Raw genomic sequence first — 1,080,267 nt, forward strand, 5'->3', positions numbered from 1 at the left:
AATAGTCAGGGTGAAATGGTGGATGAGGATGAGGAAAAGCCAATATGCTAAATGACTTTTTTTCATCAGTATTTACAAAAAAAATCCCATGGCAGACAATATGATCAGTGATAACAAAAATTCCCCATTAAGTGTCACCTGCTTAACCCAGCAAGAAGTACGGCGGTGTCTAAAAATCACTAAAATTTACAAATCTCCGGGCCCGGATGGGATACACCCCCGAGTACTGCAGGAATTAAGTACAGTCAATGATAGATCATTATTTTTAATCTTTAAAGAGTCCATAATAACAGGGTCTGTATCACAGGACTGGTGTATTGCAAATGTGGTGCCAATATTCAAAAAGGGGTCAAAAACTGAACTCGGTAATTATAGGCCAGTAAGCTTAACCTCTACAGTGGGTTAAATCCTGGAGGGCATTCTAAGGGATGCCATACTGGAGTATCTGAAGAGGAATAACCTCATGACCCAGTATCAGCACAGGTTTACTAGGGACCGTTCATGTCAGACTAATTTGATCAGCTTCTATGAAGAGGTAAGTTCTGGACTGGACCAAGGGAACCCAGTAGATGTAGTATATATGGACTTTTCAAAAGCTTTTGATACGGTGCCACACAAAAGGTTGATACATAAAATGAGAATAATGGGGATAGGGGAAAATACGTGTAAGTGGGTTGAGAGCTGGCTCAGGGATAGGAAACAAAGGGTGGTTATTAATGGAGCACACTCGGACTGGGTCGCGGTTAGCAGTGGGGTAACCACAGGGGTCAGTATTGGGCCCTCTTTTTAACACATTTATTAATGACCTTGTAGGGGGCATTCAGAGTAGAATTTCAATATTTGCAGATGACACTAAACTCTGCAGGGTAATCAATACAGGGGAGGACAATTTTATATTACAGGATGATTTATGTAAACTAGAAGCTTGGGCTGCTAAATGGCAAATGAGCTTTAATGGGGATAAATGTAAGGTCATGCACTTGGGTAGAAGTAATAAAATGTATAACTATGTGCTTAATTCTAAAACTCTGGGCAAAACCGTCAATGAAAAAGACCTGGGTGTATGGGTGGATGACAAACTCAGATGCAGATGATACGCTGCGCACAGATACGCTAATCTGTACTTAGCCTTATCTGTATGCACTTCCTCCCATGGTGACACCGGCAGGCATTGCAGACAGTCTATCACTATATCCTAGTTATACCTTCTAAACGGCAGACATTAATTTCCATGTTTATGCAGACATACAGCACTTTTCACAATCATATTTTTAATTATTATATAGATTAAATTTACATGACTTGGATTGGAATTTGATATATATTTATTGAGAAATAATGGTGAAAATTGCCCTCTTGTAGCATTATCCCATCCCCACTAATTTTTCTCACCATTTGATAGACTTTTAATTTTGAAAGTTCTCCTGCCTACAAAGAATGGAGAGGTCTGTAATTTTTATCATAGGTACACTTCAACTGTGAGACAGAATCTTTGAAAATATCCCAAAAATCACATTGCATGATTTTTACATAATTAATTTGCTTTTTATTACATTTAATATGTACTTGATACTATACAAAAACATAACTTCATTTTTAGCACAGAAATCTTTGTTTGAAATTGCACAGGTCAGATGTTTCCTGTAGTTCTTGACCAAGTTGCACACACTGCAGAAGGGATTTTGGCCCTCTCCTCCATACAGATCTTTCAAGTTTCAGGTCTGTCTCTCGGCAACAGCTTCCTCCAAAGATTTTTCATTGGGTTCAGGTCTGGTGACTGGTTAGGCCACTCCAGGACATGAAATGCTTCCTACGGAGACATTTCTTAGGTGCCCTGGCTGTTTCAGGTCATTGTCATGCCAGAAGACTCGTCCACGACCCAACTTCAATGCTCTTATGCTAGGTTCACATTTGCGGGTAGAGTCCACAGCGTTTTGTACGCAACCGCGTGGCAAAACACCTGATAACGCTTCTTTTTATCCACATCAACTTACGCATGATGGATAAAAGAACGCAACGTTTGCGTTATGCGCATGGGTTTGTTTATGAAAACATTTTTCAAGGAGAATTTCCTTGACACAAGACACACGTCCAATGGGCGTGGCTCATGGGATTTCTGTATGTAGACCCTTGTGCACCATTTTCAACTCAGTGATCCTAACCAGACCGTGTTTTTGTTTCCAATGAATACCAAAGAGTTGGCACAATTACTAGAAAATGGAAGAAACTCAAGATGACCGTCAATCTTCCTCGGTCTGGTGCTTCATTCAAAATTTTGTCTCTGACTGGCGTATGGGGCCCGATGGGCAGAGGGGCCCGCATTGGGCCCCATCTCATCTGCTCACCTGGCCCCTACCCTACCGCCGCTGCGGCAGTTTAAAGCTATTGACGTGTGGGTGCGGGCTCGCGCCCGCACATCAATAGTTAATAGCACCAGCCAATCGGAGGCTGGCAGCTGACGTGAGCCACAGCGCGCACTTTGCCGGCGTCTGACATCATTGTCAGCCACCGGCAAATGCACGCTTCACCTGCGTGGAGGGAGGGAGCTTCGCCGCCCGCCGCAGGAGTGCAGCCAGGTAAGAACTCGTGTTTTTTTTTTTGAGAGCGGCTATCCAGGGGGCCGCGGTGCAGAATGCTGGACACGCTGGGGGCAGAAATGCTGGACACGCTGGGGGCAGAAATGCTGGATAGGCTGGGGGCAGAATGCTGGACACACTGGGGGCAGAATGCTGGAGACACTGGGGGCAGAATGCTGGACACACTGGGGGCAGTACGCTGGACACACTGGGGCAGAATGCTGGACACACTGGGGCAGAATGCTGGACACACTGGGGGCAGAATGCTGGACACACTGGGGGCAAAATGGTGGAGACACTGGGGGAAGAATGGTGGAGACATAGGGGGTAGAATGGAGATATGGGGCATGATTGGAGACACGGGGCAGAATGAAAGACATGGAGGCATGATTGGAGACACTGGGGGCAGGATTGGAGACAGATCGTGCAGGATCATGGGGCAAGTTGGATACGATGGAGACAGATGGGGCAGGATGGGGAGATCATATGGAGCAGAATGGATACTCATGATGGCAGGATACGAGAACATATGGCTGAAGCCAGGAATGAGACACATGGGGGCTAGGATGGGGAATATTATTACCATAGGGGCTAATTAAGGGATATTATTACTGCAGTGATGTATTTATTTTATTTTTGAGTATATGGTTTTAAATGGGGGGCGGTCCTGTTACTGTGTAGAGTGATACTATGTCGCCTTTTTTTCTTCATGTGGTGTAATGTAGAAGTTGGGAAAAATTAAGTAATGCGTTCTGCAAGTGGAGCTCGAGATAACTGTGTAATTTCCTGTAGAGACAAGTCCTGGCTGGAAGAAGTGACGGTGATCTGTGCTGGATGAAAGTTGAAAGATGAAGGACTTCACCTAGAGACGTCACTGGTGAGTCAGTGTGTTACCTATACACTGACACTATACACTGTATAGTATATACAGAGCTCCTGTGTATAATGTCACCAGTGATCACTGTATTACCTATACATTATATACAGAGCTCCTGGGTCATTCCATGTCAAGTGAACCAATGATTTTTACCACTATATTTTTAATTCTTTTGAGATTTTGTAATTTGGTAATAGTGTGTCAGAGAATGCAAAATGTGAAGAAAAAACAATTCTAGATTTTTTTTTTATTTTTTATTGATTTTCAAAGTTCGGATAAGTGCGAATTTTGGTGTTGCCTGCCTTTACATTTCTCCCCATAACTCAGGCTAGAAAAAAGATAGGGAAACAAAAATTAACACCATTCTACTCAGAACTGTACAGGCTTTCACCAGATATGTCACAAGAGTATCTTTGATAATATTTTACCTATGTGAATGCAAGCGCAAAACTTTAAAATGCATTTCCGAAAAAAAACATTTAATTTAAAAATTTCAAAAACTGCACATGTGCCTGCTATGCTCCTAGCCACAGCTGTACCAAAATAAAAGCTGGGATCGTGATGGGATCATATTTTAAAAAATAAAACTATTACATTGTCAGTTCAAAAATCTTGATTTCAAATCTGTTCAGCCTGTGGTCTAACAGAGTGGGGTCTATATTTACCAAATAATCCATGATTGTTAGATATTCCTGTATTATTATATTATGTTACAGCTAAGGCTACTTTCACACTTCTGTCTTTATAAAGACCTTGCAATGCGTCGTTCTGTGCAAAAAACGCTTCCTGCAAAGTTGCCCGCAGGATGCGTTTTTTGCACATAGACTTGTATTACTGACGCATCACGACGTACGGACACACGTTCCATACGTCGTGGCACTGGATGCGTCGATAATTGGCGAACCATCGTCACAAAAAACGTTTAATGTAACTTTTTTTGTGCGACGCTTCCGCCATTTTCGACAGCTCATGCACGGCCGAAACTCCGCCCCCTCCTCCCCGCTCATCACAATGGGCAGCGGATGCATTGTAGAACTGCATCCTCTGCCCACGTTGTGCTAAATTTAGCACAACGTCCTTCGTTATGTCATGCTAATGGTTTGCGACAGCCCCGTACCGACGGAAGTGTGAAAGTAGCCTTAGAAGCAGGAGAGGACAGAGGAGAAAGCTTTGTTAGGGCTGAGAATGACCAGGGGTGGACAGTGAATGCATAGCAGGTGACAGGCCAGCAGTTTGGGCCTCCAGAGGCCATAATCACACCAAATCTTAACACCCAGGCAACTCCTCAAATGTAGGGAGAAAAATACTCTTAACATCCAGTTCATTATATCCAGTATTGTACAAACCAGGACTACGAAGAGGAGGAGAGTTTGTGAAAACATCAGTTACAGGAAGCAGAACCCATCACAGGGACTCGGCAATACCGGACTGTCATCCCATGTAGTGGAAATAAAGACCGTGACGTCCACGATGTGGTAGAAGGCAGCACAAGATCGGCAATGGATGACATAATTGGTGATGTGACCTGTGAATATGATCGGCGCTGGTGGCGGCTACTGGACTCTCCAAAGATTGTGAAAATGAAGAAGTGACTTTTCTGCACCTTCTGGTCCAGCGTCGTCCTTTGTGTATCCAAGAAAACCAGACATTGTAAAAGTTAACAAAAATCAGATATTAACTCAGGTGAAGCCGAGCACCATGACAGGCCGCACATACTCTGACCCAAAAGGAAACGGCCATTGCTAGTGAGCGCTTATGGACAAAATCACATTTCAACCACTATAAGGGACACATTGATGATAGAAGGCCAGTGTAAAAACCTACTATTAATTGTTTGATTAGTTCATATTTTATAGAACGAGGATTTAACTACTGAACTATTCTTCTTAAACACTTCATAAATTACATGTTTAGTGATATAACAGAAAAAAATTGTTACATGTATAAATAGGTGGTAAAAATATTGGTTCTTTAATCTTGTTTTTAACATATAATTAGGACGAGACTTTATTTAGAAAACCACACTTGAGGATGTGATCACCTTTTTTTCTTTTGGTTTGTTCAATGAATTCAGGATGAAAATGCTGAGCAAGTTGTGTTATGATGATTAAGATGTATTTATTCTGGCACTTCGGTGTTTGTTTTTTGTGTTTCTTTATTGTTGCATATAAATGTTGAATTCAATAAGTTGTAATTTGAAAAGAAACAGGGAAGAAACTCGCACAAACATAAAATCAGATGATTCAAGGCTTAAAAAAAAAATAAATTTGGCAGGTCCCAAGTTGAATCCCTGTACAAATATAAGTAAGAACGCAAGTAACTCACATGCATGTTTTCTCAATTTTAAAACATAAGTTTTTTTCACAATTGCGCATCAAAATTTTGAATTTGATTTCTCGAAAGCGAAATATAAAGAAACATAGTCTTGTGACATATCAAATGAAAGCCTGTACCGTTCTGAGAAAAATGATGCCTCTCCAAACTCTTTATCTTAATTCTAGCCCGATATATGATAAAAAATGTAAAGCCATTCCATGCCAAAATCCGCACTTTTTCAAAACTTTAAAACCTTAATTTGTAATTAACTAAAGTTGTACTTCATAAAAACAAAAAATAAAAAAATCAAAAGACGTCAGGTAAGAAAAATATTCATATTTGGATCACTTGATATGGAATGACCCTCCTGTGTATAATATCACCAGTGATTACTGTATTACCTGTAAACAAACACTGGATACTAAGTACAGATCTCCTGTGTATAATGGCACTTATAGTGATAATATTGTGGTTTTTTTTAATTACTGATCAGTATTGTAGCATTCAGTCACTATGTGGTGGTAATATGTGGTCTTGACATGGTGTTGCGGTATTTGTCCCTTGTATGTGCTATTTGGTCACTTTGTGGTGGTAATATGTGGTCTGGTCATGGTGCGGTGGTATTTGTTCTTTGTATTTTATATTATTCGGTCACTGGTGGTAATATGTGGTCTGGTCATGGTGTTGTGGTATTTGTTCCTTGTATGTGATATTATTCGATCACTGTGGTGGTAATATGTGGTCTGATCACGGTGCGGTGGTATTTGTTCCTTGTATGTGATATTATTCGGTCACTGGTAATAATATGTGGTCTGGACATGGCGCGGTGGTATTTGTCCCTTGTATGTGCTATTTGGTCACTATGTGGTAGTAATATGGTGTCTGGTCATGGTGTTGTGGTATTTGTTCCTTGTATGTGATATTATTGGTCATTTTAAAAATTGAAAAATACCTAAATTGTATTGCATATTTACCAAATATTTAATAGGTAACAGCAGAGTAGGGCCCAGACAAAAGTTTCTACCGTATTATGGTGGCGGCTTAAAAAATCTTTTGGCCAAAACAAAAGCTGCTGGCAGTATGTGGGATCTGGTGATGGGAACTGTTAATGTGTGATAGGTGAGAAGTGTAGTTTTTCCAAGAGAGAGAGGTGAGACTGTGGACAGTTCGAGGGGTGGAGCGTGGATGCGGGGCTGGGGTGGAGCCTGGGCGGAGTCTCAAGGGGGCCAAAAAAATTTGCCAGTATGGGGCCCCGAAAATTTCTAGTGGCAGCCCTGCATGCACGTCCCTATCCTCTTTTCTTTTGCAACGCTTTGATATTGGCCATGGTGAAGAGGTTGGAGTGTGATTGATTTGAGTGTGTGGATACTTGTCTTTTATACAGGTAACAAGTTCAAACAGGTGCAATTAATACAAGTTATGAGTGCAGAGGAAGAGGGCTTCTTAAAGAAAAACTAACAGGTCTGTTGGAAGCCAGAAATCTTGCTTGTTGGTATGTGATCAAGTATATATTTAATATAATAAAATGTAATTTAATTATTTAAAAATCATATAATGTGATTGTCTGTTTTTTATTTTAGATTCTCTCTCACAATTGGTGTACCTACGATAAAAATTACAGACCTCTCCATTCTTTGTCTGTGAGAGCCAGAATTCTTGCTGGTTGGTATGTGATCAAATATTTATTTCATGCAATAAAATGCTATTTTATTGTTTAAAAATCACACAATGAGATTTTCTGCTTTTATTTTTACGCTCTGTTTCTCACAGTTGAAGTGTACCTACAATAAAAAATTACAGACCCCTCCATTCGTTGTAGGTGGGAAAACTTGCAAAATTGTCAGTGCATCAAGTACTTATTTTTCCCACTGTATAAGGTGCCTGTAAAAGCTTATGTAAATGCCTTGTGTGTTGTCTGATGAAGGGGAGCAAATCCCTGAAACATTTTGAGACACTGTAGGAATAAAATAGCGTGCTTTCCTCCACCTTTGGACTGATAGTACATTCTTTTGGACTGATCACTCCAATCTAGGGTGTTTCTTCTAGTGTATAGCCACTTACTTGTTTGGTGAATAATCCAAAGTTCCTCTGGAGATAGGAAGACTTGCCAGGAGACAATATGCATGTTACACCAGGTCCGGTCCCTGTACCTTCACGGGGTCCCCGTCGGGACTCCCGCTTTGTGCCGGTTCCACGCTGTCCTGACAGGGCCTCTGCTTCCCCTTCCTCCTCTGCTTCCTGGCATGCAGCCAGCAGGCCCTCCGGCTGTGTGCTTAGGTTGCGCGCACTCGGTCTCGGTCTCTTAAAGAGACAGCGCACATTTTCCAAAAAGTGTTTCTGACCAATGGCGTGTTAATGATTACTATTTCTAGCCCCTCCACTATAGGGAGGGTGCCGGAGCAACAAGTATCCTCAGTTGCTAACTTCCGGTTCCTGATAGCATTTGCTTCTGTTTCTGAAGTTCTCTGCCAGTGCTCTGCTTACACTGTTTGTCTCCACAGATTATCTGCTACACGTTACCTAGCATTCCTGGACGATCTCTAATTTGCTTACTCCAGTTCCATCTCATCCTGCCATTCAGTTACCCGAACCTCTGGATAACGTCAGTACAGCTGGAACCAGCTTCTACCTGTACCCCTGGTACCCACCGGTTAGCTCTACTTCACCAGCTAACCCTGCTTGCCCGTCTGTCCTGCTGGGTCAGCTACCACAAGTCTGGGGTCTAACTGGAGGTAGCACCCGTGTCCCCCAGGCATCCCATTCTGACCCTGTTCGAGGGGGTTTTACCACAGGTGTCTGGGGCTCACGTAGTCACGCCCCTTCGGAGCCCCCCGGGCCGTGATCCCGAGGTTCCACGTTAAATTACAATAAAAAGGAATGTGAACTTCACCATCTGTGGCTCCGTTTCCATTTGTTACAGATTGCTCCGGCCATGGAACCTGCTGGGTCCCAGGCACCTCCAGCCGTGGAGCTATGTCAAGAGATTACCCGTCTGAGGGGTCAACAGGACTAGATCACAACTTTTCTGCACAACTTGTCTACTCGTATGGATACCCTGCCTTCGACTGCACCTGTCTCTGCCACCGGCATCCAGGTATTTAACTGCACAGCAAGTAAAGGTCCTCGCCTAGCGTCTCTCACCCGCTTCCATGGCGATCCTGTTCAGTGTCGGGGGTTCATTAACCAGTGCACGCTGCACTTTGAACTTCTGGGGCTTAGGTTTGCTTCTGATCGGGCCAAGGTGGGCTTCATTTTGTCTCACCTTGATGGAGAGGCCCTCGCCTGGCTGAATCCACTGTGGGAGAGAATGGATCCTCTGGTTACCAATATTCAGTCTTTTCTAGAGGCATTCTGCAGGACCTTTGATGAACCTGGTGGTGCTACATCGACAGCTTCAACTCTTCTTCGACTATGCCAGGAGGCTCGTACTGTGGCCCAGTATGCAGTGCAGTTCCGTACCCTTTCATCTGAATTATCCTGGAACAATGAAACCTTAGTGGCTACCTTCTGAGAGGGTCTTTCAGGAAGAGTTAAGGATGAGCTGGTGGGACAGGACGTGCCTACTATTCTGGATAACTTGATTTCCCTGGCAGTCTGGATAGACCTATGGTTTCAAGAAAGATCCAAAGAGATTAGACATGAAAAGGGGTACTATCACCCAGTTGCTAGTACTCCTAAACCAGTGACCTCTCTGACTTCATTCTCCTCACCTATGGCTTGGAAAGTAGATCGAGTAAGCTTGGGTAACAGTCGCCAGGAGGTAAGCTGTTTCTACTGTGGCAGTTCCGAGCAGTTCATCAGCTCCTGTCCAAGGAAGTCAGGAAACTCCAGTGCCTAGGGCCTTGCATGAGAGGCAGCCCTAGGTAAAGATCATCTCTCTCCACCACTGCAAATAACAGTCTCTGTGGTCTTTGGCAAGGTAAAATTTTTGGAACTCTGTCACCTGGATTCTGGAGCCGCCGGCAATCTCATTCAGCAGACGGTCATGGATCGTTATCAGATACCAGTCCAGCGTCTTCCAGAACCGTTGCAGGTGACATATGTGGATGGCAAACCCCTGTCCGAGTCCATTAGGTTCCAGACTGTGCCTGTGTTAGGGCTGGCGGAACACACCGAGTAAAGAGAGAGATGTTATTTAGTGCGTTCGCAGCCCGGGGTCCACCGTGCAGCAGAGAACCTGCTGCTGGCAAATGGTGGCCCTATATGGCGGTAGAAGCGAACTCTGTTACTTCACAAAGTCATCTAAAGAAAGCACTGTGTCCTGTTACACTCACAGGAGAACACAGCAACTGCCGAGCAGATAGCAGTTTGTGGTTATGCAATCATACAATCTCCTCACCGGTATTCTAGGGGCTTATTTCAGCCGGGGCCCTGAATCCATACACACGTAACCACACTGGCGCCAAGCACATAACATAGATTTGATACTAGCGCATGGCCGTGCGGCCATGCAAAACTTTTGTAGCTGCAGCAAGTACAAGACCTTCCTAGAAGGACCAATGAGAGGCTGCCACAGAGCCTGAGCACCTTCAGGACCTTCCTGGAGAACCAATGGGCTTTGCTGCAGTATCCAAGCATGTGACTCTCGATCTCCAATGAGAGATCTTACCCTGGGCATGCTCAGAAGGGGAAAAGCAGGACTTAGTCTCAAAAGCGTCTGCTCGCCGCTGCCCAGCACTGGCTTCAATGGCAGAAGCTGGAAAAGCAGCAGCAACCCTTTGCACAGTCAGATTGAGCGAGACGCTGGGACCGACGTCTCCGCTGAGCAGGCTCCACTGCGGCAGGAGAAGAATGGGAGACCGCAGCGGAGATGGCCCGAGATTCCCCCTGTGCAGAGGCAAGAACTCGACCCCTAACATTACCCCCCCTCTAGGGCCCAATGTCCCGGCAGATGACTCGGAAAACCGGGACATGTATACGGGTTTCAAGAGGGACACATCAAAGGTATCGGTGATTCCCAGGCGTGGAGAAAGGGCCAGACGCTAGACCACAGGGTTAACCTGTTCGAGGACCTTGAAGGAACCCAAGTAGCGAGGTGCAAACTTAGTGGACTCAACTCGCACCAATGGATGAGGCATCCACCTCCATTATAAATGGCTTATCAACATTGGGACGATGTAGGATGGGAGCGCTAGCAAAATGAGACTTAATAGAAGAAAAAGCCTTGGAGACCTCTTCAGACCACAATTTGGGATTTGCTCCCTTCTTGGTGAGGGCTATCAAGGGAGCTACCAAAGTTGAGAAGTGGGGAATGAACTGACGATAGTAATTTATGAACCCCATAAAGCGCTGCACCGCTTTAAGAGAATGGGGTTCTTGCCAGTCCATCACAGCCTGTAGTTTGGCAGGATCCATAGCCAATCCCTGGGTGGAGATGATATAGCCCAGGAAAGGTAAAGACTCCTGCTCAAACACATATTTCTCCACCTTTGCATAGAGGGAATTTGCCCGTAAGAGGTCGAAGACTCTGCCAACATCTCTCCGGTGGGAGTCAATATCTGGAGAGAAGATGAGAATATCATCCAGATAGACTACGACCGAGGTTGAGAGCATATCCCGGAAGATATCGTCAACAAAGTCTTGGAAAACGGCTGGGGCATTACAGAGCCCGAAGGGCATCATCAGATACTCATAGTGCCCATCCCTGGTATTAAAAGCCGTCTTCCATTCGTCCCCCTCACGGATGCGAATCAGGTTATAAGCACCCCGCAGATCTAATTTGGTAAATACCCTTGCTCCCCGTAGCCTATCAAAGAGCTCAGAAATCAGAGGCAATGGGTACTAATTCTTAACGGTGATGGCATTAAGACCCCTGTATTCTATGCATGGGCGTAATTCTCCGTTCTTCTTCTGCACGAAGAAAACCCAGCCCCAGCAGGTGACACTGACTTCCTAATGAATCCTCTTGCCAAATTCTCCTGGATATATTGGGACATAGCCTCCGTTTCTGGGAGAGAGAGGGGATAGACCCGTCCCCGAGGAGGTTCTTCTCCAGGCAAGAGATCAATAGGACAGTCATAGGGGCGGTGAGGAAGAAGGGTCTCCGCAGCCTTTTTGGAGAAGATGTCTGCATAGGACCAACTTGGGAGCACTTGGGAAGCGAAGAGAGATCTGCGGGTATCTCAGTAGTGGAAACCTGAATGCACTCCCTCACACATCTGCCCTTACATGAATCACTCCAGCCCAATATCCTCCCTGAGGTCTACTTAATATGTGGGGAGTGGAAAAGGAGCCAGGGTATTCCCAGCATAATCTCATCCATTCCCTCGGGGAGAACAAGAAGGGAAATAATCTCCTGGTGGGAAGGGGACATGGATAACGTGAAAGGGACAGTCTGGTGTGTGATTTGTGAGGGAAGAATTGACCCATTCACTACTCTAACAGTCACAGGTTTGGCGAGGATCACCAGAGGTATTGCATGGCGCAGAGCAAAAGCAGAGGACATGAAATTCCCCTCTGCTCCAGAGTCCACACAAAGCTCGACTGTCAGAGAGGATGAGCCAAACGTGATTGTCCATTTAAAGTACAACTTGGAGGAAAAAGCCGCGGTGTCTAGTGAACCTCCTCCAATGGTCACTATACGCGATCGTTTTCCCGACCGCCGTGGACATTTATTGGCATAATGTCCTTGTTGTTGGCAATCTTTACAAACCAAGGGTACTCGAGCGGTCCGAGACTTAGGTCCCGCTCGAGAAACCTCCATGGCCTCATGGGTGTCAGACACCTGAACAGGAGATTCTAGAGGACTGGTGAAGGTAGGAGCCAGCCGAAAACTCTGCCTACACTAGGTCCGCTCTAACCTCCACTCGTTAAAATGGAGGTCAATGCGGGTAGATATAGAAATGAGCTCCTCCAGTGTGGTGGGAATCTCCCTGGTGGCCAAGGCGTCCTTCACATGGTCTGCCAGTCCTTTCCAGAACACCGGAATTAGGACTTTATCCGGCCACTCCAGCTCTGAGACCAGAGTCCGGAATTGGACGGCGAACTGGCTGACCATGGACGAACCCTGTGTTATTGCCAACAATTGGAGAACGGTATCGTGGGTGACACAAGGTCCCAAAAAGACCTGTTTCAGAGCGTCCAGGAAAAGAGGAGCACTCTGCACCACACGATCATTACGCTCCCATAGCGGCGTTGCTCAATCCAATGCCCTGCCAGACAAAAGGGATAAAATAAATCCCACTTTCGCCCGTTTCATAGGAAAACGTGCAGCCAGGAGCTCTAGATGTATGTAGCACTGACTCACGAATCCCCGACATAGCTTACTGTCACCAGCAAACTTGTCTGGAAGCGGGAGACGGGATAAAGTCGGAGCAGGGGTGGCAGAGGACAAACTGGCTGCAGCTACACTTGCAGCCTGAACAGCGACTGAGGTAACATCCACAGCTGAGGTTGTGTGCTCAAGAGCCGCCAACCTACCCTCCAGCTGCTTGATGTACCGCTGTAAATGCTGATCGTCCGCCATTTACTAGCCAGACCCTGGCACTAGTGTACTGTTAGGGCTGGCGGAACGCACTGAGTAAATAGAGAGATGTTATTTGGTGCGTTCGCAGCCCGGGGTCCACCGTGCAGGAGAGAACCTGCTGCTGTCAAATGGCGGCCCTATATGGCGGTAGAAGCGAACTCTGTTACTTCACAGAGTCGATTAAAGAAAGCACTGTGTCCTGTTACACTCACAGGAGAACACAGCAACTGCCGAGCAGATAGCAGTTTGTGGTTACGCAATCATACAATCTCCTCACCAGAGGTGCCGGTATTCTAGGGGCTTATTTCAGCCGGGTCCCTGAACACATACACATGTACCACACTGGCGCAAAGCACATAACTTAGATTTGATACTAGCGCATGGCCGTGTGGCCATGCGAACCTTTTATAGCTGCAGCAAGTACAAGACCTTCCTAGAAGGACCAATGAGAGGCTGCCACAGAGCCTGAGCACCTTCAGGACCTTCCTGGAGAACCAATGGGCTTTGCTGCAGTATCCAAGCATGTGACCCTCGATCTCCAATGAGAGATCTTACCCTGGGCATGCTCAGAAGGGGAAAAGCAGGACTTAGTCCCAAAAGTGTCTTCTCGCCGCTGCCCAGCACTGGCTTTAATGGCAGAAGCTGGAAAAGCAGCAGTAACCCTTTGCACAGAGTCAGACTGAGTGAGACGCTGGGACCGACGTCTCCGCTGAGCAGGCTCCACTGCGGCAGGAGAAGAATGGGAGACCGCAGCGGAGATGGCCCGAGATTCTCCCTCTGCAGAGGTGGGAACTCGACCCCTAACAGCCTGTGGAACTCCGGGTAGGTTTAACGCATTCAGAAAGAATCCACTTTTATGTGTTTCCTGGCTCGTCTCAGCCTTTGCTTTTAGGTCTACCTTGGCTCTGGATGCATGAACCTGTCTTAAATTGTAAGATGGGAGAGGTTCTGCGCTGGAGAGACTCCTGCTTGGATAGGTGTACCATCCCTGTTCTTCCTCCAGCCCAGTCCACTGCTCTGCCGGATCTACCCTCCGCTGATGTCTTCGGGAAAAAGGAGGCAGAGAGATTACCTCCACACAGGTCGTATGATTGCCCGATTGATCTGCTTCCCGGAACATCTCTCCCTTGGGGGCAAATCTATCCTCTTTCTCAAGCAGAGACCCAGTCCATGTCTGACTACATTCAGGAGAACCTGGCCAGAAGTCATCCTTGCCAGCTAGAGCAGGATTCTTCTTTGTGAAGAAAAAAGATGGATCTCTTCGGCACAGTATCGATTACACGGGGTTGAACCAGTTAACAGTAAAGAACAGGTATCCGTTGCTGCTTATCTCAGAGTTGTTTGATCATCTTAGGGGTTCTAAAATCTTCACCAAACTGGACCTCAGAGGGGCCTACAACCTAATACGTATTCATAAAGGAGACGAGTGGAAAACCGCTTTTAACACCCGGGACGGACACTACGAATACCTGGTTATGTGTTTCGGTCTAATTAATGCACCTGCAGTTTTTCAGGAATTCGTAAATTACTGTACATTTTCAGAGATCTGCTCTATTCATGTGTTGTTGTTTACCTGAATGACATTCTGATCTTCCCTGCAGATTTAGCCTCCCACCAGAGACAAGTACGTCTGGTCTTTCAAAGACTCAGGGAGAACAGACTTTATGCTCAATTTGAAAAATGTCTCTTTGAGCAGAGACCTTTCCTTGGTTATATTGTCTCGTCCACAGGATTAAATATGGATCCGGAGAAGGTATCTGCCATTCTTAAGTGGCCTCGCCCATCCGGTCTGAAAGCCATACAACGGTTCCTGGGGTTCGACAACTATTACCGTTTATTCCACACTTTTCCACCCGAGTGGCACCCATCTCGGCCTTGACCCGGAAAGGCGCAAATGCCAAGGATTGGACTCCTGAGGCAGAGGAGGCTTTTGTTTCTCTAAAACAGGCCTTCTCCTCTGCACCCGTTCTTCATCGACCGGATTCAGATAAACATTTCTTGCTAGAGGTAGATGCTTCGTCCATAGGTGCTGGTGCAGTGCTCACCCAGAAGTCGTCCACCGGTCGGATGGTCACCTGTGGTTTCTTCTCGAAGGTCTTTTCTACTTCAGAAAGAAACTATTCCATGGGAGATCGAGAATTGTTGGCAATCAAGTTAACCCTGCAAGAGTATCGACATCTCGAGGGAGTGGTCCATCAGGTTGTCATCTTCACTGATCATAAAAACTTTGCTTATCTCCAATCCACACAAAGTCCCGCTGGGCCTTGTTTTTTGCCCCATTTAATTTTGTTCTTCATTTCCGTCCAGCTGATAGGAACGTTAAAGCCGATGCACTCTAGAGCGTTCCTGCCTCCCAATTTGGAGGAAAAACAGTAACACATCATTGAACCGTCCAGGTTTCTGTCCGTAGCCGCAGTTAATCTTGCTCAACTTCCTCCAGGAAAGACTCTTGTATCTACTTCGGAACAGAGCCATGTCCTCCAGTGGGGTCATTCTTCCCAGTTGGCTGGCCATGTTGGTCAGAAAAAGACTCTGCAACTCATCTGCCGTTACTACTTGTGGCCTACCATGGGCAAAGATGTCCAGGAATATATTGAGGCCTGTCCTTCACGTGCCCACAACAAGAATGCTAAGCATCGGCCCTCCGGGCAGCTATTACCTCTCTCTGTTCCTTCAGTTCCCTGGCAGTACATCACAAAGGACTTAATTACTGATCTTCCCGTCTCTGCCGGCTGTTCTGTCATCTGGGTAAAGGTGGATCGTTTCTCGAAGATGGCCCACTTCGTTCCGTTACCCGTCTTCCATCTGCTCCTGAGCTCACTGACCATTTCATGCAGCACGTCTTCCGTCTCCATGGTTTTCCTCTCCACATTGTGTCCGACAGGGGCGTCCAGTTCACCTCCAAGTTCTGGAGAGCGGTTTGTAAATCTGTGCAAGTGGAACTGGACTTCTCTTCTGCATACCACCCTCAATCCAATGGGCAAGTAGAGAGAACCAATCAAATTCTAACTGGATTACTGAGTCACTTCGTCAATGTGTATCATGATGACTGGATCAAATTGCTGCCTTGGGCAGAATTCTCGTACAATAATCAAGTAAGTGAATCCTCTGGAAAATCTCCATTTCAGATTGTGTTTGGACTCCAACCCAGGATCCCTCTTTCCATCTCTGGGTCTTCAGGCGTCCCTGCAGCTGACATCTTTACTGGGGTATTCTCAAAAGTATGGAGCGACACCAAGGTCGCCATGGAGAAAGCCTCACAACGTATGAAGAGGCATGCGGACAAAAGAGGTCTGGATGCACCTATCTTTTGGCCTGAAGATAAGGTGTGGCTCTCCACCAGGTATATTCATCTGAAGGTGCCCTCATATGAACTGGGTCCCCGCTTCATCGGTCCATTTAAAGTCTTGAAACAGATCAACGCAGTCTCGTACAAATTGAAATTGCCTGCTTCTTTGCATGTGCCTAACTCTTTCCATGTTTCCCTCCTCGAACCAGTAGTTTTGAGCTCCTTCTTTAAAGACCCAGGTTCCACTCCTGAGCCCGTCAGTGAGGGGGATGTTTTTGAGGTAAAGAACATCTTGGCCACTGAAAGAGTAAGGGGTAAGATTTTTTATTTGGTGGATTGGAAAGGCTTTGGTCCTGAGGAGATGTCATGGGAGCCTAAAGAGAATATCCAGGCTCCTTCCATCTGAAAAGATTCTATGCAGGCTTGAAAAAGAGGGGGCGTAAAGAGGGGGATAATGTTACACCCGGTCCGAGCCCTGTACTTTCGCGGGGTCCCCGTCAGGAACTCCCGCTCTGTGCCGGCTCCATGCTGTACTGACAGGGCCTCTGCTTCCTGGCATGAAGCCAGCCGGTCTTCCGGCTGTATGCTTAGGTCGTGTGAGCATTCGCTCCTGGTCTCTTAAAGAGACAGCGCGCATTTTCCAAAAAGTGTTTCTGACCAATGGCATGTTAATGATTACTATTTCTAGCCCCTCCACCATAGGGTGCCGGAGCAACAAGTATCCTCAGTTGCTAACTTCCGAATGCTGCTAGCATGTGCTTCTATTTCTGACTCTGCCAGTGTTCCGCTTACACTGTTTGTCTCCACATCTGCTACCCGTTACCTGGCTTTCCTGGACGATCTCCAATCTGCTTGCTACAGTTCCGTCTCGTCCCGCCATTCAGTTACTCGAACCTCTGGACAACGTCAGTACAGCTGGAACCAGCTTCTACATGTACCCTCGGTACCCACCGGTTAGCTCTAAGTCACCCACTAACCAAGCTTGTCAGTCTTTCCCGCTGGGTCAGCTACCATGAGTCCGGGGTCTAACTGGAGGTAGCACCCGGGTCCCCCAGGCATCCCATTCTGACCCTGTTCGAGGGGTCTTACCACAGGTTTCTGTGGTAAGGTTGTAACGCCCCCTTCGGAGCCCCCCGGACTATGGTCTAGGTTCCACATTAAATTACAATAATAACGAATTTGAACTTCACCATTTGTGCCTCCGTTTCCATTCGTTACAATGCATCAGCAATCACTACTGTTCATTCTACCCTGTTACAGGGTGAGACGCTTTTCAACAACAGTTAATATGTGAGCACCCAATGGTTGGGTACCTTTGCTTCATATACTAATTTGTTGAATTGTATTATAAGAGGTGCCGTCCTTTTTCTGTTTTATTTAACAATTTTTGGATTTTATGTTTGATTTCCCACTGAATATTCCATACAATCACTGGTGTCCAATTTACTATCAGCCAATAAAAGAACTGTGCTGAGCACAGACACAAGCAGGCATGATGTATTTCCCTGTAAAGGTATGAACCAATCAAACAAACACACACACAGTAGACATATTTATCTATTTAATTTTTAGACAAAGTAAACTTTTGTTGCACACTTTGCTTGATAAATCTCTCCCATTGTGATCTGTCAACCACGTGTCTATTGCATACTGTTCAGCTAACAAAGATTACCAGAAATTACAATTTACAAAAGGCATAGTAAACCTGAGAAGCAGCAGACTGCTGAGGATTAAAGAGATTGTCCAGTTAAAACCTGTCTTACTGCTTGAAACGCATACAGGTCTGGAGAACTAGGAATTCTTATGTCAGCTACAAAATAATGATGCATGTTGCCTTAACAACGCTCCAGTCATTTACTATGGGGGCTGACATAAGAAGCAGATCTCAACAGGGAATTTATGGAGTGCAGGGCGAGCATGCTCACTGCTGTTCTTTCCCAACATGGATAAAAACTCCCAGTTCTGAAGATCAGTGAGGGTCCCAGCAGTGGGACCCTCTCGATCATGTGGATAGGTGTTAATTTGTTTTCATTGGCCAACCCCTTTAATGTCCAGTGTGTGTTTTCATGGATGGTCAGTTACTAAGCACATAACCCACAAGTTGCCTGCTAGACATGTGCTGGTAAAGAATGAAGGGCATTGATCACCATTAAATATTACATACACTGTATAGTTCACAAAAATATTTGACATTCACTTGCTGTTAAAAAAATGATCAAAATAACAGTTATTTTACTTCGAAATTGAAGGGTTATTGCCAAGTTATATTCCCTTTTAATAGGACAGATGACTTACAGATCACTGAGACTCCCTACAATCCAGAGATTGACGCGTTTTTTTCTGGCAGTCCCATAGACATTGAAGGTCGAACATGAGAACCTCCACTCCATTCAAGACTGGGCTCTGTAGAGTCAGTTTTCAGAGACCTGTTCTCTGGATCGCTGGGGTTCCCAGCAGTTGGACCTCCAGTATCACCAAGTTATCCTATGAATAAGGTATAACTTACCATCTTGGGAATAACCCTTCAATCGACTTGCTGCTCTGCTTGGGATTTCCATTAGCTGATCTGCAATTAACACAGGATCACTATGCAGAGAGCAAGCTGTGAGAAGAGTGACTGCATGAAAAACAGGCAGCACTTGGATCTTTACATCAGCATGTATGTTGCTATGCACATTGAACACCACCAGATATTACCTCATCACTGGGCCTTTTCATGGCAAATAAATGGAAACAATTTTTAATTGGTGTGCCGAGCGTGATATTTAACAATGATCAACCCTTTTACAGTATTATATCAATAAACCCTGAGAACTAATACAATCTTCAGTTACAATCATGTAAACAATTAATGCAACCAGGATCTGTAGAGGACAATGCAGCAAACGCAGCCAAGCATACACTGCCTATTTTTATACAGTGTTCTTACACTGTTTAAAGGGAATTAGTGATAGGTGTTTGCTACGTCATCTGAGAGCAGCACAAGTTAGGGACAGAAACCCTGATTCAAGAAACATATCACTTAGTGTACTGGGTGCAGCAGTTGTGATAAAATCCCAGTTTTTGGTAGCAGTGCGCTAAATGCTGAGCCCTGTTACACCACTGATAGGCAGATTTCTGTGTACACTGTATATTCACAAAAGCTGCTGGCCAGTGGTGGAGGCGTGGCTCAACAGAGCAGGAGGGATAGGAGGCACGAGGCAGTTTGTCCTGTGCTGATAAAACACTGATTGTATTGAAACAGCAGAGAATCTAGTAAGTGATCCATCGTTGGAATCAGGGCCTCAGCCACTACATCATGCTGCTCTCAGATTGCATAGCAAAAACTTGCTGACAAATGCCCTTTAAAATACTTTTCTCAGCACAAACACCAACACCACATTGCTAATTGCTAGGATATGCCATCAATATCTTGTTAGTGAGGGAGCACACTCTGTGATCCTCACTGACCTCTTGAGGCCGCATTACTGGCTCATTAAATACAATAGCCTGCTCCAGAAACAAAACTTGAGGTAAGAGTGGCAGCACTTTTCCTAGCACTGCGATCACTTGGGGATGGGGGGGGGGGGGGGGGCGCAAGATGGGGTACCCAATAATACTAGCAATGTGCCATCATTGTGGCTCTGTCTGCACCTATACCGTATATATAGTATATGTTATAGTATGTCTTGAAATTTGTAAAAGTAAAGCCATAGGTGGTTGTGCTAGAGACTCGCCACATTCATTTGTTCCAACTCAAAAATATACAAAGAATGAGAAGAATCAGGATGAACCCTTTGAGACATCACTGAATGACATGTCCAGTAGCCAATAGCAAATAAATAATACCCACAACACAACTATATTTTAACCCAAAGATATAAATTGCACAAGACCCAGAATGTCAGGTTTTACATTACGGCAGATGCATTGCAGCTACAGTAAAAAGTTACCAATCAATCCCCCAACACAAACTTTCACACTTTGCATCTCAAGTCAGTTTTGTCAATGTATTTTAATGTCATCATGAAATGATCTTCTATTATGGACTTTGTATCTGCCATACAATGAGATGGCTTCTTTCAGATCTTCTGTATCTTGGGTTTGTTTGCAGAAGTTCTCCATAACCTTCCTCTGTGTCTCCATTTTCATCACCTATATTAAACAGTAAAAATAAGCATATAAAATTGTGGAGGTCATCGTCAGTCAATCACCATTTTACATACCGATCTTAAAGTTTATGTATCCTTCACCTCCGCTCATCACTAAGACACTAGAGATTCTTGTGCTTTCACTGCTCCCTCCTGGCAATGAAGGGTTGATACAACCTGTCAAGTGAAGAACATTTTCAGAACATTTTTTTCCATATCTATTTTTCTAAATAAAGCACCATTTTTGCTTTGTGTCACACAGTAATATAAATGTAGCCTAAAAACTAAAATCAAAATCACAAAAATGTGAAGCTTGATTCATGAAATTTGAGTATGATAATGTTATTTAAAAAACATTAAAAGGATCTGGAATTTTTTTCTATTAAAGGAACACAATTATAAAACAAAATAGCATCCATTTGTCCTTTAATCATCTCCTTCTCTTTCATTCTATTTTTTTTATTTATTGTGCAAAAAGAAAGAACTACGGTATATAAAAAAATCTTAGAAAGGGAGAAGACAAAATGGCATGAGCTCATTATTCTCAGTGATTGTGGAGAAATTCAGGGACTGCAGAATTGTATATTAATCACACAAACATAGAAAGGATTTTTTTCCAGTCTTTTTTTCAATAATAAAAAAAAAAGTACGGTACATAAATAAACCTAATGGGGGTGAAGTCTTGGGTTTGAGAAGAAACACAATATTTTGCCCTCTTGCCCATTACATTTTAGGGCAGGGGTCCTGAACCTCAAGCTCGAGAGCTGCATGTGGCTCGCAGGCTGTGATGTGTGGCATGCGGCTGTTTGACAGTTTGGTGCATTAGCACAAGGGGTAGCAAACAGCTATTAAAAGTAGATCTCTATATGGTGACGCATCTGTAGCCCTGCACAGAACAGCAGAGGTGAGAGAAGCCTCTCATCTGTACCCAATCCACCACTATATTAGGCTTCTTGCACACTAGCGTCGTACTCGGCGGATGCTGTTTTTCCACGCATCCGCTGCCCCATTGTGAGGTGCGGGGAGGTGGGGGCGGAGTTCCGGCCGCGCATGCGCGGTCGGAAATGGCGGTCCGTCTGCAGCAAAAAACGTTACATGTAACGTTTTTTTGCAGCCGACGGTCCGCCACAACACGGCGCAACTGTCGCACAACATTTGCGACGTGTGGCAAAGCGTCGCAATGCGACGCTAATGCTAATCAATGGTGAAAAAACGCATCCTGCAAGCACTTTTGCAGGATGCGTTTTTTCAACCAAACGATGCATAGCGACTTGCAGTGCACGACGCTAGTGTGAAAGTAGCCTTATATGCACTCTACCATCTACTGACCGGACTGGTATTCCAATTACGCTATACTTAACTGTATAGCCCTTTCTGCATCAAATTCCTTATTTCTGTATTTATATATATTTTTATCTAGTTTGTCTTGTGTTTATCATTAATATATGTACCGTATTTTCCGGCGTATAAGACGACTTTTTAACCCCCGAAAATCTTCTTAAAAGTCGGGGGTCGTCTTATACGCCGGGAATCGACTTGTACGCCGGTGTATATGGTGGGTGGGGAGGGGGAGTGATCCTGATGACGAGGGGGCGTCTCACAGGAAAGTGAGTAATCCCCATTACCTTATCCTAGCGGTGCAGCGTGGGGGTGTCAGTGCTGGGAGCGGCGGCAGCTGCTGTGTTCTGGTGTGGCGGCTCCTCTTCTGTGTGGGGCCTCTGTGCTGTGAGGTGGCGGCGGCAGCGGCGTATCTTTATCCAGTTGGGGCTCCTCCGGCATCTCCTTAGCCCTGGAGGCCCCGCCGCAACTCCATCGGTGCAATGTGGTGGCCTCCGGGAAAATGGCCGCTGCTCAGATTCAGATCTCGTGTCCCGAGATTTCGGGACGAGATCTGAATCTGAGCAGCGGCCATTTTCCCGGAGGCCACCGCATCGCACCTATTGAGCTGCCTCCGGGAAAATGGCCGCTGCATTGCACCGATGGAGTTGCGGCGGGGCCTCCAGGGCTAAGGAGATGCCGGAGGAGCCCCAACTGGATAAAGATATGCCGCCGCCACCGCACAGCACAGAGGCCCCACACAGAAGAGGAGCCGCCGCACCAGAGCACAGCAGCCGCCGCACCAGAGCACAGCAGCCGCCGCCGCCACTCCCAGCACTGAGACCCCCACGCTGCACCGCTACGATAAGGTAATGGGGGATACTCACTTTCCTGTGAGACGCCCCCTCGTCATCAGGATCACTCCCCCCCCCCCCAAAAGGCACATATTCACCGGCCCTATAAGACGACATAGGGTGTATAAGAAGACCCCCGACTTTTAAGAAGATTTTATATTTTAACTGGTAAAGTTGGGGGGTCGTCTTATACGCCCAGTCGTCTTATACGCCGGAAAATACGGTATTCTTTTTTGTTTAATTTGTTGAAGCAGAGTCAGTCTCTGAGCGTGGCATTTAAATGACATGAAAGCTTCTGCAGTATATAGTATAAGTGATCTGACGATCGCAGGTTCAATGTGAATCATAAAAACAAAGTTGGAAATGGCATATTTTTCACCATTTTCTCGCACTTGGAACAATTCCTTCCACATGTTGACAGAAAATAAAGTTGTGGCTTTTGGAAAAGAAGGGAAAAACTAAATGAAAAAAAAAGAAAAATTGCCTCTACTTTTAATTTTTATTTCATAAATCAATAGTACAAATTAAAATAAGGAACTCTGATATCTCTTATCAGAAAAATATGCTTCTTTCTCCTCCTGGATTGATCTGACACTCTTTGTTGATGGGTACATCTGTCTTCAGTGATTCAGACATTTTCCATTACTGAGATTCTATGGAGAGGGGAGGTGGGTAAAACTGGAGGCAAACACACCTGATTCACACCAGTTTCTTCCCAGAATGATTGACCTCATTAATTGAACTCCATGCTGCTATTATGGTGAACACGCACCCTTCCAATTAATTATTCCAATGTGTAGACTCAAAAACTGCAGATCATGAATGCGGAGTCTTGCGATTTTCTTAGAATCTTCTGCACAATCTGGTAAACGGTTTGACATGTGGTAATATAATTTATACTAAAACCAGTGATTAATCTGGTTAGTCATATTGAACTGCTATAATTTTTTTGAACACTACTCTATGTACCTCAGTTTTCCCTTTGTCACTCTATGTGCATCTATATAATAACTATGCATACATCTATCTATATAATCGTCTAAGCGGTACTTCAGTCTGTCTGTAACGGAAATCCCGCGTCGCTGATTGGTCGCGGCCTGACAGTGACAGGCTTAGTCAGGCCGCGAATTGGCCCTTCCCTACTCTCCTCCAGTCAGTGCCCCCTCCCTACTCCCCTCCAGTCAGCGCCAGTGTGTCGCCCCATCCTGGACCAACTTTTTACTATTGATGCTGCCTATGCAGCATCAATAGTAAAAAGATATAATGTTAAAAATAATTAAAAAAAAAATTGTGCTATTCTCACCTACCGCCGTCCTCCGATGCGTGCCATGCTGCCGCCAGCTTCCGTTCCCAGTGGTGCATTGCAAAATTACCCAGATGACTTAGCGGTCTCGCATGATCACCAAGTCATCTGGGTAATTTCGCAATGCATCACTGGGAACGGAAGCTGGCGGCAGCATCGCGCACATCGGCACAGCTTCGCTGGACGCCGGAGGGTGAGTATATAACTATTTTTTATTTTAATTTTTTTTTTAACAGGGATATGGTGCCCACACTGCTATTTACTACGTGGGCTGTTATATACTGCATGGGCTGTGTTATATACTATGTGGCCTGTGTTATATACAGCATGGGCTGTGTTCTATACTACGTGGGCTGTGCTATATACTACGTGAGCTGTTATATACTACGTGGCCTGTGTTATATACTGTGTGGGGTGTGCTATATATTACGTGCGATGTGCTATAACGTGGGCTGTGCTATATACTACGTGGGCTGTGCTATATACTACATGGGCTGTGTTATATACTACGTGGCCTGTGTTATATACTGTGTGGGCTGTGCTATATATTACATGGGCTGTGCTATATATTATGTGGGCTGTGTTATATACTATGTGGCTGCTATATACTACATGGCTGCTATATACTACGTGGCTGTGCTATATACTACGTGGCTGTGCAATATACTACGTGGCTGTGCTATATACTACATGGTTGTGCTAAGCGCGACATACATACATACATACATATTCTAGAATACCCGATGCATTAGAAACGGGCCATCTAGTTTTTTATATAATTGTCTTCTTATAATTCCATGTTATGAGTATGCATGTGTTCTATGCTCTTTATATCTTGATGAGTGTTGGATAGTTGTTTGGGCATGTCCTTCAGTATAATGGCTGCCATCACAGCAGCTCATTAGCGTGCATGTACTACCTTCGGAGTGCTTTTGTACTACCTTCTTTTGCTTTTATGATGTCTTGACATTACTACCAATGATTGTGTCCCTAGAATTGCATCGATCTGGACAGAGCGCTTGCATGCAGCCAAGAACATTGCTTTTATGTTTACATGTAGTATTAGTCCCTGAAGTGTAGAGATGATCACATTTTTTTAAATTCAAATTCACCAGGTTCCTCGAAATTTTCCTCAAATAAATCTTTCGCGAAAAGCAGTTATTCCAATAGCCTCGAAAAGATGTGAATAATACGCTTTGGCCAGCGCGGTGGCTCAGTGGTCAACAATGTAGCCTTGCAGCGCTGGAGTTCTGGGTTCAAATCCCATCAAACACATTATTATTATCTATTATTATAGCGCCATTTATTCCATGGCGCTTTATATGTGAGGAGGGGTATACTTAATAAAAACAAGTACAATAATCTTAAGCAATACAAGTCACGACTGGTACAGGAGGTCAGAGGACCCTGCCCGCGAGGGCTCACAATCTACAAGGGTGAAAATACAGTAGGTGAGGGTAGAGCTGGTCGTGCAGCGGTTTGGTCTATCAGTGGTTACAGCAGGTTGTAGGCTTGTCGGAAGAGTTCTTCAGGTTCTTTTTGAAGGTTTCGATGGTAGGCAAGAGTCTGATATGTTGTGGTAGAGAGTTCCAGAGTAGGGATGATGCGTGAGAGAAATCTTGTATGCAATTGTGGGAAGAGGAGATAAGAGGGGAGTAGAGAAGGAGATCTTGTAAGGATCGGAGGTTCCGTGCAGGTAAGTACCGGGAGACGAGGTCACAGATGTACGGAGGAGACATGTTGTGGAAGGCTTTGTATGTCATGGTTAGGGTTTTGTACTGGAGTCTCTGGACAATGGGGAGCCAGTGAAGGGATTGACAGTGCGAGAGTGTTTGAGGGGAGGCCACAGAGCAGGAGGTTGCAGTAGTCGAGGCGGGAGATGATGAGGGCATGGACTAGGGTTTTTGCAGATTCTTGGATTAGGAATGTACGGATCCGTGAAATATTTTTGAGTTGAAGGGGCAGGAAGTGGAAAGGGCTTGGATATGTGGTTTGAAGGTGAGATCAGTGTCAAGGATTACCCCGAGGCAGCGAGTCTGTGGGACTGGGGAGAGTGGGCAGCCGTTTACTGTAATGGATAGGTTCGTTGGGGGGAAAGATGATGAATTCTGTTTTGCCCATGTTAAGTTTTAGAAATCTAGCGGAGAAAAAGGATGAAATAGCGGACAGACATTGAGGGATTCTGGTTAGTAGGCTAGTGATATCTGGTCCAGAGATGTAGATCTGTGTGTCATCAGCCTAGAGGTGATACTGAAAGCCGTGGGATTCTATGAGCTGTCCCAGGCCAAAGGTGTAAATGGAGAACAGCAGTGGCCCTAGGACTGAACCTTGCAGGACTCCGGCAGAAAGGGGGCGAGGTGAGAAGGTGGTGTGTGAGTGGGAGATGCTGAATGTCCGGTCTGTTAGGTATGACGAGATCCAGGATAGGGCCATGTCTGTAATGCCAAGGGATGAGAGGGTCTATAATAATAGGGAATGGTCCACTGTGTCAAAGGCAGAGGACAGGTCCAGGAGGAGGAGGACATAGTAGTGTCACTTGCTCTTGGCGGTTAATAGGTCATTGGTGACCTCAGTTAGGGCAGTTTCAGTGGAGTGGTGTGACCGGAAGCCAGATTGTAAGCGGTCAAAGAGGGAGCAGGAAGAGAGATGGGAGGACAGTTCAAGATGGATCTGTTGTTCCAGTAGTTTTGAGGCATAAGGGAGAAGTGATATAGGGAGATAACTAGATACAGAAGATGGGTCATGAGAGGGATTTTTGAGGATAGGTGTGATTGAGGCATGTTTAAAGCTTGAGGGGAAAACACCAGTTGTTAGTGATAGGTTGAAGAGATGGGTTAGGGTTGGGATGAAGACTGTGGCGAAGTTTGGGATGAAGTGGGAAGGGATCGGGTCAAGTGCACAGGTGGTGAGATGCGATCTTGAGAGTAGAGTGGAAAGTCGATCTTCTGTACTGGTGGAGAAGTTGGTTTTGGTGGTGGAGGGCTGGGCAGTTGGAAGGAAGGACTCTGCGTGTTGTCGACTAAAACTATCTCTGATGTTATCAATCTTCTGCTTGAAAAATGAGGCAAAGTCTTCAGCTGAGATGAGTGAGGAGGGAGGAGGTGCTGGGGAGGAGAGAATTGAAGGTGTTGAATAACTGTCTAGGATTGTGAGACGGAGGATATGAGAGATGAGAAGTAGGTTTGTTTAGCTGTAGCAAGTGTGAACTTGAAATTAGTGAGGGACTGTTTAAATGCAATGAAGTGCTCGTTGGAGTGGGATCATTTCCATCTCTGCTCAGCAGCCCTGGAAGCTTGCCTCAGTTCTTTGGTCAGGCTGGTGTGTAAGGGCTGTCTGTTGATTTTGCGAGCTTTGGAATGTGTGAGAGGGGCAACAGATTCCAAAGCTACAGCTATTGTGGTGTTATATAGAGCGGCAGAGTCATCCACATTTTGTAGGGAACTTATTTCTGTAAGAGGGAGAAGGGATTCAGAGAGTGAGTGTAGATTGAGGTGTGTGCAAGGAGTTTGTGTGTTCTCCCTATGTTTGAGGGTATGAAAGACGTGAGACTGGGGAGCAGTTTCACCTTCCAGCAATACCCTAAACTAACTGTTAGAGCTACAATGTAATGGTTTAGATCAAGTCATATTCATGTGTGTGAATGGCCCAGTCACAGTCCAGACCTAAGCCCCTTTCAAAATATATGGTAAGAGTTGAAAATTGCTGCTCACAGACACCTCCATCCAATCTCATGGAGCTAAAGCATATTTGCAAAGAATAATAGGCAAAAATTTCAGCCTCTAGACCTGCAAAGCTGGTGAAACCATATTTCAAAAGACTTGCAGCAGTAATCCAAATAAACATTTAAGATTGTAGGTAATATGAAAAAAAGAGGGAGTTCAAGGGAAATTAAAACCAAGGTACAGTGCCCTGAAAAAGTATTATAGTACAAACAAGAGCCAATAATCTCTTAGTTATGGACCGATATCTTATGTGTTTTCACTGTACTGGCAGTACACAAGCTCTGCAAAAGCATTATGGTCGAAAACCTATCCAGCAAAATCAGTCCTTAAAGGGAAGGTGCCATCCAAAAAATTTTTTTTACAGCAATTGTAAAAATGTAAAGAATTAATGTTTAAATTTTCTTTAAAAATATTATCATTTGTTTATAATTTAGTAAAATATGAAAAATAATTTGAAAAGTTTTGAAATTTCCACTTTTAAACACTAGGAGGAGCAGCTGCTGAAATTTCAGAAAAACCTAGTGTACAACTAGCTCACATTACAGTAATTATGGGCGGGGTCTGCTGACATGTGTGTGATGTCACTCCTCTCCTCCCCTTCTGGGCGTTTGCTAAGGCAGAGGTCCCCAACTCCAGTCCTCAAGGCCCACCAACAGGTCATGTTTTCAGGATTTCCTTAGTCCTGCCCAGGTGGTAATTGCAACACCTGTGCAACACAAAGGAAATCCTGAAAACATGATCTGTTGGTGGGCCTTGAGGACTGGAGTTGGGGACCTCTGTGCTAAGGGATAAGAGAGGATGATATTCAGGAACCCAGGGAACAGCCATTTTGTTGGTGACTGCAGAGTAAGGCTGCCGTCACACTATCAGTATTTCGTCAGTATTTTACCTCAGTATTTGTAAGCCAAAACCAGGAGTGGAACAATTAGAGGAAAAGTATAATAGAAACATATGCACCACTTCTGCATTTATCACCCACTTCTGGTTTTGGCTTACAAATACTGAGGTAAAATACTGACCAAATACTGATAGTGTGATGGCAGCCTTATACTGACAAGTAGACAGTCACCGAGGATGGCAGGCAGCAAGGATTCTGGGAGATATATGGTGGAGGGAGCAGGGTGACAGCAGCACAGAGTATTTCAGGAGAGCAGTGTATCTGGTCTATGGGGGGCACCCCGTTTGGTGTGCGGAACAGCCAGGGTTTGTACATAGAGCGCTGTCTTTTATACACATGGATGGACCGTCTGCTCCACAGAAATCCAGGAAACATTTCTGTGGATTGATGGCCTGTTCTGATCCAGACTTTGCATGCAGACCCCATTCCCCTCCTTAGATCCTGTCTTCTCCATCCTATCCTGGCGATGTGTGAAAGTGAGACGACAGGCGCAGTCTGGGGTGACGCTGGGAAGGAAATGTAGACATATAGCAACGATAAAAATGAGACCCCTCTCTTCAGCTGGCTCACCAGCCCTGACTGCACCTAACTGGAGGTCATGCTGCCCCCTCTATTACCCCAGACCCACGTGCAGGTGCTCAGCCAGAACCACCATAGAATGGGTCCGCTTTCGGAAGATAATACTGCCATAGTGTTCTCACATAATACCGCCATATAGATCACACATAATACCGCCATATAGATCACACACAATACTATCAAATAGATCACACAATACTGTCATACAGTTCTCACATAATACCACCATATAGATCACACATAATACCGCCATATAATTCTCACCTAGTACTGCCACATAGATCACATATAATCCCACAATATAGTTGTCATATACCACCGTCATATAGTTTTTACATCATTCCACAACACTGATCAAACATAATACCGTCACATAGATCACACAATACTTGGCGGCATAATGTGTGATATTATATATATATATTATAATATCTCGGCATAATGTGTGGTCTTTATGGGAGTATTATGTGATAAATATATATAGCGGCATTATACGTGATCCATATGGTATTGTGCTGCGCTAGGGAGGTCACAGAGATGTATGGTGGAAGGAGCAGGGTGACAGGAGCACAGAGTATTTCAGGAGAGCAGTGTACTGGTCTAGGGGGGGGGGAGGGTGTGCTCACACTCACACGCTCCCAACTGTATACTTAGCCTTTACTGGCTATTAAAATGGGGGACACCCACCAAAAAAGACGTGGGGCCCCCTATAATTAATAGCCATCAAATACTATGCAGACAGCTGCGGGCTGACATTAATAGCCTAGGAAGGGGCCATGGATATTGTCCCCCCAGGCTAAAAACATCAGCTCTCAGCCGCCTTTTATATGCACCTTTTCTGGCACTTTGCCTGGCAATTTCCACTTGCCCTGTAGCGGTAGCAAGTGGGGTTCATATTTGTGGGGTTAATGTCACCTTCATATTGTCCGGTGACACCAAGCTCACGGCTTAGTAATGGAGAGGCGTCTATAAGGCGCCCATCCATTACTAATCCTATAGTTGTATTGTAAATAAAGACTCGGCCAGAATAAAGTCCTTTATTAATCTTTTTTTAACCATACCGAATGCATAATCCTCGACTCCCTCCCCTCCCACAACAAAAATAATAAACCACAATGGGGAAAGACACGCAGGGGGTGAGAGGAGTGCATAAGAGAGGATTAGATACTGACTGCTGAGCCGTGTATCTAATCCTGTCCTGTGTGATACCGACTGCTGAGCCGTGTATCTAATCCTGTCCTGTGTGATACCGACTGCTGAGCTGTGTATCTAATCCTGTCCTGTGTGATACCGACTGCTGAGCCGTGTATCTAATCCTGTCCTGTGTGATACTGACTGCTGAGAACACAGTACACAGGACAGGATTAGCTACACAGGACTAAATTAGCTACACAGGACTAGATTAGCTACGCAGGACTAGATTAGCTACACAGGACTAGATTAGCTACACAGGACAGAGGTAGCAGTGGTAGGTGTATATAGAGGCAGGTAGCAGTGGTATATAGAGGCAGATAGTGGTATATAGAGGCAGGTAGCAGTGGTAGGTAGTATATAGAGGCAGGTAGCAGTGGTATACACAGGCAGGTAGCATTGGTATACAGAGGCAGGTAGCAGTGGTATACAGAGGCAGGCAGCAGTGGTATACAGAGGCAGGCAGCAGTGGTATACAGAGGCAGGCAGCAGTGGTATACAGAGGCAGGCAGCAGTGTTATACAGAGGCAGGCAGCAGTGGTATATAGAGGCAGGCAGCAGTGGTATATAGAGGCAGGCAGCAGTGGTAGGTGGTATACAAAGGCAGGTAGCAGTGGTATACAGAGGCAGGTAGCAGTGGTATACAGAGGCAAGTAGCAGTGGTATATAGGGGCAGGTAGCAATGGTATATAGAGGCGGCTAGCAGTGGTATATAGAGGCAGCTAGCAGTGGTATATAGAGGCAGCTAGCAGTGGTATATAGAGGCAGCTAGCAGTGGTATATAGAGGCAGGTAGCAGGGGTATATAGAGGCATGTATCAGTGGTATATAAAGGCAGGTAGCAGTGGTATATAGAGGCAGGTAGCAGTGGTATATAGAGGCAGGTAGCAGTGGTATATAGAGGCAGGTAGCAGTGGTATATAGAGGCAGGTAGCAGTGGTAGGTGGTATATAGAGGCAGGTAGCAGTGGTATATAGAGGCAGGTAGCAGTGGTATACAGAGGCAGGTAGCAGTGGTATACAGAGGCAGGTAGTGGTATATAGGGGCAGCTAGCAGTGGTATATAGAGGCAGCTAGCAGTGGTATATAGAGGCAGCTAGCAGTGGTATATAGAGGCAGCTAGCAGTGGTATATAGAGGCAGCTAGCAGGGGTATATAGAGGCATGTAGCAGTGGTATATAAAGGCAGGCAGCAGTGGTATATAGAGGCAGGCAGTAGTGGTATATAGGGGCTGGTAGCAGTGGTAGGTGGTATATAGGGGCTGGTAGCAGTGGTAGGTGGTATATAGAGGCAGGTAGCAGTGGTATATAGAGGCAGGTAGCAGTTGTATATAGAGGCAGGTAGCAGTGGTATACAGAGGCAGGTAGCAGTGGTAGGTGGTATACAGGGGCAGGCAGCAGTGGTATATAGGGGCAGGTAGCAGTGGTAGGTGGTATATAGGGGCAGGCAGCAGTGGTATATAGGGGCTGGTAGCAGTGGTAGATGCATAAGAAAAAAAAACCCCCTGTACTTACCTTCCGTCCTCTCTCAGGAAGTGCTGAATCATATTCAGGGCAGAGCAGTGTGACGATCTCCCTGCTGTGCTCTGAACAGGTCAGCAGTGATTGCAGCCTGTACTGTAATACTAAGTACAGGCTGCAATCACCGCTCCTCGCTGCAGATACTTACCTCGGACCCTCGCTTCCCAGCAGCAGCTTCTCCCTGGCAGCTCCTGCCATCGCACGCACTGAGCTGTGTATGCGATGACAGGGGAAATTAAACAACAAAATGGCCACGATCTCCTCTCACAGCTGTGACTGTTGTGAAATTGGATTCCGGGCTCCCCCGGTGGTCACTGGTGGAACTGAACTTGTATGCATCATCTCCTATGTTCACCTGTTTCCATCAGGATGTGGGAGTTTTCCTATTTAGCCTTGCTCCTCAGTCTTTTCTATGCCGGCCATCTATGTAATCAGAAGCCTTTCTGTTGCATGTTCCTGCTACTAGACAACTACCAGCTAAGTTGGACTCTCGTCCTTAGTTTGTTTTTGCATTTTTGTTCCAGTTCACAGTTATTGTTTATTTCTGTGCCTGGAAGCTCTTGTGATCTGAAATTGCCACTCTGGTGTCATGAGTTGATAATAGAGTCTTAAAGTAATTTCAGGATGGTATTTTGAAAGGGTTTTTCAGCTGACCGTGAAGTTCCCTTTTCTGTCTTTCTGCTATCTAGTAAGCGGACCTCGATTTTGCTAAACCTATCTTCATACTACGTATGTCTATTTCCTCTGAAATCACCGACAATATATGTGGGGGTCTTCTGTCTGCCTTTCGGGGAAATTCTCTAGAGGTAAGCCAGGTCTGTATTTTCCTCTGCTAGGATTAGTTAGACCTCCGGCTGGCGCTGGGCGTCTAGGGATAAAACGTAGGCACGCTACCCGGCCACTTTTAGTTGTGCGGCAGGTTTAGCTCATGGTCAGTTCTAGATCCCATCTTCCAAGAGCTAGTCCTTATCTTTGCTTGGTTACGTTCTCTTGCCATTGAGAACGAACCATGACATGTGACGTAGCAGCTCAGTGGGCGTGCCCAAGTCACAGCTGTGAGGCAATGAAATGAGATGTGGTCGGAGTCTGACCGTTGGCTCCTATGCCCATGGCTGCCGTAAGTGAGGTGTGCAAGTGTCGTACCCAGACACTGACACCCACACTAATGAAAATGGCGGCCTCCAGTGGTAAAAGTAAAAGTGAATAAATAAAAAAGTACGAAAGTAGTACATTTACTTTTGTATTAAAAATAATTGAATATATAATCAATAATTATTAAAACAAAAACTAAAATCACGGCACCTTCCCTTTAAAAAGCCAAGGTGTGGTCCTTCCATTCTAAGCCTAACAGAGATTACACAACTAGATGAATTTTTTGAGGTACGTACTTTCCCAAATATTGTCACTGCACGGGTGATCTTGTGATAATTTCATCTAGCATTGTGGTTTTAAAATGGAGTAACTGCTGAGGGATATCAACTATATTGGTACATTAGGGGCTCTGTAAACGTGACATGACCCATGTAAAGAGCTTCAGCAAAACTTGCACTCAAAAAGTCAGACAGCATTTTGTGCTCAAACAGCAGTTTACTACCACACATAGGTATACTGTCATATCTGGAAGAAGTCACACATTTTGGAGTGCTTTTTATTCTACAGCTCCTTGTAAACATAAAAAACAAAGTACAGCATTTTTTTAACAAAAAGTAATGTTTCCTTTTTTATTCATTCTATGAAACCACCATGTGATAAAAATACTTTCTACACCACTAAGAATAGTTCGTAAAGGAGCTAGTTTTCACAATTGTTCCTTTTGTTGGGTTAAAATAACTAACACATTTTTTTTACACTTTTGAATGTTTTAAGTACAGAAAAAGTTTTATAACCTGCTATTTTATCTAGAATTCCATTTTTACTTTTTAGAAAGAAAAAAAAATTGTAAAAACAATGCAACCTAACTTACTAATAATGAAAAATCAAATGTGTCTCATGAATACGATCTAAGCTCATTAAGCAAAGTAGCATTCCCAGTTTGCCACCACATAAGTAACTAGGCAAATTTCTAAAATGGGGCTGTGTCCACAAGGCCAATACTGGTTGCGTCCTTAAGATGTAAAAAAAAATTGGAGGACAATTGCCAATAAAAAATATGTGATGACTGCTAAACAGCAGTTGACAAGGCAAATTAAAAAATAGAATGCATCAGAAGAAACATTAGAAATCAACAGTTTAACCCAATCATGAACCACGGGGCAGAAAGGTGGCTCAGTGGTTAGCACTGTTGCTTTGCAGCGCTGGAGTCCTAGTTTCAAATCAGACAAAGAACAACATCTGCAAGGAGTTTATATGTTCTGCACAATTTTGCGAAGATTACCTCCGGGTTCTCGGGTTTTCTACCATGCTTTAAAGACATATTGACCCCTGACGAAGCTGTGTTGAAACACATCAGTAGCGTAGCTACCGGGGGGGGGCAGAGGGGGTAGTCGCCCCGGGTCCAGCGCTTTGAGGGGGCCAACCTGGAGCTACACTACTGTAACTGTATTGGCATGCACATCGCGCCGATACAGTTACATTCTGCGGCCGAGCAGGGCGGATCGATCCCTGCTCGGCCGCCTGGCCGCTATGGGGCTCCCCCGCCAGTCATCGCAGATCCAACTGTATCAGTTAGATGGCGATGCAGCTGACTGCATTGATGAGAAAAGGAGCATTACGCTCCCTCTCCCATCATTCCCCTGTCAGCGTCTGACGTCACCGACGCCGACACTGACAGGGGGGTCGCGATGATGTCACTGCCTGGCGCCTGCGGTCCATAGAGGAGCGGGAGTTCGGTGCAGGAGGACATGAGGAGAGTATTTTTGGGGGCTGTATTACACTATAGAGGCTGCCTATGGGGGTTCATTATAATACAGAGGCTGCCTATGGGGCTTCATTATAATACAGAGGCTGCCTATGGGGTTCATTATAATACAGAGTCTACTTATGGGGGTTCATTATAATACAAAGTCTGCCTATGGGGTTCATTATAATACAGAGGCTGCCTATGGGGGTTCATTATAATACAGAGGCTGCCTATAGGGGTACATTATAATACAGAGGCTGCCTACGGGGTAAATTATAATATAGAGGTTGCCTCTGGGGGTGCATTATAATACGGAGGCTGCCTATCGGAGTGCATTATAATACAGAGGCTGCATATGGGGGGTGCATTATGATACAGAGGCTGCCTATGGGGGCGCGTTATGATACTGAGGCTGCCTATGGGGTGCATTATAATAGAGAGGCTGCCTATTGGGGGTGCATTATAATATAGAGGCTGCCTTTGGGGAGTGCATTACACTATAGAGTTTGCCTATGGGGAGTGCATTATACTATAGAGACTGCCTATGGGCCGTGCATTATACTATTGACCACAGGTCTCAAACTGCATTCCTGGAGGGAAGCAAACAGGCCATGTTTTCAGGACTTCCTTGTATTGCACAGGTGATAATTTAGTCACCTGCACAGAATGATTCCAGCATCTTGTGCAATGCTAAGGAAATCTTGAAGACACGCATGGTTTGCGGCCATCAAGGAATGCAGTTTGAGACCCCTGCTATAGACTCTGCCTATGGGGAGTGCATTATACTATAGAGTCTGCCGATGGGGGGTACATTATACTATAGAGACACCTATGGGGGTACATTATAATGTAGAGTCTGCCTATGGGGTTACATTATACTATAGAGTCTGCCTATGGGGGTGCATTATACTATATGGAGGCCTATGGGGAGTGCATTATACTATATGGAGACTGTTGTGAATTCCGTTCTTGGGCCCCCTCTTGTGGTTGTGAATGGTACTTTTGTAAGTTCTGCCCTTGGGCTCCCTCTGGTGGTTTCAAGTGGAACTGCTGCTCCTTGAGTTTAGCTGTAGCAGCTGCTTTCACTAATCGTCGCTCCTGGCTTTGCTATTTAACCTGGCTCTGGTCTTCAGTTCATGCCAGCTGTCAATGTTTTCTGGGTTGGATTCAGATCTCTTCTTGGATTTCTCCTATGGCCTGTCCATTTCAGCAAAAGATAAGTTTTTGCTAGTTCTTTGGTTGTCCATTTGCTGTGGACTTAATTGCTCTGCTCATGTTATGTTTCTTTTTGTCCAGCTTGTCATCATGATATTTTCAGGCTAGCTGGAAGCTCTGGGGAAGCATATTTGCCTCTCCACACCGTGAGTCGGTGTGGAGATCTTTTTTGTAAACTCTGCGTGGATTTTTAGTTTTTAATACTGACCGCACAGTAACCTTTCCTATTCTGTCTATCTAGTTTAGTATTGGCCTCCTTTGCTAAATTCTGTTTTCATTTCTGTGTATGTCATTTCCCTCTCCACTCACAGTCAATATTTGTGGGGGGCTATCTTTCCTTTGGGGGTTTTCTCTGAGGCAAGATAGCTTTCTGTTTTCCATCTTTAGGGGTAGTTAGTTCTCAGGCTGTGACGAGGTGTCTAGGGAGTGACAGGAACATCCCACGGCTACGGCTAGTGTTGGTGTTAGGATTAGGAACTGCGGTCAGTAAAGATACCACCTCCTCAGAGCTCGTCCCATGTTGCTCTTTAACCACCAGGTCATATCAGTGTTGCTCCTTAACCACCAGGTCATAACAGGAGACCTATGGGGAATGCATTTTACATAGAGTCTTCCTATGGGGAGTACATTATACTACCTTGAGGACTATGGGGAGTGCTTTATACTTTATTGCGGAATATCTGGTGTATTATGCTATATGGAGGCTATCTAGGGGGCCATCATACAGTGTTGGGGCCATGAAATAGTTTGGGGGATATTATTGGGTCAGTATATATACAGTAACCACCGATCGACCAAACCGCTGCACGACCAGCTCTACCCTAAACTATTGTATCCTCATCCATCCCTTGTAGATTGTGAGCCCTTGTGGGCAGGGTCTTTTCTCCTATTGCACCAGTCGTGACTTGTATCGTTTAAGATTATTGTACTTGTTTTTATTATGAATACCCCTCCTCACATGTAAAGCATTAGACTGTGTATAAGAGAGCATCATACTGTGTATAGGGGAGCTGTACAGGGGGGGAGACTCAGGACATTATTAAATGTAAAGTGGGCACTTATTGTTATAGGGGGACTCTGTCAAAGGGGCACACACAGGGCATTGTTACTTTTTAGGGGCAAAGTGTGGGCACTGTTTTCTAGGGCACTTGTGCTCAGCATTACTATATTCTAGAGGGTATGTGCACACGTTCAGGATTTCCTGCAGAAATTTCCTGCGTTTTGCAAACTTTTTTTTTGCGGATTTTTCACGTTTTTTTTCCGGAGCTTTCCCAATGCATTAAATAGTGGGAAAAACACGAAAGCTGCTTTTTTTTACCGCGATGCGTTTTTTTCGCAGAAAAAAACGCATCATGTGCACAAAAATTGCGGAATGCATTCTAAATGATAGGATGCATATGTATGCTTTTTTATGCATTTTTATCATGTTTTTATAGCGAAAAAAACGCGAAAAATCCTGAATGTGTGCACATAGCCTGAGGGTTGCTTTAGAATTTAGAGGGCACAGAGAACCACACAGTAGGTGCAGTAATAGGGACACATATGGCAGCAGCGGCTCAGCATTGGGGTATCAGCAGGAAGAGGAGTTTGTGCAGGTTGAGAATAGCCCATTGGGGACAGTGCTGAAAATATGAGACATGAAATGTGCCTTTGTTGTATTCTCTGCAGCAGAGTACTGGGTGGAAGAAGTTGTCATGTCGGTCTGGGCCAGATGGAAAAGACAGGAAAAGTGAAAGACTTCATCAGAAAGTATGTCAGCTGTAAGTCATTATCTGTAACTGTGCTGTGATTCCTTATAAGTTCTGTAGGACTTGTATTTACCACTGACCATATGGCAGTAACATCAATATTGGTCTTTATATAGAGATTATTTTCATCAACAGCGTGGTCATCTGCTGAGGTTCTCCTACATCCACTATTAGGGTGTGTCATCCAGTTTTAATCAAGGTTACCTGATTAAGGGCCCACTCAGAAATTTCCCCCCAGAACCAAAACCCTAGCTAAGCCTCTGAAACACATTTTGAGTCCTTGGTGGGTGAGCTAATCCCTGCTATTTCGGCTTCTTTGCTATCTGCATATTGGATACATTCCCAACATGCACCTCTTTACTACCTATTTGTTATCACAATTATTGCTAAGTACACTCAGCAATTAATTATGTCAACTAATATATAACTTTTTCATTTTTGAACCATTATTTATGTTTAAAAGTTTTGTTGATATGTATATACACATTTGACTTGATGAGCTTATCCACCAAATTTCTTTGTGGTCTGTACCTGCCACTAGGCCGTTTGCTCTAAATAAATATATAGTATGTTATTTCAATTTTAAAGAAAATCATTGAATAAAATTGGTGCTTTACTAAAAACATGTGATTTACTCTGTTCCTTGGCACATTTTTCACTTTGTTGGTTATACACTTTTCCCTGTGCCATATAGGGAGGGATGCAAATAAAAATTATATGGGTTAGTTGTGATTTGTTATATCTAATAAAATATAAAAAAAATTAACCCATACAGTAAACAAAGTAAAGAAAAAAAAGATGTAACATCAGAATCACTATTTTTCAAACAGCATACATAGAAGAAATCTATCCCTAAGCAGTATCTCTAAAACTGGCAACTCAGCACAAAAAATGAAGCCTTCAAATAGCTCCAGTGACAAAAAAAGTTACAGGTTTTGGAAAATGGAGATAAACAAATATTTATTTTTTTCAAGCTTTTTACTATGGTTTAAAAAACAACAAAAAAATCTTTGTAAGTACGATATTGTTGCAATTGTTCAGACCTGGAGAATCAGATTACCAAGTCATTTTTACCATGAAATGAACACTGTCAAAACAAAACTTTAAAAACTATGGCTGAATTTATTTTTTCTTTTCCAAAATGTTTTTTATTAACATTTTGATAAGTAAAAAAAACATCATCATACTTAGTAAGTGGTTTTTATGTAATATAATGGGGAGGTATGGGGAGTAGTAGAGAATAGGGACCATTCGTCAAACTCAAATCTGACAGGTGCCCCGCCCCTATCAAAGTGTATCAAAAGGGTGTAACCCCTCCTCCCCTCCCTGTCAGCCAGCTGTCCCTCCTTGTCTGGCTGTCAGCTTTTGATACACTTTGATATAGTTTGATACAGTGCTTATTATCCCAGTATTAGTTTTATATTAGATTTTCATATGTAGTTGTTGTGTGACTGCATTCTGTAATCAGGGGGCAGTGTGTTTATTACCAATGGTATGTCGTGTTTCTTTTATAACAACAGCCTCACTATATGGGCACATTATCTCATGTACACAGAGCCCTTATTTATTCCTTACTTAACTACAAACAGCTGTAGCCCTGCAAGAGCTGCGAGATTAACACAAACAGTTGTTTGTGGCGTCTGTAATATCTCATTGCCACATCACTCTAACACTGGGCATTATATGAGAATTACACTACCATACAGCTAACTATCACTCTAACACTGGTCATTATCTGTACAGGGTGGGGCGTTATCACATTCTAGCTAGCTAATGAGTTGATTGAGTCTGATACTATAACTGCTGACAGTTGCTAAAATAGAGTTTCTGTAACAGAAACTAGTGACCATTAACTAGATGCTAGCAGATGTAAGCGAGCAGTGTGAAGCTGATAGACAAGAACATTTTTTATTAAATTGATAAAGCGATAATGTCAGGTGTTGGACATGCATTTATCAGTCTTTCATACGTATCACTGTGTTGATCCTTTTCAGCTCATCACCTTGGTCTCGGTGTGTATGGCAATGTACCTGGTTTATAACACATTCTCACGGGTATATTATGTATATTTTGTGTTTTGCACCATTATTTGATACTGTAATTCTCATTTTATATGAGATTTATAACACATTCTAATTTTTATATGAGATTTATAACACATTCTCACGGGTATATTATGTATATTTTGTGTTTTGCATCATTGTCTGATACTGTAATTCTCATTTTATATGAGATTTATAACACATTCTCATTTTTATATGAGTTTTATAACACAATCTCACGGGGATATTATGTATATTTGTGTTTTGCATCATTATTTGATACTGTAATTCTCATTTTATGAGATTTATAACACATTCTCATATTTATATGAGATTTATAACACATTCTCATGGGTATATTATGTATATTTTGTGTTTTGCATCATTATTTGATACTGTAATTCTAATTTTATATGAGATTTATAACACATTCTCATTTTTATATGAGTTTTATAACACATTTTCACGGGTATATTATGTATATTTTGTGTTTTGCATCATTATTTGATACTGTAATTCTCATTTTATATGAGATTTATAACACATTCTCATTTTTATATGAGTTTTATAACACATTCTCACGGGGATATTATGTATATTTTGTGTTTTGCATCATTACTTGATACTGTAATTCTCATTTTATATGAGATTTATAACACATTCTCATTTTTATATGAGATTTATAACACATTCTCACGGGGATATTATGTATATTTTGTGTTTTGCATCATTATTTGATACTGTAATTCTCATTTTATATGAGATTTATAACACATTCTCATTTTTATATGAGATTTATAACACAGCATCTTACGGGCATATTATGTTTATTCTGTGTTTTTTGCAGAATTATTTGTTTCAAATTTACAAATCTAAAATGGTCTGTATGTATATGCGCGTTGAAATTGCGGGGCGGCCTTTGATGATGATAAAAATGCTGTAAAACGTCTGAACGATCTACGACATTTCATTATTAGTTAATTTTTCAACCAATAGCCAACCAAGCTTAGTCATGTGGACTTAGATTTACTTAAATTCACAGGTGGAGTGTATGTACACATGCATGATTTAGTTTAAAAGCATATAGTTCAGCGATAATGTCAGGAGTTGGACAGGCATTTATCAGTCTTTCATACGTATCACAGAAAGATTTTAGTTTGATCTGTGCGAGTTTGATATGGACGTACTGAGCAGACATGGCAATAAAGATTTTGATGTGTTCATCATTCCACACAGGGCTCCCCGTGTAAGATGAATGGTCAGCAACAGGCTGTTTTTTACTTACGAGGCGCCGCGACACTGAGCGTTTCTTTAGAGGTAGTACATTGTCAAAATCGCTGGAAGATCCTGCAAGAGCAGAATCTGCAGATTGTACAGCTTGACACACCCGTATATTGAATGGGACTGTGGGTGAGCACATACCCTCAGAGAGCTGTTCAATTTCTCTGTTTTCAGAAGTAACTTGTGGGGTGCTGACTGTGCTATTGGCCTCAGGAGTTATACAGGGACTGGCGATCTGCGATGCAAATCGCTTTCTTGAAACATTCTTAGATTTTTGACGTGAAATCTTGGGGCTTGGATTCCCTGAGTGTTTGGGACCGCGCATTGTTCAAACTCGTCGAGACGGGGATATTCTCTTTTTCAAATTGAATTTTTCTGACAGCTAGTTTCGCAGGTGTAAATAAAATATAACTATTAGTTAACACAGAAGTGATTTTCTACACAAAAGTGAGAACCGTATGTATTTCAAGTGAATCGTTACCTTTTCTTTTCTTGAGACACCTGCTTAACAAATTTCCACGGCTATTAGGCGCTGCGGGTAGCAGCGAAATTACAGTGTTCTTGACATCTATGATCTCGATGTCTGAATCCAGATTGTCACATGGTTCTGCAACACACCAGTTTTCCGGCATATAGACCGATGGATACGTGTCAGTATCTGTATGAGAAATTGCACTTAGTTCATGTTTACATATAAAGGATTAAAGCAGCTGATACGGTATAATATAGTTTTACGGTATAACCCATGTTTATGTTGTATTTGTTTTATTAATTTAACCGTATATTTATTATGACATAATTTGTGTAATACAATAGTTAATAGCTAGCTGTTAATACATCCTAAATACCGTATTCATCGCTTGAGGTATTTAACCGTGTATAAATCTTATTACATGTTTTGTTTAACATAGTCATATTTATACAGTAGGTGCATATTTAGTTGTGCTGTATAATATAGTTTTACTGTATAAAATGTGTTTGTCTGTGGTGTGGAATTAACATAGATAATATATATATGTAAACACGAACGAAGTGCAATTTCTCATACAGATACTGACACGTATCCATCGGTCTATATGCCGGAAAACTGGTGTGTTCCAGAACCATGTGACAATCTGGATTCAGACGTCGAGATCATAGATGTCAAGAACACTGTAATTTTGCCGCTACCAGCAGCGCCTAAAAGCCGTGGAAATTCGTTAAGCAGGTGTCTCAAGAAAAGAAAAGGCAACGATTCACTTGAAATACATGTGTTAACTAATAGTTATATTTTATTTACACCTGCGAAACTAGCTGTCAGAAAAATTCAATTTGAAAAAGAGAATATCCCCGTCTCGACGAGTTTGAACAATGTGCGGTCCATTAAACCAGGAGCTGCGGAGGTGCAATTCCCGGTTCATGCTTGTAAGTATATATCTGGTCTGCTCTATACTGTATTTATGCAGATATGGTTACAATGATTTCATGGATAACTGTCGCCGGTAAGTTTTCAAATATTACGCAGGATCATAGATAAGTGTCGGCATGTAGCTTTTCCAATTTTACACCAATTTTGCGAGTAACAGACACTTGCATCTTTTCTTTTAGATACGCCGGATCTTCAACCACGAGATTTGCAGCGGTGTAATTACGGATCTGCGCAGAATCAGCCACAAAGAGCTAATGCGTCTGTGAGAACAATGCCTCTTTCGACCATCAGTGTTGTAGAACATGAGGAAAGCTACGCGGCACCCAAACACTCAGGGAATCCAAGCCCCAAGATTTCACGTCAAAAATCTAAGAATGTTTCAAGAAAGCGATTTGCATCGCAGATCGCCAGTCCCTGTATAACTCCGGAGGCCAATAGCACAGTCAGCACCCCACAAGTTACTTCTGAAAACAGAGAAATTGAACAGCTCTCCGAGGGTATGTGCTCACCCACAGTTCCGTTCAATATACGGGTGTCAAGCTGTACAATCTGCAGATTCTGCTCTTGCAGGATCTTCCAGCGATTTTGACAATGTACTACCTCTAAAGAAACGCTCAGTGTCGCGGCACCACATAAGTAAAAAACAGCCTGTTGCTGAACATTCATCTTACACGGGGAGCTCTGTGTGGAATGATTAACACATCAAAATCTTTATTGCCATGTCTGCTCAGTACGTCCATATCAAACTCGCACAGATCAAACTAAAATCTTTCTGTGATACGTATGAAAGACTGATAAATGCCTGTCCAACTCCTGACATTATCGCTGAACTATATGCTTTTAAACTAAATCATGCATGTGTACATACACTCCACCTGTGAATTTAAGTAAATCTAAGTCCACATGACTAAGCTTGGTTGGCTATTGGTTGAAAAATTAACTAACAATGAAATGTCGTAGATCGTTCAGACGTTTTACAGCATTTTTATCATCATCAAAGGCCGCCCCGCAATTTCAGCGCGCATATACATACAGACCATTTTAGATTTGTAAATTTGAAACAAATAATGCTGCAAAAAACACAGAATAAACATAATATGCCCGTAAAATGCTGTGTTATAAATCTCATATAAAAATGAGAATGTGTTATAAATCTCATATAAAGTGAGAATTACAGTATCAAATAATGATGCAAAACACAAAATATACATAATATCCCCGTGAGATTGTGTTATAAATCTCATATAAAATGAGAACTACAGTATCAAATAATGATGCAAAACACAAAATATACATAATATCCCCGTGAGAATGTGTTATAAAACTCATATAAAAATGAGAATGTGTTATAAATCTCATATAAAATGAGAATTACAGTATCAAATAATGATGCAAAACACAAAATATACATAATATCCCCGTGAGATTGTGTTATAAATCTCATATAAAATGAGAACTACAGTATCAAATAATGATGCAAAACACAAAATATACATAATATCCCCGTGAGAATGTGTTATAAATCTCATAAAAATGAGAATGTGTTATAAATCTCATATAAAATGAGAATTACAGTATCAGATAATGATGCCAAACACAAAATATACATAATATACCCGTGAGAATGTGTTATAAAACTCATATAAAAATGAGAATGTGTTATAAATCTCATATAAAATGAGAATTACAGTATCAAATAATGATGCAAAACACAAAATATACATAATATCCCCGTGAGATTGTGTTATAAATCTCATATAAAATGAGAACTACAGTATCAAATAATGATGCAAAACACAAAATATACATAATATCCCCGTGAGAATGTGTTATAAATCTCATAAAAATGAGAATGTGTTATAAATCTCATATAAAATGAGAATTACAGTATCAGATAATGATGCCAAACACAAAATATACATAATATACCCGTGAGAATGTGTTATAAAACTCATATAAAAATGAGAATGTGTTATAAATCTCATATAAAATGAGAATTACAGTATCAAATAATGATGCAAAACACAAAATATACATAATATACCTGTGAGAATGTGTTATAAATCTCATATAAAATGAGAATTACAGTATCAAATAATGATGCAAAACACAAATATACATAATATCCCCGTGAGAATGTGTTATAAAACTCATATAAAAATGAGAATGTGTTATAAATCTCATATAAAATGAGAATTACAGTATCAAATAATGGTGCAAAACACAAAATATACATAATATACCCGTGAGAATGTGTTATAAACCAGGTACATTGCCATACACACCGAGGCCAAGGTGATGAGCTGAAAAGGATCAACACAGTGATACGTATGAAAGACTGATAAATGCATGTCCAACACCTGACATTATCGCTTTATCAATTTAATCAAAAATGTTCTTGTCTATCAGCTTCACACTGCTGGTTAACATCTGCCAGCATCTAGTTAATGGTCACTAGTTTCTGTTACAGAAACTCTAGCATTTAGTTAATGTATAGTATTGAAATGTCTTTGAGCTGTATTTATTTTACAGCAATACATTCTCAATTTAATAAAAAATGTTCTTGTCTATCAGCTTCACACTGCTCGCTAACATCTGCTAGCATCTAGTTAATGGTCACTAGTTTCTGTTACAGAAACTCTATTTTAGCAACTGTCAGCAGTTATAGTATCAGACTCAATCAACTCATTAGCTAGCTAGAATGTGATAACGCCCCACCCTGTACAGATAATGACCAGTGTTAGAGTGATAGTTAGCTGTGTGATAGTGTAATTCTCATATAATGCCCAGTGTTAGAGTGATGTGGCAATGAGATATTACAGAAGCCACAAACAACTGTTTGTGTTAATCTCGCAGCTCTTGCAGGGCTACAGCTGTTTGTAGTTAAGTAAGGAATAGATAAGGGCTCTGTGTAAATGAGATAATGTGCCCATATAGTGAGGCTGTTGTTATAAAAGAAACACGACATACCATTGGTAATAAACACACTGCCCCCTGATTTCAGAATGCAGTCACACAACAACTACATATGAAAATCTAATATAAAACAAATACTGGGATAATAAGCACTGTATCAAACGCATCTAGTTAATGGTCACTAGTTTCTGTTAAAGAAAATCTATTTTAGCAACTGTCAGCAGTTATAGTATCAGACTCAATCAACTCACTTAGCTAGCTAGAATGTGATAACGCCCCACCCTGTACAGATAATGACCAGTGTTAGGGTGATACAGCAATGTGGCCAGCTAACCACAGTGACACTCTGCAATGTTAATGTTAGCTAATTCTCAACATTGCATGATAGTATAATTCTCAATATTATGAAAAATGACAGTCATTGTATGAGTTTTAAAAGCATTTATTAAAGTATGTATCAGACTGTAATGTTAGCTGTATGATAGTGTAATTCTCATATAATGCCCAGTGTTAGAGTGATGTGGCAATGAGATATTACAGAAGCCACAAACAACTGTTTGTGTTAATCTCGCAGCTCTTGCAGGGCTACAGCTGTTTGTAGTTAAGTAAGGAATAGATAAGGGCTCTGTGTAAATGAGATAATGTGCCCATATAGTGAGGCTGTTGTTATAAAAGAAACACGACATACCATTGGTAATAAACACACTGCCCCCTGATTACAGAATGCAGTCACACAACAACTACATATGAAAATCTAATATAAAACAAATACTGGGATAATAAGCACTGTATCAAACTATATCAAAGTGTATCAAAAGCTGACAGCCAGACAAGGAGGGACAGCTGGCTGACAGGGAGGGGAGGAGGGGTTACACCCTCTTGATACACTTTGATAGGGGCGGGGCACCTGTCAGATTTGAGTTTGACGAATAGTCCTTATTCTCTACTACTATGGGTTATGGTGGGTGGAAAGGGAGGGGATAGGGAGGAAACAAGGGTATAGAAATTAAATTAACTAGAGAACTCTAGTCAGAAATAAATGTTAGTCCTGAGTCAAAAATAATCGCTTTTACTAACTTTTTTTCAGTACATTGTCTGGTAAAATGAATGATGTCATTCAAGCTTAAAAAAAAAGCGAAAAAAACCCCACATTCCGGCATGTCGAAAGAAAAATAAAAAGCTATGCCTCTTGGTAGAAGGGGAGGAAGGAACAAGTGCAAAAATTAAACAATCCCCAGTCATTAAGGGGTTAAGCATGATATTGCTGAACTAGAGCAGGAGAGGAAGAGGGGGACCAAGATAACCAAAGAAATAGTACTAAGAAAGCTTATTAAACTTAAGCTTTCTTTATTTTTATATTAATACAGACATTCTCTATATTTAGAAAAAGGAAAGATAGTATGTCAACATTATACATCTTTTAAAAAGTCAAAATACACTAGACCAAAGCAATATATATATCATCTAATCATATTTCATGGGATGACAATGGTGGTGGTGACATATGTGTGCCTGGAAAAGAATGGCAGACCAATGCCTTAGTGCAGTAGAACCAAGGAAGGAAAATATGAACCAAGGTCAGGAATAAAAGTACCAATATTAATACAATAAAACACCTTTATTGAGACAAATGGTGAGAAGGTAACACTATTATACAGGAAATGTACCTGCACATACATACAGCATATATCAAAAAGGATTAATAAAATGCAAGTAAATATCATACATTCAGACTATACACCAGTAGTCAAAAAATGCAATAATATAAAAGAGGCAAAGAGCGTAGGCCATGGAAATGTGTAACAGCAGTATATAGAGATCAATGTGCTGAGATACGTAGCACGTGTATAGATGGTAGAATAACCATATAAATGCACCAACACTCTGAAAATAACAGCCAATTTGGGAAACAGTATGCGCCCAGACGCGCATTTCGGACCTCGTCCTTTGTCAGGGGGTTGTGTGCAAACTGAACCAGGAGGTTTAAATAGTTTGTTGGGGCCAATAGAATAGGAATGAAGATGAGAGCCGCTCGGAGGAAACGGAAGTCATATGATAGATGACGTCGGAGCAGTCATGTGATCTGGCGCGTCAGCACATGGAGACACAAGGGACAGCCGACAGCTGGGACACTAGCGGGCGAGTGTGTCCAGTGATATTGTATGGGCGATTTAAACAATATGGAACATGTAAAATCCAAGCATCGGAAGTAAGGGTTGGACACTAAATATATTATTGTATATAATATAATATTGTGAAGATGGAAATCATCAGCAAAGGGCTAGTGAGTATGGATCAAGTGTGGGTTGAATGGTAATCAAAAAAGATAAAAAATAAAAAGATAAATAAATCTAAACTATAACACCTGGAGACATTCAGGTTCCCCCGAGCGGCGCATGTGGTGCTCTTCTCTGGTCCTATTTTAGTGACACCTTCTCACCATTTGTCTCAATAAAGGTGTTTTATGGTGTTTAACTTGGTACTTTTCTTCCTGCCCTTTATTCGGATTTTCCTTCCTTGGTTCTACTATTATACATCTTTAGTGTAAAAGACAATTGAACTCTGCCTTAAAATGTGGATTCATTAAAAATTTTTAAAAAAAGCCCTCAATTCTTTCTCTTCAAAAATATAACAAGTTTGGGAGAAAGATTTCAGAAAATGGGATGTTGGTTTCTTAGGAGTCAGGAAGGATTTTTTCCCCTATTATGGGGCAATTGCTATCCACCTCATAGGGTCATTTGCCAGCTTCTGAATTAATACGACAGGATAATAAATGTGATTTTATGGACCTTTGTGTGTTTTATTAACGTTTCCTACCATGTGCTATGTATTTCTATGCTTTCCATATATTGTACATTTTAAATAATTCATGTTAAATAGGAAATGGACTCTTACCTGGTACACATGCAAAAAATTTAACAGAGTCTCTGTGTCCATGAAATGAGATTTGTGCATACTCCATGGAACAAAAGGGACCTCCTTGATTTAAGATATCTTTGTTTTCTTTTACTTCTCCGGACTGTTCATTTGTTCCTGCAAGTATATCATATTCATTATAAAATGGCAATCTGGATATGAAGATTAAAAATTACACTTTTCTTTAAGATTTATTTTTAATCAATGCTTCTCTGTAACATGGAAGAAACGCAACTCAATATTACCCTGATCCTTAGAAGTGTCCTACATGTGGCTAACATGTGTAACTTGACTCAAATACAGGCTACTAGAACTACTAGAATTACACAACTTCGTGAATTTTGGGGCCTTCTTTTATTGGAATGTTTCTTATGCATCATTTCCAGTTTGACGTGACAGTAGGGTGAAAATACATCAGAAACATCCCACTCAAAAAACTTTGCTTAATCTACACCCCTTAAACATTTTGTGTAACAGATGAAACATTTGTTTTAGCCCAAAAATATTTTACTCTCAAAGAGGGGTAAAAGAAGAAAATGCACCCACAATCTAAAGAGATGTACTTCTGACATTAATATGAATAGATGGGCACTGAAATGTCATGTGAATTCCATATTAACCCAATATGTTATTCCCAATTGTGCTCCAGAATCATTATGCAGTTTTCTAATTTTCCCATCCCCACAATCTTTTTTGACAGGGTTAAAAAGTGAAAACACATCATAAAGATTTAAATTTGTTGCTTTGGCCCCAAGTTTTTGTTATTTTCATAAGGTGTAGTAGGAGGAATTGCACAACAAATTGTACCTTTCATTTTCTACTGACTACACAGATACCTCATATGTGGTCGAAAACTACTTTTGAGGCACAGTGCAAAGCTCAGAAGCGAAGGGACCCCATATTGTAGCGCACATTTTGTTGGAATGTTAGCAGGTGACATTTCACATTGGCAGAGCCCCTAAGGTGCCAGAACAGCAGAACACCACCATACGTGACCCCATTGTACAAACTACACCTCTCAATGAATTCATCTAAGAGTGCAGTGATCATATTGACAGCTATGCCACAGAATTTAATACCACTGTAAGGTGAAAAAATAAATCTTTACCAGAAAAATGTTGCTTTCTTTTTTACAAATTTCCACATGTGAAAATGAAAAATCTGAGGCCAAGTGGCACCAAAATGTGTCACAAAATTTCTGCTTAATGTGGAAATATCCCATTTGTAGCTATACAGTACTGCTTAGCCACACGGCGAGACTCTGGAGGGAAGGAGCACTATTCGACTCTTGGAGAACAAATTATTGTAGAATAGTTTGTGGACTTTATATACAGTACCCCAAGTGCGAGAACAGCAGAATACGCTCCTCAACTGACCCATTTTAGACATTACAACCCACTAGGAATTTATCTACAGGAGCAGTAACGATTTTTACTCCATGAGTCAGCAATGGATGTTTAGCGAAAATTGGAAATCTGCCATTGTAGTGCCTAGTAAATTGTGTCCAGCTCTTACTTCTGGAGACACGCAGTCTATAAATTAAATGGGCTCTCATCATTACAGGAATGCAAAACATGTGGATGCTTAATGTGGTTTAGGCACATTGTGGGGCATTTAGATATGGGAGCACAAATTTAGTTAGATTTCTTTGTGGGTGAGAGGTTTGAAGAACAGTTAACATTTATCCTGTGCTCTATGCTGAGCACGTACATCAGGGTTTCCACCTACATCTTCAAAATAAGTGATTCAGAAAAAACCCAGAAGGATCCATTCACTAAGGAGGCAACAGGGTTACTCTGGACTCTGTTCAGCGGTGTCAGTGGTTAACCGCGCATTTAAGCACGCCTAAAAAGATGTGCAAAAGGAATGGATACCAGTGGATCACAGGCCAGGCATGAGTTCAAAATGACTGTCTCATTACAGAGACTTTTTCATCTGGAATTTTGTCTGAATCACATCTTTCAGAGATTTACACGGGAACCCTGGTGTAAGCATTCAGCATAGAGCGCAGGATAAATATGAGCCGAGCCTTACTGCGATCTCTGGGAGGCAGAAAGAACAACTCATCAGAAGAAGAGGAACTGGTTATATTTAGTTATACTGTACGTCATTTACTGTGTGGTATAAGTGATGACATTGATTTATTCTTTGTACTGTATATAATTCTTTGTATATATGTATATATATATTTATTTATTTATGCTTGGCTGCCATCAGACTAAAAACGCTTTTCTACAAGACAAAGTTATTTTGCGTCACCATATTTTGAAGGCTACAGTTTTATTCTTTTTCTGCTGATCATCATGTGAGGGCTAGCTTTTTGCAGGATGAGTTGTTGTTTATATTCGTACCACTTTTGGGCACATACTATTTTTTTATCACTTTCTATTCTTCTTTTTGGGAGGCAAAATGAAAATGAACCAAAACATTATGTTCAGTATATGGTAAAAGTGATCAGACCGCTTTATTCTTCGTGTCAGTACAATGATACCACATTTATATAATTTTTTAATGTTTTGCTGCTTTTACACAAAAACAGTTTTATGTACATACAACTTTTTGATAACATTTTATTTCATTTATGGTGAAAATATATAGTTTTTGCTATGTTTTTTTTAATTTTTTTTACGTTGTTTACTGTAGGGTTAAATTGTGTGACAATGTTATAGAACGGGTTGTTCCAGACGTGGCAATATCAAATATGTGTACTTTTAAAAAAATATTTATTGGCATATTTTTTCCGTTCTTTGCATTTTACATATATATATATATATATATATATATATATATATATATATATATATATATATATATATATATATTTTGAGTTTTTTTTGTTTTTTTTTTACTTCGTCCCTCTATGGGACTTCAACTGTTATTACGCTGATCACTTATATAATGCAATTTAGACCATGCTTGTGCCATCGCCTTACAGGGCACAGTAGTGGACAGTCCAGGAGGTTATTACTAGACCTCCTGTCATGGCAACGATCGTGACCCCATGATTACATCACGAGGGTGCTGATTGGGTAGGAGACGGAGCCCTCCTCCTTCTCCTAATCTTTTAAATGCTGCAATAGCCATCGATCATAGCATTTATAGGGTCAAACAGTCAGGAATGGTGTGGGCATTGCGGAGCTCGGCTATCACACAAGCTGATCTCTCTGTGGCAATTTTGCAGGCACAGCTTTATGCCCTCATGATCGAAATGACATACCGGCTTATCTTTTTGCAGCAAGTACTTGCAAGATATGATGTACAGGTACGTCATATGTTAGGAAGGGGTTAATTGGAGGCAATGTGGAGTGGAGTCAAAGCAGTTTCCCCTTGTAAAAGGACGGGGTGCATTGCATTTCAGGAGTGCATTTTATTGTGGTAAATAAATGGACATTTCTCTTGTCTTTATACTTGCCGAACAATATTTTTGTGAATGGCGCTTAAACATTGATTTGCTGGTATACAGAGAACAGTCGTAGAACACTGCAACTAAGGGAGTGGTTTCATCAATCTAGGTGTCCAAATCTTAAATCTGCAGGTGGACCTGATTGCTCAACTTTTACATCTTAATTCTATACCTTGGCCATATACTGGTCAGGTCTCGTTAGTATTTCTACCTCTGAAATGGATCAGAAATTAATCTGTTAAAAACTATTTTTGGGGGATGTATTTCTCAGCAGACTTGGTGTTAAAACATTTGGCGTAATTCTGAGTAGACAGTCCAGTGTGGGGCCACTTTCGAGTTGACACAAAGCATAATAACACAGTAACATAGTTAGCAAGGCTGAAAAAAGACATCTGTCCATCCAGTTCAGCCTATATTCTGTCAGAAAAAATCCCCAGATCTACGTCCTTCTAAAGAACCTAAGAACTGTAGGATACAATATTGTTACGCTCCAGGAAGACATCCAGGCCTCTCTTGAACCCCTCGACTGAGTTCGCCATCACCACCTCCTCAGGCAAGGAATTACAGATTCTCACTGCCCTAACAGAAAAGAATCCTCTTCTATGTTGGTGCAAATACCTTCTCTCATCCAGACAAAGAGAATGCCCCCTTGTGATAAGATAATCTTTATCAGCTATCATGTCATTTCTTCTGGATAAATGGGAAAAAATTCTCACACAGTTAAAACTATAGTAGAAAATCAAAACAAAAGAGGTGTTTTAGCTGCAAAGTAGAAATCATCGCTGCATTGTTTCCTGTGGATTTAGAACTGGATGTCATTAAATGGAATCTGTCAGCAGATTTAGCTATGCACTCTGAGACAGCGTGATATGGTTAAAATACTAAATTCAGCTATGTATCACTTATCAAGCTGTGTGCTGCTGTTTACTCACAATGAAGGTTTTATCACCAGGACATAATAACTGCTGGACTAGGTCTCCCACTCCTGCTACACCGATTCCACCGCTCCAGTAATAAGCAGCTCACTGTCAACAGACTATGTACATAGAGAGCCTGGTGTGGGCAGGGTTAGCTTTCTGAGCTCTGCTTCATGCTACATGTAAGAACTCTGATTGTGTTACTACTCAGCTGACCCGCAGGTGACCCGGGACTAGGGGTTCCTTCCCTGTTCCCAACACTAGAGGGCGCCCTAGCTTGCCCTATTCCCCGGGATACATCTGAAGGTGAAGATGCCTGAGCCTCCACCCTTGCCTTATCTTCTGAATAAGTCCTCCGTCTGTTCACTTCCCCACCTAGGGAAGAGGGGAACAGTTGTGCACCGCAATACACCAACCCGACGAATAAGGCAATATGAACAAGGGGTAACTGAAAATACCAGGCATACAAATATTCAGTCATATATAACAGAGGAATGCACTGGGAAGTCGAAGATGGAGAAAAACCAAAATAAGAGGAAGGAAGGGAATTATCACACTTACAAAGATGCCTGAGCCTCCACCCTTGCCTTATCTTCTGAATAAGTCCTCCGTCTGTTCCCTTCCCCCACCTAGGGAAGAGGGGAACAGTTGTGCACCGCAATACACCAACCCGACGAATAAGGCAATATGAACAAGGGGTAACTGAAAATACCAGGCATACAAATATTCAGTCATATATAACAGAGGAATGCACTGGGAAGTCGAAGATGGAGAAAAACCAAAATAAGAGGAAGGAAGGGAATTATCACACTTACAAACTCACACAACAGTCACAGACAACTCCCCCAAAGTCCTTCTCATAATAAGCACCAAACACCTCTCCTCCAAGCAATGCAGCATAAGATAGCTCTGATGATGTGTTTCAAACAGGACCCAAATTATATAAGGGATAGGAATGGTTAACGGAGCTCAGACTCCCAGAGCTCCCAACATGGCCGATTAACCCCTGTTCTGCCAAAATAAATAAACACCATTTAAAAAGAAGGTGAAGTGCTTGTTTTCAGCGCAGGAGTAGGAACTATCAGAGGCAGCTGTATTCTGGCTCCGCTCTGTTGCAATAACCCCGTGATTCAGGGTCTCTTTCCCTACATTACGTTGTTCTCAGATGATGTAGCAAAAACTTGCTGACAGATTCCCTGTAAAACTGCTGTAGGTTCCAAAAGACACACTCCAAAAACTCATAAAAAGCCTTGGCTGAGGTGGCGCTATAGAGATAAGTCCTCTTTTTCTCAGAAGAGGCAATTTGCATATTGGCTGAAACAATGATTTAGCTGCAAAGGAGGAAGCAACTAGGTCCTAAATGGTCTTATAGGTTTTAATGTGTAGCTATCCAATTAATTTTGTCTTTTTAGTGTATATGAAAGTTACTTGATTATATGCTCCTAACTATTCTCTGCCTCCTTTTTCTTCATTCCATCTAGCTTCATTCCGATTCACCTTAATTCTCCATTTGACAGAATGATAAGCATGGGCATGATGTGTTCAACCATCAGGTATCCAAGTTGGTACTTCTATATAGTTTTTGTCTACAATATTGTATGAGCAAAAGAGTCAAAAGGAGAATAATGAAAAAATAAACATGTTACTTAATGTTTGCAAAATATACAACTCACACTTTGCACTGACGAGATGAAGTACCCCGAAACACTATGTCTGCAAATTGAGTATCTGGTTTGGCTTTCATCCTAAGTCATGAGGCAAGGCTCATTAAGGCTAGTTTCACATTTGCGTTTAAAACGCATCCGCAAGTGGTGGACAAAAAAACATGTAAACGTGTACAAACGCGGCGTTTTTTTTACGCATGCGCTGACGCATGCGGTTAAAAAAACGCCGTGTTTGTACGCGTTTACATGCGTTTTTTTCCTGCTTTTGCGTTTTTGGTGTGCATGATGAGAAATTTCGCAAGAGAAAAATCAAGATAACCAGACACCGCCAATGGGACTACAGAGGGCGTGTATTATGGGATCTCTATATATAGACCCTAGGGCTACTGAAATTTTAACAGTTTGCTACTGTATCCTATGTCATGATGGATCTTTGCATGGAGAGCTTTTATTTCAACCTGGATTTCAGCTTCAAGCTGTTTCTTGCCTGTGCTTTCGCTTGGGAGCAAGACAGAAATCGCCAAAGATGGAGAAGGAGACAACGTAGGCGTTTTTGGGGGCACCCCCATTATCGAACTACGTGAGAGCCGTGGAGCCTACCACACGCTCTATGCCGAGCTTAATGCCAACCCGGAGAAATTCCAGGAATACACACGAATGTCGCAAGACTCATTCCTGGATTTGCTGTCTCGTGTCTAAGGAGCCATACGGCGACAGGACACCCAGCTCCGTAAAGCGATTCCATCCGAGGAACGTCTGCTGGTTACATTAAGGTACGTTCCAAATCTAAACCAATGATAGTCCAAATTTACTGTTTTCTGACATGTATTGTTTGAGTATTTTCCTTTCTTTCTTTAGCGTAACCACACCATAAAAAGAATAGATTGTAATGGTTTTTGTGTTTGTTTTTCTTACAGATTTCTGGCCACCGGAGAGAGTTTATCATCCCTCCACTTCCAATACCGGCTTGGAATATCCACCCTGTCCGGAATAGTTGTGGACACCTGCCGGGCTTTGTGTAATGTACTCCGGGATGAGTTTATACCCCTACCCACCTTGGATATGTGGCTAGAAATTGCGGAGAAATTCTGGAGTGTGTGTGATTTCCCCAACTGTTTAGGAGCGGTGGATGGAAAGCACATTCACATTATCAAACCAGCCAGAACAGGATCGGAGTACTTCAATTACAAAAAATATTTTTCTTTTGTGCTCATGGCAATAGCCGATGCGAACTGACGCTTCATCGCCGTGGACATTGGAGCTTTTGGCCGTGGCAACGATTCCCAGACTTTCAAGAACTCGGATATGGGCCGCCGTGTGTATGGCAAAAATTTCAATTTTCCCCCGCCACAACCTCTTCCCAACACTCAAGGACCACCGATGCCATTTGTTATGGTTGGGGATGAGGCCGTTCAGATGTGTGAAGACCTACTGAAGCCCTATTCCAGTCGGGACTTGAACCACACTAGAAGGATCTTTAACTACAGACTGACCAGGGCCCGAAGAACTGTAGAGTGTACCTTTGGCATTCTGGTCGCTAAATGGCACATTCTTGCATCAGCCATAAATCTAAAAGAGGAAACAGTCGACGAGGTGGTCAAAGCCTGTGTGGTTCTGCATAATTATATAATGGTTAAGGAGCAACTCAACATTGAACTGGATGAACCAGTTGCACACCCACTGCCCGATTTCCAGCATCACCCGCTGCGGTCAACTGCAGCAGTTGGCCACATGCGGGACCAATTTGCGGCCTTTTTGTCATTCAGATATTGGACGTGTCTCATGGCAGGACAATGTAGTGTAAATGTCCTGTTGTAATTCGATATGTACCAGTTATTTTCTACAATGATTATAATATTTCCCATTAATAAACTTTATAATATTTCTCATTAATAAACTTTAGTTTTGGTTGAGTTGACCATGTCTCCTATCTTTTTCCTCTCCAAACCCAGGCTGTCCTAAACTTCCAATATTTGATCTGTATTATATCAGTTTTTGTAATCCAAAACCAGGAGTGGGTGATAAAAGCAGATGTGCTAGTTATTATGTTAATATCATAATTTACCTCTAATTGGTCCACTCCTTGTTTTGGCTTACAAATACTGATATACAACACTGGCCACATATTGCTAGTAATGGCAGCCATGTTGCTTTATTGGTAAGCTTGTTGACGTCATTGCGTCATGATTCTCTTCTCCTGTATCCATTGGACACAAGCTGAAGAGACAATCACTGTTACACAATCTATACTCATCAAGTCAGGTGTCAGAAATAATGAATTCATGATAAACATATACAGGCTCATGAATTCACTATTTCTGACACCTGTGCATGTGAGCATAGATATGTAGTGTGTGACCACCATTGTATCTCAAGTTGTGTGTAATATAAGAAGAGAAAATGGTGGTTATACAAGGCAGTTCTCTACTCAACTAATGAGTTTTTTGACACCTGACCTTTTCAGTAGAGGTCTGCACTGTATTTACACCATTTTCTCTTCAGACTGGCACACTAAGCACAGACCAAAAGAGATTATGGAGATACATGTAATATTTTTTGGGCCACCTCATATCTGTATACTAAAGACACATAAAGCTGCAGTCTTTTTATTTTTAACTAGAGGAGATATGATGTGGCCCAAAAAATTAGTGTGTGGCGAAGTTTCATGGTGCACGGTGTGTGTTGTCGGCGGCAGAAGACACAATAAACCAAACATAATTGTGGCAAATCAAACTTTAATTATTTTGTTAACAACTGTAAAAAAATTATTTTTTACTGCGCCGGCTTGGGGTAGAGTGATGTAAACGGGGGGTGTGAAGTACTGAGGCCTGGCTAACCGTGGACGACAAAGAGGTGGCAGGAGAAGGGGCAATGAAATTAGAAGGGTCTGGAAGTTCGGGGATGGGGCTTGACACATGAGAGGCTTCAGACGCACTGGAAGGGTGAGACAAACCTGACATTACAGACACATTGGGAGGTGAAGGGGGAGGGAATGCTAACAGTCCTCGTTTTTTTTGTTTTTTGCTATTTTTTTTTTGGTTTGCCTGGTTGTGGGAGGTCTTGGTGGGCTCATATGGCGTGGCGCGGTGGCGGGTGACCTGTCAGGGTCCGGCTGCACTGTGCCAGAGTCCATAGTGGTCGTAGAGCGTGCAGCCATGCCAGAGTCCATAGTGCTCGTAGAGCATGCAGCCATGCCACAGTCCATAGCGCTGGTAGAGCGTGCAGCCATGCCAGAGTCCTGCTGTATCGTGGATGTGGCAGTACGGAAGGCCATGCCAGGGTCCTGCTGCATCGTGGAGGTGGTGGTACGGAAGGCCATGCCAGGGTCCTGCTGCATCGTGGAGGAGGCGGTACGGAAGGCCATGCCAGGGTCCTGCTGCATCATGGAGGAGGCGGTATGGAAGGCCATGCCAGGGTCCTGCTGCATCGTGGAGGAGGCGGTACGGAAGGCCATGCCAGGGTCCTGCTGCATTGTAGAGGAGGCGGTGCGGAAGGCCATGCCAGGGTCCTGCTGCATCGTGGAGAAGGCGGTACGGAAGGCCATGCCAGGGTCCTGCTGCATCGTGGAGGAGGCGGTACGGAAGGCCATGCCAGGGTCCTGCTGCATCGTGGAGGAGGCGGTACGGAAGGCCATGCCAGGGTCCTGCTGCATCGTGGTGTCAGTGAAGGAGGTCCAAGCAGGAGCAGCGGATGTCATGGTGGTGGCGGTGGGATGTCCAACTGCACTCGGCATGGTGGTGGTACTGTAGTGATGTCCGGCTGTGGAAGGAATTGAGGTGGCCGTGCAGTGGGATGCAGCAGAGGTCGACATCAAGCGTGACAGTGAAGGCACAGGTGGATATGCCCCCACTGTTTGCTGGAAATACCGACTCTGCTGCATAGCCTGCACGTAAGCAGCATTGCAGGCCTGCATGACACTCAGCTGGAGATCAGGAGTAAGGTGTTCCGACATGCCCTGCTCAATTTGATTAAAAAAAATGATGTGCTGGCCTCTGGAGATCGTCTTTCACTTGATCAAGGCTTTTGCTGACCTCCTGGATACATGCATTTAAGAGGTTATGCGAAGCATCCATTCGGTCACCCAAAGCCTTGATTGCATCGTGTAAAACCGAGCTCAAGTGCAAAAACTCGGGCATGAGTGACCTGTCCGAAGCCCTCTGCCGCTGCCGGGATGAGCCCCAAAAAAAGGGGGCAGTGGAAGAGGACTGCGAAAGGGGAAGACCTGATGGACCAGCTCCCTGGTCTCCAGTTAGTGTGGAAGGACCACTTGCTGCTGCGCTGCTGGATGGCTGGGATGGGTCCGTGGCTGTCGGATGAAGGACCGCTCCAGAACCTGGGCCGACAGTTGTACTGTATGTGCTGTGAAAAAAGGAAAAATAAAATTAATATCAAAAATTTACCAGACCCAAAATGCTGTGGAATTTAAAAATACAGATTATGGCAATACAATACAACCTAATGCACGTGATAAATACTTACGTTCTCTGGGCAAGGATCGGTCTTAAGAATGACAGTACTCGATGGTATTTGTAGCATCTGATCCTTGCTCCTGAACCACTGGGAACACGGCTCTCTTGACGCAGGTCCTTGTTGAAGCGGTCCTTCATCGAACGCCAACGTGTTTTGACTTTGGATACTGTTAAAAAAAAAATTGTGGTCAGAAAAAGGACTTTTGGCCGTGCTCACACAACTGTATGTGATGAGAGAAACTCATGAGAGTTTCTTTCATCACACACAGTCGAGTGAGCACGACCAATGTCTCTGCTGCTTCACACTGCAGTGCAATACTTACCAAATGCAGCTCGGACCCGTGTCGGGGCGTTGTCCCAGCCATCCCACATCGCTTGGGCCACCTCATTCCATAACCGCCGGATCGTGATGTTGTTCGAGTGCAGTGGATCCCGGGTGTCCCACAACGAGACTCGCTCCTGGACCAGGGTGATAAGGAGGTCATTTTCGATTAGGTCATCCTCCCGTTGTGAAACCTAAAAATTAAAGAAAGTCATTAAAGTTTTCTCAATTTACATAAGGAAAAGAAAGAAAAAAGATGCTGAGAAATGGCATGAATAGGAAAGTCAACATACAAAAGGATTCCAGAAGAAAAAAGTAAAAAAATACGAGTGGAAAGAAAGGAAGATTCCAGAATAATACACTGAGGACAGTCAGCCTTGTATACGTACCCGCTGCCATTTTTCCACCGGACCTTGACTCCGCTGCTCCTGCCCTGTCTCAGCCATAGTAGAAGAGCTCTAAAAAACAGAAAAAAACAAATTGTCACATGTGTCGATGTGACAGTGAATACTTACCAATCTGACGAGGCAAGTACTCACCTCACTGAGGACATGCTCCACTTCCGACTGTCCTGGCCGAAACTCCTCACCAGATGAAGAATCCGAAGAAGACATTCTGATGCATGTAGAAAGAAATGGCAGAAATTAGGACATGTAGAGACAGAAAATAGAAAATGAAGGCATTGGCTAGGATATACCGTATTTTCTGGTGTATAAGACGACTGGGCGTATAAGACGACCCCCAACTTTTCCATATAAAATATGGAATTTGGGATATGCCCGCTGTATAAGACGGGGGTCATCTTATACGCCCAGTCATCTTATACAGCGTGTGGTTCCCAGGGTCTGAAGGAGAGGAGACTCTCCTTCAGGCCCTGGGATCCATATTCATGTTAAAAATAAAGAATAAAAATAAAAAACATGTATATACTCACCCTTCCGAGAAGCCTGGCTCTCACTGGTGTAAGCGTCTGCCTCCGTTCCTAAGAATTGCAGCAGAAGGACCTTCGATGATGTCACGGTCAGGTGACTGGCCTGTGATTGGTCCGTGACCGCTCATGTGACCAGTCACCTGACCGTGACGTCATCGAAGGTCCTTCTGCTGCAATTCTTAGGAACGGAGGGAGACGCTTACACCGGTGAGAGCCAGGCTTCTCAGAGGGGTGAGTATATACATGTTTTTTATTTTTATTCTTTATTTTTAACATGAATATGGATCCCAGGGCCTGAAGGAGAGTCTCCTCTCCTTCAGACCCTGGGAACATCCAGGATCGCTCCCTGCACACGCTGTACCCGGCGTATAAGACGACCCCCGACTTTTGGGACAATTTTTAGGGGTTAAAAAGTCGTCTTATACGCCGGAAAATACGGTACTCACATTGTTCAGGGTCTTGTTTTCCTCCAAGATGTAGCCTGTCTGTGTCTCATCTGCTTCAGAGTCTGGCGAGAAGTGACCTGCAACTGTCCACACCCTCCCTTTTATCACCTTGATGGTGGGGGGTGGCTTATCAGTGTCAAGACATGTTTTTCTCAATTGAAACGCATGCGTTCAAAAACACAACTAAACGCATGTGCAAAAAAACGCATGCGTTTACATAGACAGCAATGCGTTTTTTTGTCGCAATCCTTGCACAATCGACCGCATGCGTTTCCTGGCGGCAAATAGACGCCTCCAGAAATTACTACATGTTGCATTTCCACGCCAAGCCGCAAACGATGAGACGACGCCTGCGTCGTCAAACGCGGCAAAACGCAAACAAAAAAAACGCATGCGTTTTTAATGTTAAATATAGGAAAACACGACGCATGCGTTTATATGCGGTACAAACGCTGTGGCAACAAACGCAAATGTAAAACCAGCCTAAGAAGGGTGGATAGTGACTTTTAAGATTGCTACTTCCAATATGTGGCACTAGAGTTCAAGTCCTCTTTCTCTCTGAAGAGACAATTTGCATATATAATTTCCCAGGGGAGCATTGCACGGCTTAAATGTCTCCTCACCTTGACATGTCAGGTTTGACATGTGACTCTCCGCAAGGAGAAATGTCACCCCTTAGATACAAAAAGCATAAAACAATTATTTTTGAGAAAGGAGAGGTTAACCTTGAAACATTGCATTTTGCAATTACCAAAAAGAGAAAGGCGACTAAGCATATTTCTGGATAAACGTTAGGGATGGGATCTCTCAAACATACGGTACATTTTGGGTTAAAAATCTGATATTAAAGTTGTTTTTTTTCTTTTCCCAAACAGCTCACAATTATATACAATAATAAAAAAAATCAAAATAGTGTCCACCAACATATCAATCTATAAGAGGGGCCTCAGATAGCCAGAAGCAATTACCTCATAATAGTAAGTAGGTGTTCATGAAACATATGACATCAAAAAAGGATAAAAAATTATAAAAAAAACACCACTTAAGAAATAATAAAAAACATTGCATCGGGGCGTTCTGAGGCATCACAGGCAGAGGCTTACGGCAACATGAGTAAGATCAATTTATGAATTACTGCTCCATTTGTTTTGTTTTTCTGACCTGGTGGAGCCTTTACTGTGATCATTTAACTGTGTTGCAGCCTGAATTTTGGTCTGTTCTACTACATGTATGGACTTGATTCTCTATTTTTTCTATACCTCATACTAGAGTTAAGCGATTTACTTTTTTCGGATCGAGTTGGGTTTCGAAAAACCCGACTTTGTCAAAAGTCGGGTCGGGTGAAATAGGCCGATTATTGTGAAAAGTCGGGGGCCGACTGAAACACGAAACCCAATGCAAGTCAATGGGGAATCAAAGTCGGCAGTGAGCGGAGGACAGGAAAACACCTACAGTGCCCATTTTAATGCCAAAAAACATCAATTCTTATTACTTAAGCTTGTCAATCTTAATTTACTTTATAATAATAGTTAGGCATTGAAAACTGGGGGTCATTTGGCTAAAGTTGTGGGAGGGTAGGGCTGGCTCAAGATTTTCGTGGGCCCAGGAAACGTGGAATACGTCACGGCGGTGAAGCAGGGAGAGGTAAGTATTTCAACTTTGCAAGTGCTGCGATCCTGAGCAAGCAGGGGGGCCCACTCGTTGGCACTGGCACAGGGCCCCTCATAGTACGGCGGTGTGTTTGACGGTGGGTGGCGCCTCCCACTGGCAGAGACACTTTTGCGTACTATGAGGGGCCCTGTGCCAGTGACGTCACCAACGAGTATGCCCCCCCACCTGATGAAGGAACCTGCACTTTCATCTGCACCCTCCTCTTTGTCCCCGTGTAAGGTGGTATAGTATGCGGGAAGGGGAACCTGACTTTCAGCAGGGTCAGATTCTGGCTGTGTAGAATGCAAGGGGAATGTAGTGGTCTGGGTCAATGTACCAGCAGACTCATCTAGCAGTGGCTGGGCAATGGGCAGGATGAGGAGGAAACACAGATATAGGCCCAAATAATAAAGTAGGCTAAATGCAGTTCAAATGTGGTAACAGGACTAAACAGGCGGCATTGCTTTGTTCAGTGGAGGAAAACTGTAATGAGTGGCAGACACAGTTAGTAGACCCAAATAATAAAGTGGGCTAAATGTCTGCCAAAAAATTGTTCATAAACAGGTGGCATAGCTAGGTACAGGGGTGGGCTCCTCTGCTGAGTAGCAGACAGTGGTAGTAGGCACAAAGTATTAACTGGTCTAAATGGAGGCCAGGGCCCCTGTATATTTTAACTATCATCTATCATTTCAACAAGTTTGTATTGGCAGTGCCATTGAAGGATTTAACAGCACAGACTACACAGTGGTGGAGCAGGGAGAGGTAAGTATTGCAAGTGGTAGAGCACTTTTCGAGCTGGGGGGGAACACTCTCTCGTGGGCGGCGGTACTGGCACAAGGGCCCCTCATATTACGACGGTGTGTCTGACGTTGGTTGTGCACCACCACCATCAGTACCAGCTGGCAACCACCGCCCACAGGGTCTTCCACGAGACTTCCTCATTTTTTGGAAAATCTAACCAAATAACAACCATTATATGGTACTGTAAAACAAGGTAGAAGGTGTATATAAACTTGTTGAGAATTTAAATCTGCCTTTTTTTTGGGAGACTAAACCAAAACTCAGGCCCTGTGCATAAAACAACACAATGTAAGTGGCAGAAAGTGGCTGGCTGATATACGACAAACTAACAGCACTGAAGTATATCCACTTTGTGAGAATTTGAATCTCACTTTTTTTTTTTTGGAGACCGAACCAAAACTCAGGCCCAGTGTATAAAACAACACAATGAAAGTGGCAGAAAGTGGCTAGAAGATATATGAAAAAAAATACAAGGACTGTAGTACAATTTCAATCTCCCTACAATGATCTCAAGACAAGTATGGCAGTGTTATAAACTTAGTGCTAAGTGCAAAGGAGATCAGTATCATGGGTCAGAAAAGAGGCTGAGAGACAACAGGTTAAGAGTTCAAGAATATTTATGATGGTATGCAGGTAAACAGCTATGACACAGTAGGTTAGTAGCAGACAGAGCTGGATAAGCAGTAAGCACGTGTACAGACCATGGAAGTCCAAGTATGTCAGGTCCAGAGACCTGGAGACCAGGCCAGGCCTCCTAGCAGAGAACAGTCCAGCAGCAGAGACGAGTGCAGAGCAGATCCAGGGAAACAAGTCTTATGATGAAGAGACGTAGATCCGGAGACAGACGGGGTATCCCAAGGTAACGAAGAAACCAGCAAGATAGCAGTTCTTCCAGCTTGATCACAAGTCCAGGAACAAGATACTCAAGCAATGAGTAATATACAGAGCTCCCTTATATACACCACCGACAGGAACAGAATAAGTCCGAACTGAGGGCAACAGCAGACAGGAACAGATGTACAGTCCAAATCCTTACATTACTCCCTTCTTAAAAGACGTCCTCTGGATGATCTTAAGTCTGGCTTATTGGGGTATCTGCTGTGTCTGATCAGATGGGGAGCATGGATGTTCTCCAGAGGTTCCCAGGAATTTTCTTCAACTGAGTATCCCTGCCATTTCACCAGATACTGAAGACGCCTCCTATGAATCCGTGAATCCAAGATTTTCTCCATGACTAATTCCTCCTGCCCGTCAATGAGGACTGGATCAGGAGGAGCAGAGGTGCGTCTGAAAAAAGAATTAGGCACTGCTGGTTTAAGCAGGGAAACATGAAAAACAGGATGAATTTTTAAAGAGTTAGGCAACTTGACTCGACAGGCTACAGGATTCACAATACCGCTGATCTTATATGGGCCAACATATTTTTGCCCCAGCTTGGAAGTCGGAATTCTGAGTTTTAAGTTTTTTGTTGAGAGCCAGACCATGTCTCCTACCTTGTATGTTGGTGCTGGCTTACGGAATCTGTCTGCTGCTTTCTTGAATCTTTCTTGTGCTGAAACTAAGGTGTTTTTTAGAACGTCCAAATTTTGCTGTAAAGATGCAATGCGGTCAGCAACTGCAGGCACAGACATGTCTATAGGGAGTCGAGGGAGAATACTGGGATGATATCCCTTGTTAGCAAAGAACGGAGATAATTTGGTGGAAGCATTCTGAGAGTTGTTATACCTGAACTCGGCCAACGGAAGTAGACTCACTCAATCGTCTTGTAGATGACACAGCAGATACTGCTCCAAGGTTTGATTGGTCCGCTCTGTTTGGCCGTTAGACTGTGGATGAAAGGCAGATGATAATTTTACAGAGCAGCACAGAAGCTTTGCCAGAACCGTGAGGTGAATTGAACTCCACGATTAGATATTACTTCATCTGGAGCTCCGTGTAAACGAAAAACATTTTGCACAACAAGATCTGCTGTTTGCTTAGCTGTTGGGACACCAGCACAGGGAATAAAAAGAGCAGCTTTAGTCAACCGGTCAACTACTACAAGAATCGTGGTTTTTCCCTGTGACAAAGGCAACTCCACAATAAAATCCATTGAAATAGACCCCAGGGACGAGATGGAACAGGCAGAGGTTGCAACAGTCCTGTAGGTGAAGAATGAGGGACTTTTGACCTGGCACATACCTCACACGATGACACGTACCGAAGAACATCTTTCCGAAAAGTCGGCCACCAGAAAAAACGAGACAGAAATTCCTGAGTCTTCTGAACTCCCCTATGACCGGCAAACTTAGAGTCATGCATTAATTTCAACACACTCAGTTTTACTGTTTCTGGGATATACAGACGCTGTCCTTGAAACCAAAGTCCATTCTTGAAAGTCAGATTTACCTGAGTGGGTGGTTGACTCAAAAGCGAATCCGCAGCATAAGCTTCCTTAATCTCAGTTAGAAGATCCTGATTATGCAAGACGCTTACAAAGTTTTTCTCAGAAAGAATGGTCCTTGAAGACGAAGCCTAAGTTGCTTCATCTGAATGAATCCTGGATAGTGCATCAGCCTTCTTATTACGAGAGCCCGGCCTATAGGAAATGACAAAATCAAATAGATTAAAAAAAAGATTCCATCGAGCCTGTCTAGGTTTCAGACATCTTGCCGACCTCATGAATTCGAGATTCCGATGATCCGTGAGTATAACAATCTGTTGGGATGCTCCTTGTAACAGATGTCTCCATTCCTTAAATGCGGTTATGATGGCTAACAGTTCCTTGTTGCCAACGTCGTAATTCCTTTCTGCGGGTGACAATTTTTGCGAGAGAAAGGCACACGGATGCAAGAGATCTTTCTCACCTGTTCTTTGCGAGAGTATGGCCCCTACAGCACAGTCCGAGGCATCCACTTCCACTATGAAAGCTTTGTCTGGATCAGGGTGGACAAGAATGGGAGTTGTCGTAAATTTAGATTTCAACGTAGAAAATGCTGTTTGAGCTTGGGGAGACCAGACAAATGGCGTCTTCTTCTGGGTTAACTGAGTGATGGGTGCAACAATCGCTGAAATTTTTTAATAAAGCGTCTGTAAAAATTGGCGAATCCGATGAATTGCTGTACTTCCTTCACTGACTTGGGAGTTGGCCACTCCTGAATGGCTTGTGTCTTACTTGCGTCCATGCTGAGACCCTGGGGAGAAATAACATATCCCAAGAATTGAATTTCTGTTTTGTGAAACTCACATTTCTCCAGTTTGATGTATAAATGATTCTGCCGTAGATGATCCAAAACCATTTTCACGTGTCGCTGATGGTCCTCGATATTGCTGGAAAAAATCTAAATGTCATCCAAATAAATCACAAGAAAAATATCGAGTATATCCCTGAAAACATCATTCGCCAAGTGCGGGAATGTAGCCGATGCGTTACGGAGAATTAATGGGAGTGGATAAGAGTTCCTGATTGTGACTTTGTTGAGCTCCCGGTAGTCAATGCATGGTCGGAGTGAGCCATCTTTTTTTTTGACAAAGAAGATTGGAGCACCTGCTGGGGAGGAAGATGGTCGTATAAACCCCTTAGCTAGGTTTTCATCTATGTACTCCTTGAGAGCTTTTAATTCTGGCCCAGACAATGGATAAATACTCCCGAAAGGAATCGCGGCACCAGGCAATAATTCCACGGGGCAGTCATATGGCCGATGTGGCGGTAATTTATCCGCCTTTTTTTTTGTCACACACATCACTAAAGTCCCGATACTCTACCGGCAATGTCGAGTCGACCGTGACTGCTGTCTTCACTGGAGCCAGCTCTCCGGACAACGCTGATTCATTTGGAAACTGTAATTCCTTCATTGTCCAATTGATAGTCGGATTTCGCAGCCGCAAGCAGGGCAAACCTAAAATAATTGGAAAATTAGGAGAAGAAATCAACATAAAGGACATATTTTCAGAATGATCCGCGCCCATACGGATCTTTAATGGGACTGTTTCGAGTTTCACAGGCCCAGATATTAGTGGAGACCCGTCCACGGTCTCCATAAACACCGGAGAGTCTCTTTTTCGTGAGCGTATGCCATGTTTTTCAGCAAAGGAGATGTCCATGAGATTGCTGCAAGCTCCAGAGTCTATCATGGTGGAGCAGGTGATCCAGCAGGAACACACTCAAATTTTGATGGAAACGCAGCAGAGCGAATCCCTCCTCGCCGTGGTAGAACTTACGGAAAGTAAGGCTATGTCCACAGGTGATGATGTTACCGATGAATCATCAGGAAAATTAAAGTTTTCAGCAGATATTTCCTGTCTGTGTGGAAGAGAACATCTGAAAAGTCAAGTCCAGTTACCCCAGCTGCAGACTTGCGATTTTTCCCAGGGCACTCTGAAATATAGTGACCCGATTTACCACAGTAAAAACATAGATTCTCCTTGAAACGATATTCCTGACGTGCATCGATGGGTTTCCTCCGTACTGCGTCAACCTGCATAGGTTCCAGCTCTGTCTGAGATAAAGTCTTAGGGCTCATTTCCACATGCGAGGCACACGTCCGTATCTCGCATGTGGAAACCAAGCTGTGGAGCCGGCACTCCAGAGCGGAGCGTGCGGCCGCATAGGAACACATGGAGCTGCACACTCCGCTCCAAAGTGCCGGCACCAGAGCTTGGTTTCCACATGCGAGATACGGACGTGTGCCTTGCATGTGGAAATGAGCCCTTAGTCAGCGCCTCCTTGGTGGGGGATGGAAAAGGCATAAAGTTATTACGATTAGCATCGGCCCATTTTTCTTGACGACGTTCGGTGAGACTAATATCAATCCGAATACAATGATGTATAAAGTCAGCCAAGTTAGTAGGCGATTCACCTCGAGCTAGTTCATCTTTGATGGAAGCAGATAAACCTCTCCTGAACACTGCATATTTCGCTGAATCGCACCATGTAGTATCCAGCACCCATTTCCGAAACTCCATTGCGTATTCCACAACAGGACGCTTCCCTTGACGTAGTGTCAGTAGTGCGGTTTCAGCTGTGATACTCCGATTAGGGTCATCAAACATTTGACACATTGCTGCAGTAAAGTCTTTCAGGGAATTCAAGCACACATCATTAGTCTCAATCAGAGAATTAGCCCAGGCTAACGCTTTGTTTGTTAGCAACATAATTATAGTCAACACTTTATCCCGATCAGTTGCAAACTGGGCCGCACGTGCGGAGAAATACAGCTGACATTGATTCAAAAACCCCCGAAATTTCTCTCTTTCACCACCAAACCTGAATGGTGGGAGTTTAGGAAAAGCCGGACCAGGAACTGGGATTGGAGCAGATACCATGGTTGCAGCTGTAGTCTCCACATTTGAAGGTCGAGACGCTAAGGCCTGAATAGACATATCGGCCACATTCGCATTATGATTAGTTTGCGATTCTAATGTCTCCAGTTTTGTTTTTATAGCCTGCAGCTCCCCATGAAGTCCAGAGACAAAATAACAAAGTTTTTTCATTCACACCTCCATAGAATCTGACCCAGAGATCTCCATTTTTTGGGGCTTGAGTATTCTGTTATAAACTTAGGGTACTGTCACACATTGGCACTTTGATCGCTACGACGGTATGATCCGTGACATTCCAGCGATATCCATACGATATCGCTGTGTCTGACACGCAGCAGCGATCAGGGATCCTGCTGAGAATCGTACGTCGTAGCAGATCGTTTGGAACTTTCTTTCGTCGCTGGATCTCCCGCTGTCATCGCTGGATCATTGTGTGTGACAGCGATCCAGCGATGCGTTCGCTTGTAACCAGGGTAAACATCGGGTTACTAAGCGCAGGGCCGCGCTTAGTAACCCGATGTTTACCGTGGTTACCAGCGTAAACGTAAACAAAACAAACAGTACATACTCACATTCCGGTGTCTGTCCCCCGGCGTTCTGCTTCTCTGCACTGTGAGCGCCGGCCAGCCGGAAAGCGAGCACAGCGGTGACGTCACCGCTGTGCTTTCCGGCTGGCAGACACAGTGCAGAGAAGCACAGTGCCGGGGGACAGACACCGGAATGTAAGTATGTACTGTTTGTTTTTTTTACGTTTACGCTGGTAACCCCGGTAAACATCGGGTTACTAAGCGTGGCCCTGCGCTTAGAAACCCGATGTTTACCCTGGTTACCCGGGGACTTCGGCATTGTTGGTCGCTGGAGAGCTGACTGTGTGACAGCTCCCCAGCGACCACACAACCACTTACCAACGATCACGGCCAGGTCGTATCGCTGGTCGTGATTGTTGGTAAATCGTTTAGTGTGACAGTACCCTTAGTGCTAAGTGCAGTGGAGATCAGTATCATGGGTCAGAAAAGAGGACGAGAGACAACAGGTTAAGAGTTCAAGAATATTTATGATGGTATGCAGGTAAACAGCTATGACACAGCAGGTTAGTAGCAGACAGAGCTGGATAAGCAGTAAGCACGTGTACAGACCGTGGAAGTCCAAGTATGTCAGGTCCAGAGACCTGGAGACCAGGCCAGGCCTCCTAGCAGGGAACAGTCCAGCAGCAGAGACGAGTGCAGAGCAGATCCAGGGAAACAAGTCTTACGATGAAGACACGTAGATCCGGAGACAGACGGGGTATCCCAAGGTAACGAAGAAACCAGCAAGATAGCAGTTCTTCCAGCTTGATCACAAGTCCAGGAACAAGATACTCAAGCAATGAGTAATATACAGAGCTCCCTTATATACACCACAGACAGGAACAGAGAAAGTCTGACAGGAAGCAAGATGGCCCCCATGAGGCCAGTGACTCCATCTTAGGTAAGGGCAAAAGTAATAGAACTGAGGGCAACAGCAGACAGGAACAGATGTACAGTCCAAATCCTTACAGGCAGCAATAAAAAGGACTGCTGCACACAAAAGTGTGGACAAATAAACAAGATAACTGTGCAGAAAGGAAGAACAGGATTTTTGCTTTTAAAAAAGCAGTTGGTTTGCACAGCAGCGTGCAAACAGCAATGCAGCTATCAGGGAGCCTAATAAGCTACAGAGCTGATGCACAAAAATATAGCCTCCACTGTCCCTGTAAAATAAAGGTGGTGTTGGACAGTGGAAATCGCTACAGCACAAGCAGTTTGGGGGTTAATCTTCCCTCCCTAACTATATCCCTTCTTCTGATGAAGCTGCAGCAACCTCTCCCTATGCTAAGATCGGCAGAAGTAAGATGGCGGTCGGCATGCACGCCCCTTTATAGCCCCTGTGACGCCGCAGAAAGCAAGCCAATCACTGTCATGCCCTTCTCTAAGATGGTGGGGACCGAGACCTATGTCATCACGCTACCCACACTCTGCGTCCTCCTTCATTGGCTGAAAAATGGCGTTGAAAGCGTTATATGAAATGCGACTTTTGCACGCAGATTGTCGACCTCATGGCCGATCCCACACTAGGATCGGGTCGGGTCTCATGAAACCCGACTTTGCCGAAAGTCGGCGATTTTTGAATTTGTCCGATCCGTTTCGCTCAACCCTACCTCATACATGTCTCGTGCTACAGACGGTTCATGTTATCTTTATATTTATATTTTGATATTTCTGATAAAGATTGATTTTTTTTATTAATTATTTCTTAAGTGGTGATTTTAATATTTTATCCTTTTTTGATGTTATAATAAAAGAATAACTCACCTTGCAATCTCCCCACCCCATTAGTACCGTATATACTCGAGTATAAGCCGAGATTTTCAGCCCAAATTTTTGGGCTGAAAGTGCCCCTCTCGGCTTATACTTGAGTCATGATCGGTGGTGGGGTCGGCGGGTGAGGACTGTCATATACTCACCTAGTTCCGGCGTTCCTGTCGCTCCTCCTGCCCGTCCCACGGGTGCCGCAGCCTCTTCCCCTGAGCGGTCACGTGGGACCGCTCATTAGAGAAATGAATAGGCTGCTCCACCTCCCATAGGGGCGGAGCCGCCTATTCATTTCTCTAATGAAGCGGTGCCGGTGACCGCTGATAGAGGAAGAGGCTGCGACACCGAAGAACAGCTGTCCGGGGGAAGGAGCGGGACGCCGGGAGCAGGTAAGTATTACATATTCACCTGTCCTCGTTCCACACGCCGGGTGCCGCTCCATCTTCCCGGCGTCTCTCCGCTCTGACTGTGCAGGTCAGAGGGCGCGATGACGCATATAGTGTGCGCGCCGCCCTCTGCCTGATCAGTCAGTGCAGAGAGACGCCGGGACGGGACGCTGAGGAGCTGCAAGCAAGAGAGGTGAGTATGTGTTTTTTTTTTTATTGCAGCAGCAGCAATGGCACAGATTTATGTGGAGCATCTATGGGGCAACGGTGCAGAGCACTATATGGCACAGCTATGGGGCAACGGTGCAGAGCACTATATGGCACAGCTATGGGGCAACGGTGCAAAGCACTATATGGCACAGCTATGGGGCAACGGTGCAGAGCACTATATGGCACAGCTATGGGGCAATGGTGCAGAGCACTATATGGCACAGCTATGGGGCAACGGTGCAGAGCATTATATGGCACAGCTATGGGGCAACGGTGCAGAGCACTATATGGCACAGCTATGGGGCAACGGTGCAGAGCACTATATGGCACAGCTATGGGGCAACGATGCAGAGCATTATATATATGGCACAGCTATGGGGCAACGGTGCAGAGCACTATATGGCACAGCTATGGGGCAACGGTGCAGAGCATTATATATATGGCACAGCTATGGGGCAACGGTGCATAGCATTATATATATGGCACAGCTATGGGGCAACGGTGCAGAGCATTATATATATGGCACAGCTATCTATGGGGCAACGGTGCAGAGCACTATATGGCACAGCTATGGGGCAACGGTGCAGAGCATTATATATATGGCACAGCTATGGGGCAACGGTGCAAAGCACTATATATATGGCACAGCTATGGGGCAACGGTGAAGAGCACTATATGGCACAGCTATGGGGCAACGGTGCAGAGCATTATATATATGGCACAGCTATGGGGCAACGGTGCAGAGCATTATATATATGGCACAGCTATGGGGCAACGGTGCAGAGCATTATATATATGGCACAGCTATGGGGCAACGGTGCAGAACATTATATACACTCACCGGCCACTTTATTAGGTACACCATGCTAGTAACGGGTTGGACCCCCTTTTGCCTTCAGAACTGCCTCAATTCTTCGTGGCATAGATTCAACAAGGTGCTGGAAGCATTCCTCAGAGATTTTGGTCCATATTGACATGATGGCATCACACAGTTGCCGCAGATTTGTCGGCTGCACATCCCAAAGATGCTCCATACAAGGCAGGATGGATCCATGCTTTCATGTTGTTTACGCCAAATTCTGACCCTACCATCCGAATGTCGCAGCAGAAATCGAGACTCATCAGACCAAGCAACGTTTTTCCAATCTTCTACTGTCCAATTTCGATGAGCTTGTACAAATTGTAGCCTCAGTTTCCTGTTCTTAGCTGAAAGGAGTGGTACCCGGTGTGGTCTTCTGCTGCTGTAGCCCATCTGCCTCAAAGTTCGACGCACTGTGCATTCAGAGATGCTCTTAGGCCTACCTTGGTTGTAACGGGTGGCGATTTGAGTCACTGTTGCCTTTCTATCAGCTTGAACCAGTCTGCCCATTCTCCTCTGACCTCTGGCATCAACAAGGCATTTCCGCCCACAGAACTGCCGCTCACTGGATTTTTTTTCTTTTTCGGACCATTCTCTGTAAACCCTAGAGATGGTTGTGCGTGAAAATCCCAGTAGATCAGCAGTTTCTGAAATACTCAGACCAGCCCTTCTGGCACCAACAACCATGCCACATTCAAAGGCACTCAAATCACCTTTCTTCCCCATACTGATGCTCGGTTTGAACTGCAGGAGATTGTCTTGACCATGTCTACATGCCTAAATGCACTGAGTTGCCGCCATGTGATTGGCTGATTAGAAATTAAGTGTTAACAAGAAGTTGGACAGGTGTACCTAATAAAGTGGCCGGTGAGTGTATATGGCACAGCTATCTATGGGGCAACGGTGCAGAGCATTGTATATATGGCACAGCTTTATGTGGAGCATCTATGGGGCCATAATGAACGGTGCAGAGCATTATATGTGGCACAGCTTTATGTGGAGCATCTATGGGGCCATAATGAACGGTATGGAGTATCTATTTTTAATTTTGAAATTCACCGGTACCTGCTGCATTTTCCACCCTAGGCTTATACTCGAGTCAATAAGTTTTCCCAGTTTTTTGTGGCAAAATTAGGGGGGTCGGCTTATACTCGGGTCGGCTTATACTCGAGTATATACGGTAATAACCATAAAAATGAAAACAAAATAAGAAAGCACATATCTTTACATTCAAATGGCAGATATCAAAAACAAACAAAAAAAAGCGTAATATTCAGGGGGGCAATGAAAATGAAATAAGAGCAAAAACTTACAATTTTAGATGCAGTGACAGGTGCTATTTAAATGATAACTCCACAAGACAATGTTCTAGGCACATAAATGATGTCTATAAATTATCTTACCTTTGGAGAAAGGAATAGAAACAATAACCCCGCAGGAAGTTCCAACCCACAGGCGCTCACCGAATGCGGACAGAGCAGAGACTTGTGCCATTGACATTAAATAGCTAGAACCTGCAAAAAAGTATTTTACATTTTTACTTTAGTCCTGAATAGCACGTTCACTAGATGGAGGACAGTAAGAATCAATTACTGCAAACACTGCAGGCAATTGAAGGGATAATATAGGAGTTACATTATCTAGGCTTCAATATCTCTTCATTTTCAAGATATCGACCTGATATGCAGGTTCCCGCAGGCTGTACACTTCTATAGACAATAATAACAAGCAAGATGTATCAAGTCAAGACACTTCAAAGCAATCTCTAGTAAAGAATATATATAAATAGCCAAGAGAATCCTTTATAAAGTAAACTAAAACATAACCTTTAATGCTACTATTGTAAAAACATTTTATGGACAATAAACGTGATAAAGTGCAAACAGTGCATACCAGTGCTCAGTAAAAAAATGGTTTTGTCTCACCAAATTGATTGTTGGTTCCTGGCAGGAGCCTATTGATGCTTGAAGGGGGAGGGGGAAAGAAAGTAATCACTGTACTACCCCAGTCGTGCCCCTGTATTGCTCCTGCCCTGACAAGGGCAGTACCCAAGTCAGGCTAAATACTTGTACCCACCACACAAAAGGATTAGACTTCCCTACGCGTTTCCTCTCACATCAGTGAGACTCATCAGGGGAAATATAAAATTGTGGGATATTATATTCAAAAGAAGCGCCCCTCCATCGGGAGGTGACTGCTATGTGTCCGATGCATCCGGTTTTCGGCATAGACTAGACATAGACTAGACTACCATTTAGTCTATGCCGAAAACCGGATGCATCGGACACATAGCAGTCACCTCCCGATGGAGGGGCGCTTCTTTTGAATATAATATCCCACAATTTTATATTTCCCCTGATGAGTCTCACTGATGTGAGAGGAAACACGTAGGGAAGTCTAATCCTTTTGTGTGGTGGGTACAAGTATTTAGCCTGACTTGGGTACTGCCCTTGTCAGGGCAGGAGCAATACAGGGGCACGACTGGGGTAGTACAGTGATTACTTTCTTTCCCCCTCCCCCTTCAAGAATCAATAGGCTCCTGCCAGGAACCAACAATCAATTTGGTGAGACAAAACCATTTTTTTACTGAGCACTGGTATGCACTGTTTGCACTTTATCACGTTTATTGTCCATAAAATGTTTTTACAATAGTAGCATTAACCCCTTCCCGACATCGGACGTACTATACCGTCCGATGTCGGGTCCCCTGCTTTGATGTGCGCTCCGGCGGTGAGCGCACATCAAAGTCGCGACATGTCAGCTGTTTTTTACAGCTGACATGTGCGCGCAATAGCGGCGGGTGAAATCGCGATCACCCGCCGCTATTAACTAGTTAAATGCCGCTGTCAAACGCAGACAGCGGCATTTAACTACCGCATCCGGCCGGGCGGCCGGAAATGAGCGCATCGCCGACCCCCGTCACATGATCGGGGGTCGGCGATGAGTCAGGAAGGTAACCATAGAGGTCCTTGAGACCTCTATGGTTACTGATCGCCGGTGGCTGTGAGCGCCCCCCTGTGGTCGGCACTCACAGAACACCTGCATTTTAGCTACATAACAGCGATCTGATGATCGCTGTTATGTAGCAGAGCCGATCGGGCTGTGCCTGCTTCTAGCCTCCCATGGAGGCTATAGAAGCATGGCAAAAGTTAAAAAAAAAGTTAAAAAAAATGTGAAAAAAATAAAAAAAATATAAAAGTTTAAATCACCCCCCTTTCGCCCTAATCAAAATAAATCAATAAAAAAAATATCAAATCTACACATATTTGGTATCGCCGCGTTCAGAATCACCCGATCTATCAATAAAAAAAAAGCATTAACCTGATCGCAAAACGGCGTAACGAGAAAAAAAATCGAAACGCCAGAATTACGTTTTTTTGGTCGCCGCGACATTGCATTAAAATGCAATAACGGGCGATCAAAAGAACGTATCTGCACCAAAATGCTATTATTAAAAACGCCAGCTCAGCACGCAAAAAATAAGCCCTCACCCGACCCCAGATCACGAAAAATGGAGACGCTACGGGTATCGGAAAATGGCGCAATTTTATTTTATTTTTTTTTGCAAAGTTTGGAATTTTTTTTCACCACTTAGATAAAACATAACCTAGACATGTGAGGTGTCTATGAACTCGTACTGACCTGGAGAATCATAATGGCAGGTCAGTTTTATCATTTAGTGAACCTAGCAAGAAAAACAAACAAAAAACAAGTGTGGGATTGCACTTTTTTTGCAATTTCACCGCACTTGGAATTTTTTTCCCGTTTTCTAGTACATTCCATGGTAAAACCAATGGTGTCATTCAAAAGTACAACTCGTCCCGCAAAAAATAAGCCCTCACATGGCCAAATTGACGGAAAAATAAAAAAGTTATGGCTCTGGGAAGGAGGGGAGTGAAAAACGAAAATGGAAAAACGAAAAATCCCACGGTCATGAAGGGGTTAAAGGTTATGTTTTAGTTTACTTTATAAAGGATTCTCTTGGCTATTTATATACACTTCTATAGACCTAAATTCTCACAGCTAACAGTTTATGCAACATCAGATATTTATTTCACATCTGTGAAGGGGGGAACTTATATCCTCTGTAGCCCTCAATCCAAGGAAAAAATTAAGCCCCCAATATAGGGGAATACAAAATGGAGAGGTAGAATACCAAAGCATAATTCTGACACAGTCAAATACAGTGTTACATGTGTACACAACAACCTCCATATGGTTCCTTCTGTATGTTGCCTCCTTAGCTATGGAATAGCGCCAACGAAGTATAAATCCGCACAGCGGGGAGGCCCACTCAGTGCACAGGTATTGCGTGAACTGATACTGCAGGCATATATACAGCAGTAAGTGCTCTGTGAGCCGGGGAGCCACTCCAAAGAAAATAGCGACAATAGATACATAAAAATTGAAATAAACGGATGGCACTCACCGGTTAAAAAAACTTCTTTATTCCAATACTTTAAAACATCAGCCTCGGGAAGATGGGAGCAGGAGTGGAACGGACGACAGCGCCACTGCAGAGCGAAACGGCTGTCGTCCATTCCACTCCTGCTCCCATCCTCCCGACGCCGATGTTTTAAAGTATTGGAATAAAGAAGTTTTTTAACCGGTGAGTGCCATCCGTTTCTTTCAATTTTTGTTAACTATGGAATACCTTATGGATTGAAAATTGTTACAGGAAACTACTAACACTAATGTTAAAAGGTTTGTGAGCGGGAGAAGAACCTTGGTCCACAAAAGAGATCTAGTCGAAACCTCAAGAACAGAGACTACTCACTGATATCACATTGAAGAAAATGTAAAAAATTCAACAGATAATTATCAGCTTTATTAAATGACACCGCACTATCAATGTGACTCTAGCTTATAATTTCTGTGATGGGGTATACTATATAGTGTGGATATGTCATAAATGTGTGTAGACTATAGACATATGGATGAATGACCTCGGGGAGATCAAAACATCCAACACCGCGGAGACAACATCACGTGTTGATCTCCCCGAGGTCATTCATCCATATGTTTATAGTCTTTTCACTAGGCTAGGCACTGCTCCTAATAGTCAGTTTCCTACTCCACACTGATGAGGGGCAAATACCCTGAAACAGCTGTCTGTGGATGGATACCATGTTTTGGCATAGGTGGTTTTCTGTTGTGAATTCTATTTTTGGGCTCCCTCTAGTGGTCACAAGCGGTACTGTGTAGTGTTGTCTTTCTGCAGGTTGGCTGCATCAGCTGGTTCGTTATCCTTGGTTGGTTTCCTATTTAGCTCACCTGGAGACTCAGTTCCTTGCCTGCTATCAATGTATTCAGTGCTCTTCAGATTCCTTGTGTCTACCTTGCTCCCAGTCTCTCCAAGACAAGCTAAGTTTTTGTTTGATCATTTTTTGATTATCAGTGTTCATTATGTTTTTAGTCCAGCTCGCTAAAATGTGATTTCCTCGCTTGCTGGTTGCTCTAGGGGACTGAGTTTCTCCCCCCACACCGTGAGTTGGTGTGGGGGTTCTTGAAATCTCAGTGTGGATATTTTGTAAGGGTTTTTTACTGACCGCATAGATTCCCTTTTCTATTTTCTGCTATCTAGTATTAGTGGGCCTCATTTGCTGAATCTGCTTTCACCCCTGTGTATGTGCCTTCCTCTTATCTCACCGTTATTATCTGTTGGGGGCTTCTATATCTTTGGGGATTATTTCTCTGGAGGCAAGAGAGGTCTTTCTTTCTCTCTAGGGGTAGTTAGTTCCTCAGGCTGGCTCGAGACGTGTAGGATTTTTAGGCACGTTCACCGGCTACTTCTAGTGTGTTTGGATAGGTTCAGATTTGCTGTCAGTCCAATTTGCCACCTCCCTAGAGCTTGTCCTATGTTTGTTACTTAGCTGGAGTAATTTGTGATCCTCAACCACTAAGGATCATAACAGTATAGCAGGCAAAAAAGTGTTTAATGCATCGCAGAAGTGGGATAAAAAAGAAGACCTGAGTACTTTTTTTTTTTTCCTCCCGCTTTTCCTTTGCTGCAGTCTGTTTAGCTTCTTTCATCCCCTTGAACTCTGGGTGGTTTTGAGCTCAGCTGCAGACATGAATGTTCAGACTCTGACTTCTAGTGTGGATCATCTTACTGCACGGGTGCAAAGTATTCAGGATTTTGTTATTCATAGCCCTATGTCAGAACCAAAGATACCCATTCCTGAGTTGTTTTCTGGAGATAGATCTAGGTTTCTAAATTTTAAGAATAATTGTAAGTTATTTCTATCTCTGAGACCTCGTTCCTCTGGTGATTCCGCTCAGCAAGTTAAAATTGTTATCTCCTTGTTGCGTGGCGACCCTCAAGATTGGGCTTTCTCTCTGGCGCCAGGAGATCCTGCATTGCTTAATGTAGATGCATTTTTTCTGGCTCTTGGACTGATTTATGAGGAGCCTAATCTTGAGAATCAGGCAGAAAAAGCGTTGCTGGCTATCTCTCAGGGTCAGGATGAAGCAGAGGTGTATTGTCAAAAATTTCGGAAATGGTCGGTGCCTACTCAATGGAATGAGTGTGCCCTGGCTGCAAATTTCAGAGAAGGTCTTTCTGAGGCCGTTAAGAATGTTATGGTGGGGTTTCCCACCCCTGCAAGTCTGAGTGATTCTATGGCTTTAGCCATTCAGGTTGATCGGCGTTTGCGGGAGCGCAAATCTGCTCATCCTTTGGCGGTATTTTCTGAACAGAGACCTGAGTCTATGCAATGTGACCGAACTCTGACCAGAATTGAGCGACAAAGTCATAGACGTCAAAATGGGTTGTGCTTTTACTGTGGTGATTCTACTCATGTTATCTCAGCATGCTCTAAACGCTTAAAAAAAATCGCTAAACCTGTCACCATTGGTACTATACAGCCTAAGTTTATTTTGTCTGTTACTTTGATTTGTTCTTTATCGTCCTACCCGGTTATGGCTTTTGTGGATTCGGGTGCTGCCCTGAATCTGATGGATCTGTCGTTTGCCAGGCGCTGTGGTTTTGTCCTGGAGCCTTTGGAATTTCCTATTCCTCTGAGGGGAATTGATGCTACGCCATTGGCTGAGAATAAGCCTCAGTATTGGACGCAAATGACCATGTGCATGACTCCCGTACATCAGGAGGTGATTCGCTTTCTTGTTCTGCATAATTTACATGATGTTGTCGTTTTGGGTCTGCCATGGCTGCAAGCTCATAATCCAGTTTTAGATTGGAAAGCTATGTCTGTGTCAAGTTGGGGTTGTCAGGGAATTCATGGCGATACTCCGTTGGTGTCTATTGCTTCTTCCACTCCTTCTGAGGTCCCTGAGTTTTTGTCTGACTACCAGGATGTATTTGATGAGCCCAGGTCCTGTGCCCTGCCTCCTCATAGGGATTGTGACTGTGCTATAAATTTAATTCCTGGTAGTAAATTCCCTAATGGACGACTTTTTAATTTGTCTATACCAGAGCATGCCGCAATGCGGAGTTATATAAAGGAGTCTTTGGAGAAGGGACATATTCGCCCATCCTCTTCCCCTCTTGGTGCAGGATTTTTTTTTGTGGCCAAAAAGGACGGTTCTTTGAGACCTTGTATAAATTATCGTCTTCTGAATAAAATCACAGTCAAATTTCAGTATCCTTTGCCACTATTGTCTGATTTGTTTGCTCGGATTAAGGGTGCCAGTTGGTTCACCAAGATAGATCTTCATGGTGCGTATAACCTTGTGCGCATTAAGCAGGGAGATGAATGGAAAACAGCATTTAATATGCCAGAAGGCCATTTTGAGTACTTAGTGATGCCTTTTGGACTCTCTAATGCTCCTTCTGTGTTTCAGTCCTTCATGCATGACATCTTCCGAGAATATCTGGATAAATTTATGATTGTTTATCTGGATGACATTTTGGTCTTTTCTGATGATTGGGAGTCTCATGTGAAGCAGGTCAGGATGGTGTTTCAGGTCCTGCGTGCTAATGCTTTATTTGTGAAGGGCTCAAAATGCCTCTTCGGAGTACAGAAGGTCTCCTTTTTGGGTTTTATTTTTTCTCCTTCTACTGTGGAGATGGACCCAGTCAAGGTCCAGGCTATTCATGACTGGACTCAGCCCACGTCTGTTAAGAGTCTTCAGAAGTTCTTGGGTTTTGCTAATTTTTACCGTCGTTTCATCGCTAATTTTTCTAGTGTGGTTAAACCTTTGACGGATTTGACCAAGAAGGGTTCTGATGTGACTAATTGGTCTCCTGCGGCCGTGGAGGCCTTTCGGGAGCTGAAGCACCGGTTTTCTTCAGCTCCAGTCTTATGTCAGCCAGATGTCTCTCTCCCCTTCCAGGTCGAGGTTGATGCTTCTGAGATTGGAGCAGGGGCTGTTTTGTCGCAGAGAAGCTCTGATGGCTCTGTGATGAAGCCATGTGCTTTCTTTTCAAGAAAGTTTTCGCCTGACGAGCAGAATTATGATGTTGGTAATCGGGAATTGTTGGCTATGAAGTGGGCATTTGAGGAGTGGCGACATTGGCTCGAAGGAGCTAAGCATCGTTTGGTGGTCTTGACTGACCACAAAAATCTGATTTACCTTGAATCTGCCAAGCGCCTGAATCCTAGACAGGCTCGTTGGTCATTGTTTTTCTCCCGTTTCAACTTCGTGGTCTCATACCTGCCTGGTTCGAAGAACGTGAAAGCTGATGCACTTTCTAGGAGTTTTGTGCCTGACTCTCCGGGAGTTTCTGAGCCGGCTGGTATTCTCAGAGAGGGAGTTATTTTGTCTGCCATTTCCCCAGATTTGCGACGAGTGCTGCAGAAATTTCAGGCGGATAGACCTGACCGATGTCCACCAGAGAGACTGTTTGTCCCGGATAGATGGACCAGCAGAGTTATTTCCGAGGTTCATTCTTCGGTGTTGGCGGGTCATCCTGGGATTTTTGGTACCAGAGATTTGGTGGCTAGGTCCTTCTGGTGGCCTTCCTTGTCGCGGGATGTGCGTTCCTTTGTGCAGTCTTGTGGGATTTGTGCTCGGGCTAAGCCTTGCTGTTCTCGTGCCAGCGGTTTGCTTTTGCCTTTGCCTGTTCCGAAAAGGCCTTGGACGCACATTTCCATGGATTTTATTTTGGATCTTTCAGTATCTCAGAAAAAGTCTGTCATCTGGGTGGTGTGTGATCGTTTTTCCAAGATGGTCCATTTGGTGCCCTTGCCTAAGTTGCCTTCTTCCTCCGATTTGGTTCCTCTATTTTTTCAGAATGTGGTTCGCTTGCACGGCATTCCTGAAAATATTGTGTCTGATAGAGGATCCCAGTTTATGTCCAGGTTTTGGCGGACTTTTTGTGCTAAGATGGGTATTGATTTGTCTTTTTCGTCGGCCTTCCATCCTCAGACTAATGGCCAAACCGAGCGAACTAATCAGACGTTGGAAACTTATTTGAGATGTTTTGTTTCTGCTGATCAGGATGATTGGGTGACTTTTTTGCCATTGGCCGAGTTTGCCCTTAATAATCGGGCTAGTTCTGCTACTTTGGTTTCGCCTTTTTTCTGCAATTCTGGTTTCCATCCTCATTTTTCCTCGGGTCAGGTTGAGCCTTCTGACTGTTCTGGGGTGGATTCTGTGGTGGATAGGTTGCAGCAGATTTGGAACCATGTGATGGACAATTTGAGGTTGTCACAGGAGAAGGCTCAGCGCTTTGCCAACCGCCGCCGCGGTGTGGGTCCCCGACTTCGTGTTGGGGATTTGGTGTGGCTGTCTTCTCGGTATGTTCCTATGAAGGTCTCCTCTCCTAAATTCAAGCCTCGCTTCATTGGTCCTTATAAGATCTTGGAAATCCTTAACCCGGTGTCTTTTCGTTTGGATCTCCCAGCATCGTTTGCCATTCATAATGTGTTCCATAGGTCTTTGTTGCGGAGGTATGTGGTACCTGTGGTTCCTTCTGTTGAGCCTCCTGCTCCGGTGCTGGTCGAGGGCGAATTGGAGAACGTGGTGGAGAAGATTTTGGATTCTCGTATCTCTAGACGGAGGCTTCAGTATTTGGTTAAGTGGAAGGGCTATGGTCAGGAGGATAATTCCTGGGTTGTCGCCTCTGATGTTCATGCGGCCGATTTGGTTCGTGTCTTCCACGCGGCTCATCCTGATCGCCCTGGGGGTCTTGATGAGGGTTCGGTGACCCCTCCTCAAGGGGGGAGTACTGTTGTGAATTCTATTTTTGGGCTCCCTCTAGTGGTCACAAGCGGTACTGTGTAGTGTTGTCTTTCTGCAGGTTGGCTGCATCAGCTGGTTCGTTATCCTTGGTTGGTTTCCTATTTAGCTCACCTGGAGACTCAGTTCCTTGCCTGCTATCAATGTATTCAGTGCTCTTCAGATTCCTTGTGTCTACCTTGCTCCCAGTCTCTCCAAGACAAGCTAAGTTTTTGTTTGATCATTTTTTGATTATCAGTGTTCATTATGTTTTTAGTCCAGCTCACTAAAATGTGATTTCCTCGCTTGCTGGTTGCTCTAGGGGACTGAGTTTCTCCCCCCACACCGTGAGTTGGTGTGGGGGTTCTTGAAATCTCAGTGTGGATATTTTGTAAGGGTTTTTTACTGACCGCATAGATTCCCTTTTCTATTTTCTGCTATCTAGTATTAGTGGGCCTCATTTGCTGAATCTGCTTTCACCCCTGTGTATGTGCCTTCCTCTTACCTCACCGTTATTATCTGTTGGGGGCTTCTATATCCTTGGGGATTATTTCTCTGGAGGCAAGAGAGGTCTTTCTTTCTCTCTAGGGGTAGTTAGTTCCTCAGGCTGGCTCGAGACGTGTAGGATTTTTAGGCACGTTCACCGGCTACTTCTAGTGTGTTTGGATAGGTTCAGATTTGCGGTCAGTCCAGTTTGCCACCTCCCTAGAGCTTGTCCTATGTTTGTTACTTAGCTGGAGTAATTTGTGATCCTCAACCACTAAGGATCATAACGGTTTTCCTTTATTGGATGCTGCCCTTCCTGTGGTTGTTCCTTCCCAGTGAAAGACCTGGCTATTCATTGCTTGCGTTGAGAAACACGTGATGGTGTCTCCGCGGCTTTTCTACATGCATTTGCATATTTCTCATAAGGGATGGGGGCAGTGTTCTGGATCACTGCATTGAGAAACAGGTGATGGTGTCTCCGCGGTGTTGGATGTTTTGATCTCCCCGAGGTCATTCATCCATATGTTTATAGTCTTTTCACTAGGCACTGCTCCTAATATCCAGTTTCCTACTCCACACTGATGAGGGGCAAATACCCCGAAACAGCTGTCTGTGGATGGATACCATGTTTTGGCATAGGTGGTTTTCCTTTATTGGATGCTGCCCTTCCCGTGGTTGTTCCTTCCCGGTGAAAGACCTGGCTATTCATTGCTTGTGTTGAGAAACACGTGATGGTGTCTCCTTGGCTTTTCTACATGCATTTCCATATTTCCCATAAGGAATGGGGGCAGTGTTCTGGATCACTGCGTTGAGAAACACGTGATGGTGTCTCCGCGGTGTTGGATGTTTTGATCTCCCCGAGGTCATTCATCCATATGTTTATAGTCTTTTCACTAGGCACTGCTCCTAATAGCCAGTTTCCTACTCCACACTGATGAGGGGCAAATACCCCGAAACAGCTGTCTGTGGATGGATACCATGTTTTGGCATAGGTGGTTTTCCTTTATTAGATGCTGCCCTTCCCGTGGTTGTTCCTTCCCGGTGAATAATAATAATAATAATTTTTATTTATATAGCGCCAACATATTCCGCAGCGCTTTACAACTTATAGAGGGGACTTGTACAGACAATAGACATTACAGCATAACAGAAATCACAGTTCAAAATAGATACCAGGAGGAATGAGGGCCCTGCTCGCAAGCTAACAAACTATGAGGAAAAGGGGAGACACGAGATGTGGATGGTAACAATTGCTTTAGTTATTTGGAACAGCCATAGTGTAAGGCTCGGGTGTTCATGTAAAGCTGCATGAACCAGTTAACTGCCTAAGTATGTAGCAGTGCAGACCTGGTGAAAGTGCTACATACTTAGGCAGTTAACTGGTTCATGCAGCTTTACATGAACACCCGAGCCTTACACTATGGCTGGTCCAAATAACTAAAGCAATTGTTACCATCCACCTCTCGTGTCTCCCCTTTTCCTCATAGTTTGTAAGCTTGCGAGCAGGGCCCTCATAGACCTGGCTATTCATTGCTTGCATGGAGAAACACGTGATGGTGTCTCCGCTGCTTTTTACATGCATTTGCATATTTCTCATAAGGGATGGGGGCAGTGTTCTGGATCACTGCGTTGAGAAACACATGATGGTGTCTCCGCGGTGTTGGATGTTTTGATCTCCCCAAGGTCATTCATCCATATGTTTATAGTCTTTTCACTAGGCACTGCTCCTAATAGCCAGTTTACTACTCCACACCTATGAGGGGGCAAATACCCCGAAACAGCTGTCTGTGGATGGATACCATGTTTTGGCATAGGTGGTTTTCCTTTATTGGATGCTGCCCTTCCTGTGGTTGTTCCTTCCCGGTGAAAGACCTGGCTATTCATTGTTTGCATTGAGAAACACGTGATGGTGTCTCCGCGGCTTTTCTACATGCTTAAAGTGTGTAGTTCACAAACTTTGTTTTTTCCCTAAATTGAAAACATTCTAAATTTGATCAAATTAAATGTTGTTTATATTGTTAACATATTCCCTATTAGACAGAGGAATTTCATTAGTACACTTTAAATGGCTTTCTGGGAAATTGATGAATTTTGCAAACCCTTTTACAATGCAGGATGTCAGGGAATTATACATATATTCCAGTAAAGCAGAACCAAGTTGCATTAGTAGTCTACTTAAGGAGATAACATCCTCTGAGATCTCATATAACACGACTACAGAAGCCAATTCGATACAACTGGAGGTCATAGTCATGTTACACGATTTCTCGATCCAGATGACTGATTGACAGCTGCCATAGCAGTGGGCAACAGCGAGGCAAACAAACAGTCTGCCAGACTACTAAAAATATATATATATATATATTTATTTTTTCATTTACTTAAATAGCTTTTTGAAACCCTACTCCATGAACTGCATAAGAATAAGCAACACGGCAGCCATGTGTTCGTGGCATCTCTCACCCAACATTCTTTGGATGAAAGGCTCTAATTCCAGTTCTTGTAAAGGTTGGCCAGTTTCGGGATGGAACAGGCGTAGAATAGAATCCAAGCGAACAGAAACCCACACTCCATCTCTGGCTGCAGCTATGTGCCTTACTTGACTTTCGGGGCGAGGTGTTGCTTCAAACCAGATCTAGTTGTCAAAACAGAAATTATAGATGTAAGGGTAACGATAAATCTCTATGTATTTATATACAGTCCCAACCATTGCCACAAACTCTACATAGATGCTGCCCTGTAGTCTCCTAAGCATAAACAAAACCAACATCCACCTTCTAATACAGTTCAAACATTTTTATGCTGATTATTTTCTTAAAGGGGATTTACAGCTTCAACTATTTGCATACCAACAGCTGCAGGTGCTACAATCACGCAGGACTCAACCTCCTGAGGTCCACTGCTCACATCTCTGTTCTGGCAATGATTGGCCACCAGCTACAGCGTTGAAGTTGCTGCTGCAGCTGGTAATCAATCACCGACGCAGCAGAAAAGTGGCAGAGCTGGACCTTTGGAGGTTGAGTACTGCATTATTTTATATGCGGATCTTAATATTTTTGATAGCATGCAGACATATGAAATAGTACAAACCCCTTTAATATATCTTTATAGTAGTTAAAGCTTTGATTTTTTTGAGCTGTTGGCATTACAGTAGCCACATGGACCTTTGGAACTTTTAGTCTGCAGTTGTTTAAAACACTTTCTTATAGAAGGTGATTGGCATCCTCTGCACAGAAGTTACTGTACTTAGAGGGGAAGGAGGTGAGCTGTGACATCACTAGTGTTGAGCATTCCGATACCGCAATTATCGGGTATCGGCCGATATTTGCGGTATCGGAATTCCGATACCGAGTTCCGATATTTTCAGTATATCGGATACCGGAATCGGAAGTTCCCACAATTCAAAGTGCCCGAATTCAGCCAATGAGGAATGATTAGAAGTGTGGGCACATCCTGTTCTGCATGGTGGGCATGTAAGTACTGGCATGGCTGTGATTGGCTGCTGAAATGATGTCATGATGCACTATAAAAGTCGCTGCCGCCATTTAGGGCTCACTCTGCTGTGAATTCAGTTAGGGACAGGACGCTGTGTTCTGACTGAGGGCCAGTTTAGAGATAGCTATTTGCTTCATTGTGCTTTACCCAGGCCAATTTAGCAACCGCTGTGTGAGATCCTTGCTTTTGCCTTGCAGCGCTGTTAACAGCTGTCTGCAAGGTCTCTGTGAGTGTGAGTGCAGCTCACTCTGTAGTCTGTCCGCAGCCACAGCCGATTGTAGTCAGCTCAGAGTGCGTCACTGCCTCATACTGTTCTATCCATTGTCCTTTTTTGCAATTAGTGCAGCCTGCTGCACATTTTTTCAAATATTTCCTGTTAGTGGCTTTCCAGCCATATCCAGCAAAATTGTGGAAAAACACTACATAGGATTACATAGCTTATTTTTGGCCTTGCAGTGCCGTTTACGGCTGTCTGCACGGTCTCTGTGTGAGTGCACATCGCTCTGTAGTATGTCTGCAGCTACAGCCGGTTGTAGTCAGCTCAGGGTGCGTCAGTGCCTCATACCGTTCCATTGTCTGCTTCTCAATTAGTGCAGCCTGCTGCACATTCTTTCAAATTTATCCCATTAGTGGCATTCCCTCCGTATCCTGCTAGATTGTGGAAAAACACTATATAGGATTACATAGAGGAGCTTTTTTTTGGCCTTGCAGCGCCGCTCACGGCTGTCTGCACGGTCTGTGTGTGAGTGCAGCTCACTCTGTAGTCAGTTCTGAAAAAAAAAAAATTAATAAAGTTCACCAAATACACCACTTTACAGTTGTGTAGGCCACATTAGCTCATATTAAAGTCTAGTCCACACTTTAGAAAATTAGTGTTTCTTATACCTGTTAGGAGCTGTTCAGGAATAAGCACACTAAGCCCTTAGTACTTTTCTGCTTATCTTTATCAGTCAACCATGATGAAGCAGGCAGGGAGTAAGGTACGTGGGCGTGGGCACGGAGCAGGGAGAGGACGTGGGGATTCTGTGCCTGCTGCGGGCACTGGTGACTCATCATCACCCAGTTTCAGCAGGGAACAGTCCTTCATGCGCAGCTTTGTAGGAGATCGCCGTACACAGCTGCTGCGTGAAGAACAAATTGAAGCCGTTGTCGGATGGATGGCAGCTAACGCATCGACTTCAATTAGTGCCACATCTTCTCAGGCACAGAGCACTGGAGAGCACCCATCTGTCTCTTCACCACCTGCCAAATTGCCCAGGCAGTCAGAGAGCCCAGGACAGGAGCCATCTCTACTTCTGTTCTCTGAATCTCTTGGCTTGCAAACAGGGGGCCAGCCAAGCAGCATTGGAGAAATGGAAGAAGAGTAAGTATGCAGTGATGCCCAACAGCTTTGTCTCTCTGACTCTGAAGAGGCGGGTGGGCCAGTGCCTCCGGTCACTACACCGCAGTACGCATCTGATGATGAGACTCAGGTGCCACTTTCTGGCGCATACTGTGCTGCCGAGACTACCCAGGAGAAGCAGTTGGTGGCAGAGGGTAGTGTAGATGATGAGGTCCTTGACCCATCGTGGTGTGAGGTACAGGAAGGTGGTGGGAGCAGCTCTGAGGAAGAGATTCCCCAAACGGGCCAAAGAGAGAGAGGGAGGGGGAAGACTGTGGTTCCTGTAGCCTCCACTTCGTTACGCGTTAGGAGCATGCCTCTTCCAAAAGCCAAAACGGGCGCTCCCAAGACTTGCAGTGCCTGGTCCTTTTTTGACACAGTTGCAGATGACATTTGCATTGTCAAATGCAAGGTGTGTCACCAGAAAGTCAAAAGAGGGAAAAATGTCAGCAACCTCAATACCACAAATATGTGGAAACATGTGCGGACCAAGCACACAGTGGAGTTACAAAAACACACTGAAGACCTAGGCCAACCAACAGCGGTAGCTACCACCTCTTCATCTCGTGTTGTTGCCTCTTCCTCCAGCTCACACACAGCTGGTTCGGCTTTTTCACAGGATCGCCATGGAAGAACCTCTGGCACTGTTGTCCAGAGACCCAGTGTAATTCCACCCACAGCACCACGTTCCCAGTCATCCTCACACTCCCAGCCCAGTCTACAGCCATCGGTAGCACAGGCATGGGAGAAAAGGCGGCCATTCTCGGCAAACCACCCCCGAGCACAGGCTCTGAATGCTGGCATTGCAAAACTACTGTCCCTTGAAATGCTGTCATTCTGGCTGGTGGAGACTGACAGCTTCCATAACTTGATGGCATTGGCAGTCCCACAATACAATGTGCCCAGCCGCTTTTATTTCAGCAGGCAAGCCGTCCCTGCCCTGCACAAGCATGCGGAGGGACACATAAAACACGCGCTACTGAACGCCGTCAGTAGCAAGGTCCACCTCACCACCGATGCGTGGACCAGTCACCATGGACAGGGGCGATACCTTTCCCTCACTGCCCATTGGTTTAATGTTGCAGAGCCGGGTACAGATTGTGCAAGTGGCCCAGGACGTGTTCTGCCAACTCCAAGGATTGCAGGAATTCAGTCTGTACTCATTGACTCCTCCTCATACTCAAGTTCCTCAGAATCAGCGCTGCAGGAGCCGTCACAGTCCACCTCCACATGGACCCGTGAACGTTTACCTGTTACGTCCGATATGAGCACAGCCATGGCCAAATGTCAACAGGCCGTATTGAAATTTATTTCTTTGGGGAATTGAAGCCACACAGCGCAGGAGCTCTGGAATGCCATCAAGCAGGAGAGCGACATGTGGTTTGTGCCAGCGAATCTCCAGCCAGGCATGGTAGTGTGTGACAATGGCCAAAATCTGGTGGCAGCTCTGGGCCTAGGCAACCTCACTCACATCCCATGTCTGGCACATGTGCTCAACTTGGTCATGCAGAGTTGTTTGAGGGACTATCCGGATCTTGATGCACTGCTGCACAAGGTGCGCCTAGAGTGTGCTCACTTGCAGCATTCCAGCATGGCAAGATCGCGCATTGCAGCTCTGCAGCGCCGATTCCGCCTTCCGGAACATCGCATCATATGTGACCTACCCACCAGGTGGAATTCCACGTTACATATGTTGGAGCAGTTGTGTGAGCAGCAGCCAGCAGTAAATAAGTACCAGCTGCATCAGGCGCAAAGAAATCGCACTCCGCGCCGTTCAGAATTCACAACCACTGAGTGGGCCACTATGAAGGACATCTGCCAGGTTTTGCGTTCCTTCGATGATTCCACACGGATGGCAAGTGCAGATGATGCACTAGTCAGCATGACTGTCCCCCTTATCTGCCTGCTTCAACAAACACTGCAAGCGCTAAGGGATGATGTTGTGGAAGAGGTGGAGGATGAGGAGTCACCAATTCCTTCAGCTTCTGGACAGTCAGCGCTACGTGGTTCCTCACAAAGGCCTAGGCAGGGGATACTTTGTGAGGATGAGGAGGAGTCAATGGAGGAGGAAGACATCGGTCCAGAAGAGGGAGTTACACAATTCTCCAGTAGTCAGTGTGTAGAGCGAGGGTGGGGTGATGCAGAGCAGGCAGAGACACGCCTCGAGCAGGGGACAGCGTTTCTTGGCCACTTGGCAGTCTGCAGCACATGGTTAATTACATGCTGCAGTGCCTGAGAAACGACCGCCGCATCGCCCACATTCTCAACACGGCTGATTATTGGGTGTACACCCTCCTAGATCCTCGCTACCGGGACAACTTACAAAGCCTCATAACACCCTTGAAGCGGGAGCGTAAAATGCGGGAGTACCAAGACACACTGGTGAATTCCATCATCTTCTCCAGTCCAACTGAGAGCAGTGCTGCTAGTGCTTTACAAAGCAGCTCAGTGCATCGAGGCAGTGGAGGAAGCTCTGCACGAAGAGGGAGCAGAAGCAGTGCCTCAGCACAAGGCAAGACCAGTATGGCCCAACTGAGGGACAGTTTTGTGCGCCCGCCACACATGTCTACACCATCACAGACGGCTCCAGTCAGCAGGAGGCAACGTTTCCGTCAGATGGTGACAGACTACATGTCTTGCCCTCTTACTGTACTCCCAGATAGCTCTTCCCCCTTCAAATTTTGGGTCTCTAAGCTGGATACATGGCCAGAGCTAAGCCAGTATGCATTGGAGGTGCTGGCTTGCCCTGCTAGTGTATTATCGGAACGCGTCTTTAGTGCCGCAGGTGGTGTACTAACAGACCGTCGCATGCAACTATCCTCCGATAACGTTGACCGGCTTACTTTTCTAAAAATGAACAAGGCCTGGATCTCGCAAAAATTTGCCACTCCTCTTCCAGATTAAATAATTGGTTGGCTGCAGTATCCAGGTCTCCTGTTGCGTTCATGTTTCTACCACCTGAACTTTAATCCCTGGGCTCCAACACCGCCAGTTGATGACCCAGTGTTATTGGGTTTCAGTAACGTCAGCTGATCCCCAGCTGTGTAGCCGGCAATGTGTCCTGCAACCGCCACGCTGACACAACTGAAATTTAAGGGAACCTGTCCCCCCAGGTGTTGTTACTGAAAGAGCCACCTAGTGCAGCAGTAATGCTGCACAAGGAAAAGGTGCCTCTTTTCGTTGTGCTCCTTGCATACGCTGAACCTAACACTTATGAAATGTGTCCCCTCACACCGTGAAACCGTCCCGGAGGTGGGACTTTCCTTTGTAATGGGACGCAGCACAGCCGTCATTCCTACCCCCTTGGTGCCGTGTGTCGCCTCCTCAGCGTTGTTTGATTTTGTCCCGTAGCCTGCGCTGTTTTGTTCAACCTTGGCCATGCACATTTAGCGGTGCCCGTCTTCTAACATCACTTGTCAGGCTGTCTGCGCCTGTGCGGCTGCGCGAGATCCCGCCTCGCAGTCTCTTCTGATTTAATCACACTGCGGGCCTGGGATCCATGGGCATGCGCAGTGCATATCTTCACCTCAGGCTCTCACTCATCTCCCTCCGCCTTCTTCAGACTAGCGCCGTCAGCTGATCCCTAATAGCATGCCACGGCCGTGACGCCGCACAGTCTGAAGAAGCCGGAAGGAGGGGAGTGAGAGGCTAAGATATGCACTGCACATGCCCATGGATCCCAGGCCTGCAGTGTGATTAAATTAGACGACACTGCGAGGTGGGACCTCTGGCAGCGTGGAGTCCCGGAGATGGGACTTTCCTTCGTAATGGGACGCAGCGCAGACGTCATTCCTACCCCCTTGGCGCCATGTGTTATGACCCCAATGGCGAGGGTCTCAGAGGAACGTGGAAGTCTGCAGAATACAAAAATCCAGCTCATAGGGCAGTGGTAACTGGGTTGACCATATATCTACTCCTAACGCCAACACTAGAAGTAGCCGGGGATCATTCCTACGTTGGTTCTAGATGACTCGCTCCAGCCGGAGAATCTAGCTACCCCTAGTAGAGGAAAATAAAAGACCTTTCTTGCCTCCAGAGAAGGGGACCCCAAAGCTGGATAGAAGCCCCCCACAAATAATAACGGTGAGGTAAGAGGAAATGACAAACACAGAAATGAACCAGGTTTAGCACAGAGAGGCCCGCTTACTGATAGCAGAATAAAGAAAGGTAACTTATATGGTCAACAAAAACCCTATCAAAATCCACACTGGAAATTCAAGAACCCCCGAACCGTCTAACGGTCCGGGGGGAGAACACCAGCCCCCTAGAGCTTCCAGCAAAGGTCAGGATATAGATTAGGAACAAGCTGGACAAAAATACAAAAACCAAAACAAATAGCAAAAGCAAAAGGCAGACTTAGCTGAATTACTGGAACCAGGATCAGTAGACAAGAGCACAGCAGACTAGCTCTGATAACTACGTTGCCAGGCATAGAACTGAAGGTCCAAGGAGCTTATATAGCAACACCCCTAACTAACGACCCAGGTGCGGATAAAAGGGATGACAGAAAAACCAGTGTCCAAAAAACTAGTAACCAATAGAGGGAGCAAAAAGCGAATTCACAACAGTACCCCCCCCTTAGTGAGGGGTCACCGAACCCTCACCACGACCACCAGGGCGATCAGGATGAGCGGCATGAAAGGCACGAACTAAATCGGCCGCATGAACATCAGAGGCGACCACCCAGGAATTATCCTCCTGACCATAGCCCTTCCACTTGACCAGGTACTGAAGCCTCCGCCTGGAGAGGCGAGAATCCAAGATCTTCTCCACCATGTACTCCAACTCGCCCTCAACCAACACCGGAGCAGGAGGCTCAGCAGAAGGAACTACAGGCACAATGTACCGCCGCAACAAGGACCTATGAAATACATTGTGAATAGCAAACGACACAGGAAGATCCAGACGAAAAGACACAGGATTAAGGATTTCCAATATCTTGTAAGGCCCAATAAAATGAGGTTTAAATTTGGGAGAGGAGACCTTCATAGGAACAAAGCGGGAAGAAAGCCATACCAAATCCCCAACGCGTAGTCGGGGACCCACACCGCGGCGGCGGTTGGCAAAGCGCTGAGCCCTCTCCTGTGACAACTTCAAGTTGTCCACCACATGATTCCAGATCCGCTGCAATCTATCCACCACAGAATCCACCCCAGGACAATCAGAAGGCTCCACATGACCCGAAGAAAAGCGAGGATGGAAACCAGAGTTGCAGAAAAAAGGCGAAACCAAGGTGGCGGAACTAGCCCGATTATTAAGGGCAAACTCAGCCAACGGCAAGAATGTCACCCAATCGTCCTGATCAGCAGAGACAAAACACCTCAAATAAGCCTCCAAAGTCTGATTGGTTCGCTCCGTCTGTCCATTAGTCTGAGGATGGAAAGCAGACGAAAACGACAAATCAATGCCCATCCTACTACAAAAGGATCGCCAGAACCTGGAAACGAACTGGGATCCTCTGTCTGACACAATATTCTCAGGGATGCCGTGCAAACGAACCACGTTCTGGAAAAACACAGGAACCAGATCGGAAGAGGAAGGCAGCTTAGGCAAAGGAACCAAATGGACCATCTTGGAGAAGCGATCACATATCACCCAAATAACGGACATGCCCTGAGATAGCGGAAGATCAGAAATGAAATCCATGGAGATATGTGTCCAAGGTCTCTTCGGAACAGGCAAGGGCAAGAGCAAACCGCTGGCACGAGAACAGCAAGGCTTAGCTCGAGCACAAGTCCCACAGGACTGCACAAATGACCGCACATCCCTTGACAAGGAAGGCCACCAAAAGGACCTGGCCACCAGATCTCTGGTGCCAAAAATTCCTGGGTGACCTGCCAACACCGAGGAGTGAACCTCGGAAATGACTCTGCTGGTCCACCTATCCGGGACAAACAGTCTGTCAGGTGGACAAGACTCAGGCCTATCAGCCTGAAATCTCTGCAACACACGTCGCAGATCAGGAGAAATAGCTGACAAAATAACTCCATCTTTAAGAATACCAACAGGATCAGCGACTCCAGGAGCATCAGGCACAAAGCTCCTAGAAAGAGCATCGGCCTTCACATTCTTTGAACCTGGTAAATACGAGACAACAAAATCAAAGCGGGAGAAAAACAATGACCAGCGGGCCTGTCTCGGATTAAGGCGTTTAGCAGACTCGAGATACATCAGATTTTTGTGATCAGTCAAGACCACCACACGATGCTTAGCACCCTCGAGCCAATGACGCCACTCCTCAAATGCCCATTTCATGGCCAACAACTCCCGATTGCCCACATCATAATTTCGCTCGGCAGGCGAAAACTTCCTAGAGAAAAAGGCACAAGGTTTCATAACAGAGCAACCAGGGCCTCTCTGCGACAAAACGGCCCCTGCTCCAATCTCTGAAGCATCCACCTCAACCTGAAAGGGAAGTGAGACATCGGGCTGGCACAAAACAGGCGCCGAAGTAAACCGGCGTTTCAACTCCTGGAAAGCCTCCACGGCAGCAGGAGCCCAGTTAGCCACATCGGAGCCCTTCTTGGTCATATCCGTCAAAGGTTTCACAACGCTAGAAAAATTAGCGATAAAACGACGGTAGAAGTTAGCGAAACCCAAGAACTTCTGAAGACTCTTAACTGACGAGGGCTGAGTCCAATCAAGAATAGCTCGGACCTTGACTGGGTCCATCTCCACAGCAGAAGGGGAAAAAATGAACCCCAAAAAGGGAACCTTCTGTACACCAAAGAGACACTTTGAGCCCTTGACAAACAAAGAATTTTCACGCAAAATTTTAAAGACCAACCTGACCTGCTCCACATGCGAGTCCCAATCATCAGAAAAAACCAAAATATCATCCAGATAAACAATCAAAAATTTATCCAGATACTTCCGGAAAATGTCATGCATAAAGGACTGAAAAACTGAAGGCGCATTGGAGAGCCCAAAAGGCATCACCAAGTACTCAAAATGACCCTCGGGCGTATTGAATGCGGTTTTCCATTCATCACCTTGCCTAATGCGCACAAGGTTGTACGCACCACGAAGGTCTATCTTGGTGAACCACTTGGCACCTTTAATCCGGGCAAACAAGTCAGACAATAGTGGTAAAGGATACTGAAATTTGACAGTGATCTTATTTAAAAGCCGATAATCAATACAAGGTCTCAAAGATCCGTCCTTTTTTGCCACAAAAAAGAATCCAGCACCAAGAGGGGAAGAAGACGGACGAATATGTCCTTTCTCCAAAGACTCCTTGATATATGAACGCATAGCGGCATGTTCAGGTACCGACAGATTAAACAGTCTTCCCTTAGGAAACTTACTGCCTGGGATCAAATCTATAGCACAGTCACAGTCCCTATGAGGAGGCAGTGCACTGGACTCAGACTCATTGAAGACATCCTGATAATCAGACAAATACTCCGGAACTTCCGAAGGCGTAGAAGAAGCAATAGACACAGGCAGGGAATCCCCATGAATACCACGACAGCCCCAACTTGAGACTGACATAGCCTTCCAGTCCAGGACTGGATTATGGGTCTGTAACCATGGCAGCCCTAAAACAACCAAATCATGCATTTTATGTAAAACCAGGAAACGTATCACCTCGCGGTGTTCAGGAGTCATGCACATGGTAACCTGTGTCCAATACTGCGGTTTATTTGCTGCCAATGGCGTAGCATCAATTCCCCTAAGAGGAATAGGATTTTCTAATGGTTCAAGAGTAAAACCACAGTGCTTAGCAAATGACAGATCCATAAGACTCAGGGCAGCACCTGAATCTACAAACGCCATGACAGGATAAGACGACAGTGAGCAAATCAAAGTTACAGACAGAATAAATTTAGGTTGCAAATTACCAACGGTGACAGGACTAACAACCTTAGCTATACGTTTAGAGCATGCTGAGATAACATGTGTAGAATCACCACAGTAATAGCACAAGCCATTCCGGCGTCTATGAATTTTCCGCTCATTTCTAGTCAGGATTCTATCACATTGCATTAAATCAGGTGTCTGTTCAGACAACACCATGAGGGAATTTGCGGTTTTTCTATCACATTGCACAGAATTAGGTGTCTGTTCAGACAACACCATGAGGGATTTTGCGGTTTTGCGCTCCCGCAACCGCCGGTCAATTTGAATAGCTAGTGCCATAGTATCATTCAGACCTGTGGGAATGGGAAAACCCACCATAACATTCTTAATGGCTTCAGAAAGGCCATTTCTGAAATTAGCGGCCAGTGCACACTCGTTCCAATGTGTCAGCACGGACCATTTCCGAAATTTTTGGCAATACACTTCAGCCTCGTCCTGCCCCTGAGACATAGCCAGCAAGGCCTTTTCTGCCTGAATCTCAAGATTGGGTTCCTCATAAAGTAAACCGAGCGCCAGAAAAAACGCATCAATATCAGCCAATGCCGGATCTCCTGGCGCCAGTGAAAAAGCACAATCCTGAGGGTCGCCCCGTAAGAACGAAATAACAATTTTTACTTGCTGAGCAGAGTCTCCAGATGAACAGGGTCTCAGGGACAAAAACAATTTACAATTATTCACGAAATTCCTAAACTTAAACCTGTCTCCGAAAAACAGTTCAGGAATCGGTATTCTAGGTTCTGACCTAGGATTTCTGATAACATAGTCTTGTATGCCCTGCACACGAGTAGCCAGCTGGTCCACACTTGTAATCAAGGTCTGGACATTCATGTCTGCAGCAAGCATAGCCACTCTGAGGTAAAGGGGAAGAAGAAAAAAAAAACAAAAAAAAAAAAAAACTCAGATCTTCTTTCTTATAATCCCTCTTCTGCAATGCATTACACATTTAATACAGGCCTGGCAAACTGTTATGACCCCAATGGCGAGGGTCTCAGAGGAACGTGGAAGTCTGCAGAATACAAAAATCCAGCTCATAGGGCAGTGGTAACTGGGTTGACCATATATCTACTCCTAACGCCAACACTAGAAGTAGCCGGGGATCATTCCTACGTTGGTTCTAGATGACTCGCTCCAGCCAGAGAATCTAGCTACCCCTAGTAGAGGAAAATAAAAGACCTTTCTTGCCTCCAGAGAAGGGGACCCCAAAGCTGGATAGAAGCCCCCCACAAATAATAACGGTGAGGTAAGAGGAAATGACAAACACAGAAATGAACCAGGTTTAGCACAGAGAGGCCCGCTTACTGATAGCAGAATAAAGAAAGGTAACTTATATGGTCAACAAAAACCCTATCAAAATCCACACTGGAAATTCAAGAACCCCCGAACCGTCTAACGGTCCGGGGGGAGAACACCAGCCCCCTAGAGCTTCCAGCAAAGGTCAGGATATAGATTAGGAACAAGCTGGACAAAAATACAAAAACCAAAACAAATAGCAAAAGCAAAAGGCAGACTTAGCTGAATTACTGGAACCAGGATCAGTAGACAAGAGCACAGCAGACTAGCTCTGATAACTACGTTGCCAGGCATAGAACTGAAGGTCCAAGGAGCTTATATAGCAACACCCCTAACTAACGACCCAGGTGCGGATAAAAGGGATGACAGAAAAACCAGTGTCCAAAAAACTAGTAACCACTAGAGGGAGCAAAAAGCGAATTCACAACAGCCATGCGCCGCCTCCTCTGCGTTGTTTGAATCTGTCCCGGAGCCTGCGCTGTTATGTTCATCGTTGGCCATGCGCAGTTAGTGCTACCCTTCTTCTGACATCAATTGGTGTCAGCCTGGCTGCGCCTGTGCGGCCGCCCTGCCCGAGATAACGGCCCGCAGTGTCTTATTTATTCTCACTTTGGGCCTGTGATTCATGGGCATGCGCTGTGCATATCTTCGCCTCTCACTCATCTCCTTCCGCCTTCTTCAGACTGTGCGGCTTCACGGCCGTGACACGTGATTAGGGATCAGCTGATGCTGCACAGTCTGAAGCAGGCGTAAGGACATGAGTGAGAGGTGAACATTTTTACTGTGCAAGGCCATGAATCCCAGCCCTGCAGTGTGAATAAATCACAAGACACTGCGGGGCTGGGATTCATGGGCAGCGTGACCGCACAGGCTGACATCAAATGATGTCAGAAGACGGGCAACGCTAACAGCGCATGGCCAAGGGATAACATAACAGCGCAGACTCCGGTACACAAAAATGCAACGCTCAGGAGGCTGCGCCCAGCGCCAAGGGGGTATTTTTAACAGCTGTGCTGCGTCTCATTAAGAAGGAAAGTCCCACCTCTGTGATGGTTTCACGGTATGAGTGGCACAATTTTATAAGTGTTTCGTTCAGCGTGTGCAAGGAGCATAATTAAAAGAGCCACCTTTTCCTTGTGCAGCATTACTGCTGCACAAGTTGTCTCTTCTAGTTACTAATGCCTGGGGGGTTAAAGGTTCACTTTCAATTTGCTCCAATTAGGCCTCAGCCTACCCTCTGCTCCTCCTGCTGACCCTGGGTTCCAACACCGCCAGTTGCTTCCCGGAAGTGCTGTTTCCACAGAGAAAAACACTTGCTCCTGTGTTAGTGGGGTTCAGTAATGTCAGTTGCTCCCCTGCTGTGTATCCGGCAATGTGTCCTGCGACCGCCATGCTGACACTCCTTCAGATATTAAACTGCCTCAAGTGCAGGCTTTGGCCTACACTCTGCTCCTCCTGCTGTCCCTAGGCTCTAACACCGCCAGTTGGTGCTCGGTAGTGCTGGCTGCACAGAGAAAAACACTTGCTCCTGTGTTAGTGGGGTTCAGTAACGTCAGCTGCTCCCCTGCTGTGTATCCGGCAATGTGTCCTGCGACCGTCACACTGACACTCCTTCAGATATTAAACTGCCTCCAGTGCAGGCTTCGGCCTACACTCTGCTCCCCCTGCTGACCCTGGGCTCCAACACTGCTAGTTGGGGCTGTAGGAAGACAATCTTGAATAGGACCCCATCCTGGTACCAGTACCGTCAGCTGGTTCCGGGCAGAACCTTTGGCTTAGGTGCCTCCTTCTGGGTATCCGAGTTCCACCAACATCAGTTGGTCCTTGGTAGTTCTTTCTGGCATGGGTACCTCCTGCTTAGTAACCGGGTTCCAGTAACATCAGCTGGTCCTCGGTAGTTCCATTGGCTCTTGTACCTTCGGCTACCCATCCGGGTTCCAGTACCGTCAGCTGGTTCTCGGCAGGGTCTTTTGCTCTTGTACCTTCTGCTCCCCATCCTGGTTCCAGTACCGTCAGCTGGTTCCGGGCAGAGCCTTTGGCTTAGGTGCCTCCTTCTGGGTATCCGAGTTCCACCAACATCAGGTGTTCCTTGGTAGAGCTTTCTGGCACAGGTACCTCCTGCTTAGTAACCGGGTTCCAGTAACATCAGCTGGTCCTCGGAAGTTCCATTGGCTCTTGGACCTTAGGCTAGCCATCTGGGTTCCAGTACCGTCTGCTGGTTCTCCGCGGTGTCTTTTGCTCTTGTACCTTCTGCTACATTTCCAAGTTCAAGACCCTAAAGATAACGACCCTGAAGACCGAGAAGCAGAAGAACAAGAAGCTGCAGAACAAAAAGCTGAAGAACATTAAGCATAAGACTAAAAATCAGAGCAAAAGATATTATCTAAATTATAAGCAGAAGAAGACTAAGCAGTGTATGGGGGTGAGTCTGTTCCTCCTCGTAGTGCCCCTGGAAAAAACCTGCTGCTGCAGGCCAAACTGAACGCGGACAAATCCTGTTGTTAATCTTTTGTGACAGGCAGAACAGAAGGTGTAATCTTCAAACTTTTATAGAAAACTACAGGAAGGCCTGTCACAAATAAGAATATGCACACAGTCCAGAGAAAAAAAGCGGCCGCACTGCCGTTATACGTTGGACCCTCGTGCCTCAGGGATATACCGTTTTAAGCCTTTATTGCCAGAAAAGGAAATTGCAAAATATTTCTGCTGTACCTGGGTGCTGCTTTGAAAAACAACAGTATTTGAAAAGTCCAAAATAGAGAAAAAAAGCGCACTCACCGGTAATTCAGCGAAAAGCAGTTTTATTCATGTGCAAAGTTGCAGTGCAGGGAGGGTAGGCTCTTGTTTCGTGGATTCATAATTAATTATATTATGTTTTAGGACTAATTGCAATAAATCCTGTGAACACCTTAAGAGAATCTTTTCCCATTCCTTTCTGAAGTTTTCATTCTCTTTAAATTGTGACATTTCTTTTATCACTCTCAAGCCCCGGGGGACTCTTCCACACTCTGTGTAGGATTGAAGAGAGTTATTTGTCCAGAACAGGTTCACTTCTCTTTCAGCGGTGTTAAATAATTTATGTTCTAAAGCCTTTGTACTTAGTGATAAAATATCCTCTTGGGACTCACATTCCGAAAAAAATGCATTGACATTTTCCCTCCCTGCCAAAATCCTGTTTGACAAGGCTACGATTTCTGTCTCCATTTTCTTTGGAGCAGGGTGTGGTACAGAATATGCTGACCTTTTTTACCTGAGGTGTAATTGAGGAATCTCAACACGGCGTGCAGATTGCCAAAGAAAACATGAAATGTGCACACAGTCCAGAGAAAAAAAGCGGCCGCACTGTCGTTATACGTTGGACCCTCGTGCCTCAGGGATATACCGTTGTTTTTAACACTTTCACTACTCACTTAGTACCGGAGAGTGGCTAAATTATCCACTAGCATACAGCTGAGAGGGAAGGCGGCGCTTCTGAATCTTGCTATTTAGGAGCCCAACTTCCTTCCGCTAGCTATAGGATCTGTCGAAGTGCTTCAGAGCACGAAACAGCTGTCATCCGCTATGCATTGTCTACCCTCCCTGCACTGCAACTTTGCACATGAATAAAACTGCTTTTCGCTGAATTACCGGTGAGTGCGCTTTTTTTCTCTATTTTGGACTTTACAAATAAGAATATGATGAAGAAGAAGAATATGAAGAAGATGAAGAAGTTGATTATGAAGAAGAATAATAGTTGAATAAAAAGATATGAAGAATGTAAAAAAAAATAATACGAAGAAGGTGAAGAAGAAGATGATGATGAATAAGGTGAAGGAGAAGTTGATGGAAAAGATGATGCTGCTGAGGGTGATGAAAAAAAATTGTGGGAGAAGTTAAAATGAAGGTGGGACAGCATGGAAGTAGTGAAACATAAATATCTGATTAAATATAAAAAATCATAACATAGTCAATAGCTTTGTAACTCCGAACGTCTTAAAAAAAAAAATAATTTCTGCTATTCCATTTGATTGGGCTAAACCTCTATGCCTTTAATGTCTCCTCCACCTTCCCCAATACATCCTACATTATTCTTAGTTGTTTTCCTTCATGTCGAATTAACCTACAAGGAAAGAAAGGGTTTATTTTAATTCCAATATTTTGGTCCCATTGACTTGCATTGGTATCGGGTATCGTCGATATCTGATATTTTTTGATTATCGGCCGATCCAATCCGATACCAATACTTTCCAATATCGGAAGGTATCGCTCAACACTAGACATCACTAATTGTTAGCCATGCATCTATTTACTTGTATTATTCTAAAAAGAGGAACAATGCTAAGGCTAAAAAAGTGGCCAGTGTTTGTCCTTATCTAATCACTGATGTTCTACTGAGCATTCAGCTTTTTATTTATTTTTTAAATCCACCATACAGTTCAACGGATATGGGTCTTTTTATATTTTGCCAATTAGTATGGTCTTTATCAAGCAGGCATTGCTCACAGGGTAATAATAGAGAACAGCCTCAAGACACCCCTTCCACCTCCCCAAGGAATCCTGTGACTATCTATCTATATACATCTCTTTGCAAAAATTAAGAGACCACTGCAAAATTTTCTGTCTGTCTGATTTTTCTTTTTATAGGTATATTTTTGAGTAAAATGTAAATTTCTCTTTTATTCTATAAACTACTGACAAGATGTCTCCAAAGTTCCAAGTAACAAATTTTGTATTTATTTTCTGAAAATGAGAAATGGTCAAAATAACAAAAAATGCATTGCTTGGAGATGTCAAATGATGGCGATGTAAAGCAAACTGAACAAAATAATATATCACAAACAATAGTAAAAAATATTTATGTATAAATATAAGTAAACTAGATGGCAGCCCGATTCTAAAGAATCGGGAGTCTAGAATCCATATATACTTTATTTATTCAAATGTAAGAATAATACAATTAATAAATAATAGTAAGAAAGAACAAAAAATGGCTGCACTCACCAGCTCTTGACAATTCTTGTTATTTAAGGTACAGTTACACAGGATCCATGAACATGCTTATGAGGGGAGGGATGAAAGACATCAGACAACAACTTTGCGTGTTGTGGCAAATGCCACATCAACGGTTCTTTGCTTAAGAACAATAATGTAAATAATAAATAATATGTATCAATAACTATGTATATTGGTATGTTCTATGACATTTTAAAATATTTCATTATTATGTGGAAAAGCTCTTAGTACCCATACTGGCGCATACTTGTGTGCCCATCAGGTATTTTCACAGTAATTTTACATCTGATGGGTTGGTATGAAACGTTTTTAATCATCTCTTGGGCTTAGCTAAACCTTCATTTTAAATAATTCTAATAAGTACAACAGAAATAAAAGCCTTTTTGTGTATCCAAATTTTTTGTGTTTATTTTTACAGAAGTGTAAAATTTAAGAAATCAACGTTCATAGTACACCGATGGGCTAATATAAGCATGCCCATCAACCACGTCACGGTAGCCTTTGAACTGATGGGTCCTAACTAACTGATTCCTATTTCTTAATACTCAAACCTCTTTCACATCTGCATGTTTCTGATATTTGCAGAAGTAATGTTAAAAACAATACAACTTCCACACTTGGCACCAAAGAACTGACCTACAACACACTTTCAGCAAGTGCCATGCAATGTAGATGAAGCTTGGAGTTAACTTGCAGTAAATGCGGCAAACGCGGCTTCGACAATTGCATTAAATGCAGCCACAACAAAAACACTGGTAAGTGGAGATTTTGTGGCGAAAACTGCAGAAACCACATGTGCCGCACCTGCCGCAAGTGAAGTACAAATTCCGTATACATTGCATGCAACTTACAGCAAGAGTGGCGTGGGTCAGCCCTTAGGCAGGAAGTGCAGAAATAGCCTTTTTTCCACCATAAATTCTCCAAATAGCAGAAAAATGTTGATGTGAAAGCAAAATCTCTATTCTTTCCCTATCTATCTAAATATGTACCTATCTATATATCTATTTCTATGTACAGAACACACCTGGAGATAGAGATGTGTGTGAACAGCCATCCCACCCGTCTCTTACCTGTTCACAAAAACCTCACCCTTTTTAAAAACAAAATGAAATCTCTCAGCAGCTATACTGCTGGAGCTTCAAATACAGGTTCCTATCACCAAATACAGGCATTTGGATGATACACATCTTACATCTTGTACTTAATGTGTGTTCTACTTACCTATAAAAATATGTATTGATATATCATATTTCTAAATTTATGTAGATATGATATAGAGTTATTAACCCTATATGCTAATGAGTATGTATGTTATATACGTATTTCCTACATAAGTACTTAAAATCTATATGTCTATGGCTACACTAATTTTTTTTTGTTTTTGTTTTTTTTCCTTATCTCTATACATAGAATTTGCCTATTGCTGTCTATGTTATTAGAAAAACTGAATAATGAAAAAAATGAAAAGTAACTTTAAACTAAAATATTTTTGTAGATATTACGTGTGAAGACTTTAGTACTATCAGCCAATAATTGTCCTTGAAGTGGTGTATTAACCACTTTAACCCTCACATTGCAACATTGCTTCACCCTGGAAAAAGCAACATACAATTGACCATGGGCAAAAGCAGGTTCTGGTAGATAAATGCCAACTCGATGGAAGGTCTGGCCTTGAGATTTATTTATGGTCATTGCAAATGCGGGCTTGATGGGAAATTGTCTCCGTCTTAATTTAAAAGGTAATCCAGTCTCTGATGGACACAAATCAATTCGTGGAATGAATACCACATTTCCTGCTGCTGACCCACTAATTACTTTAGCCAGTATGATATTGGCATGTAAGGCAGTGACAATGAGCCGCGTACCATTGCAGAGACCTTTCTTCGTGTTCAGATTACGTAATAACATGACAATGGTGCAAATTTTAAGTTTCAGCCGATGTGAAGGCATTCCAGTTGGTGTTAGTGAATTCAAAAACTCAAGTGGGTATTGATCGAGGTCATCAGCTTCATCAGGATCGATGGAATCATCACTGATATATTCAGTATAGTCACCTATCAATAAATCCATGACTTGGGAATCGACTTTCTCAACGTCCTCATTTTTTGGACATAAAATTGCATGAGATGCAGCTGTATTTATGCTTTCAGTGTCATTCACATCAATACAAAGATTATCTCCAAAAATTTCAATTATTAAAGAGCCAGTGCATACCATGTCTGGAGGAATTTCAATTACATAATCTCCAAGGTTATGTTCATTAGATAGTTCACCATTTCCCAGTTGAAGCAACCAACTGCTGTAGTGAGGATCAATGGAGCGCATGTTGTTAATAAGTGGCAGGCGAGTAAAATGTTGCCAGTGTTGTGAATATTTTATACAGCTCTCTACAACATCAGTTCTTGTCCCATGAGGGATGACAGGAAGACATTGTCTAAAGTCGCCTCCAAAAATAATCACTTTACCTCCAAACGGTGTTTTTTCTTTGTGAGCTACATTTGTTGTCATGACATCACGTAAAACTCTATCAATGACATGCAATGCATATTTTGATAGCATTGTGCACTCATCAATAATAAAAAGTTTAGTGCTGTGCAAATCTTTTGCTGCATCGGTATCATTCTTAATCCTGGAAACAGATGTTTCATTCACAGGAATTGGAATCCCATAAAGAGAATGAATGGTTCGTCCACCTTGTAGCAAGTTGGCGGCAATTCCAGTAGTGGCAGCAGGTGACACAATGTCTCCTTGTCCTCTTACCTGATGTAGGAGTAGATGATATAGGTACGTTTTTCCGCTGCCACCAGGACTATCAAGGAAAAAACACTTTGCTGTAGAATTAGTGTCTTCTAAAGCTTGAGTGATAGCATCAAAAGCAAAAAGTTGGTCCTCATTTAGAGTAGCTTTCATTTCAGCAGCTGCTGATAACTCATAATCTTTATCATACTGTGGGAGGAGGTGTTGTTTCTTGACTGGACGTGGCAAATTAAAATCAGTATAAGTTTTGCCATGAGCTTTAAGAACATGTTGGACATCTGTCATAGCATAGCCTTCACAATTGACACACTCCAGAGTGTTGGAGTGGTATGCATAGCAGTAGTCTTCTACAAAGTGTTCCTTAAATTCATCCCATAAGTCCCGAGGTTTAGCTGGAGGACCAAAAATACAAATGTAGGCAAACATGTCACGTAGCTGTGCTGGCATGTTGAGAATACTGGCATCAAGTAATGTATTTCTCCACAGACTATCATCAAATAGTAAGCCAAGAGCTAATGCCGCATCTTTGAAGGTTTCATGTGTGACTCCGTGTACAGTTTTTATGCTGTCAAAACTGGTTGCACCTTTGACATGTAACAATAACAATCTTAAATAGTAGCGTTCTTGGTCTTTCACACTGACAGTATACATTCGTCCAATCACAGAACCACCTGCTCGCTTTCTAACTTCCCAAGAACCTTCTTTCCAAACATAGTTTTCGGGAATTTCACGGTATAAATAAATATGAGCATGATGGTCGTTCTGATTAAGCTTGAAGTAGGCCATAAGTGTAGAATTTTGATGGAGCTTTTGTTTGATGTTTCCAATAGAGTCATCCTCATGAAAATAGAGTGGCTGAGAATGCGGTAGATGTACAGCAAGGCGAATGATGCTATGAGATTGTTTATGCATTGGATATGAGAATATTCGCCAAGCTGCCTCTGGTGCACTGACATATCTTGAATCCATGAATTGGTGTGTTTCATCATGTTGGATGTTAGTCTGGCAGATTTCAAGATTGGCTTTATCATGTCCTTTGTAGACGTATTTAAATAAATATTTCACAGCCTGAATGGAACCACAAACTTCGACATTTATATGGCACTTGTATTTTAATAGCAGGAACGGATTATATGGAGCCACCCACGAATTGTCAATCATGTTAGAATGGTGTTGAAAAGATGGGCCAAAGTGTATGCGATAAGTAGGATAGGCGTCCTTAGCTGTGATGGTTCTTGGTTGCAAATCTTTAGGGAAACCTTTTGTACACTTCCCCAGATCCATACAGGGAGAATTTGGGTTGTGTTCTCCACACGGACCATGAATCATATGTTGGAGAACAATTTTATGGAGCTGAGGGTAGTGGGTAGGATTGGGAATTTCAGCCCACACTGTATTGTCTATGTCCTCCTCAGTCCTTAATTTGGAGTTGCTGTCCAGAATAATCCAAATGTGAGCGTGTGGAAGGCCACGTTTTTGAAATTCAATTACATGAACCATAGCGCAAACTTTCCCAAATAATCCGTTGTTAATGTCTTTTAAGAGTGCTTCCAGTTTTATTTTGAAAACACGTGCCACCAAATCAGGTCTATGTTTCACATGCTGCCAAGGTTCCAAATTCTCAGTAATCTCATTCCATTTCGGATTACAGGTCATGGTGATGAATAGATCAGGACGACCATATTTAGTCACAATAGCCATGGCATCCTGGTACCGCTGCTGCATATTCCTGGGACTGCCTTCAAACGAAGATGGTAAAATGACCGTTTTTCCAATGGGGATGCCCTTCTCAATGGATTTTTTCTGGAGATGTTCCTGGAGTACACAATAATCCTCTACTTTCAAATCCTTTTGGTGTTGACGGATATAATTTAGGCGATTTGCCTCGATTTTCACATAAGCATCCACTAAGTACTGCTGAGTGAGTTTGCCACCATTCAGGAGTGGATTAAACTGATTACGGACAGACAGCACATAGCAGTAATATTGCAGTTGTGTAACTCTGCGTGGACTTTGCCCTTGTTGCTTGAGGCCATCATGCCAGCCCTGGTCTCCGTAAGGGAAAAATAAAGGATAGAGTAAAGCATCTAAATTACTGTGTAGAATGCTGACCTGTTGTGTTCTTGGCGCCAAAGGATTTTTGGGGTCCGGTTGTAAATGTATTAAAATATCACGATTAAATGGTGGCTCTCCATTGTCATTTTCAAATACGACAGCAACTTCATTGACAGTTGGATTATTATATCGGCGAGGGTCTTGATTCCGATCTTGTTTAAGGGCCATGATGATATTTGGCATGAGAGTGCCATTAGCTTCAGCTTTAAGATGTTCTTCATGTTCCACATCTCGTAACATTTTGTAGGCAGCAACAAAGGGATTCACATTGTCTAACTGAAGAGCAATTATACTCATCAAAGTGGGATGACATTTTTGATTTTGTTCACAGTTTAAACGTTGTTCATTCGCGGTAGCGGTATCCAAAATATACAGTTGGGCATAAGCTGGAACTTGATCATCACTGGGATGTAGGGTTCCAGTACGATGATATATTTGTCCATGTATACGGAAACAGTAAGGGCCATGTCCAGGTGGAGGGGATATATTGGCACCCATGGAGGCGAAAGCAAATGAGCTGTTAATACTACGAATATTTTCCATGAGATTCTTACTGAACTCACTCTCCCCTGTCAGCAATCGTTTAACCCCTTAGTGACAGAGCCAATTTGGTACTTAATGACCGAGCCAATTTTTACAATTCTGACCACTGTCACTTTAAGAGGTTATAACTCTGGAACGCTTTATCGGATCCAGCTGATTCTGAGATTGTTTTTTCGTGACATATTGTACTTCAAGTTAGTGATAACATTTCTTCGATATTACTTGCGATTATTTATGAAAAAAATGGAAATATGGCGAAAATTTTTAAAATTTTGTAATTTTCAAACTTTGTATTTTTATGCCCTTAAATCAGAGAGATATGTCACAAAAAATAGTTAATAAATAACATTTCCCACATGTCTACTTTACATCAGCACAATTTTGGAAACAATTTTTTTTTTTGTTAGGGAGTTATAAGGGTTAAAAGTTGACCAGCAATTTCTCATTTTTACAACACCATGTTTTTTTTAGGGACCACATCACCTTTGAAGTCATTTTGAGGGGTCTATATGATAGAAAATAACCAAGTGTGACACCATTCTAAAAACTGCACCCCTCAACCTGCTCAAAACCATATTCAAGAAGTTTATTAACCCTTTACGTACTTCACAGGAACTGAAACAATGTGGAAGAAAAAAATGAACATTTAACTTTTTTTTGCAAACATTTTACTTCAGAACCATTTTTTTTAATTTTCACAAGTGTAAAAACAGAAATTTAACCACAAATTTTGTTGTGCAATTTTTCCCGAGTACGCCGATACCCCATATGTGGAGGTAAACCACTGTTTGGGCGCACCGCAGAGCTTGGAAGTGAAGGAGCACCGTTTGACTGTTTCAATGCAGAATTGGCTGGAATTGAGATCAGACGCCATGTCGCGTTTGGAGAGCCCCTAATGTGCCTAAACAGTAGAAACCCCCCACAAGTGACACCATTTTGGAAACTAGACCCCTTAAGGAACTTATCTAGATGTGTGGTGAGCACTTTGAACCCCCAAGTGCTTCACAGAAGTTTATAACGTAGAGCCGTGAAAATAAAAAATCGCATTTTTTCTACAAAAATGATCTTTTTGCCCCCAAATTTTTATTTTCACAAGGGTAACAGGAGAAATTAGACCACAAAAGTTGTTGTGCAATTTCTCCTGAGTACGTCGATACCCCATATGTGGGGGTAAACCACTGTTTGGGCGCACCGCAGAGCTTGGAAGAGAAGGAGTGTCGTTTTACTTTTTCAATGTAGAATTGGCTGGAATTGAGATCGGACGCCATGTCACGTTTGGAGAGCCGCTGATGTGCCTAAACAGTAGAGACCCCCCACAAATGACACCATTTTGGAAACTAGACCCCTTAAGGAACTTATCTAGATGTGTGGTGAGCACTTTAAACCCCCAGGTGCTTCACAGAAGTTTATAACGTAGAGCCGTGAAAATAAAAAAATCGCATTTTTCTACAAAAATGATCTTTTTGCCTCCAAATTTTTATTTTACCAAGGGTAACAGGAGAAAATGGACCCCAGTAGTTGTTGTACAATTTGTCTTGAGTACGCCGACACCCCATATGTGGGGGTAAACCACTGTTTGGGCGCATGGCTGAGCTCGGAAGCAAAGGAGCGCCATTTGACTTTTCAATGCAAAATTGACTGGAATTGAGATCGGACGCCATGTCGCGTTTGGAGAGCCCCTGATGTGCCTAAACAGTAGAAACCCCCCAAAAGTGACCCCATTTTGGAAACTAGACCCCCCATGGAACTTATCTAGATGTGTAGTGAGAACTTTGAATGCCCAAGTGCATCACAGAAGTTTATAATGCAGAGTCATGAAAATAAAAAAAATTTTTTTTTTAACAATAAAGATTTTTTAGCCCCCAGGTTTTTATTTTCACAAGGGTAACAAGAGAAATTGGACCCCAAAAGTTGTTGTCCAATTTGTCCTGAGTATGCTGGTACCCCATATGTGGGGGTAAACCACTGCTTGGGCGCACGGCAGAGCTCGGAAGGGAAGAAGCGCCATTTTGGAATGCAGACTTTGATAGAATTGTCTGCGGGCATTATGTTGCGTTTGCAGACCCCTAATGTACCTAAACAGTAGAAACCCCCAACAAGTGACCCCATTTTGGAAAATAGACCCCCAAAGGAACTTATCTAGATATGTGGTGAGAACTTTGAATGCACAAGTGCTTCACAGAAGTTTATAATGCAGAGTAGTGAAAATAAAAAATATTTTTTTTTCCCACAAAAAAGATTTTTTTAGCCCCCAAATTTTTATTTTCACAAGGGTAACAAGAGAAATTGGACCCCAAAAGTTGTTGTCCAATTTGTCCTGAGTATGCTGGTACCCAATATGTGGGGGTAAACCACTGTTTAGGCGCACGGCAAAGCTTGGAAGGGAAGGAGCGCCATTTTGAAATGCAGGCTTTGATAGAATGGTCTGCGGGCGTTATGTTGCGTTTGCAGAGCCACTGATGTACCTAAACAGTAGAAACCCCCCACAAGTGACCCCATTTTGAAAACTAGACCCCCCAAGGAACTTATCTAGATATGTGGTGAGAACTTTGAATGCTCAAGTGCTTCACAGAAGTTTATAATGCAGAGTAGTGAAAATAAAAAAATATTATTTTTTTCCCACAAAAAAGATTTTTAGCCCCCAAGTTTTTATTTTCACAAGGGTAACAGGAGAAATAGGACCCCAAAAGTTGTTGTCTAATTTATCCCGAGTACGCTGAAGCCCCATATGTGGGGGTAAACCACTGTTTGGGCGCACGGCAGAGCTCAGAAGGGAGGGAGCACCATTTGATTTTTTAGCGCAAAATTGGCTGTCGTGTTTGGAGACCCCCTGATGTACCTAAACAGTGGAAACCCCCAAATTATAACTCCAACCCTAACTCCAACACACCCCTAACCCTAATCTTAACCCGATCCATAATCCTAATCACAACCCTAACGATAATCACAACCCTAACCCCAAAACAGCCCTAATCTCAACCCTAACCATAACCCTAATCAAAACCCTAAATCCAACACACCGCTAACCCTAATCCCAACCCTAACCCTAATCCCAAACGTAACCCTAATCCCAACCCTAATCCAAACCCTAATCCCAACCCTAACCCTAACTTTAGCCCCAACCCTAACCCTAACTTTAGCCCCAACCTTAACCATAACTTTAGCCCCGTCGTCACAAAAAAAGTTCAATGTAACCTTTTTTTTGTACGTTGCGTCCGCCATTTCCGCGCATGCGTGGCCGTAACTCTGCCCCCTCCTCCCCAGGACATAGACTGGGCAGCGGATGCGTTGAAAAACTGCATCCGCTGCCCACGTTGTGCACAATTTTCACAATGTGCGTCGGTACGTCGGGCCGACGCATTGCGACCGCCCCAAACCGACGCAAGTGTGAAAGAAGCCTAAGGCTACTTTCACACTAGCGTCGTACTCGGCCCATCGCAGTGTGTCGGGCCGACGTACCGACGCTAGCGTTGTAAGCGCCACACAACGGGTGCAGCGGATGCTGTTTTTTCAACGCACCCGCTGCCCCATTGTGAGGTGCGTGGAAGCGGGGGCGGACACGTCGCACAAAAAAGTTACATGTAGCTTTTTTTGTGCCGACGGTCCGCCAAAGCACGACGCATCCGTCGCACGACGGATGCGACATGTGGCAATCCATCGCAATGCGTCGCTAATGCAAGCCAATGGAGAAAAAACGCATCCTGAAAGCACTTTTGCAGGATGCGTTTTTTCTTTAACGACGCATTGCGACGGAAGCCAAAAAACGCTAGTGTTGAAAGTAGCCTAACCCTAACTTTAGCCCCAACCCTAACCCTAACTCTAACCCTAACTCTAACCCTAACCCTAACCCTAACTCTAACCCTAACTCTAACTCTAACCCTAACTCTAACCCTAACTCTAACTCTAACCCTAACTCTAACCCTAACTCTAACCCTAACCCTAACCCTAATTTTAGCCCCAACTCGTCGGCAGGAGAAGACAGAAGAGGATCCAGGGACACCGGGTGAGTATGTTAGGGTCCCCGGATCCCCCTATTTCTCTGTCCTCTGATGTGCGATCACATCAGAGGAAAGAGAATGACAGATCGCTTTTTTTTTTTTTGCGGTCGCCGGTAAACTGTTAATTACCGGCGATCGCAAAACAGGGGTCGGTGCAAACCGACCCCGATCATGTTCTTTGGGGTCTCGGCTACCCCCGGCAGCCGAGACCCCAAAGATCTTCTGGGTGCCGGGCGGCGGGCGTACTGCGCGTGCGTCCGCCATTTTTTCCCGGAAAAAAGATGGCGGCGCCCATGGGGAGCCACGAGGAGCACGAGGGAGATAGGTGAGTATTGGGGGGCTACCGGAGGCCATCGGGGACCCTATTTCTCTGTCCTCCGATGTGCGATCACATCGGAGGACAGAGAAATTAAACGGCACATCGCGTTTTTTTTTTGTTGCGACCGCCGGTAAACGGTTAATTACCGGCGATCGCAACTCGGGGGTCGGTAAAAACCCCCCGAATCATGTTCTCTGGGGTCTCGGCTACCCTCGGCAACCGAGACCCCGGAGAAAATCCGACTCTGGGGGGCGCTATTCACTTTTTCCACAGCGCCGTTAATTAACGGCGCTGTGGTTTAAGTACCCTTAGCCGTTAAAAGGCGTATCGGCGGTCGTTAAGGGGTTAAAGACCTCGGGATATTGGGGTATAGGTATATGCACTTTACTCTTGTGACAACACAGAGTAAAATTTTTATCTGCTGGTATCTCAGCATTAAAATGTAATGCTTGACAATGTTCACATAAATAGTTCATAGGACCACAGGAGTGTTCTACTATGGTACTGTCATCATTAGTAAAACCTGTAGGATGTTGAGGTACAGGTTGTGGTAACGGAGCATTGGAATGTTTCTTTAAGCCAACATATATAAAGCGTGGACCTGGTAGAGGATCTTCACTGTCCACAGATTCAATCACTGAGGAGTTGGAAGGTGTATCGTGGTCAGGGTTTATTAATATGGAGGTGCAAGCGGTTTTTTGCGCCGTTCACGGCGTGCACCAGCTGCATTTGGTAATGGTTTGTTTGTTGCCTTAGAAGAGTCAGGTGTGAAGCATGTCTTATAAGCAGACTTAACTGTGTACAGGCGACGGCGTTTATCATTTGGAGTGTAAGTAGGACAGTGTTTGCGCTTACGTGCAGATTTACCAACGGTTAAAGGAGCTTCAGGCTGCACACATTCTATGAATGGAGACAAAGAAGCTGTATTGTGGGCAGAATCTATGACTGAGGACGTGGAAATATTATGTTTGCAACGTTGAGAGCGTGCAGCAGCAGCTTTATTACTTAATCGATTAGTTTTGTCCTCAAAAGACTCATTAGTAATGCGTTTATTGCAAGCAGCATTAACAGTGTCCAGGCGCTTCTGTCTGTCCTCTGTAGTCTCGTTAGCACGCTGTTTGCGCTTACGTGCGGCATCGGCGGCTTTTCGCTCTGCGTCATTGGTATACTTATTATCAGACCTGATGTTACGTGCGCCATCAGCAGCTTTGGGCTCTGTGTCATTAGTATACTTAACAGTGTCCAGGCGCTTGCATCTATCCTCTGTACTCTTGTTAGCACGCTGTTTACGCTTACGTGCAGCATCGGCGGCTTTTCGCTCTGCGTCATTGGTATACTTATTATCAGACCTGATGTTACGTGCGCCATCAGCAGCTTTGGGCTCTGTGTCATTAGTATACTTAACAGTGTCCAGGCGCTTGCATCTATCCTCTGTACTCTTGTTAGCACGCTGTTTACGCTTACGTGCAGCATCGGCGGCTTTTCGCTCTGCGTCATTGGTATACTTATTATCAGACCTGATGTTACGTGCGCCATCAGCAGCTTTGGGCTCTGTGTCATTAGTATTCTTAACAGTGTCCAGGCGCTTGCATCTATCCTCTGTACTCTTGTTAGCACGCTGTTTGCGCTTACGTGCAGCATCAGCGGCTTTTCGCTCTGCATCATTACCATACTTTATATCAGACCTGATCTTACGTGCGCCATCAGCAGCTTTGGACTCTGTGTCATTAGTATACTTAACAGTATCCAGGCGCTTGCATCTATCCTCTGTACTCTTGTTAACACGCTGTTTGCGCTTACGTGTGGCATCGGCGGCTTTTCGCTCTGCATCATTACCATACTTTATATCAGACCTGATCTTACGTGCGCCATCAGCAGCTTTACACTCTGTGTCATTAGTATACTTAACAGTATCCAGGCGCTTGCATCTATCCTCTGTACTCTTGTTAACACGCTGTTTGCGCTTAAGTGCGGCATCGGCGGCTTTTCGCTCTGCATCATTACCATACTTTATATCAGACCTGATCTTACGTGCGCCATCAGCAGCTTTGGGCTCTGTGTCATTAGTATACTTAACAGTATCCAGGCACTTGCATCTATCCTCTGTACTCTTGTTAACACGCTGTTTACGCTTACGTGCGGCATCGGCGGCTTTTCGCTCTGCATCATTACCATACTTTATATCAGACCTGATCTTACGTGCGCCATCAGCAGCTTTGGACTCTGTGTCATTACTATACTTAACAGTGTCCAGGCGCTTGCATCTATCCTCTGTACTCTTGTTAGCACGCTGTTTACGCTTACGTGCGACATCGGCGTCTTTTTGCTCTGCATTATTAGTATACTTTATATCAGACCTAATCTTACGTGCGCCATCAGCAGCTTTGGGCTCTGTGTCATTAGTATCCTTACTATTAGAGCTCATGGAGCTGAACTGGAGCGGGTGCAGAGAAGAGCGACCAAGGTTATTAGAGTACTGGGGGGTCTGCAATACCAAGATAGGTTATTACACTTGGGGCTATTTAGTTTGGAAAAACGAAGACTAAGGGGTGATCTTATTTTAATGTATAAATATATGAGGGGACAGTACAAAGACCTTTCTGATGATCTTTTTAATCATAGACCTGAGACAGGGACAAGGGGGCATCCTCTACGTTTGGAGGAAAGAAGGTTTAAGCATAATAACAGACGCGGATTCTTTACTGTAAGAGCAGTGAGACTATGGAACTCTCTGCCGTATGATGTTGTAATGAGTGATTCATTAATTAAATTTAAGAGGGGACTGGATGCCTTTCTGGAAAAGTATAATGTTACAGGGTATATACACTAGATTCCTTGATAAGGCGTTGATCCAGGGAACTAGTCTGATTGCCGTATGTGGAGTCGGGAAGGAATTTTTTTCCCCATGGTGGAGTTACTCTTTGCCATATGGGTTTTTTTTGCCTTCCTCTGGATCAACATGTTAGGGCATGTTAGGTTAGGCTATGGGTTGAACTAGATGGACTTAGGCTACGTTCACATTTGCGTTGTGCGCCGCAGCGTCGGCGATGCAACGCACAACGCAAACAAAAACGCAGCAAAACGCATGCACAACGCTGCGTTTTGCGACGCATGCGTCCTTTTTTTGCTTGATTTTGGACGCACAAAAAATGCAACTTGTAGCATCCTCTGCGCCATGACGCGTGCGCCGCAGGGACGCATGCGTCACAAAATGCAAGTGCAACGCATGTCTATGCGCCCCCATGTTAAATATAGGGGCACACGACGCATGCGGTGACGCTGCGGCGCCCGACGCTGCGTCGCAGAACGCTAATGTGAACGTAGACTTACAGTCTTCCTTCAACCTTAATAACTATGTAACTATGTAACTATGTTGGCTAAGCTAAACAGCTTTAAGCGTGGTGGTGGCAAACAACAGGTTAATAAGAGGCAGTGTCAGGTAGTAGGAAAATAGCCAGTTAATAATAGGCAATAGTTCTTTGCAGGAATACAGATATTAATAAATAGGCAGTTTATATTGCAGAAAAATTGCTGGGCAATAATGGACAATGTCCTTATGTGGCAAATAATAGAGCAATATACCCAGTGTGGCAAAGAAGAGGTTAATAAACGGCAGTCTCTCAGTATAACAGTCAGTGAATAATAGGCAGTATATGGAGAAAACACCAAACAAAAGTTCAAAATTGGTGTGAAAATGTCACTGAACCACTTCACAACTAAATATATATAGTTTTGGTAAATGGTATTATCATTTTTTTGACGAAATTCGGCAGGAGCTTGAAGAGCGACGTCACTGGGACCGCCTCCACGCAGTAGAAACTTGCTGTGAGGTAAAAATTCAAAAATCACACCAAAATGGCGGGCGGAGTGTGTCACAGTACGGCACATTTCTGATTGGTCGCTCGCGGCAGGCGGCAACCAATCAGAAAAGTGCCGCGCACCACGAAAGCATATATCTTTGTCCACCCTGAGCGGGTGTAGGACGCTGGTGATGTCACTTATCTCCGGACATTATCTCCGGACAAACCCACGGAAGTTGGCACAAATTGCCGGAAGTAGTATTCTAGGCAATTATATATTAGATTTTAATGTTATCAGTGTTTACCTTTGAACATTTATATTGTATTGTCCTGTCACCAGCCATGTGTACGATTATCGGCCGAAAGCCTCTCTGGAACCAATAATCACCCCATGTAAAGGTATCTTTATAAGTTAAAGATTCAGAATACGATGACTTTTATCATATCCTGAACAGTCAAGTTTTTTATGAACCGTTAAGGTTTTCTGGTTGAAGTAAAAAAAACTCTGATTGTTTACAGTTTGAAACCATAAAATGTTGAAAAATTATGTCATTCTTGAGTATATCACTCAATGGTGCTCATAAACGTGTCAAATTTGATCTATACTATACTTTAATATACGTTACTTTAATCTTTAATATACTTAAGAACAGGGCCCCAGACATCACACAGGGGGTCTGAAACACCGCACAGTGGTCCAAAATATCGCTGTGCTCTGCCTGGGGCCCCATATGCTGCCTGGGGCCCCTGTGCTCTGCCTGGGGCCCCATATGCTGCCTGGGGCCCATGTGCTCTGCCTGGGGCCCCTGTGCTCTGCCTGGGGCCCCATGTTCTGCCTGGGGCCCCTGTGCTCTGCCTGGGGCCACTGTGCTCTGCCTGGGGCCCCATATGCTGCCTGGGGCCCCTGTGCTCTGCCTGGGGCCCCATAGGCTGCCTGGGGCCCCATAGGCTGCCTGGGGCCCCTGTGCTCTACCTGGGACCACTGTGCTCTGCCTGGGGCCCCATATGCTGCCTGGGGCCCCTGTGCTCTGCCTGGGGCCCCATGTTCTGCCTGGGGCCCCATGTTCTGCCTGGGGCCACTGTGCTCTGCCTGGGACCCCATAGGCTGCCTGGGGCCCCTATGCTCTGCCTGGGGCCCTATATGCTGCCTTGGGCCCCTGTGCTCTGCCTGGGGCCACTGTGCTCTGCCTGGGGCCCCATATGCTGCCTGGGGCCCCTGTGCTCTGCCTGGGTGTAGGACACTGGTGACGTCACTTATCTCCGGACATTAGCTCCGGACATTAGCTCCGGACATTAGCTCCGGACAAAGCCACGGAAGTTGGCACAAATTGCAGGAAGTAGTATTCTAGGCAATTAATCTCCGGACATTAGCTCCGGACATTAGCTCCGGACATTAGCTCCGAACATTATCTCCGGACATTAGCTCCGGACAAAGCCACGGAAGTGGGCACAAATTGCAGGAAGTAGTATTCTAGGCAATTATATATTAGATATAATATATAGTGGCTAAATGGACAAATAGGAAACCATTCCAGATTAAAGAGAAACCAAAAAGAAACCAAACCAAACTTATGGTCTAAAAAAAAAGTACAAATGCAATTTTTATTAAAATACCTTTATTAGACAACAATGGCAATCGGTAGCACTAAAGCAAAGATGTGCCTGTACTTGGAATACATAACCACAGTAGTTAAAAAAATGAATAAAATTGCAGCAGACCCAAAGTAATAGTCAAATTGAAACCATATGCGTATCAAAAAAATAAATATAAAAAAGGGGGGTATACACATACCGTATTTTCCGGCGTATAAGACGACTTTTTAACCCCCGAAAATCTTCTTAAAAGTCGGGGGTCGTCTTATACGCCGGGAATCGACTTGTACGCCGGTGTATATGGTGGGTGGGGAGGGGGAGTGATCCTGATGACGAGGGGGCGTCTCACAGGAAAGTGAGTAATCCCCATTACCTTATCCTAGCGGTGCAGCGTGGGGGTGTCAGTGCTGGGAGCGGCGGCAGCTGCTGTGTTCTGGTGTGGCGGCTCCTCTTCTGTGTGGGGCCTCTGTGCTGTGAGGTGGCGGCGGCAGCGGCGTATCTTTATCCAGTTGGGGCTCCTCCGGCATCTCCTTAGCCCTGGAGGCCCCGCCGCAACTCCATCGGTGCAATGTGGTGGCCTCCGGGAAAATGGCCGCTGCTCAGATTCAGATCTCGTGTCCCGAGATTTCGGGACGAGATCTGAATCTGAGCAGCGGCCATTTTCCCGGAGGCCACCGCATCGCACCTATTGAGCTGCCTCCGGGAAAATGGCCGCTGCATTGCACCGATGGAGTTGCGGCGGGGCCTCCAGGGCTAAGGAGATGCCGGAGGAGCCCCAACTGGATAAAGATATGCCGCCGCCACCGCCACCGCACAGCACAGAGGCCCCACACAGAAGAGGAGCCGCCGCACCAGAGCACAGCAGCCGCCGCACCAGAGCACAGCAGCCGCCGCCGCCACTCCCAGCACTGAGACCCCCACGCTGCACCGCTACGATAAGGTAATGGGGGATACTCACTTTCCTGTGAGACGCCCCCTCGTCATCAGGATCACTCCCCCCCCCCCAAAAGGCACATATTCACCGGCCCTATAAGACGACATAGGGTGTATAAGAAGACCCCCGACTTTTAAGAAGATTTTATATTTTAACTGGTAAAGTTGGGGGGTCGTCTTATACGCCCAGTCGTCTTATACGCCGGAAAATACGGTATGTATGTTCATTGTATATACACTGCTCAAAAAAATTAAGGGAACACAAACAACAGAATATAACTCAAAATAAATCAAACTTCTGTGAAATCAAACTGTCCACTTAGGAAGCAACACTGACAATTTCACATGCTGTTGTGCAAATGGAATAGACAACAGATGGAAATTATTGGCAATTATCAAGACACACTCAATAAAGGAGTGGTTCTGCAGGTGGGGCCACAGACCACATCTCAGTACCAATGCTTTCTGGCTGATGTTTTGGTCATTTTTGAATGTTGGTTGTGCTTTCACACTCGTGGTAGCATGAGACGGACTCTACAACCCACATACGTGGCTCAGGTAGAGCAGCTCATCCAGGGTGGCACACCAATGCGAGCTGTGGCAAGGTTTGCTGTGTTTGTCAGCGTAGTGTCCAGAGGCTGGAGGCGCTACCAGAAGACAGGCCAGTACACCAGGAGATGTGGAGGGGGCCATAGGAGGGCAACAACCCAGCAGCAGGACCACTACCTCAGCCTTTGTGCAAGGAGGAACAGGAGGAGCACTGCCAGAGCCCTGAAAAATGACCTCCAGTAGGCCACAAATGTGCATGTGTCTGCACAAACGGTTAGAAACAGACTCCATGAAGATGGTCTGAGTGCCCGACGTCTACAGATGGGGGTTGCGCTCACAGCCCAACACCGTGTGCAGGACGCTTGGCATTTGCCACAGAACACCAGGATTGGCAAATTCGCCACTGGCACCCTGTGCTCTTCACAGATGGAAGCAGGTTCACACTGAGCACATGTGACAGAGTCTGGAGACGCTGTGGAGAGCGATCTGCTGCCTGCAACATCCTTCAGCATGACCAGTTTGGCAGTGGGTCAGTAATTATGTGGGGTGGCATTTCTTTGGAGGGCCGCACAGCCCTCCATGTGCTTGCCAGAGGTAGCCTGACTGCCATTAGGTACCGAGATGAGATCCTCAGACCCCTTGTGAGACCATATACTGGTGCGGTTGTCCCTGGATTCCTCCTAATGCAGGACAATGCCAGACCCCATGTGGCTGGAGTGTGTCAGCAGTTCCTGCAAAATGAATGCATTGAAGCTATGGACTGGCCCACCCATTCTCAAGACCTGAATCTGATTGAATACATCTGGGACATCACGTCTTGCACCATTCATCAACGTAACGTTGCACCATAGACTGTCCAGGAGTTGGTGGATGCTTTAGTTCTGGCCTGGGGGAGATTCCTCAGGAGACCATCCGCCGCGTCATCATGAGCATGCCCAGGCATTGTAGGGAGGTCATACAGACACGTGGAGGCCACACACACTACTGAGCATCATTTCCTTGTCTTGAGACATTTCCACTGAAGTAGCATCAGCATGTAGCTTCATTTTCCACTTTGATTTTGAGCATCATTCCAACTCCAGACCTCCGTGGGATATTAGCTGTGATTTAGGATGACCATTTTTAGGTTTTATTGTTCTCAATACATTCCACTATGTAATGAATAAAGATTTACAACTGGAATATTTCATTCAGTGATATCTAGGATGTGGGATTTTAGTGTTCCCTTTACTTTTTTGAGCAGTGTATATAAAATCCATCTTGCTCAAAGGGAAAAATATATAATAAAAAAAATATATAAAAAAGTGCAGAAATAGATAATGAATAAAATACAAAAACTACTTATTGTCAATAAGTGAGAAACATCACAAACCAAGTGGATAAAAATATTATACAGTGCAATAAGCAAAGGGGCACACAAAAAGGTGAAAAAACATTGTGCAAAAAGTGCAATGGTGCAATGAAGCCAAAGAACAATGATATGGGTAATATACCTTTAAGGCCCGCCGGTCCAAGTACAGCACTCACCCCATGGGGGTGATTTTTTGATACGCATATGGTTTCATTTTGACTTTATTACTTTGGCTCCACTGCAATTTTATTCACTTTTTTTTAACTACTGTGGTTATGTATTCCAAGTACAGGCACATCTTTGCTTTAGTGCTACCGATTACCATTGTTGTCTAATAAAGGTATTTTATTTTAATAAAAATTGCATTTGTACTTTTTTTAGACCATTCTTTATTTTATTTTTCTTTCTTTCTTTTTTTTTATATAGCGTTAACATATTCCACAGCGCTTTTTACAGTTTGCACACATTATCATCGCTGTCCCTGTTGGGGCTCACAATCTAAATTCCCTATCAGTATGTCTTAGGAATGTCGGAGGAAACAGGAGTACCCGGAAGAAACCCAAGCAAACACGTAGAGAACATGCAAACTCTTTGCAGATGTTGTCCTTGGTGGGGTTTGAACCCAGGACTCCAGCGGTGCAAGGCTGCAGTGCTGAACACTGCGCCACCATGCTGCCCCATTAGTTCGGGCTGGTTTCTTTTTGGTTTCTCTTGAGACCTCAAATAATGAAAAAAAAAAAAAAAAAAAAAGAAGTTCATAATCCTTTAGAAGCAACAATACTAATGTTTTAACTCAGGAAGAGTTCCAAAATCAATATTTTGTGGAATAACCATGATTTTTTATCACAGCTTTCATGCGTCTTGGCATGTTTTCCACCAGTTTTCACACTGCTTTTAGGTGACCTTATGCCACTTCTGGTTCAAATGTAAGCAGTTTTTCTATGTTTGATGGCTTGTGACTATCCATCTCCCTCTTAATTACATTCCGGAGGTTTTCAATGGCGTTCAGATCTGGGGTTTGGGCTGGCCATGACAGGGATTTGATGTGGTGACCTTTGATTGACCTAGCTGTGTGGCATGGCGCATTGTCCTATGCTACCTTGGATGAATATAACCTAAAGCCAACTACCAATCTAGAGGATATATCTTTGGTATTTTCCACATATACCAACACAAATTCTACACAGTACACCCCTATGTCTGTTCGCATCAGGAATAATTATGAGGAGGAACCAACTGATCCCCAGAATGATGAGGATATTCCCAGTCACCCAGGAGAATAGAGGAAATCTCTCACCACTTTCACCATTAGAAACCAATATTGGGGATGACATCCAAATCCCAATATCGAACAAATACTCCCAACTCTCTACAATAGAGGTGAATTCGGAAGTAGTTGCAGACTGGGAAACGGTGACCCCTACCACCAGCACAAATAATAGACCACGATATCAAGCTGTACCTAGCAGGCAGGACATTAAATTATCCAACAAGACCAATCTTAACAGCAAACGGCCTCTGAATGCAGCCGCTAGTTTTAGTACCAAAAAAGTGCCAAATCGATTGATCAGTAGCAACAATATCTCGAGTAAAAGAGTCAATAAATCTCACACACAACTACCAATCAAATGGGATTTTTTTCATCCTCAAGGTACAAAACTAAAAGAGGTAAGAGGGGTGGGAAACTCGCCCAAAAGAAAAAATTGAAAAAATTAGGAACACATACACAGAAAATTTTTAACCTCAGTTCGTACCAATTAACACATAGTGAAGAACAGCTTTTACAAAAGGGTCTTAAATTTGCCCCTACAGCTAAGGCCAACCCTTTTAATTTGTATATAAGCATAAAGAAATTTATGCGCAATCTAGCCCTCAAAAAATATTTTTTAAAAAAGGACTATGGAGTTAGGAAAACAAATCCAATTCAATCCACTATGGATGTTCAAACCTATATCCATACCAACCTTACCCTTCCATCTACTTTCAATCCAATAAACGAGTATTCCACCGCATTTCGGTCCTTTGAGACCTTAGTCACTACAGACATTAAACAAATTTGTACCAATAATCCCCAACATATTGCGTATAACCTCAATATTAGTGAGAAAAGAGCCATTATTAATCTCCAAGAAAACCATGACATCATTATTCGCCCGGCAGACAAAGGGGGGGGGGGGTATTGTGGTACTAGATTGTGCCATGCACCATAACGAGTCATTAAGACTTTTGAATGACTCTATAACCTATAAAAAAATGAGTTTTAATCCTACAACGAACTACATTAAAGAATTGAACTGCCTAGCCCAGGAAGGCAAATCTCTGGGGATTCTTAATAAGAAAGAGTTCCATTTTATTAATAACCAAACCCCAACAATAGCCATTTTTTACCATCTCCCTAAAATACATAAAGACACCTCGAACCCCCCTGGCCGCCCAATTATTTCTGGTATCAATTGTTTAACCGCCAATTTATCTAAATACGTGGACCTACATCTACAAAAATGTATGCCATTGTTATCAGCGTACCTAAAAGACACTACACATACTATAAAAACCTTGGAACCCATTATCTGGCAAAAAAATTATATTTTAGGTACGCTGGATATTAAATCATTATACACCGTAATCAATCACGAAAAGGGTTGTCAGGCAGCGGATTTTTTCTTGCATTCTTTGGGGACTTATAAAGAACCCCAAATCCAATTCATTCTGGATAGCATCAAATTTATACTCAATCATAACTATTTTAAATATGAAAATTAATATTATTTACAAGTATGGGGTACCACAATGGGTACGCGCTTTTCGCCCAGTTACGCTAATTTGTATGTGGGTAACTGGGAACGACAACACATCTTCCAAAGCGGTACCCCTCAGACGGGACTGTAGTTCTGGCGTCGTTTCATCGACGATATTCTATTTATATGGGAAGGATCGGCCACTGAATTGGATCACTTTATTCTAAATCTAAATAACAATCAGTTTGGTTTAGAATTTACACCTACCACTAGCACGGTGTCAGTTAATTTCTTAGATCTAACAATCTATGTGGAGAACAACATACTTAAAACCAAATGCTATCGCAAAGATGTGGACTCAAATAGTTTTATACATATATCCAGTTGTCATCTCCCAATCTGGCTTACGAATATCCCAAAAGGGCAATATATGCGTGTAAGGAGGAATTGTACCGATATTGATGATTATAACAACGAGACAATGCATATAACCAAACAATTCGAAGCCAAAGGCTATGATATGCAAGTTTTAAACACCACGAGACAGGAAGTAAGCCATATACCCAGAAAAACTCTATTAAATAAAGCAAAACTTAATGAAAAATCACCCAATATCCAACAACAAATAAAAAACTTACCAATAGTGACCCAGTTTCATTCAGGTTATAAAACGTTCACTAACATTGTTCGCAAATACTGGCCCATCTTACAGGGAGACAAAAATATTGGGGACCTATTGCCTAGTAATCCAAGATTCGTTTACACGAAAGCAAGTAACTTGGGCCTCCTTTTAGCGCCAACCACAAAATTGGTGTATCAAAATAAGACAACACTCCAATCAGCAACCACACGTCTAGCTCATGGGTTCAAACCATGTGGTGTATGTCCATGCTGCACTCGCACAACTTTCAACAAGGTACTACAAACTATATTTACGGACTCAAGTGGGACTAAAACGTTCCACATTAAAAGTAGGATATCTTGCGAGTCATCAGGAGTGATCTATGTACTGAAATGCCCCTGCAATAAAATGTATGTGGGCCGCACCAAAAGGCGCCTTAGAATTAGAATAAAAGAACATTTAGATAATATAAATGAAGGGTATACAGGTCATCCTCTATCTCGGCACTTTGCAGAGTATCATAATTGCTCATGTATTAATGTTTCTTTCTGTGGAATCCAATCTGTCCAGCAGAGCGCCAGGGGTGGGAATTTCATAAAAATAATGTCGAGGGTGGAATCCAAATGGATTTTCACCTTAGACAGTTTAGCCCCCAAGGGACTTAACCAGGAGATAGAGCTATATGCTTTCTAGTCTTTTTATCTGCCAACCTGCTACTATTCATTTCTAGTCACACCCATCCCAGGAACATTTATTACCTTTTAAAGTTCACTGATTATATTTTAATCTCATTTAGATTTTCCCATTAACGTTGGGGGTTTTAAATTTAAATTTCGATCAGGCATTCCTGATCAATTTTATTGGATTTGTGTATATACATATATCTCTTAGCCCAATTTTTTAATAAAGGCTTGGTTTTAAAGTAATATTGTGTATAAAATCTGTATCTCCTGTAATATCCCTTTACTCAATGCCCAATATATTCAAACTAAGGGCCACTCTTGTATGATTTTAAGGGATGCACCACTCACTAATCCGCAGAATTGCGGTATGTATCCGTATAGGAATTTGCATAGCAATTTACATATATGCCGATTATCGGCTCTTTATCTCCGATATGAATACCCAGCGTAGTCGGCTTAATATATTAGCTTTTCCCAAGAATGGCCAAATGTAAACATTGCTCTTTGAGTTATGCAGTGAATCGTCCGTCGACTCTCTCTGCGAATCACAGGGACAGGATAGGAAAGGGCCAATAATCAAGCACTATATAAGGATGGGTCCCACAGGGTACTGTAGCCCTGACGAAGAAGGTTGTTAGCCTTCGAAACGCGTTGGTTTGTGTCCCTGTACGCTCCCCGTCCTTACACTTGTGTGACGTCACATTTGAGCCACACCCCTTTCACACTCCGCCACCGCTTCGGCATCGCTTCCGGCCGGGGCACACCAGAGGCAGGCGGTTTGGTCTAACCCGCTGTGACCAGCAAGGAGATACTTAGCGGGTGAAAGCCCTCACCTTATCCCCTCTCCCCTGCTCCACCTTACTACGGGACCGAACACTGGACACCTCCCGGGATAAGTTCTAACTACGCTCCGGTGCCACTACAGATTCATGCAGTAAGTGCTTTTGTACTAAGTATTTGTTCGACTGCATTGCTCCCTGATTATTGGAGCTGGGAGTATTTATTTTTCCTGTGTCCATATACATATATCTCATCTACCAACGCACCTTCCTAGCGCAGGTGATAGCTTTTATATTCACTTTATTTTATTTAGCAGGGTTTTACACAGACCCTGTCAGATCACCAGCAGCAGCGTTGTTTTAGATTAACGCTTTCTCTGTCCCTTGAAGTAGTGTAGCGCCAGTGTACTATCTTTTATACATTACCTTTAAGGCCCGCCGGTCCAAGTACAGCACTCACCCCATGGGGGTGATTTTTTGATACGCATATGGTTTCATTTTGACTTTATTACTTTGGCTCCACTGCAATTTTATTCACTTTTTTTTTTTAACTACTGTGGTTATGTATTCCAAGTACAGGCACATCTTTGCTTTAGTGCTACCGATTACCATTGTTGTCTAATAAAGGTATTTTATTTTAATAAAAATTGCATTTGTACTTTTTTTAGACCATTCTTTATTTTATTGTTCTTTCTTTCTTTTTATATAGCGTTAACATATTCCACAGCGCTTTTTACAGTTTGCACACATTATCATCGCTGTCCCTGTTGGGGCTCACAATCTAAATTCCCTATCAGTATGTCTTAGGAATGTGGGAGGAAACAGGAGTACCCGGAGGAAACCCAAGCAAACACGTAGAGAACATACAAACTCTTTGCAGATGTTGTCCTTGGTGGGATTTGAACCCAGGACTCCAGCGGTGCAAGGCTGCAGTGCTGAACACTGCGCCACCATGCTGCCCCATTAGTTCGGGCTGGTTTCTTTTTGGTTTCTCTTGAGACCTCAATAATGAAAAAAAAAAAAGAAGTTCATAATCCTTTAGAAGCAACAATACTAATGTTTTAACTCAGGAAGAGTTCCAAAATCAATATTTTGTGGAATAACCATGATTTTTTTATCACAGCTTTCATGCGTCTTGGCATATTTTCCATCAGTTTTCACACTGCTTTTAGGTGACCTTATGCCACTTCTGGTTCAAAAATGTAAGCAGTTTTTCTATGTTTGATGGCTTGTGACTATCCATCTCCCTCTTAATTACATTCTGGAGGTTTTCAATGGCGTTCAGATCTGGGGTTTGGGCTGGCCATGACAGGGATTTGATGTGGTGACCTTTCATCCACACCTTGATTGACCTAGCTGTGTGGCATGGCACATTGTCCTGCTGGAAAAAAACAGTCCTCGGAGTTGGGGAACATTGCCTAAGAAAAGGAATCAACTGTTTTTCTAGGATAACCTTGTATGCAGCTTGATTCATACATCCTTCGCAAATAACAAACAGCAAAATTCCAGCCTTACTGAAGCATCCCCAGATCATCACCGATCCGCCACCAAATTTCACAGTGGGTGCAAGACACTGTGGCGTGTAAGCCACTCCAGGTCTCCGTCTAACCATTAGATGACCAGGTGTTGGGCAAAGCTGAAAATTAGACTCATCATAGAAGATTACCTTACTCCAGTCCTCTATGGTCCAATCCTTATGGTCTTTGGCAAACTTCAGCCTGGCTCTCCTTTGCTTCTCATTGATGAAAGGCTTTTTTCTAGCTTTACAGGACTTGAGTCCTGCCTCTAGGAGCCTGTTACGAACTGTTCTTGCCGTGCACTTCACCCCAGCTGCCATTTGCCATTCCTTTTGTAGGTCACTTGATGTCATCCTTCGGTTGCTGAGTGACATTCGAATAAGATGACGGTCATCCCGGTCAGTGGAGAGTTGTTTTCGCCCTCTGCCGGTCTGTAGCTTTGTTGTCCCCAATGTGTTCTGCTTGACCTTGTTGCAATGGACTACCGCTTTAGGATTGAGGCAACATGATGCTCCCTGTGTCCCTTTGCTAGTAAAGTCAGAATTGAGCCCTTCTTTTCCTCCCTCAAGAATTTCCATTTCATCTCCTTTGGCAAGGTTAAGGCCAGGATCACACATATGCGAGATACGGCCGAGTCTCGCAGGTGAAAACCCAGCCCTGGCGCTGGCACTCTGGAGTGGAGCGTGCAGCCGCACAGCAGTACATGGAGCTGCACGCTCCGCTCCGGAGTATCGGCACCAGAGCTGGGTTTTCACCTGCGAGACTCGGGCATATCTCGCGTATGTGTGATCCCGGCCTAAAAGTTAGTTTTTCATTCCTATTACTTTTGGGATATTACTAGCACTTGTTTTGCCATCCAGCTTGTCCTGTTGCAAGAGGATTGTGAACACCACAGCAGTGTTGTTTATACTTTCCTTTGTTAAGTAAGATTTGGTTCAGGTGATCACCTAATCAGAAGCACATTAAGTAGAATGAGGTGTACTCTGGTTAGAATTCAACGGACACTGGAATGGCTGTCAGACATGTAGAGAAGCTGATTTTTATAAAACCATGCAGTGGTCTCTTAATTTTTGCCAGAGCTGTACATAAATACAGTCACACACATACTATATATGTATAACAATAAATATTTTTTTAATATATATATATTGTGGCATAGCGACTGGTCATGTGATTAATGGGTGGTATGTATCGCAGAGGTGGGTGGCCCTGTGATGGATGTCTGGATATGTTTTGCTCAGCAGATATACTCCTGAGGGATTTATTTTACATTGGGAAGGCTTCCAGGTGATTGAAGAGATGGGTGGGTCCAGTCACCTACAAAGTCACCCAAAGGGATGTGTCTGAATACCCAAGATGAAGCCTGTATATGATTGAGTGTTTGAGGACCTTTGGTGATGTGACAATCACCTGACTAGCCGTGTGATAGCTGTGGTTACACCTATGTAATGGAGGTGTGTTTGGCACATGGGAGAGAGTGCTGGCCAGTCTGAGCCAGAGCAAGGAGGTCTGTGAGATGCCTCTGGAATGGACGGTTAGATAACCATGTGTGATACTGACCGGGGTCACCGAGAGACGTCTGTGGGATATCTCTGAGGATAAGAGGTATCCGGGAACCTGTGCTGCACCAACAGGTAAGGAAAAGGAATCCGTGTAATACTGACTGGGGTCAGAGAGAGAAAGACACTGTGTTTTCTCTATGGGATACCTTTGAGGATAAGAGGCATCTGGGAACCTGTGTGATGGTCGCCAACAGGTAACGGAAAGGGATCCGTGTTATGCTGACCATGGTCAGTGAGGGACTGTGGTTCCACTGTAAGGCTGAATATGTACAGACGGTGCTCAGGCTGTTGCAAACTACCAAGTTCCTGAGGCTGTGGTTTATCCTAATGTGGAAATAAACCAAACAGACTGTTTTTGTAAGAAAACCGTGCCTATGTGCATTTATACCGTTGCCAAGCGAGTGTCCCCCAAGACACGCTGTAAGTGCTATTATATATATATATAGTGTATTTGAGGGAGTTGTGGGAATGAAACAAGAGCAGAAACTGGCTACTTATGACCTGGTGCCAGACTAAAATCTGAGACCTAGTGCCTCCATAGGTAATTCTCTGATGAGCCATAGAACACCAGAAGACTTCTGCACTTTTTTTACACTTTTTTATATAGGGCCACCATAAAGCACTGGCATCTCACAAAGTTATTTTTAAATTAATGCTGAAGGAAGAATTACAAAGACCAGCGATGAACTTGTGCTGAACTGGAAAAAACGGTGTACTTGGCAGCCCCAAAACCTGTGCTAAACACTAAGTGCAGTTTGCCTCTTATGCTGGTCTCATATTTGCGTCTGTGCGCCAAGTGTTTCATCTGCATTGATCCGCATGCGTCATGTGTACCCATCTTTAACATGATGTATGCAAGTATGTGCGTTTGCATGTGTTCAACTGCGGATGCGTAGGCATGCGTCATTTCGAGGTGTGCATCAGGGTCTCGCAAACGCAACATGTTGCATTTTTTGAGGTGTCAAATCTTCACAGCCACACGCATGCGGATAATTGCGGATGAAGTGCGTCAAAACAATGCATTACTGTCTATGGGAACGCAAGCGTATGCAAGGACATGTGTACACTTGTGTTTGATGCGCATGTGTACAACAGACTGAAAAGATACATGAACTGGTTTGCCACACCCAAAACAAAGCTGTATAAAATCAAAGAGGGTGTGGGCACTGGAAATCCAGTACTCTCTTGTCTCTGGAACCTATAGGAGCTGCTCTGAAGACTGCTTTGTTGAAGACTCTGGATTTCACTCAGGTTGTGAGTAAATACAAGCTCTGAAAATGCCTGTCTCGCTCTCTTATTGCAGTCTGTACTCACTTCTGTCTCTCTTGCAGACTTCTTCAAAGATGTCTTCAAGCGAACAGCAGAATTCCTCCCACAGTGGACAGGAGACTGATGAGGTGAGTACTAACTGTCAATATGACACATGTGGTAAAATCATGTATTATCTTTACAGGACAGTTCCAGTGTGGCAGAGCAGGAGCAGACTCATGCCGAAATTCAGGTGGCAAGACAGTGTGAAAGTATTCTTGAGAGCTATTGTGGAATATTAATGTTTTTCTTTGATTTCTAGGCTGCACATCGTTCTTTATAAGAATATTAATGTTGTTCTGTTATTTCTAGGTTCCACATCATGAAGTAACCATTGATAATGACCTCCTCATCACCCTGGTGCAGAAGTGAGTTCCGTTGTGGGACACCCGGGATCAGCGGCACTCGGACACTGTGGTAATTTGGCAGCTATGGGATGAAGTGGCCAGAGCCCTGTTAGATGACTGGGACAGAGCCACGCCACAAGTCAGAAAGGCTTTTTGTAAGTATTACAATGTGGTGTGATGCAGCAGTGAACCTGTGTTGCATTGTTTTACTATTTATTTCCCCACAGTGAACAAAGTAAGAATCAGTTGGCGTTCGATGAAGGGTCGCTTCAATAAGGACCTGAGAGATGAGATCCAAGTTCGAAGTGGTGCTGCTTCAAAGATCAGCAAATACAAATACCATCGCCTGCTGTCCTTTTTGAGGCCTGCAGTAGTATTTTTGTGTTGTATTCCATCTGAATTTTTCTATTCCACAGGATATGTTGATATGATCACTTCTATTCCACAGGATATGTTGGCGCTTTTAAAATGTTTATTTTTTGGTATTAATGTTTTTAATTTTTTTTCCACACAGAGCCTGGAGGCCGAACCGGGATCGTCCTCGGTTGGAGCGGCCCTTCATCGGCCAGACAACGAACAGTCCCAGTCATCCAGCAGCACTGCAGCAAGTGGGCCTGCTTTACAGTCTGGAGAACAGGCAGCTGGTCCTTCAAGTCTTCCCCTGTCACAGTCCTCTGCCACTGTTTTTTTTTGGGTCTTTCTGCCAGCGGCAGAAGGCCTGTGACAGGCCACTCATGCCTGAGTTTATTCACTTAGACTCGGTCTTCCAGAATGGTCTCGAGGCAGTTATAGATAGAGTGGAAAGTGGATTCACACATATGGCCACACTTTTCCAGGATGTCCACTGACACCTTGACCACATGGATGCCGACCTTCAGAGACTGGCACAACATTTTTTTTTTTTACTGCTATAGAGCGGGGCATGTCGGAACACCTTACGCCTGATCTCCAGCTAACTGTGATGCAGGCCTGCAATGCTGCTTATGTTCGGGCTATGCAGCAGACACGGTTCTTACCGCAGCCACCCATGGCATTTCTGGCTGTTCCACCACTAAGCAGAATTCACCACGATTCTGAGTCCAACTGCACACCTGTCTGCTGCCGCCACCCTGCCGAATCCATCTGCACACCTGTCTGCTGCCGCCATCATGCCAAGTACAGCTGCACACCTGTCTGCTGCTGCCACCATGCCGAGTACAGCTGCACACCTGGTTACCGCTGTCATCATGCCGACTACAGCTGCACACCTGGTTATCACCACCACCATGATGAGTACAGCTGCACACCAGGTTACCGCCACCACCATGACGAGTAGAGCTGCACACCGGTTTACTGCCACCACCATGACGAGTACAGATGCACAACCTTCTTTCTTCACCACCATGCCTAGTCCTGCTGGACGCCATGCTTTTGCCACTACTACCACCCTCCCAAAGAAAAAAAAGAGCAAATAGCTGCATGGTACCAGGAAAACTAGGGGCAGACAATGTACCCCCAAAACTGTCATACCACCTCCATCCTCACCTTCCAAACTGTCTTTTTTCTAGTTTGTCTCTCCCTAGTGTGTCTACTCCCATCCCTGATCTCCCAGACCCCACGCATTTTGTAGTCCTTTCCCCAGGGACCCCTTCATCATCAACACATGGCAGACAGTCATCCAAGCTCCACACCCCCCAGGTCCATATTTCACCCTCTTCCAATCCCCCCAAGTTATTTTTTATTTTCCTAGAACGCATACCCATAAAAATCTACACATTCACGCACCTTGGGCCTTTTAGGCCTGTTTACAATTATCATGGAATAACTCAAATAAAAATACTTTTCAAAGTTTATGGCAAATAAAAGATGCATTCCCACTAGCGCAGGGGTCCACCAGGATGGGATTCCGTAATGGATCTGACCTCCTGGTGACCCCAGCTAAGGCTGGCGGACGCATACCTGGGGCCTCGCAGGCCTGCCAGGTTACTTGTTTTCTATTTTCTGTAAAATAATAATAATAATAATAATAATAATAATTTTTATTTATATAGCGCCAACATATTCCACAGCGCTTTACAACTTATAGAGGGGACTTGTACAGACAATAGACATTACAGCATAACAGAAATCACAGTTCAAAATAGATACCAGGAGGAATGAGGGCCCTGCTCGCAAGCTTACAAACTATGAGGAAAAGGGGAGACACGAGAGGTGGATGGTAACAATTGCTTTAGTTATTTGGACCAGCCATAGTGTAAGGCTCGGGTGTTCATGTAAAGCTGCATGAACCAGAAAAAATACTAAATTAAAATTAAAATTACTTTAGTTAGAATTTTGAAACTCTAGGTATTCCTCAGGTATATAGTTGTTAGTAATTTCCAGTTGTTCATATATTTTTATGTTATAGGCATTTCGGTATAACAACCTTTTTTTGGGACTACCCCATATTCACGCACCTGGGGCCTTTTAGGCCTGTGTGCAAATAACACGGAATAACTCAAATAAAAATACTTTTCAAAATGTATTTTACAATTGCAAGGTAAGGATGCATTCCAACTAACGCCAGGAGGGGATCCGTAATGGATCTGACCTCCTGGTGACCTCAGCTAAGGCTGGCGGAATCCCGTCATTCCGGCAGCCTTAGCTGGAGTTACCAGGAGGTCAGATCCATTTATGGGTCCCCTTCTGGTGAACCCCAGCGCTACTGGGAACACAGCCTAAGATGTGTATATTTCAAAACATAATTATGTGCATAAAACAACAAAAAAGTAAGTAAACGGGCACGCCAAATATAGGCATTCTATATGCAATTTTTTTATGAAAACATTTTTTGGTTGTAGCAAACTTGGTGCAGGAATATTTATTTGTAACTTTACATATTCCCCCGACAATTCTCGCATATTATTTTTTTGGCTGAATGTTCCTTGCATACATTTTGTCCACAAGTAGAACAGAAACGCTCCGATTTTCTTTTCTTCTTTGCTGGACAAATATAGCAGCGCTTTCTTTTTTTTTCTCTTTGCTCTGGATGTTCCAGAAAGTGTATTCCACATCGGATCATTGGCTCCGTAATTTGCCTTGATAAGCATATCATGCTGCTTCTCTCCATCATAGTAGGCATCAAAAGTTCATAACAAAGTTCTGTCAAAAATAGACGTCTCATGTCTTTCCTGTTGGCATGGAATTCTGGATTAGTTTGACAATAAACAATGTAGCTATTGAGGGCTGACACATCAAGGATATTGGAAAAAAGGGAATGCAGAATCCACACTCTTCCCAGCAATAGCAGCAATAGCAGAGTCATAAAAGTTGTTCCCCAGCAACAATACAGACAAAAAGACTGAGTATAACATGAAAACCTAGTACAGGCCTAAAAGGCCCCAGGTGCGTGAATATGGGGTAGTCCCAAAAAAAGGTTGTTATACCGAAAAATGTCTGTAACATAAAAATATATGAATAACTGGAAATTACTAACAACTATATACCTGAGGATTACCTAGATTTTCAAAATTCTAACTAAAGTACTTTTACAGAAAATAGAAAACAAGTAACCTGGCAGGCCTGCGAGGCCCCAGGTATGCGTTCTAGGGTTAAATAAAATTGTACTCTTGTTTTCACAATCACTCTTTCTTCTTTGTGTATTTATGTGCCGTCGCCCCAAACACACACTTATTCGACATCACCAAAAACACACACTTATGCGCCGTCACCGAAAACACACACTTGTGTGTACTGTATTGTTGAAGGAACTTGGAACAGGGGTTTAGCCAGAGGTGTTTTATTATTTACAGGAAACATTAAAGATAAATAACATTACAGGTACATTTTAACAATTAAAGGTACATATAAGCAGATTACACCATTTGGTCTTGCCATGAAACACGTCCAATGTCAGAAACAAAGTAGGCAGCAAATGTATCCCTCATTTGGGCAACTTCTACTGTAGTCCTCAGAGGGTGACCTTGGTAATTTGGCAATGTGATAGCAACAGGTTCAACAAGTTCCAAGTTGGGTTTTTCTTTATCCATGATGTAGTTGTGCAGAACAACACAAGCTTTTACACCCTCATCAATGGTCTCAGTTTTTAGATTGATGGGTGTCCCCAAAATGCACCATTTAGATGGCAGCAAATGAAAGGAACACTCCACAGTTCTTCATGCCCTTGTCAGTCGGTAGTTAAAAATCTGTTTGGTGTGATTCAAGTCCCGACTTGAACACAGTTTCTTGAGGTTGGCCCACATTTGAAAGGCCTCATCCCCAACAACAACAAACGGCATTGGCGGTCCTTCAGTCTGGGGAAGAGGACGTGGCTGTGAAAAATTAAATTCATTACGATACAAACGTCGGCCCATGGAAGAGTATTTAAAAGTCTGTGAGTAATTTCCTCATCCAAATGAGCCAATGTCCACGGCAACAAATATACAATCAGCATCTGCAACAGCCATTAGCATAATAGAATTTTTTTCTTGTAATTGAAGTACTCGGATCCAGTCCCAGCAGGTTTCCTAATCTGAATGCGTTTGCCATCCACTGCCCCCAAACAGTTAGGAAAATTACAATTTTGCATGAATTTAGATGCATTTTGCAGGCACAGTTCAGTTGTGGGTTGGGGGAGGAATTCCTCACCAGAACTTCACATGTAGCACAACATGTTTCTCCAACAATCCCAGAGAGCGTGGACACTCCAATCCTGAATTGGAAATATAAAGATGATAAGGTCTCTCTGGTAGCCAGGAATCTGGGGAACAGAAAATGAGAAACAAAAATTAGTACACTGCTTAGGGTGTTAGGGTTAGGGATAGGGTTATGGATAGGGTTAGGGTTATTAGTGACATGAGTTTCTTTTTCAACATTACGTACCTCAGGGTGACCAACAGACGCTCCTCAGCAGGAATGGATCGACGTAGCTGTGTGTCCTGCCTGGTAATGGATCCTCAGACACATTGTAGCAACTAATCGAAGCTCTATTGTGACATCCTAGTGTAGTTGAAAAACTTCTGAGGGTTTGCACACAGCTCTGTGTACAAAGAGTGGTAGGCTCCACGGCTCTCTCTGACTTCAACAATGGGGTGTTGCCAGTAGCGACGGCGACTTCTCCGCCGTCTTTCTCTTTTTCTTTCTTCATAACAAGCAACAGCAAAGGCATAAGCCAAATTCAAATCCAAATCCAGATTACGATATAAGCTCTCCATGCGAAGATCCATCTTGCAGCTGGATACAACAGCAAAAGATGAGGATTTCATCTGTACAAGGATATATACAGAATTTCCATGACACACACCCATTGCACGTGGCTTGTATCAAGGAAATTCGGGAAAAGAATCCGAAAGCATGCGCATAAAAAAACGCAAATGCATGTCAAAATGCATGACTGTGCCAGGATGTAATTACTATTTCTAGTCTTATCCAATTGAATACCTGATATTGTGCCATATATTGTTTGTATATACTTTGTTTTTTATATTTTCTGCTTATAATTCTATAATTTACAGTAACTGATAAAGGTCGCTGTTTATGACCGAAACGTATTGCTGTTACTGCATTTGGAATAAAAACCGCTTGCATACATTAGAAGTTGAGTGCCAGGTTTTTGCTATATATATCACTAAGGTTTTGGAACCTACCTGGGCACCACCTTTTGGAGCTGTGCACACGCTTTTATTGATAAAATGCATGCAAACACTGCATTTTTTAGGCGGATGATGCGGATAAAAAAACTCAGCGTTTGCATGCGTTTTGACATGCGTTTGCGCATGCAGATGATTTGCAAATGTGAACTTAGCCTTAAATGAATTTTCCGCACCTTACTGAAGTGGACTTTTCTTTCAGACTTCTGGATGAAAAATCCATCCTGCTGAACAGGCCCATACATTTTTGGTGTAGCTACACATGAATTTATTTGATATGTTCCCAGTCTATCCTATTCAAATTAGTAAAATTTTATGATGTATAAGATTGTGGTAGCATTGTACACAAGTGAAGAGGCAGTGACCCACAAAGTTCCAACACAAAAGTCTCTTTAATGTGTTTCCTCACAGCATTAAAGTCCAATTCACACAAATACATATAACTTCAGTGTATATTATCAGTGTTCAGTTCACACCAGTTCATAGCAATACATATCATATGGCTTTAGATTTTCAGTCCCTAAACAGGCCAGACTTCCTTTGTCCAGTTTCCCTGGGCGACCGCACGCCATATTACAGTTTCCATATACACAGCCTCATATGTTGCAGAAACTACACATGCCAGCCCACTCCGACTAGTTCCTGTGGGTGTACTGCATCACTGTCTCTTACAGTCTCTTTACTCACACAGACGTACACTGCCCAGGATATCATCCAGATAGCAGCAGGGCACCAAATCCACCTGTTTGCAATCGTTACACATGCTAGTCCTCTTTCGGGCACAGGACATCCACCTCCGGGCACAGGTCTGTTCAGATCCATCTCTTTTGGGCACAGGACATCCACCTCCAGGTACAGGACATGTTTACAACCGTTTCTTTCGGGCACAGAACTTCCACCTCCGGGCACAGGACTGTCCACATCCGATTCCTTCAGGCACAGGACACCCACCTCCGGGCACAGGACTGCCCACATACAAGACCAGTACCATGGATGACTTGCATCGCTGTGTAGGGTGCAGGTGCCAGACTATTCAGCTGCCCTGGGTGCTGGCTCCACTGGCCTGTGCCTCTATGCACTCAGCCAGCGCTCTGCAGGCCTCTGCTCTGCACACCAGCACACACCAGACTGACACTGACGTGCACCTCACACCTGATACACCCACACCTCTTACTGCAGGGCTTTTAACACACACAAACCTGTGGCTTTCAGCCACATGGAAAACCCAGATCGGAAATCCGTGACTCCCATGCACACCTATGGATTTCATCTGTCTGCATGCACAACCTGGGGAGAAGACACAGAAACCCCTACCTGTGACATGAGTCACTGCCTCACAGATGCTTAAATGAATTATCTACGTTAACAGAAATAATTACTTTGGTCTTGGCCATCCTTGGATCCATGACATATATTCTATTTCTGTAACCACACCACACGTCTCCATAGACAGCTGCTGAACAGCGGATCGATTGCTGTGGCCTCCCCAAGTCTACAACTTTTGGGTTGTCCAGATCCCAGTTCCTAACTGATAGAAATTAATTTATTAAAAGCACAACAAAAAACTTCATATTCTAATCATGAATATTTCTCAACTCTACTTACTGGAATTCCTTTTAAAAATTGCAAGTGTCCCATCTCCCAGAGTAGTAACTACACGGTCATTGTTATGCCTGTGGTAAATGACAGATGCAAACCAATAAATACCTTAGTAACATCAGAACTCTAAACAGTCTGATCACTCGCAATTTCATTTCTGGAAAACAAAAAAAAATGTTTTTCGGTTCTGCTTACACCTGAACTCTTCTAATCTCCATATTTAGGCTAAGGCCTTCAAGGTGTCTTTACACAATTTTCCAGTTGGGTTCACTTAAAAACACCTGAAAAGCCACTAAATAAACACTCAAAAGAAAGAGCATAAATATCATTTAAAATTGACTTGCTGTCAGTACGTTTAATCTTTTGAGCATTTTAACAGCTTCAGTTTTCCAAATACGCCAAATGGTTAAAACAAGTGACTTGACCATTCTTCAGGCATTTTCCTCCAGAAAGATGCTCTATAATTTATAATAGAAGTCAATGGGAAATCTTAAAAGATGTCCTGAAGAGAGGGGCGTTTTTGAATGGAGTTCAAAATATGTCGGAAAAAACATTGCAAAATGATGTAAAAACTGTTGTAAAATCAAAAACGTGAAAAACCGCTGAGGATATGACCACAACAACGATTAAAAAAAAACACTCTAGGAAAAAAAATAAAAAATAACAAAACGCTAGTGTTTCCTAAAGCTCAGCGTCTTTGCCTACCTTAACAAATGTTATGGGTAATGAAAAAGAAAACATCGACACTGTGGTTTTTGTCTCCTTTTGGTTTGTTGTTTTAAATAACACTGCTTTGTTTGTGATACTTCCTGGTTTTTGGCTTTAACAAAACCATATTGATAAGAGTCATGTGTGGATTATACTGTATGTGTTTTTTAATCCCTTCGTGATGGAGCCAAAATTTTAAAATCTAACTAGTATCACTTTATGTGGTAATAACTCTGGAACCTCTGGAACACTTCAACAAATTCCAGTGATTTTGAGATTGTTTTTTCGTGACTAGTGTTGAGCATTCCGATACCGCAAGTATCGGGTATCGGACGATATTTGCGGTATCGGAATTCCGATACCGAGTTCCGATATTTTCCATATATCGGATACCGGAATCGGAAGTTCCCAGAATTCAAACTGCCCGAATTCAGCCAATGAGGACTGATTAGACGTGTGGGCAAATCCTATTCTGCATTTTGGGCATGTAACTACTGGCATGGCTGTGATTGGCTGCTGAAATGATGTCATGCTGCAGTTTAAAAGTCGCTGCCACCATTTTGGGCTCACTCTGCTGTGAATTCAGTTAGGGACAGGACGCTGTGTTCTGACTGAGGGCCAGTTTAGAGATAGCGATTTCATTGTGCTTTACCTAGGCTAATTTAGCAACTGCTGTGTGAGAACCTTGCTTTTGCCTTGCAGCGCTGTTCACAGCTGTCTGCAAGGTCTCTGTGTGAGTGCACATCGCTCTGTAGTCTGTGTGCAGCCACAGCCGGTTGTATTCAGCTCAGGGTGCGTCACTGCCTCATACCGTTCCATTGTCTGTTTCTCAATTAGTGCAGCCTGCTGCACATTTTTTCAAATATTTCCTATTAGTGGCTTTCCATCCGTATCTAGCTAAATTGTGGAAAAACACTACATAGGATAACATAGAGGAGCTTTTTTTGGCCTTGCAGAGCCATTTACGGCTGTCTGCACGGTCTCTGTGTGAGTGCACATCGCTCTGTAGTCATTTCTGCAAAAAAAAAAAAAAAAAAAAATAAAGTTCACCAAACACACCACTTTACAGTTGTGTAGGCCACATTAGCTCATATTAAAGTCTAGTCCACACTTTAGAAAATTAGTGTTTCTTATACCTGTTAGGAGCTGTTCAGGAATAAGCACACTAAGCCCTTAGTACTTTTCTGCTTATCTTTATCAGTTAACCAAGATGAAGAGGGCAGGGAGTAAGGCACGTGGGTGTGGGCACGGAGCAGGGAGAGGACATGGGGATTCTGTGCCTGCTGCGGGCATCGGTGACTCATCATCACCCAGTTTCAGCAGGGAACAGTCCTTCATGCACAGCTTTGTAGGAGATAGCCGTACACCGCTGCTGCGTGAAGAATAAATTGAAGCCGTTGTCGGATGGATAGCAGCTAACGCATCGACTTCAATTAGTGCCACATCCTCTCAGGCACAGAGCACTGGAGAGCACCCATCTGTCTCTTCACCACCTGAAAAATTGCCCAGGCAGTCAGAGAGCCCAGGACAGGAGCCATCTCTACTTCTGTTCCCTGAATCTCTTGGCTTGGAAACGGGGCCAGCCAAGCAGCATTGGAGAAATGGAAGAAGAGGCAGTGTGCAGTGATGCCCAACAGCTTTGTCTCTCTGACTCTGAAGAGGCCGGTGGGCCAGTGCCTCTGGTCACCACACCGCAGTACGCATCTGATGATGAGACTCAGGTGCCACTTTCAGGTGCGTACTGTGCTGCCGAGACTACCCAGGAGGAGCAGTTGGTGGCAGAGGGTAGTGTAGATGGTGAGGTCCTTGACCCATCATGGCGTGAGGTACAGGAAGGTGGTGGGAGCAGCTCTGAGGAAGAGATTCCCCGAACGGGCGAAAGATGGAGAGGGAGGGGGAAGACTGCGGTTCCTGTAGCCTCCACTTCGGCACCCGTTAGGAGCACCCCTCTTCCAAAAGCCAAAACGGGCGCTCCCAAGACTTGCAGTGCCTGGTCCTTTTTTGACACAGTTGCAGATGACATTTGCTTTGTCAAATGCAAGGTGTGTCATCAGAAAGTCAAAAGAGGGAAAAATGTCAGCAACCTCAATACCACAAATATGTGGAAACATGTGCGGACCAAGCACACAGTGGAGTTACAAAAACACACTGAAGACCTAGGCCAACCAACAGCGGCACCTACCACCTCTTCAGCTCGTGTTGTTGCCCCTTCCTCCAGCTCACACACAGCTGGTTCGGCTTCCTCACTGGATCGCCATGGAAGAACCTCTGGCACTGTTGTCCAGAGACCCACCGTAATTCCACCCACAGCACCACGTTCCCAGTCATCCTCACACTCCCAGCCCAGTCTACAGCCATCGGTAGCACAGGCAAGGGAGAAAAGGCGGCCATTCTCAGCAAACCACCCCCGAGCACAGGCTCTGAATGCTGGCATTGCAAAACTACTGTCCCTTGAAATGCTGTCATTCAGGCTGGTGGAGACTGACAGCTTCCGTAACTTGATGGCATTGGCAGTCCCACAATACAATGTGCCCAGACGCTTTTATTTCAGCAGGCAAGCTGTCCCTGCCCTGCACAAGCATGTGGAGGGACACATAAAACACGTGCTACTGAACGCCGTCAGTAGCAAGGTCCACCTCACCACCGATGCGTGGACCAGTCACCATGGACAGGGGCGATACCTTCCCCTCACTGCCCATTGGGTTAATGTTGTTGAGCCGGGTACAGATCGTGCGAGTGGCGCAGGACGTGTTCTGCCAACTCCAAGGATTGCAGGAATCCAGTCTGTACGCATTGACTCCTCCTCATACACAAGTTCCTCAGAATCATCGCTGCAGGAGCCGTCACAGTCCACCTCCACATGGACCCGTGAACGTTTACCTGTTACGACCGACATGAGCACAGCTGTGGTGAAACGTCAACAGGTTGTCTTGAAATTAATTTCTTTGGGGAATCGAAGCCACACAGCGCAGGAGCTCTGGAATGCCATCAAGCAGGAGAGCGACATGTGGTTTGTGCAGCGAATCTCCAGCAAGGAATGGTAGTGTGTGACAATGGCCGAAATCTGGTGACAGCTCTGGCCCTAGGCAACCTCACTCACATCCCATGTCTGGCACATGTGCTCAACTTGGTCGTGCAGAGTTTTTTGAGGGACTATCCAGATCTTGATGCACTGCTGCACAAGGTCCGCCTAGAGTGTGCTCACTTGCGGCGCTCCAGCATGGCAAGATTGCGCATTGCAGCTCAGCAGCGCCGATTCCGCCTTCCGGAACATTGCATCATATGTGACCTACCCACCAGGTGGAATTCCACGTAACATATGTTGGAGCGGTTGTGTGAGCAGCAGCCAGCAGTAATGGAGTACCAGCTGCATCAGGCGCAAAGAAATCGCACTCCGCGCCGTTCAGACTTCACAACCACTGAGTGGGCCACTATGAAGGACGTCTGCCAGGTTTTGCGTTCCTTCGATGATTCCATGCGGATGGCGAGTGCAGATGATGCACTAGTCAGCATGACTGTCCCCCTTACCTGCCTGCTTCAACAAACACTGCAAGCGCTAAGGGATGATGTTGTGGAAGAGGTGGAGGATGAGGAGTCACCAATTCCTTCAGTTTCTGGACAGTCAGCGCTACGTGGTTTCTCACAAAGGCCTAGGCAAGGGACACTTTGTGAGGAGGATGAGGAGGAGTCAATGGAGGAGGAAGACATCGGTCCAGAGGAGGGAGTTACACAATTCTCCAGTAGTCAGTGTGTAGAGCGAGGGTGGGGAGATGCAGAGCAGGCAGAGATCACGCCTCATGCAGGGGGCAGCGTTTCTTGGCCAGTTGGCAGTCTGCAGCGCATGGCTGATTATATGCTGCAGTGCCTGAGAAACGACCGCCGCATCGCCCACATTCTCAACACAGCTGATTATTGGGAGTTCACCCTCCTCGATCCTCGCTACCGGGACAACGTAGAAAGCCTCATCACACCATTGTACCGGGAGCGAAAAATGCGGGAGTACCAAGACACACTGGTGAATTCCATCATCTTCTCCAGTCCAACTGAGAGAAGTGCTGCTAGTGCATTACAAAGCAGCTCAGTGCATCCAGGCAGTGGAGGAGGCTCTGCACAAAGAGGGAGCAGAAGCAGTGCCTCAGCACAAGGCAAGACCAGTATGGCCCAACTGTGGCACAATTTTGTGTGCCCGCCACACATGTCTACACCATCACAGATGGCTCCAGTCAGCAGGAGGCAACATTTCCGTCAGATGGTGACAGACTACATGTCTTGCCCTCTTACTGTACTCTCAGACGGCTCTTCCCCCTTCAAATTTTGGGCCTCTAAGCTGGATACATTGCCAGAGCTAAGCCAGTATGCATTGGAAGTGCTGGCTTGCCCTGCTAGTGTATTATCGGAACGCGTCTTTAGTGCCGCAGGTGGTGTACTAACAGACCGTCGCATGCGACTATCCTCCGATAACGTTGACCAGCTTACTTTTCTGAAAATGAACAAGGCCAGGATCTCGCAGGAATTTGCTACTCCTCTTCCAGATTAAAAAAATAGTTGGCTACAGTATCCAGGTCTCCTGTTGCGTTCATGTTTCTACCACCTGAACTGTAATCCCTGGGCTCCAACACCGCCAGTTGATGCTCAGAAGTGCTGGCTGCACAGTCAAAACACATGACCCAGTGTTATTGGGTTTCAGTAACGTCAGCTGATCTCCAGCTGTGTAGCCAGCAATGTGTCCTGCGACCACCACGCTGACACAACTACTGAAATTTAAGGGAACCTGTCCCCCCCAGGTGTTTGTTACTGAAAGAGCCACCTTGTGCAGCAGTAATGCTGCAAAAGGAAAAGGTAGCTCTTTTAGTTTAGCTCCTTGCACACGCAGAACTTAATACTTATAAAATGTGTCCCCTGATACCGTGAGACCGTCCCGGAGGTGGGACTTTCCTTCGTAATGGGACGCAGCACAGCCGTCATTCCTACCCCTTTGGTGCCATGCGCTGCCTCCTCAGCGTTGTTTGAATCTGTCACGTAGCCAGCGCTGTTATGTTATCCCTTGGCCAAGCGCACTTACCGCTGCCCGTCTTCTGATATCATTTGTTATCAGGCTGCCTGCGCCTGTGCGGACGCGCTGCCCGAGATTCTGCCTCGCAGTCTCTTCTGATTTAATCACACTGCGGGCCTGGGATCCATGGGCATGCGCAGTGCATATCTTCACCTCAGGCTCTCACTCATCTATCTCCGCCTTCTTCAGACTGTGCACCGTCAGCTGATCCCTAATAGCATGCCACGGCCGTGACGCCGCACAGTCTGATAAAGCCGGAAGGAGGGGAGTGAGAGGCGAAAATATGCATTGTGCATGCCCATGGATCCCAGGCCCGCATTGTGATTAAATCAGAAGAGACTGGGAGGCGGGATCCCAGGCAGCGCGGCCGCACAGGCGCAGCCAGCCTGATAACAAATGATATCAGAAGACGGGCAGCGGTAAGTGCGCTTGGCCAAGGGATAACATAACAGCGCTGGCTACGTGACAGATTCAAACAACGCTGAGGAGGCGGCGCACGGCACCAACGGGGTAGGAATGACGGCTGTGCTGCGTTCCATTAAAAAGGAAAGTCTCACCTCCGGGACGGTCTCACGGTGTGAGGGGACACATTTCATAAGTGTCTAGTTCTGCGTTTGCAAGGAACATAATTAAAAGAGCCACCTTTTACTTGTACAGCATTAGTGCTGTACAAGATGGCTATTTCAGCTACAAACGCCTGGGGGGGGTTAGAGGTTCCCTTTCAACTTGCTCCAATTAGGCCTCTGCCTACACTCCGCTCCTCCTTGATTCCCTGGGCTCTAACACCGCCAGTTGGTGCCCGGAAGTGCTGGCTGCACAGAGAAAAACACCAGCCACTGTGTCAGTGGGGTTTAGTAACGCCAGCTGTTCCCCTGCTGTGTAGCCAGCAACGTGTCCTGCAATCGCCACGCAGACACAACAGACACTAAGCTGCTTCCAGTGCAGGCTTTGGCCTACACTCTGCTCCTCCTGCTGACCCTGGGCTCTAACACCGCCAGTTGGCGCTCGGAAGTGCTGGCTGCACAGAGAAAAACACTCGCCGCTGTGTCAGTGGGGTTCAGTAACGCCAGCTGTTCCCCTTCTGTGTAGCCAGCAACGTGTCCTGCAAACGCCACGCAGACACAACAGACACTAAGCTGCCTCCAGTGCAGGTTTTGGGCTACACTCTGCTCCCCTGCTGACCCTGGACTCTAACACCGCCAGTTAGTGCTTGGAAGTGCTGGCTGCACAGAGAAAAACACCCGCCACTGTGTCAGTGGGATTCAGTAACGCCAGCTGTTCCCCTGCTGTGTAGCCAGCAATGTGTCCTGCAAATGCCACGTAGACACGACAGATATTAAACTGCCTCCAGTGCAGGCTTCGGCCTACACTCTGCTCCTCTGCTCCTCCTTGATTCCCTGGGCTCTAACACCGCCAGTTGGAGCCCGGAAGTGCTGGCTGCACAGACAAAACACCCGCCACTGTGTCAGTGGGGTTCAGTAACGCCAGCTGTTCCCCTGCTGTGTAGCCGGCAACGTGTCCTGCAAACGCCACACGCAGACACTACAACAAAAATTAAAGGGAACCTGCCCCCCTCCCAGGCGTTTGTAACTAGAAGAGCCACCTTGTGTAGCACAAATGCTGCATTTTGACAAGGTGGCTCTTTTTGTTATACTCATTGCACATGCAGAACTAAACACTTATAAAATGTGTCCCCTGATACCGATTAACCATCCCGGAGGTGTGACTTTCCTACGTAATGACACGCAGCAACCCCCTTGGTGGCATGCGCCGCCTCCTCTGAGTTGTATGAATCTGTCCCGGAGCCTGCGCTGTTATGTTATCCCTTGGCCATGCACGTTTAGCGCTGCCCGTCTTCTGACATCATTTGTTGTCAGGATGGCTGCGCCTGTGTGACCGCCCTGCCCAAGATCACGCCCTGCAGTGTCTTATTTCTTCTCACTGCGGGGCTGGGATTCATGGGCATGCGCAGTGCATATCTGGGGTGGGGTTCAGTAACGCCAGCTGTTCCCCTGCTGTGTAGCCAGCAACATGTCCTGCAAACGCCACGCAGACACAACAGACAATAAGCTGCCTCCAGTGCAGGCTTCGGCCTACACTCTGCTCCCCCTGCTGACCCTTGGCTCCAACACCGCTAGTTGGGGCTCTAGGAAGACAATCTTGAATAGGTCCCCCTGGTTCCAGTACCATCATCTGGTTCCGGGCAGAGCCTTTGGCTTTGGTGCCTCCTTCTGGGTATCCGAGTTCCACCAACGTCAGGTGGTCCTTGGTAGAGCTTTCTGGCAAGGGTACCTCCTGCTTAGTAACCGGGTTCCAGTAACGTCAGCTGGTCCTCGGTAGTTCCATTGGCTCTTGTACCTTCGGCTACCCATCCGGGTTCCAGTACCGTCAGCTATTTTTCGTCAGTGTCTTTTGCTCTTGTACCCTCTGATCCCCATCCTGGTTCCAGTACAGTCAGCTGGTTCTGGGCAGAGCCTTTGGCTTAGGTGCCTCCTTCTGGGTATCCGAGTTCCACCAACGTCAGGTGGTCCTTGGTAGTGCTTTCTGGCACGGGTACCTCCTGCTTAGTAACCGGGTTCCAGTAATGTCAGCTGGTCCTCAGTAGTTCCATTGGCTCTTGGACCTTCGGGTAGCCATCAGAGTTCCAGTTCCATCAGCTAGTTATCGGCATTTTCTCAGCCTTCTTGTACCTTCTGCTACATTTCCAAGTTCAAGACCCTAAAGACGATGACCCGGAAGACCGAGAAGCAGAAGAACAAGAGGCTGCAGAACAAAGAGCAAAGAACATTAAGCATAAGACTAAACATCAGAGCAAAAGATATTATCTAAATTATAAGCAGAAGAAGACTAAGCAGTGTATGGGGGTGAGTCCGTTCCTCCTCGTCGTGCCCCTGGAAAAAGCCTGCTGCTGCAGGCCTAACTGTTATGATCCAGTGACCCTGGAGCCGCATGAGACTATCTCTGGAGTAGGTGGTATCTGTACTGACCGCAATCCTAATACTGACACCGCAACTAGAAGTAGCCGTGGGATGTACCTAACATGGCCTAGACACCTCGACACAGCCAGGGGACTAAATACCCCTAAAGATGGAAATGGGAAATCCTAGTCTAGCTGGACAAAAACACAATAGATTGCACTGCACATAAAAGCACACTACATGTGTGCTGCAGAGAACAAAAAACAAGACACTTATCTTAGCAGAAATATCAGCAGGGCAAGTGGAGCCAGACAGAGATGCAATCCCTCCAAGATACAATGGACAACTGGCAGGGATTGAAGGATCTTAAAACCCTAAATACCTAATAGAGCTGCAATAAGCAGAAACACCTGCCCTGCTTACAATCCAGAGACCACTGCACTACCACTAACAACCACCGGAGGGAGCCCAAGAGCAGAATTCACAACAGTACCCCCCCCTTCCCTTGAAGAGGGGTCACCGAACCCTCACCAGAGCCAGGCCAATCAGGACGAGCCAGATGAAAGGCCCGAACCAAATTCGCAGCATGGACATCAGAGGCAAAAGCCCAAGAATTATCCTCCTGGCCGTAACCCTTCCATTTGACAAGGTACTGAAGCTTCCGTCTCGAAAAACGAGAATCCAAAATCTTCTCAACCACATACTCCAACTCCCCATCAACCAACACAGGAGCCGGAGGATCAACAGAGGGAAGAACGGGCGTCACATATTTCCACAATAAAGATCTATGGAAAACATTATGGATGGCAAAAGATGGCGGAAGGGCCAAATGAAAAGAAACCGGATTGATAATCTCAGAAATCCTATAAGGACCAATAAACCGAGGCTTAAACTTAGGGGAAGAAACCTTCATAGGAACATGACGGGAAGACAACCAGACCAAGTCCCCAACCCGAAGCCGGGAACCAACACACCGACGACGATTAGCAAAACGTTGCACCTCCTCCTGAGACAACACCAAATTGTCCACAACATGAGCCCAAATTTCCTGCAATCTTTCAACCACAGAATCCACACCAGGACAATCAGAAGGCTCAACCTGCCCTGAAGAAAAACGAGGATGAAAACCAAAATTACAAAAGAAAGGCGAAACCAAGGTAGCCGAACTAGCCCGATTATTATCGGCAAACTCGGCCAATGGCAAGAAAGCCACCCAGTCATCCTGATCAGCAGACACGAAGCATCTCAAATAAGTTTCCAAAGTCTGATTAGTTCGCTCGGTTTGGCCATTTGTCTGAGGATGGAATGCGGAAGAAAAAGACAAATCAATGCCCAGCCTAGTACAAAAGGCTCGCCAAAACCTAGAAACAAACTGGGAACCTCTGTCGGACACAATATTCTCCGGAATACCATGCAAACGGACCACATGCTGAAAAAACAATGGAACCAAATCAGAAGAGGAAGGCAAGTTAGGCAAAGGCACCAAATGAACCATCTTAGAAAACCGGTCACAAACCACCCAGATAACCGACATCCTCTGGGAAACCGGAAGGTCTGAAATAAAATCCATAGAAATATGCGTCCAAGGCCTCTCAGGGACCGGCAAAGGCAAAAGCAACCCACTAGCGCGGGAACAACAAGGCTTAGCCCGCGCACAAGTCCCACAGGACTGCACAAAAGAACGCACATCCCGCGACAAAGAAGGCCACCAAAAAGACCTACCAACCAAATCTCTGGTACCAAAAATACCAGGATGACCAGCCAACACAGAACAATGAACCTCCAAAATCACTCTACTAGTCCATTTATCAGGAACGAACAGTTTCCCCACTGGACAGCGGTCAGGTTTGTCAGCCTGAAATTCCTGAAGAACCCGTCGCAAATCAGGGAAGATGGCAGAAAGGACCACCCCTTCCTTTAGAATGCCGACTGGTTCAGGGACTTCCGGAGAATCAGGCAAAAAGCTCCTAGAGAGGGCATCAGCCTTAATATTCTTAGAAACCGGAAGATACGAGACCACGAAATCAAAACGGGAGAAAAACAAAGACCATCGAGCCTGTCTAGGATTCAGCCGCTTGGCAGACTCGAGGTAAATCAGATTTTTATGATCGGTCAAGACCACAATACGGTGCTTGGCTCCCTCAAGCCAATGTCGCCATTCCTCGAACGCCCACTTCATAGCCAAAAATTCCCGATTGCCGACATCATAATTACGTTCAGCAGGCAAAAACTTTCGGGAAAAGAAGGCACATGGCCTCATCAAGGAACCATCAGAATTCCTCTGAGACAAAACGGCCCATGCCCCAATCTCAGAAGCGTCCACCTCAACCTGAAATGGAAGAGAAACATCTGGCTGACGCAACACCGGGGCAGAAGGAAATCGGCGTTTAAGCTCCTGAAAGGCAGAGACAGCCGCAGAGGACCAATTCGTCACATCAGCGCCCTTTTTCGTCAAATCGGTCAGGGGTTTAACCACACTGGAGAAGTTAGCAATGAAACGGCGATAAAAATTAGCAAAGCCGAAACATTTCTGAAGACTCTTCACGGATGTGGGCTGAATCCAATCATGAATGGCCTGTACTTTAACCGGATCCATCTCTATAGATGAGGGAGAAAAAATAAAGCCCAAAAAAGAAACCTTCTGCACTCCAAAGAGACACTTAGACCCCTTCACAAATAAAGCATTATCACAAAGGATCTGAAATACCATCCTGACCTGTTTCACATGAGACTCCCAATCATCGGAAAAAATCAAAATGTCATCCAAATATACAATCATGAGTTTATCAAGATAATTCCGAAAGATATCATGCATGAAGGACTGAAAAACAGATGGAGCATTAGAGAGCCCGAAAGGCATCACAAGGTATTCAAAATGGCCCTCGGGCGTATTAAACGCAGTTTTCCATTCATCACCCTGCTTAATACGAACGAGATTATATGACCCTAGAAAGGTCAATCTTAGTAAACGAACTAGCCCCCTTAATCCTAGCAAACAAATCGGAAAGCAAAGGCAAAGGGTATTGAAATTTGACCGTAATCTTATTCAAGAGGCGATAATCAATACAGGGTCTCAAGGAGCCATCCTTCTTGGCTACAAAAAAAAAATCCCGCTCCCAATGGTTTAGAAGATGGCCAAATATGCCCTTTCTCCAAAGACTCTGCCCTAACTCTGCATGGCGGTATGTTCAGGCACAGACAGGTTGAAAAGTCGGCCCTTAGGAAACTTACAACCTGGAATCAAGTCAATAGCACAATCACAGTCCCTATGCGGTGGAAGGGAACTGGACTTGGGCTCATCGAACACATCCTGAAAATCAGACAAGAACTCTGGAATTTCAGAAGAGGGGGAAGAGGAGATTGACATCAAAGGAACGTCACCATGAACTCACTGACAACCCCAACTAGTCACAGACATAGATTTCCAATCCAACACAGGATTATGTACCTGCAACCATGGAAAACCCAGCACAATAGCATCATGCAAATTATGCAACACCAGAACGCGACAATCCTCCCGATGGGCTGGCGCAAAGCACATGGTCACCTGTGTCCCAAACTGGGATTTATTTTTAGCCAAAGGTGTAGCATCAATGCCCCTTAAAGGAATAGGGTTCTCCAAAGACTGCAACGGAAAACCACAACGTCTAGCAAATTCAAAGTCCATTAAGTTCAAAGCGGCGCCAGAATCTACAAACGCAATGACAGAAAATGACGACAATGAGCAGATCAATGTCACAGATAGCAGAAATTGAGGTTGTACAGTACCAATGGTAACTGAACTAGCGATCCTCTTAGTACGCTTAGGGCAGACCGAAATGACATGAGAAGCATCACCACAGTAAAAACACAACCCATTCTGACGTCTGAATCCCCGTTGTTCCGCTCCAGACAGAATCCTATCGCACTGCATAGGCTCAGGTGTCTGCTCTGAGGACAACGCCACAGCGCGCACAGCTCTGCACTCACGCAGGCGCCGATCAATCTGAATGGCCAGAGACATAGAATCGCTCAGACCAATAGGCGTGGGAAACCCCACCATAACATCTTTAACAGATTCAGAAAGACCCTTTCTGAAAATTGCCGCCAAAGCATCCTCATTCCACTTAGTCAGTACAGACCATTTTCTAAATTTCTGACAATACAATTCTGCCGCTTCTTGACCCTGAAACAGGGTCAACAAGGTCTTCTCAGCATGATCCACAGAATTTGGTTCATCATACAATAACCCTAGAGCCTGAAAAAAAGCTTCTACATTAAGCAAGGCAGGATTCCCAGATTCCAGGGAAAATGCCCAATCCTGAGGATCGCCACGCAGCAGGGAGATGACAATTTTCACCTGCTGAATGGGATCACCAGAAGAACGAGGTTTCAGAGCAAAAAACAGTTTACAGTTATTTTTAAAACTCAAAAATTTAGACCTGTCCCCAAAAAATAAATCAGGATTAGGAATCCTAGGCTCTAAAACCGGAGTCTGAACAATATAATCGGAAATACCCTGTACCCTAGCAGCCAGTTGATCTACACGAGAAACTAATTCCTGAACATCCATGCTAGCACACAGCTCTTCAGTCACCCAGAGGAAAAGAGGGAAGGAAAGACAAAACAGACTGCAGAAAAAAAAATGGCTCAGCACTTTTCTTCCCTTCTTCTGAGATGCATTTAACTCATTGTTGGCCAGTTGTACTGTTATGATCCGGTGACCCTGGAGCCGCATGAGACTATCTCTGGAGTAGGTGGTATCTGTACTGACCGCAATCCTAATACTGACACCGCAACTAGAAGTAGCCGTGGGATGTACCGAACATGGACTAGACACCTCGACACAGCCGGAGGACTAAATACCCCTAAAGATGGAAATGGGAAATCCTATCTTGCCTCAGAGCAGAGCCCCAAAGGATAGGCAGCCCCCCACAAATATTGACTGTGAGTTTAAGAGGAAATACGTACACAGGCAGAAAAGACAGAGTTTAGCAAAACAGGCACTTCTAGCTATAATAGAAAAGGATAGGACAGAGTTCTAAGCGGTCAGTATTAAAACACTAGAAAAATCCACAGCAGAATATACTATATACTACATCTAACTAAAGACATAGGATGTATATCTGCATCTCCAAAGAATCCAGCATGACAGAAAAATCCAAAGTCTAGCTGGACAAAAACACAATAGATTGCACTGCACATAAAAGCACACTACATGCGTGCTGCAGAGAACAAAAAACAAGACACTTATCTTAGCAGAAATATCAGCAGGGCAAGTGGAGCCACACAGAGATGCAATCCCTCCAAGATACAATGGACAACTGGCAGGGATTGAAGGATCCTAAAACCCTAAATACCTAATAGAGCTGCAATAAGCAGAAACACCTGCCCTGCTTACAATCCAGAGACCACTGCACTACCACTAACAACCACCGGAGGGAGCCCAAGAGCAGAATTCACAACACCTAACTGAACGCAGACAAATCCTGTTGTAACTCTTTTGTGACAGGGAGAACGGAAGGTGTAATCTTCAAACTGTTATAGATAACAACTACAGGAATGCCTGTCACAAATAAGAATATGATGAAGAAGTAGAATATGAAGAAGAATAATAGTTTCATAAAAAGAATATGAAGAATGTAACAAAAAAATAATAGGTAGACGATGAAGAAGAAATTGAATAAGGTGAAGAAGTTGATGTCAAAGATGCTGCTGCTGAGGATGATGAAGAAGAATGTGTGGGAGAAGTAAAAAAGAAGGTGAAGGGCACGGAAGTAGTGAAACATCAATATCTGACAAAATAAAAAAAAAATCTTAACATAGTCAATATCTTTGTAACTCCGAACGTCTTAAAAAAAAAAAGAAAATTCCTGCTATTCTATTTGATTGGGCTAAACCTATATGCCTTTAATGTCTCAGCCACCTCCCCCAATACATCCTACATTATTCTTAGTTGTTTTTCTTCATGTAGAATGAACCTACAAGGAAAGAAAGGGTTTATTTTAATTCGATATTTTGGTCCCATTGACTTGCATTGGTATCGGGTATCGGTATCGGCGATATCCGATATTTTTTGAATATCGGCCGATCCAATCCGATACCGATACTTTCCGATATCGGAAGGTATCGCTCAACACTATTCGTGACACATCATATTTTGTGATAATGGTAAATTTAGGTCAATAGGTGTTGTGTTTATTTATAAAAAATATCAGAAATTTGAGAAAAATTTAAAAAAATTAGCAATTTTCAAACTTTGAATGATTATCTCTTTAATCCAGATAGTCATACCACAGCAAAGCATGAATAAATAACATTTCTCTCATGTCTACTTTACATCAGCACCATTTGTAAAATGTTCTTTAATTTTTTTTAGCATTTTAGGAGGTTTAAAAATGTAGCAGTAATTTTTCATTTTTCAAGGAAATGTACTAAATTAATTTTTTTAGGGACCTATCCATGTTTGAAGTGCCTTTAGGGGTCCTATATATTGGGAAACCCCCAAAAGTTATACCATTTTAAAATAGCACCCCCTGATATATTGAAAACTGTTGTCAGGTAGTTTATTAACCCTTCATGGGACTTTCAGGAATTAACGTAAAGTGGCATGACAGAAATTAAAATGTGTATTTAAATGCCTCTAACTTCTGAACCTTCTGAATTGCCATTGTAAGCATCAAGACCACACAATCATGATCTGAGAGCACCAATTTTGATAAATAGGAAGCCCCTACACTCTGTTAACCATTTATATCATGTAGTATTTATTGACAGCAGCATCTAAGGGGTTAAACAGATTTGGTCGGTGCAAACACTGATCATCGCTAATGCAGCAAGGTGCCAGCTATAGTGTACAGCTGACAGCTGCTGGATTGTCACCTGTATAGGGAGGCTATTCTCTTATATCTCAGGTCTGTTAAAAGACGTATTGGCGGTCATTAAGGGATTAAACATCTAATGCAATTATATGGGAAAAATCCGCACATAAAATTCAGTGCATTGGCAAGAGAAATTGACAAGTTGCGGAGTTCAAGAACACAATGCAGGTCACTTTATGCAGCATAAAAAAAATATGCAGAGTTGGCAGGAGACCTCTATAAATACCATCCTCTTTGCTACAACGGTAAGATGCCACTTTTTTTTTTTTTGCAGCAAAAATGCGCATCATTAAAAACTCATGGTAGGAGCTTAACCTTAAACATTAAACCCGCATCCTACATACCCAGTGAAGTGTAAGCCCACAGTGGTCATTTGTGTAGCAGAGAACAGCTCTCAAGGAACAGTGACATGATGAGCAGAGCAAGGCTATGCATGAACCAATAATAGTCAATTCTACTGGAGGTCTCCCTTTAACTAATATGATTTCTTAAGATAATATCATGCAGTCTGCTGCATTTCATCTTTTAACTTCCATCTTTTAAATTACATCTTTTTAATTATGAATTTGAATTAGACTGAATTCTAGAATGCATTTGGCTACTCATCACTACTACAATATTATCATCATCTGTACCATCTAATCAAGCTGTTCTCCTCTTCCCACAGGTATGCATTGACCTTTCCCCAGCTCTCCCTGGCTCCTGAATGTTTCTGTTTATTGCATTGAATTTCCATGGTATGCATTGACCTTTCCCCAGCTCTCCCTGGCTCCTGAATGTTTCTGTTTATTGCATTGAATTTCCATGGTATGCATTGACCTTTCCCCAGCTCTCCCTGGCTCCTGAATGTTTCTGTTTATTGCATTGAATTTCCATGGTATGCATTGACCTTTCCCCAGCTCTCCCTGGCTCCTGAATGTTTCTGTTTATTGCATTGAATTTCCATGGTATGCATTGACCTTTCCCCAGCTCTCCCTGGCTCCTGAATGTTTCTGTTTATTGCATTGAATTTCCATGGTATGCATTGACCTTTCCCCAGCTCTCCCTGGCTCCTGAATGTCTCTGTATATTGCCTTGAATTTTCTATGCCTTCCCTGGATCTGAGTGTCTTGGTGCAACACATATAATCCTTTTTAGTATGCTTTCTTACCTATCAGCCTGTGTCCATGACCTGTGTCATGTATCTCATTGTGTTATTCTGGCATCTCTCTGAGTGGTCACTCCAAACCCCCCCCCCCCCCTCTCTTTATGACCTCTGCCTAACTCCCTACATCTGGTCTCCCATACCCAGCCACCTCCTCATTCACACCTGATTGCCCTTAACTGGGGATATATTCACATGCAGGTGTCTGCTACAGACGCAGTCTGCTGCATTCATCTTTTAACTTCCATCTTTTTAATTATGAATTTGAATTAGACTGAATTGGACTGGAATTGACTGGAAGGTAACAGAACACCAAACCACTACAATGTTTCGGTTTCTTTTCTCATTCACCCCCATACTACTTTCCTTCTTACAATCTCCTGCAATCCCTCCACCTTGTAAGGAACTAGTCATTTCTTCCTCAATCCTCCCCAGCCATCTCACCTTCTCCTCGGAACTGTTCCTCCACATACAATCCTTTTTCTCCAGACACACACGGCCACATCATGTCCTATCCTGCTCCCACCTTCTAACGCTCCGTCTGCTACTCCTCATTGCCGGTGATGTATCCCCAAATCCCGGCCCACCTCAACACATCCCCACGCTCATTTCTAACCCCTTACCTCGATCCTCCGCACGTTTTCCCAACCATGACAACCTCATACCCATTCATCCAGCCCCCACTCCCCCGGTCCCCTTACCTGAAGCACTATGGAACGCACGCTGCGTCTGCAACAAACTGCCATTTATCCATGACCTCTTCATCACCAACAAACTCTCCTTCCTTGGCATCACGGAAACCTGGCTCACCCCCTCTGACTCAGCCTCTCCAGCTGCGCTTTCCTACGGAGGTCTCCACCTCTCTCACACCTCTCGCTCCACCAACAAACGTGGTGGAGGAGTTGGCTTGCTCCTGTCCGACACCTGCTCCTTCACTCCAATCCCGCTACCACCCTCCGCTACTCTTCCCTCATTTGAGGTGCACTCCATCCGCATCTATTCCCCCTCCAACCTCCAGCTGGCTGTCATCTACCGCCCCCCAGAACTAGCCATCTCCACCTTTCTCGACCACTTCACCACATGGCTACTTCATTTCCTCTCTGTTGACATCCCCACTATCATCATGGGTGATTTCAAAATCCCGATTGACACTTCCACCTCAGCTGCCTCTAAACTTTTATCACTAACTGCTTCCTTTGGCCTCACTCAATGGTCCTCTGAGGCCACTCACAAAGATGGCCACACGCTGGACCTCGTCTTCACCCGCCTCTGCTCCCTTACTAATCTCACTAACTCACCCCTCCCCCTGTCTGACCACAACCTACTGACATTCTCTTCCCTCTCCTCTCCTAGTGTGCAACCCCCACTCCACGAACTCCCTCGCAGAAATCTCAAACATCTCAACTTACAATCACTCTCTGAGTCCCTTCTCCCTCTTACCGACATAGCCTCCCTTCATGACACAGATGCTGCTGCTTTTTATAACGCCACAATAACAGCAACACTCAATTCGGCCGCCCCGCTCATGCATAGCAAAACTCGTACAGTCAACAGGCAGCCCTGGCTGACCAGCCTGACTAAAGAACTGAGACGGGCTTCCAGGATCGCTGAGCGAAGATGGAAGCGATCCCGCTCTGCTGACCACTTCACCGCATACAAGGAGTCCCTCGCCAGCTTCAAGTCCGCGCTCACTGCTGCAAAACAAACTTACTTCTCATCTCTCATATCCTCCCTGTCTCACAACCCTAAACAGCTTTTCAACACTTTCAATTCTCTACTCCGTCCCCCTGCACCCCCTCCCTCCCCTCTCATTTCTGCTGAAGACTTTGCCTCTTTCTTTAAACAGAAGATCGATACGATCAGAGAAAGCTTTGGCCCACTGCGCCCACTGCCCCTCTTAGCTGCTCACCCCTGCTCCTTCAAAACCAGCTTCTCTTCCATGACAGAAGATCAGCTCTCCACCCTCCTGTCAAGATCACACCTCACCACCTGCACGCTCGACCCGCTCCCATCCCACCTCATCCCTAACCTTTCCACGGTCTTCATCCCAACCCTAACGCACCTCTTCAACCTCTCACTCACAACAGGTGTCTTCCCCTCATCCTTCAAACATGTCAAGATCACACCCATCCTCAAAAAGCCCTCCCTCGACCCATCCTCTGTGTCTAGCTATCGCCCGATATCTCTTCTTCCTTATGCCTCCAAATTGCTGGAGCAACACATCCATCTTGAACTGTCCTCTCACCTCTCCTCCTGCTCCCTCTTTGATCGATTACAATCTGGCTTCCATTCCCATCACTCAACTGAAACTGCCCTAACTAAAGTCACCAATGACCTACTAACTGCCAGGAACAAGCGACACTACTCTGTCCTCCTTCTCCTGGACCTGTCTTCTGCCTTTGACACTGTGGACCACTCCCTTCTGCTACAAATCCTCTCATCTCTTGGCATCACAGACTTGGCCCTTTCCTGGATCTCATCATATCTGACAGATCGGACATTCAGTGTCTCCCTCCGCCACACCACCTCCTCACCTCGCCCCTTGTCAGTCGGTGTTCCTCAAGGCTCTGTTCTAGGACCCCTACTCTTCTCCATCTACACCTTCAATCTGGGACAGCTCATAGAATCCCACAGTATGCAGTACCATCTCTATGCTGATGACACGCAGATCTACCTATCCGGACCTGACCTCACCTCCTTACTTACCAAAATCCCGCACTGTCTGTCTGTTATTTCAGCCTTCTTTTCTGCTCGCTTTCTACAACTGAACATGGACAAAACAGAGTTCATCATCTTTCCCCCATCTCACTCTACCAATCCACCAGACCTATCCATCAATGTCAATGGCTGCTCACTTTCCCCAGTCCCACACGCCCGGTGCCTCGGGGTGATCCTCGACTCTGCCCTCTCTTTCAAGCCACATATCCAAGCCCTTGCCTCCTCCTGCCGCCTCAAACTCAAAAACATTTCCCGGATCCGCACATTCCTTGACCGTGACACCACAAAAACACTAGTGCATGCCCTTATCTCCCGCCTCGACTACTGCAACCTCCTACTCTCTGGACTCCCCTCTAGCACTCTGGCACCACTCCAATCCATCCTACACTCTGCTGCTCGACTAATCTACCTGTCTCCCCGCTATTCCCCAGCCTCTCCCCTATGCCAAGCCCTTCACTGGCTTCCTATCGCCCAGAGACTCCAGTTCAAAACCCTCACAATGACCTACAAAGCCATCCACAACCTATCTCCTCCATACATCTGTGACATGATCTCCCGGTACCTACCAACACGCAACCTCCGATCCTCTCAAGACCTCCTTCTCTACTCCCCTCTCATCTCTTCTTCCCACAACCGCATCCAAGACTTCTCCCGTGCTTCCCCCATACTCTGGAACTCTCTACCCCAGCACATCAGACTCTCGCCTACCATAGAAACTTTCAAAAAGAACCTGAAGACTCACCTCTTCTGACAAGCCTACAGCCTGCAGTGATCCTGAACCTACTGAACCGCTGCACAACCAGCTCTGCCCTCTCCTAGTGTATCATCATCCATCCCCTGCAGACTGTGAGCCCTCGCGGGCAGGGTCCTCCCTCCTTATGTACCTGTGTGCCTTGTTTTTGCTCATGTTTAATGTATTTGTCTATATTTGCCCCGTATTTCACATGTAAAGCGCCATGGAATAAATGGCGCTATAAAAAAGAATAATAATAATAATAATAATAATAATTAAAAAAATGTGATTAGCATAAAAGTCTTTCTTACGTAATACTGTGAATTGCATCTTTAAGTTGAATTTTCTGAAGACAAGTCCTCCATTCAGACACAGCCGAATGAATTAACAAACTAAATGTAGAAAGGACAACACCATTAATTGGGAGACAAATAATAAGGGGAAGGCTGGATGGTCCTGTTGTGACATAGTCAACTGTGCAGCATTTTTTGGCAGCGTTAACCGAGTGTGGCTTTTGTATGTTAATACAGAATGAAAGCTTTTTTTTTTTTTTTTTCTTTTTAAACAGCATGAACCAATTTCTTCAACATAGAACATCTGTGGTTATGCTCGACTGACCAATGGCATCAACCACGTCACAACAGTGCCTCTGCCCTCACCCGGACAAAAAATAATCAATTAACATAGGTATTTGTTAAAAAAAAGAAAAAGAAAGTGCATGAGGGCCTGACCAAGTCCTGTAGCACAAACTGTTTCTTTGACCCCTTAAAACGCAGCCATTTTGGATCCTAAAGGCACACTGGTCTTATTTCATTATTAATAATTCAAGATACTACAGGGGTGGACTAAAAGCACAACCTACTTTAAATCCTAAATGCCTATTTCTTTAATGTAATATTCTACTGGATTCAGTTTTCTAATGCACTTTCATAAAAATGTCCATCTGTTCCCTCTCTACTCTAACTGCTCTGATTTTTTTACTACTATCACTGATAAAGCTTCATTTGAGAATCTCAGTGCATGCTGGAATAGTCAAACGAAGCATCACCAGGGGGCAGAGGATGTGGTCACTGACGCAGCCTCTGTCCACTCCATGAAACAAAGCGTCATCAGTCACATCAATTTCAAGGGCTAGGCTAGTCTCTGCTCTACTGAGCAAGAGCCGGATTACAATTCTGACTTATGCTCAGTAGATTCTGTCACTAGCTCTCCAGTACTGTCACTCCAGTTGTCTTCAATCAATTGCAATTGTATAGTTCTACTTCAATTTAGGGACTGGGTGTTACTGATGACGCTTCTTTTCAATTTTAAACGATACTCAACAAGTTCAATTTTAGTTTCATCAGACCACAGGACATATCTCCTAAAAAAATTGAGGTCTTTGTTCCTGTGTGCATTTGAAAACATTAATTTGTCTTTTTTATATTTCTTTTGGAGTAATGGCTTCTTCCTTTCATAGTAACCTTTTAGTCAATATTGACACAGTACTCGTTTCAATGTGGATATCGACACAATCTTACCAGGTTCTGCCATCATATTCTTAAGGTCTTTTGCTTTTGTCCTTGGGTTGATATGCACATGTGAGACCAAAGTATGTTCATCTCTGGGACACAGAACCTGTCTCCTTCCTGAGCAGCATGACGGCTGGACATTCCCATCTTGTTTGTACTTACGTATAATTGTTTGTACAGATAACAAGGCACCTTCAGGTAACTTGAAACAGTACCCAAGGATGAGCCAGACTTGTACAAGTCCAAAATTCTTTCCTGATACATTTGCTGATTTCTTGAGACATTCTTATGATGCTACACAAAGAAGCAGGGTGTTTCAGGTGTGCATTAAAATACATCCACAGGATGGAAGGGGTGGCTGCCTATTAATAATTGCACACAAATGAGGCTTGAATAGAATGCCAGTCAAATGGGTACGTGTGATGCAACCAATACCTCATTTAATGCATTCATCATATACATTATTTTTCATTTTTTTCATCTTTTATTGCACATTTTTGCAGGATTTTTGTAGGATTCAGCCAGGCCCTTTTTTGTTGGTTGGGTGAACTGGGGCATCTGTACTTGTGGGGTCCACTCATATAGTGCTGGGCAGGCTGCCTGACATAATATCATAGGCATCATTAACCCCTTCAAGATGGTTCCCTTTTTTCGTTTTTGAGTTTCTGTTTTTCGCTCCCCTTCTTCCCAGAGCCATAACTTTTTTATATGGCCATGTGAGGGCTTGCTTTTTGCAGGACAAGTTGTACTTTTGAACAACGCCATTGGTCAAAAATGGGAATAAAATTCCAAGTGCGGTGAAATTGCAAAAAAAGTGCAATTCCACAACTGTTTTTTGATTGTTTTTTTACCATGTTCACCAAATGCTAAAACTGACCTGCCACTATGATTCTCCAGGTCATGACCGTGTATGGCCAATATGGCTACTTATTACCCATAACATCCACCACCCACTAACCTGTGCACACAAAACATCATACTTTAAATAAAAACGAGACACAATAATTCTTTTGGATAATTTTGGCCACAGTGGCCAGTTTATTAACAAAACAATAACAAACATTTACTTTAAGCATTAATATGCAATTTATGCAAAATTCGAGGGGAGGGTTCTTGGAGCCCACTGGGAAAAATTATGGCTTAAAACATTTTGGCAAAAACCACAAAGAACTTAAACACCTCAATTTACCCTCAGCCGTACCACCAGCTCGAGGGCACCATAAATCCCGTTCCGGGAAAAAATAACCACCACCAGCTCCCAGGGTAAAAACCCCATCCAGAGCCCGTAACCAAAATGCCAGATCAACAAACACCATTTTAACTGTCCGGAATTTTACTTAAAATTCCTTTCCCGCTGAATCAGCATCAACTCCAAGAACCCCACCCCCCGCCAAAACACTCACAGCCCTGAACACCTCAGGCTCGTGAGTGCCCCAACGCCACCACTGCTCTCTCAATTCCTTCTTGTATTGAAAGGGCCCACAAATCAATGCCAATCTCATTCAAGTAACCCCATCTTCTCTCCAAAAATTACCAACACCCGATTCCAACTCAAAATGCCTAACACTTATAACCCCGTTCCTGGAAACAAACTTTGCAACTGCCCTGTTCAACTTCACCCTAGCCCTATTGATCCCCTTAAATGATCGCGCGCACCTCACTTCTGTCGAGGAACGATATCTGACCAGATCGTTAACACCCCCGGGAATGACGCCCACAACCGGAGAAAGTCAAAACAAATGTCCCTTATCAATTCTCTAACCGGTTTGGAGCCTAAATCGTTGCCCCCCCAAATGAACCAACAAGATATTGGGTGTTCTGTCCAAACGGGAAGCTCATGAAAAATAAGAAATCGCCCTGCTCCAAACCATTCCACGAAAACCGAGCCAACAAACAACAACCTGCTCCCTACTAAAACCTAACTGCCTACCGTCCGGCCCCAATAGACAAACGAATGTCCAAAAATCCAGGCAAGGTATGGATCCTGACCTGAAATATATAACAACAGTAATCGTGAAATAACGACCAACATAACACAAAGCTAACGCAATTAATGCCGTACATAAGACAAATAATGGCCCGAGCTACAGCGTCCAATGTGCTTGATCACTTCCGACCCCAGGCCGAGGCTATTGGCCTCTGACGCTGCCCCGATCCTGAACGAATGCGACCCAAATGCATCCCGCGAAAAACCCAACTCCCTTAAACCCTTATGAAGAATCGCAATAAACTGAAAACAAGACAGAAAAGTCCGGTCCTGATGGCACAACAATGGGCCCGCCCGACTGAACGACAAACTCCAATATGCCTTTAAACACTGTTCCGGGCACATCAACGACCCAGCAACTATGCCCAACACTACCCGTTTTCCTGCACCAGCCTGATCCGTCTTAGAATGCCGGATCCAGAAAACAATGCCGCCAGTCCAAAAATCGATGTCCTGTGCCAATAAACCACCAGCACTAACTCTGCTACGGGACACCAATTCACCTGATCGTAGAGCCCCAAAAAAGGCCAAAGAAAAAGCCAAACGAAACAATACCGTTTCAAATAAGAGCAGCAAATGCCCTCCAATGTTCCGCCCAAACATTCAAGCACAGTGAACGATATAGGCCGGCACCCATCAACGCTCCTATTACCTCTCCGAAAGCCTTTTAACGCTTGCCTCACCAAAAAATTATTTGTCACATCCGCCGAGCCTTCCAGCTTGAAACCAAAAGCTAGACCGGCCACAAATTTGTTCACCTTAGAAATAGACCAACCTAAATCTGACGCCCCGCCAACCAAACACAAAACAGCTAACAACTTGTCGTCCTCCGACCCCAACGTACCCCACTGTAACACCCAACCCAAATATTCCATGATGCTTCATATGACGCCCAGGTCTGACTCGTAACTGAGGCCCGAATCAACCGTCCTGCTCCTCCGTAAGAATTAGCCACAAGTGCAAAGGCCATACCACTCCTGATGCTTCCGCTTCTGGTGCCAGCTCCTGAAAACCCTCCCACTATAAACGAGATAAGGCATCTGCTATAGAATTTTGTACGCCAGGTACATGCACCGCTGAAATCCATGCATTGATCTCCAGACATTGTAAAACAAGTTCTCTCACCAACTTTATCACTGAAGGAGAGGACGCTGAAAGAGTGTTGATCACCGACACCACACTCATATTGTCGCAAAGAAACCTAACTCTGCGATTCGCAAACACATCACCCCAAATTAAAACTGCCACCACAATGGGAAACAATTCCAACAAAGCGAGATTTTTTGTGAGACCCTTCTTATGCCACCAGTCAGGCCACGTTCCGATGCTCCACCGCCCCGCACAATGGGCCCCGTAACCAACGTTGCCTGCTGCGTCCGTGTAAATCTCGCAATCAAACTAATTCACCATCTGCTGTTGTATCAGAGAGCGACCGTTGTACTGCACCAAAAAACGCTGCCAAACCAACAAATCATCCTTATGCTCTTGTCGCAATTGAATAAAATGGTGCGCAGACCACACCACCGCCATCGCACTGGACAACCTACGGCAAAAAATTCGGCCCATGGGCATGATCCTACACGCAAAATTCAAATGGCCGAGCAAAGACTGCAACTCTTTCAAAGTTACTTTTTTTTAAGCCTGACAATTCGATCAACCTCCTGTTTTAGGGACAACGGTTTATCCTCTGACAACCGACATTCTATTTTCTCTAAGTCTATCAGTATACCCAGAAAACTTAAAACAGTGCAAGGGCCCTCAGTTTTTTCCTTAGCCAAGGGTACACCAAAAAGCCCCGCCACCCATTCCATGGTGGCCAAAGTATTTCTATACACACTAGAATCTGGAGGGCCTAGAAACAAAAAATCATCCAAGTAATGAATGATGGACAGGACACCAGCCACATCCCTGACCACCCATTCTAAAAAGGTACTAAACATCTCGATCAAGGAACATGAAATGGCACAACCCTTCGGCAAACATCTATCTAAATAATAACCGCCATTCCAAAAACATCCCAACAACGGAATACTGTCCGGGTGAATCGGAAGTAATCTATAAGCCGATTCAACATCCGTCTTTGCCAACAAAGCTCCCATGACGTAATTGCGCACCCAGTGCACCGCCATGTCAAATGACATATAGACCACGGAACATAACTCTTGAGAAATTCCGTCATTAACAGACAACCCCTTCGGGTACGACAAATGCTGAATTAAACAAAATTTATTCGGTTCCTTTTTTGGGACCACCCCCAACGGGGAGACAATCATCCCTTCAACAGGTAAACATGAAAAGGGACCAGCCATTCTCCCTAATTCCACCTCCTTTTTCAACTTGTCACTGACCACTGCTGCATGTAATGCAGCCGACCTCAAATTCTTAACCGAAACAGGAACTACGTGGTTAGGGGGAATATGAAAACCTTCAGCAAAGCCCCTGCTAATGACCCCAGCCTTCTCCTGATCAGGGTACCTACTTAGAAAGGGGGACATCTTTTAAAGCCTCACCGGCGTCTCCCCCTTGACCGGCACCCATTGCCGGCTTACCTCTTGTTTTCTTAAAGCATTTGGAGGCCCCATGTGAACTTCCATTGCAGTGGGAGCACACGTGCTTAAACTTGCAGGTATTCCCGCATTTGCACTGGCCCTCGTTGAATTGCCAGCACGTTCCTGATTTCTCCTTTGCTCCCTGTGACCCCTGACCACTACTCCCATGACCTGCCTGCTGGGTCCCGCTGCCCCCTGCTCCCGTGAAAGGACTGCCCGTACCTGACTGGCGCCATCACTTTTAACCAAAGTCTGACGTCTTTTTGGTTCCACCATATCTCAGGCCTGACCGTCTTCCTCTGCCTAAACTGTTCATCATAGCGCAACCAAGCCTGCCCTCCATAAGTACGGTGCGCTTCTCCAATCGCATCAAGATAACAAAATATGCCGGAACAATTTTCAGGAGACTTCTCACCTATTACACTCGCTAGGATTGCAAATGCTTGCAACCAATTGACAAACGTTTGTGGAATCAGCCGCCACCTCCTCTTTTCCTCCTCCTCCTTCTTACTGTCGTCCTTTTTTCCCTTGTCCAGATTAAATTTCTCCAAGTGGAGTAGGGAAAAAAATCTCCACATAATCGTCCTGCCAAATCTTTTCTTTGACCTCCTTTTCAAATGTGGCCCTAACGGCCCTTCAAAACATACATACACCTCACCTTTAGCCCTATCATCCAACTTCACTGCGTCCCCTTTATACTTTTCCGTTTGCACGGATACGGATACACCGGAAGCCGCCGGCGACTGCCCACTCACTACTGGTTTAAATGGTTCGGGTACCGGTTGTGACCCAAACCCTGACCCCAGGAGCCATGCCCCAACAGGTGATGCCACTGCCCCGCTCGCTGCCCCGCTCTCCAATCTACTCAAAAGTTGTGACATGCTAACCAAGACGTCCCGCAGCCCAGGCTCAACCTACCCACTAGAAACTCCTAACTCCATCGCCCTCCCACTCGACGCCTGATTACCTCTAACCTCAGCTGATAAAACCCCATGGGCAACAGACTAGACATGGATTCATACTCACCGAGCAGCGCAGGTGCTGTGTCCCTGCCAGCCGTACATCCCGAATCCCGACGCTCCCTGTCCACATGACGATCATTGTCAGAAAACAAGTCTTCAGCGCCACTGTGCTGCTCCTGGCCCGCGCCCCTGGCCTCCACGTCACCAGGGGGGACCGGGGCGTCTGTAGTGCTTCGCCCCACCGACCTCATCCTGGATCTGGACCGTACCTGCTCTGCAGGCCGTGAATCCCTGTCCATCTCCCATGTCCTCTGTCTGCCAGGCAGTGGGGCCCCACTGCCCGCCGCACCTCCCATCCATTGTTGGTCATCAGAGCCCTGCTGCCGGGTAGTCCCCTGCAGCACCGTGCCTGCCGAAGTCCTTATGCCCGTGTTCCTTGTACCAGGCCCCGAGCCTGTGGCCGCGCTACCGGTATCCACCGCTCCGACGCCGTCTTGCGCAGTGTCAGCCGCTCCAGGCCTGCGCCTGCCTAACGGCGCTGTAGCCGTGCTGCTCCGGGAGTCTGCTCCTCTCCCAGCAGCGCCTCGGGCCCGCAATGCGACCTGCCATGGTGCTGCAGGCCTAACTTCCGGTGCGGCCCTCGCTTCCGGTGCGGCTCTCTCCACCACTGCGTTCCGACGACCCACGCCTGCCGGCCGGCGAGGTGGGTTCCTGCCGGAGGGGGCACAGCGGGGGGACGCCGCACAGCTGCACCTGGCCTCCGCAGGGTCCCTGGAAGGGCTCCTAAGCCTGCGCCTGTCACGCTTGCTCACCTCCGGCAAAAGTCTCTGCGGGGGCCTCGTCCGCCTGGTGCGCCTGCTGCCAGTGTCCTGCACTCCTGCATTTCCCAGCAGCGAAGCAAGCTGCTCTTCGAGCCATCCTCCCCTTTTGGACCTGGCAACGTCTCTCAAGCACCCCACCAGATCATCCACCGACTCCATAGGTAATCCTCAAAGCTGTTGTGTGTGTGTGGGTGGGGGGGCTGCCCTCTCTCTTCACTCTGGCTTCCCGATAGCAAGTGACTCTTTTCCCGCACTTTTCCCTTTATACCCACGCCCCCCCCCCACTAAAGTCCCTCCCTATGCTCCCCCTTCCACTCAATCATATTCTCCTGGCCCAATTTTTTAAAAGATGCCTATGACCAAGCACAGTCATGGGGGGCCTACATTAAGCTGTGCTAATTCCTGCCCCCTCCTTTAAGAGTTCATAGACACCAAATATGTCTAAGTTCTTTTTTATTAAGTAGTGAAAAAAATATCCAAAGCTTGTTAAAAAAAAAAGTCATTTTCTCGAGACCCGTATCGTCTCCTTTTTTTGTAATCTCGGGTTGGGTGAGGTGTTATTTTTTGCATGCTGAGCTGACATTTTTAATTATACCATTTTGGCGTGGATACAATATTTTGATCGCCCGTTATTGCATTTTAATGCAATGTTGTGGTGATAAAAAAAAACCTACTTCTGGCGTTTTGACTTTTTTCTTCGCTATGCCATTTACCGATCGGATTAATTTTTTTTATAGCTTGATAGATCAGGCGATTCTGAACATGGCGATACCAAATACGTGCAAGTTTGATTTTTTTTTTTACTAGTACGGCGCATGTCGTGAAGGGGTTAATAGGCTGTAAGCCAGACACTGTGCATCACATGTACCTGTGTGACTGACGCTCTATTCAAGCCTCATTTGAGTGCATTTTTTACCAGGAAGCCACCCCTTTCATGAATTGGTAGGTTTGTGAGTGCCTGCTTTCATCAGTAGTTTGCATCTGTGAAGTCCCCACCTTTATAATGGGGGTCTGCTGCATCCTTCTTGTGCATTTGTGATCTGACTGTGTTGGTAAGGCTGTTTTTTCTGTTTTGTTTTTGAATATGTCTTAGGTTGTTGTTTTTTAAATTAGTGTTAACCCCCTTTCTACACTGAATAACCACACAGGGTGATATACTGGATTTATCACTAAATTATCAGATACAAAATGTAGACTTTTCAGAATACAGCAGGGAAATTGTGTTTCTTATAACCTTCCTTCCTGAGTCCCCAGCCAGATTGTGGCATCTCTGTTCACATCTCTGCATCCTTCTTCCGCTTCTACACAATTCAGTCTGTGGGCTATAAAGAGATTTGATCAGTTAACAAAAGTATATATAAAAAAAAAATCATCCAACACTAACATCCAACAATTACTTAATTACTTAATGGCTTAATGGCTGAGGCACCCATGCACACACAAAAAAACCTCCCTACAGATAAATTACCTTCATGAAAAATATGTGCCTGCAGTGAAAGTGAATTAATTGCAATCCCCAATTCCATTTGCTGAAGTGCAGTTACAGTCAAATATTTAACTAGTTGACTAACCAGTCCTGATCATCTGCTGCCATTTTTCTGCATTCTAGTTTCTGTTTTCATGCATAGTTGAGTCACCTGATCTTGTTTTCATTCTGAAAATATTGTTTTTGGCAGCAAATTTTCCATGAAGACAAATTATAGCCAGACATTTCCAAACAGAAGAAGTGTGTAGCTGGGTCTCGGTGGTTGTTGCCAGCTCTGAGTTGATTGCACTGCTGTACATGTTCAGATTTAGAACAATAGTAAGCTAAGCACAATGTGTCATCTACGGCAGAGGTCCCCAACCTTTTTTGCACCAGGGACCGGCTTTAAGCAAGACCAGTTTTCCATGGCCCGGTGGGGGTGGGGCAGGGGCGGGGCTTTGGTCATATGGGGGTGGGGTTATGGAGGGATGGAGCTTAGTGCATACTTATCATATAATTATGACATTTATAATGAGAATGTGATTCAACTTGCCATAGGTTCAGAATGAGTGGGAACACCATGCTTGTTTCCCTGGTGCTCTGCACCATTATTGCCCCATAGCTGTGCCATATAGTGCTCTGCACCATTATTGCCCCATAGCTGTGCCATACAGTGCTCTGCACTGTTTATTATTGCCCCATAGCTGTGCCATACAGTGCTCTGCACCGTTCATAATTGCCCCATAGCTGTGCCATATAGTGCTCTGCACCGTTCATAATTGCCCCATACCTCTGCCATATAGTGCTCTGCACCATTATTGCCCCATAGCTGTGCCATATAGTGCTCTGCACCATCATTGCCCCATAGCTGTGCCATACAGTGCTCTGCACTGTTTATTATTGCCCCATAGCTGTGCCATACAGTGCTCTGCACTGTTTATTATTGCCCCATAGCTGTGCCATACAGTGCTCTGCACCGTTCATAATTGCCCCATACCTCTGCCATATAGTGCTCTGCACCACTATTGCCCCATAGCTGTGCCATATAGTGCTCTGCACCATCATTGCCCCATAGCTGTGCCATACAGTGCTCTGCACTGTTTATTATTGCCCCATAGCTGTGCCATACAGTGCTCTGCACTGTTTATTATTGCCCCATAGCTGTGCCATACAGTGCTCTGCACCATCATTGCCCCATAGCTGTGCCATACAGTGCTCTGCACCATCATTGCCCCATAGCTGTGCCATATAGTGCTCTGCACCATTATTGTCCCATAGCTGTGCCATACAGTGCTCTGCACCATTACTGCCCCATAGCTGTGCCATTCAGTGCTCTGCACCATTATTGCCCCATAGCTGTGCCATATAGTGCTCTGCACCATTATTGCCCCATAGCTGTGCCATATAGTGCTCTGCACCATTATTGCCCCATAGCTGTGCCATATAGTGCTCTGCACCATTATTGCCCCATAGCTGTGCCATACAGTGCTCTGCACCATTATTGCCCCATAGCTGTGCCATACAGTGCTCTGCACCATTATTGCCCCATAGCTGTGCCATATAGTGCTCTGCACCATTGCCCCATAGCTGTGCCATATAGTGCTCTGCACCATTATTGCCCCATAGCTGTGCTGCTGCTGCTGCAATAAAAATAATAAAACACATACTCACCTGTCTTGCTTGCAGCTCCTCGGCGCCATCTTCCCGGCGTCTCCCCGCACTGACTGATCAGGCAGAGGGCGCCGCGCACACTATATGCGTCATCGCGCCCTCTGCCTGCAGTCAGAGCGGAGAGACGCCGGAAAGATGGCGACGCCCGGCGTGTGGAACCAGGACAGGTGACTATGTAATACTTACCTGCTCCCGGCGTCCCGCTCCTTCCCCCTGCCTGTCTCCGGGTGCCGCAGCCTCTTTCTCTATCAGCGGTCACCGGCACCGCTTCATTAGAGAAATGAATAGGCGGCTCCGCCCCTATGGGAGGTGGAGCAGCCTATTCATTTCTCTAATGAAGCGGTCCCACGTGACCGCTGAACAGGGGCGCCGCGGACCGGCTGAAAAACCCCAACGGCCCGGTCCCGGTCCGCGGACCGGCGGTTGGGGACCTCTGATCTACGGCACCAAGTGTCCATGGCTGCCCACTGCATCTACGGACCTCCACATTGCACATTGGTGTTCGCAATACAGAGAAATACAGGCAGATACTTATCCATCATGTAATACCATCAAGGAGGCATCGGATGGTTTCAAAATGTATTCTGCAGCAGGACAATGGCCCCAAACATACAGGCAATGTTTTCAAGAACCATGTGTTGCATAAAGAGCAAGGAGGATTCCTGGAAGTGATGATATGGGCAACACAGAGCCCCGATTTCAACATTTAATCGGTCTGTGTTTACATGCGGAGACAAAAGGATATTCACAAGGGACATCCAGAGAAGATCTGTGGTTAGTTCTCAAAGATGTTTGCAACAACCTCCCTGAGAAGTTCCTTCAAAAATTGCGTACAAGTCTACTTAGGAGAATTGATGCTTTAATGAGATTTTGAAGGCACAGGGCAGTCATACCAAATATTGATGTGATTTAGATTTTTATTTTGATCATTCACTTTGCATTTTGTTAATTAATAAAAATAAACTAGCTGTTAACACTTCTATTTTTTAAAGTGTTCCTAATTAGCAACATTTTTCTACACCTGCCTATAACTTCTGTACATTACTGTAAGAGCACCATGAGTTCACTGTGTTGAAGGTGTGTGTATCCATAACATGAGTAACACGCTTCCTAAAATAATTTGGAAATAAGTCATTTTGGTATGCTCAGTAGCTGTCTGATTACAGATAACTTGGGAGCAAAACTTTAATAATGGATATTGGCTGGGAGCACTGACTGATTATATCCCTAAACACAATTACTAGGGCACCCTCTGACATTTTCCCCCCAAAAAAATTCATGTCGGACTGCTTATGCTGCTGGGCCAGCAGTGGTCCCCAACTCCATTCCTCAGGAGCCACCAATAGATCATGTTTTCAGGATTTCTGGAATTTCAGGAATTCTTGCCTGTCTAGATGATGCAATTATCACCTGGGCAATACTAAGGATATCCTGTAAACATGTTATGTTGATGGCTCTTGGAGACCGGAATTGGGGAACACTGGGAGGGAAGTGCTTTATATATACTACAGACTTGCAGATACTGCATGCCTCAAGAAAAAAGCCCACCATACAGATGAGATGGCGACTCTCTCCTATGTGCTCCATGAGTGGTGATGGCTTATCTCAGAGAACAAAAGGATTGGCAATGGAAAATTGGATGTGCTGGATCCTTCTCTCCCCACAATCAACTGGCTGAGGCACCCATGCACATTAGACAGTCAGTAAAACCTGTTGATATCGACAGGTTCAGCAAACCTTAATCTATTGTATACCTGGTGTTTACATTTTTGAGCAGCTTACTATTTGTGTGATAAAAAAAGTAACAAAAGACAAAAAAATAAGACATACCTGGCACGTAGGACACACAGAGGACATGGGCATTGTGAATTTCAAACTGATCCATAACATGGTTGGATGAACTTGCATCTATCACCATAATCTCGCTTACAGTATGGGTACCTGAACAGATCCATGCTATACTACTCAGGTGCGTACCCTGCCCACAAAGAAATTAATAAATATCAGTACATGCACTTTTAGAAAGGAAGAACACATTCAGATAAATGTTACCATGATCGAATATGGAGTTTGAACAGATATCACACATTAAATTCTGCATGGTGAGAAAGTTATTACCAAATGTGTTTCACACCGAGTATCTACAAATTTTCATTTTTTGTATCTATATCGCAATGACAGCTCAGAGGTATTGATTAGATGCTCTGCCCTTTAAGATTAATTGATTTTGCAGTTTCTACTCCAACCCGACATCAGTTTCTCCCATCATGTGAGCACTTATTCACTTCTGTGCAATAGGCAACACAATCAACAAAGATGTACTGAAATGTCAGACTCAAATACAAATGCATACCCAGACAGACAAGCGCAATTTTGGTCCAATGTAAACACAGGCCAATGTAAGTCAATATGCTAGCTCACATGAAGGTTTTCCAACCAAAAGGATAGAAATCCACCGCAATTCTCATCCATTTTATGGACTATATAATGCTAGTTGCAATTGTATGTAATGGCACATGGCCTGTGCACCCTACAACAATTGTGGATGTGTGCGCAAAGTTGTACACACACACATTTATTTCGCACTTGTAAGATGTGACAGGCCTGTGAATTAACACAATCATCTCAACTCGAATTTCAGTGTTACCAAGCTAAACGTGACAGAAGTCTAGTGCAATTAGTGCGATTAAGTGTTTTAAGTTATGAATAACACCATATTTTGTGATTAAGACAATTATTTGCACCTTGTTCAACAAAAATCATGGCTTTGCTGAAAATTCTCACAACTTAAAGGAGGTTCTTAGAGATTGTGAAATAAATGACCACTGTAACATATTTCAAACTACAACCCGTCCAAGTCACATGTCAGCCTGACATGTGTCTCAACTGTCAGGCTGCCGTCACACTAGCAGTTTTTGGTCAGTATTTTACATCAGTATTTGTAAGCCAAAACCAGGAGTGGGTGATAAATTCAGAAGTGGTGCATATGTTTCTGTTATACTTTTCCTCTATTTGTTCCACTCCTGGTTTTGGCTTACAAATACTGATGTAAAATACTGATCAAATACTGCTAGTGTGACGGCAGCCTCAGAGGAGAAGCATCATGACCTGTTCAGCTCACTCAGCTATGAAGCAGAAAAAAATAACTAGTCCAGTCGGACAGGACATTTTACTCCAGCCTCATTCCTAGTTCATGCTAAACCAGTTATTCTCCAACTGACACTGAGTGAACACGAAGAAGGAAAATCATACCAAAAGGGAAAAAAAAAATTAGCCACAGCCCTACTTCATGCCTGAGTGAGCAGATCAAGTACTGATGCTGCTACTCCTCTTACAGTTGAAATATACGGTATGTCTCAAGCGTTTTTTATTCTGACAGCAATTACCGTATATACTCGAGTATAAGCCGACCCGAGTATAAGCCGACCCCCCCCTAATTTTGTCACAAAAAACTGGGAAAACGTATTGACTTGAGTATAAGCCTAGGGTAGGAAATGCAGCAGCTACCGGTAAATTTCAAATATAAAAATAGATATATAAATGCGCCATACAATTCATTATTGCCCCATAGATGCTCCATACAATTCATTATTGCCCCATAGATGCTCCATACAATTCATTATGGCCCCATAGATGCTCCATACAATTCATTATTGCCCCATAGATGCTCCATACAATTCATTATTGCCCCATAGATGCTCCATACAATACATTATTGCCCCATAGATGCTCCATACAATTCATTATTGCCCCATAGATGCTCCATATAATGTGCCATACAATTCATTATTGCCCCATAGATGCTCCATACAATTCATTATTGCCCCATAGATGTCCATACAATTCATTATTGCCCCATAGATGCTCCATACAATTCATTATTGCCCCATAGATGCTCCATACACTAGTACGTCATCGCGCCCTCTGACCTCAACAGTCACAGCAAGAGGACGGGAAGACAGAGCGGCGCCCGGCGTGTGGAACGAGAGAAGGTAAATATGAAATACTTACCTGCTCCGGCGCGGTCCCTGGCTCCTTCTCCCGGACAGATGGTCTCCGGGCACGGCAGCTTCTAACTCTGTCAGCGGTCACTAGTACCGCTCATTACAAGGAATGAATAGGCGGCTCCACCCCTATGGGGGTGAAGTCCATATTCATTACTTTAATGAGCGGTACCATGTGACCGCTGAACAGAGGAAGAGCTGCGGCACCCAAAGACCATGGGACATGTGGGGACCACGTCAGGAATGCCAGGAGTAGGTGAGTATGTGACAGCCTCTCTCCCCCTCACCCGCCGCCAACCATGACTCGAGTATAAGCCGAGAGGGGCACTTTCAGCCCAAAAATTTGGGCTGAAAATCTCGGCTTATACTCGAGTATATATGGTAGTCCTGATACCTGATTAAGATGTGTTGCAGCTTGAAATAAGTCACAGGGACATTTTTATTACATTCTTGGAGAGCCTCTTTAAAGTTAAAGGGCTGTGGCCTGCCATGGGGCAGTTTCATCAATTCAAATGTGGAAAAATTCAACAAAATGTGCACCGAAAAATTGCCTTTCACGATGTGTTTTAGACCCTTTTTCCTACTTGCCCAAATAGAGGGCATTACCTCGATGAAAAGGGTGTGACGTAACATGCAATATAATAAGCAAAAAAGTAGCACAGTTTTCTGGCACAAAGTAAGCCAAAGTGTTAAATTAGACTAGTTAGTGTTAAAATTAGACAGATTTATCAAACAGCATTAACCACAATGGTAAAGACCACCTAGTCTAAGATTGTATATACCGCTGTTCACAACAAAGAGTGAGAATAGACATAAATGAGGCCTACTGCTACAATTATACAAGTGATAATAAATGTTAGAAGTATGGCAAAACCACTGTCAACAAATCAGCATATTTTTTGAAATGCAAATACAGAATGTGTGAACATACCCTAAAAGTCACTTCTGGGTCACACAGAGCACAGTGTGATCCAGAGAGCCTGAATTTTAAAGGGAATCGGTCACCTAATTTTTCGCATATAAGCTTTGGCCACCTCCCTTAGGGGCTTATCTACAGCATTCTGCAATGCTGTAGATAAGCCCCCAATGTAACCTGAAAGATAAGAAAAACAAGTTCTATTATACTCACCCAGAGGCGGTCCGGGTCCGATGGGCGTCACAGGTCTTGTCTGGCGCCTCCCATCTTCATGCGATGACGTCCTCTTCCTTGCTTCTGTCGCGGCTCCTGCGCAGGTGTAATTCTCTGCCCTGTTGACGGCAGAGCAAAGTACTGCAGTGCGCAGGTGCCGGGAAAGGTCAGAGAGGCCCGGCGCCTGCTCACTGCAGTACTTTACGCTGCCCTCAACAGGGCAAATCAGTACACCTGCGCAGGAGCCGCAACAGAAGCAAGGAAGAGGACGCCATAGCATGAAGATGGGAGGCACTGGACCCGGTCCTGCGACGCCCATCGGACCCGGACCGCCCCTAGGTGAGCAAAATCTAACTTGTTTTTCTTATTTTTTAGATTACATCGGGGGCTTATCTACAGCATTATAGAATGCTATAGATAAGCCCCTAATAGCGGTGGCCGCAGCTTATATGTGAAAAATGAGGTGACAGATTCCCTTTAATCATGTGACTCAGAAGAGTAGCCGAACAGCGCTGGATACTGGAGAAGCTACATTGACTGTAAGATGGCTGCTGGACAGGTCCTTTAGTGTGTTATCAAGGTTGGCAAGCTCCAGCATGTAGAGAGAGTTAATAGGGCGTATCAGGGTCGGGTTTCGCGAGCAGTCAAAGAGAAAGATGGGACTGGCTGCTCACACATCACCCTGGGTGTGTTGTATAGCAAATAAAATGGAGACCAGTTGTCTCATTGAGTCAATGTGTTTGCTAAAGGACACTAACCTGAGCAGGTGGACACACACTACGTTATGGACTATTTTCTGATCTACTCTGTGCCAGATAACGCTCCTTTGTTTGCTTATGCTGAGCAGTTTATGAAGTTCTGCAAGAAACCAGCCTGAGGGTTTTTTTTTTTTAATGAAACTGCTTCCTGTGCCTACCTTATCCATAACTGAGTGGGTAAAACCTTACAATTGGTGCTAGAAGCTTGGGCATGAATCCCAAGGCACACGTGTGATTGCCACTGAGATATCGCATGTCCTGGGTTAAAGCAACTGCAGGAGCAAAATCAGAAAACATGGTAGAGTTGATAAAGCAATTAGTGCAGACTTATCTCCAGCAGCAACAGTTATAGCAGCAGCCTGGGCAAAGGCACCAGCAGCACATGCAGATGGAAATCCTAACAGAGTCAATCCATGACAGGGCAACCGCCCCACCCCAAGTCATGGTGATGACTCACACTTAAGGAACATGAGCACGGGTGATGACATTGAGGCGTTTGATGGTTTTTGAAAGGGTCATGAAGCCAGAAAAATTGATTTCAGAGCAGTGGACAAAGGTTCTGGCACCATAGCTAATGGGGGAGCCACAAAGGGCCTATTATGACTTGGCCTTACAGGTCACAAAAAAGTATGCCAAGTTAAAAACGGAGATCTTGGCGTGCTTGGGAGTGGCTGACTGTCAGAGTGCAACAGGTGCACCACTGTGCCTACTGTGGTAACAAACTTTCTTGGTCCCAAATGTTCAACCTCATACACCTGGTCCAAAAGTGGTTTCGACCTGAGTCTTCCTTCCCAGTACAGATGGTGGCAGGGTTTTCATCATGGACGGGGTCATACAATTGCCTCCGAGGTCAGTGCAATCCTGGGATGCCCAGAGAAAAACTCGTAATGACGATGACCTGTTGGGTCTGGTGGAAAGGTACCAGGCCCCCGAGAGTTCCTTGGGGAAGCAAAGGGTTTTAGAATCTCTGTATTGGGGGTCCCAAAGGGGGGCTGACACTCAAAAGAAAAGAACTAGAGCCACAACTGGGGGGTGTCCACGAGCCCAGGAGGCTTCAGGGTTGTTGCCAAAGGCCATATCTAATAAAATAATTTGGTGGAGGTGTTACCCTAGTTCAAATAGCCTGTTGCCCCATTACCAATGAGCCAATGGACTACAGCATAGGATGGCGCTGCTTGTATATTGCATATCAACCATGCAGTGCTGTCCCTCAACCAAGTGAGAGACCGCAGGCATGCCCTGTATCAGTGAACGGAATGCAAATGTCTGGTTGGTTGGACTCAGAGAGTTTGGTAACTCTAGTGAGTGACACAATTTCTTATCGACTGATTTCTTGGAAAATGGTGGGCTTCTGTTGTATCCATGGGGACGCTAAAGACTACCCTGTGGCCTGAGTGGTCATTATTATTATTATTATTATTATTTATTTTTATAGCGCCATTTATTCCATGGCGCTTTACATGTGAGGAGGGGTATGCATAACAAAAACAAGTACAATATTCTTAGACAATACAAGTCATAACTGGTACAGGAGGAGAGAGGACCCTGCCCGCGAAGGCTCACAATCTACAAGGGATGGGTGAGAATACAGTAGGTGAGGATAGAGCTGGTCATGCAGAGGTTTGGTTGATCGGTGGTTACTGCAGGTTGTAGGCTTGTCGGAAGAGGTGGGTCTTCAGGCTCTTTTTGAAGGTTTCGATGGTAGGCGAGAGTCTGATGTGTTGTGGTAGAGGGTTCCAGAGTAGGGGTGATATGCAAGAGAAATCTTGTATACGATTGTGGGAAGAGGAGATAAGAGGGGAGTAGAGAAGGAGATCTTGTGAGGATCGGAGGTTGCGTGTAGGTAAGTACCAGGAGACGAGGTCACAGATGTATGGAGGAGACAGGTTGTGGATGGCTTTGTATGTCATGGTTAGGGTTTTCTACTGGAGTCTCTGGGCAATGGGGAGCCAGTGAAGGGATTGACAGAGGGGAGAGGCCGGGGAATAGCGGGGGGACAGGTGGATTAGTCGGGCAGCAGAGTTTAGAATAGAATGGAGGGGTGCAAGAGTGTTAGAGGGGAGGCCACAGAGCAGGAGGTTGCAGTAGTCAAGGCGAGAGATGATGAGGGCATGGATGTTGTGAATTCTGTTGTGGGTTCTGCACTTGGGCTCCCTCCGGTGGTTATAAGTGGTAGTGCTGCTGTTTGTCCTTCACAGCAGTCATCAGGTGCGTTCACTTCAGACGGGGCTATTTAGTCTGGCCTCACCCTTTGGTGAGTGCCAGTTGTTCATTGTTCCTTGGTGGAGTCACTTCTCCTCCTGGATTCTCCAGCTTATCTGCTCAAATCATCAAAGATAAGTCCTGGCTTGGTTTTTGCAGTCCACATACTGTGGACTTTATTGTTCAGTGCATTTCTATGCTTTTCTTGTCCAGCTTTGTCAGTGTGGATTTATTCAGTCTAACTGGAAGCTCTGGAGAAGTAGATTTTCCCTCCATGCCTTTAGTTAGGTGTGGAGATTTTTGTATTATCTGTGGTGGATTTTTCTAGGGTTTTTTAATACTGACCGCATAGGACTCTGTCCTATTCTGTCTATTTAGCTAGATTGGCCTGCTTTGCTAAATTCTGTTTTCAGTCTGCGTATGTTTTTCCCCCTCCTCTCACAGTCAATATATGTGGGGGGCTGTCTATCCTTTGGGGATTTTCTCTGAGGCAAGATAGTTTTCTGTTTCTATCTATAGGGGTAATTAGTTCTCCGACTGTGTCGAGGTGTCTAGGACTGGTAGGTACATCCCACGGCTACTGCTAGTTGCGGTGTTAAGTTCAGGGTCTGCGGTCAGTACAGGTACCACCTTCTCCAGAGCACGTCTGATGCCGCTCCGAAGCCACCAGATCATAACACATGGACTAGGGTTTTTGCAGATTTTTGGTTGAGGAATGTGTCATAGACACAAATTGTGGCACTGAGTCTTATGAAGTTGGTGTCATTGTTTGGACAGGGTTAATGCCCTGCCCTCTCAGGGTTAATTGTTGAGGCCTCCTATTGGATCTGGGAGGGATATTTATACCCACACTGGACTAGAATTCTCTGTCAGTTATACAATTGTTCTGGCTGTGTGTCTGACCCACCCTGGTGTGCGTGAGCATACTGTTTTGTTTGTTTGCTCTCCGTGCCTTATCTGATCTGTTTGATCCTCTTGGCTTTCTTGCTTTGTGTTTATATCCATTTGCTTACTCAGCTTTCTGACCTCCAGCTTCCAACTGACTATCCTTCTGTCTCACCCTCTACTCTCTGGCGCTGTTTGCCTCCTTGCACCCTGGCACCTGGCTCCACCCCCTAGCCACTCCCCCTCGGTCACATGGTTCAGGTCCTGCTTGCTACCCTGCTTGCTACCCTGTGAGTTTTCTGCTGTACCGCTCTGGGCTCCCTTACTGCAATGAGTAGCCTCCCAGCAGTTATTGCACCCAGGAGCCTTGACATTATAACTGACCATACAGTCTCTTCCAAGTGGTTAGGTGGGAGTTTATTATGGATCCGGTACAGGCTCTCACAGAGCAGGTTAATGAGCTTTCCCAACTTATGCAGAAGGTGTCCATGGAGCAGCAAGCCCTGGTTCACTCGCACCAACAGGTACAGAGAGATGTGGCGGGTGCTCTACAGGGTTCTATTCCATTAGGGACTCTGGAAGGGGGCCCCACTGACGTATCCCTGGTGGACCCCTAACCACCGGTAAAGTTACTTGACAATTATTCCGAGGATAAAAAATCATTTAGGGTTTTTAAAGAGGCATGCAAGTTTGCTTTTTGAGTTACGTCCCCAAGCTTCTGGTAATTAAAGGCAGAGGATGGGGATTGTTATGTCCTTGTTAAGGGGGGCTCCACAGGCATGGGCTTTCTCTCTCTCTCTGCTTCTGAACATATGTTGGTGAGCCTGTTCTTTGAGGCTTTGGGGCACATGCACGATGAGCCTGATAGAGTGCATCTAGAAGAGGACAAAGTGATGAGTGTCACACAGGGGGGGCACTCAGCTGAATGATTCTGCTCAGAGTTCAGATGCTGGGCTGCTGAAGTATCCTGGAAAGATGCTGTCCTGAGGGGGTTGTTCCGCGGGGGCCTGTCTGACAGTTTACAGGACGCTCTGGCATTACATCTGCCCCCCGATACCCTGGAGGATGCCATGACGCAGGCAGTCCCGCATGGACCAGAGACTCCATGTCAGGGGAATGATGTGGCAGGAGTCTCCATTATACTCCAACATGTATGATACTGCGTCCGTCCCTGAGCCCATGGAGGTTGGGGCTATCCCGATGATGGAAAGATAGAAGACACCGCAGAGACAACCAACTATGCTTTTACTGTGGAGCCTCTGGACATTGGAAAAGGGACTGTCCCTCTTGTCCTTCTTCTGCTAAACCATCGAGAAACACCTAATTCTGGGTAACGATCAAGGAAGTTACCCAGACTACCAGGTACATTTTTCCTCACTTGCTAAAATTTTGCTTTAGGTGGAATTGGAACTTGCTGGTGGTCCTGCCCAGGTGGTGACTCTTAATAAGATAGGGACAGTCAGGCTTAAGCATCCTGTTAAAATTGTGGCTATTGACTCGTCTACTCTTACCCGAGATGGAATTTATTTCATGTGTGATGTTTTTTCTCTGAATGTGGGTTCTACTCATGTGGAAAAATTAAGTTGCTTTATTTTAGATAATTTGCCTGCTGGACTGGTACTGATTCCTTGGCCTTGGCTTCAACGTCATAATCCTATCGTTGATTGGGTGAAGGGGAGATCACTCAGAGGGGATGTAAGGATAACGGTATACGTTGTAACCTGGTACCTCTTGTCACCCCTGTAAAATCTGTATCTTCATCGTTTGTCGGTCTGGAAGGTATTCCGGAATACCTGAAGGACTTTGAAGACGTGTTTTCCGAAAGCGAGGCTGAGGCACTTGCACCACATAGACCTTTCGATTGTGCTATTGATTTAGTCCCGGGAGCCAAGTTACCCAAGGCTCGCCTGTTTAATTTGCCTGGGCTTGAGCATCAAGCCATGAAGGAGTACATAGCAGACAGTCTCCGCAAGGGGCAAATTCGGCCTTCTGTTTCACCCATGGCATCGTGGTTCTTTTTTGCAAAAAAGAAAGATGGTGGTTTGCGGCCATGCGTTGACTTTCAGGAACTGAACAAGATTACGGTAAAAAAAACACGTATTTTCTTCCCCTGATCCCCGATTTATGTAATCAACTCATGGGGCTAAGTGGTTCTCTAAGCTCAATTTACGAGGGGCTTATAAACCTTATAAGGGTCCGGGAAGGGGATGAATGGAAAACAGCGTTCCTGACAACTGAAGGGCTGTTTGAAAACTTAGTTATGCCTTTTGGTCTCACTAACGCTCCTGCTGTTTTTCAAAACTTCTTTAATGTTATTTTCTCTGGCCTAATTGGGCGTTATATGGTCTACCTGGATGACATTTTATTGTACTCAGTGGACAGTCAAACCCTCTTGCACCATCTGCGTATGGTTCTTAGGAGACTCAAGGATAATTATTTATATGCGAAAATGGAAAAATGTTCATTTTGTGAGCAAAAACTGTCTTTTCTGGGTTTAATTGTGTCAGGGGAGGGATTCCGCATGGATCCTGAAAAGGTCCAGGCCATTTCAGATTGGGTGCAGCCTCGTGACTTGAAGGGGTTGCAGTGATTTTGGGGCTTTGCTAACTTCTATAGGAAGTTCATTAAGGGTTTTTCACAGGTGGTAGAGCCTTTGAAGGACCTCACCCTCAAGGGGGCTGATGTGAAAAATTGGTCCGTGGCTGCAAAAACTTATTTCATGACACTAAAAAAATGTTTTATTTCAGCTCCTGTGTTGGTACAATCCGATCCGTCAAGACCCTTTATTGTGGAGGTTGACGCTTCTGAGGTGGGGGTGGGGGACAGTTTTGTCTCAGGGTCCTTCCACACTCATTCATCTGAAGCCGTACACCTTCTTTTAAAAAAATTCTCTCCGGCCGAGAGAAATTATGATGTCGGCAATAGGGAATTGTTGGCGGTTAAGTTGGCTTTTGGAGAATGGAGTCATTTCTTGGAGGGGGCCGTCCACCCCATTAGTTATCACTGATCATAAAAATTTGGCGTATATCGAGTCTGCCAAGAGACTGACCCCAAGACCGGCTGGGTGGGCGCATTTTTTTTCTTCTCCCCAGATGCCATGGAGAAGACGGCCTTCAAAATGACAAACTGTTTCCAATACACAAGGATGCAGTTTGGGTTGAGGGGAGCTCCGATCACCTTCTAGAGAGCCATTGACCGGATGCTAGCTCCCCACAAGAAGTACGCAGCGGTCTACCTGGATGACATTATGATCTTCACAAGGATTGGGGAGGCTATGTGAGCAAAGTCCAGGCAATTCTTTATGCTCTATGAAAGGTGTGGTTTTCCATAAACCGGAAGAAATGTGCCATGGGGATGGAGGAAGCTAAATACTTGAGCTATGTCCTAGGTAGAGGCAATATAAAGCCCCAAATAAAGTTGATGCAATCCCGAATTAGCTACAAACCATTTCAAAAAAGCAGGTCAGAGCATTCCTGGGCATTTAGGGCTACTACTTCTAGTTTAGTTTTAGCTTCGCCATTATAGCCACCCCTCTGACAGACTTTCTTAAAGGGACAAAGTCTGCTATGGCTAAGTGGTCACCAGAAGCGGAGGCAGCCATCCAAGAAATGAAGCTAGCTTTGTGTAGACAGCCAGTGTTGGAGGCACCAGATTTCTCCAAGGAGTTTGTGGTCCAGATGGGCTGGGCGTGATCTTAGAGGTGAACGGGGAAGAGCACCCCATAATGTGTCTAACTCTGAAGCTGTCATCCTGCGAGAAGAATAACTCCATAGTGGAGAAGGAATGTTTAGCCAACAAGTGGGCGTTGAACGATACTACCTCTTAAGCAGGAAATTTAGGTGTGTGTCAGACCATGCCCTGCTGAGATGGATGAGTGAGAAAAACGAGAACAATGCCTGAGCGACCAGTAGGTGGTGGTTCCTAGTACTTCAGGATTTAAGCTTCCATGTAAACAAAAGGCCCGGGAAACTGCATGGCAATGCTGACGCACTGATGTGGGTCAACTGTAAGGTATAAAAAAAGAAAAATTTTCCAGCTCACCATGAATCGTCCAGTCTGCACAGAAACCACGATCGACCAGTCGTGCAATGTGTAGGAAAAAAGGAAAAACTAATTCCAGCTCCTGGTAAAAAAAAATCTCTTTAGTTCAAGACTTTATTCCATCAACATTTTTGAAATTTTTAAAATTGGCTGGATACCAATTTAAAATACACAGGTGATCAGATTAGCACAAAAACACGCGATAAAAATATAATGACGTGATACATATATATAAAGATAAAGAAAAATGAAGCACATTCAAGGCACAGAAGGAGAATTACAGCAACACATTCAATAATGATATCCAATTTCATTTAATTTCTTAAATTTAAAACACAAGGGAAGAGAGTACCTACGGTAGATTGGATATCCAAAAGGCTCGTCTTCTGATATCTCTATAACAAACAGACCTGTTGACCCTTTCAACAAAGATTTTTAAAGACGCTATTTCCCTTTGTTGAGTTGTGATAAAATGCTTAGCTGCAGAGGAAATATGACAATTCCCACAGTTAATATTGATCATATCTTTAAGGTGTTCATTGATACGAATTTTCAACTTGCGAAATGTGCATCCAATGTTCAGTTTATCACATTGTACATTTTATAGCATTTATAACATTTTGTGCTACAATTAATAAATTGTTTAATGTTGTAATTCTGGTTGTTCAGGGAATTAGAAAAAGTTGTGCATTGCTGAGCATGTCAACAAGTTTTACACCACATCGGACAAAAACCTTAAAATGAAGCCAAGCCTGACCAGAAGCATGGTAGTTAAAAAAAAAAAAAACCACTAGGAGAGAGGCGGTTACCTAATGAAGGTGCATTTTTTGCAGAACCCGATCTAAGAACAGACACAAGAATGTCATCCTCAAAAAGCAGCAGTAAATGTTTCTGCACAATATTTCAAATGTTGACAAATTGTGGACTATATTGTGTAGAAAAAGTTATTGATGTTCTTTTTGGTATGTGATTTATTGTAATTAATTTCAGAATGATCTTTGTTGTGGGGTATATTATGTGATCGTTTTACCATCCACTGGAGTTGCATCTGCCATACCACTCTAAGGGTGAATACATCAATTCCAATGATTTCAACCTGCATTTATTGTCAATCATGATCTCACTAAAATATTCATTCTTGATTTGGAATCTCCAGAACATATTTCATACTCTATAGAAAACCTCTCACAGGCAACACTATTATGCACTTTAAAAGTAGCCATCCCAAACATGTACAGTTGTGCTCAAAAGTTTGCATACCCCGGCAGAATTTTTGCTTCCTTGGCCTTTTTTTCAGAGAGTATGAATAACAACACCAAAACTTTTTCTCCACTCATGGTTAGTGGTTGGGTGAAGCCATTTATTGTCAAACTACTGTGTTTTCTCTATGTAAATCATGAGAACCCAATACATCAAAATGACCCTAATCAAAAGTTCATATACCCCATTTCTTAATACTGTGTATTACACCCTCTAATATCAATAACAGCTTGAAGTCTTTTGTGGTAGTTGTGGATGAAGTTCTTTATTTTCCCAGATGGTAAAGCTGTCCACTGTTCTTGGCAAAAAGCCTCCAGTTCCTGTAAATTTCTTGGCTGTCTAGCATGAACTGCGCCCTTGAGATCTCCCAAGAGTGGCTCAATGATATTGATGTCAGGAGACTGAGATGGCCACTCCAGAACCTTCATTTTGCTCTGCTGTAGCCAATGACAGGTCGACTTGGCCTTGTGTTTTGGATAATCATCATGTTGGAACGTCCAAGTACGTCCCATGCGCAGCTTCTGGGCTGATGATTGCAAATTTGCCTCCAGTATTTGCTGATAAGGTGCTGCATTCATCTTTCCTTCAACTTTGACCAAGTTTTCTATTCCTTTGCAGTTCACATATCCCCAAAACATCTGCGATCCACCTCCATGCTTTACAGTAGGAATGGTGTTTTTTCATCATAGGAATTGTTGACCTCAATCCAAATGTAACGTTTATGGTTGTGGCTAAAAAGTTAAATTTTGATTTCATCACTCCAAATTTCCTTGTTCCAGAAGTTTTGAGGTTTATCTGTGTGCTGTTTTGCATATTGTAGGAGAGATACTTTATGGCATTTGTGCAGTAATGGCTTTTTTCTGGTGACTTGGCCATGCAGCCCATTTTTCTTCAAGTGCCTCCTTGTTGTGCATGTTGAACCAGCCACACTGTTGGTTTTCAAAAAGTCCAGTATTGCAGCTGATGTTATTTGTGGATTTTACTTTGCATCCCGAACAATTTTCCTGGCAGTTATGGACAAAATTTTTGTTGGTCTACCTGAACGTGGTTTTGTTTTTACAGAACACCTGACTTTCCATTTGTTAGTCACAGTTTGAACGCTGCTGACTGGCATTATCAATTCCTTGGATATCTTTTTGTATCCCTTTCCTGTTTTATACAGTTCAACTAGATCTATTGACAATTCTTTTGCTTTCCCCATGACTCACAATCCAGAAATGTCAATGGCTGGTTGAAAGATGCAAGAGTGTCAGGATCCCAAAAACTTGCTCAGCTTTTAACTACCATGTTTCTCGTCAGACTTGACTTAATTTTAAGGGTTCTTTTCAACATGCTCAGCAATGAACAACTTTTTCTAATTCCCTGAACAACCAGAATTACAACATTAAACAATGTATTAATTGTAACACAGAATATATTATAAATGCTATAAAATGTATGATTTGTGATAAGCTGTACATTCGATGCATATCTCATAAGTTGAAAATTCGTATCAGTGAACACCTTAATGATATTAAAAATATTAACTGCGGGAATCGTCATATTTCCTCTGCAGCTAATCATTTTATTACCATGCAGCAAAAGGAAATTTTGTCTTTAAAAATCTTTGGTTTTGAGAGAGTCAACAGGTCTGTTCATATCGGAAGACATGAGGAGACAAGTCTTTTGGATATTTAGTCTAGGTACTTGCCTCCCTCATGGTTTAAATTTAAGACGTGGAATTGGATATCATTACTGAATGTGTTGTCGTAATTCTCCTTCTGTTGCCTTGAATGTGCTTCTTTTTTCCATTTCTTTATGTATATATGTCATGTCGTTATATTTGTGCTTTTGTGCTAAATCTAATTACTTGTGCATTTAAGGTTGGTAACCAGCAATTTTTAAACAAGCTTTGACAAAGAATGGTCACGTTTAAAACGTATCACTTTTTGTATACCTTGCCTTGGATACTATTTTTAAAAATTTTGATGGATTAAAGTCTTGAACCAAATTATTTTTTCACCAGGAGCTGGAATTTTGATTTCCATTTTTACTTCAACTGTAAGGTGCCAAGCCCCTCATCTTTGCGCAGAGGGGGTTTGTAGGAAGGCCGCTGGACAGGTCCTTGAGGGGAGATATACAGTAGGCCATTGAGGTTGGTAGCTTCGGTGATTTAAAGGGAACCTGTCACGCCCCCAGGGCCTATTACGGTAAAAGAGCCACCTTCTGCAGCACTTAGGCTGCATTCTGTGAAGGTGGCTCTTATGTTTTTCCTCCCTAATAACTCTAAAATATTCACTTTTATAAATTGCGCGCCATACCTGTATTGAGTCCGGGGGGTACGTTTTTTCCCCCTGACTCAACCGCCTCCCAGCCGTCAATCATCCCCTCAGTGCACCGAGCACCTAATACTCACCAAGCTGCCTTCTTTTCTCGGCTATTTGACCTGATCTCTGAACATGACAAAGGCGCTACGCTGCTATGTGGCGACTCTAATTGTATACTTAAAGTTAGCCTTGATAAGTCTACAGGTCCCCAAGCCCCAATCCCTTCGGCATCCCTCTTCTCACAGCACCATTGGGTGGATTTATGGAGAGACCTACACACTTCGGACAAAGATTATACCTATTTCTCTCCATGCCATCTAGTTTACACTAGAATAGACCATATATTTGTACACCCGTCCTTCATACCAAATGTGTCAAATATTACTATTCAGTCAACTCCCTGGTCAGATCATTCCCCAGTTCAACTTACCTGCTCTACACTTTACCCACGACCCCGTTCATTCAGCTGGACTCTAAATGACTCCTTTACTCTCCTACCCTGATACTGCACAAATACAGAAAAAAACACCTCAATGATTATTTATCTTTGAATCTACAGTCAGCTTCTTCATCAATTTCCCTATGGAAAGCTCATAAAGCAGTGTTGAGGGGTTTCTGCATTCAAGAAGCCTCTGGCAAGAAAAAAGACAAATGCACAAGGGTAGCAGATCTAGAGAGGAGGGTGTCAGTTTTAGAAGACAGATGAAGAGCTTACCTTCTCCCATAACACATCAAGACCTTTCCCATGCCCACGCCAAACTTGACCTCTTGTCTTTCCAAAAATGCAGACCATGCTATCCGTTGGTCGCAGCAGCGCTTTTACGCTCTTTACAATAAAAGCAATTCCAACCTAGCTCGCAGTCTAAAAAGCCTTCCATTACCTCGTCCTCCCATACATCTATGCTCTACTTCAGGTATTACATCCAACCCGCAACAGATTACCCATATGTTTCAACAAAAACTCGAACAAGTATATAACGATACTACCACTGTAAATACAGAATCGATCGAAGCTTTTCTAGACTCTATTCCTCTCCCAGCCCTTAGCCCTAATATGATCGAACTCCTAGATCAGGCCATCACTCCCTGTGAATTAGAGATAGCAATCCGACAATTAAAACCCAAGAAAAAAAACAGGTCCAGATGGATTCACTGCCCTCTACTATAAGAAGTATGTGACTGTTCTAATCCATCACCTCAATAGCTATTTTAACTCCTTAAGGGAAGGTAATAAACCAGGGGCAGCCTTTCTAATGGCTGCAATATCCATAATACCGAAACCAAACTCAGACCACTTACTGTGGTCTAACTACCGATGAATATCCCTTATTAATAAAGACCTTAAACTCTTAGCTAAAATTGTGTCTCAGCACCTAAATTCAGGCCTAGGATTTGTAATACACAGAGACCAGGTAGGCTTTGTTCCTTGCAGACAAGCCTCAGATAACATACGAAGAATCTCCCACCTACTGCATCTCTGCAAAGAGCGTAACCCAGCAAGTATGCTATTATCACTCGATATTAAAAAAGCCTTCGATTCTATCTCATGGCCAAACCTATTTGCAGTCTTACGTAAATGGAAGTTCCCTGACCACTTTCTTTCATGGATCTATGCTCTCTATAGCTCCCCTTCGGCTCATGTTCGTTATAATGGCTTCTCCTCGACATTTTTTTCTACTAGAAGAGGCACTGGTCAAGGGTGTCCCCTTTCACCTCTATTATTCCTTCTTGCAACTGAACCAATAGCTAGCCAGCTTCGTCTCAATGCTAATATTCGAGGTATAGACATTGCGTCAGTTTCCCCCAAACTTTTCATGTTTGCAGATGATATATTGCTCCTTCTATCAGCTCCACAGACCTCTTCGCCAGCCCTACTTCAATCCCTTAGTAACTTTGAACATATTTCTGGCCTACAGATCAACCAATCAAAATCGTACGCCATGAACATATCCCTTCCTGCTACTATTATCCCACAGCTCCAACAAGACATCCCTTTTCAATGGGCCACTAACCACGTAGATTACTTGGGGGCGAAACTAACAGTAAACTTGGATTTCTTCTTCTCAGCCAAATACCCTCAAATGTTTCAGAAAATTTGCTTGCTACTTCAGGCTTGGGAGAAGATACATCTTTCCTGGCTAGGCCGTGTACGTGCACTTAAGATGTGTTTAATCCCCAAATTGCTTTACTTATTTCAAATTTTGCCAATCCCTGTCTCATCTCAAAACAGCCCAACAACTAATTAATTTTGTCTGGAGGGGTGGCCTCCCTAGGGTTAATAGAGCTACTCTTTATCAACACCATTTAAGAGGAGGCCTGGGAGTTCCCAACCTTTCTAAATACTACCAGGCAGCCCAACTAGCCCAATTAACTTTATATCATGCTTATTCGGAACCACCATTGTGGCTTTCACTGGAAGCTCCCGAGTGTCACCTAGTGAACCTCGATGCCTTGCTATGGGTCCTCCCAGCTCAAAGTAGGCAAATTTTGAATCCTATCATAGTACAGTCCCTTAAAATGTAGGACTCACTGAAATATTCCTCAAAGCTGATCTCTCCTTTTTGGCCCCTCGCACCTCCTGTGGGGTAAACCTGATTTTCCTCCAGGTATTGAGTACCTTGGGAACTACCATTTATGGGTCACAGCAGGGATTACTAGAGTCCACCATCTTTATAATGTTGATGGAATTATTCAATTTCTGACCCTGCAACAAAAATGTCATCTCCATTCCAGAGAAATATTTTGTTATCTGCAACTCAAAAACTTTGTTACTTCATTGCTAAGAAACTCTATTCCACCTTACACATTTTCTCCATTCGAGCAAACATAAGGCCAAAATCTACATGCCCCAGGAACCATATCACTTCTTTATTCCCACATTAACTCCCCCTCACATAGGCGGTGCTTAAACTATACTTCTCACTGGAAGTCCGGTATTGGCTCCACTGTAACTGACTCGGAATGGCCTCAAATTTGGTCCTCCTCTACTGGAGGAATACTAAACACCCTAATGTTGGAAATAAATTATAAAGTGCTGACCAGGTGGTACCTGACCCCAACTAGAGTGGTTAAGGCAGTTACTTACTACTCTCCCAATTAGAAGGCATAACTCCACAGGAGACATGTTCCATATATGGTGGATATGCCCGATAGTACTTACAAGACCCAGGTTTCTGGAAACAATATAATATAACAACGCTCAATCAGATTTTTGAAAATCAAATTTTATTATCATTTGAAAAATTTCATATAAAATTTGGAATCCCTCATAGGGATTTTTAGAGATATCTTCAGCTGAAACATGCTATAGCGTACCAATTCCAACTTCCTAGAATGCGAATATCTAGATATCCACTAATAGGAATATTGTCAACTCAGGGACCTACAGGTGTGATTTCCTCTCTGTATACCTTTTTGTTAAATTAAAAATTGCTTCTACCCAGTTGGTTGTGGAGGTTAAATGGAGGCACCTAAACCCCTCTATCACTGATGACCAGTTGATTAAAGCACTGGAAGCGCATACGATGGTGTCTCCAGCTGCAAATAACAAATTAATTAAGTTATATATATTCCACCAATCCTATTTAACCCTGAGTAGACTACATAAATTCGGTAGAAGAGTAAATGATGAATGTCATAGATGTGGGGAAGAGGGAGCTGATTTTTGGCATCTCATTTGGGATTGTAGACTTATAACAAGATATTGGAAGGATGTGATTTTTACACTAGAAAGGATACTTGGGATACCTGTTGAATGTAGTCCAGAGCTGTGTGTGTCAGGTGTTGTGGATGAAGAAATGTGGACTCATTATGATAGAATATTTCTCAGAGAGGTTCTGTTTATGGCTAGGAAAGCGATAGCGCTGAGGTGGATGGGGGGAAAGTCTCCTTCAATCAATCAGTGGAAAAAAATAGTAAACAATATAATTCCATATTAGAACATATTATACAGGAACAGAGGTTGTCCCCAAAAATTTCATAGAATTTGGGAAAGGTGGTGCGATTTACCCCTGACACACCTAGCCCCTGGTGCTGTGATTTCTTCAACTGCAAGATATAATCCCTGAGGTTTCTTTTTTCAGTGCATGAGCGTGATGCTCTATGTGGACTCAGAAATATTTGCTTATTATAACCTGAACTGCTACATACTCAGAACCTTGATAAAGAACTTCTGGTTCAACTTGGTTGATGGTGCAATGCTGCTGAGAATACATTGTGTTTAATGTTCTATTTTACTTATTTTATTTGTTTGTTTTGTCATTGAGAGTATGATTTTATCATTGATATTGTGGATGATGATTTGATGGATTACTCTGATTTTACACTGCAATGTCACATGCCTGTTATATTATTTTGTGGAATCTTTCAATAAAAAGAGTTTTTAAAAAAATGCCTCTCCTGGTATATGATAAACAAAAAATTGTCTGCCATACTTACAAAGTTTGCAAATTCGAGAAAGTATGGCTTCCCAGGGCGGAATACGCTAATCATACCCCCTTTGCCACACCAGTATTTCTCCACAATGCTCCCGATTCCCCTGACTCTTGTTGAGCCATTTAAATAGAATTGGCCAAAATACAAAATATACCCTCTTCCTCAGGCTACCCTTCCCTCCCCCTTACCCTTTCATACCGTTGTTTGCTAATTGATTGATTCCCTCTCTACATGTATTCATGTATTCTTTTAAAACTTATGTTTGTAATAAAGTTTTCAGTATTAACCTTGGTTGTAGACTTCAATAAAAACTTACTGTTGAAAAAAAAAAAAGTGTGTTTTTTTAAATTTCAAATAAAAGACTTTATTCTGGCTGTGTGTTTATTTACAACACAACTATAGGATTAGTAATGTATAGGTGTGCCTGCTGCTATTTTTAGGCTGGGGGGGACAATGTCCATGGCCTCTTACCAGCCTGAGAATATTAGCCCTCAGCTGTTGGCTTTAACAAAGCTAGCTGTCAAAAATGGGGGATCCCATGCAATTTTTATTAATTATTTAAATAATGTAAAAAAAAAACGGTGTGGAGACCCCTCTATTCTTGATAAACGGGTTTGCTAAAGCTGACGTCTGAGGGTTGCAGTTTGCAGCTGTCAGTTTTGCCTAGCTGGTTATCAAAAATACAGGGGAACCCACAACGCTTTGTTTTTTTTTTTTTAATACTTTACCTAGAGCGCAGGCTAGTGAATATTCCCATCAGACGTCACCTGCTCTTGCTGTTATTAGATAAACTTTTTACCTTCGACCACAGCTGCGGGCTCACGCTGTCATTTCACAGCGTGGGCACAGCCAATCAGAGTCAGGGTTTGCTGCGCTATCATACACATGAACACTCGACAAACACCTGGGTGAAACATGGACTTCCTGGTGACGTCTGTGTTCGGGGTCCGTGCTCGAACAGTAGGTACAGTGCAGACCTCAAATTTTACTGTTTGGGTTTGCCGATCTTTATACACAAGCCTTAATAAATCTGCCCCTTTGTCTATAAAGATGAAAGAATAGTGTCCAATAAAATATGTATCTGTGTAATTAGCTGTCACGGGAGACCTAGGTAAAATAGAGCTAATAACCCAAGCCCCTGCGATTTCCCTCAGACTAGGGAGTAGTGTATCAGAGGGACCATTCATCAAACTCAATCTGACAGGAGCCCCGCTCCTATCAAAATGTATCAAAAGGGTGTAACCCCTCCTCCCCTCCCTGTCAGCCAGCTGTCCCTCCTTGTCTGGCTGTCAGCTTTTGATACACTTTGATATAGTTTGATACAGTGCTTATTATCCCAGTATTGTTTTTATATTAGATTTTGATATTGTTAATTTGATAGTGCTGCAAGTTTGTTGTGTTTATAACACACCATGCTGTTTATTTTATATCCTATGAGATTAGTTGTCAATTCCCAACCGTGACCAGCTTACATATAACTGTCAATAACTCTGTAATATGTATTTTAGAAGCAGTGTTCTCTGTGTAGCTGAGATTTGTTGTCAATTCCGCTGACCGCTACATATTTAGAATCAACGTGTCCAGGGCTGTGTTAGGTGTGATAACGCCCCACCCTGTACAGATAAAAGACTGTGTTAGGTGTGATAACGCCCCACCCTGTACAGACAATGACCATGCAAAGCGCTGCCGGCTATCCACAGTCACACTGGTTAACAGATAAAATAGATAGCCACAAGCACAGAGACGCCCCACCCTGTACAGATAATGTCCACGGTATAATTCTCAATATTATGAAAAAAATTACAATCATTGTATGGGTTTTAAAAGGCTTTATTAAAGTATGTATCAGACACAATACACTGTATGTGGATTACAGCATGATATACACAGCATGATAATGTTAGCTAAATCTCAATACAACTGTGCACAAAGACACATACATTTTTGATGAAAAAGATGACGAGTGTTATAACGGTTCTTTAAAGTTGCTAATTTTGATTCCACAAACTCTGATACGATTCTATCATTTCTTTGCAAGTCAGGAGTGAAATGTTGTAAAAGCTTCTTGAATGGTAACCCGAGCGCTAAATGGTGCAAAACATATATGCAATAATACACGACTATACATATCTTGGATTTGGACGTCTTGATAACAATACGAGTCACAATTCTTGTTCAGGAATGCCACAAAATCGCGTGGGAAGATAATATTGTCCGCACGAAACCCATAACTATCAAAAAATATGCCCGTCTTATCATCCAATGGGAACGTTGGAAACCACATAGAAAACGACCAAACTGGGTGTTAATAGAACAACAACTTTATTGAAAATGAACACAAACAAGTAAAATAACTTACTAAGGCTCAAGACAGAAGATAGAACAAGGTGCAATGATGGTGGCTGTACACCTGTAGAATGGCCACCATGTCTAGAAACCGTGCGGACCCGTACCCAATGGCTACCCTCTCCAAATAAACATCAAGTCTGTATCATTATATATTATAACCCCATGGTCCTCTAAGACCGTGCAACTCCAACTATATATGCCTGGAAGACCAGGACTAATCACCGCAATTGCGGTCGGGAGTTAAACCCCGTTTCCGGAGTGAGCCGACATGCCCCCTGACGAAGGAGCTTACGCTCCGAAACGCGCGTCGGGTGCTCGTGCGGTGACCGGTCCCGGCTTCCTTCTCAACATCCCCCAGTTTACAGGTATACTCCCGACCGCAATTGCGGTGATTAGTCCTGGTCTTCCAGGCATATATAGTTGGAGTTGCACGGTCTTAGAGGACCATGGGGTTCTAATATATAATGATACAGACTTGATGTTTATTTGGAGAGGGTAGCCATTGGGTACGGGTCCGCACGGTTTCTAGACATGGTGGCCATTCTACAGGTGTACAGCCACCATCATTGCACCTTGTTCTATCTTCTGTCTTGAGCCTTAGTAAGTTTTTTTACTTGTTTGTGTTCATTTTCAATAAAGTTGTTGTTGTATTAACACCCAGTTTGGTCGTTTTCTATGTGGTTTCCCACATTCCCATTGCATGCAAAGTTATACGGCTGGGTTTATATATATCCAGTATAGGGCAATGATAATATTTATGGAGTTTTGACAATGTTGCCATGTAATACCTTTATTTCTTTACCGTCTTATCATCGCAGAGTACAATTTATAACCAGTGGCGTCCAGCTTGATTCGCAGGGTCTGTATTCACGATATATGCCGCGGGTCTCTGAGTCACTCTTTCTTCCGGAAGCAAATCACACGGAAATACACCGGCGAACATGCGGTCTGTATAATTATCGGCCTTCAGTATCGCTGTAAGCTGCAGACTGTCCATCGTTACTTAATTAAAATCATACAATATCTCACGCCTATTATTAATTTCCAGAATGGTGTGGTTGACTGCAAAAACAATCATATTTATCGTGTGGGGTGTCGCTAGCGCAAAGCGAACTTCAGCACGTAGGTTGCCTGTTTTAATGAGCGAGAAATGGCCTCCAGGCTCTTGATCAGGCAATAAATCAAAAGCAAATAGAGTGAATCCGGCCATAAATTCTTCACGATCTATCGCCATGGCACAATCAGCCTTTTGCTTGCCAGATATATGGGCAAGCGCCATATACTCTCTGATGGCTAAATCATCATTAAAATTAGGATTATAAGGTCTCGCGGGTATCTGCTGGCTGTCCAGGTATAAAGCGGCGTGGTTGACGTGATAGTGGTGGAAGTGCAACAGATTTTTCGAGTATGAACCGCTGAAGACGTCATTATCTACAAACCCCAATATAACCAGTCTTTGGTATCTGGCCTAGGAAGAGGTTCTCATGGTTCATGATCCGCGCCCTTGCGGCGATGCTGTACACTTTCAGACATGTTCGGTCAATAGCGTACCTGGCGGTTGCGGATAGGAGGGCCTGGCTGTGGCTGATTCAGACAGCCGGAGACACCTGCACTCTTTTCACATAGAGAGCCGCTTGCGAGATTTGCACCATCAGCGGCTCGGCTTCTGCGGACATGAGGCAGAAAGCATCCTTATTTCTTGTTAACTTAACCTTAAGGTCAAGACCATTCAATATTAACTTTGGCTGATTAAATATATCCCCAAAAATGGGCCCCAAGAGGTCGATGGGCTTTGAGCGAGAGGCGGCATTGGCTCTTTTGATAAACCCTGCATTTGCGCCATCCAAGCTCCGGTCATTATGATGGCCCGCAGTGTCTTTATAGAACAAACTGGCTGTAAATTGTGATGCCAGCGTCTGCGAGCTGTAATTTAAAAGGGTCTCTATGTACGCTCTATAGCTGTAGAGATTGTCCGATTGTGAGATAAGTCGATCTCCCAGAGTAATATCGACCTGGTTAAAAAGGGTGGCTAGAGGGTAATTTATGAGGGCCACATGGGCACCATCGGCGATAGCCGTATTATCATGCTTCACGATGCGACAGCTTAAGTACAACAGCGTGTTGTTTAGATCATAATAATAATCGCCGCTCCCAGATATGAAAAATTCCAATGGACCATTGTCTGACAGAGCCGCAACCAGTTGTACTTCTACAAATAGAGATTTCTCTATACTTGTTTGTGTCGGGGGTACGTCAAAAATATCCAGTTCAGATTTTGTGCACTCCACAGAAGCGTCATGCAGGAAAGCCATGATAACTGATTAGAAGATGTAGTCCGCAGAGTGTCTTACTCGTTTCTGACGGTGGTGTCTCTTGGTGGTAGTTTTATTCATGAGCATCGGTAGTAAAGGGGGGCAAGCGCGCCTCTTTCTTTTTTGTGCTTTTTTAGTGACATAAATTATCCCAGATCCGTCTTGCTGTGGTTGTGTATTTATCCGTTTCATAAGGGCCATTGAGGCGATCGTGACAGCGTCCATCGTCTTTATGTGCGGTTTTACTAATTCTAAGCCTTTTCTGAAAAGCGGCACGGCGCGACGAAATAAGCCTTTAAATATCCCGGCCAGGCCAGAGCCATACATGTACTCGCTCCCGCGGAATCCCTCTAGCCCGTGCCCCGACTGGGCAGTATAGTAGCGGGCATAAACAGCGGGATCTCCATACACCCTTTACTGTCGCGGTCTAAAATATAAGTGCACTATACACTTGCCGTATCTGAATTTAACCAGCGTAGCCTGGTCCGACATGACTGTAATGTTTATGGAGTCAAAGTGTTGTTTGCACAGCGGTATGTAATCGGGACGCGTGTAGCGCACCGTGACAATATCATTATCATCGCCACTAACTTCTACAGTTCGTAACAGTTGAACGTAACTGTCGCCTACAAGCTGATGTTGAATTATATCAGTGTATACAAAAAAGCGAATAAAAACCAGCCTTTGAATCGGCATTAAAGCAACGGGGGAGTCATCGACGGTCTGTAGGCCGAAAATAAATTTTAGCTTAGTACCCAGAGCAAACTGTATAGGGGCTGGGTAGGGCAGGATCACCTCTCGGCGAAGCTCATCATATCGTATTCTGTAGGCAGGCGTGGATAAATTTAGCGCCTCTATTCGGGCATTGACCGCTCCAACCAGCTTATGAATGTTTGAGTAAAATCCTGATTTTATGTGATAATGTTTTAATGGATCGTTGTGTTTACCAGCGTAGAAGTTCCCTTCAAAAGCCTCAAACGTGTTCCACGTATGGGGGTACTGTATTTCCGTTAACGCCACTTCATAAGCGTCTGAAAGATGAACGGCCCTCGCTAACTTGGTATTGTAATTCGATATGGTGTTGTCGGGGTAGATTTTAATTGAGGAATTGCTGGGTAATGTGACGAAAAACGAACCCGCTTCCATGGCTATATATCTGTCAACTCCGAAGCCGGGATCCAACTATTGAATTTTTCGGGGTACCCCAGCCATTTGACGAAGCAGCAACTCACACCCCTGACACGTTTTTTTCTCAAAATCTTTTCTACTCTGTAGACGTGATTCTCATCCATAGGTATTTTTTGCAGCTCTTCTTTATAAAATGACCCCTCTACAGCCTCGCCGGCTAAATCACTAATTTTATAAAGAGGTTTATGAAATTTATTGGAGACTGCGGTAATTAAAAAAATCTCTTCGCTGTACGTTTTCTCATAGCTCTTACAGAATGTTCCCTTATAGCGCGATATTCTGACATGATCTCCAACCTTTAAAGACGGTTTAATCGGTTTATTAGTAATAGTAGAACTGTAAATATTGCCCCAGACTTGCATCGCGTTTTGCGTACTCACTTCAGCGGGACTACAGCGTATGGTAGAATGATAAGTATGATTGTAGCTATGCACCAAATCCGGTAAAATATCAATATACCTAAAGGTATTATGCTGTGTAAGATAGAGCCACATACGGGTTTTTAATGTGCGATTAAAGCGCTCTACCATAGATGCCTTCACATCATTATTGGTAAAAAAGTGGTGAATATTATGCATATTACCATAGTTGCTTGAGTTATGAATTTATAAATTATTTGCCGCAATCAGTCTGCAATTTCTTCGGTATGCGCTTAGCATTTTGAAATATTAATTCGAACGATCTGGCTACACTCTCGCCGGTCTTGTTTGACAAGGCCACGCACCATGCGTATCTCGATAAGAGTATCAATCACCGTCAGGATGTATTTGACATTATCATTTTCCCTTGAATAGTCAATTAAACTTACGAGATCCGCTTGCCACTGCGCGTCAATGTCCGAGACGTAAATTTTATTTGTCAAAAAGTGTTTTCTAACAGGTTTGTGTAGAGTGTAGGCATCTTTTTTATTCAACCAGCCAGTCACATCCGATTTCTTTATTCCACGGTTTCTTGTCTCTCTAAATAATTTGTCAATTCTGCAGAATGACCCTGGGGTTTTAGGTGTAAAATATATTTTTTTAAATATGGCATCATACGATTTAGACATCATGATTGAATAAAATGATTGTGTCTCGATGATCAATAACCGTCTGCTTCTTTCAGAAATTCAGCTGTATAAAATTGCCTGTTTTAATCTGACTATATCATGCTTGAGTTAATACAAGCAATAATTATCTGTATGGGTGTGCTCTGGGTGTTAACAGAAGGCGTGTGGCGGGGCATAACTGGGTGTGTTTCTGGGTGTTAACAGTTGGCTTGTTTTCTGACACTCAGAATAAATACAGCTGTCTGTACCGCTGCACTACACCGGACATCCACCAGAAGTCAGACCAGGCTAATCTCTGAGCTATTCTAAATGTAAGTATATACAGAGCGCCATATTATTCTACTTTGTCTTATTATTCGCAAATGCTTAATTATATTTAACTATGTATAGCTAAAACCATAATTAAGGTTGTTATTTGTTTTAATAAGTTAGTATTATATTGATGGTTTGCGGCATTATATGTTTTAATAATTTAACCGTATATTTATTATGACATCATTTGTGTAATACAGTAGTTAATAGCTGTTAATACACCCCTAACTAGCGTACTTACTTATTACATATGTTTTGTTTAACATAGACATATTTATAGTCATATTTATACATTAGGTGCATATGCGCTGTATAATATAGTTTTACTGTATAAACCATATTTGTGGTGCAAAATTAATATAGAAAGACTTAACCGTGTCACCTGTGATTTGCTTAGTATAAACATATTTATACACTAGGCGCAAATTTATTTGTTGCGGTATATAAATGAGTTTGTCTGTGTTGTAAAATTAATATAGATAGCACAAAAATTTACACAGATAATTTATTTTAGATGGAATCCCAAAATTTGGGGGATTTTTCCGACCAAGTTGAGGATTCAGTATTAGGTATGTTTCAAGCTTTATATAAATGCATCGGTTAGTGTGCCATTCTAAGTAAGGGCTGTTTGTATATTATTTTTATTTTGTTTTATTCTTTCCTGTTTAAGATGAATTTATCAGGACCATGCCCGATGATTTTTTAAACAGCTTCAGCGTGCCTGCTCTGGAGTGTGATACAGCCGGAGCTGAGTATAGCAACACTAATGAAGCTGACGCCGCTGTGTGGGATTTTGCACAAGACATCATAGGTGTGTTGTGTGTCTGTGTGTGTCATATATATATATATATATATATATATATATATATATATATATATATATATATATATATATATATCTTTTAAGTATTTAGACATGAAAATATATATTAATTCTTTACAGATGTTGGCCTGAATATCTTTTAAGTATTTAGACGTGTAAATATATATTAATTCTTTACAGATATCGACCTGATTCCAGAACCAATTACCTCGGAACACAATCAGATGTCCGCTGAAGACCTGTTGTACCAGGCCCCCACACCGAGAAACAGCCCTGTTTCTAGAACCCCTAAAAAACCACGAGGGCCAGCGAGCAAGAAAGGAAAAGGTAGCAATCGTATGAAAACGCGTTTTTGCACAACCGCTCTGAGAAAATCCACCACGCCTCTACTAAGTCCTATATCTTTATTTATAGCTTGTAAACTGAAGCCTAGAAGAATTTTCACAAAAGAGAATATACACCTGCTAATGGAGAACCTCACAGAAGCTCCAGAAGCCGCCACGACAATCATTCACCCCACACCGCTAGTCCGTAAGTGTATATTTTGATATACATGCACAGTCTCTGTACAATCAATGATACACGTGCTTCTCCAATGAGATCCTGGTACCACACATATCTGACACATGCATAATCTTTCCCGCAGCTAAGCGCAGCGACATGCGGCGGTCTCGCACATATCTGACACATGTATAATCTTTCCTGCAGCTAAAAGCAAAGTCATGAGAAAAACACCTCCAGCACCTCTACAGCCGCTATAGCTCTCCGAGAATGGCGCAGTACCAGTGTGGATGGCAATACAGTCGGCTAATGGAGTTGTTAGAACATCCCCGCTATCACCGATCTGTGTGGTGCAGGGTGCAGGAAACCCTGTACCGGCGGACCATCGTGAAATACTCTATTCAAGTGCTGGACAGCCATCGACCAGCCATGTAAACGACCCACCGCAACTATGCCCAGAAGTGGTAGAGCCACCCCGAAAACATAAGCGAAAAACAAAGCATATTACAAAGCCACCGACCACATCCAGCGCCGTGGGTACCACAGCTCTGATGGCTTGTGAAGCGCTTGATCGCGCGATTGATCAGCTCGCTGATGGTAAGCAATCATCCACAGAACCACTCATTATACGCGTGGCACACACTATGCAACCGCCAGCGGCATGTCTAACTGTACCTGTTAATTCCTCTGGGGCTGGCCCCTCAGGAGCCTCTAATTTGGGTGGCACATCTCATGTCTGTGTATCTACCTCTGTTAATTTTAAGAAACGGTTAAAGAGGTCGTTACCATAGGCTGTTAAGGTGTGTAAAAAGCCAAGGATTCAGGCGGCATCTACAAATCTGCGGCATGATTCCATCGGCTGGGGCACCGCTGAAATGGCGGTGTTTCAGGAACAGTTCTGCCGCTACTTATGCAATAATGTTTTTTTGTGATACTTTTGAAAAATTATTATCAACACTAATCCCAACACATGCTAATAAGGCCGAACTATATGCACTCCGGAATCTGCAGCTGGATGGGGAGATAATATCTGCAGCTAGCCCATTATGACTGGAATTAACGGCCAACACATAGCCTTTGAATTTCAGGGGTGTTTTTACCACGGTTGTCCCGTGTGCTATAATGAAAATGACACGAATAAGGTCACAAACATGTCCTATGGCCAGTTATATTACACCTGTTTAGCTAAAAAGCATTACTTACAGTGCTGCGGGTTCACAGTAAGAGTGATGTGGGAGCATGCGTGGAATGAAATGGTTGAAAATGATTCTAACCTTCAAACATTTCTCCACCAGATGGAATTCCCCATTCCTTTAGACCCCCGTGATGCGCTTTATGGCGGCCGAACTAACGCCATTAAGCTCTATCACCATCTGGAAGAAGGGGAGACTTTACATTACTACGATTTCACCAGCCTGTACCCCTTTGTAAACAAAACTAAAACATACCCTGTAGGGCATCCAGACACCATCTATGACAATTTTGGGTTCATTAAAAATACTTTGGCATTGCTAAAGTCAAGGTCTACCCGCCGAGAGATTTATTTTTTCCAGTTCTATCGGTAAAACTCAACAAAAAATTAATGTTTCCCCTTTGCTACACTTGCGCTGTAAATTCCCAGGCAGGTGTTTGTGCTCATAGTGATGAAGAACGTGCTCATAGTGATGAAGAACGTGCCCTGACAGGCACCTGGTGCACTATAGAGCTCGAGATGGCGATAGAAAAAGGGTATCGGATCGCGCACATCTATGAAATATGGCATTTTCCTAAAACCACTGATGAACTGTTTGCTCCCTACATTAAATTACATCTTAAGGATAAGCAGGAAGCCTCTGGTTACCCTAGCTGGTGCACTGATGAGGACAAGAAAAGGCAGTACAATGACTCTTTTCTTGAAAAAGAAGGTGTCCAATTACGGCCTGAAAATATAGCGGTCAATCCTGCTAAGAGACAGATCTCCCAAGATTTTCTTAAATTCTTTATGGGGAAAGTTTGCTCAGAGATCTAATCTATCATGTACCAGCATTGTTAGGGACCCAGATGAGCTTTTTAAGTATTTGTTCCTGCCTTACTATGAAATCTCGATGTTACATCCTTGATGATGACACCACAACCATTAACTGGAAATACGCAAAAGGCCACCACACACACAACAAAAACACAAACATTTTTATAGCATGTTTTACAACAGCGCATGCCCGGCTAGAGCTCTATTCGCTGCTGGACAGGCTGCAGGAGAGGTGCCTTTATCACGACAGATTCTCTTATTTTTGTACAGAGAGATGGTGAGTGGCAGCCGCCTTCAGGCGATTACCTGGGGGAACTGACCAGTGAAATACCCGATGGTACACACATCACAGAATTTGTATCCGCGGGCCCCAAAACTTACGGGTACAAACTCAACACCGGTAAAACTGTCTTAAAAGTTAAGGGGATAACACTAAATGTCGGTAACTCTCAATCTATTAATTTCAACAGTCTAAAAGATCTAGTTCTGGACTACCCGCACAATTCTGACACAGATACACAGAAACTTATTGTCGTACAGCAACCGTCCATTGTGAGAAATAAAAAGTGTTGGGAGATTGAAACGAGGCCATTACGCAAAACACAAAAGTGCGTTTACACAAAGCGGCGCCTAATTGACGATTTTACCACCCTGCCGTTTGGCTATTAGTCGCGTATTGTGGTGATGGATACACGCCTGCAACACCCATTCTCATGCATTCTAGCAGGGCCGTCTAATTCTGGAAAGAGCTATTCTGTAAAACAACTGCTATATAATATTGAAACTAATTTTTCTCAGAAACCTGATAATATTGTTTGGTTTTATTCGTGTTGGCAGAAACTATATGATGAAATCTCTCTCTCTTTTCCCAATGTCAGATTTGTGGAGGGTCTGCCGAACACATTCGTAGATGACAAATTATTCCCGCCGGAGAAGGTGAATTTGGCTATTGTTGATGATCTCATGGGGAGTGCTAGTGAAAATTGTGAGATAGAAAAAGCCTTTACCAAGTATGTGCACCACAGGAATCTCAGCATTTTCTACCTGGTACAAAACATTTTGCCAGGGTAAGAAAAGCGGCACGATAAATTTAAACACAAAGTACATGGTGCTTTTTAATAACCCCCGAGATAAATTACAAATTTTAACTCTAGCTCGGCAGATGTATCCTGGAAAAACACATTTTTTCCTAGAAGCTTTTGAGGATGCCACACGGGAGCCTTATGGGTATTTGCTTGTAGATTTGAGAGCTAATACCCCTGAGGATCATCGCTTAAGGACTGGATTGTTTCCACCAGCGTTGCCTGCTGTCTATGTTCAAAAGAAAAAACCTTCTAAAAAGTGAATTTTACCCGGTATCAGACATTCTAGGCTGTGTGCGTTGTGATGTAAAGATGTCTGAGAGACTCTGGCGTAACTGGGCTCTCTTAAAAACTCTGGTGAAAGCAACCCCCGCTGTCAGAAAGTCTATTTTGCGCAATGCAAGCAATGATTTAATTACAGCCAAAGGCGAGATTGCTTTAAACATCTTAAAAGGCAGGATTCCTCTGAAAGAGCGTCAAAAAGGTATATTAAAGAAGTGGCGTAAAGCTATAAGAACCCTGAGCGACAGATCTCAGCCCATAAAGAAAAAGAAGCGGCTACTAAAGCAGGCCGGCGGGTTTATCGGCCCTCTTTTAGCTTTTGCAATTCCAATAATAACAAGCCTGCTCGCAGGAAGATAATGGAGCATACAGAGAAAATGTATCTAGTGCCCAAACAGGAGCTAGACAAACTAAGGCCCAGTACTACAGATAACATATGCGACAGTGTTATTCGGCGCCTTGATGGTGAAATTAGTGCCATTTTACAACGTCGTGACATTTCCCGATTATGTGAAAATTAAAATGTATAGCACCGTGCTACAGCGCTACTTGGTACATACGCGGCACAGCTCAAAAGAAGTAACAGCTTTAAATCTCGTTAGCACTCCTGATCCTGGTCAGCAACAATTGTCAAATACCGACTCTGATAAAAATCATGAGGTCGCTGAAATTGTCAGTCATATAAACCAAAGATATAAAAAGAATGCTGAATTTTTACTAAACAGGTTACTGCAGAATAAAAATGTTACAGCCTGGAATAATAAAGCCAAATTTATTTTCAAAGGATCCGTAATACCAGGGTCTAACTTACTGGATTTGGTACGTAGTACAATGCAGAGTCATGCTCTGACAGGCCAGAAGTTACCTCCGGGTTGGGATTCATTTATGCATGCTATGGCCGAGCTAAATATACCGTCTACAGTTGTGGGTAATCCCACTACTAGGAAGCTTTTAGATGAATTAAAAATTTCCAGCAGCGAGACACACGCTGTATCTACTCCACAGAAGTTAACCCCGATGCCACGTACAATTCAATCTTTACATTCCCCGTCATTAGGCACCACACGCGGAACTCTAATGCCTAAAAAAAGGTCTCTACCAATGCTACAAACCATGTGGCTCACGATGTAAAGAATGTACTGGATAAATGCTGTACTTGGCTTGTTACACTATATTATTTATTTCAGCAAGAAGTGTAATGATGTATGTTCATTGTACTTGTGATACTATTTATTTATTTTGTAAGAAGTGTGTTGATGTATGATCATTGTACTATTTAATGTTTTTGCTTTTATACTCTGTAATAATTTTTATAGTAATGAAATGTCTTTGAGATGTATTTATTTTACAACAATAAAATCTTTTCAAATTTTTACAATATCGTGTCTTTGTTTTTTTTATAATCATATAAAACACACCGCTTCTTACTTGCGGGTGTTGTAATATGGCCACATACATAATGTGCCCAATTGAGTTTGACGAGTTATATGTAAGCCGGTCACGGTTGGGAATTGACAACTAATCTCATAGGATATAAAATAAACAGCATGGTGTGTTATAAACACAACAAACTCGCAGCACTATCAAATTAACAATATCAAAATCTAATATAAAAACAATACTGGGATAATAAGCACTGTATCAGACTATATCAAAGTGTATCAAAAGCTGACAGCCAGACAAGGAGGGACAGCTGGCTGACAGGGAGGGGAGGAGGGGTTACACCCTTTTGATACATTTTGATAGGGGCGGGGCACCTGCCAGATTGAGTTTGACGAATGGTCCCTCTGATACACTACTCTAGGGAAACCCTGACTGACCCTCTACCCAGAGTTTACACTGATGGTGTGCATGTCTGAGCCTCCACCCTCGCCCTATCTCTTGTTTCAACCCTAGGCTGAAACCACAACTCAGTGAAGAGTTAATACTCCAAAACCCACAATTAGCACAGACAAGGATAAAGGAAATATAAGCACCACCCCGCAGTCACTCAGGAATACACTAAAGTGCAAAGGGCAACACAAATACAAATATGGGAAGGAGAAAATAAGACAAATGGAAATACACCACCAGCAACGATACTCCAACTATTAGCTCACCACTCCAGACCGAGATAACGCAGAAGACATAAGCTATAATCGGCGACACCCAATGTTCAGGAGAACTATTTAAAGGCAGTGGGCATGGCCAAGCTTCCAATCCGATCACCAGGTAAATTAACCCCGGACCAGCTAGATAAAATCTAGCTAACGCCACTGAGCACATAGTGGACAAAAGCGGAATTACCGCTGTCTGTCGGACGACCTGGTCTGAACAGCGTCCGATATGACAGTACCCCGCCTTCTACGAGGGACCCCAGGGCCCTCACGACTTATAGGACCCGGCTTGTCCGGATTGCGGCGGTGAAACAATCTGACCAGCCGATCCGCATGAACGTCCGAGGCTGGTACACAGGACCTCTCCTCAGGCCCATAACCACACCAGTGTACCAAGTACTGTAAAGTGCGGCGCACTACACGAGAGTCAACCACCTTGGAGACTTCGAATTCCAAATTACCATCCACCACGACTGGAGAAGGCATTGGTGTCACGTCCACAAGACCCACCACCTTCTTTAACAACGATCTGTGGAACACGTTGTGTATTTTATACACCGTAGGAAGCTCCAACCGGTACGCTACTGGGTTAATGACAGCGGCGACCCTAAATGTACCAATAAACCGTGGACCCAATTTAAGGGATGATATTTTGAGTCTTATGTTTTTTGTGGATAACCACACCCAGTCATCCACACTCAGGTCCGGACCTGGCACACGCCTGCTGTCAGCCACACGTTTGTACCTAGCACCCACACTCAACAGGCACTGTTTAACTCTCCTCCAGACAAATGATAATTGTGCTCCTAACTGGTCTTCCTCCGGGACGCCGGAAGAGCCCCCCTGACTCAAAGTACAAAATTGAGGATGAAGTCCCTAAACACAAAAAAATGGAGACTCCCCAGACGACTCCTGGCGGTGATTATTGATGGGAAACTCAGCCGAAGGAAGGAACTTCGACCACTCCTCCTGGTTATCCGAAACAAAGCAGCGTAAGTACTGTTCCAAATTTTGGTTCATACGCTCGGTCTGACCATTTGTCTGAGGATGAAACGCCGAAGAATGAGACAACTTGATCCCCAGCCGTGAACAAAATGCTTTCCAAAATTTTGCCACAAACTGAGACCCCCTATCAGAAACGATGTCAGACGGAACCCCATGAAGTCTGACCACCTCCTGCACAAATACCTGAGCCAGAGTCTTAGCGTTAGGCAACGAAGGCAAAGACACAAAATGCAACATTTTTGAGAATCGATCAACAATCACCAAGATGACCGTGTTCCCAGCTGAGGAGGGCAAGTCAGTGATAAAATCCATGGAGATTTCCGTCCATGGCTTAGTAGGTACCTCGAGAGGAAGTAGTGTGCCAACAGGACGGGAGCAGGGCGTCTTAGTCCTAGCGCACGTGGTGCAAGCCGACACATATGAGACCACGTCCTGTCGGATCTTGGGCCACCAAAACCGACATGACACCAACTACAAAGTACCCCTAACCCCTGGGTGGCCAGCCAAGAGTGTATCATGATGCTCCGCCAAAACCTTTAAGCGGAGATGAAGCGGTACAAACGTTTTGTTGATGGGAAGCTCAGACGGTACCTCCTCCTGGGCCTCGGCAATCTCAGCCTCAACCTCGGTAGTGAGAGCCGAAACTACAACACCCTTTTGGAGGATGGGTACTGGATCTTCCCGAGGCTCTCCCCCCAGAAAACACCTGGACAGGGCATCCGCCTTAGTGTTTTTAGAACCAGGTCTGTAAGTGACAACAAAGTTAAACCGTGTGAAAAACAATGCCCAGCGAGCCTGCCTGGGAGACAGACGCTTGGCAGACTCCAAATAAAGCAAATTCTTATGGTCGGTAATAACAGTAACCTGATGAATCGACCCCTCCAAGAAGTGTCGCCATTCCTTAAAGGCCAATTTGATTGCCAACAACTCTCTGTTGCTGATATCGTAGTTACGTTCGGCGGGCGACAGTTTCTTGGAAAAGTAGGCGCATGGACGCAAACCGCTCAAGGATGAGCCTTGTGACAGCACCGCCCCCACACCAACCTCAGACGCATCGACTTCCACCACAAAAGGTTTCGATACATCTGGCTGCACAAGAATGGGGGCCGAAACAAACCTGTTTTTAAGAGATTCAAATGCGCACACAGCAGCCTCAGGCCAAACGGAGAAATTGGTATACTTTTTAGTCATGTCAGTTAGCGGTTTAGCAATGATGGAAAAATCCTTGATAAATTTCCTATAGTAGTTAGAAAACCCAAAGAACCGCTGAAGTGCTTTTAGGTTATCAGGCCCTTCCCAATGCAACACCGCTTGCACCTTAGCGGCGTCCATTTTAAAACCAGAAGCTGACACAATATAGCCCAAGAAAGGCAACTCCTGTACCGAAAACACACATTTCTCCAGTTTTGCATATAGCTTATTCTCTCTGAGAAGCTATAACACCTGCCTGACATGATCTAAATGAGTATCACGGTCGCAAGAATATATGATGATGTCATCTAGGTACTGTAAGGTTTCTCTTACTGAGAGTGTTGGGGGACACTCGCTTGACCGCAATATTTAAGCACACAGCACGGGTTTATAAAAGAAAGCAGTCCATACGGTTTAATAAGCCACATAAACCGGGTTAAACACAGTTCATTACATAGAACACAACAGGCACCAACAGTCTCTTTGGTACCTGACGGGAGCTCCTGCTCCACCTTGCCGACTCTTCCAACAGCCTTTGGGTAAGCTGCCTAACGGGGATCACACCAACTCGCCTGGTCAATACACAGTAGTCAGTCCAGACCTCACCGAAGGACTCCAGCTTCTCCACACTCTGTTAACCCTCTTCCGGGTAAGCTGCCTAACGGGGATCACCAACTCGCCTGTCCGGAACACAGTAGTCAGTCCAGACCTCACCGAAGGACTCCAGCTTCCCCACACAGTAACAGACACCGGCCCCGCAGATCCTGGTGCTCACCTCGTACCCACAGGTCCTGGACCCCGTCCTCCACCTGTTAGCTTAGGTCCTGGACCCCGTCCTCCACCTATCAGCTTAGGCCCTGGACCCCGTCCTCCACCTGTCACAACAGGTCCTGGACCCCGTCCTCCGCCTGTCAGCTTAGGTCCTGGACCCCGTCCTCCACCTATCAGCTTAGGTCCTGGACCCCGTCCTCCACCCGTTACCTTAGGTTACCAGGATCACGCCGGTGGCCTAGTCCATGTTCTCAGGTGCTTGCAGGACCCTAGTCGTTCCTAGGACAATCCAGCACCTTCACCTCGTTCTCTGGTGCCTGCAGGACCCTAGTCGTTCCTAGGACAATCCAGCACCTTCAGGACCCTAGTCATTCCTAGGACAGTCCAGCAGCATTCAGGACCCTAGTCATTCCTAGGACAGTCCAGCAGCATTCAGGACCCTAGTCATTCCTAGGACAGTCCTGTATCATCGGGACCCTAGTCATTCCTAGGACAGTCCCTGGGACCCTAGTCATTCCTAGGACGATCCCACCGGTCAGCGTTGTTCGGGACCCTAGTCATTCCTAGGACAATCCCCGGGACCCTAGTCATTCCTAGGACAATCCCCCCGGCCAGGTCCATACACAGGAACCACACAGGTTTCACACAGGACCTGCCGGACACGCCTCCCATGTGACCCACAACCTGGTCACATTATATACCTGAAACCACACCCCTGGATGGGTGTGTGGATGTGTGGCTAGTCTGACCCTCCCGTCTCTCATGACTAGCCTAGTAAGTCACCCAAATTTAACTATACACATTGCAACAAACTCTTAAGGGACTACAGGTCCCAACATAACCGCAAAACATCTGACTTACTACGCAGACTCCTTCTGCGACACATATCGGCCATTCATAACACTGCCGATTACAGGTACACCATGAATATCATCACCACAGATACGCCTCCATGCATATCTCACAGAGCGCACAGAGCGCCCCCTAGCTACCACAGGGGTCACTACACCATCACATATATCACATATCCTCCCCCTCTGTTCACACCCGTAGGGTTGAACACCTGACAAACACCTGGACTCTCGAGACAGGTCACACACACTCTCTTGTCCCACCAGACGAGAAGACTGTCTCAAACGGTTTTGAGCAACACTCATAATCATACTCATACCCCCATTGGGTTACTCCGCCCCCAGCGGTCAACACGCAGGCCTTAAGCCTTGGCCCTTAAGTCACAGTCCGTCTGTGTTACCAAATGTCACTACATTTTCTCTACCAGGTCTCCCACCTAGGTCACTCAACACTGAGTTAACTGAGGAGTTACTGCCTCTAACTCTTCCTGGGTGATCAGCCATTCCACCAAGCCCAGACGACTTTAAGACTTCATCCCTCCGCAACAGGTTCATCTGTTTCGTGCGGATACACCGTAGACGCATCTCCTCCAGGACAGGTCCTCGCTTCACTGTGACTTCCTCAGTCGACAGTACCACCAACTGCTTCATCTCTAGTGCCCAATGCACACTATTCGCTTTTACTGTCTTTTCAAAGGCTTCATGCACACCCTCACCGGTACATGCCTCTTGAGCCTCTTCGGGTACACTTATCACACACTTGAAGAGTGGATCCTCACTTTCTTCAGGAACGGACGGCCCCTGTTTTGCCATCGACCTTTCCAACAAGACCTCTGCCACAACCGGGTGACTATCTTGTTCGGCTCTTAGCACCCACTCTTCTTCAGCTTTACCCCCTTCCAGACCCCTGGTCACGATGGGCATTAGCAGATGTGAGACTTCACCCAGCATCTTCTTCTCTTGTAGAAGACCACTTAAATGCTTCTCTGAGCCCTTTCACCTCTTCCCTTAAGGCTTTGTTCACACCTTGCCAGGTTAACAGGTGACCTCTGAGCTCCGAGACTTCCTTCTCCAGCTCATTCACCCTGTGCTCAGCCTCTTCTCTCAGGAGCCTTTCTTGTTCGACATGTTCTTTCACTGTCTCTTTCTCACTGGCATCACCGTCTGAATGGGAGTCACCACCAACCGTCAGCACGGCACATGCCCTTGTTACTGGCCATGACTTGTCACAGTCACCCCCAGAGTCTGTGTCACACTCCACAGTACGTTGACCCCGCAAGTCACTCTCTGTCTGGGTGTCAGCTCCACTTGTCTTATCCAACAGACCACTACCAGTCATATTGTGGCACCCTTCAAGTGACGTCAGGTCAGTTAGTTGGGCAATCACACCTTTTCCCTTGGTCAGGCCTGCATTAGGACTGTCACCTCTAGGGGGCGCACTCTCAACATTACTGACATCCAAATTATACCCACAAACACGTCACCCTTTTCCCAGAGTGCTGCCAAATCTTGTCCTATTACCATAGGATACGGCAAGATCGGGTCTACAGCCACCTCACGGTATGTGGAAACCTCCGGTGCGACAATGTAGATAGTGGCTACCTGGAGATATTCAGTGTCCCCAGGTGATACAAAATCTCCTACCCGGGTTCTCAGTACAGACGCTTTTTTCCCCGGGTCTATCAATCCCCGCACACATTTTCCATCCAGCCAAAAAGTACACAGACGTGGCTCCAAACTGATTGCCACCCCTTTTTTGGCTCCACCCCCTTTTTTGGGCAAGTGCTCTGCTTTTTGACACCACCCCGGTTCGGGATTCAGCCCCCCTTCGGGATTCCACCCCTTTTTGGGCCATTACCCCTATTCGGGTTACCGCCCCTTTTTGGGACTCCGCCCCCTTTTGGGCAACTATCTCCATTTGGGTCACCGCTCACTATTAGGGATACTCCCCTCCCTGGGATACACTCCGTGGACTTTCCCACGGCACTCAGGCCCCAGTTCACACAGTACACCCCTTTGTCTCTGGGCTTGTACTGGCCCTTTAAGAGTCTGCACAAAAAGAGAAATTTTTTTTTTTTTTTTTTTTCCTCTATGTCACTTTTCACCAGCTCTTGCTGGTACCGCCACAGTTCCCGTTGCAGTCACACACAACCGGCACCTCCAGGTGCTGCCAGCCACAAGTCACTGTAGCTCCGCCTGCTGTGGAACCTCTCGCTGCAACCACGGCTACTCTCCACACGGCTCTGCACGACTCCACCGCTGCCGCTTGTCACCTTCGTGACCCCGCCGAGTCACAGCCGACGCTTGTCACCTTCGTGGCTCTGCCACAGCAATTAACTCCACGTGCTAGCGGGATCGTGCCAAAATTCTCCACCAATTGTAAGGTTTCTCTTACTGAGAGTGTTGGGGGACACTCGCTTGACCGCAATATTTAAGCACACAGCACGGGTTTATAAAAGAAAGCAGTCCCTACGGTTTAATAAGCCACATAAACCGGGTTAAACACAGTTCATTACATAGAACACAACAGGCACCAACAGTCTCTTTGGTACCTGACGGGAGCTCCTGCTCCACCTTGCCGACTCTTCCAACAGCCTTTGGGTAAGCTGCCTAACGGGGATCACCAACTCGCCTGGTCAATACACAGTAGTCAGTCCAGACCTCACCGAAGGACTCCAGCTTCCCCACACAGTAACAGACACCGGCCCCGCAGATCCTGGTGCTCACCTCGTACCCACAGGTCCTGGACCCCGTCCTCCACCTGTTAGCTTAGGTCCTGGACCCCGTCCTCCACCTATCAGCTTAGGCCCTGGACCCCGTCCTCCACCTGTCACAACAGGTCCTGGACCCCGTCCTCCGCCTGTCAGCTTAGGTCTTGGACCCCGTCCTCCACCTATCAGCTTAGGTCCTGGACCCCGTCCTCCACCCATTACCTTAGGTTACCAGGATCACGCCGGTGGCCTAGTCAATGTTCTCAGGTGCTTGCAGGACCCTAGTCGTTCCTAGGACAATCCAGCACCTTCACCTCGTTCTCTGGTGCCTGCAGGACCCTAGTCGTTCCTAGGACAATCCAGCACCTTCAGGACCCTAGTCATTCCTAGGACAGTCCAGCAGCATTCAGGACCCTAGTCATTCCTAGGACAGTCCAGCAGCATTCAGGACCCTAGTCATTCCTAGGACAGTCCTGTATCTTCGGGATCCTAGTCATTCCTAGGACAGTCCCTGGGACCCTAGTCATTCCTAGGACGATCCCACCGGTCAGCGTTGTTCGGGACCCTAGTCATTTCTAGGACAATCCCCGGGACCCTAGTCATTCCTAGGACAATCCCCCCGGCCAGGTCCATACACAGGAACCACACAGGTTTCACACAGGACCTGCCGGACACGCCTCCCATGTGACCCACAACCTGGTCACATTATATACCTGAAACCACACCCCTGGATGGGTGTGTGGATGTGTGGCTAGTCTGACCCTCCCGTCTCTCATGACTAGCCTAGTAAGTCACCCAAATTTAACTATACACATTGCAACAAACTCTTAAGGGACTACAGGTCCCAACATAACCGCAAAACATCTGACTTACTACGCAGACTCCTTCTGCGACACATATCGGCCATTCATAACACTGCCGATTACAGGTACACCATGAATATCATCACCACAGATACGCCTCCATGCATATCTCACAGAGCGCACAGAGCGCCCCCTAGCTACCACAGGGGTCACTACACCATCACATATATCACAGTACACAATAACGAATTTCCCCAAAACATGCGAGAACACATCATTTATGAAATGCTGAAACACTGCAGGTGCGTTTGTCAACCCAAATGGCATCACCAAATTTTCAAAATGACCCTCAGGGGTATTAAAAGCCGTCTTCCACTCATCACCTTGACGGACTCTTATGAGGTTGTACGCCCCCCTGAGGTCAAGCTTGGTAAACCACTTAGCACCTGCCACCTGGTTGATCAAATCCGGTATCAATGGCATAAGGTATGGATCACGAATCGTAATCTGGTTTAACTCCCTGAAATCCAGACACGGCCGTAGTCCACCATCTTTCTTCTTAACGAAGAAGAACCCTGCTGCCACAGGTGAGGATGAAGGCCTGATGTGCCCTTTGCTCAAACTTTCAGCAATGTAATCCTTTAGCGCTTGTCTCTCCGGACCGGAGATGTTAAACATCCTTGCTTTAGGCAATTTAGTCCCTGGTTTAAACCTGATGGTACAGTCATAGGAGCGATGTGGTGGCAACTCTGAACAACCCTTCTCAGAGAACACATCCATAAAATCCAGAAGTGACTCAGGAACGCTTGAAGTCACAGCAGCAAAACATGTGGCCAAGCAATTCTCCTGACAGAAATCACTCCACTGAATTATGTCCTGAGTTTTCCAGTCAATCACCGGGTTGTGTGTAGACAACCATGGAAAACCCAGAACCAATTGTGCCGGAAGACTCTTGAGCACCTTACATTTAACCTGCTCAAAATGAAGAACCCCAATGTGGAGTTTAATCTCAGCCACAAACTCAGTAATCTCCCCCTGTGGGAGAGGAGCAGAATTGATGGTGACCACGCGGATAGGATGAGGCAGTTTTTCGATCCTAAAACCAGCAGTGCGCGCAAACTCCTCATCAATGAGATTTGTGGCAGAACCACTATCCACAAAAGCAGTGATTGGCAGCTCTCTGCCAGCGACAACAACTTTGGCAGGGAGCATGCACTGAGAAACCATCATGGAGGATATACATAAGCTCAGATTGGACTCCTCCACACCCTCTGAGCTTAGAAGTTTTTCCGCCGTTGCGTTTTTCTTTGACAACAGAGGACAGATATTAATAAAATGACCAGTTTTACCGCAGAAAAAACAGGCTCCCTGCTTCCTGAGGGCAGGAGCACGATGCTTAACATGTGATACCCCTGCGATTTGCATAGGTTCAGTGGGCTCACCTGCAGCAACCTCACGTGAACCTAAACCTCCTCCCACAGGCGGCATCTCATGCTCGCCCAGACGCAAACGGCGATCAATGCGGACAACAAGACTAATAGCGGAATCTAGTGAAGTAGGAGTCTCGTACATCAGGAGGGCTTTTTTAACCCTAACAGAAACTCCATGAATAAAGTGACTCCGCAGCGGGGAATCATTCCACTGAGTGTCGACCGCCCAGCGGCAAAATTCAGAACAGTAATCCTCTGCAACTCGCTCCCCCTGGCGAATAGTGCGTATCTTAGATTCTGCTAGAGCCATTCTGTCAGGTTCATCATAAACATTTCCAAGAAAAGAAAAAAAACTCTCCACAAAGTCAAATGCAGCAGAATCAGATGGCAAAGAAAACGCCCATGCTTGGGGATCCCCGCTTAATAATGACAACACCAGGACCACACGCTGAGCCTCATTACCAGAGGAGATCGGATGCATCCGAAAATACAGTTTGCAAGCTTCACGAAAAGTAACAAATTTACTGCGTTCCCCAGCAAATTTTTCAGGCAAAGGAAACTTAGGCTCAGCAACTTTATCTGAAACACCGGCTTGCACATTTGATACTGCTAGTCCCTGTTGCTGCACTGCCCCCCTCAACTCAGTGACCTGTAGGAACAGTGCCCTCAACTGGTGGTTTATGGAAATCATGGGATCCATGGAAATAATGTTGGCCGATTATAATGTCACGGGAGACCTAGGTAGAATAGAGCTAATAACCCGGGCCCCTGCGATTTCCCTCAGACTAGGGAAACCCTGACTGACCCTCTACCCAGAGTTTACACTGAAGGTGTGCATGTCTGAGCCTCCACCCTCGCCCTATCTCCTGTTTCAACCATAGGCTGAAACCACCACCCAGTGAAGAGTTAATACTCCAAAACCCACAGTTAGCACAGACAAGGATAAAGGAAATATAAGCACCACGCCACAGTCACTCAGGAATACACTAAAGTGCAAAGGGCATCACAAATACAAATATGGGAAGGAGAAAATAAGACAAAGGGAAATACACCACTAGCAACGATACTCCAACTATTAGCTCACCACTCCAGACCGAGATAACAACGCAAAAGACATAAGCTATAATTGGCGACACCCAATGTTCAGGAGAACTATTTAAAGGCAGTGGGCATGGCCCAGCTTTCAATCTGATCACCAGGTAAATTAACCCCGGACCAGCTAGATAAAATCTAGCCGAATCCACTGAGCACATAGAGGACAAAAGCTGAATTACCGCTGTCTGTCGGACGACCTGGTCTGAACAGCGTCCGACATGACATTAGCATTGTGATATACAACTTTATGAGACTAGCAATTTTAAAGGCATATTGCACATATCAAAAGTGTTGCTTGGATTCTTGGTTCATTTTTCTGTATTAGGAATGAAGTCTAAAAGGGCTAACAGTATATTTGTAAGACAACGCAGTCTGACATGTGCGAGCGTTGGTTTTAATTTACACTAGTGGGTCTCTTAACAACTTAGGCCTCTTTCACACTTCAGTCTTTTGGCGTCAGTTTGAAACCGCCATTTTTGTCAAATAGCGGATCCGCCATTTTTTTTGTGGATCCGCTATTTTCCCATAGACATACATTAGCGATGGATTGTGGCGGATGGTCGTCCGTTCCATCCGCCATGCGACAGATCCGTCGAGATTTGGCAGACGTTGTCTAGACATTGACGGACATTGTAACGTTTTTTGTCTGCGCCTCAATGGCGGTTTGCGACGGATCCGTCGCGTCTGCCATTTCCTAGAATGGGTGCCTATGGGCGACGGATCCGTCGCAATCCGTCATTTCGCGGATCCGTCGCCCCAATCCGCTTTTTTCAATTGAGCATGCTCCAAAAAGTAGATGCTTTGCCCAGACAACCCCAAAACTATATAAACAGGACAGGTGGGCCTCATTCCTCAATGTGCCATCAAGAGAGAACAAAGTGCCAGCCAGCAAGACAGACAGACCCTGCCAGCAGCCAGCAAGACAGACCCTGCCAGCAAGACAGACCCTGCCAGCAGCCTGCAAGACAGACTCTGCCAGCAGCCAGACCCTGCCAGCAAGACAGACTCTGACAGCAGCCAGCAAGACAAACCCTGCCAGCAGCCAGCAAGACAAACCCTGCCAGCAGCCAGCAAGACAGACCCTGCCAGCAAGACAGACTCTGCCAGCAGCCAGACCCTGCCAGCAAGACAAACCCTGCCAGCAGCCAGCAAGACAAACCCTGCCAGCAGCCAGCAAGACAAACCCTGCCAGCAGCCAGCAAGACAGACCCTGCCAGCAAGACAGACTCTGCCAGCAGCCAGCAAGACAGACCCTGCCAGCAGCCAGCAAGACCCTGTGTGTGTGTGTGTGTGTGTGTGTGTGTGTGTGTGAGAATGTGTGCCCGCCCTGCATATTTTTATTTTTCATACTGTGCTGGTATTTTGAATGGCTGTGCTGTGACATGTGTGTGGTGTGTGTGTATAAATGCCGTGTTATGTGTGTGTGCCCGACCGCCCGCCTTGCATGTTTTTATTTTTCATACTGTGCTGGTATTTTGAATGGCTGTGCTGTGAAATGTGTGTGGTGTGTGTGTATAAATGCCGTGTGATGTGTGTGTCCTGCATTTTTGTTATTTTTCATACATTAACATACTGTACTGGTATTTAAAATAAAGAGCAGTGTAGCTCCTACTTTCCCCCAAAAAATTAATAAAAAAAAATAGTAATAAAAATTCCACAAAACTGTCCGTAGTCTGATTTCAAGATAAATTTAACACTGGGTATACATGCAATAAAGGTTCTATATACAAATACGGAATGCAAACCATTGGTATAGAAAATGTTATCTGGTTTTAGAAAATAGTAACTGTAGGGTAATCATAATTGACATTTTTGGGTATTGGTATTTTAACTTTGAATGAGGGAAATTTTTTATAAGGTTGATACTTTGTCTCGGGGGGAGTAGGTTTACCAGCATGCGCATGGCACATATCAAGTTTTAAGTAGTTTTGGTGTTGCTTTCAAGGAATTTTGTTTTTTTTGTGGGGGAAACAGGAGGTGAAGGGTTTGGCAGCTTGCGCATCAAGCATATCAAGTTAACACTCATTTTTTTTATTTTTTTTTTGGTGTGATAATTTTTTGTCGGGGGGGAATCAAAATGTAAGTTGGCATACCAATACATAATCATTCTAATTAAAACGGTCTTTAAATTGGAAGATTTTAGAGGTACCAAGCAAGGGACCCAAGACAGACGCAGGCAGACCCCCAAGTTTTGAAAACAGATGTAAGTTTAAAGTCCCGAAAGCTGCGTCTATAATTTTGTATAGTAGCTTAGAACTCTCTTTATACTTGCAGATTTTAGGGACCAAGAGGGACCCAAGACAGACGCAGGCAGGCCCCCCAAGTTTTGAAAACAGATGTAAGTATAAAGTCCCGAAAGCTGCGTCTATCCTTTTGTATAGTAGCTTAGAACTCTCTTTATACTTGCAGATTCTAGGGACCAAGAGGGACCCAAGACAGATGCAGGCAGGCCCCCCAAGTTTTGAAAACAGATGAAAGTATAAAGTCCCGAAAGCTGCGTCTATCCTTTTGTATAGTAGCTTAGAACTCTCTTTATACTTTCAGATTCTAGGGACCAAGAGGAACCCAAGACAGATGCAGGCAGGACCTCCAAGTTTGAAACAGGGACCATAATGTCTTCTTCTGGGAGACCCCCCATCACATCGTCAGCCACCTGAGGTGTTTATATTTTTTCTTCATAATTTTTTTGGGTACAACTATGGTAACATACGTTTTTGAACCCTATATGTATTTATTCTGTTTTCACAGGAAGCTGAAGCAGAGGGGCTTCCAGAAGGAGACGGGCAGAGTGGAGAAATGCAAGGAGCGGGAGCGCATAGTGTAAGTTTTGCAGAGACAGATCCTCACATACAACATACTACACCTAACACAAACATTCAGCACAGCACACACAATACATATGCCTCCATCCAAGCACATAATTTATTTATTTATTTTTTTATTAGTCTTCACAATCCGGGGCTCGCCCTAGAGTTCCTCGAAGCACCTCCCATAGTCGTCGGAATGCTAATCGTGGCAGTCAGAGTAAGTTCCTTTTTGGTTTGGTGTTAAGTAAATTTTAAAATTCATGTAGTATAATCTTTCCATTTTTATTTATTTTTTTGTTAAAGGCTTCACAGCGTGCTCCCGAACAGGCTGAGGAATAGGAGGGGATAGATGTGGACACCCTCATCCAAGAGGTCAAATATCGGGAGCCGCTGTGGAACATGGCGGACCGCCGCCATGCTGATTAGTTCATCACCTGACGGCTATGGGAGGAAATGTGCGGTGCTGTTCTGGAGAACTGGGAGGAACTCGACGCTGGGGTCCAGGATCTAGCGCGTAAGTATTCACCCTTCATTAACTTATGTTAGCATGATTTAATGTGTTGTATAGTAACCAATTTTTGCGGTATCTTTCCAGGTAACAGGGTTATCGTGCGGTGGCGGTCACTCAGGGATCGCTTCAAGAGGGAGTTTAACAAGGAGATGCAGGCCCCGAGTGGATCTAGAGGACGCAGGAGCAGGTACAAATATGCCAGAGCCCTGTCGTTCCTCCGGTCGACGCTGCTGAGCAGAAGGTAAATATTCAACACCACATGTTTTCAGTCAAACTGTTAAAATGTGTAACCTTCAATTTTTTTTGGCAGCAAGGGCAATTGTAATATCAAGATACTAATTTTTTTTTTCTTCTTTAACAGCACTGTCTGCAGCACTCGGGTGCCTGCATCAGAGTTGCACCCCTCTGGAGCGATGTCACAGGAGTCCGCCACCGGGGACCACGTCGAAAGACCCGACCCCTCTGTATCTGTACCTTCCCTTTTGTTTGATCCCTCGGCCCCATCCACCAGCGCTGGAGCAGCAGGGCAGACTTTGTCACAGGAAGCTGCAGGTGATTTAGAGTTCCCTTTACCCCACCCCTCTGACACTGCCGCAACATCTAGACCACCTTTGGGGTTAGGACGGCAGCGCCAGAGAGGTCAGGAAAGGAGCTATGCGCCTGAGTTTTTGCATCTGAATGCAGCCTTCCAGAATGCCATCAAGCTTTTGGGTGAACAAACATCTGCTGGGTACAATATGGTTAACAAAAGCATACTTGAACTCAGCAGTCATCTGGATAGGATGCATTCAGATGCAAACCAGTCACCAAGACACTGTTTTTTTCAGTCGGCCCTCAGGCACATGGAAAATTTAACTCCTGACCTGCAGGTGCATGTGATGCAAGGCTGCCACTCTGCTCTAGCGCAGGTGATGTTCCAAGCCCCTCCACCTACCCTTCATGTTTCAACACCTTTCCCCCCTCAAGCTGCCGTCTATCCTCCCGTCCATCCTCCTCCCGTCCATCCTCCACCCGTCCATCCTCCGTCTACTCCTTCACCATTCCTTCCTTCCCCTTTCCATTCTTCCCCTTTAACTTCACCGTTCCCAATCCCACCAACACCTTCACCATACCTCCCACAGTCCACATCTGTACCTCAACTCCCTGCCCAACCTCATGTTTTCACCACCCATTCCACTTCTGTTCCTCCCCGTGATGTCCTGTCCCCCACTATCGATGTGGTCCGCCCTTTCAGCTCCTCCGCTACTATCTCCACCCCAAATTATGAGAACCTGTAAACTTGTACATAAAAAAAAACTTTTTTGGTTTAAAAACAATTTTATTGTCTTTCCTTTTTTTTTTAAACTGTATAAAAACCACCAAGGTTATGGTAAAAGTAACAGTAGAAAATGTGTAAAGGGGTACCGGTACAAAACATACAATACTGCGAGGTTAAAGTCCAAAGGTTTTGTAACAAAACAAAAAACATGGTATATTTACAAGTGTGAAAAAAATGTTATTTACAAAATTTCGTACTGCCAGTCAACTGATCCTTGAGGAGACATGAAGTAGTCTGCAAAATTGTCCCGCATTCTGGAGACTGCTACTGGACTGTGAAAACTTGTGCTGTGGTAATCCTGCAAGGTGGTTTCTGACATCATCCTCCAGGGAAATATGTTCTTTGGATAATACAAAATTGTGAAGTACCACACAAGCCTTCACCGCATCATCAACAGTGTCAGTCTGCAGTTTAATTGCAGTTAGTAGGACTCTATTATTAACATATTAGCATATTAACATTTAGCAGTTAATATGCCAAAGGCACATTCCACAACTCTTCGTGCTCTGGTTAAGCGATAATTAAAAATGTTCTTCCTCTGGGTCAGTCCACTACTTCCATAGGGTTTTATCAAGTGTGGTGAAAGCTGGAAGGCATCATCTCCAACGCACACAAATGGTAATGGTGGACCGGTGGTTCCAGGGAGAGGTCTAGACGGTGGAAAGTCAAATGTCTCTCCATACAAACGACGCCCCATTGGTGAAGTTTTAAAAATCTGGGAGTCATTTGCGCGTCCATACGCACCGATATCCACAGCGATAAATTTGCAGTGTGTGTCGGCTATGGCCATCAATACAATTGAGAAGTACTTTTTGTAATTGTAAAATTCAGATCCAGAGCCATAAGGTTTGACAATCCTTATATGCTTCCCATCGACTGCTCCCACACAATTTGGGAACTGGCATATTTCTTCAAAATTGTGGGCAGTCTCCAGCCACCTCTCCTGTGATGGCTCTGGAATATATTCCACTTGTAAGCAATCCCACAATGCCCGGCAGGTCTCTCTGATGATCCCTGAGATTGTGGATATCCCAAGCCTGAACTGGAAATGTAGGGATGAAAACGATTCTCCAGTTGCAAAGGAATCTGTTAACAAAAGGAAAAGACAATAATAAAAACTTCAAAAAACAACATTACAGTTATAAGTCTGATCAATGAGAATCATTAAAAAAAAAAGAATAACTTAGCGAATAGTCACCATCAGACGCTCCGCTGGTGATATGGAGAAGCGCATCTGGGTGTCTCGTCTCCGTATTGATTCTTCAACATGGCCCAACAAAATTTAAAATTTTCCGCTTTCATGCGCACATAGCTGAAGAATTTTTCAGGATTTTCCCTCAATTCAATATACAGTGTGGAATAATCGCCACGGGTCATGCGTTGGGCTGTGATAGGATGGATCCACAGCCTTCTCTCCCGCCGCTGCCGCAGGATGCACAGTCTTTCGTCCTCCTTGTCACGAACGATGACTGCCAACAGATTAGCCTCAAAAGTGAAATCCGCACATATCTTCACAATATTCGCCAGCACCTCTTCCATCTTTGCCTCTTTCTCTACAACCTTTCAAAGATGTGGTGTAAATACACTGTATATATAGTTTTCCAGTAGTTTCCAGTAGCCAATCACATTGAGATCCTCCATTTTTAAAAAACGGATCCATCAAAAAATGGTTATAACAGATGTAAAAACGGTCGCAACGGTCCTAACGGATCCGTTTTTTTGACATATCAGTATAACTGATCCGTCAAAAAAATGGATTCGTTAGAACCGTTTTCTAAACAATTTAGACGGATCCGTCGATCCGTCACGATGTCGGAGCTGACTGACGCCAAACAACCGAAGTGTGAAAGAAGCCTTAGGCTGATGATTCTTGGCTTGAAGCTTCACATACTTCTCCCCCTTCCCCTTATATTCAGTTGTGCTCTTGTATGTGGTCATCTCGTAGTAATTACTGGGATGACTGACCTTATAGCTTCACTAGAACCCACAACGTTAACATAACTTACATATAATACTAGGTAGACATTTAGCAACATGTAACAAAAGGTGGACTTACATAGACTTCATTCCTCTTGTCCATGGAGTCTGTGGTTGATGTTGCAGTTGCGCACCACAGCTGAAAAACACATACGCCATAGTGTTTCATAAGTGGAAAAAGAATCAAAGCAAATTAAACTTCAGAATTAAGAATTATCAAGAAAAATGCAGAGAGATCATATTGGTAAAGTCTGTGATCTTAGACTGCAAAGGGCTTATATAGGCACTTAAACCACAGGATTGGTTTCAGGGGAGGAAGGCCACTACCACAGCTGTCTGACATTTCCCTGTCCTTATTAACACCTGCACGCTCGGTTTGGTATGAACATGCATACACTGTGCTCTCCATTTACTTCTATGGCAATTAAAGAAACCATTCCGCAAGTCTGAACACCTTTTTACATCACAAAAAGAACTGAATTTTTAAGGAGTTAAAAATATGGTTTTAGTGCAAAGTCCCAAAGTATTAAATAATATATATTCCATATTGTCATGATAACACTAACCTACACAATTAAAGCAATCATGTCAATATTACAGAATTGTGTTTCACCATCTTTCAATATTCGTTATTTAATACACTATAGCCCAGTTATCAAAATGGTGCTATTAGGCCATGTGCACACGTTCAGGATTGTTAGCGTTTTTTTCGCGTTTTTTCGCTATAAAAACGTGATAAAAACGCGAAAAAAAACGCTTACATAAGCCTCCTATTATTTACAGGGTATTCCGCATTTTTTGTGCAAATGTTGCGATTTTTTCCGCGAAAAAATCGCATAGCGGAAAAAAAAGCAACATGTTCATTAAAAATGCGGAATTGCAGGGATTCCGCACACCTAGGGGTCCATTGATCTGCTTACTTCCCGCACGGGGCTGTGCACACCATGCGGGAAGTAAGCAGATTATATGCGGTTGGTACCCAGGGTGGAGGAGAGGAGACTCTCCTCCACGCACTGGGCACCATATAAGTGGTCAAAAAATAAGAAATAAAATAATAAACAGTCCTATACTCACCCTCGATGTCTTGCCGCCTCCTCGCACGCTGCCGTTCGGTTTCTGTACCTGGTGTGCGCTGAAGGACCTCGCCGAATGACGTCACTGTCCTGTGATTGGTCGTGAGCGGTCATGTGACCGCTCACGTGACCGTGACGTCACGGGAGGTCCTGTGCGCACAGACCAGCTATACGGAACGGACGCCGGTGAGATGTCTGGGTGAGTATAAGCATTTTTTTTATTTTTTTTATTATTTTTAAACATTCTATCTTTTACTATAGATGCTGCATAGGCAGCATCTATAGTAAAAAGTTGGTCACACTTGTCAAACGCTATGTTTGACAAGTGTGACCAACCTGTCAGTCAGTTTTCCAAGCGATGCTACAGATCGCAGGGAAAACTTTAGCATTCTGCAAGCTAATTACGCTTGCAGAATGCTAAAAAAACGCGAAAAAAACGGAAAAAAAACGCAAAAAAAAAAATGCGGATTTCTTGCAGAAAATTTCCGGTTTTCTTCAGGAATTTTCTGCAAGAAATCCGCAACGTGTGCACATACCCTTAGTACCAAATCTTTAGTTAATCTCATCAACTTCACCATAAAAAAATCACAAAAGAGCAACCGCCTTTATATTCCCCATAGACAGTATTACACGTGAAAATACGACATTTTATAATATATCTTATCAGAGAAAATCTGCTTCTTTCTCTTCTTGGACTGATCTTTTGTTCTCAAACTTCGCAATTCATGGATAAAATCTGTCTTAAAGCGAACCTGTCACCCCCAAAATCGAAGGTGAGGTAAGCTCACCGGCATCAGGGGCTTATCTACAGCATTCTGTAATGCTGTAGATAAGCCGCCGATGTTACCTGAAAGAGAAGAAAAAGACGTTAGATTATACTCACCCAGGGGCGGTCCCGCTCCGATGGGTGTCTCAGGTCCGCTCCGGCGCCTCCCATCTTCATTCCATGATGTCCTCTTCTGGTCTTCGCGCCGCTACTCCGGCGCAGGCGTACTTTGTCTGCCCTGTTGAGGGCAGAGCAAAGTACTGCAGTGCGCAGGCGCCGGTAAGGTCAGAGAGGCCCGACGCCTGCGCACTGCAGTACTTTGCTCTGCCCTCAACAGGGCAGACAAAGTACGCCTGCGCCGAAGTCGCGGCGCGGAGACCAGAAGAGGACGTCATGGAATGGAGATGGGAGGCGCCGGAGCGGACCCGAGACACCCATTTGACCGCGGACCAGCAGCGGGACCGCCCAGGTGAGTATATTATAACCTCTTTTTTTCCTCTTTCAGGTAACATCGGGGGCTTATCTACAGCATTACAGAATGCCGTAGATAAGCCCCTGATGCCGGTGAGCTTACCTCACCATCGATTTTGGGGGTGACAGGTTCCCTTTAAGTAAATACAGATTTTACCATTACTGAAACAGATGACAGTCGGTGCATATAAAGTTCTATGGAAAGTTGCAACTGTCATTTCAGGAGCACTTGCAGCAGAATGTTTCTCTGCCTCAAGCTTCACCCTTTCCTCTTCACAGAATTTTACAGACACCAACTGTCATCTATTTCAGTAATGGGAAAATCTGTCTTCACTGAATATAGATTGTACACATGTTATCCTTTAATTAAGAGTGAATAAATCAGTCAAGGTGGAGAAAGAAGCAGATTTCTCTGATAAGATATATTGAAAAATTGCTTATTTTCATCTACACTATTAATCTATAAAATTAAAAGTCTTACTGTAGCTACTTACCAGTAACAGTTTTTTCCGGAGCCCATGACAGCACCATGATAAAGGGGATCTGCCCTTCAGGGACAGGAAACCTACAGATACAAAAGGGCAGCACCTCTCCCACACATCAGTTGGATTACAGAGCCCGAGAGGACCTCCATGGCTAACGGCAGAAATATATACAATAATCTAGCACTGAACAATTTCACACACGTGAAAACTTATTGGATGAAGAAGTGCACACCTACACGCGAAGGAAGTGAATGTAAGGGTGCTTTCATGGGTACTGAAAAATACCGTTACCTGTAAGTAACTAAGACTTTATTCGGTCTCTCATGACAGCACCACAAAATAATTACAGAGAGGTAATAATTGCCTTAGGATGGGACCACAGCCTGCAGCACCCTTATACTGAAGGTGAGATCTGAGGAGACACCCATATCCAAACTATAAAGAATATAAAAGGTGGAAGGAGAAGACCATGTAGCTGTCTTACATATCTGGTTGAATGAGACCTCCGACCTCTCCGCCCATGAGGTTGCCATGGCTCGAGTGGAATTCGCCCTTAGACCGTCCGGTGCCGGCCTGCAACTCGATGCACATGCTAAAGAAATAGCGTCCCTAATCCACCTAGCTAAAGTACTCTTTGACACCCTAAGACTCTACCTGGTGCCCTGGAAGGACAAACAAGGCATTATCCTTCTTCCAAGGATTAGTGACTGGTAGATACTCTAGCAGGCCCTTCTAACGTCTAAACTATGGAGCTTCCTTTCTTTCTGGTTAGTAGGATTGGGAAGCAAAGAAGGGAGAACTATCTCCTGTGACCTGTGGAATCTGGAGGCTACCTTGGGAGAGTAAGCTGGGTCGGTCAGGCCTAAGTACCACCCTGTCATCCAGGAACTGTGTAGATGGAGGGAAAGAAGAAATGAGGAATCCAGCTCAACGAGGTAGTGAATAAAACCCTTTTCTTTATTCACTTGAAAAATATGTTCAGTGGAGGATAAAAACATCAGCGATTACAAAGGATAAAATGCGATATCAACGCGTTTCTGGTGATCAAGCACCCTTAATCATGAAGGGTTTTTTATCCTCCACTGAACATATTTTTCAAGTGAATAAAGAAAAGGGTTTTTTTCACTACCTCGTTGAGCTGGATTCCTCATTTTTTCTTTGACTTCTCCACGCCTTGACACAGCGGTTCTGTGCTCCGAGGATGTCGATCATGGTGAGCTGGACTTTGTTCGATTTTGTAGATGGAGGGAGTTAAGAAAGAGCCTGGATATCACTCACCCTCCGCGCCGATGTTACTGCGACACAGAAGGCTACCTTAAGGGAGAGCACATTCACCGAAGCTGAGGTAATGGGCTCAAACGGGGGCACCGTCATGGCTGTGAGAACCAAGTTCAAGTCCCACGGCATAATTCTTTGTTTATGAATGGGCCTAGATCTGCTTGATGCTCGAATAAATCTGGGCACCCAGTAAATACCCACGATGTCACAGCTAAATAAGGCCCCCAGGGCTGAAACTTGCACCTTAAGGGTATTGTTGGAAGACCCATTTCCAGACCTCGTTGATTGAACTCCAGAATTTGACCTATTGGCACCCACTCCCCGAGGTAGCTAGAAATTTCCTCCAGGTCCTAGCGTAGATCCTGATCGCAATTACCTTCCTACTCTTTAGGAGTGGCTATTAAATTGGGGGAAAAGCCTTTATCCCTCAGTAACGACCTTTAAAATTTCATGCCGTCAAGTGAAGCCCCGCCACTTGTGTTTGGTAGACTGGACCTTGGGAGAGGAGATCTGGATGTTCTGGTAACACCCATGATTCGGAGACCAACATGGTTCTTAGCCATGAGAACCACGCCCTCCTGGGCCAAAAAGGGGCTATTACTATAACCCTTGCCCTGTCCTTCCTGATCTTCCTCACCGCAAAAGGGATAAGGGGGAAAGGCATACCCCAGGTTGAAGTCCCATTTTATCAAGAAGGCATCTACCACCAAAGGTTTCTCTCTGAGGTCGAGAGAACAGAACCATTTCACTTTTATGTCCTTCTTGGTGGCAAAGAGGTCTATGTCCGGCTGACCTCACATCCACACAATCTGGTCGAAGACAGCACTTTTCAGAGTCCATTCTCTCTGCCTTAGTAGGTTGCGGCTCAAAATATCTGCCCTAATGTTGTCCTTTCCTCTTATGTGCATGCTAATACTCAAGAATTGAGTATTAACATAGTCATGTTTTAAGTGTGGGGCTAGTGATCCCTGATCCCTAGTATTTTGTGGTGCCCTAAGACTTCTTTTATGCAATCTTCCTCATATGCGCAGCACTGTCAAAGATAGAAAATGCTCCTCTGCTACTTGAAACAGCCACTCTGTCAACTCCATTAGGGGTCTGAATTGAGTTCCACCTTGGTGGTTGATGTAAGCCACCGCAACCTGATTGTCGGAGAGGATCCTTATGTGATGACCTTGCAGGTATAAAATGAGCCCCTTAACTGCCAGTTCTACTGCCGCTAGCTCCTTCAGGTTAGATGAACTCTCTAACTGCTGATGTCATAGGCCCTGGACTACGACCTCCCCCATATGTGCCCCCAACCAGTAAGGCTAGCATCCGTGGTGATCACCCGGGTTATGTGATTTCCCCAGGGAATCCCCCTGGACAGGTTATCCCGGTCTAACCACCACCTCAGGGAACATATAGATGTTGGGGACAAGGTCACCGGTCCCTGCAGGTATCCCCTAAGGGCACTATCATTAACTAACACGTCCCATAAGGTTCTTGCATGAAGCTGTGCCCACCGGATTGCCGGAATGCAGGAGGTTAGCGACATAGCCTGCCTAAAGGACATAGTGGGATGGTTTTATGCACACTTGGTGCTCAAGGTGAATCAATTTATCAGGTGACAGATGACACTCCTGCCTCTCTGAGTCCAGAATGAGCCTGAGAAACTGCTGCACCTTTAAGAGTTGCAGGTAAGATTTTTTTTAATGTTTAGTAGCTGCCCCAAGCATTCCAGAGTGGATATCGTCCTCTCTACCAGCACTAAAAAATGATCTGCTGACCTGCCTACAATAAGAAACTCGTCCAGGTAGGAAATAATCAGGATGTTTGATTCACACAGATGGGCCGTGACGTCGGCAACCATCTTTGTAAAAACGCAAGGGGCCACAGCAAGACCGAAGAGGAGAGCTCTAAATTGGAAATGTCTAACTGTGTTCCCCATGACTAAAACCACCTGAGAAACCGCTGGTGATCTGCATGGATAGGCATGTGATAGTAACTATCTTTTATATCCAACACAGCCATAAAACAGTTTTCAAAAATTAGTTTTATTGCTGAACCAATCGATTCCATCTTGAAGGGGCGCACTACCAAGGACACATTTAGAGCTCTAAGAATAATGACAGTCCTGAAGGAGCCATCCAGTTTCTGAATCAGAAAGAGGAGGGGAGTAGAATCCTCTACCCCTCTCCGGCCTCAGAACCTCCACCAGGACCTCCTTATGGAACAGTTCCAGGACCTCAGCTTCTAGAACGGCCTGTTATGAGGGGGACGACAGGGAAGGGGTTACCATGAATTTGTCCTGGGGATAGCAGAAAATTAAAATCTCAGCCCTGATGATAACAGGCTATGCACCCAGTCACTATTGGTAATCCGTAACCAGACTGGATAGAAAGCAGTCAGTCTACCCCGACAGTCATTTTAGCAGTTTCTTACGCTCTCGCAATGAGCCAACAAACATGAACCCAGTACCTCTTTTCTTCCTCTCATCCCACTTGGCTTGGTCTGTGGAAGGCTTTCTACGACTAAACCTTCTTCTACTGAAGGGACACTGGTAGGAAGGGGTCGACAAGCTGGGGAATTTCTTTCTATCATCCTTTGCCTTCTCTAGAAGCTCATTCAGGACCAGTCCAAAGAGGTACTCCCCTTCACATGGAATGGAACAAAGTCAGGACCTTGCCTGAATATCCCCTGGCCAGCACTTTAGCCATAACGCACTCCGAGCTGCGTTAGAGAGGCCCGCCGCTCTAGCTGCCATCGTGAATGAATCCGCTGAGACATCAGACAAAAATGCTATGGCCCCCTGAATCACCGGTAAAGTGCTTAGAATAGTCTCACAAGAGGCTTCCCCTTTTAACTGAGTCTCTACACTGTGTTCCAAATTATTATGCAAATTGGATTTAAGTGTCAAAGATTTAATTGTTTTGTTTTTCAAATAAACTCGTGGATGGTATTGTGTCTCAGGGCTCAATGGATCACTGAAATCAATCTTAAACATATGTGATAATTATTTTTCCAGTTGATTCTAATTAAAGAAAAACTACTTAAAAATGATGTTCCACATTATTAAGCAGGTCACAGTTTTCAAGTAACATGGGAAAAAAGAAGGATCTCTCTGCTGCTGAAAAGCATCAAATAGTGCAATGCCTTGGTGAAGGGATGAAAACATTAGAAACTTTCCAAAAACATAAGCGTGATCATCGTACTGTTAAGTGATTTGTGGCTGTATCTGAGCACACATGTGTTTGTGCTGATAAAGGCATAATGAGGAAGATTTCTGCCAGGCAAGTTCATCGGATTAAGAGAGCAGCTGCTAAAAAGCCATTACAAAGCAGCAAACAGATATTTGAAGCTGCTGGTGCCTCTGGAGTCCCTCGAACCTCAAGGTATAGGCTCCTTCAAAGGCTTGCTGTGGTGCATAAACCTACTATTCGGCCACCCTTAAACAGTGTTAACAAGCAGAAATGGTTTCATTGGGCCCACACATACATGAAGACTAATTTCCAAACAGTCTTGTTTACTGATAAGTGTTGAGCAACCCTGGATGGTCTAGATGGATGGAGTAGTGGATGGTTGGTGGATGGCCACCATGTCCCAACAAGGCTGCAATGTCACCGAGGAGTTGGAGGAGTCATGTTTTGGGCCAGAATCATGGGAAACAGCTGGTAAGGTGCTTTAAGGTTCCTGAAGGTGTGAAAATGACCTCTGCAAAGTATATAGAGTTTCTGACTGACAACTTTCTTCTATGGTCTAAAAAGCAGAAACGTGCCTTCAGAAGCAAAATCATCTTCATGCTGACAATGCCCCATCTCATGCTGCAAAGAATACCTCTGAGTCATTGGCTGCTATGGGCATAAAAGGAGATAAACTCATGGTGTGGCCACCATCTTCCCCTGGCCTCAACGCTATAGAGAACCTTTAGAGTATCATCAAGCAAAAGATCTATGAGGGTGGGAGGCAGTTCACATCCAAACAGCAGCTCTGGGAGGCTATTCTAACTTCATGCAAAGAAATACAAGCAGAAACTCTCCAAAAACTCACAAGTTCAATGAATGCAAGAATTGTGAAGGTGACATCAAAGAAGGGTCCTATGTTAACATGTAACTTGGCCTGTTGGGATGTTTTGGCGTTAAATAGCTTTTTTGTTCAGTGAATGTGACCTCCTAATGCTGCAAATTCCACAATTGAGCATTTTCAGTTCTTTAAAACATATCAAATGTTTAGAAATTCTACTGTGCCTAATAATTTGGAACAGTGCATTTTGAGTTTTTATTCATTTTGGAGATTATACTGTTATCATTGGGAGGTTTGTTCAATAAAATTTGATGTATAATCTAACGGGTGATGACTTTTATTAGACTGACTGTCATTTGCACCGACCATTTAGGAAAATCTGATAAAAATGTAATTTGCATAATAATTTGGAACATAGTGTAGTTGGTCCAGTCAGACCATCATTGAACTGGCCGTACATATGGATGCCAATGCTGGTCTCAGGGATCCTGCCGACATCTCCTTTAAGGAACGTGTCGGCCTTCTTATCCAAAGGGTCCTTTAGGGTCCCCGGGTCCTCAAAGGGCAACGAGGATTTTTTTGATGACTTGGTCACCACCGCATCCAGTTTTGGGGCTTTATCCCAAGTATTTACTACAGGATCCTCAAAGGGGTATCTTCGCTTAAATGCTGGAGGCAGGGATACACTCTTCTCCGGCCCCTTCCACTCCAGACCAGAGACTGGATTTTTCCATTTAAGGGGAAAGACCTGCGCTTCCTCTGATCCAGCCCAGCAAACATGACGTCCTGAACAGAATGTTCCGGCTTGGACTCTACTACCCCCATAGTGCCCCTGATCGCTTTCACTAACGTATCCACACGGTCTAAGGGGAAACAAAAGCGGCCGGAGTCCTCTCCCAAAGAAGACGGAGATGAAGGAGATGAGCTGCAGGAGTCTTCATTTCCCATATAGTCAATAGAGGAGTTTGAATCTGGAAAGCTTGATTTACGTCCTTTCTCCTTTTCCTCGGAACCCTTTCCCTGGGATAGGCACTTCATTGACTCCCTCACTTCTGCTCTAATAATCTCCTTCAGGCTTGCGGCAAAGTTAGGTGTCTCTTCCACTACCTGTGGGGAGCAGCAAGCATGAGGTAATGTACCCTACCCTAGCGGCTGTTGCCTCTCCTCCCTCCGCCGGCAGTGAAGCTTCACCATCTGCTGGACACAGGGCTGGCACAATCTTTTCGGACAGGAGTCCGGCAAGGGGGACCTGCAAAGGGCACATTCCTTCAGGCTTGACTTCCCTGTGCACTTCTTTCGCTAGCAGAACAGGAGAAATAAGGGGAAGACTTCCCAGTGTTGCAGTAAGTAGGTACCGGATTATGAGGGGGGCACATCTCAGACAACGCTGCGGACTCATCCACTCTGGGGGGGCTCCTGCGGCTGGACCAACCACTTGCCTGCTCATCACCCGTGTCGTCAAGGGTCTTGCGCCGGGCAGTACGTGGCTTCTGAACAGTATTTATGTGCTGCTGTGCAGGGCTCACCTGCTCTTCACTTACTTCCATTATGACAATGGCTCAGAAGTACTGGAACTTGTGCAGTGTCCATCTTTAAGCACACCCCCCCCCCCCCCCTCGATATCCGCATCAGCAAGTCCTGGCCCAGGCGCCTCTTCCTCCCCCAGTAGTATACTAGATCCACCGCACTCCCTAAGTGAAATATCTTATGCAGAAATATAGATTTTTGAAAATGCTAATTTATTTTAAATATAGAATATAGAAAGAATCAATCAAATATATTGGATCAAACAGAAAGCAATTTATACAAAAAATGTACATGCGACTCAGAATGGTTACGTTTTGACCCTCCCGGGTCTTAGTCTAAGGTCACGCTTAATCCAGGTATAGTGAGCAATTCTAATATGGATGACATTGTCCTTGTAATGTCCAAGGGCAAATATAGCTCTTTATTAGTATGACCTAATGGGCGATCCGTCTCTGAGTAAAGAACCTTGTTAAGTGATATCAGCGGCGCTTCAGCGTCTTGCTGGTGTGTATTGAGGCATAGAATCCTTCAGGGGTGGATGAACGGCGCTCCTGTGTCCTGCGATGTGGTGTGTCTTCCTCCCCCAGAACTGTCACAGCGCCCGCCTCCTGCAGGCTACCAACCGAGTCACCGGTCAACGCCCTGGACCCTGGTAGGAAAAGGGTTTCCATCAGGGACAGGAAACCAACTGATGCGTGGGAGAGGTGCCGCCTTTTTGTATATGGAGGTTTTCTGTCCCTGAACGTCGGATCCCCTCTCTCGTGGTGCTGTCATGGGAGACTGAATAAACAATGGTTACTCTTTAAAGGGAACCTATCAGCAGGTTTTTATATCTCAAACTAATGTCACTGTAATGTTGATAAAATCCATACCTTTGTTTTACAAATTCAAGTTTTCGTTTATGAGATGCGCAGTAAGGTCCTGATCACAATGTGAGAGTCAGACTATTTATCTGCGCATGCGCCACCCCAGGGAATGAGGACGCCTGCACCAGATCTCGGGCATGGGAGACGAGATTGACCATTAAGTCAGTGACAGGAGACAGGCAGCGTGCAGGGGAAAAGAAGAAGAGAAGCCAGATATCTGTAAGTACAGTGGCAACCAAGCTGCATTTGTGGTTCATTTGCATAAAAATTAGCCAATTTGTTTCTCTAAAATGTAAATATGCAAATTGCCTCTTCAGAGAAAAAGAGGACTTGAACTCTATAGCACCACCTGTTGGAAGCAGCGATGCTACAAGTCACAATCAACCCTTTAAAGGGAACCTGTCACCCCGTTTTTTCAAGGTGAGATAAAAATAGCGCTAAATAGGGGCAGAGCTGTGCTTTACATTAGTGTATTTTTTGTGCCTTTATTCCCCACCTATGCTGCTGAAATACCTTTGTAAAGTCGCCGTTTTGGGCTGTCACTCACGCTGGTCTGGTCATATGGGCGTGGTGACATCGATGTTTCTCCCCCAGATCCTGCTCATCTTTACGTTGGTGGCGTAGTGGTGTGCGCATGTCCAACAAGCGAATCCAATGCGCAGTTGAAGGAAAAGAGCGCGATCTGCGCTATTCAGCGGTTTATCGGTGGGCGCGGCCATCTTCCTGAGGCCGAGCGTGCGCAGATGGTAGTGCTCGGCTTCCCGGGGCTTCAGGAAAATGGCCGCGGGATGCCGCGCGTGCGCAGATGGAGATTGCGGCGGCGCACGCGCGGCCTCAGGAAGATGGCCACGCCCACCGATAAACCGCTGAATAGCGCAGATCGCGCTCTTTTCCTTCAACTGTGCTGTGGATTTGCCTGTTTGGCATGCACACACCACTACGCCACCAACAGAAAGATGAGCAGGATCTGGGGGAGAAACAGCGATGTCACCACGCCCATATGACCAGACCAGCGTGAGTGACAGCCCAAAACGGCAACTTTACAAAGGTATTTCGGCAGCATAGGTGGGGAATAAAGCCACAAAAAATACACTAATGTACAGCACAGCTCTGCCCCTATTTAATGCTATTTTTATCTCATCTTGAAAAAACGGGGTGACAGGTTCCCTCTAATGAGTTTTGCCAAGGCACATACTAAGTCATATTGCAAGACTCATGATTAAAGGGTTGATTGTGACTTGTAGGATCGCTACTTCCAAAAGGTGGCACTATAGAGTTCAAGTCCCCTTTTTCTCTGAAGAGACAATTTGCATATAAAATTTCCCAGAGGAGAATTGCACGGCGAATAAGCCTCCTTACCATAAAATGTAAATAAGGATTTCTAAAACAAAAGAATGGACTTTACATAACGAACACTAGTTTAGGGTGTAAAAACCTGCTGACAGGTTCCCTTTAAAGGAGGGGGTGACTAGCTGGACAACCCCTTCTTAAGTGTAACAGTGCCCCCCCTAACATAAAAGCAGCATCTACTCACCTCATGGACTGGTGCCATCCCAGCAGTGTCTGAACTGTGCCTGTCAGCGCTTGTTTGACATTGCAGATGATCGGCGGCCATGTTTACAGGATATAATGTCACACAATCACCACCAGACAAATCGCTAACAACACTGAATGTATGACAATCCAGGAGGTGAGCAAGTACTGTTTTTACTTTAAATGGGTCATTGCTTCATTCCAGAAGGGGTTGCCAGACTAGTGGATAACACTTTTATTAAAACTTTGTCACAAATTATGTCATTACAACTTCAGACCATGTTTACTTGACTTTCCGATTTAAAAAAAAAACTGGAGGACAAAGTATTAAATGTTGAATGGTAATGTAGAATTTTACATCGTTTGAATCTTTTTAAGTAAGATAAAATATATATTTTTTAATGCACACAGTTCGCGCCGCATGTGCGTACACGCATAGTGGAGATGAGATTTCATAAATCCCATCCACTATGCTGTAACATTCGGCTGTATGCAGCGTCCAATCCACAGCGTTTCCTAACCGTGGAAGCATACCCGTAGACTGTGTGCAAACGATGCGGATTTAGTGCGGATTTTTCCGCACAGAAACGATGCAGGTCCGCAAAGTGATTTACAGTACAATGTAAATCAATAGGAAAAAAAAAGGCTGTGCTAATGATACGTAAAAATCAGCATGAAATCCGCTTCTGATCAAAAGAAGTAGCATGCTACTTCTTTTGTGCGGAACTGCAGCGTTTCTGACCCCTTCCATTATAGAAATCCGCATGGGTAAAAAACGCAGAAAATCTGCACAAAATCCGCATCAATGCCGCAACAAAAACGCACAAAATCTGCATAAAATCTGCGGCAAATCCGCACCTGCGTTTTCTGCAAGGAGATGCAGATTTTGTGCGGAAAATTATGCACCCCTTACAGCCACCTTTCCACCAAATTCTCCTGAGATTGACTCAATAGAACACAGAGTAGAGGATGAGAGTCTTGTCAGCTAATTACCATAACTATGCAAATCGCATACTTGACACTGAGCATATTGCACACCAACATGATTCAGGACCTTTCTTGTCAGCCTGGAAAACCCCTTTAACCATGCCCCTCGTCTTATCAGTTTGAAGCTTTGGCCACTAAAATGGCATTTACCTTTGTTCTAGGGTCTTTCTGATCTAAAAGACGAAGTTGGACTAGTACAGGAGCATTCCTGAGCTCACTTTCCACTTGAGAATCAACCTAGTGATACAATAAATTAAATGGATTAATGTCACACAAAGTCATACATTCGTAAGATTAGATTCCAACGACGCTCATGTCCTCTCCTGCATCATGTGATAGCAATTGTGACTACCCGGCTCACACAGCGTCTTCTCTGTGGTACAAAACTCACTATCTCAATGTAATCCTGAGACTCAGAACAAGGCTCGAGTAGGTTTACACTAAGAAAGGAACGAAAGCTTCCATCACATGATGCAGAAGAGGACCAGAGCAGCGCTGGAAACAGCGGAAGTATTTTACTGCTGGCTAATGGTAGGCGTAATGAAAAACAAATATTGGAGTGGTCATTTAAAGGTAAAAAAAAATACCTTCAAGAGAAAAACATACAGTAACTATTTCATGTAATGTTCCCAAATTTACAATCAAAGTAAGGAGGCAGACTCATCACAAAAGCAAACCTATCAATGGACTCGCTGTACAAAGAGAACTATCCAATCACAATGGGCGATTGCAAAGCCTGGACTGTAAACCATTCACACCCTATTAAAATCTGCAGACCTCAGAGATTGGCTGCAGCGATGATTTGTGCTGTAGTCATGAAGTCACTGCTGCAGTCTGTAAACAATCATTAAAGCAGTGGCAGATAGGCAGTGCAAGACTAAGGAAGGATGGGCAACAGCTCATTTTATTATTTTAACCCAGCCCACTGAGAAAAGAGAATTATAACTGGCAAACCCCTTTAAAAAAGGGACAGTCAGTAGAATCAATCTATCTGCAGTCTATATAGGCAAGAATGTCATAGAAAGTTGAATAAGAGGATATCTTGATATCTGCTATCCGATGTCTTTACCACTGTGAGACATGTAGATAAGGAGAACAGACTGTCAGTCATTACATGTCTCACACTGGTATCACAGCCTTATATTTAAAATGAGCTCTGGAGACAGATTCTCAGAGAGATCTATGTCCAGCCAGTAGATCTTAACAGCTCATTTACATACTAAAAGAAAAAATCTGGCTTTCTCTAGAAGACCACATCAGATTGCAGAAACCAAGATATAATTTTCTTCAGCTTTCTATGACCTTCGTGCGCATATGGATGGCTTACAAGGGTTGATTCTACCAACAGATGCATCTTAAAGTCAAGAGCAATGGAGATTTTCTCGAACAAATCACCTAAGAATCCCAGATATTTATGGGTTGTTGCTCAGATTATGCAGGAGATCTGGAACAGAGTAATATTACCAGGAACCTGTCAGCTGATTAATGCTACCAGATGCACAAGATGCATTGATCACAGTATGACTGCACATTTGCAGACCTAAATGTTTTTACTTAGGAATGCAAAAGTATTTCACAGAAAACACACTTTAAAATTTTGGATGGGACTGGAATGTCTCAGCTGACTAACTAATCTGAGGCCAATCTTTGGCAGCTTCTCTCCAACCCAAGAAACCGGGATAACCGCAGCCTTGAAAGGATTGTTAAGAAAAGGCCATTCAAAAATTTGGGAAGATTCACAAGGAGTGGACTGCTGCTGGAGTCATTGCTTCAAGAGCCACAACACACAGACGTATCCAGGACATGGGCTACAACTGTCGCATTCCTTGTGTCAAGCCACTCAAGACCAGTAGACAATGCCAGGCTAAGGAGAAAAAGAACTGGACTGTTTGCTCAGTGGTCCAAGATGTTGTTTTCAGCTGAAAGTAAATTCTGCATTTCATTTGGAAATCAAGGTCCCGGAGTTTTGAGGAAGAGTGGAGAGGAACACAATCCAAGCTGCTTGAGGTCTAGTGTGAAGTTTCCACAATCAGAGATGATTTGGGGAGCCATGTCATCTGCTGGTGTAGGTCCACTGTGTTTTATCAAGACCAAAGTCATCACAGCCGTCTACCAGGGAAATTTAGAGCATTTCATGCTTCCCTCTGCAGACAAGCTTTTTGGCGATGGAAATTTCATTCTCCAGCAGGACTTGGCTCATGTCCACACTGCCAAAAATATCAGTACTTGGTTTAAAAACCAACAGTATCACTGTGCTTGATTGGCCAGCAAACTCGTCTGACCTTAACCCCATAGGGAATCTATGGGGTATTGTCAAGATGAAGATCAGAGACACCAGACTCAACAATGCAGATGAGCTGAAAGCTGCTATCCAAGCAACCTGGGCTTCCATAACACCTCAGCAGTGACTCTACATAATATATGAGTTTCACTTTTTGCATTGAACAACTGAAATAAATTAAATTTTTGACGAAGTTCTTATTTTGTGAGAAGCACCTGTATTTCTGCTTACCGTGTTCTTTAAAACGGGAGGAATACTCCAGCCATGAACCTGTGCTCTGCCATGCTCCTTCCAGATGTGAGAACGAATGTGCCGATAATGTTCATGTTTCTTTCCTCGCAATGACACATCAGCATCACTGATAAAAAGCACAAACATTTACAGGACCATTAATTGTGTTTGTTTCTGACTAAACCCATCATCATAAGTTTGTTATCTGGCTAATCACTTTAGTAGTAACTTTATACTTTCTCATTGCATAGTTGTAATTAAACTGTGGTACAGTTATATATATCAGACTTACAACCCAGGTACTCAATGAGTGAAGTTAGAATTACACCATAAAAGACGTAATGCCTAATAAAGCAACTTGCAAAACATCACTACCTGATCATTTTTTAAAAAACTTATAAGGACTAGAAAGATTTAAAGAAGCACTAAAGTATATTCTTAACCAATATATATGTATTGTCCTTATGAACTGAGTTATTTCAGGTCTCCATCGATGGTCTGATTCTCTCTTCAGCCTTGTGACCACAATTCAGACTCTTTGGCTCTCATATTGTCTTATGTGTGGACTGGAAGAGGCTTTCTCAATGCAAGTGAACAAAAGCCTGAGTCTCAGATTTGCATTTGGTAAGCCACAATAGGACTACCCAGGAGATGCTATGTGATGTACAGTACCTTGTGAAAGTATTTGGCCTCCTGGAACTTATCAACCTTTTCCCACATATGGTATCATGCTTCCAACATAAAGATACCAAATGTAAATTTTTGGTGAAGAATCAACAACAAGTGGAACACAATTGTGAAGTTATTTATTGGTTATTTTAAATTTTTGTGGAAATTCAAAAACTGAAAAGTGGGGCGTGCAATATTATTCGGCCCCTTTAACTTAATACTTTGTTGCGCCATCTTTTGCTTCTTCAAAAATGGTCCTGTATTTGGCTCCATCCTTCTTCCCATCAATTTTAGCCATCTTCCCTGTCCCAGCTGAAGAAAAGTAGGCCCAAACCATGATGCTGCCACCACGTTTGACAGTGGGGATGGTGTGATCAGGGTGATGAGCTGTGTTCCCTTTACGCCAAACACATCGTTTGGCATTGTTGCCAAAAAGTTTGATCTTGGTTTCATCTGACCAGAGCACCTTCTTCCACATGTTTGGTGTGTCTCCCAAGTGGCTTGTTGCAAACTTTAAACAACACTTTTTATGGATATCTTTGAGAAATGGCTTTCTTCTTGCCACTCTTCCATAAAGGCCAGATTTGTGCAGTGTACGACTTATTGCTGTCCTATGGACAGACTGTGCCACCTCATCTGTAGATCTCTGCAGTTCATCCAGAGTGATCATGGGCCTCTTGGCTGCATCTCTGATCAGTCTTCTCCTTGTTTGAGATGAAAGTTTAGAGGGACGGCCGGGTCTTGGTAGATTTGCAGTGGTATGATACTCCTTCCATTTCAATATGATCGCTTGCACAGTGCTCCTTGGGATGTTTAAAGTTTTGGAAATCATTTTGTATCCAAATCCAGCTTTACATTTCTCCACAACAGTATCACGGACCTGCCTGTTGTGTTCCTTGGTCTTCATGATGCTCTCTGTGCTTCAAACAGAACCCTGAGACTATCACAGAGCAGGTGCATTTATACAGAGACTTGATTACACACAGTTGGATTATATTTATCATCATTAGGCATTTAGGACAACATTGGATCATTCAGAGATCCACAATAAACTTCTGGAGTGAGTTTACTGCACTGAAAGTAAAGGGGCAGAATAATATTGCACGCCCCACTTTTCAGTTTTTGAATTTCCACAAAAATTTTAAATAACCAATACATTTCGTTCAACTTCACAATTGTCTTCCACTTGTTGTTGATTCTTCACCAAATATTTACATTTGGTATCGTTATGTTTGAAGCATGATATGTGGAAAAAGGTTGAAAAGTTCCAGGGGGCTGAATACTTTCGCAAGGCACTGTAGCTTGGCTGAATAGTAATTATGTGGTTCAGAAAAGCATCAAACTTTGCTGGGCACGAACATTCAAAGCACATCACCACAAGGCGACTGCTGGTTTATGGAGAGGTCTTAGGAGCTGAGCCCACTCTACTAATGCACCAGAGCTAGATCTGATCGCTGCTGATAACGTCTTAAATGTCACTGTCAATCTCTTCCTGAGGCAATTAAAGGGAACCTGTCAGCAGGATTGTGCACAGTAACCTACAGACAATGTCAGGTTGGTGTCGTTATACTGATTAAAATTATACCTTTTGGTTGTTGTTTAATCTTTATTTTCAGTTAATGAGAGTCTCTTGCTTCGGAGTGGCCTGTGGGGGAGGGGTCATTATGTGGTGCTCTGCTTAAATATGCATCTGTATGGTTTATTACAGGTTACTGATCCCTCACTGACCTGCCTCCTATTTTACATACTGAATATAATATGTATTGAAAAAAGAAAAAAAAATCACATTCAGCATGCAGGAGTCGACGGCAGCGCCTGTGCTGCAGCATGATCTCATCTATGATATGCATTAATTTGTTGTATTTAGTGATATACATTTATTCTGAAAGAAAAAAAAAATTCTTTCTCAAAATGGCGCCGGCCGTGCCTTCGCAATAGCATCTACTGGCAAATACGCCGGTGCCATTTTGCTAGAAGAAAAAAGAAAATTTGTCTCCACCAAGATGAAACCATTTTCAGAAATATTTTTTTTTTGCTCACAGAATCGATGTATATCACTAAATACAATAATTTAATGCATATTATAGATGAGATCATACTGCAGCGCAGGCAACACCACCGATGCCTGCCTGCTTAATGTGATTTTTTTTCTTTTTCCAATACATATTATATTCAGTATGTAAAAGGGGCAGGTTGCTGAGGGATCAGTGAGTGACCCGTCTCAAGCCACACAGATGAATATGTAAGCAGAGCACCAAATAAATACCCCTCCCACAGGTCCGTCCCGGAGCACGAGAATCTCATTAACTGAAAACTTCAAATACAGATTAAACAACAATCACAAGACGGATTTCATTAACCCAGGTATCATTTTAAGGGCTCATACCCATAGGTGTGAAAACAAAATTCCAATTTCGGTCAAGAAAAGTAGGACTACTGTCATGCAAGGGGCCCCCTTGAGGAAGGTTTATCCGAAACGTGCGTCAGGGAGGGTGGGAGACAGCGTGGCTCATCACTCATTATCCACTAGGTATGTTACCTGACACATTATGTGAATGCCCTGTTGATTTGTATTTGTCCACACTGGTGCACTGTTTCCTATGTGTGTAATAACATTCCCTTACATCTGATACAATGCGCTCTGGACTAGGCATGATGATATGCCGGATTATGATTGAGTGTTTGTGCCGCTCTGCTCCCTTACTATGCAGTCTGTAGGTGTTTGCCAATTTTAGCCTCTGCTGTTGTGTTTGAGACCTGTTATATCTATATTTATTTAATAAAGTTTACACCTTTTATCACTTTGGACGAGTACACTGTTTTCTTCTGTGGTTTCATATGTGAGTATTGTAGAGTGCATCAGGTTGGTATATGTGAGTATTGTAGAGTGCATCAGGTCGGTATATGCGAGTTATGCAGAGTACATCAGGTTGGCATGTGAGTAGTGAAGAGTGCATCAGGTTGGCATATGTGAGTAGTGTGAGTGCATCAGGTTGGCATATGTGAGTATTGTAAAATGCATCAGGTTGGCATATTTGTGTAGTGTCAAGTGCATCAGGTTTGCATGTGTGAGTAGTGTAGAGTGCATAAGGTTGCCATATGCGAGTTATGCAAAGTACATCAGGTTGGCATACGTGAGTAGTATAGAGTGCATCAGGTTGGCATGTGAGCAGTGTGGAGTGCATCAAGTTGGCATATGTGAGTAGTATAGAGTGCATCAGGTTGGCATGTGAGTAGTGTAGAGTGCATCAGGTTGGTACATGTGAGTAGTGTAGAGTGCATCAGGTTGCCATATGCGAGTTATGCAAAGGAGAGAACAACGGAAAGGACACCATTGTAGGCATTTCCTACAGGCGGCCTGTGCAAGCTGAAGATATGGATGAACTCTTTATGAATCAAATGGCCAAGTTCTCCAAAAAATATGACATAGTTGTCATGGGAGATTTCAACTACCCAAGACATTTGTTGGGAATCTCTCTCAGGCAAAACTAACAGGTCAAACAAATTCTTATCCTCTCTTGCTGACAATGTTTTCTTCCAAAAGGTAGGTGAGAAAACAAGGGGATCTGTTACCTTGGATCTAATCCTTATAAACAGGGAGGAAATGGTTGAGGAGGTAAGAGTGGCTGGGACCCTAGGAGGTAGCGACCATGTTATTTCAGAATTTTGGATAACTAGAAGAGGAAGACCTGTGAAGACTCAGACATCAACGTTAGATTTCAGAAAGGCAGATTTTAAGGGACTCAGAAATAGAAATCGGAGGGATCCAATGGCTGGATATCCTTAAGGACAAAAATGTCCAGGAAGGGTGGGAAATCTTGAAAAATTAGATTCTCAAAGCACAATCGTTAACAATTCCGAAAAGAGGGAAGAATAGGCAGCATTTAAGGAAACCAGGATGGATGAATGCAGAACTTAAACACATGCTAAAAAGGGAAAAAAAAGAAATGTTCATCAAATGGAAAGAGGGAGGTATATTTAAAGAAGAATATAATGCTGTCTGCAGAACCTGCAGGGCACAAATCAGATTGACTAACGCTGACAATGAATTAAGGCTTGCAAGAAACTTCATAAGCAATAAAAAAGGATTTGGGGGATATGTCAAAAGTAAAAGAAAAGTCAAAGATGCTATAGGATTTTTACAGGATCAAAATGATGAAATGGTAAGAAAGGATGTTGAAAACGCAGAACTTTTAAATTCCTATTTTGTATCTGCTTTCTCTCAGAAAGAAAATCTAACATCAACTGATTTTCACTGTCCTATTAAGGGAATAGAATAATCCAGGATATCTATAAACAGAAAGATAATGAGGAAACACTTCGCTAACATAAATTAATTCAAGTCTCAGGGTCCAGATGAATCATACCCCCAGAGTACTGAAGGAGAAAGCAGAAGAAATTTTTCAACCACTCTCCATAATCTTTGAAAATTCTTGGAGAACAGAAGTCCCAGAAGACTGGAGAAGAGCAAAAGAAGAAGGTGGACCCAGGGAACTATAGACCGGTGAGTCTGACATCTATACCAGGAAAGATCTTTGAACAAATTATTAAACAACATGTATGCAAGTACCTGGATAAGAATGAAATGATTAACCCCTTCCCAACCTGTGACGCCACGTAGGTGTCATGAAAGTCGGAGCCAATCCAACCTGTGACGCCTATGTGGCGTCATTGAGCGATCACGTCCCTGCAGATCGGGTGAAAAGGATAACTCCAATTTCACCCGATTTGCAGGGACAGGGGGAGTGGTACTTCAGCCCAGGGGGGGTGGCTTTGCCCCCATGTGGCTACGATTGCTCTGATTGGCTGTTGAAAGTGAAACAGCCAATCAGAGCAATTTGTAATATTTCACCTATGAAACTTGGTGAAATATTACAATCGGCCATGGCTGGAGACAGCAATCTGCCGCCTCCACCGACTGACAGTGGCGATCTGCCGCCGCTGTCAGTGTTTCCTCCCCTATGTTCTGTGCTCCGCTGCCCTCCTCTCCCCTCCACCTGCCCCCGGCCTCCTATCTGCCCCCCCGCTGTCCGATCCCACCCCCTATACTTACAAAGTCCCGGTGTCCGTCCGTCTTCAGCGATGGGCGCTGCCATCTTCCTAAATGGTGGGCACATGCGCAGTGCGCCCACCGAATCTGCCAGCCGGCAGATTCATTCCGGGTACATTTTGATCACTGTGATAAAACCTATCACAGTGATCAAAATAAAAAAAATAGTAAATGAACCCCCCCTTTATCACCCCTATAGGTAGAGACACTAATAAAAGTAAATATATTTTCTTTATTTTATTTTTCAACTAGGGTTAGGGTTAGAACTAGGGTTAGGGTTGCAATAAGGGTTAGCATTAGGGTTAGGGTTAGAATTAGGGATAGGGTTGCAATTACGGTAGGGGTTAGAATTAGGGTTAGAACTAGGCTATATGCACACGGTGTGGACTGGCCGCTGCGGATTCGTGGCAGTTTTCCATCATGTTTACAGTACCATGTAAACCTATGGAAAACCAAATCTGCAGTGCCCATGGTGTGGAAAATACCGTGCGGAAACACTGCGTTGTATTTTTCGCAGCATGTCAATTCTTTGTGTAGAATCCGCAGCATTTTACACCTATTCCTCAATAGGAATCTGCAGGTGAAATCAGCACAATAACCACTCGAAATCTGCGGTATATCCGCAAGTAAAACGCAGTGCGTTTTACCTGCGGATTTTTCAAAAACGGTGCGGAAAAATCCGCACACAAATCTGCAACGTGGGCACATAGCCTTAGGGATAGGGTTGGAACTAGTGTTAGGATCGGAATTAGGGTTAAGATTAGGGTTAGGGGTGTGTTGAGGTTAGGGTTAGGCTTGTGGTTAGGGTTATGGTTAGTGTTGGGATTAGGGTTGGTTGTGTGTTGAGGTTAGGGTTGGGATTAGGGTTAGGGGTGTGTTGGGGTTAGGGTTGTGATTACCGTTATGGTTAGAGTTGGGATTAGGGTTAGGGGTGTGTTGAAGTTAGTGCTTGAGTAAAAGTTGAGGGGTTTCCACTGTTTAGGCACATCAGGGGGTCTCCAATCACGAAAAAACACCAGTACACAGGCAGAGATGCTTACCTGTCCAAGGCCTCCAAACAATTGCACTAGCCAAGGTGCAGCAGACCCAAGTTAAGACGGCAGATACACAGATGCAATAATACCGATAGTGCAGCCAGCCTACAATCAGGATTTGGTCGCTTGGCACACCTGTTCAAACAAATGATCTGTATGTGGCATGTTCACACAGGAATGCAGAGCATATGGCTCAAAGCCAATTAGTGACGCCATATAGCGGGCTAACCATTGCTGACTATAATGCATCCTGTGCGAACAGAGGCCACAGTTTACAGGGCCATCTAGGGCCCAGCTGCACCCTGAAAAAAATATAAAGTGCCCAAAAACATAATATATGCAAGGTATTGGTTGGTATTATGGCCACAATACTTAAGCTGGCAACCCACGTCAAGGGTCCTTACATATTGCCACATACATATCATTTGTTTGCACAGGTGTGCCAAGCGACCAAATCCTGTTTGTAGGCTGGCTGCATTATCGGTATTATTGCACCTGTGTATCTGCCATCTTAACTTGGGTCCACTACACCTTGGCTAGTGCAATTGTTTGGAGGCCTTGGAGAGGTAAGCATATCTGCCTGTGTACTGGTGTTTTTTGTTAAGAATAGTGGAGGTTTTTCCTCTTATGGTCTCCAATCACGACATAGCGCCACCATTCATTCCAGCCAATCTTGCATTTCAAAAAGTCAAATGGTGCTCCCTCCCTTCTGAGCCCCGACATGCGCCCAAACAGTGGTTTACACAAAGATATGGGGTATCAGCGTACTCAGGAAAAATTGTACAACAATTTTGGGGATCTAATTTTACCTGTTACCCTTGGAAAAATAAAAAAGGGGGCTACAAAATTATTTTTGTGGGAAAAAAATGATTTTTTATTTTCACGGCTCTGCGTTATAAAATTATGTGAAGCACTTTGGGGTTCAAAGTGCTCACCACACATCTAGATGAGTTCCTTGGGGGTCTATCTCCAGCCTAATATCCAGTGCCTTGCACACTTCTCTGATGCCTGACAAAGATCTGGCCTGAAATTTTTTGTCTCCGGCCGTTATTTGGGGTTCAAAGTGCTCAGCACACATCTAGATAAGTTCCTTGGGGGGTCTAGTTTCCAAAATGGGTGTGCCCAAACAGTGGTTTACCCCCTCATATGGGGTATCAGCGTACTCAGGACAAACTGGACAACAACTATTGTGGTCCAATTTCTCCTTTACCCTTGTGAAAATAAAAAATTGTGGGCTAAAAAATCACTATTTAGGAAAGAAAAATGATTTTTTATTTTCATGACTCCGCGTTATAAAATTCTGTGAAGCACTTGGGGGTTCAAAGTGACCACACATCTAGATGAGTTCCTTGGGGGTCTATCTCCAGCCTAATATCCAGTGCCTTGCACACTTCTCTGATGCCTGACAAAGATCTGGCCTGAAATTTTTTGTCTCCGGCCGTTATGAAAATTCCGAATGGGAACAGCCATCGGAAGCGGAGTCCTTTTTGGGTTAAAGCCTCTGTAAAAGGTTTTAGGCGTTGTGGCCAACAGGTCTTGAAACAGTCTGATTTGGGAGTCTTCGTACTTAATGTCTTGTGATTCACGTGCTCTGCGTAGAATCAGGTCTTTTGTTCTGTAATCAAGAAAGTGGCATAGCACGTCCCGCGGGGGGTCGCCCTGTTTAGGTTTGGGGCGTAGGGATCTGTGAACTCTGACTAGTTCTATGTCACTAGGATCACTGCCTAATAGCAGTTTTTTGAAGATCTCTGTCGAGGCTTTGGACAAGGCTTCATATGCCACCGTTTCTGGGAGACCCTAAATGCAGATATTGTTTCTTCGTTCACGATTTTCGTGGTCTTCTCATGTAGATTGAATCATTTGGATTTGATTTTCATGTTCACTGAGACAACCAAGTAGAACGTTGGATTGTTGTGTCAATGTAGTTTGGAAGATTTCAACTGTTTCAATTCTGTGACCCTGTTGCGTTAGGTCTTGTTATATCTCTGCTAGCTCCTTTCCTATAGGTTCCATGACTTTTGAGAGTATTCTTCTGTTGAATGATCGGGTTACTAAATTATCTTTTGTAGCATTCCCTCTGTCTGAGTCGCTCTCTAAGTCTGAATCCGTGTCTTCTTCCATTTGTGAGTCAATATGCTTTGGAGATTTAGTATGGTCTTGAAAGGCACTTTGTTTTTTCAGAAATGTGTCTATGTCTGCTTGTGTGATGGATTTTGGTGTTTTAGAAGATCATCTTAGAGTCTTTACTCCAGATTTCCCCATGTTTTTTTTTTTTTTTGGGAGAAGACTACAGGTAGGTGTTATTTGTCTCCCCCTGCTGGCAGTCTGGTGAATTAGTAGGTCACTGTTTGTGCATTATACAGATATGTGGGAGAAAGACTGCGCTTTATCTTGTTGTGATGTGCAGTTTTGATATATTCCTTCGTGCTGATAGTGATAGCACTTGACGGTTAGCTTGAGACCTTCTGGTTAATGGTGCTTTTAATAGATTCAGATAAGTGAAATCGTCTCTATTTGTTGGTCTCTACTCAGCCCGATAGCTCTGGGATCCCCCCGAACCTGACTCGTGTTTGATTTCGCTTATGGCTAGGTCTATATGTTATCTTGGGTAATAGAGCTATGCTATAGGGGATATGGTAGTCTTTGCATGTAGTGGGGATTACGGACCCCACTCAAGGATGCATGCTCCCCAAATTTGTTATGGCCGCGTTCAGCTGAGCTGCAGCGGCGCTGTTCTCACCTCACCAGAGTTCTCTGCGCAGCGTGGGTTCAGCTTCAGCGAGCGGCAGTTCAGGGCGAGGGTTAGGGGACAGATGACTGCACCTCAGCGCCGGTGTCTTTTTGCCAGCCAGGGACGCGATACAGGAGACAGCCCCAGGAGTGGCCCTGGGTGTGGAGAGAGCACAGGGGACTGAGCACCGGGTGAGTGGCACCGCTCCCCCGTTGGCCACAACCGCGCTGTTTTAGTGCTATTGCCAAGTGCTGCTCCCGGGTCCTCCTACCTCCGGCTGCAGCTGCAATCTCCGGAGACGCTGTTTCCTCTACTCGGGTCCTGGATGGCACGGCGGCGCCCCAAGACAGGTCTTCCGCTTCTGCCTGCCGACAATCCCCAGGGAGAGCCTCCCCACCGCCTCCCTCCGCCGCTCGCAAGCTCCCCAGCAGCTTCCCGGAGTCACTCAGATGTCAGCGCCTTGCAGCAGGATCCTCAGAGTCCGGGCTCGCAGGTGGGTTCTCTGTGCAGAGTCGCCGCAGGCCGCGCCGACGTCACCTCCTGCCTCAGAGTCTCGATCCCCGACTCTGCCTCAGCCACTCAAGCCGCAACTCGAGGCCACAGTCTCGTCTGAAGTGCGGGCCGCAGCACGTCCCGGGCACCATGACAACCACCGGCCTCTTCTAAACCGACTCCACAACGCTCTGGCCAGGAACCAGGGGGGTAAGTACCGGCTTCCCTGTCCTCAGATCCCCACAAAAGGAAGAAAGTGGCTTAGGATGGGCGCTCGCGTCCGAGATAGCGCGGTCCCGGCAGGCCCGGACGCCGCGTGGAGGCCTCTATTGCAATCCGTTTCCGAGTGGGTCCGGGGCCTGGAAGGTGGCCAATATCCACTTGACTAGACTCTAGGGATCCATCTCAGCTAGGTGTGGATGTGGATGGGTCTCCGGTAAATAGATATTAGCTGGATTTCCAGATAGGGTCATGGAGATTCCTTGGGGTGTCTAGTTTCCAAAATAGTGTAACTTGTGGGGGAGTTCAAATGTTTAGTCACACAGGGGCTCTCCAAACGCGACATGGTGACCGCTAACGATTGGAGCCAATTTTTCATTCAAAAAGTCAAATGGAGCTCCATCCCTTCCGAGCCTTGCCGTGTGCCCAGACAGTGGTTTACCCCTGCATGTGAGGTATCAGTGTACTCAGGAGAAATTGCCCAACACATTTTAAGATCCAGTTTATCATGTAGAACATGTGAAAATGAAAAAATTGAGGCTAAAAAATTTTTGTGTGAAAAAAAAGTACTTTTTCATTTTTACGGATCAATTTGTGAAGCGGGCGTTCAAAATGCATCTAGATAAGTTCCTTGGGGGGTCTAGTTTCCAAAATGGGGTCACTTGTGGGGGAGCTTCAATGTTTAAGCACACAGGGGCTCTTCAAACGAGACATGGTGTCCGCTAAGGATTGGAGCTAATTTTTCATTCAAAAAGTCAAATAGCGCTCCTTCCCTTCCAAGCCTTGCCGTGTGCCCAAACACATGTGAGGTATCGGTGTACTCAGGAGAAATGCCCAACAAATTGTAGGATCCATTTTATCCTGTTACCCATGTGAAAACGAAAAAATTGAGGCTAAAGAATTTTTTTGTGAAATAAAAGTACTTTTTCATTTTTACGGATCAATTTGTGAAACACCTGGGGGTTGAACGTGCTCACTATGCATCTAGATAAGTTCCTTGGGGGGTCTAGTTTCCAAAATGGGGTCATTTGTGGGGAGCTCCAATCTTTAGGCACACAGGGGCTCTCCAAACGCGACATGGTGTCCGCTAAAGATTGGAGCCAATTTTTCATTCAAAAAGTCAAATGGCACTCCTTCCCTTCTGAGCCCTGCCGTGCGCCCAAACAGTGATTCCCCCCTACATATGGGGTATCGGCGTACTCAGAACAAATTGTACAGCAACTTTCGGGGTACAGTTTCTCCTTTTACCCTTGCAAAAATAAAAAAAAGTGTTGCTAAAAGTTAATTTTTGTGACTAAAAAGTTAAATGTTCATTTTTTCCTTCCATGTTACTTCTGCTGCTGTGAAACACCTAAAGGGTTAATAAACTTCTTGAATGTGGTTTTGAGCACCTTTAGGGGTGCAGTTTTTAGAATGGTGTCACTTTTGGGTATTTTCAGCCATATAGACCCCTCAAACTGACTTCAAATGTGAGGTGGTCCCTAAAAAAATGATTTTGTAAATTTTGATGTAAAAATTAGAAATCACTGGTCAAATTTTAACCCTTATAACTTCCTAGTAAAAAAAAAAAAAAATGTTTCCAAAATTATGCTGCTGTAAAGTAGACATGTGGGAAATGTTAATTATTAACTATTTTGTGTCACATAACTCTCTGGTTTAACAGAATAAAAATTCAAAATTAGAAAATTGCACAATTGTCACAAATAAACGCAAAAATTATCGACCTAACTTTATCACTAACATGAAGCTCAATATGTCACAAAAAACAGTCTCAGAATCGCTAGGATCCGTTGAAGCGTTCTTGAGTTATCTACTATATAATTGTCTAAGGGCCAATTCCGTCTTTCTGTCTATCCTTCTGTCTGTCTGTCTTTCTGTCTGTCACGGATATTCATTGGTCACGGCCTCTGTCTGTCATGGAATTCAAGTCGCTGATTGGTCTCGCCAGCTGCCTGCAGTCAGTCACCGCTCACACAGGGTTAATGCCAGTGGTAATGGACCGCGTTATGCCGCGGGTAACTCACTCCGTTACCGCCACTATTAACCCCGTGTGACCAAGTTTTTACTATTGATGCTGCCTATGCAGCGTCAATAGTAAAAACATCTAATGTTAAAAAAAAATAAAAAATAAAAATCATTATATACTCACCTTCCGCCGCCTTTCCCGCTCCTCGCGACGCTCCGGTGACCGCTCCATGCAAGCGGCAGGTTCCGGTGGCAAGGATGGTATGCGAGAAGGACCTGCCATGTCATCACGGTCATGTGACCGTGATGTCATCACAGGTCCTGCGCGAGAAGGACCTGCCATGACGTCACGGTCATGTGACCGCAATGTCATCACACCCTGGGACCGGAAGCTGCCACCTGCACCACACACAGGCGACAGAACTACAAGGGGCCCTTGGAAGGCGAGTATATGTTTATTTATTTTTTTTTAACCTGTGACATACGTGGCTGGGCAATATACTAAGTAGCTGGGCAATATACTACGTGACTGGCCAATATACTACATGGCTGGGCAATATACTATGTGGCTCTGTGCTGTATACTACGTCGCTGTGCAATATACTACGTGGCTCTGTGCTGTATGCTACGACACTGGGCAATATACTACGTAACTGGGCAATATACTACGTGGCTGGGCAATATACTATGTCACTGGGCAATATACCGTACTACATAACTGGGCAATATACTACGTCGCTGGGCAATATACTACGTCGCTGGGCAATATACTACGTCACTGGGCAATATACTATGTAACTGGGCAATATACTACGTGGCTGGGCAATATACTACGTGGGCTGTGCAATATACTACGAGGACATGCATATTCTAGAATACCCGATGCGTTAGAATCGGGCCACCATCTAGTTACCTCATAAAGGGACACTGGTCAGAATTGCAAAAAAATGGCCAGGTCATTAAGGTCAAAATAGGCTGGGTCATGAAGGGGTTAAAGAGTGTCAGAATGAGTTTGCAACCTCTTTCACACTTCTGTCTTTGAGCTCCCGTCAAAATCCGTTAATTTTTGAAAAAACAGGATCCAGCAAATTTTTCTGCTGGATCCTGTTTTTTCCCATAGACTTGTATTAGCGACATATTGTGATGGATAGCCATCCGTTTCATCCGTCATGCACTGGATCCGTCAGAAAATTGCTGTCCGTCGGGCGGAGAAAATGTTCAGAGGAACGTTTTTTCTGTACATCGGAAAGTCGCTTAATGACGGATACTGCACTGCCCATCGTTGGCTATAATGGAAGCCTATGGACGCAGGATCCATTGCTGACCGTCAAATACAGGAATTCAGTGACGTATCCCGTTTTTCTATTCTGAGCATGCCTGAAAGGATTTTTAAGTCAGGAGGGAAAATTCTGTCTCTCTCTCTCATTCTCTCTCTCTCTCCGGAATTTTCTCTCTCCATTCAAATTCACGCAGCACCACAATTGACGAATCCGTCAAAACACTGGATGCGCTACACACGTTTTTCACTATTTTCGACACATCCGTCGATACGTCACATCAACGCATTATGACGGCCGCCTGCCGACGGAAGTGTGAAAGAAGCCTAATAAGTCATGTCAGACTAACTTAATTTCCTTCTATGGCAGAATCACTGACTGGATGGATCAGGGAAATGCTGTCGATATAGTATATCTTGACTTCAGTAAAGCATTTGACAAAGTATCTCACACAATCCTTATTGAAATAATGACTAAGTATGGAATGGACAAGGCAACTGTTCGGTGGATTCATAACTGGCTTAGTGATGGGACCCATAGAGTGGCCGTAAATGGCTGCACATTCAGTTGGAAGAATGTATTATGTGGGGTACCACAGGGCTCTGTCCTGGGCCCTGTATTGTTCAAAATCTTTATCGATGATTTAGATGAAGGAATTGAGGGTAAACTGATTAAATTTGCTGATGACACAAAGCTGTGAGGGATAGCTAACACTAGAGAAGAGAGATAGAGGATTTAAAAAGATATAAATAAACTGGAGCAGTGGGCAGCAACTAACGATTGCTAATGATTTTTAACAGGGAAAAATGCAAAGTACTACATCTGGGCAATAAAAATGAGAAAAACATATACAGAATGGGAGGAATAGCGCTAAGCAACAGCACATGTGAAAAAGACTTGGGTATACTAATATATTACAGACTGAACATGAGTCAACAGTGTGATGTAACAGCAAAAAGGGCAAATACAATTCTGGGATGTATTAACAGAAGCATACAGTCTAGATCACGTGACATCATTATTGCCCTCCACTCCTCTTTGGTCAGATCTCATCTGGAATACTGTGTCCAGTTTTGGGCACCACATTTTAAAGACATCAACAAACTGGAGCAAGTTCAGAGAAAAGTGACCAGAATGGTGACTGGTCTGCAAACCATGTCCCATGAGGAATGTTTTCAGGATTTGGGAATGCTTAGCTTGCAAAAAAGAAGACAGAGGAGACTTAATAGCTGTCTACAAATATCTCAAGGGCTGTCACATTGTAGAAGGATCATCTTTATTCTCTTTTGAACAAGGAAAGACTAGAAGTAATGGGATGAAACTAAATGGGAGGAGACACAGATTAGATATAAGAAAAAACTTTTTGACAGTTAGGATGATCAATAAGTGGAACAAGGTGATCAATGAGTGGAACAGGCTGCCACGAGAGGTGGCGAGTTCTCCTTCATTGGAAGTCTTCAAAGAGATGCTAGACAGACATCTGTCTGGGATGAATTAGTGAATCCTGCTTTGCACAGGGTGTTGGACCAGATGACCCAGGAGGGCCCTTCCAACTCTAACATTCCACACTGTGTGCAGAATTATTAGGCAAGTTTATATTTTAGAGGATTATTTTTATTATTGATCAACAACTATGTTCTCAATCAACCAAAAAGACTCAAATATCAAAGCTTAATATTTTTGGAAGTTGGAGTGTTTTTTTTTTTTAGATTTGGCTATTTTAGGAAGATATCTGTTTGTGCAGGTAACTATTCCTGTGCAGAATTATTAGGCAACTTAAAGGGCCACTATCACCCCCCTCCAGCCGTTATAAACTAAAAGAGCCACCTTGTGCAGCAGTAATGCTGCATTCTAACAAGGTGGCTCTTTTAGTTTTTGGTTCAAGTATTCCCAAAATAAAGTGTTCTGAAACTTAGCCAAAATACCTGTTGTTAGCCAGGGAGGTGGGACCTCACTCCCTAGCTTGAACTGCTACTCTGCCGTCACTCCAATCTTGTGGGGCTTTCGGTGCCGCCCCCTCAGCTCTGTTTACACTTCAAAACCAGCACCTGCGCTGTGTGTTATGCATTATGCACAGTGCGGGGCTGGGATTCCAAAGGTGGGTGGCCGCACTGCCCGCACAGGCGCAGTCTGCAAGCCTGGCTGGGACGTCAGACGGCCAGAGCTTGCTGCGCCTGCGCAGCACAGTAGTACACAGTGCAGGCGCCGGTTTTTGAAGCGTAAACAGCGCTGAGGGGGCGGCGCCGAAAGCCCCTCAAGACTGGAGTGACGGCAGAGTAGTGGTTCAAGCTGGGGAGTGAGGACCTGCCTCCCTGGCTAACAACAGGTATTTTGGCTGTTTCAAAATGCTTTATTTTGGGAATACTTGAACCAAAAACTAAAAGAGCCACCTTGTTAGAATGCAGCATTACTGCTGCACAAGGTGGCTCTTTTAGTTTATAACAGCTGGAGGGGGGTGACAGTGGCTCTTTAATAAAAACCAAATATTTTCCCATCTCACTTGTTTATTTTCACCAGGTAAACCAATATAACTGCACAAAATTTAGAAATAAACATTTCTGACATGCAAAAACAAAACCCCCCAAAAGTAGTGACCAATATAGCCACCTTTCTTTATGATGACAATCAACAGCCTTCTATCCATAGATTCTGTCTGTTGCTTGATCTGTTTACGATCAACATTGCATGCAGCAGCCACCACAGCCTCCCAGACACTGTTCCAAGAGGTGTACTGTTTTCCCTCCATGTAGATCTCACATTTTATGAGGGACCACAGGTTCTCTCTGGGGCTCAGATCAGGTGAACAAGGGGGTCATGTCATTATTTTTTCTTCTTTGAGACCTTTACTGGCCAGCCACGCTGTGGAGTAGTTGGAGGCATGTGATGGAGCATTGTCCTGCATGAAAATCTTTTTGTTCTTGAACGATAACAACTTCTTCCTGTACCACTGGTTGAAGAAGTTGTCTTCCAGATACTAGCAGTGGGTCTGGGAGTTGAGCTTCACTCCATCCTCAACCCAAAAAGGTCCCACAAGTTCATCTTTGAGTACTGGTATGGGCTGGTATCATCAACCTCCACCTTGCTGGGGTCTGAGTCCAAGTGGAGCTCTCTGCCCTTTAGTGATCCAGTCTCTGGCCCATCTATCTGGCCCATCAAGAGTCACTCTCATTTCATCAGTCCATAAAACCTTTGAAAAGTCAGTCTTAAGATATTTCTTGGCCCAGTCTTGATGCTTTATCTTATGTCTCTTGTTCAAAGGTGGTCGTTTTTCAGCCTTCCTTACCTTGGCCATGTCCCTGAGTATCGCACACCTTGTGCCTTTTGTTACTCCAGTAACGTTGCAGCTCTGAAATATGGCAAAACTCGTGGCAAATAGCAGCTTCACACTTGATTTTTCTCAATTCATGGGCAGTTATTTTGCGCCTTTTTTGCCCAACACACTTCTTGCGATCCTGTTGGCTATTTACCATGAAACACTTGATTGTTCGGTGATCACGCTTCAAAAGTTTGGAAATTTCAAGACTGCTGCATCCCTCTGCAAGACATCTCACAATTTTGGACTTTTCAGAGCCCGTCAAATCTCTCTTCTGACCCATTTTGCAAAAGGAAAGGAAGTTGCCTAATAATTAAGCACACCTTACATAGGGTTTTGATGTCATTAGACAACACCCCTCCTCATTACAGAGATGCACATCACCTGATTTACTTAATTGGTAGTTGGCTCTCAAGCCTGAACAGCTTGGAGTAGGACAACATGAGTAGTATAGCATAGGGAGGTCTCGTCAAACTCAAATTGACAGGTGGACCCGCCCCTATCAAAGTGTATCAAAGTTTGTAACCCCTCCCTGTCTGGCAGCTGTCCCTCCTTGCCTGGCTTTCCCTTTTGATACAGTTTGATATTGTTAATTTGATACAGTGATTATTATCACAGTATTTGATTGTTTTTATATTAGATTTTCATATTATATGTAACTGCTGTGAGCTTGCTTCTGTAAGATGTATTTTAGAAGCAGTGTTTCTGTCTGCAGCCTGTTATGTGAAACGTATTCTCATTTTATATGTGTTTTATAACATAATTGCTAGCAGATGCTAGCTATCAGTGTGAAACTGACAGACAAGCACAGCTGTGTCTCGATACAAGACATTCACCACTACTGTCAGAGTTTCTGGAGATCCACATTTACACAGAGGCGTCTATTCCTTACTTAACTACAAACAGATGTGTCTCTGCAAGAGCTGCACCAAGTGTGTTTTATTACCAATGAGCACATATAGTGCAAAATTGTGCTTTATAACACACTGTGCCAGTTATATAATTATATCCTATTAGATGGGCCAGTTATATAATTATATCCTAGGATTCTCATTTTTACACGTGGTTTATAACACCAGTCTCATTATATGGGCACATTATGTATGTAGCCATATTACAACACCCGCAAGTATGAAGCGGTGTGTTTTATACGATTATAAAAACCAAAGACACGATATTGTAAAAGTTTAAAAGATTTTATTGTAAAATAAATACATCTCAAAGACATTTCAATACTATAAAAATTCTTACAGAGTATAAAAGCAAAAACATTAAATAGTACAATGATCATACATCAACTCACTTCTTACAAAATAAATAGATAGTATCACAAGTACAATGAACATACATCATTACACTTCTTACAAAATAAATAATATAGTGTTACAAGCCAAGTACAGCATTTATCCAGTACTTTCTTGGAAAAACACATTATAAGGTAGTTTTCACCAATTACTAGTTCTGCTGTCGCCTCATATACTACAGCTAGAGTTTCACATGTTATTCAACACCATACGTGACAATCGACAAATGATCACCAGACAGAATTTCTGGTAGAAGTACACAGAGAGCAGCTTAAAATATTTATTGGAACAATGTATTTTATTCACAGTGTTCACATATAGTGCAAAATTGTGTGGTTATTTTTATATCCTATTAGATTTTCATATTATATGTAGCTGCTGTGAGCTTGAATGAGGCTGTGTTTCTGTCGGGAGTGTATTTTATTACCAATGAGCACATATAGTGCAAAATTGTGTTTTAAAACACACCATGCCATTTTACGGGCATATTATGTATATTCTGTGTTTATGCACCATTATTTGATACTGTGATTCTCATTTTATGAGTTTTATAACACATCACACTCATTTTACGGACATATGTATAATTATTAGTTAATTGGACAGTCATTTATCAGTTTGTTTGTGCAAAATTGTGTTTTATAACACACCATGCCGTTTTACGGGCATATTATGTATATTCTGTGTTTATGCACCATTATTTGATACTGTGATTCTCATTTTATGAGTTTTATAACACATCACACTCATTTTACGGACATATTATGTATAATTATTAGTTAATTGGACAGTCATTTATCAGTTTGTTTGTGCAAAATTGTGTTTTATAACACAACATGTCGTTTTACGGGCATATTATCCACAATCTACCAAAACTCTTGTGCATGCTCTCATCATCTCCTGCCTCGATTACTGCAACACCCTCCTCTGCGGCCTCCCCGCTAACTCTCTTGCACCACTCCAGTCTGTCCTCAACTATGCTGCCCACCTAATCCACCTCTCTCCTCGCTACTCCCCTGCTTCTCCCCTCTGCAAATCCCTCCACTGGCTCCCAATCCCCCAACAAATCCAGTTCAAACTACTAACACTGATCTACAAAGCCATCCACACCTGTCCCCTCCCTATATCTCTGAACTAATCTCCCACTATCTTCCCTCACGTAATCTTCGTTCATCCCAAGACCTCCTACTCTCCTCCACACTTATTCGTTCCTCACACAATCGCCTCCAAGATTTCTCCCGAATATCTCCCATCCTCTGGAATTCCATGCCTCAACACGTCCGATTATCCACCACCCTCGGATCCTTCAGAAGGAACCTGAAAATCCACCTCTTCAGGAAAGCCTACAGCCTACAATAACCGAGCCGCCGCCTCACCACCGCCAGAGCCGCCGCCGCCTCACCCCTACCTTCTGTCTCTTCCCCACTATCCCAGAGAATGTAAGTCCGCAAGGACAGGGTCCTCTCCCCTCTGTACCAGTGTGTCACTGTAAACCGGTTTACTGTAAATAATATCTATAACTCTGTATGTAACCCCTTTCTCATGTACAGCACCATGGAATTAATGGTGCTATATAAATAATAATAATAATAATATTATGTATATTCTGTGTTTATGCATCATTATTTGATACTGTGATTCTCATTTTATGAGTTTTAGAACACATTCTCATTTTTATAATGTATATTTTGTGTTTGCATCATTATTTGAGAGCAGACTGTTCATCGTTACTTAATTAAAATCGTACAAGATCTCACGCCTATTATTAATTTCCAGAATGGTGTGGTTGACTGCAAAAACAATCATATTTATCGTGTGGGGTGTCGCTAGCGCAAAGCGAATGCATCATTATTTGGCACTCTGATTCTCATTTTATATGAGTTTTATAACACAACACACTCATTTTACGGACATATGTATATTCTGTGTTTTTGCAGCATTATTTGATACTGTGATTCTCATTTTATGAGTTTTAAAACTCATCACACGCCAGTAATGACTGAATGCCGTCATGAACAATATTAACGGCCTCTACAAATGATTGTACACGCTTCAAATTTACAAATCTAAAATGGTCTGTATGTATATGCGCGTTGAAATTGCGGGGCAGCCTTTGATGATGATAAAAATGCTGTAAAACGTCTGAACGATCTACGACCATTTCATTATTAGTTAATTTTTTCAACCCATAGCCAACCAAGGTTAGTCAGGTGGATTTAGATTTATTTAAATTCACAGGTGGTGTATGTACACATGCATGATTTAGTTTAAAATCATATAGTTCAGCGATAATGTCAGGTGTTGGACATGCATTTATCAGTCTTTCATACGTATCACAGAAAGATTTTAGTTTGATCTGTGTGAGCTTGGTATGGACGTACTGAGCAGACATGGCAATAAACATTTTGACATGTTTTTTTTTGGAAGTGCATCTGAACAGCAAGGTGGATTGCTGTTGAGGGGAGATAGAGAGAAAAAAAAAATCTATAAATCTTCAGCACAGCGAGTGTGAACGAGCTGAGTGTGACCTGAGCGTAAGTGTGAACGGCGGTAAGTGTGTGACTTGTGATTCAGTGACTTTGGAATCAGGGAGTTTCCAAGGGAGGAATTGCTTCTGTTTTTTTTTTTTTTTTTTTTTTTTTTTGGGGGGGGGGTTTAATTAATACTTTGTATTTATTTTTAATTAACGTTTCTGTGTGCTGCAATCCCCATTAGGAAATGTGCTCCACAATTGTTAATGCCATCCAGTGTACATCTTGCCACATGTATGCAGTCCTTGACCAGCCGGTCGAGGGTGCATACTGCTGTGCGAGATGTGAGCACATTGTGCATTTGGAAACCCAGATACTGGATCTAAATGTGCAGCTGGCAACACTGAGATCCATAGACAATATGGAGAGGAGTCTTCTGCTCACAGAGCAGACGCTCAATGGGATAGATGAGGAGGGGGATGGTAGGATGGAGCTGCAGGACAGTGTGGCAGTTAGCTGGGTGACAGATAGAAGGCGGGGTAGAGGGAAGAGTGCCAGGGAGGCTAGTCCTGATCTGGCACACCCCAATAAGTTTGCTAAGTTGGCAGATGAGGGGGGTGCCAGTACAGGGGTAGCACTGCTGCAGCCAGGCATGTCCTCTGAAAGCCGGAGGAGTGACTGCTCCAGTAAGGGGGGAAATAGGAGAGCAGGGCAGGCCAGACAGGTGCTGGTAGTGGGGGACTCAATTATTAGGGGAACAGATAGGGCAATCTGTCACAAAGACAGGGATCGTCGGACGGTGTGCTGCCTACCTGGCGCTCGAGTCCGACACATCGCTGATCGGGTGGACAGATTACTGGGAGGGGCTGGTGAGGACCCAGCTGTCATGGTGCACATTGGCACAAATGACAAAGTTAGAGGTAGGTGGAAGGTCCTTAAAGATGATTTCAGGGAATTAGGCTGCAAGCTGAAAGCAAGGACCTCCAACGTGGTATTTTCCGAAATACTGCCTGTACCACGTGCCACACCAGAGAGGCAACGGGAGATTAGGGAGGTTAATAAGTGGCTCAAGAATTGGTGTAGGAAGGAGGGGTTTGGGTTCCTGCAGAACTGGGCCGACTTCTCAGTTGGCTACAAGCTCTACGCTAGGGACGGGCTGCACCTCAATGGGGAAGGTGCAGCTGTGCTGGGGGAGAAAATGGTTAGAAGGTTGGAGGAGTGTTTAAACTAGGGAATGGGGGGGGAGGGTATTCATTTTATAGGAGGGGAAGATAGTGCAGATAGAGACCTGGGCACAAATAAGGAAGTTGGGGGTGGCGGTGGCATGGGGGGTGGGGTTAGAACAGTTAGTAATTTAAGAAAGAATAGAGGTACAGAGAGTAACATCAAGTGCATGTATACTAATGCCAGAAGCCTCGCCAACAAAATGGATGAATTAGAACTAATGTTGTTGGAGCATAATTATGACATGGTGGGGATATCTGAGACGTGGCTGGATGAGAGCCATGACTGGGCTGTTAACTTGCAGGGCTATAGCCTGTTCAGAAATGACCGTACAGATAAGCAAGGGGGAGGGGTGTGTCTATATGTAAAATCTTCCTTAAAACCCATCCTGCGTGATAATATAGGTGAATTTAATGAAAATGTAGAGTCCCTGTGGGTGGAGATAAGGGGAGGGGGAAAAAATAATAAATTACTGATAGGGGTTTGTTATAAATCTCCAAAACTAATGGAAGCAATGGAGAATATCCTCGTAAAGCAAATAGATGAAGCTGCGACTCAAGGAGAAGTCATTATTATGGGGGACTTCAACTACCCTGAAATAGATTGGGGAACAGAAACCTGCAGTTCCAGCAAAGGTAATCGGTTTTTGACAACTATGAGAGACAATTACCTTTCACAACTGGTTCAGGACCCAACAAGGAGGGGGGCACTGCTAGACCTAATATTAACCAACAGGCCAGACCGCATATCAAATATAAGGGTTGGGGGTCACTTGGGGAATAGTGATCACAAAATAATAAGTTTTCATGTAACCTTTAATAAGATGGGTAGTAGGGGGGTGACAAGGACACTAAACTTCAGGAGGGCAAATTTCCAACGGATGAGAGAGGATCTTGGTGCAATTAACTGGGACGATATCCTGAGACACAAAAATACACAAAGAAAATGGGAGACGTTTATTAGCATCCTGGATAGGACCTGTGCACAGTATATACCGTATGGGAATAAACATACTAGAAATAGGAGGAAACCAATATGGCTAAATAGAGCTGTAAGGGGCGCAATAAGGGACAAAAAGAAAGCATTTAGAGAATTAAAGGAAGTAGGTAGTGAGGAGGCATTAAATAAATACAGAAAATTAAATAAATTCTGTAAAAAGCAAATCAAGGCAGCAAAGATTGAGACAGAGAGACTCATTGCCAGAGAGAGTAAAAATAATCCCAAAATATTCTTTAACTATATAAATAGTAAGAAACTAAGAAATGACAGTGTTGGCCCCCTTAAAAATAGTCTGGGTGAAATGGTGGATGAGGATGAGGAAAAAGCCAATATGCTAAATGACTTTTTTTCATCAGTATTTACAAAAGAAAATCCCATGGCAGACAAAATGACTAGTGATAAAAATTCCCCATTAAATGTCACCTGCTTAACCCAGCAGGAAGTACAGCGGCGTCTAAAAATAACTAAAATTGATAAATCTCCAGGCCCGGATGGGATACACCCCCGAGTACTGCAGGAACTAAGTACAGTCATTGATAGACCATTATTTTTAATCTTTAAAGACTCCATAATAACAGGGTCTGTACCACAGGACTGGCGTATAGCAAATGTGGTGCCAATATTCAAAAAAGGGGCAAAAACTGAACTCGGTAATTATAGGCCAGTAAGCTTAACCTCTACTGTGGGTAAAATCCTGGAGGGCATTCTAAGGGATGCTATGCTGGAGTATCTGAAGAGGAATAAACTCATGACCCAGTATCAGCACGGGTTTACTAGGGACCGTTCATGTCAGACTAATTTGATCAGCTTCTATGAAGAGGCAAGTTCCGGACTGGACCAAGGGAACCCAGTGGACGTAGTATATATGGACTTTTCCAAAGCTTTTGATATGGTGCCACACAAAAGGTTGTTACATAAAATGAGAGTAATGGGGATAGGGGAAAATATGTGTAAGTGGGTTGAGAGCTGGCTCAGGGATAGGAAACAAAGGGTGGTTATTAATGGAGCACACTCGGACTGGGTCACGGTTAGCAGTGGGGTACCACAGGGGTCAGTATTGGGCCCTCTTCTTTTTAACATATTTATTAATGACCTTGTAGGGGGCATTCAGAGTAGAATTTCAATATTTGCAGATGACACTAAACTCTGCAGGGTAATCAATACAGGGGAGGACAATTTTATATTACAGGATGATTTATGTAAACTAGAAGCTTGGGCTGATAAATGGCAAATGAGCTTTAATGGGGATAAATGTAAGGTCATGCACTTGGGTAGAAGTAATAAGATGTATAACTATGTGCTTAATTCTAAAACTCTGGGCAAAACCGTCAATGAAAAAGACCTGGGTGTATGGGTGGATGACAAACTCATATTCAGTGGCCAGTGTAAGGCAGCTGCTACAAAGGCAAATAAAATAATGGGATGTATTAAAAGAGGCATAGATGCTCATGAGGAGAACATAATTTTACCTCTATACAAGTCACTAGTTCGACCACACTTAGAATACTGTGCACAGTTCTGGTCTCCGGTGTATAAGAAAGACATAGCTGAACTGGAGCGGGTGCAGAGAAGAGCGACCAAGGTTATTAGAGGACTGGGGGGTCTGCAATACCAAGATAGGTTATTACACTTGGGGCTATTTAGTTTGGAAAAACGAAGACTAAGGGGTGATCTTATTTTAATGTATAAATATATGAGGGGACAGTACAAAGACCTTTCTGGTGATCTTTTTAATCATAGACCTGAGACAGGGACAAGGGGGCATCCTCTACGTCTGGAGGAAAGAAGGTTTAAGCATAATAACAGACGCGGATTCTTTACTGTAAGAGCAGTGAGACTATGGAACTCTCTGCCGTATGATGTTGTAATGAGTGATTCATTAATTAAATTTAAGAGGGGACTGGATACCTTTCTGGAAAAGTATAATGTTACAGGGTATATACACTAGATTCCTTGATAAGGCGTTGATCCAGGGAACTAGTCTGATTGCCGTATGTGGAGTCGGGAAGGAATTTTTTTTCCCCATGGTGGAGTTACTCTTTGCCACATGGGTTTTTTTTGCCTTCCCCTGGATCAACATGTTAGGGCATGTTAGGTTAGGCTATGGGTTGAACTAGATGGACTTACAGTCTTCCTTCAACCTTAATAACTATGTAACTATGTAACTATGTAACTATGTTCATCATCCCACACAGTGCTCCCGGTGTAAGATGAATGTTCAGCAACTTTCTGTTTTTTACTTACATGACACCGTGATACTGATCGTTTCTTTAGAGGTAATACAGTGCCGAAATCGCTAGAAGAGGCTGCAAGTGCAGTATCTGCAGATTGTACCGTTTGACACGAACGTATATTGCCCCGGTTATTACTCTTCATACCCTCGACGAGCTGCGCAATTTCTCTGTTTTCAGGAGTAACTTGTGGAATGCTGATTGTGCTATTGGCTTCCTGAGTTAAGCCCCCTTGAGGAAGTGAGAATTTTTCTCGCGAAACGCGCGTCGGGGAGAGTGATCGCTCCCAGGTCTGACATCTCTAAAGCATGGGTAAATAACTCTTATACTTTATCACTTTATATGTGCGGTTTCCTATTGGATTTCAAGTGTGACACTCATTGTCATTGAATTAGCGCTGTTATTGGATTAGCGCTGTTAGGATTACTACATCCTAACTCTTGTCACACTTATTTAACACATGAGTATTTGGTGTTATTGTGTATACGCCTATTTGGCAATCGGTAATTGCTTTTGGAATCCTGGCACATTATCAGCCTTTTGTTAGTAATCACGCTGCGCTATCACCAAGCTGGATCATCTCTTTTTCCATATTGACACATTGTCTTTGTACTATTGTAATGATGAACATTTGTTAATATTATATGTAATAAAATATATATTTATTTTTATACGTAAAAACTCTTGATTTCTTCTCATTATTCATTCTTATATTTTTGATGTGAAATCTTGGGGCTTGGATTCCCGGAGTGCTTGGCTGCCACATAGCTTTCCTCACTATCCACAACACAGATGGGCGAAAGAGGAGTTGTTCTCACAGCTACATCAGCTCTTTGGGGATGATTCTGTGCAGATCCATTATTACGCCGATGCAAAACTCGTGGATGAAGATCCGATGTATCTAAAGGAAAAGATACAAGTGTCAGTTATCCGCGAAACCGGTGTAAAATTGGAAAAGCTGCACGCCGGTAGTTATCCATGATCCTGTGTAATATTTGAAAAGTTAACTATGACAGCTATCCATGAAATCATTGTAACAATGTTTTGCATAAATCCAGTATAGAGCAGACCAGATATAGACTTACAAGTATGAACCGGGAATTGCACCTCCGCAGCTACTGGTTTAATGGACGTCGCACTGTTCGAACTCGTTGAGACGGGGATATTCTCTTTTTCAAATTGAATTTTTCTGGCAACTAGTTTAGCAGATGTAAATAAAATATAACTATTAGTTAACACAGAATTCATTTTCTACACAAAGCTGTCTTGTTGGGCTGGAGGTATTCTCTTTTCCAAAATGAATTTTTCTGACAACTAGTTTAGCAGATGTGCATAAAATATAACTAGTAGTTAGCACAGAATTGATTTTCTACACAAAAGTGAGAATTGTATGTATTTCAAGTGAACCGTTACCTTTTCTTTTCTTGAGACACCTGCTTAACGAATTTCCACGTCTTTTAGGTGCATCGGTATTCTTGACATCTATGATCTCGACGTCTGAATCCAGATTTTCACGTGGTTTGGGAACATACCGGTTTTCAGGCATATAGACCGATGGATGCGTGTCAGTATCTGTATGAGAAATTGCTCTTAGTTCGGATTTGCATACAAAGGATTAAATCAGCTGACATAGTATAATATAGTTTTACGGTATAACCCGTGTTTATGGTGTATTTGTTTAAATAATTTAACCGTATATTTATTATGACATAATTTGTGTAATACAATAGTTAATAGCTGTTAATACATCCTAACTACCGTATTCAACGCTTAAGGTATTTAACCGTGTATAAAGACCTATTACATATGTTTTGCTTAACATAGTCATATTTATACAGTAGGCGCAAATTTAGTTGTTCTGTATAATATAGTTTCACTGTATAAGCAATATTTGTGGTGTAAAATTAATATAGCAAGACCTATTCCGTATTACCTATGTTTTGTTTAGTATAAACATATTTATGCAGTAGACGTAAATTTAGTTGATGTGGTGTATAAAACGTGTTTGTCTGTGGTGTAGAATTAACATGGATTATATATATATATATATATATATATATATATATATATATATATATATATATATATATATATAGGGATGTCACTCACTTAGGTGCGATGGCTGACACACAGGAGGCACGTTCCTTTAAAGTTCAGAGGGTTTATTGCGTCATAAACCACATGGAAAAATAACAGCAAACCAAAATAGCCTTAACTTCAGGAAAAGGAAAACAAAGCGTCCAGTCCACCAGGCTCACTCTTGTAGCCTTAACACACTCAGGAGGGCTTCACCTCCACACATATCTCCTGTGTAGAGCATTTGCCTGTCTTAAATAGAGCTAACCATACCCAGTAACCCATCACATGATTAGCCATGTGGTCTGACATCACCACAGGTCCTGAAGCAGATATATATATACATGAATATATACAATACATAAATACACCGGGCTACATTACGGCAACAAGGCACTTATGTGGCACATACCTCCCATCGACTACACACCCTTTAGCCATGCTACATACCTCCCCCCTCTGCCTAAAGCCGTGGGGCTTGGCACCTTTCCCCACTAAACAAGGTATTCTTGATCGGGCATCCGCATTACCGTGCAGCTTTCTGGCCCTATGTTCCACATGGAAACTGAAGTCCTGCAGGGCTAAGAACCAACGGGTGACCCTAGCATTTCTACCCTTTGTTTCCCTCATCCATCTAAGTGGGGCATGGTCAGATATTAGTCTGAATTTACGACCCAGGAGATAATACCGTAACGTGTCCACCGCCCACTTTATGGCCAAACACTCTTTTTCCACGACTGAGTAGTTCTTTTCCTATGAAGACAGCTTTCTACTCAGATGGAGAACTGTTGTGTACTATACTTCTTGGCTCCCTCTTGTGGTCACTAGTGGTTTGACACTTGGATTGTCTTTTCCCAGGTTGGTTCTCACCTGCTTCGTTAGGCCTGGGGTGTTGCTATTTAAACTTCCTGGATTCTCAGTCCAGTGCCTGGCTTCGTTGTAATCAGTTCATTTCTGTTTGCTCCTGTCTTCAGGTCCTGGTTCTTTGCAAGATAAGCTAAGTCCTGCTTTCTTATTTTTGTTTATTTGCTTTGTTCATATTTTTGTCCAGCTTGTACAAAATGTGATTCCTGATATCGCTGGAAGCTCTAGGGGGCTGATATTCTCCCCCGTCACCGTTAGTCGGTTTGGGGGTTCTTGGATATTCAGCGTGGATATTTTGCAGAGGTTTTTTGCTGACCATATAAGTCATCTTACTATCTTCTGCTATTAGTCAGTGGGCCTCTCTTTGCTAAAATCTAGTTCATTCTTACATTTGTCTTTTCTTCTTACCTCACCGTTATTATTTGTTGGGGGCTTGTACTATAACTTTGGGGTCTTTTCTCTGGAGGCAAGTGAGGTCTTATTTTCCCTGACAGGGTTAGTTAGTTCTCCGGCTGGCACGAGACGTCTAGGATCAACGTAGGCATGTTCCCCGGCTACTGTTAGTTGTTTGTGCTAGGATCAGGTATATGGTCAGCCTAGTTACCACTTCCCTATGAGCTGGTATTTATGTTTGCAGACTTTGCTATTATCTCTGAGATCCTCTGCCATTGGGATCATAACAGAGAACAGGATGCTCCTCCCCATGTAGCTCTTGGGAAAGGACTGCTCCTACCCCAACATCTGAGGCATCTGTCTGAAGAATAAATTCTTTATTAAAGTCTGGAGCCATCAGAACAGGTTGCTTACACAAAGCCTCTTTCATTTCTTGGAAGGCTGAGTCTGTTTCTTCGGACCACTTAACCATTACTGATTTTGTCCCTTTTAACAGGTCAGTCAGAGGCGCAGCCATCGTGGCGAAGTTTGGGATGAACCTCCTGTAATATCCCACGATTCCCAGGAAGGCTTTAACTTGCTTCTTGGAAACTGGTTTTGGCCATGTTTGAATTGCCTCCACTTTACTGATTTGGGGTTTTATTTCTCCACGACCCACTATGTATCCAAGGTACTTAGCTTCTTCTTTACCCAAGGCACACTTCTTCGGGTTTATTGTAAATCCGGCCTCTCTTATAGCATCAAACACCACTTGGACCTTTTCCAGATGACTCTCCCAGTCCGGGCTAAAGATGACGATATCATCCAGGTAGGCAGCAGCATATGCCTTATGGGGTGCAAGGATTCTATCCATAGCCCTCTGAAAGGTCGCCGGAGCTCCCTGTAGGCCAAACGGCATCCGAACATACTGGAAACATCCATCTGGTGTAGAAAACGCCGTCTTCTCCTTGGTTTCCTGTGCCATGGGGATCTGCCAATACCCCTTCGTCAAATCCAAGGTGGTTATGTACCTGGCGAGCCCAAGCCTTTCGATGAGCTCGTCAACGCGGGGCATGGGATAAGCGTCAAACTTGGAGACCTCATTCAACTTCCGATAGTCGTTGCAAAACCTCCACTCTCCATCAGGTTTTGGGACCAGGACAATCGGACTCGACCAACCGCTCTTGGATTCCTCAATGACTCCAAGCTTCAACATACGTTCCACTTCCTTGGAGATAACTTCTCGACGAGCCTCAGGAATACGATAGGGCTTCATGTTCACTCGCACATGTGGCTCTGTTAGGACCTCGTGCTCTATGACCTTTGTGTGTCCTGGCAACTCTGAAAACAGGTCCCTGTTTTTCTGGAGTAACTCCCGGCACTGCTGTTTCTGGGTCTTTGATAGCGTCTCCGCTATAGTAACCGCTCCAACCTCACCTTCTGGGTTGCTTAACAGCGATGGAGTTACTGTCGGCTCTCTATCTTGCCACGGCTTGATGAGGTATGACATGGAATGGTTTCAGTCTTCCTGGTTGGTGAATTTTACAATTCACTTCCCCAAGCTTCTCGACAACCTCATATGGCCCGTGCCATTTGGCCAAGAACTTGCTCTCCACCGTCGGAACTAACACAAGAACTCGGTCTCCCGGATTGAACTGTCTCACTCATGCAGACCGGTTGTAGACTCTGGCCTGAGCTTCTTGTGCCTGGAGGAGGTGTTCTTTCACAATAGGCATCACCTTTGCAATCCTCTGCTGCATCTGGGCCACATGCTCAATGATGCTTCTGTGGGGCGTGACTTCGGCTTTCCAGGTTTCCTTGGCTATATCCAGGAGTCCTCGCGGATGTCGGCCATATAGAAGCTCAAACGGTGAGAACCCTGTGGAGGCCTGTGGAACTTCACGAATGGAAAACATCAGATAGGGTAAGAGACAATCCCAGTCTCTTCCGTCTTTCTCTATAGCTTTTCTCAGCATGCTCTTCAGGGTCTTGTTAAATCTCTCAACAAGGCCATCTGACTGGGGATGGTACACCGAGGTCCTCAACTGGGAGATTTTCAGGGCTTTGCATAACTCCCTCATCACCTTGCTCATGAAAGGTGTCCCCTGATCAGTCAGGATTTCCTTCGGCAGACCTGTCCGGGAAAAGACATGGACCAACTCGCGGGCTATACTCTTCGAGGAAGAATTTCTCAGAGGAATTGCCTCAGGATAGCGTGTGACATAGTCCAGGATGACTAATATATACTGATGGCCCCGGGCTGATTTAACTAAGGGACCGACCAAGTCCATGGCAATTCTCTCGAACGGCACCTCAATAATGGGCAGGGGCACAAGAGGGTTCTGGAAATGAGGAGTGGGAGCAGTTATCTGACATGTAGGGCAGGACCTGCAATAGTTCACTATTTCCCGGTGACACCCAGGCCAATAGAACCTCTGCACAACCCGTTCCTGCTTTTTTTCCACCCCTAGGTGTCCACCCAAGATGTGTGAATGGGCCATGTCCAACACCTTCCGTCTGTACGGACCCGGCACTATCAACTGCTCTACCAACTCCTCCCTTATTTTCGTGACCCGGTACAACAACTCCCCCCTTATCAGAAAATGGGGAAATCTTGTGTCTGCCCCCGGCTCCTGTACCACCCCGTCAATAACCGTGACATTAATAAAGGCTTCCCTCAGAGTGGGGTCCCTATGTTGGGCAGTCCCAAAATTTTCACCGGTTACCTCTAACTCCAGAGAATGTCAGATGTAGGGGACACTTCCTCCTCATCCCCAACCAGAACACAAAAAGGAAACCTGTCTGTCTCTGGGTGTGGCAAAACCTTTTTAGGGTTCATTGGTTCCCTACTCTTGCTAGCGACCTCAGAACCTTTTCCCCACAAATCCCAAAACAAACAGAAATCCCGGCCAATAATTATAGGGTGCAACAAGTCCTGCACGACGCCGACTATGTGGGACTCCGTGCCACATGCCGTTTCAATGTCCACCCTGGCCAAAGGGTAGTCCTTGGCATCACCATGTATGCACCTCACGCCGACCTTCTTTCCCGGGAGCAGGTGGAGCGGGAAAGTGGCCCTCACCAGGGTCACTAAGCTCCCTGAGTCTAACAGCGCCGTTGCTGCTCGACCGTTCACCTTTACGGGACACGCTTGAGGTCCCTCGTTGGGCGGAGAGTTCACACTGCAGGAAGGATACGCATAGTACGAACAACGGCGTCCCATGCTGCAGTCCATCTGCTCAGTGGTCTAGGAACAACGGGCAGCTATATGTCCTGGCCCATGGCACTTCCAGCAAATAATATCACCCGTAGGGACCTTGGGCACCACCTCCCCCGCCCTTTGTGACCTTGGACGTGCCACCTCTTTTTGGGACTCAGCAGCTTTCTGGGACCCCCAGTACGGCATGGGCTGCCTCCCAAAGGAGCCTTCCATCCCTTGAAATCTCTCGACCAGTCCGATCAGTTCATCGGCATTCTGGGGATCACCCTGGGCAACCCAAGTCGGTATGGACCCCGGGAGGGAATGCACAAACCGATCCATCATTACCCGTTCCACCATCTGTGCAGGTGTACACGACTCTGGCTGCAGCCATTTCTGGACCAGGTGCAACAGATCAAACATTTGAGAGCGAGGCGGTTGGTCCCGGTGATAGGCCCAGCTGTGAACTTGCTGTGCCCTGACAGTCAGTGTCACCCCCAAACGTGCGAGAATCTCGACTTTCAATTTGTCATACTCCTTGGCATCCTGCAAGGTCAAATCATAGTACGCCTTCTGGGGTTCTCCCGTCAGGTATGGCGCCAGTACCTCTGCCCACTGCTCTGGTGGGAGATTTTCCCTCTCAGCGACCCTCTCAAACACCGTCAGGAAGGCCTCAACATCATCTCCGGGAGTCAATTTTTGCAATGCGCGCCTTACCGTCTTCCGGACGTGGGTGTCATCAGCCAAACCTGGGGTTGGGGATCTCGACTTGTCCTGGATGGTGGTTGCCAGAAGCTGCATCTGCTGCTGGCTCTGTTGTATCTTCTGCATTAACAGCCTGTTGGTCTCTTGCTGCCGTTGCTCCTGCTGGCTCTGCGACTGGACTAAGTGTTTCAGCAGTTCCTCCATTTTCCCCGGCTAGCTTACAACAGACTTGACCCAGGACATTCAATACCAGACTTTTCGTCTCCGCTGGGAACGCTGCCCGCACGTCTACCACCAATTGTAGGGATGTCACTCACTTAGGTGCGATGGCTGACACACAGGAGGCACGTTCCTTTAAAGTTCAGAGGGTTTATTGCGTCATAAACCACATGGAAAAATAACAGCAAACCAAAATAGCCTTAACTTCAGGAAAAGGAAAACAAAGCGTCCAGTCCACCAGGCTCACTCTTGTAGCCTTAACACACTCAGGAGGGCTTCACCTCCACACATATCTCCTGTGTAGAGCATTTGCCTGTCTTAAATAGAGCTAACCACACCCAGTAACCCATCACATGATTAGTCATGTGGTCTGACATCACCACAGGTCCTGAAGCAGATATATGTGATTATATACAATACAGAAATACACCGAGCTACATTACGGCAACAAGGCACTTATGTGGCACATACCTCCCATCGACTAACCACCCTTTAGCCATGCTACAATATATATATATATATATATATATATATATATATATATATATATATGGGTTTCTTACATGTGATACAGGAAAGATAAATGTCTTGGTACCGTGTTACAACGACATTTCTCCCTATCTAGATGCAAAAAGGAGAATCTAATTACCAGTGATAGGGTGATGAGCAGACTCATCATCTTCTAATGGTACCGCATCTACAAGTTCAAAGACTCCATAATTCTGCGTGATGAAATTATTGCCATAATCAGGAGACATACACGCCTCTTAAATAAGAAAGAATGAAAGAATATCTAATTAATAAAAATTACTTTTAATATAATAACTTAACCCCTTCATGACCCAGCCTATTTTGGCCTTAATGACCTTGCCGTTTTTTGCAATTTTGACCAGTGTCCCTTTATGAGGTAATAACTCAGGAACGCTTCAACGGATCCTAGCGATTCTGAGATTGTTTTTTCGTGACATATTGGGCTTCATGTTAGTGGTAAATTTAGGTCGATAATTTCTGAGTTTATTTGTGAAAAAAAACGGAAATTTGGCAAAAATTTTGAAAATTTTGCAATTTTCACATTTTGAATTTTTATTCTGTTAAACCAGAGAGTTATGTGACACAAAATAGTTAATAAATAACATTTCCCACATGTCTACTTTACATCAGCACAATTTTGGAAACAATTTTTTTTTTTTTGCTAGGAAGTTATAAGGGTTAAAATTTGACCAGTAATTTCTCATTTTTACAACAAAATTTACAAAACCATTTTTTTTTTAGGGACCACCTCACATTTGAAGTCAGTTTGAGGGTTCTATATGGCTGAAAACACCCAAAAGTGACACCATTCTAAAAACTGCACCCCTCACGGTGCTCAAAACCACATTCAAGAAGTTTATTAACCCTTTGGGTGTTTCACAGCAGCAGAAGCAACATGGAAGTAAAAAATGAACATTTAACTTTTTAGTCACAAAAATGATCTTTTAGCGAAATTTTTTTTATTTTCCCAAGGGTAAAAGGAGAAACTGGACCACAAACTTTGTTGTCCAATTTATCCTGAGTACGCCGATACCTCATATGTGGGGGTAAACCACTGTTTGGGCGCATGGACGGGCTCGGAAGGGAAGGAGCGCCATTTGACTTTTTCAATGAAAAATTGGCTCCAATCTTTAGCGGACACCATGTCGCGTTTGGAGAGCCGCCGTGTGCCTAAACATTGGAGCTCCCCCACAAGTGACCCCATTTTGGAAACTAGACCCCCCAAGGAACTTATCTAGAAGCATAGTGAGCACTTTAAACCCCCAGGTGCTTCACAAATTGATCCGTAAAAATGAAAAAGTACTTTTTTTTCACAAAAAAATTATTTTAGCCTCAATTTTTTCATTTTCACATGGGCAACAGGATAAAATGGATCCTAAAATTTGTTGGACAATTTCTCCTGAGTACACCGATACCTCACATGTGGGGGTAAACCACTGTTTGGGCACATGGTAAGGCTCGGAATGGAAGGAGCGCCATTTGACTTTTTGAATGAAAAATTATCTCCATCGCTAGCAGACACCATGTCACGTTTGGAGAGCCCCTGTGTGCCTAAACATTGGAGCGCTCCCACAAGTGACCCCATTTTGGAAACTAGACCCCCCCAAGGAACTTATCTAGATGCATAGTGAGCACTTATAACCCCCAGGTGCTTCACAGAAGTTTATAACGCAGAGCCGTGAAAATAAAAAATAATTTTTCTATTTTTCTTTCCTCAAAAATAATTTTTAGCCCAGAATTTTTTATTTTCCCAAGGGTAATAGGAGAAATTGGACCCCAAATGATGTTGTCCAGTTTGTCCTGAGTACGATGATACCCCATATGTGGGGGTAAACCACTGTTTGGGCGCACGGCAGGGCTCGGGAGGGAAGGCACGCCATTTGGCTTTTTGAATGGAAAATTAGCTCCAATCATTAGCGGACACCATGTCGCGTTTGGAGAGCCCCTGTGTGCCTAAACATTGGAGCTCCCGCACAAGTGACCCCATTTTGGAAACTAGACCTCCCAAGGAACTAATCTAAATGTGTGGTGAGCACTTTAAAACCCCAAGTGCTTCGCAGAAGTTTATAACGCAGAGCCGTGAAAATAAAAAATAATTATTTTTTTCTCAAAAATGATTTTTTAGCCCACAATTTTTTATTTTCCCAAGGGTAACAGGAGAAATTGGACCCCAAAAGTTGTTGTCCAGTTTCTCCTGAGTACGCTGATATCCCATATGTGGGGGTAAACCACTGTTTGGGCACATGTCGGGGCTCGGAAGGGAAGTAGTGACGTTTTGGAGTGCAGACTTTGATGGAATGGTCTGTGGGCATCATGTTACTTTTGCAGAGCCCCTGATATGCCTAAACAGTAGGAACTCCCCACAAGTGACTCCATTTTGGAAACTAGACCCCCAAGGGAACTTATCTAGATGTGTGGTGAGCACTTTGAACCCCCAAGTGCTTTACAGAAGTTTATAACGCAGAGCCGTGAAAATAATAAATGTGTTTCCTTTCCTCAAAAATATTTTTTTAGCCCAGGATTTTTTATTTTTGCAAGGGTAACAGGAGAAATTGGACCCCAAAAGTTGTTGTCCAGTTTCTCCTGAGTACGCTGATACCCCATATGTGGGGGTAAACCACTGTTTGGGCACATGCCGGGGCTCGGAAGGGAAGTAGTGACGTTTTGGAATGCAGACTTTGATGGAATGGTCTGCGGGCGTCACATTGCATTTGCAGAGCCCCTGATGTGCCTAAACAGTAGAAACCCCCCACAAGTGACCCCATTTTGGAAACTAGACCCCCCAAGGAACTTATCTAGATGTGTGATTAGCACGTTCAACCCCCAAGTGCTTCACAGAAGTTTACAACGCAGAGCCGTGAAAATAAAAAATAATTGTTCTTTCCTCAAAAAATATGTCTTAGCAAGTAATTTTTTATTTTTGCAAGGGTAACAGGAGAAATTGGACCCCAACAGTTGTTGCCCAGTTTGTCCTGAGTACGCTGGTACCCCAAATGTGGGGACTAAACCACTGTTTGGGCGCACGTCGGGGCTTGGAAGGGAGGGAGCACCATTTGACTTTTTGAATGCAAGATTGGCTGGAATCAATGGTGGCGCCATGTTGCGTTTGGAGACCCCTGATGTGCCTAAACAGTGGAAACCCCTCAATTCTAACTTCAACACTAACCCCAACACACCCTTAACCCCAACCCTAACCCCAACACACCCCTAATCCTAATCCCAACTGTAGCCATAACCCTAATCCCAACCCTAACCCAAACACACCTCTAACCACAACCCTAACCCCAACACACCAGTAACCCTAATTCCAACCCTAACCCTAATCCTAACCCTAATCCCAACCCTAACCCTAATCCCAACCCTAACCACAACTGTAACCCCAACACACCCCTAACCCTATCCGTAACCCTAACCGCAAGCCTAATCTTAACCCTATTTCCAACCCTAACTATAATTCCAACCCTAACCCTAAGGGTATGTGCCCACATTGCGGATTCGTGTGAGATTTTTCCGCTCGATTTTTGAAAAATCTGCAGGTAAAAGGCACTGCGTTTTACCTGCGGATTTACAGCAGATTTCCAGTGTTTTTTTGTGCGGATTTCACCTGTGGATTCCTATTGAGGAACAGGTGTAAAACGCTGTGGAATCCGCACAAAGAATTGACATGCTGCGGAAAATACAACGCAGCGTTTCTGCACGGAATTTTCCGCACCATGGGCACAGCGGATTTGGTTTTCCATAGGTGTACACGGTACTGTAAACCTGATGGAAAACTGCTACGAATTCGCAGCGGCCAATCCGCTGCGGATCCGCGGCCAATCCGCTGCGGATCCGCGGCCAATCCGCTGCGGATCCGCAGCCAAATCCGCACATGCCATAACCCTAACCCTACCACTAACCCTACCCGTAACCCTAACCTTAGTTCTAACCCTAACCCTAGTTCTAACCCTAACCCTAGTGGAAAAAGAAAAAAAAAAAATATTTTCTTTATTTTATTATTGTCCCTACCTATGGGGGTGATAAAGGGGGGGGGGGTTATTTATTATTTTTTTATTTTGATCGCTGTGATAGAACCTACCACAGCGATCAAAATGTACTTGTAAGGAATCTGCCGGCTGGCAGATTCGGCGGGCGCACTGAGCATGCACCCGCCATTTTGGAAGATGGCGGCGCCCAGCGAGGAGACATACGGACACTGGGAGGATCGGTGAGTATGAAGGGGTGGTGGGGGGGTGGATCGAAGCACAGGGGGGGTAATCGGACCACAGGGGGGGTGAATCCAAACAAGGAGGGAGCGGACAGGAGGACGGGGGAGCCGGCAGGCGGACGGAGGGGACCGGACCCCATAACGGAGGACTGGGGGAGGGGCGATCGGTGGATGTGGGGGGGGGTCACTTCAGTATTTCCAGCCATGGCCGATGATATTGCAGCATTGGCCATGGCTGGATTGTAATATTTCACCAGTTTTTTAGGTGAAATATTACAAATCGCTCTGATTGGCAGTTTCACTTTCAACAGCCAATCAGAGCGATCGTAGCCACGGGGGGGTGAAGCCACCCCCCCAGGGCTGAAGCACCACTCCCCCTGTCTCTGCAGATCGGGTGAGATTGGAGTTAACCCTTTCACCCAATCTGCAGCGACGCGATCATTCCATGACGCCACATAGGCGTCATGGGTCGGATTGGCACGGGTTTTCATGACGCCTACGTGGCGTCATGGGTCGGGAAGGGGTTAATCAGAATGAGCAAATACTCTGTACATTATATTCGGTATAATACCTAATGGTGTGCTTGTAAGAAGAAGACTGTATTGATCGCAGGGATATTGGGATTCCATCTTAAATAAAAAAAAGGGGAAAAGTTTTATCTATATCTATACAGACGATAAATACAGTTTAAAACTATGTCACAAATATATACGCTACAGACAATGATAATATTAGGGAGCAAATAAATCAGTAAACACTTCCTTTTTCAAAGAGTAGAGCAGCTGTTCAGATTCACAGAAAAACTGTCTTTAAGAATCTGCTTGTCAAACCTGGAGCGAGTGTGTCCTGTATTTAAAGAGAAAACACAACCCACAAGTCCTGGCCGTGTTCAGACCTCGCCCCTCCACAAGCCTTCTGTTAACACACAGAACACACCCATACAGACAATTATTGCTTGTATTAACTCAATCAGGATATGGCCGGATTAAAACCTGAAATTTTATACAATTGAGTTTCTAGAAGAAGCATCTAAATTTGCGCCTACTGTATAAATATGACTATGTTAAGCAAAACATATGTAATAGGTCTTTATACACGGTTAAATACCTCAAGCGTTGAGTACGGTAGTTAGGATGTTTTAACAGCTATTAACTATTGTATTACACAAATTATGTCATAATAAATATACGGTTAAATTATTAAAACAAATACACCATAAACACGGGTTATACCATAAAACTATATTATACTATGTCAGCTGATTTAATCCTTTGTATGTAAATCCGAACTAAGTGCAATTTCTCATACAGATACTGACATGCATCCATCGGTCTATATGCCTGTAAACCGGTATGTTCCCGAACCACGTGAAAATCTGGATTCAGACGTCGAGATCATAGATGTCAAGAATACCGATGCACCTAAAAGACGTGGAAATTCGTTAAGCAGTTGTCTCAAGAAAAGAAAAGGTAGCGGTTCACTTGAAATACATACAATTCTCACTTTTGTGTAGAAAATCAATTCTGTGTTAACTACTAGTTATATTTTATGCACATCTGCTAAACTAGTTGTCAGAAAAATTCATTTTGAAAAAGAGAATACCCCCGGCCCAAAAAGACAGCTTTATGTAGAAAATCAATTCTGTGTTAACTAATAGTTATATTTTATTTACATCTGCTAAACTAGTTGCCAGAAAAATTCAATTTGAAAAAGAGAATATCCCCGTCTCGATGAGTTCTAACAGTGCGACGTCCATTAAACCAGTAGCTGCGGAGGTGCAATTCTGGGGTTCATACTTGTAAGTATATATCTGGTCTGCTCTATACTGGATTTATGCAAAACATTGTTACAATGATTTCATAGATAGCTGTCATAGTTAACTTTTCAAATATTACGCAGGATCATGGATAACTACCGGCGTGCAGCTTTTCCAATTTTACACCTGTTTCACGGATAACTGACACTTGTATCTTTTCTTTGAGATACGTCAGATCTTCATCCACGAGTTTTGCATCGGCGTAATAATGGATCTGCACAGAATCATCCCCAAAGAGCTGATGTGGCTGTGAGAACAACTCCTCTTTCGCCCATCTGTGTTGTGGATCGTGAGGAAAGCTACGTGGCAGCCAAACACTCCGGGAATCCAAGCCCCAAGATTTCACATCAAAAATATAAGAATGTTTCAAGAGAGAGATTTGCATCGCAGAACGATAGCCCCGGCATAACTCAGGAAGCCAATAGCACAATCCACATTCCACAAGTTACTCCTGAAAACAGAAAAATTGCGCAGCTCGTCGAGGGTATGAAGAGTAATAACCGGGGCAATATACGTTCGTGTCAAACGGTACAATCTGCAGATACTGCACTTGCAGCCTCTTCTAGTGATTTCGGCATTGTATTACCTCTAAAGAAACGATCAGTATCACGGCGTCGTGTAAGTAAAAAACTGAAAGTTGCTGAACATTCATCTTACACCGGGAGCCCTGTGTTGGATGATGAACATGTCAAAATGTTTATTGCCATGTCTGCTCAGTACGTCCATACCAAACTCACACAGATCAAACTAAAATCTTTCTGTGATACGTATGAAAGACTCATAAATGCATGTCCAACACCTGACATTATTGCTGAACTATACGATTTTAAACTAAATCATGCATGTGTACATACACCATCTGTGAATTTAAATAAATCTAAATCCACCTGACTAAGCTTGGATGGCTATGGGTTGAAAAAATTAACTAATAATGAAATGGTCGTAGATCGTTCAGACGTTTTACAGCATTTTTATCATCATCAAAGGCTGCCCCGCAATTTCAACGCGCATATACATACAGACCATTTTAGATTTGTAAATTTGAAGCATGTACAATCATTTGTAGAGGCCGTTAATATTGTTCATGACGGCATTCAGTCATTACTGGCGTGTGATGAGTTATAAAACTCATAAAATGAGAATCACAGTATCAAATAATTCTGGAAAAACACAGAATAAACATAATATGCCCGTAAAATGAGTGTGATGTGTTATAAAACTCATATAAAAATGAGAATGTGCTATAAAACTCATATAAATGAGAATCACAGTATCAAATAATTCTGCAAAAACACAGAATAAACATAATATGCCCATAAAATGAGTGTGATGTGTTATAAAACTCATATAAAAATGAGAATGTGTTATAAAACTCATAAATGAGAATCACAGTATCAAATAATGATGCAAACCACAAAATATACATTATAAAAATGAGAATGTGTTATAAAACTCATATAAAATGAGAATCGCAGTATCAAATAATGCTGCAAAAACACAGAATATACATATGTCCGTAAAATGAGTGTGTTGTGTTATAAAACTCATTGAAAATGAGAATCACAGTATCAAATAATGATGCATTCGCTTTGCGCTAGCGACACCCCACACAATAAATATGATTGTTTTTGCAGTCAACCACACCATTCTGGAAATTAATAATAGGCTTGAGATCTTGTACCATTTTAATTAAGTAAGGATGGACAGTCTGCTATCAAAGAATGATGCAAAACACAAAATATACATTACAAAAATGAGAATGTGTTGTAAAACTCATATAAAATGAGAATCACAGTATCAAATAATGCTGCAAAAACACAGAATATACATATGTCCGTAAAATGAGTGTGTTGTGTTATAAAATTCATATAAAATGAGAATCACGAGAATCACAGTATCAAATAATGATGCATTCGCTTTGCACTAGCGACACCCCACACAATAAATATGATTGTTTTTGCAGTCAACCACCCCATTCTGGAAATTAATAATAGGCGTGAGATCTTGTACGATTTTAATTAAGTAACGATGGACAGTCTGTTATCAAATAATGATGCAAAACACAAAAAATACATTATAAAAATGAGAATGTGTTATACAACTCATAAAATGAGAATCACAGTATCAAATAATGATGCATAAACACAGAATATACATAATATGCCCGTAAAACGGCATGTTGTGTTATAAAACACAATTTTGCACAAAAAACTGTTAATGACTGTCCAATTAACTAATAATTATACATAATATGTCCGTAAAATGAGTGTGATGTGTTATAAAACTCATAAAATGAGGATCACAGTATAAAATAATGGTGCATAAACACAGAATACACATAATATGCCCGTAAAATGTCATGATGTGTTATAAAACACAATTTTGCACTATATGTGCTCATTGGTAATAAAATACACTCCTGGCAGAAACACAGCCTCATTCAAGCTCACAGCAACTACATATAATATGAAAATCTAATAGGATGTAAAAACAATCACACAATTTTGCACTATATGTGCTCATTGGGAATAAAATACAATGAGACTGGTGTTATAAAGTGTAAAAATGAAAATCTAATAGGATATAAAATAAACAGCATGGTGTGTTATAAAACACAATTTTGCACTATATGTGAACACTGTGAATAAAATACATTGCTCTGATTACAGAATGCAATCTCACAGCAGCTACATATAAAATGAAAATCTAATGGGATATAAAAACAACCACACAATTTTGCACTATATGTGAACACTGTGAAAATACATTGCTCCAATAAATATTTTAAGCTGCTCTCTGTGTACTTCTACCAAAAATTCTGTCTGGTGATCATTTGTCAGTTGTCATGTATGGTGTTGAATAACATGTGAAACTCTGGCTGTAGTATATGAGGCGCCAGCAGAACTAGTAATTAGTTAAAACTACCTTATAATGTGTTTTTCCAAGAATGTACTGGATAAATGCTGTACTTGGCTTGTAACACTATATTATTTATTTTGTAAGAAGTGTAATGATGTATGTTCATTGTACTTGTGATACTATTTATTTTGTAAGAAGTGAGTTGATGTATGATCATTGTACTATTTAATGTTTTTGCTTTTATACTCTGTAAGAATTTTTATAGTATTGAAATGTCTTTGAGATGTATTTATTTTACAATAAAATCTTTTAAACTTTTACAATATCGTGTCTTTGGTTTTTATAATCATATAAAACAAACCGCTTCATACTTGCGGGTGTTGTAATATGGCCACATACATAATGTGCCCATATAATGAGACTGGTGTTATAAACCACGTGTAAAAATGAGAATCCTAGGATATTATTATATAACTGGCCCATCTAATAGGATATAATTATATAACTGGCACAGTGTGTTATAAAACACAAGTTTGCACTATATGTGCTCATTGGTAATAAAACACACTTGGTGCAGCTCTTGCAGAGACACATCTGTTTGTAGTTAAGTAAGGAATAGACGCCTCTGTGTAAATGTGGATCTCCAGAAACTCTGACAGTAGTGGTGAATGTCTTGTATAGAGACACAGCTGTGCTTGTCTGTCAGTTTCACACTGATAGCTAGCATCTGCTAGCAATTATGTTATAAAATACATATAAAATGAGAATATGTTTCACATAACAGGCTGCAGACAGAAACACTGCTTCTAAAATACATCTTACAGAAGCTCACAGCAGCTACATATGATATGAAAATCTAAAAGGATATAAAAACACTATCAAATACTGTGATAATAATCACTGTATCAAAATAACAATTGCTCTTGCAGAGACACATCTGTTTGTAGTTAAGTAAGGAATAGACACCTCTGTGTAAATGTGGATCTCCAGAAACTCTGACAGTAGTGGTGAATGTCTTGTATAGAGACACAGCTGTGCTTGTCTGTCAGTTTCACAATGATAGCTAGCATCTGCTAGCAATTATGTTATAAAACACATATAAAATGAGAATACGTTTCACATAACAGGCTGCAGACAGAAACACTGCTTCTAAAATACATCTTACAGAAGCAAGCTCACAGCAGTTACATATAATATGAACATCTAATATAAAAACAATTAAATACTGTGATAATAATCATTGTATCAAATTAACAATATCAAACTGTATCAAAAGGGAAAGCAAGGCAAGGAGGGACAGCTGCCAGACAGGGAGGGGAGGGATTACACACTTTGATACACTTTGATAGGGGAAGGTCCACCTGTCAATTTGAGTTTGACGAGACCTCCCTATGCTATACTACTAACATGTATAAAAAGTATCACGTGATCAAAATACAACTTGCTTAATAATTCTGCATACAGTGTATGATTCTATGAAAGTACATCAGGTTGGCATATGTGAGTAGTATAGAGTGCATCAGGTTGGTATATGTGAGTAGTGAAGATTGCATCAGGTTGGCATATGCATGTAGCATATAGTGCATCAGGTTGTCATATGTGAAAAATATGCAAAGTACATCAGGTTGGCATATGCGAGTAGTGTAGAATGTATCAGGTTGGCATATGTGAGTTGTGCAGAGTGCTTCAAATAGTGCAATAAATTAGAGAAAATCAGGCAAATTTAGTAATCCATGGATGAATGGTACAGATTGAAAGTCTTTTATGCACAAGCCAGGCTCTTTGGGACAGGTATCACATTGCCAAGTGGTGTCCTTTCTTATTCCTCTCTATAAACACACTTGGCACTGTTTTTGTGACCTTCGTCTCTTTGCAATTGAGGGACCTCACCTTGGAAAATGTTGCCTTAGTATAATACTGACACCTTCAGTTACAGAGGTACTGGCCAGCCGTCACATTCCAAAGGGTCTCCACAGTGATTGGTGCAGTCACAGATAGCACCAATCACCACTGACAACCAAATGATAAAAACGTTTTAATTTGTTTAAAATGCTTTTCTGCTGCGCTTGGCAGATCAAGTTTGACATGCTAATAGCTGGTATCTCTGATGTGGAAATGGGGGTGACGATGACCCCCTGGGTGTTGAGTGTAGATTGCCTGCTGTTGGAGACAGGCGATCAAATCATTGTATCTACCCCAATGTGATATTAAAGGGAACCTGTCACCACGTTTTTGGAAGATGGGATAAAAATAGCGTTAAATAGTGGCAGAGGTGGGCGTTACATTAGTGTGTGTGTTATGCGTTTATTACCCACCTAAGTTGCCGAAATAACTTTGCAAAGTCTCCGTTTTCGCCTGTCAATCAGGCTGGTCAGGTCGCATGGGCGTTGTCTTCCCCCAGATTTGGCGTAGTTTTCCGTTGGTGGCGTAGTGGTGTGCGCATGCCCAAAGTCCGGAATCCTCTTCCAGGGGATTTAAAATAGCGCGGTGTTCGTTATTGCATTGGTGATCGGTGGGCGCGGCCATCTTCCTTTGGCCGCGCGTGCGCAGAAGCGGCGCTCTGCTGGCCGCGGCTTCAGGAAAATGGCCGCGGGATGCCGCGCGTGCGCAGATGGATATCGCGGCGGCCATTTTCCTGAAGCCGCGGCCAGCAGAGCGCCGCTTCTGCGCACGCGCGGCCAAAGGAAGATGGCCGCGCCCACCGATCACCAATGCAATAACGAACACCGCGCTATTTTAAATCCCCTGGAAGAGGATTCCGGACTTTGGGCATGCGCACACCACTACGCCACCAACGGAAAACTACGCCAAATCTGGGGGAAGACAACGCCCATGCGACCTGACCAGCCTGATTGACAGGCGAAAACGGAGACTTTGCAAAGTTATTTCGGCAACTTAGGTGGGTAATAAACGCATAACACACACACTAATGTAACGCCCACCTCTGCCCCTATTTAACGCTATTTTTATCCCATCTTCCAAAAACGTGGTGACAGGTTCCCTTTAATAAAAATGTCAGTTGAAGGGGCCCTTACACTGTCCCATATCCCCAAATATTAAAACGCTATGGGTCTCGGAAAATGGCGGCAAACACAAAACCTTTTTTTATACAAATTTAAATAATAGACAAAGATAGCACAAGTAAACACAAAATGCAGCTTTTAAATTTATAACTTTATTATTAAGGGAAAAATAAATTAAAACTTATAGGGCCCTCTGTGAAAAAGTGATTGAGCCCCCCCTTTAAAACATAAATTGACTGAATTGATCTATCACATCTTTGGGAAGCGGAGTTCAAATTCCCTAGCCACACCCATGCCTGATTACTGCCACACTTGTTTTCAATCAAGAAATCACTTAAATAGGATCTGCCTGACAAAGTGAAGTAGGCCAAAAGACCCTCAAAAGCTAGATATAATGCCGAGACTCAAACAAATTCTGGAACATACAAAGAAAAAAAGTAATTCAAATGTATCAGACTGAAAAAGACTATAAAGCCATTTCTGAAGCTTTGGGACTACAGTAAACCATAGTGAGAGCCATTATCCACAAATGGCAAAAACATAAAACAGTGGTGAACCTTCCGTGAAGTAGTCGGCTGGCCGACCAAATTATCCCAAGAACGCAGCAACAAATCATCCAAGAGGGCATAGAAGACCCCCAATACCATCCAAACAACTGCAGGCCTCAGTTAAGGTCATGTTCATGTTCATGACTCGACTATATGAAAGAGAATGGGCAAAAATGGCCTGCATGACAGAGTTTCAAGACAAAAACCACTGCTGAGCAATAAGAACATAAAGGCTAGTCTCAGTTTTGCCAGAAAACATCTTTATGATCACAAGACTTTTGGGAGAATACTCTTGACTGAAAAGACAAAAGTTGAACTTTTTGGAAGGTGTATGTCCCATTACATCTGGCATAGAAATAACACAGCATTTCAGAAAAGGAACATTATACCAACAGTAAAAAAAATAGTGGTGGTGGTGGTGGTAGTGTGATGGTCTGGGGCTAGTTTGCTGCTTCATGGTCTGGATGACTCACTGTGGTAAATGTAACCATGAATTTTGCTGTCTACCAAAAAATCCTGAAGGAGAATGTCAGTCCATCTGTCCGTGATCTCAAGCTGAAGAACACTTGTGTTATGCAGCAGGACAATGATTCAAAATACACCAGCAAGTCTACCTCTGAATGGCTTAAGAAAAACAAAATTAAGACTTTGGAGTGGCCAAGTCAAAGTCCTGACCTTAATCCACTTGAGATGCTGCTGTGGCATGACCTTAAAAAGCCAAGGAATACTGCTGGAGAGATCAGCGCAAATAGGGTCTTATCCAACGCAAAGTGAATTGATATAATCAAATTCTACTCATCATATTGAGCTTTTGATGAAGCATATAAAGTTATTAGGTGCGGCAGATCCACGGTTCAGCAAGTGACCATGCTGTAGATAAATGAACAGGCTATTGTGGATATAACCTGCCTAAGGCTAGGTTCACATTGCATTAACAGCAGCCCTTTTAACACATGTGTTAACGGCTGCTGCTAATGCAAGTGCTGATATGTCACATCGCTAGTGATTGAGTGACGGACCAGGAAACGCTGCAGCCCACGTCCCAGGGTCCGTCACTCAATGACAGCACATTGCTAGAGCACGCCCATTGTGGGCATGCGCTAGCGATGCATCCAACATAGGACTTAATGGCGGCATTAACGGACTACGTTACACCGCATTATGCCGCGTTGTAATGTAGTCTGTCTAACGTGCCATATAAAAGCAATGTGAACCCAGCCTAAGTGACTTCTTCATCAGGAAATACCACACGAGTACAGAGTCAAGAGATAAATCGCTGTCTTAAATATGTAGAATTTCAAATAATGGCGCCAATAGGATCACCTGACAAACAGACATTGTCAGAGTTCACAGATACAACACATGACATTCATGAATTGATGCATATTTGAATAGGTATTTTAACATTGGTGTAAATGACAATGTTCTGTAACAGTTATGTTTTAAGATTAATCAACATTTTTACTTACTCTGAGGTATTAGGTATAAAAAAATTCATAGACTGATTTCGTATAACACTGTTTCCACCAGCAGAAAACATTGCAGCAGAAGACTGGGATCGGTTAAGTCCTATGGATGGAGTTGGAGGTGACGTTACTGCTTTCACTTGTGGTCCAGTAGAAGAACTAAATAATCTGTCAAATCTGGAAAAAAAAAAAGCATTATTTTAACTTAAGATTAGTGATGAGCGAGTGTACTCGTTGCTCGGGTTTTCCCCAGCACGCTCGGGTGACCTCCGAGTATTTTTTAGTGCTCGAAGATTTAGTTTTCAACCCGGCAGCTGAATGATTTACAGCTACTATCCAGGCTGAGTACATGTAGGGGTTGCCTGGTTGCTAGGGAATCCCCACATGTAATCAAGCAGGCTAGTAGCTGTAAATCATTCAGCTGCCCCAATGAAAACTAAATCTCTGAGCAGTCATAAATACTCGAAGGTCACACGAGCATCCTTGGGAAAACCCGAGCAACGAGTACACTCGTTCATCCCTAGTTAAGATTCAACAAGGGTTGCATTTTCTTTGATTGGTGAGATATTTCTAATGCTATTGTGACTTATGTACTAGTACATTATAACATTGTCTCAACTATTTGTCATTTTGAATATTTATAATTTTATGCTAGGCATTTATTTTAGGCTCACACATTCATGTTTGTATCAGTCTTCAATGCAGAGAATATATATTTTATATTCAATAAACTTTATTTTTTTACTTTATCTTCGGTTTACATGTAATTGGAGGATGATATCAATGCCCACTGATCTGTAGTACTTATATATATATATAACTTATATATTGTTATTAATACTGTTCAATGTAATTTAAAGAATATATATATATATATATATATATATATATATATATATATATATATATATATATATATATATATAGTGGATACGGAGATTATTCAGTCCCCTTTACATTTTTCACTCTGTTTCATTGCAGCCATTTGGTAAATTCAAAAAAGTTCATTTTGTTCTCATTAATGTACACTCTGCACCCCATCTTGACTGAAAAAGCCCCCGGAAATTTTGTAATTTTTGCAAATTTTTTAAAAAAGAAAAACTGAAATATCACACGGTCAAAAGTATTCAGATCCTTTGCTCAGTATTGAGTGGAAGCAGGGGTGGACACAGACTGCAGAGGGCCCCTGTGAAAGAAATCTTCCCGGGCCCCTGTGCAATAAATCTTCCCGGGCCCTCCCCCACTCCATAGCCCAACAAAGTTATGTAAACATATAGGTTGTAATATTTATCAGTTTAGAACACAACTATCAACTGTAAATAATTAATTTAAGTTCCATACTTAACAACTGAACACAAAGCAGTCATGCAATTGATGTCATATCCGCACAGAAGACACTTGCAGATCATCCTCTCAGCCAACCACAGATGTTCTTGTAAGGCAGTGTGTGATTAGCTGAGAGGTAACCATGCACAAATGTCACTGTGCACTCCATATAACCTTAAACATGTACCAGGCGCTCTGTAGCTCTATAACCCCATCCACCCCCTATATAGTGGATCGATCATTTTAATAAATTTATTCCAGGGGGGTCGGCCCTTCCCCTACCTAGACCAGTGATTAATTAATTCCTCCCCTCACCCCCCCATTTTCAAGTGTAATGTAAAGACCCAGTCCCGCGGATCACTGAGGCTCTGGGAAGAGTGCACAAACTACTGTCCATGCACAGCAACAGTGTGTCACAAGCAGAGCAAGCAGGGGTGGGATTCAAATTTTTAACAACATGTTCTGTGTTTGTGTAGGAAAACACACCCATTTTTTATGCCACACCCATTTACACGCACCTTTTCCTCAAACATATACAAGTAGGGGCGCAGTTGAAACATACCTCCCAACTTTTGAAGAGGGGAAAGAGGGATAAAGCTTGTGGCGCGCAAAGGCAATTTTTAAGCCACACCTCTGACCACACCCATTTCACAACTAGTCACACCCATATCCACATTCCAACCACAGCCATTTAGCATTGCTGATCACAATGTTTCATAAACAATAATTATAAACAAAAAAATATGGCCACACAGTGCTCCATACTGTATAATGGCCACACATGATGCTCCATACTGTATAATGGCCCCACATGATGCTCCATACTGTATAATGGCCCCACATGATGCTCCATACTGTATAATGGCCCCACATGATGCTCCATGCTGTATAATGGTCCCAAATGATGCTCAATGCTGTGTAATGGCCACACATGATGCTCCATACTGTATAATGGCCACACATGATGCTCCATACAGTATAATGGCCACACATGATGCTACATACTGTATGATGGCCCCACATGATGCTCCATGATGTATAATGGTCCCACATGATGCTCAATGCTGTGTAATGGCCACACATTATGCTCCATACTGTATAATGGCCACACATGATGCTCAATACTGTATAATGGCCACACATGATGCTCCATACAGTATAATGGCCACACATGATGCTACATACTGTATGATGGCCACACATGATGCTCCATACTGTATAATGGCCCACATAAGGCTCCATACTGTATAATGGCCCCACATGCTTCATACTGTATGATGGCCGAACATGATACTACATACTGTATAAAGGCCACACGTGATGCTCCATACTGTATAATGGCCACACATGATGCTCCATACTGTATAATGGCCACACATGATGCTACATACTGTATGATGGCCACATGATGCTACATACTGTATAATGGCCCCACATGATGCTCCAAACTGTATAATGGCCCCACATGATGCTCCATACTGTATAATGGCCACACATTATACTACATACTGTATGATGGCCCCGCATGATACTACATACTGTACAATGGCCACACATGATACTGCGAGCAGTGTAATGACCACACATAGTTACTCCTACACATGCGGCTCTGCTCTGTACACCTCATACACACACGGCTCTACTCCATACACCTCATACACACACACGGCTCCGCTCTGTACACCTCATACACACAGGGCTCTGCTCTGTACACCTCGTACACACACGGCTCTGTTACATTCACAGTGTAAACAACTCCTGACCCCACACATAAGCTTACCGTCTAGCACCATGACAGCACAGCAGAGTCCTGCAATCTGCAATACATGGAAGCCCCTGATCATGCGACTCCTGATTCCTCCCCTCCTGTGACCTCATCACAGGTCCTGTGCACCAGAGTAACGGCAGCCATACATGTGATGTGCGGGTGGAGGGATGCAGCTCTGCAGTGCTGGACCATGGGGCACTCTCAAATCGGGACTCCCCAGCGGGATACGGGAAGGTTGGGAGGTGTGGTACCGGATCACGGCTCTGAATCTCCCGCTCTTCGGGGAAAGGCTGCTTTTTTAACAAGCGGTTCCATCGAACCGGGGAGAACCGGCTGAAACCCACCCCTGAGAGCAAGCTTCAGTGACTTACTGTGACTGAGAGGCCCTCCCCCTCCCTCCTCTCTTCCTGGTCCAGCACCTGCTACCTGTCACCTCACCGCAGACCACAGCAGTTACAACCGGCTGGATAGCAGCATAATATATGCTAGCAGGTGAGGAGGGGGCCCGTTTAACTGTTATATCACATGCGTGCAGAAGAGCGGGCCCCCGGCTTCTCCTGTTAGCAGTAATACTACCTGTCATTCACTTTCATTGCTTTGTTTGCCCGTCGGGGGCCCCCTCCCGCTCTGGGCCCCGTGCGGTTGCACAGGTTGAACAGGCGGTATTGTCCACCCATGAGTAGAAGCCCCCTTTTGAGCTAGTACAGCCATGAGTCTTCTTGGGCGTGATGCATCGAGTTTTCACACCTGGATTTGGGGATCATCTGCCATTCTTCCTTGCATATTCTCTCCAGTTCCGTCAGGTTGGATGGTGAATGTTAGTGGATGGCCATTTTCAGGTCTCTCCAGAGATGCTCAATTGAGTTTAGGTCAGGGCTCTGGCTGAGCCAGTCGAGAATGGTCACAGATTTGTTCTGAAGCCACTCCTTTGTTATTTTAGCTGTGTGCGTAGGGTCATTGTCTTGTTGGAAATTGAACCTTTGGCCAAGTCTGAGGTCCAGAGCACTCTGGAAGAGGTTTTCATCCAGAATATCTCTGTATGTGGCCGCATTCATGTTTCTTTCAATGACAACCAGTTGTACTGTCCCTGCAGCTGAAAAACACCCCCATAACATCATGCTGCCACCACTATGTTTCATTGTTGGGATTGTATTGGGCAGGTAATGAGCAGTGTCTGGTTTTCTCCACACATACCGATTAGAATTATCACCAAAAAGGTCTATCTTCGTCTCATAAGACCGGAGAATCTTATTTCTCATAGTCTGGGAGTCCTTCATGTGTTTTTTAGCAAACTCTATGCAGGTTTTCATATGTCTTGCACTGAGATGCTTCCGCTGGGCCACTCTGCCATAAAGGCCTGACTGGTGGAGGGCTGCAGTGAAAAATGACTCTGTGGAACTTACTCCTATCTCAATCCTGCATCCCTGGAGCTCAGCCACAGTGATCTTGGGGTTCTTCTTTATCTCTCTCACCAAGGCTCTTCTCCCACGTTTACTCAGTTTGGCTGGACGACCAGGTCAAGGAAGACTTCTGGTGGTCTCAAACTTCTTCCATTTAAGGATTATGGAGGCCACTGTGCTCTTAGGAACCTTGAGTACTGCAGAAATTCTGTTGTAACCTTGCCCAGATCTGTGCCTTGCCGCAATTCTGTCTCTGAGCTCCTTGACCAGTTTCTTTGACCTCATGATTCTCATTTGGTCTGACATGCACTGTGAGCTGTGACATCTTATATACACAGGTGTGTGGCTTTCCAAATCAAGTCCTATCAAGTTTAATTAAACACAGCTGGACTCCAATGAAGTAGTAAAATCATCTCAGGGAGGAGCACAAGGAAATGGACAGCATGTGACTTAAATAATAGAATCATAGAATGCTACAGTTGGAAGGGACCTCCTGGGTCATCTGGTCCAACCCCCTGCTCAAAGCAGGATTCACTAAATCATCCCAGACAGGTGTCAGTCTAGTCTCTGTTTGAAGACTTCCATTGAAGGAGAACTCACCACCTCTTAAGGCAGCCTGTTCCACTCATTGATCACCCCTACTGTCAAAAAGCTTTTTCTAATATCTAATCTGTGTCTCCTCCCATTCAATTTCATCCCATTGCTTCTAGTCTATCCTTGTGCAAATGAGACTAAAGATGATCCTTCTACAATGTGACAGCCCTTGAGATATTTGTAAACAGCTATTAAGTCTCCTCTCAGTCTTCTTTTTTGCAAGCTAAACATTCCCAAATCCTGTAAACATTCCTCATAGGACATGGATTGCAGACCAGTCACCATTCTGGTTGCTCTTCTCTGAACTTGCTTGAGTTTGTTGATGTCTTTTTTAAAATGTGGTGCCCAAAACTGGAGACAGTAATCCAGATGAGGTCTCACCAAAGAGAAGTAGAGGGCAATAATGACTTCACGTGATCTAGACTGTATGCTTCTGTTAATACATCCCAGAAATGTATTTGCCCTTTTTGCTGCTGCATCACACTGTTGACTCATGTTCAGACTGTGATCTATTAGTATACCCAAGTCTTTTTCACATGTGCTGTCGCTTAGCCCTATTCCTCCCATTCTGTATATGCTTATTTTCATTTTTTTTGTCCAGATGTAGCACTTTGCATTTTCTCTAGTAAAAATCATTCTGTTAGTTGCTGCCCACTGCTCGTTTATTTATATCTTTTTTAATCCTCTCTCTCTCTCTTCTCTAGTATTAGCTATCCCTCTTAGCTTTGTGTCACCAGCAACTTTAATCAGTTTACCCTCAATTAATTCCTCTAAAGCATTGATAAAGATTTTGAACAATACAGGGCCCAGGACAGAGCCCTGTGGTACCCCACTTGAGACATTCTTCCAACTGGATGTGCAGCCATTTACGGCCATTCTTTGGGTCCGATCACTAAGCCAGTTATGAATCCACCGAACAGTTGCCTTGTCCATTCCATACTTAGTCATTTTTTCAATAAGGATTGTGTGAGATACTTTGTCAAATGCTATACTGAAGTCAAGATATGCTATATTTACAGCATTTCCCTTATCCACCCAGTCCTCCTCATAGGAGGAAATTAAGTTAGTCTGACATGACTTATTAGTTACAAAACCATGCTAACTCTGTTTAATCACTTAATTCTTACCCAGGTACTTACATACATGTTTAATAATTTGTTCAAAGATCTTTCCTGGTATAGACGTCAGACTCACTGGCCTACAGTTCCCTGGGTCCACCTTCTTCCCCTTTTGGAAGATAGGAACAACAATTGCTCTTCTCCAGTATTCTGGGACTTCTCCTTTTCTCCAAGAATGTTCAAAGATTATGGAGAGTGCTATCTCCTTCAATACTCTGGGGTGTAATTCATCTGGACAAGAAGACTTTAATTCATTTATGCTAGCTAAAGGTACCTTCACACTGAACAACTTTCCAACGAGAACGACAACGATCTGTGACGTTGCAGCGTCCTGGATAGCGATATCGTTGTGTTTGACACGCAGCAGCAATCTGGATCCCGCTGTGATATCGTTGGTCGGAGCTAGAAGGCCAGCACCTTATTTTGTCGTTAGGTCGGTGTGTATCGTCGTGTTTGACAGCAAAAGCAACGATGCCAGCAATGTTTTACAATGGTAACCAGGGTAAATATCGGGTTACTAAGCGCAGGGCCGCGCTTAGTAACCCGATATTTACCCTGGTTACCATTGTAGAAGTAAAAAAAAAAAACAAAAAACAGTACATACTCACCTTCTGATGTCTGTCACGTCCCCCGGCGTCTGCGCTGCTGCTCAGAGCTTCCTGCACTGAATGTGTGTTGTGTTTACCCTGGTTACCCGGGTGCTGCAGGGGGACTTCGGCATCGTTGAAGACAGTTTCAACGATGCCGAAGTACCGTAATTTGCGGACTATAAGACGCACCGGACTATAAGGCGCACCCAGGTTTTAGAGGTGGAAAATAGGGAAAAAAAATATTTGAAGCAAAAAAATGTGGTAAAATATTTAATAACATAAATAACATACTATTATATGTGGTGTTATTATATATAATAGTATGTTATTATGTTGGAAGCTGCGGGACCAGTGTGGTTTCTGTGAAGTACTATATGAAGACGCTGGAGGGTGAGTATAAGAATGGGGGCACAGGGCTTATAGTGAAAGCACCACTCCAGCACTGCAAAATAACACTGGAGTGCTGCTTTAAAATCCCATGGGAGAACTATAACTCCCAGCATGTCCTGCAGATCCTATGACATGCTGGGAGTTATAGTTCACCACAGGAGTGGCAGAGTGCTTTATTGTGTGTTGTAGACTAACCTCTTAATTGTGGCAGCCAGCCAGCCTGTGGTGAGGTAAAAGCATCCCATGGCTGCACACAGAGCCCTCCCTCTTGTTGCCTTTCCACAGCACAGGTTATAAGAGGAAGCCTGCAGATTCTATTGGGGAGTCTGAAGGACCTATGATGATGTCAGGAAGAGGGAGGGCTCTGAGCTGCCATGTGATGCTCCAGCCCACCCACTCCTGACATCATCACAGGTCCTGATTGTGCACAACACTCGGCGTCCAAGCATGGCAGGCAGGTAGGCAGCGATCTCCTGGCCCCTGCTACTGCCTCCTGCTCCCCAGGACACACAAATCTCCTTAGCTGCTGAAGGAATCAGCGCTGAGGAAGCCATGTGTGTCCCTGATTAAGTGCAGCATTCATGTGCTGCTCCCAGCTCACCGCTCAGCTGATCGGTGGGCGGGGAGCCGCTCATAAATATTCACTGCACTTAATCAGCGGGGCCATGTGCTTTCCACAGCAGCTGATTCTGGGCAGCGGGGACATCTTGAAGTGGGATAACAGTGCGATCCCACTCACTGCTGCCCCCCTCCCCACATGCTACATCCGGACTATAAGACGCACCCACACTTTCCTCCCAAATTTGGAGGGAAAAAAGTGCGTCTTATAGTCCAAAAAATACGGTAATTCCCCTGATCGTTGGTCGCTGGAGAGAGCTGTCTGTGTGTCAGCTCCCCAGCGACCTAAACAGCGACGCTGCAGCGATCGGCTCATTGTCTATATCGCTGCAGCGTTGCTGAGTGTGACGGTACATTTAGTGTTTCCTCACTATCTTTCTGTTTATAGATATCCTGGATTCTTCTATTCCCTTAATAGGACAGTGAAAATCAGTTGATGTTAGATTTTCTTAATGAGAGAAAACAAATGCAAAATAGGAATTTAAAAGTTCTTCGTTTTCAACATCCTTTCTTACCATTTCATCATTTTGATCCTGTAAAAATCCTATAGCATCTTTGACTTTTCTTTTACTTTTTACACATCCCCAAAATCCTTTTTTATTGCTTTTGATATCTCCTGCAAGCCTTAATTCGTTGTCAGCTTTAGAAAATCTGATTTGTGCCCTGCAGGCTCTGCAGACAGCATTATATTCTTCTTTAGATGTGCCTCCCTCTTTCCATTTGATAAACATTTCTTTCTTCCTTTTTAGCATGTGTTTAAAGGGAACCTGTCACCCCGTTTTTTCAATATGAGGTAAAAAGTGTTCAATAGGGCCTGAGCTGTGCTGTACAATAGTGCCTTTATATGGTTTCCTTAAATGCTTCCTATTCTTCCATCTTTTTGGAATTGTTAACGATTGTGCTTTGAGAATCTCATTTTTAAGATTTTCCATCCTTCCATGAGTGTCTGAGCAAAGGATCTGAATACTTATGACCATGTGATACTTTAATTTTTCTTTTTTTATTAAATTTACAAAAATTTCTACATTTCTGTTTTTTTTTCAGCCAAGATGGGGTGCAGAGTGCACAATAATGTGAAGAAAATGAACTTTTTTGAATTTACCAAATGGCTACAATGAAACAAAGAGTGAAAAATTTAAAGGGGTCTGAATGCTTTCAACACTAATTGTGTATAAAGATTCACAGAGGAAGTCCACCTGCTAAAATGTTGGATAAATAGGGAAGGCAACAAATGAAGATTCAGTTCTTGAATTTGAGGTACTGGAAACAGCAAAAATGGGCTTGTGTAGGAGTCTGACTGGGGTTACATTATGATCGCTTAATGACTGGCTCAAAGCATCACTAATATGACAAGCCCTGTTATGTAGTAACACCAACCTGCATGCTATACTGGTGCTGAACAGCCACAAATCATTTTGTGTTTATGATGACCTTTGTTATGTGATAGAGGCAAGGGCACATGGTCATTAGTGTCTGCCTCCATCACCAGAATTGATTACAGATGTCATCAAGGAACAATGGTGAAAAAAGCTTAGGTGAGAACAGCGCACCCAGATAAAGCCCTATTTTAGGGGAAGAGACGGTAGTTGATAGCAGATGCTAGGAAATGACTGCAGACACTTCCTCCTTGAGAATGCTCTCAAATGAAACGTCACAGGAAGTAAGCAGGTGAGGAAGAACAATAGGGAATCTTAAAATAAAAAAAATTACAAAAGTAGTTGGTTGTTAAAAAAAGCATGTGCAACGCTTTCATTTTCTTAATATATTGCAGTCATCATATTATATAGCACTGTGTACTGTGACAAAGTCACTGGCATAGAACTGGAGGGGAGCTATGTTTCACTAAAGGCGTTCAGTGATAGCAACCTAGAAAATTGCTCCAGCACAATAAGTGCTGAAGGGGTTAATCAGACATATTTAGTGCTAGGTTAATTGAACAACTGTAGAGTGGGCGGAGTCTAAAAGATAAATACCCAGCCTTCTAAAGCAGTGTTTCTCAACTCCAGTCCTCAAGACCCACCAACAGGTCACGTTTTCAGGATTTCCTTAGTATTGCACAAGTGATAATTTCATCACCTGCTCAAGCATTAATTCCATTGCCTATGCAATACTAAGGAAATCCTGAAAACATGACCTGCTGGTGGGTCTTGAGGACTGGAGTTGAGAAACACTGTTCTAAAGCATTCAGAAAGGGTTGGGCCTGGAGGCACAAAGCTCTGGAGCAGTGTTTTTCATGTTAAGAAAAGCTGAACCTTATGTTGTTGGTTCCCCATAGGAACAAGGACTGTGCCATATGCTATGTTTTTTTTTTTTCCTGTTAGGACAGGAAAGCTGGGTTTGTTTTACTAACATTGCACTGGTTTATACAGTACTTTTAACCCCTTCATGACCGGAGGCATTTTGGGTTTTGCGTTTTAGTTTTTGATATCCTTCCCAGAGCCATAACTTTTTTTATTTTTCTGTCAATATGGCCATATGAGGGCTTGTTTTTTGCGGGATGAGTTGTAGTTTTGAACAACAACATTGGTTTTAACCCCTTCACCCCGAAGCGTTTTCAACTTCCTGACCAGGCCATTTTTTTTCAATTCTGACCACTGTCACTTTATGAGGTCATAACTCTGAAATGCTTCAACGGATCCTGGTCATTTTGAGAGTGTTTTCTCGTGACATATTGTACTTTAAGAAGTTGTCCACTACAATACATTTTTTTTTCATAAATCTTGCTATTATGTGCCACTGAAAACATCCACTGTGTTTATTTTAGCAATATTACCTTTTATCATGCTGTAGCAGCATATCTTCAGTGCTGGATCCAGCTCTCATGGGGTTAATCGACAACTTCCTTTCTCCTGAGTTATTGTGCTCTAATACTACAAGTTCCATGATGCATTGCACTGGCCAATAAGCAGGAACCTACCACACCCACTCCAAAACACACCCCAACCCCTCCTCCTCTCCCTCCTCTAGCTTCAAAAAGATTTGTGACATTATTTCTGTCCAACCTCCTCTTTTACATTTGTCCAACCCACACTCTATTACACACAGATAGATAGATAGATAGATAGATAGATATGAGATGGATAGATGGATAAGATAGATAGATAGATACAGATATATCAATATATCTATGTCTATTTACATAGATATGTCCATATCCATGTTTCTAAACCCCTTCACCCCTGGAGCTTATTTCATTTATCACTCCCCTTCTTTCCAGAGCCATAATTTTTTCCGTCAATATGGGCATGTGAGGGCTTATCTTTTGCGGGACAGGTTCTACTTTTGAACGACACCTTTGTTTTTGTCGTGTAACAGGAAATGTGAAAAAAAAATTCAAAGTGCGATGAAATTGCAAAAAAAGTGCAATCCCACACTTGTTTTTTGCTTGGCTTTTTTGCTAGGTTCAATAAATGCTAAGGCTGTGTGCACACGTTGCGGATTTGATTGCAGATCCGCAGGGTTTTTTGCTTCACAGAATTGCATCAAATCCGCAGTGTAGTGCACAAAATTAGTCTATGGGAGCCGCAGACTTGTGCACATGCTGCGGAAAACACCGAAACACAGCCTTTTATTCCGCAGCATGTCACTTCTTTTGTTCCAAACTGCAGCGTTTCTGCACCCTTAGGCCGGGATATCACACAACGAGATACAGCCAAGTCTCGCAGGTTAAAACCAAGCTCTGGCACCGGCACTCCGGAGCAGAGCGTGCAGCCGCATAGCAATACATGGAGCTGCATGCTCCGCTCCGGAGTGCCGGTGCCAGAGCTTGTTTTTAACCTGGGAGACTCGGCCGTATCTCGCTGTAGTGTGACTCCGGCCTTAGACTTTCATTGAGTCGGGCACATCCGCAGCAAAACCGCAGATGTAAAAAAGATCTGCAGTTTTGCTGCGGATGTGGGTCCGAGAAACGCTGAAGATTGGGAGGAGAGAAGTGTGTGGGCGGTGACTGTGTGCGTGTATGTGTGTGCGGGCAGGGTCTGCGGGCTGTTCGAGTGTGTGCGGGACTGCTCGGGTGTGTGCAGGTGGTTTTTTGGGGTGTGTGTGCAGGCATCATCCAATGGGACTACAAGAACGCAGCATCCAATCTGCAGCTAATTCGGATGTAAGGGTACTTTCACACTTCCGTCGGCCCGACGTACCGATGGACTTTGTGCTAAATTTAGCACAACGTGGGCAGCGGATGCAGTTTTACAATGCATCCACTGCCCATTGTGATGAGCGGGGAGGAGGGGGCGGAGTTCCGGCTGCGCATGTGCGGTCGGAAATGGCGGACACATCGCACAAAAAAAGTTACATTGAACTTTTTTTGTGCATCGCATCCACCAAAACACGACGGATCCATCGCACGACGGATGCGTCGTGTGCTCTTCCATTGCGATCCATCGCTAATACAAATCTATGGGCAAAAAACGCATCCTGCAAGCACATTTGCAGGATTTGTTTTTTGCCCATAATGACGGATTGCGCCGGAGCCTGGAGACGGAAGTGTGAAAGTAGCCTAATCCGGACAGTGGACATGCACCCTACACTATCCATACATCTATCGATAGATATATGAATAGAAAGATGTATGCATCTATAGATCTATTTATATGTAGATCTGTCTATCCATTTCATCTATCATCTATCTGTCTATCTGTGTGTAATTGAGTGTGGGTTGGACAAATGTAAAAGAGTAGGTTGGACAATAATGACATCACAAATCTTTTTTTTTGGGGTTCAATAATATATCTTTATTTAGCTTTCAAAAATGCATACAAAAACCGCACACAAAAAAAATTAAAAATGCATCAAAACCGTGCAAAAAATGCACCAAAAACTGCATCAAAACTGCATCACAACTGCACCAAAAATGCATCAAAACCGCAGCAAAAATTGCACCAAATTCTGCATCAAAACCGCACCAAATACTGCATCAAAAACACAAGAAAAATGCGCCAAAAACACATCAAAACTGCACCTAAAACTGCATCAAAACCGCAGCAAAAATTGCATCAAAAATGCATGAAAACCGCACCAAAAACTGCATCAAAACCACACCAAAAACTGCATCAAAACGTAACCAAAAACTGCATAAAAAAACCTGAATCAAAACCACGCAAAAAGACGCACCGAAAACCGCACCAAGAACTGCATCAAAACCGCACAAAAAACGGCATCAAAACTGCGCAAAAAACGTGAAAAAAACGTGAAAAAAATGTATCAAAAACGCAGCTGGGTTTTCTGAAAGGAGATGCAGATTTTGGGCAGAAAATTCCGCACCCAAATCTGCAACGTGTGCACACAGAATAAAACTGACCTGCCATTATGATTCTCTGGTCATTACGAGTTCATAGACACCAAACACGTCTAGGTTATTTTTTATCTAAGTGGTGAAAAATAATGCCAAACTTTGATAAAAAGAAATAAAATAATTGCACCATTTTCTGATACCTGTAGCGTCTATATTTTCTGAGATATCGGGTTGGGTGAGGGATAATTTTTTGCATGCCGAGATGACGTTTTTAATGATACCACTTTTGTACAGATACGTTCTTTTGATCGCCCGTTATTGTATTTTAATGCAATGTCGCGGCGACCAAAAAAACATAATTTTGGCTTTTTAATTTTTTTTCGCTACGCCGTTTAGCAATCATGTAATTTTTTTTGTTGTATTAAAAACAGCTGACATGTTGCTGCTTTGAAGTGGGCTCACTGCCGAAGCCCACCTCAAAGCGGGGGATACTGCCAGCTGACGTACTATTCCGTCAGCTAGCAGAAAGGGGTTAACAATTACAATGAAAGTGCTGAAGGAGAGATGGTAACCGGCACTGACAATCCGTTGTTTCCACGCAAAATACTGTGAGGTTCTATATGGAGGAATCACCTTCACCTTAACTTGAAGACTTAGTGGTGCTCTGCATAAATGAAGTGTCAGTCCATGAAAATATACCAATAAAAGGAGGAAAAAATGCGGCACTCACCATTTGTCTTCGGCTAAAAAACTTGTCCTTTATTTAGCACAGTACAATCATTCACAGTGAATTGCGGTAACGGCAGCAACTAACGGGGGAGCGGGGAGTGAAAGCAGTGGACGACGGCCGTTTCACACTTGCGTGCTTCTACGGGTCCATGTGTGCCATGCAGGTGATCTCATTTCCTTTTATGAGGAGCAATGCATCACAGTGATTAAAAAAACCATTACGTGACAATATTACAATTAAAATCAACTCTTAAATTGCGAACTGTATTATTTGTATTTTTAGAATTGAACTATACAAATATCGCCATATCCAACTTACCGGTATCATTTAATCCCAAAGGGCCCTGTGCCTTAGTTTTCAGGATCCATTTGGCTTCTCGCTGTAGTAGGAAAATTAACCCTCTCTAGCCCTGCGAAACGCAGTAAACTAGGATTACCTGAGTGTTCTTCTTGCATGTGTTTTACAAATCACATCCTTCCCTTCCCGGTTAGAATTTAATTAAAATGTTCACGGAAACTAATCATTAAAGGTCTGATTGTTTTCCCGATATAATACCGGTTACACGGGCAGAATATGGCATATACAATGAATTTGCTCTTGCAGGTTATAAAATCTTTTACTTTGTGCTCTATCGGTCCTAGTCTTAGAGGGTTATTCGTACTGTGCAGATGGCAAAAATTGCCTAAATTCCCTAAAAGAATTCCAATGGCAGCCCACGTTTGCGCTAGCCTCGATCGATGTAGTGAGCCTCTATACAAGAATCCCCCCAAAAAAGGGTTTAGAGGCCATACACCGCATTTTGGGAAATACAAGGAGAGATGAGAATCTAAGATCATTTATAATAGAGAGTCTTGAGTTTGTCCTCTCACACAATGCATTTAAGTTCCTGGACAAATGGTACCTCCAGAAGACAGGGACTGCAATGGGTACTCCGGTGGCATGTGTTTTCGCGAATCTGTTCCTCGCAGCGTTCGAGGAAAGACATGTCACCGGACCCCAAAATCCCTACTTAAAGCACATCCGTTTATATCTGCGTTTTGTGGATGATATATTTTTAATATGGGATGGAGGTGAGGATACCTTCAATGAATTTGTTACTTATTTGAATAACAACAATGATGAAAATATGAAGTTCACAGCAACATTTGGTAATAACGAATTAGAATTCCTGGATGTTAAAGTAGAAATAAAGGAGGGTTCAATTAAAACTTGTGTACACAGGAAGACCACTGCCACCAATAATATTCTACATTTTCATAGTGCCCACCCAAGCCACACCAAAAAAAGTATACCATACAGTCAGATGGTGAGGCTAAGAAAAATTAATAACGATGAGGCTATCTATCAGAAGCAATTGAAGGAACTAAAAATACGACTCTCCAAAAGAGGATATCCAGATCATATTTTAGAACAAGCAGAACGCCGGGCGGAGAATCTATCCCAATTAAATTTGTTGAATAAAGGTAAAAGGGGCAAAAATAAAAATAAGAAAATAAAAAATCCATCACATAATCTGACAGATAATTCTAAAGAGATTCGACGTTTCACATTTACATTTAAACATAGCCCGATGGATAAAACAATCCACGCGGCTATAAGAAGGAACTGGCATGTCCTTCAGAAGGACCAAGATTTTAGTAATCTAATATTAGCGACCCCTTTGTTCGCCTATAAACGGACTAAAAATATAGGTGACCTCATAGTGAAAAACCGGCTTCCTACTGCAGAGAATAACTGGCTTAATAAAACGACGCCACAAGGCAATTTTAAATGCGGCAATTGCAATTTTTGCCATCTGCACAGTACGAATAACCCTCTAAGACCAGGACCGATAGAGCACAAAGTAAAATATTTTATAACCTGCAAGAGCAAATTCATTGTATATGCCATATTCTGCCCGTGTAACCGGTATTATATCGGGAAAACAATCAGACCTTTAATGATTCGTTTCCGTGAACATTTTAATTCCATTCTAACCGGGAAGGGAAGGGTGCGATTTGTAAAACACATGCAAGAAGAACACTCAGGTAATCCTAATTTACTGCATTTCGCAGGGCTAGAGAGGGTTAATTTTCCTGAACAAGGTGGTAACCATGGAAGGCTGCTACTACAGCGAGAAGCCAAATGGATCCTGAAAACTAAGGCACAGGGCCCTTTGGGATTAAATGATAAGTTGGATATGGTGATATTTGTATAGTTCCATTCTAAAAATACAAATAATACAGTTCGCAATTTAAGAGTTGATTTTAATTGTAATATTGTCACGTAATGGTTTTTTTAATCACTGTGATGCATTGCTCCTCATAAAAGGAAATGAGATCACCTGCGTGGCACACATGGACCCGTAGAAGCACGCAAGTGCGAAACGGCCGTCGTCCACTGCTTTCACTCCCTGCTCCCCCGTTAGTTGCTGCCGTTACCGCAATTCACTGTGAATGATTGTATCGTGCTAAATAAAGGACAAGTTTTTTAGCCAAAGACAAATGGTGAGTGCCGCATTTTTTCCTCCTTTTATTAAAAATTACAATGTTTCAGTAAAAAAAAAAATGGCGTGGGCTCCCGCACAATTTTTTTGCGCCAGAGGGGGAAAGCGATGACCGGGGGCCAATATTTGTAGCCTGGGAAGGGGGTAATACCCATGGCCCCTCCGAGGCTATGAATATCAGTCCGCAGCTGTCTGCGTAGCCTTTACTGGCTATTAAAAAACGGGGACCCCCCAAAAAATGACGTGGGGTCCCCCTATATTTTATAGCCAGAAAGGTTATGCAGACAGCTGCGTGCTGATATTCATAGCCTAGAGAGGGGCCATGGATATTGGCCCCCCCGGCTACAAATACCAGTCCGCAGCCACCCCAGAAATGGCACATCTGTAAGATGCGCCAATTCCGGCACTTAGCCCCTTACTTCCCACTCCCGTGTAGCGGTGGGATATGGGGTAATAAGGGGTTAATGTCACCTTGCTATTGGAAGGTGACATTATATATATATGACAGCAATTCAGGCTAGAAAGTGTCGCTCCTAGACAGTCTGACTACCAGGTAATTAGACAAAACAGCATAGCCAGCCACTAACTATATAAAACTTAACATTTAATATGTATACCTAAAAGAAAAAACTTTTTTTTAAAAACACTCAATAGAAATAGTGCTCATGATTAACAGTGCACTGAATAAATGGCACAATCTCACCCAGTCGTTGCCTCTCGATCTGCTGAGGATTTCTGTGATCTCAAGATCCGTGAGTTTTTTTCCGCATGGGGAGCTGGAGATGCATGGGGGGGGAGGATACCACTAGGGCCTACTTTCCTGTCGTGCCCAGTGCAAATGACTCCCGCCCTTACAAGGGCAGTACCCAAGTATGAGCCTGTTTTCGTGATGCCCTTGACAAATATAGCCACCCTGGAAAATATGTCTCCCTTCTTCCCAACGCGTTTCCTCCCCTGTTCAGGGGGTTCATCAGGGGAAGTTGTCCAGGTTAAAGGGGGTATTCTGCAGTGGCAGACATAATAACCTCAGTCGGTGTCAAGTTCCTCAGTATGAGGGTAAATCAGTCTCTCTCCTTTTTAATCATGGTTGCCATTATATAGTGGGATGGGCGGAACCTCTATTCGGCGTTTGTCATCACATCCTGTATGTCCCAATAATAGTTTACCTAGTTACATGCATCGCCGGCGGCTGGGGCCACTTTTAAAACACTATATATGCCATCCGTTTATGTGCTCGGGGCTGCGCAAGTGTTTATCGCTAATTATTGACCTGATCATCATCGCCGTGAGGCAGTCACTGAGCCTCCGTGTCTTCCGGCTCCCTTGGTCACATGAAGGTGACATTAAGCCGGGTTAATAATGGAGAGGCGTCAATAAGACACCTATCCATTATTGATCCTATAGTAGTGAAAGAGTTAAAAAAATAAAATAAAAGACACAGCCAGTAAAAAGTATTTTAATATTCTTGATTTAACCATACTTACCATACTTCAGCGCCGGCAAAAAACGTAAAATAATAAACCGTATACTACCTGTCTGCCGTAGTCCAATTAATAACGAGGGTCCCACAATGATCTCCCCTATAGAACAGAGACATCGGGTGATGTCACTGCTCTATAGGACCCTCAGTGACACACTGACAGGAGGCAATGGCTCCTGCAGTGCATCACTGAGAGGTTACTATAGTTCAAAGTCTCACTTTATGGCAATTGCTGCGTGGGAAAATTTATCACACAGCAATGCCAAAAGTGAGACTAGGGACTATTTTCTCACGGGGCCGTAGGAATAGATTGTGAGGAATACATTGTGGAAGGATACCTTCCATGATTGAATTCCTGGAGACCCTGGAGAGCGGTCGCATCAGCTGATGCTGCTGCTGTCCACTGTCCAGGGGAGATAGTCGTGGGACACTCGTTTTAATTGAATATCTGCAGATCAGGGAGTATAGTGTTTGTTTATTATTTTACTATTTTTTACAGGTGACACTGGCTTCTGGGAACAAAGTGACAAGTGATGGTGAGTATGTAATCTATGTTATATGTACTGTATGTCTATATGTATGTTGCATGTATGTACTGTATGTATGTACTGTATGTGGCATATTGCATGTGACATGTTGCATGTCATCGCATGTCACATGTCATCACATGTTGTATCTTGCATGTTGTCACATGTTGCATGTCATCACATGTCGCATGCCATCGCATGTCATATTTTGCATGTCGTCGCATGTCGCCACATGTTCCATGTCACATGCTGCATGTCGGCGCATGCTGCATGTCATCACATGTCACATGCTGCATGTCATCATATGTCGTATGTGGCATGTCATATGTTGCATGGTGCATGTCACATGTTGCATGTCGCCACATGCCATTGCATGTCACATGTCATATGTTGCAAGTCGCATGGTGCATGCCATCACATTGCATGTCACATGCTGCATGTCACATGTCATCACATATTGCATGTCGTAGCATGTTGCATGTCATCACATGTCATATGTTGCATGTCATCGCATGTCACATGTCGCATATCATCACATGTTGTATGTTGCATGTCGTCACATGTTGCATGTCACAAGGTGCATGTAATATGTTGCATGTTGTCACATGTCATGGCATGTCGTATGTTGCATGTCACATGTCACATGTTGCATGCTGCATGTCACATGTCGTCACATATTGCATGTGGAATGTCATGTTGCATGTCGTCACATGCCACATGGTGTATGTTGTATGTACTGTATATGTGTGTATGTGTTTTTTAACATTCAACATATTAGCCGGATGATGGGACTACTACTGTCCCATCATTGGCTAATGTGTCACTCACTGTCACTGTAGCAGGCATAGCCCGATGGGACTTGTAGTCCCATCGGACGATGCCTGCACACAGAGACACACACACCAATGACCACAACCCCCCCCCCACAGCAGACCCCAGCACGGCCAGCAGACCCACTGCACACACCCGCAGACCCCAACACCACCCGCACATCCCGGCGCCGGCACGCTGACCCCCGGCGCCAGCATGCACACCCCCCGGCGCCTGCACATCCCGGTGCCGGCACGCAGACCCCCGACGCCGGCACGCAGACCCCCGGTGCCCGCACATCCCTGCCAAGCCCTGACCGCCCCCAGCACAGCCCCACCTGCCCCCAGCGCCGCCCACAGTCTAGTCACTCTTGATGAGTGACTGCTGACTGTGAAGGTGGGTCACGCCTGCTCATGACGTCACGTCAATTTCCCGAGTCTGGAAATTGACATGACGTCGGTGGAAATAATCGGCGGCTGCAGCCTGGGGGTCACATGACCCGGACTCAGCCGCCAGCATAGCGCCGCTCACAGGCAAAAATGGCAACGGAAGGTATATACACAATTCATCAGGTGCCCCGGGGGGATACATTGGGGGGTTAATTGAAAAGTAGTGGACAACCCCATTATGACAGTGGTACAATTTATTCGATTTGACTTGCATTTATTTCTGAAAAAAATGGAAATTTTGCGAAAATGCTGAAAATTTTTGAACTTTTAATTTTTATGCCCTTAAATCAGAGAGATATGTCAAAAAATTTGTTTCCCACATGTGTACTATACATCAGCACAATTTTGGAACCAAAATATTTTTTGGTCAGGAAGTTATAAGGGTTAAAAATAACCTGCGATTTTTCAATTCTTTCAATAAAATTTGGGAAACCATTCTTTTTAGGGACCACCTCACACTTGAAGTTACTTTGAGGGGTCTATATAACAGAAAATACCCAAAAGTGACACCATTCCAAAAACTGCACCCCTCAAGTTACTCAGAACCACATTCAAGAAGTTTATTAACCCTTCAGGTGCTTCACAGGAGCTGAAGCAATGTGGAAGGAAAACATGAACATTTAACTTTTTAGTCACAAAAATGATCATTCGGCATCAATTTGTTTATTTTCACAAGGATAAAAGGAGAAAATGATCTACAAAAGTTGGTGAGCAATTTCTCCTGAACACGCCGATACCCTATATGTGGGGGAAAACCACTGTTTGGTCGCACGGCAGGGCTCAGAATGGAAGGAGTGCCATATTGGATTGCAGACTTTGATGGAATGGTCTGCGGGCGTCATGTTGCATTTGCAGAGCCCCTGATGTGCCTAAACATTGGAAAACCCCCACAAGTGACCCCATTTTGGAAACTAGATCCTTTAACGAACTTATGTAGCTGTGTGGTGAGCACTTTGAACCCCCAGGTGCTTCGCAGAAGTTTATAACGTAGAGCCGCAAAAAAAAAAATCAAATTTTTTCCACGAAAATGATCTTTTAGCAACAATTTTTTATTTTCACAAGTGTAAAAGGAGAAAATGGTCCACTAGCATTGTTGAGCAATTACTCCTGAATACGACAATACCCCATGTGGGGGAAAACCACTGTTTGGGCGCACAGCACGGCTCGGAAGGGAAGGAGCACCTTTTGACTTTTTGAATGAAAAATTGGCTGGAATTGAGAGTGGATGCCATGTTGCGTTTGAAGAGCCCGTGATGTGCCTAAACATTGGAAAACCCCCACAAGTGACATCATTTTGGAAACTAGACCCTTTAATGAACTTATTTAGCTGTGTGGTGAGCACTTTGAACCCCCAGGTGCTTCACAGAAGTTTATAACGTAGAGCCGTGAAAAAAAAATCACATTTTTTCCACAAAAATGATCTTTTAGCCCCAATTTTTTTATTTTCACAAATGTAATGGGAAAAAAATAAACCACTAAAGTTGTTGCACATTTTCTCCTGAATACGCTGATACACCAAATGTGGGGGGAAACCACTGTCTGTGCACCCGGCAGGGCTCAGAATGGAAGGAGTGCTGTTTTGGATTGCAGATTTTGATGGAATGGTCTGCGGGCATCATGTTGCATTTGCATTACACCTGATGTGCCTAAACATTGGAAAACCCCCACAAGTGACCCCATTTTGGAAACTAGACCCTTTAACAAACTTATGTAGCTGTTTGGTGAGCACTTTGAACCCCCAGGTGCTTCACAGAAGTTTATAACGTAGAGCCATGAAAAAAAAAAATCACATTTTTGCCACGAAAATGATCTTTTAGCAAAGATTTTTTTATTTTCACAAGTGTAAAAGGAGAAAATGGCTCCCTAACATTGTTGACCAATTTCTCCTGAATACGCCGATACCCCATGTTGGGGAAAACCACTGTTTGGGCGCACAGCACGGCTCGAAAGGGAAAGAGCACCTTTTGACTTTTTGAACGAAAAATTGGCTGGAATTGAGAGTGGATGCCATGTCACGTTTGAAGAGACTCTGATGTGCCTAAACATTGGAAAACCCACACAAGTGACCCCATTTTGGAAACTAGATCCTTTAGCGAACTTATGTAGCTGTGTGGTGAGCACTTTGAACCCCCAGGTGCTTCACGGAAGTTTATAACGAAGAGCCATGAAAAATCAAAATCAAATTTTTGCCACGGAAATGATCTTTTAGCAACAATTTTTTCATTTTCACAAGTGTTAAAGAAAATGGTCCACTAACGTTGTTGAGCAATCTCTCCTGAATACGCCGATACCCCATATGTGGGGGAAAACCACTGTTTGGGCGCACAGCAGGGCTCGGAAGGGAAGGAGCACCTTTAGACTTTTTGAATGCAAAATTGGCTGGAATTGAGAGTGGACGCCATGTCGCGTTTGAAGAGACCCTGATGTGCCTAAACATTGAAAAACCCCACAAGTGACCACATTTTGGAAACTAGACCCTTTAACGAACTTATGTAGCTATGTGGTGAGTACTTTGAACCCCCAGGTGCTTCACAGAAGTATATAACGTAGAGCCGTACAAAAAAAAATCAAATTTTTGCACGAAAATGATCTTTTAGCAACTATTTTTATTTCCACAAGTGTAAAAGAAGAAAATGGTCCACTAACATTGTTGAGCAATTTCTTCTGAATACATCGATACCCCATGTGGGGGAAAACTACTGTTTGGGCGCACAGCAGGGCTCGGAAGGGAAGGAGCACCTTTTGACTTTTTGAATGAAAAATTGGCTGGAATTGAGAGTGGATGCCATGTTGCATTTGAAGAGCCCCTGATGTGCCTAAACATTGGAAAATCTCCACATGTGACATCATTTTGGAAACTAGACCCTTTAACGAACTTATTTAGCTGTCTGGTGAGCACTTTGAACCCCCAGGTGCTTCACAGAAGTTTATAACGTAGAGCCGTGAAAAAAAAAAAATCACATTTTTTCCACAAAAATGATCTTTTAGCCCCAATTTTTTTTTATTTTCACAAAGGTAACGGGTAAAAATAAACCACTAAAGTTGTTGCACATTTTCTCCTGAATACGCCGATACTCCATATGTGGGGGGAAACCACTGTTTGTGCGCACGACAGGGCTCATAATGGAAGGAGTGACGTTTTGGATTGCAGACTTTGATGGAATGGTCTGCGGACATCATGTTGCGTTTGCAGAGCCCCTGATGTGCCTTAACAGTGGAAATCCTCCACAATTGACCCCATTTTGGAAAATACACCTCTGAAGGAATTTATCTAGAGGCATAGTTTTATAGTAATAACTATAATGCTTTTGGTTTTAGTGTATGAAGTTATAATGTGGCGGTATGTGTAAGATGTGCTCGGTACATCAGATTATAGATGTGTTGTGTCAAAAGGGAATAAACTAATTTTATTAATTTGTGGACGTGTGGTACGCTTTGAAACAATCCTTAATGCAAAGGCCAGGTTTCTCAGGGCAGGTTTCACAATGGTAAATTGTGTCCTTTCGGATTCCCCTCTTGGAGCATACTCTGCACCGTTTTTGTGATCGTCCTGTCCTCGCTGTTTGGGGAACGTGTCCTGGGAAATGTTGACCTGGGACAATACGGGCACTATCAGATTCAGAAGTACTGGGGCCCTCACCTCCCCGAGTGCCAAACATTAGGGCCTTGATGACTTCCTCCTGAAACTGAAGGAAGGTCCCCATATTGCCTGCAGATCGGGACAGCACAAAAGCATTGCACAGTGCCATCTGTACAATGTGCATGGCCAATTTTTTTGTACCATAGTTTGGCTTTTCGCATGGCACTGTATGGTTGGAGGACCTGTTCTGAAAGATCCACACCCCCCACGTACCGATTGTAATCCAAGATACAATCTGGCTTTTGGACTTGTGCTGTGGTCCCACGAACAGTGACAAGGGTGCTGTTGTCACGGTGTATGGTGGTCAGGATAAGGACATCCCTTTTGTCCTTATACTTGACCACCAGCATGTTGTCGCTGCATTGGGCTCTGCTTTCCCCTTTTCTCAGCATTTGCCCAATTAGCGGCTTAGGGAGGCCTCGCTGATTTTTTCGCATGGTGCCACATGCAGCTGTACCTCTGGCAGAGAGGGCCTTGAAGAGTGGGATGCTGGTGTAAAAGTTGTCAATGTAGAGGTGATAACCCTTATCCAGCAGTGGGTGCAGCAATTCCCACACAATTTTGCCACTCATCCCCAGGACGGGGGGGGGGGGGGGGGGGGGGGGGGCATTCAGGGGGGTTAATTTTGGGTGTCCTTCCCCTCGTAGACCCTAAATCTGTGGGTGTACCCTGAGGTACTCTCGTACAGTTTGTACAGCTTTATTCCATACCTGGACCTCTTACTGGGCAGGTATCGTCAGAATTTTAGCCTCCCTTTGGAATGAACGAGAGATTCATCAATAGCGATGTCCCTCTGGGGTATGTATGCCAGCAAATTTTCTGCTGAAGTGTTCAACCACTGGCCGAATTTTAGATAGACGATCAAAGTTAGGATCATCTCGGGGAGGACACTGCGCATTATCACTATAATGCAAAAATCTTTGGATCCCTTCAAATCATTTCTTTTTCATGGCCATGCGGAATACCGGTGTACTGTAGAGAATATCAGTACTCCAGTACTGACAAATCTCTCTCTTTTTTTTTTTTATTATGCAGCACAATCCCCCAAAATGTCATCATCTCTGCTGCATTTACGTTGGTTCATCTGGCATATGATGACGTGGGATTTTGGGTGAAAAATTGCTGGGCATACAGGTTCGTCTGGGCCACCATAAGATTTATTATTTCCTCACTGAAAAAGAATTTGAAGAAGTAAATTTCAGTGAGGCCAGTGGTGTCAAACTGTATTCCTGAGCTGCTGCTGAAATCCGGAATGACGGGCTGAAAATTTTCGGGGGGTGCAATCCATATGAGATCGATTGCTGCAGGAGTTGCCTGGGTCCTAGGGCGCCTTGTTTGGGGTCCTTCCTCACCAGATGAAGGAGGAATAGAGGAATGTGGGATCTTCCTCACTGGCTGTATCCGTGTCGGACGCAAGGATGGCGTAAGCCTCCTCTGGTGAATAGCGCCTTGTTGATGAATGGGCCATTTTTTCCCAAACCCCAGGGATGTGTATGTAAGTGGTGCTTTTACACGTGTAATGTGTGGGGCTTGTGTATAGGGTACTCTTTATTATAACAAAACAGAGAAAAAAGAAGTAGAGAGGTAAAATGTAGAAGAAAAAATGTAAAGAAAAATCAGATTTAAAAAAAAAGTTTGTATAAAAAAACCAGACGTTCACTACACTAATGCCCTCACTATAAATTTATCGGACAAAAATTCTTTTTTACAAAAGAAAAACGGACATCACCAACAATGTGACGTACGCTCCCCTAATGCACTCGCTAAAAAGTTAATCAAAGCAACTAATTCTTTTTTTTTTTTACAAAAGAAAAAAGGACGTCACCAACAATGTGACGTACGCTAATGCACATTTATGCAAGAAAAAAAAGGTACCTCCTTACCTATAAAACTACTGTACTTTTTTTTCTAAAACAAGATCGGTTGTCACTAAAGCTGTGACGCCGGCTGTACTAACACGCTACCACTAAAACTACGCTGTACAATTTTTTTTTCTCTAAAAGAAGATCGGTCGTCACTAACGATGTGACACCGGCTACGCTACCTTGCTATGTCTAAAACTATGCTGTACTAACTACTATTATTTTTTTCTAAAATAACTTGGACGTCGCTTAGACTGTGATGTCCGCTACACTAACTAGCTAAAAAATAAAAATTCCAGTGGCGCAGTCTCTGATCAGCAGCGATACTGATCAAAGCGCTGCGGACACAGGAAGAACATGAATGCTCTGCACGGGACTCCGTGCACAGGAAAAAAAGCGCAAAAAAAAGTGTGCTAAAAATTCAATTGGACGGGGTGACGTCACCAAACACTGACGCCGGCTACACTACTTTGCTATATCTAAAACTACACTTATACTAACTACGATTATTGTTTTCTAAAAAAAACTTGGGCGTCGCTTAGACTGCGAAGTCCGCTACACTAACTAGCTAAAATAGAAAAATTCCCGTGGCGCAGTCTCTGATCAGCAGCGATAGTGATCAAAGCGCTGCGGACACAGGAAGAGTTTTATCACCACTTTTAATCAGTCTCATGTAATGTTTAGGAAACTTTTATCAAAATATTGGTTCATTCTGAAAGGGGATCCAGTACTTTCAGGTCACTTATCCCCCCATCCCTTAACTATATTCCATAGGAATCATACCTTAGGTAATAAGATTGCACATAGTAACACGACAATAGTTCAGTCCATCTTGAAACCTCGTGTGTCTTCTAATTCTGGTTGTTTTCCATTTGGGAATACCAAGTGCCTCTGTTGCATTTCTATTTGGGAGGGTACACGTAATTTCAAATCAAATACAACAGGTAATATTTTTAGAATCAAATCTTTTGTCAATTGTCAAACTACTTACGTAGTATACTTGATCGAATGTGGCTGCGGTCTCCAATATGTGGGCCACACCATACAAACGATGCACGCGAAATTAAACAAACACCGACAGAATATAAAAAACGGTTTTCTGTTACATAGCCTGTCCAAGCACTTTTTATTGGTGCACCCCAAAAATTGGAAATCAATGAAAATAATAATTATTGACTACATATCCAATCATGTGACAGACCGTCTAAGCAGCTTAATAAAAAAAAGAAAGCTTTTGGATATTTAAGTTGGGCACATTGGCTCCTGAAGGACTGAACCTTGTGATTGAGAAAGTGACTAACTAGATATTATTTTAATTTAAATTTTTTATGTTTTTGGGTTTTTTTTATGATTATTTTCAGCATTTTGTTTATTTTTTATCCTGGTTTGTTTTTATTGTGTTTTTATCTGGAGGTATTTGCTTTTGTAAATGTTCTAATAAATGGAGTATGTTTCCCCCCCCCTTTTTTTTTTTTTTTATCTGCAATGATATATTTGCATATGTATCTACAACTGTTTTGTGATTCATCACCTTGGGGTTAAATACTGCTTCCTTTCTATGACTAATAAACATCTACCTGAAGAAGACGGCGTATGCCGTTGAAACACGTTGTGCTTCAACCCAAACTGGTGTCTGTGTCCTCTATCCTGCGCTCCTGTGACCGGTTTTCCTTTTTCACTTGTAAAAATACTCAGAGGTCACCCGAGAGTGCTCAGGAAAACCCGAGCAACGAGTACACTCGCTCATCACTAATCGGGCAATAGTGAATGCGGCGATGCCAAATGTGTTTTTTTTTTTTTTTTTTTTTTGGTTTGTTATATTTTGAATGGGGTGATTTGTACTTTTATATATTTTTTTACTTTTTTATATTTTTAAAAACCTTTTTGCTTTTCCAATTTTGGCATGCTTCAATAGTCTCCATGGGAGACTAGAATCTGCCATACCCCTATCGGCTCTGCTACATGCAGGCGATGATCAGATCGCCTGCATGTAGCAGAATACTTCACTTTCTATGATAGCCGACCACCGGGTGGCGATCATAGCAATCCGGCAATGACAACTATAGAGGTCTCCAGGAGACCTCTGGTTGTCATGACAACCATCGGTGACCCGCGATCACATGATGGGGGCGACCAATGGGCAGATTTCAGGCACGATTGCCGGAAATGCATGTTAAATGCCGCTGTCAGTGTTTGACAGAGGCATTTAATGGGTTAACAGCTGCGGGTGCATTGTGATTCCTCACACAGCTGTTAGCGGCACATGTCAACTAATCGGATCAGCTGTCATGTGCCGGAAAAGGTGCAGGCTCATTGCTGGAACCCGCACCAAACAGGGGTGTCAGGAAATATGACGTATTTGGTTCTATATTATCTCGCACACTGAGCTCTGCTACATCCATTAGGTCTTAGAACAAGCCCAAAAAGAAAGAAAAAGGTATAATGTTCTTCCACATACTCACAACCACAGTGGGGGAGTCTACCAGGAAGACATACTTAATGAGATAAGGACACTCCTAAAGCCAATTTCAATAGAGGAGAAAAAAATGGAGTTCATGTCCAGAAATAGTTACAAAATTTTTTTTTTTATTAAATTACAAAAACATACCAACAAGCATGTGACAATACACTTTAGTAAAATTTAAGATAGTTCAAGATAGAGGGTAGTAGCACAGACCAAAGACGGTGCAGTACTCAGGCTGATGCCATATACAAAGAAATCCCATGCATAATGCAAAGTGTAACGCAGGTATTAGACCGGGGGGCACATGGAGCGGTATAGGAAAATAACGTGAACCCCCTGACGAAGCCGACGCAAAACGCGCATTGGGGCAACGGTGTGGTCCGGTCCTGGTGCCAGTGTTCGGGTAAGAATCCGGGGTGGGGAATGATGGCTTGATTTGGCGTGATATGAGCCAGTGTACAGGGCTCACATTATTTTCCTATACCGCTCCATGTGCCCCCCGGTCTAATACCTGCGTTACACTTTGCATTATGCATGGGATTTCTTTGTATATGGCATCAGCCTGAGTACTGCACCGTCTTTGGTCTGTGCTACTACCCTCTATCTTGAACTATCTTAAATTTTACTAAAGTGTATTGTCACATGCTTGTTGGTATGTTTTTGTAATCCATTAGATCTGTGTAAGGTACACATGCTGAAGCCATGGTCTCCCTCACAGCCCCTCCTCCTTCTCCCTGCAGTAAATAGCTTTTCCCCCTCACTCTGCAGGGTAATTCTATACTCCTTCCCCCTCCCTCAGGAATGTGATTGATCAGAAACCAGTCCTTTGTCTAAAACATGTGCTTCTTTGTGTATGAGAGGGTTATTCCTGATGAAATAACTCGACCCCAAGTAGTGACATAGGGGTGAAGCTGACGTTTTTGGAATGTGCATTAATAGACCCATACACCAGTGAATTTTATAAGCTCCAGGAGCAGCAGAATCTGAGAAATGGATTCCTGCTTAACCGGGTCATACACCTACTTCATGTTTGGGCTCAAATGAACACCCATCTCATGCTCGGGAGAATGTTAGTTTTGATGTCCTTCTAGGAGGTTCCCACCCCGAGTTATGGCCGATAGACTTCCCATAACTTTCCAAGGGGGCGTATCCAGACCCTCAGTGATGTCACGAGCACAGGGTATAAGAGGTTCAACCTCATTTTAGGAGTGGTCTTTTGCCCAGACAGCCTGCTACAGGAGGCTCTGCAACCAGCCTGATGCATTGGGATGTCACTCCCTTCCTCCCATGCCACATGGCAGCCATGATATGAGAGAACTGAAAGTGCTTTTCATCTTTAATGCCATTTATTTTAATCGTTCTGTACATACTATATTTGCCTCATCTTGTAATAAAATTTTTATAGTTTTTGTAAACACTGACTTATCTTTTTGGAGTAAAAGCTATACAATTTACTAGTGTTGTTCTCCTTGCTCAAAACGTACCCTAAGTCCTCCGACCTAAGCCATTGCTACTGATTGGGTTGGCTCCTTATTAATCATAAGAAATAGGAGCTGGTGGCAGCGCAGCGTGCTGAGCTTGTGGGGCAGAGCTGGAAGTGATGGAAAGGGTTTTATAAGAGCATTGCCCGGCTGCGGCAGGGAATAGTTATATCACCCTCATGGCAGCGTGTGCAACAGCCAGTACACGACTAGGAAGCCTTTCTGGTGATTACTTCTTCTGGGTGCAGTTCCCTGACTAACCTGAGGGTAAGTGTGATGGGAATATATATCATATAGATCTCGCTTGCATATAAACTTATATACACTCACAGCTAATAAATACACTATAATCAATTGCTTAAAATGGCTGACAAACTGATATAAGCCAGACAGACTGGAGCTTTCCAGGCAAAAAGTGGAACAACACCTGATGTATTAAGTGACGAATAGACGTCTCAACTTTGTCCTAGTTGCAGAAAATGCGGCAGTTACACTTTAGTTGCTTAATCAGTATTCATATGTGCATTAATCACAATATTCCACATATATTTAGATAACCAATAACAGAGAAGCTTGACAATATGGTAATTAACTAACCACCCCCATTCTATATGCAATTATAAAACCATGTATGTACAGTAAACTATCAATATTGGTGGAATGTTATTCTGTCACTATGGTGTACAGTGTCATTCTTGATGAGCACTCAAAAAATGCACACACAGATAGATTTATCCAAACCAAAATTCCATAACATCTGGCTCCTGCATGCGGGGCAGTGGACGAAACGCACGGGGACCCTGCTGACCGTAGAGACGGAGGTGTCGGCCACGGCCTTGGCTCATGGGACGGAGACTGCAGCTCCATAGTAAGGTAAGAAAATCTTGTCATCTTACCTGAATGTCCCCTGTGCCCACTCCAGGTCTATATTTCTTGCCGGTCAGGTGTGGTCACCACCACATTCCCAGGTATCCAAACCCTGGGATATAAGTCAAGGTGTCTGCTGTGTGCCATGTCTGTGTAGATCCGGGAGATAGTTGGAACAGTGACTGATTTTGCTTGTGGTGGCTGGGAAACCGATAACAGGTAGTCAAATCGCTTGATAAGTTATCACAGATTCCCATGCATAGGAGGGACAGGTGGTCCCAGAAGTCATGGCTCGGATGGTGATAACTTAGAGGGATACCAAAGATTCCTGTAACCGGCGAGCCAGGCAGGACGACCTGTTGTGAAATTGGATTTTGGGCTCCCCCGGTGGCCACTGGTGGAACTGAACTTGTGTGCATCATCCTTTCTGTTCACCTGTTCCTATCAGGATGTGGGAGTCGCTATTTAGCCTTGCTCCTCTGTCACTTCCTTGCCGGTCAACATTGTAATCAGAAGCCTTTCTGTGCATGTTCCTGCTGCTAGACAACTCCCAGATAAGTTGGACTTTTGTCCTCGTTTGTTTTTGTATTTTGTTCCAGTTCACAGCCGAAGTTTTGTTTCTGTGTCTGGAAAGCTCTTGTGATCTGAAATTGCCACTCTGATGTTATGAGTTAATACTAGAGTCTTAAAGTAATTTCAGGATGGTGTTTTGATAGGGTTTTCAGCTGACCATGAAAGTGCCCTTTCTGTCTTCCTGCTATCTAGTAAGCGGACCTCAATTTTGCTAAACCTATTTTCATACTACGTTTGTCATTTCATCTAAAATCACCGCCAATATATGTGGGGGCCTCTGTCTGCCTTTCGGGGAAATTTCTCTAGAGGTGAGCCAGGACTATATTTTCCTCTGCCAGGATTAGGTAGTCCTCCGGCTGGCGCTGGGCATCTAGGGATAAAACGTAGGCAACGCTACCCGGCTACTGTTAATTGTGCGGCAGGTTTAGTTCATGGTCAGTTTAGTTTCCATCCTTCCAAGAGCTAGTTCTTATGTTTGCTGGGCTATGTTCTCTTGCCATTGAGAACCATAACAGTTTGACAGGACCACAAAGGGTTAAAGTAATTGGCAGAGAAAGGAGAGAAAAGAGAAGTCTGCTGAAGGTTTTTTTTTTTTTTCTTTCCTTCAGTTCTGAGGTTGCTTATAATTGAATCTCTTGCTAGTCTGCCTATATTGCAGCCTTTCTCTCTCTCCTTCTAATCCTGGAATGGCTCTGTGTTCACCTGTTTAAAATGGATATTCAGAGTTTAGCTGCAGGTTTGAATAATCTCACCACGAAAGTTCAAAATTTACAAGATTTTGTTGTTCATGTTCCTATATCTGAACCTAGAATTCCTTTGCCTGAATTTTTCTCGGGGAATAGATCATGCTTCCAAAATTTCAAAAATAATTGCAAGTTGTTTTTGTCCCTGAAATCTCGCTCTGCTGGAGATCCTGTACAGCAGGTTAGGATTGTAATTTCCTTGCTCCGGGGCGACCCTCAAGACTGGGCTTTTGCATTGGCTCCAGGGGATCCTGCGTTGCTCAATGTGGATGTGTTTTTTCTGGCCTTGGGGTTACTTTATGAGGAACCTCATTTAGAGCTTCAGGCGGAAAAGGCCTTGATGTCCCTATCTCAGGGGCAAGACGAAGCTGAAATATACTGCCAAAAATTCCGTAAATGGGCTGTGCTTACTCAGTGGAATGAATGCGCCCTGGCGGCGAATTTCAGAGAAGGTCTCTCTGATGCCATTAAGGATGTTATGGTGGGGTTCCCTGTGCCTGCGGGTCTGAATGAGTCCATGACAATGGCTATCCAGATCGATAGGCGTCTGCGGGAGCGCAAACCTGTGCACCATTTGGCGGTGTCTACTGAGAAGACGCCAGAGAATATGCAATGTGATAGAATTCTGTCCAGAAGCGAACGGCAGAATTTTAGACGAAAAAACGGGTTGTGCTTCTATTGCGGTGATTCAACTCATGTTATATCAGCATGCTCTAAGCGTACTAAGAAGCTTGATAAGTCTGTTTCAATTGGCACTTTACAGTCTAAGTTTATTCTATCTGTGACCCTGATTTGTTCTTTATCATCTATTACCGCGGACGCCTATGTCGACTCTGGCGCCGCTTTGAGTCTTATGGATTGGTCCTTTGCCAAACGCTGTGGGTATGATTTAGAGCCTCTTGAAACTCCTATACCTCTGAAGGGGATTGACTCCACCCCATTGGCTAGTAATAAGCCACAATACTGGACACAAGTAACTATGCGGATTAATCCGGATCACCAGGAGATTATTCGCTTTCTTGTGCTGTATAACCTACATGATGTGTTGGTGCTTGGATTGCCATGGCTGCAATCTCATAACCCAGTCCTCGACTGGAAGGCTATGTCTGTGTTAAGCTGGGGATGTAAGGGGACGCATGGGGACGTACCTTTGGTTTCCATTTCATCATCTATTCCCTCTGAGATTCCTGAATTCTTGTCTGACTATAGTGGCGTTTTTGAAGAACCTAAGCTTGGTTCACTACCTCCGCACCGGGAGTGTGATTGTGCCATAGATTTAATTCCAGGTAGTAAATACCCTAAGGGTCGTTTATTTAATCTGTCTGTGCCTGAACATGCTGCTATGCGAGAATATATAAAGGAGTCCTTGGAAAAGGGACATATTCGTCCTTCGTCATCTCCCTTAGGAGCCGGGTTTTTCTTTGTGGCTAAGAAGGATGGCTCTTTGAGGCCGTGTATTGATTATCGGCTTTTGAATAAAATCACGGTTAAATATCAATATCCGTTGCCACTGCTGACTGATTTGTTTGCTCGCATAAAGGGGGCCAAGTGGTTCTCTAAGATAGATCTCCGTGGGGCGTATAATTTGGTGCAAATTAAGGAGGGGGATGAGTGGAAAACCGCATTTAATACGCCCGAGGGCCACTTTGAGTATTTGGTGATGCCTTTTGGTCTTTCAAATGCCCCTTCAGTCTTTCAGTCCTTTATGCATGACATTTTCCGTGATTATTTGGATAAGTTTATGATTGTGTATCTGGATGATATTTTGATTTTTTCGGATGACTGGGACTCTCATGTCCAGCAGGTAAGGAGGGTTTTTCAGGTTTTGCGGTCTAATTCCTTGTGTGTGAAGGGTTCTAAGTGCAGTTTTGGGGTTCAAAAGATTTCCTTCTTGGGATATATTTTTTCTCCCTCTTCCATCGAGATGGATCCTGTCAAGGTTCAAGCTATTTGTGATTGGACGCAACCCTCTTCTCTTAAGAGTCTTCAGAAATTTTTGGGCTTTGCTAACTTTTATCGTCGATTTATTGCTGGTTTTTCTGATGTTGTTAAACCATTGACTGATTTGACTAAGAAGGTTGCTGATGTTGCTGATTGGTCCCCTGCTGCTGTGGAGGCCTTTCGGGAGCTTAAGCGCCGCTTTTCTTCCGCCCCTGTGTTGCGTCAGCCTGATGTAGCTCTTCCTTTTCAGGTTGAGGTCGACGCTTCTGAAATCGGAGCTGGGGCGGTTTTGTCGCAGAGAAGTTCTGATTGCTCCGTGATGAGACCTTGTGCTTTTTTTTCGCGTAAATTTTCGCCCGCCGAGCGAAATTATGATATTGGGAATCGGGAGCTTTTGGCCATGAAGTGGGCTTTTGAGGAGTGGCGTCATTGGCTTGAGGGGGCTAGACATCAGGTGGTGGTATTGACTGACCACAAAAATTTAATTTATCTTGAGTCCGCCAGACGCCTGAATCCTAGACAGGCGCGCTGGTCGTTGTTTTTCTCTCGGTTTAATTTTGTGGTGTCCTACCTGCCGGGTTCTAAGAATGTTAAGGCGGATGCCCTTTCTAGGAGTTTTGAGCCTGACTCCCCTGGTAATTCTGAACCTACAGGTATCCTTAAGGATGGAGTGATATTGTCTGCCGTTTCTCCAGACCTGCGGCGGGCCTTGCAGGAGTTTCAGGCGGATAGACCTGATCGTTGCCCACATGGTAGACTGTTTGTTCCTGATGATTGGACCAGTAAAGTCATTTCTGAGTTTCATTCTTCTGCGTTGGCAGGTCATCCTGGAATCTTTGGTACCAGGGATTTGGTGGCAAGGTCCTTCTGGTGGCCTTCCCTGTCACGAGATGTGCGAGGCTTTGTGCAGTCTTGTGACGTTTGTGCTCGGGCCAAGCCTTGTTGTTCTCGGGCTAGTGGATTGTTGTTGCCCTTGCCTATCCCGAAGAGGCCTTGGACACACATCTCGATGGATTTTATTTCGGATCTTCCTGTTTCTCAGAAGATGTCTGTCATCTGGGTGGTGTGTGACCGTTTCTCTAAGATGGTCCATTTGGTTCCCCTGCCTAAGTTGCCTTCTTCTTCCGAGTTGGTCCCTCTGTTTTTTCAAAATGTGGTCCGTTTGCATGGTATTCCGGAGAATATCGTTTCTGACAGAGGTACCCAATTCGTGTCTAGATTTTGGCGAGCATTCTGTGCTAGGATGGGCATAGATTTGTCTTTCTCGTCTGCTTTCCATCCTCAGACTAATGGCCAGACCGAGCGGACGAATCAGACCTTGGAGACATATTTGAGGTGTTTTGTGTCTGCAGATCAGGATGATTGGGTTGCTTTTTTGCCTTTGGCGGAGTTTGCTCTCAATAATCGAGCCAGCTCTGCCACCCTGGTGTCTCCTTTTTTCTGTAATTCGGGGTTTCATCCTCAATTTTCTTCTGGTCAGGTGGAATCTTCGGATTGTCCTGGAGTGGATGCTGTGGTGGAGAGGTTGCATCTGATTTGGGGGCAGGTAGTGGACAATTTGAAGTTGTCTCAGGAGAAGACTCAGCTTTTTGCCAACCGCCGGCGTCGGGTTGGTCCTCGGCTTTGTGTTGGGGACTTGGTGTGGTTGTCTTCTCGTTTTGTTCCTATGAAGGTTTCTTCTCCTAAGTTTAAGCCTCGGTTTATCGGCCCATACAAGATATTGGAGATTCTTAACCCTGTGTCCTTCCGTTTGGACCTCCCTGCATCTTTTTCTATTCATAATGTTTTCCATCGGTCATTATTGCGCAGGTATGAGGTACCGGTTGTGCCTTCCGTTGAGCCTCCTGCTCCGGTGCTGGTTGAAGGCGAGTTGGAGTACGTTGTGGAAAAAATCATGGACTCCCGTGTTTCCAGACGGAAACTCCAGTATCTGGTCAAGTGGAAGGGATACGGTCAGGAGGATAATTCTTGGGTGACTGCCTCTGATGTTCATGCCTCCGATCTAGTCCGTGCCTTTCATAGGGCTCATCCTGATCGCCCTGGTGGTTCTGGTGAGGGTTCGGTGCCCCCTCCTTGAGGGGGGGGGTACTGTTGTGAAATTGGATTTTGGGCTCCCCCGGTGGCCACTGGTGGAACTGAACTTGTGTGCATCATCCTTTCTGTTCACCTGTTCCTATCAGGATGTGGGAGTCGCTATTTAGCCTTGCTCCTCTGTCACTTCCTTGCCGGTCAACATTGTAATCAGAAGCCTTTCTGTGCATGTTCCTGCTGCTAGACAACTCCCAGATAAGTTGGACTTTTGTCCTCGTTTGTTTTTGTATTTTGTTCCAGTTCACAGCTGAAGTTTTGTTTCTGTGTCTGGAAAGCTCTTGTGATCTGAAATTGCCACTCTGATGTTATGAGTTAATACTAGAGTCTTAAAGTAATTTCAGGATGGTGTTTTGATAGGGTTTTCAGCTGACCATGAAAGTGCCCTTTCTGTCTTCCTGCTATCTAGTAAGCGGACCTCAATTTTGCTAAACCTATTTTCATACTACGTTTGTCATTTCATCTAAAATCACCGCCAATATATGTGGGGGCCTCTGTCTGCCTTTCGGGGAAATTTCTCTAGAGGTGAGCCAGGACTATATTTTCCTCTGCCAGGATTAGGTAGTCCTCCGGCTGGCGCTGGGCGTCTAGGGATAAAACGTAGGCAACGCTACCCGGCTACTGTTAATTGTGCGGCAGGTTTAGTTCATGGTCAGTTTAGTTTCCATCCTTCCAAGAGCTAGTTCTTATGTTTGCTGGGCTATGATCTCTTGCCATTGAGAACCATAACAACGACCGAAGCGGAGGGTGGTAGAATTCCTACCTGCCACGCAGGCGGCCCGAGCATTTGAGTGCTCTGTGTGATTGGCAGTTGTCAGCTACAAGGATGGCTAGTACGTGTCACAGAATAATAAAGAGGGCTTCAATTTCTCCCACGCGTCTGTTCATCTGTTCTTATTTATGTCACGTACTGTTGTTTTGAAGGTAGAGTTGCAATAGAAAGTTTTTTTCTTCACACTTCCCCTTTTGCTGTTCGCAAGGAAATATATCTTGTAAATCACAGTGTCATATCTATTTTGTGCTCGGTTTCCTGTTGGTTTTCTTTTGTTTTCTGAGATTTCTAGCTGTAGTGTAGCATAGGGATTTTGAGGAACTTAAACTGAGATCTGTGACTGTTGTGTGATACCTGTTTTTAGATACGTGACTTTGGAAACAGCAGCAGAAAAAAGGGGAAGTGTGTGTGTCTGACTTTGTTTGAGCACAGACAGAAGTGTTAGAAGTTTTACCAGCTTTTTTGAAGTTTTTGACATAGGGATTGAGATGGGCATACAGGAGTGTTTTTTTTTTACTTCCTGGAGAGAAAACTGCCCCTTAGATAGTTGCAGAACAAGACGGTGTTAAGTATGTGAAATATTTTAGGAGGCTCATGAAGGTATGTGGGATTCATAAGAATGGCAGACTTCAGGCTGCGGAATGGCATGACATATTGAAATGGAAAAAAAAAAGGAAGTTAGTTGATGTTAAATTGCTGAATGATGCTAATACATGGTATAAAGTAGCAGCAAACTTACATCATTTAGGAGGTAGAGAAAGATATGTGAACAATCCAGAAAATGATTTTTGTGTATAAGATGGGGAAAGGTGTTGAGCCATCAGCCTCCCCCATATGGGAAAGGGATATATTGGACATGTGCAGTCTGCTCTCAGCAGAATCAATGGTATAGGGAGTTTTGTGCAGTATGTGGCGCTCCCCGTACCTCCATACAGGGAGAAGGCATTATTGTTCCAACCATGCCCTCTCAGGCTGCACAGAAGGGGAAAATTTCTCTCCTCTATCCTCCTCCTCTTTCTCTGTCACTCTTTCTCTCCTTCACTCTCTTTTCCTCTTTCTTCTCTCTCTCTCCTCCTCTCCTTTTCCTTCACACCGCTCATCTCCCCCTCCACTTTCTTCTCCACACCTCTCATCTCCTCCTTTTTCTTCTTCATACCTCATCTCCTCCTCTTTCTTCTCCACACCTCATCTCCTCCTCCTCTTTCTTCGTCATACCTCTCATCTCCTCCTCCTTTTTCTTCTCTACCACACCTCTCATCACCTCCTCCGCCACACCTCTCATCCCCACCTCTTTCTTCTCTGCCACACCTATCTCCTCTGTTTTCACACCCTCCTCCTTCTTTGTTGCCAGCTGGACCAATGCCCAAGTCAAACAGTGTGGTGTCTCTGTATCCAGTGCTTACAGCACAAGGCACCTTCTATGTCCCAAGCACAGTCCAACCATTACCAGTTATGATATTGGGGAAAGAAGGTGAAAATCTCCCTATCTCAAGCACAGCAGGCTGACCCCAGACACATCAGGCAGCAGACAGCTCAGCCCCAGGTGCAGAGTGGGGAGGGCAGACATCACCATCTGTTGACAATGTACAATTTCAGCACCGGTCAGAGCTGCCAACATTTACACCAACATGGAACTATAAGCCTAATCCACCACAGCTTCAGCAAGTCCAAATATCAGCCCATGCATGACCCCAGCACACAGAATCACGATTATTCCTCTGATGAAGATGAAGAGGGAACATCATACATGCTTCCCAGTACTAGGAAAAGAAACCCACAGGCACCAAGAATGCAGGGGCAGATAGAAGCACCACCCTTACACTACATGCATTTCACCCCAAGTCAGGTGACCAGCATTCTGAATAATCTGCCAGAACCAGAGATGCACCCCATGCCATTTTACCAAAGAATGTAGCAGAAACAGCGAACATATGCAGCCACCTGGAGTGATCTCTGGACCGTAATGGAAATAAAAGCAGGTGATGCATTCTGGCCGATCATGAAGGAACACTTCAAGCTTCCAGCAGAATTAGATATACACGCATGGGAGTCAGGGCCGAAGCTGATTTAACAGCTCAGAGAGTGGGCCAAAGGCAGGTTGGCTGGAAAGGCCCTCAGCTTACATGACGTGAGCCAAGATAAGACAGAGTCAGTGGAGAAGTTTCATGGCAGAGTGATACAAGTTTTCCAAGATTTGGGTTTCACCATTCATGACCAAAAACACAGGCAAATGTTGGCACAGGCCTTTGTGCATGGACTAAGAGAGCCAATCAGGAAACCACCAATAGTGGCCAGGCCTGAGTACAGGTCAATAGCAACGGACACCCTGCTCACTGTAGCCAAAGGGATCGAGTCCCAACCAGCAGTGCGGAAGACGGCCCCCTCATGGTAGCCACCGACTCTGATGAGCCATCACAGTATATGGACAGAAAAAGTACAAATGTACAACTGCGGCAGAATTGGTCATTTCCGGAACCAGTGCAGAGCATCTCCACAACCAAAGACCTTGCCCAGAGGAACAGACCACGGAAAAAGCACAGAAAGCAGTGAAGAGCTCCGCCCATAGGACAGGAGCAATCCAGGTCTGCAAGATACCACGCTACTAACAGGCAAAACTCCACCAGTGGGACCAATACCTCAAACTACCCTGAAAGTGGAAGGGGTTGTCAGATCTTTTCTTGTGGACACTGGTGCAGCCAGAAGTGTGATGAGACATGTGGAACTCCCCGACCCCACCTGCCTATCAGAATTACCTGTGTCTTGCGTGAGGATTGATGGTCAAGTCAGAGATTCCCAGCTTACAAAGCCTCTGAGCATTTACGCTTAGACAAGACACTCTATCCTGTACCGGTTTGCAGTGTCAAGGACCTGTCCACTCAGCCTGCTGGGAGCGGACCTACAGCAGAAGCTGAAGGCGACCATAGTGTTCCAGGAAGATGGGACGGTAACACTTTCTTCACCCCTGACCCAAAAAGAATCAATCATGCTGGAGGCCCTACAGGAACCTCAAACAACCGATGCAGACCTACCCAAGGAGGTACTGGACAAAGTACCAGAAAGTCTATGGTCTAAGGGACCTCAAGATGTGGGACAACTTCAAGTTGCCCCAGTATGGATGTCACTCAAGCCAGGTACCCCGCACCCCGGTAAGTCCTAGTATCCCCTGTCCATCACCCAGAGTCAAGCTGTCTCTGTCTAACTGAAGGTCTACTTGGAAATAGGAATAATTATTCCTTGCACATTGCCTTGCAATACCCCCACTTTTCCCGGTCAAGAAAAAGACTGTAAGGGTATGTGTCCACATTCAGGATTGCATCAGGATTTGGTCAGGATTTTTCATCAGTATTTGTAAGCCAAAACCAGGAGTGGGTGATAAATGCAAAAGTGGAGCATATGTTTCTATTATACTTTTCCTCTAATTGTTCCACTCCTGGTTTTGGCTTACAAATACTGATGAAAAATCTTGACCAAATCCTGATGCAATCCTGAACGTGGAAACATACCCTAAAAGGAGAACCAGCCAAGTTCAGAATGGTGCATGATCTGAGGGCCGTGAATGAGGCTACGGTATTTGAAACCCCAATTGTGCCAAATCCACACACTCTGCTCTCAAATGTGCCAGCCACAGCAACAGTGTTTCACAGTGGTCGATCAGGCCAATGCTTTCTTCAGTTTTCCCCTTCACCTGGAATGACCAGTACCTGCGTCCCTTCATGCACCAGGGGGCACAGTACACATGGACAGTGATGCCCCAGGGAGCCCAGAACAGCCCTTCACAGTTCACCAAAGCAATGTCCACCATCCTCGCCAATTGGATTACAGAACATGCAGAAGTCACCCTTCTACAATACGTGGACAATTTTCTCCTTTGTGCAGTTGACCTTAATATTTGTACAGCCCATTCCGTGTCTCTCCTACTCTACCTGGTGGAGCAGCACTGCAAGCTCTCAAAGAACAAAGTCCAGTGGTGTCTGGCATGAGGTACGTTACTGGGACACTGTATTGCTCACCAGAAGAAACACCTGACAGATGACCGGAAGACCACAGTGGAGAAAATGGCTCCTGCAACAACTCCAAAGATGCTACAGGCCTTCCTTGGTCTAGTTTCATATTGCAGGATCTTGATCCCTGATGCCTCGGTCTTAATGCAGCCTCTGTACAATTGCATCAATGCAACTCTGTTCCTCCTGTCACATGCAGCCTTCAACTCATTCAAGAAGCTGAAAGACTCTAGTCTCAGCGCCAGCAGTAGGCCTGACTATGAGAAGCTATTCCGCCTCTACCTGATGGAAAAAGAAGGTCATGCTAGTGGAGTACTGACACAAATTCATGGGGGAAACCAGAGACCTTTAGTCTACTTCTCAGCTCGCCGGGATCCTCCTGGGGCAGTATTTGCAACACACGCCCTCCTGATAAGACTGCTGACATCATTCTCGGACATCCACTGGAGATCCTGGCTCCCCATGACATCTCAGCAATTCTTAATCAAACCCAGACGAAACATCTTTCCACCGCCAGACATATGGTCCTCAACCCGGCCACTCTACTTCCACTCCCAAGGGGGGATGTGGATATGGACCTTTCAGATCAAAATCTGCAGGATACCTTTCTCAAGGATCTGGATTTGTTCCGGACTGACGACCATGATTGCTTCAGCATCATGCAACAGGAAACAGCAGGATTACCCAATGTGGCGGATGAGCCACAGACTTACCTTTGCTCCTAGCTTCCAATTGGTATGTCTTTCAACTAACTGCAGCTTTTCCCACTCCCCACCTGTGCTATTTATGACCTTGTTTACTCTGGCTTGATTATAAGCATCTGGTCCACTCTTAATTCTCTGACCAAGATGAACAGAGACCACTCCTCTCTGCTTCACACCTGAATGCACTCAGAAGTACATGTATGGCATAGCACAAGTCTGCAAAGACTTTAGTCTGTAGTGTGATCCCATAAGTGTGTCCTAGAAGTGTGAAGAGTAATGTATAATTAAAACCAGAATTGAACCAGAAGGGAACTGAACAGTCACTGTAAACAATGTTTCTGTTTGTTTTTACTTTCACCTCTATAATCCTTCACTTTCTGCTAACTCCCCTAATCCCTACACCTAGTAAGGAACTGTTCATCTCTTCCTCAATCCTCCCCATCCATCTCACCACCTCCTCAGAACTGTTCCTCAACATATAAATCTCTGTCTCCAAGCACAGACGGCTACCTCATTCCCTCTCCTGCTCCCACCTGCTAACACTTTCACTGCCCCTTCTCACTGCTGGTGATATCTCTCCAAATCCTGGTCCTCCTCACCACATCCCCACAGTCAGTTCTACCTCCTATCCACGCTTTATCACAAATTTCCGTAACCTCTCTTACCTTATACCCATTTGCCCGGCCCCACTTCCCCAGTCCCACTAACAGGAGCTCTATGGAACGCTTGTTCTGTCTGCAACAACCTTTCCTACATCCATGATCTTTTTACTCCTAACAAACTTTCCTTCCTCGCCATCACCGAAACCTGGCTCACCCCTTCTGACACAACCTCTCCTGCTGCATTTTCGCATGGTGGTTTCCATCTTTCTCACACACCCCGCCCCAGCAGCAAGCATGGTGGAGGAGTTGTTTTTCTCCTGTCAGATAACTGCTCCTTCACCCCAATCCCACTGCCACCCTCTGTTACCCTCCTTTACTTTGAGGTGCACTCTGTGCGCATCTACTCCTCCTCCAACTGGTTGTCATTTACTGCCCTCCAGGGCCAGCCACCGTTTTCTTTGACCACTTCACCACCTGGCTACTTCATTTCCTTTCCGCTGACATCCCCACTATCATCATGGGTGACTTCAACATACCCATTGACACTTCCCTCTCAGCTGCCACTAAGCTTACTGTATTTTTCCAACCATAAGACACACTTTTTTTCCTCCAAATGTGGGAGGAAAGTGTGGGTGTGTTTTATGGTCGGAATGTAGCATGTGGGGAGGGGGGGCAGCGGCGAGTGGGATCACACTGTGATCCCATTAGCAGGAGGCAGAAAAATGTCCCAGCTGCCCGGAATCCAGGGCTGGGGAAACCACATGGTCCCGATCATTAAAGTGCAGTGAATATTCATTAGCCACTTCCCCACTCACCTATCAGCTGAGCAGTGTGCGGGGAGCAGCAAATAAATAGTCCTTCACTGAAACACACATGGTTTCCCCAGCACCGGATTCCTGCAGCAGCTGGGGAGATCTGTGTGTCCGGTGGCAGAGGGGGCAGCAGCAGGGGGGCGGGGAGACAAGATCGCCGCGTACCTGCCTGGCTGTGATGGATGCTGAGTGCTGGGCATAAAGACCTGTGTGATGTCTTGAAGTGGGGGGGGGGCTGGAGCATCACATGGCAGCACAGAGCCCTTCCTCTTCTGATGTCATCACAGGTCCTTCAGACACCCCATTAGAATCTGCTGGCTTCCTCTTAGGACCTGAGCTGTGGAGAGGCAGGGAGAGCTCTGTGTGTGAGCAGTCATGGTATACTCCATGTGGCTGGCTGGCTGGCACAATTAAAAGGTTAGTCTTTACAATGCACAATAAAGCACTCTGCCACTTGTGTGTTGAACTATAACTCCCAGCATGCCATAGGATCTGCAGGACATGCTGGGAGTTATAGTTACCCCAATGGGATCTTAAAGCAGCACCCCAGTGTTATTTTTCAGTTCTGGAGTGGTGATTTAAATATAAGCCCTGTGCCCCCATTCTTACACTCACCCTCCAGCGTCTTCATATAGTACTTTACAGACACCACACTGGTCCCGCAGCACCATCTTCTACCCGTAGCTTCCAACATAATAACATACTATTATATATAATAACACCATATATAATAGTATGTTATTCAATTTTACCAATTTTTTTTTGCTTCAAATATTCTTTTCCCTATTTTCCATGTCTAAAACCTGTGTGCGTCTTATAGTCCGAAAAATACGGTATATCTCTCACTTCCTCCTTTGGCCTCACTCATTGGTCTTCTCCAGCCACTCACAAAGATGGTCACACACTGGACCTCATCTTCACCCGCCTCTGCTCCCTATCTAACCTCTCTAACTCACCTCTTCCTGACCACACTCTACTCACATTCTCTTACCTCTCCACTCGTAGTCTACAATCCCCACCCCACAAACTTGCACACTGTCGCAGAAATCTTAAACACCTTGATCTACACTCACTCTCTGAATCCCTCCTCCCTCTCACAGACATAAGTTCCCTACACAATGCGGAAGAAGATGCTGCCGCTCTATATAACACCACGATAGCTGTAACTTTGGAATCTCTTGCCCCTCTCACACATACCAAAGCTCGCAAAATCAACAGACAGCCCTGGCACACCAGCCTGACCAAAGAACTGAGGCAAGCTTCCAGGGCTGCTGAGCGGAGATGGAAAAAATCCCACTTCAACGAGCATTTCATCGCATTTAAACAGTCCCTCACTACTTTCAAGACCACACTCCCAACAGGAAAACAAACCGACTTCTCATCTCTCATATCCTCCCTGTCACAACCCTAAACAGTTATTCAACACCTTCAATTCTCTCCTTCATCCCCAGCACCTCCTCCCTCCCCACTCATCTCAGCTGAAGACTTTGCCTCATTTTTCAAGCAGAAGATTGAGAACATCAGAGACAGTTTTAGTGAACAACCCCCAGAGCCCTTCCTCCAAAATAACCAGCCCTCCACCTCCAAAACCAACTTCTTCACCATTACAGAAGATCGACTCTCCACTCTACTCTCAAGATCGCATCTCACCACCTGTGCACTTGACCCGATCCCATCCCACTTTATCCCAAACCTTGCCACAGTCTTCATCCCAACCCTAACCAATCTCTTCAACCTATCACTAACAACTGGTGTTTTCCCCTCAAGCTTTAAACATGCCTCAATCACACCTATCTTCAAAAAGCCCTCTCTTGACCTATCCTCTGTATCGAGCTGTCGCCATATATCACTTCTCCCCTATGCCTCAAAACTGCTGGAACAAAACGTCCATCTTGAACTGTCCTCCCATCTATCTTCCTGATCCCACTTCAACCGCTTACAATCAGGCTTCCGGTCACACCACTCCACTGAAACTGCCCTAACTAAGGTCACCAATGACCTATTCACCGCCAAGAGCAACCAACATTACTCTACCCTCCTCCTCCTGGACCTGTCCTCTGCCTTTGACACAGTGGACCATTCACTGTTGCTGTGGACCCTCTCATCCCTTGGCATCACAGACTTGGCCCTATCCTTGATTTCATCATACCTAACTGAAAGGACATTCAGCGTCTCCCACTCACCCACCACCTTCTCACCTCGCCCCCTATCTGTTGGAGTCACACAAAGTTCAGTTCTAGGGCCCCTGCTCTTCTTGATTTACACATTTGGCCTGGGACAGCTCATAAAATCCCACGGTTTTCAGTATCATCTCTATGCTGACGACACACAGATCTACATCTCTGGACCAAATATCACCACCCTACTAACCAGAATCCCTCAATGTCTGTCCGCTATTTCATCCTTCTTCTCCGCTAGATTTTTAAAACATAACATGGACAAAATAGAATTCATCGTCTTTCCCCCATCTCACGCGACCCCCCAAAGAACCTATCCATTACAGTAAACAGCTGCCCACTCTCCCCAGTCCCACAAGCTCGCTCTGTCAGGGTAATCCTTGACACTGATCTCTCCTTCAAACCACATATCCAAGCCCTTTCCACTTCCTGCCGCCTTCAACTCAAAAATATTTCAAGGATCCATACATTCCTAGACAAAGAATCTGCAAAAACCCTAATCCATGCCCTCATCATCTTCCGCCTCGACTACTGTAACCTCCTGCTCTGTGGCCTCCCCTCTAAAACTCTCGCATCCCTCCAATCTATTCTAAACTCTGCTGCCCGACTAATCCACCTGCCCCCCCCCCCCCCCGCTATTCCCTGGCCTCTCCCCACTGTCAATCCCTTCACTGGCTCTCCATTACCCAGAGACTCCAGTACAAAAGCCTAACCATGACATACAAAGCCATCCACATCCTCCATACATCTGTGACCTCATCTCCTGGTACTTTCCTACACGCAACCTCCGATCCTCACAAGATCTCCTTCTCTACTCCCCTCTTATCTCCTCTTCCCACAATTGCATACAAGATTTCTCTTGCGCATCACCCCTACTCTGGAACTCTCTACCACAACATATCAGACTCTCGCCTACCATGGAAACCTTCAAAATGAACCTGAAGACCCACCTCTTCTGACAAGCCTACAACCTGCAGTAACCACCGATCGACCTATTGTATCCTCAACCATCCTTTGTAGATTGTGAGCCCTCGCGGGCAAGGTCCTCTCTCCTCTTGTACCAGTTGTGACTTGTATTGTTCAAGATTATTGTACTTGTTTTTATTATGTATATCACTCCTCACATGTAAAGCGCCATGGAGTAAATGGCGCTGTAATAATAAATAATATTAATAATAATAATAATGAGCCACTGACCAACCCAGAGTTGATCCTCTACATAGATGGCTCCAGATTTGCCCGTGATTAAGGAAGATTCCACACGGGATGTGCATTGACCAGCAACCAAGAAATCCTGTGGTGCAGAAGTCCGCCGCCTAGGCTGTCAGCCCAGGAAGCAGAACTGATAGTGCTGACGAAGGCCTGCCATATATACCAATTCAAGGTACTCGCATGGCATAGCACATGACTTTGGACCCATCTGGGTGGCGAGGGATTTCATCACAGCAAGGGGAACAACCGTGAAGCATCACAAAGCCATCAGAGACCTGCTAGACGCACTCCAACTTCAAAAATAGTGGCAATATTAAAAGTCAAAGCACATGGAAAACTGAACACAGTAGAGACACGGGGCAATAACATGGCGGATATGGCAGCCAAAGGAGGACAATATGAAGAAGTGGGAGAGGTTGGAGAGACGGGCGGCTACTACATGACAACTGAAGACAAGAAACCTGACAAAATGACGTCCTGGGATCTGTTCACGAAGTTGCAGGACCAGGTTCTGAAGGAGGAGAAAGAAAGCTGGATGGGGAAGGGAGCAACACATTGAGAAGGAAGGGTATACACAATGGACTACAAACCCTGTCTGCCCTGAAGCATGTACCCTATGGTGGTTCAATGGGCACATGGGCCAATGCACAGATCAAAGACACAGATGAATGACCTGATCGGTGCTTAGTGGTTCACTCCAGGGAGTTCCACCCTAACAGCCAAATTAACTAGCAGCTGTTTGACCTGCAGCAAATGCAACCCTGGACAAGTGGAGAAAGTTCCCACACATCATCTGGCCAGACCACTGTACCCCTTCCAGAGGATCCAGATAGACTACATCCAGATGCCACCAAGTGGAGGATTTGAATACACCCCCAAGGTCATAGACGTGTTCTCAGGATGGCCAGAAGCTTTCCCAGTGAGGAACCAGTCAGCTAAGACTACTGCAAAGAAGCTACTTTAAAAAATAGTGTGCAGATGTGGGGTTCCAGAAGGGATAGAAAGTGATCAGGGACCCACATTCACAGCAATCCTAACATGAGAGATCTGGTCAGCAGTAGGGTCAGATTTAGGGCTACACACTCCCTACTATCCCCAAAGTAGCGGGAAAGTAGAAAGAAGGAACACTTAAGAACAAGATGTTTTTAAGTGCCCAAGAGACAAACAAACCATGGCATAACACACTTCCATTCGCACTATTTAGTGTAAGGCAGACTCCCAGAGGCCCAGAAAAAGCTGTCACCATATGAAATTTTGTGTGGGTCTAGTCCCAGGTTAGGGGTATTCTTCCCTTAGCAGCTGACTACGCAGTATGATACTTTGTCTGCTTATGTAATTGAACTCACCAAGAGACTTGCTAATATCCATTCTCAAGTTTTTTCTTCATTGCCAGATCCAGATTCAGTATCCGGTACGCACTCCTTGAAGCCAGAAGACTGGGTGTTGGTGAAAAAGTTTGCAAGGGGAACACCACTCGATCCCAGATTTGATGGTCCTTTCCAAGTGCTGCTGATGACACCAATCTCTGTAAAACTGGAGGGAAGACCCACTTGAATCCATGCATCGCATTGCAAGAAAGCTCCCATACAAGAAGATACACCCAAGCCAGAATGATGATGTGGATGCCATGACTGACTGGATAGATGACCTACTTGATAAAGAAATCACACCGCTGACTACACAAGCTGTTGACTAAGGGTACGTTCACATTTGCGGTTAGCGCCGCAGCGTCGGGCGCCGCAGCGTCGCCGCATGCGTCATGCACCCCTATATTTAACATGGGGGCGCATGTACATGCGTTGTGCTGCGTTTTGCGCCGCATGGCCGCAAGCGTTGGACGCAATAAACACATCAAGTTGCATTTTTTTGCGTCCAACTTTCGGCCAAAAAGGACGCATGCGGCGCAAAACGCAGCGTTTTAGCGTGCGTTTTGCCGCGTTTTTGTTTGCGTTGTGCGCTGCGGCGCCGACGCTGCGGCGCACAACGCAAATGTGAACGTAGCCTAAGACACTATGATTACAAAGCCATGAACCCCCGTTAGGGACAGATCTCCTGACCACCCATTTGCGAAAACCTTATGGGGGGTGTATTAGCTAGGCATGTGTCAGCTCACTTGCAGCACAAAAGAGTTCCAGCACTTTGGGACAGGAAGTTAGGATTAGGGCAAGTAAAATCCAAGGGGAATTGTGATGGAAATATATATCATATATATCTTATTTGCATATATACGTATATATACTCACAGCTAATATATATACACTATAATCAAATGCTTAAAATGGCTGACAAACTGATATAAGCCAGACAGACTGGGGCTTTCCAGGCAAAAAGTGGTACAATACTAGATGTATTAAGAGATGAATAGACATCTCAAATTTACCCTAGTTGCAGAAAATGCAACAGTTACACTTTAGTTGCTTAATCAGCATTCATATGTGAATTAATCACAATATTCCATATATATTTAGATAACCAATAACAGAGGAGCTTGACAATATGGTAATTAACAAACCACCCCTAACCACCCCCTTTCTATATGCAATTATAAAACCATGTATGCACAATAAACCATCACTATTGGTGGAATGTTATTCTGTCACCATGGTGAACAGTGTCATTCATGATGAGCACTCAAAATACTCAGTCTTATTGGGAACGGCCTCAGCACACTCAGGCATCGATTTATCCAAACCATATTTCCATAACATAAGGGGGGGCGCCAGAGACCTGCAAGTTCCAAACTGGAACTGGGAAGTGGGATATAAATCCCTAATGAAGAACTGGAGGCAACCATACACCCCCCGGTTCAAGACAGGGGGAAATGTCCAATGACTGATAGATCAGTCATTGTTCGTTAAGGGGTTAATAATCTAGTGGAAGATTTAAAGAGACAATGTTCCTGTGTCTAACTATGTGCATCCAAGTGACCCATTCTACCACAGTTGGTGGATAATGCGGACTAGAACCTCAGGAAGCAAGTTCGAAGACTGTTGACAAACTGGGTGAAGGAAGCCGTAAGGATGGAACAGCGATCAGACAATATGGAGGAGTTAATCAAGCATCTGGTCCAAAGCCAGCGGCAGCAGTAGAAGAAGATGCAGCAGCAATAGCTGGCACAACAGGAGACAAATAAGCTGCTGTTGAAACAGAACCGACAACAGCAACATATTAAGTTACTTACCGACGTGATACGTGGCACGGCAGCAGCTTCGGCCCCAATGTCAGCTGATTTCTCTGTCCAAAAGGCTGTGAGGAGGGACTTGCAAGAAATGACATAGGGGGGTGATGACAGAGACCTTTTTATCCAAGTTTTGAAAGGATCACAGATAGGGAAAAACTCCCGCCATAGCATTGAGAGAAGGTCCTGGTGCCATATATAAACGGGGGAGCCGCAAAAGGCTTACTATGACTCGGCATTACAGGACGCCAAAGAATATGCAAGATTGAAAACAGAAGTTTTTGCGTGGTTCCAGTGTGGACTGTTAACCCGGCGAGGGGCCCCAAGCTTGTCTTTTAAAAGTGAATGGTCTGAAAATGACTGAACTACTAAAGTCAAGGAGTTTGGTGACACTCGTGAGGGCCACACTCCCTCTTCTATCGATCCCTGGGAAGAAGCTGAGTGTCCGCTGCATTCATGGGTATAAGACAATCCAGTGGCCAGAGTGGTCATTGAGATGCCCCGAGATACCAAGTCCCAGGAGGTCGGAGTGGTCCAGGATTTACCGTATTTTTCGGACTATAAGATGCACACAGGTTTTAGACATGGAAAATAGGGAAAATAATATTTGAAGCAAAAAAAAAAATTGGTAAAATTGAATAACATACTATTATATATGGTACTATTATATATAATAGTATGTTATTATGTTGGAAGCTATGGTTAGAAGATGGTGCTGCAGGACCAGTGTGGTGTCTGTAAAGTACTATATGAAGACGCTGGAGGGTGAGTATAAGAATGGGGGCACAGGGCTTATATTTAAAGCACCACTCCAGAAAAATAACACTGGGGTGCTGCTTTACGATCTCTTTGGGAGAAATATAACTCCCAGCATGTCCTGCAGATCCTATGGCATGCTGAGAGTTATAGTAATACACAGGAGTGGCAGAGTGCTTTATTGTGCATTGTAAAGACAAACCTTTTAATCGTGACAGCCAGCCACATGGAGCATCCCATGACTGCACACACAGAGCTCTCCCTGCCTCTCCACAGCTCAGGTCCTAAGAGGAAGCCAGCAGATTCTAGTGGGGTGTCTGAAGGACCTGTGATGACATCAGAAGAGGGAGGGCTCTGTGCTGCCATGTGATGCGCCAGCCTGCCTACTTCATGACATCACACAGGTCTTAATGCCCAGCACTGTTGTGAATTTGGTTTTTGGGCTCCCCCAGTGGTCACTGGTGGTACTGAACTTGTGTGCCTCATCTTCTCTGTTCACCTGTTCCCATCAGGATGTGGGAGTTTTCTATTTAGCCTTGCTCCTCAGTCATTTCTATGCCGGCCATCAATGTAACCAGAAGCCTTTCTGTTGCATGTTCCTGCTCCTAGACTACTGTTCAGATAAGTTGGACTCTTGGTCCTAAGTTTGTTTTGCATTTTTGTTCCAGTTCTCAGTTATTGATTATTTCTGTGGCTGGAAGCTCTTGTGAGCTGAAATTGCCACTCTGGTGTCATGAGTTGATATTAGAGTCTTAAAGTAATTTCAGGATGGTATTTTGATAGGGTTTTCAGCTGACCGTGAAGTTCCCTTTTCTGTTTTCCTACTATCTAGTAAGCGGACCTCCATTTGCTAAACCTATCTTCATACTACATATGTCAATTTCCTCTGAAATCACAGTCAATATATGTGGGGGCTTCTGTCTGCCTTTGGGGAAAATTTCTCTAGAGGTAAGCCAGGTCTGTATTTTCCTCTGCTAGCGTTAGTTAGTCCTCCGGCTGGCGCTGGGCGTCTAGGGATAAAAACGTAGGCACGCTACCCGGCAACTGTTAGTTGTGCGGTAGGTTTAGCTCACGGTCAGCTCGAGATTCCATCTTCCAAGAGCTAGTCCTTAGTTATCCTCTTTTACGTTCTCTTGCCATTGAGAACCATGACAGCATGGCCGGCCAAGGGTTAAAATAATTGGCAGAAGGAAGGAGAGAAAAGAAGTCTGCAGATTTTTTTTTTTTTTTGCTCTGAGCTTGTTCAACAGTTTGCTCTTTAGCATTTCTGCTTTAATTGCAGCCTTTGTCTCTCTCTCCTTCTAATCCTTGAATGGCTCTGATCTCACCTGATTAAAATGGATCCTCAGAGTTTGGCTACAGGTTTGAATAATCTCGCTGCGAAGGTTCAAAGTTTACAGGATTTTGTTATTCATGCTCCTATATCTGAACCTAGAATTCCTTTACCTGAATTTTTCTCCGGGGATAGATCTCGCTTTCAGAATTTCAAACATAATTGTAAATTGTTTCTGTCTCTGAGATCTCGCTCCGCTGGAGATCCCGCACAGCAGGTCAGGATTGTAATTTCCTTGCTCCGGGGTGACCCTCAGGATTGGGCATTTGCATTGGCACCAGGGGATCCTGTGTTGCTCAATGTGGATGCATTTTTTCTGGCTTTGGGGTTGCTTTATGAGGAACCTCATTTAGAGATCCAGGCTGAAAAAGCCTTGATGGCCCTATCTCAAGGGCAAGATGAAGCTGAAATATACTGCCAAAAATTTCGTAAATGGTCTGTGCTTACTCAGTGGAATGAGTGCGCCCTGGCGGCGAATTTCAGAGAGGGTCTCTCTGATGCCATTAAAGATGTTATGGTGGGGTTCCCTGTGCCTGCAGGTCTGAATGAGTCCATGACTATGGCTATTCAGATTGATCGGCGTTTGCGGGAGCGCAAACCTGTGCACCATTTGGCGGTGTCTACTGAGAAGGCGCCAGAGAATATGCAATGTGATAGAATTCTGTCCAGAAGCGAACGGCAGAATTTTAGGCGAAAAAATGGGTTGTGCTTCTATTGTGGTGATTCAACTCATGTTATATCAGCATGCTCTAAACGTACAAAGAAGGTTGATAAGTCTGTTTCAATTGGCACTTTACAGTCTAAGTTTATTCTATCTGTGACCCTGATTTGCTCTTTATCGTCAATTACCACGGACGCCTATGTCGACTCTGGCGCCGCTTTGAGTCTTATGGATTGGTCCTTTGCCAAGCGCTGTGGGTATGATTTAGAGCCTTTGGAAGTTCCTATACCTCTGAAGGGTATTGACTCCACGCCATTGGCTAGTAATAAACCACAATACTGGACACAAGTAACTATGCGTATTAATCCGGATCACCAGGAGATTATTCGCTTCCTTGTGTTGTATAATCTACATGATGTTTTGGTGCTTGGATTGCCATGGCTGCAATCTCATAACCCAGTCCTCGACTGGAAAGCAATGTCTGTGTTAAGCTGGGGATGTCAGGGGACTCATGGGGACGCACCTTTGGTTTCCATTTCGTCATCTATTCCCTCTGAGATTCCGGAATTTTTATCTGATTATCGTGACGTTTTTGAGGAGCCTAAACTTGGTTCACTACCTCCGCACAGAGATTTCGATTGTGCCATAGATCTGATTCCGGGCAGTAAGTTTCCAAAGGGTCGTTTATTTAATCTGTCTGTGCCTGAACATGCTGCTATGCGTGAATATATTAAGGAGTCCTTGGAAAAGGGACATATTCGTCCTTCGTCATCTCCCTTGGGAGCCGGTTTTTTCTTTGTATCTAAAAAAGATGGCTCTTTGAGGCCGTGTATTGATTATCGGCTTTTGAATAAAATCACGGTTAAATATCAGTATCCTTTGCCACTGCTTACTGATTTGTTTGCTGGAATAAAGGGGGCCAAGTGGTTCTCCAAGATTGATCTTCGTGGGGCGTATAATTTAGTGCGAATTAAGCCGGGGGATGAGTGGAAAACCGCATTTAATACGCCTGAGGGCCATTTTGAGTATTTAGTAATGCCTTTTGGTCTTTCAAATGCCCCTTCAGTCTTTCAGTCCTTTATGCATGACATTTTCCGTGAATATTTGGATAAATTTATGATTGTGTATTTGGATGATATTTTGATTTTTTCGGATGACTGGGACTCTCATGTCCAACAGGTCAGGAGGGTTTTTCAGGTTTTGCGGTCTAATTCCTTGTGTGTGAAGGGTTCTAAGTGCGTTTTTGGGGTTCAAAAGATTTCTTTTTTGGGGTACATTTTCTCCCCCTTTTCCATTGAGATGGATCCTGTCAAGGTTCAGGCTATTTGTGATTGGACGCAACCCTCTTCTCTTAAGAGCCTTCAGAAATTTTTGGGCTTTGCTAATTTTTATCGTCGATTTATAACTGGTTTTTCTGATGTTGCTAAACCGTTGACTGATTTGACTAAGAAGGGTGCTGATGTTGCTGATTGGTCCCCTGCTGCTGTGGAGGCCTTTCGGGAGCTTAAGCGCCGCTTTTCTTCCGCTCCTGTATTGCGTCATCCTGATGTTACTCTTCCTTTTCAGGTTGAGGTCGACGCTTCAGAAATTGGAGCTGGGGCGGTTTTGTCGCAGAAAAGTTCCGACTGCTCCGTGATGAGACCTTGTGCGTTCTTTTCTCGTAAATTTTCGCCCGCTGAGCGAAATTATGATATTGGTAATCGGGAGCTCTTGGCTATGAAGTGGGCTTTTGAGGAGTGGCGTCATTGGCTTGAGGGGGCTAGACATCAGGTGGTGGTATTGACCGACCACAAGAATTTGATTTATCTTGAGTCTGCCAGGCGCCTGAATCCTAGACAGGCGCGCTGGTCGTTATTTTTCTCTCGGTTTAATTTTGTGGTTTCATACCTACCGGGTTCTAAAAATGTGAAGGCGGATGCCCTTTCTAGGAGATTTGAGCCTGATTCCCCTGGTAATTCTGAACCTACAGGTATCCTTAAGGATGGAGTGATATTATCTGCTGTTTCCCCAGACCTGCAACGGGCCTTGCAGGAGTTTCAGGCGGATAGACCTGATCGTTGCCCACCTGGTAGAATGTTTGTTCCTGATGATTGGACCAGTAGAGTCATCTCGGAGGTCCATTCTTCTGCGTTGGCAGGTCATCCTGGAATCTTTGGTACCAGGGATTTGGTGGCTAGGTCCTTCTGGTGGCCTTCCCTGTCACGAGATGTGCGAGGTTTTGTGCAGTCTTGTGATGTTTGTGCTCGGGCCAAGCCTTGTTGTTCTCGGGCTAGTGGATTGTTGTTATCCTTGCCTATTCCGAAGAGGCCTTGGACTCACATCTCGATGGATTTTATTTCTGATCTCCCTGTTTCTCAGAAAATGTCTGTCATCTGGGTGGTGTGTGACCGTTTCTCTAAGATGGTCCATTTGGTTCCCTTGCCTAAATTGCCTTCCTCATCCGAGTTGGTTCCTCTGTTTTTTCAAAATGTGGTTCGCTTGCATGGTATTCCGGAGAATATCGTTTCTGACAGGGGGACCCAATTCGTGTCTAGATTTTGGCGAGCTTTCTGTGCTAGGATGGGCATTGATTTGTCTTTTTCGTCTGCTTTCCATCCTCAGACTAATGGCCAGACCGAGCGAACTAATCAGACCTTGGAGACTTATTTGAGGTGTTTTGTGTCTGCGGATCAGGATGATTGGGTTGCCTTTTTGCCGTTGGCGGAGTTTGCCCTCAATAATCGGGCTAGTTCTGCCACCTTGGTTTCTCCTTTCTTCTGTAATTTGGGGTTTCATCCTTGTTTTTCTTCCGGTCAGGTGGAGTCTTCGGATTGTCCTGGAGTGGATGCTGTGGTGGAGAGGTTGCATCAGATTTGGGGGCAGGTGGTGGACAATTTGAAGTTGTCCCAGGAGAGGACTCAGCATTTTGCCAACCGCCGTTGTCGTCTTGGTCCTCGTCTTTGTGTGGGGGACTTGGTGTGGTTGTCTTCTCGTTTTGTCCCTATGAAGGTTTCTTCTCTTAAGTTTAAGCCTCGGTTCATCGGCCCGTACAAGATATTGGAGATTCTTAACCCTGTGTCCTTTCGTTTGGACCTCCCTGCATCTTTTTCTATTCATAATGTCTTCCATCGGTCATTATTGCGCAGGTAGGAGGTACCGGTTGTGCCTTCCGTTGAGCCTCCTGCTCCGGTGTTGGTTGAGGGTGAGTTGGAGTACGTTGTGGAGAAGATCTTGGACTCCCGTGTTTCCAGACGGAGACTTCAGTATCTGGTCAAGTGGAAGGGCTACGGTCAGGAGGATAATTCTTGGGTGACAGCCTCTGATGTTCATGCCGCCGATTTGGTCCGTGCCTTTCATAGGGCTCATCCTGATCGCCCTGGTGGTTCTGGTGAGGGTTCGGTGCCCCCTCCTTGAGGGGGGGGGGTACTGTTGTGAATTTGGTTTTTGGGCTCCCCCGGTGGTCACTGGTGGTACTGAACTTGTGTGCCTCATCTTCTCTGTTCACCTGTTCCCATCAGGATGTGTGAGTTTTCTATTTAGCCTTGCTCCTCAGTCATTTCTATGCCGGCCATTAATGTAACCAGAAGCCTTTCTGTTGCATGTTCCTGCTCCTAGACTACTGTTCAGATAAGTTGGACTCTTGGTCCTAAGTTTGTTTTGCATTTTTGTTCCAGTTCTCAGTTATTGATTATTTCTGTGGCTGGAAGCTCTTGTGAGCTGAAATTGCCACTCTGGTGTCATGAGTTGATATTAGAGTCTTAAAGTAATTTCAGGATGGTATTTTGATAGGGTTTTCAGCTGACCGTGAAGTTCCCCTTTCTGTTTTCCTACTATCTAGTAAGCGGACCTCCATTTGCTAAACCTATCTTCATACTACGTATGTCAATTTCCTCTGAAATCACCGTCAATATATGTGGGGGCTTCTGTCTGCCTTTGGGGAAAATTTCTCTAGAGGTAAGCCAGGTCTGTATTTTCCTCTGCTAGCGTTAGTTAGTCCTCCGGCTGGCGCTGGGCGTCTAGGGATAAAAACGTAGGCACGCTACCCGGCCACTGTTAGTTGTGCGGTAGGTTTAGCTCACGGTCAGCTCGAGATTCCATCTTCCAAGAGCTAGTCCTTAGTTATCCTCTTTTACGTTCTCTTGCCATTGAGAACCATGACACAGCACTCAGCATCCAGCACAGCCAGGCAGGTATGCGGCGATCTTGTCTCCCTGGCCCCCTGCTGCTCCCCCATCTGCCACCGGACACACAGATCTCCCCAGCTGCAGCAGGTATCCAGTGCTGGGGAAACCATGCATGTTTCAGTGAAGGACTATTCATTTGCTGCTCCCTGCACACTGCTCAGCTGATAGGTGGGCGGGGAAGCGGCTAATGAATACTCACAGCACTTTAATGATCGGGACCATGTGGTTTCCCCAGCACTGGATTCCTGGCAAGCTGGGACATATTTCTTCCTCCTGCAAGTGGGATCACAGTGCGATTCCACTCACCGCTGCCCCCTCTCCCGACCTGCTACATTCCTCCCACATTTGGAGGAAAAAAAAGTGCGTCTTATGGTCGGAAAAATACGGTATTGCATCCAATTATCATAGGCCCAGACTTTGTGTTGTTTTGGGACTTATCGTAGAGGGTCAGAGACCTTGATTGCTCGGGTAAGAAATCATAGAATCATAGAATGGTAGAGTTGGAAGGGACCTCCTGGGTTATCTGGTCCAACACCCTTAAAGCAGGATTCACTAAATCATCCCAGACAGATGTCTGTCTAGCCTCTGTTTGAAAACTTCCATGGAAGGAGAACTCATCACCTCTGATGGCAGCCTGTTCCACTCATTGATCACCCTAACGGTCAAAAAGTTTTTTCTAATGTCTAATCTGTGTCTCCTCCCATTCAGTTTCATCCCATTGAGATATTTGTAGACAGCTATTAAGTCTCCTCTGTCTTCTTTTGTGCAAGCTAAACATTCCCAAATCATGTAACCGTTCCACATAGGACATGGTTTGCAGACCTGTCACCATCTGGGCGCTCTTCTCTGAACTTGCTTGAGTTTGTTGATGTCTTTTTTAAAATGTGGTGCCCAAAATGGGCTGGCCCTAAAAAAAAGTCTCACCAACCCAAAGTCTCACAGGTTTCCCTTCTGTGTAATGGGAAAATTGTAGAAGGTAGCATCACCTGAGACAGACATTCTTGAGATAGGGGTGATCAGAGAATATTTTGCGTTCACTCAACTCTAAAAGAAGCGTTTAATAAGGCAAGTTGTAAAATGGCATAACACAGGAGTCGGGAGCTAACGCTAGGTTTCCCTATTTCATGATGAGTGGGGACATATTGTACCAGGTTACTAAGGTGAGAGGAGATAGTGGAGCAATTGTTGGTACCAGGACCCTGTAGAGAAAGGGCATTGGACATTTCCCATTCACATATCTTGGATGGCCATCTAGGGGTGAACAAAACTCAAGAACAGGTCATGCAGAGGTTCTATTGGCCTATAAGTTACCGGGAAATCCTAAGATATTGCAAGTCATATCCCACCTGCCAGTTAACTGCTACCACCTCTTCCTTCTAAAATCCTCTCTTGCCGCTACCCATCAAGGCAGGGCAACAGAGGGACCCCGTTGAAACTCCATCTTGGCTGGACAGGCCATAAGAGGACACTGAGGATGTCACAGTGGTAGAGACACTGTCACCGGCCCAGAAACAACAGTGCCGAGAACTGCTTCAGAGGAATCCGGACCTGTTTTCGGCACTGCCAGGACGTACCAAGTTTAAACATGAAATCTTGATGGAACCACATGTGCAGGTGAACAAAAAGCCATATAGTATGCCCAAAGCCCGCCGCGAAGTGAGTTAGAAAGAAGTGGCTAAATTTGATGTGCATCCGATGCCTTGCATTGATTAACCGAGAGAAGCTATCGTCAGACAGATACATCACCACCCTAGACCTAACAAAAGGCTACTGGAAAATCCTCCTGTCTCAAAGAGCAAACGGAGAAGATGGCCCCTTCTAAGCTTGACTGTGGCCTCCAGTATACCAGAAAGCTGTTTAGGCTGCAAAGGGCCACAGCTACCTTCCAGATGGCCATGGATGGGATCTTAGGCCCTCACTAAAGTACGCCACAGCTTACCTCGATGATGTTATGATATTCAGCCCAGATCAGAGTAGCCATCTGCAGAAGGTCCAGGCTCAACTGGATATGCTGAGGATGGGGGTGGGGGTTTTACCATAAACCCAAAGAAGTGTGCCATTGGGAAAAAGAAGGGAAATACTTGGGCTATATCATCACAAGAGATAAAGTAGAGCCACAAGTAAATAAGGTGGAGGCAATCTAAAATTGGCTGCAACCGGTCTCCAATAAACAGGTTTGGGCATTTGTGGGAATGGTGGGATGTTATTGTCAGCTTATCCCACATTTTGCCATGATAGCAGCACCCCTAACCTACCTTCTTAAGGGAACAAAGACGTGGGTGGCCAAATGGTCTCTTGAAGCAGAGATTGTGTTCCAAAAGTTGAAACTCATAGCTGCAAGACTTCAACTTTCATGTGGAACACAGGCCTGGGAAGCTGCACGTTAATGCAGATGCCCTGTCTAGACTTTTCGGTTTGGTGACTGAAGGTGCCCAAATCCCTGGCTTTACGCAGAGAGGGTGGAATATGTGACAAAATCATTGGCAAAGTACTGGAAGGGAGATATGATAGCTTCAGAAATAGCAGCCTAGGAAATTGCTCCAGCACACCAGGTACTGAAAGAAGTTAATCAGCCACGTTTAGTGATAGGTTAATTGAACAGCTGTTGAGTGGGAGGAGTCCAGACAATTACCCAACCTTCTACAGCACAGGTCCCCAATGTTTATGACCTTAAGAGAGGGTCACGAGCCACATTCAGCTCCTGCCCCTCTCAAAACAGTGGCAAGCAAAGCCCCCATTACAGGCATAATGGTAACCAAAACAATCACCCCAAAGCAGTATACAAAGATCCAGTAGTTCCTACAAATACCCCCCATTCAGTATTCTCCTGCAAAGCACTCCCAAGACACTGTCACATCCAGCTTCAAACACCTCCTCTGACAGGTGGTGTCATCTTGTCTCCAGCGTACCATACTTAAATCATCTCAAACCCTCTAAGACCAGTATATGTGCATCCAGATCTGCTCTTCTGTGCAGGGCTGCTCACAAAATTCACCATTTTCAGATGTGCTCCTCATACCTGTTTGCTAGAATTGGAGCTAATGCACCAAGCTCACAGACAGCCGCGAGCCACAATTCATGGGACCGCGAGCCACATGTGGCTCCTGAGCTACAGGTTGGAAACCCCTGTTCTAGAGCATTCAGAAGGGGTGGGGCCAAAGGTACAAAGCTCTGGAGCAGTGTTATTCCATGTTGAGAAAAGCTGAACCTTTTGTTGTTTGTTCCTGAAGAGGGTGGATTCCTGGAGCAACAAGGACTGTGCCAAATGTTATGTTTTTGTCTTCCTGTTAGGCAAGAATGGCTGGGTTTGTTTTACTAACATTGCAATAGTTTATGCAGTACTTTTAAACTCTTTCTGACATCTGGCGTAATAGTGTGCCGATGTCGGACACCATCTCTTTGATGTGGGCTCCGGCGGTGTGCCCACATCTTTTCCAGCACATGTCAGCCGTTTTGAACAGCTGACATGTGCCGCTAACAGCCACGGCTGTTAACCCCTTAAATTCCGCGGTCAAGCTCTGTCAGCGGCGTTTAACACGTTAACACGGGCTTCCAGCAAGCGCTCCGGAAATCCCGCTAATCGGCGCCTGTGTCACATGACCGCGGGTCACCAATGGGTTGGCATGACAAACAGAGGTCTCCAGCAGACCTCTATGGTTGTCTCAGATGGGCAGCGCTCATAGCAAGTTAGCAATTGTGAACATACAGGTGATCTGATCATTGCCTGTATGTAGCAGAGGGGATCGGGTTATGGCAGCTTCTATTCTCCCATGGAGACTATTGAAGCATGCCAAAAGTTAAAAAAAAAAAAAGTTTTTCAAAATATTAAAAAAATAAAAAGACATATAAAAGTTCAAATCCTCCCTCTTTTGCCCAATTCAAAATAATAATAAAAAAAATCAAACACACATATTTGGTATCGCCACATTTATATTTGCCCAATCAATATAAAAAATAATTAACCAAATTGCTAAACGGCATAACAAGAAAAAAAAAGTCAAAACACCAGAATTACATTTTTTGATATAGCCGCAACATTGCATTAAAATGCAATAACCGGAGATCAAAAGATCATATCTGCACCAAAATGGTATTTTTAAAAACATCAGCTCAGCACGCAAAAAATAAGACCTCACCCAACCCAAGATCACAAAAAATGGAGACGCTACGGGTATTGGAAAAGGGCACATTTGTTTTTTTAAACAAACTTTGGAATTTTTTTTACACCACGTAAATAAAAAAAAGAACCTAGGCATGTTTGGTGTCTATGAACTCGTAATGATCTGGGAATCATAATGGCAGGTAAGGCCTCTTTCACACTTACGTTATTTACAATCAGTCACAATCCGTCAAAATGTTGATAAGATCTGTGCTGACTGTAAAAAACGGATGCACTGGAGCCGCTTTTTTTTACGGTTCCAGTGCATCCTAGAAGGCTATGTGCACACACTGTGTATGTGTCTTCTCCGCAGTTTTTCGCTGCGAAAACGCATACACAGCACAATCCATGTTAAAAATAATAAAAAAAATAAAAAATTGTGATATTCTTACCTTCCGGCATCCCGTGCAGCGCTCGCGATGCTCCGTTCCCAGTGATGCATAGCGAGACAATGACCTGTGATGACATAGCGATCTCGCGAGACTGCTACATCATCGGGTAATTTCGCTATGCATCACTGGGAACTGGAGCTGCCGACAGCATCGCGAGCAACAGGGGGGGACGCCAGAAGGTAAGAATATTACAATTTTTTATTTCTTTTATTATTTTTAACATTATATCTTTTTACTATTGATGCTGCATAGGCAAAAAGAGAGAGCGAGAGAGAATTTCCCTGACGGGAAATTCTTCCGCGCATGCTCAGTTTGAAAAGACGGAATCTGTCGCTGGATTCCTGCTTTTCACAGTTGCTGAGCAATTTTCCGACGTACTGAAAAAATGTTCCTCTGTGTGTTGTCTCCACCCGACGGACAGCAATTGTACAACAGATCCAGTGCACGACTGATGAAATGTGTGACCATCTGTCACAATCTATCGCTAATACAAGTCTATGAGAAAAAAACGGATCCAGCAGCACCATTTGGTGGATCCGTTTTTTTTCACAAAACGACGGATTGTGATGGAAAAAGAAAGACGGAAGTGTGAAAGAGGCCTTCATTTTAGTATTTAGTTAACATAGTAAAAAAAGCTAAACAAAAAACATTTGTAGAATATCACATTTTTTGCATTTTCACCGCACTTGCAATTTTTTTCCCGTTTTCCAGTACACTATATGTTAAAACCAATGGTGTTGTTCAAAAGTACAACTCGTCCCGCAAAAGACAAGCCCTCACATGGCCATATTGACTGAAAAGTAAAAAAAAGGTTATGGCTCTGGGAAGAAAGGGAGCAAAAAAAGGAAAACACAATAATGAAAATACCTCCAGCTACGAAGGGGTTAATAAACCAGTGGAAGATTTAAAGCGACAGTCTACCTCTATGTGCAGCCAAGTGAGCCATTCTACCACAGTATTTACAATTTCTCATTTTGTCTTTCGACCCAGCTAATTCTTCTCTTTTCCATTAGGTCTATGACATCATGATCAAAAACAGATTAGATGAATCCCTCTCAGCTCTATGTAGGAATAGGAGGCCAATTTTCTCTGCATGAGTCATCACTGCAAAAGGCCCCTGGCAGGGGAAGGAGTTGAACAGCTGGGTCAGAACTTAGTTGAAGAGAGGGATGACTCATGTAGGGAAGATACTTCCTGTTTCAACTTAGAGCTTAGAAGGATTAAAAAAAAAATCTGAATTAGCTGGGTAAAAGGGTAAAATGAGCAATTGTAAGAACACAGTGCTATGTAATATGATGACTGCAATATATGAAGATTTTTTTTCCTGGGTGTGCTTCTAAAGAAAGATATTTACAAAGGCCATAATATGTATTGGACCCTCCCCCCCTTAATAGACATTCTGAAAAGCACAGCAGCGTAAGCCCGCTGCAGTTCTAGGCCCCATGAACAATTCTGTTTTGTTCCACTATTCTGAACAGAATGCTCTGGACATAACATAGTAGCAATTTCCTACCCATAGGAGAGCGACCCTGTTCCTATGTCCCATATCTAGTAAATTAAGGAATAAGTGAGTAACACAGATTTTTATTTACAGCGTAAAATCATCTGAGAGCACAAATATTGACCTTATATGAACTAAAGGGCAACTTATGTAGGAGGACGATGAGCAAATGTTAAAATGAAAATAGCATGCAAGCTGTAACCAGCCTCGTTGTATACATAAATGTAGGCTTTATATACACTTTATTCATCTAAAAGGTTTGTTTTGTTGCCAAGCAATAGTTAATATAAGCTAAGTTATCATATACCTCATTCCTTGTGAAGAGCAGACTGTGCCAAAATATTTTCAGCACTGAATAGAGAACTCATTTCCATAGGCCTTAGCTCTGTGGAAAACGCTGCCTAATTTCCATTCGCTTTAACAAAATAACTGTAGAAAGCTTAGGCTCCACACAAAAGGGCATTCAAAGTCCGATCAATATAAATTTTGAAAATAAAATTATTATTACAGCTTTTGGGATGTGCAAGTCTTCAAAATGATATGCCGAGCACTAGCAGTTAAAGGAGTATTCTCACTTGTGGCATATCCATAGGGTATGTGATAAATATCTGATAGATGGGGGTCCAATCCCTGGGGTCAACACGTGTTTTAAAATTGGAGGTCCCCAACAGTCCCCCTCCCCCTGATTTATCCACATTACTTCTATTGGACATTAGGAAACAATCAAAAGGCAATAGAATAAAGACAAGAGTCGCACATGTATGCCCAAATCTCTATGCTTGCTCGGCCTACATGGGCCAGCTTCCACATAAAGAGTGATAAGTGCTAGTGACTTGTGCTCTTGACACAGGTACTGATCCCAGAGGTGGGGCCCACACTTATCAGGACATGGGCACAAGCCATTGACCTATTTTCCATCTGTGACATTATAATCACTTTCCTTGCCCCTCAACTAGTCAATCATTCAGCTTTTTTTTTTTTTTTTTTTATTACCAGTTTCCACTGCAAATCTGGCGACCTTGAACAGAAAACGCAACATGTCTAACATGCTGAAAGAAAAAAAAGCTGCATAAATAGTATTCTGTCAGAGTGGTCATGTGACATAATGTCGTGTGAACACAGTGAAGAGCTAAAATGACGCCACCTCAGGAGGGAAGTATCAAGCGTTTTAATTTATGATGGGCACAGGAGCGATTAAGAAGGTGTTGTCCAGTAGTGAACAACCTCATGAAAACCAATGTATTTTTGCAAAATAAGGGGTTCAATTAAAAATTGGGAGCAATTTGGCTTCCACAGTCTCTGTTTTACTGCACATAGTATCCCTCTTCATCTGAACTTATATAGAACAGATTTATGTGAGTTAAGGGGAAAAGAAGTAAGGGTTACACATCCCGCTGTCTGACAAGCTCACTCGCACAAGCTGTAGAAGCCAAACAGTTATAGATCGTTCGCAAATATGATGTACTAGATAGAGGCCCGATGCTATTGCAATGTCACGATGGGGGCAGGCTTTGCAGCGCTGATAATCTCTCCCCCCATGTTGTCACCCACCTATCCACTCTCTCTTTCCCCATGTGCTGACTTCTCCCGTCTGTGCTCTCTTTGACCTGTCTACCCCATGTGCTATCCCCCTTGTCTGCTGACTCTCTCCTTCCTGTGTGGTGTTCTCCCCTCATGTGCTGTCCTGTTTGAGCTGTCTCCCCCGTGAGCTTTCTCTCCCCCATCTGCTGTCCTCTCCTCTCATGTCATCTCTTCTTTACCTGTGTGCCCCATGTGGTCTCCCCCTTGTCTGCTCTCTTTCTCTCCATCACTGTGCTGTCTTCTTCCCTCATGTGTTCTCTCCTTTGAGCTGTCTCACCAGTATGTCCTCTTTCCTATGGGCACTCACCCCCTCCCCCTATGTTAAAATGAAAGCAAAGTAAGTAAAGGTAACATTTTTTTTACTCTTCGCCACGACAGCACCCCACTGGAGAGAGGGATCCGCCCCGCAGGAACAGGAAACCTACAGAGAAATAAAAGGGGGCGCTCCGCCTCTCCTCAGTTTAGGTTTCCTGTTCCTGCGGGAACGACAGGATTGCTATGAAGAGAAAATACCTGGGCATGCACGCCGCCTGTGCGGTATCTTTAAGAACGGCAGGGGCTGCAGTCCAGAGGCAGCGTCGGGGGAGATCCGTTTGACGGCTCCCTCCTCATCTGACAGAAGCTCGGATGATGACCAGGTCCGGGTGAGGCCGCCTGGCATCATTTCCGAAATGGGTGGCGGAAGCAAGCGCCGGAGTCCTCGCTGATCAGGTGAGGACAGCATTCGGGAAGTAAGTCCGAGGCAAAATCCCGGACTGCGCATGCGCCGACCGCCACCAATGATTTACCCGGAAGTATAGGTTTGAACTTCCGAGGCATCCAGGCTGTGGCCAGCGGCGGGGGGAAGCGCGGCCTTTGCGCATGCGCAATGCCGCAAAAAGAAAAAAAGGGAGCTCAAACGCCCTATATAAATCAAACGGGCACCATTGCAATGCAAGATGTCATCCCCAGGTGCCATGGACCCTGAAACAGGAGACCAAGTACCCCCCGCCAAGGATCGTCCCAGCAAAGGATCTTCAGACACCGGTCATAAGAGCAGCTCGGTGGTTAGATCCAGGACAGGATCTCGGGCTTCTGATCCGGTATTAATAGCTTCACTGGGTGAGTGTGAGTAAACTCTACCTATTAAGCTAATGCTATCTCCCCTCTCTCTCTCTTCCTCCTTCCCTCGTCAGCGCACCACGGGTCAGGTTAAAAAGCGACAAAAAACAAAACATAGGGAGTGCACCTTATGTAGCCAGCCCCTACCCGACTCATACCCCAAAAAATTCTGCAAGGACTGCATAACTGAAACCACACAAGGAGCGACAATGTCTGTTACGGACTTGCGTACCATTATCAGGGAAGAGTTAAGGGCTGTGTCCCAAGATAAACCAAACTCATAAAACCAAACCCAGAATACCAACACCCTCGTCGGATTCAGATAGTGACCAGGCTGTATGTTCAGACGCCTCCCTATCGTCATCATCATCGTCTTCATTATCTGAAATTGAGGGACGTTCTTGTTTCCCGGTGGAAAATGTGGACAATTTAGTGAAATCGATACGAGACACTATGGGGTGTGAGGAGACAAAAGGTGCACAAACCATGCAAGACATAATGTTTGCGGGTTTGGCAGAGAGAAAAAAGGAGATGTTTTCCAGTCATACCGGCAGTAAAAGCATTAATAAGAAGGGAGTAGGAAAAGCAGGATCAGAGAAGCTTTCTACCCTCAGCGTCAAAACGAAAATATCCGTTTAGTGACGAGGAGCTTCTTACATGGACTAAAGTCCCTAAGGTTGACGCAGCTGTAGCCTCTACCTCGAAGCAGTCAACCTTACCTGTAGAAGATGCGGGACTGCTCTCTGACCCTCTGGATCGCAAAGCCGAGTCCTCCCTAAAAAGATCCTGGGAGGCAACTACAGGAATATTTAAGCCGGCAGTAGCAAGCACTTGCACAGCCAGATCGATGCTCATCTGGATCGATCAGTTGGACCAACAGATTGAGAATAAGATCTCAAGAGAAAAATTACGGGCAGCTATCCCCTTGATACGGGGCGCAGCAGCCTTTATGGCAGATGCATCCGCGGACTCTCTTCGGTTAGCGGCAAGATCTGCAGGTCTGGTTAACAACGCAAGGCGTGCATTATGGATGAAAAGCTGGAAAGGCGATGCACAATCAAAATCTAAAATATGCGCGATCCCATGTGAGGGTGAGTTCCTCTTTGGCAAAACTCTAGACAACATACTAAAAAAAGCAAAAGACAGGAAAAAAGCTTTTCCTGACTCTTCTATTCCCTTTTATAGGAGAGCCTTTAAAAGAAGGCCGTTCGGCAAGAGAAGGCAAACAGACAGATTGACAACATGGAACACTAAAGAGGATAAACAGAGAGGTACCATGTTCAGAAGAAACAATCCCCCAAAAGATAACAAGTACTGATGATATACCAGTTGGGGGTAGACTAAAAATTTTTGCCCCCCAGTGGGAAAAAATAACATCTAGTTCGTGGGTTTTAAATATCGTCCGAGATGGAATTAAATTACAATTCTCTCGTGTTCCCCACGAATCATATATTATAACATCTCTCAGCTCGCCTGCACAACAACAGGCTCTGGAGATTGAGATTCAAACCCTGTTATCAAAACGGGTTTTGATTCCGGTTCCTGGAGGACAGGAAGGTAGGGGATTCTACTCCCCCTTATTCCTGATTTCCAAACCAGACGGTTCATTCAGGACAATCATTAACCTTAAAAAACTCAATTCCTTTATCGAAAATCATACGTTCAAGATGGAATCCATTAGATCCACTATAAAACTCTTATTTCCAAACTGTATGATGGGGGGGCATTGATTTAAAAGATGCTTATTATCATCTCCCTATCCATAGCAGATACCAAGAATTCTTCAGGGTAGCAATGACAATCAACGGCAAGGTTCGTCATTACCAGTACACAGCCATGCCCTTCAGCCTTTCTACAGCGCCAAGGATCTTCACCAAGATAATGCTAGAGGTGATGGCCTATCTTCGCCAAAAAGAAACATTAATTGTGCCCTACCTGGATGACTTTTTGGTCATAGGAAATTCTGTTACTCAATGTGCTGACCGCCTAGCTCACGCAATTTCCTCTCTACAGAACCTAGGGTGGATAATCAATACCAACAAATCCAGGCTTACTCCATTTTTTTTCCTTCAAGCATTCTTGGATTTCCATCTGGATTCCATAACCCAAAAGTGTCTTCTGCCTCAGGTAAAGATACTACTTATCAGACACAAAGTCCTAGCTGCTGTAAATAGTCCATGTATATCCCTAAGGCAAGCTATGTTGTTGCTGGGATCCCTGATTTCTTGTATACCTGCTGTAAAATGGGCTCAGTATCATACCCGAAGGCTGCAACATCAGATTTTACAGGAAGAAAGACAGTTATTGGGTCGCCTGAATGCAAAAATAACCTTGTCACAGGAGGTTTTAACTTCCTTAACGTGGTGGCTGGATTCAGATCATTTAGCGAGTGGTGTTCCTTGGGTAATAGCACCATCTCATACCATAACCACTGACGCCAGTCCTCATGGATGGGGCGCTCATATGGGAAATGATTTTTGCCAAGGGTCATGGGACTTGGAGGAACGCTACAACTCATCTAACCTTAAAGAACTAGATGCAGTAAAATACGCCTTATCCCATTTTCTCCCACAGCTTTGAGGGAAAGACGTCAGAATCCTGTCCGACAACACCACCACGGTGGCGTATCTAAACAGGCAAGGAGGCACTCGATCAGATACTCTGATGTCTTCTGCTGGGCAAATTTTGGATCTAGCGGAAAGTCACCTGGCATCCCTTACTGCGCTCCACATAAGAGGGGAAAGCAACCAGCAGGCAGACTTCCTGAGTCGGCACACCTTGAGACAGGGAGAGTGGTGCCTAAACCATCATATTTTTCAGGACATAGTGTCCCTATGGGGTCGTCCCCAGATAGATCTCTTTGCCACGAGAAAAAACAAAAAAGTTCAGAGATTTGCCTCTTTATCTCCAGCGGATCATCCGGACATTCTGGATGCTCTCCAAGCCCCTTGGCAGTTCAGTCTGGCATATGCCTTTCCCCCGATCATATTACTACCACAGGTCATAAACAAAATCAGAGAAGAAGGAGCGAGAATTATACTGATAGCTCCATTCTGGCCCAAGAGACCATGGTTCTCATGGCTGCAAACTATGTCGGTCTCAGACCCTTGGGTCCTCCCCTCCACACCCAATCTTCTCTTCCAGGGACCGTTTTTCCACCCTCAGGTGGACAATCTCCATCTGACGGCCTGGAATTTGAGAGGCAGATGCTAAGATCGAGAGGATTCTCGGGGGGTTTGATTGACACACTTCTCCAGAGTAGAAAACCTTCCACCACAAAAATTTATACGAGAATATGGAAGAAATTCTTACAATTCCATACATCTACCAACACATCAGAAATTCCGATACAATCTATCCTGGAATTTCTTCAAAAAGGGAGAGAACTAGGTTTAACTGTAAACACCTTAAAGGTTCATGTTTCAGCACTAGGAGCCCTCTATGGCCATAACATTGCGGGAGATAGATGGATATCCAGATTTATCACAGCCTGCGAAAGAATAAATCCAGTTAACATACCTAGGATTCCACCCTGGGATTTAAATTTAGTTTTACAAGCCCTAACAGACTCTTAATTCGAGCCAATAGACTCAATACCCATTAAATGTCTATCACTAAAAACGGCCCTCTTGGTAGCACTGACTTCAGCTAGGAGAATCAGTGACATCCAAGCACTCTCTATAGATCCACCTTTTTTGTTAACTTTTCAGGATAAGTTAATTCTTAAACCAGACCCTTCCTACCTTCCCAAAGTAGCAAAAAAATTCCATAGGTCACAAGAAATAATCTTGCCCACTTTCTTCAGTAATCCCTCCACTCCTGAAGAACAGAAATATCACACTCTAGACGTTAAAAGAGTAGTGTTAAAATACATTGAAAGGACCAGCAACTGGCGACAGTGTAGGGCTCTGTTTATTTCCTTTCAGGGTCACAAGAAGGATCATGGAGTAACAAAAAGCACCTTATCCCGGTGGATCAGAGAGTCTATCAGACTGGCTTATTCCGCGAGGAAAGAAAACCCTCCGGAAGGCATAACAGCACACTCTACCAGAGCGATGGCATCCTCCTGGGCAGAGAGGGGAGACGTCCCAATTGAAACTATATGTAAGGTGGCAACTTGGTCAAATCCTTCTACATTCTATAACCACTATAGGCTAGACCTATATCCAACTTCTGACCTAGACTTTGGCAGGACTGTCCTCAGCACGGTGGTCCCCTCCCTAGGTGATGGTCTCTGAAAGATCTCCAGTGGGGTGCTGTCGTGGCGAAGAGTAAAAAGCCGGATTACTCACCGGTAATGCTCTTTTAGTGAGTCCACGACAGCACCCTCTTACATCCCTCCCTAGATTAATATAGTATATACTATTGAGTAAAAATTATTTTAATTATAAGCAAATAAGTTTGAAAAATGAAATAAATGGTATTTGCCTAATACTGGCGGTCCTCCGGGTACTCTGAAATTAAACTGAGGAGGAGAGGCGGACCGCCCCCTTTTATTTCTCTGTAGGTTTCCTGTTCCTGCGGGGCGGATCCCTCTCTCCAGTGGGGTGCTGTCGTGGACTCACTAAAAGAGCATTACCGGTGAGTAATCCAGCTTATTAACATGGAAAAATTATAACAAAGGTGCTTTAATTTACATTGTATCAAGGACAAAAAAAATACATTTTATTCTATAATATATGTCTATCTATCTATCTATCTATCTATGAAGCAGAAAAATAGAACAGGACAAATAAAGAGTCCAGGTGCAGAGCCCCCCAGGCAAACACCAAACCTCAATATAAAATCCAGAAAAATTGGAGGCAGCATACCATTTGTAGTGAAGAGGAGCTATTTATTCAGCCCAGAAAGCGACGTTTCGGTCCCAACAGGAACCTTTCTCAAGCAGTGAACATGTGAAAGTGCCAGGTGTATAAAGAGTATGCGTAATTATAATCATTTCCATTAATCATCATTATAAGAGCATGTATTTACATTATAATTGACATGCATAAAGTGCAGACAGGAATTATTCATCACAAAGTGCAGTGCATAAATATAGATAGAGAAGGCATTGAAAAATATGCATTTATACATCAAATGGTAATGGTAAAACAGGTGTACAACCTTGTTAATCACATCCATGACGTGTCCCACTCCCTTAGGTAAAGGCAAAAAGATCCAAGTAAACAGCATATTACATAGGAACGAAACATCAGCGCTACAAAGTCTCAGCACGTTTTTTTGAAAAAATATGTATAAACAGAAAAATAAATGTACAATAATGTAGCACGATTATAATTCAGTTTTCATCTTGTGTCAAAGATCAAAGATACCGCAGCTGCGACTACTAAAAGGGAGTTACACCTCAGTCCTGGTTATTTTTTTCACATTTTAATAAGGCTGCATTAGAAACAAAGTCATACTTCAAAATTTATGTTCTCAAAACGATTATTCATGTGGATGACGAAAAAATCTTTAACCCCTTCACCCCCAAGGGTGGTTTGCACGTTAATGACTAGGCCAATTTTTACAATTCTGACCACTGTCCCTTTATGAGGTCATAACTCTGGAACGCTTCAACGGATCCTGGTGATTCTGACACTGTTTTCTCGTGACATATTGTACTTCATGATAGTGGTAACATTTCTTTGATATTACTTGCGTTTATTTGTGAAAAAAATGGAAATTTGGCGAAAATTTCGCAATTTTCCAACTTTGAATTTTTATGCAATTAAATCACAGTGATATGTCACACAAAATACTTAATAAGTAACATTTCCAACATGTCTACTTTACATCAGCACAATTTTGGAACCAAATTATTTTTTTTTGTTAGGGAGTTAAAAGGGTTAAAATTTGACCAGCAATTTCTTATTTGTACAACACAATTTTTTTTTTTTAGGGACCACATCTCATTTAAAGTCATTTTGAGGGGTCTATATGATAGAAAATACCCAAGTGTGACACCATTCTAAAAACTGCACCCCTCAAGGTGCTCAAAACCACATTCAAGAAGTTTATTAACCCTTCAGGTGTTTCACAGGAATTTTTGGAATGTTTAAATAAAAATGAACATTTAATTTTTTTTCACATAAAATTTACTTCAGCTCCAATTTGTTTTATTTTACCAAGGGTAACAGGAGAAAATGGACCCCAAAAGATGTTGTACAATTTGTCCTGAGTACGACGATACCCCATATGTGGGGGTAAACCACTGTTTGGGCGCATGACAGAGATCGGAAGCGAAGGAGCGCCATTTGACTTTTCAATGCAAAATTGACAGGAATTGAGATGGGACGCCATGTTGAGTTTGGAGAGTCACTGACGTGCCTAAACATTGAAACCCACCCACAAGTGACACCATTTTGGAAAGTAGACCCCCTAAGGAACTTATCTAGAGGTGTGGTGAGCACTTTGACCTACCAAGTGCTTCACAGAAGTTTATAATGCAGAGCCGTAAAAATAAAACAAAAATTTTTCCCCCAAAAAATTATTTTTTAGCCAGTTTTGTATTTTCCCGAGGGTAACAGGAGAAACTGGACCCCAAAAGTTGAGATCATGAGTAAGACTTCATAGTTGAAACGCGTTGATCCTCCTCACTGGTGTGCCTAGGTGTTTGCTATGTAAAGTTTTTTGTTTAATAAAGTCTCACAAAGTCTAGACTGCCTCCACCTCCAGCTGGATCATTTCTCTTTTTGTCCACAAAAGTTGTTGTCCAATTTGTCCTGAGTACGCTGATTCCCCATATGTGGGGGGGAACCACCTTTTGGGTGCATGGGAGGGCTCGGAAGGGATGGAGCGCCATTTGGAATGCAGATTTAGATGGAATGGTCTGCAGGCGTCACATTACGTTTGCAGAGCCCCTAATGTACCTAAACAGTAAAAAAAACCCTCAAGTTACACCATTTTGGAAAGTAGACCCCGTAAGGAAATTATCTAGATGTGTTGTGAGAGCTTTGAACCCCCAAGTGTTTCACTACAGTTTATAACGCAGAGCCGTGCAAATAAAAAATATTTTTTTCCCACAAAAATAATATTTTAGACCCCAGTTTTGTATTTTCCCAAGGGTAACAGGATTGGACCCCAAAAGTTGTTCTCCAATGTGTTCCAAGTACACTGATACCCCATATGTTGGGGTAAACCCCTGTTTGGGCACACGGGAGAGCTCGGAAGGGAAGGAGCACTGTTTTACTTTTTCAACGCAGAATTGGCTGGAATTGAGATCGGACGCCATGTCGCGTTTGGAGAGCCCCTGATGTGCCTAAACAGTGGAAACCCCCCAATTATAACTGAAACCCTAATCCAAACACACCCCTAACCCTAATCCCAACGGTAACCCTAACCACACCTCTAACCCAGACACACCCCTAACCCTAATCCCAACCCTATTCCCAACCGTAAATGTAATCCAAACCCTAACCCTAACTTTAGCCCCAACCCTAACCGTAGCCTTTAACCCTAGTCCCAACCCTAACCCTAGCCGGAAAATGGAAATAAATACATTTTTTTAATTTTTAAATTTTTCCCTAACAAAGCGGGTGATGAAGGGGGGTTTGATTTACTTTTATAGCGGGTTTTTTAGTGGATTTTTATGATTGGCAGCCGTCACACACTGAAAGACGCTTTTTATAGCAAAAAATATTTTTTGCGTTATCACATTTTGAGAGCTATGATTTTTCCATATTTGAGTCCACAGAGTCATGTGAGGTCTTTTTTTTGCGGGACGAGTTGACGTTTTTATTGGTAACATGTTCGGGCACGGAATATTTTTTGATGGCTTTTAATTCTATTTTTTGTGAGGAAGATTGACCAAAAACCAGCTATTCATGAATTTCTTTTGGGAGAGGCGTTTATACCGTTCCGCGTTTGGTAAAATTGATAAAACAGTTTTATTCTTCGGGTCAGTACGATTACAGCGATACCTCATTTATATATTTTTTTTATGTTTTGGCGCTTTTATACGATAAAAACTATTTTATAGAAAAAATAATTATTTTGGCATCGCTTTATTCTGAGGACTATAACTTTTTTATTTTTTCGCTGATGATGCTGTATAGTGGCTCGTTTTTTACGGGACAAGATGATGTTTTCAGTTGTACCATGGTTATTTATATCGGTCTTTTTGATCACGTGTTATTCCACTTTTTGTTTGGAGATATGAGAATAAAGCTTTGTTTTTTGCCTCATTTTTTTTTTTTACGGTGTTCACTGAAGGGGTTAACTAGTGATATAGTTTTATAGGTGGGGTCGTTACGGATGCGGCGATACTAAATATGTGTACTTTTATTGTTTGATTTTTTTTTATTTAGATAAAGAAATGTATTTATGGGAATAATATTTTTTTTTTTTTCTTTATTTAGGAATTTTTTTTTCTTTTTTTCTTACACATATGGAATTTTTTTTTTTTTTTTACTTTTTTACTTTGTCCCAGGGGGGGACATCACAGATTGCTGATCTGACAGTTTGCACAGCACTCTGAGTGCTGCAGGCTGACCAGAGCCTGGTCTGCACCCGGAAGTCATCCCGGCAGGACCCGGATGCAGCCCCGTGGCTATTTTTGATCCGGGGCCTGCAGGGATAGGAGGTAAGAGACCCTCGCAGCAACACGATCACATCGCGTTGCTCCGGGGGTCTCAGGGAAGCCCGCAGGGAGCCCCCTCCCTGCGCGATGCTTCCCTGTACCGCCGGCACACCGCGATCATGTTTGATCGCGGTGTGCCGGGGGTTAATGTGCCGGGGGCAGTCGGTGACCGCTCCTGGCACATAGTGGCGATAGGCAGCTGACACCCGGCCGCGATTGGCCGCGCTCCCCCCGTGAGAGCGGCTGATCGCGCTGGACGTACTATTCCGTCTTTGGGAATTAGGGCCCACCCCACATGGACGGAATAGTAAGTCCAATGGCAGAAAGGGGTTAACAATGATTTGTACTCATTTCAACTGAATATGAATGTGAAATAGAGATGTTTATTAATTTTTCCGCAAGTGAATGGATTACTGATTGATCAAAAAAATTTTGAATGAAAAAAATAATCGTTTTGAGAACATAAATTTTGAAGTACGACTTTGTTTCTAATGCAGGCTTATTAAAATGTGCAAAAAATAATCAGGACTGAGGTATAACTACCTTTTAGTAGTCGCAGCTGCAGTATCTTTGACCTTAAATGGTTAAGTACCGCGCCCGGACACTATGTGATTCCCGGACACAACCTGTATAAGGTGCCGTCCGGTGCGTCAGGGTGGGATTTGACACCTATAGAAAGTCCATATGGTAGTAGATATATTGCGCATATATAGCCTAGCAATTTATAAAAAAAACAGTGTATATATAACACTGGTTGTGAGAACGTGATATAAAATTTTATGAAGTCTGGATGATCGGTGGACGGATTGTCTGGGGGCCTCGCACCCGAAGATACGTATTTTGTGCTGTTCCTTCTTTTTGTTATATTGATGTCTGGAAATTACTGCACAGCAAAGTTTTTAATATTTTTTTGTGTACTTAACATCCTCAAGCCATTTTTTGGAAACATGGAGGAATACTCCATGGAACGAGGAGTCTTCAACTACACTGTTGAAGACGAGGAACGCATATTAAACGGTATAGAGGGAGATGCTGCCTTCCTTAAAAAAACATCAATAATGGAAATGAAACGTAGATATGGAAATGACAATAAGCATTTAATAAGTTCAAAACTGCATCTAACAACGTTGGGCCAATATTATAAAGAACATAGAATACCAAGAGGACTGAGATCCAATATAAGGCCTAACCTGTTTATGGGTAACCCCACATTCTGTACTAGATTTACCATGATATCCAATAAGTATGCTATGGATGTGATGTTACTTAACATTAAATACCTACAGCTCGAAGTAAAGAAGTTACACTTAAGTGTAGGTGAAATGGAAAAAAATATACAGGAGGTGTTGAAAAAAGAGGACTGGATTATTTTTAAAGAAAAGGTAGAAAAGGATATCTGCAAATTCTGGAGTGATCTTGAGGAAACAAAAAGAAAAAAATGGAGTAGAGACACTGGTGATTATGAAAATGGCCAAGTATATGCATGGAAAAATGACAATGCCAAGATGCCATGGAGGAAAAGAGGTCATTTTGGAAATGAAGGGACTTCTAACATAAGTAATGTACGGTTAACTAATGAATTTATTCCTTATAGACCTGACAGATGGAGTGGAAGACGCAAAAGAAGGGGAGGCAAGCACCACCACAGGAGGCAAAAAACGGTAATTAGACATACCGGTAATTATATTTCCAGGAATCCATCCTGACAGCACCATGGAGGACGTCCTTCTTATCCGCAGTGGGACAGGAAACCACGAGAGTTCAAAAGGACCCTCCCCCTTCCACCCTTCAGTGATTTTCCAAGTAATACTTCTGGATGGATGCAAAAAGAATTTATTTGAACACAACAAACATGTATACAAATGTTACTTCACATAGGTATGTATTACATGTAATATAGGGAGGGAACTACCAGTGCTGTCAGGATGGATTCCTGGAAATATAATTACCGGTATGTCTAATTACCGTTTTCCAGGTCACCACCTGACAGCACCATGGAGAAGTACCAAAGGAGACTTTTTGGTTCTAGGGCGGGACTACTGCGTGAAGCACCTTCCTGCCAAAGGCTAGCTGAGATGACACAACGTCTAGTTTGTAATGCCTGGAAAAGGTACTAAGACTGGACCAAGAGGCAGCCCTGCAGATCTGATCTGCCGAAGCGCCCCCTTTCTCTGCCCATGAGGTGGCCATTGCCCTAGACGAATGAGCTTTTAAGTTGTCTGGGGGATTCTTACCCTGTGCTTTATAAGCTAGGCTAATAGTGGACTTTATCCATCTAGCGATGGTAGATTTTGAGGCTTTTTTCCCCTTATTTGGGCCTCCAAATAGAATGAATAAATTAGTATCCTGTCTCCATGCCCTAGTCGCCTCTAAATACTTAAGGACAGTTTCCCTAACATCCAAGTTATGATAAAACCTTTCTTTCTGGTTTTTGGGAAACTGACAGAAAGATGGAAGTACTACCTCCTGATTTATGTTTGAGTCTGAGACGACTTTCGGAAGGAAGGCTGGATCCAGCTTTAGAACCAGCCTATCCTCAAAAATCTGCAGATAGGGGTTTTGAACAGAGAGAGCCTGGAGTTCCCCTAGTCTTTTAGCTGACGTAATGGCCACTAGGAACGCCGTTTTGAGGGAAAGATTAGAGATGTTTATATCCTCAGCTAAGTCAAAGGGATCTTTGCATAACTCATTAAGGACCAGGTTAAGATCCCAAGGAGGGATGGTTTTCCTGATCAAGGGTCTCAGTCTTGAGACTGCCCTGGAAAAACGAGCAATCCAGGGATGGGAGGCTAGAGAGGAGTCATAAAATACACTGAGGGCTGCCACCTGGACCCTCAGAGTACTTGGTTTTAGACCCTTTCTAAACCCTTCCTGCAAGAAATCAAGGATCTTGGGAATGTTAGGGCAATCAAGATCAACTATCGTATCTCCACAAAAACTGCAGAACCTCTTCCAAATTTTTAAATAAATTGCAGAGGTCACAGGTTTTCTACTTGCTTGGAGAACGGAGATGACTTCTTCCGATAGACCTCTTGCTTTCAAGATCTGGCGCTCAGGATCCAAGCCGCTAACTGGAGGCTGTCTGGGTTCTGATGAAGAACCGGGCCCTGGAGAAGTAGATCTTTTCTTTTTGGAAGGAATAGAGGTTCTTCCACTGCTAGTTTTTTCAACAAGGGGAACCAGCTCCTCTTGGGCCAAAACGGAACCACCAGGATGACCCGAGCTCTGTCCTCGTATATCTTCCTCAGGATTCTTGGGATAAGTGCAAGAGGGGGAAAGGCGTAAAGGAGACCCCTGCTCCAAGACTGGGAGAGTGCATCCACTCCTGTCGGATCTTCCCGAGGGTTTAGAGAGTAGAAGGTTCTGACCTTTGCGTTCTCTCTGGTGGCGAATAGATCCACTTCTGGAGTTCCCCATCGCTGGCATAGATCGATGAAAACTTCGTTGTTCAGTTCCCATTCTATGGCTGACAGCCTTTTTCTGCTCAGAAAATCCGCCACCTGGTTCCTTGATCCTTCCAGGTGAACTGCTGAAATCGAGAGGACTCTTCCCTCCGCCCACCTGAATATTCGATCTGCAAGATGCTGTAATCTTAAATGCCTCGGACCTCCCTGATGACGTAGGAAGGCTACCGTCGTCGTATTGTCCGAGAAGACTTTCAGGTGCTTGTTCTCTAGCAGATGTTGGGCTGAATAGAGGACCTTCCAGACCGCGTGGAGTTCTCTGTGGTTCGAGGAATTCATCCTTTCCTCTGGGCTCCATTGTCCTTGATAAAATCTTCCTAGGACATGACCACCCCATCCCTGTTGACTTGCGTCTGTGGTCACAGTGATAGCTGGAGAGAGGATCCATGGTACCCCGATCTGTAGGTTCTCTGGGACCGTCCACCATCGGAGAGATCTTCTGACCTGATGGGAAAGACGGAACTCCCTGTCCAGAGACGTCTGTCTTCTGTCCCAGGAAGTGAGGACTGCTCTCTGTAGGTGACGAGAATGAAATTGGCTCCAGTTGACGCAAGGAATGCAGGCCGTCATCATTCCTAGGATCTTCATTGCGTCTCTGATGGACACTCGGCTTCTTGAAAAATGGTGAATTTTTCTTATAATGTCGACCCGCTTCTTGTCTGGAAGAAAAGACACTCTGGCGTTTGAGTCTAGGATAACACCTAGAAATTTTATTCTCGACCTGGGGGTTAGGTGGGATTTTGACCAGTTTACCACCCAGCCTAAATTCTGCAGAGTGGAGATCACGAATTGACAGTCGATCCTGAGCTGCCCCACCGAATCTGCTGTCAGAAGGAAATCGTCTAGATAGGGTACTATCGTGACATTCTGATTTCTCAGATAAGCCACTATCTCCACAACGATCTTTGTAAAGACCCTGGGCGCTGTTGCTAACCCAAAGGGAAGGCAGCAAAACTGGTAATGGTAGATCTTTCCGTCTTTTTCTACCGCAAATCTGAGATATCTTTGGTGATCTCTGTAAATTGGAACATGGTAATATGCACTTTTTAGGTCTAAAGTGCACATTACCATGTCTTTGCCTAAAAGGGGAATTGTGGAACGAATGGATTCCATTTTGAACCTCTTGTACACCAGAAATTTGTTCAGGGGTTTGAGGTTTATTATGGTTCTGGATTCTCCAGAGGGCTTTTTTATAGAGAAGAGGCCTGAATAATGACCCCTTCCTATTTCCCCCTGAGGAACTGGGGATATTGCTGCCATCTGCAGAAGATCCTGAATGTCCGACCACATAGGGGAGACGGAAGAGAGATGTATGTTGGACACGAAGTATTTTTCTGGGGGAAGAGAGCTGAACTCTATTTTGTACCCCTGAGAAATGATCTGGCGGACCCAAGGACTTTTGGTAATTTTTTCCCATGGTACCTGAAAGCCCAATAGTCGCCCTCCTATTCTGATGGCGTCATTTCTTTCGAAATTCTGTTTTGGAAGTTGAGGGACCTGAATCCCTGTACCTGTTCCTGTCTCTGTCTCCCCCTTTTTGGTAGCTCCACCTCCCCTGCTTGCCTTTACCCCTGTAGTCTGACCTCTGACCGTAATAGGGTCTGCGAAAGGGCTGGTATTTTCTCTTTTTTTCCTCTGGAAACCCCTTCTTTTCGTCAGAGGCTTTTTCCAGGATGTCGTCAAGGATAGGTCCGAAGACCCTTCCTCCTAAGAACGGGATGGCGCACAGCTTGTTCTTAGAATGAACGTCACCTGACCAATTTTTCAACCAAATAGCACGTCTGGCTGCATTCGACAAAGACTGACCCCTGGCTGTAAACCTAACCGATTCTGCTGTAGCATCTGCTAAAAAACCGGTTGCCAGCTTCAACAGAGGAATTGCATTAATAATGGTTTCTCTAGGGGTTTTGGACGATAACTGATCCTTCAAGTCGTCTACCCATAAATGCATCGCCCGTGCTACAGACGTGGCCGCTATGTTCGTGCGGATTACTGCTGCCGAACTCTCCCAGGACCTCTTTAAGAGTCCATCCGCTTTTCGATCCATCGGCTCCTTTAAATTAGAGGAGTCCTCGAATGGAATGGCGGTTCTCTTGGAAACCTTTGCCAGAGGAATGTCAATCTTTGGGATGTCCTCCCAGTCCTTGACATCTTCGTGATTGAAGGGGAGGCGGAGTCTAAAGTCCTTAGGAATTGACAATTTCTTTTCTGCCTCCTCCCATTCCTCTATAATCATAGAGCGAATGTGAGCATTGACAGGAAAGACCTTTGAGGTGTGAGAGCGCAGCCCCCCAAACATCTCGTCCTGCACTGAAGGGGTAGACGTGGGTTCTTCAATCTGCATAGTCTGTCTAACAGCACCCAACAGTTCCTCAATATCATTAGATGAGAAAAGATATCTTTTCCCCTTCTCTGGGGGATCTCTGCTCAATGCCTCCTCCTCTAGGTCGGATTCGAAAGAGCTGTCCACGGACGACAGATCAGATTCTCTCTGCCTTTTTCTGGATTTCTGGGAATCCTGGGGGTCAGGCTGCATGGGCTGGGGAAGCGATAGGCCGGATATTGAAGCCTGCACTTCTTCTCTGATTATGGTCCTCATGTTCGTCATCAGAGCGGCCTGCTCTTCCCCCAAGATACGACTGGTGCATGACTCGCATAAGGACTTCTGCCAGGAGTCTTTCAGTTTTATGGCACAGAGGGGACATTTCTTGCCTCTCCCAGATCTCTTAACCGTTGAGGCCTATAATATATAATATATAATATATATAAAGGGGTAATTCCTTATAAGGCCTCCTTTATGAGGGGGCAGGGCCTGGGACTTACATGCGCCTGGGGCTCCTGCAGCGTATCAAGCTTTGGATTATCCTCCATTTTCGCTCGACAAGCCACCCCAGCCCACACATACCTTTTATACCGCTGCCGCCATGTTCCGGACCTCCCACGCTTCAGGGTAGAAGGAGATGAAAGACGCCGAACCCATGCTGCCGGCCGCGACCCGGAAGTGACGAGCGCAGCAGCCGCGAACCGGAAGTGACTCGTGCAGGAGCGCGATCTCCGAAGCGCCGCGCTCCCCTGCCGTCACGTCGATTCTCGCTCTCCAGGATGACCTGCCATACCCCCGAAGCGCTTGGTCAGGACTCCGCCCCGCAGAGGCGCCATCCTGCAGGTACATCGTGGTTCTTGCGTCCAGGGTCGAGAGCCCCCAGGGGGGAAGCGACCCATAAACCAGGAGCAGCGCTTACACTGGTTAAAGCTGAGTGACCCTATATTACGGGTATCAGCTTGGCAGATTCTTCCAGCGGGAAGGAAGAGGCCGAGCCCCCCCGATCCACGCTGTCTGCACGGAACTGACGGGACTCTCGTCGTTCCCATCCACAGTGGGACAGGAAAAACACTGAAGGGTGGAAGGGGGAGGGTCCTTTTGAACTCTCGTGGTTTCCTGTCCCACTGTGGATAAGAAGGACGTCCTCCATGGTGCTGTCAGGTGGTGACCTGGAAAGAAAACATAAAAGAACAAGCTGATATGCAAGTGTCTGTATTAAGCAAGGGACTTTCGTTCAGTCCATGTTCACAGATGGACTGGTTTAATTTACAACTGGACTTGGGGCATTTCTTCAGAAGGATAAAATTGAAGGAATCGTTTTCTGGTAAAGACACTATTAAGAAAGATTAAATAAGTGAATTTGATTTCAAAGCGGTAGAGCTGAGGAAGGAAAGTAATTTTACCCACAAACTAGTCCGACTGTGATTGATGCATTTGAGAAAGCAGTGCTTACGGATATTGAGATTTTGAGGGGTAATGCTGAAAAGGGGTATAGACATCTTAATATCTTGAAAGAAAAATTTGTGGCATTGCAGGAGCTTGTCCATGACGACAACATTGTCATTAAACCTGCGGATAAGGGGGACGCTGTCATCGTCATGGACAAGTCAATGTAGATTAATGAAATTATGAGACAATTACTTGATGAGAATGTGTATTATAAAATGGAAAGTGATCCGAAATATAGTATAAGTAAGGAGATTAAAATGTTCTTGAAACAGGCGTTAGAATCATATATTATAGACCAAGACTCGCATGATTATTTATTGGTTGAATTTCCTCGTACTCCAGTTCTGTATATAACTCCCAAAATACATAAAACCTTAAACCCCTGGGCGCCCGATCATATCGGGAGTAAAATTGATTTTCAATAGAATGGGCATTTTTTTAGATAAAATATTTAATCCTGTTGTGAAATCGGAAAATCGTATATAAAAGACACAACTGATTTTCTTAATAAATTGGATGCGGTAAAATTGGATCAGGAAGTGATCTTGGCGTCTTTTGAAGTAGTATCATTGTATACATCTATTGACCATGAATGGGGATTAAAGGCGGTGGAGAAAAATTTGGATATAGCAAAATACACGGTTGAAGGAAAAATGTTTGTACTAAGACTGCTTGAAATAATACTCAAACAGAATTATTTTTTGTTTGGTGATGTTTTTTACACACAAAGATGGGGAACAGCAATGGGGGCCAATATGGCCCCTCTTATGAAAATTTAGTAATGGAGGTCTTGGAGGAGGACTGCATCTATGTATCTCGCCACTTCCAGCATGTGTTGGTGTGGTGGAGGTATGTGGATGACGTCTTCCTCCTTTGGACAGGGTCTCAAGATGCATTAAATAACTTCCTCTGCTTTCTTAATACCATTGATTTGACAATAAAATTCATGTTAGTATCATCTAAAATGGAAATACAATTCTTGGATGTGTTGGTTAGACAAAAAGAGGGTAGGTTGGATACAACTCTTTTTGTGAAAAATACGGATAAGAACAACCTATTGATATATGATAGCCAACATCCACAGAGTATGGTGAGATCAATACCACTGAGCCAGTTGCTTAGAGTGCGACGAATAGTCCAAAATAGAGAAGAGGTGGATGCAGTGATGGACTCCCTGATAAAGAAATTTCAAAATAGGGGATACCCCAAAGATCTACTGGCGAATACTAAAGAAACGGTCTTAAAATAGGAAAGGGGTGAATTGATAGGTAAAAAAATGAGATATAATAAGACAATACACCTAAGTCGGATACCATTTGTAACAACATACGTTGAAGAAAGTAGGGAGCTGGGCAATATTATAAATAAACATTGGGGGATGTTGGGAAAATGTCTCCCAGGGATAAAGGAATTTAGAATGCCACCGTTATAGTCGTATAGAAAAAACAAAAATATCAGAGATTACCTTATTAAATCTGACATAGGACAAATAAAAAAAGGTACCCAAATAACATTGACGGGTAAGGCTAAAAAAGGATGTTTTTCGTGCCTAAGTTGCGTTAATTGTGCACATATGATTAAGGGACCTACATTCCAACATCCCGAAACAAAGAAAATATATGAAATTAAGCAATATCTAACATGTAACTCAGATCACATCATTTACCTACTTATGTGTCCATTAGTGTTGAGCATTCCGATACTGCAAGTATCGGGTATCGGCCGATACTTGCTGTATCGGAATTCCGATACCGAGATCCGATATTTTTGTGATATCGGGTATCGGTATCGAAACAACATTAATGTAAAAATGTGTAAAAGAAAGAATTAAAATAAAAAATATAGCTATACTCACCTCTCCGACGCAGCCTGGACCTCAGCGCAGGAACCGGCAGCGTTGTTTGTTTAAAATTCGCGCTTTTACTTGGTTACGTGAAGTCCCGGCTTGTGATTGGTCAGGGCGGCCATGTTGCCGGGACGCGGACCAATCACAGCAAGCCGTGACGAAATTACGTCACGGCTTACTGTGATTGGTCCGCGTCCCAGGAACATGGGCGCCATTAACCAATCACAAGCCGTGACGTCACAGGAGGCTGGACACGCGCTTATTTTAAAAAGCGCGCGTGTCCAGCCTCCAGAGACGTCCCGGCTTATGATTGGTCACGGCGCCATGTTGCCGGGACGCGGACCAATCACAGCAAGCTGTGACGAAATTTCGTCACGGCTTGCTGTGATTGGTCCGCATCCCGGCAACATGGCCGCCATTAACCAATCACAAGCCGTGACATCACTGGAGGCTGGACACGCGCACTTTTTAAAAAGCGCGCATGTCCAGCCTCCCGTGACGTCACGGCTTGTGATTGGTCACGGCGCCATATTGCCGGGATGCGGACCAATCACAGCAAGCCGTGACGTAATTTCGTCACGGCTTGCTGTGATTGGTCCGAGTCCCGGCAACATGGCCGCCCTGACCAATCACAAGCCGGGACTTCACGTAACCAAGTAAAAGCGCGAATTTTAAACAAACAACGCTGCCGGTTACAATCGCCGAGGTCCAGGCTGCGTCGGAGAGGTGAGTATAGCAATATTTTTTATTTTAATTCTTTATTTTACACATTTATATGGATCCCAGGGCCTGAAGGAGAGTTTCCTCTCCTTCAGACCCTGGGAACCATCAGGAATACCGTCCGATACATGAGTCCCATTGACTTGTATTGGTATCGGGTATCAGTATCGGATTGGATCCGATATTTTGCCGGTATCGGCCGATACTTTCCGATACCGATACTTTCAAGTATCGGATGGTATCGCTCAACACTAGTGTCCATGTAATCTATGGCATATCGGCGAAACGACTTGTGAATTCAAAGTCAGGATGAATCATCACCGATATACCATAAGGAAAAAAAGAATGGACTTGCCAGTTCCCAAACACTTCATAGAACACAATCATTCGGAAAAAGAACTGAAGTGTAAAATAATTGATGTAGTGCCTATTCAAAGGAGAGGAGGGAATAGGGAACACATTTTAAAGATTAAAAGAGCTTATGTGGATCTACGAGCTTAACACCCTCAAGCCAAGGGGATTAAATGTTGATTTTAAAATACATACTGTTATTTAGAAATAATATATGTGTACCTTGTCGTACAGGAAGAGTTGAAGATTCATTGGTAACTTATCAGAGGTATTTCTTATAGTAGAATGTATTTCTAATTTTTTATTTTTTGTTTCTTTTTAGAGGCACTGATATATTGTTATTTGGAGACACCAACCCAGGTGGAACATGAACATGTGGAGGACGAAAAAATCTTTAAAAATAATTTATACTCATTTCAACTGAATATGAATGTGAAATAGAGATGGTTATTAATTTTTTCCGCAAGTGAATGGATTACTGATTGATCAAAAAAATTTTGAATGAAAAAATAATCGTTTTGAGAACATACATTTTGAAGTATGACTTTGTTTCTAATGCAGGCTTATTAAAATGTGCAAAAAATAACCAGGACTGAGGTGTAACTACCTTTTAGTAGTCGCAGCTGTGGTATCTTTGACCTTAAATGGTTAAGTACCGCGCCTGGACACTATGTGATTCCCGGACACAACCTGTATAGGGTGCCGTCCGGTGCGTCAGGGTGGGATTTTACACCTATAGAAAGTCCATATGTTAGTAGATATATTGCGCATATATAGCCTAGCAATTTCTAAAAAAACAGTGTATATATAACACCGGTTGTGAGAATGTAATATACAGTAACTAAAAAGCCCCAACAAATATGGTGACATGGAGATGATGTGTGCATGCACAGTCAGAGAATGGCACACAGCTTAGTTGATTGGCCGGTAATCCTTTCTATAGCGGTGACGCGCTTAGACATGCACACTAGGACAGGCAAAACTCTGAACAACGGTGATGGTGTCCTCCATGTGTAACATGTGTACCCAAGGTAAAGTAAACTAATATATATATGATTAATACAACAATTCATTATACGGTGCTAGATACAATCTGAGGAAACAATAAGAAATGTAATAAGTTTTATGTTAGCACATAAGCAATAGCACTTTTTGCAAAACCGCAACAAAAAATGCATCAAAACCGCGCAAAAACCACACCAAAAACTGCATCAAAAACGCATCAAAACCGCACAAAAAACTGTTAGGGTTGGCAGAACACACCGGATATATATATTTGAGACAGTTGGTGCGTTCGCAACCCGGGGTCCACCATGCAGGAGAGAAACCTGCTGCTAGTAAGAGGCGGTACTATATGGCGGTATTAGCGAACTCTGTTACTTCACAGATTCGCTAGAATAACAAGATGCTGTGCCCTGTTAACCTCACAGAGGAACACAGCTACCAAACAGAGCAAAACTGTGGTCATGCAGTTAGCATAGCAGATGAACAACTCCTCACCGGAGGTGCCGGTATTCTAGGGGCTTATTTCAGCCAAGGCCCTGAATCCAAACATATAAATTCCTCACCGGAGGTGCTAGTATTCTAGGGGCTTATTTCAGCCAAACCCTAACCACATACAAGCATGACCACACTGGCGCTGAGCTCTTTAACATTGGTTTGATACTAGCCTTTTATAGTTTTAGCACTAGAGGACCTTCTTAGTGGTCCAACAGGAACCACTTCAGGACCTGCGCATGTGACCCCCGACCTCCAATGGGAGATCATCCCATGGGCATGCTCAGTATGGGAAAAGCAGGACTTAGTCCCACAAAGATCTGCTCGCTGTTGATCAGCGCTGGCTACAAAGGCAGAGCCTGGAAGAACAGTAGTAACCAGTCACTCAGTATCAGCCTGAGTCAGACGCTGGGACCGACGTCTCTGCTGAGCAGGCTCCACTGCGGCTGGACAAGAATAGGAGACCGCAGCGGAGATGGTTCGAGATTCCCCCCTGTCCAGAGGCGGGAACTCGACACCTAACATTACCCCCCCTCCTAGGAGCCCCCTCCTTGGACCTCGCTATGCTCGAAGGCAGCAATGAGCTGCGGAGCTCGAATGTGCTCAGCAGGCTCCCAGAACCTGTCCTCTGGGCAATAACCCTTCCAGTCTACCAAATAAAATTTTTTGCCACGTACCACCTTGCATCCCAAAATAACGTTCACCTCGTAATCGTCCATAAACGAACCCGATGTCCCAGCAGATGACTCAGAAAACCGGGACATATACAGGTCCTTCTCAAAAAATTAGCATATAGTGTAAAATTTCATTATTTACCATAATGTAATGATTACAATTAAACTTTCATATATTATAGATTCATTATCCACCAACTGAAATTTGTCAGGTCTTTTATTGTTTTAATACTGATGATTTTGGCATACAACTCCTGATAACCAAAAAAACCTGTCTCAATAAATTAGCATATTTCACCCGTCCAATCAAATAAAAGTGTTTTTTAATAACAAACAAAAAAAACATCAAATAATAATGTTCAGTTATGCACTCAATACTTGGTCGGGAATCCTTTGGCAGAAATGACTGCTTCAATGCGGCGTGGCATGGAGGCAATCAGCCTGTGACACTGCTGAGATGTTATGGAGGCCCAGGATGCTTCAATAGCGGCCTTAAGCTCATCCAGAGTGTTGGGTCTTGCGTCTCTCAACTTTCTCTTCACAATATCCCACAGATTCTCTATGGGGTTCAGGTCAGGAGAGTTGGCAGGCCAATTGAGCACAGTAATACCATGGTCAGTAAACCATTTACCAGTGGTTTTGGCACTGTGAGCAGGTGCCAGGTCGTGCTGAAAAATGAAATCTTCATCTCCATAAAGCATTTCAGCCGATGGAAGCATGAAGTGCTCCAAAATCTCCTGATAGCTAGCTGCATTGACCCTGCCCTTGATGAAACACAGTGGACCAACACCAGCAGCTGACATGGCACCCCACATCATCACTGACTGTGGGTACTTGACACTGGACTTCAGGCATTTTGGCATTTCCTTCTCCCCAGTCTTCCTCCAGACTCTGGCACCTTGATTTCCGAATGACATGCAAAATTTGCTTTCATCAGAAAAAAGTACTTGGGACCACTTAGCAACAGTCCAGTGCTGCTTCTCTGTAGCCCAGGTCAGGCGCTTCTGCCGCTGTTTATGGTTCAAAAGTGGCTTGACCTGGGGAAATGCTGAAATGCTTTATGGAGATGAAGATTTCATTTTTCAGCACGACCTGGCACCTGCTCACAGTGCCAAAACCACTGGTAAATGGTTTACTGACCATGGTATTACTGTGCTCAATTGGCCTGCCAACTCTCCTGACCTGAACCCCATAGAGAATCTGTGGGATATTGTGAAGAGAAAGTTGAGAGACGCAAGACCCAACACTCTGGATGAGCTTAAGGCCGCTATTGAAGCATCCTGGGCCTCCATAACATCTCAGCAGTGTCACAGGCTGATTGCCTCCATGCCACGCCGCATTGAAGCAGTCTTTTCTGCCAAAGGATTCCCGACCAAGTATTGAGTGCATAACTGAACATTATTATTTGATGTTTTTTTTGTTTGTTATTAAAAAACACTTTTATTTGATTGGACGGGTGAAATATGCTAATTTATTGAGACAGGTTTTTTTGGTTATCAGGAGTTGTATGCCAAAATCATCAGTATTAAAACAATAAAAGACCTGACAAATTTCAGTTGGTGGATAATGAATCTATAATATATGAAAGTTTAATTGTAATCATTACATTATGGTAAATAATGAAATTTTACACTATATGCTAATTTTTTGAGAAGGACCTGTATACGGGATTAAGGAGGGACACATGAAAGGTGTCGGTGATACCTAGGCGTGGAGGAAAGGCCAGACGGTAGACCACAGAGTTAACCTGTTCGAGGACCTTGGAAGGACCCAAGTAGCGAGGTGCAAACTTAGTTGACTCAACTCGCAGCCTGATGTTACGGGCGGAGAGCCACACTAAGTAGCCAGGAGCAAAGGTCAGAGCAGGACGTCGATGTGCACTAGCGGAGGACCTCATTCTCTCCTTGGAGGCCCGGATGGCATCCTTAGTGTGGTCCCAAATGTCCCGTGCCTCCACAGCCCAGTCTGCCACCCTGGAGTTGGTGGAAGACACGGGCATAGGCACAGGAACCCGCGCATGCTGGCTGTAATTAAGGAGGAAAGGAGTCTGACCGGTGGAGTCGGCTACGGCGTTGTTAAGCACAAACTCCACCCACGGTAGCAAGGATGCCCAGTCATCCTGCCTGGCAGAAACAAAATGTTGTAGATATGTGACCAGGGTCTGGTTGGCCCTCTCTACCAACCCATTTGTCTCAGAATGATATGCTGAGGAGAGATTCAACTCAATGCTGAGTAGACGACAAAGCTCTCTCCAGAATCGAGACACAAACTGGGGACCGAGGTCACTGACAATTTTGTCCGGCATACCGTGTAGGCGAAATATATGTTTGATAAACAACACCGCCAGAGCCCGTGCAGAAGGTAGCTGAGGAAGAGGCACCAAGTGCACCATTTTGGAAAAATGATCGATGATCACCCAAATAATGGTGCAGCTACGAGACTTGGGTAAGCCCACCACAAAATCCATCACGACCATCTCCCAGGGCCTGTCCGCCACCGGCAGGGGGTGAAGCAACCCAGCTGGCCGTTGACGAGAAGACTTGTTCTTTGAGCAGGATACACACGCCCGAACATTGTCTGCTACGTCACGGGCCATATGTGGCCACCAATATGTCCTTGGCAGTAGCTCAGATGTCCTTTTGGTCCCAAAATGTCCACCCACCCTGGACAAGTGAGCCCAAGAAAGCACATCCGGACGCAAACTTGATGGTTCAAAAGTCTTGCCCGGAGAAAATGGAGGGTGAAATGGAAGCGGGAGAAGAACAAGGACCATATGGCCTGGCGAGAATTTAACCGCTGGGCTGCCTGTAAATAGACCAAATTCTTGTGGTCTGTGAATAATTGGAAGGGAAAGCGAGCCCCCTCCAAAAGATGTTTCCACTCTGAGAAGGCCAACTTCATTCCTAGCAACTCCCTGTCCCCGATGGAATTCCTATCCGCTGGTGTGAAGGTCTTGGAAAGGAAGAAGCAAGGATTCTTCTGACCTTGAGCATCCTTTTGGAAGAGGACTGCTCCAGCAGAAAACGGATGAGGCATTCACCTCCATTATAAATGGCTTATCTACATCAGGGCGATGTAGGATGGGAGCATTAGCAAAATGAGATTTAATAGAAGTGAAGGCCTTGGAGACATCCTCAGACCACAATTTGGGATTTGCTCCCTTCTTGGTGAGGGCTACCAAGGGAGCTACCAAAGTAGAGAAATGAGGGATGAACTGGTGATAATAGTTAATGAACCCCATAAAGCGCTGCACCACTTTAAGAGAATGGGGTTCTTGCCAGTCCATCACAGCCTGTAGTTTGGCATGATCCATAGCCAATCTCTGGGCGGAGATTATATAGCCCAGGAAAGGTAAAGGACTCCTGTTCAAACACACATTTCTCCAACTTGGCGTAGAGGGAGTTAGTTCGTAAGAGGGTGAAGACTCTGCAAACATCTCTCCGGTGGGAGTCAATATCTGGAGAATAGATGAGAATATCATCCAGATAGATTACGACCTAGGTGGAGAGCATATCCTGGAAGATATCGTTTACAAAGTCTTGGGAAATGGCTGGGGCATTACATAGCCCAAAGGGCTTCACAAGATATTCATAGTGCCCATCCCTGGTGTTAAAAGCCATCTTCCGTTCGTCCCCCTCATGGATGCGAATCAGGTTGTAAGCACCCCACAGATCTAGTTTATTAAATACCCTTGCACCCCGAAGACTATCAAAAAGCTCAGATATCAGGGGCAGGGGATACTTATTCTTAACGGTGATGGCATTAAGACCCCTGCAGTCTATGCATGGACATAGTTCCCCATTATTCTTCTGCACGAAGAAGAACCTAGCCCCTGCAGATTACAGTGACTTTCTAATGAATCCTCTTGCCAGATTTTCTTGGATGTACTGTGACATTGCCTCCGTCTCCAGGAGAGATAATGGATAGACTCGACCCCGGGGAGGCTCAGCACCAGGCAAGAGGTCAATAGGACAGTCATAGAGGCGGTGAGGCGGAAGGGTCTCCGCAGCCCTTTTGGAGAACACGTCTGCATAGGGCCAAAATTGCTTGGGGAAAGAGGATAGATCTGCGGGTACCTCAATAGTAGCAACCTGAACGCTTTCCCTCTGACATCTACCCCCACAAGATTGACCCCATCCCAAAATTCTGCCTGTGGACCACTCAGTATGAGGAGAGTGGTACCGTAGCCAAGATATCCCTAACAGAACCTCATTAATTCCCTCAGGAATGATGAGCAGAGATATAATCTCCTGATGAGATGGCAACATGGACAGAGTGAAAGGGATGGTCTGGTGTGTTATCTGTGAGGGCAGTGTCGATCCATTCACCACTCATATGGCTACTGGTTGAGCTAGCATTACCAAGGGTATTATGTGACGTTGGGCGAAGGCAAAAGACATAAAATTGCCCTCCGCCCCAGAATCCACACAGAGCTCTACCGAGTGAGTGAATGAGCCTATTGTATTTGTTCACTTAAAGGGCAATTTGGAGGCAAATGTTGCCGTGTCTAGTGTACCTCCACCTACTACCACTAGACGCTGACGTTTCCTCGACCGCTGGGAGCATCTGGTGGCAATATGTTCCGACTGCTGGCAAACATGACAGACCTTGAGTGCACGAGCGGTCCGAGACTTAGATCCTGCTCGTGACACTTCCATGGCCTCATGTGACTCAGGGACCAAGCCCGGAGATTCCGAAGGTTTGGCGAAGGTGGGAGCCAGCCGAAACCTCTGCCTACACTGGACCCGCTCTAACCTCCGCTTATAAAAACAGAGGTCAATACGAGTAGACACAGCTATTAACTCCTCCAGTGTGGCAGGAATCTCCCTAGAGGCCAGAGCGTCCTTCACGTGGTCAGCCAGCCCCCTCCAAAATATAGGGATAAGGGCTTTATCCGACCACTCCAGCTCAGATGCTAGGGTGCGGAAGTGGACGGCAAAATGACTGACCAAGGACGAGCCCTGAGTTAATGCCAGCAGTTGGAGCGCCGTATCATGGGTGACTCTAGGTCCTAAAAAGACCTGTTTCAGAGTGCTCAGGAACAGCGGAGCACTCTGCACCACATGATCGCCACACTCCCACAGCGGCGTAGCCCATTCCAATGCCCTGTCCGACAGGAGAGACACAATAAATCCCACCTTTGCCAGCTCTGTGGGGAAACGTGCGGCCAGGAGCTCGAGGTGTATAGAGCACTGGCTCACAAAATCTCTACAAGATTTACTATCACCAGAAATTTTTTCTGGCAGCGGGAGGCGAGATAGAGTTGGAACAGGGGTGGCAGTGGACAAGGTTGCTGCAGCCACGCTAGCAGCCTGATCAGCAACTGTGTTAACATCCACAGCTGAGAGCCGCCAACCTACCCTCCAGCTGCAGGATGTACCACAATGATTGCTGTTTGTCTGCCATTTACTAGCCAGACCCTGACGCTAGTATTCTGTAAGGGTTGGCGGAAGGCACTGAATATATATATTTGAGACAGTTGGTGCGTTCGCAACCCGGGGTCCACCGTGCAGGAGAGAAACCTGCTGCTAGTAAGAGGCGGTACTATATGGCGGTATTAGCGAACTCTGTTACTTCACAGATTCGCTAGAATAACAAGATTGCTGTGCCCTTTTAACCTCAGAGGAACAAAGCTACCAAACAGGGTGAAACTGTGGTCATGCAGATAGCATAGCAGACAACTCCTCACCGGAGGTGTCGGTATTCTAGGGGCTTATTTCAGCCAAACTATGACCACATACAAGTATGAACACACTGGCGCTGAGCTCTTTAACATTAATTTCATACTAGTGCATGGCCGTGCGGCCATGCAAACCTTTTATAGTTTTAGCACTCAAGGACCTTCCTAGTGGTCCAACAGGAACCACTTCAGGACCTGCGCATGTGACCCCCGACCTCCAAAGGGAGATCATCCCGTGGACATGCCCAGTATGGGAAAAGCAGGACTTAGTCCCAGAAGGATCTGCTCGCTGCTGATCAGCGCTGGCTACAAAGGCAGAGCCTGGAAGACAAATAGTAACCAGTCACCCAGTATCAGCCCGAGTCAGACGCTGGGACCGACGTCTCAGCTGAGCAGGCTCCACTGTGGCTGGAGAAGAATGGAAGACCGCAGCAGAGATGGTTCGAGATTCCCCCTGTGCAGAGGCGGGAACTCAACACCTAACAAAAACAGACCAAAAACTGCATAAGGCTATGTGCACACGTTGCAGATTTGACTGTGGAATTTTCTGTGCAGATACTGCATTTCTTGGCAGAAAATGCAGGCCAGAATCTGCGCCTTTTAAAAATCAAAACCATGCAAAAACCGCACCAAAAACTGCATCAAAACCGCTCAAAAACTGCATCAAAACCACACAAAAACACATCAAAAACACAGCTGTGTTTTCTGCCAGGAGATGCAGATTTTGTGCAGAAAATTCTCCATCCAAATCTGCAACGTGTGCACACAGCCTAAAACTGACATGCCATTGTGATTCTCAAGGTCATTACGAGTTCATAGACACCAACCATGTCTAGGTTCTTTTTTATCTAAGTGGTGAAAAAAAATTCCAAACTTTGCTAAAAAAAATAAAACAAAATAATTGCGCCCTTTTCCGATACCCGTAGTGTCTATATTTTCTGAGATATCGGGTTGGGTGAGGGCTAATTTTTTGTGTGCCGAGCTGACATTTTTAATGATACCACTTTTATGCAGATATGTTCTTTTGATCGCCCGTTATTGCATCTAAATGCAATGTCGCGACGACCAAAAAAACATAATTTTGGCTTTTGATATTTTTTCTCGCTACGCCATTTAGCGATCATGTAATTTTTTTTTTTATTTATTGAAAACAGCTGACATGTTGCGGCTTTGAAGTGGGCTCACCGCCGGAGCCCACTTCAAAGCGGGGGATACTGCCAGCTGAGGTACTATTCTGTCAGCTGGCAAAAAGGGGTTAATAAAAATATGTTTGTTAAAAAAAAAAAAAAAAAAATGGTGTGGGCTCCCTCACAATTTTCTGCACCAGAGGGGGAAAGCTGATGGCCGGGGGCCAATATTTGTAGCCTGGACAGGGGTTAATACCCATGGCCCCTCTCGGGCTATGAATATCTGCCCGCAACTGTCTGCCCAGCCTTTACTGGCTATTAAAATAGGGGGACTCCCCAAAAAATTACGTGGGGTCCCCCTATATTTTATAGCCAGAAAGGCTACACAGACAGCTGCGGGCTGATATTCATAGCCTAGAGAGGGTCATGCTTATTGCCCCCCCCGGCTACAAATACAAGCCCGCAGCCGCCCCAGAAATGGCGCAATTTTGGCACTTAGCCCCTCTCTTCCCAATCCTGAGTAGCGGTGGGATATGGGGTAATAAGGGGTTAATGTCACCTTGCTATTGTAAGGTGACATTAAGTCCAGTTAATAATGGAGAGGCGTCAATGAGACGCCTATCCGTTATTAATCCTATAGTCGTGAAAGGGTTAAAAAAAATTAAAGACACAGCCAGAAAAAAAGTATTTTAATATTCTTAGTTTAACCATACTTACCATACTTGATCGCCTGCAAAAAAATTTAAATAATAAACCAACCGTATACTACCTTTCCACCGTAGTCCAATTAATAACGAGTTTCCCACGATGATCTCCCCTATAGAACAGTGACATCGGGTGATGCCACTGCTCTATAGACCTCCAGTGACACACTGACAGGAGACAATGGCTCCTGCTGTGTATCACTGAGGTTACTTTAGTTCAGAGTCTCACTTTATGGCAAAGCTACCTGGGATTTTTCCCACACAGCAGTGCCAGAAGTAAGACAAGGGACTATTTTCTCACAGGGGCATATGAATACATTGTGGGGAATACAGTGCGGAAGGATACCTTCCATCATTGTATTCCTGGAGCCCCTGGAGAGCGGTCACATCAGCTGATGCTGCTGCTCTCCACGGGAGATCGTCGAGGGACACTCATTTTAATTGGATTTCTGCGGATCAGGGAGTATATTGTTTGTTTATTATTGTAATATTTTTTTACAGGTGACACTGGCTTCAGGAATCAAGGTGACAAGGTGATGGTGAGTATGCACTCTAGGTTTTATGTATTGTATGTCTGTATGTATGTACTGCATGCGGCATGTTGCATGTCACATTGTGCATGTTGTATGTCACATGGTGCATGCTGTACGTCACATGTTGCATATCACATGTTGTGCGTCACATGTTGCATGTCACATGTTGTATGTTGCATGTTGCATGGTGTATGTTGTGTGTTGCATGTCGCATGTCGCATGGTGCATGTTGTATGTTGCATGTCACATGTTGTATATTGCATGTCACACGTTGTATGTCGCATGGTGTATGTCACATGTTGCATGGTGCATGTCACATGTCGCATGTTGTATGTTGCATGGTGCATGTCATATGTTGCTGTATGTGTATGCATTTTTTTTTTTACATTCAACATATTAGCCGGATGATGGGACCACTACTGTCCCATTATTAGCTAATGTATCACTCCACTGTCACTGTAGCAGGTATAGCTGGATGGGACTTGTGTTCCCATCAGACAATGCCTGCACACAGAGACACACACACCAATGACCCCCCTACCCAGCCCACACATCCCAGCGCCGCCCGCAGACACACCGCACAGACCCCCCCACACACAAATTCCAGCACCGGCCACACATTCCAGCACAGCCAGCAGACTGCTCCGCCCGCAGATCCCAGCACAGCCCCACAGGCTGACCCCAGCACCGCCCACAGCCTAGTCACTCTTGATGAGTAACCACCGTCTGTGGAGGCTGAGTCATGCCTGTTACTGACATCACGTCAATTTTCAGAGTCTGGAAATTTACATGATGTCGGCGGAAATTAGGGGCGGCTGCAGCATGGGGGTCACGTGACCCAGACTCAGCAGCCGCCATAGCACCGCTCACAGGCTAAAACTCCAACATAATGTATTTAGAAAATTCATTAGGGGCCCCGGGGGGATACATTGGGGGGTTAATTGAAAGTAGTGGACAACCCCTTTAAGACCTTAAAACATAATAGAATTATGCCACTCAGAGTGAGGTAAGTAATTGCATTAATATATGCTAACTAGCTATTGAACCGGTTCTACGTCTGGGTGGCAAGCAATTTTATTGGTACATTTGTACAATGTCTCCAATAAAATGGTGCCAGAGATCACGGTATGCACATGAGCAGACTCTGGCACCATTTTATTGAAGTAATGCACTACAACATCAACACAGCAGTGCGTCAGCCATCACCATTATCCCTATGGCCGGCGCACTGCTATGTTGTTGTTGCAGTAGAAATCTTTAAAAAAAATGGTGCCATAGTGAACACGTATGCATCCCGCGATATCTGGCGCCATTTTGTTGAAGACACACTGTCTGTGAATTCGCAAACAAGTTCTGAATCTGATGCTATGCACATACACTGACTCCGGTGCCACACTGCGCAGGTTACGCCCATCTCAGCTTCGGACAGAAGGACGCATCCACCGTTTATATAAGATTTTATTGATTGATTTTATTAAAGTATTAGCTAAAAACAAAATGCTTTTATCGTGCAAAAACTTATGTGTAAACAACATTTGTGGTGTAAATTCTGTAGTTTTTAAGTTGCCTTGTTGGTCAGTAGCTCAAACTTTGACCTTGACTTGCTGGAAGGCTTTTGTCCTTGAAATGGCCACATAAAGTTAGCCATGGCTGAAGACTGGAGATGGCAAATATATGCTGGCTGAACCCAAGGCTAGCCATTGACTTTTGTCAACGGTGATGGCAGAAGCAAGTCTTAAAGGAAACTGTTTTTGTTTTAAAGTAAAAGGATGATCAGGGTCGTCGCTTGGTGCCAGAATAACTCTGCGAATGAATACCCATTTACCTTTAAATAATCCGATGAGGCTTTAAAGGGACTCTGTCACCTGAATTTGGCGGGCCCTGTTTCCGGTCCGATGGGCGGTGTTTTCTGTTCTTTCATGCACCCCTTCCTTTCATGCTGGCCGCAATATTGTCTTGCATTTGATTCGGTTTCCTCCGTAGTACTCGCGTGCGCAAGGCAATCTTGCCTTGCGCACGCACAGTATGCTTTGCCCAACTGTGGGCAAAGCTGAAAAGCATTAGTGCGCATGCGCCGGCACACTATGTCCCGGAACACAGCAAAATACTTCAGGGACATAGTGCGCCGGATCATGCACACTAATGCTTTTCGGCTTTGCCCGCAGTTGGGCAAAGCATACTGCGCATGCGCAAGGCAAGATTGCCTTCGCGCACGCGTGTACTACAGAGGAAACCGAATCAAATGCAAGACAATATTGCGGCCAGCGGGAAAGGAAGGGGTGCATGAAAGAACAGAAAACACCGCCCATCGGACCGAAAACAGGGCCTGCCAAATTCAGGTGACAGAGTCCCTTTAACAGTTAGACTTTTGATATCATCATTAAGACTGTACTTAATGGGAATCTGTCACCATATTTGACCTATCTAAACTATTCATATGGGCATACAGGCTATAGAATGCTGAAAAGGATCCTACTTGTGTGCCTCAAATCAGCTGTGTTGTTGCTGAGAAATCATATTTTATCACTTTGACAACCTGTTCCAGGCTCTAGGGAGGATGGTGCCTGCAAGATAACTCTTTCTCCAGAGCTTATGTTACATGAAAGGTGAGTTACCAGTGAGACAAGTAACTAACAGAGAACAGGATAAATGAAAGGTGCCTTCTTGCAAACACATTTTTTCTTTATCTCTCAGCTCTGCTATATTGTAACAATATTACAACCCTGTCTGCCTGTGAGCTGGAAGCTGCAGCTGAGAGGAACCTGCAGATGTGTCAGGTATAATCACACACAGCTCTGGAGTGAGATCAGGAGAGAAGAGTGCGGACATCACACATCACAGTGGTAACTACTCGTCATGTAAAATAAGCTTTGGAGGCAGAGTTATCTTCCAGGCACCATCCTCCCCAGAGCCTGGAAGAGGTCACTTATATAAAGTGATAAAAGATGATTTGTCAGCAACAACACATCAGATATGAGACACACAGGTAGGACCACTTTCAGTAGTCTATAACCTGTATGCCCATATTAATAGTTTAGATAGGTCAAATATGGTGACATATGCCCTTTCAGTCCTCCCCTGGATCAATTTTATGGACGCCAGATATGTTGATGTAATGTGTGCTCCACCTAACTAAAATCTTCAATCTCTCCTTCCTCTCTGGTATTTCCCCTTCCTCTTTCAAAGACAATCATTACTCCATTATTAAAAAATACCCCTCCTCTTGATCCTACCTGCACAAATAACTACAAACCAGTCTTCAATCTCATCATCATCTCAACTCTTGGAGCGTCTGGTCTATTCCCACCTTAACAGTTACCTCTCCACTCACTCTCTCTTAGATCCATCACAGTCTGGCTTCCACCACCTACACTCTACAGAAACCGCACTCATCAAAGTTACCAATGACCTTTTGACAGCAAAACGTAATGATGACAACACTCTGTTAATTTTTCTAGACCTCTCTGCAGCCTTTGATACTGTTGACCACCATCTCCTGCTCTCCATGCTCCAATCAATAGGTATTACGGACATTGCTCTTTACTGGTTCTCTTCCTATGCTTCTGACTCTTTCAGTGTATTACTCGCTGGCTCCACTTCTCCTCTTCCTCTTACTGTTGGGATCTCTCAGGGCTCAGTTTGCGGCTCTCTTCTGTTCTCTCTCTACCCAGCCCCCAGCAGATTAGTCTTTTGGTATGACCTTTATGCTGATGACACACAACTATACATGTCACCCCCTGACCTTACCCTGCTGTACTACAGAACACCAGTGACTGTCTGACTGCAGTTCCCAACATCATGTCTGCTCTATATCTGAAAAGCAACCTTTCCAAAACTCAACTTCTTCTGCTCCCACCATTTACTGACCTTCCTAAATCTGACATCTCCCTCTTCGTGTGTTAACGCCCCGGTAGCAGTCGTGCTGTCTGGGTGTTATATTTGACATCAATCTTTCCTTCACCTCCTATATACAGTCTCTTGCCCGCTCTTGTCACTTGCACCTAAAGAACATCTCTAGAACCTGCCCCTTTCTCACCATGGAAACAACACAAACCCTCACTGCAGCCCAAAACCACTCCTGCCTTGACTACTGTAATGCTCTATTAATTGGACTCCCCCTCACTCGACTTTCTCCTCTCCAGTCCATCCTTAATGCAGCAGTCAGGGTTATCTTTCTGGCTAATCAGTACTCGGAAGCATCCGCTCTTTGCTAATCATTGCACTGGCTACCAATTCACCATAGGATCCAGTTTAAACTACTTGTTCTCACCCACAAACCTCTCCACAGTGCAGCACCCCCCTACATCTCCTCCGTCGGCATACCAACTCGTTACACTCCGCAAGCGACTTTGAACTAACCTCTGCACTAATTTGTACCTCTCAATACAAGCCTTCTCCCGAGTTGCGCAAATACTCTTGAATGCTCTACCCCAAGAAATTAGGACTAACCACAACTTATACAGTTTTAGGCGCTCCCTAGAAACACATTTGTTTGAAGCGGCCTATCATTTTCCCTAACCAAAGTCCTTTTATATATAAATAGCCCATTCACTATTTATCCAAAAATAACTCTTCATCAAACTCCACCGCACCCAAAAGCTTCATAAATATTGGCTGGTGACCAACTCAGGCAGCCTTTACCTATTCCCCATTTCCTCAAGATGGCTGGACCACCATTGCAAATACGCACCTGTACTTTGTGTCTCCCCACACCCCAATGTAGATTGTAAGCTCTTATTTTGCTTTAACTATTGTATTAACTTTAAAGTTGTTACTTATGACATTTATGAACTGTTGAATTGTAAAGCACTGCAGAGTATGTTGGCGCTATATAAATAGTTATTATTATGAAACGTGGCTTTTTGGGCTATAGAGTCGCAAAACAAGGTTAACCCCTTTCCAACATTGGGTGTAATGGTACACAGATGCCGGACTCGCCCACTGTGCGGGCTCAGCTCCAGAGCCCACACCTTTCCGGGCACAAGACAACCGATTTGTACGATCCACCCGCGGCTGTTAACTAGTTAAATGCCACTGTCAATCTCTGAACTCACTCTTACCGGAAGCACATCGTAAATTCCTCCCATCGGTGACCCTGTCACATGATCACGGGTCACCGATGGGTTGCATGTCAACCAGAGGTCTCTAGCAGATCTCTATGATTGTCATTGCCAGAATGCTATGAGTGCCACCCCGTGGACGCCGCTCACAGCATGCGAACATTTCTGCTACACACAGGCGATCTGATCATCGCCTGTGTGTGTAGCAGAGGAGATCAGAGTACTGCAGTTTCTAGTCTCCCATGGAGACTATTGAAGCATGCAAAAAGTAAAAATAAATATAAAAAAATAAATAAAATCAAACATACACATATTTGGTATTACCGAATTCAAAATCGCCCGATCAATATAAAAAATAATTAACCCAATCACTAAAAGGCGTAAAGACAAAAAAAGGGTGATCAAAGATCGTATCTATACAATAATGGTATCAATAAAAACGTCAGCTCGGCGCGCAAAAAAATAAGCCCTCACCCAGCCCAAGGTCACAAAAAATGGAGACGCTACAGGTCTCGGAATATGGCACCTGTTTTTTTTTTTTTTTTTTTTTTTTTACCAAAGTATGGATTTTTTTTCCACCACTTAAATAAAAAAATAACCTACACAGGCTTGGTGTCTATGAAGGTATAATGACCGGGAGAACCATAATGGCAGGTCTGTTTTAGCATCTAGTGAACATGGTTAAAAAAACAAACAAAAAAAAAAAAACTGTGGAATTGCACTTTTTTTGCAATTTCACCGCAGTTGGAATTTTTTTCCCGTTTTGCAGTACATGATATGTTAATACCAATGGTGTCGTTCAAAAGTACAACTTGTCCCGCCAAAAAAAGCCCTCACATAGCAATTTGACCGAAAAATTAAAAGGTTATGGCTCTGAGAAAAAGCGGTGCAAAAAACAAAAACACAAAAATGGAAATACCTTTGTTCGTGAAGGAGTTAAACACAAAAATAAACACAAATTTTGCCATCTAAACTACATAAAAACTAAGTCAAAACATGGAGTTAAATCATTGTACACTTACACCATCCAGAAAGAAGATTTTTTCATCTGTACATCTTGCACTTCTTTGGAGGCCCTGCAAAAAAATACGGTAAAATTGTTGACAAAAAAATTATAAAAAATTATAACAATAACCGTAAAAACAAATCCTTATTAGATGCATGCGTTTTTAGGCTAATCGTCACTTAATATACAAAATTTGAAAGCAGGTCTTTATGTAAAACATTCGTAATTACTAGGAAAGGTACCATGTTGAAGTCGTGACCATCCAGATACATTTGCCGGCTCCTAGAAGATACTGATATTATACAGTGGAGGTACAGTCGGTAAAGAGTCTTCAGAATAATGCTCACTGGCAAGAATGCACTGCATTTTACGGACTAGAAGACGCACCGGGCCATAAGACACACCCCAAATTCGCCGAAGGGAAATAGGGAAGAAAATTAATGCGTCAAATGGGGGTCCGTCTTACAGTCCAAATTATGCTTACTGGGGAAGGGGATGGGATGGCAGCGCTGGTGGAGCAGGGTCACAGGAGATGTTCGGTGGTCCGGCGTTGATCTGACTCCCATCCCAGGCTGGTGCGGCAGGTTCGATGGTGCGGGGGGCTCCGCTAACATTTTGTGAAAGCCCAGAACCCCTCCACATCCATTGGTGCAATGTGGTGATCTCCGGGAAATTGGCTGCCGTAGGCGGTGCATGAGTAGATTGAGATCTCATCTCCTGAGATCTCAGGATGAGATCTCGTTGCCGAGATCTCAATCTGCACATGTGCTGCCTCCGGTGGCCATTTTCCTGGAGGCCACCATATTGCAGCAATGGATGTGCAGGGGCTCAAGGCTTTCATGTTGGCGGAGCCCCAGCACCACTGAACCTGCCATATCAGCATGGGATGGGACTCAGATCATCGCCCTGCAGCGTCAAACCACTGAACATCCCCTTTTCTTTTCGCAGCCCAGGGCAGGCAGAATCACCCAACTCCTGCTGCTCCTGGTTAGTATATTCAAACTATAAGATGCACCCCCATTTTCCCCAAAACATTTTAGGGAAAAAAAAGGTGCATCTTATAGTGCAAAAAATACGGCAACTCCTGAGGGAATAATTGAAAGCTTTAATGCCAGTATTCTGGAGTAAAAATATTTGAAAGGTCATACAATTTTGAAGAAACTCGTGGCTGAGCTAACATTTTTGACTTTCGGCCTTATTATTTGATACTAGATGGTGGCCCGAGTCTACCGCATCGGGTATTCTAGAATATGTATATAGTTTATTTATAAAGATTTCAGAATAATGCAATGAATACACAGGATTCAGCTGGCCAGGCTCGACCAATTAGTGAAGCGTGGTTCAAATCCCGCGCCAATTTGCGGTCGGACTGCGCCTGTCACTGATTGTTCATGGCCGGCTGGGCGTGACCGATCAGTGAAGCCAGGGCAAGCTCCAGGTTGTTGAGGGCCCCGGGCGAAAGAGTCTCACAGCCCACATAGCATATAACACAGCCCACGTAGTATATAGCACAGCCACGTAGTATATTGCACAACCACCTAGTGTATTGCACAGCCACGTAGTATATAGCAAAGCCACAAAGTATATAGCACAGCCCACGCAGTATATAACACAGCCAACGCAGTTTATAACACAGCCCATGCAGTATATAACACAGCCACGTAGTATATAGCACAGCCACGTAGTATATTGCACAGCCATGTAGTATATTGCACATCCACGTAGTATATAGCACAGCTACGTAGTATATTGAACAGCCACATAGTATATTGCACAGCCCACGCCATATATAACACAGCCCACACAGTATATAACACAGCCCACGCAGTATATAACACAGCCCATGTAATATATAGCACAGCGGCGTAGCATATAATATAGCCTACACAGTATATAACACAGCCCACGTAGTATATAGCAATGTGGTCACCATATCCCTGTTAAAAAATAATTAAAATAAAAATAGTTATATACTCACCTTCCGGCGGCCCCCGGGTCCAGCCCAGGCATTTAGCAATGCTCCTCGCGACGCTCCGTTCCCAGTAATGCATTGCGGCAATAACCCGTGATGATGTACCGGTCTCGCGAGACCGCTACGTCATCTGGGGTCATTGCCGCAATGCATTCTTGGGAACGGAGAGTCGCGAGGAGCGGGAAAGGCTGCCGCGGACGCCGGAAGGTGAGAATATAATGATTTTTTAAATTATTTTTAACATAATATGTTTTTACTATTGATGCTGCATAGGGAGCATCAATAATAAAACGTTGGTCACACTTACAGGGTTAATGGCAGCGTTAACGGACTGTGTTACACCACGTTATGCCTCACATTGCCTCCTTGAATATGATTTTGGAGTGAGGTTGCTTTTCTATGGCAGATGAAGATCAGACCAAGTATCTGGACTGCCATAAGCATTTGACTATTAGGCAGTGCCAAAGTGTGTTAATTATTGTTATTATTTTACAATGTATTTCAAAGCATTACAGAAGCAAACAAATGCTTGTTCAGGTACTTTGGAGGGGCAAAAAAATGTGCAAATAAACTTAGAGGGAATCTGTCAGCTGTACCTTTACATGGCCAGTCCTTTCCTCCAGTACTAGAAAATCAGCTTCTGAATAGATATGCAAAGCTGCCTGAATTCACATATACATAGGCAGTCAGTAAAGCAAAAAGGGGTGGAGCTGGGCAGGGAAAAGAGATTGAGTGACAGAGGCTTCAGATCTACAGCCTCATTTGTATATGCTGATTTCTTGGTAATAGAGGAATGGACTAACCGTGTAAAGATAGTGTGGGACCTGTTTTTGAAAGACCTCCGAGCAAATACTGTATATGTTCAGAGCGTGAAATCCTGCTGATAGATTCCCTCTAAGCTTATTTGAACACACACATTTATCAAGCTTTCCATCTAGCACTCAAAACACAAACAATATTGCTATAACCTAACACTTTGGAAACACAGTGAAGGATAAGGCAATGTCTTGCTAGACATGACTTATTTACTATTCCATTTTAAAGCATCGATTGTGTGAAGAGCAGAACAAAAATGGTTACCTCAATGAACCAAAAAGAATTTGTGATCAATATTGACCTGTCCATTCAAAGACATTTTAGCTATAGTATGAAATCCCATTTTATGTCTGTGAAACTGCCACCTAGGCAGTTTCTGTACTGTATTGTTTGTATTGTGAAACTGTACTGTGAAACTCTTTTCTCTCTTTGTTCAAACAAGCAAAACTTGTATAACCAGTCCACTGAAACTACTTGTGCAACTATATAAAGAAGGGATAGCACCTTGAAGGCAGGCGTGCTTCAGAAGGCTTCCCAGTGATACACTATACGAGACATGTCTTGTGTATTATTTCTGGTGATTCCCCACTTCCAAAGGCTACTCCGACTGAGTGTGATCTTGACATTTCCTGGCGCCTGAACAGGGACCCGAGGTCTGTGTATTCCTTCAAGAACACCGGCAGAATACGAACTAAAAGAGAATCTGGGATAATGGACAGCAGATGAATAAAAACCTGGCCAGGTAAGAGACACTGTTAGATCTCTTATATCTGCCCTGCACTGTCCGTAAGATTTTCTGTGTCGTGTTTTTTTAGCGGGTAGTTCTAGTAGAGGAGGATACCTATAGCTCGGGTTCTTGAACTATTTAGGAATTGACCACCTCACGGAGTACAGCATTGAATGAGAGTGAATGTGAATAGAAGGTGTGTGGAAGTTGGGAATAGCCCTATAAGCCGCCCAGGGTGTTGAAACAGAAGAAGTGACTGTCCCACTGGGCAACGTGGTTGCGTCCTTTCGGGGAGACCTCCGCGCCTATGTTCAATCTCTGACCCTGTCTTTGACGAAAACCTGGTGACGGATAAGTGTATGATAGTATGAGCCCAGGACAGATAAATTAGCCTGGGACAAGATTATGAGTGTATGATAGTATGAGCCCAGGACAGATAAATTAGCCTGGGACAAGATACGTTGTATTTTTTTCTGTCTGGTTGCATTTGTGTTGTTTGCTATAGGTGTAGGAATCAGGATTTTCTTACATCAACACGGTACGCAGAAGCCGTTAAACATCCTAGCTCCTTAGGAAGAAGGTAACGAGGTATTCTCATACCCAAACGCCACCTAGGGCAAGAAGCTCAGGATAAGAAAATGGTACCATCCTAGCTCCTTAGGAAGAAGGTAACGAGGTATTCTCATACCCAAACGCCACCTAGGGCAAGAAGCTCAGGATAAGAAAATGGTACCATCCTAGCTCCTTAGGAAGAAGGTAACGAGGTATTCTCATACCCAAACGCCACCTAGGGCAAGAAGCTCAGGATAAGAAAATGGGGAAAAAGCAAACAAAGTCGGAACCAGAAGAATTAGATATCTATACTATCATAAAGGAGAGAAGTGGTGAAGATGCCACTAAGGGGCTGAGAAAGATTTTTAGTAAGTTTGGAGTTACTAAGACAGAAGCTTTTAGTAGAAAACTATGGGAAGGAATTCAGGAAAGAAAAAAAAAAAAAAAGGCATAATCAGAGACAAGAAATGGATAGATCAGATCCAAGCGTTGATTGATGTCTCTAGGGTAGCAGAAAATGAGGGAAAAACAGAGGCAGAGAGGAACAACGGGAGTGGTGGCTCAGAAATCTGGACAATCAGTAGACAAATATTATCTAAGTGTAGAAAATAATTTCAGAGATGAAGGCATGGATCTAACCGCTTCAGGAATGAGCAGATTGCTAGTCTTGAATCACAACTGCTGAAAATGAAAAATCATTGTGTTGATATGGAAGCCCAGCTGATTCAGTCTGGGGCTGAGGTCAGAGCTGTGAAGGAAATGACAGCAGCTAGTGATGCCATTATTACTCAGTGCAGTGTGGAGCTGGATTCTAGTTCCCAACTGATTACTAGTCTGAAAAATATCATCAATGATTTTTCAAATGTGGTGCCGGCCTTCTCTTTGTCTCTGAACACAAGGTCAGATCCCCAACCAATTGTGCCCTGTGCAGGGCAAAAAGGGGGGAGTGATGGAACAGGTGCGGGATCAAATATTTTATCAAATTTTGATCCAATAACAAAAAGTAATGACAGGTATGTGCTGTCTAAATTACAAAGAAAGTTTAAATGTGACATTGTTAAGAGTTTCTATCTGGTCTCTGGTCTTTCTGATTGTTTGTTTTGTTTTAGCTCCTTTTATTCTTCTTCTATTTGCTAAGTTTGCTCTTTTGTTATTGAAATGAATTGTTAGACCAGTGTGGTTTAGACAGGAGGCAGAAGGGCCTTATCTGAGGTGCAATGTGATTGCAATGATAATAGGATTTGTTAAGGCCCCGTCTCACTAAGCGATTTACCAACGATCACGACCAGCGATACGACCTGGCCGTGATCGTTGGTAAGTCGCTGTGTGGTCGCTGCGGAGCTGTCACACAGACCGCTCTCCCCAGCGACCAACGATCAGGGGAACGACTTCGGCATCGTTGAAACTGTCTTCAACGATGCCGAAGTCCCCCTGCAGCACCCGGGTAACCAGGGTAAACATCGGGTTACTAAGCGCAGGGCCGCGCTTAGTAACCCGATGTTTACCCTGGTTACCAAAAAAAACAAACAGTACATACTCACCATCTGATGTCCGTCAGGTCCCTTGCCGTCTGCTTCCTGCTCTGACTGAGATCCGGCCGTACACTGAGAGCAGAGCGCAGCGGTGACGTCACTGCTGTGCTCTCACTTCTCACTGTACGGCCGGCAGTCAGTGAGAGCAGGAAGCAGACGGCAAGGGACCTGGACACCGAAAGGCGAGTATGTAGTGTTTGTTTTTTTTGGTAACCAGGGTAAACATCGGGTTACTAAGCGCGGCCCTGCGCTTAGTAACCCGATGTTTACCCTGGTTACCAGTGAAGACATCGCTGGATCGGTGTCACACACACCGATTCAGCAATGTCAGCGGGGCCTCAACGACCAAAAAAAGGTCCAGGCCATTCCGACACGACCAGCGATCTCGCAGCAGGGGCCTGATCGCTGGTACGTGTCACACATAGCGAGATCGCTATGGAGGTCGCTGTTGCGTCACAAAACTTGTGACTCAGCAGCGATCTCGCTAGCGATCTCGCTATGTGAGACGGGGCCTTTAGTTGTTGTTTTTTTGCTGTTTTCTATCAGACCCCTGTGAAGTAAATGAGGTTAGTTACAAAAACCTTTATAGATGGATTGTCTCCAAAAGTGAAGGAAAAGCTTAAGGCCATGTGCACACGTTCAGGATTTTTAGCGTTTTTTTCGCGTTTTTTCGCTATAAAAACGTGATAAAAACGCGAAAAAAACGCTAACATATGCCTCCTATTATTTACAAGGTATTCCGCATTTTTTGTGCAAATGTTGCGATTTTTTCCGCGAAAAAATCGCATAGCGGAAAAAAAAGCAACATGTTCATTAAAAATGCGGAATTGCGGGGATTCCGCACACCTAGGGGTCCATTGATCTGCTTACTTCCCGCACGGGGCTGTGCACACCATGCGGGAAGTAAGCAGATTATGTGCGGTTGGTACCCAGGGTGGAGGAGAGGAAACTCTCCTCCACGCACTGGGCACCATATAAGTGGTCAAAAAATAAGAAATAAAATAAAAAACAGTCCTATACTCACCCTCGATGTCCAGCGCAGTGTTCCCGCCTCTGTGCTGCACGCTGGCTGGTTCCTGTAGCTGGTGTGCGGAGAAGGACCTTGCCGAATGACGTCACTGTCCTGTGATTGGTCGAGACCGCTCACGTGACCGTGACGTCATGGAAGGCCCTGCGCGCACACATCAGCTATAGGAATGGACGCCGGTGAGGAGATCTGATGTCTGCGGGTGAGTATAAGCATTTTTTTTATTTTTTTTATTATTTTTAAACGTTCTATCTTTTACTATAGATGCTGCAAAAGCAGCATCTATAGTAACAAGTTGGTCACACTTGTCAAACGCTATGTTTGACAAGTGTGACCAACTTGTCAGTCAGTTTTCCAAGCGATGCTACAGATCGCTTGGAAAACTTTAGCATTCTGCAAGCTAATTACGCTTGCAGAATGTTAAAAAAACGCAAAAAAAACGGAAAAAAAACGCAAAAAAAAAAATGCGGATTTCTTGCAGAAAATTTCCGGTTTTCTTCAGGAAATTTCTGCAAGAAATCCTGAACGTGTGCACATACCCTAAAGGTATCGTCACACTAAGGGTACCGTCACACTAAGCGACGCTGCAGCGATAGCGACAGCGATGCTGATCGCTGCAGCGTCGCTGTGTGGTCGCTGGAGAGCTGTCACACAGACCGCTCTCCAGCGACCAGCGATGCCAAGGTCCCCGGGTAACCAGGGTAAACATCGGGTTGCTAAGCGCAGGGCCGCGCTTAGTAACCCGATGTTTACCCTGGTTACCAGCGTAAAAGTAAAAAAACAAACAGTACATACTCACCTGCGCGTCCCCCAGCGTCTGCTTCCTGACACTGACTGAGCTCCGGCCGTAACAGCAGAGCGGTGACGTCACCGCTGTGCTTTCACTTTCACTTTTGGGACCGGCGCTCAGAGTGTCAGGAAGCAGACGCTGGGGGACGCATGTGAGTATGTACTGTTTGTTTTTTTTTACATTTTACGCTGGTAACCAGGGTAAACATCGGGTTACTAAGCGCGGCCCTGCGCTTAGTAACCCGATGTTTACCCTGGTTACCAGTGTAAAATATCGCTGGTATCGTCGCTTTTGCTGTCAAACACGGCGATACACGGCGACCTAGCGACCAAATAAAGTGCAGACCTTCCAGCAGCGACCAACAATTTCACAGCGGGATCCAGATCGCTGCTGCGTGTCAAATACAGCGATATCGCTACCTAGGACGCTGCAACGTCACGTATCGCTGGCGATATCGCCTAGTGTGACGGTACCTTAAGCGACGCTGCAGCGATAGCGACAACGATGCCGATCGCTGCAGCGTCGCTGTTTGGTCGCTGGAGAGCTGTCACACAGACCGCTCTCCAGCGACCAACGATGCCGAGGTCCCTGGGTAACCAGGGTAAACATCGGGTTACTAAGCGCAGGGCCGCACTTAGTAACCCGATGTTTACCCTGGTTACCAGCGTAAAATGTAAAAAAAACAAACAGTACATACTTACATGCGTCCCCCGGCGTCCGCTTCCTGCAATGACTGAGCGCCGGCAGTAGCAGGGCACAGCGGTGACGTCACCGCTGTGCTGTGCTTTCACTTTCACTTTCACTTTGTGGGGCTCATTCAGTGTGGGAAGCGGACGCCGGGGGACGCATGTGAGTATGTACTGTTTATTTTTTTTACATTTTACGCTGGTAACCAGGGTAAACATCGGGTTACTAAGCGCGGCCCTGCGCTTAGTAACCCGATGTTTACCCTGGTTACCAGTGTAAAATATCGCTGGTATCGTTGCTTTTGCTGTCAAACACAACGATACACGGCGATCGGACGACCAAATAAAGTTCTGAACTTTATTCAGCGACCAGCGACATCACAGCAGGATCCTGATCGCTGCTGCGTGTCAAACTAAACGATATCGCTAGCGAGGACGCTGCAACGTCACGGATCGCTAGCGATATCGTTTAGTGTGACAGTACCTTAAGGCTGCAACCCCTGATTGGAGAACCTTGGAAGACCCACACCTGGCTAGACAGAAAGCTGTAGGGATAGAAATGGACTTAAGAGAAAATTCTAAGCCAGTAAGAATTGCACAGGCTAATACTGGCTCTGCTAATCAAAAGTTTACTTGTCATTACTGTAAGAAGCCAGGACATTTCCAAAGGGAATGTAGGAAGAGAAAAGCAGATATAGATTCAGGAACCTTTGTACCCAAAAATAGGCAGACTCTTAATCTCGCGTCTTTGCTCCCTTTTAGAGTCTGAGGGGGGTACCATACCTGAGGAAACTGCACTCTCCAACTCCTTTGACCCATCAGAGTCAATGCATGATTGTGTACAATTAATGGAACAAGAGACTCAGGGCTTACGTAATGTACGTGACAGGCCACTCTGTAATGCTACATTTGAACTTTTCATAGATGGCAGTAGATATGCAGATATGAATGGACAATTTCATACAGGTTATGCGGTAGTAACTCAGCATGAAGTGCTGAAAGCAGAACCTCTCCCTGCCAATCAGTCTGCACAAGAAGCAGAACTTACGGCATTGGTTGAAGCTCTAAAAATAGCCAAAGATCAGACAGCAAACATATACACTGATTCTAGATATGCACATGGCATTATTTTCGATTTTGGCGTAATATGGAGAGCCAGAGGTTATATGACTGCTTCAGGCCAACCTGTTAAACATGCCTCCCTCATTAGACAGATTCTGGAGGCAGCACAAGAAACTAAAGAAATAGCGGTGATAAAGGTAGCTGCACATGTGAGACTCGACACCGAGGAAGCCAGGGGTAACGATAAAGCCGACAAAGCAGCAAAACAGGCAGCACGTAAACCCTTACATCATGCCCACACACTAGATAGCTCTGAAGATGATGAGGAGAGATTGAAGGAAGCTCAGAAACAGGTAGACGACGAAGAACGAGGGCAGTGGCAGAAAAAAGGGGCAGAAGATCAGCAAGGATTATGGAAAAAAGGAACTTTGTTGTGTTTACCCAGAGCCTGGTACCCCGCAGTGGCAAGTGACCTCCACCTACCTACGCATGTGTCGGCAAACGGTATGACGCTCAAGGTAAAAGAAAGGTGGTTGGCTCCAGGCTTTGGTAATTTCGCTCGGAACATGTGTGCTGCATGCACTATATGCCTGGCACACAATCCAGGTCAGACCATTAAAACCCCAACCAAGCATCATGTAAGACCACTGTATCCCTTTCAAAGACTCCAGATCGACTACATCCAACTTCCTAGGTACAATGGATATGAATATGTGCTTGTGTGTGTGGACATGTTTTCAGGGTGGCCAGAGGCTTATCCAGTTCGTAAAGCCTCAGCAAAAACTACTGCCATTAAAATAGCACATGAACTGATACCCCATTACGGCATGCCTGAGGTGATCGAGTCAGATAGGGGTACCCATTTTACTGGAGAAATATTCCAGAATGTTATGAAAATGTTGGGAGTAGAAAACCAGTTTCACACTCCGTATCACCCACAGAGTTCAGGTAAAGTGGAAAGATTAAATGGAACAATAAAATTAAAAATCCAGAAGGCCATGGCAGAAACAGGAAAGCCTTGGACCGAGTGTCTACCACTTGCCCTGTATTCCATCCGAAACGCCCCAAGGGGGAAGGCTAAGCTGTCACCACATGAGATTCTTTTTGGTAGAACAGCAAATTTGGGTTGTTATTTTCCACAACAACTGATGTTGAATACTGAGACTTTAACTGCTTATGTACAAGAATTACAAAAACGTTTAACTAAAGTGCATTTGCAAGTTTTTGCTTCCCTTCCAGATCCAGAAAATCTCGAAGGAGGCCACAAGTTGGAACCTGGTGATCAAATCTACGTGAAAAGACACACCAGAAAGACTCTGGAACCGAGATTTGACGGACCTTTCCAAGTCCTGTTAACAACTCCAACAGCAGTCAAGCTTGAAGGAAAGGCATCATGGATACATGCAAGCCATTGCAAAAAAGCAGTATAAGACTCATGATATTGATGTTGATAATGTTAACACAGATGTGGGATAAATTAGTTAGAGCCACGGATTATCTAGATGACCAGATTTGGGATATATTGGACATATTAAATACTAGTATAGCTGTACAGAATCAGCTTATAATAGTCACTAACCAACATACCCTGGTATTGGATTACCTAACTGCCTCACAAGGGGGTATGTGTCAAATCATCGGACCCACCTGCTGTCATTATATAGACCCGAATAGTACTATGAGTATGAGATTTAAATTAGAAGACATACAACGACTCAGGGATCAGTATGACAAAGACAATGACCAAAATAAGGATAGCTGGTGGTCAGATACCTTTTCTTTTCTTAACCCGGCCAATTGGTTCAGGGGGATCGGTGGGTGGGTTACCGGGATTATGCAAAGCCTAATACATACAGTTATAGTTATTGTAATTATATATGTATTATTCAAGGTTGTACTCAAGGGTATCTCGGTATGCACAAATAAATTTTGTGTAATGGATGCGAGAATATAAAGTTTTTTTTGTAATATCACAAAAAGAATGACTAAAATGATCATCTATATGACAAGATTTTGAATGGAATATGTCAAAGGGGGGATTGTGAAGAGCAGAACAAAAATGGTTACCTCAATGAACCAAAAAGAATTTGTGATCAATATTGACCTGTCCATTCAAAGACATTTTAGCTATAGTATGAAATCCCATTTTATGTCTGTGAAACTGCCACCTAGGCAGTTTCTGTACTGTATTGTTTGTATTGTGAAACTGTACTGTGAAACGCTTTTCTCTCTTTGTTCAAACAAGCAAAACTTGTATAACCAGTCCACTGAAACTACTTGTGCAACTATATAAAGAAGGGATAGCACCTTGAAGGCAGGCGTGCTTCAGAAGGCTTCCCAGTGATACACTATACGAGACATGTCTTGTGTATTATTTCTGGTGATTCCCCACTTCCAAAGGCTACTACGACTGAGTGTGATCTTGACAATTGGAATGTAACCCATTTTGCCAGACTTTATAACAATTTGATTAATTTACTTCTCCTACTGGACTTCATTAGTTTCATCGTTATACAACTCCAACTAGGACAAATAACTGAGATTTTACTGCTTTGACTACCATACAACTCCAACCAGGAATATTAACAGAGATTCTGCTAATTTGAACATACAACTCTAATTAGCAGTATGGAATGAGACTATACCGTACTGTCTTAAGGATTAACCATTATACAACTCCGACTAGAAGTATCAACTAAGATTTAACTGGTTTGAAAATCAATAAGGATCCAAGGAGGGACTGCAGAAGGCACACCTAATAACTCCAGGAAAATCAATATGCTAATCAACAGAATCTAGTAATTTTAGGTATCAAAGAAGAAAATAGACTATCTATAGAAGAAAAACTGCATAAAGCTATGTTCACATGTTGCGCTTTTACTGTGTTTTTTAATGAAAATTTTTAAACTGTGTTTTACAGTACCAGCAATAGCTACTATATTTCAGAAATCTCATGCACACATACGTAACAAAACCAGCTTATTGTAAGCAGCTTCTTAACTGCCAACAGAGTAGGTTTTGCCTGTGGAAAAAAGCAGTAAAAACGCAACATGTGAACATAGCCTAGAAGGAGCAAATGAGGTAAAAATCTATCTAGGGGCAACTTTTCACCTTCCAATCTGTGTACATAACAAAAAGAGAGTCTGTATAAAAGTTTTCCAACAAGATTGATGTCATAAAATAAAACTGGAACCATGGAAATCTAGAATACCAAAAATATCCAGAGTTCTAGCAGGTTTAGACCTCTTGTTGCTAACAGAGAACAAAAGTAAAAATCCTTTGTATAGCTTGCATGTACACACACTAAAGCTTAGTATATACAGTGGCATGTAAAAGTTTGGGCACCACTGGTCAAAATTACTGCTATTGTGAACAGTTAAGCAAGCTGAATATTAAATAAGCTCTAAAAATTGCAAAGTTACAGATGACACATTTCCTTTGTATTTTAGGCTAAACAAATATATATGTTTTCATCTTTTATACTTACAAATTACAAAAAGAAAAATGGACATGTGCAAAAGTTTGGGTGCCCTTGGAGATTTGTGGGCTCATAACTTTGACCAAGGTTTCAGACTTAATTTGCCCATTAGGGTTATAGCTTGTTCACTTTCATCATTAGGAAAGGCCGGGTGTGAAGACAAGAGTTTATTCTTAGTTATGCCAGACGTATTATTCAGTAGGCCCAGAGACATGAGACTGAACGTTTATTCTTATTATAGATTGAATTGATGTTTGTTGATTTGTTGAATGGTTGCTGACTACCTATTTTATCAGTCCTTGCCTTGTTTTGCTATCTTTGAGGGACAAAGAAGCAGGTTAATTGAGCAATCAATGTTTAACCCCTTTCTGACATTAGACGTAATAATCCGTCCATGTGTCCTAGACCTATTTGACCAAGGACAGATTATTACGTCATTTTGATAGCCCGCTCACCACCCGCCACCGGGTGCCATCTGATTCTGACAACCGACACCCTGCACTAAGTGCCAGGAGCACTCAAGCATCGCTCCCGGCACTTTAACCCCCAAAATGCTGCAATCAAACAACATCATTGCCATGGTGACCCAATGTCGTCATGACATGCAGTTAGCCAGAGCTAGGAAACTTGCTGATCATGTGAAGTGCAGAGCTGACAGTTTGTACAGCATGGGGATGCTGCTGCATCCCCATGCTGTAGAAGCGGTCAGCCTGCAAAAAATGATAGTCCCATAGTGGGACAAAGTAAGAACAAAAAAAAGTCATATATTTATTTTTTTTCAAATGACTAAATATATATATAGCTAGCGGCGACTCCGGCACCTGACCCCCACAGCGCACCGGTGTCCCCGCCTGCTCAGGCCCCCAGCACTCGGCACCCAGCACAGCCGCCCGCACTCTCAGCACCACCCCGCACAGCCACCCGCACTCTCACCACCGCCACGCACAGCCCCCCGCACTCAGCACAGCCACGCACAGCCCTCCACACTCAGCACAGCCACGCACAGCCGCCCGCACTCAGCACAGCCGCCCGCACTCAGCACAGCCACGCACAGCCGCCCGCACTCAGCACAGCCGCCCCCACTCAGCACAGCCGCCCGCACTCAGCACAGCCGCCCGCACTCAGCACAGCCGCCCACACTCAGCACAGCCGCCCGCACTCAGCACAGCCGCACTCGGGCAGTAGAGCCGGAGAGAGAAAGTTGAGAGCAACATATGGCAGAATGGAAACAGGAACAGGCAGAATGGGTGCAGCACATTACAACAGAATGGGGGCACAGGATGGGAGCAGCACATGACAGAATGGGGGCGCAGGATGGGAGCACCACATGACAGAATCGGGGCGCAGGATGGGAGCAGCACATGACAGAATGATTGCGCACGATGGCAGCAGCACATGACAGAATGGGGGCGCACACATGACAGGATGGGGGTGCAGGATGGGAGCACATGACTGGATGGGGCGCAGGATGGGCGCACATGACAGAATGGGAGCAGCACATGACAGAATGGGGGCACAGGATGGGAGCAGCACATGACAGAATGGGGGCAAAGGATGGGAGCAGCACATGACAAAATGGGGGTGCACACACATGACAGGATGGGTGTGTAGGATGGAGCAGCATATCACAGGATGGGGGCACAGGATGGGAGCACATGACATGATGGAGACGCAAGATGGAGCAGCACATAATAGGATGGGGCGCAGGATGGAACAGCACATGACAGGATGGGGATGCAGGATGGAGCACCACATGACAGGATGGGGGCGCAGGATGGAGCAGCACATGACAGGATGGGAGAGCAAGATGGGAGCAGCACATACCAGGATGGAGACCATATACCAATATAAATGCTCGCCACCCGGGTGTAGAACGGGTTCAATAGCTAATATATATATATATATACATATATATATATATATATATATATATATATATATATATATATATATATATATATATATATATATATAATGATAATCATAAAAAACAATATATATTCTATCTATAAATAAACATTTGTATAAAAAATATAAACAATAAAAGTACACATATTTGGTATCGCCGCATCCGCAACGACTAGGCCTATAACAATGTCTCCCTAGATAACCCCTGTAGTGAACATCATAAAAAAAAACAAGGAAAAAAAACAATGGTTTATATCATACAGCTGAACAAAAAATGAAATAAAGCGTGATCAAAAAGATGGATATAATTAAACATGGTACTGCTGAAAACTTCATTGTGTCCTGCAAAAACAAGCCACCATACAGCTCCATCAGTGGAAAAATAAAAAAAGTTAAAGATCTCAGAAAAAAGCAATGCAAAAAATGGTAATTAGACCTATCGGTAATTGTATTTCCAGGAATCCATCCTGACACCACAATGGAGGACGTCCTTCTTATCCATAATGGGACAGGAATCACAAGAGCTTAAAAGGACCATCCCCCTACCACCCTTCAATGCTTTTCAAAGTAACACATCTGGATAGATGCAAAAATAAGGTTTATTCCAGCAAAAAATCAGTCATACAAATGTTACAGCACATGAGTATAAAGATCATACAGTAGGGAGGGAACTAATAATGCTGTCAGGATGGATTCCTGGAAATACAATTACCGGTAGGTCTAATTACCATTTTCCAGGTCACCACCTGACAGCACCATGGAGGAATAGCAAAGGAGAATGGTACTAGGGTTGGACTACTGCCTGAAGCACCTTCCTACCAAAAGCTAACTGTGTTGATACTACATCTAGCTTATAATGAATGTTTTGAGAAGGTACTAAGGCTGGACCAGGATGCGGCCTTGCAGATTTGTTCTGCCAAAGCCCCCCCTTTATCTGCCCACAACGTGGCTCTAGATGAATGTGCTCTAAGATCAACTGGGGTACTCTTTCCCTGCGCTTCATAAGCTAAACTAATTGTAGATTTGTTACATCTCGCAATGGTTGCTTTAGACACTTTTTTCCCCCTATTTGGGCCCTAGAACTGAACAAACAGACTGTTATCCTGTCTCCAGGGCCTAGTTGAATCTAGATATTTGAGCACGGTTTCCCGAACATCCAGATTATGGTAAAAACTTTCCTTCTGGTTTTAGGGAATTGACAAAAGGAGGGAAGAACAATCTCCTGATTCATATTTGAGTCTGAAACAACTTTTGGGAGAAAAGCTGGATTGAGTCTCAAGACTAGCCTGTCTTCAAATATTTGTAAATAAGGGTATTGGATGGATAAAGCCTGTAGTTCTCCCAGCCTCTTTGCTGATGTAATTGCCACTAAAAATGCAATTTAAGGCTGTGTGCACACGTCACATTTTTTTTGCGTTTTTTCGCTATAAAAACGCTATAAAACCGCGAAAAAATGCTCACATTAAGCATCCTATTTAATAGAATGCAATCCACATTTTTTTGTGTACATGCTGCGTTGTTTTCCTGAGTGGAAACGCATTCCAGAAAAAAACGCAGCATGTTCATTAATTTGCGGAATCGCGGGGATTCCGCACACATAGGAATGCAATGATCCGCTTACTTCCCGCATGGGGCTATGCCCACCATGTCATGTGGGAAGTAAGCAGATCATGTGCGGTGGTACCCAGGGTTGAGGAGAGGAGACTTTCCTCCATGGACTGGGCACCATATAATTGTAAAAAAAAAGAATTAAAAGAAAAAATAGTGATATACTCACCTTCTGATGGCCCCCAGAGTCCTCTCGCCTCTCAGCGGTGCACACGGCCGCTTCCGTTCCCATGGATGCTTTGTGTGAAGGACCTGCGATGACGTTGCGATCACGTGACCGTGACGTCATCGCAGGTCCTGCACACAAAGCATCTATAGGAATGGAAGCCGCTGCGTGCACCGCTGAAGAGATCGGGTGACGTCGGAAGGTGAGAATAACCATTTTTTTTATTTGTTTTATTATTTTTAACATATCTTTTTACTATTGATGCTGCATAGGCAGCATCAATAGCAAAAAGTTGGTCACACTTGTCAAACACTATGTTTGACAAGTGTGACCAACCTGTCAATCAGTTTTCCAAGCGATGCTACAGATCGCTTGGAAAACGCTAGCATTCTGCAAGCTAATTATGCTTGCAAAACACTAGTTTTTAGCAGGAATATGCATGTCAATTCCGCATGCGATATACCCGCGGCAGGAGTTGCAGAATTGCCGTGGAAATTTCTGCTGCAATTCTGCGACGTGTGCACATAGCCTTAAGAGAAAGTTTACTGATCTCCATGCCCCCTGCTAAATCATACGGGTGTTTGCATAGATCATTAAGGACCAAGTTAAGGTCCCAAGGCGGAACCGATCTCCTCATTAAAAGGTTTTAGCCACTGGACTGCTCTAGAAAATCGACTTATCCAAGACTTATCCAAGGGTGAGATGACAAAGGGGAATCAAAAAATACACTCAGGGAAGCTACCTGGACTCTCAAAGTACTAGGTCTAAGACCTTTCTTGAAACCTGACTGCAAAAATGCAAGGATCTTGGGAATATCAGGTTGGTCAGTATCAACTGTCACTTCCCCACATTAACTGCAAAATCTTTTCCATATCTTTATATAAATTGCATTAGTCACGGGTTTCCTACTGGCTTGAAGGGTAGAAATAACCTGATCTGACAGTCCCTTCGCTTTTAGGACCTGCCGTTCAGGATCCAGGCTGCTAACCGCAGAGCTTCTGGGTTTTGGTGTAGAACCGGGCCCTGATGGAGACTATCTCTTCTTTGTGGTAGCTGGAAGGGTTCCTCTTCTGATAACTTCCTTAGTAAGGGGAACCAACAACTCTTTGGCCATAGGGGTGCTATGAAAATGACCTTGGCTCTGTCCTCGCAAATTGAGGGTTTTGGAATCATTGCTAGAGGAGGGAATGTGTACAGTGACCCGCTGCTCCAGGGATGTGAAAAGGCATGGATCCCTGCTGGGCCTCCTAGAGGATTTAGGGAGTAAAAAGTTTTGACTTTCACATTTTGCCTGACTGCGAATAGGTCCAGATCGGGTCTTCCCCAATGTTGACATAGACTGCTGAAAACTTCGTTGTTCAGTTCTCACTCTGTTGGGGCCACCTCTCTCCTGCTCATGAAGTCAGCAAGGTGATTTCTGGTACCTTCCAGATGTACTGCCAAGATCAAAAGTAGAGACTTTTCTGCCCATTTGAAGATTCGTTCTGCCAGGTCCTGTAACGCTATATGTCTTGGCCCGCCTTGATGGCGAAGGAAGGCTACCTTCGTTGTATTTTCTGAGAAGATCTTCACGTGTCTGTTGTTTACCAAAGACCTTCCAGACTGCGTGTAGCTCTCTGTAGTTTGAAGATTTTCTGCTGTCGTTCTGACCCCATCGTCCATGAAAGTATTTTCCCTTGACGTGACCTCCACAGCCCTGTTGACTTGCATCTGTCGTGACCGAAACCACTGGAGTTTGAAGCCACACCACCTCAGAGATTTCTGGGAAGAATCCACCATTTTAAGGATTTTCTGACCCGAGGAGACAGTCTTTAATCCTAGCTTTAGCGAGCTTTGCTTCCTGTCCCAGGTTGTAAGAATTTCCTGTTGCAATCGCCGAGAATGGAACTGACTCCAGTTCCTCAAGGAATGCAGGCAATCATTAATCCCAAGACTTTCATTGCGTCCCTGATAGAAACTCGGCTTCAGGCAAATTGACGAACCTTCTTATTTTTCTGGACTCTCCCGCTGCCATGTGTGATGGAGCGGTGCTCCCGCGCCATCCGACCACTCCGGAAGTACTCCTCCATGGAGATGCTGTCCCGCCCCTCTCGGCCGCAACCCGGAAGTAACGTGTGGCTGGCGTTGCAGAGCGTACCACCATCGATCTGTCCTACTCCGGGAAACCATGTGGAGATGTCCCGCACCAGCAGAGACGGTCTGGAGCCAGGTACGATAACGGGGGCGACGGAAGGGTTGAGAGCCCCCGACAGGAGGAATCGACCCTCAGACCAGGGGCAGAGCTGCACTGGTAGGCTGAGGGACCCTCGGGCAGGTGTCAGCCTGCGGGTGTCTCACGGTGGGGAGAAGCCGAGCCCCCCGATCCACCCCCCCGCTCAGAATGGTCATCTTTACTCTCGCCGTTCCTATCCACAATGGGACAGGAAAAACACTTAAGGGTGGTAGGGGGAGGATCCTTTTAATCTCTCGTGATTCCTGTCCCATTATGGATAAGAAGGACATCCTCCATGGTGCTGTCAGGTGGTGACCTGGAAATAATTATTTTTCTATAAAATTGTTTTTATTGCATAAAAGCAGTAAAACATAAAAAAAAAAAAATTGAGGTATCGTAATCGTACTGACCCAAAGGAAAAAACTGCCTCATCAAATTTACCACATACAGAATGGTATAAACAACCCCCCCAAAATAAATTGATGAATTGCTGGTTTTTAATCATTCTGCCTTCCAAATATTGGAATAGAAAACAATAAAAAAATTGTCATGTGCCCAAAAATGGCACCAACAAAAACGTCAATTCATCCCGCAAAAAAAACAAGCCCTCATGAGACTCTGTGGGCCAAAATATGGAAAAATTATAGCGTTCAAGGTATGGTGATGAAAAAACTATTTTTTTGCAATAAAAAGCATCATTTAGCATGTGACAGCAGCCAAACAAAAACCCATTATAAATCTAATATCACTGTAATCTCACCGACACAAAGAATAAAGTTGCCTAATCACTTATACCGCACGATGAATGGCGTAAAAAATAAATAAAACCAATTCTTCACCTGCTGTTGATTTTTTCATTCTGCCTCCCAAAGATTGAAGTAAGACTTGGTGCACATTTATCCTGCGTCTGTGCAGAGAGTTTGCACGGGGGTAAATATCAGAAATACGTGATTCAAACGGAACCTCTGGTGGAAAATTGCCGATAATGAGGCAGATGGAGGTACTGTGGACACCGTCTGACCTGTGATCCGGTGGTGTCCGTCTATTTAGGATTGCATAAAAGTGCCATCAGCAACAGTTTTGTGCACTTCTGAACAGAAGGACACCGCAGAACAGAGGCCAGACAGAGTCCAGATTAACTCTCCTGCCTCATTATAGTGAATGAATCCCATGGGGGTTTCATCTGAATCACATCACAGAGATTTAGATGGAAACTCCAAAGTAAGTGGTCAGTGTAGAGCACCGGATAAATGTGATCCCAAATGGTATATAAAATGTTTCCAATAAAAGCTTCAAATCAATCAACAAAAAAGGCAAGTCCCCGCTCAGGTCTGATGTAAGATGGCCATTGGACAAGTCTTTGAGGGGAGATATAGCAATAGTAAAAGAATCAAAAGTGAAATTGTAGGCCCCTTAAAAAATTGTGAGGAAAGAATGGTTTTAGATGATGAGAAAAAAGCTAATATATAAAACACCTTCTTCTCCACGGTATTCATGGTTGAAAATAAAATGCTAGGTGAGATGCCAAGAGACAAAGAAATTAAGGGTCACCAATCTAACACAAGAAGAGGTACAAAACTGGCTGAATAAGATCTATAGCGATGGGCCACAGGACTGGCACATAGCAAATGTGGTACTAATATTCAAAAAGGGCTATAAAAGTGAACCTGGAAATTATAGGCCAGTAAGTCTAACCTCTATTGTTGGTAAAATATTTGAAGGGCTTCTGAGGGATGTTATTCTGGATTATCTCAATGAGAATAACAGTTTAACTCCAAATCAGCATGGATTTATGAGGAATCGCTCCTGTCAAACCAATCTAATCAGTTTTTATCAAGAGGTAAGCTATAGACTAGACCCATGTGAGTCATTGGACGTGATATAGCTTGATTTTTCCAAAGCATTTGATACCATGCCACACAAGAGGTTGGTACACAAAATGAGAATGCTAGATCTGAGGGAAAATGTGTGTAAATGGGTAAGTAACTGGCTCAGTGATGGAAAGCAGAGGGTGGTTATAAATGGTATATTCTCTAACTGGGTCTCTGTGACCAGTGGGGTGCCGCAGGGGTCGGTGTTGGGACCTATTCTCTTCAACATATTTATTAACGATGTGGTAGAAGGTTTACACAGTAAAATATCAATATTTGCAGATGATACAAAACTATGTAAAGCAGTCAATACAAGACAAGATAGTATTCTGCTACAGATGGATCTGGATAAGTTGGAAACTTGGGTCGAGAAGTGGCAGATGCAGTTTAATAATGAGAAATGCAAGGTTATACACATGGGAAGAAGGAATCAATATCACCATTACACACTGAACGGGAAACCACTGGGTAAATCTGACATGGAGAAGGACTTGGGCATCCTAGATAATTATAAACTTACCTGGAGAAGCCAGTGCCAGGCAACAACTGCCAAGGCAAACAGGATCATGGGGTATAAGCTACAGTGTGCAGTTGTCAACACTGTTATACCACCCTCAGGATATCAGGAATATAGCAAGGAGAGTATCCCAATATAATAAAATATAACCTTTAACCAAAATTCTAAAATGGACATACATAACACACAAAAAAACACATGAATAAAGTGCTTGTGCCAACCAGCGCTCTAATTTAAAAAATTGGTTTGATCTCACCAATATAAGCAGATGGATAACCACAGACAGTTCCTCGCAACATGTATGGCAGGAACAGTGGAGGTCCAGATAACAGGGTGGGGTAGGGGGTGCAGGGTTTTTTCTCTAAACCCCTGTTGTGCCCCTGCAAAACTCCTGTCCTAACAAGGACAGTCCCCAAGTAAGCCCTGCTATGGGTACCCCCCAACACAAAAATAGGGTAATAAATCTCCCTACGCGTTTCCTCCCCAATTAAGGGGATTCATCAGGGGAGTTCAGGATAGCCAGTAGGCCAGAGAAATAAATTCAAAATCTTAAGTGTCCGTCAGAAATAAAGACACCAGCTTTGGCTGGATGATCATTAGCGAGTGTGACTGTGTGTCACTGCCTTTTTATGGGTGATCATGGGGTGCATTAAAAAAAAGGTCTGGATATACATGATGAGAGCATTATACTTCCTCTGTTCAAATCCCTGGTTGGACTGCACATGGAGTACAGTGTACAGTTTTGTACACTGGTGCTCAGGAAGGATATAATGGAACTAGAGGAAGTACAAAGGAGGGCAACAAAATGAATAAAGGGGATGGGGGAACTACAATACCCGGAGAGCAAAATTAGAATTATTTAGTCTAGAAAAAAAAGACGACTGAGGGGCAATCTAATAACCATGTCTAAGTATATAAGGGGACAATACAAATATCTCTCCGAGGATCTGTTTATACCAAGGAAGGTGATGGTCACAAGGAGGCATTCACTGCGTCTGGAGGAGAGGTTTTTCCACCACCACAGAAGAGGATTCTTTATTGTTAGGGCAGTGAGAATCTGGAATTCCTTGCCTGAGGAGGTGGTGATGGCAAACTCAGTCGAGGAGTTCAAGAGAGGCCTGGATGTCTTCCTGGAGCGTAACAATATTGTATCTTACAGTTATTAACTTCTTTAGAAGGATGTAGATCTGGGGATTTATTCTGACAGAATATAGGCTGAACTGGATGGACAAAGCCTTGATAACTATCTTACTAAATGTGTCATTGTGGTTATCAGCTGTGGTGATATGAGCTCGGAAGAATGTTCCAACACGTATAATGCTGAGAGAGTTCTTTGGGCCTCCTGGGGCCTGATTTTGTACTGGTGATTACAGCATACTACTGGTTACTACAATGGCAGTTTACAATTTTCAACTGGCAACATTCATTGCTGCTTGTTTCTGGAAAATATCCATGGAACAAAATAATCACTTCACCTGTAGATAAAGTCCCCAAGGGGTACAGTTTCCAAAATAGGGTCATATGATGCAGGATTGCATGATGCATGATGCAGGCAAATTGTGGGGGTCGGGGCGTCTCTAGGGTCCCTATAAACAAGCCTCAGGCCATCAGTCATACGGGTTTTGTTCTATCCGACGACGGGGAACAGAGAGAAGAGTAACAACAGTGAGGACTTCATTAGAGCTTAAGCAAGTGAGGACCTACTGTGTTACTGTGCGCATAGGAAGGCTATTGCATTCCACCTGAACAAGGAGACTCTGGATTTGCCTTCGGACCGGCCGAACTCTGCGAACCCCGTGATCCAGTGCCTCAGACTGTGGACACTGAAGCCTTCAGTAAAAGGTAAAGAGACTGCAACCTTGTGTCCTCGTTATTCACCGTGCCTTACACCATCCACCATCTACACTTCTGGGAAGCCCTGTGGATGCACTTCACCTGTGGGAAAGTATACCATCTAGCTGCCATAACACCACCCCAGCGGACCCCTAAACAGCATCGGTCACCCTGACCGAATACCACAGGTGGTGTCACGAACATTATACAAACTACACCTTTTATTGGGCTCCCCTCAAAGGGTCACAGACCGGGTCGGGCCACCGTGACATTCCCCTAAACCGAAGGACCCGGTACCGAGTACCCCATTGCCCTAACATGGGGGCGATGCAAAATCTTGGTGTCACGAACAGGATGTACTTAAGCCCGAAGAATCGGGTCATGTGTGATTAAGAACTGTGTTGGAGCTGTGATTTGCTGAAAGAACTGTGTATTGCCATTACCACAAAAATTTCCGCCAAAATTGCTGCCATTATAGCGCCACGAGGAGCTCAGAAGAAGAAGGGCGTGCCATGGGAGGAGACTACCAAAGCGGCGCTAAAAGTGATGACCGCCCCCACCGACTACTGCTATGGGATGATGACGTGCCCAGGAGCCAAGGAGGACCACCCCCTGATTTGCAATGGCGGGAACCAGGTAGAGAAGGAGCTCCGCCCACAGAAAATGGAGGAGCAGTGTGCGCTTATGGCCGCAGAGAACCGGTAGTCAAGATGGCAGGGGGAGGTGAGCAGACCCCAGAGCGTGGGATGGAGCACCAGGACTCTCCCAGCCAGGGCCTGCAAGAACTGCACCCTTCACTGACGATGAATCCGGACCTCCTGCAGAAAGAAGAGGAAGAACGCACCTGCCATCTTGTGCGCCAGGAGCTGGAAGATGTGGCCGGGTGGAAGAAGGCCTTCGTCGGGAGCCTCACCAGACATCTGTCAACAGCCTCGTCTGGTCCGGAGCAAGAAATAAGTTCCAGCGCTCCGAAGCCAGAAAGCAAGGCCCTGCCGGAAAGCGAGATGCTGCAAACAGAGATGACAATACCGCAGCACAAGGCCCTGCAGCCAGCGTTCCAGACCCCAGCGGAGATGGAACAGACCGGCACCGGAGGGACCGCATCTCAAGCAGGTATGAAGAAAGACCCTGACCTGATGACCGACACCACTCCAGCGACTGCTCGTGCCACCGCTACTGACTCCGTTCCCGTGACTGAACTTGCAGCAGCCGCTACCTCTGCTGCAGCAAATGCCAATACTCAAGCTACGCAGACTTCCATCACTGCATATGATATGACAATCCACGAAAGACAGACTAATGGTGTTTATCCAGCACAGGGTGTAGCCCTGGATTCTTCCCTTCTCAGGCCAAGAAGGGTTACGTGCCAGGTAAAGCCCTGGAAACCACATGATTAAACCTTGAAAAAATGACAAAATGTACATAGTTTAAAAACTTTTCCTGTTTCTTTGCTGCTAAAACCTGTCCTAGGTTAACTCTTAAAGGGATTCCTTTGTTTACCCGGGATCCCTGTTGTTTCAAGTTTGCACAAGTTCATTATTATTTTGAAAGAATTGCAGAATCATGGACGGTGAATGGTTCACAAACTGTCCCTGTACATAGTTTGCACCTTCTTAAAGGTGCTCTCTACTGGTTTTACAAGAAAATAGCTTTTTGAAGAGACTGTTCCTGATGATGGCGTGAAAGTTCTTGCTGCTTCACCGTTAATAATTGACTTGCATTTTGATTGTTTGCACTACCTCAGAAGAGACTTGAGTTGCCCTTAAAGGGAATGTTCGTTTGTTGCACTTCGCCTAAAAGTGAAAATGTCGCCTTAAAAAGTTAGATAGCAATAATGTTACATAGTCGATAGTATGTAGCTAAAAGGTTAGATAGTGATACAATTTTTGATAATGTGGAGAATAAAATGCTAGTAATGTACTTTAAATAAAATTGAGGTTTTAAGAAAAGAAAAATGCAGTAGGCCCGTAGGGGTAGACAGATAGTCCTGCATATGAAGAAAGAATGAGAATAGCATATTGGTTTGCACTTTGAAGTTTTATAGTATGCCCTTAGAGGGTACTCACACTTAAAGAAAGAAAGATACTGTTTTATACTTGCACTTGGTAGATAGTATACCCGTATGGGTAATGGTCATTCATAGTTAGTTAATAATTGTTATTTAAAGTCGTACGCAAAATATAAATATGTTCTTAATTGTTTGCAACGTTGAAGTGTCCTTACCTCCAGGTAACAGGGAAGCACTGTTAAATTAATTTGCTTATAGCATTCCAAAAATTTTGTATGCCTTTTTGCTGATGTATTGTTGTTTTCTTTTCCCAGCCCGGGAGTGCTGGATTTAACGGGGTGGGGGAGTGCAGTGCCCCAGAGTCCTGGTCGTTGCAGTAATGTCATTCTTCCACCAGGGGGAGTGATATTACTTCTGATGGCAATAAAGGATGTCTCCTGTTCAGGTATCACAGCCACACCACACACTTCACACTCCAGTCCACTAGGGGGAGCAAGGGTTCTATCTATTAGGCCACTCCTCACAAATAGGTAAAACTGGTGGTTGGAGGGAAAGTGAGTCAGAAAGTTCCTGGCTGGAGACAGAGAGAAAAGTCTCCAGGCCGAGCTGTCTGGAGTGATCTCCAGCAGATCCAGACTTCGGTCTGAGGAGGACGAGGGTACACGGAGCTGCACCTGCACCCCATGCGGCAGCATCTGTTGTGAATTCTGTTCTTGGGCTCCCTCTGGTGGTTATCAGTGGTAGCGCTGCTGTCTGTCCTTCATAGCAGTTATCAGGTGTATTCACTCTGGACTGGGCTATTTAGTCTGGCTTCACCCTTTAATGAGTGCCAGTTGTCCATTGTATCTGGAGGATTCACATCTCTTCATGGTCTCTCTTGCTTCCTGGTCTTTTCACCAAGATAAGTCCTGCTTGTTTTGCAGCCCACATTTTGTGGGCCTTATTCAGTGCATTTCATGTTTTTTCTTGTCCAGCTTAATCTGTGTAAGGATTTATGCAGTCCAGCTGGAATCTCTGGAGAAGCAGATATACCCTTCATGTCTTTAGTTAGATGTGAAGTTTTTGTACTTTCTGTGGTGGATATTTCATAGTATTTTATTACTGACCGCATAGTACTCTGTCCTATCTTTTCTATCTAGCTAGATTGGCCTTCTTTGCTAAATCCTGTTTTCAGCCTGTGTATGTTTTTTCCTCTCCTCTCACAGTCAACATTTGTGGGGGGCTGCCTATCCTTTGGGAATTTTCTCTGAGGCGAGATAGCTTTCCCTTTTCTATCTATAGGGTTAATTAGTTCTCCGGCTGTGTCGAGGTGTCTAGGATCAGTAGGTACATCCCATGGCTACTTCTAGTTGGGGTGTTAAGTTCAGGGTCCGCGGTCAGTATAGATACCACCTTCTCCAGAGTACGTCTCATGCTGCTCCTAAGCCACCAGTTCATAACAGTACAGCTGGCCAACAATGAGTTAACCGCATCTCAAAAGAAGGGAAAGAAAGTGCTGAGCCATTTTTTTTTCTGTACTCTGTTGTGTTTTTTTTTTTTTTCCCTCTTATATCTGGGTGGCTCAGGAGTTAGGTGCTGACATGGATGTTCAGGGACTTGCTTCTCGTGTGGATCAACTTGCTGCTAGAGTACAGGGTATTTCTGATTATATTGTGCAGACTCCTGTTTTGGAGCCTAGAATTCCTACCCCTGATCTGTTTTTTGGAGACAGGTCTAAATTTCTGAGCTTTAAAAATAACTAAGTAACATAAATCCCAAATATTTTAAATACCTCAGTGGAATATAGTAGAACAAAATTTCCCTTGTGTGCATGGGGAAATAAAGGTATATACACTATAATTAAAATTGAAAAAACTTTATTAAATACAATATATAATAAAACACCAAACACAAATTGACAGATGGGAAACCTATAAAAACAAAGCAACTACCATGCCAACACAATATGCGTACGGTAAAATTCCATGTGGAAATATAAACTAGTATCCGTTGAATGCTGAAAATGTAGTCTGCAGCGACTTAGTACAAAGAGTTTATGCAGTTTAAATGTAATACCATGTGACTAGAGGTTAGATGTAACTCAGCCAGAGATTGCACTAACGTGGCCTTTATGAAAAGTAGGTAAAGTGCAAATATGTTACCGGCCTCTAATTATCCTGAATAGCTAATGGGCCCCAATATGCACATCTCATATAACACCAACATGCCCCCATAAGGAAGAAGCCTGAATTGGCGAAACAGCGCTGTCGGGGTGGCAACACAGTCACACAACACTCCTGCATCTTGCATGTAAGTTGATATGCTGAAATGTAAATGGCCCTCAATTTGATCTGTGCATACCCTTACTTTGGCTGAGTATTTATAGCATGTTGGTGTTATATGAGATGTGCATATTGGGGCCCATTAGCTATTCGGGATAATTAGAGGCCGGTAACATATTTGCACTTTACCTACTTTTCATAAAGGCCACGTTAGTGCAATCTCTGGCTGAGTTACATCTAACCTCTAGTCACATGGTATTACATTTAAACTGCATAAACTCTTTGTAGTAAGTCGCTGCAGACTACATTTTCAGCATTCAACGGATACTAGTTTATATTTCCACATGGAATTTTACCGTACGCATATTGTGTTGGCATGGTAGTTGCTTTGTTTTTATAGGTTTCCCATCTGTCAATTTGTGTTTGGTGTTTTATTATATATTGTATTTAATAAAGTTTTTTCAATTTTAATTATAGTGTATATACCTTTATTTCCCCATGCACACAAGGGAAATTTTGTTCTACTTTAAAAATAACTGTAAACTGTTTTTTGCTCTGAAGCCCCGTTCCTCTGGTGATCCCATCCAGCAGGTTAAAATTATCATATCTCTGTTGTGTGGTGACCCCCAGGATTGGGCATTTGCCCTGGAACCTGGGAATCTGGCGTTGTTTAATGTAGACACCTTTTTTCAGGCGCTTGAGTTATTGTATGATGAACCTAACTCTGTAGAGCATGCTGAGAAAACATTGTTGGCCCTGTGTCAGGGTCAAGAAGCGGCAGAATCATATTGCCAGAAATTTAGAAAATGGTCTGTGTTGACTACATGGAATGAGGATGCTTTGGCGGCAATTTTCAGAAAGGGTCTTTCTGCATCTGTTAAAGATGTTATGGTGGGGTTCCCCACGCCTGCTGGTCTGAGTGATTCTATGTCTCTGGCCATTCAAATTGATCGGCGCTTGTGTGAGCGCAGAGTTGTGCACACTATGGCGTTGTCTTCCGAGCGGAGTCCTGAGCCTATGCAATGTGATAGGATTGTGTCTAGAGCTGAACCACAAGGATTCAGACGTCAGAATAGGTTGTGTTTTTACTGTGGCGATTCTGCTCATGTTATTTCTGATTGCCCTAAGCGTGTCAAGAGAATCGCTAGTTCCGTTACCATCAGTACTGTACAACCTAAATTTCTGTTATCTGTGACCCTGATCTGCTCATTATCGTCATTTTCTGTCATGACATGTGGATTCAGGCGCCGCGTTAAATTTAATGGACTTAGAATTTGCCAGATGTTGTGGGTTTCCCTTACAGCCTTTGCAGAGTCCTATCTCTTTGAGGGGCATTGATGCTACACCATTGGCTAAAAATAAACCTCAGTTTTGGACACAGCTAACTATGCGCATGGCGCCAGCTCATCAGGAAGATTGTCGTTTTCTGGTGTTGCATAATCTGCATGATGCTATTGTGCTGGGGTTTCCATGGTTACAGGTGCATAATCCGGTGTTGGATTGGAAATCTATGTCTGTGACTAGTTGGGGTTGTCAGGGGGTTCATGATGACGTTTCTTTGATGTCAATTTCCTCCTCCCCCGCTTCAGAAGTTCCTGAGTTTTTGTCAGATTTCCAGGATGTTTTTGATGAGCCCAAGTCCAGTTCCCTTCCACCGCATAGGGACTGTGATTGTGCTACTGACTTGATTCCAGGCTGTAAGTTCCCTAAGGGCCAACTTTTCAATCTGTCTGTGCCAGAACATGCCACCATGCGGAGTTATGTTAAGGAGTCTTTGGAGATTCGGCCATCTTCTTCTCCATTGGGAGCAAGTTTCTTTTTTGTTGCCAAGAAGGATGGCTCCTTGAGACCCTGTATTGATTATCGCCTCTTGAATAAGATCACGGTCAAATTCCAATACCCTTTGCCTTTGCTCTCTGATTTGTTTGCTAGGATTAAGGGGGCTAGTTGGTTTACTAAGATTGACCTTCGAGGGGCATATAATCTTGTTTGTATTAAGCAGGGCGACAAATGGAAAACTGCGTTTAATACGCCCGAGGGCCATTTTGAATATCTTGTGATGCCATTCAGACTTTCTAATGCCCCATCTGTGTTTCAGTCTTTCATGCATGATATATTTCGGAATTATCTTGATAAATTCATGATTGTATATTTGGATGATATTTTGATTTTTTCGGATGATTGGGAGTCTCATGTGAAACAAGCCAGGATGGTATTTCAGATCCTTCGTGATAATGCCTTGTTTGTGAAGAGGTCTAAATGCCTCTTTAGAGTACAGAAGGTTTCTTTTTTGGGCTTCATTTTTTCTCCTTCATCTATAGAAATGGATCCGGTTAAGGTTCAGGACATTCATGATTGGATCCAGCCCACATCTGTGAAGAGCCTTCAGAAATTTTTGGGCTTTGCTAATTTTTATCGCCGTTTCATTGCCAACTTCTCCAGTGTGGTTAAACCCCTGACCGATTTGACGAAGAAAGGCGCTGATGTGACGAATTGGTCCTCTGCGGCCGTTTCTGCCTTTCAGGAGCTTAAACGCCGATTTACTTCTGCCCGTGTTGTGTCAGCCGGATGTTTCTCTTCCTTTTCAGGTTGAGGTTGACGCTTCTGAGATTGGGGCAGGGGCCGTTTTGTCTCAGAGGAATTCTGATGGTTCCTTGATGAAACCGTGTGCCTTCTTCTCTCGAAAGTTTTCGCCTGCAGAACGCAATTATGATGTCGGTAATCGTGAGTTGTTGGCTATGAAGTGGGTATTTGAGGAGTGGCGACATTGGCTTGAAGGGGCTAAGCACCGTATTGTGGTCTTGACCGATCATAAGATTCTGATTTACCTCGAGTCTGCCAAATGACTGAATCCTAGACAGGCCCGATGGTCCCTGTTTTCTCCCATTGTGATTTTGTTGTCTCGTATCTTCCGGGTTCTAAGAATGTTAAGGCTGATGCCCTCTCTAGGAGTTTTTTGCCTGATTCCCCTGGGGTCCTTGAGCCGTTTGGCATTCTGAAGGAGGGGGTGATTCTTTCTGCCATCTCCCCTGATTTATGACGGGTTCTTCAGGAATTTCAGGCTGATAAACCTGACCGCTGTCCAGTGGAGAAACTGTTTGTTCCTGATAGATGGACTAGCAAAGTGATTTCTGAGGTTCACTGTTCTGTGTTGGCTGGCCATCCTGGGATTTTTGGTACCAGAGATTTGGTTAGTAGGTCATTTTGGTGGCCTTCTTTGTCACGGGATGTGCGTTCCTTTGGGCAGTCCTGTGGGACTTGTGCGCGGGCCAAACCTTGCTGCTCACGCGCCAGTGGGTTGCTTTTGCCTTTGCCGGTCCCTGAGAGGCCTTGGACGCATATTTCTATGGATTTTATTTCGGATCTTCCGGTTTCCCAGAGGATGTCTGTTATCTGGGTGGTTTGTGACCGGTTTTCTAAGATGGTTCATTTGGTACCTTTGCCTAAATTGCCGTCATCTTCTTAGTTGGTTCCGTTGTTTTTTCAGCATGTGGTTCGTTTGCCTGGCATTCCGGAGAATATTGTGTCCGACAGAGGTTCCCAGTTTGTTTCCAGGTTTTGGCGGGCCTTTTGTGCTAAGCTGGGCATTGATTTGTCTTTTTCTTCTGCATTTCATCCTCAGACAAATGGCCAAACTGAGCGAACTAACCAGACTTTGAAAACTTATTTGAGATGCTTTGTGTCTGCCGATCAGGATGATTGGGTGGCTTTCTTGCCATTGGCCGAGTTTGCCCTTAATAATCGGGCTAGTTCTGCTACCTTGGTTTCACCTTTCTTTTGCAATTCTGGGTTTCATTCTCGTTTTTCTTCGGGGCAGGTTGAGCCTTCTGATTGTCCTGGGGTGGACTCTGTGGTTGACAGGTTGCAGCAAATTTGGGCTCATGTTGTGGACAATTTGGTGTTGTCTCAGGAGGAGGCTCAGCGTTTTGCTAACCGTCGGTGGCGTGTGGGTTCCAGGCTTCGGGTTGGGGATTTGGTCTGGTTGTCTTCCCGTCATGGTCCTATGAAGGTTTCTTCCCCTAAGTTCAAGCCTCGGTTTATTGGTCCTTACAGGATTTCTGAGATTATCAATCCAGTGTCTTTTCGTTTGGCCCTTCCAGCCTCTTTTTCCATCCACAATGTTTTTCATAGATCTTCGTTGCGGATATATGTGGTACCTGTCGTTCCCTCTGTTGATCCTCCTGCCCCGGTGTTGATTGATGGGGAGTTGGAGTATGTTGTTGAGAAGATCTTGGATTCTCGTTTTTCAAGGCGGAGGCTTCAGTATCTTGTCAAGTGGAAGGGTTATGGCCAGGAGGATAATTCGTGGGTTGTTGCTTCTGATGCTCATGCTGACAATTTGGTTCGTGCCTTCCATTTGGCGCGTCCTGATCGGCCTGGGGGCTCTGGTAAGGGTTCGGTGACCCCTCCTCAAGGGGGGGGGGTACTGTTGTGAATTATGTTCTTGGGCTCCCTCTGGTGGTTATTAGTGGTAGCGCTGCTGTCTGTCCTTCACGGCAGTTATCAGGTGTGTTCACTCTGGACTGGGCTATTTAGTCTGGCTTCACCCTTTAATGAGTGCCAGTTGTCCATTGTATCTGGAGGATTCACATCTATTCATGGTCTCTCTTGCTTCCTGGTCTTTTCACCAAGATAAGTCCTGCTTGTTTTGCAGCCCACATTTTGTGGGCCTTATTGTTCAGTGCATTTCATGTTTTTTTCTTGTCCAGCTTAATCTGTGTAAGGATTTATGCAGTCCAGCTGGAATCTCTGGAGAGGCAGATATACCCTTCATGTCTTTAGTTAGATGTGAAGTTTTTGTACTTGCTGTGGTGGATATTTCATAGTATTTTATTACTGACCGCATAGTACTCTGTCCTATCTTTTCTATCTAGCTAGATTGGCCTCCTTTGCTAAATCCTGTTTTCAGCCTGTGTATGTTTTTCCCTCTCCTCTCACAGTCAATATTTGTGGGGGGCTGCCTATCCTTTGGGAATTTTCTCTGAGGCGAGATAGTTTTCCCTTTTCTATCTATAGGGTTAATTAGTTCTCCGGCTGTGTCGAGGTGTCTAGGATCAGTAGGTACATCCCACGGCTACTTCTAGTTATGGTGTTAAGTTCAGGGTCCGCGGTCAGTATAGATACCACCTTCTCCAGAGTACGTCTCATGCTGCTCCTAGGCCACCAGTTCATAACAAACATCTAAAGAAAAAGACATTGAAATGAAGTGTGTTCTAGTGAGTGAGAAACAAAGGCATAGCAACAAGTGGATACCAGGGAGGATAGTAGACATGAGGAGCTGCATCCTTCTGGTGCGCGTTCTGGTAGCCAGGATACCGAGGGAGTAAAGTGCTCTACGCTTTTACTTCAAAGACTGGCAGGACAGCCAATTACAAGTTGGCTGCCCCACCTAAAATACCTAAGAAGACACGGTGGCAAATTGTGGGGGTCGGGGCGTCTCTAGGGTCCGTATAAACAAGCCTCAGGCGATCAGTCATATGGGTTTTGTTCTATCCAACCACGGGGAACAGAACAGAACAGCAGTGAGAACTTCATTAGAGTTTAAGCAAGTGAGGAGCTACTGTGTTACTGTGCGCATAGGAAGGCTATTGCATTCTACCTGAACAAGGAGACTCTGGATTTGCCTTCGGACCGGCCGGATTTTGCAAACCCCATGATCCAGTGCCTCAGACTGTGGACACTGAAGCCTTCAGTAAAAGGTAAAGAGACTGCAACCTTGTGTCCTCGTTATTCACCGCGCCTTACACCATCCACAATCTACACTTCTGGGAAGCCCTGGGGATGCACTTCACCTGTGGGAAGGTATACCATCTAGCTGCCATAACACCACCCCAGCGGACCCCTAAACAGCATCGGTCACCCTGACTGAATACCACAGGTGGCGTCACAAACATTATACAAACTGCACCTTTTATTGGGTGCCCCTCAAAGGGCCACGGACCGGGTCAGGCCACCGTGACATTCCCCTGAACCGAAGGACCCGGTACCGAGTACCCCATTGCCCTAACGTGGGGGCGCTGCAAAATTTTTCCTGTTATCCTTATGAAAATGCAAAATTTGGGGCCAAAATAACATTTTTGTCAGGAAAATTAGATTTTTTTTATTTTCACGGCTCAAAGTTATAAACTTCTGTGAAGCACCTGGGGGTTCAAGGTACTCACCACGCATCTAAATACATTCCTTGAGGGGTCTAGTTTCCAAAATGGGGTCACTTGTGGAGGGTTTCCACTGTTTAGGCACATCAGGGGCTCTTCAAATGGGACATGATGTCCGCTAATGATTCCAGGAAATTTTACATTCAAAAAGTCAAATGACGCTCCTTTCAAAAACAGTTTTCTCCCTCATATTGGGTATTAACGTACTCTGGAGAAATTACACAACACAATTTAGAGTCCATTTTTTCCTGTTTCTCTTGCCAAAATAAAAAAAAAAATTGGATTAACCCCTGGAACACTGTGATCAAACAAGACGGCAGCGTTCCGGTGGCATAGGGACGCATCCCTGCGTGCTTCCCAGAGACCCTCAGAAAAATGCAATGTGATCGTGTTATTCCAAAAGTCTCCTCCTTGCAGGCCACCGGATCCAAGATGGCCGCAGGGTCCTTCCGGGTCCTGCAGAGAGGTAAGCCTCCTGCACTGCCTGCCAGATCGCTGATAGAAAAAAAAAATTACACTGTTTAAAAATATTGTTAAAAAACTCCTAAATAAAGAAAAAAAATATTGTCCCAATAAATGCATTTATGTAAATAAAAAAACAATAAAAGTACACATATTTAGTATCGCTGCGTCCTTAACGACCCAACCTATAAAACTTTCTCACTAGTTAACCCCTTCAGTGAACACCATTCAAAAATGAAAAAAACAATGCTTTACCATACCGCTGAACAAAAAGTGGAATAAAGACGCAATCAAAAAGACAGATATAAATAAACATGGCGCCGCAACGTCATCTTGCCTCGCAAAAAACAAACAGCCACACAGCGTCATAAGCAAAAAAATTAAAAAGTTATAGCCCTCAGAATAAAGCGATGCAAAAACATTTTTTTTCATATAAAATAGTTTTAATTGTATAAAAGCATCAAAACATTATAAAATGATATAAATGAGGTATCGCTGTAATCGTACTAACCCGAAAAATAAAACTGCTTTATCAATTTTACCAAACGCGGAACGGTATAAACCCCCCCCCCAAAAAAAAAAAAAAAAAGAAATTGATAAATTGCTGGTTTTTGCTCATTCTGCTTAACAAAAATCGGAATAAAGAGTAATCAAAAAATGTCATGTGCCCAAAAATGATACCTATAAAAACGTGTGGACTAAAATATGAAAAAATTATAGCTCAAAATGTGGTGACACAAAAACTATTTTTTAAAATAAAAAGTGTCTCTTAGAGTGAGACAGCTGTCAAACATAAAAACCCGCTATAAATAGTAAATCAAACCCCCTTTATCACCACCTTAGTTAGGGAAAAATAATAAAATAAAAAAAGTATTTATTTCCATTTTCCCATTAGGGTTAGGGGCTAAAGTTAGGGTTAGGGCTAAAGTTAGGTTTAGGATTGGGGCTAAAGTTAGGGTTGGGGGCTAAAGTTAGGGTTAGGATTATGTTTATGGTTGGGTGTGTCTCAGGGTTAGGGCTTGTTTCCACTTGCGAGAAACACGTCCGTGTCTCACATGTGGAAACCAAGCTCTGGCGCCGGCACTTTGGAGCGGAGCGTGCAGCTCCATGTGTTCCTATGCGGCCGCACACTCTGCTCTGGAGTGCCGGCGACAGAGCTTGGTTTCCACATGCGAGACACGGACGTGTTTCTCGCAAGTGGAAACAAGCCCTTAGGGTTGTGGTTAAGGTTATGGTTGGGATTAGGGGGTTGGGATAAGGGTTAGGGGTGTGTTTGGGTTAAGGGTATGGGTAGGGTGTGATCGGGTTAGGGGTGTGTTGAGGTTAGGGTTGGAGGGTTTCCACTGTTTAGGCACATCAGGGGCTCTGCAAACGCCACATGACGTCCGATCTCAATTCCATCCAATTCTGCGATGAAAAGTCAAATGGTGCTCCTTCCCTTCCAAGCTATGCCGTGTGCCCAAACAGTGGTTTACCCCCACATATGGGGTATCAGCGTACTCAGGACCAATTGGACAACAACGTTTGTGGTCCAATTTATCCTGTTACCGATGGGAAAATAAAAATTTTGGGGATAAAAAATCATGGTCATGATTAAGGGAGCTTAGTCTCCAGAAGCGCGTTGAGATTCTTACCCATATGGTTCATGTTGAAGTCTGTATCCTCTATGTTTAAAGTTTGTGAATAAAGAAAACTCTTTTTTTTTACGGATTTGGTGAAGCTGGACATTCTCTTCTTTTTTGGACTTTATACGCCTGGACACAGCAGGTCCGTGCTCTCGAGGTTTGGTTTATTCATCACGGGTGAGCTGGCTTATATTTCTTCTTTCTAGTTTCAAAGTTCTCACAACACATCTAGATAAGTTCCTTGGGGGGTCTAGTTTCCAATATGGGGTCACTTGTGGGGGGTTTCTACAGTTTAGGTACATCAGGGGCTCTGCAAATGCAACGTGACACCCGCAGACCATTCCATCAAAGTCTGCATTCCAAAACACCTCTTCTTCCCTTCCGAGCCCCGACGTGTGCCCAACCAGTAGTTTTCCCCCACATATGGGGTATCAGCGTACTCAGAACAAACTGGACAACGACTTTTGGGGTCCAATTTCTCCTTCTTTCAATGTTCTTTTTATTGAGAGATTATTGTATAACAAACATATTCAGAGAAAGTAACCGTAACAGAAATAACAAGTTCAAATAGTATTTCTGTTAAAATGAATAGCCAATATCTAGTATGCAGAAACTTAATTAGGAAATAGAAAAAAAATCCAGCTCGACGAGGTGGAGAAAAAGCAAAGTCTTGGTACTTTATTCACTTCATATCAAAAAATAGAGGATAAAACAACAGCACAATATAATTAAAAACACTATCTACACGTTTCTGGTGACATAGCACCCTTAGTCATGATAACTTTAGTGCAGCCTGTTCTATGCTTTTATGCTGGCAACCGGTAGGCACACCGGTGCTATGGCTAATTACAAAAGGTAATCTAGTCAAAATGAAAACACATGATAGTGTGTGCAAGCTGCAATTAGTTGCACAAGACAGATAGAAAAAAAGCACAGAAAAAAAACACAACAAGCAGACTACATGTATACTTTGGCTATATAAAAGAAAATACAGAATAAATATATGTCATTCCATAATAATTTGTTGTTTACAAATGAAGCATGTGGAGTTATATGACATATAATAATAAATATCCAAAAAGTTTTTGATATATCAAATTCTTTATGAAGTAGCTGGAAGAAAATAATTAGAGCAAAAATGAAAGACCTGTTGGGTGTTTCATTTGTATGTTCCAAGATAATAATTCAAAGAGAATTTTTATTCAAAGAAGATTTTTACACAGGATCTTGAGCGATCTCTAAATCGGAGACCTATGAAGATATATAAATAAATAAAAAATTCTGATTATTGGCATGATGATGGTTATAAGGATACAGGAAATAATTAAGGAGGCAGGTATTAATTTACTGAATAAGAAACCTATGGACTGCATTGCAGACATTCGGGGGCAAAAGTAAACGTGAAACAATGGAGCAGCGGTCAGCTACACAGAGAGGAGGAGAACATTGCAAATCTGTAGATCTGACAGGTGAGTTTGAGCACCATAAAGGTGCTGATGCCTGTCATTAAGAAAAAAAATATATATTTTGTTAGTATACATACTAAATGAAACACCTCGATTGTGTATAAAGAATTCTAATTATTGGCATGGTGATGGTTATAAGAATACAAAACATGATTAAAGAGGCAGGTATTAGTTTACTAAATAAGAAACCTATGGACTGCATTGAAGACATTCGGGGGCAAAAGTAAACATGAAACAATGGAGCAGCGGTCAGCTACACAGAGAGGAGGAGAACATCGCAGATCTGTAGATCTGACAGGTGAGTTCGAGCACCATAAAGGTGCTGATGCCTGTCATTAAGAAAAAATATATATTTTGTTAGTATACATACTTAATGAAACACCTCGATTGTGTATAAAAACTAGTATCCGACAAAAACGGCAGAAGAAAGAAATTTCATAAATAATAATATTACACACCAATAGGGAGTGATGTTGACACGAGCATTAGCTCGAACACCCGAACCATGTCTGGAAACCAATGTCCGTCAAAAAAAAAAAAAAGGAAAAAAATTTGAATTATATACGTAATAAGGAAAATGACACTAATAGAAAAGCATGATATCCTTTCTCTTATTGAGACCATTAGGTATTCTGGTCCCCAATTTAAAGATCCAAGTCTCCCTGTTTCTAAGGGTAATCTCAGTATCTCCTCCTCTAAAGGGTCTATGTATACTAACAAAATATATATTTTTTCTTAATGACAGGCATCAGCACCTTTATGGTGCTCGAACTCACCTGTCAGATCTACAGATCTGCGATGTTCTCCTCCTCTCTGTGTAGCTGACCGCTGCTCCATTGTTTCATGTTTACTTTTGCCCCCAAATGTCTCCAATGCAGTCCATAGGTTTCTTATTCAGTAAATTAATACCTGCCTCCTTAATTATTTTCTGTATCCTTATAACCATCATCATGCCAATAATCAGAATTTTTTATTTATTTATATATCTTCATAGGTCTCCGATTTAGAGATCGCTCAAGATCCTGTGTAAAAATCTTCTTTGAATAAAAATTCACTTCAAATGATTATCTTGGAACATACAAATGAAACACCCAACAGGTCTTTCATTTTTGCTCTAATTATTTTCTTCCAGCTACTTCATAAAGAATTCGATATATCAAAAACTTTTTGGATATTTATTATTATATGTCATATAACTCCACATGCTTCATTTGTAAACAACGAATTATTATGGAATGACATATATTTACTAGCTATTTAACCCGTTCTACGCCCGGGTGGCGAGCATTTATATTGGAATATGGTCTCCATCCTGGTATGTGCTGCTCCCATCCTGTCATATGCTGCTCCATCCTGCGCCCCCATCCTGTCATGTGCTGCTCCACCGTGTCATGTGCTGCTCCATCCTGCGCCCCATCCTGTCATGTGCTGCTCCACCGTGTCATGTGCTGCTCCATCCTGCATCCCCATCCTGTCATGTGCTGCTCCACCGTGTCATGTGCTGCTCCATCCTGCGCCCCCATCCTGTCATGTGCTGCTCCACCGTGTCATGTGCTGCTCCATCCTGCGCCCCCATCCTGTCATGTGCCACTCCACCGTGTCATGTGCTGCTCCATCCTCATCCCCATCCTGTCATGTGCTCCCATCCTGCGCCCCCATCCTATCACGTGCTGCTCCATCCTGCGCCCCCATCAGTGCGGGCGGCTGTGCTGAGTGCGGGCGGCTGTGCTGAGTGTGGGCGGCTGTGCTGAGTGCGGGCGGCTGTATGTGGCTGTGCTGAGTGCGGGTGGCTGTATGTGACGTGGCTGTGCTGGGTGCGGGCGGCTGTGCTGGGTGCGGCAGCTGTGGACGGCTGTGCTGGGTGCGGTGGCTGTGCTGGGTGCAGCGGCTGTGCGTGGCTGTAGGCGGCTGTGCGTGGCTGTGGGAGGCTGTGCTGGGTGCGGCGGCTGTGCGTGGCTGTGGGCGGCTGTGCTGGGTGCGGCGGCTGTGCTGGGTGCGGTGGCTGTGCTGGGTGCGGCGGCTGTCCGTGGCTGTAGGCGGCTGTGCGTGGCTGTGGGCGGCTGTGTGTGGATGTGCTGGGTGCGGAGGCTGTGCGTGGCTGTGCTGGGTGCGGCGGCTGTGCTGGGTGCGGCGGATGTGCTGGGTGCGGCGGATGTGCTGGGTGCGGCAGATGTGCTGGGTGCGGCAGATGTGGGTGGCTGTGCTGGGTGCAGCGGTTGTGCGTGGCTGTGGGCGGCTGTGCTGGGTGCGGCGGCTGTGCGTGGCTGTGCTGGGTGCGGCGGCTGTGCGTGGCTGTGGGCGGCTGTGCTGGGTGCGGCGGCTGCGGCGGCTGTCCGTGGCTGTGGGCGGCTGTGCGTTGCTGTGGGCGGCTGTGCTGGGTGCGGCGGCTGTGCGTGGCTGTAGGCGGCTGTGCGTGGCTGTAGGCGGCTGTTCATGGCTGTGCTGGGTGCGGCGGATGTGCTGGGTGCGGCGGCTGTGCTGGGTGCGGCGGCTGTGCGTGGCTGTGGGCTGTGCGTGGCTGTGGGCGGCTGTGCTGGGTGCGGCGGCTGTGCTGGGTGTGGCGGCTGTGCGTGGCTATGGGTGGCTGTACGTGGCTGTGGGCGGCTGTGCTGGGTGCGACGGCTGTGTGTGGCTGTGGTCAGCTGTGCTGGGTGCGGCTGTGCGTGGCTGTGGGCGGCTGTGCTGGGTGCGGCGGCTGTGGTCGGCTATGGGTGGCTGTACGTGGCTGTGGGCGGGTGTGCTGGGTGCGGCGGCTGTGCGTGGCTGTGGTCGGCTGTGCTGGGTGCGGCTGTGCGTGGCTGTGGGCGGCTGTGCGTGGCTGTGCTGGGTGCGGCGGCTGTGGTCGGCTGTGCTGGGTGCGGCGGCTGTGCGTGGCTGTGGGCGGCTGTGCTGGGTGCGGCGGCTGTGGCGGCTGTGCTGGGTGTGGTGGCTGTGCTGGGTGCGGCGGCTGTGCTGGGTGCGGCGGCTGTGGGTGGCTGGGGGCTGTGCGTGGCTGTGGGCGGCTGTGCTGGGTGCGGCGGCTGTGGTCGGCTGTGCTGGGTGCGGTGGCTGTGCGTGGCTGTGGGCGGCTGTGGGCGGCTGTGCTGGGTGCGGCGGCTGTGCGTGGCTGTAGGCGGCTGTGCGTGGCTGTGCTGGGTGCGGCGGCTGTGCTGGGTGCGGCGGCTGTGGGTGGCTGTGCTGGGTGCGGCGGCTGTGCGTGGCTGTGGGCTGTGCGTGGCTGTGGGCGGCTGTGCTGGGTGCGGTGGCTGTGGTCGGCTATGGGTGGCTGTACGTGGCTGTGGGCGGGTGTGCTGGGTGTGGCGGCTGTGCGTGGCTGTGGTCGGCTGTGCTGGGTGCGGCTGTGCGTGGCTGTGGGCGGCTGTGCGTGGCTGTGGGCGGCTGTGCTGGGTGCGGCGGCTGTGGTCGGCTGTGCTGGGTGCGGCGGCTGTGCGCTGCTGTGGGCGGCTGTGCTGGGTGCGGCGGCTGTGCGTGGCTGTGGTCGGCTGTGCTGGGTGCGGCTGTGCGTGGCTGTGGGCGGCTGTGCGTTGCTGTGGGCGGCTGTGCTGGGTGCGGCGGCTGTGGTCGGCTGTGCTGGGTGCGGCGGCTGTGCGTGGCTGTGGGCGGCTATGCGTGGCTGTGGGCGGATGTGCTGGGTGTGGCGGCTGTGCGTGGCTGTGGGCGGCTGTGCTGGGTGCGGCTGTGCGTGGCTGTGCTGGGTGCGGCGGCTGTGGTCGGCTGTGCTGGGTGCGGCGGCTGTGCGTTGCTGTGGGCGGCTGTGCTGGGTGCGGCGGCTGTGCGTGGCTGTGGGCGGCTGTGCTGGGTGCGGTGGCTGTGGTCGGCTATGGGTGGCTGTACGTGGCTGTGGGCGGGTGTGCTGGGTGCGGCGGCTGTGCGTGGCTGTGGTCGGCTGTGCTGGGTGCGGCTGTGCGTGGCTGTGGGCGGCTGTGCGTGGCTGTGGGCGGCTGTGCTGGGTGCGGCGGCTGTGGTCGGCTGTGCTGGGTGCGGCGGCTGTGCGCTGCTGTGGGCGGCTGTGCTGGGTGCGGCGGCTGTGCGTGGCTGTGGTCGGCTGTGCTGGGTGCGGCTGTGCGTGGCTGTGGGCGGCTGTGCGTTGCTGTGGGCGGCTGTGCTGGGTGCGGTGGCTGTGGTCGGCTGTGCTGGGTGCGGCGGCTGTGCGTGGCTGTGGGCGGCTATGCGTGGCTGTGGGCGGATGTGCTGGGTGTGGCGGCTGTGCGTGGCTGTGGGCGGCTGTGCTGGGTGCGGCTGTGCGTGGCTGTGGGCGGCTGTGCGTGGCTGTGGGCGGCTGTGCTGGGTGCGGCGGCTGTGGTCGGCTGTGCTGGGTGCGGCGGCTGTGCGTTGCTGTGGGCGGCTGTGCTGGGTGCGGCGGCTGTGCGTGGCTGTGGTCGGCTGTGCTGGGTGCGGCTGTGCGTGGCTGTGGGCGGCTGTGCGTTGCTGTGGGCGGCTGTGCTGGGTGCGGCGGCTGTGGTCGGCTGTGCTGGGTGCGGCGGCTGTGCGTGGCTGTGGGCGGCTGTGCGTGGCTGTGGGCGGCTGTGCTGGGTGCGGCGGCTGTGCGTGGCTGTGGGCGGCTGTGCTGGGTGCGGCGGCTGTGCTGGGTGCGGCGGCTGTGGTCGGCTGTGCTGGGTGTGGCGGCTGTGCTGGGTGCGGCGGCTGTGCGTGGCTGTGGTCGGCTGTGCTGGGTGCGGCGGCTGTGCTGGGTGCGGCGGCTGTGCGTGGCTGTGGTCGGCTGTGCTGGGTGCGGCGGCTGTGCGTGGCTGTGGGCGCCTGTGCGTGGCTGTGGGCGGCTATGGTCGGCTGTGCTGGGTGCGGAGGCTGTGCGTTGCTGTGGGCGGCTGTGCGTGGCTGTGCTGGGTGCGGCGGCTGTGCTGGGTGCGGCCATTTTCATGGTCCTGCTCCCGGAGTCGGCGCCTGCGCAGTCCGCGCTTTCCGGCGCCATTGCAGTGTCTTCAAGAAAATGGCGCCGGAAAGCGCGGACTGCGCAGGTGCCGATTCCGGGAGCAGGGGGACAGTCACGGCCCGGAAGCGCGTCGGTGGAACGGGTCAGGTAAGTATACTCACCCTCCTGTGGCTCGTCCCTGCTTGTCCGGTGGAGATCGCGGTGTGCGTTCAGCGCTTACGCATACCGCGATCTCCTGGGAGCGTCGCTCTGTGCGGTCCAGACTGTGCCGGCGCTTGCGCTTGCACAGTCTATAGAGGCTTCGGACAGAGTGACGCTCCCAGCGTTATATTATAGATTCTGTATTTTCTTTTATATAGCCAAAGTATACATGTAGTCTGCTTGTTGTGTTTTTTTTCTGTGCTTTTTTTCTATCTGTATTGTGCAACTAATTGCAGCTTGCACACACTATCATGTGTTTTCATTTTGACTAGATTACCTTTTGTAATTAGCCATAGCACCGGTGTGCCTACCGGTTGCAAGCATAAAAGCATAGAACAGGCTGCACTAAAGTTATCATGACTAAGGGTGCTATGTCACCAGAAACGCGTAGATAGTGTTTTTAATTATATTGTGCTGTTGTTTTATCCTCTATTTTTTTGATATTAAGTGAATAAAGTACCAAGACTTTGCTTTTTCACCACCTCGTCGAGCTGGATTTTTTTCTATTTCCTGCATTTCTCACACCTTGACACAGTGTTTCCGTGCTCCGAGCCTCCAGGGACTACAACTATGGTGAGCTAGATTTTTTCTTTTGTCTTCCCAGAAACTTAATTACCGTAGAACAGTGGAATTACAGAAACTTACAATTTTGTTGAATAAATAAGGTGAACATCAGAGGAGACAGAGAACAGTTGGGGAGGATAGCAGTATGAGTGGGGGGGAAAGAGTACTGGAGAGGAAAGGAAGGAATAAGGGATAGGAAAGAGTTTAGAAGCACCTTGGGATGATTAAGTAATTATGGCGTAACTGTAGAGTAAAAGGAAGATTGTGTCCTAAATTGGGTCCAGGTCCTCCAGATGTTCTGAAAATTAGCAGAAGTATGATTGACTCTTGCTGCTAGTTCCTCTATCTGGTATAATTGTTCAATTTTGGAATAAAGTTGTTGTGTGGTAGTAGAGTAGTTGAGTTCCAATTTATCGGGATAGATGATTTCCTGGCCGCCATAATGAATTGTGCTAGTTTAGTAGCATAACTATGATTTGGCCAAAGTGGAAGGTTTAGAAAGATATTCTCAGGTTTCAAAATGGCAACTTATGCACGACTGAGGACACCTCACTCCAAAAAGGACGTAGTATCGGACAGGACTACCAGATGTGGATATAGATGCCATTTGCTCCTAATCTCCAATATTTAGTAGCTGTAGCATGGTGCCATATGTGGATCTGTTCAGGCCTATTATAGTTACATAGTTACATAGTTATTAAGGTAGAAGGAAAACTTTAAGTCCATCTAGTTCAACCCATAGCCTAACATGCCCTAACATGTTGATCCAGGGGAAGGCAAAAAAACCCCATGTGGTAAGAGTAAGCTCCACCATGGGGAAAAAAATTCCTTCCCGACCCCATATACGGCAATCAGACTAGTTCCCTGGATCAACACCCTATCAAAGAAGCTAATATATATACCCTGTAACATTATACTTTTCCAGAAAGGTATCCAGTCCCCTCTTAAATTTAAGTAATGACTCACTCATTACAACATCATACAGCAGAGAGTTCCATAGTCTCACTGCTCTTACAGTAAAGAATCTGCATCTGTTATTATGCTTAAACCTTTTTTCTCCAGACGCAGAGGAAGCACCCTTGTCCCTGTCACCGGTCTATGATTAAAAAGATCATCAGAAAGGTCTTTGTACTGTCCCTTCATATATTTATACATTAACATAAGATCACCCCTTAGCCTTTGTTTTTCCAAACTAAATAGCCCCAAGTGTAATAACCTATCTTGGTATTGCAGACCTCCCAGTCATCTAATAACCTTGGTCGCTCTTCTCTGCACCCGCTCCAGTTCAGCTACGTCTTTCGTATACACCGGAGACCAGAACTGTGCACAGTATTCTAAGTGTGGTCGAACTAGTGACTTGTATAGAGGTAAAATTATGTTCTCCTCATAAGCATCTATTCCTCTTTTAATGCATCCCATTATTTTATTTGCCTTTGTAGCAGCTGCCTGACACTGGCCACTGAATATGAGTTTGTCATCCACCAGAGTTTTAGAATTAAGCACATAGTTATACATCTTATTACTTCTACCCAAGTGCATGACCTTACATTTATCCCCATTAACCCCTTCATGACCCAGCCTATTTTGGCCTTAATGACCTTGCCGTTTTTTGCAATTCTGACCAGTGTCCCTTTATGAGGTAATAACTCAGGAACGCTTCAACGGATCCTAGCGATTCTGAGATTGTTTTTTCGTGACATATTGGGCTTCATGTTAGTGGTAAATTTAGGTCAATAATTTTTGAGTTTATTTGTGAAAAAAACGGAAATTTGGCAAAAAATTTGAACATTTCGCAATTTTCACATTTTGAATTTTTATTCTGTTAAACCAGAGAGTTATGTGACACAAAATAGTTAATAAATAACGTTTCCCACATGTCTACTTTACATCAGCACAATTTTGGAAACAATTTTTTTTTTTGCTAGGAAGTTATAAGGGTTAAAATTTGACCAGTGATTTCTCATTTTTACAACAAAATTTACAAAACCATTTTTTTAGGGACCACCTCACATTTGAAGTCATTTTGAGGGTTCTATATGGCTGAAAATACCCAAAAGTGACACCATTCTAAAAACTGCACCCCTCAAGGTGCTCAAAACCACATTCAAGAAGTTTATTAACCCTTCAGGTGTTTCACAGCAGCAGAAGCAACATGGAAGGAAAAAATGAACATTTAACTTTTTAGTCACAAAAATGATCTTTTAGCAACAATTTTTTTATTTTCCCAAGGGTAAAAGGAGAAACTGGACCAGGGACGTTGTTGTCCAATTTGTCCTGAGTACGCTGATACCTCATATGTGGGGGTAAACCACTGTTTGGGCGCACGGCAGGGCTCGGAAGGGAAGGAGCGCCATTTGACTTTTTGAATGAAAAATTGGCTCCAATCTTTAGCGGACACCATGTCGCGTTTGGAGAGCCCCCGTGTGCCTAAACATTGGAGCTCCCCCACAAGTGACCACATTTTGGAAACTAGACCCCCCAAGGAACTTATCTAGAAGCATAGTGAGCACTTTAAACCCCCAGGTGCTTCACAAATTGATCCGTAGAAATGAAAAAAGTACTTTTTTTCACAAAAAAAATTATTTTAGCCTCAATTTTTTCATTTTCACATGGGCAACAGGATAAAATGGATCCTAAATTTTGTTGGGCAATTTCTCCTGAGTACACCAATACCTCACATGTGGGGGTAAACCACTGTTTGGGCACATGGTAAGGCTCGGAAGGGAAGGAGCGCCATTTGACTTTTTGAATGGAAAATTATCTCCATCGTTAGCGGACACCATGTCGCGTTTGGGAAGCCCCTGTGTGCCTAAACATTGGAGCTCCTCCACAAGTGACCCCATTTTGGAAACTAGACCCCCCAAGGAACTCATCCAGAGGCATAGTGAGCACTTAAAACCCCCAGGTGCTTCACAGAAGTTTATAACGCAGAGCCGTGAAAATAAAAAAATAATTTTTCTTTCCTCAAAAATGATTTTTAGCCCATAATTTTTTATTTTCCCAAGGGTAATAGGAGAAATTGGACCCCAAATGTTGTTGTCCAGTTTGTTCTGAGTACGATGATACCCCATATGTGGGGGTAAACCACTGTTTTGGCACACGTCGGGGTTCGGAAGGGAAGTAGTGACGTTTTGAAATGCAGACTTTGATGGAATGCTCTGCGGGCGTCAGGTTGCGTTTGCAGAGCCCCTGATGTGCCTAAACAGTAGGAACTCACCACAATTGACTCCATTTTGGAAACTAGACCCCCAAGGGAACTTATCTAGATGTGTAGTGAGCACTTTGAACCCCCAAGTGCTTCACAGAAGTTTATAACGCAGAGCCGTCAAAATAATAAATGTGTTTCCTTTCCTCAAAAATATTTTTTTAGCCCAGAATTTTTTATTTTTGCAAGAGTAACAGGAGAAATTGGACCCCAAAAGTTGTTGTCCAGTTTCTCCTGAGTACGCTGATACCCCATATGTGGGGGTAAACCACTGTTTGGGCACATGCCGGGGCTCGGAAGGGAAGTAGTGATGTTTTGGAATGCAGACTTTGATGGAATGGTCTGCGGGCATCATGTTACGTTTGCAGAGCCCCTGATATGCCTAAACAGTAGAAACCCCCCACAAGTGACCCCATTTTGGAAACTAGACCCCCCAAGGAACTTATCTAGATGTGTGGTGAGCACGTTCAACCCCCAAGTGCTTCACAGAAGTTTACAACGCAGAGCCGTGAAAATAAAAAATCATTTTTCTTTCCTCAAAAAAGATGTTTTAGCAAGCAATTTTTTTATTTTCACAAGGGTAACATGAGAATTTGGACCCCAATATTTGTTGCCCAGTTTGTTGTGAGTACGCTGATACCCCATATGTGGGGGTAAACCACTGTTTGGGCACACGTCAGGGCTCGGAAGGGAAGTAGTCACATTTGAAATGCAGACTTTGATGGAATGGTCTGCGGGCGTCACATTGCATTTGCAGAGCCCCTGATGTGCCTAAACAGTAGAAACACCCCACAAGTGACCCCATTTTGGAAACTGGACCCCCGAAGGAACTTATCTAGATGTGTGGTGAGCACTTTCAACCCCCAATGCTTCACAGAAGTTTATAACGCAGAGCCGTGAAAATAAAAAATAATTGTTCTTTCCTCAAAAATTTTGTTTTAGCAAGTAATTTTTTATTTTTGCAAGGGTAACAGGAGAAATTAGACCCCATCAGTTGTTGCCCAGTTTGTCCTGAGTACGCTGGTACCCCAAATGTGGGGGTAAACCACTGTTTGGGCGCACGTCGGGGCTTGGAAGGGCGGGAGCACCATTTGACTTTTTGAACGCAAGATTGGCTGGAATCAATGGTGGCGCCATGTTGTGTTTGAAAACCCCTGATGTGCCTAAACAGTGGAAACCCCTCAATTCTAACTTCAACACTAACCCCAACACACCCCTAATCCTAATCCCAACTGTAGCCATAACCCTAATCACAACCTTAACCCCAACACACCCCTAACCACAACCCTAACCGCAACACACCCGTAACCCTAATTCCAACCCTAATCCTAACCCTAATCCCAACCGTAACCCTAATCCCAACCCTAACCACAACTGTAACCCCAACACACCCCTAACCCTATCCGTAACCCTAACCACAAGCCTAATCTTAACCCTATTTCAAACCCTAGCCCTAATTCCAACCCTAACTCTAATTCCAACCCTAAGGCTATGTGCCCACGTTGCGGATTCGTGTGAGATTTTTCCGCACGATTTTTGAAAAATCTGCAGGTAAAAGGCACTGCGTTTTACCTGCGGATTTACAGCAGATTTCCAGTGTTTTTTTGTGCAGATTTCACCTGCGGATTCCTATTGAGGAACAGGTGTAAAACGCTGCGGAATCCGCACAAAGAATTGACATGCTGCGGAAAATACAACGCAGCGTTTCTGCACGGAATTTTCCGCACCATGGGCACAGCGGATTTGGTTTTCCTTAGGTGTACATGGTACTGTAAACCTGATGGAAAACTGCTTCGAATTCGCAGCGGCCAATCCGCGGCCAATCCGCTGCCGATCCGCTGCCGATCCGCTGCGGATCCGCTGCCGATCCGCTGCCGATCCGCTGCCGATCCGCTGCCGATCCGCTGCGGATCCGCTGCCGATCCGCTGCCGATCCGCGGCCGATCCGCTGCGGATCCGCGGCCGATCCGCGGCCGATCCGCTGCGGATCCGCTGCGGATCCGCGGCCGATCCGCTGCGGATCCGCGGCCGATCCGCTCTGTGTGCACATGCCATAACCCTACCCCTAACCCTAACCCTACCCGTAACCCTACCCCTAGTTCTAACCCTAACCCTAGTGGAAAAAGAAAAAAAATATATTTTCTTTATTTTATTATTGTCCCTACCTATGGGGGTGATAAAGGGGGGGGGGGGGGGTTATTTATTATTTTTTTATTTTGATCGCTGTGATAGAACCTACCACAGCGATCAAAATGTACCTCTAATGAATCTGCCGGCCGGCGGGCGTACTGAGCATGCGCCCGCCATTTTGGAAGATGGCGGCGCCCATGATGGAGGCGGACGGGGACCGGGAGCCTCGGTAAGTATAAGGGGGGGGGAGATCGGGGCACGGGGGGGGGGGGGCGTCGGAGCAATGGGGGTGACATAGGAGCAGGGGGGGAGCGGGCAGGAGGACGGGGGAGCGGACAGCAGGACAGGGGAGCCGGCAGGCGGACGGAGGGGACCGGACCCTATAACGGAGCACTGGGGGGGCGATCGGTGGGGTGGGGGTCACATTAGTGTTTCCAGCCATGGCCGATGATATTGCAGCATCGGCCATGGCTGGATTGTAATATTTCACCAGTTTTTTAGGTGAAATATTACAAATCGCTCTGATTGGCAGTTTCACTTTCAACAGCCAATCAGAGCGATCGTAGCCACGGGGGAGTGAAGCCACCCCCCCCTGGGCTGAAGTACCACTCCCCCTCTCCCTGCAGATCGGGTAAAATAGGAGTTAACCCTTTCACCCGATCTGCAGGGATGCGATCTTTCCATGACGCCACATAGGCGTCATAGGTCGGATTGGCACGGGTTTCCATGACGCCTACGTGGCGTCAAAGGTCGGGAAGGGGTTAAAGCTCATTTGCCATTTATCAGCCCAAGCTTCTAGTTTACATAAATCATCCTGTAATATAAAATTGTCCTCCTCTGTATTTATTACCCTGCAGAGTTTAGGGTCATCTGCAAATATTGAAATTCTACTCTGAATGCCCCCTACAAGGTCATTAATAAATATGTTAAAAAGAAGAGGGCCCAATACTGACGCCTGTGGTACCCCACTGCTAACCGCGACCCAGTCCGAGTGTGCTCCATTAATAACCACCCTTTGTTTCCTATCCCTGAGCCAGCTCTCAATCCACTTACACATATTTTCCCCTATCCCCTATGCCACCTGGTAATAATTTTGAATGAGTTTTGGTAGGGTTAGGGTTAGGGGTAGGGTTATGGCATGTGCACACAGAGCGAATCGGCCGCGGATCCGCTGCGGATCCGCTGCGGATCCGCGGCCGATCCGCTGCGGATCCGCGGCCGATCCGCTGCGGATCCGCGGCCGATCCGCTCTGTGTGCACATGCCATAACCCTACCCCTAACCCTAACCCTACCCGTAACCCTACCCCTAGTTCTAACCCTAGTTCTAACCCTAACCCTAGTGGAAAAAGAAAAAAAATATATTTTCTTTATTTTATTATTGTCCCTACCTATGGGGGTGATAAAGGGGGGGGGGGGTTATTTATTATTTTTTTATTTTGATCGCTGTGATAGAACCTACCACAGCGATCAAAATGTACCTCTAATGAATCTGCCGGCCGGCGGGCGTACTGAGCATGCGCCCGCCATTTTGGAAGATGGCGGCGCCCATGATGGAGGCGGACGGGGACCGGGAGCCTCGGTAAGTATAAGGGGGGGGAGATCGGGGCACGGGGGGGGGGGGGCGTCGGAGCAAGGGGGGTGACATAGGAGCAGGGGGGGAGCGGGCAGGAGGACGGGGGAGCGGACAGCAGGACAGGGGAGCCGGCAGGCGGACGGAGGGGACCGGACCCTATAACGGAGCACTGGGGGGGCGATCGGTGGGGTGGGGGTCACATTAGTGTTTCCAGCCATGGCCGATGATATTGCAGCATCGGCCATGGCTGGATTGTAATATTTCACCAGTTTTTTAGGTGAAATATTACAAATCGCTCTGATTGGCAGTTTCACTTTCAACAGCCAATCAGAGCGATCGTAGCCACGGGGGAGTGAAGCCACCCCCCCTGGGCTGAAGTACCACTCCCCCTCTCCCTGCAGATCGGGTAAAATAGGAGTTAACCCTTTCACCCGATCTGCAGGGATGCGATCTTTCCATGACGCCACATAGGCGTCATAGGTCGGATTGGCACGGGTTTCCATGACGCCTACGTGGCGTCAAAGGTCGGGAAGGGGTTAAAGCTCATTTGCCATTTATCAGCCCTAGCTTCTAGTTTACATAAATCATCCTGTAATATAAAATTGTCCTCCTCTGTATTTATTACCCTGCAGAGTTTAGGGTCATCTGCAAATATTGAAATTCTACTCTGAATGCCCCCTACAAGGTCATTAATAAATATGTTAAAAAGAAGAGGGCCCAATACTGACGCCTGTGGTACCCCACTGCTAACCGCGACCCAGTCCGAGTGTGCTCCATTAATAACCACCCTTTGTTTCCTATCCCTGAGCCAGCTCTCAATCCACTTACACATATTTTCCCCTATCCCCTATGCCACCTGGTAATAATTTTGAATGAGTTTTCCTGAATACATACACAATTTGATGGGCCATGGGAGTTTCTGTAGATATGTTTAATCAGTAATTCAGAAAAAGAGGTACTTATGTCTTTTTCCCAATGGGCTAAATATGCCCGTTTCAGAGGTATATCCATCTTAAGTATAGACTTATAAATTGTTGAGAGCGTTTTGGTAGGGGTATTTGTCCTGGCACATAAGACTCCATAGGGGGTTAAAGGTCTATTGAGATCTATCGGGCAATTTCGTTGGCAAAGAAGGTAGGAAAGCTTTCCATGTTGCAGAAAGGTAAGGCCCGATAGCCCAGGGATTTTGCATAATTCCTGTAGTGTGAGAAGGGCCCCATTTTCGAATAGCTGCTCAACCGATATATGTGTTGCCCGAAGAAGAAGGGATTCTATTAGGTCAGTGACTTTAGTCAATGGTGAAAGAGGGGCTAGAGCACAGCATAGTTTTTTCCAAATTTCAACTATGGCTAGTGTGTGAATATTTTTGCATTCATTTGGAATCGGGTCTTTATTGTGTCCTAGTAAAATGGAGTGCAGGGGAAGAGGAGACATTGCTTCTTCTATGTTGAGCCACTGTTTATCAACTGTGTCTCTAACCCAATTAACTGTTCTAGTTAGATGTGCAGCTTGATAGTATTTTACAATGTCCGGAGCTCCCATCCCGCCCATATCTTTCGGTAAGGTGAGGGATATAGAATTAATACGTGATTTACGTTTTTGCCAAATGTAATTGAAGAATAAGGAGTGTACATTAGATAGAAATGAGGTGGGGATTTGAAAGGGAAGCATATTGAAAATGTAAATGAATTTTGGTACAATTAGACTTTTTAGAATTTTCTTGCTTCCTATCCAGGATAAAAATTCATCTTTCCAAGAGCGAAGGCAAGTGGTCGTTGATTCTAATAAATGATTGAAATTGAGTGCAAATAGATCTTTCTCAGAAGCACACAACTGGATACCTGAATGCATTATACTTTTAGTTTGCCAAGGAAAGGGAAATGCACATTTGAGCATGTCTACAGTGTAATCAGGCAAGCCCAGACTCAACATCTCTGATTTGGTCTCATTAATTTTAAAGTTAGAATGTTTACTATAGTTCTCTAGAATTTTCATCATAGCTGGAATGCCCCACAGGGGTTTAGATAACCAACAAGAGATTGTCCGCGAATGCTGCTGTTTTGTAATGGGAGCCTTGAATTGGTAGGCCTTCCACCTCAACATATTGCTGAATAGCCTGTAAGAGTGGTTCCATTGCCATGACAAAAAGCAATGGAGACAGTGGGCAGCCCTGCCTCGTTCCGTTGAAAATTTGGAACGAGTTTGTGAGGGATCCATGGAGTCTAATTCTTGCTGTAGGCACCGAGTACATTCCCATAATTGCGGTTATTGATGAAGGAGGGAAGCCAAATTTTAGTAGAATTTCTTGCAGGAAAAGCCAGTCCACCCTGTCAAAATCTTTTTCAGCATCTATACTCATTAATGCTAACGGGATGTTCCGTAGCTTTGCATATTGCATTAAGTGTAGAATCTTTTAAGTGTTATCCTTCCCCTCTCTCCCTTTCACAAATCCAGTTTGATTTAAAGAGATTATTTGAGGCAGCAGGGCAGCAACTCTGTTAGCCAACATTCTCACATTTTAGATCCGTATTCAACAATTAAATTGGCCTGTAGCTGCCACATTGTTCTGGATCATTCCCTTCTTTGTAGATCAGCGAGATTCTGGCCTCCAGAAATTGGCGCAGAGCTATATCACCGCTTTGAAGAGAATTACACATGTTGAGGAGATTGGGGAGTAGAGCTTCAGAGTTGTATCTGTAATAGTATGCTGTGAAATCATCTGCCCCAGGGACCTTCCCTTTTGGGCAACTCGACAGGGCAGACTGGAACTCCCCAATAGTGCATGGTCTGGCAAGTTGTTGTTGTTGAGTAATAGTTAAGGTTGGGAGATTTAAATTTTTTAAGAAGGATTTAATGTCCTGCCTTCTTTGAATTTTTTCATGTTGCCCTTCGTTCGGGCGCAATTGATAAAGGGTTTTGCAGTAACGTAAAAATTCGGTTTCTATCTGGGAGTAGTTCTGGGTTCAAGAGCCAGCTTTAGTTTTAATGGCATGTTTAAAGGTGCGTGCCTGCCTGTTCTTCATTAGTGATAAGGTTAACTTGGAGGCTTTATCCCCATGAACAAATATACGGTTTCTCCAAGATGCGAAGAACTAAGCAAATTGTTCTCTAAGGTCTTTTAGTTTTTGCCTTTTGGCTGTAAGCTCTAGGAGAGTTTGTGGCAGTAAAGTTTTCTTATTTTGGGACTCTAGATGTATTATCTCTCTATGGAGAGAGTCCAATTATTGTTTTTTTTTTCTATTTAAGTGGGACACAATAGAAATGAATTCTCCCCTTATCACAGCTTTGTGAGCCTCCCATATTATTGAGGGCAAGGTATCAACAGCTCAAATTATGTTTGAATAGCCTTAGTTTTGGTGGAGGGGCTATCTAGTAGGGACTCGTTCAGTTGCCATGACCTGCACAGGGAGAATTGTTTAAGAGAAGTAAATCAACTGTTACATAAGAGTGGTCAGAGAAAAGGGCGGGAAGTATACCCGATTGTTGAATATTGGGTAATAGAGATGTAGGGGCGGACATATTATCGATTCGATGGTATGAACCATGTGGGTGTGAAAAGAATGTGTAGTCACGTTCAGTCGGATGCATGTAGTGCTATAGGTCTATTAGGTTTAGGGAGTGGAGAGCAGTTTTCAGTCTTGCTAAATCGCTCAGGGAGATTGTGCTCTTTTTTTCATTATTTATGGTTGGTTCGAGAGCCAGATTAAAGTCTCCACCCAAAATGAGCATGCCCTCTCTAAAAATGGAATGGAAATTGAATGTGTTTAGCTATGGCTATTGACACTCCTTTTAATTTTGTTTGGGGCGTGGTGGCGTGAAACCATCTGACGTAATATGCTTTCCCAAATGAGGGAATTTTGTTCTCAGTGAAGTGTGTTTCTTGTAGAAGCAGCAGGTCTATACCTTTTTTCTTAAAGTGCGAGAGAGTTTGGCCTCTGGGTGCCGGGAATTGAACCCGTTAGTGTTAAGAGTGAGTAGTTTAAATACCTTCTGGTGGTTAGCCATCTGGGGGTACCGTGACAGAGTATTATCCATCGATGGGAGACATCCCAAGGTGCCTGAGGGAGAAGAGAGAAGGGGGAAGGGGCAAGAGTTGGGGGTGGAAGAAGAATGTAGAGAAGAGTTGCAAAGATGAGACATTAGATTATGGATAAGCATAAGATGATGTTTAACTATGTGCAACATATGGAAAACTAATGAGCTGGGAGTAGCCTATTACTGCCAGCTAGTAGGGAAGGCAAATTTAACCTTCATTAATCATAATATTAATTAACTGGAACATTACTTTTAAAACAACATAAATTTCACACAAATGGTCAGCAATAAAAAAAATTTTTGTTACGTATATTCACAGGAAATTCAATATCCTGTTTGGAACTTTGACAAGGTTATCTGGGAATTCATTTCCCGCAGCAAGTTACCTCTGTCGCCGATACAGATGTCCTCTTCGAGTGTCCGGATCTTTTGTAGGGGTTGATCTTGAGACTTTACGTCTTGTCTTTTGTGATTTAGGTGTAGAAACTGGATGCCAAGGGGATGGGAAAGGGAGGGGTTGTAGCATGGAGGCCACATGAAAAGTCTCAAGGTCTGGGTATTGGTCCAGGGAGATATTTAAATCATTGCATAGCTTTCGGATTTCTGCTGAGGTCCTAGCTTGTAATCTTTTATCTTCAGTAATAATCTGGATCCCGAATGGGAAGAGCCAACGGTATTGTAATTTTTTTCTGGAGCACGGCTTAAGTTAATGGTTTAAGTAGTTGTCGTTTCCTCAGGGTGATTGCCGAGAGGTCTTGGAATAGCTTGAGATATGAACCTTCATATTTAACATCCTGCGCCTCTCATGTGGGTTTTAACACCAGTCCTTTGGTGTGAAAATCCAAGAATCTGCACAGTACATCCCGAGGTGGGCCCCCTTGTTTAGTCTTAGGGCGGAGTGCCCTATGAATTCTTAATATTTCAATGCCCTGAGGATCATGTTCCAATAGAAGTGAGCTGGATATTTCAGTTGCAGCCTTATTTAAAGTGTGAAAAGCAAAAGACTCCGGTAGTCCATTTTTTCTAATGTTATTTCTGTGTTCCCGATTCTCATGGTCCTCTAGTGTGGAATGGACAAGTTGTAACTGTTCCTCCTGAGCTTTGATGCAGAATAGGATAGCATTAGCGTGTTCCGCATAGGTGGACTGGGTACTTTCTGGAGTTTTGAGTCTATTGCCTTGTTGGGATATTTCTTGTTTGATAGCTATTAATTCTTTTCCTATGGGTTCTAAGGCCTTGGATAAGATTTGCTTAATGAAGGAGCGCATCACCGGTTGGTCTCTGCAGGTGGAGCCCATATTAGAGTCTCTCTCCATATCTGTGTCCGTTTTTCTGTTTTGTGCTGGGTTGGATGCATAATTTGTTTTAACAGCACTTGAGGAAGTAAGGCTTTTTTTAAGTACTAGATTGTGGCCCGATTCTAACGCATCGGGTATTCTAGAATATACATGTCCCCGTAGTATATGGACAATGATGATTCCAGAATTCGCGGCAGACTGTGCCCGTCACTGATTGTTTGAGGCAACCTTTATGACATAATCGTCGCCATGGCAACCATTATGACATCTATGTCGATACTGTGCCCGTCGCTGATTGGTCTGGGCGTCTTAACTCCGGATTTTACCATTGTGCGATATGTTGAGGTGAGTTGAAAGAGCTTTTAGTACCTTCCCTACCTAGCAAGTTGGCTCAATAGTATATCATACTACGAGAGATTATTTGAAGGTAATGAGAATTTCAGTTCTGGTATAGGAGGGGAGGATTAGGTGTAGACAAAGGAATGGCTTCTAAAAATATACAAAATAGGAAAAAGAAAGAGGTAATTCCCTTTGTTGACCACAAGGTGTCAGAATATCCCCACTAGGCAGTTGAAATGCAACTATGGTTCTCATATATAAGCTTTAGTTGTTGTTTCAGTGTGACTCTCTGGGTACTTCTATACTGCAGGAGCAAATAATAATTGTGCTGGAAGTGGATTTAAGGATTAGTGTGTTCTGTCCACTTGTTATGATGTTGTCTAATGACAATATAATCTCAGAGCAGGCACCAGATGCCAGTTAGGTTCCTCTATAATGATGCTGAGGAACGGGATTAATAGCCCAAGTAGCGTAGTTTATTGGGGTCTTATGCACCGGGTTGTTGGACATGGATTAGCAGGAAAGGCTGGACAGTAGGGATAGTTGGGAGGTTATTGAGTGTCCTCTGCCTGAACCCAGCACGACCGTCCCTCTCTGTGCTGCGGTGCAGAACCTAAGATGGTGCCCGTTATGGCAGATAATACGCAGGGCCTGTTATCCCCGGCTCAGGTCTCACCCCAATATTGGCGCTCTAGTGAGCTGGATGAGAAGGGGAGCGCTATAGAAGGCGGAACGCTCGACCCCGCACCAAGTCGGCTCCGCAATGATTATTACAGTTGGAGCTCTCCCACCTGTGTGCGGCTGGCAGGAGGGACACAGAGCCGAGGGCCGTCAACGGCGAGATGCCGTGAAGATCTCCGTACCAGAGTCCAGGGACGCGGCAGGACACTGACTTAGGTGAGTAGCGGTGTGGAGGGGATGTGAATCCGGGGCTTTATCGGGCAGTACCTGTTGTTTTCCCAAGATGGCGCTTGTTCACCCAGATTCTCACCACGTTCGGTCTGAAGAGCGTGCCTGGGACAGGCAGGGACAATTCCTTCACTTCGTTTTTTTCACCCAGGGGTGCCAGGTGGGATTAGGTCCACATAGAAAGATAAACTGCAGAAGCTGTAAGTCTTAAACTCCTGATTTTTTTGTTTTTGAGAAGGAGCTCCTTGCATGTGCATATTGTCTTTTTTTTTTTTACTCATATAGATTTTTATTAAGTACTAGCTGAAGAGCCCGGCATTGCCTGGGCATAGTAAATATCTGTGGATAGTTATAGCACCTCACTTCTCTTATTTTCCCATCACGCCTCTCATTTTCCCCCTCACATTTTAATTTTCCCCTCACATCTCTCATTTTCTCCCTCACACCTCTCATTTTCTCACTCACACCTCTCATTTTCCCCCACTCCTCTTATTTTCCCCCTCACTCATTTCGACCTCACATCTGTCATTTTCCGATCACTCCACTATTTTCCCTCACTCCTCTCATTTTCACCTCGCACCTCTCATTTTCCCCTCAGTATATACATGTTTGTCATCTCCCTTATATATAGTATGCAACTGTATGTCATCTCCTGTATATAGTATATACCTGTATGTCATCTCTCCTGTATATAGTATATACCCGTATGTCATCTCCCCTGTAAATAGTATATACCTGTATGTCATCTCCCCTGTATATTGTGTATACCTATGTGTCATCTCATGTATATAGTATATACCTGTATGTCATCTCTTCTGTATATAGTATATACCTGTATGTCATCTCCTCCTATATATAGTATATACCTGTATGCCATCTCCTGTATATAGTATATACAGTTAGGTCCATATATATTTGGACAGAGACAACCTTTTTCTAATTTTGGTTATAGACATTACCACAATGAATTTTAAACAAAACAATTCAGATGCAGTTGAAGTTCAGACTTTCAGCTTTCATTTGAGGGTATCCACATTAAAATTGGATGAAGGATTTAGGAGCTTCCGCTCCTTAACATGTGCCACCCTGTTTTTAAAGGGACCAAAAGTAATTGGACAATTGACTTGGCTATTTCATGGACAGTTGTGGGCAATCCCTTCATTATGTCATTCTGAATTAAGCAGCTAAAAGGTCTGGAGTTGATTTGAGGTGTGGTGCTTGCATTTGGAAAGTTTTGCTGTGAAGTAAACATGCGGTCAAAGGAGCTCTCCATGCAGGTGAAACAAGCCATCCTTAAGCTGCAAAAACAGAAAAAAACCCATCTGAAAAATTGCTACAATATTAGGAGTGGCAAAATCTACAGTTTGGTACATCCTGAGAAAGAAAGAATGCACTGGTGAACTCATCAATGCAAAAAGACCTGGGTGCCCACAGAAGACAACAGCGGTGGATGATCGCAGAATAATCTCCATGGTGAAGGGAAACCTCTTCACAACAGCCAACCAAGTGAACAGCACTCTCCAGGAGGTCGGCGTATCAATATCAAAATCTACCATAAAGAGAAGACTGCATGAAAGTAAATACAGAGGGTTCACTGCACGGTGCAAGCCACTCATAAGCATCAAGAATAAAAAGGCTATACTGGACTTTGCTAAAAAACATCTAAAAAAGCCAGCACAGTTCTGGAAGAACATTCTTTGGACAGATGAAACCAAGATCAACCTCTACCAGAATGATGGAAAGAGAAAAGTATGGCAAAGGCGTGGTACAGCTCATGATCCAAAGCATACCACATCATCTGTAAAACACTGCAGAGGCAATGTGATGGCTTGGGCATGCCGAATGAATTCTGAGGTATTCAGAGCCATACTGTGTGCTCAGATCCAGCCAAATGCAGCCAAACTGGTTGGTTGTCATTTCATACTACAGATGGACAATGACCCAAAACATAAAGCCAAAGCAACCCAGGAGTTTATTAAAGCAAAGAAGTGGAATATTCTTGAATGGCCAAGTCAGTCACCTGATCTGAACCCAATTGAGCATGCATTTCACTTGTTATAGACTAAACTTCAGACAGAAAGGCCCATAAACAAACAGCAACTGAAAACCACTGCAGTGAAGGCCTGGCCGAGCATCAAAAAGGAGGAAACACAGCGTCTGGTGATGTCCATGAGTTCAAGACTTCAGGCAGTCATTGCCAACAAAGGATTTTCAACCAAGTACTAGAAATGAACATTTTATTTACAATTATTTAATCTGTCCAATTACTTTTGGTCTCTTTAAAAACAGGGTGGCACATATTAAGGAGCTGAAACTCCTAAACCCTTCATCCAATTTTAATGTGGATACCCTCAAATGAAAGCTGAAAGTCTGAACTTCAACTGCATCTGAATCGTTTTGTTTAAAATTTATTGTGGTAATGTCTAGAACCAAAATTAGAATGTGGTCTCTGTCCAAATATATATGGACCTAACTGTACCTGTATGTCATCTCCCCTGTATATAGTATATACCTGTTGTGTGTCATCTCCTCTATATACCTATGTGTCATCTCTTTTATATAGTACATACCTGTATGTCATCTCCTCCGGTATATATTATATACGTGTGTCATCTCCTCCTATATATAGTATATACCTGTATGTCATCTCCTCCTGTATATAGTACATACCTGTAAGTCATCTCCACCTGTATATAGTATATACCTGTGTGTCATCTGTTCCTGTTTATAGTATACTAGATTGTGGCCCGATTCTAAAGCATCGGGTATTCTAGAATATGCATGTCCCAGTAGTATATGGACAATGATGATTCCAGAATTCGCGGCAGACTGTGCCCATCGCTGATTGTTCGAGGCAACCTTTATGACATCATCGTCGCCATGGCAACCATTATGACATCTACGTCGATACTGTGCCCGTCGCTGATTGATCGAGGCCTGGCGGCCTCGACCAATCAGAGACGCGGGTTCTCCATTATGACATCATCGTCGTCATGCTGTGCCCGTCGCTGATTGGTCGAGGCCTGGCAGCCTCGACCAATCAGAGACGCGGGATTTCCAGGACAGACAGACAGACGGAAAAACCCTTAGACAATTATATATATATAGATACCTGGGTGTCATCTCCCCTGTATATAGTATGTACCTGTATGTCATCTCCTCCTTTACATAGTAGATTGTCATGATATGTACTTTTTTCCCTGTCCTGTATTTTGTATAAAATGTCATGATGTGGTGTGACTTCTCTTTGGTAGTATTTACTGTACACTTTGCAATGTCATGGGATGTATGTAACTTAACCTGTCTCCTTTCACCAATACTTGCAGCCCTAAGCTATAATGTAATTAAGCTTTGTCAACACCACTAGTGAAGGAATAGCCATTCTTCCTCACAGCAGGTGGCTGGTCAAATGCACATACTGGATAGACTAAGCGGAGCCGACCAGTATAGAATCTTCTGGTGGACCCAACCATTGAATTGAAGGTGTGACCCCTACCCCCTTCATGGGCTGATCCCAGGAGCTCAGACAATCCATTCTTATTTTTGAGATCAGATGTGAGTTGACCCTTGAAGGACAAGGAGTGGGGATTCTTAGCCGAGGCAAGACCCCACGTCCATCTGTGACTGCGGAAGCGAACAGGGCGAGACTTGAGCTGAGGACATATCTCGTCGTTCGTGGGATTGTTTTGGGATCCCTTGGACTCGTGTGGACTATTGCTTTGTTAGCTGGCACAAGGATTATCGGGAGGTGCCCCGAACCTGTTCCGTTGGACTAATTGTGGACTCTGTAGATCTACCTGCATGTGTTTTTCCAGTGCTCTTGATAATAAATCTGTTGACTCATCCCTTGGCCTGTGGTCCCTTCTTGCTCTGCCGTTCACCCCGTCACAAACTGGTGGCAGCGGTGGGATCAGAGCAGAAGGAATGGAGGACAAAGGCCCATCAACATCGGGAACCAGCACCGCAGAGTACAAGAACTGGACTGCGATGAACCTACAAACAAAGGCCCGCAAACTGTGATTCAGCTACAAGGGACTCTCCAAGGAGCAGCTAATTGAGGCTTTGGAAGGAGTTCGCCTGCAAGATAACACTGAGGAAGGATCCCCACAGCAAACAGAGGAAATATGGCAGCCGGAGGTAAATACCCAAAAAAGTCAGTGGGTTGTGTGGTACGAGGAGGAGTTGGCATTGCTGGGAGAAGAGGCCACCATAGACGATAAGAGGGAGGCCATTCACAGAGCTCAGGAGATGGCATTGCTGGAGAGGCAGATCGCTTTGGAAGCAGCTAAAAGCTCCAGACTGTAACCCCAGCACCCACCATGAGGGAACTCCCCAGAGTGTCCCACAAAGACTTCAAGCTGTTTAATGAGGCTGCAGGCGACATTGAGGGCTTCTTCCAGGACTTTGAGCATCAGTGTCGATTAATGGAAGTCCCGGAAAGGGAGCGAGTCCGACATCTGGTGGGGCTCTTAGAGGGTGGAGCTGCCACAGCCTATAGAGCTATGGACCCTCGGGGGAACTGTGAATATGCGGAGATTAAACAGACTATTCTAGATCATTATGCTGTTACCCCAGACACTTACAGGACTCTGTTCCGTACTTTAGCCTGTGATGAGGAAGTGTCTTTCAAGATGTATGCCCACAGACTCAAACAAACATGTCATCGCTGGCTGGAGGCAGAGGAGGCCTTAACCTGGGAGACCTTCCTCCAGGTTATCCTAAAAGAGCAGTGCCCTGCTGAGATCCGGGAATGGGTGCGTGAGAGGAGACCAGCCACTGTGGAGGAAGCTGCAGCTCTAGCTGATGAGGCTCTCACCATCAAGCCTCAGTGGAAAAATTTACTACTCAGTGAGAAAAAAAACTACCAGCCCCCCAACGCTGGTGGCCCCTGGTCCTTCGGCCTCCAATATTCACCATCCCACTAGACCATCAACTCATGGTGACATTCGTGTGACTGTGCCTCACAATACTCCTGCTCCACCTTTGGGAATACGACGTGGAGGAAGAATCCCAGAGCGCAGATGTTATGGATGTGGGCAGCCTGGGCATCTGCAATTCCACTGTCCAGGTGTTCGGAGGCAGAACAGCTACAGACCGCCTTTGCCTGTTCATTATCTACAGACCCCCTCACCACACTTTGCAATGTCATGGGATGTATGTAACTTAACCTGTCTCCTTTCCCCAATACTTGCAGCCCTAAGCTATAATGTAATTAAGCTTTGTCAACACCACTAGTGAAGGAATAGCCATTCTTCCTCACAGCAGGTGGCTAGTAAAATGCACATACTGGATAGACTAAGCGGAGCCGACCAATCTAGAATCTTCTAGTGGACCCAACCATTGAATTGAAGGTGTGACCCCTACCCTCTTCATGGGCTGATCCCAGGAGCTCAGACAATCCATTCTTATTTTTGAGATCAGATGTGAGTTGACCCTTGAAGGACAAGGAGTGGGGATTCTTAGCCGAGGCAAGACCCCACGTCCATCTGTGACTGCGGAAGCGAACGGGGCGAGACTTGAGCTGAGGACATATCTCGTCGTTCGTGGGATTGTTTTGGGATCCCTTGGACTCGTGTGGACTACTGCTTTGTTAGCTGGCACAAGGATTATCGGGAGGTTCCCCGAACCTGTTCCGTTGGACTACACTGTGTTCCAAATTATTACACAAATAATTTTCTCTAAATTACCTATCTGAATTGCAGTCATTGTTATTTTCCAGTCATCTACTATTCTAGTATAATTGCAATGTTTTGGAAAAAACTGCCTATGAAAACAGTATCTTTTTAATAAAATAAACACTCAAAATGCATGTTCCAAATTATTATGCACAGCAGAGTTTTCAACCTTTTTTTTTATTTTGAACAAAAAAATGGTCATTTGTGAAGTTATAAGCATTATCAGCTTATTACAAAATGAAATCAAACAGTTTTCAAGTGAAAACTTTATTCTAGGTGATGTTACATTTGCACGTAGGACCCCTTGTTCAAAAGAAGCTTCTGGAATCTCTTGTCCATTGAATTTGTCAGTTTTTGAATGGTTTATGCTTCAATTGTTTTGCATGTGGGCATAATACCCTCCCAGAGCTGTTGCTTAGATGTGAACTGCCTCCCGCCATCATATACACTCCTTTTGATGATGCTCCAGAGGTTATCAATTGGGTTGAGGTCAGGGGAAGATGGTGGCCACACCATAAGTTTGTCCTCTTTTATGCCCATAGCAGCCAGAGATGCACATGTGTTTTTTGCAGCATGAGATGGTGCATTATCATGCATGAAAATGATCTTGCTGCGGAAAGCACGGTTCTTCCTCTTGAACCACGGCAGGAAGTGTTGTTTTAGAAACTCCACATAGATTATGAAGTTCATCTGTACCCCTTCAAGGATCATAAAGGGGCTGGCAATCTCTCTCCCCATGACTCCAGACCAAAACTTTACTCCACCTCAAAAAAAAAAAGGAATGTAGTCAGCTTACCGGTCTTAGACGAAATCCCCAGACCTGCCAACGCCCAGCACAGTTCGGGGTGAGCGCCCACAGCAAATGAAGACAAAAAGAGAAATGATCCAGCTGGAGGTGGAGGCAGTTCAGACTTAGTGAGACTTTATTAAAAAACTAACGCGATAAATAGTTATTCAAAAAGAAAAATCTTTACATAGCAAACACCTGGCACACCAGTGAGGAGGATCAATGCGTTTCAACTAATAAGTCTTACTCATGATCTACCATCAAGATCATGAGTAAGACTTCTTAGTTGAAACGCGTTGATCCTCCTCACTGGTGTGCCAGGTGTTTGCTATGTAAAGATTTTTCTTTTTGAAGAACTATTTATCGCTTTAGTTGTCTAATAAAGTCTCACTATGTCTGAACTGCCTCCACCTCCAGCTGGATCATTTCTCTTTTTGTCTTCATTTACTCCAACTCCTCCTTGTTGGTGCCTTAGCCGTGTTTTCATGGGGTGTCCATCCTCCACTCCATCCATCTGGACCATCGAGCGTTGCATGGCACTCATCGGTGAACAAAACAGTTTGGAAGTCAGTCTTCATGTATCGTTTGGCCCACTGGAGCCGTTTCTGCTTGTTGCAGTGGATAGAGGTGGTCGACAGGATGGCTTAAGCACAGCTGCAAACCTCTGAAGGACACTGCATCTTGTTGTTCTGGGGACGTTGGAGGCACCAGTAGCTTCAAAAACTTGTCTGCTGCTATCACAAGGCATTTTTGCAGCTGCTCTTTTAACCTTACGCAATTGCCTGTTGGAAAGAGTCCTCAATTTTTCCTTATCAGCACGCACACTTGTGTGCTGGGAATCAGCTACATACTTCTTGAATGTGCGATGATCACGATGAAGTGTCTTGGCAATGTTTATTGTAGTCATGCCTTGACCTAAATACTCCACAATTTGTTGCTTCTCAGCAGCCAACACATCCTTTTTCTTTCCCATTTTGGCAAAAAATGTAGGCTGCTTAATAATGTGGAACAGCCTTCTTAAGTAGTCTTGCCTTTATTTGGACACACCTGCCAAATGAATTTGCACAGGTATATGCAATTGCTTTCAGTGATATAAAGAGCCCTGACACACATCATCAATGAGTTTAAATGACAAACAAAAAAATTCTAACCTTATCACTCCTAAACTCTATGTGCCTAATAATTTGGAACACAGTGTAATTGTGGACTCTGTAGATCTACCTGCATGTGTTGTTCCAGCATTCTTGATAATAAATCTGGTGACTCATCCCTTGGCCTGTTGTCCCTTCTTGCTCTGCCGTACACCCCATCACATATATATCTGTGTGTCATCTCCCCTGTATATAGTATGTACCTGTATGTCATCTCCTCCTGGATATAGTATATATCTGTGTGTCATCTCCTCCTGTATATAGTATATACCTGTATGTCATCTCCTCCTGTATATAGTATATATCTGTGTGTCATCTGCTCCTGTATATAATATATACCTGTGTGTCATCCTCTCTGTATATAGTATATACCTGTGTGTCATCTCCTCCTGTATATAGAATATATCTGTGTCATCTGCTGCTGTATATAGCATATACCTGTGTCATCCTCTCTGTATATAGTATATACCTGTATGTCATCTCCTCCTGTATTAGACCTCGTTCACACGTTATTTGGTCAGTATTTTTACCTCAGTATTTGTAAGCTAAATTGGCAGCCTGATAAATCCCCAGCCAACAGGAAGCCCTCCCCCCTGGCAGCATATATTAGCTCACACGTACACATAATAGACAGGTCATGTGACTGACAGCTTCCATATTTCCTATATGGCACATTTGTTGCTCTTGTAGTTTGTCTGCTTATTAATCATATTTTTATTTTTGAAGGATAATACCAGACTTGTGTGTGTTTTAGGGACAGTTTCATGTGTCAAGTTGTGTGTGTTGAGTTACGTGTGGCGACATGCATGTAGCGACTTTTGTGAGATGAGTTTTGTATGGCATCATGCGTGTAGCAACTGTTTGTGTGTCGAGTTGCATGTGACAGGTTAGTGTAGCAAGTTGTGTGCAGCAAGTTTTGTGCATGGCGAGTTTTGCACGTGGTGAGTTTTATGTGTGGTGCATTTTGAGTATGTGCAAGTTTTGTGTGAGGAAACTTTTGCATGTGTTGCAACTTTTGTGCATGTGGCAATTTTTTGCAAGTTGTGCGTGTGACAAGTTTTCCATGAGGTGAGTTTTGCACATGTGGCGAGTTTTGCGTGAGCCTAGTTTTGCATGTGGCGAGTTTTGCACGTGTCCAATTTTGCGCGTGCCAAGTTTTTAGCGGTGACTTTTGTGTTTCGACTTTTATGTGGCAAGGTTGGTGTATGTGTGGTAAAATGTGTGCTGAGGGTGGGATATGTGTTCAAGCACGTGGTAGTGTGTGGCAGATTTTGTGTGTGTGTTCATATCCCCGTGTGTGGTGAGTATCCCATGTCGGGGCCCCACCTTAGCAACTGTATGGTATATAATCTTTGGCGCCATCACTCTCATTCTTAAAGTCCACCTTATTCACATCTGGCAGCTGTCAATTTGCCCCCAACACTTTTCCTTTTAATTTTCCCCAATATGTAGATAGGGGCAAAATTGTTTGGTGAATTGGAAAGCGCGGGGTTAAAATTTCGCCCAACACCATAGCCTATGACGCTCTTGGGCCCAGACGTGTGACTGTGCAAAATTTTGTGGCTGTAGCTGCGATGGTGCAGATGCCAATCCCGGACATACACATACATACACACACACATTCAGCTTTATATATTAGACTAGATGGCCCGATTCTAACGCATAGGGTATTTTAGAATATGTATGTAGATTATTTATGAAGATTTCAGAATAATGCAATGAATATACAGGTTTCGGCCGGCCGGGCGTGACCAATTAGCGAAGTGTGGTTCAAATCCCGCACCAATTTGCGGCTGGACTGCGCCTGTCGCTGATTGTTCATGGCCGGCCGAGACCAATAAGTGAAGCCAGAACCAGCTGCAGGTTTTTGAGGACCTCGGGCGAAAAAGTCTCGCAGCCCACGTAGAATATAACACAGCCCACATAGTATATAACACAGACGCATAGTATATAGCACAGCTACGTAGTATATAACACAGCCACTTAGTGTATAGCACGCATAGCCATGTAGAGTATATAACACAGGCACGTAGTATATAGCACAGCCCACGCAGTATATTGCACAGCCACATAGTATATAGCACAGGCACATAGTATATAACACAGCGACATAGTATATAACACAGCCATGTAGTATATAGCACAGCCACATAGTATATTGCAGAGCTACATAATATATAGCACAACCCACGCAGTATAACACAGCCCACGTAGTATATATCAACCACGTAGTATATAACACAGCCACGCAGTATATAGCCCATCCACGTAGTATATAGCACAGGCACGTAGTATATAGCACAGCCCACACAATATATAACAAAGCCACATAGTATATAGCACAGCCACATAGTATATTGCAGAGCTACGTAGTATATTGCAGAGCCATGTAGTATATAGCACAGCCTACACAGTATATAACACAGCCCACACAGTATATAACAGCCCATGTAGTATATTGCATAGCCCACACAGTATATAACACAGACCACATAGTATTTAGCTCAGACCACGTAGTATATAGCACAGCCCACACAGTATATAACACAGCCCATGCAGTATATAACAGCCCATAGTATATAGCACAACCCACATAGTATATAGCACAGCCCATGTAGTATATAACACAGCACACACAGTATATAACACATCCCACATAGTTTATAACACAGCCACATAGTATATAACACAACCATGTAGTATATAGCACAGCAACGTAGTATATTGCACAGCTACGTAGCATATAGCACAGTCCATGTAGTGTAGAGCACAGCAACGTAGTATATAACACAGCCCACATAGTATATACCACAGCCCACACAGTATATTACACAGCCCATGTAGTATATAGCAATGTGGGCACCATATCCCTGTTAAAAAATGTAAATAAATAATAGTTATATACTCACATTCCGGCGTCCCGTTATGGTCTGGTGATTTAGGAGCGACATGCGACGAGCTCTGAGCAGGTGGTAACTATACTCACCGCAGTTCCTGATCTTAACACAACACTAGAAGTAGCAGTGGGATGTCCTGTCACTCCCTAGACATCTCGTCACAGCCTAAGAGCTAACTACCCCTAAAGGTAGAAAAAGGAAAGCTATCTTGCCTCAGAGAAAATCCCCAAAGGATATACAGCCTCCCCACAAATAATGACTGTGAGTGGAGAGGCAAATGACATAAGTAGAATGAAACAAGATGTAGCAAAGGAGGCCAATTCTAGCTAGATAGATAGTACAGGACAGAACACTGTGCGGTCAGTAATAAAAACTAGAAAAAGTCCACCACAGAAAATGCAAAAATCTCCACACCTGACTAAAGGTGTGGAGGGCACAATCTGCTGCCCAGAGCTTCCAGCTTAGCTGAATAGATCCATACTAATAAGCTGGACTAAGAGAAAAACATAGAATGTGCTGAACAATCAAGTCCACAACAAGTGGACTGCAAAAGGACAAGCAAGGACTTATCTTTGCTGAACTGGTCAGAGTGTCAGGGAAATCCAAAAGAGCTGTGACTCCAAGCAGGAACAATTGACGACTGACATTGAGTGAGGGATAAGGCCAGACTAAAATAGCCAAGCCAGAAAGACGATCAGTGGAATCAGCTGCTGATGCTAAATCCAAGAAGCAGCCATTCCCCTCAAAACCACCGGAGGGAGCCCAAGAGCAGAACTCACAAAAGTGCCACTTACAACCACCGGAGGGAGCCCAAGAGCGGAATTCACAACAGTCCCCCAGATCCAGCCCAGGCCTTTAGCTATGCTCCTTGCGACGCTCCGTTCCCTGCAATGCCTTGCGGCAATAACCAGTGATGATGTAGCGGTCTCGCGAGACCGCTACGTCATCATCTCGCGGGACCGCTACGTCATCACGGGTTGTTGCCGTAATGTATTCTTGGGATCGGAGCGTCGTGAGGAGCGGGAAAGGCTGCCGCAGACGCCGGAAGGTGAGAACATAATGATTTTTTGTTTTTTTAAATTATTTTTAACATTATATGTTTTTACTATTGATGCTGCATAGTCAGCATCAATAGTAAAAAGTTGGTCACACAGGGTTAATGGCAGCATTAACAGACTGCATTACACCGCGTTATGCCGCAGTGTAACACAGTCCATTTAAGGGACTGCTAAAATGCTATGGGCCTGTGGGCGCTGACTGAAGGGGAGTATGGAGGGAGCACTGACTTGAGGGGAGTAGGGAGGGGCCAATTCGTGGCCGGACTGTGCCTGTCACTGATTGTTTGCACCCAGCCGGCCGCGACCAATCAGCGATGCGGGATATCCGTGACAGAGAGACAGACAGACAAACAGACAGAAGTGGACCGTAGACGATTATATAGATAGATAAAATCACAATAAACAGTTTACAACAATACAGAGATTTTGAAAAGATCCCCCCCCCCGCAATATATCTCAACATTACCAACCCCCCTGTGATGATAAGGTATAATATGATTTTTAGTTTTCCCTGTTAGCACACATACTGTGGGTTCTGACCCTTCTCTCTGTGTTTCTGCTTGCTGAGATGTGTGTTTGGATCCCAAATGGTAGATCTGTCAACCACTGTAAGCACTAGCAGCTAATCACAATGAGTACAAAGTACGGATTTCTCCAGAACCGTGTGGACCAACTAGTCCGAGTGTGGTGTCATTAGAAAGCAAGTTTCAAGACAAGATGAATGATGTGGGTGCTGTTACTCTGCTAGGTTGTCCAGGGAAGATATGATAATAATAAGTTAGGCTGGCAAATCTGTAGCTTTGAGGGAAAGGGGATGGCGGTGGTAAATCAGCCCCTTTCGTGATGTCACAAGCCTGCAGGTATAAGTGACTGCCAGTGAGCCCAACCTTCAGTCTTGCCTGAGGAGCCGTTACAGCAGGTCTAGTCTGATGAACTGGGACATTTGGGGCTCCGCCCACCAGCATAGTTTGCCTGAAATGATTTGAGCACAAGTAAGTGTTAATTTCTCATTTAATCCATGTTTATTTTATAATTGCTTTGTACATACTTTGTCTCATATTGTAACATCTTTATATGCCTTTTATAAACACTGCCTAATCTTTTATGGAGTAAAATATATAAAATACTAGCTTGGGTCTTCTGCTCTAATACGTACCCTAAGTCTTCTGAAGTTAATTACGCTACTAATTTGGGTTGGCTCGAACCCCTCCCTGTGAGAAATCTGAGCTGGTGGCAGCGAAGTGTGTTCTGGGCTAGGCAGGTTAGCTGGCAGCGACGGAACGGGGTTTTATAAGTTAATGTCTGGCTGCGGCCTGAGCATTTATAATTCCCTCGCTGCAGTGTGCCTGCTAGCCAGTCCATAGTGAAGCGGCCCGTTTGGCGACTAATTATCCCAGGTGTAGTTCCCTGACTGACCTGAGAGTAAGGGAGGCACCGGGGAGCTGTGAGTTCCGAAGCGGAATTGGAAAAGCGGGATATACATAAATCCCTGCAGTTTGTGATATTGTAGCAGGGATAACTAGTTTAGATAACTAAAATAAGCCCCTGCGGTAAATTAATAGGTCAATAGCCTTTGTTGGTGTTTTCATCACATTGTAGCAGTGGCGGGATAACTAAGATAAGCCTCCCTGCACATGTGATAGCCGGGTGCTACCCAAAGATCACCCCGATCCGAGACATATTGGTGTCAGCATGGTGTGAATCGTGACATATTGGCGGCAAGCGGAGGGATCATAGAGCATTAGTGATCTGGTTTGAGCAATCATTCCTCTCACTAAAAACTTGCAATGTTCTTGCGAGGACTCTGCGCAAATAAGTTTGGAGAATGAACTCAGTGTTTATTAGTCCTGAGACACTTGTGTGTACTGGTAATTATCCCTTCCGTTCTCTTTGTTATTATATCCTATCTTTTATTTGGCAACCATGGTTGTGCTGGGAGAAACCTTTTATAAGCAGCAGACCAGAGACACCCTTATTGCCTTATGCAGGTCACAGCACATTGACTTTGCAGGCAAAAACAAAGCCCAACTGGTCGCGAATCTGGTGCAATGGTAAGCCGCTCTAGACCGCTCTCAGAGCCCAGTGGCCACAGAACCCAACAAGGGAATATGATGCTGCAGCAGAGGTCCAACCACTGAATACTGGCCCTACTAGCAACCAGGGCGGATTGGACCCCAATCTGCTGGCGGTCTTGGAACTACTCCCCACTGATGACCATGATGGAAGTCTGCAGCTGATCCAGCAATACAAAGCCAAGCGAGAGGCCCAGGCCCAGCGAGCCGAGCGGGAGGCTGAGAGAGCTGAGTGCCAAGCCCAGCGAGTCCACGAACTGGAGATGGTCCGGCAGGGGGGGATACCCTCCACCGCCTAGAGCCATGAGCCCAACAGCGCTCAGATTCCGAAGCCCCGGCCAGAGCACTTTCCTGTGATGGAAAAGGATTGGGACTGGACACTTTTCAGGGGGCCTTTGACAAAGACTGCAGACAGTACCAGCTGCTGTTATGACCTGGTGGTTACGGAGAAGCACCGATATGACCTGATGGGTAAAAGGAATCATGGACAAGCTCTGAGGAGGTGGTAGCTTTACTGACCGCAGTTCCTAATCCTAACACCAACACTAGAAATAGCCGTGGAGTGTTCCTAACTCTCCCTAGACACCTCGTCACAGCCTAAGAACTAACTACCCCTAAAGATGGAAACAGAAAACTATCTTGCCTCAGATAAATTCCCAAAAGGAAAGATAGCCCCCCACAAATATTAACTGTGAGTAGAGAGGGAAATGACATACAGAGATGAAGATTTTAGCAAAGGATGCCAATTTCTAATCTAGATAGACAGAAATTGAAAAGGATAATGTGCGGTCAGTATTAAAAACTAAAAATCCACGCAGAGTTTACAAAAATGATCTCCACACCGACTCACGGTGTGGAGGGGCAAATCTGCTTCCCCAGAGCTTCCAGCTAGCCTGAATAATTCATAATGACAAGCTGGACAAAAAGAAACATAACTTAAACTGAGCAGTAAAATCCAAAGCAAATGGACAACCAAGGAACTAGCAAGAACTTATCTTATGCTGAAATGGACAGGCCATTAGAGAAATCCAAGGAGAGATCTGAATCCAACCCAGAGAACATTGACAGCTGGCATGGACTACAGACCAGAGCCAAGTTAAATAGCAAGACCAGGGGAGCCGATTAGTGAAAGCAGCTGCTGCGGCTAAACTCAAGGAGCAGCAGTTCCACTCGAAACCACCAGAGGGAGCCCAAGGGCAGAACTCACAAAAGTACCATTCATAACCACAGGAGGGAGCCCAAGAACGGAATTCACAACAGTATCCCCCCCCTTGAGGAGGGGTCACCAAACCCTCACCAGAGCCCCCAGGCCGATCAGGATGAGCCAAATGAAAAGCACGAACCAAATCGGCAGCATGGACATCGGAGGCAAAAACCCAAGAATTATCCTCCTGGCCATAACCCTTCCACTTGACCAGATACTGAAGCTTCCGCCTCGAAAGACGAGAATCCAAAATCTTCTCCACCACATATTCCAACTCCCCCTCAACCAACACCGGAGCAGGAGGGTCAACGGAGGGGACCATGGGCACCACATATCTCCGCAACAAAGATCTATGGAACACATTATGAATGGAAAAAGAAGCTGGAAGGGCCAAACGAAAAGACACCGGATTGATAATTTCAGAAATCTTATAAGGACCAATAAAGTGAGGCTTGAACTTAGGGGAAGAAGCCTTCATAGGAACATTACGAGAAGACAAGCAGACCAAATCCCCAACACGAAGCCGGGGACCAACGCACCGACGACGGTTAGCAAAACGTTGAGCCTTTTCCTGAGACAACGTCAAATTGTCCACCACATGAGTCCAAATCCGCTGCAACCTGTCCACCACAGAATCCACACCAGGACAGTCCGAAGGCTCAACCTGCCCGGAAGAAAAACGAGGATGAAAACCGAAGTTACAAAAGAAAGGCAAAACCAAGGTAGCCGAACTAGCCCGATTATTAAGGGCAAACTCGGCCAACGGCAAGAAGGTCACCCAATCATCCTGATCAGCAGACACAAAGCATCTCAAATAAGTTTCCAAGGTCTGATTGGTTCGCTCCGTTTGGCCATTTGTCTGAGGATGAAATGCTGACGAAAAAGACAAATCAATGCCCATTCTAGCACAAAAGGACCGCCAAAACCTAGAAACAAACTGGGAACCTTTGTCAGAGACAATATTCTACGGAATGCCATGCAAACGAACCACATGCTGAAATAATAATGGAACTAAATCAGAGGAGGAAGGCAACTTAGGCAAAGGTACCAAATGGACCATCTTAGAAAACCGGTCACAAAGCACCCAGATGACATAAATCTTCTGAGAAACAGGAAGATCAGAAATTAAATCCATGGAAATATGCATCCAGGGCCTCCCAGGGACCGGCAAAGGCAAAAGCAACCCACTAGCACGGGAACAGCAGGGCTTGGCCCGGGCACAGGTCCCACAGGACTGCACAAAAGAACACACATCCCGCGACAAGGAAGGCCACCAAAAGGACCTGGCAACCAAATCTCTGGTACAAAAATCCCAGGATGACCAGCCAATACAGAACAATGAATCTCCGAAATTACCTTATTAGTCCATCTATCAGAAACAAACAGTTTCCCCACTGGACAGCGGTCAGGTTTATCAGCCTGAAACTCCTGAAGCACCCGCCGTAAATCAGGGGAGATGGCAGAAAGAATCACCCCCTCATTGAGAATACCAGCCGGCTCAAGGACTCCCGGAGAATCAGGCAAAAAACTCCTAGAAAGGGCATCAGCCTTCACATTCTTAGATCCCGGAAGATACGAGACCACAAAATCAAAACGGGAGAAAAACAGAGACCATCGAGCTTGTCTAGGATTCAACCGCTTGGCAGACTCGAGGTAAATCAAATTCTTATGGTCGGTCAAGAACACAACGCGATGCTTAGCTCCCTCAAGCCAATGTCGCCACTCCTCAAATGCCCACTTCATAGCCAACAATTCCCGATTGCCGACATCATAATTACGCTCAGCAGGCAAAAACTTTCTGGAGAAGAAAGCACACAGTTTCATCAAAGAGCCATCAGAACTTCTCTGAGACAAAACGGCCCCTGCCCCAATCTCAGAAGTGTCAACCTCAACCAGAAAAGGGAGAAAAACATCTGGCTGACGCAGCACAGGGGCAGAAGTAAAACGACGTTTAAGCTCTTGAAAGGCCTCCACAGCCGCAGAGGACCAATTCACCACATCAGCACCTTTCTTCGTCAAATCGGTCAGAGGTTTAACCACACTAGAAACATTAGCAATGAAGCGGCGATAAAAATGAGCAAAGCCCAAAAATTTCTGAAGGCTCTTCACAGATGTGGGTTGAGTCCAATCATGAATGGCCTGGACCTTAACAGGGTCCATTTCAATAGCCGAGGGAGAAAAAATGAAACCCAAAAAAGAAACCTTCTGAACTCCAAAAAGGCACTTAGACCCCTTCACAAACAATGCATTAGCACAAAGGATCTGAAATACCATCCTGACCTGCTTCACATGAGACTCCCAATCATCGGAAAAAAACAAAATATCATCCAAATATACAATCATGAATTTATCCAGATAATCCCGGAAAATATCATGCATAAAGGACTGAAACACAGATGGGGCATTAGAGAGCCCAAAAGGCATCACAAGATATTCAAAATGGCCTTCGGGCGTATTAAATGCTGTTTTCCATTCATCACCCTGTTTAATACGAACAAGATTATACGCTCCTCGAAGGTCGATCTTGATAAACCAGCTAGCCCCCTTAATCCGAGCAAACAAATCAGAAAGCAAAGGTAAAGGGTACTGGAATTTGACCGTGATCTTATTGAGAAGGCGATAATCTATACAGGGCCTCAAGGAGCCATCCTTCTTGGCAACAAAAAAGAACCCCGCTCCCAACGGTGACGAAGACGGGCGAATATGCCCCTTCTCTAAGGACTCCTTTACATAACTCCGCATAGCGGCATGCTCTGGTACAGACAGATTGAAGAGTTGACCCTTAGGGAACTTACAGCCAGGAATCAAGTTAATAGCACAATCACAGTCCCTATGAGGAGGTAGGGAACTGGACTTGGGCTCATCAAATATATCCTGGAAATCCGACAAAAACTCAGGAACTTCAGAAGATGGGGAAGAGGAAATTGATATCAAAGGAATATCACAATGCATCCCTTGGCAACCCCAACTAGTCACAGACATAGATCTCCAATCCAGCACCGGATTATGTAGCTGTAACCATGGAAAACCCAGCACAACAACATCATGCAAATTATGCAACACCAAAAAGCGAATACCTTCCTGATGTGCTGGAGCCATGTACATGGTCAACTGTGTCCAGTACTGAGGTTTATTCTTGGCCAATGGCGTGGCATCTATCCCCCTCAAGGGAATAGGGCTCTGCAAAGGCTCCAAGGAAAAACCACAGCGTTTGGCAAATTCTAAGTCCATTAAGTTCAGGGCAGCGCCACAATCCACAAATGCCATTACAGAAAAGGACGACAATGAGCAAATCAGGGTAACAGACAAGAGAAATTTAGGCTGTACAGTACTAATGGCAACAGGCCTAGGGACCCTCTTAGTACGCTTCGGGCAATCAGAAATAGCATGAGTAGAGTCACCACAGTAAAAACACAGCCCATTCTGACGTCTGAATTCCTGCCGTTCTGCTCTAGTCAAAATCCTATCACATTGCATAGGCTCAGGACTCAGCCCAGAGGACACCGCCATATGGTGCACCACCTTACGCTCGCACAGGTGCCAATCAATCTGAATGGCCAGAGACATTGATTCGTTCAAACCAGCAGGTGTGGGGAACCCCACCATAACATCCTTAAGGGCTTCAGAAAGACTCTTTCTGAAAATAGCTGCTAGGGCATTCTCATTCCATTTTGTGAGCACAGACCACTTTCTAAATTCCTGGCAGTATACTTCTGCTGCTTCCTGACCCTGACACAGCCAGCAAGATTTTTTCTGCCTGATCCACAGAATTAGGCTCGTCATACAGCAGTCCGAGTGCTTGAAAAAATGTGTCCACATTGAGCAATGCCGGATTCCCTGGCTCAAGGGGAATGCTCAATCCTGCGGGTCTCCACGCAGCAGAGAAATAACAATCTTCACCTGCTGAATGGGGTCACCAGAGGAACAGGGTTTCAGAGCAAAAAACTATCTGCAATTATTTTTAAAGTTCAGAAATTTAGATCTATCCCCAGAAAACAAATCAGGAATAGGAATTATAGGCTCTAAAACCAGAGTCTGAACAACATAATCTTGGATACTCTGTACCCTTGCAGCGAGATGATCGACACGCGAGGACAGACCCTGAACCTCCATATCAGCACCAGAATCCTGAACCACCCAAAGATTAAGGGGAAAAAAAAGACAAAACAAGCTGCAAAGGAAAAAAAAAATGGCTCAGAATTTTCTTTTCCCTCTTTTGAGATGCATTCAACACATTGTGGGCCAGCTGTACTGTTATGACTTGGTGGTTAAGGAGAAGCACGGATATGACCTGGTGGGTAAAAGGAATCCCTAGACACCTCGTCACAGCCTAAGAACTAACTACCCCTAAAGATGGAAACAGAAAACTATCTTGCCTCAGAGAAATTCCCAAAAGGAAAGATAGCCCCCCACAAATATTAACTGTGAGTAGAGAGGGAAATGACATACACAGAGATGAAAACAGATTTTAGCAATGAGGCCAATTTCTAATCTAGATAGACAGAAATAGAAAAGGACACTGTGCGGTCAGTATTAAAAACTAAAAATCCACGCAAAGTTTACAAAAATGATCTCCACACCGACTCACGGTGTGGAGGGGCAAATCTGCTTCCCCAGAGCTTCCAGCTAGCCTGCATAATTCATAATGACAAGCTGGTCAAAAAGAAACATAACTTACACTGAGCAGTAAAGTCTAAAGCAAATGGACAACCAAGGAACTAGCAAGAACATATCTTATGCTGAAATGGACAGGCCATCAGAGAAATCCAAGGAGAGATCTGAATCCAACCCAGAGAACATTGGCAGCTGGCATGGACTACAGACCAGAGCCAAGTTAAATAGCAAGACCAGGCGAGCCGATTAGTGAAAGCAGCTGCTGCGGCTAAACTCAAGGAGCAGCAGTTCCACTCGAAACCACCAGAGGGAGCCCAAGGGCAGAACTCACAAAAGTACCATTCATAACCACAGGAGGGAGCCAAAGAATGGAATTCACAACAAGCTGCCTACAGAAGAATGGGCACAATAACTGACCCCAGGGCTGAGAGGCAAAGCTCTGGAGGAGTTTGCTGCCCTCCCTCAAGAACAAGATGGTGACTATGAGGCCATCAAACAGGCCCTGATAACAAAGTACCAGCTTACACCAAAGTTTTACCGTAGAAAGTTCCGGAACCTCCAACGTGGCCCACAGAACAGTTACAGCGATGTGGCGCATGGACTCGGGACCCACTTGACCAGTGAACCCAAGGACTGTCAGTGACCACCTTTGCACAGCTGCAAGACCTGATGATCAAAGATCAGTTCTTATATCTTTGCCCAGCTGAGGTGCGACAGTTCGTGATGGACCGAGAACCCAAAGATTTGACGAAAGCAGCACAGACTGCTGATGCCTACGAGGTCAACCGTAAATTGTAAGTGCGGAAGCCAGTCACCGGCAGCTGGAGAGGGGGTCAGCCTGCAACCAACGCCACTGCCCCTGCCAGCCAACACAACAGAGGCCTTGTCCCTGTTGCCAACAGCACCAGACCTACCACCGACCGCCAGTGTTTTTCCTGCAAAAAGACTGGTCATATCAGTGTCTACTGTCCAGCGAAACTGAAGAACCCCCCAGCCAAGGCCCCAGGGCCTAGCACAGCAGTTGTTTTGGTGGCTGGGAGGGTGTGTGACAACGTACAGCACATCACCGTGGGAGGCCATGTCGCTACAGGCCTCAAAGACACCGGGGCTAAACGGACTCTCATCCGACCCAATCTGGCAGCCCCTGAAGAGATTACTCTGGGGGAAACCCTAACTGTCACCGGGATTGGGGGCATCAGCTGTCCCTTGCTAATGGCCCAGGTTTATATAGATTGGGGAGCGGGGTGAAAGAAGTAGGGCTGTCTGATAACTTGCCCACTGATGTTTTGTTGGGGACTAATTTTGGGAGGATGGTTGCATACTACGTTCCTGATACCCCTCCACAATCTGCTAATAAGGGTAACGTTAACCCTGATGATGATGGGAAATCACATGTGTTACCTGACCATGCTTTATCTAGTATTGATGCATCTATTACCCATTTTTTACCTAGGTATGTTGCTGGAAATGATGTAACTGTGCCAACTGAGCCTGATAACCATTTTTCTGCAAAAGTTGATGTGTCCATAGGTACAGGAGTGCTCAGCTACGTCGCTCTGCAGAGTGAGACGGCTGATGAACCCCTAGCAGAGGAAGTGTTGGTACTACAGGAAATGGGGAGATGCATGGGAACCGTGAGGAAGGTGATGGCATGCAATTGACTAGTGCCACTGAGCAAGATAACTGGCCCATAAATAGCAGTGCTCCTGGAATGTTAGGGGTGGATGGGGAGCTAGTACCCATAGCAACGCCGGCTGATGGGTCTGTGGAAATCCCCGGGGAGACAGCCTACATAGCTGCTGTCACCCGTAGTCAGAGTGCCCGTAACGCAGTTAACGTTCTGCCTTCTGGCCCCTCCGCAGTCACAGGCGCAACTGAACCAGAGATGGACCCAGAGCAGGTCCCAGAGGGTTCCTGTCGGGAAGGGACTCTGACGTCGCTTCTGGCTTCCTCTAGCCATTAGTTTCAGGCCGCTCTGCACACAGATACGAGCCTGGAGAATTTGAGGTACCTCGCCGAGACGCCCACCTCTCCATGACTGATAAGGAGAGGGTGTTCGGGGAACGAGGGAGGTTGTACCGGGAGACAGTACCCGGAAAATCGCAAAAGGAGTGGTTGAGGGAAAGACAGCTGGTCGTCCTGCAGCAATTCCAGTGTAACAGGCCAGATTAACCCCCCACCCAGAATATACCCGGGGTTAAAGTGGCCTAGGCCAGATTATACCCCGGGGTATAAATTGGACTAGTCCAGTTTATACCCCTCTGGGCCATATTATACCCCAGGTAAATTCTGGCCTAGCCCAAACTATACCCCGGGGTATAAATTGGACTAGTCCAGTTTATACCCCTCTGGGCCATATTATACCCCAGGTAAATTCTGCCCTAGCCCGAACTATACCCCGGGGGTACAAATTGGACTAGTCCAGATTACACCCCTCCAGGTCAGAATATACCCCAGCTGCGGTAGATCAGATTTTTCAGCCTTTTGAGAACCATTGAGTGATATAATCAATAATGGAGCCCCAGGCAGCAAACAGGGCCCCAGGCAGCGCACAGGGCCCAAGGCAGCGCACAATGCCCCAGGCAGCACACAGGGGCCTCAGGCAGCAAACGGGGCCCCTGGCACAACACAGGGCCCCAGGCAACACACAGGGCTCCAGGCAGCACAGAAGGGCACCAGGAAGAGCACAGGGGCCCCAGGCAGCACAGAGGGGCCCCAGGAAGAGCACAGGAACCCCAGGAAGTGCACGGGGCCCCAGGCAGCGCACAGGGGCCCAAGGCAGCACACAGGGCCCCAGGCAGCACACAGGGGCCACAGGAAGAGCACAGGGTCCTCAGGCAGAACAGAGGGGCCCCAGGAAGAGAACAGGGGCCACAGGAAGTGCACGTGGCCCCAGGCAGCGCACAGGGCAACAGGCAGCACAGAGGGGCCCCCCGGCAGCACAGAGGGGCACCAGGCAGCACAGAGGGGCCCCAGGAAGAGCACAGGGGCCACAGGAAGTGCACGGGGCCCCAGGCAGCACACAGAGCCCCAGGCAGCACACAGGGACCCCAGGCAGCACACAGGGGCACCAGGCAGAACACAGGGGCACCAGGCAGAACACAGGGGCACCAGGCAGGACACAGGGGCCCCAAACAGCGCACGGTGCCCCAGGCAGCCCACAGGGGCCCCAGGCAGCCCACATGGCAACAGGCAGCACAGAGGCGTCCCAGGCAGCACAAAGGGGCCCAAGGTAGCACACAGAGCCCCAGGCAGAACAGAGGAGCCCCAGGAAGAGCAGAGGTCCCAGGCAGCGCACAGGGCACCAGGTAGCGCACAGGGGCCCAAGGGAGCACACAGGACCCCAGGCAGCACAGATGGGCCCCAGGAAGAGCACATGGGCCCCAGGAAGAGCACAGGGGCCCCAGGCAGCGCACAGGGAAACAGGCAGCACAGAGGGGCACCAGGCAGCACAGAGGGGCCCCAGGAAGAGCACAGGGGCCACAGGAAGTGCACGAGGCCCCAAACAGCGTACGGGGCCCAGGCAGCGCACAGGACCCCAGGCAGCCCACAGGGACTCCAGGCAGCCCATGGGGCCCCAGGCAGCACACAGGGCTCCAGGCAGCCCACAGGGGGTCCCAGATAGCACACAGGGGCAGAGACATTGAGCAAAGGGGTAAGATATAGACAGAGCATATGTCCCCTGTGCGCTATCTGGGACCCACTGTGCGCTATCTGGGACCCACTGTACGCTGTCTGGGACCCTGCTCTTGAGTATATCACTCAATCCTGTAAGGCTAGTTTCACATTTGCGTACAGCTGTGCGCATGTGTACGCTCTCAGTGAAGCCTTTACCACTGCTGTGCCCCACCAGCTAAGCTCCACCCACGTTCTTTTGACAGTGCTGCAACCTGCAGCGAAGGCAATAAGTTGGATTTTCTTGCGTTCACCGAATCGTCAAAACAACGCATGTGGAAACAAACACAAACAACCGCAGGGCCTGCATACCCAATGATAAAGATAGGGTACGCAGGCCGCATGCGTACCTGGGTGGAGCTTTACTGGCGGGTGCAGCAGTGGGCGGGGCTTCACTAAGAACGTACACAGCCATGCACAAATGTGAAACTGGCCTAAGATGTCTAGGGCCCCTGTGCGATGTCTGGGGCCCCTGTGCGATATCTGGGGCCCCTGTGCGATGTATGGGGCCCCTGTGCGATGTCTGGGGCCCCATTCTTGAGTACATCACTCAATGTTTCTCATAAGCGTGAAACATCTGATCTTTAATATGCTTTAATCTTTAATATACTCAAGAACAAGGCCACAGACATCACACAGGGGGTCTCAAACAGCGCACATGGGATACCAGACAGCGCACTGTCTCTTCCCCCCTTGCAAACTGTTACTTCTCCCTCCCTTGTGCACCGTCTCTGCCCCCCTGTGCGTGGCTTGGGGCCCTGTGTGCTGCCTGGGTCCCCATTCACTGTCTCTTCCCCCTTGCACACAGTCTCTTCCCCCTCCCTTGTGCACTGTCTCTGCCACTCCGTGTGCTGCCTGGGGCCCCACGTGCTGCCTGGGGCCCCTGTGTGCTGCCTGGGACCTCGTGTGTTGCCTGGGGCCCCGTGTGCTGCCTGGGGCCCCTGTGTGCTGCCTGGGACCTCGTGTGCTGCCTGGGGCCCTGTGTGCTGCCTGGGGCCCCTGTGTGCTGCATGGGGCCCTGTGTTCTGTCTGGGGCCCTGTGCCCTGCCTGGGGCCCTGTACGTTGCCTGGGGCCCTTGTGCGCTGCCTTGGGCTCCTTTGCACTGAATGGAGCCCTGTGCGCTGCCTGGCGCCCCGTGCGCTGTCTGGAGCCCTGAGGGCTGCATGGGCCCTGTGGGTTGCCTGAGGCCCCTGTGGGCTGCCTGGGGTCCTGTGGGCGGAAAACGATTTCAGCTGTCGCCGCTCTAGAACTTGATAGACATATCTTATCCCCCTGGCCTGCCATTCTGGTAAACATCCCATTGCCATAAACTCCGGTAAATTGTTATTAAACCACAGCGGGGAGAATCTGGTAAGACAGGTGACTCCACGAATTTGTCTAACTCTTCCCCATAATTTATATATCAGGAATAGCATAGGATAGATTTTCCCAAGTGCCCCCAGAGACCCATCTTCCAAGCACTGTACCGGAGGACATCTTGTTGTCACACTCTCTATCAGCTGTTGTACCACACTGGAAGACGCCTCATGCTCCCAGCACTTTAAATGCTGGCACTGAGCCACCAGGAAGTACATTTCAGGGTTAATATACCAAACATAGGCTGCTCTACAGCCTGAAGGTCAAAAAATATCAATATAGAACCATCAAGAGTAACCTTATATATCTTATTGATAACAGAGATAAAATGCTAAATTTATGTATCTTAATCTTAAAACCATGAAACGGCCACAAACAGTTATTCACAAAACATATCATACAACCGTGCACTCTAGATATCCCCTGCAATATTAGTCCTATATCAATTACTACCTGTCAGTGGAGGTTGGCACCCTAAATAATAATACGAGATTGGCGCCCCCACTCACCGTCGGCTGGCCCTATATCTCCTGGAATGAGTCCTAATTAACGTGTCTCATATGGGCCAACAGCTATACTTGACAGGAAAATATAAATAGACTTGAGCAAAATGAGAATGGCTTAGTTTGAACAGGGTGCAGTACACGGACAAAGACAATAGTGCAAAAACAAAAAAAGTGCATGTGAAAACAAACAATTCTAACTCACACTGTCCCTTGCTGATATTCACCTGCCTACCTGTGGGGGTTGGCACCCTACTTGTCAGCAGATATGGCGCCCCCACTCAGCGGTGGCTGACCCTGGTTCACCCTATTGATATATATTGTTAACCTAATGGGTTAACTGAGTGATAGCCATGTCTATAGCTGATAATTAAAGGCAATATGAAAAGTATCAATCCTCAGCTCTATATATATGCATCTACATATCATGGCCTCCTGATGATCCGTTGAGGTGAAACGCGTAGAGGCGTATAAACCATCATCTCTTGATAAATATAATGTTTCTTACTCACTATTGTCATGCCTTGCATTTGTGTGTTTCTTTCAGCTGGTAATCAGAGCTGAGGATTGATACTTTTCATATTGCCTTTAATTATCAGCTCTAGACATGGCTATCACTCAGTTAACCCATTAGGTTAACAGTATATATCAATAGGGTGAACCAGGGTCAGCCACCGCTGAGTGGGGGCGCCATATCTGCTGACAAGTAGGGTGCCAACCCCCACAGGTAGGCAGGTGAATATCAGCAAGGGACAGTGTGAGTTAGAATTGTTTGTTTTCACATGCACTTTTTTTGTTTTTGCACTATTGTCTTTGTCCGTGTACTGCACCCTGTTCAAACTAAGCCATTCTCATTTTGCTCAAGTCTATTTATATTTTCCTGTCAAGTATAGCTGTTGGCCCGTATGAGACACGTTAATTAGGACTCATTCCAGGAGATATAGGGCCAGCCGACGGTGAGTGGGGGCGCCAATCTCGTATTATTTAGGGTGCCAACCTCCACTGACAGGTAGTAATTGATATAGGACTAATATTGCAGGGGATATCTAGAGTGCACGGTTGTATGATATGTTTTGTGAATAACTGTTTGTGGCTGTTTCATGGTTTTAAGATTAAGATAAATAAATTTAGCATTTTATCTCTGTTATCAAAAAAATATATAAGGTTACTCTACATTTCAGGGTTAGGCAAAGCCAAACCTCCTACATCCTTAGGTCTCTGAAGCGTCTCCAACCTAATACGGGGATGCCGCTTCCCCCACACCAAATTCCTAAATAAGGAGTTAATCAGCTTAAATTTGCCACGTGGTATTCAAAGGTGAGTTATGGAGAACATACATTATCCTAGGCATGAGAATCATTTTAATAAGGTTGACTCGACCCACCACTGACAAGTGCAATTTAGACCATGCCCCTACTTTTGCCTTAAGAACCCCCAACACGGGAGTCAAATTCTTATGCAAGTTATCTGAAATTCGCAGAGAGATTCATATCCCCAAATATTTGAATTGATCAGCCACTTCAAGTCTGCCTCCCTCCACAACATCTCCCATCTCATCCCCTACGTCATCTACCTTAAACAGAGTTGATTTATTCAAATTTATCCTCAACCCCGACAATGCTCCAAATCTTTCGATAAGCCAAATAGCATTTCCCAATGAAATATGTGGATCGCTCAGGAACAGCAGTATGTCGTCCGAGTATAACGCTATCTTTTTTTCAATTGACCCATACTTAAACCCAGATACTTCAGCAGACTGCCTAATTTTGGCAGCCAACGGCTCAAGAGCCAAAGTAAACAGGAGAGGGGAGAGTGGACACCCCTGTCTCGTTCCTCTATGCAACTTAATCGTACTAGAAAACTTTCCATTCACCCTAACTCTAGCCACTGGCTGCACATACAGCAGTTTGACCCAGGACATAAATTGTGGACCAAAACCCAAACAGTGTAACACATGCCACAAATACCCCCATTCTATACTGTCGAAAGCCTTATGGGCATCAAAGGATGCAATAACTCTCTGGCCACAGTTATCAGTACCCAGCTGTACATTCATAAAAAGCCTTTTTTAAGTTAATTGCCGTAGACCTGTCGGGCATAAAGCCTGACTGATCCGGTTGCATTAATTTAGAGATAACACCTGACAGTCTGGTTGCCAACACCCTTGCCAGAAGCTTAACCTCTGTTGTAAGCAAAAAATTGGTCTGTATGACTCAGGATATCATAAGTCTTTATCCTCCTTCGGGTGTACCACTATTATGGCTTATCTCATGGAGGCTGGCAGGATTCCCCTACTCAACCTCCTCCAAGACCACTCTTAATCTGGGCATCGACACTTCCTCCATATCTTTGTTAATTTCGGCTGGTAGTCCATCTGCTCTTGGCGCCTTACCCCTTGACATTGACCTTAATGTGCAGCTCAATTCCTCATCCGTAATAGGTGCCTCCAAACTTTCCCTGTCATCCCCACTTAGGCAACTCAAGCCCCCCTAAAAAAGCCCCAGTGTCTCCCAATGTATCCACCCACGAGGAGTACAAATCCACATATAAGTCCGTAAGGACCTCCAAGATCTTTGAAGTCTCCAGCACCTTCGCACCGTTTGCTGAAACCAATGAATGCACAAATGATGTACTCCTCTGAGCAGAGGCCACCAGCGACAGTATATGACCCACCGCCTCCCCCTCCTGATAAAAAGCTAGTCTCTGAAACTCTTTCTTTCTCTCCGCCCTCTCCAAAAGAATTTGATGCATTACATTCTGAGCTTCTTTTAACCATTTCCCAGCCTCAGGGGTACCCAGAGCAATCATTTCATCCTCCGCTACTTTCAGCCTCTCACTTGCCGTTCTTTCCGCCTGTTTTGCCCACCGCTTATATCTACTAATATATCTAAACAGTAATCCCATCAGATACGCTTTCATAGTCTCCCAAATAGTGGGCATATCAGCACTCCCATCATTAAACTAAAAAAAACTCATATCTCCCACTGTATGTTGACTATATCAATACTCCACAACCAGTTAGGGTGAATTTTCCTATCTCCCCTGCACCCGGCCCGCGCCCCCATCGGATTATGATCCGAAAATGCCCGTGACATGTATCTTATGTTTCTCACCATTGTATCTAACATTTCATTTCCAAGAGCCATATCTATTCTAGATAAGGTATCATGGGCTGGTGAGTAGCAAGAATACCCCCTCTCCCCAACATTTTGCACCCACCACAGATCAATCATGCCAATTTCCTGAATATATGTATCAAACATAGTTGTATGACCTTGAGACCTATTCTGTAAGTTTTTGTTCCTATCCCAGAAGTCATCACATATATTATTGAGGTCTCCAATGATTAGAAGTGGTATCGGGTCCTCTCACCCCACCAGCTCCAACACTTCTCTAATTTTCTTACTGGAATAGGGAGGTGGAATATACATAGCCACTACACACAGCAGCACCCCAAGCAATTTACATTTCACCACCACATATTGATCATGCGCATCGACATACACCCTCATCTCCTCAAATCGCACCCCCCCCCCCCCGCAGGAATCAGTACTGACACTCCCCTTGAGTAGGTAAAGAAAGTAGAGTGATACGCTTTCTGTATCCAGCGCCTAGACAAGACATCAACCCTCTCACACACTAAAAGTATTTCAAGCAGATATCAATGAGGCCCTTTGATTACGAGCATACTGTAAAACCAAACTTTGAACTCCCATCCCTACCCTACCCCCAACTAAAGCTTTTTCCTCTCATTGAGAGTGGGGCTCCTCTGCCCATTAGGGACACTCTCCCTTGGGTTACTTTCTCCTTCCCCCTCTCGCCACCATTAAGGTCACAACTCTTAAATTTAAGAGGGGACTGGATACCTTTCTGGAAAAGTATAATGTTACAGGGTATATACACTAGATTCCTTGATAGGGCGTTGATCCAGGGAATTAGTCTGATTGCCGTATGTGGAGTCAGGAAGGAATTTTTTTCCCCAATGTGGAGCTTACTCTTTGCCACATGGGTTTTTTTTTTGCCTTCCTCTGGATCAACATGTTGGGGCATGTTAGGTTAGGCTATGGGTTGAACTAGATGGACTAAAAGTCTTCCTTCAACCTTAAAAACTATGTAACTATGTAACTCTTAATTCATCTAAAACATTTCAAAACATAGAGCAAAGTAAAGAGGTATAATACACATTCGCAGAACACCTTTTTCTAAAGCACTCCTCTGCCCTCCATATTATCTATTGCAGCATTGTCTGGCCAAAGAACCAGAATGGCTAAACTCAACTCTTTCATAATTGAAAAGAATACAAGCAGTAAACAAGTATGCAATTAACCCAATTCTCCTCTTTTAAAGAGAAACCAATATCCCATATCCATATCTCAATGAGTTCTCAGACTCCTTTAGCTTGTACTTTCTTAGCATTAATATCAATCCACTGAGTAGCGTCCTCTGGTGTCAGGAATAACTGAACTCTATTAAAAGCCACCACTCTTAGTCTTGCCGGAAAAAAAAAAAACAAAAAAAAAAAAACATGGAGTATTGCACCCCCAACTCTCTCAGACGTCTCTTGACACCAATAAACTGCATTCTCTGCTTCTGGACCGCAGCGGAGTAATCCGGATAAATGGCACTTCTATGTCCTCCAACCGAGATATCCTCCATTCCTCTTGCCTTTCTAAGAATAAGGTCTCTGTCTCTATAGTTTAATATCTTGGCCAACATGGCACGGGGATTAGCTCTGGGGGGAGAGGGCTGCGGTGGAACCATGTGAGCTCTATCAACTACAAAAACTTTTGTCAGAGCCTCGACCAGTTTTCAATATATTCAGTAAGATTTTTCCCCTCAGATTTTTCAGGCAGAGCAACTATTTGGAGGTTATTTCTTCTGGATCTATTTTTCAGATCCTCATTTTTTGCAGCCAGTTCTGATATCTTTAAAGCAAATGTTTTCTCTGTCTTTTGCAACTTTGCAACATGATCCTCTGCAATGCTCACCCTCTCTTCCACCTCTCTCATGTGGTTGTCCATTTTCTGTATGGCAGCCTTTATCTGTACAATTTCCCCTTTAACCTCCTTTATCTGAAGGGTCAAGTCATTTAGGGACTGATTACATGAGGAAAAAAGTATAAATACATCCTTTAGGGTCAGCTCCCCTCCTGCTGCTGCTGTAATGCCACCGTCTCCCTCCCCCTTCTGCACCTCAGCCTTTCCTTCTGCAGTCGTTTCTTCATCCTCCTCCCCTTCAGACCTATCTTCAGCAGACAGCTTAGCTTCCTCTACATCTTCCACCTGGGCAAACTTTCCCAATTTAGCAGCAGCCTCCAAGCGTCTCTGACATGCAGCGTTAGCCTTATAAGCTTCTTCCCTGGCCGTGGCGCCATCTTGGAATGCACCAGCCTCTCCAGCCCCCGCATCTTTCAGCCATCTCTGGGTCATTTTCTTCCTCCACCAGTCCTCCCCGCCATGCTCCAGCGCTCCTGAAACCTTCAGCCAGCAGATATATCACACTTTAAAGCAGACAGCGGCGTCTGCACAGGATTAGAGCAATAATGGCAGCGGGAGCTCTCTCCTATGCGACCGCTCACATGGCCAGCTAGGACATGCCCGTGCGTCTTGTCTCTTATGCAGTTAGGCCACGCCACCCAGGGGCCAATTTCTCCTGTTACCCTTGGGAAAATATAAAACTGGAGACTAAAAAATCAAATCATTTTTGTGGGAAAAAAAGGATTTTTAATTTTCATGGCTCATGAAACACTTGGGGGTTCAAAGTTCTCATGACACATCTAGATAAGTTCCTTAGGTCAACATTTCCATTTTTTTCTCAAACAATCGTGAGTAATATCAAATAAATTTTACCACTATCATGAAGTACTATATGTCAGGAGAAAAGAATGTCAGAATCACCAGGATCCGTTGAAGCGTACCAGAGTTATAACCCCGTAAAGGGACAGTGGACATAATTGTAAAAATTGGCCTGGTCACATGCAAACCAGCCTTGGGGGTAAAGGGGTTAATAAAACTTCTCGAATGTGGTTTTGAGTACCTTGAGTGGTGAAGTATTTAGAACGGTGTCACCTTTGGGTATCTTCTATCATATAGACCTCTCAAAGGGACTTCAAATGTTATGTGGTCAATAAAAAATGTTTTTTTTTAATTTTGTTATTTAAATGTGAAATTGCTGGTCAACTTTTAACCCTTATTTAATAAAAAAAAAAATGTTGGTTCCAAAATTGTGCTGATGTAAAGTAGACATGTGGGAAATGTTACATGTTAAGCATTTTGTGTGACATATCTCTAAGGCTGGGTTCACATTGCGTTAATGGCAATCCGCTAACGGCATCCGTTACATAGCGGCACTAACGCTATGTAACAGATGCGTTAGCGCACCCATTGACTGCCATTATGTAGCGCATCGCTAACACATGGCATAATTGGCATGCGTTAGCGATGTGCCGTCATTCCGTGACGGACCCTCAGACGCGGTCTGCATCGTTTTTGTGTCTGTCACCACTAGCACAGATGATGCATCTGCGCTAGCGCGATCGTATAACGCAATCTTTTTCATCACTTGCATTAACACAGTGCGTTTAACGCATGCGTTGTACGGACTGCACTAACGCAATGTGAACCTAGCCTAATTTAAGTGAATGAAAATTCAAAGTTAGAAAATTGCAAAATTGGTCAGAATTGTAAAAATTGGCCTGGTCATTAACGTGCAAACAATCTTAGCGGTAGAAGGGGTAAATATGTTGGGTACCCATTGTATCAGTTCATGCAGCTTGATGTTCTGCAAACATTACAGGGCAAAATATGTAGGTATGGAAAAATGCCTGAATAAGAGCTGCAAACTATAACAGGGGGATGTGCCTCTGTTTCCAGAGAGACTCTACATGACAGCAGCCAAGGAGTCATGGTACCAACTGGAGGAATACAGAGGTATTTGGAAAGCCTTTAACAAATACCTGTGTGAATTGGTGTGAGTTGCTGAATTGGGAGTAGCTATATTCACAAGGGGTTAACTTAGGGTGGGGGCTCATAATTAAGGGGTTATAAGGGGCAGCTGTTTGGGACTCAAGTCCTTTTTGGTAGAGCATTGAACAGCAAGGTGGATTGTTGCTGGGGGGAAAAAAAAATCTTGTAGGCTAGTTTCACATTAGCGTTTAAATCTGCAGCGTTTAAAACGCATCCACAAGTGGTGGAAAAAAACGCATATAAACGCGTACAAACGCGGCATTTTTTAGACACATGCGTTGTCGCATGCGGTTAAAAAAACGCCGCGTTTGTACGCGTTTATATGCGTTTTTTCCTGCGTTTGCGTTTTTGGTGCTTATGATGAGAAATTTCACAAGAGAAAAATCAAGATAGCCAGACACCGCCAATGGGACTACAGAGGGCGTGCATTATGGGATCTCTATATATAGACCCTAGGGCTACTGAAATTTTAACAGTTTGCTACTGTATCCTGTGTCATGATGGATCTTTGCATGGAGAGCTTTTATTTCAACCTGGATTTCAGCTTCAAAATGTTTCTTGCCTGTGCTTTTGCTTGGGAGCAAGACAGAAATCGCAAAAGATGAAGAAGAAGACAACGTAGGCATTTTTGGAGTCACCCCATTATTGAAATACGTGAGAGCCGTGGAGCCTATCACATGCTCTATGCCGAGCTTAATGCCAACCCGGAGAAATTCCAGGAATACACCAGGATGTCTCAAGACTCGTTCCGGGATTTGCTTTCTCGTGTCCAAGGAGCCATACGGCAACATCTCCGTAGAGCGATTCTACCGGAGGAACGTCTGCTGTTTACATTAAGGTACATTCAAAATCTAAACCAATGACAGTCCAAATTTAGTGTTTTCTGACATGTATTTATTGGCTATCTTCCTTTCTTTCTTTAGTGTAACCACACCATAAAAAGAATAGATTGTAATGTTTTTTTGTGTGTGTTTTTCTTCCAGATTTCTGGCAACCGGAGAGAGTTGATCATCCCTCCACTTCCAATACCGGCTTGGAATATCCACCCTGTCCGGAATAGTTGCGGACACCTGTCGGGCTTTGTGGAATGTACTCCGGGATGAGTTTATACCCCTACCCACCTTGGACATGTGGCTTGAAATTGCGAAAAAATTCTGGAGTGTGTGTGATTTCCCCAACTGTTTAGGAGCGGTGGATGGAAAGCATATTCGCATTATCAAACCAGCCAGAACAGGATCGGAGTACTTAAATTACAAAAAATATTTTTCTGTTGTGCTCATGGCAATAGCCGATGTGAACTGTCGCTTCATCGCCGTGGACATTGGAGTTTTTGGCCGTGGCAACGATTCCCAGACTTTCAAGAACTCGGATATGGGACGCCGTGTGTATGGCAAAAATTTTAATTTCCCCCCACCACAACCTCTCCCCAACACTCAAGGTCCACCGATGCCATTTGTTATGGTTGGGGATGAGGCCTTTCAGATGTGTGAAAACCTACTGAAGCCCTATTCCAGTCGGGACTTGAACCACACTAGAAGGATCTTTAACTACAGACTGACCAGGGCCCGAAGAACAGTAGCGTGTACCTTTGGCATTCTGGTCGCTAAATGGTGCATTCTTGCATCAGCCATTAATCTAAAAGTGGAAACAGTCGACGAGGTGGTCAAAGCCTGTGTGGTTATGCACAATTATATAATGGTTAAGGAGCAACCCAACATTGAACTGGATGAACCAGTTGCACACCCACTGCCCGATTTCCAGCATCATCTGCTGCGGTCAACTGCAGCCGTTGGTCACATGCGGGACCAATTTGCTGCCTTTTTTTATTCAGATATTGGACATTGGATATTGGACTGTGTGTCATGGCAGGACAATGTTGTGTAAATGTAAAATAGATGAACGTGTGCACAGCTTTCAAGATGTGGTGCCAAGGTAGGTTCCAACACCCAAGTATTATGTAAAGAAACCTGGCACTCAACTTTTATGTGAAAGCAGTTTTTTTTATTTTCAGCAACAAAACGTTTCGGTCATCAGTCTGACCTTCATCAGTTACTGTGTGTATAAACATACAAAAAAAAAGGAAAATTGTACAGAGGAAAAAACAAAATAAAGTATTTACAAAGCTAGACTTTCAACATGTAGATGGCTTATCAGCGTATGGGAGTTGGTATACAATTCATATAAAGCAAGTAGAGGAGAACAAATCCATGTCATGAAGAATACGTATGGAGACAACCAGTTATGGCACAGTGTATAAAGTGAGTGAAGAAGGGAAACACACCGTACATAAGGTGATATATATGATGGATGTGTGCTCATGTGAGCAACAAAAGGGGGGTCTCTGAAATGTGAGAGTAATCCCTGTAAGATATGGGGTCAATTGAGTGGATACTGTCACCAGTGAAAATAACAACAACATACCCCTGTTATGTATGGAGGAATGCACGGCAACCTATGGAGTGGATGGGCAGAAATGCTGAGTATGGTAATGCCATAGACACACAGGCTGTAAAGCAGGGAGAATAGAATGTGACTTACCGCTGGCGTATGGCATGACGCGGTGTCCACCGCTGGTCAATTGCCTAATACGGAAAGAGGTGTGTCCAGTCAGCGGCGGTGATTGCCCGGAGATGGTGACGTATTCCTAAGGACGCGTCCGCAGTGTGAGCTCTGTGGGCGTGTACAGAGAGGGGCGGTATGATGGTGACGTCACTGCTATGGTGGTGCGGTTAAAGAGGCTGGAGCTAAGGCAGCGCTCTACGGTGTCCCCAATGTGTCATGGCTCATATTAGTTTCAATGGTAGGGGTGAAAGACACAGTCAGGGGGCCTATGAGAGGGGCGGCTGAAAAGGACCTATGGTGACAAGTTGTATAGAATAGTATTTAGTCTCTGTGAAGGGAATAGACAGGCAAATACACAATAGCATAGATTACATGCAGGTGGATGGGGTGCGCCAGCCGAAATCGTGAGTGCCAGTAAGAAGTTCAGGAATCAATATAGTCGACTCTAAAAAATAGAAGATGGGCAGTTAGACACCACACTGATACATCACATAAATTTATACAAAAGCCAACAAGTCATATATTGCCTTGCGCAGTTGTGTACTCCAGAGGACAGATAATGAACTTCAATCAAATATTGTGGCCAGCATGCAGCCAGCGGGTAAGGAAAGGGTGAATCAAACACCCGAAAACCCCGCCCATATGACCCAAAACTGGTCCTGCCAAATTCAGGTGACAGGTTCCCTTTAACAACTAAAAAATGTATTTACTGCGCCGGCTTGGAGTAGAGTGATGTAAACCCCCCGTTTACATCACTCTACTCCAAGCCGGCGCAGTAAATAAATGTGTGAAGAACTGAGGCCTGGTTAACCGTGGAAGATGCAGAGGTGGCAGGAGAAGGGGCAATGAAACTAGAAGGGTCTAGAAGTTCGAGGATGGGGCTTGACACATGAGAGGCTTGAGGCGCACTGGAAGGGTGAGACAAACCTGACATTACAGACACATTGGGAGGTGAAGGGGGAGGGATGCTAAGAGTGCTCTGTGTTTTTTTTTTTTTTATTCCTGTTTTTTCTTTTGTTTGCCTGGTTGTGGAAGGTCTTGGTGGGCTCATATGGCGTGACCTGTCAGCGTCCGGCTGCACTGTGTCAGAGTCCATAGTGCTTGTAGAGCGTGCAGCCATGCCAGAGTCCATAGCGCTCGTAGAGCGTGCAGCCATGCCAGAGTCCATAGCGCTTGTAGAGCGGAAGGCCATGCCAGGGTCCTGCTGCATCGTGGTGGTGGCGGTACGGAAGGCCATGCCAGGGTCCTGCTGTATCGTGGAGGTGGCGGTACGGAAGGCCATGCCAGGGTCCTGCTGCATCGTGGTGGTGGCGGTACGGAAGGCCATGCCAGGGTCCTGCTGCATCGTGGAGGTGGCGGTACGGAAGGCCATGCCAGGGTCCTGCTGCATCGTGGAGGTGGCAGTACGGAAGGCCATGCCAGGGTCCTGCTGCATCGTGGTGGTACGGAAGGCCATGCCAGGGTCCTGCTGCATCGTGGTGGTACGGAAGGCCATGCCAGGGTCCTGCTGCATCGTGGTGTCAGTGGAGGAGGTCCAAGCAGGAGCAGCAAATGTCATGGTGGTGGCGGTGGGATGTCCAACTGCACTCACATGGTGGTGGTGCTGTAGTGGTGTCCGGCTGTGGAAGGAATTGAGGTGGCCGTGCAGTGGGATGCAGCAGAGGTCGGCATTGAGGACAATCGTGACAGTGAAGGCACAGGTGGATATGCCCCCACTGTCTGCTGGAAATACCGACTCTGCTGCATAGCCTGCACGTAAGCAGCGTTGCAGGCCTGCATGACACTCAGCTGGAGATCAGGAGTAAGGTGTTCCGACATGCCCTGCTCAATTTGATTAAAAAAATGATGTGCTGGCCTCTGGAGGTCGGCTTTCACTTGATCAAGGCTTTTGCTGACCTCCTGGATACGTGCATTCAAGAGGTTATGTGAAACATCCATTCGGTCACCCAAAGCCTTGATTGCGTCGTGTAAAACCGAGCTCAAGTGCAAAAACTCTGGCATGAGTGACCTGTCCGAAGCCCTATGCCGCTGCCGGGAGGAGCCCAAAAAAAGGGGGCAGTGGAAGAGGACTGCGAAAGGGGAAGACCTGATGGACCAGCTCCCTGGTCTCCAGTTAGTGTGGAAGGCCCACTTGCTGCTGTGCTGCTGGATGGCTTGGCCAGGTCCGTGACTGTCGGATGAAGGACCGCTCCAGAAACCTGGGCCAACAGTAGTGCTGTATGTGCTGTGAAAAAAGGAAAAATAAAATTACTATCAAAAATTTACCAGATGCAAAATCCTGTGGAATGTAAAAATACAGATTATGGCAATACAATACAACCTAATGCACGTGATAAATACTTACGTTCTCTGGGCAAGGACCGGTCTTAAAAATGACAGTACTCGATGGTATTTGTAGTGTCTGATCCTTGCTCCTGAACCACTGGGAGCATGCCTCTCTTGATGCAGGTCCTTGTTGAGGCGGTCCTTCATCGGACGCCAACGTGTTTTGACTTTGGATACTGTTAAAAAAAAAAAAATGTCGTCAGAAAAAGTACTTTTGGCCGTGCTCACACAACTGTGTGTGATGAGAGAAACTCCAGAGAGTTTCTGTCATCACACACAGTCGAGTGAGCACAGCCAAGGTCTCTGCTACTTCACACTGCAGTGCAATACTTACCAAATGCAGCTCGGACCCGTGTCGGGGCGTTGTCCCAGCCATCCCACATCACTTGGGCCACCTCAGTCCATAACCGCCGGATCGTGACGTTGTTTGAGTGCAGTGGATTCCGGGGTGTCCCACAGCGGGACTCGCTCCTGGACCAGGGTGATAAGGAGGTCATTCTCTATCAGATCATCCTCCTGTTGTGAAACCTAAAAATGAAAGTAAGTCATTAAAGTTTGCTCAATTAACATAAGGAAAAGAAAGAAAAAAGATGCTGAGAAATGGCATGAATAGGAAAATCAACATACAAAAGGATTGCAGAAGAAAAATGTAAAGAAATACGAGTGGAAAGAAAGGAAGATTCAAGAATATTACACTGAGGACAGTCAGTCTTGTATACGTATCCGCTGCCGTCTTGCCACCGGACCTTGACTCGGCTGCTCCTGCCCTGTCTCTGCCGCAGTAGAAGAGCTCTAAAAAAAGGAAAAAATCTAATTGTCACATGTGTCGATGTGACAGTGAATACTTACCAATCTGACGAGGCAAATACTCACCTCACTGACATGCTCCACTTCTGACTGTCCTGGCCGAAACTCCTCACCAGATGAACAATACAAAGAAGACATTCTGATGCATGTAGAAAGAAAGAAATGGCAGAAATTAGGACATGTAGAGACAGAAAATAGAAAATGAAGGCATTGGCTAGGATATACTCACATTGTTCAGGGTCTTGTTTTCCTCCAAGATGTAGCCTGTCTGTGTCTCGCCTGCTTCAGAGTCTGGTGAGAAGTGACCTGCAACTGTCCACACCCTCCCTTTATCACCTTGATGGTGGGGGGTGGCTTATCAGTGTCTAGACATGTTTTTCTCAATTGAAACGCATGCGTTCAAAAACGCAACAAAAAGCATGTGCTTAAAAACGCATGTGTTTACATTGACAGCAATGCGTTTTTTTGTCGCAATCCTTGCGCAATCGAACGCATGCGTTTCCTGGCGGCAAATAGACGCCTCTAGAAATTACTACATGTTGCATTTCCGCACCAAGCCGCAAACAACGAGACGACACATGAATCGTCAAATGCGGCAAAACACGAACAAAAAAAAAAACGCATGTGTTTTTAATGTTAAATATAGGAAAACACGACGCATGCGTTTATATGCGGTACAAACACTGAGGCCACAAACGCAATTGTGAAACCAGCCTAAATCTTCAGCTTAGCAAGTGTGAGCGAGCTGAGTGTGACCGGACTGGCCCACCGGAGAACCGGAGGATTCTCCGGTGGGCCCTGGCACTGACACCTGCTGACATACTGGCCAGCAGCTGCCTAGGGCCCCCACTGCTCCAGGGCACCCCCCTGGCCGCCCGCCTCCCACCCTCCTTGAAGACGATACTCACCCTGCTCCAGCGATGGTTTCGGCATCTGCAGCTTGTCCTGAATGAGCGGTCACGTGGTACCACTCATTAAGGTCATGAATATGCACATATTCATGACCTTAATGAGCGGTATCACATGACTGCGTTCAGGCAGGAAGAAGGTGCTGCGCCGGGAGTCGGGACAGAGCGCGAGGGATGTCGGCGCGGCCATGCAGTGTGGGACAGGTGAGTATGAGGGACGGGGGGATGAAGGAGGACTTAAGCCGTCGCACCATGCAAGATGGGAGCAGGAGCGGGGGTGAATATGAGCCATGCATACAGGAGGGGACTATGAGCCATGCATACAGGAGGGGGAATATGAGCTATGCATAAAAAAGAGGGAATATGAGCCATGCATACAGGGGGGATATGAGCCATGCATACAGGGGGGAATATGAGCCATGCATACGGGAGGGGACTATGAGCCATGCATACGGGAGGGGACTATGAGCCATGCATACGGGAGGGGACTATGAGCCATGCATACGGGAGGGGAATATGAGCCATGCATACAGGAGGACGAATATGAGCCATGCATACAAGGGGGAATATGAGCCAAGCATAAAGGGGGGAATATGAGCCATGCATACATGAGGGTGAATATGAGCCATGCATACAAGGGGGAATATGAGCCATGCATACAGTGGGGAATATGAGCCATGCATACAGGGGGGAATATGAGCCATGCATACAGGGTGGAATATGAGCCATGCATAGGGGTGGGGGGATATGAGCCATGCATGGGGGGATATATGAGCCATGCATACAGGGGGGAATATGAGCCATGCATACAAGGGGGATATGAGCCATGCATGGGGGGAGATATAAGCCATGCATACAGGGGGGAATATGAACCATGCATACAAGGGGGAATATGAGCCATGCATACAGGAGGGGGGAAATATGAGCCATGCATACAGAAGGGAATATGAGCCATGCATACAGGGGGGAATATGAGCCATGCATACAGGAGGGGGAATATGAGCGATGCATGCAAGGGGGAATATGAGCCATGCATACAGGAGGTGGAATATGAGCCATGCATACAGGGGGGAATATGAGCCATGCACACGGGGGAATATGAGCCATGCATACAGGGGAGAATATGAGCCATGCATACAAGGGGGAATATGAGCCATGCATACAGGGGTGCATATGAGCCATGCATACGGGGGGGGGGGTATGAGTCATGCATACAGGGGGGATATGAGCCATGCATACAGGGGAGAATATGAGCCATACATACGGGGGGATATGAGCCATGCATACAGGGGGGAATATGAGCCATGCATAGGGGTGGGGGGATATGAGCCATGCATGGGGGGAGATATGAGCCATGCATACAGGGGGGAATATGAGCCATGCATACAAGGGGGATATGAGCCATGCATGGGGGGAGATATGAGCCATGCATACAGGGGGGAATATGAACCATGCATACAAGGGGGAATATGAGCCATGCATACAGGAGGGGGAATATGAGCCATGCATACAGGGGGGAATATGAGCCATGCACACAGGGGAATATGAGCCATGCATACAGGGGAGAATATGAGCCATGCATACAAGGGGGAATATGAGCCATGCATACAAGGGGGAACATGAGCCATGCATACAGGGGTGCATATGAGCCATGCATACGGGGGGGTTATGAGTCATGCATACAGGGGGGATATGAGCCATGCATACAGGGGAGAATATGAGCCATACATACGGGGGGATATGAGCCATGCATACAGGGGGGGGGGGAGTATGAGCCATGCATACAGGGGGAATATGAGCCATGCATACGGGGGAATATGAGCCATGCATACGGGGGGATATGAGCCATGCATACAGGGGGGAATATGAGCCATGCATACAGGGGGGCATATGAGCCATGCATATGGGATGTGAGGGAGATGAGCCATGTATACAGGGGGGAATATGAGCCATGCATACAGGGGGAAATATGAGCCATGCATATGGGATGGGAGGGAGATGAGCCATGCATACAGGAGGGGGGGATTATACAGTATGGAAAACTGTGTGGCCATTATACAGTATTGAACATCATGTGTGGCCGTTAAACAGTATGGAGCATCATGTGTGGCCAATGGACATTATACAATATGGAGCATCATGTGTGGCCGTTATACAGTATGGAGCATCATGTGTGGCCATTATACAGTATTGAGCATTATGTGGGATCATTATACAGTATGGAGAACGGTGTGTGGCCAGTATACAGTATGGAACATCATGTGTGGCCAATGGACATTATACAATATAGAGCATCATGTGTGGCCGTTATACAGTATGGAGCATCATGTGTGGCCATTATACAGTATTGAGCATCATGTGGGATCATTATACAGTATGGAGAACGGTGTGTGGCCAGTATACAGTATGGAGCATCATGTGTGGCCAATGGACATTATACAATATAGAGCATCATGTGTGGCCGTTATACAGTATGGAGCATCATGTGTGGCCATTATACAGTATTGAACATCATGTGGGATCATTATACAGTATGGAGAACTGTGTGTGGCCGTTTTACAGTATGGAGCACTATGTGTGGCCATTATACAGTATGGAGAAAAGTGTGTGGCCATTATACAGTATGGAGCATCATGTGTGGTGGCTGTTATACAGTATTGAGTATCATGTGTGGCCATTATACAGTATGGAGCACTGTGTGGCCATTTTTTTTCTGTTTATAATTATTGTATGTAAAACAGTGTGATCAGCAGTGCTAAATGGCTGTGGTTGGGACGTGGATACGGGTATGACTAGTTGTGAAATGGGTGTGGTCAGAGGTGTGGCCTAAAATTTGCCACGGTGCACTACGCGCGCCACAAACTTTATGCCTCCTTCCCTTCTTCAAAAGTTGGGAGGTATGGTACCACATTTGCCAGATCACGGCAAGTGCCGCAAATCCCATAGGGAATGAATGAGGCCGAACGCAGTGTTGCTGTAAGTGATCCATTACGCGGCACATGCAGAAAAACTGCCGGATCTGCCGCAAAAGGCGACATTCACATCAGTGATTCTTGCCAAAGTCACTGCGGATAGTGTCATACTCAGGAAGCACTAAAAGATACTAGGGCAGCAGAAACTCTAAATACGGCCCTGGGGGGGCTACATTATATTCTGTGGGGGGACTGCATTATACTCAGGGTACTACATTATATTATGGGGGGCTACATCATACTATATGGGGGGCTGCATTATACCCTATGGGGGTGCTACATTATATTCTATGGTGGGGACTGTGTCATACCTGAGGGGGTTGCATTATATTTTGTGGGGTGCTGCATTATATTCTATGAGAGGGGACCACATTACATTTTATGAGGGGGCTACATTATATTCTGTGAAGGGGCTACCCCAACCCTTGCTACATAATTAAGATGTGAACTACCTTATATTATACCCTGATAGCGCTTTTTACCGCACAATTGGTGGTCTTGTATCTATTTTTATGTAGCTACATAGTGGGCCCCAAGAATGATTTTCTCTGGTGGGTCCAAGGTGCTCCAGTCCGACACTGCCTAAGCGTAAGTGTGAACGGCGGTAAGTGTGACTTGTGATTCAGTGACTTTGGAATCAGGGAGTTTCAAAGGGAGGAATTGCTGAATTGCTGTCTGTATTTTATTAATACTTTGTATTTATTTTTATTTAACATTTCTGTCTGGTGCAAACCCCATTAGGAAATGTGCTCCACTATTGTTAATGCCATCCAGTGCACATCTTGCCACATGTATGCAGTCCTTGATCAGCCGGTCGAGGGTGCATACTGCTGTGCGAGATGTGAGCACATTGAGCATTTGGAAGCCCATATTCTGGATCTAAATGTGCAGCTGGCAACACTGAGATCCATAGACAATATGGAAAGGAGTCTTTTGCTCACTGAGCAGACGCTCAATGGGATAGATGAGGGAGGGGATGGTAGGATGGAGCTGCAGGACAGTGAAGTAGCTAGCTGGGTGACATTCAGAAAGCGGGGTAGAGGGAAGAGTGCCAGGGAGGCTAGTCCTGATCTAGCACACCCCAATAAGTTTGCTAAGTTGGCAGATGAGGGGGGTGCCAGTACAGGGGTAGCACTGCTGCAGCCAGGCAGGTCCTCTGAAAGCCGGAGGAGTGACTGATACAGTAAGGAGGGAAATAGGAGAGCAGTACAGGCCAGACAGGTGCTGGTAGTGGGGGACTCAATTATTAGGGGAACAGATAGGGCAATCTGTCACAAAGACAGGGATCGTCGTATGGTGTGCTGCCTACCTGGTGCTCGAGTCCGACACATCGCTGATCGGGTGGACAGATTACTGGGAGCAGCTGGTGAGGACCCAGCAGTCATGGTGCACATTGGCACAAATGACAAAGTTAGAGGTAGGTGGAAGGTCCTTAAAGATGATTTCAGGGAATTAGGCTGCAAGCTGAAAGCAAGGACCTCCAACGTGGTATTTTCCGAAATACTGCCTGTATCACGTGCCACACCAGAGAGGCAACGGGAGATTAGGGAGGTTAATAACTGGCTTAAGAATTGGTGTAGGAAGGAGGGGTTTGGGTTCCTGCAGAACTGGGCCGACTTCTCAGTGGGCTACAGGCTCTATGCTAGGGACGGGCTACACCTCAATGGGGAAGGTGCAGCTGTGCTGGGGGAGAAAATGGCTAGAAGGTTGGATGAGTGTTTAAACTAGGGATTGGGGGGAGGGTATTCAATTTATAGGAAAAGAAGATAGGGCAGATAGAGACCTGGGCACAAATAAGGAAGTTGGGGGTGGCGGTGGCATGGGGGTGGGGTTAGAACAGTTAATAATTTAAGAAAGAATAGAGGTACAGAGAGGAACATCAAGTGCATGTATACTAACATCTGACAGATCGGACATTCAGTGTCTCCCTCCGCCACACCACCTCCTCACCTCGCCCCTTGTCAGTCGGTGTTCCTCAAGGCTCTGTTCTAGGACCCCTACTCTTCTCCATCTACACCTTCGGTCTAGGACAGCTCATAGAATCCCACGGTATGCAGTATCACCTCTATGCTGATGACACACAGATCTACCTATCCGGACCTGACCTCACCTCCTTACTTACCAAAATCCCGCACTGTCTGTCTGCTATTTCAGCCTTCTTTTCTGCTCGCTTTCTACAACTGAACATGGACAAAACAGAATTCATCATCTTTCCCCCATCTCACTCTACCCCTCCACCAGACCTATCCATCAATGTCAACGGCTGCTCACTTTCCCCAGTCCCACACGCCCGGTGCCTCGGGGTGATCCTCGACTCTGCCCTCTCTTTCAAACCACATATCCAAGCCCTTGCCTCCTCCTGTCGCCTCAAACTCAAAAACATTTCCCGGATCCGCGCATTCCTTGACCGTGACACCACAAAAACACTAGTGCATGCCCTTATCATCTCCCGCCTCGACTACTGCAACCTCCTACTCTCTGGACTCCCCTCTAGCACTCTGGCACCACTCCAATCCATCCTACACTCTGCTGCCCGACTAATCTACCTGTCTCCCCGCTATTCCCCAGCCTCTCCCCTATGCCAAGCCCTTCACTGGCTTCCTATTGCCCAGAGACTCCAGTTCAAAACCCTCACAATGACCTACAAAGCCATCCACAACCTATCTCCTCCATACATCTGTGACATGATCAACCGGTACCTACCAACACGCAACCTCCGATCCTCTCAAGACCTCCTTCTCGACTCCCCTCTCATCTCTTCTTCCCACAACCGCATCCAAGACTTCTCCCGTGCTTCACCCATACTCTGGAACTCTCTACCCCAGCACATCAGACTCTCGCCTACCATAGAAACTTTCAAAAAGAACCTGAAGACTCACCTCTTCCGACAAGCCTACAGCCTGCAGTGATCCTGAACCTACTGAACCGCCGCACAACCAGCCGTGCCCTCTCCTAGTGTATCATCACCCATCCCCTGCAGATTGTGAGCCCTCGCGGGCAGGGTCCTCCCTCCTTATGTACCCGTGTGCCTTGTTTTTTGCTCATGTTTAATGTATTTGTCTATATGTGCCCCGTATTTCACATGTAAAGCGCCATGGAATAAATGGCGCTATAAAAATGAATAATAATAATAATAATAATAATAATAATAATAATAATAATAATAATGCCAGAAGCATCGCTAACAAAATGGACGAATTAGAATTAATGTTGTTGGAGCATAATTATGACATGGTGGGGATATCTGAAACATGGCTGGATGAGAGCCATGACTGGGCTGTTAACTTGCAGGGCTATAGCCTTTTCAGAAATGACCGTACAGATAAGCGAGGGGGAGGGGTGTGTCTGTATGTAAAATCCTCCTTAAAACCCATCCGGCGTGATAATATAGGTGAATTTAATGAAAATGTAGAGTCCCTGTGGGTGGAGATAAGGGGAGGGGGAAAAATAATAAATTACTGATAGGGGTTTGTTATAAATCTCCAAAAATAATGGAAGCAGTGGAGAATATCCTCGTAAAACAAATAGATGAAGCTGCGACTCAAGGAGAAGTCATTATTATGGGGGACTTCAACTACCCTGAAATAGATTGGGGAACAAAAACCTGCAGTTCCAGCAAAGGTAATCAGTTTTTGACAACTATGAGAGACAATTACCTTTCACAACTGGTTCAGGACCCAACAAGAAGAGGGACACTGCTAGACCTAATATTAACAAACAGGCCAGACCGCATATCAAATATAAGGGTTGGGGGTCACTTGGGGAATAGTGATCACAAAATAATAAGTTTTCGTGTATCCTTTAATAAGATGTGTAGTAGAGGGGGTGACAAGGACACTAAACTTCAGGAGGGCAAATTTCCAACTGGGACGATATCCTGAGACATAAAAATACACAAAGCAAATGGGAGACGTTTATTAGCATCCTGGATAGGACCTTTGCACAGTATATACCGTATGGGAATAAACATACTAGAAATAGGAGGAAACCAATATGGCTAAATAGGGCTGTAAGGGGCACTATAAGTGACAAAAAGAAAGCATTTAGAGAATTAAAGGAAGTAGGTAGTGATGAGGCCTTAAATAAATACAAAAAAATAAATAAATTCTGTAAAGGGCAAATCAAGGCAGCAAAAATTGAGACAGAGAGACTCATTGCCAGAGAGAGTAAAAATAATCCCAAAATATTCTTTAACTACATAAATAGTACAAAACTAAAAAATGAAAGTGTTGGACCCCTTAAAAATAGTCTGGGTGAAATGGTGGATGAGGAAGAGGTAAAAGCAAATATGCTAAATGACTTTTTTTTCATCAGTATTTACAAAAGAAAATCCCATGGCAGACAATATGATCAGTGATAACAAAAATTCCCCATTAAGTGTCACCTGCTTAACCCAGCAGGAAGTACGGCGGCGCCTAAAAATCACTAAAATTGACAAATCTCCGGGGCCGGATGGGATACACCCCCGAGTATTGCAGGAATTAAGTACAGTCATTGATAGACCATTATTTTTAATCTTTAAAGAGTCCATAATAACAGGGTCTGTACCACAGGACTGGCGTATAGCAAATGTGGTGCCAATATTCAATAAGGGGACAAAAACTGAACTCGGAAATTATAGGCCAGTAAGCTTAACCTCTACTGTGGGTAAAATCCTGGAGGGCATTCTAAGGGATGCTATACTGGAGTATCTGAAGAGGAATAACCTCATGACCCAGTATCAGCACGGGTTTACTAGGGACCGTTCATGTCAGACTAATTTGATCAGCTTCTATGAAGAGGTAAGTTCGGGACTGGACCAAGGGAACCCAGTAGATGTAGTGCATATGGACTTTTCAAAAGCTTTTGATACGGTGCCACACAAAAGGTTGATACATAAAATGAGAATAATGGGGATAGGGGAAAATATGTGTAAGTGGGTTGAGAGCTGGCTCAGGGATAGGAAACAAAGGGTGGTTATTAATGGAGCACACTCAGACTGGGTCGCGGTTAGCAGTGGGGTACCACAGGGGTCAGTATTGGGCCCTCTTCTTTTTAACATATTTATTAATGACCTTGTAGGGGGCATTCAGAGTAGAATTTCAATATTTGCAGATGACACTAAACTCTGCAGGGTAATCAATACAGGGGAGGACAATTTTATATTACAGTTTGATTTATGTAAACTAGAAGCTTGGGCTGATAAATGGCAAATGAGCTTTAATGGGGATAAATGTAAGGTCATGCACTTGGGTAGAAGTAATAAGATGTATAACTATGTGCTTAAATCTAAAACTCTGGGCAAAATTGTCAATGAAAAAGACCTGGGTGGATGACAAACTCATATTCAGTGGCCAGTGTCAGGCAGCTGCTACAAAGACAAATAAAATAATGGGATGTATTAAAAGAGGCATAGATGCTCATGAGGAGAACATAATTTTACCTCTATACAAGTCACTAGTTCGACCACACTTAGAATACTGTGCACAGTTCTGGTCTCCGGTGTATAAGAAAGACATAGCTAAACTAGAGCGGGTGCAGAGAAGAGTGACCAAGGTTATTAGAGGACTGGGGAGTCTGTAATACCAAGATAGGTTATTACACTTGGGGCTATTTAGTTTGGAAAAACGAAGACTAAGGGGTGATCTTATTTTAATGTATAAATATATGAGGGGACAGTACAAAGACCTTTCTGATGATCTTTTTAATCATAGACCTGAGACAGGGACAAGGGGGCATCCTCTACGTCTGGAGGAAAGAAGGTTTAAGCATAATAACAGACGCGGATTCTTTACTGTAAGAGCAGTGAGACTATGGAACTCTCTGCCGTATGATGTTGTAATGAGTGATTCATTACTTAAATTTAAGAGGGGACTGGATGCCTTTCTTGAAAAGTATAATGTTACAGGGTATATACACTAGATTCCTTGATAGGGCGTTGATCCAGGGAACTAGTCTGACTGCCGTATGTGGAGTCGGGAAGGAATTTTTTCCCCAATGTGGAGCTTACTCTTTGCCACATGGGTTTTTTTTGCCTTCCTCTGGATCAACATGTTAGGGCATGTTAGGTTAGGCTATGGGTTGAACTAGATGGACTTAAAGTCTTCCTTCAACCTTAATAACTATGTAAATATGTAACTATGTAAGATGTACTCCATTGTCAATCACTGAACCTTCAAAGACATTTGAGAAATCCAGGATAGGACAATCAGGTCACCTGGCCCCATACCTTAATGTACTCTGTCAGCTTCCTAAGTTTGCTGTTACCTACTCTCATTGGGTTCCCGCCAAAAGCCGGGTGCCACTGGTTGGAGTAGCTGGCCCTGGAAGCCCCGAGGTTGCAGCTGTTCTATTTTCCAGGGAGCCAGCGGAAGGGTGAAACTGTCATTTTCACCATCTTGTGTATTAGCTGGGACTGTACTATATGTTATTGACAGTTGATGGCAAAATAAGGTACTACCACACTGTGCTACCCTCACCCTGTGCTGTCCGAGTAATATATGTCCATGGGAAAGGAGTACAGGCGTTCAGTGGGATGAGCCTTGGTCCATGTGGTCTTTCTAAAGACAGCCAGGCTGTTATGATTGAACTGGTGGTTAGGAGCACTAGAAATGACCAGATGAGCAAACTAGTAATGCAGGACGAGCTCTGGGAAGTGGGAGCTCTGCTGACCACAACCCCTAATCCTATCACAACAACTAGAAATAGCCGTGGAGCATTCCTGACTCTGCCTAGACACCTTTTCACAGCCTAAGAGCTAACTAACCCTAAAGATAGAAAATACAGCCTACCTTGCCTCAGAGAAATTCCCCAAAGAAATAGGCAGCCCCCCACATATATTGACTGTGAGTTAAGATGGAAGTCACAAACACAGGAATGAAATAGGTTTCAGCAAACGAGGCCAGACTTAACTAAATAGACTGAGGATAGAAAAGGTATCTTTGCGGTCAACATAAAAAACTAACAAAAAAACACGCAGAATGTGCAAAAGAGAGCACTGCACCGACTCACGGCGCGTTGGTGCCACTCTGCATCCCAGAGCTTCCAGCTAACAAGACAAAATCATAATAGCAAGCTGGACCAAAACACAATGGTAACAAATAAGCTAGCAGGGACTTAGTTTTGCTGAAGTAGACAGGTCATCTGAAAGATCCAAGAAAACTGAACCAGTACTAGGACATTGACAGCTGGCATCAGGTAACGATCTGACTGGAGTTAAATAGAGCAGCCAGCCAAGGCCTAAACGAGATCAGCTGGAGAAGGAACCTCAGAACCAGCAGCTCCACTCACAGCCACCAGAGGGAGTCCATGGACAGAACTCGCCGAAGTACCATTCATAACCACAGGAGGGAGTTCGAGAACAGAATTCACAACAGTACCCCCCCCCCCCCCTTGAGGAGGGGTCACCGAACCCTCACAAGAGCCTCCAGGCCGATCCGGACGAGCCAAATGAAAGGCACAAACAAGATCGGCAGCATGAACATCAGAGGCAACCACCCAGGAATTATCCTCCTGACCATAACCTTTCCACTTGACTAGGTACTGAAGTTTCTGTCTCGAAACACGGGAATCCAAAATCTTCTCCACCACATACTCCAACTCCCCCTCAACCAACACCGGGGCAGGAGGGACAACTGAGGGAACCATAGGAGCCACATATCTCCGCAATAACGACCTATGGAACACATTATGGATGGCGAAAGAAGCGGGAAGGTCCAAACGAAATGACATAAGATTTCTGAAATTCTTAATCCTGTAAGGACCAATGAAACGAGGATTAAACTTAGGAGACAAAACCTTCATAGGAACATAACGAGACGACAACCAAACCAAATCCCCAACACGAAGTCGGGGACCAACACAGCGACGGCGGTTAGCGAAACGTTGAGCCTTCTCCTGGGACAATGTCAAATTGTCCACTACGTGAGTCCAAATTTGCTGCAACCTGTCCACCACAGAATCCACACCAGGACAGTCCGAAGGCTCAACCTGCCCTGAAGAAAAACGAGGGTGAAAAGCTGAAGAAAAAGACAAATCAATGCCCATCTTCGCACAAAAGGACCGCCAAAATCTTGAAACAAACTGGGAACCTCTGTCCGACACGATGTTCTCCGGAATGCCATGTAAACGGACCACATGCTGGAAAAACAATGGAACCAAATCAGAGGAGGAAGGCAATTTAGGCAAAGGTACCAAATGGACCATCTTAGAGAAGCGATCACAAACCACCCAGATAACTGACATCCTCTGAGAGACAGGGAAATCTGAAATAAAATCCATGGAAATATGCGTCCAGGGCCTCTTCGGGACCGGCAAGGGCAAAAGCAACCCACTGGCACGAGAACAGCAGGGCTTAGCCCGAGCACAAGTCCCACAGGACTGCACAAAAAAACGCACATCTTGTGACAAGGAAGGCCACCAAAAGGATCTAGCCACCAAATCTCTGGTACCAAACATTCCAGGATGACCAGCCAACACCGAACAATGAACCTCAGAGATAACTCTACTAGTCCAACTATCAGGGACAAACAGATTCTCCGCTGGGCAACGGTCAGGTCTATCAGCCTGAAACTCCTGCAGCACCCGCCGCAAATCAGGGGAGATGGCAGACAAAATTACCCCGTCTTTGAGAATACCAGCCGGCTCAGGAACTCCCAGAGAATCAGGCACAAAACTCCTTGAAAGGTCATCAGCCTTCACATTCTTAGAACCCGGAAGGTATGAAACCACAAAATTGAAGCGGGAGAAAAACAGCGACCATCGAGCCTGTCTAGGATTCAACCGCTTGGCAGACTCGAGATAAGTCAGATTCTTGTGATCCGTCAAGACCACCACGCGATGCTTGGCTCCTTCAAGCCAATGTCGCCACTCCTCAAACGCCCACTTCATAGCCAACAACTCTCGATTGCCCACATCATAATTGCGCTCAGCAGGCAAAAACTTTCTAGAAAAGAAAGCACATGGTTTCATCACAGAGCCATCAGAACCTCTTTGAGACAAAGCAGCCCCTGCTCCAATCTCAGAAGCATCCACCTCGACCTGAAACGGGAGCGAAACATCTGGCTGACACAACACAGGAGCAGAAGAAAAACGACGCTTCAGCTCCTGAAAAGCCTCAACAGCCGCAGAGGACCAATTAACCACATCCGCACCTTTCTTGGTTAAATCAGTCAATGGTTTAACAACACTAGAAAAATTAGCGATGAAGCGACGGTAAAAATTAGCAAAGCCCATGAATTTCTGAAGGCTCTTCACAGAAGTAGGCTGAGTCCAATCATAAATGGCCTGAACTTTAACAGGGTCCATCTCGATAGTAGAAGGGGAAAAAATGAAGCCCAAAAATGAAACCTTCTGAACTCCAAAGAGACATTTAGACCCCTTCACAAACAAGGAATTAGCACAAAGGACCTGGAACACCATTCTGACCTGCTTCACATGAGACTCCCAATCGTCCGAAAAGACCAAAATATCATCCAAATATACAATCATGAATCTATCCAGGTACTTTCGGAAGATGTCATGCATAAAGGACTGAAACACAGATGGAGCATTAGAAAGCCCGAATGGCATCACCAAGTACTCAAAATGGCCCTCGGGCGTATTAAATGCTGTTTTCCATTTGTCTCCCCGTTTAATACGCACAAGATTATACACCCCTCGAGGATCTATCTTGAACCAGCTAGCCCCCTTAATCCGAGCAAACAAATCAGACAGTAGCGGCAAAGGGTACTGAAATTTGACGGTGATTTTATTGAGAAGGTGGTAATCTATACAAGGTCTCAGAGAACCATCCTTCTTGGCCACAAAAAAGAACCCTGCTCCCAACGGTGACGACAACGGGCAAATTATGCCCTTTCTCCAATGACTCCTTTATATAACTCCGCATTGCAGCGTGTTCTGGCACAGATAAATTGAACAGTCGGCCCTTTGGAAACTTACTACCAGGAATCAAGTTAATAGCACAATCGCAATCCCTATGAGGAGGTAGGGCACTGGATTTGGGCTCATCAAATACATCCCGGTAATCTGACAAGAACTCAGGGACTTCAGAAGGATGGGAAGACAAAATAGACAACAATGGGACATCCCCATGTACCCCTTGACAACCCCAACTGGATACAGACATTGATTTCCAATCCAATACTGGATTATGGACCTGTAGCCATGGCAAACCCAAAACAACCACATCATGCAAATTATGCAACACCAAAAAGTGAATATCCTCCTGATGTGCAGGAGCCATGCACATGGTCAATTGAGTCCAGTACTGAGGCTTATTCTTGGCCAAAGGTGTAGCATCAATTCCTCTCAATGTAATAGGATACTGTAAGGGCTCCAAGAAAAAAACACAGCGCCTGGCAAACTCCAAGTCCATCAAATTCAGGGCAGCGCCTGAATCCACAAATGAAATAACAGAATAGGATGACAAAGAGCAAATCAGAGTAACGGACAAAAGAAATTTTGGCTGTACCGTACCAATGGTGGCAGACCTGGCGAACCGTTTAGTGCGCTTAGGACAATCAGAGATAGCATGAGTGGAGTCACCACAGTAGAAACACAGCCCATTCTGACGTCTGTACTCTTGCCGTTCAGCTCTGGTCAAGGTCCTGTCACATTGCATAGGCTAAGGCCTCTGCTCAGAAAACACCGCCAAATGGTGCACATTTTTGCGCTCACGTAAGCGTCGATCGATCTGAATGGCCAAGGACATAGACTCATTCAGACCAGCAGGCATGGGAAATCCCACCATAACATCCTTAAGGGCTTCAGAAAGACCCTTTCTGAAAATTGCCGCCAGGGCACATTCATTCCACTGAGTAAGCACAGACCACTTTCTAAACTTCTGACAATATACCTCCGAAACATCCTGACCCTGACACAAAGCCAGCAAAATTTTCTCTGCCTGATCCACTGAATCTGGTTCATCATAAAGCAATCCAAGCGCCAGAAAAAACACATCTACATTACGCAATGCAGGATCTCCTGGCGCAAGGGAAAATGCCCCGTCTTGAGGGTCACCACGCAGCAAAGAAATAATGATTTTTACTTGCTGAAAGGGGTCACCAGAGGAACAGGGTTTCAAAGCAAAAAACAGTCTACAATTATTTTTGAAATTCAGGAACTTAGATCTATCCCCAGAAAACAAATCAGGAATTGGAATTCTGGGTTCTAACATCGGGTTCTGAACTACATAATCTTGAATGCCTTGTACCCTTACAGTGAGTTGATCCACACAAGAGGACAGACCTTGAATGTCCATATCTACACCTGTGTCCTGAACCACCCAGAGATTTAGGGGAAAAAAGAAACAAAACACGCTGCAGAGGAAAAACAAAATTGTCTCATAACTTATCTTATCCCTCTATTGAGATGCATTAACACTTTACTGGCCAGCTGTACTGTTATGATTGAACTGGTGGTTAGGAGCACTAGAAATGACCAGATGAGCAAACTAGTAATACAGGATGAGCTCTGGGAAGTAGGAGCTCTGCTGACCGCAACCCCTAATCCTATCACAACAGCTAGAAATAGCCGTGGAGCGTTCCTGACTCTGCCTAGATGCCTCTTCACAGCCTAAGAGCTAACTACCCCTAAAGATAGAAAATACAGCCTACCTCGCCTCAGAGAAATTTCCCAAAGAAATAGGCAGCCCCCCACATATATTGACTGTGAGTTAAGATGGAAGTCACAAACACAGGAATGAAATAGGTTTCAGCAAACGAGGCCAGACTTAACTAAATAGACTGATGATAGAAAAGGTATATTTGCGGTCAGCATAAAAAACTAACAAAAAACCACGCAGAGTGTGCAAAAGAGAGCACCGCACCGACTCACGGCGCAGTGGTGCCACTCTGCATCCCAGAGCTTCCAGCTAACAAGACAAAATCATAATAGCAAGCTGGACCAAAACACAATGGTAACAAATAAGCTAGCAGGGACTTAGTTTTGCTGAAGTAGACAGGTCATCTGAAAGATCCAAGAAAACTGAACCAGTACTAGGACATTGACAGCTGGCATCAGGTAACGATCTGACTGGAGTTAAATAGAGCAGCCAGCCAAGGCCTAAACGAGATCAGCTGGAGAAGGAACCTCAGAACCAGCAGCTCAACTCACAGCCACCAGAGGGAGTCCATGGACAGAACTCGCCAAAGTACCATTCATAACCACAGGAGGGAGTTCGAGAACAGAATTCACAACACCAGGCCAGCAGAGGAGAGCACCCACTGACCCTCGTTTCTCCACACCAGGTAACCTTCACCATAGTCCATACCCAAAACCAGGTGCATTGGACACATAGGTACCATCTCACGCTGGAGTGGTTCTTGCTTTAAAACAGAATATCCCACAATTTATATTTATATTTTTCCCTGATGAGTCTCCCTTATGGGAGAGGAAACGCGTAGGGAAGTTTACCTAGTTTGTGGTGGGTACAATTATTGAGCCTGACTTGGGGACTGCCCTTGTCAGGGCAGGAGCAATACAGGGGCACGACCGGGGTAGAATAGTAAAACATTTTTCTCCCCCTCCCCCGGTGTACAATTGAGTTCTCCTGCAAAAGGAAAAAAGGAAAACGCGACTTATTTGGTGAGACAAAACCATTTTTTACTCAGCACTGGTATTTTGAGCACTATTTGCACTTTATCACACTTGTCGTCCAGAAAACGGTTTTATATCATTATTATTAAAGGTTACGTTTTATTATAAATATAGGAGATTCCCTTGGCTAATTATTGCTGCACACCAGGTGATGCAAATTTCCCAGCTTTATATATACCCAGCCTTCTCTAAAAACTTGTGCCAAAAACAGCAGCCATTGGTTCTTCCTAAGCAGCTGCCTAGCACCCTGAAAATGAAAATGGTGGAGGCCCACAAACCATGGAACTCTATAAGAAGAGTCTAAAGCATTTTCAAGTTCCTTTTTCCTCAGTTCAAAATGTAATTAAGAAAATGGCACAAATTTAGGAACAAAACCAAGTATTCTTAGCCATTTAACAAAGCACGAGGCAACAGGCCAAGCCCAGCTGTGAGGCCCGAGGCAGCAAGCCAAGCCCCGCCGTGAGGCCCGAGGCAGCAGGCCAAGCCCCGCCGTGAAGCACGAAGCAACAGGACAAGCCCCACCGTGAGGCATGAGGCTGGAGGCCAAGCAGATGGAGCTGTTCCGTCGAAACACATTGTGGATTCCAATAAACAAAGAAACTTTTAATCCTTTCATCTGTGTCCTGTGCGCTCCCATGTGACCGGAGTATCTTGCAACTCACAAGCCCAGCCATAAGGCACAAGGCAGCATGCCAAGACCAGCCATGAGGCACAAGGCAGCTAGCCAAAGGCTTGAAGCAGCAGGCGAGGCTGTGGAATTTGAAGCAACAAGAGGTATACCTAGATTGCTGAACTGCTCCACACAGAGTAATACTTTGGTGCAGGGGTGCATTTGTGCACTTTTATTCGTGTACATTTATTCAAAGTACTTTTTCTAAGTACTGGCAGTTATAACATGGTAGTTAGACAAGGCAGGAGACAGATAAGACAATCTAAATCTATTCCCTGTTCATTTGGAACATAACAAATACTCACCATATGTATTTGTATAATCTATATCCTGGCTGCTGCATTCACTCACATTCACCACCCTTGCATAAACTCTTTACACTCCATCCATATCAGCCCCTCTGTCCTTGCCTCTCCTCTGTATAGCACTCATGCTCTGTCCACATTGCTTAACAGTACAGATCCATTCAGTCCCACCATCCAACACAAGAGACACTCCCACAATTCGCTTAACCATCTGCTCACTCTTTCTATCCTCCTTCTCCTAGTCGCTGGAGACATCTCTCCCAACCCCGGCCCCCCATGTTATAGCCAGTCAAAGCTCCCACTGCTACACTCAAACTCCTCTAACCTTATTAAGATTCCCTGCATGCCTTCTGTCTCTTTCAATTGTGCCCTTTGGAATTCTCGCTCTGTGTGTAATAAACTTTCCCTCATCCATGACTTCTTCCTTTCTAATTCTCTTAATCTCCTGGCTCTTACTGAAACCTGGATCAAGCAGTCAGACACCACCACTGCTGCTGCTCTTTCATATAGTGGACTACTCTTTTCTCATACCCCAAGATCGGACAACAGAGCAGGTGGAGGCGTTGGTCTGCTCCTTTCACCCAAATGTACCTTCCAAGTTATCCCCCAAGTACCCTCACTTGTATTCCCTTCCTTTGAGGTCCATGCCGTCAGAGTCTACATCCCCTTCTCCATGCGAGTGGCGGTGGTGTATCATCCTCCCGGCCCCTCTCATCAGTTCCTGGATCACTTTGCCACCTGGCTTCCACACTTTCTCTCCTGTGACACCCCCACCATCATCATGGGTGATTTTAACATCCCCATTGCTTCTCCCCTCTCCCCATCTGCTTCTCACCTTTTATCCTTAATCTCCTCTTTCGGCCTCTCGCAGCATACTAACTCTCCAACGCATGAAGATGGAAACTCCCTTGACTTGGTCCTCTCCCACCTTTGTTCAGTGGATGATTTCACAAACTCCCCTCACCCGCTGTCTGACCACAACCTTCTTTCATTCTCTATCAATAACTGCCATCCCGCTCAGGTCACCCCAACTTTCCACACTTATAGAAACATACAGGTCATTAACACCCAGAAACTTATGAAGAACTTGCAGTCCTCATTGGCTCCAATCTCCTCCATCTCATGTCTTGATTCTGCTCTGAAGCATTACAATGAAACCCTGCAAAGTGCCCTGGATGAAGCTGCACCTCCTATACATAGCACAGACGGCGACAACCGTGGCACACACTGCAAACACGTTTCCTGCAGCGGTGCTCCAGGTGCGACAAACGTCTGTGGAGAAAATCTAATCTACCCGAAGATTTCATCCATTATAAGTTCATGCTAAAAACATACAACTCTGCCCTTCACCTCTCCAAACAAACCTATTTCAACACCCTCATCACCTCGCTGTTCAATAACCCTAAACATCTCTTTGACACTTTCCAGTCCCTACTCAACCCAAGAGTGCTGGCCCCAACCACGGATCTCCGCGCTGACGATCTAGCCAATTACTTCAAAGAAAAAATTGACCACATTCGACAGGAAATTATCTCCCAATCCCTTCATAAAATGCACTGTCCTCCCTCCTCCACTGCATCTAGTTCACTCTCTGACTTTGAACCAGTTACAGAAGAAGTAATCAGGCTCCTGGCATCTTCTCGCCCAACCACTTGCACCAGTGATCCCATTCCGTCACATCTCCTCCAGTCCCTTTCCCCGTCTGTCACCTCTCACCTAACAAAAATATTCAACCTCTCTCTCTCTTCCGGTATCTTTCCCTCCTCATTTAAGCATGCCATCATGCATCCATTACTTAAAAAACCATCCCTCGATCAAAACTGTGCCGCTAATTATAGACCTGTCTCTAATCTTCCCTTCATCTCTAAACTCCTCGAATGCCTGGTCCACTCCCGTCTTACCCACTATCTCTCAGATAACTCTCTTCTTGACCCTCTTCAATCTGGTTTCCGCTCTTTACACTCTACTGAAACTGCCCTCACTAAAGTCTCTAATGACCTACTAACAGCTAAATCTAATGGTCACTACTCCATGCTAATTCTCTTGGATTTCTCCGCAGCATTCAACACTGTGGTTCATCAGCTCCTCCTCACTATGCTCCGCTCCATTGGCCTCAAGGACACAGTTCTCTCCTGGTTCTCCTCCTATCTCTCTGACCGATCCTTCACTGTATCTGTTGCTGGTTCCTCCTACTCTCACCTTCCCCTTACTGTAGAGGTTCCTCAAGGATCAGTCCTAGGCCCCCCTCCTCTTCTCTTTGTATACTGCCCCTATTGGACAAACAATCAGTAGATTTGGATTCCAGTACCATCTCTATGCTGATGACACCCAATTATACACTTCTTCTCCTGATATCACGCCGACCGTTTTAGAAAACACCAGTGATTGTCTTACCGATGTCTCTAACATCATGTCCTCCCTCTATCTGAAACTGAACCTGTCAAAAACTGAACTCCTTGTGATTTCTTCCTCTTCTAACCTACCTTTGCCTGACACTGCCATCTCTGTGTGCGATTCCACCATTACTCCAAAGCAACCCGCCCGCTGCCTTGGGGCCATACTTGATTCCCGCTGCCTTAGGGTCATACTTTATCACTCGCTCTTATCTGCATCTCAAAAACATTTCTAGAATTTGTCCTTTTGTTACTTTTGACTCTGCAAAAACGCATACTGTTTCACTTATTCATTCTCATCTGGACTATTGTAACGCTCTACTAATCGGCCTCCCTCTTACCAAACTCTCCCCGTTCCAATCTGTCCCGGATGCTGCTGCCAGGATCATATTCCTCACCAACCGTTACACAGATGCCTCTACCTTGTGCCAGTCATTACATTGGCTACCCATCCACTCCAGATTCCAGTACAAAACTACTACCCTCATCCACAAAGCACTCCATGGCTCAGCACCACCCTACATCTCCTCTCTGGTCTCAGTCTACCACCCTACCCGTGCCCTCCGCTCCGCTAATGACCTCAGGTTAGCTTCCTCAATAATCAGAACCTCCCACTCTCGTCTCCAAGACTTTACACGTGCTGTGCCGATTCTTTGGAATGCACTACCCAGGTTAATATGATTAATCCCGAATTCCCACAGTTTTAAGTGTGCCCTAAAAACTCATTTGTTCTGATTGGCCTACTGCCTCAAAGCGTTAACCTAACTATCCTTGTGTGGCCCATTTAAAAAAAAGTAAAAAAAAATGTTCTCATACACTTTATACAGTTAATAGCCTCTGTGTCTGTACTGCTACATACCTAGGCAGTTAACTGGTTCATGCAGCTTTACATGAACACCCGAGCCTTACACTATGGCTGGTCCAAATAACTAAAGCAATTGTTACCATCCACCTCTCGTGTCTCCCATTTTCCTCATAGTTTGTAAGCTTGCGAGCAGGGCCCTCATTCCTCTTATTATTTTTTTTTTTTTTTTAATTGTGATTTATGTTATGCTGTAATGTCTATTGTCTGTACAAGTCCCCTCTATAATTTGTAAAGCGCTGCGGAATATGTTTGCGCAATATAAATAAAATTATTATTATTATTATTATTATTATTATTAATATCTCATAGGCCAACCACACTGACTTTTACACTGCAGTCTTTGCTGGAGGCCACTCAGTCTACCATGATGTTCCATCTTTATGGCATTTCTGCATACTCCAAGCTCCTGTCTAAGGTCAGTGTCACACAACCATTGAACATTGACGAGTGTTAAGCGAGAAAACATTGCAAATCACTCAGACCAGTGTTAAACTATGGGGCAGCTCACATCACCGTTTATTTTCTCAGGACGTATTCAGCGTGTGTGTGTAAAATAGCAGCATGCTGCGATTGTCACCGAGACTTAGCCGAGACTCACCAATGCAAGCCTATGTCCCATTTGTCCCACGACGGGTCAAGCTCTGCAATATCTAGATGGCAGGCTGCATGATGTGACCCATGCAACCTGTTATCCAGCAGAGAAACTGAGCACCGTGTGCTCAGTGTCTTTTTGTGAACTTATATTCCCTGTTTAAGGGCACGGCAAGTGTGAGAAAGTTCCCCTGCTTGTGGTGTCGTTAGACAGGTAATAGAAGGTCACGGCCAATTAACTCACTTCACCTTTCTGACGTCAGCGCGAGCTCCGTGGGAAAATTTTCCATGGCGCTTGCACAGACAGCACATAGGTGAAGTGAGTTCATTGGCCATTGTCATGAATCACAGGGGGATATTTTTATCATCCCCACAGCTGACAACCATAGGTCATGAACTGGGGTTGTTTGGTTGGCCCCGGTTCTTTTCTGAAGGGGATTTATCTATAACCCACTTCCGGTTTGGAACATTCAGCTCTCTGGTGCCCCCTTACCCTCAGGTCAGACAGGCTACTGCACCTAGGATAATTAGTCGCCAGAAAGGCTGCCTTACTACGTTCTGGTTAATGGGCATACTGGAGCGAGGGCAACACAACTACTCCCACTCAGGGGTGAACAATAATTATCAATGCCATCCGTTGCTACCAGTTTTCCTAACGGCTCAGGACACTTACGTTGCCACTAGCTCCTATTCCTGAATTAATAATGGGTCAGGAGCCAACCCAATTAGTAGCATAATTTACTTCAGAGGGCATGTAAGTACGTTATAGAGCAAGGAACGAAGAAACAAAGCGTGGGTACCCCTATTGTTGCACAGCCCAAATATATAACTTTCATACCCCTGACACCACCTGAGGTCGAATTATTCATCATGAATCATTCTCACAAAACTCAGAAGATGTATGGCTGCAAACAAAAGCATTCCTGAGGGAGGGGGAAAGGAGTACAGGATTACACAGAGCTGACAGGTACTGTGAGGAGGGGGGTCAGAAAGCCCACTGTGTGTCTTTGGGCCGCATGTCACATACACGCAGGAAGATGCAGCAGAGCTTAGTGTGCAATCGAACAATAAGACATTACGTCATTGTGAAGGAAGCCCTGTTCCTCCCACGTCACCAATCTGTGACGGGACTACACAGGGACAGCTCTCCGGCGCCCCCTTTGTCTCTCAGGTCAGTAAGGGAACTGCACCTAGAGCAAATGGCCACCGGGGAGACTGCCCTGTTACCCACGCTGGGTATTCTAAGATTCGCAATCAGAATAAAAGGATCAGCCCAAAATTTATTTATGATTTAATTGCCTTAAAAGGAAGGTGCCACTAGTCTTCTTGTAGTTTGTTTTTTTGTGAAATTAAGCTTAAAATAGTAAATAAGATGTATTAATGCAATGTTTGCACTGTTTGCAAACATTTATATATGAAAAATATTATATATTTTCTTACAAATATATATATTGACCACTAGGGGGAGCATTTTCCGTTTTAGACCTCAAGCAGCTATAGTAAGACTTACCAGCTTTACTGTTAGCTAGAAAATTGGGGCAGTAACTGCTGACATCAGCATTTCCCTCCCCTTTTGGGTGGTCTAATATCCCTGGGGCAGAATGAAGAGCAGCATCACAGGGCAGAGCCATTTTGTGTGTGACTGACCTGTGTTCTGCTATCACCAGCAGTTACTGCATCAGAAGCACAGTTAGTTTATGTGGTGTGTCCACATACAGCAGCATTGTCTGTGCAGAGCTGTCTGTGACTCATCCCTCAGTAAGATAAGAAGGAGATCCAGGTCTGCAGTGAATGGCCAGGCATTGTGGAGGGAGGAGAAAGATACATTGTATGGCTGAGAGAGGTGTCAGGTGTCACCTCTCTCTGCAGGCTGTGAATGCAGCTAAGGCTTCTTTCACACTAGCGTCCGGCTCGGCCCGTCGCCGTGCGTCGGGCCGAGGTCCCCGACGCTAGCGTTGTCCCCGCCGCACAACGGGGGCAGCGGATGCATTTTTCCAGCGCATCCGCTGCCCCATTGTGAGGTGCGGGGAAGTGCGGGGAGGTGGGGGCGGAGTTCCGGCGGAGTTCCGGCCGCGCATGCGCGGTCAGAAAAAGCGGACCGTCAGGAGCAAAAAACGTTACATGTAACGTTTTTTGCTCCCGACGGTCCGCCACAGCACGGCGCAACCGTCGCAGGACAGTTGCGACGTGTGTCATTGCGTCGCAAATGCGTCGCTAATGTTAGTCAATGCAGAAAAACGCATCCTGCAAGCACTTTTGCAGGATGCGTTTTTTTCGGCAAAACGACGCATTTGCGACGTAATGCAGTTAACGCTAGTGTGAAAGTAGCCTTAATAGAGTGAATGGAGCTCCTGTGATAGAGAGTAAGTGGAGCTTGGCAGAGAGCACTGGGCTATAATAAAATGGCTGCTTGTCACACCTACAGCAGTGAGTTGTGCAGCCCACAGAGGCGTGCCCAGCTCACTGCTAACGCCTCTCCAATGTTATAGATAGGGTCCTCGACGGTCTATTATCTCCTATGTCCATGGGGTGCTGTAAAATGACACTGTTAGTGTCGTGAACTGCTGTGAAACCAAGATGTCAGCCCCCAGTTCCTTCTTTAAACACATATAACACACGAAATCTGTTTCACATGTATTTAAAACTTGGTTATAGCAGCATGTTATGCTACATTACAGTGATTTATTAATGATCTACAAACGCGGTACCTTACCTTTAAGGGTGCACTAGGTAATTACAAGAAATATACAGTCAAAATATATCAAGAGTTACAGTCAGAGTAAAATATAACAATCATAAGACAAGGCTTAGAGGTATAAAGCTGGAGGTCAATTTACCAGCTTGAAGGTCGCTTGTGGAAGCCGGGGGGCTCAGCGTTCTGCAGGTCCAAAACTTAGTTGCCGGGCAGCCCCGAGAAAGTGTGTGCTTGCTCCCCTCTGGTTGGCATATGCCCTGTTCCTTAGTCATCTTCCTCTGTTCTGACCCTCTCTCCAAGTGTCCCAGCTCTTAACCCTGCTGTGTCCCTCCCCCTGTAGCTGGGTGGGCTTGGCAATCTCCACCCCTCTGCCTCCCTGCAAGATTTATTCCAATATCTAATAAATGGGACAACTCCTCTCAGGATGATCGGATCAGTACACGGGCGGTACCAGCACATGTGGTTTGTTCTGCCGGTCGTACAGGGATCAAACCTGGACCCATTCGGTCGCTGTGGGAGGCTGATCTCTATATCTCTGGTTTCAGAGCTCCCACAGGCCCAGGAGTCGCACTGTCAGATGCACAATTTATTTAGGGCGAGGGGGATATTTTTTATGACCGGGACCTCGGACGATGCGTCCATAATTCACGATTCCATGTTGGAGAGGGTTCGACTAGTCGGCCATAATAGATGTGTATCCTGTGGCCACTTGACATGCGTGCTTTAATTAAGCCATCCAGGCACCTCTATGTCCTCTGCTGGTGTGGCTTCCTTACTCACGCTTTGAAATGCCAACTGCCTGCTACATGGTACTCAGCCCATTACCATACTAAAAGGAACTTTACTCATTAGAAAAGGTGGGGGCCAGGAGCACTCCTCTCTGCAGACCTGTGACCAGGAGACAAAATGGAGTCACGCCAATCTCTGTTAGTATGCCCGTCCAAGATGGTGGCTGTTCCCTCATCACACCTCCCTGCTTTAGAGGGCGCTAGGGGGCATCACATTCCTGTGTTCCCCCATGCGCCCGTCTGCACCTTCTCCTTGCCGGGACAACCCATCAGCGTTACCATGGTCTCTGCCGCTTCTGTGGCGAATGCTGAAGTGATACTGCTGGAGAGCCAGGCTCCAGCGTAGCAACCTCCCATTCGTCCCAGCGATGAGTGTAACCAGCTGAGGGGGTTGTGGTCTGTTTCCACGGTGAAGTGGCATCCGTACAAGTATGGCTGCAGATGCTGCAGGGCCCATACAATTGCCAGACATTCCTTCTCCATCATGGAATAAGCCACTTCCCTCGGCAGGAGCTTCCGGCTCAGGTACAAAACGGGGTGTTCATGTCCCGTAGTGTCGACCTGGCTGAGCACAGCACCGAGGCCAAAGTCACTGGCGTCGGTCTGTACTACGAACGGCCGCGTGAAGTCGGCTGCCTGTACTACAGAAGAGCTAGACAAGGCGGTTTTGAGCGCCTGGAAAGCTGTCTCGCAGGCGACTGTCCAGTCGACTGCGACGGGCAGCTTCTTCTTGGTGAGGTCCATCAGGGGCTTAGCCAGGGTGCTATAGTGTGGAACAAACCTCCTATAGTACCCGGCAGTCCCCAAGAAGGACATCACCTGCTTCTTGGTCCTGGGGGAGGGCCAGGAGGTGATGGCATCCACCTTCCCGGGCTCTGGCTTCAGAGCTCCCCCACCTACCCTGCCCTCTGGATCCTCCCTAACACCTGCGCCAGATGCTGTAGCTGATCCTCCCAGGTGGGACTTTAGATGGCAATGTCATTCAGGTAAGCGGTCACATACCCTTCCAGTCCCTTGAGCAGCGTGTTGACCATCCGCTGAAAAGTGGCAGGGGCATTCTTCATGCCGAAGGGCACCACCGTGGACTCATACAGTCCAAAAGGGGTGATAAAGGCAGAGCGTTCCCGTGCCTTAGGGGTCAGGGGAATCTGCCAATATCCCCTGCTCAGATCCATGATGGTCAGGTACTTGGCCCCGGCCAGCTGATCGAGCAGGTCATCGATGTGCGGCATTGGGTACGCATCAGTGACCGTCACAGCGTTGAGCCCCCGGTAGTCCACTCAGAACCACGTAGTTCAGTCCTTTTTAGGGACGAGGACTACAGGTAAAGCCCACGCACTGTTGGATGCTTGGATCACCCCCAGTTTCAGCCTCTCATCTATCTCTTGGTGCATGTGCTGCTGCACCTCGAGAGAGACCCGATATGCTGAACGCCGGATCGGGGGGTGATTGCCGGTGTCCACATCATGGACGGCTGCCTCAGTCCTTCCGGGCAGGCTGCTGAACAGCTCCCGAAAGGGGTGTAGGGTGACCCCCAGCTGGGGGACGTTGGTCCTCCGAGAGCTGGTGGCCAACCCCCACATCCTCGATGGATACACCCGCCTTGGCTTGGGTGAGCAGATCCAGGAGGGTTTCTACCTTACCTTCCCCGGGGTTTTGCACACTGGGTGGGCACAAGCCTCCCGCTCATGATGTGCCTTCATCATGTTCACGTGGAAGGGCTTCCTCCTTCCACGGGCATGGTCCAGGGTGACCAGATAGGTGACGGCGTTGAGCTGCTGGTGCATGAGGTATGGACCCTGTTGTGAATTTGGATTCTGGGCTCCCCCGGTGGCCGTTTGTGGAATTGGACTTGTCATCCTCTTTCCTGTTTCACCTGGTTCCATCAGTAGTGGGTGTCGCTATTTAAGCTCATTTCTCTGGTGGTTTCTTGCCGGTCAACAATGTTATCTGATGCCTCTCAGTGCTTGTTCCTGCTTCTAGACAACTACTAGATAAGTTGGACTTTAGTCCATGTTTTGTTTTGCCTATTTGTTCCAGTTCACAGCTGAAGTTTTGTTACTGTGTCTGGAAAGCTCTCGTTGATCAGGGATTGCTACTCTGGCGTTATGAGTTAATGCCAGAGTTTAAGGTAATCTCTGGATGGTGTTTTGTTAGTGTTTTTCTGCTGACCATGAAAGTATACTATCTGTCTTCTGCTATCTAGTAAGCGGACCTCAAATTTGCTAAGACTATTTTCCTGCTGCGTTTGTTGTTTCATCTGAACTCACCGTCATTATATGTGGGGGGCTACTGTCTTCTTTGGAATATTTCTCTAGAGGTGAGCCAGGTCTTATATTTCCCTCTGCTAGCTATTTAGGTCTTAGGCCAGAGCTGGGCATCTAGCGATAAATAGGAAATGCTACCTGGCTATTTCTAGTTGCGCGGCAGGCTTAGTTCATGGTCAGTATAGTTCCATCTTCCGAGAGCTTGTCCCTCTATAGGCTTGCTATGATCTCTGCCTGCAGAGATCATGACAGTTTGACCGGCCACTAAAGTGTTAAAGACCCAGGTTGAGAAAGGAGAGTTATAAGAAGTCTGCTGGAATTTTTTTTTTTTTTTTTTTTTCCTCCAGTCTGCCTTGCTGCAGTCTTTTTTCTCTCTCTCCTCCTAATCTCTGTATGGCTCTGTGTGCACCTGACAATAATGGATCTCCAGAGTGTAACTGCGGGTTTGAATAATCTCATCACGAAAGTACAAAATTTACAAGATTTTGTGGTACATGCTCCGGTATCTGAGCCGAGAATTCCTTTGCCGGAGTTCTTCACAGGGAATAGAGCTAGCTTCCAGAATTTCCGAAATAATTGTAAGCTTTATTTGTCCCTGAAGTCTCGTTCAGCTGGAGACCCTGCTCAGCAGGTTAGGATTGTGATTTCCTTGCTCAGGGGTGACCCTCAAGATTGGGCCTTCTCATTGCCAGCAGGGGATCCTGCGTTACGCGATGTGGATGCGTTTTTTCTGGCCTTGGGCTTGCTTTATGAGGAACCTCATTTGGAACTTCAGGCAGAAAAAACTTTGATGGCACTATCTCAGGGGCAAGACGAAGCTGAGGTTTTCTGCCAAAAATTCCGTAAATGGTCTGTGCTTACTCAGTGGAATGAGTGCGCCTTGGCGGCAACTTTCAGAGAAGGTCTCTCTGATGCCGTTAAGGATGTTATGGTGGGGTTCCCTGTGCCTGCAGGTCTGAATGAGTCCATGACAATGGCTATTCAGATTGATAGGCGTCTGCGGGAGCGCAAACCGGTGCACCATCTGGCGGTGTCTATGGAAAAGACGCCAGAAAGTATGCAGTGTGATAGAATTCTGTCCAGGAGCGAGCGACAGAATTTTAGACGGAAGAATGGATTGTGTTTCTATTGTGGGGATTCTACTCATGTTATATCAGCATGCTCTAGGCGTACAAAGAAGCTTGATAAGTCTGTTTCCATTGGCACCATTCAGTCTAAGTTTATTTTGTCTGTAACCCTGATTTGCTCTTTGTCATCCATTGCCACGGACGCCTATGTTGACTCTGGCGCCGCTCTGAGTCTTATGGATTGGTCCTTTGCCAATCGTTGTGGTTTTGATTTAGAGCCTTTGGAGACTCTTATTCCTCTGAAGGGGATTGACTCCACCCCATTGGCTAATAATAAACCACAATACTGGACACAAGTAACCATGCGTATCAATCCGGATCACCAGGAGATTATTCGTTTCCTGGTGCTGTATAATTTACATGACGATTTGGTACTGGGATTGCCATGGTTGCAGTCTCACAACCCAGTCTTGGACTGGAGAGCAATGTCTGTGTTGAGCTGGGGATGTAAGGGTATTCATGGGGACTTACCTTTGGTTTCTATTTCGTCGTCCATTCCCTCTGAAGTCCCTGAGTTCCTCTCTGATTATCAAGACGTCTTTGACGAACCCAAGCTTGGGTCGTTACCTCCGCACCGTGAGTGCGATTGTGCCATAGATTTGATACCGGGTTGTAAATATCCAAAGGGTCGTTTGTTTAATCTGTCTGTGCCGGAACATGCTGCTATGCGGGAATATATAAAGGAGTCTTTGGAAAAGGGACATATTCGTCCATCTTCTTCTCCCTTGGGAGCTGGGTTTTTCTTTGTCTCAAAAAAAGACGGCTCTTTGAGACCATGTATTGATTATCGGCTTCTGAATAAGATCACTGTTAAGTATCAATACCCATTGCCATTGCTTACTGATTTGTTTGCTCGTATAGAGGGTGCTAAGTGGTTCTCTAAAATTGATCTTCGTGGGGCGTATAATTTGGTGCGGATCAGGCAGGGGGATGAGTGGAAGACCGCATTTAATACGCCCGAGGGCCACTTTGAGTATTTGGTCATGCCTTTTGGTCTTTCTAATGCCCCTTCAGTTTTCCAGTCTTTTATGCATGATATTTTCCGCGATTTTCTGGATAAATTTATGATAATATATCTGGATGATATTCTGATTTTTTCTGATGACTGGGACTCTCATGTCCAGCAGGTCAGGAGAGTTTTTCAGGTTCTGCGGTCTAATTCTTTATGTGTGAAGGGGTCTAAGTGCGTTTTTGGGGTCCAGAAAATTTCCTTTTTGGGGTATATTTTTTCTCCCTCTTCCATTGAGATGGATCCCGTCAAGGTGCAAGCTATTTGTGACTGGACTCAGCCCTCCTCTCTTAAGGGTCTTCAGAGATTTTTGGGCTTTGCCAACTTTTACCGCCGATTTATTGCTGGTTTTTCGGATGTCGTTAAACCACTGACTGATTTGACCAGACAAGGCGCTGATGTTGCTAATTGGTCCCCTCATGCTGTAGAGGCCTTTCAGGAGCTTAAGCACCGTTTTGCCTCTGCCCCTGTGTTGCGTCAGCCTGATGTGAATCTGCCTTTTCAGGTTGAGGTTGACGCTTCGGAGATCGGAGCTGGGGCAGTGTTGTCGCAGAAAGGTTCCGACTGCTCCGTCATTAGGCCTTGTGCCTTCTTTTCTCGCAAATTTTCGCCCGCAGAGCGGAATTATGATGTTGGGAATCGGGAGCTTTTGGCCATGAAGTGGGCGTTTGAGGAGTGGCGCCATTGGCTCGAGGGGGCTAGGCATCAGGTGGTGGTATTGACTGACCACAAAAATTTGATTTATCTTGAGACTGCCAGACGCCTGAATCCTAGACAGGCGCGCTGGTCTTTATTTTTTTCTCGCTTTAATTTTGTGGTGTCATACCTACCAGGTTCTAAGAATGTTAAGGCAGATGCCCTTTCTAGGAGTTTTGACCCGGACTCTCCTGGTAATTCTGAACCCACAGGTATCCTTAGGGAGGGAGTAATTTTGTCGGCCGTTTCTCCTGATCTGCGGCGGTCCTTGCAAGAGTTTCAGGCGGATAGACCGGATCGTTGTCCGCCTGATAGACTGTTTGTTCCGGATGATTGGACCAGCAGAGTCATCTCTGAGGTACATTCTTCTGCATTGGCAGGTCATCCCGGAATTTTTGGTACCAGGGATTTGGTGGCAAGATCCTTCTGGTGGCCTTCCCTGTCACGAGATGTGCGAGTCTTTGTGCAGTCATGTGACGTTTGTGCTCGGGCCAAGTCTTGTAGTTCTCGGGCTAGCGGACTGCTGTTGCCCTTGCCTATTCCTAAGAGGCCTTGGACACACATCTCGATGGATTTTATTTCAGATCTGCCTGTTTCCCAGAAGATGTCTGTCATCTGGGTGGTCTGTGACCGTTTCTCTAAAATGGTCCATTTGGTTCCTCTGCCCAAGTTGCCTTCTTCTTCTGAGTTGGTTCCTCTGTTTTTTCAGAATGTTGTCCGATTGCACGGTATTCCTGAGAATATTGTTTCTGACAGAGGTACCCAATTTGTGTCTAGATTTTGGCGGGCATTCTGTGCTAGGATGGGCATAGATTTGTCTTTTTCATCTGCTTTTCACCCTCAGACTAATGGCCAGACCGAGCGGACTAATCAGACCCTGGAGACATATCTGAGGTGTTTTGTCTCTGCTGACCAGGATGATTGGGTTGCTTTTTTGCCATTGGCTGAGTTCGCCCTCAATAATCGGGCCAGCTCTTCCACCTTGGTGTCCCCGTTTTTCTGTAATTCGGGGTTTCACCCTCGATTTTCCTCCGGTCAGGTGGAATCCTCGGATTGTCCTGGAGTGGATGCGGTGGTGGAGAGATTGCATCACATCTGGGGGCAGGTTATGGACAATTTGAAGTTGTCCCAGGAGAAGACTCAGCGTTTTGCCAACCGTCATCGTCGTGTTGGTTCTCGGCTTTGTGTTGGAGATTTGGTGTGGTTGTCTTCTCGTTTTGTCCCTATGAGGGTCTCTTCTCCTAAGTTTAAACCTCGGTTCATCGGCCCTTATAGAATATTGGAGATTCTTAATCCTGTTTCTTTCCGTTTGGACCTCCCTGCGTCCTTTTCCATTCATAACGTTTTTCATCGGTCGTTATTGCGCAGGTATGAGGTACCTGTTGTACCTTCAGTTGAGCCTCCTGCTCCGGTGTTGGTTGAGGGTGAGTTGGAGTACGTTGTGGAGAAAATTTTGGACTCTCGTGTTTCCAGACGGAGACTCCAGTATCTGGTCAACTGGAAGGGTTACGGCCAGGAGGATAATTCTTGGGTCAATGCATCTGATGTTCATGCTTCTGATCTTGTTCGTGCCTTCCATAGGGCTCATCCTGGTCGCCCTGGTGGATCTGGTGAGGGTTCGGTGCCCCCTCCTTGAGGGGGGGGTACTGTTGTGAATTTGGATTCTGGGCTCCCCCGGTGGCCGTTTGTGGAATTGGACTTGTCATCCTCTTTCCTGTTTCACCTGGTTCCATCAGTAGTGGGTGTCGCTATTTAAGCTCATTTCTCTGGTGGTTTCTTGCCGGTCAACAATGTTATCTGATGCCTCTCAGTGCTTGTTCCTGCTTCTAGACAACTACTAGATAAGTTGGACTTTAGTCCATGTTTTGTTTTGCCTATTTGTTCCAGTTCACAGCTGAAGTTTTGTTACTGTGTCTGGAAAGCTCTCGTTGATCAGGGATTGCTACTCTGGCGTTATGAGTTAATGCCAGAGTTTAAGGTAATCTCTGGATGGTGTTTTGTTAGTGTTTTTCTGCTGACCATGAAAGTATACTATCTGTCTTCTGCTATCTAGTAAGCGGACCTCAAATTTGCTAAGACTATTTTCCTGCTGCGTTTGTTGTTTCATCTGAACTCACCGTCATTATATGTGGGGGGCTACTGTCTTCTTTGGAATATTTCTCTAGAGGTGAGCCAGGTCTTATATTTCCCTCTGCTAGCTATTTAGGTCTTAGGCCAGAGCTGGGCATCTAGCGATAAATAGGAAATGCTACCTGGCTATTTCTAGTTGCGCGGCAGGCTTAGTTCATGGTCAGTATAGTTCCATCTTCCGAGAGCTTGTCCCTCTATAGGCTTGCTATGATCTCTGCCTGCAGAGATCATGACAGGACCCTCCCAGGCCGCCTGAAGCTTGTTTTGGGTGACGGGGACCAGTACCCACACCTTTTGACCCACCTGGTAGGTCCTCTCACAAGCATTCTGGTCGTACCACCGCTTCTGGTCAGCTTGGGCCTGGGCCATATTGTCATGCACCAGCCGTGTCAAGGTCGTCATTCTGTCCTGGAAGCGCACAACATACTCAATGGCCGTTACTCCAGGGGTGGCCAAATCTCCTTCCCACGCTTCCATCACCAGAGCAAGGGGCTCCCGTACACGTCGCCCATACAGGAGCTCAAAGGGGGAGAACCCCGTTAAGGCCTGTGGAACCTCCGGGTAGGCAAATAGAAGGTGTGGGAGATACCACTCCCAATCTCTCCCATGGGAGTCGACCAACATCTTAAGCATCTGCTTTAAGGTGCAGTTGAACCGCTCACACAGGCCATTGGTCTGTGGGTGATACGGGCTGGCTACCAGATGTTGCACCTGTATCTGCTTACAGAGAGACTCTATCAGCTGTGACATGAACTGGGTCCCTGGGTCGGTGAGCATTTCCTGGGGAAACCCCACTCTGGAGAAGATCTCCAGTAAGGCAGTGGCCACTTTGTCAGCCCGAATGGATGACAAAGCTACCGCCTCCGGGTACCGAGTGGCATAGTCTACTACCTTTAATATGAAGCATTTCCCGGAGCGACTGGGAGTGGACAGAGGTCCAATGAGATCCACAGCCACCATCGAGAAAGGCTCTTCAATGATGGGCAGAGTTACCAGTGGGGCTTTGGGGCGTCGCCCCGCCTTCCCCACCCTCTGACAGGTGTCACACGAACGGCAGTAGGCAATTACCTTGGTCCCTATTTCAGGCCAGTAGAAATGCTGCGCTAGCCTGGCCCTGGTTTTAGCCATCCCTAGGTGGCCAGCCACAGGAATCTCGTGTGCTATTCGCAACAATTCCGCCCTGAACGGATAGGGTACCACTAACTGTCGGTCCCTGGGCCACGTCTCCGGTGAACCCTGCTGGACCGATACCCGGTACAGCCGTCCCTGGCCCCAGACCACCCGCTCACGGTCTGACTCCCCGGGAGGCTGTGCCGCCTACTCCATGATAGCTTTCAGGCTAGCGTCAGCTTCCAACGCTGCCTGAAATCCCTGACTCGATGTGGCGAGAATGGATGACACTGCCACATCTGCTGTCAGCTCCCCGGGATCTGTCTACTGGCCGCTGTCTGACTCAGCAGTCACTTGGTCAGAGAGGGGGAAGCCGTCGGACCTCTGCAAGGCTCCTTGGGCTCTGGCGCTCCCACTCCGGGTGACAGCGGCCACGACCGATGTGCCCATGGGTAGCGCCTGCTCCCCCCGACCCCTGACCAAGTTGACGGGTCAGGCAGACTTCCCTGCACTCTTGACATCCCGGGTGTGGGGAACTCTTGCCCTGGGGTCTTACTTGGTGGCTCCTCTCCCGGGACGCCTCCTCCCCCCATGGCCTGTTCCTCTTCCTGCAGGGGCCCTAGACTCAGCAGGCTGGATTCACTTAGGGGCCCTACACTGCCCATAGCAGCCCCTCCCTCCACCTCTGAGCTCTCCCCCACAGTCTCCTCACCTGTCCTCACTGTGAGCCATGTGTGTGTGGTGTCAGTGTATGGATTCCCATCAGGTTCCACTCCCTCCCCCACTGTTGGAGGCACATTCAACACATCAACATTCACAGTAGAGTCATGACATTCTTGGGGAGCTGAACTTGGGGGTTCAGTGGCCACATACTGAGACTCTAGCTGCCCCAAATTGGTCCCAAGTAATACATTAGCAGGAATATTTGATGTTACTCTCACCTCCCGCACTCCCCTCCCGGGGCCCCAGTCCAAAAACACCTTGGTGACAGGCAGCGCCGGTTCCACGCCTCCAATTCCGGAGACAGAAAGGGTTTTCCCTGGTACCAAGTCTTGAGGGGACACCACCTAAGGACGTACTAGGGTTCGTTCAGCGCCTGTGTCCCGCAGTCCCATGACCGCTGAGCGGCCGATAGTGACGGGTTGGTAATTGTCCAGGGACCTCCCACCACCCCCTCTCACACATAAGACAGTGGACAGTTTCGGGGACGGGGATGGGGCCTTAAGACGCTGGGGACATACGGCCTTGAAGTGTCCCAGCTGGTTGCAGTGATGACAACGTCTGGGTTCTGCGCCTGGCCTGGAGAGGGCAGCAGGGGGTACACCCCTTGCACTCTGGGGGCTGGGGAAACAGGGGCAGCATTGGGCTTACCCACTCTCCAGGAGCTGCTGGCAGGCTTCTTCGGCTCAGGAGCCCTGTTATTGGCATACTTGTCTGCCAGGGCGGCTGTAGCAGAAGCCCGCTTCGGTTTCCGGTCACGGAGGAACTGCTGGAGGTCCTCTGGGCAGTTCCACAAGAACTGCTCCATGATGAACCGTTCCTGGAACTCCTGGCGGGTGGTGAGCGCTAGACCCAAGGTCCAGTGCTCTGCAGCTCTCAGCAACACCCGCATGTGGTCGGCCCAGGTGTCCTTTGGGCCCAGCTGCAGGCTCCGGAACTTCTTGCGGTAGGACTCCGGGGTGAGGTTGTAGTGCTGGATCAGGGCCCGCTTGATGCTGCTGTAGTCCTGCTTCGCCCTGGCAGGTAAGTCCCCCAAAACTTTCAGGGACTTACCCCTCAAACGGGGGGTCAGGTATCTTGCCCACTGAGCCGGTGACAGATGGTGTTGAAGGCAGGTCCTTTCAAAGGCCAGCAGAGGGAAGTACTCGGCCCGGACTTTGGAAGCCCTGGACTCTGGTGGTGCTGGGGCATCCAGCGGGAGCCCGTGTTGAGCCATCTCCAGTCGGTGCCGGCGCTCCGCTGCTCTCTCTGCTGCTGCTTCCTCTGTTGCCTGCTCTGCAGCTTTCTCAGCCCGCTCTGCTGCCTCACGGCGCTCTGCACGCTCGGCCTCCGCTGCTTTCTCTGCAGCTGCCATGAGTCTCATATAGGCGTCTTCATTACCCGCCTCGAGACGTGCCACTGCCGCTGCAACAAGGGCCTCTGATGTGGACAGGCTGGGGCGGATAGGTGGTGGGTAGTCTCTTGCCGGACTAAGCACGGGTGGCTGGCTCCTTGGTGAGTCTGGGCTGAGCTCCCCCTCGCCTTGAACAGTACCGTCCACCACCACCTCATCATCGACCATAGCACTGGCCTACGCCCTCACTGCACTCCTGGTGCCATCTGCCATCTTTGGAACATCTGGTTACTGACAGCTATAACCCTGACCTTGCACACAACTTATTGTATCTACACTCTGACCGTCTAGTGCTGGGCTGACCTTAAGACCCCAGCAGTGAAAGTTACCACTGGTAGTCTTTAGTGTCTGGGACTAGGGGTCCCACGCAAACTATTACTCTGATCCCACCCGCTGCCCCCAATGTGAATGAAGTCTTGTTCCTCCCACGTCACCAATCCGTGACGTCACTACACAGGCACAGCTTTCCGGCACCCCCTTTGTCTCTCAGGTCAGTAAGGGAACTGCACCTAGAGCAAATGGCCACCGAGGAGACTGCCCTGTTACCCACGCTGGGTATTCTAAGATTCGCAATCAGAGTAAAAGGATCATCCCAAAATTAATTTATGATTTAATTGCCTTAAGGGCGCACTAGGTAATTACAAGAAATATACAGTCAAAATATATCAAGTTACAGTCAGAGTAAAATATAACAATCATAAGACAAGGCTTAGAGGTATAAAGCTGGAGGTCAATTTACCAGCTTGAAGGACGCTTGTGGAAGTCGGGGGGCTCAGCGTTCCGCAGGTCCAAGACTCAATTGTCGGGCAGCCCCCAGAAAGTGTGTGCTTGCTCCCCTCTGGTTGGCATATGCCCTGTTCCTTAGTCATCTTCCTCTGTTCTGACCCTCTCTCCAAGTGTCCCAGCTCTTAACCCTGCTGTGTCCCTCCCCCTGTAGCTGGGTGGGCTTCACAATCTCCACCCCTCTGCCTCCCTGCAAGATTTATTTCAATATCTAATAAATGGGATAACTCCTCTCAGGATGATCGGATCAGTACACGGGCGGTACCAGCACATGTGGTTTGTTCTGCCGGTCATACAGGGATCAAATCTGGACCCATTTGGTCGCTGTGGGAGGCTGATCTCTATATCTCGGGTTTCAGAGCTCCCACGGGCCCAGGAGTCACACTGTCAGATGTGCAATTTATTTAGGGCGAGGGGGATATATTTTATGAGCCGGTACCTCGGACGATGCGTCTATAAATTCACGATTCCATGTTGCAGACGGTTCGACTGGACGACCATAATAGATGTGTATCCTGTGGCCACTTGACATGCATGCTTTAATTAAGTCCTTCAGGCACCTCTATGTCCCCTGCTGGTGTGGCTTCCTCACTCAGGCTTTGAAATGCCAACTGCCTGCTACATGGTACTCAGCCCATTACCATACTAAAAGGAACTTTACTCATTAGAAAAGGTGGGGACCAGGAGCACTCCTCTCTGCAGACCTGTGACCAGGACACAAAATGGAGTCACGTCAATCTCTGTTAGTATGCCCGTCCAAGATGGCGGCTGTTCCCTCATCACAGTCATATTTCCTGACACCTTCCTCTTTTGGCCTGCGCTATGGAGGCAAGACCTCTCGGTACACCTCCATGTGCACCTCAGCAGGTTCGTGCCAGCGGGAAAACCTGTCTGCATTGCCATGCCCGCTGACCTTTTTGTGTTTGACTGTAAAGTCGTACTGCTGGAGGGCAAGGCTCCAGTGCAGCAACCTTCGGTTGGTACAAAACACTGATTGCAGCTAGTTCAGGGGGTTGTGGTCGGTCACCACAGTGAAGGTGCGTCCGTACAGGTAGGGCTGCAAGAGTAGCAGGGCCCAGACCATGGCCAGGCACTCCTTCTCAATGGTGGAATAGGTCACTTCCCTCGGAACAAGCTTCTGTGTCAGGTACAACACGGGGTGCTCTTGGCTCCCCAAGTAAACCTGGCTGAGCACAGCACATAGGCCAAACTCGCTGGTGTCGGTCTGTACCAGGAACGGTTGACTGATGTTGACTGCTTTTAACATGGGGGAGTTGCAAAGGGATGTTTTCAAAGCGCAGAAAGAACCCTCACAGCTGTCTGTCCAGGCATCTGTTTGGGGTAGCTTCTCCCTGGTGAGGTCAGTCAAGGGTTTTGCAAGGCTAGTATAGTTTTGTACAAAGCGCCTACAGTACCCTGCAGTGCCCAAGAAGGACATCACCTGTTTCTTGATCCTGGAGGTGGGCCAGGATGCAATCGTGTCCACTTTCCCAGGCTCTGGCCTCATGGAGCCCCTGCCTACCCGATGCCACAGTTAGTGGACCACTTTCATTCCCATCTGGCACTTTCCCTGCTTGATGGTTAGGCCTGCTTGGTGAATTCGCCTAAGCACCTCCTGTAGATGCTGCAGGTGTTCCTCCCAGGAGGAACTGAAGATGGCAATGTTATCCAAGTATGCCACCGCTTACTTCTCCAGTCCCTGAAGCAGGTGGTTGACCATCTGCCGGACAGTGATAGGGACATTCTTTATGCCGAATGGCATGACCGTGGACTCGTACAGTCTGAAGGGTGTCATAAAGGGGGACTTCTCCTGCACCTCGGGGCTCAGGGGAATCTGCCAGTATCCCCAACTCAAATCCGTAATGGACAGATGTTTTTCACCAGCTAATAGCTCAAGCAGCTCCTCGATGCGCGGCATTGGGTGTTGGCGCAGGGCCGTATTTGCCACTAGGCACTTGAGGGCACCTGCCTAAAGCAGGACAATGCGGGGGGCGGCACCTGAGCAAGGTTGTTATTTTTAAAATTTAAGTCGTGCGTCACCTCCCGACCGACCGCCCCCAGCCCCCACGGCCGCCTGCCTCTCACCCACCCCCCTTGAAGACGTCATACTCACCCTGCTCCAGCGATGCCTGGTCTCAGCGTCTGCAGCTTGTCCTGAGTGAGCAGTCACGTGGTACCGCTCATTAAGGTCATGCATATGCACATATTCATGACCTTAATGAGCGGGTATCACATGACCGCTCACGCAGGAAGGTGCTATGCCGGGAGTCGGGACAGAGCCAGAGGGATGTCGGCACAGCCGTGCGGTGTGGGAAAGGCAGGTGAGTATGAGGGACGGGGGACAAGAGATGGGGGGATGAAGGAGGACGGTAAGCGGCACCATGCAAGGCGGGATCGTGAGCGTGAGCAGGGGGGTGAGAGATGAGCCATGCATACAGGGGGGAATATGAGCCATGGATACAGGGGGGAAATATGAGCCATGCATACAGGGAGGATATGAGCCATGCATACAGGAGGGGGATTATGAGCCATGCACATAGGAGGGGAATATGAGCCATGCATACAGGGGGGAATATGAGCCATGCATACAGCAGGGGGAATATGAGCCATGATTACAGGGGGGAATATGAACCATGCATACAGGGGGGACATATGAGCCATGCATACAGGGGGGATATGAGCCATGCATACAGGAGGGGAATATGAACCATGCATACAGGAGGGGGAATATGAGTCATGCATACAGGGGGGATATGAGCCATGCATACGGGAGGGGGAATATGAACCATGCATACAGGAGGGGGAATACGAGCCATGCATACAGGGGGGAATATGAGCCATGCACACGGGGGGATATGAGCCACGCATACAGGATGGGGAATATGAGCCATGCACATGGGGGGATATGAGCCACACATACAGGAGGGGGCAATATGAGCCACACATACAGGAGGGGGGATATGAGCCATGCATATGGGATGGGAGGGAGATGAGCCATGCATACAGGAGGGGGGTCATTATACAGTATGGACCATCATGTGCGGCCATTATACAGTATTGAGCATCATGTGGGATCATTATACAGTATGGAGAACTGTGTGGCCATTATACAGTATGGAGCATCATGTGTGGCCACTATACAGTATTGAGCATCATGTGGGATCATTATACAGTATGGAGAACTGTGTGTGGCCATTATACATTCTGGAGCATCATGTGTGGCCGTTATACAGTATGTTTCACTGTGTGGCCATTATACAGTATGGAACACTGTGTGGCCATTATACAGTATGGAGCACTGTGTGGCCATTATACAGAATGGAGCATCATGTGTGGCCATTATACAGTATTGAGCATCATGTGGGATCATTATACAGTATGGAGAACTATGTGTGGCCATTATACAGTATGGAGCATCATGTGTGGCCATTATACAGTATGGAGCATCATGTGTGGCCATTATACAGTATGGAGCATCATGTGGGGCCATTATACAGTATGAAGCATAATGTGTGGCCATTATACAGTATGGAACACTGTGTGGCCATATTTTTTTGTTTATAATTATTGTATATCTAACAGCAGGATTAACAATGCTAAATGGCTGTGGTTGGGATGTGGATATGGGTGTGACTAGTTGTGAAATGGGTGTGGTCAGTGGTGTGGCCTAAAATTTGCCGCGGCACACTATGTGCGCCACAAATTTTGTACCTCCTTCCCTTCATCAAAAGTTGGGGGGTATGGTACCACATTTGCCAGATCACGGCAAGTGCCACAAATCCCATAGGGAATAAATGAGGCCAAACGCAGTGTTGTTGTAAGTGATCCGTTACGCAGCAGATGCAGAAAAACTGCCCAATCTGCTGCAAAAGGCTCCTTTCACATCTTCAATTCTTGCCAAAGTCACTGCCAATAGTGTCATACTTACCAAAGGGGAAGGCAGCAATAAAAGTGCCTAGGGCAGCAGAAACTCTAAATACGGCCCTGACTACAGGTGAGGCCCTTGTGCTTTTGGGATGTTGAATCACCCCCAGCTGTAACATGTGATCGATCTCCTGGTGCATAACCTGCTGCACCTCGGAGATCCGATAGGGTGTTCCCCGTAATGGGGCATGACTCCCGGTGTCCACCTCGTGGACTGCTAACTCACTCCTTCCAGGTCGGTTGGAGAACACGGACCCAGAAGGGTTCCAGCCTGGTTCGAAGCTATGACCACTGGGGTTCAGTTAACAAGGTGCTTACCTCCACTTCGTTAATGGACCAACCGGCCTTGGCTCAGGCCAGCATGTCCAGGAGGGGGTCTTCCTCCCCGTCTTCAGGCAGGCTGCCGACCGGTAGGACATAGGCTTTATGTTCGTGATGAGCCTTCATCATATTGACTTGAAAGGCCTTTCGCCTACCCCGAGCGTGGTCAAGCGTGACAACATAGGTGACTGGGTTGAGCTGTTGGTGGATGACGCACGTGCCTTCTCAGGCTGCCTGAAGCTTATCCTTTGGTACGGGGACAAGCACCCACACATTTTGACCCACCTGGTAGGTCCGCTCCCGGGCATTCAGGTCGTACCAGTGCTTCAGGTCTGCCTGAGCCTGCGTCATGTTGTCATACACGAACTGCGTCAAGGTCTGCATTTTGCCACGGAAGCGCATGACATACTCCACGATGGACACTTCAGAAGGGTTCGGCTCTTCTTCCCAGGATTCCCTTACTAACACAAGGGGTCCCCGGATTCACCTGCCGTACAAGAGCTCCAAGGGGGAGAACTCAGTTGAGGCCTGCAGAACCGCTCGGTAAGCGAATAGCAGGTGTGGGAGATACCACTCCTAGTCGTGTCTTTGGGTCTCAACCAGCATGCATAGCATCTGTTTGAGGGTACCATTGAAGCGCTCACACAAACCATTGGTCTGGGGGTGATTCGCGCTGTATACCAGATGCTTCACCTGCATTCTCTTACAGAGAGCCTCCATTAGACGAGAAATGAATTGGGTCCCTTGGTCGGAAATCCTACCCGTGAAAAGATGGCCAACAGTGCATCCGCCACCTTATCCGCCCTAGTTGAGGACAAAGCCACTGCCTCTGGGTAGCATAGTCTACCAGAGTGAAAACATACTGCTTTCCAGACCTGCTGGGGACAGTCAGTGGGCCCACAATGTCCACCTCTAGAAAGGCTCCTCTGTCACTGGCAAAGGGATCAGGGGAGCCTTAAGAGCAGGCCCCACCTTCCCCCACTCTTTGGCAGGTGATACGGGAGCGGCAGAAATTTGTCACATCTGTCCCCATCTTGGGCTAACAGAAGTGTTGAGACAGCTGGGCCTTCATTTTGCTGATCCCCAAGTGTCCAACGAGTGGGATCTCATGAGCAATCCGCAACAACTCACCCCTGAATTGGTATGGGACGACCAGCTGTCTTTCCCTCAGCCACTCCTTTTGGGATTGACCGGGAACTGTCTCACAGTATAACCTCCCTTGTTCCCAGAACACCCTCTCCTTATCAGTCACGGAGGTGGGCGTCTCGGCGAGGTGTCTCAAGTTCTCCAGGCTCGCATCTGCGTGCAGAGCAGCCTGGAACTCCTGGCTAGGGGCAGCCAGAACTGACGTCTGGGACCTGCTCTGGGCCCATCTCTGGTTCAGTCAGCCCTGTGACTGAGGAGGGTCCAGAAGGCAGAACATTATCTGTGTTCTGGGCACTCTGATTGTGGGTGACAGCAGCTACGTAGGCCATCTCCCCAGGGACTTCCACAGACCCATCAGCGGGCGCTGCTATTGGTACTACCTCCCCATCCACCCCCAACATCTCAGGAGCAGTGCTACCAATGGGGCAGCTACCTTCCTCTGTGGCACTGGTCAGTTGCACGGCATCACCTACCTCACGGTTCCCATGCATCTCCCAATTTCCCATAGCACCATTGCATGCTCCTGTTAGGGGTTCCTCAGCCATTTCAACATGCAGAGTGACGTGGCTGAGCACTCCTTCACCTGTAGACACATCAACATTAGGAAATAAATGGTTAGCAGGTAAAACATGCACATTTTCATCCTCATCATCATCAGTATGAGATATACCAGATAATGCTTTATCACTCTCAGGAGACACATGCAATTCCCCATCATTATTATTCGCATTAGCATCACCCTTAGCATCAGATTGAATAGGGGAATCAGGGACATAATATTCTCCCCAAAATCAATCCCCAATAAAACATCGGTGGGCAAGTTATCGGACAACCCCACTTCCTTCACCCCGCTCCCGGCACCAATCTATTAACACCCGAGTCATTGGCAGGGAACAGCGGACGCCCCCAATCCAGGTGACAGTAAAGGTTTCCCCCAGAATAATCTGCTCAGGGGCCGCCAGTTCGGCTCGGATGAGGGTTCGTTCTGCCCTGGTGTCCTTGAGGCCTTTAGCGACATGGCCCCCCACAGTGACGTGCTGCACATGGTCATAGACCCTCCTAAACACCCCACCCACCAAAAGAACTGCTGGATGAGGCCCTGGGGCCTTGCCTGGGGGGTTCTTCTGCTTCTCTGGACAGTGGATGCTGATATTACCAGTCCTATTGCAGGCAAAACACTTGCGAAGATTTGTGGTAGGTCTGGTGCTGGCAACGGGGACAGGGCCTCTGGTGAGTCGGCTGGCTGGGGTACTTGAGTTGGTTGCAGGCTTAACCCATCTCCAATTGGCGGTGACTGGCTTCCGCACTTCCGGTTTACGGTTGGCCTCATAGGCGTCCGCAATCTGCGCTGCTTTAGCCACGTCTTTGGGCTCTCTATCCATCAAGAACTTTCGCACCTCAGTTGGGCAAAGATGTAAGAACTGGTCTTTGATCATCAGGTCTCGCAGCTGTGCAAAGATGGTCACTGACAGTCCTTGGGTCCACTGGTCAAAGTGGGTCACGAGTCCATGCGCCACATCGCTGTAACTGTCCTGTGGGCCACGTTGGAGGTTCTGGAACTTTTTACAGTAAAACTCAGGAGTCAGCTGGTACTTCTTTATCAGGGCCTGCTTGATGGCCTCATAGTCAACATCTTGCTCTTGAGGGAGAGCAGCATATGCCTACATAGCTTTGCCTTTCATCCCTGGGGTTAGATATCGGGCCCATTCATCATCAGGCAGCAGATACTGTCTGCAGGTCTTCTCAAAGGCCTTCAGAAAAATGTTCCAGTCCTTTTCTATCACAGGAAAGTGCTCTGGCAGGAGTTTAGGGGACGGAGCGCTGCTGAACTCACTGCTCCGCATGGTAGATGAACACATTGTAGCAAGCATAATATACCTATGGGCAGCAAATAGCTAAACATAGCAAAGATCATAAAATATTCTATTATATCATGTGCTGCCCATGGTAAAAAATAGGACCTAATCGGAACCAACTGCAATAAACTATTTAAAAAAAACACCCCCCTGAGGAAGGAGAGTCCTCAAAAACGCGCATCGGGGTGATCCGGCGTGACTGTGTGTGTTCCCGTTGTTGCAACTCTTCAAGGTATTTGTATGCACCTCTGTGTTGCTTGTGTATGGATCTATGTTAGCGCTATTACACACACATTTATATATTGTGGGAATTATTTCCATGCACTATGGACTTATAGATTATGTGATGATGATATGGAATTTGAGTGATATACATGTATATCTTCTAGCATGGTCACGCCGGTGTCTTTTGGATGTGGATTTGGTTTCTACAGTTTTACTTTATTTCAAAACCGACTATTACCTAAAAATCCTTTATTTGAAAAATAGTTAAAATTTTAGTAGACAAAAAACCCGCAAACCTACACTATATATGAAAAAATGGGCTATTAGTACTGTATTTTCTGGCGTATAAGACTACTTTTTAACCCCTGAAAATCTTCTTAAAAGTCGGGGGTCGTCTTATACGCCGGGTGCCGTCTTGTACGCCGAGTGCAGACACCAATGTGAATATGGTGGGTGGGGGGGAGTGGTCCCGATGACGAAGAGGGGGCGTCTCACAGGAAAGTGTGAGTGGAGTATCCCCCTTACCTCATTGTAGCTGCAGCATGGGGTCTCTGTGCTGGGGAGAGGCGGCAGCTGCTGCTCCTCTTTGTGCCGCATGGGTGCTGTGCTGTGGGGCGGTGGCCGCCGCCGCTCCCCAGCACCCCACACTGCAGCTACAATGAGGTAATGGGGGATACTCCACTCACACTTTCCTGTGAGATGCCCCCTCTTCGTCATCAGGACCACTCCCCCCCCAAAAGGCACATTAGTCTCCCGCCCTATAAGACGACATACGGCGTATTAGAAGACCCCCGACTTTTAAGAAGATTTTATATTTTAACTGGAAAAGTTGGGGGGTCGTCTTATACGCCCAGTCGTCTTATATGCCGGAAAATACGGGTAATCCCTATAATTCCCTAATCCACCCTTCCTAGCAGTGGAGGTTGGCACCCTAGCTTGTACGCAAAATGGCGCCCCCACTCACCGGCGGCTTGTCCTGATAAAATTTAATCAGCCCTATTAAACAGCAGGACAGAAAGAGAAAGCCCATATCTACACAACACGTGCCGCTAGAAAATGAAAATGGAAAGGAGGGTGGTGAATGATGGGGAATAAATAATATATATCTAAGGCCACAACAAAAATGTAATTGGTTAGCCTACGATACCAGAAAACTAAGATAACCTTAGTAAAAACACTTGATCATAAGGACTACAATAGAGATTTGGAATAGGGGTATGATATGCTGTGCAAGGCCTGATATATCTGACCCTCACAAACCCTAAAAAATATTGTCCCTACCTGGCTGCGGAGGTTGGCACCCCTAAATAAACACGCCAGTGGCGCCCCCGCTCTCGTCGGCTGATCCTCAGTAACCCTATCCACTTACCCTATCCCGTCTAGCAATGAAGCCCTAGGGACCGATATAGACGTGGGAAGGGGAGGGGGGGGAGGATGGAGGGGGGGAAAAAGGACAGTAAAAGATATATGGCCAAAATGGGTCAGGGGAGTAGATAACTCTGTTTGTGATAAGGTTATTATCTCAGCTGAGGTGCCACATTACAAAAACTGTGCAAACCACATTCAATTTGTCAAGGTAGTATTATGTACAGCAGGTTATTGCACAGGTGTCCTCCAGCAGACTACTTTCAATCACCAGAATAAAAGTATATACGACAGGTGCAAACCACTTTCAGTTTGTCAAGGTAGTATTATGTACAGCAGGTTATTGCACAGGTTATTGCACGGGTGCCCACCAGCAGACTACTTTCAATCACCTGAATAACAGTATATACGACAGGTTATTGTACAATTACCCTCTAAATGTATATGAAATAAACATCCACATATTTTTTATATATATATCTCCCTAGGGTCCAAAATACAGAGATAATGTCCTAGATAGTAAAATATGTTGTAAAATACATGGGTAAATCCGTACTTATACACATTATTATTTTTTTCATCAGAGTACCTCCCCTATTGCACACTACCCAGCATATATACAAAAATCCCAAATAAACCAAATTCTCTTATCTGGTATTCATGTGATCCTCTAACGCCTCAACGCGTTTCCCTGCCATGATAACAGTTCATCAGGAGGCTAATGGAAAGACCGTTGTCCACAGATACAGCATACGGCCATCACGAAGTACTGCTTGTAGGTGTGCAGTGCCGCCCAAAAGCGGGGATTTTAAAGTTACCGGAACTCTCTTTTGGCCCGCCCCCTGTAACACATGAATGTTGCTAGAGGGAATATCTGGCAGGTGAGTACCTAGTCGGCGTGTCCTCTGGTTGTGCCGTGCATGTCCAAATAGTCTAGGCACTAGAGGTACAACGATTTCCTCTACAAGCAGTGCCTGCTAGTTATACGTCACCCTGCGCGGACATGCGCCGTCCCATCCCAGCGCTCCGAGCCACGAAGGCGCACGGGGAATAGCATTTGCTGTTTAGCAAGTATACCAGTTTGCTCAAAATGCCGTGCCCACTCCTCCTATGTCACCCTGCATTGGCCATCGCAGACGAATATCTGCGCACCGAAACACACAGGCGCACTTGAGATAGCGCTTGAAATAACATTTATTACTTAATAAATATAACTCTGCCGGACCGCGCATGCGTGCAGATAATACTGGCATACTTAATCCAGTGCTCGGAACATCGCAAAAGTACTCATCCAGGCAGGTTATACCTACGATATAACCCTGCCTATAGATACATTCAGAAAGATTATTATAGTGGGCCATAGTACCAGTCCCATCCTTAAGTGACCTATTTTGTCTATGAGTTTAGAATATTACGCTATGCATATACACTACAATAGCCCTTATTGTAAAGGTAATGATTTATCAAAATGTGTATAATGGAAACGTGCTCTTATAACGATAGCTTCCGCATAAACATAACACCCATGATATGCCATATCCCCAGCTTTAGAGAATACAGATAGATTTGTCAAGATAAGAGATAAACGTGAGATAAAAAGAAGGGGAAATAACCCAATACATCAACCCCCTACACACTCACACACACTGTCTCCTAAGTGTGTGCCAAAGGCTGGATATCACAATATATGAGTAGAGTAATCAGTTGGAATAAACTGATTAAACAAACACAATTCTCTCAGATGAAGCAGCCATAGGTAAGTTGTTCATTTAACCCCTTAGGGGTTACTGACTCCATCCTGAAGATCCACTGGGATTCCTTTTGTAATAGAACCCTATCCCAGTCACCCTGTCTGCCATTCGGCTTAACAACCTCCAAAACGCAAAACCTCAGAACATCTGCATTACCCTGATGACATTCCCATATATGCTATAATGTGTGGCATTGACCTGGCCTCTAATCTGAGCTGCTGTCAACTTGCGATTTCTGAGGCTGGTGACTTGGATAAACTTATTCTCAGAAGCAGAGGTGACTCTTGGTCTTCCTTTCCTGGGGCGGTCCTCATGGGCGGTCCATCTGCGCACGCGCGGCCACAGAAAGATGGCCGCGCCCACCGGTAAACGGCTGAATAGCGCAGATCGCGCTCTTTTTCATCACCTGGGCAGTGGATATTCTCTGTTGGACATGCGCACACCACTACACCACCAACGGAATGATGAGCCTGATCTGGGGGAGAAACAGCGCTGTCACCACGCCCATAGGACCAGACCAGCGTGAGTGACAGCCCAAAACGGCGACTTTACAAAGATATTTCGGCAGCATAGGTGGATAATAAAGGCACACAAAAGACACTAATGTAACACCCAGCTCTGCCCCTATTTAATGCTATTTTTAGCTCATCTTCAAAAAAACGGGGTGACAGGTTCCCTTTAAATAAAGTTTTGAGCAAATCTAGGTGGGTTACTGCTTGTGGTCAAATCTGCAGGTTATCCAATTCAGCCTGACTAAAAGGGTGTTCTGATAAGGTATGGCCACAACTTTGCACGCAAAAGACATCCAAAGGGCCATCATCAGGATGAAATAAAGTGCATTGAATTGGTAAAACCAATACCAGTACATGACAAAAAAAAAGAACCAGAGGTGAACATGCCAAAACATGGAGGTATGCTCCCAATATATACTTTTCCTTACTTGATATAAATTATCCATCTACAACTGACGGAATTTAGGTAATACATTTTCAACATTCAAAAATGGAGGGGAAGGACTCTCCTTCTTGGATGTAAGGAATAGACTGAGTAAAAACTGTGCAACATTTTCCTAGAGATACAATTTCAATAAACCTACTGGGAGAAAATTACAGAAAAGTACCATTTGAGAATGGGATCCCTTATGATATTTATTTAAGGGTAACTAATTAGGATAACCATGGGTTGCAAGATTAGAAGAACTAATTGTCCTTATGATCAGGAGTCAACCGCTATATTTTTTTTGGCTCAAATAGTAACATACCTTATAATACCCTAAAGCCGCGCCTCTCCTGGGATTCCTAAAGCCTCCAACAGGGTAAGAGAACTGTTATTTCTAAGATGAGATAATTTACTGCTTTGTGGTTACATAAGTTGAAAAAAGTTCTAGGTCCATCAAGTTCAACCTTTCTTCACCAATTGTTCATTATGTTACTAAATTATCTATAACCCACAATGTTATGTATAATGAGGAAATCATCCAGCCCTATTTTAAATGCTGTTTTAGTGTCTACCATTACTACCTCTTGTGGTAGGGCATTCCACATTCTGACTGCTCTAAATGTGAAGAACCCTTTCTTATTTAGCTGTCTGAAGTATTATTATTATTCGCCTTTCTTCCACCCGTATTGAGTGCCCCCTGGTCCTTATTATGGTCCTTGGAAGGAATAAGTCATGCGCCAGTCCTCTGTACTGACCACACATATATTTCTACACATAAATGAGATACTCTCTGAGGCATCTTTTTTCGAAGCTACACCATTTTCCAAATTATTATGCAAATTATATTTTTCTCTGATTTTCCTAAATGGTAGGTGCAAATGACAGTGATAGGGTTGAGGTCAGGGGAAGATGGTGGCCACACCATGAGTTTATCTCCTTTTATGCCCATAGCAGCCAATGACTCAGAGGTATCCTTTGCAGCAGGAGAAGGTGCATTGTCATGCATGAAGATGATTTTGCTCCTGAAGGCACGTTTATGATTTTTATACCATGGAAGAAAGCTCAGTCAGAAACTCTACATAGAAGGTATGAAGGTCATTTTCACACCTTCAGGAACCTTAAAGGGCCCTGCCAGCTGTTTCACCATGATTCCGGACCAAAACATGACTCCTCCACCTCCTTGCTGACGATGCAGCCTTGTTGGGACATGGTGGCCATCCACCAATCATCCACTACTTCATCCATCTGGACCATCCAGGGTTGCTCGACACTCATCAATAAACAAGACTGTTTGAAAATTAGTCTTCATGTATGTCTGGGCCCACTGCAACCGTTTCTGCTTGTGAACACTGTTTAGGGGTGAACGAACAGTAGGTTTATGCACCACAGCAAGCCTTTGAAGGATCTTACACCTTGTGGTTCGAGGGACTCCAGAGGCACCAGCAGCTTCAAATAACTTTTTGCTGCTTTGTAAAGGTATTTTGGCAGCAGCTCTCTTAATCCAATGAATTTGGCAGAAACCTTTCTCATTATGCCATTATCTGTATGAACTCTGTCTGTGTTCTGTTTCAGTCACAAATCTCTTCACAGTATGATGATCTATCTTAAGTTTTCATGAAATATCTAATGTTTTCATAACTTGTCCAAGACATTGCACTATTTAACGCTTTTCAGCAGCAGAGAGATCCTTTTTATTTCCTATATTGCTTGAAACCTGTTAAATATTAATTATTAATTGAATTTTTCTTATTCTCAATTCTGTACTGAGCACATTGTCTTTCGCAGACATTACAATAAGCTATTTCTGTATATGTAGCTCAGAGTATAAGTCAACACCATATAAAAGGAACGCGTGATCTGTATGACACATATATAAACATAGCTCTTAGGAGGTGGAGGGCTTTTGTCACGTGGGGCTGTCACCTCCTGCCTTCACCATCATTCTCCATGGACATCAGACAAGTCACACAAGGAAGGAACAGCTGGTAGCCATAACGACTTCAGACTTCACACAAACGGATGGCTTTTACCATTCAGAACTTTGGGAAATATGAGTAACAAGTGCTGACATTTACACATGGACAATCTGTTCGTAACTATTTCATCTATTTTTATGTTTCACTGCAATGTGGTTTTTCTGTGGACAATTCAATAAACCACTACTTTTTTATGAGAATATCATGACATTTTTTTCTTTAAGAGCAAGCACCTGGTGAATAGTCCTGATTAAATAAATGTGCAAAATAAGCATATTTAACAAAACCTTTGGCCTGCTTAATAATGTGGAACATCATTTTAAGTAGTTTTCCTTTAATTAGAATCATCTGGAAAACTAATTATCACATGCGTTTAAGATTGATTTCAGTGATCAATTGAGCCCTGAGATACAATACTATCCACGAGTCTATTTGAAAAACAAAACAATTAAATCTTTATGACACTTAAATCCCATTTGCATAATAATTTGGAACACAGTGTAAACAAGCCCATCTTTTTAACCTCTCATAATAAGAGAGACCTTCCATCCCCTTTATTAATCTAGTTGCCTGCCTTTAAATTGACTCTAATTTCTGAAATTCTTTTTTTAAATGTGGAGCCCAAAACTGGATCCCATATTCTAGATGTGACCTCACAAGCGATTTATAAAGGGGTATCAATACGTTGAGATTTTATCTCTCTTTTTATACACCCTAAAATTGTGTTTGCATTTGCGGCTGCTGCTTGACATTGAGTACTGCTGCTCGACATTGAGTACTGCTGCTCAGCTTACTTGTAATCAGAATGCCCAAGTCCTTCTCCTGTTCTGCAGTCCAAAGTTTGGTCCCTTTTTAATGTATATGCATCAATAGGATTACTGCTTCCCAGGTGCATTACTCTACATTTATCTACATTAAACTTCATTTGCCAAGTGTTTACCCATTCAGTCATCTTATCCAGATCGTTTTGTAAAATTGTAATGTCAAGGTCTGATTTTAGTATCCTACATAGCTTAGCGTCGTTGGCTAAGACTGACACTTTACTCTCAATTCCATGCACAAGGTCGTTAATAAAAGAGGTTTAAAAGAACCAGTCCTAGCACAAATCCCTGTGGTCCCAACTGCTGACTATATCCCATTTAGAGAATGTACCATTTATGACAACTCTTTGTTTCCGGTCATTTAGCTATACCCTTACACATCTGCATATAGTTTCCCCCAGTCCCTCCTTATGGTGTTTCAGTATAAGGTTGGTATGTGGTACAGTATCAAATGCCTTTGCAAAGTCCAGATAATTCACATCAGCTGCATTTACCAACATTCAGATTTCCACTCACATCCTCAGCCATTGATGTTGATGTTAGCTGGTTTATGGCCGCTGACATCAAGTCCGGGGCTTAGTAATGGAGAGGAGTCTATAAGACACCCCCATTACTATCTCCATAGTCATGGTTTCCAGCAGACAAACAATTGGTCATGAGTGCTGAAGTCAATGCCGCTGTCAGGTGGGAAAGCCATCAGTAGATTCTGTGCAAGAATCAGCTTGTATTGTATTGATGCATTTGTAGGTCCTGCTCCATTGACAGAAGCAATGATGTTATGTTGTCCTTGTAGCAGGGATCCAGCAGGGTGGCCACTCAGTAATCTGCACTTGAGACAATAAGGGCAACTTGGCTGTCATTGCGCAGACACTCCTGCATGTATTAGCTCATGTGTGACAGGATTCCCAGAGGCAAAGACAGCCTGTCATCAGTGGAAGGTCCTCACTACTCCCCCATCCATGTGCCAGTGATTCCCTTGAGCTGCTTGCAGAGCGACCCTGCTGTGAACACGGCTGTTCCTCTTCTTCTTCATTCTCCAAAACTGTCCACTGGCTGTACATTTGTGTGGACAACAAGCCTGATCATGTTGCAAATTGTCCCTGTTCCTCCTGCTCTTCTACCTTCGCTTCAATTTCCTCATGCATCATTGCCTGTAGTGTTGGTTTCCAGCAGACAAACAATTGGTATCATAATGCTGATGATTGTATCATTAGTGCTGGCCATGTTGCTGGAATATTCAAAGAAGCGCAAAATTTCACTAATGGAAATTGAATGGCCCAGCATTCATTGGTGGTAAAGTGTGGATGTATTGCAGAGTGACTCACCCATGCGTGCTGCAACTGAAAGCCTACAATTGCCTGCTGCTGCTCACACAGTCTCCCCAGTATATGTAAGATGGAGTTTCATCTTGTTGGTACATCGAACATGAGGCAGTGAGCAGGAAGAAAATTGACTCTGCAACGCAGACAGGTGAGCAGCTGTAGGGTGAGAACTCCGAAAGTGTGCACACTGTCCGCACTTTCACCACAAGATCGGACATATCTGGGTAATTTTTAAGGATACACTGCACAACCAAATTAAGAACATGTGCCAGACAAGTGAAGTGCATCAACCTGGCTAGGCCCAGAGCTGCTACCAGATTTAGCCATTTTCGGTTTCGCACATCACCAGGCCAGGCTTGAGGTGCAGCGGCACCAATCACTCATCTCTCTGCTCTTTGATCCCAGTCCACAGCTCCTGTGCAGTGTGGGATCTGTCCCCTAACTAGATCAGTTTCAGAACCGTCTGCTGTTGTTCTCCCTTGGCTGAGTTCAAGTTGGTGGTGTATGTCTTACTCTGAGCGGATGATGAGGTGGTGGAGGAAGCGGCAACCTGGAGAAAGGAACGTCCAGCAATCCTCGGTGGTGGTAGGACATTTGCTAGAACACCTTCTGCCTCTGGCCCATTTGCTATTACATATATCCAGTGGGAAGTAGAGAGATGTTAAGTCCCGGGCCGTGCTTACTGGTCCACATTTCAGTCGTTATGTGGACCTTGCCACTTATTGTGTTGTGCACTGCACACCTGATTTTGTCCTCCACATGTTTGTGCACGCCAGGGATGGCCTGCCTAGAGAACTGGTAGCAGCTGAAAACATCATACTGTGGGACAGTCACCACCATCATTTTTTTTTTTTTTTTTTTTAAATTGTCCGTCTCCACCAGCCAGCAGAATGGAAAGATGAAAGGAATGTGCACAAGTTGCGGATTCACAGCAGTTTTCCATGCGGTTTACAGTACCATGTAAACCTATGGAAAACCAATGCCCATGCTGCGGAAAAAAAAAAAACGTGCAGAAACGCTGTGGTTTATTTTCCGCAGCATGTTAATTCTTTGTGTGGATTCCCCAGCGTTTTACACCTTCTCCTCAATAGGAATCTGCAGGTGTAAAAATGCAGGTGAAATCCACACAAAAACGCAGGAAATCCGTGACAAATCAGTGTTTAATCCGCAGGTAAAACGCAGTGGGTTTTACCTGTGGATTTTATAAAAACGGTGCGGAAAAATCCGCACACGAATCTGCAACGTGGGCACATAAACTTAGAAGGTGAGTAATTTTGAAACACAGTACCGTAATTAAGGAGCATGGCACATTGGTGGTTAGGGGAAAATTTAGACGTTCTATCGAGGGTTTGGTGGATGGAAAGCTGAACAGTTCCATGGAACGGTGTGGAGATGCTCAGTGACACTGGTGATAGTGACAGTGTCATATCCTCTCTTTGCAGGTGGACATGTTGATTGTGAGCAGGAAGGAGAGGCGGAGACTGCAGCAGAAGGCTGTGATCTGTCATGCTTTTTAACATGTGTACTCCACTGCAGCTCACACTTAGATTTCAGATGCATGATCATGCAGGTGGTGCTTAGGTTCAACAGATGTATGCCTCACCTCAGGCTCTGGCAGCAAAGCGAACAAGCCACCCCTGTTTTGCCAGGATATTGTCTGAAAAAATTCCACACCAGGGAGCTCCTTTGAATGGACTTGGGTGTGCTCTTTCCTTGGCACTGTGGGCAGTAGCAGCTGACGTACTGGCTACGGGATGACTGCTGTGCTTTCCACCCTGCTCCCTTCTTTGGCTGTGCTGCTGGGGCAGTGAGACAACCTCATCTTCCTCCGAACTGAGCACATTACTATGTTGGTCTTCACTCCACGTGGGGTATAGGACCTCATCATCCTCCACCATCATCATCAAACCACTCCGCACCCCTGCCCTCCTTGCAAGTCAGCACACAGCAAAGATGCACCAGTCGGTACCTGTTTCCTTATTCTCTGACATGTGCTGCAGTGGTCCGCTGACCATGTGCACTGGCACTCCCACATACTCATCCATTGACCTAAGCTGTTGAAATACATGAAATGTGAATAGCGAAAAAAATTGAGATATTTAGCACATAGTTTGGCCAATTCATGCATGGCCAGAAGCCAACGACAAGGAAATATCCGGTTTGCTGGGAATCTACTTGTCTACTGCGAATACCTCTCTTAGGCTACCTGAAACCTGAATTTATGGGTAGGCGTTATCCTGCTACAATTAAAACCGCCACAGGCTGCAGAGCTTAAGAGGGGTATTCGCACTAGACTGCTGCTGGGCATGCATGAATTGGCCAAATTATGTGCCAAGTATCTCCATTTTTTCTTATTATCCAGATTCATAATGCTATTTATATATTTCTTATTTACATGCTTTAGCACTACAGAGTACAACTTTGTTTGTTTTATATAGAATTGGCAACTCCTGGTTCACACCTCTACACACTAATTTTCTGATTTGGAACTGCCATTCAGATTTTTGTTGTATAACAAGTTGTTGAGCAACAGTGCCCTCAGTCTCTTCCACTTGTGGGGGTAGGGCCATTTGGATGGACCATGGAACCACAGCCAGAGGAAGCCTTAAACAACAGAAGAGACTGCTGCACGATTTATGACTGAGACAGCTTGGCTGTTTTGCAAGAGGATGAGGTGGAACAATGTTTATGACCTTGGTCCTCAGGTGCAAAATCTGCACTTTTTGCAGGGGAACGGGTGGAAGACAATGCCATAGTCCCTTTCAACCATCCAATCAACCACCTTTTCAGCATCTTGTGATGCTCATAGTTTTGCCAGCCTTACTCTGACCTACGAAAAGATGCCGAATGTCCTGGCGCCTGCGTATACCAGAGGAAGGTGCTGTATTTTGGGAAGTAGCAGGTACAGAACACCACATTTTCTATATTGCAGCAGTTCCACTATCATGACTAGCAGCACCACAGTACAGTATACACAACACTGGAAGTGCACTGTGCACAAGGCTGGATGGGCACGATACACAAGGCTGGATCTTCACTGTATACTTGGCTGTACCAGCAAAGTAGGATAGGGGATGTATTGCACTCTTTTCTCATGATTGACAAAGCTGAAAATGTCAGCGCAACAAGCAATCCTGCATTTAACACCTTAACCCCGGAGGTATTTTTGTTTTTGTGTTTTCATTTTTTTGCTCCCCTTCTTCCCAGAGCCAAAACTTTTTTTATTTTTCCGTCAATATGGCCGTGTGAGGGTTATTTTTTGAAGGACTAGTTGTACTTTTGAACACCATTGGTTTTACCATGTTGTGTACTAGAAAATGGGAAAATAATTCCAAGTGCGGTGAAATTAAAAAAAAAAAAGTGCAATCCCACACTGTTTTTTGTTTGGCTTTTTACTAGGTTCACTAAATGCTAAAACTGACCTACCACTATGATTCTCCAGGTCATTACGAGTTCATAGACACCAAACATGTCTAGGTTCTTTTTTTATCTATGTGTTGAAAAAATATTCTAAACTTTGCTAAAAAGAAATTGTGCCATTTTCCGATACCCATAGCATCTCCATTTTTCGTGATCTTGGGTTGGGTGAGGGCTTATTTTTTGCGTGCCCAGCTGACGTTTTTAATTATACCATTTTGGTGCAGATAAGATCTTTTGATCGCCCTTTTATTGCATTATAATGCAATGCTGCGGCGACAAAAAAAACCCTAATTCTGTTTTTACTTTCTGTTTCCTAGCTACACCGTTAATGGATCAGGCTAATCCTTTTTTTTATTGATAGATCAGCCAATTCTGACCGCGGTGATATCCAAATATGTGTATGTTTGATTTTTTTTTGTATTGTTTTATTTTGAATGGGGCGAAAGGAACTTATATATATATATATATATATATATATATATATATATATATATATACATACATACAGTGCCTAAAAGTAGTATTCAACCCCCTGCAGATTTAGCAGGTTTAATAAGATGCAAATACGTTAGAGCCTTCTTCAAACTTCAAACAGGAGCAGGATTTATTAACAGATGCATGAATCTTACAAACCAAAAAGTTTTGTTGCTCAGTTAAATTTTTATAAATTTTAAACATAAAAGTGTGGGTCAATTATTATTCAACCCCTAGGTTTAATATTTTGTGGAATAACCTTTGTTTGCAATTACAGCTAATCATTGTCTTTTATAAGACCTGATCAGGCCGGCACAGGTCTCTGGATTTATCTTGGCCCACTCCTCCATGCAGATCTTCTCCAAGTTATCTAGGTTATTTGGGTGTCTCATGTGGACTTTAATCTTGAGCTCCTTCCACAAGTTTCAATTGGGTTAAGGTCAGGAGATTGACTAGGCCACTGCAACACCTTGATTTTTTGCCTCTTGAACCAGGCCTTGGTTTTCTTGGCTGTGTGCTTTGGGTCGTTGTCTTGTTGGAAGATGAAATGACGACCCATCTTAAGATCCTTGATGGAGGAGCGGAGGTTCTTGGCCAAAATCTCCAGGTAGGCCGTGCTATCCATCTTCCCATGGATGCGGACCAGATGGCCAGGCCCCTTGGCTGAGAAACAGCCCCACAGCATGATGCTGCCACCACCATGCTTGACTGTAGGGATGGTATTCTTGGGGTCGTATGCAGTGCCATCCAGTCTCCAAACGTCACGTGTGTGGTTGGCACCAAAGATCTCGATCTTGGTCTCATCAGACCAGAGAACCTTGAACCAGTCAGTCTCAGAGTCCTCAAAGTGATCATGAGCAAACTGTAGACGAGCCTTGACATGACGCTTTGAAAGTAAAGGTACCTTACGGGCTCGTCTGGAACGGAGACCATTGCGGTGGAGTACGTTACTTATGGTATTGACTGAAACCAATGTCCCCACTGCCATGATATCTTCCCGGAGCTCCTTCCTTGTTGTCCTTGGGTTAGCCTTGACTCTTCGGACAAGCCTTGCCTCGGCACGGGAGGAAACTTTCAAAGGCTGTCCAGGCCGTGGAAGGCTAACAGTAGTTCCATAAGCCTTCCACTTCCGGATGATGTTCCCAACAGTGGAGACAGGTAGGCCCAACTACTTGGAAAGGGTTTTGTACCCCTTGCCAGCCTTGTGACCCTCCACGATCTTGTCTCGGATGGCCTTGGAATGCTCCTTTGTCTTTCCCATGTTGACCATGTATGAGTGCTGTTCACAAGTTTGGGGATGGTCTTAAATAGTCAGAAAAGGCTGGAAAAAGAGATAATTAATCCAAACATGTGAAGCTCATTGTTCTTTGTGCCTGAACTACTTCTTAATGCTTTAGGGGAACCAAACAGAATTCTGGTGGGTTGAGGGGTTGAATAATAAATGACCCTCTGAAAAAACTTTTCACAATTTAAAAAATAAAAATAAACAAAGAAATAACATTCTTTTTTGCTGCAGTGCATTTCACACTTCCAGGCTGATCTACAGTCCAAATGTCACAATGCCAAGTTAATTCCAAATGTGTAAACCTGCTAAATCTGCAGGGGGTTGAATACTACTTGTAGGCACTGTATATATCTTAAATTTTTAAAAACACTTTTTTTTTTTTTTTTTTTTTTTTAACTTGTGGCATGCTTCAATAGGGAGACTAGACGCCGCCACAACCCGATCGGTTCTGCTACATAGGGGCGATGATCAGATCACCTGTGTGTAGTAGAATTACTCACTTGTTGTGAGTGCCGACCACTGGGTGGCGCTCTCAGCAATCTGGCAGTGACAACCATAAAGGAGACCTCTGTTTGTCATGCCAATGAACCGTTGACCTGCAATCACGTGATGGGGTCAGCGGGGGGCGGGTTTCCAGCCCGATGGCCGGAAGCGCTAGTTAAATGTTGCTGTCAGCTGTTGACAGTATCATTTAATGGGTTAATAGCCATGGGTGGATCGAAATTCCTCCAGCAGCTATGCCAGGTTCAAAACAGCTGACATGTACTGGGAAAGATGTGGTCTCTCTGCCGGATCTCACATCAATGGGAGGGACTCAGACATCGGCGTACTATTACGCCCAATGTTGGAAAGGCGTTATTCCCATTCAAAGCCATGCCAATACTTGTCATGGCTGTGATACTTCAGGAAGTGCCAATAGTCATAAAGCTTGGTGATTTGCTGCTATGCTGCCTTTAACCAAGCTTTATTAGGTGCAGATGATGCACTTCCGTTTTAAAGACAGTGTTTAATATTCAGGCACAGGGTGTCCGGTATGGACCCCAAACATTAGCGTTTGTTACACACACAGCTCTCCCGCGGTGCTGTTCTCACCACTCTAGCGCTGCACTCCGGCATCCCCGGCCCACAGCTGCGCCTCTGTGTCGCGGTTCTCACCGCTCCAGCGCTGCACTCCTCCGCTCTCGGTCCGCCGCTGCTGCGTCCGAGTCTGCGCGCTCTTCCGCCTTCCCTGCACTTCCGGTGGCCAGGTCCGTAGCAGGTGTCCTGTCTCTGCGCAGGCGTTCTAGCTTCCCTCCTGGATGCAGGTCTAGCCTTCCTGCTACCGCTTCCTGAGTTCACGGGGTTCCCTCAACCAATCCTGTTCCAGCGTCTACTATTTAAGGTAGCTCTTCCTGCTTCCTGGTGCCTGATTGTTTTAGCACCTTTGCTATTACGTTTGGCCCACCGTTGTTTTCCTGCCTCTTGGCCCGAACTCTGTGCCCTCCCGTGCTACCTTCCCTTTTACTCCTCGCCCTCCTTGCTATTTACCTTGGTCCCAGTTCTACCGTTCCTGTTGTGTTCCTTGGTTTTGTTTTCTGCTTTCTTCCCTCAGGTCCGCTTCCCTCCTGCCTTCCTGTCTTCAGGTCCTTCCGCTACCTCCCGGAGTCTCCTTCCATACCCAGCCTCCTTTGTCTCTCTTCCTGGAGCCGTCCCTGCTGGTATCTCGCCGTGGGTAAGTGACCTCTGGGCTTGCTCCTTGCGGTCCCTGTATAGAGGTCGTTCTCTCCTAGGCCGCTCGCCCAGGGGTAGGTCTCCCCACGGTCCAGAGGGTCCACTCTAGTCTTCTTCAGCTCGCTACATTACAATCAGGCCATGGACCCCGCTGGTACCCCTTTTTCGGCCAAGAAAGAGCTAACCCATTTGCGCGATAACCAACAGCGCATAATGGCTTTCTTGAAATCTATGGAGTCGCGCCTCACGTCGATTCAATCTACTGACCCAGTTAACGCCGCCCAATTAGCTAGTCTCCAACAAGAGCTTGCCCAACAACATGATACCCAGTCCCGCATGCTGAGCTATATGGCCTCTATAGATGACCGTTTATTTAATCTTCAGTCTGCCCCCGCTGTGGTCGCACAAGCCCCTCCCCTAGATTCCAGTTCTCCGTCCTCCGCTCACCCTCCTCCTCAATTAGGAAAACCTCCCAGGTACTCTGGCGACCCTAAACTCTGTAGGGGATTTTTAAATCAATGCCGCCTCCACTTTGAGCTTCTGCCACTTCAGTATCCTTCTGACCGGGCGAGAGTGGCGTTCATAGTGTCTCATCTAGAGGGAGAGGCATTAGCCTGGGTGAATCCTTTATGGGAGCGTGACGATCCCGTTGTCTGCCATCTGGATGAGTTTCTTGAGACCTTTCGGAAGGTCTTCGATGAGCCCGGACGTTTAGCCTCTACGATGGAGTCTCTCTTTAATTTACGTCAGGGATCTTCTTCTGTAGGACAATATGCCATCCGCTTCCGTACTCTGGCCTCAGAGTTAGGGTGGAACAACGAAGCTCTTGTGGGTGCGTTTTGGCGGGGCTTGTCCAGTCGTATTAAAGACGACCTCGCCGGTCGTGACACTCCCACTACCCTTGAGGACCTTATCTCTCTCGCCACCCGGATTGACCTCCGTTTCCAGGAGCGTTCGCGGGAGTCTGCTCGAGAGAGGAGACCTATGCCTGTATCTTCTACCCTTCGTTTGCCTAGTTCTCCTCGTGCTCCCGTTACTGTTCCCCCTTCTGTCCCAACCTCCGAACCTATGCAAGTGGATCGAGTTAAAATGGCGGAACAACGCCGCAAGGAGAGGCGCACCCAGGGTCTCTGCTTCTATTGTGGTAGTGCCACCCATTTACTCCGCAGTTGTCCTGACAGACCGGAAAACTCTTCCGCCTAGGCCAGGTAAGAGAGGCCTCCCTAGGTGCTCATGTTTCCTCTCTACCTCTTTCCATTCTTTTTATCTCCAACCAGCATCAATCTTCCGAAGTTGCGTATGTGGATTCTGGAGCGGCAGGTAATTTTATCAGTCTTGAGGCGGTTCGGAGGCTTCGCGTACCAGTAATCTCTTTGGACACCCCCCGCTTAATCGCCTCTGTGGATGGAAGACCCTTACAAGACGCTATTTCTCTCGTCTCTGAAGAAGTGGAAATACAAATTGGGGCCCTTCATCACGAGAGGATCACTTTTTATGTTCTGCCTAACCTCTCCTATGCCTTCCTGCTGGGCCTTCCTTGGCTTCGACTACATGAGCCTACATTGAGTTGGCGCACAGGAGACGTACTTCGATGGGGTTCTTCGTGCCACGATCGCTGTCTTCAATCTGTTTGTCCAGTTTCTCGTACCCAGCCTGCTGAAGTTCCTGATGGATTACCTTCCCCTTACTGGTCTTTCGCTGACGTCTTCAACAAGCGAGAGGCAGAAAACCTTCCTCCTCATCGTATCTACGATTGTCCTGTGGAGCTTCTTCCCGGTCGTTCTCCTCCTAGGGGAAGAATTTACCCGCTTTCTGCTGCTGAGACCAAATCTATGTCCGAGTACATACAAGAGAACTTAGCTAAGGGTTTCATCCGGAAATCCTCCTCCCCTGCTGGAGCAGGGTTCTTCTTTGTGAAGAAGAAGGACGGTTCCTTAAGACCTTGTATAGACTATCGGGGACTAAACAGCATCACGATCAAAAATCGGTATCCTCTGCCCCTTATACCAGAGCTCTTCGATCGCCTCCGAGGCGCCCGTATTTTTACTAAGCTAGATTTGCGTGGCGCTTATAATTTGGTCCGGATCCGCTCTGGCGATGAGTGGAAGACCGCCTTTAACACCCGGGATGGACATTATGAGTATTTAGTTATGCCCTTCGGTCTCTGCAATGCTCCCGCGGTTTTCCAAGAGTTCGTCAACGACGTGTTCCGGGATCTTCTTTTCTCTTGTGTTTTGGTATATCTGGACGACATCCTTATTTTTTCTTCTGATCTTCCGTCACATCGCAGGAGCGTTCGCGAGGTCTTACAACGCTTAAGAGATAATCTCTTGTATGCCAAGATTGAGAAATGCCTATTTGAGCAAACCTCATTGCCTTTCCTGGGATACATTGTTTCTGACTCTGGCTTTAAGATGGACCCTGAGAAAGTGAATGCCATTTTAAACTGGCCGCGGCCCTGCGGAGTGAAAGCCATCCAACGCTTCATCGGATTCGCCAACTACTACAGGCAATTCATCCCGCATTTCTCCTCCATAATCCGTCCCCTCTCTTTTCTCACTCGCAAGAGTTCCTGCTCCAAGGATTGGTCTCCTGAGGCCGAGGAGTCCTTTGTTCGACTTAAGAAATCTTTTTCTTCTGCCCCAGTCTTGCATCACCCGGAGGTGAACAAGCCTTTTATTCTGGAAGTTGACGCCTCCTCTACCGGGGCCGGAGCAGTTCTCTCTCAAATGACCCCGGAGGGTCTAACGGCTCCATGCGGCTTCTTCTCTAAAGCCTTCTCTTCCGCTGAACGGAACTACACTATTGGTGATCGTGAACTGCTAGCTATTAAACTAGCCTTGGAGGAGTGGAGGTATCTTCTAGAGGGCTCGGTTCATCCGTTTGTTATCTTCTCCGATCACAAGAATCTTACTTATCTGCAGACTGCGCAAAGATTAAACCCTCGTCAAGCTAGATGGTCTTTGTTTTTTGCTCGCTTTGATTTCGAACTCCGTTTTCGGCCCGGCAACAAAAACATAAGAGCTGACACCCTGTCCAGGTCTTTCCAGTCATCCGATGCCATAGAAGAGCCTGCTTACATCATTGACCCTACTAAAATGGTCACCGTTGCTCCTTTACGGATGTTCCAGCCTCCTCCGGGTAAGACTCTTGTCTTGGATGCTGACACGAAGAGAGTCTTATCTTGGGGTCATTCTTCTAAGTTGGCTGGTCATGCCGGTACTAGAAAGATGTTTCTTCTCATCTCACGCTACTATTGGTGGCCTACCTTACGTCAAGACGTAAAAGACTTCGTAGCCTCTTGTCCTTCTTGTGCCAGAAACAAGGTGCCCAGACGACTACCGCTTGGAAACCTTCTTCCTCTTCCTGTTCCGTCCGCCCCATGGCAACACATCGCAATGGACTTCATCACCGATCTACCTTGCTCTTCTGTCTGCACGGTCATCCTCGTTGTTGTGGACCGATTCTCTAAGATGGCTCACTTCATCCCTCTGCCCAGTCTACCTTCTGCCCCCGAATTAGCAAACATTTTTATTCTTAACATTTTCAAATTCCATGGTCTCCCTCAGCACATCGTGTCAGACAGAGGGGTTCAATTTACTTCCCGCTTCTGGAGAGCTTTGTGCAAACTTCTAAAGGTGAATCTGGACTTCTCTTCCTCTTATCACCCTCAAACTAACGGTCAAGCAGAACGCACTAACCAGACTCTGTCTGTCTATCTTCGGCATTTTTCTAATGCTCACCATAATGACTGGGTCAAACTACTTCCTTGGGCGGAGTTTGCCTATAACAACCATTCCAGCGAGTCCTCTGCGAAGTCTCCGTTTTTTATTGTTTTCGGACGGCATCCGAGTGTTCCTTTACCGGTTTCTCCTGCCTCTGGTGTTCCTGCAGCTGACTCTATGGCTCTCGACTTTTCGTCCATCTGGGGCGAAGTCAAACAGACGTTAAATCAAGCTTCCTCCAGAATGAAAAAAACAAGCAGACAAGAGGCGTTTAGACTCTTCTCCTTTCTCCCCTGGTGATAAGGTCTGGCTTTCTTCAAAGTTCATCAGACTCAAGATTCCTTCCTACAAGTTGGGCCCACGTTTCATCGGTCCTTTTGAGATTCTACGTCGGGTCAACGATGTCGCCTACAAGCTGAAATTGCCTGCCTCGCTCCGAATACCCAATATGTTTCATGTCTCTCTCCTCAAACCAGCCGTCTTTAACCGTTTTCATTCCCCATCTTGTACCTCTTCTCTACCAGCCAGCACGGACAATAATTTCGAAGTTAGGGACATTTTGGCTGTTAAAAAGGTTCGGGGTAAAGAGTTTTTCTTGGTGGACTGGAAGGGGTTTGGTCCGGAGGAGAGGTCCTGGGAACCCTTGGAGAACATTGATGCCCCTCGTATTCTTAATACATTTTTGCTACTCTTCGTAAAGGGGGGTGTAAGAGGAGGGGTACTGTTACACACACCGCTCTCCCGCGGCGCTGTTCTCACCACTCTAGCGATGCGCTCCGACATCCCCGGCCCACTGCTGCGCCTCTGCGTCGCGGTTCTCACCGCTCCAGCGCTGCACTCCTCCGCTCTCGGTCCGCCGCTGCTGCGTCCGAGTCTGCGCGCTCTTCCGCCTTCCCTGCACTTCCGGTGGCCAGGTCCGTAGCAGGTGTCCTGTCTCTGCGCAGGCGTTCTAGCTTCCCTCCTGGACGCAGGTCTAGCCTTCCTGCTACCGCTTCCTGAGGTCACGGGGTTCCCTCAACCAATCCTGTTCCAGCGTCTACTATTTAAGGTAGCTCTTCCTGCTTCCTGGTGCCTGATTGTTTTAGCACCTTTGCTATTACGTTTGGCCCACCGTTGTTTTCCTGCCTCTTGGCCCGAACTCTGTGCCCTTCCGTGCTACCTTCCCTTTTACTCCTCGCCCTCCTTGCTATTTACCTTGGTCCCAGTTCTACCGTTCCTGTTGTGTTCCTTGGTTTTGTTTTCTGCTTTCTTCCCTCAGGTCCGCTTCCCTCCTGCCTTCCTGTCTTCAGGTCCTTCCGCTACCTCCCGGAGTCTCCTTTCCATACCCAGCCTCCTTTGTCTCTCTTCCTGGAGCCGTCCCTGCTGGTATCTCGCCGTGGGTAAGTGACCTCTGGGCTTGCTCCTTGCGGTCCCTGTATAGGGGTCGTTCTCTCCTAGGCCGCTCGCCCAGGGGTAGGTCTCCCCACGGTCCAGAGGGTCCACTCTAGTCTTCTTCAGCTCGCTACAGCGTTCTGGTGTGTCAATCTGTTTATTTATTGACTAAATAAAAAAATAAATTACAAAAACTAGCTAAGAGAACGCCGATGGTTGGTGGCTGATGTTAATATTCCGGGAACAGGCCAATATCCCTAAAGGTTCCCAGGCTACTCATTTCAGCTCCCAGCTGTTTGTTTAGCTTTTACAGTTTATTATAGGGGTGTCCCAGCAAAAAAATTACATGGAGTCCCCAATATATTCAAAATCAAGCAAGGGCTAAACAGACAGCTGTGGGCTTATATTAATAGCCTAGGAAAGGGCCATGGATCTTGTCCCTCTCCTAGACTGAAAACAGGCACCCCAGAAATGGCGCATCCATTTACCCCAACTATGGAACTTATCCTCGCCTCTTCCCACTTGCCTTGGTGCGGTGGCAAGTTGGGTAATATCTGTGGGGTTAATGTCACCTTTGTAATGTTAGCAGACATCAAGCCCAAGGGTTAGTAATGGGCACATGACTATAAGATTCACCCATGACTTGCCTTGTAGTGAAAATGTAAAAAAAAAAGTGATCAAGTCAGTTTTGACCGTAAATAAGTTGTCCACTGGAATAACTTTTTCTTTTCATAAATCTTGCTATTATGTGCCACTGAAAACATCCACTGTGTTTATTTTAGCAATATTACCTTTTATCATGCTGTAGCAGCACATCTTCAGTGCTGGATCCAGCTCTCATGGGGTTAATCGACAGCTTCCTTTCTCCTGACTTATTGTGCTCTAATGCTACAAGTTCCATGATGCATTGCACTGGCCTCTAAGCCCGAACCTAGCACACCCACTCCGAAACACACCCAAACCCCTCCCTCCTCTATCTTCAAAAAGATTTGTGGTCATTTCTGTCCAACCTCCTCTTTTACATTTCCCAACCCACACTTCATTACACAGAGATAGATAATAGATAGATATATAATAGATAGATAGACAGACACTTACAGAGATATATCTATATCTATTTCCATAGATATGTCCATATCCATGTTTATAAACTCCTTCACCCCTGGAGCTTTTTTTTGTTTTTTAATTTTCGTTTATCGCTCCCCTTCTTTCCAGAGCCATAATTTTTCCATCAATATGGCCATGTGACGGCTTATCTTTTGCGGGACAAGTTCTACTTTAAAAGTGCAATCCCACACTTGTTTTTTGCTTGGCTTTTTTGCTAGGTTCACTAAATGCTAAGGCTGTGTGCACACGTTGCGGATTTGATTGCAGATCCACAGCGTTTTTTGCCGCACGGAATTGCATCAAATCTGCAGTGTAGTGCACAACCAATGTATGTCTATGGGAGCTGCAGACTTGTTGTGCACATGCTGCGGAAAAGCCGCACCGAAACACAGCATTTTTTTTTTCCACAGCATGTCACTTCTTTTATGCATAACTGCAGCGTTTCTGCACCCTTAGGGTGTGTTTCCACGGTAAGGAAAAGCTGCTTGTTTGACGCTGCAGCGTCAAACAAGCAGCGTCCAGATGTTCCAGCATAGTGGAGGGGATTTGTTGAAATCCCGTCTCCACTATGCGTGGAATCACGCACGCGGAGGCCCTGCGACTCCGGACATGCTGCGCGTCTTTTCAGAATGCAGCATGTCGGTATACCTTGCGGGGACGCAGCGTCCCCGCAAGGTATATCACAGGGCCCTATGGCGAGGGGTGCGATGATCCCGGATGTGTACTGTACACATCCGGCACCATCGCGTCCCAGGAAGGGGGCGGGGCTTATCGCCGAGCGGCTTTGCCGCTGCGACGATAATGCCGCGTCTCCGGCCAGTGGAGACGTACCCTTAGACTTGCATTGAGTCGGGCACATTCACAGCAAAACCGCAGATGTAAAAAAGATCTGCAGTTTTGCTGCGGATGTAGGTCAGAGAAACGCTGCAGTTCGAGAGGAGGGAAGGGTGTGGGCGGTGACTGTGCGTGGGCGGGGTCTGCGGGCTGTTCGGATGTGTGCAGGACTGTTAGGGCTCACTTCCACTTGTGAGGAAAACGAATGAGTGCAATCCGATAAAAAAATCGGATTGCACTCGGACCAATGTTATTCAATAGGTGTCTTTTCATTTGCGATTTTTTTCTCAGCCGAAATCGGACTGAGAAAAAAATCGCAGAATGTTGCGTATTGCTGCGATTCTCGGATGAGATTCGCCAATGCAAGTCAATGGGTGAGAGAAAAAAATGCACAGCACTCGCACCATGCGTATGGCATCCGTTTTTTAAGGATACCTTACCATTCTGTGACATAGAACACTGTAAATGGTCCTGTAAATGACTGTATAAAAATAGTTGCAGAAAAAAAAAAACTGATTGCATACGGATGTAAAACGGATGGTGCGATTAAAAAATTGCATTGAACTTTCATGACAAACGCATACTTTTCATCCCTTTTTTTCGGTCCAGATTATTTTTTCTCTCGCAAGTGGAAATTAGCCCTTAGGGTGTGTGCGGGGCTGTGCGGGTGTGTGCCTGGTTGTTCGGGTGTGTCCGGGACTGTTCGGGTGTGTGCGGGGCTGTCAGGGTGTGTGCGGGTCTTTGTGGGGGTTCTTTGGGGGTGTGTGTGCAAGCATCATCCAATGGGACTACAAGTACGCAGCATCCAATCTGCAGCTAATCCGGATGTAATCCGGACAGTGGATATGCACACTACACTATCCATACATATATCAATAGATATATCTATCCAGATATAACTATAGATAGATATATGAATAGATAGATGTATGCACCTATAGATCTATCTATATGTAGACCTGTCTATCCATCTCATCTATCATCAATCTGTCTATGTGTGTGTATAATGGAGTATGGATTGGACAAATGTAAAAGAGGAAGTTGGACAATAATGACATAACAAATCTTTTTTTTTTGTTCAATAATACATATTTATTTAGCTTTCAAAAACGTATAGAAAAACACACAAAAACACATAACCGCGCACCAAAAACTGCATCAAAACCGCACCAAAAACTGCATAAAAACACATCAAATCTGAACAAAAAACTGCACCAAAAATGCATCAAAATTGCACCAAAAAAGGCATCAAAACCGTGCAAAAAAAGTGCAAAGCCGCAGCTGTGTTTTCTGCCAGGAGGTGCAGATTTTGCGCAGAAAATTCGGCACCCAAATCTGCAACGTGTTCACACAGTCTAAAACTGACCTGCCGTTATGATTCTCCAGGTCATTACGAGTTCATAGACACCAAACATATCTAGGTTCTTTTTTTTCCAAGTGGTGACAAAAAAAAATTCCAAACTTTGCTAAAAAAATAAAATAAATCAAAAAATTGTGCCATTTTCCGATACCCGTAGCGTCTATATTTTCTGAGATATCAGGTTGGTGAGGGCTAATTTTTTGAGTGCTGAGCTGTCATTTTTAATGATACCACTTTTGTGCAGATAGGTTCTTTTGATCGCCCGTCATTGCAATTTAATGCAATGTCACTGTGACCAAAAAAAAACAATTTTGGCTTTTGATTTTTCTTCTTGCTACGCAGTTTAGCAATCATGTAATTTTTTTTTTTTTTTTCTTATTGAAAACAGCTGACATGTTGCATCTTTGAAGTGGGCTCACCGCCGGAGCCCATCTCAAAGCAGGGGATACTGCAAGCTGACGTACTATTCCGTCAGCTGGCAGAAAGGGGTTAATGAACAATATGTTTCAGTTACAAAAAAATATGGGGTAATAAGGGGTTAATGTCACCTTGCTATTGTAAGGTGACATTAAGCCCGGTTAATAATGGAGGCGCATCAATAAGACACCTATCCATTATTAATCCTAGAGTAGTGAAAAGGTAAAAAAAAATTAAAGACACAGCCAGAAAAAAAATAATTTTAATATTCTTAATTTAACCATACTTACCCATACTCGATCGCCTGCAAAAAAATAAAAATAATAAACCAACCGTATACTACCTGTGCGCTGTAGTCCAATTCATAATTAGAGTCCCACGACATTCTCCCCTATAGAACAGTGGCATTGGGTGATGTCACTGCTCTATAGGCCTCCTGTGACACACTGACAGGAGACAATGGCTTCTGCAGTGCATCACTGAGGTTACCTGAGTTCAGGGTCTCACTTTATGGCAACACTGCGTGGGAATTTTCTCACACAGCAGTGCCACAAGTGAGACTAGGGACTATTTCTCACAGGGGCGGAGGAATACAGTGCGGAAGGATACCTTCCATCATTGTATTCCTGGAGCCCCTGGAGAGCGGTCACATCAGCTGATGCTCTCCACGGGAGATCGTTGTGGGACACTCGTTTTATTTGGATATCTGTGGATCAGGGAGTATAGTGTTTGTTTATTACTTTAATATTTTTTTACAGGTGACACTGGCTTCAGAAATCAAGGCGACAAGGTGATTATGAGTATGTACTTTATGTTTTATGTATTGTATGTCTATATGCATGTTGTATGTGTGTACTGTGTGTATGTACTGTATGTCTATATGTATGTACTGTGTCTATATGTATGTTGCATGTATGTACTGTATGTGGCATGTTGCATGTCACATGTTTGCATGTCACATGGTGCATGTTGTATGTCACATGTTGCATGTTGTATGTCACATGTTGAATGTTGCATGGTGCATGTTGTATGTTGCATGGTGCACATTGTATGTCACATGTCAAATGTTGCATGGTGCATGTTGTATGTCACATGTTGCATGTCACATGGTGCATGTTGTCTGTTGCATGTCACATGGTGCATGTTGCATGTCACATGATGCATGTTATATGTCACATGTTGCTTGATGCATGTTGTATGTTGCATGTCACATGGTGTATGTCGCATGTTGAATGTCACATGGTGCATGTTGTATGTCTCATGGTGCATGTTGTATGTTGCATGTCGCATGTTGCATGTTGTGTGTCGCATGTTGTATGTACTGTATGTGGGTAATGTATGTTGCATGTATGTACTGTATATGTGCATGTGTTTTTTTATTTTTTTTACATTCAACACATTAGCCGGATGATGGGACTATTACTGTCCCATCATTGGCTAATGTGTCACTCACTGTCACTGCAGCAGGCATAGCCGGATGGGACTTGTAGTCCCATCGGACGATGCCTGCACACAGAGACACACACACCAATGACCCCCCGCCCGCACATCCTAGCACCGCCAGCAGATCCCCACACCGCCAGCAGATCCCAGCGCCGCCTGCAGACCCCACGCGCAGATCCCAGCATCGGCCACTCAGCCAGCAGACCACTCCGTGCCGCCCCGCCGATCCCAGCAAGGCCCCACATGCAGCCCCCAGCACCGCCCACAGCCCAGTCACTTTTGATGAGTGACCGCTGTCTGTGGAGGCTGGGTCACTCCTACTGATGACGTCACGTCAATTTCCAGAGTCTGCGGAAATTAGTTGGCGGCTGCAGCCTGGGGGTCACGTGACCCAGACTCAGCCGCCGGCATAGCGCCCCTCACAGGCTAAAAAGCCAACATAAAGTATTTATAAAATTAATTAGGGGCCCCGTAGGGATACATTGGGGGGGTTAATTGAAAGTAGTGGACAACCCCTTTAATGACCAGGCCAAATCTTTGAAATAAGACCAGTGTGACTATGTGGTAATAACTGTGGAATGCGTCAACGGATCTCACTAATTCGTAGATTGTTTTTTTAGAAACATATTGTACTTCATAACAGTGTTAACATTTGTTCGATGTGAATTGCGCTTATTTGTGAAAATATCTGAAAATTGGCAAAAATTTCACAAATTTAGCAAATTTTAAACTTAATTCTCATGCCGTTAAATCAGAAAGTTTAGTTACACAAAAAAGTTAATAAATAACAATTGCCACATGTCTACTTTACATCTGCATCATTTATGAAACATTTTTCTTTTTGTTAGGAAACTAGAAGGGCGTTAATCAGCAATTTCTAATTTTTCTGACACACTTTACAAAACCATTTTTAGGGACCATATCACATTTGAAGTGACTTTGAGTGGCCTATAATGGCAGAAAATACCCAAAAGGGACATCATTCTAACAACTGCACCCCAAAAAGTACTCAAAACCACATTCAAGAAGTTTAGTAACACTTCAATGCTTCACAGGGACTAATGCAATGTGAAAGGAAAAAATAAAAAATAAACATTTAACTTTTTACAAAAAAAAATAAAAAATGTTACTTTAGCCCCAAATTTGTTATTATCACAATGGTAACCGTTGAAAAGGAACCCTAAAATTTGGTGTACAGTTTCTCCTGAGTGTGGAAAATTTGGGCTCACGGCAGGTCTTGAAAGGGAAGGAGCACAAAACAAACAATATTACAAAAATTAATTTGTCTTTGCCTCGTCACATTATGAAAACTGTAGCTTTTTATTTCTTTGCTGAATGAGCCATATTAGGGCTTATTTTTTGTTAGGTCGATTTGGCGTTTTCATTTATACCATTTTTTTTTTACATACGACTTTTTGATTACTTTTTATTCACTTTTTCGTGAGTCACTATGGTGAAAAGGTGACATCTTTTTTTACAGTGTTTGCCATACTGAATAAATGTGCTATGTATGGGAGATAGGGTGCACTATATAGCAATATACGGACACAAATTATGCATGGATGCTACGTCCTGAATAGGATGCGTTTATGCTAGGGACAAAAAGAGAAGAAAGCACCAATATGATGAACCATAGAAATATGCTTTTATTAACACGTATGCACGCACAATGGGTAAAATCATTTAGCTCCTTAGTGACAGACTCAATTTTGCACTCAATGACCAATCCTATTTTCACAATCCTGACCACTGTCACTTTATGAGATAATAGTGCTGGAACGCTTCAACGTATCCCACTGATTCTGAGACTGTTTTCTCGTGACATATTGTATACATGTTAGTTGTAACATTTATTCGATATGACTTGCTTTTATTTATGAAAATAATGGAAATTTGGCAAAAAATAAGAAAATTTTTAAATTTTCAATCTTTTCATTTTTTTTGCCATTAAATCAGAGTGTCATATAGGACAAAATAGTTAATAAATAACATTTCTCACATGTCTACTTAACATTACAAACATTTTGGAAACCAATTTTTTTTGTTAGGACATTATAAGGGATAAAAAGTTCACCAGCGATTTCTCATTTTTGCAACAAAATCATTTTTTTTTTTTTTTTTAGGGACTAACTAACATTTGAAGTGAGTTTGGGGGTCAATATTTAAATACCCAAAATTGACAGCATTCTAAAAACTGCACCTTTCAAGGTGCGCAAAACCACATTCAAGGAGTTTATTGACCCTTCAAGTGCTTTACGAGAACTAAAGCAATGTGGAAGGAGAAAATGAACATTTTACTTTTTTCACAAAACATTTACTTTGGAACCAAACTTTTTTTATTTTCACAAGGGTATCAAGAGAAAATCGTCCACAAAATTTGTTGTGCAATTTCTCCCGAGTATGCCGATACCCCATATGTGTGTGTGTGTGTGTGTGTGTGTGTGTGTGTGTGTGTGTGTGTGTGTGTGTGTGTGGGGGGGACACGCGCATTTTAAAATGTGCGCGTGTCCAGCCTCCCGTGACGTCACGGCTTGTGATTGGTCGCGTCGCCCATGTGACCGCGACGCAACCAATCACAAGCCAGAACGTAATTTTAAAATCCTGAAGGACCTAAAATTACGTCACGGCTTGCTGTGATTGGTTGTGTCGCGGTCACATGGGCGACGCGACCAATCACAAGCCGGGACTTCACGTAAGGAAGTAAACGCGCAAATTTTAAGCAAACAATGCTGCCGGTTCCCTCGGTGAGGTGAGTATAGCAATATTTTTTATTTTAATTCTTTCTTTTACACATTAATATGGATCCCAGGGCCTGAAGGAGAGTTTCCTCTCCTTCAGACCCTGGGAACCATCAGGGATACCGTCCGATACTTGAGTCCCATTGACTTGTATTGGAATCGGGTATCGGTATCGGATTGGATCGGATACTTTGTCGGTATCGGCCGATACTTTCCGATACCGATACTTTCAAGTATCGGACGGTATCGCTCAACACTAATCATGACACCACTCAGCCATATAGTCCAGATGTAGCAGAGTTGGAGCAAGTCATGGGATATATCGGACAGGTGAGGAATATGGCGTTTTATAATTTTTAAATTTACAGTAATAAATTGATGAACAAGGGTGTTACTTTCAAATATAGGAGTCTATATTTTTATTTAAAATAAAGGTTAGTAATGGGGGTGTCTTTAGACGCATCTCCATTACTAACCTGTGGGCTTGATTTCAGCTGACATTACAAAGCTGACATCAATCCCACAAATTACCCCAGTTGCCACTGCACCAGGGCAAGTCAGAAGAGCCAAGCAAATCGCCAGATTTGGTGCATCTAATAGATGCAGATGTGCCTTTTCTGAGACATCTGAGGGCTGCTATTTTTAGGCTGGGGGGTGGGAGCAATGTCAATGGCCCCTTTCCAGTCTGTGAATACCAGCCCTCAGCTGTCTGTTTTAGCTTGGATGGTTGTCAAATATGAGGGGGCCCTCAGTGTTTTTTTTTATTCTTAAAAAAAAAAAAACAGTGGGCATCCCTTTCTATTATTTTTATAACCAGCCAAGATAACGCTGACAGCTGAGGGCTGCAGCCAGCAGCTATCTGTTTTGTCTGCCCTGTTTAGCAAAAATAGAGGGGACCCCAAGCCATTTATTTTATTGTTTTATTGCATAGGCACTGGCTGATGAATACTCTCATCATCGTACAACTGCTCCTGCTGCATCACAAAGTTACCACGGATAAGAGCCAGAATTTCTCGTGCTGTCACACACATAACAGCGTGGGAACCACCGAATGTTTGAACTGCTGATCCCGAACAGTAACACAGGAGTCTGTCCACGGACACTAGGTTTTCAATAGGGACCCCAAACTTTACCGTTTGGGTTCACCCATCCCTATTGGTGATAGATTTCCTTTAATAAAGGCAAACGCTCATGAGCATGTAAGGGATTTACTTCAAAAAGGAGAGATGCAGAGATAATTTGCTGTGTAAACAAGCTGGTGTGCCAATAAATGGAGCACCAAACAGGTGACTTGACAGGAACGTTTTGAGAAGATTTTTATATATAACTGAGAAGTAGACTAGGGATCCACAGTTGGTTAGGAACAGCAATTTCAAGGGATCCTTAAGGACCCTATAGACAGATTATGGAGGAAGAATCCATGAATATCGTGTGACACTAGTGTATATTAGAGTAGCTTTTTTACTCTCTCCTGAAAGATGAGGATATGATAAATCTAGGAGTTCTTGTTATCAGTCATTATCTTCCATTTTTTTTTGTTTCTTCATAATGACAAATTAATTACACAAAAATCTAGAGGACCTTAGTTAAGGTACCGTCACACTAAATGACTTACCAACGATAACGACCAGCGATACGACCTGGCCGTGATCGTTGGTAAGTCGTTGTGTGGTCGCTGGGGAGCTGTCACACAGACAGCTCTCTCCAGCGACCAACGATCAGGGGAACGACTTCGGCATAATTGAAACTGTCTTCAACGATGCCGAAGTCCCCCTGCAGCACCCGGGTAACCAGGGTAAACATCGGGTTACTAAGTGCAGGGCTGCGCTTAGTAACCCGATATTTACCCTGGTTACCATTGTAAAAGTAAAAAGCGCCAGCAGTAACAGCGGTGACGTCACCGCTGTGCTCTGCTTTACGGCCGGCGCTGACACAGTCAGTGCAGGGAAGCTCTCGGCAGCAGTGCGTGCATTAGCAGCGCTCATGCCGAAAGCAGTTTTAACCCTGTGGACGCCGGGGGACGTGACAGACATCAGAATGTGAGTATGTACAGTTTTTTTTTTTTTTTAACTTTTACAATGGTAACCAGGGTAAATATTGGGTTACTAAGCGCGGCCCTGCGCTTAGTAACCCGATATTTACCCTGGTTACAAGTGAACACATCGCTGGATCGGCGTCACACACGCCGATCCAGTGACGACAGTGGGTGATCAGCGATCAAAAAATGGTCCTGATCATTCCCCAATGACCAACGATCGCCCAACAGGGGCCTGATCGTTGGTCGCTGTCACACATAACGAGATGGTCAGCGGGATCGTTGCTACATCACCAAAAGCGTGACGTTGCAACGATATCGTTAACGATATCGTTATGTGTGACTCAGCCTTTAGATGGAAAAACCGGTTACATAGTTACATAGTTATTAAGGTTGAAGGAAGACTTTAAGTCCATCTAGTTCAACCCATAGCCTAACCTAACATGCCTCAACATGTTGATCCAGAGGAAGGCAAAAAAAACCCATGTGGCAAAGAGTAAGCTCCACATTGGGGAAAAAAATTCCTTCCCGACTCCACATACGGCAGTCAGACTAGTTACCTGGATCAACGCCCTATCAAGGAATCTAGTGTATATACCCTGTAACATTATACTTTTCAAGAAAGGCATCCAGTCCCCTCTTAAATTTAAGTAATGAATCACTCATTACAACATCATACAGCAGAGAGTTCCATAGTCTCACTGCTCTTACAGTAAAGAATCTGTGTCTGTTATTATGCTTGAACCTTCTTTCCTCCAGACGTAGAGGATGCCCCCTTGTCCCTGTCTCAGGTCTATGATTAAAAAGATCATCAGAAAGGTCTTTGTACTGTCCCCTCATATATTTATATATTAAAATAAGATCACCCCTTAGTCTTCCTTTTTCCAAACTAAACAGCCCCAAGTGTAATAACCTATCTTGGTATTGCAGACCCCCCAGTCCTCTAATAACCTTGGTCGCTCTTCTCTGCACCCGCTCCAGTTCAGCTATGTCTTTCTTATACACCGGAGACCAGAACTGTGCACAGTATTCTAAGTGTGGTGGAACTAGTGACTTGTATAGAGGTAAAATTATGTTCTCCTCATGAGCATCTATGCCTCTTTAAGGCTACGTTCACATTAGCGTCATGCGACGCAGCGTCGTCGACGCACGACAACGCATGCGTCATGCGCCCCTATCTTTATCATTGGGGACGCATGCGTTGCGTTGTTGTGCGTTTTCGGTAAAACGCACGACGCATGCGTCGTTTCACCGCACCTGGCCGGCGTCGAAGACGCTACATGTAGCATTTTTGTTGCGTTCAAAAAACGCGCGCGTCGCACTTGCGTCGCTCGTGCGTCGTCAATGCGTTACAATTTCCCATTGAAACCTATTGACGACGCACTTGCGTCGCGGGTGTGCGTCGTGCGTGCGTTGTGCGACGCATGCGTCGTTAGCTAAAATGAAACAAAAAAGTGTCTAGACAATGTCTAGACAGTGCAAACAGTGAGAAAAACATCCCCCATATATAAAGAAAATGTTGGATTGTTTGTCACTTCTGCTGCAGCATCTTGAGGCAAGACACCAGAGGCACATCTCCAGAACACCAGACGACTTCTATTCATCCGCTGTCCAGAGATGTAAGTATAGAATGATTCTGTGCATTTTTTCCATGTTTTTTAAAAAAATTTTTGCAAGTTGTGTTTTATATTCTGCACTGTGGTTAGGATATTGTGGTATTTTTGGTCTGGTTCTGATGTATGGCGTTGTATACGATGGCGTTTCATGGTCTGCGGCCTTGATTATTGTTCTTTCCAGGATAGATTTTTCATTTCCATTTATTGGTTTGGTGGTGTTTTTTGTATTCAGTTGTGATGTTTTATTCTTGCGTTATATGATGGCGTTTAATAGTCTCCGGCCCTGTCGGTTTTATTGTAAAGTATGGTAGTATAGAATGATTCTGAGCCCTTTTATTACATTTATTAATTTTTTATTGCAAGTTGTGTATTATGTTCAGCACTGTGGTTGTGTAAAGACATCGTTGTATGTTTATGGTTGTGAGGTATGGCGTGTATTGGCCCTTTTATTGTCTCCGGCCCTGTCGGTTTTATTGTAAAGTATGGTTTGTTATTAATGTTTCTGCCCTTAATTTTTCGCGGTTGTTAAATTTTAACTTTCAGAAAAATATTGTGTTTTTTGTTTTGCTCCGTGCATACTGTACTTTATAAAAAAAAAAAAAACAACTTTTGGGATTACTACATTGGGTCTGTTGTAGATTAGTCTTCTTATCTTTAGGCTTTTGTACTCTGGCATTGGGTTGTCTCTGCCATTGTTTCTTTAATGTAATCAATGTGGCAGTGTTGTTTGCTCAGCGTTAGTTCAGTTGGAGTGCAATGTTCTTTGTGGTTTAAATGACTTTTTTTTTTTTTTTATTTATTGCTGGATTGTGCATAGGAGCATAGTATCAATGTTATTTTGTTCTTTATTTCAGAATTGCATTAGTCATGGCCAGCGGCAGCGAGTCGAGCAACACCCCACCGCAGAGGAGTGCGGTGAGTACATGATCTACTATTGCTTACTATTCGCTGTCATTTGTAGATGGGTCACTCAACTTTTTGGTAAACTATTTTGCAGGCTTCTTCAAGTGAGGAGGAGAACCAGGAGGAAGAGAGGGAGCAGGAGCAGGGACCACGGGGCCAAGCTGTGGTTGCAGCACGGAGAGTAAGAATTATTTTCAAACCTAGTCATTTTTTTTGTTTAATTTTTTTTTTTTGCCAGGTATGGGGGGTGGTGGGAGGTTGTGGTGTTGTGTGTAGTAGGTGGCGGTGGAGGAGGTAGGGACAATTTTTTTATCTTTCAAACATTAATATTTACCATTTTTTCTAGGTTTCACAACGGTCCCTGGATGAACCACTGGATATTGACCTGATGGTGGCATCCATTGAAGCACGGGGCCCGTTGTGGGACAGCCGTGACCCCCGGCACGCGGACCAGGGCATATTGCGCCGTCTGTGGATAGAGGTGGCACAATCGCTGTGGGATGGCTTCGACAGCGCTTCACCCAAGGCCAAAGCTAGTTTCCGTAAGTATTTACAAAATGCTGCTGTGACCCATCATGCCAGGATTACACAACCGTCTGTGATGTCTTCTATTGGGATTGCACACGGTTGCGTAATCGTTTTCAAAATATTATCTAAAACTTTTTTTTTTTTTTTAATTTATACACAGTTAAACAATTGAAGACCAGATGGCGCTCCATGAAGGACCGTTTCAAGAGGGGCCTGAAAAAGGAGGGACAGAGTCGTAGTGGTGCTGCCGCTTCAAGGACCTCGGTGTACAAGTACAACCGTATACTGCAGTTCTTGCGACCGGTCCTTGGAAGCAGAGAGTAAGTATAGTACCTATGCACACACCTAGTTTTTAGAACATTCCTATTCACATACTACATTCCAGCCACGTAGCTTATTGCCCAGCCATTTATTTTGGCAAGTAACAAGTATAGAAGGGAAGAAAAAAAGACAAGCTCACCGAGGCGTGAAAAGTAAAAAATACATAATTTTATCCTCTTCAATCATAAGCAGAGCATGAAACATCAGCACAATACAATAGACACTATCTACGCGTTTTAGGTGACAGGGAACATCAGACCTGAAACGCGTACATAGTGTTTTTATTGTATTGTGCTGATGTTTCATCCTCGGCTTCTGATTGAAGTGAATAAAGTATTTTGTTTTTACTTTTCACGCCTCGTTGACCTTGAATTTTTTATTCATTTATGGTCTTCTCACACTTGACACAGCAGCGCCTCCCTTCTGGGATTACTACAATGTTGACCTTGACTTACTAGCAATTTCACTGAAATCAGAAGTATACAGAACACAGTAGATTGGACATGCCCAGCCAATATTTAATAGTGGAGTAGTATAGTGGCTATCCAGGTGTATCCGCGATTTTTTTAGACAAAAAAAAGTAAAATATAATCGATACGGCATACATTCCACTGCAAAGCAGGTTATGTTCCCATGGTTACTCAGCTCGCAGGACCTGTGATGACGTCTCGGTCACAGGACCGTGACGTCATGGCAGTTCCAACTGAAGCATAATTGTGTGGCGTTGCAAACCACAACCATGGGTGACTATTGTGAATAAAATAAATACCTTTTTTTTTTTAATATTGATGGTGCATATGCAGTGTCAATATTAAAAATACGTTAATATTAATGGCGGCAATGGATATCTGGCGGTAAAGTTAATTAATGACGCATGTTAAATGTGATATTTAGTATACTAAAGGTTTCCTTATGTTTTCACAGAACACACAGCAGCACCCGCGAGACTGTCCGACCCTCTGGAGCGGTACTTTGTGAAGCGCCATCTGAACAGTCGCAGCCATCCCACAGCGAGAGCAGGTCTGCACCACCCCAATCTGGCGAACCGGCAGCCGGTCCATCAGATGTTCCCCTGGCCGAGGCCTCTGTCGCTCCTTCCTTTAGGTCTTCCCGACAGCGTCAGCGGGCCTTGGACAGGGAGGTCATGCCCGAATATTTACATCTGAGCACCGTTTTTCAGAATGGTTTCAAGGCGATGTGCGATAAAATGTCCAATCTCGAACGTCGTCTTGAAATCATCGAAACGGAGCTCAAGAGGCCGGCCAAACATTTTTTTAATGCCATTTACAAGGGCATGGTTGAACATCTTACGCCGGAACTCCAGATTTCGGTCATGCAGGGCTGCAACAATGTATATGTCAGTGCTCTGCAGCAGGCTCGGGTCATGCAGTCAGCGACAACTATGCCCGCAGTACCATCGCTGGCTGCCATGACTCCGACTCCTGCTGCAGAGCACCACCACAGAGCTCCGCGTGCCGAGGGCCACCGCCACCGCCACCGCCACCACAGAACAGACCCCGAAAGTTCCGAGCATGACAGGCCTTCAAGGGGACACAGACGGGAAGCCGACCCACACCCAGAGGGAGAGAGGAGGAAAAAGAAGAAGAAGATGACGACGACGACAAGCACTCCAACCTTGGCTATGGCTGCTCCCAAAAGTACCACAAGAAAAAACTCCGGGTCTACCCGGAGCACAACAAGTACCAAGGCTGGGTCTACACAGAGTACACCCAGTACCCAGCCTGGGTCTACCCGGAGCCGGAGTAGCCAGCCAAGGACACTGGTCGTCCCTCCTCCTCCCTCATCTCCTGCTCCATTAGTGTCGCCAACATCAACTGGCTGGATTGATGGCATCCCGTCTAGTGTCATAGACTATGCTGCTTCCTCCCCCTCATCCTCTGCCTCGGTCTCCTCAACACCCCCAAAAAGTGTGGGATATCAATCCCCTTTCGTTGCCGATGTTGGTACCCCCTAATAACATTTCCTTTTTTTTTTTTTGTACCCTAAATAAATGTTCCTTTTTTTAAAAAAAAAAACATTGCTTTTATTGTCTCAAAGTTTGCACCAAATCACACCTTGCGCCGTATACACAAATCTTGTCTTTGTAACACCTGATGTGCAATGTCTGACAATATTTATCAAATTTTTTTTTTCATTGTTTATAGGGCTGTCGCTCATTGTACTCTGATGTTACAAATACAAACAGCATTGCTCAATATGTCAAGTTTACAATGTACCATCAGACAACGATTTCAGTATCGATAAAGTTGTTTTTTGTGTGTAACCAACGTTATCTTTTCTGAAATCGTAAAAACAATTGAGCCCCTGCTGTGACTTTTTTGGTGTCAGCGAATGATTTTGAATGTTTAAAATAAAGATCCATGTGTCCGCCGCCCCCCCACCCCCTGTGCGCCCCCCCCCGCTGGTGAGAAAATACTTACCCGCTCCATCGCTGCTTCCTGGTCTGGCCGCGGCTTCTCCTGCATGCGGTCACGTGGGGCGAATCATTTACAGTCATGAATATGTGGCTCCACCTCCCATAGGGGCGGAGCCGACTATTCATGATTGTAATAAATGATCGGCCCCACGTGACCGCATACAGTAGGAGGCGCGGCCAGACCAGGAAGGAGCGAGGGAAGCGGGTAAGTATTTTCTCACCAGCGGGGGGGCGCACAGGGGGTGGGGGGGCGGCGGACACATAGATCTTTATTTTTAACACTATTCTTCATATTTTCTATACAGCACGCTGCTGCAGGGAAGATATGAATACCGGCTTCAGCACCATGTGGGGGGGACAGTGCTGTAGCGCTGTCTCCTGCACGCACACGGACCCCAGACGGAGAATGTCCGTGTGAGGTCCGTGTTTTACGCGGACCCATTTACTGTATTGGGTCCGTGTAAAACGTGCGCTCCCACGAACACTGACATGTCTCCGTGTTTCGAAAACGGAGACATGGTCTGCAAAAAATCAATGACATCTGAACAGATGCATTGATTTTTATGGGTCTACGTGTGTCAGTGTCTCCGGTACGTGAGGAAACTGTCACCTCACGTACCGGAATCACTGACGTGTGAAACCGGCCTTAAGAATATTGGTCAGGTGAGGTGGAAGCAATGTTCACAGTGTCGCCACTATTTGACTCTGGACGTATTCTAGCATCCTGAGTACAATAGTGTTCACTCTGTACAGTTTTGCAAACATTATCGTCTCCCTCCTTGTCAAGCCAGGTTCCATATGCACATAGTCTGCAGGATTAAAATGGTTGACAAGGTGGGAGCCGATTATGTTATACGCCAAAACTGTGGAACAGACAAATTTTTGGGGACACACATTACTTTCAATAAAATTGGATTTCACAACTATGGAAAAACGTATGGGAGATTTGTTTGTTGAAAATGGAAAGGCACAAGAACTTTATTTAAAAACACAACGCATTATACAATTAGGGGACATTATAACAATAACCATATAATAACCATACATAGGATGGTTAAATGACATGGACACAACAGTGTTTACATGACATCATAACACAAAGATTAAACCATGTGATCTTGCCATGAAACACGGCCAACATCAGAAACAAAGTATGCAGCAAATTGGTCCCTCATATGAGCAATCTCCACAGTTGTCCGCAGAGGATGAGCTTCATAATCAGGCAATGGATTTGGTATGGGTTCATCGAGTTCAACGTTGACTCTCTCTTTATCAATAATGAAATTGTGGAGAACCACACACGCCTTCACCACCTCATCCACTGTCTCAATTTTCAAATTTATAGCGGATCCTAAGATACGCCATTTGGAGGCCAGGATGCCAAAGGCGCACTCCACAGTTCTTCTGGCCCTGGACAGTCTATAATTAAATATACTTTTGGTGCGGTCCAACCCCCGACTGGAGTACGGTTTAAGTAGGTTGCCACTCATTTGAAAAGCCTCATCCCCAACCACAACAAATGGCAGGGCCGGTCCTTCGGTGTTGGGAAGAGGTCGTGGCTGGGGGAAATTAAAATTGTTCTCGTATAATCTTTGGCCCATGTCTGACTCCTTAAATGTCCGTGAATCATTGGCACGGCCAAATGCGCCAATGTCCACGGCAAGAAACCTGCAGTCAGCACCTGCAATGGCCATGAGGACGGTGGAAAAGTGTTTTTTGTAGTTAAAAAACAGCGAACCACTTCGTGCAGGCTTTAAAATCCGGATGTGCTTCCCGTCAACTGCTCCAATACAATTAGGGAAGGAACACACTTGTTCGAATTTTTGGGCGTTGGCCTGCCATATTTCTGTTGTAGGGATGGGTAAAAACTCCTCCCGGAGGTTGTCCCACAATGCACGGCATGTGTCGGCAATAATAACAGACAGTGTGGAGACTCCAAGCCGAAACTGGAAATGCAGTGATCTCAATGTCTCTCCAGTAGCAAGGAAACTGACAAGAAGAAAAATAAGAAATAATGTAATTAATTACATTGTTTTAAAATAATTTTTCATTATTAATTACAATCCCCCACCCCACAAATCCAAAACACGTAACTTTAACCCTTTCACGACATGCGCCGTACATGTACTGTGCATGCCGTGTCTCCCCCTTTGATGTGGGCTCCGGCGCTGAGGCCACATCAAAGTTGCAACATGTCAGCTGTTTTGGACAGCTGTCGTGCGCGCAATAGCGGCGGGTGAAATCGCTATTCACCCGCGGCTATTAACCTGTTAAATGCCGCTGTCAAACGCAGACAGCGGCATTTAACTACCGCATGGAATTTTTTTTTACACCATTTAGATAAAAAATAACCTAGTCATAGGTGTCTATGAACTCGTACTGACCTGGAGAATCATAATGGCAGGTTAGTTTTAGCATTTAGTAAACCTAGCAAAAAAAAAAAAAAAAAAAGTGTGGGATTGCACTTTTTTTGCAATTTCGCCGCACTTGAAATTTTTTTCCCGTTTTCTATTACATGACATGGTAAAATGATGTCATTCAAAAGTACAACTCGTCACGCAAAAAGTAAGCCCTCACATGGCCATATTGACGGAAAAATAAAAAAGTTATGGCTCTGGGAAGGAGGTGAGCGAAAAACGAAAACACAAAAATGAAAAAGGGCCGCGGGGTGAAGGGTTTAAAAAATGGCAAGAACATATAAATCCTTCACATTGCATTACGTACCGTAGAGTCACCAGCAGACGTTCCTCGGGGGAAATCGATTTACGGAGCTGCGTGTCCTGCCTGGAAATGGTTCCTTCAACCAGACGCAACAGATATCGGAAGCTGTTTTGTGACATCCTTGTGTATTCAAAGTATTTATCCTGGTTCTCATTTAATTCGCCAAACAGACAGTGATAGGCTCCACGACTCTCTCGGACTTCCACTATAGGGTGTAGCCAAAAACGCCGATGACTCCTTCTCCGTAGTTTGTCCCTTTTCCTCTGTTCATGACAGGCAATAGCATATGCAATAGCAAGTGCTAATTCCAGCTCAAATTTTAGGTAGATAATCTCCATGGGACGATCCATCTTGATGCTCTATGGTTGGAAATAATCTATGCCGGGGTATATATACCACTATTACATTAATACCCACCCTCATCTACCCATTGGTGGCATTATCTATTGTCTAAACACTAGACCCACCCTCTTCTATTCATTGGTGATGTTTTAGTGTCTAGACACTAAATTGTTTCATCATTGTTTGACAATGCATGCGTCGTAAAACGCTGCGTTTTTTGGTAAAACGCACCAAAAACGCACCAAAAACGCAGCGTTTTACGACGCATCCGTCCGACGCGTGCGTTTAAAAAGGTGCGTTTTTGCGTGCGTTTTCGATTCGTCGTGCGTTGCGTCTGCGACGCTGCGTCGCATGACGCTAATGTGAACGTAGCCTTAATACATCCCATTATTTTATTTGCCTTTGTAGCAGCTGCCTGACACTGGCCACTGAATATGAGTTTGTCATCCACCCATACACCCAGGTCTTTTTCAAGGTCATTAATAAATATGTTAAAAAGAAGAGGGCCCGATACTGACCCCTGTGGTACCCCACTGCTAACCGCGACCCAGTCCGAGTGTGCTCCATTAATAACCACCCTTTGCTTCCTATCCCTGAGCCAGCTCTCAACTCACTTACACATATTTTCCCCTATCCCCATTATTCTCATTTTATGTATCAACCTTTTGTGTGGCACCATATCAAAAGCTTTTGAAAAGTCCATATACACTACATCTACTGGGTTCCCTTGGTCCAGTCCGGAACCTACCTCTTCATAGAAGCTGATCAAATTAGTCTGACATGAACGGTCCCTAGTAAACCCGTGTTGATACTGGGTCATGAGGTTATTCCTCTCCAGATACTCCAGTATAGCATACCTTAGAATGCCCTCCAGGATTTTACCCACAGTAGAGGTTAAGCTTACTGGCCTATAATTTCCGAGTTCAGTTTTTGTCCCCTTTTTGAATATTGGCACCACATTTGCTATACGCCAGTCCTGTGGTACAGACCCTGTTATTATAGACTCTTTAAAGCTTAAAAATAATGGTCTATCAATGACAGTACTTAATTTCTGCAGTACTCAGGGGTGTATCCCATCCGGGCCCGGAGATTTGTCAATTTTAGTGATTTTTAGACGCCGCCGTACTTCCTGCTGGGTTAAGCAGGTGACACTTAATGGGGAATTTTTGTTATCACTGATCATATTGTCTGCCATGGGATTTTCTTGTGTAAATACTGATGAAAAAAAGTCATTTAGCATATTGGCTTTTTCCTGATCCTCATCCACCACTTCCCCCAGACTATTTTTAAGGGGGCCAACACTTTCATTTTTTAGTTTCTTACTATTTATATATTTAAAGAATATTTTGGGATTATTTTTACTCTCTCTGGCAATGAGACTCTCTGTCTCAATTTTTGCTGCCTTGATTTGCTTTTTACAGAATTTATTTAATTTTTTGTATTTATTTAGTGCCTCATCACTATCTACTTCCTTTAATTCTCTAAATGCTTTCTTTTTGTCACTTATTGCACCCCTTGCAGCTCTATTTAGCCATATTGGTTTCCTCCTATTTCTAGTATGTTTATTCCCATACGGTATATACTGTGCACAGGTCCTATCCAGGATGCTAATAAACGTCTCCCATTTTCTTTGTGTATTTTTATGTCTCAGGATATTGTCCCAGTTAATTGCACCAAGATCATCTCTCATCCTTTGGAAGTTTGCCCTCCTGAAGTTAAGTGTCCTTGTCACCCCTCTACTACACATCTTATTAAAGGATACACAAAAACTTATTATTTTGTGATCACTATTCCCCAAGTGACCCCCAAACCTTATATTTGCTATGCGGTCTGACCTGTTGGTTAATATTAGGTCTAGCAGTGCCCCCCTTCTTGTTGGGTCCTGAACCAGTTGTGAAAGGTAATTGTCTCTCATAGTTGTCAAAAACCGATTACCTTTGCTGGAACTGCAGGTTTCTGTTCCCCAATCTATTTCAGGGTAGTTGAAGTCCCCCATAATAATGACTTCTCCTTGAGTCGCAGTTTCATCTATTTGCTTTACGAGGATATTCTCCATTGCTTCCATTATTTTTGGAGATTTATAACAAACCCCTATCAGTATTTTAGTATTTTGTCCCCCTCCCCTTATCTCCACCCACAGGGACTCTACATTTTCATTAAATTCACCTATATTATCACGCCGGATGGGTTTTAAGGACGATTTTACATACAGACACACCCCACCCCCTCGCTTATCTGTACAGTCATTTCTGAAAAGGCAATAGCCCTGCAAGTTAACAGCCCAGTCATGGCTCTCATCCAGCCATGTTTCAGATATCCCCACCATGTCATAATTATGCTCCAACAACATTAATTCTAATTCATCCATTGTGTTGGCGAGGCTTCTGGCATTAGTATACATGCACTTGATGTTCCTCTCTGTACCTCTATTCTTTCTTAAATTATTAACTGTTCTAACCCCACCCCCATGCCACCGCCACCCCCAACTTCCTTATTTGTGCCCAGGTCTCTATCTGCCCTATCTTCCCCTCCTATAAATTGAATACCCTCCCCCCCAATCCCTAGTTTAAACACTCCTCCAACCTTCTAGCCATTTTCTCCCCCAGCACAGCTGCACCTTCCCCATTGAGGTGCAGCCCGTCCCTAGCATAGAGCCTGTAGCCCACTGAGAAGTCGGCCCAGTTCTGCAGGAACCCAAACCCCTCCTTCCTACACCAATTCTTGAGTCACTTATTAACCTCCCTAATCTCCTGTTGCCTCTCTGGCGTGGCACGTGGTACAGGCAGTATTTCGGAAAATACCACGTTGGAGGTCCTTGCTTTAAGCTTGCAGCCTAATTCCCTGAAATCATCTTTAAGGACCTTCCACCTACCTCTAACTTTGTCATTTGTGCCAATGTGCACCATGACCGCTGGGTCCTCACCCGCCCCTCCCAGTAATCTGTCCACCCGATCAGCGATGTGTCAGACTCGAGCGCCAGGTAGGCAGCACACCGTTCATGTCATTACATTAGACACAAGCAACAGCTGACCTGGATCTTATCTGCTCTACCATGAATCAGTGAGCATATGATAGATGAGGCGATAGGGCAGCAGCACTGCCACATCCTCTGTGGACAACGTTGTTTACCACCATGCATAGCTCCCAACTGTCCCTCATTCTGCGGGACTGTCCCGGTTTTGAGCCTTTGCCCCGCTCTCCCGCACGGGACGCTTTGCTTCCCGCAGACAGCAGAAGCAGCCGACACGCCCCCTTGTATTAAGCCATGCCCCTTACCCTTCCTATGCAGTGCAGTAAGTATCAGCGGCTGCACTGGTGGGGTGCTGGGGGATTCCCCGGTGGGCCCCTGGAGAAAAGCAGGAGAGGGGAGGAAGGGGAAAAAAAAATGTTGTGGGCCCTTTAAATGTGGGCGTGGCTGAAAGGATGCACACACAGTGGAGACGAGAGAGCTGGGCCAGGGAGCAGGAGAGCAGCAGGGGGTTGCACGCCCAGCAGAGTCCACAGCCAGCAGACTCGGCCACAGCCTAACGTGACATCATCACTCTGCGTGTCCTGCACTGCTGCTTCCGGTATAGGAGTGCAGTGCAGTGCTTCAATAATACCTGGGCTGGAGACAAGCCAAGGTAGGGTGCTAACACCCTGAATGTGTGTGTGGTTATATATGGATTGTATGCATATGCCTGCATGTGTACATGGTATATGTGTGTATGTATGCCTGTATGTATGCATGGTATGTGTGTGTATATGCCTGTATGTATGGTATGTATATGTATGTGTGTATATATGCTTGTATATGTATGCATGGTATATATGTGTATGCATGCATGGTATATATGTGTATGTATGCATGATATATCTGTGTACATATGATTGTATGTGTATGCCTATTTGTGTATGCATGTATGGTATATGTGTGTGTATATGCTTGTATGTCTGTACGTGTATATATGCATGGTATATGTGTGTGTATTTATGCCTGTATGTGTACATGGTATATGTGTGTATAAATGCCTGTATGTGCATGTATGCATGGCATATGTGTGTAAATATGCTTTTATGTGTATGTCGGTATATGTGTGTATCCCCTTAGTGACAGAGCCAATTTGGTACTTAATGACCGAGCCAATTTTCACAATTCTGACCAGTGTCACTTTAAGAGGTTATAACTCTGGAACGCTTTATCGGATCCAGCTGATTCTGAGACTGTTTTTTCGTGACATATTGTACTTCAAGTTAGTGGTAACATTTATTCGATATTACTTGCGATTAATTATTTATGAAAAAAATGGAAATATGGCGAAAATTTTTAAAATTTTGCAATTTTCAAACTTTGTATTTTTATGCCCTTAAATCAGAGTGATATGTCACAAAAAAATAGTTAATAAATAACATTTCCCACATGTCTACTTTACATCAGCACAATTTTGGAAACAATTTTTTTTTTTTGTTAGGGAGTTATAAGGGTTAAAAGTTGACCAGCAATTTCTCATTTTTACAACACCATGTTTTTTTTAGGGACCACATCACCTTTGAAGTCATTTTGAGGGGTCTATATGATAGAAAATAACCAAGTGTGACACCATTCTAAAAACTGCACCCCTCAAGCTGCTCAAAACCACTTTCAAGAAGTTTATTAACCCTTTACGTACTTCACAGGAACTGAATCAATGTGGAAGAAAAAAATGAACATTTAACTTTTTTTTGCAAACATTTTACTTCAGAACAATTTTTTTTAATTTTCACAAGTGTAAAAACAGAAATTTAACCACAAATTTTGTTGTGCAATTTTTCCCGAGTACGCCGATACCCCATATGTGGAGGTAAACCACTGTTTGGGCGCCCCGCTGAGCTTGGAAGTGAAGGAGCACCGTTTGACTGTTTCAATGCAGAATTGGCTGGAATTGAGATCAGACGCCATGTCGTGTTTGGAGAGCCCCTGATGTGCCTAAACAGTGGAAACCCCCCACAAGTGACACCATTTTGGAAACTAGACCCCTTAAGGAACTTATCTAGATGTGTGGTGAGCACTTTGAACCCCCAAGTGCTTCACAGAAGTTTATAACGTAGAGCCGTGAAAATAAAAAATCGCATTTGTTTTCACAAAAATGATTTTTTCGCCCACAAATTCTTATTTTCACAAGGGTAACAGGAGAAATTAGACCACAAAAGTTGTTGTGCAATTTCTCCTGAGTACGTCGATACCCCATATGTGGAGGTAAACCACTGTTTGGGCGCACCGCAGAGCTTGGAAGTGAAGGAGCACCGTTTGACTTTTTCAATGCAGAATTGGCTGGAATTGAGATCGGATGCCATGTCGCATTTGGAGAGCCCCTGATGTGCCTAAACAGTGGAAACCCCCCACAAGTGATACCATTTTGGAAACTAGACCCCTTAAGGAACTTATCTAGATGTGTGGTGAGCACTTTGAACCCCCAAGTGCTTCACAGAAGTTTATAACGTAGAGCCGTGAAAATAAAAAATCACATTTTTTCTACAAAAATGATCTTTTTGCCCCCAAATTTTTATTTTCACAAGGGTAACAGGAGAAATTAGACCACAAACGTTGTTGTGCAATTTCTCCTGAGTACGTTGATACCCCATATGTGGGTGTAAACCACTGTTTGGGCACACCGCAGAGCTTGGAAGAGAAGGAGTGTCGTTTTACTTTTTCAATGTAGAATTGGCTGGAATTGAGATCGGACGCCATGTCACGTTTGGAGAGCCGCTGATGTGCCTAAACAGTGGAGACCCCCCACAAATGACACCATATTGGAAACTAGACCCCTTAAGGAACTTATCTAGATGTGTGGTGAGCACTTTAAACCCCCAGGTGCTTCACAGAAGTTTATAACGTAGAGCCGTGAAAATAAAAAAATCGCATTTTTTCTACAAAAATGATCTTTTTGCCTCCAAATTTTTATTTTACCAAGGTAACAGGAGAAAATGGACCCCAAAAGTTGTTGTACAATTTGTCTTGAGTACGCCGACACCCCATATGTGGGGGTAAACCACTGTTTGGGCGCATGGCTGAGCTCGGAAGCAAAGGAGCGCCATTTGACTTTTTAATGCAAAATTGACTGGAATTGAGATCGGACGCCATGTCGCGTTTGGAGAGCCCCTGATGTGCCTAAACAGTAGAAACCCCCCAAAAGTGACCCCATTTTGGAAACTAGACCCCCCATAGAACTTATCTAGATGTGTAGTGAGAATTTTGAATGCCCAAGTGCATCACAGAAGTTTATAATGCAGAGTCATGAAAATAAAAAATATTTTTTTTTTAACAATAAAGATTTTGTAGCCCCCAGGTTTTTATTTTCACAAGGGTAACAAGAGAAATTGGACCCCAAAAGTTGTTTTCCAATTTGTCCTGAGTATGCTGGTACCCCATATGTGGGGGTAAACCACTGCTTGGGCGCACGGCAGAGCTCGGAAGGGAAGAAGCGCCATTTTGGAATGCAGACTTTGATAGAATTGTCTGCGGGCGTTATGTTGCGTTTGCAGACCCCTAATGTACCTAAACAGTAGAAACCCCCAACAAGTGACCCCATTTTGGAAAATAGACCCCCCAAGGAACTTATCTAGATATGTGGTGAGAACTTTGAATGCCCAAGTGCTTCACAGAAGTTTATAATGCAGAGTAGTGAAAATAAAAAATATTTTTTTTTCCCACAAAAAAGATTTTTTTAGCCCCCAAATTTTTATTTTCACAAGGGTAACAAGAGAAATTGGACCCCAAGAGTTGTTGTCCAATTTGTCCTGAGTATGCTGGTACCCAATATGTGGGGGTAAACCACTGTTTGGGTGCACGGCAGAGCTCAGAAGGGAGGGAGCACCATTTGATTTTTTAGCGCAAAATTGGCTGTCGTGTTTGGAGACCCCCTGATGTACCTAAACAGTGGAAACCCCCAAATTATAACTCCAACCCTAACTCCAACACACCCCTAACCCTAATCTTAACCCGATCCATAATCCTAATCACAACCCTAACCCCAAAACAGCCCTAATCTCAACCCTAACCATAACCCTAATCAAAACCCTAAATCCAACACACCCCTAACCCTAATCCCAACCCTAATCCAAACCCTAATCCCAACCCTAACTCTAACTCTAACTCTAACCCTAACCCTAACTCTAACCCTAACCCTAACTCTAACCCTAACCCTAACTCTAACTCTAACTCTAACCCTAACCCTAACTCTAATCCTAACCCTAACCCTAACCCTAACTCTGACTCTAACCCTAACCCTAACTCTAACCCTAACTCTAACCCTAACCCTAACCCTAATTTTAGCCCCAACTCTCTCTTTCTCCTGTCGGCCGGCAGATGGCAGCAGATGGCGGGCGCACTGCGCATGCGCCCGCCATAAGGAAAAAGCCGGCCGGCAGGAGAAGACAGAAGAGGATCCAGGGACACCGGGTGAGTATGTTAGGATCCCCGGATCCCCCTATTTCTCTGTCCTCTGATGTGCGATCACATCAGAGGACAGAGAATGACAGATCGCTTTTTTTTTTTTTTTTTTTGCGGTCGCCGGTAGACTGTTAATTACCGGCGATCGCAAAACAGGGGTCGGTGCAAACCGACCCCGATCATGTTCTTTGGGGTCTCGGCTACCCTCGGCAGCCGAGACCCCAAAGATCTTCCGGGTGCCGGGCGGCCGGCCTACTGCGCGTGCGCCCGCCATTTTTTCCCGGAAAAAAGATGGCGGCGCCCATGGGGAGACACGAGGAGCACCGGGGGAGCTAGGTGAGTATTGGGGGGCTACAGGAGGCCATCGGGGACCCTATTTCTCTGTCCTCCGATGTGCGATCACATCGGAGGACAGAGAAATTAAACGGCACATCGCGTTTTTTTTTTTTTTTGTTGTGACCGCCGGTAAACGGTTAATTACCGGCGATCGCAACTCGGGGGTCGGTAAAAAACCCCCGAATCATGTTCTCTGGGGTCTCGGCTACCCTCGGCAACCGAGACCCCGGAGAAAATCCGACTCTGGGGGGCGCTATTCACTTTTTCCACAGCGCCGTTAATTAACGGCGCTGTGGTTTAAGTACCCTTAGCGGCCGCCGTTAAAAGGCGTATCGGCGGTCGTTAAGGGGGTATACATGGTATGTGTGTATATGCTTGTATTTGCATGCATGTATGTGTCTGTATGCATGGTATATGTGTGTATATATACTTGTATGTGTATGCCTGTATATGTGTGCACGTATGTCTAGGTATGTGTGTCTGTCTGCATGCATGTGTCTGTGTTTACAAATGCATTTCTGTGTGTGTATGTCATTGAGTGTCTGCATGTGTGTGTCTGTCTTCCTGCGTGTTCTTGTATGTGTCTAGTCTATGTGTGCATTTCTGTCTGTGTCTTCACGTGTGTGTGTTTGTGCTTGTCTGAGCGTGAATTTCTGTGTGTATGAGCATGACTGTCTGTGTGTTTATGTATGCACTTTTGCATGCATAAGTGTGCTTGCCTGTGTGTATATGTGTGTGTCCCCATTTCTGTGTGTGCGCAATCTGCAAGTGTGTGTGCGTGTGTCTATTAATGCATGTCTTTGTGTGGTGTATATGTGCTTCTGTATTTCTTTGTGTGTCTTTGTACTCTTCCAAATATTTTAATTGGGGAGAGATGGGGGGGGGATTTTAGGATACAGTATGCAGAGAATGTGGTAAGAAACAGTATGGTCAATGAGGGGAGGGGGGAATGGGTGCGGGAACAGAAGGGGGATGTATGAGGAGACAATATGGAGAGTGAGAGGAGACAGCATGGGGAGAAAAGAGTGAGGGTACACAGAACAGAGACTACGTAGTGTGGGGTGAGGTATATAGATGGGGCAGTATGGGGGGACAGTGTGGGGGCACAGCAAGGAGGGAATAGTATGCTGTAGAGCGCTAGTGTGATGAGGGGGCACATTATAGAGATGGGCAGTATAGTGGGGACACCATGTGAGAGGACAGTGTAAAGAGGAGGCCCAGTATAGAAAAGAGAGCTCAGTGAGGAGGGCATGTGCCATAAGAATAGTGTGTGGGTCATATTTAGCGCAGGGACATTGTGAGTGTTAATAATCTATACAGGGGCTCAGTGTAGGGCAGATATTTTTATTCAGGAGCATTGTAATGACTCTGCTATTTTTAGGTCGATGGAGGTCGACGGAGAACAGCTGTGCATGAGAAGAGTCATCATGGAGTCTGGACGAGTTGGAGATGAAAAGAAAGAGAAAGTCTCCAAGCAGAGAAGAGGTCACAGGTAAGATACCTGGATGTAAATGTTTATTTGTGATCCAGCCTGCATCTCGTCAGTGCAGTGGTACCTGTATGGTCTGCAGGCTGATGACTGATGACAACTCCCAGTATCTCGATTGTTAAGGACATACTGGGAGTTGTAGGTTCATGTGATACAAAGGTATATGGGACTGACCTGACACTACAATTGATGTACCATGTACTGATGGTGGTTAAGGTGATGTATTCATGTACTGGTGTGTTTGTGCCTGTCTGCGTGTTTGTGCCTTATTGTGCCTGTCTGCGTGTTTATGCCTATGTATTTGGAATTATATGTATTTTTGTAAGACGTGTATTCTGGAGTGTAAAAATTTTTGTATGTTTGGGCACATTTACTAAATCTATAAGGGCTCTTTCACGTGTTGGGGAATTCCATTTGTCTGTCCATGTTTAGGAACAGACATGTGAAATTTTCTAACCTTGTCATAACTGTCACCTTAGGGATATGACTGTATGGAGCGTGTTCAGGAGCTGAGCCTGCTCCATACCAGGCAGATGTCGGATGTAATACACAGCCGGCATCTGCCTGTAACAGCAGTGATCAGAGCTCACCTTGATTGCTGCTGTTTTAGGTATTTAAATGCCCTTGTCAATCACTGACAGCGGCATTTAGATGGCCGGTACCTGCACCCATCAGCCTCCTGTGATGTAGCTGCAGGTTGCTGATGGGTGTCACGTGCTGCTGCCATCTTAGTCGTCAGTGAAGCTCAGCCTGAGCTTGGGCTCCCTGGATGATGTCACAATCAGTGTTGGGACGTTATTCCAGCACGCTCACTTTGTAGTTAGCGGTGACTGTAATTTCTTCCTCCTTGCACCGACCCTATCACAGGAAGCGACTGGCGGAAGGGAGAATCAAGCGTAAATTTCTCCCTGTAGCCAGTGCTTTCCCATTATGCCGGCTAACCAGGCTTTAAACCCCATTTACCTGCAGACTAACCCTATATCTGCAGATAAATAATCTTTCTGAAGATGACAAGTTACCCTTAAATGTACTCGGTCAGTGCAGAATGACTGTTCAAACTAAGTCCTACCACTCGGTGCTTCACGGCGGGGCCAATCATGTACATTCACCTTCCGACCTGTTTGTATTCCATCATTCACCACCCCCTCTAATGTGATTGACAGCTCTGACTTCATAGTGTCAGATAAGGATGGAAATGGATGGGAAACAAGCAGGTGGGAAGGTGTATATAAATAATTGGCCGCCATAATGAACTGAGCGGCTGTGCTTGGTATCAATAGTCATTCTGTGCTAACAGAGAGCCTTTAAAGAGGTGTCCGATACAACTGAAGGATTTCACTCTGACTCAAAACATTGTATATAATGCACCCAGCATTATATATGAGAATATATCCGTATAATGTCGGCACGATCCTCCTCCAGAGCGGGTCCACTGTGGGATACAAGCAGTGGGCATCCCGCAGTGGACTCGCTAGTGTGAAATTACCATAGGTGTTATCCAGGGATTCTGTTACAGGGAATCTGTCACTGATTTCATGGTGTCCTAACTAAGGGAAACAAATGCCGGCAGAATGCCGGGTCACTCAGTTGTACCACAATCTTGTATTGGGAGCTCCAGCACAAAATGATGAGTCCTGATTATTCAGGAATTCCTGACTTTCTCTGCCCTCTGCTGCTAATTCAGTTTAAAAAAAAAAAAAAAAATCCTGTAAAGCAGAGGCTGAGTGTAGAGAAATCCGGGAGCCCAGGAACATCCGGACTCATCATTAACTGCTAACAGAAACTTATTTTCCTAATGAGGTATATTGCAAATATGATTAACATCCCTGTCCATATATAATATATAAAAAAAAATGTTTATGGAAGCTGTAGAGTGGGCCCCTAGAGTTAATTCCCCTGGTGGGCCCTAGGCACCCCAGTCCGACCCTGATGGAGCATCATGTGGGGCCATTGTACAGTATGGAGCATCATGTGTGGTCATTATACAGTATGGAGCATCATGTGTGGCCATTATACAGTATGGAGCATCATGTGTGGTCATTATACAGTATGGAGCATCATGTGTGGTCATTATACAGTATGGAGCATCATGTGTGGCCATTATACAGTATGGAGCATCATGTGGGGCCATTGTACAGTATGGAGCATCATGTGTGGTCATTATACAGTATGGAGCATCATGTGTGACCATTATACAGTATGGAGCATTGTGTGGCCATTATACAGTATGGAGCATCATGTGTGGTCATTATACAGTATGATGCATCATGTGGGGCCATTGTACAGTATGGAGCATCATGTGTGGTCATTATACAGTATGAAGCATCATGTGGGGCCATTGTACAGTATGGAGCATCATGTGTGGTCATTATACAGTATGAAGCATCATGTGGGGCCATTGTACAGTATGGAGCATCATGTGTGGTCATTATACAGTATGGAGCATCATATGTGGCCATTATACAGTATGGAGCACTGTATGGCCACATTTTTTTGTTTATAATTATTCTTTATGAAACAGTGTGATCAGCAGTGCTAAATGGATGTGGTTGGGACGTGGATATGGGTGTGACTAGTTATGAATGGGTGTGGTCAGAGGTGTGGCCTAAAATTTGCTGCGGCACGCGTTACGCGCCGCAAACTTTGTCCCTCTTTCCCATCTTCAAAAATTGGGAGGTATGCACCATGTAAAGAGTATAATAGAAAATAGAGGAGTTTGCTTTTGCTACAAGGCATGAACTTTAATACAGCAGTGTCAAAACTTGTCCCTGCAGACTCGAGACCTGCACTGTCTGCAGCCAAAAGGTGCTCATTAGAAGATTCTTTGTAATTTAACCCTGCTGTGGAACCATGGGGACTCCAGCGCTGAATAAATTGAAATATTTCTAAAACTCGCCAATCTCAGACATTGACCTTCTATGTATTTTCAAGTAACATATTTCAGGTTATTTTGATGATATTTTGAATTTGTTTTTCAATTTTGTTTCAAAGTTATTTTCAATTTTCTGTGTTTGGGACTCTCCTGACCCCATAGTACCTTTATTGTCTGGCATATTTTTTTTTTTTTTATATTTTCTGTTTATTAACAGGTTTTGTAATATAATTGTAAATAAACAATGGCTAGTCACTTCCAAGTGACACCAGCAGTTTACAGGACAGCGCAAACGGTGCTATGTTTGTCCTCAATCGAAGGACAAAAAGACGAGATTTGTTTGCAATGACTGCAAGAAGTTCATTTGTGAAGAACATGGCACTATGACAAGTAGTGAATGCAAGGGCTAAATTTAGTGCCAGATCATTCAATGTCATTATGTTTTTACTAAAATCCACAAAGTTGCAGTTATTGTGCCTTTTTAATTGAATTTGAATACTTTTAATTATTAGTAAAGCATTTTGGTATAAATTTCAGTTTGTGTTTGATGATGACAAATAAATCACTTCAAAGTTACTTTTGATTTCATAACTGTGTTCTGAAATGATAACAGAATAAAACTTGATTATTCTTAATAGCCAGCATGTTCATTTTAATGAAATATGACAAATTTGAGCCTGAGGTCATATAGACCCCATGGTACCAAAGCAGTGATATTTTTCATGGTTCAACAGCAGGGTTAGCACACCATTTCAACTTCCTTTATAACACTTACCTCAACATTTCTGTTCTGCGAATTGCATCTTGAAGTTCCATAAGTTTCTCCTTATACTGATTTCTTTCCATCAGTACACGTGCCATCTCAGCTCTGGTGAATCGTTTTCTCTGGGCAGCAGGTATATCCACCTTGAAAGATAGAAAAATAAAATTATTGTGAAAATCATTGTCAAGACATACACGTCCCTAGACAAATACCGTATATACTCGAGTATAAGCCGAGATTTTCAGCCCAAATTTTTGGGCTGAAAGTGCCCCTCTCGGCTTATACTCGAGTCACGGTCGACGGGTGCGGGGGAGAGGGCGCTGAGGTATACTTACCTGCTTCCGGGGCTCCTGGCGCTCCCCCTGCCCATCCCACGGTCTCCGGGTGCCGCAGCTCTTCCCCTGTTCAGCGGTCACGTGGGACCGCTCATTAGAGAAATGATTATGTACTCCACTCCCATAGGGGCGGAGCCGCCTATTCATTTCTCTAATCAGCGGTGCCGGTGACCGCTGACAGAGGAAGAGGCTGCGGCACCCGGAGACCAGCTGTCCGGGGGAAGGAGCGGGACGCCGGGAGCAGGTAAGTATTACATATTCACCTGTCCGCGTTCCACACGCCGGGCGCCGCTCTGTCTTCCCTCTCTCTCCGCACTGACTGTGCTGTTCAGGTCAGAGGGCGCGATGACGCATATAGTGTGCGCGCCGCCCTCTGCCTGATCAGTCAGTGCAGAGAGACGCTGGGACGGGACGCTGGGGAGCTGCAAGCAAGAGAGGTGAGTATGTGTTTTATTATTTTTATTGCAGCAGCAGCAGCAGCACAGCTTTCTATGGCACATCCTATGGGGCAATAACGAACGGTGCAGAGCACTATATGGCACAGCTACGGGGCAATAATAAACGGTGCAGAGCACTATATGGCACAGCTATGGGGGCAATAATAAACGGTGCAGAGCACTATATGGCACAGCTATGGGGGCAATAATGAACGGTGCAGAGCACTATATGGCACAGCTATGGGACAATAATGAACGGTGCAGAGCACTATATGGCACAGTTATGGGGCAATAATGAAAGGTGCAGAGCACTATATGGCACAGCTATGGGGAAATAATGAACGGCGCAGAGCACTATATGGCACAGCTATGGAGCAATAATGAACGGTGCAGAGCACTATATGGCACAGCTATGGAGCAATTATGAATGGTGCAGAGCACTATATGGCACAGCTATGGGGCAATTATGAACGGTGCAGAGCACTATATGGCACAGCTATGGGGCAATAATGGACGGTGCAGAGCACTATATGGCACAGCTTTCTATGGTACAGCTATGGGGCAATAATAAATGGTGCAGAGCACTATATGGCACAGCTATGGGGCCATAATGAACGGTATGGAGAATCTATTTTTATTTTTGAAATTCACCGGTAGCTGCTGCATTTTCCCCCCAAGGCTTATACTCGAGTCAATACGTTTTCCCAGTTTTTTGTGGCAAAATTAGGGGGGTCGGCTTATACTCGGGTCGGCTTATACTCGAGTATATACGGTAATATACCAAGAGTGTGCAAAGCACTCATCAAAGAAAAAGGTGGCTACTTTGAAGAACCTAGAATATAAGGCATATTTTCAGTTTGTTCACACTTTTTTGCTAAGTATATAATTCCACATGTGTTAATTCATAGTTTTGATACCTTCAGTGTGAATTTACAATTTTACAAAAAAATCTTTAAATGAGAAGCTGTGTCCAAACTTTTGCTCTGCACTGTATGTGTATCTATCTATCTATCTATATATATATATATATATATATATATATATATATATATATATATATATATATATATATATATATATAATTTGAAAAAAAAAAAAAAACAACTTACATTTATCATGCCTGCGCTGAAGCATGATCGCATCTACAATATCCATATTTTTATTTTATTTAGTGATATAAATTGCTTGTGAAAAAACAAATTCTCAAAATGGCGCTGGCTGCGCCTGCACAGCAGCATAATTCGGAATACGATAGATGCTACTGCGCAGGCACTACCAACGGCGCCAACTTGGTGGAGACATTTTTTTTTCCTCTAGCAAAATGGTGCCAGCGGTGGCGCATGTGCAGTAGCATCTATTGCATTCTGAATTATGCTACTGCGCAGGCGCGGCCAACACCATTATGAGGAATATTTTTTTTCTCAAGCAATTTATATAGCTAAATAAAATAAAAATATGGATATTATAGATGTTAGTACAAGAATAGCACTGTTTCAGCAAGACACGTCATCTGAAAGCCAGGGGATCGTTTGCTCTAGTAATGCAGGGAATAAGAGTGCAGGGCAGGACAAACAGGCTTGTAGTGGGGGAATCTTGTAATGGGAACAGATAGGAAAATCTGACACAAAGACAGGGATCGCTGGATGGTTGTTGTGTGTTGTCTTCCTGGCACTCTAGTTCAGCACATCACTAATCAGGTTGACAAATTACTGTGAGAGGCTGGGGAAGACCCAGCAATCATAGTTCACATAGACACCAATGAAAAAGCTAGAGTTAGGTGGAAGGTCATTAAGAAAGGACCTTGAAGGTAGTAGCCGGAACACACTGAGCAGAGTATGAGAAGCGCTCCCTGTGACTATCTTTGTGCCATAAATTGTCCTGAGAAATAAAAGTAGACAAAGCAACTGGGACACTTATTAACATATTGAATAGGACTTGTGCCCATGGGAACAAAAAAGCTAGAAAAAGGAGGAAACCACAATAGTTATAAGAGTGACGGCCCAGCGTGGCTTTTGGTTAGCCAGAGACAGTGCCACATCATCCGTCAGCCCTGCTCATCTCTCGTTGGGACCTGTGGATTTATTTTTGGTTCATTCATTCACAGGACACTTTTATAAGCATCCTGAATATGACATGTGCATAATATGTACACTATGGGAATACTCAAGATAGAAATAAGAGGAAACAACCATGGCTATACAGCGATAAATGGCACAATAAATTCCAAAAAAGTGTTTAGAGAAACAACCTCTTCACAACCTTGGGTTTTCGCTTCAGTTTTATGCTGCCCCTTCTTCCCAGAGTCATAACTTTTTTTGTCAATATAGGTCGTTTTTTGCAGGACGAGTTGTACTTTTAAACGACACTATTGCTTCTACAATATCATGTTCTGGAAACCGGAGAAAAATATGCAAAGTGTGGGGAAATTGAAAAGTGCAAATCCACATTGTTTTTTGGGGGTTTTTTTTTTACCATGATCACTAAATGGTAAAACTGACCTGCCATTCTGATTCTCCATGTCATTACAAGTTCAAAGACACCAAACATGTCTAGGTTCTTTTATTTTATTATTTATTTATTTATTTATTTTTATTTAACTGGTGGAAAAAAAAATTCCAATGTTCGAAGAAAAAAAAAAGGGTGCCATTTTACTAGACCTGTAACGTCTCAATTTTTCATGATAAATGATCATGTCCTAAAATGGACACCGTACATTTGCATAGCTGCCATCTTTGGAAGGTCAAGTTGGGGGTAATGGAAAGTTTGCCATTATTTCCTATGGGAAATTTTTTTAAAAAAATGTGATTTAAATAAAATCTACATATTGGATCGACTATAAAAGTCATAGCACACCTGTCCCCACCGAGGCCGTCGAAACGCTGAGGACTTATTTTTTGCACGCTGAGCTGACGTTTTTATTGATACCATATTGGGGAGATAAAATGTTTTGATTGCCTGTTACTGCATTTTATAACAATGTTGTGACGATCAAAAAAAAAAAAAAAAAAGAAACTTAATTCTGGCGATTTGATTTCTTTTCTCGTTACACAGTTTACCGATCAGATTAATTATAGTGCTTTGGAACAAAGCATTATATTGTAATCCGAACGTGGTTAACTTCTTATTATGGTGCTTGAACCTCCTAGGTTCAAGCAACATATTGTAATCCGATTTCTTATATTTATGGTGCTTGAACCTCCTAGGTTCAAGCAACATATTGTAATCCGATTTCTTATATTTTATTATTATGGTGCTTGAACCTCCTAGGTTCAAGCAACATATTGTAATCCGATTTCTTTTATTTTATTATTATGGTGCTTGAACCTCCTAGGTTCAAGCAACATATTGTAATCTGATTTCTTATATTTTCTTATTATTATAGTGCTTTGGAACAAAGCACTATATTGTAATCCGAACGTGGATAACTTATTATAGTGCTTTGGAACAAAGCACTATACTGTTATTCCACCGTGGTAAACTTCTTATTACACTGTGTTCCAAATTATTATGCAAATTGGATTTAAGTGTGATAAAGATTTAATTGTTTTGTTTTTCAAATAAACTCATGGATGGTATTGTGTCTCAGGGCTCAATGGATCACTGAAATCAATCTTAAACACATGAGATAATTAGTTTTCCAGGTGATTCTAATTAAAGGAAAACTACTTAAAAATGATGTTCCACATTATTAAGCAGGTCACAGTTTTCAAGTAACATGGGAAAGAAAAAGGATCTCTCTGCTGCTGAAAAGTATCAAATAGCGCAATGCCTTGGTGAAGGGATGAAAACATTAGAAATTTCCCGAAAACTTAAGCGTGATCATCGTACTGTTAAGAGATTTGTGGCTGTATCTGAGCACAGATGTGTTTGTGCTGATAAAGGCATAATGAGGAAGATTTCTGCCAGGCAAGTTCATCGGATTAAGAGAGCAGCTGCTAAAAAGCCATTACAAAGCAGAAAACAGATATTTGAAGCTGCTGGTGGCTCTGGAGGCCCTCAAACCTCAAGGTGTAGGCTCCTTCAAAGGCTTGCTGTGGTGCATAAACCTACTATTCAGCCACCCTTAAACAGTGTTCACAAGCAGAAATGGTTGCACTGGGTCCACACATACATGAAGACTAATTTCCAAACATTCTTGTTCCAAATGGTCCAAACGGATGGAGTAGTGGATGGTTGGTGTATGGCCACCATGTCCCAACAAGGCTGCAACAACAGCAAGGAGGTGGAGGAGTCATGTTTTGGTCTGGAATCATGAAGAAACATCTGGTAGGGCCCTTTAAGATTCCTGAAGGTATGAAAATGACCTCTGCAAAGTAAATAGAGTTTCTGACTGACAACTTTCCTCCATGGTATAAAAAGCAGAAATGTGCCTTCAGGAGCAAAATCATCTTCATGCTGACAATGCACCATCACATGCTGCAAAGAATACCTCGGTGTCATTGGCTGCTATGGGCATAAAAGGAGATAAACTCATGGTGTGGCCACCATCTTCCCCTGACCTCAACCCTATCAAGAACCTTCGGAGTATCATCAAGCAGAAGATCTATGAGGGTGGGAGGCAGTTCACATCAAAACAGCAGCTCTGGGAGGCTATTCTGACTTCATGCAAAGAAATACAAGCAGAAACTCTCCAAAAACTCACAAGTTCAATGGATGCAAGAATTGTGAAGGTGACATCAAAGAAGGGCTCCTATGGTAACATGTAACTTGGCCTGTTAGGATGTTTTGGAGTTAAATAGCTTTTTTGTTCAGTGAATGTGACCTCCTAATGCTGCAAATTTCACAAATGAGCATTTTCAGTTCTTTAAAACATATCAAATGTTTAGAAATTCTACTGTGCATAATAATTTGGAACAGTGCATTTTGAGTTTTTATTCATTTTGGAGATTATACGGTTATCATTGGGAGGTTTCTTCAATAAAATTCGATGTATACTGTAACGGGTGATGACTTTTATTAGACTGACTGTCATTTGCACCAACCATTTAGGAAAATCTGAGAAAAATGTCATTTGCATAATAATTTGGAACACAGTGTATAGTGCTTATCCTGCTGTCAGTCAGAGTGACCAGGCCCACCAAATCGGACCCAGAGTGACCCGGCCCACCAAATCGGACCCAGAGTGACCCGGGCCACCAAATCGGACCCAGAGTGACCCGGGCCACCAAATCGGACCCAGAGTGACCCGGGCCACCAAATCGGACCCAGAGTGACCCGGGCCACCAAATCGGACCCAGAGTGGCCCGGGCCACCAAATCGGACCCAGAGTGACCCGGGCCACCAAATCGGACCCAGAGTGACCCGGCCCACCAAATCGGACCCAGAGTGACCCGGCCCACCAAATCGGACCCAGAGTGACCCGGCCCACCAAATCGAACCCAGAGTGACCCGGCCCACCAAATCGGACCCAGAGTGACCCGGCCCACCAAATCGGACCCAGAGTGACTCGGCCCACCAAATCGGACCCAGAGTGACCCGGCCCACCAAATCGGACCCAGAGTGACCCGGGCCACCAAATCGGACCCAGAGTGACCCGGGCCACCAAATCGGACCCAGAGTGACCCGGGCCACCAAATCGGACCCAGAGTGACCCGGCCCACCAAATCGGACCCAGAGTGACCCGGGCCACCAAATCGGACCCAGAGTGACCCGGGCCACCAAATCGGACCCAGAGTGACCCGGGCCACCAAATCGGACCCAGAGTGACCCGGGCCACCAAATCGGACCCAGAGTGACCCGGGCCACCAAATCGGACCCAGAGTGACCCGGGCCACCAAATCGGACCCAGAGTGACCCGGGCCACCAAATCGGACCCAGAGTGACCCGGGCCACCAAATCGGACCCAGAGTGACCCGGGCCACCAAATATCGGACCCAGAGTGACCCGGGCCACCAAATCGGACCCAGAGTGACCTGGGCCACCAAATCGGACCCAGAGTGACCCGGGCCACCAAATCGGACCCAGAGTGGCCTCAACCCTGAGGGGCTACAACTACCAAACCAGCGCCTGAGGGGCACCCAAGTGTGAAAGTCTTGCAGGGGCAGCCCGGGCACCATTCCAAAGCACTATCTGTAGTTCCTTCAGGAAATACCCATCTAGTTATTATTATGGTGCTTGAACCTCCTAGGTTCAAGCAACATATTGTAATCCGATTTCTTATATTTTATTATTATTATTATTATGGTGCTTGAACCTCCTAGGTTCAAGCAACATATTGTAATCCGATTTCTTATATTTTATTATTATTATTATGGTGCTTGAACCTCCTAGGTTCAAGCAACATATTGTAATCCGATTTCTTATATTTTATTATTATTATTCTTCTCCGCGTTTTCCGCAATTAATGCGGCCCGAACCGCTCGGCGCAGAGACCCCGTTCAGGCGGCGTTTCGAAGGCGTCGGTGGGGACAGGTGTGCTATGACTTTTATAGTCGATCCGATATGTAGATTTTATTTAAATCGCATTTAAAAACAAAAATTTCCCATAGGAAATAATGGCGAACTTTCCATTACCCCCAACTTGACCTTCCAAAGATGGCAGCTATGCAAATGTACGGTGTCCATTTTAGGACATGATCATTTATCAAAGTCAAACATCAGAATAAAGTGACTAGGACACCCTCTCGTCCCGTGTGTGAAAAGTAAGTGCTCCCCCAGACCCGTGTGTGAAAAGTAAGTGCACCCCCGGTCCCCTGTGTGAAAAGTAAGTGCCCCCCCGGCCCCGTGTGTGAAAAGTAAGTGCCCCCCGGCCCCGTGTGTGAAAAGTAAGTGCCCCCCGGCCCCGTGTGTGAAAAGTAAGTGCCCCCCGGCCCCGTGTGTGAAAAGTAAGTGCCCCCCCGGCCCTGTGTGTGAAAAGTAAGTGCACCCCCGATCCCCTGTGTGAAAAGTAAGTGCCCCCCCGGTCCCGTGTGTGAAAAGTAAGTGCCCCCCGGCCCCGTGTGTGAAAAGTAAGTGCACCCCCGGTCCCGTGGGTGAAAAGTAAGTGCACCCCCGATCCCCTGTGTGAAAAGTAAGTGCCCCCCCGGCCCCGTGTGTGAAAAGTAAGTGCACCCCCGGTCCCGTGGGTGAAAAGTAAGTGCACCCCCGATCCCCTGTGTGAAAAGTAAGTGCCCCCCCGGCCCCGTGTGTGAAAAGTAAGTGCACCCCCGGTCCCGTGGGTGAAAAGTAAGTGCACCCCCGGTCCCCTGTGTGAAAAGTAAGTGCCCCCCCGGCCCTGTATGTGAAAAGTAAGTGCCCCCCCGGCCCCGTGTGTGAAAAGTAAGTGCCCCCCGGCCCCGTGTGTGAAAAGTAAGTGCCCCCCGGCCCCGTGTGTGAAAAGTAAGTGCCCTCCCGGCCCCGTGTGTGAAAAGTAAGTGCCCCCCCGGCCCCGTGTGTGAAAAGTAAGTGCACCCCTGGTCCCGTGTGTGAAAAGTAAGTGCACCCCGGTCCCCTGTGTGAAAAGTAAGTGCACCCCCGGTCCCCTGTGTGAAAAGTAAGTGCACCCCCGGTCCCCTGTGTGAAAAGTAAGTGCACCCTCGGTCCCCTGTGTGAAAAGTAAGTGCCCCCCCGGCCCCGTGTGTGAAAAGTAAGTGCCCTTCCGGCCCCGTGTGTGAAAAGTAAGTGCCCCCCGGCCCCGTGTGTGAAAAGTAAGTGCACCCCCGGTCCCGTGGGTGAAATGTAAGTGCACCCCCGGTCCCCTGTGTGAAAAGTAAGTGCCCCCCAACCCCGTGTGTGAAAAGTAAGTGCACCCCCGGTCCCCTGTGTGAAAAGTAAGTGCACCCCCGGTCCCCTGTGTGAAAAGTAAGTGCACCCCCGGTCCCCTGTGTGAAAAGTAAGTGCACCCCCGGTCCCCTGTGTGAAAAGTAAGTGCACCCCCGGTCCCGTGGGTGAAAAGTAAGTGCACCCCCGATCCCCTGTGTGAAAAGTAAGTGCCCCCCCCGGTCCCCTGTGTGAAAAGTAAGTGCCCCCCCCCGGTCCCCTGTGTGAAAAGTAAGCGCACCCCCGGTCCCCTGTGTGAAAAGTAAGTGCACCCCCGGTCCCATGTGTGAAAAGTAAGTTCACCCCCGGTCCCCTGTGTGAAAAGTAAGTGCCCCCCGGCCCCGTGTGTGAAAAGTAAGTGCCCCCCGACCCCGTGTGTGAAAAGTAAGTGCACCCCCGATCCCGTGGGTGAAAAGTAAGTGCACCCCCGGCCCCGTGTGTGAAAAGTAAGTGCACCCCCGGCCCCGTGTGAAAAGTAAGTGCACCCCCGGTCCCCTGTGTGAAAAGTAAGTGCACCCCCGGTCCCCTGTGTGAAAAGTAAGTGCCCCCCGGCCACGTGTGTGAAAAGTAAGTGCACCCCCGGCCCCGTGTGAAAAGTAAGTGCACCCCGGTCCCCTGTGTGAAAAGTAAGTGCACCCCCGGTCCCCTGTGTGAAAAGTAAGTGCACCCCCGGTCCCATGTGTGAAAAGTAAGTGCACCCCCGGTCCCATGTGTGAAAAGTAAGTGCACCCCCGGTAACCTGTGTGAAAAGCAAGTGCCCCCCGGCCCCGTGTGTGAAAAGTAAGTGCACCCCCGGTCCCGTGTGAAAAGTAAGTGCCCCCCCGGCCCCGTGTGTGAAAAGTAAGTGCACCCCCGATCCCGTGGGTGAAAAGTAAGTGCACCCCCGGCCCCGTGTGTGAAAAGTAAGTGCACCACGGTCCCCTGTGTGAAAAGTAAGTGCACCCCCGGTCCCCTGTGTGAAAAGTAAGTGCACCCCCGGTCCCATGTGTGAAAAGTAAATGCACCCCCGGTCCCCTGTGTGAAAGGCAAGTGCCCCCCGGCCCCGTGTGTGAAAAGTAAGTGCACCCCCGGTCCCGTGTGAAAAGTAAGTGCCCCCCCGGCCCCGTGTGTGAAAAGTAAGTACACCCCCGGTCCCGTGGGTGAAAAGTAAGTGCACCCCCGGCCCCGTGTGTGAAAAGTAAGTGCACCCCCGGCCCCGTATGTGAAAAGTAAGTGCACCCCCGGTCCCCTGTGTGAAAAGTAAGTGCACCCCCGGTCCCCTGTGTGAAAAGTAAGTGCCCCCCGGCCCCGTGTGTGAAAAGTAAGTGTACCCCCGGCCCCGTGTGCAAAAGTAAGTGCGCCCCCGGCCCCGTGTGCAAAAGTAAGTGCACCCCCGGTCCCCTGTGTGAAAAGCAAGTGCACCCCCGGTCCCATGTGTGAAAAGTAAGTGCACCCCCGGTCCCCTGTGTGAAAAGTAAGTGCCCCCCGGCCCCGTGTGTGAAAAGTAAGTGCACCCCCGGTCCCGTGTGTGAAAAGTAAGTGCCCCCCGGCCCCGTTTGTGAAAAGTAAGTGCACCCCCGATCCCGTGGGTGAAAAGTAAGTGCACCCCCGGCCCCGTGTGTGAAAAGTAAGTGCACCCCCGGCCCCATGTGAAAAGTAAGTGCACCCCCGGGTCCCCTGTGTGAAAAGTAAGTGCACCCCCGGTTCCCTGTGTGAAAAGTAAGTGCCCCCCCCGGCCCCGTTTGTGAAAAGTAAGTGCACCCCCGATCCCCTGTGTGAAAAGTAAGTGCCCCCCGGCCACGTGTGTGAAAAGTAAGTGCACCCCCGGCCCCATGTGAAAAGTAAGTGCACCCCCGGTCCCCTGTGTGAAAAGTAAGTGCACCCCCGGTTCCCTGTGTGAAAAGTAAGTGCCCCCCCGGCCCCGTGTGTGAAAAGTAAGTGCCCCCCGGCCCCGTGTGTGAAAAGTAAGTGCCCCCCGGCCCCGTGTGTGAAAAGTAAGTGCACCCCCGATCCCCTGTGTGAAAAGTAAGTGCCCCCCGGCCCCGTGTGTGAAAAGTAAGTGCCCCCGGGCCCCGTGTGTGAAAAGTAAGTGCACCCCCGGTCCCGTGGGTGAAAAGTAAGTGCACCCCCGATCCCCTGTGTGAAAAGTAAGTGCCCCCCGGCCCCGTGTGTGAAAAGTAAGTGCACCCCCGGTCCCCTGTGTGAAAAGTAAGTGCCCCCCCGGCCCCGTATGTGAAAAGTAAGTGCCCCCCCGGCCCCGTGTGTGAAAAGTAAGTGCCCCCGGCCCCTTGTGTGAAAAGTAAGTGCCCCCCGGCCCCGTGTGTGAAAAGTAAGTGCCCCCCCGGCCCCGTGTGTGAAAAGTAAGTGCACCCCCGGTCCCATGTGTGAAAAGTAAGTGCCCCCTGGCCCCGTGTGTGAAAAGTAAGTGCCCCCCGGTCCCATGTGTGAAAAGTAAGTGCCCCCCGGTCCCCTGTGTGAAAAGTAAGTGCCCCCCGGTCCCCTGTGTGAAAAGTAAGTGCACCCTCAGTCCCCTGTGTGAAAAGTAAGTGCACCCCCGGCCCCGTGTGTGCAAAAGTAAGTGCACCCCCATCCTGTGTGTGATAAGTAATGGGGGGGATGTCTGTATATAAGGGGGGTGTCTGTATATAGGGGGATGTCTGTATATAAGGGGGATGTCTGTATATAGGGGAATGTCTGTATATAGGGGGATGTCTATAAATATGGGGGATGTCTGTATATGAGGGGGATGTCTGTATATAGGGGATGTCTGTAAATAAGGGGGATGTCTGTATATGAGGGGGATGTCTGTATATAAGGGAAATGTCTGTATATAGGGGGATGTCTGTATATAAGGGGGATGTCTGTATATAAGAGGGATGTCTGTATATAGAGGGATGTTTGTATATAAGGGGGATGCCTGTATATAAGGGGATGTCTGTATATAGGGGGATGTCTATAAATATGGGGGATGTCTGTATATGAGGGGGATGTCTGTATATAGGGAATGTCTGTAAATAAGGGGGTGTCTGTATATAAGGGGGATGTCTGTATATAGGAGATGTCTGTATATAGGGGGATATATGTATATAGGGGGATGTCTGTATATAAGGGGATGTCTGTATATAAGGGAGATGTCTGTATATAAGGGGGATGTCTGTATATAGAGGGATGTCTGTATATAAGGGGGACGTCTGTATATAAGGGGGATGTCTGTATATAGGGGGATGTCTATAAATATGGGGGATGTCTGTATATGAGGGGGATGTCTGTATATAGAGGATGTCTGTAAATAAGGGGGATGTCTGTATATGAGGGGATGTCTGTATATAAGGGGGATATCTGTATATAGGGGGATGTCTGTATATAAGGGGGATGTCTGTATATAAGGGAGATGATTGTATATAAGGGGATGTCTATATATAAGGGAGATGTCTGTATATAGGGGGATGTCTGTATATAAGGGGGAGGTCTGTATATAGGGGGATGTCTGTATATAAGGGGGGTGTCTATATATGAGGGAGATGACTGTATATAAGGGGATGTCTATATATAAGGGAGATGTCTGTTTATAGGGGGATGTCTGTATATAAGGGGAATGTCTGTATATAAGGGGGATGTCTGAATATAAGGGGGATGTCTGAATATAAGGGGATATCTGTATATATGAGTGGTGTTTGTATATGGGGGGATGTGGCCAAAGTGGCTACCGAGAAGCTGTGTGCGCCAAAGTGGCTACCAAGGATTCCTGCATGCCAAAATGGCTACCCTGGGGCAGGACCCTGCATGCCAGAAATGCTCCTGAGGTTCATTGGTAGCTGGCAGCGCTGTTCAAGCACCATGTATTTCCTTCAGGAAATGCCCATCTAGTTATTATGGTGCTTGAACCTCCTAGGTTCAAGCAACATATTGTAATCCGATTTCTTATATTTTATTATTATTATTATTATTCTTCTCCGCGTTTTCCGCAATTAATGCGGCCCGAACCGCTCGGCGCAGAGACCCCGTTCAGGCGGCGTTTCGAAGGCCTCGGTGGGGACAGGTGTGCTATGACTTTTATAGTCGATCCGATATGTAGATTTTATTTAAATCGCATTTAAAAAAAAAAATTTCCCATAGGAAATAATGGCGAACTTTCCATTACCCCCAGCTTGACCTTCCAAAGATGGCAGCTATGCAAATGTACGGTGTCCATTTTAGGACATGATCATTTATCACAGTCAAACATCAGAATAAAGTGAATATGACACCCTCTCGTCCCGTGTGTGAAAAGTAAGTGCCCCCCCCCGGCCCCGTGTGTGAAAAGTAAGTGCCCCCCGGCCCCGTGTGTCAAAAGTAAGTGCCCCCCGGCCCCGTGTGTGAAAAGTAAGTGCCCCCCCGGCCCCGTGTGTGAAAAGTAAGTGCCCCCCCGGCCCCGTGTGTGAAAAGTAAGTGCCCCCCCGGCCCCGTGTGTGAAAAGTAAGTGCCCCCCCGGCCCCGTGTGTGAAAAGTAAGTGCCCCCCCGGCCCCGTGTGTGAAATCGGAGGCCGAGGGTCCCCGGCCACCAAATCGGAGGCCGAGGGTCCCCGGCCTCCAAATCGGAGGCCGAGGGTCCCCGGCCTCCAAATCGGAGGTTGAGGGTCCCCGGCCTCCAAATCGGAGGCCGAGGGTCCCCGGCCTCCAAATCGGAGGCCGAGGGTCCCCGGCCACCAAATCGGAGGCCGAGGGTCCCCGGCCTCCAAATCGGAGGCCGAGGGTCCCCGGCCTCCAAATCGGAGGCCGAGGGTCCCCGGCCTCCAAATCGGAGGCCGAGGGTCCCCGGCCTCCAAATCGGAGGCCGAGGGTCCCCGGCCTCCAAATCGGAGGCCGAGGGTCCCCGGCCTCCAAATCGGAGGCCGAGGGTCCCCGGCCTCCAAATCGGAGGCCGAGGGTCCCCGGCCTCCAAATCGGAGGCCGAGGGTCCCCGGCCTCCAAATCGGAGGCCGAGGGTCCCCGGCCTCCAAATCGGAGGCCGAGGGTCCCCGGCCACCAAATCGGAGGCCGAGGGTCCCCGGCCACCAAATCGGAGGCCGAGGGTCCCCGGCCTCCAAATCGGAGGCCGAGGGTCCCCGGCCTCCAAATCGGAGGCCGAGGGTCCCCGGCCTCCAAATCGGAGGCCGAGGGTCCCCGGCCTCCAAATCGGAGGCCGAGGGTCCCCGGCCTCCAAATCGGAGGCCGAGGGTCCCCGGCCTCCAAATCGGAGGCCGAGGGTCCCCGGCCTCCAAATCGGAGGCCGAGGGTCCCCGGCCTCCAAATCGGAGGCCGAGGGTCCCCGGCCTCCAAATCGGAGGCCGAGGGTCCCCGGCCTCCAAATCGGAGGCCGAGGGTCCCCGGCCACCAAATCGGAGGCCGAGGGTCCCCGGCCTCCAAATCGGAGGCCGAGGGTCCCCGGCCACCAAATCGGAGGCCGAGGGTCCCCGGCCACCAAATCGGAGGCCGAGGGTCCCCGGCCACCAAATCGGAGGCCGAGGGTCCCCGGCCTCCAAATCGGAGGCCGAGGGTCCCCGGCCTCCAAATCGGAGGCCGAGGGTCCCCGGCCTCCAAATCGGAGGCCGAGGGTCCCCGGCCTCCAAATCGGAGGCCGAGGGTCCCCGGCCTCCAAATCGGAGGCCGAGGGTCCCCGGCCTCCAAATCGGAGGCCGAGGGACCCCGGCCTCCAAATCGGAGGCCGAGGGTCCCCGGCCTCCAAATCGGAGGCCGAGGGTCCCCGGCCACCAAATCGGAGGCCGAGGGTCCCCGGCCTCCAAATCGGAGGCCGAGGGTCCCCGGCCACCAAATCGGAGGCCGAGGGTCCCCGGCCTCCAAATCGGAGGCCGAGGGTCCCCGGCCTCCAAATCGGAGGCCGAGGGTCCCCGGCCTCCAAATCGATTAAAATGGCTACCGAGGATTCCTGCATGCCAAAATGGCTACCAAGGGGCCAAAGTTGCTAACAAGGGGCCCCGCACATCAAAGTTTCTACCAAGGGGCCAAAGTTGCTAACAAGGGGCCCCGCACATCAAAGTGGCTACCAAGGGGCCAAATTGGACACCCAGGGGCAGGGCCATGCATGCCAGACTTGCTCCTGAGGTTCATTGGCAGCTGGCAGTGCTGTTCAAGCACCATGTATTTCCTTCAGGAAATGCCCATCTAGTTATTATTCTTCTTCTTCTCCGCGTTTTCCGCAATTAATGCGGCCCGAACCGCTCGGCGCAGAGACCCCGTTCAGGCGGCGTTTCGAAGCCCTCGGTGGGGACAGGTGTGCTATGACTTTTATAGTCGATCCGATATGTAGATTTTATTTAAATCGCATTTAAAAAAAAAAAATTCCCATAGGAAATAATGGCGAACTTTCCATTACCCCAAACTTGACCTTCCAAAGATGGCAGCTATGCAAAATGTACGGTATCCATTTTAGGACATGATCATTCATCACACGGCCCCGTGTGCAAAAGTAAGTGCGCCCCCGGCCCCGTGTGCAAAAGTAAGTGCGCCCCCGGCCCCGGGTGCAAAAGTAAGTGTGCCCCCGGCCCCGTGTGCAAAAGTAAGTGCGCCCCCGGCCCCGTGTGCAAAAGTAAGTGCGCCCCCGGCCCCGTGTGCAAAAATAAGTGCGCCCCCGGCCCCGTGTGCAAAAGTAAGTGCGCCTCCGGCCCCGGGTGCAAAAGTAAGTGCGCCCCCGGCCCCGTGTGCAAAACTAAGTGCGCCCCCGGCCCCGTGTGCAAAAGTAAGTGCGCCCCCGGCCCCGTGTGCAAAAGTAAGTGCGCCCCCGGCCCCGTGTGCAAAAGTAAGTGCGCCCCCGGCCCCGTGTGCAAAAGTAAGTGCGCCCCCGGCCCCGTGTGCAAAAGTAAGTGCGCCCCCGGCTCCGTGTGCAAAAGTAAGTGCGCCCCCGGCTCCGTGTGCAAAAGTAAGTGCGCCACCGGCCCCGTGTGCAAAAGTAAGTGCGCCCCCGGCCCCGTGTGTGAAAAGTAAGTGCCCCCTTGGCCCCGTGTGTGAAAAGTAAGTGCCCCCCGGCCCCGTGTGTGAAAAGTAAGTGCCCCCTGGCCCCGTGTGTGAAAAGTAAGTGACCCACAACTCTGACCTGTATATAGGAGTCTGTATATAGGGGGATGTCTGTATATAGGAGTGGTGTCTGTATATAGGGGGATGTCTGTATATAGGAGTGGTGTCTGTATATAGGGGATTGTCTGTATATAGGAGTGGTGTCTGTATATAGAGGGATGTCTGTATATAGGAGTGGTGTCTGTATATAGAGGGATGTCTGTATATAGGAGTGGTGTCTGTATATAGAGGGATGTCTGTATATAGGAGTGATGTCTGTATATAGGGGGATGTCTGTATATAGGAGTGGTGTCTGTATATAGAGGGATGTCTGTATATAAGAGTGGTGTCTGTATATAGAGGGATGTCTATATATAGGAGTGGTGTCTATATATAGAGGGATGTCTGTATATAGGAGTGGTGTCTGTATATAGAGGGATGTCTGTATATAAGAGTGGTGTCTGTATATAGGGGGATGTCTGTATATAGGAGTGGTGTCTGTATATAGAGGGATATCTGTATAAAGGAGAGATGTCTGTATATAGAGGGATGTCTGTATATAGGAGTGGTGTCTGTATATAGAGGGATGTCTGTATATAGGAGTGGTGTCTGTATACAGAGGGATGTCTGTATATAGGAGTGGTGTCTGTATACAGAGGGATGTCTGTATATAAGAGTGGTGTCTGTATATAGGGGGATGTCTGTATATAGGAGTGGTGTCTGTATATAGAGGGATGTCTGTATATAGGAGTGGTGTCTGTATATAGAGGGATGTCTGCATATAGGAGTGGTGTCTGTATATAGGGGGATTTCTGTATATAGGAGTGGTGTCTGTATATAGGGGGATGTCTGTATATAGGAGTGGTGTCTGTATATAGGGGGATGTCTGTATATAGGAGTAGTGTCTGTATATAGGGGGATGTCTGTATATAGGAGTGGTGTCTCTATATAGGGGGATATCTGTATATAGGAGTGGTGTCTGTATATAGAGGGATGTCTCTATACAGGAGAGATGTCTGTATATACAGGGATGTCTGTATATAGGAGTGGTGTCTGTATATAGAGGGATGTCTGTATATTGGAGTGGTTTCTGTATATAGAGGGATGTCTGTATATAGGAGTGGTGTCTGTATACAGAGGGATGTCTGTATATAGGAGTGGTGTCTGTATATAGAGGGATGTCTGTATATAGGAGTGGTGTCTGTATATAGGGGGATGTCTGTATATAGGAGTGGTGTCTGTATATAGGGGGGATATCTGTATATAGGAGTGGTGTCTGTATATAGAGGGATGTCTGTATATAGGAGTGGTGTCTGTATACAGAGGGATGTCTGTATATAGGAGTGGTGTCTGTATACAGGGGGATGTCTGTATATAGGAGTGGTGTATGTATATAGGGGGATGTCTGTATATAGGAGTGGTGTCTGTATATAGAGGGATGTCTCTATGTAGGAGAGATGTCTGTATATACAGGGATGTCTGTATATAGGAGTGGTGTCTGTATATAGAGGGATGTCTGTATATAGGAGTGGTGTCTGTATATAGAGGGATGTCTGCATATAGGAGTGGTGTCTGTATATAGAGGGATGTCTGTATATAGGAGTGGTGTCTGTATACAGGGGGATGTCTGTATATAGGAGTGGTGTCTGTATATAGAGGGATGTCTGTATATAGGAGTGGTGTCTGTATATAGAGGGATGTCTGTATATAGGAGTGGTGTCTGTATATAGGGGGATGTCTGTATATAGGAGTGGTGTCTGTATATAGGGGGATATCTGTATATAGGAGTGGTGTCTGTATATAGAGGGATGTCTGTATATAGGAGTGGTGTCTGTATATAGAGGGATGTCTGTATATAGGAGTGGTGTCTGTATATAGAGGGATGTCTGTATATAGGAGTGGTGTCTGTATATAGAGGGATGTCTGTATATAGGAGTGGTGTCTGTATATAGAGGGATGTCTGTTTATAGGAGTGGTGTCTGTATATAGAGGGATGTCTGTATATAGGAGTGGTGTCTGTATATAGGGGGATGTCTGTATATAGGAGTGGTGTCTGTATATAGAGGGATGTCTGTATATAGGAGAGATGTCTGTATATAGAGGGATGTCTGTATATAGGAGTGGTGTCTGTATATAGAGGGATGTCTGTATATAGGAGTGGTGTCTGTATATAGAGGTATGTCTGTATATAGGAGAGATGTCTGTATATAGAGGGATGTCTGTATATAGGAGTTCTGTCTGTATACAGAGGGATGTCTGTATATAGGAGTGGTGTCTCTATATAGGGGGATGTCTGAATATAGGAGATATGTCTGTATATAGAGTGATGTCTGTATATAGGAGTGGTGTCTGTATATAGAGGGATGTCTGTATATAGGAGTGGTGTCTGTATATAGAGGGATGTCTGTATATAGAAGTGGTGTCTGTATACAGAGGGATGTCTGTATATAGGAGTGGTGTCTGTATATAGGGGGATGTCTGTATATAGGAGTGGTGTCTGTATATAGGGGGATGTCTGTATATAGGAGTGGTGTCTGTATATAGAGGGATGTCTGTATATAGGAGTGGTGTCTGTATATAGAGGGATGTCTGTTTATAGGAGTGGTGTATGTATATAGAGGGATGTCTGTATATAGGAGTGGTGTCTGTATATAGAGGGATGTCTGTATATAGGAGTGGTGTCTGTATATAGGGGAATGTCTGTATATAGGATAGATGTCTGTATATAGAGGGATGTCTGTATATAGGAGTGGTGTCTGTATATAGAGGGATGTCTGTATATAGGAGTGGTGTCTGTATATAGGGGGATGTCTGTATATAGGAGAGATGTCTGTATATAGAGGGATGTCTGTATATAGGAGTGGTGTCTGTATATAGAGGGATGTCTGTATATAGGAGTGGTGTCTGTATATAGGGGGATGTCTGTATATAGGAGTGGTGTCTGTATATAGAGGGATGTCTGTATATAGGAGTGGTGTCTGTATATAGGGGGATGTCTGTATATAGGAGTGGTGTCTGTATATAGAGGGATGTCTGTATATAGGAGAGATGTCTGTATATAGAGGGATGTCTGTATATAGGAGTGGTGTCTGTATATAGAGGGATGTCTGTATATAGGAGAGATGTCTGTATATAGAGGGATGTCTGTATATAGGAGTGGTGTCTGTATATAGAGGGATGTCTGTATATAAGAGTGGTGTCTGTATATAGGGGGATGTATGTATATAGGAGTGGTGTCTGTATATAGAGGGATGTCTGTATATAGGAGAGGTGCCTGCATATAGGAGTGGTGTCTGTATATAGGAGTGGTGTCTGTATATAGAGGGATGTCTGTATATAGGAGAGATGTCTGTATATAGAGGGATGTCTGTATATAGGAGTGGTGTCTGTATATAGAGGGATGTCTGTATATAGGAGTGGTGTCTGTATATAGGGGGATGTCTGTATATAGGAGAGATGTCTGTATATAGAGGGATGTCTGTATATAGGAGTGGTGTCTGTATATAGAGGGATGTCTGTATATAGGAGTGGTGTCTGTATATAGGGGGATGTCTGTATATAGGAGAGATGTCTGTATATAGAGGGATGTCTGTATATAGGAGTGGTGTCTGTATATAGAGGGATGTCTGTATATAGGAGAGATGTCTGTATATAGAGGGATGTCTGTATATAGGAGTGGTGTCTGTATATAGAGGGATGTCTGTATATAAGAGTGGTGTCTGTATATAGGGGGATGTCTGTATATAGGAGTGGTGTCTGTATACAGAGGGATGTCTGTATATAGGAGTGGTGTCTGTATATAGGAGTAATGTCTGTATATAAGAGGATGTGGCCAAAGTGGCTACCAAGGATTCCTGCATGCCAAAATGGCTACCAAGGGGCCAATGTTGCTAACAAGGGCCCCCGCACATCAAAGTGGCTACCAAGGGGCCAAATTGGATACCCAGGGGCAGGGCCCTGCATGCCAGACTTGCTCCTGAGGTTCATTGGCAGCTGGCAGCGCTGTTCAAGCACCATGTATTTCCTTCAGGAAATGCCCATCTAGTTATTATGGTGCTTGAACCTCCTAGGTTCAAGCAACATATTGTAATCCGATTTCTTATATTTTATTATTCTTCTTCTTCTCCGCGCTTTCCGCAATTAATGCGGCCCGAACCGCTCGGCGCAGAGACCCCGTTCAGGCGGCGTTTCGAAGGCCTCGGTGGGGACAGGTGTGCTATGACTTTTATAGTCGATCCGATATGTAGATTTTATTTAAATTGCATTTAAAAAAAAAAATTTCCCATAGGAAATAATGGCGAACTTTCCATTACCCCGAACTTGACCTTCCAAAGATGGCAGCTATGCAAATGTACGGTGTCCATTTTAGGACATGATCATTTATCACAGTCAAACATCAGAATAAAGTGACTATGACACCCTCTCGTCCCGTGTGTGAAAAGTAAGTGCCCCCCGGCCCCGTGTGTGAAAAGTAAGTGCCCCCCCGGCCCCGTGTGTGAAAAGTAAGTGCCCCCCCGGCCCCGTGTGTGAAAAGTAAGTGCCCCCCGTCCCCGTGTGTGAAAAGTAAGTGCCCCCCGGCCCCGTGTGTGAAAAGTAAGTGCCCCCCGGCCCCGTGTGTGAAAAGTAAGTGCCCCCCGGCCCCGTGTGTGAAAAGTAAGTGCCCCCCGGCCCCGTGTGTAAAAAGTAAGTGCCCCCCTGCCCCGTGTGTAAAAAGTAAGTGCCCCCCCGGCCCCGCCCACCAAATCGGAGGCCGAGGGTCCCCGGCCACCGAATCGGAGGCCGAGAGTCCCCGGCCACCGAATCGGAGGCCGAGGGTCCCCGGCCACCGAATCGGAGGCCGAGGGTCCCCGGCCTCCAAATCGGAGGCCGAGGGTCCCCGGCCACCAAATCGGAGGCCGAGGGTCCCCGGCCACCAAATCGGAGGCCGAGGGTCCCCGGCCTCCAAATCGGAGGCCGAGGGTCCCCGGCCACCAAATCGGAGGCCGAGGGTCCCCGGCCTCCAAATCGGAGGCCGAGGGTCCCCGGCCTCCAAATCGGAGGCCGAGGGTCCCCGGCCTCCAAATCGGAGGCCGAGGGTCCCCGGCCTCCAAATCGGAGGCCGAGGGTCCCCGGCCTCCAAATCGGAGGCCGAGGGTCCCCGGCCTCCAAATCGGAGGCCGAGGGTCCCCGGCCTCCAAATCGGAGGCCGAGGGTCCCCGGCCACCAAATCGGAGGCCGAGGGTCCCCGGCCTCCAAATCGGAGGCCGAGGGTCCCCGGCCACCAAATCGGAGGCCGAGGATCCCCGGCCTCCAAATCGGAGGCCGAGGATCCCCGGCCTCCAAATCGGAGGCCGACGATCCCCGGCCTCCAAATCGGAGGCCGAGGGTCCCCGGCCACCAAATCGGAGGCCGAGGGTCCCCGGCCACCAAATCGGAGGCCGAGGGTCCCCGGCCACCAAATCGGAGGCCGAGGGTCCCCGGCCTCCAAATCGGAGGCCGAGGGTCCCCGGCCACCAAATCGGAGGCCGAGGGTCCCCGGCCTCCGATTAAAGTGGCTACCAAGGATTCCTGCATGCCAAAATGGCTACCAAGGATTCCTGCATGCCAAAATGGGTACCAAGGGGCCAAGGTTGCTAACAAGGGGCCCCGCACATCAAAGTTTCTACCAAGGGGCCAAAGTTGCTAACAAGGGGCCCCGCACATCAAAGTGGCTACCAAGGGGCCAAATTGGATACCCAGGGGCAGGGCCCTGCATGCCAGACTTGCTCCTGAGGTTCATTGGCAGCTGGCAGCGCTGTTCAAGCACCATGTATTTCCTTCAGGAAATGCCCATCTAGTTATTATTATTCTTCTTCTCCGCGTTTTCCGCAATTAATGCGGCCCGAACCGCTCGGCGCAGAGACCCCGTTCAGGCGGCGTTTCGAAGGCCTCGGTGGGGACAGGTGTGCTATGACTTTTATAGTCGATCCGATATGTAAATTTTATTTAAATCGCATTTAAAAAAAAAAATTTCCCATAGGAAATAATGGCGAACTTTCCATTACCCCCAACTTGACCTTCCAAAGATGGCAGCTATGCAAATGTACGGTGTCCATTTTAGGACATGATCATTTATCAAAGTCAAACAGAATAAAGTGACTATGACACCCTCTCGTCCCGTTTGCAAAAGTAAGTGCGCCCCCGGCTCCGTGTGCAAAAGTAAGTGCGCCCCCGACCCCGTGTGCAAAAGTAAGTGCGCCCCCGGCCCCGTGTGCAAAAGTAAGTGCGCCCCCGGCCCCGTGTGCAAAAGTAAGTGCGCCCCCGGCCCCGTGTGCAAAATTAAGTGCGCCCCCGGCCCCGTGTGCAAAAGTAAGTGCGCCCCCTGCCCCGTGTGCAAAAGCAAGTGCGCCCCCGGCCCCGTGTGCAAAAGTAAGTGCGCCCCCGGCCCCGTGTGCAAAAGTAAGTGCGCCCCCGGCCCCGTGTGCAAAAGTAAGTGCGCCCCCGGCCCCGTGTGCAAAAGTAAGTGCGCCCCCGGCCCCGTGTGCAAAAGTAAGTGCGCCCCCGGCCCCGTGTGCAAAAGTAAGTGCGCCCCAGGCCCCGTGTGCAAAAGTAAGTGCGCCCCAGGCCCCGTGTGCAAAAGTAAGTGCGCCCCCGGCCCCGTGTGCAAAAGTAAGTGCGCCCCCGGCCCCGTGTGCAAAAGTAAGTGCGCCCCCGGCCCCGTGTGCAAAAGTAAGTGCGCCCCCGGCCCTGTGTGCAAAAGTAAGTGCGCCCCCGGCCCCGTGTGCAAAAGTAAGTGCGCCCCCGGCCCCGTGTGCAAAAGTATGTGCGCCCCCGGCCCCGTGTGCAAAAGTAAGTGCGCCCCCGACCCTGTGTGCAAAAGTAAGTGCGCCCTGCCCCGTGTGCAAAAGTAAGTGCGCCCCCGGCCCCGTGTGCAAAAGTAAGTGCCCCCCTGGTCCCGGGTGTGAAAAGTAAGTGCCCCTCGGCCCCGTGTGTGAAAAGTAAGTGCCCCCCGGCCCCGTGTGTGAAAATTAAGTGCCCCCCGGCCCCGTGTGTGAAAAGTAAGTGCCCCCCGGCCCCGTGTGTGAAAAGTAAGTGCCCCCCCGGCCCCGTGTGTGAAAAGTAAGTGACCCACAACTCTGACCTGTATATAGGAGTCTGTATATAGGGGGATGTCTGTATATAGGAGTGGTGTCTGTATTTACAGAAATGTCTGTATATAGGAGTGGTGTCTGTATATAGGGGGATGTCTGTATATAGGAGTGGTTTCTGTATATAGAGGGATGTCTGTATATAGGAGTGGTGTCTGTATATAGAGGGATGTCTGTATATAGGAGTGGTGTCTGTATATAGAGGGATGTCTGTATATAGGAGTGGTGTCTGTATATAGAGGGATGTCTGTATATAGGAGTGGTGTCTGTATATAGAGGGATGTCTGTATATAGGAGTGGTGTCTGTATATAGGGGGATGTCTGTATATAGGAGTGGTGTCTGTATATAGAGGGATGTCTGTATATAGGAGTGGTGTCTGTATACAGAGGGATGTCTATATAGGAGTGGTGTCTGTATATAGGGGGATGTCTGTATATAGGAGTGGTGTCTGTATATAGAGGGATGTCTGTATATAGGATTGGTGTCTGTATATAGAGGGATGTCTGTATATAGAGGGATGTCTGTATATAGGAGAGATGTCTGTATATAGAGGGATGTCTGTATATAGGAGTGGTGTCTGTATATAGAGGGATGTCTGTATATAGGAGTGGTGTCTGTATATAGAGGGAAGTCTGTATATAGGAGTGGTGTCTGTATATAGAGGGATGTCTGTATATAGTAGTGGTGTCTGTATACAGAGGGATGTCTGTATATAGGAGTGGTGTCTGTATATAGAGGGATGTCTGTATATAAGAGTGGTGTCTGTATATAGGGGGATGTCTGTATATAGGAGTATTTTCTGTATATGGAGGGATGTCTGTATATAGGAGTGGTGTCTGTATATAGAGGGATGTCTGTATATAGGAGTGGTGTCTGTATACAGAGGGATGTCTGTATATAGGAGTGGTGTCTGTATATAGGGGGATGTCTGTATATAGGAGTGGTGTCTGTATATGGAGGGATATCTGTATATAGGAGTGGTGTCTGTATATAGAGGGATGTCTGTATATAGGAGTGGTGTCTGTATACAGAGGGATGTCTATATAGGAGTGGTGTCTGTATATAGGGGGATGTCTGTATATAGGAGTGGTGTCTGTATATAGGGGGATGTCTGTATATAGGATTGGTGTCTGTATATAGAGGGATGTCTGTATATAGGAGTGGTGTCAGTATACAGAGGGATGTTTGTATATAGGAGTGGTGTCTGTATATAGGGGGATGTCTGTATATAGGAGTGGTGTCTGTATATAGAGGGATGTCTGTATATAGGAGTGGTGTCTGTATATAGGGGGATGTCTGTATTTAGGAGTGGTGTCTGTATATAGAGGGATGTCTGTATATAGGAGTGGTGTCTGTATATAGAGGGATGTCTGTATATAGGAGTGGTGTCTGTATATAGAGGGATGTCTGTATATAGGAGTTGTGTCTGTATACAGAGGGATGTCTGCATATAGGAGTGGTGTCTCTATATAGGGGGATGTCTGAATATAGCAGATATGTCTGTATATAGAGGGATGTCTGTATATAGGAGTGGTGTCTGTATATAGAGGGATATCTGTATATAGGAGTGCTGTCTGTATATAGAGGGATGTCTGTATATAGGAGTGGTGTTTGTATACAGAGGTATGTCTGTATATAGGAGTGGTGTCTGTATATAGGGGGATGTCTGTATATAGGAGGGGTGTCTGTATATAGGGGGATGTATGTATATAGGAGTGGTGTCTGTATATAGAGGGATGTCTGTATATAAGTGGTGTCTGTATATAGAGGGATGTCTGTATATAGGAGTGGTGTCTGTATATAGGGGGATGTCTGTATATAGGAGTGGTGTCTGTATATAGAGGGATGTCTGTATATAGGATAGATGTCTGTATATAGAGGGATGACTGTATATAGGAGTGGTGTCTGTATATAGAGGGATGTCTGTATATAGGAGAGATGTCTGTATATAGGGGGATGTCTGTATATAGGGGTGGTGTCTGTATATAGAGGGATGCCTGTATATAGGATTGGTGTCTGTATATAGAGGGATGTCTGTATATAGGAGTGGTGTCTATATAGGGGGATGTCTGTATATAGGAGAGATGTCTGTATATAGAGGGATGTCTGTATATAGGAGTGGTGTCTGTATATAGAGGGATGTATGTATATAGGAGTGGTGTCTGTATATAGGGGGATGTCTGTATATAGGAGAGGTGTCTGTATATAGAGGGATGTCTGTATATAGGAGTGGTGTCTGTATATAGGGGGATGTCTGTATATAGGGGTGGTGTCTGTATATAGAGGGATGTCTGTATATAGGAGAGATGTCTGTATATAGAGGGATGTCTGTATATAGGAGTGTTGTCTGTATATAGAGGGATGTCCGTATATAGGAGTGGTGTCTGTATATAGGGGGATGTCTGTATATAGGAGTGGTGTCTGTATATAGAGGGATGTCTGTATATAGGAGTGGTGTCTGTATATAGAGGGATGTCTGTATATAGGAGTGGTGTCTGTATACAGAGGGATGTCTGTATATAGGAGTGGTGTCTGTATATAGAGGGATGTCTGTATATAAGAGTGGTGTCTGTATATAGAGGGATGTCTGTATATAGGAGTGGTGTCTGTATATAGGGGGATGTCTGTATATAGGAGTGGTGTCTGTATATAGGGGGATGTCTGTATATAAGAGTGGTGTCTGTATATAGGGGGATGTCTGTATATAGGAGTGGTGTCTGTATATAGAGGGATGTCTGTATATAGGAGAGGTGCCTGCACATAGGAGTGGTGTCTGTATATAGGAGTGGTGTCTGTATATAGGGGGATGTCTGTATATAGGAGTGGTGTCTGTATATAGAGGGATGTCTGTATATAGGAGAGATGTCTGTATATAGAGGGATGTCTGTATATAGGAGTGGTGTCTATATTGGGGGATGTCTGTATATAGTAGAGATGTCTGTATATAGGGGGATGTCTGTATATAGTGGGATGTCTGAATATAGGAGTGGTGTCTGTATATAGGGGGATGTCTGTATATAGGAGTGGTGTCTGTATATAGAGGGATGTCTGTATATAGGAGAGGTGCCTGCATATAGGAGTGGTGTCTGTATATAGGAGTGGTGTCTGTATATAGAGGGATGTCTGTATATAGGAGTGGTGTCTGTATATTGGAGTGATGTTTCTATATAAGAGGATGTGGCCAAAGTGGCTACCAAGGATTCCTGCATGCCAAAATGGCTACCAAGGGGCCAAAGTTGCTAACAAGTGGCCCCGCACATCAAAGTGGCTACCAAGGGGCCAAAATGGATACCCAGGGGCAGGGCCCTGCATGCCAGACTTGCTCCTGAGGTTCATTGGCAGCTGGCAGCTCTGTTCAAGCACCATGTATTTCCTTCAGGAAATGCCCATCTAGTTATTCTTCTTCTCCGCGTTTTCCGCAATTAATGCGGCCCGAACCGCTCGGCGCAGAGACCCCGTTCAGGCGGCGTTTCGAAGGCCTCGGTGGGGACAGGTGTGCTATGACTTTTATAGTCGATCCGATATGTAGATTTTATTTAAATCGCATTTAAAAAAAAAAATTTCCCATAGGAAATAATGGCGATCTTTCCATTACCCCCAACTTGACCTTCCAAAGATGGCAGCTATGCAAATGTATGGTGTCCATTTTAGGACATGATCATTTATCAAAGTCAAACATCAGAATAAAGTGACTATGACACCCTCTCGTCCCGTGTGTGAAAAGTAAGTGCCCCCCGGCCCCGTGTGTGAAAAGTAAGTGCCCCTCCGGGCCAGTGTGTGAAAAGTAAGTGCCCCCGGCCCCGTGTGTGAAAAGTAAGTGTGCCCCCGGCCCCGTGTGCAAAAGTAAGTGTGCCCCCGACCCCGTGTGCAAAAGTAAGTGCGCCCCCGGCCCCGTGTGCAAAAGTAAGTGCGCCCTCGGCCCCGTGTGCAAAAGTAAGTGCGGCCCCGTGTGCAAAAGTAAGTGCGGCCCCGTGTGCAAAAGTAAGTGCGCCCCCGGCCCCGTGTGCAAAAGTAAGTGCGCCCCCGGCCCCGTGTGCAAAAGTAAGTGCGCCCCCGGCCCCGTGAGCAAAAGTAAGTGTGCCCCCGGCCCCGTGTGCAAAAGTAAGTGCGCCCCCGGCCCCGTGTGCAAAAGTAAGTGCGCCCCCGGCCCCGTGTGCAAAAGTAAGTGCGCCCCCGGCCCCGTGTGCAAAAGTAAGTGCGCCCCCGGCCCCGTGTGCAAAAGTAAGTGCGCCCCCGGCCCCGTGTGCAAAAGTAAGTGCGCCCCCGGCCCCGTGTGCAAAAGTAAGTGTGCCCCCGGCCCCGTGTGCAAAAGTAAGTGTGCCCCCGGAACCGTGTGCAAAAGTGCGCCCCAGGCCCCGTGTGTAAAAGTAAGTGTGCCCCCGGCCCCGTGTGCAAAAGTAAGTGTGCCCCCGGCCCCGTGTGCAAAAGTAAGTGCGCCCCCGGCCCCGTGTGCAAAAGTAAGTGCGCCCCCGGCCCCGTGTGCAAAAGTAAGTGTGCCCCCGGCCCCGTGTGCAAAAGTAAGTGCGCCCCCGGCCCCGGGTGTGGAAAAGTAAGTGTGCCCCCGGCCCCGGGTGTGGAAAAGTAAGTGGTCCCCCTGGTCCCGTGTGTGAAAAGTGCTGCTGTAAAGCTGGCAGCGCTGTTCAAGCACCATGTATTTCCTTCAGGAAATGCCCATCTAGTTATTATTATTCTTCTTCTCCGCGTTTTCCGCAATTAATGCGGCCCGAACCGCTCGGCGCAGAGACCCCGTTCAGGCGGCGTTTCGAAGGCCTCGGTGGGGACAGGTGTGCTATGACTTTTATAGTCGATCCGATATGTAGATTTTATTTAAATCACATTTAAAAAAAAAAAATTTCCAATAGGAAATAATGGCGGACTTTCCATTACCCCCAACTTGACCTTCCAAAGATGGCAGCTATGCAAATGTACGGTGTCCATTTTAGGACATGATCATTTATCAAAGTCAAACATCAGAATAAAGTGACTATCACACCCTCTCGTCCCGTGTGTGAAAAGTAAGTGCCCCCCCGGCCCCGTGTGTGAAAAGTAAGTGCCCCCCCCCCCCGGCCCCGTGTGTGAAAAGTAAGTCCCCCCCCGGCCCCGTGTGTGAAAAGTAAGTGCCTCCCCCCCCCGGCCCCGTGTGTGAAAAGTAAGTGCCCCTCCGGCCCCGTGAGTGAAAAGTAAGTGCCCCCCAGCCCCGTGTGTGAAAAGTAAGTGTGCCCCCGGCCCCATGTGCAAAAGTAAGTGCGCCCCCGACCCCGTGTGCAAAAGTAAGTGCGCCCCCGGCCCCGTCTGTGAAAAGTAAGTTCCCCCCGGCCCCGTGTGTGAAAAGTAAGTGCCCCCCGGCCCCGTGTGTGAAAAGTAAGTGCCCCTCCGGCCCCGTGAGTGAAAAGTAAGTGCCCCCCGGCCCCGTGTGTGAAAAGTAAGTGCGCCCCCGGCCCCGTGTGCAAAAGTAAGTGCGCCCCCGGCCCCGTGTGCAAAAGTAAGTGAGCCCCCGGCCTCGTCTGTGAAAAGTAAGTTCCCCCCGGCCCCGTGTGTGAAAAGTAAGTGCCCCCCGGCCCCGTGTGTGAAAAGTAAGTGCCCCCCGGCCCCGTGTGTGAAAATTAAGTGCACCTCCGGCCCCATGTGTGAAAAGTAAGTGCCCCCCCGGCCCCGTGTGTGAAAAGTAAGTGCCCCCCCCCGGCTCCGTGTGTGAAAAGTAAGTGATGCAGAACTCTGACCTGTATATAGGAGTGGTGTCTGTAATTAGAGGGATGTCTGTATATAGGAGTGGTGTCTGTATATAGGGGATGTCTGTATATAGGAGTGGTGTCTGTATATAGAGGGATGTCTGTATATAGGAGTGGTGTCTGTATATAGGGAGATGTCTGTATATAGGAGTGGTGTCTGTATATAGGGGGATGTCTGTATATAGGAGTGATGTCTGTATATAGGGGGATGTCTGCATATAGGAGTGGTGTCTGTATATAGGGAGATGTCTGAATATAGGAGAGATGTCTGTATATATAGGGATGTCTGTATATAGGAGTGGTGTCTGTATATAGGGGGATGTCTGTATATAGGAGTGGTGTCTGTATATAGAGGGATTTCTGTATATAGGAGTGGTGTCTGTATATAGGGGGATGTCTGTATATAGGAGTGGTGTCTCAATATAGGGGGGTGTCTGAATATAGGAGAGATGTCTGTATAGAGGGATATCTGTATATAGGAGTGGTGTCTGTATATAGGGGGATGTCTGTATATAGGGGGATGTCTGTATATAGGAGTGTTGTCTGTATACAGGGGATGTCTGTATATAGGGGGATGTCTGTATATAGGAGTGGTGTCTGTATACAGAGGGATGTATGTATATAGGAGAGATGTATGTATATAGAGGGATGTATGTATATAGGAGTGGTGTCTGTATATAGGGGGATATCTGTATATAGGAGTGGTGTCTGTATATAGGGGGATGTCTGTATATAGGAGTGGTGTCTGTATATAGAGGGATGTCTGTATGTAGGAGTGGTGTCTGTATATAGAGGGATGTCTGTATATAGGAGTGGTGTCTGTATATAGGAGTGGTGTCTGTATATAGGAGTGGTGTCTGTATATAGGGGGATGTCTGTATATAGGAGTGATGTCTGTATATAGAGGGATGTCTGTATATAGGAGTGGTGTCTGTATATAGAGGGATGTCTGTATATAGGAGTGGTGTCTGTATATAGGGGGATGTCTGTATATAGGGGGATGTCTGTATATAGGAGTGGTGTCTGTATATAGGGGATGTCTGTATATAGGGGGATGTCTGTATATAGGAGTGGTGTCTGTATATAGAGGGATGTCTGTATATAGGAGATATGTCTGTATATAGAGGGATGTATGTATATAGGAGTGGTGTATGTATATAGGGGGGTGTCTGTATATAGGAGTGGTGTCTGTATATAGGGGGATGTCTGTATATAGGAGTGGTGTCTGTATATAGGGGGATGTCTGTATGTAGGAGTGGTGTCTGTATATAGAGGGATGTCTGTATATAGGAGTGGTGTCTGTATATAGGGGGATGTCTGTATATAGGGGGATGTCTGTATATAGGAGTGTTGTCTGTATACAGGGGATGTCTGTATATAGGGGGATGTCTGTATATAGGAGTGGTGTCTGTATACAGAGGGATGTATGTATATAGGAGAGATGTATGTATATAGAGGGATGTATGTATATAGGAGTGGTGTCTGTATATAGGGGGATATCTGTATATAGGAGTGGTGTCTGTATATAGGGGGATGTCTGCATATAGGAGTGGTGTCTGTATATAGAGGGATGTCTGTATGTAGGAGTGGTGTCTGCATATAGAGGGATGTCTGTATATAGGAGTGGTGTCTGTATATAGGAGTGGTGTCTGTATATAGGAGTGGTGTCTGTATATAGGAGTGGTGTCTGTATATAGGGGGATGTCTGTATATAGGAGTGATGTCTGTATATAGAGGGATGTCTGTATATAGGAGTGGTGTCTGTATATAGAGGGATGTCTGTATATAGAAGTGGTGTCTGTATATAGAGGGATGTCTGTATATAGGAGAGATGTCTGTATATAGAGGGATGTCTGTGTATAGGAGTGGTGTCTGTATATAGAGGGATGTCTGTATATAGGAGAGGTGTCTGTATATAGAGGGATGTCTGTATATAAGAGTGGTGTCTGTATATAGGGGGATGTCTGTATATAGGAGTGGTGTCTGTATATAGGGGGATGTCTGTATATAGGGGGATGTCTGTATATAGGAGTGGTGTCTGTATATAGGGGATGTCTGTATATAGGGGGATGTCTGTATATAGGAGTGGTGTCTGTATATAGAGGGATGTCTGTATATAGGAGATATGTCTGTATATAGAGGGATGTATGTATATAGGAGTGGTGTCTGTATATAGGGGGGTGTCTGTATATAGGAGTGGTGTCTGTATATAGGGGGATGTCTGTATATAGGAGTGGTGTCTGTATATAGGGGGATGTCTGTATGTAGGAGTGGTGTCTGTATATAGAGGGATGTCTGTATGTAGGAGTGGTGTCTGTATATAGAGGGTTGTCTGTATGTAGGAGTGGTGTCTGTATATAGGGGGATGTCTGTATATAGGAGTGGTGTCTGTATATAGGGGGATGTCTGTATATAGGAATGGTGTCTGTATATAGAGGGGTGTCTGTATATAGGAGTGGTGTCTGTATATAAAGGGATGTCTGTATATAGGAGTGGTGTCTGTATATAGAGGGATGTATGTATATATAAGTGGTGTCTGTATATAGAGGGATGTCTGTATATAGGAGTGGTGTCTGTATATAGGAGTGGTGTTTGTATATAGAGGGATGTCTGTATATAGGAGAGATGTCTGTATATAGAGGGATGTCTGTATATATAAGTGGTGTCTGTATATAGAGGGATGTCTGTATATAGGAGTGGTGTCTGTATATAGGGGGATGTCTGTATATAGGAATGGTGTCTGTATATAGGGGGGTGTCTGTATATAGGAGTGGTGTCTGTATATAGAGGGATGTCTGTATATAGGAGAGATGTCTGTATATAGAGGGATGTCTGTATATAGGAGTGGTGTCTGTATACAGAGGGATGTATGTATATAGGAGTGGTGTCTGTATACAGAGGGATGTATGTATATAGGAGTGGTGTCTGTATACAGAGGGATGTCTGTATATAGGAGTGGTGTCTGTATATAGGGGGTGTCTGTATATAGGAGTGGTGTCTGTATATAGGGGGATGTCTGTATATAGGAGTGGTGTCTGTATATAGGGGGATGTCTGTATATAGGAGTGGTGTCTGTATATAGGGGGATGTCTGTATATAGGAGTGGTGTCTGTATATAGGGGGATGTCTGTATATAGGAGTGGTGTCTGTATATAGAGGGATGTCTGTATATGGGAGTGGTGTCTGTATATAGAGGGATGTCTGTATATAGGAGAAATGTCTGTATATAGAGGGATGTCTGTATATAGGAGTGATGTCTGTATATAGTGGGATGTCTGTATATAGGAGTGGTGTCTGTATATAGGGGGATGTCTGTATATAGGAGTGGTGTCTGTATATAGAGGGATGTCTGTATATAGTGAGATGTCTGTATATAGGGGGATGTCTGTATATAGGAGTGGTGTCTGTATATAGAGGGATGTCTGTATATAGGAGAGATGTCTGTATATAGAGGGATGTCTGTATATAGGAGTGGTGTCTGTATATAGGAGTGGTGTCTGTATATAGAGGGATGTCTGTATATAGGAGAGATGTCTGTATATAGAGGGATGTCTGTATATAGGAGTGGTGTCTGTATATAGAGGGATGTCTGTATATCAGAGTGGTGTCTGTATATAGAGGGATGTCTGTATATAGGAGTGGTGTATGTATACAGAGGGATGTCTGTATATAGGACTGGTGTCTGTATACAGAGGGATGTCTGTATATAGGAGTGGTGTCTGTATATAGAGGGATGTCTGTATATAGGAGTGGTGTCTGTATATAGGAGTGGTGTCTGTATATAGGGGGATGTCTGTATATAGGAGTGGTGTCTGTATATGGGGGATGTCTGCATATAGGAGTGGTGTCTGTATATAGGAGTGGTGTCTGTATATAGGAGTGGTGTCTGTATATAGGAGTGGTGTCTGTATATAGGAGTGGTGTCTGTATATAGGAGTGGTGTCTGTATATAGGAGTGGTGTCTGTATATAGGAGTGGTGTCTGTATATAGGAGTGGTGTCTGTATATAGGAGTGGTGTCTGTATATAGGAGTGGTGTCTGTATATAGGAGTGGTGTCTGTATATAGGAGTGGTGTCTGTATATAGAGGGATGTTTGTATATAGGAGTGGTGTCTGTATATAGGGGGATGTCTGTATATAGGAGTGGTGTCTGTATATAGGGGGATGACTGTATATAGGAGTGGTGTCTGTATATAGAGGGATGTCTGTATATAGGAGTGGTGTCTGTATATAGAGGGATGTCTGTATATAGGAGTGGTGTCTGTATATAGGAGTGGTGTCTGTATATAGGAGTGGTGTCTGTATATAGAGGGGTGTCTGTATATAGGAGAGATGTCTGTATATAGAGGGATGTCTGTATATAGAGGGATGTCTGTATATAGAAGTGGTGTCTGTATACAGAGGGATGTATGTATATAGGAGTGATGTCTGTATATAGAGGGATGTCTGTATACAGAGGGATGTCTGTATATAGGGGGATGTCTGTATATAGGAGTGGTGTCTGTATATGGGGGATGTCTGTATATAGGAGTGGTGTCTGTATATAGGGGGATGTCTGTATATAGGAGCGGTGTCTGTATATAGAGGGATGTCTGTATATAGGAGCAGTGTGTATATAGAGGGATGTCTGTTTATAGGAGTGGTGTCTTTATATAGAGGGATGTCTGTATATAGGAGTGGTGTCTGTATATAGGGGGATGTCTGTATATAGGAGTGGTGTCTGTATATAGAGGGATGTCTGTATATAGGAGAGATGTCTGTATATAGAGGGATGTCTGTATATAGGAGTGGTGTCTGTATATAGAGGGATGTCTGTATATAGGAGAGGTGCCTGCATATAGTAGTGGTGTCTGTATATAGGAGTAGTGTCTGTATATAGAGGGATGTCTTTATATAGAAGTGGTGTCTGTATATAGGGGGATGTCTGTATAAGGGAGAGATGTCTGTATATAGAGGGATGTCTGTATATAGGAGAGATGTCTGTATATAGGAGTGGTGTCTGTATATAGGGGGATGTCTGTATATAGGAGTGGTGTCTGTATATATAAGGATGTCTGTATATTGTAGTGGTGTCTGTATATAGAGGGATGTCTGTATATAGGAGTGGTATCTGTATATAGAGGGATCTCTGTATATGGTAGTCGTGTCTGTATATAGAGGGATGTCTGTATGTAGGAGTTGTGTCTGTATATAGGAGTGGTGTCTGTATATAGGAGTGGTGTCTGTATATAGGAGTGATGTCTGTATATAAGAGGATGTGGCCAAAGTGGCTACCGAGAGACTGTGTGCTCCAAAGTGGCTACCAAGGATTCCTGCATGCCAAAATGGCTACCAAGGGGCCAAAGTTGCTACCAAGAGGCCCCGCACATCAAAGTGGCTACCAAGGGGCCAAATCGGATACCCAGAAGCAGGGCCCTGCATGCCAGACTTGCTCCTGAGGTTCATTGGCAGCTGGCAGCGCTGTTCAAGCACCATGTATTTCATTCAGGAAATGCCCATCTAGTTCTTCTTATTATTAGGCTTTTTTCCGCAATTAATGCGGCCCGAACCGCTGCACGCACAGACTCCAGTGAGGCGTCATTTCGAAGCCAGCGTCCACGAGAGGTGTGCTAAGTATTTTTTGCGTCGATCCGATTTGTAGTTTTTTAAAAAAATTGCATTTAAAAAAAAAATCCCCATAGGAAATAATGGCAAACTTTCCATTACCACCAACTTGACCTTCCAAAGATGGCAGCTATGCAAATATACGGTGTCCATTTTAGGACATGATCATTTATCAAAGTCAAACATCAGAATAAAGTGACTATGACACCCTCTCGTCCCGTGTGTGAAAAGTAAGTGCATCCCCGGTCCCGTGTGTGAAAAATAAGCGCACCCCCGGTCCCGTGCGTGAAAATTAAGTGCACCCCCGGTCCCGTGGGTGAAAAGTAAGTGCACCCCCGGTCCCGTGTGTGAAAAGTAAGTGCACTCCCGGTCCCGTGGGTAAAAAGTAAGTGCACCCCTGGTCCCGTGGGTGAAAAGTAAGTGCATCCCCGCTCCCCGTGGGTGAAAAGTAAGTGCACCCCGGGTGTGCAATAGTAAGTGCGCCCGGGTGTGCAAAAGTAAGTGCACCCCCGGTCCCGTGTGTGAAAAATAACCGCACCCCCGGTCCCGTGTGTGAAAATTAAGTGCACCCCCGGTCCCATGGGTAAAAAGTAAGTGCACCCCCGGTCCCGTGGGTGAAAAGTAAGTGCACCCCGGCCCCGGGTGTGCAAAAGTAAGTGAGCCCCCGGCCCAGAGTGTGCAAAAGTAAGTGTGCCCCTGGCCCTGGGTGTGCAAAAGTAAGTGCGCCTCAGGTGTGCAAAAGTAAGTGTGCCACCGGCCCAGTGTGTGAAAAGTAAGTGCACCCCTGGTCCCGTGGGTGAAAAGTAAGTGCACCCCCGATCCCGTGGGTGAAAAGTAAGTGCACCCCCCGTCCCGTGTGTTAAAAGTAAGTGCACCTCCGGTCCCGTGTGTGAAAAGTAAGTGCACCTCCGGTCCCGTGTGTGAAAAGTAAGTGCACCCCCGGTCCCGTGTGAGGAAAGTGTGTGCCCCCCGGTCCCGTGTGTGAAAAGTGCGTGCCCCCCGGTCCCGTGTGTGAAAAGTAAGTGCACCCCCGGTCCCGTGGGTGAAAAGTGAGTGCACCCCCGGTCCCGTGGGTGAAAAGTAAGTGCACCCATGGTCCTGTGAGTGAAAAGTAAGTGTGCCCCGGGTGTGCAAAAGTAAGTGCACCCCGGGTGTGCAAAAGTAAGTGTGCCCGGGTGTGCAAAAGTAAGTGTGCCCCCGGGTGTGCAAAAGTAAGTGTGCCCCCAGGTGTGCAAAAGTAAGTGTGCCCCAGGTGTGCAAAAGTAAGTGTGCCCCGGGTGAGTAAAAGTAAGTGTGCCCCGGGTGTGTAAAAGTAAGTGCACCCTGGGTGTGCAAAAGTTAGTGTGCCATGTGTGTGCAAAAGTAAGTGCACCCCCGCCCCTGTGTGTGCAAAAGTAAGTGCACCCCTGCCCCCTTGTGTGCAAAAGTAAGTTCACCCCCGCCCCCGTGTGTGCAAAAGTAAGTGCACCCCCGCCCCCGTGTGTGCAAAAGTAAGTGCACCCCCACCCCGTGTGTGCAAAAGTAAGTGCGCCCCCGCCCCTGTGTGTGCAAAAGTAAGTGCACCCCCGTCCCTGTGTGCAAAAATAACCGCACCCCCGGTCCCGTGTGTGAAAATTAAGTGCACCCCCGGTCCCATGGGTAAAAAGTAAGTGCACCCCCGGTCCCGTGGGTGAAAAGTAAGTGCACCCCGGCCCCGGGTGTGCAAAATTAAGTGCACCCCCGCCCAGTGTGTGCAAAAGTAAGTGCACCCCCGCCCCTGTGTGTGCAAAAGTAAGTACACCCCCACTCCCGTGTGTGCAAAAGTACCAGGGTGGCCCACCAAATCAGACCATTCCAAAGCACTATCTGCAGTTCCTTAAGGAAATACCCATCTAGTTATTTTTATATTTTGAGAGATCAGGCATTTTTAACGTTGCAATACCAAATGTGTGTATTTTATTTATGATTTTATTTTGAATGGGGCGATTTGAACTTTTATATTTTTTTATATTTTTTTTTGTTTTGTTAAGTTTTACTGGCTTCAATAGTCTCCATGGGAAACTAGAAGCTGCGATCACCCAATCACCTGTGCTATAGAAAATGAAAAAAACAGAATATCAACATGGGTTTATGAGGGATCAGTATTGTCAAATTAAGGCTAGTTTCACATTTGCGTTTAAAAATGCAGCGTTTAAAAAGCAAACGCAGGTGGTGAAAAAAACGCATGTAAACGCGTGCAAACGCTGCGTTTTTTAGACGCATGCGTTTTCTCATGCGGTAAAAAAACTCGCCGTTCTGATGTGTTTACATGCGTTTTTTCCTGCGTTTGCGTTTTTGAAACGCATGCTGAGAAGTGTATGACAGCTGCCAATCATCAAAATCATCTAGAAAACCCACTATAAATAGAAATAGCTAGGGTTAAGGTTAGGGGTAGGGTTAGGATCCCTAGGGTTAGGGTTAGGGTTAGTGTTAGGATCCCTAGGGTTAGGGTTAGGATCCCTAGGGTTAGGGTCAGGATCCCTTTATCACCTTGATGGTGGGGGGTGGCTTATCAGTGTGTATTCTTGTTTTTTCTATTAAAACGCAACCAAACGCATGTGCTTAAAAACGCATGTGTTTACATAGACAGCAATACGTTTTTTTGCCGCAAAAAAATGCATGCGTTTTTTTGAGGCAAAAAAACGCCTCTAGAAATTACTACATGTTGCATTTCTGAAACAAAACGCAAGCATAGAAACGACGCATGCGTCGTCAAACGTGGCAAAACGCATGCAAAAAAAATGCATGCATTTTTAATGTTAAATATAGGGAAAAAAATGCATGCATTTTTTTGCGCTAAAATGCGCGGCAAAAAACGCAAATGTGAAACCAGCCTAATCTGATCAGTTTCTTTGAGGAGATAAGTTCCAGACTGGACCAGGGAAACTTAGTGGATGTTGTCTATTTGGACTTTTCAGAGGTGTTTGCTACGGTGCCAAACAAAAGGCTGGCAACATGAAATGAGAATAATGGGACTAGGGGAAAATATGTGTATGTGGGTTATTAACTGGTAGTGTAGGAAATTAAGGGCGGATTATTAACCCCTTTCTGTCATTAGACGTACTATTCCATCAATGTGGAGTGGGCCCTACTTCCCAAGGACGGAATAGTACGTCCAGCGCGATCAGCCGCGCTCACGGGGGGAGCGCGGCCGATCGCGGCCGGGTGTCAGCTGACTATCGCAGCTGACATCCAGCACTATGTGCAAAGCGGTCACGAACCACCCCCGGCACATTAACCCCGACACACTGCGATCAAACATGATCGCAGTGTTCCGGCGGTACAGGGAAGCATCGCGCAGGGAGGAGACTCCCTGCGTGCTTTCCTGAGACGATCGGTACAAGGCGATGTGCTCACCTTGCACCAAGCGTCTTCTCCCTCCAAGCCCCGGATCCAAAATGGCCGCGGGGCTGCATCCGGGTCCTGCAGGGAGGTGGCTTCACAGCGCCTGCTCAGAGCAGGTGCCAGGAAGCTTCCAGCAGGGCATGTCAGATCGCCGATCTGTCACTTTACTGTGATGCCCAGCCCTGGGGCAAAGTAAAAATAAATAAAAAAATTACATGTGTAAAAAAAAAAAAAAAAAAAAAAAAATCCTAAATAAATAATAATAAAAAAATATTGTTCCAATAAATACATTCCTTTAGCTAAATAAATTAAAAAAAAATAAAAATACACATATTTAGTATCGTCGCGTCCGTAACAACCCGACCTTTAAAACTGTCCCACTAGTTAACCCCTTCAGTGAACACCGTAAAAAAAAAAAAAAAAAAACGAGGCAAAAAACAACGCTTTATTATCATACCGCTTAACAAAAAGTGGAATAACATGTGATCAAAAAGACGGAAATAAATAGCCATGGTACCGTTGAAAACGTCATCTTGTCCCGCAAAAAAAGAGCCGCAATAGAGCATCATCAGTGAAAAAATAGAAAAGTTATAGTCCTCAGAATAAAGCGATGCAAAAATAATTATTTTTTTCTATAAAATAGTTTTTATCGTATAAAAGCGCCAAAACATAAAAAAAGATATAAGTGAGGTATCGCTGTAATCGTACTGACCCGAAGAATAAAACTGCTTTATCCATTTTACCAAATGCGGAACGGTTTAAACGCCCCCCCCCCAAAAAAAAAAGAAAATTTATGAATAGCTGTTTTTTGGTCATTCTGCCTCACAAAAATCGGAATAAAAAGCGATGAAAAAATGTCACATGGCCGAAAATGTTACCAATAAAAATGTCAACTCGTCCCGCAAAAAACAAGACCTCACATGACTCTGTGGACCAAAATATGGAAAAATTATAGCACTCAAAATGTGGTAATGCAAAAACTATTTTTTGCAATAAAAAGTGTCTTTTAATGTGTGACGGCTGTCAATCAAAAATCAGCTAGAAAAAGTGCTATAAATAGTATATCAAACCCCCCTTCAGTTAAGAAAATTGTAAAAATTTAAAGATATATTTATTTCCATTTTCCCATTAGGTCTAGGGTTAGGGCTAGGGTTAGAGTTAAGGTTAGGGTTAGGGCTGGGGCTAGGGTTAGGGCTACAGTTAGGGTTAGGGTTGGGGCTAAAGTTAGGGTTAGGGTTTGGATTACATTTACAGCTGGGAATAGGGTTAGGGGTGTGTCAGGGTTAGGGGTGTGGTTAGGGTTACAGTTGACATTAGGGTTAGGGGTGTGTTTGGATTAGGGTTTCAGTTATAATTGGGGGGTTTCCACTGTTTAGGCACATCAGGGGCTCTCCAAATGCAACATTGCGTCAGATCTCAATTCCAGCCAATTCTGCGTTGAAAAAGTAAAACAGTGCCCGTTCCCTTCCAAGCTCTCCCGTGCGCACAAACAGGGGTTTACCCCAACATATTGAGTATCAGCGTACTCAGGACACATTGTACAACAACTTTTGGGGTCCAATTTCTCCTGTTACCCTTGGGAAAATACAAAACTGGGGGCTAAAAAATCATTTTTGTGGGGAAAAAAAGAATTTTTATTTTCACGGCTCTACGTTATAAACTGTAGTGAAACACTTGGGGGTTCAAAGTTCTCACAACACATCTTGATAAGTTCCTTGGGGGGTCTAGTTTCCAAAATGGTGTCACTTGTGGGGGGTTTCAATGTTTAGGCACATTAGAAGCTCTGCAAATGCAACATGGCGTCTCATCTGAATTCCAGTCAATTTTGCATTGAAAAGTCAAATGGCGCTCCTTCGCTTCCGAGCTCTGCCATGCGCCCAAACAGTGGTTTACCCCCACATATGGGGTATCGTCGTACTCCGGACAAATTGTACAACAATATTTGGGGTCCATTTTCTCCTGTTACCCTTGGTAAAATAAAACAAATTGGAGCTGAAGTAAATTTTTTTGTGTAAAAAGTTAAATGTTCATTTTTATTTAAACATTCCAAAAATTCCTGTGAAACACCTGAAGGGTTAATAAACTTCTTTGAATGTGGTTTTGAGCACGCACCTTGAGGGGTGCAGTTTTTAGAATGGTGTCACACTTGGGTATTTTCTATCATATAGACCCCTCAAAATGACTTCAAATGAGATTTGGTCCCTAAAACAAAATGGTGTTGTAAAAATGAGAAATTGCTGGTCAACTTTTAACCCTTATAACTCCCTAACAAAAACAAATTTTGGTTCCAAAATTGTGCTGATGTAAAGTAGACATGTGGGAAATGTTACTTATTAAGTATTTTTTGTGACATATCTTGGTGATTTATTTGTATAAAAATTCAAAGTTGGAAAATTGCAAAATTTTCAAAATTTTGGCAAAATTTCCATTTTTTTTCACAAATAAACGCAGGTAATATCAAATAAATTATACCACTATCATTAAGTACAATATGTCACGAGAAAAGAATGTCAGAATCACTGGAATCCGTTGAAGCGTTCCAGAGTTATAACCTCATAAAGGGACAGTGGTCAGAATTGTAAAAATTGGCCTGGTCATTAACGTTCAAACCACCCTTGGGGGTAAAGGGGTTAATGGAACACATTCGGATTGAGTCACACTTAACAGTAGGGCACCATATGACCCTCCTGTTTTTACCATGTATTAATGATTTTGTAGGGGACATACAGGGTAGAATTTCAATATTTGCAGATACCAAACTCATCAGGTTAACCAGCACAGAGGAGGATAATTTCATGATTCTGAGGGATTTAGTGTAGATAAATGTAAGGTTATACACTTGAGCAGAGGAAATAAAATGTACCGTATAATTATGTACTAAATTGTAAATGAATAGGCAAAACAGTTACTGAAATACCGTACTTGGTGATATGGATGGACTAAAACTCAACAGCTGTGATCCCTTGCTATAATGTCTGTATAATCTTTCCCTTCCCTCTCTAGCCAGGAGATGTGGTATGATCAGACCAGGAGTACAGATACAGCTATTACACAGTACACAGCAGGGGCACAGCTATAAGATTATCTCAGCAAAGGAACATTTTTTTAACCCATTTCCGACCTGTGACGCCACGTAGGCGTCATGAAAGTCGGTGTCAATCCGACCTGTGACGCCTATGTAGCGTCATGGCGGGATCGCGTTCCTGCAGGTCAGGTGAACGTGTTAACTGAAATGTCACCCGACCTGCAGGTACATGGGGACTTGTACTTGAGCCCTGGGGGGTGGCTTTGCCCCCTGTGGCTACAATGCCTTCTGGTGACCTTTTTGTTTCCCCCCAGATCTGATTGGAGTTAGAGTCCCATGTGACGCTAGATCTCCAAACAGATGTGGAGGGGTGGAGTAAACTATGGCTGCCTCGCTCTCCAGCCTCTTCCTGTCCGTGGGAGCTGGAGACCGAGGTGACTGCTTGCTACCTTGCCACCTACTCACAGCCGGGTACTCTCCTCTGCTACCCCCCGCCGTCCGATTCCACACCCGCGACCTCCACTCCCTGACCGGTGATCACCTCCTGATCATCACCTCCTGCTGCTGCCTGCTCCATCTCCTCCATCTGCTGCTGCATCTCCTCAGCCGCCCGCGCCTGACAGCCCCCCTCCTGCCCCGCCCCAGTTATCACCCCGATCACACCCTGCCCCAATGATCTCCCCCCTGTCCTGCGGATCGCTCACCTGCCCCGCTGGTCTTACCCCTGCCCCTCTGATCTTACCCCTGCCCCGCGGATCACTCCCTGCACCACGGATCACTCCTTGCCCCACTGATCTCCCTCTGCCGCCCCAGTTTTCCCATTAGGGATATAGTTGGACTAAAGGGAGTTGGGCTAAAGTTAGGGTTAGGTTTGGGGCTAAAATTAGGGTTAGGGACGGGTTGGGGCTAAAGTTAGGGTTGGGATTAGGGTTAGGGGTGTGTTAGGGTTAGTCGTGCGTTGAGGTCAGGCTTGTGGATAGGGTTGGGATTAGGGTTAGTGGTGTGTTGGGCTTAGGTTTTGAGTTAGAATTGGGGGGTTTCCACTGTTTAGGCACATCAGGGGCTCTCCAAACGCGACATGGTGCCCGCAGACCATTCCATCAAAGTCTGCATTCCAAAACGTGACTACTTCCCTTTCGAGCCCCAACGTGTGCCCAAACAGTGATCCCCCCACATTTGGGGTACCAGCGTACTCAGGAAAAACTGGACAACAACTTCTTGGGTCCAATTTCTCTTGTTACCCTTGAGAAATCAAAAAATTTGCGTGCTAAAAAAATCATTTTTGAGGAAAAAAAAGATTTTTATTTTCACGGGTCTGCGTTATAAACTTTTGTGAAGCACTTGGGGTAAAAAGTGCTCATCACACATCTAGATAAGTTACTTAAGGGGTCTAGTTTACAAAATGGTGTCATTTGTGTTGGATTTCCACTCTTTAGGCACATCGGGGCTCTCCAAATGATGCCCGCAGACCATTCTGCATTTCAAAGTATCACTACTTTCCTTCCGAGCCCCAACGTGTGCCCAGATAGTGGTTCCCCCCCCCCCCCCCCCTACATATGGGGTATCAGCATACTCAGGACAAACTGGACAACAACTTTTGGTGTCCAATTTATCCTGTTACCCTTGTGAAAATAAAAAATTGTGGGCTAAAACATTTTTAAATTAAAAAAAAATCATTTTTTTTATTTTCACGGCTCTGAGTTATAAACTTCTGTGAAACACTTGGGGGTAAAAAGTGCTCACCACACATCCAGATAAGTTCCTTGGGGGTCTAGTTTTCAAAATGGGGTCACTTGTTAGGGTGCTCCAATGTTTAGGCACACAGGGGCTCTACAAACGCGACATGGTGTCCGCTAACGATTGGAGCTAATTTTTCATTCAAAAAGTCAAATGGCGTTCCTTCCCTTCCGAGCCCTGCCATGCATCCAAACAGTGGTTTATGACCACATATGAGGTATCGGTGTACTCAGGAGAAATTGCCCAACAAATTGTAGGATCCATTTTTTCCTGTTGCCCGTGTGAAAATGAAAAAAATTGAGGCTAAAAGAAAATGTTTGTGAAAAAAGTACTTTTTTTCATTTTTACGGATAAATGTGTTAAGCACCTGGGGTTCAAAGTGCTCACTATGCATCTGGATAAGTTCCTTAGGGGGTCTAGTTTCTAAAATGGGGTTACTTGTGGGGGAGCTCCAATGTTTAGACACACAGGGGCACTAAAACGTAACATGGTGTCCGGTAACGAATGAAGCTAATTTTTCATTCAAAAAGTCAAATGGTGCCCCTTCCCTTCCGAGCCCTGCCTTGCACCCAAACACTGTCCCCCCCCCCCCCCCCCCCACATATCGGGTATCAGCGTACTCAGGACAAATTGGACAACAACTTTTGGGGTCCACTTTCTCCTTTTACCCTTGGGAAAATTAAAAAAAAATGTTACTAAAAATCATTTTTGTGACTAAAAAGTTAAAAGTTATTTTTTTTTCCTTCCATGTTACTTCTGTTGCTGTGAAACACCTAAAGGGTTAATAAACTTCTTTAATGTGGTTTTGTGCACGTTGAGGGGTGCAGTTTTTAGAATGGTGTCACTTTTGGGTATTTTCTACCATATAGACCCCTCAAACTGGCTTCAAATGTGAGGTGGTCCCTAAAAAAAATGGTTTTGTAAATTTTGTTGTAAAAATGAGAAATTGCTGGTCAACTTTTAACCCTTATAAGTTCCTAACAAAAAAAAATAAATAAATTGCTTCCACAATTTTGCTGATGTAAAGTAGACATGTGGGAAATGTTATTTATTAACTATTTTGTGTCACATAACTCTCTGGTTTAACAGAATAAAAATTCAAAATTTTAAAATTGCGAAATGTTCAAAATGTTTGTCAAATTTCGAAATGTTTCACAAATAAACACAAAAATTATCAACCTAAATTTACCACTAACATGAAGCCTAATATGTCACAAAAAAACATCTAAGAATCGCTAGGATCCGTTGATGCGTTTCTGAGTTAGTACCTCAAACATAAGAGTGAATGACCTCGGGGAGATCAAAACATCCAACACCGCAGAGACACCATCACGTGCTTCTCAACGCAGTGATCCAGGACACTGCCCCATCCCTTAAGGGAAATATGCAAATGCATGTAGAAAAGCTGCGGAGACACCATCTTTTCACCAGGCACTGCTCCTATTAGCCAGTTTCCTACTCCACACTGATGAGGGGCAAATACCCCGAAACAGCTGTCTGTGGATGGATACCATGTTTTGGCATAGGTGGTTTTCCTTTATTGGATGCTGCCCTTCCCGTGGTTGTTCCTTCCCGGTCAAAGACCTGGCTATTCATTGCTTGCGTTGAGAAACACGTGATGGTGTCTCCGCAGCTTTTCTACATGCAATTACCTCATAAAGGGACACTGGTCAGCATTGCAAAAAATGGCCAGGTCATTAAGGTCAAAATAGGCTGGGTCATGAAGGAGTTAACATATCCAAATGTGGAACTTCTTTTTAGCCAAGATCCATTAATTTAAATGTACTTTGTTAATGTGAAAACCCATTTACTATTGCTGTATACTACGTGTCAAACTCTGGCCTGCTGGGTGATTATTTTTGATCCGCGAGTCAAGAGTGTTGCTAGGCACTTTAAGCGCTACAGTAATGCTGCGTAGCAGAGCATAACTCACACGCCGGTGTCTCAGTCCATGCAAACAGGCTGCTCCTCCTAGTCAGCCTGCAACCAGAAATCCTCCTCTTGACCTCCAGTCTGTGCAGAAAGGCATGCGGAGAAAGGGGGTTTTCACAGGAGGCAGAGTCGCCGTTACTGGAAGCTGGCGGCGGCAGGAGTGGGATGATGCTGCAGTCCCGAGCGGGGGGAGGGTTTGTTCGGTGGTGCGAGGCTATGGCGGGCCCCAAGCTTTCAGAAAATGTTGGCGGAGTCCCCATCCTTCCCACTGCATTAGACTTAGGGAAAACGGACATCGGAAGCGGTGCAAGCGCAGATTCAGATCACTGCTCCCGAAGCAGTGACCCCGGTCCACCTCAGCGGGACCCCCCCTTCTGTAAAATCGGACTATAACACGAACCACAATTTTATTACATTGTTTTCCTAGTTTCCTCCCCAAAATTGAAAAGTCCATATAGAAAACATTCACTGATTAGACATGATTGGTGACATCTTGCCAGAAGGTCTAAGTAGCCCCAGGGGCCAGTAGTCCCCTCATTATTAACAGCAGCATCTAAATGGTTAATAGTAGCTTCAGCATCTGCCAGGTTATGAAGTGTCCTCAGCTCCTGAATCCACTTAACACAACATGCAATGATCAGTGATGAAAATGTCAATCATAGGGCATTGGGGGGTGGGGGTGAGGTAGTCTCACAAAATTTGTAACCGTTTACAACAAATCATATTATATGTGGTTAAAGTGTCTGAGAATTAGGATATATAGGGGATATTATGAAGTAAATCTATTCATATTTCAAATAATTACATCAATGTACCTCAGCATCCTCTCTGCATAACTTTCTTGCTTCATCCAGTTCAATGCGAGTCCTTAAGATTAAAAACAACACCCACTTAACATCAATCACATTATAATGGTAAGTAAATCTCATTCAACAGATATTTCACGTCATAATGAACCCAAAATATTTGCTATTCATGAAGAAGAGAATTAAAAATGACCCTTCAATTAATTCTCAAAGAATATTCATCACCATTTTAGGAATTTGATATTAATTATTTTATGATCGATCCTTTGGTGATTTACTTGTTAGTGTCTCTATGGCACTGCATGAGCGCTGGCAACGCAAATAGGAGGTACACTGTGTCTGGCCAACAGAGAAAAGGCCAGAGGTAAACTCCACTACAGGTAAACAAATGCAAAGACACATATCTCCCCATTCTTTCTTCACCAGGATTGTCACTGGTTTTGGACGCACCTGAAGGATAAGGGGACCCTTGTTCTTAATACAAGTGTGTGTACTACAAGTGGGACCAGATTCAATTAATCCATTTTGGAATATATGAAGAGTATTCTAAAAATATCCAGGATGAGATCACCTGCATTTGAAGGAGTATCTGGTAAACCGAGAAAAAGAGCAGCACAGCCAAGGAATAAAATAGTCGAACAAAAATGGATATGTCGGAAATGCATTAGTCTTTCATGTCTAGAATGTGGACCTTTTCCATTGCAAAGTTTTTTTTTTTATCCATTTTTATTTTGCAATAAAGAAAATTACTTTTTGCCTTAGAAATGTCGATCTTTTTCTCTATATTTGCTAAGTGGATGGTCTACTGGAGCTCTGGTAACACTATATGGAACATGTATGTGGGGAGTCGTCATATCAAATCCTCTGACAATCTGGTAAATAGAACATCTATTGCCTATCCTATGGGTAGGTGATAATTTCTCTTCATTGGACAACTCCATTAAGGAAACTTCTAGAATAATGTAACAAAACGGGATAAATCGAATTTAAAAAAAGGTTTTTAACATTGATAACATGAGTTGCAGACCCTATGGTGCACCAACTGGCAAGGTGCCAGGAGGTCAGACTCCACCAATAAAAAATGAGAGGCTTTCAATATTAAAGTTTCAAAACAACTTAAGATTTTTCAGTGGTAAGACAAGATTGTTAAAGGTTGGCAATTATGTTTACCATGTACAAAAGTATCAAGGGCCACTATGGTGATCTATGGGGGACCTGTATATGATCCATTTTGTCAAAACTCAGGCATAAGTGTCAAACTTATGGCCCACTATGTCATTCAATGTGACCCTTGAGGTCAGGACACACTTCAACAATGCTCTGACCATCTCTTTCTACAGGGAAAGTGGAGAGCCAGTCAGAGCAGTGTTGCTTTTTTTGGAAGTGCATTGAACAGCAAGGTGGATTGATGCTGAGGGGAAAAAGAAAAAAAATCTTTAAATATTCAGCTTAGCGAGTGTGAACGAGCTGAGTGTGACCTGAGCGTAAGTGTGAACGGCGGTAAGTGTGACTTGTGATTCAGTGAGTTTCCAAGAGAGGAATTGCGGTCTGTATTTTATTAATACTTTGCATTTATTTTTATTTAACGCTTCTGTCTGGTACAATGCCCATTAAGAAATGTGCTCCACTGTTGTTAATGTCATCCAGTGCACATCTTGCCACATGTATGCAGTCCTTGATCAGAAGGTCGAGGGTGCATACTGCTGTGCGAGATGTGAGCATGTTGAGCATTTGGAAGCCCAGATTCTGGATCTAAATATGCAGCTGGCAACACTGAGATCCATAGACAATATGGAGAGGAATCTTCTGCTCACTGAGCAGACGCTCAATGGGATAGATGAGGGGGGGATGGTAGGATGGAGCTGCAGGACAGTGAAGTAGCAAGCTGGGTGACAGTTAGAAGGCCGGGTAGAGGGAATAGTGTCAGGGAGGCTAGTCCTGATCTGGCACACCCCAATAAGTTTGCTAAGTTGGCAGATGAGGGGGGTGCCAGTACAGGGGTAGCACTGCTGCAGCCAGGCATGTCCTCTGAAAGCCGGAGGAGTGACTGTTCCAGTAAGGAGGGAAATAGGAGAGCAGGGCAGGCCAGACAGGTGCTGGTAGTGGGGGACTCAATTATTAGGGGAACAGATAGGGCAATCTGTCACAAAGACAGGGATTGTCGAACGGTGTGCTGCCTACCTGGCGCTCGAGTCCGACACATTGCTCAACGGGTGGACAGATTACTGGGAGGGGCTGGTGAGGACCCAGCTGTCATGGTGCACATTGGCACAAATGACTAAGTTAGAGGTAGGTGGAAGGTCCTTAAAGATGATTTCAGGGAATTAGGCTGCAAGCTGAAAGCAAGGACCTCCAACGTGGTATTTTCCTAAATACTGCCTGTACCACGTGCCACGCCAGAGAGACAACGGGAGATTAGGGAGGTTAATAAGTGGCTTAAGAATTGGTGTAGGAAGGAGGGGTTTGGGTTCCTGCAGAACTGGGCCGACTTCTCAGTTGGCTACAGGCTCTACGCTAGGGACGGGCTGCACCTCAATGGGGTAGGTGCAGCTGTGCTGGGGGAGAAAATGGCTAGAAGGTTGGAGGAGTGTTTAAACTAGGGAATGGGGGGGGTAGGGTATTCATTTTATAGGAGGGGAAAATACTGCAGATTGAGACCTGGGCACAAATAAGGAAGTTGGGGGTGGCGGTGGCAGGAGGGTGGGGTTAGAACAGTTAATAATTTAAGAACGAATAGAGGTACAGAGAGGAACATCAAGTGCATGTATACTAATGCCAGAAGCCTCGCCAACAAAATGGACACATTACTATTAATGTTGTTGGAGCATAATTATGACATAGTGGGGATATCTGAAACATGGCTGGATGAGAGCCATGACTGGGCTGTTAACTTGCAGGGCTATAGCCTTTTCAGAAATGACCGTACAGATAAGCGAGGGGGAGGGGTGTGTCTGTATGTAAAATTGTCCTTAAAACCCATCCGGCGTGATAATATAGGTGAATTTAATGAAAATGTAGAGTCCCTGTGGGTGGAGAAAAGGGGAGGGGGGAAAATAATAAATTACTGATAGGGGTTTGTTACAAATCTCCAAAAATAATGGAAGCAATGGAGAATATCCTCGTAAAGCAAATAGATGACGCTGCGACTCAAGGAGAAGTCATTATTATGGGGGACTTCAACTATCCTGAAATAGATTGGGCAACAGAAACCTGCAGTTCCAGCAAAGGTAATCGTTTTTTGACAACTATGAGAGACAATTACCTTTCACAACTGGTTCAGGACCCAACAAGAAGGGGGGCACTGCTAGACCTAATATTAACCAACAGGCCAGACCGCATATCAAATATAAGTGTCGGGGGTCACTTGGGGAATAGTGATCACAAAATAATAAGTTTTCATGTATCCTTTAATAAGATGGGTAGTAGAGAGGTTACAAAGACACTAAACTTCAGGAGGGCAAATTTCCAATGGATGAGAGAGGATCTTGGTGCAATTAACTGTGACGATATCCTGAGACATAAAAATACACAAAGCAAATGGGAGACGTTTATTAGCATCCTGGATAGGACCTGTGCACAGTATATACCATATGGGAATAAACATACTAGAAATAGGAGGAAACCAATATGGCTAAATAGAGCTGTAAGGGGTGCAATAAGTGACAAAAAGAAAGCATTTAGAGAATTAAAGGAAGTAGGTAGTGATGAGGCACTAAATAAATACAGAAAATTAAATAAATTCTGTAAAAAGCAAATCAAGGCAGCAAAAATTGAGACAGAGAGACTCATTGCCAGAGAGAGTAAAAATAATCCCAAAATATTCTTTAACTATATAAATAGTAAGAAACTAAAAAATGAAAGTGTTGACCCCCTTAAAAATAGCCTGGGGGAAGTGGTGGATGAGGAAAAAGCCAATATGCTAAATGACTTTTTTTCATCAGTATTTACACAAGAAAATCCCATGGCAGACAATATGATCAGTGATAACAGAAATTCCCCATTAAATGTCACCTGCTTAACCCAGCAGGAAGTACGGTGGCGTCTAAAAATCACTAAAATTGACAAATCTCCGGGCCCGGATGGGATACACCCCCGAGTACTGCAGGAATTAAGTACAGTCATTGATAGACCATTATTTTTAATCTTTAAAGAGTCCATAATAACAGGGTCTGTAACACAGGATTGGCATATAGCAAATGTGGTGCCAATATTCAAAAAGGGGACAAAAACGGAACTCGGTAATTATAGGCCAGTAAGCTTAACCTCTACTGTGGGTAAAATCCTGGAGGGTTTTCTATGAGATGCTATACTGGAGTATCTGAAGAGGAATAACCTCATGACCCAGTATCAGCACAGGTTTACTAGGGACCGTTCATGTCAGACTAATTTGATCAGCTTCTATGAAGAGGTAAGTTCTGGACTGGACCAAGGGAACCCAGTAGATGTAGTGTATATGGACTTTTCAAAAGCTTTTGATATGGTGCCACACAAAAGGTTGATACATAAAATGAGAATAATGGGGATAGGGGAAAATATGTGTCAGTGGGTTGAGAGCTGGCTCAGGGATAGGAAACAAAGGGTGGTTATTAATGGAGCACACTCGGACTGGGTCGCGGTTAGCAGTGGGGTACCACAGGGGTCAGTATTGGGCCCTCTTCTTTTTAACATATTTATTAATGACCTTGTAGGGGCATTCAGAGTAGAATTTCAATATTTGCAGATGACACTAAACTCTGCAGGGTAATCAATACAGGGGAGGACAATTTGTATTACAGGATGATTTATGTAAACTAGAAGCTTGGGCTGATAAATGGCAAATGAGCTTTAATGGAGATAAATGTAAGGTCATGCACTTGGGTAGAAGTAATAAGATGTATAACTATGTGCTTAATTCTAAAACACTGGGCAAAACCGTCAATGAAAAAGACCTGGGTGTATGGGTGGATGACAAACTCATATTGGCCAGTGTCAGGCAGCTGCTACAAAGGCGAATAAAATAATGGCATGCATCAAAAGAGGCATAGATGCTCATGAGGAGAACATAATTTTACCTCTATACAAGTCACGAGTTCCACCACACTTAGAATACTGTGCACAGTTCTGGTCTCCGGTGTATAAGAAAGACATAGATGAACTAGAGCGGGTGCAGAGAAGAGCGACCAAGGTTATTAGAGGACTGGGGGGTCTGCAATACCAAGATAGGTTATTACACTTGGGGCTGTTTAGTTTGGAAAAACGAAGACTAAGGGGTGATCTTATTTTAATGTATAAATATATGAGGGGACAGTACAAAGACCTTTCTGATTATCTTTTTAATCATAGACCTGAGACAGGGACAAGGGGGCATCCTCTACGTCTGGAGGAAAGAAGGTTTAAGCATAATAACAGACGCAGATTCTTTACTGTAAGAGCAGTGAGACTATGGAACTCTCTGCCGTATGATGTTGTAATGAGTGATTCATTACTTAAATTTAAGAGGGGACTGGATACCTTTCTGAAAAAGTATAATGTTACAGGGTATATACATTAGATTCCTTGATAGGGCTTTGATCCAGGGAACTAGTCTGATTGCCGTATTTGGAGTCGGGAAGGAATTTTTTCCCCAATGTGGAGCTTACTCTTTGCCACATGAGTTTTTTTGTTGCCTTCCTCTGGATAAACATGTTAGGGCATGTTAGGTTAGGCTATGGGTTGAACTAGATGGACTTAAAGTCTTCCTTCAACCTTAATAACTATGTAACTATGAAGTGTGCGCCAAATCTCAATATCTAAGATGGCAGCCGCCCCCAGTGAAGGCGCCACCATCTTTACTGAGTCCTAGCTGTGTTCTACATCGACAGAACCAATGCGTAAAAGAGGGGGGTGGAACTGGCACAGGAAGCTGATGTAATCTTTGAATCTGAGCTCTGAGATTCAGAAAGTGGTGAAAAAAAGTGGGGACAACACCAGCACAAGGAAAAAGTGCCATCTTTAGTTTAAATGAGCAATTAAATTATGGTGGTTTCCTGTGATTACAGGGACCTGTTAATATCTCCGCTCTGCTCCTTTTACCCGCTCTCCCCCACCATCCTCCTTCCCTTTTCCCTCACATTCCTAGTCGGATTGAAATACCTAATACATATACATATTGTATATAGATTTGTGTTAGGAGCCCTGCCTTCTTGGAGCCCAGCCCTAAAAAACAGATTTCTTAAGAGGGTCCATTAGGAGGACCTACTATTTATCTTCTCAAATGAAAGCCACTGCTACATTTGAAAAAAAATCCTCTTCTCATTTTTCTACATCTGTATAATTGGGGTTAACCTGTAGAGCTAATGGAGTTAGGGGATATAATCCTCTGGATACTTCTCTATCACCCATTAATATGCCTCAATTGCCTCCTGATCCCACTCACATCAGAACATATTTTGTACCCATGGAATTTGTATGTATGGCGGATAGGATTAAAAGCCTAATTAAGTTAATTAGGCTTTTAATTTAATTAAGAGCCTAATTAACTGGATATTAACTGGGAAACAGAGACCTGCGAAACCCATAAAGGCAACAGCTTTCTGCCAATACCCAAGAAAAATTATCTTTCACCATTGGTGCAGAATCCAACCAGAGGAGCAGCACTTTTAGACCTAATACTATCTAATAGACCTGACAGAATAACAAATCTGCACGTCGTCGAGCATCTTGGAAATAGCGACCACAATATTATGCAGTTTCAATTGTCTTTCGCTAGGGGGACTTGTCAGGGAGTCACAAAAACACCAAACTTTAGGAAGGCAAAGTTTGAGCAGCTTAGAGATTCCCTTAATCTAGTTGACTGGGACAATGTCCTCAGAAACAAGAATACAGATAATAAATGGGAAATGTTTAAGAACATCCTAAATAGGCACTGTAAGCTGTTTATACCTTGCAGGAATAAAAGGACAAGAAATAGGAAAAACCCAATGTGGCTAAACAAAGAAGTTAGAGGGGCAATTAACAGTAAAAAGAAAGCATTTAAACTACTAAAGCAGGATGGCACCGTTGACACTCTAAAGAACCATAGGGAGAAAAATATTTTATCTAAAAATTAATTAAAGCTGCCAAAAAAGAAACAGAGAAGCACATTGCTGAGGACAGTAAAACTAATCCCAAACTGTTCTTCAACTATATCAATAGTAATAGAATCAAAAGCGAAAGTGTAGGCCCCTTAAAAAATTTTGAGGAAAGAATGGTTGTAGATGACGAGGAAAAAGCTACCGTATTTTTCGCTTTGTAAGACGCTCCGGATTATAAGACGCCCCCCAAATTTTGAGGAGAAAAATAGGAAAAAACTTTTTTTAATAAATTGGTGGGGCGTCTTATAATCCATGCGTCTTATTACTTACCAAGGGTTGTGGCTGTGGTGGATCAGGGTCCCAGGGTCGTTGCTGGAGGCAGGAGTGGAGCATTGCTGCAGGCTGGGATGAGGGGGTCTGCAGGGGGCTCCTGTGCTGCAGGGGGGCTCCTGTGCTGCAGGGGGGCTCCTGTGCCGCAGGCTGGGAGGAGGGGTCTGCAGGGGGCTCCTGGGCTGCAGGGCTGTCTCCGATGCTGCGGGGGGCTCTGGCGACATTTTGTGAAAGGCCAGAGCCCCCGGCAGTTCGTCCATGTGTTCCTGTATGACTGACTCCGGGAAAATGGCCGTCGGAATCTCGAGAGATGAGATCTCAGCGCTGAAATCTCATCTCCCGAGATTCCGGCGGCCATTTTCCCAGAGTCAGTCATACTGGAACTAACTCCGGGAAAATGGCCACCGGAATCTCGAGAGATGAGATCTCAGCACTGAAATCTCATCTCCCGAGATTCTGGCGGCCATTTTCCCGGAATTAGTCATACTGGAACGCATGGACGAACTGCCGGGGGGCTCTGGTCTTTCACAAAATGTCGCCAGAGCCCCCCGCAGCACCGGAGCCTCCAGCATCACCCGGGGCAGCAGCGGACAACCCCGGCAGCGGCAGCATGCGACAGCGGCGGCGGGCGGTAGCGGCGGCGGACACCCCCTCATCCCAGCCTGTAATGGTAAGCGGTATATCCGCTTTGTTAGACGCACCCACATATCCCCCCCAAATTTGGGGGAAATAAAGTGCATCTTACAAAGCGTAAAATACGGTAATCTATTAAACACCTTCTCCACGGTATTCACGGTGGAAAATTAAATGTTAGGTGAAATGTCGAAAGACAAAGAAAACCCTATATTAAGGGTCACGAATATAAGCCAAGAAAAGGTCCAAAACTGGCTAAATACGATTAAAACAGATAAATCTCCAGGTCCGGATGGCATACACCCACGAATACTAAGAGAACTAAGTAATGTAACAGACAAGCCATTATTTCTTATATTTAGGGACTCTATAGCGATGGTGTCTGTTCCACAGGACTGGCCATAGCAAATGTGGTACCAATATTCAAAAAGGGCTCTAAAAGTGAACGGTTTCTGGGGGATGTTATTCTGGATTGACTCAATGAGAATAACTGTTTAACTCCATATCAGCATGGGTTTATGAGGAATCGCTCCTGTCAAACCAATTTAATCAGTTTTTATGAAGAGGTAAGCTATAGACTGGACCAAGGTGAGTCACTGAACGTGGTATATCTTGATTTTTCCAAAGCGTTTGATACCAAGCCACACAGGGTTGGACTGAGGCAACGGGACAACGGAGGATCCTCTGGTGGGCCCACCCTCGGCCCATGCCACCCACCAAGGGGGCACCCTGCATCTGCAGTTCCTTTATGAAGTGCACAGACAGTGGACAGCATTTCTTAGAGTGAATAAGGCTCTGCACCTTCTGAAGTCCTTGCTCGTTTATCCCAAACACCCCTACATCACAGCGTCCGGAAGTCCCAACTGGTGATTAAAGGCAGCCTGTGTTTTCCTGCTCGCTCGCTGACACATGAATAGCAGGGCAGGTTGGAACATTCAGTCACACAGAGCCTGCAGCGTCTCTGGCAGCACATCACTGAGACAGTCTGATCAGCAAACCATCCTCTCAAGGGATCTCGCTGGGCTCTCGTCCGCCATATTTCGCCCTGCTAGTATTTTGGTTTTGTCTCCTGCCTGGAAGCACAGGAGTCATAGACAGAACTGCAGCTAGAGGAGGGACCGTTCCGTTCCGGAACCTGTCATGTCAGAGGAGCTTGGTTCGGCTGGCAGAGCACGGGACATTCTGGACTAGGCCTGACAATTCTGAAGCTGGGACTTTGCAGTGTGGCTGAGGGGGGGGGGGGGACCGAGTTGGCTTCGCTAGGAGGGTGACGGAGAGGTGTCGCAGGCCCTGTATCTGAGCTGGAGAAGACTGTGAGGTGAGCGGGGACTGCAGTGTAGGGTGTTGGGCCCAAGCCTGAATGACACTGCAGCTGTGCCTTATGGGATTTGGGGACAGCGGCCGGACGTCCCAACTGGTGATTATTATATAGGATTTATTTTTATCTAGTAAATAATACTCATTTTTTGTTATTGCACTTTAATGGGTACTCCCATATTTCCAGGATGTGCCACAATAGTAGATGTGGTTTTCACAAATGGAACAAGCATGTGTTTCGCTGTTAGTGGAGAGATGGCCAGAATTTTGTCTACCTCACCACTTATATCACTTCACTGTGTGACGGGGCCCCATGCTCAAGATAGATGCAAGTTCCATTTGTGGGACTTCTACTTAACCCCTTAAGCCCCAAGGGTGGTTTGCACCTTAATGACCAGGCCAATTTTTACAATTCTGACCACTGTCCCTTTATGAGGTTATAACTCTGGAACGCTTCAACAGATCCTGATGCTTCTGACACTGTTTTTCCGTGACATATTGTACTTCATGATAGTGGTAACATTTATTTGATATTACCTGCGTTTATTTGTGAAAAAAATGGAAATTTGGTGAAAATTTTGAAAATTTTGCAAGTTTCCAACTTTGGATTTGTATGCCCTTAAAATCACAGAGATATGTCACACAAAATATTAAATAAGCAACATTTCCCACATGTCTATTTTACATCAGCACAATTTTGGAACCAAGTTTTTTTTTTTTTTGTTAGGGAGTTATAATGGTTAAAAGTTGACCAGCAATTTCTCATTTTTACAACACCATTTTTTTTTAGGGACATCACATTTTAAGTCACTTTGAGGGGTCTATATGATAGAAAATACCCAAGTGTGACACCATTCTAAAAACTGCACATCTCAAGGTACTTAAAAAAAAAACATTCAAGAATTTTATTAACCCTTCAGGTGTTTCACAGGAATTTTTGGAATCCTTCACTCCCGGAGTTTTTCCGTTTTCGTTTTTCGCCCCCCTCCTTCCCAGAGCCATAACTTTTTTATTTTTCCATCAATTTGGCCATGTGAGGGCTTATTTTTTGCGGGACGAGTTGTACTTTTGAACGACATCATTGGTTTTAGCATGTCGTGTACTAGAAAAACGGGAAAAAAATTCCAAGTGCAGTGAAATTGCAAAAAAAGTGCAATCCAACACTTGTTTTTTGCTTGCCTATTTTGCTAGGTTCACTAAATGCTAAAACTGACCTGCCATTATGATTCTCCAGGTCACTACGAGTTCACGGACACCTAACATGACTAGGTTATTTTTCACCTGAGTGGTGAAAAAAAATTCCAAACTTTGCAAAAAACAAAACAAAACAAAATTGCGCCATTTTCCGATACTCGTAGCGTCTCCATTTTTCGTGATCTGGGGTCAGGTGAGGGCTTATTTTTTGCGTGCCGAGCTGGCGTTTTTAATGATAGCATTTTGGTGCAGATACGTTCTTCTGATCGCCCGTTATTGCATTTTAATGCAATGTCGTGGCGACCAAAAAAACGTAAATCTGGCGTTTCGAATTTTGTTCTCATTACGCCATTTAGCGATCAGGTTAATGCTTTTTTTTTATTGATAGATCGGGCGATTCTGAACGCGGCGATACCAAATATGTGTAGGTTGGAGTTTTTTTTATTGATTTATTTTGATTGGGGCGAAAGGGGGGTGATTTAAACTTTTATATTTTTTTTATTTTTTTCACATTTTTAAAAACTTTTTTTTTTTTACTTTTGCCATGCTTCTATAGCCTCCATGGGAGGCTAGAAGCAGGCACAGCCCGATCGGCTCTGCTATGCAGCAGCGATCATAAGATCGCTGCTACACAGCAGATTTGCAGGTGTGCTGTGAGCGCTGACCACAGGGGGGCGCTCACAGCCACCGGCAATCAGAAACCATAGAGGTCTCAAGGACCTCTATGGTTACAATGGAGGAGCATCGCCGACCCCCGATCATGTGACGGGGGTCGGCGATGCGCTCATATCCGGCCGCACGGCCGGATGCGGTAGTTAAATGCCGCTGTCTGCGTTTGACAGCGGCATTTAACTAGTTAATAGGCGCGTGCAGATCGCGATTCTGCTCGCGCCTATTGCGGGCACATGTCAGCTGTTCAAAACAGCTGACATGTCCCGGCTTTGATGTGCGCTCACCGCCGGAGCGCACATCAAAGCGGGGGTCCCGACATGTGACGTACTATACCGTCAGATGTCGGGAAGGGGCTAAAAAAAAGAAAAACATTTAACTTTATTTCACAAAAAATTTACTTCAGCTCCAATTTGTTTTATTTTACCAAGGGTAATAGAAAGAAAATGGACCCCAAAAAATGTTTTACAATTTGTCCTGAGTACGTCAATACCCCATATGTGGGGGTAAACCACTGTTTGGGTGCATGGTAGAGCTCAGAAAGGAAGGAGCACTATTTGACTTTTCAATGCCATGTTGCGTTTGGAGAGCCCCTGATGTGCCTAAACATTGAAATCCCCCACAAAAAAACACAATTTTGGAAAGTAGACCCCCTAAGGAACTGATCTAGATGTGTGGTGCACACTTTGACCCACCAAGTGCTTCACAGAAGTTTATAATGTAGAGCCGTTAAAATAAAAAATATTTTTTTTCCACAAAAATGTTTTTTTTAGCCCCCCAAATTTGTATTTTCTCAAGGGAAACAAGTGAAATTGCACCCCAAAAGTAGTTGTCCAATTTGTCCTGAGTACGCCGATACCCATATGCTAGGGTAAACCCCTGTTTTGGCACACAGAAGAGCTCGGAAAGGAAGGAGCATTGTGTTACTTTTTCAACACAGAATTGGCTGGAATTGAGATTGGACGCCATGTCGCATTTGGAGAGCCCTTGTTGTGCCTAAACAGTGGAAGCCCCCAATTTTAACTGAAACCCTAACCCAAACACACCCCTAACCCTTACCCCAACTCTACCCATAACCCTAACCACACCCTTAAACCAAACATGTCCCTAACCCCAATCATGCCCCTAACCCCAATGACACCCCTAACTCCAACAGGCCACTATAACCCTAATCCCAACCCTAACCACACCACTAACTCCAACACATCTCTAACCCTAATCCCAACCATAACCCTCACCACACCCCTAACCCTGACACACCCCTAACCCTAATCCCAACCATAAATGTAATCCAAACCCTAACTTTAGCCCTAACCCTAACCATAACTTTAGCCCCAACCCTAACCTCAACCCTAACCCTAGCCCTAACCCCAGCCCCAATCCTAACCCCAACCCTAACCCTAGCCCCAACCCTAATGGGAAAATAGAAATAAATATTTTTTTTTTTTTATTTTACTATTTTTCCCTAACTAAGGGGGTAATGAAGGGGGGGTTTGATTTACTATTTATAGTGGGTTTTTTAGCATATTTTTGTGATTGGCAGCTGTCACACACTAAAAGATGTTTTTTATTGCAAAAAAATACGTTTTTGCGTCTCCACGTTTTGAGAGCTATAATTTTTCTATATTTTGGTACATAGAGTCATGTGAGGTCTTGTTTTTTGCGGGACGTTGACATTTTTATTGGTACCATTTTTAGGCATGTGACTTTTTTGATCACTTTTTATTCCGATTTTTGTGAGGCAGAATGCATCGCGTTGCTCCGAGGGTTTAACGGAAGCACGCAGGGAGCCCCCTCCCTGCGAGATGCTTCCCTATGCCGCCGGAACACTGTGATCATGTTTGATCGCAGTGTGCCGGGGGTTAATGTGCCGGGAGCCGTGACCACTCCTGGCACATAGTGCCGGATGTCAGCTGCGATAGTCAGCTCACACCCGGCCGCGCTTCGCCCGTGAGAGCGGCCGATCGCATATGACGTAGTATCCTGTCACTGGGAGTTAAGTCCCAGGTAACCTCGACGGGATAGTATGTCATATGCGATTAAGGGGTTGTACTTTGAAAGTATTTATTGTTGTGTTATGCAACTTTCCAACAAGCCGTGAACGAGACATAAGTGGTTTTTTTTTGCCGGGAGTGTTTCTTTAGTTTGTTAGTTACACATTAAGTTAAATTTGTTATTTATTGGCTAATTATTATTATTATTATTATTATTATTATTATTATTATTATTATTACTATACACTATGTAGCATGGCTAAAGGGTGTGTAGTCGACGGGAGGTATGTGCCACATAAGTGCCTTGTTGCTGTAATGTAGCCCGGAGTATTTATTTGTTGTATATAACCATGTATATATGTGTGTTCAGGACCTGTGGTGATGTCAGACCACATGGCTAATCATGTGATGGGTTACTGGGTGTGGTTAGCTCTATATAAGACAGGCTAATGTTTAACACAGGGGATATGTGTGGAGGTGAAACCTTCCTGAGTGTGTTAAGGCTATAGGACTGAGCCTGAAGGACTGGACACTTTGTTTTTCTTTTCCTGAACTAAAGGCTATTTGTTTGCTGTTATTTTTGCCATGTGGTTTATGAGGTAATAAACCCTGTGAACTTTTAAAAGAACGTGCCTCCTGAGTGTCAGCCATCGCACCTGAGTGAGTGAAATCCCTACAATTGGTGGTAGACGTGCGGGCAGCGTTCCCAGCGGAGACGAAAGTCTGTTATTGAATGTCCTGGGTCAAGTCTGTTGTAAGCCAGCCGGGGAAAATGGAGGAACTGCTGAAACACTTGGTCCAGTTGCAATCACAGCAGGAGCAACGGCAGCAGGTACAGCAAGAGACCAACAGGCTGTTGATGCAGCAGATACAATAGAGCCAGCAAAAGCAACGGCAGAGCCAGCAGGAGCAACGGCAGCAGATGCAACAGAACCAGCAGGAGCAACGGCAGCAGATGCAACAGAACCAGCAGGAGCAACGGGAGCAGATGCAGCTTCTGACAACCGCCATCCAGGGCAAGACGAGTGCCCCAACCCCAGGTCTGGCTGATGACACCCACGTCCGGAAGACGGTAAGACGCGCATTGCAGAAAATGACCCCCGGGGATGATGTTGAGGCCTTCCTGATGGTGTTTGAGAGGGTCGCTGAGAGGGAAAAACTCCCGCCAGAGCAGTGGGCAGAGGTACTGGTGCCATACCTGACGGGAGAACCCCAGAAGGTGTACTATGATTTGACCTTGCAGGATGCCAAAGAGTATCACAAATTGAAAGTCGAGATTCTCGCACGTTTGGGGGTGACACTGACTGTCAGGGCACAGCAAGTTCACAGCTGGGCCTATCACCGGGACAAACCGCCTCGCTCTCAAATGTTTGATCTGTTGCACCTGGTCCAGAAATGGCTGCAGCCAGAGTCTTGTACACCTGCACAGATGGTGGAACGAGTGATGATGGATCGGTTTGTGCATTCCCTCCCGAGGTCCATACAGACTTGGGTTGCCCAGGGTGATCCCCAGAATGCCGACGAACTGATCGGACTGGTCGAGAGATACCAAGGGATGGAAGGCTCCTTTGGGAGGCAGCCCGTGCCGTACTGGGGGTCCCAGAAAGCTGCTGAGTCCCAAAAAGGGGTGGCATATCCAAGGGCACAAAGGGCGGGGAGGTGGTGCCCAAGGTCCCTACGGGTGATATTATTTGCTGGAGGTGCCACGGGCCAGGACATATAGCTGCCCGTTGTTCCCAGACCACTGAGCAGATGGACTGCAGCATGGGACGCCGTTGTTCATACTATGCGTATCCAGCCTGCAGTGTGAACTCTCCGCCCAACGAGGGACCTCAAGCGTGTCCCGTAAGGGTGAACGATCGAGCCGCAACGGCGCTGTTAGACTCAGGGAGCTTAGTGACCCTGGTGAGGGCCACTTTCCCTCTCCACCTGCTCCCGGGAAAGAAGGTCGGCGTGTGGTGCATACATGGTGATGCCAAGGACTACCCTTTGGCCAGGGTGGACATTGAAAAGGCATGTGGCACTGAGTCCCACATAGTCGGCGTTGTGCAGGACTTGTTGCACCCTATAATTATTGGCCGGGATTTCTGTTTGTTTTGGGATTTGTGGGGAAAAGGTTCTGAGATCGCTAGCAAGAGTAGGGAACCAATGAACCCTAAAAAGGTATCGCCACACCCAGAGACAGACAGGTTTCCTTTTTGTGTTCTGGTTGAGGATGAGGAGGAAGTGTCCCCTGCATCTGACATTCTGGAGTTAGAGGTAACCGGTGAAAATTTTGGGACTGCCCAACATAGGGACCCCACTCTGAGGGAAGCCTTTAATAATGTCACGGTTATTGACGGGGTGGTACAGGAGCCGGGGGCAGACACAAGATTTCCCCATTTTCTGATGAGGGGGGAGTTGTTGTACTGGGTCACGAAAATAAGGGAGGAGTCGGTAGAGCAGTTGTTAGTGCCAGGTCCATATAGACGGAAGGTGTTGGACATGGCCCATTCACACATCTTGGGTGGACACCTAGGGGTGGAAAAAACGCAGGAACGGGTTGTGCAGAGGTTCTATTGGCCTGGGTGTCACCGGGAAATAGTGAACTATTCCAGGTTCTGCCCTACATGTCAGCTAACTGCTCCCACTCCTCATTTCCGGAACCCTCTTGTGCCCCTGCCTATTATTGAGGTGCCGTTCAAGAGAATTGCCATGGACTTGGTCGGTCCCTTAGTTAAATCAGCCCCGGGCCATCAGTATATATTAGTCATCCTGGACAATGCCACACGCTATCCTGGGGCAATTCCTCTGAGAAATTCTTCCTCGAAGAGTATAGCCCGCGAGTTGGTCCATGTCTTTTCCCGGACAGGTCTGCCGAAGGAGATCTTGACTGACCAGGGGACACCTTTCATGAGCAAGGTGATGAGGGAGTTATGCAAAGCCCTGAAAATCTCCCAGTTGAGGACCTCGGTGTACCATCCCCAGTCAGAGGGCCTTGTTGAGAGATTTAACAAGACACTGAAGAGCATGCGGAGAAAAGTTATAGAGAAAGATGGTAGAGACTGGGATTGTCTCTTACCCTACCTGATGTTTTCCATTCGTTAAGTTCCACAGGCCTCCACAGGGTTCTCACCGTTAGCTTCTATATGGCTGACATCCGCGAGGACTCCTGCATATAGCCAAGGAAACCTGGGAAGCCGAAGTCACGCCCCACAGAAGCGTCATTGATCATGTGGCCCTGATGCAGCAGAGGATTGCAAAGGTGATGCCTATTGTGAGAGAACACCTCCTCCAGGCACAAGAAGCTCAGGCCAGAGTCTACAACCGGTCTGCAAGAGTGAGGCAGTTCAATCCGGGAGACCGAGTTCTTGTGTTAGTTCCGACGGTGGAGAGCAAGTTCTTGGCCAAATGGCAAGGACCATATGAGGTTGTCGAGAAACTTGGTGAAGTAAATTATAAAATTCACCAACCAGGAAGACGGAAACCATTCCAAGTATACCATGTCAACCTCATCAAGCCGAGGCAAGATAGAGAGCCGACAGTAACTCCATCGTTGTTAAGCAACCCAGAAGGTGAGGTTGGAGCGGTTACTATAGCGGAGACGCTATCAAAGACCCAGAAACAGCAGTGCCGGGAGTTACTCCAGAAAAACAGGGACCTGTTTTCAGAGTTGCCAGGACACACAAAGGTCATAGAGCACGAAGTCCTAACAGAGCCACATGTGCGGGTGAAAGTGAAGCCCTATCGTATTCCTGAGGCTCGTCAAGAAGTTATCTCCAAGGAAGTGGAGCGTATGTTGAAGCTTGGAGTCATTGAGGAATCCAAGAGCGGTTTGTCGAGCCCAATTGTCCTGGTCCCAAAACCTGATGGAGAGTGGAGGTTTTGCAACGACTATCGGAAGTTGAATGAGGTCTCCAAGTTTGACGCTTATCCCATGCCCCGCGTTGATGAGCTCATCGAAAGGCTTGGGCACGCCAGATATATATCCACCTTGGATTTGACAAAGGGGTATTGGCAGATCCCCATGGCACAGGAAGCCAAGGAGAAGACGGCCTTTTCGACACCTGATGGATGCTTCCAGTATGTCCGGATGCCGTTTGGCCTACAGGGAGCTCCGGCGACCTTCCAGAGGGCTATGGATAGAGTCCTTACACCCCATAAGGCTTACGCTGCTGCGTACCTAGATGATATCGTCATCTTTAGCCCGGACTGGGAGAGTCATCTGGAGAAAGTCCAAACGGTGTTTGATGCTCTAAGAGAGGCGGGGTTTACAATAAACCCGAAGAAGTGTGCCTTGGGTAAGGAAGAAGCTAAATACCTAAGCTATATAGTGGGTCGTGGAGAAATAAAGCCCCAAATCAGGAAAGTGGAGGCAATCCAAACATGGCCGAAACCACTCTCCAAAAAGCAAGTTAAAGCCTTTCTGGGAATCGTGGGATATTACAGGAGGTTCATCCCGAACTTCGCCACAGTGGCTGCGCCTCTGACTGATCTGCTAAAGGGGACAAAATCAGTGATGGTTAAATGGTCCGAAGAGACAGAGTCAGCCTTCCAAGAGTTGAAAGGGGCTCTATGTAAGCAACCCGTTCTGATGGCCCCAGACTTTAATAAAGAATTTATTCTTCAGACAGATGCCTCAGATGTTGGGGTAGGAGCAGTTCTTTCCCAAGAGCTACATGGGGAGGAGCATCCTGTGCTCTATCTGAGTAGAAAGCTGTCCTCATCTGAGAAGAACTACTCAGTTGTGGAAAAAGAGTGTTTGGCCATAAAGTGGGCGGTGGACACGTTACGGTACTATCTGCTGGGTCGTAAATTCAGACTGATATCTGACCATGCCCCACTAAGATGGATGAGGGAAACAAAGGGTAGAATTGCTAGGGTCACCCGTTGGTTCTTAGCCCTGCAGGACTTCAGTTTCCATGTGGAACATAGGGCCGGAAAGCTGCACGGTAATGCGGATGCCGTATCAAGAATCCCTTGTTTAGTGGGGAAAAGTGCCAAGCCCCACGGCTTTAGGCAGAGGGGGAGGTATGTAGCATGGCTAAAGGGTGTGTAGTCGACGGGAGGTATGTGCCACATAAGTGCCTTGTTGCTGTAATGTAGCCCGGAGTATTTCTTTGTTGTATATAACCATGTATATATGTGTGTTCAGGACCTGTGGTGATGTCAGACCACATGGCTAATCATGTGATGGGTTACTGGGTGTGGTTAGCTCTATATAAGACAGGCTAATGTTTAACACAGGGGATATGTGTGGAGGTGAAACCTTCCTGAGTGTGTTAAGGCTAAAGGACTGAGCCTGAAGGACTGGACACTTTGTTTTTCTTTTCCTGAACTAAAGGCTATTTGTTTGCTGTTATTTTTGCCATGTGGTTTATGAGGTAATAAACCCTGTGAACTTTTAAAAGAACGTGCCTCCTGAGTGTCAGCCATCGCACCTGAGTGAGTGAAATCCCTACAACTATTATAGTGCCATTTATCCCATGGCACTTTACATGTGAAAAAGAGACTTCAGGTTCCTTTTGAAGGTTACCGTGGTAGGCTAATAAACACTTTGTTTGATATTACCTCATTTTGCAACAGAATTGGTATTAACATAGTAACATAGTTAGTAAGGCCAAAAAAAGACATTTGTCCATCCAGTTCAGCCTATATTCCATCATAATAAATCCCCAGATCAACGTCCTTCTACAGAACCTAATAATTGTATGATACAATATTGTTCTGCTCCAGGAAGACATCCAGGCCTCTCTTGAACCCCTCGACTGAGTTCGCCATCACCACCTCCTCAGGCAAGCAATTCCAGATTCTCACTGCCCTAACAGTAAAGAATCCTCTTCTATGTTGGTGTAAAAACCTTCTCTCCTCCAGACGCAAAGAATGTCCCCTTGTGCCCGTCACCTTCCTTGGTATAAACAGATCCTCAGCAAGATATTTGTATTGTCCCCTTATATACTTATACATGGTTATTAGATCGCCCCTCAGTCGTCTTTTTTCTAGACTAAATAATCCTAATTTCGCTAATCTATCTGGGTATTGTAGTTCTCCCATCCCCTTTATTAATTTTGTTGCCCTCCTTTGTACTCTCTCTAGTTCCATTATATCCTTCCTGAGCACCGGTGCCCAAAACTGGACACAGTACTCCATGTGCGGTCTAACTAGGGATTTGTACAGAGGCAGTATAATGCTCTCATCATGTGTATCCAGACCTCTTTTAATGCACCCCATGATCCTGTTTGCCTTGGCAGCTGCTGCCTGGCACTGGCTGCTCCAGGTAAGTTTATCATTAACTAGGATCCCCAAGTCCTTCTCCCCGTCAGATTTACCCAGTGGTTTCCCGTTCAGTGTGTAATGGTGATATTGATTCCTTCTTCCCATGTGTATAACCTTACATTTATCATTGTTAAACCTCATCTGCCACCTTTCAGCCCAAGTTTCCAACTTATCCAGATCCATCTGTAGCAGAATACTATCTTCTCTTGTATTAACTGCCTTACATAGTTTTGTATCATCTGCAAATATCGATATTTTACTGTGTAAACCTTCTACCAGATCATTAATGAATATGTTGAAGAGAACAGGTCCCAATACCGACCCCTGCGGTACCCCACTGGTCACAGCGACCCAGTTAGAGACTATACCATTTATAACCACCCTCTGCTTTCTATCATTAAGCCAGTTACTAACCCATTTACACACATTACACACATACTATTTCTATATGAATGCAAGGAGGGCCCCAATAATGATTTTTCTCTGGTGGGCCCAAGGTACTCCGGTCCGACTCTGGTGCAACACAAGAGGTTGGTACACAAAATGAGAATGCTGGGTCTGGGGGAAAATGTGTGTAGATGAGTAAGTAACTGGCTTCTTGATAGAAAGCAGAGGGTGGTTATAAATGGTATATTCTCTAACTGGGTCGCTGTGACCAGTGGGGTACCGCAGGGGTCGGTGTTGGGTCCTATTCTCTTCAATATATTTATTAATGATCTGGTAGAAGGTTTACACAGTAATATATCGATATTTGCAGATGATACAAAACTATGTAAAGCAGTCAATTCAAGAGAAGATTGTATTCTGCTTCAGATGGATCTGGATAAGTTGGAAACTTGGGCCGAGAGGTGGCAGATGTGGTTTAACAATGATAAATGTAAGGTTATACACATGGGAAGAAGGAATCAATACCACCATTACACACTGGACGGGAAACCACTGGGTAAATCTGACACGGAGAAGGACTTGGGGATCCTAGCTAATGGTAAACATACCTGGAGCAGCCAGTGCCAGGCATCGGCTACCAAGGTAAACAGGATCATGGGGTGCATTAAAAGAGGTCTGGATACACATGATTAAAGCATTATACTGCCTCTGTACAAATCCCTGGTTAGACCACACATGGGGTATGGTTTACAGTTTTGGGCACCGGTGCTCAGGAAGAATATAATGGAAGTAGAGCAGGTACAAAGGAGGGCAGCAAAATTAGTATTATTTAGTCTAGAAAAAAGACGACTGAGGGGCGATCTAATAACCATATATAAGTATATAAGGGGACAATACAAATATCTCTCAGAGGATCTGTTTATACCAAGGAATGTGACGGTCACAAGGGGGCATTCTCTGCGTCTGGAGGAGAGGTTTTTCCACCACCACAGAAGAGGATTCTTTATTGTTAGGGCAGTGAGAATCTGGAATTCCTTGCCTGAGGAGGTGGTGATGGCAAACTCAGTCGAGGTGTTCAGGAGAGACCTGGATGTCTTCCTGGAGCGTAACAATATTGTATCTTACAGTTATTAGGTTCTTTAGAAGGATGTAGATCTGGGGATTTATTCTGACGTAATATAGGTTGAACTGGATGGACAAATGTCTTTTTTCGGCCTTGCTAACAATGTTACTATGTTAATGACTACACTGTTGTGAATTCCGCTCTTGGGCTCCCTCCGGTGGTTGTAAGTGGCACTTTTGCGAGTTCTGCTCTTGGGCTCCCTCCGGTGGTTTTAAGTGGTACTGCTGCTCCTTGGATTTAGTAGTCAGCTGCTTCCACTGATTGTCTTTCTGGCTCGGCTATTTAGCCTGGTTCTATCCTTCAGCCTGTGCCAGTTGTCAATGGTTCCTGGTTGGATTCACATCTCTGCTTGGATTTCCATGATATTCTGACCAGTTCAGCAAAGATAAGTCCTTGCTTTGTTCTTTTGCAGTCCACTTGTTGTGGACTTAATCTTTCTGCACTTTCTATGTTTTTTTCTAGTCCAGCTTGTCAGTATGGATTTATTCAGTTAGCTGGAAGCTCTGGGAAGCAGATTTACCCTCCACACCTTTAGTCAGGTGTGGAAATTTTTGTTAACTCTGTGGTGGATTTTTCTAGTTTTTAATACTGACCGCACAGTATTCTTTCCTGTTCTATTTATCTAGCTAGACTGGCCTCCTTTGCTACTTTGCTACATCCTGGTTTCATTCTGCGTATGTCATTTCCCTCTCCACTCACAGTCAATATTTGTGGGGGCTGTCCTATCCTTTGGGGATTTCTCTGAGGCAAGATAGCTTTCCTGTTTCTATCTTTAGGGGTAGTTAGTCCTCCGGCTGTGACGAGGTGTCTAGGGAGTGACAGGAACATCCCACGGCTACTTCTAGTGTTGTGTTAAGCTCAGGAACTGCGGTCAGTACAGGTACCACCTCCTCCAGAGCACGTCCCATGTTGCTCCTAAACCACCAGATCATAACACTACTCCCCCACTATTGTTTTGGGTTAGTAGACCCAAAATAATATTGGCTTCTAATTATGCGCTTCTTATGCGGTCCAAAGACTGGAAATAGTGCGATAATGTAGCAGGTGGGGTAACTGATGTTAAGCGCTTTAGTTTGCGGCCCAAAGACTGGTACCAAAAACCGGTAGTAGCCTGGGATACAAAGGGAGGCTGCACACAGCCGCTGCGGCCCACAGACCGGAACAAGTACTTTACATTGATATTGCTTACAAGATGGGGGGTAATAAGACAGTGGACTTCACATCCAGTAAATCTGCACTCCACAATGCGGTTCAAAAACCGGAAACAACGTCAGACACCGGTTATTATGGGGGTGAGTGCAATACTATTTAAAAAGGGCGTGTTACTGGGAATCCTTATGTACCATGCTTCATTTGAATGGGTTATGACATGACCAGTTGGACCTGACATGCAAGTTCCCTGCCATTGCAGGAACTCGTAGTTTCCCACATACTTTTCACTCACCTGATGAATCCCCCATATGCGGGAGGAAACGCGTAGGAAGATACAATATATATTGATGGGTACATCATAGCAGTCTTACTTAGGGACTGCCCTTGTAAGGGCAGGAGAAATACAGGGGTATAACAGGGGAGGTCAGGAGAATTCCGTCCCCCATACATTTAATCTCCATGCTTCTGTGTATCTGTGATCTGCTTAAAACAAGTTAAACTGGAAGTGGGGAGACTACACCATTTTTTTACTGAACACTGGTAACTTTAGCACTAGCACCTTATCACTTTGTGTTTTTTTGTTTGTTTTCACTTGATTTATCCAGTATTTTAGTGATTATATTAAAAGTTATGTTTTAGTTAATGGAATCTCTCCTTGCTAATTAGTCTTTCTCCTGATAGTATTGATTTGTGGGCTATACTGACCATACTACTGCTGACTGTTATATTAAGTTACAAGATCAGCCTTTTCTCTGTTGACAAGACACAGTGTGCCTCGTATTTGCTTTGCCAGCCCTAATGCAGTGCCATAGAGACAATAACAAGCAAAATCATCAAATGATCTATCATACTATCATAAAATAATAAATATAAAATTCCTAAAATGGTGATGGATATTTATTTATTGAGAATTAATGGAAGGTTCGTACAGTGTTCTACAGACGTCTGCATGAGCCTTTACAATCTCAATTGGCCATTTGAAGGAACCATAGTTTTTGATGTTGCTCTCTGTGAATAGGAGTTTGATACCCGAGAGGAAAACATTTCTCTTTACAGTAAGACTATGGAATGTTCTTCCTCAATAAATGAATATAAAAAGGAGTCTGGGTGTCTTAATCAGAATAAATAACTAAATAGAGCAACTGTGTAGGATGGTGGGATGAGGAGTTTATCAAGGCATTTGGTCTCCCATTTTTGGAGTGGGAAGGAATTTCTTTCTCTCAATGCTGCATAAAAATAGATTGAAACAGTGACCAAGTGGAATCTATGTACCTATGTAAGGTATCTCTAAAGAAAAAAAAAATAAAATGTATGCAGCATGTCAGATTACCATGGGCTATAAAGCATAATTAAAATAGTACAGTCAGTTCATGAATAGATGTCCAAAGACAAAAGTTAGGAGAGTATTAAAGATTCTAACACACTTGATATCATAGGTAAGCAAAATGCTGTCATTCTTGGCAAAATAATACTTCTCTGAATGGAGGAATGTCTACATAAAAAGTACATATTGCCCAAGCCAGATACTATTTAGAATACTTAGGCAGATGATGCAGTACCTTCCCACATTACAAAACCTTTACTTTCTGGAGATTTCCTAGCCCCGATGAAGTGATTGATAAAACCAAAAACTTACATCTGCAGATCCTGATCAGTTTCTTTTAACTTGAACTCGCAACGAGACAGATTTTGCACCGCAGTTTCAATCTCGCTTTTAAGATACTCTCGCTCTGCCGTCAGCTCCTCCACTCTTGCAATGAGACTTTTTCTAGCCATATCAACTTCATTCCTGCCAAGAAATAACAGTGAAAATAGAAAGCCTCAGTATTCTATCGCAGGAAATCTGTCAGTAGGATCAACCTTCCAAAGCCCTTCGGACATGTAGGTTACCGGAAGCTGAATAATAAGATACCTTGATATCTTTGATCTGATGTCTTATTCTAGAGAAATCCACATTTTTAAATATCTAAGTGAGCTGTTAAGATCTCTGGGCCAGACAATAAGCTCTAGAGGCATACTCTGAGGGAGGTCTTTTTAAATAATGAGGGGCGTTGCCTATGTGAGACATGTAATAACTGACAGTTTGCTCCCCTGATCTACAAGTCTCACATGGACAATCTCTACATTAATGTAAAATAAGCCCTGGAGGCAGATTCTCAGGTAGATCCAATTCAACCATAGGTCTTAACAGATTATTTACCTATTAAAAAAACTGTGTATTTCTCTGGAAGCAGACATAAGATTGCAGATTTCAAAGTATCGTAATTCAGCTTCCTATAAACTTTATGCCCATATAGCTTAGGGGGATTGATCCCACTGACAGATTCCCTTTAACTGTAACAAATAGAAAATACTTATGCGATTTGTGGCTTCACACTATTTTGTTTTATCAACACTAAAAATTGAGAAAGTTTTCTAAATGCTACAAATATATAAATCACACTTTTTTTTGTTTTTATCTAAACTAAAGTTTAATTAACTTTTTAGAATTGGCTGTCATGTGTACATGAGGAATAACACTATATTTGGACATTAAATAACTTGTATCCTTCAAATTTTCAGTTTAATGTTCAGCGCTCTCTGAGCTAGAGAGTGGAAATTAATTGCCAAGAGGTCTTCCCATACAAAACACACAGACAGAGGAAACACGGCTCTACTTTCTTTATAAAGCAGCGGTGTTACACATCAGCAATGAGCTGTGCAGATAGGGAATATTAACTTGATTCAAGTTGTAGCACCATTTGCCTACAGCAAAATAACCAATGTTATAAGTAAATATATTTCTGAAGGTGCTATTGAGGTGAAATTCTCACCAGATGTCTCTAACAACCCATTGATGTGCATAAATTAAGTGTAATAATGAAAAATGGTGGTATAGTAAATCCAGAACCGGATTAAGGAGGTGGGTGGCCCGGGGCCCATTTTGGAGGGAGGCCCATTTTTCAAGGTGCTGCAGTATGTAATGCAAAATTACAAAATGAAACGAACGCAAGTTTGTTTACAAAAATCATTTGCACAGAGTAATTCAAGTAAAATCATTCATTTTTTTTTTTACAATCCGGGCACTTTCCTTGATTTTGTGCTGCAAAATCAATAATGATGTCACTAAAGTCCAATTCACGCAGTATATCTGACCTTGTCAACCCTTGAAGTTCTGAAAAAGTGTTAAAGATTAAAATATGTACATATGTATGTATGTATATTGTAGAAATTTTGGCTGTCTATATCAAAGACTGCTGCTGGGCTCCATATGTCAGAGGCTTCTGCTGGGCTGTATATGTATGATGTATGAGAGGCTTTTGCTGGGCTGTATATATATATATATATATATATATATATATATATATATATATATATATATATATATATATATATATAATATACATACATACATACGAGGAGCTTCTGCTGGGCTGTGTATGTCAGAGGCTTCTGCTGGGCTCTATATGTATGAGAGGCTTCTGCTGGGCTGTATATGCATTAGTGGCTTCTGCTGGCCTGTATATATATGAGGGGCTTCTGCTAGGCTCTATATGTATGAGAGGCTTCTGCTGGGCTGTATATATATGAGAGGCTTCTGCTGGGCTGTATATATATGAGAGGCTTTTGCTGGGCTGTATATATCAGAGGCTTCTGCTGGGCTGTATATGTATGAGAGGCTTCTGCTGGGCTGTATATGTATGAGAGGCTTCTGCTGAGCTGTATATACAGTGCCTACAAGTAGTATTCAACCCCCTGCAGATTTAGCAGGTTTAATAAGATGCAAATAAGTTAGAGCCTTCAAACTTCAAACAAGAGCAGGATTTATTAACAGATGCATAAATCTTACAAACCAAAAAGTTTTGTTGCTCAGTTAAATTTTTATAAATTTTAAACATAAAAGTGTGGGTCAATTATTATTCAACCCCTAGGTTTAATATTTTGTGGAATAACCTTTGTTTGCAATTACAGCTAATAATTGTCTTTTATAAGACCTGATCAGGCCGGCACAGGTCTCTGGAGTTATCTTGGCCCACTCCTCCATGCAGATCTTCTCCAAGTTATCTAGGTTCTTTGGGTGTCTCATGTGGACTTTAACCCCTTTCTGACATCTGACGTACTATCCCGTCGAGGTGGGGTGGGCCCGTATGACCACCGACGTGATAGTACGTCATACGCGATCGGCCGCGCTCAGTGGGCTGATCGCGGCCGGGTGTCAGCTGCATATCGCAGCTGACATCCGGCACTATGTGCCAGGAGCGGTCACGGACTGCCCCCGGCACAATAACCCCCGGCACACCGCGATCAAACATGATCGTGGTGTACCGGCGGTATAGGGAAGCATCGCTTCACTGAAACCCCCGCAGCAACGCGATGTGATCGTGTTGCTCCGAGGGTCTCCTACCTCCCTCCTCGCCGCTGGTCCCGGATCCAAGATGGCCGCGGCATCCGGGTCCTGCAGGGAGGGAGGTGGCTTACCGAGTGCCTGCTCAGAGCAGGCGCTGGTAAGCCTGCAGCCCTGCACAGCAGATCGCCGATCTGACAGAGTGATGTGCACACTCTCAGATCAACGATCTGTAATGTCCCCCCCTGGGACAAAGTAAAAAAAAAAAAAATTCCACATGTGTAAAAAAATAAATAAAAAATAAATTCCTAAATAAAGAAGAAAAAAATATATATTATTCCCATAAATACATTTCTTTATCTAAAAAAAAAAAAAAAACAAACAATAAAAGTATACATATTTAGCATCGCCGTGTCCGTAACGACCCAACCTATAAAACTGCCCCACCAGTTAACCCCTTCAGTAAACACCGTGAGGAAAAAAAAAAAAAAAAACGAGGCAAAAAACAACGCTTTATTACCATACCGCCGAACAAAAAGTGGAATAACACGCGATCAAAAAGACAGATATAAATAACCATGGTACCGCTGAAAACGTCATCTTGTCCCGCAAAAAACCAGCTGCCATACATCATCAGCAAAAAAATAAAAAAGTTATAGTCCTGAGAATAAAATAAAGCGATACCAAAATAATTATTTTTTCTATAAAATAGCTTTTATCGTATAAAAGCGCCAAAACATAAAAAAATGATATAAATGAGGTATCGCTGTAATCGTACTGACCCTAAGAATAAAACTGATTTATCAATTTTACCAAACGTGGAACGGTATAAACGCCTCCCCCAAAAGAAATTCATGAATAGCTGGTTTTTGATCATTCTGCCTCACAAAAATTGGAATAAAAAACGATCAAAAAATGTCATGTGCCCGAAAACGTTACCAATAAAAATGTCAACTCGTCCCACAAAAAAACAAGACCTCACATGACCCCTTAGTTAGGGAAAAATAAAAAAATAAAAAAAATGTATTTATTTCCATTTTCCCATTAGGGTTAGGGTTAGGGCTAGGGTTAGGGTTAGGGCTAGGGTTAGGGCTAGGGTTAGGGCTAGGGTTAGGACTAGGGTTAGGGCTAGAGTTGGGGCTAGGGTTAAGACTACAGATAGGGTTGGGGCTAAAGTTAGGGTTAGGGTTTGGATTACATTTACGGTTGGGAATAGGGTTGGGATTAGGGTTAGGGGTGTGTCAGGGTTAGGGGTGTGGTTAGGGTTACCGTTGGGATTAGGGTACGGGGTGTGTTTGGATTAGGGTTTCAGTTATAATTGGGGGGTTTCCACTGTTTAGGCACATCAGGGGCTCTCCAAACGGGACATGGCATCCGATCTCAATTCCAGACAATTCTGAGTTGAAAAAGTAAAACAGTGCTCCTTCCCTTCAGAGCTCTCCCGTGTACCCAAACAGGGGTTTACCCCAACATATGGGGTACCGGCGTACTCAGGACAACATCTTTTGGGGTCCAATTTCTCCTGTTACCCTTGGGAAAATACAAAACTGGGGGCTAAAAATAAGTTTTGTGGGAAAAAAATATTTTTTTATTTTCATGGCTCTGCGTTAACTGTAGTGAAACACTTGGGGGTTCAAAGTTTTCACAACACATCTAGATAAGTTCCTTAGGGGGTCTACTTTCCAAAATGGTGTAATTTGTGGGGGGTTTCAATGTTTAGGCACATCAGGGGCTCTCCAAACGCAACATGGCGTCCCATGTCAATTCCAGTCAATTTTGCATTGAAAAGTCAAATGGCGCTCCTTTCCTTCCGAGCTCTGCCATGCGCCCAAACAGTGGTTTACCCCCACATATGGTGTATCAGCTTACTCAGGACAAATTGTACAACAACTTTTGGGGTCCATTTTCTCCTGTTACCCTTGGTAAAATAAAACAAATTGGAGCTGAAATAAATTTTGTGTGAAAAAAAGTTAAATGTTCATTTTTATTTAAACATTCCAAAAAATCCTGTGAAACACCTGAAGGGTTAATAAATTTGTTGAATGTGGTTTTGAGCACCTTGAGGGGTGCAGTTTTTAGAATGGTGTCACACTTGGGTATTTTCTGTCATATAGACCCCTCAAAATGACTTCAAATGAGATGTGGTCCCTAAAAAAAAATGGTGTTGTAAAAATGAGAAATTTCTGATCAACTTTTAACCCTTATAACTCCCTAACAAAAAAAAATTTGGTTCCAAAATTGTGCTGATGTAAAGTAGACATGTGGGAAATGTTACTTATTAAGTATTTTGCGTGACATATGTCTGAGATTTAAGGGCATAAAAATTCAAAGTTGGAAAATTGTAAACTTTTCAAAATTTTCGACAAATATCCGTTTTTTTCACAAATAAACGCAAGTTATATCGAAGAAATTTTACCACTATCATGAAGTACAATATGTCACGAGAAAACAATGTCAGAATCGCCAAGATCCGTTGAAGCGTTCCAGAGTTATAACCTCATAAAGGGACAGTGGTCAGAATTGTAAAAATTGGCCTGGTCATTAACGTGCAAACCACCCTTGGGGGTGAAGGGGTTAATCTTTAGCTCCTTCCACAAGTTTTCAATTGGGTTAAGGTCAGGAGACTGACTAGGCCACTGCAACACCTTGATTTTTTGCCTCTTGAACCAGGCCTTGGTTTTCTTGGCTGTGTGCTTTGGGTCGTTGTCTTGTTGGAAGATGAAATGATGACCCATCTTAAGATCCTTGATGGAGGAGCGGAGGTTCTTGGCCAAAATCTCAAGGTAGGCCGTGCTATCCATCTTCCCATGGATGCGGACCAGATGGCCAGGCCCCTTGGCTGAGAAACAGCCCCACAGCATGATGCTGCCACCACCATGCTTGACTGTAGGGATGGTATTTTTGGGGTCGTACGCAGTGCCATCCAGTCTCCAAACGTCACGTGTGTGGTTGGCACCAAAGATCTCGATCTTGGTCTCATCAGACCAGAGAACCTTGAACCAGTCAGTCTCAGAGTCCTCCAAGTGATCATGAGCAAACTGTAGACGAGCCTTGAAATGACGCTTTGAAAGTAAAGGTACCTTACGGGCTCGTCTGAAACGGAGACCATTGCGGTGGAGTACGTTACTTATGGTATTGACTGAAACCAATGTCCCCACTGCCATGAGATCTTCCCGGAGCTCCTTACTTCTTGTCCTTGGGTTAGCCTTGACTCTTCGGACAAGCCTGGCCACGGCAGGGAGGAAACATTCAAAGGCCGTCCAGGCCGTGGAAGGCTAACAGTAGTTCCATAAGCCTTCCACTTCCGGATGATGCTCCCAACAGTGGAGACAGGTAGGCCCAACTCCTTGGAAAGGGTTTTGTACCCCTTGCCAGCCTTGTGACCCTCCACGAACTTGTCTCTGATGGCCTTGGAATGCTCCTTTGTCTTTCCCATGTTGACCATGTATGAGTGCTGTTCACAAGTTTGTGGAGGGTCTTAAATAGTCAGAAAAGGCTGGAAAAAGAGATAATTAATCCAAACATGTGAAGCTCATTGTTCTTTGTGCCTGAACTACTTCTTAATACTTTAGGGGAACCAAACAGAATTCTGGTGGGTTGAGGGGTTGAATAATAAATGACCCTCTGAAAAAACTTTTCACAATTTAAAAAAAAAAATAAACAAAGAAATAACATTTTTTGCTGCAGTGCATTTCACACTTCCAGGCTGATCTACAGTCCAAATGTCACAATGCCAAGTTATATATATATATATATATATATATATATATATATATATATATATATATGCGGCTGCTGCTGGGCTGTATATATTAGAAGCTGCTGTTGGGCTGCATATATATGAGGGGCTGCTGCCAGGCTGTATATATCAGAGGCTGTTACTGTGCTGGCTGTATATAGAATAGATGCTGAGGGGCTGTATAAAGTGTATACACAGCAATATACTGTAAACAGTTCCACACTAAATACATACAGTATACACAGACACACTGTAATGCAGGATATAGTGTGGACTTGTACATACTGTAAAGTACTGTGTAGGACAGGAGCTGCACCCACCGTGACACTGTGAAGATTGAACCACTTCACCTCTGGATCTTCAGTGACTGAAGATCCAGAGTGAAGCCCTGCCGCGCTCCGTGGTGGAGAATGCTCTTCTTCTGACTAGGCTAGCCAGGTCAGTGGATGCTGACGGAGGTCAGGTGCCATGACTCTGCCGCTCTGTGCCAGCCACTGAGATGTAGAACCGTAGCCAGGTCCCTACACTTTCAATAGTTTCTTAAATTTTCCTTATCATTAGAAATGGTTCACAGCAAAGAGACGTGTATTTTACATGTTTTGAGATATTTATCCCTATATTGGTGGGTGACCCAGGCCCCTTGGGCCCACCACTAAATCCGGGCTTGAGTAAATCTATCGCACTCCCTAAGTGGAATATCTTATGCAGAAATGTAGATTTTTTAAATGCTAATTTATTCAAATACAAATAGAATCAATCATATACATCGGATCAAATAAAAGGTAGCTTATACAACGTGTACATGCGACACAAAATGGTGACGTTTCGACCCTCCCGGGTCTTAGTCTAAGGTCGCTTAATCCAGGTACTGTGAGTGACTCTTTTTGGAGTAAGGTGTCCCTGTAATATCCAGGGGCGGTTACAGCTCTTTGAATGTGTGATCTGGTTGGTGATCTGTTCTAGAATGGAAACCTTAATAGATAGCCCGTAGTCTAAGCGGTGCATCTGTGTCTTGCTTATGATAATGCCTTGTGAATATGAAAGCCTTGTAAGATGAATGAGCAGCGCTCCTGCGTCCTGTTGTGTGATCACATCATCATCATTTTTCAGCATATAGCACTGGCAAACGTCATATTATTAAAGGAAGGTTAAATGGACAAATGTACTGAGACATTCTTGATAAATAAATTTAAAAAAATCTGCTTCCATCTACCAGGATGACAACAATGAAATGAGGGCAGAAATTTCAGCAAGACAATGATCTCAAAAAACACAGCCAAGGAAACTCACAATTTGTTTCAGAGAAAGAAAATAAAGATACTTGTATGGTCCAGCCAATCAACTGACCTGAAATTTACAGAAGGAACAAAAGCTCAGAGTTCATAGAAGGAGCCCACAAAACCTCCTGTATTTGTAGAGTATTTGTGTAGAAGAATAGGCCAAATAATAATAATAAATTATGTTTATTATTTTTATTATTATTATTATTATTAATCTTTATTTATGTAGCACTAACATATTCCGCAGCGCTTTAAAATTCAGAAATTCATATACAACAGTCATGAGTAACAAAGTTAAAGATAATACAATAATTAAAGCAAAGATACTAACGACCCTGCTCCTAAGAGCTTACAATCTACAATAAAGTGGGGCGATACAAAGTACAGGTGAGTATTTACAATAATAGTTTAGTTGTCTTGAGGAAATCAGGGGATAGATAAAGGCTGCATGAGCTAGCCACAAGTCAGTATTTGTAGTGCTTTTGGGTGTGGTGGAGTTTGATGGAGAATGGTTGTGAATTCGCTTTTTGCTCCCTCTAGTGGTTACTAGTTTTTTGGACACTGGTTTTTCTGTCATCCCTTTTATCCGCACCTGGGTCGTTAGTTAGGGGTGTTGCTATATAAGCTCCTTGGACCTTCAGTTCTAAGCCTGGCAACGTAGTTATCAGAGCTAGTCTGCTGTGCTCTTGTCTACTGATCCTGGTTCCAGTAATTCAGCTAAGTCTGCCTTTTGCTTTTGCTATTTGTTTTGGTTTTTGTATTTTTGTCCAGCTTGTTCCTAATCTATATCCTGACCTTTGCTGGAAGCTCTAGGGGGCTGGTGTTCTCCCCCCGGACCGTTAGACGGTTCGGGGGTTCTTGAATTTCCAGTGTGGATTTTGATAGGGTTTTTGTTGACCATATAAGTTACCTTTCTTTATTCTGCTATCAGTAAGCGGGCCTCTCTGTGCTAAACCTGGTTCATTTCTGTGTTTGTCATTTCCTCTTACCTCACCGTTATTATTTGTGGGGGGCTTCTATCCAGCTTTGGGGTCCCCTTCTCTGGAGGCAAGAAAGGTCTTTTATTTTCCTCTACTAGTGGTAGCTAGATTCTCCGGCTGGAGCGAGTCATCTAGAACCAACGTAGGAATGATCCCCGGCTACTTCTAGTGTTGGCGTTAGGAGTAGATATATGGTCAACCCAGTTACCACTGCCCTATGAGCTGGATTTTTGTATTCTGCAGACTTCCACGTTCCTCTGAGACCCTCGCCATTGGGGTCATAACAGTTTGCCAGGCCAGTATTAAATGTGTAATGCATTGCAGAAGAGGGATTATAAGAAAGAAGATCTGAGTTTTTTTTTTTTTTTTTTTTTCTTCTTCCCCTTTACCTCAGAGTGGCTATGCTTGCTGCAGACATGAATGTCCAGACCTTGATTACAAGTGTGGACCAGCTGGCTACTCGTGTGCAGGGCATACAAGACTATGTTATCAGAAATCCTAGGTCAGAACCTAGAATACCGATTCCTGAACTGTTTTCCGGAGACAGGTTTAAGTTTAGGAATTTCGTGAATAATTGTAAATTGTTTTTGTCCCTGAGACCCTGTTCATCTGGAGACTCTGCTCAGCAAGTAAAAATTGTTATTTCGTTCTTACGGGGCGACCCTCAGGATTGGGCTTTTTCGCTGGCGCCAGGAGATCCGGCATTGGCTGATATTGATGCGTTTTTTCTGGCGCTCGGTTTACTTTATGAGGAACCCAATCTTGAGATTCAGGCAGAAAAGGCCTTGCTGGCTATGTCTCAGGGGCAGGACGAGGCTGAAGTATATTGCCAAAAATTTCGGAAATGGTCCGTGCTGACACATTGGAACGAGTGTGCACTGGCCGCTAATTTCAGAAATGGCCTTTCTGAAGCCATTAAGAATGTTATGGTGGGTTTTCCCATTCCCACAGGTCTGAATGATACTATGGCACTAGCTATTCAAATTGACCGGCGGTTGCGGGAGCGCAAAACCGCAAATTCCCTCATGGTGTTGTCTGAACAGACACCTAATTCTGTGCAATGTGATAGAAAAACCGCAAATTCCCTCATGGTGTTGTCTGAACAGACACCTGATTTAATGCAATGTGATAGAATCCTGACTAGAAATGAGCGGAAAATTCATAGACGCCGGAATGGCTTGTGCTACTACTGTGGTGATTCTACACATGTTATCTCAGCATGCTCTAAACGTATAGCTAAGGTTGTTAGTCCTGTCACCGTTGGTAATTTGCAACCTAAATTTATTCTGTCTGTAACTTTGATTTGCTCACTGTCGTCTTATCCTGTCATGGCGTTTGTAGATTCAGGTGCTGCCCTGAGTCTTATGGATCTGTCATTTGCTAAGCACTGTGGTTTTACTCTTGAACCATTAGAAAATCCTATTCCTCTTAGGGGAATTGATGCTACGCCATTGGCAGCAAATAAACCGCAGTATTGGACACAGGTTACCATGTGCATGACTCCTGAACACCGCGAGGTGATACGTTTCCTGGTTTTACATAAAATGCATGATTTGGTTGTTTTAGGGCTGCCATGGTTACAGACCCATAATCCAGTCCTGGACTGGAAGGCTATGTCAGTCTCAAGTTGGGGCTGTCGTGGTATTCATGGGGATTCCCTGCCTGTGTCTATTGCTTCTTCTACGCCTTCGGAAGTTCCGGAGTATTTGTCTGATTATCAGGATGTCTTCAATGAGTCTGAGTCCAGTGCACTGCCTCCTCATAGGGACTGTGACTGTGCTATAGATTTGATCCCAGGCAGTAAGTTTCCTAAGGGAAGACTGTTTAATCTGTCGGTACCTGAACATGCCGCTATGCGTTCTTATATCAAGGAGTCTTTGGAGAAAGGACATATTCGTCCGTCTTCTTCCCCTCTTGGTGCTGGATTCTTTTTTGTGGCAAAAAAGGACGGATCTTTGAGACCTTGTATTGATTATCGGCTTTTAAATAAGATCACTGTCAAATTTCAGTATCCTTTACCACTGTTGTCTGACTTGTTTGCCCGGATTAAAGGTGCCAAGTGGTTCACCAAGATAGACCTTCGTGGTGCGTACAACCTTGTGCGCATTAGGCAAGGTGATGAATGGAAAACCGCATTCAATACGCCCGAGGGTCATTTTGAGTACTTGGTGATGCCTTTTGGGCTCTCCAATGCGCCTTCAGTTTTTCAGTCCTTTATGCATGACATTTTCCGGAAGTATCTGGATAAATTTTTGATTGTTTATCTGGATGATATTTTGGTTTTTTCTGATGATTGGGACTCGCATGTGGAGCAGGTCAGGTTGGTCTTTAAAATTTTGCGTGAAAATTCTTTGTTTGTCAAGGGCTCAAAGTGTCTCTTTGGTGTACAGAAGGTTCCCTTTTTGGGGTTCATTTTTTCCCCTTCTGCTGTGGAGATGGACCCAGTCAAGGTCCGAGCTATTCTTGATTGGACTCAGCCCTCGTCAGTTAAGAGTCTTCAGAAGTTCTTGGGTTTCGCTAACTTCTACCGTCGTTTTATCGCTAATTTTTCTAGCGTTGTGAAACCTTTGACGGATATGACCAAGAAGGGCTCCGATGTGGCTAACTGGGCTCCTGCTGCCGTGGAGGCTTTCCAGGAGTTGAAACGCCGGTTTACTTTGGCGCCTGTTTTGTGCCAGCCCGATATCTCACTTCCCTTTCAGGTTGAGGTGGATGCTTCAGAGATTGGAGCAGGGGCCGTTTTGTCGCAGAGAGGCCCTGGTTGCTCTGTTATGAAACCTTGTGCCTTTTTCTCTAGGAAGTTTTCGCCTGCCGAGCGAAATTATGATGTGGGCAATCGGGAGTTGTTGGCCATGAAATGGGCATTTGAGGAGTGGCGTCATTGGCTCGAGGGTGCTAAGCATCGTGTGGTGGTCTTGACTGATCACAAAAATCTGATGTATCTCGAGTCTGCTAAACGCCTTAATCCGAGACAGGCCCGCTGGTCATTGTTTTTCTCCCGCTTTGATTTTGTTGTCTTGTATTTACCAGGTTCAAAGAATGTGAAGGCCGATGCTCTTTCTAGGAGCTTTGTGCCTGATGCTCCTGGAGTCGCTGATCCTGTTGGTATTCTTAAAGATGGAGTTATTTTGTCAGCTATTTCTCCTGATCTGCGACGTGTGTTGCAGAGATTTCAGGCTGATAGGCCTGAGTCTTGTCCACCTGACAGACTGTTTGTCCCGGATAGGTGGACCAGCAGAGTCATTTCCGAGGTTCACTCCTCGGTGTTGGCAGGTCACCCAGGAATTTTTGGCACCAGAGATCTGGTGGCCAGGTCCTTTTGGTGGCCTTCCTTGTCAAGGGATGTGCGGTCATTTGTGCAGTCCTGTGGGACTTGTGCTCGAGCTAAGCCTTGCTGTTCTCGTGCCAGCGGTTTGCTCTTGCCCTTGCCTGTTCCAAAGAGACCTTGGACACATATCTCCATGGATTTCATTTCTGATCTTCCGCTATCTCAGGGCATGTCCGTTATTTGGGTGATATGTGATCGCTTCTCCAAGATGGTCCATTTGGTTCCTTTGCCTAAGCTGCCTTCCTCTTCCGATCTGGTTCCTGTGTTTTTCCAGAACGTGGTTCGTTTGCACGGCATCCCTGAGAATATTGTGTCAGACAGAGGGTCCCAGTTCGTTTCCAGGTTCTGGCGATCCTTTTGTAGTAGGATGGGCATTGATTTGTCGTTTTCGTCTGCTTTCCATCCTCAGACTAATGGACAGACGGAGCGAACCAATCAGACCTTGGAGGCTTATTTGAGGTGTTTTGTCTCTGCTGATCAGGACGATTGGGTGACATTCTTGCCGTTGGCTGAGTTTGCCCTTAACAATCGGGCTAGTTCCGCCACCTTGGTTTCGCCTTTTTTCTGCAACTCTGGTTTCCATCCTCGCTTTTCTTCGGGTCATGTGGAGCCTTCTGACTGTCCTGGGGTGGATTCTGTGGTGGATAGGTTGCAGCGGATCTGGAATCATGTGGTGGACAACTTGAAGTTGTCACAGGAGAGGGCTCAGCGCTTTGCCAACCGCCGCCGCGGTGTGGGTCCCCGACTACGCGTTGGGGATTTGGTATGGCTTTCTTCCCGCTTTGTTCCTATGAAGGTCTCCTCTCCCAAATTTAAACCTCGTTTTATTGGGCCTTACAAGATATTGGAAATCCTTAATCCTGTGTCTTTTCGTCTGGATCTTCCTGTGTCGTTTGCTATTCACAATGTATTTCATAGGTCCTTGTTGCGGCGGTACATTGTGCCTGTAGTTCCTTCTGCTGAGCCTCCTGCTCCGGTGTTGGTTGAGGGCGAGTTGGAGTACGTGGTGGAGAAGATCTTGGATTCTCGCCTCTCCAGGCGGAGGCTTCAGTACCTGGTCAAGTGGAAGGGCTATGGTCAGGAGGATAATTCCTGGGTGGTCGCTTCTGATGTTCATGCGGCCGATTTAGTTCGTGCCTTTCATGCCGCTCATCCTGATCGCCCTGGTGGTCGTGGTGAGGGTTCGGTGACCCCTCACTAAGGGGGGGGTACTGTTGTGAATTCGCTTTTTGCTCCCTCTAGTGGTTACTAGTTTTTTGGACACTGGTTTTTCTGTCATCCCTTTTATCCGCACCTGGGTCGTTAGTTAGGGGTGTTGCTATATAAGCTCCTTGGACCTTCAGTTCTATGCCTGGCAACGTAGTTATCAGAGCTAGTCTGCTGTGCTCTTGTCTACTGATCCTGGTTCCAGTAATTCAGCTAAGTCTGCCTTTTGCTTTTGCTATTTGTTTTGGTTTTTGTATTTTTGTCCAGCTTGTTCCTAATCTATATCCTGACCTTTGCTGGAAGCTCTAGGGGGCTGGTGTTCTCCCCTCGGACCGTTAGACGGTTCGGGGGTTCTTGAATTTCCAGTGTGGATTTTGATAGGGTTTTTGTTGACCATATAAGTTACCTTTCTTTATTCTGCTATCAGTAAGCGGGCCTCTCTGTGCTAAACCTGGTTCATTTCTGTGTTTGTCATTTCCTCTTACCTCACCGTTATTATTTGTGGGGGGCTTCTATCCAGCTTTGGGGTCCCCTTCTCTGGAGGCAAGAAAGGTCTTTTATTTTCCTCTACTAGGGGTAGCTAGATTCTCCGGCTGGAGCGAGTCATCTAGAACCAACGTAGGAATGATCCCCGGCTACTTCTAGTGTTGGCGTTAGGAGTAGATATATGGTCAACCCAGTTACCACTGCCCTATGAGCTGGATTTTTGTATTCTGCAGACTTCCACGTTCCTCTGAGACCCTCGCCATTGGGGTCATAACAGAGAATGTTCAGAGAAATAGTTACTGGACTGTATAAAAAAGGAGTTTGATTAGTGAACGTCACAGGCCACCCTAAATAAATGTGTTTTTAAGGAGCGACTAAAACTGTATAACGTTAGTCCTGATTTCTTGGGGTAGAGCATTCCAAAGAATAGGTGCAGCTAGGGAGCCACGAGTGGGAGGTAAGGATTAGTGCAGATGTTAATCGAAAGTTGCTTGCGGAGTGTAAAGAGAAGGTATGTGCCGAAATGAGGGAGGAGCTGTAGGGGGGCAGCACTGTGGAGAGTTTTATGGATGAGGACAAGCAATTTAAATTGGATCATATAATGAACGGGCAGCCAGTGCAATGACTGGCACAGAGTGCAGGCATCTGAGTAATGATTAGCCAGATAGATGACCCCGGATGCTGCAGTAAGAATGGACTGGAGAGGGGAAAGTCGAGTGAGGGGGAGGCCAGTTAGTAGAGAAATACAGTAGTCAAGGCAGGAGTGGATCAGGGCAACAGTGAGGGTTTTTGCTGTTTACATGGTGAGAAAGGGTCAGATTCTAGAGATATTCTTCAGGTTCAAGCGACAAGAGACTGTATATGAACAGAAGATTGGCATCAAACATAACACCTAAAAAGCACATGTTGTCTGGATGTTATTGTGGACAGGGGGACGTCCGATCTAGGGAGGTACATAGACAGCGGTAGCAGAATAAGTTCAGTTTTGGAGCGGTTGAGTTTCAGATAGAGAGCGGACATGATGTTGGAGACTGCAGACAGTCAGTGGCGTTCTGTAGTACAGCGGGGGTAATGCAAGTGACTATTTTCTCCATACCAGAGGTGTTTTGAAGCAGTCATCACAAACAAAGGCTTTTGTACAAAGTATTAATTAAATTTCAGTGCGTGTTTAATACTTTTTCCCTGTGCCATTTCTCACTATTACACATAATTTATAGACATCTGTGGATTGATTTCTTTGCCTTTGAGGATTGGATGGGATGTTACCGACATCTGGTCAGAATTCAAAGTCTGTAGCGTCTTTAGGAATATATTTACTTAGAAAATTAGTCACGTGTTCAATACTTATTTCACCGCTGTATGTCTGGGTCTTTGTCAGTGCTTTTCTCTACTCTTTCCCCCTCCCCTCTTCAAGGACTTTAATAGTAACTGTAAACTGATCCTTCAGTGAGCTATGATTTCCTCTTTCTAAGACCAATATGGATTTGAGCAGTTTTTTTTAAGTGTTTTCCTTTTTAAAGGGAACCTGTCAGCAGTTTGGGCCAATATAAGACACGGACACTGCCTTTCAGGGTTTATCTACAGCATTCTATAATGCTGTAGATAAGCCCCTGATCCAACCTGCAAGATAAGAAAAATAAGTTTTATTATACTCACCCGGGAGGGGAGGGGGGAGTTCCAGACTGATGGGTGTCGCAGGTCCTGGTCCGGCACCTAGCATCTTCTTACAATGCCACCCTCCTGCTTGCTTCATCGCTCCTGGAATGTCGCTACCTCGCAGGCATACCTATCTGCCCTGTTGAGGGCAGAGTAAAGCACTGCAGTGCTTGAGTATAATAAAACATATTTTTTCTTATCTTGCAGGTCGGATCTGGGGCTTATCTACAGCATTATAGAATGCTGTGAATAAGCCCTCAAAGGCAGTGGTTGTATCTTATATTGGCCAAAACAGCTGACAGTTTCACTTTAAGTGGATGATGAGGAGTCGGCTGGAGGAAGAGGAGTGGTGAAAGAAGCAAATTTCTCTAATAATATATATATTACATAGATGCTTAAATTCACTTGCAATTTTGTTTTCGGCAAAGTTTGTTGAAAGGAAAGCAAAAACTTAAAAGAGTTTGGTTTACTGCTTGTCAACATTTTCTTAAAAGGACACTGTCAGCAAGTTTTTACCCTCAAACTATTTATATGTGCCTGTAGCTCTTCTAATGACAGTCCAGCATTGTAATGTGTTGTGACGTCCGAAGCCAATCAGCAGCTAATCAGTTGTAACCTTTTAGGTTTCTTTAAGAAAGGAAGGGACATGGCACTGACATTGCAGGAATGCCACCAGTCCAGGAGGTAAATAAAGTGTTTTTATTTTATGATGGGCAGTGGAGCTATTAGAGTTAATCTATCAGCAGGATTTCCCACCACAAACTACTGTATTTCTATATGAATGTAACTCTTTTAAAAACAAGTTCAGTAATAACCTTTACATGACCAGTCTCTTCTCCATTACTGAGAAATCAGCATTTGAATTAGGTTACGATCACACTATCGGTACAGTGCCTTGAGAAAGTATTCGGCTCCCTGGAACGTTCAACCTTTTCCCACATATCATGCTTCAAACATAAAGATACCAAAATGTAAATTTTCCGTGAAGAATCAACAAGTGGAACACAATTGTGAAGTTGAACAAAGTTTACTGGTTATTTTAAATTTTTGTGGAAATTCACTGAAAAGTGGGGTGTGCAATATTATTCTGCCCCTTTACGTTCAGTGCAGCAAACTCACTCCAGAAGTTCATTGTGGATCTCTGAATGATCCAATGTTGTCCTAAATGCCTAATGATGATAAATATAATACACCTGTGAGTAATCAAGTCTCCATATAAATGCACCTGCTCTGTGATAGTCTCAGAGTTCTGTTTGAGGCACAAATAGCATCATGGAGACCAAGGAACACAACAGGCAGGTCCATGATACTGTTGTGGAGAAGTTTAAAGCCGGATTTGGACACAAAATGATTTCCTAAACTTTAAGCATCCCAAGGAACACTGTGCAAACGATCATATTGAAATGGAAGGAGTATCATACCACTGCAAATCTACCAAGACCCGGCCGTCCCTCTAAAATTTCATCTCAAACAAGGAGAAGACTGATCAGAGATGCAGTCAAAAGGCAAGAGGCAAGAGGTCGTACACTGCACAAATCTGGCCTTTAGGGTATGTGCACACGTCAGGATTTTGTCAGGATTTTTCATCAGGTTTTGTAGCCAAAACCAGGAGTGGGTGATAAATGCAGAATTGGAGCATATGTTTCTATTATACTTTTCCTCTAATTGTTCCACTCCTGGTTTTGGCTACAAATCCTGATGAAAAATCCTGACAAAATCCTGACAAAATCCTGACGTGTGCACATAGCCTGAGGGTATGTGCACACGTTGCGGATTTCTTGCAGAAAATTCCTGAAGAAAACCTGAAATTTTCTGCAAGAAATCCGCATATTTTTTTTTGCGTTTTTTTTCCGTTTTTTTCGCGTTTTTTTAGCATTCTGCAAGCGTAATTAGCTTGCAGAATGCTAAAGTTTTCCAAGCGATCTGTAGCATCGCTTGGAAAACTGACTGACAGGTTGGTCACACTTGTCAAACATAGCGTTTGACAAGTGTGACCAACTTTTTACTATAGATGCAGCTTATGCAGCATCTATAGTAAAAGATAGAATGTTTAAAAATAATAAAAAAAATAAAAAAATGCCTATACTCACCCAGACATCTCCTCAGCGGCCGTCCGGCTCCTCTTCCTATAGCTGGTCTGTGCGCACAGGACCTCCCGTGACGTCACGGTCACGTGAGCGGTCACATGACCGCTCACGACCAATCACAGGACCGTGACGTCATTCGGCAAGGTCCTTCAGCGCACACCAGCTACAGAAACCGAACGGCAGCGTGCAGTGGAGGCGGGAAGACACCGAGGGTGAGTATAGGACTGTTTTTTATTTTATTTCTTATTTTTTGACCACTTATATGGTGCCCAGTGCGTGGAGGAGAGTCTCCTCTCCTCCACCCTGGGTACCAACCGCATATAATCTGCTTACTTCCCGCATGGTGTGCACAGCCCCGTGCGGGAAGTAAGCAGATCAATGGACCCCTAGGTGTGCGGAATCCCTGCAATTCCGCATTTTTAATGAACATGTTGCTTTTTTTTCCGCTATGCGATTTTTTCGCGGAAAAAATCGCAACATTTGCACAAAAAATGCGGAATACCCTGTAAATAATAGGAGGCTTATGTAAGCGTTTTTTTTCGCGTTTTTATCACGTTTTTATAGCGAAAAAACGCAAAAAAAACGCTAACAATCCTGAACGTGTGCACATGGCCTAAGGGTATGTGCACACGTCAGGATTTTGTCAGGATTTTCTCAGGATTTTGTCAGGCTTTGTCCTCAGGTTTTGTAGCCAAAACCAGGAGTGGGTGATAAATGCAGAAGTGGTGCATATGTTTCTATTATACTTTTCCTCTAATTGTTCCACTCCTGGTTTTGGCTACAAATCCTGATGAAAAATCCTGACAAAATCCTGACATGTGCACATAGCCTTAGGGTATGTGCACACGTTGCGGATTTCTTGCAGAAAATTCCTGAAGAAAACCGGAAATTTTCTGCAAGAAATCCGCATTTTTTTTTTTGCGTTTTTTTTCCGTTTTTTTCGCGTTTTTTTAGCATTCTGCAAGCGTAATTAGCTTGCAGAATGCTAAAGTTTTCCCTGCGATCTGTAGCATCGCTTGGAAAACTGACTGACAGGTTGGTCACACTTGTCAAACATAGCGTTTGACAAGTGTGACCAACTTTTTACTATAGATGCTGCCTATGCAGCATCTATAGTAAAAGATAGAATGTTTAAAAATAATAAAAAAAATAAAAAAATGCTTATACTCACCCAGACATCTCACCGGCGTCCGTTCCGTATAGCTGGTCTGTGCGCACAGGACCTCCCGTGACGTCACGGTCACGTGAGCGGTCACATGACCGCTCACGACCAATCACAGGACAGTGACGTCATTCGGCGAGGTCCTTCAGCGCACACCAGGTACAGAAACCGAACGGCAGCGTGCGAGGAGGCGGCAAGACATCGAGGGTGAGTATAGGACTGTTTATTATTTTATTTCTTATTTTTTGACCACTTATATGGTGCCCAGTGCGTGGAGGAGAGTCTCCTCTCCTCCACCCTGGGTACCAACCGCATATAATCTGCTTACTTCCCGCATGGTGTGCACAGCCCCGTGCGGGAAGTAAGCAGATCAATGGACCCCTAGGTGTGCGGAATCCCTGCAATTCCGCATTTTTAATGAACATGTTGCTTTTTTTTCCGCTATGCGATTTTTTCGCGGAAAAAACCGCAACATTTGCACCAAAAATGCGGAATACCCTGTAAATAATAGGAGGCTTATGTAAGCGTTTTTTTTCGCGTTTTTATCACGTTTTTATAGCGAAAAAACGCGAAAAAAACGCTAGCAATCCTGAACGTGTGCACATGGCCTTAGGCTATGTGCACACGTCAGGAGTTTGTCAGGATTTTGTCAGGATTTTGTCAGGATTTTGTCAGGATTTTGTCAGGATTTTGTCAGGATTTTGTCAGGATTTTGTCAGGATTTTTCATCAGGTTTTGTAGCCAAAACCAGGAGTGGGTGATAAATGCAGAAGTGGTGCATTTGTTTCTATTATACTTTTCCTCTAATTGTTCCACTCCTGGTTTTGGCTACAAATCCTGAGGAAAAATCCTGACAAAAACCTGACAAAAACCTGACAAAATCCTGACAAAATCCTGACAAAATCCTGACGTGTGCACATAGCCTTATGGAACAGTGGCAAGAGGAAAGCCATTTCTCAAAGAAATCCATTAAAAGTATCATTTAAAGTTTGCACCAAGCCACCTGGGAGACACACCAAACATGTGGAAGAAGGTGCTCTGGCCAGATGAAACCAATATCAAACTATTTGGCAACAATGCCAAACGATATGTTTGGCATAAAGGCAACACAGCTCATCACCCTGAACACACCATCTCCTTTGTCAAACATGGTGGTGGCAGCATCATGGTTTGGGCCTGCTTTTCTTCAGCAGGGACAGGGAAGATGGTTAAAATTGATGGGAAGATGGATTGAGCCAAATACAGGACCATTCTTGAAAAAAACCTGTTGGAGTCTGCAAAAGACCTGAGACTGGGACAGAGATTTGTCTTCCAACAAGACAATGATCCCAAACATAAAGCAAAATATACAATGGAATGGATCACAAATATACGTATCCAGGTGTTAGAAGGGCCAAGTCAAAGTCCAGACCTCAATCCAATCGAGAATCTGTGGAAAGAGCTGAAAACTGCTGTTCACAAACGATCTCCATCAAACCTCACTGAGCTCGAGCTGTTTGCCAAGGAAGAATGGGCAAGAATTTCAGTCTCTCGATGTACAGAACTGATACATACCCCAAGCGACTTGCAGCTGTAATCGCAGCAAAAGGTGGCACAACAAAGTTTTACGCTAAAGGGGCCAAATAATATTGCACGCTCCACTTTTCAGTTTTTGAATTTCCACAAAAAAGTAAAATAACCAATAAATTTCGTTCAACTTTACAATTGTGTTCCCCTTGTTGTTGATTCTTCACCAAAAATTTACATTTTTGTATCTTTATGTTTGAAGCATGATATGTGGGAAAAGGTTGAAAAGTTCCAGGGAGCCAAATACTTTCGCAAGGCACTGTATTTGGTCAGTATTTTACATCAGTATTTGCAAGCCAAAACCACTTAATAGCTAAAATCAATCAGTAACCGAAGGCCGGGGTCACACTTGCGTGTGCAATGCAAGAAACTCATGTGAGTCCCTCACATCTATAACCGGCACTGCCGTCGGCACTCGGGACTGGAGCGTGAGGCTGCATAGACATACATGCAGCTGAATGCTCTGGTCCTGACGGCAGTGCCGGGTATTGATGCAAGAGACTCGCGCGAGTTTCTTGCATTGCACACGCAAGTATAACCACGGCCTTACAAAAAGTCAGTGGGTATCCCAGACCTCAGAGATGTGCAGGGTCCTGTCCTGCCCTGCACCAATCAGATAATTCAATGACAGACAGGAGAGCAGCTTTCTCAGTAATGGGAAAGGACACTGTTTCAGTCTTCTCCTCAGTCAGAAGAAACTGCCTTCAGACTAAGATGAACACACTTTTTAGCAAGATTTGTTCTTGCTCAAAAAGTGCTTTCTAGTCCAAAAGTACGGATAATGCATGAAAAATGGAAATACTTGCATTACAAATTACGGATTTATTAAGCTTACTGTGCATCTCTCAGTTGTGCGTTCTCAACCATCAAAGCATCTACCGGATTACCACCTTGATAAGAAAGAAAAATATAAACATTATAAGCATACAGAATAACACTGCTAGACATATACACTCCCAGACAGAAGTTATGTCGCTTATCCATGTTAGGCCTCTTTCACACTTCCGTCTTTTAGCTCCCGTCAAAATCCGTTGATTTTTGAAAAAACAGGATCCAGCAAATGTTTCTGCTGGATCCTGTTTCTTCCCATAGACTTGTATTAGCAAAGGACTGTGATGGATGGCCATCCGTTATGCACTGGATCCCTCAGATAATTGCTGTCTGTCAGGCGGAGAAAACGTTCAGAGGAACGTTTTTCCTGCACGTCAGAAAATCGCTCAGCAACGGGTCCTGCGCTGCCCGTCGTTGGCTATAATGGAAGCCTATGGGCGAAGGATCCGTCGCTGACTGTGAAAAGCAGGAATCCAGCGACAGATGCCGTCTTTTCAAACTGAGCATGCAAGGAAGAATTTCCCGTCAGGGAAATTCTCTCTCGCTCTCTCTCTTTTTACTATTGATGCTGCCTATGCAGCATCAATAGTAACAAGATATAATGTTAAAAATATATTTAACCTGACGTTAAATTCATCCATTGGTTTTATAAATTATTCTTTTGAAAGCTGAAACCCTCCAAAATGTGGTTTAGACTAAGAAAATAAATTGGCATTAATGCAGAAATATTGATTATTTACTGGACACAGAATGGTCAGATTTTGGCAAGACAAAAGTTGTGTCGCCCACGGAAAGTAATGTTATATTCAAACAAATAATTAAATTAAAATACAAATATATGTTGCATAACATTGATGAATAAAGTTGTGGTGCTATTAGAGTCATATTTAATATTTTGTGTGACTTCCATGAGCTTGAAGGACTGCATCCATGTGTTTCAACAATTATTCATACAATTTATTAATGAAGTCATCAGGAATAGCAAAAGAATGCAGTCTTACATGCCTCCCAGAGTTCATCTAGATTCTTTGGTTTTGTCTTCCAAGCTTCCTCTTTCATACTACCCCAAAATGTTCAATGATGTTCATGTCTGGTGACTGGGCTGGCCAGTCCTTGAGCACCTTGATCTTTTTTGCCTGGAGGAACTTTGATGTAGAGATGGATGTATGAGATGGAGCACCATCCTGCTGCAGAATTTGAACCCTTTTATGATTTGGAATATAAGGTAGCTAATACTTCTTGATATTTTAGGCTATTGATATTGCCTTCCACCTTGTAAATGTTTCGCACACCCCCATACTGAATGTAACCCCAGACCATGATCTTTCCACCACCAAATGTAACTCTTTTCTGGGTGTATTTTGGATTCACACGGGCTCCAGTAGGTCTCCTGCAGTATTTGCGGCGGCTGTGGTGTAATTCTACTGAAAATTCATCAGAGCAATCCACCTTCTGCCACTTTTCCAGCATCCATCTGTTTAGCAGGCTGTGGGACTTTACAAATGCCACATGTTTTTTTATTTGCCTTTTGTTTAGTGCTGGCTTCTGGGCACTGATTCGACCATGGAGGCCTTTTCGAGGCAGAATCCTACAAACTGTTCAAGTTAACACAGGGACTTGAGGTAACCAGGCCTGTTGGAGCTCTGCTGCAGTAGAAGAGGGGCTTGCTTTGGATTTTCTAACCAACAAACATTCCTCCTGAGCAGTTGCCTAGCGGGGTCTGCCGGACCTGGGCTTGTCAAACATTTCCAGTCTCTTCAAATCTTTTTTTTAATTATTTGTACTTAACGCTCAGACACATTAAAGGTGCCAGTCACCTCTGGAGTGGATCTGGTCTTCAGCCTCTTGATAATCCAGGCTTTGGTCGTAGGGTGGATTTTTGGCATGGTGTCAGAGCTCAAGTTGCAGTTCAAGTGAAGGTCTGGGGTGCTGGGTTTCTTTTCATACACACTAATTAACCGATCATTTACTGAGGACAGGTGAGGATGTAAACTAGGATTGGGTGTATTATATGACCAGGCGACAAAACTTTTGTTTTGCCAAAATCTGACCATTCTGTGTCCATTAACTGATCAATATTTCTGCATTGATGCCAATTTATTTTCTTAACCTAAACCACATTTCGGAGGGTTTCAGCTTTAAAAATAATAATTTATATAACCAATGGATGAATTTAACGTCAGGTTATACGCTTTTATTTATATAACATGGATAAGCGACATAACTTCTGTCACGGAGTGTATACATACATATATGAGACTATATAGCTACCGCAAAAAAACACACAAAAATGGAAGAAATTGTTTAAGGACCATTAGCACAGTGCAGAAGGTATAGCCGAGTAGGCATTAAACATGATGAATTTTAACCCATTAGAAAACAGAGTTTTGCACTTCATAGGCTACTCCGGGAAGATAAAAACAATTGCATTGTCCCTGCCCTCATACACTATACATATGAGATACCTAGTGCACTTTAATTATATTTAGAACTCTTGCAATTCTGTGTGACAGGAGCTGCTCCTCACTGCTCTCCCCTCCCGTCTGAGACATTACAGCAGTGTGCAACATCATGCTGTTACCATCAGCAAGTGTGCTGATAATAGCTGTTGCTCTGCAGAGAACAGGAGAAGTGGCCACATCCCCTCTTCTCAGGTTGTCTGTTACTCACAGGGGAAGTTGCACACTGGTGTGTGATGTAATGTCCCAGACAGGAGAAGAGAGAAGTGAGGAACAGCTACTGTCACACGAATTACAAGTGTTATAAAGATAATTAAAGTGCACTGGCCATCTCTTCTTTATTGTGTTAGAAGGCTGGGACAGTACAACATTTTATCTTCAAAGTACCCCTTTCACTCCTCCAGTAAAATTTCCCATTCAGAAGACATGCATACTTGGCCAAAGTGATCATGCATGTAGATACAGGGATTGAGGCATGTTTTTTTAAAGTATATAGCCAGATTTATCATTTTCCTGCTTTGGACTTCAGAATACAGCCACACTTGTTTTGATGCTGGGTGTAGCAGTATAACTGTGGGATGTTTTTACAATTCATTATGTGGCTATATTCAAATGCATCATTTTTATACGTTTTTTTATGCAGCCAAAATCTGCTCTCTTGGCAGTAAAAACGACAAGTCCAAAATGCACTCTTTGCAGTGTTTCTGCCACTTTTTGAATGCAGGTTACATATAGGGGCTTCTCAGGAAAATCAGAATATCATCTTTAAGTTAATTTATTTCAGTTCTTCAATACAAAAAGTGAATCTCACATATTATATAGAGTCATTACAAACAGAGTGATCTAATTCAAGTGTTTATTTCTGTTAATGTTCATGATTACGGCTTACAGCCATTGAAAACCCAAAAGTCATTATCTCAGTAAATTAGATTAACAAAAAACACCTGCAAAGGCTTCCTAGGATTTTAAAAAGTTTCCTTAGTCTGTTTCAGTAGGCTCCACAGTCATGGGGAAGACAGCTGACTTGACAGGTGTCTAGAAGGCGGTCATTGACACACTCCACAAGGAGGGTGAGCCACAAAAGGTCATTGCTAAAGAAGCTGGCTGTTCACAGAGTGCTGTATCCAAGTATATTAATGGAAAGTTGAGTGGAAGGAAAAAGGGTGGTAGAAAAAGGTGCATAAGCAACCGGGATAACCGTAGCCTTGAAAGGATTGTTAAGAAAAGGTCATTCAAAAATTTGGGGGAGATTCACAAGGAGTGGACTGCTGCTGGAGTCATTGCTTCAAGAGCCACCACACACAGATGTATCCAGGACATGGGCTACAAGTGTTGCATTCCTTGTGTCAAGCCACTCATGACCAATAGGCAACGCCAGAAGCATGTTACCTGTGCCAAAGGAAAAAAAAAAAAGAACTAGTCTTTTACTCAGTGGTCCAAGGTGTTGTTTTCAGATTAAAGTAAATTTTGTATTTCATTTGGAAATCAAGGTCCCAGAGTCTGGAGGAATAGTGGAGAGGCACACAATCCAAGCTGCTTGAGGTCTAGTGTGTAGTTTCCATAATCAGTGATGGTTTGGGGAGCCATGTAATCTGCTGGTGTAGGTCCACTGTGTTTTATCAAGACCAAAGTCAGCACAGCTGTCAACAAGGAAATTTTAGAGTACTTCATGCTTCCCTATGCCGACAAGTTGTTTCAAGATTGAGATTTCATTCTCCAGCAGGACTTGGCACCTGTCCACACTGCCAAAAGTACCAGTACTTGATTTAAAAACAACAGTATCACTGTGCTTGATCGGTCAGCAGACAAGCCTGACCTTAACCCCATAGAGAGTCTATGGGGTACTATCAAGAGGAAGATAAAAGACACCAGACCCAACAATGCAGACGAGCTGAAGGCTGCTATCAAAGCAACTTGGGCTTCCATAACACCTGAGCAGTACCACAGGCTGATCGCTTCCATGCCACACCGCTTTAATGCAGTAATTGATGCAAAAGGAGCTCCGACCAAGTATTGTGTGCATTTACTGAACATACACCTCTGGATCAACATGTTATGGCATGTTAGGTTAGGCTATGGGTTGAACTAGATGGACTTAAAGTGTTTCCTCATAGTTTGTAAGCTTGCGAGCAGGGCCCTCATTCCTCCTGGTATCTATTTTGAACTGTGATTTCTGTTATGCTGTAATGTCTATTGTCTGTACAAGTCCCCTCTATAATTTGTAAAGCTCTGCGGAATATGTTGGTGTTATATAAATAAAAATTATGATTATTATTTATATTCTTTCAACCTTAATAACTATGGTACTATGTTACACTTCAGTCAACATTTCGGATTTTAAAATCATTTTTTCAAGCTAGTGTTATAAAGTATTCCAATATACTGAGATAATGAGTTTTGTGTTTTCATTGGCTGTAAGCAATAATCATCAACTTTAACAGAAATAAACAAGTGGAATAGATCATTCTGCTTGTAATGACTCTATATAATAAATGAGTTTAATCTTTTGTATTTTAGAACTGAAATAAATTTACTTTTTGATGATATTCTAATTTTGTGAGAAGCACCTGTATGTGCTTTGTCTATAGCACATGTTTAAAGGGAATCAGTCACCTCATTTATCGCATATAAGCTGCGGCCACCGCCAAGAGGAGCTTATCTACAGCATTCATACAGCAAACTTATCAAATACACAAACCTGTAAGACAGAACAGGGCTGGTAGCTTCTGGAAACTTCTCAATGTAGCCTCAAGTTAAAAGTTGATGTGAACCTCCCCCATAGATGGGCTGATCCCAGGACACAGGGCAATAGACTCATGTTTTTGCTGGGTCAGTTGATGGTGACCTGCGAAAGGTTGGGATCTTATGCCGAGGCGAGATCCCGGTGACCATGCGTATTGTTAGAAGCAGCCACGTGGGTATGCATTGTATCCCTCATCTGCTGGATACATTGAACTCATCCAAGGACTATTTCTATATTTCCCTGGCGTCGGATTAACAGGTGGTGCCCCCAAATCGGCTCCCTTTGTGTGGACTCATTAACGATGCTGTAGCATTACCCTCATTTGTGCTGCCCAGCTCCCTGTTCTAATAAATTGTTTATCGGCTTGGTGTCACTTACTGCTCTGTCGCATACCCCGTCACACATAGTTTATCTACAAATTGATGAAATGAGGTCTGAAACCAACTCAGGTAAGATATGCAAACAACATAGTAGAGTGCAGACCACATTATTGGCCTATGGGCATCTCATACTCTTCATCCCTTTTTTAAAAAAGTTCAGAATTTTTTTATAAGTCTCTAATGATTCAGAGAGCTGTCTACATCGAATGAAAACTACAAATACAGACCTGAAATTCAAACTCTCTTTGTGAGGAAGAGAACTTGAACTCTAGTGTCACTGTCATGATAGGACTGGCGAGTAAACTGGGACCAGGGGCACCTTTCCTGGCCCTGTCACTAGGGGGCGCCCTAACTTGCCCTGTTCCCCGGGATACCTTAGATGGCAAGGATGCCGGGGCCTCCTCCCTTGCCCTGTCTCTTAGAAGCAACCCTGCAATAATCCTTTTCCTCCACCGGGGAAGAGAGGCACTGCTGTGTACCGCAGTACACCAACCCGGTAAACAGGGGAACCAAGACAAGGGTAAAAGAAAACTCCACTCACACAAAATATACTCTCACAAATAACAGAGGTATTCACCAGGGTGTATAGGAAGGAAGGGGAAGAAAATGAAGCAGGTAAGGATGAAGAATTTCAAAGTGAATAAACCAAGCGACAGTCACACAAACTCCTCCAGCTCTCCAAACACCAGCTTCTCCCTCTTCAGATCTTTGCAGCAAGTGCTAACTCAGACAAGGATCTGCCCAGCAGGCCTAGCTTTTATAGGAGAGAGGGGTGGTTAACCGAGCACAGCTGAATGTATGGATTTCTCATGGCCGATTAACTCCTGTCCCGCGGAAAGAAAACAGACATTTAATAGACCGGAAAAGTGATTCTTCTCAGCGGCGAAGCAGGAGCCATCAGACACCGCAGTCTTCTGGCTCTGCTCTGTTGCGGTAACTCTGACAGTCACCTATTGGAAGCAGCAATCCTCAGGGTATGTGCACACGATGCAGATTTAGTGCAGAATTTTCTGCACAAAATCTGCACAAAATCTGCATCTTCTGGCAGAAAACACAGCTGACAATTCCTGCGGTTTTTATGCATTTTTAGTGTGTTTTTCATGCGTTTTTCGTGCGTTTTTTGCAGTGCAGTTTTGGTGCAGTTTTTTAGTGCGTTTTTTGTGCCTTTTTTGTGCGTTTTTTATGCTGATTTGTCAGCTTTTTTTAAAGCTAAATAAAGAGATAAAGTTTTAAAAAAAAATTACGTGATAAGGGGTTAACGTCACCTTGACATTGTATGGCTACGTTCACATTTGGTTTGCGTCGGGAGCAGGTTCGCATTTGCGTTGTTGGGCGCAGCGACACGACGCAACCAACAACGCATGTACACAACGCAGCGTTTTGCGACGCATACGTTGTCATAAGATCCTACAGATTGGGAATTTCGGCCCAGGGAAAATGCTACAAGTAGAGTCCCCTGCGCCCTGTCTTGTGCGTCTATATGACGCATGTGTCGTAAAACGCAGTGCAACGCATATCGGTGCATGTCCATGCGCCCCCCATGTTAAAGATAGGGGCTCATGACGCAAATGTGAATGTAGACTAAGGTGACGTTAACCCCAGTTAATAATTAAGAGGCGTCTATAAAGATGCCTATACATTATTAACCCCTGAAAAAAAATTGGCGTAGGCTCCTGCCCAATTTTCATGTCCAGAAAGGGAAAGCCAGCGACTGCAGGCTGCTAATTTGTAGCCAGGGAAGGGGTTAATCTTCCCAGGCTATGAATATCAGCCCACAGCTGTCTGCGTGGCCTTACTGGCTATTAAAATAGGAGGACCCCAGAAAAAAAATGACATGGGGTCCCCCTATATTTTATAGCCAGAAAAGGCTACGCAGACAGCTGCAGGCTGATATTCATAGCCTAGAGAGGGGCCATGGATATTGCCCCCCCCCCCCCCCCGCTACAACTACCAGCCTGCAGCTGCCCCAGAAATGGCGCATCTTAGAGATGGCGCTTAGCCTCTCTCTTCCCACTCCCGTGTAGCGGTGGGATATGGGGTAATAAGGGGTTAACGTCACCTTGACATTGTAAGGTGACGTTAACCCCAGTTAATAATGGAGAGGCATCTATAAGACGCCTCTCCATTATTAACCCCAAATTGCTGAACACAAAAAAAAGACACAGGAAAAAGTATTTTAATATTCTAAATTTTACCATACTTAGAAATCCCTTGATGATCTGTAGTCTTTTCCGACGTAGTCCATTAATATCGAGTGTCCCATGACGATCTGCCATGGAGAACAGCCACACCAGGAGATGTGACTGCTCTCCATGGCTGCCAAAACACACTGACAGGAGCAAAAGCTCCAGGAGTGTGCCTGCACATGCGCGCGAGTTTACCGGAGTTCAATGAACTCCGGGACTCTCGCTTTACGGCACTGCTGCGTGAGAGATTTCACTGCAGTTCAATTGCCGTAAAGTGAGCTCCCGGAGTTCATTTAACTCCAGGAAACGAACGGGCAGCTCCGATACACTGCAGGAGCGATTAACTCCTGCAGTGTATCACCGGAGGACGTCGTGGGTGTATTACGACGGAAAAGTTTTTTGTTTTTTTTTTTATTTGGGGACAAGGATGATCGTGGATGGTGGCCTTCGGGGACGTATGTGGTGAGTATGTACTACATGTTATATGTTGTATGTAATGTATGTTTTATGTGTGTTAGTGTTTTTAACCCATTGTAGTCAGTCGCCTGATGATGGGACAACTCTCCCATCATCACATTTCGATGGGAGAAGTAGTCCCACCCGACGAATGACTACAATGAGTCACTACTGACAGACAGACACACACACAGACAGAGACACACACACACACACAGACACTATACATACCATATGCCTCACATCGATCCCCATCCGACAGTACGATTCCGCCCACACACTTCCTCCACCTCACTGACGTCACTTCCGTCTGCTGCAGTTTTGACACCCAAATACTGTAATAGCATGTACAGGTGGCTGATCAGGGATGATGGCGCTATCAGTGCAAGTGCCTGCTCATCCTAGCCTTACAGAAGGATCTCCTGCCCAATATTGACTCAAATATTTAACTGTAAAACTCAAGGGGAAATGGTGCACCTTGTACAGACTCCCAATGGTGGGCAACCACATTACATTCTGAAGCAAATAAATGTCCTCGCTCCTCTATATTTTCTAAAGTAAATGACATTAAACTTTAAAAAATTTTCCTTGCATTACTTTTCACTGAACTCAGTGACACAGTTCAGTAGTATAGTGTATGTCTGAGGTGACACTGTGGATATTAATTCTGCTCAATCTTTATAGCGTATTGTTTGGATGATGGAACTTCTTGTGGGGGATAATGTTTATATAGTTGTTTTAAAACACACCATTCCCAATCATGTGGGATGCTGAAAATAGAGGGCGGATACATCCATGGAAATGAAAGCAAAAGTGTTCTTCGAAGGGATGACCTTCGTAAGTTGGAATAGATGACTGGAGTCCCTCAAGTAACTGTGTAGTTGGTCTACATGTGTCTGCATCACTATATCCACATAATTTGCAAGGTTTGATGTCAGGGACCCTATCCCTGAAATTAAGGGTCTCCCAGGGGACGCCCCAGAGGGAAAAAAGGGGGTGGAAAACAAACAGAAAGGGGAGGCCATCCCTGATGTAAAAATAGTACCAACAAATGTAAATGACATGGATACAGCTACCAATGGTTCTATCACAAAAAGTAACAATATTTTCAATTTATCCAGTTATAACCTATCCTTTACAGAAACCTCTCTCCTAAAGAAAGGCCTTTCTTTTTGCCCCACCCATAACACTAGAGACATAGATCTATTTATGGACTTCCAGTCCTTCATAAGAAAGCGAACACTTAAGCGACATTTCTCCAAACAAAACCCTATCCAGAGCACCAAAGTAACAGAAGATCCTATTTATCATACAGGATTAAAAGGAATGTCTAATTTTTACCCCTTCCAAAGTCAAGGCCACCATCTGAAAACTTTCATCTTGTTTCAAATGACCTGGACAAAATAATTTTGACATATAGAAGGGGGAATCCAATCTCACCCCAAAAGAAAAAGAGGCATTAAAATCCCTAAAAAGCAATCCAAACCTTGTCATCCGCATGGCAGACAAGGAGGGAGGAACAGTGGTACAGGACCGGGGGGAATATCTGGCAGAAGCATTTAGACTATTATCGGACCCCAAGACTTACAATAAGGTTGATAATACAATATAATAATGCAGTGATTACTTATAATGCTTTGATATCAAAAGCTGATATAGACAGAACATTCTGAATAAATCAGAGAAAAATTTCTTAAGAGTTGTCAATCCCCCGATTGCTTTTTTCTATCACCTTCCCAAAATCAACAAGGATGCTAAAAGACCCACTGGGAGACCCATAATTTCCGGGATAGGGTCCCTGACATCAAACCTTGCAAATTATGTGGATGTAGTGATGCACACACATGTAGACCAACTACACAGTTACTTGAGGGACTTCAGTCATCTAATCCAACTTATGAAGGACATCCCATGGAAGAATGCTTGAAAAATGCTTGAAAAAGACCTTATATGGTTGAAACGTCGCATCTGGCAAAATAAAGAATTTTTGATACTTCACCCGGATTGGAAGCTGTCCTTCATTGCTTTTTCGGTATGTACTTTCTCCATGGGGTCCAGCGGAACTAGGACTTGCGTTCAGAGATCTGATGTGCTGTCCGGTATTTTCTAATCTGTATCCCATGGAAGAACACTTTTGTTTTAATTTCCATGGATGTATCTGCCCTCTATTCCAGCATCCCACATGATTTGGGACTGGTGTGTTTTAAAACCTTCATAGACATTGATCCACGGTTGACACCTATACAAAAAGATTTTTTATGTGAAAGCATGCAGTTCATACTCCATAATAATTTCTTTACCTTTCAAGATACCCTATATCATCAGATACTTGGGACCGCGATGGGGTCGAAGGTGGCACCAGCTTATGCTAATTTGCCATCTTCGAATCCATTTTCATATACAGCAGTATACATGCACCCAACATCATCATTTACAAACGTTACATAGATGATTTATTCTTTATTTATAATAATTCAAACAATGATGTGGGGTCTTTCCTCAGGAGCATTGAAGATAACACCTGGGGTTTGGGTTTCACCCCCGTAGTAAACCCTGACACAGTTGACTTCCTTGACCTCCCTTTTGTTTTTCATGACAATATAAACATTCATACAAGAACCTACTTCAAACCTGTGGATGCGAACACTTATGTCCATTATCAAAGTGGACACTATACCAAATGGTTGAGGAATATTCCGCTCAACCAATACAAAAGAATCAAGAGGAACTGTAGTATGGACATAGATTTCATTAACCAATCAAAAGTTTTATCACATAGATTTCTTGAAAGAAGTTACCCAAAAGAATTGATCCATAGAGCCTTCTCTGAAAGCAAAAAAATAGAACAGATAGACTTAATCTCTAATAATATAAAAACTAAAAAAATCAGCATCTGATACGAAGTTTAGCTTCAATTTTATTACCACTTTTTCAGCCCAGAACAAGAGATTTTGTCTGGTTCTGAAACAACATTGGGGCATACTTCTTAATGATCCCATATTGGGGAAGTGTCTTCCCAGCAATCCCCTGATAACTTTTCGAAGGGCCCCAACATTAAAAAAACATGTTGGCCCCCAGCGTGGCCTAACACCTGATTTGAGCGGGTCGGCTTCTGGAGCTCCTTGCTGTGACCCTGCATTTATCCTGAAGATAAGATCTCTCTGGGAGCTGATAACGTGTGGTGTGGCTGAGGAAGGTCACCGGAGGTCGGCCCCGATGTGTGAAGTGTGCAGAGCTGCGGATATGGTCCAGAAAAGACAGCAGGTCGCTAAGGCAGGAGCAGTGACCCGGACCCAATATGGCACCGACAGCGTGGAGGCAGCTGAGAGAGCAGACACTGCAAATGCCTCATATGCAAAGAGGCCAGAGGTGGCTGCTAAGCTTGAAAAGTATGCCTGGGTGGATGGAGCAGGGAAGGAGACAGCTGAAGAGGAGGAGGAACAGGCTGGAGAGAAAATTAAAGTGCAAGGAGAAGGCTCAGAGGATTATACGGTACAGGGGGGCCAGAGGGGGAGGAAGGAAGGCAGGAAAATGATGATGTGGAGCAAGAGACTGTGGAAGATCCTATAATAGGGGAACCCACTTTGCGAGACATTTATGATCTGATCAGATCATGCAAAATTGCAATAACAACTCTCACTCAGAGTGGATGGGACTATAGCAGAAGTTAATACAATAAAGGCAGACATGACCAAAATGGATAATAGAGTGGGAGAGGTGGAGGAGAGAGTAAGTGTGCTGGAGGATCAACTCTCTAAAATGCAGAGGCCCCATACTCAGTGTCTGCAAACATGTAATGCTTTGATTTATAAGAATGATGATTTGGAGAATCGCTCATGGAGGAATAATGTGCAACTAGTGGGTATCCCTGAAAAGACTGAAGGAAATGACCCTACAAAATTTATTGAAAAATGGCTCCAGGACAACATAGGTGCTGATAACCTGTCTAAGTTATTTGCGGGGGAAAGGGCGCACCGCGTTCCTATGAGACCTCTCCCGCCGGGGTCCCCCCTTGTACTATCCTTGCTAGGATCCTGAACTATAGAGTCAGAGATGCCATATTGAGCAGTGAATCCAGGAAAAAGATGTGCACACTGTCACTGGGTTGGTGCAGGCATGAACAAAAATAGTCCAAGTATAGGAAAAATCAGCCACACTCAATTGGTTGAAAGTTCAGCAAACTGTGTAGTTTCTTTATTAACATATACAATAAACATCACCAGGTGCTTTTTTAGGAGGTAAATGGGTGGCGGACTATTCAATTCGGGTAACGTTTCGACCCCAGCGGGTCTTTATCAAAACCTCACTTATGCCAAAGAGGTAGAGGAGAGGAGAAACAGCCGAGTTCCCATAGGGCAGCTCTGGTGGAGTTGTGTGGAAGCGCGTCCACCAGGCGGACGCGCTTCCACACAACTCCACCAGAGCTGCCCTATGGGAACTCGGCTGTTTCTCCTCTCCTCTACCTCTTTGGCATAAGTGAGGTTTTGATAAAGACCCGCTGGGGTCGAAACGTTACCCGAATTGAATAGTCTGCCACCCATTTACCTCCTAAAAAAGCACCTGGTGATGTTTATTGTATATGTTAATATTGAGCAGTGCTCGTACAGCTGAGGACATGTGCATTAACGGCCAAAAGATTTCCATTTACCCAGATTACTTGGCTGAGGTGCAAAAGCAGAGGATGAGTTATGGAGAGGTTAAAAGGAGATTGAGAGACTTGAAATTGATTTATTCTACTCTATACCCAGCAAAATTAAGGGTTGTAGCCCTGGGGGCGCTTCACTTTTTTCCATCACCAGAAGAATCCACTAAGTGGCTGGACTTAAATAAGCAGAAGCTTACAGCTGACAAAGAAAGAGGGAAGTGAAAGGAAGATTCTGGAGATGAAGATGATGCTGCCTTATTGTTACCTCTGGACTTTGGTTTAATAGATGTTGCGGTTTTCAAAGGACTTATTGTAATAATCTTGTTCTATATGCAGAGGAGTTGGGGATGTGTTCTAGTTACAGCGGTTTACAGGTACTGAGGGAAGGGTAGCTAGACTCTGGACTACCTACTTTCTGGTAAGAGAGGTGAAAAACAACAGCAGATCAGTTATGGGTTACTGTGTTAATTTTTATTGGGGAGGGAGAAGGGAGGGAGGGGTTGGGGTCTATTGCTGGAAATTGGGACTTATAGCTTACTGGGAGCAGCATCCTATTTCAAGGGGTCAGTAATTTGTATTTGTGAGGCATTATGGTAGGAGACACAAAATTGTTAGTTGGAATATAAGAGGACTGTAAGAGGGTACTCGGAGAACGGCAATTATGGAATATGTGAGAAAATGGGGCCCGGATGTCATTTGTCTCCACATGGCACATTTACTTACAGAAAAGGTAGATGTGTTAAAAAGGAGGTGGATTGGGAAGTCTTATCACTCTACGTATTCTTCATATGCTAGGGAGGTTTCGGTCCTGATTGGGGCATCCACTCCTTTTGAGGAAATTGAGAGTCATGTAGATAGAGATGGGCAATATGTTTTGTTAGTTTGCTAAATTTATGGGCAACCATTATGTTTGACGGCTATTTACTTCCCACTCCCATATTCTGGGAAAAAGGCTCAAGAAATATTTGAATTGTATAAACGAGGTATGGGATTACCAATGTTAATTATTGGGGATGTCAATAATGTGATGGATGAAGGGCGGTACAGGTATAAGAAAGGTTTAGGCAAAGGCATTAAAAAACTGTCAGCGTTTGGAAATTATATTAAAGAATTGGGGATGGTGGACCTTTGGAGAGTGAGAAATGAGAATGTAGTCTGTTATTCCTGTTATTCTGCAACTCACGGCTCGCTTTCCAGGATTGACCTAGCACTGGGGAATGATTTAATGACACACATAATTTGTGGGATTGATTATCTCCCGAGAGTTATTTCGGACCACAAACCTAGAGAACTCTTAATCAAATGGACAGGAGGGAGGACTGGGCGGGGAGGTGGGTGTTAATTTCACCCCTTGTGGTTTGAATATATTAATATGGATGACATCAAGAAGGAGATCACAGAATACTGGCAGTTTAATGAGGATAGCGCTGATAAGCGGATAGTTTGGGATGCAATGAAAGCTTTTCTGAGGAGCTTTCTTTTTAGGGAGATTTGTAGATGTAAATCGAAGACTAGGATGGATGATAGGGAGATCATTGAGAAATTAGAAAGAGCAGAAAAAGACATGTTGTCGGACCCATCTGAGGTAACTCAATGTAGACTAAGAGAAACCAAGGAAGCGGTTAATAAGTTGTATATGAAAAAAGCAGAGAGAAGAAGAGCTTTTCAGAAACCACAGTTTTTTGATGAAGGAGAAAGAGTGGGGCACTTGCTCTCGGTGGTAACGGTGACACAGAAAGAATCATCGTATGTGTACAAATTAAGAACAGATGGAGGTACTGTGTTGACAGATGTAGTGGATATTTTGGGTGAGTTTAGAAGCTTTTATGAGCAACTGTATTCATCTGGGTTGAGGGCTACATTGGGGGACATTGTAAACTTCCTGGGTGAGGCGAAACTTCCCAGGATAGGGGACTATGATAGGAGGAGGTTGGATGTACCTATAACGGAGGAGGAGATTAAACTTGCCATCATGTCAATGACTAATAACAAGGCCCCTGGAGCTGATGGACTCGCGGTTGAGATATATAAGAATTTATTGGATATTTCAGTGGCTAAATTAAAGATAGTCTTTGATGAGGTGCTACAGGAGGGAGAGTTGCCGGCATTCATGAGAGAGGCGATAGTAGTGGTTATTTTAAAGGAAGGTAAGGACCCGGAATTGGCGGAGTCATATAGGCTAATTTCGTTGCTGACGGCAGATGTTAAGATTTTGGCTAAGGTAGTGGCTAACCGGTTGGCAAGTGTGGTCCAGAATCTGGTTCATCCTGATCAATCTGGATGTATGCCAAATAAGTCTACAGCTATAAATTTACGTAGATTATTCCTGATCTTGCAGCTGCCATCGGACAACGAGGGTAATAGAGTTATAGTCTCACTGTATGCGCGTAAAGCGTTTGATAGTGTTGAATGGTGCTATCTTTGGGAGGTCCTGAAATCGTTTGGTTTTGGGCCGACTTATCTTGTGGGTGAGGTTGTTGTATTCTTCTCCGACTGCTAGGGTGAGAGTTAATGGTGAGTTGTCTGGAAGTTTTGGTTTATATAGGGGGACTAGGAAGGGGTGTCCGCTGTCTCCGCTGCTTTTTGCGTTGGCAGTGGAACCCCTAGCACAGACATTAAGGAATTTGGTTTTGGTTAGGGGGTTCCGGTATGCATGATAGAGGAGAAAATAGCCCTATATGCAGATGACATGCAGCTATTTTTAGAAAATTCTAGAGAGGCCTTGGAGGGTGTGATGAATATTCTCATGACATTTGGTGATATATCAAGTCTTGAAATCAATTGGGAGAAGTCAAATATCTTGATAGTGGATAAAGGGGGTGATGACATCCCAATATCAGGGGAAGGTAGTAAGCTGACAGTGGTTTCACAATTCAAATATTTGGGTGTTCAAGTGTCTATTCCTCTTTCGAGCTATGTTGATCTGAATCTGTCCCCATTGCTGGACAGGTTTAGGAAGAAAATAGGGGCATGGTGCAAACTATACCTTTCAGTGGTGGGAAGGATAAACGTAACTAAATTGCTTCTTATGCCCCAATCATTGTATGTATTGCATAATTCCCCCGTCTGGTTGCCCCAAAAGTGGTTTCACACCATTGACTCTATATTTCGAGACCTTGCTTGGGGGAAGAAACAGCCAAGAATTAGGCTGGAATTGCTTCAGAGGCCTAAAGATGGGGGAGACTGGCCCTTCCGAATCCCTGGATCTATTTTTTGGCAGTGCAGGGTCAGCAGATGAGAAGTTGGAGAGAGCTGAATGGACTGGGCTCGGTTTAACATATTTTGGTCTGGTTAGTGGGAAGGGACCCATTGGTTCAGGGATTGGAGGCTGGGGGATTCAGAAGGTTTGGAATGGCTTATCCTACCTTGACAATGATTTAAAAGTTATGGGAGACAATTAAAAAGGAAAGGGGAGTGGGACTTTTAACAAATCTTTCTCCAATATGGCACAATGAAATATTACCTGAATGTACTAAAATGGGGGAATTCAAAAATTGGAAAGCAGTAAGTATTCAATATATGGCTCAGATTCAGGATGCACAAGGACTTTTATCCTTTGAGGCACTGCAGGAGAGTTATGGGTTGCAGGAGACCTGTAGGTTTCAATATGGACAGATGAGACATGCCTATTTTTCGCAGAGCAAAACGGTTGATATGGGAATTTATAGAGATATTCTGGTAGACTATGTCTGTGCAACGGGAGGAACGAAAGGGGTAGTCTTGGATATTTATAGAGATTTGTTATATACCTTTCTTAATAGATTCCCTATTAAAGCAAAAGATAAATGGGAGGAAGAGCTGGGAAGGATAGAGGAGGATAAATGGGAGGAGATCATGGAGTATATTCCCCAATTATCATTAAGTGAGCCAGGTAAACTTTCGCAATTATATGTACTTGACAGAGTATATAAAAATCCAGATAGACTATATAAGGCAGGGCTGAGACAGACCTCCGAGTGTCCTAGGTGTCAATCCGAGGGGGCAGGGATTCTACACATGTTATGATAATGTACAAGATTTAATTCATACTGGTTGGATGTGGGAGAAGCAATTGGAAAATCGTATGGTTGTGCAATTGAAAGAGATCCTGTGATATATATTTTATATGTGGAAGAGATCAGAGTTCCAAATCATCATAAAGTGGCCATAGCTAGATTATTGTATGCTGCGCAAAAGCTAATTGCCAGGCACTGGTTGAGTGAGGTACCGCTGCCTCTGCAGGAATTTTATAGACAGTCTGATATGGTTATTAATATGGAAAAGGCTATTTATGAAAAAAGGAAAAGTGTGAAAACCTTTGAAACACTTTGGAAACTGTGGTTGGAGAAGAACTGATTCCAAGGGAATGTGGCTTTATTATGTAAGCAATGTATGCTATTGTCCTATAGATGCTTAAAGGGAGGGGTTAGGTAAGGGGGGTGGAACTGGGGGACAGTTTCAAAAACTTTTTGTAAACATGTTTATTCTCCTTTATGACACAATTGTGTCTGTTTGTCAACTTGACTACTGTTAATAAAAATTATCTGATTTTAAAAAAAAAAAGAAAGAAAAAAGATTTCAATCCCTCTACAAAAAAAGCCCAGACAAGGCTCCTATAGATGTGGCATCCCGAGATGCCTCTAGCATCATTCATGATGCAAAAACTTTTTCATCAGACAGTGGAAATTCAGATGAGTTTCAAATCAAATACCATTTGACTTGCCAATCCAGTTTTGTCATCTATGTCATGATATGCGAATGTAAGACATTATATGTGGGAAGGACAATGCAACAGCTGCATAAAAGAATAAACTCGCACAGGTATAATATAAAAAAAGGATTTTTTACAGCATGGCCTTTCCAGGCATTATGCAATATATTTATCACAACATAAGGATCTCCTTCAGGGTGATCCCTATTGATCATGTCCTCCTTGATAATCCTAATCGAGTCCAGACTCTTAACAGGAAAGAGATCTTCTGGATTCACAAGCTGAACACTATAAATCCCCATAGACTCAACAAAACAACTGATTTGTTAAATTGATTTGGATATTTCTATAGATTCTGCTCTGTTCCCCTGTAGAACCTCATTGTTCGTCTGTATGTTTTAACATTTGTTTTTGTTTATTTTTTTTACAAGGGGGAGAAAGGGAAGAAAAAAAAAAAAAAAGATTCTCAGAGACTTTTTTCAGTGTTTTTTTTTTCTACTGTTATCTCTTTGATTTCACAGACTCTTATGAAACTGCCACCAAATAAAGCAATCCAATCAAATCCGCCCACGGCTCAATGGTTCAAAACATCAGTAGCAGGGTCCTGACAAAGAATAAATTTTTTAATACCGTAGGTTCAAGCACTCCCCCAAGCTTGCAAAAGTTATTCATTTACTTAACTACTCTTTTTAATGTGTTTCTCTGTATTTAGATTTTTACATGTATGAGCAATGGTTTTAAGTGCTATACTCGATTATATTATATGATTATTTTGTGTGTTTTATGATGTACATATGTGTTTGAATGTGTTCAAGTCTGACTCCCCGCCCACTGGGTGTGGCGTTTTTTTGAAAGGAGGCGTCTCATGTGCCTTCTTTTGCTATAAATAAAAGACCATGTATGTGTATGTGTATAGACTGCCCTGAGGAAGTGGTGTGGTCACCACAAAACGAGTAGAAATAAAGTCTATTCTCTATTACTTGGACTTCTCTGGTATATTATCCTGACAGGCGAGCAGCGCAGTCTGATGCACCATTCTCTTCACCTAGCAAAGGATCAAAACCAGGAGTGTCAATCTTTTAATTATAGTTTTTCTCTGCATGTTCTGCTCCTAGTTTTGGTATACAAACAATGCCGAATAATACTGACTAAATACGGATGTATGAATAAGCACTTAAGCATAGGCTTAATTGCTACCAGATCTTTAAGTAAAGGTACCTTCACACGAAACGACTTTGTAACGATATCGCTAGCGATCCGTGACGTTGCAGCGTCCTGGCTAGCGATATTGTTTAGTTTGACACGCAGCAGCGATCAGGATCCTGCTGTGATGTCGCTGGTCGCTGAATAAAGTTCAGAACTTTATTTGGTCGTCCGATCGCCGTGTATCGTTGTGTTTGACAGCAAAAGCAACGATACCAGCGATATTTTACACTGGTAACCAGGGTAAACATCGGGTTACTAAGCGCAGGTTCGCGCTTAGTAACCCGATGTTTACCCTGGTTACCAGCGTAAAATGTAAAAAAAAACAAACAGTACATACTTACATGCGTCCCCCGGCGTCCGCTTCCCACACTGACTGAGCGCCGCAAAGTGAAAGTGAAAGCACAGCACAGCGGTGACATCACCGCTGTGCCCTGCTACTGCCGGCGCTCAGTCAGTGCAGGAAGCGGACGCCGGGGGACGCATGTAAGTATGTACTGTTTGTTTTTTTTTTACATTTTACGCTGGTAACCAGGGTAAACATCGGGTTACTAAGCGCGGCCCTGCGCTTAGCAACCCGATGTTTACCCTGGTTACCCGGGGACCTCGGCATCGTTTGTCGCTGGAGAGCGGTCTGTGTGACAGCTCTCCAGCGACCAAACAGCGACGCTGCAGCGATCAGCATCGTTGTCGCTATCGCTGCAGCGTCGCTTCATGTGAAGGTACCTTAAGGCTCGTTATATGCAAGAACAGGGAAGAACACTCCAAATGCATCACAAGACGGTAATCCAAAGAGGAAAAAAGACTGGAAACTAAGTGGTGTTCTTAAAAAGAGAAAAGGTTTTAAAAACGGTCAACATGAATATTTTTATTTATAAAATAATAATAATACACATTACAATAACTGCCAATAAGTGGGGGTCATGTTCCAGAGACCCCATTGATCACACAAAATACTGCATTCAGATCTGTAGTCTGTTCACAAAAATGGTATTATGCCATTTACAATTTACAAAATTATTATTCATTTAATAATGAATTGATTGTAAGGGTGTAGCTCATTTTGTTCCCCTGGTGGAGTTGGTTACTAGATCCTTATTTACACTCTTTGTATAATGCATTCTAGATCTAGGGGGCAGGTCACTAAAGGATCACTGACCTGTCAGAAGTCCATACTGATGCATATGTAAAAAGAGCACAAACATAATATTGCAAATACACATTAAACAACCACAAGACAGATTTCATCAACCAAGGTATCATTAATAAGTATAACAGCGCCAACCTGACAGTGTCTGTAGTTAAGGCTACTTTCACACAAAAGGTTTTCGCTGTTAAGCAGGATCCCGCAAATTTGTAAAAAACGAATCAGTTGCAAATTGTGAAAAACTGATGCAACAGATCAGTCTTTTTTTTTTTTTTTTTTTTTTTTTTTTTGAAAATGAACCCCGTGGATAGAGTTTGGACTTCCGGTTCCGGGGAAAGAGAGAGAGAGAAGAGAGAGAGGGGGGAGAGAGGGGGGAGAGAGGGGGGAGAGAGGGGGGAGAGAGGGGGGAGAGAGGGGGGAGAGAGGGGGGAGAGAGGGGGGAGAGAGGGGGGAGAGAGGGGGGAGAGAGGGGAGAAAGACTAGAGAACGGAAATGTTGCATGATTGTATGGAGAATGCATGGAGAACCGGATTCGGTCCGGATTCATCAGTCACATGTCAGTTTCATCCGTTTATCGCTGGAACCGTCACTTGGCGTTTTTTCGCTGGATAGAAAAAATGTTACTATGAACGTTTTCTCTGGCCGCAGGAAAACATTTTTTAGACAGATACAGCTAAAAAAGGATGAACCGTGTGGCCATCAGGCGCAATCTGGCGCTAATACAACTCTAGGAGAAAAAAAACGGATCCAGCAGAAAAAAAATGATCCGTTTTTTTTTTCAAAACTTGCCGGATTGTGCCTGACGGCAAAAACCTGATGTGTGAAAGTAGCCTTACTGAGCACAATCCAGCTGACAGGTTCACATTAAACTCACGACCAGCACTTTCTTTGTGCTCTGTGTGGCACCTCTTCCAGGAAAGCTTTCAATACAGAGCAGTACATCTGTGAATTCATGATACCTTCAATGAAATGTATCTCTCAAACACCAGCAGGCCTCAGGCAGCCCCACATAAAAATGCATACATAATATTTCACAGTAGGTGGCAAGTATTTTTCTAAATGCATGGTGCATACAGTACAGGAAAGATATATCTTGGTACTGTGTTAGCCAGTGGATAGAAAAATATTTAGAATTGATAGTCCTCAGAAGTTGATACCTTTTAATGGCTAACTGAAAAGATGGTAACAAATTGCAAGCTTTCAAGACTACACAGGTCTCTTCATCAGGCATAGACTAAAAGGAATTCTGGAGATTCACATATTTATGCACAACACATCACAGAAAAAAAAAATTAAAAAAACATGGATAAGACAGGTGACATGAAGCAGAATTGCCATGAGTGATAAACAGTTATGTCCATAAATATTGGACTAGTTCTTAGATAAGGAGTGGCTTGCTATTTGGCACAGCAATGGGAAGTAAAATGGCCCCACAGTATGCAGATCTTCTCATGACCAAGTTTGAAAGCGACATTTTGTCCTCATGTCCCATCAGGCCCCTGGCCTACTACCGCTATATTGATGATATTTTAATCATCTGGATGGAATCTGAGCCACAGCTAAAGACATTCAAATTAACATGTCATCGCGCCCTCTGACCAGAACGTCACAGACAGAGGACGCGGAAGACGGAGCCCAGCGGTGGAACGAGGAGAGGTGAATATCGCAAAATGCCCCGTTATACTCACCTGCTCCTGGTGCAGTCCCTGCACGTCCCTGGTTCTCTGGGCGCTGACAAGCTTCTTCCAGCGTTGAGCGGTCACCTGTACCGCTCATTACAGTAATGAAAATGCGGCTCCACCCAGGGCCATATTTAGAGTTTCTGCTGCCCTAGGCACTTTTAGTGCTGCCTCCCCCATTGGTGAGTATGACACTATCGGCAGTGACTTTGGCAAAAATCTCTGGTGTGAAAGTCGCCTTTTGCAGCAGATCCGGCAGTTTTTCCACATCTGCCACGTAATGGATCACTTAAAGCAACACTGCATTCAGCCTCATTCATTCCCTATGGGACTTGCAGACATGTGCGGCACTTGCGCTTTTGCCGCGATCCGGCAAATGCGGTACTTGCAGCAATGGAAAAAAACACTGCTAGCAGTGTTTTTTGTATCACCATAAGAGCAAAACCGCAATTGCCGCACATGTCCGCAAATAGCCATCACTACCTGTCCCTGCACCTTGCTAGCTCATCCCTATCCATCCCTCTCAGACCTAAAACTACACTATAAAGCTTTAGAAAAACAATTTATTAACTGAATTATTCCATTGACATATAATGAGGGCTCCAGGCTACGGCCTAGACTGGGACGGGCAGTCTCCGGGTTTCTCTGTGTACACCCTCAGTCCCTGCCTCACTGCACTGTGCACAGACCTCCCTCCACCGGACCCGGTAATCGCCGCTCACAGTAGCATACCGGCAGAGGTGTATCTAGGGTTTCTGGCACCAGGGGCAATAATTCATTTTGGTGCCCCCCCTCCGCCAAGGACATATGCAATTTGCACACTCAGTCATGTGCCCACGAGCTCCTCTCCCTAATGCTCTCAATGTTCAGTGAAAAACTGAGAGAAGCAGGAAGAGAAGCTCGGTGTCACAGGACCATAAGTGTAAAAGTCGCATATGAGTTAAGTGTCCATGTGACGACGACTGGAACCTGCAGAGCTGAATCCTGACATTGCAGCTTCTGAATTCTCACAACGAATGAACTGCACATTTTTAGGATGCTCCCTTGCCGGTGGATGGTCATGTCAGCACAAGTATGCGATTTGTATACTTCTGACCACATTCCGACTAGACGTGCCCGGCCTCGCTTAGTTCATTTTCATTGACGGAGGCCACATAAGTCTAGTCATCTTGTGACTGCATTAATGTAAATCCCCAGCATGAGAGAATCCTGACAGCGTGCAGGGCGCACTGTGAGAATTCAGAAGTCTGCAGTCACAAAGAATGACTGCAGACTCATTACAAACCTGGACATCCCCTTTAATGCTCCTAACATAAATAAAAACATGAGTTAGTCAGTATCACAAATAACATTTACATCCAGGTACCTTATAGATGATGTTGCCTCTGGAGCCGTTCTCCTTCTTTTCTTCATCTTGTCCAGACCCCATGATGAGTTTTCTCATCCACAGCCGTCTCTGCAGACTTCCATCCTTCTCCGCTGTTTTGCAGAAAATCTCCACATGACGCCCTTAAAGATACAAGTGTCATTATAATGCTTCTGTATAAAAAATTGCCCCTCACTATATTGTCTGCACAAAATATGACCCCCACACTGTCCCTCTTATGGTACATACTCTTCATACTGACCTCTCCTTTCTATACCGGCCCCCTCTTCACACTGTCCTCTTACACTGTGTCCCCCCTATAGGGCCCAGTATTCATACTCCATATTTATACTCTATCCTCCCAGCCTGCGTGCATGGCTCCCCCATCTTCCCAGCCTGCGTGCATGGCTCCCCCATCCTCCCACCCTGCGTGCATGGCTCCCCCATCCTTCTCCCCTGCGTGCATGGCTCCCCCATCCTCCTCCCCTACGTGCATGGCTCCCCCACCCTCCCACCCTGTGTGCATGGCTCCCCCACCCTCCCACCCTGTGTGCATGGCTCCCCAATCCTCCCACCCTGCGTGCATGGCTCCCCAATCCTCCCACCCTGCGTGCATGGCTCCCCAATCCTCCCACCCTGCGTGCATGGCTCCCTCATCCTCCTCCCCTGCATGCATGGCTCCCCCACCCTCCTCCCCTGTGTGCATGGCTTCCCCATCCTCCTCCCCTGAGTGCATAGTGTCCCCATCCTCCTTCCCTGCATGCATGGCTCCTCTATCCTCTCACCCTGCGTGCATGGCTCCCCCATCCTCCTCCCCTGAGTGCATGGCTCCCCCTTCCTTCTCCCCTGCGTGCATGGCTCCCCCATCCTCCTCCCCTGCATGCATGGCTCCCCCATCCTTCTCCCCTGCGTGCATGGCTCCCCCATCCTCCTCCCCTGCGTGCATGGCTCCCCCATCCTTCTCCCCTGCGTGCATGGCTCCCCCATCCTCCTCCCCAGCGTGCATGGCTCCCCCATCCTTCTCCCCTGCGTGCATGGCTCCCCTATCCTCTCACCCTGTGCATGGCTCCCCATCCTTCTCCCCTGCGTGCATGGCTCCCCCATCCTTTTTCCCTGTCATACTCACCTCTCACCGCGCGGCACAGAACTTCCAGGCATCTCTGCAGCGTCTTCCTTCCTGTATGAGCGGTCACATGGTAGCGCTCATTAAGGAGATGAATATGCGCATATTCATCACCTTAATGATCGGTACCATGTGACCGCTGAAGACAGGACGCGCTGCCGGCGCTGGAAGAAGGTGAGTATTATGTCTTCAGGGAGGGGGGCGGGCGGGAAGGAGGGAGGGTGGGGGGCGGGAAGGAGGGAGGGGGAGGGAGGACATGGTTCGGGCACTTGACCCCCTGCATCCCGCCATCCTAGGCACTTGCCCTCAAGTGCCTAGTGGCAAATACGGCCCTGGCTCCACCCCTATGGGAGTGGAGCACCACGTGACCGCGCAACACAGGAAGAAGCTGTCAGCACCCGGAGAAGCAGGGACCGCACCAGGAGCAGGTGAGTATGATTAGACAGCTGCCGCTCCCCCTCCCCTACCGACCACTAGGAATGACTCGGGTAAGAGCAAAGAGGGGCAATTTCACCCTAAAAAAATTGGCTAAAATTCTCGGCTTATACTCGAGTATATACAGTATATTATCACCTTCCAGCAGCCCCCGCAGCCTTCCTGCTCCTTGTGACGCTCCCGTTCCCAGTGATGCTTTGCGACAATGATTTGTGATGAAGTAGCGGTCTCACGTGATGCTACGTCATCTGGGGTTATTGTCGCAAAGCATCACTGGGAATGGGAGCATCGCGAGGAGCGTGAAGGCTGCGGGGCAATTTTCGCGGCAATTCTGCAACGTGTGCACATAGCCTGAAAGTGATTTAGTGGCCAAGTGTCTCCTGATCTGAACCCAATCAAACACCTATGGGGAGTCCTGAAGACTCAAGTGTAGATCATTCTCCATCCAGCAGCCAGGCTCTAAGAGAGGTGGTTATTGATGAATAGAAAAATACAGATATTGCAATATGTCTAATATGCCTAAAAAAATCATGGAGGTCATATAAATTACTAGACCCTCTCCAAGTGTATTGTCACCCATCCCATGTAGACTGTGAGCCCTCGCGGGCAGGGTCCTCTGTCCTCTTGTACTTGTGTGTGCCTTGTTTTACTCATGTTTATTGTACTTGTCTATATTTGCCCCGTTCACATGTAAAGCGTCATGGAATAAATGGCGCTATAAAAATGTATAATAATAATAATAATAATAATAATAATAATAATAATATGTAGTAGATTTTGATGTAGGTGTATACATTTTTGAATCAATTAATTTGAGTAAAACTGAAGATTTTGTAATGAAAGTTAGAATGTTAACCTTACTTCGAAGTTAGAGGTTAAAAAATGTAACATAAAACGCAGTCTTGTAAACATTTAGAAAATTGAGAAAGTGAGATATTGATTAACATCTCACTTTCTAAGGCTACTTTCACATTTGCGGTTAAGTCCACAGCGTATCATCCGCAACCACAAATGCATGCAAAAACACATGCAAACGTCTGATAACGCAGCGTTTTTTATCCGCATCAGCTTACGCATGATGGTTAAAAAGATGCAGCGTTTGCATGCGTTTTTACATGTGTTTGCGCTTTTTATGCGCATGCGTATGATATTTCCAGGAGGGTGTGTCTTTAATGGGCATGCACAGTCCGAAGTACGCAAGCACATCAAACGCTGCGTACGCAAAGACATGTGTACGCATGCGTTCCCATAGATAGTAATGTGTTATTTAGCCTCATTCCTTGCGCTAAGAACCGCATACATTTGTAGGCGGCAAATTGACGCCTCTAAAATTACTACATGTTGCGGTTACCGCGCCAAACCGCAGACGACGAAACGACGCATGCGTCGTCAAACGCGGAAAAACGCAACCGATCACAGACACATGCGTCCCTTATGTTAAATATAGGAAAACACAACACATGCGGATAATTGCGGAAGAAACGCTGCGGACACAACCACAAATGTGAAACTGGCCTTAGAATGTGTACTCATTTATACTGAGCAATGTAAGTGTACAAATTCAAATAATGATTTCTCACTGACGGGGCATCACTTTGAGGTAAGTAAGGGATCAACTTGCTCATCTTTAAAAGTGATACAGAGACATATTAACCCCTTTACGACCTATGACATATAGGTATGTTGTATGTTGCCTCCCTCTCTTTGATTTGGTCTCTGGTGCTTATCGCAATCCACCTGCAGCTTTTAACATGTTAATTGCCACTGTCAATCTCTGACAGCAGCATTTAACATGAGCATGCCGGAAACACATCACATGCACGCCCATCGGCGTGCCGGTCACATGATCACAGGGAGCCGATGGACTGGCATGACAATCAGGGGATTGTATGAAACCCCAGTGCCTGTCATTGCAGATCTGCTGTGGCCGGCACACATAGCAGGTGAACATTTCATAGCAGAAGCTGAAGCCCTGCTCTTTGTAGCACAAGCGATCAGAAAATTATAGCTTCCAGTCTCCTATGGAGAATATTGAAGCAACTGATAAAAGTGTAAATCATCCCCTTTTTGCTTTATTCAAAATAAAATAAAAAATACAATTGTATTCAGAATAGCCAGATCTATAAAAGTAATAATTAATCCGATCGGTAAATGGCTAACAAGAAAAAAATCAAAACGCCAAAATTACTTCTTTTTGGTTGACACAATATTGCAATAACAGGCGATCAAAACATCGTGTCTACAGCAAAATAGTATGAATAAAAACATCAGCTCAACTAGCAAAAAATAAGCCCTCATCCAGCACCAGACCACGAGAAATGGAGACTTGGAATTTTTTTTTTTTTTTTTTTTTTACAAACTTTGGACTTTTTTTCACCACTGTACATAGTTGGTGTCTGCAAACTTGTAATGACCTACAGAATCATAATGGCGGGTCAGTTTTAGCATTTAATAAATATGGTAATAAAAAAAAAAATTGTGGAATTGCAATATCACCGCACATTTTTAATTTGTTTCCCATTTCCCAGTACACTATATGGTAAAACAAATGGTGTCACTGAAATGTACAACTGGTTGTGCAAAAAACAAGCCCTCACATGGCCATATTGACAGGAAAAAAAAACAAAAACAAAAAAACTTATGGCTCTGGGAAGAAGGGGAACAAAAAATGAAGACACAAAAACTGAAAAACCCAAGGTGTTGAAGAGGTTAATGACTTGGGGGAGCAGAAGGTTTTTTTTTTTGTTGTTGTTTTTTTTTTAGCGGTTCCCTTTCAGAATGAACAGGACCATAATACTGTAATCTGAAAAGGTTTATACGTTTTATTTGAAGTGAAATGTGAACAGTAAAAAAATATATAAACAACAAAATCAGGTTTTTTTTACATTTGTTTTGAAAGATAAAATTCTATAAGTTACACAGTAATTTACAAGAACTCCAGAACAGCAGCAAAAATTATTACAGTAACTCCCACCGGACTCAAGTTAGTCTGCAGCTCAACTTTAGCTATTAGATTTTCATGTATGGTGAATTATACATAGAGTGCATATTGTTTGGGTAAAATTTTGTTCAGGTCTTTGAGATGTTTATTTTGACTACTTGTGGTCCTGGGTTATTCATGTAAATCGCTTATTTATGTCGCACATAATCAAACGTACTCAATCGTACATAAGTTCAATTTGAAAAGAGTTACCCTGGACCACTAGTACTCAAAATGACCAGCTCAATGTCCTGACTAAGGCTACTTTCACACTAGCGTCGGGCTCGGCCCGTTGGGCCGAGGTTCCCGACGCTAGCGTTGTCTCTGCCGCACAACGGGGGCAGCGGATGCATTTTTCCAGCGCATCCGCTGCCCCATTGTGAGGTGCGGGGAAGTGCAGGGAGGTGGGGGCGGAGTTCCGGCCGCGCATGTGCGGTTGGAAAAAGCGGACCGTCGGGAGCAAAAAACGTTACATGTAACGTTTTTTGCTCCCGACGGTCCGCCACAACACGGCACAACCGTCGCACGACGGTTGCGACATGTGTCAATGCGTCGCTAATGTTAGTCAATGCAGAAAAAACCCATCCTGCAAGCACTTTTGCAGGATGCGTTTTATCGGCAAAACGACGCATTGTGACGTATTGCAGTTAAAGGGCCACTGTCACCCCCCTCCAGCCGTTATAAACTAAAAGAGCCACCTTGTGCAGCAGTAATGCTGCAGTCTAACAAGGTGGTTCTTTTAGTTTTTGATTCATTTATTACCTCAATAAAGTGTTTTAAAAATTGGCCACACATACCAGATATTGTACCAGGAGGCGGTCCGAAGCGTCCTGTATGAATCCCCCAACTGCGTCACTCTTCTATTCAGGGCCGATGGTACCCGCCCCCTTCGCGTTGTTGCTTCTTAAATCCGGCGCCTGCGCTGTGCGTGCCTGCCTGGGGCCTGCGCAGTGTTCTTTGTCAGTCACATCTCAGATGCCGGGTGCCTGACTGCGCCTGTGCGGGCAGTGCGGCCGCCCTGTTACTGAATCCCCGCCCCGCACTGTGTTATTCATTATGGGGGGGTGACAGTGGCCCTTTAACGCCAGTGTGAAAGTAGCCTAATATGTGTCCAAACAAATTAACAATAGTGATGAGCGAGCACTAAAATGCTCGGGTGCTCGTTGCTCGGGTCGAGCAGAATGGAATACAAGGGTACTCGGCCAGAACAACGAGCCCAATGTAAGTCTATGGAAGACCCGAGTATCCCCCCCGGGGGTCATTTTAAGGTCTATAAACATCTGAAAATGATGGAAACACTGCTCAAATGACACAGGGACATCATGGGGATCACGCCTGGAATCATTCCTGACTCCTAGTTCACAGCTTTAATCATTTTTTTCCGAGATTCATGCCATTTTTCCCAGTGCCACAAAAAATACATTAAAACAAAACCAAAATGGGTTTTTCTGGTAAATATGTCAAGGTACATTCTTTGCAGGTTAATAACTTGCCTGTAAGGCCAAATATTTAACCCCAGACCGGAAACTTCCTCCCCCACTTAGGCTTAGTTCAGACACAGCTTTTTTGAAGCGTTTTTCAACTTTAACATTGCTTTCAACCATTACAAATGCATTCACTGTGAAATGTCATTGTAACATTTAACAACCCTAGCTGGCCATGTGGTGTGTGACACATAAGCAGACCCATCTTGTTTCATTTACGAAGGAGGGACCCTTACAGTCACAGAGCCTATTTTTACTGGTGCATCAGGCGGCATTAATCTTCTTAAAGGTCCATTATTAAACTGTGGGTCTCCTAAGCTGTTGTAGCCTAGGCTGTGAGTGAAGGGGCAGCCAAAAATTAAGACGCACCACAATACCTTTGTCATAAGATGTCCAGGGGGGACTCCTGAAAAAGTGTTGCATTTAATTCAAGGCTGCCCTGCTACCAATTCATATGCACCCCATTACGCCTTTGAACCCACATACTGAATGGGCCAAGGAAAATCCACTTCACAATATCCATTTTGTACTCCCGTACTCCTTTGTTTTACACACTGGCAGCAAGGCCATCCCTTGCTGCCAATGGCATTGCCAATAGCATTGTCATACTTCAATAATACACTGAAGAATGCCCTAGATGAAGCAGCACCTTCTACACGCAGAAAGACCCGACACAGACAATGGCAGTGTCACGGGGAGACAATGAGGGCAAGAGCTAATAACCCGGGCCCCTGCAATTTCCCCCCCCAGACTAGGGAAACCCTGTCTGACCCTCTACCTGAAGTTTACACTGAAGGTGTGCATGTCCAGGCCTCCACCCTCACCCTGACTCCCGATTCAGCCCTAGACTGAATACCACGACCCACCACCCAGTGAATGCAATAGACCAATACCCACAGTTATGACAAACAAGGATAAAGGAAAATATACATCACGCCGCAGTCAATCAGGAATACACTATAAATGTGCAGGGCAAAATAAATACAAATATAGGAAGGAGTAAATAAGACAAAGGTAAATACACCACCAGCAACGATTCTCCAACAACCAGCTCTCCACTCCGGACCGAGATAACTAAGGATAAGACAGAAGCTATAATCGGCGACGCCCAAAGATCAGGAGAACCATTTAAAGGAAATGGGCATGGCCCAGCTTCCAATCCGAGGATCAGATAAATTAACCCCGGAGCAGCCAGACGAAAACTAGCCGACGCCCATGAGCAAACAGTGGTCAAATGCGGAAGACTGTGGAGACCTGGGTGTCGTAACCAGTGCCTTCCCCCCTCCCATCAATCCCATAATGAAACACACACAGTCTTAGGTGGGTTGAACAGGTCGGTCACAGTTTATTAATTAAATAAGCTGAGAAGGGCAATTACATATTGTAATGGCCGCTCGCGCCGAGCTCCTGTCCGTGATTGACAGGGGAATTGGACCAACGAGCGACTACGACCTTTGCCCTCCTCCGCTTCTTCCGCTGTGACTTAATAACGATTACTAGGGCTATTTATATCACGTACAAATATACATTTTTATTTTTATTTATTTTTTTTTTTTTTACGTAAAATATTACAATAGCATTTACAAATCTACATCATCCCGCAGGTTAGTCTCATCTTTAGCCTTTAAAAAGGGAGGGAGGGTGGGACAATGCTTCCAGGTGTACGCCGGGAGGAAAAGAGAAAGTTCCCGGCCGGACACCTGGATTTAACCCCTGTAGGAGTGGCCGTAGGACCCCTCCCCTCCAGTGCCCACTGGCCGGCCGGGGGTCTTCCAATTAGTGCATCACTAAAGGGGAGTGATGCCAGGGGGGAACTGGCACTGACATCCTTTCCGTGCTGCTCTATCTAGGTGCTCCCCAGTCAGAGACGCGCACCTTATACAGTACCGTGTCTGCCAGACTGTGGAGACCTGGGTGTCGTAACCAGTGCCTTCCCCCCTCCCATCAATCCCGTAATGAAACACACACAGTCTTAGGTGGGTTGAACAGGTCGGTCACAGTTTATTAATTAAATAAGCTGAGAAGGGCAATTACATATCGTAATGGCCGCTCGCGCCGAGCTCCTGTCCGTGATTGACAGGGGAATTGGACCAACGAGCGACTACGACCTTTGCCCTCCTCCGCTTCTTCCGCCACGGAGGATCCCGTGTATTACCTACGCGGGACTCCGACCCCACCCAACACTTTTAGGGCCTGTTCAACCCCGTCCTGTAAACCAGACAGAAAGGTAGGTGAAGGTATTGGTGATGAATCACGACACCGCCTCTTCCTCTCACATATTTTCCGATCCGAGCATTGAATTTCACCCTTGTCCGCTCTATGGCTTTTTTATCTCTTGCACCACGCCATTCGGCCCGTGGTGTTATCTCCGACCACACCAGAATCATGTTCCTGAACAGACTGCTGAACCGTTCCGTATCCGTTGTCACCCATTTGTACAATTTGGCCACCTTTTGTTTGCCCAGGTCATTGCCACCCGCGTGTAACACCAATATCACCGGGCGTTCCGCCATCCTTGCTATGCCCACCATCTCCTTGAACACCTGGTTCCACCGGAGGCCTCTGATACCCCTCCAGTTAACTTTTATTCCCGGGATGTAGAGATTTGTTCCTCCTGGCCGCAGTTTGGCCCTCTTTTCAGCCCAGTGTACGTAGGAATCTCCTACCACCCAAACTTCAACCCCTGTAAGAGACAACACATGTTAATTAAGCAAGTCGGGTCTTATGTATCTGGCGAAGCATGCGGACTTCCAACGACCCATTCTCTGCACCTCGGCCTCTGAAACTCCTGCCCTAGCTGCCTCTGTGGCCGCCCCTATCCGGAACGAATGTGTTCCGTACTCCTTTGGATTTGCGCAGTTTTTTTCCAAGCATAGCTTGAACATTGCCTGGAATTGGTACTTGGTCAGAGGGGACCCGTCTGTATGAGTGAAGAAAAATCTACCAGCGTGTCTTATTACGGCGTATCTTTTAACCATTTTTAGTGGGCAAGCTGGGCCCTCTGTAGAGTTAACCAGGACCCATGTGCCCCTACCGGTGGGATCGCATTTAGATTTTCTAACCCTGATGCGCAGGGCGTCGCTGCATATAACTATGTCCTCGTTAATTAGGCCTCCTTCCGCCGCGTTTTTTGACCGCGGTAACAATTCGCTAATACGCAGTGCTCCGAAAAAGACGGTCACAAAAGCTGCCGATATGAGGGCCGCCTCATATTGCGATGAGCAGACTGACGGGGATATCGCAATCAGGTTCTGCAATAGTCTCAGAGAAATGGGGCGGCGACATTCTTGGCTTGGCTGAAGCCTTTTCCAACCTTTTATGGCTTGTCTTATGCAGAAGGATTTAGTAACGTCTACCCATCCCCATAATTGAAAGAAAAATGCTAGCCCCGATAATTTCCGTTGTGCCGAGGTGCCCGACGCCCCGCCTTCCCTCATCCGTAATAGGAAATCAGTTGTCACTGCGCTTCGCGCTCCGTCGCTTTCGTCGACTGGCCTACCCTGAATTAGTGAGCACCACTCCTCCAAGCCTTACCATACACCTGCCAGGTAGCTGGCGAAACGGAGGCCCGGATTAAGGGCATCAATGATTGGCCACTATGTCCCACAGGGACAGTGGACACAGAATACCCCGGGGTTGCACGTTGGGCTGCTGGATTCTGAAAGCCTGCCAATTGGAAAATAATAGAGGGTTAATGATATTATCATCTACTTCCGCCACCACAGTGGCTCTACACCAAATATTGTTTTCAAGGCAAATCAGCGCTAGCCGGCGCAAGAGAGTGAGTATGGGCAGGGATGAAGAAGACATGTGATTCAAACTCTTTGCCGTTTTCGTATTTTTTGTTTGGAAACGAATGTTCGTGTTCCTCAACTGAACGGCCCATATCTCCATAGCTGCTACGACCGCAAACAATTCCCATAGGGCCGGGTCTTGCCCCCATTTTGTTGTCGTCCATCTCTCTGGCCAACCCGATTTGCACCATTGGTTTTTAAAAAATGCTGCAAATCCCTCTTTTTTGTTCCACCCTATTGTCAGCCCTAAATCCTTGCTTGCGATCTCTCTCGCCATAACGCACGTGTGACCGTTGTACGATTGCAGGAACGTTTGCCATACTAGCAGATCTGCTTTCAGCGATCGAGTGAGCCTGATTCTATGGCCGGGCTGAGAAGCGCCTTTTGTTGCCAAGGATAGTCTGCGTGAGAATGCTCTACCGACCGGCATTACGCGACAAGCAAACGTTAGTAGGCCCAGTAGTGCCTGCATTTGCTGGAGGGTTACCTTGTTAACCACACGGAAGCCTTTCAACATTTGTAGGGTTTTTAGTATTTTATCCTTTGGTAATCGGAAAACCATTGAAGTGGTATCTATTTCGATGCCCAAGAACGGCAATACATTACATGGTCCCTCCGTTTTTTCCGGTGACAATGGCACGCCGAATTCGAGTGAGATATATTTGAATTTTTCAAGTAGCTCGGAGCAGAGTTTAGAGTTTCTGGGGCCGACGAACAGGAAATCATCGAGGTAGTGAATTAGGGATTTACTGCCCGTTTCGTACCGAACTACCCAATCTAGGAATGTGCTGAATAGCTCAAAATAGTGACATGAGATGGAACATCCCATCGGGAGGCACATGTCGAAGTAATACAGCTGGTCCACTTTGCAGCCCAGAAGGTGGAAACATTCGGGGTGCACGGGTAGTAAGCGGAATGCCGATTCAATGTCGGATTTGGCTAGCAGGGCGCCGGGTCCGGCTGCCCGGACTAATTCTACCGCTTTATCGAAAGACGCGTATGAGACAGAAGCTTCTTCTGGGGATATTGTGTCATTAACCGAATCGCCCTTTGGGTGAGATAAATGATGGATTAGGCGGTATTTACCGGGTTCCTTTTTTGGTATAATGCCTAGCGGTGATATTTTAATGTTTTTGAAGGGGAGCGCCTGGAAGGGGCCTGCTATTCTACCCAACTCGACCTCCTTTTCGATTTTTTGTCTAAGTATTTCGGGGAAGTCGCGAGCCGATTTTAGGTTATCGGATAGGGTTGGCGTTCTTGTTAGCCTAAAGGGAATAAAGAACCCGTCGGAGAATCCTGCTTGCAGCTGCTGAGCCGCTTCCTTATTGGGGTATAGCTGTAGCCAGGGGGCCATCGCGGTTACGCTCACTGGGGTTCTGCCGCGTAGGCGCTTTGTAAGGCTGACGAGTGCACCTTGATGCTGGGTGACCCCCCCCCCCCCCCCCCCGCAAGCGGAGCAGTCGTGCCTGAATTTGCATAATGTGTGGAAACGGCAGTTTCCCTCGTTGAACAGCCAGCAGGCCCCGGGTTTTCGCACGACCACTGAGTTTTGACCTGCGGCTGTGGAGTAATTAGTGGTCGGAGCCGGAAAGGGGGGCTGTTTTTGGGACAGCATCAAACGCAACCACACGTCCGTTGCTTTAACTCCCCAGCCTAGATCGGGCTGTAGGGCCAGACGCCTGCGGAACTCCTCATCATACCGCCGCCAGGCTGAACCGCCATGCGACTTGTACGAACTATATATCATGTCCTGATATATAAACAATTCGGAGCAGCGTTCCGGATGTTTCTGGCCCATAATACAGCCCAATACTGCGAAGGCCTGGAGCCAATTATTCATGGTTAATGCAATTCTCGATCTCCCCCTATCGAAACCCCTCTCGTTAGGTTTATCCACCGTTTGCTGGTCTGCTGATAGCAGCGACCATATGTCAATATAATCGTTGCTCCATATTTTCACTCTAGTTTCCTGATCTATATGGGCGCCTAGCGGGCTGATCCCGCAGAAGAAGGCGTATTTGTGTAGATTAGCGGACTGTGGTGTTGCATTGTTCACCACCTTTCCGCTCGAGTGTGATAGCTGTAGGATTAACTCCTTAACCGCTGAGGTTAGCTCCATTTCTTGTAACATTCCCTTGCCACCCTTGGAACACTCACCGCTGTGTGACTCTGGACGAGTGTACTCCGATCCTGGAGGAACCCCCGCAGATGTTGACGGGGTGATGTCGCAGGACGGGGAAACTCTGGCTCCCGCTACAGCGAGGGACTGGCCGATGTGCTGGCCGATGATCTGAGTCTCATGCGTTGGAGCCCGATTACAACCACATCGTGGCGGATTAATGGCTCTGTCTTCCGCGACTGCGTGGTTGTTGTGGCTGTAAGCCGCGGGGGATTGTTCTCCCCGGCTGAAAGCCCTAGCAGGTCCCCGTGATTTAGAGGATTTGTCCCGTGCGCGATGACTCCTATCCGTGCTCAGCGATGCATCGGACCCCTCGGATGTTGCTGATGACAGCCATCCTGAGGCCCGGGATCTGCGGCGGCTCCTATGGGAGCTGTGTCTGCGGTGGTGACGGGAGGGTCGTTTAGAGGGGTAATGCGAATGGCGACGGGAGTTATCGGAGGAAGAATGGGAGGACGTTTGGCGTGTACGCCTTCATCTGCCATTACTATGCGGTGTAATGTGGGGGATTCTACCATTGTTACTAGGGGGATTACCGTCAGTGCACGGTCCCGCAGTGCTACTGAAAAAGGGGGGGGGGGGGGGGGTTAGGAGGTAACTGTATGCAGCCACGTTGCTGGGATTTGGCGGGGCGGAGGTTAACGTAAAATTTTTATTAGGGATTTGGTCCGTGGGGGGAGGTGTAAATGTGTCTGTGTTTGGTGCGTTTAATGGTGTTACGCGGTGATTCCCGTTGTGCAGCTGTTGAGCGCACTGATCGGTCCTATTGGACCGAACAGAGCGCTCTTCAGCTGACCTGTCACATCTATGACCTGACCCCTGATACCCCCGTGCAGGCATCAGTGCTGCGTCTGCCGGGGGTAGGCTGGAGGTCAGGCCTGGTGAGAAATCTGCGCGCTGATCGGTCTGGTTTGACCGATCAGCGCGCTCTGGGGACCTTGTGGCGCTAGCGCCAGCCTCCAGGTTACCCCCTGCGGGCGGCATATTTGTGCCCGCATGGAAGGCACTGGAGGACCCGCCGGCGCTGTCCCCAGCGCTGAAATACGGGGACTGGAAGTGGGTGGGCGGGGACAGGAACTTGGTGGGTGGGGCTAACCCGAGCCCGACGAGGGAGCCGGAAGACGCCGGCAGCTGAGAGGCGGCGAGGCCGCCCCCTCCCCAACCTGGAGCCGCTCCGGGGCGCGGGGCAAGCGGGCAGACCGCCTGCCCCCCCGCGCGGCTGGGGGAACCGCCGGAGCAGCCAGGGAAGGGGGCGATGCCCCGCGCTGCCCGCCTGCTCGCCGCCAGCCACCGGAGCCGCGGGGAGAGAAGGCGATGCTGCGCGCAGCCCGGCGCCCCGTCGGCAAGGGGGGCCACTACGTTTTTGCGGCATGTACGGCGCCCGGCCCTTCCCCGTCGCTTCCGAGTGGTCTGTCCAACCTCGGCGGCTGGGAGGCCCCCGGACCGCTGCGTGGCAGATAGGGGCATCACGGATCCATGCTCCAAACCGTGGGGAGGCCGCACAGGACACCCCCCAGCAGGCGAGCAGGCCGAAGGTGAGGTGACCATAAGGGGCCCCGGGGGCGTGAGGGTGGACGAGGCAGCCCCGACCAGGCCAGATAAGGGGGGTGTGAGCAGGGGGTCGGGAGAGGGCACAGAAAGCTGAGCCCTGATGTCGGCGACAATGGTCTGAAGCCAGTTCTCACCTTTCTGTGCCGCTCTCCTCTGCAAGGCCTCAACCAGGGGGTCCGACATCACTACTACAGGGACAATGCTTCCAGGTGTCCGCCGGGAGGAAAATAGAAAGTTCCCGGCCGGACACCTGGATTTAACCCCTGTAGGAGTGGCCGTAGGACCCCTCCCCTCCAGTGCCCACTGGCCAGCCGGGGGTCTTCCAATTAGTGCATCACTAAAGGGGAGTGATGCCAGGGGGGAACTGGCACTGACATCCTTTCCGTGCTGCTCTATCTAGTGCTCCCCAGTCAGAGACGCACACCTTATACAGTACCGCGTCTGCCATTACCGCTGTCTGTCAGAAAACCTGGTCTGAACAGTGTTCGACATGACAGGCAGCCCTGGTACACTATGCAAACACGCTTTATTCAGCGTTGGTCAAGGAGTGCAGAGCGGCAGGGGAGAAAATCTCTCTTAGCAGAAGACTTCATCCACTATAAGTTCATGCTCAAAATCTATAACTCTGCCCTTCATCTGGCCAAACAATCCTACTTCATCACACTCATCACCTCACTATCCAACAACCCAAAACAACTTTTTGAAACCTTAAGCTCCCTCTTGAAACCTAAAGTGCAGGCCCCCATCACCAACCTCAGCGGTGAGGATCTGGCCACTTATTTCCTAGAAAAAAATCAACCACATCCATCAGGATATCTCAGCCCAATCTCCTCAATGCCTGGAGCCCCTGCCCTGCAGCACCTCACTCCTAATGTCACTGTTTAAATTGTCTTAACTTGTATTGAATTAATTGTTTGTACATGTCCCCGCTTAATTGTAAAGTGCTGCGGAATATGTTGGCGCTATATAAATAAAAATTATTATTATTATCCCTGCTGCATAGTCAGTCATATGCACCCCATTAAGCCTTGGAACCCACGTACTGGATGGGCCCATGGAAATCCACTCGTATTTTTTAATGATATGGTGGTGCCCTCTTTGCATAATTATTTACAGGAGAATTTGGCAATTTTAGTTGCCATGTTTTTAACACTAAGGTTCAGATACGGCTTTAAAAAAGGCTAATACTTACAATACAATACAATTTTATTGCAAGCTACAAAATTCAAGGAATAGTATGATTGAATAGTGTGAGTGTGTACACCTTTGTATATGTTAACATACAAAGATTAATAAGTACATATAAGGATTAAATAAATATAGTGATTACGTATATATGAATATTAACTACATACAGTATACTTAAATCCTCACCAAGAGACTTTTAAGCATCAACAGATGATATGGAGTCATCAGAAGAGGGGCCATAAACCCCTAGAAAATAAAAGCCACAAGGATTTAGACCAAACCACCACCGGCATAGTTTCAGTAAACCTTAATATTTTTCAATGACAAACAGCAAACATATAGAGGCTTAGAAATGTTTGGGAAGTGAATAAACAAACATTTATCAAGATTGTTTCACTATGAGCATTGTCTGTCACATATGTAACTATTTTAGAAGAAATGCAGCTATGTGATTGTCTGAATGCATTCGGTATACAGTATTTCAATCTTGTTTACAAATCGCCATGTGTATATTTGCCATTTCTACATTTGAGGCAGCCAAAGTTATGGCTCTCAAGGAGAGAAACTAATATAGTGGACAAAGCTATGTTTTTAATTAGCTACTGAGCCAAACTAACAGCATTCCTTTATCAAATTTATATGAAGTGTATTGTGTCCAATGTGAGCAACGCGGCAACACAAAGAGGAGCTTTTTAAGGGAGCGCTTTAAGGTACACAAATGTTATGAAGTATTTTCCAACAAGGATGTGGTTTCACCAATGAGGGGTACCTTTTTTAAAAATATACTATTGCCATCACAACCCCCCCCCCCCCACCCCTCTGCCCAAACTTCACCGGCCTATAACAGTATAAAGCACGTTCCCCCTGGTGTCATGTCGGACGCTGTTCATACTAGGGCATTCGACAGACAGCGGTAATTCCGCTTCTGTCCACTATGTGCTCAGTGGCGTCGGCTAGATTATATCTAGCTGGTCCGGGGTTAATTTAGCTGGTGCTCGGATTGGAAGCTGGGTCACGCCCACTGCCTTTAAATAGTTCTTCTGGACATTGGGCGTCGCCGATTATAGCTTCTGTCTTATGCTTGGTTATCTCAGTCTGGAGTGGTGGTCTAGGAGAAGGAGTTTTGTATCTAGTGGTGTATTTCCCTTTGTCATATTTTCTCCTTCCTTTATTTGTATTTATTTTGCCCTGTGCACTTATAGTGTATTCCTATGTGACTGCGGCGTGGTGCATATTTTCCGTTATCCTTGTCTGTGCTAACTGTGGGTATTGGTGTGTGGTCTCTTCACTGGGTGGTGGGTAGTGGTTTCAGCCTAGGGTTGAAACAGGAGACAGGGTGAGGATGGAGGCCCAGACATGCACACCATCAGTGTAAACTCTGGGAGAGGGTCAGTCAGGGTTTCCCAGAGTTTAGGGAAATCGCAGGGGCCTGGGTTATTAGCTCTTGCCTACCTAGGTTTCCAGTGACACCTGGTGATCTAGTGGCAGTCAATGGTTTTGGATGATGAGGGTGAGGATAAGGAGGAGGATAAGAACAAACAGACCAAATCTGGAAACGTATATCTGTGTGTGGTTGTGAAAAGGTGCATGAGAATACACCTCCCCAAAAGAGAGAATGTATTTGAGGTTATGTTTTGCTGTTTCCACTTGGTGGTGTACAGAAGTATTTCCCAATCCAGCCCTTGTTCATTTTTATAAGAGTCAGCCTGTCAGCATTTTTAGTTGACAAGCGGATGCCCTTATCTGTTATAATGCCACCAGCGGCACTAAAAACCCGCTCTGACAGAATGCTAGCAGCAGGGCAGGCCAGGACCTCCAAGGTGTAGAGAGCCAGTTCATGCCACGTGTCCAGCTTGGATACCCAATAATTAAAAGGCACAGTGGAATCACGGAGGACGTTTGTACGATCTGCAAGGTACTCCCTCGCCATCTTCACAAATATTGCACTTCTTGTGACAGCACCCCTTGCCTCTGTGCAGTCACAATGGGAGGGTCTGAGAAAACGGTCCCAAAACTTTGCCACTGTTCTCCTGCCTGAGCTGGATTGCACTTCTGTCTCTCTTGCTTGGACTCATTGGTTGTACAACAAACTCTGACGTCTGCTGCCAGCTTTCTCACATGGGAATTTTCTAAGTAATTCCGCTACAAGGGCCCTCTGGTACCGCAACATTTTAGTACACCTCTCTGCCTCTGGTAGAAGAGATTGAAAGTTCTACTTGTAGCGTTGGTCTAGAAGTGTTACCAACCAGTAAAGAGTGTCACCCAAAATTTTTATAATGTGATGGTCACTTGAAATGCAGCACAACATAAAGTCAGCCATGTGTGCCAGACTGCTAAAAGGCAAGACTTCCGTGTCCTCACCAACAGGACGACTGACATGCTGTCCTCCTCCTCCTCCCTGTCCTCAGGACTTCCCCGCTGAACAAACGGTATGACAGCTGTGTTTGTAGTACCGTCTATAGTTAAAGAAAGTAGCTCCTGTTCTTCCTCCTTCTCCTCATTGACTACCAATCCACGATGAGAAGACATGAGGCTGGGTTGAGTGTAATCCCCCTGTATGGTTCCTTGCTCCATGTCCTTATGCTCTGCCTGCAATGCATCCTCTTTAATTGTGAGCAGAGAGGTTTTCAGAATGCTAAGAAGCGGGATGGTGACGCTAATTATGGCATCATTGCCGCTCATCATCTTGGTGCAGTCCTCAATGTTTTGGAGGATGGTACATATGTCGGACAGATGGTACATATGTCAGACATCCATGTCCACTCCTGAGGTCTTATGTGTGGAGTCTGAACTGAATATTGACGGCCTTGTTGATGTTGGTAGTCAACAACTGCTCTCTTCTGCTCACAAAGCCTTTCCAACATAAGCAGCGTAGAGTTCCAGCACGTGGGGACATCACACACCAGCCGGTGACCTGGAAGCTGCAAACGCTGCTGAAGCACGGCAAGGGCGGCTGAAGCTATAGCTGACTTTCTAAAATGGGCAGACAGATGGCATACTTTCATTAGCAGATCCGGCAGCTCCAGGTAGCTTTTCAGAAAACGTTGAACCATGAGGTTAAGCACCAATCAAGGGCCAAGCAAGGTATGTGTGTGAGCTCACCTTGCCTCAGAGCCGCCACCAGGTTACGGCAATTGTCACACAGGGCCATGCCTGGCTGTAGGTTCACAGGTGTCATCCAAAATCTGACTGCTCTTTCAGGGCTGTCCACAACTCTTCTGCATTGAGAGGTTTGTCACCCATGCAGATTAGCTTCAGCATAGCCTGTTGCCGCTTGGCTGAGGCAGTGCAGGAGCTGTAGACTGTGGGGGCAACCCTGATTGACATAGGGCCAGCAATCCTCGGCGTGGGGAGGATGTGTTCCATCCCAAGGTCCAAATGGGTCACTCAGTGAGATGTACCGTCCCTGCCCACAAGCATTTGTCCATGTGTCCGTGGTTAGGTGGACTTTCCCTGTAACAGCATTGTTGAGGGCACGGGTAATTTTGTGGGACACATGCTGGTGTAATGCCGGTACGACACACCGGGAGAGATATTGGCGACTGGGGACTAAGTACCTTGGGACGGCCGCCGCTGTCAGGTTGTGGAAAGCTTCCATCTCAACGAGCCTAAAAGGCAGCATTTCTAGTGGAAGCAGAAGAGAAATATTGGAATTTAGGACTGTGGTCTGTGGGGCGTTGGCTGGGTATTTCCGCTTGCGTTCCAAAGACTGGGTTATAGACAACTGAAGGATGTGCTAGGACAAGGACGTGGACGGGCTTGATGATGGTGCTGCTTGACTGTGGGCCACAACAGGTGCAGGGCTAGAGGCATCTTCAAGTGTATCGGGGATTGTCTTCTACGCACAACAGTGGAAGAAGCAGTGGTGTGACCTGCAGGCAGTGGTCATGGAAACTGGGGTTCGGTCCACAAAGTCGGGTGCTTTGCTGCCATGTGCCTGATCATGCTGGTGGTGGTCAGGCTGATTGTTTTTCTACCCCTGCTGATGCGTGCATGGCAGGTGCTGCAAATGGCCTGTTTGGGGTTATCGGCAGAGTCTTTAAAAAATAACCAGACTCGGGAAGATCTAACAGTTGGATTGGCAACTTCCCTCATGTTGGTGTTACGGGGAACGGATGCACGCCTTCTGTCTGGCCACTACACTGCTTCCTGCCTTTTGGTGTGATATACCTCCTTCCCCATGTGTGCTGCTGCCCTCACTCTGCATGTCCTCCTGCCAGGTTGGGTCAGTCACATAGTCATCCACCACCTTGTCTTCCACATAAACACCCTGCTCCTCCTCCTGACTTTCTGGCAATTTTGTCTCATCATCGTCCACCTCTTCTGACACTTTCCCACCATCATCTTTGCGTGACTGGGCTGGTCAAATCTTTGGGCATCTCTGCATGCGATCTCATCTGTCCCCACTTGAAGTTGACCGGCCGAGAGTTCTGAATCTTGAAATGGAAAACTGAACAGCTCTTCAGAGTGTCCAAGTGTGGGATCAGTTGTCTCAGGGCACTCGGCATGGTGGGAGGAAGGAGGATCAGGGTGAGAAATATCCGGGCCACACTCACAGCTACTCAGACTTGACCGTGTGGAAGACATGGTGTTGGTGGTGGTGGCTAAGTGATAGGAAGCATTATCCTCTATACAAACAACCGTTTCACACTGCTCTGGCTTCAATAGTGGTGTGCTGTGGTCACCTAGAAACTGGGACAGAAAGGTCGAGCGAGAAGATGTGGGTCTTTGTTGTTGCCCACTTTCACCTTAGCCACGGCCTCGTCCTCTGCATGCACCATCATCATCACTTCCACTTCCCCGTCCCTTACTTTTCCCATTGCCTTTCCCATTTTAAATGGACTACTGCACTATTTCAAATGCTCAACACAAATATATTTATTAGTAGCGAAATAATATCAGGTCAGTATGCCTGCGAATCTACGATTTTTCAAACCCAAACACCAGGCAAGCCTCAGCCTGATATAACAGACTATATTCAATTTTTGATGGCTTTTTTGTGATGTGAATTTATGCAAAATAGTGCTGTATATAAGTAGAGTGACAGACAGCAAAAAAAGGGGTCCACCGGCCTACAATGACCAAACTTGGAGCACACAGATATATGAGGGCTGTAATGGAAATACCACACTGGCAAAAATGTGGCCTTTTTTTTCTTTAATGCAAAATAGTGCTGTATAGAATTAGAGTATCAGACATCAAAAAAGTGGTCCACCGGCCTACAATGCCCAAAGTTGGAGCACGCAGATATAGGAGACCTTTTTTGGTGACTTTAAAACACACACACAAGTGGCACAAGGCTAGCGCACACAACTATGCTACGTATGCCTGACAAACTATGATTTTTCAACAGGCCTCAGTCTGACAGAACAGGCAGGTTTTTTTTGTTTTTTGGGGGTGAATTTTTGGAAAAAAAAATGCAACTAGCTATATAGCAAAGAAGCTGCAGCAGCAGCAGACAGTTATGGAGCTTTGGGAGAGATGCAGTGGGCAGTGGGAGCAATGGACGCACATACAGTGCCTGCAGGCCTTGCACTGATGTGGATATGCTGTGCCCTGCCTACCTAGCGCTGAAATATCGGGACCCACGAATTAGCCCTAAAAAGGACTTTTGATTTCTGAGGGGTTGTGAATTTAAGAGATGCAGACTTACACTAAGGCTACTTTCACACTAGCGTTAACTGCATTACGTCTCAAAACGTCTTTTTTCATAAAAAAACGTATCCAGCAAAAGTTTTTGCTGGATGCGTTTTTTCCCCATAGACTTGTATTGGCGACGTATTGCGTCGAAATTTGGTGACATGTCGTCGGCAAAAAACGTTGATTGTAAAGTTTTTTGTCTCCGCCTAAAAAAACGTGTCGCGACGCATCCAGCGGCATACGTCGTTGGCTGCAATGGAAGCCTATGAGCGACTGATGCGTCGGGACACATCGTACGACGCAATACAGCGCTGCAATACGTTTTTTTTAAACTGAGCATGCTCAGAAACAGGATTTTGTTGCCAATTGGCCAGACACCCCCAAATCTATATAAACCTGGCCTGGGCCTTCAACCCCACATATGCCTGCAAGACCCAGAGGACAGAAGAGACTGCCAGCAAGACCCCAGCCAGCCACAAGACCCCAGCTAGCCACAAGACCCCAGCCTGCCACAGGAGCCAGCCACAGGACTCCAGCCACAAGACTCCAGCCACCATAGAGCCAGTGTGAGTATTGCAATTTTTGTGTGCATCTGTGTGCCTGTGCATTTCTGTGTGTATGAGGTACTGACTACAGCAAGAGCTTAAAACCTGAAGAGAACCAGAGGCCTGCCATCGTCCTGCAACAGCCAGTGCCATGCTAGAGTCCAGATCCACCCTGATGCCAGCCACTGTGAAGACCTGCAGCTCCAGCCGGAGGATTGTCAGCCTTTTTTACGTGTGTGTGTAAAAATGTGTGTGTGTGTGTGTGTGTGTATGCGTCTTCTGATTGGGTTCACCTTTCTGCCTTTGTTGTACATGTGTATTTGCATAAAGCTTATGTGCGTGCGTGTGTTTTTTTGTTTTTTTTTGTACGGCTGTGTGCTTTTGTAAGTATGTCTTAATGTGCCTGCACCTTATTATGCCTTTGCCAATCTTATGCCTGTTCATGTGGGAGGGTATGTGTCCACGTTCAGGATTTCATCACCATTTGGTCAGGATTTTTCATCAGTATTTGTAAGCCAAAACCAGGAGTGGGTGTAAAATGCTGAAGTGGTGCATGTTTTTTTTTTTTTTTTTATTATACTTTTCCTAAATTGTTACACTTCTGGTTTTGGATTACAAAAACTGCTGGAAAATCCGGACCAAATCCTGATGCAGTCCTGACCGTGGACACATACCAAGCATGTTAGTGCGCATCTTGTTGATTGCATGTGCATTTGTCCATGCCTTAATTGGTTAATTGCCTTATCCTGATGTGTTTACTAAAGGTACCTTCACACGAAACGACTTTGTAACGATATCGCTAGCGATCCGTGACGTTGCAGCGTCCTGGCTAGCGACATCGTTTAGTTTGACACGCAGCAGCGATCAGGATCCTGCTGTGATGTCGCTGGTCGCTGAATAAAGTTCAGAACTTTATTTGGTCGTCCGATCGCCGTGTATCGTTGTGTTTGACAGCAAAAGCAACGATACCAGCGATATTTTACACTGGTAACCAGGGTAAACATCGGGTTACTAAGCACAGGGCCGCGCTTAGTAACCCGATGTTTACCCTGGTTACCAGTGTAAAATGTAAAAAAAACAAACAGTACATACTTACATTCGCATCCCCCGCCGTCTGCTTCCCACACTGACTGAGCGCCGCAAAGTGAAAGTGAAAGCACAGCACAGCGGTGACGTCACCGCTGTGCCCTGTTACTGCCGGCGCTCAGTCAGTCAGTCAGTGCAGGAAGCGGACGCCGGGGGACGCGAATGTAAGTATGTACTGTTTTTTTTTTTTTTTACATTTTACGCTGGTAACCAAGGTAAACATCGGGTTACTAAGCGTGACCCTGCGCTTAGCAACCCAATGTTTACCCTGGTTACCCGGGGACCTCGGCATCGTTGGTCGCTGGAGAGCGGTCTGTGTGACAGCTCTCCAGCGATCAAACAGCGACGCTGCAGCGATCGGTATCGTTGTCGCTATCACTGCAACGTCGTTTCGTGTGAAGGTACCTTAAGTATAGTGGTCTGTGCAGCATGTGGTTTAAATGTGTTTTTTTTTTTTGTAATCGGATGTATTTTTGCAAAGTATAGTGGTCTGCAGCTTGTGGTTTGAACGTGTGAGCGTGTTTTTTTTTTTTTTTTTTTTCTATTTCAAAGTGTTGATTTTATTATTACTGTTGAAACCATTCACAGTTGATGTACCGTGCTTGTATTTAAAATAAAGAGCATTTCAGCTCCTAATTGTGATAAGAAAAAAAATAAATAAATAAAAAAAAGTAATAAAATCTTTTTTTTTTAAATTGTCTGTAGTATCATTTCATAAAGGTAAATTTAAAACTGGTGTATGTACCAATGGTTACACATGCAATACAGAGTTGGTTGCGGGCTCTTTTTTTAATAAAGGTTACACTTAAAGGTTTTTTGGGGGAGGTGATTTTTGAAAATAGAATGGGGTAAATATATGTTTACATGGTGGGTTCACATTTAAAAATATTTTTTGGGGAACATGGAAATGAATGGTATACCGTGCACCTGTTTTGGGGTTTTGGTCTTCACATTTAATGAACTTTTCTCACATCATTAGCAGGGTGTTTATTAAAACATTACCTAGTTTAGGGGGTGGTCTAACTATAAATCCATTATACTTATTATAGATACACCAGGGACCAGGTCCATAGCACCCGCCTGTGTTCCAATACCAGGACCAGCCCACCAGGCAAGCCCACCAGGACCACAGCCACAAATCTTGAAAAGTAAGTTTTGAAGACCCCCAATCTGCAACTTCAATGTGTAGAGCAGATTGCAAGTGTCTTTTTAACTTACAGCCCACCAGGACCACAGCCGCTGCCTGCCTTGCCCACCAGGATAACAGCCGCTGCCTGCCTTGCCCACCAGGACCACAGCCGCTGCCTGCCTTGCCCACCAGGACCACAGCCGCTGCCTGCCTTGCCCACCAGGACCAGGACCAACAATTGTTAAAAGTAAGTTTTGAAGACCCCCAATCTGCTACTTCAATGTGTAGAGCAGATTGCAAGTGTCTTTTTAACTTACAGCCCACCAGGACCACAGCCGCTGCCTGCCTTGCCCACCAGGACCACAGCCGCTGCCTGCCTTGCCCACCAGGACCACAGCCGCTGCCTGCCTTGCCCACCAGGACCAAGACCACAGCCGCTGCCTGCCTTGCCCACCAGGACCAAGACCACAGCAAGACACAGCAACAATGTCCTCTTCTGACAGCCCTCCTCCACAGCAACAGCGTGTATCGGTCACTTAACACAATTTTTTTTTTTGTTTTTGTTTTTTTTAAATTTACATTTTTGTGGATCACTACATGCATAAATTATGTTTCAACAGGAAGCTGAATCAGATGAGGAGCTGTCAGAAGGGGGCGAGACGGGTGGAGAGATGCAAGTGGAGGAGGAACCAAGTGTAAGTAGTGGTGAAACAGTTGCTTCGCACATCACACTGCACCATACACAAAACAGATTTTCATACATAACTAAACACAGAAAATATATGCCTACATTACTGAGAATTTGTTTCCTTTATTTCAGTCTCCTGCTGCTGCTGCTGCTCCTGCTGCTGCCGCTGAAGGTTCTCCCGGACGCTCCCAGAGTCGGCGGAATCGTCGCCGCGGTCGGCCATCAGTGAGTTTTTTTTGTTGGGAGGGGGATTCTATTGGTATTTTAGTGTTTCAGTGTACTAATTTGTTTGTTTTGCTTCTTTTTTTTTTGCACAGGCTTCACAGCGTGCTCCCGCCGAAGACGACGATGACGACATTGACATCGATTGTCTCATCGAGGAGGTTCACGAGCGGGAGCCGCTGTGGAACATGGCTGACCGCAAGCATTCCGATACCAGTGTCTCCCGCCGGCTCTGGGACGAAGTGTGTCACAACCTATTTCCAAGGTGGGAGAGCCTTCATCCTCAGCAGCTGAGCAAACTAGGTAAGTATTCACTTTCCAGTGATGTTTTGAGCTGACTGTAATGTATTGCATTTACCAATTTTTTTTTTCTTTTTATTCTTGTCTTCACAGGTGGAAAGGTTAGGAAGCGGTGGCGGTCACTGAGGCATCGCTTTAAGAGGGAATTTAACGAGGAGATGCAGGCCCCGAGTGGCTCTGCAGGAAGGAAGAGGAGCAAATATAAACACGGCCCTGCCCTCTCCTTCCTGAGGCGAACAATGCTGAGTAGAGTGTAAGTATTCTACAGTCCACTAATAACCATGTTAAGCTGTCTACTTAGTTTGCTTTCAGTCAGGGCTTTTTCATATCAATGTATTAATTTCTTTTGTTCTTTCTTTCACAGCACCTTCTACAGCCACCGTGCGCCTGCATCTTCTTCTGCGCCCTCTGGAGCGATCCCTCCTGAGTCCGCCACTGAGGGCCACGTCGGTAGGCCCCACACCACTGACCCCTCCTCTGACCCCTATGTCCCCTCATCTGACCCCTCTGTCCCCTCCACTTCATCCGCCCCAAGCAGTGGAGCATTATTGCAGCCTTCATTGCTCGCATCTGATGCTGAACAGTTAGCGTTCCCTTTACCCCACCCCTCTGATCCTGCCACCTCTAGACCACCATTAGGTTCTTGGCGGCAGCGACAGAGGGGTCAGGAAAGGAGCTATGCTCCTGAGTTCTTACACCTGAATGCATCCTTCCAAGGCTCTTTCAAAATTTTGGTAGAGCAAGTGACTGCTGGTTTCAACATGGTGCAATCACGCATCAGTGAAACAAGCCAGGAAACCAGCAGTCGCTTGGATAGGCTGCATTCAGCTGTAAGTCCAGATCCGGCCAATCTTTTTTTTCAATCCATGCTCAGGAGCATGGAGAAGCTTTCTTTTGAGCAACAGATGCGGGTAATGAATACCTGCCATAATGCTCTACTGCAGGCCATTAACGAGCCCCAATCGACCCACACACCTCCCCACACATCCACTACAATTCTACCCCAGGCCCCATTTCCACACCATGCCCAACCCCAGGCCCCATTTCCACACCATACCCCCCATTACCAAACCCAGCCCCAATCCCCACACCAGCCCCATTACCAAACCCAGCCCCAATCCCCACACCAGCCCCATTACCAAACCCAGCCCCAATCCCCACACCAGCACCATTACCAAACCCAGCCACAAACCCCACGCCAGCCCCATTACCCAACCCAGTCCCACTACCCAACCCAGTCCCCATACCCATCCCGGCCCCAAAACCAAATTCCTTCCCCACTGTTTTCTTCCTTGCCCAGCTTCCCTTCCCCAGTAAGTATTCCCCCTACCCCAACACCATCCCCCTCTGGTCAGCCTCCTGGTTTTACCCCCCCTTCTACTGCACCCCAAACAAGTAGGGTTTCTCCACCTATCGACGTGGTCCAACCTTCCAGCCCCTCCTCCCCTCGTATCTCCACCCCCCACTTTCAAGATTTGTAAATATATGTAAAAAAGTTATTTTTAATCCAAAACTTTGAAAATGTTTTTTAAAAAAAATTGAACATAAAAAATATTTTGGTAAAAAAAAAAAAAAATATTGAAAAAAGAGTTCAAATAAAATTCAGTTTGATTAAAATTCTACTCTGTGTGTGTGTGGATTTATTAAGGTTATATGGTAACTAATAACAAAGGTAAAATAAAAATAAACACCAGACGTGTGAAAGGTATAAAATATTGGTTTTACTAGCAAGAAAACTTTTTTTGTATTTTTTTTTTCCTTTTTTTTTTTTTCTGAAGAAACACATTTTTCACATAAACAAACACATGGAAAACAGGTTACACAATCATGTCTTGCCATGGGATCCGCCCGACCGGTGACACAAAATAATCGGCAAACTGGTCCCTCATCCTTGTAACAGAACCTGTAGAGCGAACCGAGCTGCTGCGGTAGTCCCACAAGGTGGTCTCCAACTCTTCGTCATCCAAGGAAACGGGCTCCTTTGAAAGGACAAAGTTGTGGAGCACCACACAGGCTTTAACTACCTCGTCTATAGTTGTGGTTTTCAGTTTGATAGCCGTCAGCAGAACTCGCCACTTCGCCGTCAATATGCCAAAAGAACACTCCACTACTCTTCGTGCTCTAGTAAGCCGGTAATTAAAGACCCGTTTGGTATGGGTTAAGTTCCGGCTACTATACGGTTTCAGTAGGTGCGGCGACAGTTGAAAGGCTTCATCACCTACACAAACATATTCCATGGCTGGTTCACTTGTTCCTGGCAGTGGTCTGGCTGAAATCGTAGGTCTCTCCATAAAGGCAACGACCCATTGGTGAGTTTTTAAAAACTTGCGAATCGTTGGACCGTCCATACGCTCCTATGTCCACGGCAAGGAACTTGCAGTTGGCGTCTGCAATAGCCATAAGAACGATGGAGAAATACTTCTTATAATTATAGTACTCCGATCCTGTTCCTGCCGGTTTCGCAATCCTTATATGTTTCCCGTCAACTGCACCCACACAATTTGGGAAATTGCAAAATTGCTGAAACTGTTCGGCACTTCTCAACCAGATTTCCATGGATGGTTGGGGGATATACTCTGGTTGCAAAGTGGTCCAAATAGCCCGACATGTGTCATTCACTATTCCTGAAATAGTGGAAATGCCCAGCCTGAATTGGTAATGGAGCGAAGTCATAGATTCACCCGTAGCTAGGAAACTTTTAAAAAATAAATAAATAAAAAGAAAAATTTTAGAAAAAAATTGCACAGACCAACAAGTTTCAATATGGCACTGTTAAATAAAAAAAAAATAGCAGTGGAATGGCCGCCAAGAAAACCAAAATTACATGCTGCAGAAAATAGTGCGCAATATGTCAGCGCAGTATTGTCTGCAGCATGTAATATAACATTAAAAATGACCAATGATAGAAAAAAAAGCAGTGGAATGGCCGCCAAGAAAACCTAAATTACATGCTGCAGAAAATAGTGCGCAATATGTCAGCGCAGTATTGTCTGCAGCATGTAATATAACATTCAATATCAGCAATGAAATAAAAAAAAGAGGCTTACCGCAGGGTCACCATCAGCCGCTCCGCCGGTGTGATGGCAAGCCTCATCCTTGTGTCCTGTGTTCGGATGACATCCTCCATTTTTGCAAGCAAAAAGTCAAAATTTTCCATCCTCATCCGCACGTAGTTGTAGAATTTGTGTGGATTGTGCCGCAACTCCAGGTACAGAGTGGACTGGACACCCCTGGTCTTCCGTAGTTCATTAATCGGATGAATCCACAGTCGTCTCCGTTGCTGCAGAAGCATCCTACGCCTTTTCCGCTGCCGCCTCCTTCTCCCGCACTATGATATCCAGGCGATTCGTCTCAAAGATAACGTCGGTAACCAAACTAGCAATCCTCACAAGAACACCTTCCATCGCTGCCACAAAACTAAAACCCTCAAAGATGGGCTGTAAAAACAGTAACTATATAGTTTTCCATATTTTCCAGTAGGCAATCAAATTTGGGAACCTCCCATTTTAAAAACGGATCCGTCGGAAAAACGGATGCAACGGATGGTAAAAACGGATGCAACGTATGCAACGCATCCAGTATTTTCGACGGAAACGTTTAGCAGATTTGCGACGTATCCGTCGAAATGCTGGATGCGTGGCATACGTTTGTCACCGTTTTTCACTTTTTTGACGCATCCGTTTTTTCGGCAAAAAAGACGTTTTGAGACGGTTTACAGTTAACGCTAGTGTGAAAGTAGCCTTACTCAAAAAACCATGATTCTGACCCTATCTCTGTAGCAGCTCTCCCTACTCTCGCTGAATCCGGAGATGAATGCGGTGAGCAGGGCGGCACCAGGTCTCTTATACTCGGGATGATGGTGTGCGGCCAAGCCAATCACTGCACGACCACAACAAAAATGGCTGCGGCGTTTCATGGCTTGGCAGACAATCCCTGCACCGTGATAGGGTCTCCAAAGTCTGCCAAAAACGCTGGGTGTAAACACCAGTTACCGCCGAATAATCCCGGAAATGCTCGGTGCTCGCCGAGTACACCGAGCATAGTGATACTCGGGCGAGTAACGAGTAGTGGCGAGCATGTTCGATCATCACTACTTATGTATGATTGAGTATGTTTGATTATGTGCAACATAAATAAGCGATTTATGTGAATAACTTCTGAACTACAAATAGAGTTGATAATTTTTGGGGCAAATATTACTCAGGACATTTAGCTGATTATTTTGAGTACTAGTGGTCCAGGGTACCTCTTTCAAATTGAACTTATGTAAGATTGAGTACGTTTGATTATGTGTGACATAAATAAGCGATTTACGTGAATAACCCAGGACCACAAAATTGTACCCAAACAATATCCACTCTATGTATAATTCACCATACATGAAAATCTAATAGCTAAAGTCAAACTGCAGATTAACTTGAGTCCGGTGTAACTCCCACATAAAACAAAGCCTCATACTGGCTCCTCAGTTTAAAAAAAATAATTATTTGCAGTTCTGGATGCTAAAATGTGGTGAGGCACAAACAGAAAAAAAAATAGTTGGCCACTAAAGATTTTTTTTCTTTAAGGTTAACAGTGATTTTATGGGAATCTGTAGTTTTTTAGCATTTCCTTTTCTTGTCTTTTTGCCTGAGATTATTGATGGTATTACTCAGGCTGCTGAGTGGACCTAGCACCTGAGCAGCCAGTTTGCCGGGCCCTGCCGCAGTCTTTGGGATTACCGTCAGCAGGCAGTATGACCGCAAAAATGCTTTCTTGGATTTAGTACAGGAAAGATATACGTTATATCTTGGTACTTGGTAATATTTATGGACATAACGGTTTATCACTCATGGTAATTCTGCTTCATGTCACATGTCTTATCCATGTTTTTTTTTTTTCTGTGCTATGTTGTGCGTAAATATGTGATTCTTCAGAATTTGTATTAGTCTATGCCTGATGAAGAGACCTGTGTAGTCTCGAAAGCTTGCAATTTGTTACCATCTTTTCAGTCAGCCATTAAAAGGTATCAACCACTGAGGACTCTCAATTCTAAATATTTTTCTTGGTTTTAGGTCAGACAGAATTAGTGTATCCAGCAGATGGCAGCATCAAACAAAGATCACATCAGGTGGGCATGAAACCTCACAGGAGCTGCGACCCACTGTGTGACTCACCCAGTCCTGGCAAGTGGGAGGAGAAAGAGAAGAAGAGCAGGAGGGGAAGATGTTGTGGTGTCTCATCTTACAACATGGAGACTTCTATGTGTGGCTGAGCCCTCCTGCCTCAGCAGGATATATTAAGGTGAAGGACTGTTAGGGTACTGTCACACAGTGCAATTTTCGTCGCTACGACGGCACGATCAGTGACGTCGCAGCGTCGTACGATTATCGCTCCAGCGTCGTAGACTGCGGTCACACTTTGCAATCACGGCGCTGGAGCAATGCCGAAGTCCCCGGGTAACCAGGGTAAATATCGGGTAACTAAGCGCAGGGCCGCGCTTAGTAACCCGATGTTTACCCTGGTTACCAGGGTAAACGTTAAAAAAACAAACAGTACATACTTACATTCCGGTGTCTGTCCTCCGGCGTCTCAGCTTCTCTGCACTGTGTTATGCACAGCGACCGGAAAGCACAGCGGTGACGTCAGACGTCACCGCTGTGCTCGCTTTCCGGCTGGCCAGCGCTCACAGTGCAGAGAAGCTGAGACGCCGGAGGACAGACACCGGAATGTGAGTATGTACTGTTTGTTTTTTTTACGTTTACGCTGGTAACCAGGGTAAACATCGGGTTACTAAGCGCGGCCCTGCGCTTAGTTACCCGATGTTTACCCTGGTTACAAGCGAACACATCGCTGGATCGCTGTCACACACACAACGATCCAGCGAGGTCAGCGGGTGATCAAGCGACGAAAGAAAGTTCCATACGATCTGCTATGACGTACGATTCTCAGCAGGGTCCCTGATCGCTGCTGCGTGTCAGACACTGCGATATTGTAACGATATCCCTAGAACGTCACGAATCGTACCGTCGTAGCGATCAAAATTGCACTGTGTGACAGTACCCTTAGAGAAGAAAATAGAATGGGTGCAAATAAGGTGTACAACAGCTCGTGGGAAGTCTATTATTGGACAGTCCAGATGTAGAAGACGTTTCCACAATACATGTAAGATAACAAGATGACCAATACTGCCCTTTTATGAATGGCTGGTCTATCACTCACAGGCTCTGACAGATTCATCCATCACAATGATCTGCAAGATCCAGCAGTGTGGTCAGGAGCATGGGCCCCTGGAGAATGGCTGCAGCAGAAACTGCCCTGTAATCCCAGACTGGATGGGAGACATGGAGCGGTCTGTGTGCTATATCTCCATGTATTATATGAACACCTTCTAAAGCAGATAGATTAAGCTGCAACCCATGAGGTCCTGGTTATGGGGGACTTTAACTATCCGGATATTAACTGGGAAACAGAAACCTGTGAAACCCATAAAGGCAACAGGTTTCTGCTAATAACCAAGAAAAATTATCTTTCACAATTGGTGCAGAATCCAACCAGAGGAGCAGCACTTTTAGACCTAATACTATCTAATAGACCTGACAGAATAACAAATCTGCAGGTGGTCGGGCATCTAGGAAATAGCGACCACAATATTGTACAGTTTCACCTGTCTTTCACTAGGGGGACTTGTCAGGGAGTCACAAAAACACTGAACTTTAGGAAGGCAAAGTTTGACCAGCTTAGAGATGCCCTTAATCTGGTAGACTGGGACAATATCCTCAGAAATAAGAATACAGATAATAAATGGAAAATGTTTAAGAACATCCTAAATAGGCACTGTAAGCGGTTTATACCTTGTGGGAATAAAAGGACTAGAAATAGGAAAAACCCAATGTGGCTAAACAAAGAAGTAAGACAGGCAATTAACAGTAAAAAGAAAGCATTTGCACTACTAAAGCAGGATGGCACCACTGAAGCTCTAAAAAACTATAGGGAGAAAAATACTTTACCTAAAAAACTAATTAAAGCTGCCAAAAAGGAAACAGAGAAGCACATTGCTAAGGAGAGTAAAACTAATCCCAAACTGTTCTTCAACTATATCAATAGTAAAAGAATAAAAACTGAAAATGTAGGCCCCTTAAAAAATAGCGAGGAAAGAATGGTTGTAGATGACGAGGAAAAAGCTAACGTATTAAACACCTTCTTCTACACGGTATTCACGGTGGAAATTGAAATGCTAGGTGAAATCCCAAGAAACAATGAAAACCCTATATTAAGGGTCACCAATCTAACCCAAGAAGAGGTGTGAAACCGGCTAAATAAGATTAAAATAGATAAATCTCCGGGTCCGGATGGCATACACCCACGAGTACTAAGAGAACTAAGTAATGTAATAGATAAGCCATTATTTCTTATTTTTAGGGACTCTATAGCGACGGGGTCTGTTCCGCAGGACTGGCGAATAGCAAATGTGGTGCCAATATTCAAAAAGGGCTCTAAAAGTGAACCTGGAAATTATAGGCCAGTAAGTCTAACCTCTACTGTTGGTAAAATATTTGAAGGGTTTCTGAAGGATGTTATTCTGGATTATCTCAATGAGAATAACTGTTTAACTCCATATCAGCATGGGTTTATGAGGAATCACTCCTGTCAAACCAATTTAATCAGTTTTTATGAAGAGGTAAGCTATAGGCTGGACCACGGTGAGTCATTGGACGTGGTATATCTCGATTTTTCCAAAGTGGTTGATACAGTGCCGCACAAGAGGTTGGTACACAAAATGAGAATGCTTGGTCTGGGGGAAAAATGTGTGCAAATGGGTAAGTAACTGGCTTAGTGATAGAAAGCAGAGGGTGGTTATAAATGGTATATTCTCTAACTGGGTCGCTGTGACCAGTGGGGTACCGCAGGGGTCGGTATTGGGACCTATTCTCTTCAACATATTCATTAATGATCTGGTAGAAGGTTTACACAGTAAAATATTGATATTTGCAGATGATACAAAACTATGTAAAGCAGTTAATACAAGAGAAGATAGTATTCTGCTACAGATGGATCTGGATAAGTTGGAAACTTGGACTGAAAGGTGGCAGATGAGGTTTAACAATGATAAATGTAAGGTTATACACATGGGAAGAAGGAATCAATATCACCATTACACACTGAATGGGAAACCACTGGGTAAATCTGACAGGGAGAAGGACTTGGGGATCCTAGTTAATGATAAACTTACCTGGAGCAGCCAGTGCCAGGCAGCAGCTGCCAAGGCAAACAGGATCATGGGGTGCATTAAAAGGGGTCTGGATACACATGATTGAGAGCATTATACTGCCTCTGTACAAATCCCTAGTTAGACCGCACATGGAGTACTGTGTCCAGTTTTGGGCACCGGTGCTCAGGAAGGATATAATGGAACTAGAGAGAGTACAAAGGAGGGCAACAAAATTAATAAAGGGGATGGGAGAACTACAATACTCAGATAGATTAGCGAAATTAGGATTATTTAGTCTAGAAAAAAGACCACTGAGGGGCGATCTAATAACCATGTATAAGTATATAAGGGGACAATACAAATATCTCGATGAGGATTTGTTTATACCAAGGAAGGTGACGGGCACCAGGGGGCATTCTTTGCGTCTGGAGGAGAGAAGGTTTTTCCACCAACATAGAAGAGGATTCTTTACTGTTAGGGCAGTGAAAATCTGGAATTCCTTGCCTGAGGAGGTGGTGATGGCGAACTCAGTCGAGGGGATCAAGAGAGGCCTGGATGACTTCCTGGAGCAGAACAATATTGTATCATACAATTATTAGGTTCTGTAGAAGGACGTAGATCTGGGGATTTATTATGATGTAATATAGGCTGAACTGGATGGACAAATGTCTTTTTTCGGCCTTACTAACTATGTTAATATTATTACCAACAAGTCCAACCATAGAAACCATATGGCACTTCCGAAATACATAAGAAAACCACTAGATGGCAGCAGAGTCACTGTCATCCAAAAAGAAGCTAACCAAAAATTAAATAGATTTAAAATCAATTTATTGAAAATAACATATCGAACAAAAAATTTTAAATAAATACATAAAAAAGCTACAACATATCCTCAGGATAGTACCTCATGGGGGGAAGTGGGAAGCACAATACAGACAAAGTCCAAAAGTCCAGCGCTGGGTAGGAGACGTGGGAGGACGCACTTTATCCATCTCTTCATTCGGTGAGCACTTCTGTATACCTTTCCTCTCTTCATGCCATGTGTCACTTGGTTTTATCATAGGCATATGGGGAGTGGGTAGGAACGGAGACTTCAGTCTGCCTATGTATCTGGGACCTGTTAATATTTTTCCTAGTATGGATGCTATTTGCACCTAAAGGTTTATAGGCCCATTTAGGACCATAGGTGGGTAGGTGCGCTCTCTCTCTCTCTCTCTCTCTCTCTCTCTCTATATATATATATATATTTATATCCATCTGTCCTTTTGGACTTTGTCTGTATTGTGCTTCCCACTTCCCCCCATGAGGTACTATCCTGAGGATATGTTGTAGCTTTTTTATGTATTTATTTAAAATTTTTTGTTCGATATGTTATTTTCAATAAATTGATTTTAAATCTATTTAATTTTTGGTTAGCTTCTTTTTGGATGACAGTGACTCTGCTGCCATCTAGTGGTTTTCTTAACCATGTTACTATGTTACCTGGACCATCACTTTAATAACTGCAAATGGAAAGTGGCAACGGTGGGAAGTCTACATGTGTTATACACAGGGCTATGGAGACATGTGTTTGTATATATGGTGTGAGCAGCACGTGTCACTGGCACATGGCTACCTTCACCCGTATGTTCCAGCTATTATACCTATCAAAAAAGGACCATATTTGTTCTCATGTTTTATCTGTTTTTTTTTTGCTCTCATCCATTTTTATAACCTGAAAGGAGTGAAACCATTGAGCGTCAACTATCCATCGACTATTAGCACTGGATGAAACATTGCAGTACACAGTTATGTCTTCCACTTTTCATACAGTTTCATACGGATCCCCATAGACTTTAATGGCAGAACAGATGAGAATAGGACACTGAGACTCACGGATCGGACACATGGATCAGTTATTTTACAACAAATTGTGTGTGGCTCAATGTAGCCATGGGTCAGTGCGTTTAAGAAACAAAAGTATTATTATGGAAAACCACCTTGGAGCGCTGGAAGATACCCAAGTCAGCAGGAAAAGGAAGATGCATTGAAGAAATGGCTGTGCAGTAAAATATTCTTTATTTGGAGTTTGATTCGGAGAGTAGTTCTTCATTGGGCAGCAGCAATAGAAGGTCCCTTCCACATGTGTGGGACACATTGACATATATTACTTACATACGGTGTGCAGCTTCTTGTAGCGTCCTCGCCCCAAGCATATTACACAAGGTGCCGGCATCTTATAGTTTTCTCCAATACAATTAAGAAACAGACAGCACACTGCTGTGTCCAATGGGGGTGTGAACGCACATGTTGTGCCTCCACCATGTGTGATCACTTGTGTGCAGTATGGCTGCCGTATGCGAGCAGTACAGGTCCTTCTCAAAAAATTAGCATATAGTGTTAAATTTCATTATTTACCATAATGTAATGATTACAATTAAACTTTCATATACTATAGAATCATTATCCACCAACTGAAATTTGTCAGGTCTTTTATTGTTTTAATACTGATGATTTTGGCATACAACTCCTGATAACCCAAAAAACCTGTCTCAATAAATTAGCATATTTCACCCGACCAATCAAATAAAAGTGTTTTTTAATACCAAACAAAAAAACCATCAAATAATAATGTTCAGTTATGCACTCAATACTTGGTTGGGAATCCTTTGGCAGAAATGACTGCTTCAATGCGGCGTGGCATGGAGGCAATCAGCCTGTGACACTGCTGAGATGTTATGGAGGCCCAGGATGCTTCAATAGCGGCCTTAAGCTCATCCAGAGTGTTGGGTCTTGCGTCTCAACTTTCTCTTCACAATATCCCACAGATTCTCTATGGGGTTCAGGTCAGGAGAGTGGGCAGGCCAATTGAGCACAGTAATACCATGGTCAGTAAACCATTTACCAGTGGTTTTGGCACTGTGAGCAGGTGCCAGGTCGTGCTGAAAAATGAAATCTTCATCTCCATAAAGCATTTCAGCCGATGGAAGCATGAAGTGCTCCAAAATCTCCTGATAGCTAGCTGCATTGACCCTGCCCTTGATGAAACACAGTGGACCAACACCAGCAGCTGACATGGCACCCCACACCATCACTGACTGTGGGTACTTGACACTGGACTTCAGGCATTTTGGCATTTCCTTCTCCCCAGTCTTCCTCCAGACTCTGGCACCTTGATTTCCGAATGACATGCAAAATTTGCTTTCATCAGAAAAAAGTACTTGGGACCACTTAGCAACAGTCCAGTGCTGCTTCTCTGTAGCCCAGGTCAGGCGCTTCTGCCGCTGTTTATGGTTCAAAAGTGGCTTTACCTGGGGAATGCGGCACCTGTAGCCCATTTCCTGCACACTCCTGTGCACGGTGGCTCTAGATGTTTCCACACCAGACTCAGTCCACTGCTTCCTCAGGTTCCGGTCACCTCTTCTCGTTGTACAGCGTTTTCTGCCACATTGTTTCCTTCCAACAGACTTACCATTGAGGTGCCTTGATACAGCACTCTGGGAACAGCCTATTTGTTGAGAAATTTCTTTCTGGGTCTTACCCTCTTGCTTGAGGGTGTCAATGATGGCCTTCTTGACATCTGTCAGGTCGCTAGTCTTACCCATGTTGGGGGTTTTGAGTAATGAACCAGGCAGGGAGTTTTTAAAAGCCTCAGGTATCTTTTGCATGTGTTTAGAGTTAATTAGTTGATTCAGAAGATTAGGGTAATAGGTCATTTAGAGAACCTTTTCTTGATATGCTAATTTATTGAGACAGGTTTTTTGGGTTATCAGGAGTTGTATGCCAAAATCATCAGTATTAAAACAATGAAAGACCTGACAAATTTCAGTTGGTGGATAATGAATCTATAATATATGAAAGTTTAATTGTAATCATTACATTATGGTAAATAATGAAATTTAACACTATATGCTAATTTTTTGAGAAGGACCTGTATGTGTCTTCTGTATAACTGTGTAGGAAGCAGGAGTCCATTGTAGAAGGGTTGTGTATGTGGCTTGTGTGACGGACAGGATGTCCCTTAATATTGCAACAAAGCTACAACAAGGTAAATAAACACAGAGGTCCCCTCCTGTCAGTGTCCTATATAGCGTCATTATATTGAGTATCAGTTTGCCAATTTATGGAGTTAGAAACCATTTAAGGCAGGGGTGTAATCATTGCGGTTGCAGAGTGATCAACCATGCCCGGGCTGTGTAGTCAGTAAGCCCGCCAAAGTTGGCGCCATTTTCAGTATCTCGGACACACAGTTAACGGAAATGTAATGCAGCACAGAGAGCTACCACAACAGCTATGCAGGTCGCCAACCTATCACAAGCCAGCGCTTGATGTCTGCTTGCCCGTCAGGGCTTCGGTTGAAGTCACTGCCATGTATGGCCCATCCAGCTGTGGCGCAGGAAGAGGACGCTGCTCGCAGTGGGAGCAGGGAAGGCAAGAAGAATGGTTTCCTTTTTTTTAAATAGATTGGAAAAGAGCGTCAGGACAGGGCATTATTACCAAAGGGGCAAAGACAAGGGGTAATTATTACAGGATAGGAGACATTTAAACAGGACGGGAGACATCATTAAAAGAATGGGGGCCAGGATGAGAAACATTATGAAAAGATGCTGGATAGTAGGCATTATTACAAAATGGGAGGTCATTATTACAGGTTGGCTGCCAGGGTGGGGGGCATTATTTCAGGAAAGGGACAATAAATTATGTATCTATCCAAGACATGATACATCATAAGTTATTACAAGACAGGGGACAGTATTACAGGAAAGAGACAGAACAGAGGACATTATCACAGGTTGGAAGCCAGGATGGAAGACATTACTACACGAAGAGGCTGGTATGAGGAACATTATTTCACGAAGGGGCCAGGACAGAGGACATTATTACCAAATGGGGCCAGGATTGGGAACATTATTACAAGGGCCTGTCCATCTGACCAACATGCTCGTGGAGGCCTAGCGCCCGGGTCACAGTATGGTAATTATTTTTGATGGAATAACACAAACATGTTATTGTGCTACCTATACATCTACTTGTTTGTGATGGGGCAACTTATTTGATGATATTTGCCACAAAAATAATGATTACAATTTCTAGCAACGCCCTGATAAGACAAGACAGAATACCTTGTAAGTCAGCACCCTCATCGACATCTGCAATAAACTCTGGACTGGTTCCAAACATCTCAGCAAAAAGTGAATCATTGTTCCGGTCAGGTGCTTCCTCTTCTAGATCAGAAATACCTTTTGGCGTACTGGAGTGGGGGCACAAAATCACAGAAATGTTTGTATATTAAATACTACAACTAAAGCAGAGTATGCAAATAAGAACATACACAAGTCATTGGGAAAAGAGCAGCATTCTGAGGATTTTTCATAGCAACCACCACCATTTTGCATTTATCTTCAGTCTTGTGATAACTGTGGCTAAACCTGTCCAAAATTTGTATTCTGAGTATCTCTGGTCACCACTGTGGGATTTTAAGATGCATTGTGATGTAACAATTGTCAGATCTTGCATTTTGTCCTTGGGTACAAAAATGTTAGTTTACAAATACAGGCATTTTTTTGTCATTGACTATTTGGCCATATGACCTCATCCTCCCTTTCAGTTTCTGTCCTGTTTCTCCAGCATAGACCATAATAAAACATTTTGGGCCCAGAATCCAGTACACATCCAGATTAAGGCTATGTGCACACCATGCAGATTTAGTGCAGTTCTGCAGCGTGCAGCGTTTTTTTTCTGCAGCAGAAACGCTGCAGAACTGCACTGTGATTTACAGTACAATGTAAATCAATGTGAAAAAAAAAGCTGTGCAGAAAAATCCGTGCAGAAACGCTGCAGATTTCAAAGAAGTGCATGTCACTTCTTTTCTGCAGTTCTGCAGCGTTTATGCACCCATTGACTCCCATTTTGTGGGTCAAATCCGCATAAAAACTGCAGATGTAAATACCATCTGCAGATTTTATGCGGATTTGGGTGTCAAAACCGCAGCAGAAGGAAGTGACGTCAGTGATGTGGAGGAAGTGTGTGGGCGGAGTGTAGCGAAAATGGAGTCGTAAGGGAAAAAATGGTATGTATAGTGTCTGTGTGTGTGTGTGTGTCTCTGTCTGTGTGTGTGTCTGTCTGTCAGTAGTGACTCATTGTAGTCATTCGTCGGGTGGGACTACTTCTCCCATCGAAATGTGATGATGGGAGAGTTGTCCTATCGTCAGGCGACTGATTACAATGGGTTAAAAACACAAACACACATATAACATGTAGTACATACTCACCAAATAAGTCCCTGAAGGCCACCATCCACGATCATCCTTGTCCCAAAATAATAATAAAAAAAAAATTAAATCTTTTCCGTCGTAATCCATAGTATAGGTTGTCCCACGACGTCCTCCGGTGATACACTGCAGGAGTTAATCGCTCCTGCAGTGTATCGGAGCTGCCCGTTCGTTTCCTGGAGTTAAATGAACTCCGGGAGCTCACTTTACGGCAATTGAACTGCCGTGAAATCTCTCACGCAGCAGTGTCGTAAAGCGAGAGTCCCGGAGTTCATTGAACTCCGGTAAACTCGCGCGCATGCGCAGGCACACTGCAGGAGCTTTAGCTTTAGCCATGGAGAGCAGTCACATCTCCTGGTGTGGCTGTTCTCCATGGCAGATCGTCGTGGGACACTTGATATTAATGGACTACGTCGGAAAAGACTACAGATCATCAAGGGATTTGTAAGTATGGTAAAATTTAGAATATTAAAATACTTTTTCCTGTGTCTTTTTTTTGTGTTCAGTAATTTGGGGTTAATAATGGAGAGGCGTCTTATAGATGCCTCTCCATTATTAACTGGGGTTAACGTCACCTTACAATGTCAAGGTGACATTAGCCCCTTATTACCCACCGCTACACGGGAGTGGGAAGAGAGAGGCTAAGCGCCAGATTTGGCGCATCTTAGAGATGCACCATTTCTGGTGTGGCTGCAGGCTGGTAGTTGTAGCTGGGGGGGGCAATATCCATGGCCCCTCTCTAGGCTTATGAATATCAGCCCGCAGCAGGCTGCGTAGCCTTTCTGGCTATAAAATATAGGGGGACCCCACATCATTTTTTTTTGGGGGGTCCCCCTCTTTTAATAGCCAGTAAAGGCTACGCAGACAGCTGCGGGCTGATATTCATAGCAGGCTACAAATATTGGCCCCCAGCCGTTGGCTTTCCCCCTCTGGCGCAGAAAATTGCGCGGGAGCCCACGCCGTTTTTTTCCGTTTTTTTTTTTTTTTTTTTTTTTTTTTAATTCAACGCTCATAAAGGCTTCTTTCACACTTGCGTCGGTAGGGGTCCGTCGCTATGCGTCGGGCCGACGTACCGACGCACGTTGTGAAATTTGATTGAGATTGAAAAGAGGTTGGACTAGGAAATGACATCATGTAAATATATATATATATTTTAAAACTTTATTTCTCTTTATTTAGCTTTAAAAAAAGATGACAAATCAGCATAAAAAACGCACAAAAAACGCACTACAAAACTGCACCAAAACTGCACTGCAAAAAACGCATAAAAAACGCATAAAAAACGCATAAAAAACGCAGGAATTGTCAGCTGCGTTTTCTGCCAGAAGATGCAGATTTTGTGCAGATTTTGTGCAGAAAATTCTGCACCAAGTCTGCATCGTGTGCACATACCCTAAGTCTATATTTATCGGTCACACAGATAACAACCTAAATAAACAAATACCAAGACCATTCTGGAGAACATGCATTTGAAGAATATACTTTATACAGCTGTGTATGGGCTTGGTATTTACAAGGACGCCGAGAATTAGGAATCCCAACTAATTTAAAGGGGTTGTCAACTCTTTTGCATATTGATGGACTACCCTCAGATTAGTTTACAATCAGATGACTGCACATCTGCCCCTACTTGAATGAACAGAAGTGGATCTGCAGTATCTATATCATTGATGAAGCTCTGCAACGGATCACATTCTGTCACCGCCAACACCGGGAACAGCTAAGTGGTGGGGTTGCCAGATGTCACACCCGAACTGATCTGAAACTGATAACCTATCTTAAAGATTTATCATCAAGTATAAAAATGGTGACAACTCCATTAACACATAATGTTAATTAAAATAAAAAAAAGTTTGTAACACTCTTGCATTAGGAATGAATAGAGAATAAGAATTGAAAGATTATCTTCTCTGAAACAGTGTTCAATTTCCAATAAATTTCCATCAACACAATAGCAAAATATAACATCTGTTAATAAAAACTCTAACCTTGCTTCAGAAGCTTCTATCTGTAGCTTCAGTTCTGGAGTAGAATTAACAATATCATCAATGACTGATGGAACTCTCGGCAGGGGAGAATCTAGAAAACACATAGCAATTAGTTTTGTTAATGCATTATTAAAAGACACAAAAATAATAGACATCAATGTAGTTCACTTACAAACTGAGTAAAAAGCTCTTTGATATAGGTCGATATTTGGCAGAACGAGTGTTTGAGCACAAGTTCCTGATCACTGGCCCATTTAGACAGTAAGTCTCCCCCCCCCCCCAAAAAAAAAAAAGAGCACACTGTCTTTCGATGGCTAATCGCATTTCTATGCCAGTATAATAAAAAAAATGATAACTTTGTATAGTGTTAGCCATAACATTATTTTCCCATGCTCATATGGGGGTTGTACCCTGCTGTTTTCCTCCTTTTGTAGCCCAGGAGGCTTCTCCTTGTGATTCTTGTGGCTCTGTCAATCTGTTCATCTATTACCATGGATGGTATCCTTGTAGCAATGTATTCCTCATTGATAACAGGCGTAGTTTTCCCTTCTTCACTGTCTGAATGTATCTCAGAGGTTGACTGCAGATGTATTTTTTGTTGTCTTGGATTGTCTTGTGTCTTGGATGAAAGCTGTTCCATCCAATATTTGCAAGTGGGTTTACTGTTAATTGTTATTTTATGGTATGGATTTTGATGTATATGGTCCTGCCCAAAAAATGGATTTTGAAAAGTTGAGTGTGAGCCCCTTTCCATCCACCTCATGTACAAATGTCTTGTAAATAAGTGTGCTCCTGCCTCAGTCATTAAAGGGAAGGTGCCACCAGTTTTTTTGTAGTTTGTTTTTTTGTGAAATTAAGCTTAAAATAGTAAATAAAATGTATTAATGCAATGTTTGCACTGTTTGCAAACATTTCTATATGAAACATATTATAGATTTTCTAACAAATATATATATTGACCACTAGGGGTCATTTTCCGTTTTAGACCTCAAGCAGCCTTATAGTAAGACTTACCAGCTTTACTGTTAGCTGGAAAATTGGGGCAGTAACTGCTGACATCACCATTTCCCTCCCTTTTGGGTGGTCTAGTATCCCTGGGGCAGAATGAAGAGCAGCATCACAGGGCAGAGCCATTTTGTGTGTGACTGCCATGTGATCTGCTATCACAAGCAGTTACTGCATCAGAAACACAGCTACAGAGTTTACAAAAGAGCAGAACACAGTGGGCTCAGCAGCATGGTGGACTGGAGGTAGAGTGAAGACATGTGGTGTGTATGGAGCAGCATTATCTGAGCAGAGCTGTCTGTGACTCATCCCTCAGTAAGATAAGAAGGAGATCCAGGTCTGCAGCGAATGACCAGGCAATGTGGAGGGAGGGGAGAGATACATTGGTATGGCTGAGAAAGACTGATGGGAGAGAGACATGTGGAATGATGAGTAAGACATGTAAAATGATGAGTGAGACACATATGGAGCATGATGTGGAGAGAGATACACATGGAACAGCAGGGGTGAGACACATGGAGCGTGAAGAGGAGAGAGACATGTAGTATGATGAGAGACATATGGAGTGTGATGGAGAGAGATACACATGGAATAGCAGGGGTGAGACACTCTGATGATTTTGATGCGTTTCCGCAGCGTTTTTGGATGCGCGGAATTGCATAAAACCCGCAGTGTAGCGCACAACCAATGTTAGTCAATGGGAAATTGAGAATTGTTGTGCACATGCTGCGGAAAAATACGCGCAGATTTGCAGGGTTTTATTTTCCGCAGCACGTCAATTCTTTTTGCGGATCTGCAGCGTTTCTGCACCCATTGACTACCATTGGGTCAGGCAAATCCGCAGCAAAACTGCAGGTGTAAAAATCTGAGGTTTTGCTGCGGAGTTGCGTGCGATAAACGCTGCGGAGGAGGAAGTGTGTGGGTGGAGACTGTGAACTGTGAATATGTGCGTGTCTGTGTGCGGGTGTCCGTGTGTATCTGCGTGTGTGTTTTTTTATCAGGAGACTGAGGGCGTTGCACAGTTAGCTGACTAATAAAGATGAACGTGTGTAGTGTTTTATTTCATTAAAATACTTTATTCTGGCTGTGTGTTTATTTAACCACTTAACAACTATAGGATTAGTAATGGATAGGTGTCTTATTGACACCTCTCCATTACTAAGCCGGCTTGATGTCACCTTACAATATAAAGGTAACATTAACCCCACAAATATTACCCATATGACACCTCTACAGGGTAGTGGGAAGAGAGAGGCTAAGTGCCGGAATTGGCGCATCTTAGAGATGCGCCATTTCAGGGGTGGCTTTGAGCTGGTGTTTGTAGCTGGGGAAGGGGGTGGGTGCAATATCCATGGCCCCTTCTTAGGCTATTAACATCAGCCCGCAGCTGTCTGCATAGCCTGTCTGGTTATTAATTATAGGGGGACCCCACGTTGTTTTTTGGGGGGTCCCCCTTTTTTAATAGACATTAAAGGCTAAATATACAGCTGCGGGCTGATATTCATAGCCTGGGAAGATCCAAGGGTATTAACCCCTTCCTAGGCTATAAACATCATATAGTTCTCACATAATACTGCCATATAGATCACACATATTGGTGCCATATAGTTCTCATACCATCATATAGATCACACATACCGCCACAGTGTTCTCATATAATACCGCCATATACTTCTCACATAATACTGCCATATAGATCACACATAATACTGTTATATAAGATCACACACAACACCATGTAGATCACACATAAAACCACCATATAATTGCCACATAATAATGCCACATAGATCACACAATCTCACAATATAGTTATCATATAATAGTCATATATTTTTTTTACATTATTCCACCATACTGATCAAACATAATACCACCATAAAGATCACATATAATACTGTCATATAGATCACACATAATGCCATAATACAGATCACACAATACTTGTTCGCACCAAGTGTAGTCTATATGACTTTAATATGTAAAAAATATATATGGTGGCATCATGTGTGATCTATATGGCAGTATTATGTAATAAATATATATGGCGGTATAATGTGTGTTTTTTATGGGAGTATTATGTGATAAATAGATATGGCAGCATTATGTGTGATCCATATGGCAGTGTGCTGGTCTATGGGGGGGTCATAGAGAGATATACGGTGGAGGGAGCAGAGTATTTCAGGAAAGCAGTGTGCTGGTCAATGTGGGGAGTGTGCGCACGCTGACGCTCACGCGCTGACACACACACAACTGTATACTTAGCCTTTACTGGCTATTAAAATGGGGGACCCCAAACAAAATAAATTACGTGGGGTCCCCCTATAATAACCAGCAAAGGTTATGCAAACAGCTGCAGGATATTAATAGCCTAGGAAGGGGCCATGGATATTGCCCCCCCAAGGCTAAAAATCATCAGCTCTCAGCCGCCCCAGAAATGGCGCATCTATTAGATGTGTCTTTTCTGGCACTTTGCCCGGCTCTTCCCACTTGCCCTGTAGCGGTGGCAAGTTGGTTTCATATTTGTGGGGTTGATGTCACCTTTCTATTGTCAGGTGACATCAAACCCACAGCTTAGTAATGGAGAGGCGTATATGAGACACCTATCCATTACTAATCCTATAGTTGTATTGTAAATAAAGACACAGCCCGAATAAAGTCCTTTCTTAATCTTAATTAAACTATACTTACTGAACGCATAATCGCCGAATTCCTCGTCTCCTGCAACAAAAATAAAATTAACCACAAATATTCCTCACCTGCCTGCTGAGAAGATAATCCATAATGTCCCACGACGATCCTGATCACTTTGAGAGCAGTCACATCAGTGATTTGACTGCTCTCAAAGACAGCCGGCGATAGACTGACAGGATGAGATCGCCCCCTGCAGTGGATCACTGCACCACCGTGAGCATATTTATATATTTTTTTTTTATGTGAATGTGTATGTAATGTAATTTTTTTTTTTTTTTAAACTGTGAGCACAGGTAGCGGCAGATGATACTACTCTCCCATCAGACATAGCCCAATGGGAGCAGTAGTCTCATCGGTCTGCGCCTGCTTTTTTACCGCAGGTCACCGCTGTAGGTCACAGTCAGCTGCGGAATCACACTGACATCTGCCAGCATGATCCTGCAGTGCTGTGACCGACAGTACCGGCGGTAGCATTACCGCAGGTGACAGTGACAGCTGTGGGGGTCACGCTGACATGCGACAGCATGACCCCCACAGCTCCTGTTATCGCAAGCACTGAGCTGTGTGCAATGGGGAAAGACATGCAAGGGGAGAGGAGTGCATAGGAGCGAGAGCGAACAGGCACAGGGGGATGGAGAGCACACAAGGGGAGAGAGACAGCACCCATTGGGAGAGACAGTCACCTCCAGAGTCACAGAGGGAGATATATAGGGGAAGGAGCAGGGTGACTGCAGCACAGAGTATTTCAGGAGAGCAGTGGGCTGGTCTATGGGAGATCACAGAAGAGATATATGGGGGAAGGTTATGTGATCCCTGCTGTGTGCACGCTACTTCTCTCCTGTTTTGTGACTAACACTCTTGCCATCCCCCCTTCCCCCACCTTAATCCCTGTCCTGTCAGCTGCCCTGTTCTCTCTCACCAGGTGTCAGCTCCCTCTCTGCAGGCTGTGAATGCAGCTTACCTGAGATCTCCGGAACTGTGTGTGAGGAGGCGGAGACCGAGCAGGAGAAGGACACAGGGCAGCGTGTGAAAGCAGAGGATGTCTGCCCAGGACGTGCAGTGCCTGGAGTACAGAGGAGCACGGAGGTAAATCACCCGCACTCCCCACTCTCCAGCCTTCGGCTCCAGTGAGCGCTTCTGTCCTGCGATAGAGAGTAAGTGGAGCTCGGCAGATAGCACTGGGCTATAATAAAATGGCAGCTAGTCACACCTACAGCAGTGAATTGTGCAGCCCACAGAGGTGTGCCCAGCTCACTGCTAATGCTGCTCCAATGTTAGAGATAGGAGATAATAGACTGGCGCTGACCCTATGACCATGGGGTGCCGTAAAATGACACTGTTCAGTGTCGTGAACTGCTGTGAAACCAAGATGTCAGCCCCCAGTGCCTTCTTTAAACTCATATAACACACGAAATCTGTTTCACATGCATTTAAAACTTGGTTATAGCAGCATGTTATGCTACATTACAGTGATTTATTAATGATCTACAAACGCGGTACCTTCCCTTTAATGTAGAAACTTGACTGATCACGTGGCCTAGGAGCTTATTTATGGCTAGGCAATAAAGCCATCATTCCTACAAATGTTTTTTTGGCATAACAGTATTCACATATATTATGCAAGTCTAAAGGCATAGCTTTTCAGCAGCACATCTCCCTGTAAGAGCAGACAAGTGCTGCTGGCTACCAAACAATTGTGATAGAGAATTTTTAAGAGAGGTTTTTTCTTCCCCATCAGAGAAAAAATGATGGGTAGTGGGTGCTAATTAAGAAGAAAACCCCAATGTGGATATAAAAATTAACTTTTAATGTACACAATTAAAATAGAACACCACAAACACCATACAATTAAAAGGTGCACTCTAGGTTCACCCAACAATTCGGGCCCTTATCTCGGTTCCAGTCTCCAGAGGAGGCTGGCACCCTAGTTAATTATATTGTTTTGTTCTATTTTAATTGTGTACATTACAAGTAAATTTTTATATTCACTTTTGGATTTTCTTATGTTCCCCATCAGAGAGCAACACAAAGTAGGGAAAGAGACCTTGATTTCAGCTGTGTTTTGTGTACTTAGTTTCTAGCTGTAGTTGTGATAGAACACTTATCTGTTATATCTGTTGAAGCTCTTCCAATCCTCTCAAAGTTTCAGCTTTGAAGTCCTCTATGAGCTACAGTTCGCTCCACACTATACCAATGATTGGCAGCTTTCCGCTTCTTCAGAATTTAGGTATAAAGCCGTCGATCAATGTTGGGCACACAGTTAGATCATCATATAAAAGACAAGGAGCCCAGTATGTGACAAAGCACTGGAATCAGTGTCTCAATCCCTATATTATGCCTTGCTCAGATTGAAAAGCTTAAGTCTGATGTTAGATTCCCTTTAATGATCATCTAACCCCTATTCAGTTTACATGGCTTAAACAATCCCTCTTCGACATTTAATTTCCTGCCTCATTTGGGCAGACAATCTGCCACTGAAAATGCGACTTATTTCTCAAACAGTCAATCACCAGTGGGTAAAAAAAGGACACAAATAATCTTGGTCGGTCCACCTCCACAAAACAATGTATCATCCTTATGGCAGAATTAAAGGGGTTATTCCATAATACTTATCACCTATTTACAGAATAGATGTTCAATGTCTGACCTGTCTTGTGCCCTTAATTTGAATGCAGCAGTGACAAGTGCATTCTGCCGCCCCCTTCATTGTCCTCAGCAGGGTTGAGCGAAACGGGTCGTTCATTTTCAAAAGTCGCCGACTTTTGGCTAAGTCGGCGTCTCATGAAACCCGATCCGACCCCTGTGCTTGTCGGCCATGCGGTACGCGACTTTCGCGCCAAAGTCGCGTTTCAATGACGCGAAAAGCGCCATTTCTCAGCCAATGAAGGTGAACGCAGAGTGTGGGCAGCGTGATGACATAGATCCTGGTCCCCACCATCTTAGAGAAGGGCATTGCAGTGATTGGCTTGCTGTCTGCGGCGTCACAGGGGCTATAAAGGGGCGTTCCCGCCGACCGCCATCTTACTGCTGCTGATCTGAGCTTAGGGACAGGTTGCTGCCGCTTCGTCAGAAGCAGGGATAGCGTTAGGCAGGGTCCACTAACTACCAAACCGCTTGTGCTGTAGCGATTTCCACTGTCCAATACCACCTTTTGTTTGCAGGACAGTGGAAGCTACATTTTTTTTTCCTCAGCGCTGTAGCTCATTGGGCTGCCCTAGAAGGCTCCCTGATAGCTGTATTGCTGTGTGTACGCCACTGTGGAAACCAACTGCTTTTTTCAAAGCACATATCCTCTTGTTCCTTCCTTTCTGCACAGCTATCTTTTTTGTTTGTCCACACTTTTTATTTAATTTGTGCATCAGTCCACTCCTATTGCTGCCTGCCATACCTGGCTTAGATTACTGCAGGGAGATAGTAATTGTATGACAGTCCCTGTTTTTTTTTTTTGTTTTTTTTTTTGTGGGAGATTAAGATTGGCATTTCTGCTACAGTGCCATCCCTGTGTGTGCCATCTCTCACTGAGTGGGCCATAGAAAGCCTATTTATTTTTTCCGGGATTTGTGTTCTAAATTCTACCTCAACACAAAAACACTACATCAATCAGTGGGAGAAAAATATTGGCCTCAGTCAGGGCTTGTGTGCCACTCCTGTGTGTGCTATCTCTCATTCAGTGGGCTATAGAAAGCCTATTTATTTTTTTATTTTTTTTTTGTTATTATTTGGTTTCTAAAGTCTCCCTGAAAAAAAAAAAAAAAATACATAAAAAAACAGTGGGAGAGTAATATTGCCCTTTCAGCTTGTGTGCCAGTCTTGACTCCTGGGTGTGCCACCTCTCTCTCTCTAATTGTGGGCCATAGAAAGCCTATTTATTTTTTCCGTGATTTGTGTTCTAAATTCTACCTCAACACAAAAACACTACATCAATCAGTGGGAGAAAAATATTGGCCTCAGTCAGGGCTTGTGTGCCACTCCTGTGTGTGCTATCTCTCATTCAGTGGGCTATAGAAAGCCTATTTATTTTTTTATTTTTTTTTGTTATTATTTGGTTTCTAAAGTCTCCCTGAAAAAAAAAAAAATACATAAAAAAACAGTGGGAGAGTAATATTGCCCTTTCAGCTTGTGTGCCAGTCTTGACTCCTGGGTGTGCCACCTCTCTCTCTAATTGTGGGCCATAGAAAGCCTATTTATTTTTTCCGTGATTTGTGTTCTAAATTCTACCTCAACACAAAAACACTACATCAATCAGTGGGAGAAAAATATTGGCCTCAGTCAGGGCTTGTGTGCCACTCCTGTGTGTGCTATCTCTCATTCAGTGGGCTATAGAAAGCCTATTTATTTTTTTTATTTTTTTTTGTTATTATTTGGTTTCTAAAGTCTCCCTGAAAAAAAAAAAAATACATAAAAAACACAGTGGGAGAGTAATATTGCCCTTTCAGCTTGTGTGCCAGTCTTGACTCCTGGGTGTGCCACCTCTCTCTCTCTCTCAATCAGTGGGCCATAGAAAGGCTATATTTTTTTTTATTATTAGTATTTGGTTTCTAAATTGTCCCTGAAAAAAACATTTTATCTTATTTGGTTTCTAAAGTCTCCCTGAGAAAAAAAAAATAAAAAAAAAAATTAGGTGGGAGAATAATATTGACATTAGTGCTTGAGTGACAGTCCTGCGTGTGTGTCATCTCTGTGATTTTGTGCCACAGAAAACAGTGTGTAACATTGTGCCTGATTTCCCTTGTGGTCTCACCAACCTGTTAAGAGATATAGAAATCATACTGAAGTTATAGCTCACCGTGTAAGTTGTTTGACAGCAACAAATAAAGTTACTTTGGTTAATTTTTTAAAACAATGAGGAAGTCTGGTGCAAGAGGTCGTGGCCGTGGGCGTTCATTGTCAGCTGGTAATGATGGTAGTGGTAGTGGAGCATCAGGTGGTCGTGGGGATAAAAATATTCCACCTAAATCTGGAGCTGTGGAGCCAGTTTCGTCGTCTGGCTACACAAGGCCTCGAACGCTCTCTTTTCTGGGAGTAGGAAAAACACTTTTAAAGCCGGAGCAGCAACAGCAAGTTTTGGCTTACATTGCAGACTCAGCCTCTAGCTCTTTTGCCTCCTCTTCTGAAAGTGGTAAATGTAAAAGCAGCGCGTCGCTTGTGGATGTTCACGGTCAGGGACAAGTCGCTTCCTTGTCCTCCTCTGCAAAAACTACAACAAGAGAGAAGGATGCAGCAGGCGACACAACAGGTCACTCCATGGAGCTCTTTACACATACCGTCCCTGGCTTAGAAAGTGAAACACTTAACAGGCCATTACAAGTAGATTCTGACATGGAGTGCACTGATGCACAGCCACAGCCAGAGTACTATGCTGCTCCTTTGACTCAGACCACCACATTGCCATCTCAGGGTACAGATCCACAATCAGACCCTGATGAGACTATGTTGCCCCGCCACGAACGCTATACCACACACCGACACAGTGACACAGACGAAGTTGCACACGAGCTCGAAGAGGAGGTAATAGATGACCCGGTTCTTGACCCCGATTGGCAGCCATTGGGGGAACAGGGTGCAGGCAGCAGTAGTTCAGAAGCGGAGGTGGAGGAGGGGCCGCAGCAGGCATCAACATCGCAACAGGTTCCATCTGCCGTGCCCTTATCTGGCCTAAAACGCGTGTCAAAGCCAAAACCTGTTGGAGCACAGCGTTGCCATCCGGTTAAAGCTCAGTCTGCAATCCCTGAAAAGGGATCCGATGCTAGGAAGAGTGCAGTCTGGCATTTTTTTAAACAACATCCAATTGATCAGCGCAAAGTCATCTGTCAAAAATGTTCAACTAGCTTAAGCAGAGGTCAGAATCTGAAAAGTCTCAATACTAGTTGCATGCATAGACACTTAACCACCATGCATTTTCAAGCATGGACTAACTACCAAACGTCCCTTAAGGTTGTAGCACCCTCGGCCAATGAAGCTACTCATCAACGCAACATCCCTTCCGTCACTGTAAGGCCACCATTTTCCGCACCACCGGCAGTATCTGTGCAGGTTTCTTTGACAGCCAAAAGCAGTCAGGGTCAGGGAATCACCAGTTTTGTAGGAGGAAATATTGCATCTAGGGCACCGGCGGAAACAATACCGTCTCCAACCGTCTCTCAGTCTGCCATGTCCACCGGCACACCCGCAAGTTCCACGATCTCCATCTCTCCAGTTCAGCTCACACTACATGAGACTCTGGTTAGAAAAAGGAAGTACTTATCCTCGCATCCGCGTACACAGGGTTTTAACGCCCACATAGCTAGACTAATCTCGTTAGAGATGATGCCCTACCGGTTAGTTGAAAGCGAATCTTTCAAAGCCCTGATGGAGTACGCTGAACCACGATACGAGCTACCCAGTCGACACTTTTTTTCCAGAAAAGCCATCCCAGCCCTGCACCAGCATGTTAAACAGCGCATCGTCCATGCACTCAGGCAATCTGTGAGTACAAAGGTGCACCTGACTACAGATGCATGGACCAGTAGGCATGGCCAGGGACGTTATGTGTCCATCACGGCACACTGGGTGAATGTGGTGGATGCAGGGTCCACAGGGGACATCAATTTAGGGACAGTTGTGCCTAGCCCACGGTCTAGGAAACAGTTGGCTGTAGGCGTTAGCAACCCCTCCTCCTCCTCCTCCTCGTCCTCCTGCAGAAGCTACAGCTCTTCCACAGACCGCAGTCGGCCAACCACTCCATCGGCAGATGACACTGTTGCACACCAGTTGTCCCATTATGGGCCAGCTACTGGCAAGCGTCAGCAGGCTGTATTGGCTATGAAGTGTTTGGGCGACAACAGACACACCGCGGAAGTTCTGTCCGAGTTCTTGCAACAAGAAACACAGTCGTGGCTGGGCACAGTAGATCTCGAGGCAGGCAAGGTAGTAAGTGATAACGGAAGGAATTTCATGGCTGCCATCTCCCTTTCCCAACTGAAACACATTCCTTGCCTGGCTCACACCTTAAACCTGGTGGTGCAGTGCTTATTGAAAACTTATCCTGGGTTCTCCGACCTGCTCCTCAAAGTGCGTGGACTTTGCTCACATATCCGACGTTCGCCTGTACACGCCAGCCGTATGCAGAACTATCAGCGGTCTTTGAACCTTCCCCAGCATCGCCTAATCATAGACGTTGCAACAAGGTGGAACTCAACACTGCACATGCTTCAGAGACTGTGCCAAAAGAGGCGGGCTGTTATGTTTTTGTGGGAGGATACACATACACTGGCAGGCAGTAGGATGGCAGACATGGAGTTGTCAGCTGTGCAGTGGTCGAACATACAAGACATGTGTCAAGTCCTTCAGTGTTTTGAGGAATGCACACGGCTGGTTAGTGCAGACAACGCCGTAATAAGCATGAGCATCCCCCTAATGCGTCTGCTGATGCAAAGTTTGACGCACATAAAGGAGCAGGCGTCTGCACCAGAGGAAGAGGAAAGCCTTGATGACAGTCAGCCATTGTCTGGTCAGGGCAGTGTACAGGACGAGGTAGCGGGCGAAGAGGAGGTGGAGGACGAGGAGGATGATGGGGATGAGTATATTTTTAATGCGGAACCTTTCCCGGGGGCACAGGAAATTGGTTGCGTGTCAAGGCCGGGTTCTGGTTTTTTGAGGGACACAAGTGACGTAGATTTGCCTGCAACTGCCCCTCACCCAATCACAACCGGAGATTTGACAACTGGAACTTTGGCCCACATGGCGGATTATGCCTTACGTATCCTAAAAAGGGACACACGCATTACAAAAATGATGAACGATGACGATTACTGGTTGGCCTGCCTCCTTGATCCACGTTATAAAGGCAAATTGCAAAATATTATGCCACATGAGAACTTGGAACTAATATTAGCAACCAAACAATCAACTCTTGTTGACCGTTTGCTTCAGGCATTCCCAGCACACAGCGCACGTGTTTGTTCTCACACGAGCTCAAGGGGGCAGCAGACTAGGAGTGTTAGGGGTGCACACATCAGAAGTGGCGTTGGACAGAGGGGTTTTCTGACCAGGTTGTGGAGTGATTTTGCTATGACCGCAGACAGGACAGGTACTGCTGCATCAATTGAAAGTGACAGGAGACAACATTTGTCCAGTATGGTTACTAACTATTTTTCATCCCTTATCGATGTTCTCCCTCAACCGTCATTCCCATTTGATTACTGGGCATCAAAATTAAACACCTGGCCAGAATTGGCAGAATATGCATTGCAGGAGCTTGCTTGCCCGGCAGCAAGTGTCCTATCAGAAAGAGTATTCAGTGCTGCAGGTTCAATATTAACCGAAAAAAGGACTCGTCTGGCTACCCAAAATGTTGACGATCTAACATTCATTAAAATGAACCACAACTGGATTTTGAAATCTTTTGCCCCACCTTGCCCGGCCGACACCTAGCTTTCCTATGAAAAGCTCTTGCCTGTGGACTACTGTGAATTACTTTTCTAATGTCTAATTTTCTGCAGCTGATTGTCCAGCATACGACATGTTTACACCTCCCTAAATGGCCAAACTCCCCACACGGGGCCGTGGTATCGCGACTTGGCGCAAGCACCCGTGAGACTGCTGTTTGTCTAAAGAGGTGGGTGTACTCGCTTTTGGTCGACGGCATTGCTACTGGGTTCCTCATAGTACAATAAAGTGTCTCTGGCGGTGGTGGTGCGCACCCAACGTCAGACACACTGTTGTAACATGAGGGGCCTTGGGCCTGTACCGCCGGCCACAAGAGAGTTCACCCACCCCCAGGTCAAACATTGCTCTACCACTTCCACAGTTATCTCTCACACTTCCACCAATGTAAAGTCTATGCGCTGACATCCTTCCATACCTGCCACTGACAATACCATTGTGTTGACATGTATGATGGTACTTAACATAGTCAGGGGCAGTGTCCTCTATTTACCACAGTAAATACTTTGCGCAAAATTAGTAGGTCTGAAACAACGCAGAGGATCCCACCCCTGAACCTAATGATTGCACCCTTTAGTGTTTTTGTTTTGTTTTAATGCGAGACATTCACATTTAGTTGTTGTTTTGGACTACTAACTGGCAGACACTCATTACAATCGGCCTCCACTGACCAGACCACTGCTGCCCGTGTACCCCTGGAACTAATAATAAAGTGCCTACAGCCAGCCTATTTTTTTATGTTAGGCCTTCGAAGCCTGTCTGCGGTCCCTCCTTCCACTAGGCCTCCACTGACCAGACCACTGCTGCCCGTGTACCCCTGGAACTAATAATAAAGTGCCTACAGCCAGCCCATTTTTTTATGTTAGGCCTTCGAAGCCTTTCTGCGATCCCTCCTTCCACTAGGCCTCCACTGACCAGACCACTGCTGCCCGTGTACCCCTGGAACTAATAATAAAGTGCCTACAGCCAGCCCATTTTATTATGTTAGGCCTTTGAAGCCTGTCTGCGGTCCCTCCTTCCACTAGGCCTCCACTGACCAGACCACTGCTGCCCGTGTACCCCTGGAACTAATAATAAAGTGCCTACAGCCAGCCCATTTTTTTATGTTAGGCCTTTGAAGCCTGTCTGCGGTCCCTCCTTCCACTAGGCCTCCACTGACAAGACCACTGCTGCCCGTGTACCCCTGGAACTAATAATAAAGTGCCTACAGCCAGCCCATTTTATTATGTTAGGCCTTTGAAGCCTGTCTGCGGTCCCTCCTTCCACTAGGCCTCCACTGACCAGACCACTGCTGCCCGTGTACCCCTGGAACTAATAATAAAGTGCCTACAGCCAGCCCATTTTTTTATGTTAGGCCTTCGAAGCCTTTCTGCGATCCCTCCTTCCACTAGGCCTCCACTGACCAGACCACTGCTGCCCGTGTACCCCTGGAACTAATAATAAAGTGCCTACAGCCAGCCCATTTTATTATGTTAGGCCTTTGAAGCCTGTCTGCGGTCCCTCCTTCCACTAGGCCTCCACTGACCAGACCACTGCTGCCCGTGTACCCCTGGAACTAATAATAAAGTGCCTACAGCCAGCCTATTTTTTTATGTTAGGCCTTTGAAGCCTGTCTGCGGTCCCTCCTTCCACTAGGCCTCCACTGACCAGACCACTGCTGCCCGTGTACCCCTGGAACTAATAATAAAGTGCCTACAGCCAGCCCATTTTATTATGTTAGGCCTTTGAAGCCTGTCTGCGGTCCCTCCTTCCACTAGGCCTCCACTGACCAGACCACTGCTGCCCGTGTACCCCTGGAACTAATAATAAAGTGCCTACAGCCAGCCCATTTTTTTATGTTAGGCCTTTGAAGCCTGTCTGCGGTCCCTCCTTCCACTAGGCCTCCACTGACCAGACCACTGCTGCCCGTGTACCCCTGGAACTAATAATAAAGTGCCTACAGCCAGCCCATTTTATTATGTTAGGCCTTTGAAGCCTGTCTGCGGTCCCTCCTTCCACTAGGCCTCCACTGACCAGACCACTGCTGCCCGTGTACCCCTGGAACTAATAATAAAGTGCCTACAGCCAGCCCATTTTTTTATGTTAGGCCTTCGAAGCCTGTCTGTGGTCCCTCCTTCCACTAGGCCTCCACTGACCAGACCACTGCTGCCCGTGTACCCCTGGAACCAATTATAAAGTGCCTACAGCCTATTTTTTTATTTAATTTAATATTAATAAAGCCAGGATGAACTACGATATACCACGCTATGAGCTACACAGTTGACAATTCTTTTGCGTGAAAAGCCATCCCACCCCTCCACCTGCATGTTAAAGACCGCATTGTCCTTGCATTCTGTCAATTTGTCAGTCCAAAGGTATACCTGACAACAGACACATGGACCTGTAGGCCTGGCCACGGAAGGTTTACATGTCCTTTGTGGCTCAATGGGTTAATGCATTGGATGCATGGTCCACACAGGGGACAGCCTGCAAAGTCTGTCTGCAGTCCCTAATTCAAGTTGTCCTCAACTGAATAAAGCTGAGCTTCAACCTTCAGTTCCAAACATACAACAAAAAACTGGTACAAAACAAAATGTGGCCTCCAGCTACAAAAACTTTCTCCTACAAGTAGTTAACTGACAGTTTTTTTTCCTGTGAAAACACAGATATGGCATCCAACGACGAGTGTTGTCCTGTCTCGTCTTCTTTATATTATTGCCAAGAAGCTGCAACTGAATAAAGCTGTGCTTCAACCTTCTGTTCCAAACATACAACAAAAAACTGGTACAATACAAAATGTGGCCTCCAGCTACAAAAACTTTCTCCTACAAGTAGTTAAGTGACAGTTTTTTTACCTGTGAAAACACAGATATGGCATCCAACGATGAGTGTTGTCCTGTCTCGTCTTCTTTATATTATTGCCAAGAAGCTGCAACTGAATAAAGCTGTGCTCCAACCTTCTGTTCCAAATTACCATTTTTAAAACTGAAATTGACTTTTCCGGCCTACTAAAGGTGTCTGCCCCTGCCTGGTGTTGTCCTCAACTGAATAAAGCTGTGCTCCAACCTTCTGTTCCAAATTACCATTTTTAAAACTGAAATTGACTTTTCCGGCCTACTAAAGGTGTCTGCCCCTGCCTGGTGTGGTCCTCAACTGAATAAAGCTGTGCTCCAACCTTCTGTTCCAAATTACCATTTTTAAAACTGAAATTGACTTTTCCGGCCTACTAAAGGTGTCTGCCCCTGCCTGGTGTGGTCCTCAACTGAATAAAGCTGTGCTCCAACCTTCTGTTCCAAATTACCATTTTAAAAATGCAATTGGCTGTTCCGGCCTACTAAAGGTGTCTGCCCCTGCCTGGTGTGGTCCTCAACTGAATAAAGCTGTGCTTCAACCTTCTGTTCCAAATTACCATTTTTAAAAATGAAATTGGCTTTTCCGGCCTACTAGAGGTGTCTGCCCCTGCCTGGTGTGGTCCTCAACTGAATAAAGCTGTGCTCCAACCTTCTGTTCCAAATTACCATTTTTAAAACTGAAATTGACTTTTCCGGCCTACTAAAGGTGTCTGCCCCTGCCTGGTGTGGTCCTCAACTGAATAAAGCTGTGCTCCAACCTTCTGTTCCAAATTACCATTTTAAAAATGCAATTGGCTGTTCCGGCCTACTAAAGGTGTCTGCCCCTGCCTGGTGTGGTCCTCAACTGAATAAAGCTGTGCTCCAACCTTCTGTTCCAAATTACCATTTTTAAAAATGAAATTGGCTTTTCCGGCCTACTAGAGGTGTCTGCCCCTGCCTGGTGTGGTCCTCAACTGAATAAAGCTGTGCTCCAACCTTCTGTTCCAAATTACCATTTTTAAAACTGAAATTGGCTTTTCCAGCCTACTAACGGTGTCTGCCCCTCCCTGGTGTTGTCCTCAACTGAACAAAGCTGAGCTTCCACATTCTGGCTTTCGGCCTATACTATCAGATATTAAACTGCATTTGGCCTACTAGTGTGGTTAGGCCCTTGAAACAGTGTCTGCTGCTCTTGGGTTTGCTACTCCACTGAACAAAGCAATGCCGCCTGTTTAGTCCTGTTACCAATTTTGAACTGCATTTAGCCTACTTTATTCTTTGGCCCTATATCTGTTTCCTCCTCATCCTGCCCATTGCCCAGCCACTGCTAGATGAGTCTGCTGGTACATTGACCTAGACCACTACATTCCCCTTGTACTCTACACAGCCAGAATCTGACCCTGCTGAAAGTAAGGTTCCCCCTCCCGCATGTTATACCACCTTACACAGGGACAAAGAGGAAGGTGCAGATGAAAGTGCAGGTTCCTTCATCAGGTGGGGGGGGGGCATACTCGTTGGCGACGTCACTGGCACAGGGCCCCTCAGAGTACGCCAAAGTGTCGCTGCTGGTGGGAGGCGCCCCCGCCATGCAAACACACCGCCGTACTTTGAGGGGCCCTGTGCCAGTGTCAATGCGAACGAGTGGGCCCCCCCTGCTTGCTCAGGATCACAGCACTTGCAACGTTGAAATACTTACCTCTCCCTGCAACACCGCCGTGACGTAGTCCGCATTTCCTGGGCCCACGAAAAACTTGAGCCAGCCCTACTCCCCCCACAACTTTTGCCAAATGACCCCCAATTTCCTATGCCCAACTATTATTATAAAGTTAATTAAGATTGACAAGCTTCAGAAACAAGAATGGATGTTTTTGGCATTAAAATGGGCACTGTAGGTGTTTTCCTGGCCTCCACTCACTGCCGACTATGCTTCCCCATTGACTTGCATTGGGTTTCGTGTTTCGGTCGATCCCCGACTTTTAGCGATAATCGGCCGACTGCACTCGACTCGACTCTGGACAAAATCGGGTTTCACAAAACCAGACTCGATCTTAAAAAAATTAAAGTCGCTCAACTCTAGTCCTCAGCAATCTCCAGCAAATCCATGGTCCACGAATGGGACAGGATGATTCCACTGGTACATAATGTCCACTACTGTCCTCAAACAAGGGACACACAGTGGAGAGACCTAAGCTGTTTTTCCGGGGTGCATTCTGTGTTAAAGCATGATTTATGATTTTTTTTTAATTATGTTATGCTTTAGAAGTTGGAACTGAAGGGCAAAAAGAATAATCCAATAAAAGTGTGCCCTAGTCACGTGCCGTTAAGGTGCGTGGTTAAAATTTTACAAAAATCCTATGTATCCCTCCATCCATCGCAGTTCATAGGCCCAGTGATTGTCCTGCCTGTCCATACCTTCAGCTTGTGGAGGCCGCTCATCTTTTAGTGGACTGGTAAATGTGATCACAGTTTTGCACTCTTCAGTTGGAACCTGTTAGAGAAGTAATAGAACAAATTGAGATTTTTACTGGTATAGTTCATAAAAACAATGCAATGAAGTAAAGGAAGCAGTGCAGTCCTGTAATATCAGTGCAGTAGCGTAGTCCAGTATTAGGGAGAGAGAAAGAGAAAGAAAGAGAAAGTAAAAGTAAAACAGAAATAAAAATTAAAGACATGGAGTGAGAAAAGCGATCAGCTACAATTAAGGGGAACCTGTCACCCCGTTTTTTCAATATGAGGTAAAAATAGTGTTCAATAGGGCCTGAGCTGTGCTGTACAATAGTGCCTTTATTATCCCCGGATTCCCCACCTTTGCTGTAAAGTCGCTGTTTTCGACTGTCAATCACACAGGTCTGGTCAAATGGGCGTGGTGAAATCGCTGTTTCTCCCCCACCTCTTGTTTTTCTTCCCGGCGTTGGCGTACTGGTTCGCAGCTACGCATTACAGTCTCTTCACTGTAACCGCTGTGCAATGCATACTGCGCATGCACAGCCGAATGCACTGCGCAACGGTACAAAAAAGAGCGCGATCTGTGCTATTCACCGGTTTATCGGCACGCGCGGGCGCAGATGGAGATCGCGGCGGCCATTTTCCTGAAGCCCCGGGAAGCAGAGCACTCCATCTGCACACGCGCGGCCTCAGGAAGATGGCCGCCACCACTGATAAACCGGTGAATAGCACAGATCACGCTCTTTTTTGTACCGTTGCGCAGTGCATTCGGCTGCTGCGCATGCACAGTATTTATTGCACAGTGGTTACAGTGAAGAGACTGTAATGCGCAGCCGCGAACCACTACGCCAATGCCGGGAAGAAAAGCAAGAGGTGGGGGAGAAACAGCGATTTCACCATGCCCATTTGACCAGACCTGCGTGATTGACAGCCGAAAACGGCGAATTTACTAAGGTATTTTGGCAGCAAAGGTGGGGAATCAGGGGATAATAAAGGCACTATTGTACAGCACAGCTCAGGCCCTATTGAACACTATGTTTACCTCATATTGAAAAAACGGGGTGACAGGTTCCCTTTAAGGGAAAATACAGATCTCCGAGGAAAGTAATGGTTATTTAGTGCTTGCTTAAATAATTATCCCTCCGTCAGGAACAATGGATCTGACAGGCGCAGCTCTTCTACTTTCATTTCTCCCTTCTCACCAGATTTTCAGGAAATCTCCCTCTAGATAGTCTCCTGGCTCTAGCTGCTGTGTGAAACCTGATATCACAGTTGGTCTGCAGAGCTTCAGGAAGGAAGATATAGCTGTGCTGGCTTCTCAGGCTCATTGGTCCCGAACACATCACACTTTATAAGGTTGGAATGTAATGTTTTTAGTCATTACTATTGCTTATTTAGCTTGTTTTATGAAAAATGAAAGTGTGCTTGGTGGGAGTTTTGAAATTTGTGTATATCAAAGTTATTACTTTTATGTTGAGTAAATGGGTTTGTTTTGCACCTGATAATGTGTAGTCTCTTTTATTACATCCCTATGAAGGTCTCTGATCACTTTTAGATCACTGAAATTGAGAAAATTAGATATTCCAAGCATTTTTCTAGCCTGTGCTTGACACGCACATTGTTCCATTACGAGTTAGTGCGAATATTGTTCCTGACGGAAGGGTTGTCCTGCCTTAGAGTATGTTCCGGCGGTCAGTAAAAGCTGCAGGTTGGGAGCTGCGTACATCCGCAGCGTCCAACCCGCAGCGGCCAGATGTTACAGAATAGTGCAAGGACGCCTCCAGCTTCCCTGCAGAGAAAAACATGCGACACGTCTTTTTCTAGACCGCAGAATGTCTATTTATCTTGCGGAGATGCTAAGACTTTGCAAGACAAATGTCCCCGTTCAATGAACACATGCGGAATCACCTGCATTCAAAGCCGACAGCGCTTCGGATGGAGCGGACATGTGCTGTGTCCGAAGCGCTGCCGGTTCCTGACCGTGGGAACATACCCTTAGGTACAAGCCTGCAGTCACTATGAAACTGTAGACTTGCGTGTTGTGAGGACTCTCCAATGCTGGTAGCGGGTCAGGTGCCAACTAGACGTGTGCGGTCTCGTTCAATGCAAGAGTTTTAAGAGAGGCAGGACAAGTCAAGTTGCAAAGTGGCCGAGTGTATGCAAATCACGTAATTGAGGTCCCACACCGGAGAATCCTTACAGCGTGCAATGTGCACTATGCGAGTATTCACAAGTATGCAGTCACACAGCTTAAGACTGGACAAGCCCTTTAATGTAAGAACTAATAGACATAGACAATGACACAAGTGCTCTGAAGACAATACATATACTGTGAGCCCACCTGAGACAGGGAAAAAAAAATCACACATATATACTGATGAAAAAGGCTTTGACTGAGAACCATACAATCAGTGCAAGCTCAAAATACTTGATTTTTAAAGTTATACCCAGGGGTGCACCTATAATGAGGCAACTTGAGCTTGTTGCCTCAGGCGGCGCCACCTGCTGGGCGGCAGTGGGAGCGCTCAGTGCAGGAGACTGATGCACAAAGTCCTGAGCATTGCTCCTGTGCAGAGCTCAGTGCTGCCTCCAGCAATGGCTCCTCTGTCTTTTCTCCCCCTCACCCCCCGGGCTGATCAGGACATGAGCAGTGAGGGATAAAGCAGGAGGAGCTCGGAGCCAAAAATCTCCTCAGTGTGTGACAATTACAGTGGTCAGTAGGTGGCAGCGTCACAAATTGATGCTGCCCCCTCCTGGCTCCAGATGTTGGGCTGCTCTCACCCCCAGCCCCCACCGCTCCTGAGAATAGCTGCTGACCCTGCCTGCTGGTACCTCTGTACACTGTCGCTTCCATAACTCCTTCCTAGTTCCTCTGAGATCACAGGAGGCAGTCGGACCAAGAAGAGGAGGAGGGGGAGATCTGCACAGACTCGTAGAGGAGGCAGCAGCTCCCTGTGTCCTCTGCCCCTGGTGACCTGGGATGGGGCGAGCAGTGACGGCTCTGCTGCAGCACACGTGAGTATATGGAATGTCATTTATAGTGTATGTAATAACGTGTATAGTGTCTGCTTTCCTGTGTGTTAATGGATAAAGAGGTTTCTTGTGTATGTAATAGTGTATCTGTAGTGTGTAGTGTACAGCATGAGTTTCTCTGTTTATAAATGAGGGTATTTGGCTATACTGCCTGTGATTTTTGAGTATGATCAGGCGAACCCACAATTGTCTCTGCTTGGCAGAATCCCACATAGAAAATCCCCCCCCCCCACCAATAACAATCCTTTGCATATATCCAGCACTGTGTAACCTGTGCGCTGCCCTGAGTATCTGGAGTCCTGTCCAGTAATGTACTGGGGTGCAGGCAGTGCAGTGCTGGTGTATATGATGTGCGCTCACCTGAGTATCCGGAGTCCTGTCCAGTAATGTGCTGGGGTGCAGGCAGTGCGGTGCTGGTGTATGTGATGTGCGCTCTCTTGAGTATCCGGAGTTCTGTCCAGTACTGTGCTGTGGTGCGGGCAGTGTGGTGCTGGTGTATGTGATATGCGCTACCCTGAGTATCCGGAGTCCTGTCCAGTACTGTGCTGTGGTGCGGGCAGTGCGGTGCTGGTGTATGTGATGTGTGCTCACCTGAGTATCCAGAGTCCTCTCCAGTAATGTGCTGGGGTGCAGGCAGTGCAGTACTGGTGTGTGTGATGTGCGCTCCCCTGACTATCCGGAGTCCTGTCCAGTAATGTGCTGGGGTGCAGGCAGTCCGGTGCTGGTGTATGTGATGTGTGCTCCGCTGAGTATCCGGAGTCCTGTCCAGTAATGTGCTGGGGTGCAGGTGGTGCGGTGCTGGTGTGCATGATGTTATCAGTGCAGACGATCGCGGTGCCCTCTGGTACCCACCACCTGTATGTTCTGCAGTTATCGTCCCTCACATTATCACACCTCAGCTAGAATGTCCGCTCTGTGGAACATCTCCTGAAGGCTCGTGCATGATTCCAGAGCTCTGGTCATTCTAGCAATGGACCTAATAGTCCAGGCAGTGGTGACCACGGTCATTTCACTATATATAGATGTAGTGATGAGTCCGGGTTTAGGTTCCTCTGTGACTGAGAATCATGTCGGTTCCGCCAAAGTCTCTTTTTTTCTTTGTTTGACTAAACTATTACAGATAGGACACGCAGGCTGATATCAGAGATTTCTGTTGAGAACAATATGTTTTGCTGACATTGCACAATGACCTAATGACTGTGGTGGACTCTTTTGTGCAGTTCCTCTGTTGGATAATGGTATTAAGTTAAATGCCTTTGATCAGAATGTCGGCTTAACATGGTCCAATAATCTCACAAGAGAATCGGAGCACACTGAGGAGAAGATGGAGGAAGTAATTCTCTATCTTCTTTATCTTATCACTTTGCGGAAATCAGACTGCACTCAGATGTCATCCGAGTGCAGTCCAATGTTTGCCTGCACTGATTTGAATGTTTGCATGCCGTCCAATATACCCTGCTACTCAGCATTCTGTGATTTTTTTTTCTCCTGCCAATTCAGTATGAGAAGAAGACACTAGTCTCCTAGAAATCCCATCCTCACTATGCTTCTCCCCGCCGCAGTGTTATTTTAGCTGCAGTGCAGGTTTTGGGACTTCTGCATCACCGCAGCATGTTAATTTCATGCTGCGGAGTCAGAAGAGATCGCCATCGGGTGAATGTGGGGAGAAGCCACCCTGCACCCACAGCAGATCGTGAGTACGGGGCAGCTGCGGTCTCCCTGCGATCACCCGCGGGTCCCCACAGGTCCGGAGACACTGCTTCCAAGATGCAGCCCCTCCAGATGTTGAGCACATACCCTAAGGCTATGTTCACACACTGCATTTATGTGTTTTCGCCCATAGCACGCTGCAAAAGCAGGTTTCACTTTCTGCAAATAAATAAAACCAACGTGTGTTCACAGCTATAAAAAATGCAGGTTTAGATGAGCATAAAACCAAGGTAAAAAAGCAGCAAAACCTTCCATGTGTGAACACCCTGTCTAAAGAGGAGGAGCGAGGGGAGAATACATATTATATACTTCATTTATTGGCCAATAGACCTGTCAGAGGGGGGCACCGAAATCTCCTCATTTGCATTAGATGTAAACCATTTTCTCAGGAAATTGTCCTGTTCTCGTCTGTATTTTACCGGAGGGGAGCCCTTATACCACTATATAGCAGCTTAGTATGCATCTTGGGGGTCACTCACTTCCTTTTTACGTAGTGGTGTTACCATTTTTTGGAATGTAGAAATTTGAAGGGGCGCAATACGGTACGTGGGCCGGTGGGGTCTGGTGGGGGGCCAATTAGAACTAATGCTGTGGGGCCCCATAATTTCTATGTACGCCCCAGGTGCAGGATGCATTGTACCATTCACATACGTCTCTGCTGCAGGACTGACTGGCCATAACTTCCACACCACGTCCAATGTCGCCCCTTGGTACCTACAGGCATCCAGCCATGTTTCTCCCGAGCGGTGGTTGGTCGATGGCGCTCATCCTCCTTCCCGCTCCCACATCCCTCGCCCAACCCAACTGGAAGACCCCTATTAGCCCCGGACAGCCCTGTGTGTGGCACTTGTGATTGGCTAAGCTTTCGGGACATTAAGGCTTGGTCTGTTGGAGAAGACGTGCAATTTTTTACCGATTTAACAAATTTGCTCAAGGGGCGCCATTTTGCAGTTTGTCTCAGGCAGCAGAGAGGCTAGATTCACCCCTGGTTATACCCTTGCTGAGAATACACGTGTGCAAATTTTGTCAGTCTGGAAAATGAACACACATTGCATTAGAAATTGATGCACATTTCTATAACAACATGCTTGAACATGTTGTGCACATGGCATTCATCTTGTCCTGCTGCCCTGCAATAATCATGCACATCAGTGCAGGGTGGAAGGAGGGAGAACTTTGCAGTTGAAAACTCTCTCAGATTTGGCGCAGTCATTTTAATAGTCAAAGTCGGAAACAGCCAGACCTCCCTGACTGCGGAGTATTTAAAAGCAAAGACATTTTTCCTAACAAAACTGAGGCCTATAGTGTTAAAAATACATTACTAATACTTCACATTAAATTTTATTTCGAAATACTCAAATATTTATGTAAAGAAAAAAAAGTCCAAAAACTGTGAGAAAGTACGTCAAATCAGGTGAGACTTGCATGCATCTCACTGACATTTTGGTGATGACTTAAGCAAATAATTACATGATTCAAACTTTGCTCATCTGTGGTGATCTAGTAGTCTAGGCCATAATAGTGATGATGACATAAGAACCTGGGAACAACCAGATCATTTATCTGCAGCAGAAATAGCACATGAAATAGAATACAACATTTTAACATTAGAAGAACAATGTTTAGTTTGAACTGAAGCCAAACCACTCACACACATGGAGTAGGACACATGGAAATACAGAGCAAAAGAAACCTGGAACAGCTGCCTGTGGCAAGCAAACTACAGATCTTTTTTTTCATGGAACTGGCTGCTTTAGTTAACTGCGTCAGCTGCATACACTCATACCCCTCAGACCAAAGGAAACATATTAAAAAGAAACATAAAAGCAAGGACTATTTTCTAATTCTTGGGGCTTAAGGTTTAACTTAAGCCCCAAGGGTGTTTTGCATGTTAATGACCGGGCCAATTTTTACAATTCTGACCACTGTCCCTTTATGAGGTTATAACTCAGGAACGCTTCAAAGGATCCTGATTATTCTGACATTGTTTTCTCGTGAAACTTCATGATAGTGGTAAAATTTCTTCGATAATACTTGCGTTTATTTGTGAAAAAAATTGAAATTTGGCGAAAATTTTGAAAATTACGCAATTTTCCAACTGCCCTTAAATCACAGAGATATGTCACATAAAATACTTAATAAGTAACATTTCCCATATGCCTACTTTACATCAGCACAATTTTGGAACCAAATTTTTTTTTTTGTTATAAGGGTTAAAAGTTGACCAGCAATTTCTCATTTTTACAACACCATTTTTTTTTAGGGACCACAATCTCATTTGAAGTCATTTCTCATGAGGGGTCTATATGATAGAAAATAACCAAGTGTGACACGATTCTAAAAACTGCACCCCTCAAGGTGCTCAAAACCACATTCAAGAAGTTTATTAACCCTTCAAGATGTATCACATGAATTTTTGGAATGTTTAAAGGGACTGTCACCTGAATTTGGAGGGAACAATTTTCAGCCATAAGGGCGGGGTTTTTGGGTGTTTGATTCACCCTTTCCTTACCCACTGGCTGCAATATTGGATTGAAGTTCATTCTCTGTCCTCCGTAGTACATGCCTGCACAAGGCAATCTTGCCTTACGCAGGCGCAGGCGTGTACTATGGAGGACAGAGAATGAACTTCAATCCAATATTGCAGCCAGCATGTACCCTCCAAATTCAGGTGACAGAGTCCCTTTAAAAAAAATGAACATTTAACTTTATTTCACACAAAATTTACTTCAGCTCCAATTTGATTTATTTTACCAAGGGTAACAGGAGAAAATGGACACCATAAGTTGTTGTACAATTTGTCCTGAGTATGCCGATACCCCATATGTGGGGGTAAACCACTGTTTGGGCGCATGGCAGAGCTCAGAAGGGAAGGAGCGCTATTTGACTTTTCAATACAAAATTGACTGGAATTGAGATGGGACACCATGTTGCGTTTGGAGAGCTCCTGATGTGCCTAAACATTGAAACCCCCCACAAGTGACACCATTTTGGAAAGTAGACCCCATAAGGAACTTATCTAGATGTGTGGTGAGCACTTTGACCCACCAAGTGCTTCACAGAAGTTTATCATGCAGAGCCGTAAAAAAAATAAACATTTGTTCACAAAAATGATCTTTCCACCCCTATTTTTTTATTTTCCCAAGTGTAAGAGAAGAAATTGGACATCAAAAGTTGTTGTGCAATTTGTCCTAAATACACTGATACCCCATATGTGGGGGTAAACCACTGTTTGGGCGCATGGCAGAGCTCGGAAGGGAAGGAGTGCCGTTTGACTTTTCAATGCAAAAGTGACAGGAATTGAGATGGGACGCCATGTTGCATTTGGAGAGCCTCTGATGTGTTCCTAAGGAACTTATCTAGATGTGTGGTGAGAGCTTTGAACCCCCAAGTGTTTCACTACAGTTTATAACGCAAAGCCGTAAAAATAAAAATAAAAAATTTCCCACAAAAATTATTTTTTAGCCCCCAGTTTTGTATTTTCCTAAGGGTAAAAGGAGAAATTGGATCCCAAAAGTTGTTGTCCAATTTGTCCTGAGTACACTGATACCCCATATGTGGGGGGGAACCACTGTTTGGGCGCATGGCAGAGCTCGGAAGGGAAGGAGCGCCATTTGGAATGCAGACTTAGATGGATTGGTCTACAGGCGTCACGTTGCATTTGCAGAGCCCCTGCTTTAACTAAACAGTAGAAACCCCCCCACAAGTGACCCCATATTGAAAACTAGACCCCCCAAGGAACTTATCTAGATGTGTTGTGAGAACTTTGAACCCCCAAGTGTTTCACTACAGTTTATAATGCACAGCCGTGAAAATAAAAAATATTTTTTTTTACAAAAATGTTTTTTTTAGCCCCCCAAATTTTTCTTTTCCCAAGGGTAACAAGAGAAATTGGACCCCAAAAGTTGTTGTCCAATTTGTTGTGAGTACGCTGATACCCCATATGTTGGGGTAAACCCCTGTTTGGGCGCACGGGAGAGCTCGGAAGGAAATGAGCACTGTTTTACTTTTTCAACGCAGAATTGGCTGGAATTGAGATCGGACGCCATGTCGCATTTGGAGAGCCCCTGATGTGCCTAAACAGTGGAAACCCCCAATTCTAACTGAAACCCTAACCCTAGCCCCAACCATAGCCCTAACCCTAGCTCCAACAATAGCGCTAACCCTAACCCTAGACCTAACCCTAAACCAAACCCTAGACCTAGCCCTAATCCTGGCCCTAACCCTAATGGGAAAATGGAAATACATACATTTTTTTTTTATTTTATTATTTTTCCCTAACTAAGGGGGTAATGAAGGAGGGTTTGATTTACTTTTATAGCAGGTTTTTTAGCGGATTTTTATGATTGACAGGTGTCACAGACTAAAAGACGCTTATTATTGCAAAAAATAGTTTTTGTGTCTCCACATTTTGAGAGTTATAATTTTTCCATATTTTGGTCCACAGAGTCATGTGAGGTCTTGTTTTTTGATGTACGAGTTGACGTTTTTATTGGTAATATTTTAGGGCACGTGACATTTTTTGATCGCTTTTTATTCCGATTTTCGTGAGGCAAAATGACCAAAAACCAGCTATTCGTGAATTTCTTTTTTTGGGGGGAGGGCGTTTATACCATTTTACGTTTCGTAAAATTGATAAAGCAGTTTTATTGTTCAGGTCAGTACGATTACAGTGATACCTCATTTATATCATTTTTTTATGTTTTGGCGCTTTTATACGATAAAAACTATTTTATAGAAAAAATAATTATTTTTGCATCGCTTTATTCTGAACACTAACTTTTTTATTTTTTTTGCTGATGATGCTGTATGGCGGCTCGTTTTTTGCGGGGCAAGAATACATTTTCAGCGGTACCATAGTTATTTATATCCATCTTTTTGATTGCGTGTTATTCCACTTTTTATTTGGCGGTATGATAATAAAGCGTTGTTTTTTGCCTCGTTTTTTTTTTTTTTTACCGCGTTCACTGAAGAGGTTAACTAGCGGGACAGTATTATAGGTGGGGTCGTTACGGACGCGGCAATACTAAATATGTGTAATATTATTTTTTTTTAATTATTTAGATAAAGAAATGTATTTATGAGAACAATTTTTTTTTTATTTATTTAGGATTTTTTTCTTTTTTAACACATGTGAATATATATATATTTTTTTACTTTACAACATTATAACATCATGTTATAGGGTCAGATCGCTGATCTGACACTTTTGCACAGCACTGTGTCAGATCCGCAATCAGACATGCAGGGATGCAGGCTTCCCAGTGCTTGCTCTGAACAGGCGCTGGTAAGCCACCTCCCTGCAGGACCCAGATGTAGCCCCGTGGCCATTTTGGATCCGGGGCCTGCAGGGAGAAGAAGGTAGGAGACCCTCAGAGCAACGCAATTACATTGCGTTGCTCCGAGGGTCTCCGGGAAGCACGCAGGGAGCCCCTGTGCGATTCTTCCCTATGCCGCTGGAACACTGCAATCATGTTTGATCGTAGTGTGCCGGGGGTTAATGTGCCAGGGGCGGTGACCCCCGTGAGTGTGGACGATCGCCTATGATGTACTATCCCGTCACTGGGAATTAAGTCCCAGGTCACCTCGACGGGATAGTACGTCATATGGGATTAAGGGGTTAAACCCCAAATCTGATAATCCAGCATTTAGTTTCCACTAGAGTATTACAAAAAAGACCAGAGGTAGGAGACTGCCCAGAGAAAACTAAGGGGTAAGGTTTCTCCTTGTGGAGAGTGACATACCAGCTCTGGCTTGTCAAGGTAAGGAAACTTATTCACCTTGCAATGCTCCTCTGGTAAATTTAATATGCACATATTTAGTATCCCGGCGTCTGGAACGCAAAGTTCACCACAATAAAACTATGCTTTATCATACTGCAAACAAACAGTGGAATAAAATGTGATAAAAGCCTACAACCTGTAGTAAGCACCGATCCACCAAACCGCTGCACGACCAGCTCTGACCTCACCTACTGTATCCTCACCCATCGCTTATAAATTGTGGCCCTCGCGGGCAGGGTTCTCTCTCCTCCTGTACCAGTCGTGACTTGTATTGTTTAAGATTATTGTACTTTTATACCCTTTTCCACACGTAAAGCTCCATAGAATAAATGGCACTATAACAATAAATAATAAAAAATAAATGTAAATAAAAATGGAATAGCTCAAAATGTCATCTTGTCAAACAATGTTACAGTGCTCAAAATAAAGCGATGCAAAAATAATTCTACATATAAAATAGCTTTTATTGCGTAAAGGCGACAAAACATTAAAAAAAATATATATACCGTATTTTCCGGCGTATAAGACGACTTTTTAACCCCTAAAAATTGTCCCAAAAGTCGGGGGTCGTCTTATACGCCGGGTACGGCGTGTGCAGGGAGCGATCCTGGATGTTCCCAGGGTCTGAAGGAGAGGAGACTCTCCTTCAGGCCCTGGGATCTATATCCATGTAAAAAATAAAGAATAAAAATAAAAAATATGGATATACTCACCCCTCTGACGAACCCTGGCTGTCACCGCTGCAAGAGTCTGCCTCTGTTCCTAAGAATGCAGAGAGTGAAGGACCTTCCATGACGTTGCGGTCAGGTGACCGGTCACGCGACCAATCACAAGACCGCGACGTCACCGCAGGTCCTACACTCACTGCATTCTTAGGAACGGAGGCAGACGCTTGCAGCGGTGACAGCCAGGGTTCGTCGGAGGGGTGAGTATATCCATATTTTTTATTTTTATTCTTTATTTTTTACATGAATATGGATCCCAGGGCCTGAAGGAGAGTCTCCTCTCCTCCAGACCCTGGGAACCACACGCCGTATAAGATGACTGGGCGTATAAGATGACCCCCGTCTTATACGGCGGGCATATCCCAAATTCCATATGGAAAAGTTGGGGGTCGTCTTACACGCCCAGTCGTCTTATACACCAGAAAATACGGTATATACAAATGCAATATCGCTGTAATCGTACTGACATGAAGAATAAAGTTGCCCTATCAATGGTACCACACACGCCATAAACCCACCACAAAAAACTATTCTTGAATTGCTGGCTTTTGTACATTCCTCCTCCCAAAAATCGGAATAGAAAGTGATCAAAAAATTTAATATGCCTGAAAATGGTACCAATAAAAAAATCAACTGTTCCTTCAAAAAAACAAGCCATAATATGACTGACAGCAGAAATATGGAAAAAATTATAGCTCTCAAAACATGGCAATGCAAAAACTTGTTATATTTTTTTCCAATAAAAATATATTTTAGTGTGTGACAGCAACCAAACATAAAAAATATATAAATCTGGTATCGCTGTAATCTCACTGACCCGAAGAATAAAGTCACCTAATCACTTATACCACATGAGGAACGGCGTAAAAAAAATAAATAAAACCAATCCTTTACCTGCTGTTGATTTCTTTCATTCTGTCTCCCAAAGATCGCAATAAAGCTCGTCTCACATTTATCCTGAGCTCTGCACTGAGCGCTTACATCGAGGTTTCCGTGTAAATCTCTGAAATACGTGATTCAGACAGAACCCCCAGCAAAAGATTCCCTATAATGAAGCAGATGAAGGCACTGTGGATGCCGTATAAACTGTGATCTGGCGGTGACCCTCTTTTTAAAAGCACACTCGGTCACAGTTTTGTACACTTCTGAAAAGAAGGACACAGCTGAACAGAGGCCAGATGGAGTACAGAATAACTCTGCTACCTCATTATAGTGAATAGATCCTTCGGAGGTTTCATCTGAATCTTGTCACTCAGAGATTTAGATTTAAACCCCAATGTAAGTGCTCAGTGCAGAGCAGGATAAAGATGATCCCAAATGTTATGCAAAATGTTCCCAACAAAAGTTTCAACTCAATCCACACAAAAAAAGAAAGCCCAACTCAGCTCTATCATCTGTTAACAGAAATATAGGGGGCTTCCACGTCTCTGGTAGTACAAAGGTTCTGGAAAAGGGATACAGCATCCCGCCCCCCAAAATAAATGTAGTAAATTATGAGCTCCCAAATCCAAATGTCCCCTCCCTTCTGAATCTCAGTGTGCTTAAACCACATTCAGCGTCAACATGTTTGGCATTTCTGTAGCTTTGAGAGCCTAAGTAATTTATGGGTACGTGTCTCCAGAAGCATGAGCTGGGCACCACAAAGTACTGGGCACTACAATGGCAGTTTGCAATTTTCACTCAGCAATATCCACTGCTGCCTGTTTCAGAAAAACGCCCATGAAGTCAACATCGGCAGTGCACCTGTAGATAAATTCCCAAAGAGGTATAATTTCCAAAATGGAGTCACTTGACGGGGGATTCTGCTCTTATAGCACTTAGAGGCTCTGGATATGAAGTACACAAACTATTCTAGCAAAATTTGAGTCCCAGGAGGCAAATAGCGCTCCATCCCTCCAGAGTCTTGCAGTATGGCTAAGCAGGAGTGTACAGCCACATATGGGGTATTTCCACATTTAGCAAAAACTGTGGGACAAATTTTGGGGCCATTTTTACCCATTTCCCAGTGTGAAAATGTAAAATCTAGGTGTATAACACATGAACTGATTGAGAGGCACAGTTTGTTAAATGGTGTCTCTAATGAGTAGGGTTCTGCTGTTCTGGCACCTCAGGACCTCTGCAAATGTGACATGGCATCCTCAAACCAGTCCAGCAAAATCTGAACTCCAATGTGATGCTTCTTCAATTCTGAATTTTGCACTGTGATTCAAAAGTGATTTTTGACCACATATGGGGTATTTGTGTACTCATGAGAAATTGCACGACAATTTTGGGGGTCCATTTTCTCTGGATAGCCTTGTGAAAATAAAAAAAGTGAGGCTTAAAGAACATTTTTGTGGAAAAAAATCTTAGTTACTCACCAGTTAACGGTGTTTTTCGGAGTCCATGACAGCACTACAGAGAGAGGGGATCCGCCCTTCAGGAACAGGAAACCAACAGATACATAAGGGCGGCACCTCTCCATGCATCAGTTGGTTTACAGAGCACAAGAGGACCACCAAGGTTAACAGCATAATTGATATACAACTATACTACTACTAACTATTCACCACGAGTGAATTATATAAACAAAGTAAGAGATGTACACACATAACTTAAGAAGATGGGAGGGTATGTATGGGTGCTGTCATGGACTCTGAAAAACACCGTTAACCGGTGAGTAACTAAGACTTTATCGGTCGTCCATGACAGCACCACAGAGAGAATTACAGAGAGTAAACTGACTAGGGAGGGACTACAGCTTGCAGAACCCTTACACCAAAAGAGAGGTCCAAGGAAGCACCCAGGTTTAATCTATAATGGTTATAGAATGTGTTTTGAAAAGACCAAGAAGCAGCCTTACATATTTGGTCGATCGACAATTCTAACCTCTCCGCCCACGAGGCAGCCATAGCTCTAGTGGAATGTGCTCTTAGACCTTCAGGCGCCAGCTTGCCCTCTGAGATGTATGCCAGTGAAATAGCCTCCCTGATCCACCTAGCTAGCGTAGGTTTTGATGCTCTATGACCTTTCCTGCTACCCTGATAGAACACGAATAGGGCATTATCTGTCATGATTCCCAATGGCAGGGACGAAGTAAATAACAGGACTAGCTCTAGGAAGATGGAATCTAAGCTGACCGCGATGCTGAACCTAACTCACAACTAACAATAGTCGGGGAACATACCTACGTTTTATCCCTAGATGTCTCGCACCAGCCGAAGATCTAGCTACCCCTAATAGAGGAAAACACAGACCTGGCTTGCCTCCAGGGAAACCCCAAAAGTGATAGCAGCCCCCAACATATAATGACGGTTAGGTAAGAGGAAAACACGTACGTAGTATGAATACAGGTTCAGCAAAGAGAGGCCCACTAACTAGATAGCCGAAAATACAAAAGAGGACTTTGCGGTCAACTCAAAACCCTACAAAATACCATCCTGAAATTACCTTAACTCCGATATCAACTCATGACACTGGAGTGGTCATTTCAGCTCACTAGAGCTTCCAGCAGCAAGGTTCAGATAAATGCACGCTGGACAAAACATACAAAAAAATACAAATGATCCAACTTAGCTGAATCAGCAGACTTAGGAGCAGGTAGCAAGCAACAGAGGAGCTCTGGTAACATTGATAGCCGGCACTAGAATGACTGAGAAGCCAGACTATATAGGAAACTCCCATTTCCTGATGGAAACAGGTGAACTGGAAATAAGGGACAGAAGTCAGCCAGTACCACCAGTAGCCACCAGAGGGAGCCCACAAACAGAATTCACAACAGTACCCCCCCTTGAGGAGGGGGCACCGAACCCTCATGAGAACCACCAGGGCGATCTGGATGGGCCCTATGAAAGGCGCGAACCAAATCAGAGGCATGAACATCAGAGGCAGTCACCCAAGAATTATCTTCCTGACCGTATCCCTTCCATTTAACCAAATATTGAAGTCGCCGTCTGGAAACGCGAGAGTCCAAAATCTTCTCCACAACATACTCCAATTCCCCCTCCACGAGCACAGGAGCAGGAGGCTCAACAGAAGGAACAACCGGTACTTCGTACCTCCGCAACAACGACCGATGGAAGACATTATGAATAGTGAAAGAAGCTGGTAGGTCCAAACGAAAAGATACAGGATTAAGAATCTCCAAAATCTTATAAGGACCTATAAACCGAGGTTTAAACTTAGGAGAAGAGACCTTCATAGGGACAAAACGAGAAGATAACCACACCAAGTCCCCAACACGAAGACGATGACCCAAACGACGACGACGATTAGCAAACTGCTGAGTCTTCTCCTGAGACAACTTCAAATTGTCCACCACATGACTCCAAATCTGATGCAGTCTATCCACCATAGTGTCCACTCCAGGACAATCCGAAGATTCTACCTGGCCAGATGAAAAACGAGGGTGAAACCCTGAACTGCAAAAGAAAGGAGAAACCAGAGTGGCAGAACTGGCCCGATTATTGAGGGCAAACTCCGCCAATGGCAAAAAGGCGACCCAATCATCCTGATCAGCAGACACAAAACACCTCAAATAAGTCTCCAAGGTCTGATTAGTTCGCTCCGTCTGGCCATTCGTCTGAGGATGGAATGCAGACGAAAAAGACAAATCAATGCCCATCCTGGCACAGAACGCCCGCCAGAATCTAGACACAAATTGGGATCCCCTATCAGAAACGATGTTTTCCGGGATACCATGTAAACGGACCACATTCTGAAAAAATAAAGGAACCAACTCCGATGAAGACGGCAACTTGGGCAAGGGTACCAAATTAATCATTTTAGAAAAACGGTCACACACCACCCAAATGACGGACATTTTCTGAGAAACCGGGAGATCCGAAATGAAGTCCATAGAGATGTGCGTCCAAGGCCTCTTCGGAATAGGCAAAGACAACAACAATCCACTGGCCCGAGAACAGCAAGGCTTGGCCCGAGCACAAACATCACAAGACTGTACAAAAGTAAGCACATCCCGAGACAGGGAAGGCCACCAGAAGGACCTGGCCACCAAATCCCTGGTACCAAAGATTCCAGGGTGGCCTGCCAACGCAGAAGAATGCACCTCCGAAATGACTCTACTGGTCCACTCATCTGGAACAAACAGTCTCTCAGGCGGACAACGGTCAGGCCTATCCACCTGAAATTCCTGCAAAGCACGTCGCAAGTCTGGGGAGACAGCAGACAATATCACTCCATCCTTAAGGATACCCGTAGGCTCAGAATCACCAGGAGAGTCAGGCTCAAAACTCCTAGAAAGGGCATCTGCCTTCACATTTTTTGAACCTGGCAGATATGAGACCACAAAATTAAATCGAGAGAAAAACAATGACCAGCGCGCTTGTCTAGGATTCAGACGCCGGGCAGACTCAAGGTAAATCAGATTCTTGTGATCAGTCAAGACCACCACCTGATGTCTGGCACCCTCAAGCCAATGACGCCACTCCTCAAATGCCCACTTCATAGCCAAGAGCTCCCGATTACCAACATCATAATTTCGCTCGGCGGGCGAAAATTTTCGAGAGAAGAACGCACATGGTCTCATCACTGAGCAATCGGAACTTCTCTGCGACAAAACCGCCCCAGCTCCAATCTCGGAAGCATCAACCTCGACCTGAAAAGGGAGTGAAACATCAGGCTGGCGCAACACAGGGGCAGAAGAAAAGCGGCGCTTAAGCTCCCGAAAGGCCTCCACAGCCGCAGAGGACCAATTGGCAACATCAGCACCCTTCTTAGTCAAATCAGTCAGAGGCTTAACAACACTTGAAAAACCGGTTATGAATCGACGATAGAAATTAGCAAAGCCCAAGAATTTCTTAAGACTCTTCAAAGAAGTGGGCTGCATCCAATCACAAATAGCCCGAACCTTGACAGGATCCATCTCAATAGAAGAAGGGGAAAAAATGTACCCCAAAAAAGAGATCTTCTGATGTACCCCAAAAAATGTACCCCAAAAATGCACTTTGAACCCTTTACAAACAAAGAATTGGCCCGTAAAACCTGAAAAACCTTCCTAACCTGTTGAACGTGCGACTCCCAGTCATCCGAAAAAATCAAAATATCATCCAAATACACAATCATAAATTTATTCAGATATTCACGGAAAATATTGTGCATAAAGGACTGAAAGACTGAAGGGGCATTAGAAAGACCAAAAGGCATTACCAGATACTCAAAATGGCCCTCGGGCGTATTAAATGCAGTTTTCCACTCATCTCCCTGCTTAATCCGCACCAAATTATACGCACCCCGAAGATCAATCTTAGAGAACCACCCTGCCCCCTTAATACGGGCAAACAAATCAGTCAATAGTGGCAAAGGATACTGGTATTTAACAGTGATCTTATTCAACAGCCGATAATCAATACAAGGCCTCAGAGAGCCATCTTTTTTACCCACGAAAAAAAAACCTGCTCCTAAAGGGGATGAGGAAGGACGAATATGTCCCTTTTCCAAGGACTCTTTAATATACTCTCGCATGGCAGCATGTTCCGGCACTGACAGATTGAACAAGCGACCTTTAGGAAATTTGCTGCCAGGAATCAAATCTATAGCACAATCGCAATCCCTGTGAGGAGGGAGAGAACTAATTTTAGGCTCCTCAAAAACATCACAGTAGTCAGACAAAAATGCCGGAACCTCAGAGGGAGTAGATGAAGCAATGGAAACCAAAGGTACCTCCCCATGAGCCCCCTGACATCCCCAGCTTACCACAGACATAGTTTTCCAGTCAAGGACTGGATTATGAGTTTGTAACCATGGCAATCCAAGCACTAAGACATCATGCAAGTTATACAATACAAGAAAGCGAATCACCTCCCGATGGTCAGGAGTCATACACATAGTCACTTGTGTCCAGTATTGTGGTTTATTCCTAGCCAGTGGTGTAGAGTCGATTCCCTTTAAAGGAATAGGGACTTCCAAAGGCTCTAGACTAAACCCACAGCGCCTGGCAAAGGACCAATCCATAAGACTCAGGGAGGCGCCAGAATCCACATAGGCATCCACGGTGATAGAAGATAACGAACAAATCAAAGTCACAGACAAAATAAACTTAGACTGCAAAGTGCCAATTGCTAAAGATTTATCAACCTTTTTTGTGCGTTTAGAGCATGCTGATATAACATGAGCAGAATCACCACAATAGAAGCACAACCCATTTTTACGCCTGTAATTCTGCCGTTCGCTTCTGGACAGAATTCTATCACATTGCATATTCTCCGGAGCCCGCTCAGAGGACACCGCCAAATGGTGCACAGGTTTGCGCTCCCGCAAACGCCGGTCAATCTGAATAGCCATTGTCATGGACTCATTCAGACCTGTGGGCGTAGGAAACCCTGAAAATTAATTTAACTTTAATAGCGGACACATTAGCTGCAGACGCTGGCTTCCTGCAGCTGCTGAGCGATCATGCATGCTCGCTACTTAAACAAATGAATATTCACTGCCCTCCACTCCCATGGGCGCAGAGGACAGTGAATATTTGTTCCCTTTAGTAGCGGGCACACGTGAAAGCCCGGCGCTGCATGAAGCTGGTGGCTGCTGCTACTGTGCCAGGTACTAAAGAGCAATGAGTACTCACTGCTCTCCATTAACATAATCCTGGCGAGGAGAGCAGTGAATATTCCGGCAGCTGTCCTCTGCTTGAAAGCAGCGCATGAAGTCACTGCCATGCGCAGCTTACAAGCATAAATCAGCTGCCTGCATCGGAACAAGATGCTGCGAGGGAGCACAGGAGGGTAAGTGTGATGGTTTATTTTTCTTAATGTTTTTCTGATAAGGGCCTGCATACCAGGATAGAGATGAGGAGGCCAATCATACCAAGATAAGGATGGGGTCATGCATACCAGGATATAGATAGGGTCCCTGCATGTCAGGACAGGGATGAGAGGGCCATGCATGCTAGGATACAGTTAATGGGGCAATGCATGCCAGGATAGGGATGAGGGGGGCATACGGTACTTGCCAAGATAGGGATAAGGGGGCCATGCATACCAGGATGAGGATGAGGGGATAATGTATACCTGGCTTATACTTGAAGCCATACGTTTTCACAGTTTTTTGTGGTAAAATTAGGTGCCTCTGCTTATATTTGGGTTGACTTATACTCAAGTATATACGGTATTTCAGTATGGGCCTTTGGGTGCAATATTGGCTACAAGAAAATGGGAGAGGTATTCTCAGTCTGTGAATATTAATCAAAACATTTAAGTGATAGGGAGGTGATGAACCTGTAGAGTCAGTGCATCTATGAATTGATTGATCTGTAAGATACACAAGTAACAGTACCTCCCTATCACTTAAAGGAGTTGTCCCACAAACAACGTACACTTAAGGTACCGTCACACTAAACGATATCGCTAGTGATCCGTGACGTTGCAGCGTCCTGACTAGCGATATTGTTGAGTGTGACAGGCAGCAGCGATCAGGATCCTGCTGTGATATCGCTGGTCGTTGATTAAAGTTCAGAACTTTATTTGGTCGTCAGATCGCCGTGTATCGTTGTGTTTGACAGCAAAAGCAACGATACCAGCGATGTTTTACAATGGTAACCAGGGTAAATATTGGGTTACTAAGCGCAGGGCCGCGCTAAGTAACCCGATGTTTACCCTGGTTACCAGTGTAAAATGTAAAAAAACAAACACTACATACTCACCTTTGCGTCCCCCGCCGTCCGCTTCCTGCACTGACTGAGCGCCGGCCGTAAAGTGAAAGCACAGCACAGCGGTGATGTCACCGCTCTGCTGTTAGGGCCGACACTCACAGTCCATGCAGGAAGCGGACGCCGGGGGATGCGAATGTAAGTATGTACTGTTTGTTTTTTTACATTTTACACTGGTAACCAGGGTAAACATCGGGTTACTTAGCGTGGCCCTGCGCTTAGCAACCCGATGTTTACCCTGGTTACCCGGGGACCTCGGCATCGTTGGTCGCTGAAGAGCTGTCTGTGTGACAGCTCTCCAGCGACCAAACAGCGACGCTGCAGCGATCGGCATCGTTGTCTGTATCGCTGCAGCGTCGCTTAGTGTGACGGTACCTTTAACCCAATAGATTTTAGATTAAAAAAAAAAAAAGGGTTCACCATTGGACGTCTTAAAAAACATTCCTGTAGACAATCTTCTAAATGTTAATGTGCCCCTGCCAAATACTGTTTAAATGCCACACCTGACAATGCAAGGACATGGTCTGAACACACCAAAGATCCTGGGCAGGAGAGGAAGCTAAAGATAGTATACAGTCAGGACAATGTGGGATTGCAGATGCTGGTTTCTGTAAGGAAAAACATTCTCATGCCCATTTAAAAACGTGTTATACCTCATAGAAAGAATCAGCTGTGATCCCATACTGTAATATCTATATATTGTTTTTCCCAGGAGCAGTGGTATAACTGACCATGTTTCTGCATGGTCAGGCACATCCAATACACAAGGGTACGTTTATAAGCTTGGTACTAGAACATTTTTCTTTAAACATTCAGTTGTGGAACATATTTTTATTCTAAGATCTATAACCGTATATACTCATGTATAAGCTGAGATTTTCAGCACATTTTTTTGTACTGAAAATGCCCCCCTCGGCTTATACACGAGTCATGGTCCCAGAAAGCCGGTGGGGGAGGAGGAGCAGTGGCAGGAGTCGGCGACTGTGACATCATGTTCCTCCTCCTCGCGCGGTCCTGCAAGTCCCTGCATCTCCGTTGTCCAAAGCCGGCAGCTCTCCTCTGCTCAGCGGTCATGTGGTACCGCTCATTAAAAAGGTAATGAATATGTACATGTCTCCACTCCCATAGGCGTGGAGCGCATATTCGTTACCTTAATGAGCGGTACCAGGTGACCGCTGAGCAGAGGAGAGGAGAGGAGAGGAGAGCTGCCGGCGCCGGACAATGGAGACGCAGGGACTTACAGGACCGCGCGAGGAGTGGGAGTATGACGGGGGAGGATGCTGAGCCATACATAGAAGGAGAGGATGGGGAGGACACCTAGCCATGCATAGAAGGGGAGGACGCTGAGCCATACATAGAAGAGGGAGGACATGGAGGACGCGGAGCCATACATAGAAGGGGGAGGACAAGGGAGGACGCTGAGCCATACATAGAAGGGGAGGACAGGGAGGACACTGAGCCATACATAGAAGGTGGAGGACAGGAAGGACCCTGAGCCATGAATACAACTAGGAGACCAGGGGAGCCACACATAGCAGGACAGGGATGAGGGGACAATGCATACCTGGCTTATACTAGAGTCAATAAGCTTACCTAGTTTTCGGTGGCGAAATTAGGTGCCTCGGCTTATACTCGGGTCGGCTTATACTCAAGTACACACGTAATGTACTATGTTGGAGGAACAACCCCTTAAGCTTTATTTTTTTAATTCTTCATACATTGCAAACAAAGAGGGCGTTCTTTATATCATTCAGACTTCATTTCCCTGCTAAACCAAAATCCAGAAATCATGGCTTATGAGTCACAGAAAACATGCTTCCTGGAGTGTGAATGGAGAAAAAAAAAACAGCAAATTGCAGATGTTAACTGCAGACACTGTCTGTTGAGCACCGTCAAGGTCCATGTTACATGATGCAGAATTTGGAGCAGGGTATGTGGAGGAGGAGGGAAAGGAGGAGCAGCAGCAGGTACATGTGTAGGGGGGACATTGAGTGTGAACAGGCAAGACAGGCAGAGTGAAAAATAACGGCAATAATGTTGGCCTAAACAACCAACAGTCACAGCAGGGTGATGAAAATGAACCACAAAAGCCCTTGGTACTGCTGGACAACACTATAAGCTGTATTCTGGAATTCTTGTCAGATGAAAGATGTATTGCTACCATCAAGCAACAGCATGATTTATCTATACCTATGCTTTAGGACCTTTAATATAAAAGCAAACTAGGATAATTTTTTCCTGACTTCAGAAGGAAGTCCAAATTAGCTCATTAACAGGATAAGCTGGGTTACCTGTTTTGCGAAGTTTTCAATGAGCGAGGGTCTGCCACCTACAAGACTAACCAGAAGATCCAGCGCTCTCCCTGCACCAGAATTAAGGCTACAACAAGAAGCCAAGAAAGTAGCAGCAACAGCTACAGTATATATTTGACATGATGGATTAGGTGTTTTATCCGCCATTTACCAACTTGACACACCCAACAGCCAGGTTCAGACATACCTAGACTATATGCTGTCTCAGGCAGAAACCTTAACCCCTTAGTAACCACAAATATGTCTTTTAACCCCTTTGACTTCGGACGTAATATTCCGCCCATGTGACCTGGGCCTATTTGACCATGGATGGAATATTAGGCCCGAACGAGCGACCGCGCACATGGGGTGTGCTCAGGTGATCACCGCCGGTTATCAACTGATTCTGACAGCTGACATCCGACACTAGGTGCCAGGAGTGGTCACAGACCGCTTCCAGCACTTTAACCCCCTCGTAGTGATAGCGGGGATCTCAACGAGGTCACCACAGTTCAAACCGGCGGTAATCTTGACCAGAGGTAACCTTGATGACGTCACCGCCGGTCACTGACGCTGCGCTCACAGCTGCTCATTCCCCGGTGATTCTCAGCCTGGACAGTCGCATCTTAGCACCGTCCAGGTTGAAAACTAACTATACCCCAGACATGGATTACGGCGGGGATAGAATGACGGAGAGTTGAGGGATATTACTGTTTTTTATTTTAGCTTTATTACAGGAGAAGGAGGACTTTGGTGGAATTAGGAGTTAGGTGAGTATAGAGGTGCTTGTTCTTTTTAAATAAAAATGGAAAACTGTGTTTTGTTTTATTTCTAATTAAATAATTTATTCTGCTTGTGACTTTATTTACCATACAACTATGGGGATTAGTAATGGATAGATGTCTTATTGACGCCTCTCCATTACTAATCTGTGGGCTTGATGTCACCAGACAATACAAAGGTGACATCAACCTCACAAATATGAACCACACTTTCCACCGCCATAGGGAAGTGGGAAGAACCGGGCAAAGCACCAGAATTGATCCATCTAATAGATGTGCCAGGTCAGAAGGCTAGTAAATAAAAATTTCAAAAACTGACTGTCACATGCAAACATAGATCAAGTGTGCACAGGTGCTGAACCTAGAGTCACCAACTCTCAGCACCTGTTCACACTTGATCTATGTTTGGATGTGACGGTCAGTTTTTTGAAATTTTTATTTACTAGCCTTCTGACCGAGCACTCCGCCTCTTAGCCACAGGTGTTTTAATCGCAGCGGGTCCATTACCCCTCCACAGAGAGAGAAATTTAGTCTAAGAAGAGGTTTCACAGGTACCCATTCAGATGAAGACGTTTATTTTCAGCGAGGAAAGGAAAGTGTAGGACCTGGTATACGAGAGATGCCGTAAAGTGGCTACCAGGTACACGTAAATTGGACATTTATGAGCTAAACGCTCTAATTTTTTCATATTTCTAGTGCAGTAATGCAGTTCAACTTTCATGTTTGCATGTTTTGGCGCTACAGTGTGCGGCCTTGTTTGTTTGACATTGTACGGGTTGGTGACTCTAGATTCAGCACCTATTCACACTTGATCTATGTTTGGATGTGACGGTCAGTTTTTTTAAATTTGTATTTACACACGTACCGGAGACCTTGACATATGAAAGATGCCTAAATCTGGTTTTGCTGTAATCGCACAGACACGAAGAATAATGTAGCCTAATCACTTATACCGCAAGAGGAAGGCATAAAAAATAAATAAAACCAATTTTTTACATGCTGTTAATATTTTAATTCTCACTCCCAAAGATCGCAGTAAGGCTCGACACACATTTATCCTGTGCTGATCGCTTGCATCGGGGTTTCCGTGGAAATCCCTGAAATATGTTACCTCTGGCGGAAGATTCCCTGTAATGAGGCAGATGGAGGCACTATGGACACCGTCGTTTTAGGATTGAAAAGGGTATGTCACTCGGAAATTAAGATGGAAACCCCAAAGTAAGTGATCAGCATAGAGCGCTGGATAAATGTGATCCCAAATATTATGTAAAATGTTCCCAATAAAAGCTTTGACTCAATCCACAAAAAAAACAAGCCCTCACTCAGATCCGCCATCTGTTAAAGGATATATAGGGGGCTTTCACGTTACTAGTAGCACAAAGGCTCTGGAAAAGTGAAATGGCTCTCACCCACCAAAAGAAATTCAGCACATTCTCAACTCCCAAATCTACATGCTCCCGCCTCCATTCTGAGCTCCACAGTGGACCTAAACAACCACATACTAAGTCCACGTTTGGCATTTCTGAAACGATGATCGTCCGCCTAACTTACAGGTGCACGCCTCCAGAAGCAAGGGCTCGGCATGACGTACTGGTGACTATAATGTACCGGTCACTAGATGGTACTGCTCACTACATTGGCAGTTTATACTTTTCACTCGGCAACTTTCATTGCCGCTTGTTTCTGGAAAATACCCATTATGCCAAAATCATCACTACACCTGTAAATTTCCCAAGGGGTATAGTTTACTAAATAAATGGGGTCACAGGAGGGGGGATTCTGCTCTTCTAGCAATTAGGGGCTCTGTGTATGGAGTCCACAAACTGTTCTAGGAAAATCTGAGCTCCAGGAGGCAAAAAGCCTCCCTCAACGTCTCAGCACGCCACCAGCGCTCCAGGCAACAGAACGTACACAGTGTGGGCACACCGCATGCCCAAGCAGCTTATCCTGCTCACAGTCACGGTCTCCATTACTGCCTCTGAAATTAGCCTCCACATATATTGCCAGTATACTCATACATCTGATTATAAGTCCAGATCCTACGCTCCAGTAAATTAGATAAACTTGCTCTGAGGAAGGTCCACAAACGACCGAAAACGTTTAGCAAGAAACGAGCTACCGCTGATCTTTCTGTTCAGATGTAAAATAAATGACTTTATTTTCTACAAGCATTATTGAGTGCCAAGCTTTTTGATACATTTGATTTAAGGGGCTGGAAAACCTACTTGAGCACCTCTACTCACAAATTTATAGAGTGCCATGTAACTTGTTCTTGTTTCACATATGATGTGGTTCCTAAAGAAAATGGTGTTGTAAAAATGAGAAATTGATGGTCGATTTTTAACCCTATAACTTCCTAACAAGAAAAAAAAAATTTGGTTCCAAAATGTTGCTGATATAAAGTAGACATGTGGGAAATGCTACTTATTAAGTATTTTGTGTGACATACTGTATCTGTGTGATTTTAGGGCATGAAAAGTCAAAGTTGGAAAATTGCAAAATTTTCGCCAAATTTATGTCTTTTTTTCACAAATAAATGCAAGTCATATCAAATAAATTTTACCACTATTATGAAGTACAATATGTCACAAGAAAATCTCAAAATTACTGGGATCCATTGAAGCATTCCAGAGCTATTACCTCATAAAGTGACAGTGGTTAGAATTGTAAAAATTGGCCTCGTCATTAACGTGCAAACCACCCTTGGGGGTAAAAGGGTTAACTGACCTGACATATAAGAGAATTGCATCTCCATACAGACGACAATCCAGCAGCTGTTTGCTGTACACTGTAGCTGTCAATTTTCTGCATCAGTCACGATTAGTGTTGGCACAAACCATAGCCGTTTAACCTCTTAAATTATGCTGTCAATAGTGACTACAGAATCTAAATGGTTATGTGAGTGCAGTGGGGGCTCCCTCTTTAACCCTATTAGCACCCTGAGATCTTGATCATATGGTTCTGCTGTTTGCCTTGGCAATTTATGGCTTAATAGCGGCCTTAGAGTCTGCAGGGTATAGCGGCCTGTTCAAAAGTTATAAAAATTTAGGTGGTAAAAATAAACTTTTTCATTCCTGTCATGCCACTTTTCATTAATTCCTGAAAAGCACCTGAAGGGTTAATTAACTACTTTAAGGCAATTTTGAATATGTTGAGTTGTGTGGTTTTTAAAACTGTATCACATTTGAGGGTTTCCAATATGAAGGACCCCTAAAAGTCACTTAAAATCTGAACAGGTCCCTATAAAACAAAATTTTGTAAATTTCCTTTGAAAAATGAAAAATTACTTCTACCTTTTAAAACCTTTTAAAATGGTAACAAAATAAAACAAAATAATTCAACGGATTAGACATGAATCAGTGCAGACCTACAGTAACCTAAAGCTGATACTAATTGACTGCCCATCTTCTATACTAATCTACTGCATATAGTGCCGAAAGCCCTCTTAGGCTGCCGTCACACTAGCAGTATTTGGTCAGAATTTTACATCAATATTTTTAAGCCAAAACCAGGAGTGGGTGATAAATGCAGAAGTGGTGCATATGTTTCTATTATACTTTTCCTCTAATTGTTCCACTCCTGGTTTTGGCTTACAAATACTGATGTGAAATACTGACCAAATACTGCTAGTGTGACGGCAGCCTTAGACGGGCATCTGCTCCCTTGTCCATCATAGCATCTACACTCTAGTACAGCTGCTGCCAGAGTGTCTGTTGCTCTTCCTATACTGCCACGCATCTTTCTGTAATAATTATATGGGTACTACGGAATCTGATAGCATGGGATAAAGCCAGTCTGAGAACAAAGTTGCAGCAAAAGATGTATTTACTCAAAAACAGAAATGTAAACAGAACTAACAGATATTTCTGCAATTGTAACGAGAGCCTCAGCTCTATATAGAAAATAGCCAACAGGATAGCAAACAAAACATAGTACAGATATCTCTGCAATAGTAACAAGGTCCTCAGCTCTATATAGAAAATCACAGCAAACTGTGTAGCGGGGCGTGACCGCTAATGTGAACCAGTCCAGCAAGGAAATTATGTGGAAGTAAACAAGACACTTGAACGAAGAAGTCCAATAAGGTTATAGTGCAAATGCACACAGTATTAAATGATGAAGTCCAGCAACACTTGCTCATACGTGTGCACAGTACTTGTTTGTAGGAGTCCAAAAGTTCACAGATGATGCGTCATGTGAATGACGTCCTAGAAAAGAGAGGACGAGGGGAGAAAGAGGGAGAGCGCCACCTAAGCGTAGTAGATGAGTAGATCTTTCTTGTAGAGATAACACAGCTTGAATCTTGCTCACCTGGTGTGGTTGTGCAAAGAGGCACAACACTGGGAAAAGTTTAGTACACAAAGGAAATCCTTCCACAGGTGTGCTGCCAGTCGCAGCAGTTCCAGAGGCGAGAGGTAGCTGAATGGGGTGAGGCAGACCACCGAGTAGAGACCAGCAGAAGCAGGGAGTTAACCAGCAAACAGGCAGATGCTCAGGAGCCAGCAGCACAAAATATTCAGGCACAGGTGAACACAAGACCCGGACTTAAATAATCAGGACAGACAGGAAGTTCCATGACAGGGCGAGATCCAAGACTCCATCTTGGATCAGGGCGAACAGACACCAGGAAAGTCCGGAATCCTTACATTTTCATTCTCAGTTGTAGTCCTCTACCTTGCCGATTATGCTGCTACCACTGCTAAGCCATGCCAGCAGCCCATCTCCTGGCTGCCCACTGTGCTTTTGTACTACTAGAAAGTATCATCCCAATTTCTCTCTTGAAGGTTTACAAGCATCAAAACAGCTACAAAAAAGGAACATTTTTTAAATGTTTGTTAATAGGCCACTGATTCTTAATTTTTGAAAACCGCTATCTTGTTCCAACTAATTAAAAAAAGGATAATTTTTTATTAAAAGCCTTTGGAATTGCCTAGTCATTTCAAGACTAGTAAACCTGTTGTGGATCCACCCCGAAATTGTTATTTTTACTCCTATCACTATTTTATTTAGCAAAGCTTCTTGACTGCCTGCACCGCCTGTGTGTAATGTTCAGCAAAGCAAGCACTTGCCCCCAAGTAGGGATCATTTTTTTTTAATGTTTTTATTCTTAATTAAGTAACCTAAAACGCCTGATAGTGAAGATTTATTCGATAGGCTGTTGGTTACGACCCATTATATGATAATCATCTGTTCACACTTACCCAGATGGGTTAAGGTTACTTGGACATTAATAAGGCTGTGAAAGCAATAAAGTGTTCACAATTTGTTCCATACACTAACAGAAATACTCTGAATGCTAGCTACACATATTGTTTTCTGGGCAATTAGAAGAGTTGTAATATTGCAAATAAATTCCAACAAATAACATTTTGGGAGTAAACTCATGAGAGCCAGAAGACACAAGGCTAAAGTTGCTGTCTAGGAAGCAATTACTACTATTCTTTTTTTTTTACATTGGGCACTTCAGAGCTTAAATACTGTATATACTCGTGGATAAGTTGACCCGACTATAAGCTGAGGGACCTAATTTTGCCACGAAAAACTGGAGAAACTTATTGACTCGAGTATAAGCCGGGTATGCATTGTCCCCTCATCCCTATCTTGGTATGCATGGCTCCCGCTCCCTATCCTTGTTTGCACGGCTCCCCAACCCTGTCCTTGTATGCATGGTTCCTATAAAAAAAAAAAGAAAAACACATCCTACTTACTTTCCCTGTGCGCCCTCGCTGCATCTCGTTTCGGCACCAGCAGCTCTTCCTGTTGAGCGATCACATGCCCCCGCTCATTAAGGTAATGAATATTCACTTCAAGCCTATGGATGTAGAGAGAGGTGAATATTCATTACCTTAATGAGCAGGGGACAAGTGATCTCTTGGCCAGAAGAGTTGCTGGCGCCGGAACGAGATGCAGCGAGGGCACACAGGGAAAGTAAGTAGGATGTGTGCTGGAAGCCAGTAGCTGCAGCTGTAACTGTGAGCTCTTATAAGAGAAATGAATATTCACTGCCAACGCACAGTGCACAGGCTTTAGCTGCAGCCGCCAGCTCTTGCTTCTGTGACCAGCTGCTCTGCCGCTCCCCCTAACCCTCGCCGTCTTTCTGGGAAAATGACTCTTTTATAAGCCAAGGGGGCGTTTTCAGCACAACAAAAAAGGTTCTGAAAAACTTGGCTTATACACGAGTATATACGGTAGTAGGGAACTCATATAATCTTATGTCCATTTGACTTACTTTTTCACTTAGATTGTTAGGGTAGCAACCTAAAGGAAGACAACATTCTAGCGATGTTGGGGCCTCTTGAAAATCCAGTGTTAATTTCTTCTCTCTAAAATTAAAAGATTTAATAACAGTTGAATATTATATTTCAAACAATAAAACATGACGGCCTACATTAAAAATCAATGGGGTCAGTATAAACATTCTTATTTCATTTTTCCTCTATAATATTAAGCAAATTATGATAAAAAGGTACAGGTTAAATAATGACAAAGCTCCAGAAATATTAGAACCTTAAAATTCTCCCAAATATACTTTGAATAACAAGGAATTGGAGGAAACCCACACAGGGAGAACACCGAGTCCACACAGATGTTGCCAATTTTGGATTTAAGCCTAGGGACTAGGGCTGCAAGGCAGAAGTGCTAACCTCTGAGCCCCACAGGGCCACCCACATGAAACTTGGGAGAGTCTTGGAAAAAAGATTTCCCCATTATGTGGCCTCTAGGAGTGACTGAGCGTCTATAAACTATACCACATTTTACAAGAATGCTGATTAAACAACTTTTTGTTTTGTTAAAAACAAAGTTATATAAAATGTTGCTTGCATATTAACATGCACTGCCAACATCGTACATGTGGGAAAATCCGGTAGGTCAGAATCTCCTATGGCAGAAATGATGTAGAAGTAGTCACTTCCTCCCCAGAATTACAAATTTAATGGCACCGTTAGTCAGAGAGGGAGGAAAGGGCATAGAAAGGTGATGAAAGTGTGTTTCCAAAAAGGGGAAAAAACAGACTAAAAAATAAGTTGAATATGAGTGTTAGTCTTTGTATCAGAAGAATTTTTAGTTTTCGAATAAATGTCAGATTTGTTTTCCTATAATAAAGGTTTTTATTCCTACTGTTTTTTTCTTATTTTTTTTTTTATAAACTGACTTTACAGAACAGCTTAAATGACGTACATTGAATTGTAAGGTGCAAAAACTGCTAAGAAAAAAAAAAAAAAGATTGTGGTCAAATTGTCCAACAAGGTTCATGTATACATTCATGTAATGTTTAGGCTAACAAATATATCAAGACCAATACTTTTCACATAGGAAATATTAATTATCTGGGTATATAATCAAACAAAAGGATAAAAAGAGGATAAAAAGAGAAAGTAGGAGAGAGAAAAAAAAAAGGAAATCAGAGTAGCAAAATTAGATTCACAGTTAATTAGTTGTTGAGGATAAAGTACAGAATAGGAGAAAGACAAAAAAAAAAATGTGACAAATAAAATACAGATTGTGGTTACATTATGCCCTAGAAATTGGAGGATATCCATTTGTTACACTTAAGATGAGAGGAGTAGATACCTTGGATTGAAACAACAGATTGTTCCAAGGCACAATTATAATGAACGGCTTGAAGGAGTTTGTTAATTGATGGGATGAAGACCCTTTTCTGGCTATGAGTACTTTCACAGAAAACAAAACATGAAAGCTAACAGTTTTAAGGCTGAAGAAGGCTGTAAACAGCCGAAATGTGATGTGTATTTAGGTTTTATCAGTTTAAATAAAAAATTTTCCTACAAGCAACTGGAATTTCTGCACCTTGATTTCTCTCGGTGGCAAAGATTGGGCCATTCCCTGGTCCTCCTGTCTGGCATAGTTTTAAGGTTGAAAGACGACACAAATCCATTGATTTTATTCTATAATCCTACCGTGATGATCCAGAGGAAGGCAATAATCCCATGTGGCAGGTGCCAATAGGTCCATATTAGGGGAAAAATTTTGTCCTGACTCCACATATGGCAATCAGACTAGTTTCCTGGATCAACGACCAATCACAGAACCTGCTAACCATAACTGCAAATATTACATTTTTCAAGAAAGGCATCCAAGTCCTCGAGGTCATTTTTTAGATAATCAAATTACAACATGTGGCAGAGAATTCCATAGTCTCACTGTTCTTACAGTAAAGAACCACCTTCTGTGATTACTAAACCTTCTCAAATCTAGATGTAGAGGATGCTCCTTTGTCGAAGTAAAAAAAAATCTAAGAAGGATCTATATCCTGTCCCATCATATATCTGTACATTGTAATAAGATTGCCCCTTAGCTGTACTTTTTCCAAACTGAATAACCTCAAACTTGATAACCTATCTTGATACTGCAGTCACCTATTCCCTTAATAACCTTGGTTGCTCTTCTCTGCAATCGCTCTAGTTCAGGTTTATCCCTCTTATTCATCGTTGACCTATATTGTATACAGTATTCGAAGTGTGGCCACACTAGTGACTTGTATAGAGGCAAAATGGCAAAATGTTCTTGTCATGAGCACCTATGGACAGTTTTAAGCAACCAATCATTTTATTTGCCTTGGCAGCGGATGACGGGCACTGGTGTTTAAAAGTGATCCAGGTCTTGGTCTACCTGTACACCCAAGTCTTTTTCAGAGACAGTTTCACCCAGTTAACATTTTTTTCACTTTACTGAGTGAGGACTGAGCTAGCAGTGATCTGTCAGTGTCAAATAAAAATGACAGCCAATGCATAAATATGTGCACACCTGCTAAATATTTGCAAAAAAATACAAAACTATTGTTATGCCAACAGCAAAGACACACATATACACTGTTTTGCTGTATCTATAGCAATTATCTATGTATGACTGTTATTTCTGCATTGTATTCTAAGCCATTATTATTATCACAGTTGGCTATGTCCAGGTTTATAACACTATATACAGGAGCATCATCCTGACACTCCTAAATGGGGAAGGGTGTTTAGTTGCTATGTTTTTAATTGGTTTTATACGGTTTTGTGTGTCTTTGCTGTTGGCATAATAAAGTTTTGTATTTTTTGCAAATATTTAGCAGGTGTGCACATATTTATGCAATGGTTGTCCTTTTTTGTTTTGATATATATAGTTTCCATGCATTTTGTAGCACCCTGATCTATTGTGTCATCTATATTTATATATTGTTGGTGATAATAGTGCGCCTGATATCTTTATTATTGGTGATCTGTCAGTGAACTCATTCTACTATTAGGGTTTAAGATACGATACACTTTATTGATGCTGGGGGAAAATTACAGTATTACAGCAGCAATACAAACAGAAGTACATAAAATATTAGGACGCAAATCTTGCAGAGGTATACCAACATTACATAACAAATAAAAGTGGGTAGTTCCGGTGTATATAATTAACTGTTAATTGACATTAGCACACCAGCAATCAGTCATTGTCTACCACCCTTAGGAAATTATTATACATCCCCATAGCAGAAGCTACAAACAATTTCCTGAATTTCTCCTTGTAACACTATCTTTCTGAGCTTAACTTTCATGTGATCATGCATTATAATAGAGGAGCTTAAGAGAAGATAGATAACAGTTAAAAATAGTGAAGAGTGAATGTGCTCAGATAAGGTGTTAGAGCATGCTCATGTGCTAACCTTCGGCGTGCTCGAAAAATATGTTCACGTTCCCGTGTCCACATCTTTTATAATGTTAGTCAGTATCTGCCATGCTCACCTGTGATTTAACGCGGGCAGCCGAGACCTCGGAGAGCATGATTTTGGTCGGGTTACACCGTCCCCAGTGTTGCGATCACCATTATTCACAGAATAACGAAGTCCAAAAAAAAAAAAAAAAGTCTGATTTCCTATTTATTTCTCTCTCCTCTGATATTACCTAGCACATCAGAGGAGAGAGAAATGTGGTTCCCCGAGTGCCCCCCTCGGTACCTCATCCCCCAGTGATGTCCTCTGGCCCTTGGAGTCTTCTTCCGGGAAGAAAATGGTGGGTGCATGATAAAGGCACCCAGCAACAATAGGAGATGATTCCTATTGGTTAATTTTGATCACAGTGAGACCCTGTTGCAGTGATCAAAATAATAAAAAAACTGTAAATCAAACCGCCCTTAGTTAGGTAAAAATAATAAAATAAAAAAAGTTATTTACATTTTTCCATTAGGGTTGGGGCTAGAGTTAGGGTTGGGTTGGTGTTGAGGTTAGGGTTATGGTTGGGATTAAGTTTAGGGGTGTGTTGGGATTAGGCTGTGTCAGGGTTGGAGTTAGAATTTGGGGGTTTCCACTATTTAGGTATATCAGGGGGATCTACAAATGCGACATGGCGCCCGACATTGATTACAGACAATTTTGCATTCATAAAGGAAAACGGTGCTCCCTCCCTTGTGCATCCAAAACAGTGGCTTTCCCTCACATACAGAGTATTGGCTTACTCGGGAGAAATTGCACAACAAATTTTGTGATCCATTTTCTCCAGATACCCTTGTGAAAATAAAGTTTGATTCCATAGTAAATGTTGTGAAAATAGTAAAATGTTCATTTTTTACCTTCAACATTGCATTAGTTCTCGTGAAGCACCTGAAGGATTAACCCCTTTACCCCAAGGGTGGTTTGTACGTTAATGACCAGGCCAATTTTTACAATTCTGACCACTGTCCCATTATGAGGTTATAACTCTGGAACGCTTCAACAGAGCCCGGTGATTCTGACACTGTTTTCTCGTGACATATTGTACTTCATAACAGCGGTAAAATTTATTTGATATTACTTGCGTTTATTTGTGAAAAAAACAGAAGTTTGGCGAAAATTTAACAATTTTCCAACTTTGAATTTACACAAAATACACAAAATACTTAATAAGTAACATTTCCCACATGTCTACTTTACATCAGCATAATTTCAGAACCAATTTTTTTTTTTATTAGGGAGTTATAAGATTTAAAAGTTTATCAGCAATTTCTCATTTTTACAACACCATTATTTTTCAGGGACCACATCACATTTGAAGTCACTTTGAGGGGTCTATGTGATAGAAAACTCCAAAATGTGAGACCATTCTAAAAACTGCATCCCTCAAGATGCTCAATACCACATTTAAGAAGTTTATTAACCCTTCAGGTGCTTCACAGGAATTTTTGGAATGTTTTATCCCCTTCACCCCCCAAGCTTTTTTCGTTTTCGTTTTTCGCTCCCCTCATTCCACATTCCACAGAGCCATAACTTTTATTTTTCCGTCAATATGGCCATGAGAGGGCTTATTTTTTGTGGGATGAGATGTACTTTTGAACAATACCATTGGTTTTACCATGCCGTGTAACAGAAAACGGGAAAAAAATTCCAAGTGCGATGAAATTGCAAAAACAATGCAATCTCACACTTGTTTTTTGTTTGGCTTTTTTGCTAGGTTCACTAAATGCAAAAACTAACCTGCCATTATGCTTCTGCAGGTCATTACGAGTTCATGGACACCTAACATGACTATGTTCTCTTTTATCTGAGTGGTAAAAAAAAAATTCCAAAATTTGCTTAAAAAAAAAAGTGGGCTATTTTCCGATACCCGTAGTGTCTCCAATTTTCGTGATCTGGGGTCGGTGAGGGCTCATTTTTTGTGTGCCGAGCTGGCATTTTTAAGGATACCATTTTGCTGCAGATACGTTCTTTTGATCGCCTGTTATTGCATTTTAATGCAGTTGCGGTGACCAAAAAACATAATTTTGGCGTTCTGATTTTTTTCCTCGCTACGCCATTTAGCGATCAGGTTAATCCTTTGTTTTTATTGACAGATCAGGCGATTCTGAACGCGGCGATACCAAATATGTGTGGGTTTGATTTTTTTTTATTATTGTTTTATTTTGATTGGGGCGAAAGGGGGGTAATTTGAACTTTTATATATTTTTTATTTTTTTCATATTTTTAAACACTTTTTTAAATTTTGGCATGCTTCAATAGCCTCCATAAGAGGCTAGAAGCATGCACTACACGATCGCCTCTGCTACATAGAGGTGAAGCACAGATCACCTCTTTGTAGCAGAAATGCAGGGTTGCTTTGAACGCCGACCACAGGGTGGCGCTCAAAGCAATCAGCCATCAACAACCATAGAGGTCTCAAGGAGACCTCTGGTTGTTATGGCAATGCACCGATGACCCCCAATCATGTGACGGGAGTCAGCGGTGCGAGCAATTCCTGTCGCGCGGCCGGGAGCGCTAGTTAAATGCTGCTGTCAGTGTTTGACAGCGGCATTTAACTAGTTAATGGGCGCGGGTGGATCGCGATTCCGCTCGCGCTCATTGCGCTCACATGTCAGCTGTACAAAACAGCTGACATGTCGTGGCTTTGAGGTGGGCTTACAGCCGGAGCCCACCTCAAAGCAGGGGTTCTGCCAGCTGACGTACTATTCCGTCAGCTGGCAGAAAGGGGTTAAAAAAAAATGAACATTTAACGTTTTTTCACAAAAAAATTATTTCAGATTCAATTTGATTTTTTTTTTTTTTTTTTTTTTTTACCAAGGGTAATAGGACAAAATGTACAACAACTTTTGGGGTCCAATTTATCCTGAGTACGTCGATACCCCATATGTGGGGGTAAACCACTGTTTGGGCACATGGCAGAGCCCGGAAGGGAAGGACCGCCATATTGACTGTTCAATGCAAAATTTCCCTGGAATTGAGATATGACGTCATGTCGCGTTTGGAGAACTCCTAAACAGTGTAAACTCCCCACAAGTGGCACCATTTTGGAAACTAGACCACCTAAGGAACTTATCTAGATGTGTTGTGAGAACTTTGAACCCCCAAGTGTTTAACTAAAGTTTGTAACGCAGAGCCATGAAAATAAAAAAAAAAAATTTTCCCACAAAAATGATTTTTTAGCCCCCAGTTTTGTATTTTCACAAGGGTAACAGGAGAAATTGGACCCCAAAAGTCGTTGTCCAATTTGTCTTGAGTACGCTGATACCCCATATGTGGGAGAAAAAAACTGTTTGGGCACACGTCGTGGCTCGGAAGGGAAGAAGTGGGGAGTTTTGGAATGCAAACTTTGATGGAATGATCTGCAGGTGTCAAGTTGCGTTTACAGAGCCCCTGCAGGGGTGAACCTAGCCTTTCTGCTGCCTGAGGCGAACTGCAAAACGGCGCCCCCCCCACGTAGTAAAATCAGTACAAATAAATCTGGTTTACTCTTTACTCGCCTAACCTGACGCACATGTAAATCGCCAGAGCTCTGCTGGATCCCGGCGGGTGAGTATTTAACTATTTTTAATTTTAATTATTTTTTTAACAGGGATATGGTGCCCACACTGCTAAATACTACGTGGGCTGTGTTATGTACCGCGTGGCTGCTATATACTACATGGGCAGTGTTATATACTGCCTGGGCTGTGTTATATACTGCGTGGGCTGTGCTATATACTACGTGCTCTGTGCTATATACTGCGTAGCCTGTGCTATATACTGTGTAGCCTGTGCTATATACTACGTGTCCTGTGTTATATACTGTGTGGCCTGTGTTATATACTACATCGCCTGTGTTATATACTATGTGGCTGCTATATACTGTGTGGGCTGTGTTATATACTGTTTGGGCTGTGTTATATACTGTGTGGCCTGTATTAACGCATCGGGTATTCTAGAATATGTATGTATGCATGTATGTATATAGCAGCCACATAGTATATAGCACAGGCTACATAGTATTTGTCTGCTATATACTACATGGCTCCTATATACTACATGGCCTGTGCTATATACTATGTGGCTGCTATATATATATATATATATATATATATATATATATATATATATATATATATATATATATATATATATATATATATATATATATTCTAGAATACCCGATGCGTTAGAATCGGGCCACCATCTAGTGTAAAATATATTCCTAAAAAAGGGGATAAAATTAAGCACACCAGTAGCGCTTCAGAAACTGTGAATCCTGCAGCGGATACAAATACAGTGCCACCCTTCTGTATTAGTAGCTATAAACAGGTATATATATATATATATATATATATATATATATATATATATATATATATATATATATATATATATATATATATATATATATATATATATATATATATATATATATATATATATAAAAAAATAATCCGCGCTGGGTTCTCCAGTTTTGTGACCACTAAATACCTCCAAAAAACAATAACTATTTGCACCTTTTATATGACTTTAAAAAACTATTAAAAAATAAGTTTGTGCTGTGTTTTAAAATAGCTCCACCGTGGAGCACATTACCATAAGGAAATTCTGAGCGAGATAATAAATTGATTTTTTACCTGGTGCGGTATAGTCGATAATGTCCACAGTTCCCTTTAGTCGGTCTTTGTAAAAGTCCAAATGTGGAAAAATGCGGCTTCGGTGGAGTTTTTTTTTCCTCTTTTGCTTTCACGTGAGCGGGCTCCAGGCAGTGCCCCGGCCGGCGGCAAACAGCCCTATGCTCGCTCACTGCTAGTAGCGACTATGCGCTGTTGTGCAGCTCTCGGTTCTCTGCCTCTGCAGGACCTTGCGTGACGTCACGGTCATGTGATTGCTCCTGTAGCAAGTCACGTGAGCAATCACATGACCGTGACGTCACGCAAGGTCCTGCAGAGGCAGAGAACCGAGAGCTGCACAACAGCGCATAGTCGCTACTAGCAGTGAGCGAGCATAGGGCTGTTTGCCGCCGGCCGGGGCACTGCGTGGAGCCCGCTCACGTGAAAGCAAAAGAGGAAAAAAAACTCCACCGAAGCCGCATTTTTCCACATTTGGACTTTTACAAAGACCGACTAAAGGGAACTGTGGACATTATCGACTATACCGCACCAGGTAAAAATCAATTTATTATCTCGCTCAGAATTTCCTTATGGTAATGTCATGCTCCACGGTGGAGCTATTTTAAAACACAGCACAGACTTATTTTTTAATAGTTTTTTTAAAGTCATATAAAAGGTGCAAATACTTATTGTTTTTTGGAGGTATTTAGTGGTCACAAAACTGGAGAACCCAGCGCGGATTATTTTTATATATATACCTAAAATATATTCCTATTTAAAAGTGTATGTATTTGAAACATCGATCTTTACACTTGTTACATTTCTGTTTATGTAGGAGGAAATAAAGGATTTTAAGAATACTACTCACTGTATGGTTTCAGCTTTGGAAATCAACAGCTGGGCCTTAACAATGAAAATAATTGTCACATGTTGCATGTTGTTGCATGTCGCATGTTGTTGCATGTCGCATATTGTCGCATGCTGACACATGTTGCATGTCGCATGGTGTTGCATGTCGCATATTGTCGCAGCTTGTCGCATGTTGCATTTTGTAGCATGTTGCATGTTGTCACATGTTGCATGTTGTATGTGCACACAGTGTAGACAAGTCCAGTTCTGCTACATCTGGATGCCTGACATCTAGATGTAGCAGAGTCGGTAGATGTTCGCCGGAGATTCACCAACACTACAGCGTTCTCACAATCAGCTGATCAGCTGTTTATGAGAACCAGACTAGTGACCAGAGATAAGTCCCGGTCACTTGCACGGCAGTTCTCACGATAACATAAGTTATCGCGAGAACTGAAGTGGGCGAGGGACTTCCCGCGGCGGGACAGGTGAGCCGGGAGACGTGTAGTAAGCTGCATTTACGCAGTTTCTACGCATGTGACTAATCATTAGATGCGATTTTATCGCATCTAATGATAGTCTATGGTAAATTTATGGCACGGCGATGGAGCGTCACCACATTGTAAACAGACATGCTGTGTTCTGAAAAGACACGCCGCATGTCTGTTTCCGCGAGTCTGCCGCCTGCGTGTTTTACCGCATAGTGGAGACGGGATTTCATGAAATCCGCTCCACTATGCTGTAACATCTGGACGCTGCGTGTTTGACGCTGCGGCTCTACACAGCGTCAAACACGCAGCATTTCCTGAACGTGGAAACATACACTAATGCTTTCAGTCTGGGGGCACTTAAGGGTTAACAATAGGAAGCCATTTACTTTCTTTTCCCATCCACCCTGTCCTGTGCTTGTCTGCACTATTTCTCCAGTGCTCACAAAAAGTCCACAGCTACCTCTCTCCTCCCTCCCACAAGTCACAGTCTGATAAGCTGCAGCCTACAGGCACCAGCCAAGAAAGGAAAAAAAAAAAAAAACAACTCAGCTCACTCATGCTGCAGAGCCGACTCCTTTGATTCACAGCAGCAGGGAGCCTGCTCTTTGTATCGGCTCCTTCACTAACGACACTCACTAGCATGTGGGGGGTGGGGTGATGAATTATGTTTTTTATAGTCACTTACTGCTGCTGGTTACTGCTCCAAGTCGGCCAGCAATGTGTGTGTCCGACTCCCAGCACAGCAGCCAGCAGGTCATCAGGAAACAGGGCACCGCCTCTGCACCTCAGCCCGGGCCGGGTGGTAACAACGAGTCACCTCACTTGCCGCTGGGCACGCCGCACGTTACCTTGTTTGTGACACTGTCAGCAAGTGTCAGAGCAGGGATTGCAGGGAGAGTCGGCACCATGTGTTCTAACTTCTCACTGCCGCTCTGCCGCCCCCTGTCTTTAGGAATACTCCGCCGCTTGAGGAAAAGTATTCAACTTGCCTCATGATAACAGCGCTAGTGAGCCCCTGATGTACCTAAACAGTAGAAACCCCCACAAGTGACCCCATATTGGAAAATAGACCCCCCAATGAACTTATCTAGATATGTTGTGAGAACTTTGAACCCCCAAGTGTTTCACTAAAGTTTATAACGCAGAGCCGTGAAAATAAAAAAACAAACATTTTTTCCCCACAAAAATGATATTTTAGCCCCCATATTTTTAGCTTCCCAAGGGTAACAGGAGAAATAGGACCGCAAAAGTTGTTGTCTAATTTATCCAGAGTACGCTGATACCCCATATGTGGGGGTATACCACTGTTTGGGGGCACGTCGGGGCTCAGAAGCGAAGAAGTGGCATTTTGGAATGCAGACTATCATGGAATGGTCTGCGGGCGTCACGTTGCATTTGCAGAGCCCCTGATGTGCCTAAACAGTGGAAAACCCACAATTCTAACTCCAACCCTAACCCCAACACACCCCTAACCCCAACACACCCCTAACCCCAACACACCCCTAACCCCAACACACCCCTAACCCCAACACACCCCTAACCCTAATCACAACCCTAACCACACCCCTAACCCAACCGTAAACGTAATCCAAACCGTAACCCCAACTCTAATCCCAACCCTAACCCTGACTTTAGTCCCAACTCTAACCCTAACTTTAGCCCCAACCCTAACCCAAATTTTAGCCCCAACCCTAACTCCAATGGGAAAAAAGAAATAAATACATTTTTTTATTTTCTTATTTTTCCCTAACTAAGGAGGTGATAAAGGGGAGTATGATTTACTATTTATAGCAGGCTTTTATGTTTGGCAGCTGTCACACACTAAAATACACTTTTTATTGCAAAAAAACAGTTTTTGCGTCACCACATTTTGAGAGCTATAATTTTTCCATATTTTGGTCCACAGAGTCATGTAAGGTCTTGTTTTTTGCAGGACGAGTTGACATTTTTATTGGTACCATTTTCGGGCACATGACATTTTTTGATCACTTTTTATTCCGATTTTTGTTAGGCAGAATGAACAAAAACCAGGAATTCATTCATTTCTTTTGGGGGGTGTTTATACCGTTCCGCATTTGGTAAAATTGGTAAAGCAGTTTTATTCTGTGGGTAAGTACGATTACAGCGATATCTCATTTATATCATTTTTTGTGTGTTTTGGCGCTTTTATACAATAAAAACTATTTTCTATAAAAAATAATTATTTTTCCATCGCTTTATTCTGAGGGCTATAACTTTTTTTTTCCGCTGATGACTCTGTATGGCGGCTCGTTTTTTGCGAAACAAGATGACGTTTTCAGAGGTACCATGTTTATTTATATTCATTTTTTTGATCACGTGTTATCCACTTTTTGTTCGGCGGTATGATGAAAAAGCATTGTTTTTTGCCTCGTTTTTTATTTATTTTTTTACGGTGTTCACTGAAGGGGTTAGCTAGTGGGACAGTTTTATAGGAAGTGTCGTTACGGAGATACTAAATATGTGTACTTTTATTTTTTTTTATTATTTACATAAAGAAATGTATTTATTGGAACAATATTTATTTATTTTTCTTTATTTAGGAATTTAAAAAAAAATATTTTTACACTGTGTACATTTTTTTTTCTTACTTTTTTACATTGTCTCAGGGTGGGACATCACTATATAGTGTCAGATCTCTTATCGGAGAATTTGAACAGCACTGTGTCAAATTCAGCGATCTGACAGGCAGTGCAGGAGGCTTCTCAGTGCATGCTCTCAGCAGGCACTGACAAGCCACCTCCCTGCAGGACCTGGAAGGACCCCCGCGGCCATCTTGGATCCGGGGCCTGCAAGGAGGAGATTTTAGGAAATGCTCGGAACAACATGATCACATCCCGTTGTTCTGAGGGTCTCTGGGAAGCATGCAGGGAGCCCTCTCCCTGCGCGATGCTTCCCTATGCCACCGGAACGCTGCGATCATGTTAATGATGGGGTTAACGGGTTAATGATGGGGTTAATGTGCCGGCAGCGGTCCGTAACCGCTCCTGGTACATAGTGCCGGATATCAGCTGTCATAATCAGCTGACACTTAGCCGCGCTCCCCCGTGAGCGCAGCTGATCGCGTATGACGTACTTTTTACGTAAGTAAAAAATGGTTTTGTAAATTTGTTGGAAAAATTGGAAATCGCTAGTCAACTTTTAACCCTTATAACGTCCTAACAAAAAACTCTCTGATTTTTTAAATTTCAGCCAAATTATTTGTTTTTTTTTTCATAAATAAATGCAAGTCATATCGAAGAAATTTTACCACTAAGGCTGGAGTCACACATGGCGTAAGACAATACGCCACGTATTATACGTCCGTACTACGGCCGTAATACGGAGAAATGTTCCCAAAATAGTGATCCGTAGTCAGGGTGTGTCAGCGTATTTTGCGCATGGCATCCTCCGTATGTAATCCGTATGGCATCCGTACTGCGAGATTTTCGCGCAGGCTTGCAAAACCGACATCTAATGGATTTATGTGCTCAAATGTTCGGGAAAACATATATACAGTATATATATATATATATATATATATATATATATATATATATATATATATATATATATATATATATATATATATATATATATCATTGAGACACATATATATATATATATATAGTCTGTATTTAGATTTCATTCAGCGCGATATCTGTGAACAGCCGGTAATTCAATTGCCGGCTTTTCATTTCTCCTGCACAAACCCGACAGGATATGAGACATGGTTTACATACAGTAAACCATCTCATATCCCCCTTTTTTTTGCATATTCCACACTACTAATGTTAGTAGTGTGTATGTGCAAAATTTCAGCGCTGTAGCTGCTGAAATAAAGGGTTAAATGGCGGAAAAAATTGGCGTGGGCTCCCGCGCAATTTTCTCCGCCAGAGTGGTAAAGCCAGTGACTGAGGGCAGATATTAATAGCCAGGAGAGGGTCCATGGTTATTGGCCCCCCGTGGCTAAAAACATCTGCCCCCAGCCACCCCAGAAAAGGCACATCTGGAAGATGCGCCTATTCTGGCACTTGGCCACTCTCTTCCCACTCCCTGTAGCGGTGGGATATGGGGTAATGAAGGGTTAATGCCACCTTGCTATTGTAAGGTGACATTAAGCCAGATTAATAATGGAGAGGCGTCAATTATGACACCTATCCTTTATTAATCCAATTGTTGGAAAGGGTTAAAAAACACACACACATGATTAAAAAGTAGTTTAATGAAATAAACACAGCGGTTGTTGTAATAATTTATTGTTCTCTCAATCCATCAGGAACACCCTCGCTTGGAAAAATAAGAAACGCACAAGATACATACCTTCTGGTGAACCGTCTCGTCCCACGAAGTAATCCATCTGAAGGGGTTAACTAATATTACAGGCAGGAGCCCTGCTAAATGCAGCGGTGTGCTCCGTGCCTGTAATCCCCGGCGAATGAATGAAATGTAGGTCATTGACCTACATTTCTTTCAGTCGCGGTGAGGCGCCCCCTGGTGGATGCCCTCATATGACCTGGAGCGTGGGAAAAAGTTCCCAGGCTGCAGTTCATGAGAACATCCACCAGAGGGCGCCTCACCGCGACTCAATGTAAGTACAGATCCTGCTTTCCTTTCAGCACCCGGGGATTACAGGTACGAGCGAGCGAGTGGTTTATCGCAGCTCGTGCCTGTAATATTAATTAACCCCTTCAGATGGATTACTTCGTGGGACGAGACGGTTCACCAGAAGGTATGTATCTTGTGCGTTTCTTATTTTTCCAAGCGAGGGTGTTCCTGATGGATTGAGAGAACAATAAATTATTACAACAACCGCTGTGTTTATTTCATTAAACTACTTTTTAATCATGTGTGTGTGTGTTTTATTAACCCTTTCATACAATTGGATTAATAATGGATAGGTGTCATAATTGACGCCTCTCCATTATTAATCTGGCTTAATATCACCTTACAATAGCAAGGTGGCATTAACCCTTCATTACCCCATATCCCACCGCTACAGGGAGTGGGAAGAGAGTGGCCAAGTGCCAGAATAGGCGCATCTTCCAGATGTGCCTTTTCTGGGGTGGCTGGGGGCAGATGTTTTTAGCCACGGGGGGGCCAATAACCATGGACCCTCTCTAGGCTATTAATATCTGCCCTCAGTCACTGGCTTTACCATTCTGGCGGAGAAAATTGCGCGGGAGCCCACGCCAATTTTTTCCGCCATTTAACCCTTTATTTCAGCAGCTACAGCGCTGAAATTTTGCACATACACACTACTAATATTAGTAGTGTGGAATATGCAAAAAAAAAGGGGATATGAGATGGTTTACTGTATGTAAACCATGTCTCATATCCTGTCGGGTTTGTGCAGGAGAAATGAAAAGCCGGCAATTGAATTACCGACTTGTCACTAACACCGCTGCGTATTTCTCGCAAGTCACACTGCAGGTCCGTGTGGAATCCGTATTTTTCTCGCCCCCATAGACTTTCATTGGCGATTTTTTTGCGCAATACGCTGACAAACGCAGCATGCTGCGATTTTGTACGGCCGTAGAAAGCCGTATAATGCTGAACCGTAATATACGGCTAATAGGAGCAGCCCCATTGAGAAGCATTGTGCCGTATGTAATGCGAGTTTTACGTACGTAGTTTTTGCGCTCTTACGTACGTAAAACACGCATGTGTGACCCCGGCCTAACATGAAGTACAATTTATCACAAAAAAACAGTCTCAGAATCAGTGGAATCCGTTCCAGAGCTGTAACCTCAAAGTGACAGTGGTCAGAATTCTAAAAATTGGCTTGTTCATTAAGTACAAAATTGGCTCTATCACTAAGGGGCTAGACTGAGGTCTGCATCTGTGGAGCAGGCTGGGGAGACACATGTGTAGTGACCCAGCCGAGAGTTTGTCCTTCCCTTTAAGTAATCCTGCATTGTGAGTAGCTTCTGTACACTACAGCTCACTCTCTAACTGCCCCTCTACATTATCCCCTGCATTTGTGAGCTGTAATTCTCCATTTCTAGTCACCTCCATTTTAGACGCAATGCATTTCTAATTTCTAATTTGCTGTGTTCTGGCGTGATCTATGGTGAAAGTGTACAATGACTCAATTATTGTTTTGTAAGGATCTGAGATGTGAATACGGTGTCCAATTGGCCAGCTCCTAGTCACATGGTCAATAGGAGGAGCTGTTTTCCAGGCAAGTGTAGAATGTTCTTTAGTCTGAGGAATGCTCTCAGGGCGAGCAGAACACACATGGAGGCTGTTTTCACTACAAGATCTCCTGCAGGCTTAAGAGCCTGGGTTCCCTCTAAAACTTCTACAGACATCATTCTAAAGTCTTTCTGACTGGAATCACCTCAGTTTTTACATTCACCTATGAGCATACCTCCCAACCATCCCGGATCCCGCGGGACTGTCCTGATTTTGACAGTCAGCCCCGGGATCCCGGGAGGGACATTAGTTGTCCTGCACTGGTTGGGAGGTGTACATATCACCCAGTCCCTGAGCCCCTGCACCCGCCCGCAGAGAACTGCAGCATATCGGCTGCTCTGTGCGCACAGGCTCAGGACCTGTGATGAAGTCACAGGATGGGAGGAGTCAGGGGGTCACATGATCGGGAGGACCTCCGTGTACAGGACTCTGCTGGTTGTCATGACGCTGGAAGGTAAGCATGTGTGAGGTCAGGAGGTGTTTACAGTGTGGATGTAGCAGAGCCGTGTGTGTACAAGGTGTGTGGATCGGAGCAGTGTGTGCAATGTGTATGGAGCGGAGCCGTGTGTGTGTACGAGGTGTACGGAGCGGAGCCGTGTGTGTATAAGGTGTATGGAGCAGAGCCGTGTGTGTGTACGGAGTGTAGCCGTGTGTGTACGAGGTGTATGGGGAGGAGCCGTGTGTGTATGAGGTGTACGGAGCGGAGCCGCATGTGCAAGGTGTATGGAGCAGAGCCGTGTGTGTACGAGGTGTACGGAGAGGAGCCGTATGTGTATGAGGTGTACGGAGAGGAGCCGTATGTGTATGAGGTGTACGGAGCGGAGCCATGTGTGTGCAAGGTATATGGAGCAGAGCAGCGTGTGCAATGTGTACGGAGCAGAGCCATGTGTGTACGAGGTGTACAGAGTAGAGCCGTGTGTGCGAGGTGTACGGAGTGGAGCCATGTGTGTATGAGGTGTACGAAGCGGAGACGTGTGTGTACGAGGTGTATGGAGCGGAGCTGTGTGTGTACGAAGTGTATGGAGTGGAGCCATGTGTGTACAAGGTGTATGGGGAGGAGCCGTGTGTGTATGAGGTGTACGGAGCGGAGCCGTGTGTGTACGGAGCAGAGTCGCATGTGCAAGGTGTATGGAGCAGAGTCGTGTATGTACAAGGTGTATGGAGCGGAGTCGCATGTGTACGAGGTGTACGGAGCGGACTCTGGCTGTCAGATCGGAGCAGATATTGCTCCTCGCTCTGACACTGACTGGCACAGGAGACACGGAGGTCTTTATCAGTGGCGTATCACAGCTGCAGCGACGTGAGCAGTCAGCGGCACAGCAGGATGACACCATTCAGCGCCGTAGGAGTGGAAGCTGCCGGCTGCTGCGAGGGAGCGCGGTGAAAGGTGTCTGTGTGTAGTGATGGAGAAGGCAATGATGGGGGTGGGGTAACCATGTGTGGCCATTATACTGCACCCAGCTAATGTGGCACCCAGCTAATGTGGCCATTATACTATACCCAGCATTGTGTGGGGCCATTATACTGTATGGACCATCACGTGGGGCAAGTATACTGTACGCAGCATCATGTGGGGCCATTATACAGTATGAAGCGTCGTGTGGCCAATGGCCATTGTACAGTATGGAACGTCGTGTGTGGCCAATGGCCATTGTACAGTATGGAACGTCGTGTGTGGCCATTGTACAGTATGGAGCATCGTGTGTGGCCATTGTACAGTATGGAGCGTCGTGTGTAACCATTGTACAGTATGGAGCGTCGTGTGTGGCCATTGTACACTATGGAGCGTCGTGTGTGGCCATTGTACACTATGGAGCGTCGTGTGTGGCCATTGTACACTATGGAGCGTCATGTGTGGCCATTGTACACTATGGAGCGTCGTGTGTGGCCATTGTACAGTATGGAGCGTCGTGTGTGGCCATTGTACAGTATGGAGCGTCGTGTGTGGCCATTGTACAGTATGGAGAGTCGTGTGTGGCCATTGTACAGTATGGAGAGTCGTGTGTGGCCATTGTACAGTATGGAGCGTCGTGTGTGGCCATTGTACAGTATGGAGCGTCGTGTGTGGCCATTGTACACTATGGAGCGTCGTGTGTGGCCATTGTACACTATGGAGTGTCGTGTGTGGCCATTGTACACTATGGAGTGTCGTGTGTGGCCATATTTTTTTGTTCATAATTATTGTTAACGAAACATTGTGATCAGAAGTGCTAAATGGGTGTGGTTGGTGCGTGGCTAATTGTGAAATGGGTGTGGCCTAAAATTTGCCGCGCGCTGACTTTGTCGCTCTTTCCCTTCCTTGAAAGTTGGGAGGTATGTCTATGAGTGACATCATTCTAAAGTCTTTCTGACTGGAATCACCTCAGTTTTTTTACATTCACCTATGAGTGACATCATTCTAAACTTACAAAGTCTTTCTGACTGGAATTACCTCAGTTTTAACACAAGAGCTCCCTGTCCTCTCCAACAGCTGCAGGTACCTTTCCTTGCAATCAGAAAAAATGTAAAACCTGTCCATTTATAATGACCACGGACAAGATAAAGATCCCTAATTCACATCAGGACTACAAGATACCTGGTACTTTCAGCTGCGACAATTCTAATGTGGTATACCTAATCATTTGTACTAAATGTCCAACTGGGCGTCTGTATGTTGGGGAGACAGGGCAAAAGCTTAGAACAAGAATGAATTCTCACCACCACACAATGGGAGAAAAAAGAATGGATCTACCTGTGGCAATACATTTTTGTCTCCCAAATCATAACATTATAGAACCGGACTCAAGTTAGTCTGCAGTTAGCTATTAGTTAGCTATTAGATTTTAATGCATGGTGAATTAGCTATTAGATTTTCATGTATGATGAATTATACATAGAGTGGATATTGTTTTGGTAAAATTTTGTTCTTTGACTACTTGTGGTCTTGGGTTATTCACATAAATCACTTATTTATGTTGCATATAATCTAACGTACTCAATCGCACATAACTTCAATTTGAAAAGAGGTACCCTGGACCACTAGTACTCAAAATGACCAGCTCAATGTCCTGAATAATATTTGTCAAAAAAATGATAAACTCTATGTGTAGTTCTGAAGTTATTAACGTAAATCGCTTAAGTCGCGCATAATCAAACGTACTCAATCGTACATAAGTTACATTAGAAAAGAGGTACTCTGGACCACTAGTACTCAAAATGGCCAGCTTAATGTCCGGAACAATGTTTGCTCAAAAAATTATCAACTCTATGTGTAGTTCAGAAGTTATTCACGTAAATCGCTTAGGTTGCGCATAATCAAACGTTAGCATAATTGATTTGTCTGAGTCTGTGACCTTCCCTGGCAAAGGTAATTACATGAGTCAACAGGAATTGTAAACCTAGACTCCTTAAGGTACCTTTACACTAAACGACTTACCAACGATCACGACCAGCGATACGACCTGGCCGTGATCGTTGGTAAGTCGTTGTGTGGTCGCTGGGGAGCTGTCACACAGACAGCTCTCTCCAGCGACCAACGATCAGGGGAACGACTTCGGCATCGTTGAAACTGTCTTCAACGATGCCGAAGTCCCCCTGCAGCACCCGGGTAAACATCGGGTTACTAAGTGCAGGGCCGCGCTTAGTAACCTGATATTTACCCTGGTTATCATTGTAAAAGTAAAAAAAAAAAAAAAACACTACATACTCACACTCTGATGTCTGTCACGTCCCCCGCCAGCGTCCACAGGGTTAAAACTGCTTTCGGTAAGAGCAGCTTCCCTGCACTGAATGGGTCAGTGCCGGCAGTAACAGCAGTGACGTCACCGCTGTGCTCTGCTTTACGGCCGGCGCTGACACAGTCAGTGCAGGGAAGCTCTCGGCCGGAGCGCGTGCATTAGCAGCGCTCCTGCCGAAAGCAGTTTTAACCCTGTGGACGCCAGGGGACGTGACAGACATCAGAATGTGAGTATGTACTGTTTTTTTTTTTTTTTTTTTACTTTTACAATGGTAACCAGGGTAAATATCGGGTTACTAAGCGCGGCCCTGCTATTAGTAACCCAATATTTACCCTGGTTACAAGTGAACACATCGCTGGATCGGCGTCACACACGCCGATCGAGAGATGACAGCGGGTGATCAGCGACCAGAAAATGGTCCTGATCATGCCCCAACGACCAATGATCTCCCAGCAGGGGCCTGATCGTTGGTGGCTGTCACACATAACGAGATCGTTAGCGGGATCGTTGCTACGTCACCAAAAGCGTGACGTTGCAACGATATCGTTGCCTTTAGAGTCTTGTAGAAACAATGAGGGGCTTATCACATGGTAATAAACAGAATACCATCATGTGTGACCAAATTTTAATAAACTTAACCCATGCTAGGCATTGAAAGAGTCCATGTCATCACTGTTCTGTTCTGAAGTGATACACTCACTTGGAAGCCATCGAAGTATGCCATAGAGTGGCCCTACTTGGAGGATTGTCTGTGAACGTCATCTGTCCATGGTAAGGATTTGTGTTGAATTGGCATACTGGAGTTAACTTAGGCTACGTTCTTTGGGCGCAGCGTCGTCGACGCAACCCAAAACGCAATACACAACGCAGCGTTTTTTGACGCATGCGGTCAATGCAGAACAACCCAATAAAAATTAAATAAATCTCCATAAATTGCAAGAAAAAAAAATGTCACACACATAAAAAAACAAACAAACAACAAACATTGCAAAGAATTTAAAAAAATGGGCAGAGAAATTATATACTTACATCTCTTGAGGGCAGAGCTGCGTCTCGTGTACTCTCTGTTTCCAGACGTGCAGGCAAGTGAAATACAATGCAGTCACCTTTTTTTTTTATATCTATGGGGTGGTCTACACACTTCATCACTTGTTTTTTACTCAAAAGGTGCATGCGTCGAACAACGCGGGTCAACGCAGGCACCTGCGCCCTATGCGTTGTACATAGACAGTAATGTGTTTTTTTTGGCGCATTTACGACGCAAGTGCGTTGCATGCATTGTTTACCGGAAATTTGTCGCAGGAAAAATGCAACATGTAGCGTTGGCCGCGCCCTGTCTGGTGCGCCCAAATGATGCATGCGTCGTACAACGCTTGACAACGCATACCGGCGCATGTCCATGTGCCCCCCATGTTAAAGATAGGAGCGCATGACACATGCGTCGGTATCCGTCGACGACGCTGGGCCCAAAGACGCTAATGTGAACGTAGCCTAACACTGTAACCTCAAGTCTGAATTTCAGTGTTGTTGTGTTTGTCCTGTTTGAAAGCTATATTTATATTTGGGTATATAAAATATTTAATATGTTTAAGAATAAAAGTAAATGATGAGATCAGTCTCAATATTTTACTTAAAAATGTACTTGTTTAATGTAAATTTTTTGAATCATTTTTGTTTTGATATCTCAAAAAGGTTAGATATTGGAGGTCTTGCTATAAAATTTTTGTCTTAATACGAAACTGCTACAGTGTATGTATAAATATTGTTGACAAGTATTATCTTGTCAACTAGTGTGCAAGGAAGTAGTGCTTCAAATAGATATTTATACTCTATGTATTATAGGCACAAATTATGTGAAATTAAATTAATCAATAATAATATTAGAAAGTTTACATATTATAAATGCTTATTATATTCATGTCACTGACAATTTCAAAATATGTGTATTATTAAGCTTTATGTACCTGATCAAGGTTGTTGATGTAGTAGTATGGTTTTAGTAAACTATGATAATTAGACAAATTTTAGTTGTTACCAATCCTTGTAATATCTATGAAATGCAACTAAAGTGAGTTGTGTCATTGTGAAAAGTGGAACATTCATACATTTTAAATACAGTGGATAATTTTAATGCACATAAAATTTTTAGGTTGTTGGCTTAGGAATGTTTTGATGTACGAAGAGCAGCCATAGTCACATTAAGATTTTTAAAAGGCAGATAACAGACTTTAGTTATGTCTCAGTGGTTGAGTCTATACCCATCGTTGAACTAACAGGTTTGAGTTTACGAAACGTTACATCGTGCATGTTATCTATTGCAGGGCGTAAATTTGTGTGGCTATCTTGCATCAGGGTTGTATGATTGGCGTTCTAGTTGGCTTAGGCGTGAAAATATGTGTGGTCTGTTGTCATGTTTATAGTCTTTGTGATAGGGAATGTTGTCCATTGTAAAGGTGACGTAATAACATTACATGCAGTTACATTTAAATTATAACTCTAATGTGGCACACTGAGCACTTAAAAAAAACATTACATACACTTACATTAAAATATTACACACCTATGCCACTCTGAACACGTAATAAAAATATAAATCACCTGGTTAGGCTAGTTTCACATTTGCGTCTAAATCCGCTAGTGGTGGAAAAAACGCATGTAAACGCGGCATTTTGTTGACGCATGCGGTTTAAAAAACGCCCCGTTTGTACGCGTTTACATGCGTTTTTTCCTGCGTTTGCATTTTTGGTGCGCATGATGAGAAATTTCACAAAAGAAAAATCAAGATAACCAGACACCACCAATGGGACTACAGAGGGCGTGTATTATGGGATCTCTATATATAGACCCTAGGGCTACTGAAATTTTAACAGTTTGCTACTGTATCCTGTGTCATGATGGATCTTTGCATGGAGAGCTTTTATTTCAACCTGGATTTCAGCTTCAAGCTGTTTCTTGCCTGTGCTTTCGCTTGGGAGCAAGACAGAAATCGCCAAAGATGGAGAAGGAGACAACGTAGGCGTTTTTGGAGGTACCCCATTATCGAACTATGTGAGAGCCGTGGAGCCTATCACACACTCTATGCCAAGCTTAATGCCAACCCGGAGAAATTCCAGGAATACACTAGGATGTCGCAAGACTCATTCCTGGATTTGCTGTCTCATGTCCAAGGAGCCATACGGCGAAAGGACACCCAGCTCCGTAAAGCGATTCCACCCGAGGAATGTCTGCTGGTTACATTAAGGTACGTTCCAAATCTAAACCAATGATAGTCCAAATTTAGTGTTTTCTGACATGTATTTTTGGGGTATTTTCCTTTCTTTCTTTACCGTAACCACATCATAAAAAGAATAGATTGTAATGGTTTTTGTGTTTGTTTTTCTTACAGATTTCTGGCCACCGGAGAGAGTTTATCATCCCTCCACTTCCAATACCGGCTTGGAATATCCACCCTGTCCGGAATAGTTGCAGACACCTGCCGGGCTTTGTGGAATGTACTCCGGGATGAGTTTATACCCCTACCCACCTTTGACATGTGGCTAGAAATTGCGGAGAAATTCTGGAGTGTGTGTGATTTCCTCAACTGTTTAGGAGCGGTGGATGGAAAGCACATTTGCATTATCAAACCAGCCAGAACAGGATCGGAGTACTTAAATTACAAAAAATGTTTTTCTGTTGTGCTCATGGCAATAGCCGATGCGAACTGTCGCTTCATCGCCGTGGACATTGGAGCTTTTGGCCGTGGCAACGATTCCCAGACTTTCAAGAACTCGGATATGGGCCGCCGTGTGTATGGCAAAAAATTCAATTTTCCACTGCCACAACCTCTCCCCAACACTCAAGGTCCACCGATGCCATTTGTTATGGTTGGGGATGAGGCCTTTCAGATGTGTGAAAACCTACTGAAGCCCTATTCCAGTCGGGACTTGAACCACACTAGAAGGATCTTTAACTACAGACTGACCAGGGCCCGAAGAACAGTAGAGTGCACCTTTGACATTCTGGTCGCTAAATGGCGCATTCTTGCATCAGCCATAAATCTAAAAGTGGAAACAGTCGACGAGGTGGTCAAAGCCTGTGTGGTTCTGCATAATTATATAATGGTTAAGGAGCAACCCAACTTTGAACTGGATGAACCAGTTGCACACCCACTGCCCGATTTCCAGCATCACCTGCTGCGGTCAACTGCAGCAGTTGGTCACATGCGGGACCAATTTGCGGCCTTTTTTGATTCAGATATTGGACGTGTGTAATGGCAGGACAATGTAGTGTAAATGTCCTGTTGTAATTCGATCTGTACCAGTTATTTTCTACAATGATAATAATATTTCTCATTAATAAACTTTATAATATTTCTCATTAATAAACTTTTGTTTTGGTTGAGTTGACCGTGTCTCCTATCTTTTTCCTCTCCAAACCCAGGCTGTCCTAAACTTCCAATATTTGATCTGTATTTAAAACCAGTTTTTGTAATCCAAAACCAGGAGTGGGTGATAAAAGCAGAGGTGCTAGTTATTATGTTAATATCATAATTTAACTAATTGTTACACTCCTTGTTTTGGCTTACAAATACTGATATACAACACTGGCCACATATTGCTAGTAATGGCAGCCATGTTGCTTTATTGGTAAGCTTGTTGACGTCATTGCGTCATGATTCTCTTCTCCTGTATCCATTGGACACAAGCTGAAGAGACAATCACTGTTACACAATCTATACTCATCAAGTCAGGTGTCAGAAATAATGAATTCATGATAAACATATACAGGCTCATGAATTCACTATTTCTGACACCTGTGCATGTGAGCATAGATATGTAGTGTGTGACCACCATTGTATCTCAAGTTGTGTGTAATATAAGAAGAGAAAATGGTGGTTATACAAGGCAGTTCTCTAATCAACAGGTCAGGTGTCCTAACTAATGGGTTTTTTGACACCTGACCTGTTCAGTAGAGGTCTGCACTGTATTTCCACCATTTTCTCTTCAGACTGGCACACTAAGCACAGACCAAAAGAGATTATGGAGATACATGTAATATTTTTGGGGCCACCTCATATCTGTATACTAAATACATCTGTATACGTGGCTAGCGGATGAAGGACCGCTCCAGAACCTGGGCCGACAGTCGTGCTGTATGTGCTGTGAAAAAATGAAAAAAAAATTACTATAAAAAATTTACCAGACGCAAAATCCTGTGGATTTAAAAAAAACAGATTATGGCAATACAATACAACCTAATGCACGTGATAAATACTTACGTTCTCTGGGCAAGGACCGGTCTTAAAAATGACAGTACTCGATGGTATTTGTAGCATCTGATCCTTGCTCCTGAACCACTGGGAACACGACTCTCTTGACGCAGGTCCTTGTTACATAGTTACATAGTTACATAGTTATTAAGGTTGAAGGAAGACTGTAAGTCCATCTAGTTCAACCCATAGCCTAACCTAACATGCCCTAACATGTTGATCCAGGGGAAGGCAAAAAAACCCCATGTGGCAAAGAGTAAGCTCCACCATGGGGAAAAAAATTCCTTCCCGACTCCACATACGGCAATTGTTGAAGCGGTCCTTCATCGAACGCCAACGTGTTTTGAATTTGGATACTGTTAACAAAAAAAATTGTGGTCAGAAAAAGGACTTTTGGTCGTGCTCACACAACTGTGTGTGATGAGAGAAACTCCTGAGAGTTTCTTTCATCACACACAGTCGAGTGAGCACGGCCAAGGTCTCTGCTGCTTCACACTGCAGTGCAATACTTACCAAATGCAGCTCGGACCCATGTTGGGGCATTGTCCCAGCCATCCCACATCGCTTGGGCCACCTCATTCCATAACCGCCGGATCGTGATGTTGTTCGAGTGCAGTGGATCCCGGATGTCCCACAACGGGACTCGCTCCTGGACCAGGGTGATGAGGTCATTTTCGATTAGGTCATCCTCCCGTTGTGAAACCTAAAAATTAAAGAAAGTCATTACAGTTTGCTCAATTAACATAAGGAAAAGAAAGAAAAAAGATGCTGAGAAATGGCATGATTAGGAAAGTCAACATACAATAGGATTCCAGAAGAAAAAAGTAAAGAAATACAAGTAGAAAGAAAGGAAGATTCAAGAATATTACACTGAGGACAGTCAGCCTTTTATACGTACCCGCTGCAGTCTTTCCACCGAGCCTTGACTCCGCTGCTCCTGCCCTGTTTCTGCCGCAGTAGAAGAGCTCTAACAAAAAAAAAAATATATATCAAATTGTCACATGTGTCGATGTGACAATGAATACTTACCAATCTGACGAGGCAAGTGCTCACCTCACTGACATGCTCCACTTCCGACTGTCCTGGGCGAAACTCCTCACCGGATGAAGAATCCGAAGAAGACATTCTGATGCATGTAGAAAGAAAGAAATGGCAGAAATTAGGACATGTAGAGACAGAAAATAGAAAATAAAGGCATTGGCTATGATATACTCACATTGTTCAGAGGCTTGTTTGCTCCAAGGTGCTGTGGTCCTTCTGCTCTGTTTGGCTGTCCGCTGTGGTCCGCCTGCTCTGCTTGCTGTCCACTGTGGTCCGTCTGCTCTGCTTGGCTGTCTGCTGAGAAGTGACCTGCAACTGTCCACACCCTCCCTTTTATCACCTTGATGGTGGGGGGTGGCTTATCAGTGTCTAGACATGTTTTTCTCAATTGAAACGCATGCGTTCAAAAACGCAAACATACGCATGTGCTAAAAAACGCATGTGTTTACATAGACAGCAATGCGTTTTTTTGACGCAATCCTTGCGCAATCGACCGCATGCGTTTCCTGGCGGCAAATAGACGCCTCTAGAAATTACTACATGTTGAATTTCCGCGCCAAGCCGCAAACGACGAGACGACGCATGCGTCGTCAAACGCGGCAAAAAAAAAAACGCATGCGTTTTTAATGTTAAATATAGGAAAACACGACGCATGCGTTTATATGCGGTACAAACGCTGCGGCAACAAACGCAAATGTGAAACCAGCCTTAGCTTGGTAATACAAAATTGAGATTTCATAAATACAAATTAAGTGTTGTGTCTGTCATTGTCCATTAGAATGTTTTTTTTAATTTCCTAAGTAACCCAAGTATGTTTCCATGAAAATGATAAATGGCACAGAATAATATTCTTTGCGTCTGAATTGGTCATTTGTGAAATTAATTAATTTGACTTATTTCATAGGGGAAGATAGTACAATATGCTTTCTATGTTTATTACATTGTTTGTTGAATATGTTAAAGGATATACCTTAAATCACAGGCTATAAATTTGCCCAAAGAGGAGAGTGTTATTCATTTGGAAACATACTTGTTTTTGTTTTCTAAATGTAAAAATAACCACACCACGCCATGACATCTAATGTCTTCTTATAGACAAATAAGCTCACTGTCCATTGCACTTCAGACAGTGATCTTTGTTTCCAGCATTCCGATACTGCAATATCGTGTATCGGCCGATATTCGCTGTATCGGAGTTCCGATACTGAGTTCCGATACTTTTACAATATCGAATACCGGAATCGGAAGTTCCCATAATGCAATGAGCCAGTTTTATTCTATTCAGCCAATGAGGATCCTTAGAAGTGTGGGCACATCCTGTTAGGCATGTTAGGCTAGTTTCACACTAGTGTTTACCTGATCTGCGGCAGGCTGCGGACTTCCTCCGTGAAGCCCCGCCCTCAGCCGCACCTCCGTCTCTAGCTCCGCCTACTTCTGCATGCGACCGGCTTGCGGCCTTTGTACCTATATTTAACATTAGGTACGCAGGTCGTGCCGCAGTATGCGGATGCTTCCGCATGCGTCGTTTTGACGATGCGGCGACCAGCGTAAACGCAGCTTGTAGCAATCTCATTTTTTTGCCGCATCGTCAAAATGATGCATGCAGCAGCATCCGCATACTGCGGCATGACCTGTGTACCTAATGTTAAAGATAGGTACGCCGGCCGCATGCAGAAGTAGGTGGAGCTAAGGGCGGAGGTGCGGCCGAGTGCGGGTCTTCACGGAGGAAGTCCGCAGCCTGCCGCAGATCAGGAAAACGCTAGTGTGAATCTAGCCTTAACTAATGGCATGGCTGTCATTGGCTGCTCAAATGATGTCATGATGCACTATAATGGAGTGTGGGCAGTGCGTGGGCGGAGACTGTGTGTGCGGGCGGGGTCTGTGCGTGACCGTCGGGGGTCTATATGGGCCTCTCGGGGGTCTGTGTGGGCCTCTTGGGGGTCTGTGAGGGCCTGCCGGGGGTCTGTATGGGCCTTTCGGGGGTCTGTGCAGGCCTGCCAGGGGTCTGTACGGGCCTGCCAGGGGTCTGTGCGGGCCTCTCGGGGGTCTTTGTGTAGGCATCGTCTGATGGGACTACAAGTACCTTCGGGCTATGCCTGCTACAATGACAGTGATTGACACATTAGCCAATGATGGGACAGTAGTAGTCCCATCATCCGGCTAATGTGTTGAATGAAAAAAAAAACACAAACATACATACTACACACAGTGCCTAAAAGTAGTATTCAACTCCCTGCAGATTTAGCAGGTTTAATAAGATGCAAATAAGTTAGAGCCTTCAAACTTCAAACAAGAGCAGGATTTATTAACAGATGCATAAATCTTACAAACCAAAAAGTTTTGTTGCTCAGTTAAATTTTTATAAATTTTAAACATAAAAGTGTGGGTCAATTATTCTTCAACCCCTAGGTTTAATATTTTGTGGAATCAGCTTTGTTTGCAATTACAGCTAATAATCGTCTTTTATAAGACCTGATCAGGCCGGCACAGGTCTCTGGAGTTATTTTGGCCCACTCCTCCATGCAGATCTTCTCCAAGTTATCTAGGTTCTTTGGGCGTCTCATGTGGACTTTAATCTTGAGCTCCTTCCACAAGTTTTCAATTGGGTTAAGGTCAGGAGACTGACTAGGCCACTGCAACACCTTGATTTTTTGCCTCTTGAACCAGGCCTTGGTTTTCTTGGCTGTGTGCTTTGGGTCGTTGTCTTGTTGGAAGATGAAATGACGACCCATCTTAAGATCCTTGATGGAGGAGTGGAGGTTCTTGGCCAAAATCTCCAGGTAGGCCGTGCTATCCATCTTCCCATGGATGCGGACCAGATGGCCAGGCCCCTTGGCTGAGAAACAGCCCCACAGCCCACAGCATGATGCTGCCACCACCATGCTTGACTGTAGGGATAGTATTCTTGGAGTCGTATGCAGTGCCATCCAGTCTCCAAACGTCACGTGTGTGGTTGGCACCAAAGATCTCGATCTTGGTCTCATCAGACCAGAGAACCTTGAACCAGTCAGTCTCAGAGTCCTCCAAGTGATCATGAGCAAACTGTAGACGAGCCTTGACATGACGCTTTGAAAGTAAAGGTACCTTACGGGCTCGTCTGGAACGGAGACCATTGCGGTGGAGTATGTTACATATGGTATTGACTGAAACCAATGTCCCCACTGCCATGAGATCTTCCCGGAGCTCCTTCCTTGTTGTCCTTGAGTTAGCTTTGACTCTTCGGACAAGCCTGGCCTCGGCACGGGAGACAACTTTCAAAGGCTGTCCAGGCCGTGGAAGGCTAACAGTAGTTCCATAAGCCTTTCACTTCCGGATGATGCTCCCAACAGTGGAGACAGGTAGGCCCAACTCCTTGGAAAGGGTTTTGTACCCCTTGCCAGCCTTGTGACCCTCCACGATCTTGTTTCTGATGGCCTTGGAATGCTCCTTTGTCTTTCCCATGTTGACCATGTATGAGTGCTGTTCACAAGTTTGGGGAGGGTCTTAAATAGTCAGAAAAGGCTGGAAAAAGAGATAATTAATCCAAACATGTGAAGCTCATTGTTCTTTGTGCCTGAACTACTTCTTAATACTTTAGGGGAACCAAACAGAATTCTGGTGGGTTGAGGGGTTGAATAATAAATGACCCTCTGAAAAAACTTTTCACAATTTAAAAAAAAAATAAACAAAGAAATAACATTCTTTTTTGCTGCAGTGCATTTCACACTTCCAGGCTGATCTACAGTCCAAATGTCACAATGCCAAGTTAATTCCAAATGTGTAAACCTGCTAAATCTGCAGGGGGTTGAATACTACTTGTAGGCACTGTACATACATACTACATACATACTACATACATACAATACATTCATACATTACATACATATAGACAAACAGTACATATAACAGAGTACATACTCACCATCACTTGTCACTTTGTTCCCCGAAGCCAGTGTCATCTGTAAAAAAATATTAAAATAACAAACTAACAATATACTCCCTGATCCGCAGAAATCCACGAGTGTCCCACGACAATCTCCCGTGGAGAGCAGCAGCATCAGCTGATGCGACCGCTCTCTAGCGGCTCCAGGAATACAATGATGGGAGGAAGGTATCCTTCCGCACTGTATTCCTCCGCCACTGTAAAAATAGTCCCTAGTCTCACTTTTGGCATTGCTGTGTGAGAAAGTTCCCACGCAGCTTTTGCCATAAAGTGAGACCAGTGAACTACAGTAACCTCTCAGTGATGCACTGCAGGAGCCATTGTCTCCTGTCAGTTTGTCACTGGAGGTCCTATAGAGCAGTGACTTCACCAGATGTCACTGTTCTATAGGGCAGATCGTCGTGGGACACTCCTTATTAATTGACTGCGTCGGACAGGGAGTATACGGTTTATTATTTTACGTTTTTTGCAGGCGCTGAATTATGGTAAGTACGGTTAAATGAAGAATAATAAAATACTTTTTTCTCGCTGTGTCTTTGTTTTTAACTCTTTCACTACTCTAGGATTAATAATGGATAGGCATCTTATTGACGCCTCTCCATTGTTAACCAGACTTAATGTCACCTTACAATAGCAAGGCGACATTAACCCCTTACTATCCCATATCCCACCGCTACTCGGGAGTGGGAAGAGAGGGGCTAAGTGCCGGAATTGGCGCATCTTACAGATGCGCCATTTCTGGGGCGGCTGCAGGCTGGTATTTGTAGCCGGGAGGGGGGGGCAATATCCATAGCCCCTCTCTAGGCTATGAATATCAGCCCGCAGCTGTCTGCGTAACCTTTCTGGCTATAAAATGTAGGGGGACCCCACGTATTTTGTTTTGGGGTCCCTCTATTTTAATAGCCAGTAAAGGCTACGCAGACAGCTGCGGGCTGATATTCATAGCCTGGGAGGGGTCATGGGTATTATCCCCTTCCCAGGCTACAAATATTGGCCCCCGGCTGTCGGCTTTCCCCCTCTGGCGCAGAAAATTGCGCGGGAGCCCACGCCATTTTTCCCTGTTTTTTTCTTCATGTTCATTAATCAACATCGGCCTATCTATGGATATATCTATCTATAGATATAATGCAACAATAGAAAAAAGTGAAGTGGCACAACTCAGCTTCGGAGTTTCTTGCAGATTACATACCCGTAGAAGCGCAACTACCTAGCGCGAAACGGCCGTCGTCCCGCCTCACACGTCCTTTTCCACTAATACTCCCCCGTGCCGTGAAGATGCATAATTGTATGTCGCAATAAAGAAGACCACCAACAATCGGTGAGTGCAGCGTCTTTTCTTACCTTGTACTCTATCTATAGATATATCTATAGATACATAGATGTTTCTATCCATATATTTATCTGGCTAATTTCACACATCGGGTTTTTGCCGTCAGGCACAATCCGGCGAGTTTTGAAAAAAAACAATCTTTTTTTTCTGTTGGATCCGTTTTTTTCTCAGAGTTGTATTAGCACCGGATTGCGCCTGATGGCCACACGTTTTATCCATTTTTTGCCGGATCCATCAAAAAAGCTGTTTCTGCCGGACCAACCTGACATACACTACACCACACACCCCAGCGCACAGTCCGGTTTGTGGACCTGTGCTGTGTTACCTCGAACGGTGGTGGCCGTGGTGCCGGGACCATGGATTGTGGTCAAGAAAAAGACGTCCCTTTTGTCTTTGAACTTGACCACAAGCATGTTGCCGCTACATTGGGCTCGGCTCTCACCCTTTGGAGAGCCTGCTCAATTAGTGACAAAGGGAGACCCCTCTGGTTTCTGTGCACGGTACCGCAAGCGACAGTAGCTCTGGCAGAGAGGGATTGAAAGAGTGGGATGCTTGTATAAAAGTTATCAACGTACTGATGGTAACCTTTATCAAGCAGTGGGTAAACCAAATCCCACACTATTTTCCCACTCACCCCCAGAGCAGGTGGACATTCTGGGGGCTGGATCCTGGTGTCCTTTCCTTGATAAACTCTAAAGCTGAGCGTGTACCCTGAGGTACTCTCGCAGAGCTTATAGAACTTAATCCCGTACCTTACCCGTTTGCTGGGCAGGTACTGACGGAACTGAAACTGAGATCCATAGACAATATGGAGAGGAGTCTTCTGCTCACAGAGCAGACGCTCAATGGGATAGATGAGGAGGGGGATGGTAGGATGGAGCTGCAGGACAGTGTGGCAGTTAGCTGGGTGACAGATAGAAGGCGGGGTAGAGGGAAGAGTGCCAGGGAGGCTAGTCCTGATCTGGCACACCCCAATAAGTTTGCTAAGTGGGCAGATGAGGGGGGTGCCAGTACAGGGGTAGCACTGCTGCAGCCAGGCATGTCCTCTGAAAGCCGGAGGAGTGACTGCTCCAGTAAGGAGGGAAATAGGAGAGCAGGGCAGGCCAGACAGGTTCTGGTAGTGGGGGACTCAATTATTAGGGGAACAGATAGGGCAATCTGTCACAAAGACAGGGATCGTCGGACGGTGTGCTGCCTACCTGGCGCTCGAGTCCGACACATCGCTGATCGGGTGGACAGATTACTGGGAGGGGCTGGTGAGGACCCAGCGGTCATGGTGCACATTGGCACAAATGACAAAGTTAGAGGTAGGTGGAAGGTCCTTAAAGATGATTTCAGGGAATTAGGCTGCAAGCTAAAAGCAAGGACCTCCAACGTGGTATTTTCCGAAATACTGCCTGTACCACGTGCCACGCCAGAGAGGCAACGGGAAATTAGGGAGGTTAATAAGTGGCTCAAGAATTGGTGTAGGAAGGAGGGGTTTGGGTTCCTGCAGAACTGGGCCGACTTCTCAGTTGGCTACAGGCTCTACGCTAGGGACGGGCTGCACCTCAATGGGGAAGGTGCAGCTGTGCTGGGGGAGAAAATGGTTAGAAGGTTGGAGGAGTGTTTAAACTACGGATTGGGGGGGAGGGTATTCATTTTATAGGAGGGGAAGATAGTGCAGATAGAGACCTGGGCACAAATAAGGAAGTTGGGGGTGGCGGTGGCATGGGGGGTGGGGTTAGAACAGTTAGTAATTTAAGAAAGAATAGAGGTACAGAGAGTAACATCAAGTGCATGTATACTAATGCCAGAAGCCTCGCCAACAAAATGGATGAATTAGAACTAATGTTGTTGGAGCATAATTATGACATGGTGGGGATATCTGAGACGTGGCTGGATGAGAGCCATGACTGGGCTGTTAACTTGCAGGGCTATAGCCTGTTCAGAAATGACCGTACAGATAAGCGAGGGGGAGGGGTGTGTCTATATGTAAAATCTTCCTTAAAACCCATCCTGCGTGATAATATAGGTGAATTTAATGAAAATGTAGAGTCCCTGTGGGTGGAGATAAGGGGAGGGGGAAAAAATAATAAATTACTGATAGGGGTTTGTTATAAATCTCCAAAAATAATGGAAGCAATGGAGAATATCCTTGTAAAGCAAATAGATGAAGCTGCGACTCAAGGAGAAGTCATTATTATGGGGGACTTCAACTACCCTGAAATAGATTGGGGAACAGAAACCTGCAGTTCCAGCAAAGGTAATCGGTTTTTGACAACTATGAGAGACAATTACCTTTCACAACTGGTTCAGGACCCAACAAGGAGGGGGGCACTGCTAGACCTAATATTAACCAACAGGCCAGACCGCATATCAAATATAAGGGTTGGGGGTCACTTGGGGAATAGTGATCACAAAATAATAAGTTTTCATGTCTCCTTTAATAAGATGTGTAGTAGAGGGGTGACAAGGACACTAAACTTCAGGAGGGCAAATTTCCAACGGATGAGAGAGGATCTTGGTGCAATTAACTGGGACGATATCCTGAGACATAAAAGTACACAAAGAAAATGGGAGACATTTATTAGCATCCTGGATAGGACCTGTGCACAGTATATTCCGTATGGGAATAAACATAGTAGAAATAGGAGGAAACCAATATGGCTAAATAAAGCTGTAAGGGGCGCAATAAGGGACAAAAAGAAAGCATTTAGAGAATTAAAGGAAGTAGGTAGTGAGGAGGCATTAAATAAATACAAAAACTTAAATAAATTATGTAAAAAGCAAATCAAGGCAGCAAAGATTGAGACAGAGAGACTCATTGCTAGGGAGAGCAAAAATAACCCCAAAATATTCTTTAAATACATAAATAGTAAGAAACTAAAAAATGATAGTGTTGGCCCCCTTAAAAATAGTCTGGGTGAAATGGTGGATGAGGATGAGGAAAAAGCCAATATGCTAAATGACTTTTTTTCATCAGTATTTACAAAAGAAAATCCCATGGCAGCCAATATGACTAGTGATAATAATTCCGAATTTAATGTTACCTGCTTAACCCAGCAGGAAGTACGGCGGCGTCTAAAAATCTCAAAAATTGACAAATCTCCGGGCCCGGATGGGATACACCCCCGAGTACTGCAGGAATTAAGTACAGTCATTGATAGACCATTATTTTTAATCTTTAAAGAGTCCATAATAACAGGGTCTGTACCACAGGACTGGCGTATAGCAAATGTGGTGCCAATATTCAAAAAGGGGACAAAAACTGAACTCGGAAATTATAGGCCAGTAAGTTTAACCTCTACTGTGGGTAAAATCCTGGAGGGCATTCTAAGGGATGCTATACTGGAGTATCTGAAGAGGAATAACCTCATGACCCAGTATCAGCACGGGTTTACTAGGGACCGATCATGTCAGACTAATTTGATCAGCTTCTATGAAGAGGTAAGTTCTGGTCTGGACCAAGGGAACCCAGTAGATGTAGTGTATATGGACTTTTCAAAAGCTTTTGATACGGTGCCACACAAAAGGTTGATACATAAAATGAGAATAATGGGGATAGGGGAAAATATGTGCAAGTGGGTTGAGAGTTGGCTCAGGGATAGGAAACAAAGGGTGGTTATTAATGGAGCACACTCGGACTGGGTCACGGTTAGTAGTGGGGTACCACAGGGGTCAGTATTGGGCCCTCTTCTTTTTAACATATTTATTAATGACCTTGTAGGGAGCATTCAGAGTAGAATTTCAATATTTGCAGATGACACTAAACTCTGCAGGGTAATCAATACAGGGGAGGATAATTTTATATTACAGGCTGATTTATGTAAGCTAGAAGCTTGGGCTGATAAATGGCAAATGGGCTTTAATGGGGATAAATGTAAGGTCATGCACTTGGGTAGAAGTAATAAGATGTATAACTATGTGCTTAATTCTAAAACTCTGGGCAAAACCGTCAATGAAAAAGACCTGGGTGTATGGGTGGATGACAAACTCATATTCAGTGGCCAGTGTCAGGCAGCTGCTACAAAGGCAAATAAAATAATGGGATGCATTAAAAGAGGCATAGATGCTCATGAGGAGAACATAATTTTACCTCTATACAAGTCACTAGTGCGACCACACTTAGAATACTGTGCACAGTTCTGGTCTCCGGTGTATAAGAAAGACATAGCTGAACTGGAGCGGGTGCAGAGAAGAGCAACCAAGGTTATTAGAGGACTGGGGGGTCTGCCATACCAAGATAGGTTATTACACTTGGGGCTATTTAGTTTGGAAAAACGAAGACTAAGGGGTGATCTTATGTTAATGTATAAATATATGAAGGGACAGTACAAAGACCTTTCTGATGATCTTTTTAATCATAGACCGGTGACAGGGACAAGAGGGCATCCTCTACGTCTGGAGGAAAAAAGGTTTAAACATAATAACAGACGCGGATTCTTTACTGTAAGAGCAGTGAGACTACGGAACTCTCTGCCGTATGATGTTGTAATGAGTGACTCATTGCTTCAATTTAAGAGGGGACTGGATAGCTTTCTGGAAAAGTATAATATTACAGGGTATATATATTAGATTCCTTGATAAGGCGTTGATCCAGGGAACTAGTCTGATTGCCGTATGTGGGGTCGGGAAGGAATTTTTTTCCCCATGATGGAGCTTACTCTTACCACATGGGGTTTTTTTGCCTTCCCCTGGATCAACATGTTAGGGCATGCTAGGCTATGGGTTGAACTAGATGGACTTAAAGTCTTCCTTCAACCTTAATAACTATGTAACCTCCCTTTGAAGAGGATGAGGGATTCATCCACACAAATTTCCCTTTGGGGAATGTTTCCCTTTGGGAGGGGGGATTGGATGGTGGGGGGGGGGAAATCGGACGGTGGGGGGAGCGGGAGGCAGAAGGGGGGGGGGGGGGGGGGGGAAGTACCGGAAGGCGGCTGCGGCGGCGATGAATACGCGGCAGCGTCGGTAAGGTGGCAGCGGCGGCGGCGATCAGGCAGCGGCGGGTGCAGCAGGCAGGAGCCTCACTCTCTAGCTTCCACGGAAGGGATGAAACTGGAGAGTGATGTCAGACATGTTTCACTCCGCCCTTCCACATCTGATTGGAGGGAAAGCTTTCTCCAATCAGAGCTGGAGGGGGGTGAAACAGAGGGCACAGGAGCGATCGTGGCCACGGGGAGGCAAAGCCACCCCCCCTGGGGTCAACTAGAGGTCCTCTCGTACCTGCGGGTCCGGTGACATTTCATTGACCCCAGTCACCCGACCCGCAGGAACGCGATCAAACCATGACGCATACGCTGCGTCATAGGTCGGATTGGCACCGACTTTCATGACGCAGCGTATGCGTCAAAGGTCGGGAAGGGGTTAAATGTAACTGCATGTAGTGTTATTACGTCACCTTTACAATGGACAACATTCCCTATCACAAAGACTATAAACATGACAACAGACCACACATATTTTCACGCCTAAGCCAACTAGAACGCCAATCATACAACCCTGATGCAAGATAGCCACACAAATTTACGCCCTGCAATAGCTAACATGCACGATGTAACGTTTCGTAAACTCAAACCTGTTATTTCAACGATGGGTATAGACTCAACCACTGAGACATAACTAAAGTCTGTTATCTGCCTTTTAAAAATTTTTATGTGACTATGGCTGCTCTTCATACATCAAAACATTCCTAAGCCAACAACCTAAAAATTTTATGTGCAATAAAATTATCCACTGTATTTAAAATGTATGAATGTTCCACTTTTCACAATGACAACTCACTTTAGTTGCATTTCATAGATATTACAAAGATTGGTAACAACTAAAATTTATGTCTAATTATCATAGTTTACTAAAACCATATGTCACGATATGGTATGAAATACCATAAGTTAGTTTTCTTGCTAGCATGTGGGGGCTAAACCCCCCCTTCTCTACGGTTCTCTTTGCTTCCCTGTGAGTTTCTGAATGTAAGGCAGTAGGGGGTTTTATGGCCTGGAAGTTACTCGCCCCCTCCCAACTGCTCTAGCTGGAACTGTTAGAGAAGATTCTAAAATCATGGAAGTCTTTTGTTCCATTTTTGTAAGATATTAGGCAGACGATGTAAGATAGGAAAATGGTAGATATATCTTCTTATTCTCCATCGGTGGATCTACGCATCACTCTAAACACGGGCGTCTAACTCCATCGGGTGAAGAAGTAGGGATTGCTCTGTAAATAATAGGACATATTTGATCTCATTAGAAAGCCCACGGTAATCTGAGATGAATGATCACAACTATGATATGTTCAGTAGCGGAATTACAAGTCCTAGAAAGATTTAGCTTATACTTAGTCAGAATGTAGAGAGAGGAGGGTCTGGATAAGCCAGCCTTTCTGTGATGTCACTAGCTGCAGGTTTTAAGTTTGTGGCAGGATCCCCAGCTCAGTTTCTTCTTGTCTTTTCCTGAAGAGCCCTCAGCACGTCCAATGAGCTGGGACGTATGGTTGCCTGCAATGCAATAATCTAAGAATATGTGAGTGTTATATTTTCTTCATTTAATCCTTTTATTTTCATAATTACCTTGTACATATTTGCAATTGTCTCATTTGTAACATCCTCGTAACATATTTTTATACAGCACTGCCTACCTTTTGTGGGGTATATTATTTCATGCCAGTTCTTTCTCCCTGCTCTAAAAACGTACCCTAAGTCTCTTGAAGGGAAATTACGCTACTGTTTTGGGTTAGCTTCGGACCCGTTTAATCGGAGCTGGTGGCAGCGACTGTGTGCAGGCTTTTGGGTGTTGTTTCAGCGACTGCTAAAATTTAATAATCCACATATTTTGAAATTATTGTCAGTGACATGAATATAATAAGCATTTATAATATGAAAACTTTCTAATATTACTATCGATTAATTTAATTTCACATAATTTGTGCCTATAATACATAGAGTATGAATATCTATTTGAAGCACTACTTCCTTGCACACTAGTTGACAAGATGATACTTGTCAACAATATTTATACATACACCGTAGCAGTTTCGTATTAAGACAAAAATTTTATAGCAAGACCTCCAATATCTAACCTTTTTGAGATATCAAAACAAAAATGATTCAAAAAATTTACATTAAGCAAGTACATTTTTAAGTAAAATATTGAGACTGATCTCATCATTTACTTTTATTCTTAAACATATTAAATATTTTATATACCCAAATATAAATATAGCTTTCAAACAGGACAAACAACACTGAAATTCAGACTTAAGGTTACAGTGTTAGGCTACGTTCACATTAGTGTCTTTGGGCGCAGCGTCGTTTACGGATACCGACGCATGCGTCATGCGCCCCTATCTTTAACATGGGGGGTGCATGGACATGCGCCGTATGCGTTGTCAAGCGTTGTACAACGCATGCGTCATTTGGGCGCACCAGACAGGGCGCGGCCGACGCTACATGTTACATTTTTCCTGCGACAAATTTCCGGTAAACAACGCATCGACGCACTTGCGTCGTAAATGCGCCAAAAAACACATAACTGCCTATGTACAACGCATAGGGTGCAGGTGCCTGCGTTGACCCGCGTTGTTCGACGCATGCGCCTTTTGAGTAAAAAACAAGTGATGAAGTGTCTAGACAGTGACAAGACCACCCCATAGAAATAAAAAAAGGGTGATTGCATTGTATTTCACTTGCCTGCACATCTGGAAACTCTTGCTCATATCTCTGAACTATTGCCCCATAGGATGCTCACGGCATCTAACTACCGTTTGTTCAGTCCCTCCCGCTTCGTACCTCACCCTCCCACCTTTTATATTTATTCTTATTTTGGCGTTTATCCTGATTCCCTAGGCCATTATTCTCCGGTACCACCCCACACTTTATTCACACTAGTATCGGACGCGGTCAGCATATTTACTATTTGACCCGGTTTGCTCTTACTGCGCTCCACAGAGTCTGTGGAACACACAATATACGCTTGCACCGCACGGCCATCTTCTTCCGGCTTTCTCCACATAGCGATATGTCACATCCGGTGTGACGCTCCCGCCTCTAGCTCTCCTGGCTTCCGCTCCAGACACCATTTAATCATACGGGTCCCTGCACACCCTAGACTAGCGGTGGACTCCGTGCCTGGAGTTAGTGCTCCTTCCCCAACTGCCGGACCTACCAGGTAACTACTAGCCGTCCGAGTGCTCCACACCTCATGGTTCCACTATGTACTATAGGATCGGTTCCTCTCTTTTTGTCTCATACAGCCTGCTGGTGCAGTAACTGTAACTGTGGTCACCGCCCCACAACAGTAGCATACTATCTGAGGTATTGTACTTGTGTTCCACTTGTTCTCCACATACCTGCACATTGGCCTTTTTTTATACCTAGGGGCTCACATCTATCCTATATCTTGCCCCACAGCCTTTAGCTTCCTTTTTTGCCCTACAGTGCGGCGGCGCTATTGTGAGTATTGCTATCTCGCCTTCCCCCTTCCCCTGTTTGTACCACTATACTTATCTGTTTTCTATCTATCTATCTATCTATCTATCTATATCATGATAGGCATATTCCGGGTATACTTATACCCCCTCTGTTGAACCTGTCCTACTGACTAGGATTGGCACGGTACGTGGTATGTGTCCTTTGACATTGTCCTCTTTTACCACCCACCTTTATCACTGTCGACAGAGCGTGTGTTGCCTGCTCTTTTCTCCACTGCCTGTATTATCAATTATATACTCTATGATTATACTTGCTGATGACCTTTTTCTTATTATCGGCCCTATGCATTAAGCTGTTGTTTTGTACCATTTTGTATATACTTTTGTTGTTTTGTTGTACGGATTGTACTCTTTACTTTGTTTATTTCACTTTGTTATGGCATTGTAGTAACTGATGAAAGTCCAGATGGACTGAAACGTTTCGAGTGCTACAAATAAATTTTTCACTATTGCTGAAGTTGAGTGCTAGACTTCTTTATCACATCACCTGTTTATTGGTCCTGGGGGTGAGCCAGGACATGATCGCGTCCACTTTCCCAGGCTCTGGCTTTATGGACTTCCCACTTATTCGGTGCCCCAGGTAGAGGACCTCTCTCATGCCCATCTGGCACTTTCCCAGCTTCATGGTCAGACCGGCTCAGTGAATTTGCCTGAGCACCTACTCGAGATGCTGCAGGTGTTCGTCCCAGGAGGAGCTGAAGATGGCAATGTCATCAAGGTACGCCACCGCGTACTTCTCCAGTCCCTGAAGCAGGTGGTTGACCATCCGCTGGAAAGTGGATGGGGCATTCTTCATGCAGAAGGGCATGACTGTGGACTCGTATAGTCCGGGTGTGATAAATTCGGACTTCTCCTGCACCTCGGGGCTCAGGGGAACCTGCCAGTATCCTCGACTCAGACCCATTGTGGTTATTTTGCCCCAATTAACCTCTCAAGCAGCTCCTCTATGCACGGCATTTGGTGCACGTCAGAGGCCGTAATGGCGTTGAGCCCCCTTTAGTACACGCAGAACCAGGGGGTCCGATCCCTCTTTGGCACGAACACTACAGGTGAGACCCACGTGCTCTTTGACCGTTAAATCACCCCCAGCTGTAACATCTCATCGATCTCCTGGCGCATAACCTGCTGCACCTCGTTGGAGATCTGATAGGGTGTTCGCCGTAGTGGAGCATGATTCCCGGTGTCCACCTCGTGGACCTCTAACAGTCCTTCCAGGTCAGTTGGATTACACAGCCCGGAAGGGTTCCAGCGTGGTCCGAAACTGTGACCGCTGGAGTTCGGTAAGCAAGGCGCTTACCTGCACGTCCTCGATGGACCCACTGACCTTGGCTTGGGCCAGCATGTCCAGGAGGGGGGTCTTCCTACCCGTCTTCGGGCAGGCTGCAGACCGGTAAGACGCAAGGTTCATGTTAGTGATAAGCCTTCATCATGTTGACGTGAAAGGCCTTTCTCCTACCCCTAGTGTGGTCAAGCGTGACCACGTAGGTGACTGGGTTGAGCTGTTGTTGGACGACATATGGGCCTTCCCAGGCTGCCTAAAGATTATCCTTTGGTACAGGGACCAGAACCCACACCTATTGACCCATGTGGTAGGTCCGCTCCCGGGCATTCTGGTCGCACCAGTGCTTCTGATCAGGCTGAGCCTGTGTCATGTTGTCATGCACCAACTTTGTCAAGGTCTGCATTTTGTCACGGAAGCGCATGACATTCTCCACGAAGGGTTCGGCTTCTCTTCTCAAGATTCCCTTACCAACCCAAGGGGTCCCTGAACTCGCCTGCTGTAGAGGAGCTCGAAGGGCGAGAACCCCGTCGAGGCCTGCGGAACCTCTTGGTAAGCGAATAGCAGGTGTGGGAGGTACCGCTCCCAGTCACGTCCTTGGGTCTCAACCGGCATGCGTAGCATCTGTTTGAGGGTACCACTGAAGCACTCACACAAGCCATTGGTCTGTGGGTGATACGCACTTGATACCAGACGCTTCACCTGCATTTTCTTGCAGACAGCCTCCATTAGTCGAGACATGAATTGGGTCCCTTGATCGGTAAGCATCTCCCTGGAAAATCCTACCCGTGAAGAGATGTCCAACAGTGCATCCACCACCTTATCAGCCCTAGTTGAGGACAGAAGCACTGCTCCTGGGTACCGGATAGCATAGTCTACCACAGTGAGGATGTATTGCTTTCCAGAGCTGCTGGGCATGGCCAGCGGGCCCACAATATCCACCGCGATCCTCTGGAAAGGCTCCTCTATCACTGGCAAAGGGATCAGGGGAGCCATAAGAGCAGGCCCCGCCTTCCCCACTCTTTGACAGATGATACAGGAGTGGCAGTAGTTTGTCACATCTGTCCCCATTTTCGGCCAATAGAAGTGTTGAGACAGCCGGGCCTTAATTTTGCTGATCCCCCAGTGTCCAGCGAGCAGGATCTCATAGGTAATCCGCAACAACGGAATTGATGCGGGACAACCAGCTGTCTTTCCCTCAACCACTCATTTTGCGATTTTCCGGGTACTGTCTCCCGGTACAACCTTCCTCGTTCCCAGAACACCATCTCCTTGTCAGTCACGGAAGTGGGTGTCTCTGCAAGGTGTCTAAAATTCTCCAAGCTCGCATCTGAGTGCAGAGCGGCCTGGAACTCCTGGCTAGGGGCAGCCAGAAGCGACGTCAGGGTCTTTTCCCCACAGGAACCCTCTGGGACCTGCTCTGGGTCCATCTCTGGTTCACTCACACCTGTGACTGAGGAAGGTCCAGAAGGCAGAACGTTATCTGCGTTCCGGGCATTCTGACTGCGGGTAACAGCAGCTACGTAGGCTGTCTCCCCGGGGATTTCCACAGACCCATCAGCCGGCGCTGCTATGGGTAATACCTCCCCATCCACCCCCAACATTCCAGGAGCAGTGCTACTTATGGGGCAGTTACCTTTCTCTGTGGCACTGATCAGTTGCACGGCATCACCTTTCTCACGGTTCCCATGCATCTCCCCATTTCCCTGAGCACCATTGCTTGCTCCTGTTAGGGGTTCCTCGGCCATCCCACCCCGCAGAGTGACGTGGCTGAGCACTCCTGCACCTGTGAACAAATCATTCCTAGGATACAAATGGTTATCAGATAAAACATGCAAAATTTTCCTCATTCGCATCATCAGTATTACTCTCTGCATTTTCAGAAAAATCATTGTCAAGTACATTATTAACCGGTAACACATGCAATTTGCCGTTGCTATCAGCATTCAAATCGGGGAGGAGAGTCAGGGACATAATATGCAACCTTCATATCAGTCCACATATAAAACAAACATCAGTGGGCAAGTTATCAGACAGCCACACTTCCTTTACACCGCTCCCGGCACCCCAATCTACACGGTGTTCCAAATTATTATGCAAATTGGATTTAAGTGTCTTAAAGATTTAATTGTTTTGTTTTTCAAATAAACTCGTGGATGGTATTGTGTCTCAGGGCTCAATGAATCACTGAAATCAATCTTAAACACATGTGATAATTAGTTTTCCAGGTGATTCTAATTAAAGGAAAACTACTCAAAAATGATGTTCCACATTATTATGCAGGTCACAGGTTTCAAGCAATATGGTAAATAAAAAGGATCTCTCTGCTGCTGAAAAGCATGAAATAGTGCAATGCCATGGACAAGGTATGAAAAAATTAGATATTTCACGAAAACTTAAGAGTGATCATCATACTCTGATGAGATTTGTGAGTGAAACAGAGCACAGACAGAGTTCATGCAAATAAAGGCATAATGAGGAAGTTTTCTGGCAGACAAATTCATTGGATTAAGAGAGCAGTTGCCAAAATACCATTACAAAGCAGCAAACAGTTATTTGAAGGTGCTGGTGCGTCTGGAGTCCCTCGAACCTCAAGGTGTAGGATCCTTCAAAAGCTTGCTGTGGTGCATAAACCTACTATTTGGGCACTCCTAAACAGTGTTCACAAGCAGAAACGGTTGCAGTGGGCCCAGACATACATGAAGACTAATTTTCAAACAGTCTTGTTTACTGATTAGAGTCGAGCAACTCTGGACGGTCCAGATGGATGGAGTAGTGGATGGTTGGTGGATGGCCAATATGTCCCAACAAGGCTGCGACGTCAGCAAGGCTGGAATTATGGGGAACCAGCTGGTAGGGCCCTTTAAGGTTCCTGAAGGTGTGAAAATAACCTTAGCAAAGTAAATAGAGTTTCTGACTGACAACTTTCTTCCATGGTCTAAAAAGCACAAACGTGCCTTCAGGAACAAAATCATCTTCCTGCATGAAAATGAATACCTCTGGGTAATTGGCTGCTAAGGGCATAAAAGGAGATAAACTCATGGTGTGTCCACCATCTTCCCCTGACCTCAACCCTATAGAGAACCTTTGGAGTATCATCAAGCAAAAAATCTATGAGGGTGGGAGGCAGTTCACCTCAAAACAGCAGCTCTGGGAGGCAATTCTGACTTCATGCAAAGAAATACAAGCAGAAACTCTCCAAAAACTCACAAGTTCAATGGATGCAAGAATTGTGAAGGTGATATCAATGAAGGGCTCCTATGTTAACATGTAACTTGGCCTGTTAGGATGTTTTGGAGTTAAATAGCTTTTTTGTTCAGTGAATGTGACCTCCTAATGCTGCAAATTCCACAAATGAGCATTTTCAGTTCTTTAAAACATATCAAATGTTTAGAAATACTACTGTGCCTAATAATTTGGAACAGTGCATTTTGAGTTTTTATTCATTTTGGAGATTATACTGTTATCATTGGGAGGTTTCTTCAATAAAATTCGATGTATACTCTAACGGGTGATGACTTATTAGACTGACTGTCATTTGCACTGACCATTTAGGAAAATCCGAGAAAAATGTAATTTGCATAATAATTTGGAACATAGTGTATATAGGGGTTCCAGAGTACACAGTGCATTGCAGGGGCGGATTATAATGGGGTCAATCTGGGCGGTAGCCCAGGGCCCAGTGGTGTGGGGGGGCACTGGGTTACCGCTCAGATTGCCAGCCGCCATCAGGGCAATACTGCCCTGACTGGCGTATGGGCCCGGTGGGCAGAGGGGGCCCGCATCGAGCTCCGTCTCTTCTGCTCACTGGGCCCCCCTACAGGCGCTGCGGCAGTAAGGCTATTGACGTGCAGGTGCGGACCCGCACGTCAATAGTTAACAGCCGCCAGTCAATCAGAGGCTGGCAGCTGACGTGAGCCGCAGGGCGCACGTCGCCTGTGTCTGACATTATTGTCAGCCGCCCGCGAGTGCACACTTCACCTGAATGGAGGGAGGAAGCCTCACCGGCCGGCCGGCGCAGGAACGTGGCTTGGTAAGTAAGAACTCGTGTTTTTTTTTTTTTTTTGTTTGTTTTAGAGAGGCGATCCCGGGGCAGAATGCTTGAGACACTGGGGGCAGATTGCTGGACACACTAGGGCAATATGCTGGAGACACTGGGGGCAATATGCTGGACACACTGGGGCAGATTGCTGGACACACTGGGGCAGATTGCTGGACACACTGGGGGCAGATTGCTGGACACACTGGGGGCAGATTGATGGACACACTGGGGGCAGATTGATGGACACACTGGGGGCAGATTGATGGACACACTGGGGGCAGATTGATGGACACACTGGGGGAAGGATGCTGGACACACTGGGGCAGATTGCTGGACACACTGGGGGCAATATGCTGGAGACACTGGGGCAGATTGCTAGACACACTGGGGGCAATATGCTGGAGACACTGGGGCAGATTGCTGGACACACTGGGGGCAATATGCTGGAGACACTGGGGCAGATTGCTGGACACTGGGGGCAATATGCTGGATACACTGGGGCAGATTGCTGGACACACTGGGGCAATATGCTGGACACACTGGGGGCAGGATAAATTAAGGGATATTATTACTGCAGTGATGTATTTATTTTATTTTTTGAGGACACTGTTTTAAATGGGGTGCGGTCCTGTTACTGTGTTAATGTAGAAGTAATGTAGAAGTAATGTAGAAGTTGGGAAAAATGAAGTAATGTGTTCTGCAAGCGGAGCTCGAGATAACTTATTTCCTGCCAAGACGAGTCCTGGCTGAATGAAGTGATGGCGGTCTGTACTGGATGAAAGATGAAGGACTTCACCTAGAGATGTCACTGGTGAGTTAGTGTTACCTATACACTGACACTATACACTGTAAACTATATACTGAACTGAAGGGTAAATTGACTAGATCAATGGATGTTTGACAGGTTATAGTTTTACACAGCAATGACGCCGTCGCATGACCCTATCACATGACCGGGGGGCCCACAGTGTTGACCGGGGGGGGGGCACAGTGTCTGAACAGCCCAGGGCCCTGGCTACCCTTAACCCCTTAACGACCGCCGATACGCCTTTTAACGGCGGCCGCTAAGGGTATTTAAACCACAGCGCCGTTAATTAACGGCGCTGTGGAAAAAGTGAATAGCGCCCCCCAGAGTCGGATTTTCTCTGGGGTCTCGGTAGCCGAGACCCCAGAGAACATGATTCGGGGGGGTTTTACCGACCCCCGAGTTGCGATCGCCGGTAATTAACCGTTTACCGGCGGTCGCAACAACAAAAAAAAAAAAACGCGATGTGCCGTTTAATTTCTCTGTCCTCCGATGTGATCGCACATCGGAGGACAGAGAAATAGGGTCCCCGATGGCCTCCGGTAGCCCCCCAATACTCACCTATCTCCCCCGGTGCTCCTCGTGTCTCCCCATGGGCGCCGCCATCTTTTTTCCGGGAAAAAATGGCGGGCGCACGCGCAGTACGCCCGCCGCCCGGCACCCGGAAGATCTTTGGGGTCTCGGCTGCCGGGGGTAGCCGAGACCCCAAAGAACATGATCGGGGTCGGTTTGCACCGACCCCTGCTTTGCGATCGCCGGTAATTAACAGTTTACCGGCGACCGCAAAAAAAAAAAAAAAAAAAAACGATCAGTTATTTCTCTGTCCTCTGATGTGATTGCACATCAGAGGACAGAGAAATAAGGGGATTCGGGGACCCTAACATACTCACCCGGTGTCCCTGGATCCTCTTCTGTCTTCTCCTGCCAGCCGGCTTTTTCATCATGGCGGGCGCATGCGCAGTGCGCCCGCCATCTGCTGCCATCTGCCGGCCGGCAGGAGAAGACGAGTTGGGGCTAAAATTAGGGTTAGGGTTAGGGTTGGGGCTAAATTTAGGGTTAGGGTTAGAGTTAGGGTTAGAGTTAGGGTTAGAGTTAGGGTTAGGGTTAGAGTTAGGGTTAGAGTTAGGGTTAGAGTTAGGGTTAGAGTTAGGGTTAGAGTTAGGGTTAGAGTTAGGGTTAGAGTTAGGGTTAGAGTTAGGGTTAGAGTTAGGGTTAGAGTTAGGGTTAGAGTTAGGGTTAGAGTTAGGGTTAGAGTTAGGGTTAGAGTTAGGGTTAGAGTTAGGGTTAGAGTTAGGGTTAGAGTTAGGGTTAGAGTTAGGGTTAGAGTTAGGGTTAGAGTTAGGGTTAGAGTTAGGGTTAGAGTTAGGGTTAGAGTTAGGGTTAGAGTTAGGGTTAGAGTTAGGGTTAGAGTTAGGGTTAGAGTTAGGGTTAGAGTTAGGGTTAGAGTTAGGGTTAGAGTTAGGGTTAGAGTTAGGGTTAGAGTTAGGGTTAGAGTTAGGGTTAGAGTTAGGGTTAGAGTTAGGGTTAGAGTTAGGGTTAGAGTTAGGGTTAGAGTTAGGGTTAGAGTTAGGGTTAGAGTTAGGGTTAGAGTTAGGGTTAGAGTTAGGGTTAGAGTTAGGGTTAGAGTTAGGGTTAGAGTTAGGGTTAGAGTTAGGGTTAGAGTTAGGGTTAGAGTTAGGGTTAGAGTTAGGGTTAGAGTTAGGGTTAGAGTTAGGGTTAGAGTTAGGGTTAGAGTTAGGGTTAGAGTTAGGGTTAGAGTTAGGGTTAGAGTTAGGGTTAGAGTTAGGGTTAGAGTTAGGGTTAGAGTTAGGGTTAGAGTTAGGGTTAGAGTTAGGGTTAGAGTTAGGGTTAGAGTTAGGGTTAGAGTTAGGGTTAGAGTTAGGGTTAGAGTTAGGGTTAGAGTTAGGGTTAGAGTTAGGGTTAGAGTTAGGGTTAGAGTTAGGGTTAGAGTTAGGGTTAGAGTTAGGGTTAGAGTTAGGGTTAGAGTTAGGGTTAGAGTTAGGGTTAGAGTTAGGGTTAGAGTTAGGGTTAGAGTTAGGGTTAGAGTTAGGGTTAGAGTTAGGGTTAGAGTTAGGGTTAGAGTTAGGGTTAGAGTTAGGGTTAGAGTTAGGGTTAGAGTTAGGGTTAGAGTTAGGGTTAGAGTTAGGGTTAGAGTTAGGGTTAGAGTTAGGGTTAGAGTTAGGGTTAGAGTTAGGGTTAGAGTTAGGGTTAGAGTTAGGGTTAGAGTTAGGGTTAGAGTTAGGGTTAGAGTTAGGGTTAGAGTTAGGGTTAGAGTTAGGGTTAGAGTTAGGGTTAGAGTTAGGGTTAGAGTTAGGGTTAGAGTTAGGGTTAGAGTTAGGGTTAGAGTTAGGGTTAGAGTTAGGGTTAGAGTTAGGGTTAGAGTTAGGGTTAGAGTTAGGGTTAGAGTTAGGGTTAGAGTTAGGGTTAGAGTTAGGGTTAGAGTTAGGGTTAGAGTTAGGGTTAGAGTTAGGGTTAGAGTTAGGGTTAGAGTTAGGGTTAGAGTTAGGGTTAGAGTTAGGGTTAGAGTTAGGGTTAGAGTTAGGGTTAGAGTTAGGGTTAGAGTTAGGGTTAGAGTTAGGGTTAGAGTTAGGGTTAGAGTTAGGGTTAGAGTTAGGGTTAGAGTTAGGGTTAGAGTTAGGGTTAGAGTTAGGGTTAGAGTTAGGGTTAGAGTTAGGGTTAGAGTTAGGGTTAGAGTTAGGGTTAGAGTTAGGGTTAGAGTTAGGGTTAGAGTTAGGGTTAGAGTTAGGGTTAGAGTTAGGGTTAGAGTTAGGGTTAGAGTTAGGGTTAGAGTTAGGGTTAGAGTTAGGGTTAGAGTTAGGGTTAGAGTTAGGGTTAGAGTTAGGGTTAGAGTTAGGGTTAGAGTTAGGGTTAGAGTTAGGGTTAGAGTTAGGTTAGTAGGGATAAGTTAGGGCTAAATTTAGGGTTAGGGCTAGGGTTAGGGCTAGGGTTAGGGTTAGGCTACTTTCACACTAGCGTTTTTTGGCTTCCGTCGCAATGTGTCGTTGGAGAAAAAACGCATCCTGCAAAAGTGCTTGCAGGATGCGTTTTTTCTCCATTGGCTTGCATTAGCGACGCATTGCCACATGTCGCATCCGTCGTGCGACGGATGCGTCGTGCTTTGGCGGACCGTCGACACAAAAAAAAAATACATGTAACTTTTTTGTGTGACGTGTCCGCCATTTCCGACCGCGCATGCGTGGCTGGAACTCCGCCCCCGCCTCCCCGCACCTCACAATGGGGCAGCGGATGCGTTGAAAAAACAGCATCCACTGCACCCGTTGTGCGGCGCTTACAACGCTAGCGTCGGTACGTCGGCCCGACACACTGCGATGGGCAGAGTATGACGCTAGTGTGAAAGTAGCCTTAGGCTTCTTTCACACTTGCGTCGGTACGGGGCGGTCGCAATGCGTCGGCCCGACGTACCGACGCACGTTGTGAAAATTGTGCACAACGTGGGCAGCGAATGCAGTTTTTCAACGCATCCGCTGCCCAGTCTATGTCCTGGGGAGGAGGGGGCAGAGTTACGGCCACGCATGCGCGGAAATGGCGGACGCGACGTACAAAAAAAAGGTTACATTGAACTTTTTTTGTGACGACGAGGGCTAAAGTTATGGTTAGGGTTGGGGCTAAAGTTAGGGTTGGGGCTAAAGTTAGGGTTAGAGTTGGGATTAGGGTTAGGGTTTGGATTAGGGTTGGGATTAGTGTTACGTTTGGGATTAGGGTTGGGATTAGGGTTAGGGTTGGGATTAGGGTTAGGGGTGTGTTGGATTTAGGGTTTTGATTAGGGTTATGGTTAGGGTTGAGATTAGGGCTGTTTTGGGGTTAGGGTTGTGATTATCGTTAGGGTTGTGATTAGGATTATGGATCGGGTTGAGATTAGGGTTAGGGGTGTGTTGGGGTTAGGGTTGGAGTTATAATTTGGGGGTTTCCACTGTTTAGGTACATCAGGGGGTCTCCAAACACGACAGCCAATTTTGCGCTAAAAAAGTCAAATGGTACTCCCTCCCTTCTGAGCTCTGCCGTGCGCCCAAACAGTGGTTTACCCCCACATATGGGGCATCAGCGTACACGGGATAAATTGGACAACAACTTTTGGGGTCCAATTTCTCCTGTTACCCTTGTGAAAATAAAAACTTGGGGGCTAAAAATCTTTTTTGTTGGAAATTTTTTTTTTTTTTATTTTCACTACTCTGCATTATAAACTTCTGTGAAGCACTTGAGCTTTCAAAGTTCTCACCACATATCTAGATAAGTTCCTTAGGGGGTCTAGTTTCCAAAATTTGGTCACTTGTGGGGGTTTCTACTGTTTAGGTACATCAGGGGCTCTGCAAACGCAACATAACACCCACAGACAATTCTATCAAAGTCTGAATTCCAAAATGGCGCTCCTTCTCTTCCGAGCTCTGCCGTGTGCCAAAACAGTAGTTTACCCCCACATATGGGGTACCAGTATACTCAGGACAAATTGGAGAACAAATATTGGCATCCAATTTCTCTTGTTACCTTTGTGAAAATAAAAATTTGGAGGCTAAAAAAATCTTTTTTGTGGGAAAAAAAATATTTTTTATTTTCACTACTCTGCATTATAAACTTCTGTGAAGCACTTGGGCATTCAAAGTTCTCACCACATATCTAGATAAGTTCCTTGGGGGGTCTATTTTCCAAAATGGGGTCACTTGTTGGGGGTTTCTACTGTTTAGGTACATTAGGGGTCTGCAAACGCAACATAACGCCCGCAGACAATTCTATCAAAGTCTGCATTCCAAAATGGCGCTCCTTCCCTTCCGAGCTCTGCCGTGCGCCCAAACAGTGGTTTACCCCCACATATGGGGTACCAGCATACTCAGGACAAATTGGACAACAACTTTTGGGGTCCAATTTCTCTTGTTACCCTTGTGAAAATAAAAATTTGGGGGCTAAAAAAATCTTTTTTGTGGGAAAAAAAATATTTTTTATTTTCACTACTCTGCATTATAAACTTCTGTGAAGCACTTGGGCATTCAAAGTTCTCACCACATATCTAGATAAGTTCCTTGGGGGGTCTATTTTCCAAAATGGGGTCACTTGTTGGGGGTTTCTACTGTTTAGGTACATTAGGTGTCTGCAAACGCAACATAACGCCCGCAGACAATTCTATCAAAGTCTGCATTCCAAAATGGCGCTCCTTCCCTTCCGAGCTCTGCCGTGCGCCCAAACAGTGGTTTACCCCCACATATGGGGTACCAGCATACTCAGGACAAATTGGACAACAACTTTTGGGGTCCAATTTCTCTTGTTACCCTTGTGAAAATAAAAACTTGGGGGCTAAAAAATCTTTATTGTTAAAAAATATATATTTTTTATTTTCACGACTCTGCATTATAAACTTCTGTGATGCACTTGGGCATTCAAAGTTCTCACTACACATCTAGATAAGTTCCATGGGGGGTCTAGTTTCCAAAATGGGGTCACTTTTGGGGGGTTTCTACTGTTTAGGCACATCAGGGTCTCTCCAAACGCGACATGGCGTCCGATCTCAATTCCAGTCAATTTTGCATTGAAAAGTCAAATGGCGCTCCTTTGCTTCCGAGCTCAGCCATGCACCCAAACAGTGGTTTACCCCCACATATGGGGTGTCGGCGTACTCAAGACAAATTGTACAACAACTTCTGGGGTCCATTTTCTCCTGTTACCCTTGGTAAAATAAAAATTTGGAGGCAAAAAGATCATTTTTGTAGAAAAAATGCGATTTTTCTATTTTCACGGCTCTACGTTATAAACTTCTGTGAAGCACCTGGGGGTTTAAAGTGCTCACCACACATCTAGATAAGTTCCTTAAGGGGTCTAGTTTCCAAAATGGTGTCATATGTGGGGGGTCTCTACTGTTTAGGCACATCAGGGGCTCTCCAAACGCGACATGGCGTCCGATCTCAATTCCAGCCAATTCTGCATTGAAACAGTGAAACGGTGCTCCTTCACTTCCAAGCTCTGCGGTGCGCCCAAACAGTGGTTTACCTCCACATATGGGGTATCGGCGTACTCAGGAAAAATTGCACAACAAAATTTGTGGTTAAATTTCTGTTTTTACACTTGTAAAAATTTAAAAAAAATGGTTCTGAAGTAAAATGTTTGCAAAAAAAAGTTAAATGTTCATTTTTTTCTTCCACATTGTTTTAGTTTCTGTGAAGTACGTAAAGGGTTAATAAACTTCTTGAATGTGGTTTTGAGCAGCTTGAGGGATGCAGTTTTTAGAATGGTGTCACACTTGGTTATTTTCTATCATATAGACCCCTCAAAATGACTTCAAAGGTGATGTGGTCCCTAAAAAAAACATGGTGTTGTAAAAATGAGAAATTGCTGGTCAACTTTTAACCCTTATAACTCCCTAACAAAAAAAAAATTGTTTCCAAAATTGTGCTGATGTAAAGTAGACATGTGAGAAATGTTATTTATTAACTATTTTTTGTGACATATCTCTCTGATTTAAGGGCATAAAAATACAAAGTTTGAAAATTGCTAAATTTTAAAAATTTTCGCCATATTTCCATTTTTTTCATAAATAATTGCAAGTAATAAAGAAGAAATGTTACCACTAACTTGAAGTACAACATGTCACGAAAAAACAATCTCAGAATCAGCGGGATCCGATAAAGCGTTCCAGAGTTATAACCTCTTAAAGTGACACTGGTCAGAATTGTAAAAATTGGCTCGGTCATTAAGTACCAAATTGGCTCTGTCACTAAGGGGTTAATCCACCCCTGGTGAACTGTGTTTGCAGATTTTGCTGTCAGAATATGTTCTCAATCCAGCTGTGTCCTATCCATACACTAACTAGAGTATAGTGGCAAGACACGTGCTGCTTTGATGAGTCACAGTCTAAAAGCTTGTTGATTTACTGTGCTGCAGCTTTTCAACAAGCTTTATTAGACTGGCAAAGCCGAACAGGAAATCGAACATACAGTAAAATGTCCGTGTTCAGTACGAACCCCGAAATTTCCGGTTTGTGTTTGCTCATCCCTATCTAGCAATGCTCAAAAAGCTGATTCATGTATAAGTCCAAAATAGAGAAAAAAAAGCGCACTCACCGGTAATTCAGCGAAAAGCAGTTTTATTCATGTGCAAAGTTGCAGTGCAGGGAGGGTAGACAATGCATAGCGGATGACAGCTGTTTCGTGCTCTGAAGCACTTCGACAGATTTCGCTGAATTACCGGTGAGTGCGCTTTTTTTTCTCTATTTTGGACTTTTCAAATACTGTTGTTTTTCAAAGCAGCACCGTGGTACAGCAGAAATATTTTGCAATTTCCTTTTTTTGGCAAAAAAGGCTTAAAACGGTATTTCCCTGAGGCACGAGGGTCCAACGTATAACGGCGGTGCGGCCGCATTTTTTCTGGACTGTGTGCATGATTCATGTATAACCCTACCCACACCACAGGTTGGCAGCTTAAAGTTGTAGGGGCGGGGTTACATTTTGCAGCAGGACTAGGAGGCATGTGACAGCTAGTCCAGTTGTTATAATCTCCTGTTGATAAAATACTGATTTTATTGAACCAACAGCATATAGCCTAGTAAGTGACATCCTTGCAATCAGGGTGATAGATTTCCTTCAAAGGGAACATTTGCACCATTATTACCGGGAAATATAACTTAGGAAAAAAGAGACAGAAAAAAAGACAAACCGTTCTGGAAAGCAACAGTTCAGCACCGATTGGATGCACACAGTCTAAAAATCCAGTGAAAAGGTTCTCTCTAAATTTTATGACTGCACATAATAACAATGGAAATGATTTTCACCACTACTCACATGCCCTGCAGTGAAGCGTTGGGACCAGAGAGTCGAGCAGCATCTGAAGAAAGTGATCTTTGGTACTTTAACTCTTTGTAGCTCTTCACAATCTGCAGGTTATGAATATATTTTCAATATTTACAATGTAGCACATTTATGCTACACATTAACACATACACTTTTTTTTCCACACATTTAAGGGTTGTTGAAGAGGTTTGCCCTTACTTTGTACTCTAGAGCTTACCAATGTGGCTTGATTAATTTAACTCTTAAAATGACTTTTTAGCTGAGAGCTCAAAAACAATAAGTCAGTACCCAGTGTGGATGATTATCTGTGAATAGTTTTCCTCACCTTTACGCAGTTTGATTTTTAGGTCAGCTCTGTAAGGGTAGAGTTGTGATCTGTGACTACAATTCACTCTACAGTGCTATTTGTGGAGACTGCAATAGTCAGCAAAGGGAAGTCATTAAAGCAAAAATTTCTGCATATTTACTATGCATTTATAAGAGATCGCCATGAGAAAAGACATGGTGACATAGCTGTGCTAACCGCCACCATCAACTGCAGCCAATTATTAATATGTGACAGAGGCCCAATCACAGCCATCAGATGTCACAAACCTGTTGATTGGTCAGTTAATGCTAACCAGTTCACTGAGAGGAAAGTTTAGTTTACCTATACGCTATTCCTTTAGTTTATACTACACACCAAGTGCCAAGTCTCAATTTTTTAGCGAGTTGATCAAAGTTGATATTAGTTATGTTGAGTTACAATCTAAAGCATTACTGGATGTGAAAAAAAAAAAAAAAATGATAATACCATGTCCTTGTATTGATCAGTGGTCTTCCAATCAATGTTCTCCCTAATAGTCTAAACTCAATACTATCTTCTTCCTAGATTTTGTTTAAAAATAAAAAAAAAAAGTGTTTTTTTTTCCATTTTCAGAGAACCCCTTTCCCCGGCTGTCTTACTCACTTTCCAGCATTGAGTCTCCGTTCCGGCCCGATATCTGCAGTTTTGACAACATGTCAATAATGCTGCAGCTGCAAGTTCATTAGCTCATGCTGCCTATACGAGCACAGCCACTGATTGGATGCAATGATATCAACATGATGTCCGAGCTGCGGACACTAACAAAAATTGTGGTGGAAATGCAGCACTGGACCTGGGGAGGTTGAGTAAAAAACAGGTTTTTGTTTTGTTTTGTTTTTGTTTTTTTTGTAACAAAACTGTACCTATTTTTAAATTTTTCTCATTTATATAGCACCATTAATTTCACAGCGCTTTACAGACATTATTACCACTGTCCCCGATGGGGCTCACAATCTAAATTCCCTATTAGTATGTCTTTGGAGTGTGGAAGGAACCCGGAGGAAACCCATGAAAACACGGGGAGAATATACAAACTCCTTTCAGATGTTGTCCTTGGTGGGATTTGAACCCAGGACCCCAGCACTGCAAAGCAACAGTGCTAACCACTGAACAGGATTTTTTGTAAAAATAGAAAACTTCTCAAGCTATTTAGATGCCTATTCAAACTGTTCCAAAGAAATCCCTATTTTGTATTTCGTTTTAAGAAGTAACATTAGATTTATTATTTTCACAGTTTAGTTTTGTTTAAGGAAAGAGGTCAGTTATGATCCAGCTACTGACCTGCAGATAAAAGGTTAAACTGCAGGGGCAGGGTAATCATTTGATTTATACAGCGCCAATCTATGCCTCAGCACTTTATTGTCTGTACATGTCCTCGCTCAATTGTAAAGCGATTACAAAGTAACACAGTTCAACAGTTACAGGAGGAGTGAGGGCCCTGCTACAAACTACAATCTATAATAGCCTTAGGAAGCTGCCCGGCCAGTGTATTGAAAGTCTGGCTACCAGGAAGCAATGAACTTTACACCTGGCAGCCTCCGGCTGGTGAAAAATACTGACCAAATACTGAAACATTGAACATGCCTAACTTTGACTGCTGTTCTCTCATAAAATAAGAGCAACACTCTGAAGTCAAGCCGATTATGAGAACGCCTTCAGAGACCACTCCACAGTGCCCATATTTGTATTATACCCAACCGTGCCATAAATCCCAGAGTATACAGCCTTCCAGAATCACCATCTTTATCTATAATGGGCAAGCTACCATGTCAGAATAATAAAGTGAATGGCCATGACAGCATTGGTTTAATGGGAGCTGACAAAAAAAGCTGCTGGTTGACAAGAAACTTTTCACAGACGAACAAGGTCTAGTTTTTTGAGGGACAAGTTGTAGTTTTGAATGATGTCCTTCATTTTACTTTTTCGTTTTTCACATTACTCCATTTACTAATCAAGTTCAATTCATACTTTCATATACTGGACTGTTATGAACATCTTAATAACAAATATGCTTAGTTTTTTTTTTATTTATTCATTTTTAATTGGGTGAAACAGTGGGCAATTCAAAGTTATTTTATTAACTTTTTTAGTTTAAAGAGCAGCGGGTCACCTCTTTAAATCTTCAGCTTAGCGAGTGTGAACGAGCTGAGTGTGACCTGAGTGTAAGTGTGAACGGCGGTAAGTGTGTGACTTGTGTTTCAGTGACTTTGGATTCAGGGAGTTTCCACGGGAGGAATTACTGAATTGCTGTCTGTATTTTATTAATACTTTGTATTTATTTTTATTTAACGATTCTGTCTGGTTCAATCCCCATTAGAAAATGTGTTCCACTATTGTTAATGCCATCCAGTGTACATCTTGCCACATGTATGCAATCCTTGAGCAGCCGGTCAAGGGTGCATACTGCTGTGCGAGATGTGAGCATGTAGAGCATTTGGAAGCCCAGATTCTGAATCTAAATGTGCAGCTGGCAACACTGAGATCCATTGACAATATGGAAAGGAGTCTTCTGCTCAATGAGCAGACACTCAATGGGATAGATGAGGGGGGATGGTAGGATGGAGCTGCAGGACAGTGAAGCAGCAAGCTGGGTGACAGAAGGCCGGGTAGAGGGAAGAGTGCCAGGGAGGCTAGTCCTGATCTGGCACACCCCAATAAGTTTGCTAAGTTAGCAGATGAGAGTGGTGCCAGTACAGGGGTAGCAATGCTGCAGCCAGGCATGTCCTCTGAAAGCCGGAGGAGTGACTGCTCCAGTAAGGAGGGAAATAGGAGAGCAGTGCAGGCCAGACAGGTGCTGGTAGTGGGGGGACTCAATTATTAGGGGAACAGATAGGGCAATCTGTCACAAAGACAGGGATCGTCGAACGGTGTGCTGCCTACATGGCGCTCGAGTCAGGCACATCGCTGATCGGGTTGACAGATTATTGGGAGGGGCTGGTGAGGACCCAGCAGTCATGGTGCACATTGGCACAAATAAAGTTAAAGGTAGGTGGAAGGTCCTTAATAACTATTTCAGGGAATTAGGCTGCAAGCTGAAAGCAAGGACCACTGTTATGACCCCAATGGCGAGGGTCTCAGAGGAACGTGGAAGTCTGCAGAATACAAAAATCCAGCTCATAGGGCAGTGGTAACTGGGTTGACCATATATCTACTCCTAACGCCAACACTAGAAGTAGCCGGGGATCATTCCTACGTTGATTCTAGATGACACGCGCCAGCCGGAGAATCTAGCTACCCCTAGTAGAGGAAAACAAAGACCTTTCTTGCCTCCAGAGAAGGGGACCCCAAAGCTGGATAGAAGCCCCCCACAAATAATGACGGTGAGGTAAGAGGAAATGACAAACACAGAAATGAATCAGGTTTAGCACAGAGAGGCCCGCTTACTGATAGCAGAATAAAGAAAGGTAACTTATATGGTCAACAAAAACCCTATCAAAATCCACACTGGAAATTCAAGAACCCCCGAACCGTCTAACGGTCCGGGGGGGAGAACACCAGCTCCCTAGAGCGTCCAGCAAAGGTCAGGATATAGATTTGGAACAAGCTGGACAAAAATACAAAACCAAAACAAATAGCAAAAAGCAAAAGGCAGACTTAGCTGATATAACTGGAACCAGGATCAGTAGACAAGAGCACAGCAGACTAGCTCTGATAACTACGTTGCCAGGCATTGAACTGAAGGTCCAGGGAGCTTATATAGCAACACCCCTAACTAACGACCCAGGTGCGGATAAAAGGAATGACAGAAAAACCAGAGTCAAAAAACTAGTAACCACTAGAGGGAGCAAAAAGCAAATTCACAACAGACCACCAACGTGGTATTTTCCGAAATACTGCTTGTACCACGTGCAACGCTAGAGAGGCAAAGGGAGATTAGGGAGGTTAATAAGTGGCTCAAGAATTGGTGTAGGAAGGAGGGGTTTGGGTTTCTGCAGAACTGGGTCGACTTCTCAGTTGGCTACAGGTTCTACGCTAGGGACGGGCTGCACCTCAATGGGGAAGTGCAGCTGTGCTGGTGGAGAAAATGGCTAGAAGGTTGGAGGAGTGTTTAAACTAGGGATTGGGGGGAGGGTATTCAATTTATAGGAGGGGAAGATAGGGCAGATAGAGACCTGGGCACAAATAAGGAAATTTGGGGTGGCGGTGGCATGGGGGGTGGGGTTAGAACAGTTAGTAATTTAAGAAAGAATAGAGGTACAGAGAGTAACATCAAGTGCATGTATACTAATGCCAGAAGCCTCGCCAACAAAATGGATGAATTAGAACTAATGTTGTTGGAGCATAATTATGACATGGTGGGGATATCTGAGACGTGGCTGGATGAAAGCCATGACTGGGCTGTTAACTTGCAGGGCTATAGCCTGTTCAGAAATGACCGTACAGATAAGCGAGGGGGAGGGGTGTGTCTATATGTAAAATCTTCCTTAAAACCCATCCTGTGTGATAATATAGGTGAATTTAATGAAAATGTAGAGTTCCTGTGGGTGGAGATAAGGGGAGGGGGAAAAAATAATAAATTACTGATAGGGGTTTGTTATAAATCTCCAAAAATAATGGAAGCAATGGAGAATATCCTCGTAAAGCAAATAGATGAAGCTGCGACTCAAGGAGAAGTCATTATTATGGGGGACTTCAACTACCCTGAAATAGATTGGGGAACAGAAACCTGCAGTTCCAGCAAAGGTAATCGGTTTTTGACAACTATGAGAGACAATTACCTTTCACAACTGGTTCAGGACCCAACAAGGAGGGGGGCACTGCTAGACCTAATATTAACCAACAGGCCAGACCGCATATCAAATATAAGGGTTGGGGGTCACTTGGGGAATAGTGATCACAAAATAATAAGTTTTCATGTAACCTTTAATAAGATGGGTAGTAGGGGGGTGACAAGGACACTAAACTTCAGGAGGGCAAATTTCCAACGGATGAGAGAGGATCTTGGTGCAATTAACTGGGACGATATCCTGAGACACAAAAATACACAAAGAAAATGGGAGACGTTTATTAGCATCCTGGATAGGACCTGTGCACAGTATTTACCGTACGGGAATAAACATACTAGAAATAGGAGGAAACCAATATGGCTAAATAGAGCTGTAAGGGGCGCAATAAGGGACAAAAAGAAAGCATTTAGAGAATTAAAGGAAGTAGGTAGTGAGGAGGCATTAAATAAATACAAAAAATTAAATAAATTCTGTAAAAAGCAAATCAAGGCAGCAAAGATTGAGACAGAGAGACTCATTGCCAGAGAGAGCAAAAATAACCCCAAAATATTCTTTAACTACATAAATAGTAAGAAACTAAAAAATGATCGTGTTGGCCCCCTTAAAAATAGTCTGGGTGAAATGGTGGATGAGGATGGGGAAAAAGCCAATATGCTAAATGACTTTTTTTCATCAGTATTTACAAAAGAAAATCCCATGGCAGACAAAATGACTAGTGATAAAAATTCCCCATTAAATGAATATGTATGTATGTATGTATATAGCAGCCACATAGTATATAGCACAGGCCACGTAGTATATAGGAGTACTATGTGGCCTGTGGTATATACCATGTGGCTGCTATACATTACATCAGGTATATATTATATATATATACACACACACACTATGTATACATATATTCATCCCTCCACTATACAGTACAGATAATGGCCGGTATACACCGCCTCCTCCCTGCAGTGTCCGCACATTACAGCGGGTATATATTATATACACACACTATGTATATATATATTATATATATATATATATATATATATATATATATATATATATATATATATATATATATATATATATATATACATACTCACCGGCCACTTTATTAGGTACACCATGCTAGTAACGGGTTGGACCCCTTTTGCCTTCAGAACTGCCTCAATTCTTCGTGGCATAGATTCAACAAGGTGCTGGAAGCATTCCTCAGAGATTTTGGTCCATATTGACATGATGGCATCACACAGTTGCCGCAGATTTGTCGGCTGCACATCCCAAAGATGCTCCATACAAGGCAGGATGGATCCATGCTTTCATGTTGTTTACGCCAAATTCTGACCCTACCATCCGAATGTCGCAGCAGAAATCGAGACTCATCAGACCAAGCAACGTTTTTCCAATCTTCTACTGTCCAATTTCGATGAGCTTGTGCAAATTGTAGCCTCAGTTTCCTATTCTTAGCTGAAAGGAGTGGTACCCGGTGTGGTCTTCTGCTGCTGTAGCCCATCTGCCTCAAAGTTCGACGCACTGTGCGTTCAGAGATGCTCTTAGGCCTACCTTGGTTGTAACGGGTGGCGATTTGAGTCACTGTTGCCTTTCTATCTGCTCGAACCAGTCTGCCCATTCTCCTCTAACCTCTGGCATCAACAAGGCATTTCCGCCCACAGAACTGCCGCTCACTGGATTTTTTTTCTTTTTCGGGCCATTCTCTGTAAACCCTAGAGATGGTTGTGCGTGAAAATCCCAGTAGATCAGCAGTTTCTGAAATACTCAGACCAGCCCTTCTGGCACCAACAACCATGCCACGTTCAAAGGCACTCAAATCACCTTTCTTCCCCATACTGATGCTCGGTTTGAACTGCAGGAGATTGTCTTGACCATGTCTACATGCCTAAATGCACTGAGTTGCCGCCATGTGATTGGCTGATTAGAAATTAAGTGTTAACAAGAAGTTGGACAGGTGTACCTAATAAAGTGGCCAGTGAGTGTATATATATATATATATATATATATACACACACATACACATATATATACACATATATATATATACATACACACACACACACATACACGTATACATACACAGTGCCTAAAAGTAGTATTCAACCCCCTGCAGATTTTAGCAGGTTTAATAAGATGCAAATAAGTTAGAGCCTTCAAACTTCAAACAAGAGCAGGATTTATTAACAGATGCTTAAATCTTACAAACAAAAAAGTTTTGTTGCTCAGTTAAATTTTTATAAATTTTAAACATAAAAGTGTGGGTCAATTATTATTCAACTACTAGGTTTAATATTTTGTGGAATAACCTTTGTTTGTAATTACAGCTAATAATCGTCTTTTATAAGACCTGATCAGGCCGGCACAGGTCTCTGGAGTTATCTTGGCCCACTCCTCCATGCAGATCTTCTCCAAGTTATCTAGGTTCTTTGGGTGTCTCATGTGGACTTTAATCTTGAGCTCCTTCCACAAGTTTCAATTGGGTTAAGGTCAGGAGACTGACTAGGCCACTGCAACACCTTGATTTTTTTGCCTCTTGAACCAGGCCTTGGTTTTCTTGGCTGTGTGCTTTGGGTCGTTGTCTTGTTGGAAGATGAAATGACGACCCATCTTAAGATCCTTGATGGAGGATCGGAGGTTCTTGGCCAAAATCTCCAGGTAGGCCGTGCTATCCATCTTCCCATGGATGCGGACCAGATGGCCAGGCCCCTTGGCTGAGAAACAGCCCCACAGCATGATGCTGCCACCACCATGCTTGACTGTAGGGATGGTATTCTTGGGGTCGTATGCAGTGCCATCCAGTCTCCAAACGTCACGTGTGTGGTTGGCACCAAAGATCTCGATCTTGGTCTCATCAGACCAGAGAACCTTGAACCAGTCAGTCTCAGAGTCCTCAAAGTGATCATGAGCAAACTGTAGACGAGCCTTGACATGACGCTTTGAAAGTAAAGGTACCTTATGGGCTCGTCTGGAACGGAGACCATTGCGGTGGAGTACGTTACTTATGGTATTGACTGAAACCAATGTCCCCACTGCCATGAGATCTTCCCGGAGCTCCTTCCTTGTTGTCCTTGGGTTAGCCTTGACTCTTCGGACAAGCCTGGCCTCGGCACGGGAGACAACTTTCAAAGGCTGTCCAGGCCGTGGAAGGCTAACAGTAGTTCCATAAGCCTTCCACTTCCGGATGATGCTCCCAACAGTGGAGACAGGTAGGCCCAACTCCTTGGAAAGGGTTTTGTACCGCTTGCCAGCCTTGTGACCCTCCACGATCTTGTCTCGGATGGCCTTGGAATGCTCCTTTGTCTTTCCCATGTTGACCATGTATGAGTGCTGTTCACAAGTTTGGGGAGGGTCTTAAATAGTCAGAAAAGGCTGGAAAAAGAGATAATTAATCCAAACATGTGAAGCTCATTGTTCTTTGTGCCTGAACTACTTCTTAATGCTTTAGGGGAACCAAACAGAATTCTGGTGGGTTGAGGGGTTGAATAATAAATGACCCTCTGAAAAAACTTTTCACAATTTAAAAAAAAAATAAACAAAGAAATAACATTCGTTTTTTGCTGCAGTGCATTTCACACTTCCAGGCTGATCTACAGTCCAAATGTCACAATGCCTAGTTAATTCCAAATGTGTAAACCTGCTAAATCTGCAGGGGGTTGAATACTACTTGTAGGCACTGTATATATACACTAGATGGTTGCCCGATTCTAACGCATCGGGTATTCTAGAATATGTATGTCCAAGTAGTATATTGTCCAGCCCACGTAGTACATTGCCCAGCCACATAGTGCATTGCCCAGCCACATAGTGCATTGCCCAGCCACATAGTACATTGCCCAGCCACATAGTACATTGCCCAGCCACATAGTACATTGCCCAGCCACATAGTACATTGCCCAGCCACATAGTACATTGCCCAGCCACATAGTACATTGCCCAGCCACATAGTACATTGCCCAGCCACATAGTACATTGCCCAGCCACATAGTACATTGCCCAGCCACATAGTACATTGCCCAGCCACATAGTACATTGCCCAGCCACATAGTACATTGCCCAGCCACATAGTACATTGCCCAGCCACATAGTACATTGCCCAGCCACATAGTACATTGCCCAGCCACATAGTACATTGCCCAGCCACATAGTACATTGCCCAGCCACATAGTACATTGCCCAGCCACATAGTACATTGCCCAGCCACATAGTACATTGCCCAGCCACATAGTACATTGCCCAGCCACATAGTACATTGCCCAGCCACATAGTACATTGCCCAGCCACATAGTACATTGCCCAGCCACATAGTACATTGCCCAGCCACATAGTACATTGCCCAGCCACATAGTACATTGCCCAGCCACATAGTACATTGCCCAGCCACATAGTACATTGCCCAGCCACATAGTACATTGCCCAGCCACATAGTACATTGCCCAGCCACATAGTACATTGCCCAGCCACATAGTACATTGCCCAGCCACATAGTACATTGCCCAGCCACATAGTACATTGCCCAGCCACATAGTACATTGCCCAGCCACATAGTACATTGCCCAGCCACATAGTACATTGCCCAGCCACATAGTACATTGCCCAGCCACATAGTACATTGCCCAGCCACATAGTACATTGCCCAGCCACATAGTACATTGCCCAGCCACATAGTACATTGCCCAGCCACATAGTACATTGCCCAGCCACATAGTACATTGCCCAGCCACATAGTACATTGCCCAGCCACATAGTACATTGCCCAGCCACATAGTACATTGCCCAGCCACATAGTACATTGCCCAGCCACATAGTACATTGCCCAGCCACATAGTACATTGCCCAGCCACATAGTACATTGCCCAGCCACATAGTACATTGCCCAGCCACATAGTACATTGCCCAGCCACATAGTACATTGCCCAGCCACATAGTACATTGCCCAGCCACATAGTACATTGCCCAGCCACATAGTACATTGCCCAGCCACATAGTACATTGCCCAGCCACATAGTACATTGCCCAGCCACATAGTACATTGCCCAGCCACATAGTACATTGCCCAGCCACATAGTACATTGCCCAGCCACATAGTACATTGCCCAGCCACATAGTACATTGCCCAGCCACATAGTACATTGCCCAGCCACATAGTACATTGCCCAGCCACATAGTACATTGCCCAGCCACATAGTACATTGCCCAGCCACATAGTACATTGCCCAGCCACATAGTACATTGCCCAGCCACATAGTACATTGCCCAGCCACATAGTACATTGCCCAGCCACATAGTACATTGCCCAGCCACATAGTACATTGCCCAGCCACATAGTACATTGCCCAGCCACATAGTACATTGCCCAGCCACATAGTACATTGCCCAGCCACATAGTACATTGCCCAGCCACATAGTACATTGCCCAGCCACATAGTACATTGCCCAGCCACATAGTACATTGCCCAGCCACATAGTACATTGCCCAGCCACATAGTACATTGCCCAGCCACATAGTACATTGCCCAGCCACATAGTACATTGCCCAGCCACATAGTACATTGCCCAGCCACATAGTACATTGCCCAGCCACATAGTACATTGCCCAGCCACATAGTACATTGCCCAGCCACATAGTACATTGCCCAGCCACATAGTACATTGCCCAGCCACATAGTACATTGCCCAGCCACATAGTACATTGCCCAGCCACATAGTACATTGCCCAGCCACATAGTACATTGCCCAGCCACATAGTATATTGCCCAACCACGTAGTATATTGCCCAGCCACGTAGTATATTGCCCAGCCACGTAGTATATTGCCCAGGGACATAGTATATTGCCCAGGGACGTATTACATTGGCCAGGGACGTAGTATACAGCAGAGCCACATAGTATATTGCCCAGTGACGTAGTATACAGCAGAGCCACATAGTATATTGCCCAGGGACGTAGTATACAGCAGAGCCACATAGAATATTGCCCAGGGACGTAGTATACAGCAGAGCCACATAGTATATTGCCCAGTGACGTAGTATATTGCCCAGGGACGTAGTATACAGCAGAGCCACATAGTATATTGCCCAGTGACGTAGTATATTGCCCAGGGACGTAGTATACAGCAGAGCCACATAGTATATTGCCCAGGGACGTAGTATACAGCAGAGCCACATACGGTAGTATATTGCCCAGGGACGTAGTATACAGCAGAGCCACATAGTATATTGCCCAGTGACATAGTATATTGCCCAGGGACGTAGTATACAGCAGAGCCACATAGTATATTGCCCAGTGACGTAGTATATTGCCCAGGGACGTAGTATACAGCAGAGCCACATAGTATATTGCCCAGTGACGTAGTATATTGCCCAGGCACGTAGTATACAGCAGAGCCACATAGTATATTGCCCAGTGACGTAGTATATTGCCCAGTGACGTAGTATACAGCAGAGCCACATAGAATATTGCCCAGGGACGTAGTATACAGCAGAGCCACATAGTATATTGCCCAGTGACGTACTATATTGCCCAGGGACGTAGTATACAGCAGAGCCACATAGTATATTGCCCAGTGACGTAGTATATTGCCCAGGGACGTAGTATACAGCAGAGCCACATAGTATATTGCCCAGTGACGTACTATATTGCCCAGGGACGTAGTATACAGCAGAGCCACATAGTATATTGCCCAGTGACGTAGTATATTGCCCAGGGACGTCAGTTTTTCACCGTTTAAAATAGGATTGAAGTAATTTCGGACAGACAGACGAAAACTGTAGTATTGCAGCTGGTTTTCATGCCACCCTTGTTCACCTCTTGGAAAGAATAGCGGATACAGAAGAGCATCAAGGTTGCTGTGCAAAATGCTAATTTGTTGTGTCTTAGGAACCAAAGGGTTGTTTTGGTCTTGCTTAAGATGGACTAATATATCCCTTTGAAAAGGAGGTTCTCCATCATCGTTTTGAAAAACAACTGCGACCTCACTTACACGTGGTTTGTTGTAAAGTCGAGGATTCTGTCTATGTTCTTGTTTAATGGCCATGACAATAGAAGGCATTTCAGTACCATTTTGTATAGCCCTCTGTTCCTCCTCAGCTTGAACGTCTTTTAGCATGCGATATGCGGCAGCAAATGGGCTTATTTTTTGTAAATGTACAGCAATTTGGTTCATTAGTTCAGCATCACACTTTTCGTTTTCTTTTAGGTTCATCCTTTGTTCTGTAGCCTCATTTGTATCAATGATGTATAATTGTGCAAATTTTGGTGGTTGTCCTATTTCTGGGTGAAGTGTTCTAGTGCGGTGGTAGATCTGGCCGTGAATTTTAAAACAATACGGTCCGAATCCAGGGGGCGGTGCAATGTTGGCACCGAATGAAGCAAACGCATGAGAACTGTTGATGCTTCTGATACTTTCCATGAAATTTCTACTGTGTTGATGCATTCCTTTCATTAACTGCTCAAACTGATCTGAGTAGTGAGGTCTCGTAACATAACTTTTCCTTTTTGGCAGCATTGAGTAAACTGATTGTCAGATGGTTTTTCATCAATGAAATTCAGAGAGTCCCATTTAGAGCAAACTGCATTCATATTCCCACAGTAGTGTTCATGAATTGTACTTTCATTGTCTGTTATGTAATGTGCAAGTTGTTGAATATTGTCCTGGTCGTGCCTTAGTTGGTAGACCATTCTTTTTTTATGAACTTGGCGATCATGTTGTTCCTGTCGTACAACAGTTTGTTGTGGTGTCTCCGGTTGGCGACGGTGTCTGTGAGATTCCGCATCCTGGGCTTGTCTAGCAGCAGTTTGTTGTGGTGTCTCCTGCTGGCGACGTTGTCTGTGAGATTCCACATCCTGGGCTTGTCTGGCGGCAGTTTGTTGTGGTGTCTCCTGTTCCCGATGTTGTCATTCTCTTGCTGCTGCTGCTGCTTTTCTGTCATCCTCATTGGCGTATTTTAGTTTCTGACCCATTCTAAGATAGAAACACAGGGAGATGCCGCCCATACAGGGAGACGCAGGCACACACCCTACACAATGGCGGCAGTTGACAGCAGTGGAGGACAATGATGATTCCAGAATTTGCGGCAGACTGTGCCCGTCGCTGATTGGTCGAGGCCGGCTGGCCTCGACTAATCAGAGACTGTGCCCGTCGCTGATTGGTCGAGGCCTAGCAGCCTCGACCAATCAGAGACGTGGGATTTCCAGGACAGACAGACAATTAAACCCTTAGACAATTATATATATATAATAGCATTGTCTGGTTCTCTACTATTCACTTGCTATCAATGTCTTGCTGTACATTGTATACATAAATTCTAAAAAAATTTGAATATACTCCATGTATATATATATATATATATGTATCTATATGTATATATACTCTCTTTGATTTTCTATTCATTTACATGTGCTATAGAAATATATATTTTTGCATTGGTAGCACTATATACATTGGTGTTTGTGGGACCTTTGTAATGTTGTTCTATGTATTCGCGTATATTGTTTTGTATTTTGTTTGCCAAATTTTTTTTGTATTGTTGCACCTTGCTAATATGGCTGCGATGCGTTCCCTATCTTGTGCGCATGCGCCGGTTTGCTGAGCGGTGCACGGTCTCCTTCTTCCTGTCCGGCGTCTGATCACGTGGGGCCCCACGTGTTTCCGGCGCCGGCGGCCATGTTGGAGACTGGGTGCGCTGTTTGGCATCCTGCTGCATCGCGCAAGGGGGTCGCACACTTCCGGTTGGTGTGGTGTATAAATACACACACCTTATCTACCACACTTACCCACTGGTGAAGGAGCTGCCTGCTCCGAAACGCGCGTTGGGGTCGGGTCCAGTCACCCATCCATCCTGCCTCTCATGCATATACCGGGTATGTACTCATGCTGAGCTGTAATCTACCTTCTTCTATGCTATGGCACTGTTCCATCATTATTATTTTTTCTAACAGTTATGGGTTTTTCACTATAGAGGCATATTGCTATTTCTAGGCAGGCTATGGGTTGGTGCCTTGGCCCGTCAATCATGGCCAATAGGAATGCATATTTGTTCCCCCGTGTTGCATCACTGTACCTTATCTGGTGGTTTTAATGTTATTTAATAAAATTTATGGTTTTATATGAGACTTTATGGCTGCTTAGTCTTTCTTCTTTTCTTGTATTATGTTTGGCAGCTGGCCCCCATTGGTCCTTTATGCATATTTACGACTCAGTGTTTTTACTAGGGTAGATCTGTAATTTATACATACTCATTTAATATGCTTGCCTCAATAACATTATTTTGCTAGATGTGTGGTGAGCACTTTGAACCCCCCAAGTGCTTCACAGAAGTTTATAAAGCAGAGCCATGAAAACAAAAAATAATTTTTCTTTCCTCAAAAATTATGTTTAGCTAGCAATTTTTTATTTCCACAAGGGTAACAGGAGAAATTGGACCCCAAAAGTTGTTGTCTAGTTTGTCCTGAGTACGCCGATACCCCATATGTGGGGGTAAACCCATGACAGAGCTCGGAAGGGAAGTAGTGATGTTTTGGAGGAATGCAGACTTTGATGGAATGGTCGGCAGGTGTCATGTTACGTTTGCAGAGCCCCTGATGTGCCTAAACAGTAGAAACCCCCAATAATTGACCCCATTTTGGAAACTAGAGCCCCCAAGGAACTTATCTACATGTGTGGTGAGCACTTTGAACCCCCAAGTGCTTCACAGATGTTTATAACGCAGAACCGTGTAAATAAAAAATCATTTTTCTTTCCTCAAAAATTATTTTTTAGCCTGCAATTTTTTACTTTTCCAAAGGTAACTGGAGAAATTGGACCCCAAAAGTCATTGTCCAGTTTGTTCTGAGTACGGTGATACCCCATATGTGGGGGTAAACCACTGTTTGGGCGCATGGCAGAGCTCAGAAGGGAAGAAGTGACGTTTTGAAATGCAGACTTTGATGGAATGGTCTGCAGGTGTCATGTTATGTTTGCAGAGCCCCTGATGTGCCTAAACAGTGGAAACCCCCCACAAGTGACCCCATTTTGGAAACTAATCCCCTCAACGAACTTATCTAGATGTGTGTTGAGCACTTTGAAATCCCAAGTGCTTCACAGAAGTTTATAACGCAGAGACGTGACAATAAAAAATCATTTGTTTTCCTCAAAAAATATTTTTTAGCCGCAATTTTTTACTTTCCCAAGTGTAACAGGATAAACTGAACCCCAATAGTTGTTGTCCAGTTTGTCCTGAGTATGCTGATACACCATATGTGGGGGTAAACCACTGTTTGGGCACACGTTGGGGCTCGGAAAGGAAGTAGTAAAGTTTTGATATGCAGACTTTGATGGAATGGTCTGCGGGCATCACGTTGCGTTTGCAGAGCCCCTGATGTACCTAAACAGTAGAAACCCACAACAAGTGACCCCATTTTGGAAACTAGACCCCCCAAGGAACTTATCTAGATTTGTGGTGAGTACTTTGAACCCCCAAGTGCTTCATAGAATTTTATAACGCAGAGCCGTGAAAATAAAAAATCATTTTTTCCCACAGAAATAATTTTTAGCCCCCATTTTTTAATTTTTCCAAGGGTATCAGGAGAAATTAGACCCCCAAAATTGTTGCACAATTTTTCCTGAGTACGCTGATACTCCATATGTTTGGGTAAACCACTGTTTGGGCGCACGTCGGGGCTCGGAAGAGAGGGAGCACCATTTGACTTTTTGAATGAAAGATTGGCTGGAATCAATGGTGGTGCCATGTCGTGATTGGAGACCCCCTGATGTGCCTAAACCGTGGAAACCGCTCAATTGTAACTCCAACACTAACCCCAACACACCCCTAACCCTATTCCCAACTCTAACCATAACCGTAAATCACAACCCTAACCCCAACACATCCCTAACCCTAATCCCAACCCTAACCCCAACACACAGCCAACCCTAATCCCAACCCTAACCATAACCCTAACCACAAGCCTAACCCTAACCCCAACACACCCCTAACCCTAGTCCAAACTCTAACCATAACCGTAATCACAACCCTAACCCCAACACATCCCTAACCCTAATCCCAACCCTAACCCCAACACACAACCAACCCTAATCCCAACCCTAACCATAACCCTAACCACAAGCCTAAACCTAACCTCAACACACCCGTAACCCTAATCTTAACCCCAATTCCAACCCTAACCCTAATTCCAACCATAACTCTAGGTCCAGCCTTAACCCTAAGGCTATGTGCCCACATTGCGGATTCGTGTGCGGATTTTTCCGCACCGTTTTTTTTTTTTTAAATCTGCAGGTAAAATGCACTGCGTTTTACTTGAGGATTTACCGCAGATTTCCAGTGTTTTTTGTGCGGATTTCACCTGTGGATTCCTATAGAGGAACAGGTGTAAAACGCTGCGGAATCCGCACAAAGAATTGACATGCTGTGGAAAGTACAACGCAGCTTTTCCGCACGATATTTTCCGCACCATGGGCACAGCGGATTTTGTTTTCCATAGGTTTGCATGGTACCGTAAACTTTTACGGTGTTCACTGAAGGGGTTAACTAGTGGGACAGATTTATAGGTCGGGTCATTCCAGACGTGGCAATACTAAATATATATACATTTTTTTATTTATTTATTTTTTAATATTTATTTTTCCCTTCATTCTATAACAGGGTGAGATAAGCTTCTAAAAACAATTTAAAAAGTGAGCACCCCTTTCATGGACACCTCTGCTTTGCATAATTTTTCAAAATGTATCATATGAAGTGCTTTCCTTGCATTTTTTTTTTAAATAAAAAAGGCAGGAAAAATAGCATGAGAGCACATGGTGACAACATCATTGAGAGATTTTAAGAGTTGTGTTAAGCAGTCATTAGAATATTAGAATAAAAGGGAGGTACTTAAAGGAATATAAGGTTTATCACGTTTATTTGTGCCTTGTTTCTAATAAACAGCTGGTGAAATCAGTGTTAAACACGTCACCAATTTTCTAAGGAAATATATTTCTAAAGGTGCTATTGACCTGTAATTTTCACCAGATGTCGGAAACAACTCGCCCAATCCACACATGTACATAAATTAAAGTTGTGTGTAATAATGATAAATGATACCGGGAACAAGTATTGAACACATGAAAAGAGGTGCAAAAAGCCAAGGAAAGTTATGACACAAGATGAAATTATCAGTAATTAAAAAGCAATCATGCCACTTAGCGAAAAATTAATATCAGCTGGTTCAATTGATGACATATGAAGAGGTGGTTCATTACCAAGGTGCCACACAAGAATCATCTCATTATGGATAAAAGTAGTGAGCTTTCCTAAGACTTTCCCAATCTTATTGTTGCAGAACATACTGACTTGCATTGGTTACAGAAGAATTACTAAACTACTAAAGGTTCCAGTGAGCACTATTGGGATCATAATTCGCTAGAGGAAAGAACATCATTTAATCATAAACCGGCCACAACCAGGTGCCCCCCACAAGATTTCATACAGAGGAGTGAAAGTAAATATTAGAAGAGCTGCTTAAGAGCCAAGGACCACCCCCAGAAAGTTACATAATGACCTGGAATCAGCAGGTACAATTGTTCCAAAGAAAACCATTAGTAAAGCACTAAATCTATGTGGCCTGTGTACACTCACACCACACAAGACTCCTTTGCTGAAAAAAAAGCATGTTCAAAAGTGCTTAAAGTTTGCTCAACAACATTTAGTTAAGCCTTAGAAATACTGAGACAATACAGTCTGGCCAGAAGAGACCAAAATTGAACTCTTTGAATGCCATAATACACACCATGTTTGAAGGCAAAAATGCATTACATATCACTCCAAAAACATCATCCCAACAGTGAAGTTTGGAGGTGGGAACATCATGTTTTTCAACATACGGCACTAGCAAACTTCATGTAACAGAAGGAAGGATGAATGGACAAATGAAATGAGACATTCTTTATAATCTGCTGCCATCAACAAGGATGATGAGGATGAAAAGAGGGTAGACATTTTAGCAAGACCATGATCTCAAACACACAGCCAAGGAAAGTCACAATTGATTTCAGATAAAGAAGTAAAGCTGCTAGAATGGGTCAACCAATCACCTAATCGGAATCCAATAGTTCCTTCCATAAATTTTTCAAAGCTCAGAGTTCATAGAAGTGTCTTGAAGCTGTCGTCACCCACAAAGGCTTTTTTACAAAGTATTAAATAAATTTCAGTTTAACATAGTAACAGTTAGCAAGGCCGAAAAAAGACGTGCCCATCCAGTTCAGCCTATATTCTGTCAGAATAAATCCCCAGATCTATAGGTATAGGCACCAAGATTACAGCAGATTTATTATCCCTATACAAAGCCAATTTTCTAACTGCTGTAGGGTTTTGTACTCACTCAGCTGCGGTTGAGGTAGGCACATGAAACTGTTTCATAAAAATGTTCAAGCAGGTTTACTAAACTTCATATACCGGCTCAGCATAAGCAAACAAAAGACAGACAGATGAGCATAGTCTGTATCCAAAGAAATAAGGGTGGTACTCATCATCTCATTAAACGTAAGCTCACAAGGGCAGGGCCCTCGCCCCTCTGTATCAGTCTGTAATTGTTAGTTTGCTTACTGTAAGGCTACTTTCACACTAGCGTTAACTGCATTCCGTCTCAAAACGTCTTTTTTCAGAAAAAACGCATCCTGCAAAAGTTTTTGCTGGATGCGTTTTTTCCCCATAGACTTGTATTGGCGACGTATTGCGACGGATTGGCATACGTCGTGTACGTCGTACGACGGATGCGTCGAAATTTGACGATACGTCGTCGGCAAAAAACGTTGCTTGTAGCGTTTTTTGTCTCCGCCTAAAAAACGTGTCGCGACGCATCCTGCGGCATGCGTCGTTGGCTATAATGGAAGCCTATGAGCGACGGATGCGTCGGGACACGTCGTACGACGCAATGCAGCGCTGCAATACGTTTTTTTACAGTGAGCATGCTCAGAAGCTGGATTTTGTTGCCAATTGGCCAGACACCCCCAAATCTATATAAACCTGGCCTGGGCCTTCAACCCCACATATATGGCCACGTATATACGTGGCACTTATGTACGTGGCACTTATGTACGTGGCACTTATGTACGTGGCACTTATGTACGTGGCACTTATGTACGTGGCACTGATGTACGTGGCACTGATGTACGTGGCACTGATGTACGTGGCACTTAAGTGCCACGTACATAAGTGCCACGTACATCAGTGCCACGTACATAAGTGCCACGTACATAAGTGCCATGTACATAAGTGCCACGTACATAAGTGCCACGTACATAAGTGCCACGTACATAAGTGCCACGTACATAAGTGCCACGTACATAAGTGCCACGTACATAAGTGCCACGTACATCAGTGCCACGTACATCAGTGCCACGTACATCAGTGCCACGTACATAAGTGTCACGTACATAAGTGCCACATACATAAGTGCCACGTACATAAGTGCCACGTACATAAGTGCCACGTATATAAGTGCCACGTATATAAGTGCCACGTATATAAGTGCCACATATATAAGTGTCACGTATATAAGTGTCACGTATATAAGTGCCACGTACATAAGTGCCACGTACATAAGTGCCACGTACATAAGTGCCACGTATATCAGTGCCACGTATATAAGTGCCACGTATATAAGTGCCACGTATTCCACGAAAATGCCACGATTTTTCAGTGCCACGTATAACCACGTAGTTATAGTATTTATAGTACGTGGCACTGAAATACGTGGCACTATGACTGTCAGAAAATGTTCATTAAATGGTTAGGTGTGAGGTTAGGGGTAGGGTTAGGGTTTGGATCCCTTTATCATCATCCGTAGTTCATTAATCGGATGAATCCACAGTCGTCTCCGTTGCTGCAGAAGCATCCTACGTCTTTCCGCTGCCGCCTCCTTCTCCCGCACTATGATATCCAGGCGATTCGTCTCAAAGATAACGTCGGTAACCAAACTAGCAATCCTCCCAAGAACACCTTCCATCGCTGCCACAAAACTAAAACCCACAAAGATGGGCTGTAAAAACAAGAACTATATAGTTTTCCATATTTTCCAGTAGCCAATGAAATTTGGGAGCCTCCCATTTTAAAAACGGATCCGTCGTAAAAACGGATGCAACGGATGGTAAAAACGGATGCAACGTATGCAACGCATCCAGTATTTTCGACGGAAACGTTTAGCGGATTTGCGACGGATCCGTCGAAATGCTGTATGCGTTGCATACGTTTTTCACTTTTTTTGACGCATCCGTTTTTTCGGCAAAAAACGGATTTGCGACGTAATGCAGTTAACGCTAGTGTGAAAGTAGCCTAAGTGATATCTGTAATTTGTATGTAACCCCTTCTCATGTACAGCACCATGGTATCAATGGCGCTATATAAATAAATCATAATAATTTAAGTTGCATAAAATAAAAGAGGCAAGAATATCCTGTGTGGAGCTTGCTGGACAACTGCCGTATGGGTTGATGTAGAAATCTCCCAATCTAAATAGAACACCTTGGCAACGATCTGGACTTCAACACTTACAAACATTAATTCTCTACTATTTAATCACCAATAATCTTGCTTTACATATTAAGTTAGCTAATATATATTTACATATCTCCTTAATTCCAAGTCCCTTAATGCCTTTATACAATAACACTGCATTTCCTACAGGGCTCCATAGACCAATTTTCCTTAATAAGTTGAAAGACACATCCCATACTATATGAATATATAGTTTATCCTAGCATCTAACCAATACACTCTCCCTCTCCCCATTAATAGTGTAAGTTCACACAGGGCATTTTTGCTGCATTTTTTATGCTAATTTTCAGCTGCTTTTTACAGCATCAGCAAAGCCTATGAGATTTCAGAAATCTCATGCACACACATTGGGTTTTTGTGTGATCAGTATTTTGTGCTTTGCATCATTTTTGTTTTTTTACATAGGGCATGTCACTTTCAGCGATTTTTCAGTGTTTTTCCCTCCCTGACTTGAATGGTTGGTGAAAAAACGCTGCAAATACGCTAGGTTGACTTTTATTGCAGCATACCGTATTTCGCGGACTATAAGATGCACCGGACCATAAGACGCACCCCAAATTTGGGGTGAAAATTGCAGAAAAAAAGATTTTTTATAAGATGGGGGTCCGTCTTATTGTCCGAATTTACAGTATCTTACCTGTGGGCTGGTGGTGGCAGAGCAGGGTCACAGGAAGCATGGTGTCGGCAGAGGTGGGGTGAGGCGGTACGGCGTGCACCTGAGCAGGGTCCCTTCCTGCTTAGGTGGGCGACGCCACGGCCTGGTGTCCATGGGAGGGTGGCAGCAGTGGTTACCGGCAGAGGTGTTGGGATGAGGAGGCACAGTGAGAGGTATGGCGTGAGAGGGGTCCCTTTCCCCGGTGAGGTGATGCAGCAGCCCGGTAATGCAGCAGAGCCGGGTGAATCCTGTTGTTACCGTGGTGGCAGAGGTGTGGAGACGAGGAGGCGCAGTGAGCGGGGTCCCTTTCCCTGGTGAGGTGATGCAGCAGCCCCGGTAATGCAGCAGAGCCGGGTGAATCCTGTTGTTACCGTGGTGGCAGAGGTGTGGAGATGAGGAGGCGCAGTGAGCGGGGTCCCTTTCCCCGGTGAGGTGATGCAGCAGCCCCGGTAATGCAGCAGGGCCGGGTGAATCCTGTTGTTATCGGTGCGCGCGGCCATCTTCCTGAGGCCGCGCGTTCGCAGATGGAGCTCTGCTGCCCGGGGCTTCAGGAAAATGGCCGCCGCGATCCCCATCTGCGCACGCGCGGCGTCCCGCGGCCATTTTCCTGAAGCCCCGGGCAGCAGAGCTCCATCTGCGAACGCGCGGCCTCAGGAAGATGGCCGCGCGCACCGATAACAACAGGATTCACCCGGCTCTGCTGCATTACCGGGGCTGCTGCATCACCTCACCGGGGAAAGGGACCCCGCTCACTGCGCCTCCTCATCTCCACACCTCTACCTCCGCACCTCTGCCGCCACGGTCCACGGTAAGCCTGCATTGCGAATATAAGACGCACCCCCCATTTTCCCCCCTTTTTTTGGGGGGAAAAAGTGCGTCTTATATGCCAAAAAATACGGTATTTGCTGCAGAAAAGTCAAGGACTGCTGGATGTGATGTCACACTCGGCTCTAATACATCTAGATGGCAGGCTGCATGACGCGTCCATGCAGCCTGTCATCCAGCAGCGAATCCCCCATTCACTTGAATGGGGGGTCCGACAGTGTTTGACACTCTGTCATATGCATGACAGCGTGGCAAACACTGCTTCTGATAGGCGGGGAAATCCTCCTCGCCGGTCAGAAGACAGCCGGAGCGCTCAGCTGTGATCGGAGGTGTAAACTCACCTCCGATCACTGGTGTCAGCTGATGGGACTACTGCTCCCATCATCTGACACCTACAGCCACTAATTACAGTGAGAGCAGGAGCAGCGGATGGGAGTTTTCATCTGCCGCTCCTACGCCATAAATAATTTAAAAAAAAGGCTTGGGTTCCCCCCCTAATTTTGATGACCAGCCTGACAAAACTCACAGCTGGGGGCTGAAACCCCCAGCCGTCAGCTTCAGCAAGGCTAGTTATCAAGAATAGAGGGGTCCTCATACTTTTTATTTAAATAAATAATTTGAAAAAACGGCATGGGGTCCCCTTCATTTTTTACAACCAGCCTTGCTAAAGCTCACAGCTGGGGGCTGGTATTCTTAGGCTGGTAAGGGGCCATTGATATAAGCCCCCCAACTGCCCAGAAAAGGCGCATCTATTAGATGAGCCAATTCTGGTGCTTTGCCCGGCTCTTCCCACTTGCACCCTATCTGGAGGGGACATACCCTGTGCGTCTGTGACTGCATCGCTATACTATCAGATACCTAACATCACTAAGCTAAGTAGCAGATCGTAACAAAATGTGTATTTACTCCAGATGAACCTCGGTGGCAAGGGGAAATGTGTCAAGCTTTTTTCTATACACATATTTTCTTGCAAAATGTTGGGCCCAAAAGATATTGTTGTATTGTGGTACTATGTCCCAGGTTGTTATCTTTATTAAATAGGGGCACCCCTTTATTCATTCATGTTGGCAGAATATATATTGTTATTTATTATGGTATCTCTGTCATGAAAATTGCTGGATAATCATGAGTGTATTCCTCCAGTAACTGTAAGCCCATCCTTTTTTGCTACAATATTTTTTTTGCACCTTAGTGGAGCGGCCCCCAAACGCAGGACAGCGGGGTACTCGGTACCGGGTCTCTCTCCGTCCCCCAGATGATATGGATAGGACGCACCCGGATGACGGGGTAGGCCTGGAGTTATTTTATAGGGACCCTAGAGACGCCCCTCTCCCACAATTGCCTCCGTTGTCTTCATTAGGTGTAAAGGTGAGACAGCCAACCTAAAGTTAACTGCCCTGCCATAATTCAAAGTAATCCGTAGAGTCTATTACTTCCTCGGCGTTCCGGCCGCCGGCTACGCACCTCAGAAGGATGTTGCCGATCTTAGGGCACGACTCCTTCTGGTTCTATCGCCTTTGTGCTGTGATCTCGTTTCTCACTTCTCCACAATATACTTTGCTTCGTGTCCTTTCTTAGGAGACTGCCGCTATCAGGTACAGGGACGGCTCGGTAACGATCTGTCTGTGCTAGGCCGCTGTCAGGATCCCACCCCCTGACAGGTCCTCTCTTGAACTCTCCCCAGCTGCTTTCTCCTTAACTTCCTATCCAACCCCCAGTTTCACCCATGTGTGAGGAGTGGCCTAGTAGATAGGACCTTTTGCTCCCCCTGGCGGCCGGAGTGTGAAGTGTAATGTGTGACTGTGATACCTGCAAGGTGAACTCTTTTAGTACAATCAGACGTACCATCACTCCCCCTGGTGGAAGAGCGACGTTACTGCAATGACCAGACTCTGGGGCACTGCATTAGCACTTTAAGATCTTGTTATTAGGGTTAGCCGTGGAGTGGGGGCGCCATATCATGGTAATTTAGTTTGCCAACCCCCGCTGTCAGGCAGGATCAGAATAGCGGCGTTTAGTATAATTTCTTGGCCCTCAGAAATCATATCCTATAGCTCACAGCTTCCTATGCCAAAATAAGTTATTATATTGTTCCTTCTAACCCTTCCCTATATTATTAGAATAGAAGGGACAGTTGACGGTGAGCGGGGGCGCCATTGCACAGGAAGTAGGGTGCCAACCTCCGCTGCTAGGTAGGGTGCAAAAAAGTGTTAGGCTCATAGGGTTAGGCACCCCCCCAGAGCCTTTTTCTAATAGGTGTTGTTTTCTTTGGTGATGGTTTTGTGTGCACCAGCTTTTTTAATAATTAATAATAAAAGGTCATTTTTTAATATTTGGGATTTGTTTCTGTGAATTTAATTCTTCCCACTTGCCCTGTAGCGGTGGCAAGCAGGGTAATAAGGGGTTAATGTCACCTTGCTATTGTAAGGTTACATTAAGCCAGCTTAATAATGGAGAGGTGTCAATAAGACACCTATCCATTACTAATCCTATACTAGTTAAAGGGTTAAATAATCACACACACATGCAGAAAAAGTATTTTAATGAAATAAAACACCACACAGTTTTGACCATCTTTTTATTGTTCTGCCATTTTAAAGCAAAGCCATCGATCTTCTGTAATAAAAATAAAATTAAAAAGCAAAAGTATACTCCCTGATCCGTCGTAGTCCAATATAACAAGTGTCCCACGCAGTATCTGCGGGAGATAAAGCTTACAACCGGGAGAGCTGCTAATGCGACCGCTCCCGCCTGTAAGCGACTGGGGAATTAATGAGACGGAGCGGGCGCACGCTCAGTAGCTAGCGGTGACGTTACCGAGCCTGCGCTCCCTCACAGCCTGACCGGAAGTAACCTCTGCACCGTGGGAAAATGTCGGGGAAGAGGATACCGCAGGTAATGCATCTATTCTAATCTATCTATTCATTCTATCAATTCTATCAATCCATCTATTCATTCTATCTACAAGGAAAAAAAAATTTTCTCTGTGTGCACTCAACTTTATTGGCATACACAAAGAAAAAAAAACGCATAAAAAAACTGCACCAAAACCGTGGCAAAAACTAACCTAAACCTGCGTTTATGGCACAGCTTCTTCCCTGCCAAGATGAACAGGTTTTGCTGCAGAAAAAAAATGCAGCAAAAACGCCCTGTGTGAACTTACCCTTGCTAGACCTCCAGATGCAAGTTTCTTTTATTAGCAACTAAAAAGAGTTATGCAAGATCCATGTCCCCTCAAAGAGATATTTTTAGACCTCTACCCTCTTTTGAAAGTCTGTTAGGAAGTTTTCCAATGCATACCATTTCTTTACTATATGGATTATTCCGAAATAGCTTGGTCACTAATGAACACCATCCTCTTCTGTTTTCAAAAAAGGATCTAGGAAGACCTTTCTCATTGGAAGAAAGCTCCAAAATCCTTCTCTTTACTAATAAAGCCTCTTTATGCTATTTATCACAGGAAAGGAACTATAAAAAGGTACTAGGGTCATTCCGTGTCAAGTGGACCAGTGGTCCCCACTCGACCTTCTCCGATTTTGCTGAAAATTTATAAGGATGTACATGTATGTTTGAAAAGAGGTTCTGTAAATTTTTAGGGCCAGATCTCAAATATATTGGGCACTGTTGACCTTTCACTGGAGGTTCCACCAAGCCTGCGGCTTCAGCTAAGAGGATTTTGCAGAATTTGGCACATAGCCATTAGAGTTCTATACTGGCTAAGGTGCTGAAATTTGGCATACTAGCTCAACTTTTGCTGCTAAACACGATAAAATTATTACCGGCTATGACAAAACAATATTTGGGCCGCAATTTTGTGTCAAAGTAGCTTGAAAAATGCGTTGCATAAAATTTATGCCAAACTTTGCCCATATATAACTCAAGACCAAAAACCAATAGTAACTGGTGCTTTGCCCTGTACACCAAACATCTACATGACTTTGCATTGCTGCAATATCACGGTCAAAGCATATGTATTTGTGGAAATATTCACACCCATATATGATGAAAAACTTAAAAAAACTGAATTTTACCTATTTTTAGGTCAAATTTCTCAAAAAGGGTACCCCTAAAATATATTAATTCTGATATCTTTAGAAAGAGCACATTTTTCTCTACAAGGATCATGGTTTGTTTTTTTGGAGTCTCTCAGTTTAAGAAATGAAAAATGCCACTGAACATGGTGTTATTTATTAATACGCAATGAATGGTAACTGCACTATTCAAACCCTTGCGTTGGTCCATGGTGGTTATACCACAACCAATTCCCTAAGAATTGGTATTATAATCCTATTAAGAGTTGTAATAATGCTGTCTTTCGAGAATTGGCAGCCCCATCGCCTAGGAGCCATGGCCGATAGCCGTGCAAGGCGAGCCTCGGGCGGTCTCTTTATCGCAGGTTCCGAAGCCTGAGGGTGGGTGTCTTTGCCTAGGATCCCAAGCCTAATATTGGGTATCTTTTGTTGGTTCCCAAGCCATAATGTTCAGTCTACATGGTCTGGAAGTGTTGCTGACTTTGCAACATAATCGGTTCAGAGAAGCTGTATTGTCGGCCCATTGCTGTCTAAAAAGGTCCAAATCTTGACATTGGCACCTAAAAGTTGGTCCATTAAGGCTATATCAGACGAATTTGGTGTCTCTGAACAAATGGTCAAACAAGCTCGAAAGGTTAAATGTGAACATGGGATCTTAGCCTTACCTAGAATCAAGTGTGGCAAGAAAGTTTCCGAGGAAGTGAAGAAAAAGGTGCAGGCATTTTTTGAGGATGATGAATTCAGTCGAATGTGCCCTGGTACAAAAGACTATGTATCAGTGCGAATAGCAGGAGAAAAAAAGCAGATGCAAAAGCGACTATTACTGAGCAATATAAGGGAAATGTTTGTTGCCTATCAGGATGGCCCTGAAATTGGATTTTCCAAGTTTTGTGAGCTTCGGCCAAAGTGGTGCGTAACCGTTGGATCTGCTGGAACACATTCCGTTTGTGTGTGTACCATTCACCAAAATGTCAAACTAATGCTTGCAGCATGCCCAATCAATGATGACTACAAAGAGCTCATATGCAAAATGGTCTGTGGAATTGAATCCAAGGACTGTATGCTTGGCCGTTGTGATAAATGCCCGGGTCCTGAAGTTTTAAAAGAATTTCTAGTCAATGTGTTTGTCAACAGTGACCCTGAAGATATTATTGAGTTCAAACAATGGATTCACACTGATCGAGACACGCTTTATACCAAACAACTGACTATAGAAGATTTCATTGAAGAATTGGTTTTGAAATTTTCTAAACTTTGTAGCCATCACTACATCGCCAAGCATCAAAGTTGCTATCTGAAATCGCTGAAGGAAAATCTGAGACCTGGAGAGCTTGTGATCCTTATGGACTTTGCTGAAAATTACTCATTTATTGTTCAAGATGCCATTCAAGGTTTCCACTGGGAAAATAGTCAAGCTACAGTACACCCATTTGTAATTTACTTCAAGGAGTTAAATGGCGAAGCTGCGCAGAACATCAACTTGTGCATAATCAGTGATAGCTCACGATATGACACAGTTGCAGTCCACACTTTCTTAACAGTAATTGTGGAGTATCTCAAGACTCATCTATAGGATTTGTCATATCCACTACTTCAGCGATGGATCTGCAGCCCAGTACAAAAATTTCAAAAATGTTCTCAACTTGTGCCACCACAATGCTGATTTCAATATCAGCGCTGAATGGAATTTTTTTGGTACCAGTCATGGAAAGTCACCCTGTGATGGGATTGGAGGGACAGCAAAGAGGTTGGCAGCTCGTCCCAGTCTTCAACGCCCAACTGAAAACCAAATACTGACCCCGGTGGATTTATTCAACTTTTGCAATGAGCAACTGCATGGAATCAAGTTTTTTTTGTTCCAAAAGAAAAAATTGACGAAATACGGGTAGTTCAAGAGGAAAGGGTTCAAAGATGGACATACAATTGCTGGAACAAGAGAAAATCACCAGTTTGTGCCACTTGATGACAAAAAGATTTGCATTTCAAGGGTGTCAAATGACCCATTATCTTTCATTGCCTATGTAGATAGATCTGTTAGATCAGAAATGCCTTTTGTGCCAATTGCAAACCTCCAGCCAGGGCAATACATTGCCTGCATTTACGATAGGAACTGGTGGATTGGAAATATTTCTGAAATTTCTGTCGACGAGCATGATGCATTAATAAATTTTATGCATCCTCATGGACCAGCTAGCTTCTTTCACTGGCCTGTGAGAAATGATACATGCTGGATTCCCGAGCAGTCAATCAGTCAATCAATGGGCCGACAATACATCTTCTCTGAACCGATTGTTGCAAATTCAGCAGCAATTCCTGACCACTTAGACTGAACATTATGGCTTGGGAACCAACAAAAGATACCCAATATTAGGCTTGGGATCCTAGGCAAAGACACCCACCCTCAGGCTTCGGAACCTGCAATAAAGAGACCGCCCGAGGCTCGCCTTGCACGGCTATCGGCCATGGCTCCTAGGCGATGGGGCTGCCAATTCTCGAAAGACAGCATTATTCCAATTCTTAATAGGATTATAATACCAATTCTTAGGGAATTGGTTGTGGTATAACCACCATGGACCAACGCAAGGGTTTGAATAGTGCAGTTACCATTCATTGCGTATTAATAAATAACACCATGTTCAGTGGCATTTTTCATTTCTTAAACTGAGAGACTCCAAAAAAACAAACAATGATCCTTGTAGAGAAAAATGTGCTCTTTCTAATGATATCAGAATTAATATATTTTAGGGGTACCCTTTTTGAGAAATTTGACCTAAAAATAGGTAAAATTCGTTTTTAAGTTTTTCATCATATGTGGGTGTGAATATTTCCACAAATACATATGCTTTGACCGTGATATTGCAGCAATGCAAAGTCATGTAGATGTTTGGTGTACAGGGCAAAGCACCAGTTACTATTGGTTTTTGGTCTTGAGTTATATATGGGCAAAGTTTGGCATAAATTTTATGCAACGCGTTTTTCAAGCTACTTTGACACAAAATTGCGGCCCAAATATTGTTTTGTCATAGCCGGTAATAATGTTATCGTGTTTAGCAGCAAAAGTTGAGCTAGTATGCCAAATTTCAGCATCATAGCCAGTATAGAACTCTAATGGCTATGTGCCAAAGTTTAGAAAATCCTCTTAGCTGAAGCCGCAGGCTTGGTGAAACCTCCAGTGAAAGGTCAACAGTGGCCAATGTATTTGAGATCTGGCCCTAAAAATTTACAGAACCTCTTTTCAAACATACATGTACATCCTTATAAATTTTCAGCAAAATCGGAGGTCGAGTGGGGACGATTTTTAAAACTGGTCCACTTGATGTGGAATGACCCACTAGCAAGGGGGTATAAATGTCCTATGTACATCGATTCTATATTTCCCTCAGCCTCAGATGTATGTTGGAGGTGATCACAAGAAAGAGAATCCTACGTACACATATGATGGTCATGCCCACCTATAAAACGCTTTTGAGAAGCTATATTTAATCTACTTAATAGATTATCTTGCAATAGAAAACAACTCTTTAAAAGTTGGCCCTCCTATCTCTCAGTGATATTCCTATTTCAACCATAGATATACTCATGCTTCTCACAAAATTAGAATATCAAAGTTAAATTATTTCAGTTTTTCAATACAAAAAAGTGACTCATCATATAGTCATAACAAACAGAGTGATCTATTTTAAGTGTTTATTTCTGTTAATGTTGATGATTATGGCTTACAGCCAATGAATTGAAAACCCAAAAGTCATTATCTCAGTAAATTAGAATAATTAACAAAAACACCTGCAAAGGCTTCCTAATCGCTTAATGTCCATTAGTCTGTTTCAGTAGGCTCCACAATCATGGAGAAGACTGCGGACTTGACAGATGTCTAGAAGGCAGTCATTGAGACACTCCACAGGGAATGTAAGCCACAAAAGGTCATTGGTAAAGAAGCTGGCTATTCACAGAATGCTGTATCCAAGCTTATTAATGGAAAGTTGAGTGGAAGGAAAAAGTATGGTAGAAAAAGGTGAACAAACAACCAAGATAACTGCAGCCTTCAAAGGATTGTTAAGAAAAAGTCATTCATAAATTTGGGGGAAATTCACAAGGTGTGCACTGCTGCTGGAGTCTGTGCTTCAAGAGCCACCAAAAATAAACTTAAGCCGGATTCACATTAGCGTTGGAGTCCGCAGCGTGGTGCTGCAGACTTTTTCCTTAGCTCCATCTACTTCCGCATGCATCCTGCAGACTTTTTTCCTTAGCTCCGCCTATCTTTAACATTGGGTATGCAGGGACAGGCTGATTGTCTCCATGCCACGCCGCATTGATGCAGTAAATGATGCAAAAGGAGCCCCAAAAGTATTAAGTGAATTTACTGAACATACATTTCAGTACGCCAACATTTAAAAATCATTTTTTTCAAGCTGATGTTATAAAAGTATCAGAGTCAAAACAAAAGAAAGTCAAAACCACACCCTTTTATATAAAGATTGAAGGTCTCAGCGGACACAAGGGCGCACGTCCAAAACCAGGGAGCCCATCCCGAACAGTACCAAGACCACAAAAAACAAAGACAGTGCCACAATGAATGGTGAAAAAAATAGGATTATTCTGACTCCTGTAGCGACGTTTCGGTCAACAGACCTTTATCAAGCACAGTATACAGCATTCTAACCACCATTATATACACATAACCGCACCCACTAATTAGCCTAGCACCAATAGGGTGTCAATACAAAAGTGAAAAAAACATTATAACCTTAACACACATACATAAATATTAAAAACAGTCCCATACAGTCATTACCACGAAGGCCCTTCATATACTAGGCAGTTAAATAGCTCTGATCGCTCTTATAGGTAAATCACAATTTTAGAGCTGCTATCCCTTAAAATGTAAACAAAGCGATACCACCAATCAATAGACAGCATTGTAGTCCCCATGGCGATAACCACCCCCACAGGTATGTCCTTTTAGTGCACAAACCAATCATGGTAATAGCTACGCCCCAACCCACAGCACACACCAGTGTGAATGTCCACTCCCAATGTCCAGACCCTATCAAACACTGATAAGTAAGACAGATGTAGCCTACAACCTGCAGTAACCACCGATCGACCAAACCGCTGCATGACCAGCTCTATCCTCACCTACTGTATTCTCACCCATCCCTTGTAGATTGTGAGCCTTCGCGGGCAGGGTCCTCACTCCTCCTGTACCAGTTATGACTTGTATTGTTTAAGATTATTGAACTTGTTTTTATTATGTATACCCCTCCTCACATGTAAAGCGCCATGGAATAAATGGCGCTATAACAATAAATAATAATAATAATAATAATAATGTAGCTATGAATCATAAGTTCCTCCATGTGCGTAATTGAATCCATCCTCTGGTGAACACACAGCTGGCCAAACTGGGCACGTCCAAGGCAACTGCGGCTTGCGCCTCTCCGGTGAGGGTATTGTGCATGTCATCCGAAGGCCTTCTCAGTCAGCAGTGTCTAAGTCCCGAAAGGCACTCGCTGCGTATGTCCCAATCCAAAGGCTCCCTCTGGTCTACCAAACCGCGCATACTTCCCGGAGTTATAACAGCGAACCCATTTTATTCACATCACTTTTTCAGCGGTGCAGCTACAGGACCGAGAATGTGCTCAGGGTACATAAATTAAAAATTTTATACATACGAAAAAATCTTAATTCCCAAAAGGGGAGAGCCATATATGCTGCCATAAATGTGGATCAATTGTCAAAACAACCTACATATCCATATAATTTGTGTAATCAGTTCGTTCCACACAAAACATGTAAATGCAACATCAGACCCAACTGGAGCATACCAGAGTAAATAATGAATTATCAATAGGTCGAAAAGAGTCTCAAAGAGACAGACTGACCATAAACCCATCTCCCTTACTGCTATCTGCCCAGCCTCAAGCTGCTTAGCATTCACAATCCAACACGGGCATAAGCATACTACAAATTTGACGTTCCAGTTGGGTCTGCTGCAAACAATACTTATGGTCAGTCTGTCCCAGCCTTTGGATTGGGACATATGCAGCGAGTGCCTTTCGGTACTTAGACACCGCTGACTGAGAAGGCCTTCGGATGACATGCACAATACCTTCACCGGAGAAGTGCAAGTTGCAGTTGCCTTGGACGTGCGCAGTTTGGCCAGCTGTGTGTTCACCAGAGGATGGATACAACTACGCACATGGAGGAACTTATCATTCACAGCTACATCGATCTTACCTATCAGTGTTTGATAGGGTCTGGACATTGCGAGTGGACATTCACACTGGTGTGTGCTGTGGGTTGGGGCGTAGCTATTACCATGATTGGTTTGTGCACTAAAAGGATATACCTGTGGGCGTGGTTATCGCCATGGGGACTACAATGCTGTCTAATGATTGGTGGTATCGCTTTGTTTACATTTTAACCCCTTCCCGACCTTTGACGCCACGTAGGCGTCATGAAAGTCAGTGCCAATCCGACCCATGACGCCTATGTGGCGTCATGGAATGATCGCTTCCCTGCAGATCGGGTGAAGGGGTTAACTCCTATTTTACCCGATCTGCAGGGAGAGGGGGAGTGGTGCTTCAGCCCAGGGGGGGTGGCTTCACCCCCCCGTGGCTACGATCGCTCTGATTGGCTGTTGAAAGTGAAACTGCCAATCAGAGCGATTTGTAATATTTCACCTGAAAAACTGGTGAAATATTACAATCCAGCCATGGCCGATGCTGCAATATCATCGGCCATGGCTGGAAACACTAATGTGACAACCCCCCCCACCCCACCGATCGCCCCCCCACGCGACCGATCTGTGCTCCGCTCCCCTCGGTCCTGTGCTCCGCTGCCCCGTGCTCCTGCCCGCTCCCCCCGTGCTGCTGTGCCACCCCCCTGTGCTCCGACGCCCCCCCCGGGCCCCGATCTCCCCCCCCCCCTTATACTCACCGAGGCTCCCGGTGTCCGTCCGCCTCCTAGCTGGGCGCCGCCATCTTCCAAAATGGCGGGCGCATGCTCAGTGCGCCCGCCGAATCTGCCAGTCGGCAGATTCGTTAAAAGTACATTTTGATCGCTGTGATAGGTTCTATCACAGCGATCAAAATAAAAAAATAATAAATTAACCCCCCCCTTTATCACCCCCATAGGTAGGGACAAATAATAAAATAAAGAAAATATTTTTTTTTTCTTTTTCCACTAGGGTTAGGGTTAGAACTAGGGTTAGGGTTAGAACTAGGGTTAGGGGTAGGGTTAGGGTTACGGGTAGGGTTAGGGGTAGGGTTAGGGTTATGGCATGTGCACACAGTGCGGATTTGGCTGCGGATCCGCAGCGGATCCGCAGCGGATTGGCCGCGGATCTGCAGCGGATTGGCCGCGGATCCGCAGCGGATTGGCCGCTGCGAATTCGTAGCAGTTTTCCATCAGGTTTACAGTACCATGTACACCTATGGAAAACCAAATCTGCTGTGCCCATAGTGCGGAAAATTCCGTGCAGAAACGCTGCGTTGTATTTTCCGCAGCATGTCAATTCTTTGTGCGGATTCCGCAGCGTTTTACACCTGTTCCTCAATAGGAATCCGCAGGTGAAATCCGCACAAAAAAACACTGGAAATCCGCTGTAAATCCGCAGGTAAAACGCAGTGCCTTTTACCTGCAAATTTTTCAAAAATCGTGTGGAAAAATCTCACACGAATCCGCAACGTGGGCACATAGCCTTAGGGTTAGGGTTGGAATAAGAGTTAGGGTTGGAATTAGGGCTAGGGTTGGAAATAGGGTTAAGATTAGGCTTGTGGTTAGGGTTACGGATAGGGTTAGGGGTGTGTTGGTGTTACAGTTGTGGTTAGGGTTGGGATTAGGGTTAGGGTTGGGATTAGGGTTAGGATTAGGGTTAGGGTTGGAATTAGGGTTACGGGTGTGTTGGGGTTAGGGTTGTGGTTAGGGGTGTGTTGGGGTTAGGGTTGTGATTAGGGTTATGGCTACAGTTGGGATTAGGATTAGGGGTGTGTTGGGGCTAGTGTTGAAGTTAGAATTGAGGGGTTTCCACTGTTTAGGCACATCAGGGGTCTCCAAATGCAACATGGCGCCACCATTGATTCCAGCCAATCTTGCGTTCAAAAAGTCAAATGGTGCTCCCTCCCTTCCAAGCCCCGACGTGCGCCCAAACAGTGGTTTACCCCAACATATGGGGTACCAGCGTACTCAGGACAAACTGGGCAAAAATTACTTGCTAAAACATAATTTTTGAGGAAAGAACAATTATTTTTTATTTTCACGGCTCTGCGTTATAAACTTCTGTGAAGCACTTGGGGGTTGAAAGTGCTCACCACACATCTAGATAAGTTCCTTGGGGGGTCTAGTTTCCAAAATGGGGTCAATTGTGGGGTGTTTCTACTGTTTAGGACCATCAGAGGCTCTGCAAATGCAATGTGACGCCCGCAGACCATTCCATCAAAGTCTGCATTTCAAATGTCACTACTTCCCTTCCGAGCCCTGACGTGCGCCCAAACAGTGGTTTACCCCCACATATGGGGTATCAGCGTACTCACAACAAACTGGGCAACAAATATTGGGGTCCAATTTCTCCTGTTATCCTTGTGAAAATAAAAAATTGCTTGCTAAAACATCTTTTTTGAGGAAAGAAAAATGATTTTTTATTTTCACGGCTCTGCGTTGTAAACTTCTGTGAAGCACTTGGGGGTTGAACGTGCTCACCACACATCTAGATAAGTTCCTTGGGGGGTCTAGTTTCCAAAATGGGGTCACTTATGGGGGGTTTCTACTGTTTAGGCATATCAGGGGCTCTGCAAACGTAACATGATGCCCGCAGACCATTCCATCAAAGTCTGCATTCCAAAACGTCACTACTTCCCTTCCGAGCCCCGGCATGTGCCCAAACAGTGGTTTTCCCCCACATATGGGGTATCAGCGTACTCAGGAGAAACTGGAAAACAACTTTTGGGGTCCAATTTCTCCTGTTACCCTTGGGAAAATAGAAAATTGTGGGCTAAAAAATCATTTTTGAGAAAAGAAAAATTATTTTTTATTTTCATGGCTCTGCGTTATAAACTTCTGTGAAGCACTTGGGGGTTCAAAGTGCTCACCACACATCTAGATAAGTTCCTTGGGAGGTCTAGTTTCCAAAATGGGGTCACTTGTGCGGGAGCTCCAATGTTTAGGTACACAGGGGATCTCCAAACGCGACATGGTGTCCGCTAATGATTGCATCTAATTTTCCATTCAAAAAGCCAAATGGCGTGCCTTCCCTTCCGAGCCCTGCCGTGCGCCCAAACAGTGGTTTACCCCCACATATGGGGTATCATCGTACTCAGGACAAACTGAACAACATTTGGGGTCCAATTTCTCCTATTACCCTTGGGAAAATAAAAAATTCTGGGCTAAAAATCATTTTTGAGGAAAGAAAAATTATTTTTTATTTTCACGGCTCTGCGTTATAAACTTCTGTGAAGCACCTGGGGGTTATAAGTGCTCACTATGCTTCTAGATAAGTTCCTTGGGGGGTCTAGTTTCCAAAATGGGCTCACTTGTAGGGGAGCTCCAATGTTTAGGCACACAGGGGCTCTCCAAACGCGACATGGTGTCCGCTAGCGATGGAGATAATTTTTCATTCAAAAAGTCAAATGGCGCTCCGTCCCTTCCAAGCCTTACCATGTGCCCAAACAGTGGTTTACCCCCACATGTGAGGTATTGGTGTACTCAGGAGAAATTGTCCAACAAATTTTAGGATCCATTTTATCCTGTTGCCCATGTGAAAATGAAAAAATTGAGGCTAAAAGAAATTTTGTGTGGAAAAAAAAGTACTTTTTCATTTTTACAGATCAATTTGTGAAGCACCTGAGGGTTTAAAGTGCTCACTATGCTTCTAGATAAGTTCCTTGGGGGGTCTAGTTTCCAAAATGGGGTCACTTGTGGGGGAGCTCCAATGTTTAGGCACACGGGGGCTCTCCAAACGCGACATGGTGTCCGCTAAAGATTGGAGCCAATTTTTCATTGAAAAAGTCAAATGGCGCTCCTTCCCTTCCGAGCCCTGCCGTGCGCCCAAACAGTGGTTTACCCCCACATATGAGGTATCAGCGTACTCAGGACAAATTGGACAACAACGTTCGTGGTCCAATTTCTCCTTTTACCCTAAAAAAAATGGTTTTGTAAATTTTGTTGTAAAAATGAGAAATCACTGGTCAAATTTTAACCCTTATAACTTCCTAGCAAAAAAAAAATTTGTTTCCAAAATTGTGCTGATGTAAAGTAGACATGTGGGAAATGTTATTTATTAACTATTTTGTGTCACATAACTCTCTGGTTTAACAGAATAAAAATTCAAAATGTGAAAATTGCGAAATTTTCAAAATTTTCGCCAAATTTCCGTTTTTTTCACAAATAAACTAAAAAATTATCGACCTAAATTTACCACTAACATGAAGCCCAATATGTCACGAAAAAACAATCTCAGAATCGCTAGGATCCGTTGAAGCGTTCCGGAGTTATTACCTCATAAAGGGACACTGGTCAGAATTTCAAAAAACGGCAAGGTCATTAAGGCCAAAATAGGCTGGGTCATGAAGGGGTTAAGGGATAGCAGCTCTAAAATGATATGATTTACCAATAAGAGCGATCAGAACTATTTAACTGCCTAGTATATGAAGGGCCTTTGTGGTAATGACTCTATGGGTCTGTTTTTAATATTTTTATATGTGTGTTAAGGTTATAATGTTTTTTTCACTTTTGTATTGACACCCTATTGGTGCTAGGCTAATTAGTGGGTGGGGTTATCTATATAATTGTCTGAGGGGTACTTCCATCTTTCTGTCGGCAACTTCCGTCACAGATATTCATTCGCTGATTGGTCTCGCCAGCTGCCTGTCATGGCTGCCGCGACCAATCAGCGACGGGCACAGTCCGATTAGTCCCTCCCTACTCCCCTGCAGTCACTGCTCGGCGCCCGCTCCATACTCCCCGCAGTCACGGCTCACACAGGGTTAATGCCAGCGGTAACGGACCGCGTTATGCCACGGGTAATTCACTCCATTACTGCCGCTATTAACCCCGTGTGACCAAGTTTTTACTATTGAGGCTGCCTATGCAGCCTCAATAGTAAAAACATCTAATGTTAAAAATAATAAAAAAAAATAACAAATCATTATATACTCACCTTCCGCCGCCTTTCCGACGCACCGGTGACCGGTCCATGCAAACGGCAGGTTCCGGTGCTAAGGTTGGTGTGCGACAAGGACCTGCCATGACGTCACGGTCATGCGACCGCGACGTCATCACAGGCCCTGTGCAAGAAGGACCCTGCCATGACGTCACAGTCATGTGACCGCGATGTCATCGCAGGCCCTGCGCGCCTGCGCGAGAAGGACCTGCCGTGACGTCACGGTCATGTGACTGCGACGTCATCACACCCTCAGACCGGAAGCTGCCGCCTGAACCGAACACAGGCGACAGAACTACAAGGGGCCCCTCGGAAGGTGAGTATATGTTTATTTTTTAACCTGTGACATACGTGGCTGGGCAATATACTACGTGGCTAGGCAATATACTACGTGGCTCTGTGCAGTATACTACGTCGCTGTGCAATATACTATGTGGCTCTGTGCTGTATACTACGTCACTGGGCAACATACTACGTCACTGGGCAATATACTACGTCACTGGGCAATATACTACGTCACTGGGCAATATACTACGTCACTGGGCAATATACTACGTCACTGGGCAATATACTACGTCACTGGGCAATATACTACGTCACTGGGCAATATACTACGTCACTGGGCAATATACTACGTAACTAGGCAATATACTACGTAACTGGGCAATATACTACGTGGCTCTGTGCTGTATACTACGTAGCTGGGCAATATACTACGTAACTGGGCAATATACTACGTGGCTGTGCAATATACTATGTGGCTGTGCAATATACTACGTAACTTGGCAATATACTACATCACTAGGCAATATAGTACGTCACTGGGCAATATACTACGTGGACATGCATATTCTAGAATACCCGATGCGTTAGAATCGGGCCACCATCTAGTGTGTATATAATGGTGGTTAGAACGATGTATACTGTGCTTGATAAAGGTCTGTTGACTGAAACGTCGCTACAGGAGGCAGAATAAATGTAAGCTCCTATTTTTTTCACCATCCATTGTGGCGCTGTCTCTTTGTTTTTTGTGGTGATGTTATAAAAGTATTCTAGTTTACTGAGATAATAACTTTTGGGTTTTCATTGGCTGTAAGCTATAATCATCAACATTAACAGAAATTAACACTTGAAATACATCACTCTGCTTGTAATGACCATCTAATATAGGAGTTTCACTTTTTGTATTGCAGAACTGAAATAAATTAACTTTTTGAGGATATTCTACTTTTGTGAGATGCACCTGTAATTTGTAATGCAATTTCACCTGAGTACGCAGATACCGCAAAAGTGGTGGAAAACTAATGTTTGGGCGCACGACAGGGCTCTAAAAAGAAGGAGCACCATTTGACTTTTGGAGTGCAAAACTGGCTGGAATAGATAGCGTATGCCATGTTGCGTTTGCAGAGCCCCTGATGTCCCTTAACCCCTTTCTGACATCAGATGTACTATTGACCAGAGTCAATTTGACCATGGACATAATAGTACATCTGAGCGATCAGCCGCGATAACGGGGCACCCAGCACATGCCGCTCCCGACACTTTAACCCCTGAAATACTGTGATCGAATACGATCACAGCATTCTGGAAGCCGGCACGGGCGCCGAAAGCCTGTCTGCCTTTGGATCGGAGACCTCGCGGCGTGACACGGGCTTCCAATCGTTGCTATAGTAACCCGATGTCGTCATGACGACATCCGGGTCACCAGAGCTAGGAAACTTGGTGATCATATGCAGTGCATGATCTCCACGTCTCCCTGTCAGTGCAGCGCTGATAACTTATACGGTATGCAGATGCTGCTTCATCTGCATGCCATAGAAACGATCTCAGCCTGCAAAAAAGGATTGTCCCATAGTGGGACAAAGTAAAAAAAAAAATGTTAAAAAAAAAAAAAATTTAAATTGTAAAAATATTTAAAAATAATAATAAAAAAAAAAAAATCAATATTTATTCTATCTCTAAATAAATATATTAGTGAAAAAAAAATCTAAACCGTAAAAGTACACATGTTTGGTATTGCAGTATCCACAACGACGAGACCTAAAAACTATATCACTAGTTAACCCCTTTAGTCAACACTCACTGTGCTAGCGGGGATCTCATCGGATCTCATCGCAGCTCAGCGTGGCTGGGAACGGAGCTCAGTGACCGGAAGTTACCTCTATGACATTACCCCCGGTCACTGACGCTGCATTCCCAGCAGCTCATTCACCAGTGGTTTTCAGTCGGGACAGTCGCATCTTGGCACCGTCCAGGTTGAAAACAAATTATCCCCTCAGGCATGGATTACTGAGTAGGACACTATGACGGACAGGTACGGTATATTGTTGATTTATTATTTTACTTTTATTACAAGAGATCGAGGACTTCGCTGTAATTGGGCTTAATAATAAAAATGGAAAACGGTTTAGTGTTATTTCACATAAAAGACTTAATTCTTGCTGTGTCTTTAACATACAACTATAGGATTAGTAATGGATAGGCACCTTATAGATGTTTCTCCATTACTAAGCCATGGGCTTGATGTCACTGGTGACATCAACCCCACAACTATTACCCCACTTGCCACCGCTACAGGGCAAGTGGGAAGAGCCGGGCAAAGTGCCAGAATTGGTGCATCTAATAGATGTGCCTTTTCAGTGCAGCTGCCAGCTGCTATTTTTAGGCTGGGGAGTCTTTTCAGAGGGGGATTTTCAGAGGGAGATCAGAGAGACCGGCTGATTGCTGATCTGACCCATCGTGCCAAAGTTGCTTTTGATGCCCTTTTCCCTTTGTTTTTTTCCCCACAACTGAATGAAGAGATTGGAATCTCTTTGCCTGTATTTTGTGGCATCTAAGTATTGGAGGACTGTTCTCCTAACATCTAGGGAATGAAAGGACCGTCCTAGACTATTTTTGTGGTTCTGACAGAAAGAGGGCAGGATTATTTCTTGACTCAGGTGGAAAGGGGTCACTACCTTTGGCAAAAACGCAAGGTCTAATCTAAGCACAATGCAGTCATCTAGGATCCTAATGTGTGGGCTTTTAATGGAGAATGCTTGTATTTCCCCCATTCGCCTGGCCGTTTTTTTTTTTTGTTTTTTTTTAACCATTAAAATTTTTATTGCATAACAAAGATAAACTACAAATACAGAGCAAAAGGGAAGGAAGGAAGGGGATAGAGATCGCCACGAGGAGATCACAATAGAGCAGGAGTCCATTACACACAAGAACTGAGTGCAAATATAAAAAAAAAAAAAAAAAAAAAGAGAGGTCTGATACATCTCAATTAACAAGAAGAAGGAGGAGAATGGTGGACCGGGGAGGAAATAAAGGGCGAGGAGATCCAAGGATCCCACCATGTAAGAACCTTATTTCTTTTCGAGAGACAGTCAGCTGTGATTGATTCATAGCTAAAATGGAGATTAATCTTAGCGATTAATTCAGAGCTGGAGGGGAGAGTCAGAGATCTCCAATGCTTTGCAATGCATAGCCTAGCTGCAACAAGAATATTAGATATAATGGGTTGTAAGGGAAGTGGGAACTCTACCAGCGATATACAAAGAACTGCTAAAGGGCCCGTTAGGATAACAGGGAATTGGATTACCTCCGAGAGTATGCCTTCAACCTGACGGCAAAATAGCTGCTCACGAGGACAATTCCACCACACATGAGCAAGCGAACCAGTGAGATTACAATTTCTCCAGCACAGAGGAGAAACTGCGGGATAAAACTTGGCCAATTTAACAGGTGTGAGATACCATAAGAGCTGAATTTTTTTTGGTTTGTTCAAGGTGACCAAGACACGAAGAGAATTTAGAGGGATGTTGCATAGCCAAACTCCAATCTTCTAGGGGAGCATCAAACGAAAGAGCAGCCTCCCATGTGGACATAAAGGGGAGTCTATCCGAGAAGTCATGGAGAGGAGAGAATTGTAGACAATTGAAATGCCATGTGGGATCAGAGTATTTGGTCTAAAGAATCTCTGGACAGGAGTCTCCTCCCCCAGGGGAGATGCAGGCACACCAAACAAATTTTGATGCTTCAAGAAGCTACGAACTTGAAAATATTGAAAGAAGGCTTTGGGAGGCAGATTATACTGAGCAGAAAGGTCCGTAAATGACCTCAGGCCAGACTCGTCATAAAGGTCATTCACCTGATGTATCCCGCAATCTCCCCAGGCGGAAAGAGACAGACCCTCCACCGCACTTTCCAGTGCTCGAATAGAAACAATCAAATAAGAATGGCATATGAGTATGGCAAAGTTTTGCCCAGATTTTAGAGGCAGAGGAGATTGTCTTGAGAGACGAAACCCAATTAGGTGGATGGAGCAGGCAGAGTTCTAGTAATAATCTGAGGGAGCTCCTAGGGGCAAATTGCGATTCGATATTAAACCATTGAAGAGAAGAATTCCCCTCCCACCAAATCTTAAGGGGCTCTATAAGGGCAGCTGCGTGGTATAATTGAATTTTAGGAACTCCTAAACCTTCTTTGGAGTAAGGGAGCATCATTAATAAACGTTTTATTCTATGGGGTTTGCTATTCCAAATAAAACGGTCAATCACTGATTGAAAAGCTGAGAGATACTTAGAGGGAAGAGAGAAAGGGAGACATCTAAAAAGATATAACAGTTTAGGAAGGATTAACATTTTAGACGCTTGTATTTTAGCCATCCATGACAGGTGAGAGCTAGTAAAATGGTCTATTTCCTTTTTAATTTCGAGAAGGGTCGAGTCACAATTAACACGAACTATGTTTTTTAAATGGGTGATTTGTATGCCCAAATATGTAAAACCAAGGGGGGACCATATAAATGGGTATTTAGCTTGAATTTGAAGTTGGAGGGAGGAAGAAATAAACAAGGGGAAGATTGTAGATTTGAACAGATTAAGTTTATAGTAGGAGGCCTCGGCAAATTGAGAAAGAATGGAAGAAACCGCAGACCGTGAACAAAGAGGAGCAGAACAGGTAAATACCACATCATCCGCATAGAGGCCAATTTTATGTTCGTGATTTCCCACCAGCACACCCTTAATGTCTGAACATTGTCTCACAGCAGCTGCCAGGGGCTCCATGACTAGAGCAAAGATGATGGGGGAGAGGGGGCAACCCTGCCGAGTCCCATTCCAGATAGAAAAGACACGGGATTTGAAGCCGGCAGAACGGACAGAGGCACAAGGGTTGGAGTACAGAGCCATAATGGCTGAGAAAATCTGGCCAGTGAGACCAAATTTGTGCAAAGTAGCAGCAATATAACCCCAGTGCACTCTGTCGAACGCCTTCTCCGCATCAAGAGATAGGAGCACACAGGGAAGCTTCCCCCTCTCCACCACATCCAGCAGGTCAATCAGACGTCTCGTGCCATCTCTGGTCTGCCTACCCGGGACGAAGCCAACCTGATCTGAGTGGATCAAGGATGGGAGGACTGACATTAACCTATTAGCCCAAATCTTAGCATAAATTTTAACATCACAGTTTAGTAGGGCGATAGGGTGGAAATTACCGGGAGAAGTCATAGGCTTCCCAGGTTTAGGAAGAGTCGATATACATGCTTCCAATCCCTCTTTCTCGATAGAACCAGTTGAGCGCCAATAGTTGGCCTGGGGCCGAACGTTTTTTGGCCTTTCTAATTATTTGTGAAACTTCAGATGCCTCGATGGGAGCATTGAGGAAAGATAATTGTTCCGAATTAACCGCCGGGAGATTTGTTTTACTTAAAAAGGCAGCTATTGAGGTTTGGGAAGGTTGGGGGGTGTCTGGGTCAGAATTGAGATTGTACAGTGAGGCATAGTATGAAGCAAATTCCTCCGCAATATGGATTGGGTTATAAATACGGACACTGTTGTGAATTCCGTTCTCGGGCTCACCCCTGTGGTCATGAGTGGTACTGTGCGAGTTTGTTCTTGGGCTCCCTCTGGTGGCCTTTAGCGATATGGCTGGTCTTGGCTGGGCTCAGCTGTTTCATCTCCTGCTAGGCTGGGCCTATTTAACTCACCTGGACCTTTTCTTGTCGCCTGCTGTCGGTGTATTCAGTCCTGATCCTGTGCTCTCCTGAATATTCCTTGTGACCAGTCTCCTGCTATGAGAAGCTAAGTTTGCTTGTTCAGTTTCTCACTATTTCCTTGAAAATGTTTCTCATTATATAATGAGTTCAGCCCAGCTTGCTTTTATGTGATTTTTTTGCTTGCTGGTTAGTTCTGGGGTGCAGAGTGCGCCCCTCACATCGTGAGTCGGTGTGGGGGTTCTTGTATTCTCTGCGTGGTTTACTTTTGATAGGTGTCTGTGCGGTCAGTACAAAAACTATCTATTTTCTGCCTATCTAGTATTAGCGGGCCTCATTTGCTAAATCTGTTTCATCTCTACGTTTGTGTTTTCCCCTTGACTCACCGTTATTATTTGTGGGGGGGGCTATCTAAAACTTTGGGGTACATTTCTCTGAGGCAAGTGAGGTATTTGCTTTCTCTCTAGGGGTAGTCAGTTTCTCAGGCTGTGACGAGACGTCTAGGTTTTCAGGTAACGTTCCACAGCTGACTTTAGTGTGTTTGGATAGGATCAGGATTGCGGTCAGTATAGCTTCCACATCCCCAGAACTTGTCCTATATACTCAGGGTATATTTGTCAGGTCAGTTTGAGATCCTACCACCAGGATCATAACAGGACACCATCCGGTTTAAGAAGATAGGAAATTTTAGATTGGGCTTTTTTTTTTACGCGTTTAGCAAGTAAGGTACCAGCTCTATCACCCATAGAGTAGAATTTAGCCTTGGACTTTCTTAGCGAATTTTCTGCCCCGTGCAGGAGAAGCTGGCGGAGGTGAAGGCGTGCAGTAGAGAGGTTGGAAAATAGGTAGGCAGAAGGATGAGCTTTGTGGCGGGACTCCAGTTGGGCCACCTCAGATAAAGCAGATTGGAGATTCGAGTTATATTTACGTTTAGCTGTCGCAGCCATTTTAATAAAAAGACCACGCACTACTGCCTTATGGGCGAACCAAAGGGAGTCCTCACGCACATCCGCAGAATCATTAAAAGCAAAGAATTCTTGTAGAGAGTGCTCGATTTGTGAGGAGTTCGCTTGCTCAGAAAGGAGGTGGGCATTAAGGCGCCAGTGTGAAGGGGGTCTGATTGCAAGAGGGTCTTTAAGAGTAACAGACACCGGAGCATGGTCAGACCAGGTAATATTACATATAGATGCAGAAATACAGTGGGGAAGGGCTACGTCGTCTACTAAAATATAGTCAATTCTGCTGTAGGAAGCGTGACGAGGCGACCAAAACGTGTAGTCTCTCTCATTACAATGAAGATATCTCCAAATATCGTGGAGATTGTAGGAGTTAACCAAGTGGGCTGCCTCACCCCTAGACACAGAGGACGACGAGCAGTCCAAATATTTAGATACTGGAATATTAAAATCTCCGACGACTAGTTTATAACCATGCTGAATGTTGCCTAGTGCTGAAAATAGGTTGTTCAAAAACTTAGCTTGACCAACGTTTGGACCATACACAGAGGCAAAGGTGTAGGGGATATTATTGATTAAACATAAAATTATAATGTATCTGCCCTCAGGGTCAACCACAGAACTAAGTAGCTAAAAAGAATTAGCCTTATTAAAAAAAAATAGCCACCCCAGCTTTTTTTGATTTTTCGTTTGCCAAAAATTGGTGAGGATACAGGTTTGAGTACATTCTGACATTATCTCGTTCTAGTAGGTGAGTTTCCTGTAAACATATAATATCATGCTTGGACTTAGCAAGCTGACGCCAGACAAGTGATCTCTTACCGGGGGAGTTAAGACCATTGACATTAATGGAGTATAATGAAATACTCATAATAGACAGTTATAAAATTGCGAATGAAGATATGCAAACTTATGATCAGAGTACAATAGCGGCATGGGCTGCTACGTGAGAGCGATCTGAGATGTAGGGAGGGAGGAGGAAGTGAAGGGGGAAAGGAAAACCAGACATACATTAACCAGACAAAACAACAAAGGACCAATCAGGGGATTCCTGAGTCCAAGGTGAAAACAGCAAACAGTTCACCTATGGGGCAATAAGCTGAGTAGGGACCAACCAGGGACCAATCTCAGCCAAAAGTCAGCGAAAAGAGAAAAATAAAAATAAAAAAAGTACTAGAATTGTGCGGGAAAAGGGAAAAAAAATTTTTTTCCCCAACCAGGAAATGAGGAAAGTTAACACTTCAGGCGACCTTCCAGTCAGGGGTAATACGGCGTCTTCGAGGGTTAGATCCTTCAGGCTTGGAGGAAGCAGTGGCAGGAGGGGGTCAAGACCCCACTGCGACAAAGTCTTGGCTGCTTGTGACGGGGTTAGACATGTGGTGATCGATCCCTCTTTGCGAATGCAAGCTTGGTGGGGAATCCCCAGCGATATAATATACCTTTTTCCCTCAGAATTGTGGTATAAGGCAAAAACGCCCTGCGCAGGGCGAGAGTTCCTGGCGATAGATCAGGGAAAACAGTAATGGCTGCAAAACGATCAGGCAACGAAGGCTTTGCTCTCAGGGCTTGTAAGAATTCATCCTTCATAACAAAAAAATGAATGCGAGCTAGAACGTCCCTGGGGACAGAGGGGTCTAGACCTGAGGGTTTGGGGATCCGATGTATGCGGTCAATTATGATACCATCTTTAGTATAGGTCGGGAGGACAGTAAGAATGAAGTCTTGCAGGAAAGCTTTAAGGTCATCAGTCCCAATCGTTTCAGCAATGCCCCTAAGCTTGACATTATTCCTTCTAGATCTGTCCTCTAGATCCAGAGTTTTGGCATGTGTCTTTGTAGCAAGCAAATGCAGATGGTCATGAGCTTCCCACAGGTCATTGTGAGAGGCCACCAGCTCAGACATTTTATTTTCTAAATGGTCAGTACGGCTCCCCAGCTCCTCTACTTCCCCCCTGAGCTCCGCCATCATGGAGCACATGTCTTCTTGCAGGGAGGCCCGGAGGTCTCCCAGCATGTCTCTGAGGAGCGATGCTGTGACCGGGGCACCAGGGAGATCAGCCGCCGCAGCGCTTGAAGCAGAGGAGTGAGATCCTCGGCGTGCAGCCCGGGAAGATCTGGGAGGCAGCGGCGCCATCTTGGATGTTTGGGGCTGTGGCGAGGAGGCTGCAAAGAAGTCCACTATGCACCTAGACGGGTCCCCAGTGCCGGATTTAGACTTCCCCATGTACTCACTGACCGGTAAGAAGGCGGTGTGGGGAGTTATAGGAGAGAAGGTGCCGTTCGTGCGCCGCTATGAGCTGCTTAGGATGTCCTGGATACGGAGATCCCGCGTTATGCGACCTGCGCCATCAGAAGCCAAGCCACGCCCCCGCCTGGCCGTTGTTATTGCCACCAGAAATGCCACTTTAAAGGAGAGTGACTTAATATCAGAGACCTCAAGCGGTTCGTATGGCTGTTTGCATAGTCCTTTCAAGACTGTATTCAAGTCCCATTGTGGAACACAGGGTCTAATTGTAGGTCTTAATCTGCCTGTGGCCTTTATAAAACGTTCAATCCAAGGGAGAGACGCCAAAGAATAGTCCATAAAAACACTTGGAGCTGAGCTCTGTGCTTTGAGAGTACTAGGTCTTAGGCCTTTATCAAACCCCGTTTGTAGGAACTCTAAGATCCTGGGAATGTCTGGTTTAGATCTGACTGAAAATACACCAAAAACAGGCAGAGATGCTTACCTGTCTAAATAGGCCTCAATAGAAATGCACAAGCAGGGTGCAGTGGACCCAAACAAAATAGCAAATGCACAGGTGCAATACCTAATGAAACAGCCAGCCTTCAATCAGGGTTTGGCCGTGTGGTACACCAATGCACTGTGATACATACTCTGTATGTGGCGTGTTCACACAAGGAATGCAAAGCATCTGGCTCCAGCCTATTAATGACGCCCTATGGTGGGCTGCCCAGTGCTAAAATGCATCCTGTGTGAACAGAGGCCACAGTGTACAAAACCATTTGGGCCCAACTGCCCCCTGCAAAAAATATACGTGCAAAACAAAACATATAAATATATGTAAGGTATTAGTTGATATTCTGGCCATAATATGCAAGCCGGCAACCCGCGCCAAGGGTCCTTACGTTTTGCCAGTCCTACTCTAACATGAAAAACACCAAAAAAGGAAAAATTCAAGAAAATACACCAAAAACAGGCAGAGATGCTTACCTGTCTAAATAGGCCTCAATACAAATGCACAAGCAGGGTGCAGTGGACCCAAACAAAATAGCAAATGCACAGGTGCAATACCTAATGAAACAGCCAGCCTTCAATCAGGGTTTGGCCGTGTGGTACACCAATGCACTGAGATACATACTCTGTATGTGGCGTGTTCAATGGCAGATCTGACTGCCATTGTTTCAGGATATTGTGAGCAGAATTTTTTCCATATTTTCATATACCGTATATTGCAGAGGTTACTGGTTTCCTGCTACTCTGCATAGTTATGACTGAGTCCGAGAAACCACTTGATCTCAAAATTTTCCGCTCAGGATCCATGCCGACAATTGTAGAAGCTTCACCTTGGGATGGTGCAGTAGACCCTGGAACAGCCGATCGTGTCTTTCTGGTAGGATGATGGGATCCCCCATCGCCAGCCTCCTGAGTAGGGGAAACCAACTCCTCCTGGGTCAGAATGGTAATACTACAATTACTGTGGCATGATCTTCCTGTATCTTCCTTAGAACTGCTGGGATTAGAGGAAGAGGGGGGGGGGGGGGGGGGGGGGGGCATATGCCAGACCCATATCCCACTTCTGAGATAGGGCGTCCACTCCCATTGGTCTGTCTCTCTGATTGAGGGAAAACAGTTTTTTTTTACTTTTAATTTTTTTTTGTAGCAAAAAAGTCTACATGGGGAGTGTCCCACTGGTGTATTATTTGGTTGTATACTTCCCAGTTTAGCTCCCATTCGGATTGCTGAATTGTCTCTCGACTTAGAAAATCTGCTACCACATTCTGAGACCCCTTCAGATGAACTACGGTCACTGAAAGCATCGTCCTTTTCTGCCCAAAGGAAGTTATTTTGTGCTACTAATTGCAAAAGGTGGTGTCTTGGACCCCCCTGATGTTTGAGGAAGGCCACCGTAGTAATATTGTCTGATAGTATCTGGATGTGCCTGTTTTTTAGACTTGATCTAGTTCATTTTAATGTTTCCCAGACTGATTGAAGTTCTCGAAGGTTGGATGACCTGGGAGGATCTGAACTTTGCCAGGTACCCTGAATATACTGATCCTGGACCTGAGCCTCCCACTCTCTGCTGCTTGCGTCTGTGGTGATCAATATGAACGGGGATTCTTTCTATATAACCCCCTTTCTCAAGTTGCTTCTGGACATCCATCAGATTAAGGACTTATTTGTCAGCGTTGACAATCTCAGCTTTTTTGTCTAGAGCCTCGGACTTCCTGTTCCAAGCGGATAAGACCTGATGTTCTCTGTATTCCCTGTTCTCTGAGATAGGCCATTACCCTGGCATTAGCTTGAACAATATGTGTGGTGCCAAGGAAAGACCAAACGGGAGGCATCTGAATTAGTAGTGATGAAATTATTTTCCCTCCGTCACCGCAAACCTGAGATATCGCTGGCTGTGGGGGTGAATGGTCAAGTGAAAATATGCTTCTTTTAAGTCCAATGAGCACATCACCATATTTTCCTTGATTAGTGGAGTTATGGATCTTATAGACTATCTTGAATTTTTTGTACTACACCTATTTGTTCAGTGGTCTCAAATTTATTATAGTACGATAATCTCCCCCTGGCTTCTTGATCGAGAATAGGCCTGAATAGTAGCAGAGATCTCTTTCTGCCTCTGGAACCGGGATCACGGCTTCTGAACGTACAAATTTTATTACATCTGTTTGGAGTCTTTTTGTGATCTGGGGTGATTGAACAGGTGTCAAGTGGAATCTTCCCTGAGGTAACTGAAGGAATCGAATTTTGTAGCCATCTGCTATAGTCTGCAGTATTTATGGATTCCTGGATACCTTTTCTCATGCTGGAAGAAAATATTGAAGTCTTCCTCCTACTTCCCTGGAGTCATTGTCTTCTAGAATGTCTTGTCAAACTGGTAAAGGAACTTTTTCCCCTACCACCCATTAAGTAACTCCATCTACCGGTCTTCCCTTTCCCTTTATATTCCGGTTTCTGATGGATATAGGGCTTTCGAAAGGGCAAAACTCTTTTAGGCTTTTCTTCCAGGAATCCATTTTTATCATCAGATGCCTTTTCCAACATATCATCCAGCACTGGGCCAAACATACAAAGGCCAGAGAAGGGGATGGAACACAATTTATTATTAGAGTTACTATCACCTGACCAAGTCTTTAACCATATTGCAAGTCTTGCCATGTTTGCAAGAGCCTTGTTCCTTGCGGCAAATCTAACGGATTCTGCAGAGGAATCGGCCATGAAGGTTGTTGCCATTTTCAGCAGCAGAATAGACAAAGATATCTTCCCGGGGTGTTTTATTCCTTAAATGGGCCTCCAAATCATCTAACCATATATTCATGGACCTGGATATTGAAGTGGAAGCGATATTTGTTTTAATTACCGCAGCTGAGGTTTCCCATGTCTTTTTGACGAGTCTGGCACACTACTATTCTTGAAATGAACAATTTTTTTGTTTATTTATTACTCTTTTTTCATTATCCAAAATATTCTTTCAAACGGTGGAATTCCATATAAGAAAAAAAATTCTTTTCAACAAGCTTCAAGTGGACATATATATATTCTCTCTGATGGACACATTTTCAACGTTTCGGCTGAAGAGCCTTTATCAAGAAACAATGTCCTTCTGTAATACATATGAAAGATTGTTTAAGACAACAAAATAACAACAAAAGGAAAAAAAACTTTCGAACATCGAGACATTAAATGTCATGTCTCTTAAAAACTAATAAGTAATTACAACCACCGTATGAAGTAATCATTGTATATTACTTCTGTCTGAGGAGAATCTTCAAAAAAAATTTTTGAAGAATGGAGGAACATGTTTATCTGCACACATGTGACACAAGTGTTCTGTGAACAAGGAAATCTGTGTATCAATATGATAGACTACCAGCAATTAGGGCCACATCCTAACTGACCATGTGGTATATTCTTAAAATTCTCATATGTTATATTGGACACAAGTGGGAAATATAATAAGCATGTATCTCATATCTATCGCATAAGGATATGAATGTGCTGGAGATGTGAAGTAGAATAGAAATTTATACTTATAGCGCTATGCCGTATACAGTGAAGAGGAGATTGCTATACTTGCAAGTATGTTGCGCAGAAGAGAAGAAAGTCCACTCTGTGGAAACAGATTTTCATTATTAGTGCCTTGTACATGGGCTAGTAGGATACTGCGAGTTTAAATAAATACCTTAATCCAATAACCGGTGTGTACCGCGCTCGATATGTGAGTCCTGGAGAAAGTGCGCGACCGCTGTACAAGAAGCGTGTGTAGAATAACAGCGTGTTGCCGGCTTTTTTACCCTCATCCGGTGCTCGTGACCGCCCTACTGCTTCCGGGTGAAAGTTCACAAAAGAACATGTGACGGGAGCGCTATTGAGAAATCCGGAGAGAGACGAGAAGTGCCGGAAAAAGCCGATGTAATGCGCATGCGCTATATGTTGGTGCTCTGTTTCTAATTCCCGCTTGTGTGCTAAAGGAAAAAAGAGAAAAGAGAGCTTCATTAAAGCAAAATATTCACATTCTATACACCCTTCATGCGTTTCTATATAAAGATGAACCTCATATGTGGAACTTATTAATGAAAAATTATGATTTAGACTAAAATAAATCTTTAGACATAGCTTGAGGACCACTACATCTATGTATGGATCATTTTGAAAGTTGAGTGGGGTATATTTAAATATATCATACCATCACTTGTTCTATAGAAATTATAATGAAAAGAACCACATAATTATTTTGAAATCAAACGACTATTCTAAGAGAAACCATATATTCATTATCTTAATAGGAGATCTCATATTCTCTATTTAAACCATATGGCGATAAGGTTTGTAATGTGTGAATCCAAAAGGATTCACGTTCCTTCAGTTTTTTGATCCTGTCACCTCCTCTTCTGGCCATAGGGACATAATCTATTACTTGATATTTCAATTGTGAGACGCTATGTTTTGCCTGTACAAAATGAGCTGGAATTGGCAACACATTCGAACATTGATAGCAACTTAAGCAAGGGAATGTCCCGTTGCGTGATGTAGCTAGAACTCTTTGTACCAGTCCCCTATCTTTAGAGCCCACGTCAGCCCTGACTAGGCGAATGTGTCTAAAGGGGATTCCTTTACACATCCACGCTCAGGGAAGAGATTTCAAATTAAGGGGTATTTTACATGTAATTCTTCTTTTGTCATATATCTGATAAAGTGTCCGTGCGGTCTCGGGTATGTTGGGGAAACTACCCAGCATATCCGAGATCGCATTTCACAACACAAGTCCACTATAAGATGTGGTAAAACATTGTTGCCAATTCCAGCTCATTTTGTACAGGCAAAACATAGTGTCTCACAATTGAAATATCAAGTGATAGATTATGTCCCTATGGCCAGAAGAGGAGGTGACAGGATCAAAAAACTGAAGGAACGTGAATCCTTTTGGATTCACACATTACAAACCTTATCGCCATATGGTTTAAATAGAGAATATGAGATCTCCTATTAAGATAATGAATATATGGTTTCTCTTAGAATAGTCGTTTGATTTCAAAATAATTATGTGGTTCTTTTCATTATAATTTCTATAGAACAAGTGATGGTATGATATATTTAAATATACCCCACTCAACTTTCAAAATGATCCATACATAGATGTAGTGGTCCTCAAGCTATGTCTAAAGATTTATTTTAGTCTAAATCATAATTTTTCATTAATAAATTCCACATATGAGGTTCATCTTTATATAGAAACGCATGAAGGGTGTATAGAATGTGAATATTTTGCTTTAATGAAGCTCTCTTTTCTCTTTTTTCCTTTAGCACACAAGCGGGAATTAGAAACAGAGCACCAACATATAGCGCATGCGCATTACATCGGCTTTTTCCGGCACTTCTCGTCTCTCTCCGGATTTCTCAATAGCGCTCCCGTCACATGTTCTTTTGTGAACTTTCACCCGGAAGCAGTAGGGCGGTCACGAGCACCGGATGAGGGTAAAAAAGCCGGCAACACGCTGTTATTCTACACACGCTTCTTGTACAGCGGTCGCGCACTTTCTCCAGGACTCACATATCGAGCGCGGTACACACCGGTTATTGGATTAAGGTATTTATTTAAACTCGCAGTATCCTACTAGCCCATGTACAAGGCACTAATAATGAAAATCTGTTTCCACAGAGTGGACTTTCTTCTCTTCTGCGCAACATACTTGCAAGTATAGCAATCTCCTCTTCACTGTATACGGCATAGCGCTATAAGTATAAATTTCTATTCTACTTCACATCTCCAGCACATTCATATCCTTATGCGATAGATATGAGATACATGCTTATTATATTTCCCACTTGTGTCCAATATAACATATGAGAATTTTAAGAATATACCACATGGTCAGTTAGGATGTGGCCCTAATTGCTGGTAGTCTATCATATTGATACACAGATTTCCTTGTTCACAGAACACTTGTGTCACATGTGTGCAGATAAACATGTTCCTCCATTCTTCAAAAAATTTTTTTTGAAGATTCTCCTCAGACAGAAGTAATATACAATGATTACTTCATACGGTGGTTGTAATTAGTTATTAGTTTTTAAGAGACATGACATTTAATGTCTCGATGTTCGAAAGTTTTTTTTCCTTTTGTTGTTATTTTGTTGTCTTAAACAATCTTTCATATGTATTACAGAAGGACATTGTTTCTTGATAAAGGCTCTTCAGCCGAAACGTTGAAAATGTGTCCATCAGAGAGAATATATATATGTCCACTTGAAGCTTGTTGAAAAGAATTTTTTTTTCTTATATGGAATTCCACCGTTTGAAAGAATATTTTGGATAATGAAAAAAGAGTAATAAATAAACAAAAAAATTGTTCATTTCAAGAATAGTAGTGTGCCGGAGTTTCTTTCTTATTGTACTATTTTTCCAGAGCACCTCTGACTTATTAAGTGAGCACCCTCTTTACCAAATAACTCCAATTTTTGACGAGTCCGTCAGCCTTTCTATCCATAGGATACTTGAGACATGAAGAGTCCTCAAACGGAATAGCGGTTTTCTTTGCTACCCTTGCTATCGGGACATCTACCTTGGGGATTTCTTCCCATAGCTTAATATCCTCAGCCTCAAATGGTAGGCGTGACCTAAAACTTCTTGGGATTGTGAGCCTTTTTTCCACCTCTTCCCACTCTTCTAGAATCATGGCTCTAATATGGTTATTGACCAGGGAACACTTTATTCATACGCCTCCTCAAACCCCCGAAAATTTTGTTCTGTATTGAAGAAGGAGGCTGGTGAGTAACTCCTTCCCCCATAGTATTCATCACAGCTGTTAGCAGAGTATCTGTGTCTTCCCAAGAGAATAAGTATTTTTTTTCTTTTCCTCTGGGAGAGCTATAATTATCCCCTTGCCTTCCTCCTGTTCTTGTTCGGAGATATTGGATAAATTCTCTGAACTCGATTCCATCTCCCACCAAGGTCTCTTTTGTCTGGGAGCCATCTGAGAGGTATGTGGGGCCGCTAGTTCTGATATGGAACTCTGAGCCTCCTCTATTATGGATCTTATGGCCAACATAAAATGGAGAGTGTTCTTCCTTAACCACCTTGGCTATACATTCGGGGCACAACCGTTTTCCAGTAGCCTGGCATTACACATGGCACACTTCCTCCCATTCTTTTTAGGTGCGGATTGTGACATAGTCCTTTTGGGGGTTTCCTTGTCCTATGAAAGGAACAAAGGAAGATACTATGAAATACCCTCCCCCAAACTCGGATAGTGTGACAGTGTGAGGCTAAAAAACACCCATGAAGAACTCACTTGTACTGGGGTTTCAGCAGGGGCATCAGACCGGTTAATGGATTGACCTTCCACAGCTGGCTGACACGTTCGACGGGAACATCAGCTACCCAGATTACCCTTAAATAGGATTGCCTCATCTGTCTTCCATCTGATTCGTCAAAAGGCGGTTCCCCTTTAAAATTAGGATTCGAGGCCAGGATCCCTCGCACACGGGAGACTAGGCTGAGGGACCCCTTAAACGGCGGGGTGTCGGCCTCCGGGCTTTCAGCAGGAGCAAGGGGGGGAAGATGACAAGAATCTCCGTCCGATCCTCCTGCGCCCGTACCCGGAGTTCCAGTGCTGCTGCAAGGTAACCTTTTGCGTCCGTCCCTGATAGGGACTGGAAAAATTCTGAAGGGTGGTGGAGGGAGGGGTCCTTTTAACCTCTTGTGTGTTCTGGTCCCTATCAAGGATAAGGACAACCTCCTGATGGTGCTGTCAGGAGGGACGTCCTGGAAATGGGGGGGGACCCCATCCTTTTTTTAAATGATTTATTTATTTATTTATTTATTTTAAAGCGTGAGGGCCCCTCTATTCTTGATAACTAGCCATGCTGAAGCTGACAGCTGAGGTTTGCAGCCCCCAGCTGTGAGTTTTGTCTGTCTGGTTATCAAAAATAGGAGGGAATCCACGCCGTTTTTTTTTAATTAACATTTATTTACAGAGCAGGAGCAACAGATGAATACTCCCATCCGCCGCTCCTGCGGTCACTGTTATTAGCAGCAGCAGGGGTAGGCTGATGGGAGTAATAGTCCCATCAGCCGCCACCTGCTGTCTCTTATTACTTAAATGTAACTCATCATTCTCCCCTGCTTGAGCCGATTGCCGGCAGAGCAGGGAAGAATAAGGAGAGCCGTGTTCAGTACCCGGCGTGGGGAACAGCACTTACAGTTATTCCCCTGATTATTCCACAACACCGATGCGTGTCACATGGATGACATCCATGTGTATTATGTGTATGCATGTGTGCAGGATGTTTTATGGCCCGTGCTGACAATAAAAAATGGACATGTCAGCAAGCTTTGCCGACAGACACACGGTCCATGGAAAAACTCTGACATGTGCACAGACCAATTCACTTGAATAGGCAAATAGTGCGCCGTTCCTCCCGAGTCTCTCTGGCTAAGTAGCACTGTACAGCCACATATGGGGGATTGCCACGTTCAGTAGAAATTGAGGGACAAATTTTGTTGCCATTTTTACCTGCGTGTGAAAATATAAAATCTTTAGCTAAAACAAGATTTTGGTGGTAAAAATGTAGTTATTTTGTCCTCACTGCCCAATGGTATAAAATTCTATGACACTCCTATGGTGTCAATATGATCACTGCACCCCTAAATGAATTCACTGAGAGGTGTAGTTCATAAAATGGGGTCACTTATGGGGGGCTTCTGCTGTTTTGGCAACTCATGTGCTCTCCCAGTGGCTCATGGCACCTGCAAACCATAACCGTAAAATTTGGCACTCATTCCCTTCTGAGCTCTGCCATGTGCCCAAACAGTGGTTTATCCCCCACATATGGGGTATCAGCGTACTCAGGACAAACTGCACAATAACGTTTGCAGTCCAATTTCTCTTGTTACCCTTGGGAAAATAAAAAATTGGGGCAAAAATATAACTTTTGTGGAAAAACTATAATTTTGTATTTTTACGGCTCTACGTTTTCCACTGTTTAGGCACATCAGGGGTTCTCCAAATGCGACATGACGTCCGATCTCAATTCCAGCCAATTTTGCATTGAAAAGTCAAACGGCACTCCTTCCCTTCTGAGCTCAAACAGTAGTTTACCTGCACAAATTTGTTATCAATATATATTGTATATGTATATTGTGGCTGGACATAACTTTATGACCACACTGCGAGCGCTATTTGACTCTTGGAGAACATATTTCTAGAAGAGTTTGCACACTTCACATATAGATCCCCTAAGTGCCAAAGTGCAGAATCCTGATTTATTGGACTCCAATTTGGAAATTACACCCCCTGGGAATGAATCTATAGTTGTAATGATGACTGACTCCATGGGCATTTTCCAGAAACGAGCAGCAATGGATGTTGCTAAATGAAAATACAAATATGCCATTGTAGTGCCCATACATTGTAGTGCCCAGCACATTGTGGCCAGCTCGTGCTTCTGGAGATAAGCACGCCGTAAATTAAGTGCCCGCTAGAATAATGCCAATCTTGTGGAAGCTAAATGATGTTTAGCACACTGTGGGGCTCAGGACGAAAGAATATTTGGATTTGCGGATTTTGCTGAATTTCTTTTGGAGGGAGCCATGTCACTTTTCCAGAGCCTTTGTGCTACCAGTAATGTGGACACCTTCTAACAGAAGATGAACATAAAGTGGAGACTTGTATTTTTGTGGGTTGAGTAAAAGCTTTCATTGCTGGCATTGTGGGGTACATAACATTTTGTATTCGTTCATATTTATCCTGCACTCTACGCTGAGTACCTACAATGGGATTTCTATCTAAATCTACAAAATACGTAATTTGGAAGAAAAGTCTGAGGGATCCATTCACTAATGAAGAGAGAAGCATAGATACTCTGGACTTTTAGCTTCTTATTTGGCGATATCTGGGTTTTAAGAGGTGCAACAAACTGTGGTCTAACCACACTTTTACGCACGCCTAAGAGGACAGGCACGGCCGGATCACAGGCCTGCAGAGTCCACAGTGTCTCCATTTTCCTCATTATAGGGAATCTTCCGCCAGAGGTTCTGTCTGAATCACATATTTCAGAGATTTACATAGAAAATCTAGTGTAAGCACTCAGCGCAGGATAAATATGAGCCCCACTGTGATCTATGGGAGACAGATGAAGAAATCAACAGCAGGTGAAGAATTGCATTTATTTTTTACATCGTTCCTCATGCAGTATAAGTGATTAGCCGATTTTATTCTTTGGGTCGGTGCGATTACAACAATACAAAGCTTATATCAGGTTTTTAGATTTAGCTGCTCTCCCACACAACTTTTTTTTGGCAGCAAAAACTTTTTTTCATCGTTATATTTTGAGAGCTATAATTTTTCCATATTTTCCATTTGCTTTTTGCAGGACAAGTTGATGTGTTTATTGGTACTATTTTTAGGCACATAACTTTTTTGATTGCTTTCTATTCTGATTTTTGAGAGGCAGAATTAACAAAAAACACTCAGATTGTTTTGGGGTGGGGTTTTTATACTGTTCACCATGTGGTAAAAATGATAAGGAAACTTTATTCTTTGGCTCAGTACAATTACAGCAATACCACATTTATATATACCATATATACTTGTGTACACTGTATGCAGAATTATTAGGCAAGTTGTATTTTAGAGGATTATTTTTATTATTGATCAACAACTATGTTTTCAATCAACCCAAAAGACTCAAATATCAAAGCTTAATATTTTTGGAAGTTGGAGTGGGTTTTTTTCAGATTTGGCTATCTTAGGAGGATATCTGTTTGTGCAGGTAACTATTACTGTGCAGAATTATTAGGCAACTTAATAAAAAACAAATATATTCCCATCTCACTTCTTTATTTTCACCAGGTAAACCAATATCACTGCACAAAATGTAAAAATACACATTTCTGACATGCAAAAACAAAACCCCCAAAAATTAGTGACCAATATAGCCACCTTTCTTTATGATGACACTCAACAGCCTTCTATCTATAGATTCTGTCAGTTGCTTGATCTGTTTATGATCAACATTGCGTGCAACAGCCACCATAGCCTCTCAGATACTGTTCCGAGAGGTGTACTGTTTTCCCTCCCTGTAGATCTCACATTTTATGAGGGACCACAGGTTCTCTATGGGGTTCAGATCAGGTGAACAAGGGGGCCATGTCATTTTTTCTTCTTTGAGATTTTTACTGGCCAGCCACGCTGTAAAGTAGTTGGAGGCATGTGATGGAGCATTGTCCTGCATGAAAATCATGTTTTTCTTTAACGATACCGACTTCTTCCTGTACCACTGCTTGAAGAAGTTGTCTTCCAGAAACTGGCAGTAGGTCTGGGAGTTGAGCTTCACTCCATCCTCAACCCAAAAAAGTCCCACAAGTTCATCTTTGATGATACCAGCCCATACCAGTACCCCACCTTGCCGGCATCTGAGTAAGAGTGGAGCTCTCTGCCCTTTACTGATCCAGCCTATGCATCTGGCCCATCAAGAGTCACTCTCATTTCATCAGTCCATAAAACCTTTGAAAAGTCAGTCTTAAGATATTTCTTGGTCCAGTCTTGACATTTAAACCTATGTTTCTTGTTCAAAGGCGGTCATTTTTCAGCCTTCCTTACCTTGGCCATGTCCCTGAGTATCGCACACCTTGTGCTTTTTGTTACTCCAGTAACGCTGCAGCTCTGAAATATGGCAAAACTGGTGGCAAATGGCATATTGGCAGCTTCACGCTTGATTTTCCTCAATTCATGGGCAGTTATGTTGCGCCTTTTTTGCTTAACACACTTCTTGCGACCCTGTTGGCTATTTGCCATGAAACGCTTGATTGTTCGGTGATCACGCTTCAAAAGTTTGGCAATTTCAAGACTGTTGCATCCTTCTGCAAGACATCTTACAATTTTGGACTTTTCAGAGCCCATCAAACTCTCTTCTGACTCATTTTGCCAAAGGAAAGGAAGTTGCCTAATAATTAAGCACACCTTATATAGGGTTTTGATGTCATTAGACAACACCCCTCCTCATTACAGAGATGCACATCACCTGATTTACTTAATTGGTAGTTGGCTCTCAAGCCTGAACAGCTTGGAGTAGGACAACATGTATAAAAAGCATCATGTGATCAAAATACAACTTGCCTAATAATTCTGCACACAATGTATAAGCCGACTCATAAGCCAAGGCACCTCATATTGCCAAAAAAAACTGGGAAAACTTATTGGCTCGAGTATAAGCCGGGCATGCCTTGTCCCCTCAACCCCATCCTTGTCTGCATGGCTCCTCAGCCCCATCCTTGTCTGCATAGCTCCTCAGCCCCATCCTTGTCTGCATGGCTCCTTATCCACATCCTTGTCTGCATGGCTCCTTAGTCCCATCCTTATCTGCATGGCTCCTTAGCCCCAACCTCGCATGCATGGCCCCATGAGAAAATCTTGAAAAAGAAAAAAAAAAACACATCCCATTAACCTTCCCTGCATGGCCTCGCAACATTTCGTTCAGGTGCCAGCAGCTCCTGCGGCCCAGCGATCATGTGTCACCACTCATTAAGGTAATGAATATTCACCTCTTTCCACGCCTATAAGAGTGGAGAGAGATGAATATTCATTATCTCAATGAGTGGGTACCTGTGATAGCCCGGCAGCTGCTGTAAGCTGACGGCTGCAACTGTGCACGCTATAAGAGAAATGAATATTCATTGTTAGTGCAGTAAATATTCATTTCTCTTTAGCTGCAGGCACGAGCTTTAGCTGCAGCTGCCGGCTCCTGCCTCCTGTGACCCGCTGCTCCGCCGCTCCCCCCCACTGTCTTCTGGGACACTGACTCGTGTATAAGTCAAGGGGGGACGTTTTCAGCACAAAAAAAAAAAATGTGCTGAAAAACTCTTATACACGAGTATATACGGTACATATCTATATACATAAGAGGCATCATGATTACTCTCTAATCCCGCCCCCACCACATCACCACACATAATCCTGTCCCCACCCCATTACCACACAATCCCGCCCCCACCACATTACCACACACAATCCGCACACAATCCCGCCCCCCACAAATCCCGCCCCCCACCACATCACCACACATAAGCCCGCCCCCCCACCACCACACATTCCCGCCCCTTCAACACATCACCACACAATCCCGCCCCCACCACACATTATCCCGCCCCTTCAACACATCACCACACAATCCCGCACCCCCACCACATCACCACACAATCCCGCACCCCCACCACATCACCACACATAATCCCGCCCCCCACATCACCACACAATTCTGCCCCTCACCTCATCACCACACAATCCCGCCCCCCACCACATCACCACACAATCCCGCCACCCCACATTACTACACATAATCCCGCCCTCCCACCACATTACCACACATAATCCCGCCCCCCACCACATCACCACACACAATCCCGCCCCCCACCACATCACCACACAATTCCGCCCCCCACCACATCACCACACAATTCCGCCCCCACCTCATCACCACACAATCCCGCCCCCCACCACATATAATCCCGCCACCCCACCACATTACTACACATAATCCCGCCCTCCCACATTACCACACATAATCCCGCCCCCCACATTATCACACATAATCCCGCCCCCCCACATTACCACACATAATCCCGCCCCCCACCACATTACTACAGATAATCCCGCCCTCCACCACATTAGCACACATAATCCCGCCCCCAACACATCACACATAATCCCGCCCCCCACCCCATTGCCACACAATCCCGCCCCCCACCACATTACCACACATAATCCTGCCACCCCACCACATTACCACACATAATCCTGCCACCCCACCACATTACTACACAATCCCGTCCCCCACCACATTACCACATAATTCCACCCCCACATTACCACACATAATCCCGCAACCCACCACATTGCCACACATAATCCAGGCCCCCCCCACCACATTACCACACATAATCCCGCCCCCCACCCCATTGCCACACATAATCCCGCCCCCCACCACATTACCACACATAATCCTGCCACCCCACCACATTACTACACATAATCCCGTCCCCCACATTACCACATAATCCCACCCCCACATTACCACACATAATCCCGCAACCCACCACATTGCCACACATAATCCTGCCCCCCCACCCCATTGCAACACATTAACCCGTCCCCCAACACATCGCCACACATAATCCCGTCCCCCAACACATCGCCACACATAATCCCGCCCCCCCACCACATCACCACAATCCCGCCCCCCACCACATTACCACACATAATCCCGCCCCCCCACCACATCACCACACATAATCCCGCCCCCCCACCACATCACCACACATAATCCCGCCCCCCCACCACATCACCACACAATCCCGCCCCCACATTACCACATAATCCCGCCCACATCACCACACATAATCCCGCCCCCCCACCCCATTACCACACATAATCCTGCTCCCCCACCTAGATGGAAACATCTAGCATTTGTTTATGTTTTGTCGCTGCTACACAAAAACAATTTTATAGAAAAAATATTGATTTTGCAGCACTAAATTCTGAGACCTATAACTTTTTTATTTTATGGTGCTGCATAGCGACTTGTTTTTTTGAGGGACAAGACGTTTCCAGCTATACCATTTTTATTTATATACTAGCTGAAGAGCCCAGCGTTGCCTGGGCATAGTAAATATCTGTGGTTAGTTATACCTCATTTCTCTTATTTTTCCATCACGCCTCTCATTTTCCCCCTCACATGTCTCATTTTCTCCCTTACACCTCTCATTTTCCCACTCACTCCTCTTATTTTCCCCCTCACTCTTCTCATTCCCCCCTAACACTTGTCATTTCGACCTCACATCTGTCATTTTCCGATCACTCCACTATTTTCCCCTCACACCCATCATTTTCACCTCACACCTCCCATTTTCCCCTCAGTATATACATGTTTGTCATCTCCCTTATATATAGTATACACCTGTATGTCATCTCCTGTATATAGTATATACCTGTATGTCATATCCCCTGTAAATAGTATATACCTGCTGTATGTCATCTCCTCCTGTATATACCTATGTGTCATCTCCTCCTGTATATATAGTATATACCTGCTGTATGTCATCTCCTCCTGTATATTGTATATACCTATGTGTTTTCTCCTCCTGTATATAGTATATACCTGTATGTCATCTCTTCTGTATATACTAAATACCTGTATATCATCTCCTCCTATATATAGTATATACCTGTATGTCATCTGCTCCTGTATATAGTATATATCTGTGTGTCATCTCCTCCTGTATATAATATATACCTGTGTGTCATCTCCTCCTGTATATAGTATATATCTGTGTGTCATCTCCTCCTGTATAAAGTATGTACCTGTATGTCATCTCCTCCTGTATATAGTATATACCTGTGTCATCTCCCCTGTATATAGTATACCTGTGTGTCATCTCCCCTGTATATAGTATGTACATGTATGTCATCTCCCTTGTATATAGTATATACCAGTGTGTGTCATCTCCTCCTGTATATAGTATATACCTGTGTGTCATCTCCCCTGTATAAAGTATATAAGTGTGTGTCATCTCCCTTGTATATAGTATATACCCGTGTGTCATCTCCTCCTGTATTTAGTATATACCTGTATGTCATCTCCTCCTGTATATAGTATATACCTAAGTGTCATCTCCCTTGTATATAGTATATATGTGTGTGTCATCTTCTCCTTTATATAGTATATAGCTGTGTGTCATCTCCTCCTATATAGTATATACCTGTGTGTCATCTCTCCTGTATATATTATATATCTGTGTGTCATCTCCCCTGTATATAGTATTTATCTGTATGTCATCTCCTCCTGTATATAGTATATACCTGTGTGTCATCTCCTCCTGTATATAGTTTATGCCTGTATGTCATCTTATCCATTATATAGTATATACCTGATACCTGTGTGTCATCTGCTCCTGTATATATTATATAGCTGTGTGTCATCTCCCCTGTATATAGTATACATCTGTATGACATCTCCTGTATTAGACCTCGTTCACACGTTATTTGCTCAGTATTTTTACCTTAGTATTTGTAAGCTAAATTGGCAGCCTGATAAATCCCCAGCCAACAGGAAGCCCTCCCCTCTGGCAGTATATATTAGCTCACACATACACATAATAGACAGGTCATGTAACTGACAGCTGCCGTATTTCCTATATGGTATATTTGTTGCTCTTGTAGTTTGTCTGCTTATTAATCAGATTTTTATTTCTGAAGGACAATACCAGACTTGTGTGTGTTTTAGGGCGAGTTTCATGTGTCAAGTTGTGTGTGTTGAGTTACGTGTGGAGACATGCGTGTAGCGACTTTTTGTGTGTCGAGTTGCATGTGACAGGTTAGTGTAGCAAGTTGTGTGCAAGTTTTGCGCATGGCAAGTTTTGCGTGTGGCGAGTTTTATGTGTGGTGCGTTTTGAGTATGTGCAAGTTTTGTGTGAGGCAACTTTTGCTTATGTTGCAACTTTTGTGCATGTGGCAATTTTTCCGCGTGTGCAAGTTTTGCGTGTGGCTAGTTTTCCATGAGGTGAGTTTTGCACGTGTGGCGAGTTTTGCATGTGGCGAGTTTTGCATGTGGCAAGTTTTGAGCGGTGACTTTTGTGTTTCAACTTTTATGTGGCGAGGTTGGTGTATGTGTGGTGAAATGTGTGCTGAGGGTGATATATGTGTTCAAGCACGTGGTAGTGTGTGGCGCATTTTGTGTGTGTGTTCATATCCCCGTGTGTGGTGAGTATCCCATGTCGGGGCCCCACCTTAGCAACTGTACAGTATATACTCTTGGCGCCATCACTCTCACTCTTTAAAGGGACACTGTCACCTGAATTTGGAGGGAACAATCTTTAGCCATAGGGGCGGGGTTTTCGGGTGTTTGATTCACCCTTTCCTTACCCGCTGGCTGCATGCTGGCTGCAATATGGGATTGAAGTTCATTCTCTGTCCTCCATAGTACACGCCTGTGCAAGGCAAGATTGCCTTGTGCAGGCATGTACTACGGAGGACAGAGAATGAACTTCAATCCCATATTGCAGCCAGCATGCAGCCAGCGGGTAAGGAAAGGGTGAATCAAACACCCGAAAACCCCGCCCCTATGGCTAAAGATTGTTCCCTCCAAATTCAGGTGACAGTGTCCCTTTAAGTCCCCCTTGTTCACATCTGGCAGCTGTCAATTTGCCTCCAACACTTTTCCTTTCACTTTTTCCCCATTATGTAGATAGGGGCAAAATTGTTTGGTGAATTGGAACGCGCGGGGTTAAAATTTCGCCTCACAACATAGCCTATGACGCTCTCGGGGTCCAGACGTGTGACTGTGCAAAATTTTTTGACTGTAGCTGTGACGGTGCAGATGCCAATCCCGGACATACACACACACACACACACACACACACACACACACACACACACACACACACACACACACACACATTCAGCTTTATATATTAGATTTGTCTTTTTTATCTTATTTAATTCCACTTTTTTTTCCTCAACGGTAAGATGAAAAGCCATCGTTTTTTGCCACATTTTTATGGCATTCACTGTAGGGATTAACTAGTGTGACAGATTTATAAAATCAGGCTGGTCTGTGCATTTTTTTGTTTTTTACATTAAACATATTTATTGCTATAATGTTTTTTGCCATTCTGTGGTTTTTTTCATACAATTTTTTTAATCTTAACTTTTTTTTTACTTTTGTACTTAGTCCACTTACACTGTGTTCCAAATTATTATGCAAATAATATTTCCTCATTTTCTCTAAATTACCTATCTGAATTGCAGTCATTGTTATGTTCCAGTCATCTACTATTCTAGTATAATTGCAATGTTTTGGAACAAACTGCCTATGAAAACAGTATCTTTTTTTAAAAAAAATAAACACTCAAAATGCATGTTCCAAATTATTATGCACAGCAGAGTTTTCAACCTTTTTTTTTTTTATTTTGAACAAAAAAATGGTCATTTGTGAAGTTATAAGCATTATCAGCTTATTACAAAATGAAATCAAACAGTTTTCAAGTGAAAACTTTATTCTAGGTGATGTTACATTTGCACGTAGGACCCCTTGTTCGAAAGAAGCTTCTGAACTCTCTCGTCCATTGAATTTGTCAGTTTTTGGATGGTTTCTGCTTCAATTGTTTTGCATGTGGACAGAATACCCTCCCAGAGCTGTTGCTTAGATGTGAACTGCCTCCCGCCATCATAGACACTCCTTTTGATGATGCTCCAGAGGTTCTCAATGGGGTTGAGGTCAGGGGAAGATGGTGGCCACACCATAAGTTTGTCCTCTTTTATGCCCATAGCAGCCAGAGATGCAGATGTGTTTTTTGCAGCATGAGACGGTGCATTATCATGCATGAAAATGATCTTGCTGCGGAAAGCACGGTTCTTCCTCTTGAACCATGGCAGGAAGTGTTGTTTTAGAAACTCCACATAGATTATGGAGTTCATCTTTACCCCTTCAGGGATCATAAAGGGGCCGACAATCTCTCTCCCCATGATTGCAGCCCAAAACATTACTCCACCTCCTCCTTGTTGGCGCCTTAGCAGTGTTTTCATGGGGTGTCCATCAACCAGCCATCCTCCACTCCATCCATCTGGACCATCGAGCGTTGCATGGCACTCATCGGTGAACAAAACAGTTTGGAAGTCAGTCTTCATGTATCGTTTGGCCCACTGGAGCCGTTTCTGCTTGTGTGCAGTGGATAGAGGTGGTCGACAGGATGGCTTAAGCACAGCTGCAAACCTCTGAAGGACCCTGCATCTTGTTGTTCTGGGGACGTTGGAGGCACCAGCAGCTTCAAAAACTTGTCTGCTGCTATGACAAGGCATTTTTGCAGCTGCTCTTTTAACCTTACGCAATTGCCTGTTGGAAAGAGTCCTCAATTTTTCCTTATCGGCACGCACACGTGTGTGCTGGGAATCAGCTACATACTTCTTGATTGTGCGATGATCACGATGAAGTGTCTTGGCAATGTTGATTGTAGTCATGCCTTGACCTAAATACTCCACAATTTGTTGCTTCTCAGCAGCCGACACATCCTTTTTCTTTCCCATTTTGGCAAAAAATGTAGGCTGCTTAATAATGTGGAACAGCCTTCTTAAGTAGTCTTGCCTTTATTTGGACACACCTGCCAAACTAATTTGCACAGGTATCTGCAATTGCTTTCAGTGATATAAAGAGCCCTGACACACATCACCATCAATGAGTTTAAATGACAAACAAAAAAATTCTAACCTTATCACTCCTAAACTCTTTGTGCATAATAATTTGGAACACAGTGTATGGGACTCACTTTTGCTACTCTGATCAATGGTATAATGTATTGTAATACACATGTTATGCAATGCATTGAGACCCCTGATATTACAAAGGCAAATCGCCTGTTACACCCTGCCTATGGCTGGGTCTAACAGACCACCGCCCCGGCACAGGAGGTCAATGATTGACCTCTGAGTGCAATGACAGCCATCTGCTCCCCGCAAAATTGTCACGAGTGTGCCGAAGGGAGCAAGGAGGGAGTCCCCTCCCTCTCACAACATTCTAAATGCCGCAATCAATATCGATCACAGCATCTAGAGGGTTAATCAGGCAAGGGCGGTGCAGGCACTGACCCTGGCTGCTATCTTAAGAGTTAGCTGAGCTTCTGGTGGTGATTGTGCAGGAAAGTGCTGATATTTCAGCAATTCCCAGCCATTACATGGTTTGATTGGTCATTTAGATTGACAGACCGATCGCATCAGTCACAGAGCGGGGGCCGCTGAAATAGGTCCCCGTATCTCTAGCCATTCCAGTCAGCTGTCATTGACCGCTGTCACACAAAGTGTGTGTTTTCACAAAGTGACAACTAAAAGCCATGACCAATAGAATACATCATGATGCAGGAACTGACACCTACTCATGACGTACTATTCCAGTCATGTGCCATTCAGAGGTTACACCAAAAATGTTACTTGTGACATGAAGTGTTTCCTTTTGAAGTTCAATAAAAATGTTTGTGCTTTTTCTCAAAATGCAAGTGGATTTCATAGCACAGTTTTGAACATGTTAATGCATCATAAAACTAAAACGCTGGTCCACTGATGGTTAGAGTACATTTTCCTCAGAAGTATTTTTTTTTTTTTTTAGAAGTAATAAAATGAATGAGTTACCTTGGCATTGAATTGGGTAAGTAAGGCAAGTTCCTTATTCAAGAGGGTCTTTTGTTCCTCCAATCCAACAACTAATAAAAAAAAAGTTTATCAAATTAGTAAATTTATAAATGCTTTGTGCAAACAAAATTAATACAAATGTGTATGTATAGTTATGCGTGAAATACTAGCATTGTATGCATTTTCATACAAACGCTAATATTTACTGTATAAACTGAAATTTGTTCACAGACTTAGCTTCTCTCTTAAAGGCTGTACTAACATTTAGTTACCGGTATATAACCTTTATTTCGGATAACCGCTTTATATCTGTGTGGCATGGAGTCAACTAAAATCTGACAACTGTGAAAAAGACAATTTTAAGTTTAACCAAGTATTGATCTAGAAGGCCAACCACCTTATGAGGGAAGATTCCATCCCAACTTTAACCCCTTCATGACCGTGGGATTTTTCGTTTTTCCGTGATCGTTTTTCACTCCCCTCCTTCCCAGAGCCATAACTTTTTTATTTTTCCGTCAATTTGGCTATGTGAGGGCTTATTTTTTGCGGGACGAGTTGTACTTTTGAACGTCATCATTGGTTTTACCATGTCGTGTACTAGAAAACGGGAAAAAAATTCCAAGTGCGGTGAAATAGCAAAAAAGCCAAGCAAAAAACCAGTGTGGGATTGCACTTTTTTTGCAAGGTTCAATAAATGCTAAAACTGACCTGCCATTATGATTCTCCAGGTCATTACGAGTTCATAGACACCTAACATGGCTAGGTTATGTTTTACCTGAGTGGTGAAAAAAAATTCCAAACTTTGCTTAAAAAAAAAAAAAAATTGCACCATTTTCCGATACTTGTAGCGTCTCCATTTTTCATGATCTGGGGTCAGTTAAGGGCTTATTTTTTGCGTGCCTAGCTGGCGTTTTTAATGATACCATTTCGGTGCAGATACATTCTTTTGATCGCTTGTTATTGCATTTTAATGCAATGTCGCGGCGACCAAAAAAACGTAATTCTGGCGTTTCGATTTTTTTTCTCGTTACGCCGTTTAGCGATCAGGTTAATGCTTTTTTGTTATTGATAGATCGGGCGATTCTGAACGTGGCAATACCAAATATGTGTAGATTTGATTTTTTTTTTATTGATTTATTTTGATTGGGGCGAAAGGGGGGTGATTTATATATATTTTTTTTTAACTTTTGCCATGCTTCAATAGCCTCCATGGGAGGCTAGAAGCAGGCACAACTCGATCGCCTCTGCTACATAACATGCAGCAGAAATGCAGGTGTGCTGTGAGCGCCGACCACAGGGTGGTGCTCACAGCTACCAGCGATCAGTAACCATAGAGGTCTCAAGGACCTCTATGGTTACTGTCCTGACACATTGCCGACCCCCGATCATGTGACGGGGGTCGGCGATGACGTCATTTCCGGCCGCCCGGCCGGATGCGGTAGTTAAATGCCGCTGTCTGCGTTTGACAGCGGCATTTAACTAGTTAATAGCGGCGGGTGAATCGCGATTTCACCCGCCGCTATTGCGGGCACATGTCAGCTGTTCAAAACAGCTGACATGTCCCGGCTTTGATGCGGGCTCACCGCGGAGCCCTGCATCAAAGCAGGGGAGCCGACATCGGACGGGATAGTACATCCGATGTCGGTAAGGGGTTAAAGTGGTTGGCCAATACGTTAAAGTAAACCTGTAACCAGGTTTGGCCGATATGAGACACGGCCACCCCCTTTCACAGCTTATATATAGCATTCAATAATGCGGTCCGGTCTGAGGGGTGTCTCGTCTTGGTCCGGCGCATCCCATTTACTTGTGATGCCGTCCTTCTTGCTTCGTGTAGATGACGCATCTCTGCATCATCCACACAGCCTTCTCAGCACCGCGCTCCTGCGCAGGTGTACTTATCTGCCCTGTTGAGGGCAGAGCAAAGTACTGTAGTGCGCAGCTGCTGGGGCTCTCTGACCTTTTCCAGCGCCTGTGCGCTGCAGTACTTTGCTCTGCCCTCAACAGGGCAGATAAGTACACCTGTGCAGGAGCATGGTGCCTAGGAGACTGTGGATAATGCAGCAACGCGTCATCCACACGGCGCAAGCAGGAGGATGGCATCACAAGTAGACGGGAGGCGTTGGACCAAGAAGAGCGACAACCCACGGACCGGACCACCCCGCAGGTGAGTATAATAAAAGTTATTTTCTTATCTTACAGGTCGGGTTAGGGGCTTATATACAGCAATATAGAATGCTATATATCAGCCCTGAAAGGTGATGGCAGTAACTCATATCGGCCAAAACTGCTGACAGGTTCACTTTAAGTTTCATTCATGTGATCCAACTTCCTCAAACCGGCTTATTTGTAAATAATTTGCTTTCCCAAATCTTTCTGTATCCTGAGATATTCTCCTTGCCCCATTATGCCTGTCAAGAGAATCACCTGGCAGAGAATCCCCAGCCTTCCTGTGATGTCATGCCAGATTGTCCATGAATTCCTGACATGTCATCAGATTCATGTGACTTTCCATGATGTGGGTGGGCAGGGCTCCATTCAACAGCGTGAACAGATTCTGTGTATGAAGCTCACTTGTATATACATGTATATACCGTGTTTCCCCGAAAGTAAGACCCTGTCTTACATTAATTTTACCCCAAAAAGTCCCACCCTGTCTTACTTTCGGGGGAGGTCTTACATTAGCTGCCGAAATACGTTACCAACGTGTGGTGTCCTCCCCCAGATCTTGCGTAGTTTTCCGTTGGTGGCGTAGTGGTGTGCGCATGTCCAAGGTCCCAAATCCTCTGCCAGGGGATTGAAAATTGCAGCGATGTCCGTTATTCCTTCGGTGATCGGTGGGCGCGGCCATCTTGCTTTGGCCGCGCGTGCGCAGAAGCGGCGCTCTGCTGACCGCGGCTTCAGGAAAATGGCCGCGGGCATCCGCGCGTGCGCAGATGGCTATCGCGGCGGCCATTTTCCTGAAGCCGCGGCCACTAGAGCGCCGCGTCCAGCAGAGCGCCGCTTCTGCGCACGCGCGCGGCCAAAGCAAGATGGCCGCGCCCACCGATCACCGAAGGAATAACGGACATCGCTGCAATTTTCAATCCCCTGGCAGAGGATTTGGGGGACAGCGGCGGCCCAAAGGTAAGGGCCTTATATTTCACAGCGGCCCCCCCAACCCTGCCTTACATTCGGGGGAGGCCTTACATTGAAGGACCCCCCCGTAACCCCCACCCTGTCTTACTTTCGGGGGGGTCCTACTTTCGGGGAAACACGGTAGCAGGTGTATTTCTAACTGAATTTAAACATACTGTTTCATATCTTGTGTAGAGATGGGAGGACCCCGGATGTCCAGGTCAGGCTGAACAATTAGAAAAAGTTCGGGTTCGGATACCAGAACAGTAACCGGACCCGAACCTGGAACCCATTCACTTGAATGGGGGGCCCAAACATCCAGTGTTTGCCACAATGTCATGTACATGACAGCACAGCAAACACCTCTCCTGATTACCAGTAACATCATCACCATCGATCAAACAATCGTGGTTCGCACACTGTCAAATGACAGCGGGAGTCTGCAGCTGTGATCGGAGGTATAAAGTTTACTTCAGGTCACTGATGTCAGCTGCCGCCAATAACAGTGAGAGCAGTAGTGGCTGATGGGAATATTCATCAGCCGGTGCTGTAAATAAATAATTAAAAAAAAATAAATAAAAAGTTGTGGGTTCAATTGTATTTTTGATAATCAGCCAGGCAAAACTCACAATTGGGGGCTGTAACCCTCAGCTGTCAGCTTCAGCAAGGCTGGTTATCAAGGATAGAGGGGTCCCCACACCGTATTTTTATAGGGGTCTTATAGACGCCTCTCCTTTGCAAATCCGTGGGCTTGATGTCACCTGACAATACAGAAGTGCATCAACCCCACAAAATATGAACCCCACTTGCCACCGCTAGAGGACAAGTGGGAAGAGCTGGGCAAAGTGCCAGAATTGGCACATCTAACAGATACAGCTTCTCTTGGTGGCTGCGGGCTGCTATTTTTAGACTGGGGGAGAGGCAATATCCATGTTCCCTTACCAGCCTGAGAATATCAGCCCCCAGTTGTCTGCTTTAGCTTGACTGGTTGTCAAAAATAGGGGGACCCACTCCATTTTTTTAAATTATTTACTTAAAATAATAAAAAAATAGAGCGTGGGGACCCTCTATTCTGGATAACTATCCTTGATATCAAACTACAGGGGAACCCACAACATTTTTTTTTATTATTTTTTTAATTTTAATGTATTTATTTTTTTTTTACAGTGCAGGAACCACCTGATGAACGATGAATGATGAATACTCCTATCAGCAGCTGCTGCTCTCACTGTTATTAGCGGCAGCAGGCGTCGGCTGATGGGAGCAGTAGTCCCAACAGCTGCGCCCTCACGCTATCTTTTGACAGTGTGGGAACCGCAGCTCTCTGACCGGCAGGGATGGTTTCACCGCCAATCAGAAGCGGTGTTTGCTGCACTGTCATGTGCATGACAGCGCGACACACACCCGGTGTTCGGGCAGCCGAAGCTGAACAGTAACAGGGACTTCCTGGTGAAGTAGTTGTTCGGTACGGATGCCAAACTTTACTGTTCGGGTTCACCTATCTCTAGTGGTAAGTGATAAGGGTATAATTTCCCCAGCTCTACTTGGCTCCTGAATGTCTATGTATATTGTATTGATTTTCTATGCTTTCTCTGGCATCTGAGTGTCATGGTGCAGCACATATAATCCTTATTTAGTATGCATTCTTACCTATCATCTTTGTTTCCATGACCTGTTTCAGGACTCATTATGTTATTCTGGCATCTCTGGCATTATTCAGTCCAACCCCTCTCTCTTTATGACCTCTGCTTAACTCTCTACATCTGGTCTCCCATACCCAGCCATCTCCTCATTCACACCTGATTGCCCTTAACTGGGGATATATTCACATGCAGGCGTCTGCTCTAGATGCAGTCTGCTGCATTCATCTTTAAACTTCCATCTTTTAATTACATATTTTTAATTACGTTGAATTAGACTGAATTGGACTGGAATTGACTGGAAGGTAACAGAATACCAAACCACTACAATGTTTTGGTTTCTTTTCTCTTTTACACCCATACTACTTTCCTTCTTACAATCCCCTGCAATCCCTCAACCTAGTAAAGAACTAGTCATTTCTCCCTCAATACTCCCCAGCCATCTCACCTTCTCCTCAGAACTGTTCCTCCACATACAATCCTTTCTCTCCAGACACTCATGGCTGCATCATGTCCTATCCAGCTCCCACCTTCTAACGCTCTGTCTGCTACTCCTCATCTCTGGTGACGTATCCCAAAATCCCAGTCCTTCTCAACATATCCCCACAGTCATTTCTAACCCCCTGCCTCTATCCTCTGCACGTTTTCCCAACCATGACAACCTCATACCCATTCATCCAGCCCCCCCTCCCCCGGTCCCCTTACATGGAGCACTATAGAACGCACGCTCAGTCTGCAACAAACTGCTATTTAGCCATGACCTCTTCATCACCAACAAACTCTCCTTCCTCGGTATCACTGAAACCTGGCTCACCCCCTCTGACTCGGCCTCTCCAGCTGTGTTTACCTATGGCGGATTCCACCTCTCTCACACCCTTCGCTCCACCAACAAACGTGGTGGAGGGGTTGGCTTGCTCCTGTCCGACACCTGCTCCTTCACTCTAATCCAGCTACCACCCTCCGCTACTCTTCCCTCATTTGAGGTGCACTCCATCTGCATCTATTCCCCCTCCAATCTCCAGCTGGCTGTCATCTACCGCCCCCAAGAACTAGCCATCTCCACCTTTCTTGACCACTTCACCACCTTCCTCTCTGCTGACATCCCCACTATCATCATGGGTGATTTCAATATCCCCAATGACACTTCCACCTCAGCTGCCTCTAAACTTCTATCACTGACTGCCTCCTTTAGCCTCACTCAATGGTCCTCTGAGGCCACTCACAAAGATGGCCACACATGGGACCTCATCTTCACCCGCCACTGATCCCTTACTAATCTCATTAACACACCCCTCCCCCTGTCTTACCACAACCTACTGACATTCTCATCCCTCTCCTCTCCTAGTGTGCATCCCCCACTCCACAAACTCACTCACCCTCGCAGAAATCTCAAACATCTCAACTTACAATCACTCTCGGAGTCCCTTCTCCCTCTTACAGACATAGCCTCCCTTCATGGCACAGATGCTGCTGCCACTTTTTAATACCACCACAATAACAGCAACACTCGATTCGGCAGCCCCGATAATGCATAGCAAAACTCGTACACTCAACAGGCAGCCCTGGCTGACCAGCCTAAGCAAAGAACTGAGACGGGCTTCTAGGATCGCTGAGCGGAGATGGAAGAGATCCCGCTCTGCCGACCACTTCACTGCATACAAGCAGTCCCTAGCCAGCTTCAAGTCCACGCTCACTGCCGTAAAACAAATTTACTTCTCATCTCCTCCCTGTCTCACAACCCTAAACAGCTTTTCAACACTTTCAATTCTCTACTCTGACTCCCTGAAGAAGATCAATACAATCAGAGAAAGCTTTGGCCCACAGCGCCCACTGCCCCTCTTAGCTGCTCAACCCTGCTCCTCTAAAACCAGCTTCTCCACCATGACAGAAGATCAGCTCTCAACCTTCGTGTCAAGATCACACCTCACCACCTGCACGCTCGACCCGCTCCCATCCCTAACCTTTCCACGGTCTTCATCCTAACCCTAACGCACCTCTTCAACCTTTCACTCACAACGCGTGTCTTCCCCTCATCCTCCAAGCATGCCAAGATCACGCCCATCCTCAAAAAGCCCTCCCTCAACCCATCCTCTCTGTCTAGCTATCGCCTGATATCTCTTCTCCCTTATGCCTCCAAATTACTGGGGCAACACGTACATCTTGAACTGTCCTCCCACCTCTCCTTCAGCTCCCTATTTGATCGGTTACAATCTGGCATCAGACCCCATCACTCAACTGAAACTGCCCTAACTAAAGTCACCAATGACCTACTAACTGCCAGGAGCAAGCAACACTACTCTGTCCTCCTTCTCCTGGACCTGTCTTCTGCCTTCGACACTGTGGACCACTCCCTTCTCCTACAGATCCTCTCATCTCTTGGCATCACAGACTTGGCCCTTTCCTGGATCTCGTCATATCTGACAGACCGAACATTCAGTGTCTCCCTCCCCCACACCACCTCCTCACTTCGCCCCTTGTCAGTCGGTGTTCCTCAAGGCTCTGTTCTAGGACCCCTACTCTGCTCCATCTACAACTTTGGCCTTGGACAGCTCATAGAACCCCACGGTATGCAGTACCATCTCTATGCCGATGACACACAGATCTACCTGATCTCACCTCCTTACTTACCAAAATCCCGCACTGTGTCTGCTATTTCAGCCTTCTTTTCTGCTCGCTTTCTAAAACTGAACATGGACAAAACAGAATTCATCATCTTACCCCCTATCTCGCTCTACCCCTCCACCAGACCTATCCATCAATGTCAATGACTGCTCACTTTCCCCAGTCCCACACGCCCAGTGCCTCGGGGTGATCCTCGACTCTGTCCTCTCTTTCAAGCCAGATATCCTTGTCTCCTCCTGCCATCTCAAACTGAAAAAAATATTTCCCAGATCCGTGCATTCCTTGACCGCGACACCACAAAAACACTAGTGCATGCTCTTATCTCCCGCCTTTACTAATGCAACCTCCTAATCTCTGGACTCCCCACTAGCACTCTGGCACCACTCCAATCCATCCTACACTCTGCTGCCCAACTAATCTACCTGTCTCCCCGCTATTCCCCAGCCTCTCCCCTATGCCAAGCCGTTCACTGGCTTCTTATCGCCCAGAGACTCCAGTTCAAAACCCTCACAATGACATACAAAGCCATCCAGAACCTATCTTCTCCATACATACATCTGTCACATGGTCTCCCAGTACCTACGTACACGCAACCTCTGATCCTCTCAAGACCTTCTCTACTCCCCTCTCATCTCTTCTTCCCACAAAAGCATCCAAGACTTCTCCCGTGCTTCCCCCATACTCTGGAACTCTACCCCAGCACATCAGACCCTCGCCTACCATAGAAACCTTCAAAAAGAACCTGAAGACTCACCTCTTCCGACAAGCCTATAGCCTACATGGATCCTCAACCTACACAACCACCGCACAACCAGCTCTAACCTCTCCTAGTGTATCCTCACCCATCCCCTGCAGACTGTGAGCCCTCGCGGGCAGGGTCCTCCCTCCTTATGTACCTGTGTGCCTTGTTTTTTGCTCATGTTTAATGTATTTGTCTATATTTGCCCCGTATTCACATGTAAAGCGCCATGGAATAAATGGCACTATAAAAATGTATAATAATAATAATAATTTATTTTTCAGTTCACACAGCCGTATGATTATTTTTATTTTATTTTTTTGGGGGGACAAGTTGTAGCTGAGAAACACACCACTGTTCATTTTAACCTTCTATGTACTGGAAAATATGAAAAAAATATTAGTGCGGTGACATTGAAAAAACAAAAAATAAAATTTTCTAGAATTTTGTTTTTATAGACTTCACTGTGTGGTGAAAAGGACCTGGCAGGAGGATTCTCCAGTTCACTATAATTAAGGAAGTAGCAAACTTGTGTGTCTTTTAAGAGGGAAAATAGGATTCTTTTTGGTTGCGACATTTTCTGTCAATTGGGATGTGCAGGGATTTGTTTCTTTGTGTGGCAAACAAATGTTTTATTTTATTTATACAGGCCCGCATGCTGCCATGGTAGCCCATCGGATCCCAGTAACCAGCGCACGATCTGGCAATGATGTAATATTAATGGCACTGCTAAAGATTTACAGTGACAAATGGTTAAATGAGAGCGATCGGCTCAAGCTACACTACACTAGCTATAGATTGATGTGGGCTATATTACAGTTGGCATCTGCCTGCTATGGTGCGGGCTCGGCTCCTGATCCTACAACATAGACGGCAACCTGGTATAGGACGTACAATATGAGTTAAATACAGGTTTGTAGGAAAAGATTTAGTAGAGGGAAGACCACCCATTCATTATTATACACAGGGGGTTTAATGAATAAGTTCAATTTTACACAATCTTTTCCCACAATCTTACAGATCAGACCGCTCGGCTCCTATAACCTGCGGATCATACAGTGCACTTACGCTGATCAGCATAACTTCGAGCTTTCAGTTCCATGTTCTTATTTTGAGCTTCTATATTTAGGAAACTGGTTTTAAAAAGTTTTCTCTCTTGTTCAATACCATCTTCCATTTCTATACATCTCTGAAAAAGATGGGCAATGAACATACAATCAAAACAATTATAGATAATATTGGAAGACCACTGACATATAATATACATACCAGACTCATCACATCATCCATTTTCTCAATGGCTAGTACCATCATAAAGGGAGTCTGACAGCAGAATTATGCTGCCCGAACCAAGGGCAGTGTGAATCAGACACTGACTCCACATTTCATAGAAAACTTACAATTAAAAGTTGGCCGAGGACATTGCAGACCTAGGCTTTCTAATGTAGGTTTTCCATCAAATGCTGCAGCATTTCAGAGTAAAGCATATCTGGCTAAGATAACAGAGCTAGTGTCCAATTCATGCTGTCAGTGGTTCGGACTGCATTAATCAGCTGTCAGGTCTCTTATAAATGAGGGCCGGATTCATAATTTGCATTTCTATATATTTATTTTTGTGGTGCCATTTGTTGTCTTTTCTGTAAGGTGTATGCGGGTCATGAATTTTGCATAAAATCCGTTTTTTTTTCCATATTTATCCGTTTTATGCCTTTTCAGAGAAAAAAAATTCACATGATCTGTTAAATGGGAGCAAAAGTTGCAGATTAACATAATTTCTCCACGGGGTTCAGAATATATTTCAATAAAAAAAAAAAAAGTTTCAATTGATAAATCAGCCACAACCTCACAAAACTGAATCAGGCTCCAAGTCTAATGAACATTACATTTTAGAAACATTTGGACACTGACCAGATAGGACAATTTACATGCTGCACATGAGGACAGATTTTCGGACAGTGCATACACAGATTAGACAGTCACAATTTATCACCGTGATTCAAGCACTTTGACAAATCTGGCATACTTTAAGACTGTCTAGCTTGACTTTACACCACTATTTGTTGACTTACTTTGAGTCAGAAATATGTGTCACAATTCTGGCACATTTTTTTGGCACAGATATGCATGTTAGTTCATGCCCCTTTGTTGGTAAATTACATCCCTTTCAGAGAGGCCAGGAAGTCGGCAGAAAATATAAGTTTCAAAGGTCATGTCTTGCCAGCTCATCAATATCACAGTAAATTCTCCCCTTCACCTCGGGTGCACGGTTCTAGGAGAATGAAATCTGTATTGGAAAAGATTAAGTCCAGCACTTCAAGTCCAGACTGTAAAACATTGTGTTTGTTTCAGGAACATACACAAGTGGAAGAAGAATGTTGGTTCCCTGCTGTTAAGTTAAAGTAAGGAAAACCCACAATGGTCACTAAAAGAACTAGAAACTGACAAAAGTAATTTTCAATTTAAAATTATTGAATATCAACTAATGAAAAAACACTGCTTTTGAATTGTGGTTCAACCGAAAAAAACAAACAAACAAAAAAATTAAAATCTCGTACACAAAACGATGGTGTCACGCAGTGTGGGAAGACTAAGTGCAACACAAAAGGGATGAGGGGGAAGGATGCCCAATTTCTAGGGAATGGGGGAGAGGAGGAAACCCGTAGGCAGATCTAATAGCACCGTGCCTAGCCTACCATCCCTATATTGGTTCCACACCAATCGCCGAGCAGGAAAACTAAGAGCTGTATATCTTAAGAGCTAGGCTCTGAATATGGAAGGCGAGAGAGGAGCACTGGTCAGTCCCCACTGTACACAAAAGACAAGAAAGGAGATAAACAAGGGAAGAAAAACTTAACTTGAGCAGACTCGAGGGATATGCCAACTGCTATAGCTCCAAACCTTCAAAAGGGAAAATGTGAATATCACCGGTGGCTTCCTGAAACAGAGTGAATGTCTATAAACACCCAGGTCTATGTGTGTCAGTTAGAGCCGGAGGGAGGTTGCCACTGGATCTAAAGTCAGAAGAATTAAGAAGGCGTCTGCACTGCCAAATGCAGAGACCTTCTGCAGCCACATGCAGAGCGACTGTCTGTTGCATCTGGCACACCTGTGACAGATGGTTCCTTTAGAAAAGACTGTAAATAATTTGACCAAAGGGTCAAGTTATACTAAGGTTTGTCGAAACTAGAGAGGATAAGGGGTGCATCAGGCTGTAAATTAAATATTTAGCAAAGGGTGCAGTGCCTAGTCCAATGATGTATATAATACCAAGGCAAAGAAAAAAGGAATTGGACTAAAACAGGCACGCACAACCATATAATATGAAAAAATAGAAAACCTTTTTATTCAACATCACAGCAATAATAAAAACACTTAAAACAGGTGAAAACACACAACACCCCTATGCAAATATATAACTACAATAGTCAAATGAGTATACAATATATACTGCAAAGACATACTCCACTTCAATCAACCTGTGAGCCTAACATCATCTGATAACCCATACATAAACTGTGGCTCTGAAAGACCAAAAATAGGCCTGAAAATGAGCCAGGCAAGAAGTAGTGCAATACTACATGCACGAATCCCTAAGTTACCTATTGGAGGAGGGAATGGCGCCTGTGTGAAAAGATGATGATCACAGCGCTAACAACACAGTGCTCCTGTATAATAGAAAAGGCAAAATGTGCCATCAATACTCAACCGAATCGGATCCGGAGCAAACTGTGGCCGCGGTTTAGCTAGATAGAGGAGGCCAGGCCGGTCAGTGGAGGTCAATATGCGATAGAAGTGGGGAGGGGGGTTGTGAGGAAAGACCCCACGCGTATCGCCGCCGCAGCGGCTTCGTCAGTCTTTGCAGTATATATTGTATACTCATTTGACTATTGTAGTTATATATTTGCTTAGGGGTGTTGTGTGTTTTCACCGGTTTTAAATGTTTTTATTATTGCTGTGATGTTGAATAAAATTTTTTTCATATTATATGGTTGTGCGTGCCTGTTTTAGTCAAATTCCTTTTTTCTTTGCCTTGGTGTTAAACTAAGGTTTGTCCTGAAAATTGGCATCACAGCTATTTACAAACTTTTAAACAGTCAGTCTGCCTTTTTAACACATGAAAATTAGTAATTGTGCTGTTTGGTATCATGGAGTATACCACTTTCACATAGAGCAAAGAAAGCTAAAAAGTCGTCTCAGGAGATTAGAAAAAAAAAATATAGACAAACATTTTAAAAGTAAAGGCTATAAGACCCTCTTCTAACAGCTTGATTCTACTGTTACTACAGTTGCACATATTTAGAAGTCTAAGGTATATGGGACTCGTGATCCTCGCCAGCGGCAATGTGGACAGGCGCTGTCCAAGGTACACAATAACTGGTGGTCTCACTTCAGACGACTTGGGCTGTGACTGCCTGCATTGGGAGTGTGGTTGTGTAAGTACCGGATAGGAGGGGCCCCCAAGGCAGCCCTGGGGGGGGTTTATAAATAACTAGATGGGTATTTCCTGAAGGAACAACAGATAGTGCTTTGGAATGGTGCCCGGGCTGCCCCTGCAAGACTTTCACACTTGGGTGCCCCTCAGACGCTGGTTTGGTAGTTGAGGATTTGGCGGCCCGGGTCACTCTGGGTCCGGTTTGGCGGCCCGGGTCACTCTGGGTCCGGTTTGGCGGCCCGGGTCACTCTGGGTCCGGTTTGGCGGCCCGGGTCACTCTGGGTCCGGTTTGGCGGCCCGGGTCACTCTGGGTCCGGTTTGGCGGCCCGGGTCACTCTGGGTCCGGTTTGGCGGCCCGGGTCACTCTGGGTCCGGTTTGGCGGCCCGGGTCACTCTGGGTCCGGTTTGGCGGCCCGGGTCACTCTGGGTCCGGTTTGGCGGCCCGGGTCACTCTGGGTCCGGTTTGGCGGCCCGGGTCACTCTGGGTCCGGTTTGGCGGCCCGGGTCACTCTGGGTCCGGTTTGGCGGCCCGGGTCACTCTGGGTCCGGTTTGGCGGCCCGGGTCACTCTGGGTCCGGTTTGGCGGCCCGGGTCACTCTGGGTCCGGTTTGGCGGCCCGGGTCACTCTGGGTCCGGTTTGGCGGCCCGGGTCACTCTGGGTCCGGTTTGGCGGCCCGGGTCACTCTGGGTCCGGTTTGGCGGCCCGGGTCACTCTGGGTCCGGTTTGGCGGCCCGGGTCACAGAGAGAATAGACTGACAGCAGGACAGGGGAATGGCTGATAACAGAGAGAATAGACTGACAGCAGGACGGGGAATGGCTGATAACAGAGAGAATAGACTGACAGCAGGACGGGGAATGGCTGATAACAGAGAGAATAGACTGACAGCAGTACGGGGAATGGCTGATAACAGAGAGAAATAGATGGGTATTTCCTGAAGGAACGACAGATAGTGCTTTGGAATGGTGCCTGGGTTGCCCCAGCAAGACTTTCACACTTGGGTGCCCCTCAGGCGCTGGTTTGGTAGTTGTAGCCACTCTGGGTCCGATTTGGTGGGTGGGGCCCCTCAGGGGCCGATTTGGTGTGCGCTGTATGCTGCGGGGCTCTGCGCGGCTCTGCGCTGTATGCTGCGCGGCTCCGTGCTGTATAATGCGCGGCTCCATGCTGTATGCTGCGCGGCTTTGCGCTGTATGCTGTGGGGCTCTGCGCTGTATGCTGCGGGGCTCTGCGCGGCTCTGCGCTGTATGCTGCGCGGCTCCATGCTGTATAATGCGCGGCTCCATGCTGTATACTGCGCGGCTCTGCGCTGTATGCTGCGGGGCTCTGCGCTGTATGCTGCGCGGCTCTGCGCTGTATACTGCGGGGCTCTGCGCTGTATGCTGCGGGGCTCCGCGCTGTATAATGCGCGGCTCCGCGCTGTATAATGCGCGGCTCCGCGCTGTATAATGCGCGGCTCCGCGCTGTATAATGCGGGGCTCTGTGCTGTATGCTGCGGGGCTCTGCGCTGTATGCTGCGCGGCTCTGCGCTGTATGCTGCGCGGCTCTGCGCTGTATGCTGCACGGCTCCGCGCTGTATAATGTGCGGCTCCGCGCTGTATACTGCGGGGCTCTGCGCTGTATGCTGCGGGGCTCTGCGCTGTATGCTGCGGGGCTCTGCGCTGTATGCTGCGGGGCTCTGCGCTGTATGCTGCGGGGCTCTGCGCTGTATGCTGCGCGGCTCTGCGCTGTATACTGCGGGGCTCTGCGCTGTATACTGTAATAAGACTACAGATAGTGCTTTGAAATTGTGCTGTGCTGTCACTTTAAGAGCTGATATTATCTGACAAAACTGTGACCTGGTACAGTTCGCAGGCGTTGGCATAGTAACTGTGTCTGACTGCGCATATCAATGAGCTAATCAGCCAGGTGGCATTTGGCAGTTAAGTTATTTTTAGAAATTGCCTCAGAAACCAGCCCATTTTAAACGTATAGGAAAATTTCCCTATTGAAATGCATTAAAACAATGCTTTCCAATGAGGGGGAAACAATTTTCAAATGCAAATTGCACCAAAACTACAAATCCGATCGACATGAAAATAACTTAGCACACCTCTCGTGGACGCTGGCTTCGAAATGACACCTCACTGGAGTCTGTGCGTTTTACGGTTTGGGCCGCATTAATTGCGGAAAAAAGCCTAATAATAATAAGAATAAGAAGAATAAGAAGTTATCCACGATGGAATAACAGTATAGTGCTTTGTTCCAAAGCACTATAATAATAAGAAGAAGTTTACCACGGTGGAATAACAGTATAGTGCTTTGTTCCAAAGCACTATAATAACTAGATGGGTATTTCCTGAAGGAACTACAGATAGTGCTTTGGAATGGTGCCCGGGCTGCCCCTGCAAGACTTTGACACTTGGGTGCCCCTCAGGCGGTCCGATTTGGTGGGTTGGGTCAATCTGGGTCTGATTTTGTGGGCGGGGTAAATCTAGGTCCGATTCGGTGGGCGGGGTCACTTTTGGTCCGATTCTGTGGGTGCGGCCACTCTGGGTCCGATTCGGTGGGCGGAGCCACTCTGGGTCCGATTTGGTGGGCGGGGCACCTTAGGGACCAATTTGGTGGGTGGGGTCACTCGGTCCGATTTGGTGGGATGGGCACCTCAGGGTCCGATTTGGTGGGTGGGGTCACTCTGGGTCCGATTTGGTGGGTGGGGTCACTCTGGGTCCGATTTGGTGGGCGGGGTCACTCTGGGTCCGATTTGGTGGGCGGGGTCACTCTGGGTCCGATTTGGTGGGCGGGGTCACTCTGGGTCCGATTTGGTGGGCGGGGTCACTCTGGGTCCGATTTGGTGAAAGGGGTCACTCTGGGTCCGATTTGGTGAAAGGGGTCACTCTGGGTCCGATTTGGTGAAAGGGGTCACTCTGGGTCTGATTTGGTGGAAGGGGTCACTCTGGGTCCGATTTGGTGGGCGGAGCCACTCTGGGTCCGATTTGGTGGGCCGGGCCCCTCGGGGTCCGATTTGGTGGGCCGGGCCCCTCGGGTTATGCATTGGTGAGCGGGGTAATCTACTATATAATTGTCTAAGGGCACTTCCGTCTTTCTGTCTCACAACACCGCTACGTCATCATCTCATGAGACCGCAATGCACTCTTGGGACCGGAGCGCGCAACAAGCATCGGGTACCGGCCACTCCAGGTGCAACAAGCATCGTGTACCGGCCGCTCTAGGAGGTGCAACAACCATCAGATACCGGCCGCTCCAGGAGGTGAGTATGTAACTTTTTTATTTTAATTTTTTTTTTTTTTTTTTTAACAGGGATATGCAGTATACTATGTGACTGGACAATATACTTCGTGAATGGGCAGTATAACTACGTGGCTCTGCGCTGTATACTGCGTGGCTCTGCGCTGTATACTGCGTGGCTCTGCGCTGTATACTACGCGGCTCTGCGCTGTATACTACGCGGCTCTGCGCTGTATACTACGCGGCTCTGCGCTGTGTACTGCGCGGCTCTGCGCTGTGTACTGCGCGGCTCTGCGCTGTGTACTGCGCGGCTCTGCACTGTGTACTGCGCTGTATACTGCGCGGCTCTGCGCTGTATACTGCGCGGCTCTGCGCTTTGTACTGCGCGGCTCTGCGCTATATACTGCGTGGCTCTTCGCTGTATACTACGCGGCTCTGCGCTGTGTACTGCGCGGCTCTGCGCTTTGTACTGCGCGGCTCTGCGCTGTGTACTGCGCGGCTCTGCGCGGTATACTGCGCAGCTCTGTGCGGTATACTGCGCGGCTCTGCGCTTTATACTGTGCGGCTCAGCGCTCTGTACTGCGCGGCTCTGCGCTGTGTACTGCGCGGCTCTGCGCTCTATACTGCGCGGCTCTGCGCTGTATACTGCGCGGCTCTGCGCTTATATACTGCGTGGCTCTTCGCTGTATACTACGCGGCTCTGCGCTGTGTACTGCGCGGCTCTGCGCTGTGTACTGCACGGCTCTGCGCTGTGTACTGCGCGGCTCTGCGCGGTATACTGCGCAGCTCTGCGCGGTATACTGCGCGGCTCTGCGCTTTATACTGCGCGGCTCTGCGCTCTGTACTGCGTGGCTCTGCGCTGTGTACTGCGCAGCTCTGCGCTGTATACTGCGCGGCTCTGCGCTGTGTACTGCGCGGCTCTGCGCTGTGTACTGCGCGGCTCTGCGCTGTGTACTGCGCGGCTCTCCGCTTCGTACTGCGCGGCTCTGCGCTGTGTACTGCGCGGCTCTGCGCGGCTCTGCGCTTTATACTGCGCGCTGTGTACTGCGCGGCTCTGCGCGGCTCTGCGCTTTATACTGCGCGGCTCTGCGCTTTGTACTGCGCGGCTCTGCGCTGTGTAATGCGCGGCTCTGCGCTGTGTAATGCGCGGCTCTGCGCTGTGTACTGCACGGCTCTGCGCTTTATACTGCGCGGCTCTGCGCTTTATACTGCGCGGCTCTGCGCTTTATACTGCGCGGCTCTGCGCTGTGTACTGCGCGGCTCTGCGCTGTGTACTGCTCGGCTCTGCGCTGTGTACTGCGCGGCTCTGCGCTTTATACTGCGTGGCTCTGCGCTTTATACTGCGCGGCTCTGCGCTGTGTACTGCGCGGCTCTGCGCTGTGTACTGCTCGGCTCTGCGCTGTGTACTGCGCGGCTCTGCGCTTTATACTGTGCGGCTCTGCGCTTGATACTGCGCGGCTCTGCGCTTTATACTGTGCGGCTCTGCGCTGTGTACTGCGCGGCTCTGCGCTGTGTACTGCTCGGCTCTGCGCTGTGTACTGCGCGGCTCTGCGCTTTATACTGCGCGGCTCTGCGCTTTATACTGCGCGGCTCTGCGCTGTGTACTGCTCGGCTCTGCGCTGTGTACTGCGCGGCTCTGCGCTTTATACTGCGCGGCTCTGCGCTTGATACTGCGCGGCTCTGCGCTTTATACTGTGCGGCTCTGCGCTGTGTACTGCGCGGCTCTGCGCTGTGTACTGCGCGGCTCTGCGCTGTGTACTGCTCGGCTCTGCGCTGTGTACTGCTCGGCTCTGCGCTTTGTACTGTGCGGCTCTGCGCTTTATACTGCGCGGCTCTGCGCTGTGTACTGCGCGGCTCTGCGCTGTGTACTGCTCGGCTCTGCGCTGTGTACTGCGCGGCTCTGCGCTTTATACTGCGCGGCTCTGCGCTTCATACTGCGCGGCTCTGCGCTTCATACTGCGCGGCTCTGCGCTGTGTACTGCGCGGCTCTGCGCTGTGTACTGCGCGGCTCTGCGCTGTGTACTGCGCGGCTCTGCGCTGTGTACTGCGCGGCTCTGCGTTGTGTACTGCGCGGCTCCCCGCTTTATACTGCGCGGCTCTGCGCTGTGTACTGCGCGGCTCTGCGCTGTGTACTGCGCGGCTCTGCGCTTTGTACTGCGCGGCTCGGCGCTTTGTACTGCGCGGCTCGGCGCTGTGTACTGCGCGGCTCGGCGCTGTGTACTGCGCGGCTCTGCGCTGTGTACTGCGCGGCTCTCTGCTTTATACTGCGTGGCTCTGCGCTGTGTACTGCGCGGCTCTCTGCTTTATACTGCGTGGCTCTGCGCTGTGTACTGCGCGGCTCTGCGCTTTGTACTGCGCGGCTCTGCGTTTTGTACTGCGCGGCTCTGCGCTGTGTACTGCGCGGCTCTGCGCTGTGTACTGCGCGGCTCTGCGCTGTGTACTGCGCGGCTCTGCGCTGTGTACTGCGCGGCTCTGCGCTGTGTACTGCGCGGCTCTGCGCTGTGTACTGCGCGGCTGTGCAATATACTACGTGGACATGCATATTCTAGAATACCCGATGAGTTAGAATCGGGCCACCATCTAATAATCATAAGACTACAGATAGTGGTTTGGAATTGTGCTGTACTGTCACTTTAAGAGCTGATATTATCTGACAAAACTTGTGACCTGGTAAGCTGATGTAGAGTTCATAGGCGTTGGCATAGTAACTGTGTCTGACTGCGCATATCAATGAGCTAATCAGCCAGGTGGCAGTTATTTTTAGAAATTGCCTCAGAAACCAGCCCATTATAAACGTATAGGAAAATTTCCCTATTGAAACGCATTGAAAGACTTTTTTCAAACACAAATTGCGCAAAAACTACAAATCCGATCGGCACGAAAAATACTTAGCACACCTCTTGGGGACGCTGGCTTCGAAATGACACCTCACTGGAGTCTGTGAGTTTAGCGGTTCGGGCCGCATTACGTGCGGACTGAATAAGAATAAGAAGTTTACCACGGTGGAATAACAGTATAGTGCTTTGTTCCAAAGCACTATAATAAGAAGTTTACCACGGTGGAATAACAGTATAGTGCTTTGTTCCAAAGCACTATAATAAGAAGTTTACCACGATGGAATAACAATATAGTGCTTTGTTCCAAAGCACTATAATAATAAGAAGAAGAAGTTTACCACGGTGGAATAACAGTATAGTGCTTTGTTCCAAAGCACTATAACTAGATGGGTATTTCCTGAAGGAACTACAGATAGTGCTTTGGAATGGTGCCCGGGCTGCCCCTGCAAGACTTTCACACTTGGGTGCCCCTCAGATGCTGGTTTGGTAGTTGTAGCCCCTCAGGGTTGAGGCCACTCTGGGTCCGATTTGGTGGCCCGGGTCACTCTGGGTCCGATTTGGTGGCCCGGGTCACTCTGGGTCCGATTTGGTGGCCCGGGTCACTCTGGGTCCGATTTGGTGGCCCGGGTCACTCTGGGTCCGATTTGGTGGCCCGGGTCACTCTGGGTCCGATTTGGTGGCCCGGGTCACTCTGGGTCCGATTTGGTGGCCCGGGTCACTCTGGGTCCGGTTTGGTGGCCCGGGTCACTCTGGGTCCGGTTTGGTGGCCCGGGTCACTCTGGGTCCGGTTTGGTGGCCCGGGTCACTCTGGGTCCGGTTTGGCGGCCCGGGTCACTCTGGGTCCGGTTTGGCGGCCCGGGTCACTCTGGGTCCGGTTTGGCGGCCCGGGTCACTCTGGGTCCGGTTTGGCGGCCCGGGTCACTCTGGGTCCGGTTTGGCGGCCCGGGTCACTCTGGGTCCGGTTTGGCGGCCCGGGTCACTCTGGGTCCGGTTTGGCGGCCCGGGTCACTCTGGGTCCGGTTTGGCGGCCCGGGTCACTCTGGGTCCGGTTTGGCGGCCCGGGTCACTCTGGGTCCGGTTTGGCGGCCCGGGTCACTCTGGGTCCGGTTTGGCGGCCCGGGTCACTCTGGGTCCGGTTTGGCGGCCCGGGTCACTCTGGGTCCGGTTTGGCGGCCCGGGTCACTCTGGGTCCGGTTTGGCGGCCCGGGTCACTCTGGGTCCGGTTTGGCGGCCCGGGTCACTCTGGGTCCGGTTTGGCGGCCCGGGTCACTCTGGGTCCGGTTTGGCGGCCCGGGTCACTCTGGGTCCGGTTTGGCGGCCCGGGTCACTCTGGGTCCGGTTTGGCGGCCCGGGTCACAGAGAGAATAGACTGACAGCAGGACAGGGGAATGGCTGATAACAGAGAGAATACTGACAGCAGGACGGGGAATGGCTGATAACAGAGAGAATAGACTGACAGCAGGACGGGGAATGGCTGATAACAGAGAGAATAGACTGACAGCAGTACGGGGAATGGCTGATAACAGAGAGAAATAGATGGGTATTTCCTGAAGGAACGACAGATAGTGCTTTGGAATGGTGCCTGGGTTGCCCCAGCAAGACTTTCACACTTGGGTGCCCCTCAGGCGCTGGTTTGGTAGTTGTAGCCACTCTGGGTCCGATTTGGTGGGTGGGGCCCCTCAGGGGCCGATTTGGTGTGCGCTGTATGCTGCGGGGCTCTGCGCGGCTCTGCGCTGTATGCTGCGCGGCTCCGTGCTGTATAATGCGCGGCTCCATGCTGTATGCTGCGCGGCTTTGCGCTGTATGCTGTGGGGCTCTGCGCTGTATGCTGTGGGGCTCTGCGCGGCTCTGCGCTGTATGCTGCGCGGCTCCATGCTGTATAATGCGCGGCTCCATGCTGTATACTGCGCGGCTCTGCGCTGTATGCTGCGGGGCTCTGCGCTGTATGCTGCGCGGCTCTGCGCTGTATACTGCGGGGCTCTGCGCTGTATGCTGCGGGGCTCCGCGCTGTATAATGCGCGGCTCCGCGCTGTATAATGCGCGGCTCCGCGCTGTATAATGCGCGGCTCCGCGCTGTATAATGCGGGGCTCTGTGCTGTATGCTGCGGGGCTCTGCGCTGTATGCTGCGCGGCTCTGCGCTGTATGCTGCGCGGCTCTGCGCTGTATGCTGCACGGCTCCGCGCTGTATAATGTGCGGCTCCGCGCTGTATACTGCGGGGCTCTGCGCTGTATGCTGCGGGGCTCTGCGCTGTATGCTGCGGGGCTCTGCGCTGTATGCTGCGGGGCTCTGCGCTGTATGCTGCGGGGCTCTGCGCTGTATGCTGCGCGGCTCTGCGCTGTATACTGCGGGGCTCTGCGCTGTATACTGTAATAAGACTACAGATAGTGCTTTGAAATTGTGCTGTGCTGTCACTTTAAGAGCTGATATTATCTGACAAAACTGTGACCTGGTACAGTTCGCAGGCGTTGGCATAGTAACTGTGTCTGACTGCGCATATCAATGAGCTAATCAGCCAGGTGGCATTTGGCAGTTAAGTTATTTTTAGAAATTGCCTCAGAAACCAGCCCATTTTAAACGTATAGGAAAATTTCCCTATTGAAATGCATTAAAACAATGCTTTCCAATGAGGGGGAAACAATTTTCAAATGCAAATTGCACCAAAACTACAAATCCGATCGACATGAAAATAACTTAGCACACCTCTCGTGGACGCTGGCTTCGAAATGACACCTCACTGGAGTCTGTGCGTTTTACGGTTTGGGCCGCATTAATTGCGGAAAAAAGCCTAATAATAATAAGAATAAGAAGAACTAGATGGGCATTTCCTGAAGGAAATACATGGTGCTTGAACAGCGCTGCCAGCTGCCAATGAACCTCAGGAGCAAGTCTGGCATGCAGGGCCCTGCCCCTGGGTATCCAATTTGGCCCCTAGGTAGCCACTTTGATGTGCGGGGCCCCTTGTTAGCAACTTTGGCCCCTTGGTAGAAACTTTGATGTGCGGGGCCCCTTGTTAGCAACTTTGGCCCCTTGGTAGCCATTTTGGCATGCAGGAATCCTTGGTAGCCATTTTGGCATTTAGGAATCCTTGGTAGCCACTTTAATCGGAGGCCGCGGACTCTCGGCCTCCGATTTGGTGGCCGGGGACCCTCGGCCTCCGATTTGGAAGCCGGGGACGCTCGGCCTTCGATTTGGAGGCAGGGGACCCTCGGCCTCCGATTTGGAGGCCGGGGACCCTCGACCTCCGAATTGGAGGCCGGGGACCCTCGGCCTCCGATTTGGTGGCCGGGGACCCTCGGCCTCCGATTTGGTTGCCGGGGACCCTCGGCCTCCGATTTGGTGACCGGGGACCCTCGGCCTCCGATTTGGAGGCCGGGGACCTCCGATTTGGTGGCCGGGGACCCTCGGCCTCCGATTTGGTGGCCGGGGACCCTCGGCCTCCGATTTGGTGGCCGGGGACCCTCGGCCTCCGATTTGGAGGTCGGGGACCCTCGGCCTCCGATTTGGAAGCCGGGGACCCTCGGCCTTCGATTTGGAGGCCAGGGACCCTCGGCCTCCGATTTGGAGGCCGGGGACCCTCGGCCTCCGATTTGGTGGCCGGGGACCCTCGGCCTCCGATTTGGTGGCCGGGGACCCTCGGCCTTCGATTTGGAGGCCGGGGACCCTCGGCCTCCGATTTGGAGGCCGGGGACCCTCGGCCTCCGAATTGGAGGCCGGGGACCCGCGGCCTCCGATTTGGAGGCCGGGGACCCTCGGCCTCCGATTTGGAGGCCGGGGACCCTCGGCCTCCGATTTGTAGGCCGGGGACCCTCGGCCTCCGATTTGGAAGCCGGGGACCCTCGGCCTTCGATTTGGAGGCCGGGGACCCTTAGCCTCCGATTTGGAGGCCGGGGACCCTCGGCCTCCGATTTGGAGGCAGGGGACCCTCGGCCTCCGATTTGGTGGCCGTGGACCCTCGGCCTCCGATTTGGTGGCCGGGGACCCTCGGCCTCCGATTTGGTGGCCGGGGACCCTCGGCCTCCGATTTGGATGTCGGACACTCGGCCTCCGATTTGGAGGCCGGGGACCCTCGGCCTCCGATTTGGAGGCCGGGATCCCTCAGCCTCCGATTTGAAGGCCGGGGACCCTCGGCCTCCGATTTGGTGGCCGGGGACCCTCGGCCTCCGATTTGGTGGCCGGGGACCCTCGGCCTCCGATTTGGTGGCCGGACACTCGGCCTCCGATTTGGAGGCCGGGATCCCTCGGCCTCCGATTTGGAGACCGGGGACTCTCGGCCTCCGATTTGGTGGCCGGGGACCCTCGGCCTCCGATTTGGTGGCCGCGGACCCTCGGCCTCCGATTTGGTGGCCGGGGACCCTCGGCCTCCGATTTGGATCCCGGACACTCGGCCTCCGATTTGGAGGCCGGGGACCCTCGGCCTCCGATTTGGAGGCCGGGATCCCTCGGCCTCCGATTTGGAGGCCGGGGACCCTCGGCCTCCGATTTGGTGGCCGGGGACCCTCGGCCTCCGATTTGAAGGCCGGGGACCCTCGGCCTCCGATTTGGTGGCCGGGGACCCTCGGCCTCCGATTTGGTGGCCGGGGACCCTCGGCCTCTGATTTGGAAGCAGGGGACCCTCGGCCTCTGATTTGGAGGCCGGGGACCCTCGGCCTCCGATTTGGTGGCCGGGGACCCTCGGCCTCCGATTTGGAGGCCGGGGTCCCTCGGCCTCCGATTTGGAGGCCGGGGTCCCTCGGCCTCCGATTTGGAGGCCGGGGTCCCTCGGCCTCCGATTTGGAGGCCGGGGTCCCTCGGCCTCCGATTTGGAGGCCGGGGACCCTCGGCCTCCGATTTGGTGGCCGGGGACCCTCGGCCTCCGATTTGGTGGCCGGGGACCCTCGGCCTCCGATTTGGAGGCCGGGGACCCTCGGCCTCCGATTTGGAGGCCGGGGACCCTCGGCCTCCGATTTGGAGGCCGGGGACCCTCGGCCTTCGATTTGGTGGCCGGGGACCCTCGGCCTCCGATTTTTTTTTTACACACGGGGCCGGGGGGCACTTACTTTTCACACACGGGGACGGGGGGCACTTACTTTTTACACACGGGGCCGGGGGGCACTTACTTTACACACACGGGGCCGGGTGGCACTTTTTTTTCACACACGGGGCCGGGGGGGGGCACTTACTTTTCACACACGGGGACGGGGGGCACTTACTTTTTACACACGGGGCCGGGGGGCACTTACTTTTTACACACGGGGCCGGGGGGCACTTACTTTTCACACACGGGGCCGGGGGGCACTTACTTTTCACACACGGGGCCGGGGGGCAAATACTTTTCACACACGGGACGAGAGGGTGTCATAGTCACTTTATTCTTATGTTTGACTTTGATAAATGATCATGTCCTAAAATGGACACCGTACATTTGCATAGCTGCCATCTTTGGAAGGTCAAGTTGGGGGGTAATGGAAAGTTCGCCATTATTTCCTATGGGAAATTTTTTTTTTTAAATGCGATTTAAATAAAATCTACATATCGGATCGACTATAAAAGTCATAGCACACCTGTCCCCACCGAGGCCTTCGAAACGCCGCCTGAACGGGGTCTCTGCGCCGAGCGGTTCGGGCCGCATTAATTGCGGAAAACGCGGAGAAGAATAATAATAATAAAATATAAGAAATCGGATTACAATATGTTGCTTGAACCTAGGAGGTTCAAGCACCATAATAAGAAGTTATCCACGATGGAATAACAGTATAGTGCTTTGTTCCAAAGCACTATAATAATAATAAGAAGTTTACCACGGTGGAATAACAGTATAGTGCTTTGTTCCAAAGCACTATAATAACTAGATGGGTATTTCCTGAAGGAACTACAGATAGTGCTTTGGAATGGTGCCCGGGCTGCCCCTGCAAGACTTTGACACTTGGGTGCCCCTCAGGCGGTCCGATTTGGTGGGTTGGGTCAATCTGGGTCTGATTTTGTGGGCGGGGTAAATCTAGGTCCGATTCGGTGGGCGGGGTCACTTTTGGTCCGATTCTGTGGGTGCGGCCACTCTGGGTCCGATTCGGTGGGCGGAGCCACTCTGGGTCCGATTTGGTGGGCGGGGCACCTTAGGGACCAATTTGGTGGGTGGGGTCACTCGGTCCGATTTGGTGGGCTGGGCACCTCAGGGTCCGATTTGGTGGGTGGGGTCACTCTGGGTCCGATTTGGTGGGCGGGGTCACTCTGGGTCCGATTTGGTGGGCGGGGTCACTCTGGGTCCGATTTGGTGGGCGGGGTCACTCTGGGTCCGATTTGGTGGGCGGGGTCACTCTGGGTCCGATTTGGTGGGCGGGGTCACTCTGGGTCCGATTTGGTGGGCGGGGTCACTCTGGGTCCGATTTGGTGGGCGGGGTCACTCTGGGTCCGATTTGGTGGGCGGGGTCACTCTGGGTCCGATTTGGTGGGCGGGGTCACTCTGGGTCCGATTTGGTGGGCGGGGTCACTCTGGGTCCGATTTGGTGGGCGGGGTCACTCTGGGTCCGATTTGGTGGGCGGGGTCACTCTGGGTCCGATTTGGTGGGCGGGGTCACTCTGGGTCCGATTTGGTGGGCGGGGTCACTCTGGGTCCGATTTGGTGGGCGGGGTCACTCTGGGTCCGATTTGGTGGGCGGGGTCACTCTGGGTCCGATTTGGTGGGCGGGGTCACTCTGGGTCCGATTTGGTGGGCGGGGTCACTCTGGGTCCGATTTGGTGGGCGGGGTCACTCTGGGTCCGATTTGGTGGGCGGGGTCACTCTGGGTCCGATTTGGTGAAAGGGGTCACTCTGGGTCCGATTTGGTGGGCGGGGTCACTCTGGGTCCGATTTGGTGGGCGGGGTCACTCTGGGTCCGATTTGGTGGGCGGGGTCACTCTGGGTCCGATTTGGTGGGCGGGGTCACTCTGGGTCCGATTTGGTGGGCGGGGTCACTCTGGGTCCGATTTGGTGGGCGGGGTCACTCTGGGTCCGATTTGGTGGGCGGGGTCACTCTGGGTCCGATTTGGTGGGCGGGGTCACTCTGGGTCCGATTTGGTGGGCGGGGTCACTCTGGGTCCGATTTGGTGGGCGGGGTCACTCTGGGTCCGATTTGGTGGGCGGGGTCACTCTGGGTCCGATTTGGTGGGCGGGGTCACTCTGGGTCCGATTTGGTGGGCGGGGTCACTCTGGGTCCGATTTGGTGGGCGGGGTCACTCTGGGTCCGATTTGGTGGGCGGGGTCACTCTGGGTCCGATTTGGTGGGCGGGGTCACTCTGGGTCCGATTTGGTGGGCGGGGTCACTCTGGGTCCGATTTGGTGGGCGGGGTCACTCTGGGTCCGATTTGGTGGGCGGGGTCACTCTGGGTCCGATTTGGTGGGCGGGGTCACTCTGGGTCCGATTTGGTGAAAGGGGTCACTCTGGGTCCGATTTGGTGAAAGGGGTCACTCTGGGTCCGATTTGGTGAAAGGGGTCACTCTGGGTCCGATTTGGTGAAAGGGGTCACTCTGGGTCCGATTTGGTGAAAGGGGTCACTCTGGGTCTGATTTGGTGGAAGGGGTCACTCTGGGTCCGATTTGGTGGGCGGAGCCACTCTGGGTCCGATTTGGTGGGCCGGGCCCCTCGGGGTCCGATTTGGTGGGCCGGGCCCCTCGGGTTATGCATTGGTGAGCGGGGTAATCTACTATATAATTGTCTAAGGGCACTTCCGTCTTTCTGTCTCACAACACCGCTACGTCATCATCTCGTGAGACCGCAATGCACTCTTGGGACCGGAGCGCGCAACAAGCATCGGGTACCGGCCACTCCAGGTGCAACAAGCATCGTGTACCGGCCGCTCTAGGAGGTGCAACAACCATCAGATACCGGCCGCTCCAGGAGGTGAGTATGTAACTTTTTTATTTTAATTCTTTTTTTTTTTTTTTTAACAGGGATATGCAGTATACTATGTGACTGGACAATATACTACGTGACTGGGCAGTATAACTACGTGGCTCTGCGCTGTATACTGCGTGGCTCTGCGCTGTGTACTGCGCGGCTCTGCGCTTTATACTGCGCGGCTCTGCGCTGTGTACTGCGCGGCTCTGCGCTGTGTACTGCACGGCTCTGCGCGGCTCTGCGCTGTGTACTGCGCGGCTCTGCGCTTTATACTGCGCGGCTCTGCGCTTTATACTGCGCGGCTCTGCGCTTTATACTGCGCGGCTCTGCGCTTTATACTGCGCGGCTCTGCGCTTTATACTGCGCGGCTCTGCGCTTTATACTGCGCGGCTCTGCGCTTTATACTGCGCGGCTCTGCGCTGTGTACTGCGCGGCTCTGCGCTGTGTACTGCGCGGCTCTGCGCTGTATACTGCGTGGCTGTGCAATATACTACGTGGACATGCATATTCTAGAATACCCGATGAGTTAGAATCGGGCCACCATCTAATAATTATAAGACTACAGATAGTGGTTTGGAATTGTGCTGTACTGTCACTTTAAGAGCTGATATTATCTGACAAAACTTGTGACCTGGTGAGCTGATGTAGATTTCATAGGCGTTGGCATAGTAACTGTGTCTGACTGCGCATATCAATGAGCTAATCAGCCAGGTGGCAGTTATTTTTAGAAATTGCCTCAGAAACCAGCCCATTATAAACGTATAGGAAAATTTCCCTATTGAAACGCATTGAAAGACTTTTTTCAAACACAAATTGCGCAAAAACTACAAATCCGATCGGCACGAAAAATACTTAGCACACCTCTTGGGGACGCTGGCTTCGAAATGACACCTCACTGGAGTCTGTGAGTTTAGCGGTTCGGGCCGCATTACGTGCGGACTGAATAATAAGAATAAGAAGTTTACCACGGTGGAATAACAGTATAGTGCTTTGTTCCAAAGCACCATAATAATAACTAGATGGGTATTTCCTGAAGGAACTACAGATAGTGCTTTGGAATGGTGCCAGGGCTGCCCCTGCAAGACTTTGACACTTGGGTGCCCCTCAGGCGGTCCGATTTGGTGGGTTGGGTCAATCTGGGTCTGATTTTGTGGGCGGGGTAAATCTAGGTCCGATTCGGTGGGCGGGGTCACTTTTGGTCCGATTCTGTGGGCGCGGCCACTCTGGGTCCGATTCGGTGGGCGGAGCCACTCTGGGTCCGATTTGGTGGGCGGGGCACCTTAGGGACCAATTTGGTGGGTGGGGTCACTCGGTCCGATTTGGTGGGCTGGGCACCTCAGGGTCTGATTTGGTGGGCTGGGCACCTCAGGGTCCGATTTGGTGGGTGGGGTCACTCTGGGTCCGATTTGGTGGGCGGGGTCACTCTGGGCCTGATTTGGTGGAAGGGGTCACTCTGGGTCCGATTTGGTGGAAGGGGTCACTCTGGGTCTGATTTGGTGGAAGGGGTCACTCTGGGTCCGATTTGGTGGGCGGGGTCACTCTGGGCCTGATTTGGTGGAAGGGGTCACTCTGGGTCCGATTTGGTGGAAGGGGTCACTCTGGGTCTGATTTGGTGGAAGGGGTCACTCTGGGTCCGATTTGGTGGGCGGAGCCACTCTGGGTCCGATTTGGTGGGCGGGGTCACTCTGGGACTGATTTAGGGGGCGGGGTCACTCTGGGTCTGATTTGGTGAGCCGGGCCCCTCGGGGTCCGATTTGGTGAGCGGGGTAATCTACTATATAATTGTCTAAGGGCACTTCCGTCTTTCTGTCTCACAACACCGCTACGTCATCATCTCGTGAGACCGCAATGCACTCTTGGGACCGGAGCGCGCAACAAGCATCGGGTACCGGCCACTCCAGGTGCAACAAGCATCGTGTACCGGCCGCTCTAGGAGGTGCAACAACCATCAGATACCGGCCGCTCCAGGAGGTGAGTATGTAACTTTTTTATTTTAATTCTTTTTTTTTTTTAACAGGGATATGCAGTATACTATGTGACTGGACAATATACTACGTGACTGGGCAGTATAACTTCGTGGCTCTGTGCTGTATACTGCGTGGCTCTGCGCTGTATACTACGCGGCTCTGCGCTGTATACTACGCGGCTCTGCGCTGTATACTACGCGGCTCTGCGCTGTATACTGCGTGGCTCTGCGCTGTGTACTGCGCGGCTCTGCGCTGTGTACTGCGCGGCTCTGCGCTGCATACTGCGTGGCTCTACGCTGTGTACTGCGCGGCTCTGCGCTGTTTACTGCGGGGCTCTGCACAGTATACTACGCGGCTCTGCGCTGTATACTGCGCGGCTCTGCGCTGCATACTGCGTGGCTCTATGCTGTGTACTGCGCGGCTCTGCGCTGTATACTGCGCGGCTCTGCGCTGTATACTGAGTGGCTCTGCGCTGTGTACTGCGCGGCTCTGTGCTGTGTACTGCGCGGCTCTGCACTGTACTGCGCGGCTCTGCGCTGTGTACTGCGCGGCTCTGCGCTGTGTACTGCGCGGCTCTGCGCTTTATACTGCGCGGCTCTGCGCTCTGTACTGCGCGGCTCTGCGCTGTGTACTGCGCGGCTCTCCGCTGTGTAATGCGCGGCTCTGCGCTGTGTACTGCGCGGCTCTGCGCTGTGTACTGCGCGGCTCTGCGCTGTGTACTGCTCGGCTCTGCGCTGTGTACTGCGCGGCTCTCCGCTGTGTACTGCGCGGCTCTGCGCTGTGTACTGCGCGGCTCTGTGCTGTGTACTGCGCGGCTCTGTGCTGTGTACTGCGCGGCTCTGCGCTGTGTACTGCTCGGCTCTGCGCTGTGTACTGCGTGGCTCTCCGCTTTATACTGCGCGGCTCTGCGCTGTGTACTGCGCGGCTCTGCGCTGTGTACTGCGCGGCTCTGCGCTGTGTACTGCGCGGCTCTGCGCTGTGTACTGCGCGGCTCTGCACTGTGTACTGCGCGGCTCTGCGCTGTGTATTGCGCAGCTCTGCGCTGTGTACTGCTCGGCTCTGCACTGTGTACTGCGCGGCTCTCCGCTTTATACTGCGCGGCTCTGCGCTGTGTACTGCGCGGCTCTGTGCTGTGTACTGCGCGGTTCTGCGCTGTGTACTGCTCGGCTCTGCGCTGTGTACTACGCGGCTCTGCGCTGTGTACTGCGCGGCTCTGCACTGTGTACTGCGCGGCTCTGCGCTGTGTACTGCTCGGCTCTGCGCTGTGTACTACGCGGCTCTGCGCTGTGTACTGCGCGGCTCTGCGCTGTGTACTGCGCGGCTCTGCGCTGTGTACTGCGCGGCTCTGCGCTGTGTACTACGCGACTCTCCGCTTTATACTGCGCGGCTCTGCGCTGTGTACTGCGCGGCTCTGTGCTGTGTACTGCGCGGCTCTGCGCTGTGTACTGCGCGGCTCTGCGCTTTATACTGCGCGGCTTTGCGCTGTGTACTGCATGGCTCTGCGCTGTGTACTGCGCGGCTCTGCGCTGTGTACTGCGCGGCTCTGCGCTGTGTACTGCGCGGCTCTGCGCTGTGTACTGCGCGGCTCTGCGCTGTGTACTGCACGGCTCTGCGCTGTGTACTGCACGGCTCTGCGCTTTGTACTGCGCGGCTCTGCGCTGTGTACTGCGCGGCTCTGCGCTGTGTACTGCGCGGCTCTGCGCTGTGTACTGCGCGGCTCTGCGCTGTGTACTGCGCGGCTCTGCGCTTTATACTGCACGGCTCTGCGCTGTGTACTGCACGGCTCTGCGCTGTGTACTGCGCGGCTCTGCGCTGTGTACTGCACGGCTCTGCGCTTTATACTGCACGGCTCTGCGCTTTATACTGCGCGGCTCTGCGCTTTATACTGCGCGGCTCTGCGCTGTGTACTGCGCGGCTCTGCGCTTTATACTGCGCGGCTCTGCGCTGTGTACTGCGCGGCTCTGCGCTGTGTACTGCGTGGCTCTGCGCTGTGTACTGCGTGGCTCTGCGCTTTGTACTGTGTGGCTGTGCAATATACTACGTGGACATACATATTCTAGAATACCCGATGAGTTAGAATCGGGCCACAGTCTAATAATTATAAGACTACAGATAGTGGTTTGGAATTGTGCTGTACTGTCACTTTAAGAGCTGATATTATCTGACAAAACTTGTGACCTGGTGAGCTGATGTAGACTTCATAGGCGTTGGCATAGTAACTGTGTCTGACTGCGCATATCAATGAGCTAATCGGCCAGGTGGCAGTTATTTTTAGAAATTGCCTCAGAAACCAGCCCATTATAAACGTATAGGAAAATTTCTCTATTGAAACGCATTGAAAGACTTTTTTCAAACACAAATTGCGCAAAAACTACAAATCCGATCGGCACGAAAAATACTTAGCACACCTCTTGGGGACGCTGGCTTCGAAATGACACCTCACTGGAGTCTGTGAGTTTAGCGGTTCGGGCCGCATTACGTGCGGACTGAATAATAAGAATAAGAAGAAGTTTACCACGGTGGAATAACAGTATAGTGCTTTGTTCCAAAGCACTATAATAAGAAGAAGAAGTTTACCACGATGGAATAACAGTATAGTGCTTTGTTCCAAAGCACTATAATAAGAAGTTTACCACGGTGGAATAACAGTATAGTGCTTTGTTCCAAAGCACTATAATAAAAGTAGAAGAAGAAGCACATAGGCCATTTTAGGGCCTTAGGGGGGAGATGAATACCCTTAAGTATTGTGGACATAGTTTTGCTACATATTTGCTGCCATACAGCTGGCAAAGGAGACTGGAACATTTTATTTCATCTGCTGGAAATCATCAATTCGGAAGTCTTTTTATAGTGCTTTGGAACAAAGCACTATACTGTTATTCCATCGTGGTAAACTTCTTCTTCTTATTATAGTGCTTTGGAACAAAGCACTATACTGTTATTCCACCGTGGTAAACTTCTTATTCTTATTATTCAGTCCGCACGTAATGCGGCCCGAACCGCTAAACTCACAGACTCCAGTGAGGTGTCATTTCGAAGCCAGCGTCCCCAAGAGGTGTGCTAAGTATTTTTCGTGCCGATCGGATTTGTAGTTTTTGCGCAATTTGTGTTTGAAAAAAGTCTTTCAATGCGTTTCAATAGGGAAATTTTCCTATACGTTTATAATGGGCTGGTTTCTGAGGCAATTTCTAAAAATAACTGCCACCTGGCGGATTAGCTCATTGATATGCGCAGTCAGACACAGTTACTATGCCAACGCCTATGAAATCTACATCAGCTCACCAGGTCACAAGTTTTGTCAGATAATATCAGCTCTTAAAGTGACAGTACAGCACAATTCCAAACCACTATCTGTAGTCTTATAATTATTAGATGGTGGCCCGATTCTAACTCATCGGGTATTCTAGAATATGCATGTCCACGTAGTATATTGCACAGCCACGCAGTATACAGTGCAGAGCCGCGCAGTATACAGCGCAGAGCCGCGCAGTACACAGCGCAGAGCCGCGCAGTACACAGCGCAGAGCCGCGCAGTACACAGCGCAGAGCCGCGCAGTATAAAGCGCAGAGCCGTGCAGTACACAGCGCAGAGCCGCGCAGTACACAGCGCAGAGCCGCGCAGTATAAAGCGCAGAGCCGCGCAGTACAAAGCGCAGAGCCGCGCAGTACACAGCGCAGAGCCGCGCAGTACACAGCGCAGAGCCGCGCAGTACACAGCGCAGAGCCGCGCAGTACACAGCGCAGAGCCGCGCAGTACACAGCGCAGAGCCGCGCAGTACACAGCGCAGAGCCGCGCAGTACACAGCGCAGAGCCGCGCAGTACACAGCGCAGAGCCGCGCAGTACACAGCGCAGAGCCGCGCAGTACACAGCGCAGAGCCGCGCAGTACACAGCGCAGAGCCGCGCAGTATACAGCGCAGAACGCGCAGTACACAGTGCAGAGCCGCGCAGTACACAGCGCAGAGCCGCGCAGTACACAGCGCAGAGCCGCGCAGTACACAGCGCAGAGCCGCGCAGTACACAGCGCAGAGCCGCGCAGTACACAGCGCAGAGCCGCGTAGTATACAGCGCAGAGCCGCGTAGTATACAGCGCAGAGCCACGCAGTATACAGCACAGAGCCACGCAGTATACAGCGCAGAGCCACGTAGTTATACTGCCCAGTCACGGTAGTATATTGTCCAGTCACATAGTATACTGCATATCCCTGTTAAAAAAAAAAAAAGAATTAAAATAAAAAAGTTTCATACTCACCTCCTGGAGCGGCCGGTATCTGATGGTTGTTGCACCTCCTAGAGCGGCCGGTACACGATGCTTGTTGCACCTGGAGTGGCCGGTACCCGATGCTTGTTGCGCGCTCCGGTCCCAAGAGTGCATTGCGGTCTCACGAGATGATGACGTAGCGGTGTTGTGAGACAGAAAGACGGAAGTGCCCTTAGACAATTAGATAGTAGATTACCCCGCTCACCAATTCGGAACCCGAGAGGCCCGGCCCACCAAATCGGACCCCGAGGGGCCCGGCCCACCAAATCGGACCCAGAGTGACCCCGCCCCCTAAATCGGACCCAGAGTGACCCCGCCCACCAAATCGGACCCAGAGTGGCTCCGCCCACCAAATCGGACCCAGAGTGACCCCTTCCACCAAATCGGACCCAGAGTGACCCCTTCCACCAAATCGGGCCCAGAGTGACCCCGCCCACCAAATCGGACCCTGAGGTGCCCAGCCCACCAAATCAGACCCTGAGGTGCCCAGCCCACCAAATCGGACCGAGTGACCCCACCCACCAAATTGGTCCCTAAGGTGCCCCGCCCACCAAATCGGACCCAGAGTGGCTCCGCCCACCGAATCGGACCCAGAGTGGCCGCGCCCACAGAATCGGACCAAAAGTGACCCCGCCCACCGAATCGGACCTAGATTTACCCCGCCCACAAAATCAGACCCAGATTGACCCAACCCACCAAATCGGACCGCCTGAGGGGCACCCAAGTTTCAAAGTCTTGCAGGGGCAGCCCGGGCACTATTCCAAAGCACTATCTGTAGTTCCTTCAGGAAATACCCATCTAGTTATTATTATTATTAGGCTTTTTTCCGCAATTAATGCGGCCCGAACCGCTAAACGCACAGACTCCAGTGAGGTGTCATTTCGAAGCCAGCGTCCACGAGAGGTGTGCTAAGTATTTTTCGTGTCGATCGGATTTGTAGTTTTGGCGCAATTTGCGTTTGAAAATTGTTTTCCCCCCATTGGAAAGCATTGCTCAATGCATTTCAATAGGGAAATTTCCTCATAGGGTATAATGGCCTGGTTTCTGAGGCAATTTCAAAACTGCCACCTGGCTGATTAGCTCATTGATATGCGCAGTCAGACGCAGTTACTATGCCAACGCCTACGAGCCCACTAGGAAACAGGTTTTGTCAGTCAGATAATATCAGCTCCTCTCTGTTATCAGCCATTCCCCTGTCCTGCTGTCAGTCTATTTATTCTTATTAGGCTTTTTTCCCGCAATTATTCTCTGTTATCAGCCATTCCCCGTCCTGCTGTCAGTCTATTCTCTCTGTTATCAGCCATTCCCCCATCCTGCTGTCAGTCTATTTCTCTGTTATCAGCCATTCCCCTGTCCTGCTGTCAGTCTATTCTCTCTGTTATCAGCCAATCCCCGTCCTGCTGTCAGTCTATTTCTCTCTGTTATCAGCCATTCCCTTGTCCTGCTGTCAGTCAGAGTGACCGGGGCCACCAAATTGGACCCAGAGTGACCCGAGCCACCAAATCGGACCCAGAGTGACCCGGGCCACCAAATCGGACCCAGAGTGACCCGGGCCACCAAATCGGACCCAGAGTGACCCGGCCCACCAAATCGGACCCAGAGTGACCCGGGCCACCAAATCGGACCCAGAGTGACCCGGGCCACCAAATCGGACCCAGAGTGACCCGGGCCACCAAATCGGACCCAGAGTGACCCGGGGCCACCAAATCGGACCCAGAGTGGCCCGGGCCACCAAATCGGACCCAGAGTGGCCCGGGCCACCAAATCGGACCCAGAGTGACCCGGGCGACCTAATCGGACCCAGAGTGACCCGGGCCACCAAATCGGACCCAGAGTGACCCGGGCCACCAAATCGGACCCAGAGTGGCCCGGGCCACCAAATTGGACCCATAGTGGCCCGGCCCACCAAATCGGACCCAGAGTGACCCAGCCCACCAAATCGGACCCAGAGTGGCTCCACCCCCCCAAATCGGACCCAGAGTGGCCCCGCCCACCAAATCCTCAACCCTGAGGGGCTACAACTACCAAACCAGCATCTGAGGGGCACCCAAGTGTGAAAGTCTTGCAGGGGCGGGCACCATTCCAAAGCACTATCTGTAGTTCCTTCAGGAAATACCCATCTAGTATTATTATTGTAATCCGAACGAGGTATTATTATTCAGTTTTTTTCCGCAATTAATGCGGCCCGAACAGCTGCACGCACAGTCATTTCGAAGCCAGCGTCCACGAGAGGTGTGCTAAGTATTTTTCGTGTCGATCCGATTTGGAGTTTTTTTTTTAAATTAACATTTAAAAAAAAAATATTTCCCATAGGAAATAATGGCAAACTTTCCATTACCCCCAACTTGACCTTCCAAAGATGGCAGCTATGCAAATGTACGGTGTTCATTTTAGGACATGATCATTTATCAAAGTCAAACATCAGAATAAAGTGACTATGACACCCTCTCGTCCTGTGTGTGAAAAGTAAGTGCACCCCTGGTCCCGTGCGTGAAAAGTAAGTGTACCGAGTGGCCCTGCCCCCCATATCTGACCCCGATTGGCCCCGCCCCCAAATGGGTCCCAGAGTGACCCCAGCACACCAAATGGGTCCCAGAGTGACCCCGCCCATCAAATGGGTCTGAGTGACACCACCCACCAAATCAAACCCAGAATGACTCCGCCCATTAAATGGGTCCCAGAGAGACACCGCCCACCAAATGGGTCCCAGAGAGACCCCGCCCACCAAATGGGTCCCAGAGAAACCCCGCCCACCAAATGGGTCCCAGAGAGACCCCGCCCACCAAATGGGTCCCAGAGAGACCCCGCCCACCAAATGGGTCCCAGAGAGACCCCGCCCACCAAATGGGTCCCAGAGTGACCCCGCCCACCAAATGGGTCCCAGAGTGACCCCGCCCACCAAATGGGTCCCAGAGTGACCCCACCCACCAAATCGGACCCAGAGTGACCCCTCCCACCAAATCAGTCCCTGAGGTTCCCAGCCCACCAAATCGGACCCCGAGGTGCCCAGCCCACCAAATCGGACCCAGAGGTGCCCAGCCCACCAAATCGGACCCCGAGGTGCCCAGCCCACCAAATCGAACAATGAGTGACCTCGCCCACCAAATCGGTCCCTGAGGTGCCCCGCCCACCAACTCGGACCCAGAGTGGCTCCGCCCACCGAATCGGACCCAGAGTGACCCCGCCCACAAAATCAGACCCAGAGTGACTCCTCCTACCAAATCGGACAACCTGAGGGGCACCCAAGTGTGAAAGTCTTGCAGGGGCACCCCGGGCACCATTCCAAAGCACTATCTGTAGTTCCTTCAGGAAATACCCATCTAGTTTATATTTGTGAAGTTGGCACATAATTATACAAAGGGAGCTTTGATGAATTATTCCGTGGAGACATCATCGCTTTTTTGGAAGTGCATCTGAACAGCAAGGTGGATTGCTGTTGAGGGGAGATAGAGAGAAAAAAAAAATCTATAAATCTTCAGCACAGCGAGTGTGAGCGAGCTGAGTGTGACCTGAGCGCAAGTGTGAACGGCGGTAAGTGTGTGACTTGTGATTCAGTGACTTTGGAATCAGGGAGTTTCCAAGGGAGGAATTGCTTCTGTTTTTTTTTTTTTTTAAATTAATACTTTGTATTTATTTTTAATTAACGTTTCTGTGTGGTGCAATCCCCATTAGGAAATGTGCTCCACAATTGTTAATGCCATCCAGTGCACATCTTGCCACATGTATGCGGTCCTTGACCAGCCGGTCGAGGGTGCATACTGCTGTGCGAGATGTGAGCACATTGTGCATTTGGAAACCCAGATACTGGCTCTAAATGTGCAGCTGGCAACACTGAGATCCATAGACAATATGGAGAGTCTTCTGCTCACAGAGCAGACGCTCAATGGGATAGATGAGGAGGGGGATGGTAGGATGGAGCTGCAGGACAGTGTGGCAGTTAGTTGGGTGACAGACAGAAGGCAGGGTAGAGGGAAGAGTGCCAGGGAGGCTAGTCCTGATCTGGCACACCCCAATAAGTTTGCTAAGTTGGCAGATGAGGGGGGTGCCAGTACGGGGGTAGCACTGCTGCAGCCAGGCATGTCCTCTGAAAGCCGGAGGAGTGACTGCTCCAGTAAGGAGGGAAATAGGAGAGCAGGGCAGGCCAGACAGGTGCTGGTAGTGGGGGACTCAATTATTAGGGGAACAGATAGGGCAATCTGTCACAAAGACAGGGATCGTCGGACGGTGTGCTGCCTACCTGGCGCTCGAGTCCGACACATCGCTGATCGGATGGACAGATTACTGGGTGGGGCTGGTGAGGACCCAGCGGTCATGGTGCACATTGGCACAAATGACAAAGTTAGAGGTAGGTGGAAGGTCCTTAAAGAGGATTTCAGGGAATTAGACTGCAAGCTGAAAGCAAGGACCTCCAACGTGGTATTTTCCGGAATACTGCCTGTACCACGTGCCACGCCAGAGAGGCAACGGGAGATTAGGGAGGGTAATAAGTGGCTCAAGAATTGGTGTAGGAAAAAGGGGTTTGGGTTCCTGCAGAACTGGGCCGACTTCTCAGTTGGCTACAGGCTCTACGCTAGGGACGGGCTGCACCTCAATGGGGAAGGTGCAGCTGTGCCGGGGGAGAAAATGGTTAGAAGGTTGGAGGAGTGTTTAAACTAGGGATTGGGGGGGAGGGTATTAATTTTACAGGAGGGGAAGATAGTGCAGATAGAGACCTGGGCACAAATAAGGAAGTTGGGGGTGACGGTGGCATGGGGGGTGGGGTTAGAACAGTTAGTAATTTAAGAAAGAATAGAGGTACAGAGAGTAACATCAAGTGCATGTATACTAATGCCAGAAGCCTCGCCAACAAAATGGATGAATTAGAACTAATGTTGTTGGAGCATAATTATGACATGGTGTGGATATCTGAGACGTGGCTGGATGAGAGCCATGACTGGGCTGTTAACTTGCAGGGCTATAGCCTGTTCAGAAATGACCGTACAGATAAGCAAGGGGGAGGGGTGTGTCTATATGTAAAATCTTCCTTAAAACCCATCCTGCGTGATAATATAGGTGAATTTAATGAAAATGTAGAGTCCCTGTGGGTGGAGATAAGGGGAGGGGGAAAAAATAATAAATTACTGATAGGGATTTGTTATAAATCTCCAAAAATAATGGAAGCAATGGAGAATATCCTCGTAAAGCAAATAGATGAAGCTGCGACTCAAGGAGAAGTCATTATTATGGGGGACTTCAACTACCCTGAAATAGATTGGGGAACAGAAACCTGCAGTTCCAGCAAAGGTAATCGGTTTTTGACAACTATGAGAGACAATTACCTTTCACAACTGGTTCAGGACCCAACAAGGAGGGGGGCACTGCTAGACCTAATATTAACCAACAGGCCAGACCGCATATCAAATATAAGGGTTGGGGGTCACTTGGGGAATAGTGATCACAAAATAATAAGTTTTCATGTAACCTTTAATAAGATGGGTAGTAGGGGGGTGACAAGGACACTAAACTTCAGGAGGGCAAATTTCCAACGAATGAGAGAGGATCTTGGTGCAATTAACTGGGACGATATCCTGAGACACAAAAATACACAAAGAAAATGGGAGACGTTTATTAGCATCCTGGATAGGACCTGTGCACAGTATATACCGTATGGGAATAAACATACTAGAAATAGGAGGAAACCAATATGGCTAAATAGAGCTGTAAGGGGCGCAATAAGGGACAAAAAGAAAGCATTTAGAGAATTAAAGGAAGTAGGTAGTGAGGAGGCATTAAATAAATACAGAAAATTAAATAAATTCTGTAAAAAGCAAATCAAGGCAGCAAAGATTGAGACAGAGAGACTCATTGCCAGAGAGAGTAAAAATAATCCCAAAATATTCTTTAACTTTATAAATACCGTATTTTCCGGCGTATAAGACGACTTTTTAACCCCCGAAAATCTTCTTAAAAGTCGGGGGTCGTCTTATACGCCGGGAATCGACTTGTACGCCGGTGTATATGGTGGGTGGGGAGGGGGAGTGATCCTGATGACGAGGGGGCGTCTCACAGGAAAGTGAGTAATCCCCATTACCTTATCCTAGCGGTGCAGCGTGGGGGTGTCAGTGCTGGGAGCGGCGGCGGCTGCTGTGTTCTGGTGCGGCGGCTCCTCTTCTGTGTGGGGCCTCTGTGCTGTGGGGTGGCGGCGGCAGCGGCGTATCTTTATCCAGTTGGGGCTCCTCCGGCATCTCCTTAGCCCTGGAGGCCCCGCCGCAACTCCATCGGTGCAATGTGGTGGCCTCCGGGAAAATGGCCGCTGCTCAGATTCAGATCTCGTGTCCCGAGATTTCGGGACGAGATCTGAATCTGAGCAGCGGCCATTTTCCCGGAGGCCACCGCATCGCACCTATTGAGCTGCCTCCGGGAAAATGGCCGCTGCATTGCACCGATGGAGTTGCGGCGGGGCCTCCAGGGCTAAAGGAGATGCCGGAGGAGCCCCAACTGGATAAAGATATGCCACCGCCACCGCACAGCACAGAGGCCCCACACAGAAGAGGAGCCGCCGCACCAGAGCACAGCAGCCGCCGCACCAGAGCACAGCAGCCGCCGCCGCCACTCCCAGCACTGAGACCCCCACGCTGCACCGCTACGATAAGGTAATGGGGGATACTCACTTTCCTGTGAGACGCCCCCTCGTCATCAGGATCACTCCCCCCCCCCCCCAAAAGGCACATATTCACCGGCCCTATAAGACGACATAGGGTGTATAAGAAGACCCCCGACTTTTAAGAAGATTTTATATTTTAACTGGTAAAGTTGGGGGGTCGTCTTATACGCCCAGTCGTCTTATACGCCGGAAAATACGGTAGTAAGAAACTAAAAAGTGTTGGCCCCCTTAAAAATAATCTGGGGGAAATGGTGGATGAGGATGAGGAAAAAGCCAATATGCTAAATGACTTTTTTTCATCAGTATTTACAAAAGAAAATCCCATGGCAGACAAAATGACTAGTGATAAAAATTCCCCATTAAATGTCACCTGCTTAACCCAGCAGGAAGTACAGCGGCGTCTAAAAATCACTAAAATTGACAAATCTCCGGGCCCGGATGGGATACACCCCCGAGTACTGCAGGAACTAAGTACAGTCATTGATAGACCATTATTTTTAATCTTTAAAGACTCCATAATAACAGGGTCTGTACCACAGGACTGGCGTATAGCAAATGTGGTGCCAAAATTCAAAAAAGGGGCAAAAACTGAACTCGGTAATTATAGGCCAGTAAGCTTAACCTCTACTGTGGGTAAAATCCTGGAGGGCATTCTAAGGGATACTATACTGGAGTATCTGAAGAGGAATAACCTTATGACCCAGTATCAGCACGGGTTTACTAGGGACCGTTCATGTCAGACTAATTTGATCAGCTTCTATGAAGAGGTAAGTTCCGGACTGGACCAAGGGAACCCAGTGGACGTAGTGTATATGGACTTTTCCAAAGCTTTTGATACGGTGCCACACAAAAGGTTGTTACATAAAATGAGAGTAATGGGGATAGGGGAAAATATGTGTAAGTGGGTTGAGAGCTGGCTCAGGGATAGGAAACAAAGGGTGGTTATTAATGGAGCACACTCGGACTGGGTTGCGGTTAGCAGTGGGGTACCACAGGGGTCAGTATTGGGCCCTCTTCTTTTTAACATATTTATTAATGACCTTGTAGGGGGCATTCAGAGTAGAATTTCAATATTTGCAGATGACACTAAACTCTGCAGGGTAATCAATACAGGGAAGGACAATTTTATATTACAGGATGATTTATGTAAACTAGAAGCTTGGGCTGATAAATGGCAAATGAGCTTTAATGGGGATAAATGTAAGGTCATGCACTTGGGTAGAAGTAATAAGATGTATAACTATGTGCTTAATTCTAAAACTCTGGGCAAAACCGTCAATGAAAAAGACCTGGGTATATGGGTGGATGACAAACTCATATTCAGTGGCCAGTGTCAGGCAGCTGCTACAAAGGCAAATAAAATAATGGGATGTATTAAAAGAGGCATAGATGCTCATGAGGAGAACATAATTTTACCTCTATACAAGTCACTAGTTCGACCACACTTAGAATACTGTGCACAGTTCTGGTCTCCGGTGTATAAGAAAGACATAGCTGAACTGGAGCGGGTGCAGAGAAGAGCGACCAAGGTTATTAGAGGACTGGGGGGTCTGCAATACCAAGATAGGTTATTACACTTGGGGCTATTTAGTTTGGAAAAACGAAGACTAAGGGGTGATCTTATTTTAATGTATAAATATATGAGGGGACAGTACAAAGACCTTTCTGATGATCTTTTTAATCATAGACCTGAGACAGGGACAAGGGGGCATCCTCTACGTCTGGAGGAAAGAAGGTTTAAGCATAATAACAGACGCAGGTTCTTTACTGTAACAACAGTGAGACTATGGAACTCTCTGCCGTATGATGTTGTAATGAGTGATTCATTAATTAAATTTAAGAGGGGACTGGATACCTTTCTGGAAAAGTATAATGTTACAGGGTATATACACTAGATTCCTTGATAAGGCGTTGATCCAGGGAACTAGTCTGATTGCCGTATGTGGAGTCGGGAAGGAATTTTTTTCCCCATGGTGGAGTTACTCTTTGCCACATGGGTTTTTTTTGCCTTCCTCTGGATCAACATGTTAGGGCATGTTAGGTTAGGCTATGGGTTGAACTAGATGGACTTACAGTCTTCCTTCAACCTTAATAACTATGTAACTATGTAACTATGTAACTATCAGTGTGGCAGTGTTGACAAACTAATAGAGAATTACTTGAGACTTCAATACTTGGCATACTATATTGGTTGCTCTCACAGCACAATTTACTATCAGAATAAAAAACATTTACGGTGTCATTCTAAAAACATACCCCACTAATACTACCTGCTGAGTTGAGTGGGGGGGAAGAATTAAAAAAAAAAAGAGGATTAGACCTTCCCGTAATATTGTTTCCAGGAGTCCATCCTGACAGCACCATGAAGGTTGTCCTTCCATTCTTATAGGGACAGGAAACACACAAGAGATTAAAAGATCCCTCCCACCCACACATCCCAGTGATTTTTCCAAGCACCACACCAGGATGAATGCAATCTTATTTATTGAAATTTTGTACAAATACAAAAATTTCTTAAGGGAGGGAATTACCAGTGCTGACAGGGTGGACTCCTGGAAACAATATTACCTGTAGGTCTAATCCCGTTTTCCAGGACGTCCTTCCTGACAGCACCATGGAGAATACCAAAGTAAGATCTCACTAGGCTGGGACTGCTGCCTGCAGCACCTTACGGCCAAAGCCATCTTGCTGCCTGTCAATGTATCCAGCTTGTAGTGCTTACAGAAAGTGTTTAACGTAGACCATGTAGCTGCTCTACAGATTTGTTCTACCGAAGCCCCCGCCCTTTTGGCCCATGAGGTTGCTCATGCTCTGGTGGAGTGGGCTCTAAGACCCCCAGGTACGGTAAAAAGTTTTTGCCTCGTATGCTAAGGAGATGGTAGATGTTATCCATCTAGCTAAAGTAAGTTTGGTCGCTTTTTTCCCCTATTTTTACCCCCATATTGGACAAATAAGTTTGTGTACTGCTTCCATTGTAAAGTGGCCTCCAGGTAGTGAATAACCATCCAATGACTGGAAGAATTTTTTGTTTGCGTTCTTTTGGTGCTGGCAAAATGCGGAAAGTATTATTTCCTGATTTAATTTCTGAGGAGAAACCACTTTAGGAATAAAAACAAGGTTAAGCTTCAGAGCTATATGATCATCTAGGATCTGAATATAGGAGTTATGTACCGAAAGAGCCTGAATCTCACCCAGTCTCATTAGCCGAGGTTATGGCCACTTAAAAGACTGTCTTGAGCGTGAGTTTTGCAAAAATTATATTTTCTATTGGTTCTTATGGGGCTCAGCACAGAGCATCAAGAACCAGATTTAAATCCCATGCGGGAACAGACTTTCTTATTGTGGGCCTTATCCTGTGGATTGGCTTTAGAAAATCGTGCTATCCATGGATGAGATGCCAAGGGGAAAACCGAAGAATACACTTAGGACCGCTATCTGTACTTTTAGCGTGCTTGGTCCCAATCCCTTATTAAATCCTGCCTGGAGGAAGTCGAGAATTCTAGGGATGTCAGGTTGGGATGAGTCTATTGAAAGGCTACCACATTCCAAACAGAACCTCTTCCAAATCCTATTGTAGATTGCACAGGTATCGGGTTTAAGGCTAGCCTGGATCGTGGAGATTACCAGGTTGGAGAGACCTTTAGCTCTTAAGATCTCCCTTTCAGGATACACACCGATAACTGTGGATCTGGATGGAGAACTGGCCCGTGAGAGCAGATCTTCCGACACCGGTAGTCAGAGTGGGTCTTCCAAAGCCATCTTCCTTAGCAATGGGAACCAACTTCGTCTCGGCCAAAATGGTACAACCAGCATCACCCACGCCTCCTCCTCCTGCATCTTCCTGAGGACTCTTGGGATTATGGCAATGGGAGGAAAGGCATATAGAAGACCCCCTTCCCATACCTGGTTCAGGGCATCAATTCCTTCTGCGTGGTTTGCTGGATTAATGAAGTAGAATCTCTGCACCTTGGAGTTCCCCACTGACAACACAGGTAGTTAAATGTCTCTTTTTAGTTCCCACTCTGTGGCCTGGATCTCCCTTCTCCTCAAATAATCAGTCACCGTGTTCCTGGATCCTTCCTTGCGCCTGGGATGATAGTCACGCATGGCAACAAAATCCAAGTAACTCCTCGACTGATGTTCCTGTAAACTGTCCACCATTTCAGCATTGACGATAGACGAATCTCTGTCTAGAGAGGTCTAACATCTGTCCCATGTTGTAATGATTGCTGTCTGCAGTTTACTCATCTGGAACTGACCCCACCTGACGCATGATATACAGGCTATTAACGTACCCAAGACTTTCATCGTTGTTATTATGGAAACTCGACCTTGAAGAAGTTAATGGATCCTGTTTCTAACTGCGTTTTTCTTTCCTTCTGGCAACAGCGATATTTTTTCCCTGCAATCTAGAATGACGCCTAGAAACTTTTTCTTGGTTCCAGGCAACAAATCTGACTTTTCCTGGTTTATAATCCAACCTGGATCTTCCAATGTAGAAATCACCAGGCTGAGCTGTTCCTCTAGCTCGGAAGCTGAACGTGATATAACAAGAAAGTCGTCCAAGTATGGGACAATGACTATATCTTTCTGTCTTAGGTAGGCCACGATCTTGGCGACCAGCTTTGTAAAGACCTGAGGTGCTGAAACAAGACAGAAAGGAAAAGCCCGAAATTGGAAGTGGTAGCACCTGTCTCATTTTTAGTGCATATCGTAGAAACTTTTGAGAGCGAGGGTGGATTGGAACGTGGTAGTACGCGCTCTTCAGGTCTATTGTGCACATTACCGCGTTTCTGTCTATCAGGGGAATGGTGGTCTTTAGAGACTCCATCCTGAACCTTTTGTAACTGATCCCCTGATTTAGAAGTTTTAGATTGATAATGGTGCGACTCTCCCCCGATGGATTTTTTTTTTTTTTTATAGTGAAAAGGGTCGAATAATGACCCTATCACAGTTCTTGTTGAGGAACCGGGATCACTACTTTTACTCTTAACAGGTCCATTACATCTGACCAAATAGGGGAGTTGAAAGTTTCAGAACGGGGATCTGTGACCACGAACCTTGCAAGGGGGAGGACTGGAAAACTTGTGGGTATATACTTGAGCCATGGTGTTCAAGACCCATTGATTCTGAGAGATCAGTACCCATGAACACGAAAGTTTCCCAAACCGACCCCCTACAGGTATGAAGTCATTAAAACCTACAAAAAAGTCCTAAGAGCCACCAAAGGACCTCCCCCCTCAAGAGCTGAGACTATGGAGACCGAACATACCAACAAGTAATATAAGGTTGGATTTTGTTATTAAATCTGAAGTAGTAATATATTAAAGTGACATTGCACATAAATCCAAACTGAACAGGGGGAAGCTATAAATACAATATTTTATTATAGAAAAACATCACAAAATCAATTAATACAAAGACAACAGCAAAGTGTGGCAGAATAACAGCTAAATAGTGGGCGCCTCAGATGGTAGGACAGGCGCCAAAAGATAACACATATAACCCCCCGCTACAAGGGCCGCAACAAACACAACTGCCAGGTGCCGTGGCTGCATAAAGTGGCAGTGAATTACTATTCAATAGTATTGCATATAACCGCAGCCGCACAAGGGCACTACGTGCCTGAATCCTCAATAGATGTAATGAGGAGCAGTAACATACTAGCAAAGTTCTAGGCAAAATGCTGAATCTAACTAGTTGATATTACCTTGGGAGGTCATGGCGGCAGAAGAGTGCCGGCATGCAGCGGGGTGTGGAGAGCCTCGACGCGCGTTTCACCGCCTTGGCTTCGTCAGGAGGCGTGGTGAATGAGTATGGGCCGGTATATTTATATCCCAATACAGAGGACCTGTAGCAAATCGGCGCACTAGCCCAGCATGATCTAAGTGCGCCGACGGCGGGGCGGGCCGCCGCGCGCGGTGGATCATGGAGGGGAGGACGTACGTCATCTCCCATCATCTCCACAGCAACGCTCCCGGCCAGCGACGCCGCCGAGGCACCAGAGCGCATGCATGGGGTGCGTCTGTGCTAAAGGCAGGAGGAGAGCCGCATCGTCATAACTGGAGGTGGGCGTGCACAGACACGACAGCACCATGGCAATAACAGAGGTTAAAGGTAACGTAACACACTACAATAAGTGCCCACTAGGGCTGTTGGGCACCCAGGACATCATTAAGCCTCTGCTACTAGTCACTAAAAACAGCTGATACGGACAGGATAGCCAGGTCCCAAAAATTACCGCACTCTCAAAGGGCTTCATTAAAGCTAAATACTGGGCTAAATACAGCGCCACAGTCCAGTATAAGATGAACCGTGCAAGCAATAAATTCAATCAAAATATTGTATAATGCAGAGAAAAATGCTGCATACAGGATATGATTGTCCACGGATGTGTGTACAGCATAGGAGCCAGCTAATAGACATAACAACATAGTAACGAGTATTCACTCGTGCCTGGTAAGACAATACACAACATCGTGGCACCAACAGGTGGATGAACGCTTCTGGGTCAAAACTCTTCTCCATGAGTCCGTAATTTCTCAGGTGAAGCCCGCTGAGCATATGTCCCACTGGATGCGGCGTTCCTCCCGCACAAGATGGCTATGAACGGATGAGTATTGAGCAACCTCTATTGGATATAATACAAAACACATTAAAACATAAATCACACTATAAAGATAAAAACAGAACAGTACCGACCCATAGATTAAAAATGCCACTGAATTTACAAGAAAGACTTGAAACTGAGAGATTCGTTCAGACCTCTCGGTGAGAGTGTATCAAGCACCACTATCCAGCGGGCTTCTTTTTGGAGCAATCTCCGCTTTACATACCCGCCGCAGATACCCATGTAGATGCGGTCTATGCCACATACTGTGAACCCCCTGGGGTTACTATTGTGCCTGTCCAGGAAATGCCTAGGGATTGGTTTAAGCAGGTGTGACTCGGGGCAGTTGGCTGCATTTTTTAAGTCCCTCAGATGTTCCTGCACCCAAACCTTAAGGTTTCTGGTTGTTATCCCGACGTAGATACGGTCGCATGGGCAGCGACCATAGTAGATCACTGTTTCCGTGTTACATGTAATATGATGGACAATCTTATAGTTTTTATCACCTGCGGAATTGGTGAAGTTTTTCGTCTGCACAATAGACCGACATGCCGAGCAATTTCCGCATGGGAAACAGCCCTAGGGAGGGCCGTGGCTACTGATGCCGAATGGGTTGCTCCTGGGGGGTACATAATGGCTGTTGCTGAGCAGGTCACCTAATGTGCGGGATTTTCGCCAGGTCACGAAGGGGTATGATGTCAATTGACCCGCCAGGTCCCTATCTGTAAGCAGAACTGGCCAATGTTTTTTAAAAATGCCGTTGATTTCGGACCAGGTAGAGTTGAACCTGGTAATAAACCGAGGTTTCAACTCTAAGTCCTTGGTGGCATTTCTTGATGATTTGGCCAATAGGGTAGACCTATCCGAGTTTACTGCTCGAACAAAGCCCCTATTGATGTCCCTCCATTTATAACCCCTGTTTCTAAAACGGGTTGATAAATTTGTGGCCTGATTACGGAAACTATTCTCGTTTGAACAGATACGACGTGCTCTAAGGAACTGTCCTATAGGAATAGAACTTTTGAGCTTGGGAGGATGAGACAAGGTAAAATGCAGCAACGCATTAGTGGCCGTGGCCTTACGAAAGATGTCAGTCCTTAAGGGGCCTTCTGCGGGGTTACTCATGTCTAAATCCAGAAAGTCGATGGAATCTTGACTATATTTCCATGTCAGCGTAATATTGAGTACATTGTTGTTCAATAGACTCAGAAAAGCGTCCAGCTGCGACGTGGAGCCCTGCCATATAAAGAATACATCGTCGATATAACGCAACCACGAGACAACGGAACCGTGACCTGGTGTGTCAAGGACCGTATCCCTCTCCCACAGCCCCAGGAACAGGTTAGCGTAAGAGGGCGCACAAGACGCCCCCATCGCTGTGCCCTGGAGCTGTAGGAAGGGGCGGTCCTTGAACACAAAAAAATTGTGTGTAAGTATGAACTGTAATAGTTCCAAAATGAAATGAATTAAATTAGGTTCCAGGTTAGTCATGTCAAGAAAAAATTTCACGGCCCGCATCCCGTGGCTGTGTCCTATCGACGTGTATAGGGACTCCACGTCGCAGGTAACCATCCACATGTCATGCTCAAGAGTAAGACCGTCCAGCCTCCTTAGGACATCAGTCGTGTCCTTAAAGGACGGGAGGGTCTCGACACATTGCTTCAAGTACAAGTCAATAAATTGACAGACTGGTTCACAAAGACCCCCTATGCCCGAGAGGATAGGTCTACCCGGTAGGCACAGGGGGTTCTTGTGCACCTTAGGGAGTAGGTAGAACGTGGGGATAATAGGAAACTCCGGTAATAGGGCCAATTTCATTCTCCTGGTAATAGCTGATGACTCTTCTCCCTCATCAAGTATATGACTTAATTCATGTTGGAATGTAGATAGAGGTAACGATTCCAGTCTCCTATAATGCTCAGGCCTGTTGAGCTGCTCAAAGGCTTCTGCCTCGTATAGTTCTACTGGCCACACCACTACATTTCCTCCCTTGTCCGCCCTTTTGATAACAACATCCTTCATGGCTCTAAGCTCCTTAAGGGCGAGCCTCTGTGCAGGTGTAAGATTGTCATGCAAAACCTGCAAATCAAGTTTAGATATGTCCTTTTTCACCAAGAAGACAAAAATCTCTACTTGGGGACAGGAGTACAAAGGAGGAAATGCAGTGGAGCGTTGGTGCAGGAATGTAGGAACAGAACAGGAGTCGGACGGCAAGTTCTCTGCCTCCAGGGCCTCCAGGTCATTAAGAACCTGTAGTTCTGTCGGGGTCATAGATAGATCCACTTTAGGGGCGAAAAAATTTGTAAAAATTAATTTTCTAGCGAAAAGTTGTAGGTCTTCGACCATTGTAAAGTAGTCAGATCCCTCTAGCGGTGAAAAAGAGCCCTTTTGACAGCACCTCTATTTGTGACGTGTTAAGAGGGGTATGTGATAAATTAATTACCTTTAAAACTTCCTTATTTTCTTGTCTCGGGTATTGTAGTACCTCTACCACCTCAGAAGGAGCATGTCGGGATCGTTTTTTAGACAGAGAACATCCATCAATAGGAGATGGCCCTCCATCAGACCCCAATGCTCGACGCACATATACCCCGATCAACACAAGGAGAAAGCACCACTACAATACCCGAGACAAGAAAATAAGGAAGTTTTAAAGGTAATTAATTTATCACATACCCCTCTTAACACGTCACAAATAGAGGTGCTGTCAAAAGGGCTCTCTGTTTCACCGCTAGAGGGATCTGACTACTTTACAATGGTCAAGGACCTAGAACTTTTCCCTAGAAAATTTATTTTTTAAAAATGTTTTGCCCCTAAAGTGGATCCATCTATGACCCCGACAGAACAACAGGTTCTTAATGGCCTGGAGGCCCTGGAGGCAGAGAACTTGCCGTCCGACTCCTGTTCTGTTCCTACATTCCTGCACCAACGCTCCACTGCATTTCCTCCTTTGTACTCCTGTCCCCAAGTAGAGATTTTTGTCTTCTTGGTGAAAAAGGACATATCTAAACTTGATTTGCAGGTTTTGCATGACAATCTTACACCTGCACAGAGGCTCGCCCTTAAGGAGCTTAGAGCCATGAAGGATGTTGTTATCAAAAGGGCGGACAAGGGAGGAAATGTAGTGGTGTGGCCAGTAGAACTATACGAGGCAGAAGCCTTTAAGCAGCTCAACAGGCCTAAGCATTATAGGAGACTGGAAGAGTTACCTCTATCTACATTCCAACATGAATTAAGTCATACTTGATGAGGGAGAAGAGTCATCAGCTATTACCAGGAGAATGAAATTAGCCCTATTACCGGAGTTTCCTATTATCCCCACGTTCTACCTACTCCCTAAGGTGCACAAGGACCCCCTGTGCCCACCGGGTAGACCTATTCTCTCGGACATAGGGGGTCTTTGTGAAGCAGCCTGTCAATTTATTGACTTTTACTTGAAGCAATGTGTCGAGACCCTCCCGTCCTTTGTTAAGGACACGACTGATGTCCTAAGGAGGCTGGACGGTCTTGAGCATGACATGTGGATGATTACCTGCGAAGTGGAGTCCCTATACACGTCGATAGGACACAGCCACGGGATGCGGGCCGTGAAATTTTTTCTTGACATGACTAACCTGGAACCTAATTTAATTCATTTCATTTTGGAACTATTACAGTTCATACTTACACACAATTTTTTTGTGTTCAAGGACCGCCCCTTCCTACAGCTCCAGGGCACAGCGATGGGGGCGTCTTGTGCGCCCTCTTACGCTAACCTGTTCCTGGGGCTGTGGGAGAGGGATACGGTCCTCGACACACCAGGTCACGGTTCCGTTGTCGCGTGGTTGCATTATATCGACGATGTATTCTTTATATGGTAGGGCTCCACGTCGCAGCTGGACGCTTTTCTGAGTCTATTGAACAACAATGTACTCAATATTAAGCTGACATGGAAATATAGTCAAGATTCCATCGACTTTCTGGATTTAGACATGAGTAACCCCGCAGAAGGCCCCATAAGGACTGACATTTTTCGTAAGGCCACGGCCACTAATGCGTTGCTGCATTTTACCTTGTCTCATCCTCCCAAGCTCAAAAGTTCTATTCCTATAGGACAGTTCCTTAGAGCACGTCGTATCTGTTCAAACGAGAATAGTTTCCGTAATCAGGCCACAAATTTATGAACCCATTTTAGAAACAGGGGTTATAAATGGAGGGACATCAATAGGGGCTTTGTTCGAGCAGTAAACTCGGATAGGTCTACCCTATTTGCCAAATCATCAAGAAATGCCACCAAGGACTTAGAGTTGAAACCTCGGTTTATTACCAGGTTCAACTCTACCTGGTCCGAAATAAACGGCATTTTTAAAAAACATTGGCCAGTTCTGCTTACAGATAGGGACCTGGCGGGTCAATTGACATCATACCCCTTCGTGACCTGGCGAAAATCCCGCACATTAGGCGACCTGCTCAACAACAGCCATTATGTACCCCCCAGGAGCAACCCGTTCGGTATCAGTAGCCATGGCCCTCCCTGGAGCTGTTTCCCATGCGGAAATTGCTCGGCATGTCGGTCTATTGTGCGGACGAAAAACTTCACCAATTCCGCAGGTGATAAAAACTATAAGATTGTCCATCATATTACATGTAACACGGAAGCAGTGATCTACTATGGTCGCTGCCCATGCGACCGTATCTACGTCGGGATGACAACCAGAACCCTTAAGGTTCGGGTGCAGGAACATCTGAGGGACATAAAAAATGCAGCCAACTGCCCCGAGCCACACCTGCTTAAACCAATCCCTAGGCATTTCCTGGACAGGCACAATAGTAACCCCAGGGGGTTCACAGTATGTGGCATAGACCGCATCTACATGGGTATCCGCGGCGGGAATGTAAAGCGGAGATTGCTCCAAAAAGAAGCCCGCTGGATAGTGGTGCTTGATACACTCTCACCGAGAGGTCTGAACGAATCTCTCAGTTTCAAGTCTTTCTTGTAAATTCAGTGGCATTTTTAATCTATGGGTCGGTACTGTTCTGTTTTTATATTTATAGTGTGATTTATGTTTTAATGTGTTTTGCATTATATCAAATAGAGGTTGCTCCATACTCATCCGTTCATAGCCATCTTGTGCGGGAGGAACGCCGCATCCAGTGGGACATATGCTCAGCGGGCTTCACCTGAGAAATTACGGACTCATGGAGAAGAGTTTTGACCCAGAAGCGTTCATCCACCTGTTGGTGCCACGATGTTGTGTATTGTCTTACCAGGCACGAGTGAATACTCGTTACTATGTTGTTATGTCTATTAGCTGGCTCCTATGCTGTACACACATCCGTGGACAATCATATCCTGTATGCAGCATTTTTCCCTGCATTATACAATATTTTGATTGAATTTATTGCTTGCACGGTTCATCTTATACTGGACTGTGGCGCTGTATTTAGCCCAGTATTTAGCTTTAATGAGGCCCTTTGAGAGTGCGGTAATTTTTGGGACCTGGCTATCCTGTCCGTATCAGCTGTTTTTAGTGACTAGTAGCAGAGGCTTAATGATGTCCTGGGTGCCCAACAGCCCTAGTGGGCACTTATTGTAGTGTGTTACGTTACCTTTAACCTCTGTTATTGCCATGGTGCTGTCGTGTCTGTGCACGCCCACCTCCAGTTATGACGATGCGGCTCTCCTCCTGCCTTTAGCACAGACGCACCCCACGCATGCGCTCTGGTGCCTCGGCGGCATCGCTGGCCGGGAGCGTTGCTGAGGAGATGATGGAAGATGACGTACGTCCTCCCCTCCATGATCCACAGCGCGCGGCGGCCCGCCCCGCCGTCGGCACACTTAGATCATGCTGGGCTAGTGCGCCGATTTGCTACAGGTCCTCTGTATTGGGATATAAATATACCGGCCCATACTCATTCACCACGCCTCCTGACGAAGCCAAGGCGGTGAAACGCGCGTTGAGGCTCTCCACACCCCGCTGCATGCCCGCACTCTTCTGCCGCCATGACCTCCCAAGGTAATATCAACTAGTTAGATTCGGCATTTTGCCTAGCACTTTGCTAGTATGTTACTGCTCCTCATTACATCTATTGAGGATTCAGGCACGTAGTGCCCTTGTGCGGCTGCGGTTATATGCAATACTATTGAATAGTAATTCACTGCCAATTTATGCAGCCACGGCACCTGGCAGTTGTGTTTGTTGCGGCCCTTGTAGCGGGGGGTTATATGTGTTATCTTTTGGCGCCTGTCCTACCATCTGAGGCGCCCACTATTTAGCTGTTATTCTGCCACACTTTGCTGTTGTCTTTGTATTTATTGATTTTGTGAGGTATGAAGTCATTGCCTCCTGTTCCTTGAACTTGTTCCGAAGCGCAAGGATGGGGCTTTACTTTTTCCCACTTTAGGGTTTTCCCAATGACATGTCTTCTTTCCCCCAATATTCCGGTCCCTAGGAGGGGTGGGATCTCTGAAAGGGATAATATCTATTTGACTTTTCCTCATTCCAGCCTGAAACACAACCGGAAGTAGTTATCTGCGGTCCCCAGAAGTAACGCGGCGAACTTCTGCCAGTGGTGGAAGCCGAGAGCCCCCACTGGGAGGGAAGTGGCCCCAAGTCCCGGAGCCCCACTCAACGGAACATACAGCTGAGGCACCCCCCTTGTGGGGGGTGTCGGCCCCAAACCTCTTAACAGGGGGAAGGCAGAGTTTAGACCCCCGATCCCCCTGAGCTGCAAAAAAACCTTGGAAGTGATGGAGTTCCCCTCTGACCTTCCAGGTCTACTCTTGTGCCCGTCCTTATAGGGACAGAAAAAACACTTGAATGTGGGTGGGAGGGGTCTTTTAACCTCTTGTGTTTCCAGTCCCTACAAGGATGGAAGGACAACCTCTATGGTGCTGTCAGGAGGGACGTCCTGAAAATATAGCTGGGAAGTTAAAAGAATTTGCTATTGGAGATGCTGCAGAAACCGCCTGATCACAGAAAGACCAGTATTCTCAATTACCAAAACAGCTGACCAACATAAGGGCCTTATGTCTGATGATGAGGAAGGGGGGTTGCAAGAAGAAATGACGTTGAAACAGGTTGCTTACCAACTTGTACAAGCTACATTCATGCAGGCTATGAGGAATTGTGTTTTTGAGGCAAAGGTGTCAGACATAGAAGATAAAATACCCCCCACGGAGGCAAAAATTGACAAAAGTTACTGGATCTATAAACGCTTGGTGCCAAAAAGCTGATGACCTGGAAAATCGGATGAGAAACAGCGTTCGGATTATAGGTCTACCAGAGCGCACAGAGTGACAGCAGCAAGAAATCTTCCTGGAAAATTGGCTAAAATCCACTTTGGGAGATTAATTCTCCCCAGTATTTGCAATAGAAAGTACTCACAAAGTCCCAGCAAAACCCCCGTCTGTAAGTGTCCCTCGTAGGCCATTTCGTGCTAGGCTGCTGAATTGCAAAGACAGAGATACTAACTTACAGCTGGCTAGGCAAAAACGTTCCATTAAGTACAACAACTCAACGATTTTATTTCTCATGATTTTTCAGTGACTCAATAAATGGACATAATAAAAACTCAAGGACAGAGACATCACATACTCGATGACATATCTTTTCCTTTTTCACAATTGCCTTTGAAGATTCCACTATATTCGTTGCCACCCTGGTAGAGCTACTGGAATGGTTTAAAACTACACCCAGAACCGAGAAAGGGATGAATAAATTTCTTTAAACCACCCATCTCCTTTTTTACATTGAATATTGGGCTTTGAATAGATACACATACATTGTCACATGCAGGGGCTTGGATTTTGCATAACTAGAGACACAACTATACCTTACACTGTGTGGAGTAAAAGGACTCCCTGAAGACGGAGTAATAGAAGGTGTATCTAGTAGTGATGGGTGAGCACTAAATTGCTCAGGTCGAGCAAATTGGAACACTCGGGTACTGGACCCAAACACCGAGCCCAATGTAAGTCTACGGGAAACCCGAGCACTTTTACCGCGATCCCCCCCACCAGGGTCCTTTTAAAATGTCTAAAAACGTCTGAAAATGATGGAAACACTGCTCAAATGACATGGGAACATCATGGGGATTGCCCCTGGATTTCTGACTCATAGGTCACAGCTGTAAACAATGTTGTCAGTTTCACGCCATTTGTACAGGCGCACCAAAAAACATAATAAAGCTATAAGGAAAATTTGACCACAGAACTGATCTAATACTGGATCCCACAAAAAATGTCAATGTATAGCAGAATGTGAGAATTAAAATTTAACTTTTAATATATTCTTTAAAAGAAACAAAAAAATATATACAGTACAGACCAAAAGTTTGGACACACCTTCTCATTTAAAGATTTTTCTGTATTTTCATGACTATGAAAATTGTACATTCACACTGAAGGCATCAAAACTATGAATTAACACATGTGGAATTATATACTTAAAAATGTGTGAAACAACTGAAATTATGTCTTATTTTCTAGGTTCTTCAAAGTAGCCACCTTTTGCTTTGATGACTGCTTTGCACACTCTTGATGAGCTTTAAGAGGTAGTCACCGGGAATGGTCTTCCAACAATCCTGAAGGAGTTCCCAGAGATGCTTAGCACTTGGTGGCCCTTTTGCCTTCACTCTGCGGTCCAGCTCACTCCAAACCATCTCGATTGTGTTCAGGTCTGGTGACTGTGGAGGCCAGGTCATCTGGCTTAGCACCCAATCACTCTCCGTCTTGGTCAAATAGCCCTTACACAGCCTGGAGGTGTTTGGGGTCATTGTCCTGTTGAAAAATAAATGGTGGTCCAACTAAACGCAAACCGGATTGAATAGCATGCCGCTGCAAGATGCTGTGGTAGCCATGCTGGTTCAGTATGCCTTCAATTTTGAATACATCCACAACAGTGTCACCAGCAAAGCACCCCCACACCTCCTCCTCCATGCTTCATGGTGGGAACCAGGCATGTAGAGTCCATCCGATCACCTTTTCACGGTGGTTGGAACCAAAGATCTCAAATTTGGATTCATCAGACCAAAGCACAGATTTCCACTGGTCTAATGTCCATTCCTTGTGTTCATTAGCCCAAACAAGTCTCTTCTGCTTGTTGCCTGTTCTTAGCAGTGGTTTCCTAGCAGCTATTTTACCATGAAGGCCTGCTGCACAAAGTCTCCTCTTAAAAGTTGTTGTACAGAGGTGTCTGCTGCTAAAACTGTGTGGCATTGACCTGGTCTTTAATCTGAGCTGCTGTTAACCTGTGATTTCTGAGGCTGGTGACTCGGATAAACTTATCCTCAGAAGCAGAGGTGACTCTTGGTCTTCCTTTACTGGGGTGGTCCTCATGTGAGCCAGTTTCTTTAAAGCACTTGATGGTTTTTGCCACTGCACTTGGGGACACTTACAAAGTTTGCCCAATTTTTCGGACTGACTGACCTTCATTTCTCAAAGTAATGATGACCACTCATTTTTCTTTACTTAGCTGCTTTTTTCTTGCCATAATACAAATTCTAACAGTCTATTCAGTAGGACTATCAGCTGTGTATCCACCAGACTTCTGCACAACACAACTGATGGTCCCAACCCCATTTATAAGGCAAGAAATCCCACTTATTAAACCTGAAAGGGCACTCCTGTGAAGTGAAAACCATTTCCGGTGACTACCTCTTGAAGCTCATCAAGAGAATGCCAAGAGTGTGCAAAGCAGTCATCAAAGCAAAAGGTGGCTACTTTGAAGAACCTAGAATATAAGACATATTTTCAGTTGTTCACACTTCTTGTGGTATATAATTCCACATGTGTTAATTCGTAGTTTTGATGCCTTCAGTGTGAATTTACAATTTTCATAGTCATGAAATTACAGAAAAATCTTTAAATGAGAAGGTGTGTCCAAACTTTTGGTCTGTATTGTATATTTAATTTGTCTTTTCAGCGTCATTTGAGAAAAACCTTATCAAGGTTGAAACATCACACGCTTTTTGATTCTTTGGTTTCACTTCAAGACTGTATTTCTTTTTTGGTGCAAATTTTTGTAACATTAACCCCTTCACCCCCAAGGGTGGTTTGCACGTTATGGACCGGGCCAATTTTTACAATTCTGACCACTGTCCCTTTATGAGGTTATAACTCTGGAACGCTTCAACGGATCTTGGCGATTCTGACATTGTTTTCTCGTGACATATTGTACTTCATGATAGTGGTAAAATTTATTTGATATTACCTGCGTTTATTTGCAAAAAAAATGGAAATTTGGCGAAAATTTTGAAAATTTTGCAATTTTCCAACTTTGAATTTTTATGCCCTTAAATCACAGAGATATGTCACACAAAATACTTAATAAGTAACATTTCCCACATGTCTACTTTACATCAGCACAATTTTGGAACCAAAATTTTTTTTTGTTAGGAGTTATAAGGGTTAAAAGTTGACCAGCAATTTCTCATTTTTACAACACCATTTTTTTTTTTTAGGGACCACATCTCATTTGAAGTCATTTTGAGGGGTCTATTTGATAGAAAATACCCAAGTGTGACACCATTCTAAAAACTGCACCCCTCAAGGTGCTCAAAACCATATTCAAGAAGTTTATTAACCCTTCTGGTGCTTCACAGGAATTTTTGGAATGTTTAAATAAAAATGAACATTTAACTTTTTTTCACAAAAAATTTACTTCAGCTCCAATTTGTTTTATTTTACCAAGGGTAACAGGAGAAAATGGACCCCAAAAGTTGTTGTACAATTTGTCCTGAGTACGCCGATACCCCATATGTGGGGGTAAACCACTGTGTGTGCGCATGACCGAGCTCGGAAGCGAAGGAGCACCATTTGACTTTTCAATGCAAAATTGACTGGAATTGAGATGGGACGCCATGTTGCGTTTGGGGAGCCCCTGATGTGCCTAAACATTGAAACCCCCCACAAGTGACACCATTTTGGAAAGTAGACCCCCTAAGGAACTTATCTAGAGGTGTGGTGAGCACTTTGACCCACCAAGTGCTTCACAGAAGTTTATAATGCAGAACCGGAAAAATAAAAAATCATATTTTTTCACAAAAATTATCTTTTCACCCCCAATTTTTTATTTTCCCAAGGGTAAGAGAAGAAATTGGACCCCAATAGTTGTTGTACAATTTGTCCTGAGTACGCTGATACCCCATATGTGGGGGTAAACCACTGTTTGGGCGCATGGGAGAGCTCGGAAGGGAAGTAGCACCGTTTGACTTTTCAATGCAAAATTGACAGGAATTGAGATGGGACGCCATGTTGCGTTTGGAGAGCCACTGATGTGCCTAAACATTGAAACCCCCCACAAGTGACACCATGTTGGAAAGTAGACCCCCTAAGGAACTTATCTAGATGTGTGGTGAGCGCTTTAACCCACCAAGGGCTTCACAGAAGTTTATAATGCAGAGCCGTAAAAATAAAACTAAAATTTTTTCCCACAAAAATTATTTTTCAGCCCCCAGTTTTGTATTTTCCCGAGGGTAACAGGAGAAATTGGACCCCAAAAGTTGTTGTCCAATTTGTCCTGAGTGCGCTGATACCCCATATGTGGGGGGGAACCACCGTTTGGACGCATGGAAGGGCTCGGAAGGGAAGGAGCACTGTTTTACTTTTTCAACGCAGAATTGGCTGGAATTGAGATCGGACGCCATGTCGCGTTTGGAGAGCCCCTGATGTGCCGAAACAGTGGAAACCCCCCAATTATAACTGAAACCCTAATCCAAACACACCCCTAACCCTAATCCCAACAGTAACCCTAACCACACCTCTAACCCTGACACACCCCTAACCCTAATCCCAACCCTATTCCCAACCGTAAATGTAATCTAAACCCTAACTGTAACTTTAGCCCCAACCCTAACCCTAACTTTAGCCCCAACCCTAACTGTAGCCTTAACCCTAGCTCCAACCCTAGCCCTAATGGGAAAATGGAAATAAATACATTTTTTTTATTTTTCCCTAACTAAGGGGGTGATGAAGGGGGGTTTGATTTACTTTTATAGCGAGTTTAGCGGATTTTTATGATTGGCAGCCGTCACACACTGAAAGACGCTTTTCATTGCAAAAAATATTTTTTGCGTTACCACATTTTGAGAGCTATAAATTTTCCATATTTTGGTCCACAGAGTCATGTGAGATCTTGTTTTTTGCGGGACGAGTTGACGTTTTTATTGGTAACATTTTCGGACATGTGACAGTTTTTGATCGCTTTTTATTCCGATTTTTGTGAGGCAGAATGACCAAAAACCAGCTATTCATGAATTTCTTTTGGGGGAGGCGTTTATACCGTTCCGCGTTTGGTAAAATTGATAAAGCAGTTTTATTCTTCGGGTTAGTACGATTACAGCGATACCTCATTTATATTATTTTTTTATGTTTTGGCGCTTTGATACGATAAAAACTATTTTATGGAAAAAATAATTATTTTTGCATCGCTTTATTCTCAGAACTATAACTTTTTTATTTTTTTGCTGATCATGCTGTATGGCGGCTCGTTATTTGTGGGACAAGATGACGCTTTCAGCGGTACCATTATTTATATCTGTCTTTTTGATCGCGTGTTATTCCACTTTTTGTTCGGCGGTATGATAATAAAGCGTTGTTTTTTGCCTCTTTTTTTTTTTTTTTCTTACGGTGTTTACTGTAGGGGTTAACTAGTGGGCCAGTTTTATAGGTCGGGTTATTACGGACGCGGCGATACTAAATAAGTGTACTTTTATTGCTTTTTTTATTTTATTTAGATAAAGAAATGTATTTATGGGAATAATATATATATTTTTTTTTTATTTTTATTTTTTTTTTTTACACATTTGGAACAATACAGATCGGTGATCTGCCAGTTTGCATAGCACTCTGACAGATCACTGATCTGAGAGAAGTGCAGGCTGCTTCACAGTGCCTGCTCTGAGCAGGCTTCTGTGAAGCCACCTCCCTCCCTGCAGGACCCGGATCCGCGGCCATCTTGGATCCGGGTCTGGAGCAGGCAGGGAGGGAGGTAAGACCCTCGCAGCAACGCGATCACATCGCGTTGCTGCGGGGGGCTCAGGGAAGCCCGCAGGGAGCCCCCTCCCTGCGCGATGCTTCCCTGCACCGCCGGCACATCGCGATCATGTTTGATCGCGGTGTGCCGGGGGTTAATGTGCCGGGAGCGGTCCGTGACCGCTCCTGGCACATAGTGCCGGATGTCAGCTGCGATAGGCAGCTGACACCCGGCCGCGCTCCCCCCGTGAGCGCCGCCGATCGCGTTGGACGTACTATCCCGTCCGTGGTCATGGGGGCCCACCCCACCTCGACGGGATAGTACGTCCGATGTCAGGAAGGGGTTAAATACTTTCTGCAAACTAATTGAGAGTGCAGCTGTTTGACCATTCTTTGAATGGCACATAAGCAGACATCTTGTTTCATTTATGAAGGAGTGACTCTTAAAGTCACAAAGCCTATTTTTCGAGGGACATCAGACGACATTGTTCTTAAAGGGCCATTAAACAGTGGGTCTTCTTATACTGTTATTGCCTATGCAGTGAGTGGCTGGGCTGCCAAATATTATGACAGTCCAATACCCCTTTCACGAGATGTACAGGAGGTCCTCGTGAAAAAATGTTGCATTGAATTCAAGGCCTGCCCTGCCCGAAAGTTAAATGCACCCCAATAATTGTTTCTGCAGACCTACTTGAGGGCTTCATGTCACAATTGTTCCCATTAGAAGAAAGTGTGTTTCCCATACTGTTTTATGCATTGAACGCAAGGCCTGGCCTGTCCCAAAGTCACATGCACCCCAATAAGCCTTTCAGCAGACGTACTTTACTGCCTCATGACAAAATTGTTCCCATTAGAATAAAGCGTGTCTCCCATACTGTTTTCTTATGCATTGAATGGAAGGCCTGTTCTGCACCAATGTTATATGCACCTAGGGGCATAACTACAACATGTGCAGGGGTTGCAATTGCACCTGGGCCCTAGAGCCTAGGGGGCACTAAAAGTCCCTTTGGCCTATAGAAAAAGACTATTGCTATTAAAGATTTAAAATATTTGGGGGCCCTGTTGGAGCTTTCGCATCAGGGCCCATGAGTTCGAAGTTCTCTGGCACCCCCTTACCCTCAGGTCAGACGGGGAACTTCACCTAGGATAATTAGTCGCCAGAAAGGCTGACTGCTATGTACTGGCAGTGGGGTAAACACTGCAGTGAGGGTGATATAATTATTCCCAGCCGCAGCTGAGCAATACACTATAAAAAAACGTTCCGTCACTGGCAGCGTTACCCACCAGCGCAGGACAATAAAGCTGCCACCAGCTCCTGTTTCTTGAATTAATAGTGGGTCAGGAGCCAACCCAATTAGTAGCGTAATTTACTTCAGAGGAAGTGAAAATACGTTATAGAGCAAGGAGGAACGAAGCTAGTAATTTTATATATTTTACTCTAAAAGGTAGACAGGGTTTACAAAAGTGTAAAAAGATGTTGTAAAATTTGACCATTATATACAGAACGATTACAAATAAAAAAGGACTAAAGTTGCAAGAAAACACAGTTCTCTCATCATTTCAGATCATGGCAAACCATGTGGTGGCGGAGGGGGCGACATCAAAATGCATCAAAGAAGCTTGCAGAGCTGCTGTTAGTTCTTTTCCTGAGCAAAGACTAGTGAAAAAAAATGAGCTCTCACTCAATTTTAACCCCTGGTCGTGACATCACTGAGTGCGCAGAGCTATGGACTCGAATCCCCTTTCCAGAGAGACTCAGAACTTTATTAAAATTCATATTCATCCTAGCGTGCGCTGGGAACATCGTAGAGTGACGCCGGGGTAGCTGAGTGACCCAGTTAAGTAGTAATCAATTTCTCCATTTCTGCTAGGCGCTGTGGTTAAAAAACGTACTTGTGTGTAGCCCTATTGTCGCACAACCCAAATACATAACTTTTATGTCTCTGTCACCTGAGGTCGAAATATTCCATCTGGAATCACTATTGTACAACAAAGATGCATGGCTGCAGCAAAGAACTGGTTTTGATAGTTTCACATTCTTGGGTGAGGGGGGGCAAGAGCCGCTTAGAATTTCACCGTGCTGACAGGCAGAGAGGTATAGCTGCTTGGTGCTGATGTGGGGGGAAAAAAGGTGGGGGGGATCGAATCTGCAGCATGTGTGCAAGCCATGGAACCTTCTAGAACTATACTCCAAATATGGCATATTTATATTATCGAGACAGTCCCCCATACTGTTTTCTTATGCATATTGAATGCAAGGCCTGGCCTGTCCTAAAGTTACAAACAAGAGCGCGTGCACTACTGGATGGAGGTGCAAAGGTAGGTTCCCACACCTTACAATAGAAAAAATGAAAACCTTGCACTCAACTTAGATGCTCAAGTGAAGAATTTAATGTAGTACACCACAAAACGTTTCGGTCCAAAAGGCAGGACCTTCATCAGTTACGTACTTAAGGAACAGTGGAGGGTAGACACGACTGGCGTGTCAGTAGGCACATGCGACTGTAGTGTCTGTATGCGAATAATAGGTGAAAGAAACCAGACCTACTGGTATCTGTTGTTGCTAGTGAGCGTGCCCAGTTCAGACGCGGTGTCCACCGCTCGTCTCTACTGACACGCCAGTCGTGTCTACCCTCCACTGTTCCTTAAGTACGTAACTGATGAAGGTCCTGCCTTTTGGACCGAAACGTTTTGTGGTGTACTACATTAAATTCTTCACTTGAGCATCTAAGTTGAGTGCAAGGTTTTCATTTTTTCTGTCCTAAAGTTACAAGCACCCAAATAAGCCTTTCAGCAGACATACTTTACTGCCTCATGACAAAATTGTTCCCATTAGAAGAAAGCGTGTCTCCCATACTGTTTTCTTATGCATTGAATGCAAGGCATGGCCTGTCACAAAGTTACATGCATTCTAATAACCCTTTGAAACCACGTACTGGATGGCCACATGAAAGTTCACATTGGTTTTTTTTTTATTTATTTTTATTTATTTATTTTTTTAATTACCATAAATTTTGTCCATGAAGTGAATGCAAGGCCTGGCCATGCACCACAATCCCCCTTGGAAGAAACGTGTAGGAGGGTCTTAAAAAAAGTCACATTAAAAAGGAGCACTTCACCTATATGTGGAATGCCCATACACTAAGTTTATGGGCTAACATACATTTCCCCCTGGGGTTACACACTTTTTTTTTTTTTTTTTTTTTTTTTAAATTATTTACGGGCATCATAAACACCCTTTCTAAAAATGATGACTGTTGCATCACGGAATACCTTCACCCTAGTGTTTTAGTGGTGGTGCCTGAAGAGACGTGGAGGATGTCCTCATATGTCTCTATTCCCAATTTAAAGGAGCAGGTCTCCTACATTTCCCCCTGGGGGAGTAAAAATGTTTTTGGTTTCAAATAAGTAACGGGCATTATAAAAAACACTCTTGCATGGAATACGTTCACCCTGGTGTTATAGTGGTTGTGGATGACGAGGATAAGGAGGAGGATAACACCAAATGGACAAAATCAGGAAGTGTATATCCATGTGTGGTTGTGAAGAGGTGCATGAGAATACATCTCCCCCAAAAAAACACAATGTATTTGAGGTGCTGTTTTCATTCGGTGGTGTACAGAAGTCTTGCCCAATCCAGCCCTTGTTCATTTTTATAAGAGTCAGCCTGTCAGCATTTTCAGTTGACAGGCGGATTTGCTTATCAGTTATAATTCCAGTGGCAATAAAAACCCGCTCTGACAGAACGCTAGCAGCAGGGCAGGCCAGGACCTCCAAGACATAGAGAGTCAGTTCATTCCACGTGTCCAGCTTGGATACCCAGTAATTAAAAGGCACAGAGGAATCACGGAGGACGTTTGCATGATCAGCAAGGTACTCCTCAGCATCTTCCCAAACATTGCACTTCTTGTGACAGCACCCCTTGCCTCTGTGCCGGCGGGAAGGGAGGGTCTGAGAAAACTTTCCCAGAACTTTGCCATTGTTCTCTTGCCTGTGCTGAATTGTACTTCTGTCTCCCTCACTTGTACTCCTTGGTTGTACAACAAACTGACATCTGCTGCCAGCGTACTCAGATGGGAAATTTTTTGGTAATTCCGCTAAAAGGGTGGTAAAAACGTATTGCACCATTTTAGTACACCTGTCTACCTCTGGAAGAAGAGATTTAAAGTTCTCCTTGTAGCATGGGTCTAGAAGTTTCACCAACCAGTAATGAGAGTCACCGAAAATGTTAATATGAGGGTCACAGGAAGAGCAACAAAGTCAGCCATACGTGTCAGACTGCTAACAGGCAAGACTTACATGTCCTCACCAACAGGACAACTGAGCAGGCTGTCCTCCTCCTCCTCCCGGTCCTCAGGCCATCCACGCTGAACAGACGGTATGACAGCTGTGCTTGTAGTACCATCTATAGCGCATGAAAGTAGAAAGTAGCTCCTGTTCTTCCCCTTCTCCTCATTGTTTACCATCCACATTGGGACGACATGAGGCTGGGCTGTGTGTAATCACCCTGTATGGTTCCTTGCTCCATGTCCTAGTAATCCACCTGCAATGAATCCTCCTTAATTATGAGCAGAGAGGTTTTCAGAGTGCAGAGAAGCAGGATGGTGATGCTAATTATGGCGTCATTGCCGCTCACCATCTTGGTGCAGTCCTCAAAGTTTAGTACGATGGTACATATGCCTGACATCCATGTCCACTCCTGAGGTCTTATGTGTGGAGTCTGAACTGAATAACGATGGCCTTGTTGATGCCTGTAGTCAACTGCCCTCTTCTGCTCACAAATCCTTTCCAACATATGCAGTGTAGAGTTCCAACACGTGGGGACATCATACACCAGTCGGTGAGCCGAAAGCTGCAAACGCTGCTGAAGCATGGCAAGGGAGGCTGAAGCTGTAGCTGACTTTCTAAAATGGACAGACCGGAGGCGTACTTTCACTAGCAGATTCGGTAGCTCCGGGTAGCTTTTCAGAAAACGTTGAACAACAAGGTTAAAGGGCCACTGTCACCCCCCTCCAGCCGTTATAAACTTAAAGAGCCACCTTGTGCAGCAGTCACGCTGCAGTCTAACAAGGTGGTTCTTTTAGTTTTTGATTCAGTTATTCCCTAAATAAAGCGTTTTAAAATTTGTAGAAAATAACCTGTCCTCAGACCTGGAGGCGGTCCGAAGCTTCCTCGGTGAATCTCCCAACGGCCGTCACTCTTCTCTTCTGTGGATGTGGTCGCCGCCCCCTGAGCGCTGTTTCTTCTTACGCACAGCGCAGGCGCCGGATTTAAGCAACGAGTACACTCGCTCATCCCTAGCTATGACACTAAAAAAAAATAAATAAATAAATAAATTGGAGTACTAAAATTGTGAAATATTTAGCGCAATTAGATGCGATGCGTGTGGCGTACAAATCACAGTAATAAATATAAGAACTGTAGCTAAATATTTTTGGGCCAGCTTAAGATTTTTTGGTCAGCAAAATGGTGTCCAAAAATGTTGTAAGACACTCCAAAAAATACTATAGTACCAAGAAAAAAAGGCCAGAATTTTCTGCGCACTCACATCTGATGCCTGGGACAATAAAAACACGTTTTAAATTGTTAGATTGTCACCCTCTTGTATTAAAATGACCTGGCTGTAGTCTGCAGTGTGACCAAGCAAATAAATGTAGAAAAAAAAGGGGGCTATGGATTGCTTTGTATTAAAATTAGCAGGTATAAGATGCAAAAAAAAAAAAAAAAAATCCTAGCCACGGATACCTGCAGCTAGGTATATATAAAATATACAGCAGCAGACAGTAATGGAGCCTTTTGATGTATGCAGGGAGATCTATATACTCACATAGAGTGCCTGCATGCCTTTCACTGTTGTGGATATGCGCACATAGACTCCCCTGCCTACCTAGCACTGCAAGCTATACACCCCCCGAATTAGCCCTAAAAAGAACTGTTTGTTTATCAGGATTTGTGAATTGAACAATAGTAGACCACACTAACTAATAAAAGAACAAATCTGACCCCATCTCAGCAGCAGCTCTCTCTACACTAGACCCGGATCGCGACCCCAACATCGGACCGGACCGCAGCGGGACCGCCCCTGGGTGAGTATAATCTAACCTTTATTTCTCATCTTTCAGGATACATCGGGGGCTTATCTACAGCATTATAGAATGCTGTAGATAAGCCCCTGATGCCGGTGGGCTTAGCTCAGGTACAATTTTTGGGGTGACAGATTCCCTTTAAGGTATTTTCAGAGATGAATGCTTATCATCCACAAATTTTGACTTTTGTGGAAATGCACGTCACTAGATATCCAGTTATGTGTTTAACCCCTTCCCGACATGTGACGGTATAGTACGTCACATGTCGGGACCCCCGCTTTGATGTGCGCTCCGGCGGTGAGCGCACATCAAAGTCGCGACATGTCAGCTGTTTTTTACAGCTGACATGTGCGCGCAATAGCGGCGGGTGAAATCGCGATCACCCGCCGCTATTAACTAGTTAAATGCCGCTGTCAAACGCAGACAGCGGCATTTAATTACCGCATCCGGCCGTGCGGCCGGATATGAGCGCATCGCCGACCCCCGTCACATGATGCTTGTACATTGTAACCATAGAGGTCCTGGAGACCTCTATGGTTACTGATCGCCGGTGGCTGTGAGCGCCACCCTGTGGTTGGCGCTCACAGCACACCGGCATTTTAGCTACATAACAGCGATCTGATGATCGCTGTTATGTAGCAGAGCCGATCGGGCTGTGCCTGCTTCTAGCCTCCCATGGAGGCTATAGAAGCATGGCAAAAGTTAAAAAAAAAAGTAACAAAAAAGTGAAAAAAATAAAAAAAATATAAAAGTTTAAATCACCCCCCTTTCACCCCAATCAAAATAAATCAATAAAAAAAAAACCCAACCTACACATATTTGGTATCGCCGCGTTCAGAATCGCCCGATCTATCAATAAAAAAAAAGCATTAACCTGATCGCTAAACGGCGTAATGAGAAAAAAAATCGAAACGCCAGATTTACGTTTTTTTGGTCGCCACGACATTGCATTAAAATGCAATAACGGGCGATCAAAAGAACGTATCTGCACCAAAATGCTATCATTAAAAATGCCAGCTCGGCACGCAAAAAATAAGCCCTCACCTGACCCCAGATCACGAAAAATGGAGACGCTACGAGTATCGGAAAATGGCGCAATTTTGTTTTGTTTTTTGCAAAGTTTGGAATTTTTTTTCACCACTTAGGTGAAAAATAACCTAGTCATGTTAGGTGTCTATGAACTCGTACTGACCTGGAGAATCATAATGGCAGGTCAGTTTTAGCATTTAGTGAACCTAGCAAAATAGGCAAGCAAAAAACAAGTGTGGGATTGCACTTTTTTTGCAATTTCACTGTACTTGGAATTTTTTTCCCGTTTTCTAGTACACAACATGGTAAAACCAATGATGTCGTTCAAAAGTACAACTTGTCCCGCAAAAAATAAGCCCTCACATGGCCAAATTGACGGAAAAATAAAAAAAGTTATGGCTCTGGGAAGGAGGGGAGCGAAAAACGAAAACGGAAAAAGCTCCGGGGGTGAAGGGGTTAAACAAACCTTGGGTAAAGTGGTAGCTACATTCTTTCCACACGAGTTACTCGAAAGGGGTTTCACCTTTAATTTATAAAGAAATTTGTTTTTGTAAATGCCAATCTGAGCTCCATGGAATATGTATTGTCCATGATGAGCTCCAAGAAATATGTATTATGTATTTACAACCCACCTCAGGCTAATTTAACCCTTTAGTGACCAAGCCAATTTTGATAATTCTGACCAGTGTCACTATGCGGTAATAACTCTGGAACGCTTCATAGTTATATAGTTACATAGTTATTAAGGCTGAAGGAAGACTAAGTCCATCTAGTTCAACCCATAGCCTAACCTAACATGCCCTAACATCTTAATGATTCTGAGACTGTTTTTGAGAGACATATTTATACAGTTATAAAGGGATGAAGAAAGTTGACCAGCAATTTCTTATTTTTCCAACAAAATTTACAAAACCAGGTTTGTTTTGTTTTTTTTCCAGGACACATTTGAAGTTACTTTGAAGGGCCTATGTTACAGAAAACACCACAAAGTGCCACCATTCAAAAACTGCACCCCTCAAAACTACATTCAACAAGTTTATTAACCCTTCAGGTGCTTCACAGGAACTAAGACAATGTGGAAGGGTTTTTTTTTTGTTTTTCCCCGTCACAAAACTTTAACCCCAATTTTCATTTTTATTTTCACAAGGGTAAAATGGACGCAAAAATTTGTTGTGCAATTTCTCCTGAGTATGCAGATATCCCATATGTGGGGGAAAAAATCAACTGTTTGGGTGCACAGCAGGTCTCATAAGGGAAACAGAACAGTTTTTGAATGCAAAAATGGCTGGAATCGAGAGCGGTTGCCATGTCGCGTTTGGAGAGCCCCTGATGTGCCTAAACGGTAAAAAAAAAACACAAGTGACACTGTTTTGGAAACTAGACCCCTCAAGGAATGTATATAGATGCCTGATGACCACCTTGAACCCCCCCCCCAGGTGCTGCATATAGGTTTATAAAGTAGAGATGTGAAAATAAAAAATCACATTTTAATTGATAAGAGCCGTATTCAGCACCGGGCGTGGGGAGCAGCGCTTACTATGTCGCTTCTTCGCTGGCGCCCGCCCTTGTGGTACTGATGCGGCAAGTATTACACACACGGACACAGACATCTCCGGTACCGGAAATATCAGGAAGTGTGAAACAGACCTTATAGCGGGTTTTTATGTTTGGCTGCTGTCACACTAAAAGAGGTTTTATATTGCAAAAAATAGCTTTTGCATCACCATATTTTGAGAGCTATAATTTTTTCATATTTCGGCAGACAGTCATGTGAGGTCTCGTTTTTTGCGGGACGAGTTGATGTTTTTATTGGTACCATTTTCGGGCACATGACATTGGGTGGCGTTTATTCCATTCCATGTGTGGTAAAATTCATAAGTATTTAGCCAATAGTGGAATCCAAATAGTCTTTAATGTATATCGTTTTGGATTAAAATGTAACTTTTAATATGTTTAATCTAAAAGGATTAACCATAAAGTATAAAATAAGTGCAAGGTGCATAAGACAAAACAATAAACCATTGTGGGGTGCAACAAGAGAACGCGGGGAAATTATATGTACTTGACCCCAATATCTGTAATATTCTGTACCATGAATCCAATACCTCTTTGGCGCTGATCAATTACAAAATTCTTAGCCACGGTGTATAGGTATAACCTCTATGGATCAGGCATATTTGGAGATGCCAATCTATGGTCATATCCACTCAGTGCATCCTCCACAAAATGCAGTCAAACACCCACTGTATCATACATAAATAATCAAAAAAACACAATCTACATCATATTGCATTGCAGTGGGTGTGACCCATACAGTATATGCATCGGGACCTTATCCATACTATCAGGTCCAGATACTATCCACAGATTAAACCCTCTTTTGAGAGCACATGTTAAACAGCCAGGGTACGCAAAACAAATGGGGTCAACAGAGTCATTAGTGTCAATATACACGTGGTGTCACTAAATAATGCATCGACCAATTATATCCATTGCACACTCAAAGATTGACACTTTCACCTTCCCCTTTAGGATTTGAAGGTATTGACACAGCACTAACAATAGGCATTTAAAACAAACTGGAAAGGTCTCACCCGCATTGATGTCATCAAGGACATAGTATAATACCGAATGCGGCAGTGGACCCCTTTGTCTCCCCCTTTCCGACGCGTTTCGCTAAGGCTACTTTCACACTAGCGTTAACTGCAATCCGTCACAATGCGTCGTTTTGCAGAAAAAACGCATCCTTCAAAAGTGCTTGCAGGATGCGTTTTTTCTCCATTGACTAACATTAGCGACGCATTGCGACGGATTGCCACACGTCGCAACTGTCGTGAGACGGTTGCGCCGTGTTGTGGTGGTCCGCCGGGAGCAAAAAACGTTACATGTAACGTTTTTTTGCTCCCGACGGTCCGCTTTTTCCGACCGCGCATGCGCGGCCGGAACTCCGCCCCCACCTCCCCGCACCTCACAATGGGGCAGCGGATGCGCTGGAAAAATGCATCCGCTGCCCCCGTTGTGCGGCGGAGACAACGCTAGCGTCGGTGACCTCTGCCCGACGCACTGCGACGGGCCGAGCCCGACGCTAGTGTGAAAGTAGCCTTAGTCACCAAACTCCAACTCAGTCCCCCTCCAGATGATGAAAACAACATCTATATAGCGCAGCCACAGAACTATTCTATCCTCTGCGACAGTTGATGTTTCCTTAAACACGACTTTTTCCTCCCACAAGCCCAGGAGCAAATTAGAATAAGCGGGTGCACAGGGGCTATCCATTGCTTTGACCTTTTGATTGCAGGGCGCTAATATAAAGACGGACAACGTTTGTGTGTCCACACATTATGACAGCATCGTTTTGATGGCACTATCACACTGGCCTCAGTACATCCCCTGATGAGCATTGCGAAACGCGTCGGTAGGGGGAGACAAAGGGTTCCACTGCCGCATTCGGTATTATACCATGTCCTTGATGACATCAATGCAGGCGAGACCTTTCCAGTTTGTTTTAAATGCCTAGTATTAATGCTGTGTCAATATCTTCAAATCCTAAAGGGATTTCCGTCCCTGTATGCATGCCTCCATATCCCCTATTCCTCCCTGTGTCCATGTTTCCCATAGGAAAAAAAATTAAAAAAAAACGGTTTTTACTTACCGGTAATAGGATTTTACAGAGTCCACGACAGCACCCTTACGAGAGAGGGGATCCGCCCACCATCTGGACAGGAACCTACAGGATTTAAAGGGGCGGTCCCCCTCACCACTCCAGTTTGTGTTTCAGAGTATAAGGGACACCGCCCATTGAGTTAGTACATAAACATATATACTTAAACATTACTAAAATACCACCACCTCTAAAAGAGTGATAACGAATAGCACACTTTCCAAAGAGTGCAGGAAACCAGTGATTAACTACGGGGGGGAATGTGCGGGTGCTGTCGTGGACTCTGTAAAATCCTATTACCGGTAAGTAAAAACCGGTTTTCCTATCGCCACGACAGCACCCTTATGAGAGACTTTCAAAGACTAATCACCTGGGAGGGACTACAGCACTAAGTACTGAACGGCCAAAGTCTAAATTGGCCTTACATGATAGATCAAGACGGTAATGATTATAAAAGGTGGAAGGAGATGACCATGTTGCCGCCTTACATATCACATCTATGGAGACGTCCGTTTTCTCCGCCCAGGATGAGGCCATGGCTCGAGTGGAGTGGGCCTTGATGCCTTCTGGTGGAGTCTGACCTTTGGCAGTATAGGCAAGACATATTGCATCTCTGATCCATCTGGCAATAGAACCTTTAGTAACACTCGCCCCCTTCCTTGGGTTCTGAAAGGAGACAAACAGAGCCCTACTCTGCCTCCAGGGTTCTGTTTTGTGTAGGTACTCTAATACAGTTCTTCTAACGTCTAGCATATGACATTTTTGTTCTTCTGCTGAAACTGGGTTATCACAAAAAGAAGGCAAATATATTTCCTGACTCCTATGGAATTTAGAGGCTACCTTCGGTAGGTATGCTGGGTCAGGCTTCAAGACTAGCCTATCATGAAAGATCATTAGATAAGGAGGGTCTACTGACAACGCTTGCATATCACTCACTCTTCTAGCAGAAGTCAAGGCTACTAGCAGGGCCGTCTTTAAAGTTAAATTTTTAATGGAGACAGAATCTAACGGCTCAAAGGGGGGTTCTGTTAAAGCGTCTAAAACCAAATTTAGATCCCATGGCAGTAATCTAACAATATGAACGGGGTTACTCCGATCCATAGCTTTCATAAATCTAGATACCCATCTATTTCCTGCTACATTGCTGTTATACAATGCCCCCAGAGCAGATACCTGGAACCTAAGGGTATTTACCGCCAAACCCAATTCACGGCCTTTCTGTAAAAACTCCAGAATAGCCGGAATTGGAATTTTATCCGTAAAGAGCTGTTGGTGAAAGGCAAGAAATTTTTTCCAGACCTTACAGTAAATTTTAGTAGTAATTTCCTTTCGGCTACTTAAAAGGGTAGATATTAAAGCATTAGAAAATCCCCTCCTTTTCAATAATTCCCTCTCAAATTCCACGCCGTGAGATGCAGAGATTCCACATTGGGATAACGGAATGGACCCTGAGAAAGAAGATCTGGAATTACGGGCAACACCCAGGGGTCGGTCACTGACATTGCCCTGAGTAAGGAGAACCATGCCCTCCTGGGCCAGAAGGGGGCAATCAGGATTACCCTCGCCCCCTCCTTCCTGATCTTCCTGAGAACTAGCAGAATCAGACATAGTGGGGGAAATGCATAGGCTAGAGGGAACCCCCAATGAATCTGAAGGGAGTCCACTACGGAAGGGTTGTCCGCTACCCGAAGGGATGCAAACTTCCTGGTCTGTCTGTTTTCCCTCGTAGCAAACAGATCTATGACTGGTGATCCCCACAGACCCACTATCTGTTTGAAAACTAGCCGATTTAGAACCCACTCTCCCTGACGTAGAGAATGACGGCTGAGGTAGTCTGCCTGTATGTTGTGTTCTCCTCGTATGTGAGCCGCTGAAAGAGAGCGAAAATGAGTCTCGGCCATATTGAATATGTCTGTGGTGGTGATCATCAGAGACTTCGACCTCGTCCCTCCCTGATGGTTGAGGTATGCTACTACTGTCGTGTTGTCCGACTGGACTCTTACATGCGAGTCCTGAAGCAACGGTAGCCATCTGAGCAGGGTATTTCTTACCGCCGTGAGCTCCTTCCAATTGGAGGACTCTTGGGCTTCTAAGGGAGACCATTGCCCTTGAGTCCAAACATCTCCTATGTGAGCTCCCCATCCTATTGGACTGGCATCGGTCGTGATCGTGTTGTCTGGTACCATTTCCCAACAAACTCCGTTTGACAAATGTTCTATACTTAGCCACCATTTTAGACTGTTTAGAGTGGTGGTAGATAGCCTGAGATTTCCGCTTAACCGACCTTGAAGGCTCTTCTCTGTATCCAGGACCTGGGCTTGTAGTACCCGAGTGTGGAATTGAGCCCACAGAACAGCCGGTATACACGCTGTTAATGATCCCAACAGGGACATTGCATCTCTCAAGGTCAGATTTGGTCTTTTTATCACCGTGCTGACTTTGTGTATAACCTTCTGCTTCTTTTCTTCTGGAAGAAAACACAGCTGATTCTCTGAATTTAGCAGAATACCCAAGAAGGTCTGAATAGTCGATGGCCTTAGTTTTGACTTCTCTAGGTTGACCAACCAACCTAGGTCCTGTAGAGAAGATTTTATATAGTTTAGGCGATCTTTACACTGGACAAATGAATTACCCACTACCAGGAAGTCATCCAAGTAGGGTATAACTAAAGTATCTTGCTCTCTGACATAGGCCATTACTTCCGCAATGACCTTAGTAAACACCCTTGGTGCCATAGATAATCTAAATGGCACTGCCGTAAACTGAAAGTGCCTGACCTGATCGTTTAGGCGCACCGCCATTCTGAGGAACCGTTGGTGATCTTTGTGAATGGGCAGATGGTAGTATGCATCTTTTAAATCCAGGACTGTCATATAACACCTGGGAAAAAGAAGTTTAGTTGCCGATTTAATTGATTCCATTTTAAAGGCATGGTATTGTAAAAATGTGTTCAGTTTTCGTAAATTTATGATGGTTCGAAAGGAACCATCAGGTTTGGGGATTAAGAATAAGGGGGAATAGAACCCCTCTCCCTCCTGATCTTTTGGAACCTCTACAATAACTTCCTTTTGTCTCAACATTTGAATCTCTTTTTCCAGGGCCTTCTGTTGGTTTAAGGAACCAGGGGCAGTCAATACAAAATAATCTGAAGGTCTTACCTGGAACTCTAGTTTTAATCCGGACCTAACTATACCCAGGATCCAATTACTGGAAGTTACTTTGACCCATTGAGTATAAAAATGCCTTAATCTGCCCCCTACTGGAAGGTCCGATTTATCGGTAATTTCGCCTACGTCTTGAAGAAGATGAGGTGTTGAAGTCTGAATTTCTCTTCTTCGGCTCCGCCGACTCCCAATTTCGGGCTGAGTAATGTCTCCGGTATGGGAAACGTCTCTTGAAGGTATTCCTAAAGGTAGAATTGAACACTTTAGGAAAACCTTTCTTCCTATCATCAGCCTTAGCTAGGATGTCATCCAGCACTGGCCCAAACAAGTACTCACCCCTACACGGAATAGTACATAGTTTAGCTCTAGCCTGCGCGTCCCCCTTCCAGGTTTTAAGCCATAAGGCTCGCCGGGCAGCGTTTGAGAGTCCTGCTGATCTGGCTGCAAGTTTTAGGGAGTCTACCGAGGCGTCCGCCAAATATGCCACACCTTCCCGAATCTGGGATAGTGAATCCAGTAACTTGTCACGAGGCACCTTAGTTTTTAGCTGCTCCTCCAGCTGGGCTACCCAGACCATAACTGATCTGGCCGTGCAAGTGCCGGCAATTGCCGGTTTGAAAGCCCCCGACGATGCTTCCCAAACCTTTTTAAGGAACATGTCTGCTTTTCTGGCCGCAGGGTCTTTTAGAAGGCCTACATCCTCTAGCGGTAAGGTGGTTGATTTAGATGTGGAAGCCACAGCCGCATCCACTTTAGGAATTTTAACCCATTCCGCCAGGATTTTATCATCAAAGGGGTACCTTCTCTTCGCTGATGATGGCAGGAAACCCTTATCCTGCTTATCCCATTCTCGCTTAACAAGTTCTTTCACCGTGTCCTCTACCGGAAACGATTTACGGCTCCTTTGGCACAACCCTGCAAACATTAGATCTTGGGTTGACCTTGGCTCCTTGTTCTCTACAACCCCCATGGTGGTACGAACCACTTTAACTAGTGCGTCCATTCCATCCACTGAAAAACAAGGTCTCCCCTCTTCATCTGAAGAGGATGGTGATGAGGAACGTGAACATTCACCCTCTTGCATAGACGGGCTCGATCCTGGTGATACTTCCCTGGATCTTTCATGCCGACTGCTTTTAAGGGAACTACTAATTTCCTCCCTTATAACTGCCCTGAGGTCTGATGCACGAAGGGGAGCCTCCTCTTCCAAGGTCTGACAAATACAAGTTTGGCAGAGCCTTTTCTGATAACTATCAGGCAGGGGAACCGCACATAACGCACATTGCTTGTGCTTGAATTTAGCCGATTTCTTGGCCTAATAAAACAAAGCACAAGGACAGACAGGCTATATCAGCTACTTGGTTTTTTTGTAAACACTCACCAAGGCTGAACTGCATAGTACCGGTCTCTGAGGAGGGGAATCCATACGTGACGTTGAGGCACCTGCCTGCTCCTGCCCCCGTACCATGCTGCTGCTGCTCCTGGAGAGGCTGCTGTCCTTCTTACGCTGGTCAGGCACCTCCACCTGAAGGTGCTCTGTATCCGCAACCGAAGTCATAACTGCCGCATATTCTTCTGCAGACACCGCTGCTTAATACAGGCAGCCGCGCCTCCTCCCCCAGCATACCCCGGAAGTCCTACCATCCACTTCCGGGTCCTCTTGTATGAAGGACGCTGAGCCGGCGCCGCGCGCTTACAGACAGCGCTGCGGCGTTCACGCGACCCAGGGCGGCCTGCCTGACCCCTGGGAACGCGTACCACACGACCAGACAAGAAGGGGTCTGAAAAAAGAACACCCCCGACGCTGCTTCCAGAGTCCCCGATTCTGCCGTTCTCAAGGAAACCGCGCAGAGGCATGGTGGACCCAGGTAAGAGAATCCTGCAGGCTCCCGCCATCCGGACAGGAACCCAAACTGGAGTGGTGAGGGGGACCGCCCCTTTAAATCCTGTAGGTTCCTGTCCAGATGGTGGGCGGATCCCCTCTCTCGTAAGGATGCTGTCGTGGCGATAGGAAAAACATCCTGCTCACCTACCTGCGCGCCCTCAGTGCTGGCACTGCATCTCGTTCCGGCCGCCTGCATGCAGCTCTTCCTGTCAAGCGATCACGTGGTACCACTCATTAAGGTAATGAATATGCGCTCCACGCCTATGGGAGTGGAAATGCGTTCATATACATTACCATTATGAGCGGTACCACGTGATCGCTCGGCAGGAAGAGCTGCAGGCCCGGCGTCTGAAACGAGATGCAGTGCCAGCACCGAGGGCGCGCAGGTAGGCGAGTATGATGTGTGCTGGAAGCCGACTCCTGTAACCAGCTCCTCTGCCGAACCCCCCTCGCCCGCCGGCTTTCTGCACCGTGACTCGTGTACACAAGTATATACGGTATGTAAAAAATTATGTTTGCATCCCTTTTTTCTTAGAGCTATAACTTTTTTTTTCCGCTGATGGAGCTGTATCCCAGGGGCTTGTTTTTTTGCGGGACAAGATGACATTTTCAGCGTACCATGTTTATTTTTATCCGTCTTTTGATCGGCGGTTGTAAGGAAAATGTCCGATAATGTAAAAAACCATAGCTGAGGGATTTTTGCACGTCTAACCATGGTCCCAAAAGCTGCGGGCTAAACCCCCCCTTCCCTGTGTTTCTGAATGTCTGTGTAGAAGAGCTTTTATGGCTTCTTGCTGCATTCCTGACTTTCAGCTCCCAAATCCCTCATGCCCCTTCCAAAAGAATTTTTACGGTCGCTTGGGTAAGCTCAAACTCTCCTCCAGCTAGAGCTGGATTAGAAGTCTCTAGAATCCATGAGGATCTTTGTTCTAATATAATAAGATATTGGGCCCACGGTTTTATCTAGGAAAATGATGGTCCAGTTTGTGAAAGTCCATCGGCGCATCTATCTATCACAGTAAGCAGGAGCTTCTAACTCCATCAGGTAAAAAGTAGGGATTTCTCTGTAATTATGCATCACAAATAGAACATATTTGATCTCATTAGAATGCCAACGTTAATACGAGATGAATGCTGGGTTTGTTATGACTATGACATGTTCGGTAGCGGAGATACAGGCATTAGACAAACTTGTGTTAAATTTACTAAGACTGAAGAGATAGGCCGGCGTCACACTAGCGAGTTTTACGGACGTATGAGCGCATAAACTACGTCCGTAAAATACGCATTACACACGGACCAATGATTCCCTATGTCCCAGCTCCTATCAGCCGTATTTTACTGACCCGTATTATACGGTCTTGTACGACCGTAGAAAATCGCAGCATGCTGCGTTTGTCGCCGCATTGCGCAAAAAAAAAAAAAAAAAAAAAAAAAAAAAATCGCCAATCAAAGTCTATGGGGGAGAATAAAACACGGATTCCACACGGACCAGCAGTGTGACTTGCGAGAAATATGCAGCGGTGTTAGTGAAAAGCCGGTAATTCAATTGCCGGCTTTTCATTTCTTCTTCTCAAACCCGACATGATATGAGACATGGTTTACATACAGTAAACCATCTCATATCCCCTTTTTTTTGCATATTCCACACTAATAATGTTAGTAGTGTGTATGTGCAAAATTGGGGCGCTGTAGCTGCTAAAATAAAGGGTTAAATCGCGGAAAAAATTGGTGTGGGCTCCTGCGCAATTTTCTCCGCCAGAGTGGTAAAGCCAGTGACTGAGGGCAGATATTAATAGCCTAGAGAGGGTCCATGGTTATTGGCCCCCCCTGGCTACAAACATCTGCCCCCAGCCACCCCAGAAAAGGCATATCTGGAAGATGCACCTATTCTGGCACTTGGCCACTCTCTTCCCACTCCCGTGTAGCGGTGGGATATGGGGTAATGAAGGGTTAATGCCACCCTGCTATGGTAAGGTGACATTAAGCCAGATTAATAATGGAGAGGCGTCAATTATGACACCTATCCATTATTAATCCAATTGTATGAAAGGGTTAAAAAAAAAAACCACACACATTATTCAAAAGTATTTTAATGAAATAAACACACAGGTTGTTTTAATATTTTATTGCTCTCTCAATCCACCTGAAGATTCATTGAATTACCGGCTTTTCACTAACACCGGTGCGTATTTCTCGCAAGTCACACTGCTGGTCCGTGTGGAATCCGTATTTTTCTCGCCCCCATAGACTTTCATTGGCCATTTTTTTTGCGCAATACGGTGACAAACGCAGCATGCTGCGATTTTCTACGGCCGTACAAGACCGTATATTACGGATGCGTAATATACGGCAGATAGGAGCTGGGACATAGGGAAACATTGGGCCGTGTGTAATGCGAATTTTACGGACGTAGTTTATGCGCTCATATATCCGTAAAACTCGCTAGTGTGAGGCCGGCCTAAGGCTGCAGTATTTGGTCAGTATTTTACATCAGTATTTGTAAGCCAAAATCAGGAGTGGGTGATAAATGCAGAAGTGGTGCATATGTTTCTATTATACTTTTCCTCTATTAGTTCCACTCCTCGTTTTGGCTTACAAATACTAATGTAAAAATACTGACCAAATACTGCTAGTGTGACGGCAGCCTAAGTGGGAAGAGCGAGGCCAAGTGATAAATTTTGCGCATCTTACGGAGAGCTGAAGTTTTTAGTCTGGGATGGGGCCAATATCCATGACCCATTCCTACATTCTAGCCTATTAATAACATCCCCCTGCTGTCTGCCTAGCATTTGGTGGGTGTTAATTATAGGGGGGACACTTTATTTTTATTTTTTTTTGGGGGGGTCCCCCATTTTAATAACCAGTAAAGGCAAAGTATACAGCTCTGAACTGATATAAATAACCAGAGAAGCTCCATGGGTATTACGAAGGACTCCATGCCTTTTTTTTTCCAGAATAACACATTGTGCTAACTTTATATGTGACCAAAATATATATATATATAAATTGCGCACCAACTTCGACCAAAGTACATCCTGACGCTAAGAGTAACCTTACACTGTACGTGCCTCAGCGTTCAATAGTGAATGCTATAAATAAACGTGCTCTCAAAGCAAGAAGAAATTAATCGGACGACAGCCGACAAGAAATAGCTTCGGGCCCAAGAACTGTGGTCCCCGGGAATTCACCCAGTGGCTGGATAAAAGGTGGATGGCATTACAGCCCACGGGCGGAAGGTGTCCCACTCTTGGTCTAGTTAACAGTTTGGTAAAGCGGAGATTATCTAGATGAGCAGGCGGCGATCCAGAGAGAATAAAGACTTCGCTTTTTACCTTCAGAAAGGCGCCGGTCCAGATCTCGTCCTTTCTGCGAGCGCAGCCCACATATCAATCTCCACAAAGAGTTTTTGACTCTGTATTTTCAGAATGTGAACAAACCATAGAAGAACAAGGGTAAAAGTGCTATACATCAAAACCAGGCATAGCACTAGTCATATTAAAATGGTCATCTACACGAGTCCATACATGGAGCCATCATAGGCAGGATTGTCTATCCGTACTGACCTCACTACAGCCAAAGTTACCCAATACATGGATTCTGAACCTCTGCGTGACAAAAATTTTCCCAAGGACTGGTCCCATCCGTATTCCAGATGAGACTCTGCTATGAATGTCTATGTATGCAAAAAAAAAAAATGCAATTTTTATGGACACATTGCCATTAATCACATAGGAAACTAATTGGTCTTGTTGAAAAATGAATGCCGAGTGGCCGTCAGAAGGATGAAAAATGTATGGGTTCTGAAGAAAAATCAGACAAGTTTCTTATAAGCTCGTATGAGCCTAAACATTTCATTGCTGTTGTCAACACATCCAGCGTTTACACAGGGAATTGTGCTACTGCCAACAATGATGTGATCAGGTGACGAGGGAACTCCTGGCGATCACCATTAGGGGCAAGTAAGGAGATAATTCGGCAAATGATTAGCCTTAGGCTACGTTCACATTTGCGTTGTGCGCCGCAGCGTCGGCGCCGCAGAGCACAACGCAAACAAAAACGCAGCAAAACGCATGCACAACGCTGCGTTTTGCGCCGCATGCGTCCTTTTTTTAATTGATTTTGGACGCAGCAAAAATGCAACTTGCTGCGTCCTCTGCGCCCGGACGCGGGCGCCGCAGCGACGCATGCGGCGCAAAACGCAAGTGCGACGCATGTCCATGCGCCCCCATGTTAAATATAGGGGCGCATGACGCATGACGCATGCGGCGCCACTGCGGCGCCCGCCGCTGCGGCGCCCGCTGCTAATGTGAACGTAGCCTTAGGCGGTGCTGAGGAGGTTCGGGGGCTCATCTTACCTCTTCTGCTCGCTTGCGTCCATCTCGCTCCCTCTCATACTGGATCAGCAGTCTCTGCTTATCTTCCTCTACCATCTCCAGCTGGTCCTCATTCTCTCTTGCACGGGTACATGTAGTTGCCAGGCTTTCAAGTACAGAGACCATTAGGGGCATCAGGCCTGTAACTGCCTCTTGTCCATAGGAGCCAACTAGTTTCTCAAGCTCAGAATAAATGCTACCAGCCATGCTTGTGACCACCTCGTCATACACCTCCATTGAGGTCCTGTTCTCTACCTCACCCCCAAAAATCTCCTCTAGCTTCTTATCCATCATGAACTAGTTACTAACCTAGAAGGGTATCTCTACAGGTGCAGACATTTCACACAGCCCGCAGCCAGGCTGGACCACCTATAAACTGCACACTATACACACCGGTAAGCTGTCAGCCAGCACTCAGGGAAGCAGCAGTATAGGCGTCTTCCTACTCACGGACTTCCTTATCCAATGATTATCAGCTCTAGTGACTACCCAATGTCTTCCATAGCTCAACCCTCCCCACCTCAGTAATTCCCAAACTTCCCTGTTATCTCATTGCCCGGTTCCCAACCTTGCGCTGCCGTCTGCACGGGAACACTAAAATCTGAACACTGCGAGTAGCTGCCAACCACATGTACTGCGGTGTAACATGCAGTCGAGTCGTAACAAATGGACACAGGAGGATGAGCTTCCAAAGTGAAGGACAGCAGGAGTGCCCAATAAACACACAGAACGCAAATCAGTTAGCCAACAGGAAGTGTCGCTGGGATGGACGAAGCTGCTTCCTGATTTTTACAGTCTTTCTGCACGGTGTTAGGGGAGGAAGAGATACCGTCTGCCTCTGCGATGGTCATGTGATTGTGTGATCACGTGGCTTGACTTGTAGAGGACAACTGAGGAGGGAGGGAAATTCCTGTAGGTAAATGTCATTTTGTCCTGGCTGGCTCGCGGATCGGGCAGCTGTTGTGGAGAGAACACTACGGACAGAAATAGGAACAGCATTGGCACTTTGGCCGGGGTCACACATGCGTGTTTTACGTACGTAAGAGCGCAAAAACTACGTACGTAAAACTCGCATTACATACGGCACAATGCTTCTCAATGGGGCTGCTCCTATTAGCCGTATATTACGGTTCAGTATTATATGGCTTTCTACGGCCGTACAAAATCGCAGCATGCTGCGTTCGTCAGCGTATTGCGCAAAAAAAATCGCTAATGAAAGTCTATGGGGGCGAGAAAAATACGGATTCCACACGGACCTGCAGTGTGACTTGCGAGAAATACGCAGCGCTGTTAGTGAAAAGTCGGTAATTCAATTGCCGGCTTTTCATTTCTCCTTCCCAAACCCGACATGCTATGAGACATGATTACATACAGTAAACCATCTCATATCCCCATTTTTTTTGCATATTCCACACTACTAATGTTAGTAGTGTGTATGTGCAAAATTTCAGCGCTGTAGCTGCTGAAATAAAGGGTTAAATGGCGGAAAAAATTGGCGTGGGCTCCCGCGCAATTTTCTCCGCCAGAATGGTAAAGCCAGTGACTGAGGGCAGATATTAATAGCCAGGAGAGGGTCCATGGTTATTGGCCCCCCCGTGGCTACAAACATCTGCCCCCAGCCACCCCAGAAAAGGCACATCTGGAAGATGCGCCTATTCTGGCACTTGGCCACTGTCTTCCCACTCCCTGTAGCGGTGGGATATGGGGTAATGAAGGGTTAATGCCACCTTGCTATTGGAAGGTGACATTAAGCCAGATTAATAATGGAGAGGCGTCAATTATGACACCTATCCATTATTAATCCAATTGTTGGAAAGGGTTAATAAACACACACACACATGATTTAAAAGTAGTTTAATGAAATAAACACAGCGGTTGTTGTAATAATTTATTGTTCTCGCAATCCATCAGCAACACCCTCGCTTGGAAAAATAATAAACGCACAAGATACATACCTTCTGGTGAACCGTCTCGTCCCACGAAGTAATCCATCTGAAGGGGTTAATTAATATTACAGGCACGAGCTGCGATAAACCACTCGATGGTGCCTGTAATCCCCGGGTGCTGAAAGGAAAGCTGGATCTGTACTTACATTGAGTCGCGGTGAGGCGCCCTCTGGTGGATGTTCCCATGAACTGCAGCCTGGGAACTTTTTCCCACGCTCCAGGTCATATGAGGACATCCACCAGGGGGCGCATCACCGCGACTGAAGGAAATGTAGGTCAATGACCTACATTTCATTCATTCGCCGGGGATTACAGGCACGGAGCACAGCTGCATTAGCAGGGCTCCTGCCTGTAATATTAGTTAACCCCTTCAGATGGATTACTTCGTGGGACGAGACGGTTCACCAGAAGGTATGTATCTTGTGCGTTTATTATTTTTCCAAGCGAGGGTGTTCCTGATGGATTGAGAGAACAATAAATTATTAAAACAACCGCTGTGTTTATTTCATTAAACTACTTTTAAATCATGTGTGTGTGTGTTTTTTAACCCTTTCAAACAATTGGATTAATAATGGATAGGTGTCATAATTGACGCCTCTCCATTATTAATCTGGCTTAATGTCACCTTCCAATAGCAAGGTGGCATTAACCCTTCATTACCCCATATCCCACCGCTACAGGGAGTGGGAAGAGAGTGGCCAAGTGCCAGAATAGGCGCATCTTCCAGATGTGCCTTTTCTGGGGTGGCTGGGGGCAGATGTTTGTAGCCACGGGGGGGCCAATAACCATGGACCCTCTCCTGGCTATTAATATCTGCCCTCAGTCACTGGCTTTACCATTCTGGCGGAGAAAATTGCGCGGGAGCCCACGCCAATTTTTTCCGCCATTTAACCCTTTATTTCAGCAGCTACAGCGCTGAAATTTTGCACATACACACTACTAACATTAGTAGTGTGGAATATGCAAAAAAAAGGATATGAGATGGTTTACTGTATGTAAACCATGTCTCATATCCTGTCGGGTTTGTGCAGGAGAAATGTGAAGCCGGCAATTGAATTACCGGCTTTTCACAGATATCGCGCTGAATGAAATCTAAATACAGACTATATATATATATGTGTCTCAATTACATATATATATATATATATATATATATATATATATATATATATATATACTGTATATATGTTTTCCCGAACATTTGAGCACATAAATCCATTAGATGTCGGTTTTGCAAGCCTGCGCGAAAATCTCGCAGTACGGATGCCATACGGATTACATACGGAGGATGCCATGCGCAAAATACGCTGACACACCCTGCCTACGGATCACTATTTTGGGAACATTTCTCCGTATTACGGCCGTAGTACGGACGTATAATACGTGGCGTATTGTCTTACGCCAAGTGTGACTCCAGCCTTAGACGGAGGAGGCTACTGGAAGTCATTTATTATAGGAAAAAATATTTATAAACCTGGGAATCTGAATTAACTAGTGAACATATATCCCCTTAAAAAATTAAATTTTATTAGAATATTTTAAAAATACACCACCCAGTGCTATTTAGGCACAATTCGGCCTAAAGATAAAAAAAGACCAAGGTCTAGCGCATACCCTGCAATGGCCTACTCTGTCACCTGCCTGGCTGTGGAGGTTGGCACCCTAATTACGATGTTTTGGCGCCCCCACTCAACGTGGACTACCCCTCACTGCCCTAGATCACCCTATGCTGCAGGTGTGAAAACAAAATACATAAGAACAGAGATGAAGAAAGCAAAAAAATGGTCAAAAAAAACACACACAAAAAACTCAATAGAAAAAAATTAGCAAAAGAACAGAGGCAAAAGCAGGATATTAGATAAGACCTATATAGGCTCCAGCCCCTTTCATAAACCAATTTGCTAAACACCAAAAATAGGCAATGGGTATGCTGTCAGATGTGCCACATAAAAATTTATAGCATCAATCACTACAACCTATACCACATATACTCAAAATACTGCAGTTTGTCTAGCTATTATTAGCATAAATTATACCCATAAGGGATTAAAACCTGCAGTTAATATTAAACACAACCCAAATAGATACCCAGGGCCAAGTATTTAAGGTATCTCAGTGGTGTAGGTAGAATTATATGTTATTTATCATGATATATTGCACTTCGCCTCATAGCCTTAGCATAGATAACTGCCTTCAAAATTGCAAATTATACCATATACATTTTCTTCTTCATGGACTATCAAGCCATAGATATACCAGCCCTAGGGGGTTGCCCCCATATATAAACAGGGCTAATCAGTCACAGAGATACTAGTGCAAAAGCCTAAAACAGGCAAGACTGTACAATTTTACAATGGTATAAGCAGAATGGCGTGTTACTTATCATGATACACTGTGCCTCGCCTCAGTGACTGATTAGCCCTGTTTATATATGGGGGCAACCCCCTAGGGCTGGTATATCTATGGCTTGATAGTCCATGAAGAAGAAAATGTATATGGTATAATTTGCAATTTTGAAGGCAGTTATCTATGCTAAGGCTATGAGGCGAAGTGCAATATATCATGATAAATAACATATAATTCTACCTACACCACTGAGATACCTTAAATACTTGGCCCTGGGTATCTATTTGGGTTGTGTTTAATATTAACTGCAGGTTTTAATCCCTTATGGGTATAATTTATGCTAATAATAGCTAGACAAACTGCAGTATTTTGAGTATATGTGGTATAGGTTGTAGTGATTGATGCTATAAATTTTTATGTGGCACATCTGACAGCATACCCATTGCCTATTTTTGGTGTTTAGCAAATTGGTTTATGAAAGGGGCTGGAGCCTATATAGGTCTTATCTAATATCCTGCTTTTGCCTCTGTTCTTTTGCTAATTTTTTTCTATTGAGTTTTTTGTGTGTGTTTTTTTTTGACCATTTTTTTGCTTTCTTCATCTCTGTTCTTATGTATTTTGTTTTCACACCTGCAGCATAGGGTGATCTAGGGCAGTGAGGGGTAGTCCACGTTGAGTGGGGGCGCCAAAACATCGTAATTAGGGTGCCAACCTCCACAGCCAGGCAGGTGACAGAGTAGGCCATTGCAGGGTATGCGCTAGACCTTGGTCTTTTTTTATCTTTAGGCCGAATTGTGCCTAAATAGCACTGGGTGGTGTATTTTTAAAATATTCTAATAAAATTTAATTTTTTAAGGGGATATATGTTCACTGGAGGCTACTGGAAGACAGACTACATAGGGGATATGTGTGTGACAGCAGGAGGCTAGTGGGGGATAACTATATAGGGGATAGGTGTGATAGGAGGTTAGTGGAGGAGAGACTACACAGGAGATGTATGTGTGTGAGGGAAGGAGGCTAGTAGAGGAGCGACTACATAGGGGATATGTGTGTAACAGCAGGAGGGTAGTGGAGGGGTGACTACATAGGGGATGTGTGTGTGAGGGAAGGAGGCTAGTAGAGGAGCGACTACATAGGGGATATGTGTGTGACAGCAGGAGGCTAGTGGAGGAGAGACTACATAGGAGATATGTGTGACAGCAGGAGGGAAGTGGAGGAGAGACTACATAGGTGATATGTTTGTGACAGCAGGAGGCTAGTGGAGGAGAGACTACATAGGAGATGGCATGGGTTTGTGACTAATAAGTCATGTCAGAATAACTTAAAGGGAACCTGTCACGAGGGGTGGGGTGTGTCTGTATGTAAAATCAACCTTAAAACCCAGCCTGCGTGATAATATAGGTGAATCTAATGAAAATGTAGAGTCCCTGTGGGTGGAGATAAGGGGAGGGGGAAAAAATAATAAATTACTGATAGGGGTTTGTTATAAATCTCCAAAAATAATGGAAGCAATGGAGAATATCCTCGTAAAGCAAATAGATGAAGCTGCGACTCAAGGAGAAGTCATTATTATGGGGGACTTCAACTACCCTGAAATAGATTGGGGAACAGAAATCTGCAGTTCCAGTAAAGGTAATCGTTTTTTGACAACTATGAGAGACAATTACCTTTCACAACTGGTTCAGGACCCAACAAGGAGGGGGGCACTGCTAGACCTAATATTAACCAACAGGCCAGACCGCATATCAAATATAAGGGTTGGGGGTCACTTGGGGAATAGTGATCACAAAATAATAAGTTTTCACGTCTCCTTTAATAAGATGTGTAGTAGAGGGGTGACAAGGACACTAAACTTCAGGAGGGCAAATTTCCAACGGATGAGAGAGGATCTTGGTGCAATTAACTGGGACGATATCCTGAGACATAAAAGTACACAAAGAAAAAGGGAGACGTTTATTAGCATCATGGATAGGACCTGTGCACAGTATATACCGTACGGGAATAAACATACTAGAAATAGGAGGAAACCAATATGGCTAAATAGAGCTGTAAGGGGCGCAATAAGGGACAAAAAGAAAGCATTTAGAGAATTAAAGGAAGTAGGTAGTGAGGAGGCATTAAATAAATACAAAAAATTAAATAAATTCTGTAAAAAGGAAATCAAGGCAGCAAAGATTGAGACAGAGAGACTAATTGCCAGAGAGAGCAAAAATAATCCCAAAACATTCTTTAACTACATAAATAGTAAAAAACTAAAAAATTATAGTGTTGGCCCCCTTAAAAATAGTCTGGGTGAATGGATGAGGAAAAAGCCAATATGCTAAATGACTTTTTTTCATCAGTATTTACAAAAGAAAATCCCATGGCAGCCAATATGACTAGTGATAAAAATTCCCAATTAAAGGTTACCTGCTTAACCCAGCAGGAAGTACGGCGGCGTCTAAAAATCACTAAAATTGACAAATCTCCGGGCCCGGATGGGATACACCCCCGAGTACTGCAGGAATTAAGTACAGTCATTGATAGACCATTATTTTTAATCTTTAAAGAGTCCATAATAACAGGGTCTGTACCACAGGACTGGCGTATAGCAAATGTGGTGCCAATATTCAAAAAGGGGACAAAAACTGAACTCGGAAATTATAAGCCAGTAAGTTTAACCTCTACCAAAGACATACTGATAGGGAATTTAGATTGTGAGCCCCATCGGGGACAGTGATGATAACGTGTGCAAACTGTAAAGCGCTGCGGAATATGTTAGCGCTATATAAAAATAAAGATTATTAAAGATTACTGTGGGTAAAATCCTGGAGGGCATTCTAAGGGACGCTATACTGGAGTATCTGAAGAGGAATAACCTCATGACCCAGTATCAGCACGGGTTTACTAGGGACCGTTCATGTCAGACTAATTTGATCAGCTTCTATGAAGAGGTAAGTTCCGGACTGGACCAAGGGAGCCCAGTGGATGTAGTGTATATGGACTTTTCAAAAGCTTTTGATACGGTGCCACACAAAAGGTTGTTACATAAAATGAGAATAATGGAGATAGGGGAAAATATGTGTAAGTGGATTGAGAGCTGGCTCAGGGATAGGAAACAAAGGGTGGTTATTAATGGAGCACATTCGGACTGGGTCGCGGTTAGCAGTGGGGTACCACAGGGGTCAGTATTAGGCCCTCTTCTTTTTAACATTTATTAATGACCTTGTAGGGGGCATTCAGAGTAGAATTTCAATATTTGCAGATGACACTAAACTCTGCAGGGTAATCAATACAGAGGAGGACAATTTTATATTACAGAATGATTTATGTAAACTAGAAGCTTGGGCTGATAAATGGCAAATGAGCTTTAATGGGGATAAATGTAAGGTCATGCAATTGGGTAGAAGTAATAAGATGTATAACTATGTGCTTAATTCTAAAACTCTGGGCAAAACTGTCAATGAAAAAGACCTGGGTGTATGGGTGGATGACAAACTCATATTCAGTGGCCAGTGTCAGGCAGCTGCTACAAAGGCAAATAAAATAATGGGATGCATTAAAAGAGGCATAGATGCTCATGAGGAGAACATCATTTTACCTCTATACAAGTCACTAGTTCGACCACACTTAGAATACTGTGCACAGTTCTGGTCTCCGGTGTATAAGAAAGACGTAGCTGAACTGGAGCGGGTGCAGAGAAGAGCGACCAAGGTTATTAGAGGCCTGGGGGGTCTGCAATACCAAGATAGGTTATTACACTTGGGGCTATTTAGTTTGGAAAAACAAAGGCTAAGGGGTGATCTTATGTTAATGTATAAATATATGAGGGGACAGTACAAAGACCTTTCTGATGATCTTTTTAATCATAGACCGGTGACAGGGACAAGGGGGCATCCTCTACGTCTGGAGGAAAAAAGGTTTAAGCATAATAACAGACGCGGATTCTTTACTGTAAGAGCAGTTAGACTATGGAACTCTCTGCCGTATGATGTTGTAATGAGTGTGTCATTACTTAAATTTAAGAGGGGACTGGATACCTTCCTGGAAAAGTATAATGTTACAGTGTTGTGAATTCCGTTCTTGGGCTCCCTCCTGTGGTTGTGAATGGTACTTTTGGGAGTTCTGCCTTTGGGCTCCCTCTGGTGGGTTTGAGTGGAACTGCTGCTCCTGGAGTTTGGCCTGGCAGCTGACTTCACTAATCGGCTCCCTTGGCCTTGGTATTTAACAGGGCTCTGGTCTGTAATTCATGCCAGCTGTCAATGTTCTTCTAGGTTAGACTCAGTCTTCTCCTTGGATTTCTCTGATGGCCTGTCCATGTCAGCATAAGATAAGTTCTTGCTAGTTCTTGTACTTACTGTTCAGTTTAAAGTTATGTCTCTTTTTGTCCAGCTTGTCATTATGAAACATTCAGGCTAGCTGGAAGCTCTGGGGAAGCAGAGTTGCCTCTCCACACCGTGAGTCGGTGTGGAGGTTATTTTTGTAATCTCTGCGTGGATTTTTAGGTTCTATATACTGACCGCACAGTGCCCTTTCCTATTTCTGTCTATCTAGTCAGAGTTGGCCTCCTTTGCTAAAATCTGTTTTCATCCCTGCGTCTGTCATTTCCCTCTCCACTCACAGTCAATATATGTGGGGGGCTATCTTTCCTTTGGGGAATTTCTCTGAGGCGAGATAGTTTTCTATTTCCATCTTTAGGGGTAGTTAGTTCTTAGGCTGTGAAGAGGCATCTAGGGAGTGACAGGAACGTCCCACGGCTATTTCTAGTGTTTGTGTTAGGATTAGGGATTGTGGTCAGTAAAGCTACCACCTCCTCAGAGCTTGTTCATGATCTATTTGACACACCAGGTCATGTCAGTGCTGCTCCGTACCCACCAGGTCATTTCAATTCTGCTCCGTACCCACCAGGTCATATCAGTGCTGCTTCGTTCCCACCAGGTCATATCAGTGCTGCTCCGTTACCACCAGGTCATAACATTACAGGGTATATATATTAGATTCTTTGATAGGGCGTTGATCCAGGGAACTAGTCTGATTGCCGTATGTGGGGTCGGGAAGGAATTTTTTTCCCCATGGTGGAGCTTACTCTTACCACATGGGGGTTTTTTGCCTTCTCCTGGATCAACATGTTAGGGCATGTTAGGCTATGGGTTGAACTAGATGGACTTAAAGTCTTCCTTCAACCTTAATAACTATGTAACTATGTAAGGAGGCAGACGTTTCCCCCCTGCTTCAGACGCCACACAGCCGTCACTCACATCTTCTTGGCACCGGGCGCCGCCTCCTCTCCGCTGTTTTGAAATGATGCGGCGCCTGCGCTCTTTTCTCCTGCCTTGGGCAGGCGCAGTGAGCGCTGGCCGTCTGTCCTCTGTGCGTACGTACACCCTGCCTGTGAATCCCAGCCCTGCAGTGTCTTATGATTTATTCATACTACGGGGCTGGGATTCCTGGGCATGCACATTGCGTGTCTAAGCCTCTCACCCTCTCCCACCACCGCCTGCTACAGCGTGTGCATCCTCAGGTGATCCCTCCTCCGTGCCTGGAACCTTGCCAAAGGTGAGAGGCTTAGACACGCAATGCGCATGCCCAGGAATCCCAGCCCTGTAGTATGAATAAATCATAACACTGCGGGGCTGGGATTCACAGGCAGGGCGTACGTACGCACAGAGAACAGACGGCCAGCGCTCGCTGCGCCTGCCCAAGGCAGGAGAAAAGAGCGCAGGCGCCGCATCATTTCAAAACAGCGGTGAGGAGGCAGCAGCCGGCGCCAAGAAGATTTGAGTGACGGCTGTGTGGCGTCTGAAGCAGGGGGGAAACGCCTGCCTCCTTGACTGAAGTAAGTAAAAAGCACACAATAATGACACCTAGATGATAAATGTAGCAAGTCCAAAATTATAGCCAAAAATTCTAAAGTAATCAACGAGTCACCACATGTGCCAAAGTTCTAGTGAAAAAACACTAAAAGGAAGAAGAATGCTCTGAACACAATGAGAAAGTGACAGGGAATCATTAGAAAAATCAATTTTATTTAATAGCAATAGTGACAGACCATTTTAAAATATAAGGTAAAAATATAAATATATAATATCCAAATGTGCACACATCAGGTTGCATATAATAGGGAAATCCAAATTCCAGTTGTATCTCAAAGAAAGGGGCAATCTATCGCATATGCTATCCAAGTGTTAAAATTATAAGAATATGTGTGTACAAACAGTAAAGGCAAATCCAACAATATCTCAAGAAGAAATCATGGTGAAAAAGTACCAAAAAAGTGCCATGTGCAATAAGTCAAATACTAATTGCCACTAAAAGAACATATAGTGCAAAAAACATGCGGAAAAGGAAGTAAAGTGCTATGTGCAATCGCAATAGATATGCCAATTACTTTCAATTTATAAGGGGAATATTCCCAGGCTGCCAGCGGCTTGATAGTGTGCACCCCGACGTGCATTTCGGACGCACAGTCCTTCGTCAGGGGGTGTATGTACTGCATGACCGAAGGGCTTTATATACCATGTGGGTAAACAAGAACGCCGATGTCAGTACCCACCGTATCAGCGGCGCATGCGCCGCCCAGATAAACCGGAAGTCCGAGATACAGCGTCACGTGACCGGACGCACATGATGTGTACACGGCGTTACCAAGGACACCGAGACACCGCGGCCCAGACCCCGGAGTGTCAGATGCGCACAGCAGCAGGAGTGACATGAGCGGCTGTGAACAGTATAGAAAATGTAGGTACATATCAAAATGAAATAAGTAAAGTGCGAATTAGTGCATTGTCTGAATGTAAAGTGTCTAATAGTGTATTTAAGGAATAATACTTAGCGCACATAATACTAAGTGGCGTTGTCAAGGATACCAAAACGCCATGGCACAGGTATCAACATGCCGGACGTGCGTGCGCATAATAATATGACTGACATAGGCGGCTGTGACTAAAGAAGACACAAGGTGTATGTGCACAGAAAAATATAATATATAAGCAAAAAGTGAAAAATAGTAAGGCGTGTAGGGCCAAATCTAATGCAAGGAATAAATGTTTTGTGCCATATGTGGGAACAGAAAAAATGTGTACTATAGGGAATAAATATTATGTGATATATATAAGATACAAATGGTATAGAAATTTCTAACTCCCTGGTATTGAGATACAGCATATAAAATTTAGATAAAATATATATAGTGTGATATGCTACGAGAGTATACTAGGTTCCATATGGGAACCAAAATTTAAATATTATAAAATAAGTATTACAACATATAACAAATCATAAAGGTTTACATATAACATTATTAGTATAATTTCAGTCCCATATATCTAATCCGCTTGGATCGAACGCGGGCAGAAGTCCGTCTCATCAGACCAGAATGCAATCAAGGAAAATCCCCAGATGAAAACAGTCCGATCCCATGGTCAAGGACCACACGGGAGGACCCGACACGTGAAACACATCCACAAAGGTACGTAATGGAAATTTCCTAAAATGGTATAAGCATAATAATTAGTATAAAAAATAATAATAATATATAAATGCGTAATGTATCAATATCGGTCATGTTATAATATTATAATAGAATATATATGTATATATATATATATATATATATATATATATATATATATATATATGTACTTAAATATATTATATAAATAACCATACCAATAAAAAATATATATAATTTTTTTTTTTCAAATTGGAATAAAAAGGTTAAAAAGTATACAATTAATGGAGAATTATATTAAGGAGCAAGTATAAGAAGGTATCACAAGAACGGGGCAAAACTTAGATTTTCATTAAGGCCATTGGGGGATACTGTGTCTAATAACCAAATCCATTTTGTTTCTAATTGTGCTAGGGGTATGCTGACCTTACCACTTCTCTCATTGTGTTTAATCATATCTATCCCAAACACTTTTAGGAGAGAGGCGTCACAGTTATGATGTGTCTTGAAGTGTTTGGGTATGGTCTTCAATATTGTGATATCCTTTATCTCCCTAGCTGCTTGTATTCCAAGTACGTGTTCTCTTGTACGCACTTTTAATTGACGAGTCGTCATCCCTATATAGATAAGTGGACATGGGCATACAGCATAGTAGATTACAGCCTGGGATGTACATGTAATCGAATATTTGATTTTGTACGTTTTGGTGTCCTTGGTATTTTTAAAAAATTGTGACCTCATAATATTGGGACAGGCCACACATTTTCGACAGGGTTTGCAGCCAAGTTGGGGTTTAGTTCTAGTCAGAAATGTGGAACAGGATAATGGATCACTAACATAGTGACTCTTTACGAGAGAGTCACCAAGGTTTTGTGAACGCCTAAATGTAATGTCTGGTTGTTTGCCAATATACTTGGATAATACCGGATCACTCTGAAGGATTGGCCAGGATTTTGCCAGATAATAACGCATTAAATCTGTCTGGCCATGAAATTGAGTGATATACCTGGTGGACTGTCTCTTGATCAAAGGTCTTGCAGTATATAGGGCCTCATATCTTGTAGTATACTTGGCCCGATTGTAGGCCTTCTTGACTGATCTACGACTATACCCACGCTCAAAAAATCTCTCCTTCAGATTGTCTGCCTGTTTTTCAAAATCTTCCTCATTTCAACATACTCTCCGAAGGCGTAAGAACTGACCTATGGGTATAGAATTTATCATGGCTTTCGGGTGTGAGTATGACCCATGCAGAAATGAGTTAACTGCCGTCGGTTTACGATATAAATCAGTCTGGAGGACATTGTCAGTACCCCTCCTTACTTCAACATCAAGAAACTCAATTTGATTCAAATCCCATTTGTATGTTAAATGTATATTCAGTGAATTTTGATTCAACTGAAGCATAAAAGATTCAAGGGATGTTACTGACCCTTGCCAGAGAATGAATATATCATCGATGAAGCGTACCCATAGTAGGATACGGTCCATCGCTGGAATCAGGTCCGACATCAAGAGGTCCCTCTCCCACAGCCCCAGGAATAAATTTGCGTACGCAGGCACAAATGACGCACCCATTGCGGTGCCCTGGAGCTGTAGGTAGAAGGACCCCTTGAACAAAAAGAAATTATGCGATAGGGAAAACTCTAAAAGTTCCAAAGTTAGTTCATTCATATTTTTAGATGTTGAGGAGGACTCTAAAAAATAACGCACGGCTCGTAAACCATCATTATGGCGTATGTTCGTATTCAAAGATTCCACATCACACGACACCAATAAGGTGTCATTGTCAATGTGTAAGCCATCTATTTTCTTTAAAAAGTCGTTTGTATCCTTAATGAATGACGGTAGCACCTCAACCAAAGGTTGTAATCTGGAATCTATATATTTATTGATGTTTTCCGTGAAATTTCCACACCCCGAAATAATCGGCCTACCCGGTGGTACGGTATCATTCTTATGGATTTTAGGTAATAAATAAAACGTGGGTATCGTTGGTTCCACAACTTGTAAAGCTAAAAATAAATCTTTGGTTATTACTTCATTATCCCTAGCCTCTCTCAGAATGACCAACAATTCTTTACAAAATTTATCCAAAGGATTAAAAGTTAATTTTTTGTAACAAATATCAACCTTTAGTTGTCTAAACGCCTCTGCCTCATAAAGTAATTTTGGCCAAATCACTATGTTTCCGCCTTTATTGCCGGGTTTGATTAGGAAATCCTGCATTCCCTGTAGTTTAGCTAAACTGTTTTTCTCCTTTCTATTCAGATTAGCAATACCAGGGTAACGTGGAATTTTGTCAAACTCTCTACTTACAGTCTGGACAAAAATCTCTAAAGTCGGACATGAAAAAAGAGGTGGAAACCTACGTGAACGTGGTTTTATAGAATCCGGGATCTTACCTCCCTGTTTCGTTATGTTCACGTGTTAGTTCTTCCAGGGTGTTTAGTGCCTCCTGTTCCGCCTCTGTGGGGAATAGCAAATTTGTATCCTCATTATGAAAATGGCGTTTAAACAATAATTTTCTTGCAAATAAATGCAAGTCTTTGATAGCAACAAATTTGTCGAAGTTGGCCGTGGGACAAAACATTAACCCCTTATTTAATACATCAAGTTCTATTTCTGAGAAAATATGGGAGCTTAGATTAATTACCTTGCTGTTATTTCCATTTCTTTTGGGGGAATATCTGAAATTCTGTTTAGTTGATACATAACGAGGTTCCCTTTTATGTTTAGGAGTAGAAATAATGGACATCGAGGTAGAGGCGGAAGAGGAGGCACATAAAACATCACCATTGATTATACTTGATGTTGTAGACATTTTACGTTCACGAGTCATGTCCTTTATTGTATTCTTGCGCCATCTGTAAATTCTCCCATTTGCAAGGTCCCTTTTGTCTCGTTAGTTTGTTTACCCTGTATATCCTTCACCCATTGATCCACCAATTTTTCCAGTTGGGGATTAATTGTTTCAAATTGTTCAGTAGTAAGACTTCCCTTGGCCTTCGTGAGGTTTTCCTCCAGGGATTTATCAATTTCAGTCAAAGTTTTTAAATTGAATTGTATAAGAAGCTCCATCAATTTCTTTGATGTTTCATTACATATAGTTTCCCATTTACTGATGAAATCCTCATCATTAATGGGAAATGATGGTGTAATCTGAATCCTTAGGCCTCTTGGAATGAGTTGCCTTTGGACGTAATTCTCCAAAAACGCCCTGTTCCACCAGGAACGTGTTCTTTTATATGTCAAATTTTTTATAGTGCGAAAAAGATCATCATAGTGTATACCACCATTGGAGGTTATAAGTTTACCACTATTGCCAAACACCGCATTAATTTGTCCCTGCCAGGACTGTTCCTTGGTCCTAAAATCCATGTTCAGGGCAGAAAAGGCCTGTGCAAAACACAGTATATATATATTAGTAAAAAGCACACAATAATGACACCTAGATGATAAATGTAGCAAGTCCAAAATTATAGCCAAAAATTCTAAAGTAATCAACGAGTCACCACATGTGCCAAAGTTATAGTGAAAAACCACTAAAAGGAAGAAGAATGCTCTGAACACAAAGCCGAACCAATGAGAAAGTGACAGGGAATAATTAGAAAAATCAATTTTATTTAATAGCAATAGTGACAGACCATTTTAAAATATAAGGTAAAAATATAAATATATATATAATATCCAAATGTGCACACATCAGGTTGCATATAATAGGGCAAGCCAAATTCTAGTTGTATCTCAAAGAAAGGGGCAATATGCTATCCAAGGGTTAAAATTATAAGAATACGTGTGTACAAACAGTAAAGGCAAATCCAACAATATCTCAAGAAGAAATCATCGTGAAAAAGTACCAAAAAAGTGCCATGTGCAGTAAGCCAAATACTAATTGCCACTAAAAGATCACATAGTGCAAAAAACATGTGGAAAAGGAAGTAAAGTGCTATGTGCAATCGCAATAGATATGCCAATTACTTACAATTTATTAGAGGAATATTCCCAGGCTTCCAGCGGCTTGATAGTGTGCACCCCGACGCGCGTTTCGGACGCACAGTCCTTCGTCAGGGGGTGTATGTACTGCATGACCGAAGGGCTTTATATACCATGTGGGTAGACAAGAACGCCGATGTCAGTACCCACCGTATGAGCGGCGCATGCGCTGCCCAGACAAACCGGAAGTCCGAGATACAGCGTCACGTGACCGGACGCACATGATGTGTACACGGCGTTACCAAGGACACCGAGACGCCGCGGCCCAGACCCCGGAGTGTCGGACGCGCATGCGCACAACAGCAGGAGTGACATGAGCGGCTGTGAACAACAGTATACAAAATGTATGTACATATCAAAATGAAATAAGTAAAGTGCGAATTAGTGCATTGTCCGAATGTAAAGTGTCTAATAGTGTATTTAAGGAATAATTCAGGCTGTGGGAGAGGGACTTCTTGATGTCGGACCTGATGCCAGCGATGGACCGTATCCTACTATGGGTACGCTTCATCGATGATATATTCATTCTCTGGCAAGGGTGAGTAACATCCCTTGAATCTTTTATGCTTCAGTTGAATCAAAATTCACTGAATATACATTTAACATACAAATGGGATTTGAATCAAATTGAGTTTCTTGATGTTGAAGTAAGGAGGGGTACTGATAATGTCCTCCAGACTGATTTATATCGTTAACCGACGGCAGTTAACTCATTTCTGCATGCGTCATACTCACACCCAAAACCCATGATAAATTCTATACCCATAGGTCAGTTCTTACGCCTTCGGAGAGTATGTTGAAATGAGGAAGATTTTGAAAACCAGGCAGACAATCTGAAGGAGAGATTTTTTGAGCGTGGGTATAGTCGTAGATCAGTCAAGAAGGCCTACAATCGGGCCAAGTATACTACAAGACATGAGGCCCTATATACTGCAAGACCTTTGATCAAGAGACAGTCCACCAGGTATATCACTCAATTTCATGGCCAGACAGATTTAATGCGTTATTATCTGGCAAAATCCTGGCCAATCCTTCAGAGTGATCCGGTATTATCCAAGTATATTGGCAAACAACCAGACATTACATTTAGGCGTTCACAAAACCTTGGTGACTCTCTCGTAAAGAGTCACTATGTTAGTGATTAAGGTTGAAGGAAGACTTTAAGTCCATCTTAAAGTGATCCATTATCCTGTTCCACATTTCTGACTAGAACTAAACCCCAACTTGGCTGCAAACCCTGTCGAAAATGTGTGGCCTGTCCCAATATTATGAGGTCACAATTTTTTAAAAATACCAAGGACACCAAAACGTACAAAATCAAATATTCGATTACATGTACATCCCAGGCTGTAATCTACTATGCTGTATGCCCATGTCCACTTATCTATATAGGGATGACGACTCGTCAATTAAAAGTGCGTACAAGAGAACGTACTTGGAATACAAGCAGCTAGGGAGATAAAGGATATCACAATATTGAAGACCATACCCAAACACTTCAAGACACATCATAACTGTGACGCCTCTCTCCTAAAAGTGTTTGGGATAGATATGATTAAACACAATGAGAGAAGTGGTAAGGTCAGCATACCCCTAGCACAATTAGAAACAAAATGGATTTGGTTATTAGACACAGTATCCCCCAATGGCCTTAATGAAAATCTAAGTTTTGCCCCGTTCTTGTGGTACCTTCTTATACTTGCTCCTTAATATAATTCTCCATTAATTGTATACTTTTTAACCTTACATAGTTACATAGTTATTAAGGTTGAAGGAAGACTTTAAGTCCATCTAGTTCAACCTATAGCCTAGCATGCCCTAACATGTTGATCCAGGGGAAGGCAAAAAAAACCCATGTGGTAAGAGTAAGCTCCATCATGGGGAAAAAAATTCCTTCCCGACCCCACATACGGCAATCAGACTAGTTCCCTGGATCAACGCCTTATCAAGGAATCTAATATATATACCCTGTAATATTATACTTTTCCAGAAAGGCATCCAGTCCCCTCTTAAATTGAAGCAATGAGTCACTCATTACAACATCATACGGCAGAGAGTTCCATAGTCTCACTGCTCTTACAGTAAAGAATCCGCGTCTGTTATTATGTTTAAACCTTTTTTCCTCCAGACGTAGAGGATGCCCCCTTGTCCCTCTCACCGGTCTACGATTAAAAAGATCATCAGAAAGGTCTTTGTACTGTCCCCTCATATATTTATACATTAACATAAGATCACCCCTTAGTCTTCGTTTTTCCAAACTAAATAGCCCCAAGTGTAATAACCTATCTTGGTATGGCAGACCCCCCAGTCCTCTAATAACCTTGGTCGCTCTTCTCTGCACCCGCTCCAGTTCAGCTATGTCTTTCTTATACACCGGAGACCAGAACTGTGCACAGTATTCTAAGTGTGGTCGCACTAGTGACTTGTATAGAGGTAAAATTATGTTCTCCTCATGAGCATCTATGCCTCTTTTACTGCATCCCATTATTTTATTTGCCTTTGTAGCAGCTACCTGACACTGGCCACTTAATATGAGTTTGTCATTCACCCATACACCCAGGTCTTTTTCATTGACGGTTTTGCCCAGAGTTTTAGAATTAAGCACATAGTTATACATCTTATTACTTTTACCCAAGTGCATGACCTTACATTTATCCCCATTAAAGCTCATTTGCCATTTATCAGCCCAAGCTTCTAGCTTACATAAATCAGCCTGTAATATAAAATTGTCCTCCCCTGTATTGATTACCCTGCAGAGTTTAGTGTCATCTGCAAATATTGAAATTCTACTCTGAATGCCCCCTACAAGGTCATTAATAAATATGTTAAAAAGAAGAGGGCCCAATACTGACCCCTGTGGTACCCCACTACTAACCGTGACCCAGTCCGAGTGTGCTCCATTAATAACCACCCTTTGTTTCCTATCCCTGAGCCAACTCTCAACCCACTTGCACATATTTTCCCCTATCCCCATTATTCTCATTTTATGTATCAACCTTTTGTGTGGCACCGTATCAAAAGCTTTTGAAAAGTCCATATACACTACATCTACTGGGTTCCCTTGGTCCAGACCAGAACTTACCTCTTCATAGAAGCTGATCAAATTAGTCTGACATGATCGGTCCCTAGTAAACCCGTGCTGATACTGGGTCATGAGGTTATTCCTCTTCAGATACTCCAGTATAGCATCCCTTAGAATGCCCTCCAGGATTTTACCCACAGTAGAGGTTAAACTTACTGGCCTATAATTTCCGAGTTCAGTTTTTGTCCCCTTTTTGAATATTGGCACCACATTTGCTATACGCCAGTCCTGTGGTACAGACCCTGTTATTATGGAGTCTTTAAAGATTAAAAATAATGGTCTATCAATGACTGTACTTAATTCCTGCAGTACTCGGGGGTGTATCCCATCCGGGCCCGGAGATTTGTCAATTTTTGTGATTTTTAGACGCCGCCGTACTTCCTGCTGGGTTAAGCAGGTAACATTAAATTGGGAATTATTATCACTAGTCATATTGGCTGCCATGGGATTTTCTTTTGTAAATACTGATGAAAAAAAGTCATTTAGCATATTGGCTTTTTCCTCATCCTCATCCACCATTTCACCCAGACTATTTTTAAGGGGGCCAACACTATCATTTTTTAGTTTCTTACTATTTATGTAGTTAAAGAATATTTTGGGGTTATTTTTGCTCTCCCTAGCAATGAGTCTCTCTGTCTCAATCTTTGCTGCCTTGATTTGCTTTTTACATAATTTATTTAAGTTTTTGTATTTATTTAATGCCTCCTCACTACCTACTTCCTTTAATTCTCTAAATGCTTTCTTTTTGTCCCTTATTGCGCCCCTTACAGCTTTATTTAGCCATATTGGTTTCCTCCTATTTCTACTATGTTTATTCCCATACGGAATATACTGTGCACCTTTTTATTCCAATTTGAAAAAAAAATTTATATATATATTTTTATTGGTATGGTTATTTATCTACTATATAATTGTCTAAGGGTCACTTCCGTCTGTCTACGACAAACAGAACTGACGCAGATCCACTTAGGGGCAATTTAAATCTCCCTTTATTATGTGGGAGACTGCTGCAAAAAACCAGGCCCGCTGTATTATACTACACAATGTAAGTGGCAGAACGTTGCAGGCAGATATACGACAAACAGAACTGATGCAGATCCACTTAGGGGCAATTTAAATCTCCCCCTATTATGTGCGAGACTGCTGCAAAAAAACAGGCCCGCTGTATTATACTACACAATGTAAGTGGCAGAACGTTGCAGGCAGATATACGACAAACAGAACTGACGCAGATCCACTTAGGGACAATTTAACTCTCCCTTTATTATGTGGGAGACTGCTGCAAAAAAAACAGGTCCGCTGTATTATACCACAAAATGTAATTGGCAGAACGTGGCAGGCAGATATATATATAAAAAAAACGGACCGTACTACAATAACAATCTCCCTACAATGATCTCAGGACAAGTATGGCAGCAATTAAAAGGACTGCTGCACACAGTGTAAGTGAAAGAACGTGGCAGGCAGATATATGACAAACAGAACTGAAACTGATCAACTAAGGGGCAATTTAAATCTCCCTTTATTATGTGTGAGACTGCTGCAAAAAACCAGGCCCGCTGTATTATACTACACAATGTAAGTGGCAGAACGTGGCAGGCAGATATACGACAAATAGAACTGACACAGATGCACTTAGGGGCAATTTCAATCTCCCTTTATTATGTGGGAGACAGCTGCACAAAATTAGGCCCACTGTATTATACTACACAATGTAAGAGGCAGAACGTGGCAGGCAGATATACGACAAACAGAACTGACGCAGGTCCACTTAGGGGCAATTTGAATCTCCCTTTTTTGGATGGGAGACTGCTGCAAAAAACCAAGCCCACTGTATTACACTACACAATGTAAGTGGCAAAACGTGGCAGGCAGATATACGACAAACAGAACTGATGCAGGTCCACTTAGGGGCAATTTGAATCTCCCTTTATTATGTGGGAGACTGCTGCAAAAAAACAGGCCCCCTGTATTATACTACACAATGTAAGTGGCAGAAGGTGGCAGGCAGATATACGACAAACAGAACTGATGCAGATCCTCTTATGGGCAATTTAAATCTCCCTTTATTGTGTGGGAGACTGCTGCAAAAAACCAGGCCCGCTGTATTATACTACACAATATAAGTGGCAGAACGTGGCAGGCAGATATACGACAAACAGAACTGACGCAGGTCCACTTAGGGGCAATTTGAATCTCCCTTTTTTGGGTGGGAGACTGCTGCAAAAAACCAAGCCCACTGTATTACACTACACAATGTAAGTGGCAGAACGTGGCAGGCAGATATACGACAAACAGCACTGACGCAGATCCACTTAGGGGCAATTTAAATCTCCCTTTATTATGTGGGAGACTGCTGCAAAAAAACAGGCCCCCTGTATTATACTACACAATGTAAGTGGCAGAAGGTGGAAGGCAGATATACGACAAACAGAACTGACGCAGATCCACTTATGGGCAATTTAAATCTCCCTTTATTGTGTGGGAGACTGCTGCAAAAAACCAGGCCCGCTGTATTATACTACACAATGTAGGTGGCAGAACGTGGCAGGCAGATATACGACAAACAGAACTGACGCAGATCCACTTAGGGGCAATTTATATCTCCCTTTATTATGTGGGAGACTGCTGCAAAAAAACAGGCCCGCTGTATTATACTGCACAATATAAGTGGCAGAAAATAGCAGGCAGATATACGACAATCAGAACTGACGCAGCTAAACTTAGGGGCAATTTAAATGTCCCTATATCATGTGGGAGACTGCTGCAAAAAACGAGGCCCACTTCATTATACTACACAATGTAAGTGGCAGAACGTGGCAGGAAGATATACGACAAACAGAACTGACGCACATCCATTTAGTGGCAATTTCAAACTCCCTTTATTATGTGGGAGACTGCTGCAAAAAACCAGGCCCGCTGTATTATACTACACAATGTAAGTGGCAGTACGTGGCAGGCAGATATACGACAAACAGAACTGATGCAGATCCACTTAGGGGCAATTTAAATCTCCCTTTATTATGTGGGAGACTGCTGCAAAAAAACAGGCCCGCTGTATTATACTACACAATGTAAGTAGCAGAATGTGGCAGGCAGATATACGACAAACAGAACTGACACAGATCCACTTAGGGGCAATTTAAATCTCCCTTTATTATGTGGGAGGCTGCTGCAAAAAACCAGGCCCGCTGTATTATACTACACAATGTAAGTGGCAGAACGTGGCAGGCAGATATATGACAAACAGAACTGACGCAGGTCCACTTAGGGGCAATTTGAATCTCCCTTTTTTGGGTGGGAGATTGCTGCAAAAAACCAAGCCCACTGTATTACACTACACAATGTAAGTGGCAGAACGTGGCAGGCAGATATACGACAAACAGAACTGACGCAGATCCACTTAGGGGCAATTTAAATCTCCCTTTATTGTGTGGGAGACTGCTGCAAAAAACCAGGCCCGCTGTATTATACTACACAATGTAAGTGGCAGAACGTGGCAGGCAGATATACGACAAACAGAACTGACACAGATCCACTTAGGGGCAATTTAAATCTCCCTTTATTATGTGGGAGACTGCTGCAAAAAAACAGGCCCGCTGTATTATACTACACAATATAAGTGGCAGAAAATAGCAGGCAGATATACGACAATCAGAACTGACGCAGCTAAACTTAGGGGCAATTTAAATCTCCCTATATTATGTGGGAGACTGCTGCAAAAAACGAGGCCCACTTCATTATACTACACAATGTAAGTGGCAGAACGTGGCAGGAAGATATACGACAAACAGAACTGACGCACATCCATTTAGTGGCAATTTCAAACTCACTTTATTATGTGAGAGACTGCTGCAAAAAACCAGGCCCGCTGTATTATACTACACAATGTAAGTGGCAGTACGTGGCAGGCAGATATACGACAAACAGAACTGATGCAGATCCACTTAGGGGCAATTTAAATCTCCCTTTATTATGTGGGAGACTGCTGCAAAAAACCAGGCCCGAAGTATTATACTACACAATGTAAGTAGCAGAATGTGGCAGGCAGATATACGACAAACAGAACTGACAAAGATCCACTTAGGAGCAATTTAAATCTCCCTTTATTATGTGGGAGGCTGCTGCAAAAAAACAGGCCCGCTGTATTATACTACACAATGTAAGTGGCAGAACGTGGCAGGCAGATATATAACAAACAGAACTGACGCAGATCCACTTAGGGGCAATTTAAATCTCCTTTTTTGGGTGGGAGACTGCTGCAAAAAATCAGGCCCACTGTATTACACTACACAATGTAAGTGGCAGAACATGCTAGGCAATTTTGCGACAAACGGAACTGACGCAGATCCACTAAGGGGCAATTTAAATCTCCGTTTTTTGGGTGGAAGACTGCTGCAAAATATCAGGCCCACTGTATTATACTACACAATGTAAGTGGCAGAATGTGGCAGGCAGATATACGACAAACAGAACTGACACAGATCCACTTAGGGGCAATTTAAATCTCCCTTTATTATGTGGGAGACTGCTGCAAAAAAAAGGCCCGCTGTATTATATTACACAATATAAGTGGCAGAACATGGCAGGCAGATGTACGACAAACAGAACTAACGCAGCTAAACTTAGGGGCAATTTAAATCTCCCTATATTATGTGGGAGACTGCTGCAAAAAACGTGGCCCGCTTCATTATACTACACAATGTATGAGGCAGAACGTGGCAGGGAGATATACGACAAACAGAACTGACGCACATCCACTTAGTGGCAATTTCAATCTCCCTTTATTATGTGGGAGACTGCTGCAAAAAACCAGGCCCGCTGTATTATACTACACAATGTAAGTGGCAGTATGTGGCAGGCAGATATATATGACAAAAAGAACTGATGCAGATCCACTTAGGGGCAATTTACTTCTCCCTTTATTATGTGGGAGACTTCTGCAAAAAAACAGGCCCGCTGTATTATACTACACAATGTAAGTGGCAGAACGTGGCAGGCAGATATACGACAAACAGAACTGACGCAGATCCACTTAGGGGCAATTTAAATCTCCCTTTATTATGTGGGAGACTGCTGCAAAAAACCAGGCCCGCTGTATTATACTACACAATGTAAGTGGCAGTACGTGGCAGGCAGATATACGACAAACAGAACTGATGCAGATCCACTTAGGGGCAATTTAAATCTCCCCCTATTATGTGCGAGACTGCTGCAAAAAAACAGGCCCGCTGTATTATACTACACAATGTAAGTGGCAGAACGTTGCAGGCAGATATACGACAAACAGAACTGACGCAGATCCACTTAGGGACAATTTAACTCTCCCTTTATTATGTGGGAGACTGCTGCAAAAAAAACAGGTCCGCTGTATTATACCACAAAATGTAATTGGCAGAACGTGGCAGGCAGATATATATATATAAAAAAACGGACCGTACTACAATAACAATCTCCCTACAATGATCTCAGGACAAGTATGGCAGCAATTAAAAGGACTGCTGCACACAAAAGTATGGACAAATAAACAATAGAACTGTGCAGAAAGGAGTAACATGATTTTTGCTTTTAAAAAAGCAATTGGTTTGCACAGCGGTGTATATACAGCAACGCAGCTATCAGGGAGCCTTATAAGCTACAGAGCTGAAGCACAAAAATCTAGCCTCCACTGTCCCTGCAAAGAAAAGGTGGTGTTGGACAGTGGAAATGGCTACAGCAAAAGCGGTTTGGGGGTTAATCTTTCTTCCCTAACAATATCCCTGCTTCTGACAAAGCTGAAGCAACCTCTCCCTATGCTCAGATCGGCAGAAGTAAGATGGCGTTCGGCGTGCATGCCCCTTTATAGCCCCTGTGACACTGCAGAACGCAAGCCAATTACTGTCATGCCCTTCTATAAGATGGTGGGGACTGAGACCTATGTCATCACGCTGCCAACACTCTGCGTCCTCCTTCATTGGCTGAGAAATGGCAGTGAAAGCGTCATACGAAACGCGACTTTGTAGCGAAGATCGTTCACCTCATGGATCCCTTTATTATGTGGGAGACTGCTGCAAAAAACCAGGTCTGCTGTATTATACTACACAATGTAAGGGCAGAACCTGGCAGGCAGATATACGACAAACAGAACTGACGCAGATCCACTTAGGGGCAATTTCAATTTCCCTTTATTATGTGAGAGACTGCTGCAAAAAACCAGGCCCGCTGTATTATATTACACAATATAAGTGGCAGAATGTGGCAGACAGATATACGACAAACAGAACTGACACACATCCACTTAGTGGCAATTTCAATCTCCCTTTATTATGTGGGAGACTGCGGCAAAAAACCAGGCCCGCTGTATTATACTACACAATGTAAGTGGCAGAATGTGGCATGCAGATATATGACAAATAGAACTGACGCAGATCCACTTAGGAGCAATTTAAATCTCCCTTTATTATGTGGGAAGACTACTGCAAAAAACCAGGCCCACTGTATTATACTACACAATGTAAGTGGCAGAACATGGCAGGCAGATATACGACAAACAGAAATGAAGCAGATCCACTTAGTGGCAATTGCAATCTCCCTTTATTATGTGGGAGACTGCTGCAAAAAACCAGGTCCGCTGTATTATACTACACAATGTAAGTGGCAGAATGTGGCAGGCAGATATACGACAAACATAACTGATGCAGATCCACTTAGGGGCAATTTAAATCTCCCTTTTTTGGGTGGGAGACTGCTGCAAAAAACAAGGCCCACTGTATTACACTACACAATGTAAGTGAAAGAACGTGGCAGGCAGATATATGACAAACAGAACTGAAACTGATCAACTAAGGGGCAATTTAAATCTCCCTTTATTATGTGTGAGACTGCTGCAAAAAACCAGGCCCGCTGTATTATACTACACAATGTAAGTGGCAGAACGTGGCAGGCAGATATACGACAAATAGAACTGACACAGATGCACTTAGGGGCAATTTCAATCTCCCTTTATTATGTGGGAGACAGCTGCACAAAATTAGGCCCACTGTATTATACTACACAATGTAAGAGGCAGAACGTGGCAGGCAGATATACGACAAACAGAACTGACGCAGGTCCACTTAGGGGCAATTTGAATCTCCCTTTTTTGGATGGGAGACTGCTGCAAAAAACCAAGCCCACTGTATTACACTACACAATGTAAGTGGCAAAACGTGGCAGGCAGATATACGACAAACAGAACTGATGCAGGTCCACTTAGGGGCAATTTGAATCTCCCTTTATTATGTGGGAGACTGCTGCAAAAAAACAGGCCCCCTGTATTATACTACACAATGTAAGTGGCAGAAGGTGGCAGGCAGATATACGACAAACAGAACTGATGCAGATCCTCTTATGGGCAATTTAAATCTCCCTTTATTGTGTGGGAGACTGCTGCAAAAAACCAGGCCCACTGTATTATACTACACAATGTAAGTGGCAGAACATGGCAGGCAGATATACGACAAACAGAAATGAAGCAGATCCACTTAGTGGCAATTGCAATCTCCCTTTATTATGTGGGAGACTGCTGCAAAAAACCAGGCCCGCTGTATTATACTACACAATGTAAGTGGCAGAATGTGGCAGGCAGATATACGACAAACATAACTGATGCAGATCCACTTAGGGGCAATTTAAATCTCCCTTTTTTGGGTGGGAGACTGCTGCAAAAAACAAGGCCCACTGTATTACACTACACAATGTAAGTGAAAGAACGTGGCAGGCAGATATATGACAAACAGAACTGAAACTGATCAACTAAGGGGCAATTTAAATCTCCCTTTATTATGTGTGAGACTGCTGCAAAAAACCAGGCCCGCTGTATTATACTACACAATGTAAGTGGCAGAACGTGGCAGGCAGATATACGACAAATAGAACTGACACAGATGCACTTAGGGGCAATTTCAATCTCCCTTTATTATGTGGGAGACAGCTGCACAAAATTAGGCCCACTGTATTATACTACACAATGTAAGAGGCAGAACGTGGCAGGCAGATATACGACAAACAGAACTGATGCAGGTCCACTTAGGGGCAATTTGAATCTCCCTTTATTATGTGGGAGACTGCTGCAAAAAAACAGGCCCCCTGTATTATACTACACAATGTAAGTGGCAGAAGGTGGCAGGCAGATATACGACAAACAGAACTGATGCAGATCCTCTTATGGGCAATTTAAATCTCCCTTTATTGTGTGGGAGACTGCTGCAAAAAACCAGGCCCGCTGTATTATACTACACAATATAAGTGGCAGAACGTGGCAGGCAGATATACGACAAACAGAACTGACGCAGGTCCACTTAGGGGCAATTTGAATCTCCCTTTTTTGGGTGGGAGACTGCTGCAAAAAACCAAGCCCACTGTATTACACTACACAATGTAAGTGGCAGAACGTGGCAGGCAGATATACGACAAACAGCACTGACGCAGATCCACTTAGGGGCAATTTAAATCTCCCTTTATTATGTGGGAGACTGCTGCAAAAAAACAGGCCCCCTGTATTATACTACACAATGTAAGTGGCAGAAGGTGGCAGGCAGATATACGACAAACAGAACTGACGCAGATCCACTTATGGGCAATTTAAATCTCCCTTTATTGTGTGGGAGACTGCTGCAAAAAACCAGGCCCGCTGTATTATACTACACAATGTAAGTGGCAGAACGTGGCAGGCAGATATACGACAAACAGAACTTACGCAGATCCACTTAGGGGCAATTTAAATCTCCCTTTATTATGTGGGAGACTGCTGCAAAAAAACAGGACCGCTGTATTATACTACACAATATAAGTGGCAGAAAATAGCAGGCAGATATACGACAATCAGAACTGACGCAGCTAAACTTAGGGGCAATTTAAATCTCCCTATATTATGTGGGAGACTGCTGCAAAAAACGAGGCCCACTTCATTATACTACACAATGTAAGTGGCAGAACGTGGCAGGAAGATATACGACAAACAGAACTGACGCACATCCATTTAGTGGCAATTTCAAACTCCCTTTATTATGTGGGAGACTGCTGCAAAAAACCAGGCCCGCTGTATTATACTACACAATGTAAGTGGCAGTACGTGGCAGGCAGATATACGACAAACAGAACTGATGCAGATCCACTTAGGGGCAATTTAAATCTCCCTTTATTATGTGGGAGACTGCTGCAAAAAAACAGGCCCGCTGTATTATTCTACACAATGTAAGTAGCAGAATGTGGCAGGCAGATATACGACAAACAGAACTGACACAGATCCACTTAGGGGCAATTTAAATCTCCCTTTATTATGTGGGAGGCTGCTGCAAAAAAACAGGCCCGCTGTATTATACTACACAATGTAAGTGGCAGAACGTGGCAGGCAGATATACGACAAACAGAACTGACGCAGGTCCACTTAGGGGCAATTTGAATCTCCCTTTTTTGGGTGGGAGACTGCTGCAAAAAACCAAGCCCACTGTATTACACTACACAATGTAAGTGGCAGAACGTGGCAGGCAGATATACGACAAACAGAAATGACGCAGATCCACTTAGGGGCAATTTAAATCTCCCTTTATTATGTGGGAGACTGCTGCAAAAAAACAGGCCCCCTGTATTATACTACACAATGTAAGTGGCAGAAGGTGGCGGGCAGATATACGACAAACAGAACTGACGCAGATCCACTTATGGGCAATTTAAATCTCCCTTTATTGTGTGGTAAACTGCTGCAAAAAACCAGGCCCGCTGTATTATACTACACAATGTAAGTGGCAGAACGTGGCAGGCAGATATACGACAAACAGAACTGACGCAGATCCACTTAGGGGCAATTTCAATCTCCCTTTATTATGTGGGAGACTGCTGCAAAACACCAGGCCCGCTGTATTATACTACACAATATAAAGGGCAGAAAATAGCAGGCAGATATACGACAATCAGAACTGACGCAGCTAAACTTAGGGGCAATTTAAATCTCCCTATATTATGTGGGAGACTGCTGCAAAAAACAAGGCCCACTTCATTATACTACACAATGTAAGTGGCAGAACGTGGCAGGAAGATATACGACAAACAGAACTGACGCACATCCATTTAGGGGCAATTTCAAACTCCCTTTATTATGTGGGAGACTGCTGCAAAAAACCAGGCCCGCTGTATTATACTACACAATGTAAGTGGCAGTACGTGGCAGGCAGATATACGACAAACAGAACTGATGCAGATCCACTTAGGGGCAATTTAAATCTCCCTTTATTATGTGGGAGACTGCTGCAAAAAACCAGGCCCGCTGTATTATACTACACAATGTAAGTGGCAGAACGTGGCAGGCAGATATACGACAAACAGAACTGATGCAGATCCACTTAGGGGCAATTTAAATCTCCCTTTATTATGTGGGAGACTTCTGCAAAAAAACAGGCCCGCTGTATTATACTACACAATGTAAGTGGCAGAACGTGGCAGGCAGATATACGACAAACAGAACTGACGCAGATCCACTTAGGGGCAATTTAAATCTCCCTTTATTATGTGGGAGACTGCTGCAAAAAACCAGGCCCGCTGTATTATACTACACAATGTAAGTGGCAGTACGTGGCAGGCAGATATACGACAAACAGAACTGATGCAGATCCACTTAGGGGCAATTTAAATCTCCCCCTATTATGTGGGAGACTGCTGCAAAAAAACAGGCCCGCTGTATTATACTACACAATGTAAGTGGCAGAACGTTGCAGGCAAATATACGACAAACATAACTGACGCAGGTCCACTTAGGGGCAATTTAACTCTCCCTTTATTATGTGGGAGACTGCTGCAAAAAAACCAGGCCCGCTGTATTATACTACACAATGTAAGTGGCAGAATGTGGCAGGCAGATATACGACAAACAGAACTTACTCAGATCCACTTAGGGGCAATTTCAATCTCCCTTTATTATTTGGGAGGCTGCTGCAGAAAACCAGGCCTGCTGTATTATACTACACAATGTAAGTGGCAGAACGTGGCAGGCAGATATACGACAAACAGAACTGACGCAGATCCACTTAGTGGCAATTTAAATCTCCCTTTATTATGTGGGAGACTGCTGCTAAAAACCAGGTCCGCTGTATTATACCACACAATGTAAGTGGCAGAACGTGGCAGGCAGATATGTGACAAACAGAACTGATGCAGATCCACTTAGGGGCAATTTAAATCGCCCTTTTTTGGGTGGGAGACTGCTGCAAAAAAACAGGCTTACTGTATTACACTACACAATGTAAGTGGCAGAACGTGGCAGGCAGATATACGACAAACAGAACTGACGCAGATCCTCTTAGTGGCAATTTAAATCTCCCTTTATTATATGGGAGACTGCTGCAAAAAACCAGGTCCGCTGTATTATACCACACAATGTAAGTGGCAGAACGTGGCAGGCAGATATATGACAAACAGAACTGATGCAGATCCACTTAGGGGCAATTTAAATCGCCCTTTTTTGGGTGGGAGACTGCTGCAAAAAACCAGGCCCACTGTATTACACTACACAATGTAAGTGGCAGAAATTGGCAGGCAGATATACGACAAACAGAACTGACGCAGATCCACTTAGTGGCAATTTAAATCTCCCTTTATTATGTGGGAGACTGCTGCAAAAAACCAGGTCCGCTGTATTATACCACAAAATGTAATTGGCAGAACGTGGCAGGCAGATATATATAAAAAAAAACGGACCGTACTACAATAACAATCTCCCTACAATGATCTCAGGACAAGTATGGCAGCAATTAAAAGGACTGCTGCACAAAAAAGTATGGACAAATAAACAATAGAACTGTGCAGAAAGGAGCAACATGATTTTTGCTTTTAAAAAAGCAATTGGTTTGCACAGCGGTGTATATACAGCAACGCAGCTATCAGGGAGCATTATAAGCTACAGAGCTGAAGCACAAAAATCTAGCCTCCACTGTCCCTGCAAAGAAAAGGTGGTGTTGGACAGTGGAAATCGCTACAGCAAAAGCGGTTTGGGGGTTAATCTTTCTTCCCTAACAATATCCCTGCTTCTGACAAAGCTGAAGCAACCTCTCCCTATGCTCAGATCGGCAGAAGTAAGATGGCGTTCGGCGTGCATGCCCCTTTATAGCCCCTGTGACACCGCAGAAAGCAAGCCAATTACTGTCATGCCCTTCTCTAAGATGGTGGGGACCGAGACCTATGTCATCACGCTGCCAACACTCTGCGTCCTCCTTCATTGGCTGAGAAATGGCAGTGAAAGCGTCATATGAAACGCGACTTTGTAGCAAAGATCGTTCACCTCATGGATCCCTTTATTATGTGGGAGACTGCTGCAAAAAACCAGGCCCACTGTATTATACTACACAATGTAAGGGCAGAACCTGGCAGGCAGATATACGACAAACAGAACTGACGCAGATCCACTTAGGGGCAATTTCAATCTCCCTTTATTATGTGGGAGACTGCTGCAAAAAACCAGGCCCACTGTATTATATTACACAATATAAGTGGCAGAATGTGGCAGACAGATATACGACAAACAGAACTGACACACATCCACTTAGTGGCAATTGCAATCTCCCTTTATCATGTGGGAGACTGCGGCAAAAAACCAGGCCCGCTGTATTATACTACACAATGTAAGTGGCAGAATGTGGCATGCAGATATATGACAAATAGAACTGACGCAGATCCACTTAGGAGCAATTTAAATCTCCCTTTATTATGTGGGAGACTGCTGCAAAAAACCAGGCCCGCTGTATTATACTACACAATGTAAGTGGCAGAAAGTGGAATGCAGATATATGACAAATAGAACTGACGCAGATCCACTTAGGAGCAATTTAAATCTCCCTTTATTATGTGGGAGACTGCTGTAAAAAACCAGGCCCGCTGTATTATACTACACAATGTAAGTGGCAGAAGGTGGCAGGCAGATATACGACAAACAGAACTGATGCAGATCCACTTCGGGGGAATTTAAATCTCCCTTTATTATGTGGGAGACTGCTGCAAAAAAACAGGCCCGCTGTATTATACTATACAATGTACAGTGGGGCAAAAAAGTATTTAGTCAGTCAGCAATAGTGAAAGTTCCACCACTTAAAAAGATGAGAGGCGTCTGTAATTTACATCATAGGTAGACCTCAACTATGGGAGACAAACTGAGAAAAAAAAATCCAGAAAATCACATTGTCTGTTTTTTTTATCATTTTATTTGCATATTATAGTGGAAAATAAGTATTTCGTCAGAAACAAACAATCAAGATTTCTGGCTCTCACAGACCTGTAACTTCTTCTTTAAGAGTCTCCTCTTTCCTCCACTCATTACCTGTAGTAATGGCACCTGTTTAAACTTGTTATCAGTATAAAAAGACACCTGTGCACACCCTCAAACAGTCTGACTCCAAACTCCACTATGGTGAAGACCAAAGAGCTGCCAAAGGACACCAGAAACAAAATTGTAGCCCTGCACCAGGCTGGGAAGACTGAATCTGCAATAGCCAACCAGCTTGGAGTGAAGAAATCAACAGTGGGAGCAATAATTAGAAATTGGAAGACATTCAAGACCACTGATAATCTCCCTCGATCTGGGGCTCCACGCAAAATCCCACCCCGTGGGGTCAGAATGATCACAAGAACGGTGAGCAAAAATCCCAGAACCACGCGGGGGGACCTAGTGAATGAACTGCAGAGAGCTGGGACCAATGTAACAAGGCCTACCATAAGTAACACACTACGCGACCATGGACTCAGATCCTGCAGTGCCAGACGTGTCCCACTGCTTAAGCCAGTACATGTCCGGACCCGTCTGAAGTTTGCTAGAGAGCATTTGGATGATCCAGAGGAGTTTTGAGAGAATGTCCTATGGTCTGATGAAACCAAACTGGAACTGTTTGGTAGAAACACAACTTGTCGTGTTTGGAGGAAAAAGAATACTGAGTTGCATCCATCAAACACCATACCTACTGTAAAGCATGGTGGTGGAAACATCATGCTTTGGGGCTGTTTCTCTGCAAAGGGGCCAGGACGACTGATCCGGGTACATGAAAGAATGAATGGGGCCATGTATCGTGAGATTTTGAGTGCAAACCTCCTTCCATCAGCAAGGGCATTGAAGATGAAACGTGGCTGGGTCTTTCAACATGACAATGATCCAAAGCACACCGCCAGGGCAACGAAGGAGTGGCTTCGTAAGAAGCATTTCAAGGTCCTGGAGTGGCCTAGCCAGTCTCCAGATCTCAACCCTATAGAAAACCTTTGGAGGGAGTTGAAAGTCCGTGTTGCCAAGCGAAAAGCCAAAAACATCACTGCTCTAGAGGAGATCTGCATGGAGGAATGGGCCAACATACCAACAACAGTGTGTGGCAACCTTGTGAAGACTTACAGAAAAGGTTTGACCTCTGTCATTGCCAACAAAGGATGTATTACAAAGTATTGAGATGAAATTTTGTTTCTGACCAAATACTTATTTTCCACCATATTATGCAAATAAAATGATAAAAAAACAGACAATGTGATTTTCTGGATTTTTTTTTCTCTGTTTGTCTCCCATAGTTGAGGTCTACCTATGATGTAAATTACAGATGCCTCTCATCTTTTTAAGTGGTGGAACTTGCACTATTGCTGACTGACTAAATACTTTTTTGCCCCACTGTAAGTGGCAGAACATGGCAGGCAGATATACGACAAACAGAACTGATGCAGATCCACTTAGGGGCAATTTCAATCTCCCTTTATTATGTGGGAAACTGCTGCAAAAAACCAGGCCCGCTGTATTATTCTTCACAATGTAAGTAGCAGAATGTGGCAGGCAGATATACGACAAATAGAACTGACGCAGATCCACTTAGGGGCAATTTCAATCTCCCTTTATTATGTGGGAGACTGCTGCAAAAAACCAGGCCCACTGTATTACACTACACAATGTAAGTGGCAGAACGTGGCAGGCAGATATACGACAAACAGAACTGACGCAGATCCACTTAGGGGCAATTTCAATCTCCCTTTATTATGTGGGAGACTGCTGCAAAAAACCAGGCCCGCTGTATTATACTACACAATGTAAGTGGCAGAACGTGGCAGGCAGATATACGACAAACAGAACTGACACAGATCCACTTAGGGGCAATTTAAATCTCCCTTTTTTCGGTGGAAGACTGCTGCAAAAAACCAGGCCCACTGTATTATACTACACAATGTAAGTGGCAGAACGTGGCAGGCAGATATACGACAAACAGAACTGATGTAGATCCACTTAGTGGCAATTTAAATCTCCCTTTATTATGTGGGAGATTGCTGCAAAAAACCAGGCCCGCGGTATTATACTACACATTATAAGTGGCAGAAAGTGGCAGGCAGATATTCGACAAACAGAACTGACACAGATCCACTTAGGTGCAATTTAAATCTCCCTTTATTATGTGCGAGACTGCTGCAAAAAACCAGGCCCACTGTATTATACTACAAAATGTAAGTGGCAGTACGTGGAAGTTAGATATACGACAAACAGAACTGACACAGATCCACTTAGGGGCAATTTAAATCTCCCTTTTTTTGGGTGGGAGTTTGCTACAAAAAAACAGGCCCACTGTATTACACTACACAATGTAAGTGGCAGAACGTTACAGGCAGATATACGACAAACAGAACTGACGCAGATCAACTTAGTGGCAAAATAAATCTCCCTTTTTTGGGTGGGAGACTGCTGCAAAAAACCAGGCCTGCTGTATTATACTACACAATGTAAGTGGCAGAACGTGGCAGGCAGATGTACGACACACAGAACTGATGCAGATCCACTTAGGGGCAATTTAAATCATCCTTTTTTATGTGGGAGACTGCTGCAAAAAACCAGTCCCGCTGTATTATGCTACACAATGTAAGTGGTAGAATGTTAGCAGGCATATATACAACAAGCAGAACTGACGAAGATCCACTTAGGGACAATTTAAATCTCCTTTTTTGGGTGGGAGACTGCTGCAAAAAACCAGGCCCGCTGTATTATACTACACAATGACAGTGGCAGAACGTGGAAGGCAGATATATGACAAACAGAACTGACGCAGATCCACTTAGGGGCAATTTAAATCTCCCTTTATTATGTGGGAGACTGCTGCAAAAAACCAGGCCCGCTGTATTATACTACACAATGTAAGTGGCAGAAGGTGGCAGGCAGATATTCGACAAACAGAACTGACACAGATCCACTTAGGTGCAATTTAAATCTCCCTTTATTATGTGGGAGACTGCTGCAAAAAACCAGGCCCACTGTATTATACTACACAATGTAAGAGGCAGTACGTGGAAGGTAGATATACGACAAACAGAACTGACACAGATCCACTTAGGGGCAATTTAAATCTCCCTTTTTTGGGTGGGAGTCTGCTGCAAAAAACCAGGCCCACTGTATTACACTACACAATGTAAGTGGCAGAACGTTACAGGCAGATATACGACAAACAGAACTGACTCAGATTAACTTAGTGGCAAATTAAATCTCCCTTTTTTGGGTGGGAGACTGCTGCAAAAAACCAGGCCCGCTGTATTATACTACACAATGTAAGTGGCAGAACATGGCAGGCAGATGTACGACACACAGAACTGACGCAGATCCACTTAGGGGCAATTTAAATCATCCTTTTTTATGTGGGAGACTGGTGCAAAAAACCAGGCCCGCTGTATTATGCTACACAATGTAAGTGGCAGAATGTGGCAGGCATATATACAACAAGCAGAACTGACGAAGATCCACTTAGGGGCAATTTAAATCTCCTTTTTTGGGTGGGAGACTGCTGCAAAAAACCAGGCCCGCTGTATTATACTACACAATGTAAGTGGCAGAACGTGGCAGGCAGATATACGACAAACAGAACTGACGCAGATCCACTTAGGGGCAATTTATATCTCCCTTTATTATGTGGGAGACTGCTGCAAAAAACCAGGCCTGCTGTATTATACTACACAATGTAAGTGGCAGAAGGTGGCAGGCAGATATACGACAAACAGAACTGACACAGATCCACTTAGGGTCAATTTAAAGCTCCCTTTATTATGTGGGAAACTGCTGCAAAAAACCAAGCCCTGTCAGGGTTCTCAATGGCAAGAGAACACAGAAGAGCATAAATAAGGACAAGCTCTTGGAAGATGGGAACTCGAGCTGACCGTGAGCTAAACCTACCGCACAACTAACAGTGGCCGGGTAGCGTGCCTACGTTTTTATCCCTAGACGCCCAGCGCCAGCCAGAGGACTGACTAACCCTGGCAGAGGAAAATACAGACCTGGCTTACCTCTAGAGAAATTTTCCCCAAAAGGCAGACAGAAGCCCCCACATATATTGACGGTGATTTTAGAAGAAATTGACATACGTAGTATAAAGATAGGTTTAGCAAATGGAGGTCCGCTTTACTAGATAGTAGGAAAACAGAAAAGGGAACTTCACGGTCAGCTGAAAACCCTTTCAAAATACCATCCTGAAATTACTTTAAGACTCTAATATCAACTCATGACACCAGAGTGGCAATTTCAGCTCTCAAGAGCTTCCAGTCTCAGAAATATACAAACACAGAGAACTGGAACAAAAATGCAAAACAAAACTTAGGACAAAAGTCCAACTTAGCTGATAGTAGTCTAGGAGCAGGAACATGCAACAGAAAGGCTTCTGGTTACATTGTTGGCCGGCATAGAAATGACTGAGGAGCAAGGCTAAATAGAAAACTCCCACATCCTGATAGAAACAGGTGAACAGAGACGATGATGCACACAAGTTCAGTACCATTAGTGACCAGCGGGGGAGCCCAAAAACCAAATTCACAACAGTACCCCCCCCTCAAGGAGGGGGCACCGAACCCTCACCAGAACCACCAGGGCGATCAGGATGAGCCCTATGAAAGGCACGGACCAAATCGGAGGCATGAACATCAGAGGCTGTCACCCAAGAATTATCCTCCTGACCGCAGCCCTTCCACTTGACCAGATACTGAAGTCTCCGTCTGGAAACACGGGAGTCCAAGATCTTCTCCACAACGTACTCCAATTCACCGTCAACCAAGACCGGAGCAGGAGGCTCAACGGAAGGCACAACCGGTACCTCATACCTGCGCAATAATGACCGATGGAAGACATTATGAATAGAAAAAGATGCAGGGAGGTCCAAACGAAAGGACACAGGGTTAAGAATCTCCAATATCTTGTACGGGCCGATGAACCGAGGCTTAAACTTAGGAGAAGAAACCTTCATAGGGACAAAACGAGAAGACAACCACACCAAGTCCCCAACACAAAGACGAGGACCAACACGACGACGGCGGCTGGCAAACTGCTGAGTCTTCTCCTGGGACAACTTCAAATTGTCCACCACATGCCCCTAAATCTGATGCAACCTCTCCACCACAGCATCCACTCCCGGACAATCCGAAGACTCCACCTGACCGGAAGAAAAACGAGGATGGAACCCCGAATTACAAAAGAAAGGAGAAACCAAGGTGGCAGAACTAGCCCGATTATTGAGGGCAAACTCCGCCAACGGCAAAAAGGCAACCCAATCATCCTGATCCGCAGACACAAAACACCTCAAATAAGTCTCCAAGGTCTGATTAGTTCGCTCGGTCTGGCCATTAGTCTGAGGATGGAAAGCAGACGAAAAAGACAAATCAATGCCCATCCTAGCACAGAACGCTCGCCAAAATCTAGACACGAATTGGGTCCCCCTGTCAGAAACGATATTCTCTGGAATACCATGCAAGCGAACCACATTTTGAAAAAACAGAGGAACCAACTCGGATGAGGAAGGCAATTTAGGCAAGGGAACCAAATGGACCATCTTAGAGAAACGGTCACACACCACCCAGATGACAGACATCTTCTGAGAAACAGGGAGATCAGAAATAAAATCCATCGAGATGTGAGTCCAAGGCCTCTTCGGAATAGGCAAGGATAACAACAATCCACTAGCCCGAGAACAACAAGGCTTGGCCCGAGCACAAACATCACAAGACTGCACAAAACCTCGCACATCTCGTGACAGGGAAGGCCACCAGAAGGACCTAGCTACCAAATCCCTGGTACCAAAGATTCCAGGATGACCTGCCAACGCAGAAGAATGGACCTCCGAGATGACTCTACTGGTCCAATCATCAGGAACAAACATTCTACCAGGCGGGCAACGATCAGGTCTATCCGCCTGAAACTCCTGCAAGGCCCGTCGCAGGTCTGGGGAAACAGCAGATAATATCACTCCATCCTTAAGGATACCTGTAGGTTCAGAATTACCAGGGGAATCAGGCTCAAAACTCCTAGAAAGGGCATCCGCCTTCACATTTTTAGAACCCGGTAGGTATGAAACCACAAAATTAAACCGAGAGAAAAATAACGACCATTGCGCCTGTCTAGGATTCAGGCGCCTGGCAGACTCAAGATAAATCAAATTCTTGTGGTCGGTCAATACCACCACCTGATGTCTAGCCCCCTCAAGCCAATGACGCCACTCCTCAAAAGCCCACTTCATAGCCAAGAGCTCCCGATTACCAATATCATAATTTCGCTCAGCGGGCGAAAATTTACGAGAAAAGAACGCACAAGGTCTCATCACGGAGCCGTCGGAACTTTTCTGCGACAAAACCGCCCCAGCTCCGATTTCTGAAGCGTCGACCTCAACCTGAAAAGGAAGAGTAACATCAGGCTGGCGCAATACAGGGGCGGAAGAAAAGCGGCGCTTAAGCTCCCGAAAGGCCTCCACAGCAGCAGGGGACCAATCAGCAACATCAGCACCCTTCTTAGTCAAATCAGTCAACGGTTTAGCAACATCAGAAAAACCAGTTATAAATCGACGATAAAAATTAGCAAAGCCCAAAAATTTCTGAAGGCTCTTAAGAGAAGAGGGTTGCGTCCAATCACAAATAGCCTGAACCTTGACAGGATCCATTTCAATGGAAGAGGGGGAAAAAATGTACCCCAAAAAAGAAATCTTTTGAACCCCAAAAACGCACTTGGAACCCTTCACACACAAGGAATTAGACCGCAAAACCTGAAAAACCCTCCTGACCTGTTGGACATGAGAGTCCCAGTCATCCGAAAAAATCAAAATGTCATCCAAATACACAATCATAAATTTATCCAAATATTCACGGAAAATGTCATGCATAAAGGACTGAAAGACTGAAGGGGCATTTGAAAGACCAAAAGGCATTACTAAATACTCAAAATGGCCCTCAGGCGTATTAAATGCGGTTTTCCACTCATCCCCTTGCTTAATTCGCACTAAATTATACGCCCCACGAAGATCAATCTTAGAGAACCACTTGGCCCCCTTTATTGGAGCAAACAAATCAGTAAGCAGTGGCAAAGGATACTGATATTTAACCGTGATTTTATTCAAAAGCCGATAATCAATACACGGCCTCAAAGAGCCATCTTTTTTAGATACGAAGAAAAAACCGGCTCCTAAGGGAGATGACGAAGGACGAATATGTCCCTTTTCCAAGGACTCCTTAATATATTCACTCATAGCAGCATGTTCAGGCACAGATAGATTAAATAAACGACCTTTTGGAAACTTACTGCCCGGAATCAGATCTATGGTACAATCGCAATCTCTGTGCGGAGGTAGTGAACCAAGCTTAGGCTCCTCAAAAACATCACGATAATCAGATAAATATTCCGGAATCTCAGAGGGAATAGATGACGAAATGGAAACCAAAGGTACGTCCCCATGAGTCCCCTGACATCCCCAGCTTAACACAGACATTGCTTTCCAGTCGAGGACTGGGTTATGAGATTGCAACCATGGCAATCCAAGCACCAAAACATCATGTAGATTATACAGCACTAGGAAGCGAATAATCTCCTGGTGATCCGGATTAATACGCATAGTTACTTGTGTCCAGTATTGTGGTTTATTACTAGCCAATGGCGTGGAGTCAATACCCTTCAGAGGTATAGGAACTTCCAAAGGCTCTAAATCATACCCACAGCGCTTGGCAAAGGACCAATCCATAAGACTCAAAGCGGCGCCAGAGTCGACATAGGCGTCCGCGGTAATTGACGATAGAGAGTAAATCAGGGTCACAGATAGAATAAACTTAGACTGTAAAGTGCCAATTGAAACAGACTTATCAACCTTCTTTGTACGTTTAGAGCATGCTGATATAACATGAGTTGAATCACCACAGTAGAAGCACAACCCATTTTTTCGCCTAAAATTCTGCCGTTCGCTTCTGGACAGAATTCTATCACATTGCATATTCTCTGGCGCCTTCTCAGTAGACACCGCCAAATGGTGCACAGGTTTGCGCTCCCGCAAACGCCGATCAATCTGAATAGCCATTGTCATGGACTCATTCAGACCTGCAGGCACAGGGAACCCCACCATAACATCTTTAATGGCATCAGAGAGACCCTCTCTGAAATTCGCCGCCAGGGCGCACTCATTCCACTGAGTAAGCACAGACCATTTACGAAATTTTTGGCAGTATATTTCAGCTTCATCTTGCCCCTGAGACAGGGCCATCAAGGCTTTTTCAGCCTGAATCTCTAAATGAGGTTCCTCATAAAGCAACCCCAAAGCCAGAAAAAACGCATCCACATTGAGCAACGCAGGATCCCCTGGTGCCAAAGCAAATGCCCAATCCTGAGGGTCGCCCCGGAGCAAGGAAATTACAATCCTGACCTGCTGTGCGGGATTTCCAGCGGAGCGAGATCTCAGAGACAAAAACAATTTACAATTATGTTTAAAATTCTGAAAGCGAGATCTATCTCCGGAGAAAAATTCAGGTAAAGGAATTCTAGGTTCAGATATAGGAGCATGAATAACAAAATCCTGTAAACTTTGAACCTTCGTAGCGAGATTATTCAAACCTGTAGCCAAACTCTGAGGATCCATTTTAATCATGTGAGATCAGAGCCATTCAAGGATTAGAAGGAGAGAGAGACGAAGGCAGCAGTATAAGCAGAGATGCTAGTGAATCAACTATAGAGCAAACTCAAAAAAAAAAAAAAAAATTCTCTGCAGACTTCTTTTCCTCTCCTTTCTTCAGCCAATTATTTTAACCCCAGGCCGGCCAAACTGTCAGGGTTCTCAATGGCAAGAGAACACAGAAGAGCATAAATAAGGACAAGCTCTTGGAAGATGGGAACTCGAGCTGACCGTGAGCTAAACCTACCGCACAACTAACAGTGGCCGGGTAGCGTGCCTATGTTTTTATCCCTAGACGCCCAGCGCCAGCCAGAGGACTGACTAACCCTGGCAGAGGAAAATACAGACCTGGCTTACCTCTAGAGAAATTTTCCCCAAAAGGCAGACAGAAGCCCCCACATATATTGACGGTGATTTTAGAAGAAATTGACATACGTAGTATGAAGATAGGTTTAGCAAATGGAGGTCCGCTTACTAGATAGTAGGAAAACAGAAAAGGGAACTTCACGGTCAGCTGAAAACCCTTTCAAAATACCATCCTGAAATTACTTTAAGACTCTAATATCAACTCATGACACCAGAGTGGCAATTTCAGCTCTCAAGAGCTTCCAGTCTCAGAAATATACAATCACAGAGAACTGGAACAAAAATGCAAAACAAAACTTAGGACAAAAGTCCAACTTAGCTGATAGTAGTCTAGGAGCAGGAACATGCAACAGAAAGGCTTCTGGTTACATTGTTGGCCGGCATAGAAATGACTGAGGAGCAAGGCTAAATAGAAAACTCCCACATCCTGATAGAAACAGGTGAACAGAGACGATGATGCACACAAGTTCAGTACCATTAGTGACCAGCGGGGGAGCCCAAAAACCAAATTCACAACAAAGCCCGCTGTATTATACTACACAATGTAAGTGACAGAAAGTGGCAGGCAGATATACGACAAACAGAACTGACGCAGATCCACTTAGGGGCAATTTAAATCTTCCTTTATTATGTGGGAGACTGCTGCAAAAAACCAGGCCTGCTGTATTATACTACACACTGTAAGTGGCAGAAGGTGGCAGGCAGATATACGACAAACAGAACTGATGCTGATCCACTTAGGGGCAATTTAAATCTCCCTTTATTATGTGGGAGACTGCTGCAAAAAAACAGGCCCGCTGTATTATACTACACAATGTAAGTGGCAGAACATGGCAGGCAGATATACGACAAACAGAACTGATGCAGATCCACTTAAGGGCAATTTCAATCTCCCTTTATTATGTGGGAAACTGCTTGAAAAAAACCAGGCCCGCTGTATTATTCTTCACAATGTAAGTAGCAGCATGTGGCAGGCAGATATACGACAAACAGAACTGACACAGATCCACTTAGGGGCAATTTAAATCTCCCTTTATTATGTGGGAGGCTGCTGCAAAAAACCAGGCCCGCTGTATTATACTACACAATGTAAGTGGCAGAATGTGGCAGGCAGATATACGACAATTAGAACTGACGCAGATCCACTTAGGGGCAATTTAAATCTCCCTTTTTTGGGTGGGAGACTGCTGCAAAAAACCAGGCCCACTGTATTACACTACACAATGTAAGTGGCAGAACGTGGCAGGCAGATATACGACAAACAGAACTGACGCAGATCCACTTAGGGGCAATTTAAATCTCCCTTTTTTGGGTGGGAGACTGCTGCAAAAAATCAGGCCCACTGTATTATATGTTGTGATTCGGTTATTTGGCTCCCCCAGTGGTCACTGGTGGTACTGGTGTCTTGTGTGCTTTCCACCTGTTTCTATCAGGATATGGGAGTTTCCTATTTAGCCTTGCTCCTCAGTCTTTCCAGTGCCGGCCATCAATGTAACCAGAGTCATTCTGTTGCATGTACCTGCTCCCAGTCTGCTGACCAGCTAAGTTGGACACTTTTGTCCTTAGTCTATTTTTGTATGTTTTGTCCAGTTTGCAGTTATGTGAATCTCTGCAGCTAGAAGCTCTTGTGGGCTGAAGTTACCACTCCGGTGTCATGAGTTGGCACATGAGTTTAAGGTAACTTCAGGATGGTATTTGATAGGGTTTTGTAGCTGACCGCGAAGTCCACTATTGTATCCTTCTGCTATCTAGTTAGTGGGCCTCGCTGTGCTAAATCTGCTTTCATACTACGTGTGTCTTTTCATCTGAACTCACCGTTATTATATGTGGGGGGCTACTATCTCCTGTGGGGATTTTCTCTGGAGGCAAGCCAGGACTATGTTTCATCTACCAGGGGTAGTTAGTTCTCCGGCTGGTGCGAGATGTCTAGCAAAAACGTAGGTACGTTCCCTGGCTACTATTAGTTGTGTGATAGGTTTAGCATCGTGGTCAGCTCTAGTTTCCATCACCCGAGAGCTTGTCCGTTTTTTCTATGTATCCTGACGTTCCCCTGCCATTGGGAACCATGACAGTATGGCCGGCCAAGTGTTAAAACTGTTGGCAGAAGAAAGGAGAGAAAAAGAAGTCTGCAAATTTTTTTTTATTTTTTTTTCCCTTTGTGCTTGCTCTATAGTTGAATCAGTTGCATTTCAGCTCTAATTGCAGTCTTTGTCTCCCTCTCCTTCTAACCCTTGAATGGCTCTGATCTCACCTGCTTAAAATGGATTCTCAGAGTTTGGCTACAGGTTTGAATAATCTTGCCACTAAAGTTCAAAATTTACAGGATTTTGTTATACATGCTCCTATATCTGAACCTAGAATTCCTATACCAGAGTTTTTCTCCGGAGATAGATCTCGTTTTCTAAATTTCAAATATAATTGTAAATTATTTCTTTCTCTGAGACCTCGCTCCGCTGGAGATCCTGCACAGCAGGTTAAGATTGTAATTTCCTTGCTGCGAGGTGACCCTCAAGATTGAGCCTTTGCATTGGCACCAGGGGATCCTGCGTTGCTCAATGTGGATGCGTTTTTTCTGGCTTTGGGGTTGCTTTATGAGGAACCTAATTTAGAGATTCAGGCTGAAAAAGCCTTGATGGCCCTATCTCAAGGGCAAGATGAAGCTGAAATATACTGCCAAAAATTTCGTAAATGGTCTGTGCTTACTCAGTGGAATGAGTGCGCTTTGGCGGCGAATTTCAGAGAGGGTCTCTCTGATGCCATTAAGGATGTTATGGTGGGGTTCCCTGCGCCTACAGGTCTGAATGAGTCCATGACAATGGCTATTCAGATTGATCGGCGTTTGCGGGAGCGTAAACCTGTGCACCATTTGGCGGTGTCTTCTGAGAAGGCACCAGAGAATATGCAATGTGATAGAATTCTGTCCAGAAGCGAACGGCAGAATTTTAGGTGAAAAAATGGGTTGTGCTTCTATTGTGGTGATTCAACTCATGTTATATCAGCATGCTCTAGACGCACAAAGAAGGTTGATAAGTCTGTTTCAATTGGCACTTTACAGTCTAAGTTTATTCTATCTGTGACCTTGATTTGTTCATTATCGTCAATTACCGCGGACGCCTATGTCGACTCTGGCGCCGCTTTGAGTCTTATTGATTGGTCCTTTGCCAGGCGCTGTGGGTTTAATCTAGAGCCTCTGGAAGCCCCTATACCTCTGAAGGGTATTGATTCTACACCATTGGCTAGTAATAAACCACAATACTGGACACAAGTGACTATGCGTATGACTCCAGACCATCAGGAGGTGATTCACTTCCTTGTGTTGTCTAATCTACATGATGTATTAGTGCTGGGATTGCCATGGTTGCAAACTCATAACCCAGTCCTTGACTGGAAAACAATGTCTGTACTAAGCTGGGGATGTCAGGGAAATCATGGGGACGCACCTTTGGTTTCCATTGCTTCATCTATTCCCTTTGAGATCCCGGCTTTTTTGTCTGATTATTGTGATGTTTTTGAGGAGTCTACTCTTAATTCTCTTCCCCCTCATAGAGATTGTGATTGCGCCATAGATTTGATTCCTGGCAGTGAATTTCCTAAGGGTCGTTTATTCAATCTGTCTGTACCTGAACATGCTGCCATGCGAGAGTACATTAGGGAGTCCTTGGAAAAAGGACATATTCGTCCTTCTTCATCTCCTTTAGGAGCAGGGTTCTTTTTCGTAGCCAAAAGAGATGGTTCTTTGAGACCTTGTATTGATTATAGACTCTTAAATAAGATCACAGTCAAATATCAGTATCCTTTGCCATTGTTGACAGATTTATTTGCTCGCATTAAGGGAGCTAAGTGGTTCTCTAAGATTGATCTTCGCGGTGCGTATAATTTGGTGCGAATTAAGCAGGGGGATGAGTGGAAAACCGCATTTAATACGCCCGAGGGCCATTTTGAGTATTTGGTAATGCCTTTTGGTCTGTCAAATGCCCCTTTGGTCTTTCAGTCCTTTATGCACAATGTTTTCCGTGAATATCTGGATAAATTCATGATTGTGTATCTGGATGATATTTTGATTTTTTCGGATGACTGGGAGTCTCATGTTCAACAGGTTAGGGAGGTTTTTCAGGTTTTACGGACCAATTCTCTGTTTGTAAAGGGTTCAAAGTGTGTTTTTGGGGTTCAGAAGATTTCTTTTCTGGGGTACATTTTTTCCCCTTCTTCTATTGAGATGGATCCTGTTAAGGTTCGGGCAATTTGTGACTGGACGCAGCCGACTTCTCTTAAGAGCCTTCAGAAATTTTTGGGCTTTGCTAATTTTTATCGTCGATTCATAGCTGGGTTTTCTAGCGTTGTCAAGCCTTTGACTGATTTGACTAAAAAAGGTGCTGATGTTGCCGATTGGTCTCCTGCTGCTGTGGAGGCCTTTCGGGAGCTTAAGCGCCGCTTTTCTTCTGCCCCTGTGTTGCGCCAGCCTGATGTTTCACTTCCTTTTCAGGTGGAAGTTGATGCTTCCGAGATCGGAGCGGGGGCGGTTTTGTCACAGAAAAGTTCAGTTTGTTCAGTGATGAGACCTTGTGCGTTCTTTTCTCGAAAATTTTCGCCCGCCGAACGAAACTATGATGTTGGTAATCAGGAGCTTTTGGCTATGAAGTGGGCATTCGAGGAGTGGCGTCATTGGCTTGAGGGTGCTAGACATCAGGTGGTGGTCTTGACTGATCACAAGAATTTGATTTATCTTGAGTCGGCCAGACGTCTGAATCCTAGACAGGCGCGCTGGTCGTTGTTTTTCTCTCGGTTTAATTTTGTGGTCTCGTATCTGCCAGGTTCTAAAAATGTGAAGGCAGATGCCCTTTCTAGGAGTTTTGAACCTGATTTCCCTGGTGATTCTAAACCTACGGGTATCCTTAAGGATGGGGTGATTTTGTCTGCTGTCTCCCCTGACCTGCGACGTGTTTTACAAGAGTTTCAGGCGGATCGGCCTGATCGTTGTCCGCCTGGTAGATTGTTTGTGCCGGATGAGTGGACCAGTAGAGTCATCTCGGAGGTTCATTCTTCTGCGTTGGCAGGTCATCCGGGAATTTTTGGTACCAGGGATTTGGTGGCTAGGTCCTTCTGGTGGCCTTCCCTGTCTCGGGACGTGCGTACTTTTGTGCAGTCTTGTGATGTTTGTGCTCGGGCCAAGCCTTGTTGCTCTCGGGCTAGTGGATTGTTGTTGCCCTTGCCTATTCCAAAGAGGCCTTGGACACACATCTCTATGGATTTTATTTCTGATCTCCCTGTTTCTCAGAAAATGTCTGTCATCTGAGTTGGTGCCTCTGTTTTTTCAGAATGTGGTTCGGTTGCATGGTATCCCGGAGAATATAGTTTCTGACAGGGGATCCCAGTTTGTGTCCAGATTTTGGCGGGCGTTTTGTGCCAGGATGGGCATTGATTTGTCTTTTTCATCTGCATTTCATCCCCAGACGAATGGCCAGACGGAGCGTACTAATCAAACCTTGGAGACTTATTTGAGGTGTTTTGTGTCTGCTGATCAGGATGACTGGGTCACCTTTTTGCCGTTGGCAGAGTTTGCCCTTAATAATCGGGCCAGTTCTGCCACTTTGGTTTCCCCTTTCTTTTGCAATTCGGGGTTCCATCCTCGTTTTTCATCTGGTCAGGTGGAATCTTCGGATTGTCCTGGAGTGGATACTGTGGTGGACAGGTTGCATCGTATTTGGGGGCAGGTGGTGGACAATTTAAAGTTGTCCCAGGAGAGGACTCAACATTTTTCTAATCGCCATCGTCGTGTTGGTCCTCGTCTTCGTGTTGGGGACTTGGTGTGGTTGTCTTCCCGTTTTGTCCCTATGAGGGTTTCTTCTCCTAAGTTTAAGCCTCGGTTCATCGGTCCTTATAAAATTTTGGAAGTTCTTAACCCTGTCTCTTTCCGTTTGGACCTCCCAGCATCCTTTGCTATCCATAATGTTTTCCATCGGTCGTTATTGCGGAGGTATGAGGTGCCAGTTGTGCCTTCTGTTGAGCCTCCTGCTCCTGTGCTGGTTGACGGTGAATTGGAGTACGTGGTGGAGAAAATCTTGGACTCCCGTGTTTCCAGACGGAGACTTCAATATCTGGTTAAGTGGAAGGACTACGGTCAAGAGGATAATTCTTGGGTTACAGCTTCTGATGTTCATGCCTCTGATTTGGTCCGTGCCTTTCATAGGGCTCATCCAGATCGCCCTGGTGGTTCTTGTGAGGGTTCGGTGCCCCCTCCTTAAGGGGGGGGGTACTGTTGTGATTCGGTTATTTGGCTCCCCCAGTGGTCACTGGTGGTACTGGTGTCTTGTGTGCTTTCCACCTGTTTCTATCAGGATATGGGAGTTTCCTATTTAGCCTTGCTCCTCAGTCATTCCTATGCCGGCCATCAATGTAACCTGAGTCATTCTGTTGCATGTACCTGCTCCCAGTCTGCTGACCAGCTAAGTTGGACACTTTTGTCCTTAGTCTATTTTTGTATGTTTTGTCCAGTTTGCAGTTATGTGAATCTCTGCAGCTGGAAGCTCTTGTGCGCTGAAGTTACCACTCCGGTGTCATGAGTTGGCACATGAGTTTAAGGTAACTTCAGGATGGTATTTGATAGGGTTTTGTAGCTGACCGCGAAGTCCACTATTGTATCCTTCTGCTATCTAGTTAGTGGGCCTCGCTGTGCTAAATCTGCTTTCATACTACGTGTGTCTTTTCATCTGAACTCACCGTTATTATATGTGGGGGGCTACTATCTCCTGTGGGGATTTTCTCTGGAGGCAAGCCAGGACTATGTTTCATCTACCAGGGGTAGTTAGTTCTCCGGCTGGTGCAAGACGTCTAGCAAAAACGTAGGTACGTTCCCTGGCTACTATTAGTTGTGTGATAGGTTTAGCATCGTGGTCAGCTCTAGTTTCCATCACCCGAGAGCTTGTCCGTTTTTTCTATGTATCCTGACGTTCCCCTGCCATTGGGAACCATGACAATTATACTACACAATGTAAGTGGCAGAACGTGGCAGGCAGATATACGACAAACAGAACTGATGTAGATCCACTTAGTGGCAATTTAAATCTCCCTTTATTATGTGGGAAACTGCTGCAAAAAAACAGGCCCGCTGTGTTATACTACACAATGTAAGTGGCAGAACGTGGCAGGCAGATATAAGACAAACAGAACTGACGCAGATCCACTTAGGGGCAATTTAAATCTCCCTTTATTATGTGGGAGATTGCTGCAAAAAACCAAGCCCACTGTATTATACTACACAATGTAAGTGGCAGTACGTGGAAGGTAGATATACGACAAACAGAACTGACACAGATCCACTTAGGGGCAATTTAAATCTCCCTTTTTTGGGTGGGAATCTGCTGCAAAAAACCAGGCCCACTGTATTACACTACACAATGTAAGTGGCAGAATGTTACAGGCAGATATACGACAAACAGAACTGACGCAGATCATCTTAGTGGCAAATTAAATCTCCCTTTTTTGGGTGGGAGACTGCTGCAAAAAACCAGGCCCGCTGAATTATACTACACAATGTAAGTGGCAGAATGTGGCAGGCAGATGTACGACAAACAGAACTGATGCTGATCCACTTAGTGGCAATTTAAATCTCCCTTTATTATGTGGGAGACTGCTGCAAAAAACCAGGCCCGCTATATTATACTACACAATGTAAGTGGCAGAAGGTGGCAGGCAGATAAACGACAAACAGAACTGACACAGATCCACTTAGGGGCAATTTAAAGCTTCCTTTATTATGTGGGAGACTGCTGCAAAAAAACAGGCCCGCTGTATTATACTACACAATGTAAGTGGCAGAAAGTGGCAGGCAGATATACGACAAACAGAACTGACGCAGATCCACTTAGGGGCAATTTAAATCTCCCTTTATTATGTGGGAGACTGCTGCAAAAAACCAGGCCCGCTGTATTATACTACACAATGTAAGTGGCAGAAGGTGGCAGGCAGATACACGACAAACAGAACTGATGCAGATCCACTTAGGGGCAATTTAAATCTCCCTTTATTTTGTGGGAGACTGCTGCAAAAAAACAGGCCCGCTGTATTATACTACACAATGTAAGTGGCAGAACGTGGCAGGCAGATATACGACAAACAGAACTGACGAAGATCCACTTAGGGGCAATTTAAATCTCCCTTTATTATGTGGGAGACTGCTGCAAAAAAACAGGCCCCCTGTATTATACTACACAATGTAAGTGGCAGAACGTGGCAGGCAGATATACGACAAACAGAACTGACGCAGATCCACTTAAAGCAATTTCAATCTCCCTTTATTACGTGGGAGACTGCTGCAAAAAACCAGGCCCGCTGTATTATACTACACAATGTAATTGGCAGAAAGTGGCAGGCAGATATACGACAAACAAAACGAACGAAGATCCACTTAGGGGCAATTTAAATCTCCTTTTTTGAGTGGGAGACTGCTGCAAAAAACCAGGCCCACTGTATTACACTACACAATGTAAGTGTCAGAACGTGGCAGGCAGATATACGACAAACAGAACTGATGCAGATCCACTAAGTGGCAATTTAAATCTCCCTTTTTTGGGTGGGAGACTGCTGTAAAAATTCAGGCCCGCTGTATTATACTACACAATGTAAGTGGCAGAACGTGGCAGGCAGATATACGACAAACAGAACTGACACAGATCCACTTAGGGGCAATTTAAATCTCCCTTTATTATGTGGGAGGCTGCTGCAAAAAACCAGGCCCGCTGTATTATACTACACAATGTAAGTGGCAGAACGTGGCAGGCAGATATACGACAAACAGAACTGACGCAGGTCCACCTAGGGGCAATTTGAATCTCCCTTTTTTGGGTAGGAGACTGCTGCAAAAATCCAGGCCCGCTGTATTATACTACACAATGTTAGTGGCAGAAGGTGGCAGGCAGATATACGACAAACAGAACTGTCGCAGGTCCACTTAGAGGCTATTTAAATCTCCATTTATTATGTGGGAGACTGCTGCAAAAAAACAGGCCCACTGTATTATACCACACAATGTAAGTGGCAGAACGTGGCAGGCAGATATACGACAAACAGAACTGACACAGATCCACTTAGAGGCAATTTAAATCTCCATTTATTATGTGGGAGACTGCTGCAAAAAACCAGGCCCGCTGTATTATACTACACAATGTAAGTGGCAGAACGTGGCAGGCAGATATACGACAAACAGAACTGACACTGATCCAGTTAGGGGCAATTTAAATCTCACTTTTTTATGTTGGAGACTGCTGCAAAAAACCAGGTCTGCTGTATTATACTACACAATGTAAGTGGCAGAACGTGGCAGGCAGATATACGACAAACAGAACTGACGCAGATCCATTTAGGGGCAATTTAAATCTCCCTTCATTATGTGGGAGACTGCTGCAAAAAACCAGGCCCGCTGTATTATACTACACAATGTATGTGGCAGAACGTGGCAGGCAGATATACGACAAACAGAAATGACTCAGATCCACTTAGGGGCAAATTAAATCTCCCTTTATTATGTGGGAGACTGCTGCAAAAAAACATGCCTGCTGTATTATACTGCACAATGTAAGTGGCAGAAAGTGGCAGGCAGATATACGACAAACCGAACTGATGCAGATCTACTTAGTGGCAATTTCAATCTCCCTTTAATATGTGGGAGACTGCTGCAAAAAACCAGGCCCGCTGTATAATACTACACAATGTAAGTGGCAGAACGTGGCAGGCAGATATACGACAAACAGAACTGAGGCAGATCCACTTAGTGGCAATTAAAATCTCCCTTTTTGGGTGGGAGTCTGCTGCAAAAAACCAGGCCCACTGTATTACACTGCACAATGTAAGTGGCAGAGCGTTACAGGCAGATATACGACAAATAGAACTGAAGCAGATCCACATAGTGGCAAATTAAATCTCCCTTTTTTGGGTGGGAGACTGCTGCAAATAACCAGGCTCGCTGTATTATACTACACAATGTAAGTGGAAGAATGTGGCAGGCAGATATACGACAAACAGAACTGATGAAGATCCACTTAGCGGCAATTTAAATCTCCTTTTTTGGGTGGGACACTGCTGCAAAAAAACAGGCCCGCTGCATTATACTACACAATGTAAGTGGCAGAACGTGGCAGGTAGATATAGGACAAACAGAACTGACGCAGATCCACTTAGGGGCAATTTAAATCTCCCTTTATTATGTGGGAGACTGCTGCAAAAAATCAGGGCCGCTGTATTATACTACACAATGTAAGTGGCAGAACGTGGCAGGCAGATATACGACAAACAGAACTGACGCAGATCCACTTAAAGCAATTTCAATCTCCCTTTATTATGTGGGAGACCGCTGCAAAAAAACAGGCCCGCTGTATTATACTACACAATGTAAGTGGCAGAAAGTGGCAGGCAGATATACTACAAACAGAACTGACGCAGATCCACTTAGGGGCAATTTAAATCTCCTTTTTTGAGTGGCAGACTGCTGCAAAAAACCAGGCCCACTGTATTACACTACACAATGTAAGTGGCAGAACGTGGCAGGCAGATATACGACAAACAGAACTGATGCAGATCCACTAAGTGGCAATTTAAATCTCCCTTTTTTGGGTGGGAGACTGCTGTAAAAATTCAGGCCCGCTGTATTATACTACACAATGTAAGTGGCAGAACGTAGCAGGCAGATATATGACAAACAGAAATAATGCAGATCCAATTAGGGGCAATTTTAATCTCCCTTTATCATGTGGGAAACTGCTGCAAAAAAACAGGCCCGCTGTATTATTCTTCACAATGTAAGTAGCAGAATGTGGCAGGCAGATATACGACAAACAGAACTGACACAGATCCACTTAGGGGCAATTTAAATCTCCATTTATTATGTGGGAGACTGCTGCAAAAAACCAGGCCCGCTGTATTATACTACACAATGTAAGTGGCAGAACGTGGCAGGCAGATATACGACAAACAGAACTGACGCAGATCCACTTAGGGGCAATTTGAATCTCCCTTTTTTGGGTGGGACACTGCTGCAAAAAACCAGGCCCACTGTATTACACTACACAATGTAAGTGGCAGAACGTGGCAGGCAGATATATAAAAAAAAAAGGACCGTACTACAATAACAATCTCCCTATAATGATCTCAGGACAAGTATGGCAGCAATAAAAAGGACTGCTGCACACAAAAGTCTGGACAAATAAACAATAGAACTGTGCAGAAAGGAGCAACAGGATTTTTGCTTTTAAAAAAGCAGTTGGTTTGCACAGCGGCATATAAACAGCAATGCAGCTATCAGGTAGCTTTATAAGCTACAGAGCTGAAGCACAAAAATCTAGCCTCTACTGTCCCTGCAAAGAAAAGGTGGTGTTGGACAGTGGAAATCGCTACAGCAAAAGTGGTTTGGGGGTTAATCTTTCCTCCCTAACAATATCCCTGCTTCTGACAAAGCTGAAGCAACCTCTCCCTATGCTCAGATCGGCAGAAGTAAGATGGCTTTCGGCGTGCATGCCCCTTTATAGCCCCTGTGATGCCGCAGAAAGCAAGCCAATCACTGTCATGCCCTTCTCTAAGATGGTGGGGACCGAGACCTATGTTATCACGCTGCCCACACTCTGCGTCCTCGAGAAATGGCAATGAAAGTGTCATACGAAACGCGACTTTGGCGTGAAGATCACTGACCCCATGTATCCCTTTATTATGTAAGAGACTGCTGCAAAAAAACAGGCCCGCTGTATTATACTACACAATGTAAGTGGCAGAATGTGGCATGCAGATATATGACAAACAGAACTGATGCAGATCCACTTAGGAGCAGTTTAAATCTCCCTTTATTATGTGGGAGACTGCTGCAAAAAAACAGGCCCGCTGTATTATACTACGCAATGTAAGTGGCAGAGAGTGGCAGGCAGATATACGACAAACAGAACTGACGCAGATCCACTTAGGGGCAATTTAAATCTCCCTTTTTTGGGTGGGAGACTGCGGCAAATAACCAGTCCCACTGAATTACACTACACAATGTAAGTGGCAGAGCGTGGCAGGCAGATATACGACAAACAGAACTGACACAGATCCACTTAGTGGCAATTTAAATCTCCCTTTTTTGGGTGGTAGACTGCTGAAAAAACCAGGCCTGCTATATTATACTACACAATGTAAGTGGCAGAACGTGGCAGGCAGATATACGACAAAAAGAACTGACGCAGATCCACTTAGGGGCAATTTAAATCTCCCTTCATTATATGGGAGACTGCTGCAAAAAACCAGGCCCGCTGTATTATACTACACAATGTATGTGGCAGAACATGGCAGGCAGATATACGACAAAAAGAACTGACTCAGATCCACTTAGGGGCAAATTAAATCTCCCTTTATTATGTGGGAGACTGCTGCAAAAAAACATGCCTGCTGTATTATACTGCACAATGTAAGTGGCAGAACGTGGCAGGCAGATATACAACAAACCGAACTGATGCAGATCTACTTAGTGGCAATTTCAATCTCCCTTTATTATGTGGGAGACTGCTGCAAAAAACCAGGCCCGCTGTATTATACTACACAATGTAAGTGGCAGAACGTGGCAGGCAGATATACGACAAACAGAACTGACACAGATCCACTTAGAAGCAATTTAAATCTCCCTTTATTATGTGGGAGACTGCTGCAAAAAACCAGGCCCGCTGTATTATACTACACAATGTAAGTGGCAGAACGTGGCAGGCAGATATACGACAAAAAGAACTGACTCAGATCCACTTAGGGTCAAATTAAATCTCCCTTTATTATGTGGGAGACTGCTGCAAAAAAACATGCCTGCTGTATTATACTGCACAATGTAAGTGGCAGAAAGTTGCAGGCAGATATACGACAAACCGAACTGATGCAGATCTATTTAGTGGCAATTTCAATCTCCCGTTAATATGTGGGAGACTGCTGCAAAAAAACAGGCCCGCTGTATTATACTACACAATGTAAGTGGCAGAACGTGGCAGGCAGATATACGACAAACAGAACTGTCGCAGATCCACTTAGAGGCTATTTAAATCTCCCTTTATTATGTGGGAGACTGCTGCAAAAAACCAGGCCCGCTGTATTATACTACACAATGTAAGTGGCAGAACGTGGCAGGCAGATATACGACAAACAGAACTGACACAGATCCACTTAGAAGCAATTTAAATCTCCCTTTATTATGTGGGAGACTGCTGCAAAAAACCAGGCCCGCTGTATTATACTACACAATGTAAGTGGCAGAACGTGGCAGGCAAATATACGACAAACAGAACTGACACTAATCCAGTTAGGGGCAATTTAAATCTCACTTTTTTATGTGGGAGACTGCTGCAAAAAACCAGGCCCGCTGTATTATACTACACAATGTAAGTGGCAGAACGTGGCAGGCAGATATACGACAAACAGAACTGACGCAGATCCACTTAGGGGCAATTTAAATCTCCCTTTTTTGGGTGGGAGACTGCGGCAAATAACCAGGCCCACTGAATTACACTACACAATGTAAGTGGCAGAGCGTGGCAGGCAGATATACGACAAACAGAACTGACACAGATCCACTTAGTGGCAATTTAAATCTCCCTTTTTTGGGTGGTAGACTGCTGACAAAACCAGGCCTGCTATATTATACTACACAATGTAAGTGGCAGAACGTGGCAGGCAGATATACGACAAAAAGAACTGACGCAGATCCACTTAGGGGCAATTTAAATCTCCCTTCATTATATGGGAGACTGCTGCAAAAAACCAGGCCCGCTGTATTATACTACACAATGTATGTGGCAGAACATGGCAGGCAGATATACGACAAAAAGAACTGACTCAGATCCACTTAGGGGCAAATTAAATCTCCCTTTATTATGTGGGAGACTGCTGCAAAAAAACATGCCTGCTGTATTATACTGCACAATGTAAATGGCAGAACGTGGCAGGCAGATATACAACAAACCGAACTGATGCAGATCTACTTAGTGGCAATTTCAATCTCCCTTTATTATGTGGGAGACTGCTGCAAAAAACCAGGCCCGCTGTATTATACTACACAATGTAAGTGGCAGAACGTGGCAGGCAGATAAACGACAAACAGAACTGACTCAGATCCACTTAGAGGCTATTTAAATCTCCCTTTATTATGTGGGAGACTGCTGCAAAAAACCAGGCCCGCTGTATTATACTACACAATGTAAGTGGCAGAACGTGGCAGGCAGATATACGACAAACAGAACTGACACAGATCCACTTAGAGGCAATTTAAATCTCCCTTTATTATGTGGGAGACTGCTGCAAAAAACCAGGCCCGCTGTATTATACTACACAATGTAAGTGGCAGAACGTGGCAGGCAGATATACGACAAACAGAACTGACACTGATCCAGTTAGGGGCAATTTAAATCTCACTTTTTTATGTGGGAGACTGCTGTAAAAAACCAGGCCCGCTGTATTATACTACACAATGTAAGTGGCAGAACGTGGCAGGCAGATATACGACAAACAGAACTGACGCAGATCCACTTAGGGGCAATTTAAATCTCCCTTCATTATGTGGGAGACTGCTGCAAAAAACCAGGCCCACTGTATTATACTACACAATGTATGTGGCAGAACGTGGCAGGCAGATATACGACAAACTGAACTGACTCAGATCCACTTAGAGGCAAATTAAATCTCCCTTTATTATGTGGGAGACTGCTGCAAAAAAACATGCCTGCTGTATTATACTGCACAATGTAAGTGGCAGAAAGTTGCAGGCAGATATACGACAAACCGAACTGATGCAGATCTATTTAGTGGCAATTTCAATCTCCCGTTAATATGTGGGAGACTGCTGCAAAAAACCAGGCCCGCTGTATTATACTACACAATGTAAGTGGCAGAACGTGGCAGGCAGATATACGACAAACAGAACTGTCGCAGATCCACTTAGAGGCTATTTAAATCTCCCTTTATTATGTGGGAGACTGCTGCAAAAAACCAGGCCCGCTGTATTATACTACACAATGTAAGTGGCAGAACGTGGCAGGCAGATATACGACAAACAGAACTGACACAGATCCACTTAGAGGCAATTTAAATCTCCCTTTATTATGTGGGAGACTGCTGCAAAAAACCAGGCCCGCTGTATTATACTACACAATGTAAGTGGCAGAACGTGGCAGGCAAATATACGACAAACAGAACTGACACTAATCCAGTTAGGGGCAATTTAAATCTCACTTTTTTATGTGGGAGACTGCTGCAAAAAACCAGGCCCGCTGTATTATACTACACAATGTAAGTGGCAGAACGTGGCAGGCAGATATACGACAAACAGAACTGACGCAGATCCACTTAGGGGCAATTTAAATCTCCCTTTCTTGGGTGGGAGACTGCTGCAAAAAACGAGGCCCACTGTGTTACACTACACAATGTAAGTGGCAGAACGTGGCAGGCAGATATATGACAAACAGAACTGATGCAGATCCACTTAGTGGCAATTTAAATCTTCCTTTATTATGTGGGAGACTGCTGCAAAAAACCAGGCCCGCTGTATTATACTACACAATGTAAGTGGCAGAACATGGCAAGCAGATATACGACAAACAGAACTGACGCAGATCCACTTAGAGGCAATTTAAATCTCCCTTTATTATGTGGGAGACTGCTGCAAAAAACCAGGCCCGCTGTATTATACTACACAATGTAAGTGGCAGAACGTGGCAGGCAGATATACGACAAACAGAACTGACACAGATCCACTTAGAGGCAATTTAAATCTCCCTTTATTATGTGGGAGACTGCTGCAAAAAACCAGGCCCGCTGTATTATACTACACAATGTAAGTGGCAGAACGTGGCAGGCAGATATACGACAAACAGAACTGACACTGATCCAGTTAGGGGCAATTTAAATCTCACTTTTTTATGTGGGAGACTGCTGCAAAAAACCAGGCCCGCTGTATTATACTACACAATGTAAGTGGCAGAACGTGGCAGGCAGATATACGACAAACAGAACTGACGCAGATCCACTTAGGGGCAATTTAAATCTCCCTTCATTATGTGGGAGACTGCTGCAAAAAACCAGGCCCGCTGTATTATACTACACAATGTATGTGGCAGAACGTGGCAGGCAGATATACGACAAACTGAACTGACTCAGATCCACTTAGAGGCAAATTAAATCTCCCTTTATTATGTGGGAGACTGCTGCAAAAAAACATGCCTGCTGTATTATACTGCACAATGTAAGTTGCAGAACGTGGCAGGCAGATATACAACAAACAGAACTGATGCAGATCTACTTAGTGGCAATTTCAATCTCCCTTTAATATGTGGGAGACTGCTGCAAAAAACCAGGCCCTCTGTATTATACTACACAATGTAAGTGGCAGAACGTGGCAGGCAGATATACGACAAACAGAACTGATGCAGATCCACTTAGGGGCAATTTAAATCTCCCTCTATTATGTGGGAGACTGCTGCAAAAAAACAGGCCCGCTGTATTATACTACACAATGTAAGTGGCAGAACGTGGCAGGCAGATATACGACAAACAGAACTGACGCAGATCCACTTAGGGGCAATTTAAATCACCCTTTTTTGGGTGGGAGACTGCTGCAAAAAACCAGGCATACTGTATTACACTACACAACGTAAGTGGCAGAATGTGGCAGGCAGATATATAAAAAAAAATGGACCGTACTACAACAACAATCTCCCTACAATGATCTCAAGACAAGTATGGCAGCAATAAAAAGGACTGCTGCACACAACAGTGTGGACAAATAAACAATAGAACTGTGCAGAAAGGAGCAACAGGATTTTTGCTTTTAAAAAAGCAGTTGGTTTGCACAGCAGCGTACAAACAGCAATGCAGCTATCAGGGAGCCTTATAAGCTACAGAGCTGAAGCACAAAAATCTAGCCTCCACTGTCCCTGCAAAGAAAAGGTGGTGTTGGATAGTGGAAATCGCTACAGCACAAGTGGTTTGGGGGTTAATCTTCCTCCCTAACAATATCCCTGCTTCTGACAAAGCTGAAGCAACCTCTCCCTATGCTCAGATCGTCAGAAGTAAGATGGCGGCCGGCGTGCACGCCCCTTTATAGCCCCTGTGATGCTGCAGAAAACAAGCCAATCACTGTCATGCCCTTCTCTAAGATGGTGGGGACTGAGACCTATGTCATCACGCTGCCCATACTCTGCATCCTCCTTCATTGGCTGAGAAATGGCAGTGAAAGCGTCATACGAAATGCGACTTTGGCGTGAAGATCGCCGACCTCATGGCCGATCCCACAGTGGGATCGGGTCAGGTTTCTCGAAACCCGACTTTGCTGAAAGTCGGCGATTTTTCAATTTGTCCGATCCGTTTCGCTCTACCCTAGTAAAGAAGTTTAATGGCAGAGTAATGCAAGTTTTCCAAGACTTGGGCTTCACCATTTATGACCAGATACACAGGCAGATGTTGGCACAGGCCTTTGTGCATGGACTAAGAGAGCCAGTCAGGAAACCACTGATAGTGGCTAGGCCCAAGTACAGGTCAATAGCAGTGGACTGACCCACGGGTCATGTGCGCCTAAGAAACTATTTATTGCCAATTGTCGCCAAAACTGCCGCCATTATAGCGCCACAAAGAGCACGAAGAAGGAAACGGGTGCCAAGCTGCTGAGAATGCCAGAAGGGGAGCCCGAAGTGAAGATGCTGCAAAGTGCCAAGCGACACACCAGAAGAACCGCTGCAGAGTCCGGAGAGGAGACACCGACCTCAATAAGGTTAGCAAAGGGGAGAAGCTATGTCAAACCAGGAGGAAGAAGTGGGTGACAGATGCAGCTGCAGCCCCTGTAATGCCCCAAGATTTTGGGTTGGATGCAGCCGCCAGACTCATGACACCCCCGGGCCTCGCCACGGACGCACCTGCAGGCCCCATCTTACCACCACAGCTTCAATCAGCAGGCCGGACCCCGCTGCCACTACAGTACCCATCATGCCATTGTCCACAGTAGCCAAAGGGATTGAGTCCCAACCAGGAGTGCAGAAGACAGCCCCTCTCACGGTGACCACTGACCTGGAAGCGCAACCACCCTACAAAGACAGAAGAAGTGTCAAGTGTTACAACTGTGGCAAGTTTGGCCATTTTGCGGAATCAGTGCAGAGCACCCATGCAACCCAAGAGTTGGTCCAGAGAAACAGGTCAAGGAAGAAGTACAGAAAGCAGTGAAGTACCCCGTTCATAGGACAGAGGCAAGCAAGCCAGGTCCGCAAGACACTACGCTCCTGACAAGTAAAACCCCATCTGCAGGACCAATACCTCAAATTACCCTGAAGGTGGATGGCATTGTCAGATCTTTTCTTCTGCACACCGGTGCAGCCAGAAGTGTGATGAGACCTGTGGAACTCCCCGATCCCACTTGCCTATCATAATCCTCTGTGTGTTGCATGGGCATTGATGGTCAAGTCAGACATTCCCAGCCTACAAAGCCTCTGGGCGTGTGCACTCAGCCAGGACACTCTATCCTGTCCCAGTTTGTGGTGTCAGGGACCTGCCACTCAACCTGCTGGGAGCGGACCTACTGCAGAAGCTGAAGGCAACCACAGTGTTCCAGGAAGATGGGACCGTGACACTTTCTTTATCCCTGACCCAAGAAGAATCATGCTGGTGGCCATACAAGAACCTCAAACAACCGACAGAGGCCTACCCAAGGAGGTACTGGACGTAGTACCAGAAAGTCTATGGGCTAAGGGACCCCAGGATGTGGGAAAACCTCAAGCTTCCCCAGTACGGGTGTCACTCAAGCCAGGTACCCCGTACCCTCGTAAGGCCCAGTATACCCTGTACGTCGCCTAGAGTCAAGCTGCCTCTGACCAACTGAAGGTCTACCTGGAAATAGGAATCATTGTTCCCTGCACATCACCTTGCAATACTCCGCTTTTCCTGGTCAAGAAAAAGAATGTAAAAGGAGAGCCATCCAAGTTCAGAATGGCACAAGACCTGAGAGCTGTGAATGACGCCACAGTGTTTGAAACTCCAATTGTGCCGAATCTGCACACTCTGCTCTCAAATGTGCCGGTCACAGCAAAAGTGTTCACAGTGACCGACCTGGCTAATGTTTTCTTCAGTGTTCCACTTCATCCGGAAGACCAGTTCCTGTTTGCCTTAACACACCAGGGGGCACAGCACACATGGACAGTGATGCCACAGCGGGCCCAGAACAGCCCTTCACAGTTCACTAAAGCAATGTCCACAGTCCTCACCAACAGGGTCACAGAACATGCAGAAGTAACCCTGCTACAATATGTGGATGATCTACTCCTTTGTGTAGTTGACTTTGACACGTGTAAAGTCCATTCCTTGTCTCTCCTACTCTACCTGGCGGAGAAGCACTGCAAGGCATCTTCACCTCCAGTGCTCTCTACTCCTGCCTGACAATGTCACCATCTCTAGATGCACAGTCCTCAACCCGTACACTCTACTCCCACTCCCAAGGGGGGATACAGATATGGACCCTCAAATCAAAATTCTGATCAAAATCTGCATGATATCTTCCGCAGGGATCTGGATGTGCTCCGGACGGATGACCATGATTGCTTCAGCATCATGCAACAGGAAACAGCAGGACAACCCAAGGTGGCAGAAGAGCCACTGACCAACCCAGAGTTGATCCTCTATGTGGATGGCTCCAGATTTCCAGATGATGAAGGAAGATTCCACACGGGATGTGCAATGACCAGCAATCAAGAGATCCTATGGTCCAGAAGTCTGCTGCCTAATCTGTCAGCCCAGGAAGCAAAACTGATAGCGCTGACAAAGGCCTACCAGATGGCAGAAGACAAGACTGCGGACATATATACCAATTCAAGGTACTCGCATGGCATAGCACACGACTTTGGACCCATCTGGGCTGCAAGGGACTTCCATCACAGCAAGCGGAACAACTGTGAAGCATCATGGAGCCATCAAGGACCTGCTGGACGCACTCCAACTTCCAAAAATGGTGGCAGTGCTAAAAGTCAAAGCACATGAAAAATTGAACACAGTAGAGGCACAAGGCAATAACATGGTGGATATGGCAGCCAAAGGAAGGCAATATGGATAAGTGGGAGAGGTCGTAGAGCCGGACGGCTACTACATGACAACTGAAGACAAGAACCCTGACCAGATGATGTCCTGGGATCTGCTCAAAAAGCTGCAAGAGCAAGCCCCAAAAGGACAAAAAGCAATGCTGGATGCAAGAGGGAGCAACACATGAAGAGGGAAGGGTATACGCAAAGGACTACCTGTTTACCCAGAAGGATGTACCCTATGGTGGTCCAGTGGGCACATGAGCCCACACACAGATCAAAGACACAGATGAATGATCTGATTGGTGCTTACTGGTTCACTCCAGGGATCTCCACCCTAACAGCCAAGTTCACTAGCAGCTGTTTGACCTGCAGCAAATGCAACCCTGTAAGAATGGAGAAAGTTCCCACACATCATCTTGCCACACCACATCCAGACGCCGCCAAGTGGGGGATTCGAATATTCCCTTGTGGTCGTGGACGTGTTCTCAGGATGGCCAGAAGTTTTCCCAGTGAGGAACCAGTCAGCAAAGACTACTGCAAAGAAGCTACTCTCAGAGATAGTATGCAGATATGGGTCCCAGAAGTGATAGAGAGTGACCAGGGACCCGCATTCACAGCAAATCTCACATGAGAGATCTGATCAGCAGTAGGGTCAGACTTAGGCCTACAAACTCCTTACAATCCCCAGAGTAGCAAGAAAGTGGAAAGACTGAATGGCACACTTAAGAACAGGATGTTGAAAGTTGCCCAAGAGACAAACAAACCATGGCAGGAGACAATCCCAATCACACTATTTAGTGTTAGGGTACTGTCACACAGTGAAATTTTCATCGCTACGACGGCACGATCTGTGACGTTGCAGCGTCGCACGAGAATCGTTCCAGCGTCGTATACTGCGGTCACACTGTGCAATTCATGGTGCTGGAGCGATAATTTCGTGACGTATTTGCGATGTAGAAGCCGTTGGTTACTGTGCGCACATCGTATACAACCTGTGTCACACGATGCAATCATGCCGCCACAGCGGGACACTAGACGACGAAAGAAAGTTTCAAACGATCTGCTACGACGTACGATTCTCAGCGGGATTCCGGATCGCAGTAGCGTGTCAGACACAACGATATCGTAACGATATCGCTAGAACGTCACGAATCGTGCCGTCGTAGCGATGAAAATGTCACTGTGTGACAGTACCCTTAGGCACACTCCCCGAGACCCAGAAAAGCTGTCACCATATGAAATTTTGTTTGGGTCTAGTCCCAGGTTAAGGGCATTCTTCCTTCAGCAGCTGACTATGCAATATGATACTTTGTCTGCTTATGTAATTGAACGCACCAAGAAACTTGCTAACATCCATTCTCGAGTTTTTTCTTCATTGCCAGATCTAGATTCAGTATCCGGTATGCACTACTTGAAGCCAGGAGACTGGGTGTTGGTGAAAAAGTTTGTAAGGAGAACACCACTCGATCCCAGATTTGATGGTCCTTTCCAAGTGCTGCTGATGACACCAACCTCTGAAACTGGAGGGAAGACCCACTTGGATCCACTCATCGCATTGCAAGAAAGCTCCCCTACCAGAGGATGACACCCAAGCCAGAATGATATTGTGGATGCCCTGCCTGACCGAATAGATGACCTACCTGATAAAGAATACACACCGCTGACTACACATGCCGTTGACTAAGAGACTGATTGCAACGAACCCCCATTAGGGACAGATCTCCTGACCGCCCATTTGCGAAAACTCTGTATGGAATAGGGCGTGTGTGCTAGGCATACGTCAGTTCACCGGCAGCACAAAACAGTTGCAGCGCTTTGGGACAGGAGGCTAGGATTAGGGCAAGTGATATCTAAGGGGGGATTGTGATGAAAACATATATATATAATGTAGATCTCACTTGCATGTATACTCCTTAATAATCATATATACTCATATAAACGCAAATATATCTATACACTCAGCTAGTTTATAATCAATTGCTCAACTTAACCACATGAGCTAGGCCAGATGGTTACTAGGTACTTTCCAGACACCCAAAAACCGGAACTTAGGCCAGATGTCTTGAACTAATGTCTAAGAATCCTGCTGAATAGCAGGATAAATGTGAAAGCTACATCTTAGTTGCTTAATCAGCATTCATATGTGCATTAATCACAATATTCCATACATATTTAGATAACCAATAACAGAGGAGCTAGACAATATGGTAATTAACTAACCCCCCCTAACCACCTCCTTTCTATATGCAATTATAAAACCATGTATGTACAATAAATCATCAGTATTGGTGGAATGTTTTTCTGTCACAAAGGTGTACAGTCCATTCTTGATGAGCGCTCAAAATACTCAGTCTTATTGGGAACGGCCTCAGCACACACAGGGATAGATTTATCCAAACCAAATTTCCATAACAGCCCTAACCCTAGCCCTAACCCTAGCCCTAACCCTAACCCTAGTTCTAACCCTAACCCTAGTGGAAAAATAAAAGTAAATATAATTTATTTATTTTATTATTGTCCCTACCTATGGGGGTGATAAAGGGGGGGTTCATTTACTATTTTTTTATTTTGATCACTGTGATAGGTTTTATCACAGTGATCAAAATGTACCTGGAATGAATCTGTTGGCTGGCAGATTCGGCGGGCGCACTGCGCATGCGCCCACCATTTTGGAAGATGGCGGCACCCATGGAGAAGATGGACGGACACCGGGAGGCTCGGTAAGTATAAGGGGGGATCGGAGCATGGGGGGATCAGAGCATGGGGGTGGGATCGGAGCACGGGGGAGCGGACAGAAGGATGGGGAAGCGGACAGGAGGACAGAGGGGAGCGGAGCACAGGACGGAGGACTGGGGAGGAGATCGGTGGCGGGGGCAGATCAGGGTTTCCTGCCATGGCCGATGATATTGCAGCATCGGCCATGGCTGGATTGTAATAGTTCACCACTTTTCATAGGTGAAATATTACAAATCGCTCTGATTGGCTGTTTCACTTTCATTTACTCAGCAAAACAAATCTGAGCAATCTACTCTAGACCAAGCTGACTAGTATAAATATACACTAACTAGCATAGCCAGCTCCTCACCTTTATAAAACCTACCCTTCAATATATATAATAATAAAAGACAAACGGCAAACAAACAAAATAAAGTGCTCATAAATACCAATGCACGTAATAAAATGATACAATCTCACCAAGTTATTATTTCCTGATTTTCCAAGGTTTCATGCTGGACCTGGATGGGTGAGACCGAGATGAAGAGAGAAAAAGGGGGGAGGGGGGGAATTCTCGGGGTCTGATTTTCCCTGTCGTGCCCTCTGCAAAGAGACTCCCACCCTGACAAGGGCAGTACCCAAGTATAAACCTACTTTGTGATGCCCATGATAAATATAGCCTCCCTGGGTAGTGTGTATTCTCTTCCCAAGAGAATTACATGCACTCGTATTTATGAGCACTTTATTTTGTTTGTTTGCCATTTGTCTTTTTTTATTATATATATTAAAGGTTAAGTTTTATAAAGGTGAGGAGCTGGCTATGCTAGTTAGAGCTGTTTCACTTTCAACAGCCAATCAGAGCGATCATAGCCATGGGGGAAAAGTACCACTCCCCCTGTCCCTACAGATCGGGTGAAATTGGAGTTAAATTTTTCACCCAATCTGCAGGGACGCGATCCCTCCATGACACCACATAGGCGTCACAGGTCGGATTGGCACCGACTTTCATGACGCCTACATGGCGTCACAGGTCGGGAAGGGGTTAATCTATCTCCCCTCGCTCAGTCCAGCATTCAACCTCTGTCCTATGCTGTAATGGGAGCATGAATCACACCCCGACCCACGCCACACACCCCGCTCATACATGCTGCCACCACTCACCGAAGACACGGACGATGACTCCCAGAAATATTACTACTACTGTCTGCCAATCATAAGGCTCACACACTTTAAGGCTATGGACTCTTTAGAACATGCAAGTTTCAACGTATTAAAGTTTTATGCTTTAATAGAAAAGGTACAGTGCTTACAATAAAAAGGGTACAAAAATATGAGAATATAAGTAACATACAAATATGCAAAACAGTTATAAAAAGAAACTGGAGAAAACTTACAGAAATATCTAACTTTGTAGTCTGCTTTCTGCTCCCTGAGGGGGGGACGAATATGGAATGGAACATATCAGCATATGTGTGCAGGACTAATTTATAGAGTCAACCTGGAGGTCAAATTTCTAGACCCGCCTCTCAGGTTGATATTATAATAGCTTGTTTTTGATTGACCCATGGCCACTCCACCAATGAATATATTAATTTCTCTGAAATTCTTGGTGTAAGTTCTCACAGATAGATAGTAAATACAATTTGTCAGACTGTACTAGGTCTCATTTGACATCTGCCTTTGAGGCCTCATAGAGGTGTTAAATGTTTCCAATTATGTTTTTCCAGGAAGGCCCCCTGAGGTCTGAGAACAGGAAAACTGCCTTTTTTCAGGATAACACATATTATCACCTTGGTGAGACCTGCAGCCTTCAGGACAGATGTTAAATTACTGCTAGTTACACATATATACCTATACATATTTCACTACACCGCCCTCCTTATGATCGTGCATGGGGGTTGACTTACAGGTCAGCTCCTGAGCGCATATTTAGTTATGCCCCACCTTAGCGAGATAGGCCATCGGCATTGCCATGATCGATTCCTTTCTTATGCTGAATTGTAAAATCATATTGCTGTAATACCAGACTCCCATATAAGCAATTTCCAGTTGTCCCCAACTTCTCTGTTGTGCCAATTCCATGGGTTATGATTGCAGCTTCTGCAGAGCCCACACAATTGCCAAACATTCCTTCTCAATGGTGGCATAAGCCACTTCTCTGGGCAGGAGTTTCCTGCTTAGGTAAAGAATTGAGTGCTCCTCATCTTGCTGGTTTACCTGGCTGAGAACCGCACCTACCCCATAGGTGCTGTCATCTGTCTGCATTACAAACCTGCGAGTGAAATCTGGGGCCTGAAGGACGGGTGAACTAACCAATTCTGACTTTAGGGCAGAAAATGATTCCTCACACTGAGGACTCCAGGAGACAATTTTGGGAAGCTTCCTCCTGGTCAGATCAGTTAACGGTTTGGCCAGAGCACTGTAGTTTGGTACAAACCTCCTATAGTAGCCAGCCGTACCCAGAAAGGACAGTACCTGCTTTTTGGTTTGTGGGGTGGACCAGACTGTAATGGCTTCTACCTTCCCTGGCTCAGGTTTTAACAGTCCTCCCCCCACCCGGTGTCCAAGGTATTGTACTTCTCGCATGGCTACCTTGCACTTCCCAGGCTTAACAGTAAGACCTGCAGTTTTAAGCCTTTGCAACACCTGTGGAAGATGTATGAGGTGTTCCTCCCCAGAATTACTGAAAATGGCTATATCATCGAGATAAGCAACAGCAAAACCATCACATCCTTTCAATAAGTGATTGACCAACCTCTGGAAGTTGGCAGGGGCATTCTTCATACCAAATGGCATCACCAGAAACTCAAACAACCCGAATGGCATTATAAAGGCAGACCTCTCCTGATCTTCTCTGGTCAGGGGTATCTGCCAATATGCCCTACTTAGGTCCATGATGGTGAGGTACAATGCTTTAGCTAGCTGCTCTAATAGCTCATCTATCCTCGGCATGGGGTAGATCTCACATGTAGTCAGTAGATTTAGTTTCCAGTATTCTGCACAGAACTGGGTTGTATGGTCCTTTTTTTGGGACAAGAACCACAGGCGAAGTCCAGGCACTCTGGGATTTTTGTATTACCTTGAGGTTCAGCATCTCCTCTACCTGTTACCTCATGTGTGCCTTCACCTCTGCTGAAACCCAGTATGCAGACTGCCATACTGGGGGATTAGTACCAGTGTCCACATGGTGAGTTGCTAAGTGCATCCTCCCAGGCTCCCCTGTGAAGACTTCGGTGAACTCACTGAGCACCTCCATCAGCTCAGATCTCTGACTGTGGGATAGCTCAAGGTTAAACTCTGCTGACTCCAGGGACTCCATGTGCTGAGTCCCAGCCCCCACATCTACTAACAGATCAGTCTCCCCCTCTTCAGGCAGGCTACAGACAGGTAAGACACAGGTCTCCCTGTCATGATGAGCCTTCAGCATATTTACATGGATTACTTTCTGATGCTGTGCATGCTCATCTAGGGTCACCACATAATTAACATCATTTAGCCGCTTGTGTACAGGGTATGGTCCCTCCCATGTGGCCTGTAATTTATTCTGTAACATAGGGACCAACACCCAAACATACTGCCCCTCCTCATAGGCCCTTAGTCTGGCATTACAGTCGTACCAGACCTTCTGGTTGATTTGGGCCTTGGTCACATTCTCATGGGCCAGGTTGCTCAGTTTTTGCATTCTTTCTCTGAGCCGCAGTACATACTCAACCACTGAGACTCCCGTAGTTTTGGGGTCATCCTCCCAACAGTCCTTAATCAAATCAAGTGGCCCCCTGACCCTCCTCTCATAAACCAGTTCATAGGGGGAGAATGCTGTAGGCGCCTGGGGTACCTCTCTGTAGGCATACAACAGATGGGGGAGGTACCACTCCCAGTCTCTCCCCTCAGTCTCCACCAGCATTTACAGCATTTGTTTTAATGTTCCGTTAAAATGCTCACAGAGTCCATTGGTTTGGGGATTATAGGCGCTTGCCACAAAATTATGTACTTGTATTTTCTCACAGATGCTTTCCATGAGACTGGACATGACTTGGGCTCCCTGATCAGTTATCTTTTCCCTGGGGAACCCCACACAAGAGAAAACAGTCAGTAAAGCATCCGCCACTTTGTCTGCTCAGATGGAGGACAGTGACACAGCTTCCGGGTATCGTGTAGAATAGTCCACCACTGTAAGGATGTACTTTTTGCTAGAGCTACTAGGGACTGCAATTGGCCCTATGATATCCACAGCCACTTGCTAAAAAGGCTCATCGATCACAGGCAGTGGTATCAATGGAGATTTCTGTATATTCCCGGACTTTCCAACACTCTGAAAAACTATGCAGGATCGACAGTAATTGGCAAAATCTGTCCCCATCTTGGGCCAATAGAAGTTGTGTGTCAGGCGAGCTTTAGTCTTTTGTATTCTAAGGTGTCCAGCCAGAGGAATTTTATGAGCAATTCTCAATAATTGTTCCCTAAATAGATAATGAACGACCAGCAGCTTTTCACAGTCCCAAGGTTCTGTAGTATCCACGACGGGGAGTGTCTCCTTATACAGTATACCCTGGTCCCAGTATAGTCTCTCTTTGTCACAAGCAGTAGGGGATCGGTCTGCAAGTCATCTGAGCTTCTCCAGACTAACATCTGTCTGCAGGGCCTCCTGGAAGCTCTGACTGTTAGTCTGCAGCCCCTGGCCTAGTGTGACTGCCAGGCCCTGGTCTGAAGCTGAGTCTTCAGTGTCGGTTTTCAGGGATCTTGGTGGGTCTGCCATGTGAGGAGGCTTTGGGGCCACAGTATGGGCCTCCTGTTCTGTCAGTTCTGTCTGAGACTCATCCTCTAATCTCTGGGGTTGAATCTGAGCAGCAGCATGACTCCGGGTCACAGCTGCCACATATGTACAGTCCTGTGCATTGGTACATTTTCCCTCCTCGCATGGGATCTTAGGTGGGTCACTTGCATCCAACTTCTCTGTAGCATTTACTTGCAAAGGAGGAACATAGTGGCACACCATGCTCCCCAGGTTTGAAGGTGGGGACACAGACGGCTTTGTGGTTGTAGTTGGGCATTTCTCCCTATCAGGGCAGACAGCGCTAACATGTCCCACTTTGTTGCAGAAGAAGCATCGGCTTGCATCACCTAATGAATGTCTAGTCCCTGGGATCCCATAGGAGGTGGGCTTGGACAGCACTAGTGATTGGCCGGCAGAGGGAGAAGGGTCCCAGTTTGTCTTACGTCCCTTCCAGCTGAATCCCGATGACTTCCACACCTCAGGCATCCTGTTAACCACATAGCAGTCCGCAATCTTTGCAGCCTGATACTCAGTTTGTGGCTCCCGATCACACACAAATTGTCGTACATCCATGGGGCACATGTGAAGAAATTGATCGTCGACCATAAGATCCGTTAAGTCCTCAAAACTGTTAACAGAAAGTCCCCTGATCCATTGGTGGAGCGTGGTCCTCAAGGTGCTGACATCTGCATAGCTGTCAGTTGATCCACGTTGTAGGTTCCGGAACTTTCCCCGATACACTTCTGGGGTTAAGTTGCATTTCCTGATCATGGCCTCTTTTATGGCCTCATAGTTCCCATCTAGCTCTGGTGGGAGGCCAGCAAAAACTTCCAGGGCTTTGCCTCTCAACCCTGGGGTTAGATACTGTGCCCACTGCTCACGGGGTAGATGGTGTTGCCTGCAGGTTTTTTCAAACCCCCGAAGGAAAGTATCTAAGTCCATATCCTTCTCCATGACAGGGAAGTTTTCCAGATGTGGTCTCTTTGAATTTATGTCCTCAGAGGGGGTTAGCTGAGGACTGATACCCCTCTCTATTTGAGCCATCTGAAGCTTGAAAGCTCTCTCCTCCCAGCATTCTGCAGCCTCTCTCTCCTCCCAACATTCTGTAGCCTCTCTCTCCTCCCGGTCCCAGCATTCTGCAGCTTGTCGATACTGTAGAATACGCTACATGCGCAGACTGGGATCACTAGTTCCCAACTTTTGTAAGTCCATTTGTAAAGTAAAGTCCATAGGCTCCTCAGCACTGGCATTGCTGGCACTTCCATCAAGAATCTCCCGTGTAAGAGTTGGCATTGCTCGGTCTCTCTGAGGTGGACTCTCTCCTTGCCCAGATGTTCCAGTACTTTGCTCTATGTCCTGCTCGACCAAGGTGCGTATCAGCAGTTCCTTGGATTTGTCGGCCGTCTTTATTCCTCTCTGCTCACAAAGGTCGGTCAGAGCCTCTGTACTCTGCTTCTTGTACTGGGTTGCCATATCGATGAACAGCCTTTGCCAAATAAAAGATAGAAAAGAAAAACGGGGAAGGGAAACTGTTTGCAAGTATGTTTAAGTAAGCACTGAGTTGAACCTTGCAGAACTGGTGCACTCCTCGCAAGGATACCAATTCTTTAGTACAGGGAATAATTGCTTAAACCATGCACTAATGCTCTAATAGAAATAATTCTATCCCACAGCTCTGTCACCAATTTGTCACGTACCCACTTCTCAGCACGCGACTTGGGGTTGCACCTGCAAGGGTTAATCTGTCTCCCCTCTCTCAGTCCAGCATTCAACCTCTGTCCTATGCTTTAATGGGAGCATAAATCACACCCTGACCCAGGCCACACACCCCGCTCATATATGCTGCCACCACTCACCGAACACACAGGCGATGAGTCCCGAATTACTAATATTACCCTGGATGAAGGAAAGCAAGATTTACTACAAGACTAATATTTCTAATGATACCCATGGCCTGCTGGGGTAAGTGATGGAGTCAGCAACTTGTGCTCCTACACAACTCTTGACAGTATGGGTATCTTGAGAACACCGATTCTGTTAACAACGTAGCAGACAAGGCAGCCCATGACCAGACAGGTCCTACTGGCATTTGCCAGAATTGCCAAATGGCCAGTCCGGCCCTGCTGCCAATCATAAAGCTCACACACTTTAAGGTTATGGATTCTTTAGAACATACAAGGTCCAACTTATTAAAGTTTTATGCTTTAATAGAAAAGGTACAGTGATTGCAATAAAAAGGTATGAAAATATGGTAATAAAAGTAACAAACAAATATGCAAAACAGTTATAAAAATAAACGGGAGAAAACTTACAGAAATATCTAACTTTGTATTCTGCATTCAAATGTGGAATGGAAGCCATCAGCTTGGCTGCCCCTCAATCAACAACTCTATATGTGTGCCTAATTTATAGAGTCAACCTGGAGGTCAAATTACTAGACCAGCCTCTCAGGTTGATATTATAATTGCTTGTTTTTGATTGGCCCATGGCCACTAAACCAATGAATATATTATTTTCTCTGAAATTCTTGGTGCAAGTTCTCACAGATAGATAGTAAATAGAATTTGTCAGGCTGTACTAGGTCCCATTTGGCATTTGCCTTTGAGGCCTCATAGAGGTGTTAAATTTGTCCAATTCTGTCTTTCTAGGAAAGCCCCATGTGGTCTGAGAACAGGAAAACTGCCTTTTCTCAGGATAAGGGCTCCTTTCCACTTGCGGGATAAACGTCCATGTCTCGCAAGTGAAAACCAAGCTCTGGCACCGGCACTTGGGAGCAGAGCATGTGGCTGCATGTGTTGCTACGCAGCCGCACTCTCCGCTCCGGAGTGCCGGCGCCACAGCTTGGTTTTCACATGCGAGACACGGACGTTTATCTCGCAATGAAACCCGAACCGATCCTAGTGTGGGATCGGCCATGCGGTCGGCGATCAGAGCGCCTAAGTCGCGTTTCATATGACGCTGTTACCGCCGTTTTTCATCCAATGAAGGAGGACGCAGAGTGTGGGCAGCGTGATGACATAGGTCTCTGTCCCCACCATCTTAGACAAGGGCATGGCAATGATTGGCTTGCTGTCTGCGGCGTCACAGGGGTTATAAAGGGGCGTGCACGCCGACCGCCATCTTACTTCTGCCGATCTGAGCATAGTGAGAGGTTGCTGCAGTTAGTCAGAAGCAGGGACAGAGTTAGGGAGGAAATATAAACCCCCAAACCGCTTGTGCTGGAGTGATTTTCACTGTCCCACACCACCTTTTTGTGCAGGGACAGTGGAGGTCGTATTTTAGTGCAGCAGCTGCATAGCTGTGTGCACGGTGCTGTGCAAAACCAACTGCTTTCAAAGCAAAAATCCTGTTGCTCCTTTCTGCACAGTTACCTGTCTTGCTTATTTGTCTACCAATTTTTTTGTTTAGCAGTCCTTTTTATTGCTGCCATACTTGCCCTGAGATCATTGTAGGAAGATTGTTATTTGCAGTATTTTTTTTTTTTTATAACAATTACAGCTAGAGTTGAGCGACTTTCATTTTTTTAAGATCGAGTCGGGTTTTGTGAAACCCGACTTTGTCCAGAGTCGAGTCGAGTGCAGTCGGCCGATTATTAGGGTTGAGCGACCTTTACTTTTATAGGATCGGGTCGGGTTTCACGAAACCCGACTTTTTCAAAAGTCGGGTCGAGTGAAATCGGCCGATCCTATAAAAAAGTCGGGGTCGGGGTCGGCCGAAACTCGAAACCCAATGCAGTGCATTGGGTTTCCAATGGTTCCCAGGGTCTGAAGGAGCGGAAACTCTCCTTCAGGCCCTGGGATCCATATTTAAGTGTAAAATAAAGAATTAAAATAAAAAATATCGCTATACTCACCCTCTGTTGCGCCCTGGTACTAAGAGGGAACCTTCCTTCTTTAGAATCAGCCTTCCAGGGCCTGGCGGTGACGTCACGGTGACGTCGCGGCTTGTGATTGGTTCGCGGCCGCCCATGTGACCGCTCACATGGGCGGCCGCGGACCAATCACAAGCCGCGACGTCACCGTGACGTCACCAAAGGTCCTAGAAGGGCTGATTCTTAGGAAGAAAGACTGCCGGAAAGAAGCCGAGGGTGAGTATATTCCTATTAGGTATATACTCACCCTCGTACATGCTCTGCTTCTTTCTGGCAGCCATCCTTCCTAAGAATCAACCCTTCCAGGACCTTCGGTGACGTCACCGAAGGTCCTGGAAGGGCTGATTCTTAGGAAGAAAGGCTGCCGGATAGAAGCAGAGCATGTACGAGGGTGAGTATATACCTAATAGGAATATACTCACCCTCGGCTTCTTTCCGGCAGTCTTTCTTCCTAAGAATCAGCCCTTCTAGGACCTTTGGTGACGTCACGGTGACGTCGCGGCTTGTGATTGGTCCGCGGCCGCCCATGTGAGCGGTCACATGGGCGGCCGCGGACCAATCACAAGCCGCGACGTCACCGTGACGTCACCGCAAGGCCCTGGAAGGCTGATTCTAAGGAAGGAAGGTTCCCGGTTAGTACCAGGGCCCGTCAGAGGGTAAGTATAGCGATATTTTTTATTTTAATTCTTTATTTTACACTTAAATCTGAATTCCGATACCAATTCCCGATATCTTAAACATATCGGGAATCGGTATCGGAATTCCGATTCCAGATTCAGAAGATCGCCGACTTCATGGCCGACCCCACACAGGGGTCGGGTCGGGTTTCATGAAACCCGACTTTGCCAAAAGTCGGCGACTTCTGAAAATGTTCGACCCGTTTCGCTCAACCCTACCGATTATCGCTAAAAGTCGGGGATCGACCGAAACACGAAACCCAATGCAAGTCAATGGGGAAGCATAGTCGGCAGTGAGTGGAGGCCAGGAAAACACCTACAGTGCCCATTTTAATGCCAAAAACATCCATTCTTGTTTCTGAAGCTTGTCAATCTTAATTAACTTTATAATAATAGTAGGGCATAGGAAATTGGGGGTCATTTGGCAAAAGTTGTGGGGGGGAGTAGGGCTGGCTCAAGTTTTTCGTGGGCCCAGGAAATGCGGACTACGTCACGGCGGTGGAGCAGGGAGAAGTAAGTATTTCAATGTTGCAAGTGCTGTGATCCTGAGCAAGCAGGAAGGGCCCACTCGTTCGCATTGGCACTGGCACAGGGCCCCTCAAAGTACGGCGGTGTGTTTGCATGGCGGGGGCGCCTCCCACCAGCAGCGACACTTTTGCGTACTCTGAGGGGCCCTGTGCCAGTGACGTCGCCAACGAGTATGCCCCCCCACCTGATGAAGGAACCTGCACTTTCATCTGCACCTTCCTCTTTGTCCCTGTGTAAGGTGGTATAACATGCGGGAAGGGGAACCTTACTTTCAGCAGGGTCAGATTCTGGCTGTGTAGAGTACAAGGGGAATGTAGTGGTCTAGGTCAATGTACCAGCAGACTCATCTAGCAGTGGCTGGGCAATGGGCAGGATGAGGAGGAAACAGATATAGGGCCAAAGAATAAAGTAGGCTAAATGCAGTTCAAAATTGGTAACAGGACTAAACAGGCGGCATTGCTTTGTTCAGTGGAGTAGCAAACCCAAGAGCAGCAGACACTGTTTCAAGGGCCTAACCACACTAGTAGGCCAAATGCAGTTTAATATCTGATAGTATAGGCCGAAAGCCAGAATGTGGAAGCTCAGCTTTGTTCAGTTGAGGACAACACCAGGGAGGGGCAGACACCTTTAGTAGGCCGGAACAGCCAATTTCATTTTTAAAAATGGTAATTTGGAACAGAAGGTTGAAGCTCAGCTTTATTCAGTTGAGGACAACACCAGGCAGGGGCAGACACCTTTAGTAGGCCGGAACAGCCAATTTCATTTTTAAAAATGGTAATTTGGAACAGAAGGTTGAAGCTCAGCTTTATTCAGTTGAGGACAACACCAGGCAGGGGCAGACACCTTTAGTAGGCCGGAACAGCCAATTTCATTTTTAAAAATGGTAATTTGGAACAGAAGGTTGAAGCTCAGCTTTATTCAGTTGAGGACAACACCAGGCAGGGGCAGACACCTTTAGTAGGCCGGAACAGCCAATTTCATTTTTAAAAATGGTAATTTGGAACAGAAGGTTGAAGCTCAGCTTTATTCAGTTGAGGACAACACCAGGCAGGGGCAGACACCTTTAGTAGGCCGGAACAGCCAATTTCATTTTTAAAAATGGTAATTTGGAACAGAAGGTTGAAGCTCAGCTTTATTCAGTTGAGGACAACACCAGGCAGGGGCAGACACCTTTATTAGGCCGGAACAGCCAATTTTATTTTTAAAAATGGTAATTTGGAACAGAAGGTTGAAGCACAGCTTTATTCAGTTGCAGCTTCTTGGCAATAATGTAAAGAAGACGCGACAGGACAACACTCGGTGGATGCCATATCTGTGTTTTCAATGGAAAAAAACCTTTCAGTTAACTACTTGTAGGAGAAAGTTTTTGTAGCTGGAGGCCAATTTTTGTACTGTACCAGTTTGTTGTTGTATGTTTGGAACAGAAGGTTGAAGCTCAGCTTTATTCAGTTGAGGACCACACCAGGCAGGGACAGACACCTTTAGTAGGCCGGAACAGCCAATTTCATTTTTAAAAATGGTAATTTGGAACAGAAGGTTGAAGCACAGCTTTATTCAGTTGCAGCTTCTTGGCAATAATGTAAAGAAGACGCGACAGGACAACACTCGGTGGATGCTATATCTGTGTTTTCAATGGAAAAAAACCTTTCAGTTAACTAGTTGTAGGAGAAAGTTTTTGTAGCTGGAGGCCAATTTTTGTACTGTACCAGTTTGTTGTTGTATGTTTGGAACAGAAGGTTGAAGCTCAGCTTTATTCAGTTGAGGACAACACCAGGCAGGGGCAGACACCTTTAGTAGGCCGGAACAGCCAATTTCATTTTTAAAAATGGTAATTTGGAACAGAAGGTTGAAGCTCAGCTTTATTCAGTTGAGGACAACACCAGGCAGGGGCAGACAACTTTAGTAGGCCGGAACAGCCAATTTCATTTTTAAAAATCGTAATTTGGAACAGAAGGTTGAAGCACAGCTTTATTCAGTTGCAGCTTCTTGGCAATAATGTAAAGAAGACGCGACAGGACAACACTCGGTGGATGCCATATCTGTGTTTTCAATGGGAAAAAACCTTTCAGTTAACTACTTGTAGGAGAAAGTTTTTGTAGCTGGAGGCCAATTTTTGTACTGTACCAGTTTGTTGTTGTATGTTTGGAACAGAAGGTTGAAGCTCAGCTTTATTCAGTTGAGGACAACACCAGGCAGGGGCAGACACCTTTAGTAGGCCGGAACAGCCAATTTCATTTTTAAAAATGGTAATTTGGAACAGAAGGTTGAAGCTCAGCTTTATTCAGTTGAGGACAACACCAGGCAGGGGCAGACACCTTTAGTAGGCCGGAACAGCCAATTTCATTTTTAAAAATGGTAATTTGGAACAGAAGGTTGAAGCACAGCTTTATTCAGTTGCAGCTTCTTGGCAATAATGTAAAGAAGACGCAACAGGACAACACTCGGTGGATGCCATATCTGTGTTTTCAATGGAAAAAAACCTTTCAGTTAACTACTTGTAGGAGAAAGTTTTTGTAGCTGGAGGCCAATTTTTGTACTGTACCAGTTTGTTGTTGTATGTTTGGAACAGAAGGTTGAAGCTCAGCTTTATTCAGTTGAGGACCACACCAGGCAGGGGCAGACACCTTTAGTAGGCCGGAACAGCCAATTTCATTTTTAAAAATGGTAATTTGGAACAGAAGGTTGAAGCTCAGCTTTATTTAGTTGAGGACAACACCAGGCAGGGACAGACACCTTTAGTAGGCCGGAACAGCCAATTTCATTTTTAAAAATCGTAATTTGGAACAGAAGGTTGAAGCTCAGCTTTATTCAGTTGCAGCTTCTTGGCAATAATGTAAAGAAGACGCGACAGGACAACACTCGGTGGATGCCATATCTGTGTTTTCAATGGAAAAAAACCTTTCAGTTAACTACTTGTAGGAGAAAGTTTTTGTAGCTGGAGGCCAATTTTTGTACTGTACCAGTTTGTTGTTGTATGTTTGGAACAGAAGGTTGAAGCTCAGCTTTATTCAGTTGAGGACAACACCAGGCAGGGGCAGACACCTTTAGTAGGCCGGAACAGCCAATTTCATTTTTAAAAATGGTAATTTGGAACAGAAGGTTGAAGCTCAGCTTTACTCAGTTGAGGACAACACCAGGCAGGGGCAGACACCTTTAGTAGGCCGGAACAGCCAATTTCATTTTTAAAAATGGTAATTTGGAACAGAAGGTTGAAGCACAGCTTTATTCAGTTGCAGCTTCTTGGCAATAATGTAAAGAAGACGCGACAGGACAACACTCGGTGGATGCTATATCTGTGTTTTCAATGGAAAAAACCTTTCAGTTAACTACTTGTAGGAGAAAGTTTTTGTAGCTGGAGGCCAATTTTTGTACTGCACCAGTTTGTTGTTGTATGTTTGGAACAGAAGGTTGAAGCTCAGCTTTATTCAGTTGAGGACAACACCAGGCAGGGGCAGACACCTTTAGTAGGCCGGAACAGCCAATTTCATTTTTAAAAATGGTAATTTGGAACAGAAGGTTGAAGCTCAGCTTTATTCAGTTGAGGACAACACCAGGCAGGGGCAGACACCTTTAGTAGGCCGGAACAGCCAATTTCATTTTTAAAAATGTTAATTTAGAACAGAAGGTTGAAACTCAGCATTATTCAGTTGCAGCTTCTTGGCAATAATGTAAAGAAGACGCGACAGGACAACACTCGGTGGATGCCATATCTGTGTTTTCAATGGAAAAAAACCTTTCAGTTAACTACTTGTAGGAGAAAGTTTTTGTAGCTGGAGGCCAATTTTTGTACTGTACCAGTTTGTTGTTGTATGTTTGGAACAGAAGGTTGAAGCTCAGCTTTATTCAGTTGAGGACAACACCAGGCAGGGGCAGACACCTTTAGTAGGCCGGAACAGCCAATTTCATTTTTAAAAATGGTAATTTGGAACAGAAGGTTGAAGCTCAGCTTTATTCAGTTGAGGACAACACCAGGCAGGGGCAGACACCTTTAGTAGGCCGGAACAGCCAATTTCATTTTTAAAAATGGTAATTTGGAACAGAAGGTTGAAGCACAGCTTTATTCAGTTGCAGCTTCTTGGCAATAATGTAAAGAAGACGAGACAGGACAACACTCGGTGGATGCTATATCTGTGTTTTCAATGGAAAAAAACCTTTCAGTTAACTACTTGTAGGAGAAAGTTTTTGTAGCTGGAGGCCAATTTTTGTACTGTACCAGTTTGTTGTTGTATGTTTGGAACAGAAGGTTGAAGCTCAGCTTTATTCAGTTGAGGACAACACCAGGCAGGGGCAGACACCTTTAGTAGGCCGGAACAGCCAATTTCATTTTTAAAAATGGTAATTTGGAACAGAAGGTTGAAGCTCAGCTTTATTCAGTTGAGGACAACACCAGGCAGGGGCAGACACCTGTTGTGAATTTGCTTTTTGCTCCCTCTAGTGGTTACTAGTTTTTTGACTCTGGTTTTTCTGTCATTCCTTGTATCCGCACCTGGGTCGTTAGTTAGGGGTGTTGCTATATAAGCTCCCTGGACCTTCAGTTCTATGCCTGGCAACGTAGTTATCAGAGCTAGTCTTCTGTGCTCTTGTCTACTGATCCTGGTTCCAGTTATATCAGCTAAGTCTGCTTTTTGCTATTTGTTTTGGTTTTGTATTTTTGTCCAGCTTGTTCCAAATCTATATCCTGACCTTTGCTGGAAGCTCTAGGGGGCTGGTGTTCTCCCCCCGGACCGTTAGACGGTTCGGGGGTTCTTGAATTTCCAGTGTGGATTTTGATAGGGTTTTTGTTGACCATATAAGTTACCTTTCTTTATTCTGCTATCAGTAAGCGGGCCTCTCTGTGCTAAACCTGGTTCATTTCTGTGTTTGTCATTTCCTCTTACCTCACCGTTATTATTTGTGGGGGGCTTCTATCCAGCTTTGGGGTCCCCTTCTCTGGAGGCAAGAAAGGTCTTTGTTTTCCTCTACTAGGGGTAGCTAGATTCTCCGGCTGGCGCGTGTCATCTAGAATCAACGTAGGAATGATCCCCGGCTACTTCTAGTGTTGGCGTTAGGAGGAAAGGTCTTTGTTTTCCTCTACTAGGGGTAGCTAGATTCTCCGGCTGGCGCGTGTCATCTAGAATCAACGTAGGAATGATCCCCGGCTACTTCTAGTGTTGGCGTTAGGAGTAGATATATGGTCAACCCAGTTACCACTGCCCTATGAGCTGGATTTTTGTATTCTGCAGACTTCCACGTTCCTCTGAGACCCTCGCCATTGGGGTCATAACAGTTTGCCAGGCCAGTATTAAATGTTTAATGCATTGCAGAAGAGGGATTATAAGAAAGAAGATTCTGAGTTTTTTTTTTTTTTTTTTTCTTCTTCCCCTTTACCTCAGAGTGGCTATGCTTGCTGCAGACATGAATGTCCAGACCTTGATTACAAGTGTGGACCAGCTGGCTACTCGTGTGCAGGGCATACAAGACTATGTTATCAGAAATCCTAGGTCAGAACCTAAAATACCGATTCCTGAACTGTTTTCCGGAGACAGGTTTAAGTTTAGAAATTTCATGAATAATTGTAAATTGTTTTTGTCCCTGAGACCCTGTTCATCTGGAGACTCAGCTCAGCAAGTAAAAATTGTTATTTCGTTCTTACGGGGCGACCCTCAGGATTGGGCTTTTTCGCTGGCGCCAGGAGATCCGGCATTGGCTGATATTGATGCGTTTTTTCTGGCGCTCGGTTTACTTTATGAGGAACCCAATCTTGAGATTCAGGCAGAAAAGGCCTTGCTGGCTATGTCTCAGAGGCAGGACGAGGCTGAAGTGTATTGCCAAAAATTTCGGAAATGGTCCGTGCTGACACATTGGAACGAGTGTGCACTGGCCGCTAATTTTAGAAATGGCCTTTCTGAAGCCATTAAGAATGTTATGGTGGGTTTTCCCACTCCCACAGGTCTGAATGATACTATGGCACTGGCTATTCAAATTGACCGGCGGTTGCGGGAGCGCAAAACCGCAAATTCCCTCATGGTGTTGTCTGAACAGACACCTAATTCGGTGCAATGTGATAGAAAAACCGCAAATTCCCTCATGGTGTTGTCTGAACAGACACCTGATTTAATGCAATGTGATAGAATCCTGACTAGAAATGAGCGGAAAATTCATAGACGCCGGAATGGCTTGTGCTACTACTGTGGTGATTCTACACATGTTATCTCAGCATGCTCTAAACGTATAGCTAAGGTTGTTAGTCCTGTCACCGTTGGTAATTTGCAACCTAAATTTATTCTGTCTGTAACTTTGATTTGCTCACTGTCATCTTATCCTGTCATGGCGTTTGTAGATTCAGGTGCTGCCCTGAGTCTTATGGATCTCTCATTTGCTAAGCGCTGTGGTTTTACTCTTGAACCATTAGAAAATCCTATTCCTCTTAGGGGTATTGATGCTACGCCATTGGCAGCAAATAAACCGCAGTATTGGACACAGGTTACCATGTGCATGACTCCTGAACACCGCGAGGTGATACGTTTCCTGGTTTTACATAAAATGCATGATTTGGTTGTTTTAGGGCTGCCATGGTTACAGACCCATAATCCAGTCCTGGACTGGAAGGCTATGTCAGTCTCAAGTTGGGGCTGTTGTGGTATTCATGGGGATTCCCTGCCTGTGTCTATTGCTTCTTCTACGCCTTCGGAAGTTCCGGAGTATTTGTCTGATTATCAGGATGTCTTCAGTGAGTCTGAGTCCAGTGCACTGCCTCCTCATAGGGACTGTGACTGTGCTATAGATTTGATTCCAGGCAGTAAATTTCCTAAGGGAAGACTGTTTAATCTGTCGGTACCTGAACATACCGCTATGCGTTCATATATCAAGGAGTCTCTGGAGAAAGGACATATTCGTCCGTCTTCTTCCCCTCTTGGTGCGGGATTCTTTTTTGTGGCAAAAAAGGACGGATCTTTGAGACCTTGTATTGATTATCGGCTTTTAAATAAGATCACTGTCAAATTTCAGTATCCTTTACCGCTGTTGTCTGACTTGTTTGCCCGGATTAAAGGTGCCAAGTGGTTCACCAAGATAGACCTTCGTGGTGCGTACAACCTTGTGCGCATTAAGCAAGGTGATGAATGGAAAACCGCATTCAATACGCCCGAAGGTCATTTTGAGTACTTGGTGATGCCTTTTGGGCTCTCCAATGCGCCTTCAGTTTTTCAGTCCTTTATGCATGACATTTTCCGGGAGTATCTGGATAAATTTTTGATTGTTTATCTGGATGATATTTTGGTTTTTTCTGATAATTGGGATTCGCATGTGGAGCAGGTCAGGGTGGTCTTTAAAATTTTGCGTGAAAATTCTTTGTTTGTCAAGGGCTCAAAGTGTCTCTTTGGTGTACAGAAGGTTCCCTTTTTGGGGTTCATTTTTTCCCCTTCTGCTGTGGAGATGGACCCAGTCAAGGTCCGAGCTATTCTTGATTGGACTCAGCCCTCGTCAGTTAAGAGTCTTCAGAAGTTCTTGGGCTTCGCTAACTTCTACCGTCGTTTTATCGCTAATTTTTCTAGCATTGTGAAACCTTTGACGGATATGACCAAGAAGGGCTCCGATGTAGCTAACTGGGCTCCTGCTGCCGTGGAGGCTTTCCAGGAGTTGAAACGCCGGTTTACTTCGGCGCCTGTTTTGTGCCAGCCCGATGTCTCACTTCCCTTTCAGGTTGAGGTGGATGCTTCAGAGATTGGAGCAGGGGCCGTTTTGTCGCAGAGAGGCCCTGGTTGCTCTGTTATGAAACCTTGTGCCTTTTTCTCTAGGAAGTTTTCGCCTGCCGAGCGAAATTATGATGTGGGCAATCGGGAGTTGTTGGCCATGAAATGGGCATTTGAGGAGTGGCGTCATTGGCTCGAGGGTGCTAAGCATCGTGTGGTGGTCTTGACTGATCACAAAAATCTGATGTATCTCGAGTCTGCTAAACGCCTTAATCCGAGACAGGCCCGCTGGTCATTGTTTTTCTCCCGCTTTGATTTTGTTGTCTCGTATTTACCAGGTTCAAAGAATGTGAAGGCCGATGCTCTTTCTAGGAGCTTTGTGCCTGATGCTCCTGGAGTCGCTGATCCTGTTGGTATTCTTAAAGATGGAGTTATCTTGTCAGCTATTTCTCCGGATCTGCGACGTGTGTTGCAGAGATTTCAGGCTGATAGGCCTGAGTCTTGTCCACCTGACAGATTGTTTGTCCCGGATAAGTGGACCAGCAGAGTCATTTCCGAGGTTCATTCCTCGGTGTTGGCAGGTCACCCGGGAATTTTTGGCACCAGAGATCTGCTGGCCAGGTCCTTTTGGTGGCCTTCCTTGTCAAGGGATGTGCGGTCATTTGTGCAGTCCTGTGGGACTTGTGCTCGAGCTAAGCCTTGCTGTTCTCGTGCCAGCGGTTTGCTCTTGCCCTTGCCTGTCCCGAAGAGACCTTGGACACATATCTCCATGGATTTCATTTCTGATCTTCCGCTATCTCAGGGCATGTCCGTTATCTGGGTGATATGTGATCACTTCTCCAAGATGGTTCATTTGGTTCCTTTGCCTAAGCTGCCTTCCTCTTCCGATCTGGTTCCTGTGTTTTTCCAGAACGTGGTTCGTTTGCACGGCATCCCTGAGAATATTGTGTCAGACAGAGGATCCCAGTTCGTTTCCAGGTTCTGGCGATCCTTTTGTAGTAGGATGGGCATTGATTTGTCGTTTTCGTCTGCTTTCCATCCTCAGACTAATGGACAGACGGAGCGAACCAATCAGACTTTGGAGGCTTATTTGAGGTGTTTTGTCTCTGCTGATCAGGACGATTGGGTGACATTCTTGCCGTTGGCTGAGTTTGCCCTTAATAATCGGGCTAGTTCCGCCACCTTGGTTTCGCCTTTTTTCTGCAACTCTGGTTTCCATCCTCGCTTTTCTTCGGGTCATGTGGAGCCTTCTGACTGTCCTGGGGTGGATTCTGTGGTGGATAGGTTGCAGCGGATCTGGAATCATGTGGTGGACAACTTGAAGTTGTCACAGGAGAAGGCTCAGCGCTTTGCCAACCGCCGCCGCGGTGTGGGTCCCCGACTACGCGTTGGGGATTTGGTATGGCTTTCTTCCCGCTTTGTTCCTATGAAGGTCTCCTCTCCCAAATTTAAACCTCGTTTTATTGGGCCTTACAAGATATTGGAAATCCTTAATCCTGTATCTTTTCGTCTGGATCTTCCTGTGTCGTTTGCTATTCACAATGTATTTCATAGGTCCTTGTTGCGGCGGTACATTGTGCCTGTAGTTCCTTCTGCTGAGCCTCCTGCTCCGGTGTTGGTTGAGGGCGAGTTGGAGTACGTGGTGGAGAAGATCTTGGATTCTCGCCTCTCCAGGCGGAGGCTTCAGTACCTGGTCAAGTGGAAGGGCTATGGTCAGGAGGATAATTCCTGGGTGGTCGCCTCTGATGTTCATGCGGCCGATTTAGTTCGTGCCTTTCATGCCGCTCATCCTGATCGCCCTGGTGGTCGTGGTGAGGGTTCGGTGACCCCTCACTAAGGGGGGGGTACTGTTGTGAATTTGCTTTTTGCTCCCTCTAGTGGTTACTAGTTTTTTGACTCTGGTTTTTCTGTCATTCCTTTTATCCGCACCTGGGTCGTTAGTTAGGGGTGTTGCTATATAAGCTCCCTGGACCTTCAGTTCTATGCCTGGCAATGTAGTTATCAGAGCTAGTCTTCTGTGCTCTTGTCTACTGATCCTGGTTCCAGTTATATCAGCTAAGTCTGCTTTTTGCTTTTTGCTATTTGTTTTGGTTTTGTATTTTTGTCCAGCTTGTTCCAAATCTATATCCTGACCTTTGCTGGAAGCTCTAGGGGGCTGGTGTTCTCCCCCCGGACCGTTAGACGGTTCGGGGGTTCTTGAATTTCCAGTGTGGATTTTGATAGGGTTTTTGTTGACCATATAAGTTACCTTTCTTTATTCTGCTATCAGTAAGCGGGCCTCTCTGTGCTAAACCTGGTTCATTTCTGTGTTTGTCATTTCCTCTTACCTCACCGTTATTATTTGTGGGGGGCTTCTATCCAGCTTTGGGGTCCCCTTCTCTGGAGGCAAGAAAGGTCTTTGTTTTCCTCTACTAGGGGTAGCTAGATTCTCCGGCTGGCGCGTGTCATCTAGAATCAACGTAGGAATGATCCCCGGCTACTTCTAGTGTTGGCGTTAGGAGGAAAGGTCTTTGTTTTCCTCTACTAGGGGTAGCTAGATTCTCCGGCTGGCGCGTGTCATCTAGAATCAACGTAGGAATGATCCCCGGCTACTTCTAGTGTTGGCGTTAGGAGTAGATATATGGTCAACCCAGTTACCACTGCCCTATGAGCTGGATTTTTGTATTCTGCAGACTTCCACGTTCCTCTGAGACCCTCGCCATTGGGGTCATAACAGACACCTTTAGTAGGCCGGAACAGCCAATTTCATTTTTAAAAATGGTAATTTGGAACAGAAGGTTGAAGCTCAGCTTTATTCAGTTGAGGACAACACCAGGCAGGGGCAGACACCTTTAGTAGGCCGGAACAGCCAATTTCATTTTTAAAAATGGTAATTTAGAACAGAAGGTTGAAGCTCAGCTTTATTCAGTTGCAGCTTCTTGGCAATAATGTAAAGAAGACGCGACAGGACAACACTCGGTGGATGCCATATCTGTGTTTTCAATGGAAAAAAACCTTTCAGTTAACTATTTGTAGGAGAAAGTTTTTGTAGCTGGAGGCCAATTTTTGTACTGTACCAGTTTGTTGTTGTATGTTTGGAACAGAAGGTTGAAGCTCAGCTTTATTCAGTTGAGGACAACACCAGGCAGGGGCAGACACCTTTAGTAGGCCGGAACAGCCAATTTCATTTTTAAAAATGGTAATTTGGAACAGAAGGTTGAAGCTCAGCTTTATTCAGTTGAGGACAACACCAGGCAGGGGCAGACACCTTTAGTAGGCCGGAACAGCCAATTTCATTTTTAAAAATGGTAATTTGGAACAGAAGGTTGAAGCTCAGCTTTATTCAGTTGAGGACAACACCAGGCAGGGGCAGACACCTTTAGTAGGCCGGAACAGCCAATTTCATTTTTAAAAATGGTAATTTGGAACAGAAGGTTGAAGCTCAGCTTTATTCAGTTGAGGACAACACCAGGCAGGGGCAGACACCTTTAGTAGGCCGGAACAGCCAATTTCATTTTTAAAAATGGTAATTTGGAACAGAAGGTTGAAGCTCAGCTTTATTCAGTTGAGGACAACACCAGGCAGGGGCAGACACCTTCAGTAGGCCGGAACAGCCAATTTCATTTTTAAAAATGGTAATTTGGAACAGAAGGTTGAAGCTCAGCTTTATTCAGTTGAGGACAACACCAGGCAGGGGCAGACACCTTTAGTAGGCCGGAACAGCCAATTTCATTTTTAAAAATGGTAATTTGGAACAGAAGGTTGAAGCTCAGCTTTATTCAGTTGAGGACAACACCAGGCAGGGGCAGACACCTTTAGTAGGCCGGAACAGCCAATTTCATTTTTAAAAATGGTAATTTGGAACAGAAGGTTGAAGCACAGCTTTATTCAGTTGCAGCTTCTTGGCAATAATGTAAAGAAGACGCAACAGGACAACACTCGGTGGATGCCATATCTGTGTTTTCAATGGAAAAAAACCTTTCAGTTAACTACTTGCAGGAGAAAGTTTTTGTAGCTGGAGGCCAATTTTTGTACTGTACCAGTTTGTTGTTGTATGTTTGGAACAGAAGGTTGAAGCTCAGCTTTATTCAGTTGAGGACCACACCAGGCAGGGGCAGACACCTTTAGTAGGCCGGAACAGCCAATTTCATTTTTAAAAATGGTAATTTGGAACAGAAGGTTGAAGCTCAGCTTTATTTAGTTGAGGACAACACCAGGCAGGGGCAGACACCTTTAGTAGGCCGGAACAGCCAATTTCATTTTTAAAAATGGTAATTTGGAACAGAAGGTTGAAGCTCAGCTTTATTCAGTTGAGGACAACACCAGGCAGGGGCAGACACCTTTAGTAGGCCGGAACAGCCAATTTCATTTTTAAAAATGGTAATTTGGAACAGAAGGTTGAAGCTCAGCTTTATTCAGTTGAGGACAACACCAGGCAGGGGCAGACACCTTTAGTAGGCCGGAACAGCCAATTTCATTTTTAAAAATGGTAATTTAGAACAGAAGGTTGAAGCTCAGCTTTATTCAGTTGCAGCTTCTTGGCAATAATGTAAAGAAGACGCGACAGGACAACACTCGGTGGATGCCATATCTGTGTTTTCAATGGAAAAAAACCTTTCAGTTAACTATTTGTAGGAGAAAGTTTTTGTAGCTGGAGGCCAATTTTTGTACTGTACCAGTTTGTTGTTGTATGTTTGGAACAGAAGGTTGAAGCTCAGCTTTATTCAGTTGAGGACAACACCAGGCAGGGGCAGACACCTTTAGTAGGCCGGAACAGCCAATTTCATTTTTAAAAATGGTAATTTGGAACAGAAGGTTGAAGCTCAGCTTTATTCAGTTGAGGACAACACCAGGCAGGGGCAGACACCTTTAGTAGGCCGGAACAGCCAATTTCATTTTTAAAAATGGTAATTTGGAACAGAAGGTTGAAGCACAGCTTTATTCAGTTGCAGCTTCTTGGCAATAATGTAAAGAAGACGCAACAGGACAACACTCGGTGGATGCCATATCTGTGTTTTCAATGGAAAAAAACCTTTCAGTTAACTACTTGTAGGAGAAAGTTTTTGTAGCTGGAGGCCAATTTTTGTACTGTACCAGTTTGTTGTTGTATGTTTGGAACAGAAGGTTGAAGCTCAGCTTTATTCAGTTGAGGACAACACCAGGCAGGGGCAGACACCTTTAGTAGGCCGGAACAGCCAATTTCATTTTTAAAAATGGTAATTTGGAACAGAAGGTTGAAGCTCAGCTTTATTCAGTTGAGGACAACACCAGGCAGGGGCAGACACCTTTAGTAGGCCGGAACAGCCAATTTCATTTTTAAAAATGGTAATTTGGAACAGAAGGTTGAAGCTCAGCTTTATTCAGTTGCAGCTTCTTGGCAATAATGTAAAGAAGATGCGACAGGACAACACTCGGTGGATGCCATATCTGTGTTTTCAATGGAAAAAAAACCTTTCAGTTAACTACTTGTAGGAGAAAGTTTTTGTAGCTGGAGGCCAATTTTTGTACTGTACCAGTTTGTTGTTGTATGTTTGGAACAGAAGGTTGAAGCTCAGCTTTATTCAGTTGAGGACAACTTGAATTAGGGACTGCAGACAGACTTAGCAGGCTGTCCCCTGTGTGGACCATGCATCCAATACATTAACCCATTGAGCCACAAAGGACACGTAACCTTCCGTGGCCATGCCTACAGGTCCATGTGTCTGTTGTCAGGTGTACCTTTGGACTCACAGATTGACAGAATGCAAGGACAATGCGGTCTTTAACATGCTGGTGGAGGTGTGGGATGGCTTTTCTCCCAAAAGAATTCTCAACTGGGTAGCTCATAGCGTGGTACAGCGTAGTCCATCATGGCTTTATTAGTATATATAAAAAAAAAAAATAGGCTCTATTCACTGTAAATTAGGTTCCAGGGGTACAGGGCAGCAGTGGTTTGGTCAGTGGAGGCCTAGTGGAAGGAGGGACCGCAGACAGGCTTCGAAGGCCTAACACTATAAAATGGGCTGGCTGTAGGCACTGTAAAATAGGTTCCAGGGGTACATGGGCAGCAGTGGTCTGGTCAGTGGAGGCCTAGTGGAAGGAGGGACCGCAGACAAGCTTCGAAGGCCTAACATTATTAAATGGGCTGGCTGTAGGCACTTTATAATTGGTTCCAGGGGTACACGGGCAGCAGTGGTCTGGTCAGTGGAGGCCTAGTGGAAGGAGGGACCGCAGACAGGCTTCGAAGGCCTAACACAATAAAATGGGCTGGCTGTAGGCACTTTATAATTGGTTCCAGGGGTACAGGGCAGCAGTGGTCTGGTCAGTGGAGGCCTAGTGGAAGGAGGGACCGCAGACAGGCTTCAAAGGCCTAACACAATAAAATGGGCTGGCTGTAGGCACTGTAAAATAGGTTCCAGGGGTACACGGGCAGCAGTGGTCTGGTCAGTGGAGGCCTAGTGGAAGGAGGGACCGCAGACAGGCTTCGAAGGCCTAACATTATTAAATGGGCTGGCTGTAGGCACTTTATAATTGGTTCCAGGGGTACAGGGGCAGCAGTGGTCTGGTCAACGGAGGCCGATTGTAATGAGTGTCTGCCAGTTAGTAGTCCAAAACAACAAATAAATGTGAATGTCTCGCATTAAAACAAAACAAAAACACTAAAGGGTGCAATCATTAGGTTCAGGGGTGCGATCCTCTGCGTTGTTTCAGACCTACTAATTTAGCGCAAAGTATTTACTGTGGTAAATAGAGGACACTGCCCCTGACTATGTTAAGTACCATCATACATGTCAACACAATGGTATTGTCAGTGGCAGGTATGGAAGGATGTCAGCGCATAGACTAAACATTGGTGGAAGTGTGAGAGATAAATGTGGAAGTGGTAGAGCAATGTTTGACCTGGGGGTGGGTGAACTCTCTTGTGGCCGGCGGTACAGGCCCAGGGCCCCTCATGTTACAACAGTGTGTCTGACGTTTGGTGCGCACCACCACCGCCAGAGACACTTTATTGTACTATGAGGGACCCAGTAGCAATGCCGTCGACCAAAAGCGAGCACACCCACCTCTTCAGACAAACAGCAGTCTCACGGGTGCTTGCGCCAAGTCGCGATACCACGGCCCCGTGTGGGGAGTTTGGCCATTTAGGGAGGTGTAAACATGTCGTATGCTGGACAATCAGCTGCAGAAAATTAGACATTAGAAAAATAATTCACAGTAGTCCACAGGCAAGAGCTTTTCATAGGAAAGCTAGGTGTCGGCCGGGCAAGGTGGGGCAAAAGATTTCTAAATCCAGTTGTGGTTCATTTTAATGAATGTTAGATCGTCAACATTTTGGGTAGCCAGACGAGTCCTTTTTTCAGTTAATATTGAACCTGCAGCACTGAATACTCTTTCTGATAGGACACTTGCTGCCGGGCAAGCAAGCTCCTGCAATGCATATTCTGCCAATTCTGGCCAGGTGTCTAATTTTGATGCCCAGTAATCAAATGGGAATGACGGTTGAGGGAGAACATCAATAAGGGATGAAAAATAGTTAGTAACCATACTGGACAAATGTTGTCTCCTGTCACTTTCAATTGATGCAGCAGTACCTGTCCTGTCTGCGGTCATAGCAAAATCACTCCACAACCTGGTCAGAAAACCCCTCTGTCCAACGCCACTTCTGATGTGTGCACCCCTAACACTCCTAGTCTGCTGCCCCCTGGAGCTCGTGTGAGAATGATCACGTGCGCTGTGTGCTGGGAATGCCTGAAGCAAACGGTCAACAAGAGTTGATTGTTTGGTTGCTAATATTAGTTCCAAGTTCTCATGTGGCATAATATTTTGCAATTTGCCTTTATAGCGTGGATCAAGGAGGCAGGCCAACCAGTAATCGTCATCGTTCATCATTTTCGTAATGCGTGTGTCCCTTTTTAGGATACGTAAGGCATAATCCGCCATGTGGGCCAAAGTTCCAGTTGTCAAATCTCCGGTTGTGATTGGTTGAGGGGCAGTTTCAGTCAAATCTACGTCACTTGTGTCCCTCAAAAAACCAGAACCCGGCCTTGCCACGCAACCAATTTCCAGTGCCCCCGGGAAAGCTTCCGCATTAAAAATATACTCATCCCCATCATCCTCCTCGTCCTCCACCTCCTCTTCGCCCGCTACCTCGTCCTGTACACTGCCCTGACCAGACAATGGCTGACTGTCATCCAGGCTTTCCTCTTCCTCTGGTGCAGACGCCTGCTCCTTTATGTGCGTCAAACTTTGCATCAGCAGACGCATTAGGGGGATGCTCATGCTTATTACGGCGTTGTCTGCACTAACCAGCCGTGTGCATTCCTCAAAACACTGAAGGACTTGACACATGTCTTGTATCTTGGACCACTGCACACCTGACAACTCCATGTCTGCCATCCTACTGCCTGCCCGTGTATGTGTATCCTCCCACAAAAACATAAAAGCCCGCCTCTGTTGGCACAGTCTCTGAAGCATGTGCAGTGTTGAGTTCCACCTTGTTGCAACGTCTATGATTAGGCGATGCTGGGGAAGGTTCAAAGACCGCTGATAGGTCTGCATACGGCTGGCGTGTACAGGTGAACGTCGGATATGTGAGCAAAGTCCACGCACTTTGAGGAGCAGGTCGGAGAACCCAGGATAAGTTTTCAATAAGCACTGCACCACCAGGTTTAAGGTGTGAGCCAGGCAAGGAATGTGTTTCAGTTGGGAAAGGGAGATGGCAGCCATGAAATTCCTTCCGTTATCACTCACTACCTTGCCTGCCTCAAGATCTACTGTGCCCAGCCACGACTGCGTTTCTTGTTGCAAGAACTCGGACAGAACTTCCGCGGTGTGTCTGTTGTCGCCCAAACACTTCATAGCCAATACAGCCTGCTGACGCTTGCCAGTAGCTGGCCCATAATGGGACAACTGGTGTGCAACAGTGTCATCTGCCGATGGAGTGTTTGGCCGACTACGGTCTGTGGAAGAGCTGTAGCTTCTGCAGGAGGACGAGGAGGAGGAGGAGGAGGGGGTGCGAACGCCTACAGCCAACTGTTTCCTAGACCGTGGGCTAGGCACAACTGTCCCGAAATTGATGTCCCCTGTGGACCCTGCATCCACCACATTCACCCAGTGTGCCGTGATGGACACATAACGTCCCTGGCCATGCCTACTGGTCCATGCATCTGTAGTCAGGTGCACCTTTGTACTCACAGATTGCCTGAGTGCATGGACGATGCGCTGTTTAACATGCTGGTGCAGGGCTGGGATGGCTTTTCTGGAAAAAAAAGTGTCGACTGGGTAGCTCGTATCGTGGTTCAGCGTACTCCATCAGGGCTTTGAAAGCTTCACTTTCAACTAACCGGTAGGGCATAATCTCTAACGAGATTAGTCTAGCTATGTGGGCGTTAAAACCCTGTGTACGCGGATGCGAGGATAAGTACTTCCTTTTTCTAACCAGAGTCTCATGTAGTGTGAGCTGAACTGGAGAGATGGAGATCGTGGAACTTGCGGGTGTGCCGGTGGACATGGCAGACTGAGAGACGGTTGGAGACGGTATTGTTTCCGCCGGTGCCCTAGATGCAATATTTCCTCCTACAAAACTGGTGATTCCCTGACCCTGACTGCTTTTGGCTGTCAAAGAAACCTGCACAGATACTGCCGGTGGTGCGGAAAATGGTGGCCTTACAGTGACGGAAGGGATGTTGCGTTGCTGACTAGCTTCATTGGCCGAGGGTGCTACAACCTTAAGGGACGTTTGGTAGTTAGTCCATGCTTGAAAATGCATGGTGGTTAAGTGTCTATGCATGCAACTAGTATTGAGACTTTTCAGATTCTGACCTCTGCTTAAGCTAGTTGAACATTTTTGACAGATGACTTTGCGCTGATCAATTGGATGTTGTTTAAAAAAATGCCAGACTGCACTCTTCCTAGCATCGGATCCCTTTTCAGGGATTGCAGACTGAGCTTTAACCGGATGGCCATGCTGTCCTCCAACAGGTTTTGGCTTTGACACGCGTTTTGGGCCAGATAGGGGCCCGGCAGATGGAACCTGTTGCGATGTTGATGCCTGCTGCGGCCCCTCCTCCACCTCTGCTTCTGAACTACTGCCGCCTGCACCCTGTTCCCCCAATGGCTGCCAATCTGGGTCAACAACCGTGTCATCTATTACCTCCTCTTCGAGCTCGTGTGCAACTTCGTCTGTGTCACTGTGTCGGTCGGTGGTATAGCGTTCGTGGCGGGGCAACATAGTCTCATCAGGGTCTGATTGTGGATCAGTACCCTGAGAGGGCAATGTGGTGGTCTGAGTCAAAAGAGCAGCATAGTACTCTGGCTGTGGCTGTGCATCAGTGCACTCCATGTCAGAATCTACTTGTAATGGGCATGGCCTGTTAAGTGTTTCACTTTCTAAGCCAGGGACGGTATGTGTAAAGAGCTCCATGGAGTGACCCGTTGTGTCGACTGCTGCATCCTTCTTTCTTGTTGTACTTTTTGCTGAGGAGGACAAGGAAGCGACTTGTTCCTGACCGTGAACATCCACAAGCGACGCGCTGCTTTTACATTTACCAGTTTCAGAAGAGGAGGCAAAAGAGCTAGAGGCTGAGTCTGCAATGTAAGCCAAAACTTGCTGTTGCTGCTCCGGCTTTAAAAGCTGTTTTCCTACTCCCAGAAAAGAAAGCTTTCGAGGCCTTGTGTTGCCAGACGACGAAACTGGCTCCACAGCTCCAGACTTAGGTGGAATATTTTTATCCCCACGACCACCTGATGCTCCACTACCACTACCATCATTACCAGCTGACAATGAATGCCCACAGCCACGACCTCTTGCACCAGACTTCCTCATTGTTTTAAAAACTTAACCAAAGTAACTTTATTTGTTGCTGTCAAACAACTTACACGGTGAGCTATAACTTCAGTATGATTTCAATCTCCCTTAACAGGTTAGTGAGACCACAAGGAAAATCAGGCACAATGTTACACACTCTGTTTTCTGTGGCACCAAATCACAGAGATGACACACACGCAGGACTGTCACTCAAGCACAAATGTCAATATTAATCTCCCACCTATTTTTTTTTTCTTTTTTTCTCAGGGAGACTTTAGAAACCAAATAAGATAAAATGTTTTTTTCAGGGAGACTTTAGAAACCAAATAATAATAATAATAAAAAAAGGCTTTCTATGGCCCACTGAATGAGAGATGGCACACACAGGAGTGGCACACAAGCCCTGACTGAGGCCAATATTTTTCTCCCACTGATTGATGTAGTGTTTTTTTGTTGAGGTAGATTTTAGAACCCAAATCAAGGAAAAAAATAAATAGGCTTTCTATGGCCCACAATTTGAGAGAGAGAGGTGGCACACCCAGGAGTCAAGACTGGCACACAAGCTGAAAGGGCAATATTACTCTCCCACTGTTTTTTTAAGTATTTTTTTTTGTTTCAGGGAGACTTTAGAAACCAAATAATAAAAAAAAAAGGCTTTCTATGGCCCACTGAATGAGAGATGGCACACACAGGAGTGGCACACAAGCCCTGACTGAGGCCAATATTTTTCTCCCACTGATTGATGTAGTGTTTTTTTGTTGAGGTAGATTTTAGAACCCAAATCAAGGAAAAAAATAAATAGGCTTTCTATGGCCCACAATTTGAGAGAGAGAGGTGGCACACCCAGGAGTCAAGACTGGCACACAAGCTGAAAGGGCAATATTACTCTCCCACTGTTTTTTTATGTATTTTTTTTTTCAGGGAGACTTTAGAAACCAAATAATAATAATAATAATAATAAAAAAGGCTTTCTATGGCCCACTGAATGAGAGATGGCACACACAGGAGTGGCACACAAGCCCTGACTGAGGCCAATATTTTTCTCCCACTGATTGATGTAGTGTTTTTTTGTTGAGGTAGATTTTAGAACCCAAATCAAGGAAAAAAATAAATAGGCTTTCTATGGCCCACAATTTGAGAGAGAGAGGTGGCACACCCAGGAGTCAAGACTGGCACACAAGCTGAAAGGGCAATATTACTCTCCCACTGTTTTTTTATGGTTTTTTTTTTTTTCAGGGAGACTTTAGAAACCAAATAATAATAATAATAAAAAAAAGGCTTTCTATGGCCCATTGAATGAGAGATGGCACACACAGGAGTGGCACACAAGCCCTGACTGAGGCCAATATTTTTCTCCCACTGATTGATGTAGTGTTTTTTTGTTGAGGTAGATTTTAGAACACAAATCAAGGAATAAAATAAATAGGCTTTCTATGGCCCACAATTTGAGAGAGAGAGGTGGCACACCCAGGAGTCAAGACTGGCACACAAGCTGAAAGGGCAATATTACTCTCCCACTGTTTTTTTATGTATTTTTTTTTCAGGGAGACTTTAGAAACCAAATAATAATAATAATAATAAAAAAAGGCTTTCTATGGCCCACTGAATGAGAGATAGCACACACAGGAGTGGCACACAAGCCCTGACTGAGGCCAATATTTTTCTCCCACTGATTGATGTAGTGTTTTTTTGTTGAGGTAGATTTTAGAACACAAATCAAGGAAAAAAATAAATAGGCTTTCTATGGCCCACAATTTGAGAGAGAGAGGTGGCACACCCAGGAGTCAAGACTGGCACACAAGCTGAAAGGGCAATATTACTCTCCCACTGTTTTTTTATGTATTTTTTTTTCAGGGAGACTTTAGAAACCAAATAATAATAACAATAAAAAACAGGCTTTCTATGGCCCACTGAATGAGAGATGGCACACACAGGAGTGGCATACAAGCCCTGACTGAGGCCAATATTTTTCTCCCACTGATTGATGTAGTGTTTTTTTGTTGAGGTAGATTTTAGAACCCAAATCAAGGAAAAAAATAAATAGGCTTTCTATGGCCCACAATTTGAGAGAGAGAGGTGGCACACCCAGGAGTCAAGACTGGCACACAAGCTGAAAGGGCAATATTACTCTCCCACTGTTTTTTTAAGTATTTTTTTGTTTCAGGGAGACTTTAGAAACCAAATAATAATAAAAAAAAAAAGGCTTTCTATGGCCCACTGAATGAGAGATGGCACACACAGGAGTGGCACACAAGCCCTGACTGAGGCCAATATTTTTCTCCCACTGATTGATGTAGTGTTTTTTTGTTGAGGTAGATTTTAGAACCCAAATCAAGGAAAAAAATAAATAGGCTTTCTATGGCCCACAATTTGAGAGAGAGAGGTGGCACACCCAGGAGTCAAGACTGGCACACAAGCTGAAAGGGCAATATTACTCTCCCACTGTTTTTTTATGCATTTTTTTTTTTCAGGGAGACTTTAGAAACCAAATAATAATAATAATAATAAAAAAAAGGCTTTCTATGGCCCACTGAATGAGAGATGGCACACACAGGAGTGGCACACAAGCCCTGACTGAGGCCAATATTTTTCTCCCACTGATTGATGTAGTGTTTTTTTGTTGAGGTAGATTTTAGAACACAAATCAAGGAAAAGAATAAATAGGCTTTCTATGGCCCACAATTTGAGAGAGAGAGGTGGCACACCCAGGAGTCAAGACTGGCACACAAGCTGAAAGGGCAATATTACTCTCCCACTGTTTTTTTATGTATTTTTTTTTTTCAGGGAGACTTTAGAAACCAAATAATAATAATAATAATAAAAAAAGGCTTTCTATGGCCCACTGAATGAGAGATGGCACACACAGGAGTGGCACACAAGCCCTGACTGAGGCCAATATTTTTCTCCCACTGATTGATGTAGTGTTTTTTTTGTTGAGGTAGATTTTAGAACACAAATTAAGGAAAAAAATAAATAGGCTTTCTATGGCCCACAATTTGAGAGAGAGAGGTGGCACACCCAGGAGTCAAGACTGGCACACAAGCTGAAAGGGCAATATTACTCTCCCACTGTTTTTTTATGTATTTTTTTTTTTCAGTTAGACTTTAGAAACCAAATAATAATAATAATTAAAAAAAAAGGCTTTCTATGGCCCACTGAATGAGAGATGGCACACACAGGAGTGGCACACAAGCCCTGACTGAGGCCAATATTTTTCTCCCACTGATTGATGTAGTGTTTTTTTGTTGAGGTAGATTTGGGAACACAAATCAAGGAAAAAAATAAATAGGCTTTCTATGGCCCACTCAGTGAGAGATGGCACACACAGTGATGGCACTCTAGCAGAAATGCCAATCTTAATCTCCCACAAAAAGAAAAAAAAAAAAAAAAAAAAAACTGTCCTACAATTACTATCTCCCCTGCAGTAATCTCAGCCAGGTATGGCAGGCAGCAATAGGAGTGGACTGATGCACAAATTAAATAAAAAGTGTGGACAAACAAAAAAGATAGCTGTGCAGAAAGGAAGGAACAAGAGCATATGTGCTTTGAAAAAAGCAGTTAGTTTCCACAGTGGCGTACACACAGCAATACAGCTATCACGGAGCCTTCTAGGGCAGCCCAATGAGCTACAGCGCTGAGATAAAAAAAAAAAGTAGCTTCCACTGTCCCTGCACACCGAAGGGAGCTTCCACTGTCCCTGCCTAACGCTATCCCTGCTTCTGACGAAGCGGCAGCAAGCTCTCCCTAAGCTCAGATCAGCAGCAGTGAGATGGCGGTCGGCAGGAACGCCCCTTTATAGCCCCTGTGACGCCGCAGACAGCAAGCCAATCACTGCAATGCCCTTCTCTAAGATGGTGGGGACCAGGACCTATGTCATCACGCTGCCCACACTCTGCGTTCACCTTCATTGGCTGAGAAATGGCGCTTTTCGCGTCATTGAAACGCGACTTTGGCGCGAAAGTCGCGTACCGCATGGCCGACAAGCACAGGGGTCGGATCGGGTTTCATGAGACGCCGACTTAGCCAAAAATCGGCGACTTTTGAAAATGAACGACCCGTTTCGCTCAACCCTAATTACAGCCACTTTCTGCCACGTTCATAGTGTTGTGTTATACCACTGGGCCAGAGTTGTGGTTCAGTGTCTCCCCCCAAAAGTGAGATAGTAATTCTCACACAGTTTATATTCTGCAGTACTGCTAGTGTGTCATATATCAGGCAGCCACTTTCTGCCACGTTCATAGTGTTGTGTTATACCACTGGGCCAGAGTTGTGGTTCAGTGTCTCCCCCCAAAAGTGAGATAGTAATTCTCACACAGTTTATATTCTGCAGTACTGCTAGTGTGTCGTATATCAGGCAGACACTTTCTGCCACGTTCATAGTGTTGTGTTATACCACAGGGCCAGAGTTAGGGTTCAGTGTCCCCCCCAAAAAAATGGAGATTCAAATTCTCACACAGTGTATATTCAGCTGTACTGCTAGTGTGTCGTATATCAGGCAGCCACTTTCTGCCACGTTCATAGTGTTGTGTTATACCACAGGACCAGAGTTGGGGTTCTGTGTCTCCCCCCAAAAGCAAGTCATCTTTCAGGCAAGCTACGTGTCAGCAGGGGAAGGTGGGGCAAAAGAATGTGAAATCCATGATTGGTTAATTTAAATGAAGGTTAGCTAGTCAACATTTTTGGTAGCCAGACGTGTCCTTTTTTCGGTCAGTATTGAACCAGCAGCACTGAGCACTCTTTCTGAAAGCACACTGACAGCAGGGCAATCGAGGTCCTGTAATCCATATTCTGGCAAATCAGGCCAGGTGTCTAGTTTAGATGCCCAGTAATCAAAGGGGAATGACCTGTGAGGGAGAACATCGATAAGGGCGGAAAAGTAGTTTGTAACCATACTGGACAAATGCTGTCTCCTGTCACTTTGAATCGATGCAGCTGTCCCTGTCGTGTCAGCGGTCATTGCGAAATCATTCCACAACCTTGTCATAAAACCCCTCTGTCCAACGCCACTTCGGATTTCTGCACCTCTAGCACCTCTGCCATGTTGCCCCCTGCAGCTCGTGTGAGGACCATCATTGCCGCTGTGTGCTGGGAATGCCTGAACCAAACGGTCTACAAGAGTTGCTTGTTTGGTAGCCAATATTTGACCTAGGTTCTCATGTGGCATGATATTTTGCAGTTTTCCTTGACCCTGGTAATGTCGAACCGATGGGGTATACAAAACAATAAAACGCTTACCTTTAGGTACACCCCCACGTAACCCGTACCCTCTATCCCGTAAATAAAAACTCGAACAACTTATTCTTTGGAATAATGTCGGCCACAGCAGCCTTTTTATTTAAACACAAACAACATCATAAATAATAACATCCAATAACTTTTTAAGCTAGGAGGGATCCTTGGAGCTCCCCATGGATCTGGTGATCAAAAACAACACAACGTGAACGTTACCAAAACCAAATTACTCCCAGCCGATACCGCCTGGCTCGAGAGCACCAAAACCCCAAAGGGTTCCCAGTTCACGTTACAATTCCCGGGGAACCGACTCCCCCCGCCGGAACCCCCAAGTCACCAGATCCAAAACCAGATTTACACAAAATACCGGGGAGCCATAAGCCAATGACTCCCCCCAACCCAATTTCCAACAACTCCAAGGATTCTCCCCCAGCCACCACAGCCGCAATGACCCATAATACATAACATACCACCCCCAAAAATTGAAACAAAAAACCCACCTACCCCAAACTATTAGGGCGGGAGGGCGGGACACTTGCTGACTGGAGAGCGGGAACTAAAAAACTCCACCCCTCTCCAGCTCAGTTAACATAACCGACTCCACTATACCTCCCCTTTATCATTAACCCCTCCCTCCATCCCATGGTCATGATGGGCCTCCCCTTACGCCGCGGGGGGAGGGGCGGCTCCAGCTCCGGCCATTACTTTATATCTTGTATCCAGGAGGCAGGCCAACCGGTTGTCGTCATCAGTCATCATTTTAACAATGCGGGGGTCCCTTTTTAGGATACACAAGGCATACTCAGCCATGTGGGCCAATGTTCCAGTTGTCAATTAACTGTTTCTGCTGGGTTGAGGACCACTTTCTTGCAAATCAACATCACAAGTGTCCCGCAATAAACCTGTACCAGACCTTGCAATGCCACCAGTTTCTATTGCCACCTGAGAATCATCCTCCTCCCATACATATTCATCCCCATCATCCTCCTCCTCATCCTCTTCGTCCGCCAATTCGTCCTGGACAGTTCCCTGAGCAGACAATGGCTGACTGTCATCAAGGCTTCCCTCCTCCTCGGTTGCAGACGCCTGCTCCTTAATGTGCGTCAAACTTTGCCTCAGCAGACGCATAAGTGGGATGTTAATGCTTATGATGGCGTCGACCACTGCACACCAGACAACTCCATGTCTGCCATCCAAGTGCCTGCCCGTGTATCCTCCCACAAATTAATTACAGCACGCCTCTGTTCGCACAGCCTCTGAATCATGTGCAGTGTGGAGTTCCACCTTGTTGCAACGTCGATTATTAGGCAGTGCTGGTGAAGATTCAGCGATCGCTGATGGTTCAGCATACGGCTGGAGTGTATGGGCATTCGGCGGATGTGCGAGCAAAGTCTTCGCACCTTCAGGAGCAGGGCTGGTAACTTTGGATAATTTTTGAGGAAGCCTTGCACCACCAGGTTAAAGGTGTGAGCCAGGCAAGGTATGTGTTTCAGTTCTGAAAGGGCTATGGCAGCCATAAAATTCCTTCCGTTATCACTGAATACCTTGCCTGCCTCAAGATGTACACTGCCCAGCCATGACTGAGTTTGTTGCTGCAAGTACTACACTAGTACTTCCGCGGTGTGTCTGTTGTCGCCCAAACACTTCATTTGAAACACAGCCTGCTGATGCTTACCACTAGCTGTTCGATAATGGGACTCCCCATGTGCAACACTGGCAGCTGCGGATGGAGTGGTAGGGCGACTGCGCTCTGTGCACGAGCTTTCGCTTCTGGAGGAGGAGGAGGAGGAGGAGGAGTGGCGAACGCCTTATGCCAACTGTTTCCTTAGACTGTGGGATAGGCTGAACTGTCCCACTATGGCTGCCCCCTGTGGACCCTGCATCCTACACATTAACCCAGTGCGCCGTGATGGACACGTAACGTCCCCGGCCATGCCTACTGGTCCATGCATCTGTTGTGAGGTGCACCCTTCCACTGACTGATTGCCTCAAGGCATGGACAATGCGGTCTTTGACATGCTGGTGGAGGGCTGGGATGGCTTTTCTCGCAAAGAAGTGTCGACTGGGTAGGTCATAGCGTGGTACTGCGTGGGCCATCAGGTCTTTGAAAGCTTCGCTTTCAACCAAACGGTAGGGCATAATCTGTAATGAGATTAGTATAGCAATGTGGGCGTTCAAATCCTGTGTACGCGGATGAGAGGATGAGTACTTTCTTTTCCTAACGATAGTCTCTTGTATGGTGAGCTGGACTGGAGAGCTGCATATGGTGGAACTAGCGGTGGTGGTGGTGGTGGACATGGCGGATTGAGAGAGAGTTTGTTATGGTATTCTTGTTGTTGGCCTACATACAGTCTTTCCTACCAATAACCTTGTGATTCCCTGACTGCTTTGGCCTTACGACGATACCTCCACATTTGCTGCTGGTGATGTCCTAACCGGTGGGCTTACAGTGAGGGAAGCAATGTAGCATTGCTGACTACCTTTATTCCGAGCAGGTGCACCAATGGTACGGGACGTTTGGAAGTAAGTCCAGGCTTGCAAGTGCATGCTGGTTAAATGTCTAAGAATGCACGTTGTATTTACATTTTGAAGATTCTTCTCTCTGCTAAAGGTCTTTGAGCATTTCTTACAGATAACTTTTGACTGGTCATTCTGATCTTGGTTAAAAAATTGCTACACTACACTCTTCCTACTATCGAAAACCTTTTCAGGCATTGTGCGCTGTGCTACTTTCACCGAATGGCCACATTCTCCTAAAACTGTTTTTGTTTTTCGCAAACATTTTTGGCCTGATACGGGCCTGCCAGATGACAGCTGTTGCAATGTAGATGGCTGCTGCGGATCATCCTCCTCCCCTTCTGAGCTAGTAGCAGCGGCACTCTCTTCCCCCAATGGCTGCCAATCTGGGTCAACAACTTGGTCATCTATCACCTCCTCCTCAATGTCATGTGCACCTTCCTCAGTGTCACCGTGTAAGGTGCTATAGCGTTCGGGACAGGGCACCATAGTCTTATCAGGGTCACATTCTGGCTCAGTAAACTGTGAGGGCAATGTAGTGATCAGAGTCAATGGAACAGCATCACAATCTAGCTGTGGCTGTGCATCAGTGCACTCCATGTCCGATTCTTCTTGTAATTGGCAGGGTACAATTTCCCTTTCTAACCCAGGCACGGTATGTGTAAAGAGCTCCATGGAGTAACCTGTAGTGTCGCCTGCTGCATCCTTCACTTTTGGTTTGGGAGAAGGACACAAGGAAACGTCTTTTTCCTGACCGGGAGCATCCACTGACGACTGGCTGCTCTTACATTTAGAACTTTGGGAAGAGGAGGCGAAAGAGCTAGAGGGTGAGTCAGCAATGAAAGACAACACTTTTTCCTGCTTCTCCGGCTTTAAAAGCTGTTTTCCTACTCCCAGGTAAGGGAGCCTTCGAGGCCTTGTGTAGCCAGACGATGACGCAGGCTGAACCCCTCCAGCCTTAGGTGCTACTGTTCTTTTGCCACTACCACGAGATGCAGCACCATCAGTACCAGCTGGCAACCCCCGCCCACGGCCTCATTTTTTGGGGGGAGACACTGAACCACAACTCATATTACACCGTCGTAATATGAGGGGCCCTGTGCCAGTACCACCGCCCACGAGAGAGTGTTCCCCCCCAGCTTGAACAGTGCTCTACCACTTGCAATACTACCTCTCCCAGCTCCACCACTGTGTAGTCTGTGTGGGTAAAACCTGAAATGGCACTGCCAATACGAATTATTTGAAATTATAGATGATAGTTAAAATATACAGGGGCCCTGGCCTCCATTTAATACTTTGCGCTTACTACCACTGTCTTTATTATTTGGGTGTAATAACGGTGTCTTCCGCTGCTTCTTTTTTTTCCTTCACTGAACAAAGCTGAACTTCAACTGTTGTCCCTTTTTAAATATTAAACTGCATTTGGCCTACTTGTTGGGTTGGGGCCTACTAACTGTGTCTGCCGCTCCTTGGTGTTCTCCTGGTTTATTTTTCTTGCGCTTCAATCTTCAGGCTTTCGTTTAAATATTTTTTATATTAAACTGCATTTGGCCTACTTGTTGGGTTGGGCCTAGTAACATTGTCTGCTGCCGCCTCTTGTTTTCCTCTACTAAACAAAGCTGAGTTTGAAGCTTCAGGCTTTCGGCCTATATTTAGAATATGAAACTGCATTTGGCCTACTTGTTTGGTTGGGCCTACTAATGGTGTCTGCCCCTGATTGTTGTTCTCCTCCACTGAACAAACCAATGCCGCTTGTTTACTCCTGTTACCAATTTTTAACAGCTTTTAGCCTACTTTTTTTTATTTTGGGCCTATATCTGTGTTTCCTCCTCATTCCTGCCCATTGCCCAGCCACTGCTAGATGAGTCTGCTGGTACATTGACACAGACCACTACATTTCCCTTGCACTCTACACAGCCTGAATCTGACCCTGCTGAAACTCAGGTTCCCCTTCCCGCATACAATACCACCTTACATGGGGACAAAGAGGAAGGTGCAGATGAAAGTGCAGGTTCCTTCAACAGGTGGGGGGGCATACTCATTGGCGACGTCACTGGCACAGGGCCCCTCATAGTACGCAAAAGTGTCTCTGCCGGTGGTAGGCGCCATCAATCACAACGCCGTACTTTGAGGGGCCGTGTGCCAGTGGCAATGTGAATGAGTGTGCCCTCCCTGCTTGCTCAGGATCACAGCACTACTCCCCCCACAACTGTTGCCAAATGACCCCCAAATTTTCAATGGCTAACTATTATTATAAGGTAAATTAAGATCGACAAGCTTAAGTAACATTAATTGATGTTTTTGGCATTAAAATGGGCTCTGTTGGTGTTTTCCTGTCCTCCACTCACTGCCGACTTTGATTCTCCATTGACTTGCATTGGGTTTTGTATTTTGGTCGGATCCCCGACTTTTCGCAATAATCAGCCGATTTCACCCGACCTGACTTTTGACAAAGTCGGGTTTCACGAAACCCGACTCGATCCTGAAAAAGTAAAAGTAGCTCAACCCTAATTACTGCTAGTCACACAAACTGTATATACCTATACATATTTCACTAGACTGGTGCTTATCCCAGAATGTGGGTAATCAAGGGTAAGAAATTGTTCGACATATGAAAATTTCAGAATTTTAAAATAATTTTATTTATTAAGATATCAAAAGTTACAAAATACAAATTAATAAATACTTACAATACAAAATATAATAAATAAATAATTTACAAAAGAATACAAAATGTTCAAATGAAAATAATTTTACTGTTTTTGGTTCATGTGACTTTATTATTTGTTCAAATGAAGGATTCAGTAATGGATAAGATCCTAATGTACAGTTACAGTGTTTGTCAATTCTCATTGAATGACTGAAAACCTTTCTTTTGAAATTGGACAACACTCTTAAATTCCATATTTTGAATTTGTTTGTAACTTAGTCATAAGTATTTTTTTTTAAGCCAGAGGGATAAGCAGTAATTAGAGATGAGTGGTTTGCTTTATGCAACCAAGATCCAAGTGAGAGCTCTCTGGCCATAAACATGAGTAAGGCTGGGGTCACACTAGCGTATTGCACCCGATGCAAGAGCATCGGATGCGATATGCTAATGACACTCGGCTCCTGCTTGCAGCAGAGCAGGAGCCGAGTGTCATGCTTCTAATGCGTATAATGTGATATTTTGCAAAAATTTTTGTTGGTTACACAAACGCCCTCAAATAAGTCAAATAAACAGGGAGTAAAAGTCAACACAATTAATACAACCATATTAGATAAGTAACTGAAAAATAAACGGTTCAAAAAGAAGCAACTAGGATCAGAACTTCAGTTACATGGATGGCTTGAAACATTAAATTGATACACAAAGAATAATATAGAAAATTATAAATATAAAATACAATGCAAGTGAAGTCCATTGGATTTACACATGACATTTTCCCATACCTAAGTATGATCTATAAATAAAGTTATAAATAACATGATTGAACTTAGACAAATAAATGTTGTAAAAAACAACCTGTGTGCAAAGATTTTTTCAACATTCTATAACATATCTGTTTATTTGAAAGTCAAAATAGCGCTGCAGTGTGTGAACCTCAGCAAGTCACTTATCATATCTCAGCAATCAGCATTCTAAATAATAAATGTAAGAAAAACCAGAAGTCCAAATATTAAACCTTAAGCTTCATTAGTAAACATAAGTCTGTCAGTTTGTAAATAAAAGTTTTACTAAAATGTTTTACAATTTAATAATAAAAATGTTTCCATCAGAAGTTATTGCGAATTGCAATTAAGAGTAATCAATACCTAAATGTGAATTTACACAAGCAGCCGCTAGGGGTCTCTAATAATCTTCACGAGTTACTGATTGTACCGCAGATATGTCATCCAGTTTAGCTGAGAAAAGGCAGTTTGTAACAACAAGACATAATATTTCTGCAAATCTCTAAGTGGAAGGAGTGAGTGCTGGGCTGCTAGGTGTGTCACACCCTTTCAATACAGTCCACAAATGAGAAGGTGAAAAAAACAAGAGGAAAATCATAGAATGATGTTAACCAAATGTTAGGAGAATCACACATACATAAATATTTAAAATAATTTCTGTAATGAACGCTTAAATGTTGTATTGTACGGTAATGCTGTGGTGCCAGGCATATTTTCCAGAAAACCTGAGATAACTGTTAAAAGAACAGTAGAGACAAAAACATACTACTCAATTTACCAACATAGGCATAAATCTACTGCAGACTATCTCTATCTTTATATCTGACTTGGACCAAAAATTCTGTTACAGGGAACATATCAGCACGTTTTTATATGTGAAAGTACTTGTATGGCTGTGTAGTCATTTTATCCAAAAATATGAAGTTCCGTCTTTTTTTTTTTGCTAGAGATCTGATTTAGCAGTCATGAGAACTCTAGTGATCAAGTCATATGTAAATCAGAATTAAGCATTTACAACCTAATAATGGCTTCTGTACTAATCTTTCATTTCTGGTACATTAGATATCCACAAAAAATGCATAATTTTGGGGGGAGGACAAGTGCATTCAGAGCCTTACCAATATTTTCATATGTGAAAAAACTTTCCGAACAGTTCCCTTAAATTTAAACATAGTAGCTGACTTTTCTCTCTCACATTATTCAATTTGATCACCAGTAACTTGATTCTATTGTTTCAGGTATCAACCTGGAATCACATTGATGCCAATGCCAATGATTGTGGGGGCCACCATACAGTGTTGGGGGGCTGTGTGGGATATCATACTGTGGTGGGAGAGATTATACTAAAAAGGAGCCCCGGTGGGTATCATACTAAGTGGGGGCATCCTAGTGACAGACCATCGTACACAGGGCATTATCCTGTGTTGGCGGCACTGTAGGGACATTTTACTTTGCTGGAGCACTGTTAAACCATTACACTGTGCATGTGGGTTAAAATTGTAGGGTACCATACTGAGTGTGTGTGGGTGGATGTAGCTTCATACTTTATAGGAGTATCATGAGTGAGAACACTAAGGTGCTTCAAAATAGGGACATAATCATGCCACAATACATTATATATAATGTATACAAAAAAGTGTGAAACAACTGAAATTATGCCTTATATTCTAGGTTCTTCAAAGTAGCCACCTTTTCCTTTGATGACTACTTTGCACACTCTTGGCATTCTCTTGATGAGCTTCAAGAGGTAATCACGGGGAATGGTTTTCACTTCACAGGTGTGCCCTGTCAGGTTTAATAAGTGGGATTTCTTGCCTTATAAATGGTGTTGGGACCATCAGTTGTGTTATGCAGAAGTCTGGTGGATACACAGCTGATAGTCCTACAGAATAGACTGTTAGAATTTGTATTATGGCAAGAAAAAAGCAGCCAAGTAAAGAAAAGCGAGTGGCCATCATTACTTTAAGAAATGAAGGTCATTCAGTCTGAAAAATTGGGAAAACTTTGTGAAAGTATTCCCCAAGTGCAGTGGCAAAGACCATCAAGCGCTACAAAGAAACTGGCTCACATGAGGACCGCCCCAGGAAATTAAGACCCAGAGTCACCTCTGCTTCTGAGGATAAGTTTATCTGAGTCACCAGCCTCAGAAATCGCAGGTTAACAGCAGCTCAGATTAGAGACCAGGTCAATGCCACACAGAGTTCTAGCAGCAGACACATCTCTACAACAACTGTTAAGAGGAGACTTTGTGCAGCAGGCCTTCATGGTAAAATAGCTGCTAGGAAACCACTGCTAAGGACAGGCAACAAGCAGAAGAGTCTTGTTTGGGCTAAAGAACACAGGGAATGGACATTAGACCAGTGGAAATCTGTGATTTGGTCTGATGAGTCCAAATTTGAGATCTTTGGTTCCAACCACCGTGTCTTTGTGCGACGCAGAAAAGGTGAACGGATGGACTCTACATGCCTGGTTCCCACCGTGAAGCATGGATGAGGAGGTGTGATGGTGTGGGGGTGCTTTGCTGGTGACACTGTTGGGGATTTATTCAAAATTGAAGGCATACTGAACCAGCATAGCTACCACAGCATCTTGCAGCGGCATGCTATTCCATCCGGTTTGCGTTTAGTTGGACCATCATTTATTTTTCAACAGGACAATGACCCCAAACACATCTCCAGGCTGTGTAAGGGCTATTTGACCAAGAAGGAGAGTGATACGGTGCTACGCCAGATGACCTGGCCTCCACAGTCACCAGACCTGAACCCAATTGAGATGGTTTGGGGTGAGCTGGACCGCAGAGTGAAGGTAAAAGGGCCAACCAGTGCTAAGCATCTCTGGGAACTCATTCAAGATTGTTGGAAGACCATTCCCGGTGACTACCTCTTGAAGCTCATCAAGAGAATGCCAAGAGTATGCAAAGCAGTCATCAAAGCAAAAGGTGACTACTTTGAATAACCTAGAATATAAGACATATTTTCAGTTATTTCACACTTTTTGTTAAGTATATAATTCCACATGTGTTAATTCATAGTTTTGATGCCTTCAGTGTGTATGTACAATTTTCATAGTCTTGAAAATACAGAAAAAATTTTAAAAGAGAAGGTGTGTCCAAACTTTTGGTCTGTACTATATATATATATAGTACATATAGTACATAGTATAGGCTCAGAATAGCCCAAGAGTAACCCACTTACCCCACCACTTACCCACAACATGAGCTGTAGTCACCCCAATAGATATGATTTTCTATGTACAGACAAAAGCAGCATTAATTTCATCTTTTGTGAATGTAATATTTGCATGTAACTAAGTAATGGACCCCAGAAGTTAATGTTACTGTTGGGCCCTCTCTCTCTCTATATATATATATAATGCTGTACCTCACAGTAAAAGGCCCCCTCCACCTGTCTTTGCACGCTTAACTGCTTTTGCATCCTGGATGCCAATACCTTTTAAAGGGAACCTGTCAACAGCATTGTGTACAGTAACCTACAGACAGTGTCAGGTTGGTGCCGTTATACTGATTAACGTGATACCTTTGTTGATGAAATCCGTCTTGTGGTTGTTGTTTAATCTTTATTTATCAGTTATCTGATAGCTGCTACTGCGTGGATGCCAGCAGTGCCATCTTGCTAGATAAAAAAATTGCTTCCTCCACGAAGGCGCCGGCAACGCCAGTGCTGTAGCAGCTATCGACAATTAATGATAAGCTGCTACTACACTGGTGCCAGCTGCGCCATCTTGGAGGAGGCAATTTTTTAAAAAATTAATTTAGTTTTAGCATCAAATAAAATAATTAAATGTAGATTACACATGTGATCATGCTAAAGCGCTGGCGCTGCCACCGACGCCTGCCTGCTGCATGTGATTTTTTTGTCTCTATATGTCATTTTCATTATGTAAACTAGGGGGAAGGTCGAGGGATCAGTGATTTGTCAGAAGCCATACCGATGAATACCTAATCAGAGCACCACATGAAGACCCCACATAACACCCGAAGCACAAGAATGAACTGAAAATAAAGAATAAACAACAACCACAATACGGATTTCATTAACAAAGGTATAATTTTATCAGTATAATGGCGCTGACAGGTTCCCTTTAATGTAATGAAGAAAGAGGGAGCGTCAGAGCTGACTCTTCTCCCTCCATCATTCTTCCTTGGGCATCTGACATCTCAGTGCAAGAGGCGCGATGGCGTCACTACATTATGGGGGCAATAAAAGGGGAACCTAGGGCTTCACTTGGAGGAAAATTACTTTGTAAAGGCTGCACAGTTGTGATATATGACCTTCTCTGACCCCACCGAATATTAATTATTCTTTGTTGTTGTTGGGGGGGGGGGCAATAAGAACTGTCACTGTGAGGCCCCATGATTTCTAAGTATGCCCCTGTGTGTGTATATATATATATATATATATATATATATATATATATATATATATATATATATATACACATAAATACCATATATATATTTTGAGGTGAGGCCCAATTGCTATGTGGCCATGTGGTTTCTATGTACACAACTGATGGTAGCGTAGCGACAAAGTGAACAATGCTCACCTATGAAAACCACCATTTCTCAAACGTCATAATAGCAGTAATCCTGGTCAGTCTCTGTTTACTTTGCTGTAATAATCATGTTATCATTGTAGCCAAATTACACAGAGACTGGGGCAAAGCAGAAAAATGACAGTACTGGGGTGGTGGAAGATTTGTTTTCTTTTTTTATGGTTTCATTTTATTTTATGCCATTGCCTGCTTTAAATGGTAGCAAATATTTTCCAGAGTTTATAGTCTATGAATTGCTTTAAAACTTGCTCTTAATATAACTCATAATGTACATTTTTACACAGTGATGATAAAAGTAAGATTTATATAAAGCTGTTTAAGACTTAATTTAGCTAATCATATACAGTACTGTGCAAAGGTGCCTTCAAAAATAGAAGTGTTAATAGTTTATTTTTATCAATTAACAAAATGCTAAGTCAACAACCACAAGAGAAATCTAAATCAAATGTATAGTGAAAAAGAAAAAAATGCAATCGCACAGCCGCTGTATGCCAGACCCTTATTGCTCCAGGGTGTAAGACAAATCGCACCGTCTAAGCCCTTTATCAAAAAACAAACAAGACAAAAAACCGCTACAAAAGTTTCACCTTGGTGCTGCTTTTAGAAAAAACAACTTTACTATAATAGATAAAAAGAAAATAAAAGCGCACTCACCGGTTTTGAACAATCTGAGCGGTTTATTCACATGTAATCATGTGGTGCAGGGAGGGTTTGTGAATACAAAAGCGGATGACAGCCGTTTCGTGCTAGGTGTGCACTTCAACAGATCCTCCCTGCACCGCATGATTACATGTGAATAAACCGCTCAGATTGTTCAAAACCGGTGAGTGCGCTTTTATTTTCTTTTTATCTATTATAATAAATCAAATGTATATTAGGTAAAAAAAACCACCATCAATTCTCCTAGGTATGCTTGCACACAGTTTTTTAATTCTTTACTATGCCACATTTTTTTCCACCTAAAACTTTTACACAGTATTGTATATTCACATGAATCCAATTGAAACATAAACAGTACCTATCTAGATGTATATAAATAAAATGAAAAATTATGCTTCATAATTCTCAATTCTCAAAAATTCAAGTATTTATATCTCACCCTTTTCATATCATATTTAGGATATTAATTGTCCTATACTTATTTTTTAGATCAAGGATTGGTGCATAGCGGGCAGAGAAAGCATTCCACAATATTTTCCCTTTTCCTGTTGCAATTTGATAATATCAATCAGTTGTCTGTGAACTGTGTCTGGAACTAGCAGCGCTTTGGATTCGGCACATGTTCGCTGTGTCCAAAGCACTGCCTTTTATTGAAAGCAGGTGAATCCACATGTGATCGCTGAACTGTGCAGATTCACCACATTCAACACATTCTATTGGTGAAATTGACATGCTGCAGAATAGTAAGACGCACCACATGTCCGTCTCCGTGGGTGATCAACGGGCATCTTTGGATGCATAGTGGACATGAGATTTCTTGAAATCTTGACTATGATTTCTTGATTCTTGATTTCTTGACTATGCTGGAATACCTGGCCGCTCTGGGTTTGACGCTGCATAAATATGCAGGGTCAAACCCGCAGAAACTCTGGATCATGGGCACGTATCCTTACAGACAGAACATGTGTCATTGTAATCTATTCAGAAGCTCACATGTTCATGTATTTTAGCAGATGAGATAAAAATTGGAGCTGTCCGGTTTTCATCTGAGTCATGAATGAAAATTAATTGTAAAAGTATATGGGTCCATGAAAAATCATTGACATCCATGTGCTGTCCATTTTTAACATTGAAATGGATATGAGAAGCTGTGCTACATACACGTGGTCAAAATTGTTGGTACCCCTCATTTAATGACAGAATCCCCCCCAATGGTCACAGAAATAACTTGAATTTGACAAAAATAATAACAAATAAAAAAATCTATGTAAATGAACAAATTTAAGTGAGACATTGCTTTTCAACCATGCTTCCACAGAATTAAAAAAATAAATAAAACTCATGAAATAGGCCTGGGCAGAAATGATGGTACCCTTAAATTAATATTTTATTGCACAACCTTTTGAGGCAATCACTGCAATCAAATGATTCCTGTAATTGCCAATGAGACTTCTGCACCTCTCGACAAATATTTTGGCCCACTCCTCAAGAGCAAACTGCTCCAGTTGTCTCATGTTTAAAGGTTGCCTTTTCCAGACGGCATGTTTTAGCTCATTCCAAAGATGCTCAATAGGATTTAGTCAGGGCTCATAGAAGGCCACTTCAGAATAGTCCAATGTTTTCCTCTTAGCCATTCTTGGGTGTTTTTAGCTGTGTGTTTTGGGTAATTATCCTGTTACAAGACCCAGACCTGCGACTGAGACCAAGCTTTCTGACACTGGGCAGCACATTTCTCTCTAGAAACGCTTGATAGTCTTGAGATTTAATTGAGCCCTGCACAGATTCTACACATGCTGTGCCAGATGCAGCAAAGCAGCCCCAGGACATAACAGAGCCTCCTCCATGTTTCACAGTAGGAACAGCATTCTTTTCTTGATATGCTTCATTTTTCCATCTGTGAATATATAGCTGATGTGCCTTGCCAAAAAAGTTCTATTTTTGTCTCACCTGTCCATAGGACATTCTCCCAGAAGCTTTGTGGCTTGTCAACATGTTTGGCAAATTCCAGTCTGGCTTTTTTATGTTTTTTTTTTTCAACAATGCTGTCGTTCTTTGTTGTCAACAACTGATGGTGTGATCTGACACTGATGTTCCTTGAGCTTGAAGTTCACCTTTAATATGTTTAGAAGTTTTTCTGGGCTCTTTTGTTACCATTCGTATTATCCGTCTCTTTGAGTTGTCATCAATTTTCCTCCAACGGCCACATCCAGGGAGGTTGGCTACAGTCCCATGGATCTTAAATTTCTAAGTATATGTGAAACTGTAGTTAAACGTAACATCAAGCTGGAGATGGTTTTATAACTTTTACCTTTAAAATGTTTGTCTATAATTTTCTTCTCCTAAGACAACTCTTTCCTTCACTTCCTCTGGTCCATGTTGAGTGTGATACACACCATGACACCAAACAGCACAGTGAGTATCTGTAGCCATATATACAGGCCCACTCACTGATTCCAAGATTATAGTCACCTGTGATGATAGTTAGTGGACATACCTCGATTTAACATATCCCTTTTGTCACACATTATTTTCAGGGGTTCCATCATTTCTGTCCAGGCTTATTTCATGAGTTTTAGTTTTTTTTAAATTCTGTGGAAGCATGGTTGAAAAGCAATGTCTGACTTTCATTTGTTCATTTTCATAGATCTTTTATTTATTATTACCTTTCTCAGATTCAAGTTATTTCTGTGACCATTGTGGGTTTTTCTGTCATTAAAAAAGGGTACCAACAATTTTGACCATGTGTGTAATTACTTTTTTCATTTAAAAAAATAGCTGATGTGAGACAACCAAATTAAAAACACTGACAAAGATCAGATTGCTTTTTGCACAAATGATAAATAACTATCTGAATGAGGCCCCATTTAAAAAGACATATGTGAGAGCAGAACTCCCATATGATGTGTGAAGGGGTATGCTTAAAGTGAAAAA

General features: G+C 45.0%; 3 protein-coding genes and 1 pseudogene across 8 annotated transcripts; 1 reads left to right on the plus strand and 3 right to left on the minus strand.

Moving 5' to 3' along the window:
- Window positions 1-18,067: 18,067 nt before the first annotated feature.
- Window positions 18,068-969,554, minus strand: LOC143764762 (C-Jun-amino-terminal kinase-interacting protein 4-like). 5 transcript variants are annotated; one of them, XM_077250696.1, is made up of 27 exons: window positions 968,791-969,554; window positions 898,895-899,015; window positions 889,712-889,782; window positions 822,592-822,683; window positions 769,358-769,451; window positions 740,128-740,203; window positions 722,783-722,873; window positions 719,646-719,773; window positions 659,056-659,110; window positions 638,043-638,195; window positions 614,331-614,382; window positions 569,514-569,644; window positions 380,687-380,740; window positions 281,395-281,568; window positions 234,528-234,654; window positions 232,166-232,252; window positions 219,107-219,166; window positions 169,368-169,515; window positions 165,636-165,723; window positions 156,883-156,963; window positions 136,444-136,511; window positions 136,218-136,366; window positions 85,161-85,332; window positions 73,493-73,603; window positions 48,380-48,517; window positions 20,729-20,830; window positions 18,068-20,657 (listed from the first exon to the last, which is right to left on the minus strand). In XM_077250696.1, the coding sequence occupies exons 1-27, from the start codon at window positions 969,100-969,102 to the stop codon at window positions 20,545-20,547; spliced, it is 3,048 nt and encodes a 1,015-aa protein (XP_077106811.1). In that variant the 5' UTR covers window positions 969,103-969,554; the 3' UTR covers window positions 18,068-20,544. The 5 variants fall into 5 exon arrangements, with proteins under 5 accessions (XP_077106811.1, XP_077106813.1, XP_077106814.1 ...); XM_077250698.1 differs by lacking the exon at window positions 20,729-20,830 and having other exon boundaries at window positions 968,791-969,503; XM_077250699.1 differs by lacking the exon at window positions 638,043-638,195 and having other exon boundaries at window positions 968,791-969,501.
- On the minus strand, window positions 59,129-60,160 carry LOC143768925 (uncharacterized). The gene is made up of 4 exons (XM_077257533.1): window positions 60,110-60,160; window positions 59,715-59,790; window positions 59,565-59,633; window positions 59,129-59,369 (listed from the first exon to the last, which is right to left on the minus strand). The coding sequence occupies exons 2-4, from the start codon at window positions 59,787-59,789 to the stop codon at window positions 59,154-59,156; spliced, it is 360 nt and encodes a 119-aa protein (XP_077113648.1). The 5' UTR covers window position 59,790; window positions 60,110-60,160; the 3' UTR covers window positions 59,129-59,153.
- LOC143764761 (uncharacterized) lies at window positions 548,877-553,524 on the plus strand. 2 transcript variants are annotated; one of them, XM_077250695.1, is made up of 6 exons: window positions 548,877-549,384; window positions 550,236-550,296; window positions 550,379-550,465; window positions 550,631-550,826; window positions 550,973-551,132; window positions 552,058-553,524. In XM_077250695.1, the coding sequence occupies exons 2-6, from the start codon at window positions 550,249-550,251 to the stop codon at window positions 553,106-553,108; spliced, it is 1,542 nt and encodes a 513-aa protein (XP_077106810.1). In that variant the 5' UTR covers window positions 548,877-549,384; window positions 550,236-550,248; the 3' UTR covers window positions 553,109-553,524. The 2 variants fall into 2 exon arrangements, with proteins under 2 accessions (XP_077106810.1, XP_077106808.1); XM_077250693.1 differs by lacking the exon at window positions 548,877-549,384 and having other exon boundaries at window positions 549,439-550,296.
- A 59,195-nt stretch (window positions 969,555-1,028,749) lies between the features above and the next one.
- LOC143767877 (uncharacterized) lies at window positions 1,028,750-1,038,882 on the minus strand (annotated as a pseudogene).
- Between the last annotated feature and the right edge of the window lie 41,385 nt (window positions 1,038,883-1,080,267).

Source organism: Ranitomeya variabilis, chromosome 4 (assembly GCF_051348905.1).
Source record: "Ranitomeya variabilis isolate aRanVar5 chromosome 4, aRanVar5.hap1, whole genome shotgun sequence".
Lineage (NCBI taxonomy): Eukaryota > Metazoa > Chordata > Amphibia > Anura > Dendrobatidae > Ranitomeya > Ranitomeya variabilis.

Coding starts and splice junctions, on each gene's coding strand:
- LOC143768925 (XM_077257533.1), bottom strand. CDS start 59,789: ATGTCTTCTTCGGATTCTTCATCTGGTGAGGAGTTTCGGCCAGGACAG. Junction 59,634..59,714: donor TGGAGCATGTCCTCAGTGAG/GTGAGTACTTGC, acceptor TCTGTTTTTTAG/AGCTCTTCTACTATGGCTGA. Junction 59,370..59,564: donor CGGTGGAAAAATGGCAGCGG/GTACGTATACAA, acceptor TTTAATTTTTAG/GTTTCACAACGGGAGGATGA.
- LOC143764761 (XM_077250695.1), top strand. CDS start 550,249: ATGGCCAGCGGCAGCGAGTCGAGCAACACCCCACCGCAGAGGAGTGCG. Junction 550,827..550,972: donor CAAGGCCAAAGCTAGTTTCC/GTAAGTATTTAC, acceptor ATTTATACACAG/TTAAACAATTGAAGACCAGA. Junction 551,133..552,057: donor CCGGTCCTTGGAAGCAGAGA/GTAAGTATAGTA, acceptor ATGTTTTCACAG/AACACACAGCAGCACCCGCG.
- LOC143764762 (XM_077250696.1), bottom strand. CDS start 969,102: ATGATGGATAAGAAGCTAGAGGAGATTTTTGGGGGTGAGGTAGAGAAC. Junction 889,783..898,894: donor TCGAAGTTATGCTGATCAGC/GTAAGTGCACTG, acceptor TTTTTTTATTAG/TTGTTGGATTGGAGGAACAA. Junction 136,512..156,882: donor GATGCAATTCACAGTATTAC/GTAAGAAAGACT, acceptor CATTTACCACAG/GCATAACAATGACCGTGTAG.